This window comes from Colias eurytheme, chromosome 16 (assembly GCF_061535395.1).
Source record: "Colias eurytheme isolate Ceu_HAF_F1 chromosome 16, ilColEury1 Martin Lab GWU primary, whole genome shotgun sequence".
Taxonomy (NCBI): domain Eukaryota; kingdom Metazoa; phylum Arthropoda; class Insecta; order Lepidoptera; family Pieridae; genus Colias; species Colias eurytheme.
This window is the reverse complement of record NC_142995.1, coordinates 6,537,448-7,363,353: the sequence shown is the minus strand read 5'-3', so window position 1 is coordinate 7,363,353 and position 825,906 is coordinate 6,537,448. Positions and strand designations below refer to the sequence as shown.

The window sequence follows — 825,906 nt, the reverse complement described above, 5'->3', positions numbered from 1 at the left end:
AACAATACGCTCCGCTCGAATACCACCATTCATCATAACTGAGAGATTAGTTTTGTTTGTTCCATTTATCTATCGCCCGTGTTAGCTTTTCGTCAATGAACTTCTAACAATTCAGTGTTTGTTCAGCGAGGACATGAGCAATCAATTTTTTTTTTGTTTTCGATTAACGATTTCGTGGCGCTGTGAGGTTTTTGAAACGCTCCGGTTGTTTAGAGAATGAAAACACGTGTATTATTGTGCAAATAATGTATAGGCTTTGTGGGGACTGGGGACGGAGGACGTAAAGTAAATACCTTTTTATTTAAATACTAGAGAACTTTTTTGAATTATTATGCATATTTTCATACATATTATTCATATTTATGTAGAAAAAATCTACCAACGAGAGTTAATAAAGTTTTTTTTTAGAAATGAAGGAATTATTCGATGTTTTGCACTCATTGAAATAACTTCAAAATCAGATGGGTATATGGGAATAATGCTCTAGGATATAATATTACACCGTTTAATTGTAAGTAAATCGTAAATTATTCGTCCATTTAAATTCAAAAACCTTGTTATTTTTTATTCCAATTCCATTAAAAGAATATTTTGTCCTAGTCTACATGATTAAATAATATCGACCGTTAACAACAGCACGGTGTACGCAGCTCCTCGCTTTTGATAATCCTATAAAAGTATTCATGGTTAGGGACCAGGCTTTTCCTGGTCCATCAATGAGCAAATCTTTCCGCTTTCCGGACCAGTGGTACGTAAACTGTTTTATGCTACGGCGGTTCAGATATTTGGAAATCCAGTTGATTAAAGAAACACTATAAGTTAATACGATAAGCTTTAATCAAACGGAATGTTTACGTCACCTTATGTTTCCGTCCGAAAATTCTGATCTGTAAAATTTCACGCAGCAGTTGTAGCAATAATCAATTTCACGTATTATTTTTCGTTACTTTTTGAAGTGAAACTGTTTTAGGCGCAAAATTGCAAGGTCACGTCATGGATTAAGGCGACGATTTTTCACTTCTGACAAGTGCTCGACACACACGCTTTTCTTTATAACAATATTGCAACAATATAAATGCAGTTACACAATACCGTCCAACGATTAAATAAGAACTTTCTAGAAGCGTTAGCTTTAAATTATTCATTCAGACCATATGAACAGCTCTGACACTGCGGTATATGTCCATTGAAACTGAGATAAATGGCGGGAACACCTCCAAAAATTACACGAGCTCGTATTTTTTTACTCTGCAAAAATTGTCGCTGCGTTTTGGTTTCTTTTCAGCCATTGTTTTCTATTTCTGTGAATGGTGAGGTGCAAATTGAATGTATTTTTAGTCTGTAGTTGTTGAATGTTGATTTAGCTGCGAGACGCTGAACATGCACTGAACACTTCTTTCATCGAATTAAATTATTTGTTACGTAGGTATGCATAAATATAGGTATATAACTAATAATAAAACATGCTTCAAGTTACTTATTCCGACTATAGTTGTAGAAAAAACATTTAAAAATCGCAGAAGGTTTAAAAATTTGGTTATCCTAAATATAAAACATACACCGTATAATATGATGAAGATGTTACTTATATATTTAAGAAGAATGAACATTTTAAGCTTTTCAGAAACACGTACACCCAAGCCATGCATCAGTTAAGATTATTACAATTTAATTCCTGGCTTAAACTTTAACGCTGCACATTTTTGCGGTGTGAAATTTCGCAACCTGAACTGAGAATAATATTTCAATAAATTTTCATGTAACGTATAGAATGCCTTTTATTTTGTACTCTTTTAGCAAGCATCTGTAGGTTCTCGGTATTGAGGAAATCTCAAATTATATTTTTAATAGGACTTCTGTAATTGAACCCAGGGACGAATTCTCAGAATGAATTAAATTATTATGGTGCTTCTTTAAAGTAATAACTTGAAATTTACTTGTTTTCTTGTTACATTATATTAAGGGAAAATATTAGAAAAAGGTAAAACCACATCAATGAATCAACATTTTCTTGGTAAGGTATATTTTCTTTTACTGGGTTCTTCTGATATAATAATTTAATATGCAAGACAAAATTATCGCTTCTTCTATTCATGCTCATGATATCGCATTTTGCTCTCTCAATTACCAAAATTATAGGTACTATTACAACAATCATGTATAGAACTGTCGCGTGCATCATCACATTACCACAGCCTAACAAATTCTTCCAAATCCAACCTCAAAGAGATGTTAGTGTTTAGTTCTGGGGAGTGTAAACTCTTCACCAGAGGGCCCTAGAGGGGCGCGCCGTGTCAAGTGCTAAGCTCGTAACATGGATACCTTTGACCTCCATAGAAGTGGAACCGTGTTGTACGCAGTGGCGTGGTCTAAAGAATTTCGGCAGCAGGGGAATTACATGTTTGTGGATCAGTGGAACGTGAAATGTTTGCGAAGAAATATTATAAACTAGCTGTGCTCCGCGGTTTTACCCGTAGTGTGCTACGCTCTTGTTGGTCTTAGCGAGATGATATATATAGCCTTCCTCGGTAATAGGGCTATCTAACACCGAAATAATTTTTCAAATCGGACCAGTAGTTCCCTAGATTAGCGCGTTCAAACAAACAATCAATCAAACAAACTGTTCAGCTTTATAATATTAGTACAGATAAGTGTATCCATTTCTTTTCATCTATAACTTTCAACCACAGTATACAAACTATCAATAAACTCTCGTCCTATGTTTCTTTTGCTACAAGTTGCATCCGAGCTATGTAGTAATAATTTTATTTAATTGTTGAAAATGCGTATTTATAAGAAAAGCTACTAAAATGCATCTTTAAACCATCTTCAAGCCATTTCCATTACAAATAAATTATTAAAAAAAAACAATTGCAAACATTCTCTCATTCCACACGGAAGCCGAAAACAAAAGGCTCGCACCTCTGCTTCTGTTTATTGGCAATTCGCCGTATTGCCTCGCGCCGCAGACGGCACGTATCGTAATTCGTAAGTATTGTGTGGCGCTAGTTATTGCGCTGGGAGACGGATAAATTCCAACAATAAGTTACCCATCTCTATAAAGGATATTAAGTGTGGTGGCTAATCAAATGTATTGATTTAATAGCCATTTAAGCAGACTTGATGCAATATCGCCATGGAACGCAAGTAATGCATGAGATAGAGTTATATTTCAACAACAATATTGTTTTGTGTCATATTATTTACAGTGTATATGTATTAAAATCTCTATATGTATAAAAATATCTATCTATTCAATAAATAACTTAATATCAACATCATTGCATGCTCGCATTTTGAAAGAACACACAACTTCAAAAGAATAGGTTTTATAATCAATGCTCAGACGTGTTTACTGTATTCATGTAGGAACAATATACTTTTTTGCAATCGAGAAAACAATAAAGTGCTTATCTAACGCTTGATTACCGTACACAAAACAAATTGCCCGTAGATGCACACTTAAATATTTATTCTCGTAATCCCGCCTCAGGTCAGCACAAATGCGCCGCGCAGCTACTACTAATCTCTGTTTGACATGCACTCACAAGATCGTCGGATTACTTGCAAAGACTAGCAAATCGTTTTCCGATAGACTTACAAAAAGTTCATCCATTTAATGGTCCGATTTAAGCGACTGTCTAGGCATTTAATCATGGACTTTAAATCATCTGTGGTGAGGATTTTGAATTTCGAAGCTTTCGGTTTTTAAATTTCACGGCCGCTGAACACAATTAGGAAAAGGAGCTTAAGGGAATTATTAAAATGTTACGCCAAGGATGACATGAAAAAATATAACGGTTGTGCGACATTTTGTCAAATGTAAATTTTATTTCTTAGAAATAATTGTTTTGATTGATATTATTCTGCAGTCAATTTTTGAAATCCGTGTTATAATTATTTATTTATTTATTTATTTATTTAGAAATCAAGCTTTCACATTTATAATAAATAATAATACTATCTAGTAATATCGTTTTTCTGCTCCGCAAGATGAAATCTAGAATAAATTTAACCATTTCAATTTAAAGCCACCCAGTTATACAAAACCAAATAAATATCATTTCGACAGAAAGTTATACATTATTTCTAAAGATTTATGAAGATATTCTTCCAGTCAAAAACACACTACAAATTCTGATCACGTCCTCCCTTATCCACGGAATAAACATCCTAATCGATTTCATCTAAAATATGAAGCCAGTAGTATCAGTGACCGAAACAGGAACAGCTTAATAATGTAGGGTGAATAAGATATTCTAGGGCAAGGGATATAATATAGAGATTACATACTGAAAGTGGGTGAAGGTGCAGTAATTTTCCATGGGCCATGTAACATCGGGCCGACCTATTGCTCTAGATACCTATTTGTTATTGAATTTTGTAGAACATCTAGGTACTAGGTACTATTAAAAAAGGAAAAAATAGGAATAGAAAAACTAAAGATAATGAAGTTAGGTTAAATTAAATCAATAATACAAGTTATTAAAAATTTAAGTTCATTCTTTGATTATTTGAGTAGGTACTATGAAACCTAAACAACACATTCTTCTATCTACATTATACAAACCAATACAATTTTAACATTTAATATTTTGTCCTTTTCATTGCCATAAGCCATTTAATTGCTTCGAAAAAAAGGTGACCTTAAGACCCAGGTACTTTAATTTAATATTTAAACTGCTAAATGCTCGTATAACCGCGTTAGTACGGAGCAACCACGAACGACGCCTAAATAAACAAGATAAGTATAATGACAAGAGCCACATAACTACATTTATTTTAATTCGAGCCTCGGAAAACGCGTGAAGCTTTCCTCCTGCCCAGACAGCTATCCGCATTGGAACTACCGGAAAAAGGACGAGTTATCAATTTTAAACTTACCTACAACACAATTAATGTCTTTATCGTACTTTTTTAAGCCCTCCTCATCAATGTATGAGTAATCGAATAGGCGGGTCTACACAGAGCGAGCTTTACGAAGCGTTATCCGAGCGAATCAGCCTGATCAATGCTAACGCCTAATAATGTCCTTGAAAACTATGAATTTAAAACAATATAGTACACGCTGGTGTACGATAAAATCTCCTTTGCTTGAATTATTCAATACCTACCAGTTATGAAGAACAACCATTACACACAAAGTCGATATTTTACTTGATAATTTTAATGATAATATATTTTACAGAACGGAAAGGAAGTTTTCTTAAAAATAATCCTTGATAGTCTGCGAAATATATTCTCGGTGAGATGAGAAACAAAAAGCGAAACAAAATGCACTATTACAAATCCTCCATATGAATTTATAAATCTGCAAACATCGTTGCATCGCAGCAATTAAATTTAGTCTTCATAACCTTTTAACCACCCCTTAACATATCCAAAAGCTTTGCCGCCAAAATCTCATATACAAAGACTAATGAGATACCCAAGTACCACACCCACTCCGACATTTTACACGTTAAAATTTGCAAAACATATCTCAAAAATTTCTCAATGACGTCTTAAAACGTTCCTGAATAAATAGCAAACACGAGTGCCCGCATTCTGCTATTTTGCATTCAAAATTAACGTCAAATTGAATTTTAAAGCGGATTTAACTAATTTACTCGAACCGAGCATTCTAAAGAGGAAAAACAACATTGCGTTTTGCTTTTGGCTTTAAACCCCGTGTAAATTAGGTTATTATTCTTACAAAGCTCACGATAACTCAAAGACTGACCGCCCATTGCTAGAGACGTATATATCTAGACTAGCTACAATATATTTTCTTTATTACTTTACGAGCATCGCACCCTTTGTTTTTTAGGGTTCCGTAGCCAAAATGGCAAAAACGGAACCCTTATAGTTTCGTCATGTCCGTCTGTCCGTCTGTCCGTCTGTCCGTCTGTCACAGCCGATTTACTCGGAAACTATAAGTACTACAGTGATGAAATTTGATGGGAATATGTGTTGTATGAACCGCTACAAAAATATGACACTAAATAGTAAAAAAAAGAATTGGGGGTGGGGCCCCCCATACATGTAACTGAGGGATGAAATTTTTTTTTTCGATGTACATACCCGTGTGGGGTATCAATGGAAAGGTCTTTTAAAATGATATAAAGTTTTCTAAAAAACATTTTTCTTAAAGTGAACGGTTTTTGAGATATCAGCTCTCAAAGTCGTAAAAAGTATGTCCCCCCCCCTCTATTTTTATAACTACGGGGTATAAAATTCTAAAAAAAATAGAGGTGATGCATGCTAATTAACTCTTTCAACGATTTTTGGTTTGATCAAAGTATCTCTTATAGTTTTTGAGATAGGTTGATTTAACTGTAATTTATTATATTTGCTGCTACGGAACCCTTTGTGCGCGAGCCCGACTCGCACTTGGCCGGTTTTTATATACCAATTTAGTTGGCGTTTATGCGACCTCAACAATCTTATGACTGCGAAAATATTCATCTTTTTGCTCATAAGCAGCGAAGAATATTTCACTCAATTTCGTTATGAATACAAAACGGTTTTAGCATACATTATGAACGCATTTTAAAATACATATTTTATGTTTTAAAATGTTTTTTTTTGCTATAATATTGCATATAAAAATTGTTAGAAATTTTGAAAAATATATGAAGTAACTAAAACTGTAGAGCTGTTTAAAACTACACCAAATTAGACGATTAACTTCTAGGACATTGATACCGGAAAAATTATAGAAGTCGGACACTGCCTCGCAAATATGACAATATGTAGTTGTTAAAATAATAGAACCTTTTTATTGATTTGAACTATCTCATATCTTAATAATAAGTTCTTATATCGCCTGTCTCTATAAACAAGTTTATAACATTAAATTAATAAATATTTCAGGACACTTTTCACACACGGCACGATCTGATCCCATACTAAGCTTTCGCTTGTGTTATTGAGACCAAATGGCTGATAAACATACATATTGATATGTATAGTTATAATATTAAATAAATACTTATATAGATAATTAACACCCAGACACAGAGCAATCATCTATGTCCATCACACAAATATTTGCCCTGGGTGGGAATCGAACCCACGACCTCTGGCTTGAAAGGCAGGGTCACTACCAACTAAGCCAACCGGTCAGTCAAACAACAATCATTCCAAAGTCACATTATTTACGTAAAGAATGTCCATTATACCACAATACATTAATTAACCCTTCTTCATTAAAACCGCTAATAACTCGCACAAATAAATATTAAATATCTGACCCCGATTACAGAATAACCATAAATATCCTCTAAATGATTAAACGGGCTTCGAAAGGTCGAATGTCTTTTTGTGTCGTTTACGACTTGTCCTAAAAAATAATTCCTCGATCCTCATCTAACATTTTGGCTAAAGAGTACTGTCGTTTTGAATAAATTACAAAGTTAAACAGCAAACAATGGAGGGTAAAATTAAAATGTAATCACCCAGGTGGGCTCGGCATGCATTTATAAAGAGGACCGAGCTAATTTGGCAAACCACGCTCGGTGTAATTGTATAAGACGCTGTAAAACTTCGCTTTAAATAAATCTATCTTGACAAAGCTCTAACGTTTTGGAGTTTTGAGAATAAAATTTGTTTTTTTGTAATTAGTAGATTTCCCGGAGATTCGGGAAATGATACAATGTAATTTGATTTGAAATAAAAGCATCTTATTAATTAATAATATCAATAATACTTCAGAAAGAAGCTTAGTTTTATATGGAACAATGTTTTTAACAGGAATCAAATCAAAATGAATAAAGGGGCTGATCGTAGATCTCTATAGAGATCAATATTATTTATGCAAATATTCAACAAATTTTTCGAATTTATGTTTTAAATACGAAGGAAATGTAAGATATATTTGACTGGACTCGATGAAACATGTAAGTACCTAATACAAGGACGAATAAAATTTAGCAAATACACTATACTTGAATTTATTATTTAATTCGGATATTCAACCTTATGATACAAAAACTTATGATACAAAATTTTAGAAATTTCAATTTAAAATTATGAATGAAATTAAAAGTATGAGTGAAATTTGGTCAAAAGAAACTATAAATAAACCCATTCACTTTTACATTTATTTGAATGAATGAATGCGCTGGGAAACATTTAAAAACTTAATTAACTACCTTAAACTTATAAATTGTACCTCGTCCGTCATATATTTTAGTTTAAATTTCTTCTTTATTTTCAAAAGAGTTGAATATAATAATGTTCATATGTTTGAGCCAAACCATTCGTGTTCTGGACGTTTCTTTTAAAGTTTAACCCTAACGTAAGTCTTGCTTTGTGCTCAGTTCAGTGCTTATAAGAATAGAAGAGGTCAACTTGCAGCTTTCTACCTGCTTACGTGATTCTAAGAATTCTTATATATTGCATATTTTAAATTTCCGTTCCGAATAAGTATTGAGTTAACTTTGTAACAGCATATATAGACCTAAATGTATACAGTACTAATTTTTTATCTCCATAATACATGGGTATCACCAGAAGGAAGATACCCGGTCCTTTGGGAGGCTTACGTGGGGACACAGGTCCAACACACAGAGGCCCTTTAGAGAATTTTGATGTTTTGTGGGACAGCAGCCGCAGCCTGCCCATGGCTGCACTATAGATACAGCCCTGGGCAGTCCGTGGCCCATGTAGGACTATGTCAAAATATGGGATTTAAAAATCTGGGCTATGGAAAATATTATCATAATTCCCTTTTTCATAAAGCTCCTGAATAGGTTGACTGTATCAAATATTGTGGCAATTCATTGAACAAAAGGTGTAGTATTAATAAATAAAAACGTTTTATTATAGCTGTTTCAAAAGAACACGTAGCGGGTAATTCGTAACAAATTGCTGAGTACAAATAATGTGCTTTCAAAATGGCTGGTTGTGTAATTGTGGAGTCGATTGCGTTGTTGTCGGTTGGAGTTGCTACATAAAGCTTTATAGCTGAGTGTTTAGCAAATCGCGAAGCCGAATGCCCTCTCAATTGACTTTAATTATCTAAATTGTTTTGAAACCTGTTGTTTTATGTTTACAGCGCTTGTTAACTTCGGTGAGCGTTGTATCCGCGCGGCCCCAACCCGCAGTGGTTACGCTGAAAAATTCTAATTGTTTAAAAAGTTGTGTTCATTTGGATTTTTTTTTTGTTTCTAAAGAGTATTAAAAGTGAATAGAAAAATTGGATTGCGCTTTCCTTTAATGTTCTACTTTTATATCGACCACCGCTTCGCTTAAGCAAGTTTTGAGTTCGTTTGAGTTTAACAAATTATTGTCTTATTAACGGTTGGAAAAAAAGTATAAATTACTAAAATTCGGCACACATTATGCTGCAAAGTACATAACGTAACAGTAGGTATATACCTAAAAGCTATCGAAAACTTCGAGTTGAAATAAGTTTAGACAGCACATAGGAACTGAAAGTTTGAACGCGAATCTCTTTTACTTTTCAACATTGCGTCACATAATGAAAGCTTATGGAGTTATAGACGAAGACGAAGTATATAAACATTTTTTATTAAAAAAAAAACAGTAGATAAGGCACTTTATGCAATACTGAATGACAATACATATAAACAGTACATTTACATCAAACGAGCGAATGCTCATCCTAACCTAACACAGTAACCTAACTATCTATGTCAAATTATTTTAGTGTAAACAGGCGTAGAGCATTCATTCGTTGTTCTTAGTGCGTTCGAAAAGATTCTATGCAATTTTCTTATACTGAACAACACTGAATACGAGTTTTCGTTTACACTAAAAGATCACGAAAGAATGCTCTTGCACTAGTTCTAGCTCTATATTCGTTTGATGTAAATGAACCATAATTTTAACATTATGAAAACAAAAAAAGACGGGTAGCACTCCGGGAGTGCCGGCAGAAGTGAAAACTTGATTATTAATCCATCAGTCCTCGGAATCACAGACACAATAGAAAATCTATTGTGTCGCGCCCCGATCGGGCCTTACGGTGGTCAATGGGTTAACGTTCAGCATGTTTGATATTTTGGAATGGTATCCGTCTTACGCATGGAATATGAGGGCTAAAAAAAAACAAAAAATCCGTCTTACGCTTTTTCGATCAGGTCACGTGTCCTGACGCGAGTTTAAGATTTTATACCCAACGCCGCTAAAGAAATTTCACTTCAAAAAAAATACATATAATATCATAATAATACCAAACTTAGTACACAAATAAATAGTTTCTACGCCTTATATATTATACATTTTTAATAAGAAATTTGGTACAAACGTAAAATGTTATACATAATTGCTTTAAAAAAAAAGTTAAAATCTGAGAACTTTTGATCATTATTACAACTATTGACAGCCCTTTTTTGTTAAAATGGCTCTACAATCTACTTCGTATTTAAATGAAATAACATAAGTATTATATAAAACACTATAGAGCTCAACGTGAAGAACGTAATTATCATTATATTACACCACAATTACACCGCATATTAACTTCCCGGTGATTCTTTACCATCCATTTATAACGTATAATTATATCATTAAAGCTAATTTAAATCTATTTGCCTCACTTCGGCCTCCCGTTTCAGCAATTATCATTACTCATCTCGCTATAATCACTTACAAAAGAGATTCAGGAATTTTATGGTAGTCGGATTAATAGAAATTTATTTAAGCTGTAATTAAAGGAAAGGAAATAATGAAATCCGTTATAACCAGGTTTTATTTCATATTCATGATTTTTCGGTATGAAGTTATTTATTAATTCATATTTAGTTTTCTAAAAACTAGATACTACGGGACTATTTGTTTGAATTTTTATGTAAATAAAAGTATTCAATATTTATTAATATTTCAGTTACTATTTCTTGTAATCGTTGTAATGGGGATTTCATCTTCAACAAAGTCTTAGTCTAAAAACAAAGCAATATTATTCATATTTCTACTACAAAACTGATTTCCAGAATAACCATGTTATGTCAGTATATAAATAACTTAAAAAATATCGTAAAACAATAACCTAAAATCCAACAATGAATCTCTAAAAACGAGCTTAAGAACAATTGACCTTATGAACTTTGAAAAGATTAACTCGCTTACAAACAGGCTCTGAAACCTTCGGTTCCAAAACAGTTCCAGTGAACAATTATGATGCTGAATCACGCTCTATTTGAGAGTTCCGTTGATCCTAACACTGCGTTATCTTGCTTTGTTTGGCCCAAATAGACACTGGCATTGTGTAAGTTTCTAATGATCACGTAAACCGATATTTTGCACCGACAAAGAGGAAATTTGCTAAAGGGATGTCACGGTGCTGATATTGATTTTGCGGAAGAAAAAAAAGGTTTTTGTGGCAAAGTAATAAACTGGTCAAACTCAAACTCTAACATTCATTTATTCAATTAGACTTCTTCTAGACGCACTTTTGAATGGTCATAATATTTTTAACATTAAACACCGTATATTAGCTACTTGCCTTTTTACTTTTATAAATAAGAAGAAAATCAGCTAGATATAAAGAAAAAACATTGAATATGTTGCTTTATATTCAACAACCTTAATTTATATTCAAAAACCTTAAAGCTGACAGATATTTTAAATAAGAAAAACATTACAAAATTATTTTGATAAAGCACGTAGATCGGATGAAAATTTAATTACCAGACTAACGTTGTTTATTTTCAATTCGATCTACGAAATAAGTCTCTAACGTTCAGAAATAAGGGCATTACCCACGATATTAATAAAAGCGATGCAACATTTAACTCTACGGCATTGCAGACTGCAGTAGTGTAAAAAATTAAACGTGAAATCTAACATTTAATTTCAAGATGTTGACTGAGTCTGACGCAGCTCTGTCTATGAATGCACGTCCATAATTACGGCGGTACATTTAGTTTCAACGTTTTCTCTCTACTTAGGCTTTAGCTTTTTACTCCAACTATATAAGGGTCCTTAGTTACACGACAAAAAGATACAAAAGGGCTTGACTGAATGACCTATTTCTTTGGATAGTTTAATCGCCACAAAGCATTAACTTGAACGTTAAACGGGATATTATTATCACTTTATCGTGAGAAAGGTGCTTATTTCGTTTTACGAAAGTTTAAACTAATAAACATTTTTTTTATACGTAATTATTTTTTACATTACATTATACTATGGTGAATTTTCCCAGTAGGTATATGTCAAACTGAATAATACCGTATTATTATTTTCGTTTACATTACATAATTGGAAATTGTTCAAATTGATAAACCTCCAAAATATTATGAGTAAATAGCAATTAAATATTATGAATTGTCAATTTAAATATGAATCTGTCTCTTGTATCAATAACTTTACAATTCACTGTTTAGAATGTATCCAAATATTAAAGCTAAAACAATAAATAAACACTGGCTATGCGCGTTGTTTATACATTTTCCGGCATTCCGGCATAAAACATGTAATTTCATTCCATACAATTTCTGATATAATATAAACTACAATTGAATCGCAATTATTACCATTGTGGATGGATAAGATTATATTCGACAAGGCTTGTAACTACGATTGTTATTTAAAGTTTCTATGTTGGACATTACTTTACCTACACACACTTTACAGGACTTTGTCCTTCGCTGTATTATTTTACAATTATTGTACAGACCATATTACTCATTTGATTATAATTATTGGCCTTTCTAGGTCGACAATCAACCTTCCTATTATAACTGTCATTTGCGATCCACTCCACGTTTAACTAATAAATGCATTTTCAAGAATTCTACAATTTTAAAAATAAATATCACACAAATAAGTAATACGATACGATCAAAACACTATCGAGAAAAAACATGAGAAAATAACATTGCGAATTCTATTTAGATATCTATATGTAAACATAATACGGATAGCATATTGTTTAGATGTTGTTGATGTTAATCCACACAATTGTACTTAATAATATTGTAGTTACAGTCTCTATGGACTCATACAATCAACTCTACATCATAGACGCCAATATATCATTCGTCCTATAATAACTAAATAATGTATTATTTGTGGTATAAATACTGTTTTATATCACCTTCTTATGAATTTATTTTGTTCCTGCGATCAATATTACGCGAATTTGTTTATGAATTAAAATAGTTTACGACTTCCAACTCCTATAATGTGCGTAATGAGTTGTTAGATAATTATTTTCCTTGTGGACTCTGGTTTTTTGTTAAATACGCCAATTGCTATAAATTAAGTTTCAGGAGATATTTAATATTGATGCTCATTAGTCATTATTAAATTATATTAACTTCTTGATACAGCATATTATGAATATTAAAAAATATACCATCACTCATTTGCGCATTTTGAAAGTCGAAAACAATTTCCAATCTCTGCATTTAGGGCGCAATCATAATGAACGTAACCTTTTTAAATAACCGTTTATTTTATTACATTCACAATCTTTTTATATTAACTTGAAAACAAGCAGAATGGGCCAGCGTGGTAAACAACATTAAGGAAGGCCACGGATCGATGGAAAGGTACGAGGGTGAATATACTTTAGTATGGTTTACGCGATATGTTTTCTTTATTAAGTCTGCCCTGTTTTTGGGCTAACAGTTTAGTCGGTTGAGTAAATTGGGTTCATAGTTTATACAATAAATGTTTCATGTCAATTTATTCCAATGTATGTTATGGTGTATGCTTAATAGAGTTCCTTAAACGAAAACAAGAATAAAAGGAGATTAGATGGAAACAAAATGTTCTAGAATAATTCTTAATTGATTTTTGATTACATATGGTAAAATCTGTTCTGATTTGGGATAACCCTACCTACTCACTAAGTCTTTATAAAACAATGATTTTAACATAAACAAACATTTTCTTGTAGATATTATTTAAAACAATCTTTTCAAAATCTCTTTTTTTTTGTAAAAGTAATATTTTTTACCACAAAATTATATCTTTACTGAATTCAATTGGAAAAACATTGCGGCTACAGCCAAGTTTAAAATGAAATCATACGAATACATTTTACCTACAACACGCGGTTTTCATAAACGATACGTGAAATTTAAAAGAACCATTCTTCTGTAAAATCTTTTGTACAAAATTTAATAATTATTTCAATATTTGATGATAGTAAATATATTTTACTTTACAACTGTAAGTGACCTACTAACCTCTAGGCACGCTAATTTTCAGGTCAAGTATTATAAAAAGGTGGTTGTGAAAAGTTCATTAATATTTTAGTCATTTTGTACCGAGATATTAAACACGTGTATCCAAATGTTAAGCTTAATTTTGTGAAGACGAAATCTTTTGACTTGAAACAATTTGTACTATTCTTATTTAGTATTTGGGTAGATACGATAATGCTTACATTTAAAATTAAAAAGAGATATTTTATTATTTAAATGTTTAATTTGAAGATAATCTCTTTCGATTTTAATTCCGATAAAATAGTTATGGTTAGTGGTTAACTTACACACAATTTATTTTAAAACTCTTATAGATATTAACATAGAAGCATTACTTCTTTATTCCTGTATTCTATCTTTTATTACCCTTTTATTAAAAGCCTTGCTTCTGAAATATTGAAATTTGCTTAAAGTGATTGGTTGTTTGTACAATAAAATTAAGTAATTGGTGGCCTATGACGTACAATTATACAAATAAATATTAATAAAATCTGAAAATATGTGTCGGCTTAGATAATGTAATTTAACGTAAGTATCTTTTGTTCTAATATTGTGTATGTCTTCTCAAACAATATCAGATAGTTTGAATAAATTGCCAAAATAAAGACTGGAATAAGAGCGCTTGCACAATTTTCGTTAAAAATGCTTCAAAAAAATTTTCTCCGTATTAACAGCCTTTAAAATATTTTGTGTAGAAAACAGCATCGTCACTAATTTCGTTTCAGAGTGATTTGGTAATTTTTCAAACAAGACTCATTTCCTGACAGCACCAACAACGTTTCATCTTCCCTTTAACGTAATTAAGTTACTGCAATACTAATTCATTTCACATTATTTGTAAATGTGATGTTTATATATCAAACAACAATCATATTTTTAGATTACCTAGTAAAGTTTCCGCGATAGAGCTTGCCATTTATCTGAAATTGAATAGCGTTGGAGTTATTTTCCAAATAGCTTTATTTGTCACTAATACAAACCTTTCACGTGACATCTAAATAAACAACATTATCCAATTCAAATACAAAAAACAGTATATAATCCAACACAGTATTTACTATTAACAATCTCACAACATCCAATCAGCTAAACCAACACAAAATTATGCGCGAATATGACTGATTATTCCTCTGTTTTCGTACTGAAAAAACAAATGTACTGTACTGAAAAAAGTTCGGGGAGTATATTATGAATGTACTTCTATTGTAGACTGTCACCTTTATTACTTGGATACTGTTTTCTTTTCTCTTGGACAACCTAATTGGGATATTTGTGGCTGCTGTAACATATTGTCCTTCTTCTTTGCAATGAATTAATGTTTTGTTTGGTAGGTACTTTTAGTTCAATATTCAACCAAATTTTTTCTGTAGTTAGGTTTTGTTATTTTTCTTCTAATTAAATGTAACCATAAATTAAATATTCTTTAAATAAATGTATATAGAGATTTGACTCTACATTTTCTGAAGCTGCCATCGGCATGTTCTCGTGTTAGTTTTAGAGGTAGGCTGTTTTTAGAGGTAGTCTTGATATTTTACCAATGTCATTTCATTTTAATGATCAATTTACACAGTCCTTGAAGTCTTGAATTAGGTGCTGATCCAGAATAAAATCTCTCCATATTGCCGAAGTTGTCATATTAAACTGAATAAAAATATATACCGGACGTAACCGTTCAATAAATATCGCTTTAAAGTAAAGAGTTCATAATTTTGGTGACCTCCTGCATGATTCATACTTAACCATTTTAGCCAACGTAAATATTCTTTTAGAAACCAAATATTCTCCTAAAAGTCATAAATATATGGATGTACACGACCCTATCATTAATCTTAAACTTTTATATTGTTCTTTGAAACTTGCAGACTTTTACATAAAAGCGTGGACTTCTTTAATTTTTTATGAAATATAAAACATTTTAGACGAGGTTTAAAAGGGAATATAAATCTAAAAGTGCTCATTAAAGCCATTGTTCATTAAAACAATGTAAACTTTGGTTGATCTGGTTAGTTTGAAGGTGATCATAAAACACGCAGTTTTGTATAATGTAACATAACATTAAGATATTTTCACGCGAATAAACTTTTTACGCCATTCCAAAATAGGTACGTAGTAATCGTAAAACATTTTATATGCATACCATAGACGCGTCTGTGGCAATATTACCTACAAAAAATAATCTATAAACGTTTGTAGACGACATTTCTTAATATATTAAACACATTCTAAAATAATAGTATGATTTAACAACGTTCTAACAAACACGTTCTGATAGTATAATTGATTAAATTTAAACAAAATTACTAACTAGACGAATAGGAGCTTTCATTTAAAATTTGAATTGAAAAGAGCTCTGAATTTTGGTTAAAATGGGAATAAATCACATATGCTATATTGGCAAATGACTGTCGTTATATCTGCATACGAATTACACAGATGGGGACCGATCCAAATGACGCTTTTAGAAACAACCGTTTAATAAATTTAGAAAACGAAACATTATTGAATGATAAACTGCGCTGAATACGTTTGTCTCTATACCATATATGTCATGTCATGCTTATATTTGATTAGAATTCGCAATTAGTTGAAACGGACGGTCAACTACAACTTTCTGATTTGATAAGTCTTCTAATCTTCTAATTACCAGTTCCACTGATTTGACTGCTAAACGTTTAAATTTCTACGAACTAACTAATTTGTACTAGATTTCCACGGGTGAATTCAATCGTATAAGGTTGTAGCAGCTATTTGCTACTCTATCAGTTTAATTGAAGCTACAAAAATAGCCCATTCAAGGTTCTGTGTATACGCAATAGTCAGAGTTTTCAAATCAACTAAAATTCGTTTAATTAATCGAATGTTTATCCTAATCTTAGAATTACGCTTATTTAGGTTACAGTATATTAGTAGCTATATAATTTGTAGCAATTATTATGAAAAGTTGTTTCGTATTTAACATAATAGTAAAGTTATATCTAACGTTAGAAGTAAACAACGTTAAACTTTGGATATATAAAGCACTAAACAGAGTGACAATTACCGTAGAACATTGTTTAGAATGAAGCGCCGCTTTTCCCTAACAAACCTCAATGCGAATTGCGAACCGACAAAATTAGTGAGAGATATAATACAATATATTTTAACTGAAATCTATCCTGAGCTGCATGTTTAAATCTGTATTTAAGGAAACTACGTTTTTAATATGACAGCTTTACAAAACACAATAATTTCACAACGTTATATTCATATTAAACCGATTGTTTCAGTTTAGCAGTTTTAACTCTGTGGATTTTCCTTTTATACAGCGAAATAATAAATTCTGATACATTTACCGAACGATACAAAGTTTAATTATTCACTATACTAATAAAATGTTAAATCCATTTTCTTTATATGTAGCACGAATTATAATATCGAAGTGGCAATACATAAAGTTTTGATGTTTTATGTTAACATTCAGTGGACAAGTTGCCAGCCCTGTAGCTATTTTAAAATATTCTGCTGTCAATTTAGGTAATATAGAGTTAGAAAATTACAGAGTGGACAGAGTAAAGTTAACAGTTCGAACTATAAGGTTCTATGTCACTTGATGGCTTTAATTACATCAGATAAATAAACACAAAATATCTATTAGTAGCTTATGAAAATTCATGTAAAAGATATGTTTGCATTTGCTCTAGCTTGTTTATTATAATAGCATCCTACGAAAACTATTTATAGTTTAAATATTCCATTGATCCACTAACTCTTTATGCATAATTAATTAATCGTTTTGGAAAATTGTACGTTCGCAATATTTGTGTAACATTTATCTACTTATTAAGGCTACAAATTGTATAAGATAGATAATTAATTGCAATATAAACATTTAAAACACGTCAAGATTTTCATTCCTACCAGTCTTGTTCACAAACCAAAAGCTTAATTCGAAGCAAGATCCAAAGCCTGCGTAGCAATGACGTCACAGACCATAGGCCAGCATGACGGTTATCGACCGCATGCAGCAAGCAGTACCCAACGGTTTGCCCTCACGCGAATAACTGATTATGGAAACCTCACCCTAGTTACCTATTTTACTTACATATCGACACGTACAGGGATTGTAATTTGTTACAATACATGAGGGATTGTTAACTCGCTAAGTAGATATTGTTGAGTGATTTACAGTGATTTGATGGGTATTTGAAATAGCTAGAGGATAAAAGCGCCTTTGTACTGTCTTAAATGTTTGACAATTAAAGCATGTTTTATTGAATATAATCGTAATGATTTATTTGTTAGGATGTATTTGTTTGTTTTTATAAATTTTCGGCGATAAACTAAAATGTATAATAATTAATAATTATTATAGGTATGTGAAAAAAAAGATAGAGTTAACGTGCTTTAATACATTTTTCGAATTCTTAAAAAAAAAAACTATTTGACATATTAAAAAATAAAGTTTTTTTAGGTTTGTTAAAGCGTATCTCGATGATAAAACTTGAAAATATATGTAGTAAGTAGTACATTTAACTTAACCCTTTTAGTGATTGCTTATCAGTTAAGAGCATTATCACAAATTCGGTTACACGGGCACAAAAGTTGGCATGTATTTACGTCAATATATGAAAAAGTCATCTTTTGCTTTTGAAACTTAAAACAAAAACGAAAATATGATTTACTGATCTCACTAAAACCAATGGAGGTTCATAATTTTAAAACACAATTATATAATAAGCCCCATATCGTTAAACATTATTAGAAATAACAGAAATGACGTAACCTGAGTAAAAACTAAAAAGTTGATTAAAGCTCAGAACTACATACTTGAAAGAATTCGAAATAAACTTTACTAAATTCTACGGCTCGTCGTTTGTTGTACAAACAGTTTTCCTACCCATCGGCATTCGACAAGTGGGCCTTTTATTTTACGCGGCTTGTGTCTTATTTTATTAAATTAACAAAGAAACAAAATTTCAATACTTTTCTTCATTTATCAAAGTACCTTGTTATTTTTTTTTTATTTTTTTTATAATATCACATATATTCATATAAACTTAAACCTGTTTAACTGCAAACTGTAAAGCAAAAAACCAGCCAAGTGCGAGTCGGACTCGCGCTCCGAGGGCTCCGAACAAACCTATTTTTTATAATGTTGTAACTTTAAAATTTATGTTTCTAACAATTTTTCCTTTATCTGTGTTATAAGACGTTACTGTTACCAAATTTAAAGGCTCTGTGTTCCTGTAGGTTTTGAGTCCCATGCGAATGTCGAAATTTGCGAAAATTTTCAGCATTTACGGCTGTATCTTTTGAAACGTTGGCTTGTGAGTTTGACTTTTTCACAGCATCAAGGGACCGAAGACTTGAGTATTCGATATAAATTTCAGCTTGATACCAAAAACAAAAACATGACTGGATCATTATATGAAACAGTAAAATCAACAGCTTTTCAAATTCACGACAAATCTAATAAAAATAATTCAGTAGCCTAATTTTTGTCATTTTCGAAGCCTAATTATTTTTTTTTGGTAATATGTACAACCGTAGGAAACTTATAGCATCAAAGGTTAGACAACCAATCAGAGCCACGCTTGAGGCATGGCACGAAAATTCGCGATGCACGTGAGTCTGACGTTGCCAGATAGAATAAATTTGTTAAAATAATGCAGCAAAATATAAATAAAACTTTATATTTTAATATTTTGGTCGGAACCGGGAGAACCGGGTTTCATACTTTTCAGACCCGGTTCTCCCTTTAAACCCGGGTGCATGCCCTACTAATATACTAATCCTATCCTACTAATATTATAAATGCGAGTTTGTGAGAATGTGTGTGTGTGTTTGTTATTCTTTCACGCAAATACTACTGAACCGATTACAATGAAATAATTATTACAATAAAAATTTAAATTAGGTCGAAACACATAATTCCATGAATTTTGCATAATAAGAATATAAAAATCTAAATTCTTCATCGCAAATTCACTGAAGCATCGGTTTTTTATTAAAACCTTATTAAACACACACTCGATACTCGACTCAAAAAATAAAACGTTGTATTGAAAACAGATAAAATGAAACCGTAGTCTATTCAGCTTCTACGTCGAAATTTTCAGTGAATAGAAAGCAGAATTAATCCGAAAAAATACTGTTTCATCCCACCCATATAACGCAAGTCAAGTAAATATTATAAAAGAAAATCCAACACAGGAGACTTTTAAATATGTCAGGGTTGCAATTGCTGCCTTTCAGATGTATGAAATTTTCAGCATATTTGCGACATAAAGTCAGCGTTGGATTGAGAATACGTATACATTGCAAACATTCCTTGAAAATTTTTTTGGGTTTTATTCTACATCTATTATATTACTAATATTGTGTTGGCCTTTATGTCCTTGAAAACAATTGAAACTTTTTAAAGGCAATCTGTTTATTAAGTGATCTCGATTCCAAATGAAATAAATGTAAAGCAGTTTACAATTATGTTAAGATTTCAATTTAAATCTTTGTCAATACGACGATTACTTCAACATAGATAAAAGATAAAAGATCGCATAGCGGTTATAAAATTAAAATTATCCAACATATTTATAAGCATCGATTAAATCTGAACAAGCTATTAAAAACAGTTTCTGTTTTTACAACCCAGTACAAATCCCTTCGCCATAACTTTACATAAAGCTTAAACAAATATTAATTTACTAAAGCCTTGCATTTAAATTTTTGAAGCGCTTAATCCCTAAACTTTTGTTTACTGCGTAAAACCAACAAGACCTTTATAACAGTTAGGAGTTTTTCACTTTTTAAACTAAAGGGAAACCCGGCTATTCATACTTAAACTCGCACTTTCATCAAGGAAATGGAGTTGGCAACTCGGTCTGTTTAATAGTTTGCTAACCTCATTGAGTAAATACGATAAAATGATTACAACTTGACCAAGGATTCATTAAACAACCCTGTTTGTAAACTGAATGTGCGGTTGACTAATGACCACAGCTATGAATTATGATATCTGATATTCAGAACGATTACACGAAGTTATCTCCAGATATTTAATGTACTTTAATTTTAACTAGCTTTCCGCCCAGGGATTAGCCCGCGTTTTCAAAGAAAAACCTGCGTATATCCCGTTCACGTGGCGATTTCCGGGATAAAACCTAGCCTATGTGTTAATCCAAGTTACCCTCTATATATGTGTTAAATTTCATTGAAATCGGTCCAGTAGTTTACCTATGCGTGAAAACCATACATAATTACAAACCTTTCCTCTTTATAATATTAGAATCGATTAAGAGTTTTGAATTTACCACAACACGGATGGTAAATTAATTAGAAAACTCTACCATTAGAATTAAATTATTAAAGTAAGTTTAGAAAATTACATAAGTAACCACTATGATCTACGCATTAGAAAAAAAAAGTTTTTATAATTGTATCTAGAATTGAATGTTTGTTTGAACAAGCTAACTTTATTAACCGAACGAATACGTTTAAATTGTTGATTTTGGGGTGAATATTCCATTAGTCAAGAAAGCATAAAAGGGTAATGTTGTAGACATAGGAAAAATCCTTTTAAGCAGACAAAGTTGTGTGGGTCTGCTAGTATTTCACAAAAACATTAGCTTCACATAATTCGCCGACATATTGCAAGAACAAAACTTTTTGTTATTGTTCTTTTTTGAGGGAAAATAATATGAAACTTATTGAACGCAAGTAAAATCTATTATTTTCGATAATGCAGAATACTAGTACACGATAAATAACTTTAGTGCCTCAATTCAGTCATTTCCTTAGGTTTCAACTATTTACAATCAGACCTATTTCTAAACTAAAGACTAAACAAGGTTATAAAGAGCCTTTTTGTATTACAAAGTTTCCAGATTTTTATGAATGAATGATGTAAATGAACAACAAACCGACAAAGATTATTCTTCTGTAACTATATGTTATATATAACTATATAAGCAGTTATTTTTAGCACTTAGGAATACCGTAACAATAGAAATAGAATATTATAATGTGTTATTTTTATTAAAAACCAACGAGAGGTCCAGCGTGAATGGATCATCTCTACATTCATTTATTTGAATTTTGAATCAGCATACAAATTGTGATAAGAAACATTTTTTTTTACATTTTTGGCATTAAGCTGCACAATGATACCTAATTGTTTTTTTTAACTTATAAAATTCTAAATCATATAAGTTCTTATTTGAAAACTCTGTAAAAAGAACCATTTTCATATCCTGTTGCATAATTTGGGTGAAATGGAAAATGACTACAGCTATTTCTCACGACCGTTACAAATTCTTTCTACGTGACCTCTTTTTATTATTATAGAGAAAATTATGCAATAAATTTCAGGTTCATTTTTTTTAACTCATACCATGTCTTTGAAATTACATTTTAAAATATGAAGAATTCCTGTTAAAACCTTGTTTCTCGATTAATTAGCTGTAATAAAGATCCTTTCTGCATTAAGCTTGGACTATATTAATACGAAAAGCATGAAAATAATGCCTTGATACAAAATTTGACCTGCATTTTGTCATAATCCAACAATAATCATTTAAAACGGAAGCAGCAAAATTACTGCATCGATTGATAATTTCCTAGAAACAAATTCATGTTATACAAAGATTTATTGATAGTTGAAACAGAACGAAAATGCCGTTTCAACTAATTTTAAAACATGATTTAAAACTGATGATCATACAAAACTACATTTAGTAATTAAGCTAGTCTTTTAATTAAACAGCTAATAAACACGACGTATGTTTATTCTGGATCTTTAATTTCTACATCCTGTATCTAGATGAACTCCAAAACAATAAATTCCGAATGATTAATTCATTGTTCTCGAAATAATAAACTGACACAAGCTGTCAGTATGTTCTTCTGGAACACCCGCTACTTACATTTTGCACTTTGCATTATTCAACTCCACTGCATTGCGAAACTGCATTTCAATCCTGCTTCAAATATTTTTTATTTCGCAAACGTGACTGTAATTCAGCCGTTCAATGTACGAATTTGTACGTACAGCGATTTCAGTGGAGAACCTATAATTTTTATTTTTTATGTTGATTTCATGCAGTTTTATTTATCAAACATTAATTTGAACGAAATATACGGGAAAAATATTGATTGTTAATACTGGAACACTGGATTGCTAACACTATTTATTATTCGACACATACGATGTTAAAAGCCTGGCATAATTTTTCTTATTCAGCGTGCTTCTTATTCGTGTATGTGTGTATGAAGAGATTATTATCCGTTACATACGTTAAGTGAAGAAAATAATTAACATGCACCAAGCAAGGTCGTAACATCACGGGTGTTTATGCTTCAAGGGAAATAATAATATGCTCACAATGCCTAGGAAATTCATATTAAATAAACATGAAAATTCAATATCAATATACATTCAATGTTCGCTTTTAAAGCTTTATAAACGACAAACGACAATTTCATAAAAACACGCGCTGCAATCAATAAATATTTTCTATACGTAATATGTTATGCTTTGCTATTTAATCATAATAATCTATAGCAATTCCATGACTCATTGGGTCCTTCAGTTATCGAACGACCTCTTGAATAAATCCCAGATACTAATTACATAGTGTTAATTAGACAAATATATTCCTTCACTCGCTGTCATTAAGGCCGAAAACATCGCTAATGTAATCAACTTCTCCCGACCAAATAGCCCGTTTATTAAAAACGAACCAATAAACCATCAATACACTCATCTTGTTTGTTTTTCATATTCGATTACACGAAGCTTATCGAGAATTGTGAAATATTACCTACCCCAGCCATGAAAATGAATTTATTGTACTACTATTTCACATGTGTGTTTGTTTTTAAACGAGCGGTATGCGTTTATTTGTTTTATTTAATGCTTGTTAACTAATATTTTTATAGGTTTTTGGTGATACAAATTTCCTCGAAGTCGATAATATCTACTAGAACATGAACTTGATTATGTGATCAAGTTCGTGGTATCGTCAATTTATTTTCCTTTAAAATAAATATTATATTCTTATTCTCTCTTTTAGAATTGTCCGCCTAGCGAAAATTTGGTTTGGAAATGAGGCTTGTAAACACTAACAGGAAACTAACCAGCCTCCATTATCCCAAATTCCTTGCAATTATTATAGATTTATGAAGACATTACCAGACGTCAGGGCCGAAGCCATTAGTTCATAGACAATAGCTATCGTTAGAGTGAAGGCAACAAATGGACTATCATTATCCTCTTGGGTAGCATCAGCATAGAATGTAAGGGGTGAGACTCCGCTTTGATGTCATTTTATGTATGTCGCGTTTGAAATCACAGGCTTCATTAAAAGGTACGGCGACATACTTTCAGATTGCGAGTGATTTTTAATCTGAGTCGGAACATCGCGTTCGATAAATTAATGAAATGTTCGTGTGCTGACATAAAAGTCGTTAGCGGGAAAGGATTTGCAAACAAATAGTACTCGATTCTAGGAGCAAAACTCCCCGATTTATTGTGACTTACACATGCGTTCCCAGCTCCCATTTCAAAGCAGCACGCTTTTATTTTCACGATATGGGATGGGAATGTGGCATTTTTGGTTGTCTGTTACAATTGTAACATTCATCCTAACTGCAAGCTATTGTTTTACTTTTTGTGGTTGTCTATGAAAAACCATGATGTAGAATGATGCGGAATAATGACTCGTTGTAATCCTCTATGTGAGACTTCCTGTGTTTTAATAGAAACAGATGCTTTATAAAAAGCTTTAATATTTCCGTTTGCGAAAAAAAAATATTTTATGCAGATACAAATTTATTTAAATAAAAAAAATCTTGAAACAATTTGGGTCTACAAGAAATGAAGATCATAACAGTGGGATAACTATTAGCCCTGAGTTGGAACGGGGCCATTGATATAAATTTTGCTTATAACCATAAAAAATGTACACAAATTATTTCAATGTAGGTAAAATCAATAATTGGAACGACGACATAATGCGGCAAAAACATGTAATAAAAACTAGCTATGATAATACTGCGTGTAGCTTACGCCTTTGTATTACATAGATTCAAATTGATATAGTAACTTACGTAAAGTATCTATTAATTCATAAATTCGCAAAGATAGGAATAAGAAATAGCATAGAGGACAGTTTTTAAATTATTAAAAAATGTTGCAAACAACTGCCAAACCAAATCATAGACAAAGATATTCACTAAAGTTCCATGACGAAGTTCCAAGTTTTTTAAAAGCGATAAATTATTTCATAGAGCTCTTCCACTCCGACCTTCAAAGCAAAACTTACACCATAGTTGTTGATATCTTCGCTCCTTCGTATCCCAGAACTTTCCAATGCATTCACTTGAGCTTAATTAAGTAGCTCCTTAACCCTCTATAACTCAATAACATGTTTTTTATTTTTTTAGTTGTTATTGGGTAATTAAACCAAAATAAAAATACACGTGTTTCATAGTTTTTATTTATTGTAATTATTTTCCGAAAAAAATTGAAAAATAGGGAGCGTTGCCTAGGGGCAACACTGAGTTGTAATCTTAAAAACTATACATATAAAAGGAAGTTATGAGAGATGGAAGTTCCTGAAGCAGTTCTTGGTTTTGGTATAGCATAGAGCAACCCCGCATTTTTCGCATGTATTGTGAGTAAATCCAGTACACTTTGGAAACTTGCACCTAATTTTTCAGACCATTGGGGCCTGCAGTGCCCAATCTGGTCTTGCCGTACTGCCATAGGAGGTGCATGCTGTGCAGGTCCTTTATGTTTTTTGGCTTGTATCTCGTTTTCCAGCGAACGGCGTCTAGCTGCCTAATATCCATTTCTGTCACACGAAAAGTGCTATTAGGATCATTCTGAACTTGGTAAAGATTGGTCTCTTCTGATATCATCTTGATAAGCTCTTGTGGAAAGAGGTAAAAGAAAAACTGGATAGGGGTTTCTAGTTCTAAAAGTTCAGTGCCTAAGTTCATGTTACCCTTGAATCTAAGCTGCTCAGAATTTACCTGTAGGCTCTTCTTCTTCCAGCGTAAATTCAATTTAGTAGGTTTCGTTGCAGTTTTATTTGATTGATTGCTTTGAGCTGATGAAGGAAGAGGACCGTGTGATGCAGTTTCAGCGCTTGGAGGTGATGGAACTGAGCTTTCGTGGTTACTTTCTAAGGTTTCTATTATAGAATCCACGTCGATATCTAAGGTGGAAGTGTCTTCAAAAGTTTCTAATTCGGGGGAAAATCTGGGTCGGCGAGGCTGTCATCGTCGAAATCCAAACCGTCCTCACTGTCATCATCATCCTGCAGCATCGAGGTAATATCCTCTTCTAAAAGGACTCGATGAGGACGCTTACGAGCTGCCCTGAAACATGATATCGAGTGATCATGATATAATCTATATACACACAAAATAATACCCCTATCCGTCAATGTAGCTTACGGGCAACAAACACAAATTCAAAAAAAAGATCAATATAATGAAAATAAATGTTATTGATAACGTCAAATATTAAATATTCAAACACTTACCTGTTCATGTTATTGAAAATAAAGCCTTAAAACTCGAAATAACTATATTTAAATAATTTTCAATTCGGAGCACGCGCGCACTTGTTCAAACCACTAACGACTTTGTAAAAAAACTTCAATTGGTGACAAGTAACGCCATCTAGTGATTAGTTTTTAAACTTGTTCGTTACTTCTGTTAGTAGACTACAGTATATAATACATTGCGATGTATTGTCAGAAAACGAATTGTATGGATGTAGTGATAGATCGGACGGTATGTTGCTTACAGTCTACATCATGATATAGAGGGTTTAAGTTTCCAGATACATGCATAAAGTTAGCTAAATTATGAGTTTTAGAACTGTGACTGCCATTTAACAATTACCATACATTAAGCGTTAAGACATTAATAACAAATCTATTCGATTTCTGAAGAATATTCACGTTGGAAACGATTCTGCGTACTTATGGTATTATTTAGTTTTTACTAAGTTTACATAAGCAAGCCTTCAAAATACCGAACTGAGACCAATCCCGTGGCGCGTGTATTATAACCAATTTATATTCATACATGTTTTATAGGGAAAGCTTAGAATTAAAGACTAAATTTTAATAAAGTCCCTAGAGAATATGCTCGTGTTGGTTACATTAATTTAGATTTTTTATTACCTTTTCCTCCGTAAAACAACAAACATTTCATATGGTTTAATTGTTTGTTTTGGAAAAGTTGGAGCGCTTAATTCGTTTAATCATTAAAAAAACAAGAATTTATATGAAGCAGTTACTATATTTTGGAATCATTTTGTTGTATTTTTATGACTACATAAATTAGTGTGTAGCTTTCCAGTAGCAAAATGAAATTAGCAATCACTTCATCATTTCCGACATTATCTTTTAAATTAGCGTAGCATACTAAAACAACACAAAAAAATAATAAAGTAACTGATTTTATCAATTTACCTTCAATTGACCTTTTACAACATACAAATGATTATAAAGTCGATGTATAATAATAATTAGCTGCTGAAAATACGAAATCTCACTACTTTAATTAATTGTTGCACTTGATATGTTAAATTGTATTTTCCTTGTATGTCTATGATTAGTGTTAACAATTGTTGGCTATCCTTTGTAAAATAAATAAATAAATATCAACAAAGCTAAGTCGTGAAATATCATTCAAATATCTAAATAGATAGTAACTTAGAGGTGTAATTCTCATTTGCATAATTTACGAAAAAATTTAAATCCTACATATGTACTACTGAAGCACTGTGAAGAGTAAGTTTTGGAAATAAAATAGAACAATTTGTAAAATGAGTCAATTTATTCGGTTCTATAAAGGTGTAAAACATTCATTATCCTAATCATGTTGATATAACAATCCAAGTAATGACAACTCCTAATGATTGAAATATTTTTTATATACATAATTGAAATTGTACGTGATGTTCTCCTGGTCAAGTGTTGATCTCAAGAAGTTTTTACTAGTCGAGTTAGACTCTTGGATAACATTGTATGCCGCGAAAGTTAATGCTGTTGGATAATTTCCATTTTTCAGGTTTCCTCTCACTACGACGTTTTTCTGCTTAACTTCCGATTCCAAATGAATTTTGATTGTGTTGCTTCCTTGAATGACATTCTGGTATAAATAAGTTTGGGAACCATCAGGGTTTTCTTTTGATCGATTGAAAAAGTATTCAAAGAGTCTAAGATTAGTACCATCATCTAACGATTTTGTTATTGACAATTCGTCCGGTCGAGGTTGAGCACTTGCTGACCTAATAGAGTTTTCACTCAGTAACCCTGAAACAAAACATAACAGGAAGAATTTTATTATGAACCTCATAGCCAAGATAAGTGATCTGTTATAAATTCTGAAATTTAATTCAATATATTGAAAAGTAATGGATATTTAGGTAATTCAGTTGTAACGATTATAAATAGCACTTCTAAAACGCACATTTTCTAAATTACACTACATAATAGTTTTAAAGTTAGTCATCAATATTAAAAAAATAAACTATCCACATTTAATATTTAAAAACTAACCTACTATAAAGCTACTCTATTAAATATTTTTCAAATTTTCAAGAAAAATGTAAATATTATCATTTTGAATTTGTATACTTACAATATGATGAGCCAACGGCCAGAACTAACATACATAAAAAAATAAAAATAAAAATATACCAGCCGAATTGATAACCTCCTCCTTTTGTTTGAAGTCGGTTAAAAGGGATTGTGGATTTAGCGAACATCTTGCTGTACGTGCTACTGCGGTAACGCGGAAGACCAAACTATGAGGCAAAATAATAAAGTCTCGCTGAACAGGAAAGTCAACTTATTTTTCGGGATTTCTCGGTACCTACCGAAATTGTTTACTGCCACGCCATTTTCGAAGGTCAATAGGAGGTATGACCGTCATTAAGATTGTGTTTTCTGGAACATTGGCATCAAATGATTGGTTTCTGTAGGTATTTTACATTCACGTGTACATAACACATGATAAGAGTTCATGTAACCCAATTAGAATTATCATTTTCTGGGAATTTACGAATGTGTTTGTATTATTAAACTAGCATTACGTGGGATATGACGTAGCTACATTCTGGCGGAGACAGGGCTGTTACTATGTATCGATCTAAATCCTACTATTTTTAAGGTAATCGGGGGATGTTTCTAACTAGAAAAATTGTTATATTTATCGCATTATTTCTAATTTGTTGCAAATTTTTAAAATTTAAAACGGAAGCAGCAAAATGAATACATTGATTGGTAATTTCCTAGAAACCAATTCATGTTATACGTGATTTATTGATAGTAGAAACAGAAAGAAAATGCAGTTTCAAATACTATTATTAAAGTAATGATTTAAAACTGATGATCATAAAAAACTACATTACTTTATTATGTCGTTTTGTAAAGAAGCTAGCTTTTCCTCCGTAAAACAACAAACATTTCATTTGGTTTAATTGTTTGTTTTGGAAAAGTTGGAGCGCTTAATTCGTTTAATCATTAAAAAAACAAGAATTTATTTGAAGCAGTTACTATATTTTGGAATCATTTTGTTGTATTTTTAACATGACTACATAAATTATTAGAGTGTAGCTTTCCTGTAGCAAAATGAAATTAGCAATCACTTCATCATTTCCGACATTATCTTAGCATACTAAAACAACACAAAAAAATAATAAAGTAACTGATTTTATCAATTTACCTTCAATTGACCTTTTACAATATACAAATGATTATAAAGTCGATGTATAATAATTAGCTGCTGACAATACGAAATCTCACTACTTTCTAACGTTCATTAAACATACAAGTACTAAACTTCTCTGCATACCTTTGAGAGATTTTACATGAGAACAACAAGCGACTGTAACATTAACAGCATTGCACAGAACGCTCCAGGGTAGGCCTAATTGTATAAAGTGGCTTATAGCCTAGTGTTGAGTGATGTAATTTAATAGCTTTCACATTTCATTTTGAGTGTTCGTACGCCGCTCGTTTAACTCATTTTGTAATGCTTTATATTTCAGCCAAATATAGCTATGGTTTGCGTATTATGCTCGGAATGGAAAATGGAAATAAACCTGCTGTAACGGCTGGTATCCCTTTATGAATATGATCCTATAATATTTTTAATACTTACTTGATCCATTACAAATATCTAGTAGCCACTTCGTTGGAAATTAATGAAGACTAAATATAGGTATTTCCCTTCTTTTTTATATTTCTATTAGCGGTCCGCCCCAGCTTCGCTCGTAGTTCAAGGAATATAATAAAAAATAACTATCAAAATCGGTCAAGTCATTCACGCCTAATGCCGTGACCAAGGGAAATAGGGATTCATTTTTATATATAGAGAGATATAGTTGTGTAGGTATTGAACTAGCCTATGTGCATTTTACTCCACTTCCTATTATAATTTTGTGTATGTAATGAATAAAATGCTGTATGTTTTCCTATGGAAAGCAGACGTCGTACGCTTTTCCCTTAAAAGTACTCCCGAATTATAATCCATTTTTTATCATATTTAGACAGGCCAAGGATCTGAGGGCATTAATTTTCATAATTTTGATTTACGCATAACCCAATTACATTGTAATCCGTGAAGGGTGCGAATTTTAAAAATGCCATACAAAAAATATGTTACATTAATACAAAAAAAATACAACGACGATAATTCTATACATCATATATGCAACCAACTTTTTTAAAAAATCTTTTAATTCACGTGCGTTTTTTTTTTTGTTTCTTTCTAGAACAATATTATTATGCTCTGCAGTTTTTAAAAGCTAGGTCTAAGAAATCTTTAATTAGTAATACATGTTTAACTTCAGAAAAGCTTTACTAATAGTTTTCACTATAATTAGAAGAGAAAATCTGTTGCCACCTCGATTTTTATATTATGTAGGCTGACATACAGACAAAAATTCTAAAAACAATATTCTTGACTTCGAATATTTTTGGTATCGATTGTAGATCACGCCCCAATTATTATTTTTTTTAAATAATACTTGGGGCGTGACCTACAATAAAAATATTCAATGTACAGTTTTGACTTTCATACGATTTCATTATAATATGTAGATATAGACTATTATTATATATTTTCATGCAAAATATTAAACACATTTAACTTTAGTAGTTAAATCTAAATTAGTATAATTTTGTTTCTCATTTCTATCACGCCAAAATTTCGCTCATATAATTCAAAACTCTCCAAACTGAAATCACAATCTATCTCATTAGTGAAATTCAATTCATTTCGTAACCGAAATTTGGCAAAAACTTAATTACAAATGAAAACGACCCTTTATTCCAAACTCGGTGTTGTTGCTTGTCATTGTCCTTGAAGTTATATATTTTTTTAATCACCTAAAATTGTTTTACGTAAATATTTGTAATAATGTTTTGTTACCAATATGGGTATTTCGTTTGATTCAATTTACTACCTAGGTATAACTGAATGTTTCTTTTTAACCAGCAGACATTCTATCTAACTGCGAGGATTAAATAACCGTTAAGTTTTCTCATGTTTTTATTTTTTTTATCTTTGGCGCAAATTTTTACCTTTTTCGTTTGTAAATTCTTTCTCCTGAGAATACCTAACGAACGCAATAAAAAAAATTACTGTCGAATCCGTTCCAATTCCAGTTCACGCGTGTCTCGGGTCATGATCAAGGTAATTATCGATTCATTTTATATAATAATATACAGAGTCCTCAATAACATAATTATGTTAGGCTGCGTTACCACCAGAGATGAACGCGGATAGGACCAATAGTATCGCTCCATTTACCTCGCCTCGATCAGCACAGCTCTGGTGGAAACAGCTCAGTGGTGATAGGTTTTTCCGCATACATACAAACGAGAGATGTGTGCGAGTTATGTTTATTAGTTCTAAATTTTTGAGCAATAAAAGATATTTCACAGCTTCGCAACGCATCCTCGCACCGCATATTTTCACAGCACAGCTAGACATCCTCGCACGACACGTTTCACTCGCACATCTCTGATGGAAACGCTTCCTTCAGATTTTTTAATTAAATCGCCTATATATTGGAACTTTTTACTGCCACAAAATTTATAAATACATGAATGCGATTGTTTACTTTGTCCAACATAAACTTGGAAGAAAAAAGTTTGACCTATTTAATTGCCTCTGGAGGATGATTGCAAAGAAAAGAATTTGCAAACATCTCGACTTACTAACTTTTTATTGTTCTTAAACTAAACTAATTTTTAAGGTATTAACTATTGAAAATAGTTTTTTGTGTATACCTAAAGATTTACAATGTCAGCATATATCTATATTTTTAAATGACTAGGCACTTGTATCGTCTTTTCATTCAAAAAAAAAATAAGCCCATGCTATGCGCTCATTATACAGATACCTATTGGTGAAAGTGAAAGAGTTTTTAAAATTTATTTAGTGTTCTAGTAAGTGTTTACAAACACAGACATAATAGAATTAAATTATAACATACTAGCTGTCCGCCCTCGGCTTCTCCCGATTTTTCAAAGAAAAACCCGCATAGTTCCCGTTCCCGTGAGATTTCCGGGATAAAACCTATCCTATGTGTTAATCCAAGTTTCCCTCTATATTAATGCTAAATTTCATTGTAATCGGTTCAGTAGTATTTGCGTGAAAGAATAACAAACATACACACACCTACAAATATATCCATCCTCCTATAGACTTTCGCATCTTTAATATTAGTAGGATAGGATTTATAAAATTAATGTATTTAACACTGTATTTTAACTCTTACTTAAAATAATGTACGTATAGCTGAATACTTTCCTGTATAATCTTGAAACATAGGGAATTAATGGTTTACAAAAGTACCAAATTTAGGATATCCTAAAGGTACTGAATAAAATACTCAAGTATCAATAAAATTATATGACTCGATATTTTTGTTGAACATTTATTGCCCAATAAAACGTGTTTATATGTAGGTAACTTTAATATAAATCTCTTTTTATTAGTATTTAAGAATACACGGTTCAGTACGAAAGAGTTAACGGGACTCCACGCAATACAATCATTAAACACGATTATTGTAAAACAACACAGTTTAAACAACGACAGGTAACATGAGCTTGTGTATATAATATTATCACTGATAATATCCTACTTATAATATTATAAATGGGAAAGTTTGTGAGGATGTGAGTGTGGGTGTGTTTGTTACTCTTTAACGCAAATACTACTGAACCGATTACAATTAAATTTAGCACACATAGAAGGTAACTTGGATGAACACATAGGATAGTTTTTATCCCAGAAATCCCACGGGAACGGGAACTATTTTTTTGAAATTAGGATTTTTTGAAATTAGCGGGTTTTTCTTAGAAAATGCGGGCGAAATCGCGGGCGGAAAGCTAGTAAAAATATAAATATTATCAATTTCGTTTAGTTTGTATGGTTATGTGATAGACTGATCTATCGCAGACAAAACGTAAAAAATATTTTTATCAATAAAAATCGTTAAATTTTTCGGTGATACATTCAAACCAATATTAATTAAATTTGGCCGTGAACCTAATGTTCTTAAAAATAATTCATTTTGATAACCTCATAGACATTGTAATTGAACTGGATGAAAAGGAAGAAAACCATCAATTGATAAGATGTAGTTTATTTCTGTAATTGACTAATAACACATTGGAACTGAAATACTGAAATATCAACATTTGAACATACATTTTAAGAATCACAACTAATACAATTTTAAGACGATCTTTTAATTTTAGATTCCAGCAGAACTTTCATAAAATTACCAGAGCCAACTCAATTTTGAGCTTATACCTCAAATCCCAAAGCTCAAAATTCAATGACGATACAACGTACATTTAGTAAGGCTGCGTTTCTAAGTTATCTGATATCGGCTGTCGGTAACTGTAAAAGCGTTTTAACGATACGTCATTGCTGACCTTTGGCCTTTAGCCGTTTAGAACACATGAAAAATAACTGAATAACGAAGTACTGCTTATTACGTTTTTCAAGCAATTATCATAAAAGTATCGAGCCATGAAAAGAAGGGAAAAGTAATTTATTTAATAAAGTTTTATTAATTGCATATTAACACAAAAATAATTCATTTTGTTCTCATTAATAAAATACTGCCTTTTTAATTATGTACTTAATATAAATATAAAATATTAATTTTCATTAATTAATATTTTATATTTATTTTAAGAACAGCCTCGTACACACCTTTGGTTAAACTATAGTTGAATAAATATTTGAGTTTAAGTTTCGGTCTCTATCTTTACGCAGTGATATTCCTTAAAGCCACCTGAGCTTACAGCTACACAGAATCAATACGACCCCTAAACTCAACCTAACAATATACTAGGACAGTTTGTGCATATTTAACACACCTTACCTGACCCTCTGTCAAATGTATTAAAAATCAGGATATAGGTACACAAGAGGGTTGTTTTTATGCCAATTTTATTTCTATATCAACTGGTAATTCGATTTACGCAAAGTATGACGCAATGGCTTTGTATTTTACATAAAAGATCCTAAAATAATTTCTATTCTAGTGAATTTTCTACCTCAGGGATTAAGCTGACACCTGCTGAGAGCCCTTCATTCCCTGTCATATCGTAAGAGGACTCCTGTTGACTTATGATCTTGAAATTTGTCAGGAAGTAGGCCTTGTTAAAGTATGATTTAGTGATGATGAAGCCTAATTATTTGCTTTTACTTTGTAATAATTTTAACAAAATTGTTAGAAGAATGTTTTATAAAGATTATTCAGTATCTTATCTTTATCTTTTTGCAAATATGTTTTATTCGTATATCAAACAAAGACTTTATTATATTAAAAAAAAATAAAAAAAGCTCTTTAAAACTTTCTGAAGTATTGTAACACTAAAAATTGTCCTCGATTACTTTTCTTCCGCCTTTTTTACACCCACATTAAATATTTATTTAGTTATAAACTACTTGTTATATTCACGTCCTAATATTACCTATTTGAGTAATAACCAAAAAAAATACTCTCTCTTGCTTATACAAGATTCTTGTCAATCTCCAATAGTTCAAAACTTTGGTACAAAGTTCGTCAGTAATTTTCCTAATGTTCTCATTTCATCAGTAAATTTTGTTAAACTTACCTTTCAAACAATAATGAAAATTAATCGCTAAGATCGTTTATCAACTTAATTTCCAAACATTTGAGTTACGAAGATAAACCCTTTGTTGAAAGAATAAACTGTTGTGGTTAATATTTTATTCGGTTTGATCTTCCGTCTATACATTGAAAAGGAAAGTTAAGCGGAATATATTAAGACATGAAAAATTCAGGCTCTTTACATAAATATGTCAATTCCATCGCCAACTTTCAATGAAATATAATATTGTTGAATACAATATTTTCCGGAGATTTCCTTTTGCGTATAGAAATATAGGGAAATGAAGAAACAAGGAAAACATTTTCATACTAGTTTAATGCAGTAGTCAAGACATTGGATGGTGAGGAAATAAAACGAAGGTTAGAAAATGAGTTGACGCGACGAAGCAATCGTTTTTACTGCATTGACCATTATTTCAATTGAAAGTTCGATCAATAATCATTACTATGTATTAGCACACTATTAGGTACTTTAAACAACAAATTGCGCTTTATAATATGTCAGACTTATTATTTACTTTCATATTGGAATGCCGTATCACATATATAAGCTAAACAAACATGCTATAAGATTTATCTAGATATATTTGCAAACATATCATTCTGCTTCTGCATGCTATTCGCAATGGATCCAAAACAAATAAAGACCGATTTATCAAAGACAACATATAATTTCTACGTCATATATTCTTCTGCGCGACTGCTCTAAATTAAACGAAAACTGGCGTCTGACGAAAACTTTAATAGTGTAAGATTTAATCTAAAATTCAGTTTTAAACTAAAAACAATATCTATTTCACGATACTTTATTACTGTTTATTCGAGAAAATATATTTTTCGTACATTATGACGTGTACAGAGCAATATTAGACGTTGTATAAAGTATAGATTTTTTAGCAGTTTACTGACTTGTAAAAAACTTATTGATTAAACTTATCGACTTATAATTGCCAGTCTCAATCAATCTTAACAATTATCTATGTAAAACTCAGTTCTTATGGCGATACTTAACCATTCACGGCAAAAATTTACCATCGTGTAAATAAAAATAAAAAAATACTCAAATTCTCCCCTCCCAAAACGTCATTTCGAAATACGAATGAACGGCAAGATAAATGTAAATAACACGTCCATTTTATACTACTATTTTTTACACCTTAGATTATAGTAAATCTTTCAAATAGTTTCTCGTCGTTTACTCTACCAATGCCGTAGAAACTATAAAGTTCAAAGGAACACGGAACTGTCTTTTTTTTAAAGTAAATTTTTTAAATAGTAGATTAATTGTTCAAGACATATTTAATTTCATAAAGAAATATAGTTAAAAATATATATAATAACACGTAGTATAAAAGTCCTCAAGTTCGTACTATTAATAGAAATTTAAATAAAAATAAGGACTTATTAAGCTCATAACTTAGTTTATATGTCATGTTTCACAATCGATGCTGGATACAAATTTAAGTAATGGAAACTCAAAATATAATTTATCTAACGATTACACAAATAACAACGCAGAACTAAAGACAAAAAACTTGTTTGTTACTTTTAATTTCACATTATCTTCTTTACCTTGAACTCTGTGCTATATAAGTAGACTTGACAGTGGCATGAATTATTAAATATAGAAAAATAAATAGAATAAAATTAGGTCCCGCTAACATGTGATCTAAAAATACATTTCTATAAATACTTAAATAAGAAGTGACATACCTATTAGTCCTTACGTGAAAAGCTTTATCACTTAACCGGGCCTACATCGTAGGTCAGGATTCCATTTCCATCACTATCACTGCACCATAAAGTTAACATAAGTCATGAGTGTCCGTGAATCGATGTTCGCCGCGCAACAGTACGTTCGCTTGAACGGTGGGTGGTGTGGAGACGGTCCAGCTCGGCGCGCGCAGAGGACGCGAGCGGATGGCGCGGGGCGCGAGGCGGACTGCCCGGGTTCCCGCCTCAACCCTGGGTTGCCAGCTGCGGGGCGGAAATGTCCCGGCCGCGAAAAGCTTTGATGGTGTCTGCGCGGTAAGCGGGACGCTTCAATCACGCTTATTTAACTAAAAAGCGCCTATAGCACCACACAAGAGATAGAAAGAAGTAAAACTAGGTAATACGAAGAAGAGATAGAAGTTAAACTGGGCAAAACGAAGAAAAGGCACAAGTAAAAATATAGAGCAGTTTTTCTCTTTCTCTTGCTACAAAATCTGGCAATACGTAGTAGTTGCTTATACGATTCGATTCGATCGAAAAGAGTCTACATAATTTATAGATATGTGTTATTTTATACTTTTATAAGAAAAATAAGGATACCACGGATAAACTAATACCCTAATAATTACGACCGGATATTTCAAAACCAACTGTTCCTATAACATTTCAGATAACATCACTTCACTCATCTAGACTTCGATTCATCCCAGCTTCCTATTACGTCATTCAGACAGTGGGAGTTCCAGAGTCCTGGCAACCCCACGTAGGCCGCCGCCGCCTCTCATTGCCCTAAATTCGCTCCAGAGCCGGCACAATAATTGTAGCTGCAGCCACGGCGGCCGTTCTCTATCGACCCGCATACCTTTCGTGAAAGTAAAAACTTATTCGATCGAGTACAATGCGGTACGCCACTAACGCGATCCCAATCCTCTAGGTCACAAAATAGCTTAAAGTTATCGATTATTTTTAAGTTATTTTATAAATAACCGCCGCTCAATGGATTCGTGGTTATATTTGTTGCACCATACTTTGATAATGATTTTAATTTGGAAAAATGTATTTTGAGTGAGTCAACTTAAAAAATATTTATTTATTTTAAATTAATAAGGATACTAAATCTATATCACAAATTCTACAAATCTTTCGTCTTTAGCTGAAAATAATGTTGTTTTTCTTAAACCAAGGAACAAGTATCGATAATAAATAAAGGTCCCTTTTTTGCTAATTTATCCATCAACGTAGAACATCCAATATATTATAATTGTTAAGGTTGACAAGTTAATTCTACGTAATGCTACGTGACTACGCCGACTGTCTACGGCGTGCTACGCATATACGATTTGTCTATGTTTGCTATTTACGAAATATTTACCGGAATTATCACGTTTGTTTTGAATTTTTGTTTGTTTTATCAATGTAAATTTATAAGTATTTTAATTTTTAATAGTAACTGCCTCCTTAAATTAAGCATAAATTATTAATAATGTTGTTTCGAATATCCTGAACGGTTGTCCCATACAAAAATTTTTTTTTTCAAGACAATATTAAATGTTTAATAGTTTTATACAGTGTGCATATGCACACCTTCCATTCTTATTACTTTTTTTTTCAAATAAATATAGCACAAAGTCTATTATAAATGCCATATTTTTATTTACTTTTGGTCTCCTGTACACTCAAACGTATGTACATTCAAATAACATATATCTAACCAGTTCCTCCGAAGTATTACAATGGATTTACGAAGGATACCGTTCAAATCATTTGAACGTGCTTTGTCGTCAATAAAGCTTGGCTATGACGCGACCCTTCTACCCACTGCGGTCCAATCGGTATGACGTGTTATGATCGCGTGTCAGGCCTCTGCGTGTCGCCATGTTTGTGATTCCGAAAAAACTTATTAAAAACCCCACAAGTAATATTCGTTGCTCGGACATTCAATATTGGTGAACTTAGCTTTTTGTTTTATACACGACGATTTATATTAGGTTACTGTGTGATCTTTGTATATTAATGCTATTGGGGAGTTAGTGAATAAAGAAAACAGAAATCATTCAATTGCAAATCTAATTACATCATTATATTTATCACGTACTTATAGAGTGAACTATTACTTTAATAGAGTTACTTGTTAAGCAAATAACACCATAGAAATTTACATCTTTTTAACGGATTTTAACACGAACTATACATACATAATTATACTTTTGATGTTGCGAACAATTTACAGTAAACATGGTAAAAGATAAACTGGACACAGTAATGAATTCACCCGCATACAATTAAGAACACAAAATAATGTTGCTCGTCCAAACAGAAATAATTCATCTGCTTACTTTTACATTATTCTTTTTTTTATATAATATAACAGTTCCTAAAAGTACAAGCGCCCGGCACCGCGCGACTGAAATTTTGAGTTCAATTGGTTTTGATTTGATAAAACAACCACCACAAAAATAGTTATCCAATTCGTTTTAAAAAAAAGTTAGGCGAGGACGTTCTATGATTATTTTTTTATTTAAATAAGGAAAAATATGTTTTATGTACTTTATTTACTATTATCGGGAGATGTGTGCGTACATAAATATTCTAATGTTATCTTATATTCGAAATTTGTTTCTAAAATAGACGAGCTGTTAACATATTAGTGCCGCTTGGGTCTTTGTAATATATTCATGAATCGTTCATGATATATGAGTGAACTTAATACAATTTCCGCGCTACTGCCACTTCGTTAACGATAATTGTGAAAAATGTAGTTGCATTGTCCAACATGTAAATTAATCTCTGTTTACTTTTGTCTCTATATTGTATTATTTTATTTATTGATCAAGTCTTGGAATGGATATTTATAAAAAAAATTAATTCGTAACATACACGGTGTGGGAACTTAGACTTTCCAAGTAGGAGGATTTCAATTTTGGTTAGTATGTTTATTGTTATTTGTAAAAGGACATTGGATTTATGCTTTTTATTTAAATTGTTTTAAAGAGCAAAAGTTTCTTAGAGCTGTACAGTGTACACTAAAAGTGAATACTGTCAAGTGCAATACCGATAATTTTATAAGTCTGTTTTAAACTAAGAAAAAATGTCGAGTATAATGCATCAAAGAAGCTTTTCTTAGTTTCAATAAAAAGCATTTCCTTGTCTTTCTTCGATTTATAAAATTTATAAAAGCAAAGTAAACAGCACTCTAATTGCGCTGATTTTTTCTACGGCGAAAAACGTTTGTGAAGCTTTGAATAATGTGCTCTACGTGAGAACCCATTTTTCCATTGGAATATAAATAAATTTTCGATAAAATCATTTCAAGTTAATAATTTATGCAGTTTTACATTAACTGATCATTTTACATACTATGAATGAATGAATGAACGAGAACTTTATTGTACGCACCAAATTACAGACATTACATAAAATGAAATACACATAAATTGCACAATGGGCGACCTTATGGCTACAGAGCCATCTCTTCCAGGTAACCCAAACAAGTACAAGTACTATCATAACAAGATTTATATTATAATCTTTTAACCCACCTAATTAAATCAAAAACTCTTTCGCTTTCATTTGACTACATTACATTATTTTAGTCAATGTTGTAAGTATATAAATAATACGTTTTATTATTACGTCCACTTATGTCATATACTACTTAAAAACAGTATATAATAATAATCATACGTTACGTCAAAGTTTCACCATCCTTTTAACCCATTAAAAAAACCCCCTAACGACTCTGCGTCTACAACGTACAGATTTTAAAATTGCCATACCCATTACAAAAACGATCAACATTGCAAAAATTCTGCATAAAATTGGTATATGGCATAACAGTGTACTCGACTTCTAAACAAGCTTTGTTTTGTATTGTTGTGATCGGAAACTGCTTGAATATGAAGTGCTCTTTCCATCTCGAGCCTATCGCACTATTGTATTTTAAAGTTTTATTTGTTAAAGAAGAAAAAAGAAAGCCTTCATGTTTTTTTCTTGGTGCGAGCAATTACGTGGGTACCAATTTAACAATACATTTTTATTTTTTAAAGCATTATTTCGATTTTTGAGAGAAAATTTTCAAAATATAAAAATATTGTAGTCTGTGTTTAAAAAAAACTGGTAATTGAATCAACTATTAACACCACACAAAAACAGTACTTGTAAAATGTGTCAATTTTTACGATATCTTTAAATCTTTGCCAAATTTATTAAAAATATCCATTGGATAAGTAATGGAAGCCCTATTGGCATTTGACTTCAAATAATTTTCTACCTGTGGTCGATCAACGTTCAAACTCTGGAAAGTCCAGTAACACGATTTCGCCTACAAAGCAATCGGTAGAAAGTTAGGGATCTATGATAATGAGCTAACCGTCTGAAGTCGAGCCAACTTGTTTGTGGATCTGCCAAACTCTGACTCTGGCGTAAAATAGTTTATTGGATTATATCAGAGTGTAGAGACAGCTCAGTATCAGCGTATTTTATTTGAGAATAATTTAACCTTATTTATCCTCCTGTCATGGTTTGAATAAGAGAGTATAAATGTCTATTGATAATATATTATTATGATACGATATTAATAATATATTATTATGATGACATGCATCTTTCCTTTACAGTTTTAAGTAACACGAGTACCTAAACTAACCTAACCTAACATGCACTCAGAATACTAATAATTGTATAAATTGCAAGCTTGCAGACCGTAATAATTATTATGTAAACCTTAAGTCCTTATATTCATTATTGTTGGTTATATAATCCCTTTTCAAGAACCGTACTTTTAACAACATTAAAAATATTTCATAAATTCGAATTGGTTCTCTCAATACATAAGCACAGATTTATGAAAAGAAACAAATAAATTTAAATTAGTTATGCTTTATTTGCGATTAAATTAAGGTTACTATAATATAAATAACATAATAAATAAAAACTAAGATATTATTATCTAAGGATTGGGAGTGACAAACACGAACACGGGCGTGAATTTCGGGTCCCAAGATCCATCATTCACGGATTTTGGGGAGAAGTCGCCGCTCTTGTGCGTTTCTGAGATCTTTGCGAAAATATCTTTGAATTTCTTCTCAGTATCGCTAGCAAGCCCAGCATCCACATCTTCTATCGAAGACCCGCTGGGGACCACTTGCTTGCCAGTTGTGTATGGAGTAGATTTTCCATACTGAAGATCCATGTAATCATTAAGGATACCTTCCAGAACTTTCTTCACGCTTGACACGTTACAGTTATCTTCGATACCCTTCGACAGCTCATTGATGGTCACAGTTGGGACGGACATGATTAGTAATCTGAAACAATAAAATAATTCGTTTATAAAAACAATTACATGTTATAAAGATGTAGGTATGTCGTATATGGAGTACGTCGTATTTGATTCTTAATAAAAAAACAAAAATGGAAATCATGAATATTGAAAGACTCGTTTATCTAAACAATGTAATGTTAACAACTTCTACACATCGAGTTCATTTAGTCGATATATTCTATTTTCAACTTCCAACAGATTATGCTCATGCTAGAAACTATTAATCGACTATTAATTAATTGAATGCATAATTTAATCAACATTTTACACTATTAGATAAGTAAGAGCCGATGAAACAAATTTAGCTGCCTATCAGATAAACTAATGCAAATAGGTTCCGGAAAAATAGATTTTACTCTGTGTCAAAATATACATACCTAAATGAAAAAAATGTTTTAGAAACATCTATTACAGAAACCGATTATTTCCTTCATATTGAAATTCTAACGGAACAATTCAGCTTGATGCAACTGAAATTTCAATTAATTTTTTCTTAGATATTTAATTTTTCTTATCTACCTATGACACTACGCCACTAATGTAAAAAATTTGCACTAGAATATTTATAGATACATCTAAGATAATGCAGTCAATTCTACAAAATGCGATAAGTTATCTATTATGAGAAATTTGTAATGCTTAATCATAAACATAATCCTTAAGTAATGGTGTATATTTTCCTATAGAGCAACTTTTACGTAGAGTTTTGAATGCATCAAAATAAAAAGGAAAATGCAATGAAAACAACGCATAGGTATATAGAAATCATGTAGCTATACCTATAACATGAATACAGACTAGTGGATAGGTTTTAGGCAGGTACTATTATTTTTTCCCATGAGGGTAGAGCTCGCAGGCTCTTAGCTTGTTTGGGCCTGGCGACGGGCTTCTACCATACCCGTGGCCCTGTCGTTGATGCGGCTTGACGGAACACAGTGGGGTTTTGGCCGGTAGGAATCCGACATAACCCACGGCCCCTTCCCCGGAGGCCATGGGTATCTATACAAGATTTCCCCACTTAAAAAAAAGGTACTATTATTTTAATCGAATATGGATTATTGTACGACAGTGGTATGACTACTCAGTTACAGTTTAATTCTATGTTTTAGCTGTGTGTCTAAGACGTTTCTAATTAAACTTTGTAGAGTCCAAAGTTATATTAAACTAGCTGATTCTTGCGTCTTCGTACGCGTTGATTATGTTTCCTAGCTATTACCTAGAACTTAATTTAGTTCGATTACATAAACTTATATATTGTAGTAAAGAAGAATTATCTAACAAAAATTTAATAAAAATAATGGGAAAAAGTAACGTTATATTAATTTGTAATAATATACAAAATTTATAAAATAGAATTGAAAAACCTACGCGTACGCTTTAAATAAATTATTTTGGTACGAACCCCAGGTAGGATAAATATTTAATATACTGGCTGATAAACAAAAAATATTAAAATACCTATGGAAAATAGCCAAAAATACATCCGTATAAAAATGACCGATAAGAGATAACAAACATGTTTAATCACTGAAAGTCAAACATTCTCCGCCGTATGAAATTGATATCAGTATTAATCGACTCATCAATATAAAATTTATCGAAGTATTTTAAATTAATATTATGTATTCATGAATATTCGTACAAATGGATAGCTTATATTTTATTGCATTGGCAATAAAATTGTTTTCCGTACAGATAAACAAAGTACAATTTCAATATTACAATATTACATATACATATTATACATTATACAATATTATATACACACGGAACGTATTAATAACCATTTATGATTTTCGTTACCTTCAGGCTAAAAGTAAAGTCAACGTGTTTTTTTTAAAGGAAGGCAAACGAGCAGACGCAATCTTAATGGCAAAGTGCGTCATGTCTATAGACGTACATAACGTAAGTTATGGGTGTAACCTACCATGAAAGCTAACTGTATATTATAATATATAAAAATACTTACGTTTATTGCGGTAATGCTTCTCTACAACAGTTCAAAGTGTACTGAAATAACGTCACATCGAATCGTTCTTATAAATCACGGCCAATCTGAACCCTCGAGATATCGAAGGGTGTGACACGTCCGTCAATCTGATAACGGTCAATTATCAACCGGTATCGAATTTTGCGGTTTTTCGCGTATTTTATTTCGTAATATTTGCCCTAAAAAGTTTATTTTACTGTTTACTTTGTGATAATGAACGATAAAAACCAATTTTCACGTGAACGTGGGTGACACACGGTTTTTGGTGCAAATATTTTAACTGTGAATTCAATATCGCTAAGATAAATTATCCAGATATATAGGTAACTAAAAGTCCAACTCAAACTTCAGACCATAGTTTATCAGCACACAAAATTTCAGCGCAATCGATTAAGTACCTACATAAGTAGTTTTTGCTTCATAAACTTTATTTAGAGATCATTCCTTATTATATATCATTTATTTTTAATTTGCATTAATAAAGCCAGGTTGGGCATGAGAAGAAATAAAGTAAAACAAATAAAAATATTAGGTCTAGGCCATCCATTATAAGGTACAACTACTATTTTATGTATACTAAGTCGAAAAATTCCTTATATTTCCAACGAGAATAACTGATTTGTATAGCATCATAGCCATAGTCAGTTTTATTTATCAAACATCCTCAATGCTAAATTCTGTAGAAATCAATTTCGGGTCAACAGTAAGTAGGTCTAGCCCCTACCTACTGCAAGGCCTAAAATTGATTAGAAATTTCATTGAAAATTACGCATTCTTCGAAATGAAGTAATATAATCGGAAATCAGAATCAATAGTCACTGTTTGTATCTATACCTCAATCTATAGTATCCATACTTTTCTTAGAATATAATTCCTTATCTAGTATGTTTGAAACATATTTTTGATACCTACGAAAAAATTATCTAAATCCTATCCTATCCTACTAATATTATAAACGCGAAAGTTTGTGACGATGTATGTTTTTGTATGTGTATGTATGTTTGTTCCTCTTTCACGCAAATACTACTGACACGATTACAATTAAATTTAGCACAAATATAGAGGGTAACTAGAATTAACACATAGAATAAGTTTTTTTCCCAGAAATCTCAAGGGAACGGGAACTATGAGGATTTTTTTTAAACGCGGGCGACACTGCGCGCCTAAAGCTATAGTTACTTATAATGTTTTTTATGAATCTTGTTTTCTATAGAAGCACAAAATTCGATGAATAATATTCCATAATATTTTCCTGTTACATGTCCTTATCTATAAACTTTTGACAATTTATTGCACTGATCCTAAGTTGATACTTCAATATTATTATTACCTACTCCATTGATATGATTATCTTGAGAATGTCCAGTCATGCACCATCTCATAGATAGTGATTTATCTCTGGAAAATTTTGTTTCTAATTTTAGTCGTAAAATAAAGGTAGTCGCTCACTCATCTTATCTTTCTTAACATGACTCATGACAGCTTTTATCCTAAGTCACATTGTGGCAGGTCATATGCACTAGGTACATTCGTTTCAAAATGCTTCTGATTATTTTTTTGGTATCAGCAATGACCAATCTTTGCATCATACAAATTACAAATCATACGAATTCTCTAAAAAATCATTACACATTTGAAGATACGAATAGTGACAAACGTCAAACATATAAAGTTATTTATTTTATTCATTGTAAAAATGTCTTTTTTTAATTTAATGTTTAAAAAATGTAATAAATGATGTCTCTTATAAAGTATCCAAAATCTCCGTCTGTGCTGTCGAAGATAGTATTTTATTTCGATGAAATTTTTTTTTCAATGAGAGATCTCAGATTTCTCCGGTGAAGCCTAATTAAAAATAATCAAATAATTTTGATTTGGCGGGAATCGAATATCAAATCGACCCCAGACGAACATGAGACTTCACCTACAAATATATTATACCTTACAAATAGATTCGACCGATTCTACGAATTTCTTCATTCAATTTCAATGTATGCTCTGATTATTTATTGTTGTTTATTATTCTATGAATGTTTTTGTGTCACCGCAGGTTAATTTTCTATACATATCTAATTATTAATTAGTGTTTGAATTTTGGTATATCTATTAATTATCTAGGACTATTACAACCAAATTATAATACCTCTTTCAATACGATATAATAAAGTGTTAGGTACCATCGAATAGATTACTACGTAGAAGGATGCATAATGCATACAACTGCTGAATTTGGGTTTAACGTAGTGCGGAACCACAAATCGCGTCTTAATGTCCGAATTGTCTATGCCCGTTCCCAATTCCAAATTCAAAATTCAAATTCGAAACCAATTCGATTGAATTAGCTCTCGTTAGCTCTATTTGAAGTGTAGGAATTTCTTTTATTACTTATCAATTATTATGTTGCCTTTCCATAGATACCTACTTTATAAATGCGATAGTAGGTATTTGTTATTTTGTTGACTTTTTTTTTAGATATGTTTTTTGTGAATAGAGAGAAAAAAAATCGCGGTAAAGCATCAAATTCCAATTGGAATTTCCTTTGAACGCGGACATAGCCGCGTCTAATAAAAAGTCCTAATATTAACATATATATTTTCATGGACGTATAAAAAAAGACGGACGGTATATCGCCTAAACATTGAGTGAAGCCTAGTAATGGCGGCGAAACATCCATGTGTGTGTGCCATGTTGCCATGGCAACAGCTGTCCTGTTGACAATGGCGGCTGTATTTTTTTCTATAAATTTTGCCGTGATAATTTTGTCATTAAAACATAAAAGAAATAACTTGCTTCCCTGTGGAATGTAATCCCTTGTGTTTTGTTATTTAAAATTGTACTGTTGCGACACCATTTAACCACGCAAGACGGCATTTTAAATATTTTTTGTGAAACAGTGACGCAGTTAATCAGTCGGTAGTTCACGACGTAATGGCGGCCGACTAGCTTACTATGGTGAGAGTGTGTGCGTGTTTATTGTCTTTACACGATCGCTAGCTTACTATGGTGGCTTCACGTTGTTTGTTCGTAATACGGCGTCCGTCTTTTTTTATACGTCCATGTATATTTTATCCACGAATAGATCCAAGCATTCTAAGCTTACGTTTTATCTAGCATATAAATGTAATCAAAAGGAAAAAAATAATATTTACAAAAATAAAAGCATTTTAAATTAAATCAATTTATTGCAGTAAGTAATTCATAATAATATTCATTTAGGCAATGGGGTTGACGGCAATCACGTTAACTGGGTTTCCACCAGGGACAAAGGCGGGAATTTCGTGGATCTGAAAGACAATTAAAACATTAATGGGTGTTTTTTGCTGCTTTTAAATTTTAATATGTTGTTGAAATGCTCTTCTAGATGTATTTTTATTTATTAAATAGTAAATACAATATATTGTAATAATTATTGGTAAGTATGATACACAAGATAATACACTAGAATATAAAAAATGTGAACAAATTAACATAAATAATTTATATATAATTTGTACTAATAAACTAATAATAAAAAAATAATAATAGACCGGAGTTTCCAACTCAGAGTAAAGACTAAAAGCTAATAAATTAAAGTATTATTATATTTTACTAGCGGTCCGCCCCGGCTTCGCCCGTGGTACATGTTTACGTTTTCTCTACATAAGAACCATCCTCGTACTTCAAGGAATATAATAAAAAAAGAATTATCGAAATCGGTTCAGCCGTTCTCGAGTTATGCGCTTACCAACACATTTTGCGATTCATTTTTATATATAAAGATTAGGCATGCCAATTGCATCTACGCGGTAGGCAATTTGCAGCCAATGGCGGCAACTTACTACAAAATTGCATTCTATAAATTATTTTTCCTGAACACTAGATGGCGCTGTACTAAAATAATCACAAATTTATAATCATCGATTTACCTGTTGTGTCTGTTTGTTTACGTTAACGACGACTTGCACGAGGGGGCTGCTGGACGCGGGGGAGGGTGCGGGAGACGGGGAGGGAACGGGGGCGGGGGCGGGGTTCACGATACCGGGAACTGCTTCTAGAGGCAGGTCAACGGTGACGGTTTCCTGAAAATAAAGACATTATTTAAGAACGTTTATTAGTAATAATATGATATAATTATAGGCAAAGGAAACAAAAAAATATGACATACCATTTAAAAGTATTTTTATGGCAGGACTGTAAAGGTTGAGCAAGATATGAAATGTTATCAAATATTTCTTTAGATATGCAGTTTTAAATTAAAACTTTTGTTTTCCTCTGACTAATAAATTCTATGTTTTCATCAGAAACATATTTAGAAGTAAAAATAACCCTAATTAATTGCGTGCCTATTTTAGAACATCGAAGGCATAAAATATTGCCACTTAATTTATTAAAAGTACTTACAACTTGGTGTCCAGCGAAGAGGGCCTCCATGATTTCGTTCAAAGCGGCCTCCAGAACGGGGATCAAAGCTGGGTCGGTGTGGGGGTTTGACAGAGCACTGTCAATTTGCTGCAGAGTAAGCTCTACAGGGGCGGCTGTCGACAAAGCGACGAGGGCAGAGAGTACGATGAAGTATTTCATTTTGAATTATTTACCTGGAAGAATAAACGGAATTAGTTAATAATAAAAAGAGCGTGTGTGCCGAACACACGTGTCAGAAGTGAAACTTCTTTGTCACGATTCAAAGATACCAAAATCGTCGCCTTACTCCAAGACGTGACGGTATTGCCATGACGCGACTTTGAGATTTTACTCTTAACGCGCTTAGAGACGTTTCACTTCAAAAATGATATCAAATAGTACCTATTTATTATGGACCGTAATTTGAATAAAAAACTTTGCTAACATATTACTGGGCAACTAATTTAACAACGTACCTATTGCAGAAGATGATAAGATATGTATGAGATAAAACTAAAATGATGAATTCGATCCGCAAAAATGGCTGACTTACTTAAAACTCGTTTTAGATGTACCGTTTTACTCATGAGAAGTCGGATTTCTCGATTTTAAATATTTGATCGAACTCAAGTCAACAAACATAACGGTTAACGGTTTCGAATGTGTTTTACACAATTTCGGCTAAGCAATTTAAATTGTATGTAAACAATCACACACCGGATCACAAATCGATCAGAAAATAGTTTTTTATTGAGTTAAACCATTTAAAAATCAATTGGTCGTTCGACCTATGCCAGTTAAATCTATTTATTCTTTAATTTACTTAAAAATTACTAAATACCTAATTTCAATAATATATTTGTAAAGCTAGTGTTTATTGTTCACTTACCAAGTTGTCACAACAAAGTGACTTTTCCAAAACAGAGGCGGCTACTTATACAATTCTGCATTAATGATATTATGAATATCAAACTAATAACCGAGATTAAATATAATCCAATAAAATATCATAAAAATTTATAATATGTGATCGATAAACAGGTCATAACCATATACCTAATATCAAATTACTACCAAGCTATTGTTTTAGTAGATTAAAACTTCATAGAAATAAAAACTGAATTTCTAAAATCAACTCATAACTGTAACAGAGTCTCCTCCTTGATATTGAATCTCAAAAGTGCTAAAAGTAGAAACCTACCTCCCTATAGTAGAAATTATCATAGCGAATGTGCTATTTTGCAATAAATAGCTTATAATTCCAAATATCAATGTTCAGCTCCCAGTAAGACTTCATCAGGCACCAAACAAAAATTTAAAAGAATACTATAGTGATACGAATTTCCAGTGTATGACAGCGATGCGATGGCGAGAGACGATCTATAAAGCTGTCATTCTTCCACACTGGAATAAATTTTAATAGACTACAGGCCCATGTTGAAAAAATTATGGGTCATTTGACCCACCACCTGACCTATCTAGAATGATATAAGAGCATAAAATAATAAGATTCAGCACTATGACGTCACTCGTAAGCTGTCCACCTGAGTGCAGATGAGAATTCGAAAGTTCAGGTAGAGATTTTCTCCCCTTGTCTCCATGATTTTTGTACGGTGTTGCGGAATAATGGCTTAAAAGCAGTATAGAAATAGTATGACACAGATGCCGTACAAAAATGGTGGTCCACAAAGTCGGAATTTATTTTTATTTTTCGACAGTTGCCGGGGTAAATTTGGTCATTTGATTTTGTACGGCATCTGTGTCATACTATTTCTATACTACTTTTAATCAATTATTCCGCAACGCCGTACAAAAATCATGGAGACAAGGGGAGAAAATCTCTACCTGAACCTTCGAATTCTCATCTGCACTCAGGTGGACAGCTTACAAGTGACGTCATAGTGCTAAATCTTATTATTTTATGCTCTTATATCGTTCTAGATAGGTCACCTGGTGGGTCAAATGACCCATAATTTTTTCAACACGGGCCTGTAGTCTATAACTTACTGGGTTGCATTACTGCATTAACTAGTGCATTGCCATTTTTGAAGTTGGCTTGATCATCAATACTTATATTTTAAAGAAAAGTTGGTTCTTGTTTGAGAGTGCTTATTTCCAGAACTTCTGATTTGAATTGCAAAATAAATTCTATTGGATAGTCCATTTATCGAGTGAGACTGTATGCTATATTAAATTACGCTACGCCTAATAGATTAATAGATTATAGAAGCGGAGCAGCAATTAAAATTTTGTGAAAACATTTCTTTTGAAAGCAAGCAGAGAAACAGTTTTGTGATACAAGGTTTTATTATCTAATGAAACACAAGATATAAGTCTTTGAGCGCCAATAATATTTATTTAACATAATATTATATACTATATTACAATAATCTAAGATATCATAGATTCGTCTTAATAATATATATTTTGTGCGGAACCTGCAACAAACAAAAATACGTTAAAATTTAATATTTTTTTATTCAAGCCGGATTTTACATGAAAATAAGTATTAAAGCGTAAATTTGCGTAATCCCCGTGAGTGTGATCAGTTCAATTCCAAACAAAATGCTTTTGTTTGTAAAAAGTAAGCTTCAAACCATTCATTCTTATTTCGAACGACATAAAGCTCAGATTTCCATGAACACATTTAATTTATCTGAACTTATCGTCCTATCATTTATAAATTATTGAATAATAAATTAACAACGGACAGGCTGTATAATAATAAATCTTCTTCAATGTCAAACGGAATTACCGAAGTAGAATTCATTCAATAAAAATATAATTGCAGTAAAGATAAAGCAAATTATCCACATGTTGTTGAAATCGCATTGTAAAAACGTCACTGATTAGTTTATTCTTTATCGTGAGAGAGTTTCTATTTATTACTCAATGCGGATGTTAATGCTGTGCATTACACATTTACATTAATATATATGCCCTATTTTTCTCTGTATTAATATCTAGAACCAATAGTTCATCCTTCATATTCCAATGTAAAAAAAACAGGAATATATCTTTATATATATTATTATCTTTATATATATATATATATATATATATATATTTACCACAATATACCTTTTTATAAGAAAAGTTATTTCGCACATGTTATTTATCAGCGATATTTTTATAAATTTCTTATATTTTTTATTAAAAAATATATAAATTATTCATTTCGAAGGGCATATTTTCCAAACACAAACTTAAACAAAAAATCTACAACCTCACATATCAAATCTATCAGGTTCCAGCAACAGAAACAATAAATAAAATTTCCCTATAATAAAATAACCCTACACATAAATAAAATAACCCTACACATAAAATCTATCAGGTCTCAGCGGCAGAAACAGCCAACATTCTCTGATACGAGCCGGCGAGAGAACGAGACGCCAATAGCAACAACTCTCGTCGGGACACGCTTGTTGACACTTCTTGCCATTGCGTGTGTGGTACCTGGAATAAGGAATTATTTATTTATTTATCTATACTACTATCCATACTAATATTATAAATGCGAAAGTAACTCTGTCTGTTACTCAATCACGCCTAAACTACTGAACCAATTTGCATGAAATTTGGTATGGAGATATTTTGATACCCGAGGAAGGACATAGGCTACCTTTTATTACGAAATATGTACCACGGGCGAAGCCGGGGCGGACTACCTAGTTATTATATTATAAAGTTTGTTTGTTTGTTTGAACGCGCTAATCTCAGGAACTTCTGGTCCGATTTGATTCTTTCGGCGTTAGATAGCCCATTTATCGAGGAAGGTTATAGGCTATATATCATCACACTAAGACCAACAGGACAGCAGTGGGGGTGAAACCGCGGGGTAAAGCTAGTAATGTTAGAAAAATTAGGGACCAGTGAATAAATTTAAATGGGATTTGGTTATTGCTGAAACCTAATCAGACAACATTGTGTATTAATCCTACATTGTTAATTAGTCTTAGATTTGATTGTAATTGTACTATTTTTATAAACAATAAAAAATAGTTAAGTTAATTAATCAATTTTTTAATTTTCATTGAATAAGCTTCTCAATAGTCATTTAAAACAATTTTAAAAACAAAATATCAATAACAAAATTTAATCAATCATTTCTCACCTGCAAATTAGCCGACATAATCGAACCTATAGTAGTGTTGTACCCAGTCTGCGCGTGCGCATAGTCGGTAGGCGTGGCCTCTCTCGCTGCAAGTACCGCGGCACTAGGGATGGGCGTGCCTTGTGATTGCACTTGCAACTCGATACCGAGGGAGGGCTGGGACAACACTAGTAGCGCTATGTCGTACCACCTGTGTGCGAGTGGCTTGTTATGACATATGTTTTGCTTCAGAACATTAACGTACAATAAACAATTAAATTCACTATCATGCTCAAAAATTGTCCGATGTATAACTCTGCCAAGAAGTCTATGAAGCAGAGTTTCTAATATTTTATTCAACACCACTTGGACATTTTAAACCTTTTAATAGGCAACTGTGAGTCGATCAACGTCAGTATTTTTTTATAAAAATAAACATTTTAGTAGAATTCTATAAATTATGGCGACCTATCGACTAAACCGTTATATATCAGATCTAGCAATAACGTGACAAGAAAAAAGTATTTTAAAGACGAAATTGAAACAAATACAAATAAAAAAAAGACGGGTTGCACTCCGGGAGTGCCGGCAGAAGTGAAAACTTGATTATTAACGTTCAGCATGTTTGGTATCCGTCTTACGCCTGGAATATAAGGGCTAAAAAAAATCCGTCTTACGTTTTTTCGATCAGGCCACGTGTCCTGACGCGAGTTTAAGATTTTATACCCAACGCCGCTAAAGAAGTTTTCACTTCAAAAACATATCCTCACCTATCAGGCATAGCCTCATACACAAAGCTCTCAATAGCCACTATAGGCACGTTATTATGCAGTTGCGAGTTGACAGATCTCAAGTGTGCGATGCGTTGTTTAGCCGCTGCGTACGCGGCCGCGTAGCCTACTGGTTGTGCGGCTGTGACGTCACTTTGTGCGGGTTCCCCACTGAAAAGAACGCTTTATTCGTTACATAAAAATGACCCTTACTGCACAATATTTAAAGAAGATTTATTTAATTTTCTGAAAAAAATATTTATTTTGGATTTTTGGACTATTGGACTACTGTTATTTAAATAGGTTTTTTAATATGTAATGTATGTAAGTATTATTATAAATATAGAAACAAACATGCCTTCTATTCAGCAGTTTTTTTTCAGTTATCATTTTATTAAACTTCACCTTTAGTAAATATTTGTAGGAAACTCACACAATAGTCGCTTTTCCAAACACAGTTTGAAAAGCTTCTCGAACAGGCGATACTTTCACCTCCTTATCAGAAGCAACAACTATGTATAAATCACCACCACTCCCTAAAAAAAGTAAAAACATACTCATACTGTTAGACCTAAACCATTAACAATATAATATTTGCCCTTGGTAATTAAAGCACAAAATATTTGCATTCAACATCACCATTAACCTATATATCCTGTAAGTTTTATTTGATTTGAGATCATTTGTTTATTGTCTATGCATTTATTATAAAAAACCAAACGTCAACCCCATTCCTGCATTATAAAAAATGATTTCTCAATATCATACAATCAATACAATGTAATCCATTTGAGTTACTATAGCATATTAATTATTATAGCATTACATAATATTTATAATTTTATCGTTATACACAATAGCTATAGCATTGAACACATTACATAATCAAAACTAGCTTTAAACAAATAGCGAAACGAGAACTTTGACCCAAATCATTGACTACCCAGGCTCATAACTCACCATCAGAAGATGTGCTGCTTTGATTACCTTCATTATCTGTTATAAAAGATCAATTTAACTCTATACATATTTTGTTATAATAAAGATATTTGTGTGCTTAAATAGTTATTTGCAAAAAATATCACAACATAGTATAAAACAAAGTCGCTTTTTCTGTCCCTATGTCCCTATGTATGCCTAAAAAAGCGGGCGAAGCCGCGGGCGGAAAGCTAGTTTAAGATAAAAAAAAATATTATATAATTATTGGCACACCACCCTACATCGGGCAGCATAGATCGGGAAGGGGTGATAGTTTTGAATAAAAAAAAATTGAAAAGCAAGTAGAAAGAAAAACATAGTATGACAGAAAATCAGAATAAGAATAAGAATAGAATAAAATACATTTATTAGGATCTCCAAAGTACCACCACCACATAAAAAAACAATAACAAGAGCACTCTTAAAGACTATAGAAAATAAACAGGGATAAAAAAAAAAAAAAGAAAAAATTAAGAGCTAAAAAGCTATTATAAATATTTGTGTGGCGACTGGTGACCTAATAAGGCCACTCAGCATATGCTACGCCGCACCACGGTCGGCATAGCGCTGGTTTTCAGGGCCCAACCAGACAACAGACGCGTAAGTCTAAAGTGTCCCGAATAATAAAATATAGTTAAATAACATAAAATACAATAAAACAAACTAGAAAAATTTAAATTAATAAGTAAGTGTTTTTACTATTTATATAATATTAAAATCTACAAATTAATGAAATAAACATCAATACCTATATTACATAAATAAATAATGATAAATTATATTACATATATATATTGAATGAAATCAGAATTGCAAGTTTAATTTAAGAACTTTTAGAGAAAGTAATGACGAATAACATGCTTCTAGAAGAAGTCTAATTCAATAAATAACTGTTTGAGTTTGAGTTAAGAATAAGTAAAAATAAGTTTCCAATGAAAATCAAAATAGTTTCCTAACAAATAAATTTTCATATTATTGAACCATACTTACTCAAATATTCCTTCATCTGAGGATCAAGTGTTGTTATCATGGAATCAACTGAGTTTTTAGCTTTCTCGGCTACTTTCTGGAGAATCCCTCCACTTGACATGGCACCTTTCATCCAAGTTATGAGACCACTACCTGGCATAATATCACCTTCAAGAGAAAATTAATTGCATTCAATTTATATTTCATAATAATTCTCTTAAAAAAAAAATGTTGTGTGGTTTTATGAAACCACGGTAAAAGTGAAACTGTTCGAACGGTTCCGAACACTGCTTTGTGTAGCGCATGTCGCGTGACGGCCGAGTAGGTATACCTACTCGGCAGCCGCGATACACGCGACATGCGCTACACAGACCAAAAAGTTTGAGACGATGTAATAAAAGTTTCACTTTAATAATAAATTCAACTTTTTGTAGAAATGGGTAAGTTTTTGAACATGGATGACCTGATGTGTCGTTCTCGCACACAAAAAGTATATCACAGAAGCCTCTAGTAGAAACTAGAATGAATATAATATTTATGGGCTGCAATCTTCAAGGATATGTGTGTTAAGCATGATCAAGTGGACATACATGATCTTAAGGATTAGTAACATTATTCTTTATAATCATTACATAGTATAAAACAAAGTCGCTTTTTCTGTCCTATGTCCCTTTTTATGCTTATTTCTTTAAAACTACGCAACGGATTTTGATGCGGTTTTTTTTAATAGATAGAGTGATTCAAGAGGAAGGTTTTAGTATATAATTTATTATGTTTTAGACAAAGCGGGCGAAGCCGCGGTCTTTAAACTAGTATCTATGATAAAATTACCAATTCTATCAGTACCAACTCCACTTTCTGGCAATGAGCCTGGCGACAATGTGCTATCAGACTCTACTGGTGACCGTATTGACACAGTTGGCTCTCCTTTTGATGGTGGTATGGCAGGGCTGGAAGTAATTAAAAGATTTTATCAGTTCAGACATGTTGATAAATAATTTTATTAGTTTCTACTACATGTTCAGTAGAATAATAGATTTCAGCATTCAAATGGTGAGGTATTATTTAATAATTATCCAATAACTATCTGTTGGATATATAATAAAATAGTCCCTTCTCCCTAAAAGTCATTTAACATTTGTTAAAAATTCAAATATAAGGACTATAATACATGTTCATAAGAATTAAGAAACATAAATGTTTCTATTTTGACTGAATTTCATTTAATCAGTATTATTGAAAATCACATACCTAAATTTTTCTGGAGTTTGTGGTGACATATCCATTGGCACAGGTTGTGCATTTGGATTCTCTGCTGGCTTTGTATTGGTCTGTGATACAGGAGCCTGTATAAAATATCTCAATAAATGGGGAGTATGCTACTATAAAGAGAATTTTATGAGAATTGTGCAATTGTTATAATACAAGTTATGTAAAGTCATGTGACTTAACTAAATTAGTCAATATGATTATGATATTCATAGTCTTTTTTTAACATCCAAAATTTTTCTCTATAACAGAGAAAGAAGTAATGAAATATGTATCTAAACATAATGAGAATCATGAGCATACACTACATGCTCATGATTCTCATTATGTTGTGTAAAAAGTACGCTTCATACTTCATTTTGTACTACGGGTGCTACAGGAGCTACGGGGTTGACGCTCGTTGTAATAAAATTTGGTAATTCTGATGGGGGAGCAACACTTGATAACAGATTGCCCGTAGCCGCAAGAGTCGGAGCAGCTGGTATTTTGTTTCTCTTCTCGGCATGGTTCATATTCTTGCACTAAAAACCATAAATTTTATTCATATTTACAAGCTTTAGGTGAATTAAATCAAATTAAAGAGACAAGTATGTTTTTTTCACCTTTTTATTATAATAACAACAATCAACACCGTGAGGATTTGTTGTGGTTTTGCGAATTTGTCAAAATTTGACTTATTTGAGCTTATTTGACACTTGTTGACGTGTTCATAGTTCAACTGTACAAATTCCACACACCGCTTTTGTGAAATTATTAATAAGAGCATATACATAACAAACTTTATATTTTTATTATATTCCAATCCTTAATGCGTAATCAGATCAATTATTATTCCTAATATCGTATGTCTTGTAATATTTTATATCTTATGACTATTCCATATTTTTTTTATCTGGTACCACCGTATAAATGTCAACGCGTCCATTTGATTCGTAAATCGGAACGTCATTTTTAATACAATTTGTAGTTTTCGTTTGTGCAGTTATCTCTGTAATTTCAGAATTGTAGTCGCATTAAGTGTCACCGATTTAAGTATTGTGATTATTTAAAACCATTAATCATGTCGGACGGATCGGAGACACCGTTTAGCAACGTCGATATCAACAACGAGAACAGAGATGACGAAGACCTTTTTGCTTCAGCGGTCCAGGTATCTTATAGGAATCTGTTTTGAACCATTTCTTGCGTCCGCCCGGCGTTCATCAGGGGACGTTGACGCCCCTTTATTCAACATTTCTATCCTATTATCTATTGACGCCCTGAGTAACGTGTTTTAAAATCGTTTATCACACTAATGAACTTGTATGATAATTAAATTAATGTTCGATGCGCACTTTGTATTTATAGAAAAATACTTTACGTGGCTGTATGATGATTATTGCTAATTGATAATGATCACTAATTTTTCTTCTTTAACATAGGCTTACTATTGTTCTATTTACAGTACTTACCTCATGTTTTATTCATTTTTTTTATTTAAATGATACTATGAATAAATTATCTTTATTATCATAATATTTATGACAATAAAAACAGTTTGTATTAGACTATCTTTGATTGTGAATATTCAATAGAATCTATACATACACTTTTAATGGATTAGATAAAAATTATTTACTATTAATCAAATTGCAGGAAGTTAGTTTAGATCCAGAGGTAAATGGAGTAAGGGAAAGCTTAGAAAAAGCTTCCATTGGAGATGTATCAAGTATTGGGAGTCCTATAATGGAAGAGGTAATATAGTATGAATTAAAATTGAATTCATCAATAATTATAACACTAACAGAAACACACATTGCTTAGCCTATTGCATATGTAATCATATGTACAGTAAAAATAGAAAACACCTACTAAATAAAAATCTTTTGGAAGTTTTTTTCATTAGACCATTTTATGCCACATACAAAATAATTAAGTGTGAAGTTCCTTTTATATTTAAAAGTGAACTTTCTTTGTTCTAGATAGTCACAGAGCGTGCAAACAACATAATAGTAACGGTAACGGAGCCTCAAAAAATTGGTGAAGGCATGAGCTCATATGTTGCATACAGGGTCCTCACAAAAACTAACATGCCAATATTTAGCAAGCACGAATTTGCCGTTCTCCGCCGTTTCAGCGACTTCCTTGGCTTACACGAGAAACTAACAGAAAAATATCTACGGTCAGGTAGAATCATACCTCCTGCACCAGAAAAAAGTATTGTAGGTAAGTTAAAAAAATAGTTTTTTGTAAAATTACCATTTATTTCTGCCAATTCCTTCTTAAAACAGGAAAAAAGATTGAAACTTTATCTGCAGAGTGGTATTTTCCTCTAATTCAATGCTCCATTGAGCAGCTAATGGTTGATTTAAATTCAATTAAGGAAGTATATATTTAAATGCAATTGATACTTAGTGGATAAAATCCTGTATAATAGTATTAATTTATGACATAACAGTTAGGCAAGAGTTGAATCCAATGTACATAGTTAATATAAAGAACTGTTAAAAAATTGACAATAACATGATTCATATATTATGTATATGAAATATTACACCTTACATTGCCAGTTAGTTTATACTAACAATTATTTGAAAAACCATTAAGATAATGAAGGTAGATTGTCCATTTATTTAAATAAAAAACATCTCTTTATAATAATTTCCACAATAACTTTAGCTTATTTTGAGAAAGGTGTAGAGTTGTTGCAATTTCTTGCAAACTAGTTATGTACTACTTAATGATTCAAGTTGGAATCAGAGATAATATCCTCAAATTACAATTTTATAACACCTTTCTTTAATTTTATGTTGTAAAGATAAGATTAAAGTGGTGATTCGAAACAAGAATTACAACTTTACTTTTTACTGTAGAATATTTTTTCATTATACAAAATTAACATGTCAGTTTTCCATAATTATTATATTTTAATTTGTTTCATTTATATATGTCGCCGTCATCTGGTTGAATGACTAGCGCATCACTCAACATTCAACTAGCTAGCGGGTTGTAATATATGCCTTTTGAATAGAGCGAATATAACACTCAGCATATTGTTGAATGACTAAGCTCGTTCATGTAATGTCGACAGAATTTACGCCAAATTTTCGTTTTCCAATCGTCCACAAAACTCGATTGCGAGCCAACGGAGTTTCCTGTTTAATAGTGAAAAAAAATTCTTAACTCTAGAAATTTTTGAGCATTAACCTCCAGTCATTGTATTTGTTATACATTAACTTAAACATTGCTCTAAACTCCATCAAAATAACCTAATAGGCTTACCTTTTAACAAGCTTAAAGCCAAGGTGAATGATTAATGCCTGCTAAAAATGTGATTATGAGGTAATCTTTAAGGATTATAGCAATGAGCTTCTATTTTTGTGATACAACAAATTAGAAACATTAATCACTAATGACAAAAAAATTCAGCTTTAATTATATCTAAGCAGAAAATAAGAAAATAATCTGGGAAAAAATCCAGTTCAATGTGTAAAGAATAGGAAAAATTCGATCGCCGCGGGTTCGAATCGAATTTTTCTATTCTTTAAAAATTTTAAAATAAAAAATTATAAATATTACATTTGTTAGGATATGTTACAAAATTATAACACAATGTCCCCTATTATTTATAAATTAAATTCTCTTAACCGGCTAGTATACACTATTACTTCTATTCTAACACAGGCACAACAAAGCTAAAAATGACGTCGACACCATCGACGGAAAGTGCAAATGGAACAACTGGGTCCAACTCGCTACAGTCACAGTTCGTAGAGCGGCGGCGAGCGGCCCTCGAGAGGTTCCTAAATAGGGTTGCCCAACACCCCGTGCTGTGTATAGATCCCGATTTTAGGGAGTTCTTGGAGTCTGGTAAGTTCTTTTTTTCTACGAATTATGTGTTCTTTTTAATAATTAATTTATATGAAAAAAATTATAAATTTTTTAAAGACCTGTCAATTTGTATTACAATGTAGAGGAATTGATTAAAATAAATTCAGGAGGACTCTGTCAATATTTGTCCCTGAGTCTTCAATTATTATTTTTGTGCTGTAGTTTAGTTAGGAAAGAGTAACAAACAGACAGAGATTTGCTATAATATTTTTCGTGTGGATGTTATATGTTCATAACGATATATTCTAACTAAATTATCAGGGCAATGTTGAATGTTTTTAATCACTTTTAGTTATCAAGGGCATTGGCCATACATCAACATCATGCAGTGTCCATATTGCATGATATATTAACGGTAATAAAAACTGTAATGAAAAACATTCTTATTGACCTTGACTTTCACAGCTCATAATGCAATTTACTAGATTCGCTGATAGAGCTGTTTTACAGTTTGTAAATCAATGACAATTTTTTATTTTTTGTCTTATATTATTATTATTTAATTGTACATCAATAACAATCTCATATCGTAATAGAAAAAACATTAATTTCTATAATATCCTGATTAACTATAATAATTTTTTTTTTCCTAGAATCTGACTTACCCAAAGCAACAAGCACATCGGCACTCAGTGGAGCTGGTATGTTGCGACTGTTCAACAAAGTAGGCGAAACTGTTAATAAAATTACATACAGAATGGATGAATCCGACCCTGTAAGTACTTTTCCAGCTATTGTAAATAGTAATATTGCTAGGAATATTGAAAATACGCAAAAAAATGTTTTTGTGTAAAACAAACTTCCGATCAATTTGTTGTGCGGAATTTAATCTTAAATCGTTATGCCCAATCCATTAAACTATTAGTAACGTAAATTTTATATGACTTGTGCAGGTCTTGACTGACAATACATGATTCGAAAATATAGTTACACCATAATACCTTTTAGACCTCGAACTTCGAATCGATAAGTCCGGGGTTCGAGACCAGGTGAGCGCGTAGGAAATAAATTGATTTTTCAATTTATCTGCGCATTTTGTAACATCACCACTGCTCGAACGATGAAGGAAAACATCGTGAGGAAACCGACATGTCGAAGAATTAAAAAAAGTTCGACGACATGTGTCATCCGCCAACACGCACTTGGCCAGCGTGGTGGATTATGGCCTGTACCCTCATAGGAGACCCGTGTCCCAGCAGTGGGAACGTATATGGGCTGATGATGATGAAGATGAATACCTTTTAGTAAATCTATATACATATATAAAACTCAAAGGTGACTGATATAGTGATCTATCAACGCACAGCCCAAACCACTGGACGGATCGGGCTGAAATTTGGCATGCAGTTTTTGCATCCAGTGTTGGCAGACATCCAGTTGGCATCCAGTGTTAGGACGGAGGCGTCCCCTAAGAAAGGATTTTGACCAATTCTACCCCCAAGAGGATAAAATAGGGGATGAAAATTTGTATCATGTTTACTTATCTTTTCCACGCAGGCGAAGCTGCGGGCAACAGCTAGTTATGTATAAACTGTTTCCAGTGGTTCGAGGAGCGCGTGGCCCGCGTGGAATCCCTCGAGAGCGGGTTGCGGCGGCTGTGCGGCGCGTGCGAGGCGCTGGCCACGGAGCGGCGCGAGCTGGCGGCGCGCTCGCACGAGGGCGCGCGCTGCATCGCCGCCGCCGCCGCCGCCGACCCGCACGCGCCGCTCTCGCGCGCGCTCTCGCACCTGTCCGACCTGCACGAGAAGGTGACAAACAAAAAAAAATGTGTGCGTGTACTAGTGTACACACGTAAGAAGTGAAACTTCTTTATGACCTTATTTTTCAAAAAATAATTTACTATATGCAACTTTACAGAAATACGTCGAATCACGCGTGTTAGGGATAAGAAAAAGATGGCGCGTAACGAAAAAATGTTACACTAAATTTTTTTCCAACCCCGATAAAGAAGTTTTCACTTCAAAAAACACTGTACGTGAGTGTGGTTACTGCGTGTGTGTGCGGGTACTGCGTGAGCGCGGGTACTGCGTGAGTGTGAGTACAGCGTGAGCGCGGGTACTGCGTGTGAGTGTGTGTACTGCGTGTGAGTGCGGGTACTGCACGTGAGTGTGGTTACTGTGTGTGTATGCGGGCACTGCGTGTGATTGTGGTTACTGTGTGTGTGTGCGGGTACTGCGTGAGCGCGGGTACTGCGTGAGCGCGGGTACTGCGTGAGTGTGGGTACTGTGCGTGAGCGAGTGTATTGTAGAAAGGAAGAAAGAAACATTTATTTGACTCCACCAGACACAATAAACACAATACAATTAAAATCAATGATATAAACAAAAAAAAACAAAGAAAACAAATAAACAATTAAAATCATGATAGGTACAAAATGTACGATTTAAACTTATTGGCCGCTCGGAACATCGTACGATCCGATACGCAATTTTAGATATGAGAGATACGTAAAGGGCACTATGCGCACCCACACTCGCACATGCACTTAACTTCCGAACCGCTATTAAGTTAAGTTTGAAATTAACTGTACTGCGGATACTGCGCGTGAGCGCGGGTACTGCACTATAAACGGTGCACTGCATTTACACACCTTGCACAGTACCACGCCCCGGACACTCCATACAAAATTATCGTTTTGACAGTCACACTGTAGAGAATGCAAATGTGTGTGTTAACGCATATTAATTGTGACTAGTGTAAAGAAATTCGCGTTTTTCTGATGAAATACATCCGTAAACAGCACAATATCTAACCATTTTCTACGAAAAACGATATTCACAAATCCAAAATAATAAAATTACTTTAAGTGAATTTGATTAATGTTGTCAATCTTCGTTGTGTATCATCCTTACGAAAAAATGCGGGCCATCTAATAGACTGATCGTGCGGGGTGAGGTAAGTTTAATTTTGGCGGGAGGCGGAGAGTGTCCGTTCTGTAGCGTTTAGCTACTACATATTATGTATTCTGTGACAGTACACTGGTCTCCCTCGTAAGTGCTGCACGGTTGCCGACTCACAGTAAATATTTGTATAAAAAATATGTGGCCGTCAATTAAGTATGTTTGTTTATTTTTGAAAAATTTGTAATTTGTATTCATGCTCGATATGTATGAATATAAATTACAAAGTATTATAAATTAGAAAATAAAATATGTAAAATAACTTATTATTTCCTCCACAGATAGAACATCTAAGGATCGAACAGTCAAACACGGACTTCTACGTGCTAACAGAACACATCAAGGACTACCTCGGTCTCATTGGTGCTATCAAAGATGTTTTCCATGAACGAGTTAAGGTAAATACAGTTTTTGAATTAATTTTCATAATAGTTTTGTTTACTGCTTATATTTTTGTTAAAATTTTAAGTCACAGATTTATTTCAATTCAAAACTTTATTTTTGAAGTGAAACTTCTTTTGGCTCGTTGAGAGTGAAATTTCAAGGTTGCGACACGACAATACCGTCACGTCATGTAGTAAGGCGACGAGTAGTTTAGTATCTTTGAATCTTGCCAAATAAGTTTCACTTCTGATACGTGTGCTCGGCAAACGCTTTTTTTATCACAGACATTAAAATATAGCTATTTTGAATATATCTTATTAAGTACTTGTTAAGAAGTTTATTTCTTCATAATTTTAATATTAAACATTTATTTTATAGGTGTTCCAAAACTGGCAACACGCACAGATGCAGCTCACGAAGCGGAGAGAGAACAAGGCTAAGGCTGAAATCGCCAATCGGCCGGAAAAAATAGAACAAGCTGCTAACGAAATTATTGAGGTATTACTTTTTTAACGTGATAACGTTTTTAAAATCGTTTTAGTCAGGTGACATGTTCAGAAACTTGTGTCACACCAAAACCTCACGAGCGCGATCGCAGGTATAACGAGAGAGAGACGGACCGATCTCCCGTCTCATCTCGAGCGCTGCCACCAATAAGACGTTATCACGTAAACATCTCGATCGTAAACCTACTTTACAAACAACCAATTTTTTTCTTTCTAATTTCTAAGCATATATTTCCGAACGTAAATAGAATATAAGTAGTTATTACACAATACTTTCCCTTACTTTTTTTATCGGTCAGGCTGCTAATAATTATATAAAAGATTGTTTAGACTATTGTCGAGCCAATTTAATAGGCAACATTTGACGTCTATCAATTTTATCTTCGAAGAGAGGTAACCTGCTTAAAAATATCGATGAAAAATCGAAAAAATTCTTTCTCCCGCTCGCTTAAATGGCTATAATTTTAACATCCCTTTAGTCAGAAATAAATAAAATATGAACTCTATTTCAGTGGGAATCGAAAGTAGAGCGTGGGCAACAAGAGTTCGATCAAATTTCGCGCGTTATCAAGAAGGAATTGGAAAGATGGGAGGAAATCAGGATTTCCGAGCTCAGAGCCACGATACTTCGCTATCTTGAAGAACACATGAAGCATCAGGCTCAGGTATTAAATTGTGGAACTTTAATATAGATTATTTATTTATTTATTTGATTTATTTCAGATAATTGCAATCCATACTAATATTATAAATGCGAAAGTAACTCTGTCTGTTTGTCTGTTACTCAATCACGCCTTAACTACTGAACCAATTTGCATGAAATTTGGTATACTTAGAGATATTTTGATACCCGAGAAAGGACATAGGATAGGTTTTATCCCGGAAATCCTACGGGAACAGGTTTTTCTTTGAAAACGCGGGCGAAGCCGCGGGCGGAAAGCTAGTATCCATATAATTGTCAGTATCTTGTTACCTTAAAAACTTGTTAGTATTAAAATTACACAATTAATTATCAACAATACTATTTTAAATCATAATCAATATAGATTATGTTTAGATTGACTTACAAACATGCTTTAAATTGTAGTGAAAAAAAATTAAAAGTATAAAATGTTGTTGGTAAAATATTGGGTACTTTAATTGAGGTTCAAATAAATATTTGTTATTGTGTTATTTTAACAGTTGCACATAATAAAACCTTATTACAATCACAAATACAATGTTTCCAATCTTTCTCAAGCCGTAAATATAATATCGTAATCATTGAGATAATATTACTACATATGGAGGAGACACCACGAACAAAATCTGTGCGCCATTTTTTTGCTCTAACTAAGTTTTAAAAATTATTATCTAGTTAGGTGCTTACCGATAAAAGTTATTCCTTTGCACTTTTCCGTATTATTTGTGCAATATACACAAACGAAGGCATATTTGATGCGTTTCACTTTAAAACAATTAAAAATTGAGCGTGCAGTTACGCCATATGGCGTATGTTGAGCGGAACATAAGTGATGTAGGCGGTGTCGTCTCCATATGTATATCTCAATGATCGTAATATATTTTTTATTACAATTGCAGTCGATCCGCTACTGGGACGCGTTCCTGCCAGAGGCTCGCGCCATCAAATGAGTGCGGTGCGGCGCTCACTGCGCTCACATGTCTTAACATTTGCACTTTTTATTTATTTATTTTTTTTATGTGACGAATTCTCTCCTAGGGCCATGTGTTGGCTTAATAAGAACTATGTCTTTGTAGAAACTGTCAAAAAATTGGATTTCGTTTTGTTTATTTGGAATTATTTCTTTGAAAATAGAAATAGAAAAGATTTATATCTAAGTGTTATTGTAAATAATAGGATGTATCATATAAATACATCCGTAACAAAACACATGTATTTTTCAAAATTTAAAACATACTTAAACAAAATAGTCATATCATGTCGTCATATGGCCCCTGCGTCTCTATCTATATTTTATTATTTTTCAAGTCTTTATCTAGAATATGATTCACCATCAAGATAATAGTTTGTATTTATTTTTCAAAGAAAAAGATAATTACATTTTTAAACAAAACATTGTTATTTGTTACGTCACGAGAGATTCGCCCAACATACAACGACAGACTGTATTTAAATAAATCATTAGAATTTTAATTGTACAGAATATTTGTTCGAAATAACTTGATTTTCAAATATGTTTGTGTCCTTTTTAAAAGATTTTTCTTAAGGTCATGAAGTCATTGTGGATCACCAATTAAAAGTCTGCTAAAATAATATAGTTGATTAAATCGTGTAGGCTAAAAACTCATTGATTGTACATTCATATTTAAAATTACAAAAAAAAACATTCCAATACGGTTCTGTCGTTGTATTTTTTAGATATCAGGAATTGTATAAAGAATAAATCTTCGCTCATAACTTTAAATGTAAAGTTAAAACTATATTTGTATAAATGTTAAATTAGTTTTCATTATACATAAGTCAGCTATGTCCTCTAATGTTAATAAATAAGAGTAAGTTGATCTCTATTCATGTTGTATGTATGTAATGTGAGGTCTATTTGAAATTATTAGGGTGATGTAAAAATAAAACTGATGGTATGAAATTCATTTCTTTGGTAAGTGTTTGAAACCAAATTTTCATAGATAGTATTATTTAAAGGGCTATATAATTATGTTTTTTTTAAGAACATTGCTGGCAAGTAATTTTAAAACACATACGTCATTTATAAAAAAAAGAAATGCAAAAAAGTTTTTATGTATTAGGCTGTGTCGGTAACGGATTTATTTATTCCTTATAACGAGTCTGAATTTAGTATTATTTTTTAAATTTTGTTTTGATTTCATTATTTTACGCAATTGCAATACTATATTTTTGTGCTTGGCCAAATTAGGAAAAGACAAAACGAGGTTATCTATAATAAATTAATGTTTGTCTATAATATTTTATCTATGTATTGATTCTAAATCGAGATTAAGACGTTCTTTAGATAGTCTGTGGAGTTCCAATTTTGATTTATTAAAAAAACTGTTATTTTTTTAGTAATTAAAGTAATTTGTAAAAAAAAAACAAAATAAGTAGTTCAAGATTCAAATGTCACAGACATTATGCATTTAGAATTTCGTTTGAATCTATGTTGTGTATAAAAGTTTTTGTATTTTTTAAAGCTGGTAATGTATAAGCGATCAAAGAATTGCGAGAAGAAAGTCTTAAATATTCATCTTCATATTATAGGCTCTTTGTTATGATGATTATATGAATTCTTGCATAATATTGTTTTGCTTTTATATCATAAGAGTAAACTTGATCAGAAATTAGGTATTGAATAATCTTCCAAAGTAAATTCATTATAAAAATTTAGACAGTAAAGTCGTAAACCTTATTTCTGGTCAATGTCACATTTGTCTATATTTTTATATTTGTTATTTTAAATGCATATTTTACTAGAAATCGTATTCCAATATAGTTAAGGTTATTTGTGTCGATAGAGAATGGAACTGCTTGTTCATGTCTACCCAATTTTATGTCCGGTTAAACGTTTAATACTAAGTGCTTAGTGCTTGTCACACCACTATGCCCCAATATTCACAAGTGAGAAGTAACCGTTTACACGTAAGAAAAAGTGGAAGCTACAAGTGACCAGCCATTTGATTTTTACTTGCCAGTACAACTTGTCAACTTAAATTGTTAAACTGTTTACACCAATACAATAAGCAACAACTTCGCAATCAGGTTCGACTCGCTTAGTAAATTTCGCTTTCTATTCAATTGCACTACTCACTAATACTAAGCACTTATCACTCACATTAGGGACGTAGTATTAGTGATAAGCACTAAACACTTTATTACTAAATCTGTCTAAACCGGGCAAATAATGGTCGAGTGACCATTTGACAAGAAATTAGTTAGTCTCATTAAATGTCGAGTCTTATATGTATAATTATTTTTATATTGCCAAATATATTTAGCGGTAATTTGGTGTATGGAGAAGAGTTATAAAGAAAAGTATAAATATTGTTTGTTTCGAATTATAAATATTGTACTTTATTCCAATTATATTATTTACTTAAACATTATTATGCGTTTTATTTCATACTGCCTCTTATCTTTTTTAAATATTTAAGTACTACCCACTACAACGTTACGTACTGTGACCGTAATAGGAACGTGTCAAGATCGGAAAACAACAGTATATGCTCTACAATGCCTTTAGAAGCGTATCAAGGACGTATCGAAGCCATGTGTGTCGGCTTATTTTACAATTGTTGACACTGACTGTGCTGATCGGTGGCGGAACGAATTAGTGGGCATAGGCCCATACTTTCAATATAAATAATTTATCTTGCCTGACACCTTCCTGTTACGGTCGTAATATAATACGTTGTGTAGAGTTTTTTTAAGAAATATTTGCAACGATTACAATGAGTAACTAGTATAATAAAATGGTATGAATATGAATAATGAAACGAACCAGAATAAGAAAATGATAATTGCTTAATATGATTCATAGTTAAAAAAGTTGTTTGTATGTACATCTTTATTGGTCGAATTTCGATTAAATCTTACGTGGACTCATCTAGATAAGATTAACCTACTATCTGCCATGATTTCGAAATCAGTACACTGAAAAGACAACTGCAATGTATTAGATAAATACTAATACATGTAATTAAATTGATAGAGATAGCGGTTCGTAGTATTATAAGATTCCTTTCCAATAAGTTGAATGAAAACAAAAAAGGATTATTAAATTTTGATCATTATGGAATAAGCAATTTTATGACTAATTAATTATTAATCAGGGCATACGTGGACAAATCACACATATCTGATAAAAGGTACTTATCAAGCCCTTGCTATCGATAACTTTGTCTCTTTGATTGCCTATATATTGAACGCCAACGTTATCACATTTAGTGAACAATATCATAACTATCAGGTAAGGCCCAGTTATTTATTTATAGATAATATTTTATCGTTTTTGTTATTGCAATATTTATAACGCAGTTTGTGAGTAAACAATTTTTACATTATTTTTTAGCTAGTTAAAAAGTTAATGATTTTTTTTTTCGTTGCAGATAATATGATGAAAGTCTTCCTTAGCCTTGCTTGTATTTTCGCCGCCGTCTCGGCAATCCCGAGGCCAGCGGTCGATGAAGTGCAAGTGGCATCAAATTACGTGCCCCAAAAATTTAGAAGAGATTCAATCCCACTAGAAATTTTCAGAGATGTGGCTGTAGCTGAAAACCCAGATGACTCTTATGTTCCTGAAGCTATCCTTGTTAAATTTATAGATATCAAACCTCTACAGCCAGGTTTGGACGATTTAAAAGAATTAATCGAAGATGCTTCCCGTGTTCTCCATATCAACCCAGAAATAGTCCAGGTTGCTGATATTCCTCGTAATGAAGATGATTTTCATTATGAGCCCATTCAAGTTGCTAATTTAGCAATTGATTCGAATGATGCGGAAAAAGTGATGGTGGTGGAAAGCCCTTCAGAGATCAAGAGTGATGGTGAAATTCCTCAAGTAGACTCTGTGCAAGTGGTGGACAATCTTCCTAATAGTGACGCATTTGCAGAAAGCAATGCTGATGGAGAAGTGGTCAAACACCCAGTAAACGAAGAGCAGAATGAAGCTATTCAAGTGGCATCTATTCCCATTTTGGACGTTAACGTAAATTCGCCTTCAGATGATGAATTTCGTGCTGTGAAATTTGTCGACAATTCGGAAATGGATGGAAGCGACAACTTTGTTGCTGCACCATTAGCACCTTCTGAATTGGATTCTCTTCGCGTAAATTTCGGTGATGTTCATGAAGAAGGGCCTGTGAATGAAGATAACGACAAATTTTCTTATTATCCACTAAGATTGTATCCTGACCCACTTTTACGTTAACTTACCTATGCAGTAAATTTTCATACTTTTGAATCATTATAAATTATATACGTATACATACATAAAAATGTAAATATCAAATTCCTTTTGTCTTTTATTGTCGATTAGTCTACTAATCTCATGTGTTAAACTCTATAAACCTTAATAACTACGAATCACATTCTGACTTATCATTATCATATACCTACCTAATATAATGGATTTAGATAACGTTTTAAAACCCTGTAAACTTATCTTATAGATTTTGTTTCAAGGGGTCTGCGTCTGATCTAGCGTCTGACAGTACTAACCCCACAATCTGCAACCGGATATCGGCTACCTACCTAAATAAAAATATGTCCTGCATAAACAATAATACATAGTGTGTCTTTTTAATTATAGCGGATCTAGCACGCTACTACCAAAATTATTTATAATTTCTGTATACGATTATTTGACGGATTTTGATATTAAAATATCAATTACTCAGTGTCCAGTGATAGGTAAAAAATAAGATCTAAGTAGAATATTATACGATAAACCTTCAATTAGTTAGTAAACAACAGTATCATTGTTGAGGATTATTTATTTCCCTACTTTTTAATACTTCATTATGAAAAAAAGCTTAAAAAAAAGTCTAGTGCGATGCCTTTTATCTCGTTAGGCGAACGTCGAGGCGAGGGTTCTCACAAATCGTCGTAATTATCTAAAATAGTCAATAGTAATTTATTTAATTAAGCTAGATCAATATTTCTATCAACTTTTTACATTTTAGTGATTATTGTTCATTTAATATTCTCATGGCATATGTACATGAAAGTCACCACCCAATTCAATTTAAGTGTTATAGCAAAATCAATATAGAAATAAAATACGAACATTATATTTCAATACAATTTATTTACTACAATAACATCTATCTGACCTAAAAATAACTGATATAAACAAAAACTTATTTAAGCACATAATCGCTAGGATATTCCATGACTTTGGGGAATTTCTGAACATCTTCCTCAGGTATATGATCTAGTCTTGTGGGAACTAAACGTAGTTGTCTTATTTGATTGGTTACATTTTGCATCACATCATCAGGAACCTCTTCACCTGGATATATGAACAATCTCTGCATTGTGTGTCGCCTCTGTAGATTACCTTTCATTGATCTGTATACTGCTTTCTTTATAATCTGTAAAAATACAATTATTTATACATATTAGTATTTTAAGGAAGTAATTTTTTTTTTAGGTAAAAAACAGTATTTTTTTCTGAACACACAATAATTAATTATGTTTTATTTACTTTTTAATACCTACTATTCTAAATAAACTCAGTGAATAAATTATTCTGTCTTTCATAACCACATACATAGGTCTGTATTTGGGTAAATACTGACCTGTCTTTTGTCTAGATTGGGTAGTATAAAAATTGTTCACCTTATAATTGCAATACATCATACCAGTTTAATCACTAACCATGGTAGGATCCTTGTTGTGAACTTCCCAGGCTAAAGTCCAAGAAGCTCCTCCAGGATATCCTGTGTGGTGGAAATACGCGCGCTTTCGCCATTCATCACCTCGTAAAGCTATTTCTCTGCTGTTTATGCAAACGACGACATCTCCACAGTCATTCATTGGATGATAAATTGGTTTATGCAAACCCATTAAATACTTTTTGATAACGTTTGCTGACTGGTATGGGTCTTGCCATTTGCAGTCAAAAATATGCCAGGTTCGCGCAAAGGTAGCCCATTGCTAAAATAACAAATATAGAGGTTAAAAAAACTTCAATAATATTAAGAGGTTTTAATCAAACGATATTATATTTTAAGTGATACCTGCACACGCTTCGCCGCTGACATGATGTTAGCTTTGTATTTGTTTAATTTGTAATTCAATTGAGAAAATAATAAATAAGTTTCTATTATGTTTTAGATGTTGTACCTCAGTGTTGTACTTTTAGGTTATTTTGACAGTCGGTGTTATCAATCAGTCAATATGTCAATGTCGTTTTGACTTATGACAGGAAATAAATGCAAAATTTAATTCTTCAGATTCCGGGCGATTGGTATATTTTTTTATGTATCAATAATTTATCATCACCACACACGATAGACCGGGAGATACTGACACAAAATTTCGAGTCATTTGTAACAGGATGGCGGTTCTACAGGGGTCTTAGTACGCAATGACAAAAAGAAAAATGATGGTGTGAACGCTGGTACCGGTGGGTTAGTCGCGTGGGCGTTAGTCGAACTCGTCGGAAAAATAGCGAAAGTCAAACGATTTGTAACACAAAAATTTTAGAATTTACCGATAGCCCATAAAAAAGAAGTAGGCGGTAGTGTCATGCCATACTTTTCCGGTATGACTTACAGCCCGCCATACCGATGCGAATGTGTTGATTTAAAAAAAACAATTATTCAACCATTTGTACCAAGCTAACTTTTGCACAGGTAACCATCGTCGTGCAGCCATTTACGAAAATCGCCATGCCATACTTTTCGGACGATTCCAAATGGTCGCCATACCGCCGAAAATCTGCAAATTTTTTTTATTTCGCCTATCTTTTTGTACCAGTATTGCATTTGGCTTTTTGGAGAGTATTTGATAAAATGTGACCATTATTATATTTGCCATACTTCTAGTAGGGGGAAAAAGTGCTGTCATACTTGAAAAATAAATTTATTATTAATTTATATAAGTGAAGATTTCCAACACCTAGATCTTTGAAATTTTGTATTTATATTCGTTGATCCTCAAACTTACAGGAAAAATAAGTGCCATACTGTTACAAATCGTTTGACTTTCGCTATTTTCCGACGAGTTCGACTAACGCCCACGCGACTAAGCCGCCAGTACTAGCGTTCACACCATCATTTTTCTTTTTCACATTGCGTACTAAGAACCCTGTAGAACCGCCATCCTGTTACAAATGACTCGAAATTTTGTGTCAGTATCTCCCGGTCTACGACGGACGACTGAATTGATTTTAATAAATTTTGGTTTATTAGATAATAATTTTAATCAAAGCTTACAATAATATCTACCCCACCTACCCGTATTGGGGCAAAACGAATAGACTCAGCAGCTAGTAAATTCGAAGAGTAAATTATATAAAATTAATAACTTTTTCTTATTCATTAACTTTTGGATCGTATTCAACGAGATTAGGCAATAAGAATTTCGAATAAACTCTGATTTCTTTGATAGTTTGCTTGAGCAGTAACTTCACATTTATTTCTCAGATCTCCAGAAAAGTTGTAGTTATTATTAGTTATTATATCACTACATAGTATAAAACAAAGTCGCTTTCCCTGTCCCTACTTTGTACGCTTAAATCTTTGAAACTACGCAACGGATTTTGATGCGGTTTTTTTTAATAGATAGAGTGATTCAAAAGGAAGGTTTATTCTGTGGTTTATATGTATAAAAACATCCATAAAATAGTGGAGAAGTACTGATATTTTTGAGGTTTCTAATGTGATGTCGTAAAAAATTACATTTTTTCCGCTTACATTGCAAACGCAGGCTGAACCCTACGAGTTTTATCAAAATAATGTACTAAGTATTATACACATTGAAAAGGTCTACAGAAAAGTCCGCGATGGTATATGTCTATCTCTTATGGATAACCCACAATAACTTTTTTTTGTCATTTACTTTTTACGACAAATAATGGCTAATTTTCGATGCGATTTTAACCAATACAGCATTAATCCCTAACCAATTAAATACCTTGAATACATTGTGCATTTAATATAGATCTATGTGGCCCTTTACACCGTATGATTTAAATGAATATTTTCAAAGATATTACAGATTTAAAAATTGCGGGACGTAGCGTTTGCGGCGGTACCGGCCGGCCGCCCGGCTATCTATTTTATACCCGTGCGAAGCCGGAGCGGGCCGCTATGTTTTTGTATACAACGTTCACAGTTTTTCTGTAGTGTATTCAGTATCAGCATTGCACCCGTGCGAAGCCGGGGCGGGTCGCTAGTCTAAAATAAAGGAAAAAATAAAATACATACACAGTATAATAATTATAAATCATTTATTATGTAAATAAAGACATTTCCAATATAATCAAATGAATTTTTAAAAATCGCAATTATTTACAATAAATAAAATAAACTGAAATGCAAAAAAAAAATCTCTTATTCATTGAGATGCAAGTCTTTTCTTAGAGTATATGCTGATACATGCATCATATACTGTTCATTCTCTAGGAAATTATCAATAGCCCTTTGTCTCATGGATTCCCAGGCATAGAGATCTCTGTATATCGGCCTCACATACTTCATACGACCTTGGCTATTCACAAATTGTAATATTTCATTTATTTTGGATTCATCACGGCTCTTGATACATAATCTTAGCCAACGATATGTGATTTCTGTGTTCTTGCTTGATGCTATTTTATATGTATCTCCCATTTTTTGTAGTCTGTCAACTGGTAGAGCATCTCCATCAATGAGATCTTGAAGGAAGTTGATAATTTGTTGCGGTGTAAATGTCATGATGTCATTGTAGTCGAAAGTGGTTTTAGCGTTGCTTATTTTCGCCCGCAGGTCCGTCACCGCTTTAGTCATAGATGTGTCGTACCTAAGAGAAATAAAATGTTGTATGTGAAAAAAGGGAAATGTTGATAGAAAGACGAACACTACCATTTTAAAGTAAAACACATAGAAGTGGCATAGGCTTAGAAATTTAAGTGATTTAAAACACAGAATATTATATTTGAAAGAAAAAAAAGAGAAAATAATTTGGAAAATCCAAAAGCGCACGCCTCATAATTTTTTTTTAATAAATATTTATTAATTATTATTTTTTGTTTATTTAATAACAATTAAACCACATCGAATCAGACCCTGAAAAATGAAAGGGTTCTATTCCTGAGCATACTCAAGCGTAAGAGAAAAAAAAAGACTCGACTAGTAAAGTATTTCGGTCGCTATCGTGTTAACAAGAAAAAGGATCCGCACATACAGACACACGGACGTCCAAGACAGAACTTTTTTAAACTGTTTTTTAACTAGTTTAAATAACAAAAATGACATCAAAAATATCATAAACGTTAAAAATAGTGTTTTTTCTTAATATGTGTGTGTATGTATTATCTTACAAGTGCAATGTATGATACATAAAGACATTTTAAGTTTGAAAAATCAGATGTTTTGCGCGAAGTGACAGTAGTACCCACCTCAACGCTTCGCTTATGAGGCGTGCAATAAATATCTTACAATAAACATTAAATTTACATAAACAATAAAATTAAAACCAAGACAATACGATTTGAAATAATAATAAACAATACAGAAAATGAACAAAATTGATACAATTAATCATCTATATGGTGATAAACTTTTTTTAATCACATATTTACTTACGCCGGTATAACAGGCGGCATTCCGGACTTATGAAGCCAAGTCTCCCAGTCCACTTTCTTCAAAGCTTCATTGTCTTTGAAATATTCAAATAGATGCGCCTTGAATTGCTCAGTGTCTATGGACTGCCGTTGGAATTTGTTCAAGTATGACCTCAGGAAATCATCGAATACTTCTGAAAAGTAAAGAACATGATTTTAGCAAGCATTATCATAGTTTAATGGTTTAATCTTCTAATTTATATATGTATTACTAGTGGTCCACCCCGGCTTTGCCCGTGGTACATATTTGGTATCCTATGTCCTTCTCCTGGCTCTAAACTACCTCCCTGCCAATTTTCAGCTAAATCGGTTCACCCGTTCTTGAGTTATAAGTGGAGTAACTAACACGACTTTCTTTTATATATATAGATATTATAATAGTTTAATTTTCTAATTAATATTAGAAGAATAAATTAACCAACTCTTTTTAAATAGCACAGGAATTTACTAAATATAACTTGGACATGTTATTTTATAATTCTGATAGTTCTAAACTTCTGAAAAAAAAAGAGATACGAAAGAATAAGAAACATCTGTCTGTGTGAATGAGCCACACCTCTGAATCTTACCAGGTCCACCAAAGAGATCTTCCAAATATCGCAAAAATAACGACCCCTTTTCGTATGGAACAGTCGAGAACGCATCATCCGGGTGTACATTCGTCAAATTGATGACCAAACGCGTCAACGCATTATCTACACCCAATTGGTGAACCTACAAACAAAAATATATAATGTAAACTCCCCCTTACCTGGACCTCCAACTAAATCTTCGAGATAGCGAAGGAATAGAGACCCTTTCTCGTAGGGCACTCTTGAGAACGCGTCATCTGGGTGCGTTTGGTTTAAATCGGGAACTAATTGCGTGAGGGGATTGCTCGCACCGAGATTTTTGTTTATCTGCAAACGCAGATTTTTAAGTCAATTTTATGTGAGTTAAAAAAGATATCCCTATATTTAGGAATGAACAGGGGGCTAGGTTGAATATTAGTTTGAATTTAAAAAGAATGTACATACTGTGATTCTACACAACTGCCTAATTGATGTAGTCAGTTGATAACAGATCACAGCAAGTCACGGACTGTTTACAAAGTGAGTTGGATCAAACATCATATAAACAGCGTCTGAGCCACTAGGCACGATTCGTAGGAATTCGCCATGAATCAAATGAAGGTATTTTATACTATTCGACATCTAAACATGTTCTAATAGGAAATAGTGACATCTATTCATCCACAAAAATATTTAATCAAAAGTTATCTCTAACACTATGTAAAAACACAGTGGAACATCTACCAATATTTGATCATGCTACATATATTATTTATATTATATACTAATATTATAAAGCTAAAGAGTTTGTTTGTTTGTTTGAACGCGCTAATCTCGGGAACTCCGGGTCCCCGGGGTCCGATTTGAAAAATTATTTCAGTGTTAGATAGCCCATTCATCGAGGAAGGCTTATAAGCCTATAGATGATAATATATAGCCATATATCATCTCGCTAAGACCAACAGAAGCGAACACTGCTAGCGTGTAATAAGATAAATGAAGTATACTTAGATAATATCGACTTAAATTTCAAATATACTCACAGTTTCATCAAGTTCCTGCAAGCCAAGTAAACTACTGAAGTCCCTACTACGTTTCGCTTCCTCCTTATCATCTATCAAAGACGCTCCGACTTTCCTCTCTAAAAACACTGTGAATCCTTCATTGAGCCAGAAATGCTCAAAGTTCCTGTTTGTTACGAGGTTGCCCGTCCAACTGTGCATTATTTCGTGCACTATTACGTCCGCTTGGCTTCTGTCTCCAGCCTGAATAAACATATATCAATTATTGAAGTAAAACTTCTTTAGGCGCGTTGAAAGTAAAATTTCATGGTCGCGGCATGGCAAAACCGTAACGATAGTAAGGCGACGATTTATATATTTGACGTATCTTTGAATCTTGCCAGTTTCAATTTTGACATATGTGCTCGGCACACATGCTCTTATAATTTATGTAGTTATGTATTTGTAAATTGTAATATATGTGACTAGAAACTGGCAAGTTATTTATTTATCAGTTTTTGCATATAATCAATTACTTATGAGATAAGCTCATGGACATAATAAACAACACACAACAAGTGTCTTATAAACATTTATGTATCCTCAATCTCGCTTCTAGGTTTTCATAATTACAATAAAATAATATTTCAATGTGAAATCAGTAATGTTCACAGAGACATAAGTAGCTTAACATGCTCATAATTATTATTGAAAATGTTAAACAATATTTAGAGGTTTTTATGAATAATAAAGAAAAATTTAATCTTGTTTCGAGCCATATCCAATACAGATTTATAACTGTGAATAATTCGAAATACGATTTTAATGGCTTTTCAGATATAGCATGATTTGCAACAACAAATGTATACCTGTGCAATTATTAATTAATATATAGAGTGGATTTTTTTAAATAAAATATGCATAACGAAATTCCTCCTTGTATATTACTAAAACTGGTTCATAAAAATTTTCTGCGTTTTATCCATTAACCCATTGACCACCGAGCGGCCCGATCGGGCCGAGACACAATAGATTTTCTATTGTGTCTGTGATCCGAGGACTGACGGATTAAGAAGTATTATTCATTGGCAATTTGTTCATATTAGGGTAAGGGATGATAAAAGATATAATTACCAATAACGTAGGCGTAACAAACGTTAGACAAGGGTTCTCCATACCCCCATAGGGGAAGGAGGGGGGTAACACAAGCAAATCATACTGCGACCATTGATAAGGCCCACAGAGCTTTTCAGCCGCTTGCAAATACTTTTCAGTGTTTGCAAACTCCCATGCACTCCTATCGATCTCCTCTTTTTCAGACCAGACGTGCGACCTGAAATCATAAGGGTATATAAACTATACTTGCTTTAATTAACTATAGTAGAGCCATTTTAATAGGCAACTTTTGACAGTTCAACAAAATTCAACAACGTAACCTAGTAACGACGACATAGAATAATATGTTATTTCGTTTTGTTAGAACTGCACATTTGCTTAACTTTTTTCAATTACGATTACGATATAGACGTCAAAGGTTGCCTATTAAATTGACTCGACTATAGAATCTTATTTATGTATATAAAGTTTACGTGCTTCGTATTTTAATCACTTTAAATGAGCGATTTTTCCAGATATGAATTTTAAAGATTAACATCTTTAAATTCGATTATTTTAAAGATTAACATCTTTAAAATAATCGAACTTCTTACATTCCTATTTTAATTTTTACATCTAAAACTTAAACAAGTACTTGATGGAAAGCAAAAGTAAAAGTAAATTTCTATATTACTTATAACATTTATAACAATATTTTTCGCAATTCTTTATTTTTTTTAGACACATCCTATTATTTACCTATAAAATTGGTTGTCTGTATAGACGGTTTACTTACGATAGTTGAACGTGACAACGTCTGTTTGTGTTTCTATGTCACTCGTTCCGCGCTCTCGCTTGCACTTCAAGCCTATGGAACGCCTCAGAGCGAGGTAACGCCGCATGAGACATGTTTTTTCGTGCGTGCAGCCGGCTTTATCGAATTATAAGACGTTGTCACGTCAAAAAATATCAACTCTTCTACAAACATATAGAATTAAACAAGAACTCACCTCGGTCCAAGCTTCCTCGACTCCAAAACACCAACAGCAATGGCCAACAAATACGAAGGTATAGGCACAGGCTGTCTAAACTTAAATGTAGTACTGTTACTATCTCCCCTGATAGCGCTCATGAGAACTGTGAACGGTTCTGGGGCTGTTACTTCTGCGTTATATGTGAATTTAACTGCTGGTGAATCTTGACAGGGTAGGATTGAGCGGGCGTGGATTGGCTGAAAAACAATTATTTCTATATATAAAAAAACTAGCGGTCCGCCCCTGCTTCGCCCGTGGTACCTACATGTTTAAACTATCCTATCTCTCAAGTTGGATCGAACTGCACATGGTGTGCGAATTTTATTATAATCGGTTAAGTGGTTTAGGAGTCCATTGTGGACAAACATTGTGACACAAGATTTATATATATTAAGATAAATTCTCAATAGGAATAAATATAGTGGAGTAGGGATACTGGACACCCAAAATAGGTGCATGTCGTCGAATTGCGAAAATATGCCCGTAATTTTATTATTAAGGATACCGAAAAAGTTATTAAAAACTATGTAATTAAGTTCACCTTTAACCCATTGAGCCCCGAACGGCCCGATCGGTCCACGACACAATAGATTTTCTATTGTGTCTGTGGTTCCGGGGCCGGAGTTATTACGAGAACATAAATAAATCAATGATTTATTAAAATAAATAAGTCATTAACCATGTAGTAAACCTTTACATGTACACAAATAAGTCAATAATTTATTAAAACAAATAAGCTATCAACTAAAAATTTGTCTTTAGCGTACGTAAATAAGTCAATGAGTTATTAAAAAAAAAAAAAAACATAAATAATTTCGTAATAACTTTAAACATTATTTTCAAAGATATTTAATACATACCTGACATTGACTGAACATATATGGATATTTTTTGCCTGACGTCTGCTTCGCGTCCAACCATTGTAAAGCAGTTGCTGTCGGTGATGTTTTATACTTGATCCTTATCTTTATTCTGCGAATATACCCTCATATTTAAAAAAAATGTTTCTTTATTAACTAGGTAGTTCTCAAACAGTTACATACATTGTATGCTCAACTCACAAAGAAAACTTTCCTAAGTCGTTTGAACTACATCCAATTATAAACTACACAACATCCTGTAATTACACTAAACGTTAACTATTTTCAATCTAACTGTAATCAAACTATAAAGGAAGGTATTTTTAACTGCGTCTTACACACGACCGTCCACATTCATGCTATTAAGACTTGTTTGCATGACCTTAAGAAACATAGTTGAGTCGGCACTTATATGATTATCACTTTGAGATCCCATGATTGGTTTATAAATATAACCATTGTAGGACATAGCCATTGTTGTTGCAGATGGTATTTGTTTTATTTCATGTGTTTTTTGTTCTTGTTTTGTTTTGTTTAACTCTGTACAGAACTGCCTTCAAGAAGACGCAATTTAAGTTGTTAATAATTTGAATATGAAATTCACCATTAAGGGTTGACAATTCGTCTCAATTTGCCTGTTATAAAATTTAATGTAGTTTTATCTGAGTTGTTGTTCTTAATATTTTTATAAATTGTTACTTCATACATAAGAATAATATTTGGACAACCCTATTTCTTAATCAACAATTTTTTTTATTATTTTGTAAAGATACAAATGAGCATTAAATAATGCTTTCAGAACCACAAAATAAAACCTACTTCTGATCAACTGTAGCTGGTTCTGCAAGTGGTATAGTAAGCTTTGATCCATAATTGGGAACAGGGTCATCTAGTCTATATTCCAATGACTTTCCGTCCTCCGTTTCAATTGATTCAATAGTTATATTACTTGAATCTAATATCTGAAATAAACAGTTTTTATCATGTGACAAATGACAAGATCAAGATGGTTGTTAGATAAAAATCTTATGATTAGAGATCCCACTTGTTTAAGTAAATTGATAAAAATATGCCGAAGCAATTTGAAAAAATAAATTCCAATAAATTACTTTACGAACATATTTATGTATGCATATTCATCCATATTTGGTGGGTATCGTGATAATTAAATGCTTATCGCAAACATGTACATCTGGAAAAAAATGAGATTCTTATAATGAACATACTCACCAATTCATTTATATTTTCTAAAGCATTAATAGTCAAATCTGCTATCCCACTCAATTGTTTATTTTCAAAATCCACATTCAATTTTAAATCCACATGCTTTATTATGGCCAATTCTGGAAAAAAATAGATAAGATTTATAAGAAAATCTTTTTAAGCTCATAATTTTTTTTGAGACTCTTATTCTGCTTATTGATATAAATCTGATACAGTATAAATTTATACATGAAACAATTTAATACAGAAAACATTGATATAATATAGTTCTACATAAAATTGATTATTAAAATCAATTCAGTACTTAATATTTTAGTTTATTGCTAGGTAACACAAAAATATAAAATCAAAGTTTTTCTCTGTAATATTTGTGGATGAAATAGAAAATTATCTAATCATTTCTTTCATAAATTATTGAAAAGTTTAGTATTTATTTTTATTATTTAGTTATATGAGAATGGTAAGAAAATTTTTCAAGGGAATATTAAATTACTAGGATTTAGGTAAAAAAAATAATTTCTAAAACATACCAGGCCTTGAATATGATGAAGGATCAAGTGGACTCAAAGCCATAACTTCTATTTCCCTAAAAATGAAAACATTTATGAAGAAAACTGTACACAACAACTTATAACCATTCCCTAACATTGTGCCCGTGCAATCTGTACCAAGGCTATGATTCAAAGGAATCGGTATATATAGTCACAGCAAGATCTAACTCAGAAGGTAATAAGTACACTACAAACAAATACAATTCTTAAACTCGTAATAATAAAGACTATAACTTTTTAACTTTACTAGAACTGTAAAGAGAAAACTGCATCTAGCTTTCGTTTCTATAATGATATTCATTAATCAAACATTTGATAGCAATGTTAAATATAGAAATTTTGTATCTATAGAGAATCAATCATTGAAAATATTTTTTTTTTTTTTTTAATTTATATTAATGGTTCATCTTTAATACATTGTCACTTCTCAATGAAGAATCACACTTCAAAGATGCATATTTTTTGAGTCCTAAAAAGAGATAATTAAAGAAGTTACAACTAATATAAATGTATTTGAAATCTAAATTAAAGATAAAAGTTATGTAAAATGTTACACATTACAAGTGATTCTTGTTGGTATAAATTATAAGTTTCAGGTGAAATCATTAATTTTCTAGAGGAAGTCCCCTGACATTAAGCTTCATCTTATCCATTGAACAATGAGCAGATCAGTCCTAAGTACCAGTATAACATGGATAAAGTAATAATAGGAGGCGTACAACATACACCTATTTCGGTTTCGAAACTTATATGAAAAAGGTTTTCTTTTTTATAAAGGGTTACCGCTCTACGGTCAGCGGTTTAGGTATATATTGTGTAAAAATATTCCATTTATTGCTATGTTAAAATAACCGATAAATAATTTTCGAGAACAAATTATACGGCTAACATAGGTAAATAATATTAAAAATTGACACCTGCTAGTGGTACACAATTGTTGTGTTTTTATCAGTGCAAATGGAATTCTGTAATGTTGTTGACAATATCGTATGTTCTTCAATCTCGAACTAATTGAATAATTTAATCTGCTATTTTTTGTTAAGACTTGATATCGAACAGGCCAACGAAAGTGCCTCGTGATCACTTTGCCGATGACAGACATTTTTTTTAAGCTCCGCTGACCGCTCCGCTAGTTGACACTTGACAGTCGCAATGACATTTTGATTTTTTTTCTAATTTATTGCTCTGAGAAAACAATAGACATGCACAGAGTAATTGCCAGTTTCATGAACTAGGTTCTGACACGTTCTGACTTGTGTTCTGACTTCTCACATCACAGCAAAATTTTTCTTCAATAAATTTTCACAAAATCTTGAAATACTAAAACAAATAATGATTATGAATTAAGTATCATAGGGCGTATTCAGAAAGAAAGCTTGAAACTTATAAGCGCTTATAAGCGCTTATCGGCGCTTATAAGCGCTGGTAACCCGCGCAGGAAAATATATGAACATGCGCTTATAAGCGCTGATCGGCGCCGACAAGTTTGTTGAAACTTGTTGGAACTTGTCGGCGCCGATCAGCGCTTATAAGCGCATGTTCATATATTTTCCTGCGCGGGTTACCAGCGCTTATAAGCGCCGATAAGCGCTTATAAGCGCTTATAAGTTTCAAGCTTTTTTTTCTGAATACGCCCATACACATGGAACCACAGAGTAAGTGATAAGGAGCGCTTCCTACATTATACATGGAAAGGATAGCATAAAAAAATCGTTTTAAATCATACATGTTTAAGCGGCAACATTGTTGAAGTATGTCAAGTGTTATTGACATATCGCATATTTGTTGACCAATTGTCATATCAATCGTCTTGTCAGTTGTCGTTGTTTTATTTTTTCATAGCGAACTTCGAAGTGTGAATCGTAACAATAATAAAAATAACAATACTTTATCCACCAATAACTTAAATATATTAGTGCTTAAAAGTGGTCACTATATCGTAATACCCGCGATTGTAAATTTAATTATCATAAATAGAGTGTTTCTCGCCCTGGAGGCGAGAAGGTTTCACCGAGCGCAAACAACCGATGAACTTATGATATCTATAATGCTGTCGCGGTTTCACCACTACCATGGCTCGAATATTATTTTATTTGAAGATAATACAGTTGCTTATCGAAAAGCAAGTTTCGCGCATGGTTTAACTTTTAGTGAGAAACCGTTACTGCCAGGTGAAATATTTTTAGTGGAAATCGAAAAAACAGAACGCGGATGGAGTGGTCATATGCGTTTAGGTTTGACGTTACTCGACCCCCAGAGTACTGCATTAGGAGAGAAAGGTTTGCCGCAATACGCTCTTCCTGACCTCGCTAACACGGGTATGTCGTGGATATTCCCTATATCAAAATCACAAAATAATGTACTTATAGAACTTATTAATCAAGGTACTAGTGGGCGACGAGATAACGAGCCCAGAGTATCTGTATTAGGGGATGCGCACAATGTACACACTCCTCGTGGTTATGTATCTAAGACCACTTTAAGACCACAGACTGTATCAAAAAATGGTACTCCACAAGGCATCTTACCTATGGATGCTGGAAGTCGTATAGGTGTTATGTTTGTTCCATGCCCTAAAAAGAGTAAAGACGAGCCTGATTTAGCGGAAATGCATTTCATTATAAATGGAGAAGAGCAAGGTCCATGCACAAAAGCAATACCTTATACTAGAGGTCCCTTACATGCTGTTGTCGATGTTTATGGAACAACAAAACAAGTACGAATTATACAACTCTATGGAGGTAATAAAAAAATCTTTGAACATTATGTACCTAGTTACAATTTATTTTTTTTATTTTTAAGTATGAAGGGGTTTAGATCAGGGATAGTTATGGAGTGTTCTATTGTTTCTTCTTTTATTTATATATTCTTTTATATTTCAGTGAAAACATTACAAAATGTTTGCCGAGATGCTATCCTACAATTTGTGAAGGATGGTTCAGTGAAGTCATTGCCCCTTCCCCAGTGTTTAAAGGATTTTTTACTCTCATAGAAGTGGCCATTCTCATTGGTAGTGACAATACAGCTCTTGGGGTATATATTATTTGCTTTGCAAGTTGTGGGTAGAACATTCCTGGCTTTGATATGTAAAGCCTATATTAATTTAATGTTTCTTTTTGTAAAATATGAAATAGGAAGTGGTTTAGAAGTTCAAATAATAGAAGAATTATAATAAAATTATTGTTTCTATACTATTTTCGAGAAGAATTAGAGCTTGTTCATAGTTCTGTAAAAATGCATCAGTTTCTCTCATAATAACCCATATCAAACAATAATGTTAGTTTGCACTTTTAATTAAGTTATAATGATCAGTTTCCTTTTACCACAAAACCCTAATGTGTTTCAATAAAGTCATAGAATAGTAATGTGCCTGTAGATTGCCTAAGCATACCTTATATTTTTTAAAAGTATTTTACACATGTTAAAGATTACTATTAAATATATTATACACAAAAATATCTATAAACTGTTGTTTTTAAGATACTACAAGCAAACACCAAAAAATAGTTCTAATTCTTCTCAATGACAAAATTAGAATGATTCCTGGGTAAGTCATTTTAATAAAATCTATTTGAACTTTCATAATAAATCTTAGTTCTATGTGCTTATCTTTATATTTTATTTTTAATACTTTTTAATACAGTGGATCTGAACAATTTTCTAAAATATTAATAAATTAAGAATTGTGTATCATAATAGTGCCTACAAATTTTGCATCTATAGCAGCTCATGAAATTTTGTTTTTGTAAAATAAAAGTTACAAGTTTTTATTGAGTTTTTTTATTACCTACACTGTAAAAACATCTCAAATTAATTCTTATCCAATCCTTAAAATAACGAAATAAAACTAAAATATTTTTGGCAATGGCAATGTATATGGAATAATTTTTCTGCCCATTTCTGTATCAAAAGATTTGTAGTTCAAGATAGTATCAGACTCAACATGTTCCGCCCAATAATTTTCAAGTCTCGGATTTAACGAACGCTTCCAATACTGAAATAATAAAAAGAAAGTCAATTTACAGTTGTTGAATCAATGAACTCGTATCAAGCATAATGTAAAGCTAAAGGAAATTTGATAGGACGTAGGTATATTATTTTACATATCAATTAATTTGAACTCATTGTATCTCTCTCACGCATTTGCGCAGGCCTTTGAACCAATTAAAATAAACTTTCAAATGAATCATACATTCGCGCTTCGTGGGTCGAGCATAAAAGCAACGTAGATGTACAATTGTTCGCAAAAATTAGGAGGTCAATTTATTCAGTTTCGTTGACCCGAGACCGTATCAAATAATGAATGACTCAGTTGACTGAACTTACGTTTATAAGATCATGGATTTTAGAAAATAAATATTCGTAAGATGTTCGTAAGTATGTATATGAATTATGCTTTGCCATCAAACATTACAAAGCATTTCTAATCTAAAATAAGCTACTCATAGAAATAAATCGGCACTTTTAGACAAAAATCGGTTAACGAGAAAGTGCCGGTTTACCGCGTAGGTGTGTACAAATCAAAAATGCCAATGAACACAATAATATAATGTGCGTAAATATTTTTAATTTAGCACACAGCAGAAGTACATAACTGTCACAAGATTACATTTTGTATATTTTTGACTGTGTATTTTGATGTTTAATATCTACCGAAGTAATTGTCCGCACCTTGGTCCGCACAATTATCCGTTATGAGGTTTAAATTTTGATTTAAATTAGGGAATTCACAAAAAAGAACATTTGTTTTTTGTTGCCAGCTATTAAAACAATTAAAATGAGATGTAGATTTTTATGCATTTTTTTTGCATTAACTTCATGAAATAAATCGTCCTAACCTAAGCATGAATGTACAATGTACATACATAATATCGCATTTTAAACTTACAAGCCTATTATGTTCGATCCATATAATCATTAATTGATCTGAATATTTCTTTGCGCATTGCGTCGCTTTGTTTAAAATACCAAATGCGCGTTGTTTATTTCGCTTTATGTAGTGATAGTAGGCACTGAATAAGTAATACCTGAAATAAGTAAAACACCTATGAAATTACTATATAATGTATGAACGCTCTTAAATAGGTACCTACGTGATATTAGCTACAAATATTTACGAGGAGAAAGCTACACTAGAAGTAACGAAGTAATTATATATACATACTTATATAAGTATTATACATTTTGGGAAAGTGTTTTAGACCAATACACATTTTTATCAAAGTCCATAAAATTATTTAAGTTATCAGAGTATTTTCTGGTGATCATAATATTTATTCCCGTATTATATATCGCAGTAAAATAAATATACTCGATAACCATGACTGAAGAACCAATTGCCTACTTAATTATTTTGTTTTGTAATCACCTACCTTGAACGAAAAATAGGAATATGTTTACTGGCCACATCCAACTCGGCGAACAAAGTTCTCAATGTCTTTACTATGTTTATTATATTTTTTATATTCCTGTTATTTAACTGAAAGAAAGTTTCGTTTATGAGTAAATTAAATTAGAGCTAACTATAACTTAACGAAAAGATATTCTTTGATTGGTATTATTATTGATTGGTATTATTACACCAAACTTAATTTAATTCGAACAAAGGAATACATAATTATATAGGTATGTACCTCTCTTACTAAATCGATTAAATAACCTTCTACAAGTCTTAACATAAGTGAGGTATAATATTCGTGATTAACGTTTTCAAGGTGTTGGATTTGTTCAATTTTCTCGTTCCACATAATGCTTTTTTCCCACAATCCGACTCTGATTGTACTGTAAAATGAAAATAACTGCATAAGAAAAAATATATTCTCCAAACACAAAACTGAAACTGAAATAGACTTGTTTATCTTAGATACTTGAGATGGATTAAGGTCAAGATATCTGGTCACACACAAGGTCAATCAAAATGTGTTCTGCTTGCAGAATTTTATTTGCAGCAGTCCCAGCTTTTAAGCTTGGTTTTATTTTCGTTTTTTAATGTATTTTCTGATTGTGCCTGAGAGTTGAGACCCTTTCTTATCCAAAATGTGATCAATACCAATAATATAAAAATTCAACTGCATTGTTATTATGAAAAACTAATGAGTTTTGGCACTAGAATAGTAAAATAAACACAGCAAAGAAAATTCTGTGATCACACGCCTATTAGAATAATTAAGAGGTAAAATTCTTATAAGAATTATTGCTTGATATGAAATGTTTAATATTTATGAAGAAAGAATCCTCACAAAAGCCACATGCAAGCAAAGAAGTTCCATGCAGCCTCCGGAGTCTTGGATCGGAGGAACATCTCGCCTTTCTCCATAAAGAATGTTTCACAGGCACTGTATGATTCTACACAATACCCGGTATCCAGGTATATGGCCATCGCGTGGTAGTAGTACCAAGCTTCCGCTTAAAATATGTAAGTAATTTTATATTTATATTTATATTTGGTTTAAAAAATAATAAAAAAAAAATTATACGGCAGAATCCAACTTCTATGAGGCAAGATTATCTTTTTAGAAGTGGTCAATAAACTAGAAGATAGTCTTGCTTTTCTCGGAAACGATTGAAATTGTGCAGTAGGTAAGTTCAACATAATATATAGTTACAAAAAAATGTTGTGTGGTTTTATGAAACCACGGTAAAAGTGAAACTGTTCGAACGGTTCCGAACACTGCTTTGTGTAGCGCATGTCGCGTGACGGTCGGCTGCCGAGTAGGTATACCTACTCAGTACTCGGCAGCCGCGATACACGCGACATGCGCTACACAGACCAAAAAGTTTGAGACGATGTAATAAAAGTTTCACTTTAATAATATATTTATTCATCTATTGATCTAAGCATCTATATAACTAAAAAATACAAGTAAGTATTTTAAATTTTCAGCACTGGCAACAACTATCTACCAAACTACCTAACTACTTTTTTCCTATTTTTATAAACTCACAGCTCACATCATAGTGCTCGTTTAAATAAATGTACTCCTTCATTATCGAGACCATTTGTTGTATGCGCAGTTCAGTGAGCAAAAGCTCAAGGAGCCAGAAAATGAGTGACTCCCGAGTGCGCACGTCGGATAAACTTGTCATAATCCGCATTACGGAGAGACCGAATTCAAGACTGACTAGCTTATTTCCACGTTGTACACTAGAAGTAACGAAGTAATTATATACATACTTAAGTAATATTTGAACAATAATAATAAGTGGTACCCGTCTAGACTCTTTTATATTTATGGCACATATCTACATTAATAAAACTCAAAATAAAATTGAACTACCGTCAACTCAATAGCATAGAAAACAAAAAATTGAAAAAATACGTTTTCCTATAGTTTTCCTAAGATTTTCGGGTTATATTCATCATAAGTATTTTAAAGCACGTTTAACTAAATAGTAATAAATATCATACTTGTACAAAAATATATTTGTGTAAAGATGTCCAACTGCATATACTTCCATGATGTCCACGCGGCCACGTTTCCGTTGGCACAACTCCCGCGCTTTTGTTTCTAACCTCCGACATAATCGAAACTGTTTAAATAGCATAAAATAATAAATTCCATATAGACAATTAATTAAGGACGGAAAAGTTTTGCCATGAAAACAAAATACGTTTTTGAAGCAAAACTCAAAATATAGTTTTCTAGCCGTTATATCAGGTAACTAAAAATATATAATTTGAATATATCTCATATTATATCGCAACGATTTTGATATAAATGTATTATCTAGGTGCCTACCTACTTCGTAGTTTGAGTCTCCGTATGAAATATTTGAAAACGTATAAATTTTTCAAAGGGTCTATTTTACCATATTTTTTAAATGAAGAAATAGGTGCGTTCCGAGTTATATACCTTTTTCATTTGTCGATATACACTGATCATGTTTCCATAGCTCATGCACATAAGTCGAAAATTGGAGTCAGTTTTCAGTGCATAGTTTAACGACCATTTAGCTGATAAAGCTCCGTTTGACATTTCTTTACACATCTGTCCATATATAAAGAAACAAGTATATTTTTATCTATCTATATATGCTGGAAAAATATCTAATTCTATCAAAATGGTTGCTTACCAAACTACCTAGAAAAAGCTAATACGAAAGTAAGAAAGACACATTTATAGAGCCTCAGATAAAACAAACAAGACGTAGCTGAATAATGTAGGTACTAGGTAGTTAAAAAAATATATATCTAAAAATATCAAAATAAGGGAAAAATATTTCGAAAAAAGAATGGGAGCACGGGATTAGATAATCGTTTATGCTTTTTAAGCTAGTCAAAAGCTATTAAGTATGTATAATAAAAACATGTTAAATAGCAATATATCCCTTTTAAATGGCATATTTCATATGGTATAAAAACCTACCGTAAAAAGCTTAAAAAGCCTATTCAGAGTGAGAGCAATCTTGTCATAAAAGTCTCCCACAAGCCCGCTCTCAGTAGCAATGCACATTCGTGGTGCAAAATACAACGCCATTAATTGACTAAATGACTTCTTACAGTTTTGCAATTTGATAGAATTTCTGAAAGAAATATAGGAAATATAAATTTTGCAAGTGGTAATCTATTTATTTACTTATTAAGTTATTAGGTACCTACAATACGAGATTTAATAGAGATATATATTTAACAATGCTGCGAAAATAACGCGTGGTAACTTAACAGCAGTCGGGTAATACCTATTATGATCAAAGAACTTTTGTCAAATGTAGGTAAGTCATAATAAACATTACTTATCTGATTCAATCTAAATCTACTCAATCTTTCGTAATTGCAAAACTACACATTACATAATATAATATGAATTATATTCATAAATAATTTTGAAATAAGTAAACTGTTAAAGCATTACTGTGATTCAGGAAAAGGGTCGCTGAACAGTTTCATAGCGTCAAACAAATTCTCTCTGGCTTGCTTCACATCGCCGCACTCTAGTAGGCAAGCGCCTCGAAGCGAGTAAATCCTGGCTAACTTCGAGTCGTATATCCATTTAGCGCAAGTTGCTTTTAAATTACGATCTTTCTGAAGGAAACATTGTTTTTGCTATATGTTGTTAGAGCCACAAAGTTTGTTTTATTGGTTGATTTATATATTCACGAAGTAGTTGTACCTCGTTTCACTAATTACAAATCCGTGATCCACATGTAAGTATAGTAGCATAGATCATTGGTCAAGAGTCAAGACGCAAGCTTTGAGGTAGAGCGAGTTGAATAATCACTCTAGGCGCGGCGCTCACTCTCTCTCTCATGCATCTTGAAAGAATATATTTCAAGATGCATGAGACAGAGAGAGAGTTCGTTCCAAGGAAAATGAAAATGAAAAATGAAAGGACTAACTATAAGCATTGTTTCCACTTCTGCGAGATGGTGAATGGCTCGTGGCGTGTTATTGTTCAAAATACTTAAATCCGCATACTCCAAAAACGTGTCGAATAGTTTCTCATGGTCGCCTTGGAAAATATAAAAAAAAGCTTCAGCAAAAGATTTCTTATGAAATAATCGTACATTTTCAAATAAGGAAGTACTCTATCATAACATTCGGAACACAGAATCCGAACATGGATTTGGGTCACTAATTATGGGTGATAATTTCAAAAAAATAATCATTGATGTAATCTAATTTGGAAAATATTACGTAACTAAGTACAAATACTTAATGAATGTAATTAGATTTTTACCTGCCCAGTGGCAATGGCCAATCGCTTGAGAATACGCTTCCAATAATATAGGCATACATTCACAAGAATTCAAATCGACCGATGAGAATGATGGGATTTTTTTATCTTTCTTGTGTTGCATCGATCGACTGACTCGCCTTAAATCAGCTGCAAGATAATATGATAGCAATATAAATCAGCTGCAAGATAATATGATAGCAATATAAATCAGCTGAAATATAATATGATAACAATATAAATCAGCCGCAATATACCTAATATGATAGCAATATAAATCAGCTGCAAGATAATATGATAGCAAAATGTTATATTTATTGATTCAGACAGATTTTTCTAAACTATAGGAAGAAAAGTTTTTGAGACAACGGTTGCAACGTAGCAACGGCTAAAAATTTTAACAAAAAAATTGTTTTAATTTGTATCATATTATAATAATATTATTTATTACTAGCGGTCCGCCCCGGCTTCGCCCGTGGTACATATTTACGTTTTCTCTACATAAAAACTATCCTCGTACTTCAAGGAATATAATAAAAAAAGAATTATCGAAATCGGTTCAGCCGTTCTCGAGTTATGCGCTTACCAACACATTTTGCGATTCATTTTTATATATAAGAAGAAAATAAATCACTTACCTTCAGAATCTGTAAGCTTGTCTGAATTCCGACGACTACATGACTGAAAATAGCATTTAATGGTGTAGTTAGGTAAATGGTAGTATTAAGTACCTATTGTTGAATATTTTATAAGAGGAGAGTTGGTAAAAAAATTTAATCTCTCTCTCTCTCTCTCCCTTATTAGAAAAATACAACTCTAACACTATAATATCACTACCACGACTACTATTTATTTATGTTTATTAAGTAAGTGCAAATCTTACACCAATATCTGTAATATTTTCAAGAGCGGCATAAATATTCCCTTCTGATATTTTTGTTTCAGCATTCATCGTACGTATTTGTTCATGGGTAAGTTTCAGTTCATCGGTCTCTTTCCTTAATCCCTAATAATTTAAATCAATAAAAAGATGAATCAAAGTCACCGAAAACAAAAATAAACACTTTAATTACCTATTCTTTATTACATGGGACATGGGTTTTTAAATTTACGATGGTTTGAATAATATTTTTCATAAAACGTTTTAGTTATATGGGCCATTGAATTTTTTTTTAGTTTAGTCTCTAATTATACTTAGGGGAAAATATACAAAAAAGTAGATACATTATTGTCAGAAGTGGGATTCGAACCCACGCCCACAGAGTTGACTGCGACCTGAACGCAGCGCCTTAGACCGCTCGGCCATCCTGACTACATCCCTTATGTATGAAACTAGGACTCTCTGACATTCAGGACACTTTTATAACATAACTTTTAACTTTAAATATAAAATAAAGTTTTGTAAGTAAAGCTTTACAAGTATAACTTTTAAAGATAACAAGGAAAACCGATAACGAAAAAAAAAATTAGCAAGCATAACGATCTCTACACATCTATTTGTCCGTAGAACGTTAATTAACGACACAATAACCTTATCTACCTAGAAACTAGTAAGTTAGTACTTACGTCATCACACCTCAGACCAAAGAGCTGAGAAAAACAACCAGCACCACACGAGACACATTTCCTTGTGTACCTTTCTAGATATAAGAGCGCCCGTGTATGCATTTCGCCCTAAAATATTATTTTAAGCAAGCAATAATTTTAATTAACTAAGTACTTACATATAACATGAATTAATGGAATAAGTGGAATGTCGGAGGAAGGATTTATGTCAAGCTGTTGAAGCTTCATAATATTAGTATCGATTTGGTCAAAATAACGGCACAAACCTTTTGACTCTCTGTAAGCAAGTCGTACGTGGTAGTTCGGAAGAGTGTATGCCTGAATTTCATATAGCCACAGAATGCGAACTTAGGCAAGTCCCCACAATTTGCTGGAATCATACATTATCACAACAAATCGGCAAACCTTCATCTACAGGTGGGTCAAAGAGGATAAACACAAAAAAAAATGCATGAACGAATAATATTTTTTGGCCTTCAAAAAGAAAAAAGGTTTGACATGATTGATTGATGATGATTTCAATTAATTAATGCTTGAATTGTGCAATACATACCAGTAAAAATGACACAGTAATAATTTTAATATCTATATAATATATTGTTTAAAAATAATAAAAAATAAACATACGCAGCTGTTTAATCCCCATACAGAAGCAGAAAGGCAACGAAGCATCTTTCCGTACCGGCGCGGGGTGCACCAACACTCTAGAGTAGTCACGTGTAAAGTCACCCCCTTCACATTCTAACACCCTTATCGAAAATAACTTTGCAACAGCTAGAAATATGAATTATCTATTATTTTGACTAAAATAACATAAAGCTTTGAATAAATCATTATTTTTTACAAAATACTAAATCGCCTGCAAATGGCCAGAACTGGACAAAGTTTAAATGGGATCAATTCCACCTTCAGGTTAGCTAATAACTGCTAATGTACTTTTTGAAGTCGGTTGAAAATATGTTATTACAGCAATATTTGTTTTAAATGAATTTTGTTTCAATTGCATACTTGTTCGAATAATTATGAATGTTCGTAAGTTTCCTATTTGAAGTTTATTGACTGCATACAGTAGATACTTTTATAAAAACCTAAAAACTACACAGTCTACACTACAGCGTGACATTTCAAAAATACCTTGAGCGATTTTTCTCTGAGAATCGCACTGCATGAGATGGTTTAGCATTCTCCTGGAAAATACATCGCCGAGAACGGAACCACATTTCAGGAGCATTTTCTCAAAGGGTGTCAATGAATCGTATGTTTTCAATATTAACACTAAAAATAAATATAAAATGTATAATATAGTTAGTTAAGCAAGTAGTTATTTGTTTTATTTACTCACATGTTTTTATATCTCCTTTTTTAAAAGATACATAAGTAAATCTTTACACAGTATATCGAACACTGTGTAAAGATTTTTAGAAAAATACGCGTTGCGTGGTTACTATTTACTAATTAGTAGGTAATCTGTGCTATTGAATACAATTTTGACAAATTATTCATAGGGCGTATTCAGAAAGAAAGCTTGAAACTTGCGCTTATAAGCGCTTATCGGCGCTTGTCAGCGCTGGTAATTAGAAGATACAATAATAAATATAATTAATTATTATTCTCAAAATTAAACCGTAAAAAGTTTAGATATAATACCATCCATCTTCATGTCAACCTTTACATCTTCGAAGTTGTAATATTTTGACAAAACTGCCATTTGGATTATATCGTTCTGATGTTCATCTGCTATGCTGACATCGCTCTTTTTATAAAATTTACCCTATTATAGAGACAAACAAATTATACACAAACAAGTAAAGGTACCTATGCGAATAATAATTATAGTGATATAGAATGGATTGGCTATAGCAAAGGCTTAAATTTATCTAAGTCCTTCACATGAAAATTCTTATTAAAAATATTCAAGAAGCTATGCTTCGTTGTTAAAAAGAAGAGAGATAGAAAATATATAAGTACCTCAAGACTCAATTAAGGCAAGATGGGTAAAGTGATAGAGATATCATTTATTTTATAGTCAATTCGGTCTAGGAGAAAAAATAACTATAAACAGGTTGTCACAGATAAAGCAATGTTTTTATTCGAACTTTCTAGCTGCGCGTTTCCTATAAAAAGTTCACCGCCATTCATGTTCTCAAAACCCCGTCCGATTAGGGCCCTTCTGGCCTCCTCCACTCAAGCGACAGCTCAAGCCGAGGTTCGTGGTCCCCGTCAAGGGGGGACGCCCTTGTGCATGTCGCTACCAGGGTGAACCTTCAGTTCACCCCCGCGTCCGCGTTAAAATGTAGAAGCCCTTCTGGCTAACATTGAGAGACACCACACAAAAAAAAAAAAAAAACATGTTCTTAATTCAAATCAGAGTTCCATTGTGAGAACATTTTTTGAAGTGAAAACTTCTTTAGCGGCGTTGAGCACTTTTTCTGTAATGGGTATAAAATCTTAAACTCGCGTCAGGACACGTGACCTGATCGAAAAAGCGTAAGACGGATACCATTTCAAAATATCAAACATATCAAGTTTTCACTTCTGCCGGCACTCCCGGAGTGCAACCCGTCTTTTTTTTCGTATTGTCTATTAAAGAGTTAATGAACCATAGACATTAGACATTATACAACAGATTAGTAAATAGTTAGGTACCTACTATATTATATGTACTAACAAAGCTTTCCGAAGTGATACTCTGTGTATTTTCAGACTTTTTTAAAAGAGTAGAGGGTGGTATAAGTGCTCCAATATCCAAAGCCTGTGACCTAGGTACAGTCACCATTGTTAATTGTTCCCTCTGCACTAGGCATATTAGGAAGTTTTGAATCCATCCCGGTAAACCGTCACTCGCGCTCTCGATTACCCTAGAATTATATAATTAATTGATTAAGGGCCGGTTATACAGCTTTCTGAAATGTTCTGTTTTGCATAATATCTATCATTTTAAAATAGTTACAATAATGTACCTATGTTAATGGATGTTAAAAAGTGTCAAATAAGATATCAGGGACCAACGTCAGGGACTAAGAGGTGAACCGTGAAATCGACGCTTAATAGCTTTTAGATGCAAGATGGCAGTAATTTATAGTGGAAGAATGTATTTTTATATGGATAGATGGCTATCATTAATTCGTAACTGTCAATTTATTTCCACAATCCGCGACCGCACGTACCGCTAAGGACCGCAAAACATCGTTGATCGCGATGAAAGCGGCATGTCGCCAAAACAAAAAGTTTGACAAAACAAATCGATCAACACGACCTATGCGAATTTGGTGGATTAAGCTAAATTCTGTATTTTGCCTGGGTCTTTGTGTGCCTGCAGGTGATGGAGTTGAGTAAAGCCATATGCAGAAAAAAATACGACTTCAAATACCTTCCCCCAAGTGAAAACACGAAGAGTTTTAGGTAATTGGTAAAATAACATAGGTAATATTATGTAGACCTCATATTACATGAGGACCTTTTTTTTTCATTTTTCTAAACATTCATATCAATCCAACTTACTTATCCAATTCTGAAGGTACAGCCTGAACATCCAACAATTGACAAGCGAGTGCAGACAGATAACGTCGGTCAATGCCCGCTATATGCACTTTCACAATCATATGATTAGATAGGGAATCACTGCTAAACGCTAAAAAAATAAGTAAGTAACTACTTATTTCATTTGTTCAATTAAAAAATTAAGAAAAAATCTAAAATAATTAATTTTAAAAACCGGATAAAATGTTCGTAACTTACGTGAAAGGCTGTCTCCGTCAGTTAAAGTTAAGAGAAGGAAAATAATTTTATTTTGCAGCATTAAAATAATCAACTTCCAAGAATCCTCATCAATGCGTTGAGCCTCTCCGATAGCAATCACTCGAAACTCTTTAAAACTCTTCAATATAACACAAAAAAATTATCATTGTAACAAAAGATCTAAAGGTAGTTATCTAATAATAGAATACTCCGCTTGAAGATAAACCTATAAAATTACGTACCTACGTACCTACCTATACGTATACCTCTTTAAAACTTTAGCGTAAACGATTTTTAACCCAATAATTTAAAACGAATGCAAAAATTCTACAAATATTTTATTACCTGCTAACTAGTTACAAACTTATAAATCGATGATCAAACAATATACTCACAGATTCAAAAATATTCTGCATAAGAACTTTCACTTGATATTCCTGTAGGATGTCGCCATGATACTCAAAATGCTCCGGAAGAGGAAAGCGGCAGTCAAAAACGGTATTTACTGCATATATTTCCAACGGTGTGAGTGAAGTCATATCGACTCTAATAATAAAATAAGAATTGATAACCTTTATAGTTTTTGAGACAGTCAATTAAAAATATTAGTACGCAATTTATTTAGGTATGAGAATCAGCAAAAGCTTTTCGTTCATCAGAACGAAGATATTAAGCTGTAACTTAAATAGTACAGAAAATTGATGATTGTACAGTACCAATAAAAAATGTAACTAACTGAAAAGAAGATTAAAATGCTATTCTAAAACGATCCTTACGTGTATCGAATTCTGCTTTCGCGATTTTCGCGGGAAGAATGTCCTATGCCTTTGAACACCCTGCCCATGATTAATCTGATGACTTTAAATGGTTCCTTAAAAATAAAACATTTATTGAACAATTTTTTTAATCATTGAAAAAACGCGCTTATGCAAAAATAGACGATATTTACCCTACTATCCTTCTCTGTTAATATAATATGATCCACTTCAATAAATTTTGGTGTGATGTTAATACATTCGACCATTAAACGGGTTTTGCCGGATAATCTCGATCCCTGAATACACAATGGTATCAGTGAAACAAAAATTTTAGAAAGGTAAAATATATACAGTGTGTTAGGGATCGGACTTCCGATACTTTACCTACGTATTTTTCATTATATTTTATCGACAAAATACCATATATTGGGGGGTCGCACCCCTCACCCCTCTGAATGGCAGCAATTTTTAGTTTTAGTGTCTCTTATTCTATGGAGTTAATTGAAAACCATTTATTAATTTTATTATGTCCACACACATAAATGTGACCTTATTTTTAAGGTAATGAAATTCACTAGTATCTGAAACCAAATTTGTTAAGAAAGCAACAATAATTTTTAACAAAAACCTTTGACTTAGACATAAAACTTAGCAAAATTTTAAGTTATTTTTTAGTTTTTGTGCTGTACCTTGAAAACTAGGTCCTCAACATATCGTTTTTTTTCTTTTAATTTGTTAACAATTAGTTATGCTAACAAACCCATTTCAAATTTATGCCAAAAGTTAACTTAATAATTAAAAACCAGGGTCTACCCAACACTACTAAAAACTATCAAAAACATCCTTATCGAAAATAGGTATCTAACATTCCATTACTGTGGGAACGAGAGGTATTTTTTACGATGAATAAGTGCGAGAATGTATGTCTGCTAATTCACGAGCTGAATAAACCATAGCACGGGATACTCCGTTAAAACGTACGAGCGGTAAAACGATGAGGTAGTTGTTGTCACAACGCGAAGCGATGGATAACTGAAAAAATGGAGTCATTGAAAAACAAAATAGCAACGCAGATGTTTTTTTGTTTTCCGTCTCACTCGCACCTTTTTATCGTAAGAATACCTCTCTCGCTCACACGGTAATGGAATGTTACCTATTTTTGATAAGGATGTTTTTGATGGTTTTCAGTAGTGTTGGGTAGACCCTGGTTTTTAATTATTAAGTTAACTTTTGGCATAAATTTGAAATGGGTTTGTTAGCATAACTAATTGTTAACAAATTAAAAGAAAAAAAACGATATGTTGAGGACCTAGTTTTCAAGGTACAGCACAAAAACTAAAAAATAACTTAAAATTTTGCTAAGTTTTATGTCTAAGTCAAAGGTTTTTGTTAAAAATTATTGTTGCTTTCTTAACAAAATTGGTTTCAGATACTAGTGAATTTCATTACCTTAAAAATAAGGTCACATTTATGTGTGTGGACATAATAAAATTAATAAATGAAACGGTTTTCAATTAACTCCATAGAATAAGAGACACTAAAACTAAAAATTGCTGCCATTCAGAGGGGTGAGGGGTGCGACCCCCCAATATATGGTATTTTGTCGATAAAATATAATGAAAAATACGTAGGTAAAGTATCGGAAGTCCGATCCCTAACACACTGTATACTTAAAGCTTATCTTATAAATATTAACGAATAAATTTATATTCATAAAGCATTTGAATACCATAAAACAAAAATATCAAATTCAATATAAAGCTTTGCAACATTTATCTAAAAGGGCCATCTCTACCTTTTGAAGCTTTTTATATAAGCCAAACAAAAATTACTGAACATTTTTCTACGAATTGAAATAGTTGCCGTGATAAATCGTTAATTATTATTGTTATTGAAGAAAAATAGTAAGACATAGTATATTATACAACTGAATACCGTAAAATTAAAGATTACTCACAATAATAGCTACTCCAAACTTATGATCCCTGTATCTAGTAAATTTCCTCGAATATTGCTCGATAGCCGACATAAGGGTTGTTTGATATACTTGAAGTTCTTCTTCGCGCCCCAGAATCGGATGGGAATAACTTATCCTTTTAGCACTATGTAAGTAGAACTTAGAAGTGTTAAAATACAATTGGAACGAAGTTCCATATCGCGTGTTGCGAAGGGGGTAGACAATATTCTATGGCCAGACGGAATTCAGACCAAAAGTTGTTAAATGTTGTAAGTAGGTAAAAGGAACGTCATAAGAAGGAAGATCTTTTTCTGCGTCTTACTTTTGATTGACTTCTGGTCTCTAACTTTTGATTAATTAATTAATAGATGATTTCTTTATATTGTATGCTATGCTATAATTGATTGGTAAGATTTAACCTTAAAATAAGGACTTTATGGCAATGCACACTAAAATTAAATTTACACTTGCATACCTAGTTCGATTAAATTCATAAATTGGCCCAGGGTTGGAAAATCCCTTTAAAATTTTCGCCTCCATCAATTTAAAGAAGTTTTGATCGAGTTTACTCCGCAGAAAAGTTTCTTTATCGCATGTCACTTTATTGGGATATGCCATCATCAATCTTGCTGCCTGTATGAACATATTTTTAAGAAGTAAAAAATTTATAATTGAAAAATTAGAGGGTATTTTATTCGATCTTTTTTTAAACATTTGATAATACGATTAAGGTCGTCATACAAACACAGGCTTTCATCATAATAAACTGGCCATTCTATGAACAAATTATCTTATTTATCGTAGGTCTGTTCCATTAGTTTTAAAGAAAAGAAGGGGGTACTAATTATATTTTACTGTTGCAATAAATTTTGCTTTACCTTATTGACTGCGGAACCAATAACTGTATATTCTCGACGTAACACGTGCCCCACAACACCACAATACGTGGAACCTTAAATAACGTTAATTAAATATAGCTTTTGCACTGCAGTGTACTACTACATAATTTTTTTTGTCACGTTTTTATCACATAGGAGAAAAGCAAATAATAGGGTAGGTAAGTTGGTAAAACGTAAATGTACCTATTGAACTATTGCTCACTCCTGAAGAAATTACCTACTGTAAAATATCTACCAATTTATTTAAAACTAAACAGCTTTAAAACACAAATTTATAACTACAGATAAGTAATTCTCGTTTTTTTGTATTTTGTTGTAGTTATTATTTTAAGGCACCCACCCGAGGTAACTCCAATGCTGACAGTAGTAATATTGACATCATTAAGATGTTCCTTCAGTTTGTTGGCGCAAAGCAGCGCGTTTTGTGCTTCGTCCTCGTGCTTTAGACCTCTTAACCCGAACACCATTAAAAACATCATGTCCTTATCAAACATCGACACTTTGTTTACTAGACCACCGGTTTTGGCTGTAACGCTGTTTAAATTTTATGTATTTTTAATCCAGTTAGTGCAAGTTCTAAGCTACCTTTTATTCTGTCTTATTACTTGTATACTACGGTTCTAAATTACATCACGAGATGGTAAATCACCATCAAAATTTTAAAGGCAATGATATCAGAGTATATATAGAATAGAGAATATAACCTCACCAGCAGACAATTTTGTAAGCATTATCAACGACTTCAATAAGCATGTCCTCAGTGACAGTTCTCGTGATGATATTCAAGAAGACTACGACCACGTGTCGTATCTCTGTGAGGAAATCCATGGGCTCGTCGTTGTCTACAGCCCTTATTATTGGTGGGACCATGTAGCGACGTAGCGCTGACCACCAATCACTTCGCATTGCTGTTATTAGAGCTGGTCTCACTGCGATTATTTGAACCCAGTTAGATATGTGGTATATGATTTATTTTATATAATGTTATCGACAGGATGATAGAACTATTATGATTGATTAAATTTAATAAGATACGATATGGTCATAGGTCATCACGCGTACCCAACATACGAGTTACATTTTAACAATTATTTAATAACTAATAATGAATAACGTAGTTGCTATTTATGAGTTAGTACTTAAAGGCTTTGAAAAGTAGTCCAGACTTCTTACGTGAGAACTCTCTGTAGTTAATTCCGGTTAAAGAATTTCCCTCCATTTGGGAACAGTCCAAATATGGTGGCATGAGTAACTCGGGATCTAAAGAAATATTATTAGTTAAACAACTCCAAGATTGATTTACATAGGTATAAAACGCCCACGTAAATTAATTGTACCCACCGGGATGCACACTAACAGATGAATGCAACTTTTGTACTCGTTTCCACGTGGCACCAACACCCAAAACCTAAAAAAACTCAACCTTATTTCAACAACGCTAAGACAGAAAATGCTTCAACATTACTCCTGCACTTTCTTGCCTTAGTGTGTCTCCCATCACCACAAGGTTGGGTGCAATATTCCGATTCGTTCACATACATCCAAGCACTAGCGGAGGTGAGGACATCTCCCGCGGTACTCATGTACTCCGCCATCTTAACATCCCAGACCGGTGGTCCCACGATCACATAGTGGGACTGACACTGCTCATGCCCACCAATGATTGAAAAATGGGATAGACCAGCGGAGATCGCAATTTTAACTAAAATTATGGAGAAGTGTTATGTACTATACGAACCATATAAGAATTGAATCAACTTAGCGCCATATTGTGACGTCATTAGCATTGTTAAGTAATTTAACGTTTGTTTAAAAAAAAAAGATGTAAAAGTCAGGCGAAATAGAATAAACCGTTATTGACATGCATACAGGATATTTAAGTAAGTAAAATCTTATTTTTCAAATGATGTGATGTTATGTGTGAATGTGAACAATGATAGGTTTAATTTGAAAATATTCATATAAGTATATATTCGCAAAGAAGTAGTTTAAATAATAATTATAATTAAAATTTTGTTCAAACCTTTTAGAACCACGCCAACATCAGTTATATACCGTCCGTAATTTTTTTGAATCAATAATCCACAATCAATCGCTGTATGGACGACATCTTGCATATTCAGCTTGGGGGACTTCTTCCACATACATAGAAATGCATCTCCAGAGAATTTAAGAACGTCTCCTTTATGTGTGAGTATTTCTTGGACCATAGCCCCGATATATAAGTTTAGAACTTGCGTAAGACGTGAAGGACCACCCTGACCAGCTTTTGTGTAAGTCTCGCAAAGATCAGTAAAACCTATATACATAGATTTATTAATTTTAACGAAATAAACGGCTATTCATTTTATGCAAGCCTATATGATACATGAGCACAACATTTCAAATTCGTTAGTCTTTAATTTATAAATGGACTAGCGGTCCGCCCCAGCATCGCCCGTGGTACATATTTACGTTTTCTATCCATAAGAACCATCCTCGTACTTCAAGGAATATAATAAAAAAAGAATTATCGAAATCAGTTCAGCCGTTCTCGAGTTATGCGCTTACCAACACATTTTGCGATTCATTTTTCTATACTAATATTATAAAGAGGAAAGGTTTGTATGTATGTATGTATGTATGTATGGTTTTCACGCATAAACTACTGGACCGATTTTGATGAAATTTGGCACAGATAATCTTTAGACCCTGAGAAAGAACATAGGCTAACTTTTATTGCGAAATATGTACCACGGGCGAAGCCGGGGCGGACCGCTAGTTATATATAAGAGAAGATGTTCTATTGAATACTGCCCCAAACAATAGATGGTGGGTAGTCTCGAAAGTAACCGTATTTGGTAGGGGAGATAAAAGAAAGAAACGAAGTCATTATTACCAGAAACATCTATAAACATAAGGGCTGTTTCGTAACATCGGACTGAATAGTCCGAATGCTTATAAATTATTTCATCCGGCACTAGTGACGCCATCACAGCTACACGCTTGGCTTCGTGTACATCGCTCCAACTTCCAGTCACATTTTTCAAACTATTTGTAATTATAGGAATCGATTATTGTCACTCAGAAGTATGAAAATCTAGTGGACACGTCGCATAGAGGAATATACTCCTTGCATACAATTAATATTCGTACAATACCTGCTTACAAATAATCGTGCGATGTACACAATACACATGTAGGTATGTTTGCGCTCATCTACCGAAAACATTTTGTTTCCGTTTTCGTCAAATGTGAATGGCCACTTATCTTAGTAATTTTAGTATACCGTAATTTAGAAATACCTGTCATAAGTGGGTATATGAAAATAGCTGCTCCACTCAATACCTATTTATTTATCCACGTAAGCCGATCTTACGGTTATGTGACATTGAGTTACATAAATTCAAATTCAAATTATAATAGTCAATGAATAACTTATTATATATCCCTGAGAGTTTGTATGTACTATCGATAAAATATGTTATAATCTTGTTATAATAAAACCTTTGCGTTAATATGAGGTAGGTACGTGAACTGAATTATTACCGGTACTGAATTATTATTGATATTTACTACCAAAATTTACAAACTTACAGTTACATATTGTAAGTATGTATTTTAAAAAATCTGTGCAGTCTGTGTGTTTTAGTGAAAAACGATTGCCAAACCTTTTGTTATCAAACATTTCAAAAAGAAAAACTAACACAAATGGTTGCTCCTTCTGCTCTTTGTTGCGGTGTCTTTCTCTCGGCGGCAGCATTTCTGCAGGAATAACGCTCTTACTGATGGACTCACGATGGATTCTCTTCAACGCTGTTAAATAGGCTTTGTTTCGACTATCAATTTCACTGTCTTTTCCATCTATAATAATTAATAAATAATCTAAACTTTTCATTTTATAGTGTTGTCTGTAAGCTAATATTACATGGTAAGTATATGGAATTATAGTAACGAATCTAGAAAATAATGTAATAAATTATACCTTCAGACTTCATTTCGAAAATATTTATATTATTATCTTGAACATGTGCGATAAATGAAGGTAGTTTTCATAAAAATTGACATTCAATAGCAACAGCCGTTTAACAGCGGTTTGACAAAAATCTTGTCTATCGGTGCTTAAAATAATGTTGCCAGTATTATGCCGCCACGCGGCCCCGCCAGTGGCCGCTAATTTTAGGTAATTTGAATAAGTATATAAAAAGTATATATTCCAGTTTTAGTTGCCGGCACGTAACTTGATAATATCTAAGTGTAGTAGGGGCAGCTGTGCATTTAAAAATTTACCCCACTATGCCAGAAACATATTGTCCACCACAATGTGTGAATTTCCTATTCCATTTGTTTTAAATGTAATACTTCGTTTCATCATAAGGTTCACAGTGCAGTGGTACTTAGAAAGGCAACTCGTAATCTTTTTCTACAAAATGTCCATGGTCATCTCAATGGTAATGAAATAAAAAAATCTACATACTAAGACCGATCTCTCACACCCGCAGAACAGTAAAAACAAATGTTGTTTCTGTTCTGTGCTCACACATCTCGCCATGACGAGAAAAAAAAAACGATCTGCCAAATTTAGTTCCTACCTTCGCCGTGGGACTTCTTTCATGGCACAGGCTACCTAGGAAAAATTGTCAACATAATATTGCCAAGTCAGCTATAACAAAATTTAAATAAAATCCGACTCACTAGGCCATCATTTTCAGAAACTAATTAATAGGTTTTATAATTTGAATAATAATTTAAACATAAAACCGATTTAACTACAAGATAACCGAAAAACATTTTTTTAACAACACAGTATTTATTCAACTGCCTAACAAGTAGTACATATAAATATTCTAAATATTTTACATTTAATTAAAAATAAATTGATAAAATTCTGAATTCATATGTAAGATTGAAAGGTGTGGAAAGGAATGATGAATACTTATTTAGCAGTTTGTCTGTGTCGGATACCTACATACTAATCTGACCCTAGTGTTCCCAAAATTGCAAATAAAAAAAAAGCAAACAAAGTTGTTCCTATGAAATATAATTTAAAACTAAATGATCTTATGATATTAGGTGCCTGGTTATGTGTAGGTATTCATAATGAAATTAAAATACAAAATGTACCTATTGTTTTTTTTTTAATATAGGTAGTATGCTATAGCTTAAATTAATAACCTACACCGGTTCAGATTCTCTACATTAGAAATGTATAATTTGCAAAATTTCCCTATTAAGTAGGTAGGTACTAATAAACATTATGCCTTTAAGTTTTTTTTTTATTTCTACTAAGAATAAGAACAACTGTTGTAACGGTTGGCTGAGTTAAGTGAAGAGAGATATTAAGTAAAGACCAAGATATTACTTTAACTCATTTATTTTTCACATAATTATGAATTATTGAACACTTATCTAAAAACATATCACCAGCACTTTCCTGCGACGACTTCACTGAAAATACAAATAAATATTATTTGTGTAAAATTAACCCTAAGTACTACTACAAAAAAAGTACATAATATATAGTATATACATAGTTTAGTTCATACATAGTTTATAACTTTTTTTTAATGTAGGTACGTAGGTAGGTATCTAGCACAAATAACTCCATAATTATTGGAAATAGGAAAACTTAGTTTTTATAATAATATATAGACCGGACTCTCAGTGGAGTTTCGTTTGCAAAAATCGCGGACCTAAATCTGACTTCTGATATATATTGTATAGATCCCAGACATCCTATAGACAGATGTTGCCAACCAGTTTTGTGGTCCCCCTGCCCGCACCCCGGTAATTAAATATGGCATACAAAGAAAAAAATAAAAATTTCCAAAACATTCCGTGTGGGGTATCAAATGAAAGAGCTTATTGAGTAGATCACGAATATATAGCATACTATATACATTTCTTACACTTTCTCTAAGATTTTTTAGAAAATTTACGAAAATGGTCCATTTTTGAGTTAACTTTAAACCACTATAGATTGAAAACTCATGAATATATTTTTTAAATTATTATTTTAAATAATTAACAATAGTCCATTGTTTACGATTCAATATTTCGTACAGTGAAATAGTTGCATGGGGGAGTGGGGGGAGCATTCAAAGATGGCGAGTATATTTTCAAGTGCATATAGTATATAGTTATTTTCATCAAATCCACCACATAGCTCACTTATATTATATTACGAACTATTGAATCATAAACAATGGACTATTGTTAATTATTTAAAATAATAATTTAAAAAATATATTCATGAGTTTTCAATCTATAGTGGTTTAAAGTTAACTCAAAAATGGACCATTTTCGTAAATTTTCTAAAAAATCTTAGAGAAAGTGTAAGAAATGTATATAGTATGCTATATATTCGTGATCTACTCAATAAGCTCTTTCATTTGATACCCCACACGGCATGTTTTGGAAATTTTTAATTTTTTCTTTGTATGCCATATTTAATTACCGGGGTGCGGGCAGGGGGACCACAAAACTGGTTGGCAACATCTGTCTATAGGATGTCTGGGATCTATACAATATATATCAGAAGTCAGATTTAGGTCCGCGATTTTTGCAAACGAACATCTCCTTGGAGCCTGCTCTAATATGACTTTTATAATAAAGACTTTAAGCCTGAATTAAATGTGACTACAATGCAATGCCATTTGATTATTTTCTGCTATTGAAATTTTGCCAGGAGCAAAGGTGTACAGTTGGAAACACTGCATTTTAATGTTGTGTGCAACCTGTTTGTTATTTTTTTTGTATTCAAATAGGTACTAAATCTACTATCACTAGGTATTAAATCTTGCTTATATGATAAAGGTACTTATATGACTTATGAGATCACAATAGGTATCATAACCTTTAAGGCTATGAAGCCATACTAATTTTAGTTTCATTAACTTGTTTAAATTTGGATTTAATAAATCAAGTTTATGGACAAAGTCCAATATGAATTTTATATAATTATTAATCTGCTCTACTACTGTAAAAATCATCAGTCATTTTGTAATATACTTACCAAAATACTTACATAATTAGTTGAATGGAACGGAACTGGAACGGATTGTAGGTTAAAATATAGTATTTTTGTTAATTAAAAATATTTCAATTTTTAAGGTATTTCTAACTATGCAATAAATATAATTGTGTTTGTTTAAAATCAATGATAGTCAAATTATTAAATTATAAAAGAACTTCAGTTACTTTAAATTACAGAACAAACAAAAACAGTTTCGTAAAATCACTATTCATTTTAACTTTCAGTTTTATAGAAAAAGCTGAAAAAATGTTCTATTTCGTGATTCCAAACCCTATATCACATATAATTACTTACTCAGCAATACTTCACCCACTATAACCACTGTTTAATTAATTTATCTCCCATTGGGCTGCACTAAACACAAACTAAAGCACTATGCACTTTATATATAAATTTCTTCCAAATCAATATCAAGCCCAATGTCAATTCTGTAATAATTGAACAACACCTGCTCACTTAAGGCACTTAACTAAACTGCACTTAGTATCACATCTCACAAGGTACAAAAAAACAACAACTTTGTTTAATATTATCTATTTGTGTTCACACACACTACACATCACCTGACATACACTGATTATTACACTATAACTCAAGTTTGTTCCTTAAATACACAAGTATGTTTCAAAAATACTCTAGCAAAACTAAATTATAAATATATTATATCTTGCGATAATTATTGCTTACACATTAAACTGTGACAATCACAGCACTTTCACAATCAAAAAATATTTAACCTTCACAATTTCTTTTACAAACACATCACAATAAAGCAGCACTACACGTCACAAGTTATATAATAAAAACGATTTGTTTACTATTTCATTAAAACTTTAGAAAGAAACTTAAACTAATGCATAAATGTCTAAGTTAATAAATCATGACGTAAATTTATGCAGACCCTCCCCTCACCACCACAATAACCAAATGGTCCTCTTTAAGGCTTTCCTCTGTCAAGTTATGGCAAGTCCTCTTTAATAATTCTGTAGAAAATTCACATGGTGGGAACGAGTACAACACTCCTGTTGCCTCTGTTTCTTTATTCAAAAGAGATATTACTCCTGCAGCTTCTTTTTGTTTCAAGTATGAGACCAAATTGCGCATAGGCCTGGTTTGTATACTGGCATCATCGTTTGATATGGATGCCGTTGAACCTGCCACACCCAGGAAAATTGCATGGGAACTGGATGTAGCAATTCTCTTCTGTACATCATCCAACTTTGGTTGATCCAATCTTAGCCTCTGTGTAATTCTTAGTTGATTCTTGCCATCTTCATCCTTCATGAGGCTGTCAATTATTTCAGAATCACCATCAGTGAGATGAAATTTAGTAGGGAATAAAGAATTTTTCAGAATTAATGCCCCATTCCAAATAGTGGTTGCTTTGCGCACAACTTCAGGGAGTGTTCGTGCTGAGGATAGCATTCCACCGCTTCTTCGAGGTGAACCATCTGAATCACTGTCTGGGGATCGGCGACGTAGTGATCTGGAACGTGAACGGTCTACTCCCGGCTCTCGCGAACCAGAGCGACGAATGCGACCTTCATATTCACCTTCTGGCGCTCTTCGCCATTCCTCATCGCGATAATCACCTGTTCCGTGATATACACCGCGATACATTCCTCGACCACGCCCACGATGGCCTCCTCTACCTCTATAAGAACCACCATAACCATAGCTGTCATCCCATGTTCCCTCATAACCCTCATATCCCTCAACAGGGCGACCGTCTTCACCAACTGGTGGTACATATGGTTTTGGTCTGTAAGGCCCTCCGGTGCCAACATCTGCAAAATCAATTCTTAGCCGCCTGTCTGGTCCTCCTAATGGAAAACCTCTCATTTCTTTTACAGCAGCTTGTGCTGCGTCAATTGAATCATACAATATGTAAGCATGGGGTTCACCTTTAGCATATTCAATTTTCTTGATTGCGCCAAATCTATCAAATTCTCTTTCTAGTTGGGCAACTGAAGTCCATGGGCCAAGACCTCCTACCCAAACTCGAGTCGTAGGAGTAGCTTTACCATATCCAATCTTACACTGAAATTTACCAATATACTGCCCTGACAGCTCTACCTTTGCCCTATGTGCCATGTCCAATGTTTGATAACGAACAAATGCAAATGCATTTCCTGTTCCTGGTGGTGGCCTCTTAATATCGATGTCTTCGACAATTCCATAACGACCAAAAATACGACGTAATTCTTCATCTGATATGTTGATTTCTAAATTACCTGCAAATAAGGTTCTAGTGGCCAAGGGATCATCTTCAGGTTGGACGTGATGTAAATAGTTGGGAAATTTATCTTTTTTGTTCTCTACTTTCTCAAATGGTGGGTGATGAGGTCTGGGCATATATGGCCTTGGCATGTAATGTGGGTGTGGAGGATGGTGCATGGGTGGACGGTGGTGCATTGGGGGACCGTGAGGACCTGCCATTGGATATTCATGCATTGGGGGTCTGAAGTCCCTATGGTGCGGAGGAACTGCTGGAGGAATACCATATGCTCTATCTTCAGGTGGTGGTCTGCGTCTCTCAGGTACAGGCGACCACGCATAAGAGTAAGGACGATCATAGTCAGGTGGAGTTATACTTCGTGGTCTACTTCTATACTCTGATCGGACAGGTTCGTACACAGGGTCAACAATAGCAACCTTATCATATAAAATGATTCTGGGTTTAGCATGCTTAGCATCCCTAGCATCTTCTGCACTTCGGAAGCAAACATAAGCAACCCTTTCATCTAATTCATGGGAAATTTTAATACTAAAGTCACCAAATTTCTTATACTCTCTATAAAGAGTATCTTTTACAATTTCGTCAGAAGCTTTCGGATGTAGAGCACTGACGCAAAGAACCTTATAATACGGTCGCACAGATTCCTCTCTGACTTCGCGAGACCTAACGTAATCATCTCGATGAGGAGACATGTACCGACCGCGGGGACTCGGCGAACGAACTCGCCTTCTCACTCTTTCTGGTGTAGCACGCTCATCTGAACTATCGTCATACCTCCCTATGCTACTACGCGTCCTTTTCGATCGCGGCATACTGTCCCTAGACGAACTCCTCTTCATATTGCGAATTTTCACCGTTATACGATCTCTATCTCTATCGCTACGCGGTAAGCCGATCATGAAAGCTCAGTACGATGAACCACTATCTGAAATTCACAACATTACACGTCACTTCAAAATGTCGTCTTGTTCCAGAAAAATTTAACGCCTCACTTTATCAAGTCAGTATAGTCTAAAGTCTTACCACAAAACAAATAAAGGACCGATATCACTTTCAAAGGTCACAAAACTCCACCGCCACACTAAATAGTCGCTAAACTAAGAAAACAAAAAAATTAAACGAACTCGCACAAATACCACGATCAACAGAGCATTGAATTCCTGTTTCACATCGAAAGTTTGATTTCAAAATGGCTGCTTGATGCATCACCTCTTCAAAGATCGCCACTTCGATCGAGGTCAAGTGCCGGTGCCATAGAGTAAGTAACTGGGCTACCAGTATAAATATTTTATTAAAACTTTAAAACTTTTTAAGAAAATATTACGATTTTCATTCATTTGTAGTGATTTAAATAAGAATTTAAAAGATATATAATATAATATATATATGAATTATGAGACTTCTTAAATAAGATGTCTATAATTTTATTATAGTCTGGGATTGACAGCAGACTAAGTCAGCTGTCAAGTGTCAGTGTCAGAGATCTATCATCCATGATCTAGTATGTTTACTGTCTAAAATTAATAATTATTAAATTATAATATTTCCATCGATTTAATAGTCTTCTTGTCTTATTATATGAGTTCACCAATCATATATAGATCTCAGTCAAGTTTATTTGAAACTTAACATTAATAAATACAACGTGTAAGTACATTGCTACCTTTTAAAGTAGAACACAAAATTTTATGCTTTCATCTTCCTGTTTAAATGTTTCATTCCAAAAGCAATTAAACGAATTGATACTTATTCAAAAATCGATGGTTTAATTAGTTTGAATTATCCTATTATTCAAGTAATCGTAGTACTTTAATCAGTTGTTTTTGAAGGTGATTTTCCTTATGTATTATTCTGGATTTAAATGTATGCGTTTTGTATTGTTATTTGTATTAATCTGTTCCAGATCATGTTGTAAATCTATTTATGATATTTTCATAATGGACATTGTCATAAAAATAAATAATCAGTCCAATGGGAGAGATAAACTTGCCAGGTCAGTGATAAATTGTGTATTTTTATAAATAAGCCATAAAATCGCCTTTTTATCAATCTCTATGCATTCTAGAATTTAGCTGTGTTTTTTTTATATTCAAGGTTAATTCAATATGCAAGTCGACTGGTCTGGCATCAATTAGAAAGGAGAAATGCAAATAAATACTCCATTGACAGAATAAAGAGCTTGGAAAGTAATTTAAGCTCATTTAGGAAAGGTTTGTATATTTTTTTTATTTTATACAATTTCATTAACCACATTATCTGATATCATTTTATTTGTTTTTTTTTTTTTCAGTTTTAAGACTTGGAAGATGTGTTGACATATGCTATACAGCATTGAACTCGCTCAACATAGAAGATCCATTTTTAAGAATATCATTAACTATAAGTAAAATTGCTCATGCATTATTTCTCTATGCAGATCATGTTGTGTGGTTGACAAAAAGTGGTTTTCTTAAAACAGATTCTGACAACTGGAATCGCACTGCAAACAAATTTTGGTTGATATCAATTATTGCCAATTTAGCTCGTGATTTCTATGAAATCTTACATGTTCTAGAATTGAATAGAACAACATTCCTTAGGCCCACAAACCTCATTGCAGGTTCAGTAAAGAATTTTGATTTACACGTCAGTATGAAACATTTGTCTGCTGTTCTTTGCTGTCATAAAGATATTTTCATAGACACATTAAAGAATTCTTGTGATATTTTTATACCGTTAACTGCATTAGGGTTTACAAAGTTAAGCCCTAGTGCTATTGGTACACTGGGAACTTTATCGTCACTTGCTGCATTAATAACTTTAGTAAAACCTATAACAAAATTAGTGCCTGCGTGAAGTGCTTGTTATAGCATTATATTATGCTGTTCTATGTAACCTTATGTATGGTGGTATATTATATGGGAATTAGTGGTGTATGATAATCATCAAAATAAATTATAATGTTTATTGTTATGTGATAACAAGGAGAAGTTAATAAAGGTGCATTAAATGGGGATTTGTACATGAAATGTGTTTTATTTAAAACTTAGATTTGAACTTACCTACATTTTCAAGCTAGGATGGTAATATAGTTGATAGATTAAATACAAGCCAGTAAAAAAATAATTATTAGATAAACTTTTGAGATTATACAATTTTTATACCATTATTACATACCTAGAGTAGTCTAATCTCTATCCAAGTTTATACCAGAACAATGGATAAACGATTTAAGAAAAAATAATTATGAACAATGAATCAAGTTGAGCTATTAAAGCTTGAAAAATTCAAAAGATGCATGCAGTAAAATCATCAATAATCGCTTACATATTTTTATTCAAATATCAACATATGAATAGACCACGAATAGGATTATATTCGACGGAATTGAAAAGTTTTTGAATTTTGAGTTTAAATTCGGGGAAAAACAACACATTTCTTTTAATTCTGTGGCGTTGGTTATGGCAATCATTGTCTGTATTGTCAAAAAAAGTTGTCAAATTTTAAATCTGTCAAGTGTCAAAGGACGGGCCCAATTCCCAAAATTATTGTATTTCAATTTGCAATTGCAAATAATAAAAATAAATAATAACTATAGCAAAAAGGAATAATTAAAAATTCGGTACAATGGCGCATAAAATTAAAGACGCTGCGAAAAAGTTTCTTTTGCTTGGCCAATGTGTACCTACGGTGAAACAAAATGCAACAAAAATTCGTGTGAAGAGGTTAGAATTGGACGAAAATTTATTAATGGTATGTATACAAACTGGGTATTTTTACATTGCTTGCAATTTATATAGATTCTCTAACTATTACTACTTTTAGTATTTCAGGAAAGATGAATTCTACTATTGCCATGATCCAAATAAAATGTGCAAGACTGGGGACATAGTTTTGATCCAAGCATTACCACAAAAAATGACTAAATTAATAACACATGAAGTAAAAGAAGTAGTGCATCCGTTTGGAGATGTTACAGATCCCATAAGTGGAAAGAAAGTTGCAAAAGCATATTATCGTGAAGATATTGATAGGCAAGCAGAGCTGTATGGTAAACTCGATTCTGCGTTTGATTACGATAAAGCACCTCCCAGAGGTTGGCAAGATGGAAAGAAAGATTTTACATCAAAACCCACATATACAAAGTTCCATGTTTTTGATGAGAATGATCCTTATGCAGTTTAGATCTAAGATTTTAATATTATGTAATTTATAGGTAGTGTAAATATATGCTTAGAATATAAATTATGTTTTCATTTAAACTTTCCCATTTATGTAAAATAATTTTTGTTGTCAACATGCAGTAATGTGAATTCATTCCTCTCACTCTGAAATACCTTTTGTGTAGGAAATATTTTAAATTGAAACAAAACTAGCCAAGTATTATATTGAATTGAAATCCATTCCATACCAATTTCTCTTAACAAAATTTATCAATTAAGACAACTATTTACCAGATACAGGGTAAAAGAAAACAACACATTTAAAAAAACAAATTTAATAAACAAAATTTCTATATCATAATGCTGGTATCAGTCCTGCGCTAAAAATTCTCTTTCTAAAGCAGCTCCCATGAGGTTCCATGAACTATCATCATCATCGGGAGGTATGTCATCGTCAGATGGAGGTGTTGATGGTCTTGGTCGTTTTCGTGGCGCAGCATCTGGATTAAAAAATTAAGTTTAATGAAAATTTTATGTAATTGTGACATAAGACAAAATATAATTTATATTTCTGCAGAGGCTTTATACAATAGGTTAAATAAAAATTCTATAGGACCATGATATATGATATAAAAAAAAAGAAAACAGTTTCTACAGAGGCTAAGTAAAAAAATGTATTTTTTGTGTTTACAACTTATGTCTTAAAGAATTGTTGTAAAGTAGAAAAAATATTTTTGCTATGATTCATAATATATGTTAGCAGTGCATACCTGTATCTGAATCACTAGAGTTATCTTCGTCTTTCTCTTGCAACCTACAAACGAATGAAAACAATATAAAAAATATGAAACAATCTAAACGTAAAGTGCGAAAAATAGCTGATCAGCTTTTATAATTAATTTTGTTTTCATATTTTAGAAATAATTTAAAACAACACAGAAATATGAGTGTATATTATTATACCTTTCTTGAGAGTTATTAGCAGTTTCAAGTGCTAGTAATCTATCCTCTGAAAGATTTTCTTCATCATCATCTTCATCCTGCGGCTTTTTCTCATCATCCGATGAACTTTCGTCTGATTCATTAAAGATATCCTCCACCTAAAAGTAAACAGTTGGATAGATTTATGTATAAAAATACAAATTAAGAAGGCTAATTAAATATAATTTATTAATTTGTAAATTTACGATCTTGGCATGGATTTGGACTCAAAAATTTTGAGACATAAAATTTTAAGTGAAAGCAGTGAAAAACGAATGAATCTGATCTAGCTGTTCTGCAGAATAAAAAATGTTCATGAATAAAAAATGTTCATGTCAAGACGTAGTAGCTTTCTAATAAAGAAACAATATTTTTTAAATTGCATGTATCTAATAGCATGTTATGATGTTAATATTTTAATTTACCTACCAAAATAAAGATCTTTCCTCATCATCCTAATATGAGAATCTATACTATAATATTATAAAGCTGAAGAGTTTGTTTGAACGCGCTAATCTCAGGAACTACTGGTCCGATTAGAAAAATTATTTCGGTGTTAGATAGCCCATTTACCGAGGAAGGCTATATGCTATATAGGAAGGCTATAGGCTATATAGGAGGACTATAGGCTACAGGAGTAGATCCACGCGAGTGAAACTCCGAGGCGCAGGTAGTTATGTACAAAATCATGAATACCTCCCGGTCCATATCTGCGATGTCGTCGCTGGAGAAGGACAGCAGCGGGTTGAGCGTGTCCATGAAGCGGCCGGAGGGTGTGCGCTTGCGCAGCGCGGGTACGGGCGGGGCGGGCGGCGGGCTGCTGCAGTGCGCGGGCGGCCGCCGCGCGCTGCTCTGTATGGAGGGGGTTGTTATTTATACAAGCTTTGAAAATATATTAAACATGGTGTACACTGCTCTGTTAGAGGGCTTTGTTATTTATACAAGCTTCGAGATTATATTAAACACGGTGTGCACTGCTCTGTTGGAGAGCTTTTGTTATTTATACAAGCTTCGAGATTATATTAAACACGGTGTGCACTGCTCTGTTGGAGAGCTTTTGTTATTTATACAAGCTTCGAGATTATATTAAACACAGTGTGCACTGCTCTGTTGGAGAGCTTTTGTTATTTATACAAGCTACGAAAATATATTAAACACGGTGTGCACTGCTCTGTTGGAAGGCTTTGTTATTTATACAAGCTTTGAAAATATATTAAACACAGTGTGCACTGCTCTGTTGGAGAGCTTTTGTTATTTATACAAGATTTGAAATTATATTAAACACGGTGTGCGCTACTCTGTTGGAGGGCTTTGTTATTTATACAAGCTTTGAAAATATATTAAACACTGTGCATTGCTCTGTTGGAGAGCTTTTGTTATTTATACAAGCTTCGAGATAAACATATATCACACCTGTCCTCCTCTTTGCAGTGGGTATAGTCTCTCTTCAACCCTTTCCCACCTTTCAGCACAGGTCCAAAGCCACTCTGGTGTTACAACATGCACTTTTGTTTTTCCTTCCCCCATTCTACGACTGGCATTCACTTTGGCTGTACCTGATTTTCATATAAAATGATATTATAAGATCTACATTATTACGATTCAAAAGTGCTTTTATTAGAAGTTTAATTGAATAAATAAATGTTTGAGTTTGAGTTATGTTGGTTTGTTTAACATTATTAAATAGATATTTCATTTTATTATATAACAGAAATAAGAAAAACAAATGAAATAAAAGGTATAGGTAAAGTAACATTTTTAAAAGATATTTAAATTAAAGGTTAAAAAAATGTTATTTACCTGATCTAACCGCAACCAAATGAGTGGTTTTCTCAGTAAAATCCTGTGTTATTTCAGCTCCTAAACTTCTTGCGACCAAGTAAGCCCTAGATGTCTCTAGCCTCTGATGTGTGGGCACTAAACCGCTAAACACTAAACTCGTACCAGCTAACACTTTACTTTTAACTTCAGGAATGATAAATTTCAAATCAGGTATTTGATGATCCATTTTCTCGTACATATCGTAGAAATGTCTGAAAATTAAAATTTATATATTATATTTATTATATAGGGTCAACCGGGGCAAATGCAACTATGGGGCTATGGCAACTAGTTATCATAACTAATTTATTAGAGTTGTTGTAATAAATCGCCACCTATGATTCAATCACTCAACAACTAATAAATCTTACAAGTAATAGATGGTGCCCCTACGATGAAAACTATTTGATTGATAGGCCATTGTGTCAAACCGCTATTTTGAAGTTGGTGTGCGTAAAAACAGGTGTCGAGTTTTGCAGACAAAAAAATTGTTTAGGAGTGATTTTTTGCAGGTGTTTTTGATTGGACACGATTATCACAAGCCATTAAGCATATTTCATTTATATTTTTAGTGCGTTAGTTGACTCTATTTTGTGTTATTGATGCAGTTACAATTGCCTCATGAAAATTTCACTGTGGGGTTATTGCAACTGTGAGGTTAGTTACAATAGCCCCTTATATTTTTGTATGAAACTAAAAACACTAGTGATGTGACAGTGTCGATATTTTTTTTATGTATCCTTCTTGGTAGTCAAAATATACTTTCTTTATGATTAATTAAAGAAGAACCATCGATTATTTCTTCGATATTATACCCAGAGACGGGTTCATAAGTAAAATTCAAATTAGATAAAGCGTGGTTAAAGAATATAAGTAACTAAAAACGATAGGTAGGATAGTTCTGTGATTGTTCAAGTAATTTTTAGTAAACGGTTGATTAACTAATAAACGTATTTTGTTTGGTTTACGTTTTTAACAATATTTAACACAAAGAATATTATTTGTTCTGACCAAAAACTAAAATTGACTTAGTAGGTAGTATACTGTTATTTTTTTTGTTGCGATTTAAAGTGGTAAATCAAAGTAGGTACATGAGTTTTTCCTCTAAATAATGCGGCGCCATCTACGATCGCAACGTTATTGTATAGATAACGTTATTGTATATATATATATATATATAGAATAATAAAAATATATCGATGAATAAGTTTTTTGCATTCCCCACACTTATTCTCTAACAAATAGTTGCATTTGCCCCACAATCAGAAAAATAAGATTTTTCCTGAAAACTCGTCCTTGCTACACGGTAATCCAGTTCAAAATCCTATGAATAACATGAAATCTCATAAATATATTCTATATTCGTTGTTTTATATGAAATAGAAGAAGAGCTATGGCAGTTAGTTGCATTTACCCCCGACTAGGGGTTAATGTAACTTTTTCTACCAATTTTAGGAAATATTCTCACTACCAGTTATTTATAAGACTACTGTATTGCTTGATTGGTTGAAAATAATCTTGAATAAATACAAAAATCACTAAATGGGTCAAATAAATGACCAAATATAAAAGGAGATAACTGCAACCGATCAAACTTGAAACTTGTTATTTTTTAGTTGCATTTGCCCCGGTTGACCCTATATTATAAAGGCGAAAGTTTGTAAGTATGGATGTATGGATGTTACTCTTTCACGTAAAAACTACTGAATGGATTTGAATGAAACTTTACCACAATATAGCTTATACATCAGAATAACACATAGGATAGGTTTTATCCCGGAAATCCCACGGGAACGGGAACTATGCGGGTTTTTCTTTGAAAACGCGGGCGAAGCCGCAGGTGGAAAGCTAGTAATACATATATTTAAGGAAATGGATGTTTTTAAAATTGATTTGTAGAGGTGTTGTTCTTGTATCTGTCTTTCTTAAAAAACTTGAATAAAGGAAGTCTTCAGCAGAACATATGTTTTATGGATTTGTAAGTGAAGTTACATAAATACATTTTTATGTAACTTGTATCTGAATCCATTATGAACTAATAATTGTACATTTTTACAAGGTTATGAATTTATATAGCTATAAAGTATAACACTGATTAAATAATTAAATAATTTTTATAAATTTATACTGATTAAATATTTTATTGAAATAAATAAAAAGGACCTTGATAAGTGGAGATAGCAAAAAATTTGTTGAAGATGATCTTTGATAACAGTATAGAGCTATATAAAATTACTTACTTATGTATCCTCTTTAATATATCCTCTAAATATATTAAGTAATCATCGGCATCTTCTATTTCTATCTGCCCATCTAAAGTTTCAATCCATTGAGGCACCGCCTCTGTTACTGGTGCATTTTCATTATTTTCTGCTTTATCATTAACTTCCTTTTTTTCATCTTTTACCTCTTTATCAGCAATCTTGGAATTTGTGTCATTATTCTCAGAATTTTCTTTGACATTATTCTGTGTGGCTTCTTGCTTTTCAGGTTCTGCTTCCAATGTCGGCAATTGAGGTATTAGAGAGCCATTCTTAACATTATTGGGCTTTGCTTTTTCTTCAACTGAAAAAATGAACAAAATATTACTATGTATTTATGACTACTTTGACCAAACAAAATATTAATTTAAAAGATTTTATTCACCAAATCTATTTCTAACTAGCTTTCCACCCGCGGTATCGCCCGCGCAGTCAAAGAAAACCCGCATAGTTCCCGTTCCCGTGGGATTTCCGGGATAAAACCTATCCTATGTCCTTTCTCGGGTATCAAAATATTTCTATAGGTACCAAATTTCATGCAAATTGGTTCAGTAGTTAAGGCATGATTGAGTAACAGACAGACAGACAGTTACTTTCGCATTTATAATATTAGTATGGATAATTCCAAAAAATACATACTTAAAGGTGGAGGAGCATTTATATCACCAGTGGACTGAAAGAATGAGTATGGTCTCACATGAATTAAATTTGCAGCGTGTTTCCATACATCCTCTCTGTCGTCAATTATGCACACCATGTTATCACCACATGGAAAGAGCGCCCTGAAATATATATAATATTAAAAAATTTGTAATTATTTGGCAACAAGTAAATGATTACTTCTATTATGTTTCAAAAATAGGATTTTTAAAAAAAATTATTTTTTTTCATTTTATTGATAATGAATTATAATAAAAACATGTAACTGCAGGATAAAGTATTTTGTTTGGATTATTTTTATAACAGATGCATCAAACTTACTTTAAATTAGCAGATTTTGTTCTTGCATCAAAACACTCATCTCTAGATAATATTCTATGAGAGAAATATTTCTTTTCAGGATCCAACAATTCAGTGACAGCATGTGCATATTGCCTCGCGCCAAATGTACAAACATGCAATTCATAGTTCTTTGAAGCAGATTCCAAAAATTCTTGTGTTCTTGGCCTGAGTCTTGTGTGACACCATCTTCCTGGACTACCAGGGCCTCTTAAGAAAAAGTGCAGCACACCCTGAAAATTAAAGACGAACAAGTAGTAAATATACATATAAATCTGATAACAATGACCATTATTAGAGAATATTATATAATAAAAGGGAGTAGATAAGTAATAACAGGAGATTATTTATTAAGTTGAGGTTCTTTGAGGATGGAAAAACATACAGGAGTTAAATGTCACATTTCTTTATTTTTTAATATTAAAAATTAAATAAAAAGCTACCTTAACATTGGGTGGAATATCATCATTTGTTGTATGTACAAGGGTCTGATCTAGATCTACAAGTAGCACCAACTTCTTATCTTTTAGTAAGCGATCAGCATCTTCCCTGCCTAATTTCTGAGCCAGTTCTTCTGACACCTGAAATTATTTAAAAAATCCACATTATACATACATAATTACTATCTGTTAAAAAGCAACTGAAATGAAATGTTTCACAACTAAACAAAACTTATATGTTTAGGTATGTATTTGAAAAAATTTACTAAGTCCTCATTTATTCAACAACAATTTCAGTACTATTTCAATATTTACCTTTAATTCAGGTACAGAATGAACCATAGGGACAACAGCGACGTCCTGTTTTTGCCGTTCTTCGGCGCGTAAATCCGCACCGCACTCTGCACACATATCTTTCATAACAGTAGGATGACGGCATTCTTCCAGATCGGCTAGGCATCCTCTGTAAATACAGTTTTAATTTATAAACAGTGTTAAATATAAATACTGACTGAAAATCGGCACTTTGTTCAAAGTTAGATTTGGCGCCAAGGTATAAGACAAAAACACAAACAAAGTTAGTAGAGTTTTACATTTAGTTTCGGTAAAAATAGTTTAGATTTAGTACTTAATAATTCGTACATCTTATTTGTCCTTTAATCGTAGAAATAATAATTGTTTATCTTCAAATAACCTAGAAACAACAACTATTAATTAACTCTGACGTCACTTACCCAGGCTCTGCAATGTCTCCTTCTTTCACCTTGATGGATACGATAGTACCAGCGCGTAAGGCTTTGAACTTCTTAAATCCAGTATTATTGCCCGACGAATCACTGTATAAAAATAATATCTGTCCTTGGGATACAAAAGCGCCTTGTTTAACTTTCCATTTTTCTACTTTTATAGGCTTTTCACATGGAACAGAAATAGACATAGTTTTATCCGCCATTTTGAACGGAAATTACGCACATGCAGCAATTCTAGGTCTACTATTGGTCGATTTATTATCTTTTTGGCGGTTATTTGATAGTAACCAATTAAAACTAAGATTTTACATATCGTTCATTTATCAACCAATGAAATGTCTATAAAATGCGTTGATATTGCCAGTATTAACTATATAAATTCCTTGCCAGTCTCAAAAATGAAATAAATCATAAACTTCAGTGTACTTTTTATTTTTGTTATTTTCGGAACACATATTTACAAGCGTTGCCTAAATCTCTATCAGATTACAGTAAACATACATGATTTAAGTTTAAATTTTTTCATGCTTCTATAAATTATTGAAAGTAAGAGATTTCAAATTATAATTTTGGGACTTGGGTATAATCAATATAAAACTTTTGTGAAATATGGTAAATGGAGAAGTAATATTTCAATTTTGACGTTGCCTTATCAATTTACAGACTACAATCCTTATCATTTATTTAATTTTCATTTCCTAAATCATGATTTTTACTGCTGACAACAGCACCTGTGTCCTGTCCATGTCCTGTCGTTAATGGTCATCGTTGTCGTTTCTCGGTTAGAAACTCAATGTCGTCTATGATCTGTCACCAAACGAAAACAGTTTTGTTGGAATAACGAAAACATAAATAATATAAGTAATTTACTTTTATTTTGTTTTGTTTAAATAATTTACAAATCCTTTAAAATTTAAACATGACTGATGAAAATATAACAGTGAGTGACAATTCAGATTTGGAGGACATTAGCCCACCCGAGCTTCGTGGTTATTTGAGTAAATGGACGAATTATATACATGGTTGGCAAGATAGATTTATCGTGTTAAAAGATTCAACATTGTCGTATTATAAAAGCGAATTAGAGAGTAATTTGGGATGCCGCGGTGCACTTTGTTTGAAAAAAGCTAAAGTCAAGGTGAGTTACTTACTTGTTTACAATGTCGATCAAATTCCACAATAGGACATTACAAAAAATTAATTTGTCCTTGTAGACAACTTTAATAAATATTTTTTATATTAATTGAAATGGACGAATGACCGTAACGATGATTGCTAGACCAACCATAAAATGAATTGTTGATTTTATAATGACTCTTATTTTACAAAGATGCTGTATCACATTTACATTTTACATTGATGATAATTTTACTTTTAAATATAAAATATTATGGACTTAAACAAACACCATTTAAAAATTTAATGCTAACTACATAATTCTAAATATGAGCATTTTTTAAACATGCTTATTATTACATTATTTTGAGGCAATATAAAAAATGTTTATACAATGTAGTGTGGTTTTCCCCTAATGTAATTTTCTCTGTTTTTATAATGATTTTGATTACAAGACCTTGTGTGTAGAATGACTGATTTTTTTTTGTACTTTATTACAGCCACATGAATTTGATGACTGCAGATTTGATGTATCAGTCAATGACTGTGTTTGGTACTTAAGGGCTTCTAATCCTGAGGAAAAACAGCAATGGATTGATGTTTTGGAGTCTTTTAAAGTAAGTATTTAAAAAATACAGTGGAAATCACTAAATAAAACATTGTAAGAATCAATGTTGCAAAAGGTGATTCATAATCTGTTTTCCTTATTGATAAAGATCTAGTGTATTTCAAAGAGATATACTTATTTGTAAAGATAATTATTTAGCTATTATAATTTCTTATGTATTTGTCATAATTATTATTATGTTCACCATACAGGTACAAAATAAATATAATACAATAAAAGTTTATTACTAAAGATATCACTCATAAAATTCCAATAACTGTAACAAGATATGCATACAGTTTTATGATTATGTTTCAATATTATCAGATTACAAGTTTATAGCTGATAAGGCCAACAGCATTCCTAATAAATAACTCAATATGCTTCTCATATTACTAGATTAGGAAATATATTATATTTGTAATTTAATCCATTATCATAACACATATGTTTAATACAAACATAAGAACATTTGTCATGACACAATCTACATGTAATAAAACAAGTGGTCCGCCCCGGCTTCACCCGTGGTACCTACATGTTTAAACTATCCTATCTCTCAAGTTGGATCGAACTGCACATGGTGTGCGAATTTTATTATAATCGGTTAAGTGGTTTAGGAGTCCATTGAGGACAAACATTGTGACACAAGATTTATATATATTAGAGATAACCATTCTGTTGTATTAATTGATTCTTTGAATAATATGTTGTAACTCAAACTGTACTCAAATTGGTACAAGTATGCAAAGTAAGATAAGTAGGAAAATGTGAATTGATATTTTGATATTTTTTACGATCTTGTTCTATGTATATGACTTCTTATATCTTTAATTATGATCAAGATATTGTGTGTATTTTACATTTTTAGTAAGTATCTTATAAGTAACAAGAATTTATGCATTTGAGGAAAGAGATTAGAAGAGATAAATTAATTACACAATAACGGTTATTCTATTCAAATAAAAGATAGATAAGAAATTGTGTTAAATTGAATTTTAATATGTTCACCAATTTCTTTTATGAGGTTTTTGGTTTGTTAAAATATATGTTTTATGTAGTACAGTAGAACCTCTGTAAGTCGAACATCAAGGATGACGTCTAAAATTAGATTTATAGAGTATGAAATGGAGGAATTTCCTGGGGGCCTAGACAAAAACCATTTTCTGTAAGCGTTAACGCCTACGGAAAAATCTAATTGTATGGAGTTGACATTTGACAATCACGTGACTTCTGGTTAGCAAATGTCAACTCCATACAATTAGATTTTTCCGTAGGCGTTAACGCTTACAGAAAATGGTTTTTGTCTAGGGGGGCTGGATGGATTATAGTTTCACATAAACAGGTAATTCTTTTTTTTTAAATTGGAAAGGTGAAATAAATAAGAAAGAAAGACACAGACACTCGATTTTTCGAGTTTAAAATAATTGTACTAAAATGGTTGGCGGGTTGCATTGACTAACTGTTTAACACTGAAATTATTATTGCTGTTATTTTTTGTTTGAGTGTAATTAATTTAATATAGGAAATCTGTAATATATAATGATTCGAGTTATGATGTACTTTTCGAGTATTGGAAGTTTTCAACTCATTGAGGTTTGGCTTATAGAGGTTCTACTGTACTTTTTATGAAACATTCATTTTCTTTGAATCCAGACATATTCCAACCCAACAATATGTTATAATTTATAATAATGAGTGAATTTTTATTTATAGGTGGAGTCCGGGTATGGTACTAGCTCAGACAGCAGTTCCAATGGAGGTGGTCTCCGAAGACATGGATCTATCACATCTCTTCAGTCAACTGGATCACATGGTAATTATGTTTTAAAAATTAATGTTTCATAATTCAAAATATGTATTGCCTGTATTTTTGGATAGATTTCTGAATTTATAGAAAAATTTAAAATTACATTTTAAGCTTAGGATATTCAATTATAGAAAGAAAAAATGATACTCTAATCTGAGTATATTTCAGTGATTTGACTGTTAGTCTCAAGATCTCAACTTGTCAATCTTGTCTCGAGATTGCCTTCCCCTTACTGTCATATTTCAGACACGCTTTAACTAATTCATTAGAATTATACATTTTTAAAGTTTTTAACAAAATAGTTATCAGGTTTATCTTTACAGTATTCGTCACAAATGGCACATCTTATCAAAAAAAATTTTAAATGTGAAGGCTTATTTATAAACATTTATAATATTTGTATAAAATTATTTCATTATTTATGTTTTTATCAAACAGGGCGCACATCCCGTCGCTTGGCCGAAAAGATTGCTGAGTTGGAGACTTTCAATGATTTGCTATCAAAGCAGGCGATACAACTGCAGCAATACTTTGACATGTGCGTCAATACTTACCCGCATATAAATGATGAATCTGACGCTATTGATGCTGTGAAATTGGCTGACAGTAAGTATGTTTGTAAAGTATATTTAAATACCAGATTTTGCCCGCGGATTTTTGCTTGCGTTCGAATTGTAAATGTATACCGTTTTAAAACTCACATGTTATATTATGATTTATTTGTTTTTTTTTTATACCTATATATTTTTCCCTTTAAAAATGCTGTAAAAATTGCTCTCTAATCATCTTTAATGTTTTTTTCTATAAAAAAGGCGCGGACCACAAGAAGCGTCTTAGTGACGTGCGTGCAACGAGCGCGTCTTTCCGCGCCACGTGCGGCGCGACCGTAGCGACCGTGCAGCACTGCGTCGAGCTGCTGCGGCGCCGCGACCGGCAGGCGCGCAAGGCGGAGGAGCTGTACATGTGAGTGTGCGTGTGTGTGCGTGTGCGTGTGTGTGTGCGTGTGCGTGTGTGTGTGTGTGTGTGCGTGTGTGTGTGTGTGGTGATGTGAGAGACGTGTGATGATCGTGTGTTAGGTGCGCTAGGTGGAGGAAATTTACATTCGCGATATGACCCTTCTAATTGTTGTTTGTTTGAATTGTATGAATATGAACATTTGTGTGTTTTTTACGTTGGGTGACTTAATACATATTATGTGTTTCGCTTTTTTTGCTTATTAATATGCACAAGCAATTAATTCTCGGTGGTAATATTGTTACCAATCCTGTGACCTATTTTTGCTCATTGCATGTATTTGGAAGGACAAATCAGTTGCGTCGCTTAACGTAAAGTAAAGGAATGCACGTTGCTAAAAAGGTTTATGTAATCAAACTAACCTAGATTTTAATCACCAGCTGCTTGTACCTGTTCCGACCGGGATATTTAAGGATAAAAAGTGGACCAGTCCAGAAAGAACTGTTAAAGAATACATCGTAATGACTCATAATAATTTTCATGAAAAATCTAACGTACATTGCGTTTGAGTTTTATAATTGCTTAGATAACTTATATTGCCGCAATTTCAGGACGGAATTGAGAATTTTGATTATGATTTGACGATTTATTCATTAATAAAATTTCATCTAAGTATACAAAATTAACGCTTTAAACAACGGGATTAATTAAAATGGGTCTTATTATCTGGCATTAATAAAAATTATTATTTACAAATACTTTTCAAGTCAAAGCACCACTTTTGAAACAATTATATTTATTGCATTTTTTTCACCAGGGCATTGAAGAATCAGTTGACAGAAGTTCGATTGGCTTCGAAACCGGGTCCGGATCACGAGGTATGTACAATAGATATTTTTTAAACCCTTTTTTGAAGTGAAACTTCTTTAGGTGTGTTGAGAGTAAAATTTCAAGGTCGCGTCATGGCAATACCGTCACGTCATGACGTAACTCCATGGAGTTAGACGACGATTTTGGTATCTTTGAATCTTGCCTTCACAAAAAGTTTCACTTCAGACACGTGTGCTCAGTACACACTACACACGCTCTTTTTTAAATATTTTATATTCTTAAAATTATGCGGTTTTTATTTATAAATTAAGAAAGTTAATGCTATTGTAGGAAAGTGAAATGATTTGTTTCTTTATCTATATGAAAAATGGAAGATCAGTATTAAGGATTCGAGAAGCAAATGAATGATTAGAGTATAACTTGGTGTCCATACAATCTGAATATATTTCCCGTTATAATGTAGATGGTAGGTAGATAACTTAGTACTTGGCAGGATATGCGAGTCTAAGGGTACTTTCGGTGTAAATACATTTTGAAATTTGAAGTGATACTATTAGTTATTTACCAACACATTCCTCGCAACACATCCTCGCACATTATTAGTGGAAAAGTACCTTAATGCTATCTCTGTTAACCTAGTGAGGAGAGTACTAAGAATTTCATATGTTCTAGAAAGTTAACATAGTTAATATTACTTCAACTGTTCCCATTATGGAAAAGTTTCGTTGCTAAATTATTCAGTACTGAGTCTGAGAAAATGTAGTCGCGTGGCGCAGATGTTCAGAAATATACATATTAGTGTAAAAGCATTTTACATGTTTTAATTTTTTTTATTCAATTTTACTTTTCATAGTAGGGTAAGATACTTTGGTAAATATAGGTCATACAATCAGACAGAAATAATGTTACATGATTTTTCTAGTTAAATAGTGTCCTTATCTTATATGCTTGGCATATGGTATACATATATCTATACATATAATAAAATCGTAGGAAAGTCAAAACTGTACATTGAATATTTTTTTAAAAGAATACATAATCCATGATCTATAATCGATATAGAAGCCAAAAACATAGTTTTTAGAATTTTTGTCTGTTTGTCTGTTTGTCGGTTTGTCTGTTTGTCTGTTTGTCTGTATGTTTGTCCAGGCTAATCTCAGAAAGTACTGCACGGATTTACTTCAAATTTTGCATGAATATTACTAACAGGTCGGGTCAGGCTGTTATATACATATTATCATGCTATCACCTTCGGGGGAGGAGCTGTGAACCTTTATTTTTCTTACGTATTCCGTGTACTACGACAGCGTACAATATAAAGACTCATGTTTAAATGTTGTTTTTGAGTAAGCCATGCTATTGTCTACCTTTACACTATAAAAACTACATCATTTAAGTAATTTTGGCAGAGAAACAGTATAATGAATCTTAGTAGTATAAAGACAAATTTAAAACAGCGCCATCTATGAGATTTCATTAAAATTAAATCAATTTACATAATATTAACGCTCCTTGGAAATTCATAATTTAAATATTATGATGTTGGTGAGTTTGTTTTTTTTTAAAGTTAAATAAATAATTCATATCTTCCCAGAGTAAATTTCAGGTGCGCTTATATTTCATGTGAATATACTAAATTTTTATAAGTGAGGGTAGATGTTTATAATTTGATGTTAGTTACAGTTATATAGGTAATAGACGTAGTATTTGTATTCTCTTTGGGTAATAGTAGATAACAGTGATTGTGTTCATTGGTTACATTTTTAAAAATCTTCGGCTTTTTTTTAATTTTCGCCTTCTTGCGTTCCCACAAAAGGTAAGTTGTAGCTTTTATATTTATTGTTTATTATAATTATATAGTTAGACTCATGTTTTTAATTAGTTAAAGTTATGACAAAATAAGAAAATGATGAAATTTTATTTTTATCATGTATATAACTTTTACAAGACTATATTATACGCCCAAAGAAGGTCACTTTAGTTCTTGATAAAACTTTATTTGTTAGTAGCTTTTTATTAAAATTAGGTACACTTATCTTTTGATTTTTTTTTATTTACAGATTCAATGTTCATAAAAATTGACGATTTGCGTGAGGATGTAGTGGAAATTAGTAACCTTGCGCGTGGTCAATCAATATTCAATACATATTATAATAAAATTCTAGAAAAGTGATGTCTGTACAATGAAAATATGTAAAAAAAATAGCAGGGGTTATTATTAAATCGATCTCAAACCCAAAACTGTAGTTATAATTTTTTTTGTCTGTTTGTCTGTATGTTTGTGCACGCTAATCTCAGAAACGGCTTATCCGATTTAGATGCGGTTTTCACTAATATATTGTGGTAATCTTCATTTAACATTAAGTGTTTATTTCATGTTAATCGGTTTGTAAATAAAAAAGTTATGACCATTTAAGTATTCACGGCGAACATTTGCAAAGGCATTCTATTGTACACTATACAGTGTACGATAAAACGTAAGTTATCTGTTATACGCTACAGTTATTATTCCTTATAAATGTCCAGGTGATCATATCGAAAGTCCCCAAGGGTGGGGGGGTAAGCTGAGGTAGTAGGAGGGGAAGGGGTCAAATTAGAATTATGCTTACTTCTAGGTAAATTTGATACATAAAATGTCCTTTAAATTATGTCGTATTATATTTTTAACCCCTTTTAACCATTTTTAACCATCAAAAAGATGGGTGATAAGTGTTTGACCGCTATGTTTGTCTGTTTGTGCCACCGTAGCTCGCTAACAGGTAATACGAATTAGATGCGTGTTAGGCAGCATATTTTCCGACGCTGGTTCTTAGATAAAGTGTATCAAAATCGGTTCATCCATTTATTATACCTAGGTATACCGGGTGTAATCGTTAAGTGTGCACAGGCGATTTTTCCGTAAGTATTACAGATAACAAAAAACTTTAAACTGATATCGAAAGTACTTAACCTAATGTGTAAAATGGCCGTAATAAATTTTTTAAAATAAATCGAGAAATATCAAAAAAATTATCTTTAAACCCTCCCATACATTAAGTATGAAATATGAATATCCCATATACATTTAATATGAAAGATTTTAGCTTTCTTTTTCTTTTTTTGGTTTTCTGCTTTAATTACTTCGCAAATTTGAAGTGACATTTTCCACGTTTTTCCGGACATTTTCACGAATTTTCCGGATATTTTCCGGGAATTTTCCGGACATTTTCCGGACATTTCCCAGGCATTTTCCACGCATTTTCCGGACATTTTCACGCATTTTCCGGGTATTTTCCAGATATTTTCCAGGCATTTTCCGAACATTTCCCTGACATAGCCTGTAAATGTCTGGAAAATGTCCGGAAAATCCCCGGGAAATGCTAGGAAAATCCCCGGAAAATGCCTGGTAAATTCCCGGAAAATGCCTGGGAAATGTCTGGAAAATGTCTGGAAAACATCCGGAAAATGCGTGGAAATTTCCGGAAAGAGCGTGGAAAATGCCAGTTCAAATTTGCGAAGTAATTAAAGCAGAAAACCAAAAAAGAAAAAGAAAGCTAAAATCTTTCATATTAAATGTATATGGGATATTCATATTTCATACTTAATGTGTGGGAGGGTTTAAAGATAATTTTTTTGATATTTCTCGATTTATTTTAAAAAATTTATTACGGTCATTTTACTCATTAGGTTAAGTACTTTCGATATCAGTTTAAAGTTTTTTGTTATCTGTAATACTTACGGAAAAATCGACTGTGCACACTTAACGATTACACCCTGTATAGAGGTAAAAGTGGGAATGTGGGAAAAAATATAAATTATATTTTTATCCAATTCGGTTTATCCATTTATTAGATTACAGCGGTGAAAGTGGGAATGAACAATAATCGAATGTGGTCAAATAATATACTCAAGCGGCATATCAAAATATAAAAGAGCAACGTGTTTTATCGAAATCGGTTCATCCGTTTATTACATTTAGGGGTGACAGTGGTTAGATAAATAAACCAAATGGAGCATCAAACGACAGGATATGACGTGTACATATAGGTATAATTAGATAATATGGTTTACATCAAAATCGGTTCTGCCATTTACTAGGTGTGGAAAGAGAAGGGTTGAAAGTCTGTGAAAGAAGGGGGGGATATGGGAGCGAGAGGATAGCCACACCCTGGAAATTTTGAACTCTACTCAAAGCCACATAGGCCTGGCTCTTGGCAATTTTTTTTCCTAAAGATACCACTTCTTTTGCCACTGTGATCCATTACAATTTGTGCACGGTTACGGCCCAACTTAAAAGATGTCAAGGAGCAACAAACTTATAGATATCAATATGATGTAGGAATGTAATATGGAGGTAGAGGTAGGTCTCGCTCACTTGAAAATATCACATGAAAATAAGAAACCGAAGTTAAAAATTTAAAAATTAAAAAGAAAAACCCAACGCAACGAAGGAAAAGGAATAAATAATAATTTTACAAACTTCCCGACGCGGACGATCTTTAAAATTAAGTACCATTATAAAAAAAATATAATTGTATATGATATGATAATGATGGTATGGCAGCCCCGGTGACTTTGTTTTTTTAATTTTATAAATATTTAAAATGGTATTTATTTTTAAAGATCTTCGGGAAGTTTGTAAAATTAGTGAAACTTTTATTACATCGTCTCAAACTTTTTGGTCTGTGTAGCGCATGTCGCGTGACGGTCGGCTGCCGAGTAGGTATAAAGCAGTGTTCGGAGTCATTATCGTACAAATACGATAATTTTGTGCCTAAGTTTCACTTTTACCGTGGTTTCATAAAACCACACAACATTTTTTCCTTTTTCTATGCACTTTTCTTCGTTGCGTTGAGTTTTTTTTTTATTTAATTTTTATTGCACGGTCTAAACGGTTTAGTTACTACGGCGTGAGACAGGAAAGATCTGAGCGCTGAGACAAACGTCAAAACGCAATTTTCATCCAGTCGTAATTTAACAAAATTGTGCAAAACACAATCAAAAATAAATTATTAAAATTTCCGGTCGTTCTGGTGATTGGAATTTTTATTTTTGAGATCAACGAATGAAAAAATAGATTTTTCGTAGAAACGGTTATATATATTGTCAAGAACATCCATACAAGGAAGGAATTTATTTTTATTTTTTAGCTCAGTTTAGTAATAAATTTTACTAACAGTTCGTTTAATTATTTATGGTAGTACGTGTTTATTCAATAAAAGTTAAGTAGTAACTACCTACTATGCAGTCACTATTCCACGCGGACGAAGTCGCGGGCACAGCTAGTATAACTTAAAACAGTATTTAAACAACAGCAGTGTACAAATATGCATATTTACATTTGCATATTCTAATTGGTTATAACTTATAAATAAATCTTTTTGAATTTGATAAATTTTAAATGATTTTAATTACGTAGGTATACGTTGTTTTCGACATACCAAGGCACTTCGAAGTGGGTATTTCTCTTACATACTCCAAACTATTATGTTTTTTCTTTTGTCTAATGGAGGCGTCGACAACTCTTTGTTACTCTTGAAGGCAGTAGGCCACTGTAAGGCTATTGTGCTGTAGAGAGATTTAAGTTTTTGTCTGTTGTTGTTTTGTAACCCTTCGGCTAAAGTAATAAGGTTCAATTTTGGTTAATAGTTTGAGTCAAGTCTGTATTGACAAAAAATAATTATTGAAAGTTTATGGAATTTCTGAACGCACCGCGCAATTATTGACAGAAATTGTTTATAATTATTGCATTCCTTATTTTAAATGTTTGAGTTATTGAGACATTCCATTATCAATTTTATATTTTTACTAGCGATCTGCCCCGGCTTCGCCCGTGGTACATGTTTACATTTTCTCTCCATAAGAAAGATACTTGTACTTCAAGGAATATTATTAAAAATAATTAACGAAAGTCGATTTAGCCGTTCTCGAGTTTTTCGCTTAGATACAATATATTTGGCGATTCATTTTTATTATATATGATAGGTATTCTAACTATATTTTGAAACTAAAAATATTTAGTGTACCCTACCGGGGGTGACCATGGGGTCTGCGCTATACGTAAAATCGGTTATGTAACAATCGATACACAATAATGCAACTATTCACCATTTCGCGCAAACCTGTAAAGAATGCCAATGAAAACTTACCGCACGGTTAACATACGCCCGCTACGTAATAATAATACGTGAAGAAATTTCAGAGTTTACGAACCGCCCGCGCTAGGCGGTCGCTTGCGTTCATTCCACGTGTTGTTTTATAATTTTAGTTTTGTTTACGTTACATTCGTTTATCTTGTGTGCTCGTATACGGTGCTTTCTGTGTCCTTGTGGAAATTATATGGTGATGATAGTACTTACTATAAGGTGTATATAGGTTCAACATGAAATTCAAACTTTTCAAGAAAAACACACGTCAGGTGCGTTGACACTTTTTTTTTCAGTGCATTGCACTGCGCTTATGTGGTGGTTGTTTTGAAAATGAATTTGAAAATTGAAATTGAGATAAAGATAAGTATGTAGGTAGTTCAAATTTATGAAATATTTGCGCAAATTATGCACTATATTTCTATTTCAAATATTTTTCCTATTAGTATAGTTTCATCTCATCTAGCCTTTAAGTTGTGAAGACGGAAAAAATATCATTTTATTTAAGTAAAAAAATATTTAAGTGACACTTTTATTTAACTACGTTTCTATCGATGTTTTTTCTAATTTAAACAGTGTACGGACACTCTAATGCGAATTTAATTGTTAATTAATTCGTTACATTTATTCATTAATTGTGAGCTCCACGAATTCGAATAATTTAGGTTGATTTGTGAAATTACAAAAACATATGAGAAATGTAATAATAACTAACGAAATGTCGAAAATTTAACGCGATTATATATTATCGTATTAAATCTTAGATGCAGCGAACATGTTAATATTCCAACTGCAGTGGAGATCGAAAAGGAAATAGCTTTCATATGCACATCGCTACAAGTTTGACCTGATTTCAGATTAATGCATTCGCGTTACATTATGCAGTTTCGTGGAAACGATTCTCCCTAATCTATGATAATCAGGGCCGAGCCGCCCCTGTGTGCGAAGTGTGCGGCGCACACAGGCGCCAAGACAATAGGGGCGCCGCGCCGCCACTGCCACCAAAATTATTTTTGTTACCTATATGATTGTTTTTTGTAGTGGAGTATCGACAAGGTAGGTAGGTACAATAGGCGCAACATAGGCCTTGTAAACAACAAAACATCTATAACGCTTATTGAACAAGTCTCTCAATATTTAATGTTTATTATTATTCACGTTTATGGTTTCATTTTACGTTTAGGGTTTTAGTTTACATTCCTTACGAGCTCAACGTTAAAACGGCGGCAGTTCTTTGAACAAGAGAAAAAGTACTAGTTATTTTAAATCGTAGAGGCGCCGAGTTTGTATGAGTATGAAATTAGTCCACTCATTTCGTCCGAAAAAAAAGGCAAATAAAAGAAAGTGAATTTGCGCATCTATTTTTTTGATATGTTGTAGGGGATACAGTGCGACACAAAAGAGATGAAAATAAATGAGGGCGCCACCGTCGCTCATATAGCAACACTGATACTGCGACGCAAGCGATCTTGATACTATAGAATAAAAATCCAAAAATCTATATAATATAATCTAAAATAAATACCGCGATTTAAACCGTTATAATTGTTTCATTGTAGCAATAGTGTAAATTTAAGACAAAAATACATTAGTATTTTAATTGACCTACCTAGGTCAAATTTTACTTATTAATGTATTTGGAATTAGTTATTTTATAAAAATCGGTCAAGTGTTTAGACTGCAGAGGCGCACATAGAATCAAACATACAAACAAACAAGCATACATGCAGCTCAAACACATTACCCTCTTTCTGGGTCCGTCGGGTAGAAAAAAACAAGGCGATTTGAAAACCACATATTTTTATTTTTTTTGTAGATAAATTTTGTACATTAATATAATTCATCAAAATCTAAATATTCTACTCCTTCAAAGGACTGATCATCACTCTGTTTCGAAGTACTGGCAAGAGGGTACTGGGCATCTTCAGTATCTGTAAATATGATACAGTAAATATGATTTTTTTCTTATGTTTTGATTGATTAATAGATAGATAGCTGTATGAAAACAGTTATCACTATACTTTGTAGTAAAATCTAAACTAGGTACTTTATTTGAGGCTGGTTGGATTGGATATAACTTCTTGACTCAAATTGTGCTGGTCGCACTATAAAAACTAGTTTTTGTTTACATACAAATAACCTCAAATTAAATTGCGAAAACGTAATAATCGCCATACATACATACATTAAACACTCGTCACTAATGGAATATTCTATTTTACGTAGTACTGAGCAAAAATAAATGGAATCTCACCGGTATATTCTGCTGTACGTTTGTAAACGTTTTCCAAATCAGTCAATAAATTTCCAGCTTGAAATTCGGACAAACACCGAATAAAAACTTTATACACCACATCACGGACACCGCTACGTTTAACCTTTTTCATGATGTCTCCTTTTTTATTTAAATTTCTTGTTCTAAATAACAATTTTATCTCAATAATTCTCCACTTCACGAAAAAAACAACAAATTTTTATTCAACTTGACAGCTACATTGCCAATTCAGGGTTGCCAGGTAATGAATAACGAATTAGTTCCAAAATAATTAATTTCATCTCTTTTATGTCGTACTATACCTAGAAAAGCTTAACTTGAGTTTTTCGACCAAGATTTCCTATGAGCTTTCGTCGCCATCTTGAAAAAAGGGGTAAAATTGGTTTTTCGGCAATAACACGGCTATCCGATGAAATTCGGAAATCACTTATAAGACACTTTTTGTTCCTTTTTTAATGCTCTACAATTAAGTCCTGACCATGTTTACTGTATCGTGCATAGTTATCGAGATTATAAAACCTGGCATCCGTTTTGACGAGTGTGTTTGCATTTTTTCAATTACAAAATTTTCTTGAAACCATTTTCATTCATTTTACCGTGTGTTGTACTTTTTTTCGCTTAATTGTACAGTTCAACTTTTTTTTTACTGCACAAACAAATTATTTGTTTAAAAAATATACTTTAGTGTGATCTTTAATTTGTTCTAAAGTCTGGTCTATGTACTTATTTTTTATCCCATCAATTTCCTAAACAATTTCCCATTCGATTCGCCATGCGAACACAACCGAGCGAGCAGCTCACTCGACGGTGAGCGTGAATAGGCATGACGACAGTATCCATAAATGATCGTATTAGTGTTTTTAAGGGAAAATGTATAATAAATAAATTAAATATAGCGACTTAGAAATCTTAAAAACATTAAGATTAATGAGATTATCAATAAAATAAAACATTGAAATTCTGAAGTTCGCCATTTTGACTAAAACACGCGTGACGTCACGCATAAGTAAACAACTCACGTCAGATGTATTTTGTTGTTATGAATATGTTGAGAATACGCATTTTTATTTATTTTCTATTGTTTCACGTATGCTTTATCGACTCAGAACAGAAATATAATTGCGAATTCACGAATACATGGTTCGGGATTCTCCGCGCCAACTTTATACAATAATTTCTTATTATTTTTTCGCTTGAAATAATTACTAACACATTTTTGAGCATTATTTTTATGTGGATTCACACTGCAATACTGCACACCACTTATAAACTTTGTAATTCGTTTCTATAACACATATTAAATAAATACTTTTTTAATTTTCTTCGCAATGCGTACAAATAACTACGTATTTACCAAAGTTTGACGTCAAGCCTACGCCATGACACCTGCGAGCTGTTTTGGCACAGATATTAAATATTTTTTGAAAAATGGCTTTAATCTTCGTTAAATTTAAGTATATTACCGAAATATAGGGTTTTTCTTGTATAGTAAACGTATACACACATTATGGAAGAGAATTTCAAAATCTTTCGTCATGCCTATTCACCGACTCTGCGGCGCGCTGGAGATCGTAATTTTTGTCCAACTAAAACACTCCAGAAAGAAAATTGTAGGTCTGCATATTCTCTACAAGTTCGAATTCTACGATTTTTTAAATACATGTATATGTATTAGATACATATTATACATAATGTAGGTATATGTATTATGTCCTAAACAAAAAAAAGCAAAAAACTAAAAATGTGTCCTGAATTTTTGAAGTGAAACTTCTTTATCGGGGTTGGAAAAAAATTGAGTGTAACATTTTTCCGTTACGCGTGACTTTTTCCGTTACGCACCATCTTTTTCTTATCCCTACCACGCGTGATTCGACGTATTTCTGTAAAGTTGCATATAGTAAATTATTTTTTGAAAAATAAGGTCATAAAGAAGTTTCACTTCGTACGTGTGTACACTAGTACATGCACACATTTTTTTTACTTTATCGATCAATATCTCGATAACGATGCATGATACGGAAAAAATGGTCTAGACTTAATTGTAGAGCATAATAAAAGGAACAAAAAGTGTCTTATAAGTGATTTCCGAATTTCATCGGATAGCCGAGTTATTGCCGAAAAACAAATTTTACACCTTTTTTTTAAGATGGCGGCGAAAGCTCATAGGAAATCTTGGTCGAAAAACTCAAGTTAAGCTTTTCTGGGTATCCCTACAATATATCAAAAAATTAGATGCGCAAATTCACCTTTTTTTTTAATGTATATAATGAGTGGACTAAATATGAATGAGTGAGTTTCTGAACGCAACCCGATGCGATGCGTGCGACGCAAGCGGGGCCCGGGGGTGGGGTCATGGGTATTCCCCGATTTTAACGAACGAGATAGCTAAGGCAAAACAAAACAAATGAACAATCATTTGATTGTAAGTGTGTGTGTGTAAGGTGCGCATTGAATTTTTATAAAAAAAGAGGCGCTTCATAGGTTTCGCACACAGGCGCTGCCGGGGGTCGGCGCGGCCCTGATGGTATAGTAATGTATGTCGTTTTATCTAACATCAAGCGCTATTTTCGACTTATATCGAATGTACATAATAATATGTGTAACCCCAATTGCTATATAAGAATGTATTCTTAAATACAGATAAAGTAAAATACAAGAAAGTGATAATGTACGTCATTGTAATTATCAGTTATTTGAAAGCCTTATTCGTAATTGTTTCACAGCTGTTAAAATATTTGAGGTAATAATTTCAAATATGACTAAGAGCACATTTCAATGTTCTTTGGTAAGGATTCTTTAGTATAGTGGGATAATCCCAATTCCCATTTAAACGGGAAGCATAGTCATTTATTTATGAATCGGTAACTATTCCCGCTCTGGATGTGTAACGGGTTTGAACACGGCCGGTTACGTGAATCTGGTTTGTAAACTGTTACAGGAATGTCGTGGGACTCGTGGGGTCTTGTTTTGATATGGGAGATGCATTTATTGGCATTGAAGGGATTGTAAATATTACTTATATGTATTTATATAAGAAATCTATATAGTTAATGGGTGACAGCTATTTATCATAATAAATGATGCGTTTTTAATTTTCCTTTAATTGTTCTTGTTTTAGCCAGTATTTCAAGGATATACCTATGGATATAAATTATTTATTAGTATATCTGTCCTTTCATTTAGTTTCAGACCTAGGGATAATATTATTCTGATTTTAAAACTTAAGAAGGTATCTCAACTTCGATGTAAAAACTAAAAAAGTACACCTATTTTTGATTGTGGTAGTGTTTATTGTCTCAAATAATTGCTATTTAGCAGGTAGACCCGAAAAATGTAATTTTGTTGCCACCTTAGTTAATGATATTCATACCTATTATAATTATGGAACTTTTTCAAAGTGACATTTTGTTTCCGATGATCTTTTGATCTTCAAAACAGACTGGTCTGGTTGTTTATATATCGGGCTATAAATCTAATACCGACCTTGACTCGAACGGAAGTTCATTCGTAAATATAGAACTGATCAGAAACCATTGTGTTTTATCGCACTGATTCATTTACCGATAAGCCAAGAAAACGTAGCCGAAATTATAGGAATTTTATGAGCACTTCGTAAACAAGTGTGACTGATCACTGAATGGATTACGTCACATTATCAATTGCTGATAACGGTAGTGCAGTTATCGCTAATCTAATGGATTTAGAAGAGATCTCGTAAGCAGTCGATATCTTTCCTAGAACATGGTAAATTTGGGGCGCGAAGGTCGTTTACCTTGCACGTCGTTAAATGCATTTTAGTGCATGTATCACGCAATACATGTTTGTTAGTGTCAACGTATGATTCACATGAATATATTACTCAGCATAGAAATGATTTTATATCCAATTGAAGTTTAATCCTTATTATTCATAAGTTATAATAAGATTGACACATTTTATTGGAATTCTCACCAGCTGTTGCTGCGATGTTATCTTTGGAGGCATCATATAAATTCGGCAGACTTCCGTGATATTTTTACTATCATTGGCACACATAAAAAAGTTATTTCAAGACTTGCAAAATATGAGAATATATAAAAAATACTTTGCCGTAGTTTGCAAAGTAATGTTGCTTACTTTCGTGTTGTGTACTGTTCGTGAATAAAATTTATTTAATCCTCAGACTGTCATAAACCTCTAGACAAGACTGATCGCTATGCAAATATGCATTATGCAAGTTCACTGAACCCAGTAGAACATTATCTATTTTGTTCGTACTGAAGTACATTTCAACAGGGGAGTTAATTCGCATTCGAGCTCGACTCACAACTCGAGACATCCGACTAGCTGGTTTCTCGTGACCTACATACTGGCACACCTGTGTCCCGGTCGCACATGACTGGATATCTATAGTTTTATAACTTTACTACCTGTGCATCGCGGTTTTGCCCGCATTCCTATTGGTCTTTGCGTGATCATATATAGCCTATAGCCTTCCTCGATAAATGGGCTATCCGACTATCTAACACTGTAATAATTTTTCAAATCGGACTCGTAGTTCCTGACATTAGCGCGTTCAACCAAGCATCCAAACAAACAAACAAAAAGCTTTATAATAGTAACTTTATGTGCACTCATTGTGAGTGATTGCGCTTTTCATAGCGTATTGAAAATTATATGTATGATGTAAAGTAGTAGACCGGGAGATACTGACACAAAATTTCGAGTCATTTGTAACAGGATGGCGGTTCTACAGGGGTCTTAGTACGCAATGACAAAAAGAAAAATGATGGTGTGAACGCTGGTACCGGTGGGTTAGTCGCGTGGGCGTTAGTCGAACTCGTCGGAAAAATAGCGAAAGTCAAACGATTTGTAACACAAAAATTTTAGAATTTACCGATAGCCCATAAAAAAGAAGTAGGCGGTAGTGTCATGCCATACTTTTCCGGTATGACTTACAGCCCGCCATACCGACGCGAATGTGTTGATTTAAAAAAAACAATTATTCAACCATTTGTACCAAGCTAACTTTTGCACAGGTAACCATCGTCGTGCAGCCATTTACGAAAATCGCCATGCCATACTTTTCGGACGATTCCAAATGGTCGCCATACCGCCGAAAATCTGCAAATTTTTTTTATTTCGCCTATCTTTTTGTACCAGTATTGCATTTGGCTTTTTGGAGAGTATTTGATAAAATGTGACCATTATTATATTTGCCATACTTCTAGTAGGGGGAAAAAGTGCTGTCATACTTGAAAAATAAAGTTATTATTAATTTATATAAGTGAAGATTTCCGACACCTAGATCTTTGAAATTTTGTATTTATATTCGTTGATCCTCAAACTTACAGGAAAAATAAGTGCCATACTGTTACAAATCGTTTGACTTTCGCTATTTTCCGATGAGTTCGACTAACGCCCACGCGACTAAGCCGCCGGTACCAGCGTTCACACCATCATTTTTCTTTTTGTCATTGCGTACTAAGAACCCTGTAGAACCGCCATCCTGTTACAAATGACTCGAAATTTTGTGTCAGTATCTCCCGGTCTATAGGGCAATCGCTATAATCGAGGCAATATTATTTGATACTGCAGCTTCGTTGATCCTTTATTTGTGTTGAAGCTGCGTTAGTTGCACGTTTATCCTGGTAATTAATATCACATTTTATGCCAATTGATACAGTTTTGGTGTTATTGGAACGTATTTATTGTAACTATACAGGGTATAGTTTCAGCATTAGTTTTAATTTGAGTGGTTTTTGGATACTAAGACCTTTATGTGTGTGTTGTAGGTAGGTAATAGTAGTAATTATAGGTACCTAGTAGTGATAGGAAGATATATATCAAATAACGTATAAATTACTATATTATTCTCCTTATCTATGTTTTGTGATAGGTGATGATGCATAATGCTAGGTTTTCAATGTAATTTTTATTGCTGTAGTCCTAATTGAAGGGTTTTTTTTGTAAATTTATTGATTCCATCGCGCAACCGGTAATGCGTTTCAAAATAATTATAGTACAGACATTTGACCTACTTTCAATTTACTATTTTAAAAGAAAAATTAGGTGCTAGTAATAATGTATTTTCAATGTTTCACATGACTTGATACCTAAAAATAGATTGCATATCAAGATTTTATTCCAAAACTCCATTAGCAACCAGCTTTGGCGTTTCTGTTAAAGATATAATAAACAGATATACATCTGTCTGTAAAGTAAGAAGAAAAATTAAATGACGTCATATATAATTTTAAATCAAAAGAGAGAGTGGTAAATCTTTCAAGTCTTTACACAACCACAAAAAAGGCTACTATAAAACAGTAGGTACACAAAAGGCCCGCAGCTAAAAACGTATCACTAGGTACCTACTTATATGACTTGCGAAAAGCCAAACCTTAAAGAGAAAGCGTTACATTTTTTGTAGTAATAATAATTATGAAGCGTATTTTTTGCGTATTATACAATCTGTCGTTACGTTACGTTGTGAACGTGTTGGACTCTACCTAGGTCAACTGGTCGATGGTGAAGTTCGTTGCACTGATGTTCTGAATACAATAATTTCATAATGTTTGCTTATTTTATTGTTTTGTATTTTACTTTTAAATTATATATGCTAGCTGTCTCGCTAGACGTTTTACTGCCATATTGCCTCTTTTACACTTTATTTCTAAAATATGTTGAGTACTAGCTGCCCCGGAAGACGTTGTTCTGCTCTATGGCCCCTTTTACACTTTTTCTATCCATAAGAACCTTCCTTGTTGATTAACCGAAACGTTAAAGCTTCTGCTGAATTTATCGAGTCGTTGTCGAGTTTTAATCTTGTGATTGAAAAATTGAAACACATACGGAGATTCATTTTTCTTTATATAGATATGAAAGATATATTGTCGTGGCTTTGGTAATGAACGGCGGGGTTTCAGATCTCTTGAATTGATTTAAATTACATAAATACAATACAAGGATAATAAATCTCATTAAGTGTAGTTAGAAACCTTGTCTTGTGGCAAATAAATAATGCCAGGGAGATTAATCTTATAATGGCAATAAATATATTGCAGTCTTTATTTAGTTTAGAAAATATTTCAGTTAATGTTAGTACTTGTACATTGTACATATCAATAGTTTGGTTTCCATGAACATTTTAATTAAGCTGTATTCTGCTAACGAGTACAATAAGTTGTTATTAATACGAATTAAATCGATTTTATATAGCGTGTTACCTAATTATCACCTCAATTAGTAGTTGGCCACAAAAATTCGACCAAATTACGTATTCAGCCTATTCGTTATTCGTCTATCATTAAATATGTAATTCATAGTTGCGTTTAATATAATTTTCATGTCAGCATTGACCTGGAATTTATTAATTTATTTACTTACGTATTGGTTTGCGATTTACATACATTGATATTTTATATGAGAACTAGCTTTCCACCCGCAGCTTCACCCGCGCAGTCAAAGAATAACCAGCATAGTTCCCGTTCCCGTGGGATTTCCGGGATAAAACCTATCCAATTTCCCGGGATAAAAAGTAGCCTATGTCCTTTATCAGATATCAAAATATCTCTATACCAAATTTCATGCAAATTGGTTCAGTAGTTAAGGCGTGATTGAGTAACAGACAGACAGACAGAGTTACTTTCGCATTTATAATATTAGTATGGATTAGACAAAATATAAGTTAACACAATTATAACAAAGCAACATAATATCAGTGTTACCTACGACAAAAATTTATACGAATAGGTCTCATTACGTAGGTTTTGAAATTCAATATAATGGAATTAATAAATTATCATTTTTATACGAGTGAAAAATACTACCACTTTATTAATTTTTCCTGGTTCAACCGATGTTTATGGAGTAACACTGACGCATTCGCGTTCAATTAATTTGAATTTGAATTAAAACTGTTATGAGTGGTCTTCCCTATAACAATAATATAACAATAGAACCATCAGTTGGTATCCGTTATGATTACTAAGCATTTTTTAATTTTTTGTCATATACCGTAAACGGCGATGATATTAATAAAAATGATGTAGGTACCTATAGAAATACAGAAACGGACCAAACGTCTTATCCTGTTAATTTATAAACGATAAATTACGAGTTTGATAAGAACATAAATTAGAACTGTGTATCAATTTGCTCATTATAAATGAGCTAAGAATAAAGGCATACAACATTCACCAGGCTTCAAACATACCAAGATGTTTCGTTTGCTCATATTATTTTCAATTTTGCACATAGCATATTGTGAATTTTGTATCGGCCAATTGTGTGCCTACGCATCGGAATCTGCCCCTACAATATGTGAGAATAAAAAAGAGGTATTAATGAAGGAAATTGATCTATACGAGCGTATTATTAAGGAACTAAAAGAGCAGATTATAAGTCAGGACGCTTTAATTCAGCAGCAACAGAAAGATTGCCAGCTACGAGGGGAACGACAAGGTGAACTGTGCTTGGCTCTGCATAAGCAGCAACAACAACTAATTCAAGAACAACAACGACAGTTACAACAGAAAGTTGTTAAAACGTAAAATGAGTAACTTCAATTCAAAATTGTTGCTAGATTCTGGATTTAAATTATGAGAGCGATTCTCGATAATAACTTACTCAAAGAGATTGTTCTTAAGTTGCATATTTATAAGGCAGTGTTTAAAAGTTATTGTGTGTTAGAGTAATTTAATATTTTATTTGTGTTTTTGTATCTATCATGAAAGGAAAATAATTTGGAAAATCCAAAAGTGCACGCCTCATAATTTTTTTTAATAAATATTTATTAATTATTATTTTTGTTTATTTAATAACAATTAAACCACATCGAATCAGACCCTGAAAAATGAAAGGGTTCTATTCCTGAGCATACTCAAGCGTAAGAGAAAAAAAAAGACTCGATTAGTAAAGTATTTCGGTCGCTATCGTGTTAACAAGAAAAAGGATCCGCACATACAGACACACGGACGTCCAAGGACCAAGACAGAACTTTTTTAAACTGTTTTTTAACTAGTTTAAATAACAAAAATGACATCAAAAATATCATGAACGTTAAAAATAGTGTTTTTTCTTAATATGTGTGTGTATGTATTATCTTACAAGTGCAATGTATGATACATAAAGACATTTTAAGTTTGAAAAATCAGATGTTATGCGCGAAGTGACAGTAGTACCCACCTCAACGCTTCGCTTATGAGGCGTGCAATAAAGACTTACGAAAATATCATCATTTTGAAATAATCAAATATGGTTATAAGAGCGATGATTTAATATAATATGGCGATTTATGATCAAGACTGCAAAACTCCAAGTCGCGTGTCTGACAAGATTATGATTTGACATTTCCTATAATTATTCGATGTTTCTCTTTTGCTTTACAAGCTGGCATGAGGATGTAGCAAAAAGAGCAGTTAGTAATGAAATTATTAATGATTATATCGCGAAAACCAGGAAGTGGTAGATAGAGTGGTAGGTAGTGATTAGCTACAAACTATTTTAGTTCAAAGTATTTTGTTTCCGAAGTTCACAAACTAATTATCTTCATAGTAACTTTCTGGGTAGTTAAAATAGTCAGCGATTAATGAAATGAGATTTATGATATCTTCTGTGTTTAAATCAATAATCAAGGTAGTGTATTAACTGATGAGTGCTCTATACCAAGAAATAGTGCTATTTGCCAATATTTCACTCAAAATTGATTCGTTTACACGCCCTTTTTCTACGTAATGTAATTGCTTTTTCTCTATGTGGTCTACATCTACAGTTACATGTCTTAGAACATCCCTTATAGCTCGTGCATAGTAACTAGGGATGGGCCATTGCGTCATTCGCCATTAGGGTGGGCTATCGACATTCGACGGCACCCCTCGTCACGGCAGACGAGTTAATGTAGCTAGCTGGTCATCTTTATTGTACGTCGTTTGTTGTTTATAGCTTTCACTCTTTTACTCTTTCGTGATTGGAGGCGTATCTACATGGTATAACTTATTGATTTAAAGTAAGAGTATGAAACTTTTTTATGTTTTAGGAGGATCTTTTTATCGATAAATTATAAATTAGGTAATGTCAATATGTAGTTATTGATTTAAAGCACCACAAGTTCTTTTGATTATGAGATATTATTTTTGTGAAGATCTTTTTATTGAATTTGTATCAATGTAATTATTAGTTTTTGTAAATATGTTGATATTAGTCAGGGCTTTTATCCAACATGAATTATAAAGAGAGAATCCAATAGAACGAGCATAATATGAATTTATTCATGAATGAATATGATCACTGAATAAATCTGCTGTTAATTTTTCTATGTAAATATTTTTTGTAATGTCCTTTCTTTGTTTTGCTAATGGAATAAAGTGTTATATGTAATTTATATCCAATCTTTAAGTTGTTGATAATAAATATGTTATAGATTCATGTCATAAATAGCGTTGTTATCAACGATATTGCAATAGGTGCAAGCTGCAGCCCGCATCATGATATAAGTACAGCAAAAGACTCGGGTTCATAGCATGTACTGAATATTTTTCACATAGAAATCGACCTTTGAATACATCTTTAGATTCTGGTTATCTTTCTGGTATCGATTCATAGTTCCACTTTCCATTCGATATTGAAATGAGGCTGTTAACCGAGGTTATAGCCCTCATAGCAATTATCACTCATTATTGTATCGAAGTTACAAATCAGAAGTCCCTTTTGGTATTTATAAACAAGAAATTATGAATTTGATAAGGAACATAAATTAGTTACATTAAATGTGTATCAATTTGCTTATAAATAAGATAAGAAGAAGCGCATGCCACATTCGCTGTGCCTTGACCATACTAATATGTTGCGTTTTCTAATTTTATTTTGCATTATTCACATTGGGAATTGTGAATTTTGTTTGGGCCCATTGTGTCTATACAATTCGAACACTCTATCAACACTATGTGCACATAAATATGAACAACTGTTTAACGAAACTAAACAGTACGAAGAAATGTTCAAAAAATTACAACAGCAGCTAATGTACAAAGGCTTACAATATCAGCAACAACAGAAAGAGTGTAAGCAACAAGAGCACCAACAACGGGAACTGTGTTTGGCCCTGCATATGCAACAACAAAAGCTAATTGAGGAACAACAGCAACAGTTGTGGCAGTTAAAACCAATGTAGTTGAAGCAGTGAATTTAATAAAAGATTCTGCACTGTTTTCGAAGAGATGACCGAAATTGCTTGCTTCTTTGGATAATTTGTCGATACATTCTGCGAGGATGTTCTGCTTAAACAGCACTGGATCGGGGAAAACTATGAAAATATTGGAACAACAGATTTTTTAATTTAATTTGAATTTTATTGTTTTATGGCAATAGTGTAAAAAATTATAACGATAAAACTACTCACAATAAGTTTTATAGTACCTAAGAAAATAAATTTTATATTTTTTTACTCTACTCACATTTATTGGTATTTAGTGGTGGTAATTTGGTTGTGTTCTGTATCCTTTTTACAGAATAAAATTCAATCTTAATAAAAATTTACACCATCAAACTATTATGACATAATGCTATTAGCTGTAGCAACAATCAAGATGGAAATTACCTTGTAAAATTTACAAGTCTATGGTTTAATAGACGTTGATTTATAACCCAGACTTTATAATCGACGTTGCGTGCCTGACGAGGTTATGATTGGACCCGCTTCCTGTAATTAGTCGCTCTTTCTCTTTTATTTTCTATCTCGCATAGGGGCTGTGGAAAAAACGCTTCCAGTCCATATTAATAAAATGCGAAAGTTATTGTACATAGTTTGCGTAATGTGTTCTATTCGTAATGTGTAGTTTTAGAAATCTAAACAATTACTTGTTTTCGTCCTCATTTCGTCAATATTCGAATTGTGACGAAATGATGATTACAATGTTATGTCTTCTGTAATCCGAGTGTAAAAAGATGCTAATTCAGTAATCCACTTTGCTGCAAGGCTTTATAGTTTTTGTCCATTATTTTACTAATCTCTTTTAAGACAGTGTCAAGACTCGCGTTTAGTAAGCTTTGTGATAATTATTAGGATCTTCTATGTGATTCAGACTAAATAAGGATCGTTTGAATCCATTACTTCTACTTATATTACACAAATGTTTCTTTATACTCCTAGGTAAACTGATATTGACACCCTTTTGTAGCCGAGTTAATGTAGCTTGAAGCTTCAGAGCTGGGGTGTCTTTATTACATGTCCTTAGATGTTTATTGCGTTAGCCTTTTGCTCGATGTGATTGATCCAATCTTGTTCAAACCTTTTATTTGATGAAGAACAGTGTTTGGAAGATTATATATTCTTATTGATTTCGCAATATTTAAGTTTACATGAATATATTGCTTTAACTTGCTTCTCATTAAAAGGCTTTCTAAAAATTTTTACCCCTTTTTTATAGGTTTTTATTGGTTAGGTGAGCATTCATCTTGTCAACACATTTGACTATTAGAATTTCTATTTCTCCTACGAGGCTATAAATAACATTCAGGTGATTTATATAAATCCCGTCTAATGGAATGAATATTTTATTACTAGGGAAACAATAAAGTGATTATAACCGTGCCTAAAAGGAAAATGTAATATGAAGTCCGCTATATCGAAAAACAACTTTACTAAAAAAGCGACATACTTCTTCGTTGTGACGTGTGATTTATATTCTTTGCTCCTCAATATATTCCGTCAGCTAGGAAGTTGTTATTTGAGGGTTCATTTGGTAACTATGACGTCACGGCCGTCATTTGTTTACCCATCCCTTCGCCGGCGGGTTCAGGGCAATACGCGTGTATTCAGTTTTTGTAGTCGCCGATTTGTGCACCATGTAGACGGTACGTTGGCACTTTTATTGCTTTTGTTTTATTATATTCTCTGTATTTGTACAGATGTTTATATGATGTCTTGTGTGCTGATAGATTGCATGGAATTGTACTATTCAATATAGAATTATTTTGATAATATTGAATCCTTGGTAATATTGAATATTCTTCAATGTGTACAGAAATTTATTGCTAGTCATAAAATGTGTATGTATGTATATTTATGAGGGAACGGTTGCATCTGGATTTGTAGAAATTGCAAAATTGAATGTTTAGACTAAGTTTTCTTCGATTTGAAAAAACAACAACAAACACTCTTGAGCAAATTTTACAACTACCCTCATCTAATGAAAAAAATATTACCCGTAAAACGTATACACGTACACACACAACGTAAGGCTTAGTTCGAATTACGTGATGAAATCGTAATTAGTAATTACTATTGGCTAAATAAATTACAAGTCCCAGATCAGTTCATCAAAAATGTTATTGTGAGGAATTATAAAATGTTAAAGCACAGCAATTAGCGAGGATTAGTAAATCCGTTTCGAAAGGTTATGTTCGATAGAAAGTTAATGGCCGCTAATGAAACTGCTTAGTGCGGTTAACAGAGCGAAATTAGTCCATTTCCGATAAGTGATACAATGGTCGGAGGCGTTTTGTTGGTGTGACGTCAGCGGCTTTGATGTGCTAATTCGCAATACTTGCTGGAACAAAGCGCTCTGTGCAGTTGTGTTGGTTAACTGATACCGTAACCTTGACTCCAGTTTCATGGTTAGAGTTGAAGCATAATCCGTTTACAGTCTTGTAAATATAAATGGACACAGATTAAAAATAGATTATTATATGACTGTCTTTAAGATGGTATAAGCCGATTAGTGTTGTATATTCGATATTTATGACTTCTGTGACGCACAGTTTTAATGGAAAAGGTTGAGGGTGTCTCCTGATATTAAGTAGAGTCGAATGGATGTTATAATGAATTATTTTATTTTTTTAGTACACACACGCATATTATATTTGGTAAGTACTTCGATAAACCTATGCTGTGTATATTAACGTTCACTTTCGCTCTTCTTTTATTCTATTGTCAGGCCAAATTAGTTTCCGCTACCAATTAAGTGCTGACTGTTTTGAATTGTTCCGTTGATAGGGTGCCTATAAGCTCTATAGATCGTAATGCATATTCCATATCGAAGCATAAATCAACGTCTTTCATTCATATTTGTATAGCCAGGTACATCCACAAAAAACGTCTCCTTAATGGAAATGTTTATTGACTAAATTGTCGGAAGTCCTTTTAATAGAATGTTCAAATAAATGTAAAATAAATAAAAGAGGATGAATTTTATTTGTGTTTCGTAAATGGTACGTAAATTAATAATTTAATTGGTTACTATACTTCAAATAATGATAGTAAAATGTCGAATGTCTGATTCAAGCTAAAAATAGCTTCGTTATCAAGGGTTATGGATAATGGTGCTCGTCGCGTCGGCTTTTACTTTGAAGGGTGTGGTTGTGACGTCATCGGGTAATGATGAACACGCCATAGTGGGAGTGACTACCCTTCGTTTGGATGTCGTATGGGATTTGTATCATGTTATGTGAGTTGTGACGTCAGTTGTCACGTGATCAAGGGTTGTGGTTCTTGGTTGCTATGCCATGAAAATTATATTTTTTGGATATGGGAATTTGTATAAAGAGCAGAGAATGTGACCAGATAAAATATCTAAATTTTTCTTGAATTTAGATATTTATCATGATAAGATTTTTATTTATCAATATTTCACGAACAAAGTTCATTCGATGTAGACATGGGGGTGTGTCTACATCAAATTCCATAATCCATACTTACTATCCGACTTATACATATTCTGTAACTGGGATCGATGTCTAATTCATAACTTAAGAGCACCATGCATGGTACAAACTCGTGAAACGCTAAATTGAAAACGTGCGAGAGAAATGCACAAAAAATAATTAAGAGTAAAATTAGTTTGCATATTTTTTTTAATTTTGTAACATTTTCATTTACGGTATTATCATGGTTAGGTAGTTTCATAGTTATAGCCTATGTTTACTTTCGGTTTCATACTTACACGCTGACAGAGTTTTAGATAATTAATTTAAAAATAATCAAAGGTTTTCAACTATTTCCAACTAAGTACGTCTGACGTGGAATATGTTTCATTGAAGTTTATTAACTTCCATGTTCATAATTACATTTTGTATAACACATTTTACAGCGCACAAATATTTGCTTCACGTTGGCAAACGTATTTATCATTCAGTATTTGTAAAGGAAATGAGATGATAACACAGAACACTAAGCAATAACAAATTGGGTTGCAGTCATAAAAATAGATTATAAATTACGAACACTCATGTTGTTACCACTTTCTTCTAACAATACGAATAAAAAATGATATAAAGGTCCTTTCTCTTTCGATACGGTGCACCAACGACGTCGTAAAATATTGTAACTGGATGACTTTGACCTTGTGTATAATCCAGAAACTGTCAAATTATCTAAATCCCACTTAAGTATAGCGAAAATATAAACGCAATTATATACGTAGGTATATTTAGTTTACTATATATAAATGAGGAATGTTATGAGAGGTGGATTATTTTTTATTATTCGTTGCTTGTAAAATTTCGAATCTAAAGTAAAAGATTTAAGTGAGGCCTGCACTCTGCAAAGGTGTGTCTTATTTTAAGTAATAGAGATAAATAAATGATGGATGGATAAATGACGGTATTATTAGCTATGATGTATTATGTATACTGGTTCCTGGGAATTCCTGGGTCCCGAAATAGTGGTCGTATTTTATTAACGGGTCTATTAGCCACGCTTAAATTCGGTGGCCAGTAGGTTTTAGTCTCTGATTGCAGGAACCAGTTATAGTAATCAGCGAAATTTTTAGGCGAGTCTTGATTAATACGACCTTTATTGAGGTGGTTCGTTTAACGAGATAACATGTTTTATATTGTTTCCGTTATACAGGTTAATTAATTACGATTGTGTTTTTAATTTAAACTTATGCGACTTGGTATTAGAGAAGAAATCGTTACTTCCATTACCATTACATGTTGGACATAATTTTGTACGTTCTTCGGATATATTTCCACAAACAATTTAGGATTATATGCTATTGCGTTATAGCAAATTAGTTTCAATTTTAATAACTGTTCAATAATAAATACTGGTTCCGTTGCATTGTTATGTTCAGTTTATTAATTACCTATAAATATGTCGGTATGCTCTGATTATAGGATATTTATTAACTAATCGCTTGTATTAATTATGATAGATCTTTGTTTTAATATTCAATCTTTCAGGCAGATACAACACTGATGTGAAGGAAGTGATTTCGATGTGTAACTAAAACATGTATGACAAGGTACTATAAGGTTGTTACGCTTGCATACCCGTAAAGAGAAATCAAGAGAAACAGATGTGAAATGCATCTGTCAAGTGCCAGGCTTTCTTTACTACTGAACTTAATATATTGTTTTGAAATTGTGCTTTTGTTGATATTATAATAATCAAAAATTGTGATAATGTTGAAGCAGTCCCTTAATCAAATGTAAAAAAGTAATTGAAAATCAATAAAACATCCTTATATTAATAAGATTACGACAAACTACATGCGGCTTATGAATCACGTCGAAATATATTTTTTTAATCTATACGCGTCTAGACGACATCACTAGCGCAATCAGTGAAAATTGTTTCTACACCACTTGTCCTTAATCGAATGTAGGTTGGCGGCGCCCCGCATACAATTAATTATTTTCCATGCTGCATTGATAAAATCAAGTTCATAGCTTTGGTAGGCAAGAATTTGTTTGGCTTTTCGTATATGTCTTATACAGATGTTATGTATATTGGATATTCAGTTAATTATAGATAAAGAGTATACCATGTTCTGTATGGTTATGATCGTATGTAACTTTATATACAATTTACTTTAAACTATAATACGAAGGTTGGTCTCAAACAAGGTTGGTCTCCCCTTTGCCGAGTTTTAAAGAAGAGTTGGTTGCTTCAAACAGTTAACTTAATTAAAATGAAACTAGATACTAATACATTTTAAGAAGGCCACTTAACCACAAGAGCACGTTCAAGGGAATGCGAGAAACGATTGAAACAATTGCTTCTTTCATGATGTAACGTAACATCATCTTTATTTATAAACGTGATGTTCTGAACAAAACTTGTCTAGCGTAAGTGGGCTTAAATAATTTGGATTTCGGCTGCAGTGTCTGCTTCTACTTCTTTTCCACGGAATTGGTGCCCTGCTTGACTGAATCAACTTATATTAAAATACGTGACCTCAGCTTCTTCTACATATGGCAAATTTAAAGTTAAATACATATTTCAATTAGATATATAATAGAATTAAATTTAAAATTCACAGCTCAACAGCTGTTGTTCCGAACAGTCAACACAACCCAGTATTTAATAAATCGGCCTGTTTGTTGATTTTACGCGATGATTAATTGTTTCATTGGCCTATTAATCCAACAAATAATTTTAATATTAAAGTATTTTATTTCTTAAATGATTATAAATAAAAGTGCGTGTCATGTAATCCGACAAGTAACATGAGAATAAAATTGCATGTACAGTTGTTATGTAATATGAAATGATACGGTTGTGATGAGGTGGTGCGATCTGACGTTTTCTCTAAGTTATTTATTTGTAACTAGCGGTCCGCCCCGGCTTCGCCCGTGGTACATATTTACGTTTTCTCTACATAAAAACCATCCTCGTACTTCAAGGAATATAATAAAAAAAGAATTATCTAAATCGGTTCAGCCGTTCTCGAGTTATGCGCTTACCGACACATTTTGCGATTCATTTTTATATATAAGAAGATGTGTTGCCGTGCGTGATGCTCTTGTTTTGTTCTAGATCTAGACAATTAACAAATTAGGCAAAAGCATATTGAATATTAAACATTCAAGGAAATGGAACGTTGTATTCATTGTAGTTTGTTTTATTGAAACATGTTTTCCCTTTATTATAGGTTATATTATTATCGTTAACAATATTCAAGCGTTGCTTTGCTAATAGGTTTAGAGGAGATAAATCTCGGTTATCGATTATGTAGATGGAATAACTAATAAACATATAATTAATTTAATACGGTTACTAGGGTTTCTTAAGTAGTAATCTATATAAAGCTAACGCAACCAGTCATAGGCAAGACGTAGACAGACTACAAAAAGCATTAAATACCTCGTCAATCCCGCCTCGTCATCTATTTATGCTCTATTCTTGAAAAAAACCATGTCCTATTTATTAAACATGATGAATTTGATTGCTATAAAATTAAATGTTAAACACCATTGTCTACAGGAGGGCCCGCACTCCACCCTCCCGGACGACGAGTTCTACGATGCGGTGGAGACCGGCTTCGACAAAATGGAGGAGGAGCGGTGCGCGCGCGTGTCCTCGCCGGCCGAGCTCACGCGCGACGAGGTGGAGCTGCCCCCGCCGGCCATCGACAACCGGCTCACCGTGCACCCGCTGTGGTCCGAGGTATGTGGAGTGTTTCAGATTTGGAGTAACATTATGGTCGCGTCATGGCAATACCGTCACGTCATGGAGTAAGGCGACGATTTTGGTCTTCATGCCAAAGATGTTTCAGTTCTGACACGTGTGGTCGGCACACACGCTCTTTTTTGTATTATCGAATCATCTCAAAATAAACTATGTATTCAAAATGTGAAGATAAACGTAAACTTCAATTCATTAATCGACATGCGAACTGCGAAGTTGTTATTGTTTACAAATTGAATACATACACACAAGAACAAAAAACAGCATTGTACATGATATTCCAGTAAAGTGTATGCATGCGCATGCATAGATCGATAAATTATTCAAATAGTGTCCGAGGCAATGAACAGGATGTAAGTGATATAGGGTAGGATATAGATAATATCATAGAATTGTTGGTCGATAGTTTTGCCGTAATTTCTTTCACTAATCGACAACATTGTATGCGCTATGAAACAATGTTTCCCCCTTACTATTTACTACATAACATGTTCAAGGTAATGGAACGTTGTATTCATTGTAGTTTGTTTTATTGAAACATGTTTTCCCTTTATTAGGTTATATTATCGTTAACAATAATCAAGTGTTGCTTTTATTTTAACAGGTTCAGAGGAGATGAATCTCGGTTATCGATTATGTAGATGGAATAACTAATAAACATATAATTAATTTAATTCGGTTACTAGGGTTTCTTAACTTAACTTTAATGCTTCTAACAGATGACATTGGTTATTGATTTTTTGTTTGTTTGGTTGAAATAAATAGTTCTGTAAATTAAGATTAAGATATTTTTACGAAGTACTCCGTCTCTAAACCGTCTCAAATTGTCAGAACTGGACAAAGTTAAAATTTATACATGAGTGAGTAAGAAACGTCCAATTCGACGGCTGCGTGTAAAACCATTTTCCTATTAAGTGCCGTATAATCAATTTTAATGGATCGATTAGATTTCTTTACCGACAGAACTGACAGTGACATAACTTTCATGTAAAATGATTGGATTCGTCATAAAATTTGTTCAACACGCACAGAACACATTTACTGAATGAATGATGCATGTTTGAAAAACTTTTAGTCATAAGTAATCATTTTGTAGAAATAAAATGAAATTATTGATCACATGAATCTACTTAGTTATAGAAGTGTGAAACATCGATGTAAAAATATAAATCTGGAAATGAATACGGACACAACGATATATCTCTATAAAAAAATATTTTACCATAACAAATCTACATTTTTACTGAGTAGGATGGACGTTTTTTGGATGTAGTATCATGGATTTTTTATTCCCTCTCAACCGGATTAACAACGGCTTATGTTATTTATGTTCCATACGTAAATGGAGCGAACACTAAAATTCATTGGTTGTGGCTTACCCACGCTTATTTTTAATCCCTACTAATATTATTGTATCCTATAATAAAATTAAAAAGCTAAGGGGTTTGTTTGTTTGATTGAACGCGTTAATTTCAAGAACTACGGGTCGATTTGAAAAATTATTTTAGATAGACCATTAATTATCGATGAATGCTTAGGCTATCATCACGTTAAAACCAATAGGAGTAAAATCGCGGAGCACAGCTAGTTTATAAAATGAGTATATTTTTCACAGATCGACAGGATATCAACTGAACAGATCCAGGCCGCGTTTGAAGGTGTCGGTGGTGAGATCGGTTGGCAGTTGTTCGCTGAAGAAGGCGATATGAGGATGTACCGTCGGTATGTACTATGTATAACAACTACCAATATTTAAAAAGATTTTCAGAGAAATATCTCTTTATTCGTCAATGTATGAAGTTTCACATGTGGCTTATCGCATGTAGTTAACATTATTTTCATAAACAAAAATGAATAGTATCGGATTAATAAATGGAGAGAGAGAGGAGAGAGAGAGAGGAGGGGGAGACAGGGAGAGCGGTAGACAGGCGGGGCGGGAGACAGGCTGGGTGGGAGACAGACGGGGCGGGAGACAGGCGGGGCGGGAGACAGGCGGGATGGGAGACAGGCGGGGCGGGAGACAGGCGGGGCGGGAGACAGGCGGGGCGGGAGACAGGCGGGGCGGGAGACAGGCTGGGCGGGAGACAGACGGGGCGGGAGACAGGCGGGGCGGGAGACACGCGGGGCGGGAGACAGGTGGGGCAGGAGACAGGCGGGGAGGTAGACAGGCGGGGCGGGAGACAGGCGGGGCGGGAGACAGGCGGGGCGGGAGACAGGCGGGGCGGGAGACACGCGGGGCGGGAGACAGGCGAGGCGGGAGACAGGTGGGGCGGGAGACAGGTGGGGCGGGAGACAGGCGGGGCGGGAGACAGGCGGGGCGGGAGACAGGCGGAGCGGGAGACAGACAGAGAAGGAGACAGGCAGAGGGAGACAGGCAGAGAGAGAGGGCGGGAGAGAGAGGGCGGGAGAGAGGGCGGGAGGGAGAGAGGGCGGGAGAGAGAGGGTGGGAGAGAGAAAGCGGGAGAGAGAGGGCGGAAGTGAGAGGGCGGGAGAGAGGGCGGGAGGGAGAGAGGGCGGGAGGGAGAGAGGGCGGGAGTGAGAGGGCGGGAGGGAGAGGGCGGGAGGGAGAGATGGCGGGAGAGAGAGGGCGGGAGGGAGAGAGGGCGGGAGAGAGAGAGGGCGGGAGACAGAGAGGGTGGGAGAGACAGAGGGCGGGAGGGAGAGGGAATCGGAGACGGACAGGATAGAGTGGGAGATTGATATGATGAGAATATATAAAAAAAAATTCATTCATTTTTCTACAGTGAAATGGAGGTAGACGGCATGGTGATGGACCCGCTGAAGGCGATGCACAAGGTGCGGGGCGTGTCCGCGCGTGAAATGTGCCACTATTTCTTCAATCCGAGATACCGATATGAGTGGGAGAGTGAGTTCATTTTTATGTTATTTCCTTTTTGAAAAAATTTTTTTCTGTTTTAAACATCTTGCTTGTTGAGATATTTTGAGGTTGTTGAAGTGCGTCTTTAGGTGCAAATTAGTTTTTTTTTTTATTAAAATTAACTACCTGCTTAAAAATATCTTTATTTCAATGTTTTATGTCGTCCAACATTTTGTCAAATTTCAATTTAATTTTAAAAAAGCACTTCGCTAATTACGAACTATTCTGTTGGCTGCTGTATTTCTAATTCAAATTTATTTCCAAGAAGCACTCAGAACTGATTTTAATCAGCATATAACAAACTCCTTTGTCAATTCGCAGCGACGCTCGAAACGATGAACATAGTGGAGGCGGTGTCGTCGGACACGCTGGTGTTCCACCAGACGTTCAAGCGCATCTGGCCGGCGTCGCAGCGGGACGCGCTGTTCTGGTCGCACGTGCGCGCCGAGCCGCGCAACACGTACGCGGTCACCAACCACTCCACCGCGCACCGCGACTATCCGGTGCGACCAGCTCTACACGCTACACTCTACACTCTACACACGACGCTGTACACGTCGCAGCGGGACGCGCTGTTCTGGTCGCACGTGCGCGCCGCGCCGCGCAACACGTACGCGGTCACCAACCACTCCACCGCGCACCGCGACTATCCGGTGCGACCAGCTCTACACGCTACACTCTACACTCTACACACGACGCTGTACACGTCGCAGCGGGACGCGCTGTTCTGGTCGCACGTGCGCGCCGCGCCGCGCAACACGTACGCGGTCACCAACCACTCCACCGCGCACCGCGACTATCCGGTGCGACCAGCTCTACACGCTACACTCTACACGCTACACTCTACACGCTACACTCTACACTCTACACTCTACACTCTACACGCTACACTCTACACGCTACATTCTACACGCTACACTCTATACGCTACACTCTACACGCTTCATTCTACACTCTACACGCTACACTACACGCTACACTCTACACTCTACACGCTACACTCTACACTCTACACGCTACACTCTACACTCTACACGCTACACTCTACACTCTACACGCTACACTCTACACGCTACATTCTACACGCTACACTCTACACGCTACACTCTACACGCTTCATTCTACACTCTACACGCTACACTACACGCTACACTCTACACTCTACACTCTACACGCTACACTCTACACTCTACACGCTACATTCTACACTCTACACGCTACACTCTACACGCTACATTCTACACGCTACACTCTACACGCTACACTCTACACGCTTCATTCTACACTCTACACGCTACACTACACGCTACACTCTACACTCTACACGCTACACTCTACACTCTACACGCTACACTCTACACTCTACACTCTACACTCTACACTCTACACGCTACGCTGTACACGTCGCAGCGGGACGCGCTGTTCTGGTCGCACGTTGGCTCTACACTCTATATTCTACACTGTGCTCGGTGCTCTACAATCAAAGCTGTACATTATTCGCTACGCTACGCGCTGTAGACTATGCTCTACAGTCTACGCTCGATACTCTACGCTGTACACTATACATTCTACGCTGCATCCTCTTGCCTTTATATTATACGATCTACCCTTTAAGAGAGACGCTCTACATTCATAACATTCGGTCTACAATCACAACATTATAATTAGTACACAACGGAAGCACTAGTCCATGAATGACGTTCAATCATCGCGCTGCTGAGTGTTATCTTCAACTGTAAAATGGAACTTAGTTCAATGCAAGAACTTAGTTCGGGTATATATTTTTTGCAAATAAAAACCAGCCAATTTCTAGCCCAAAACAAAAATAAACTACAAACTTATCAATAACAATAATTAAATTCTCCTTATCCTTCCAAATTGTGAGGCGATTCTAAAACCTGTAACACAGTTTCGAACACAGGCTTTAGTTTCCCTAAATATTGTGTATTCTTTTAAAACTTTTTTCAATAAAGATTTTTTCATTTTTAACGTGATAACGTTTTTAAAATCGTTTTAGTCGGGTGACATGTTCAGAAACTTGTGTCATACCAAAACCTCACGAGCGCGATGCAGGTATAACGAGAGAGAGACGGACCGATCTCCCGTCTCATCTCGAGCGCTGCCACTGCATTATGTTATCACGTTAACATCTCTACTTTACAAACAACCAATTTTTTCCTAATAATAACAATGAAATTCTCTTACAGGCTAACACAGGCGCGTGTATCCGTCTGTTTGTAACGGTGTGTCTCGCGTGCCGCTCCACGTTCCCGGAGAACGAGGCGCCCACCCGGGACAATATCACCACGAGCATCGCTTATTGTAGTACAGGTGAATTTTATTTTATAACTAGATTGCCACCCGCGGCTTTGCCCGCGCAGTCAAAGAAAAACCCGCATAGTTCCCGTTCCCGTGGGATTTCCGGGATTGCGTCATTTTCCCGGGAAGTAGCCTATGTCCTTTCTCGGGTATCAAAATATCTCCATACCAAATTTCATGAAAATTGGTTCAGTAGTTTAAGCGTGATTAAGTAACAGACAGACAGACAGAGTTACTTTCGCATTTATAATATGAAGTATGGATTCTAAAAAGAAGAGATAATTTTTTTTTTTGTTAAGCTTGAGCTTGACCCTATTACTGAGACTTTGTTATCTGTCTTTCCCCAGGCTGTATCTCATAAACCGTGCTAGTTAGAAAGCTGAAATTTTCACAAATGATGTGTTTACAAATACTAAAAACAAAAAATTAATAAAATATTAAGAGGGGTCCCCATAGTACGGAACTTTCGCGCGCGACTCAAGTGCGAGTCGGACTCGCGCGCTAATAGTTTTTTTTTAAACCTGAATTCTGAACAGTGTGTCATTGTAGTATCATACTGAATTTACAAAGCCAGAATTTTTTTTGCAATATATTGTTTGATTTATTAAAATATCCGCTGAAGGATCATTCTCATTCTTTAATAATTTAAAAACAATTTTTTTAATAAAAAATAGTCATATGCCGGCGTATTTTTGTTTGAAAGTTATTAAGCCAGAGATAAGCCTGACACGGATTTCGATAATAAACATTAAACATTCTATCGCTGTCAAAAATGCATATCAATATTATTATTCCAAACAGCAATTATTAAACATCGCATCAAAGTCACTGACCGAAGTAACAGAGATTGCGTGATTCATTAAAATTCTGCTATAAATCCAACCATTTGCTAATAGGTTTCTACTTATTTGACCTTATAATAATTATTTGTATTTCGCTTATCGTATTAACTTCGAAAATAGCTCATTAGTCATTTAAATCTAGTACTAAGTAGGTATGTAATAATAATAATAAATATTATGTATGTGTAGTGTGTTTACTCTATTGTGTTTATAGTAATTATATGTAAATAAAATACAATTTTAAATGCATAGGGAAAAAGAGACTTCACGAACACTTTGTTTGTTACTTAAATTATAATGTATTTGAAGTTGTCGAAAACATTAGTCTCACGGTCATTCAGTAGTGTTGCAAAAATCCAGTCTATGGTTTTTGCATAAATATCTGAATAGACTACTCTAGACAGCCGGAAATAATCATACCTTTCTAAATATTCTAAATGCACTATTTTAGAAAACTGATTATCAATTGATTATTATTTATAATATTTTGTTAATTGTTAGGCGACATAATCGCATCACAATTTATCAATTTTATCTCAAATTAACCTGCTAACATCCAATAAATAGTTTTATTTACGAATGAACGTTCTCTTTCGCTTTACCACAGCAATGTCTTAGAAATTTAAAAGTTCTGAGCACGTGTTATATTTAAGTTCTTAGCACGTACATTATTTTATTTCTCCAAAAGTAACTGTTACTTTTTTCGTTAATTATGTACTATGCACTTATTTATATATTTCCCAATTAGTTATTTGAATTATATTAATGTTATACTTAATAATTTATGTATTTCTAGTGAACCCCGGTGGCTGGGCGCCAGCCGGAGTACTGAGAGCGGTGTACAAACGTGAATATCCCAAATTCCTAAAACGTTTCACCAACTACGTAGTCGAGCAGTGCCGGGACAAACCGCTAGCTATCTAGCCTACTAAATAATACCTAGATTTGGTGGAAACCGAAGGAAATATTCGTGTGCAAGGAAATCATCTATTTTGAAGTTATTTGAGATAATTTTTTCAAAATAATTCAAGATTTTTGATTTTCCAAGTTATAGGTCACAAACATACGAATATAATATGGCTAAAACATCAATGCCGTTTGAAAATTGTAATCGTAATGATAACTTCCAGTGTGTATTCTTTGTGAGCGAGATACGATAGGTACAAATACATATTATATAACTGTTATATGCATTGTTTTTAATATTCCATCAAATATATAGATAAATAAAATTAAATTAAAAATGTTATTTGACACAAATTGTTGTAATTTTTGGTTTCCAATTTAATTTGTTTGATGGAATATTAAACGCAATTTATTCCTGTATATTTTCAAAATACATATTACAAACTTAGTAAATCTGTATATAATATAAAAATGTTCTTATAGATCTGTAAAATTGTCTTGTAAAGTAAATAAATAGAACTGCGACTGTAAGTATATAATATATGATATACATAGGGTCTAGTTATGTATATGAACAGATTTCTCTATATCCATAACATATACATTGTATAAACCAATTGTATGTAGTTAACAAATTATATTGTAGTTTGTTGTCATATAGATAGATATACTTATAAAAAGTGGCACGAGGTTGGGGAAATAATTATCTTTACCGATACTTTCTTTAGTATAAATAATACAATCTAAAGCAAATAAACTCGTTTTTCTAGACACTTATCTTAGAGTTTGTTTTTATAATACATTCAATAAACAACTAAAATATAGTTTTTATGTCAGAATCATGCTGTCCTTGTCTAAATACAAACAAGACAGAGAGCAAAATGATTAAAAAAAAAGTGTGTGCACACGTGTCAGAAGTGAAACTTATTTGCCAAGATTCAAAGATACCACAATCGTCGCCTTACTCCACGACGTGACGGTATTGCCATGACTCGACCTTGAAATTTTACTCTCAACGCGCCTAAAGAAGTTTCACTTCAAAAACAAAATTTTGTAAGACGGCTGTCATTTCTCTACAATCTTATGTTTTTTAAGAACATTTATGGGAAAAAAATATATAAACTTGTTTCTAAAAAATATTTACTAAGGCTAAGATATTATACACACGTAGGAAGTTTTTGTTTTTGTATCTTTCGTTCGTGTTAATGTTTATGGTATATTAGGATAAACTGTAATATTATATTTATTGTCTTTTTGACTTCTTTAGTCTTTGCCTGATGAAAGGCCACAATAAAAATTTAAAAATGTTACCAATGAAAAAAAATCTAACAGAAAATTTTCGAAACATTTGAAATTAAAAAGTTATTTTTTTCCGAATTATCTTAGCAGGATGTTAAAGATGCCTTTTACGTTTATTTGATGATAAAATATATGCTCAATATATTTTACATGATATCGTTTGAATTTACATGAAGTCGAATTAAAAGTACTTACGTAGGGCCGTCATATCAGCACTCGATAGAGAATAATTATATACAAGTTAAGCACCTATCTTCATTCCATTTGTACAGGTGAAATATAATATTAATTACATTAGTACGCGTATATGTAACGAATATAACATGTGTATTGTGAAAAATAGTAACATATAAATAAACAGTTTTCTTCTGTTCACTGACTTGCTTGCCAAGTGAGTCGGGTGAAATGCGAAGTTTTTATAATAGCAACCCTATTTATATGTGTTTAAAAACACATTCATTTGATAAATAATATAATTTTCATCTGGTAAAGATGTTAATGAATTCCAACCCGGGATCTTGAGCAATTACAAATAGAAGAAGAATCAAATCCTATAAATAATATTTCTTGCCATATAATGCAATTGCCATTTTATTTCTCTTCCAGATTTACTATTTAATGAAATATGTTAACTTTTTCACAATACACAATATCCGCGTATAAAAATAACATATATTGAAAAAAGTCGATGTATTGATGCCATATTGAAGAAAATGTAGTCAGTACAAAATGATTAAAACGGTTAAATCTTGTTTAACCAATACTCTCGGTTATTCTGTCACCTTATAGTTTATACAGATATATTATTTAATTTTATTTTAGTGTTTTATGGGATTATTGAGTTTGAAGTAATGTTTTGTTGATCAAAGTTTCATATGAGCAGCTATGTAAAAAGTTATTTTTTTTAAATTAGGTATTGTATCGACTTTATGTTTTAAATGATTAGTTTTATATAAACATTAAAAATCAAACTTAAATACTTGTATAAAGTATGCAAAACCAGTTTAGGTGTATTTTTTATTATTATTTCAACATTCCTTAGTGTTGCCTCAAATTGATACATCTTTAAATTTACACAATAATTTGTATATTTTACGTAGCTGCTTGTATGATATTTACTCAAATTCATTCTGTTTATAAAATAATTGGTACTATTTGATTCTATATCACATTATGGGCAAGAGAGGTATTGCATTTAATCTTAATGTTGCAATTGTCTGTTTTAACCTATCTTGAAATTTCGCTTATGGACATTTTTAAATGTAAAAAAGGTTGTGTGTTACAAATTATGTTAAGAAAACCGACAATACTGTGAAATAAAACACTTTCAATATTTTTTTTGTTTCGTTGTAGAATCTTTTTCATGCCATTCAAAGTTAAATTTGTAAACTATAATTTATAAATTTACATTAAAAATGTCCAAAAGTAATGTGAGAATTAAAATATATTTTCCTTGAATGAATATGGTCTCATGCAAGATTTCTGTTTTGTGATAGGTTAATCAATATGTTTTTTAAAAATTGTTTATAATAAAATGTTATATAATTTATATTTTGTTTTATTTTATCAATATTATCCCACAAATATATTCAGTAGAGCAATCTACAATTTTACACAACTAAGGCCATGCGCAGACGACAGACTATCCGTGACGCACTTTTTAGTCTGTGAAAATAGAACCTATGAAATTATATGCAGTAACGCACACGACGCGCAAAAAGTCCGGCGCACAAAAAATCCGTGTAATTCGGGCAGACCGCACCGCGCCGCTCCGCACAAAAGTGTGTGAAAAGAATTGAACGTTTGCTTCAACACGCGCTAACGCAGACGGCGCACACTTTACACGATTTCCATAGCGTCTACGTCCCTACAGCTCTGCCGACAAAATGATCGAAGATGTGCGTCGTGTGCGTTGAGTCTGTGAAAAATCCGCGACCGACTTTTTGCGCGCCATGCAGACTTTTTGTGCGCCGCAGACTCGATCGCACAAAAAGTGTGCCGTCTGCGCAAAGCCTAACTGTTACAATAATAATAAAGTGTGATGTAGTAGTGAAAGTTATTTTACTGTGCATTTAGATCAAACGAGCGAATGCTCATTCTAACCAATGTCAAATTCTTTTATTGTTAAAAAGCGTAGAGCATTCTTTCGTTGTTCTTAGTACGTTCGAAAAGATCCTGAACAATGTTCTTATACTGAACAACACTGAATACTAGTTTTCGTTTACACTAAAAGATCACGAAATAATGCTCTTGCTCTAGCTCTGTTCGTGTGATCTAATTGCACCGTTACATGTCGTCTTTCAATAAATAGAGATTCTTTCGGGCTAAGCTAAGAGTTTCATTGGGAATAGAATCCCGAACCAATCGGCAATCATAAACCCCGGTTACCTACGCTCATGCATAAACCACCTTATCAATAATACCAGAAACGATGGAAGGTAATGAATGTAATGAAATGAAACACATTTTATTAGATTTTGATTTATTTACAACACTTAACAATGTCATTCATATTGGAAAATGAAACGCATACAATCAGTACATAAATATAGCCGTAAGCGGCTGCTTAAGTTTTAATACTTTAGCACGTAATATAATAAGACATCATCAGATCACTATTTAAAATACATATTAGGGCGCTTGTGCACTACAAGGAATTTTACTGTCCGGCATTCCGATTTTTTACGGTCCGGTGTGGCATGAAAAAACCGATGAATTGCTTGTGCACCTGTCCGTCTTTACTCGGATCAGTGCGGTACAGTTCAAGGAAGTATGGCGGTATAATGCTATTATAAATGATTGTTTTCGCATTTTACAAGAAACGAGTAAAAATATAGAAGGTGAAATATTATATTACTTCGTTATAATAAAAAGTAAAGTTCCGTAAGAGATTTAAAATGCGTGTTTCACTTATTTATTTTAATCGGTGACGAGGAGCTAAATCTATTCCCACTTGAACTTTAACTTACCAACACTTACTTAGATAATAATTATAGGTCAATGCTTGGTCAATGTATATAAAACTAGCGACCCGCCCCGGCTTCGCACGGGTGCAATGCTGATACTAAATACACTACAGAAAAACTGTGAACGTTGTATATAAAAACATAGCGGCCCGCTCCAGCTTCGCACGGGTATAAAATAGATAGCCGGGCGGCCGGCCGGTACCGCCGCAAACGCTACGTCCCGCAATTTTTAAATCTGTAATATCTTCGAAAATATTCACTTAAATCATACGGTGTAAAGGGCCATATAGATCTATATTAAATGAACAATGTATTCAAGGTATTTAATTGGTTAAGGATTAATGCTGTATTGGTTAAAATCGCATCGAAAATTAGCCATTATTTGTCGTAAAAAGTAAATGACAAAAAAAAGGTAATGTGGGTTATCCATAAGAGATAGACATATACCATCGCGGACTTTTCTGTAGACCTTTTCAATGTGTATAATACTTAGTACATTATTTTGATAAAACTCGTAGGGTTCAGCCTGAGTTTGCAATGTAAGCGGAAAAAATGTAATTTTTTACGACATCACATTAGAAACCTCAAAAATAACAGTACTTCTCCACTATTTACTGGATGTTATTATACATATAAACCACTCCACTTCCTCTTGAATCACTCTATCTATTAAAAAAAACCGCATCAAAATCCGTTGCGTAGTTTCAAAGATTTAAGCGTACAAAGGGACATAGGGACAGGGAAAGCGACTTTGTTTTATACTATGTAGTGATAACAATACCGACTTCTCAAATCTCATTGCCAGCTAAAAGAAAGTAAAACAAGAGCTTGCTTTCAATTGGCATATGCAATAAAAAGAGTAAAATCCAAGCAAGTGGGCACTCGAAAACAATTATACCTACAGCGACTCGTAAACTCAAAAAACCATCCGGAATAGGGAAAAGTAAAATGTCGGACAGTAAAATTACGTATAGTGCACAAGCTAGTATTTAGATTAATTGCGTGCCATACCGGACCGTAAAAAATCGGAATGCCGGACCGTAAAATTCCTTGTAGTGGACAAACGCCCTTACATGTCTTGTCCGTAAACTTAACGTTAATTTACGTTTAAAAATCACGCGTAAAAGAACGAATCCCGAAAAAGACGATCAACGCCATCTCATAAGTGCGAGCAAGATAGCAATAAAGCTATCGCACATGTGCATGTGAGACAGCAAGCAAGTTGATCGTCTCTTTTTTTATTGGCGCGGTTTATACGTATACAATTATTAAAAAAAGAACTACACTTGACAAAAAATTAAATATATTTTTGTGCAATAAAATTATATAAACGGGAAACATTTTTATACAGACTGTACTGTTGTCTTTTTATATAGATATATACTAAATATTATGTTTATTGTTTACTATAAAATTTAATAACATTGTATCTTATTACACAAATATTGGGGACCAGCCCCTCTATATTATACAGATGTACAATTCAACACCAATTTGACATTAAGATAATTCAATCCAATATTAACTTTAGAACAATGCAACACATCACGAATATAGGAATATATTACTTAGTTTTTTTTTATTATTCCATACATCCAAAAATATTATTTCTACATTGTTAACTTAAACTGTAGTCTTGTGTGAGTGTACTTGTGTTTCTTAATGAATCATTTGTTCTAAAATTAACATCATTTTATGGTTAGTCATAATTTGAGCTACTTAGCAAAAATAGTGTGCTTTGACAGTAGACAAAAACTATATTTATTTAGTTACAGGATGGTTACAGGTATAACACACAATACATATTTTATTTGAGATTGAACACTGTATTCTACGTTAAATAAGTTTTTTTTTTTTTATAATTATCGAAAAGGCAAAAAATTTAATTAGTACAACATCTATCAATTAACATTAGACCGTTAAATATTGACATTGAGCACAAGGAAGCGTCATCATATTATATAATTAATAATAATTATTTAAAATACACAATTTCATATATTAATTTATTTAATTTACCAGCGTCATATAGACGAATACACTCTACTTCATAATTAGTATAAACATTTATCCTACTCAAATACAATAATTAATTATAAGGAAATGAAATGTTGAAGCGAAATTTATCAACATTAGTTATAAAGTTCATAGTTATATTAATGTTAATATTTAATATACGTTATGTAGGTATAAAAGATTTGTATATATTAATTCCAAGGAATGAAAGAAAGGATTCATAATAAATCGTCTATTATTTAAAGTTTAGAAAAAATCTACTTAAAAAGATTCAAAAATTTTGAATTTTGATATGACGTGGCCGAGAGATTTGGTAAATGGATAGTATAAAAGGTATATTATATAAAAATAGGAATTTTTCAAAGCTCAAGTATATATTATGTAGATGTATCACGTTGGTAAAATATCTAAGAATGTTCCGACGTGATTATATTATATGTACTTATAAATGTACAGCTGCGATTATTTTATGGTGTCATGGCGTGCAGTAAGAAAAAAATGAATGATTTAGTTTTACGAGTCAAACGAACGATATTCAATTTAATATACTAAATAAGGGTGAAAATAAAATCTCATTGACATCGCCACTCTATGGCACTCCAATCACGGATTAATTACCTACCTACACAAATTATACCCGTCTAAATGGCAACTGTATGCACATCAAATACAATGGATTAATTATTATACACTGACCTACCAAAACTAGTACACTCATAGGTACCATTTGCATCATGTTTGCAAGTCAAATATGAAAGTGTATTGACAATTTTAAAACAATTAAGGTCATTTTAACACACATCGAACCATCTGAATGGCTTGGCTAGCATGATTCATATGGTGTAGGTACTAGTTTATAGAGGTAAGTATTACCTAACATTATGACAACATTGACAATAAAATTATTAAAACCGATTCGATAATGGATACAACAAACATCAAATACAATACCTATTCTATGTAGATGTAACATTTGACTTCTACTCTAACACGGATATAAGTATATAAAATAAGCGTATTATCGGACACCGTCGGATCAACAGCGGTGCTCCGTTCAGACTTATAACGTAAACGGCAAATTCCAAATGCACATTGTAGACAATTTATTCGTCTTTAAACGTCTTTTATTTCAACCGTAACGCTTTCCTATCAATTTCCAACATTTGGCCCCGATATCGACAACACTTCTGGTTCATTTTGACGAATTCATTATTTTTTTAGGCCCTAATCAAGTCTATAGGACTCATTAAAAATCTCGCAAGATCTAGAGGTTTAATAATATTCTTCATATTTATTTCATTTCATTTTTTGTTCCTCCTATTAGAAGATTCATTCCCCTATATCAGGATTCCATCAAAATCTATTTGCATGAGGATACAAATCCGTTTACAAGACCTATATCCAAAGGGGCTCCATATGCCATGACACAGGGCCACCAAACGCTCAACACCGAAATATGAGGCTTATTCCACTCGAGAACACCTCATCTCTACATGATGCTATATTAATAGAGCTCACTCCTTAGCGGTGACAGCGGTGAGCAGTAGCGAGTCACAATGCATAATAATCCACTTTCCTAGCCCGTCTTTCGAAGCTCTATACACTACACTATGCTTTTCTGCAGAGCTGATTCATTTCTCACAGCAGTCATTGCGGCAGGCAACAGTGAACTTCACAGACATTCAGCTAACACGTGCGTCACAAGTATGTCCAGTGTATAATCAACTTCATATTCCACACAGGCTATATCCACGTTCAAAGAACTGCCTCATAATTTCCCCGACTCATCTCCAATACATTACACTACAGAACTGATCCACAGTGGCCCCAGGAGGCAGTATTAAGTGTCACAGCGCGCGACGCACATCAGCCGCTGATAACACTCTGGTGTTAAAAATTCAGGATCAGGGAGCTGATTATTCTATCAACACATCCAACTAGATATATCCACGTTCCAAGATCTTCCTCCTAATCTTCCCATCTCTCCAACACACTATACTATACTACAAAATTGGAACGTACAATATTCTCGCCAATCTCACTCCTCAGCAGTAGCCCCAGCGGGTAACACCGAGTGTCTGAGCGCCCGCCGTACATCGGCCGCGCTGGTGACGCCGGCCTCGTCGAGTTCGCGCCAACGTTGGTGGTTGGAGCGCGCGTGGTTCACCAGTTCCGGCATGTCGATGAATGCTGTGAATAGATATGTAAATACATATATGAATAAAAAAAATTATTTCGAAATTGATTAACGGATGGATAGCAAAGCATAGCCCGCACTACTTGGCTAGGACTTACAATATTACTGGTGAAAAAGAGTGTTATAGAGTTGGTAAGCTCTAAGGAAAGAGTTTTAGAAATTCAAATGCTATAAATCGGTGGATAAGTTCGTATGAATTAGGACAGTTTTAAACCTTCATGGATAAGAATTTTTGATAAAAAGAATATTGTTCGACGCATAACGAAATAAGCACGAGTCAATTAGTTAAAAAAGTTTTCAATTCGAACATTCTTTAAATAGCAAATTTATTCATTAATTTTTTAAGCTATTGCATAGCTTCTATCGCGGGCCCTGAGCGCGGGGACTGAATCCAGAAATTCCGTAACGAAAATACCTCACGCTCCCCACTCCGACGGGCGCGGAGGTATGGCTTGAAGGCATAGCATGCAATAGCTTTACCGCGGCAGTCCCCGAGTGACACACGTCTTTTTTTATTAGTTTTAATATCTACACATAAATTTAAAAACTTTGCATGCATGTTCCCATTTTTTTTTTCAAAATATAATACTTTATTCTCTGTGTAATAAGATCTAATATTGTAATAAAAACTTACCCGCCCAAGCCTCCATCATATCAATAATGATATAATCAATGAAGCCGATCTGCGAGCGCGGCACGGAGCAGGTCGCGCGGTCGAACATCGGCATCACAACCGGCAGGTCCTTGGCCTTCTCCTCATCTGTCTGTAGGAAGTATTCTTCGGCAATCCTATAATTTAAATAATAGCAATATTATTTAAATTATATACTAAAACCTTCCTCTTGAATCACTCTATCTATTACAAAAAACCGCATCAAAATCCGTTGCGTAGTCTTAAAGATTTAAGCATACATAGGGACAGAGGGAAATAGGGACAGAAAAAGCGACTTTGTTTTATTCTATGTAGTGATGATAGTGAAGTGAAATTTCTTTAGGCGCGTTAAGAGTAAAATTTCAAGGTCGCGTCATAGCAATATCGTCACATCATGGAGTAAGGCGACGATTTTGGTATCTTTGAATCTTTTCAAAGAAGTTTCACTTCTGACACGTGTGTTCGACATGCACGCTCTTTTTTATTTATTTATTTCCATATTGTATGATTATAGTAGAAGCTTAAGTTAAAGATACAAAAGGTTGAAGAGAGATAGATATCTATGCCGTTTACAATCTAAACTTTCAATTTTTATTCTAATTTGATTTATGGAATAACTTAATGTAAAACATGAGTAGTTTATTTCGTAGAAAGAATTTATAAGATACTAGCTTACCGCCCGCGGCTTCGCCCGCTTTGTCTAAAACCTTATAAATTATATACTAATAAAAATTATATACTACCTTCCTCTTGAATCACTCTATCTATTAAAAAAAACCGCATCAAAATCCATTGCGTAGTTTTAAAGATACAAAGGGACATAGGGACAGAGAAAGCGACTTTGTTTTTATACTATGTAGTGATAGTGATATCGTTACTGCCAACTGTGTTAAGAAATATGACTGTAACTATACCTTCTAGCCCATTCAAAAGCGAACTTCTGTGGCCGTGAAGCATTCGAGACGTCTGCGCATTTGATCATCATCCTTTTCACGAGCACTACATTCTCCTGTGACGTCAGCGCTGTCGTGTCTAAAGATAGTGGTTCCTGAAAATTTGTATGCAATTTTTATAAGATTTTCTACAGAATCTAATGTATTTTAATGTACGACGGATATTAAAAATGTTTATATAATGGGATATTAAAAATGGTCAAGGAAATAATTGATGATCAAACTAGTCATCATTTTTGTAAATTTTTAAGAAAATCGATCATCATGCGGGAATCACACCCGTGCAGTGTTCTTCGTAGCGTAGCTTCACTTGATTAGTCTATGAACCTATGATATTCTAAAGAGTAAAGAACACAGCTTTAAGAATACAGCTGTAGATTCTCCTAAAATATAAATAAATAAATTATCAAGAAACTCACATCAGTATGCATATTATCCTCCTTGCTACCGGTTGACTTTGCGTAGAACACGTTCACAAACTTGGCCAAATGCTCGAAGTGTTTCGTCATCTCAGTCGCTAGGATCATGTCGATGACGTTGTGTCGGACCGACTTGTAAGTGTCGCGGTCGAGATTCTTGAATATGTTCACGCGGTCGTCGTCTGGAGATATATATTATTTTGTAAATTATTGACGTGACAACGTCTTATAATTCGATAGAGCCGGCTGCACGCACGAAAAACCATGACTCATGCGGCGTTACCTCGCTCTGAGGCGTTCCATGTAAGGCTTCAAGTGCAAGCGAGAGCGCGGAACGAGCGACAAAGAAGCACAATCGGCCTTAAGACGTTGTCACGTTCAACTATCGTCAGTAAACCGACTTTACAGACAACCAAATTTTTTTTAAAAAAGATTAATCGATAGTTGGAATTTATCTTAGATTACAATTATTTACATTTTTAAAAAACTTTAATGATAATTTGTGAAAGTAGTGATTCGTTGTTTTTTTATTAAAATATGTCGTGGAAGTTGGTTAAAAGGAGCTAAACTATATAGCCAAGCATTAAGCCTATTGGTTATTTATCCTATTACCTATTAATTATATCGTAGAAGATAGGCACTATTTTAGGAAATACGTCCCATTAATCTACACAATATTTCTTTTCAAGTTTTTTTTTTTTATAATTGGTAATAGGGAAGCGCTTGACCACAATCTCGCCTGATGTTAAGCTGAGATGTGGTCTAAGATGGAACGTGCTTCCCTAGAAGGTACCTGTTCACTCTACGCTTGAAGAAATAATACAACAAAAATAGAAAAATAGAATAGTAAACAAATCGCCCATATAAACAATCCAGAACATTCCCACTCACTAAGCGTCAGTTTGAACGTCAACGCGGCGTGGTGCGACTCGAGCACGCTGACGTCATTGTACAGGATCGCGAGCGAGTGGCGCGAGTTGCACAGGAACGCGGACGAGGTGCCCGGGTGGTCGATGTCGTGCGCCGCGGCAGAGATCAGGGCGGCTGCGGCTTCCAGCGGCTCTAGAAGGTTCTTGAGACGGTCCTTTTCTAGGAAGAACGCTACTGCCTGGAATTATGTTGATGGAAATTTTAGGTTCAAATTCAAATTCAAATATTTTTATTCATGAATATGGGTACAATTCAGATCTTATACAAACATAAGTCCCGCCATATCCTGCCTGTTAGGCATATGAAATTACAAATACATATTACAGCTAAACAAATAATAATTTTAAGGAAATTTTAGGTTGATAGAGGATAGAGTTTAATGTTGTGTACTGTGTATGAGTGTGCTACACCACCCTAATCACAGGGTGGTGTGTGTTTCATCGCTACACCACCCTATGATTAGGGTGGTGTAGCGTTGAAAACACAGTTATAAATTTGTGAATTGGATTGAATTGTTATTATTAGTAATTGTAACAGTTTCAGTTTATAATTTTAAATGATGTAACAGGAAATACAAAAAAATGTTACTGAAAAAAAATTATTTATGTATATGTTATAAATATCATAAGAATAAATTTACTAATATCTTATATGAACATTTAATACAGCTTAAATACAATGCCTATATGTATAAGATTTCCCACTCTAACTATGAAAATTAATTACCTGTAGCACATCGGCAGCGTGCGTCGAATTGTGGTACGTATTCACAGCATGATAATTAGTTTCTATGATCGTCAGCCAATGCAGTAATGTCCGTTCATCACACTCGAGTGTGGAGCACACATCGAAGCGGCCACCCATGAGTGTGAGTCCCAAGTGAGTGAGCGGGCGCCCGCGAGTGAGGTCCTCGAGGCGGAATATCTCGAAGTCCCAACTGAGTGCTGTGTCTAGGACTTCGCGCAGTTGGCCAGACGTCTGTAACGATTGCTTGGAAATTGATTAGATAGGTTGGTTTTTGTACGAATTAATTTGTTTCTTAAATAATACATTGTTACTTTATACATAGGATGGAATTAGAAAAATGAAGGAGGAAAGGAGAAATGTTTGGACAATAAAATGTGAGAAAAAAGATAGAGTTAAAATAGTAATTTTCTAATGATCGATGATTTTTTATATACTTTTTCCTATTAAAGCGCGGTTATTTTAAGTTTGTTGTATGATTTTAATTGAGTTGATTTAATTTCGTATCTATGTTATAGTCAAAGTCCGATACACAGTCTCTTCGCGGAAGGACTGGTTTATCCTAGGTTTGGCCATAGCCATTAGGCAATCCCCGAAATACATTTCAATTTCGCCCTTTGCCTGAAGTATTTTTAGTCAAACCCAGGAGCTCCTAACTTTTCAGTCAAACGTCGAAAGTAAATTATTCTGTTTCGGTTTTGGCCTAGTCAATCCTAGAAGCGACTGCAATTCTCGGTCAAACGTTGATCTGAACATGTTTAAACAGGTTCATAATGTCTCTCGCGGACCGCGGTGTTCCGACTAGGAATGGGTCGTCGACGCATTTTTCATCAACGAGACTATGCCTCACCATGCCAGAATAAAGATTAATTTTTCATTTTAATTACCTAAGAAATTATTAAAACAATTAACATTAATGCCTCACCATGTCAGAAAAATGATTAATTTGTCACTTTAATTACCTAAGAAATTATTAAAACAATTAACATTAAAGTTAATGCCTCACCATGTCAGAAAAATGATTAATTTTTCATTTTAATTACTTAAGAAATTATTAAAACAACAAACATCAAAATTTTAAAAATGTTATTTTTTTATACTTAATCTTATACAAACTAACCTCCGTATATTCCAAAGCATTTATTTATTTATTTTATACTTTATTGCACATCGTACAAAAGGCGGGCCTAATGCCACACGGCATTCTCTCAAAGCATCTCAAATATAAAAGTGAAAATCACGTAAGCTGACCAATCAGGTGTTAGAACTGGCAGAGTTAAGCGGTTCTTAAGACTTGAAAGCTGCTTAAATGATAAAATGCTTCCAAATATACGAAGATAAGACACTTCATACCTATATCGGAGTTTGACTCGTCAAACCCTGATTTAATAAAATTGTGTTTTGACGTTTGCCTGACCAAATTAGTCTCTCCCAGGTTTGACGAAAATTGTTTAGTCAAAGGCCGAAAATTTACATTTGTTTGGGCTTTGACTAAGTCATTCAGTCTGACCTGAGGATTGACCAGTCCAACCTAGGAGCGCCGGAGCTTCGGAGTTTGCCTATAACATCTATAGATATTATGGTATAGGTATGCAAGGTAGGTATATGGTAATTAGAATAATCGAATTGGACATTTTATTTATTTTTTTAAATAATTTTGTACTTTAATACTGTATAATATAAGTATATTGACTGACATATTATAATTACCTTATGTTTGATATTAGTCCTGTTGGTTTGCGATCGCACGACTGTTGAATCGTTGCTGCTCCTTCGAGATGACAAGACATTCGAGGTTCCCTGTGGATAGAGAAATTATTTGTTAATATATTTCATTTCGTTAATATAAAAATAAATTAATTATTTTAATATTATAACAATCTAAGCAAAAGTTTGTACAGTGTTAAGTTAATTTCTAAAAATTCATAATGTGAAATACAATAGATTGAAAGAATAATAATCTTAATACGTGTATGGTAATCAATTATGTACTTGTTAATATACGACAATGCTGTTTTCTTGCATTGTTGTTAACTACTCATGAATAGTTTCTATAGATGAATGGGTTATATATATGATAATTAAATGTATACAGATAATTAATTGTAAATATTAGTTAAACATACATAATACATAGTTTTGGCGGAATGCTACTAAGTGTAAAGATTTTCAGCTTGAGAATGGAGATCGTTTTGATTTAAGTAAAAATAAAAATTAGGATTAAAATTTGTCAATACTCAATACACATGCCTTATAGGTTAATAAGTTTTATAAATTATAATATAAATGTATTTAATACTGTAATAAAAATATATGTACATATTAATAAGTTAGATATTTATTTGGAAACAAAGCTAGATTTTTAGATTAGGCAATTTTTATTATTTTTATATTAGGAAAACATATTGGTTCATCTTTATGTAAGTATCCAATCAAAACGATCCCCATAACAAAGAGTGCAAGCGAAGTATCGGCGACAATCAAACGAATCATCTATGCTGAAAAAATCTAAGGACAGTCACAGAAGATGCTGTGATAATCTGAATCCTCCTACCATATACATAAGGTTTGCGTTCACTTGCTCCCGCTATCCAGGCCCAACAGGATCGTGAACAAATAAATATCATGTTAGTACACATTGCTGTGTCACTTATTGCCAATAAACTGCGTAAATAAAAATATATATAAGCCTTTTGATAATGCTTTTGAATATGCTCTTATGCAGTTGCTTTTTATAGTTCGTTTACATAACTCATCATAGTTTGGTCTGTTAATAAGTGCGTATACAAAAACATTACCATTTACAGGATTTATAATATAAAATGGTAATACATAAAAGTTACACACTAACAATATTCACAAATTACAATATCAAGTACAATTGAAAATATTTAATTAACTTACCGATAGTAGAGCGCCAATAAGGTCAGTAGCGATGGGGTCTTCCGCGCGCATTTTGGGGTCCTCTCTCATCTGAGGGGAGTACAGTTCGGAAGTCCGCAGCATGTCGACCGCGCGCTCGATGCACGCGACTGTGGATGGTGGAGCGCCCTCTGTTGCCGTGGAGAGGAGGGATATCACCTATGGAATAGCATTTTATGTGAAAAACCCTTTTTAGGGTTCCGTAGCCAAAATGGCAAAAACGGAACCCTTATAGTTTCGTCATGTCCGTCTGTCCGTCTGTCCGTCTGTCCGTCTGTCACAGCCGATTTACTCGGAAACTATAAGTACTACAGTGATGAAATTTGATGGGAATATGTGTTGTATGAACCGCTACAAAAATATGACACTAAATAGTAAAAAAAAGAATTGGGGGTGGGGCCCCCCATACATGTAACTGAGGGATGAAATTTTTTTTTTCGATGTACATACCCGTGTGGGGTATCAATGGAAAGGTCTTTTAAAATGATATAAAGTTTTCTAAAAAACATTTTTCTTAAAGTGAACGGTTTTTGAGATATCAGCTCTCAAAGTCGTAAAAAGTATGTCCCCCCCCCTCTATTTTTATAACTACGGGGTATAAAATTCTAAAAAAAATAGAGGTGATGCATGCTAATTAACTCTTTCAACGATTTTTGGTTTGATCAAAGTATCTCTTATAGTTTTTGAGATAGGTTGATTTAACTGTAATTTATTATATTTGCTGCTACGGAACCCTTTGTGCGCGAGCCCGACTCGCACTTGGCCGGTTTTATTTCAATTGAATTGGCTTGCCTGGTAGGATATTATATCAAAGAAGAACTTTGTATGGATTAGAATTGGATACGATGGTTTTATTTTACCAACTATTTATGATAAATAAAAAGTAATAATGTTGTCAGTACAGCTGTAACACTGTAGAAACATTTTTTGATTTACATTTTAATGTTTTTACTGTAATATTTTATGTGTCCAAAATTTCTTATTCTCTTAGTCAAGTCGAGCAAAAAACCGCCACGGCCGTACCTTCCTTTTCTTGAAGCAATTCAGGCCAATTTCGACCGTTCGTTCTTCTAATACAATCAGCACCAAGTTTAAAAAACCTTTTACCTTAGTGATAGGCGCTTCCAAGGGCAGTCCCTGCAGCTTGGCGAGCGAGGTGCGGCGCAGCCCGTCGGACGCGACGGAGCGCACGTCGAGCGAGCCGCGCCGGATCGAGTGCAGCGAGCCGCGCGCGCGCTCGCCCTCCGCGCCGCTCGCCTCGCACACCACCACTATGTGAGATGTGCTCCTGGGGTTATACAACATATTAAAGCTTGATTTACAGTTGTTTTACCTTTTATGAATAAAATAAAAAGTTAGGGCGAATCTTTCTAAGTTTTTAACAAAAATAGTATCTAGTAAATAGTTATTACAGATTCTGGTATACGATGAAAATTGGAATCCAAGTTTTCATTAAATACAATTATTAGATGTATCCGAATAAATAAAATAAAATAAATAAATATTTCGGGACAATTTTCACACACGTCACGATCTGATCCCATACTAAGCTTTCGCTTGTGTTATGGAAACCAGATGGCTGATAAACATACATATATAATTTTAAATAAATACTTATATAGATAATTAACACCCAGACACAGAGCAAACAAATATGTTCATCACACAAAATATTTGCCCCGGGTGGGCCCACGACCTCTAGCTTGGAACCAGGCCAACCGGCCAGTCGAAATCACACCATTAATTACTGTAGAAGTAAATGTTAATAACCGTGGATTTTATCCAGGGGAACATATTTATAATGAACCTACCTAGTCACTAACTGAAGTTATGGTAAGTCCCGAAATCATTATCATTGCTTCCCAGTTGCACGCGCATTATAGCATGTGTCAAAGACAGATATAATAATGTTGATGTCAACTAATGATTTTGGTAAGCGAACGCGGCCCTCCTTTGCATGCTACTGCACTATGCAGCATCACGAGTCCTTTGTGAGCTGCAGCATGGAGTACTAACGACACGAGTACCTGGTAAGTGCACGCGGGCCCTCCTTTGCATGCTAAAGAGAGATAATATCAACTCATGGTTTTGGTAAGTGCACGCGGGCCCTCTGCGCGCTACTACACTATGCAGCATCACGACTCATTTGTGAGCTGCATGGGATCTAGAACATACGTACCTAGTGAGCGACACGGCGGCCCCCTTGCACGACAGCAGCACGGGGTCGGGCGAGGCGCGGCGCCGCAGCATGACGGGCGCGTCCCAGTCGCGCGCGCCGCTGGTGGCCAGCCGCAGCCCCTCGCCGCTCACGGTGTCGGTGAGCGAGCGAGGGCCCTCCTCCGCCCGCCAGCCAACCACGCGGCACCATGACTTGTTGGTGAGCTGAGGAATGGAAGTTTAGTTAAATGGCAGTTTTGGTGATTGACCCTTGCCTTCTATGTGAAGGTCTTTCTTAAATGTTCGATTAAAGAAAAAAATATTTGGAGAGAACGAAAGAGACATGTAAACTGTATTATGATGTATATTTCAAATTATCAGCTACAATTCTGCAATATAGGTATATAAAGATGATTTGTGTTTATTTATTCATCGCTAAACAACATCTATTACACTTTGCTATTCTGACACTTTGAGTACGTATTCAAACACTACTGTGTCACAGTTCATACAAATAAAAGTCCATCCCACTCACCAGGACCCTCTGCTGGTCATCAGTAATAGCCACGAGGTCCCTGCAGCGGTCAGCAGCCGCGGCAAGCGCGGTGACGGCGGCTACTTGCGCGCGAGCTGTGGCTGCGGCCGACCGCGCCTGAAGGACCTCGGCGCACCATGCTGTGGAGCCTAGCGTTTCTACCATTATCTGGTAGAGAAACATGAGATAAATTAAATTACATTTATGGGAAAGGTTGGATTTATTTGTTTATGGTTAAAAACCTTCAAAAGATTGACTTGTTAATATAACAAGTTCTGTATGTACCATGTTTCGCTTTCTGTTTTCTTTAATAAGCTATAATAAAATTTAATATTTAAAAATATTAATTATTACACCTAATAAAGAAATAAATAATTTATTCCAACACACACAAACACACAACAATAGCATTATCCATACTAATATTATAAATGCGAAAGTAACTCTGTCTGTCTTTCTGTTACGCATTAACTACTGAACCAATTTGCATGAAATTTGGTATAGAGACATTTTGATACCCGAGAAAGGACATAGGCTACTTTTTACCCCTGGAAATAGGATAGGTTTTATCCCGGAAATCCCACGGAAAAGTAATCAATATGTGGTTAATAATAGCATCCGTATACATATAAACAAATTAAGATATTGAAAATTTGTGATAAGTGACGTATGAGATTTTACGATAGCATAACTGATTTATCGCGTCACCAACGGAAGTGACATAATAATTTAAGTATTTCCATCACGTGGTCTCATCGAAAGAAAGATAGAATTAATTATTTTAATTATTTTGATACACGCTGTAATCAGATTGGTCATTTTTACGTATATTATTAGAGGCTTATTAATTATTATCGACCGATCATCCTATATTTTCTTTCAAAATACAGCCACGAAAAAAAAGCTTTATCAATCCATAAACTAAATTTATAACCTAGACATCGCTAACACCTATCGGCACTAACTTAAATGACAATAAACAAGTTCTTAAAATATTCTGATTTTTTTTTTATATTTTATGGACTCTCTATATTTTATACGATCTGGCCAAATGTGGATGACCAAATCGTGAAACGTTGACGATTTAACTATCTGATCAAACTATGTTGGCCATTTCATGAAATGCGACCATTTCGTGAAATGATCAATCATTTCATGAAATGAGCAAATCTACGATATGGCCACGACATAGATACTTATACACTAGTCTACGTCATATTATGAAGAGCGAACAAACATTAAAAAAGGATAGACGCCCACATAATCTTCTTATATATAAAAATGAATCGCAAAATGTGTTGGTAAGCGCATAACTCTGAAGAACGGCTGAACCGATATCGATAATTCTTTTTTTATTATATTCCTTGAAGTACGAGGATGGTTCTTATGTAGAGAAAACGTAAATATTATCTATTTGTGATAATATTTCTTTCTTGAACCTGTCTAGAACCTTTCAAGAGATTCCTAGATACATTTTGATATAGAAAGAAAATAATGACGTGCCTGCACTTACAACCTTCGCTATGATTCGATAACAAAAGCTAATCATATAACAAGAAACATTATATATTTCTCGATAACAATAAAGAGTCGCCTTGTCATTCCATTCTTGCTCAATGCCGTTTTGATTTTTCCCATCTTTTGTGTTCGAGAAAAGCTTATTAGTCTCGTATTTTATTACATATTATTCTTACGATGTTTGTATCGTCTTGAAAGGAAAGAAAACTGGGATATAACCTTCGCATCTAGTAAATAGGTATTTGTATCTGGTAATTCTGGTATGGTTTCATATAATAAGTAATACAATATTTTTTGAATACAAATTGTATGATGTATGATTTACCAAATGGCAAATATTGAGGTTTTTTTTACAGTACAATAGGGGAGCGCTTGGCCACAATCTCGCCTGATGGTAAGCTGAGATGTGACCTCATGTTCATGTTCACTCTCCTCTTGAAGACCTCCAAAATGTAATCATCGGGGATCACAGATTTAGGAAGCATATTATATAAAGGCTATATTTTTACACAACAACTGATCGTAAAAGCTTTTGGTTGCTAAATTGTAGGTATACTATAATTACGAGTTAAATATGTATCAATAAATAGTTATGATAAAGATACTTTCCAGAGTGACAAAAAGTTATCATTTTAAATTGTGTATAAATGATTCAGAATATTATTATTTCTTTTTAAAAATATCTTAAGTGTAACCCACTTACCCTGTTGAAGCCTGCTTCTAGATACGGTAGAACTGCAAAGTCATCTTTCAAGTAAGCACTGGAACAAAAACGAAGAATATAAAATACAATTTACATAAATAAAATTCATTTCATAATCATATTGAAATACATTTATATTATTTATGCTATATAAAAATCATTTATAAACAAGAAATGTAGAAATTACAAGTTATAAATGTTACACTGTTTAATTATATCCGTGTTAAAGTTAAACGATCAAGATTGTAATCAATCTGATAATTGATGTTTATCTTTACCTCACATGTAATACAATTTTCGCAATTTAATTATTTTCCGACACGTTATCTAAACAATACCTTGGCTGTTGGCATTAATTGGATATAACCATAGTATAAAGATAAAACGAAACGCATAAATAACTTATTTAATGTTCACAATTCTAAGTATACTGCCTAATTTTAATACGTTTTAACTGTGTCACTCTTAATAACGCTTTTGATGTAAATGAAACTTATCGCTCGAAATACCGCAAAAGTTTATGAAATTCCTGCCTCGAAATATCATGTAAATTCCGAATTGGGTTACGTAATTAACTTAAGTTTGAATTTGTGAAACATTTATAAATTAAAAAATTTTGAACGCGATTTATTTATTATATCATCAACATGTACCTATTCTAATTTATAATCCTTATGAAGTAATTATTAGTATTGAAGTATTCATATAATAAGGTCTGTTATAATTGCTTTTTCATTTATTTTCAAAGGTTTATTCCCGCATCCAATTTCTAGTTAATTAGTGCAGTAACTCGATTCGTAACCATAAAGGATGCTAACATAGCTCAAGCATATGGCTTCAACTGCCATTAAGGCTCCAATTTAATCACCGTAGTTAGGCAGTAATTTAATTGAATACTAATATCCGACGGCGACTCCGTCTAGGTTAGATACAGCAAAGATAATTTATTAGTTCAATTATTGATAATGTAGCAAAATGTGCTATTATCATATCATAATTTTCATTCTCTAGACGGATAAATTATGTTTCAAATTAATATTTTTCACCTTTATTGATGGGAGTACATACTTAATAAACTCAATGAATGTTTATTTTTGTACAGCCCCGATTCGTATCCAAAAATATTAATACATTCATCAATTCATTATGGAAATTTTACGATCTCATTTCAACACTCCATCAAAGGTCCTTTTTTATCTATAGGAACTGAAAAAGGGACCCAATGAATGGGAATAATCTTTGCTTTGGCGAGATCGGAGTACCTTTTGTAACCTTATTGTATGGCGCCAAAAAGTCTATTCTAAATGTCATGTTTAACCTGTTTTGGGAAAGGGTAAGCCACTTTTTTTTTCTATTGAAATAATGGAAGCATTTATAGCTCAATTTGGTTATGTAATTGAGGGATTAACGTTTGAATAAAATTATTGTATGCTGATGTTGTACGTACTTGACAACATCAGTCGTTTTCCTTTAAATTATTTTATCTTTCTTTATATATAAAAATGAATCGCAAAATGTGTTGGTATGCGCATAACTCGAGAACGGCTGAACCGATTTCGATAATTCTTTTTTTATTATATTCCTTGAAGTACGAGGATGGTTCTTATGTAGAGAAAACGTAAACATGTACCACGGGCGAAGCCGGGGCGGACCGCTAGTTTATTAAATAAATTAAATAAAGAAGCGAGTCCGGAACAAAAGGTGAAATAGCTGTGAAATATTGAGTCCCTGCAATCTGGAAAGGTATGTAAATTGCAATTGCAGCTGTTATCCAGGTAAATTCAAATAAAGATTTAACTGAACCGCTTTTCACCTAAGAAATTTTATAAAGTAACGGGTCCTTTCTATTGTTAAATGTCACGAAAATAATAAGGGGGCGACACTAAACGGAAAATGACTGGGATTGTAAGAGGTTTCCGGTTCAACGGAGCGAGCGAGGTGTTCAGTCAGAATACATCTTGGAAAATGCGCAACGATGATTTCCTTACTGATGCGTCTTTAATTGGTATGAAGTTGATGCCGATCGATTTTGTATATCTATATCTGGATTATGCAAATACATTTTACGAAGCTTGTGCTGAACCATAACGTTGTTAGTAGCTTTGTAAATTATGCTCGGAAAATTGGGAGAATCAATACAGCATTAGCGGAAAGCAAAACTTACATTTTCAATTTCCTTTAGCTTTTACTGTAGTTACTGAACGTTTTCATCTGCTGCAGCTGTATTTCTGTTTCTGTTGTGTGCTTAGTTATCTTTGTTTCTTTTTCGCCAAGAACGACGATGATATGAAGGCAGGATAAGGGAAACTCAAAGGTTAGACACTTTCCAGGATGACACTCAATAGTAATTAATCAAAGGTTAATCGTTATATCATAAGGTTCTAACCAACTTAAGCGAAACTTTTCATAACGATGTTATGGTGACTAGACAAAACTAAGAGAACGTTAATTAACCATTTATTTTCTACATCTATTTATACATACATACCTAAATGTATATGTATGAGTAAAGAAAACTGTTTTCGGGCATAGTTATTTCATGCTACATTTCACCCACTTAAGTTACATGACTTGGCAAAAATGATATAATCGTGCTTATTCTTCTGGATTGTGGTCAGTTTTTCTTTAAAAAAAAGAGAAGTAGAAACATTATTATTTATTACCATCTGCTAGGGATAGATTGTTAGTCAGTTTCACAATTGCAGTACATATTCTGCTGGATTATTCGCAATCGTAAAACTGCATCACTTTATTTATGTTCCTATACCTAATTGTAAAAATATACAAAAAATGATAATCGCATAATATTCAAGGCCCTAACTAAGTACTTAAAACAATTGTGAAACTTGCATTTTCATAACGACGTTATAGTTTAGTTTGCACGACCGGTTTTAATTATGTCGTGACGGAGGGCTGTTGGAACTTAGCATTTAGGGACTTTAAAGTTGTCGTGTCGTGTCAACAAACTGTTTGCTATTATGGGGGTTGTCGACTTTAAACGAGTCGGAGTTTATTGTTAATGTGCTGGTTTATACTACAGTAAACTAATAAAACATATAACAAGTATATTTTTTATTGTAAACCAATAATAAGTCCCGTGGTTATATCGTTGGCATAGGTTTGCGATTTTTAACAGTTATATTTTGGAAGACCACGTATCTAGTAATATAAATAATATTGCTACATGGTTATACTTATTTATTATGTGTATTAAGTATGAAAAAATATAGGTGTCGACTTTATCATATTTGCCGCGTCATCTCTACAAAAATATATAGACCGGGAGATACTGACACAAAATTTCGAGTCATTTGTAACAGGATGGCGGTTCTACAGGGGTCTTAGTACGCAATGACAAAAAGAAAAATGATGGTATGAACGCTGGTACCGGTGGGTTAGTCGTGTGGGCGTTAGGCGAACTCGTCGGAAAAATAGCGAAAGTCAAACGATTTGTAACACAAAAATTTTAGAATTTACCGATAGCCCATAAAAAAGAAGTAGGCGGTAGTGTCATGCCATACTTTTCCGGTATGACTTACAGCCCGCCATACCGACGCGAATGTGTTGATTTAAAAAAAACAATTATTCAACCATTTGTACCAAGCTAACTTTTGCACAGGTAACCATCGTCGTGCAGCCATTTACGAAAATCGCCATGCCATACTTTTCGGACGATTCCAAATGGTCGCCATACCGCCGAAAATCTGCAAAATTTTTTTATTTCGCCTATCTTTTTGTACCAGTATTGCATTTGGCTTTTTGGAGAGTATTTGATAAAATGTGACCATTATTATATTTGCCATACTTCTAGTAGGGGGAAAAAGTGCTGTCATACTTGAAAAATAAATTTATTATTAATTTATATAAGTGAAGATTTCCAACACCTAGATCTTTGAAATTTTGTATTTATATTCGTTGATCCTCAAACTTACAGGAAAAATAAGTGCCATACTGTTACAAATCGTTTGACTTTCGCTATTTTCCGACGAGTTCGACTAACGCCCACGCGACTAAGCCGCCGGTACCAGCGTTCACACCATCATTTTTCTTTTTGTCATTGCGTACTAAGAACCCTGTAGAACCGCCATCCTGTTACAAATGACTCGAAATTTTGTGTCAGTATCTCCCGGTCTAATAAGGATCGAAGAATAGAATGTCAGGAATTTTGATCGCTTACATCATTTATCACGTATAAATTTTTCTGACATCATTTTAATCGTATCGTATTGTAAAATAACTCTTTTATATGATATATAAATTGAAACGAAAAGACAAGAAACATATTCACATCGTGTTATAATCTTATAAAGCGTTTAGTATTACCCTAATTCCTTTTCGCTTACTCAATTTGCATTCCTAAGTAGTTAAAACTTTTAAAGAATTAAGGTATCTGCTAGAGTAAATATACTAACACCGCTCATCTGACTTTAAGAAATTGTTTGGCTATCCAACGGCGCTTAAAATTTATACCACAGTATTAAAATAATGTAGTAAATAGAAATTTTTTTAGCTTACATTTATTTAAGCTAATGTTTTTATAATGTTGTTAATTATATTTTTGTTTATAAACAACTCATTATTAAAACTGTCAAAGAAGAACATCGTAACACAATGCAGTTTATCCTAGAAACTATGTACCTAGGTACAGTAGTACAATATAGATATTATACATTCCGTGTATAATATATTTGTCATGGAGGACTGAAATTTTTTCTCAATCGAGTATAAGAATAAGAAACAGTAACAAAATACACTCAATCAATTTTACACAAAGAATAAAAATGTTTTATTTGTATCACAATTGAGTTTAGCTTTTAATTAAGTTCCAGATGATATTCCCGCCTACACTCTCGTACAAAATCAAGAAGATAATTCGATTTTTGTTTACGTATTTTTGCCAAAATAACGAGGCGCCTAAAAGTATTTTTTGAAACAATATTGCTTATTCTTTGTTGTGCTTTATTTCAATTCCTTAACTGAATTTGCGAAAGTTTTTTCGTTTTTTTTTAACAGTTGTAAGTACAGGAGAGATACAGCTGGGTGGTTTTGGTATTTGGGTTCAATCTATTATGAAGGCTGATAAAAAAATATTCGTAAGGCATAAAACTCAAAGGTTTTTCACCTACTTGTCCGTAAATAATCTTTTCCGTAAAGCCTATGTTAAATGCATGTCGTATATGCTAAAAAGGGGATATTTATTGCTGATCGAAGCTAAAATATATAACAAAGGGGAAATATTTTTTGATTATATACTTAATAAAATTCGACCAGAAAACTGATTATAAAAATACTTACTTTCATCACCAGAAGAGCTTTTTTGTGACATAAGGTAGAATTTTTTGATTCTTTCCAGGATTAACCGGGGCAGAACCAAGAGGATTAGCAAGTGTTAAAGTATAGACGATGGTGACATCGTCTATTATGATTTATGATTAATAATTAGCTTGTGAGCGCTACTAATAAAATAATTTAGTTTGCAAGTTTTAAATGCATGGATCACATGTTCAGCCGCAAGCGACCATAAGCATCTACAGCATTTATAACTTTTTAATGAGGCGGCCATCTTTAGAGTAATTGGGAAACATGGTTTGGAAGATATGGTGTATATATATTATAATAGCTGTTTGTGTAATAGTTTTAAAGATACAGAAGAGATTTAACTTATTACTCTAAAACAATACAAGATCATAATTATATGAATAAAGAGTCGTGCTAAAGAACCATTTCCCAAAACTTTCATAAATACTTACTTATACGGTATACCTACAATAAATAATGGTAATTTATTTAATATCTTCTAATTGTTTAATTTTAAACATTTTATTAAGTTGGGATATTTCAAATGTTCAAAACTCAAAAACAACTACAAAATAGTGTTTAAAATCAATGTTCGCCTAACCTTTTGTTCAACCTCTAGACGAGTTGATTGCGAAACCTTTACGGGCACTAAAATGGCTTATTTCATTAAAGAGATTTAGATGTTACGGATATTGCATCTACTTTACACTGCTTTTGTTATGTATTGCGTGATAGAGCATAATTGTAGAGCTTTATTACGTTGTTTCAAAAACTTCCCTTTAGGAGTTCACTTAAATATATTATTCTATCTTGTATCCTTTTACAAGGGTGTATATATCTTACCTAATCTGTTGAAATAAAAGCCCCAAATCGTGTTGCTCTAAGCATAAAATTCAAGGACAGCGCGACGAATTCGGGTATTTTTGTCCTTCCACTTATCTTTTAAAAGAGATAACAAGTCAACAACTCCGTTAAAAACAACCGACTTCAAACTTGCACTTGCAACATTTACAAATACAGACAAAAATGCTCATAAAATAAAAACTAATAAGCCTATCCGAATAAAATTTTTATGGGACCAATTCGACACCATCCCGCATCGAACAAAAAAAGAATCACGTAAATCGGTCCAGAAACCACGGAGTAATCGGTGTACATACATAAAAAAAAACATACCGGCCGAATTGATAACCTCCTCCTTTTTTTTGAAGTCGGTTAAAAATGGGCAAAATTGCTTGAAAAAACGAAAATATCTATTAAAAGTTTGTAGTTACATTTTCTATGGAACTTACAGATTTTCCATCGTTGTCTTAAAATTAAATTTTATAACACCAAATAATAAAATAGAATATATAAAAATCCAAATGTAATAACGTTGAGATAATTAATGAAGATATAATCGAAACCGAAATCTAGTTTATGTGTTTGAATAACATACGACTGTCTATCCCAGTTTATCCCTATAATAATTTACATAGTGCATATATTATGATAATGACAGTAAAATAGTTACTTTTCATTTACAAAAAACAACAAATAACGACTTCATAGTAAGTTTTTATCAGCCCATGTTAGATCTAACTGTAAGAACAGGCTTCTTTCAGGCGGGTTTATAGCTGATAATAAAAATGCGGGTTGGCAGACGTGAAATGTCGTCCATTTTTTCTTTTTTTTGGACATGTTAGTTTCTTTACTATGTTTACTTCACGGTCTGAATCATTTAATTCGGTGAACATTATAATGTGCAGAAAAATTTAAAATGTTTACATTTTATCTAACGTTTAGAGCCTCTGCTCTATAGTTGCAACGCTTAAATTATTCTGCATGCAGCTTTTTATTACTTAGCCTTATTTTTTAATAAAAAAATACACCCTGTTTCAAGCATTTCAAATGTCAAAGTTTATTGAAAAAAGACTAGGATTATTCAGCGTTTAGTTATTATACTCTTATATGTACAAGAAACCACTCTAAATAATTGTTTTTCATAAAATATGATTATTTCACCGCAACGTGAACATTTCAATGACAGACTATTTTGTATTGGGTATTGTTGGTAACATTAACTTTGTGCTTTGTGACAGTTTAATTATTTTGAAATGTATTTGTAAATTACTATTATCAATTTGAATAATTTCATTTATAAGTTACTAGCTCTCCCCGCCCGCGGCTTCGCCTGCGTTTTCAAAGAAATACCCGCGTAGTTCCCGTTCCCGTGGGAATACCTATCCTATGTGTTAATCCAAGTTACCCTCATGTGTGCTAAATTTCATTGTAATCGGTTCAGTAGTATTTGCGTGAAAGAGTAACAAACACACACACATCCTCACAAACTTTCGCATTTATAATATTAGTAGGATAGGATAGTTTAACTTTAGGATGTTGTATAGGTTACTAATTTTCTTCTTACTAAACAGCTTTGCGGCACTGTGACTTCGTATTCTATTAAAAGTACCTACAAACTGTAAAATTTTTATTTTTTGACAAAAAGTATATTCTATATTTTTATTCTATTTATTAGACCGGACTCTCAGTGGAGTTTCGTTTGCAAAAATCGCGGACCTAAATCTGACTTCTGATATATATTGTATAGATCCCAGACATCCTATAGACAGATGTTGCCAACCAGTTTTGTGGTCCCCCTGCCCGCACCCCGGTAATTAAATATGGCATACAAAGAAAAAAATAAAAATTTCCAAAACATGCCGTGTGGGGTATCAAATGAAAGAACTTATTGAGTAGATCACGAATATATAGCATACTATATACATTTCTTACACTTTCTCTAAGATTTTTTAGAAAATTTATGAAAATGGTCCATTTTTGAGTTAACTTTAAACCACTATAGATTGAAAACTCATGAATATATTTTTTAAATTATTATTTTAAATAATTAACAATAGTCCATTGTTTACGATTCAATATTTCGTACAGTGAAATAGTTGCATGGGGGAGTGGGGGGAGCATTGAAAGATGGCGAGTATATTTTCAAGTTCATATAGTATATAGTTATTTTCATCAAATCCACCACATAGCTCACTTATATTATATTACGAACTATTGAATCATAAACAATGGACTATTGTTAATTATTTAAAATAATAATTTAAAAAATATATTCATGAGTTTTCAATCTATAGTGGTTTAAAGTTAACTCAAAAATGGACCATTTTCGTAAATTTTCTAAAAAATCTTAGAGAAAGTGTAAGAAATGTATATAGTATGCTATATATTCGTGATCTACTCAATAAGCTCTTTCATTTGATACCCCACACGGCATGTTTTGGAAATTTTTATTTTTTTCTTTGTATGCCATATTTAATTACCGGGGTGCGGGCAGGGGGACCACAAAACTGGTTGGCAACATCTGTCTATAGGATGTCTGGGATCTATACAATATATATCAGAAGTCAGATTTAGGTCCGCGATTTTTGCAAACGAACATCTCCTTGGAGCCTGCTCTATATATCAAATTATTTCCAATAATTATGTACCAATTTAGCGTATCATTTTGATTGATTGAATACCCAATCTATTTTCAGAAAGCGTTATTATCATAAAATATTCAAAAGCAATTTTCATTAATTACATACCAAATTAGTCCGTGTTACCTACAGAAGTCCATTTATTGTTAAAAGTAAATTTACAAATATTCCCCACTTTCCAGAACTATTTTTATTTTTATCAAATAAGTAGGAATACTTATTAATAAAATCCTGCGGTTTTACGTGCTAAATAGTTCGTACCATTGATGAACAAAATACAACAAAGGCTAACTCCAGTGTATTCACATAACAGGGTTTTAACCCGAAACAAAATTCTGTGAAAAACAAAGCTTGAGGCTTTCACGGGACTTGCCACGTGTCAATATCACGTTTGGTTCTCTCTGACACAGTTGATGGAATAACAGGATTGATGCTCTTTGATGTTAAGCTTCAACGTGTAGCCTAGACTGTTTTTTTGGTTCTAGACAAAGTTGCGAAAAGAACTATGTTTTCCATGTTATGAAATTAATGAGCCTGAAAAACATTTCTAAGACATTTCTATAAAATAATTGTATACCTAATAATTTGTATTTTTTAGAATAATTATTTATTGCGTATTTTAATTTTAATTTTAATTTTTTGTTTAATTTTTCTGTGATTTTATGTATGTTTCATTGATTATTATTATATTTTTGTGACATGTCAATTTTATAATTTGTATTTTTAGATTAATTATTTGTTGCGTAATTTAATTTTAATTTTTATTTTTATTTAATTTTTCTGTGATTTTATGTATTGATTATTATTATTTGTGACATGTTAATTTTATATTTTATGATTGTGAGCTTAATTTTATATGTGTATTAGTGATTTTTGTGTATTTTTGTGTATGTAAAATGAGTCTCTGTTACTCTTAAATAAAGAATTTATTATTATTATTATGTTTCTCGGTTCCATAATACTCGGGTACCACCAGAAGGACGGTACCCGGACTTTTGGAAGGCTTACGTGGGGACACGGATCCAACACGCAGAGGCCCTTTCGAGAATTTTACTGTGTTGTGGGACACCAGCCGCAGTCTGCCCATGACTGCACTATAGAGATACAGTCCTGGGCAGTCCGCGGCCGATGTAGGACTATTGTGAGAAATGGAAGCAAAATAAACCGGGCTATGGAATGGGATGCTACATGGACTGGAATTGGGGACTATGGAAACTATGGCACCTGCCTTTCTACCTTTAAGGGAAGTAAAAATTTGTTGGCAGGTGGTGACTCGCCCTCTCACTGTATGGGCCCCCGAAATAAGTCGCTGCAATAGTGCGACAAGGGGGCAACATATTGTGAGCAGCTAAGGGTGGAGAGGCGTCCCTGGACTTTAAACTACGATCACGCGCTCCCTGAGGGTCCAGCATCACGTGCCCACTCGCCACTTACGATTCGCATCCACCCTTCGAGCTAAAAGCTCTCGCGACTCCACTCTGGCCGGCCGCTTAAGGCAAGCCAGAGGTGGGGGTCCTGTCCTCGTCAGGCTTCACTCCGACCGGCCGGTGAAGGCAAGCCGGAGATGAAGACAGGGGCCTCCCCCGGGAGCACTCGGTTCCCGCGGGGTCGCTACTCCCCGACACCACGCCACAAGGTGTCCTGCGGGTTGACTGACTGCACGGGTGGAATATCTATTGTCACGTAAACAATAGATATTCCAACCGTGGGCGATGGGGTCGTCACATCCCTACGCCCTTATTATTATTATTATTATAAGTTTTTATATGTGAAATGAGTTTAGTATAGAAACCTTTTAAAATAACATTATCTGTATAAATTCGATTCAACCAGGTCTTATAAATTTATAGCAAATTGCAAAACAATATTTAACATCACAACGGAATAATTAAATTAAAACATTTGTTCCCAACGAGTAACACCCTCAAATGTCACACTGTTACTCGATGGGAATGTTTTTAAGAAATAATTCCCAACCAGTCACACTGTTACTCGATGGGAACTTTTTATTACTAATTTCCCAACCAGTCACACTGTTACTCGATGGGAACTTCTTATTAGTAATTTCCCAACCAGTCACAATATTACAGTAGTTAATGAAAAGAAGAATTAAATCGGTTTTTACTTTAAAAACATTTATTCGTCATATTGCTGGTGATTCTCCTTTGAACGTTTTATCTATACATCTATACATCTATACAAATATTATAAAGAGGAAAGGTTTGATTTTTTGTTTGTTTGTTTGTTTGTATGAATTGAATAGGCTCCGAAACTACTTGGCAGATTTGAAAAATTCTTTCACTGTTGGAAAGCTACATCATTTCTGAGTGACATAGGCTAGGTTTTATCCCGGAAATCCCACGGGAACGGGAACTATGCGGGTTTTTTTTTGAAAACGCGGGCGAAGCCGCAGGCGGAAAGCTAGTTCTTAAATAATTAAATAAAATTACAATACCTAAATACATACATACATACATAGACTCACGCCTGTATCCCCGAAGGGGTAGGCAGAGGTGTAATATTACACCCACATCTCGCCATCTATATTTAAATCCCACGTAATAAGGGGGGGGAGGTACCTAAATAGGTACAATCAGCTTTATATAATATATCAGAGTAAATCATCACATTTTACAACAATTATCAGTTCTAATTTCTAATGTTAATTTGAACTTTAAACAATTTTCCAAATACATATAATTAGCCATAAGTATGTTGTGACAATTAAAATTATGTATAGCAAAATAAAGTTATGATAAGCCGGCAACATTTAAAGGTTCAAATTAATATTAGAAATAAGGACTGTTAATTATTGTAAAATGTGATGATTTACTGTGATACATGCATATAGGTACAAACATAAGGCTGATTATATTTAGAAAATTCTTCTTTAAAGGTTCAAATTAATATTAGAAATAAGGACTGTTAATTATTGTAAAATGTGATGATTTACTCTGTTATATTATATGAGGCCGATTGTGTTTAGATATTGTTACTATGACTAAAACATTAAAATGAGAATTACTAGCAATATGACGAATGTTAACGTGTAACGTCCGTAATTAAGTAACTGTATTTACCAATGTTGTTATTTTGTTGATTTTAATAAAAATTTAAAAAACCGATTTAATTCTTATTTTCATTAAGTTCAACAGTGTGTTCCCATCGAGTAACAGTGTGACTGGTTGGGATTTTTTTCTGAAGAAATTCCCATCGAGTAACAGTGTGACTGGTAGTGTGACCGGTTGGGAATTTTTTCAGAAAAAAATCCCATCGAGTAACAGTGTGACATTTGAGGGTGTTACTCGTTGGGCACAAATGAATTAAAAACGTATAAACTCTCCAATGCGCGTCAAATGAAATTCATTACGTTTCAAAATTAATTATCCTTCCATCAGAGTACGGTTACAACTTATTTTACCCTTTATTCATCGAGTCGCTAGGGACTGGTTCTTCGAAGATGATACAGCATCGCAAGTAAGGCCACAGCCTTATAACAATAAATAAGTTTATGTAGGATGTGCGTGGTAGTGGCTCTAATAAGAGGCGCTTGAAATAGAAAATCATTACAGTATTTCCAAGTTATTTTAGACGTTAATGTTTTCTGAAACGTGAATTAATAAGGACTTATTATGGAATATTTTAACATCTACCATATTCTACTAAAATTCGTAATTTTCCCACCTTAAAAGTAACTTTTTACTCATTTAGGTATTGTGCAAACAAAAGTATGAATTTTTATTTCAAATATATGTTTGGCCAAGTATTCAAAATATTAATAAAGACAATATGTTTGATTTTATAATAACGTGAAAGCTTCCTGTTTTATAATGCAGTTATGTAAAGCTTTGAGGGATTGCCTTAATACTAAAATCGAAATCCGCTTGTCCGTTTATAACGAATAAATCGTTTTTATGGATCGTTCAAAAGCCGAAACGTGTTGCTTGTTTTGCGTCAGACGTTTTATGGGATAAACAATAACGTTTTTTTTGTGTTGGGGAAGTTCCTTTTTGATATAAACTGATTGCTAGTAAATTACAATTAGTTTTGAGTCATTTATGAAGAGCGACAGAATGAAAGAAAACCGATTTTTTTTGAGAAAACATTTGTCTATTAATTATTTTACTTTTTATTATATAATTACAATTTATCCTATCCTATCCTACTAATATAATAAATGCGGGAGTTTGTGAGGATGTATGTTTGTTACTCTTTCACGCAAATACTACAGAACCGATTACAATGAAATTTAGCACACATATAGAGGGTAACTTGGATTAACACATAGGATAGGTTTTATCCCGGAAATCCTCTGGGAACTATGCGTGTTTTTCTTTGAAAACGCGGGCGAAGTCGCGTAAAGGCGTAAATCTAGTTATTAATAAATATGAAATAATACACAAAAATATTATATTAAAAACAAATAAGTACTTACGCAAATAAGATTGAACATAAAAGAACCTGATTTGATATAGAAAAATTGATGGTTAATTTATTTAAACATTTTACAGGAATTAAATTATACAAGTAACATAAAATAATAACAAACACTGAAGTTTCGTTAGTCTTAAATCACTAACTCATAATTGGTACAAAACTCAACAAACTTGAAATATTAAAAAATTAAGGACACAGTTAAAACGCTGAGGCTCTAGCAAAAATAAGAAGAGTACTTACTCAGTCGTTTAATCGAAGTTTAATCGTCTTTACTAATTTATGGCGGATATTTGGTGAAGGAGTAATCTTAAATTGTTCTTAAAATATTCTGACCTTTGTTTATGATGTAAATTACACACGCGGGCCTCTTAATTGAAAATATTACCTTTAAAATTATTATCAATTATTTTTTTCTTTCGATAATAAAATAACCATTAGCCGGATTGTAAATATTGTGTGATGTTGTTGGATTCTTTTATTTGGGTCATGAGATATTCGCAATGTAAATGCAAACATACATAACTTTAATTGTAACATCAAAGCATACTACTTTCATGTCCGTGGCCTTCTTCCTTAGGTATATCAACACTTACCAGCTGTCTTCTTTTAATGTTTCTGTTATGCTGAATATGAGTGTTGGATATAGTTTATAGGTATATTTGTGAATGTTTAGAAATCATTCACAGATTTAGTAATACTTAATTGAAGTGAAACTTCTTTTGGCTCGTTGAGAGTTAAATTTCAAGATTCGCGTCATGGTAATACCACGTCATGGAGAAAGGCGATGGTTTTGGTTTCTTTGAATTTTGCCTAGGGAGTTTCACTTCTGTCACGTGTGCTTGGCACACACGCTCTTTTGTATATTGTTCAACGTCTTTAAAATACATAGGTTTATACATTGTATTACATAGTATTGAGGAACTAAGGAATATAGAGCTTTTATTAAATAGATATATTTTTCTGTTTGCCGCTAAATCTAAAAACCGAAATATGATTTTATCTGGACAGTATGATATATGCCTGTATTCACTTTCTACTCAAACTTTAGTGAAACACAAATTACTTAAATTTATCAATTTGTGTTCAAACCCAAACAAACTTTATTTGCTAAAGTCAGAGCTCTGTCGGTATAATTCAGTTATTTTATGATGAATTGTTTTCATCGCTACAAATCTTTTATTCATAAAAAAGTTTGTAAAATCTTTTATTTATTTAAAGCTTTGTTTTGACTACAATTTATTGTGTTCAATGTTAAATTTCTTTGATATACTAATAGTTATTCATAGAACTACTTCTATTTTAAATAATATTTAAAACATTAAAAATATTTGTGATTGAATCATTTACGACGTTACTTATTAACGTTGAAAGAACACATTAGTTCATTAATTTTATTTTCGTAATAGCATTTAATTGTATTGGTTATTATGTATTACCAATTTGATAAAAAATGCTTACTAATTAGTGTGGTACTATGTGGTAATTTTTAAAAATCTCACAAACTTTACAATTGTCAAAACAACTGTAAAAATATACTCCGCTATAATCGCGATGCACATAACAGTTAATTTTTCTTTTATTTTCATTCCAAACAAAACTATTCTCATAAACAAGCCCGGAAAATAATATCAGTTCTGTAAATTGTAGCTGTCACGCGATATAACTTGCATTCTATTTTAAAAATGCCAACAAAGGCAAAACAAAATATCACAAAGTAAAGATTCCACCGTTTTACCTTTCGTGCCTTTGTCTCGTGATAAAATTAAATACAATCGTTGCTTTGAACTTGGCTTCACTGTTTACTATTTTAATATGAAAATGCCGCTGTACATTTGCGGAGTACCTATATAATCTGTGTAATTTAATACCGATAAAAAATAAAAGACAATATTTAATAGCTTACAGAAAGAAGCAAACTTTTAAGAAGCAACGTTTTTTTCTGGACTATATAATGATAAATGATATTGTCTATATGGACATCTTTTTTTATGAACTACTGATAATAATATGTTTTATGGTAAGGAACTCATTTAGTTGTTCCGAGAAATTGGGTGTTCTTTGAGCAAAGGACGAATTGCCGCGAGGCAAATGGATTACTTTTAAGAAAATGCTGGACATGGCCAATGCCGTTAAAAATGCTTTGGGGCATTGTCTGTGTGATGTCTGTGTGTTGAATAATAGAAATAGCATAATTTCGTTTGAAGTTGCATATAATGAAATTTGCAAGCAAAGATATGATCAATGAATGAAATACAATTCTGTATTCTGTTACATTTTTGTACAAATCCTACGGAAGGCGATCAAGCGTGTAAACATCACAGATTAAGATACAATTTTAGATCATTACTCACTTTCTGAAACATTTCCACTTATTTCACAAAGTATAATGGATGATTTGTTTAAATGATGGTTAACTACTTCGTCGTTTTTATAATGCTTAATACTGCATTTGAACAGCGTTACAGGTTTTCAGTTTATGATTTAAACTGTTATAGAACAATTCTATACTTGTGTGGGTTAAGGTGCAAATGCATTGCATATATTTTGTAAACTGCTCGAGGTTGTTACGTTCAAATCGGTGACCAGTCTTCTAAAACTACAAGATTTTATTCTTCATCTGCTCCTTATTACAACGCTCTAATGTAATTGCATATTGTACCAAATTATGTATCAAAGAGAAGGCTAATATTCTGGTCTAGAATCTCTATAATATAATATTATAGGTTCTAATATAGAACGTGGTAAGGAACTGCTTTATTAATGCTCTTCGCTTAATAACGTAAACCTTAAAACGTGTAGGTGTTTGATGTTCCCATTACCATTTATTGATCTCTTACAATATAATATGGGAAGTGCTGCTAGTGAAACCTCCGCACTATTTAATGGGCTATCCAGTTTATATTTTTAAAAAGTTTGTAAATTATATGTTACTAGCTTTCCGCCCGCGGCTTCGCCCGCGTTTTCAGAGAAAAACCCGTTCCCGTAGGATTTCCGGGATAAAACCTGTCCTATGTCCTTTCTCGGGTATCAAAAATATATCTTTACCAAATTTCATGAAAATTGGTTCAGTAGTTCAGGCGTGATTGAGTAACAGACAGACAGACAGAGTAACTTTCGCATTTATAATATTAGTATGGATGTGAAAAGGTTTTATTTAGACAGATTAAGCGAAAAACCACGTATGGAATTTTATAATGCATATTAATAAATTAATAGAAGTAAATGTGAACATTCTATAAAATAAATTAGGTAACAACAAATGTTATCATATTAGTAAGCCATTTTGATTTCAGATTGATCCTCAATATGTAGCTTCTAAATTTTAGAACGTAAAACGGAACTAACGGATTTGTCAAATTCGGATGTATAAGTATTATTAAAATACAGTAAAATGAAGAAACCCTTATAAGTCGTAGGTAATATTTTCTCCTATACAAGTTCTGCTTGGAAACTATCAGTTTATATACGCAGGTCTAAGACGCAGGTATAACCCTGACCCAATTCCTAGCTATGGCTCCGGCACAAAATGTCACACATGTCTTGTGTCACCCATGGAACCCTTGTTGGGAAATTTCCCTGGTTTTGTTTGTGAAATAGTTAATGTTCAGCCTGTCATATTATTCTGTCTGCTATTTATGAAGCGTAAAATACTTATTTAAAAAATAACTAAATACAAATTTTACAAGTGCAGATACCAAAAGAAAATAGCATACATATTTTCACCTTCAGATATAGTTCTCATTCCATCGACTCATACATCCTTCAATATGCATTCCTGTTTCGACTTCTGTGCTTCTCCTGTTCATCGTTCAAATTTTCAGAATTAAGAGTATTTTTGGCAACAATTTTTTTTTATGTTACGTCGACTAACGTTCGGAAGTATTTTTCTATTATATCAATATTTCAATCAACCATTGGCGGACCCAAAGGCCGGCTAACAAAGTTGAAGGGAATTTCGTAGCACTGAATTATTACCCTTTCTCCATAAATGTGAAACCTCTACACTATCTTACATTATTTAGAATTATGTATAACCACTCACCTCTTTTTGACGACTGCTATAAGAACGGTGTGTTGTGTGTTTTTCAAGCCTCGTATTGCTCTGAAACAATATACAGCGAATATTAATAAAGTGACGTCATGGATCCTTTAAGAGCTTCTTTGAATATTATGTTAATGTGGCGTAACTACGTAAGATGACAAATTGCGTTATTTCGTTGTAAAATATTAATGTTTTTGTTTTATGGTGTTATAATTTAGGTTTTCTAATTTACTAATGGATCTGTTTCAGTAAGTAATAAGAAAATACAGTATCTATTTGCGTTGGTGTACACTATAGGTATATGTCAACATTTATTTCAAAACTACATTGCTATTACAATTCAATAAAATAATTCTGTGACAGAATTTTAAATTATAATCTCTTTCCTCTCCATTAACCATAATAAAATACGACAAAATATAATCGAATATTTCTAAGAACTATCTCTATGTTCATTTTAATTAAAAGTAAGCTTTAAAGCTTCACTCAAGCAAAGCTCATTTACACATTTCACATTGCACTTCCACGTAGTCTTTGAAAACATGCCAATTGATGAACAGTATTATAATTAGTTACATTTGCGAAAGCGTATTCATTTACTTTATTCATACATTCAATTGAAAACTATATTAGAGCGACGCAATAATATTCATGATAATATTGTAAAGTAGGATTCAATAAACCATATGCATGCATGAATATAAGTTTGAGTGATTGAACGAATACACTTTAGTGTACATTACATACGAAATACAAAGAAACACCGTTTGACTGACATAAAATGATACAAACATGGTTGACTAAAAACTGTTTTCTATAAGTCTAAGTACATCATATTGTTCTTAAAATAATTGGTATGTCTTACCGCAATATCAAAATATCCAATAGGAGAATAGATTTAGGTAACACAAGATTTCGCATCCTTTGAATTTGGTTAAATTGATGTCTTTGAGAGCGGCTTAGAAACAAAGGGTGCCGTTAAGGGTTCCAGAGTGATGTGCTGAATGCGGTGGGAATTTGCATGATAATCAGTTTTCAGTTCGCCTCTGCTTAATTTTGTATCTGCGGTGATACTTTATAACAAAACCGTAAAATTTTCCAACCTTTTACTTGTATAATTTTCTGGGCATTTGGTTTTTGATTGTGTTGTTAGGAGTGTAGAATGGACCTTAAAGTTATTTGCTGTTTATTTATAAATATTATAATGTATGTCTCATTTGAATACATACTTGTGTATAGATTAATATAAAAGATTTTAATAGTTTCCATACCTATGGATTCTAAAATACGTAGAACGGAACACACAAAAGAATAATGGAGAACACTATATATTTGGAGAGACGTGTAACCAAATAACCAAAATAATGATATTATTAAGAAGATACAGTATTAAGGATACGCAAATCGTGACAGTTAAATTCTAAATCGAAATATCTGTATCTCAATCGAGATAATTTTTAAGGCCAGGATTCTTCTTATTGTCTCTTATCTATATAAAATTTCACACGTAATCCATTTCGCAACAAAACAAAAAAAAATCACACAGAAAGTTTTACACAGTAAAAAGTCTGCATAAATTGCGCCAACAGTCATTTTCGAAAACTCGGAAAAATTGTCAAAGTGAATGAAGAGCTTTGTGGCGTGGACATGGCGGGTTTTATGCTCTCTTTAACCAATATCAATTATCATTGGGACTTTGTAGTACTATTATATATTCTGTGCTTTTGTATCAAAGTAAACTGTAATATGGAAAGTCAATAATATCGTTGCTTTTGTTCTTGCGGTTCGTACGTCAAATGCACTAACGTTGAGTAATTTTCTTGCACATGCTTTTGTGCTTTTCCGATGTAAATTGATAATGAAATTATTTCGTATAACTTGAAAATTATAATAATAAATTGTCTCTTAGGCGAGCAAGGATAAATAATTAAAGTTTAAAGATCATGAAGTTGTATGTTTACTTTTTACTTACATATAATTATATTCGATTGAATATCTTCTTTTCTCATTAACATTGATTCATTAAAACTGTTTTCTAATATAATGCTATTTTGCAATTTTGTGTACGTAAACGGATTATAATAAAACTGTTTTATATAAAAAGATGCAACTTTTAAAAACTCAAACACAATCTTAGCGCGAAGAAAAACTTCAAGGGAGTGAAATAAGGAGATCGATATCTGATATGAACCAAGTCGCGTCATGTCTAAAGACTTGATACTTTTAAGAAATCTAATACGAAAAGTTATGTAATAAAATACTGTTAAATATTAAGTATGTCCGGAGGATTATATTCCTTTTAGGAAACTCGATGAGCCTTTTTTGATTGCTTACCTTCGTGGAGTTTTAGCATGGGGCTTTATTATTATGCTGTTAAAATTAAAATAATGCAGAGACAATGATCATCAACGAAAGATGTTTTCTTCTCATTTAAAAATATTAACCCTTTTTTATTGACAAATGTAGAAACGTTTGAATGAGATTAATAATTAATTTGTAATCTGAGTTTTTAAATATTACTCATCAAACCATTCTGATTTCAGTATGGGTATAAATTCGCATCTATCTGTTTTTTTGAATGAGTAATACATAAGATATACAGAACAGATATACACACACAGCAAGACGAAACTAGAAGATCTTATATATAAAATTCTCGTGTCACAATGTTAGTCTGCATACTCCTCCGAAACGGGTGGACCGATTCTCATGAAATTTTCTGTGCATATCGGGTAAGTCTGAGAATCGGCCAACATCTATTTTTCATATGTACCACGGGCGAAGCCGGGGCGGACCGCTAGTATTATATAAAAATATGTATAGTCTAGCCGCTAGCGCAATTAGTTTTAACCACGTTTTAACGCATTACCCACAAATGTCTAAAGATAATCCTTTAGTCATTAGTCACTAAGGACCTTCTAAGGACACAAACATGTCAGAAGCGTTGACGAGCACGAGCATATGAAGTGTGTTTAGGCTTCTTCCAATATCCAGACTAAGTTTAGGTGGCATGTTTTATCCATATTGATACGAGTCTGAGTGCTTTTAATTGATTACGTAAATCGATTAAGTTTAAGATGTGTAAATTATATGTTACTAGCAATGCCCTGCGGTTTCACCCGCATAGATAGCGATATCGTTACAGTAAAAAGTCTACTATAGGTCGGACTATAGGTTTAATTTTTAATCACATGAAAATCACCTTTACCCCGTCCCGCACTACGGCCTTTTTTTTTTTGTTTTAGTGGGGAAATCTTTCATAGATACCCACGGCCTCCGGGGGAGGGGCCGTTGGTTATGTCGGATTCCTACCGACCAAAACCCCACTGTGTTCCGTCAAGACGCATATTGGTAGAATTCCTCTGTGACCCCCGCACTACGGCCTGCTCGAACAGTATACCTACTATTTTCTGTAGATTGACACTTTTAAAAATTCGTTATATCTTTTGAATGGAATATCCAATTCTTTTAATTTAAAAAGTATTTTGCTGGTATTGAAACAGTCTATAATAAAACATCATTTAATGGGATAAGGATTAATATATGTGTATGGATAACATGGTTTAATTACTGTCGGCACTTCTATTTTACTTTGAAAACGTAAAAAAGTTGTTGTAGTAACATAACTACTGAAGATGGACATATGGTATCGCGGACTTTCTTGTAGATATTGATCCATTCTATAATACCGTAGAACATTTTTTTGTTCTATCTTCAATAGATTCCGCAGCGCACGCGATGACAGAAGTTTTATTGAGGATTTTTTTACACCTTGGGTTACATTATTGCATTTTTGGTAAGGATCTCTAATTTTTTTGAAAATGCAATATAGCCTATGTTGCTCAGTAAAGATGCAGCTTTCTAATGGTGAAAGAATTTTTGAAATCGGTCCAGTAGTTTTTGCGTGAAAACCATACATACATACATACATACATACTTACAAACTTTTCCTCTTTATAATATTAGTATAGATTAATGTGTAAGAAGTTATAAGATTTAAAAAATAAAGTATGATTACTTAGCATACAGACAACTAAAAATTACTAATGACTAAATAATGACTATGGTCAAAATAATAGCCCAAAAGTTTGTTATTATAGGAAAAATTTGTAAAATCTTTTTTATTTGGACCTCAAAATCAAATATTGTGGATGTTTGATTTTGAGGTACGTAAACAAAACGTACTAAAATTGTGAGGTACCTGGAAAAAGCTTTTTTGTTAAATTTTATGTGTTTATTTTTGTAAATAAGATCGCGTGATTAAAAGCGTACACGTTCATATGTAAATTTCAGAAACTCATGATATTGATCGTTAGAGCTATAAATGTAAATTTATATTACCTCTAAACCAGCGTTTCTCAAAGTAAGAAGACCGCTTACCGCTTGTATCGTACTTTTTATTCTTTTTGCTAAGCTTAACAATTTAACAAAGCATCCATTTTCAATTTTTTCAGGTAAAGTACAATACCGTTTTTTATATATACAATTTTATTACGAACTACAATTTGTAACTACATATTTTTTAGTATGTAGTAAAACTAAAGGTACTTATGTAAGGTTCTTATATGCATGTTACGGGGAATTTGATAACTCCGGGCACTATTAATAATGACCGGTCCTTATGAATAATGCCCAGTTAATCACGTTGCCCGTAACGTGTAAACAAATTTGGTCCTAAATCAATTCCCACAATGTTTGAAGAAAACACCCTCGTCCCTTATAAATGTCCTTTAAATATCGATATTGCTTTCAACTCAATATTAAAATCATGCATTGATTTGCTCCAGTTTCAATTAAAGCCGACTGCCTACTAAACTCAGTTATTTGTTTTGTTCACAATAATAATTATACAATTAGTAGACAAATAGAGAATAGTATGAAAAGACTAGTACACAAATAGAGATTTTTTTGCTTAGGTATGCTTAACTTTGGGTTTTTAATGTAATGCTTTTTCATGCTTGTGCAGGTTTTAACTATAAATTCGGGATTTAAACACTCTATAAATGACGTTCAATTGTAATCAAATCTAATTAGATTTGTAATGAAAATAATAATGTACCAAAACAGAACAATATATTTTAGAACAATATATCTTAGGATCCAGAAATAAGGCAGTACGTCCTCATCTCCATTCATGTAGAAATCCTGATTAATATCAAGGTTAGAGCGATTTCATATCAAGTTATCCTTGTAATATGAGATGTAATAACATCCTGACTAATATTATAAAGAATTAAAGTTGTAAGTTGTAAGTTTACCTATAAAGTATTTTTCTTTTGATATATTGATCCGATCATGAAAATTCTTTAACAGAAAGCTATAGGTACAATTTATTAGTGAAATAGGCAATTTCAACCCACAGTCAATCTGCGCAAAGCAGGGGCAAGCGGCTAGTAACTTAAAAGTAACCAGCTGAAAGCTCCTAATAGGAAAACTAGACACCTACACGGGTTTGAAATAAAACGCTATCCAGATGTTAAGTGTTTAACAGGTAAATATTCATTCAAATATTTTTTGTTGGTAAATTAATAGCAAAGCATTTTTTGTACGTCAAAACTACCTAACTTGACAAAGTAAATTGATCCTGGTAAAAGGGTTTGACAGAAGTTAATGAAAAGCGTAGGAGTCAAGAAATGGCGAAAACGGGCGTGTATCTTCTAGTTTCTATTTCATAAATATCGTATAACAGAATAAACTTCAGTTAGTTTCGTCTAAATGGACAAGTCAATAACCGCACGGTTGGGAAGTTGCCGGCAATTAATAAAGTTGCAAACTTGATTTACGTCGGCATATTGCGCTCAAAGTTTATTATTACTTTAAAGGATACAACAATCAAATAAGAAAAACAATGGCTTTATAGACAATACAAGCTTGAGATAGCGTCTTTGCCTGTGTGTATTGGAATAAAAGTAAGGTTTTTAATTAATTCAGTACATAAGTTATCTTTAAATCAAGTTCAATCCAGCGTAACGTCTAAGCAAACGTAAAGTATTTGATAATATATGTACAATACTAGCTATGCCGCGCGGTTTCACCCGCATTGCTCCGCTCCTGTAGGTCTTAGCGTTATGATATAATATCGCCTGTAACCTTCCTCGATAAATGAGCTACATAACTCCAAAAGAATTTTTCGAATCGGACCAATAGTTGCTGAGATTAGCGCGTTCAAACAAACAAACAAACTCTTCAGCTTTATAATATTAGTATAGATTTGTAAGAATGTTTTTGAGACATTAATATGAATTTCCATAAAGAAATGTAAACACATTCCATCAAGTCTATTATTTATTATTAAAGTTATCTTCAAATCAAGTTCAATCATAACGCTTAAGCAAACGTACAGTATTTGATAGCATACAATATTTATAAGAATGTTTTTGATGAAATTCCATAAAGAAATGCAAACACATTCCATCAAGTCTATATTATTTGTTCAACAAAATGCTAAAGGTGAAGGGTAAAGGTAGATTAATTGACAAACATAATAAAAGTCTCATAAGAGTCACATAAAATCACGTGGGGTAGGTAAATAATATATGAGAGTGCTTCAACACAAGGTGACAAAGGCTCTGGTTAAACCTTTATAAGAGTACTTTGCAAATATTAACTTTTTTTCTGCTCGGCAAAGCAACTTGCAAATAAATCCCGACTTATTTGCTGTTTTCAAATTGTTTTCATATGGTCGAGTTTAATTAATTTTTAAATGATATGATGCGAACATATTTTTTCGTTTCCATAAAACATAATATTATTTAATTAACTGGTCGGATTCAGTCAATTTGTTTAATCACGGAATAATATAAATATTAATATCTAAATCATTCATTAATCTTTTCAAAATTTTGTTTGGTATTACTTTAAATAATACCATATTAATTTTATTGCCGCTTATAAATATACCTTTATTTTTTATATATTTGCTTTAATTAACTAGATATATAGGTACTTTTAGATATTTCGTTGATATGTTTTTATTCCAACTTATTGGAACTATAATGATTACTTCGATGAAGGAAGGTCCCCTGAGGAAACCGCCATCTTAGAGCCAAGTGTAATAAAACGTGACATATAGAATGCTTTGATGGTGACAGAGGGTCCAATGTAGGATAGAATAATATAAATTAATGAGATTTCAACTGTAAAACAAATTTATTGCAGTATTGGATTAATACTCAATTGTAAGATGTACATTACTCTGCGTTTAACAAATAATATTAAAGATTATGATATAAAATAGAAGATGGAGTATCAAGAAATGTTGAACGATCAGTCAATATAGTAAGAGGTACGTTGAAACTCAGCTTGAGCTTTTTAGAAGATTGAGGTTGGATTATACGAGGAATACGCTGCATTAAGCGCAAATAACGGGAAATAATACTCTAATAATATAAATTAATTTCTCGCTACAAAATTTGTAATACTAGAATGTAATAATACATAAGGATAAAGTTATTTGTTGTTATTTAGAGGAATTATGTCTTTATTTTTGACATCATCAATTTGATTTTCCCTCAGAAAAGCTTCAGTCGTAGCCATCAAAAATTCTGGAAATTTTTAATAAAGATCTTGTTTTGGTGGTTGTCAAAAATGTTGCCCAATATAATTAGATTTATCAATAAAAGGGACGCAAATTCGCAGCACGTGACTGTAATCATAGTCACGGCGATCTCAACTCGGGACAAACATGACGGAAGTGACGCTAATTGGTCAGCCATTTTGGGATGAACCGGAAACTGGTTTAAGAATTAAGGTTTTTAATCCTCAACGCGACGAGGGTGCTATAATTTTGACGTTACACGTGTGGTGGGTTGAAGCTTGCAAATGGATAACTAGTCTGTTTTAGTTGATGTTTAGTTTTAATCGAAAGTGTTATTTGACGAAAAATTCTTAGTTAGCGTAGTGGCAATAGAAACCGTCTCCAGCTGTATCCGCTCTTTGGCTCTAGTAGAAAGAATTTCAATAATCTATGCTTCAATTATTTTATGCGTAAATCGATTCACTACAAGGTTTACTATCTAAAACTTATTTAAACTATGATAATGGATAGCCTACTATGATACGATATGAACTGCTAGATTTCTATCTAATTTTATCAAGTTAGTGCCGAAAACATGAAAAAACAACAGTATAAAACTGTGATTATTTTTGTGATAATATAACAATCACAATTTTATAGTAGTCATTTTATAGGTATCTATAAAACGACTACTAAAATACAATTTCGTACGTTTCACTATCTCAATATTAGTAAAATTAAGTGTAGGTACATGAATATAATATTCTATATAGTAATAAATATAATATTATATATTATAGTATGACGTAAATGTGATAGTACTACAGATACGTAGTACGTAGAGCTATATCAAAACTGAATTAATTAAAAAATAATTTACCTGACATACCTCACACACCAAAAATGGACGTTAAAAGCTTTTAATTTAATTTTTGTGCCTTATGAATAACGGAAGTATATCACAGCCGTAAAAAATAGCCAGAGAATATTCAATTACGCCCAAAAGAGCGGAAAATGTCCAGCGGGAGATGAGCGGGAGGTATAAAAATATTACGTCAAAATTGAATATCTCGTTTCCTTATTAATGTCAATGCTACAGGAAATTTGTTCGGACGCTCCAAGTGTATGTAGAAACGTAATGGAAGGGATAAATCATATTTCCTCTGACAAACTATCTCGAAAAGATTCTGCGTAAAAAATTCTATTGCAACTATACTCAAGTATATTTGTCTCTTGACAATGCTTCGAATCATTTCCAGTTACTGAAATTTGTTTATCTTATCACAAGGTATAAACAAATAATCATACCAAATAATTACTCAATTGCTACGTCGGACTCCTGGGTAAAATCCCTCTATTATCATTGTTTATGGTTTCTCCTTAATATCTGTTGCACATTTTTTCACGTGTTTGTACAATGAAAATAAAAGCATTACAATCATATGCCATGCCTCATAAAATACTAAAAGCGTTAGCTCGTAGCTTTCATATAATACTGAAGGAAAACACATTAGTAAAGACACATTTTGGATAGAAGATCGAGCATGCAGAATATCGTTTCAATATCTAATGCACCTTGACCGTCTAGTGTCAATAAAGATAGATGTAGAGAAATCCATACTAATATTATAAATGCGAAAGTAACTCTGTCTGTCTGTCTGTTACTCAATCACGACTAAACTACTGAACCAATTTTCATGAAATTCGGTATGGAGATATTTTGATACCCGAGAAAGGACATAGGCTACTTTTATCCCGGGAAAATGACGCAATCCCAGAAATCCCACGGGAACGGGAACTATGCGGGTTTTTCTTTGACTGCGCGGGCGAAGCCGCGGGCGGAAACCTAGTATAATATAAGTGAAGCCAGTTTTAAGATACAAGACATATTAATTTTGTTTTTATCCTTTAATACTTTTATTTTACTCAATAATATAATATAATCTATGTATACTTCGCGAAATTAAGTGACTAAAACGTCTACCTATGAAAATTTAGTATGAATTTCTTACACTATTAAGATTTGGCTAAATAAACGCAAATAACGTTAGGCCGATACAAAATAAACACTATATATGTGACTAATATTGTTCTAAATTTATTTTGATAAACTATTTAATGAAGACGTAGTACACAAGTTATCAAATTGTTAAACCGCTACTTTCCTACTATCTAGCTTATCAGTACAAATACTTGCTATTAAAAGATACGTGCAATCTTTTCCGATGTTTTTATCAAACAATAGGAGCAAAGTGACTCCATGAACGTACGGGATCTATGCATACAAATGGGTACTTGTAGATTCATAGGCTATCCACGCAGAGTACCTACAAGCGCTATTTTAATTTTCTAAATGGAATATTTTTAATCTATTCCAAACCCATGGGGCTTATTAATATGTGTAATGTAATTAGTTAAAGGTGTGGTGTATTCAGTTGGGAGGGATAATGCATTGTCATAAACGAAATCATTATAATTTTTGTTATTATATCCCTATTTACAAATGGAAATTATATTTTCCTGCGTGCTTTACTATAATAAACTTAATATTTTAAGGATATGAATTCTTTATTTCTATTTACACAAGAACGGAGAATTGCTGTAATAGAGACGAGCTTAATAATCTATATAATTCTAAACTAATGGAATGCGTAAAATAATATATTTTTTATGAAAACTGATTGCATGAAAAATGTAAAAAGTTGAATGCTTTTATTTTCTAGAAAATATTTAAGAATAAGTCGTTCTTATAAAGATGCATTCATTGGAGATAATACTAAGTCCTTGTAGAATATTTAAAATATCTCTTCGACAATCTAATTTCAAGAATTGTACGATTCAAAGAGCAGTCGTATCCTTTAATTTGAATTCATAGCTGAATACCGAATTGATTTCCTTTTGCTCGAATCCACAAACTCAATTTATTTAAAGAATATCTTATAATTCACTTTACATATCAATTGTAACTTTTAAAATATTTTCTTAGTAATATTTAAACGAAAACACGAAAACTTAAACATTTTTATATTCAACTAGCTAGCTATGTTTTCTTTCCATAAGAACAATCCTCGTACTCCAAGGAATATAATAAAAAAAGAATTATCGAAATCGGTTCAGCCGTTCACACGTGATGCCGTGACAACGCGAAACGGGTTTCATTTTTATATGTATATATAGATTAGACTCCTTCTAGAAGCATTTTTGAATCGTCCTAACATACCAGTATTATATGATCTGTGGTAATGTTTCCCATATCTAATTTCTTTCTGCATCTATAAATAGAGATCGAGTTCAAGAGTATTCGAAACGATATGTGGAGCGCATGCACTCAATTTAATCTTAAACGTCCAACAAAAGGCTCGTTGTAATATCGGTCAATAGATGTCATTGATAAACGAGGTCCCGTCAAAGAAAGGCCATTAATCTATCTGTACAATGGATGCAAATTAAACTGCAGCCACCAGACGTTCAATAAGACATTAATAGACTGCGATTTGTTTTTTTACAACGACGTGGGAACAATGTGATAAATGTGTGGTCAGCGAGAATAGTTGCTGTATTGTCCGTTTAAATTGTTACGTAGAACACAAAGGTGTTGTTAGTACAGTGAATTTAGTAAAACTTTTTTAAATACCTACACTGCGATTGATAATCATTATGTTTTTAACAAATGAATTATATTTGCGTTGTCTCATATAGGCTGTGACGTGGCTGTGACTATAGAATGCAGAATATGCCCAAAAATAAACATAGAGTATAGATATCTTTTCATTTACAAAGTGCATAAGTGCAAAGTTTTTTTGTAGATTATTAAAACGTTAGAAGTATTTAGTACTCTTGATAATTAGTCGTAATCAACTGCTCACTAGTTTGATTGAATTCATACATCAAAACAGCAAACAAAGACAAAGTGAAAAATATGAGGTCGCAAGACTGCGTTGATCGTAAATTGAATACCAGTAATCGCCTTATTTCCGTTGTATTTTATTGCGCGGTTTTATAAATCGGCCAACGGATGTACAACGGATGTGTTCTATAAGTCGCTGATATTAAATTCTTGCCTTCATAAATTACGCGATAATTCAATAGGAAAAGCGGCGTCAGTGATTTCATTTCGTCGAAATTAGACGTGAGCAACCTTCTTTGTAATGTCTCTATTTAAACACAGCGAAACGGAGAACAACGGAAAATTTGAGCTATTGTAGTCGTAATTGTTTTCGTTCCTTCCAGCTGGTGCCATATCACTATACATTGAAAACGAAGAAAAATACCTATATATAGAGTAATTGAGTCATGTTGTATTGATTCGTTTACGATTTCTGATTTGTGTACCGATAGTCAAATGTATCATATAAATATTTTGATATTTATTTTGTCGCTACATTGAAAATAAATTTATTCGCTTCTAAATATTGAATAGAAGTTGATTCGTTTTCCTGCTTTTTGATAGAGCTATTGTATTTTTAAAGGACGTTCTGCAGGTGTTAAAATAAGTGAATATAGATACCCAATAAATTAATATCTACTTGAGTCGAAATAATATAGTTAAAATAATTATGTACCTAGGTAAGGTAAGGTGTTACCACCTTGCTTTTACGAATACACCACCTCCAACAACTTTATAGTGCGATAAAATCCACATAGTTTCACAAACTTGCGACTGCGACTTGCGACTCACCTAGCCAATAGCGCAGCGTCCATGAGATGCGGCTGTCGCGCGTCTACCACGACCACGTGGGGGATACGCGCGTCCGAGTCGCGGCGAAACGCGTCGAGCGCCTCGCGCGCGCTTCGCACGGACTTCGCTTCGCCGCCCGCGCGTGCGACCGCGTTGCAGGCGGCTGCGCAGACGCGCGACGCACGCTCCGGGAATACGCATAGTAACTATGGGAAAAAATATTACACTAAAAAATTCTTATTGAAATTGAATATAAGTAGGTGGCATTTTATAAAATACTTTCGCAATTATTTAAGGAAAGGTTTTTTTTTTAATCTTTTTTATAAGGAAAGGTTATTTCCTAATTGTGACTACAATGTAAGGAAATTCACTATAATAATTAATATTTTTAATTTTATAGTAAATTTCCTATATAAATTTGCACATTATCTGTAAACGCTTATTCCAATGGGATAGGTTGAAATCACTTATACACGAAACTTTAAAATTAACACAGGATAACATTTTTCAAAGCAATCAACCATGAAACCTTAATTCTAATTAGGTGTAAGTAATAAGTATCAATAAACACGGAAATTATGAAATGGTTCAGTATATCAAATCTTTACATATATTAACTTAAACAAATTTGTTAAGCACAAAATTAATATGACAAAATAAGCAGTTACCTCTAATGGTTCCGGTGGTGCGTAGAACAATGCATTTGGGATTTGTGCGGGCGGCGGGGACCTGTTCTGCAAAGAGAAGTATTCTTGTAATTATACATTAACACGATACCAAATAAATATTAAACGATTATGGGAATCAATCACATTTTAAAAATATTGTTATATGAGGCAAAGTTCCGGTTCAAATGCGCACGATGTAGGATTTTTATAACTTTGGGTTCTCATCGCAGTTTTTTAATAAAATTTTAAACTTATTAAAAAAAACTAATAGCTAACACGTTTTATATGAATATTCGAAATAACTTATTAATTGAATTTCTTCATACTTGTATGTTCTAATAACCGGCCAGTTATTTTACTTGGGGCTTAACGTAAGCATAATAAATCCTTTCACCGCTATTAAGATTATCGCTCTTCAGTCTAAATTTATGCAAAATGGGTGTTGTTTTAATGATCAATCGACTAGAAACGTAATTAGAAAGCAAAGTCGAAACAGTTTCGTAATAAAACCGATTTATGGTGATTATTGATCGCGTTTTAAATATAAGTTGGATTAATTATTTCGAAGAGATTTAATATTAATTGTATTTAATATGTATTAGTTGTGTCTTTTATGTGTCGTATTATGAGACAATTTCCCGACAGTATATTTAACAAACGACCTCATTGTATTTAATAATAGGTTTAAGGCATAAACTCGCAGAGTTGGGCTCTCTTAAGAAGAAAAATACTTTAAATGGCAAACACATAGATAACTTTTAGAGCTTAATAATCACGAATAGCGAAAAATATCCTCTGAAAGTAACAACCCGCTGAAAAGCGATACATAATTCTTATGTGGGTATCTTAACAGTAAATTACATTTCACAGATGCGTAGTAAATAAAAGAGAATAATATGGTCCTTGCAAATTTTGGCAACATGTTTTATTTTTTGGCTAGCCGCTAGATGTATGCTATAGTTTTTTCATACGAGTGTGTCCAAATATTCATTCTCCTAATATATTCAAATATCTTTCAAGATAGAAGCACTAATATGAATTTAAATATTGAGATATTTACAAGTACTCATCGCTAGAGTTCTATCTATTGTTTGTCCCATCTCAACCCACTTCACTGGACATAAGAAAGGACGGACAGCACTTATGGGAATATTGTTTAGTTAGAAACCGCCTATTTATCACCTATTTATACATGTATAGAATTTATGTTCAAATATGTTGTTATTTAATGTATTCCACAAATACTGCCTACGTTTCTAACGAAAATATTTATTTAAAATGAATGGTACATTTAAATTATAAAATTTCTAGTGGAATGTTCAACTCCGTGTCAAATATAAGAGTTGTAAACAGTATTTATTCATTGTACATATATAAAACTTAATTTGTCACAATCGTCTTGTAACCTTTTTGATTACGTTTCATACGGTATTCCTTTTTATAAACCGACTTCAAGGAATAACAAATCGCATTAATGCTGCTATTATATAAATTAATGTTCTAAAACTAAGCAAAATTTACAGTACGTAAAATCTAGTCTGAAGACAGTTGATAAGCGCAAAGCTCTCAAAACTCTCGAGAAACCTCCTCCTGCAGCTTCTGTATTTCTATAAAAAGAGAACAAGAAAATCTCGAAAGCGTGGATTAGAAACCGACGATTAAAGTATCAGTTACGTGATACCGTAGTATTGGAAATCCCGGTTTGATCCCTGGCTATCCCGCGGGACGTCTGAGATAGAAACCATTTGCGATTTACAAGAGCTTAGCATCCTCGACTATTTTTCCGTTTTAACCAGCTTAGTTAGTGCTTTGTAAATACTGGAGATAGAATTAATTATTCAATTAGTCTTTATGAACAAGTACCTATACTTTTATGATAATTGCACTACATATCATGTAATATTTTAAATTTCAATGCACGCATTGCAATAATAAATTCGACAAATTGCGGTGAAAAATATCTTAAACACAAGCTTTTTAAGCTACATTTTTAACTAAAGTAAAACATTATTATAAGATTTCTTAACAACTTTGTCATCTTGAATAAACCTCTCAAAATACTAAAGTTATTCTTTTAGAAATTCTGCCCAAAACATTATTATTCCGACTGGAAATTATGGTACCTATACTACCTGCGATTAACAATTTCCATTATGTTAGATTACTCGTATCAGATAAATTTATTTTCAAACAAAGAAACGAGCTTTACAATCTTATATATAGCCTTGAATAAAATGATGCAGCTCAAATAAGATTTATCAGACAAAGCGAAGCTGGAAATAAAAGAAACAATAAATATTGTGTTGATGTTTGAAGTTCCGATGAAGCAGGAATACCATTCGTTCCAAGGAAAGCGCATCAATATAATAGGTTGAACTTTGACTGTTAATATTTTTGTTTGCAGTTTTTAAATTTAAGCAGACTGGGGATTCAACCGCGAGTATCTAAACAATTTAGGCCAAACAAAATTTACAGGATTTGAAATTGCATATACACATCCTCTGGTCCGCTGTTTTTGCCTGAAAGTGTATTCATCCATTTCAATAATTTTTCATTTGACTATTAGAAGAGTTTACTGTTGATAAAATCAAAATAATGTTCAAACTTAAATGCAGCGCATTGTTACATTATTATGAGACATAATTTCTAGATAAAAATAAAGCTGAACAGTTTGTTTGTTTAGTTTAATCTCAGGAACTACTGGTCCGATTTGAAAAATTCTTTCGGTGTTAGATAGCGATATATTTATCGAGGAAGGCTATAGGCTATATTATATAATTTCGTTAAGACCAATAATTTCGTTAAAACCGCGGGCATAGCTAGTTTTTGGATAAATGATGTAAACTTATTACGAGTACTCGTATAATTTTTAATATTTTCAAATTTCCTCTGTACCTTTACATTATTATTACCTACACTTATTTCTAACAAGATTCACGTACATAAAAAACTAAGAGGGTCTTATAATTCTCGTTGGACATTGAAAAAGGGTTATTCGTCTAACAGGTCATGGATGGCTTATTACCATTTCAACGTAAAGAATATTGATTTGATCGAATTGAGGTGATGTCCCTTATGGCATAAAGACAAATCGATTTTAGTTTGTACTTGCAATTTTATTTATAATCTAATTAATAGTTAATAATTAAGTTTCTGGTAAACTTTATGGAAGATATTATATCTTCCAACATTTGGAATAAATTGGACAATAAAGAATTCCGATACAATTAAAAGCTTATTTATTCATTATATTAAGCTTGTGATATCAGATATTCCTTATGTGTATCAAATAATAACATCCGGCACAATAAGAGAGACAAATAACGATACTATGAAGTAAACATAATATCTTAATATTGGACATATTCCAATACATTTTATGTAAACATTTCTTCCTATCAAAATGATTTATGTTACTCTCTGTTTGTCCCTTTAGAAACAACGAAATTAAAGAGATAACTCGTATGTAAAGATGAAAGAGGATCTAAATTTGCAAGACAATTTTAAATTACACGCTTCTACAGCCACTTACATTCGAACTAACTTCTCAGTGTCTAACTCTTCTAATAAATAGACCCTACATAGCGAGAATGTTCATTCGCATGCAATTATACGCGTTATAGTTGCTGTGGAACCTTTAATCGTCGGCTCGTGGGTGAACTTTACCTTTCCTGGATAATTACAGTACCTTTGACTTCGGTTACGCAATGTTCCAGCAATCAAATAACTTTTATAGGGCCGTTTCACGACACTAACTGGAGCGAGGTGGTTGTGACACAAGGCCGAGATTCCGGTTCTATTGATCAAGTATATATTGGTGAATTTTGAATTGCCACATGCATATGATCCACATGATGATGTGTAACAGTACGCTGTTATCACCGGCAGAGAAAGTTGGGAGCTGCATCTTATATTTTAGGAGAAAATATGTGAGGTGAAATCGATAAAATAACGTTTGTTATGGTATTAGTTTAATTTATTCATATTGAATAAAAAATACGATTTAATGTTGAGCTGGAGAGACATACAGATAAAATAACACCGGCGAAACTACCATTTACAACACGCATGATAATACTGTAACAAAAAAGGTTGAACCACGGCTCAAAACACTGCTAACCTTACAAATTACAATAATCAAAGCAATAAGTGGAAAATATTCAGGTTCAACGAGACTTCGATAAAATATAGAATATAAAGTATCAAAATATGTTCGTTTTCAATAGAATTTCTCCAACAATTCCTAAGAAGGTCGGGTTGAAACCTTGACACCTATACGTTGCCTATATGACAAAGCCGGGATGTTTGGTATTCTGTCTGTAACACCGCTTCACATAACGTGATATCGGTGTGTATTGTTGCATTACAATACGGCTAGTTGCAGTGCGAATAATAATACAAATTTACAGTTAGCCTGGAAAATTTTCCCTGGTTAATATTAGTTGGTATTTATTTTATATGTGACAACTATGGACTCTATAGTGCTTAGATAACGAGTCGACTAATTTTTAGTACCTACCTATTTAGCAACCCTTTCTCTATAAAATATTATAACTGAATACATTATGAAGCAGTAGGTATTAGCTGATTTTATGAGACAATTAATTTAGTTTCATAACCACCTTTTTTCGATTATTTAGCCAATAATCTTTCCTAAGTACATAACTATACTTTTAAAGTTGGTAAGGGTTTTATTTTTCGCGCTGATAAGTTGGAAAATATAAATTTTAGCAAGCGAAATCACAATAATTTTATATTTTATGTTTGTGTTCAGTTTTGCAAAGTAGTTGATAAGATTTCGCCCAATTTATGGTTTTTAAGTGCCTAAAAATTTACGTTTATTGTTTCTTTTTTACCGATTAACAATAAAATTATTAGTATATGTTGACACAAAGTTAAATGAAGAATGTTGTACTAATACATACTAGCTTTAACTTGTGTTTTTGTTCCTGTAAGAAAATTTAAAACGTTTCAAGTAATAGCCATTGCTAGATCTTCACGTAATTAAATCAATAAACAAGCTAATAATAAATGAACGTAAATACTTGCTTGAAATCATTTTATAATAGCACAGATTAAATATAGGACAGGTAAGAGACGAATAAGGCTTTATTACGAAATATCCTACTCTGTATGCATTGCTAGAGATGGTACGTGAGATGTGTGTAGGTCATGAGGGCATCGTTTAATGCACATAAGCACTTCGTACTTGTATGATAGATATTTGGATATTAAATCGTCTGTTTCCATTCAAATACGTAAAGTTTTGCATTGCTATGTTGTAAATATATAGTTTTTTACTAATATTCAAAGCTAAAGAATTTTTTTGTTCGAACGCGCTAATCGTAGAAAGTACTGGACCGATTAAAATATTGTTTGTAGTGTTAGATAGCCTATTTATTCAGGAAGGCTATATAATCACGATATGACCAATAGCAGCGGATCGATATTCTGCAGCTGGTATTGTCCCGAACAGATCTTCAGATAAGTTTGTTAGGAAAAAAAGGAAATAATTATGATAGAAAAGTCTCATAATAAAGATTGATATAGAGAGAATAACGTGATATTTTACTTATACATAAATATATATTTAATAAGGTGTAATTGGTATGAATTTATATTTCTTATATTAGAAGGGTCCAAAACACGTGTATAAAATAATCTCACGGAACACGAAAACAGGACAAAGTAAAATAATAAAATCCTATTCTATTCAAGCTTGATTCAGTTTTAGTTCAGCTAGCTTGTTAGTGGTTTACGTTATATTTTATACAAAATGGAATAATTTACACGATTCGTTGAGTCGAATTATATTGCATATCTACGAGTTAGGTATATACGATTATTATGTAAAATGTAAATTATGACTCCAATTGAAATCAAACATTCACATACATGACAATAAAACATTTCTATATATTGCGTAGGTATATGTATATAAGTAAGAGTATGTATACAGGGTGTCCCACTGTTGGTATACTAAGCCCAAAGGAGGTTATAGATTTGCATACGCTAAGTACGTGAAAAATACTTAAAAAAATTCCAGACGCATTTTTTTTTCAAGTAGATGAATTCTTAAAACTCTATGTGTACACCCATAACAAGCAACCCGCCCAACTTTGTCACCAGCACATGAGCTATCGTTTAATATTATGTTTTCATAGACAAAATGCTCACATTAGAGAAGCGGTATATGCCGGCTGCGCGAAGCTAGAGAAGAAAACATGGATTTTCAGGAAAAATTTAGCAAAAAATTTTTGACGTAATTTTGTTGTTTAAGTATTTTTTACGTGATCAGTGTATGCAAAACTACAAGTCTTTTCGCGCTTAGTATACCAATAGTGGGACACCCTGTATATGCAAAAAATATTTTTTAAATGATTTTTTTCTGTTGTATAAAAATAATTCAATTCAATCAAAAAATTATTGGCTATGGATAAATGATTCTTGTAAACAATTACCCAGAGATGTTAAACACCGATATATTCATAGAGCAGAGAGGGTTGCCATAAACCATATTATCCTCCTAGTGTACCTTCATAAAACCAGGATTAAATTACACTCGAGGCCAATCTAAGACATGTCCAGACTCCAGAGTACAATGTACATGCGAATATTATATCTAAAAGCTTTGCTTTTACGATCTTTTTAAATTAAGTATTTTTCCGCATTTTCAAGATAATCTGTGTAAATTTACCTAATATAAAAGTTAAATGTATGTCCGTTATGCCTAAATATTTCCTTCTATTCAACGTCTTAAAAACATGTTATAAATATACATTTAAATGCAAATACCATTATTTTAGTATAATACAATTAATATTTCACAAATAATTTGGAATTTCCATTTATTATTATATTATAAGCCGTATTCGGTTTATTATATTATAAGCTCCCACAACTCTGGCCATTCGTTCCAATTACTGTAATGAATGGTTTCAATATGGCGATACGATGCCGCAGAGATTTATTATTTATTGGTCAAATTATTGTAATAAAACTCTGTTGTATAATGTAAAGATTAATTAGTTCAACTTGTATGTTTTCAAGAGATTATTTGGTAACTATATCGTGCACGTGATTCTGTCTGCTTGGACTATAGGCTGGACCTGTTGCCCGATCGAAACTTCTTTAGGCGCGTTGAGAGTAAAATTTCAAGGTCGCGTCATGGCAATACCGTCACGTCATGGAGCAATGCGACGATTTTGGTATAGTGTATCTTGCCAAAGAAGTTTCACTTGTGTCACGTGTGCTCGGCACAAACGGTCTTGTTTTAAATTATGAGAAAAAGGCAACTCTATCAATGAACTCTATTTTTGTCTCTCTGGCATATGAATCAAGGAATTTTAATAAATTGTGCTGCCTTTTCATTTAGCATAAGTATACGTTTAGCATAATTTAATATAGATGGCTAATATCAATAATAATTAATAATATGTCAATGTGCAGTGTGCATAAATGTAGTCACGACAGGTAGAGGACGTCTATAGTAATATCATTTGTCACTGTTTGATTTTACTGAACACATGTTGTATTTAGTAATATTAAATCAATTATATTGCGTAATCAATTAAACTATTTGATGTAGTGTCATTATAGGAATTCACTATGAATATGATGTATGGACATTGTAGGAACTGTATCATGAGATTTGCGATTTATTTAATTATCGAAATGGCATTCTTGCAAGTAATAGGTTAAAACCAACACGATTATTTAACCATAAAGATGTTTTATTTTTATCCACCTTTAATGAGTACTTGTGAGTTTAAACAATCACAACCACGCACGAATGCTTGAAAAGCGACCAAAATAACTGTACGAACAAATTGTTAGCCGTACTTAAGCCACTACCTTTGGGTAATCTCAGTGAAGGGTTAGGCGTCTTTATTTGCGTTGTACATAAATCACAGGAATTTACTGTGCAAATTTAGTCTACGAATTTTAAATGTTACGTTTTAATGCAAAGGCAGGAATACTTCTTTCTTATAAATACCTTCATAACCAAGCATAACACTAACTTCGCAATTATTTTATCTCAATTAATCATTAATATTATAAACAATGATTTTGTAATTCAAAGATATAACGAATTAATAAATATGTTATAGGTACTATAAATTAATAAGAAAGTAAAACGTGGTATATATTTTCATCTGTAAACACGCTAAAGTTCGAATAATAAATTGATATATGATTAAATTTCAAAAGCTGTTCACGTAATATTACCATCATGTAGAGACATTTCTGAGGGATAATAATCAAGGCATATATAAGTAGAAAATAAATTTTTATTCTATTCTTTCATCAAAGTGCACGGCTAAATACATATTTTAATATTATGTACGCGAATCCCTACGTAGCCTAAAATAATTTTCCGTCATGTAATTTTCGTTGACATTAACCTGAAGCTAGATGAACATAATTTTCAAACAAATTGGCAAACAGTTTGGATATGTTATACTAAATAAGTTAAATATAACATTACAATGGTTTAATAATAAAGTTTGAGTACCTTTCATAAGCAGGTTTGTATATTACGAAAGTTTGTACGCTTTTTGAGTGAATTTGTTCGCAAATAGCTGAAAGATAAAGTTTGTTGTTATGTTAGCAGTTAGTTCATAGTTTAATGTTCGTTTTTACACTCATTACTCTTTAGTACATAAACTTTTGTGTCACGATCTTTTGTGAGAAATAGTCCAGCTTGTAAAAATAGAATCAACATAATATATAAGGCCATGAGTACAATTTAATTAAATAAATGGGATACCATCAAATTTGGCGTAGACACTGAATCTAGAACATTCTTATCACGTACGTATGCGCCCGTTGCGATTAATAAATAATACTTAAGAAATATAGCTATGTATAGTGTTTTATTCAAATCGTAAAACATATGATATGTAATATACAGGGTGTAATCGTTAAGTGTGCACAGGCGATTATTCCGTAACTATTGCAGATATCAAAAAACTTTATACTGACATCGAAAGCCCTTTACCTAATGAGAAAAATGACAACAATAACTTTTTAAAAATAAAACGGGAAATATCCAAAAATTTTACACCAAACACTCCCATATATTTAGTATGAGATATGACTACTATATCCTAAACATGTAATATGAAAAATTTTGGTTCTTTTTTTGAATTTGTGCTTAAATTACTTCGCAAATTTTAATAAAAATTCATTTAGAAACTGTAAACCGAGCTCGATGTTAAATACAATGGTATTCCAAAACGAGGACGTCACTTCGAACATTTGCTTTGAGCACAAAATGTATGGAAAATTATAAATAAATAAATAAATATTGTATAAATATTGTATAAATATTGTATAAATATTGTATAAATATTGTAAATATTGTATTGTAATAAATAAATATGTCCTTTATTTTTATGGTTGCCTGGAAGAGATTGCTTTTAAGCAATAAGGCCGCCTATTGTACACTTTCCACTTTTATGTATTCTCTTATTTCAAATTCCTGTTATATGTACAATAAAGTGTCATAAATAAATAAATAAATAAATATTATAGGACATTATCAATGTATGGGAGTGTTTAATGTAACTTTTTTGGATATTTCCCGTTTTATTTTTTAAAAGTTATTATAGTCATTTTACTCATTAGGTAAAGGGCTTTCGATATCAGTAGGTATAAAGTTTATTGATATCTGCAATAGTTACGGAATAATCGCCTGTGCACACTTAACGATTACACCCTGTATAGTCATATTTAAAACGTCTTATTTCATAATTATTTCTTTCGATTCAGAGATGACCTAATTAACGTATTGGGTCAATAGGGATCAAATTGGTAGTCGTCCAATGTGAGCCATAATAATGCTCGTTCATAATAAATAATTAATTCAATTATTATTGTCTGAAGCGACTAGTTTGATATATTAATATTGAATAGGTACATTTAATCATACTGTATTTTATTTAAAACAATCTTACTTGAAAAGATAAAACCATAAATTCGTCATTTTCGACTACATACACGATATTTCTTATGACTTATAGCTTATTTTTTCTACATTCTCATGAAATATCGGGTTTGATTCGTGGAAAATTCTTTTCAATACATGATAAATTAATCTTATTATAGTTATGGGAATTTAATAACGAATGTATGAGAATCCTCTGCGTAGGTGGCTCTCCGGAGACTACGCCTACTCACTGGTGATATATCGTAGTATATTATACGATTTATTTTGTATAATCATAATTAAAATATATTTACTTAATATAAGGACAATCGACCCACATGTTTTAGATATTGTGAGTGCAAACAGAACAACACTATACCTACAAATACAAATAAAAAATTCAGAAAATGAGCCCAGCTTTAAGCGGAGCCTTGTCGTCAGATAATTAATTCTTTACGGTCTTAATTACTATTAATGTTCTAATATTATGGATTATGGCCACTGAATATTAATCTCAAAAAATGTACGATTTAATTGAAATAAGTACCTAAAGGATCTCACTTAATTTAGGAGAAATTTCGATATTTTGTTAATTAAAACTGTAAATAGTATATTATTTGTACGCATCGTGTAGGTTTAAAAAATCGTAAGAATGTTGTTTTATTTAATAACCTATTGCTTGAGTGGATAAAGTGAATCACTATTGAAATAATAATCGAACTACTTTCTACTCTACATAATCAAGTCCAATTTTGTAACTGAAAGGCTAAATTCTTCCACGTTGACCATTCAGCATGTATTGAAAATTACACATTCGGTTCGTGAGGCTTTGTTCACTTCAATGGACATCCGAGAACGGTTTGAATTTCTGAATAACCTAGGCGTTGTGACTGGGATTTTAGTATAGCTATGTGGATACACGATTCAATAGAGATTTAACTTGGTAAGGTAAAATACACCTAAATAAAAGAAACACGACTATTGGTTAATTTGTAAAGTCAGTTTTGTCTTCACAAATGGGACTATGGGTTACTCCCGCATAATCTATACTATTCATATTATAAATCTGAAAAGTTTGTTTGTTTGAACGCGTTAATCTCGGGAACTACTGGTCCGATTTGAAAAATTCTTTCGGTATAGGTATATCATCTCGCTAAAACCAACAACAGGAGTGGGGCACTGCGGGTAAAACCGCGGAGAACAGCTAGTAGGTATGTAATATTCAAAATAATATTTTAAGGATTAATATAGTGAGTGTCAATTGGAACTGAACTATTTTATAAATAACTACCTGACTCGATAAACTTTGTTAAGATTTCATAAGATCACTAAGAGATAAAAATAAATCATTTTGTTTCAGACCAGTTTGACCAGTCAGATCAACCAACTTTATATTCAAAATTTCATAAAAATCGGAAAATTATAGCAACTAAGACTGTGACACGAGAATTTTATATACAAGTTTAAATAGTTATAATTGTTAAAACTATTCTCATTAGCACCGCTTATTCCATTAGTTAGAAGTGAAAAACAATTTCCCTAATTGACAGGACGTCAGCCATTTACGTTAGATTAATTAAAATTTATTTACATTAAAACTTTAAGGCGTAATGGAAAGTTTTGGGTAATATTTTACGGCGTTTATGTTTTACGTCACTCAATGTCACTGTTTTTTTTTATAATTATTTAGTTTTATAGAAGTTGATGAACTTAATTGTGTTCTATGTAAGGGATATTAAGTGTTATATTGTAGTAAAAATTCCGATAAAAAATAATTAATATATTTATTTACATACATATTTATATTACAAGACAATTGAATTACATTTGCTTGTAGTATAGATAATAATTACCATTATGAAAGTTTAACAAATAAATTAAGCTACGAACTATCATAAATTACTTTGAAACATGTAAAGTATTTATAATAAAAAATAGAGCTCTCCACAGATAAGTTTAAATGTACGCAATTTTTCCCCGTTAGTGTCATGGCGGGGAACGAGATCAATGTCAATTTCAGTATTCGCGAATCACACTTTATATCAATTTGTAGTTAATGTCCCATGACGCAGCTTAGTGTTTACAGAGATCTCAAAATGAACATGAATTTGTAAAAGAAATCTATTTATTTAGTTTGTACTTTCTAAAGTATATTAACGGGTAATATAATAATTATAGGCATCATATAGGTACATATAGAATATAAATTATTCTAATAACGTAATTGCCTTTTATTTTCAGGATTTAAATTCTTCGCTATTTACAAAAATATTGAACTTAAGGATGAGACGATAAATTCTTTAAAATAAATGAAAAGTTAAACGTCGCGTCGTAGTAATTACGACGTTCCATAAATGCGTAAATTGATTTTATCGCAGGTACAATACAAAACAAAAGAGTTAATAATTGTTATTCTTAACTTACCACCAACTTTTTATTTAACACTCAAAATTATTACTTATTAAGCAATTGGTGAAATAGTTACTTTCTATTAGTGAAGTTATAGAACCAGATTAATAAAAATTTGCTAGTACATATGTGATTGATATTCTTCACTATTGGCCATTTTAGATTAAGCTTCAATGAGATTAATTTGAAGACATGATGACAAGATGAGTTATAGAGATAAAAGGGATTCCATTGATGATAATGAAACTACATATACAGGGATATATTAATTCCTTATACTTGCAATGTGGCCCTTTGTGAAATAATACAGTTCCCGTTTGATTCATATCGGTAATGAAATGGAATTTTCTTTGGCTTCAAAGTGAGAGTAGATGAAGTAGTTTGGATAATGTAATGCGAATAATGTAGCGGTAGTACTTATGTATTAAATTACCAAATTCCCAACTTCAAACAACACGAATACCGTTGAAATAAATTCGGTATAAATATTTAGCGGTGAAAGCTTCACGTTAAAATTGATAATATAATTTATGAGAGACTTTAATTTATTACGTGCGTGATTAAAATTTACTCTATTTATGTGTTGGTTTAAGGTTTATAATATTTATTCAATATTGTAAAGGTACTATCGTAAAAGTAAATTGTTGTAAGAAAAATTAACCATTTTTGAATGTTTAAAATGTAATGTAGAGAAAACTAGCATATCACTCGTATGAACCTCACTTATTGTGTGATAGCCGTTCCCCATATAGATTGATAATATTATTTTCATTATTTATTTTATTTATTTATTTACTTTACAATGCATTGATAGTAATGATTTATAGTAACATATCACAATAAATATTATTATAGAAATAATTGATTCGTGATCTTACACTCGTAAGAGCCATGATATTCATATTTTTCTAAGTATCTGTTAAAATGTGCTTGTCTAACATTCAAAGTCAAAGATTTCCATAAATCAAAAGAGGTGACAGCGAAGGCATTACCATAACATTACATTTGTTCACCGTGAAGAGACACGTATTATGTCAGTACAGTGTCGATAGCATCTAAGCAACGTCTTATATAAGCGCAGTTGCATAAATACATGATGAAACCCTTACCACTACTTCTACAGAATCACCGTCGCCGTCAGCGCTCTCTTCGAGGATGTTTGTCAATAGCAAACTCGGTCGCATAGACACCCTCTTCCTCACAGTGGACCTCAGCCACAAGCCCGCACTTTCCTCCTTCACTTCGTCACTTATCGTCGCGAATTGCTCGTAAAAATTAATAACGCCACTCAATTCCCCGTCTACATCGACGATCTCTGGCGGCGCTTTATTAACAGAATTCCTATCCAACCGCCTGTACCCTTCACTTTCTGTATTATCTCTTGAAATATTCGCAGAATGCCCATTATTGTATTCGTACTCCAAATCGAACCCTCGGTCGTCGAAGAGGCTTTTGAATTTCGCCCAACAACCCGTTTTTTTCACTTCGTTATCCTCAATTACTCCATTTTGATTATTTGAATCGTTCTCCATTTTAAACAGCCTGTATTTGTTAGCAGTACATATTTTGAAAGCAAATATTCTAATCTCTGTTACAATATTGTTTCAAGGTTTAGTACGTCATATATTTAGATCGTTAATTAATTATTGTAATATCAAAGGAATCGTATTTTCACTGATTTATAGAGCGTGATAACGATGTCATTGCTAAGGAGTTGTTATTAAAATATGAGATATTTCAATAACTCAAATGAATCGATTATTTGAACCATAAAACCATTGTCACGTTTCCAAGTATAACATGTTCACAGCACTTTAATCTAAACCATTTAAATCACTATCACATTCACACCTGATTACTTGGGAAGTTTCTATTCCACTAAGACAATACAATAAGTAAATTTACGCATAGCTATTAAAGATAAGCGATGATAAGAAGCTGTTAATTTCAATTTATCGATTATTACGGCACTGATTACTGATAAATATTAAATTCAAGCTAATTTAATCGTGAAGTGTAAAGGACATTCAGTTGCGTTTTCCCTTGGTTAATTACTTATTTCCTAATCTATATTGTGATGTTATTTTATTTCATTCAAAATTTGATTTTTTTTTTCAAACTATGAGTCTTCAAGTAGATCTTGTTATTTCTACATATCTACAATTATACTATCTGAGACTTGCTTGTAGATTTTAAAGAGATTTTATCGTTATAAAATAATGTATTCGTTTTGATAATTAATAATTAAACGTCATCTACAAAAAAAACAATTATAATCTAATCATAATAACTCTGACGTATTCCTGTCATATGATAATATGATGACACACTACAATATATAGCAACTGCTACTTTACCTTTCATTATATTAAATTAAATATTGAAAGAGTTTACTGATAAACAAAACTGATTTTTTTATTATTATTTGCCGTAATTAAGATGGATACTGTAAGATATGTTAGAATGTGTTATTTGTTATTTTATAATTGTTATTTCTATTTGAACTTATAGTAATGGTCAAGATCTTAAAGGGCTTCTTCTTTTTACATTTCAGTTCATCATGGAGCCCAATTAAAGATTGATAATTTTAATGAACATACAAGAGTTAATTTCATTAAAAACAAAGTTTTGAAATCATTACCTAGGTACTACATAGGTACGATAATGAGTCATGGAAGATAATTCATTAGTTGTTGTACGTTGTTTGAATGCCAACATCGTGACACTTTCTAAATTATAATTGACTAGCTTTCCGCCCGCGGCTTCGCACGCTTCGTCTAAAACCTAATAAATTATGTATATGCAAAAACCTTCCTCTTGAACCACTCTGTCTATTCAAAAAAACGCATCGAAATCCGTTGAGATTTAAGCATACATAGGGACAGAGAAAGCGACTTTGTTTTATACTATGTAGTGACTAACGTCTAGATTCTGAGCTTTCAGATATGACTAGTCTTAAACCTATTACGCCTGTCTGTTCATACTGGACCCAGCAATTCTAATATTCATGTAACAATATAACTAGGTTTAAACGGACAGATAAGGTAATTATTTCGTTTGTATTATGTCGTTTGTTTTGTATTTATTTAAAATTGTATTTATATGAAACGATTGGAGAACAATTTACCACTACCTATAGAAGAGCGACGTCAATGTACTACTTGGCCACTCTGGCAGTACTTACTTCTTTCTATGTTGCTTGGAAGCAATCGTTTATTTTTAGCATTTTATTTTATTTCATTTTGGGTAGGTATAAGAGGTAGGACACGACCAACATTAAGGCCTGGCTGGGTAGCTTAAATCTCTTATGTACCTAGAATAATATATCTATACTATAATCGCGTACTGATACCCAGGCCACGGCGCTAGCGGATACCGCTGTTTGAATAGGCCTTTAATCTGATATACTATAATATAACGATCAATAAGTAATTAATCTCAGATCCAAAGTGAAATCAAAAGGCATGCACTTACGGCGACGTCCACTAGCGGCTCGTCCTCTGGCGTGAGGGCGAGGGAGGAGCGGCGGCCAGCGCGGGCTCCTGGGGACCCACTTGAACTACCTGCAAGTGAATATAGCTCTTATTACAATGGTATAAAGGGTATATTAGCAAACGAAGTTTCGAAATATGAGAATATTAGGATGAGATAAGTATATAAAATTGGAGATTGATTATTAACATATTGCACGCCTCATAAGCGAAGCGTTGAGGTGGGTACTACTGTCACTTCGCGCAAAACATCTGATTTTTCAAACTTAAAATGTCTTTATGTATCATACATTGCACTTGTAAGATAATACATACACACACATATTAAGAAAAAACACTATTTTTAACATTCATGATATTTTTGATGTCATTTTTGTTATTTAAACTAGTTAAAAAACAGTTTAAAAAAGTTCTGTCTTGGACGTCCGTGTGTCTGTATGTGCGGAGGATTTTCTTGTTAACACGATAGCGACCGAAATACTTTACTAATCGAGTCTTTTTTTTTCTCTTACGCTTGAGTATGCTCAGGAATAGAACCCTTTTATTTTTCAGGGTCTGATTCGATGTGGTTTAATTGTTATTAAATAAACAAAAATAATCTATACATATAATAAAATCGTAGGAAAGTCAAAACTGTACATTGAATATTTTTTTAAAAGAATACATAATCCATGATCTATAATCGATATAGAAGCCAAAAATATAGTTTTTAGAATTTTTGTCTGTTTGTCTGTTTGTCTGTTTGTCTGTATGTTTGACCGGGCTAATCTCGAAAAGTACTGCATAGATTTACTTCAAATTTTGCATGAATATTCCTAAGAGGTCGGGTGAGGATAGTTTAAACATATTATCATGATATCACCTTCGGGGGAGGAGCTGTGAGCCTTTATTTTTCTTACATATTCCGTGTACTACGACAGCGTACAATCTAAAGACTCATGATTAAATGTTGGTTTCGAGTAAGCCATGCTATTATCTAGATTTACAAAATAAAAACTATGTCATTTACGTAATTTGGGCAGAGAAACAGTTAAATGAATCTTAGCAGTATAAAGACAAATTTGAAACAGCGCCATCTATGAAGTGTTAGAAAAATCAAACACACGTTAACTATTGGAAATTAATAATCAAATGACGCATATATAAATGTTGTTTGACAATATCTAGATTGACACTATAAAAATTATGCCATTTAAGTAACTTGGGAAGAGAAACATAGTTTAAAGAATGTAAGTTGTATAATGTTAATTTTGTAACAGCGCCATCTATGAGATTTCGTAAAAATCAAATCAATTTAGATGTTAACACTACTAAGAGAATACACAGTTGGAAATTAATTTAAATATAATTATGTTATTTATTTAACTCTTTAGCCCATATCTTCCCTTCCCTATAAGGTATATTTCGTGTAAATAATAAATATACTACATTTTTTTAAAGTGAGGGTAGATGTTTATTATTTTAAGTAAAACTAGACACCATTATCTACAGTTAATCTAATATTGATTGCGTTCATTAGTTATGAAATAATAAAATGATGAATTCTTTTATTATTTTGAGGTGCATTGGGAACAGTAGTTTTTGATAAAATTTTATTTGTAAGTAGCTTTTTTTATAGATTTACAGTTAACTTTTGATTTTGTTATTTACGAAGACGATTTCTGCTGATATTTTTACAACACCACTTGAAAATTGATGATTTGATGGTAAAGATCAATCGCTTCGTCAATTTTTGACTGAAGTTAATGTCCAACGTCCAATGGTTCAATCATTGGAAGTATCTCGGGAAATTTTGGAGGATATTTTTCAGGAAGGAGAGGAGGGGCAGCCAACCACATATCAAACGACTACGTTTTAGTACCGAAAAAAATGTTATTCCAAATGAAACGTAAATTTTGCACTCACAACTGTACAAGTAATGTTTTTATTTTGACTTTGCGGTTATCTGATTATAATATTTATCGTTATGGCTATCGAGGTACCGACCGTACTGGGATCAGAGTACATGATACAGTTCATCATCCAGGATTGCTAAGAGCATTTTAACACTGAAAAAGATGTTTTCTTTGAATCGTAGTTGCTTCATTTATTTATTTTTAATCATTTTACATAATATGTTTTATATTTTATAAATATAATATCATTTTCATTATTTAAGTAGATAAAATAAATTATGTAACGGTTTTATAAGAAAACACAGTATATTTATTAGGCGACGGTGATTTCTTCCAGGCAAAAGATATTCATCAGCTCAATAAAATTGAATAGTATGTTGTTAGTTATTCTTTAGATTCACAATTGTAATAAGCATTTCCGCAAGCAAGCTGTATCGTAGTTTAGATATATATCATAGTTTTGACATATTAAAGTTCCAACAAAACCCTCAAATTTTTGAGCAGGGTTGAGCAAGATAATTTGAAAAATGGGCCGTGTTAAGTATTATAGAAAAGGTTAGTTTAAATTGAAAAATCAATTTATTTCCTGCGCGCTCGCCTGGTCTCGAACCCCGGACTTATCGATTCGAAGTCCGAGGTCTCACCACTGAGCCACCACTGCTTATCTGTATTATTATTGCTTGGTAATTAATATATTTTCATGTCGTATACCTAATTATAAACATAAGTTTGATGTGTAATTAGCTGGATTTATTTTTACACACTCACAGACTTATATTTTACTAGCTGTTGCCCGCGACTTCGTCCGCGATTAGGTCGTTTTTCGTCATTCGTCGTTTAAAAAAAAATGGTTGCCTGTAAAGTCGGTTTTACGGGCGAAGATTTTACGTGACAACGTCTTTTTCTCGATCATAGTTGAGTGGGAGAGAGACGCAAGGCATTCGGCGGGCCTCTCTCTCGTTCGGTGACTCATCGTAACGTTACCGAGCGTTACACTTTTTCATAAGTGACTCCCAGTCGCAACCTAATTTAAGACGTTGTCACGTCAAAATACGTGACACTTTATTTTTGAATGTTCTTAATTATTGTCTCTTATAAAATTTAACTACTTACATTAAAATTGAACACTCTGATAAGAAAATCTTAAAATCTGAAGAAAACATGAATGAATGTGATTTAAATTCTACATTACTTAGTATCAAAATATAATAATCTAAATTAAATGTACATTAACAGTTTGAGCACACCATTATAGAATATGTACTTAAGTATTAAATTACGTTAGTTAACATAGTAACTTTACTAAAAACACGATGACTTTCTTTCGAGCTCGGTACCACAAACTAAGCATGTTTGTGGTAAGTGGCCCGCGTGACGCGTCACTTGACCCCCCGCGAGTTCCCCTCCGTTGCTATGCGAAAATACATTCGTTGCTCTATTTTAGGAAAAATTTGTAATACTGTGGCCTGGGCGTTATAACACGTCCAGGGAGTTCCTGAGTGCCGATATCACCATCTTGAGGAAAAGCTTCTAATGTCGATTTAAAACTGCATACATACGAATTAACCTGTTCTAAAATTGTGAAATGAGTTCAGTTTTAAATTTGAGAAATATTGATTTCTTGTATTCCACTATTCGTTGTAGTCGAATACAAAATATAGGGTAAAAGTGGGATAGATGCCGCACCGGGATAGATGCCTCATTTTCAAAAAACCTCACTTCCCAGAGTCGTGACTACGAATTAATGATTTAAATAGGAGCTCCTATCACCCCGCACCTCGGGTACGCATGAGCTGTTGTTTGGTGAAGACGTGTTTCGCTAGTGCGTGTTGTAATATCCGCGGCGAACTTCACGAACACGTTAAAATTTAAAAAGGTTGATATTTGCCTTTGCATAAATTTATAAGCATTAATAAATTTCACTATATTTCTTATTATGTCTATACACTGGTTCATTAATTACAAATCTAAGTGAAAATAGTGGCTCTTTTGTTTTTATTTAATAAAAAAAATACTGGGGCAGCTATCCTTATCAAAAAGTATAGTTGCCCCTTTTTTTTCGAGGGATAGATGCCCTTAGGGGCTCTAAGGGCATCTATCCCTCAATACATATTATGTATATGTTATTATCGATAATCACAGGTACCGTTTATATTTTTACCTGATTGCGCCAGAGGTTTTCTCTATGTTAACCGATTTTACTCGTTTAATTTGCTTTTTTTAGGGTTCCGTAGCCAAAATGGCAAAAACGGAACCCTTATAGTTTCGTCATGTCCGTCTGTCCGTCTGTCCGTCTGTCCGTCTGTCACAGCCGATTTACTCGGAAACTATAAGTACTACAGTGATGAAATTTGATGGGAATATGTGTTGTATGAACCGCTACAAAAATATGACACTAAATAGTAAAAAAAAGAATTGGGGGTGGGGCCCCCCATACATGTAACTGAGGGATGAAATTTTTTTTTTCGATGTACATACCCGTGTGGGGTATCAATGGAAAGGTCTTTTAAAATGATATAAAGTTTTCTAAAAAACATTTTTCTTAAAGTGAACGGTTTTTGAGATATCAGCTCTCAAAGTCGTAAAAAGTATGTCCCCCCCCCTCTATTTTTATAACTACGGGGTATAAAATTCTAAAAAAAATAGAGGTGATGCATGCTAATTAACTCTTTCAACGATTTTTGGTTTGATCAAAGTATCTCTTATAGTTTTTGAGATAGGTTGATTTAACTGTAATTTATTATATTTGCTGCTACGGAACCCTTTGTGCGCGAGCCCGACTCGCACTTGGCCGGTTTTTTGTTATGTATACTTACTTATTAATGATCTGCCCTTATACTGATTGTAGGAGAACCACACCACGAAAATACAAAAGAAAAGAAGGAGTGCGAGCGCAAGTATATTCTTGGACAACAGAACAACTATGTTAACATGACATTTGCTGGTTTATCATATAAATTTTATTAGATTTCGCGTTTATAGAGTATGTAAGGCATCTATCCCACTCTGCAGGCATCTATCCTCAAAAAAGGTGTTTTTACAAAAATGTTTATTACACATTATCTATAAATGATAGGATAAAAAATATATATAGTAATTCAAAACAGATAATTAACCTAGCTATATTCATACAAAGTGTTCGTATAAGATTCATGTTTTTAAAATTATGAGGCTATTTCAAAAAGTGGGGCATCTATCCCACTTTTTCCCTATTTAAACAAACTTAGGTTGGCCTACAGGCAAAAGGGATCCTATCAAATGGTAAACTTGACCTTGTATCTTAAAAGTAAGCATGAACGGACCTTCTGATAATTATTGAGCACCAAAGGATCATTTGAAACGCGCTACTATAAGAGCGAATATTGTCTAATAAGTAATAACAGTTTACATTGCACAGTATGTTCCTCTAAAAGTAGTGATTTCAAAGGTTCCGGTGTATCTTCAAATGAAAGCCGACTCCTTACTACACTTTAAAGCATTACAAAAAGAACATACTACGTTAATATCGCCTTTACAGAAGATGATCTGTAATCAATTGTGAGGTTATAAGCAAACCCACTTTTATATATTTTGTCAGACCACACCACCGAATTCGTAGATTGTTTACCTCAAGTCATTAAGACTATGACGAAATCTGTCTGCAGTAAGACGGGCCTCTCGCTATCGCTCGTCCGTTTCCAGAGACCGAATAGTTTCAATTCTTAATCTTTCATTAAACAAACTTATTAATCGTTCTTGTCTCATATAATTGTAATATTCGCGTCCCTACTCTAGTCATTGCTTATACTCATGTTCATCTTCAAGAGATCGAATAATATTATGATGCACCCTATCATTTGTCAAACGGTCTTCATATTTTGTAAAGTTTCAGATTCTCGAGATAAAATATGACTGTCGTGATCAGTAGTGAGACGTAATTCCCTCTCAGTGAGGGTTTCGGTCTCACGGGATAGTACAATATGCCGTTTGCGATCAGCTGTGAGACGTCATACCCTCTCAGTGAAGGTTTCGGTCTCACGGGATAGTAGGGGAGACCGAGTTTGGTTGTCTCACGGGTTGGTTGTCACAGCGGTCTTAACACAAAACTGAACTATCGAATAAGTCTGTTGAACAGCGTGGCAAGAGCGATACAGTGACAACGCTGTCCCCACTTCGCGTCAGACCGCCCCGATCTGCCGTGAGGGCCTCACACGTGTTTATTGTTTTCGCACAGATTTTTTATGATATGAGGACCGAATATGCTCCTCATAACATCACTTTTTGTGAACGAAACGACAGCGCGGTTTAATTTAATGCCAACACCATTAGAAAAAAGGATTATTATTAATTGTGAAAAAATATCATGATTTACACTATTAACACTCTTTTAACATAAAATATAAGTCTGTGAGTGTGTAAAAATAAATCCAGCTAATTACACATCAAACTTATGTTTATAATTAGGTATACGACATGAAAATATATTAATTACCAAGCAATAATAATACAGATAAGCAGTGGTGGCTCAGTGGTGAGACCTCGGACTTCGAATCGATAAGTCCGGGGTTCGAGACCAGGCGAGCGCGCAGGAAATAAATTGATTTTTCAATTTAAACTAACCTTTTCTATAATACTTAACACGGCCCATTTTTCAAATTATCTTGCTCAACCCTGCTCAAAAATTTGAGGGTTTTGTTGGAACTTTAATATGTCAAAACTATGATATATATCTAAACTACGATACAGCTTGCTTGCGGAAATGCTTATTACAATTGTGAATCTAAAGAATAACTAACAACATACTATTCAATTTTATTGAGCTGATGAATATCTTTTGCCTGGAAGAAATCACCGTCGCCTAATAAATATACTGTGTTTTCTTATAAAACCGTTACATAATTTATTTTATCTACTTAAATAATGAAAATGATATTATATTTATAAAATATAAAACATATTATGTAAAATGATTAAAAATAAATAAATGAAGCAACTACGATTCAAAGAAAACATCTTTTTCAGTGTTAAAATGCTCTTAGCAATCCTGGATGATGAACTGTATCATGTACTCTGATCCCAGTACGGTCGGTACCTCGATAGCCATAACGATAAATATTATAATCAGATAACCGCAAAGTCAAAATAAAAACATTACTTGTACAGTTGTGAGTGCAAAATTTACGTTTCATTTGGAATAACATTTTTTTCGGTACTAAAACGTAGTCGTTTGATATGTGGTTGGCTGCCCCTCCTCTCCTTCCTGAAAAATATCCTCCAAAATTTCCCGAGATACTTCCAATGATTGAACCATTGGACGTTGGACATTAACTTCAGTCAAAAATTGACGAAGCGATTGATCTTTACCATCAAATCATCAATTTTCAAGTGGTGTTGTAAAAATATCAGCAGAAATCGTCTTCGTAAATAACAAAATCAAAAGTTAACTGTAAATCTATAAAAAAAGCTACTTACAAATAAAATTTTATCAAAAACTACTGTTCCCAATGCACCTCAAAATAATAAAAGAATTCATCATTTTATTATTTCATAACTAATGAACGCAATCAATATTAGATTAACTGTAGATAATGGTGTCTAGTTTTACTTAAAATAATAAACATCTACCCTCACTTTAAAAAAATGTAGTATATTTATTATTTACACGAAATATACCTTATAGGGAAGGGAAGATATGGGCTAAAGAGTTAAATAAATAACATAATTATATTTAAATTAATTTCCAACTGTGTATTCTCTTAGTAGTGTTAACATCTAAATTGATTTGATTTTTACGAAATCTCATAGATGGCGCTGTTACAAAATTAACATTATACAACTTACATTCTTTAAACTATGTTTCTCTTCCCAAGTTACTTAAATGGCATAATTTTTATAGTGTCAATCTAGATATTGTCAAACAACATTTATATATGCGTCATTTGATTATTAATTTCCAATAGTTAACGTGTGTTTGATTTTTCTAACACTTCATAGATGGCGCTGTTTCAAATTTGTCTTTATACTGCTAAGATTCATTTAACTGTTTCTCTGCCCAAATTACGTAAATGACATAGTTTTTATTTTGTAAATCTAGATAATAGCATGGCTTACTCGAAACCAACATTTAATCATGAGTCTTTAGATTGTACGCTGTCGTAGTACACGGAATATGTAAGAAAAATAAAGGCTCACAGCTCCTCCCCCGAAGGTGATATCATGATAATATGTTTAAACTATCCTCACCCGACCTCTTAGGAATATTCATGCAAAATTTGAAGTAAATCTATGCAGTACTTTTCGAGATTAGCCCGGTCAAACATACAGACAAACAGACAAACAGACAAAAATTCTAAAAACTATATTTTTGGCTTCTATATCGATTATAGATCATGGATTATGTATTCTTTTAAAAAAATATTCAATGTACAGTTTTGACTTTCCTACGATTTTATTATATGTATAGATGTTAAAAGAGTGTTAATAGTGTAAATCATGATATTTTTTCACAATTAATAATAATCCTTTTTTCTAATGGTGTTGGCATTAAATTAAACCGCGCTGTCGTTTCGTTCACAAAAAGTGATGTTATGAGGAGCATATTCGGTCCTCATATCATAAAAAATCTGTGCGAAAACAATAAACACGTGTGAGGCCCTCACGGCAGATCGGGGCGGTCTGACGCGAAGTGGGGACAGCGTTGTCACTGTATCGCTCTTGCCACGCTGTTCAACAGACTTATTCGATAGTTCAGTTTTGTGTTAAGACCGCTGTGACAACCAACCCGTGAGACAACCAAACCCGGTCTCCCCTACTATCCCGTGAGACCGAAACCTTCACTGAGAGGGTATGACGTCTCACAGCTGATCGCAAACGGCATATTGTACTATCCCGTGAGACCGAAACCCTCACTGAGAGGGAATTACGTCTCACTACTGATCACGACAGTCATATTTTATCTCGAGAATCTGAAACTTTACAAAATATGAAGACCGTTTGACAAATGATAGGGTGCATCATAATATTATTCGATCTCTTGAAGATGAACATGAGTATAAGCAATGACTAGAGTAGGGACGCGAATATTACAATTATATGAGACAAGAACGATTAATAAGTTTGTTTAATGAAAGATTAAGAATTGAAACTATTCGGTCTCTGGAAACGGACGAGCGATAGCGAGAGGCCCGTCTTACTGCAGACAGATTTCGTCATAGTCTTAATGACTTGAGGTAAACAATCTACGAATTCGGTGGTGTGGTCTGACAAAATATATAAAAGTGGGTTTGCTTATAACCTCACAATTGATTACAGATCATCTTCTGTAAAGGCGATATTAACGTAGTATGTTCTTTTTGTAATGCTTTAAAGTGTAGTAAGGAGTCGGCTTTCATTTGAAGATACACCGGAACCTTTGAAATCACTACTTTTAGAGGAACATACTGTGCAATGTAAACTGTTATTACTTATTAGACAATATTCGCTCTTATAGTAGCGCGTTTCAAATGATCCTTTGGTGCTCAATAATTATCAGAAGGTCCGTTCATGCTTACTTTTAAGATACAAGGTCAAGTTTACCATTTGATAGGATCCCTTTTGCCTGTAGGCCAACCTAAGTTTGTTTAAATAGGGAAAAAGTGGGATAGATGCCCCACTTTTTGAAATAGCCTCATAATTTTAAAAACATGAATCTTATACGAACACTTTGTATGAATATAGCTAGGTTAATTATCTGTTTTGAATTACTATATATATTTTTTATCCTATCATTTATAGATAATGTGTAATAAACATTTTTGTAAAAACACCTTTTTTGAGGATAGATGCCTGCAGAGTGGGATAGATGCCTTACATACTCTATAAACGCGAAATCTAATAAAATTTATATGATAAACCAGCAAATGTCATGTTAACATAGTTGTTCTGTTGTCCAAGAATATACTTGCGCTCGCACTCCTTCTTTTCTTTTGTATTTTCGTGGTGTGGTTCTCCTACAATCAGTATAAGGGCAGATCATTAATAAGTAAGTATACATAACAAAAAAAAGCAAATTAAACGAGTAAAATCGGTTAACATAGAGAAAACCTCTGGCGCAATCAGGTAAAAATATAAACGGTACCTGTGATTATCGATAATAACATATACATAATATGTATTGAGGGATAGATGCCCTTAGAGCCCCTAAGGGCATCTATCCCTCGAAAAAAAAGGGGCAACTATACTTTTTGATAAGGATAGCTGCCCCAGTATTTTTTTTATTAAATAAAAACAAAAGAGCCACTATTTTCACTTAGATTTGTAATTAATGAACCAGTGTATAGACATAATAAGAAATATAGTGAAATTTATTAATGCTTATAAATTTATGCAAAGGCAAATATCAACCTTTTTAAATTTTAACGTGTTCGTGAAGTTCGCCGCGGATATTACAACACGCACTAGCGAAACACGTCTTCACCAAACAACAGCTCATGCGTACCCGAGGTGCGGGGTGATAGGAGCTCCTATTTAAATCATTAATTCGTAGTCACGACTCTGGGAAGTGAGGTTTTTTGAAAATGAGGCATCTATCCCGGTGCGGCATCTATCCCACTTTTACCCTATATTTTGTATTCGACTACAACGAATAGTGGAATACAAGAAATCAATATTTCTCAAATTTAAAACTGAACTCATTTCACAATTTTAGAACAGGTTAATTCGTATGTATGCAGTTTTAAATCGACATTAGAAGCTTTTCCTCAAGATGGTGATATCGGCACTCAGGAACTCCCTGGACGTGTTATAACGCCCAGGCCACAGTATTACAAATTTTTCCTAAAATAGAGCAACGAATGTATTTTCGCATAGCAACGGAGGGGAACTCGCGGGGGGTCAAGTGACGCGTCACGCGGGCCACTTACCACAAACATGCTTAGTTTGTGGTACCGAGCTCGAAAGAAAGTCATCGTGTTTTTAGTAAAGTTACTATGTTAACTAACGTAATTTAATACTTAAGTACATATTCTATAATGGTGTGCTCAAACTGTTAATGTACATTTAATTTAGATTATTATATTTTGATACTAAGTAATGTAGAATTTAAATCACATTCATTCATGTTTTCTTCAGATTTTAAGATTTTCTTATCAGAGTGTTCAATTTTAATGTAAGTAGTTAAATTTTATAAGAGACAATAATTAAGAACATTCAAAAATAAAGTGTCACGTATTTTGACGTGACAACGTCTTAAATTAGGTTGCGACTGGGAGTCACTTATGAAAAAGTGTAACGCTCGGTAACGTTACGATGAGTCACCGAACGAGAGAGAGGCCCGCCGAATGCCTTGCGTCTCTCTCCCACTCAACTATGATCGAGAAAAAGACGTTGTCACGTAAAATCTTCGCCCGTAAAACCGACTTTACAGGCAACCATTTTTTTTTAAACGACGAATGACGAAAAACGACCTAATCGCGGACGAAGTCGCGGGCAACAGCTAGTAATTAATAAATAATTATTAAAAAAAATTATGAGGCGTGCACTTTTGGATTTTCCAAATTATTTTGTTCTAGTATCATTATGATTCTAGAGACATTATTGAAACTAAAAGAATTAAGACTTAAATGTGTTTAATGAATTAGTTTAAAAAATATTAGCACAGCTTAGATACAAACAGACCGAAATGTCCTGTGATTGATGATGATTTGATATTAATTTATAACTTTAATACCGGTTTAGTGTAATCTGATAAAAATATCTACGAGTAGAATCTGGTTAAAAATCTCGTCTCATAAATTTCTTCACTCATTTAAATTAGTTTAGATTGAAAGTATTTTCATTACAGATACTTGGAACTTTTTCAATTTGCATAAAATTCATTAGACGTAATTGTAGGGTAGTTAAATAGTTATGACATACTTTCGTCCAATCGTAAATAATCTTGACAACGATATCGATTCTATAAAAACCTGCAGTAGTGTAGCCTCATTCATTAAATGTTCTTTTTTTTTGATTGGGTAACGTTTAAAATATATATTTTCTACGAGTGTAGCCACTTTATAATGTCGAATGCTTTTTGTGTTCCTGATAAGTAATTTTGTTTTGCTTATACCTTATTTGTCTTATTACTCCAGAGTCCAGCTACTTCTGTGTTCACGGACTCCTCCACTGAGAATTGAAATACGGACAGACAAACAAACAGATATTAATTTGGTTTGTTGGCATAGGATATTTGTATAATGGATAGGCAGATGATTTATTAAAGGGAAAATTAATGTTAGATAGGTGCCCATACTATAATCACGAGACAAACAACGGACAAAATCTATAGTAAGAACAAATATTTGCCGACATCAAATTTGCACTGCACTGCATAAATTGTTTCACTTCAAAATACTCTTACCAAGTTTGATAATAATGTTATAAATTTTCAACACGTTCAGAGCAATATAAAGACGATATAAAATGTTATTCAGGTATTCGTCCAATTAAGGGCAAAAGTTGATCAAACTATCACCTACATTAGCGGTAAAAAAGTGCAATTACATCGAGTTTTAAGGTACCTACGGGTGCTAGTAAGTCTATATTAGATTTGCGAGGTCATCCAGACAAGTTCCAAGCATTTTGCCCCTCAATGGTTAACACATAACTATTACAAAACACACTTTTGCAATTCGAGCTCATAAAAATCGCTGCGAATGTAATAAACGTATCGCTGTATTAAATATAATTTTATTCATGCATTTCGCAACACCTTTATTCATAATTCTTTTCCCGCCAAAATATATGACTGTGTTATAATTTTAATGAATAATTAGTGCTTATTGTTATGAGACTTATTAAATCTAATTATGAGTGGGGCAAAGACAATAAAAATTGGGATTCATGCACAAGCTTAAAAGTTTAGGCACTTTTATATGACACTTTGATTATCAATCGTAAATAAATAAACAAAGGAATCAGCTAGGTATTCATAAGCAAATAGCGATATAGTTTTTTTTAAAAAACGATTGTTTCATTTTTAATTTAATATAGTTAATTATAATTGGATAAACACGTGTGCTAGCACACATCAGACGAATTTAATTTTAAATTGAAATCTTGAAGTTTTTCAATTTAAAAATAAATTCTTCTGATGTCAAAAAGTATGACATACAGCAAAACAGTGGAATACATATAAATAATAATTCGGAACTCAATTAAATTCCGGGCAGTGGTACACGTGTTAAAATAAAATATAAATGCGGGCTTGGTAATTAAAATTGCGACATAATCATATTTTCTTTTATTGATTTAACACGTTTAGTAACTTTATAAAAAGTAATTTATCTGCTAATGCAGACTGTTAGTAGTATTTAATTAACTCTTAATTAAATTTAATTAACTCTATTCCTATCAGTAGGTAATTATTACGGAAAAAAATAACAAGCTCCATCCTCACAAACCTATTTCTTCTAGCATAGAATAGGATGCTATTTTATGCAGCAAATAAGCGTAACTACAGAGGTATTGCACACTAATATTCTCGAATATTCCCTAAACCTCTTACCTAATTAGTCGATGCCGGTATTGGCTCTAATCTAACATAACCAGTGTTCGGCTTTACAATTCACTCAATGTACACTTGGCATTAATTAATAAGTTGCTGCGAATGAGATTAGCGGATGCGATAACGATTCATATAAATTACTCGTTTGTTTTCTTAGAAAGTGTGGGAAATGTTATTCGTCATTTGATTTTTTCTATTGCGTAAAATAATTAGTTCTTGCATGAAATTATATTAAAATAAGCTTAATTATTCAAGCATTAATTAATTTAAAACAAACAAACAACCGACAAACTAAGAAGAATCAGTGCCATTGTCTACATTGTAGAGTTTTGAGAACTATTTAATATTTATCAGGAAAAAATGGACACATGCTTGTAAGTTGTAACATCGTTAATTCTATAAATCTGTCTAAGCTTTATCTATTTATTCACGTCAATTATCGTGTGCTAGATAAGATTATCTTTAAGTAGTCCTCAATTCAATCAACTAATCGTGTCAAGTGGATAGGAGTCTTTATTAAAAAACCGAATGTATTCTGAATCTAATCTATGCTTAGCCATATTCGGAATCAGATTCTAAATTCAAAAGTCGTATTTTACCTGTCTCAAAGTCATCGCTCCCGCGTCGTTGTAGCCATCTTTGCACTATTTCTATACTGGTTTCCTCACCAGCCAACATTTTTCATACACATTATTATATCACATAGAACTAATCATAACCACACCACAAAAAACACTATCAAAGTGCATTAAACTCTAGCAGCACAAGAGTTTGTTTTGCGCGCGAAATTATTCACACAGATAACGCAATGCATTTTCACATCAGCATCAATTCTGGCTGTTTAGAAATCCAAATTTAAAAAGTTAACACAAATATTCGGCGCGTAAATATTAACATGATAACAACGTTCTCGCGTTCAAATATCTTATTAATTGAATGATGATCGGCGATGTGCTAGTGTAAACAGTGAGACGAGCGTACGATATATTTTTACAACTCAGCGATATATATTTCGCGGAACTTTGGACTTTATTATTACGTGATAAAATAGCATTTGGCTATTATGTGTTATAAGATGTACGAGGAGTATGTAAGACAGTCGGTTAGGTAATGGCTATCGAGGCAGTTGATCGAAGAAGGGGGGTGAATGTAGGACAACTGTATTGCCTCGTAAGCTTACATAGGAGATCTTTATAGATATTTGATGATACATTGGGCCAAATTGTAGACTTATTATATCATGCATGCAATGCTTTTTAATAACGGGTTGTGTTATCTCTCATTTAATATTAAAATTAAATTTCTGGTAGTAAAAACACCTGTTTCATTTCTCGTAAGTTAAAAAATCAATTAGTGACAAGTGACGGCTTTTTGATAAAGAAACTGGCTGGCTTTTAGGTTAATGCTTTTAATAATAACTCCACTACTGTGTCCTGTGACTGTGTCTATACTTAATGTTTGAATGTAACGCATTTACAAATACGTATAAAAAATTTTAACCACATAGAGCGGATGAAAATCAATATGCATAAAATGTGATAAAATATGATGAAATTCATGAATACATTAAAATGTATTAACGGAAACATTTTATGCAAATGAATATTATATAAAAATTATTGTAATTTAATATCTATAGTTTCAAATATAAATTGATACCAAATCTTAGAACAATCTTGTGTCAAAATTTTTCAACTCAAAACTTATTATCCCAACCATTGAATGTGTGTATAATAATTTGTTTTCTCATACATTAACCTTGAATGCAATTTATATCGATGTACTGATATAACTCATTCTAATTACTTACTCGTCCCATCAATCAGCTGCCTCATTTAATGTTATTTATTGCATAATAAGCGTGTCCTACCTGACCTACGAGTGTTTTACTAGTTAATAGTAAATTAATATGTTATATAGTAATATATGGTATTGGTCTATTAGTTATTTTATGTGATAGAACTATCAAAAGCTCTTGCGTATTTTCTTAACTTCACCTGTATACTGATTTGTATGTAACCGACTCCTTTATATTCGAACATTTAATCAATTGTCGGTGACAATACAATAATTTCATGAGTTTATTTTATAAAAAGGTATTATTTTATAAAAAATCGCCTAAATGAGCTAGCTGTTTAGCCTTTTTGGGACCCATATACCATTACAATTTTAAAAATTAACTTATATTTTAAAAATAAAAGAAAAAGGGACAAATAACAAGTTTGACAAAGTATATAAAATAAGGGTGATACTTGGATAGATACGGGATAACAGATGATCGAAGCCCACACTCGTATGAATTACGGGATGACTCCCGTGATTACCCGTATCTTTTATGGGGGTGTGGAAATTGCGTACAGAGCCAGTGCCATACAGAGTTTGGCCTAATTCGCTGAAGCCTGTTCGATCCTTTTCATAGTAAATACTTAATATAATTACGTATTGGATAGCTTTCTAATTGATATAGAAAGGAAGAATACCAATAAATAAATAATACATATTATAATAGAGCAAGCGGTTATCGCCTTTATGGCATTAGTATTAAAAGTCAAATCTATCGTATTACATAGTGTATGTCGATCAATACGCTAGTTAAGAGAGGATTGTAGTCACAGCCAGATGTTGCCTCACAAAAACCAGTTTCTATTCAATGCTCCACATTGTGTGAACTGTGAATATAATAATTACGCGAGATCATTAGAATATAAAGCTAAAAAGCTGGATTAGCAAATGTGAGATATTGAAAATGTTTTTTTTTTAGATTTTCTTTATTCTCCTTACCTTATACCATATATTATTTTGGCTTTAATTTGTAAAAACTATGAAGCACAAAAATATAGAATTACTTATAATAAATTAAATGACATCGAAAGCTCTATGCGGACAAAATTAAGTGCGCGTACAGTAGTATAAGATCATATTTTAAGTTTTATCTTATATGTATAAAAAATAACCTAAGTAAAGTATTAATAATACTACATATATCATTACAAAAGAGGATTAAATAATATGTGATTCTTCGATAATTTAAGACGTCAACATATTTCCATATAAATACCAAATCAAACCTCGATCTTAGCTCTTAATTACAACAGCAATACCAAAACACAAGGATAAGCATAATAACAGTTTATATAACAAATTACATCGCAATGTTGGGGTAATTGAGTTGATTGGTTCAACTCAAGTTCAATATAACTTCGAGCTACGTTACCCGATACCCGACTGCAAGATATCTAAGTCAATAATATTAGTTCAACTTATTTGATTGCTCTGCAAGTCCATACCTCAGTTGGGAACACTCGTAGTAACGAGAAGATAATTATTCAGTACGAGAAAATGTATATATATAATACTAGCTGTACCCTGCGGTTTCACCCGCATTGTTCCACTCCTGTTGCAGTTGGTCTTAGCGTGATGATATATAGCCTATAAGCCTTCCTCGATAAATGGGCTATCTAACAATGAAATAATTTTTCAAATCGGACCAGTAGTTCCTGAGATTAGCGCTTTCAAACAAACACAAACAAACTTTTCAGCCTTTTAATATTAGTATAGATGAAAAAAGTAGTCAATAGCTAAGCTATCTAAATGTATAGGTATAGAAGTGAATATAGAAGTACATTTACCTTTAGAGTGTTTTATGAATGTGAACGACCGTTTTATGTTTTTGACGTTTACTTGCCATATAAAATATACGAGATATGATATGTGTAAATGGTATCATTATCTTTTTATTGAAATATTTTTTCCTGAAAAGCGCCTTACTACAATGAAATGTAATTGATAGCTATTTGTTCCAGATATGTAGCAATTCATGTTGTTAATAGAATGTTAACAAATAAAAAAACAACAATAAAAAGATCATATTTAAACGTTTTCCGAATGCAAAATTAATTTTACAAAAATAAAAATTCATCAAAGAAAAACAATTCAAAGAATAGATATTGAAACTCTTTTACATAACGTATAGTGAAAAAGCCACTGTAAAATCAACAGAGCTCATGTCGTAAAAAGTGAACAGAAAATAGAGAAAATTTTTGATTTCACGGATTTATAACTTTTGCTAAGACTCAAATTAAAGTTCATCCAAGCTGGTGCAAGAAGTCACTTCAGGATTGTTAATTAAGGCCAATTTCAGCTCGGCTCTTAATTAAAGATGCCATGGAGATGGCAATTAGGGCGACATACTGTGGACGCGCTAATTTTTAACAACTTCTTACCTTTATTATTTGTAATTTTAAATTAATTTGCATACCAGAAAACGGTGATTTGTCTAAAATTATATACATAATTCCTTGTAAAAATATATGGAAACTGTTTGAAATTGTTACGCGGTAGTTATTTTTTAAATTTAAGAACATCTAGTAAATGAAATTTCTCTTTGTTAATATATTTTGCAAGCCACATTTTTTAATTAAATCAACGATACAATAGAAGATTTTTCAGTATCATCTTATTACAAATTTAAATTATAAAACATTAATATTATGTACAAAATGAGATTTATGTATTAATATTAAAAAACGATCCATATTTCGTAAGTTATGCTGCGTACCAAGTTAAATACTAGTTTAATCGGCTAGGCCTCTCACAGTTTCTTGTGTCGTTATTTTCACAAATTTAACACCAGATTTCATGAATAGTTCCGGAGTTATAACTTGCTCTCTGTTTTGTAAGCGGCTCTATACAATTGAGAGATCTACGTATACTGGTTTCTACTTACAACATAGTTCATTTCTGCGAAGTAATTGGTGAGTCTCAAAGGAGCACAGAATAACAAATACATAATATATACGCGTGTATATTGATAAGAGTACTTCACCAGTTTAGATTGTGATTAATTCAAGAGATTTGATGTAAATTAAAATTTCGGAACAATTTATGTTCAACAGTTCCAAATTCTGTTTTTAATTTTTATTTATTTATTTTATTTAAATCGGTAATTGTACACAATTAAGTAATTAATTAAAAAATTTTAATTAATTACTTAATCTTATCTTATATATATATAAAAATGAATCGCAAAATGTGTTGGTAAGCGCATAACTCGAGAACGGCTGAACCGATTTCGATTATTCTTTTTTTATTATATTCCTTGAAGTACGAGGATGGTTTTTATGTAGAGAAAACGTAAATATTATGTACCACGGGCGAAGCCGGGGCGGACCGCTAGTCTTATATATAAAAATGAATCGCAAAATGTGTTGGTAAGCGCATAACTCGAGAACGGCTGAACCGATTTCGATAATTCTTTTTTTATTATATTCCTTGAAGTACGAGGATGGTTCTTATGTAGAGAAAACGTAAACATGTACCACGGGCGAAGCCGGGGCGGACCGCTAGTATATATATAAAAATGAATCGCAAAATGTGTTGGTAAGCGCATAACTCGCGAACGGCTGAACCGATTTCGATAATTCTTTTTTTATTATAATCCTTGAAGTACGAGGATGGTTCTTATGTAGAGAAAACGTAAACATGTACCACGGGCGAAGCCGGGGCGGACCGCTAGTTGCTAATAAACGCATGTTGATTTTTAAAATAACAGATAATTGGATTTGTAACTTTCACTAGGTACTTATTTACAATTTAGTTGGATAGTTTACAACCCAGATGAAAGCTTAGTCATAAATGTCACTTGTCATCTCACTTGGCCAATTTAATTTCTAGTCATCATCATGCTGCTCCAAAGCTAATTAACTAAACGTCACACATGAAATCTAGCGTGCCAAATGATTAATTAAAAACGGTTTCATGAACGGCTACATAGAAAGCTCCGATTTAATCCAACGACCAACTTAATGCTCCATACAGCATCTCTTGATCTGCGTCGTGAGTGATATATCTCCACAGACGTGACTTGGCTGTACTTACGACACTGCCAGTTGACATTATAGAGATTTATTTTGACATTTTATCTTGACAGTTATAAATATTGTAGCGTAATGATTGCTTATTAAAATAGATGTGCGATCGATCTGGCGACCTTCGAACGTTTGTCTTTGTTAAGATGTTAGTCTTTCTATCTTAAAGGTTCTTTTAAGTCTAAAGTATTTTCTTTAATACGTAGCTGAAATTGTGGGACTTTTGTTTTTTCTCAAAGTCAAACAAGCTATATTTTATTGAGCATTATTGTCACACCGTCACCTATTATACTATTCCACAAAAAAAGAAAAATTGAAAAAGATGGGACATAACATATAACATCAATCTAAATGTTTTTCAGATGTATGAAGATTTGTTATTCAGAAATATATTACATACAATATATGGGAAATTAAATTTGTTATTGAACAAATTGATAAGGAAATTACAGACAATATAAATTTATAAAGAATAGAAAAAATTCGATCACGAGGCGGGACTCGAACCCGCATCTTTTCGCGCCATTCCGGGGCGGATGCCTGACCAACTCAGCCACTCGTGAAAATATTTCATAAAAATTTCCCATTTTCATTTAGATCAAACACCACAATGCAGATTTTACACAATAATGAAAAAGCTAATAACGTTCCAATTTACGTAAAAACCCACGCGTCTACATGCAACAATCATTTTCATGAATGTTTCATATTCTAATAATGAACGATAACGACGTATGACATGTTTATAATATTGACGTCATTATAAATGATTTCCCATGAAAATAATCTCACAACACATCACTGGAATATCCATTTTCCTCATCAAAAAGATTTTTAGCAAAAATATTTTTCGTTATCAATTTTATTCTGTTTCGATGCAAAATTGAAAACCATTTGTAACATATTGTGTTGTGAAAATCAAATATGTTGTGAATAATAAACGAGTCCCGGGGTTATTTATTCAATAATGTAACAATATTAAAAATATACGAATGACTGAATGGACAAAAGAGGTGGGTTAAATTGTATGTTAAATGCAACAGTGTTTTGATATTATACTTCTTTCTTGGAGGTTTTATTGTTAGGCTGGCAGTTAACCTTTGTTTTATAGGGTGTTTTAAATCTTATAATTTGGTTTTTAAATATAAATCAAGGTGTCAAGTATTAAAGGAAAACAAGCTGTATTTAAAAATGACGTTTAGAGAATTGGAATGCAGAGCAATTATAGACCTCCCGAACGTCTTAATATTTTTTGGTTTAAATATTGTAAAGGAATTTAGGTACTTTGCAATGAAGCGAAATTTCATAAATAATTTACGTTAATTAAGAATGAATAACTCAAGGAAAATTATTCCCTTAATTTTTACATTGTTAAGAAAAACTCAACAAAGAATTAATTAATTGTTTAACGATATTAATTAGGAAAGAGGAATACAAAAGCGTAGTTATAATTTTAATTTTTAAGTTAATATTAATCTTTATCTTGTATAAGTATTCTTATAATTAGGGATGTAACGATACATGATTTTGCCGATACGATACCGATACCGATATTTGTAGTAATGTATCGGCGATACCGATACCGATACCGATATCGATGGCTTGGTAGAAAAATAAATAGTGAATTATGCATAAAAAGTAACCAACATTTAACAGAGACAACTGTTAATCGTATTCTTTTAAATAAAAATGCCAAATCAAAAAACAACAAAACCATTTATTTTAGTATTATTATTTTACGAAGTCAGTTAAACTTTAAGTAATACACATACAATCAGTACCTAATAAAAGTTTACTATTGGTAGAGTTTTTTCAGAAAACAAAGTGCGCACGCGCGGGCGGCCTCCCGCATCGTTCATTGGGCGCGGGTTTTTGAATTATTTGATATCAAAAAAATTGGTTGTTTGTAAAGTAGGTTTACGATCGAGATGTTTACGTGATAACATTATGCTGAGTCAGTAATCCCTTTCCCTGAGGTGATACAGATATAATATAATATTATTACGTCTACATGTAATGTTATAATTTTTTTTTAGTTATATAAGTGTTGTCTGTAATTTAATGTACTGTATCATTTTTGGGAATAAATGTTTTTCTATTCTATTCTAACATAATGCAGTGGCAGCGCTCGAGATGAAACGGGAGATCGGTCCGTCTCTCTCTCGTTATACCTGCGATCGCGCTCGTGAGGTTTTGGTGTGACACAAGTTTATGAACATGTCACCCGACTAAAACGATTTTAAAAACGTTATCATGTTAAAAATTAAAAAAATTCAAAATTATGTATTTCTTTCCTTTACATAAACAAATTTGTGATTGGAACACTCCTAGTAAGCAAATAAAATGCTTGTGTCAGGACTCAGGAGGTTCCGCTCTTCCTTAACACTATTACAGAAACAGAAATAAAACAATATGAATGAATACAATGCAAAAACATAAAAGAAAAGAAAGAATTTAATAAAAAAATATCGGTATCGGTTGATTTATTATCGGCGATACCGATATATCGGCTTGCCGATATATCGGCCGATATATCGGTATCTGTATCGGTATCGTTACATCCCTACTTATAATCATTCTTTAGCCTAACACCCTTTGAGACAAAAGTGTCCAAACATTAAATTTTCATATTATTTTGATCAATTCATACTACGAATTACGATACATAAAATTTTAAGGCGATTCGCTAATAACGCATCAAAATAAATTTAAATAAAACGCTGCGTGCAAATGAAAGTTTATTACGAACGTTGCTAGAACTAAATGCGTGAATAATAACCATGGATTACTGCTGGCAAGCATAAACTGTCATGCTAATGCTGCTATATGCTAAACGTAGTACATTGCCACCTACATAAGTCAGCTTTAATCTTCTTTCCCAACGAAAGCGGCAATGAAAACTCTCAAATCTCTGTTATCATCGCTTAGCACAGCCATGGAAGCGAACTCTTTTTCAAGTCGACGTTTTTTACAATTTACTCTGGATTAATAGATGGGAAAACGCTTACAGGCTACATAACTGTTTTTATTTTAAACGGCTGAAATGAAAATATATTAGCTTCATTTAATACTCGTTATTTTTTATCTTAAAAAATAACAGAATACAAATACTTCGTGGAAGTTCCTGAAGGCAGCGTTAACTGGTTTATGAAAATATTGTTACGCTAAAATGTTTCTCCTTGAAATACGATAAAGGGAAATTTGACTTCACAAAACAGAGTAGGTATTTTAAAGAGTGGCAATGAGAATAAAAAATTGTGCGTGTAGCTACTAGTGTACCTACACTCGTAAGAAGTGAAACTTCTTTATGACCTTATTTTTCAAAAAAATAATTTACTATATGCAACTCTACAGAAATACGTCGAATCCCGCGTGGTAGGGTCTAGGGATAAGAAAAAGATGGCGCGTAACGGAAAAATGTCACGAGTAACGAAAAAATGTTACACTAATTTTTTTTCCAACCCCGATATAGAAGTTTCACTTCAAAAAGCTCATATAAAATGAACAACTTCTAATCGATGAGAACATAATTTTACTGTTGTTAGGTATATTATGTTTTTTTACATATTTTGGTATTGATTTATTACAATTAAGGACCTACTAAATTTGTACGAGTAGTAAAGAATAGATTTTTCGATAATATAAAATTTTACTAAATATATATAACATCATATATTTCTTCTAAAAACATTGAAATATGCAAAGCTCCTCTCTATTTTGATTAACGAACTGAAAATGTTTGGGAAAATGATTCACCTGACTTCATTTGAAATTCAACCCAAAATCTATAGGAAAAAAACTGAAAATCGCATGAACCATTTCCGTAATCCATACATCACAGCTTACCATTGCATCGTGCTCTGAATAAAGGGGATGTAAAATGGTTGAATCAATTGTGAAAACATTTTGGGATTTACAAGAGCTCGTCTGTGCTTTGAATTCGAATACAGAGCTTTGTTTACAGTTGTAAGTGAAATGAGCGTAATTATACTTGCAATGACGCTTGGTTTAGTTTCACGTTCATAGTCGTGTTTAAATGTCTAAATATTTTATTTAAAAAGTGGAAACATTGACTGTACACAATGTGAATAGTGTGAAAAAGTGCTTAAAATATAGTTGTAATTAATACATTTAACGTTGTTAATATAATAATAATTAGTGTGGAATGAACACGATACTTAGTTAACTTTTTGGTAAGTTGTTTAAAAGGCCTTTGATAATCCTTTAAAACCTGGTGTCACGTTTTGAAGCCCTGTTAAACTCAAACATTTCAAGAACAAGGGTATAAGTGTATGTGTAGAGGTCGATACGTTTTACAGCCTCTTGAGAACTACACTTTCAGGTCGATATTGGTCACTTCGTTATAATACCGAGCAGTAAGTTTTAAGCCTTAATATATTTTGGTGAACACAGCTGGGTTACACACTTTGGAGAACATTGGTAATTTTTTGTAGCATCTTTATGGGAGTATAAAAATATTTCAGGACAATTTTCACACACGGCACGATCTGATTATACCTTTAATATTTACTTTTTGTAAGTAGCTGAATAAAAATTAATAACCTAATGAGTAACAGGTTAATAAGGCTCAGTTTAAACTAAACAAACTTAAAGTATATTATATTATGATATTACCTATTTTTCAATTAAACTATTGCTAACACTAAAGGAATAATACAGCGTGTTACCTATAAACGTAACAAGTCAGTCACGATAAAGTGATATTAATGAATATCTGGGCCTCAATGAAGATGTCTCATATACGATTTACGGCAGGATATGAATGGTAATTGCAAGGAATTTATCAGTTCATGACCCTTGTTAAGTAGAGAAAAAATATTAATAAATATAGAGTCGGTCAAACAATATATATTTTTTTCAGTATCCTTAATGCAACTAATCAAAGCCTGGGTAGAATGATAAATTATTAATCTATTATTAAATAAATAAAATGTAATACTACTTTTACTTTATACCTACCTACAATTACCTACCTATATAAATTTATATGAACGGTTATTTTTAATAAATTAAATGTTTCTATTTGACTATATGTAGAGTCTGATGACATATCAGTCTTTTAATTACCTATTATTATACGAATCTAATCAAAGTCAATTCTGGTTTAGTAGCACAAAACAATATAAGCTTAATGAAACAATTTCGTATGCTACCTCCAATGTATGCAAACGATTTAATTAACTCCAATTAGGTACTGTTATTTCGTAATCCCGCTTGTAATACGACGTAAATTCAAATGCACGAGTGACTATAACTCACGTAGCGACCCTAGTTATGTAAATGTGAATGAACGAATGACATTTCTTGATATTTATGCTAGTTGCCGTTAAAAATTCAGCAGCTAATTATTTAAAAAGGAATTATATAGCAGATTTCTTTTAGAATTATGAAGTATTCCATAAAAATTCATAATAATAGATTTGGTCAATTTTTGAAATGAAACTTTTGAGAGTAAAATTTCAAGGTTGCGTCATGGCAATACCGTCACTTCATGGAGTAAGGCGACGATTTTGGTATCTTTGAATCTTGCCAAAGAAGTTTCACTTCTGACACGTGTGTTCGGCTCACACGCTCTTTTTAGGGTTCCGTAGCCAAAATGGCAAAAACGGAACCCTTATAGTTTCGTCATGTCCGTCTGTCCGTCTGTCCGTCTGTCCGTCTGTCACAGCCGATTTACTCGGAAACTATAAGTACTACAGTGATGAAATTTGATGGGAATATGTGTTGTATGAACCGCTACAAAAATATGACACTAAATAGTAAAAAAAAGAATTGGGGGTGGGGCCCCCCATACATGTAACTGAGGGATGAAATTTTTTTTTTCGATGTACATACCCGTGTGGGGTATCAATGGAAAGGTCTTTTAAAATGATATAAAGTTTTCTAAAAAACATTTTTCTTAAAGTGAACGGTTTTTGAGATATCAGCTCTCAAAGTCGTAAAAAGTATGTCCCCCCCCCTCTATTTTTATAACTACGGGGTATAAAATTCTAAAAAAAATAGAGGTGATGCATGCTAATTAACTCTTTCAACGATTTTTGGTTTGATCAAAGTATCTCTTATAGTTTTTGAGATAGGTTGATTTAACTGTAATTTATTATATTTGCTGCTACGGAACCCTTTGTGCGCGAGCCCGACTCGCACTTGGCCGGTTTTTATTTATCTACATTGCGAATATATAAGACCAAATTTCCGCACCATCCGTTTTGAGAAGCGTTTTCAGCGCTTTTTTTTAAGAAACTTTAAAATCAATTTCTTAAATGTTAGAAAAATATTGAAATTCACAGTCTTTTAAATAGATATTCGTTTCGGTGTACGTGCAAAATTCATTTGCAAAATGTGCCAAAACGAGCTGTCACTTCCATTAGACTCGCTAGGCTACGCTTGATTAATTTTTATTACATTTTAACTTATGACACAACTACATTAATAATAATCCGGATTAGCAAACCGAACGTATTAATTATCTGTTGCAAATTTTATACAAATCTATAATGTTATACAATTCGTAAATCAACCGTGTCTGTGTCAGTGAGATTAAAAAAAATAAGTTCTATTGCACGCCTCATATTTTCAAATATTATGAATTTTTAAAAGTAACGTAAGTAAAACATTCTAGTACTTTTCTGTACACGCAATATCTATTGAACAGATTTTCATATAGCTTCAGCTTTAGCAGTAGAGTGAGTTTGAAAATTGTTCATTTGATATCCGAATTGCGCTAAAATACATTTAAAATTTTTATGCTTTTTATATTCAATTATTTTTATTCCCGACAATTAACATTAATAACCAAATTATGTATAGTTAAGTATTAGTTATCTATTTTTTTCTGAGTGTTTATGATTTTTCACAAAAAATACGATCTTGGTGACATTTGTCATATTGAATTCGTGATAAACCTAAACAAGTGAAGCCACACGCTATTAAAACTAGTGTGATTATAAATCAATGTCGTCTTTCAACAAGTCTTACTGTTACGAGAACAGATTTAGGCCGAGTCGTGTATGAATAAAATGAACTTGTCATACCCATAACGAGATATATCTCACACTTGTGTTACCAAGATATCGACTGAACTTAAAATAGAATATCTATTTGTGTAAATTATTATAGCTGGTTCGTTAATTAGTATGTTTTACTTATGTGTGCGATTTATAATAATACTAGAGTTGGATAACTTTTCCCTAAGATGATATGGACATTGGACACATTAAAATTTTACTTACATACCTACCTACGAGGTTGAATACAAGCTTGTATTCAACCTCATATAAATACCTTATAAAAATAGCATATTTGTGTATTACATGGATATTGCACGACTAATGCGAAGCATTAAAGAGTGCTCTATGATCAAAAATTTTGTTTTGCCTTGTCTGTTCTTGTCTGTTCTTGTTTGCCTCTACTTAAATATGGAAGTCACTGCTCGTGTGTGTTTTTATTTAGGAATGGAACTGCCTTGCCAATGAAACCCTTAAATAAATCATGTACTACGTACTAAACAATCGTTCAACTAATAAACATAGGTACTATCTCATTTTCTAGTTAAGCCATAAGTCACTTGTCACTAGCTACATTAGGTGCCAACGAGTGACAAGGACATTCACCTAAGATCAGACCAGATACAAAACCGACCTCATTACTTACTAACTACTGGTCCGATTTGAAAAATTATTTCGGTGTTAGATAGCCCATTTATCGAGGAAGGCTATAGGCTATATATCATCACGCTAAGACCAACAGGAGTGGATCAATGCGGGTTAAACCGCGGGGCACATCTAGTTAAAGATATATGAATTGGTTTAATGACCGAGGTATGGATTGCTGTGGAAACTCAAACGTGTGCGATTGATCGATGGATGAAGACGGTTTCATTGTCAATGAGGCTAGGTATTATTTATAAGTCGATTAAAGTCATGATTTCGCGTGCATTTTTTTAAATGTCAAGGAATTTTAATTTTTTTGATAGACGGATAAAAAATGAATCTTTGACTATGTACCTATAGATACCGTGACTTAGCATAAATTTATTATTTTTTCGTTTGGGGGAAAGTCACATCAATGTTTGATTTAATAATTATTTAAAAGTTTTTTATTATCAATATTTTTCTTGCTAGGGAACACTATAATCACTATGATGTGTTTTTACCAATAATTATTACAATACAAAACCGTTTTGCTTGTATAAAATGTGACTTGCTAATTAATTCACTTCCCCTAACTAGAGTTTAGATTGAGTTTGTTTTGACATTTCACTGTATTTCGCTTTTCATGACAACAACGGATAATTAAATTACCTACTTGAACCAAATTGTAATTAATTGTAATTGTAAATGATTGGTATAGTAAGCCTTTGATCTATACGCTCGTATGGAGTCGATCTGTTATCTCCTATCTTTTGAAAGCTCAATTAATTTTGCAAGAATTTAAATGAAAGAAAATCCATTGAAATGTCAATTATATGCCGTCAGTCAATATACGTTAGCTTCGGTTGTCGGAAAAACTGCAAAATTGACCTTACATCTTATTTTAATTTTTATGCTATTGAAAAATACAGTTTATTTTTTCTATGTCAAAATGTCGACTAAATGTTTTTGAAAACGAATTAAGTATGTATACCGTATAACGAATTAATATGTATATTGTATACGGTATTCAAAAACGTATATTTTGATATAACTTCATTATTTGAGGGCTGACTAATTTGCACAAATTTGCAATGTTCATTAGGAGAATCTAATATCACCACCAAACATCTACATCTTATATGTCCCTTTTTACAATAATTTTCCATTAAATTTTCCAATAATAAACATTTCAGATAAATTAACTATTCAAATCAGGGAGCATTGCATTCGTACTATTACTAAAATCAATTCCAAAGTCTCTCAATTACTAGATTTGTTGGAAATGACGCGAAATGAACTGAAAGTGGAAAATTTCAGCGTAATCAAGTACATTTGCTACGTGAGCGGCGTACTTATGTGTTTTACGTCCTTAGGGTGCAATCACACGATAAAAAGTGTTTTTGAGATAAGGCAATGCTCTCGGAGTTTGTTGTGTATGTTTCTTAATATATAATAACAGTTGAAAGAAGTGTCGCTTTCTAATTTGTTAAAAGGTTAAAGGTATGAATATTCATCAGTATCAAGTAGAAAATATTGGAAATTTTTACGGTTTTATGGTCATCGGTACATCTATAGGTAATATTTCTTTAGATCATAATTAACCTTTTATACACCTTTTTGTAAAGAAAAGTAGTAAGTATATAGATCGCAACTTTTTAGGTATCAAAATTATTGAATAGTAGAACTGTCCTGAACTACTGTAAAACATTGGTAAACAAATAAATAAAAGTTCAGTTCAGTACCAGATACGGCAAATAAACATTATATATACGTGTTAAACATTACTTTTATGTAAACGTACCTTAGTATCCATAATCACTCTCATTTTATGATCTGAAGTAGTTATTGTAATTTTATTGGTCGCAAATTATAGCTGAAGAGTCGTTTATTGCATAAAAATAAACGATGTGTTTGAACATTAAAAAGAAATAACAAAATAACACCATTGAATAACAGAATGGTAGAGAGAAAATTAAAACTTCGCTTGGGTTTAGAAAAATGCACGCCATAAAGGACATCGGCCACTGCCCATACATACCAAGACCTGACTATGAAATGTCGCGACCATGATTAATATAGGGCTTAAATGGTTCGCCTAACCACCCTTAGCAATCCCACATTGCAAATATATTATTTGAAGGTGGTGGAGCTTAGAATTTTTACATAGTTTGCTATTTTTGAGGTTATGGCTACGTATATAATGAATATGGTTTAGAGTTACACCTACAGCCATAACTAAATTCTAAGGGTGGACGACGTAGCCTATGTTATTTATTTGATTGTTATATAAGCCAATACAACACTGTAGTGACAAATAATAAACAAAATCATGTTTTTCAGCTACGCGTCAGTCATGTCATGTGTCATCTATTTGTGTCTAATGTCTATTATGCCGGTAAAAAAATACGTTCCGTTTTACATATTTTAGGTATATTATTAAATGTATTTATGGCAAAAAATATTTTTTAAATCTATAAATTATATCTTTCTTACTGTTTTTGCTATTAAATATGATAGGTGAAATAAAACAAAGAAATATATATTATTATTCTAGCATTTTTTTAAACGTAATCGCTAATTAACTCCCGCTGCGCTGTGAAAACGAAACGCATGACACAGGTACAAGATAAAAAGTAAAACAACTAAAACCCAACTACGACAAAAAACGACGCTGAAAAAGTATAAAACAAAAGTTAAATTGATGAACTAATAAAGAAGCTATGAACGAAAAGATGTGAATTATATGCAATCAGCCCATGAATACAGGTAAAGTCACAAGCAAATGCTAGTAATATATATATATTCAAAATGTGCAAGTAAAAAGCTTTCAAATGATACCAAACACGGCATATTTATCTTAACTTTATTTTTTTACTCTGTATGTTTTGTCCGCTAGAGGGCGCCACATTAGATTTTGTGAAACCCCATATAGCCTATAACCAGCGGACAATTAAGACGCTTCTAATGATATGTCATTTGTCGAATTCTGATAAGTAGTTTAGAAGTTACGAGGGAACAGATGAACATACATACATACATACATACATACATACATACATACATACATACATACATACATACATACATACATAGCCTGTCAAAATCATAACCCTCCTTTTGCTTTGCCGTAGTCGGGTAAAAAATGAAAGACGTTTGGATGCGTTCAAACAATGTTATGAATTTGAGTTTATTTATTAATAATACATAACATTTTCCCGGAAAAAAATAAGTTAGACCCCGTTAGTAAAAGCACGCATAAATTACTATTTTTTGATACACCGATGGTTAATGTTCGCATTCAGGTCATATGTGGCCATCCTCCTTTGTCAACGGTGACAAGGAAATATCGCGCATTTTGGGCTTTTCCGTTAATTTTTTTTTGTGGTAGCAATAACTGGGTCTAACTTTTTAATTTTGAAAAAGTGAAGTCTTTTTTTATTTTGAATGCATAAATCATTATGTAAGCGTCATATTAAAATTAAGCATATTACCTATGTACCATTGGCTAATTCTATATGATAAAGATACAATTTTCTGAAGCCTTTTTATATCTAATATTTTGTACTAATATTAATCAATAAGAAATTAGGTTAACGTTTTGTTGATCTCTGTTAAATTTCATAAAAGCAATGAACTATTTTGCATGACTTTTATTACAGGATTACGGAGAGCTGATGGAAAACTGAAGGAAAAAATGGAAAATGGAAATATAAACACCAAACTTAAAATACGGGAATTGTTTCGCCTGAATTTTTTAAATAGCAAAGTTGCTGTTCGTGGCTTTTCTATTATTAACTAGGCTCTTGTAATATTTATTTTCTGGTCTAGTGAGAATTAAGTATTCATTTTCAAATTAATATTCATAGTTTAAATGTGCCTATGCTACATTTTTAGTTAATATTTTATCTACATTGTCTAGTCAATATTTAATGATCTTTAAAAATTATGAAAATGTCAGTTTGCATTGAGAAAAAACAAAATAAGTCACTCGTAAAGAAGAGTTTTAAAACTTTTGATCCACAGCAGCTATTGGTAGAAAAATATCTAATATATCTTTGTTATTGATAAAACGTATTTATAATTTACATGACCTACACGTCACATAACAGATTCCGCAAGTCTTGTATCAACATCTCAGACATATTTACGACATTTCCACATTCGGGAAGATAAATCAAAGATACAGTAAAATATTATGATTAAGTAGCCATAAAACAATGTCTAGGCGGAACGGAAATGCCTAGGCTGAAACTGAAACACATTAATTATGTGAAAAGTCGAGGAAATGCTACAAAAATGCTAAAAAAATAATACTTGTTTTATGCTTTGAGTCTAGCTTTTTTAGGTTTAGAATATACCTAATGTGTTTTCAGAGATTGAAGTGGAGTACATAGTATTATGTACTAGCTGTGCTCCGCGGTTTCACCCGCGTGGCTCAGCTACTATTGGTCTTAGCGTAATGATATAAAGCCTATAGCCATCCTCGATAAATGGGCTATCTAGCACCGAAAGAATTTTTCAAATCGGACCAGTAGTTTCTGAGATTAGCGCGTTCAAACAAACAAACAAACAAACTCTTCAGCTTTATATTATAGTAGGGGAGCCCAGGATGCTAAATGTGGATTTACTCGAGCGTCACGGGAACCTATTAGAATTGGTAGATTAGACCATAGCGAGAAAAAAAGGTCCTATAATGTTTTCACTTTTAGCGGTGGGGAAGGGTTTTTTGATTTTTTTTAATTTAAAAAAGAAAAAACTTGGCTTGGAAATACTCAAGCGCGTTAGATATTGATATTTTGCATGCTCCAGGACGTCACTGAAAAAAAGTATACGTTAATCTGACGATTTAAGTGGCGATTTAATCGCTATGAAGAAAGGGTAAAAAATTTAAGTAATATTATTCGAGCGCGTCAGATTAATATATGTGGGGGTTAATTACAATATAAGAAGTCCCCATTTCGCTAATCTGACGATTCGAGCTCAACCTTAGGGAATTATGGATTATTCAAATTTTCCAGCGGGGCCCCTGAGCGCACCCACCAACCATAACGGCTCATATTGACTAGAGGTACTAATGAATAGCTAAGGTACCGTCCCTTATAGTAATCTGACGCGCTCGAGTAAATCCCAAAATCCCCTCTTGGGCTCCCCTACTATTAGTATCCTACTTATATTATACCGATTATATATAAACTAAATACTACCTATAGGTACATATATTTGTGCCTGTACTCGTTTCATTTTGCAGTGTATTAATTGCAGTCTGTATCGAAATATGGCTTTTAATTCAACCCAATTTATCTTCATAAAAAATTCAGTCGAATCGGATAATTATTTTTTCCGTGAATGAATCAAATCGTTAAATTGCAGAGTTTGCGTATTGTTAATGTGATTGGATGAAAATATTATAAATAGTAAATACAGCCAACTTTTACAATCATTATTCTTATACAAGGTCACTGGGTAATAGTAAAACGCAATTTCTCAAACAATCGATAAGATTATAAGTATGAATTTACAATCAACACATATCAATTTTATTTCATACAGTACAATACTACTGTCTATATAAAACATTATTTGTTTAATTAAGTTTACCCGTACCTACCTCTAAAGTCAAAACAAACCGCGCATTGATTGACGTTAGTAGTTGAGTTTCAGTTTTATGGAAATAGATTTATAAAGAAATTTATCGTTTTTCTTCGGCATTTAAAACATAAAAACATACAAATTTGGAACATGTAGAATGTAGATGGTTAACATTGTCAAGAAATTCCGGATTCATTATATTCCGTAAAAATTCAGTTCTCATAGAAAAACGAACGAAAAACAAAGCAGACGTAGACGTAACACCGCTCATATTTTACGTTTTCACTTTCGCGTATAACTTCTAACTATCCAGACTTCCAGCATCCTAAGACACATATACGCTCTTTTGAACTAATAAGTGTCCTATTAAATATTCACAGTTCACTCACCTCTCCATTCGCAAGGCCGGTACATATTTACTTCATAGCACATGAACTGTTTCGCAGCATTGGCTGTACTAAGACTACACTGTTCTTAACATTATCAGCACGCTATCTGACGTAATGGAGATAGCTTGATATAGGGATTTACATACAGCGCCAGTTTCATTGACGGCCTTGTCGCCGACTATAAAAAGTTAACACAAATAGTATTATTAGTTCTGTGAAAATACCTTTTTGCGACGAATATAACTGAACGATTTGGGATTTTTAGACTTGTACAATAACGTAATTGTTATATTTTGATCTAAATACAATTAATTCTGAAAATAATATATGATAGGTATTTGGTTTATTTTTAATATCATGAGAAAACGATTTAAACTGATAATGTATAGCTGAAAATAGTTTTGCTTTCATTGTTATTTAGAGATCATATCGTAAACCAACCTTCATGAAAATAAACATCGTGTTTGTTCGTTGTTCTTTCAAGAATGAAGCTAAAACAGCTAGATGGCGTTCGATGAATTTTGTTACACGAACAGCGAAAAGGTAATTTACACACTTGCCATGTAATATTTACTTTTTCCATAAACAAAATATAAACACGTGACGCAAATGTATTAAAACCGCGTGCCATTACTCAAACTCAGGTGCGAGAGTCAACGCATCTTCCTGAACAAAAATTCGATCAGTAAAACCAACAAAGAAATATACGTCTTACATCAAAGTCGTGTTAGAATAAATAAAAACAAGCGAAAAGTATAAACATGCGTTCGGTTCCACGTTCTTATTCTTTGCTGTTTACATACCTAATATTAACAACGATCGTGCAGCGAGATATTACTGTTTGTATATCCAATATATGTGAATTGTTGAAGCGGAATAATCAATTTTCAATACGCGATACATTTTGATTGACAAGTTTAAGAGCTTTATTCATTGAAAGAAGAGTATTGATTTGCGAGGTTCAAGGAGGCAATTGGATCATTTACCGGGAAAATTACTATACCCGCATAAAATACGGTTTGATATGTAGATACGTAACACAATACATACCTCGTTTCTATTGTGACAGGGAAAGAGACAAAGTTTACTACTATTACAAAGTTCCACGTGGTTCCACTCCGTCCTAGGTAACTTTAAAGAACTTTTACTTTTGAAACTACGTGCCTAATTATTATTGTATTAAGTAATTAACACAATTATTTATATGATGTAAATGAGGTAGTTTTACTCCTCACCATATTTTGATAAAGTATACAAAGAGATTATAGGAAATAAAAACCTACATAAAAAAGTATTTTTTCTAAAATATTCCACTTATACATAGTTAATTTGACCTTATACAAATTTTAATCCATAAATAAGTACAGCATATGCAATATGCATTGTTCCTCTAATAAATTCCACCGCGATCGAATATAGCGATCTCAGCTTTTCATTAATACGAATTAATGCAGGCAAATGAATTCCGAGAACACATTATAGCCCTTCAACCAACAAGCAATCATGAAACCTATTGTATTGGAGGTGCTAGTTTTAATTGCATTCCTGTCTTATCACATTTCATATTGAATTTCATTATTCATATTTTCCCTACGCTCATGTGCAGGAAACGTAGTCAGCGATTCATTGTTCTAGAGCTGTACAATGAATATCATTTTATGATACTTTTGCGTTTATATTATAGAAAGAATACGATGTTATTGGAACTGTGGATTCTTTTTATTCGCGATAACGAACTATGCTTTCACTAAAATAACTTTTTGTTTGCATCTAAATAATTTATATAATACCGTATGACTTCAATTAGGTCTTAATTTTTACGAAAAGGATGAATTAAATTTTTAAATATGACTAAAATTATTGAGCTACTGATCTTTCAGTCCTCCTCCAGTCCTCCTGCCGTCTTCGGCAGGATGTTCTATAAAATGGAGAATTCATTCCAATAATAAGATTTCCTCTGACTTATTTCCTATCAAAATTCACTCAATTTCGTTCAAAAAGAACGTTCATTTCTTACGTAGGTCCTATACTTACATTTCTGTTGCTACCGTGTACATTGTGTTGAACTTACCTGAAACACGTAAAATTTTATAACGTAAACATCATAAATAATGGCTGGTGTACGCTTTCAAAATAAAATGGTTTTAGATCATGGCCACACAGATATGCTTTGGTTTACGGTGGCTGATAATCGCGCCTACCTGACGTCAATAAATCTTTTTTATATTGCAAAATTTGTTTTAATGCGCTGGTTAATTTATTAACTTGTTTTTGTATTGGGTTTACGTCAATTGATGGGAAGCAATGGCTATTAAACGACCAAATTATCCACATAATTAGTAGATGTATGGCAACTATTTTATGAGATCTACCTACTTAAAGAAAGGGGGAGGGTACTTAGGGATTTACTTAAGTTTTTAGATGATGTGGTCTCCATAATTTTCATGAATTTCCATTCCAGGTGCTCGCTCACTTTTTTATACTTAGGTTCATTACAGCAAGTTTATGTAGTGTGATCGAAATCAACGTGAAAGTATGAAACTCTATCTACTTTAATGTATTGTTATTATTATTTAATGAAATAGACACTATTGAAAATAAGACGCAAGCTGAGCCAGTCGAACACATGCTGAGTTAACTGAGTAAGAGTTATATAGAAGCTTAATTAAATAAATACTACATTTGTTTTCGTAGTGGCTCACAATTTCAATAAACAATTGTTTACTTTGTTACAGTCATTGATTTAAAAGATGGTTAGAGACAAGCTGCTTTTTTTAATTGTATACTTTCTGATAGCCAGAGGGGTACTTTTAATAGGATTTTTGTGGCAGGTACGATGATAAATACATAAATAGGCCGTTTGAGTCGGATCTACCTGCAAACATATTTTTCTTTTAAGAACAAGAACACATATCTTCTCATTCATACAAACTTAAAATATTAGAGTGGTAGATATTCTATTATGTTATAATATGTACATATGTAAACATTTCTCAATAGATAGCCATATGAATATGTACCCCTTCTGTAGAAGCGTGCTTCTATTAAAATAATAAAACAGTATAATGTACTTTTATCAAAACGTAATCAATTCACAATTGAACGTATGTAGATAAATCTTATATATATAAAAATGAATAGCAAAATGTGTTGGTAAGCGCATAACTCGAGAACGGCTGAACCGATTTTGATAATTCTTTTTTTATTATATTCCTTGTAGTACGAGGATGGTTCTTATGTAGAGAAAACATAAACATGTACCACGGGCGAAGCCGGGGCGGACCGCTAGTTGGCAATATAAATCGATAGTCTGTGCTTTTGTTTTTATAAAATATATTATTGGCTAATAAATAAACACGTTTATAACCTCATATTATAAACAAAAATATATCAAACAGATGTTTCCTATCTCCATAATATCCTGTAAATTTTATATCATCGATTTAAAAACATAAACCATCAGGGTGTATTACAAGTTAATGTGTGAAGACATGAGTCATACATATGTTGATAAAATTATCCAATGTGTGTATTATTTTAAGCAATGAGATATTATTTTAAGCCGTGTGAGGATGGAGCTGTGCCAAAACGCGGGCGCCATACATTAATTTGTTTGTCAACAATTTGTTTCTGGTAGCAAACTATTAATAACAGAGAATGAATATTAATAGACCTGATTGAATGCATTACGACAAAACGAGTGAGAATAGCAGTAGCAGAGGAGATGATACGGCTAAAATTGTACACAGTCAGAGATGGTTATTATTAATCCGCCTCTGATGTTTGTTTGTCTGTTTTTCATTTTTACGATTTTAACACCGAACTTTTATATTGATCCAATTTGTAATGGACGATAGGTACGTGGTATTTGTCTTTTTATTAACTTAATTCTAAAATCAACCTCCTGTGAAGGTATAACCAGAGGTATAACCAGAGGAATAACCAGAGATATTTAAGTTTGTATAAGGTTAAATAAAATAGCCTATTCACCTGTTAAAAATAATTATTCCGAGCTGTATAATTTATCTGTCCAAAACTTCTAATAGTAAGTGAAACTAATTTAAAACTACATGAACATTCGAAATTAAATAGAATCAAACTGTTAAATAAAATTATCGAGAAGTTTATTTAAATATAAGATAAGAAAAATTTGAAATACAATTCAGTCAAGTATTCAAAGCATAGGTAATCGAACTTTTAAACATACCTGAGAAATTTCTATATAAATTATTTTATTCCTTCTTACTTGAATGTTGAGTTTATTCACAAGTTGCCAATTTTTCATGATTTATCTATTCATCTGTCAATAATTTAAGTATATCAAAAACTATAAGTTTATAATACGTTATTTATGAGGGAAAATTTTCACAAAAACATTGCCCTCCAGTTTTACTGGCTGTAATAAATATTTGCATATTATTTGCTTCGTATGAATCATCAATCGACAATCATAAAAACATAATACCATATAATAGTACACAATGCGTATAAATGCTCATACTGGATTTTAAATAAAGAACTTTAGCAGTTCCAATTTTAAAATAATAAAAAGAAAATATAATATCATGAGCCAGTGCTTTGAAAATTATGTTGCCAGTTAAAATAAACAAACTGATGTTAAATTATATTTCTTTGTTTAAATTTATTAATATTTTTACATCAATGCGCTTAGAGCTAGTTATTATTGCTCAAAGTATAAAATACTTTTAAGTTCAAACGTAATCAGCAGTCTTTCTGAAAGCAAACTTTGCACAATTTCAAAGTTGAAAGACGTGAGCATTTACATTTGAAATCAGTAACCGTGAACGCTACGATAAAATGATGATACATACGACTTTGTAACTAATTCGTATAGAGATAAAGGTAATTTTGCAACTTTGTAACAGCGCTTTTAATATGTTCAACGGTTTTAATTCATAAAAAAGTAAGAAAGGAGTTTTTAATTTGATAGATACATATTAAATTTTAATTACAAAGTGGTAGTTGATAAGGATTTTAATGTATAATATTAATAAGAAGTTAGTAGCAAAACAAACGTTATTCCTACTAACTAACTCATTAATCATATATTGTGACCTTCCCAAAAAGGTACTTTTTAATACCTCATTTAGTACGTTAAATAAATATTCATTGATCCTTTTAGGTGGTGTTCAAATGTGTGACATGTACCTACGTGTAAAAAAAATTCACATGACAGAAAAACGTGACAGCATCCAGAAAAAAAAACAAAACAAAAGACAATCTACGAATTCAGTACCTTCCATCACTTTTGGGAATGTCATTTCAAAACAAGGATAAAGGAGACGAAATCCTTCTCTGTGATATTTACGCAATTCAAATCCTTAAAGACTTCAAGATCCTCGAAGTTTTTCTTAATAGCTTGACATAAAACTTAGTAAACTTTTACAAGACTAAACCAAACAAGGAAGGCAACTTCACGAATAGATTTGGATTCTAAATTTAAATATTTTTTGTAGCAATGTGAGTGAACGATAGTGAAAAATATATGGAAATTAACAAAATTTTGGGAAGGAGAATGTAAGTAAGAAATTTAACATACATATTTATTTCAGAACGTTTTAATTTATAATCAATGAAAACCTATCATACATATGTTTATCTGTATATTTGTATTCGCATCCACGATTTTCAGTATAAATTAGCCAGCGAATCCCTACTTCATAGCCGGATATGAACAATATATGAACAAATATTGCTACATGTCATCACATTTGCAATTTCATAGGAACTTGGAAACTTCTAGATGCAAGCTGAGTGGATTTCCAACAACATTATCCAGCTAAATTCAATTTGGTTACGGAATTTTCCTTGTGGATTTATATAATAATTTTTCCACATTTTCTTAACATTTCTACGATGTTATCCGTTGCTAGTATTTTCAGACTTAAGTAAGTTTTATGTGGGCTGAAACTTAGCTTTCTAAGTAATCCTTTTCCTAAGGTGCGTAAAAATAAATTGAAGAGGATCATTGAATTTGTTCGTCACAGATTTTATTCGTGGTGTCCTCTCTATACGTAGTATTTAGTAATAATACCTCTATGATGAGGATACAGATAAATAAATAACTTCTCGTTATTTAATTGGTTATATTTATCAGAGGTTAAAGCCCGCGACTTTGTAGAATCTAGCTTCATAACAATTAATGTCAACAACTCATACCCATCCATAACAATGTGATTTATTTTAAGCGCATAATTTTAAATATAAAACAATTTAAAAAGGAATGATATATTCAACCATAACCAAAGAAAGCCTCAAAATTTCAGCATCGTATTCTTATCCCAAAATTCGTAATGTGCAGAAAATTTGGTGTGAACTGCCGAGAAGTCAGCCGTGACAGTTGGCGCTTATCCCAAGAATATCTATTTACGTTCATTTCCCGAAGGAATTCTTTTATTGTCGCGTTCATTGAAGACAAGTTATGATAAACTTTGGTAAGAAATATACTTATTACGTGATCTTTTTCCCAAGTAGTTGAAGTTACTAGTTCTATTAAACTGCGTTATGCTTTGCAAAAGTAACCTATTAATATACCTATACAAAAGCTTTATTTATGAACTATCTGATAAATAGATTAAAAATAGCGAATGTTTATCTTGATCTTAATAGTAGCGATTTATTTAATGTTTTCTGTTCTCACATTAGCCGATGAACTATTTCTTATCAACTTCAATTTATCTTCCATGTTCTTATAATGAATGATTTACTTTTTGTAAATGTTGTGAAAATATGAACTTTGTGTTTATAAACACAAATCTGTCATCCGTTTATCATTAAAATATTATATTTTACTACCAACATTGCGAAACTTTGAAACCTAAGCTCTAATAATTGAGAAAGTAATCTGAGAAAACTTCAGAGTCAGAAAGGACAAGTTTTAAAGACTAAACATTAGCTCATTAATACTCCGGATAAACTTTTGCAGTCGTGGTCTCAAAGAGTTAAGTTTCCATATAAATTCCGACGACAGGTAAGCTATAAAATTTATTACTAACTGACTTGACGTGAAATACGAGCGGTCGTTCCATGTCCTACGTTTTACATTTTAAAGCTAATGTAATGTCGTTGTACACCGCTAACTAGAATCTTCTTGGTGAACTCATTTACAAATGGAATAGATTGATGTATTGTAATTATGTCTCTTTTCGTAATAATCCATCAAAGTACCTCCCGTCTTTTCATATCTATATTCTATACCCTCAATTTTGTTTTACTTTTTCATGCGGCCTGGCATTCAGTAGTCAAAACTTTCCAATCCATAAAAAACATACTAATTATATCTTGTTTTTTCAGAACCAAAATAATAATAAAGAAATATTCAAAAGTCGCGAAAAGCTGCAACCATTTTAAGAATTTTAACGTGTTGTCATATTGAGGATTTTTAAAGCCTTACCAGAAAAAGACATTCAACGTAGACTATGAGAGCATTTAGATGCAACAACAATAAAGGTAAGCATTAATTATATCATATCATAAAGAAAATCGAATAAGTTTTCTTTGATATTTATGAATATATGAAACATTGTGACTTTACATAATTTGGGACAATGGGGACAATGTTGGCACTTGCACCATATTTTTTTCCTTGTATATCGCATAATTTTTTTATCTAAGTATAGCCTAATATACTACTCACAATTTTGTAAGAATGTATACATGTAGGTATGCTTATTACATCGGATCGTATAAAATTTGGTACAGAGATAGATTTTAGTCTAGATTAGCACATAGGATACTTTTTTCTCGGATACCACGCTAGCTAGCTAGTTAGCTGCTAGCTTATATCAAATAAATGAATTCATTTGATCATTGAAACTGAGAAATACGGCACAGTAGCATGAAGTTTATATTTAAGTTTTCTTCCTACTGAATATTAAAAGGAATAAATAAAAGTCGATATTAATTCAATTTCTTCAGAAATCTGAGACCTTTGCTACGGAAATTTTCATTATTAGAACAGTATTTATAATTTTTCTTCGTATGTATATTTTAGTACATTTTATAACGTACATTTTAGTAATTAGCAATATAAATTTTGATTAATCAATGTTGAATAGCCATTATTATTATATACAGCCGGTATTTTGGTTACAATTAATTACGTCAGTTATGCTTTTGCAGATTCAATTTATACCTAATTGAATTGTTTGTCACTACATGCACATTTTGAAATGCTAATAGCAGCATAATCAATATAATTTGTATCACATAAAGCGGGCTACTCACACACATGCAGTTGGAGCAATTCCAAAGAGGCCAATTTAAAAATTGCCCTTGCGGCAGGTATGTGAGTAGCCGGCTTAAGACTATAGTTATAAAGCACACATTACAATGTCTATTCTAAAAAGTTAGTTAATTAACACGGAACAATGTTAAATATAAACGTACCTATATTTTACGATCTTTAGGACTTCTGGAGTGATTTTAATTTGCAAGTGAACTCAGATTGCTTTTTGATCAGAATAATGTACCACAATCAGACTGTATAGAAACCCGTTGGGCCATTTCACTAATAAACACATTCACATTCATGAATTAAATTAGTTCGGTCGTTTGGCAAACTGTTGCGGTCGATCATTCGTAGTTAATTTAGGACCTTGTGTGGAATTGAAGGGACTTTTGATTGGGCCAATTTATAATTACTTTCTGATATTATGTCTATTACCTGTTCAATATTTATTTTAATCCGTAGTATTGAAAGTAAAGATTTTTATTTTTATTTTAGAACTTATTTGTTTACAATTAAACTTAAAGCAATGACGATAACATATGCGAACTGGGGACTAGAATAAAATTGGATTGTCGTGAAATGATTTATCCATTTAACTAGTTATATAGATAGAATTTATCTTGTTATCGGTTACTGTTTTTTTTCAATTTATTCGTTCAGATTATTTTTTGTGTCTGTATTCGTGGTCATTACCTATCATACAAGAATAACAATAATTTGTAAATTACTTTTTTACAATTAAATATGGAAGTAAGTAACGTTTTACATTCGATTTTTCACTACATAGAACTACAACCTACAAGCACGAAAGCACGTAGTTTGTTTTAAGACTATATTCATTTGTTTTCGTAAAATCAATACAACCCAATCCTTTTATAAATAACAATCAGTAAATTTCTAACACAAAATAACATCACTAACCACACCTAACAACACAGCATTAATTATCATTCATAGTACTAATGCGTGGTGGGTTAGTAATTTATTCACATACAACATATAGATGAGTATATTGCAAGAGGCTTATGTTGCATTAGTTATAGCATTAAATTAAATCAATACGTACTTAATTATATACGAAAGTCTATCTATCTCCGTCTGTATCTAACGCTTTCGCGGCTAAACTATGGCACAGAATAATAATCAAACATTTATTTATTCAATTAGACTTCTTCGAGAAGCACTTTTGAAACGTCATATTTTAAATTTTTACATATTTTTAACATTTACCACCGATTCGGAAAGCAGTATCTATGGAGAAGAACCGGCAAGAAACTCCATAGTTGCTCTTCTCTAATGGCTAAACTATACTGTCGATTTGGATGAAATTTGGAATTCAATTACAAGAAGATCCTACGCCAATCATAGGCTATTATTTAAAAAAAATCCACCTTCAAAAGTTTTATATCTAATGGTGAATGAACTTTTGAAATGGTACATAAGCTTTTTAGTATAGATACGTTATTCGGAAAGATAAAAAGCATGTAAAATTTTTCGTGCAATAGAAAGTTTATAAATAAAAATGATTTATCAGCTATCTATATGCAAAATCATTTAGCCACAACAAAACAGCTAATGTAAATGAAACAAAAGCGTATTTTAGAAGCCGCACACCATAATGCTGGTTGGATACGTGACCGCTAATCATAATATTTGGAGATTTTACATTCCAGAAGCTAAATCAACATATAATTCTTTAAACACATTTGTTAGAATAATATTTTCAATTTGTGGAAAGCTGGATTTGTATTCAGACCAATTTTATCCTAATTATTGTTTCAATGACCTACCCTATACTAAGATCAATTTAGGAATAGACATAAATGATACTAGACTGTATCATATAAAACAGACGAAGCAAACAGCTATAATAAAAATATTGAATTCATTTATCTGATTAGAAAAAGACGGATGGAGTTATAAATAATGAACGAAGAATTGAAGTTGCTAGGTTCTAAAACGCTATAAAATCTAGTACTCAGATACAATAACGCAATTTGCAAATATTGTTTCAAATATTCTGAAGCGTTCTGAAACAAGATTATCTTCCCACAAGTATTTTCAATGCAAGCAATGTAAGTGCACCGCCTGCACGGCAGAATATAGAACCAATTTTACAATAAATAAATGTTATAGAGTAAAAAAGGAGATAACGTAATCTAGAATAATGTATTTAAATAAATATTTTATAAAAATCAACAACTTATTAAACAAAAAATGTTGTGTGGTTTTATGAAACCACGGTAAAAGTGAAACTGTTCGAACGGTTCCGAACACTGCTTTGTGTAGCGCATGTCGCGTGTCGGTCGGCTGCCGAGTAGGTATACCTACTCGGCAGCCGCGATACACGCGACATGCGCTAAACAGACCAAAAAGTTTGAGACGATGTAATAAAAGTTTCACTTTAATTATTAAATAAAGAAAACACACTTAGTACAAATAGGAAAGCTTAGAAAGATAATACGACAACACAAACCAATAACATTTATAGACGTAGATAAATATGATAAATCACTAACACGATGATGTTATGATTCTTTATGGTAACAATAGAATTGATAGCTATAAAGGTATAAAACAAATTCTTAGTACACAATAAAGCTGCGCAAGCACTCGAGCTTTAAATGAGGTTTAAACACCAAGTGTATTCCCGGCCTTATAGCTTTAAATCCCGTATTGCAGTACTCTAGACTCTAGAGAACCGCAATCCTCAACGATATCCTTTTGTTTAGAAATGAAAGTGCTATACAGTTCAATTCCATTAAAATATCACATTGTGTGTACTTGGAATATTATGGCTTACTGCTTTTATTTTTTTATACGGCTTTTGATCAAAGTTTTGGAGAAATGATTGCTTTTCAAAGATTCGTAAATAAGTTAGTTTGTTACCTAGTTTTGATATTGGAAATTTCATATCTATTAACTTGTAATAAGTTTTAAATCTGTAGTTATAAAAACATCTTAAATTAAGGACTTGATCAAAAAATGTTGTTTCGCTTATTTTATTGCATTTAAAATCTAACACCAGTGAATATGTAAAGAGAGTAAAGTATGTTTAAACATCATCCTTCAATTCATTAAATTTTCATAAGACGATCAAATAAATAACATACCTACAACATAAGTCAATTATATAAATATTTAGTATTTCTTTTCCTGAAAAGAAAAACTGAAGCCCTACAAGTGTAAAGTAAAGTTTCAGTAAACTCATTCCCAAAGAGTAAAGACCCGAAAACTTTCATTGTGTAAGTTGTAACCTTTGCGAAATTTCTTTCAAAGTTTATGTTCTGTACTGAAGATAAATAAATGGAGTTATTTCTTGATAACAATTGTTTTTTTTATTATGATAATTTTATATTTATTAATTACTAGTGGTGCGCCCCGGCTTCGCCCGTGGTACATATTTCGCAATAAAAGGTAGCCTATGTCCATTCTCGGGTATCAAAATATCTCCATACCAAATTTCATGCAAATTGGTTCAGTAGTTTAGGCGTGATTGAGTAACAGACAGACAGACAGAGTTACTTTCGCATTTATAATATTATTAGTATATTAGTATATTAGTATATTAGTATGGATTATATAGATTTAAGATATAGGTAGGTACTAGATATAGGTATTAAGAGTCTTATTTTCAAGGTGGACGGTTAGATATTGTAATTAACTACACCTTCATTCGAAGCTTACTTTCATATAGTCTGAATCAGAAAAAGATTTTATGAAAATCAATAGCTATATGTATCTGCAAGTACAGCAAACTAAGACTTATTTTATCAGGTACCTACCTACCGCGGACCGTGGGACTGAAGGTAGTTTAGGTATAGTAGGTACCTATACCTTGGTACTATTGAAAACAACAATGTTTATGACAAAGCGTGTGACTATCACCTTCGAAGGACATTGTAACTTGCAGTTTGCTTATCAGCACATGAGTTATGAGTAAAAAATCAATAAAACCGTGTTTGCCTAGATAACGGGCTATCGAAGTTCCAGTCCGACCCATGTGCTACCCACAGATATCATAATACTATACGTGCTACCGAACCTTATCTATATTGTTTATATCGATTTATTTCCATCCCATATTCATTTTTAGACGATTAAAGGTTATAAAATGGTGATTCCTTAAACCGGCTATTCACGTACCTGCAGTAGGGGCAATATTGCCCTCAATTGCCTTCTTAATTGTGATAGGCTTGCAGGGGCAATTTAGAGAACAACTGAAATTGCTCCGACCGCCGTGCAACCGAAATTGTTCAAATATTGCCCCTGCGGCAGGTACGCGTCTTTCCAAACTATACAAGGCCAGTACGCAACGGTGTGAAACTAATCACGTATAGTTTGGAAATAACTTTTTTACAAAGTTCTTCCAATCTATACAACAGCAGTACGCAAATACTTGCAAATACTCGCGTATACTTTGTAGTGAATCTGGTGATCTTGACGCACAACGCTGAGGTATGCGGTTTGCGATGCCCGACACTCAATCATATGAAAAACGTCGACAATGTTCTCTTGTTCCGTCGCAGTACGCGTCAGCGGCGAAGGGCAAGCGCGGTGAGTGGGGAGGTGTACTCCCGCACAGCGCGGCGTCATTCTCGATTGAACACTGCGGTGTGCGGGTATGCGTCACGGCATATATGAATGCGACAATATGAATCTATTCGAAGACAATTTAATAGAATTAGTTCGCAGCTATCCTTCTTTATATAAAAATAAAGACAAAAAACATAAAAGTTTGATAATTACAGCAAAATTGTTCATGTTCACGTCTACCTTGGTAGCTGCGGCAAAATCAACTGACCACCTCTCCGCAGGGACGGTAAATGCTGCGTCGTGACGCTGCGTTGGGGCGCATACCTCAGCGTTGTGCGTCATGATCACCAGACCAAAGCTGTAAGAATAGCGCTCCAAAACATACAGCGCCAGTACGCATGCGGACTAATCGTGTATGTTTCGGAGTAAGCGCGGCGTCTCTCCATTGCTCGCGTTTATATTATTGTATTGCTGTTTTGAAATCTATTATTTAAATGCATGTGTATTGTGTATATAATGTTGCGTACTGATCGTATATTTTTTGTATCGAGGATGCTTGTGTCTTCGTTCCCGACTATACTGCACGACTTACAAATGACAATAGTGCTAAAATGTAAGAATCTAATAAGTCCAGAAGAAGACGGTTGCGAGGCGACGGAGTCCCGCTTCACGGGGCTCCTATTTTTGTGTAGTTAAAAAAAACACGAACCTAACCTAACCCATAGGTAACCCTTATATCTGTTACCTATTTATTTTTCTAAGCTTACCTAATAATATTTTTATTCCATATTTTACTGAATCAATCAAGAAGAATAAATTTTTTAAAAATTTTAAATTAAATTTTATTATTTCGCTCAAGCGTAAGTGGTGTAGTAGCTATATTTAGTTATACATATTTTGCGTACTGATCGTGTATAGTTTGGAAAGAAGAAGCAAGCATCCGCTTTACAAAGTATACACGATCAGTACGCAAAATTCGTGTATATATTGTAATAACAAACTTAAAAACAGCATTACAAAGTATACACGAGCAATTTCCTATGGTTGCGTTCTGGCTATGTATAGTTTGGAAATACGCGGCAGGTACGTGAGTAGCCGGCTTTACATGTATTATCTACTTCTACTTTTTGCCAAAATATTATCAAAATAATCTATTGTTACAATGTATAATTAGCTTTAATGGCGTAATAAAGAACAGAGTTTACGATTACTATAAATGATATAAGGTATATCTACGTCAAACGAAAAAATAGTTATGTAGGAATCTTTTTGTAGTATGCTTACCTATAATAAACAGTGAACCAATTAAAAGAACGATAGAGTTAATGTATACTTATTATGTTTTTGAGATCATTTTGAATTATGATGATATACCTACAGAGGAGATAAATAATTTTAGTGTAAAATAATGTTAGGTTTTTTAAAGATACATATAATCGAGTATTGAAAACACAATAGGATCGCGCATAAAATGCTTTGCGAGACTACTCGCTCTGTGTGCACACGCCTAAGGTATTTTTTAATACGGATGTATGGGAAATAAAGGACTAAAATGTCACGAACATCAGTATTTATATTTATATTTATACTATATGTACTTTAAAAGATAACAGCGAGTAGTTCTAAAAGGCTCGTAAATTCACACATTCGTTATACAGATGCCGTAAACAACATTGAATATAAGAGAGTAGTTAGACCCTACCATTGCCTAGAGCATTTTTTTATTATATATATACACCACTAGTTTTTAATCAGTACAAAAACTTTAAGGACATATTAGCGAATACATTATTATCATATGTATGATGTAAGAATTACATAATATCGATAAATAGCAAAGATATAACCATTTGTTTATTTAAGAAAGTCTCACTAAAATCATAGACACATTGCAGAGTTCATTGACTTATTCGTTGATAGTATTACCTAACCTTGGACAATAAAATGAAACAAGACATGTAGGTAGTTACTAACTTTATTTAGTTTAATTCCTAAATTCAAATCTCCCCTTCATAGGTACTTCATCCAGGCTTAGGACCGGCATAATTACTTTTTACAATAAATTAAATAGGTACGTAGGTAGGTATGTAATTACAAAACAAACAATATCAAAATAAAATAAGCTATTCTGTATTGAAAGAAAAAACGATTTTGGCGTATTTAAGAAGTTAGAATCAGCTCTATTTACGATACCTAATCTGTATTGAAAGAAAAAACGATTTTGGCGTATTTAAGAAGTTAGAATCAGCTGTTTTTACAATACCTAATTTGTAATGAAAGAAAAAACGATTTTGGCGTATTTAAGAAGTTAGAATCAGCTGGTATTTACAATAATCTTAACTAACCTTACAAGTATTTCAATTGTCCTTCAAAATGTCCACCACCATTGTCAATACACAGACGTGAACGTTTTATTAAATTGTTTTTTAACGAGAGAAGTACGTTTTTTTGTCTTTTCACTTCATCCAATATGCGCTGTTTTAATTGTTCGACACTAACCGGCTCACTTTTGTTCACTTAATTTCACTCCACAAAAAGAGGTCCAAGGGTGTGAGATCAGGTGAGCGAGGAGCCCAAGCTGCAGGCCCGCCTCGACCGATCCACTGACTTCCAAACTCCGCTGTGAGAAATTCATGAACCGCAGCGTTATTCGACATTCGTACTACGTTGAGGATCCTCTTCAAAATACGCTAGTACATTACACGAACATTTTGTGACAACGCCTGCTGGTAAGCATTTACCACAATTCGTACATTTGGCGATCGAGCGTTCGGGACTCGGGTACTTCTTATCCGTACATACGTACTGCTGCACTCGCATTTTCTCCACTCAAAAAGAACGCACGAAGCATAAGTACATAATCCCGTGATGTGAATTGATAAATTGATATGACATCGTACCGGGAAGAACGTAAACAAACGCGACGAAAAAAAGCAAGTTTTCACTTCCGCTAACAATTTGGCACTGTTTGTCGCGTTGGAGCGAGGGGCCGTTGGGGTGCGACGCGGGCGCAGGCCGCAGAGGGAAAGGGGGTGGCGGGGTGAGGAATGGCGAGCGACGCCAGTTTGCCGGAATTTATCAATGGATCTGTGCGGCGGACCTACTCGAAATCGTACGCTAGAAAATTACAACACAATACCTAGTGTGGGTCATTGATTCAATTATAGGTTTAACAATTTTTACATATTTATGTGGACAATTTTGGGACATTTCTGTTTGTTAGTGTTTTTAATTATTTCTTACACAAGTATGATTGGTTAAAGATACTTAACACCCTGTAAAATTTTTTGTACTGATTAAAAACTAGTGGTGTATATTATAAATAAAATTAATGAAACCAAGTATTTTTATAAACGGGTCCTACACTATTACTTTATAAGAGGCTTGCCTGCAGAAAAAATATTTAATAAAGTTGGTCTGATGTCAAATAAAATAAAGGTGTATTATTATATTATACAGATAAAAACAATGTACATAATACAATCCGACGTGTTAAGAATATAAGGAACAAATTGATCTAATAATAAATTGTTTAATTATTATGTAACACACTTTATATAACTTTGATAACATATAAAGTTCACCACGTGTTGTCTACAAGTTAAAAATTCCAATAGTATCTTATAAATATATTATGTTAATATATATTTATGTATGTCACTTTTTCACATCATAAAAAAAAATATTTTCACGTTTTTCATCTTCTATATACGAAACAAGTAAAATTGCCATGACTGTAATTCACTTTTTTTACACAAAAGTTTTTGAAATATAACACAATATCATGTGGACTATCCATTTATAATAACATCATTTAAATACAAAAATATAAAGTTAGGTCAAAATAAGTTTGAATATTTACCTTCACATTCACTATCCACCTCCATCACACTAATTGTAATTTCATTTTAATTACAACATTTAATCACACAACTACACCTCGTAATTATCCACTTAAAACATAGTTTCTTCAGCGATATGATTATTTCGTCGTGTTTATTTGATAGCGGCGACTTAAAAAAACTAGTGAAAAGTTTCAAAACGATAAGGATGCGACCGTGCGAATAATTGTATCGATGAATTTTATTTATAATTGGAATGTTTCCCAGACGCCCGCTGTCAGCTAATGCTGAACTTATCGCCTGTCATATGATTCGCCGGCATACAGTTGCGGTTTCATAAAATGCATGCGCACGATCTCGTCTTTCGCTTTTGTAAGCCATCAATATTGTTTGAAGCCGATGAAATATCAGCATACATCCGTCTACGACCTACGTAAGGCGATTATTGTCCTTTTATCAATTTAATACGTAGCCGATTGATTGCTTTCGGATTAGATACGTATTTAATCCGCATTTGATTATACCATATTATTACTTTCTGAATTGCCATGGGTAATAATTATCAGTTAAATGAAGCAACTGGTTTTTCATGTGAGTCAATGTCAAGCAGCACAAAACACGAACACAATTTTACTGTAGGATATTTCACGATGTGATTGTTTATGCTTTATATTATCGATAATTCGATACATCGAGTTAGCGGCGGTACGGTGCACGAATGGAGGTCGACTGATAAGCGCCGGCGCATGCCGCGGCCACGCGCACTATTTGAAATGTAAACGTAATATTATCGTATGCCTACGTCAGTCACATCCCTACTTGAATTGACGGAATAACATTGATAATTACTGACATAGGTAGCTAATGGCACAACGCTTTTGAGGCGATCTCAACAAGGAGATTATCTTCGCTGATTACGAATTCTTATGGATAAACGAGTTTTATGTACGTGGTATCTACTTTATAAAGTGTATCGAAACTGATGCAGTATTTTTTTAAAGAATCCTGAACATAGATCATTTTTACTTACTTTCTGGTGAAAACTTTTCTCCAGCTTTTTATGCGCTGAATTCGTTTCAAGCGTTTCCTTTTTTTTTCTTAATAACAACAAAATAACTTAGTACCTTTGAGAAATTTTGTATGTAACTACAATGTCCATATTTAAACGACGAATATATATCAGCTGTTGAAAACAATATAATTTTATAGTATTCAATTTCATAGAAGCAGAATAACGTCAGAGGACAGATGTGAGGGCATTTAAAATAAAACTAATCACGTACAGTCTTCACTACTAACATATAAAACTAAAATTAAAGTGCTACGTATTACTACGCCAACTCAAACTTCAAAGTATTCATAAAATAAATTTAATTAGCACAAGAAGAAAATGAAACACGTTTATTACATCAAAGCAACATCTGTCAAACCACACAAATGTAAGGGAAAATTAATTTCGTGATAACATTAAAATACCTTACGAAATTAGGTAACACCTTTCCTTTATAATTACGGGAGGTTATTGTGACGTCAATATTTTATGGCAATAAAAGTGAATTTATGTAAGTATGAGCTATATCATGTTTTTCATTTCTTCTTTACGATGGAAGAAGTATAACTTTATTACTATGTATTTATTTACAACTTTAACGGTATCATAATCTTATGTATAAAATTCTCGTGTCACAATGTTAGTCTGCATACTCCTCCGAAACGGGTGGACCGATTCTCATGAAATTTTCTGTGCATATCGGGTAAGTCTGAGAATCGGCCAACATCTATTTTTCATATGTACCACGGGCGAAGCCGGGGCGGACCGCTAGTTAAACTATATTATGATGACTTTATCTCGTATTTTTGTGGAAATCTAGAAACGTATTTATTGTTATAGGTATTAACTATTATATCAGTAATAAATTGAGTTCAGTGGCTTCCCTATATTATATTATGGTACTAGCGACCCGCCCCGGCTTCGCACGGGTGCAATGCTGATACTAAATACACTACAGAAAAATTGTGAACGTTGTATAGGTATAAAAATATAGCGGCCCGCTCCGGCCTCCGGCATCGCACGGGTATAAAATACATAGCCGGGCGGCCGCAAACGGCTACGTCCTGCAATTTTTAAATCTGTAATATCTTCGAAAATATTCACTTAAATCATACGGTGTAAAGGGCCATATACATCTATATTAAATGAACAATGTATCCATGGTATTTAATTGGTTAAGGATTAATGCTGTATTGGTTAAAATCGCTTCGAAAATTAGCCATTATTTGTCGTAAAAAGTAAATGACAAAAAAAAGTTATTGTGGGTTATCCATAAGAGATAGACATATACCATCGCGGACTTTTCTGTAGACCTTTTCAATGTGTATAATACTTAGTACATTATTTTGATAAAACTCGTAGGGTTCAGCCTGCGTTTGCAATGTAAGCGGAATAAATGTAATTTTTTACGACATCACATTAGAAACCTCAAAAATAACAGTACTTCTCCACTACTTAATGGATCTTATTATACATATAAACCTTCCTCTTGAATCACTCTATCTATTAAAAAAAACCGCATCAAAATCCGTTGCGTAGTTTCAAAGATTTAAGCGTACAAAGGGACATAGGGACATAGGGACAGGGAAAGCGACTTTGTTTTATACTATGTAGTGATATTGACATAAAATCGTCGAACGATAAGCATGACAATAAAGAAATATAATCATTAATATAAATAACTTTATACATGTAATTAAGTTATATTAACCTGTATAAAACGAATTTTTATAAATTAAACTCGTAAAAAGCCCAGAGAAATGTGCCTTATTAAAAATGCCACTGAACATAATGTGACAAGAATTAAAAATTCTTATAAACACACTTTTATGAAATTCTGACAGTATTTTTATTAAAGTTTAGACGATGTAATGAGAAACAGATATAATAAGATATACGTTATAAATACTGCAATGTAATTCATTCGTTTCGGAGGTATGAGACACAGAGATTCAAAATTTTAACATAACATAGCACGAGCACCCATTTGGTTTCGGGGACTGGGGTTTTCTGTTAATAGGAAGATTTTTTATCTCTATTTTTTTCTGGCTTTACCCAAGAAAATACTCGGTAAAGATTTCCTGTACAGCTCTTATTGTCTGTCTTTATTGGTAAAATAAAATCCAATATCCGTAGGATATCGAATCAAGCAAGCAAGCAAACAACAATTATACAAGAAATCAAATTTTTCCTATTTAAATAATGTAGACATTATAATAATATAATTTTATTCATCATAATGAAAGTTTGTCTAAACCGCTTGCTCATAAATATCAAAATGATATAACAGAGATGAATTTGAATATAAATAAACGTGAATCATAGTCATTAATAATTTATTGTCTGTGTTGTAAATTACGGTTTATAAAATAAATACTATCGTTTACGTAATGAAAAGTTATTTTACATTCTTGTTTAATACCTAAAGATTTAATTAATATAACTTGTTTACAGAAAGTAAACGTTTATACTTTCACGTGCTATGGTTGATTTCTGAAAAGTTGCCTATGTTTTACGCTGCATCTTCAACTATTTTCATTATAAATTTCATCGAAACCGGTGCAGTGGTTTAGCCATGAAAAAATAACAGATAGAAAGACAGACCAAAAGAGAGTCGCTTTATAAAAAATACATATTAAAACATGAACCATAAAAATTAAACACACACAATAAAGTGATCCTATTTAGAACCCTAGTCATACGAGATGTAAAGATGTAATACAAAAATATGGTCCAATGATGTTTTTATCCGTTAAAGACTGACAATCAAGTAAAGATTATAAACAGTACAGTCTTAATAAAATGTTCTTATACCACTGTATATTTTATTCTAAAGAAAGTGTCACAAGCTAGTTGAAAATGAACTGACGCATCCCACGGGATAGTGCTGGTTTTCATTTATCCCTGAACCAATTATATTCATTGTAATCTCCTAAGGATACTGTGTAACAAATTGTTCATCAAGTTTCATGTTAAACTTACAATGTAACCTACTAAGATTAATGACTAATTAATATATTTAATAGCACGTTAATTTATAAAATTTGCGTCATTTTGAATAACATAGCAGATAATATAGTTATAATCAATATTTGTGATTTAGATTGATAATCACAACGAAATTTTCGAGCAATTAAAACATATAAGGAAAGCAGTAAAATAGTTTACAGTCACATAGTACTATTATCGAAGCAGTATAATATCGGATAATTTATTTTACATGGTCAGCAAAGTAAAATGTGAATTTAATTTTCACTCATATTGCACCCTTGTCTCAGGGGAATAGCATAATTAATTGCAATTCTGGGATTAATAACCTCACGCTTACGATATTTGCACGATAAAATTAAATAGTTTGGAAAATCCAAAAGTGCACGCCTCATAATTTTTTTTAATAATTATTTATTAATTATTATTTTTGTTTATTTAATAACAATTAAACCACATCGAATCAGACCCTGAAAAATGAAAGGGTTCTATTCCTGAGCATACTCAAGCGTAAGAGAAAAAAACAGACTCGATTAGTAAAGTATTTCGGTCGCTATCGTGTTAACAAGAAAAAGGATTCGCACATACACACGGACGTCCAAGACAGAACTTTTTTAAACTGTTTTTTAACTAGTTTAAATAACAAAAATGACATCAAAAATATCATGAACGTTAAAAATAGTGTTTTTTCTTAATATGTGTGTGTATGTATTATCTTACAAGTGCAATGTATGATACATAAAGACATTTTAAGTTTGAAAAATCGGATGTTTTGCGCGAAGTGACAGTAGTACCCACCTCAACGCTTCGCTTATGAGGCGTGCAATATGAAACTTGTGGTTGTTAAAATGTGTTATTACTTATTACTTAGTCTAAAGCAAAGGGGGGATTATGGACCAATTTAAACGTACATTGGTCAGTTTTAGGTCCCAATGGCCGTTTTGAAGTTTGAGTTATAACTGCAGATGATCATGATGGATTGGCATTGCTATAGAGTAACAAACAGAATTTCTAGTAATAAGATAAATCAATTAATACAGTTGAAGTAGAACTAATTACATATTATTGATTTGTTGTTAACAAAATAGATGATAACGGACTAACGGTATTTATATACCTACATGCTTTATAAATATAATTAATGTTAATACATTTCTCAGTTATATTTTGTACATGTAAACATACTTTACACTTTATGCATAAAAGTGTAAGTATATAGAGAAGCAGACTAAAATGAGACAAATATAATTCGAATAATATAATTAATTAAGTTTAGCTTTTGTTTATTTTTACACACTTCTGGAGTAAAATATAAAATGTTCTGAAATTTCGCCATTCAACAAAAACTAATTCAAGCGCTATAATATCAACTATAGCAACATTATCAGTTATTCGTTCTTTGACGTTCTTGAACTACGTGTAAATTGCTTGTATTTATCTATAAGTGTTTACGATCGATTACGCTTGTCTACGTAGTACCTACCTACCGCTTAAGTGCAATTTGCTTGATAACAACCGCGACATGATGTTGGTATAGGAATGTAAGAATTATCTAATACTAATTTGTATGGTAAACAATTTCAAATTAACTAGTAATATAGAATTTAAATATCTTAGTCAGAATATGAAAGAACCAAAATATCGATTAGGTACACAAAAAGATGTCTTTTCCTATTTTATAATTTATTCTCAAGCTTTCTACGGTATTTAAGATGCAATGTTATGAATTTTAAGATATAAGTTTCAAGCTAAAATATAGGTCCTATATTTTAAAAATAACGTAACGTAACTATCTAAAACTTATTTGTTTTAAACAAGCTTTGTTTGTGTGTTCAATTCAACGCATATGACTGAATTCTACTCTCACCCCACACCAAAAGAAATCACAATTCAACCCACAACCAACCAGGAAAACACCGCGACAAACCGCGCCGCCAATTCAATTTTGCGCAAACATAATTTCGCGTACCCAATTCCGCGATGCACATAATTTTCCTAGTTAATATTAAATTACAGACGAAGGTACAATAATTATCCGGTGAGCTATGCGTCATTACCGTGATAATGATAATGTAACATGATAATCGTATGACGTGTCGTTATGCCGGCTCGCTATTTTTGGCGCTCGGTTAACCTAAATATGGTAACGATACTTAATTGAAAGGATCTGTGAACCTAGCCTTCATTAAACACTTTTAAATCGTATTATACATACTTTGGAGTCAAAATTGTGCAATTTGTTTCTTAGATGTCTTTTTCTATCTTATACTGTTATAGGTTTTGGTTATACAAGAAGGAAATGTGAATTTAGGTTTAAGTTATCATTAACTTTATTCTAAAATTCAACATTGTGTTATTTACTTTATATGAATAATATATACGAGGGCGATTCAATAAATACTTAGCCTACAAAAAGTATACGAAAATTTTGGAAAAGTGGCAATTTATTTTTCAACACAGTCTCCTTTTAGTTCGATACACTTAGCCTAGCGATGCTCCAACTTTTTTAACCCGTCCGTAAAATAGGTTTTCTCAAACTCTGCAAAATAGGCCTCCGTGGCAGGGATAACCTCCTCATTTGATCCATATCTATTCCCGGCGAGGGATTTTTTCAGATTAGGAAACAGAAAGAAGTCACCAGGGGCCAAATCTGGAGAATACGTGGATGAGGCAGCAATTCGTAGCGTAATTCGACCAATTTGGCCATGGCAACGGCAGACGTGTAGACCGGTGCGTTGTCGTGGTGAAACAGCACCTTTTTCTTAGCCAGATGGGGTTGTTTTTTCTTTAATTCGGCGTCGAAACGGCCCAATAAATCGGCATAGTAAAGCCCTGTAATTGGTTTACCCTTCTCGAGGTAATCGATGTAGACAACTCCTTGTGAATCCCAGAAAACGGTGGCCATAACTTTCCCGGCCGATTTTACAGTTTTCGCCTTTTTTGGAGCACGTTCCCCGGTCTGGATCCATTGTTTTGATTTCTCCTTGGTCTCTGGTGTGTACCAGTGAATCCAGGTTTCATTGACGGTCACAAAACGACTAAAAACTCTCCTGGATTCCGCTTAAACAGCGCCAAACCCGTCTCCGATGTGGACTCACGGTTGCGCTTGTTTTCCGGTGTGAGTAAATGCGGCACACATCGCGCCGACAGCTTTCTCATGCCAAGTTCCTCGTGAAGAATATGATGCACTATTCCTTATGAAATGCCTACAGTCTCAGCTAGCTCCCGAACCTTCAATCGGCGAGCTGTCAATACGAGATCATGGATTTTTTTAATGTTTTCCTCCGTAGCAGCTGTTTTTGGTGCACCTGGACGTGGTTCATCAAAAACCGACGTACGGCCACGTGCAAACTCGTTGAACCAATTCTTGACGGTGGCTATCGATGGAGAAGAGTCACCGTACACAGCATCCAAGCGGTCTTTGATTTCGATGCGCTCTTTCCCGTCCAAAAATAGGAATCAAATCACCGAACGATATTGCTTTTTTTCCATTTTTGTAAAACCGATCGACACGTTCGCTTCCATAGGTTGTCAAATTAAAACAAATGAAGGGATTGGAATAAAAATTAAAAATAATAATTAAAAAAGAATGAGATACACTGTGGTAAACCTATTTTGAAACAATAGCGCCCTCTGGCGATGAGGCTAGGTGCTTATTGAATGCACCAGGTACATGTAAAGTAACTTCTGACTTGGCGTTTTGCCAACATTTTAGTAAGTAGATACCTATCAGAAATCTCGAGGTTCAGCTTAAATCTTGAGTTTAGTACTCATTATTATACTATGTCTTGATTTTGAATAAAAATGTAGTGTTTTCAGTTATAAGTAAATAAGTTTTTGCTCTTAAAGTTAAATAGATCTGTTAAACAGAAGAGAAATGTGGCCATGCAGTCCATCATTGAAATTCTATAATTTATTATAGGTTCTATAACCACATTTAAATGTGTGGCATATGAATTAAATTGAAGTTTAAACTTGGATATCTACCAAACTTAAACCTACGTGAATAATTACAGCATAGGTTCTTGTATTATAAATACAGATATTATGATTGTATGAAAATAAGTTGTGGCTCAATTTCGCCATTACTACAAAACGGATTTCGATATAACCATACGGGGGAAAGATTAAAGTCTGGTTTACCACATTTACTAGTTTTTACATTCCATGCGAGTAAAGCCAAGGACTCTAATTAGTTGTACATAAGACACGCAACTCTTCACCTGTTTATCTAGCTTATGAAATACTTGTAAATCCTTCATCTTTATCTAAAACGGCATTTATCTCGAGTAAGTATGACGTAAAGAGCGTCATTACTTCATCGCAACGAAAAATTGGTAGCAAGGTCATCTTATTGATAAATTCTGGAATTTAAAGATATGAGCGATGGGTGGTCAAAGGAAATGCTATATTAAACTTAGTGTCTTTATTAAGTAGTTTGAAGGTAGTTTACGACAATTGGCTTATGTATTTCTTTATCAATATTTTTTAATTTAATTTACACATTAACATTATAGTTAAGTACTTGTACTTAACTACAATGTCTATTTTACGAGTACTTTAAAATATCAAAGTTTTAGTGGTTTTAGTTTCTGCATAACGCGTAGTTTTGTAATCAAATTCTACATTCATAAATTGAAATTGTTTTTCAATATTTTGTTTGACAAGCATTTTTTAGTCCATTGATAACACATTCGATATATTCAGACCAAATCCTGTCAATCATGTCAGCCTTTTTGTTGAAATTGCAATCGGATAATTTCCACGTAATGAAAAAGTATAGCTTTTTCATTACAAATCAAATCAAAAGTATTCCAAAAGCAAAAATATTTCACGGAATCTCAATAAACGAAGCTAATACCACCGGAAAGTCGAAGCTGTAACAATTTCTCGTAACGAGTTTCCGGAAAATTCTGGTTTATCTTCGTTTATTACATTAAACAAATATAAAAATTTGCTTACAATACGGAATATCGCCTTGATCAAGGTTGAAACTTGAAATGTTCTTAAAAATTTTGGTAATTAGGTTCATTCAACATTTATTTTTACTTCCCGATATTTCGAGAATCAATAATTTTCATTATTTCTTTTCGTATCTCAGGCAATCTTACAAGACAAAAGAAAATAATATCCAGATTTTCAAATGTGGCCAAGAGTTTCATTCAGTTAGATCGTTCCGATCCGATCGTTAGATTTATGACGATAGACTTGATATATGACTAATACGAGCCTTAAACATAGTTATGTTTAAACTGAAAAGTACAATCCTGGTGCTATTTTATCCCCCCACACACAAACAAGGTTCCACACATTTCTTAAATTTCATTGTAATGTAAAAAGTGTGTAAATACGGAACACCTAATTGAACACGATCTATCATTCACATCTCAAAAGCAATAAGAACACCTCTCATCACTCAACCTACGTGAAATATAAATCCATTTAAAGCTGAAATAAAACTCATTTCAAACAGAATGATCCCGAAATCTGATATTTACGTAATTTTATCGTGATGTGAAGTTATTTCATGTTTATTAAATACGGTATTGTATTCGCAATTTGATTCTATCTTATTAAAGTAAGTTTGGTGGAGGTTTCCGAGCATCTTAAATAATATTATAATACTTTACAATAATTGTTAAATAATAAAGAAGTGCACATAATATTATAAAGATCTAAGATGAATTAGATACAATTTATTATTTAAGAGATAGGTTACTCTAAAGAACAATAACCAAAAGAAAATTAGTGCATTATGAGTTTGAATAATAAACCACAACCGGCGATTGTTTCCAATTATAAAAAAAGATATCTTTTTTGATTTTACCGAGCTTGAGTTTTAAATGTAAAGGAAATAAATTATGCATTCATTATTCTTTTCATTCGTAGGTAATTTATACATTAACGAGTTTCGTGGAAGGATACTATTTACTCAATATTTAACAAAATGTCGTTCTTAATTAAACGTTCATATAATCGCTTGTATACTTGTATATTTTGTACGAGTTTTCTTCATGAAACGTTTTATATTAAAGTTGAGTGAATACTGAATCCGATACGTACCTACTGTATATATTTGTGTGTATTTAAAAATTGTATGTTAGTTTAATAATTTCATAATAAAATATATAATATTTGTGGCGAATGGCCATTGTTGTCAACATAGTCAATATCCACTGAGACTATGACTATTTTCCTAGTGGAACGATTTTAATAACATTTTTATGTGTTTTCAGGAGTATTCGAGAATTGTTAAGATTTACAATTCAAACGAGAGCATAGCCGCGGGCAAAAACTGAGCATACCCACTAACATTCGAGAGAAATCTTTTCCCGTACATATTATATATTCGCTTTACTTGTTCCAGAATGTCATCGAATCATACGGCCGCTTTCCGCTGGCGGGGATCGGAAATCACGGTCGTGCTCGTTAAATTGACGTTAAAAGGCGCCTTCACCGCATTGGTGGAGCTTGAAAACGTTTTAGAAAAGTTTATTGATAAAAGCATTCATATTTATTCTACCACAGATAACTAAATGGTTTTTATTTCGAAGTGTTTTATTTTAGGAACTTGGAGATGGCTTCATATGATGAAAATTTTTAAGCAATATTATTATGAATGCTTGGATAATTATATGAACTGGATGTGGAAAAAGTATCTACATGATGGTAACTATATCTACATCTAGTTATATCTAAGTGCCATATAGTTAGCTACCTACCTTACCTATTTTCTCAGTTGTAAAAACGCCCAGAAACACTGAAACATACACCCCAAAACTTCCAAAAAAAACACAACACTACAATCTACACGACAATAAATCTCATCTACGTATAACTTTAACTATTAGAAGTATAAATTCACGTATTTTACCGCTAACATAAAAGCTAGCTATTTTATTATCTGCGATATACCTAACTAATAAACAAAAAAAGTGGTGTAAAACAAAGCTTCCTACAGATAAGCCGGTAGGGCCCGGCTTATCTCGATGTATCCTATCTGTCCCTACAGCCTGTTGACACGAAAACTTACTCTAGTCATAGAATAAATTGCTCTAGTTTTAACGAACCGTGTTTTAGTTGGGCTAGTTTATTGGGAAGGGGATATCGTGATTTCACAACATATAGGAAAGTATTGAATATACTTTCGAATTTGGACTGTATAAAAATGTAACTTTAGGATATAAATTCATGCCACATTTCATTGTAAATTGATGTCTAATTTAGCTTTGACTAAATTGACTATTCAATAATTAGGTACATTTCCCTGTAATATAACTTTTATAAAAGGTAATTATTTTTTTTAGTAAATGCACAATTTATTTTGACAAAGCTTTAAATTGCAACTCTATCACATATTTTTCAACTACCTACGTATGTAGAAAAATATTGAAAAAATCTAGTAAACATATAGAAATGTCTTATATCCATCGTCTGAATCGAGTGTGAAATTAACTGACCACAGTGAATTAGATCCTAATTGATTAAACAGCGTTTGATCAATTTACATTGCAATCGGTCTCCGTTCTCAGGTGTGCGTGATGAATGTCCCTCTGGTATGTGACATTGTTTCTACAATTTTTAAGTTTTGTTGTTATTAAAAAACATCTGAAAAATTATGGTACATAGCTTTTATTTATTGTTGACAATATTTAAGTTATTGTTTAAATTATAACACTTGATGTTCAATTTGAATAGGTAATAATTTCAATCGTTCATCATTTGAAGAGTTCAATAGAACTATTTTTTCTATTATTAATTTTATAATAATTCATACAGAAGAATATCCTTTTAATATCATAACCGTATTGTAGGTATATAACTAATTCGCTGTGATTTATTATATTACATGCGCTGAGTCTAATTAAAATTACTAATTAATGTTTCATAATTTATTGGTTAACGTACGTTCTTTTGCTCTAATCTTTAAGGCTTCTATAATATATTTTAAGTAATATTAAAATGAGAGGAAAAATGAGCTTGTAGCAACCCATACAAAAACGAATAATACGGTAATCATAAAATGTTTGTTTATTTTTACATTAATTAATGTTATTTTTCTTTCAGTTACACCGAATTATTTTCGTCGTATGTTTGTCATCTATCATATCCTGCTCCACAATACGAGATTTCAACATGCCAAAAGAAGTTTATATTACGAACTGGGGAGATTACCACTTACCCAAACCGGTCCCTACCGAAAAAATGAAACAAATCTTAAAAATTATTTCACAATTCAAAACTCTACAATATTGCCCATTTCCAAATAAACTAAAGTGTCAGACTGAACCCGTAAAAAGTACAATAGCAAAAATAATTGATGACGTCTTAAATAAAAAAGAATTTAAAAGTAGAACCAAGACTGAAACAAATATTAGAAATAAAGTGCTCAAAAATAATGACTATAATGATGAAGAACTTCATGTAGAAATTTTGGATCCTTAAAGAAGTACCAAATTCTACCCTAGTACATATAAATAAGTAGGTACCCAGAATATCTTATATAATCTTTTGCATTAGTCATATAGTTCTAGTTTAAGTTCATCCAATAAACTTTGGTGAATTTATAAAAACCAGCTCAACATCTCTTTGAAGAATATCCCTATTCCTATTATTATAGAATACATTATCTGTTTACATCAACATATAATGCCCAATACTCTTCTAAAAGTTATATATGGTAATACAGCACAGGTAATAGTGAATATTAAATGCTAACCGTGATTTTCATATACATTTTATAGAATCTTCTTCAACACATTCCACTTTCCAGGTATTCCGATTTTATACCATTTGTTCGAGGGCCGACGACTTTATTAAATTCTATCGCTATCACCCAGCATTTAGCGTATAAGAAGGGTCCAAGGCTACGACAAAAATGTTCACGTAAGAATAGGCCTTTAGTTCAATCAGTTCAATCATCGATTCTACTGGTAATACTTATTGATCAAATTGCGATAAGATCCAGTTGCTACGAATTATGACAATTTTATTTTTATTTTATATAATTGATAAAATATACCTATTTAAGCAATATCATTAAAATTAATGTCTATTTAAATAAAAAATGAAAAATAAAACTTAGTGAGAGATTAATAATCTCTCACGTTGTGCTTAATTTATATAAGCTTCTTGCTATTAATCTTAACCAGATAATATTTTCCGTCAAAGACTCTTTGATGTAGTAATATAGTGAACATTGCTTTAATCTCTAATCCGACAAAACAGTAATATGAAGCTACTACGTTATTCCATTACTTACCAGAAATTCGTTTAATGTGCAACTGTGTGGCGAAGTTATTGCCCATTTGGGACACATAGCTGTCTTTCTTGCTGGAGAGTTGAATGCTGAACCCGTCAGATTCCAAAGACGCTCTGGGTGCTCTAGCGGCCTGAACAGCTTTGTTCTGGCAGACTGGTGTAGGAGCGACCTTGGCTAGCGCGGCTTCTTGAGAGCCTGTGCTGTCGCGGCGACGGCTTTTATGGTCCAAAAGCATGCTTGGTGTACATCCCATTTTGTTACATTGGCACTACACTTTGGCACTAGCACTTTCACACTTTGATCGCATTGTTCTTGCCTGTAACAAAGAGAAATACGCTTAATACATTTTTGTCTTTAAATTGTTTGCATTATACATTTATTGATTGTGTTCATGACATTGATAGGAACTTTAGATTATTTTCTCCAAAGTATTTTAAGTAACCATAGTGTGTTTTGATGCTGCTTATTTGGGTTAAGTGAGTACAGTATTATTTTTTATACCTAACACCAAACAAACATTAAAAACTTACTAAATAGAAGTAAGTAGTAGTAAGGATAACCGAGGATATCGTTTATAAAAAAATAGCGATCTAATATCATTATAGAGTCAATTTCCCTTTGTGTTTGATAACTAAATAAATAACAATTAATTTGGAAACCACATTAGAAATTAACTACTTTAAAACGGATGTTTATCTAAAATCCAGTTAACCGATCCAAATCAATCAGGTCTAATAATTGAAAGTTTCACAATGTCGGAAACTAATAATGAAACAGTAATTTGGGCTCTTTCAAATAATAATTAATTATGTTTGTAAAGGTATAGACAAAACTGAAACAAATGTATTCATTTTGGTATTGAAAGGAGGTATAATACTATGTATTGGTATTATTCGGTACGGTATTCAGCACGGTAATGCCACTATGTTTATATGTATTTAATATTTTCTCTTATTATGACAACGTGGCAATTTTCAAGAATAGAAATTTAAAAAGTAAACTTGATTGAACAATAGTTATGCATCAATATACATATAAAACGTGTATATAATTTATTATGAAAATACCAGGAAAAATATTCAACATTGCATTCCGGTAAAAGGTCTGTCAATCTTTTCCACACATCTTCAAAATAAAAATAAATTCTAATGATATCGAATAAGAAAATATTAATAATGCGTCATTGTTTTAAATATAATAAAATACCATTATTGAAACCTCAAATGAAAATAAGTACCTACACAATATGACAACATTACTTTAAAAGTTCCATTTTTTTAAATATATTAATGTCCCTATATTAGTAATTTACCGTACTTCATACTTAATTCAGAAATTTCATCAACCGCCGCGTTGTTAAATCGAAAAGTTACATAAAAGTTTTGAAATTATTAGTTTCCTTATATTCTGCAAGCTTTGTTCAATTCTTTTGTCCGACTTATAGTTAAATTAGTTTGTGAATAATACGTATTACCTATATGAAGCTTTCTATCTGACTGCTATATATTTGTGATAACATCTATACAAATATTATAAAGCTGAAGAGTTTGTTTGTTTGAACGCACTAATCTCGGGAACTACTGGTTCGATTTGAAAAATTATTTCGGTGTTAGATAGCCCATTTATCGGGGAAGGTTATAATATCATCACGCTAAGACCACCAGGAGTAGAGCCACGGGGGTGAAACCGCGCGGAGCAGCTAGTATTTTATAAAGTTAAATGAGCGTTAACAAAACATTCTGATATTTCGACACACAAATGTGTCTGTATTATTAGTACAAATTGACTGGAACTACTAAAAATACACCTACACTGCACTAAAATATCATTGTTCATTCGCTTATTAGTAATGCTATAAATTTGTCCATAAATGTAGGCTTTGAAATTCATAAGTTTATAAAAACAATTTGCCCATGCCCCATAGAGCATACCCGATTCAGAAGTTTTGATAAATTACCGATTATTGGTAAAAGGAGTGCTATTTTAGTTATTCTTCTTAGACTTGGATCACTCGATCCGAAGGGTTCAAAAACTGTTCGACATTTTTACTGGAGACATTGTACTTTTACCGAGATTTTTACTGGAAATTTCCATAGATGAGAGCGAATATATTTCCAATTATTCTCCAGAATTTACTAAAAAAGTCACTCTACGAAAAGGTCACTCTAATTTCACAAAGCATATTGCCTGGCGATCCTTTGCTTTATTGAAAAATTCGGATAAAAATCGAACGTGAGAACAATTGAAAGCATTTGAATTAAAAACACGTCTAAAAACCAATTCACTCAGACTGGAAAACGTTGATATAGATCAAGTATTACCTGAATAATGTGTGATGGACTTGTCAAGTCAAATGAAATTGACTTTGAGTAGGGACAGCGTGGAATATTTGAGACTTTTGGTATCACGTTGCCCCTAGCAACGGTAATGGTGGTACCTAGCAACAGGAGTACTTTTCCTAACGTATTCTACACACACATATAGACGTTTTATTATATTTGTTACAGGGATTTAGGGAAATAACATTGACAATGTTTATTTTGCAAAATGTCTTACGGATTGAGAGCGTCGGTCGCTTTTTGGTGGAAATTTTCCTCGTACAATTTCAAGCTAAAAATATAATTTCAATTTGTTTTTGTGAATAATATTTTTTTTGTCAATTCTGGCAAAATTTATTTTCAGTTACTTATATTATAATTTTTAATGAAAATTCTTAAAGTAATCCTTACCTAATTCATATTAAGTCAATAATAACCATTATTTGATATTATTTCTCAATGTTATTGCTCTACGTAAATAAAACTAAGTCTAATTTAAAATTGCATTTAGCTGGGTTCAGCAGTTCAACTTTAATACACTTGGCTAACTCTTTAATAACTTGAAGATTCCAAACTCTGCATATTTATATTGAAGTTATAAAATAAAATCCTCACAGTAATAGCGGACGTCTAGACGTACTTCTAAATTGGTGTAATTTTGAATAGATATTATCAAATTGAGTATGAATTTGATGCATATAAAATTTTGAAGAAGAATTTTCTTTATTTCTTAAAAATTTAAAAAGAACTTCGCTCGGGTGGGTTTCAGTTAATTGAGCAAGATGATACTTTTATCCCCATAATACTTTCCTCTTTCCTAATGTATTTTCTAGTTTGACAAAAATTCTAACAAACTTCCTCGGGAATCTTTTTTCTTATAAGGAGTAACGAATACAAAAAAAAATGTTGTGTGGTTTTATGAAACCACGGTAAAAGTGAAACTGTTCGAACGGTTCCGAACACTGTGACACTGACGGTCGGCTGCCGAGTAGGTATACCTACTCGGCAGCCGCGATACACGCGACATGCGCTACACAGACCAAAAAGTTTGAGACGATGTAATAAAAGTTTCACTTTAAAAATAAAAGTAAATCAACAGTGAACAGTGTAATTCAACTGAACCATAGGCCAATATTAAGTGCTTTGCTCCTAATTGCACACACGTTCCAGTACTAACGCTGATCTATAGGTGTCTATAGCATACAGTTACCTAGCAGTACAGGAGTGGCGTGACATGTTTTCCGTCTCGATTGATACGCAATATTCCCCATTGCTTTTGATTTACTGCTCCACATCAAACAGCGTTCTTAAGTGACCTAATGTAAGAGCCGTTACTTCGAGCATATAAAGGAAATTAATGGCTCGGTTTATGTCTTAGAATCTGCTTTCTGTTATAACCACGATTATTATTATATTATATTATGGCACAAGTGCCTGATAAAATACTTTGTATCACCTCGTAATATCGTGGAGAATATGAGAGAGAAATGTGGAAGGAATATTCCTACGATAATACGACTTGTTTTTATGTTTTGTAAATATTATTATATTGTAATATACGAAATGATCACAACTAGATGGCATACAGTTTCAGATAGGTAGTTTAGGAAACGTACAAAAAAGTCCGTGATATTCATAATAATATATTGCTTTATACACCAAAATATAATTTCAAACATATGTAATTGTAGAAATTCGCTTTTAAAACTGCACCCACTCGGCAAACTCTAATGGGTTTCAATCATTTTATAAAGTTCCAAGCGCAGAGCAGCTGTGGCTTACAGCATGCATATACCCTTTATAATTGAGCTTTTTGATCGAGAACTATTCTATATTGTTGCTTTGAAAATCTTTTCCATATAAAACGTTGAAGCTTAGAGTATTATATTTATCGAGGTAATTTTCTCTTTAAGTTAGGCTTTATTGCTCTTACTACGTACTTTATGTAGCCGTTGAACCTTGTGTTCCGGTAAGAAATCCGTAATCCATACACTAAAATGTAAGATTTATATAAAATCTTCTTGATCAAAGTAATTGTATTTATTGATATTTAATACTTTCTTGTGTAGTTGTGTGACTCTATCTATATATAAATGTATTTATAGTGTCGATAAAAAATAATTAAGATGACTCCATCGCTGAAATTTTAATACGTACATCGAAGCTGATTTATATTATACATGTAACAAGGAAAATCAGAGGAAGGCTTAATAACTTTTCTTCGAAGAAAACATTTCACGATTAACATTGCTACACAATTTGTTGGCAAACAACATCATTTATCCACGTGTAATTAATTATTAAATGTCGATCTTGTTTCTATGGCATCTATGTGTGAAAAGGTTGATATAGATCAAGTATTACCCGAATAATGTGTGTAATAAATAAGCTTTTATAATATTTGCTGTAGGTCCCTATCCTTTCCAAACCAGTTCATTTGCCGATGATGTCTTTAAAAAAATCATATTTCTTCAGCATTTGTCTTATCAATTTCTAACTAATTTATGGTATGTGACCTCGTAGTTCATCATGCAATGCTTTGACAGATAGAAATCAACACTTCTAAATTCTCTATCTATACTGAGACTGAGCCAAGAAAGTCTTTATTTTAAACATTATAATGAAATGATAAATTTTAGCACACAGTACATATCTCTACAATCATGAAGCAACAGCTTCTGAAAAGAAGTTGATGAATGAAGTTGATTTTAACCAAACTTCTTCCCAAAAATTTAGTTTAGTTACTTTTAAACTGTCGTAATAGACGAAAATTTAATTAGTTTAATATCGTTTTAAAATCAAATAAGTTTTGATAACACGTAATGTACCTAATCCAAATTCTTACAAAGCTTGAAAGCAATCTTCAATGGGCATTGAACCTTGATTTTCAATTGTAAAAAAGAATAGACAAATGGCCCTAATACAGATCAGTCGCTTAAATAAACTTTGTACATTTGCTCACATTGTGGCACCTTAAGAATTCAATCAAGTGGTCGGCGTCGAGTGGTTTTCAAACGTGCTGCGAAAGCAATTAGATGTCTATAAAAATAGTTTTAAACCGCTCTCGAGAGCTTACGTTTCCTTTGGTATATATTGAATTGTAAATAATTATGTGGTGTTATTTAATATTATTTAATAGAATTCGAGATTGGAATTGAAAATTAATATTTTTCATAATTGATAGAAATTACTTTGCGTGAGAGGAATTAATTTGGAGCTTTGTTAAATAAAACCTATTTAATAAAACTTAAAGCTTACCAAATGATATATTGACACACTAGCTTTCCGCCCGCGGTTTCGCCCGCATTTTCTAAGAATAACCCGCATAATTCCCGTTCCCTTGGGATTTCCGGGATAAAACCTATCCCATGTGTTAATCCAAGTTACCTTCTATGTGCGTACTAAATTTCATTGTAATCGGTTCAGTAGTTTTTACGTGAAAGAGTAACAAACATCCATACATCCATACTTACAAACTTTCGCCTTTATAATAGTAGTAGGATGATAGCGGAGGCTGTTGAACTAATAATTAATAATAATTTTAGAACATAAAACGAAACAATTTATTTTTGAATGTTCAAAACTGACTAGGTACTATGTTTGGTGTATGATGTGTATTGGAAGATATAATACGTGTCATAACAAACAGATTGAATCACAAGAATTTCTGAACGGTATGATCAAATTACCTACTGACGTCACTAGTTCTACAGGTAATACTACCTACAGGTAAGACAGGTACTTGAATAATTGACAGATTTATAACAGTATCTAACAAGGTAACAGAATGAAGAGTCGATGTAAATGAGTTACAATAGACGCATTGTTTGGAGCTAGTCAACGAAGCTGGCAGCTAATTCACTTAGTTGAAATAATAGTTGGACTACCTGGTAATAGATTTTCCTAGTACTCCCTTTTATAACTGGTTTATTTTAAATTTCAAGGTAATATGGGAAATGAAGAAGCGATGAATTTTCTGGTAATAATATTTTTAAAGATTAAGTAATATTTCTTGCTAACTAAATAAATTAGGTTTTGACATTGCATTCATAGCGGACATACAAGAGTCAAGAAGCTTCTTTCCTACATTTATTTGAGTAAAATAACGGTATTTTAGAAGTCATGCTTGAAAATGAATAAACATTCCCAAATACATTTCAAAGTAAAATTCGTTCTAATTGTGTAAAGCAGTGTAAAGCCTTCTCTTCTTCTTTTTCAAATCCTTATTAATTGCATGAATAATATTTTAGATAAATTTTTAAAGTATTGTGTTAATTACCAACTCTTCTGATAAAACATCTAAACATAACCCCATCACAATGACTTGCACCATTTTTCTTACATAAATGAGGGTTTATTTGTCTAACAAACTTCCATGGCCTGAAGCCCTTAGGGATAACATAGCCACAAAATTGATATTTCGAGTTTCTCTTACCGTCCGTTTTATTATTTCCCTTTGAGACATTTACCGGGCATCTTAATACATTTTTAATTAGCTTAATTAATGAAATCTTAACGTTTATCTAAGGCTTTTTGGTATAGATGTTGATATATACTATGGCTGAGTGATTAATATTTCTTGATATTTTTACAGTTAGATATTCTAAATTATTACTACGCAGGAATAATATCTACCCAGAATATATTTTTTGTAAAAGAAACGGATAAATCAAATTCATATTCAAGCCTATCGTGAAAAAAGAAAACACTTCAATAAAAATAAATGAAATAATATTTTATGTATTTTCAATTCAGAGAAGGATTTGTTACGTTTTCCATACGTTCAATGTCTGGATGAAAATTGTCTGATTATAAATTACGAAGTGTCTAGTCGTCCGCTAAACGGATGAATAAAATAAATTAGTCGTCCGATTACCGGATGAATAAAATAATTTAATCGTCCGATTACCGGATGAATAAAATAATTTAATCGTCCGATTATTCGGATTAATAGATAACCTTTTAACACTAAAGCTAGTTGGGTTGGACTAAAGCAAAGGGGGCGCAGGACTTAGAAAATTTTTGATGGAGTTGGTGTCATTATAACACCTATTTATTATTATTTTATCGTAAAGATTACGCTAATATAAGCATGTTTTATAGGAACAACTTTTCTCTAAAATCAAAAATGGCCAAGATATTCGCCCTTAATTCGTTAGGTTAGGTTTAGGTTAGGTTAGCCTTTAGGTTAGGTTAGGTTAGGTTTCTTAAAAAAAACTACACAGAAATAGGAGCCCCGCGAAGCGGGGCTCCGTCGACGCGCAAAAAAAAATCAAGTTTAGGTTAGGTTAGCCGTTAGGTTAGGTTAGGTTAGGTTTCTTAAAAAAAAACTACACAGAAATAGGAGACCCGCGAAGCGGGGCTCCGTCGACGCGCAAAAAAATAATCAAGTTTAGGTTAGGTTAGCCGTTAGGTTAGGTTAGGTTAGGTTTCTTAAAAAAAAAACTAAACAGAAATAGGAGCCCCGCGAAGCGGGGCTCCGTCGACGCGCAAAAAAAAATCAAGTTTAGGTTAGGTTAGGTTAGGTTAGGTTTCTTAAAAAAAAAACTACACAGAAATAGGAGCCCCGCGAAGCGAGGCTCCGTCGACGCGCAAACAAAATCAAGTTTAGGTTAGGTAAGGTTAGGTTAGGTTTCTTAAAAAAAAAACTACACAGAAATAGGAGCCCCGCGAAGCGGGGCTCCGTCGACGCGCAAAAAAAATCAAGTTTAGGTTAGGTAAGGTTAGGTTAGGTTTCTTAAAAAAAAAACTACACAGAAATAGGAGCCCCGCGAAGCGGGGCTCCGTCGACGCGCAAAAAAAAATCAAGTTTAGGTTAGGTTAGGTTTCTTAAAAAAAAAACTACACAGAAATAGGAGCCCCGCGAAGCGGGGCTCCGTCGACGCGCAAAAAAAAAATCAAGTTTAGGTTAGGTTAGGTTAGGTTAGGTTTCTTAAAAAAAAACTACACAGAAATAGGAGCCCCGCGAAGCGGGGCTCCGTCGACGCGCAAAAAAAAAATCAAATACCAACGTAAGCCCTCCTCCCCCCACAAAAAACCTATAATACGTACGGCAGTTCTCTCTAGATAAATAGATGTTATCGGACGATTAAATTATTTTATTCATCCGGTAATCGGACGACTAATTTATTTTATTCATCCGTTTAGCGGACGACTAGCTTTGTCCTATAAATTAATACACTATTAATAGTATATCTAGTATTATAATAAATTATCACTTATAATACCACAAGAGCTTCAAAATTATCGGGTATTTTCCGATAGGTTCGTTGCAAACAAATGAAGGAGTCAAGTTTTTCAGGTTAAAAAATCACGAGCGCGAAGCGCGAGTGATTTTTCCTGGAAAACTGGTGGTATTCGGGGGATTATTTTTCCGTCCCAAATGTCGGCCAATAATTTCACAATTGAATTCAACCTGTCAGTTGGACGTGTGGCAACTACCAGAGAAAATTTTCAAAAAATTATCAGTATAATACCATGTAGGTTGTACCACGTGACGTCGAATGGTGCAATTCTATTGGTCGATATTTGGGTCGGAAAAATAATCTGTGATATTAATTAATTTTACCATGGATTATAAATATTATTCAGCTCGTTAAAATGAACCATTATTCAAATATTTAATGATGCTAAAGCATGAATTTAAGACATTAAAATTGGCTTCATTAAATTTTACAAGCCTGTAATACAACGGGATAAGGTTTATAATTGTTTAAAAATGCAAATTTACTCGAAGAAACAGTGGAATATCCTGTAAAATACGACCAAAGATCTACAATTTATAAGTAAAGGTATTTTGCGCTTCTGTGAATGTGGGGAGGATAAAGCTTTAATTGGAAGGCGGTGACTAAACAGTTTTGATATTTGTAATCTTTAGTTGGGGTGATATCAAGTGATATCGAACTTGGACTTTCTGACATATGGTCACATGTCAAATCCACAGAAACATTTATTTGGCAAAAGTTTTCTTATTTTTAATAACGTAACTACTAACTAAATATCCAAGTACAAGATAAATTGTCCATAAAATATAATTGACAAGTTAGGATTAAATGATAGACGATATATCTCATGTAATCTTAATTGTTTAATTTTTAAACAGACTCTTACTTAAATATGTATAAATTACTCGATATACACTACTCATACACTTTTTGAAGTAAAACTTCTTTAGGCGCGACTAGGGAGTAACTCAGATTTTTTTTCTGACGGAAGTAACGCTGTGTAGTTTCCGCCATTTAAAAATAATAATTCTGATTGGTTGTAAGTATATGTCATATACTACACGCTTCTTGACTTATACGCCAGCTAGTGGCAAATATCATAATCAATTAGGATTATTTATTTTCAAATTTTCAAACGGATCAATTGTGAATAGCAAAGTGAATGAAAAATTCAACAGTTTTAAAAACATTATTTTAAATTGCAAAATTTTTTGAAAATCTCTAAATATACTTGTTTATTTATTACTTTTAAAATAAGTAAATTAAAAATAAATTTTCTGACAATTGCGACATTTTATAATATTCAATAACAAGGTTATATTGACATGTGCGTTTTACTTCAATCGCGCGTAAAGGTTACACGCACACACTTTTTTATTTATTTCATTTACCTAACTATTAACCAAAAACAACCATCACAATACAGATAAAGCTTATTTTCGAATAAACATGTATACAATTGAGACAGTGATATGGAACATATACTTTCATTGAAGGAACATTAACCTTTCATGAAGACATACGCAATACGCGAGACGGGCTAGGCTGAGAGCTTACAGAAAATTATATCCTTTGATCTTAAATTGATATTTAAAAGTATGTAATTTTAATATTTTTATTTTCCTTTCAATTTAACTAATCGGTTCGTTTACCTTATTTTCTTTGAGATACGATGAGATGTATGTAACCCTTGTAAGTAAATATGTTTTTAGAAACACAACGTGGGCATATCGTGAATATGATATTAGTGTTGGAGTTGAGTCAATAAGATTTTAGGTGTGTACATAAATTAATCCAGTGTATAATGTGAAATAAAAAAAAAATTAAATATTCTACGCAGGAAATGTACAACATAATATAATAAATCTTTTAAAAGGCTGACTTGTATAAATCAAAATTATTAAATGAAAAAAGCAACGTTGCGTTGTTTGAGGGAAATAAAAAGCATCAGTTCAAAATATCATGTTGCGTATTTTTGTGTAAAAATTTTCCGTTAAAATGAATGTTGTTGATGAAAAATATAAATAACGCACGTTATACAAATTTATGAATTGAAATATGATATTATATTATAGAATAATCTCTCTATAGGTATAATCTCTCTAATAAATAACAAACATCTAAAAGGAGAAATACAAAATGAAAAGTTATTGAATGCGGCTTTTCTCTTAATATTTGCATTCAGCTCTTTATTGTTCTTTGATATTTATTAAGGTCTGTAATATGAGACGCTTTGTTATTAATATCAAGCACAAATTCAATATTGAAACTCAAGTTATATTTTGATATAGATTAAGTTTCACGAAACTTCTCTATTTTAAACAAAATTGTGTACCAATATTTAACAAAAAGGTACTTGAAGATTATATAGTAAATTTTATGCTTCGATAAATATTTTGGTAGTCAATATAATATAAAGCCGTTTACATTTCAGACAGTAACAACAATCTAATTAAAATTTTAATGGCCACATAATTAAATCTAAACAAGCTTAAGCGTGTACTTCTACAAAAATAAGGTAACAATTTATTCATTAGCTCTTATACAAACCGAGTTAACCTGTTGCTAGCTGGCGCTTGGCCAAAAACGTTCCGAACAACGAACGAATATTTTGTTCGAAACGCGTATATATGTCGAGTCTTACGAATTTATTTGACAGCCAACAATAGACGGGGTTGGGCAGGTGTGTTCCATTGTCCATAACATTGAATCCAATTGGTAGAATGTTTTCCCTTTCAAGTACAAAAGCTGAAAGCGTATGTTGACTTTGTAAATACGAAAGATATGTAAACAGAGTAGCCGTATGAATGAATGGATTAATAATTTATACTTTTTGGATACGGTAAGTGGAGTCCTGTGGAGTGCAGAGTTGTGCTATAGAGTGCTGCCCCATGAATTTGATGTCTGTTTCACTTATCAATTTTCATCACAAACGACGGTCATAACTAGCGCTACTCATACTCATTATTAAAATAGGCATGTATTAAAAATCTTGTATGTGAACGATAATAATTGCCATAAAATTTTAAAGCTTTCATTGTAAGTAATGGAATCCCTTTTATTTAAATATCCCTTAGTATGGAAAAATAAATTGATCTTTTTTGTAATAAGATAGAGCCAATACAAACATTTCAATTAAGAAGTCAGATAGATATTTGAAAAAACGTTATCTTGGATAATTGATTTGTAAGAAAGTTTTCATTGTGAATTGTCTGCTTTTACTTTTTTCGTTTAAAGCAATTCCATTATAAATGGATTCTATATTGGAATGATGGTCTGACTATTCTAATCCTATCTTACTTACATTATAACTTTAAAAGTTTGTGAAAATAGCATTGGATGTTTTTAAATCTTTCTCACCAGGAAGTTGAATGTAACTGGATTAAAATTGATGAGAGAATTTATCATCGTATTAACACTAAACAACTGCTTATACATATAAATATATGTAGAGTTCAGATTATGAAGAAGTTATATCAAATCATCAAATTTTAAACTTTATATAGATACCTATTTGTGTATCGATTTTAATTGAAGTTGTTATCATTCATCTATATTATATTACATTTTATTAATAAAGCTAAAAAATTGTTTCTCAAGAGGTCTAAATATGCTTTTTTATGCAATTATTAAAGGCATGGGTTGTTTTCTTATAAATGAGATCAATATTATTCACTAGCTTTCCGCCCGCGTCTTCGCCCGCGTTTTCAAAGAAAATCCCGCTGAGTTCCCTTTTCTGTGGGATATCCAGGATATAACATATCCTATATGTCAATCCAAGCTACCCTCTATGTGCGTGCCAAATTTCATTGTAATCGGTTCAGTAGTATTTGCGTGAAAGAGTAATCCATAACTTTCGTATTTAAAATATGTATTAGTAGGTAATGTTTTTGCAGTAATTGGTAAACCACAGAAAGCTACATTATTTTAGACATAGGATACATTATTAGATTTTATCCTTATCGGACTTAATACAAATGCAGATATACCAAATACCTGACAATTATTGATTGTTTAAAAATTCACTAACGAAAATGCCTCTATAATTAAGTTCTGCTACGTGAGAGTTTTAAGTAGGTTTTAATTACATTTATTTCCTTTTAGGCTTTAAATGGTGATGTTGTCAGTTCTCTCCATACAAATGTCAAGTTAATTTGTGCACTGTGCAGTCTTGTATTACAATTACATGCTATAAAATGATTATTTTATTGGCTGTAATTTGCCGTTATTTCAAATTTAAAGTACTTACTACTACTTTTATAGAATTTCAATTTTCACATAAGTAGTACATATAATGCTGTCGTTGTCAGTTCGTCCATTTTAAACCAAGCCACGGACTTTGATCCGGTTTTTTTAAAGATTGTGGATTAGTAGTTAAAGCAGAATTAATACCTTAATAAGAGGGCTCAAGAGTGATATCTTGTCAGTGGTCATGTGAACGTTTTTTATTGATTGAACTTTTTAATTAAAACATTTATTCACTTCTAAATTGATGTATTTTCTCGATGATAGTAGATATCCGAATAAAGTATAAACGTATATTAAAACGCCATAATTATTTCACCTACTAAAACAAAACATGACAATACTAAAAAAGTTCGTGTTACCCAACACCCTAAAACTAGATACACTACATAGCGCGTTACCTAAAACAATTCTTTACTACAAAATAGAACATCGAAATTATCGAATGAACGTATTTCAGAATTAAAATGAACGTCTCGTAAACAATGAGAAGGTACACAAAGCGAGTGCATTTCGGCGAAGTTGTGCCTGGCCCGGATTATAATTTCATTTCACGGAACTGTGAGCTCTTGTGAACCAATTTCAGGATTTGGGGCTGCGTTTTTGGAACGTCTCAATCTCAATAAAAAAAATAAGAGTGCTATGTAGAAAGAGGACAGTGTAACAAAAGCATTAGAGAGGAAATACTAGAGTAGGTTATTAGTAGATTAAAATATAAGCACTTAGGTATACTTAATAAAAGTGTTCTACTCTTCTACTTAACTAAATACCCAAGTACAAAATAAATTGTTCTTAAAATATAATTAACTAGTTGTGCTTAAATGATAGACGATATATTTCATGTAATAAAAATTGTTTAATTTTTAAACAGACTCTTACTTAAATATAAATTACTCAATATACCGTACTCATACTCTTTTTTATTTCATTTACCTATAAGTAAACAAAAACAACCATCACAATACAGATAAAGCTTATTTTCGAATAAACATGTATACAATTGAGACAGTGATATGGAACATATACTTTCATTGAAGGAACATTAACCTTTCATGAAGACATACGCAATACGCGAGACGGGCTAGGCTGAGAGCTTAACAGAAAATAATATCCTTTGCGATCTTAAATTGATATTTAAAAGTATGTAATTTTAATATTTTTATTTTCCTTTCAATTTAACTAATCGGTTCGTTTACCTTATTTTCTTTGAGATACGATGAGATGTATGTAACCCTTGTAAGTAAATATTAAGAAAAACAACGTAAGTATATCGTGAACTTATCGTGAATATGATTTTAGTGTTGGATTTGAGTGAATAAGATTTAAGGTGTGTAAACCAATTGATCCAGTGTAGAATTTGAAACTTAAAACTAAAAAATAAAAAATGATTTTAAAATGGAATTTCAACTGATTAAAAGAATCCATAAACAAATAATAAATTTTTTAAAAGGCTTCGGGCTGACTTGAATAAATCAAAATTATTAAATAAAAAAGCAGCGTTGCTTTGTTTGAGGGAAATAAAAAGCATCAGTTCAAAATATGTATCATGTTGCGAATTTTTGTGTAAAAAATTTCCGTTAACGTTGTTGATGAAAAAAATAAATAACGCACGTTATACAAATTTATGAATTGAAATATGATATTATTTTATTGAATAATCTCTCTATAGGTTTCAATTAAATATGAAACATCTAAAAGGTATATATACAAAATTAAAAGTTATTGAATGCGGCTTTCCTCTTAATATTTGCATTCAGCTCTTTATTGTTCTTTGATATTTATTAAGGTCTGTAATATGAAACGCTTTGTTATTAATATCAAGCACAAATTCAATATTGAAACTCCAGTTATATTTTGATATAGATTAAGTTTCACGAAACTTCTCTATTTTAAACAAAATTGTGTACCAATATTTAACAAAAAGGTACTTGAAGATTATACAGTAAATTTTATGCTTCGATAAATATTTTGGTAGTCAATATAATCTAAAGCCGTTTACATTTCAGACAGTAACAACAATCTAATTAAAATTTTAATGGCCACATAATTAAATCTAAACAAGCTTAAGCGTGTACTTCTACAAAAATAAGGTAACAATTTATTCATTAGCTCTTATACAAACCGAGTTAACCTGTTGCTAGCTGGCGCTTGGCCAAAAACGTTGCGAACAACGAACGAATATTTTGTTCGAAACGCGTATATATGTCGAGTCTTACGAATTTATTTGACAGCCAACAATAGACGGAGTTGGGCAGGTGTGTTCCATTGTCCATAACATTGAATCCAATTGGTAGAATGTTTTCCCTTTCAAGTACAAAAGCTGAAAGCGTATATGTTGACTTTGTAAATTAGAAAGATATGTAGACAGAGTAGCTGTATGAATGAATGGATTAATAATTTATACTTTTTGGATACGGTAAGTGGAGTCCTGTGGAGTGCAGAGTTGTGCTATAGAGTGCTGCCCCATGAATTTGATGTCTGTTTCACTTATCAATTTTCATCACAAACGACGGTCATAACTAGCGCTACTCATACTCATTATTAAAATAGGCATGTATTAAAAATCTTGTATGTGAACGATAATAATTGCCATAAAATTTTAAAGCTTTCATTGTAAGTAATGGAAGTTATCCTTTTTATTAAAATATCCCTTAGTTAGGAAAAATAAATTGATCTTTTTTATAATAAGATAGAGCCAATACAAACATTTCAATTAAGAAGTCAGATAGATATTTGAAAAAACGTTATCTTGGATAATTGATTTGTAAGAAAGTTTTCATTGTGAATTATCTGCTTTTACTTTTTCTTTTAAAGCAATTCGATTATAAATGGATTCTATATTGGAATGATGGTCTGACTATTCTAATCCTATCTTACTAACATTATAAGTTTAAAAGTTTGTGAAAATAGCATTGGATGTTTTTAAATCTTTCTCACCAGGAAAGTTGAATGTAACTGGATTAAAATTGACAAAGAGGTTGAGAGAATTTATCATCGTATTAACACTAAAAAGCTGCTTATATAAAGATAGAGTTCAGATAATGAAGAAGTTATCAAATCATCAAATTTTAAACTTGTTTGTAAATATGTGTATTGGTACCGGCATATTGTGTTGTGTAGGCAGTGCTCGATGAAAGTAGAACCTTATTTTTTATAGATATGTACCAATTTGTGTATCGATTTTAATTGCAGTTGCTATCATTCATCTATATGTTATTACATTTTATTAATAAAGTTAAAATATTGTTTCTCAAGAGGTCTAACGATGCTTTTTTATGCAATTATTAAAGGCTTGGGTTGTTTTCTTATAAATGAGATCAATATTATTCACTAGCTTTCCGCCCGCGTCTTCGCCCGCGTTTTCAAAGAAAATCCCGCTGAGTTCCCTTTTCTGTGGGATATCCAGGACATATCCTATATGTCAATCCAAGCTACCCTCTATGTGCGTGCCAAATTTCATTGTAATCTGTTCAGTAGTAGGTATTTGCGTGAAAGAGTAATCCATAACTTTCGCATTTAAAATAATATGTATTAGTAGGTAATGTTTTTGCAGTAATTGGTAAACCACAGAAAGCTACATTATTTTAGACATAGGATACATTAATAGACTTTATCCTTATCGGACTTAATACAATTAATGCAGATATACCAAATACCTGACAATTGATTGTTTAAAAATTCACTAACGAAAATGCCTCTTAATTAAGTTCTGCTACGTGAGAGTTTTAAGTAGGTTTTAATTACATTTATTTCCTTTTAGGCTTTAAATGGTGATGTTGTCAGTTCTCTCCATACAAATGTCAAGTTAATTTGTGCAGTCTTGTATTACAAATACAATTACATATGCTTTAAAATGATTATTTTATAGGCTGTAATTTGTCGTTATTTCAAATTTAAACTACTACTTTTATAGAATTTCACATAGTATAAAGTCGCTGTCGCTGTCTGTCCGTCCATATTATATTTTTAACTGCTTATGCGACGGATTTCGATGCGATTATTTTATTGTTGATTTGTAGTTTAAAAAGCAGAATTAAAACCTTAATAAAAAGGATGAACTGTGAAATCTTATCTTCTTTTGGCAGGGGTCGCTTTCTAATTAATCGAACCTTGTGAAACGTTTAAAGCTTTTAAATTGATTTAAAAACATCAAGCAGAGATATTTCACGGGAGCTGTTAGCTAATAATAAAACAAAACATGACAGTACTAAAAGAGTTCGTGTCACTCAACACCCTAAAACTAGATACACTACATAGCACGTTACCTAAAACAATTCTTTACTACAAAACAGAACATCGAAATTAACGAATGAACGTATTTCAGAATTAAAATGACCGTCTCGTAAACAATGAGAAGGTAAACAAAGCGAGTGCATTTCGGCGAAGCTGCGCCTGGCCCGGATTGTAATTTCATTTCACGGAACTGTGAGCTCTTGTGTACCAATTTCAGGATTTGGGGCTGCGTTTTTGGAACGTCTCAATCTCAATAAAAAAAAATAAGAGTGCTATGTAGAAAGAGGACAGTGTTTCAAAAGCATTAGAGAGGAAATACTCTAGAGTAGGTAAATATTAGTAGATTAAAATATAAGCACTTAGGTATAATAAAAGTGTTCTACTCCGGAAAAATCGTGCTGAAAAGTCATGATCTATTCGATGACTCGATGAGGCTGTTCACAGATAACATAATATTATGTTTTCTTTTTCGGGGTTTCTGTTAGCATGTATCCATTTATATTGATGTTTTGTGTTCGATTCGTAAAATAATTGGTGTTTATTCAGAGCAACCTTTCCTTCTGACATTTCATATGACAAACATAACACAATCATTAGATAATATTTCAGACAACGGTAATTTTGTTGCTCCAATTACAGCTACGACGTTCACTGAGGTTATTATTATAGAGACTAATGTCAACGTTATGTTTGTTTTGTTTTCGAGTTAACGACTTTCCTTTGTTATAACATATACTTACTAGCCACAGATAATAAAATAGCTAACCAAATGTGTTACTACACCCCTCTTAATAAATCGACTGTTTTGTCTTCTGTAATATTTTTTTTTCTATGATAAGAAAAGTTAGGCACATACTTTTAGATATTATAATAAATCTAGGTTATTTAGCTATTTGCATTATCATTCAAAATTTCAAATACGTCTTTGTTGAGTGACATCAACAGTCTTTTATTTAAATTTATGATCGCACTCAGAGAAATCGAGATAAGGCTAGATTTACACGTTCTTAAGGGTGCTATAACAGTTTTTTAACAAAAACCGCTATTTTACGGTACAATTTTAACTCAAAGCACTTACACGTGAGAACAAAGTAATATCTTAATTTAAAGATAATATATTCAGTTCTACGATCATCTTATAAAAATTGTACGACGTCATACAAAATTGTCACTGAAATACGATTTTCCCAGCACAATGATCGCATAAAATGCAAAAAAATGGGGTCTAAACCGGTACACTTTTAAGAAAATTAAAAGCCTAATCTATCTTCTTACCTATAAATTATTGAGGGATATATAGTCCTTTATAGATTGTGATAATTTTTTTGTATCTAAATCAAAATTTTATTTCAATTATAAGCTAAATTAAAAATACTTGTCGATTTCTTCATACATTTTGCTCTCGCGGGTCGTCAGACCGCGCTCAGAAGCGCTCTTGGAAGGACGGGTGTATCGCTCCTCGTCCCAAAAATAAAAACGAATTAGAAAAAGATTATTGTGCGTATACTGTCGTTTTCGTGATTTGAAATATTTGATACTTTATAAGAGTAAACTGTATAAGTTTCATATTCCAGTTATTTGTAATTTAAAATTATTTTTTAAAAATTATGTTGACTCAGATCCTCTTTTTTTATGGGTTGTTGAACGGATTGGTGGGGTAAAGCAATTTGACAAAACTTAAATCCAAAATGGCGCCGACGAAAATTTGCCATCTTTTCGTCATGGGTGTCATTTTCATGGTTTTTGGGGTAGCTATTAACCAATATGAGGTCAAAAATAAAATCCAAGATGGCGCCGACGAAAATTTGCCATCTTTTCGTCATGGGTGCCATTTTCATGGTTTTTGGGGTAGCTATTAACCAATATGAGGTCAAAAATAAAATCCAAGATGGCGCCGACGAAAATTTTACATCTTTTCATCATGGGTGTCATTTTCATGGTTTTTGGGGTAGCTATTAACTAATATGAGGTCAAAACTAAAATCCAAGATGGCGCCGACGAAAATTTTACATCTTTTCGTCATGGGTGTCATTTTCATGGTTTTTGGGGTAGCTATTAACCAATATGAGGTCAAAAATAAAATCCAAGATGGCGCCGACGAAAATTTTACATCTTTCCGTGATGGGTGTCATTTTCATGGTTTTTGGGGTGGATATTACGCAATATGAGGTCAGAACTAAAATCCAAGATGGCGCCGGTGAAAATTTGACATCTTTTCGTCATGGGTGTCATTTTCATGGTTTTTGGGGTAGCTATTAACTAATATGAGGTCAAAACTAAAATCCAAGATGGCGCCGACGAAAATTTTACATCTTTTCGTCATGGGTGTCATTTTCATGGTTTTTGGGGTAGCTATTAACCAATATGAGGTCAAAAATAAAATCCAAGATGGCGCCGACGAAAATTTTACATCTTTCCGTGATGGGTGTCATTTTCATGGTTTTTGGGGTGGATATTACGCAATATGAGGTCAGAACTAAAATCCAAGATGGCGCTGGTGAAAATTTGACATCTTTTCGTCATGGGTGTCATTTTCATGGTTTTTGGGGTAGCTATTAACCAATATGAGGTCAAAAATAAAATCCAAGATGGCGCCGACGAAAATTTTACATCTTTTCGTCATGGGTGTCATTTTCATGGTTTTTGGGGTAGCTATTAACTAATAAGAGGTCAAAAATAAAATCCAAGATGGCGCCGACGAAAATCTGTTATTTTATTTTAGTTTACTTCTTTATTATTAAGAAAATTACACCTATGACGAAAAGATGTCAAATTTTCGTCGGCGCCATCTTGGATTTTAGTTTTGACCTCATATTGGTTAATAGCTACCCCAAAAACTACCCACACTTGCAAATGTGTTTGCTACGTAGGAAAAGTTCAGATTTAAGAGTATCCTAGTTGTGACGAATACCTATAATTTATTTCATTCCGACTATTTTTCGGAATAACATACATTTACTAAGAATTGTATACAATGCCGGATTTAATACAGTGCCGGTAACATCATATGTATGATAATAATTCTACATTTCTTAAAAAGCTTTGATATTGTATACAATTCATAGATTATTATTCAATGAAATAATGATGTAAAATAGTCACACTTTTTTAAGTTGTTTGAATATACATACTAACATACTTATTAGGAGCGTACCTACTAATAAAAGTAACAAAATGAATTTTTAAAGTTCCTAGTAATCTTCTGGAATCAATTTCAATAAAAATACATAATATCAAAAATTAAAAATAATATCAAGTATGAAGATGGTCTATAAAATGGAATGCGCTATGTTTACGTGAGCGTGATATTGCCGCGACCAAAGTTACGTCGTTAGATACCTAAATTTGAGTAACGCAGATTTGTGACAGCGTCCTTAAATGCAACATGTTTCACGAGGGTAGATACGAATGTAAGCGACATTCTATATTTGTCACGAGGGTTGCCAAATTCTGGATAAATAAAATAAATTAAAAATTTCACTAAAATAAATTATTTATGTGTAGTAACAATTAAATTTGTGTCTTATCTATACTAATATTATGAAGATGAAGAGTTTGTTTGTTTGTATGTTTGTTTGAACGTGCTAATCTCGGGAACATTAACTTAAATGGACCCATTTGATAAATTATTTCGGTGTTAGATAGATATTTATCGAGGAAGGCTATAGGCTATATATTATCTCGCTAAGACCAACAGGAGCGGAGCACTGCGGGTAAAACCGCGGAGCACAGCTGGTATTATATACTTTTGTTGTTACTAACAGCCAGATCCGATCCGATCATCAGATTGAATTAAATACAAATAGATATAAAATATAAATAACATACTGAAAACTTTATAAAGAATCTTGTGAAAACCAGCGCGACTAGAAACTATAGATATAGTTCCTAAAAGGACTTTGAAAAATGAGCTAGTATTTATATTACATTTTTTTATCTCTTTAATCAATACATACACTCCGTTCGATACGTACCTATTTATTGCTAGATTAATAATAATACTTGTGAATTGCGAATGAAATAAATAATCTTATTGTATCCAATATAATATGAAATGTCCGCATAAAGAAACCAATATATTGATTCAGTCCGTTGTTGCCGCGAGCTTATCCCACCCACCTTTATTAAGTTAATCTAAATAATTGTTTGTAAACGATCCAACAATTTTATTATTACTAATTGATATCTTCTATCAATATTTTTTTTAACATCATTGTATCTACATTAGTATAATGAAGAGAAAACTCTACATTTTCTTTTTCAATGGAATAAACTAGAACAGTATTTATAGGATTAATCTTTTCGATATTTTACTGGATAAAAAAGCTAGGAGCAGCAGGCTATAAGTAATAAACAAATTAAAATTATTAAGTTTTTATTGAGAGCGTAGGTTTTTGCAAATTGTGTAGGGTAGAAATGGCTATTTTCATGAGGCATTTTACGAATTTATAATGTCTTTATTATAGATTTTCTATCTTATATAAAAGAAAGTGCCATATTATATTGAAAAGTTTTAGATATCTACATATTTTCATATCTAGATATTCGTATACCGCTGTGCCGTGACACACAAAAAAAAACAACAATGACATTGACGTTGACAGCATAAAGGCTTTGTCAGATAGGACGCGTATTTTAGCGCTGCGTAGTAGCGCTACAGCGTCCTGTTTTAACGTCGCGCGAGGCTTCGTCAAACAGAACGCTTTAGCGCGCGTTAGGACACAGCAATTGATATTATTAAAGCTGCATGTTGTTTACATAATTATTACTTACGAACAAAACAAGGTACAGCGATATTAACTCCGGAGTCGGAAGAATTTTTTACTTACCAGTTTCATTAATTTCTTCTCCGATTTGTGCCCACAATTTTGCCTTCATTGATATATCTTTATAGTTTATATGAACTATCCTTCGTATTATATAAGCATGGATATTTTCTAACCAATTCTATCAAATTTTCGGTCATTATGCAGTATTTTATTATTATTTTACGCCTATTAACTCCGACGCTAAAATAAAATCTGTAAAAAAATACAACACCCGACGTTAAAGCGTCCTAACGCCGCGACAGAGCGTTGCGTACTGCTAGCGCCGGCGCTCTGTTTGACGGTATTCTACGATGGTAGTAGAACACATCTTAGCGTCATATCGCGGCGTCAACTTAACGCTCTGACGCGCGCTAAGTACGCGTCCTGTCTGACAAAGCCTTAAGAGCGGGAATGTTTGGCATGCGTTCCGCTTTGATTTTAAATGTTATTTTTTTATTTTTCATACTTTTCATAGAACAGAATGAAAAAAAGAAATGTAGGTTTGCTATATATCTAGCTGTGAAGATAATTTTACTACAGAATCGTGTTTACCTATTCCTTACAGATGAGAGAAAAGAAAATAACATAATAGATATATTTAATAAATTTATTAATTAAAAATAATAATAAAATCTTTTTGTAACATACATGTGTATGAAATTATTTATTGTACGTACACTTAAAGATTTTTATTTTAGTAATACTTAAAAGACCTAAAACTATGTGCTAAAACTAGCGTCTACGTCCTATGACATGTCGATTTCACCAAGTTTTCTTTCTACGATTGAATCCGTAGCGATGTTGATATTGTCCAGATAAACTATGAATTTACTTGTAATATCTTAAAACTGATAAATAATAAGACAGGTAATTGCAAGCAGCCCTGCGTACAGTGATTGTAGATATGGTTGTATCTGTGAATAGTAATTAAGATACCGTCGCATTTCTGTGGACTGTGCGAGACAACAGGATTGTACGTGCACATGTTGAGTTATTTAAATTATTTCAATTTAGAACTTACTAGCTAGTGACGTCATACATAAGAATGAGCCTTACATTGTTCATAGATACATAATAGGTTTTAATCTATTGGATGTACTAGCAATCCGCCCCGGCTTCGCCCGTGGTACATATTTACGTTTTCTCTACGTAAGAACCATCCTCGTACTTCAAGGAATATAATAAAAAAAGAATTAACGAAATCGGTTCAGCCGTTCTCGAGTTATGCGCTTACCAACACATTTTGCGATTCATTTTTATATATAACTAGCTGGCCCGGCGAACTTTGTACCGCCCAGTCAATGAATGTCGTGTTAGGGCTTGGAACTAATTTAGGCTATGATGAACGGAATACAATGATACAAAATAAATATAGGTATAATGGCTTTTTATTTCGATGAATAACACATATAGAAATAGAAAAAAAAAATTTCGCACTTGCGCATATTCATGACCTGTGTATGTCGCCGGTAAAATAGTAAACAGACCAACATTTTCTACATCTTCTTCTCTGTGCTAATTGCATCGCGTAAATGGATGTAATAGGATGTAATCTTCAAAACGCAATTTAGCTTGGTTCGAACCAATGAATCAGGGGCTTCGTTTCAATTTTAACGTTATATACAAAATAATATTATGTCAATTGTCAACGCAATATTGTTGAAGCAGTCGACGAAATTGCAACAAATTATAATTGTCAGAATTTTTACATTTTTATAGAATTTCTTTTTAATAATTAAGCGAACTAACCTTCTTGGTTAGTTTCCTCACCAAAAATACCTGAGAAAAATACCTTATTAATTTCTGAAAATACGCGTAAACACAATAATTTGAGGAATTTTTATGAATCTGCTTTTATTGCACTTTTTGATAATTGATTTTAAAAAAATACAAACAATATTTATTCACCTTTTTTACTTTTTAATTATTTTACACATAATATAATATTTTTGAACGCATGAATGTCAAACAATATTTTCCGTATTTGACAGGATTGACAACTAATGATTGACATGTACGAAAATCAAAATTTTGGGAAAATATTTATTCGTCTAGTTTTTGTTGTTTTTATGATTTATTCTTCTATTCTGGGCGGTGACAAATCCAACAAATCCAAAACCATGAAAATTGGTTCAGCAGATCTCGAGTTATAAGTGTTGGAACATACAGACTTTCTTTTATATATATAGATATTTAAAAATGTAGAGCACATACGGTATGTATTTCAATACAAGCAACTGAAAATTTAGAAAATTTTTGGATTGCGTGCATTGCACTAAAATAAAATTTTTCAATATAGCTCTGTAGCGATTGGAATGAAAAACCTTTAAACATGTTATAATGTCTGTTTATCTCTCTTTTTAATTTTTAGTTAAAAGTTTTTCTCTATGTAGTTCTTCCTTCTCATAATTTTAGCCACTCCTTCCATTTCTTCTCATAATTTTAGCCACTAAATAAATCAAATCAAAATCGATCAACGCCTCATTCAAATATAACTTTTCTTTCTTATTTCACATTAACCTATGTATTGAAAGACGTAGATCGTAGGAATCCCCAAGAAAGCTGCAAGTTGCACGTGCCTTAAGTGATGAGATGGCGTCGACTTGTTTACGTCTCACTGTGGACCTTACACGAGTCGACTGTTATTGGACGCTAGAAAATATTATTTTTTATCTGTGGAAATGAAAAGAAAATAAAATTAAAAATGTGGTTTTAATTTTGAATTATGCATAGCAGAAGTTGGTTAGACTTTTCTATCTGTGGAAAAAAATGATGTTAATGTTGAAATATGTGTTGATAAAAGACAGTTAAAAATAAAAATTATTAAGCGAATATTAAATAAACATGGCATCTATACCAATTCAACAATCTTATTTCTGTAAGTTCGTTTCACCGAGGAGAAAAAAGTCAAATCTATATCTCCTGAAATCAAAATAATCTAACTCGCATTCATCAACTCTTTGTAAGCAAATTTGAGGCATATCGAAATAAACACTAAATATGCGGTGACACTAAATCCATTGTAATGTGATTGCAATCTATCACTAAACACTTGCCGTGACAAAACTCGACAGCTGACAAGTGACAAGCGGTAAGTCAGTCAATCAGTCTACATTTGACTGCATTGGCGGTTACGCTTAATTCAGTGCTTTTAAAATTCCTTTATGTTTACTCACATGCTATTATTAATCTTAGTGAAGAGTAAATCCTAAGTTCAGCGAATATACGATTTCTTTGCAAATTTTTACATCAATAAACACAATAAATTTAACTACATAAAATATTATAATATGATTAAATTAAAATTCAATAATGATTATCTTAATATCTCTATTAATCTGTATAGTCCGTTTTCTTATGGGCATGCTTGTATGGAAAGGTATACATTTTTGAGTAAAGCAATGAAATTTGGTTCGAATGTTGTACTCGTCCACCTAAGCCCAAATCGCCTGGTAGCCAGTGTCTACTCCCCGGCAGAAGGGAGGGAGGGGGGGTTGTAGAACAGAGCGCCCGGCGCTCGGAAAAAAAATTCTGGCGGATTCATTTGGCCCTTTGAGTCGAGTTTGGTGTCGTTATCAGGTAACTAGATGATGCCCGATTCATTCCCCATACCAGTTTTTTAGGGTTCCCTAGCAAAATATGTCACAATCTTTAAAATAATAAACTTTTGGCAGTGGCAAAATCCAAACAAACCAGTATATTTTTATATTTTTGTATCAAACTTGGTTTATAAAAAAATACTGTCTGAAAGGCCATTTCATGCAGATTATAAAAACATTAAAATGTAACATATATCTTACCATTTTCAATGTGAAATAAATTATAGAAAGTACAGGAACGTTCGTCAGCGCAGCGTAGGGGACGGCTAATAGACCCGAAAAATAAGCAATAACATAAAACAAAAACCAGCCAAGTGCGAGTCTGACTCGCCCATCGAGTGTTTCGTACTTATTTGTCCTATACCATGTTATCTTGTCTGGTAGGACCTGGTTAACTGATACACACACACTTTCGTCTTTATAATATTAGTGTGATTTTTAATCATCTTTAAATTATAAATGAAGTCAGGTAACATTGTTAAAAATAAAGATATATAATAATAGAACGTTTTTGTATCAATAATAATGACAACCACCTCCACAATTTCATAATTCGGAACATTTGAGCTGGCGTATAAAACACTTCAATCTGGAATTGCAAGATTTCACGCACCGACATCTTATCAATTCAAAGCTTCTCTTTTCTTTTTATTTCAGATGGGCAAGGAATATTTTGATTTTTTTAGGTCCCTAAATATATACAGCCTGTAAAACTGCCCTTAAGGTGTGTTGTTTAAGGGCAGCTTCTGTGGGAGGCAAATTTTCGATTTGCCTGTCCGTTTTTGTTAAAAATTTGTTTGCGACCCTCATTTACTGTCACAGCGGGGTTTAATGTGAAAAACAAACATGTACTTATAATCATTATAAAAAAATATAAGTTCTGGATAAGAGTATCCTTAAAATATCGTGACCGTCCTTAACTATCATGCATTGTAATCACAAACTTTTCAATTTCACTGTCTGCATATTTGCCACTGTAAAGTGCTTCAAATCCTCGTGTGACATTCGGATATGCCTTCCATACCTCAAATGCATGTGTACCTATAGTTCTTTTAGACCTTCTAGCTTGGAATACGGGTCGGTCGGTTTAAGGACGGTCACGATATTTTAAGGATACTCTTATCCAGAACTTATATTTTTTTATAATTATTATAAGTACATGTTTGTTTTTCACATTAAACCCCGCTGTGACAGTAAATGAGGGTCGCAAACAAATTTTTAACAAAAACGGACAGGCAAATCGAAAATTTGCCTCCCACAGAAGCTGCCCTTAAACAACACACCTTAAGGGCAGTTTTACAGGCTGTATATATTTAGGGACCTAAAAAAATCAAAATATTCCTTGCCCATCTGAAATAAAAAGAAAAGAGAAGCTTTGAATTGATAAGATGTCGGTGCGTGAAATCTTGCAATTCCAGATTGAAGTGTTTTATACGCCAGCTCAAATGTACCGAATTATGTAATTGTGGAAGTGGTTGTCATTATTATTAATACAAAAACGTTCTATTATTATATATCTTTATTTTTAACAATGTTACCTGACTTCATTTATAATTTAAAGATGATTAAAAATCACACTAATATTATAAAGACGAAAGTGTGTGTGTATCAGTTAACCAGGTCCTACCAGACAAGATAACATGGTATAGGACAAATAAGTACGAAACACTCGATGGGCGAGTCAGACTCGCACTTGGCTGGTTTTTGTTTTATGTTATTGCTTATTTTTCGGGTCTATTAGCCGTCCCCTACGCTGCGCTGACGAACGTTCCTGTACTTTCTATAATTTATTTCACATTGAAAATGGTAAGATATATGTTACATTTTAATGTTTTTATAATCTGCATGAAATGGCCTTTCAGACAGTATTTTTTTATAAACCAAGTTTGATACAAAAATATAAAAATATACTGGTTTGTTTGGATTTTGCCACTGCCAAAAGTTTATTATTTTAAAGATTGTGACATATTTTGCTAGGGAACCCTAAAAAACTGATATGGGGAATGAATCGGACATCATCTAGTTACCTGATAACGACACCAAACTCGACTCAAAGGGCCAAATGAATCCGCCAGAATTTTTTTTCCGAGCGCCGGGCGCTCTGTTCTACAACCCCCCCTCCCTCCCTTCTACCGGGGAGTAGACACTGGCTACCAGGCGATTTGGGCTTAGGTGGACGAGTACAACATTCGCACCAAATGGCATTGCTTTACTCAAAAATGTATACCTTTTCCCATAAGAAAACGGACTAGTATATAAATCTCGTGTCACAATGTTTGCCCTCAATGGACTCCTAAACTACTTAACCGATTATAATAAGGTTCGCACACCATGTGCAGTTCGATCCAACCTGAGAGAGTAAGGATAGTTTAAACTTGTAGGTACCACGGGCGAAGCCGGGGCGGACCGCTAGTTGTATTATACACTTTTCCCCAGAATTATATATAATAAATATTTTCCTATATATTTAGAAAAAATATACCTAAATCACTTCATTCACTTAATAATAACTATAGACTATTATAGTGCACAAAAAGTTAAAGTTTGTTTCAATATTAAAAAGTACTGAATAGTGACTACAGTATAAATAGCTATTTGCGTAGTACTATCATAATATTATGTTCTCTGTATTCTGATATATTGTGTATAGTTTTGACTATTTATTTTCCAAGAACATCGTCACATTCAACACCAAAGAAACAATTAATTCTCTTAACTTGTTTATTTAGAATGGTTTTACCAATTGTCAGCCACTCCTTACCGTGCAAATTAAAACGTTTAAGAAAGGTGATTTTATCTCTCTAACGGTGTGTTGTTCTTTTATGTACACACTTTTAACAATTCTTATTTGGATTAGATGTGCTTGTGGAAAACTTTACTAGTTTTAAGGTGCTTTTAAACTGCTATTAAACGTTATACGCAATTTATAAAGTACTGAGATAGCTTTTACAACTGTATTTGTTTTCCATTGGGTTGTAGTAAAATAAATAAAATTAAGATGTGTTGAGCGATATAGGATTTGTGTTTGCGTAGTTTTATACATACTACGTATCTATCGGAAATAATATAAGAATATTCTATACTGGATAAGTTATATTCTACTAGCTCCGCCCGCGGCTTCGCCCGCGTTTTCAAAGAAAAACCCGTTCCCGTAGGATTTCCGGGATAAAACCTATCCTATGTCCTTTCTCGGGTATAAAAATATCTCTATACCGAATTTCATGCAAATTGGTTCAGTAGTTAAGGCATGATTGAGTAACAGACAGACAGACAGAGTTACTTTCGCATTTATAATATTAGTATGGATAGTATATTCTATAGAGTATATTCTATAGTGGATAAATATTTTTACATAGAATATTAATGAAGATATCATAGTATTTTCTTTTTTTTTTTTCTTTTTTTTTATTCATACAATTACAATTACAATTTATTACAATATAAAATTTTTACGACTTTATTTTCATTCAACGCTGAAAAATACAAAACAAATATGTTTCCAATAAATGAAGGCTCAAATGTTCTAGGGCTCAATCAAAATCTATACCTACTTAAAGTAAATTACCGCTGATAGAATAAATAATACCTGATGTAGTTCGGCTTTGATTATTTTAACGAGTTCGCACCGCGACGGTAACAATAAATAATTGTATTTACAAGCCAATGATTCATTTAGTTAACAAGTATATTATATAAAGAAAATGATGATGATGACTGATGTTTCACAGTATAATTATAACGTGAAAATGTTGTTTTTGAGCGTTAAAATCCAACTCCACACTTTTGTCAGCGAGTATGACAAATTATCTGGGATCTCGTGTTTTGCGTTAAAATGACAAGAATTGATAAATAGCTTTTCAGTCGGATGCGAGAATGTCTACGCTAGAATACGTGTTAGTAATGTGCTGAAATAAATTTAAACGTTCTCACTAGAAATGTTACAATTGCAGTTCATAAATTTCCGTCTGGTAAAAAGTAACCCTCGGAATGTCTTTGTATATATGAGGTCGTAGGCCGTAGCACAGTATTACCAAATTTCCTAATATTGTAATACTGTGGTCGTAGTTTGTATGTCAAGTTTTAAACAAAGTTCTTCAAATTATTTCATAAATATGAAGTGTTAAAGACACATTGTTGTTCTTATTGAAGGATCAGATGGTGCTATTCTGAATGTTGTTTAAGCCTAAGTAGGATAATCCTGTGGTTTACGTAATGGTCAGTTCAGATTTCTTCATAAAAGCTTTGCTTAATAAATAAAAAATAAATAAATAAAATAAATAAAGCTTTATTTGATCCATAAGATACAGTTATAGTTTCAATTACAATTTAAGTACAATATTAGAACAGTTTAGATACTATTCAATTTAAAATAATTTAATAAAGTTAAATTAAGTACTAGGTAGGTTTCTATATGGACCCCGTACGGGTAAAAGCCTCCCCAAAGAATGCCACTTGTCCCTGTCTTGGGCTAAGTTCAGCCAAATCAATTGGCTGAAAAGCTTTGCTTAATACACTCACCGGCACGGAATCTTGGCCACTGCTAATTTTTGCGTAAAATAGCACTATTACTTTTCTACTACAAAATTCAATTAAAATTTAATCAAAACTAGTTACTTTAATGTTTTTACTAACTTTTAGTAATAATTGGAAGTTTATAAGAAGTACTACCGCGTAGATATGAATTAAACAAGAATTTACGCTTTTCCTGTGAAATTTAAATGATTTCTTAAAAAATGCACAAAAATTAGAAAGAACATTTCCATAAAAAAAATTGAACCTTTTAATATAGGGTGTTTCCTTCTCTTGCCTTAAACACTGCATCCAGTCTGGCATACTCTAGAAGACATTTTTGATGTCCACTTGAGCTATAGTGTACCAAACGGCCCCAGCTGTATTTATAAGCTCATCTAACATTGGTGGTGGGTTGGAATCGAACTTTATGTTTCTTTTAAGCATGTCCCAGATGTGTTCTATTGGATTAAGATCCGGGCTACGAGCTGGCCACTCCAATTTTTCAATAATAACCTCTTGAAGGTACTCTTATACGCATCGTACGACACGCGGACATGCGTTATAGTGTATTAGTAGCAAATTTTCTTCACTGATAAACGTGTAATAGGGCTGAACATGTTCCTGGAGAATTTCCTCGATATACCTGATCAAATTTAAGCCATTATCTACGATAACTAACTCCGTGTGAGCATCGGAACTTATACCTCCCCATACCATTATTGACCCTCCATGAAAAATCGCAGTTTGAGCGTGGTGATGGGTGAAAACCTCTCTTCTCGTCTCCTTTATACTGACTCTTGGCTATCAGAAGCTCGTAAAGTGCCTTAGCAGTCATCTGTGAACACCTCACGAGCGCACTGGCTGTGGGTCCAGTTTTCATGTTCTCGTGCAAAACGAAGACGTGCTTCTCTGTGATATCTGAAGAGTTCTGAACGGCGTGCTAGTCTGCAAACCTTCAAATTAACTTCCTTCATTAGACGATTGCTTCACCGATTGCTCACTCACATTTATTATCCTGGTGTTTTAGAGCCGGTGGCGTATCTCAAAAACTGTCAGAAAGCCATTTCTGAGTATCTCTTGAACAATAAACGGGTCTTATAGAGCTGATGAGCACCTCACGCCTTCATTTCCTGGTCTGCACGTGTAGCTGCCAGTCTCCTGGTATCTTCTCTATGCATAGTGCATCGCTGAACGTGGTACGTACTGTACATTAGGTACTTTATGTTGCGGCAGTCATTGGTCTAACATTGTGATGGCCTGAGCAGGTTGTTCAGATGTGAACGGCATTTTTTATTGTTTGTTATGATCATTGATTACAGTACAACAATAACAATATCTTAAAACGGCATAAACGATATCGAAAAAAATTTAAATCGAACAATTCGTAACTTCGGCTTAACCGCACAAATCACAAATTTCGAGTAACTCTTAAAAAGTGGTAAAAGATTATTCTCAAACTTAATGATTTCTTACCATAAAATTAAACAAATAATATGTTAACATATCTGCATACAAAAAAATCGTGAAAAACACTTCAAACTTTTTTTATCGGCAAATTTGTAAGTGGCCAAGATTCCGTGCCGGTGAGTGTAGTTTAACCATATTAAATGGTGTTTTATCAAGTCCAACTTTATTATCACACATATACTTGTAGTACATAAAGTGAAATTAGATAGTACATCTTCAAGTAGAGACATTTAAAACGGTATTTAAATTATTACAGAAGTGTTTAGAACTTTAGACTCAATGGCTGTTTTATTTAGGTCGATAGTTGTAAAGATATGCTCTTCAAACTTGTGAGATGTGTGTGTCATCTGAAACTTTTCAAGTATAGGGTTGGAATATCAAGGGGTGAAATAGTTGGAACAACTTCGTAGATATTGTGAATATTTTCGCAATATTGAGAGTATTATAGTATTATAGTGTTTACTCTAGTGTGTCTACAGGTGTTTAAACTGGGAAATCCATTATGATTTTTTCAGAACTTGTTTGGGAAATTGCCAACTGGAAAGTAACATTGCAGTTGCATTAAAAATTCACTAAAATATACATGATACTCTAAATTTCATTCTTACGTAATTGATAATGATACTGTAGTATAAATACTTTAGCCATGAGACGTCCATTACTAGACAAAGGCCTTACCATAGATTTACTTCGTCCGATCACCTTCGGACACACTTCGGATATTTGCCCACCTAATTTTCTTCGCTGCAAATATATATTTTTTAATTTACATATTTTAAATCTTCGTAAACAATTTTGCATCAGACATGTGGAAATTGATTTTCATTTTTTTCTATATTTTAGCTCTAGATAACCTTAGATTTATTCAAGAGTAGATTTAAGAGACAATCTTTCCATATCAATTAAAAAGTTAATTTATTAAAACAAAAGTAAAATCGGCATTCCATTACCTATAGGAATTCTTGGTACACGTATATAATTCGTGGAAATTAGTTAAGTAAATATTAGGCTTTGCTCTTGTATGAAATAATAGATAAATAAATAACGTATAATGGGTCAAGGAGAAAGCTACAAGATTGTTTTCCCGAAAATTCCTCGTTTCCAAGAAAGATAATGGAGATTGTATTTACTGAATCGTAAATGATATGAGTATGTTTCATTTATAATCTTTAATTAGATGGTATTATGAAATCATAGAACAAATTATGTTTCTGGAATCGAGACATCATCTCTTACATAGGTACTTTTTATTATTTATTATTTTATTATAATGCCAACAGTCTTATTCAGTTACTGGCATTTTAATTACATTAATAAAAATAAAAAATTAATTTTTTGCTCCAAAGATTTTCCATTGATCAATTTTTTTCATAGTACCTAGTAGGTACCTATTAGTCCGGGATACATCGCCCATTTTTGCAAGTGCAATACTATCAAGCTAATTTTTCGTGAGTAGCTTTATTTTGATGAGATGCCCAATAATTTCATGTACGAAACTCTCGATTGTGGTAGCTTACAGAGGTTACAAGGATAAAAATTTTTGATTTGACGGTTCTCAAATATTTATTACGCAATTTGTAGGATAATATGTCTGTTGAATTATATAAGTATTAAATAAGTGAAAATAAAAAAATCAGCTGGTTAGTAATCATTTATGATGACTTCGTTATCGATACACATTGGAAAGGGGGACTCTTTGATCAAACCATAGATTTTGTAGGACAAATATTTTTTCGAATAATTTAGATAATAATCTTGAGATTGAACAAAAAAAACATTCAGTTAGTAATTAATATTTGAGAACCATCAAATCAAAATATTTTATCCTTGTTTCCTCTGGTAGCTACCACAATCGAGAGTTTCGTACATGAAATTATTGGGCATCTCATCAAAATAAAGCTACTCACGAAAAATTAGCTTGATAGTAATCACTTGCAAAAATGGGCGATGTATCCCGGACTATATATTCTGTTTAAGGTTTAACCGCTAACAACTTCCTCTATTAATTATGGATATTTGTGTTCCATATCAGTGAGCTGTGCGTGAATATGTGAGCTACCCGTCGCAAAGATTATCTTAGATTATATGACACTGTTTGCCTATCAGTAGTCGCTAACAGGCGTAACATGAACGTCATACATAACATATCTACAATCGATTTTCAACCTTCCTGTCACGGGTTTGGATATAAAATCAATCAAGAGGAATATCTTCCGTAGCTGTGAACGCTTCATAAACAAGGTCTTTCCTGAAATTCGTCGAATGTACAACATTAATTTATGGAACAGATTTGTGTGAAATGATTGATTTGTTGCAGACGATGTTTATAAATGTATCCACACGGTTGTTTACTGAACACAGCTATAAGAAATTAACGAGAATTGTTAGTTATACTTTCGTTGTGAATTTAGCATAGAATACGAACTACACACGATGTGACACACACTACACGGAAAGAATACGATGATTAGGTACACGGATATAAATTATAATATCGATGAGGTGCTTATAATTGTAGAAATGAAAACCTCAATCAGGTGCTATGGTACAATGTTTAATAATAATTAATAAAGAGAATTAACTAAAGTTAAATAAAATATTGAAAATAGTTTTTAAGTAAAACAATATACATATACTTTATAATAAAAGTGCAGTTAAAAAGTGACAAACTTCTGTAGACCTATTGATAACTAAAAAGTACTCATATACATGAAAAGTCGTATCTTCTCAAAAGAATCAACGTTCAAAACACTACAACCAGGTCAGTAGTATCAATAGTTCGCTGCCCAAACAAACCATAAGCCAGAAATACGACAAATAATACTACAAACACACTACAAACGCGTTTTCGTCTAGAACGAGAAACACTGGCGTTGTATTGACGTCACTGTCAGCTGACGAACCGTTGTGTGTCTATTCTATTTGCTGTGTTGACTCAGATTCGGTGATACGAGGGTGTAACTATTATAGAAAAATACAATGGAAATATTACGGTTTATGGCTGAGGAACTGAGTTTCCCGTCAAATAACTGTCTGAGGACGAAGTGACGACTGACAAGGGTTCTTATTAAATTTTGTAAATTCTATTTTAAACAAAATACCTAGAAAAGATTTGGCTTTTGCTAAAAATACTGGTACTTTTACTGCGTAAGTACTAATTAAGTAGGTACTATGTATAAACACACAAAAATGCAAAATTAGTATCAAAATCTTATTCAAAATTAGCATCAGCTTTTAGCACCAAAAATACCGAACCAAAAATAAGACAAGATTTTAGAAGATTTTAATCTTTATGTTTCAAGGAACCGCTATCATAATCTTGCAACATTTTTTGTTAATTTCAGTTTTATACAACATTTGGGGGACAAAGTTACTCGCGTCCGTGGGACTTACCACCTATTCCTAGGCTCACCCCACACGTGTCCCCTGGGTGGTGCAAAATGAGTAACTACGCCGAATGTCGGGCGGCAGAAAATAACCTGACCAACAAGGCCTAAAAAGCCCTGTCAGTGTGGATAGGAAATGACCCGCACTACCCGCTACCTCGTGGTCATGTTTCGCGAGATCGGAGGTCTTGGCTTTACCGCCTGGATCGAGAGGAAGAAAACCTCATTAAAAATTCCCCAAATCCTAAGGTGGGTTACGTGCTGATAGGATGCATGGCTGATGGGTAGATCAGTCTCTAGCGCCAACTTCAATGGATCTGGCTCACTTTGAAGTATTGTGCCTTCATATGGGAATAGGCGTTACCCCATATGTGACCTGTATTATCGACCTCACTCGTGGGACTCAAAATGAACCAATCACCCCCAGAAAAACAAATAAAGATAACCCAACAAATTCTCCAAACTGGTATTTTCAATAGACCAAGATCACATTCTCTCTCAGAAGTAAACCGTGCTAATATTACAGCAACTTGCGACCATCAGAATCAAATGCGTCAAAACAAAGAACACACTACTTGGACCAGTGTCCAAAGTAAGAAACGGCAACGCGATAGCCCTATAAATGATAGAGCCCTAAAGCAGACTAAACTAAATACGTACTGGCTAAGTGAACCTGTGCCTACATCAAACTCTTTTGCTGAACTTGATAGTTTACCATCTGATTTATCCCAAGAAAAACAACCAGAGAAACAACCGCGACCGCCACCGCTCTTCGTGGATAAAGTGAACAATATACGACCGTTAACAAAGTTACTTAATGAAAAAGTTCCAGGATTATTTGAATTGAAAGTCATCCGAAATAACGTTGTAAAAATTCAACCTCACTCCAGCGAAGCATTTAAAATAGTAACAAAAGAATTGGACACTAAAAATACTGAATATTATACTTACAAGCCGAAACAAGAACGAAATTTTAAGGTAATATTGAAACATATGCACCCATCAACTGACACTGAAGATATTAGAGAAGCGCTTGCTGCATTAGATCACACAGCTACTAACATATGGAACATAAAACAAATGGGGACTAAAAAGGCCTTAGATATGTTTGTTATTGAACTACAACCAAAGACAAATAATAAGGAAATATACAATATAAAAGGACTTCTAAACTGTCGCATCAAATTTGAACCTTCTAGGCCAAAGCGAAGTATACCCCAATGCTCAAACTGTCAGGACTATGGGCATACTAAAAAGTACTGTCGCAGAAAACCTAGATGCATCAAATGCGCTGGATACCACACTTCCGCTGAGTGTTCGCGCAAGGAAAGGTCCGATGAAGTTAAATGTGTTTTATGTAATGGTAACCATCCAGCTAATTATAAAGGTTGTTCAATTTATAAAGAACTCCAAAAGCAAAAATATCCACCACTTAGAAATAAAACTTATGTCACTAATAGTATTACCAACTTAAAACGAGATCATCATAAATTACCGGAAACAGAATCTACCAACCGAACCAAAACTTACGCTGAAGTAACTAATAATAACCGAACATCAAAACCAACAAACCATAATAAAGAAAACGACAAAGACCCAACTAATTCAGAACACATATATGAATCAACTGTCAACTCAGGTGACTTTAAGCAAATTATGAACATGTTCAGAGAAATGATGCAGCAAATGACCACCATGACGACTCTGCTCATGAACCTCATGTCCAAACTGCATTTACATTCAGACCATTAAAAATTGCCTTGTGGAACGCCAATGGGCTATCAAACCATGCTCTCGAAGTAAAAATGTTTATGAACACTCATAATATAGATATTATGCTGATATCTGAGACGCACTTTACCGCTAAGAGCTTTTTTACAGTGCCAAAATACAAATTATATAATACAAACCATCCTGATGGTTCAGCTCATGCAGGTTCAGCTATATTAATCAAAGAAAATATTAAACACCATACTACAAATTTCTTCTCTAGCAACGAAATCCAAGCTACAAATATTATAATACAGTCCTCAAATGGTCCGCTATTGATATCAGCCCTCTACATGCCCCCGCGGCACAACCTCAAAAGCGAAAATTACACCTCGTTTTTCAACTCCCTGGGCCAGAAATTTGTAGCGGGAGGTGATTACAATGCGAAGCATACCGACTGGGGATCAAGACTTATAACTCCTAAGGGCCGCGAACTTGCAAAGACAATCCATCGTCTTAACCTAAAAGTCTCGTCTACCGGAGAACCGACCTACTGGCCGAGTGACGTTAAAAAGAAGCCTGATCTAGTAGATTTCTTTGTCACCAAAGGCCTAACGATGTCATCACTACGCTGTATGTCTAGTTTTGACTTATCTTCTGACCACACTGCAATTTTAGCTGAACTATATAACGAGCCCTTACAAGTTGACACGCCCTGCAAACTTCATAGTAGAAAAACTAATTGGAATGAATTTGCACAACAAATAAAGGAAACAATGACCACTAATATCCCACTTAAATCCGATGATGACATAACTAATGCTGTGGAAATATTTAATAAGTGTGTTCAATTAGCAGCCTGGAAATCTTCTCCCGATACATCAAAACAATCAGATTATGTACCTACCTATCCACTAATAATTACAGATCTCGTACAAAAAAAGAGACAAGCTAGGAAAAAATGGCAAGAATCTAAATATCCTGAACACAAAAGGTTGTACAACAAGCTGGTTAAAAAATTAAAACATACACTTGAGAAAATAAGAAATGAACATCTGGAAAATTTTATGCGTGACCTGGACGCTACTCCTGCAACGGATTATTCGCTTTGGAAAGTCACGAAAAATATTAAAAGACCGATTACTTTTCAACCACCCCTACGCAAACAAGATGGAAATTGGGCGAGAAGTAACTCTGACAAGGCAAAATTATTCGCAGAACACCTATCCGTAACATTTACTCCAAACACAGACTTAGGTTCAACAAAAATAGACGAAGTTAGGGATACTCTGTCTCTTATACATCAGCTTTCCCCACCCATCAAATGCTTTACAAAAAGAGAAGTGCAACAGGTCGTACATAAACTAGATTTAAACAAAGCTCCAGGCTATGATCTCATAACGGCAAAAACGCTCAGAGAATTACCAGATGTCGGTATTTCATTCCTAACTCAAATATTCAATGCTATACTGCGTCGTGAGTTCATTCCTGAACAATGGAAAACAGCCGAAATAATACTTGTTCTCAAACCTGGAAAGGACCCGGATAAAGTAACATCGTATCGCCCCATTAGCCTGCTGCCCATACCATCTAAAGTTTTTGAAACTCTTCTTATGAAAAGACTCCTACCTGAAATAAATAAATTACAAGTAATACCCTCACATCAGTTCGGATTTCGTGTGGCGCACGGAACAATTGAACAAGTTCACCGGCTCGTTGAAAAGATTAATACCGCATTTGAGAAGAAATTATACTGCTCGGCAGCCTTCCTCGACATCTCACAAGCATTCGACCGAGTATGGCATGAAGGTCTGATGTATAAAATACTTAAAATACTTCCATCCAGATTTTATCTATTGTTAAAATCATACCTAACTCAACGTCACTTCTACGTAAAGGTGGGAGATGAAAGATCTGATATACACGACATCAAAGCGGGTGTTCCACAGGGAAGCGTAATGGGTCCCATGTTATACCTTATATACACATATGACCTACCCGTAACTACAAATGTACTTGTGGGAACTTTCGCAGACGATACTGCACTGTTGGCTACTCACGAAAACCCTGTAATTGCGTCCAATATTCTGCAACGGAATCTAAATGAGATGTCACAGTGGCTACGAGATTGGCGCATCAAGGCTAACGAGGTCAAATCGGCTCATATGACCTTTACTCTCAGACACAACTCTTGCCCTCCTGTTAAATTAAACAATATACAAATACCCCAATGCGAAGTAGTGCGATACTTGGGTGTACACATGGATAGAAAACTTACTTGGAAAACACACATTTTTAATAAAAGGAAATCTCTTGGGCTACAACTTAGGAAGATGTACTGGCTACTGTCGCGCAAGTCCGGTCTGTCGCTGGATAACAAGATACTCCTTTACAAATGCATACTGAAGCCTATGTGGACGTATGGAATTGAGCTATGGGGCACGGCATCAAACTCCAATCTGGAAATCCTGCAACGGTTCCAATCAAAAATGCTGCGGATGATAACAGATGCCCCGTGGTATGTCACAAATAACCAACTACATCGTGACCTGAATATACCCCTAGTGAAACAGGAGATCTCCACAAGGCTGAAAAGCTACGCAAAACGTTTAAAAAACCATCCAAACGCACTTGCCTGTAATCTGATGGATACGGAAATCCGACACTTTAAAAGAATTAAAAGAAAGGCTCCACAGGACCTCATAATATGAGGTCTTAGCATAATATAATGGATTGGTCATTGGACTAATACCATTCAAGTCATTTAACTTACCTTCATAACCTCTAGCTAAATGCCTAATTTTCAGGCAGATTGCAAGAAAAATCAGATATTAAAAAAAAAAAAAAAAAAAAAAATACAACATTTACTAAATAAGATTAATGGGTAGAGATTCCTTTTCTATTTATATGTATTTAGGTCAATCTAAGAGCAAATCAAAGGAAATAAAATACAGATGTTGTCTGAAGATATCTTTAGTTTTGATTCGTCATATTGAACGTAATACACGTTTACTTGACACTAAGAAAGTGTAGTTGAATTAGATATTGGTGAACGACGAGTTTATCTTTAAAGAAATTTACAACCTATAGTATATATATTTTAGCGCGAATTTTCTCTCAGTTTTCTTTTTGAGCGATGTTTTTTCAATAAGTCATAAATTTTGTATCGAACTCAATGGCAACATTTATTTCCATAGGCCTATACCTTGTAATAGTTGTAATATATTATTTGACTTAGTTTCCAGTGAAAGTATTGCCTAATCCTATTACCTACATCGTTAGAGTTTCACAATATTACGGACTATTAAGTCAGACATAGTTATTTTTAATATTATGCGATATAAACATGTCGTGGGAAGAAACAATGATCACGCTTGACTAGATATCGCAGTAAAAGTTAATTAGATTAATCGCTGACCTGATAGTCATAAAATTATGAAGTAACATTTCTAGTATATTGTTTAACTAGCGTGATTTGTTGTTATGTTTACTTTAGCAAATTTAATTTAAATTTTAATATCAAAGGATGCACATTAATTACAGTACAGACTAAATTCGGTAAACTGAAAGGGTACTTCAAATTAAATTTGTAAATTAAATTCAACGATTTTACCATGGACTGCAAATAACACTTACCTTAATTTCCAATTTAATTAAAATAAATATTAATTACCTATGATGATATAATAATATAATACATATTCTTTGATGATCAAAGTTATTCCTAGTCTTCTTTTTTAAACGTTCCAAATAATATCCAAAAAAGAAATACTAAATCAACTCCAATTACACTAGATTCTAAGGGTGTTCATTATCACATTAAAATATCATGTTATAAAGAATTCAGTCAACTTATAACCAACCAATCCTTCCGATATAAACATAAATTATTCTTTAATATATTATTCTTCAAAACATTCATTACAACAAATGACTTGAGCGCATGAATTTGGCTGATTGTAATTAATCACAATATGTCAACGGTAGTCGGTACCAAAGCGATAACAAAATAATTAATTACGTGTCAAATGTTTCCAATCAACAAAATTGATTGCAGATGTATTAAGATATTAACTTTTCATATTAAGCTTTGAAAAACTTCAGGAGGTGTAAAATACTAGTGTTTATTTTTGTATAGCTATTAGTTTTTATGTCAGCATTAAAATGTATGATAGGATGTAACACGACAGATATTATTGAATAATTTTAATAATGTCTAAATTCGATTGGTTGGTAAATAAATTGTATATTCATAACTATTCAATTAGGGCTGTCAAAGCGTCGTCGACGAAATGTCGAATCGACTGAATTGTTAATTTGCTAATGGATTTTGTCCAAAACCTTGTCACTTCGGCAACTGTCAACGGCGCTTAGCTTAATATTTGTAAATTTGAGATAATGTCCAGCCCTTTTTGCTTAATTAAAAAGTAATTTGCGTCAGCAAAATGTACATATTATTTATGCTAAAATATGTATTTATCTTGACACTTCAAATGTGTTTTGGTGATAATTAAATAACATTAATTACTTGTCTTTCAGGACATTGCTATTTTTTTAAAAGGTCGACGCATATCGCATAGGGAAACAATCCCTTTTCAACTTTTTACAAGTTATTTGTCTTTCCGATACTATCTTTACGATATAATAAGGTATATATATATACATAGGTACCTTATTTATTTTTCACATATTAAGATACCTCATAGGACTTTTTCCTTATCCTGAAAATATCATCAAAATTAACATCCCACGCCAAGTGCTGTTTGCATATTATATTTGTTAATTGTTTCATCATACACATTTCTTAAATTATTTTGATTTAGAACAAGTCGAATTCATCGCGATGTTTTCTTCATCCATACGAAAAAGTGGTAATCTAAACAATGTACGGATATCTCAATCAAAAATTTCAATTCACTTTGCACATAAATAGTAGACATAATCCGCTTAGCTCTATACATTTTACATAGTAATTACGAACTATTCTTTAAGCAGTTAGAATAAAATGTGACAATAACGATTCAATCCATATAAAATCACTTTAAAACTGTTCAATATAACGCATATAAATGATAATGAACATCACGCTTCATTTCAGTACAAAGTGTTACATTAAAAATACTTTTACGATTATCGTCTCTACAAGGCCGTATCGAGGCCTCGAACTGAGCTTTCGAGTACTTTTTGATACCCTTTTAACCTTTTTTGTTATCAAGAAATACTATTATCGACTTTTGAGTCTAATGGTTAACGTTTCAAATGCTCCTAGGTCAGCGTAATGGAAAAGTGTAGACTTATGGAAATTAGGTCATACCACGTGATACAGAAATTTAAAAACGTAGCTGCTACTTATTCAATTTTTCATCCTTAATCCTCTCTTTCGTATTCAAAACTAGCTGTGACCCGCGGTTTTACCCGCCTTGCTCTGCTAATGTTAGTCTTATCGTGATGATATAATATAGCATATAGCCATCCTCGATAAATGGGCTATCTAACACCAAAATATTTTTTAAATCGGACCAGTAGTTAGCAATTATCGCTAATGTCAAAGAGAACATACCATATACCATATTAGGGCAGGGCTCAACTTTAGTGACATAAAACAAATAACTAGTTTTCACAGACAACTGTTAATTTTGTGATAACTTCGACTACACGAAATATATTGAAGTTATTAATAACCACCTAGATATGAAAATACTACATCTATCTTGTTCAGAAATAAACTTCAATTATTTACAGATATTATTAAGGGATTTTTTTTTTTAATTAGAGTGTTGTTTGACCCTGGTTTCTCAACTAATTTCTTTCCAAAATGTATCGAAATCGATGCAGTGGTCTAGCCGTAATAGCTCGTAAGTCGTAACAAAGAGACGTAATTTAATTACCTAGTAGCAGGGAGTCACGAATGTGATGTGTATTAGCATAGGAACTTAATGTTTATCAGATTCTGATTACATAAAAACAACGATGCCGACTTATTGATAACCTCCTTTTTTTAAAGTCGGTTAAAAATACTTACTAGAACCTTATAGACAACCTGCGGGTAGGCGGGTCCACACAAAGCAAGCAGCCCCGCGAGGCATTTTCAGTGAATTTTCGCGCGCCTTATGACGTATATTATGTGACAATGTGATATAAACATAGTGCCAATATACTATGCTGATGCTAATTATTGTATCATGTTTCGCGAATAAACGAAAAAATACTTTGTATTTAAAAATGTGTAATAGTATTTTTTTGAAATAGTACACTCAGTTTTAAGCTAGCTAGCTTTATAACATTTATTTTTTGTGGTTATTTATGTAAAAAAAATTATGTTTTTAAATGAAAAAAAACTATTGCTTCACTAAGTAAATAATGAACACAGGCCTATAAAATGATTGCTTCCTAAGTAATCTTTGAAATTTTGTTTAACAAATACAAAACCGTAAATAATGCTCTATGTTTATACCTAACATCAAATAGCGCTGAACAGTTAAAATAACACCTAACCGTATTTTTTAAATAATAAACACGATGGTTTTGATTATGTATTTGATGGAAAATAATTTATAAACAAAAGGACATACCTACTTGGGTATTGCTAACCCTTACAATAATTAAATATTGGTTGATTGAACTTTAACAAACCCAACTATAAAATATTAAAATTGCTACAGTATTAAAATTTCAATATTTATATTTACAATTCACGATGAAATCTAAAAACTCTATTTGATAAAGTTATAACATTTCAATGGATATCACAAAAAGCTAATTTAATAATATTGGAAATATTTAATTATGTGTGTGCCTTGCTTTACATGTATTGTACTAATAATTAATATAGATACATTTTGAAATGAAATACCTCTTTATATTCATTATTATTTGACCTCACGCTGAACTCTCTCTTCGATGCAAACTTCAGAGCCCTTTGTATTTTCAGTGACTAATTTTGCACGCCTCATAAGCGAAGCGTTGAGGTGGGTACTACTGTCGCTTCGCGCAAAACATCTGATTTTTCAAACTTAAAATGTCTTTATGTATCATACATTGCACTTGTAAGATAATACATACACACACATATTAAGAAAAAACACTATTTTTAACATTCATGATATTTTTGATGTCATTTTTGTTATTTAAACTAGTTAAAAAACAGTTTAAAAAAGTTCAGTCTTGGACGTCCGTGTGTCTGTATGTGCGGATCCTTTTTCTTGTTAACACGATAGCGACCGAAATACTTTACTAATCGAGTCTTTTTTTTTCTCTTACGCTTGAGTATGCTCAGGAATAGAACCCTTTAATTTTTCAGGGTCTGATTCGATGTGGTTTAATTGTTATTAAATAAACAAAAATAATAATTAATAAATAATTATTAAAAAAAATTATGAGGCGTGCACTTTTGGATTTTCCAAATTATTTAAGTTTCATTTTGTATATTTTTGCTCGAAGTTCTAGTATCTTATAATGAAATAAAAGAATCATGAAAATGTCGTTGTTTAATAAAAATAAATGTACTTTGTATCAATTAATAATAAACTTTATAAATTTCAATATAAAGCTCTACTTTTTCGTATTTCAAACATTTGTTTACTTTCTACAGAACGTTAACTTTGACAGATCACACATCCCTGCTCCTTATACTCGAAAAGAAACTTTTCAATCCCTGTATCAAATAAATCTAGGTGTATCTAAAATATCTTTACAAGAAAACTGACCAAACCAACTGCGGAATCTACATAAATTATAGACCACATTAAAAATAAACTAACCATTACAAAATAAATGAACAACATTAGCCTTCATAATTAGTCTATTTATACAATAACATTCTGGCAACGAGGTAATTCTGACGTCACGATACGTCACTTCACTATTTTAAGTGTGACCTGCGAGATAACTCCTGAGTGCGCGTTATCATGCCAACGATACTGATAATAGAGAGAACTATTATCTAGTAACAGACTAGCAGCGAATGTTAAAAATGTTGTAATATTATAAGTAAAAAGGTGTAGATTATTAGAGCTCTAGCAGTGGCAAGAATGTGGCTAATTGGCCACATTTTCCATTAGTTGTCTTTTACAGTGACGATGGTTGAATGATGCCTTACTTTGATGTCTAGACGTGTTTGCATTAGTGCTTTTGAAGATCCAATGTTGTGTTGGTAACCTATCTACACTTTTTCAAGTGAAACTTCTTTAGGCGCGTTGAGAGTAAAATTTCAAGTTCGTGTCATGGCAATACCGCCACGTCATGGAGTAAGGCGACGATTTTGGTATCTTTGAATCTCGCTAATGAAGTTTCACTTCTGACACGTGTGCTCGGCACGCACGCTCTTTTTTATATGTATAAAATATTGACAATAAAAATGGAACATCTAATGCGTTGTGCGCACGAATCAAGATTTGTGTCAAGATGCAGTATGGGAATATTATGAGTTAATATACATAAAAATGTACGATAAATATATTCAAATGTTAAACGGGTGTTGCTCAAAATGTCGTATGGAAAGTGAAAATTTAGAAATTCTCTACGACCTTGTCTCAGGTGTTGATAAACATGTTATTTAATTGTTGAATTATTAATATTAAGTTAGTTTTGAACTTTGGTTACGCTTCAATATAGTAGAACCATGAACATCCATACCATATTTTAAAAGAAAATACATACCTATATACATACAAGAGAAAAATATTATCTACTAGCGGTCCGCCCCGGCTTCGCCCGTGGTACATAATATTTACGTTTTCTCTACATAAGAACCATCCTCGTACTTCAAGGAATATAATAAAAAAAGAATTATCGAAATCAGTTCAGCCGTTCTCGAGTTATGCGCTTACCAACACATTTTGCGATTCATTTTTATATATTATCTATTATGAACACGAACATTAAAATAGGTCTTTTCACTATAAATGTTATTTCAATTTTTCGCCAACATGTCAGTCATGTTTTATGAAAATTGTGCCAATGAAAACTTACAATAGTAAAATAACTATGATATAACTATTATTTTCAAGACGTTAAAACTTAAATAACAAAACAAATAATTCATTTACGTGCCAAAATCTTGTTTTCAACAAAAACAAGCAAAAAAATCTTGGGTCTTCTTGTTGTGTGATAAAAACTATTATAGTTATAAAAATAATTCGTGCTCATTTATTTTTGTAGAGCCTTTTAAATTTCCTATTCCGTTGCTTATAAAATCCTATAATTATATGCTGATACATATTATAAAGAATAAAGATTTGATTGTTTTATTATGGGGGGCAAATATATTAGTAGCTGAAATACGGGGAAAATATGGTAATAGAGAAACACAGAAATAATATATGTACTGTAGTGAATTTTTTGATGAAACTTAACGGTGTTGTAGTTGATGTACCAGAATAAAAAATAAGTTTTAAATAAGGTTTCGTCGGTGGGGCGCATAATTATCGTTAGTAGACTCTACATATAGAGTCCTCTATAAAAATGAATTTAATAATTATTATTGATATATAATTTTCTAGTATTGGTTAAAACTATAGAATATAAACCTATTTAGAATAAAGAATTCTAACGTACTTATAGGCTACGAGGTTTATAGGTACTCATAGGCTTAGCTACTGAGTATTTAATTTGGCATCGAAATGCACTTAGACAAGAAACACTACATTTATTTAAAAAGAACGCTTTATCTTTTGTTTATCACAAAGCAAATGTTAGAGCAAATACTTGTAATTTAGATTCCATTTGGTTATAATTTGTTTTTGCAGGTTACATTTTCTTAACATATTTTTCATTGTTGTCCTTCGTTTGGTTCGTGATTAAATTGTACAAAATATAGATATCGGTCCTGTTATTCTCTTTGTATAATGTATATATTTTACAATATCTTTAACTACTGAAGAAGTAAGAAACATATAAATGTAAATAGTAAATACTGAACATTTTCCTAAAGTCAAATTTAGCAAAACTGAGACCTTTTCATTGACAGTAAAACATTTATGAAACCAAATATTTCATACGATATAGAAAAATTCTCGATTTATTTTTCTAAGAAATTCATATTGTAATACATACTAAAAGAAAACTATTTTAGCGTGTATTTATGTCAATGACATTGTAAATACTTTACTTGTGTGTACAAGTTAAAATTAAATTTATTAATTGATCATATGATCTCTACTATCTTTAGTAAAATAATATAATGATTTGTATAACTTATTTAAGTAAAACATTTCGTATTGAAATTAAAGAAACACTTAATTTTTGACATCGACATCTGCACATACGACATTAACACGTTCACTGCGGCACCTAAAATGCCAATCTTACCGTTGTTGCGGCATGTCTTCCATACTTCACATCGGCAAGTTCACCACTGTGCGTCATGAGCCATTTTTATCACATCGGACCTTCTGACTTTGAAGGTTAATAATTTCATGAAATTTCAAGATATTTCAAATTTTTTTTTTCAGATAATAGTATATATAGTCTAGTATATACCGCATAAATAGCTTTTAGTTTGACCCAATAGTTTAAAAGATATAAGGGAAAATGTAAACCCCTGATTTTGTGAAAAATTATTTGCCATCCCGCACTGCGTTGATACGGCATGCTTACAGTAATAGCGATGGGAAACACTGTAAAATAAAACATCGATATCGATATAAATCAATTGTGTATATTTCAGTCTGTTTGTTACAGATAACGAGATCGTCGATACAAAAAAAAACACATATAAAACAAGGTACTTGATAGAGTACTATCAGGAAATTGTTCAGTAACTTTTGTTTTAATTTGTTCAGTAACTTTTGTTTTAATGTTTCATATTATTTTCACAACTGTCATCACATTTTTGCATTAATGCTACGAAATAAAAGAAAGTAAAAAAACTAAAGCCTCTAAGGTATCATTGTCATTTAAAAAAACTCAAAAGAAAAGTGCTTCGGTCCTGGTGCATCACTATGCGAGACTGACACGCGGCGCGCTCGCAGTACAGTGCGGCATGAGGTGCTTGTCCATGGCAAAATATTTGACATGCCGCACACAAAAGAAACGGTTTCTTTTCTATGCGTTGTGTCCAATATTTTGCCATACGATTTTTAAACGAAATTGAGTCCTACTTCAAACTGTGATTACAAAAATATATTTGTCTCTTTTCTAGTCATTGATTAACATATAAAAAACCTCGCCGCACCACGGTGAAAACTGCGATTTTGGGCGCCGCACTGTGGTGTAGTCGCTGATGGCCCGATACTGGACATGCCGCAGTGAACGTGTTAATTACAATATTTGTTTATTAGGTACACATAACACAAACAAATGTTTGAACTCTTTTCTGATTTATTCATGTATGTTCGTGTGCCCCATAACCCCATATTTATTCATTTGCTATAGGTATCCAACATTTTCTAAATCCAGTTTGAATTCAATCACATATATGTTCGTGTGCTCCATAACCCAGGAAGCGTGTCACCAAGCGTCAACACGTCACCGTCACGACAAAATAATTAGCAAACGGCCTCGATACCTGTTTACTTGCAACACCTTACATGTGCACTCGAAATGGTACGTAATTAGGATGCCTAAGTTGTACCGAAACATTTCATACCATGAATAATGTATAACAGTATACTATCGTAACTTCTCTCTGCATGTTTGAACCGTTGTGAAGAAAGGGTTACTGGTAAATACTAAATAGTAATTTATATTGTAGTGATAAGATAAGAAAATAAATAAATAATACGTATATGAAAGTGACAACTGATTGAAATCGTATAGTTTGTAAAATGATTGAAACATTTTCTTATGTAGAGTTTGGTAAACTTATTTATGTGTTTGCAATTGTGTTCATAAATTGTTGTCATTGTGTTTTTTGCGTATATTGCTATTCTTCGGATTTATGTGTGTGCAAGTTCATCAAACTTTCGTAACGATAAGTGAAATATGAGCATGTTTATTGTATTGAATTATACGAGTAACGTCATAACTCAAGAAATTTTATTGCTTCATAAAAATAACTATACCTAAAATGTACAATATTTTGCACACTTGCAATACTGAAATAAAAATGCGGTTTGCGTACACACATCGGAAAATGTTTTTCTACGTAGAGTCGATATTTTAAATAACTTACAACAATGAAAGTACAATACGAGAAATAATATATTACATTAGTAAACAAATGTTCGTGACGCTTACCTTACTCGAAAACTAAACACGGTCACAGTAAAAATATACGGTTCGGGGAACAAACAGAAAACTTTTCACATGTTGCTTTAGCTATCGTTTTGTGGGGAATAAATTTCGTTAGATAGCGCAGCGGACGCGGCGTGCGCCCCCATCCACGGTCGCATGGTGACTGACAGAAGCCTGAAGGCCCGCTCCCCGTCTCCCGCCCTAGCCCACACGCCGCCCAAGCGTAGCAACACAACCAAAACGCCTAACCGTTTAGTTTTTTATTGGGCCTAGCAATCAGTCCACCTTTCGCTCGAAAATGTCGAAAAAAAATACACTTTTTTCAGTACTCTACATTTGCGTATTGCCTTTTTGTAGCGTCATTTGATTTTGATGTTGAAATGGTTTGGTATAACCCGGAAACAGAGGGGTGCATAATTCGTGTATATGTGTAAATGTATGTATGTTTTAGTATCGTAGCCCCCTAACGAAGAGAGCGCCTTTTTATTTTTGTGTGTAGACTTTACTAATTGAGTTGTTTCGGCATCTGCCCCAAATGCCGAAGCAACTCAACGTGATTAATTTATTTTTATATTCTATATTCTCTTTGGTTAAAGCAAAATAAAAACTGATATAATTGAGCCTTAATATGTAATGTAATTGCCTAAAAAGATTGGAAAAATTACCACGACCTGTTAGTGCTACAGTCTAGTAGTACCTAAACTGTTACGAAATTGTCGTCGAAATAGAAAAAAATGGCTCTACATTTCTATAATATCATAATGTGATACCTCTACATTAAGTAAAGTCTCACAGTGCATTTACATCAAACGAGCGAATGCTCATTCTAACCCCACTATGACAAATTATTTTAGTGTAAACAGGCGTAGAGCATTCAAATGCTGAACTGAATACGAGTTTTCGTTTACACTAGAAGAACACGAAAGAATGCTCTTGCTCTTGCTCTAGCTCTATGTTCGTTTGATTTAAATGCACCGTGAGATATAGTGGCTGATGTCTTTACTGTTTTATTTTCTATATAGTAATTGTTCTGTGTTTTAATAGACTGAGATGTTTTAATCAATTTTCGAGTTTAACAAACGTAGCGTAGCGTAGAGTTTGAGTGGGTAGATGATAAAGCTAAATCGAAAATGTTTTCCTTAAACTTCTTAACTAAAACTATTATAACACGTTTTTAATATCGGGTCTATTTTATATTATTAAAAATATGTCTATTAAAAATATGTATGTGGTTTTTCATTTGGTACCTAGATATTAATATAAACAAATTCAAACTCTACTTTTATAACGTATGATAACTGAAAGAATAGATAAGCTTATGCTATTTATAAGGTATTGGTATAGTTATAAAAAAATATAAAAAACATATTTTGAAACAAAAATTAGATTTACTTAATTAATCCTTATTATGCTAGTGGCTTTCCTTTGTAGACACGGACGAAGCCGCGGGCGGAAAGCTAAGTATCTTATTCTTAAAGACATTAAAAAAATGTAGTTAGATATACAGGTTTAAAAACTAAAGTTTTCATTTATTTGACTCCACAATATTGTAAGTAACTGTAGACTAAATTCTGAACACAAAATAAAATATGGGAAACGCAACCTAGGTACATTTTTTTATATTTCCCCGGAATGTACATTCATGAAAATGAAACTTGAAATTTACGTAGTTCTATTGAAATCAAAATAAGTAAAGTGTTATTAATTAATCCTTTATCCTGTCTATTTGTAATAAGTATTTGTGAATTCTCTCAGAAACTACGATGCAAATGGAAACTACAATTCATTGTATCGTGGAAAATGTTTGATTATTTTTTGCAATTAATAAGTTATAAGACAATTTCAATATCTTTATGTTACTCCAATTCACTTTCACTTACAAAAACGTACCTACTAATCTCAAGCCTTCTAATAACCGAAATACCTACACTAATATTATGTTTTGTAACAGGTACCTTTAACGTGTTTATTATAATTCAACGTAGTTATACGTTCTCTATGGTTAAACTCAGTCACTCCAGTGACATTTAGGTTTATATTTACTTCACTCGAATTAAAAACACCGTTATTGTGCGCAAAATAATAGCCAAATAAATAAAACTTTTTGCCTTGACTGTACAAGAACCCGGTTGATTTATTTTTTTATTTTATTTTATTCGTTAGGTATGTGTATCACAAAAACAATATTTCGTGTGTATTGGTCTTAACCCAAGTTACAGGCCCATTTTGACGCGTCCTCCTTTATGATCAAACCACTAAGAAAGGGGTGATCTCGAATTCAACGTGCACCATATTAAATTGCATTTAATTTTTCACGATTTCTCTAGTTCAGTGAAACAGACAGAGTAACTTTCGCATTTATAATCTATAGTCTATAATCACAGACATGTATCAAGACTATAATCTATACTATACTAATATTATGAAGCTGAAGAGTTTGTTTGTTTGTTTGAACGCGCTAATCTCAAAAACTACTGGTCCGATTTGAAAAATTATTTCGGTGTTAGATAGCCCATTTATCGAGGAAGGCTATATAATATCATTACGCTAAGTCCGACAGGAGCGGAGCCACGCAGGTGAAACCGCGAAGCACAGCTAGTATTTAATAAAAGGGATAAAGGTTCTGCGATGGTCCATTTGAATTTTGTATTACTGACATCTATTGACGATTTGCCGTACTACGAAGGGTCTGTAAGACGTACAAATTGTAGTGTTATGTATTGCTGCACATAGATGTCACTATAATTAACATTTTATTTTATAATAGTAGCAATAGATGGCGCAAGTAATCATACTAGTAACAAATAATAATAATTCTTAGGCCATTCTCCCATTGCGATACGCACAGGCGATTCAAGTCTCGGAGACTAGTCGCCCCGGAATATCTCACATGCATTGTACCGGTACCGTAGTGTGCGAGCCTACATACAAATGTATGTGAGATACTCCGCGGCAACTAGTCTCCGAGACTTGCAGGATACTTGAATCGCCTGTGCGTAATGGGAGAATAAGACGTTTTTTAGCTTGTATTGCAAAAAACGTTACTAATATATGAAACTGAAACATAAAGTCATCCTGCTTTTTGAAATTGAATTTGAATTGAAAAATCTTTTTTTTTACCTCCGTTATTATTGCATCCGAACTAACTAATTCAAAGGCCCAATAAGCTTCTAGATCGTTTTTTATGTTTTTTTTTTGTATATTCGGACAGTATAAAATAAGGGTGTCCTGCAGAAATGTTAGCGCTATATAAAGCTATAACTATGTATAAGATGTTAAGGCTACGCGCAGACATACAGCGTTCTGCGTTCCGCGTTCTGCGTTCTGCGTTCGTCAGTTCTGCGTTCTGCGTTCTAGCGCACACAGGAGCCGTTAAAGACATTTGCGTTCTATTTCGTGACTCTCCGCACGTGAAACATGTCTCTCGAAAGTTCATCTTCCGAAGATGAAGCCTTGCTTTTGTGGAGTCTAGAGGAGTCAAAAAAAAGTAGAAAATGTTGGGTACACCCTATCAACACGAAACGAGATGATATGGGAGAATTTAGTATTCTTATCCCTGAGCTGCTTCAAGATGAAGAGAGATTTTATATTTATTTTCGAATGTCAATAAATAGCTTCAATGAGTTACATGACTATGTAAAATCTGAAATAGAAAAAGGAGATACCAATTGGAGAAGACGGACCAGCCATAGCGAGAACGCGAGTTCTTTGTAATTCTGTACAGAGAACGCGAGAACGCAAGCGTTCCGAATGACCGCCGCGGTCTAACTGCGTTCTGTGTGCGCCGGCGCTATAGATCCTTCACATTACAAAGAACGCGGAACGCAGAACGCAGAACGCGGAACGCAGAACGCTCTCTGTCTGCGCGTACCCTAAACCCCCAGGCCTGGTAGAACAATGTTTACCGGATCAGCTTATTTATACTTGACCAATTTGATGGTTCTTGGTTGCAGTGGTCTAGATTGACCTCTTACAAAAATTGGTACAATATTCGTGTAAGGAATAACAGGATTCGGTAGGAAGGGTGAAACACTGAAGAAAATAAAAATCATATTTGTCATAATAATTATTTATTCATGTATATTATTTGAATACATCAAATTTTTTTGGTGTAACACGAAAATCGTAAATATTAGCTGAATACCTGCGTCCGTAGGCCAGCGTTTCAATTATTTATGCACTTAAAATTATTGTACATCAGGAATGTACTACACTACGCCTATTTAGCTTGATTATTCAATTCTAAAAACATTTATCGAATATAACAATTAAAAATTAAATTACTATTTGTAAATTATTAAATCAGTCATTTACAAGCATCTCATATTTTACAGTATTACTACTAAATTTCCTACTCCTACGCTACATGCCTACAATTTTATATAATTCATGTTTTATTATTTTTGATATCGCTTATTGCACACGATGAATAATTTAAACATGCGAGGTTTTAGAAAAAATCTGCACAAAATTCGAATTAATTGAAAATTTGTAATAAACCTTTTTGCTCCGTTATCATTCCGTAATATTCTAGTTTATTAAACGTCTAGTCTAAACTATAGAATGGCATATAATTACTAACAGGCGAATCCCGTTAAAACTAATTTAAGTAGTGCTAAGAGACATTTAAAAGTTATTATATTATGCCATTATTATTAAAAATCTTAAAAATTATTATATTACTTTTAATTTATCTTGTGCCTTTCACTTGAAATATTTCAAATTTAATGTTCCAATTCCAATTTCAAATAATTTCATTATTTCACTAAAATTGAGTTTCATAATGTCATTAAAATAATATATTCGAGATGCGCACAGATCATTAAAATAAAACTTTTTTATAGATTTTCTTTATTTTCATTATCATAATGATACAAACTTTTTCTGTTACTATTACTCATACTGTTATAAATCCAAATAACAAATCCCCAAAAGCAATTGCTATATCTGAATAAATATAAAAATTGTTTTAAGGAATTTGATAGTTCCACAGCGAACAGAAAAATTCAATCATAATTTATAAATAATTATAAACTAACACAATACTGATATCAATAATATTCGAAATGTACACCTATCATACCTAACAATCACAAACATACAATGCGGTGTAGAAAATCTGACTACTCAACTTTACACGACAATATTTACAAAAATTTACATAAAAACATATAAAAACCGAGCACATCGTATCACTCATCGGACATAACATAAACAACACAACTGGCTATTTACAATTGTCATTTTCAACCGCGAAAAGTTACAAAACAAACACAATGAATCAAATGATTTTCTACAGGTGACATGTGGGCAGTGACAACTATAAGCAAACTATAAATATTCAAACAAATCCTTGTTTTGTAAAATATAATTCTACTCAAACTATTGAGTTTCACTGACGCTTTTAGTCCCAAACACAAACCTAGTAATGCTAACACTATATAAGTATTTAAAGTCCTAAATAGGTTAGGTTATGTTACCGTAGACAACCTAACCTTAACTAATACTATTTCAATGCATATTACAGATAATATAAGACTGAATATCTATCTATGTGAAACCGTGCACGGAGATCGTAAGTGCAATTTGTAGTAACTATGTAATCTGCAAACGAATTATCTCAAATTTTACCGTCTTTCTCCCTCTACTCAGTTATTTTTCGGGATTCTTCTAGAACGTGTGAGATAGCAGTCGCCTGCGGGATTACACGGGGGTGATTCCCTAACAATTCAAAGATCTTACTGGGATTATCCTAAATAGTGGATGTAAAGAGGTATGGTTATGCCACAGCGATATCGTATCTAGTGCTATGGGACGTAAAGCGTAAAATAGCGTGTCCTATTTCGTAAAACTTTGTCTGGTATGTTTAAGAGACCATTTGCCGATGGTTGCTCTGGCCGTTTCCATTTTGTGATGGGAATAGTACTCCTTCGTATGTTACACCATTGAGCTCGATGGATACCACCAGTTTCTGATCGCCTGTGCTTGCGTCACCTGTGAACAAGAATTGTCATGTTTAAGAATAGGTAGGTATACCTAAATAAGATGCTTTAAAAATGATTCAGAGATGGAAAATTGGTGACCGTGTCCAAAAAGATAGAAAGAAAGAATGCTTCTAGTGAATAAGTTGATATTATCTTATACAAATTTTGAATGGTTTTTGGCTTATTTATTCAAAATCTATCACAATTCACAAATATGAAGTAGGTATAAAACTAATTTTTTACACGCTTTTTATTAGCTTCACCTGTATCACGGCCAGATTTCGTTCAAACTTTGTAGTTTTATTGAGGACCGATGATAATACACTAATTTGATAAAGCGTGTTTTTTAGTTTTTTTTAACTATTATTTATTTTACTCAATGTTCGAAGACTTGTATCTTACCTCTCGTAGAGATCTTAAAAGCAGCGCCGCTCACACCATTCGCAGCCCCATTTAGATGCGCGTGCTTGTCTTCGCGCGCGGGCGAGCGCGGGGAGCGCGGCGAGCGGGGGGAGCGGGGGGAGGGCGAGTGCGGGGCGCGGGGGGAGTGGCCGTGGGGCGAGCGCGGGGAGGGGGGGCGCGGGGTGCGGCGCTTGGCCGGCGGGGGGGGAGAGCGGCACGCCTCGCGCTTCACGCCGTTAGTCGAGTTCGGGCTCTCGCTCAGGTTCAGCGCCTCTCTGTAATGTGTATTGCTGCGTGAAGTGCTGGGTTTAGTATGGGGATATGTACATTGTGTAATTTGTATTTACTTATATTAAAGTGTTTATGAATACAATGTATATAATTGTATTATTTCAATATTTCCCAGAAATAGCACTATTGAATATTGGAGATGTAGTAAAGAATTAAATTGTTTACAAGAATTGTGATCTTTGTAAAGAAGGTAGATAATAAAGCAGCTATTATAATGTAATGTACTTAATTGTATTTTTTATGCCTTTCGATTACTTTTTCTCCTATCCTTTGGTTATCAGAAAACTTCGCCTACGACCTACTACTTACTAGATATAAATTCATACTGAAAACGAAACAATCTTGATACATACCGTTGAGGTTCAAGGTCTGGTTGCGGGCTATTGTTGTTATTATTGTAGAGAGACCAAAGTGTCAGACGCGACACGTCGATGGCGGACAGCGCCGCGTCGCGGGGAGACACCATCGGGGCGCCGGGAGGAGACTCTGAACCTGGGAATAAAATGTATGATTAGTAAATATATTTATTTACGCAAAATAAATGAAAGATCACGTTATCAACCAGTACAAAACCGGAATGAAATGCTTATTTATAAAAGTTAAAATCAGTGTAAAACAACATGATTAGTCAGAAAATACTAAATAAGCAGGGGTTCCCGCGGAAGAATTCTAACAAATACCCGCGGCCCCATCACTAAAGCGGCTCGACGGAACACAGTGGGGTTTTAGTCGGTAAGAATCCGACATAACCCACGGCTCCTTCCCCGGGGGCCGTGGGTATCTTTGGAAGATTTCCCCACTATAAAAAAAGGGGTTCCTATAGATTCCTTATGTTTAAAAGTTGCAATGTATGAAGACACAGGCTCCTGAAAAACAGTTCTTACTATCTTAGGAGCCTGGGTCGCTCTAATTTGTAAAATGTTTTAAGTGGAATTAATGATTTATTTATTTATTTATTCTACAGCACATATCTAGTGGAAAAGCACCTCACGTCGGCTACACTAGACTCACCGTTGCGTATAAGCTCCCGCTGTTGCTGTATCATCTTCATGTACTCGCGCACGCGGTACTCGATGTCGTGCTGCACGTGCGGCGCGTGCGGCAGCGGCGGCAGGCGCGGCACGCCGCCCAGCGACAGCGACAGCGGCTGCATGTGGGACAGCTGCGCGAGGGACGCCGGTACCCCGCGGTTTAGTGACGGCTGGAATGGACATCATGGTTATTGACGTGATAACGTTTTTAAAATCGTTTTAGTCGGGTGACATGTTCAGAAACTTGTGACACACGAAAACCTCACGAGCGCGATCGCAGGTATAACGAGAGAGTCTCATCTCGAGTGCTGCCACCAATACACCAATAAGACGTTATCACGTAAACATCTCGATCGTAAACCTACTTTACAAACAACCAATTTTTATTTTTATGGTTAAGATTTAATTATGGTAGAGAGTAGAGACGCAGGTATTTTTATAATGTTTCAGATGATAAGTGATCACCACCGCCCATTTAACATTTGCAAATGCGTTTACGTTTAAAGTATTCCGGATAAAGAACGGATTGAAGACAGGTTATGTATGGAAAATTTGTAAAATTTGGAGAAGCAATCATAAGTTGATAATTAAACTAATATAAAATATTTGTATAAATATTAAATTATACAAATAAATTATTACATAAATTATTTATGATAAATATTTTATTTATACTATAAAATTTTAAAACATACCTAGTTACCTATTTTATTATTTAATAAGAAATAACAAATAACCAACAATATAAAAAAAATCCAAAGATGTAAGAAAACGGCAAGTCGTTGTTTTAAATAAATGTGGAGATCTTACCATAGACAATGCCGCCTGGGCGTCATATTGCCCGGAGGCGCGGCGGCCCTCCCGCTTGTTGCCCTCTATGGCCGCGTCCAACTCGCTCCTGGTTGACAGGTTCTTCTTCTCGCATTCGTAGTCATATAGGTACTTCATGTATCTGGAAGGAAGACGTTTAGTTTATTTGCAAAAAGAGGACTTGATAAGATCAGAGACCAATAAGATTGGAAAAGCATTATTCGATAATTAATAACACCTTGAAAATACAAGGTTAAGCGATGTTATAAAAAAGTGTCAGTAGGAAGAAAGACTGCTAGTATGTAAAGATGTAGGTATGGTATCGTACAACTACGCATAAATCGACTTAAAATACGCCTCGAATACCATTCTTAAAAACCCTATTAATCGTGTCAACCGTGTCATCCGTCAAGACACGCCTATAAATCATATTTCCCCTTTATCAAGCGCCTATCATTCACAAGCAGAACATAGCACTACATCGTAATCCTATTCAACCACAAGTCAATTTTATTCGAGCATATTGTCAACTATAGTACGTCATAAGTCATATTAAGTGATCGCATATTTAAAACGACAATAAAGCCACTTTGAGCGGGCCGACGTTCGTTATGTCGGCTACCTTTTCATAAGCTATCAAATAGAAAATTTAAATACGACATTTGTAAGTGGTTGTCTAGTTTTATGTGCCGCGGTGACAACGGCGTTCACAATTGATTTGTACCGAAATAGATCGTTCTCGACTATTTCGTTTTAAATTAAATTTCTTTGTGTAACATCATTAATTGAATTGATTTTAAATGCTATTCGTTGTTCCGTCACGTCAACATCAGCCCTATATATTGGAACATCTATATTTATCTACTGATCGCTAAAGATCCTACACAAGTGGCCTAATGACTATCTAATTGAAATGTATAACAGCACTGAGATCCACAACAATAATGTACAAAGCACCAAATCTAGCACAGCGAAACACTAATGAATTCACAAACCCCAATTTTACCATACAATTACACATAGTAATAATTAGTAATCATGATGCACGCGGCGTCGTGCGTAACGGCACAGTTTGAATTGGAACAGCTTTATAGTACCGACAATAGCCGAGGTGAAGGAACCCGCGAGATAAATGAGAAAATTATATCTGCTGAGATGAGTTAGAGGTTATTAATTATGTAGTTGTCATATTGTCGCCGGCTCACGTAGGCTATTGTGTCGCTTTGTCTCGCCTCGTGAGAACTTGAATGGCGGTCGGATATGGAACGAGCTCCTGAAGTCCTGGACCACACTGCGTTTGGGGTCAATGCTTTGTTCGTACTGTTTACTTTAAATGGAAGTACTTTTATTTTGGACAACTTAACCCTATATTTAATGTAACCTTTAACATCTCTATGGAAGACTATTTCAAATTAATGTTCTCCTGTTCAAGGTTTTGTAAGATTTGAAATGACCAGTCTAGAGTAAACTATCTAACGCGTTGGTGATTGGATACGAGACACATTCTCTCCATAATCATTAACTTTAATGAGCAGTTAATCTGTTACCCAATAATAGGTTTAGAGCCTGATGAGCGATGACATAACACCGTTTTACCTATGTACTTTTACTGTCTCCACTGCCACCGTGACTATTTAATATTTATAATACACCATAATACATACCTACTTTCTTCTGCCTATTTCATACTTCTTAAAGAGATAAAGAAATTTATTTTTAAACAAATAATAACCGCCATCATCTTTGAATAAGACACGTATTGTTTTACCTCTAGATACTTTTGCCCTCTCCACTACTACTATTACTATACCTATACAATACATCTCATATAATACACTTCTTCTATATGTTTAGAAACTTCTAAAACAAAGGAAATAGGATAGAGCTGCAGGATACTTCGACATAACGCCTACCCCGGAGGCCGTATGTACCTATTTATGCAAGATGTCCCGTAATAAAACTGAAAATACATACTGTGTCCGTAAAGTGAACGCCGCGGAGGTGATGGACGATGGCAGCCGCAGCCCCTTGATGATCTCCTGCCAGAGCTTCTTGTTGATCACCTCCACCAGGCCGCCGCGCGCTATCACCAGGTTGTACAGCTCGTACAGGTCCAGCACTGACTTGGCCATTATAGGCAGTCGGTTTATTGGGGTTCCTGGAACAATGGTTATGAATATTACTTATTTTGTTGACAAGCTATCACAAAAAGCATCATCTTAGATACCACTCTAAATTTTTTTATGCCTAATTTCACTTCTAGAGATTGTGATGGATGCTTCCTAATCTATTGAACTCAATCAGAAGTCTTCCTTCGATGAATTAAGATACTTATGCATCAATTATAACGAACTCATCACCGTATCTTACCACGCATCAATCACCAAATAAATAAAATAATAATTTGGTAATACATCGAAACTGCAGAAAAAATAGTCGTTTAGGTATTCGCTAATCCAAATATAAATCAATAAAAAGTCAAATCAAATAAGCTTTACGCGGAGAGCGATAAACCTTTTACGCGTCATAAAGGCGAGGGCACATCGGGATACGTGATTTACGTGTGACGGTGTGTCCGATCATAACTTTATGGTTCGTTGGCAAGCTAGAATTAGACTAAACCTGTGTTTCTGGATATAAAAATCACTTGCTTTCTCTATAAAATGATGTGCAAAATACAGGATAACGATGTGATGTACCTAATACTTCTTAATTAGTGTTTGAAAGGACAGTTGACAATGCTGAAATAATGTTCATATTTTGTTTATGGTTATAAAATATAAATATCACGTGATATCACCATCATATTGTAAGTGGTAAGAACCCTCGCGATATTGTGTTTGTCAAAAATTTTGATCCGAAAACTGCTTATTTAGAATTTAATTCAATATTTTTCATACCAAGAATTTAATCAGATGAGTACCTAGGTATTCATTATGACTATTTTACGAAATATATTTTATCTTTATTAAATCCAATTACAATAAAACATCCACATAAACCTAGCACTAAAGTAAAGTCCACACAACAATTCGCAAAGCTGGCAACACGTCGTCTAGTGCGCTGCGCTGTGTGGCACGGAAGCGGAACATTACGGCGGATTGTTTGCAAGTGATTTATTGTAATTCGTAAACGTAATGACGTGACGAAGAATGGCCCACATATCTCCGTGTTTCTTTATTACATGTTTACGCGTTACACGTTACAACACTGTATTGGATGCGGTTAAATATAACTCTTCCGCGTGTTAATTGTTTTATCTAATAAAGTACTGTACAGAGAGGAGTCATTTATATACACTGAACCTTTCTTATGATTTCGATGATCCATTTGTATAATCAAAACTCAATTTTTTTAATTAAAATTTTATCTTCATTAGGTATACTACATTGACTAGTTCTTTTTTTGCTTTTTTTTAAATACTTATTTACGATAAAAATATCACGTACCTAACGTTAGGTATATATTGGGTATATACCAACACAGTATATATACCTACTTAATGTACATTGACAGGTAGGTGGTAGGTAAGTGCACACATTAGATATTTAATGGTACCTACCATTAAATATCTAATGTGTGTAACATAGAAAATAATACATTAACTAATCGAAAATACTAATAAAATTCGATTCCCAAGGACCGATAAAAAATTGTTAGGTGAAAACTGAGAATAGCACATTTATGTCGAATATTATTACTCTATGAACAAACCAATGAAACCCAGCGATCCATATCACCTTAACACATCAAAAGATATGAGTTTAAAACCAGTTTAACTAGAACCTTCCGCCTATATTGTCTTTGAGTACATCTTTCGCTCTGAAAATATCATTTTACGCTTGCTGATATAAAATGCTATGTCTTTTATGCAACAATGTTGAATGGTAAAAACGTGTGAAGAGCTATTATAAAACATATTATTGTGTGTTCTTTTAGTTTTTCAGATAATTAAGATTTATTACGAGCATTCAAAAGAAGATTTTGAATTATTTTTTATTTATGTAGGTACATATTGAAAGAGATATGAGTTTAGTAGCTATGTAAATAAAAAAATGGACATAAATACTTTCTACAAACGTAGGTGATTACTAATTATCTAAATTTTCATGAGATGTAGGTACCTAAGTATCGAAAATCAGACATAAAATAACAGAAACATTAACAACAAGGAGTTCCATTCATCAGCACTTCCCACATCGATACCAAAATAGTTGACATCTCAAATTGATGAGCAGAATTTCAATAAACCCAATTCCACGGCATTCCCAGTACATGAGCTGTGTAATTAATCTCCAGGGTGACGGATACCACCCCGGATAACCGGGAGTTAACTGGGAGTTAACCGGGGTTATCCGGGGGATGATTAAGTGTAAGCGGGAAGACTGATTGACGAATAGTCGTTTAGGTATTCGCTAATGTTTCGCTCATCAATATAACAGTGCTGTTTTTGCTGCTGGCACATCTGTGTACAATTAAGTGTTGTTACCTATATTGGGTTTGTTATGTAGGTTTGTCATTAATATTAGAACACATTATTACATGCGTAGGTACCTATTAGATACCTATAGGTAGATAGAGTTCTTATTTTAGACTCCGCTCCGCGCTATCTAACACAGAAACATTTTTTCAAATCGGTCCAGTAGTTCCCGAGATTAGCGCGTTCAAACAAACAAACAAACTCTTCAGCTTTATAATATTAGTATAGATTTAATTTTCCATTGTATCATCGATTTTTTTAATTGCGTGAATGTTATTTACGTTTTAACGTTTTTTAGAGGATAATCATGTCTTATAGCAGTTGTACCCAACATTATAATTACGAAAATTGCAATACTTTCCTCCAACTCTCATTCACAGAATCGTTCAACATTCGATCACGAATATCTCAATATATTCCGTGTATCCCATTTCAATTTTCAACATCAACACTGTGTAATGATCGGTTACAATCTAACGTTGCAAATAATACACACGACCATCCATTCGCCAATAGTCTAACATCCAAGACAATTACATAAATGCAGCTAGTTATCACACGCCGCCGAGAGCACCGTTATCCGAATAAATAACAAGCCAAGTTACAGGAATTGTGGACAAAAGCTATTGTTTATGAAAGCAATCACCCCAATAACTATTTCCACAAAACGCCTTCCCCGCGCTGGCGGAAAACGCGCGATTCGATGCGCGTGCGCCGCGCTACGTGCACTCGCCATTTGCATTAACCGGCCAAATACAGAACGCATCGATAAAGCTGCGCGGACACAGCGCTCGCCGCTTCGCGAAACGGCCGGTTACACCGTAATTTACGATGTATGTCAAATCGCCGACAGAGCCGATCTAATCGTACCCAATTGTGACAAATTATTGCTTTTCCTACGAAACCTTACGCTAAATTTGTATTATGAATTTCACTTTATGAACACGTTTTATGGTATGCGCATACGGAATGTATAATTCAAGCAGGTCCCGCAATAGTAACAGTGTTGCATTTTAGTCGATCATTCGCACCTCACTCGATATTTATTGGCACTCGATGTCGCTTAGAATCGCTAACTCTTTTGTATTCGAAACGGTCTCTCGTAAATCGTCAGCTCGAACGCCCCCGAGTGTTGATAAAGGACTGTAAATAACAGCCGATTAGCCGGCTAATCTCTTAAATGCATTAGTTATTTTATGGTGGGATTAGGTCTTAAGGTGTTCATGTCTCAATGTTGCGAGGTCTTGCGATGCGTCGTGTTTGTTTAGATGGAGAGTGCGAGCCTATCAGATCGTGGCCGGTGCCGACACGGGCGATAATCGATCGAATCGAATCGACGCACTTATCAAGAGCCCTTTACGCCGTACCCCGGCGGCGGCCAATCGGCTGGCGCGGCGAGGCGAGGCCCGGCTCCCATTGGCTTGATACGCGTTTGATTGCGCCGCCCCACTCGATCCGAGCCGCTATCAATCAATTACTCGACTATGTTTATATTGCAACGAACCACCTGCTTTCGATATGCATTTAAATGGCTGGTTAAACAAAGGAACGTCTATAGGTGTTAAATAATCCCATAAAATTGGAGTACCTAATTCATGTTTTGGTATTCATAACACGTTTGATGTAAAATTATACCATATTATGTTCAATTGCAAGATGCTTAACAGTTTCGAACAGTGCAAGTAACTTTGAATGTGGATAATAAATATGTCCTGATGTTTATGTTGTTAATTTAACACCTCAGTACAAAAGACAAGATAAATTCAAAATGAACCTTTAAATGAAGATGTACTTCTAGATTGTTTTATTTGTATCGGAAGTTATTACATTCTCCCCGTAAAAACAGAATGATAACCAAATTACCTACACACACTATTGGTAGGTAACTGATAATTTATCCCAGATTGCATCAGCAATATACCTAAGAATATTATCAAGCGAATTTCCAATGTAAATTCCGAATCATACACATGTTGGTAGTAAAAGACACCTAACCCCTGTTTAGGGAGTCGTTAAGTGTTTATGGACGGAAGAATTTATTGAGACGAAGCGCTTTTAATTTAGAAATATACGATCGGGATAGTGTTAATTTCACACCAAGCTATACTATTTAATGAAATAACCGACAAAAATATGGTAGTGTGTGTAGTTATGACAATCTTATCCATGAATAATCTATAGAGCTGGATTTTATAGAAAAAGTACGTGAAGCAATTAACAAGTTATGTCTCTATGTTATTTTATTATAATTTTGTTATAAACTGAGGATCATGGCAGACAATTATTTATAGGCACTTAACCTCTATTAGCTTCCAAAATAGGATCTGTATCCTGAGTGATTTACGCTCTCACAATAAATTTAAGCTTATTAACGTTTGATGGATCTGATTCATACGCGAGCAGCAGTGAGCAGTAATCTCGCCAAGTTACCATAACTCAATATGTATTTATTGCTTAGTACAAATTCCGAGAGATACGGCGCGAGAATGACATAAGGCCGAGGATACAACGATCAATCATGAGGGGCAGTAAAGTTGAGAACAATCCAGCGTAATTCCGTCTGAGAGACATTAAAATGGCGGCCGCCCTATCCGGTGCAACATTGTGGGGAACTGCGCGGACGCACAATAACACTTTCTTATTAGACTCACTCTCCAAACTGACAGTTTTATCGCGACCAGTAATTTAAGACGCGTGATTAAACGAACGATTTAAGCCAAATCTGAATATGACCTGCCACGAAATTTTTCGCGCCACAAATTGAATAACGCATAAATCAATACGGAGGCAAATCAAACCGCAGAATATATTTAAGCGTTGTATCGCTCGGAATTCAGGAGGCCATTCGATGTAATTGGCAATCATTCAGAGAAGAATATTCTCTCGCTCCGTCGATCGAGACAAAGGCGGCACAGTAGGTACCTACGGGCGAGCCATTACAGGTCAATACCCATTATTATGCGATATTTTCGCGAGCGCGGCCCTCCGATATCGGCCCTTCGCATGAGACGGCAAATATCTGTAATTAAAGGTTGTAAAGTTGATTTACAGCTGGGGCCCGAGTGCGGAACCGTCGGCCAATCGCGAGGCTCGCGAGGAGTTCCACCGCCTCGTATCAATTTATTAGAAACGAATGAAACTCGTCTCTGCGGTGGCTCCGGTGCGTGATGAGGCGCGTTCTGCGGTCGCGGGTCTCATCGCGCGGATCCCGGCCGGTATCAGCGCGCCGCGTTGTTTACGAGCACCGCGGGGACGGTAACACCGGCAATAAAATCGCAACAATGGAAATGTCGGATGCGGCTGAAAGACGACGCAACTATGCCAGATCATTGCGATGAATGCAACAATGGAATCCTCCAAACGATGGTGGCAACTATCGAAGGCAATAAACGTATACAAAGTTCTAGCAATACCTATTCGACGCTATATGTTACTGTACGTATAAGACTCGAAGAAAACTTTAATCTCGATGATTGTACACATGTAATAGTGATCGTATTCATTAACGTCCTCTAGTGTAAAAGCAATATGATACAGACGAAACACAATACACGGACGTCAGATGCAAATGAAGCGTCAGATTTATTTAGCAATAATTCTCGGCAATGTTAAACCATAATAAGTATTGTTTCATTCCGCACACCGCCTGAAGAATTCGTCCCTTTCTCACATTTAATATCTGGAAAGTAATTATTAGCATTTGTTTCCAAATGGTTGTATCGTATCGGTTGAGATGTATGTAATTTATTATTAACGTAGTCATGTTTACGCTTTTTATGGTTGTGGAGAAAATTGACCGTCAAAACGAGTCTGTGGCTTACAATGTTTCTCGGTCTGTAATTACGTATTGCTTCTACTAAGAATCAAATTGTCTACTGGTTTTAATTAAATTTTACCGCGCAATCACCATTCATTATATTTCTAATATGTATTAGTCTAAATACGTTATGATCGGACATAACGTATCAACCGTATGTCTTAAGCGGTTATAAGTAAAACCCATTTCCACTGCCTATATTTATTTTTACGGCCATCGTTTTGTCGCTCACAACACTCGTAAAATATTATCGGAAACCTTTAATTTTCTTTATCATTTCTTTTGTTGTGCGCACAATGTTGCTAATCGTAGGTTTACAATGTTGATGCGAATGGGGGTATCCGTAAAACTATAGATAATAAAACCGGCCAAGTGCGAGTCGGGCTCGCGCACAAAGGGTTCCGTAGCAGCAAATATAATAAATTACAGTTAAATCAACCTATCTCAAAAACTATAAGAGATACTTTGATCAAACCAAAAATCGTTGAAAGAGTTAATTAGCATGCATCACCTCTATTTTTTTTAGAATTTTATACCCCGTAGTTATAAAAATAGAGGGGGGGGGACATACTTTTTACGACTTTGAGAGCTGATATCTCAAAAACCGTTCACTTTAAGAAAAATGTTTTTTAGAAAACTTTATATCATTTTAAAAGACCTTTCCATTGATACCCCACACGGGTATGTACATCGAAAAAAAAAATTTCATCCCTCAGTTACATGTATGGGGGGCCCCACCCCCAATTCTTTTTTTTACTATTTAGTGTCATATTTTTGTAGCGGTTCATACAACACATATTCCCATCAAATTTCATCACTGTAGTACTTATAGTTTCCGAGTAAATCGGCTGTGACAGACGGACAGACGGACAGACGGACAGACGGACATGACGAAACTATAAGGGTTCCGTTTTTGCCATTTTGGCTACGGAACCCTAAAAAGGAAATAATATGCATTTAGAATAAGTATGTCGTAAAATTGTTGCTCAAAGGATGTTTCTAGATTACACCGATTCACTTAACCATCCTCACACAGTGCACATTTTGTATAAAGGCACATCCCTTTCAGACGATAAAAATTACACAGAGGCTGTAAATATAAACGCCTAGTTTAGTACCGATGCCCCCCGTACGCAGCAGTGTACAGTCAGGGGAAATGCTACCATTTATGTGTGCGTTAAAGTTTAAAATAGCATGAACTGTGTTGTAAGTAGCTAGATTGTAGTAGACGAAGGTGTCGAGACAGCGAGTGCCACTGTGTAAGGTCTCGCGTCAAGAGGCATTTGAATGACAATCTAAATTACAATACGGAATGGCGTCCCGGTCGTGACGAGGCAGAATTCGAAGAGGAATTATATTAGGAAATTGTTTCTGATAGTTGTTGTAGTGACAACGTGGTGTATTGGGAAGGCAATAAAGATGCTTTGTTTATTTTTAGAATACCTATATACCTTCTATTATTGCAACGATATGCAGATTATATTTCATTTTATTTTATTAAAATATCTAGTTGATATCTAGGTAGGTACTCATCTGTGAGACGATAATACTTGTAACTTTTTTAACGATGTTTCAAATAAGAAAAGTCTCTGGTGCTAACAAGATAAAAATATATATATCAGAAATTGAGGATGAAAGACAATATTTATGAAAGAAACATAAAAAATGGATCTCTATTTGACATAATCAATGTAAATATAAGCATAACCATATTCATAAACATTTAAATGAATTACAATACACTGTCATTTGATGATGATCAAAAATCAAAATTGACAAAACAAAAAACGGATTCAATTAAATAAAACATGGTACAACAAAGCCTTATAGCATAACGGAAATAAAATAATCCGGCATGGTAGTGACAAAAAACACACAATAGAAGTCAAAGGGCAGGATGACAATAGCTTGCTTTTAGATGAACAAATGAAGAGTCGGCCACAATGCAACATTAGCATAAATGGGCTGAAGACAGTGTCACATGACGCTTTGGAAACTAAAGGGTCAATAAAGACAGTTTACTTTCTACTGTGTGTAGCGTCTATGTGCGTGAATAGTACCTACGAAGTAATTTAGTTTGAAAATAACGAAGGTTTTGTTCAATAGTTTTAATATTATCATGTAGATCAATTGACCCAACAAACGTTGTCCTGTCTTCGCGCAAATTGTCCTTCCCCATGGCAATAGCGAACACATCAAAATAAGAGGGCTTCATTTTTATAGATTAAGTGCATATTAGCAGTGCCTTAACTTTCTGTCAACATATCAGTTAATGATTACTACTGCATAAAGATTATCAAGATATAAACTTATGCTAAGTAAGTCATTACAACCCACTATATTCGAGATTTATCCAAACACCTACAGTGACATTATAGATAATCGACTTAGTACAAACTGGTTTGGAAATTAATCTAAAGCTCTGTCGATGTCTGATAGCCGTAATGTGGTTATCAATGCATTAATATCAGGCGCTTCCCGCCACCCGCCGCGCCCACTACCTTTGAAATCTTAAACAGTAACAATTGAATTATTTACATGAATTTATCCTTCTTTTTCTTTAATAAATCCGCTTTGTGAGTCATTATATTTTTGGTTTTTGACACTTATATTTCTCTTTTTGTGTTTTCGTGATTTTAATGATAAAATTAAAACAAAGATAATTTAAAATCCCTTACTGTTTTTATTACGATTTGTAAACGCGGTGAATGTCTTTTTTTTTTTCAATATTTAGTATTGACGTGAGAGTAGATAATATAGCATAGCATAATAGGTATTGTATTGAATAGTCCTAAATATATTATTTTCATATAACTGATAGAACATTTATATGGATCGGTCCACCCTCACAGTAGGGCGTATTGGATCAAGCGCCGCCCACCTTCATTTTAATTCTATATTACACGTATTCATACGTAAAATACATAATATCCTAACAGATAACCTTAATAACATTGACTCCATAACTATAAAAGCACTATAATATATCTATTACTAGCTGTGCCCCGCGGTTTTACCCGCATTGCTCCGCTCCTGTTGGTCTTAGCGTGATGATATACCTATAGCTTTTAGCATTCCTCGATAAATGGGCTATCTATCACCGAAATAATTTTTTAAATCGGACCAGTAGTTCCTGAGATTAGCGCCTTCAAACAAACCCTTCTGTATAATATTAGTATAGATAATAAATACCTATGTATTGAGAGTTGAGACTAGTTCCTTACAATTTTCCAGTTATTCTCGAAATTTCCATGACATTAAACAGGTGACATCCGTGGGAAAGGCACATAATTGCACGGTGCGGATATGACGATATATACGATAACGTACTTCCGTCGCCCACTTAGATATCTCTATAAATGGCCGAAGTGTATTGACAATATTAAGTACGGCTTGGGTCTTCATTTATGGTCCTTATAAAGTGCCTTATATAGAGTTATTTCCGTATGGAGTTATAAGTACTAATTTAGATTTAATTCGTTTAGAGAGGGAGAGAATAAGTCAAAATAATCTGTAAAGCAACTGCTTGTTCAATGGAGTGAAGGTTAGACTTAGATCTAGACAAACGTAATTTCAATGGTACACCGGTCACCGACATAAAACTCATAGACATAGATTAATTGAAGCAATTAATGTGAAATAGAAACTGTATATTGAAATGAAATTTCTAATCTTAATGGCTGTGATTTCACATGCAAAACATCGACTGCAAAAATACCAACATAATGTAAAAATACCTCGTCCTAAAATCAAGAAATATGAGTCAAGATTGAAAAATTACAGTCGGTATCAAAAATAAAATAGGAAGTACTGTCATCAACATTATAAATAATCGCGTTTGGCCAGTGGCTCGTTAGCGGGGGGAGCTAGGGACGTGGGGAAGGGGGAGAGGGGGAAGGGGAGATAATTTAGCTGCTCATCCATCACCTTGTAACCTGGATACCGCTTTCAATCAAGCTAAGCGTTCGAATTTAATACTATTGTGTGACTTTAGACAAAGTGATATTAATTACGTTATTTTTGTCACTGTGGATGTGGCAATAATTTGATGTACCTACATAATTATTTATTTTCCACTACAACGTATCGCATTTATAATAATCTGCGGTTTACAAATCGGGGATCATAATATTATAACATCTCAATTTCTAAAACATATACCTAACGCAATCAAATATTTTACATTAAAGATCCCCATATAGTTTGTATAAAACTTTGCGAACTGTAATGAAAAATCTCGTCCACCTGAATCGATCGCGAATAGCCCACACATGTACCTACGTCCGATACGAATTATTTTTCGCTCCGTCCAAATAGATAGCGATGACTGATCCCTGAGCTAATTACCGCCTAACGAGCAATCCGTGACATCTCAACGTATCTTGATGTCCGACAGTCGAGTGATGGCTTTTATTTCATAATCTATTCCGGTCGTAGGAAATGGATACACGTCAATCGGCTGAAAATGAAAAACAATTGGCTTCCGTGGCCGCGCTAATTTTGGAACTATTGTGTTCGGGCGTTAGAGATTGTCACCTCATATTTCTTAAAACAACAGACTGAATTAATAAATTATATAGAATTGTTTCAAATTCAATTAATATTTAGGCAACTATCATTAATATAATATGAAATAATATGTACAAACTACAAACCTTCAATTAGAAAAATTTACCTAATTCGTAAATTCGTAGCGTTCTTCAGTTTTCAACTCAAATGGTTTTAACTTTTACACAAAATCCTAAAGCTATTATGTGATAAACAAAACCGCTAACCGTATTATTCTATGAAGTCATAATTGAATTGAATCGATTACATCAACCCGGTAGCGTCCAAACCTTACAAGTATCGATAAGAGGATCTGGCATCTTGTTAGCACCTCCGATTCGAATACGTTCGATTAAGCCCGCGGCTCGCATTCAATTATTTATTTATTCGTAATTAAGCCGCGCGAGTTATGGTCCGACTCGATTTATGAGCGAATGAGATGAATTATCTGCGATCGAATACCATTTGCTTTATGGAATAGGGACGTCGGACTTAATGCGTCTTTGTTTGACGGGGATCGTGTTTTCTTTGCATTCTCTCGAGACTCGATACGAAGTCAGTTTTATTGAACGCTGTTTCGAATTTAAATACGTCGTTTAAATTTTTATTTATATGTGTGATTTTAATAATAAGCAAGTGTTAAACAAATCGTAGGAATGTTTAAAAAATAAATTGTAGGTATTGCATATTAAAATTATATAAGAATCGTTATAAAATATCTTATTCACAACACATCATATGTATCACTAGGGATGTAACGATACCGATACCGATACCGATATATCGGCCGATATAATCGGCAAGCCGATATATCGGTATCGCCGATAGTAAAACAACCGATACCGATATAAACAATTCAAAAAACCGCGCCCAATGAACGATGCGGGAGGCCGCCCGCGCGTGCGCACTTTGTTTTCTGAAAAAACTCTACCAATAGTAAACTTTTATTAGGAACTGATTGTATGTGTATTACTTTAAGTTTAACTGACTTTGTAAAATAATAATACTAAAATAAATGGTTTTGTTGTTTTTTGATTTGGCATTTTTATTTAAAAGAATACGATTAACAGTTGAGTCTCTGTTAAATGTTGGTAACTTTTTATGCATAATTCACTATTTATTTTTCTACCAAGCCATCGATATCGGTATCGGTATCGGTATCGCCGATACATTACTATAAATATCGGTATCTGTATCGTATCGGCAAAATCATGTATCGTTACATCCCTATGTATCACACACACATCTATAGAATCTGTATTCAACAAAGCATTATAAACCAGAACATTATAAATCTAACCAGTATCGATAACCGATAATTCAATTGTATACCGATGTATCGACACCGCGTTTATCGATACCTCACTCGATAAGCCCGTCACGAGTCCAATTTGTAACTCCATAAATTATTTTATTGGAATAAATCAACCGGTTTATTGTTCTCTTCTCACTTCGTTTGTTGTTTTGGCAGATGGGGAATATCAAAATGTTATTTAATTAATGTTCAAGAGTTTGACGTGTACTTAAGATTAATGGTGAATGATCTACATGATTTTGGCGGTTTATCAACAATAAACGAGCTGTAATAAAACTTCTAACTCCCTAATGTTGTTCTGATAATCAAGTGTTTTCTTTAACATTATAGCTCGTCATATTAGAGACAACATGGAGCTTAGGTATGTTCTACATTTTACTCAATATAAAAATAAATAAATATTTCAGGACAATTTTCACACACGGCACAATCTGATCCCATACTAAGCTTTCGCTTGTGTTATGGAAACCAGATGGCTGATAAACATACATACCTATATATAATTTTTAAATAAATACTTAGGTAATTAACACCCACACACATACTGTTAGTATTATCATAATCATTGAGTGTTAAATCGTAAAAAAGCTTTTGTTATCTGTATTCAAAGCATTAGATTTACGCAGGGATTTCAAATAAAGCGAAGTTATCGGTCGTAAGTCGTAACGATTGGTTCATCTCATAAAATATAACGAATGCTGATTGTTGGCCCTTTAATAGAGATATGATTAATGTCCCGATTCACCGCGTTACGGTGAAATTTATTGCAAAATAGAATCGTACAAAATAGCCCTTTAGGCGGTGTTAGTTTCCTATCGTAAAGAATCTACTATCGTCGTTTAGAGGATGGGATATAGGAAATAATAAACTATAAGTTATTGTGCATTGCTTTTGTCCTACTAAATATTGTTTGTAATTTTCTTTTAAAACATGTAAAAAACTTAATTATTTCAACAGAGACACCATATTTTAAACGTTAGATATTAGTATAGATTATTCCGTAGATATAACAGAAACGTCAATTATATCCGCCAACTTGCGCAAAATCCCAATAAAATCGAATCCAATTAATAAATGAATTACAAGCGAAATCATAAATCTGTAATAGTTTGGTATTTAGCGTCTCCCATTAAATCGGCCGCTGTCACCGGCCGAGCACCGAGGCGCGAAACTCGACAACCTTTAAACAGTTATTAATAAGTTATGTTTTTAATTATGACCCGATCTCTCGCTTATTTATTCGTATAATTTTATAGGGCCCCGCGGCGAGGCAGCCACAACAATAAAATATATGTCAGGTGGATAAATCCGATTCTTAACGAGAGTTATTACACGCGGCATTCCAATCGATATTCAAGTAATAAGCCATTATAGATGTGTGATCTGAACACGTTTTATACTCAAGATTGTTGAGGTTTTATGTATTAGATAAAGCTTGATAATTCATTATAATTTAAGAGACTAGTCAAGATGTCTTTTAATAATATTTATATAAAAAGTGACTAAGGATATTAGAATACTCAACAATGAACATACATCATATTATATTTTATGGAGAGCATAATTGATTCAATTACATTTAGAACATAACGAATAATTACACCCACGCCAACAAGCTCTAACATACAAATGACATCATAAACCATAAAGACCTCGATTCGCATCAATACACGAACCGTAATCAATCTAATGTACCTACACTTGTTAATAATTATTTTTCCATCAAATGCGAACAAGACTCGATTGTTCGTCACACGTCACAGCCGATAGTTGTAAATCAACCGAGCTCAAATTGGAAACAACGGATGGCTTTAAAAAATGTTCAAATAACAACGGATCTAAAGGTAATAAAAATATGATTTGGAGTGGTTTTTAATCCCGCCCAGGTTTACGACGTTATAAAATTTGATTAATACCAGCGGTGCATTTGAGATGGATAGAGGTCGGACAAAGTTGCATTGACCCATTTACGGGGCGAGTTAGCGCGATATTTTAGCGGGTGCAGACAAAACAACACCTTTATTATACGTGGAATTGGCATTTTAGTACTTTTCTCATATGTTCAGAACATTCATAGCACTTTAATCCCGAGATCTTTGATAGATGTGCATTATTTAGTACGAAAAGAACTCAAGACGGTAATAAATAAACTTGTGAAGCTATTGATGTGTCAAGTGTATCAATTGCGAAAGGTTTCTCGATAATCCCTGATGCAAACCGTCATATAAAATTAAAACAAACGGGTCAACAAATATCTTCATAAACAATAATAGCCTCACTTCTTATATTAGGTAGTCTTACCACACAGGCCGTCAATCAAACGCGTCACATTCAACACACGAAAATTCCGTATTTCTAAATTTCAAGCCAGACGCTGTCGCATCAAAATCAACCACTACATGGCCATGTCTTTATCTGTCACTTCGTCCGAATCGTATCAAATTCTACTCGTGACAGACAAATTTTACATGCATCCAGACGTAAGCGTGGATAATCACGAGATCCGACATTTGCCAAAGTGTATTTCGAGGACTTTCATAATATTAACTATTCGGTTGTTAAATACGGTTCATAATTTCATTAAACTTCTATTAAATTTATAGTTGAATAGAAATGAGACCTATAATATACACTATACAGGAAGAAGTTCAAGCTTGTCCTTTTATGAGTCAGGAATTATAATCAAATAATAAATGGTATAACAAAACGAAAAGATTAAACGGTAGGCAGACTCAAATATCTCAAACCGCATCAAAGATAGTTGTCACATCCCGATCTAGGTAATAGATTGCTAAATGCTCGTGTTACAGAAGCAACTCAATCAGTCGAAACACTGCGGGATCCAACGGGACAGCTGATTTCCGTTCGGGCGAAATCGCAATTTGATACAAGCTTTATTTTTAATTTTATTAGCACACGTTCCTAGAAATGAGACAGGAACTGTGGAAATTAAATATTGTTTGGCATCGGGACTGTTTTCATAATGGAAAACAATGCGTAATATAATTAATTTGGAAGAAACATGATGTTCCACTATTATTAACGGTAACTAAAGTATTTGAGTTCTCTTTTATAACTGTTCTTAAGGCGATTAATTTGTACCTATGTTTAGTATTACAGCGTTTCAAATATATCATTAACTGCATATAATATGCCTTTATCTTCTAATGCATATTATATGCCTTTATATTCTAATGCAAATCACTACTCTCTATTTACCGACACTTTCCAGAAGCAATAAATACATGGTGTAACGTTTAAAAGTGTTTATATCGACTTTGCACAAGCATCCGTAATTGGCGAGATATATTACGTTGCGCATGATTTAAATGATATTCTTAAAGAAACTTGAATAATATTCAATAAACAATCACGTAACACTTCACAAGACGTTATTATTTATATTGGTTTGAATGTAACCAAAGATCAAATAATTGCTTTATTGCTCAGTATAACTGAAGGTACTGTGTGATGTAATCGCTTTGCTATCTTGATACTAATTTACTTATGATTTGTTTAATATGTAAAGTCGATTACGAGCACTGATTCTGTACGAGAGATAGTTTTAAGCGTGAGATGATAGTTCCGCGGCAGTACGCTCCGCCTGCTACCGAACAACTTTGATACGCAGCACCGATGGAATCGAAATCCGATATTCGTTATATATCGCGAAATACGACGATATTTTAGTCCGTCCGTCATTCGGACAGTTCACAGAACCGGCAAGATTAATTGTATTTCGCTTGAGTCATCAAAATAATTAGAATGACGCTATTTTCGTTTGTGATGCTAATTTGACAGACGTCGCGGGAGATTTCGTGTTTTCTTGTTTGCCGGCTGGATACTTTGATTGTCTCTTTGTTTTTTGTTCCGATCTGTAATAAGCACGCGACAGACGGACAGATGTGGGCCACGTGCAGATAGATTATTGACGACTTTGTCACGTCTTGCCTAATTCTAGTTTCGTTTTGCTGGTTAAGGAAGGACGATTCAGAATTCAATGTCAGTTTATAGCATATACAATTAGGTAAAAACTCAAAAATTATTTGCATCGTTTGAAGGAAAGGTTTGTTTTAAATTATTAATTTGATATCCTGTTATCAATATCTAATGTAAAAGACTAACTTTTGAAATATAACTTAATTTGGATGTAAGGTCGTTGCGTATCGAGCAGTTGAGATCTTAAACAAATAATAATTAACCGCTGAAGAAGATACACGCAATAAATATAAGCTTTTATAAGCTTCCAAATCTGCGTACGTATCGACTGCGGAAACGAACCGCAAAAAAAATCGCTTATATTATCCCATAAAATAATCGAGCTTATCAATTTCCGATCACGAAACAATGACCAAAAAGTTGATCCCGAATAAAACGACATTTATAACAACAAACATCCATCCAGCGTCTGGCAAACATCCAATGATATGACATAACAGTTATTGCGGTGATGTAGATGATTTAGGGAATCATAATAACTGGTTTATTGGAGGAAATATTTGATAGCCGTTTCTCAGAACTAGCACTTAATTTACGGCTGTTAATCCTATGTCCTATAAATGATTTTGATTAATAACGTTCCCGCGAAACAAATGTAATGGTTTTCGCGGTGATCAAAGAGATGTGTAAATCAGACTGGAACAATACTTAGAACAAAGAGACGCGAATCGACATTAAGTAACAATATCTGCTGCTAATTTCGTCTGAGGTAGTTATCGTAAATCTACTTCTCGCTCTGATATCTGAATGGGTGCTTCAGTGACTATCATGTGCGGACAATATCATGTACCTGACAAGCCTATAAATCAAACTAATCTTGTTAGTTCATTGTACTTTAGGTTTAATAACAGTATATGGTAACGGTATAAAATTTAAATTAAAAGAAACTAGTATGTAGTAATTATACCGAAACAAAAACCATTCCTGTGTTGAGATTAAGCAAACTGAATGCATGCATAGTTAATAAATTCTTATATGTATAAATAAAAGTCAAATTCCACTTAACATTTCTGTAAAGAAGCGATTAAATAAATGTTTTATTTTTACAGCAATCATCTAAATAAAATTCAGAGGTGATTTGAAGAAAGTTTTTCAAATCATTACAATGATAAATTAGCTGGCAATACATCAAATAATTCGTGTTCACATTTTCTTCCCTGAAACCGAACGTCTGAATACATTAGTCGAAATCGTGGATTGTTTTAGATGTTAAAAATAAATATTGATTTATATAATCACGAAATATGTTGTGATGATCTTAACAATGACCACGTTCTGGAACAATGCCAAATACATTTGGTATCCAATAATAAATAGCCTTCGTACACGATTATTTAAATAAATTTAAATTAATTACAAATTTTACTGATGAAATATTTCCGCGAAATATAACATGTGGGAGCATTCTGAACAATAATTGAAATGGAATTTAACATTTTTATTATTATTTTTTTAAATAATGATGATGATTCTATTGATCTGTGAAGGATTTGAAGTAACACAAATGTAAATCACGTGAACAACCTACGCAATAGAAAATATGATGTATACAATAAGACTCATCTAAATTCGCCAAGAATAACTATTTTGAGGCATCGAGGCTTTGATGCTGGTCTTACAGTACATTTAAATTGTATAATGTACGATAATTATGAAAATTAAAATTCAAAAAGAACAATTTAGAAGCAATTACGCCGCATACTATGCGACAAAGATTTGGAAAGTGTATGAATGGTAAAGATCAGAGAATGCGTGGATGTGTTTTGACACTATACAGTGGATGATTAATGAGGAACGCTAATCGCGACCATTTTTATTTATAGCGGGCCCAGGAGACGTTTGTCGACTTTTAAATAGGCCACTGGGTTTATTGTTGGCTTAACTAACCGCTTAATTATTTGGAAAATTTCTGAGCACCTGACTGACTAATTGGCTTCCAGATCGTTTAAGATATCTCTTCTGAATGCTCAGATTTCTTATCATCTTCCTTCATTTTTAATTCTATCCTCGAATCGACAATTTCGTTTAAAACATTATTTTTAGGGATGTAACGATACCGATACAGATACCGATATATCGGCCGATATATCGGCAAGCCGATATATCGGTATCGCCGATAATAAATCAACCGATACCGATATTTTTTTAATAAATTATTTCTTTTCTTTTATGTTTTTGCATTGTATTTATTCATATTGTTTTATTTCTGTTTCTGTAATAGTGTTAAGGAAGAGCGGAACCTCCTGACACAAGCATTTTATTTGCTTACTAGGAGTGTTCCAATCACAAATTTGTTTATGTAAAGGAAAGAAATAAATAATTTTGAATTTTTTTAATTTTTAACGTGATAACGTTTTTAAAATCGTTTTAGTCGGGTGACATGTTCATAAACTTGTGTCACACCAAAACCTCACGAGCGCGATCGCAGGTATAACGAGAGAGAGACGGACCGATCTCCCGTTTCATCTCGAGCGCTGCCACTGCATTATGTTATCACGTAAACATCTCGATCGTAAACCTACTTTACAAACATCCAATTTTTTTGATATCAAATAATTCAAAAATCCGCGCCCAATGAACGATGCGGGAGGCCGCCCGCGCGTGCGCACTTTGTTTTCTGAAAAAACTCTACCAATACTGCCGTCCTTTAACTAAAAGCCATTAACCCTCAAATGGTCAATTTTCAGTTTTAAATGTAGGGTGATAGAGTTCAGAATTCTCTATCTTTCTGTCTAAGAATCATTTCTCTAGCATTAATAGTTATAAATATATGAAAATATTGTAAGCCGTTAAGTAACACAATTTTCAGCGATTCCATAACTTGAAAGCGTCTAACCAACACTACTTCGCTAAATTTCCTTAAAAGTACCTTAACCGCCAGATTTAATAATTATTTTTTAGCTTTTTACTTGACTAAAAGTACGTTATCAGATTATACTTGACTATAGGGACGCAAAAGGACTATAACTGCTTTATGATATGCTTTCATATAACGATTCCAATGGAAATCCTTACCTTATTTGCAGTTACTCGCCCTTAACGCTTTTTTAGTTAAGTAATTTTATTTAGGAAAAATTCTAATAACACTTTTTTGCTTAGCTACAAAGTAGCTAACCCTCATTTTTAAGCTAAAAGGCAGTTATCCGATTCTGGTGATGCATCAGTTTTGGGGATGAGAGTGATGATGAAATAATGTCGCTCCCAAGCAGAGTACCCATTGTTTTTGATTTTCTTTTACAAGATGTATTGTTTCTGATCAGGTTTACTAAGTTTTAAACAATCTAGCAGCTAAATTACGGAAAATATAACAAGTCAAAGTTACGAAAATTTGGTAGGTAATGGTTACGACAGTGCGAACTTTCAATCGTACTTCTCTGTTTAGACTCTGATTTGTCTCTGTAACCGAGAAAGAGAAGAAAGACAGTCTGTACTATTTAATTTTTAAAACTATTTATTAATTATGTAATTTACCCCTTGGGTGGAATTAGTAATCGACTGTCAAGTAATGTACTAGAGATGGTGATACAAAAATTGTTAGGAGTACACTACCTTTGACCCGCTGACGGGGAGTCCATTTTGCAACTATTGCTATTTTTTCTTATCTTTATATGTATTAGATTATTAAGATTTGTATTTTTTACATAGTAGCAAATAAAAAGTTTTCTACCTCCTGCTATTTTCCACATATTCTGGTATATTATATTTTCTGAATGTGGATGAAAGAGTCTTCTAATCATTTGATAAGCGGTTCTACATTATTTATTAAGAGCATCCCACATGTAAGAGCTTGAAGCCCTATTGAAACTAGGGTTGTAACGGAGGCCTACTTAGCGGAGGCGGAGGCGGATGCGGAGGTGAAGAGGTTCGCCTCCGCGGATGCGGAGGTTAACGGAGGCGGAGGCGGAGGTGAAATTTGTTGGGAAAATATAAATAAATTTATGATTAATAGAGTCAGCAACATTTATATAAAGTATATGTATATAATGTGTACAATTATACATACATGTTCATGATTCATCTTAGTAATCAAAATTGACAAGAGGCAAATTATATTTTATGAACAAAAGCTTTGCGGCTTTTTCGCCTTCTAAACGGTTTCTCAAGGGTTCGTAAATTAAACCAGCAGCACTAAATAACTGTTCGCTTGGCACTGAGCTTGGTGGCGCCGATAAGTAAATGCGAACTAAACATTCAGAGCAAAAACTTTACCTTTAATGTTATATGATTCACACTCCCACCACCCGCTTGGCCGTGTTCCCGCGGCTTAAGGGGGCGCATAAAGCAAAATAACCAATCTTCTATTAGATGATACGTGTAATATGCAAGACCAAATCTAAAAAATAATATATATATCAAACTAGATGATATGTTCAACGATTCTGTTTAATCAAAAACATAAAATATTAAAATTTACTCGATAAAAAAAAATCACCAAGTTAGCTCTTTTTTTCTCGAGATAAACGTTTGATTTTGTCACGATAAAAGTGGTTTATCGCAGATAAAACCAAAACTAAAAGTAATTACACAAAATGCTCTGACAAATATCTTGCAAATGTTTTAATATAATTGTTTATGAAAAAAAAATCATAATAAGTATTACCATGTCAAGTAGAAAACGTAAAAGTGTGAAAATTAGAGCTAACTTGGTGATTTTTTTTTATCGAGTAAATTTTAATATTTTATGTTTTTGATTAAACAGAATCGTTGAACATATCATCTAGTTTGATATATATTTTATTTTTTAGATTTGGTCTTGCATATTACACGTATCATCTAATAGAAGATTGGTTATTTTGCTTTATGCGCCCCCTTAAGCAAACTCTCGACCATTTCACTTGAAAATACGCAACCGAGCGGCCGCGTCGCTCCTTGCGCGTTGTTTTTGATCGTAAATGAACTTCCGATATGACTTCGCATAAATTTTGCGGAGGCGGATGCGGAGGCGGAGGCTAAATTCTTTGCGGAAGTTCCGCAGTAACGGAGGCGGAGGCGGAGTTCCGTTACAACCCTAATTGAAACCAGGGTTTTATTTTTTCAAAAACCTTGTGCACAAGTCTTAATTTTTTTTCAGGAAACGATTTATGTTTATATGTTTGTGGTTCTATATGTACTCACATATCCGTGACTCGCAGAAGAATATTTATAAAATAACGTTAAAATTGCAATTCTAAATGAATATACGGTTCCAAAAAAGAAAAGCGAGAAGATTTATCTCAATCTTAACCCCTTAATGAGCCACTGTAATGAAATAAACGTGAACATGACGAGAAATAAAGGTTAATTTTATCGAAAACTTAAAAGAGTCATTTAGTAAAAGAGTTTAAAATACTTGTTACTCACAATAAGACGCTAAAACCATTAATTTAGATAGTGTTTAAATCCTTAATACTTAAACCTAAAAGCTTTTGATCCTTTTCCTTTCCATTGGTTGATGGTTGACCTAGAGGATGTAATTCCCGAGAGCAAAGCCTCAGACAGCAGCAAATTTTTAACATTAGTAAGATTAAAATTTAGTACAACTATATAGAATCATAGTACAAAAGCATCCAAAAACCCTTAAACGCTGATTATAAAGTTTTTGAAATTTAAATTAAAACGAAAGTCATAGCTTAAAAGTAGTTATAGTAGCTTAACGACGTTTTAGGTAAGCATTTTATTACTAAATAAAAAAAAATCACAAAATGAAAATAAAAATACTAAATTACTTAGCTAAAAAGTCGCTATGGTATGTAAACGGCCGTCTTGTCCAGTAAATAGTTAAAATTTTCAGATTATTATGCTGAACTAAACGAGAAAAAGTGAATTTAAAAATAAATTATAACAGTTTCTGGGTAAAAACTAATATTTATATATAATTAAATGTCGATCGATGTATCTCACAATAATTATTGTAAGTGTCATAATTTTTAAGAAATAACGATTTCCGTGTTTTTTGCCATTTACTCGAAACTCACTTCGTGGGCTTAACGGCTTTCTAGTTAAAGGACGGCAGAATAGTAAACTTTTATTAGGTACTGATTGTATGTGTATTACTTAAAGTTTAACTGACTTCGTAAAATAATAATACTAAAATAAATGGTTTTGTTGTTTTTTGATTTGGCATTTTTATTTAAAAGAATACGATTAACAGTTGTCTCTGTTAAATGTTGGTAACTTTTTATGCATAATTCACTATTTATTTTTCTACCAAGCCATCGATATCGGTATCGGTATCGGTATCGCCGATACATTACTACAAATATCGGTATCGGTATCGTATCGGCAAAATCATGTATCGTTACATCCCTAATTATTTTCTTGTGGCCACGTTCTTGTTAGAGCTCTTCCATATCATCTTCTTACATTTTTAATTCTATTCTCAAATCAACTATTTCGTTTAGATTATTTCTTGTAGCAATGATTATTGTTGGAAGTCCTAAAGTTTTCTCTTGTTTAAGACCAACAATCGTGCTTCACACTTATTCTTCTTCATGTCTAAAATCCATAACATCGTGGTTCATAATATTTTCTGTATGTACCGGCACGTTTCATAATCAAACAAATATTGTTTAACATAAACGTGGATTCATTTAAATTCGGTCGAAATAGGAATGTGGTAATCGTCTAATTCGAGAGACAAAACAAATATGTACTGTATCAATACTTTTAAGGATAGGAATAATTCTTATTAATGTTTCTTTTGAATGTGTAAGTCCTTATTTTTTATTTAAATTATTAATTTCGAGAACGAAATAAAATTTACAATATTCGGATAATCATATTTCATAAATGAAGGATATTGGAATAAAAATATCAAGTTTCAATAATTTTATAGGTATAAGTTCGCACTTATACCTAGTTCACACTAGGGCCAAAATTTCACAGATCTTCTGAGGGTAACAGATGTGCTGTGCATTCTTATAAACATGTAAAATCTTCCAAATCCCGAACATATTCTACGACACAAAATCTCATATTATGAGTCAAAAATGCTTCTATGATCGAGCAATCCTATCCATTACTCACACATCTACAATTATCTAGACTAGACTTGGCAACTTGGCATGCACTCCTTAATGTAATAATTAATGCGTGATTTATATTTTATTACCAATGCACTTGCCACATCTTCATACATAAATAATAGGTTTTGTTTTCTGTTTAAATTTGCTATTAAATTTTATTACAAAACGCAGTATAATTTAAGGTACCTACCTACATATATTCAGAACAAGATATTGACAACTTTTCATTAAAAGATACAGCTTAAAATAAAAAAAAATACAATTAATTAGATAACAATAGTTTTAATTTGAGAAAAAGAAGTGTGTAATGGATAATCTCGTAAAGGAAAATCGTGTGAAATTGTATGACATTCAACATTGGTTATCATTGTGTCGTCGCGGAAGTCGTATGGCCTCTATATTGCCCTTAGTGTTATTTAATTATTATTAACAAAACAAGGAAGTATTTTATTATCTTTCCATTTGTATGTTGTTCTTTCTCGTGCACTATTTCATAAAATTGCATATTTTTAATTAGCTTATGATATTTTTACGTCGCCTGAAATTCATAAATATTTTACTTATTGGTGTGTGTTTTACCATAGGTGCCGTTTCGAAACAGATTCTTCAAACATCATGAGAAATTGAAAAACTAGGCATTTATAATCCGAATAGGTAGGTAATCGAAAGCAACCAAACTAGAAAAAAATCAAGATTAAGTTTTAACTATTTATATCGATTGTAGCGAATTAAGTTACTATTTATCATAACATAACAAAAACAGCAAGCCGCGTATTAATCCGCTCCAATTAACTGAATGCTGGATAGTTCCATAGTAACACGTACCGATAGCAATCGTGATCACGGCGCAATTTGCCCGCCGCGGTTCGGGGAAGCCACTCTGGGCGTCACGCGGCGCCCGCGCACATAATATTATACTAGTTAAAAGTTCTACACATGTGTAAGTGGGAGCGATAGCGTATTTAAATATTTTCGGAGATAGGAGTATTCAAATTTCGATGATCATATTCAATATTGAAGGATACCCGGCGATTATCAACGTCAGTCGGTTTAGAAGACTCCTTGGGCGTCACGCGGCGCCTTAAGATTTGTGACCCTTGCATAGAAATGGGAGCCTTCGCGATTTACATAAATTTATAAAACTTCCCGTTAGTAATGCGACATACCGTATTTTTAGTTCATACGTAATGTACCTTTCAGCATCTCAGACAATTAAGACGAAGATTTTAACCTTCTTTGCTAAGAATTATTGCTTGTTACAGAATTATAGTTTTGTGTGATTCTTCTGCTTATCGCTGCATACGTGAACGCAACCTTACCTTCTATCGAATAACTTTGCGTGTTAGCTTGATGAACTAGCTTTTACCTGCGACATCGTTTGCATACACATTTGATTTACTTGCATAAAACCTTCAGAACACAACTAGCAAATAACCAACGAAACCCATAACAAACACAACAAAACATTCTTTAGTACGTCATCTTACCTACATATTAAAAGCAAATTTCAAACGATCGAATTAACATTTCAAAACGATTTCCTTTCAGCATTTAAAGGAATTCTCAAGCCTTCGAGCTGTTTCCATTTCTTGACCACTCCGTATTAATTCCCAGAGCTATATTAGGTACTTATTCCACAGTAATTGTACCCTAGTGTAATATGTACTAGTGTAATAGTAACTTCCAATACTTTAACTTGCCGTGATCGCGTGTTCCTACGTCTACTTATCCTATATTGATCTGAGATTGTCGCAATGCATTTCTAATAATTTTGCTGTGCGAAAGCGTAATACGCTGTGATCTTGTGAAACTCGGATGATAATTATTATAAATGTTATTATAGCGATATTATTAAATAGGATATAAACTTGGCTTGATTTTTTAGTAAAGTTTTAATTTCAGATCGATCTAAACTTTGGTTGATTTGTAATCGGCATGTCTTATGCCTAAAGAATAACGTGAAATTATCCCACAAAATAACTGATGCTGAGTTGTTTACACAATATTTCTCAATTGTTCCTTGGTTCATTGGACTATTAGAAAAAATAAGGTGAAGAGAATTTAACGTTAAAACCATAGATATAAAAGGGATGTGTTTACCTTGTAATTGAATGGAGTTACGCTACTTAACCATAGTTTATCTTCACCAATAAGCATGGCGAAGCCGGTTCCAATCGTAATTTGGGCTTTCTAAAATGTCCTCACTATTGCGATCAAATTTTTCCATTCAGCACTTATATCACATTTCACGCTAATGGTATAAATGTTTTCATAAGTAAATAGCTAATTATATAGTTTTCTTGGCAAGCAGGTTGAAGGTTGATGGTTTATGATTTGATGTGTGTAAATTATTGTTGGGTGTACATCAAATAAACATTTCAATAAAAATCATTCAATTTTAAAACACTTCGCAGCATTTACCTATGAGTCTATGACAATCAATTTTGTCTTTCAAGATTCAGAGATGAGCCCTTCAAAGCCTCTTAGAAACATACCGTTATAATAATATTAAAATTTTAATATTAGGTCAATAATTTCCAAGTCTTAAAGACCCTAGCAACCACAAGCCTAATCTTGAACATTATAATTAACAAATCTTAGAAATCTTTATATAACAATGTTGCGTGTAACTTCATCCAAGTCCGTTGGCGGCATGTTGACATTACTGGAATGGCCCTTTGTTGGACGTGGTCGTGGTCTTAATAACTGGACTATTTTAACAGCTATTTAGGGTTAACAAGGCAACTGCGTAAGGGTTGTAGTTTAAACTTTATTTAAAATTAAAAATTATAGGTATAACTACGACTTTTCATAGGTATAATGGGTACGTTAAAATGACACATGACTGTACATTTAGTTTACGTTGCGTTACGGAAAAACAGGTGAATTAATGTGGATAAAGTCTGGCATAATGATAAACCTAACCTGACATAAAATCTTGGAATACTTTTACTAGGGTATTATTACATTTTTAAACACTACATGTACAGCAAAAATGTGGTGGCTAACATAAAGCTAACACATTCATCAAGCATGTCATAACAATCTTATATCTAAGGAATTTTATCTTTACTTATGAATTGTTTGTTATATAATTTATTGACACACCCGTTTGTATCGATAAGATAGCCTAGCAATCACAACACCACCTTCCTATAAAAGTATCAAAACTTCTCAAAGATAAAAACAAAATAGTCATACTTTCGTTAATAGAGGCACATTATCCTTACATTTCTAAATCAGGTATAAATCTAAAACATTTAAATGTCGCAAAAAACATCTCTAAACAATTAAGCTAAGCCGGCTGGCGTCAGCGCTATTACAAAGGACTTATCACTTATTTTGTCAGGCGTTTTATGGGATTTTAACCCGCATTCCGACGGGATACGGTGTATTTTATTGTGTCTTAATTATTATTTGTGACGGTGGTCACGTATTTGTTTCCAGATAACAAATTGGTCATATAACAGACCTCCGATGAAGCTGTCGATACATTTCACGCTACCCTTTTAAGTTTTTTCTATAATTATGCGTGTTTGGACTTATAAAGCTTTATAGTTATTAGTTAGAAAGGAATCTTAGTAATAATTCTTGTTTCGTTCGTGCATGTTATAAATATTGATTAGCCAATGTTTGATAATAATTTATTATGACACATTCCAGAAAATATCCAAATTAGTTAGGAATTTGTGGAACCTATTGAAAGTTGTTTACACAAATCGAAACAATAAATCTTTTAATACAAAATAGACAACCTTCTATTGAAAATACCTACACACTTTTTTAACCTGCAACAATACTACAAAATCGCAAATACAATCCGGATTAAGCCTGTTCAAAAATTAACACCACTCAAATATAGTTTATTTAGAGCAATAAATTCCAATGTGTGCAACAACATAATAGGCGTCTTGAACCTTGACAATGTAAACTCTCAATAAAGATCGAATAAAGCTTTCACACGTTGAAATGTAAATTTAGCCGCGTCTGTGGAGCCGCTTTGCTCTATGATTTCGCTGTAGTCTATGGTCCGTACCGCGTTGTGTTAAGGGCGGTTCACACTGGCAGCGAACGATTAGCAGATGTCGCGCGACAAAGTAAACCGTACGTGCCCGTCGCGTAAACAATCCGTGACGCGTGGGGCCGACGCAACAATGCCTAGTGCAATTTGTGATCCGACTATAATACATGCCAACAATAAAATATTTAGAACAAATATTAAGTGTTTGTTAAGTACGCGAAGTTAGTTCAGACGGGAAAACTTAGGTAGAATGTTCAAATGAATTACAAGCTGCTTTTAAAATATAGAAATAATAAATTAGGTACCTATCTGGGCTCTGCGGTTACTAAATGTTGTAATTGAGTTGAAATTATTTTAAAGATTTCTATAATTTACAAAAAGAGAAACCGAAACCTTCTGTCGCTTAAAATCTTGACAGTAAAGAATAAAAGGACATTTTCATACATGTAGCAGTAATGATGTATAAACACTGCATAAGAAATTTTAACATTTCGTCTTCAGAAATCCAATGTATGTATTAAAACTCTTCCGTTTTGTCTCCATATGAATGGTACCAACATCATGTAATATCCCCAAATTGCTCTCTCAATAGCTTTCGAAATAATTTATTCTGTGACAAAAAAGAAATGTCACAGTTAAAAATTCAAATAAGAACAGATATTTCATTGTAACTCGTATCGAATTTACGACGAATATGATTTATGGGAGTATTTGATGCGGATGGACAGACGGACAACAATAGCGTCATACAAATTGGTAAAGAAAGAATCGTTGGCCCAAGTTTTAGTATTATAATGCGGTCACACTCCCGCTCCTTATAAACAACTTTTTATTGCTTATCCTTCTTAGAAATAAGGCACAGATTCGTTATGAAATATTAAAACAAATTACATTGAACAGTTGTACATTTTAAGCCTAAGTACAAGATTGTTTCAATAGACTGGCTTAAATTGAAAAGAAAATAAAAGAGCTTATATTGAACTAGCTTTCCGCCCGCGGCTTCGCCCGCGTTTTCAAAGAAAAACCCGTTCCAGTAGGATTTCCGGGATAAAACCTATCCTATGTCCTTTCTCGGGTATCAAAATATCTCTATACCAAATTTCATACAAATTGGTTCAAAAGTTAAGGCGTGATTGAGTAACAGACAGACAGACAGAGTTACTTTCGCATTTATAATATTAGTATGGATTAATCTCAGTAAAAACTGTAGGTTTTGCAATCTGCCTAGAGTTTGAACCTTAGCGGATTCTATTCCATTTCAGCGGTACAATTTAATACTACTCAAAGAACGTGTAAAGCAGGAACAGTTTTGTATAAAATATTTCATTATTGCAACAATCTTTCACACGACCACTTTTTATAAACATCGAACCATGTGTCGCATTTCGCCATTGCCAAAAAATCGTGTCGATTTTCAAACATCAATTAAGTCGCGAAGCCGGGCTCGAATTCGATGCCTAAGTATAATCGATTAAACACGCACACAATCTGAACAATACGTTTGGATCGAGAATATATTTCATTTCAGTATAAAGAGTCAATCGAAAATGGGAACGATTAAAGCAGTTTGTACTTATGCCTAAGTAGGTATAAGCCAGAAGACACCATGTGGTATCTCTAATAAAAACGAATAATTAATTAATTGATATTAAGCTGCTTCATTAAGCTTTTGCCATGCGACATTATGTATTTGCAGTTCCGAATCTAATACAAAGTTGCTTTAAACAAGGTATTCTTTAATGATGATAAACACATCAACAATCTTATCCATTTCATTAAATGCCAGCTAAATGCTAACACTAAACAACGCAAAATTATACTCAACATTCTTTGCATTTACAATCGCGAAATTTCACACCACTCTGTTACTTCCTGATCAAAAGAAGAATGTATCAAACACATTTTCTTTAGAATTCGCGGAATTAATTCGCCAAGATGATGAATGAGTAACCACCCACCGACCGACACACTTTTGAGAAATTGTTTAATAGCTGTGAAAATAGTTTATTAAAAACCACAATCCACTTTATTTTCAAAATATAAGAAAGCGTACACTAACTATCGTTTAAAATCTTGATATAAAAACAGGATTTAAAATTAAATCGCTTTATGCAAATAAAAATAAGTTGGCCGATATGAAAGTCGGTATTTGTGTAGCTATATTATTACTTTACAAAAGTTAAAAGTATAATCAAACGCTCCCATTAATATTGAAGCAATTAATCACAATTTAAACATCATGTTCAAACCCATATTGACTTTTATTAATGAACATTAAAATATGCAAAACGCTCCTTCGAGTGTAAAACACGAATAAATCGTGTAGGCCCGCCTCGACTTTTATGGATGCCGAATTAGTGAAACAATAAACATTAGCATTATAATACTTTAATAAGCGAAACCAGTTCATTAAGACGAAATGAACGTTAAGACTAAAATGATGTTTTTAAATTATACAGCGATTCAATAGAGGTGGTCTTATTCGTTTTCCGAAATGACGTACATTGTGACGTTAATTATAATATTTTTGTATACAATTTCATGCATTTCAAACACTATATAACCGGACTAGTCTGTCTTAGCTAGAATTTCAACTTAGGTATGTACTTATGAAACGTTAGCGGCTACAGTTTTAGAATCCGATTTAGTACGTATTAAGAAACGGGAAGAAAACTCAAAAAGTTTCCCTTAAAACACTTATCAAAGATTATTGAAAGGTTATGAATAAATGATATTACAAGATGTAAAGAACCGCGGCAACGAACTGCAAAATAAGTATCCAATTAACGAATGTGACTATTTCAAGCTTAACTGACACGCAGTAAACACCATGAAAAGATGACTAACTATCAAAGCAAACAAAAGTATAACAATTAAACCGTGAAAACAAAGCAATTGTAAACAGTAGCGTATAATATTACTCGGGGATCAAAGAGCGTCTAGTACTAAAATGATTTTATTGAGTGCAGAAACAAAAGAAACATTTAAGTCGTGATAAAAATTATTAATAGAGCCGTGAACGTAAGCGAGACATTCGGAATCGTTGGACTACATATTTATAATTCTTACCTGTCGTTAGGCAGTTTGTTTAATTGCTACAAGAAATATAAGAGAGGAATAATCGGGTTCCTTTTAGCATGAGCATTATTTTTGACATATAAAGGAACAAATGAGACGTGAATAGTCATAATATTATAACGTTATATTAAGCAGGAAACAGTTGGATGCAATACTTAAAGATATAAATCAATCTAACAGGCTGATTTTAAAATATTTAATATCCCAAATCTTCTGGACTTCGCATTCTAGGATCATCCAATTCTATTTAAGATAGGTGAAACATATACACATGTACTCTATACACGTATACACACTATCTTCCATCAAAAATTCAAAGAAAAGTTCCTTTAATTTAATATTTCCACAAATAAAATGTCACACGCGATTTCTCCTTTCAACACCCGCCATACATCACATTCTGGCTAAAACTGAGAAGTGAAAACTAAGCGACATCTAAAACCGTCCAATCTGATGTAAGCTTATCAGTAGATTTAATTTGATTAATACGAGTTTTATTTATTTAAGAATTAGACAGCTGCGTGGTTCTCGTTTGATCGCGCTACGGTGCGACCGCGGTTTTATAATGTTGAAAACATTTTTGTTGACTAATTCGAAATGATTGATATTAATCATAGTGTTGTTGGACGGCTTTTAAGTTATCATTAATGTCTTATTTTTGTACAACAACTGTTTTAAATATCTATTCTTTTATTATAAAAAATTAAATACCTCTGGATTATTGGTAATGTAGGAAAATAATAACATGTTCAAATTCGCTCTAATCGGGTTGAAATGTTCTACTAAAGTCTACTCATACGAGAGGGTAAATTTCGAAGTGGACGTACAAATTATTGGCGGAAGCGAATGACTCACTTTTTGAAAAAGTTTTTAGTGGAAGTCATGAATATGTATAATTTAGCACGATGTGAGCATAATACAAAATTAATATTTTTTAGTTCTACTATAAGCGAACGAATTACCAAAATTAGTTTGAGCATATTTACTGCACAGTTATGAAAAAAAGAAGCGTGTGAGCAGAGCGCACGTGTCAGAAGTGAAACTTTTCCGGCAAGATAAGAGTCGCCTTATGACGACGTCATGTCATGACGCGACCTTGAAATTGAATTGAATGTTACTCTCAACGCGCCTAAAGAAGTTTCACTTTTCACTCCAACAATTTAAACTTCTTCAATAAAACCGTAATATCCTATAACTTGCGACACACAAAATGGTTTTCCTGAATGACTCGACACACCGTTATTGCTAGATGACCGTCAACCTTTCAACCTCCGACGATTCATCAATTCCATCGGCTTCGTATTTATACAGTTTAACTTTGTTCACGACCCTTATAATTTGTGCAAATTGTTTTTTATTAATTGTTACGTACCCATGTATTTTAGACATTTCCTTTAGTAAACGGTTTCGATGCGCTTATAACATTACGATACGCGTATAATATAATACTTATCTTAAATATTATAAATAAATGTTTGAAATTGCAATAAATATTGGTATTTGCCAACTTGCGTTCATAATTCTAATTTTTCTTTTGAGTTATCTTCGTAATTCCTTCTACCGATTTCGTCTAATTTTTCATTAACAACATTTAAAAAGATAATGAACAACACACGTTCTTCAAACCCCATACGAATATAATGGATGTTATGTGACAATCATTTCCATCCATCAATCTTCCCCCTACAATCGTCATCATTTATTTGGAGCGACTCGTTTTCAATAAGCCACGTGGAATGCTGAACAAATTAAAAATTTCACTAAACTTGCACCTTGTGAACTAACGATGCGTCAACGTTGGATAAATTAAATTGTTTGCTTATTAATGAAGTTGACTTCTGTATCTTCTTATTCTACTGTCTTCAAGGTTCCTTCAAAGACCTCAGTAGAAAATATTGGTCACAAATCTTCTTGAATCATAGGATGAATACTTTGATTCAAATAACTGATGTTACACATAAAAATGGATTCTTTGCTATCGTAAAATGACACATCTAATAAATTTTACCTCTTCTGCCAAACCTTCAACATAAAATGTGTTTTAGAAAAATATTAATGTAACGGATCCAACGTACATACTATGATCAACTAATAAATTTAAACTAATTAAGCCCAAAATGTAATTAGAACAAAAAACTAATTATACTTGACGAGAAAATTGCTTATTCCAAATCAATTCTTACATCGAAGATTTAGTTGAAACTCCCAATCAATCAAATTTAGATTATAAGACTAAGCAGACATGAACAAATGGGCAATGCTCGACCCAAAAATCGAATTAACTACAAGCTAGTTAAAGACACCAATTAAAACTCTAACAAAAGCTATCTTCAATGAGACGAAAAAAATTTGATAGATCCACACTATAATCTAATCTATGACCTTGTGTTGTTGAACAAATTTGAAACTTAACTCATTGAAATAGAGGTTACAATCGAGGGTGGGTAGTGAAGGATATTTGAGAAGGCTGTTGGCACAACATCTTATATCGATTAAACAGATAATTAATCACGGGAAATGAATCCGAATGAGATGTTATTAGTTACACTATACCCGCTATTAACAAGTGAAACAATGGATGTTATACACAGAGTGTGCATTTCCTATAATTCAACATTTACATCAGTAAACATTATTTCTAATAAATCATTATTTATTTATTTTATCAATAAGAAGAGTAAGTACTATTTTAGTACCTACAATGCTTAACTTTCTCATCGAATAATTGTCAACATTTTTGTAAAATTATAATTGATTCCAAATTTAAATTGTCTTTAAGAGCATTCAAACAGAAATGGAACTTGTTTTTTATTTGATTTTTTTATAATAGTTCCAAGTTTAGAAGCACCCTGTATAAGGACAGGAGCATGTTGATGGGCGATCAATCAGCTCTAACGAGTTAGTCAACATATAACCGCCTATGAAATGGTTATCACTAGGATATTATGATCCTTGATCATTATCTCCATAGATATGGTCTTTGAACATGATTTTATGATAGAAATAATGAAAATACATCAACATTTTTTACCAAGGATATTAAAATTAATTATTTAATTTACCCGGCATTTATAATAGAAGTTACTTAGATACTTTATTTTAAATAATTTGCTGTTTATTAAAAATACTACATTTTGATTTTAGAAAAAACTTTTCTATTTCCGATTTTAGGACTGCCTATCTGTATCCCGTACAAACGATCTTTCAACAAAATAGAATGAAGATATTTAACAATAAATAATATGAAGTTTCATTGCAAAAATTGAAAAAGAAACATCTCGGACATTCGATATCACATCTCTAAATGGTAAGGATTGATAAAAATTACGGTTACATTTTTTACAGCCGAGACGAAGACAGAGTGCGCGGCGTCGCGGGGCGTGGCGGGTTAACTTTCATTACTCATAAGAAATAATAAATGATAAAACATTATTAATACGAGATCAGACGAACGGCTGGCATATGCGGACGAGAAATATTAATTCTAATAATTAAACTTTGATGCGCTCGGTAATGCGTGGTGTGACCACACCGCGTGTCGTTAGCATTTTTGATTTTAACTAGATGTCCACTTGATTTATAAAATGAGGTTTTAGCCAAGTCAAGAACGACTTAATAATTACTAGCTGTGCCCCGAGGTTTAATCCGCATTGCTCTACTCGTATTGGTTTTAATGTGATGACATGTCTTCCTAAATAAATGGACTATCTAACAGTGAAATAATTTTTCAAATCAGACCCGTGCAGCCGTGTACCCGTGTATAAACAAAGACATTGCTCTTCAGCTAATAAAGCTGTAATATTATAATATAAGATACCTAGTATAAATAGATATATAAAATAATAAATATTTTTGAATAACTTTCAATACGATGCTTAAATTATTTCCACCCCCATTTAAAATACAAATCAATAATAATCATTTGATATTTCTGGAAAGTTCGAGAAGCGAATCTACGTTAACCGATCCGATATCGGCATTGCAATTGAAATACAATTAGTTTTGTTATCGCAATCCGCGTAATAACAACCAGAAGTTTATTGGCCAGGGTATGATAAATTGAATAATAATTTATTCCTTACAAGATAAGGACAGCTCGTTTTGATCGGCGAGAGAGATAGACTCAACGTGTGGACCTATTACGGTGCGGTGTAAATGTAACTTCAACATTCTGTTGTATGTGAAAAAAAGCATGTGTATATGTCTATGTATTAAATTATGTATGTGGATAAAATTATTAATTGGTACCGATTAATGAAGAAATTGCAAGCTCTTCTAATCATGGCATGATTATGCGCTTACTGCGCAGGATTCAAAAGTTTGGCTGAATTTTTTTTAATTATGAACATTTATATACCATCTTAGTTGTGACAAGTGACAACAATACATTAAAAATGAAAATAAAAAATCTGAAGATGTAAGATTTTCCTTAATATTATTGGAAATAATGAATACAATTATAAAACAAGATTATTTATACCAAATTCCAATTACTTCGGTGTAATAGACGGTCTCTTGATTAAACGAGTATCTACCTATCGCAAATTAATTTTCTAACCATACTTTATTTATTATAAATATAGGTACTACCTACGCGATTTGATATAAACTTATAAGTAATTTGTAACATACAATAAAATCGCAAGATATTTTAGGGTTAAAAGAACAATCGATTCTTAACAAGTCTAATATCAACATGATATATCTCTCATTGATGGCGCTACGGGGATCAATTAAAGTCAGAAAGAGACAGACGATACATTTATCAATGCGTCGGAACGAGACGTCGATAGTTATCAATCACGCGCCCGCGCACCATCAACGCCTGAAGATATCTTTCGCTTAATTATTTCTATTATGATATCTAAAGAAATATTAACGTTATAATGCGATTTCCCACACTCATATGTAACCAGAATTGCAAGGTTAAAATAAATTGTAATTTATTAGATCGATTTATATGCGTCATGTTTTAGCAATTTATTTATTTTTATTTAAAATATGATATCGCCTATGAGTAATCTGCTTAACTAAGGAAAATTTTTGATAAGTATATAATATTTATGATTTTGATTAAAAGACAGCTATAAAAAAGCTTCAACCATTAATAATTTCGACATTTTCTTTGAAAATTATATACCTACTATTATTATTTGTGTATTAGCTAAATTTTAATCATATTATGTTTGTTCAGTACCTTAAATTTTTTTGTATCACACCTACCTTACCATATCAGACTAAAATACGTATAAATTACAATACATTTCAGCACCTGCATTATTTCCCCATACAGCATTGATACTAGATTTCTCTACAGCTAATTACCAGCACAGACAGACAGACAGTCAATCACTCACGATCTTATCACTTCCACGCCGATCTTTACAATATAAAATCGTTTATACGGCCAGATAAACCGTATCTGATCCGTATCAAAACACCACTATAGCTTGACCCCTATGATTTATTACAATATATGATACAATAGTTCAACTTACACTGGCCACGTCTAACACCCGATGAGCTTCAATAGAGTACTTAGAGAATGATGAATTATGAGAAATATCAATCGTTGAAATTAATCAAGTACGAGTTAAACGACATCTTACATCGTGATATGGTGATTTTAATTCTGGCTATACAATAAAAACTTTAACAAGTAGATACATATAGAAAAAGATTTCAATCAGGCAAAATTAATGAACGGATCTATTAAATAATTACGGTAAAATATGAAACCAAAATATTTTGTGCAATATTTAAAGTTCAAGCAGTTTCCTTAGTCATTATTAATGCTCCGCATCCATCAACAATCTCTAATAGAATGAATAAAAGATTTCCAGTACAATTTTGGTAAATAGATTATAATTAAACCACTTACCTCTCTTCTGCATGAACGAAAACAAATCGTCGAGAAACTCCTTCCTCTGGGGGTCGTCGCTGATTTCATACAACTGAAACAATATTAAAACATTAATTAACAATATAATTTACATAAAATTTACACGCATTGATTCTAATTTATTGACTAAACATTTATCGGATGAGTTGTAAAGTCCTAATACATATTACGAAACGCAAAATTTATCACGATAGGTGTCCAAAAATTTGTTACACGTCTACACCAAAACAGAAATGGATAACTAACATTTCCACGATTAGATTAAATCATAGTATTACTCAAATACTGTAACGTTCAAAATTAAAACTTCAGACGGTAAAATTCAGCTATATTCCTTCACACACCACTAAGCTTCCTTATCTTTCCCATGACGTCACACGTGTGTATAAAAAAGGTATGCAAATGATGACAAGGTTAGCAGTTAGCAGTAAACAGTAACATGAATAATGAAATTCATATTCGTCGGAAGCACGTGCACCCGCATGTCCGGGAACATAGCTAGTGCATTAGGTGCATAACATTGACAGTGTGAACTTTAATTGGCATTTAATTGGAGGTGAAAATGTATTAAATGGAGAAGAATGTTCTGGATGTATTATTATAGAACCCTAGTTTCAAAGATGAAAATGTAGTAACGTTGACATCGCATGGCATGATTAATGTTATAGATAACCAAAACAAAACCAGCCACTGTAGTTGCAGAGCTTTCAGTAGTTTCTGAAGAATCTTCTTAATAGAAATTGACTTTATAAGACTTATCTTGAATGATATAAAGCTTTAAAATGACAAACGAATAAATTATAAGAGGTTTGGCGACAATCCAAGTACTTGGAACCAAATCTTCCACTAATTTTCATTATGATACAGTTATAAACAGCGGAAAAAGCGTTATAAAATAATGACATATACACGAGAAAATTCATACATTAGAAATAATTAAAGTGGGACAATTAGACCCGCAGATGTAGTAAGCAAATGACACAGCACAGCGGGAGTGTATCGTCCGTAATTACTCCGATATCCGCCATTTAAATTGCCAAGTGCAATTTAAAATGGAGTACGCTTGTATCACTTTAGATAAACTTTACGCATGATCGCTGAAGCACGTTGGTAATGGTAAATTTGAGGTGGTGTCAAGAAACGTATAAAATAACCATTGAATTTAAATCATGTGATGACATCATTAGAATACAAATATTTTAATAAGGTATATAACTATTACTGAAAGAGAACTATAAAGATGAAAATGATAAAGAAAGAATTGTATAGAACCCGTCGGATATAATTGTTGAAGGTGTTGTTGGAATTGTTGATATAGAGCCTACAACTACTAAACTATGTATATGTGTTTCGCGATCAAACCTCTATCCAAACCGTAGGTACAGTTATCACTCATTAATGAAGCCGATTCCAATAAACATTATTGACTCAACGTTAAGCACGTGTCATATAAAAAATCTGTTAAACAAACGGTCTCATCCGGTTAAGTACCTTAATATCCACACGGCGCCGTGCGATCAAACACCAAGTATTTGCATTGAACAATAACATATAGGCACTTAACGAACTGTGCCGTGGAACGGACAGAGAAACTCCATTTGACACTTCCTGTTTCCGACTAATATATTTGTACACTCTCATTAAAGGCTAGGTAATGGACGCATTTGGGTCACGCCGTGCGAAATCGCAATCAATGATTCTGAAATGATGGATGATGCAAGGATAGGTGTAAGAACAGCTTAGGTTCAAATAAGTAAACCTAGTAGATTTGGATAAAAGTACTGATTTCATAAGCCTAGGTGCAGAATGCCTGAACGACGATAACTCGATCCCCAAAATAAACACTATAAAACCCTTTGACGCGGACGTTGATTCGAAAACAAATTAAGCCCGTTGATATTTCTTAATTGGACCGTTTCTTTTTGCTGCTATGCGCTAATCGAAAACGTTCGAGTTGTGATTAATCGCGAGGGGCGAGTCGGAGTCGACAGTGATCCCAAGATTGATGCGCATGCGCAGGTGGATCGTGATCGCTACACTTTATTGACACCACCGCTTTTTGCGCCCATTTGAATATAAAAATTAGTATACTATTCATGAGGGTTAAAAATTAAAATAAGATTGGTAAGGATCGCTAAGTATGTAAGACCATCTAATAAATTGTACTGTTTCTTTTTTCAAAACAGAAGTAAAGCTTTCTTCTATGTAAACAGTTTCATTATTATATATATAACTAAGTTGAGGTGAGGAAACGTTTTATTGCGCTTCTATGGTTCCTCATAGCAGTTCCGATGCGAGTTTAATAACATAACAACACCATAATCAAAATAACAGTTAATAGACATCAGGACAGATAATCGAGTGTTAAATTAACTTCTATTTCAGTCCCAGATAGGGCAATAAATATAAATTAGTAATCTATTAATAACATAAGCAAATGTGAGCACATCGCTAGATTCATTTCAAAATAGATAAGCCGAAGTTCCCAACACGGAACGTGTTACATTATGCAGGCCAATTATAACAAAACACTCAACGGCTATAAAGAATCCAACGGACACTCGATGTGAGAAGTTTGCAGACAAATTATTGTATGAAATGTCATGAATATTATCATAACAGGCTCGTATTGTCGCCCACCGAGCCGTCGATATTTGAATCACAAAACTCGCCGGTAAGCCGGGTAATCTCTATTGTGATGTGCCAATTACTGACTCTCCCCTTCCGCCTGAATAAATAAATAAATATTGTGAGCGTTTAGGCAGATTAATAACAATACGTGACGCATCGCTGAATATTTTAACGCGGTTGCGTATTTTTATTCGTGTTTTCTAAATTCAATGGCTTTGGGGATAACTTGTTTTGTGTTAACTTTACTGTCAGCGTTAAATATGATTTAGATTAATTTTGTTTTAAACGATTTAAAATGATTTGTCTATACTTAATGATCCTTATAAAGCGACACCACAGCACACTGCAAATTCGACTTTTTCGAATCGAAACTTGCATAATTCATTTACGCACACATTTTTTAATAGATAAATACAAAACATTTTCTTGTTTAAAATCGTAAATCATCGACAGGCCACTTTGCTCATCTCAAGTGATGTACTCAATCTAAGATAGCTTGATTACGAACAATGTAACTTCAAGTTTATATCCAACTTTACGACTTCGATGTTTATTTTATGGCGGGTACAAACCAATCAGTTGTGTTTCCATGTCATCAGACATATTGCGTACATAACCTATTCGTAATTATTGTGATAAAACCTTAAGCAATCAACAATCAAGTAGAGGCCAATTGATTGTAAAAAAATGTATAGCATCTGGGCTTGCATTTCAATGCAAAGATAAACGATGTAAAATAGAATGTACCTTTAAATCGAGGGAAATTCTGAATTTTTTGGACAAATACATTGTACATAGTATTTTTAAATTTCCGTGCTAACTGAAGCGTAGAATAACCCATTAACAATTAATAGCTAAATTCTAATGACATCATCAAGCGCTTCATACAATTGCTCACTCCTTCTGTCACATTGCCGTAACAATTTTTGATTTAAACGTCAACCGTTGAAAATTCTGAATGGACAAACCGAAGCAGGCAACACAAGGTTAACGTTCCCACAATGAAGTCTATGGTTATAAATATTTGTATAATACAAATCGTAAGTCAACATTGAATCATAGACAAATAGGACAAGGTGCACGAGATATTATTGAAAACGTTTAAATCTGCGAAGCAAACTTTGATAGACTATTGTATTCGGAAGATCGATTTACGTTGATCATTTTATTAGACGTACAGCCTTCATTACACAAGCAATAAAAGTACTGAAAACTGATGGCCTATTACGTGATTTAAATCTAAATAACAACTTTATATGCTAAGGATATATGTATTACGAAAAGATTAAATACAGCCTGAACAATAAGAACAAAATATATAGACGAATAAATAAGAACCTTATAAGGAAGCGCTATATTTTTAGCCTTAATATAAATAACTTGCATACAGATTTATCGCGAATGTGGTCATGACAATGCTGGCATCGAATAACCATACAATATAAGACAAACGTACTCAAGCCGATAGAACTGAACGGCCGCACGCCGCAAGACATTTTCAAATAGCTGGCAATAATTCAAAATTGTAATATAAGAGGGATGGATTTATAAATAAACGAGGACTCACTAGGTGTAAGTAAGACAGCGTTTATGGAAATGCCGGGGATTTACACTTATTGGGTTTGGATGTTGAAGAGATACATTAGGAATACATAAGCATTATCAATATAAGGACGCGTAGAAACTCATTATTTTGACAATCTCACATAAACATACCGTAAGTGATTTACGACGGGCCTATGAAGCAATGTGTAATTAAGAAACAAAATATGATGTGTTTAGATAAACATGTAGCTTTTAATAATCACAAAACACTAAAAACTAAAGAATTAAACGATACATATACCGATGCGAGAGACATTATACCTTACATCCTGTCATCAAAGAATTACAATGTATATTTCATAATTCAACAGTAAAATTTCAGTAAGTTGAAGTCGTGTGTGCGATAAGTTGGCCTATTTTCAATCGACGCGAAGTAATTATAATGACAAACAGTAGCCATGTAGACTGACTATTAATTTTTCAATTGCCCTGATAAGATACCGTTTATATATGATGGTGACAATTATATTTGCGAGCGATAAACGCAGGAAAAGTTACGTCTTAACCTAGAAAAGTGTTAGAAATTATTATTTTAACTTGCAAAGAAAGTGCATAATGCATATATTGTTACTACGCCTATAAACAATAGTTTGAACGTTAAATATATCGTAAGAAGAAGTTCTAAGAAAATTTGCTACAACTGTAATCATTTTCGGAAAAACACAATTTTCCAAGTTGTGTTGTTAAGCAAATTCTAATATTTGAACTGCTCAATGGGAAAACCCTTTAACAATTTATACCTTCGTCCTACATACGTAAAACGGTTTATTATTAAAATTGGTAAACACACATAGATTCATTGATAAGTTTCTAGTACTACAGCTTTACTACCAAGTCACTGAAACCACAAAACGCAGTCACGATTGCGATAACTGCGCAGTTTACAAAATTACGCATCGCAATTTGTTAAAATTGTACATTTTATAGTTAATAAAAATATTATAGTTAACAAAAAACACGAAATTATTGTATTGTCACCGATTCTTAAGTGTTCAAAGTATGAATTAAATCTGTTCGTCTAAAGTGGATCAAAATCGAGTCTAAAGAACAGGTCAATCTAATAAAAGCGTGTAAAAAGGAAAACTATATCGGTGAGGATCCGAGAAATAATTTGGTGCTGGGAAAAGGTTTCGTAGAAGGAGTATTTAGTGTGATAGGCAGGTGCCGGTCTTCTAGTCCAGTTGTAACTAGCGTTGTAATGAAGTAAACAAATAGTTCGCGGTAAAAGACAAAGGAGCGAGCGTTTTATGGGAATAAGGAAAATAGTGATCACTTGGAACTATTTATATAGTGGCTAATTGAGGTTAGTTAGTCTGGTGTAAATTGCATTCTTTATTAGCTGTTCTTCATGTAATTGAGCCGTAAAAGTGATTAAGTTTGAACTGTATATTATAGCTATGAGTTTATGCGTCGTTGTTTTAAGAATAGGTACCTACATGTAGATCCCTGAATGAAATATTTTTCAATATTCTCATGAATAATTTAAAGAAGATTAATTTTAATATATCTACCTACTTCATTTTGACTCTATTGCAGATAAAACTAACCAAACTCGTAGAAACTACGCACATGAAAGTACGCTACAAATTGAGAACCTTGTTTTTGGGACGTCAGTTAATAATCGTCAATGTATATCGTATTAAGCTCATACCTTGTAGCACATGTAAGTTAATTGTAAAATACGGCGAGGGCGATGGCCGGAGAAACAAAGCCTCAATTGATAGCAGTGTCGAAATTTAAGTGAACTCCGCCTAAGGAGCGCCATTACATACATAAATTAACAATCCATACATTACCGATTTTCTTTTACTTAACTCTTCCATTATTGTTGCTGACATTGTTCTCTAGAAAGTTACTTGGCCTAGAACTTTTTACAGTTTCAACATTACAATTACATATTTGTCAATTTTGTTATTTTGAAACGTTTTTAGGTTTTGATAAAATTTGCCAATTGGATTAATTGATGGTAATCTTTTTGTTTTAAACACCACATAATCACATATTATAATTTTTGCAACTTTATTTGACATTACTATTATTAATTTTCGTGTAGACATTATATAACTGAAAATATATCTACAAAATATACCACATATTACCTAGCTAGAAATGAATTGTAAAAATCTCTCAAAATCGATACAAAATCTTAAATCTTAAGTATTATACTATTAGATAGGCAATTAACATGTATAATAAACAAAACACGTCTATATACCCTATTTGATAAGATTCTAGGTGCTAAGTGCGGTCCGTTCTGTATGTTTGAACACAAATTACTTCTCATTTACTGAACAGTGAACACAGCTTTCTCCGATTGATAGATTGTTCTCATGGGTTCGTTTTAATGAATTAATTTATGGATGTTTGTTAATGTAATTATCGGAAATAATGAGAATTGGCTTATTATATTTTATAATTAGTAATATTTATTTAAATTTAAAGCTCCGAGTGTATTCAAGTAAAAATATATTGACAAAACTTTTCCTGCGTCACTCACGAATTCCATAGGTATTTTATCTATTGCGTATATGGTTGCTTAATTTTAATTACAAAAGATTTCTAAATATTAAACCTACTAACTATTTTAAAAGCGGTAGGAACCTCATTATTAAAAACTATAAGCCTTCTAGAACTTTATAATCATTAAGGACCCCAGATAGTCCAACCAAATAACGAGTGGTCAGTGGCCAATGGTTTTATTCCGCACAAGTAGTCGTCTAATCGACAAAAACAATCTGCCACTGGTCACGCGTGTCCATCACAGTATTACAATATTATTTCCTACAGTAAGGAATCGCCTTTGATGTCGCGCGATGCCGCCGCCAGCGTAGGTACTTACGCTGCCACACGAAAATACGCTAGGGTTGCAACAAATGGGAAATAAAACAATTTTGATTATTAATATTATGATGAAATCATTTATTCATATGTACATTCAAAATAATTGCGATTATTAAATCTGATGTAATTATTTGTTCATAAATATATAATTACAGATATTGCACTGCTAAATATTATTTACGTGGACACTTTATTTTTGGATGTTCTTAATTGTATATTATACCATTTAACTAAGTAATGCATTCGCATTGGGATGTACAATCTGATTAGAAAATAATGAGGACAACATATACATAGCTTTGATTTTAATTCAACAGATACAATTAATACAATCTTTCTGAAATATTGTTTCCTTCTGGGATTTCAATGTAGATTTACATCCGTAAACGGAACAGTTTTTGCGCGTCATAATAGAATATGTAAGTACCTATGTATAATAAAATTATTACACAAAAAATACGACTGCGTCATCCTTTCGCGATAGTTAATGCAAACTCAGCGTGATTGCATTAAGCGGCCCGCGTCGCCCGACCCCCCGCCAGTTCCCCTCCGTTTCTCTGCACAAGTACATTCGTCGCCATACTGTAGGATGGTAATACTGTGGTGTCCATACTAGAACACGGATCTATGTTACTGGAAGAGGTAAATGAATATATTTTTATTGAATGTTTATACCTATACATATTTAAAAAATGAGAGTTTAGATGAATAGTTTAAGAAGATGTGTCAAGTTTTAGTTATTTATTTGCTCATGCGAGTTATATATATAACTCGCTTGAGAAAATAAATAAAAAATTTTTGGACCACTATAAACGGGCCACCCTGTATATGGAATATCTATGACTATGATCTAAATGTAAATTATGGTGTAAGCTCACAACAAAATTGTTACTTTTAAATGACGACGTAAACGGAAAATTTTGTGTCGTATATTTTGTTGTTTTTTAAGAATTAGAATATACCTGCCGTTCTCCAGTTTTAGTTCCAAAACAGGCTTTTTATTTGTTTTTTTTTTAACTTTATCAAAATATGTACACACTGTAAAAACTAAAAATAATTCCATCTAGTTCTATATATCAACAAAGTATTGAGTCGAGTAGACAAAGTTACGCGATTACACGCCCTCCTTTGATCTCCAATTAGATGAACATTTCGGCGTGATCAACCCTGGGGGAGATTGCTTACATATGTGTTGTGCCAGCCCTGATTGTGCGCCTCTAATTATGTATGTACGCACTACGCAGCTTCATTTGTATGTACCTATCTGCTTGTATATAGAAAATATTATATTTTGAAATCTTATGTGAACGATGGTTTGCTTTTTACACGTTTTATTAGTTTCACTTGTATGTTTGTATGTAACTGCCTTCTTCAGACTCGAATGTAAACAGTAGGGACAGATTTATTTCAAACTTTCTAGTTTCTACACTTATCAAGGATCGGTGGCAATACAATAATTGCATGGGTTTAAAGCGTGTTTTTTAGATTAGACTTACTAATAAACAAACAAAATTTCAAAAATAAAAATCCTTCTTCTTAAAATAGTTACTTTCTTTAAGTGTGACAAAAAATCCAAAGAAATCCAAAGCTTTAACAAACTTTTCTCGTTAATAGCAATATAATATTAAAATCTCAACTCAAGGAAAATACCCGGTATAATGTGTTTTTCTCTAAAAGCGGATATCTTAAGCCGTGTCAATGAAGAGGAGCGACTAAAGCCGACTATCGTAATAAGACTAGACTCATTCGGATCACTTTGACCGATAAATTGCGTCCCACGATAACGTAATGGATTATTTCGTATATGAAAACCTTTAATTTCACACACTTTCTGTTGAAATTGGGATAAAGAACATAGTAAAAAGAACTTCAGATACATAACTAATTAAACTTAATGCTTCTATGACAACAAATTATCAATAAAAGAATAAATTCGATGACATAATAATATCAATATCACACTCAAAGAAAAACTATAAAAAAATACGTGTGGCAATCGAGGACTGCCGCGGTAAAGCTATTGCATCGCTGTGCCGGTTGGAGTGGGGGGTGGTTAGGTTTTTTCGTTACGGAATTTTTACATTCGGTCGCCGCGCTCAAAGTCTGAGATAAAAGCTATGCAATAGCTTAAAAACTAATTATAAATTATACATTCACCACCTACTAGAGAATCAATATACTCTTCTAATATTTCTCATGCCACTATTAAAAAGTAAAAAAAAAACATAAACAGACTAAAAACCCTTTCATCCATACTCTATAGTCTATGCTTGACTCTTTACTCTATACTCTATAGATCAATACTGTCAATCGTGTAAACATGAACCGGTCACAGCATGCCATAGACATTAGCACGGCCATGCGACTCGCTCATTCATACAGAGGGAACAAACATTGCGCTTTCTCGTTCTCTGGAGTTTGAAATATCCTTAGATTAAATATATTGGTTTATTAAAAGTGATTTAACTACAACTGTAATTAATATAGCTGATAATCTTTTTCATTAATAACAAGCCGACGCGGCAAATATCACTTGCCTGATGTGTTAATTAAATCGATAATAGTTTTATGCAATTGTTTACATAACTAGAGTTATAAAAGTACATTTGAATCTAAAAAACGAATGTATGTATGTGATTTTTATAAAACGAAATAGATTACATTACTTGTTCAAATCTAATTTAATTATGGTACTAAAAAGCGTACATATTTTTGTACATTCATACATAATATGCCAATACGAATATCTTTGAATAAGGTGGCATCGTTTTAAGTTGTAATAATTAATATTATATTTTATCGTAAAGTCTCTACATATTCAAAACAAGAGAGCGGCATTATTTCGCGGAAATAATAGAAAGTACATTATTTTTTTTTTTATCTTTCATACGTTCTTATCCACAGTCAACACTTACAGATACGATATAAATTTTACAAAAATACATCATAAATAACAAAAAAACCCCATCGAATATGTATTACCCACATTATATACACAAATTAACACTTAAAGGCGTTATTAACACATAGCGCAAGATATTCGCAAGGGATTTTCACCGCATAAGGCTCTTAATGAATACGCACACATGCGCACGAATGCATTTATTTGCAGGTGTACGCGCGGTCATTGCACTCGATGTGTATGTGTGCATGTGACACAGAAGAGGCGTGACAGTGGCTAAGTTTTCATATTTTGTATAGATTATACAGTAACTGGTTTAAAAAAATTTTGCAAATTATGAAAAATAATATAAATAAACTGGCAAATGCTTGTACTTAAGTAAACATCCCTATCAATTATTTCAAAAAAAATTAATTGACTTCGCTTTCAATGCAATACATAAAATACAACTTTGGATGAAAACTAAGAACTAAAAAATTATAGGAAGATGCCAAACTAAGAAAAGTTTGGCAACAATAATAGCTCGATATTATTGTACTATGTATTTATATGGTAGTATGTAACATGCCTACTATTAAACATTATTCCTATAAATCTTAAAAAAAATTAAAATAATATTAAAAACAATTATAAAATTGACTATAGTTACTGTTTATTTTGCTCTATGGTGTCACTCACACCGCAACGGCCACACAAGCTACATGCTAATTTCTTAGAGAACCCAACAATTGCTTAACGTTGTGAATGAGGATCTATACATTTGCAAAATTTCCTTCACAATATAATATGAAATAACATAGAAAATAAATAAAATTCAATAACTTGTAAGGAAAAAAATTAAACCTAAGTTTTATGAAATATAAGATGCTCTATAACATTTCGATTTGAATAATCTCGGATAAATAACACATTATTTTGATGTCGTATTTTATTATATTCGTCGTAAATTTACGTTCGCAGTAAACTTGGATGTGAGACAGATAAATCAACACGGATAAAAAAGATGTTTAATCCGATCATAACTGAATGATATAAAATTATCCGTCTCTCGCATTATCCCGTAATAAAATGTAAGGTCATAAAATCTCTGACCAGTGACCACCCCTGTCATTTCGAAGTGTCATTTTCATAGCAAGAACATAGATTAATTATTGTTAACATTTATTTTCGTTAATAAACTTTGCGTCCCTTTTAAATTTAGATTTATTCTAATGATAGAATACTAGTAAAACGAAAAAAAAGAAACTATTCTGTAATACTTATATTAATTAAGAACATGCAAATGTTTCTTAATAAGTAGATATATTGCAAGATGACCTCCGTAGCTAAAGCTTTTTAGATATACCTATTTTGTTTTACCCAAAAACGAATTAATATTAAAGTATGACAACATTTATCAAAATAACTTTACGCTCAACGATAATCAAGGGAGATTAAACACCTATTAAAACGGTCCATAAATTATCAAAATTTATATCGTTACCATTTTTTTAATCTGTCCGCCTCATTATTAATTCGAATCGTTTTATATTAAAACTATAATTAACTTCCACATAAAAGGTCCCTTAAGCAGATCGCCAAAGATTTTATTGTAAGATTTAATATTCATATATCATTTGCAGTCTCCTATTTTATTAGTAATATAATGTTATTGTTCTGTTAACTCATTTCTTGGTTCGAAGGACGTCTGCAGTTAATCTTTTATTTCTTACTTATCGACTGCATATACATTTTATTGATTTGTATAGGATATAGGAATATAAACTTCGAAAAAACCTAAAGCTTTATACTAAGCTGTATTTGGTTATATTATCCACTAGCTTTCCGCCCGCGGCTTCGCCCGCGTTTTCAAAAAAAACCCGCATAGTTCCCGTTCCCGTAGGATTTCCGGGATAAAACCTATCCTATGTGTTAATCCAAGTTACCCTCTATATGTGTGCTAAATTTCATTGTAATCGGTTCAGTAGTATTTGCGTGAAAGAGTAACAAACACACACACACATCCTCACAAACTTTCGCATTTATAATATTAGTAGGATTAATGTTTGGTAAATAAAGCAGTGCCTTTTACAATTAATTGTATTCTTAATTATTATGTAACGTAATTAATAGATACTTATATTGATAAAGGTATGATATAAATAAATTAATTTGTTTAATTAAGTATCAATTAAGATAATCGATATCAAAGTAAACAAAAAATCTATTGTATCAATTTAGCGATTTAAGTAATAAGTAAATAATAAATAAATATTTATGAACATTAATACTTAAGTAAAAATTCCAAGTAGTAATTAAATTAGGTACTTGTCGTCAAAATAATTAAAATAATAAGAAACGTTTTATAAAATTATTGACTGTTATCAACAATTATTTATTGCATGAGAAATTATAATAAATTTACAATTAAATTTAAAATATTACCTTTTTTTTATCAACTTCAAAAAAGTTTGGCATTTTCGGCGGATCATTGTGGATGGAACTCTGAAGCTGCTCCTCCATGATAGAATTGAAGAAATCCATGAATTCCATGTAATTATTCCGATTAAAACCAAAAACACTGATTCAAAGCGTATAATTAAATTAATAACTTCGAAATTTAAATTAAAAACAAAAAAAAATTGTTCGCGAAAAAACACGTGGGGAAAGGAAGATGGCGCGACGCCTAACGTCCTGCCCGTGCCAACATCCGATATAAACTAAATTGAAAATTGGAAACAAAATACAATGTTCGAATCTTGATATGACAATAATAGGTGAGACGGAGATAAGGAAAATCCACAAGATAGAGCGAGATAGCACGAGCCACTAGACGGCTCCGCTCCACCCCAATCGACACCGGCGGCACAGGGGTTGTCGCCAGACGAAATCGCTTCAAAATTTAATATTCCTACCTGCTCTACAGATGGTTTTATAACATAATATTATCGCAAATGATTTTCGACTTTATTACTGAGTCAAAAAATATATTTTTGTAGCAGTAATTAGAGGAGATAAGATGTATCTACAGAACATGTTTTAAGTAGTAATTATAAATAGCAATCGTGTGGATACAATGCGCAAGGTTATTCCAAGAATTCGGCTCATTTTATGTCTCATCTTGTGTTTCGATGATAGATATAAGCATTGTTTTTAAATTTACTCTATACATTATTTATTATTTTGCGAACATAAATTATGAAGCAAATCATATTTGTGAGTAGGTATCCGAATTTTAGCTGTATAAAAAGTGATACAAACATCAACATTTTAGGTATCAACATACCAAATATGTACAAACAATTTTGATTGACAAGATTCCAACGCGATTATTATCCTAAAATATGTTTATTATCAACACAAACCTTGAGAACCTTTTAATAAGCGAATTGTTAGCAAATTCTAATCCAAAACATTCCGAGGGTGCAGTTAATACGAATTTGACAGAAAATTATTACGAATTTTACAAATGATCAATTAAAATCTGCCCATTGAATAGCTACCGATTGCATAGGGCATGTTTATCTCTATTGATATCTTTATAAATGGGGTAAAGTGGCCGAATCTGGCCATACGGGTGTTAGAATTGATACGGGTGGATTTGTGACTGTTTTGACAGGTCTATAAGATTTTGAAAGGGTTTCGCATTCACACAGAATTAGCAGAAATTTTGCGACGGGGCGCGGATTACAATTTTATAAGAAACAAAAAAGTATACAGTCATAGGCCTATTAAACTTTTTACTTGGAATTTTAGTAATAAACATTGCATTTCAGTACATTAGCATTTCAATGCACACACAAAATTATATGAGCTTTTCTCCTCTATAGAAGTTTACACTTCAAAAAGCAACGCAATATAGAATTCCGAATTACATTCAGCATAATATTTGGTTCCATTTATAGTTTAACATAATCAATGAATATGAAATAGTCGATACAATAGTATCAATGTATTCATCGACTTTTTATAAACAATTTGATCGCTCTCGGGGAATGCCCTGAGCCCAGTTTCACGCCACACATATTGTTAACATTTTGACCACCATTGATGACGTCATTCATCCCTTGTGGCGCCAATAACTTTTTTCTTAACACAAAAACTGTGAAGATATTTGCATACATACTAGCTTTATATTTAAAGGCGATTTTGGAAAAAGTAGAACACGTTTAGGATAAATTTAATAACATTTATGGAGAAATAAATTTCAATAGTTATCACAGATAAAAAATTTCATTTCATAGGTATGCACATTTTGAATTTCGGTAGGTCCATTTTTTACCGACACAATAAAAATATAATTTTAAATAGCACTATCACCGACAAACGATTACAGGCAATAATAATATCTGTCTGCAATAAAATGTACAATGGAACAAGTCGAAACAGTAATTGTGGTAAAAAAAAGGATCGCTCGAATAACGATTAAATAATATTTTCGAAATATACAAACAATAGAAAGTCGAAAGAATCTTTATTTTATTATCAGAAAGGAAGTGAATAGATACTGTACATTATTGGATACAGTTCTGGGAATTGGCTGTGAAACTATGAAACAATAGGCGGGACGGACAGACCTACAGACTTATTCACCATGTGTATAAATAAAGGCAAATTAAATAAAAGAGATTCTAAACAAATGAATGGCGATTGTAATTTCTGGAACGATCGCTGCATCGGGGTATTTACGGTGATTTCTTTAAAAAAGTTATGCTAATTTTTATCTATTCAGATAGTTGAGCTTTTGGATAGAGTGTATGTACGGAATGTTCTAGAATCTAGATTACCAAGCTGCTGAATTTGTATGTTTTTCTTTTTATATTAAGTAGGTAACTATATTAATCTTAATTATTTTAACTCCATAGGTATAGTTCCTAATTAAAGTGCAGAAAATTAATCTTGAACAAAATTTTTTTTGCTAACAGTTACTTATGCGAAATTATGGTCCTCTTTCTAGATATATTGAGTGTTAAATATCTTTACATACGGACGGAAAATATGAAGAACATACAGCAACTTAATTAGATCAACATTATGGAAAATTTACCAAGCCACATCATAATTATAAAGCAGAGCTTATCACAATACCGCCCTCATTATCTCAAACGTATTAAAACAAAGGTAAAGACTTTGGTAAATAACATTCTTATACATTACCTTTTTATTATGTACGCCTGGTATCTATTACTCATCTTTTGTATTTAACATTATCTTCCAGGTGGTTTGGATTATAGTTCTGAGAAATATAAGATTTAATTTTTATCATAAGTCGAACAGTGTGATAGTTCATTCTATTCATTATGCCTTGACCACATGGCTTGATCCCTGTTTAAATGTGTACATATTACATATATTCTTCATTATAAGGTTTTGCTTTAGTTCTCCCACGTAGGTACCTATAGGTATTTTGATTATTATTTTCGGTTTGGTTTCTATGGAAAGTTTTCGAAAAGCTCGTATATACCTCTATACTAATATTATAAACCTGAAGAGTTTGTTTGTTTGTTTGAACGCCCTAATCTCAGGAACTACTGGTCCGATTTGAAAAATTCTTTCGGTTTTAGATAGCCAATTTATTGAGGTAGGCTATAGGCTATATCATGACGCTAAGACCAACAGGAGCGGAGCAACGCGGGTAAAACCGCGGGGCATAGCTGGTTAATATACCACATAAATCTTAAAACGCCATATTATTAACCACAACTTTAAATAAATATGTGATTGATATTAAATTATTGATTATTAATTTGATTAGTAGGCATGTAATGTTTTAAATATTGTGTGTAGGATACACACAATATATTTTAACGGTAATTCCAAACAAACATGAGATAAAGACATCCAATTCGGACATTAAATGATTACAAGCATCATTATAGGGTCCATTCTGTGGGGTGTTAGCAATTGGGTGATAATTAAAATTGAACATCGATAAATCTTCGCCCCGTGCGAAACCACGAGTGTTACAACTATATTGTCCAAACTTAATTACAGATGAGTTTTCAATTATCTATCAATGGTTATGCAGGGGAGGATGTTTCCAAAATACACGGCAAAATAACATGAAATTGGAGATTTCTTATTATGGTTATGGAAACACTATAAAGTACATATCAGATTTTTAATTATGTTCTTAAAATCCCCTTGTACAGAACCTATTTATTTCTCATAATAAGTTTCCATTAAACACAAAGATATACACAAAATGAAGACTCGCATTATTGATTTCTGCTAAGAATTCTTCATAATCAATTACGACCCCATAGCAATTTCAGAATAAAAGCACGATGGCCGTAGGCGCTCGCACGATCTACCATCAGTCATTCAAGTACATTTTACAATAATTAAAGCACTCTGTAAAACACCTATAAACTGCTAGTAAAGAGTTAATGGACTGGCTTCATTACCACACCACGCCTCCCCGCTAGGTGGCGCGCCTTGCGTTTTATTACTGCATTTCATTCGAATCTTTGATTGATTGCATGCGATATTCGACTAATGCTAATTTTCAACACGCCACTCCAACTCGAAATTAAACTAATAAGACGAATTATACAACAAATCATATAACACTGGCGCCATGGCTAAAACGTAAAACGATGTAACGTAAACGTAACGTCAATAATATTTTAAATTTGCGTAGGTCATAAATATTACCCACCGTAGATTATATAACGTAACCCAAACCGTGTTTAAACAAGGAATTCCCAAAAAATAATTGGGAAAACATTACAAAATGTTTGTGCATAACAAAACACAATAATGAATATGACGAATGACGATGTAATCAACGTCAAAATTAAAGAGGAATGTATTTAAAATAGAGAGCCTCGGATGGCGCGATGTTTACGTCGGAAAATCAAGAATCACAGATTTTATGTGTGGATAGACGCGTTCCGTTCACGGTTAGGGATATAAATTATTGAAATTGATAAAACAATGGATAACGATACAAAGTATTACACAGTTGGGAAGGTCGTAAAGAGGAAATGTTCCAGGTTGAGCTTTGTGATCACCGCTGTCTAAACAAATCAAGCGCACGCGCGGTGACGTATGCGTGAACGGAACGGTGCTTCAAGCGATGAAGCGCCATAAAGTAATAAAGCTGTCATGTTACAACAGACTACGACAAACATGGCGGGGAATATATTAGCTTATAGAAACGAAATTAAATCATTACATCGATGACGATGGACATACGAAATCTATCATGTAGGTAATTAAATAATAAATAATAAAAAAAATTAATACCTTTATTAATTATAGATACCATAATGTTTTTAATTATTTTGATGTTAACGAATGTAACAAAAGATTAACGGCCCTATAATAAAAATCGAGCATCTAATCGAATATTGGTGGAGATAGCAGTTTATTTGCGTTAAGCTCATTAAGTGATTTCTTAGAACACTCGTTATTAAACCGTGATCAAAGGGAGTGTGATTGTTTTGACAAAAGTTAGGGTTCCGTGTATTAAGACTTAAGCGGGCGCGCTATGGGAACCATATTGTGACTTTCTTTGTAAATGGATTATTTGACATAGTCAGGCGAGGTGGAATTGTATCCAATCACTTCTTAAAGCTTCATTGAAGTTACAGATTACAGCATGGTGTGTCAGACTGTTGTTTCTATTGCTGTTGTTGTTTGTATTGCAGTTGGACCAAGGAATATGTAGTTAAATTGGAATAAGTACTTGCACATCTTTCTAAAAAAATAATAAAGAAAAATAATTTGGAAAATCCAAAAGTGCACGCCTCATAATTTTTTTTAAATAAATATTTATTAATTATTATTTTTGTTTATTTAATAACAATTAAACCACATCGAATCAGACCCTGAAAAATGAAAGGGTTCTATTCCTGAGCATACTCAAGCGTAAGAGAAAAAAAAAGACTCGATTAGTAAAGTATTTCGGTCGCTATCGTGTTAACAAGAAAAAGGATCCGCACATACGGACGTCCAAGACAGAACTTTTTTAAACTGTTTTTTAACTAGTTTAAATAACAAAAATGACATCAAAAATATCATGAACGTTAAAAATAGTGTTTTTTCTTAATATGTGTGTGTATGTATTATCTTACAAGTGCAATGTATGATACATAAAGACATTTTAAGTTTGAAAAATCAGATGTTTTGCGCGAAGTGACAGTAGTAGGTACCCACCTCAACGCTTCGCTTATGAGGCGTGCAAAAGAAAATGTGAATAATTTTTGCATAACAAAATATAATGTGGTGCAAGTATCTTTAAACAAATCGATAAGGCGCCGATTTTTTGTACCATTCATATTATCTTTGCTGGGAATATCAAAAATCACATAAATTTTGCCGTTTTAAGTGTGTGACCGACTCAAAATCGGTTAGCTATTGAAATTCGAATTTAACTAGCGACCGCCCCCGGCTTTTTCCATTTGGAAATAAATTAAGCTTAAGAGGAGACTATTTCAGACACATTTTTTCGTATGTATGTATTTTTTTAATAATTTACCTTTTTTACTAGCAGGAATATGAATTATGAAAAGAATAAGTTACTGAAACAAAACTGTACATTAAAAACATAATAATTCATTTATTTAACGACAGATTAGGTATATTATTATAAACCTGTATTAAACCCAGTGTTGCCCGCTAAACCAACATAGGCGACTGGATCGAATCGTCGTGTCGGCAATAAATGATTGTTTTCGCCGACACTGGCCGACAAAGAGCACCGCGACAACCGACCTAATAAACAATTACGCATATAAACAGTAAAATTGTTGTTTCGCATTTTATCGACCGAACCGTTCTGCCCTGCTTGTATGCGCTTACAACAAAATCACTTTTGTGAATTTTATGTTACATTTCGACCAGTTTTTATAGTTCACATTATTGATTATTGTGTTTATTAAACCGGAGTATTTGTTACGGTTCAGTTTGGCTTCACAGTGAACATTTAAATAATAAACAACTTTGCATCAAATTAATTTTCAAAAAGCTATATGAATTTTTCAGAAGGCCATGTAATTTTCAAAAAGCTCTATGAATTTTTCAAAAGGCCATGTAGAAACAAAATAGGTTTGACTTCTTAGTTTCAATTCATAATGAAACAAAGCTTAACTATCATTAAAATAATAAGTTTTAACAAGCATCCCAATATTAAAACAACTAAGATAAAATACAAAGTCAAACGCACGCCGCACATGAAACGTTCAGATAGTGTAATAATAAAACTCCAGCCTCCCCGCGTTAGCAAAAAATATTATGTTGTAAATATAAAATGAGAACAGGAAATGATAACCCGCGGGTCGCACCACCCCCGCCTTGCACACATGCATAACTTTATATCCACAGATAATTAATGGAATCGAAGAATGTTGCCACTTAATAAAACATTTAGTATTTTTAATGCTTATCTACAATCAAACTTTAACATGAAGCTTTTCTTTTTTACATGAATTAGCAAGAAATTAACAAGAAGTCGTAATTGGTAGTTCTCAGAACTCATTAAAGGATGTACCTACTTAAAATTAATAATTCTTAAAAGAACTTATGACGTCAACTTATTCCGCATATAAAATAATCTGTATAATCAGAATTAACTATTCCAAAGTTGAAACAGGCGTTAGCTATCATCTGAATAACTGTAAAACTTCAGGGTTGGTAATCTAAACGGGGATTGGGTCATTTTTTGTGAGATTTATTTATTTTTTGCCCGGGGTGGCAATCTGGATTTTAAAATTATCTACTCAAGAGCCACATGTGCGTACACCGGGCGTCTCGGTGATAAACATTTTATTGAAATGCAAGCAAAAACTGTTAACCAAATGTTTGGTACCAATTTGGGGGTTTCATTCGGAGGAAGTTGTTTTTCAAATCAATATTATAACTTCCCTGAATTGCGGGCGATATTAAATGTTGCGTTCGGTTTGAGATATCCGTTTTCTTACAAAAATAACAATAATTGAACAAAACTTCATACCTAGTTATAAAGATAAGTGTGAATAATACGTTACTTTCAGGAGGCAAGCTTTATTGATAATCTTGTTTCGGAATAAATATTTACTTATACTAACCAAGTATTCTAATTTAAAGCAGCTCTATCTCCGTCTAGACAAAATGGCAAACTTTTCGCAAATACCAATTCAAACAGCGCAAAACTTGACCCAAAGACAGCAGTATAAACTAACAACGCATGTATAGAACAATGCATGACATAAACAGCCGCGTCCTTGATACTACTGAGGGTACTATTTTTACCCCACAGATGCTCCCCGTGTCCCGTGCTGGTCTATTTCAAGATCACTCCTCCCTTGATCCACCCTTACTCTCGTAATGTGAGACTAAGAGGGCTTGCCACGCGTCGTTTGTGCAAACATTATCTAACAATAAGGTAAATGTAAATTATCCACTAGAGAACATCGCATCGTGGAAAGTCGTATTGGCTGATACTGGAATGCGAACTTACGAAAGAACACGGACTTTCTTCTTTACTTCTTTACGTTGAGAATTTTACGGGAAAAGTGGTGAAGGAACCTGATAACCTGAACCTTAAAAAAGATGGTATAAAAGGAACAGTTCATAAGACATACACCATTTAGCAATGATAAGATGTGATTGAAGACTTCAAGAAACATTGCTAACCTTACTTCTCAGATAGAAGTTAACGATCAGCTTCTTCCATTCAAAAGCGCATAGCAAATCGTGCAAATGTAGCCATTGCATAATTCGATATTAAAGACTAAATGCGTTATATAAATAGAGTTGCATATTGTGCATGACGCAGGTCACCCGACACGGTAATGTGCGTTGAGGCGATACATCTGGCGAGATCGTGGCCAGTGAATTTGAGGTTGCTGTGGGACACTTAGAGGACGACCTATTTTATCGATTTAATAGGGACACTAGACTGACTTATATCTATGTATTAACATAATCTGTGGAATAGTGACAGTTGGATTATTGCTGGAGACCTAAGATTGGTAGTAGGTTTTTTCTAGAAAGGTAAAGTTATGGTCATGATGGATTGCGACTTGCGAGAGAAGGCGTTTATAAAATTATATCATCCGTTTGGTAAAATTTAATTTTGAGATCCTGAAATTTATAAATCCTTTAGATTTAGATCCTTTGGATTTATAATATCAATTGCTTTCTATAAACAGTAATTCTGTACCTACCTAGATCATATCTACAAATCGCAATTATAAAATTACCACACGTATAATAGATACATTGTAAAACTGATTCACAATATCTAAAAGTAATAACCGATAGTTGAACATTATCTTTGTATTCTAAAGGAAACTACATTGTTTGCGGATATGTGGGTGCCTGTACAATAATTATTAACGAGCGGGTAATAAAATTATTGGTGACGACGTATGTATGAGATATTTATACTGACGCCATTTTTCTAGAAACTTAAAGATTAAATAATGTTTTATTGATGTTACATAGTTGGGTGGGTATCTTTTAATGGAATCATTTATAGTTATTTTTAAAGATCTGACAACATTGATCAATTCTTATAATATTTATTCTGTACGAAAACAGTTGAATTGAGTATTTGAATAAAAAAAAATTATTGATTTTTTTTATGTATTTTGAAACTTTATTATTAATAATATTGATATTTAATGCAAATAACTTACAAAAAAACAATTTTTCCGTTAATTATAAGCAATTAAAAATTGATGAAATTTAAGTTAGAATCACGTGACTAAAAACGCGCCATGACTGGTCACCACAGTTGTGACGTCATAATGTTATAGCTATTATTAACTGCAGTACATAGCGTTTACATACGATTTGTTAGTTGGTTCCGAATTAGTTAGTTAGTTACGAATAATATTCTTGATGTTGATATATTTATGATCACCGATTTTTGTCAGGAGTTGCCTTTGTAGTATTCGTACATAATGGTACAAAACGATAACTTTTGAGGTTCGCCATTTTTAATATAAATTTAAATAATAATTTGGAAAATCCAAAAATGCACGCCTCATAATTTTTTTTTAATAAATATTTATTAATTATTATTTTTGTTTATTTAATAACAATTAAACCACATCGAATCAGACCCTGAAAAATGAAAGGGTTCTATTCCTGAGCATACTCAAGCGTAAGAGAAAAAAAAAGACTCGATTAGTAAAGTATTTCGGTCGCTATCGTGTTAACAAGAAAAAGGATCCGCACATACAGACACACGGACGTCCAAGACAGAACTTTTTTAAACTGTTTTTTAACTAGTTTAAATAACAAAAATGACATCAAAAATATCATGAACGTTAAAAATAGTGTTTTTTCTTAATATGTGTGTGTATGAATTATCTTACAAGTGCAATGTATGATACATAAAGACATTTTAAGTTTGAAAAATCAGATGTTTTGCGCGAAGTGACAGTAGTACCCACCTCAACGCTTCGCTTATGAGGCGTGCAATATAATTAACAATTAATATAATTAATATGTAATTTAATAATGACAAAAAAATTAAATAGATCAAAACACTGTATTTATTATTAACACGCTTTTATTAGCTTCACCTGTATGTTTGTATGTAACCGACTCCTTTCGAAGTTTCGACTCGATTTTGACCCACTTAAAACCGACGGATTTTGTTCAAATTTTGAACACTTATCAAGGTCCGATGACAATACAATAATATCATAAATTTATCCTGATTAGGATCGCCAGGATCAGCTTAAAACATATGTTTGTATGTAACCAATTCTCCTTTCGATTCTATTTAGACCCACTATAAACAGACGGATTAAAATTTAAATTTTGTATACTTATAAAAACCCGGTAACAATACAATAATTTCATGAATTTATCTCATTATCCTGTTTAGTTTTTCAAACTGTATTTATTTTTCTATCAACTGCAATGAGTGAAAAGTGAAAACTAACATTATGACGTCACACGCGGTCAGGTGACGCTTCGGGAGTTGTAGGCGTGTCTTCGGTACTGGATTCAAAGACTAATTTTTATTTTGAAATAACTTTTGAATTATTGCAAAAAAATAAAAATAAAAACAGTTTTGTTATAAAACTAATATATAATCTTTCCATTTATCACAAAAAAAAATTTAATTCAAATACTCAATTAAAAAAAGAAGTAAGCCTTCAATGTGTCACTATAAAAAAATGAAATAAGCGTAAAATTGTAAATTGTTCATGTGTTGTGTCCTATTTTATGGAAACAATAATTACAATAGAAAGTATAATTGAGCCCGTTAAAAACTTTAAGTTACAAACCAACACATCCGTTATGAATTTATACGTTAATACAACAAAAAATTATAAAACATGCGGGTTAAGATTGTTCCTAGGCATATTAACAGGTTCACATACTTACCATAAATGTCGATTTCAAATGCTATAAAAATATAAATATTGAAATAAAAATGTGTCTTCTACGCTTAAACTAAACGGACGTTCGTTAGTTTGTCACGAAAAATCTCGAAAACTATACCGATGTTGTCACTTGAATATTGTGTAGGTCGCCTTTTACTCGCAGATAAATGGTTAGTAAATCTTTTTGCTATTCTGCCCTTAGGGATTTACTTAAAAAAGTGTTCATAACGTTTTTGATGATTTGTTACCCGGGTTTTCAACGAATTCTATTAAAAACATTAAAAATAAATGATGAGGCTAACTTATAATTATAGTAACCTAGTTTTTTTTTGTTTAGGTTAGATAATCTATCTGCATTATTATTATTAAATCAAAAAAACCGCCATTTAACACAACGATATAATTTTGCGTATGTATGTACACGTGAACCGACGCACCCCAGCTGTCAAGCTATTTCGGTCTGATAGTGCACGGGGGACTGCGCATGCGCATGACATATTGCATAAGTATTCATATCTCCATTTTATTTTAAATGATTTTTAGGTTTTAATTATGGAGTGAGAACTAAATACATTATTAACATTTTTGTATCGATTACTTATCTGATTTTGTTGAAAAAAAAAACTTTATTTTTTTATACTGTTTCAGTTTTTTTTTTTTGCTTTGATCCTGAATATTCTTTCTGTATACTTACCTACTTATTACTATATCAAACATTAACTTTCATATTAAAAGAAATACCGATATTATGTCCTCAAATGTTTCAATTTGTATGTTTGAACTTGATAATAATATTGTGATCGAGCCTTCGAATTTATTAACTGATCCAGCTATAAAACAGTTTTATTGTTGACACAAGTACTTAATTAAACGAAAAGACACATAATAACAAATTACTTAAACATTAAAAACTTTCGAGACTTCCGAACCTAATTAAGGTGTGTTTCGAGTCATTATATATTTTTTAGAATTTAAATGGTTATTATCGTTAAATAGACTATTTGTCGCAATTAACCTTAAATAGGTACTCGGCTTTACATAAATCACGATTACGTTTATCAGTTTGTTTGTGTTGGTCAGAAGTAAAGGTGAGTGCACAAGAAAATATGGTAGGTAAGTATTTGTCTATTGCGTTATTTTAATTTTATGAATCTTACTTTATTGATTATTGTGCTAAAAATAGTTATTGAAAACAGTACAAACATCGTTTATTGACTTCGTAATCGTATATATGTTTTAAGTATAATTTTCTTTGGTCTATCGTATAAGTAATCAAATAATTGAAAAATAAAATACTTAATAGATTAGGCTTTTTCATCACCGTACATAACATAGATAAAATACAATAGATTATCAAATTAACTGAAAAGATAAATTAATTCCAACAGAAACATCGGTATCGTTTTTTAAACGTCAACAAAAGCATTACTTTATTTAGATAAACCTGTACTTATTGTAAATGGAGGCAGTTCTGAGCTGTGATTGGTCACTTGACTCATTTAATGTCATTTGTTTTGAATAATAATGACGTTTGGACGAGAACTTAACTAATTGCAGTCGAGATAAGCGTTCTTTGTATTATTATATTATTTTTTATATTTATTTAATGACATACGAGGCTTTTGCTTTGATTTTAATCTATTTATTCTTGTATGGATAGAAAATTATATAGTCTATGCTTCATAATAGGTATAGATAGTATTTGAATATCGTTCGTACTAAATATAAAGTTAAATTAGTTTTTATTCATTGCCGCAGATACCAAAAATTATTTTGATGTACCTATATGCGAACATTAAAGTTTTATTAAAATTTAATACATAGGCAACGCTAGTTACTAATTATTGTTCTGTGACATAGTAATAATATTTTTAAAATCTTTTATCTACAAACGATTCCGATTTGATTAAGCAATTCAATTTGCAAAAAAATGAAACAGAAATTTTAACGTATATCTGTATTAGGTACCATCCTGCAAATATTGGCATTTCAATGCATGTGCTTTAGTTTGGACTAAAGCACATGCATTGTTATTTAAGTATTTCAAGTGTATAAAACATTCCTCCGATATATAGAAAGCATCCAAAAGATAAACCGTCTAGACGAAATAAACCACTCGAATACCAGTTCGATTGCTCACTAGGCTAATCGTTTGGGTTGCTAGTTAAAAAATAAAAACATTTTGTTTTTAAAGTGGCATCTTTAAAAGGTTGGAGGCGAATCAAGGCACGGGACATTGAAATGTGATAAGGATTAGTTTGTGTTGCGGAATTTTATCTAAGCTATTTGAAGTAATTGAAGTGTCATTACGTATAAGTAATGTTGAGCTGATTTTTTTCGATTAAAATTCAATTGTTATTCATAATTTCTGTAGTTTGAAAGTTTTGTTTTGTTATTATCAAATGTGTTTAAGGTAAAGTAAAGATCTTTATTTCAATAACTAAGCTTTTATTATATTGGTAACTAGGTAGAGGAAGATTTCAATAAAAATCTGCTCATTCATACTTTCACCTGCTTTCAAATGTAAAAGTTGGTATAAATCAAAAATTAGCATAAGACAATATAAAATAAATTGATTGTAAAATGTACGGGATAAATTATATAAATCAAACGTGTAGCCCATAAAGTGCTGAACCCCCTAGGGAGTGGTTCGCGAATGAAGAATGCTCGTTCGCCGTGTACTGAGCAAAATATGTCAATTTCTACGTGATTGCATTAAATTCAATTATTTGATAAATATGTTTGTGATCGCGCTGTTTTTAGATTTATTGCATCGATACCTTATTACATTTGTAAAGGGATAAATAGTTAATACTTTTATCGTAATATAAACACTGTTGTAGCCTGCAGGAATGTACAAGAAATAAATACAGTTATTATGCTCTATTATTATTTCGCAAATTAATGGCTTATTGTAAGAGATTAATTTGCCTCGAGTCTCGACTCTCTATAAAATTAACCATTTTACTTGTGCCTCAAAGAAAGAGCTTATTTACGTTATCATTTTAATTAGGTATAGGTAGGTAGTGGATCCCCCAAAGTACGAATTGACACAAAGACTAAAACAATTCAACATAAAGAAAGCCATTCACGCGCCAATTAAATTACCTTGAAGCGGATTATTAACTTTTGTCGGAATTTGCGCATTGTATAATGCACTGCGGTATATAGTAGTCGCTAATAGTCAATGCAATATGAATAAAAGCACTCGTGACCAACGCCTTATGTTACAGACAATTGTGAAAGGATCTTATAATGCGTGCTAAATACACAAGACCTTTCAGGCGTCAATTAGACATGTGAATGATCCTTGTCACATTTGATTAAAATGTTCAAGCTTAGCTTAGGTATAAGTCTTTATCTAACTTCTAGCTAGATTCTATTATGATAAAAGTAGCATTAACTTGAACTGAAGGGCTTTAATCTATTACTATATTATAACCTTTTTGTAATTTAATTAATATTTAATATTTTATTTATTGAAGTCAGGATTTACGTGGACACAGCTAGTCTAAATTTAAATCTTCAATTACTTAATTTTAATTACTTTTTGAGTGACAACTACTCAACATTAATATTAAATACTCCAGGACGGAAAAGTCAATGGAATATCCTTTGAAGATGAGCATACCGTATTTACTTTTGAAGATAAAAGCGATCATTAATTTGGTTCAAAATGGTGACGTTCCTACATTGCTAAATTTATAAATTATCTTACTTCGTTCTTGCATTACAGCTGGTGAATATTGCCCAAAATATAATTTTATATTTAACCCATTTAAAGGAAATAAAGAGTTTTATTATTTATCCGCGTGTTCATTCTTTGCAATTGGCTGTTAATTGCTGTTAAAGCAACAGTTACATTATCACAATTCGGACACCATCTGCGCCATTTCATTGAAAACAGACAAGAAGAATACGAGTTTTGCGTTACCTACCAATAGTCGATGAAAGGTTGTATTGTGAATGGGCGGCTTTATAATATAACAAGTTTGAAACTCGTATTACATTTTTCGTTTAAATAATTAACGAGATGACGTAATTCTTTTCGGGAATAAATTTGGATGCGGCCAGAAGAAAGGTAATTGCGCCTTCAAGATACCTAAACCAAAAAATAATTATCCCAAAAAACGAACCATAGACAATAAATAATGAGACTTTTTTGCAACAAACAAAGCAGTGTTTATACATTTCACCAATACGCTAACACACGTCGGTTCAACAGATTATTACCAGTCGTCGAGGCCGGAATGACCCCTCGCTTATTTCAAATCCCTCTAACCAATGAAATATGTAACAAAGGGAAAACGGGTTATGTCACCCCGATGTGGCGAATAAAGGAACCGTTTGTGAATGCCACACGATTATGAATAACTTAGTCAATGGTTACGAAGGGTTAAGCCCGATATACCGTGATTATGTTGTTACGGGATAAATATTTACTATGTACGAGGCTTGTAATAAAGAAATTCTATCGGTTGTCACAATATTTGAATCGATTATGCAAAGGGGACAGGTAGGATAAGCGGTAGTTATCGCATTATTTTGTTCCTGCCATGTTGTTAAATACATTTTCGACGACGCGGTTGGCGCAGTGGTAAAATAACTGCCTACTGAGCCGACGGTCCCGGGTTCGATCCCCGGTCAGGGCAAATATTTGTGTGTTGAACTCAATTATTTGTTCTTGGGTCTGGGTGTTATTATCTATATATGTATTTATTAAATATTATATTTATCGTCGCCTAGTACCCACAACACAAGCCTTAATTGAGCTTACTGTGGGACTAGGTTGATTTGTGTAATAATGTCCTATAATATTTATTTATTTTATTTATTATTTATTTATTTAATTATTTTCAGTATTTTAATACCTAAATATAAAATTAATAAAATCGATCATCCATCCGCGTAAACTGTTAACTACTATTGTCTTATTTATTTTCGCATTTCTATTCTCCTATTTTAATCACTATAAACATTCAAAAGGTCACAAAATTCCTGCCATAAGTCACGACTTACCTGACGGACCTGCTTGTACTGTTCCTCAAAGCTCCATCCAGCGGCACTTCCTTCAGAGGAAGACGACGACGCAGAGCCCGCCGGCTGTGCGGGGGGCGGAGGCGCCGGCGCGAGGAACGCTGGCGGCGCGTACGGGAAGCCCGGGCTTCCGCCCGCCAGCGCGAACACGCTGTTCGGGGTGGACAGTGGAGCACCCTGGGCCAGGGAAGCCAGCGAGGAGAGATGCGGGTGGAGAGACGTCTTCAGTGATTCGAAATCGTCGCGGACCTAAATAAAGAGCTTGGTTAACGAGAGTGTGGTAGGAAAAATACGGTAAAAGTTACTCAGAATTTTTTTTTTTCTCTCCCAAAGTTTTTGGGTTGCATGGTAGAGATCGCTGCCAGCTATAAGGCCGCCTACTGTACATTGATTAATTTATTGTTGAGTTTATAAAATGTATCATATCTGGTGTACAATAAAGTATTTTTCATTCATTTCATTCATTCATTTATTCAGAATCTTCTATATTTGTTAAGAGTTGGAATTAGTGCTACTACACTACCTGTGGCAAATCTGTGAAGACTTCGAAGTACCTTTGTCAAGAAACAGAGTTAGAAGTGAAAATCGTACATTAACGCTTTATAGAATTAATCATTCGTTAAAAGAATGACTTTACATATAAAACCATACATAAGAAAACAGCCAATTCACACTGTTAAATACCCTATCATTCCATATTTCTTTTCCACTACATCTTTTATCTTGTAAATTCTTTGAAATAAATGTCTCTCTAAACCTGCATCTTATATCATTTCCATTACCTTAATCTCCCTCTCCAGAGGTCTCGGTGAGTTCCTCTGGTGGGGGTGGTTGAGCTGGTTCATCTGTTGGTGGTTCATGGCGGCGTGGTGGGTCAGGTTGTGGTGCGGCATCGGCTGGTGCTGTATGCTGACGTCACGGCCTACGCCCTCGTCGGAGCTCTCGCAGGACTGCTCTCCGGATGACTCGCCTTCGGATCTGGCTGACTAAAAAGAAGAAATGATTAGAGAAATACGTAGTAAAACGTAGTGGTATACTAAAAATGGTAAAATGAATTTCAGCAAAGATAGATAGATTATTACAAATAGGTACAGATGAATAGTAGTAAGATGGTAAGGGTGATAGAAAGAATAAAAGATTTGTATAAGGAAATTGAATAAGGATTTCTCAATAAAGCAGTTTATGAAATTTAAACATTTCCTATATGTAAATCCAATTTGTGCAGCAGAAAAAAGTAACAATACAATTCCTAATATTCCTAAAATACAACAGCTATATCTGTTCGATAAATAGTTACAAATCATAGACGAGGGCACTAAGAGGGCATTATCACAGCGAATAATTGTAGATCTCGGATAACCTGTATTATTCAATGTAAAAACACGAGACTGGCTTAAATGCCCCTACATAATCTTGTACATAATGAGAATGTTAAGTTTATAAGTGTCGCATTTTAAATTATTTCCAAGTGGCAGGTGACTAGCTTCTGGAACGGCAATTACTCATAAATGTCGCGAGGCGTCAGGCAATGTTTTAAAAAGAAAAAATACGGTGGCATCATTAAATTATGTCGTTTTATCTGTTTGCGTGTTCCTGCCAATCTGCGTTTTACATATCTACATCGGTTTGTCGATGTCTTGTTTCTCGATTGCATTTCGGCCGCTGTAGTTTCAAAGAGCTCTGTGGCAATAGCAAACAAATAGAGAACTACATAAAAATAACAAATTGGTAAGTCGATTAACATCCTTTACCAGCTCCGATATAATGATTTCTTAAAGCAGTATTAATTCCAGTGTGGAAGGTCGTCTAGCGCCATCATTTTTCCACGCTGGATTCACATAACATTACGGCAACCCCCCAGTATACTTAGAATCCAAAAATTTATAAGTAATAGAAACGCGAAGTGTGGTAGGTATCTAATAATTTGCATCAAAATCAATATGAAACAAATGAACTCTACACATAACTAAATTACTTCTAAATTACAACGCAAATCCTTACAATGAATAACATCGAACACCGGCAATCATTCCTTGTTTACAAATAATTACCGGTCAGCAATCGTGAACTGAACGCCGAATCTATTTTAATTAATAGAAATATTATACATTGTTTCCACACGTCATTATTTCGTGGAATTTGTTATAAATCAATCGAACTGCAATCAAAACAAATGCTTTTTTGAAATGATTAACCGTTTTAAGTTCTGCATAAATGAATATCGACACTATTTACTTTATTAGCCATCATTATCTTTAATACTTGGTGCTGCAGACTGCAGTAAACGATGAAAATCTTCCGTATTCAAAGCTGTATTCAGAAGAAATTATTTATCATATAAATAACAGCTAGTAACATCTTAAGAAATTCGTGTATCCTAAAGTAATACCTCAAAGTAAATTAGGAAATTTCTCATACATTTGGTCAATTTATACGACAATTGTAAAAACAGCATATGGCGGACCACGGAATCACCTGAAGGCTCTTATTACGCAATAATTTTATTTCTGCGGTAGCTTTTCGCCGCACTGATATAATTTGTATTTAAATATACTTGTATCATTAAAGTTATTGTTTTTATTTATGTATTTTTAGTATCTCATAACTTGTAGTAAATGTCAAACGTCATTTATGTTTTCGGAAAAATATTGTAATTTTAATTAAACGTTAAGTTTTAATGAATGGCAACATGCCTGATCATTCTGAAATAAATTTAATATGTATCTCACATCTTCATCTCTTGATCTTTTATCTTTTACGATTGACCTTTATGTGCTTTCTCAATAAATATTGTATCGCAATTGCCTTTGTATTCACTAATTAAAAGAATACAATGATAGCAAGCCAAAATCGTAAACCGAATTTGGAATCAATAACAAAACTCCAAAGGTAAAAGCATCGAAACGAGCGCAGCCCGCGGCCCTCAATTACGACATTAAAATTATTATTTTATTTCCATTTTTATTTATTATTCGCATTATTATATTGTGTGGAGTTATTATCGGTGAAATGTTTCGTTCGGATAAACGTTCGAGTCGAAACGACACGCAATCGCTGCTGTGCCGTTTTGGGGTTCAGTCTCTGATTGTAAGTGCACTGAAAAATTAAAAAAAAAATAGGTTCATATGTGTCAATAATATTAGCCCCCCTTTGTTCCCTTAATAATGGTATTAATATTTTAAACAATTTCGTGCATTTATAGTTAATGAAGACATTAACATTAAAATCCTTTAGTGAAGAAGACGAACCATTTTTGTGCATAGACTGAGACGAACATGAATATATAAACTCTATAAATTTGGTTCATCATCCGAATTATTTGAATGTAGTTGCGATTATATTGTGTCAATAAAATTTGTTAATAACGTGCGAATTGGCAGTCTGGATCTTACTCGTTTATCAACAAAAAAAATTAAAAATCAATCTACCTACAGAACCCTCCATCGCCTAACTAATTTAAAAACACGACTTTCTCATGGTTTTGACTGCTACTGAATTCCGTCTGACTTTTTGTTTCTTTCGTGTGACCGCAATTTAATATAAACGCTCTATCAATAAATTCCTATAATATACAGGTATAGTATTAGCGGAAATTTGTTCGAGCAGTGTAAACACGGTGATATATTATTATTTTATTATCGAGTGATGAACTGTAAAAATGACATGTCGGGGATAACGTTAGCACAACATATGCTAACGCGAAGGCAAACAGAATCGGTAACTCGCGCCTTTGTCGAAATCCAGCTCGTGATTTTATAATATAATTTTAACTGTAAGATGTTTAGTTAGCTGATGAAAAGCGCGGCGAGTGCGTGTCAATATAGCTGACCGGAATTTCTCTAGCACAGAATTACTATGAAGATTATTATGGGGTTACGATTACCTAAATCATTACCGGAGCCTTTAGCTAATCCGATTTTATCATACATATTTAAATTTATAAAAAGTACCTTGCTTGTAAATAACGAAACAATATCACAACAAAACAGACACACAAAATAACACAAGTGCGTATACTCGAAAACCAAAACACTGAAAGTAAAAGTAAGGGTACATCAATTCGGGGCCATTAAAGGAAAAGAGCTTATATTTTAGATAAACAAGAAATGAGTTCGGCTCTATTCTCAGAAGATTTCCGAACCCATATTAACTCCAATATAAACGGGTGAACCAATGCTGATTAACACTTTCGTCAATTATATGACCGAACGCGACAAGAGACTTAAACCGTACGCAGTTAAGACGCATTTTACTGCGTGAACTATTAAGGAGCTTAAAAATCAATGAAGGCATAAATGGAGGTTACACTTATGGAGGTTACTAAGCTGTATACGAGATTACCAGTACGCACCTCATGAAAAAAATTACGCACCGAATATTGAATCTTAATCCACCGCAATATTGTTGACAGTTGACAAGATGACTCGATAGGAGAAACGCCGACTTTATACAATGTAATATTTGTGATAGAAATCATAATCGTGTCTATGCGAGCGGCTTTTATGAGGCGTAATCAAATAGAAACTTGTAATGAAAGATGTCATGTACATTTAACAAGTTTGGTATGCAAAACAAATATAGGCGGTAATAAAATATTGAACATTTAGATGTTAACGCCGATAGATGTGATGTAAAGGCGTGATTTTCGAAATACATTAACAAACCGGCGAGTATTGATTTAGACCTTATAAATACTCAGCTAGGCCGACATGACCTACGCAAATAGAGACTTATAGAAACAAAGGGTTTATACATTGGCAAGATGATGTAAATGTTCGCATTCACGATCCCTGGAACTTTTATTAGCAGGATCGGTCACGACGAGCTTTGTCCACACATTAAGAGAATTAGCACCCGGGACCCTTGCTACCTTCTATTTACATAGACGGGACTGTGTTTGCCTAGATACGAGCCCAACAGTTCGCAAGCCGTTGCGTCACACATTTGTGCAACGCATCGGAGATAAAGAAAATTCTAAGGATTACGTAAGTTTCGAGGAATTTCCGATTATATTTCATTATTAGCATCTCTTAGTCGATCGTAGTGTAATTTTACCACATTATAAACCATCAAGTATCCGTTTTTATTGCCACAATGAAATTTTATATAACGCAACATAAAAGCACTCATCAAAAGCACTGAATGAAATCGAACAAAGCGATGTGGCTCGGCCGCGGATCGCGACACAATGTTGCAGTAACGTTAACTGCCGCTCTAACATTAACATTAGCGCACGTAAAATAACCGCCAATAAGTCGAAGCACGCATCAAAAGTCGACAAAGCAACAGGTTCTTGTCTCGACAAACAAACCGTGTTTGCATTACGATCCTGGCTTCATTTAATAATTCTCGGGAACTAAAAGCCTTTGAACATTTCATCAGATGACCCTCGCTGTTTGCACACACTCCTGCCTCGAGATGCTAATGTGGACACAAGGACCTGTATCACCGATCGGCCATCGATGCTTTTATTGTTGCCCATCCCTTTCAATAAGCTTCTATTTTACTTTGTCGTCAACCTTCGATAGGCTGGACAAACATACAATGGATAGCTTTTTAGTTTTCAATTTGAGATTCATACGAAATTCTATACGCGGTCGCGTCTGCGAGTCTTGAAGTTACAGAAACGCAGCGAGTTGCAGGCGTTTGGAATGAGCCAAGTATTTGAGCAAAACAAAAGGTGATAAGGAGAGGTAAATAACCTGACCCATTGACGGCATGACGCGACCGCGCACACATGACAGCACACTGGACGTAGCGCGCGCTAACTCACATTCAACAGCTGTTTAACGCGTCAAATGTTTTGCTAAAATATTTTTAGCGCCATTCGTTTACGGTCAATTACATGACTCGATACATAGAACATAGACTTGTATTTTATCGTGAATATTTTCGAAACGTACATTATAACTGTCCAATTTCCAACACCTCAACCTACGACGAATTGGTGTAATTTTATTCAAAACACCGCAACATATCGGTAAATAGAAAGAGATCGTGTTCGTTATTGTAATGATAATTATTTTGTGAGACAAAAACTAGAAAGCGGTCGCTCGAAGATGTACCTACCTATCTGTTAATTATTGTCACCAAAATGGCGTCAGGTATTGTAAATGAGTCAAAATGGCGGAGTGACAAATCTGTGGGTTTCTTGTACTTTTCGTTTGATTGACGCGTGCCAGATTCCGCGGCGTAATATCTTTATACATATTTATTTACGTATAGAAAGTGCAAATATAAACGAGTTCTTTCGGTAATACGATTTAGATAACGTTGTTGACGTTCTTTTACGTGATGCGCGACACCGTCGATGAGCAATTAATACAGCGTCTTCGAGTCTATTGGCCCAATATTTGACATTGGGAAATATCAAAATCGTTGAGACAATTTCGAAGCGTAGCAACGCTCGGCGGTCAATATTGACATTTCTCACGAGTCGCGGGCGGACGCAGCTCGTGCCATCGCCAACACACCTCAGCGCTTTCCTTCCCTTCCGCTTTTCACACAAATAGGTAATAATCGATCAGTTTTATTGCGCGGCGAGTGTAGGCGCGGCCGCACCGCCTCGAGGGTGATAGTTCGGGGAATCTTAAAATGTAACATGTCGTTTACCCGCGACGTGTTCGATCCCAAACCAAACAGACGTTTCATATTTATTTGGAATCCATAAATCGATGACCGTTTACCTGACGCATTGCATAAAAATTGTGTGAAACGTAATTTGTCCTGTACACTGCGCTGTTTACATTTTGTTCCGTAAACGGCAAACATCCATCGCAGTATTCATTCTTTGTGCTTATGTTTGTCTTGAGTCACATATAAAGGGAAATCGCAATCCGCGATTGTCATTTCTTGGTAACTTAATTCTATATACACATATCTATAGATTTGTAGTGCATTAATTATATTTGCTTGTTGTATAAGCATAAGACATGTCATCTTGGTATATCAATAAATTTTTGCGTTCTTGTTTTAAACAAAGTTTAATTTTAAATATGTATATTCAAGCTGTGTGTAGCATTGATTTCTTATTTTATTAATTATTTTATTAATATCCCCATATTAAATAATCATTTCATTAATTGTTGGTTAGAATAATTAAGATTATATTTTTGAGGCATCCTTGATAATTATTGGTGCCAATGTCTAAAACATTTGTCAGGGAATTATTTGTTTTACATAAAATATTATTCGATATTATTTTTCTATCGGTCATTAGAAGAATAGAAGAGCCGAACGGATGTGGTTTTCTAAGTATGTATTTGAATAAAAGATGGCCGACTTATGTCATTTCCTTTGAGAACCATGTAATGACATGCATAGATAAGCTGATGTCACGGATATTTGGCAAGATCTCACATTGTTGTTCCATCGACCTAGTCATTGAAGTACCTATTTAATATTTATCTTATCCTTATAGTGAAAATAGGTACAAAAATAAAATCGTTGGCAATTTGAGAGATGGATTTTAATTCAGAAATCGTTGAAATTTGCCTATAAGAAAAATTTTCTTACTTACCAAAGAATTGAACCGTAGGTACCTCTTCAAAGGAAAACTTCTTATAGGTACCTAATGATAGATATATCTAGAAAGAAAACTTCTAAAGATTACAGCGTTTTGCAATCACATTATTATAGAGTAAATTACATTTACCAGTTATTGCTTGTAAACACATACGTCGATATTTACATAGTTATTTCGTAATATATAAACAATAGACATTGCCGTTAAAGGTCCGACCACTGTTTAATTACTTGAGTTTGTGGTGATCGTAAAGTTACAAGGAACTAATGCGAAAACCGCAGATAGGTCACAATAATGAAACGGATACCAACTTTGTAACTGTACTTCAAAACATTAATGGGTTGAGAAACCTTTGAGGCAATCCCGCGTTTCTACTGAAGTGAAAACGCGCGAAACGTTGGGTTACACCGGAACTTACCACATTAGGTCGAAGACAGACAAAATTTTTAGGTTATCTTTGATTAACTGTAACTTCATAATCCTTCAATTTAAATTCATAGATACGCTCTGCTTGTTCTCCTTTATGCTCTGTAATTGCTTGTTCCCAGATTTTTCAATTTCGAATTCAAATTTAATTTTAAAATATACCTACTCGTTCGCAGAACGCTACAAGCTTCCTGTCTTAGTCAAAAAAAATATAAAGTAAGTTAGTACACAACCAACCAAATATATCAAAACGTTCCATTTACAATCGAATACTCGAATAACAGAAAATCGATTTACGAATGATTAATCTACAGTTATTAATCAAGGACCCACATCTTGAATTGAGCCCAATGTCACATATCACGAATCGTACATCATTAATTTAATACGAATATTTATTTCGATGATGGATATCGATTTATAAATGACGAATATGAATACATCACTCTTGTAACGTATTTTTAGTTGGTACATGACAAAATGATTTAAAATATCGTCTGATGCTTATGTCAATGTACAAAATGTTATACATATATCTATTTATTTCTTCTAAAGATAGAGAGAGATTAAGAAGATTCGTTTTCTACTAAGATACGTTCTCTTATAAAATCTTCTTTTATCACAGTCGCATTATATACATATAGCATTATATAATACATATAGCATTATTTCTTAATTGTCCTGTAAAACAAATCGATATTCGAAGAAATTCGATTCAATAGGTCAAAGTTTGTTTATGACATCCTGGTACATAGTTAAACAAAAAAGGGTCTCTTATTTTTCCATCAAATTTCGAAAAAGTCGGTCATCAGAGTAAACAGCACAAAAATCAATAAACCCTTCTCGATATCGTTCAAATAAGTCGTGTCGATTTAAATAAAACAAATCAACAAAAACCTGTTTAAAATAGTCGAGAATCCTTCCTAATCGATCGACTACGATCTGTCAACTGGCATTGTATTTTAATAATATATAGGTTTATTCACCACAAGGCATGTTTTGAATAAATCAAATTAATTCGATCGTCAATCTGAATAATCTTGAATTCGTTATTAAGATTTATGATTTGATAACAATGTTGACTTTTGACATCGCTATGTACAAGAATTTCCAATGAGCTAATAATATATATACAAGAACGTAGACATTGTTAAATGTTTACATGTATAAAATAATATTATTGATTCAGTAAGTGACAAAAATAATACCAAAATTATTAACTCTCACACCTCTAGCTCTGATAAAAAATCAGAACCCCGCGGTGCAGATCCTTCCTATTTACAAACAATAACAATATGACTGTAAACACTTCATTTATTCTTTTTAATTTTTTACTTGTTCCCAGGATTATTAACCTATTCATAAATTTTTCTTCCGCACGTACGCATACGCCTTTAATTATGAAACAAAACCTTATTATGTATATGTCTCAATACCGTCAGATATTTTTAATTAATTATTATTGACATTGGTAAGTTTTTACGTTATCGAAGTATGAAACTAAATGCCAAGTATGATATTAAAGAATTACTCATCCAAATCAGATAATACGAACATACATTGAGACATTCGTAATTAATGATTAATTTCAAATGTTATGACATGAAAGTAAGATCGTGGCTTAAAAATACCATACTCGGATGCCAGGAATAATTGATAAATCAATGCAGTGCTCCACAACAGAGACACTAAATCAAAAAACGGCGGCCATCACAACATTTGACGTATAGACTACGCTCGATTACACTCTTTTCGTTAGATGGCGCGATAGTCACCTGTCAAACAGCTGTCATTAGCTTACAAATGGCGCCCAGTTTTATTAATTATTTCAACGGAGTCGAATCGTGATACTATTCATAGAAATGAAGGCAATACTGTGAACGTCCTAAGCTATGTAATGGTTAAATACTGATGCAAATAAGGTTATTGAAACTTTCCAATTGTCGTAGGTCAGTTTCCAGTCGATTCACAGATGAGTTACCGTTACATATAAATCCTTAGAAACTTAACAGATGATAAAATACAGACATTACAGCCTAAAATGTTAATTGCATAACCAGTTTTATTATTATTATCGTTTCATGGAACAATTGTTCACCCACGCATCGTCTGGCACGGTTTCGGTCGCAATTTCATCTTATTTACATACGCATAAACATACCGCTTCTACCCTTAATTGAAATCAAATTACTTGTGTTTATACAACAACCAGACTTAACACTTTCGTTACCCCTCAAAGTGTCTGTTATGTTAAAATACAACCCTTTTTGTGTTCACGTGAATGTCAATCTTATTTTCTGACAGCTAAAGTTTAGATTGGAGGGGGTTATTTTGAAGGAATAAGCTGTTCTATCTATGGGAAGGCTTTGAATAGACCACACACGGTCGTCCGTCAACATGGACTCGTAAAACAACACAATAACACTTAGTATACTTTACAGGTAAACTGGTAGCTTTTGATGACCTTCCGTAATTTGATAAGGTGTAATCTATTTTTACTATAGCACCTCGATGGTTCCGAATAATTTGATCACTGTGCATGGGCAAATTTCAATAAAAATAAAAAGGTGAGCTTGTATATAGGAAATAATACAACTGAACAAAATTAAAATCTAAAGTGAAAACAGAGAATTAATCAAAGAAAAAAACAAAGGAATGTCAAAAACCTGATTCGTTAACATTTGTCAAGAAATGCTAATCACGGAGTACTTACATGCGGAATGAGTAAAATGTTTATTTTATTATCAATAATTAATGATTTAAATCAGGTAGCCGCTGAGATGATGTAGAGATCTGTGTCAACAGCATCAGCAAACACACTTGTGGAAATATTACCTTACCGTAATTAAGGTCGATTCTAAATGACTTGATTGATCACTGGAATCTATTATTGAATGTATTTATGGTCGAGAATATTAAATTCTGGCGCTTAAATGATTATTAAAAAAGCAAAATTCGATACTTAAATATATTCTCAAAATATGAATAAACAAGATTATTAATCCACCAAGAAAATTAATCGCAAATCTTACTACATAAAACATGATATAGCTTTCAGGAAATATGCTTTAAACAATAACACGTACCCAAATTGTGTGGTAATTTGGACAAAAGAAAATAAGAGCAACACATAGGTATTATGTATTTTTTAGTTAAAATTTAAGTCTGATAAAAATGAAAACCTATTCGTTCGCTATACCAACATAATATTTAATATATTACATCTAAATTTAGAGAAATAACAAATCCAATATTAATAATTCCAACTCCACTCCGATCTTGACCCAATATGCGCAAGTTTTCCAACATATTTGTATAAACCGAACCTTCAGCAGTCTCGCTAATAGCTAGTCCACACTGTTATATTTATTTTTATTCCCCAAATACTATAATTGTGTAAAAAATCCATCGGAATCCACTGCAGCGTTACTAAACAAACTTCTTTGTGGTTTAGGCCAGTTCAACAAAAAATATTTACATTTTAAATCAACTAAAATCTGGTACGCAGCGAATGGTTCTGATGTTTTTGTACATATTTCATTTTATTAAATTTGTTCATTCAACACTTTCAGACGCTTACGTAATTACTATTTATATGACTGAAGTCAAATTTTAGTAAAAACCAGCTACGAGGAGCGTTAAGGGGGAGGAAACTATTAGGTATTGTGCTATATTATCCATACTAATATTATAAATGCGAAAGTAACTTTGTCTGTCTGTCTGTTACTCAATCACGCCTAAACTACTGAACCAATTTGCATGAAATTTGGTATGGAGATATTTTGATACCCGAGAAAGGACATAGGATAGGTTTTATCCCGGAAATCCTACGGGAACGGGTTTTTCTCTGAAAACGCGGGCGAAGCCGCGGGCGGAAAGCTAGTATGGAATAAAACGTCTTTGTCGTAGTTAATTAATTATCAATATCTGATCAATGTCAGGAAATTTACAGATTTTCCTCAACATTAATAACCCATTTTTCTATTGTTTTTAAAACTGGTACGCGATTGATTCTTTCAAAATATCTTATAGAAATAGTTGCAGTTATTGAGAAAAGGTGTTAAACATAAAATGTATTGCAACTGCAGCACAATATATGAATATTAATAAAATATAAAATGTATGAAGTTAGCGACAGCAGTTCTGCGGACAGGAAGGGGCGTGGTGCATACACATTAACGCTTCGAGGAAACTTTTCTGTAGCTGTAAATGTGTTTTAAATCATGCTTGATTTCTTTCTGCATTATCAAATTATTATAAGAAATTATATGAGTTAAAGTACCTATTGTTCAATTCCAAGTAGTTGGGCAGCGCTGAAGTACCAACGTAATTTTAAGTTTAAACTTGTAAGAAATGTAATTCATAATTGTATAATATGGTGTAGTGATCAGAAATACGTACCTACATGAAATGTATTAGCATTATATAAACAATCATTTTATGTTTAAATGTATTGTTTACCAACAGAAGAATAGCCAGAAAATCAAACAGCATTTGTTTTAATTTCTTGATTTAATACTGCTCAGTTAACCATGTTGTCCAATGTCTAGTCGATTCAAGGACAATCAGTGTGGTCCAGACCACACATAGTTGGGCCAATTAAGTGGGCACAGACAACACAGCATCCGAGTGGTGTGAAGTGAGCAAACAGCGTAACGCGGGAGCCACCGTGACACTGTATCATAAGTATCTAGTATATTGTGGGCTATGAGGATGTTAGGCTATGTTCACAATAAGCGTATTAAAAGGTATATATTCATACGGAATCAGCGTAGAACCTGCAAAGGTACGTACATAAAATTATCGTATCAATGTCCTCTTGTTTGTATACATATTATACATAATATCATTGATCAATGTATGTAAATTTTGAAACGACTATTTGTAGATGAATAGACCGCATTGAGAGATCTCTCTAGAGAACAAAATAGTGTAACTGCAAGTTTTTTTATGGGAAACACTTTTGTCTTTTAATATGATCTCTGCTACAAAAAACATTCAGAAGCAAAATATATTCTGACACTAAATTATATTCCAAAGTAACAAGATCATTTACCTAATTACCTATTACTAACGCAAATTTTTGAAAACTATTGGACATGAAAAAAAAATAACGCTCCGCTTTCGCGTCGCTATTGACCGTACGTTGTTCTCATCAAATCACGTGATTCTAATACAATATTTAGAGAGGATTGTTTTGATTATTATTCATGTTAGTCATAATTATTTTATTTTTAATAAAAACGTCTATACACTTATTATAGGTTAATAACTAATAAGTATCTGATGGAATTCTAAGCATGACTCGGAGTTTACTTTATTTCATTATCGACATGTTAATAGACAAGTAAAAAATCCATGTATTTATTTATACTCATAAAATCGTTTATATGTTATGACAATAATTAACTAGGTAGTTAGATATTTTCCACATTTGATGTCAATCAAAATTGCATACCTACTTATGTATAATTAAAACAATATTCACATTAAATTTATAATATGTAAAATACTTCTCTTTATTCGAGTTTTGCAGTCTTCAGTGCTTCAGAAACTTTACAATTAAATCTATAAAACATAAGGTGTATTGGGGTAATTCCGGGGTAATTCCGGCCACGGGGTAAATACGTATAAGTTCAATTAATAAGTATCTAGTGATAGATATGTATGCTAATAATATCAAACCTATATATCTTCATGCCCTTACTTCACGATACTTACGATAAAGCGATGCTCTGAAGTGGTATTCACAATCTTCCGAAATTACCCCTCATTCGAAATTCCCCCAATGCACTATACCTATATTTGGCATTTACTTGCCATATTAAAAAAAAAAACTAAAGTTATGTAAATATAACTAAAATGAATATTTCGTCATAAATTTCGTCGGTACCATAGAGTTATTAACAAACAGAGGAGGTCGGGATCCCGAGGGTTCGGGACCACCGATGTCACATTGACGCGTACTGAAACTGACAGTCATTCTTGTTGTTTTCCACTGACATAGCTTTGCTATACGAAAATATCGTCCTTTTTATAAGGATTATACCTATTGGTCATAAATAAAGTATGAAATCTTTTTTTCAAAATATTTTGTATAACATTACCTACATAACATTTCGGTTTTACATGCTTACTTAAAAAATGTGGTGCAAAACAAAGATAAGCCTTAGGGTAATTTACCAACTACTGATAACTGAAACTAAAAAATGAACTGAAGACAAAAAACCGTAACGTATACTTTATGATTGTTCAATCAAACTGAAATATATTTCACAAACAAACATATTATAAGTACATACTGATGTGAGTACCGTTAGATACTATTTAGATAAAAGACGCTAAACTATATTATATGTATTCATTTACTTAGTTTTCATTATTGGGTTTCCAAATATAGGAATGTTCAATGACTAGGTAGTCGTAAAAACAGTTTTTTATAGTTTTCCTTCACTTTTGTTATACAAAAATAGTAAAACTATAAAAAATGTTAAACGCAACATCGCTGACTGTGAACAACAAGCCTAAAAATTTGAATAATATAGCTTCTGACTTAATCAATGTGTATGAACTTGGTATGAACACAATGGGATATGAAAAAATGTACAGATTGATACTTTTTCTTTTTTTTTTTCATGGCGATAACCTCTCATTAATAAATATGAGCCTCAAAAATAAAACCCCGAGAATGAACTTTCTAACATCATACATCAAAAAATCTGTCCAATATTGTGCCAATACCTAATTAACAACAATGCAATACAGTTTCAGTCTAATTAAGTTTTCAAGAGTTGAAGTTCAACAACAATAAACAGCTACACAAACAGACAAAACCAGCATTTACACTTTCCGATCACGTAAAGACTCATGGCGGCAATTAGCATCGCCGATAAAGGCCCCCACTCAACATGCATGATATATTAAAATCACGTCTTCAGAACAATTAACCGAGGCATCAAATAAAAACTCTTTTGTCACATATAACCTACCTATTAGTCACATGATTAAGCGTATTTGTGTGCGTTCTAAGAAATCTCCGCGTTGAATAATAAAACGGATCGGTTTTCAGCGGACCAATCGCAACGCCCCGCGCAAACCAACAAAATGGCGGTTATTATAATTACGACAACAATTTACGATTCAAAACATTGTTAACGTGTCACCTTCAAGTATCATTTATATAACTTCATATTTTAATAGCAAAACATAATTATGGAGCTAATTTAACTTGAGTTATAAAAGTTACAAACAAATAACGTTTTTCTGTTTACAAAGAGATTTAGAATGACTATTCAAATCAGACTTAATTATCATCTTTGAACGACAATTTAACTAACTACATTTAGTTTTAATATATTATCGTAAACTGATAATGATCATACATATTATAAAATCAATCAAAATAAAGATTTTTGTAATACTTACACTATTTAGGTATGTATTAAGGATACGTTATACTAACATTAGCCAACAAAAAGTCGGACGAACCACATCTAACAAGCGGCGATTGAGAAACCGAATTTGAATAACAATCAATAAATTAATGTACAGCCATAATTTATTCACGAGCAGAAGCCTGTGACACCGCGTCGCTACGAGCGCGGAATCTAAATTAAATTTTATAAGAGACCTTTTCAACGCTCCATTATGTACAGAAATGTAAGTTTTCTTAACGTATCATCATTATCGGTCACCACAATGCGGGTTTGAATAGTCGTTAAGTCGACTAATCTCTGTACACGTAAAAACTAACGTCGCCGAATGAGTTTCTCGTGTTGGAATAATTAGTGTGCAATTGAAAGCGTGCTTTATTTCTCGAGGCTGGACAAAACGGACACGGTTGGGCAACGGTACGACACTTTCACGAGTACAATTGATAATTACAAAGGATCGCCGATCCCGAAACGTCTCGTTTGCATATGAAATGGCGATTATTGACGTATCTTTGAGTATTGAACTGTATGGTTTCATGTTTAATCTGTGTTTGTAGATATTCTGTTCTTTTGAATTTGAATTTCGAATTCGTACGCGATATCGTAGAACAAATTAGAATAATTGTTTGAAAGCATTACAATGACATTGCAGGTTTAGTTTAGTTGACTTTAGTTTTAATACTGCAATGCAGAGTAAACATACACTTTCGAATTATTTCTTGGGGCCATAGATATTAAATTGAGAGGGCATTAGTCATAATTTGTTCTTACACGCCTGTAGCGTTAAGTTCCTGTCAGTAGTTTGCAGAATATTTTGTACTTAGCTACCAGAAATCGCCTCTCAGTTTGTGTTTTAAATTACGTTTTGTACAGTTTGGAACTACATACTTGTAAATACGATTTAAAAGCCATACAATGAATAGAATTTGTTTAATATCTAAAAAAAGTAAGATAATTATAAAAACGGCTCGTTAATGCCCGTAATCACATTTCGCCAAACGCGTTACGACACATATGTCGCATCCCTTCGCTGTTCTAAATTTAAATATTTAGGCGGGAGCTTGCCACGCTCCCTGTCGCGATAGAATCGAAAATAATTTATGGATCTTTGTTACTGTCCCCAAAGAAATGGAATCGACGAATATAGCACTTTTAGTGACTTTTATCTGCGTCATGATTTGACACGACTATGGTGGGTTCGAAATTTGAATTGGTTGTTGATTTTAAATTTCGAACGTTTTGAATTTTACCACAAGAAATAAATTGGCGTTAATAAATATAAATTTAAAATTATAATTAAAGAACTAAAATAACAAAGGTATCTTTAACAATTTTACCAATTTAACTTTTACTTTTATGTGATAATTTTTTTAACGATAAAATATAAATGATATGTATGTACAACTGTATAGTACAACAATGGTAGGTACAACTTATTTTAATCTAATCAAAAAACTATGCTCCACAATTGATTAATGAAATGTAAACATTTTGAAAGAAGTGACAAAGTACTTGTAAGACTCAAAGCTTTTTAATCATATTAATAAGAGCTTTAATAATAATAAAATAAATGTATTACCTGTTTTTACAATAGGTACTTCAAACAATCTGCTTATTACATGCACAAAAAGAAAACATCGGTTAGCATCACATACAGGGGTGCACAAAATTAAATATAGATACCTACACTATATATATTTTCGTCAGATTAAAATTAGAAACTGCTAAAATTAATACACCATTCATTAAAATATCGCATTTCGTCATGTAAATCACTATACTAACGACAGCTGCTGTATGAAATAAATAATTGCTTTGAAGTTTAAACGTTATGCTTTAAATTAAATAAAAATAAAATTAAAACCTACTACTGCTAAAACTTGCATTAAAATGTCGTTAAATCTTTATACGTATTTATCAATTAAACAATCATACATACAAGTTGATATTAATACAAAAATATTTGGAAGAAGATTAAATTATTGGCTAACTTATTTTTGAAATACCTAGCAGACAAAAAAACAACTAGTTCTAAGTATCAATCAATAATGTGGGTAAGCCAAATTCTACTATTATTTACACCATAACTTCAACGAATGGAATTTATTTCCACAAAACTAGTTATAGAGTAAACGATTTCCTTTAAAAAGCTAATGATAAATGCACTCGTACAAAATCAAGCATCAGTCAATTTGCATGTTCTCACGAACGCCTACGGCTAATTCCTTGCAAATTAATATTTTTATCGTCCAACTTCAATTCTCATTAATTTGAGTAACTAACCTTTATTTTAATATTTTAAGATTAATTTTATATAATAAAAAGAGAGAGGTCTTTTAATTTTGTTTCGTTTCTTGTAAAAGGTTTCAGCCTGTAGCTTCAACAGCGGATTTGTAAAAGACTACTACTACTCCACCAATTTTCGGACTCAATACTAATTTTAGTAAAATAAAATCAACCTTTTTCTACATGTTTCGTCTCTTTACCTTCTATATAATAATAGCATCACATTCCAAACATCGTAACAAGAATAATTGATAAGTACAATCCACCATTACAGTCTGATTGCGGCAATCACTTCAATGGCGAAAAGCATCCAGCGTCAATCACGCCAGCGTGCGATATAATACGATTTCTCACGCTGATCGAGATGCTAACACGCTATCTGCGAGCGGAACAGTGGAGCTCTTTATGTTATTTATTTACATGTTTTTTTTTAAATAAATGTTTATTTCTTCCCTGATAACATATCAATATTTTATTATGTAGAGGGAACTTTATGATTCAGTTAATCCGTAACGCTGTATATTGTTCAATGTTCATATTGTGATACTGTGAGCGATACAAATTAATCTGCAATGAAAGTAAACATGTAAAAGACCAATCTATAATCAAATCATAATAATAATTATGTTGAATTAAATACTGACTAAGTATAGATAAAATGTAATAAATTAATTATAGAAGCAGCTCCATGCCATTCTTTGTTCCTATGGAATCGCTACTGTTTAATTTAGGATGATTTGATCGAATTACGATAATTATTAATATTTCTGAACTGACAACGGTAGAACAGGTAACAAGCGGTCCTAATAAAAAGTTAATGCCGTTTAGTAACACCAATATTATAATAATAGAGTTTATAAATTATGAGAAAACTTCGAATGGTTCGAGGTTTTTTATCATTGATGAAGATTTTCATAGGTATTATGTAAATGTTTAGGCTTATTTAGGTAAATTATCCGAAAAGAGTAAAATTATTATACAAAATTTAAGATCTAGTAATGACCAAGAACGACATCAAGACTTGTACGCTGTTGAAAAACTTACTTCATACTATTAATTATTAATTAATTAAACTGTCTTGGTATCAAGACTATCAAGATTCATACCTCACACTATACTCTATAAAATTTCATAAGAATCGTTTACTCATTTCGTTCACGGATCGTATCATACGAATTAACGGTTGATAAATGCATATATTTTCTGGGACCTGCGGCTGCATAATTAGAGGATAGGCAGGTCGCACGATAACTAGTCTTAATACTAATAATAACAAGTATCACCATCTTAGCCGGTGACGGGAAAGTAGGCAATTAGAATCCGCTTATTCTGATCACGATATGCAGAACTCAGGAAATTGATATGTTATTTTTTGCGTACACTTCCATGAAACAATCAGCGGCAATTATTGAGTATATAGGCTCCTTTAAACATTATGTAGCTTTCCTTGTGTGTAATGAAAAGTAATTCCAAGTTAATAATGACAGATGATTCAAAAATACTACCTATACTAATCCACAACGCGCTGGTAACAAGATTAAAAAAAAATCAAAAGTCGTGAGTAGTCAAGAATCTTGATCGTTGATCTACAGGTATACCTACTCAACCCTAAATATACAATTAAATTTCCATTCTACAAATAGTTTTAACAAAGACATCAAAGGAATGATTTCATTAATCATTCGTTCTTTTTAACAAACATGGCGCCACATCACTAACGCCGCTCAACACTATTCAAACCAGTGAATATCTTTTATAATGCTTTTAATTTATAATTGTGATTCATGCTTCGGTGACTATCTGCTCTGTTGTGACATTATTAATAATAATGAAAGACTACAATTAATCTTCTTCACAATAAATTAATTAATGAATACGATACATACAAATATATTTAAAAAAACATCAATCATAATGTACCATTGAATTATACACCTACTATGAAAATTGTATTTTATTATTTATTTTAAATATAAAAAATACAAATTTAAATACCACATTGTTAATAACAATAAAAGACTAAAATTAATCTTCTTCACAATAAATTAATTAATGAATACGATACATACAAATATATTTAAAAAAACATCAATCATAATGTACCATTGAATTATACACCTACTACGAAAATTGTATTTTATTATTTATTTTAAATATAAAAAATACAAATTTAAATACCTATTTATGTGCAAGTAATAAAAACTATCTGTTACAAATTAAACAATTATTGAAAATTAACTTTCTTGAACACGTGACTATTAAAATATCATTTATGATTGAGTTTTTGGAAGGAAGTAACGGTAAACAAGCAATAAGCGTTGTCAAACAAAGGATCCGCTACCTACCACTAACTGTAGTGTAAATGAACCTTCAAGATACTTAGTACCTTTATTTATAAAAACAATATGATTTCTCAATACTCACAAATAAAATTTTGTATATGAAAATTCAAGTTACTTGATACCTACCAATTACGAATCATAAAGTTCACATTTATTAGTTTCAAACAATATATTGATTTTCTTAACCAATGTTTAAATAAGCAAACATCCGTTGACATTAACGTCAATAAGAATTTACCTGCTAACACGACGAAGTACACAATATTATTACAAAGATCAAGACGTTTTATTTATCCTACATCCTACGGTTTAACCGATTTCCGAGAAATAAGGAACGTCACTCGTATTTGTTGTAGATATTCCATCAAAAATTAAATTGGGTAATACCTCTTACAAATTACACAAAAACCTTAAAGTAATTTGTACAATATTTGAACAAAAATATATCTTATTTATTTATGATATGTAGCTAAAAATTGGTGAATTTGTTTATATATGAAACAAACCAACGACTGAATGATTGAACGATTGAACGAATGGCAATCATCCTTTTGTACGACATGAAACATCGCAATACCCAGAAAATAGCGCTAAGTCTCATCAAGAACACAGTACATCTTTAATTCAGCTGCCTTGGAAAAATACACCTGTCCTGACAGACAGTTCCATTTTTATTTCCTCAAGCGTTTTACTGCTCCCCAAACGACCACCCTTGCTTGAACCCTGAGAGCTCTCCATTCTTCCCTAATCTACCTTATTTTATTACATACATGAGGGGTAGGGTAGGTCGAGCTAAACTGGACGTGCGTTTTACTGGTAGTAAATAATTAAGAGGTTAATTTGATGTGTTGTCTGTTTATGTGGTAGCTAGATTAAAGTACGGTATGTAATCTTTGGTTGAGCCGTTTTGGTAAACATACAGATGGAATTAAGCAAATAATACTTACTTGAATGTGTCTAAGCGACGCAACGAAGTCGAATAAATAGATTTATACGAAAATTAAAAAAATATTTATTAAAGCATAGATATATAACATCTATATATATCACGTCCAATAATAGGTAATCACTATCACTACATAGTATAAAACAAAGTCGCTTTCCCTGTCCCTATGTCCCTATATCCCTATGTCCCTAGTTAAGCAAGAAATAATAACGATAAAAAATAAGCCCTATAATAAATCGATGGAGCTATCAGATATCAATACTAGTGCTTTGGATTGAGTTACCGACGTCTCAAGGCGGGAAACCTTACAAGTGCAATAATTGCCATATCAAAAATTAAAAAAGAAACAGATTTATTAATATATTTATAAATAATGATACAGTTTATTATAAAACTGGGGTAAATCGAGGTAGTTATGTATATTATTATAGATCGATTTAATTGAGATAATTGAATAAATGAAGAAAAAAATTGAAAATAATTCAAATCAAATGAAAAATACACTTGGACATGTCTTACATTTCGAAAATATCTTTTAGTTTATTTATAGTAGTGCAATTAGCTTTTAAATACTAACACAGATAAAATAAAATGTGTCAAAATATTTAATATTTTGTACCTACCTCGATCCGATTTGTAATCAAAGCTCGCATAGAAGCCAAGTCTTACCAAGTGCAGTGTATTGGGTATCAAATTGCTTTAAATCAATAACTTATCGTGTCACGTCTACTTAATATTCCTAGGCGTTTACTTGAACAATCGATAAATTCGAAATGTTTGCTTCACTGATTCCAATTACTTACTTTTTTTATGAAACAAGTTGATAGGCAAAGACAAATAAATAGAAATGAAACTAGTAAAGAGCTTTGATTTAATATTTTGATAAGCATTTGCAAACTTTTTGTTCTATACTTTTCATTTTATGGTGAACAAAAGATCTCTTCCTCCATGTTTTGTTTAAATCATCATCTAATTATAATTTACCTACATAATTCTTCATTCTTTCATTCGTATTTGTATTTCTTAAAACCAATTTGGTTCAAATTTGCGTCACAGATAAGTAACAACATCTAGTATCACATTATACACCGATCAAACGTGAGGCACCAAATGTCAAATTCCAAATATTCCTTGCCAAATTCCACATAAAACCAAAAACACAGACGTTAGTACCACAAAGAGAGCATTAAGCGCTTAGTGCGATGGGCGTGGTCGGATGATTGATACACTTGAGCTTAGTCACGATGTGCATAATTATAAATTGCACTCGCTTTCCATCATTCAAAAATATGTCAGTAAAAGCTAGGTGAGGGTAACCTATAATGTTAATATGATTAAACTGTGAAAATAATAATATAAAATAATAAAATGGTCTTTATTTGTTTCTCACAACATTAGAAAGGTTACAAAAACTTATTAATACTACACAATGTACAGTAGAAGATAACGTTGTGAGAAACTGGTGCCTGAAATAGACTACATAGAAGTCTGAGGTACAGGTCACCAGCCCCTCTCGCGGATATCATACGAGAATACACAAGTTTACGTACCTACAAAATGCATAAAGTTTTACAAATTTTATAAGAAGACAACTTTACCTTAAAAACACTAATACAAAAAAAGTAAAGAGAAAATATATATATATATATATATATATATATATATATATATGTATATATATATTTAATTTTAATCCTACCAAATCTAAAAGGTATGAATGTGAGTGTGTTAGTGCTAGTATGCTAGTGTGTGTGAGCGCATGTGTGTGTGTGTGTGTAAGTAAGTGTGTGCGCAAGTGTATGTGTTTGTGTGATTAATCGAATGTGTAGGTGTGATTATATGTTTATATCAGTTTACATAAAGCGTTATTAATTTGCAGTAGAAAGATAAGCCCACAGCAATTTTAAATGAGTTGTTTAAGAAGGTCTTCGGTTTGTTGGTAATCCAGTGATTTTAAAAAAGTAGAAACTGTCTTTTTGCAGTTGTAATTGTTCAAGGGATAAATGTTTAATTTCTTATTTATTTTATTATAAAGAAAGGGTCCCAAAAAGCAAAAGAAATGATGTGAATGAGTTGATGAATAGGTGGCAGATGAACAAATTGTGTTATTACGGCGCTTATTTTTGAGTAAAGTGGGGTCAAATACCAGCTTTGAATGTTGCTTCATAATGGTGTGAAGTATGAATGTTTGTCTGACCGAAAGCACACCCCACATTCTATAGAGCTCTAACGTGGGGTAACGATATGGAAGTCCAGCACTCACTTTAAGGATAGCACGTTGAGCTCTTTCAACTTCAATAAGGTGTGACTTTGCACAACCGCCCCAAGATGTAACACAATAATCTATCAGTGAATTACAAAGTGCAAAATATACTATTTTTATCACCTCTCTGTCAGCAACATGTGTAAGACTTTTGAAAACATAAATCAATTTTCGCAGTCTGGAGACTAGAGTGTCTACATGGGGTTTAAAAGATAAAAGTTGGTCGATAGTGGTACCGAGGTATTTTATAGTTTCAGTCCTCTCTAGTACAGGACAGTTACAGTTCACGTGATTTGGGGGACAAGTATGAGCTGAGATGACGAGTGTAGGAGGTGGTAGTAGATTGACCTTATGAGCGAAGACCATATATTTAGTTTTGGAAATGTTTAGCGTTAGGATATTTTGGCGTAGCCAATGCCCGACCTTATTAAATCCATCCTGAGCATATTTAAACACATTGTCCCAAGTGTCACCAACAAAAAATAGCGCGGTATCGTCGGCAAATGATACGATCTTCCCATTAAAAAGAGGTAGGTTACACAAATCATTTATGTACGCCAAGAAAAGGGTGGGGCCGATGACACTGCCCTGAGGAACGCCATAATTTACAGACAATTCCCCACTAACCACGTCATGATTGAGCTTCACGCGTTGTCGTCTATCAGATAGGTAGTCAGTCAATAGTTTTAGGGAGTTATCTCTTATACCCAATCGTTCCAATTTATACAACAAGTGAGAGATAGAGACCGTGTCAAATGCTTTAGCTAGATCTAGGAATACTGTTAAACATTTCTTTTTAGAGTCTAAATTTGTGATAATTGAGTCAACTAATTCATGCACAGCATCGCCAGTAGCTTTGCAGCGCCTGAAACCGAACTGGTTGGATGATAGTAGGTGGTTTACTTCTAGAAAATTAATTAGTCTTTTATTGATTAGTCGCTCTAAAATTTTGGAAAGAGTTGGCAAAATGGATATAGGTCGGTAGTTGCTGACACAGTCTCTATCGCCTCCTTTGTGAATGGGAGTAATAAGGGCTGATTTAAATGCTCTCGGAAATGTGCCCGAATCCATGGCAAGATTACAGATATGTAGGATAGGTTGTGTCAAAAGTTTACTGTACTTCTTTAAAATTCTTCCTGAAATTAGGTCACTACCAGCTACAGAGTCGCTCTTTAAACCATTTATAACATGAGAGATTTCGTCATTGTCTGTAGGAAGTAAAACGAAGGAATTTACAGGTGGGGACAAAACAGGAAGGTGGTTAGGTGGCTGCTGTGGAAACGCATTATGATTTAAGTCGATAATTTGTTTTGCTAAGTTTTCGCCTACGCGAGAAAAGTATTGGTTAACGTCGTTGGCGCTTTTTTGGGGATCACATGAATTTAAAAGAGCAGAATTATGATTACCAGATTTATCACAGTTACTTATTTCCTTGATAGTTGTCCATAATTTTTTAGTATTACCCTTAGTTTTTTGTATAGCTTGCTTATCATAGTTGCGCTTTGCTTTTTTTAATGAAGAGTTACAGAAATTCCTGTAACGTTTGTAAATGAGTTTTAAAGTTTCATTAGTCGGATGTTTTTTTGATTTAATGTATAGATTGTCCCGATTTCTCATAATACGCAAAAGCCCTTTTGTGATCCATGGCTTAAAGATCCGTTGCCTTGATGGGATTTTGACTATACGCGTGTTATTTTTTATATGTTGGTATAAAAGCGATACAAATTTATCTGTAGCTAGATTAACGTCGGAGAAGGTAGAAATTTGTTGAAAATTAGTAGTTAATAAGTCATTTTCAAGCCCATCAAAATCAATTGAATGACATACATGAGTAGATTTATAGTTAGATATGTTGAAATTTAGACTTATAACAACGCATTCGTGGTCTGTAATAGATGACTCAATTATTAGGCATGTTACATTTAAGCTAGAGCGTATCATGGCATGGTCTAGGCATGTTCGTCCGTGAGTGGGAACACTATGGCCTGGCAGAATTCGATGGCTAGCTAGGATGTTAAGATATTCAAATGAACGTTTATCGCTTGTGTTCGGTGTGATATCAATGTTGATATCACCGCATATGATTATATTTTTGAAAGAGTTAAGTCTGGTTAGAAGTGATTCTAGTGAATTGACAAAGTTTGAAGTATTGGTTTGGCCTGGAGGGCGGTAAATAGCAATTATACAAGTTTCAGAGTTGACAGATAACATTAAACAATTAGCATCGCATATATAAGGTTCTTCGTGAGTTATGGGAAGGTTTTTATTAAAGTATATAACGACTCCTTCATTTTGAGTTTTATGAGAAGTAGATGATGCATGGCTGTAGTTGTTAAGGTTTGGAATGTGTCGCGCAGAAGGGAGCCAACATTCAGTTAGTACTATAACGTCCCAGGTTATTTCGGTTCTATGTATAAGCGTCAGTAGATTAGAAAAATTACAATTAATACTGCGGATATTTTGTGATAGTATATTAAGGTTAAATTTATTTGTGCCAATATGATTTTTAATATTCTCAACATTGCAGGTAATAACATTAGCCACTCGGATGCTGTCTAGATCGGAATTAAGTTTCTCAATAGCGGTCATTATAATTTAAATGAACATTAGGTGTCAGCGGCATAGGCCGCTACACATATATAGAAAAAATAAAATAAAATAATCCGATCAGACATACTAGCAGCGGCTATTACAATAGTGTTAGTAATAATTATTATATGGCAATGTTTGAGTTTTATTAACTGAGATTGTAATGATGTAAATGTAAACGTTGTATATAGGATAGTATGAGTGTTGTGTGTATAATATTGTGTATGTGTAAGGAGTGGTGTAATTGATTTTAAGTGATTTGGTAGGTAAAAATTGTATAATATAAAAACTAAAACAGTACAATATTCCAAGTAGATAATATATCCTTGAATAGATATTTTAAGAATCTTATACAGATGAAATAAAACTAAAAGAAAATATTTATAACTAATGTGTAAGAAGACTAGTCATGCAAGTATTGACAATAAATCCGCCTCTTCGTTTATACGGACTGGGGTCGAATTCTGATTCTTCTTGATGTAAATCTTTCCGTGCGCTGTCCAAGTGCTAAAAATCTTATTGTTTTTAACATTTTGCCGAGCCATGTAAAAAACCTTTCGTGATTTAGAGGATAGATATTCCGTGATAAATATATTACGAGGCGCGCCCGATAGGTTAATATGTTCTGTATTTAACTGTTTATCTTTAGTAAGGCGTTTCGATTTATTGAATTTAGAATAACTAGATAAAAGTTTCTCCTTATGATGCGTTGTTGTAAAGTCCACTATTACGGCGTTAGACTTTGTGCGGAATATCTCCCGAATGTCCGTTGGTTTAATAGTTGAATCAGTACATAATATTGAACTCAAACCGGTCACAATATTGAAGAGAGATTCTTTGTTTTCATTTGTTTGTATAGGCAAATTCCTTATTTCAATTGTGCTGGAATGGGCTGATTTTTCGAGTTGATCTAATTTAAATTCCAAGTAGGCTATTTTCTTTTTGTGTTCCCTATTTTCATTCTCTAATTCATATACTCTTGATAACAATTCTTCATGTTGGCTTGTAATGCATTCAACCGATTTTTGTATGTCTTGGTTTTGGGTGATAATCGTAGTGAGAGCTTTAGTTAAAGATTCGAACTTGCGATCCTGTTGTTCTTTTAAATCAGTAAACATATTTTTTATGTCCAAAATCGACGAAGGGGACGGCATAGGACATTCAGCAAGACTTCGTTTTTGGCGTTTGGTGATATTGAAGTAATTGTCATCTGCATCCCGACTGCATGGACGGTTTAGGGCCGAATCTGAATTATATTGCGTTATGACGTTCGGTGTATTAAGTTGAGTACAAGAAACTGGCGGAGAACGCTGGATAGACATCGTAAACAATAATAGAATACGGTTAAGTAAGTGGACTGTGGAACGTATGAGCTATGTCTCCCGCGTAAGGTAGTAATTAGCGTAGCTACTGAAAGCAGCGATAGCTGTGTAGATTACTCACGCGAGTTTTTGTCTTCGTCGCACAGATGAATATCCTGCTCATTAATGCAGATCACTTTTGTCCATATAATTCACGTGGTACTCGAACGATGTAATATTGTGATTGTGTCGAGCGTAATTTGTAGTTATCGCAGTCTTTCACAGTGGTTGATGATTGTGTTACGATGGGCGTTCTTATAACTCTTCAAAACTGTGCGATCCTCAAGGTTATGAGCGCCTAATATTGTAAGTATAAATAATTCACTTTATAAGAATAAGCTACACACGTCTGTACCGCACGGAGACCGCGAGGGAAGGGGAATGTTTGATGGTTCTGCGCAAAAACTCTTTGACGGTTTAATTTGCCTTTGCAATTAAGCAGATCGCAAAAAGACTGAAAATGTTCTGTATAGAATACCATAGAGGCATAGAGTTTAGACATTTAAACTGGACATTGGCAAATTCTCACTGCTGATCGGCTATTAACAAAGAGAAGGAGAATACCTACCATAAACATTTTATACCATAGATATTTCTTTCTCTGTCACCTTGCTTAACCTTGCTTAACAATTGCATCTCATCAATCAGTCGTATACACACATAATACTGGTAAGTTAGTAGTGTCTTTGGTAGAAGGTATATTGCAATTAGTAAAAACGCAATTTAACTAAGTAGGTAAATACCCACTGCCTATAACACTGGGTTAAAAGCTTTAACCTTGACCCGTAGAACAATCACAACAATCTTAAGATATGTCTTTCTTAAATTTTCCTGTTCGATGATCTCTAAAATAAACATCTCAGTTTCAATATTGACTCAAGGACAATTTGCTTAATTGGCGCCTCGATTACATTTCTATATTCCGAAGCACATAGTTCAATAATGGAATTAATATTGATTTAAGTTATATCTTGTTCGATTGGCGCCAATAAATTGGATTGAGCTTGGTTTGATGACTAAGAAAGGATTGACATGACAATTGCTGCATCTGTATGAAAGATTTTCAAGTAATCAGTTCGTTTTTCCAACAAAACGAGCAATGTACACTTAAAACAAGGAACATTTCCATGAGTGTATCTACTTAAATGACAATTCCTAATGAATATATAGCAATAGCAAGTTTAAAAAACATTTAATTGAAATGTATCGAACGAATGAACACAGTATAAACATAGTTATGTTTATGTATGAAGATTAAATTCCTTAAATGTGCGGGCGGAAGGCGATAACATTAGAAATAATGATAAAACATTAACGACTTCAATCATTGAAATCTAATGTATAAAATATTCCAACGTTTCTTTTTTGTTATTTTCCTAATGAATATTTTTGCACTAAACGGATAATAATATTTAAAAACAAATTAAAACATTTATAATAATCATATCATTGTAATAACATTAATTTACGCTTTTATAGATTGTATGTACTTACAGGTTAAAAGTTTTAAGACTTTTAAACATATTATCGTCTGAATAATTTAGAAAAAATAATTATACGAATTTATTATTCCAAATGATTAATAGGCAGAAATAAATTCTAAACGTTTTAATAAGAAAAAATATAATAATGTTGAAGGAAAACCGACACTGTAAGTCGATCTGTCTGCGTCACACAAATCAGTGTAAGGAAGGGCTGCTTAACCTTATCATGAGTTATTTTTAAATTATTATATTTTTAACTTATAATTAATATTCTGATGTTGAAAGGTACCAAATTGCTTGAGATTTCAATTTGATAAATAACTGCAAGTCATTATTATTGAGGAGAGGTGGGTAATTTAGTGATGTTTTGACAAAGCGACTGAATATAAAAATAAATGATTGTTACTTATTTTAAATATCGAAATTAGAATCCTATTTAATTTCTAACTATTTTCCCCCCTCTTTATACATTTTATACCTGACAATACATCTTTGACACCTTTCATTTGACAAAATCAAATATTATAGAAAATCCTTACCAATACAACGTGATCCGGACCTTCATATATGTTTACACTTGTGCACAAACTCTGCACCACACTGAACAAAACGAACACCAGACATAATCAAAATTTCCTTAAAATAAATACGCAGATTCCTTACCAATCTATTATAACTTCAAATTTCAGATACGATTCACACTATAAATATCACACTACATAACACTCAAGTATTACCATAGTACAAGCCAACAGTTGACCACCCCTGATCCAAGACAGTCGCAGTGAGCCTTTTAATTAAGGTAAGACGTGCAACGATTCCAATATCGGAACGCGATTATAATGTTCATATGTCTTCGCGAAGTCCCACATATGCTGCCTGATACTGCTATTGGTTTACATAACTGTTGTGTATGCTTATTGATATTATATACATTTATAATCAATGACACAGATACTAATATTATAAATACTAATATTATAAAGCTGAAGAATTTGTTTGTTTGAACGCGCTAATCTCAGCAACTACGGGTCCGATTTAAAAAATTATTTCGGTGTTAGATAGCCCATTTATCGAGGAAGGCTATAGGTATATCATCACGCTAAGACCAACAGGAGCAGAGCCACGCGGGTGAAACTGCGAAGCGCAGCTGTTTATTTAATAAAATGAACTTTGAATTAAATCCTATCATGCACTAAATATTATTCCAATGCTAAATGTATTGTATTTTGTCGATGGTTTAACGCAATACTTTTAAAAAGAAAACTTTTAATTCTAGTTTTGCACATATTCAGAACAATCTGAAGTCATGGTATTTAGTTCTTATATGAATATGTTTCTTAAGCTGTTGCGATTGACGTTTTGTATAGGTATGTATGGTAATAAGATTATAGAAATCCAAAACAATAATTTATCATAAGCTAGCTTAACAAAAATATCCACTTGTTGTGTGGATGATCCTAATTAAATATTCCTAAAGTTATGATATTAGTCACCTATAGGTATTAAATATTAATACAGAAAAATTTATAGGAACTTATTAATGGTGTTGAACAGAGATGTTCCTTATTTCAGTTAATAATATTAGCATTGATCGTAACCAACAATGAATAATACTTTTTCCTTTTTATTCGAAGGTTTCAGTCCCAAATCCCAATGCAATAAATGTAGGTAGGTACATATTGTAAGGTATTATTAGATGTCTAGTTTGTAGATATTCTGCCTCTTATTACTTATAAATTAAAAGTTAAAACCAATCAATGTAACAAATAAATATTGTTTATCTTATTATAAAATATGAATAAACTTATCAATTAAAACCAATCAATGTACCAAAAAAAAATGAGTTTGAGACGATTAGGTAATCAATTTTTTTTACAAATAGGTAGTGTTGTAGCGATGTCCTCTCTAGTACGTAGTATACCTATCTCAATGATATTGTGTTGATATTTTATTCAAACCTTTTGTTCGCGTTAATTTCCTTGAGAATATGAAATTATGAATCATCTTTGTCTATTACAGTTTTCATATGTAGTCATCGATTATCGGAATCAAGATATAAAATGTTTTATTAATTAACACCTGTGTAATGAAATGACGAATATTTAGATTTATCATAAGTACAACATTATTATTTATTGCAAACTATAACTGTACTCTGTAGGTAGTAGGTACCTACCTATTAGGGCCGATTTTTCAATGCTTGGATAAAACTTATCTGTCCAATAAAGTATTACACGATAATATTAAAAAATACGGGCAATTAGAATACGTTTTTAAAATGGTAGTTTTATACATTACTAGCGGTCCGCCCCGGCTTCGCCCGTGGTACATGTTTACGTTTTCTCTACATAAGAACCATCCTCGTACTTCAAGGAATATAATAAAAAAAGAATTATCGAAATCGGTTCAGCCGTTCTCGAGTTATGCGCTTACCAACACATTTTGCGATTCATTTTTATATATAAGACTAGCGGTCCGCCCCGGCTTCGCCCGTGGTACATATTTACGTTTTCTCTACATAAGAACCATCCTCGTATTTCAAGGAATATAATAAAAAAAGAATTATCGAAATCGGTTCAGCCGTTATCGAATTATGCGCTTACCAACACATTTTGCAATTCATTTTTATATATAAGATAAGATTCGACGAATAAGTTTTATCCAAGCATTGAAAAATCGGCCCTTAGTGTATTGATGATCTTCATTGCACAATGATTTATTTTATTTCAATTATTCCATTTCATTTTATTTTGAAAACATTTATAGTTTTTAAGTTATACCTGGATGATTATTTTCAGTAGGTATTAAAAATATTTGATATAACCAAATTACAACAAGCTATGCAATAAAGAGTAAGTAGAATATTTCAACGTCTATTTTTTACACAACGTTTATCATATTATAAGGTAGCGGGTAGCATTTAGTAGTAGAAGTTGGCAACCCTGTCATTAAACTACACAGAGAAAAAAAGTTACGTTCGATGACGTCATACCACCCAAGAACCACCAATACACTTTTGCACCGACTAACACTGAAACTATGACACAATAATAACCGATACGAATACCGCCCTATCATTTATACAAATGCGATTATAAACATGCAGATTGACTGTTGCCGGTGAGGTAATGACAAGAGGGATGCGAGATACCATAGACTACAGAGTGCAATAGTTTGATGCCTAGGCATAAGCACAACATACCAACATTAGGTTGTTTTTAATAAATCTGGTCTAAATTCTTTTATTTTCAATTCGCAATAGTAATACGATATGACGCAATTCCACAATTTCTTAAAAACCTAAACTGAAACCCGTAGCAATTATTTCCAAGCAAAAATAACGTTCGATTAACAATATTTTTATATCAGCAATTAAATACGTTGATTGTTTAAAACGAACTCTAACTGTAATGTATTTAGATCGATTTTTCATTGGAAATTTAATTGAAATAGATGTTTTTATATTAATACGTAGTTTTGCGAGCGGGTACCCGCATGACGTAGGTAATTTATTCTGTACCTTCCCTATTGGCTAATATAACATTCCTATTAATAATGTTGATTAAAATTGCTACTTATGTCGGTTAACGGTTTTATTGTTAACGTATAAATTCATTACGAAATGTTGTATTAATTTAATAGCAATATTGTGTAGTAACTTAGCTAAATCAATAAAATTTTACATTTCAATGTGGGTATCAAATTATTGCGTTTCATTATTGTTAAGTCACAGTTACCTACTGTTATCGTTAATTAGATTAGGACTTAGATTAGTTTTTAGTTTATTACTACAAAATTTAACTTGATTAATACTCTAAATCATAATTCATTATCTAATATCTTTAAAATCTTACATTTTAGTCCTCCATCAAAGATCAAATACTAACATATCCTCAACTAGATAATAAGATAGAAATATCAGCAATCTCTTCTTTATAATGATTAATGAACTTAAACAACTACGAATCCAATGTTTATAAGCAATAGATATAAATAATAAATAATAAAGACTTCACATAAGCTTCACATACAGCGACTTATTTCTTACAACTTATGATACAACCTATAATTTCCTGCTTGAAATTGACCCAATGTGAAACAATTACTATCAAAACCTCTAATTCCTTAGTCTAATTCGTTAGTAAATTACCGAATTACGCAGCAAAAAACATAAAAAATATCATACAATAACCTCCTTTTGCAAAGTCGGTTTAAAATACTTTTATAAATATTGTGTGAAATAACAAACGTACATTATTACAAATCGGAGCAATGAAACCTTATCGTTAGAATCCAATAAATAATAATCTACTGCAGAAGACGGAAATTATTGGATTAAAACGTATGGTTATGATGTAATTTAATATTATAATGTTTTTATATGAAAACGTTAGGTTATTACTTATATTTCTTTTTATATTTTAAGTCAGAGAAAATTGTTAATACATACTTATTTTTTATAGAATAAAAATATGTTCTAGTAATTGTAACTTATTGGAAAATATATAGGGATTTATAAAATGGTTTAGAAGAATTCTTTATACTTAATGTTAAATAATATCTACACAAAAAACTTAAAAGTTATAAACACAGAAGTATTTATTTCAAACATCAGATAAATTCCTGGTAGATTCTCGCAAAAATTGATAAATAGTAAATATTAAATTACTTTTAATTAAATGCAATCAAAACAAAACCTTCGTTGCTTTAAAAAAACTGACTGAGGATAATCATTAAAACAATCTTGTCATTATTGACAAACAATAAGTTCTTAAAGGTCGTCAGCCTATCACACCGCATCATTATTTCATTAAATAATTTGAATAAATGATATCAACACTATTCCTTCAAACATAAAACGTTATTTAGGTACGTTATTCTGTGATATATTAACACCGGTGTTAATTGGTAACACTAACGCCTTTTGTAAATGGTGAGAAAACAAATTTAATTACATTTTGTTTCACGCTCTGAAGTATTGAAGTATTTACGTTACGGTGTGATATACGTCCAAGTCGAACCCACACCTTCCTTTATAAATATAGGATTATTTACGACAGAAATATTGAATATAAATGAGAGATAAAGGATCGTATTCCGATTCCTGTGTAAAGGTGAAGGAGGTTATATCTGACGAGTCAGCCGTTTTATTTGTATGCAAATACATACAAAATGACAAAGGCAATCTTGAATGAGGAACACTTTCAATAGATATCAAATTGTAGATGGCATATGGCCGTATTACCTTTTTTTAGCTCAGTACAATTTTATTGTGTAATGATGTATTAAAGATTTGTAAGTATGTACTTAGGTACTTAAGTAGTAAGTAAATATCAAAATAATTGTAACAATGAACGCAGTCTTATTTACACCTTTATCTAAATTGGAGAAATCAATGAATTTCCAATAAAAATCATTAAAACATGATGTTTTTAAGTTAACCTAATATGTATTGTATAACATCATAATCGTTAACATATTTACAACAAATATACATAAATAATTCACCAAAAAAAACCTTCATGAATCATCCAATAAACCCATGTCTTTGTATATTGCATGTCTATGGTTTTTTAGTTTTTAGTTTTTACCCATACTTCACAGATAATAATAATAAAAAGGTATCACTATCAAGTTTTTGTAATGGTTTGTCACGGGGCACGCGCCCAGGTAGCGAGATTAGAATTACCCACCTGCCGAATTCTTTGACACCCATACACATTACCCCTTTTTAACGTTACGCGTTAACGTGTGTGGCTCTTTTTTATATGTGCGTCATTTAAGTGATTCGTTCTTTATTTAAATTAAACTTTTTTTTTATTTCTCTGAGGTCCTTTTATTACTTTTTCAATGTAGGCCATTTAAGTGGTTCGTTCTTTTTTCACAATTTTTGTGTTCTATTAACTGTTTTATGTGTTCATGCTTTTAAATCAGGTTGTAACATATTTACGTGAAAAAACTGACCAGATATTCAGCGATTCAAGGAAAATCTAAATTAATTCATATCACACGTCGTCTAGTGTTGTCAGCACGAAAAAATAAATCCACCGAGATCGCCAATTATTTCAATTAATGAAACGTCGCGGTGTCGACAGGAAAAGGAAACGAGATTTCAAATCGGGGCTAAGTTTAGTCGATTGTGTACTGAGTGACAGCTAGGTTTGATTAATTAATTTGTGGCTCTATCCGTTGAGTGGGGATAATAAATTGTGCGTGAGCTTTGGCCTCCCGGGAGATGTCGCCAGCGTTAGACACATCGCTGAATAAATGATTAACTCAAACGCAAACATTATACGTCTAGACCAAAATAGACGGCTAACGATCTCTTATACCTACAGGTAGGTTATAATGAAGCCGTCAGATTCAGTTCCGTTAGATCATTAAAATCCAAAGTTATTCTAAGAATACATCATTTTATGCATCTCTTTGTACAATGTACCGGCTAGCTGCACGTGGTTCCTATAGATTGGCAAACGGCAAACATATTTTTAAGATGTCAATTTCATTTTCATATGCCCGTCTTACATAGATACCATAAATTGAATGTGGTGTGGTGAAGTGGAACACTTATACAAGTAGGTAGCTTATGTTCAACATATTTCAAAAAATGCTGTAAATGTACTTACAATAAGTTAAAAAAATCTTAAAACAAACTGTCTATTAAAGCGTAGAAATCGAAAATGTCGCCGTTAAATAAACAATAAGCAAATTCTAAGCCGTCACAGATGTTGGAAGGGTCGTCCTTTCATCCCGTATTATAAAATCCGGGACAAAATTTGTTATTAATAATCATATCGGCGCCATTTCCTAAAAGCCGCCGCCAAAGCTGGCAACATCGCACATGTGCAGACTGCAAACCACCCGACGCCATTTTACTTTTAAGACAAATGCAGTAATTTTTTACCTTTCTTAGATTTAAATATAATATTTAATCAATAGATATTTACAAAGTAATTAATAAGTGACATAAAATAATTACATTTTAACGTTTTCCTTGAAAAAACTATGCAACTTTAAATATTTGTGTAAGTACTGAATTTTATGTGTTTTTTACTTTTGTGCATAATTCTCGCTGAAGTTATTCCTTCCATTCCAAAACTTGTAACTTGTAAGTATTCAAAAATATTTTATTCACATTTTGCAAAAGCTCAAACGATTATGTTTACTTTAATAATAAGCTTTTTATAACGGTTAATACGTACCCAGGTAGCTGAACATGGCTGAACATTTGTTAAACAGGGATCTTATAAAACAAAGCAATTGATTTTTTGCAATGAAAAACACCACGAGATAGAACATGAAGTAAAAATAATGTTAAATTGTGGAGTCTAGAGATTTCTATAGGCAAAAAAGTACAATCTTCAGGTAGTGATTATTTGGGTATTACCTTTTGTTTAATATTGAAATAGGTACAATGATAGAAGTTCTTTGCATTTATTACAAAGAGAGAATTAATTTGTTGAAGTAATGATTTAATATTCTTAGAAATTCGGTTTGAGATAGGTAATTAATAAGGGAAGGTCCCTTATTAATTACAAAAGGACATAAGGACCAAGCAATAGATAGGTAAGTGCCCTGTTAATTTATTTTATGTACCTAGATACCTACCTACTACCTAATGTATGTAAGTTAAATGTATCGATGAATTAGGTATAGGTAATATAGGTAAGTTGATTATAAAAAAATATCCTTTATTAAAAATTATTAAATCTCAAGTTTTGAAATCACCTCGTAAAACGTAAACTGTGTGTTTATTTAGTGACTAGGTAGGAAATAGGAATGTTCAATTTCTTATATGAATCTGAATAGAAATTGTGACTCTGCATATAATTTATCAAAAGAAAATTAAAATGAAACTAAAAGCCACAGATTTAATGATTACTTTATCTTGACTAATGACTGTAGAACATCTATCTATTATTATTACTTGAATACAAACTACCTACCTTCCTAATTTATGAATCATGTTTAGAACACATGCCAAAGAAACGCAATAACTGATAAGCCGCTTATTTATCAACAATTGTAATTACAACTTATCTACCTACAATTCTTAACAAAAATGCTCAACTATGGTAAGAAACAATCATTTCTAAGTAACAAACAATTTTGCAAATAACCAATGCATGCACACATTAGACAAAAAATGACTTAATAAAAATTGTAGCTTCTCAATTAAACAGGTTTCGAACAATAGTTTCTAAGTACAAATAATATGCAAAACCAATGCATGTACAACTGGAGCTACCTTCAGCTACAGTACCTACAATTAACATGTAAACTGCAAGTGAATCGAAACTTACCACGGGGCTGTCGTCACCAAGATCTGAATCGCGGTCGGCGTCGGCCATGGCATACGCCGGCACCGGTTCACGGTTCTTCACCCGAATTTTGGCGGTTTAAGGGGCACGGATTGACAACACGCCACAACGGCACGTGGATGCACTCACGGGCGGCACATGCACGCAGTACGGAACGGCACGGGCACACGAGCGGCTCGGGCGCTAACACAAGCTGGTGTGATGCGAGCTGCTACAAAGCCCCCTCTCGCTCGAAGCCCCGCCCCAAGGCGTTACGTCACGGCGAATCGGCCCGCGTTCTATCAAATTGATATTTCTGCTATACGCTCCGCCTCTGACGATTATATTGTTTTTATTCGAACTATAAAATAATCGAGCTTCGATCTGCGTTTAGATTCCTGTTTGATGTGGAGTTCGAGTGGTATAGTTTAATTGATGTAATTATTGTGTTGGGTTGTAATTATGGGTAAAATTACAATATTAATAAATTCAAAATGCATGTTAAGGTGAGTAGGTAGTAGGGAATGCAATCCCGATCCCGCGGGATCCCGATCTCGCGAGATCTCGTGTAATTTTTCGGGATCAATCCCGACGCATTATATGACGAGATCCCGTTCGAGATTGACGGGATTGGGCGGCAGTGGTCAGCGACGCAACACACAACCACTCGGGGCTCGCTTTTCAATTTTTCCTATTTTTTCCTAATTCCCTTGAAATAAGCTTATTGTTTCGATTACTTACCTAATTTATAATACATTAATTTCCTTCCTTACAACCTGATTATTATTTAGTTGGAAAGATTTAAGTATAAAGGTTTTTATTTTCTTTCGAGTAATGTTATTTCCATAAATTATATCCATAAATTACGTCACACGTTAATAGGGGGGGAGGGTATCAACTTTATGTGACATAATGTGACAAGGGGCAGGGGGGGATCAAAAGCTTTGTGACGTGACATAATAAAACGAAACGAAATTTGTACGTGAGCAAAAAACTTTGAACAGAAAATTTTTAATCTACCTACCTATATGTATTTATTAATAATTTCGCACTCTCGCTATAAGATTATCTCTTACGCAACAACATTTAATTCCTAGAGTCATGTTGTAATGCAAGTGGGACACTAAAATTTACGATTTTTAAAATTTTCGATATTTAAGATTATTTAATAAGTAAAAATAAGTAAAAAAATGAAAATAACTGTTTTCTTTTGATTATTTTTAGATACATGCATAAGTTTGAAAAATGTGTGACGTCACATTAGGGGGGACGGGGTACTAAAAATGTGACAACGTGTGACAAGGAGTGGGGGAGGGGTTGAAAAGTTCTAAAATCCGCTTGACGTAATTTATGGATGGCCCCACTATCACAAACAAGCAGTTATTAGCTTTTTCAGTCATCTGAATTCAACATTTTTTTTTAATTAGACGGGATCCCGAAAATTCCGGGATCCCGCGGGATTGATATTTCTAATCCCGCGGGATCCCGAATTTGCAATCTCGAGTCGGGATTGCATTCCCTAGTAGGTAGGTTACCTAGTTAGGTATAAGATATTCGCGTTTGTATTATTAAATATTTTATTAAAATCTAGTTACCTAGTTAGTTTATAAAAATAATATATTTATACATTTCTGAATTAAGTATAACTTCAATATAGTCTAAGATCCCACCGCAGGATCAGTGCGTTCATCGGTTTTTTGCTGAAAACCGAATTTTTATGTATATTTATAATTAGGAGAATATATATCGACTAGGTTGCCAGTCAAAATTTGGCCGCAAGCATGTTTAATTGAAATTTTTCTAATCGATTTATGGGAAAAAAATTCGTTCACTTGTTTTTTGAATAAAATGTAGTTTACATCACGTCAAATGATATTTAAAAATTCTAAAAAATCACGGTTGCCGCTTTTCGCCTGGCCGCAACATCTTGGCAGCCTGGTGCAAACTGCAAACAGTATGATTTCGATTCATTTTTACTTTCATAACGCACATTTATGAATCATATATCAAATTAAAGCTAATTTTTTTCTATTTATTATCATATATGGTTGCCTAATTAAATCCCGCCGCAAATAAGGGTTGTATAGGTAAGTAGCTATTAGTGATTCGTAAAATAGGTAGTAGGTTCAGTTCAAGTTAGTAGGTACCTAGTGGCTAGTGCATGTATTGTGTAGCGAGTGTCTCGAGATTTTTTATAATCCAAGATACCTACCTAGGTACCTATAGGTATCTAGGTATGGGCATAACTACGTGCATTTCTCTTAGGAAGAATGAAGATTCACCTCAACGAATTATGTACCTATAAGTAGGTATAAGGTAAATTAAAAACTGAACGATGTACATATAGGTATGTATCTACTCATGTAGGTATAATACCTAGGTACTTAATGAAAATAGAGGTAGGTAGATAGATATATTATATTATGAAGTTGTTTATGTAGGTACCAAGTACCAACTTGACTTTTGATAACACCTTTTCTATTAAATCTTAAAAACATACAAAAATAATTTGGTCTTTCCTGGTCCTATTTAGGTATCTACCTACCTACTTCTTACTATTGAATTTTTTTTAATTCTTTTTAATAAGTAGGTAGGTAGATATACCTACAGTAAAAATGTCAAAAAAATTAATACTGATAATCATACCGATTACCGATGAAAGTGATATGAAAGAGAATTCATTCATTCATTCATACCTAAAGAACTAATTTAATAAAAATAAATTAATTTTATTGTAATACAAATATAAATATATATAGCCTCTAAACAACCTCTATAAAAAATAGTCGAACCAGTTTGTAGACCAATCACTCACTTAAAAAAAAAAATTGATAACAAGAAAAAGATTATTTGTTTAAACAAAACAAAAATATGATCAAAATACGTAGAATCGTATTAAGTTGGTATAGCTAGGTAGGTAGATAGGCTCAGACAGCAGAAATTAATACAACAGGCAGATCAATCGCTTGTCGAACTGCACTGTGAACCAGTTTGCTTTGTGGTCCAAGTTATAAGATGATGGAGTTTTAAGAAATAAATATGTTTCCTTTCGTAAATTTTTAATTTTTAATATAATGGTAATGGAATAAGATAAGGAATTTATATTTTTCAAAACAAAAGCAAAATGATATTTCAGTTATAAACAATATGCTAGTTGCCATCTCATCTCTTTTGTCGAGGGCGGTCTGTTAATTTACCTATAACGTATCTACGTACGCGTTTTTTATAACTTTTATTATGTGGTAGGTCCTTAAGTTTTGACCTATTGTATCGATAAATTTGTTATTTTCTGAATAAAATAATTTTACAAATCTACTATAGATAGTAGATACCCACTCCATTTCCAAAATAAAGAAACCTACTAATTTCTAAGCTACGAATATTTTTTATTCGTACTTTCTTGAGAAATGGTATGTTACACCACGTTACAAAAGTTCATTTTATTAAATAATTTTTACTTGAACGACAAATAACTGATATACAATGAAATGATTGTTGTGACGTATGAAAATGTACCTAAATAAAGTAAAAAATATTTTCCGCTTATAATTTAACCATCCTTTATTTATACAATTGACTAAAATTAAGCCCTTTAACCTACAAGACAAGATTTTAAAGTATTGAAGCAATAGGTACACTGCTGATCACCCTATCGGCCAATAAATGAAGCTACCTTCACAGAATCTTAGCACAAAATACAATCATTCCAGCACAATCAACTTTAACGTAGTACTATTATATGTATATTCTGTGCTTTAACGCACAAAAAATTCCAACACTATAAAACTCAACCAAATATCTATTTTCCCTCACTTGGGCCACACGGGCGTTAATCGCTCGGGGCTGATTGATGAACCCCCCTCCCCCCGCCGACCACCGTTTAGAGCTGAGTGATCCATGGCCGCGAGATCTATTACCGGTTCAAACTTGCGATACTTTTATTTCACACATTTACTAATGCAAATGCTTTCTATTAATTGTTGTGATCGTTAATGTTTGCAATAATTATAATATGTAACTAGGTAGGTATAAAGTTTTCAAAATCTCATTTAAATTGTGGTACCTACCTTAGTGTATCATGCTCTTCCAATTTATTAGAGTACCTACAGATAGAACGCCCTTTTTTGTTAGTAGGTATTTAAATAATTTGTAGATAATTCATTTTATTGTTTGTTTTATTTATTTGTAATTACAACCAAAAAACTTGTTATTTATCTTTAAAATAAGTTTACAGCCTCCTTGGTGCATGAATTTTTAATTTCGTTGGTCGATAAACTAAATATGTAATACAAATTGAATAATTTATTTTAGTCTGATAATTTATAAAATATTATTGTAAAAGAATTTTCCACATAAATTAGCAATAATATAGAGATAAGAACAATTAACGCCTTTTATCCTTGTAACAATAAGGTTACCTTATTTTTCTTATCAGCTATAAATATTAATACAGCAGGTACCTAGGTACCTACACTTTATAATTTCAAATAAATTGTAGGGAACTCTGGTGCCTGAAGTTTTTCAAAACATGGCTGAGGTGCTTAATTTTTAGGTAGGTAGGTATATGTTGTCCGTTTTCGACTTTCGAGAGGTAGGTATACCGTTTACATATCGCAGGTAGGTACCTGCATAATATATGAAGTAGGTACCTAGTTAATAATGAAGATCTATTTGACATCTATTTTACGTTTGGATCATTATTTTTGACAACTATAACTCGTGTCTGTCGTGACAAATCTAAAATAGATCAGTATGTTTTCATGCTTTTCCGGGAGATGGCACTAGTAGCAGTTGAAATACAAATTTATCAAAAGAGCACTGAACTAAATCGAAGAAATATTAGTAAGTAACCAATGCAGCTTTTGCCATTAGGTACGATAATAATGAAAGCTCTTTTAAAATTATTGTTAGCTAAGTATTTGTCTACTTTTTGTCTAAAAACCGTTTATAAATTTCAAAATCTACAAATCAACGTGTGTACCTAGTACTACTGACTGTACTGTACTGTGACTGTACTTGAATGGGAAAACAATCAACAAACAGCAAAGGGCATCGGCATTCTGAATTCCACCCCTACCCTCGAGGACGTTGATAAATTAACAATATTATTGAACTGCAAGACTCAGCGAGAAAATTAAATTAGTCGGACACTTCTTTATTGCGCTGGGCCCGGTACAGACTAGCTTAAATTACGGAAAGCCTGACATTTTTACATTAACACATGTTTCTAGAACCGCAGTGTCCTCCGACGCATTAACTAGTCAAGGAATTATTATTCATTATTTGTTGTTCGCTCGTGTGGGACGCGTCCCCTTATTGCTTTTTGCGGCATTTTGCATTTGCTAAACATTAATGTACGGTCGCGGTTTACTCAGGGCATGCAAGTGTGCTTAAGTATTTCTTGGTAATGTGGACGGTTCCTTATATAAGGCGCGAATGAATGGACCCAGCGAATTTACGAGATTCTCTGGTAACAGGCGGTGGTGAGTGGTGCATGCGTGAAGCATTATAATTAAGAACCTTGCAAATCTTATCCAAACCATGAATTTGTCGCTAATATATTTGTTTTTTTTTTAATTTAGGATAAAAACACATATTAACAATATTAATTATTGGTCCCAAATGAAATTGTAAACGGTAAGGCACTAAGGCACGAGATAATATTTTTTTGTGCATTAACTATCCGAGGAAATTATGTTTCGAATAGATAACATAATCATTCGTATTTCGTAGCAATGTTTACTAGCACACTGTTAATTTACTGTGTCTATTAAATAAAAAGAATAAAATATTAAATTATCGTTTAATGTACATTTTTTTAAAAATTACAGTGATGTTTTGCATTCCTTTTACATTTCTAATTCGTAAATTTCGAATCGTCCGTTGTTGGCCAACAGCGGATAAAAAATAAATGCTATTCACGTTTCGGTCGTTTGCTTGTAAGCGGTTATCTATCGAGCGTCTTAGCACGTTAAGGAGATGTGATGATGGGTACATTTTGTTCCCGAGATTCGGTCTTGGGGGCTTCTGGCTGCTTGGCAGGGCCTGTCTTCATGATGGGAATGACCCTCTCTCCTGCGTTGGGTGGGGGGCGTTTGGGAGCTGTGATTGTGAGTACTCCGTCAGATGACAGGGAACTGATGACGTCAGCAACATCGTAGCCAGAGGGAAGGACGTAGCGACGAGTGAATTGGCGGGAAATGAAGCCGTGCTCGTCTTGTTTCTCTTCGTGTTTGCCTTCTACTAAAATGCAGTTGTTGGACGCTTTCACTGTGATCTCTTCGGGGGTGAACTGTTGCACGTCAAGGATAACCTGGAATTGAGAATTTCACATTTTAAATTTTAATGTACCAATTACACTTGGATATTCTTGTTACTTGATTATGAACGACGAAGATCCGAATTCTATTGGACTACGGAATAGAAGAGCTAAGATCTCGTATTTAAACAAGTTTTGCGTGTGAAATGTGAATGCTGAAAATACTTTATGATATTATTTTGCCGATTTATTATTAATTATTATCATTAAACTATTCGCATGACTTCATTTAATTAATTAGATATCATATTTATTATGTATTTTTTGTTTAAATATGAAATCCAAATATGTATTTTATATTCTTTGAAAATCGTTACAAAAAGAATTACCTCAAATTTTTCCTTGGTCAGGTTGATAGTACTAGACGACTCCTGCCTAGCCAAGTTGGTTCTCCACGGCCTAAAGTAGGAGTTTCTGAAGAGGGAGCTAGAGGGGAGTGTGGTCAGGGAGGAGAGGAGGTCGTCCTTCCTCAGGCCCATGCCGAAGTGCTGGTCGAGCAGCCGGGAGGGGCGCTCCCAGTCATCCCACCAGTCGCGGAAGAGCATTGGAACTATGGACATCTGGAAACATTTGTATGGTATATAATTATTATAATGTCTATGATGTCTATGATGAAGTAAGAAGAAAAAGAACTTCGTATATTATCTACTTTCAGCATGATTTTTGTTATCATGCAAATCTGTGCCTATAGTTTAGTTCTATCCACAAATAAAATTAACTCTCAACATTCGGTACGGATTAGGTATATTAATTTATAAGATATAAAGCGTAATTTTATGTAAGAAGAGATTAGAGAATATTGTTTGCTTTTAATATATAAATTTACGACCGCACATTATTTCACATCTTCGTGTAAAATAATAAATCTATGTGTAGGTATGTAGTTACGCTATATTTTATTGCATTGTTTATATTTAAAGTCTCTTCAAGAATACTGATGGCAGAAAAATTATTTTTGGACATTACGACTGAATTGTAAGGTGTGGTGTCCCGCGTTGTATAGTTTGGTATCTATAGGGCAGCCGGCAGATACATTTCACATCAATTTGACTGATCGATTTTCTTTAGGGGCAGGGAGCCATTTAATTTTCAGGCTGAAACCTTTATTTTACAGTCTGTATTAAATCACTTCAAAGAAATAAAGTTATATACCAACCTATGTATTATAGACTACAAGCCCGCATAGGACAAAAATATGGGTCAAATGAACCACCAGGGGACATATCTAGAACGATAGCAGAGCAAAAAATAATAAGATTCATCACTATGCCGTCACTTGTAAGCTGTCCAACTGAGTGCAGATGAGAATTGAAAAGTACAGGTAGACTCGGTAAATTTTGGTCATATATTTTTGTACGGCATTCTTAACCATCGATAGATCTATTAAAAATAATAAGAAACCGCTCAGTGCCGTACAAAAATGGTGGTCCACCAAGTCGGAATTTTTATTTAATTTCCGAGAGTTACCGGGGGTAAATTTGGTCATTTGACCATGTACGGCATCTGTGTCATACTATTGCTATACTGCTTTTAATCCATTATTCCGCAACGCCGTACAAAAATCATGGGGACAAGGGGAAAAAATCGAGAGTTGTAATCCCCTCTCTTTCCCCACTCCAGGGGGTCATTTGACACAACACGAAATAAATTTATTTTTAAAGTATTTTATGCATAGATAATATTTTTTCATGTGCCGTACATTTTCGTTGGTTCAAAGGGGTAAATCTGAAAAAGAAAAAAATCCATATAACGAAATGTTTGCTTTATATTTTGATAATAAAATATAAATATACATTAATATTAAGAAGCTCGAGGTGGTTAATTATCACCTTGGAAAGTCGGAGTCAGGTGGAATGGACTCCATTAAATTGATGAACTAATAAAAAAAGCTATGAACGAAAAGATGTGAATTATATGCAATCAGCCCATGAATACAGGTAAAGTCACAAGCAAATGCTAGTAATATATATCTACATATTCAAAATGTACAAGTAAAGCGCTTTCAAATGATACCAAACACTGCATATTTATCTTAACTTTATTTTTTTACTCTGTATGTTTTGTCCGCTAGAGGGCGCCACATTAGATTTTGTGAAACCCCATATAGCCTTTAGCTAGCTGGTCGCTGGTTATCCAGTGAACAATTCAGACGCTTCTAATGATAATATGTCATTTGTTGAATTCTGATAAGTAGTTTAGAAGTTACGAGGGAATAGATGAACATACATGCATGACCTGTAAACAACCATAACCCTCCTTTTGCTTTGCCGTAGTTAGGTAAAAATATGTTAATGCCGTACTGTATCAAACGGCCATAAAGCACCCTTAAAATTGTAACTTTCGTCGCTTTCATCAGCCTAAAAGATGTGGTCTGCACAAAAATGTACGGCATCGTTTTTTCCTAATTTATCTATGTTAATACTATTTAAAACAACGAATAAAGTGTAGAAAACTATTATATTTCATTAATCTACGATGTTTAAACTTTAACAAAATTTCTGGTTTTGCATTTCTCTATAACTTTTTTTAGAACGGTTTCTTTTGAACGGCAATACTATACAACAATTGAATTTTACAATATCATGTTAAAAAAAAGTTCCCGTACAGGGTCAAATGACCTTACAGCTCTTTATATCAAGAATTCGATGAAATTAAGATGATTATTGGTATACATTTAAAAGAACAATTATTTTTTGACGGCATTGCTTTTAATAGTACTTTTGAGTGCTAGATAATGTTTTGGAACCGAAGCCGTACTTAGTCAAATGACCCCCTGGAGTGGGGAAAGAGAGGGGATTGCAACTCTCGATTTTTTCCCCTTGTCCCCATGATTTTTGTACGGCGTTGCGGAATAATGGATTAAAAGCAGTATAGCAATAGTATGACACAGATGCCGTACATGGTCAAATGACCAAATTTACCCCCGGTAACTCTCGGAAATTAAATAAAAATTCCGACTTGGTGGACCACCATTTTTGTACGGCACTGAGCGGTTTCTTATTATTTTTAATGGATCTATCGATGGTTAAGAATGCCGTACAAAAATATATGACCGAAATTTACCGAGTCTACCTGTACTTTTCAATTCTCATCTGCACTCAGTTGGACAGCTTACAAGTGACGGCATAGTGATGAATCTTATTATTTTTTGCTCTGCTATCGTTCTAGATATGTCCCCTGGTGGTTCATTTGACCCATATTTTTGTCCTATGCGGGCTTGTAGTCTATTATACCTATAGCCACACTGCAGATCTCGATTCGATGTAATAGGTACCTAGGTACTGAAAAGTTCTGAAATCTCTAAATTCTAATGATATGAAAAGTCAAATATACCTAAGTAATAAGTATGTGTTTAAAATTTTAACTCTTATAAAATAATCTTAAATATAGGTAATATAATGATTGCTCAAAGGTGGAAAACAAAGCAATGAAATCCCCCTATAAATCAGCCACTACGCCTCATTTAAAACGTAGTAGTTCTAATAGGTAACTATTGAAAACTGGAACATTTCCATTGGTGATTCACCTGAAAACGCTTTTAGATCTGATGCAAGAGAAATCTCACGCTATGGGAGGTATGCGATGATTATTATCTTAGTTTTGTGAATATATTTAGTGCGTCTATTTGAGGACATTGTATCATGACGCTATTTTCGTTGCAATAAAACGTGGCATTGCATGCATCTTATAGAATTAGGTACTTGTTATGCAACAAATTTCAATTTCATTAAACTTGTGAAAAATCTATCTACTTATATTTCATTCTGATAGAGATAAAAAATTCTTGTAATAACTGCACTTTTTACGATTTTTCGCGCATTTGTTTTATACCTACAGTTAAATAATTATTACATTGCCATAGTCTTTTATTTTAACACCTTATTAGAGACAAAAATTTTACAAACGAAGAAAATGCTACGTCAAAAACACCATGTACAAATTTTCTCTTTCTAATGAAAAACGCTTTTCGTATTTTCTTTCAGTGAAAGCTCCAAACACCAATCTATCAACTAATATTGCATAAAAGCATGCAGTCTTTTTTTCAAAGCTAACGTAAAAAAATCTAATCATTCTAGTCTTAAAACAAATTAGTTCTAGTACGTAAAAATAAATAAACAAAAAGTTATTTACCTTTAAAAGTTTTGTTTCGTTGCAGGCGCGCGCTGCGTCGTGCTCGTTAAGACTAATGCTACCGCGTTTCAGTACAGATTTAAATAGATATTTTCAGCTGCCCACACTGAGTGATTCAGTGGGAAAGCACCTTGAACTTGGCGGTAGGTAGGTGTCCACACGTTTGGGTTTTAACGGACAATACTATTGCAGTATTAAAGAATATATGGAAGATGAAAACCCATGGATGGTTGTCGCGTAAAAACCACAGGACAGTTCTTTGGCAAATTATGGTAAAATATATGCTGTTACATATTTTGTAGAATTAAATTGTACTTAATATATGTTAATACTGACATGATTTAAAAGATCAACCATGAAGTTTCTTGCCGGTTCTTCTCCATAGATAGGTCCTACTGCTTTCCGAATCGGAGGTAAATTGTAAAAATATGTAATGACGATTCAAAAGTGCTTCTAGCAGAAGTCTAATTGAATAAATAAATGTTTGAGTTTGAGTTCAATCCATTATTGTACGATCTGATGATCAGGGTCTTAAATTTTAATTTTCTTGCTAGAAACAGAAAGTTAAAATCTAGATATTTAGATTTAACTGCGCTGTTTGCAGTTCTTTTGAATAAAAAGTCTATAGGTATTTTTACCCAAAACAAATTAAATTACGAGTTTCCGCGCCACTTTATTTACGTGAGTGATTTGAAGTTTATAGACCCAAGGCCCCTTGTCGGACTACGGGTAACGGGACCCTAAAAATGTAATGTTATCTAATAGTATTCTCTGAATTGTAACAGACCGTAAAACGATGCAATTTATATAGAGATATATAGAATATAGAGCTTTGAAAATTAGGTAATAACTAATAATCATGTGTGAATTTGAAATATCTACGATTGTCACTAAATAGATTTAAATGGAACTTAATGTCCGGGGGTGATTCGGATAGCCCTCTAGGTCCTCTACCTCCCAGCTTCCGTTTATCACTACTTTTTGGGACACCCTGTATTGTACGTACTTCAAGAAATCAAATTGAAATTTGGACTGCATGTCCATAATCTATAGGTATGTAGCTTCTTCGTAAAAAAAAGTAAGTAGGTAGTTTAAGATCAAACATTATTTTAAATTTAATAAAAAAATAACACTTACTAGTTTACTACGTATAAAAGTTTTGTTTTTTTTTTTAAGTATTGCATTAAATGTATGCATTAAACCAAAATAAATCTTCACATAACGCTTTTTGCTCCTACACATCCACCGTTTGCCACTTACAATTCTCAGATATTCGAAAAGTGTGGTCACCATGTACAGTAAAGAGTTTGTATTAAATAAAGAAATTGAATCAAAAAAGTGGGCGATTTGCAAGAATAAATATGTACCTACTTCAATTTGCGTGGGCGTCGTGATATAAACAGCTAAATTTAAAACTATTGTCAAACGGCATACCATCTAGAAACACCGTCATAACTACGTAGATGATGAATGATGATCGTGTAAAGTGAATCGTCATATTGTTATTAATAATTGTCATATTACTTTTTAAGAACTAAATAGCCACTTTGGTGTATTCTTGGTGTAGGTATCTTAATCATAGTTAAAAGTGAATTTTCCTAGATTTTCTAGCACCTTTACCTTCCTACGCTGGAAATAAAACACCTATCAGACATCATGGTTATATTTCTGTTTTGTGCAAAGAAAATTCTATACCTAACAATTCAACAGAAATTAAGTACCTACCTATGTTTTCAGATGGATTATATTCCATTGCCTCCGAATGGAGTTGAGGATGAAGGTAAAACTTGGGTAGAGGTTGTGAGGAGGTAGAAGTTAGGCAATGTCGTCGTCCGTCGTCCATTTTAGCGGAGTCCCTGCTTATTGGGTGGAGCCATTAATTAAGAGAAGAAGAAGAAGTCAAATAGTTTGAGCACCAAAATAGCAACCCAAATTTTAAGAAATTTCATGTATTACCACCAAATGTAATCGAGATGCTTTTTTAAAGCAAATAAAAAAACAGCTAAATTAGCTTCAGGGCTCTCATCAAAAAAATATTTTTTTTCCTCTTGGTAGGTATAATTACTATTGTTTACTTTTCTTCCTAATTATTTTTTAACCCTTATTAATTAATGAACTATTTTGAAGCCCTGTATTCGTGGTAAACATTTGTTTAGCGTAAAAGTTTATCTTGCAGACTTGATAACCAGATTGATAACGCATAATATTTAAAAGTTCGCGCCCGAGGAACGTCATACTCCAAAGAGATTTCAGTAACATTGTTGATCAAAAAATAATGAGCAATAACGTAGTTATGGTACTATTGCTCAATTTCAAAAGTAAGCAAGTTTTTTAATAATTCTATAAATTATTAATCACATAATTTATTATTATACATAAGTTATACATAGAATGGTATATTTTAATCAGTCTGTAATATTGTCACATGTGAATTCTTTGTGAATCTGTAACCAATAAATTTTGACATTGACAGTTTGAACTTGGATTGTGATTTGTGACTGATTGTGACTTGTGCGGAGTTGTTTGAGTATAAAAATTAAAATATGTAAACAATCCTTAAACATAAAATATTACTATTAACGATTCCAGAATTGCATTAATTTTATTCTATATTAAATAAAACACTTTCTATCGCTATCCTAATTATAGTAAATAAACCTAAAATTCCAAAATAAGTACCCTAAATCAATTCTTTATCACTTGTCGAAAGATAATCTCTATTACATATATCATACAGTTTCCCGGCATGTAATCTAACCATACCGCAACTGTTCCTAATTTCTCAATACTGCAATTAAATTGCTTAATTAACACAAGTGGGGAAAAGTAACATCGAAAGGAAATGATGCAGTAAGGTACTACATGTATTTGTTTACTCATACCGGTTGAGTACGTGATATTCGATAGGCATCATGTTGACGTGGTTGCTACACAAATGGATTGGTTTATGGCTACTTCTGATAGCCCTAGGAGGTATTTCTCTATTCCTTTATGGATTCTTCCCTTTAAAATATCATTCCGGAAAGCTGGCGCATAGGGACGACTTGCCAAACTTCATTGAGGGAGTCAGGTAAGGATAATAATTTTATGTTTATATTTTGTAAATAAATAAATAAAACTACTCTTTTAGTTTTATGAAACATAAATTATTGTGATCAAAATTGTATTCAATTTAATTATGTAGGGACTAGGGACATAAGTTTATAGTCAGGTTATTAATTTATAATCACAATATGAATCGCTGGAAGTTACACAAAAAAAACATCTGTTACATTTTAAAACTACACTTTTCTTACTTTTCTATTTCACACCAATATCATACAATATTGATATTACTAAGTGGCCACGACAGTGACAACAACAACCTATAGTCACTTTAATGAGCACATACTAGGAATGATAAGTATTTGATTTAGCCTATATTTACCTAGAAATACATATTTTCAGCATTGACGGTCATGAAGTATATAACTCAGGAGAAAACAGTGTAGTTTTAATGGTGATAGATGGTCTCCGATATGACTTCGCAACAGAAGAATACATGCCCTACACTGGGCAGCTGCTTAAAAATAAATCGGCTTGCATTTATGTATCTGTAGCTGAACCTCCAACTGTTACTATGCCTAGGATAAAGGTAAACTTAATATTAAGAAAAAATAATGAATATTATACTTTAAAATGTTTAGTGTTCATTTTTGTGACTTTTTTTTTATTACCAACAAAATTCAGAATGAATTTCAATATTGTGACAAAATGTACAAAGATTATGTTGATACTTCAAGTCATAAATTGTGAATCAATATCCGTTTAACTTTTTAAATTTGGTATTTGAATAATAACGTGATTTACAATTTCCTTTCTGTTGTAATGAATGTACCATAACTATTAAAAAATAATAGATTGCCAAAGAAAAAATTTTATACAAAATTTATGAGCTACAAAAACAAATAATTTATTTGTACATTATGATTATACAGTCACCGGAACGTAAGAAGGAAAAGGCACAGTGGAGGCGCACAATAAACTTCTGGCGGGATATATTCGCAAGTGTCACTTTATGTAACTTACACTTTGCTTTATTGGTGCTGACACCAAAGAAAAAACATTTTTTTTTTCAAATATATAAACTGTAAGAAAATCATTAAAAATAAAAACTCATGTTGGAGTCATTATTGTTGATAAGTACTTTTATTTCTAGTGAACTACACAATAAAGTTTTTTCTTTGGTGATTTGTGTATAATGGCTTGCAAAATTACTTGAGTTTTGTTTTAATCCTGCCTTGCTCTTGTCTTGGGGTCTAATGGAATAGTATATTAATATCAATAATGTAATAATTGCTAGGGATTGCTGTAACCAAATATCCAATTGCAATCCTATTGTAATACAAAATTGTAGTATGCTTTGAAACTTTTTCACTTAGCCTACATTCACTTTACTACATAAAATCTTAATCAACATTAAAGTGTATAGAACAAATAACAAACAAGTTAAAAAGTTGAAATAAAAGTAATATGAGGGAATACCTCATTACATTTGTATCATCTAACACTGCATCTTATTTGAAATCAATACCTAAATATCCATTTTACATAACACCATGTATTCTATGCTAAATTGCTTCTTAATTACAAGGAATAGAGTTTAAAATTAAATACACTTCTCACATATGCATGTTCAAATGATATTAACCTGACCTGTCTTACAAAATGTGCATATGTATGGTTGTGTATGTTTTTGCTGTTATTAGTATAAAGTAGTATCATATTGTAAATAGAGCAGAAATTCAGTACAAAATTGTTTTATCATAGAAATTCTCTTCCATTACTTTAAATAGATCATAATGTCTCATCATGTCATGGTACATTAGAAGTTTTTTCTATGTCTCAGCAACCAGCAAGTGTGCATGCATGTTAAACTGAAAAATATTTGTCATATACATATTGTCTTTTAAGTTTTTTTATAAAAATTATAAAAAAGTCAATTCTAATCTTATATTATCTGTGTCATCTATAATTTTTTTTTAATGCACAGGCCATGATGACAGGCAGCGTGTCAACATTCGCGGACGTTGCTTTGAATTTTGGCGCGCCAGCCGTGCGCGGTGACAGCGTGTTACGTGTTGCCAACGCTAAGGGATGCCACTCTGTGCTCTATGGTGACGACACGTGGTTGCGACTGTTCCCTGGTCTATGGTCGGAGCACGACGGCACTACGTCGTTCTTTGTAACGGATTATACAGAGGTGTGATAATTCTGTGTATGTTATGATAATTACTAATGTTTAAAAAAAATCTTATCATTTTACTATATATTTCAATATTATTGAAAATAACTTTGAAATGGGCAGCCACCATCATTTTATGATATAGAAGAAGATTAAATGATTCTTGAAATTTTAAGAAAAAACTAAATTTACTGACAGAGAGTAAAGATAATATTCAAATATTATATTTTCCAGGTAGACAACAATGTCACTCGACATTTGGATACTATCCTCACACCAAATGAGAATAAAAAATCAACATTTGATTTCTTAGTGCTTCACTATCTAGGTTTAGATCATATTGGTCACCTAGAGGGCGCTAAGAGTCCAAAAATTAAACCAAAACTGATAGAAATGGATGATGTTGTGAAGAAAATACACATGGCTATGCAGAAATGGGTACAGTATTTTCATATTCTATTATATTACCTATAAATAATAAATAAAGGGAGCATTTAAAGAAAAAAAAAATGCTTATTTGTACGGAACCTTAGTGTCACCCAAGACAAGTCTGACTCGCACTTAACCAATGTTTTTTAAACATCGCTTTTTATACAGACTGTGGCCCTCTACATTTTTATTATACCTGTGTTCTGCAGTTTAAGTGTAAAATGTAGCCTATTTTTGATCGAATTTATTTTTTAGCTGAGTAGTCAGACAAACAAAAACCATCTCTCACATTTATAATATTGTATAAATAATAGTCATAAAATTCATTTTGAACGCCTTAAAATATTATTAACTAATTACTGATCAAATATATGTGTGTTTCAGGATAATACAGGTATCCTTATAATATGTGGTGATCACGGCATGCGAGATGCCGGCGGGCATGGAGGCTCTTCTGCCGCAGAGGTGTTGGTTCCTCTTGTTGTTATTAAAAGTGGGGGCTTCGAGTGTCCTCATGCGTGAGTAGTAAAACGAAGAAATATTGTCGAATACATTAAGAACTTAAGAGTTAATAAGTTTGTTCGCTTACAAATGTAGATCTGAATCGATATGCATACTTATGTTGTTATAAATTAGTAACTTTCTGCAAATTTAAGTTCAAATTTAAAGGTGGTCTGTGCTCATGAATAATAATATTTAAATTTTCGTCTATATCTATTTACCACGATTATTGTGATAGATCTCCTAATGTTCCGTATTAGTGTTGAAATTTTTATTTTTGTGTCTTCAGCACAGGCCCAGGCCCAACAGTGGCCCAAGTGGACTTAGCGCCAACAATATCGTGGCTATTAAACGCGCCCATACCGGGAGACAGCACGGGCAACATTCTGCCCGCGCTCATGCCGGCGGACATCAGGCAACACTTGTACTTGTTGCATGTGATCGCCGCGCACAACGCGAAGCAGGGCCTGCCCACTGATACTGGTGAGACTTTATCTTACATTATATACTATCTGTGCTAATATTAAACGCGCCCATACCGGGAGATAGCACGGGCAACATTCTGCCCGCGCTAATGAACTTTAACCCACTATAATATTCACTCTATTGACATACCCACTAGATAGGATCACGCTCAAAAATTGTCCGAATCAAAACTCTGCCTACGCACGTATTAGGCAGTGTTTTCTTAATAGTGACACAATTTACTTTGAACACTTAAATTGTAGGAAAACAAGCAACAACCAATCGAACATTTTAAGTATACATATATTGTTAGAACTGTCTCTTATGTGTAAACGATAAATCAAATTGTATTACAATACATTTTTTTTTCGTCAAAAAACTCATGTAGACTAAGAATTAAATTTTAACTAAATTTAATATTTTACTAATACTTGTTTTAGAATTTTTCAAGCAATTCAAACGCGCGGAGAGTCAATTCGCTCGCTATCTGTCCACGGGACAGGAGAGTGCGGCCAAAATAGCTAAGGAGTTCTATCAGGAGTCCCTGCAAGAAATGACTAAATATTTGGCAGCTACTACCACTGATTTTGACATTTTTTCTTTGGGATTGGCCACTGTTTTACTGTATTTGGTAAGATTTTTTTTAATTCAGAAATATTGGAAGAGTAGGAGTATTGATTTGTTTATTTAAAATCAATAGATATAACAAAAATAAAATTATACCAAAGGATTGAAAACAGATTCCTAAAGAATAGGTAACATATAAACTTAATAAAATAGTTTTAAATATTTTTTCTAACATCTCTTATTAATATCGTATTTCAGATTATGATAGCCCTCGTATGCGTGACTCTATACTCCCTACAACCAGATAACCAAAGAAAAATAAGCGTCACGGACCAGCATAAAACGAACATGGGCTCAGTCGTAGCATTCGCTATAATATTCGCTGTAATCGGCATTATTCTCACAATCAGCTGCTTTATAACGGAAACTAAGAGCCAATTCTGCTCTTTTAACCCCTTGTGGTCTATAGCGTTCACAATAACAGCATTCGTTCTGACCGTTGTCTACTTTATTATCAAAAATAGTATGGAGAAAATTCGGGATTTATCCCCTTTAAGGGAACTAAACGCTATAGATTATTTACTAGTAATTGGCACGCTTTTCCACTCTTGGTCGTTTTTTGGGACGAGTTTTATAGAAGAGGAACATATGACGTGGTATTTCTTCTGGAATACTCTAATGTTCTTCGTATTAGTGAGGACAATAGTGGTGGTTGTGATGTACTTTAGTAAGAGGTATAGTGGAGCTACGGAAGTGCAGGATAAACCGGAGTTGGAGAGTCGAATGAGCGCTGTTGGTATTGGGATTGTACCGAAATGGGTGCTACTTATTGCTCTGCATAGGTGAGTGATATTATTTATTAATGTGTTACGGATTAGTCGATAGTTCCGCTCGAAATAGTATAAGAGATATTGCTATGGCGCTCAGGAATAATATAGTTTTCTTCCTGTGAAGTAATTTGCCCAGAAATTGTAGTATTTTTTTCTGTATATTTATTAGTTTATTCCTACACATCTCTTAATAGAATCCTTTGTTTCGAATCGTTTTTACGTGACTTATTTTCTGTGTCATATACTATTCAATTCATCAACAAGACTGCTTATTTCAAACATGATTATTTTACAGATATCTTCGTACAATGAATCAGACGGGAGACAGATGGCTATTTCTTCCTGATACCGCAGATTGGTTGAATGCCCCTGAGAATTCGTTTTATTTGCAAGCACACCTCGTTATCGGTATGTTATTATTATATTAAATTATAATGTATTGAAATTGATATTTTTGGTTTTATGGCATTCAAATGCTATATGAGATAATGTTATATTGAGATGATTAACAACCATCTCAACCAATATGAAGCACTTTTCAGTGAATACAATATTGTAACGATGGAACACGACCTTTTTTGTTGAAATATGATTGTAAAGGATATGATTGTATTCTTAAGATCATTAAAATCTCTCCATTTCTTTTTCTTATTTCAGGAACGTTACTAACGCTCGCCATATGCCTCTGGAATGTTCGATACATGAACAACTACTTGAAAATACACTCTATATTGACAATACTCGCAAGTCTATGCATACTTTGCTACCGCATAGCCACCAATACCTTAAACACTCCCTTCGACGACATAAAAACATGGGATAATATACTAATAGTTGACGTTTTCTGGTGGATCCTAAACGCACAAACGATATTCGAAATAATCACATACATCGGAGCTTTTAGAGGCTGTGGTAACCAATTGCCCAAAACGAATAAATTCGTCTATAGCAAGCCAAAAGAAAAATCGGAAGATTACTTCTACGATGATATGGAAGAACCCTGGAATGTGGACGAAGTTAAACTGAACCTTATTAGATCTTTGTCTCACATAATGTATAACCAAATGATGTTGATTATAATACTATTAATGCGGCCACATAATGTGATAATGGTGCCGAGTATTTATATAACATGTAAAATAACTTCTAAGTGCTTGGACCATAAGTTGTTAGATGCAAGACTGGGGAGGAATACGGAAGTAGCAGATAGTATAGGGCTGGCGCTCGTTCATATATGGATTGGTGCTGTGTTTTACTTCTATCAGGTAAGTGTGTATTGATATTTTTTTTTAATCAACTTTTTAGTTGAATGTTTTTTTGCCTTTATGCTTGTATGTTTGTGTCTAACCGCTTTATACTTGACTTTGGCCCACTTTAAACGGACAGATTTAATTCAAACTTTGTACACTTACCAAGGATCGGTGACAATACAATAATTTTTTGAGTTTAAGAGTGTTTTTTTTTGTTTGGCGTTAGTTTAGGCGCGTTGAGAGTAAAATTTTAAGGTTGCGTCATGGTAATACGGTCATGTCATGGAGTAAAGCGACGATTTTGGTATTCAAAGATACCAAAATCGTCAAAGTCAATCTTGTCAAAGGAGTTTCACTTCTGACACGTGTGCGACACACACGCTCTTTTTTAACTATATATTTATACATTACTAGCTGCTCCGCGCGGTTTCACCCCCGTGGCTCCACCTCTGTTGGTCGTACCGTGATGTTATATAGCCTATAACCTTCCTCGATAAATGGGCTATCTAACACCGAAATAATTTTTCAAATCGGACCATTAGTTCCCGAGATTAGCGCGTTCTAACAAACAAACAAACTCTTCAGCTTTATAATCCATACTATCCATACTAATATTATAAATGCGAAAGTAACTCTGTCTGTCTGTCTGTTACTCAATCACGCCTTAACTACTGAACCAATTTGTATGAAATTTGGTATAGAGATATTTTGATACCCGAGAAAGGACATAGGATAGGTTTTATCCCGGAAATCCTACGGGAACATGTTTTTCTTGGAAAACGCGGGCGAAGCCGCGGGCGGAAAGCTAGTATTATATACATTATGAATGCTTATACAGGGTGTAATCGTTAAGTGTGCACAGGCGATTTTTCCGTAAGTATTACAGATAACAAAAAACTGATATCGAAAGTACTTAACCTAATGATTAAAATGGCCGTAATAAATTTTTAAAAATAAATCGAGAAATATCGAAAAAAATTATCTTTAATCCCTCCCATACATTAAGTATGAAATATGATCCCATATACATTTAATATGAAAGATTTTAGCTTTCTTTTTCTTTTTGGTTTTCTGCTTTAATTACTTCGCAAATTTGAAGTGGCATTTTCCACGCTTTTTCCGGACATTTTCACGCATTTTCCGGAGATTTTCCGGGCATTTTCCACGCCTTTTCCGGACATTTCCACGTATTTTCCGGATATTTGCCAGACATTTCCCTGACATTTTCCGGGATTTTCCCAGGCATTTTCCGGGAATTTCCCAGGCATTTTCCGGAGATTTTCCGAGTATTTCCCGGGGATTTTCCGGATGTTTCCCAGACATTTTCCGGACATTTCACTGGCATTTTCCGGGGATTTTCCACGCATTTACCGGATATTTTCCGGACATTTTCACGCATTTTCCGGATATTTTCCAGGGATTTTCCACGGTTCTTCCGGAAATTACCACGCATTTTCCGAGCATTTCCCAGGCATTTTCCGGGAATTCCCAGGGATTTTCCGAGCATTTCCCGGGGATTTCCCGGGTATTTTCCGGACATTTCCCTGGCATTTTCCGGGATTTTCCGGATGTTTCCCAGACATTTTCCGGACATTACCCTGGCATTTTCCGGGGATTTTCCACGCATTTCCCGGACATTTCTCAGGCATTGTCCGGGGACATTCCAGGCATTTTCCGGACATTTTCACGCATGTTCCGGACATTTTCACGCATTTGCCGGATATTTTCCGGACATTTTCACGCATTTTCCGGATATTTTCCAGGCATTTGCCAGGGATTTTCCACGGTTTTTGATATTTCTCGATTTATTTTATAAATTTATTACCGCCATTTTACTCATTAGGTTAAGTACTTTCGATATCAGTTTAAAGTTTTTTGTTATCTGTAATACTTACGGAAAAATCGCCTGAGCACACTTAACGATTACACCCTGTATACAATAACCGTTTCCAGGGCAACTCGAACAGCCTCGCGTCGGTGGACCTGGGCTCGGGCTACGTGGGGCTGGGCGCGTACAGCCCGCTGCGGGTGGCGGCCCGCATGGGGCTGCACGCGTACGCCGGGCCCGCGCTCAGTGGTGCCGCGCTGTTCTGCAAGCTGGCCCACGTGCCCGAACTGTCGAGGTGAGTGTTCACACTGCTTTATGGGATATCGTGTCGCGTACAGTGTGCCCACGTCGCACAGTGCCGAGTGCACTGTGCGACGTGCGAGTGCTTGTAGCGTACAGCCCGCATAGGGTTCCAGGTACCATACATCAACAGGCTAGCAGCGGATTACTTGCTGCGGGTAGTGTAACCACAACAAAAACGTCATCTTCTCCTTTAGGGGTTGAAAAAATAATCCATCTTCACTTATTTTCTTGCTGCGTGGTGTGGTTTACTCGTTAAAGCGTAACAGGCAGACAGATAAGCAGATTTTCACAACATACCTTAGAGCCACGGATACAAAACTTATCATTTATTCAACATTTTTTTTTTTCAGGTACCTAAAATCAGTCTGGCGTGTGATCAACATAATGGCGCTGCAGCGAGTCTACCAGCTAGCTATCTATTGCGTCATAGCCATCATATTCCGACACCACTTGTTCGTATGGTCGGTGTTTTCTCCTAAACTGCTATACGACTTCGTCGCTACAGTCTTTGCAGTGCAAGCTCTAACGACTATCGCCGAAATCAATATTCTAACCCATATTGTTAGCTGGATTTCGAAATCACTCACATACAAGAGATTATCATAGGGAAGGCCTTTACAGCGTCCGACGCTGAGAAACCTCGCGAAAAGTAAAAATAGACTTAAACGCAAGTGCACAAGGTATAAAATACACGAGTGGAGAGAGAGGCAGAGACAACTAAATAAGTTTTTAAAATCCGATAATTTCGACATTATCACGACGGACAAGGTGCAACTGAAAGTGTTCTTACGGTGACTTTGTGTGACAAATTGTGAAAATAAATATTATAAGGCTTAAAGTGTATTTTACTTATTGTAAATGATATAAGTGAGGTTATTTTTAAAATAAACGAGCCCTATAAGACGCTTCATATAATTATGTATGTTTAAAAATTAATAATTATTGTTAACAATGTAATAAGGATATGCTTTCAAAAGGCATTGCCATATTGATTTGAGAAACTAATATTTCTATCAGAAACATTCTTACATTCCTATAGAAAGTTAAAACTTACTACCTATATTATACCATCAATTTACTGACACTATTGTGATAGCTATTATTAGAAAACTAAAATAAACTGTTATTGTGAATAAAAGTTAAGATATCAATTAATTGCCTATTCATTATAAATAAAACTGATACCTATTATTTTTCTAAATTATGATGACAGTAATATGTGGTACATATGTATTTTGTTTCAAACAGCTGTATAAGAATTTATTAACCTATTATATTTTTAATTTATAATTCTTATTTGCTAGTTTTTATAACTTTTTGTTACATCATAAAAATCTATGTGTGGAACTCCACGATGACAAATGCGAATTACCATTGCATAATTTATGAAAAAAAGATTGTGATTTTTCTTATTTTCAATTGCACGGGTACCTGTATCTACCTCTTGTAGAAATTATTGTGTTTATTATTGATAATAATTATAGATTTATTAATAATATAAAATAATGTAATGTAATGGCTAAAAAATTTTTGAAATTTGTATCAAGAAGTGCCATACATAAAAGAATTTTTAAACTAGATAATTGTGAAACAATGTATCCTAGTTTATAGCACGGATATAACCTAATATCTACCAAATTGAATTAAAATCCGTCCAACAGGTTTTCCAAATACACAGACACAACATCATAGGTGAATTTTACACTTTAGTTTACTTATGGTTACGTATGGTTTATTATTATTTGTTAGATCAAATGAAATATTAATTACTATACTGTGTACAACTATATATTCTCTACTTATGATAGAGCGTTATTTAATTCACACATGCTTTGGTCTGTATATGTTAAACTTAAATATTTGTATTAAGTATTTCATTATGTATAGGCACCTATTTTTACTGAATATTTTTGAGTGTATTCAAACTGAACTATTGTTTGTATAATTTTATGTGCTGTCGATTTGTGTGCGTTGTTAGAACAGAAATGTAATAAATAAAGATTACCTACTTAAACTACACTGTGTATTATTTAGAACCAGTTTCATTAACATTATGATCATAAAAATAACGTTAACCAATTTCAAAATACATCAGAGATGTTTTCTTGGTATGTTAATTTAAATCAAAATAACTAGAATGACTTTATCAAAGTACCTAAATACTGCCCGTAATCTTCTATATTATAAAGGAATTAAATGATAAATGAAATATTAAATAAGCGAAGGAATTCTAATATACTTGCTATAATATGGCAAAAGTGTTCTTGCCGATTCTTTTAGGTAAAAGCGACATCCGTATCGATGGTAGTTTTAATAATGACTGTTCATAACCACTTGTAAATATTGAGGAATAAAGCGCCAAAATTTCGGGTCATTTGTAACAGGATGGCGGTTCTACAGGGGTCTTAGTCTCAGTAGTTAGTACGCAATGACAAAAAGAAAAATGATGGTTAGAACGCTGATACCGGATACCTTAAGATACTATAACGTTTTATATTAGAGAATCTTAACATAAAATATTATATATCTTCACCGTGTGTGACGCGCATTAAGCGCGTACTTACTAAGATACTGTAATATAAAATATTACAGTATCTTAAGATAAAATATTATAATATCTTCACCGTGTGTGAAGCGCTTTACGCATTATGCACCACACTGTTGCTCTTGAAACTCAAACATTTATTCGTTTAACTACACAGTACACTTCCTTTCGAAACATAATATTTAGGTACCACTGTTTCGTAAGGCAGAGAAGAGCCGGCAGGAAACTGTAGATATGCTCAAATAATTTAGTTAGAGCCTCTAATCGATTGCTTTTTGAAAAATATTTTGTCATAAACAATGAGAGTTTAGATCCTGTTTGTTGTTTGCTGGCATATTTAACGTTACCTAGCAATTAGTGAAAATTTAGGAATGAAAGGTAATAAGGATATGAGGGGTTGATTAAAACAAAACATAATTTTCAACAATTATATTATTCAGTACCACCGGTCTATTTTACCACTATTTAATATTATAACTACACCAAACCAATATCCAAATAATAATTCGTCGAGTGACCTAATTATAAAGAATCCAACACAGATTAAGTAATTTGTTCGTACATTCGTACTATAAAATATACCACTATATTTATCTGGAAATGCTAATACAAGTGCCTGATGCGGTTAAAAATAAAGCACCATAAAAAAATACATTCAAGTATGAAATCGTAAATTTATTTTGGAATGCGTTCAAAGTTTAAGCCTTAAACTATAAAGTTTCAAAAAATATTTTTACTGTGTATTACGTATCCAACATGATATTTATTATTAATATGTACCAGAAGTGACTTTACATAGGTCGTCTTAAGCGATGTGAAATGTGAAATAATTTTACTTACATTTAATAAATACATATTATTTTACGATATAATGATTTTGGCACTAGCTAACAACTAAAACTTTGAATATCATACATTCATACAATATGTAAACTTTGATATATTTTGTGGATTAAAATGTATAAAGTAAACTAAAAATCGTTACAAAGCCCGTTGTAACGATTCGATTTGCTAAATCAGAGAGGAATGAATAGAAAAAATAATCAGCTTATATACTATTATTTTCCTACAAAATAATTAAACTGATATTTTGTCAATCTTCAACGCCTCCAGCTTCTTTAATGCTGATATCTCTTGTTTTGATTTTTCTATGTCAAAGCTTAGCTTTATGAAAATGTGGAAGTTAGAATTTTAATCAGCTACATGCCACCCCCATCCATTAAGTTACGCCTCAGTCGCCTGGAAGAGAGAAAAATATAATTAGAACAATAAGAATAAATTTACAAATTATGAAGCTTATCCTATAATTACTGTTGAACTAATGACTGAAATCGTCCTATCCAGCAACACTAAGATTCCAGCGTTTTTTTATCGTCTCTGGCTTAATCGTCTAAACTTATTGCTTTAAAAGAGCTCCTATCCTACGGTTTACAGTCAACAGCATTCGTTATATATCTTATGTTAACTTTGTGAAATACCAATAGAAAATACTATTTTTTATTTTTTTATACAAACTTAAAAAAACTACCCTTTTTATCATATGAATTTAACAAATTAGTTAGGTACGTGACAAAATACATGTTTTTTATTGTTTTTTATCCAACAGAATCTACATTAAAGACACGACAGAGTACTCAAAGTATATTTTTTTATTGTATTTATTCGAATGGAATATAAAATGCACAGAGTACTCACAGGGCAGAGGAGTCACTGCGCCTGGTACTTGTAGCGGTACACGAGCACGCTGGCCACGCCCATCAGTATGCTGAGCAGCAGCGAGCTCCATACTAGCATCTGTTATTTATTGTATTGTTTATTGAAGTAATACTATTCAATGTTTTTTACGTAAATTTTAACAAACTTTTTTGATAGAACATGTATTAAAGTTTGCTAGTCACATAAATAAAAAATTGAAAACTGTAACACAAAGAATTAGGTTCAAACAAAACTTCTAAATATCATTTTTTAAATGAAACTAAGGTAAGAAGAGGAAGAGCTTTAAATTTTTAAATCTTCCTCCAAAACAAATCCACTAAATAACATCTTTATGCCAAGATCTGATAAAATCTTGAATCTAATACCTATCCCAAGTTCAACTAAAATCTTCAATCTAACAGTTAACACCTATGACTATATGTCTTTTACACTTACACTATCGAACTGTCACTCTTTCACACCAGTAAACTCACCCGTGCCCTCGACGGCCGCTTATCCGGCGACGGCTTATCGCCCGTAGCGAGCATGCGTTTAGCGAGGCTACGCTCCACCGAGCGGTCCCGCTGCGCCTGCCCCTCGCGCGCCGCCAGCTCGCGCCGCACGGCTGCGTCGCGCGGCGCCGCGGCCGCTGCGGCGCGCGCTGCGGTGAGCGCCTCGCTGTTGCGGCCCATTGCGGTGAGGATGCGCGATTTGCGGTACAGTGCCTTTGCGTTGTTCGGCTGGCAGGTGAGTACGCGAGTGACCGCCTGTAGTGCGTTATGAGTGTGTATTAATAACTAGGTAGCTGGAATTTGATGCAAAATGTCTGTATATGTAGGTAAGTATGTGTCGCGAGGTGCGGCTGCAGCCGCAGCGGCAGCCACAACCTTGCGCCTCACTGTTCCGACGCATTGCGGTGAGGATACACGACTTTGGAATATATATGTAGTGCCTTAGCTTTGTTTAAGTTATGTAATATAGCACGGTATACATTTTAATGTTGTCTTTTAGATTTAGTGTTTTAGTGAAGTGTAAAATCGCTACTTCATAATAATCTTATATATAAAAATGAATCGCAAAATGTGTTGGTAAGCGCATAACTCGAGAACGGCTGAACCGATTTCGATAATTCTTTTTTTATTATATTCCTTGAAGTACGAGGATGGTTTTTATGTAGAGAAAACGTAAATATGTACCACGGGCGAAGCCGGGGCGGACCGCTAGTTAAATATAAAATATTATTATAATGCACGCTGTACTTATAAGATGACATGCATGATGCAGGTATGGTATTTTTGTCCCCCTACATTTTTTTAAATAAAATGAATATTAACAAGTGGAACTGTCATATATGCCTTTGCGCACAAATTAAAAAAAAATATTACTTATCCAACTACGTGTTACATTAAACACTACAATTAAACAAGTTCTATGAAAAAATAATTGTACCCAAAGTCCCACGTACCTGCAAAGCGGCCTCATACGCGCCGGCCTTCAACTGCGCGGCTGCCATGTTATTATGGACCCGAAGCCGTTCCTCCAGCAATGCCATCAAGTCATCTGGAGTCGGTGTCAGTTCCCCACTAGCCGTGGGATCGGTGATACCGCCCTCACTTTCATCTAACACGTCCAACGCACGCCGGTACAGTTGTACCGCTAGTTGGGCTTCCCCGCGCGTGTACCACCAGTTGCCACGGCAACGCCGCCGGATTCTGGCGAGATTCGAACAAGCCAATAAGACAAAATGTTTTTTCGGTACTGTTAAAAGGCGGCAGCGCATACCAGTATAGAAAAAATAGTGCCAAGCACGTGTCAGAAGTGAAACTTCTTTGACAAGATTCAAAGATACCAAAATCTTCGCCTTACTCCATGGAGTCACGTCATGACGTGACAGTATTGTCATGACGCGACCTTGAAATTTAAAATCAACGCGCCTAAAGAAGTTTCACTTCAAAAAAATGAAACATTTTGTAGAACCAAGTATTTGAATAGCACAACAGTTCTTAACTGTGCATATCGGGTAGGTCTGAGAATCGATCAAAATCTATTTTTCATACCCATAAATTATAAGAGAAGGAAAAACAACGTTTGCCAGGACAGCTAGTAAGAATATAACAATCCAGTAAATCAGATTTGACTAGATAGTTAACTGATTTGTGTGTATCTTATATTTTATAAGACTCATGTGGACAGAAAGCCAAAATATATAATCCTTATGTCGGCAATTTCTAATTTCGTGTATGTACATATTTTGAAACTGAAGTATGAAACAACGATAAACAGAAAATGGATCTATCTATTTTATGCAGACCTTAACACAATTAGGCAAAATGCATCAACAAAAAGTTATTATTGGTATAGATCTATATTTAAATTTACATCATGTAAGGCTAAGTATTAATTGCTCTTTTACATGCAAAGTGATTAGGAGCTTGAATTAAACTGTGTTTACACCATTACGTATTATTATTATGAAACAAAGAGAGCACATAATAAATAGATATTGATTTTTTAATTTAATAATACATAATCAGGGTCATTGTTCTGAGTTTATCAACATTTCTCATTATCTTCATAGATTAATAACACCCAGATAAGGAGTATTATATTGAATGCTATGAACATAGATTCGAAGTATCACATATTAGAAAGCAAAGTCTTCCATCGCGTCTTTCTATTGATTTGCAATAAACTCAAAAACTAAACAAAGAACAGTGCACTATTTTCAATCTCTTTTCACCAATATATAGCGTAGTTTTCGACGCATTGTTTAGTTTATAATTTGATAAGTTTTAGACAAATCGCGGGTGGAAAGCTAATTTATGTTAAAATTATCATTACCTATATGTATAATCATACCGCTAAAAATCTAATCTAAATGTGTACATTTGATAACTTATGTTGTGTACACATTAAAGTAAACATGGCAAATTATTTATTTCTTCTTAGGGCTGATTTTTCAATGCTTGGTTAAAACTTATCCGTCCAATAAAGTATTACACGATAAAATTAAAATGTCACGTAAACTGTCAAATACGGGCAATTGGAATACGTTTTTAAAATGGTAGTTTTATACATTATTCGACGAATAAGTTTTAACCAAGGATTGAAAAATCAGCCCTTAGGATATTAAAAAATAGTTAAGAACAGTAATCATTACATAATAAGACATTAACCTAATTGATGGAAATAATACACAAACACAAAAAAGTCCATAATCTCAAATAAATGACTTGCATAATTAGTAGCGAATTTTTACTGATGATATATTATGATTGAATAATTTTTTTGATACAACATATTATAGTGGCCCCAATTGACATAATAAAACTATCAAGCCCACATGTTTTGTACAAAATAGATAAAACTTTAACCTTGACATAATTTTTGTGTATACAAATAAGTTCATAATTTCAAGTAATAAAATTAGTTTAACTTATTTCTGTACGCAATTTTTTTGATAAAAATTGCAAATTGCACATTTAAACTAAAATTCATAAGGATTGACTGCAGAAATTATTTCCTCTCAGTATTACAAGGCTCATAACATAAATTTTCTTATAATAACTAATGCAAGATATAAAAAATACCAGCCTAAACAGAATCAAATTTATTTAAAAATACTCTTTTATCACAAGTTTGTAAAATTTACTTAAAATATAAGTTCAGAAGTACTATACTCACCCAATTTGCATTCTCTCAGCGATCGGTAGCATATCATGATCAGGCTCCTCCGTCCAATCATGCAGCTCGAGTTTAACTTCTAACCAAGTATCCGACACAATGGGGGGTCCCTCATATTTAGGGCTATCTAGTTCTCCGACCATTCCCAAACTGTCTCCAGGATTTAATCCTGTCTCCCCATATGCAAACCTTGGTGCAATTTGTAGGAGGCATACTTCACCTTTATACATCAAGGTTAAAGCCAAGTCTAACCCTTGAAGTACCTGAAATTGTATGAATAAACATACAATTAATAGAAAGAATAATAAATTGTATATGCATATTATATAGATAAGCGTCTGGAGATGTTATGATAAGATAATGCTTTGCATTTGCATTGTAATGACTTTGTTTTCTATACTATTTATAGTTTTGACATTAGTATAGAGAAGGTTTTCCTATTTTCAAACATATTATTATGTTTGGTAAAGCAGTCTTTACAGAAGCATTATTTAGTATTTATAGATTTGACGTAAGACAGTGTTCTTATTATTGAAAATATGTTTGGTAAAGAGAGAATTCCTCTGTACTGAATGTAATTAGAAGTAATTTTTTTACTATCTAAAAAAATTTGATTACAAATTCATCATTTTGAAGGTTTACAGCATAATTTCAAGAACAAATCAAACAATACATCTAGGAACTGTCAAACTCGCATTTGCTGATAATAATTTGAATATTTTATAATCAAAAAATTTTACACAAAAGCAATAAAGAAATTATATATTTAGTATGAATCTAGTTACATAATATATAGATTAAAATGTCATCATTACACATCCAATCCTCTAAGATTAAAGCCAATTACTGTAACTATAGCAATTCTCGACACAAACATGAAACATTTTCAACAGGTTAAAATCAATAAACACACACATAGACATTGCCCATAAATAATTTTATGTGTACACATCATGGACACCCACAAAATTTGTGATGCAATTGTATTAACCTTGAGGAAAGGCCAGCTATGATGTTCATAGAGAAATAACATATTTGTAGCTAAAAAATTATGTAAACAAGTATTAAATATATTAAAAATAGCATACCTCATTATCACCCAAATATATTTTAACTTGGTCCCTTTTTTCTACTGTTTCTTTGTTACCATCTCGTAATTTGACTTCATAACTAATTGTACATATATCATTCCTTTGAGGCCTTAAGTCTTCTGATTCATCTCCTTGTTTTATAATCTAAAAATAATGTTATTTTCTATAGTAAAAAGTATCAAAGCTTTATTACGACATTTCATTGTTCAATCCTAAGGAATTATTGATAGTAATATTAATTTAAAAATGTAGACTTGTACCTTTTTAAGGATGGCTCCAGAACCCAAAAGATCCTGCCATTCATCACTCTTTTCAACAGGTCCCTTTTGTTTTTCTCTTTCAGCCGCTTCTGCTAATTTAGCTTCTTCGATTTCCTGAGCTGCCGCCGAAGCTAAATCTTCAAAGGAACTACTCTCCGACTTGTCAACTAAAGTGGGCTCTGCTTCACTCATCTATGAATATCAATTATTTTAATTTACGCAAAACTTAACTACGCAACAGAAAATTAATCGTAACTTGAGTTACGCACAAAACAAACACAATTTTCATACGAAAGCAATCACATACCTTGTGTTTATATATCACAGAATAAAATTAATTAAATACCACGTTGCACTACAAACAATGCTCTTAATACATTTCATATACCTTAGAACAGTTTATTATAAAGTCCTCCCAATTCCATCGATATTAGATACTGGGTTTTTTATATTTCTTTATTTTACGTATACAGATGACAATTCAACTTTCTGACAATGTATATGTATATGAATTATGATTGCACTGACATTGACAGTTAACAGATGATTGTCTTGTTTTTGTGTTTTTTTATGGATATCAAGTAAAGGAAAATAAAATTAGTCCAGCCTTAACTACATATGATTTTTAAAGATATGGTTGAAACATGATTTTATCGATCATAATAATAAAATTCTTCATTAAAAATAAAAAAAATGCTTGTTTATGAATGTTATGCGACGTATAGTACGACATAAAAGAGATGAAATTAATTATTTTGGAACTAATTCGTTTTTCATTACCTGGCAACCCTGAATTGGCAATGTAGCTGTCAAGTTGAATAAAAATTTGTTGTTTTTTTCGTGAAGTGGAGAATTATTGAGATAAAATTGTTATTTAGAACAAGAAATTTAAATGAAAAAGGAGACATCATGAAAAAGGTTAAACGTAGCGGTGTCCGTGATGTGGTGTATAAAGTTTTTGTTCGGTGTTTGTCCGAATTTCAAGCTGGAAATTTATTGACTGATTTGGAAAACGTTTACAAACGTACAGCAGAATATACCGGTGAGATTCCATTTATTTTTGCTCAGTACTACGTAAAATAGAATATTCCATTAGTAACGAGTGTTTAATGTATGTATGTATGGCGATTATTACGTTTTCGCAAATTAATTTGAGGTTATTTGTATATGTAAACAAAAACTAGTTTTTATAGTGCGACCAGCACAATTTGAGTCAAGAAGTTATATCTAGGGCATGCAGAACCGGATCCGGTTCCAAGTTTCTGAAACCCGGTTCCAAATCGAGCTCAGAACCGGGTAGAACCGGGTTACCCGGTTCTTTTATAATACTTCCGAAAAAATACTAAATTAAACAAAAGTAACTGTAAAAGTACCTGATAGGCCTTTTATTTTACGCGGCTTGTGTCTTATTTTATTTAATTAATAAAGAAATAAAATTTCAATACTTCTCTTTATTTATCAGTCTTTTATAAGTACCTTGGCCCTTAGTCAAACGTCAGTATCGCCAAGGAATAGAAATTGCTAACGCTAATTATTGACATAAGCTCATGATATTTTGGTAATGGTTCGGTCAAACTACCAACGACGATGACGACCACGACCAAAATTCAAATCTTGCCAAAATTTATTCAAAATAAAATATTTAAATCTCCCGTCATTACGGTACTCGGAAAAAAATTAATTCGAGGTCAATTAAAAAAAGAATAGTTTTTTTTGCGATTTTCGCCGAGACGGTAAGTTTATCATACAATCACCTGGAACCAAAATTGTACATCATAAAATTATCTATAAAAAAGGTTAAATACATTTTTTCCTAGGAGCTACCGTTTCTACGAAAAATCTATTTTTTTTATCCATTGATCTCGAAAAAATTTTTTTAATTGTGTTTTGCACAATTTATTTAATTTCGACTGGATGAAAATTTTGTTCGTGGTCGTCGTCGTCGTTGGTAGTGTGACCGAATCCTTAGGCAAAACATCATACCCTTATGTCAATTTGTATCGATAGCGTATTCTATTCCTTAGCGTTTTGACGGTTGTCTCGGCGCTCTTGTTATCATAATCTTCTTCTTCTTATATATAAAAATGAATCGCAAAATGTGTTGGTAAGCGCATAACTCGAGAACGGCTGAACCGATTTCGATAATTTTTTTTTATTATATTCCTTGAAGTACGAGGATGGTTTTTATGTAGAGAAAACGTAAATATGTACCACGGGCGAAGCCGGGGCGGACCGCTAGTATCACATAAAAACATGAAAAGTACACAGCTGTAGGTTTTGAGTCCCATGCGAATGTCGAAATTTGCGAAAATTTTCAGCATTTACGGCTGTATCTTTTGATGCGTTGGCTTGTGAGTTCGACTTTTTCACATAAAAGGGACCGAAGACTTGAGTATTCGATATAAATTTCAGCTTGATACCAAAAACAAAAACATGACTGGATCATTATATGAATCAGTAAAATTAACAGCTTTTCAAATTCACGAGAAATCTAATAAAAATATTTCTGTAGCCTAATTTTTGTCATTTTCGAAGCCTAATTTTTTTTGGTAATACAACCGTAGGAAACTTATAGCATCTAAGGTTAGACAACCAATCGGAGCCACGCTTGAGGCGTGGCACGAAAATTCGCGATGCACGTGAGTCTGACGTTGCCAGATACAATAAATTTGTTAAAATAATGCAGCAAAATATAAATAATACTTTATATTTTAATATTTTGGTCGGAACCGGGAGAACCGGGTTTCATACTATTCAGACCCGGTTCTCAAGATCATCAAAAAACCCGGGTTTACCCGGGTTTTTCGGAACCGGGTAAACCCGGGTGCATGCCCTAGTTATATCCAATCCAACCAGCCTCAAATAAAGTACCTAGTTTAGATTTTACTACATAGTATAGTGATAACTGTTTTCATACAGCTATCTATCTATTAATCAATCAAACCATAAGAAAAAAAATCATATTTACTGTATCATATTTACAGATACTGAAGATGCCCCGTACCCTCTTGCCAGTACTTCGAAACAGAGTGATGATCAGTCCTTTGAAGGAGTAGAATATTTAGATTTTGATGAATTATATTAATGTACAAAATTTATCTACAAAAAAAATAAAAATATGTGGTTTTCAAATCGCCTTGTTTTTTTCTACCCGACGGACCCAGAAAGAGGGTAATGTGTTTGAGCTGCATGTATGCTTGTTTGTTTGTATGTTTGATTCTATGTGCGCCTCTGCAGTCTAAACACTTGACCGATTTTTATAAAATAACTTATTCCAAATACATTTAAGTAAAATTTGACCTAGGTAGGTCAATTCTCTTAAATTACACTATTGCTACACTGAAACAATTATAACGGTTTAAATCGCGGTATTTATTTTAGATTATATTATATACATTTTTGGATTTTTATTCTATAGTATCAAGATCGCTTGCGTCGCAGTATCAGTGTTGCTATATGAGCGACGGTGGCGCCCTCATTTATTTTCATCTCTTTTGTGTCGCACTGTAACAAAACGTTTTCTTTTTTCATTGCAAAAAATTGGTGTTTTTGACAAGCGACTAACATTGACATGCGTTTGAGTTTGACTTTGACAAGTGTGTATTTCTATATTACCTACTTGCTCTGTGGTGTGAACTGGCAAGTGCCGACTGCTCTCATTTTAATTATTCGCAAATTTCTAAATTTTTGCCATTTGTTAATCGTTTGCCAATTACATCTGTTTTTAAACAGTATTATATTTTGCTTTTTATCAAAACATAAACATGCAGAAATATGAAAAGCTGGAAAAAATTGGTGAAGGTACCTATGGGACTGTATTTAAGGCCAAAAATAAAGAAACTCACGAAATAGTGGCATTGAAAAGAGTCAGACTAGATGACGACGACGAAGGAGTTCCATCGTCAGCGTTGCGGGAAATATGCCTCCTAAAAGAACTAAAACACAAAAACATCGTCCGATTGTATGATGTGCTACATAGTGAGAAGAAGTTGACCTTAGTTTTTGAGCATTGTGATCAAGACTTAAAGAAGTATTTTGATAGTCTGAATGGCGAAATAGATTTAGATGTAGTGAAATCATTCATGTATCAGTTGTTAAGAGGGCTAGCATTTTGCCACAGCCATAATGTTTTGCACAGGGACCTTAAACCACAAAATTTACTTATCAACAAAAATGGCGAACTTAAATTAGCTGATTTTGGATTGGCTAGAGCTTTCGGTATACCAGTCAAGTGTTACTCGGCCGAGGTTGTAACTCTTTGGTATCGTCCTCCTGATGTATTATTTGGGGCCAAATTGTATACTACAAGTATAGATATGTGGTCTGCTGGTTGCATATTTGCAGAGCTAGCTAACTCTGGTAGACCATTGTTCCCAGGTTCAGATGTGGATGATCAGTTAAAAAGAATTTTTAAACTGCTTGGTAAGTGTCCTAATTAATATTATAAATACAAAAGCTTGTGAGGATGTGAGCTTGTATGTATAACCACTCTGTAGAGATTTTAATGAGACTTGAAGTTATATAGCCATGTCAAGAATAACATGTTCATATGCAGGTGATACCGTGTGGCACTGCTAGTTAATTATAATTTACTTATATTGTTTTTAATGTTAAGTGTCATGTCCTATGATGTCTTATATCATTCTATATTAAATTAGTGCAAATATCATTAAAAATGTGTAGATTGAGACATGAAATAATTTATATTCATTGTAAATTAAGAGTTTTAACCTGAACCATATTTTTATATAATAACTAGCTTCCCACCCGCAGCTTTGCCCGCGCAGTCTAAGAAAAACCCGCATAGTTCCCGTTCCCGTGGGATTTCCGGGATAAAACCTATCCTATTTCTCAGGGTAAAAAGTAGCCTATGTCCTTTCTCGGGTATCAAAATATCTCTATACCAAATTTCATGCAAATTGGTTCAGTAGTTAAGGCGTGATTGAGTAACAGACAGACAGACAGAGTTACTTTCGCATTTATAATATTAGTATGGATTAATAATTATTTGAATAATAATAAAAATGCAATTCACAGGTACACCAAATGAAGAAACATGGCCTGGAGTGACCCAACTCCCAGACTACAAGCCACTGCCAGTGTATCAACCAAGCTTGGGGCTAGCCCAAGTGGTGCCAAGACTGTCTGCAAGGGGCAGAGACCTACTCGCTCGTCTTTTGACTTGCAACCCAGCTTTAAGAATGCCTGCTGACGATGCGATGGCACATGCATACTTCCACGACCTCAATCCGTCTGTCAAGAATGACAGATGTTAACAATCAATACACCCTTACAGGTGTACATCAGAACTGTTGTTTAGTGTTAAAAATACTAATGTTAATGATGACAATGAAGTCCAGGAGTGCAGTGATGATCAGGCATGAACTGCTTTTTATAAATTAAGTTTTATAGTATAGCAATGTGAAGTTTTATAATAATTTTTAATTCGTCTATTTAAGTGTTAATTGCGGTATGATAGTAATATAATTAATGTAGCTATTGAATTGTGACATAAAATAATAATTGATTGATATTTATGCTTGTAAGAAATTAAGTTGCTCTTTATTGATCTCATAGGAATAAGTTAATTATAAGGAATGAAAAACAGGAATGTATTTTCAACATGGTATACATAAATTGTAAAAATATTAAGTGTAATAAAATAGTTTGACTTTTTTCGCTGGTTTTCATTTCACTCTATACCAACAAATGTTTGATGTGTAACAACAATTTGACTGCCTTTATTAATGTTTCTAAAAGCTGTCCTTTATGGATAAGTCAAACAAGTAATATGTATGTTTTTTTGGGCCTCTAAATCCTAGTTAACACTTTTATTACAGACCATATTTTTAAAAACACACTAACACAGTACCTACATATTAACTATGTAAAGGCAAATACACAAGAAATTAATAGATAGGCTATACAGCAAAAAAATACATACTTGCCAAAACTAAGAATAAATTATACTTTATTGCAGAGGCGGCTCGCCCTAAGGAGCGCTGGTGCAGTGAACTCCCATAAATAATTATAATAAAATCATAGTCCTTAATTTAATTATTAACATTAATTATTACTATTTAAAATCAATCGTAATCTTTAAAACTACTGTTAATACCAATGAATATATCCATCATTCCATCATCCCATACACCTGTTACCTGTTTAATACCTACTGTATTATGTAACGCGCGAAGCGGAGCGCTCACGATTGCGCTCCAATGAAAAAAGATTTAGTACATTTCCTAATACGAAATCCAATAGGAGTGAAAGAGAGGGTTTTGCCAGAGCCCTGCGCGTGAAACAAAAGATTTTCTATGGAAATGTAGCAAAATTCGGAGCGCCGCACCGCAAACGTTGCCGGTTCGTTTTTACCGCCAGGCAGGACAGCGATAGCGCGCGACGTTGCCAGTTACCACTTCTATAATATAAACAAACACTCGAGTCAATTTCAATGCACGCGCGCGATTCATGCAATTTTCTAATTAAAATTATAAAATACGTGTTGAAATAGCCTGTAGTTATCAGTATTACTTGTGAGTGTTAAAATGAACAATAATTATAATGTGGCGTTCATTAAAAAGTGTGATAAAACGTTACAAATTCGGCTTGAATGTAAAGCTAAGGGACCGCCAGGCGCCACGGCCTGAACTTGATCTTACGCAAAAATGTACGACAAAAACGAAAACATATACGCGTGTGTTTAAATCTGAACAATATGTGAAAACACCGTGGTTGTGTGGTTGTGATGAAAGCAACAAACTATTTTGTTTTCCGTGTCTTTTATTTAAAGCGGGCGCGGCCGGCGGAGGTGAGAGTGCTTGGACTGAAACGGGCGTTGACGACTTGGCTCATCTTTCAATCAAGGTGAAAAAACATTCACAATCTCGGTACCATTTGTTGAATGAACTGCAATTGGCGTCTATCGGTCTTGTCGCTTTAAGTTATAGATATTTATTTTTGCACACCAAAAAGAAAGACGTATCACGTATGCATTTTCTTTATAAGTAATTTTTTTGATAAATTGTACTGCTTTACACCATGTATTTTCAGTGTTTTATTTCAAGTGAACACCCATAAAATTTTGTCACGAGCCGCCTCTGCTTTATTGATATACTTAATACTTAGAAATCTTGTTTATAGCATTTCCATTTCTGCTCGTTTTCGTTTCCTATGATTAGCAACCATATTTGCAGTAGTAAGAGGACAGTCACCTCTTTTCAACCAAGCGGAGAGAGCTTTTTCAGTAGTCATAACTGCAGCGGTACGAACTCTTTCACTTGCAGATAAAGGTTGAACAGCATTAACAGAATCCGTTGATACACTAGCAGAGAGAATCATTCGGAAACGCTGTCGAAATGTCTGCAAAAGTAATTTTAAATTTAATAATATAAATTTTTACATGAGGAGAAATTATAAAATACTAGCTGTGCTTTGTGGTTTCACTGCTCCTGTTGGTCTTAGTGTGATGATATATAGCCTTCCTCGATAAATGGGCTATCTAACACCGAAAGAATTTTTCAAATCAGACCAGTAGTTCCTAAGATTAGCGCATTCAAACAAACAAACAAACTCTTCAGCTTTATGATATTAGTATAGTGACAAATCAACATATTAGATGGTGGAATAAATATGCTTACATTTACAAGTGTAGATGCAACTTCACCCTTGATATCATGTTTAGCTATGTAACAGCCAAGCTCATAGAAATATTGAGCAAGCTTATGAAGGTCTACAGTACAAGCATCTGCATTAAAAATTTCTCTATATGTTTCTTTATAAACTTTGGGTAGATCTACATTGCAAAGTGGTGGTCTTCTGGAAGATAGTGATTCGGCTAACCATAATGGTATTTCTAAATTTGTTCCAGCTTTCAAGTCCTCGTCAGTACAAGATGGGTCCAAAAATCCTGAAACAAACGAAAAGTTAAATAAAATATTAACTCTTACCTCAATTCATAATTTCTCAGATTTAATTCAATTGCCTTACCCATTTTCGGTAGATCGTGTAAAAACTTACAAGGAACTTTTTCATTACTTACTAAAATATCAGTAATGGATATGTAATTGGACATGATAAAAACTGTTACAATAATTTATCCCTAAAGTATTTTTGCCATAACGTCTATTTTAAACATTAGAGTGTTTACGTGTTCACAAATTCTTACACCTTGAATAATTTTAATTTTTATAAGTTCGAATTCGATTTCCAAGTTCAAATTCGAATTCCAAGTTCAAACTTGAAGACTGTCAGAATGTGACATATCAAATTATCAAATGGCAACTCCTAAAAAAGATAAGCAGCCTATTCACAGCCCGATTACATTAGAGATAAACCGTTTCTTGAGAATCAAAGGAAGAAAAAAGACGTGTGGCACTCGGGGACGGCCGCGGTAAAGCTATTGCATGCTATGCCTTCAAGCTACACCTCCGCGCCCGTCGGAGTGAGGAGCGTGAGGTTTTTCATTACGCAATTTCTGGATTCGGTCCCCGCGCTCAAGGCCCGCGATAGAAGCTATGCAATAGCTTAAAAGCATTTTAATAATTCAAGTATATGAAAGCGGCGCAGTTTAAACTGAAGTTTAATAAACTCATCGAAGAAACGTAGAGGAAACCATTCGTCAGTCAACATTTTCTCATTTCATTCTATTTAATCTGTGACTTTATGTTATCTATGTGTTTGTCAATTTTGATTTTTGAACTACCAAGTTGTCAAAGTCAAAATTAAAATAATTGCAGAAGAGCGAAAGTGCAGAACAAGTAGTGCAGAAACAAAAAGTGGATAAAGTAATTTGTTGTTGAAATAGATAAATAACAACTAAATTTACTATACTAAAAATAAAACCACTGTCTTTATTTTCAATATGTAGAAATCTTGTCACTTAAAATGCCTCGGTGCCTACCTTTACGAATTTCAATTAGAGACAGTTTAGTTTTAATCCTTTTAGTTATTTTCAACACAATACACGTAACGGATATGGGTAAATTCCGTATAATAATATAATTCAAAGACTATTATAGTTAACAATCAACACGTTTACTTAATTTTATTATGATTACTTTTAGCAAACAATGAAATGGATATTCAAAGCAAACAAGGCAAGTCGAAGGAAGACACCAATAGTAAATTAGTGAATTTTAGTGGAAACGATGAATACCTGAAAAGCTGCCCCACTTCAGAAGAAGGCAATACATTAAATTGTTCAGATCTCAATTACCCTTGTTTGTCATGTGACCGAAATATTGATTGTGTTTATGGAGGAATGTACAACTACACATGTTTTGTGAAACCCAAAGTTATATGCAATGTGAGTAAAGCTATTTTATCAAATATTTTAAATTGGGTTCTTTAGCTTTTGTTATCATAATCTCAATTATCAATAGAGCACTTTTTAAACATTACACCACAGTGTGAGTCTTCACCAATATGTTTCCTTTTCTATTCACTATCATATTAATTTATATTTGTTATTATAAAAAAAAAGTAAGATTATTAAAAAAAATTGCAACACAGTAATTAAGACATTTATTGTGTATTGGTTTCCAGGGACCTAAATCCTTAAACAAAACTGCAATGTGTCGGTTCTGCTACCAAACTGATAAATGGGAACATAGATGTGATCAGAAAGCTAATTGCAATTCCTTAGCTTCACCTATGAAGTATTATTTGTAAGTTAAACTTCAGTATTACATCTCTTACATCATAATGGTATAAAAATATAAACTTTTAAAGCTATATTTTTTTTTTTTTTAATTTATAAGCAAATGAAGCATTGCTTATAAATTTAAAAGCATTGAAATGCTATTAAATTAAATATGAAATTCAACTTTTAAACTTAACAATTTATGATTTTATCTGTAACTTATTATAATCAGGGTATCCATAAACACCAGTGTTTTTGTTTACAGGACAAACTGCACAGTTTCTGATGATGTAATTTGCTTAGGAAAGAGAAAATTCTTAAAGAAAATCAGATGCTCTTGGACAGCTGGCACCAGATGGGGTACTGCTCTAGTGCTTGCTCTCACACTTGGAGGCTTTGGAGCTGATCGATTTTATTTAGGGCACTGGCAAGAGGGTATCGGGAAGCTGTTTAGTTTTGGTGGCCTTGGTGTTTGGACCCTAGTTGATGCTCTGCTAATCGGCATCCATCACCTCGGTCCAGCTGATGGATCTCTTTATATTTAGAGTTAATAAATGTTGAATGTAGATTCTGCGTTTTTTTTAACAAAACTCATAAACTAGCTCAATTAAATCAGCTTTTTTCAAACCAGTCAATGCAGGTAAATTGTAAATGTCTTTATATTGTAAGACCTGTTTCAACTGAGGTACTGTGTACTGGTGAACAGTCTTACTTGACAATCTGTGCTGGAGTAAGTCCTCATCTATGTCAGCAACTTTAGTCTTCTTACTGTTAGCGCCTGAACTTGTTGGAGCAGTTCTCTTAATGGTTAGAGCACCAAATGGTCCTAGCATTTCTTCAAATAAATCCTCCTTCAAGTTCTGGAACTTTGCTGAATTAGGTTTAGTGGTATCAAGAAATGGTTCCACATCCTCCTCTTCAAGAGCTATTGCTTCAATTGCTCTGTACTCTGATTGAAGCTTAGGATTCAAAAACATGTCTGGTTTGTAATCAAATTGAATAGCAGTCAATATGTCTTTCATCACAACTTTGTGAGCCTGTTCAACAGGCTCTTCGTCACCATCTTGTAAGTTTAAATCTCGCACATGCTCCACAAAAGGAATATGAATAACATCAAAACCAACTTCCACATCCAGGTCTAGTGGGTTCCTACATGGGTTTAAAGCTACAACAGTATGTCTTGCATTTACTCTAGTACATAAAATACAAATTGCAATCATATTCATATCAGAGCAAGCTTTATGCATTGCTTTAAAAGCTACTGTTGATCCTTCTATAATTTTTTCATTTGGATACAAGAAGTAACCCATTTTTAAAAACCATTTTTCCTTACAAATCATTTTTGCTGGTTTGAAACCCAGAAGTTTCATCATTGGTGGGCCAAATGGATTTTTAATAGTGTTCATTTCACTGCTTGTAAACTCAATTCTCTCACCACCATATTCTTGGTAGAATAAAACTTCAGATTTAAGTAGTGGTAATTCTTTAGGTGTTTCTGTATCTTCAGAATCAACACAGACTTTTGTTGTTTTAGTTAAACTTGATACAATAGCATTACTTTCTCTATCCAAATCAGCTTTTTTATGATAACTGTAACCAGCTTTTCTTATTAGAGAATAAATTCCTAAGCTAATAGAAAATCCATCTCCAATTTCAAAGGTAAGATTTGCTACAGCTAATCGCCTATGTGATTCTCTATACATAAGTTTCTCTATCTCCAAGGGATCAATTATAGGTGGTGGAAGAATAGGATCCTGTCCTTTATTTGCTTCCTTCATGAAATTAATATAAAATATATCTATATTGTATGTGTTCTCAGATATATTAAGTATCCTTATTTCTATATTAGAATCCACTAAATCTTTAACCCTCTTTAAAGTTGGAGTTTGATCAGTGTGCACAGGCGTTTTTATAAGCTGAGTAAGCATGATTATTTTGTGAGATGATATTTGCTTCTTACAGTTTGAAAATGATTTACTACAATGCCAGAGAACATCAGATAATTTTAAATCATTACACCTTTGCAATGAATCGAAATCAATGTCTCTTAACTTTTTGAAATCTGGCAAAGAAGGTAATGAAAGTGGTACAATTTCTTTCACATTTTGCGAATCTGTCAAACTATTAGTAGGATTATTTTCCTCGACTCCATAAAAGTAAACACCGATAAGTTGTGAACTTCCACTTCGCAGGTACTGTCTCAGAAGGCGGCAAGTTGCAACATGTGCAATCTCTACTATTTTCGCATCTTCTAATAAATTAATTAAAATGATTGTAGCTGGTACTCCACGCCACGTAGGCACTTCATATATTTCATCTGTATCCATAATTTCACATAAACTTTATTCCGGGTTTAAAAAGCGACTTTAATAAATATTTGAAATTTGTTTGTATTTGAAATTTGACATAACGAATCATGATTCATGACTGACTTTGACAAGAATTACTAGGAATCACATTTTTTTAATTTTTTACAATTACATGCCAAGAATACGAAGCAATCAGATTATTATGTTGCCAACATAATATAATGAACCTAGTTTATAAAATTAACGTAGGCTCTCTGTCTAGATATATTCAATAAATTAATATTTTGTTTATAATATTTAAATGTGTTTCCTTCATCTCGAATGTCCCATCGTATTTTAAATTTTGTACCTATTTACGCTACATTGTTCCCAATCAATCTATAAAAAAAAACAAAAACACCAGCGACGTTGCGACGCATTTTTCAGAAGAATGCAATAATTATTATAACGATTGAAATTTTATGTATTAATAATATTATGTGCATAAAGATGCTTTTTTTTATGAATTGAGTCTTAGTGCGCTAACTTGATTTCCACAGATAGAAAAAGTAGATAGAGAAAAGCCCACCAGCTCAATCACAACTTGTGTATCTTATTCATGTACCTGTTACTAAAAAGTTTTTGATGAATCATGTTATGCACACATTTCCATTAGCAATAATTACCATCCACTTAATATAATGTAATTTACTTTAAGTTAAATGAGACCCAGTACAACATATTTTTTTTTTTTTTACAGAATAGTACATAATATATTGATTTCAGAGGTAGGAAGTTAGTCTAGCGAAGTTATAACACTGTGTTAAAACATACTTTTGAAATATAGTATACATAGTCTTAATTACTATACATATAATTTTGTTAACAGAGCCTTCGCTGTGTTCGGGCGTGCGCAGTACGCTCGGTACAGGGAGCGTGCGTGAGTTGTCATTCGTTCGCGGATTCACGCCGCGTTGGCACCTCGATAAGTGCTAGCTAACGTCTTGGCATTGTCGTGTATCTGCCGGCAGGCAGCATTATTTAGGGCGCTAAACTTGGCGCCGATTCCCTAATAACTGATAGTGCACGCGTGCGCGACCGAGCGCGTGCGCGGCGCTACCGGCGCGCAACCACGAGCCGTGAGCATGCAAAGAGCACGGTGCTGCCGCGCGTAGCGAGCCAGGCCGTGCGCGCCATAGCCATGGGCTGCGCTTCTTCCGCCGAGGAGCGCGCTGCCCTTGCGCGAAGCAAGCAGATCGAGAAGAATCTAAAAGAAGATGGCATCCAAGCCGCCAAGGACATTAAGCTGTTACTTCTTGGTATGCAGCTTTGTCTTTCAATGTTTCAGGTGGTGCGCGCGCATCTCCCGCGCCCGCGTATGCTATATCGACTCTGGGAGAAGGCTACTGATGACGCACTTAAAACTGCTTGTTGCTTTGTTTAAATAAACGCACAACTTGTTACATACTTGTAAAAATAAAATAGGTTTACTCACACTAAATGAACACTTGGTTCTAATATTTTTTATTTTACTGCGTTGATAAGCTTTTCTTTTAGCCAAAAGGTATTTTAATAGAAAACATGACATGAAAATTCGTCTTTAAAAAAAAAAAAAAACTGTTACAGCTACAGGTTCTTTTTTTAACAAGAGTAACTACTTACTAATTTTCGATCTTCGGCTAGCATTGATATTTATTTGTTTGACACTATGCTTATTACAGCTCTACGATTATTTATTTGAAAACATATGATATCGTATGCATCACATGCATTATAATTCACGTATATACTTATACCAACTCATTGCCAAATAAAATTAAAAGCATTGTAATATAATTTATTATTTTCTTCACTACTACAAACTTTCTTTTGGTTTTAGTACTAACATAATATTTCACCAATCCTTAAATTGTAAATAAATCATAAGATATAAAAACCAAAATGATTTTTTTTACGTATCATCTATATAAACATTTTTTACGCTATCTTGGGACGTTAAATTAATAGAAAAGATATAATTATATTTCAATAAGTATTTTTCCAACATTTTCACGAATCTTAATTATCAATATTCTACAAATGAAAGATTTTTTTAACGAATCATGAACGAATCATTATAATTTTGGATTTGTTATTTATACAGGGTGTCCCAAAAAGTAGTGATGAACGGAAGCTGGGGGTAGAGTAGTAAATTTCTGGTAATTAAACACCTATTTATTGGTTTTAATTTGGTTTTAATGATCATCATGATAATAAAGTTTTTGCACTTACCACATTTAGATTTCAATTTTTCGATTGAAGCCTTGATTAAAATGAAATTTTAAGGGTAGCTACCTGATAGATAGAGCAAGTTTTTAAAAGCCAAATGGAAAACTTTTTTATGTGATTTTATTTTTTTATGGGCCCTTGAAGTTGTGAACATACTGGATAACTTTATCTTTCTTGGCATTTAATTCTTTTTTTTATTCCATTCAAAGATCTAACGATAGTAAATGTTACCATAATGAATTGGCCTATCTTTCAGCATAGCACACAAAAAAATCAAGCATCTAGCGCAATAATTGACGTCACCATGAGTGAAAATCTCATCGTACTCAGCGATAGATGAAAAATTGAAAAGAATGTCATAACTCCGAAGATACGAAAAATCGCATAACATACATGGGGGTGATTCGGATAGCCCTATAGGTCCTCTACCTCCCAGCTTCCGTTCTACTTTTTGGGACACCCTGTAATCTGTATACTGATATAATACTGAGATAACAGTTTCAACAATTTCATTGACCGTTCATATTTAAAAATCATTAAAGTTATGTTTATAAAATGTTTATAGCAATTATTAATTTCTGCAATCAATGAATCGGTTAAAAATTTGAATTTTATTAATTGAATTTTATTTTTGGTCCTTTTTGCATACACATCCGCTTTGACGCATGTGTGAGCGAGGTGGAGCGAAGTTATCCGAACGCAGCCGAATGTCAGTCGAGCGGGGCGCGGTCGCCGTCAGTCGTCACGGAGTGTAGCTGGTGCTTGTCATCTGGCCGCCATTATCTCATACGGATTCATAAAATCAATTAAAGTTTACGCTGTCGTTACGCGTTTCAGTGTCGTGTGGATTAAATAATTGTGAAAATCACGGGGCTGTGATTATTTCCATTGTGCAGTTACGTTTCGCTGAAGTATTGCTTAGTGGTACAGTTAGGTTACTGTGTTGAGTGTTAATACTGTGTAGGGTGGCTCCGGTTAGGCCGGGGCGGCAGGACGCGTGTAGAGCGTATGCAGAGGGAGCGGTGAGAGCGCGCCCGGCTCGGGAGTCGGGGCGGAAGGTGGTCTGGGCTAAGAAACAGCTGCCGACATGGGTTGCACTCAGTCGGCCGAAGAGCGAGCGGCGGCTGCCCGGAGTCGACAGATCGAAAGAAACTTGAAGGAAGATGGAATTCAGGCGTCCAAAGATATTAAGCTTTTGCTGCTAGGTATAGTTAATCGTTTCCAACCAAATCGACGCTGACCGCACCCATGCATTGAATTCACAATAGCGTTAAAAAGAACGTCAATAACCGTTGAGAAATAAGCTAGTATTCAATACGACTTCACGGTTCGTTTGCGTAAATATTGGCGATAGACGATTTATTGGCAACAAATAATAATATTTTGAATTGAGCATACATTAATTGTTAAAGAATATCACGGCTTTCTCCTACCTAATCAGTATGCCGGCGTGAGTCTATTCCGCGTTAAAATGAAAGTGTATTGGCATAATAATTAGGAAATTACAGACATGTAATTGTTTTATTATTTCTGTGTTCGATATAGATTGTACTTGTTTAGGTAGATGTTTTTCAAAAATACTTACCCTTATTTCATGAAATCAGTTTTTAGGTTGAATATTGATAAAATTACAAATTTCAATCTCTAAGTAAACATAATATCCAAACATGGATGCAATTTTGTCAACTATCAAGTTTTTTAAAATTAGCACCAAATTAAACTGATATAAAGTGACAAATATAAGGTAATAACAAATTCTATATAAAATTAAGCTCTATAAAATAATTATATACCTACACACCATTTATTGGTGTGCATATTGAGATATAGATCTACCTTAAAAAACATAGCAATGCACAAAAGAACATACATAAGTACATAAACAATACAACAAAAAATAACATCAAACAGTTTATCAATATTTGTGTTTAATTAAAATCAGTCAATACATTAGCAATCAATTAATGTTAATTAAAACAATCTCTAATCAAAACATGTATAATAATATATTTGATAGATAAAAGTAATCAATCATAAATCATAATCTATTGAGTTGTGTGAATTTATGATTATTGTTGCAGTTAACAATGTGTTCTAAATACTTCTAATTAATACCTTTAAAAAAAACCATTTTCCTTTTGTCAATATAAAAGAAAATGTTTCAAAAACGAAACAATGCGACATGAAATATTACAATACAACATACTTTGATCGGAGCAATAATGTTCAAAATCTTATGATAATACTGTAGTATCTTTGCAGATAAAGTACAAGCAAAATTTTTATCTACTACTTCTTCTTTAAAATTCTAATAATTCATTTTTCAATATTGCATTATGATTCAAATAACTATGTTAATATTTATTACATATATGAATGAGGAAACTTACCACAAAGAAACTAGAAGTTTGTTAGGTGTTTTGAAATATTAGTTAGTTTTCTTAACCTTTCTGTGTAAAGATTACGATGAAATAATGAACTAAACATTCTTAAAGTAATTTAATAATAATTCTTGTTTTCCTTAATAAGTAAATTGGGACTTGTTTAAATCGCTATATTGTGGCATATTTCTCATACTAGCTTTCCGCCTGCGGCTTCGCTCGCGTTTTCAAATTAAAACCCCTTCCCGTAGGATTTCCGTTATGAAACCTATCCTATGTCCTTTCTAGGGTATCAAAATATCTCTATACCAAATTTCATGCAAATTGGTTCAGTAGTTAAGGCGTGAGTGAGTAACAGACAGACAGACAGAGTTACTTTCGCATTTATAATATTAGTATGGATTTTCTTAATAACTTGATATTAACTTGATGAAATTAATTTGAGTATAGACATATAACTTGATACTGGTTTTTAATTAGTTAAGTGGACTATTTGTAACAGGAAAATAGAAATAGGGGCAGTAAAATCCACCCTTTTCATAATAAGCACATAATGCATTAAGCTCATTCAACATTAGTCATTAAAATGCATTTAATTATGATATTCATATGTAATTTTAAGTATGTTATTACATATTTATTTGCTTTGTTTATATTTTTTATTCTTTCCAATAAGATGAAATATGTAATACCTCACTGGTTTACAACTACAATTTATGAAGAAAAATTTGTAAAAGTAATAAAGTAGAGAGAAATGCAAATTTGCATCTAATTCTAATTCCAGAGATTGCCACCATCATAATTTTACTCAAATTATTTTTAAAAATCTTTACTGATTCATGTAAGAACAGAAACTTATATAATTAAATCTTCATTACAAAACTGAAATTCGCAACTTATTCAGTCTAAAAAGTATGCCAAGGTTTTAATTAAATGATAAAATGTATGTTGTTATTAACTCTAAAAACTTATAAAGCTTAATCCCCTGGTAAACTTTTGTAAATCAATATTTATTATCTGTGCACTTTAAGCTCATAAAAGTATTCTTTAATATATAAACTTATTGGTTGTGGTTTTAGTTTTGTCATGACCAATGAAATGAGAAATTTCTCCAAACATAAGTTCAATAATATTATTGAACAACTGTTTGTGAATGGTTAGTCATTATATCCTTTTGAAATATGACTCAAACTTTGGTTTTTATATTAATACATTGACCTATAGTCCTCATATTTTTATTGATATCTTACATTTATCTGTTTATCTTAACTTGCCTTTTCAAAGAATGTTGCAGTCTGATAAAGAAGAAACTAAAATATTTATGAATAAAAATATCTTGACACAGGTTAGCAAGAAGAAGAAGATTCAAAATTAATCAAAAGTGTTAAAAAATAATAACCTTTGACACAGTTAAACCAATTGTGTCCATTATAGATAGAGACGAACACTTTAATTCACAATATCTTAATTCTTTGAATCTTTATGCTATTTCTTTTGATAGAAGTATGGAAATCATAAATATTTTTCTCTGTATTAACTGTTTGTTATTTAATATCACATTGTCCTGGATGCTGAACAATACTATAACATGTTTCTAGGGAATTCTTGGAACATTGTTGATAAAATTGATTGATGTGTGCAATAAATGGGAAACTGTATTTGATTCACTTATGCTAATATGTATGTAATCTATTTTTGTTTGATGATGGTTACAATTTATGAGAAATTGGTATATCTATGAATTAAAATGCTACACAAGAAGATATTTTTTTTGATACATAGGCTTTTTAAATTTAAAATTTATAATACTTGTGTAAATCAAAAATAAATACATAGGCTTTATTCAATGGATTCATTCACATTAATTTAATTGAATGCAAGGAAACTGTTTTCTGTAAAAATAATGCATTGCCAGTTTTTCTTAAACACGTGATCTTTACTCTTCGCAAAGATAACTGTGCTCCTGTAAAACTAAACGGTACTCAACTTCCCCACTGTGATACTGTCAAGTACTTGGGCATGCATCTAGATCGTCGACTTACCTGGAAAGAAGACATTAAAAAAAAAAGGGACGAAATAAATTTAAAATACAGAGGACTCCACTGGCTTCTAGGTCGAAACTCAAAACTGTCCATGAACAACAAACTCCTCATTTATAAAACAGTCCTTAAACCAATATGGACATACGGACTGCAACTTTGGGGTGCAAGCTGTAACTCTAATATAATGATAATGCAACGAGTTCAAAACTATATTCTCAAGCAATTATCAGGTGCTCCCTGGTTCATCAGAACAGAAGAGGTCCACACTTTCTTGAACATACCAACCATCAAAGAGGAAATATGTACGCAACATTTTTCATACAAAGTGCGATTGGGAAAACATCCAAACCCTCTTGCTACAAAACTGCTTGAACCTGAAAACGTGCGTCGTCTCAAAAAGCGACGAGACATTTTTGACTAGTCAACACTGCCGGCTACCAAGCCCGATAAAATAAAGGGTGGACTCCGATGGGAGCAGCATCCTTCCTGCCATACGCGCCTTCAACATATCCGCTTATAGTCTAGCGACTGATCGCAGATATAATAATAATAATAAAAAAAAAAAGTTTTTCTTAAAATCCGACCAAATTTTTTATGCAATGTTCAAAGATCAACAAAGGCTCCTTAAATAGCTTGTGACAATATGTATCAACATAACTGAATAATTTTTGTTATCTAAGTGATCAGGCAAAAATGTTCTGTTAACAATAAGTCTGAACTTTTCTAATGTCAGTTCTATAGCTGGTTACATGTCTTGTGATTTTAAATATTGCTATACATACTGATAACATTATGTAGCTATTCAAGCGCCATTCAGATGTACAGTTCATTGTTACAATTGCAATATTAAATCAGACTGGTTGTCTCAATGTAGGTGATACGTGGTGCGAGAGGTCAGAGATCGGACGTTTGCGCCGAGTCAATTAGATACAGCCCAGGGTCACTGTGACCAGATCTATATTGGAGAGATATCAGTACAAAATGTTTGATAGCAAAAAAGATGCCCGAAAAATACGTGTCACAGATGTGCAATTTTAATTGATTGATTAATTTATATACATATCACAAAATTTTTGTTTGGCGATCCAACTCGGAATATTGTAAATTCGTATGCGAGATAAACGATTATTTCAAAATCCTACTCCACGATTTTGGTACCACTTTCGTGCTGAAGTCGATTATTATGAATTGAAATGAACAACGTAACTGATGATGTATATTAAAATGTGCAGTAATTGAAATCTTGTAAAATAATACTCGGAAAACGTATAAATTAACAAATTACGTAAATACTTACCCGTCGTCTAAGCTTAGATTTTAGAAGATGCATTTGGTGTGAAATGTTTCGTTTACATTTATTTGGCAATTAACTGTTTTTATATCATTGGCCGTTTTAACAGCGGCTGCGTAAACATTTTAGCCTAAACTCTGTATGATTTACAGGATTTCAGGTTTTTGCATTGCTTTTCTTTATTTCTGGGATGCTAAAAGAAATTTCTTGTTACAGGTGCCGGTGAATCCGGGAAGAGTACGATAGTTAAACAGATGAAGTAAGTGCCCATTTATGTAATTCTTTATACGATTAACGATATGGATTTCATAGTCGTCAGCATGAACATACGCTATGCAGGCAAAATATAAATACAGCCCTATTATAGAAAACTAGGGCATTAATTTACTTGGCAGATTCAATGCGGTCTTGTGAATAGGATTAAATAGATGTTAAGTTGTTCTTTTGCACCGCCATTTCATATTTATGAATAATTATTAAAGTCGTATTGAATTTATTGTTTATGTATTTACGGCTTTGATAATACCGTGCGTTGCGATAAATATGATAATACATTCGATAGATTCACTATTCATATTATTAAAGATTAATTGATAACTTATCAACCGATCGATCTGTTATTATAAAAAAAACGTTAATTGACTTTTTATTATTTCATCAATTCATAAAAAATGAAACAAAATTATTCAATACGGTATTTTAAAGCCTCTAACTGCAAATTAGTCAATGTACCTATTAGTATATTATCGGAAGAAATGATTATTTTGTTTTGTAAAGGTTCGTTTGGTTGAATGCGCTAATCTCGGGTAAAGTATTGGATATTTTTGTGATGGATAGCTGCTGTATCGATAAAGGCTAAATAACATCACGCTATGACACATTATAGAGGAGCAGCAATAAAAAATTTGCAATATTTTTATTGCTGCCTTTTGCGAACAGACGAAGTCGCGTAGGTGAAAAACAATTAACAATGATAATAAGTCTTTTAACAATCTTAAGTCAGATAAATCATCATTGATTGAGTAATTCATTACAACTACAGTAAAATTATGGTATAAATATTCATTATGTACTGAGGCTATGGAAATTAACGACATTAAATATTCATCATATTATTCATACCCGTTGATTATGGAAGCGGTGTATGGTGCTTTATTTTTATAACAGCGATATAAAATGAAAAGTAGAATTATTAAGTGACTTAGGAAAATACAGTGCATGTGAGGAATGTTTATAAAGCAAAGAAGGAATGACCCGTCAGAAACCAACTTGTGCTGCATACGAAATGACATCAAGTTACCTACCTACTATTACTTATTCTTAGCTATGTGCGTTTCATTATCATACAATCATAAAACAATCACATATTTTCGTTAATGCATATTAAACAACTTTTATCGATGTTCAATTTATATGTCATTCTTTTAAACTGTAATTATTTAACGGCCCATAAACATCACATTGTATATTTCGCGATTATCGGGGCATCTTAAAAAGACAGAAATTATAAATTAATTTCTATTTTAATATGCATATACATACCTATAATCAAATTCATATTTGAAAATAACTTACTTTCTATAAAATTAATCAACTTTCTATATATTCGAAACACTCTTTGATAAACATGATATGTAATACGTCATACTAAATGTATTTCAATTAAAGCCTGCTCAAAACTTGTAAATAGACTGAGAAATATAATTGTTTAATCCTACTTCCGCGACACAAAATCAACACATTTACAATCCACTTGATCATAGTGATCATGATTGATTAAATTAGTCTATATATAGGTAATTAATTGAAATACAAAAATTTTCAAAACTCTTTTAGTCCTATGTAAAAGTGAGTTCATTATATATAAAAAAGAATCATTTCCGTAGCTTCGATTTAATATTGAAGATCATGGAATTAAGTGTTTATAAATTCAGTTATTAGTGTTTATAATTCATTTATTAAAACAGGTCCAGATACGAGACGCTATTATTTAGGCATTGGTAGGTACTTTTTAATAGAGTTACGTTCGATGACGTCAAGGACCCGGATGCTAGCCCGATAACCATGTAACAGAAGTGTGACGTCAAGTATCATACGCATGCTCAGTAGATGTCTGAAACGGAATGTAAAGGGAATTTTGTTAGTAATTGCCCCCGATGGAAAGGGTCTTATGCTTTTGTTAAAGGGGTAAGGTGGTAAGATCCATCTTATAACGTGTTATATGTACCTATTGTCAATTTCAATCCGTGAATTCTTTTTTATCCGTTGCGTAGGATGATGTGATTCTCTAGTGTAGGTACTTGACATTATATCACCTGGATATTTTCGTCTGGCTATAAATTGTAATCTTTGCTTGTATAAGAGATCATGTGGTATATAAATATTTTTATATGAGTTCTTTATTTTTACGATAGCACTGGATAGTTGGGATAGGAGCAAAATCATTTCACATCTGTTTCATTGATGGATTTTTTTCTGGCATGTAAATGATGATACGAATTACCGCTGAACTCTTGATCCTTCTTGGTTATAAATTTCTTTGGTTAGGCAATCTACCAAGAAGGCGGTCAACCTGTACTGTTTGTCACTGTTATCCTTGCAAAATAGATTGTGACCAGTAAAATTAATTTCTAACGTGCGATAAGTACATTTATTATGAAATCTTTGTGCATTATCTATCGGAAGTGGGGTGACGTCACGTGGTAAACTTGACTCAGAGGTATTTCCCAAGCTATGAAGTTCTTGTTAGTAATAGACTGCTTTTTATGTAAATTACCGTACGCAAGTGAAAGTAAGTTGTAATAAAGGAAGTCATTCGTTTTTTCATGACTAAGTTTCTTTTACTAACTATGTCATTAATTAATTTATCGTTATAATAATAATTAGAAAGTACGTAGGTAATATTAGCAAGGTTAAGGTTAGGACATATACGGTATCCACGACCTTTAGGGTTGAAATTCTTAAATTATTACTGTTGTTGGACTATTCATAGTTCCACTTCAATAACTCAACCCACATAGGTTTTACTGGTAATTAAATGTCACTAGGTTGTCGGTTGTAAGTGTATTGGTTACCTATTGTACGTTATGTGTTATTGATAATGTCTATCACTTCAGCACTATTCCAAAATTTATATTCTGGCTCGACTTCAAATCGAGCAGCCATCCCATTGCTCTGATACTCATAATAAACCAATTCTTAAAAATTAAACATATAAAATATATAATGGGCTTCCCTGGTCTTGCGTCATTCTGCTACTGGTTATTCACACGAATGGAATTTCGATCGATCGTTTAAAACTCGAATCATTTCGAGATCCGTTTATCACTCAAAATATCCTTCTCATTTAACTGCAAAATAGCTTTTGCGATTACGCAACCCTGACGAGAATGCCATTATTGCTGGTGTTTTGGAAGCGAGTATCTACGAAGCGATTTTTAAGTAAGCTCGCCCATTGTTCATATTTCTCGAGGGTGCTTCACGGAATGGGTTGATGATACTAACGACGCACAGACCGCAGCCGCTTGAGTGACGTAGCCTATTGTCGACTTCTCATAACATTTTGTGTAGGTTTCTTGGCGTATGCAAACTGTCTACCGCATTTGTATGCAATATATGTAAAGTATCCAACCGTAAATACGATTGCGTGGCCAATTAAATACTTGATATGGCTGTCGTCTGCTAGGGTACTAATTTACCTTTCTAAATTATTACCATTTTCTTTGCTGAGTAAAAACAGATTGTGCTAATGTCTTGTGTACTCGTATACTATTTTAATGCGTTATGTTTTTTCTGTCATAATACAAAATTCCAGTATGTTATTTGAATCTTAGCGAAAACAGAATAATTTCAGAATAGGCATTCTGCAAACGAAACAGCTGAAGACTAATTATCATTATGTTAATCGTCTTTCGCTGTTCTTTGAATTCATGGTATGGCTATACGAACAGATTACAAGGAAAATTGCATTTAATGATAGCTACATTTCCTTTGTTCTTTGTTTGTATTTATTTATTTAAATTTATTTAATTTAAAAAAAATTATATTAATTTGTATCTTTGTCAACAGAATTATTCACGAGAGTGGCTTCACAAATGAAGACTTCAAACAGTATCGGCCTGTCGTGTACAGCAACACGATCCAATCGCTAGTTGCCATATTGCGTGCTATGCCAAACTTGGGCATCACCTATGGAAATAAGGACCGCGAGGTAAGACCTTATTTATTTCTAGGTCAGATTTATTGATTTCTAATTCGTTATTCAGCCTGAGTCAGCCCTATTCACCATGTTCCACTGTTTTCTACCATGATTACCTTGAAATGTGGTTTGATGCCATTAGGTATGAAATAATAATGGTGTAATTTTTCTGTCAGTAGAAAGAAATCAATGTTATTTTGTCTTGTCAATAAATAAAGAAGTTTTACAAAGAAATAATAAAGATAATGCTTATGCATAACTTATTCTACGTTATTGTGTATGAAAACTCATTCCATCGTGTTAAAATTTTAACGATCTCTATTGTCTGCGCATACCCAATGGCTGACACGACTAGAAACTAAAACAAGCACTGTATTAAGTAACCAAAACACTTCAAAGATGATATAAAAAGGTCTGACACATTTAATAATGTTGTAACGTAATGGGTACCATTAACGGCTTCATTAAGAGCTTACAATTTTATTATCGGCTAAGCAAATGTTTAAAAATACCCGACATACATGAGTGAGTAGTTTAAAGACGCATCATTAGTGATTCGAGGATCAAACCGAACGGAACCCGTTATGCAAACTATTATGGGCTGCCAATATATCACGCGTTCGTTTACAAATTTGGATAAATTTTGGCATTGCTAAATGCAGCTACTGATTGAAATCGCTGTTTATGACCTGCGGGCTGAGCTCTGCGCGAAATTTATGAAGTGTTTTTTCTGTATTTAATATAATGGTTTTATTCTAAAAGATAATAATTTATAACATAAATTTTCTCATGTGTCGTTAAAGTTTATGATCTAGTAATTGCCAGCTCGAATAAAATATTTTTGAATGAAACTTTTATTAGTAGATCTGCTATAAACTGCAGATGTATTTTTCGACACGGTTTTGCGGTTTAATGTTTGATGGTAAACAAGAACGGCTATATTTTTATCTAACAGTTTTGTGGGAACTTTAAAATGTAACAGCGAAAGAAGATGCTAATATTTAGCCGGCATTTACATGAATGTTGCCTGCCCACGAATCGATCGATATTGGCTTATGGCTATTTGTTATTCATGAAAGCGCCTCCCTGTACTGCAGTGAGTTGCAATATCTATGCACGCTTATTACACGTTTATCATACATTTGGAAACAATGGCCCGACCAGAATCTAATTTCACTTGTTTGAAGCGTGTCATTGTTTAAATCGAAGGTCATTGCAATATGTATGGGCGACTATTTAATCTGATGTCCTTAGATATGGGATGGCATCCATTTTAACGTGGAATAAAACTTGCTTTGATGCAATTTATTTATTTTATCTATTTATCGATTTGATTATGATAGGCTTTTGGAACAATTAAATTATTCTTATAATTTGAGAGAGTCAAATACTCATATTAGTCATTCATATTGTTTGTTCTTGGTTTTAGATTTTAATAAAATTTACAATAGTACCTTCGTCCTCTGCAGCTAGTGTGGTATCTTGTGAGAATGTCAAACACTAGAGTCGGTAAACGATAAGTTATCTTTAAAACCGAACATCACCAGATGAATTTTACACAACACAAGTGATACGTACATGTAATCTCCATATCAGCTAAATGTTATCTATGCTTTAGTGTGAGCTATTTGTCGGTGAAATTATGTAAGACCTATTGTAATACTGGCCTTAGCCCGCGGCTGCGATGTACTAGGAGAAACTGTCTATTTGATGTTCGAGGATATGATCTATCTCAAATTGCACTAAGTTCCCTAAGCCCTTAACGCTTGATTGAGTGCTAAATGTTAATCCATTTATCGAATTTTTAATGTTTTATGGTAACCAAAATTATGATCAATTATGAATTCGTGATTATTCACAGCATATTTCTATCAGTTTGAGTAGAAACGATTTTAAATAACTATTTTATGGATTTAATATTGGACATAAAATATATTTTTCTGTACACAATAGTAGGTAGCAAGTGTCGTTCCATTTATTACACATTGTTATACACTTATCAAGTTACGCACAATACAGTAAATATTGTGTTCGTGGTATTACAAGGTACTTACATGATTTACCACGTATTTAACTACTTCAATGTGGCCAATGATTTACTTAATATCATGTTCTGATAGACAATGTTATAACGATTCGTCACGATATGTGACGTGATCGGTGACACCTAGTCATCCGTACATCGAAACTGTTAAATAAACGGCCTTCGACAGAATTATTGACTCCAGCATTTCGTATTTGCGAATACGTAACGTCAATCTAGTTTGACGAGCGGTTTATGTACTTATCTACGTGTAGGTAGTTGTATCGATGCATAGGATAGCAGCTATTGATTTGTTACGGTATCTGTGCCATAATATTATGTTGTGGGCGATATAACAAAAAACCCATTGATTATCGTATATGTGAAATGCGGTAAATAGATTTGATCATATAGAGGTTCTGTAGTTTATTAGTGTCGCTGTAATAATTAAGTATATACCTACCTAATTACGGACAGGTGTTAAAATAATCAACGATTAACATTTAGTTAGCAAACCACCGCAGCTGTTGTAATTATAAATGTTATGTTTTTATTATTTACACCTATAAGATTCCATAATAGAACTAGTGTTACAGATAGTTCTTCACACAATTCTTCAGTATCACAGGATATTTCAAATTCATATTGTTTTTTGTTACGGATCACCAATTCAACACGGTTGGAGCCGGGAAGGGCGCCCTGAATAATATTATGATACTGACGCCTTAGCTAAGTTTAGCATATGCAAACGCAATTAATTATGCCAGTATGTAGGTTGGATAATATAAACACACCCCTTGGTTGTTGACGCTATCACTATTCGTGCTATCTGGCTGTGAGGCAGTAAACGACACGAGCGAACCAGCTACTATCCCCACATAATATATTGTCATTTGTGTTGGACTTATCTTTATATGACAGGCTGGGGCGAAGGAGAGGTTTCTAGAAATTATTGAAATAAAGTTATTCTAGACAACCTATAATGTCTAGAAAATATTATAGTGGTATGTAGGTACATTGTAGAATTCGCATAATTCATGATCGAACTTAAATTTTAACTATCGATGAGAATAATATGTTTTGAACACATTAAAGACGACTTTTGCTTATTTAATAATAAAAAAATCCCGAAAAGATTAATGTGTTATATTGAGATTTTTATTAAAGTTTTCAATGTAATTTACATGTTAAAATAAATGAGTTTCGGTAATAATACCAAAGTACTTCCATCATTATGAAGTCATAATGCTATGATTTTTTTAAGAAGGTATTTGACAATGAACTTATTTGAATTATAGGCATAACTTCAATAAGTATGATATACAGCAACAATATTATGCGGATTTTTCCTTCTGTAGGTACTGTATATATCTGTTATCGCAAATATTTATTGCGAATTTGCCTTATTTTTAACATTGCGCAATAGTAAAGTAGTTTAGTTTCAAGCATAAATTAATTTTTCTGTTGTTGTTAAAATTCCCGATCATAATTTATAGCTAAATAACGTATGAACATTTATTAATGCCATTTAAAACCTATATCATTATATACCCTATCTCATTATATATTATATATTTACCTATATCAAGAGTGCTAGTAATCATGAAACTCACGAGGTCTATTTACTTGTAATGATTTAATTTATCTTTGATTGTTTAATAGGTAACTGTAACAAAGTACATACTTTATTATAGACTAGAATCAACGATGACAATGAGAATCATCAATGTCTATTTAATTTATGTTCCAAAATATTTTTTTTGTTATTAAATATTATACTCTATACATAGCTTATCCTTCAGACGAGTTATTTGTTGCTCTTAACATCGGTTCTTTTAAAATGATAAATGGAATTACTCCTGTTTTCAAACGTCTTGCTAGGCGACCAGTCCATATAAACCATGTCTAAAGAAACATATCAATCGAGTTGAATACTAAGCTTTACATAACGTTTCACAGAGCGACGGCAAGATGGTGTTCGACGTGATCCAACGGATGGAGGACACGGAGCCGTTCAGCGAGGAGCTGCTGGCTGCCATGAAGAGGCTCTGGTCGGACGCCGGCGTGCAGGAATGCTTTGGACGCTCCAATGAGTACCAGCTCAACGATTCCGCCAAATAGTAAGTGTCGTAGAGATTAGCTTTGGTTATAGAACATTTGGATGGGTCGAAACTAGATGATAACTTACGAGGATGAACTCAAAACTTTGATATACAGACTGCGCTGAAATATGATTTTTTTTTTAAGTTTTCTTCTTTTTTTTGGAGCGCTTTTGAATCGTCAAAATGCAAAAAGATTATTTAGCACTGGTTCGGAAAACTACTATGTTTCGATTATGATTTTAATTTTCAATACCAAAGTATGTTTGTTTAGTGTCGCACTGTATGACAGGTAGTGATAAAAAAGATTAATTAAATGCAAAATGTCTGTAATAATTAATAGTTACCTTTTTATATGTGAAAGCGGTTATAGAGAACTAACAGCGGTGCTGATGTTGGAAATGGAAAGAATGAATGTCATATCTTTAAAATTTTATTGATAATATGTAATAGCCTCTTAATTGCCTACACTAAGATTTTTGGTTTTGAAATGTTAATTAAACATAATTGACGTTTTAAATTCAAAAACAACAACAGTTCTGTCAAGTATTCAGTCTTCAATTAACCTAGAATAAAGCTCAAACTAGATAACAGCAACGATAAAAATCAGTCGAACGGTTGAATTAATTGAAGCCTCCGGTATAGTTATTGGCGTCTCTCTTGTCTGCGATCGAGTGTGAACTGCAGGGGTTCGTTAGGCACGTAAGTGGGGGTTACGCTGTACGTCAGCTCCCCGTAGCCCCATGACACGTGGTATTTGTGAAACACCTGGAAATTATTATATGTATAACTTCATTGTGTGAAGTCTAAAATCAAGATATTAAGAGAACAAGACTTCAAAGTGAATGCGAATAGACGATCATAGGAAATAAGGTTTATTAAGTATTGAAGATCAAAACCAAGATAGCTTTTAATAGCTTATAAGCATGACCTTTGAACTTCTTCTAATACAGTTAAGAGTGACCTTTAAAAGTGAACTTTCATATAGAAGCACACGACTGAAGTATATCATGAGTGTTAAATCAAACCAATACGTGCCACATCTTGTAAATAACGTACCTTTGCAAGCAATAACAGTAGTTCGACCTCTGCAAATCTTTTGCCAATACACATTCGTCGTCCAAATCCAAACGGCAAGGAAGCGAATGGATGTATACCTATTTCTCTCTGTTTCTTCCATATGTTCATTGCTTTGGCATGTTCAGAGTCTGTTGTATTTGTGCTCTCCATTTCAAGTTTATTTGTATCTCTTAACCACCTCTCCGGTACGTATTCTTCTGGCGATGGGAAGTATCTCTCTTCGTTTGACATAATATAATGCGGGAACACAACGTGCGACTAGAAAATTTTAAATAACCAATTAGATTTCTTTTACACAAAGAAAACATGAAGGCATCGTGAGAAATTTAATTGTGAGGTCACTATCAAAGTATTCAGCATGCACCTGTGTGCTATGACTGTATCGAGTGTTGTATTTCTTCTAACATTCAAATATCATGTTCAAGCTATTATTGATTGAATAGTCTTTTATGTTATTCGATCGTGTTATTGCATATGGCTTAAATCTATTCGTTGATTTAGACGACAACACAATTAACCATTACATATTTATAAAGTTGCTTAAATACGATATTATCATCACACATAAAGGATATATAATAAAGGTTAAATAAAATATAAATATGTATATATTTAATCAGTGCAAGTGTAGACTGAATTCGAAAACATGTATTGATTCAAAATACGGGCGTTATCGGTTCATTGGAAACTGTTTTAATCTGACTAAAAGCATGAGCATAACGTGCTGTGGACTTTCGCTATTGAATAGTTTATACCTATAGCTTGAAAAGTCACAGTAGAATATATATTTTTATACTATACAATACTCACTCCTTTAGGAACCTCATATCCCGATATGACAACGTCAGATTGTATACACCTTCCATTGCCCAATATCACCGGTTTTATTCTGAAAGTACAGGTTCGTTAATAAAACATTTCAAGTTTCATAACCTGTAATAAATATTAATATGTAGAAGAACTGACTTCAATACATAATGTTTTGTTTCTACATAAACTTGTTTTTCATTGATTGTTAACCAGTTATCTATTGTCCTTAATATCTCGAGTTCAATGTGTTATTTAATAATAATTATATAATATTGAAACAATGTAGCTTGACGACTGAAACACAGGTTAGTAATTAAATGATTCTACTATCCACGCTTGAGTTATTTTAAAACATGTCAAAGGAAATGCCTTGTTGAATGTTATATAATTTTTGTTCCGTCCCATTTGCCTCGTGATTTCAATTTTGGCTAGTTCCTCTGCTAATCTTTTTGTATGTATACAAAGTTTGCATGGATACAATACCATGTTTGTCATAGATTAGTAATTGTGACGTCGGATGAATCATTCTGTTTAGTTGTAATATATTATGTATAACTAATAAACGTTTTACTGTCTTAGTTGCATCACACAAAGATTAAATATTCTTGGATCTACTATAAATTGCAAAACATCTTAGCCCTGTGGCTGCAATGCGATACTACCTTGGTCACTGAATAAAACATAAGATGAGGTTGATTCTTCTCCATATACGTGCTTTTTGCTTTTGCGCAGTGGTGCAACGTGGTTATATTACACTCATACAAAACCGCTCTGACCGCAAAACGGCGGAAAACATAAGTACTACTGCACACAAAGTAACAAAACCCACGAGAAAATAAAGGAACTGGAACATTATCTAACAGTAGGCTGGTGACATTGGACCTTTGTGGAACATTCTGTTTAAATTATGTAGGTTTTGTTAAATATTTAACGTTACATTGTTTTTTTTTCTCGTTGTACTTATTTCATAAATCGATATGTAATGTAAGTGAATCATAAATTGTTTGAAATACTCACCGCAATGCTTCTTTTAGACACGCTCGTAGGTATTGAAGCTGATCTAGATCCTTGCAAGTAAGGGGTCGCCCTTTAGGCAGATTATTATCCAATTCGTCTTGTAATCGTTTCTGGACTCTGTCATTGTTCGCTAATAAGTATATTGTACTCGCTGCGGCCGCTGCAGTTGTATCTACACCGACTAAGAGTAAATCTAATGCTAAAATAGTAGCAACCTTTTCTCCCGATATTTTAGCAATGTGAGCACATATTCCTTTATCAGTTAGTCTTTCTAAGCAGAGGGATCTGAAGGAATCTAATGCTTTGACGTATGTTTTATACGCAGGAGTTGAATATAATCTCCACAGAGGCGCAGAGAGTTCTAGTTCGGGTACACTGTGGAAAAACCCATGTATACTTTTGATAATTTCTTTGGCAGCAGCATCGTCATTACTTAGACATCCTAGTCTTGTTCCTAAGGCCCAAGCTCCTACAGCTAAAATAAAGAAATATATAAAGCTTTTATGCTTATGACATTTTACAAATATAAATATAGAAAAACCAATATAAAATATTTTACATTCAAGCGCCCATTTATACAGTTCTGTGAGGAAACTTTCTGGAAGCTCGCTCTTTTCATCCAGCATGTTGTCCATTCTGTGAAAATACAACAGATAAGAAAATGCGTCATTTCATGGTACTTTACATAAATTATATTTTATTACATTTAAGAGTAAAGCAAACATGCTACGCGTTTCGTTTCGAGATAGATGTGCACTTGACGTGTTTTCCTCTAATCTAATCAGTAAAAAAATTGCGTAGGGACACTCGATCGAAACGCCACTCTTTAATTGAATGAGATTGTTGTTTTCCGCAATGAGTCAGAAGAGAACGGAGTGCACAAAACAAACGCGCAGACGCCGTCGTTGTTAAAAACGGATGTGGTCATTAAACCGAGATTCTGCACTGCATGCTCTGCTATGGACTTAGGCCTAAGTGTCCGTATTAATAGTAGTGACCACTTGAGCATTACACTAACTGAAAAGCTACCTAAAATACGGTAGTCTTTACTGATATATGTGCTTTCACTGCACAGAAATTGTATATTTTAGTATGATATGAATATTATTACTATACTATAAACTTTGCTACGTGGGCTATGGTATACGTTGTTGATTTCAATCATTATCACTGCTTTTGTAAATGGATACCATTTGGGTATTATGCACATTACACATTATATATTACTTTCATTATATAAAAAAATGTTTAACTTTTTTAATTTGCACTTTAGATTGCAATAAATACTCACTGTTTGACGAAGTCATCAGCTACATGGTCTAAGCATGGTACTGCGGATCTAGCGGCTTCTGGTGCTACTAGTGCCTTTGATACTTTGGACCTGAATTTCGACCATGGTTTTCCATGCCTGGTAAAATAAAACTGAATCACAATATATGTTTTCAAAATTTCGTAATAAAAACACGGAATAACACTATTCAACTTACACTCCAATTAAACCCGGTTCATTTCCGAAGAAATCTTTTCTTAACTCTTGTTTATAATGCTTCAAACACGGAGCGACCGCTCGATGTGGTAAGGTATCTTCACGTCTGTATATTTTCGCGGTTTCTTCGGCACAGAACGGAAAAACCAAATCAGGGTGCCCAAATAGTTTTGCGACTTTCGCAGCACCACCTGTTCCAGCCAATTCACGTAACTTCCACAATGTGACGTCCAGTGATTGAGTGCGCCAAGGCTTTTTGCCGATGGCAAAGCGCCAAGAGTTGCCTATTAGTGGTAAGGGCTTGGGCCCGGGTATCATCGCGAAACGGCGCGCGGTGCCCATTGCGTGAACAATACTAATGGTGCTTCAGCCCCTAGAGATGTCTGCTGCCAGTGGAGGCAGTGGGGCGTCATGTTACGTTTTCAGCGATGTCGTAACAACGAGTCGCGGTGACGCTATTTGTACACGCTTGACAAGTAGACCATACCAGTTTTGTGTTTACAATTAAAAATACATATTTACCCAAAGATTATGATATTTTCTATTTAAAAGAGACCTAATTGACCATTGTAAACAGTTTGTTGTAATTGTTACGGGGTACTTGCTTATACAATTACTGTTTTTCTTATTTGTTACTTACATAAGATCTGTTGTATTTGCAGAATCCCAATACTGTATTAGTAGGTAATGATTTTCATAAAAATTCTGAAAAACAGTTAAGACTTCACAGTGGTACAAGTGAAAAGTAATAGAAGCTTCTGAAATATTTTCTATGCGTAGGCCGTCGCGTTATGATAACAGATAGGTATTTAGCGTCTTTGTGATAATTGTGAAAAGAAAGTCCCAAGGCACCATGACTTGCAATTGCATCAAACCGAGAGAAAATTGGGTTGTGTAATTCATCATTTTGCATAGATTACGAAACGAATCGAAGGCAATTGATCTAGGTGATGTCACAGATGTGTTCAATTAACGGGTCCCTCAATAAGTGGGTGCGGTACACCGCGCCGATTGGCTCGTCCGGTCGCTGGGAACTAAGTACATTAGTGCATCTTCCGCAATCACTACGTGTATAGTGTTAATGCTATGTGTAATATACCTAATGTATAAAACAATCTTTTGGTAGTAACACTTTTTGACAAATGCTTTTTGTACTCATCTTGCAAAACATATTGTTTTACAAACGTATAAACACTTTCCAATAGTTTGTTGTTTTAATAACGCAATTCAGTACTTCAGTAGATATAATATGTAAAATGTTAAGCATTGAAAGAAACTCGATAGGGATAGCCTTGTCTGTGTGTTTGATTTGTATTTAAATGCGGTCGACGGATGCTACTGCAATTGCCACAAGGAACTCTTTGTGATAGTATCGTTGCCCGACTCTGCTTTAATACTAATTACTAATGATTGCGCAAAGAATTCGCTTTCAACACTAGTAGGCCAGTGGAAATTAACATTAAATTCGCAAAGCACGATGTAGATTTGAATTTTTGGTATGTTGTTTGGATCAGTTAGGGTGATGTAAATCCCAATTTGCAACTTCGAAAAAGTTGTGCTCGCTGCGCACCACGTGATAAACTGCGAAAATTTTGGACTTTTTTCACTTTTTGCTCTAAAAGTCATAAACTATGCGTTTCCGACAAGTATGATTCAGTACATAATTAAGGTTATTAAATTTGCAACAATTTAAGCCTAACCGCAGCTCTCTAAACCTTATAACGACTAAACTGTGGCCATTCGAAGATGGTTCATTTTTCCGGAAATATTGAAATTTTTAGTTTTGCTCCCGTTTGAAGCAAAATATTGGCAAAAACCGCTCGTTCTATGAGAAAGTCGTATAATAAAGTTGTAGTGCATTTAATTTTCTTTCATTAGAGCATAGAACAAAGTCTGTGAGACAAATAGTTCACTCACAATATCTGAAAAACAAAAAGAAGGTAGAAATAGATTTTTAAAGAATTGAAACTGAGGGCATATAAAATCATAAAAAGGATAATACTTTTTCATTTGCAGGATAGGTAATTAACAAAATTAAATTTTCTACAACTTTATTTTATGACCTTCTCATAGAACGAGCGGTTTTGCCAATATTTTGGTTCAAACGGGAGCAAAACTAAAAATTTGAAAATTTCGGGAAAAACTGACTATCTTTGAAAGGCCACAGCTTAGTTGTTATAAGGTTTAGAGAGCTGCGGTTAGGCTTAAATTGTTGCAAATTTAATTATCTTTGTAATTTTGTTAATTACCTATCCTGCAAATGAAAAAGTATTATCCTTTTTATGATTTTATATGCCCTCAGTTTCAATTCTTTAAAAATCTATTTCTACCTTCTTTTTGTTTTTCAGATATTGTGAGTGAACTATTTGTCTCACAGACTTTGTTCTATGCTCTAATGAAAGAAAATTAAATGCACTACAACTTTATTATACGACTTTCTCATAGAACGAGCGGTTTTTGCCAATATTTTGGTTCAAACGGGAGCAAAACTAAAAATTTCAATATTTCCGGAAAAATGAACCATCTTCGAATGGCCACAGTTTAGTCGTTATAAGGTTTAGAGAGCTGCGGTTAGGCTTAAATTGTTGCAAATTTAATAACCTTAATTTATGTACTGAATCATACTTGTCGGAAACGCATAGTTTATGACTTTTAGAGCAAAAAGTGAAAAAAGTCCAAAATTTTCGCAGTTTATCACGTGGTGCGCAGCGAGCACAACTCTTTCGAAGTTGCAAATTGGGATTTACATCACCCTAACTGATCCAAACAACATACCAAAAATTCAAATCTACATCGTGCTTTGCGAATTTAGGGTTTTTTAGTGTCGATTTCTACTGGCCTATAGGTGGATAAGATCGATTTAAATATAAAATTTCGAGCTGTAAATGGAATTTTTCTTGTATTTCGTCGGATACAATGGGGCTTTAAATATGTACAATATGGCGGTCTTCTGATCATACATATAATTGGGGTTCCGACCCGGCTATCTTCCTAGCTTACAAATCCCTTTATCCTATGATAAGAGGAAATTGTCTGTGTTTTGTTTTGTAATAAACGTATGTATCCACATCTTATGCATATAAAAACTATTCCTATAGTGTTACCCAAGTTGTATTTTGAAATTATCGAGCACAGTCGTATTTAATGACATGTATTATGCAGCATTGCAGTTTTACATTATTATTATTTCCCAACCATCGATTGTGTTCAAACTGTTGGAAAATAGCTACTCATTGTAGTTTTCATGCGTAATACGCATGAGATTATGAAATATGTCTTATGAAAACACGCGATAACTTTCGTCCTCTGTTTTCATTATTTGTTTAAGATTACAGTCGACGTGTACATATACAATGGTTTAGAATTTTTTTTATTTAACTATGGAAATTGAAAGAGCTTTAATGGAATACGAGAGCTTGAAGAGGTATTATTCAGGACAGACACGTGTAGTGTGTGTGTGTGTGCGTATAGGGACATGGGGCTTGCATCCTCAATGGGGTGGCGACAGATTTACGCGCTGATCGCATGACGGTCGCGTTAATTTTCAACACTTGAGAGCGTTTACTTCTCGTACTACGCTATTGCGGCTAAAAACGTTTCTGAAGGGATAAACTGCGGTATTTTTGTATGAATTATGATATGGGCGGGTCTAATGTGGTATTATAGGTGTAACGTGTTATTTTCAGGAAGCGAACATGTAATTCATAAATTGGTTGCGTGTTGGCCAATAATGCTGAATTGGAGTATCCTTTAGTTTGATTGAGATTGCAAAACGTCGGTTGTGTATAATATGGATTGTGTCAAATCGGTTATGCGTAGAACAGAGTGGGTAAAGCAAATCGGGCTGGTCGGGGCGTAGCAGCGGAATCAAAGGCGAGGGATCGGCGTGCGGCGGCGCGGCGGGAGTATTGATCGGGCGTCACACGCGCGACCTGTTGCCGGGCTGCGACGCTCCAACGGCGCTCGGCTCGCATCTGCCGGCGCACGCCGCGCCGTTATTTGAATTTCCTATAGAAGCATTGTAATATCACGTTGGACGTTCATTGAAATTGAAGTAGGATGCAAAATTAAATTCTTGGAAGTTTGATAGAAAATTAAAAAAAAAAAAACGCTAGTTAATGCAGAAGAAGAACATTAATTATTAGCAATATTCCGTTTTAGTTAAGTTGCATTGTTGCGAAATTTATTATAATATGTACAAGCTAGAAAATCGTAATTATTGCATTGCGTTTTATAAATTGTCTTGAAAATGATGACTGCAGTCATGTGAAGAAATCAATGCCAAATAATCTATCTATAAAAATGTCTCAAGCTCATTTCAGAAACTAGATTTAACAAATTTTAATGCAATACTAAATTTTATTGAAGTTTTAATAAAATCGTACGTAGGTAGGTAAACACGAGAGTGCATATGTGAGGTACGAGTAGCTGAACGGTAAAACTGAAGTGCTATTTAAACTCGTTTCGGGGCGATGCGATGAAACCTGCAATTAAAACTTTGTATGCGCTCACTCAAAGGCTTTGCCCATGTATTATTAGATGCCATTAGTTGTACAGAACCTATGTATATAGGCAATAAATGAAGATAGAATAAGAACAAAAAATGCATGAATACTTTGTGAGCAAAATGGTTTCTGTTCTCTAAAAATTTAATAAGTAAAAGAACCGAGAAAGTCTGATAGCTCTGAAAGTTTAGGAATTTTTTATTTAAACTCGGGCTTGAAATGCATTCAACTATTCCTTTTATTTATTAGGTACTGCTGGGTATACCAGTAGCAGGTAGGTTGTACTTCTTTCAAGGGGGTAAGAAATGTCGACTCATGTTAAATTGTAGGTCAGTATTGATCAATCCTAATGCGTCTGCCTTTGAAGACTTCATTATTGAAAAAGTTTTAAGATTTAATGTTAAATTTAATAATGACGAAGCTTGTGTGGAAATAAAATATGCGAATGAGGAAACATTTCTTGCTGCAATTGTAAAGATTTCGTTACAAAAGCTTATGAGTTAAACATTCATTGCCTTCCCTCTTAACTCGGCAGATTCGGGAGAGTTATTTAATATTACGAGAAGAAGAGTTTGATATCAAATATTGGGGAAAACTCGCATATGTTTGCAGCGTGATCATTTTGACTGATCCGAATGTAATTCATCCTTGCCCACTGACCCATTTAATGTTGACAGTGTCTTGACGTCAGCGGCGGACTTGAGCGAAAAATTTCGTGCGTTGTGTACTCGTTAAGAAAATTTACGTCTACGTTTCTAACATTGATTTTATAGAGTTCCAATTATTTTCACTATTTTGGTAGTTAGATTCATACAATTCAAACAATGCAATGTTTTTGTAATTTGACACATTTTGGACGAAAACTCCATAATATCGTACAATTCTCTCGTCTCTAAAACAGCAGCAACTCCCCCAGATCTTTAACCAAAACAACAAACACAAGGCCAGAACGGTTACAATACTTAAGTAACGCGTTTAAACACATTTCCAACTTCACAGCACTACAGTGGAGGCTTAATAAGAAAGCGTCCCCGGCCTGGCACCGGGCCAAACGTTCTCCTGACATTGAACCCCCGACGCCACTCGAGCCTCGCCACGTTTCTCTTATTGTACTGTTTAAGATATAGCTCCCCTGTTATATAACACTGGGAGTGAAGATACGATACAAATAGGCACATAGCATGTTGATCATCACTACATAGTATAAAACAAAGTCGCATTCTCTGTCCCTATTTCCCTATGTCCCTATGTCCCTTTGTACGCTTAGATCTTTGAAACTACGCAACGGATTTTGATGCGGTTTTTTTTAATAGATAGAGTGATTCAAGAGGAAGGTTTATATGTATAATAACATCCATTAAATAGTGGAGAAGTACTGTTATTTTTGAGGTTTCTAATGTGATGTCGTAAATAATTACATTTCTTCCGCTTACATTGCAAACGCAGGCTGAACCCTACGAGTTTTATCAAAATAATGTACTAAGTATTGTACACATTGAAAAGGTCTACAGAAAAGTCCGCGATGGCATATGTCTATCTCTTATGGATAACCCACAATAACTTTTTTTTGTCATTTACTTTTTACGACAAATAATGGCTAATTTTCGATGCGATTTTAACCAATACAGCATTAATCCTTAACCAATTAAATACCTTGAATACATTGTTCATTTAATATAGATCTATATGGCCCTTTACACCGTATGATTTAAGTGAATATTTTCGAAGATATTACAGATTTAAAAATTGCGGGACGTACCGTTTGCGGCGGTACCGGCCGGCCGGGCCGCTATGTTACATATTATACAACGTTAAAAGTTTTTCTGTAGTGTATTTAGTATCAGCATTGCACCCGTGCGAAGCCGGGGCGGGTCGCTAGTAATATATATGCTGCTGTGTCATATGTGGCTAAAACTAATTTTGACCAACATTAATGAATGTTGCTTTGGATATGGATAGCATAAAGCAGGATTAGGATTTGGCCCCTTTTTAAGGCTTAAAGCCGTCCATTTGTAAGGTGTTAGGTGATTAAATTATTTCGTGTTTGACTCAAATTTTGACGTAATGATAACAATATTTATGAGGCATTTAATTTTTATTTAGGTGTAGTAATTAAGTAATTAAAATATTTCGGTATATTTTGTATTATAATCCTATTTACATATACCTAAATATGTAAAGGTTATAGAGATAATTTTACTTCTACAATAATAAGCAAGCAAGGTCTGAAATTTTAACAAGGTGGAAGAGTCACATAATTATCTTGCTCTGGATATAATGTGAAAACACCCAATTATTCTACGTTTTTGAAGCAACAAGCCCTGTTGCGCTTCCTGAACAAGTTGGCGTGATATCAATGTAGGTTTCATTATGAAGGTACCCACAGCAGATTTCATGGCAAACTGCCAACCTATCGATATCTTTAGTGGCCTATGGTACCGATATTTGATAGAGAACTTGGTGCAATATTCGGCTGATTAATTGCATGCCGCTTATGGGTTCTACCAAGCAGTAAATGCTAGGTAAAGGAATATAGTGGGACGTTTATACGTTCTTTTCATTTATTTTTATGAGATATAGTTTTTGCATCGTAGTTATTTTCATTTTTCAGTATGAATTCAGAAAGTTTTAATCAAAGTGCCTTTCAATGCAGCGAAATGTGCAGTGTGTATTTTCCATATTCTTAAAAGAATGTCTAATATAAAAATCATACGATTGAATAGTTGCGTTTAAATGGGCATTCATATTAATAAAAAGCTCGCGTGCCGAGGCGGCGTGGTTTTTCATTCGGGTCGCCGTTAGCCGTGCCGTGTCTACAGTCTGGCCTTACACGATTTAATATTCAAATATGAACTAGGCTGAGGAAAGTAAACCGCCGACTATCTGCAGTGTAATCTAAAACCTTTGCATTCACAATTTTGTGGAGATCTTTATTGTAGATTGCGGTTGTGTTTAAGTAAAGTCAAGGTGCGATATTATCAAGTTCGCAAAGTAAATAGGAAACGTGTTCCTTTTATTATGCATGATATTTAAATACAGTTTTCCTCATTAATGGGTTTACAGTAAATGTAAACTACGTCAAACTTATTCGTGGGTGCTTGTTAGATTATATTTACTGGAACATAGGAACATAAATATGTTCATACGAAACATTATCAAACAAACGTTCATTTTCCTTTTTTAGTATATTATGATTTGCTTTCTCAAACGGTGTTTAACAAGTCTATAATAAAAATTAAAAACCATTTGAGAAAGCGAAACCGTACATCCATCCATGCGCCGTGTTCTATAAAATTATGATGTTTCATCGCGAGTTTTTCCTTGAAACGAATTAAATGACTTTAAGCGAGATGATGCCATTGTGAGTCATTAATTCAGTTCCGTGACCCGGTGATATTGGGATAGTGCGATTCGCAGTGACGAATTGACCAATGGGAGACGGTGATCATGGAGTGAGTATTCACGTCTACATAACTCACCAATATGTACATATTGTATAATGTGAACTAAATAAGAATAGGAATGACCTTTGTGTGACAAGAGTCATCTGAAAAAATACGATTTGCCTAAAAATCCTTTTTGTATTTCATTAATAGTCCATTGAATAAAAAGTTCTAGAGTGCGTGAGTTAGTAACGTAAGATGTTTCTACGGAAACATGTCAAGAGTCCCTAGGTAATAAACATACTAAAACCCCGGGACACTAGGAGGAGCCCCGGAGTGGGGGGAGGGGGGGAATGGGTCCCTTTTTTTCATTTTTCGCTTAAATCTCAAAAACGGTACATGTTAGAGAAAAACTTTCAAGGAAAAGTTGAAAAGCCATAAAATTATCTACAAGTTGTACCTGAATCATTTTTTCCTATATCCTACCGTTTCTGAGTTATACGGCTGCGAATAGAAAAAAATGATTTAGGTACAACTTGTAGATAATTTTATGGCCTTTCAACTTTTCCTTGAAAGTTTTTCTCTAACATGTACCGTTTTTGAGATTTAAGCGAAAAATGAAAAAAAGGGACCCATTCCCCCCCTCCCCCCACTCCGGGGCTCCTCCTAGTGTCCCGGGGTTTTAGTATGTTTATTACCTAGGGACTCTTGACATGTTTTCGAAGAAACATCTTACGTTACTAACTCACGCACTCTAGACCCCCCTTGGAGGGACTCATTCAATGGACTATAATAGCTTATTTTATTTTGATTATTTTTACATCAAATTTAAATACAAACGTTTTAGCTGAACTCGATTCAAAAATTCGTGAATATCACATCTATGACGTCAAAATATGACGCTGAATCGATCCTAATCTTAGTTTGATTGCATAGTATGCAGTGCCAACACCAGTCTCTGTAGGTACTGACCAATGGGTGCTATTGATCGAGTTGTACACTCGTAATTATTTGATTTACACTGTGTATAGGATTGTGGTTAAATTGTCTACGTCAACGTGAAACGGTGAATCACCACTTGCAATTAGCTTTTTATTTGTGCGTTCAAAACATACTGTAAACACGGTTTTTATGTTGTTTGTAGCCTATTACCTACTCTTGCGTCTTGATTGAAGGAAAATTGCAATTGAATACAAAACTTTCTTTAATAAGAAGCAAATGAAGGTTAAGTCTAAAGATTTATCACCACATACATATATACAGGTTGACTCATTTAATTTTCAAACTAAGATAAATAGTCGCACGTTTTGCAGACGGCAAAAAACCGAGAACACGGGCATAAATCACCAGCTAGCTAAGATTAAGAATGTCAATGAAAGAAGCATCAAGCCTTGAATGAGCAAGCTGATTAAATATGTCTATGAATCGTTTGTGTCCAATTAAGGGTGGAACTAAAACGAGAAACCCGACCGAGGAATGTGACACGAGCCACGTACAATGTACATGCACTCGGTTATTATATATCGTGACTAAAGCAATCGACTTGATTATGCTAAATGCTAATAGCGGCCGATGCTTTGATGCTTTCGAGGGTCTGATATTGATTGTACTGCGAATGTATCTAACTATGTATCTGTATAACGGATAAGTTTGTAGATATTAGTAACGGAATTTCATATAGAAGTTAGATTCTTGGGCATGGTTTTATATGGTGATCTGACCGATGGGTGTTTCGGTAGAAGGTATTAAGGCATATATGAAAGCAAATTTTGATTTTTAATTTGAACAGTAGTCGCGTTATATTTGATTCTCGATCATTTGCAATTATTTCGGACAAAGGAATCGAACGATGACTTCGCATATAAATTGTCGCATAGGCAATTTTGTCTTCATATTTGGCCACAAGAGCCGATTCAAATTCTTATTTGTTCACGGCGTCGCACCGTTTCCGCTGTGCACAATATACGAATGATGCAAAACACAGTAAATGGGACACTGGTAATGTTGTAAATTCGATAGTTTGTATCCTTTATAGTTTACATTGTCATGTATGATGTATCCTTTTTTCAAACTGCTATAGATGTTGATCTTAATTTTCTTGAAGATGATAATAGTAAGGTCAATAATTATTTTGATCTATAAGAGATTTCAACTTAGAATTAAACGTTCAAAGATTCAAAATATAGGTGATATTTTAAGCAATCTATTCTCTATAATAGTAACCAAGCAGACGGACTACAAGTATCAGTTAGTATTCTATAAACAGGGGCAAATTGGATGTATGCAGAATATTGATTGACATCTCTACTGCGGCGCTATCTACACTCCAGTACTTGATTGAATGCGAGTGTAGGTTGAGACTTGAGAGCGATTCCGAGAAATAATTCCTTATCAATGTATCGTGTTTGCTATGCTAGTCTTGCGCATTCTTGAGCAAAATTTTAACTAGTCTTCTCACATAAATAAAGGAGAAGCTTGTCTATTATGTAATTTGAATATATGTTACAAGGTGATGTTGATTGTGTACTTTTACTGATTCGCACAATTTAACGTTTGTATTGGTGCCATGTATCGAAAGTGACAATTGACTATATGGACCTCTAATGAAATAGAACAAATTACACAGCAATACTTTCGGATAATGCATTTTAAGTGTTTTAATAATGACCGTTTCCTCCAATTTTACCCATCTGTGAGTTTTTGTATAGACATTTAAGGCTTTTTATTTATTTCATTATTTCATGAAATAGCTATAATATTGTTTTTCGTTGTCCACAGTTTCTTGGACGATCTGGACCGGTTAGGCGCCAGAGACTACCAACCCACCGAGCAAGACATCCTTAGGACCAGAGTCAAAACCACCGGTATCGTCGAAGTGCATTTCTCCTTCAAAAACCTCAATTTCAAGTAAGTTTCTTTAACATCAGAATAAGTAGAAGAAACAAAATTAATGCGCCAATTTTGCTATGCAACAAAAATAATATTATTTTACTATTCAAATATTCATACTTTTTTATACTGTATTGTATATATTATGTTAAATGATTAATATACAAAAACAAATGTGATTAATTATATGATGGTGCTACAGATTGTGCATAACTTAATAGCACGAGACTACAATTAATAATTACAAAATTGAATATTTATGAAAACAATTCCTAGGGACTCATTTATTAACCAATTAAACTGTAAAGTTGATCACTTAATGGTCCCTGTTCAAGTAGACCTTAATAATAGCCAAGTGTGGCATATTTTACCATGGTTTATGGTATAACCCAAAACAAATATGTAGCAGGAACAAAATTATGGCAATTATGATGATGGATACATGAATTAATGAAATGATCGAATGAAAAAAATCATAAACTCAACACAAACAGCGAAAGGCGATCTTATCGTTAGGCTGCGATCTACCAGGCAATCCTCATAATGAAAGGAAAACAAAAACCAACTGGCGGGTGAGCAAAAGTAAGTTGATGATGTTATTTATATTGATGATTATAATAATTTCTAGATTGTTCGACGTCGGCGGCCAACGGTCGGAGCGGAAGAAGTGGATCCACTGCTTCGAAGATGTGACCGCGATCATATTCTGCGTCGCCATGTCTGAATACGACCAGGTGTTGCACGAGGATGAGACAACGGTGATTATTTCCTTGGTTTTAACTTACTATTTGATTTGGTCAGTTTATACTTTAATATTTTATAGTATACAGTCAACTATAACTAATATGTACTTGAAAGATGTGACTAGTACAATAATGTGTTGAGTAATTTTTTAGACATGTTTAACCCTTACAGAAGATGGACAAATTGATAGTTGATCAAGAAAAAATGGACAGAAAAATAAAAAATATTGGATTGTAAAAGTAGTCACAAAGTTTAAAAGTATACTAATCTCAATGAATTTCGTTTTACAAGGTTCAGTCAGCAACATCACCTGTGTAATACCCGCATTAAATGCTATCTAATTTTATCCAAATTCGATCAATTAAGAGTAGCACAATTTTTGAGTGAAAGTGAAGAGTTATAGTATTAGTAGCATAGGATATCGTAATTTTGATTATAAAATTTCCGCAAAATTCTAAAACACATCCTCGTTAATGATAGCACAATATATCAATAACCATTTTGCCTGAAATAAATGTAATAAAATTAAAAATAAGACCTAAAATTAATCGCATTCGCTCCTCAAAATTCCAGAACCGCATGCAGGAGAGCTTGAAGCTGTTCGACTCGATCTGCAACAATAAGTGGTTCACGGACACCAGCATCATCCTGTTCCTGAACAAGAAGGATCTGTTCGAAGAGAAGATTCGCCGGTCACCACTCACCATCTGCTTCCCGGAGTACACCGGTACATGCTTTTGTTATTTTTACTTACTAATATTATTAATGTGAAATATTGTTTGTTACTCCTTCACACAACTGCAAAACCGATTTTCATTAATTTTGGCAACGTTTTTATCTCGTAAATCCCACGGGAACGGGAACTGTGCGAGTTTTTTCTATGACTAAACGGGCGAAGCTGCGGGTGAAAAGCTAGTATTTTATATGACAAATTTTGAATAATAAGCAATGTTTTTAAAACTAAGTTGGTTCTGAAGCTGATGATTAATATTTTATTTATTTCTGTATTATGATTTAAAAGTGCATCTAAAAGTACTTATCTCTGTGTGTGGTGTTATATGGTTATTGTTATCACTTTATTATGAGATAAAGGTAAAGATAACTTAGAATAATCAAATCAAGTAGAACTTGTATGAACGTCGAAAGTAGAATTTGTATTATCACACGGACAATAAACTGACGGACTGATAAAATTATTGTTTCATCAAATTAACTCTAATTAGAAAGTAGCATCACTACATAGTATGAGACAAAGTTGCTTCTTGCTGTCTATCTTTGTTATTTGTTTTTGCGTTTGCATTGCGTGCGTTTGAGTTTTTGACGTGACAACGTTTTATAATTCGATATAGCCGGCTGCACAAAAAACATGACTCATGCGGCGTTACCTCGCTCTGAGGCGTTCCATGTAAAACTTGAAGTGTAAGCGAGAGCGCGGAAAGAGCGACAAAGAAGCACAATCGAACGTTGTCACGTTCAACTATCGTCAGTAAACTGACTTTACAGACAACGAATTTTTTTTATTAAGATAGTGTTCTCGAGACAGGTTGAAGCGTATAATTTTGTAAGTTTTAAGCAATGCCGGCCTTCTATATAATGTGTATGTGTCCCCAGGTGCACAAGAGTACGGCGAGGCGGCTGCGTACATCCAGGCGCAGTTCGAGGCGAAGAACAAGTCCACCACGAAGGAGATCTACTGCCACATGACGTGCGCCACCGACACCAACAACATCCAGTTCGTGTTCGACGCCGTCACTGACGTCATCATCGCCAACAACCTGCGCGGCTGCGGCCTCTACTAGACACCACAGACTACACTAGTGGGAATCGACCATAGACAAGAACGACTTTTTTCCCGCCTGGATACCAGCAATTTTCACATTTATTTTTCCGCCCGGATACAAGCCCTTTTGATTTTATGGTCTTTTCAAAACCCGTTCGACGGCTATGTAAATTCTCACTAGGCCCAGTCCACTTGTACGATGATAGTGTCCGATGTTAATCATTTGTGCGACGATGTGACGTTTCGTTCGATTCAGTTGCAGTTTGGACACGATTCAGAGTACGTAGTGTCGCTCCGATGTAAGACGGAAGCATTTATTTGTATCGCCGTTAGTGTGCGGCGTGTATCTATACAAGGCCGCAGACGTATGTGTAAGCTTGAAGCCGACGCACGTCGCTTGGGCACGTGGCCCCCGCTACAGTGTGCGACTCACAGAACATATAAAAGAGGTTAGAATGGCAATAATTCGCCGTTCCTATAAGAACCGATGTCGCCTGTGGGTGTGGCCAAGTCCGCGCAAGTCCGCTTACGCACATATTTGCAATTTCAAATCTAGCCAATCATAGCGCCGCCCGATCACGCGATTTAAAATGGAACGAATCATACGCATGATGATGATGTGAGCAGTGCTCATATCCTTGGCGCGTCTGCCCCGCCTACAAGGCCTTTCTAACCTCTTTTATATGTTCTGTGGTGCGACTAGATCCGAATCGGTCCCCACTCTTTGTAATATATACCGTTTAGTTGGTTTCGCCCCCGGTTCGTTAGACATCTAGTGTTCGTAAAGTTTGGTGCTTATACCGTTCGCGGTCTAGTGGGCGCGGGGCCGTTATATACTCACTCTCTTACGGACCAATGCCAGATGGAACCAATGCTTAGCGCCGAGTGGAGTGCGCGACAGGCCTACTTACTGTTACGAATATCATTCCATTTAGAGTTGACTCGGTCACGATGAGATGATTTATTTTTTATAAACTTTTCGATGCACAACTGTAGCCGAGGTCGTCGTGAGATCGTTTCGTTTTTGCATTTTGTAGCGTTGTCGCGACGCCTATCTTAGTGTTTATTTAAGTTAAGTCACGTTAGCACAAAATGTTTATTCCTACGAGAGCATTAATCGTATATTCAATATACAATGTTTTAATAATTATTTTTTTGTGTTCATATTTTTTCTATATCACTTTACAATAACCATAAGGTGTAGCCGTTTAAGATCTACTCTTTGTAATCAATTATAAAATCGTTTTAGGTATTTATTTCGTGTAGCGTATTTATAAAGTTTCGGACGTGTATGATGTAACAGACGTATTTAATTTTATGGATAAGCGTAATCAACATTCACGGTCTCGTTAGTCGGAGATTATCATATGAACGTGTCGAACGGCAGTTGTACTGCGACACCGATCGGTTCTGTTCGCGCGATGTAAGATATGTGAGTATATAAACTTGTATACACTCGCGAATTGGCGTTAGCTCCATTATACATATATATACTATATAACATAATTTATTATTAATAATAAAATAAAAAAAATCTTACTTTTAAGCATTAGGACAGTAACTGTATCGATAAACGTTAATTAATAATGCGATTAGAAGGTAACCTTTACTATCGTCATAGTTAGGTCATTTTCATTTTATGTTTATTGAGTATGTAAAAAGTGATTACTTAAATGAAAATGTAACGCCTACGTGTGACCGCGCGGCCACTCCGAGCCGAGACCTCGGAACCAAAGATTTAATCGTTAAATACTTTAAGAACCTATCGATGTATCTTATAATTACTATCACTCGAGATCGATGTAACTACTATTTTTCGTAGATTCCACTTACTGATAATTAATTTGTTAATGAAAATTCGGGAGTGGCCCGCGACCCGAGCGTTCGTCGCTCGCTTGTTGCTAGGTAGGTTTTTTACTGTTATGTAACAATATGTGTATGTAAAACAAAACTAATAATTATAATTAGCGCAGTTATACATTTGATCCGAGATGTACGTTTAAGCTTCATTACATTTTAGACGGTCGGCCCGTCTGAATATCTTCATGTCTTTTAATGTGTTCCTCCGCTTATCATGTATGCTTTAAATTTCGAGTGAATGTGATGTAAATTTTGTACACTGCCGCCGATGTCGGTTCGCTCGGACAGTTTTTAGTTCGTAAGAGTTTGTCGGACACGCACACCGCTTTCGGTATCCCCACTGTACCTTAGCGGGTCAAACGCAACAACACCTCACTCCCATATCAATGTCCACTAAGCTCAAATTTACCAGATACGTGCTAAATCTTCTTATTCGAAGACTGAAATGTTGCCGCTCAAGAGTTCTAACGCTTTACTTAGGTTCGACGTACGGACGGACGGACGGGTGTGTGCATAGGTTTGATCGGTGTAGATGTTTTTAATATTACAGCATCTAAACCATGAACTCGCGACATTCAGTAAATTAAGTCTCGACGATCATCACATTGCTTGTTCATATTTGCCAAAGTTTAAGCTCACGTCATTACCTGTAATTCCTTAATGTTTTAATTACGTGTGACAATCGACGAGGCGGAGGCGTGGCGCTCGATGTCGAATATTATAATCTTATTATCGGTACTGATCAGAGTACAATGTGAAATCTTTAGAATTGATGAACATTTACTTCTAGCGCATATGAGAGCCGCTAGGTGTTCCACTACTCGAGTGCGGTGCGTTAGCGCATTGGCTACTGACTAAATCTCTGTACGAGCACTACGCGTGTTCGTACTCGAGAAACATTCAACCAGCTAAAATTAAATAAAACGCCTGGCGGTTCAGTAAATTGAACAAATGTTTAAGGAAATAAAGTTTTTAGTCACTAGTGGGTAATTTTTGAATGTGATTCAATCTTATCTTTATTTTTCTATATGGAGTGACTTTGTTAATTTCTTTATGTTTCAAATTATTTTTTGTAATGCATTTAATGAAAGCGATGTATTTAACCAACGATGTAATTAAACAATATTTTCTCTTTTGTATCTCATCTGCACTGGTATTTTTTATTGAATTTACTATAAATGTACTTTTAAGTGTATAATTTTAAATAATTACTGAAAATGATTATATTCTAATTTTTATGTTCAAATAATTTTGTTTGTTTTATTTAAACAACCTAGACCCTGTCCTTACTTTAATAAGATATTTTATTTATTATGTTATACACAATACAGAGAAATAGGCTAAAGATGGAAATGAGCCCTTATGATAAAGAAAGGTGAATATTAATTATACAAATAAATTCAGGACACAACCATAAAAATTTTCTTTAATCTGTAGCTGTATTCGCAAAATCCCAAAACATCTACTGTTGGACCGATTACAAAGACCATCAGGAATCATGAAATTATCATTCTTTGTTTTGCAAAAATGTTCTTATGGATGGAATTATATAAATTAAAGTTTTCGTCTAGACTATCGTTCGCTAGGCACCGCTAGTATTAACGGCTAGATTAATCATTTTATAAACAAAAATTGGGATCGTTAAAAGACCTTTGTAGTCAGAGAGGTAGTACAATGTAAAACGGTCTTTTTCACTATTAAAAAAATATGTAATAAATGTAATTACAATTTTATTTATAAATTACAATTCGTCTTTATAACACAGGAATGAGGAAACAGATAATGGGGATAAAAAATGCAAGTAGAACATTTTTAAGAATAGTGAAAAATTACGAGGCAGAATTCGAAAAAAAATCAATAAAAGTAAAAGTGGTACCCAAGAAGCTTATATCTAATACACTGGAGATTGCACTATGACCATTAAATTGTAACAAGAAAATATGACGTTGAATGACGTCTGTATGTTTTTTTATCCCTTTCACACCAACTTGGCATAGGTTTATTGCTCTGAGGGCAAGTATGTTTTTTTATCCCTTTCACACCAACTTGGCAAGTTGGTGTGAAAGGGATAAAAAAACATACAGGCGTCATTCAACGTCATATTTTCTTGTTACAATTTAATGGTCATAGTGCAATCTCCAGTGTATTACATATAAGCTTCTTGGTGGTACCATAAGGAATATTTTTTTATAGTAGCATTGACGATAAGTCAACATGATAGCAACACTTGATAAAATTTATTTGTAGCCTTTTTATAGCTGAATTTTTAATTTTAAATAGTATAACACAACAAAATTTATTGCGGGCTAAGCTGTGGGGCTAAGATACCAGTCATATATTTTACTTTGAAATCGTTGTTCTAGACTTAGGGAAACTTATATAAAAAATAAAAATATGCACATATACACACTAACAATAATAAAATATACAATGAACTTAATACTCTGGTTTGATAAGATTATTTAAATCTGATTTAAATTGTATAAATTTGTCATGCCGCTTGATCGTCTATGCGATCCATTATATTTGTAACAATCCATTAACCATAATCCAATAGCAAACATACTCTGTGTTGTTTATTATTTGTTGACTGTTGTCACTTGTCTATGAATAACCTGTAAAGTGCAAGAATCAATAATCGTAAACAAATTTAAATAATTCATATCATAGTTTAAAGACGATTTCCATAATGAAAGACGTAATCGATGTGATGGCCCTACAAAATAACAGGCGTGAAAAACGCCTACCTGATTATCGTAGTGCTCCAAGTCATAGTTTAGCAACAAACTTCATATTTGAATGCGGCATCAAGCTTGGTTTACAGCCGGCAACAATTGCTACAGCAGCGATATTTTACCACAAATTCTTTAAAGAGGCTGATAAAAATGATTACGATTGTTACGTTGTTTGCACAGCATGTCTTTGTGTCGCCGGAAAGTCGCGCGATGAGCCGGTGAGGCCCAGAGATGCAGTGAATGTAGCACACAATTCAATCAATCGCGGAGCTGGTCCCTTGGAATTAGGAGATGAATACTGGTCGTGGAGAGGAGCTGTAGCGCAAGCAGAATTATTGGTGTTGCGTTTGCTCGGTTTTAATTTAGAAACTCCATCCCCACACAAGTATCTGTTACATTATTTGCGATCTCTACAAGAATGGTTCCCGTCGTCCCAGTGGCGCGGGGCTCCGATTGCCCGCACAGCAATGGCATTCCTTCAAGACTTCCATCATTCCCCTCACGTATTAGATTACAGAGCTCCACATACAGCAGTGGCATGTCTGACTCTAGCTCTTCATGCTTTGGGTGTCTCTGTGCCGTTAGCAGCGACATTGGATGATGATTCAGCATGGTATTCTGTAAGTAGTGCACTGAACAATAAGGAATTGAAATGTATGAATTTGTTGTTTGGCAAGTTTGTTTATGCCGAATTTTGAAGTAGCTTTTTGTGAGATCTTTCATACCTAATTGAAGTTAATTCAATGTGAGTGTAATTTAGTTATAGTGTGGGCTGATGTTCTATTTGATTACATTAACATGTACTAATAATTTTCTAGGTTTTTACTAAGGATTTGCCGAAGGAGAAGAATTGGGAGATAATGGAGAAAATTATGCAAGTGTATAGCAGGGAACCTGAACCAATATGATTTATTTAGTATAATAATTTTAGAATAAATGACTTATTTTATGATTTTTGTCTTTTATTTAACCACTCATAAAAATCAGGATTTATGTTTTGTGAACAGTAAAAGCCTTCTATTTCCTAAACATTTGATGATATTAGATAATGCAAATTTGAACTGAATTTAACTTAAGTACTCAATCAAGATTAAGATTTCATTTCTTTTCATTATTTATTTATTCAAAGGAATAAAAAGTGCCTTGGGCACTTCTTCATATTAATTTATGTATTTGCCTTATGTACTTAGATATGATTTGAATTATCGCCTAAATATGAATATTTATTCATATACTTAATGAATTGAGTATCTTTATGAAAATATTCCTATGTTGTCTTTAACCTTTGATCATTAAAAGCAATAAATACACAATCCTTTACAAAATGAACTTTTTCAAATGATTTTTTTTAATTGTTTATGTACCTAGTTAGTATAATAGTTGTTTCCAGTTACATATTACTCTACAAGATTCCTTAATTTTTTAGTTAGCATTGCAGTACATCTAAGGATACATTTTTATAACTACAGTTACAAAAATTTGCACACTGAAGAATATTGATATCATTTTATGTACCTACTTTTAAATTCTATTCGAAGATTGCCTAATTTTATAGGGTCCTTACTTGTTGTGGCCATATTATTATTTATTGCCTCACAAAATATAAAATGATATTAGTTAATTTTTCTCCAATTTTTTTGAGATACAACTGAACAAATTGATGTAAGGCCAACGCTTTATTAAGCGTTCATTGATTTTCCTTAAATATAAATAAGAGGGCCGATGGGGGATCAGAAATAAAAAACAAATTAGATCTACAAACAAATATAATTCAGTTTCTAACATTTTACGATACATAATTTATAAATGTACAGGGTAAGCTCATGACGTGGTAAAGCGGAACTAGTTCACAACTTGCTACCAGATGTAGGTGTGCATTAGATTTAGGAAACGGCGTCACCGCGCTGATATGCTTCGTATGGGACAGGTATGGCGTCTTACAGCTAACGTGAATATGAAATGTTTCATTGAAATGTGCTCTTCGGTTATAATCTACAGTAGACACCGATGACTAGTAATTTATAAAAAATTACGCTACATATAAGCGTATCGATTAATTTACATTATAATGCCAAAAATTCTGCTCCGAAGGAATATACCGGGAGCGAATCGTAAAGTAAATTCTGTGCGTCCCGATGGAAGACAACAGAAATCCTTGACAAAGCTTACAATACGTTTGTGCTTCCACGCTTGACACACTGCTATGGATCAAACACATTTGCACATACTATAACTTGGAACGCGATAGGGTTTAACATCTGTATATAAAGAGAAGTATTATTAGGTCTTATGCTATTTTAATCTATAAATAAGTCCACAATGACAAAGTATTAATATGTTATACGACATAAATGATTAATTTATTGCATGATACTTTAACTACGGCTTTAAAATACATCAGGGACAAAGATATAATATAGGTTCGACGCATTCGGCTCACCTGTACAACAATAGTAAATAATATACACAGAAATATCAAGTAATGCATAAAAGGGAACATCTCACGTAAATCACACACCAAAAACAGTTTCAACGGACGAATGACAGTAATATAGTATGCAGTTAAATATTCACTATATATTTGAATATATAAATAAATCTGATATAGTATGTAAATCAGTCGTGCTGATTACTCCAGTCGAGTGTCCACCATGCTTGACGTTGCTTACATTATCATATAACCATTTTATCTAAGCTACAGTATGTAGGAATCATGGTTACGTCTAATTATGTAAAGTATCAATGTAAATTTATAATCTATGGATTTTTATATGCTATCATACTTTAAGTGTCAGATCAAGCATGGCGACCATAAATATAATTCCGTTTACAATTTAAATGAAAACATTGCAGAATACACACTCCTCACAACACACATAGAAGGCAGTTAAATAGTAAAAACATTGACATCGAGACAGATAGTGAAGTATCAAGATTTACTCAAACAGGCACTTTAAGCAGCTCTACCGCAAATAATTGTAACAAATAGATATATTATTAAGCAACTAGGGAATGTAAGCAAACGAAACATGATTCAATAATTTCAAAACAAATCTATTTAAGGTTAACTTGAAAAAATTAAAACTGAATAACAATAAACATAAAGGTAAAACAACATTATAATTTGTATATAATTGAAATAAAACATTACAACTTCTATGGCAACTCAAAACGTCCGTACACACGCATGTACACGGCACAAACAGTGACACACACCCTCAGGATAATCACTCCATTCAATTTACTAATCTAATAATATTTAAATTACAATAAGAAGTGATAAAAACTAACTACTACATAGTACATAGACTTATATATTTAAACACATGATCTTGATGCGTTCACCTACTTTGGCTGGTTTCACAAGGTTTTGTCGATCGATTAATACTGGGTTATACCTGAGGGTAATCCGCGAATAGTCGGTGGTAAAGCGAACCTATCGCTACGGAACGAGCCCCGTACTGGGGTTTGGAGAATCGCAGTTCAAACGTACCTAAGAGAAAACCTCTCAACTGGTGATATTTGCCTACTAAAGTACTCACAATAATTTAAGTAAATTCAATAAAAACATTTATTCAATATTTATCTAGATGGTTTTCACAATAATTTACCATTATTGTTACTCTTAGGTACATAATATTATACCAAGTATTAAAAGTGTCTGTGATTGGCTTCCGTTCAATATTAGTACACTCAGATCTATAAATTGTTAAGAGCAAAACTATACGATTTAGGAACTCTCTACAACAGACAAAAGCGGTCAACATAAATATTTCAAATACAACATAAAACAAACTCTTGCCTAACAAATAAAATAAAACTTCCGAATAAAAAATATTCAGCAAAATATAAATACATTTAGAAGCGACAACACACAAACGTGTTCCAAAACACTTTTGATTTTGTAAATAAAGATGTAATTTTTACAAAATGTAATTTTTTCGCTTTCATCTCAACTACTCAAAATGGGAGATAAAAAAACTCCATCTTTATTTACGAGTTCAAAACACCGCAACAACATAAATTCGCAAATCGCAATAAATTACAACACTGTATAGCACATGTTTAAAACTAAAGTATTAAATAAAACCAAAAATCATACCATTGCACTCTAACATTGTGCTGATATTATTATCAATATATGAAAGAGATGGTATGATTTTTAATTTAAACAGCGATTACTATTTAATTTGGCATTTATCTGATTGCAATAATTCTCAATATACATAAAATTTTCATAGAATCATTTAATTAAAATTGGTTACAATAAATAAATAAAATTAGTTTAGGTGAAAAGATTAAATCTGATCACGCATTAAATCTACTTCATATTTTTACCTCCGTTAGGTAATTTTGTATCATTACGAAAAGCCCGTGTCAGTAAAACGTCTTAAAGTAGAAATGGCGATAGCATTAACGGTTACCTAAGAAGATTTGACCGTCAAATAGTATTGCGCAGACATCTACTAAAACAATTTTTTTTATATATTTAGAGGATTTAATGCCTTTGAATATTAAATTGTAAATAGAATGCTGAAATTCATTGTTTTGGCAAGTATAAAAGTGCAATACGAGGTACATAATAAGGAAATTCAATACGGTTTCTTTCAAAATAAGCGATCAAACAACACTTTGTACTTTCAGTAAATATTAAATCATTTGTAAGTTATGGCACACAATTAAAATGTTATTTAAACACACTTTTATAGTTGCCAAAACGGTAATTTTACGTGAATGTATATTTACATCTACTAAGGCATTATCTATCTAAAATAAGCGTATTTTCATTCCAACACAGTACTATTTGACGTGATTTGAATTTTCATCTCCCCTCCCATACGTAATCTAAAAAAAACCGTTCGATAACATGATAACATGGCACTGTCTGATTTAATAACGAAATGTAATAATTAGTCAAGCGGAAATGAAAAAATTAACAACGCAAACGTTTATTTCGTTAAAAACAAAAATAATTTAAATTTGCATAAAATACAATCAATTTTCAGTAATGATACAACAAGAGAAACAATACTGTACCCGGAAAAATACAAATTCACGGAACACAATAAACAAAACGAGATCTAAAAAAAATTCGGGGACAAAAAATTCCCTCCGTTTAAAAATAAAATCGTTGACAATGACAATCATGACACAAGTGACATTTGACGTGAGCACAGATAACGAACGCGCGGCGTCCGGCCGCAGACTATTTAAAATTTCGAACGTTTGAAAGCACAGACTAATGAGAACACAGAGTAATTAGCGGCAGAGAAGTACAACAGGGGGGGATGTGGAGCCGCGGGTGAGGGGACGCGTTCATCGCACGTCGGTGAGGTTGCTCTTGTCGCCGAACAGCTTCACGAGCTGCTCCTCGTAGTCGTCGATGTTGCGCTTCATTATCTCCATGCACGGGCCCAGCAGCCGCTCGAACGTCTCCACGTCGAGGACTGCAAGCGATACACATATTTAGCAATGATTTAGAACTGCAAGCGATACACATATTTAACGGGGTATATGAGTAAAAATAAATATATTATAAATCTATACTAATATTATAAAGCTGAAGAGTTTGTTTGTTTGAACGCGCTAATCTCGAGAACAACTGGTCCGATTTGAAAAATTCTTTCGGTGTTAGATAGCTTATTTATCGAGGAAGGTTATAGGCTATATATCATCACGCTACGACCAACAGGAGTGGAGCCACGGGGGTGAAACCGCGCGGAGCAGCTAGTATAAAATATCATGGATAAAGTTTATCCTAGTACATTTAAAATTAAAAAAAAGACGAATTTATGAATGATTATTAAAACATAAAAGACAACACATATTTTGACAATTAGAATTTACAACCTAATGCCTGACTACTACTAGTGTGATAATTGATATTAATATATTGGAAGCTATTTTTCTCGAATTACTAGCAAAACTTAAAGCAGTTGTTCATGAAATAGTGTTCGTATACTTTACGAAGATATAATATGAAGTTTTGCCAACAATTTAAAGTTTAACGTAACAAGCTTTACAACCTTGTCAAAAGCAGCGAAATATTCGTAACAACTTAACAAACATAATACATGTTAAACTATTACAATACAACAAGTAAATAATATTTTATATTGCTACAGCACTTAGAAGATAAGTTCTCTTTTGTATAGTTCGTTTCTGTTTATTTATTGAAGGACATTAATGCTCTGGATGGTTGAGGAAAAATATTTAGGGAAAAAAAAAGATATCTTTCATCGTAACTTTGGGTGTTTCGTGTGATTGACCACCACACTGGCTTAATGCCAGCTCCATGGATTAGGGAATGACATAGTTCATGTTATTCTCAGTTCAGAAATAAATTGGACTCAAGCAAATTAGTCGTTACGCGAAACGATTATTGTTAATTAATCGTGGTTGTTTACTGTTAAATTTCAGTATTATACAACTCCCAAAATTCTCTGACTGTTCTGTTAAGGGCCGTATTACACGATAAATAAAGTATTACACGATAATATTAAAATGTCACCCGTAAACTGTCAAAGACGGGCAAAGAATAAATTTTTGTAATGGTAGTAGAAGGATTGAAAAATCAGCCCTAAAAGAAGATAAAATTGACGTATAGATTATTATATGCCAGTCTAAAAATAAAATAAATGTGCTACCATTTTATGTGATTTCATAATATGTATATTTGCAATAAAATCGACTTCCTACTAAAAACAACTTCTGATATTTTTATGTCATTCCATTTCCTGCGCCTTGTGTCACGTGAATTTAAAAATATATGTGACAATAGTGAAAAATATTCCTTGAGACGTAAAGATAAGCAAGCACTACACTTTTTTCGTATGCTGTTTTTGTTTAAAAACAGAACTTTTTCTTCATTATTTTGAATGATACTTTAAATCTGAAAATGAAATACATAGGTACTGTTTTCGCGACTTTTGTTGACTCAATTCTAGAAATAATGATTCTTTTTTTCATAATAATATTAATACTCTTATGAACCAGACAACAACAAAGAAGGTAAATCACGGTTTATAATAATTACTAGTCTTCTATACTCACATGCGACTTTAGTAGCGCCGATAGCGTACACGGAGGCAGCACGCGGCTTGTGGGTGACCAGGGCCAGCTCGCCGAAGTAGTCTCCCTTGCCTGGAAAAACATTCCAATTATTAAAACATTAATAGGTTATATTATAATTCCTCAAATGGTCTAGTATTCTGAAAATCTTTCCATTTCTATACTTTGATGTTTCTCATATCAGTTACGACACGATACCTAGAGCCCGAATTATAAATAAATAAAATAAATATTATAGGACATTATTACACAAATCGACCTAGTCCCACAGTAAGCTCAATTAAGGCTTGTGTTGTGGGTACTAGGCGACGATAAATATAATATTTAATAAATACATATATAGATAATAACACCCAGACCCAAGAACAAATAATTGAGTTCATCACACAAATATTTGCCCTGACCGGGGATCGAACCCGGGACCGTCGGCTCAGTAGGCAGTTGCTTTACCACTGCGCCAACCGCGTCCTCAAATTCTGGGTAAAATCAGAAGTTTACGAACGTTGCGTCTTCCTTTCAGCTTTACAGGGAGCAATGTGAACGTAGATAGACATTTTTTTAGTAGTTTTATTGCTTTTTATTCCGTTATTTATCATTATATTCCAAACACCTTGATACCAACACAATATTAATACAAAAATCTGACACAAAACAGCGAGGTTTTAAAGTAAGGGCACTTCTCTGTATCTTTGGAGAGGTCTGAAGATCGTTGAGTGGCTTTCAGACGTTGGAATGTAAAGGTGAAATTGAATTAGATCGAGTCAAGTTAGTTTGATATTTAGTCTAATAAGATGAGCTGAATCCTTGGTGTAAAGATTATCGTGTCAAGGTTTTTTTATTATCAAGTATTCCGTCATTTGATCCGGGTAAAGATAAATAAAAATAAATCTCACATTAGCATGACAAGAAGGTATGGAATCTTTTTTGCTATTTATAACGTAATGATATGGTATTAAACGTCATTTTCATACTCAATTACCATAATTTAACGATGTTATTTATTTATAGTTTTTGCCATTCTGTACAATTTTAATTTTAGAGCTACACAATGGATTTATGGTCGGTCCGTGACTGAGCTCGTTCACACTAATGAATAATTTGCTTTCACACGCGATATTAAAATCCTTAATTTCAAATTTGAGCAATGTTTTTTAGGCATCACATTCGAAATAGTTTGGCAAATGGCTGCATGCCCAACGTTACGACCTGAGAGTTGGAATGCATGAACATTTTTGTACTTATTCATAGCGGTTAAAATTCATTTCATCATTTTTACATAATATAAGCTAATGTCTCATTTCATTATGTAATACTGTGAGCAAATGAGCTTTTTGTTTTTAAAAGTGATCAGAGTGATTTTTTTATGGCACGTAATGCTAGCAAAACCGATGGCTGAAGGTTTTTTCCATATCTACTCAACATTGTTACATTGTAAAATTGTTCGTTAAGTCTGAAGTGGATAGCTACTTAACCGATTTTCAAATTATTATACCATAAGAAGGCTTTATTATTCCTGAGCGCCACAAGGCATAGTTTTTATGTAGAGCATCTACTGTTATGAAATCTTTGAAAAAAAGCGAAAGAAACGATAACCGTAAGAAGATGTCTCCTTTTCCTTGAACTGTCCATAAGACACTCACCAAGACGCTTGATCTCCCCAGGTATGTGAAGTCCACTTTTCCCTATACTGCAAAACAAAACCACGTACACACTGAAACTAAATTAGTTCCACAATACACTCACCAAGACGCTTGATCTCGTGCTCGTTGCCGTCGTCGCGCGCGATGCGGATGCTGACGGAGCCGTCCTCGACGAAGTACATGCCGTCCGCCGAGTCGCCCTGCCGGATGATCAGCTCGCCGTCGATCAGCGTGCGCGGCAATAGCGCATCAGCGAGGTTCGCGCGCTCGTACGGCTGCATAATATTAATCATAATCAGTGCCGGTGTAATTGTGGCGCCCACTTGAGGTGTTCTGAAGGTTTGCACCAGGAGAGGCAAGAGACTCCAACTTCAGACCTTGGCGCCCTCCAGAATTTGTCGTCCTGGGCCATCGCCCTCTCTCGCCCCCCCCTAACGCCGGCACTGATCATAATATGTATATTAAACGTACTCAATAAATCCTACTCCTTACTAGTCTTACTAGGGAGTAAATGTAAGAGTATACCACGATTGGGTAGATTTTGGCAAGAAAATTAGGAGCTTAATCGAACCTAATCATTATTACGAACATAAAGCTTTGTTGATTAAACTAATCAGTCATTACGTATGCAAATTTATTTTTGAAAATCAAATTGAAATTTCAAGTTCGAAGTAAAAGTTATAAATAACCATAGTTTCAGTTTATACGAAATATGTACATTTTTATTTAATTAATATTTAGGTATATAATATTTTAATCATACTTTATCGTATCTAGTATCTTAATATCTTTATTGTGACTTGTAATAAAATATATTTAATAGTTAAATTCATTGGCACGACCAGTTTATTATTCTAGGTCAATGATATTTAACACTGAAGAAAATGAATATATTTTCTGTAAAGGACTTCAAAGGTCGAAAACATAGCAAATTACATCAGCAATAAAACTAATCACTTCAATAAAAACTATCGACTTACTTTCGCCTTTGAGATATGAAAATTGTAATGGTAGTAATATTCATAACGTACATATAAAACAATGAACCAAATTATTTATTGGAATAACTTTGTAGATGCTGACAGGATCTTGGCATAGCTATATCGTTTGTCGCTGATAAGTTCGGTAAATCATTGCTGTGCATTGAGTAATACCGATAACGACTTCATTTGCGTAATTTGGCATACGATCCGGGGAAATTGCGGTTATAACCGTCCATTTTTGATACGCATATTTTACATGATGAACACTTCTACGTAGTATGCAATTTATTTGTGTGGACGTTAATGTGTTGGGTTGAAGGTGATTAATTTGAATTGTTACCACATGATAAAGGGATAATAATTTATTTTTAATAATATTTGATTGGTATACCTTGAAAATAAGATTAATACTATCTTTTATCTATAGGTAATAAATGTTTACAATCAAATAATGTCATTATAAGATGATAAATGCAAAAATTTAGAAAAATAATAAAATTATTCGGACAAAAAATAACACATCATTCATGTATGAATGAAAAGAGAATATGAAAATTTCCGAATATACTCAAGGTTTCGCTTAAATATTTGCCGATATATTTGCTACAATATATCTAATCTGTGATGAAATCTGCATAAAAATATTGCACACAATAAATTCCGGAGGCATTTGAGTACCTACGCTATCAGTACGTCACAGAGTATAAGTATACCGAGTCTATATCACTGATAACTGTTACGTCATCCAATTGGATTTCTTTATCAAGATTTATAACTTGTATCTGATATACTGTCGAAAAAGGAATTCAGATAATGATAATAACTGCTGTTGTCATAGTCTGTGCGTGTTTATGTATTACTTAATAACATTTTACGAGTTTGCTGTAGGTACTTTTGTTTTCTGATGATCAGATTTATTTCTATAGTTGTCGATTTATGAGTAAATATTGTCTATAATTAATTAATCGTCTTAAGACGATTAATAATTAATATAGACGATTAAAATTTAAATGTTGCGAGCATCTAAAATATAATTTGGAAATTAGCTAGAATTACAGTCTAGGAAAATCTGTAAAATCAATAAACACGATAAATCAAAATCTATAATCGAATGTGTAACACTTTCACATAAGTATGTACTTTTTATGCAGATACCCACCAAAAGCCAGCGGATTATCATTTGACAAATGTCTGTCGGGAAAATACTAGGCAGCTTTAGTTCCCCGAGTCACTTATTCCCTATAAATTTGCGTACACGACACATCGAATGATACGGATGTAAGCGGACAAGCGCACTTAATTACCACCCGGTGACCTGGTTGCTCATTTGACCTCATTTCCAATAAAAAATAATTTTCCATCTTATATTATTAGTAACTAGCGGTCCGCCCCGGCTTCGCCCGTGGTACATAATATTTACGTTTTCTCTACATAAGAACCATCCTCGTACTTCAAGGAATATAATAAAAAAAGAATTATCGAAATCGGTTCAGCCGTTCTCGAGTTATGCGCTTACCAACACATTTTGCGATTCATTTTTATATATAAGATTACATTCAAGGGAAATTAAAACTAACATAGATTGATTATGGGTTATTAGAAATATATGAATTTCTATATATAGAAAACGTCAATTAAACTTCTGGGATACTTAAATTCGCGTGACGATCAACGGTAATTGGTAACCTTATAGAGTGAAGACCTATTACCCTATTAGTGCACAGGGCAGATGGATTTCACTGTTAGACTGATCGATTACTATTACGGGGCAGGATGATCAATCTTCTGAACAACCAGGTCGAGGTATTTTATCCATCTAAATTGGGAATCGGCGCTTGTATTGTAACGTTAGACTTTAATCAGTAGATCACAGCTATCGCGGTTACCATGTAATTATATGACATTTTCTATTATCTATTATTAAGTTCGAACATGGCACTGGTTGCTCTGGCTGGATATTTTGTTTTTTGTATGGTCAATGAAAGTACGATAATTCTGTTGGTGGTGTTAGAAGTTTTATAGATTTCAATCTTAATCAACTGAACAGGAAACAATCAATTGTCAAACATTTGCAGATCAAGATAAGATGTATCTGTGACATCACCTCCATTGTTACTAATATACTTTTTTCTGTATACCTTTAGGAATTCTTGCTACTTTATTGATTACTAGCGGTCCGCCGCGGCTTCGCCCGTGGTACATATTTCGCAATAAAAAGTGGCCTATGTCCTTTCTCGGGTATCAAAATATCTCTATACCAAATTTCATGCAAATTGGTTCAGTAGTTAAGGCGTGATTGAGTAACAGACAGACAGACAGACAGAGTTACTTTCGCATTTATAATATTAGTATGGATAATTTAATGCGACATAAAATGCATTACTTTTCTATGTGACTATGCCTTCATACATGCTTGCCGTCACGCACAAGTCGCATGCGTCATTAGTTGGAAAAGACACTAAAAATAATTGAAGTGTAAAACAAAAGGACAGCAAATAGAAATCACAGTGTTTCGTAAGAGAGGCCTTGCGAAGTGATTGATGATGTTTGTCGTTCACATTTGTACCACTGACCATCGCCTTGTTAGTGGTAACAGCTGCTCACATCATTTTACGTAACTGACTCTATGTATAATAGAATAAGTTTCAGTTGGCAAAACATTCTTATTAATAAATATTCATAGGAGGGAAATACATCCTTAAAATTAAGCAATAACATTGGCTATATGCAAAATATGGTAAAACATCTACATATCTTCAATGTACCTATGTTCAAAAAACAAATAAGCGTGATTTCTAGAATCATACCTACTACATATAAGATTTCTGTACTTTGAAGGCTATGTTATAACAACCTAATTGTATTTGCTAGCTAATTCAAGATTTCAACAATTTTCATTTCAACCATTTTAGAACTAGTCTTGTATAAATTTAGTTTTTAGTTTGTACTTACTAACCTATGTAATTTCTATTTAGACACATACCTATGTATGTATTTCCTTCGTTTTTCTCGACGAATAGATTTCATATGATAAATTATACATAATTTCCAAATTAAATAATATATTAAATTACTATTCTATAACAACTATACACTGTACAGTGTACGGTCTACTCAACTATACACTGTCTCTCTATAACAACTATACACTGTACAGTGTACGGTCTACTCAAAATCGTAAGGACCATTTACTACCATATCACCCTAGCCATTACTTCCAACAATGTATAGCAATTAATAATTCATTTAAGGTTATTCTGTCTAAATATTGATGTTAACATTTAGCACGACTGAAACTTTACCGCCTGCGTCATGACACGATTCGTGACTCATGAATTTGAACGCACGCATAATTTTTTGATATATTATTGTGTGCCGCATATATTCAACTATGCTCTAAATTTACTATCGGATATGTGTACATTAGAAATGCGATTAACTCCAATGACTTGTTCTTGATATTTCGAATTTTTCAAAAACTAGATCTAAGCTGTAGAAATAGCTGGAAATTCCTAAACTGTTCTTATTTGCTTTATAAATATGAAGAGATCAAAAAATATACGCCAAAAATTTATCGTAACATTCTTCCAAGAAAATTCGGGCCATTTCAAACCCTCATAGATTTGTCCATTGTCGAGTTCATTTATTACCTGTGAATTATTAAACTGTTTGTTATACAAATAGGGGTTGACGCAATGGAATCGAGAACTGTAACAAAGTCGTCAAGAGCGCAGTATACATACACATAAAGTGCATTGAACCGAGATAATTTTCGGAAGCTTTGCGCCCGCTCATGCGTGCCAACTGGTGCCGTACAACTTCAGTCGTGCTCAACGAGACATCAGAAAACTACCCCTTTATATAATATATTTATTAGAAGCGGTTTGCTATAGAAAATAGGTCAGTAGACGGCTATGTTTTAATTGTAGGGTGTGTTAATTGTGTGTGATAATCCATAACGTGTTACGTTTTCAGTTCTTCGTGTTTAAGCTTAATAAATGTTTAATATAATTATTATTGTAATTTGAAAAAAAAAAAGTCTTTTTGAATTCGTGAAGAAAGACTTTTTTATCATTTATGAAGACAAAAGATATTAAATGTCTTCATACTGATATAGCTAAGAATATCATAGCTGTGTAAAATGTTCCTGAAATAATTTTCTCGACTTACAAAAGAAGATTTTTACCTAAATGAACCAAACTCCGTTGGGTTGGGAGACTAGTGCAATATAAACGTACACGCTCAAGATGCGATTGGCGGAAGGAACTGAAAAAAATTATGCAGGTCAAAGAATTAATTAGGTCCGGAATATCGCAAACCTTAACCTTTAAAGTGTCTGTCATTTAAATGTTACCAGGTTTCTTTTTCTTTTAAACGTGATAATCCAAATAAATAATTTTTATGTGAACATCTACGATTACGACTTCCTTCCTGTTCCTACATATAAAAATTGGCATACAATTCTGTATAACAATGTACCTATATGAAGACAAGAAGTAAATATTTAAGTGTCGCCACATCTGCTGGTATCGTTTTGGGTTTCACCTCGAAACCGCGAGCTGAGTACATAAATAATAAGTTGTCTCACGTATAAACACATGCGGTCGGAATTTTAACTTCGCTACCAAACTTCGAGGCGCTACTGTCTACTGTGAATAGTTCGAATGTGTTGCACGATTCAGTAACTTGCACTTTGGAGTTGTGTGGATGTATGTAAAACTTGGTTGACGATAGGCGTCTATCGAGATACGTATACAACATTACAAAGTTCGGATATGATTTCACAAGTTTCCTTTGTGATATACGAGACTGTCTATTGATTAAGAAACATTTGAAATCATTAAATGAAGAAACATCAAAGTTTAGGTATTGATAGATAAGGAGCAAAGTCTAATAACTAAAAATGATTAGGTAGTGATTAAAAAAAAGAAAAGAGCAGAAAATATGTTAACACAATTCCTTTAATTAAGGCTTGTCAATACATTCAACGAAACGAGATCCTTTTTGTTCGTTTATTCATTACTGGTTTGAAAAGCCGCCGATTGTTTTCGGGCTGTGGTATTAATTTGGAAAACGCATTCAATACATTTTGCTGTAAGCGGAATTTCAGTTATTTCATAACGCTGTATTGAATTGTGGTGGGTTCACGGCCTTGACATATTAATATGTACCGCGTACACAGATTGATCGTTCTAATGCTCAATTTTGTGTAGGAAAATCATACTTGGAAAAGGTTCAAGAGTATTAAAAAGGCTTTGTAGCTGTGTGTTTATTGCTTTATACTAAGTCGGGACAAGAATGCTAAGGAAAAACATCATAAGTAATATGAACAATGATATAGCTGTTCCTTAGAAAATATATTTTTATTTCTGGGACAAAAGATCAGATGAATATTATACACATATATAATTGAAATCGAAATTAGGTACAGACGAAATGTTTCTTTTAGTCAAGTAAGTTTTGTAGTAAGAAAGATAGATATATCTGATCGCCAAAGTATCTAAACAATACCGGTACATTCACGTTTACCATATCGCATAGTTAGAACACACGGTCAACCAGTATGCGATGCAGATGTTGACAAGATATTGATTAGTTGGCGTATCTAGCGAGCCTCGTAGATGGAACGTTTAAAAATACTCATGTTTATCCCGATGTTACGGCGGGGGCACACGATGCGTTGCGGCGCCGCACCGCAAAGATTTCACCGTGTCAGTGGGCACACGAGCGGTGCGGCGCCGTAACGTTGTTTTGTCGCAGCGGCGCCGTAGCAGCGTTGGATAGTCAGTCCTTCCTTGTGACGCAAAACAACTGAGCGGTGCCGCTCCGGCGTCGCACCGCATTCACCCCTCCCCGCCTCGTCTCGGTGGTTGCAAGTCCGGTGCGGCGCCGGAGCGCATCGTGTGACATGCCACAGATATTTCTATGTAAGACGACGCAGCGACACCGCTCCGGCGCCGGACCGCCGCCGCAACGCATCGTGTGCCCCCGCCGTTAGTGTTGCGAGCGCTTGTAAATTATACTTTTAAATAGGGATGTAACGATACATGATTTTGCCGATACGATACCGATACCGATATTTGTAGTAATGTATCGGCGATACCGATATCGATGGCTTGGTAGAAAAATAAATAGTGAATTATGCATAAAAAGTTACCAGCATTTAACAGAGACTCAACTGTTAATCGTATTCTTTTAAATAAAAATGCCAAATCAAAAAACAACAAAACCATTTATTTTAGTATTATTATTTTACAAAGTCAGTTAAACTTTAAGTAATACACATACAATCAGTACCTAATAAAAGTTTACTATTGGTAGAGTTTTTTCAGAAAACAAAGTGCGCACGCGTGGGCGGCCTCCCGCATCGTTCATTGGGCGCGGTTTTTTGAATTGTTTGATATCGGTATCGGTTGTTTTATTATCGGCGATACCGATATATCGGTATCGGTATCGGTATCGTTACATCCCTACTTTTAAATTTGTATGCAAAATACTTCAAACGGTTAAAAACAATGTGTTTTTATGGGGAAGGGATTTTAGAACAAGCGTTTTTTGTTTTTGTGTTAGGTTTTATAGATATTTTGAAACTATGAATGTTAATGTAGGTAATTACTAAATCAATGGCATGTTATGGCAAGGTTCAAAATTCTTCGAAAGAGTATTAAAACATAAAGCCACAACAAAATATGTAGGTAGGTATATTAGAAACTTATGAAAACTATACTATAGAAATAATGAATAATACATATCTTTGTATAAATCAATCAATTTAAAATCGCGTCACATAGTTGAACGTAGGTAGTAGGTACTTATATTTTTTGCGTTACTAAAAATTTCTAATCCGCTATTGGGCTACTTAGCAATATAATACTTCAAGATAATCAAGTATTATGTATATCAAAGGTATTAAAAATTAAAACTCTTACACAATAACGTCATAGGCGTTGGTTACGTCAATCGGCCAGACGTGCCGTGCTTCGAAGCAGTGACGTAAAACCAATGAAAAAGTTTCAGAATCGTGTTAACGACGCCATGTTTATCCAATTTTTAGGAAGATGTTAACTGAAATACCCGCGCAAATTGATTTTTATAGCTCGTTCGGGTGATTATCTTTAGTGTCTTGATTTATGAAATGGCCTGTTAATGCGGGTAATTTAGTAGTTTTTAGTGTAACTTCTTTGAAAATAAGGCATATTACTCGACAATAACAGGAAAACAATCAAATGATTCTTGACATAATAGTCGTAGGCATAATAATATAACGAACTATATTTTATTGTTTAAGATTTTCAAGTCAGTTTATAACTTCACGCACTTTGTTGCGTTTTCTATTGTTTTCAGTTGAGCTCGTATTCAGTATATTATGAGCCATATAATTATTATATTATTTGTTAAAAACTTTGAAGTTAATCAAAAGATATACAGACATATTTTAATATCACACATAATTATTCTGCACGCAATACAAAGGATGCATTACGTAATGAAAGGGACCACATCCCCTGCGGCTAATAATATTTTTACAACTTTTTGTATCTAGTTCGTTTTATGATTATCCTTATTAAATACTGATCTGAAGTATTATTTCGTCGTAAATTATATCCTATAATTTAGCGCTTTAAATGTATGCCTAAAGTTTGATTACAGCCATGAAAGTAGTACACATGTGGTGGAAAATTCTCTAGGGGAAAAGGAAACCGTATGTATGTTATAGGGTCAGATATTAAAAAAATGCAATGAGTTCCGAAGCTTTGTTTTTCGAAAAGATGGTTAAAAATTGGAAATCTTTTTTTGAGGCAATCTTATTAACACACCATCAGTTTCATGAATAGATTTTTAACATCCTTTACTACGTTTTACTATTTACTACATACTACCAATTTATCGACGTAACATTGTGGATAAAGTTCAAAGTTGAAACGTATCTGCCGAGATTTAAATGCCGTAAATAACAGGAGTAAAATGAACTTTTACTGGCATTTGGGTGAAATTACAAGGAAATATTATATAGGTATAAAACGCTTCCCTCATTTCGCCTCAATTTGCGCATCCAATTATAAATATTTTTAATTCGTTCAAACGTTACGGGAAGCGGGCGATTACAAATTTTTTGTAATTAAGGGGCCATACTCCAAAATGTATGTTTCTAAATCATGGTTTTTAGATAGAAATCATCATATTTAAAATCCTAAAAAAATATATAGCACAGATAAACGTTTGATCTAGTGACTTTTTTGGATAAAAACACAATATTAAACATTTGACTCGATCAAAAAAAAATCAGAAGTAACATCGATTTTAAAAGCATAATCAGTTTTATGAGAATTAGGGGAACGCTATGTTTATGAAAATTTTACATTTCATTTACTAATCAGGTTTTACAGGGAAATTTTTGGATAGATTTATAATTTAGCCCTTATTTTTTTCTATATAAAATATAATACGTAAAATGCGACTCGCGCGCACCACGTCAGTGCAGCCAGAGTCCAGCCGGACGTTATCGAGGGAGGACCTGTGCTAGTTTTGCTCCCGACCACGTTGCAGTCGCCGCTCGCGTATTAGAACCGAGCGGCGAGTAAAACGGCGAGCATGTCACGGTATAAATAAATCAGTAGTTTGATTTTGTTAGTTATCCTAGGATTATTGTTGTAAATATAAATTAACTTCTTATTCTATACTATTAAACGAACAATATTTGCATATTAATATATTTGTTTGTAAATACAGTGTGGAAATTTTCGATGGGCCCTGGGTGAAAGTACTAGAAATACTGGAGATAGCAAATTTCCTTCATTTTTAAAAAGAAATAGAACTGCATTCAAAGATTTTCAAAAATTCATTTTCTTCGACCGGGAATCGAAAGAACTATTAAAACCGCATCAAAATCCGTTGCGTAGTTTCAATGATTTAAGCGTACAAAGGGACATAGGGACAGTGAAAGCGACTTTGTTTTATACTATGTAGTGATTTAAAATTATGTTTTAAAAATTACCTTGCCTGAGATCCTCTTTTTTATGGGTTGTTGAATAGGAATAGCGGCAAAGTTTTGAAGTACTAGTAGAAAGACTATTATGATGTTGGTTGATCTGTATTCAATGAGTATGACAAAATATATTATTTTTATGAAACAACAATCCAAGATGGCGCCGACGAAAATTTGACTTTTTTCGTGATGGGTGTCATTTTCGTGGTTTTTGGGGTAGCAATTAACGAATATGAGGTCAAAACTATAATCCAAGATGGCGCCGACGAAAATTTTACATCTTTTCGTCATGGGTGTCATTTTCATGGTTATTGGGGTAGCTATTAACCAATATGAGGTCAAAACTAAAATCCAAGATGGCGCCGACGAAAATTTTACATCTTTTCGTCATGGGTGTCATTTTCATGGTTCTTGGGGTAGCAATTAACGAATATGAGGTCAAAACTATAATCCAAGATGGCGCCGACGAAAATTTTACATCTTTTCGTCATGGGTGTCATTTTCATGGTTTTTGGGGTAGCTATTAACCAATATGAGGTCAAAACTAAAATCCAAGATGGCGCCGACGAAAATTTTACATCTTTTCGTCATGGGTGTCATTTTCATGGTTTTTGGGGTAGCTATTAACGAATATGAGGTCAAAACTATAATCCAAGATGGCGCCGACGAAAATTTTACATCTTTTCGTCATGGGTGTCATTTTCATGGGTTTTGGGGTAGCTATTAACCAATATGAGGTCAAGACTAAAATCCAAGATGGCGCCGACGAAAATTTTACATCTTTTCGTCATGGGTGTCATTTTCATGGTTATTGGGGTAGCTATTAACCAATATGAGGTCAAAACTAAAATTTTAGATGGCGCGGACGAAAACTTTACATCTTTTCGTCACGGGTGTCATTTTCAAGGTTTCTGAATTCTGCTCGAAAAATATGTAAACGGTTGTAAGAAAAATATACCAAATTATCGACGGTAACATTGGGGATTTGTAAATAGCTGTCTCAAAAACCTTGAAAATGAAACTCATGCCGTAAAGATGTAAAATTTTCGTCGACACCATCTTGGATTTTAGTTTTGACCTCATATTGGTTAATAGCTACCCCAAAAACCATGAAAATGACACCCGTGACGAAATTTTGTCAAATTTTCGTCGGCGCCATTTTGGATTTTAGATTTGACCTCATATTGATTAATAGCTACTCCAACTCTTTGAAAATGACACCCATGACGAAAACATTTCAAATTTTCGTCGGCGCCATCTTGGATTTTAGTTTTGACCTCATATTGGTTAATCGCTACCCCAAAAACCACCCACATTTGCTACTTAGGAAAAGTTCAGATTTAAAGATATCATAGGTAATGTGACGAATATAATTTATTTCATTCCGACCGTTTCTCGGAATAACATACATTTACTAAGAAGGGTTTAATATATTGCCGGTAACATAATATTATGATGTATGATAATAATTAATAATTCATAAAAAATTATTTTATACATTTTTTAAAAAGCTTCGATATTGTATACAATAATACAAATCATTAATTGATTATTATTCAAATTGTTGTAAAATAGTCACACTTTTTTAAGTTGGTTGAATACACTAACTTACTTCTTACATACTTATATTCAATTATTATTTTGCCTTTTTTATTTGTTTTACTTTTAATTATTATTACCAATATTTTCAGAAGAAAATAAATTAATCCATCAGTCCTCGGAATCACAGACACAATAGAAAATCTATTGTGTCGCGCCCCGATCGGGCCTTACGGTGGTCAATGGGTTAATGTATCCAGAACGAGAGTTTCATTTTAAACTTTAAATGTATGTATAAAATAGACCAATAAACCAGAAGCGTTCTTTATGTTTAGATGATGTTGATTCTACAATAAAAATGTTCGATTCCATGATATTTTTATTTCTAAGAGCAAATATTTTTACGAGAAATTAACAATAAATTATCTTTTATATTGTTTCTATCGATTTGAATAATAAAATAAAATTTGAAAAAGGAATGTTTCCTTTCTGAAAAATTTGCTATCCCTAGTATTTCAAGTACTTTCCATTCAGGGCACATCGAAAATTTCCACACTGTATATATACAAACAAATATATAAATATGCAAATATTGCTCGTTTAATGGTATAGGATAAGTAGTAAATTTATTTATCAACAACATTCCTACGATAGCAAATAAAATCGAACTACTTATTTATTTATACTGTGTCGTAATCGCCCGCCTTCTTAGGTCACCGGAGTTCATGTCGCGCCGGCTCCTGCGCAACGCGGGCGCGAGCCGTCTCAGTGCCTAAAATGCCTAAACTTTCAGTATAAGGGGCTCTTAACAAAGTGTAAGGTTTAAAAAGTAAAAGAAATAAAGAACTCTCCTATTTATCTTAATATATCTTTAGGGCTTTAGAGTTTAGACCGATCTCTAAGCAAGAAACTTAATATTTTATTCATCTATACGATCCGAGTATATATCTTGAAGGATTACGAATGCACACGTTTAAAACGTGTAGGTACCGACTAGACAGTTTTGCATTGACCCAGAATACATAATACACTATGTTACAATAACAGCTGTTAGTATTCTTATTGTGCCTTAACAATAGTCTCGATTTGGAATATCGCCACAAGGACTAGATTATCTTTATCAATAACTTGGAAAAAATTTCCTTAACGTTATTTTGCGTCGTTATAAATAACTTTTAAAGAATATTCTGGGCTGTCTGAATTGATAATAGTACAAAAGGTTAATTAAAGAACTATGAAACGATTCGAATTGAATTTCATGTGCTAAGAAAATGCAAATGAAAACTCAAATTCAAATAAAGTAAAAAGCTGCAGCAGTAAAAAAACTACGCAGCCATAAATTTCAGTAAAGCCTCCGGTATTTTAAAAAACACGTATAACAAAATTCAGCAGAGCAAAGTAATGAATTACGCACTTTACACGTCAACACACGCACTCGCGCGTTCAATTTACAAAATCCGCCCAACCCATATTTTATATTCCATACTAGCCTTCCAATATAACCCAACCAGCTGAAAGAGTAACACCGATCCATATTATTTGTTCTCACCTGCAGCGCCTTCAACATCGGCACCTTGTCCAGCAGCTCCTCGTACAGCTTGCGCTTCTTGAAGGCGCTCTTGAGCAGGATCCTGCGGAACGTGTGGCGGTCCATGGCCCATAGGGCTCCGGGGCTCTGGGCCCGAACTGAGGCCGCGCGGGGCATGTTGTACATGAGCGCCAGTTCGCCGAACGACCCGGAGCCTTCGTATGTGTGCACCACCTTTACAAGAGTAGGTGTTTAAATAGCTATAATATATGCCATATAGATGAAATATAATCTCTAAGATATGCCATATGGATGCCTCCACAGACTGATCCCTTAAGAAGAGGTTCAAGAAAAGGTAAAGGTCTCAAAATAACTTAGCTTGGAGAATAAGCACTGTTATAAGTAACTTTTTTAGACGTCTGATTAAAGGTGGAGCATAGCAATTCCATCGTTGTTATCATCTGTTCAGTTTGAGATTAATTTTGGTTTATTTGCACATAAGTGCACAAAAAAAAATATTTAAAAAAATTAAAAGTGTAGCGGGCATTAAGTTCTATGCAATATTCCACGCACATAGAGATATGAAAACACAACCAGAAAATAGGAACATTCTCCTTGAAATGGGGTAACTTTAGAAAAGTTCTTAGAAATTTTCGAATAAGCTAGAATAACTGGGCCATGGTTTGCGCCTGGCCTTGTACATGTGCACCGATCACAGTCGAGTGCGGATGGGAATAATGCAGACGCTAATTGAACTCCTCTATTTTTACATTGATTTGAATTAGACCGATGCAAAGATGACATTGAAAGAGGTTTGAAATTGAAAAATGCTGCAAATGTATTACTATAGCACGTTTATTGTATCAAATGCTTCAGATGATCGCAAATTAATTAAAGTGTTTGTTCGTTGCATTACAGAAATTGAACATCAATATTGTTCCTTTGCTCCCAGCACTTAATTGAGGTTAGGAGCTTGGCGTGACGTGTTAATACCTTTGCGTGAAGTCTGTACAAAGACCGTTTAGCTTTTGAACTTGCGTCGGTAAGGGCATAGTTCATTTAAGATGCTTTGTTTAAGCTTACTAGCTTTATTACAACACTTAAATTATTAAAGTACATGTGGTACATATTTGGTATATCCGATGGTACACTACAATGTGATTTTTTGGAATCAAGGAAAAAATCTCCAAGACCTAGGTTTTTCTGTTATCTAAACTTTAGCATGTTTTATATAATCGAAGTTTCAGTTATAGTACCTATATCAAGTATTTTCGTTTGAGTATATCAAGTATTTTCGTTTGAGTATATCAAGTTAATTTTAATTTAAGGAATATCACAAGTGTTCCCCTTAAAAATATATATCTTCTAAAAGAAACGGTAAAAAAATACCATTAAAATCTAGTCTAAATTACCTTCTCAACCCCATCATCGCCGGTGACTAGCACGTCGAAAACTCCATTCTCGATCACATAGAAGTTATCGCCGTCGTCGCCCTGGCGGATGACGTACTCGCCCGGCTCCGAGCGCTTTTCGAACATGGCGTCCAACACCTATAGAGCCCACATATTAATAGCTGGATTGATCGTAAAATTATATACGATGTAGTAAGAGCGATTTTAATTAGGTAGGGTCTGTATGTTCCATTTAGTGATCTTTTCTGCAGGATTAACAACAGAGCAAAGCTCTATGTAAATAATTCTGACTTCGTGATATCTATTATCTGTTTCATCAAAATTCTCTCAAGTCTTGAGTGAAATTTGTGCAATAGTCCGAAGTGCTAAATTTATTTAATTACTAATTGCAATCTCGGAAAGCGGTAATCTACATGCATTCATGTTACATAGTCGGAATTCCGCAAAAATCAAGTATTTTATAAATAAACTTATTACTGGACAAAAAAAAAATACATGTTTAGTCGGTCTGGTCTACTCCCTTCCAAATATAGTAATTTCTAGAATCTAGTGATCACTTAGTTAACATTACGTTTAGAAGATTATTTATCGTTTAAAGTTTAAACTGTATACATTTAATTAAAATGATGAACATTAAAAACTCAAGTGTCCAGGTAAGTATAGTTTAGAGAACTCAGTAGCTCTCCGATATAATGTCTCGGTGCTAATCACTAAACCAAGTTTGAGTAGCGGTGTACCAAGATCAATACTGCGAGTAACATAAGAACGAATGGTTGATAATAATTAATTATTTATCTTATCGAAGTATACATGAAGTTCATTTTCGCTTGCCATATCCATATCCGTTTTACGTCTACTAGAGAGTAACTAGGACGCTCGAGCAGATATGATAAGCTTATTTCCTTTATATTCGCTTTCATAATTTCCGGTGCTTTTTAATATTAAAATACTACTAAGTAATATAATGCGATTTATAGTGGTTAATGCGGAATGAGATGATTTATAGACGTAATAACGTCTTACGTTATTTATTATGTAAGTACCTATTTATCAATTTGTTAATGTAATACAGGTAAAAGGTTCAAGTATCTGTCAATCCTAAAAGCAGACTTCCTTATTATTGTTTTTCTTATCACATACACGCGCTGTTGAAGTGTCATTTTTCTGTGAATCCTCTATTAGTTATAACCGTTGGTACTTTTAAGTTTTAGGAAAAAATTAAAACACATGCAAGTGAGTGATTCCTAGAAAAATAATATTGTTTACGCGTGCATGAATTTTGATTTATATCGATTCATAGAATGTCTCAACTCTCAAGTGTCAACATAAGATCGTACTCGTCCTTTTGTGTAGGGAAAAATGTGTGTATTGTTGCATTATTAAGTCTGTAATCAATACAATATTTACCTGCTGCATCTGCTGAGCGTCAAGAGAGCGGAACAGCAATATGCCTCGCACCGCTTCAGCGAGACGCGCCCTCTGAGCGTCCGACTTGGGGAAGACCGCCGGAGCGCCCTCGTCGGAGTCATCCTCTTCGGGATCATAGGTCTCCGCGAACACGGACTTGCGGCGGTTGTTGAAGCGCGCCACCGGCGGCTCTACAACACGCACGACACATTATAAACCACGTCAATAATAATCGAAGCAATGGAAACTCTCAACACATCAATTAGAAGCGAGACCGTTTTAAATCGTAATTTAAAATCCACCTTTATTGACGCAGCTTATACAAACAAATCCAAAATAACTCGCACAAATGTGAAGTAATTATTTTTAGAAATGGCAATAAACTCGCACAATTTTTCTAGCCGATGAACTTTGCTGACAAATTTAGAGCAGGCTCCAAGGAGATGTTCGTTTGCAAAAATCGCGGACCTAAATCTGACTTCTGATATATATTGTATAGATCCCAGACATCCTATAGACAGATGTTGCCAACCAGTTTTGTGGTCCCCCTGCCCGCACCCCGGTAATTAAATATGGCATACAAAGAAAAAAATTAAAATTTCCAAAACATGCCGTGTGGGGTATCAAATGAAAGAGCTTATTGAGTAGATCACGAATATATAGCACACTATATACATTTCTTACACTTTCTCTAAGATTTTTCAGAAAATTTACGAAAATGGTCCATTTTTGAGTTAACTTTAAACCACTATAGATTGAAAACTCATGAATATATTTTTTAAATTATTATTCTAAATATTTAACAATAGTCCATTGTTTATGATTCAATAGTTCGTAATATAATATAAGTGAGCTATGTGGTGGATTTGATGAAAATAACTATATACTAGGTATATGAACTTGAAAATATACTCGCCATCTTTGAATGCTCCCCCCACTCCCCCATGCAACTATTTCACTGTACGAAATATTGAATCGTAAACAATGGACTATTGTTAATTATTTAAAATAATAATTTAAAAAATATATTCATGAGTTTTCAATCTATAGTGGTTTAAAGTTAACTCAAAAATGGATCATTTTCGTAAATTTTCTAAAAAATCTTAGAGAAAGTGTAAGAAATGTAAATAGTATGCTATATATTCGTGATCTACTCAATAAGTTCTTTCATTTGATACCCCACACGGCATGTTTTGGAAATTTTGATTTTTTTCTTTGTATGCCATATTTAATTACCGGGGTGCGGGCAGGGGGACCACAAAACTGGTTGGCAACATCTGTCTATAGGATGTCTGGGATCTATACAATATATATCAGAAGTCAGATTTAGGTTTTCGGAGTGGGAGTCGAGCATGCTTCGGCACGAACTGGGCCACGCTCGCACCGGGGAAGGTACCACACCCTCACAGAATATCGGCGCCATAGTGACAGTTTACTGTCGCGTTCCGTACGGTGAGTGAGGGGTCCGGAGACCCACATCCCTTCCTATCCCCTACCCATCCTCTCCTCCCCTATCCTTAATCCCTCCCATCCTCGCCCCTTTCTCCATAATTCCTTCCAAATCCCTTAATCCTGGTAGACAACAACCATAACCCCTGTTATGGTTTATGGGCGACGCAACCTGCTTACCACCAGGCAGTGCGTCCGCTCGTTTGCCTTCCCATAACATAAAAAAAAAAAAAAAAAAAAGGTCCGCGATTTTTGCAAACGAAACTCCACTGAGAGTCCGGTCTAATTGGAATGAATTAAGAAACAAATTATTCCAAATACGAAAAGGTCTACAGCATTACGATTGATGACTGAAATTAGTTAGGAATATTAAAATGGCAAAACTAGAAAACCTTGGCCTTGAGACGTGTGCAGGTAAATAACACAGATGGTGATTAAGAGATAGCGTAGCATGATGTAATGATGTAGTGACCAGTTGAGCCTTCCCTTATCACTGTACTACACTTTCTTATAACCTAAGCTTACTCTTGAGTGACAAAAAGCCGTTAAAGGCGTTATCTACTTTAATGGCCAGTATTGCATAAAGACTGGTTCAAGTCAATAAATCTAAGCCGAGATTAAATTCAATCATGTAACTAGAATGTAGCAACAATTTCTAATACTATGTTTGATATGTGTGCACACGCAGACCACTTTTTCTTAATGCGTATGTGTTCTAGATAAAAATGTTTTAATCAAGTTTCACTCACAGAATTAAATAAAAAAATCCAAATAAAAGTAATACTAATACAATACTACTAATAAAAGTAAAATGGAACCCTTGCAGATAGAAAAGTTAATTGAATATAATTTCTTACTAGGATTGTATTTTAGGGAACTTCTTTTTGTGAAGCAGTCAATTTAATCATACAAATCCAAAACAGATTATCACAATAGAAAAAAAACTCATTCATATGCAAAATATACCATGAAACAAGCCAGGCCTTCGAGCTCACAAAACTTCAAAGGGTTAAAAACAAACACACAAATTAGATCAGTGTACTGTAAACATTAAAATTTTTGCTCTAAATATCTGTTTAACTTGGCAACACCTAAGATTTATGGATATGATGAATTTTACTATAAGATATTTTTAGATGCTTGAAAGAGATCTATGTGAGAGTTGAAAGCTATGATGAAATACATTGTTATTGTTTTATTTACCTTTAACGAAAGAATGGCAAATTTAAATTTTTCATTACATTAAAACAAGGAACCCCTATTTCCTTTTTTTTAACATAATATACCTGCTTCATAAAAATGGGTCAGATTTGTCTCTAAAACACTTGAGTTTAGTTTCTTAAGTTAAAGAGCCATAGATTTTAGATTACATATAAAAACAATGTATAAAAAAAGCGATTTTCAAAATGGATTTGAATTTTTTCTAAAAGGACTGGTAATATTTGTATTCAACTTGAATAAAAAAGAAATAGCCTGTAAATTACTAGAATGATTGAGATATTTTCTCAGATGGTTCTGTATCTTCAAATACAAAATGAAATTAACTAAAAGTAAAGAAATAACATTAGTTTTACAATTTCAATAATAAAATATTGTAAAAAGTAATTTATTTAGGGAATATTATAGTCACAAATTATATTTATCTAAGTATATTTATAATTTACCAACATAAATCTCATGAAAATTATATAATTACGGTAGCAACTAGAGAATGTGAAACTAAAATAATTATAAATCATAACATATTGTTGAATGAAATGGCTATGGCACATCGCCAGGTATCTAAACAGTTTATGAGTTGCTTGTAATGCATAAGAGGCTAATTTTCTCAATTACATTTAATGGTTGTTCTCGCAGAATACTCATTTTATTAATTTATATGTTGTAATCTTTAAGAACTATTAAACATAGAATTACAGTGATATTTCATTGAGTTTTATCACAGAGAGCATGAATACAAGTGGCAGAATGCCTAACTGTTGTTTTTCATTGATTTTAATGTCAAGTTCTTCAACACTTCTAGTTGCTGACAGACACACTTTACTAAGGTGCTGAAATATTGAATGACTTAAATACTAATTGCTCTTGATACAGTTTTCCAATTTGAAGTGGTAAAGGGAAGAGTTAAAGAATGATCAAGCTAAAACTGTGACATACTCAAAAAATTTACTCTCTTGACAAAATTTGATCAGTATATTAGTTTACTATTCAGTGTATTCAGCACAAGATACAAAATTAATATTTGTTGATATAACATACCATTTTACAAAACACAATATTTTTCTATGGGTAAGCCATATTGGCAGGGTTTGCTCTAAATTACCTATACAAAATTTTTTGGTTATTTACATGGATTTAAAAAATATGGAACTAATTTGAGATCATTTGTAAAAAATCGCCCGCCTTTATCTAGAACTTAAAATCATCCATTCACATCGACTTTTTTTTAAATATGATAATAATATAAGTGTAGGTTTATAATATAATGCGATACCTTCTTCGTCTGAAATAATGGACTCATCGGGTGTGCCCGCCGACGGGCCACGAACTATGGTTGTGGTCCGGTTGTTTTGTAACCTAGTGAAGAATTCGACCGCATAGTTGATAACATCTCCTGGCTGCTCCAACAGGTAACTTATAGTAAATTCCAATAGGATTTCTCTAAGGTCATCAGGGACTTGGATGCGTCCGCCTTGAGGCCTGCTCATCTCTACCGCGTCCTCCTTTTCTTCTTTTTATTTTTCACGGAGCACGTAAAGTGACCCGACAGATTAAAATTTCAATATCATAGCCATTGAATTAGCTTAGCGACACACCAATGAGCAGTCGTACGAAAGGGAAGTAGCACTACATACAAACGTTAGTAATAAACAAAACCACACTATTATACTGAGATGTTTCTCAAAAATCGTTCTCACTACAAAAAAGGAAATATAATGACACACTTTTCACAAAATATTCTTCGTCCTCCAGCCTGACAAAATATATAAATCTCCTTTCACTGTACGATAAAAATGGCGAAATCCGGTGGATGATGGAATATGGATCAGTGTTGCCAGTATTATTCTTGTAATTTTAAAAGCAATTTTTTGCCTTGTATACAGTTAATGTTTGATAATTATTTAATTAAAACCAAATAATAACGTTTACTCTATTAAACGTCTTATTAAGATAATCTTAAAGGTAATCAGTGCAAATAAATTTATATAATAAGTTTTTCTACTAGAAGTCCAACACACGTCCAACACGATCATGCGGCTTGAGCATAGATTATACACTAATACCACAAGTAATACGGTACTAGATCTTAGATCAAGAGCCCACGACGGCCAGACTTTCCTTTCTTTCGGAAAGTTGAAAGTTTCTCTGTATATGTCTCCTATACCTAAAATAAAAGTATAATATATAAGTAATAAAGTTATTACTTATCTTTTACTTAGACTTATGTTGATGGAATTTCACGTATCCCGATGACTTTTTTATTGTGTCATCGAGATACGTGAAATTTCATCAACATAAACCCCCGTAAAAGATAAGTAATAACTTTATTACTTATATATTATACTTTTATTTTTTAATAATTATAGTTAACTAATGTTTTAGTGGGTTATTTCATATTTGTTACGCTTTTAGGTAGTTATGTGAATTTGATGATATGTTAGTTATTTTTTAAATGTGTCTGGCTAGATGTAAGAACCATGAAAACTGTCTGGCTCTTAAGGTAATGTCTTTTTATAGGTCCCCAAGTAACATATATAAAATTTAGCTTTTAAACTATAATGAAAGTTAGGTACTATTTTATACACCTTCACTACCTGTTTCCTGCCAAAGTAACCACAACCCAAACTTGATAGTCGCTGGTCGTTCTTATCTGTATAGGAGACATATACAGAGAAACTTTCAACTTTCCGAAAGAAAGGAAAGTCTGGCCGTCGTGGGCTCTTATATTATCTGTGCTAATACGGACTTGAGTCAAGCTAAACATTAAAGTTTAAACCACAGGTTTAAACCTCTGTGGTTTAAACTTTAAACACAACCTACATCGACCTGCCACTGCGCGCCGCGCCGGGTCAGTGTCCACTGTCCAGTGGTCACTGTAGCAGTAGCACTGACTTGCGTGCAAACATTCGCACAATATATAGAAATGCTTGCGCTCGGTAATTGCTCCGAGTGCTTGCGGCTCATGAAGCTATAAGCACTTGAGAATGTGCGTTTGTAAAGTACATAATATGCATATGGATTTATTTTTTACTAATGGGACAAGTTAAATAAGTATAAAAAGAGAAATATATTATCAGGATCAAACAACGCAATCCAAATTCTGTCATCATAATTAACACAGAGCATATTATACATATACTGGGGCAGAATTCTTATTCTTAGTTGATTTCGGGAACTATATTTTCTATCACCAAAATTTATATTTGTCATCAAGTTGTATCACCTAATAAATAGATCTATCACCACGAAATATTTTCGTTCTCAGATAAACAAAAATTGTTCCCAGGTATGAATTATCAAATTAATGTTAATATATGTGTAAAATAAGAGATCGATAACCAATAAATATCTTGTAAATATCTTGTAATATAGGTCTACCAGAATCTGATGGCATATTTATATTTACGAAATAAAAGATTTTCATATGGCAATTTTATTTGACAACTATCAAATTGGTTGTCAAATTATTTGTCTTCTTTGCAATTGATGAATAATTTTTAGGATTTTGTCTAAAAAATCTTCGAAAATGTCGAAAAAGCCGCTGCGATCACAAGCAAGAGGTGTTGTTTATAATGTGTATAGAAAAACATTCGATGAAGAAGGGTCAAACACATCACAAATTTCAATTTTGAATATTTTATTGGTAAATTGGACTTACCCGTTTTGATACTTAAAATAAAAAATATTATAAGTAGGTACCTAACTATAATATTGTTTGTTGATTACAATATAATTTTATGAAAACTTATTACAGGAGTTTCCAATACGGCTATTCGTCAATTCCAAGCTATCCAAGTCAATTTTATAATGTGTGTATCTTTAATATGTACTTACGAAAATAAACATAGTTTTATTTTATTTTTATTTTATTTTATAAAAAGTTATTAGCAATCTAGTTTTGATCTGCATTATCATTACATCCATATTTTTACATGGCATAATGATAATGAATATACAAATATAGGTATGTGTAAATAATAATATGTATTACATAGATAAAAGTAATATGTATATTATACATATATAAGTATGTGCCTACATAATATTAAGTGGCTATCTCATTATTAAGTACAGTATTGTTCACTTATGTAATGTGACTAATGATGTTGAGGACAAAATAAAAAATAAGCAGTATCAAGATCGTTCAGTCCATTTTCCCTAGGGTTGCACACTCAAAATTTTGATTTCCCAATTTGCCATCAGATTCTGGTTTACCTATAACAGTTTTGTTACTTAAATAATAGCTCTGTGCTCAGAATGGTAGATCTGTCACCAAATACCAGGCCATTAAATATTAATAAAAAAAAAAAAAAAATCTGTCACCAAATAAATCGATTATCGATCCCTGACTGCGACTCCTTTTTATTTGATATTTTGTCACCAATACAGTAGTAACATTTTATTTCGTTCAGATATTAAATTAATAGTATTCGTTACCAATTTAATACATCAATTTATAATTTTAATGAAAAAATGATCAAAGGGGCGGAGACAAATTGGCGCGCTTTAAAAATTGACCAATGATGACCAAATGATTATTCAGTGGTTATTATTTTTAAGAATAAATATTGATTATTTTAACTTTAATTAAGTGTTTTATCTACTATTCTGCTAGCCATAAGCCAGCTATTTTAAACCAGCGCTGATTGTTCAGTGGTAATTATTTTAAACAATAAATATTGATTATTTTGACTTTAATTGTTTTATTTACTACTCTGCTAAAAAATTTATTTAAATATAATATATACTACCAGTGGAAATTTAGAACCTTGGGAGTCTAGTTACCTAAGTAGCAGAATCTTTTGGTTGAAACGATGATTGACGACAACCCTAATTTTTTATTTGAATTTCTAGTAACATAATATGATTTATTGGTGATCTCTTTAAATTAAGTAGTTAGCTTAAATACTTATTAGGACACACCGATTATAATACATACAAAAACATTTATTTGGTACTAGACCTTATATCTCAGGATTTTAGGTGATTTATTGTGGAACTGATTTTGCATTGTTTGGTGACTACATTTTGGTGACAGATCTACTATTTTATAAACCCTATTATTTAAGAAACACAAAACTAATTAAATTGGTGATAGCTTAAATGATACCCGTTGATTTCCTTATCGACACGTGAATACACCAGGAATACACACTTGATTTAGACGTGAAAGTGAGATGGTATGATAGGTACAACTGGGTACAACTATCGTGAATGAAAAAGAGATAAGTGAACCTGAACCTTATTCTCTTAGCTTAAATGGCACGTCAAAGTGTGGCTAATTAGCCATTAATGTGGCCATTAATTTTGACGAAACATTTGTATTAAGAGGAGAGGTTTTAATAAAACAATTTTTGAGACATTGTGATTTTATTTTTTGATAAAACGTGATGATAATAATATAAATCACATCATATAGGTACCTCGGTCAAATTAAGCCAACAAAGAAGAGTGAACTTCAAATGTCTATATTGACCGCACTAATACTTAGAAACGAGTTTTCCTCATTTAACATATTATATACTTACCTACTATCATACAAATATATTAACTCTTATTATTAAAACATTAAACATTCTGTAAATTTAAAGTTGTTTTAAAAATTTTATGTTTAATATATGAAAATGTAGTTAACGAATTTTTAAGAGGAAATGCTAATATAGTCTGAGGAGGATCATATGGATTAAAATCTAATATTTCTGGTGCAACATCATCATCTGAGAAAAGATCGACAGAAGCGTTTGAGAGACATTTCAATGTGAGACATTCACATTTTTCCAAGAACATACACACATCTTGTACAGCTCTAGTAGATATGAATTCAAAAAGGTTCGATAAAAATTCCAAAGAGGAGCCGGGGCATTCAAATATTTTGTTCATGATTACGCTGCACCACTTCATGAAAATGTTTCGACGGAGTTTACCCTCAAGATCTAACCAAGGTGTAGGTAAAATGTAAATATTTTCATTTATCTCAAGGAGCCACGGTTTCGCGAACTCTTTCAACACAACTTTATTTTCGTAAAATCCGACGCGTTTGATGACTCCTTTTTCTTCCAAATGTTGTAGTTTGACATATAGCCATTTCCTGTCCGAATTTGTGATATTCTGAAATTGGGTATTTAGATTCTTAATAATATGTTATATGTTGATGAATAAATTGAAGACATTTTTGAGTTACTTGATTATTTTTACCTGAAGTTCTGAAAAAGCGCAGCCATATTCCCTTTTTTCTTGTAAGTAGTCAATTATTTGGTCTTGTGGTTGATTTTCTGAGTCTTCAATGTTATAATTTACTTGATTATATCTAAAAATGAATTTTAAATAATAAAACATAAATTTTCCTCTGAATAAATATGCGTAAGCAAAGCAATAAGGCATGTATGTATGTTACATTATAGTTATCATATAAAATTATTTAAATTTATTTAGATTGAGGAGTTAGCTGCAATGATATACCTTAGTATTATTGACTGCTGATTACAAGAAATAGACAGAAGACAATTCGAGAAAGTTAACAACAAAGGTAAAACAATAAAATAACACATACCTTTCAAGATTGGCGCATTGTTCTTCGAATTTACAGGTTTGGTACAATTCTGAAAATGTTTTCAGTTTTGAAAGATTTTTGCAGCCAACTAGACCTGATTTCAGCTTATATTTAGATTCCAGGTCAATTATATTTAATTTTTCTTCTTGAATCAGCGAACCTGTAGATCCGATGATTACTGGCACATTTACTGTTATGATATCTAAGATGCCAGTAGTGTGCATTTCAAAAAATATACAATTGACAGTGGGCGAGCCTTTTAATCCATTTTGAGGAATTTCATCATTAATAATTGCATATAATTTTTCGTCAAATTGTGAACAGAGACGATTTATCCATCTTCGTTTGTATGAGAATGAAATTTTGTAACACGATTGAACAATATCATTTATATGTACTTTATTCAAGTAACTGTTAAATATTTTTTCTCTAGCAGCGATTGCTCCACACTTACGAAGCTCTTCAATGGTAGCACGCAAGTGCGTCTCTGGATAGTTTTTAAAAATTGAATAAATCTTATTTGCAGTTTCTTTTGTATTTTCTTCATCTATTGAGGTCATGATAGTTAGGACAATACCCTCTTTTAGTGACGCTAAAGTTGGATCAGTGCCTATCGATGATTTATACATGCTATTAATTTTTTGAGTGGCAGTTGCCGTGATTGTGAAACTTTTGTTAAACTCCTCTAAATTCGAAGCTACGCACGGAATCCGATGAAGGTATGGTTTGTTTTTGGCAATTTGGTATACTATCCAGAGTAACTCCATAATTGGTATTTTTGATTCTCTGACGAATTTAAGCAAATTTGCATGATGTCTCAACCTCAGAACTTTTAAAAGACCTTCATATTTTTGGGTCAAATGTGGTCGACGTCGAAGCTCATTTATTATGCACATTTTTTCATGCATTAGTTCGGGATTGCTTTCGAGGTGAGCTGATCGTCGATGGCACAGTGAAGCTGCTTTTGTCGGACCGATCGAAGAAAGAAGAGTTTTAGCAACTAAATTTCTGACTTTTATACATCCTGGTACTGGGCTCATTATAATAATAACTATTTTTAACATAGTTAAAATTTGATCATCCAGTTTTGTCCATTTGACCGAAGCGTCATTTCTAGGTCTCTTCACCGGTTGTATGACGACTGGCTTCGGTTTCGGAGGTGGTTTATTGAGTTTCCTTTTCCTTCTGATAACTTTTTTTCCCTCTTCTTTCGGTCCTGACTTGCAACCTTTTCTATATTTAATGTGAGGTTTCAAAAGAGTTGGGACGTTTGTGTTGTAGTTTCGACTGCAGTATGTACGCCATAATCTAGGTATGTCCATAAATATAGATGAGTCGAATCCACAAGGACCTAAACCATCGCCGTATCGGCTACCATTATCATGTTGTACGACTTCAGCTTCGTCACGTAATGGGTACACGCCTTTATATTTTTCACGTTTAATTCCTGTTATCGATGTATTCAAACTGATTACCTGAACATCATTCCAATAATTAATTACGTCGTCAAATGTTTTAAAAAAGAATGATTTTTCCAAAGTTGCAGCGTTTTCATTAGTTCTTGGCCATACGCCAGATGTATCTAATATTTTGGCGTGACGATTAACATAGAATACAAAATTCACGTACACACCATCATCAGTGACGCATGATGATGGTTCATTAATTAATTGAACTAGTCCAAGTACAGCAAGCATTTTCAAACTGTTTCTTATAGAATTATGTAAATTTTTTGAATACAGTATATTATTCTTGAGGCTATCTGGAGCATCACGTATTTTTTGTTCTAATGCTTGTAATTTTAGTTGCCCAATATTGTTTGTTTCGCCTGCGAAAGTCATATTGCCTAAAGCTAACTCGACGGTCATTTCCGGTATAATATAATGCAAAGAAGTAAACCCTGGTGCGAAATTATATTTCATATCACTAAAGTGTACAACTGATATAATGTGTTCATGTAACTTTTGAATTTTCAAGTATCGCGGGTAAGTGAAATTAGCAAGAGGTCGAGTTATAATTTGACAGGATTTTCTTATCGGATTTTTGTAATTCAGCTTTGCTTTGTGACAAATATCATTATAGTGTGATTTTACAAGGGGATCTGTCTTTTTAATATTTGGTGAACAAATGAACAAGGAATATCTTTCTTTATCTTGGCACGAAAACTTTAATTTGTACACTTTCAAGTGTCCATCTGTCATAAGCTTTTGAATGACTAGTTTTAACGATTTCGTATCCATTGGCGGTTCTCCTGTTTCCTTATTAACAAACGTGGATAGCGTTTGATATCCAGTTACGAAACGGCGATCTTTTATTACTTTTAAAATTCCAGTAGCAAATTTTAGTTGTCGTAGTGTTGGTTTCTTTTTAGCGTTTTGTAATGATTTATTACAATGCTCCTCTAGGCCATCAAGGACTTTCAATTCAATTATTTTTTTATCGATGCTGTCATTATCAACATCATGCTTTACCCGTTTTTCGGGAACGCTTTTGTCTTCTTCGGAAATACAGCGTTTCCTATTTTTGTTTAAATATTCCATAAGTTGTTTTTTCTCTTCTGCATATTTGAAGTTAATTTCGTTTGTTGCTGCTACAGCTATGTATCTATGAACATAAAGAAAATTATTATTTTTATATTTCATTTTATACTACCGAATGATACCTTTTAGCCTTCTTAATTATACATACCTAGCAGTTCTCTGACGACCTTTATCTTCGAGAAACTCCTGTACAATATTCTTGAGTTTAAAAATCCGACAAATTGTTCTAGAAGTGTAGAACTCAACACCAAGTAACTGGGCTATTTCTATCTGCGTGAGACCTTTTAACCCAGCATCCAGAAACCTTTCATACGCCTGTCTCAATAGACCGACACCAACTTTATACTGGCATTGTAATGTCGGCTCAGGACTTTCATCTTCAGATTGAGAGGACTCATCACTTTGGGATATGAGCGTTATGTACTTTTTCTTCAAACCTTCTCTATCATCCTGAAACACAAGATTGCGCATCAATTTGAGGTAGATTATACTTATTTCCTTATGATATTTAGTTTAAAATTCTAAATATGGAAATTCTGATAGTAATTAATATCTTATAATTTGAAGCAAATTTTTCATAAACTAAGGAAATTAATTTCGTAACTTAGTAGGTGAAATAAAATGTTGAAAAAAAACACTTACGAAATCGAAAATATTGACCGTTTTTTGTAGTCGTTTACTTTGGTGCGGAGTCAAAAATCCTTTTCGTATGATTACTTCATTTCGTTCAGTGAATTTAGGCTGATTCATGAGGTATTGAGTTAAATCAAAGATTTTGCCTAGTCTTGGTTGAGACAGAATATCGGGTTGGTGAAATCGTGTCAGGCGTAATATTAAGCTCTTCGTGCCTTTCTCTGCTATTACTTGGGTAAGACATCGCACTCTAACCAAATCTAAGTCTTGTAAGTGTTTTCTGTTATAGAAAAGGAATTTCGGCTCTTTAACTATCTTACCTACGTTAGTGTTTCCAACTGTCATTTGTCCCTGCAAAATATTTATAAAAATTTAATTCTCTTACTAAATAGCATTATTAAATTATTGTGAGCATATTGTTAATAAAAAAAATATATGATTAGGTGAACAAGTATACATTTCAAAACAAGTTTTACACAAATACCCTCATTATAAAAAATATGTTCACTTTAGAACATGTGTTGTTCATTATGTTTGATATCATACAATTGAGTTGCATAAGTAGTAACAAATTGATAATTAAGTGCGAAAGTGAAGTACTTTACTGGCTTTTTCAGCTCAGAAGTGGGAATCAGTGCAGGGATTAAAGATTAAACCTACTAAGGTTTTAATGTAAGTATAGACAAATGAGTTGAAGTCTATAAAGCTATAGACAGACAAACAAATATAAAATGATAACCAGGAGCAGTCTAAGCTCTGTACTGTTTCATAAGATACGCATTATACAATACTAGCAGCGCTCCACGGTTTCACCCGCGTGGCTCGCTTCTGTTGGTCTTAGCTTGATTATATATAGCCTATAGCCTTCCTCGATAAATGGGCTATCCAACACCGAAAGAATTTTTCAAATCGTACCAGTAGTTCTTGAGATTAGCGCGTTCAAACAAACAAACTCTTCAGCTTTATTATATTAGTATATAGATTGTGGTAATAGTTTTAATCATTCTTAGGAATTTAATTATTTATAGTTTCGAAACGCTAAAAGTAATTCAGGTTGTTTATTTGATGGCGCCATATTGAGGCTATGTTCTTAAGCCAGTTGTCTGGTATATTTATACTGTGTAGATTTTATATTTAAATTAAATATTTTCAATACGCTAAAAGTAATTCAGGCCGTTAATTAAGCCAGTTGTCTCATATAATTATACTGTATAAATTTTATACATATATCAATTAAATTTTAACACTTACATTTTCCCTGCCTTTACCGACTAGTTCCAATAAGCAATAATGAAGAGCAGTTAAATACAGTAATATAGACATTGGCATGTGTGGAGCTAAAGCATGCATCCGTTCCTCCAATGATGCGACCATAACCAGTCTATGGCCGTATAGTTCAAATACTTCTTCATAGGATTTTGATTGCAATTTCTCTTGGGGTATAATCTTTCTAGTTTTATAATTAGGACATGATCCATATTCATATTCTATAGGACAATATTCATACGGGCCGTCAAGGTACTCTGGCTGGAAATAAAAAGAAAAATAATGTACAAGTATCAAAAAATGTATTTGAGGGAATTTTTGTGAGAATACAGTAACTAAATATTGTAAGTACATACTTAGTACATTCATTTAAATAAATATTGTTTGAATCTGGTGTTTAATTTGATTGAATTGGGCATGTACCTATAGTTAATAAAGCATGCTGGTTATATTTTATCACATCAGAATGATGAATAAAAAATGTCATCTAAATAGTAAATCAAGGTTATTATTAGACATTGGATTATATGCATTTGCATATTTGCATATGCAAATGCATAAAACTCTCCAATTACGGCGTTAGTGCATATTTTAGCCTTTTTCCCCAATCGTGCATATTTCGTTAAGTAGCGGGAGTTTTGATTGGTCGACTAACCTTTATTAGCCAATAAGAACGCTCAGCGAGTAAAAAAACCCTATTTTGGCATGGTAAAATGGCAAAAAATTACAAAATGGGGCTAGATTACCCTTTTGGGGCTAAAAACTTAAAACACGGGTTGAATTCCAAAAAAGGGCTAGATTTAGCCCGGAAAAGTCTAAAGTGGCAACACTGGGCTCGCGGGTGATAATTTGCGATCGAAAATTTGGTAAAAATGCTTAATTGTATATTGGCACAAAAACTATACTTAATTTCAAGAAAATTTCACAGTTTTTGTACAATCTTTGATTTAAATATATAAAAATAATAAAGGTTTTTTGATTTTGTATTGTGCATATTTTAGGCATATCAGTCGTTTTTAGTGCATATTTCGGCCTTTTTTAGTGGATATTTGCATGCATATTTTGGCATTTTGTTAGTGCATATAATCCGATGTCTAGTTATTATATTAGAGCTAGCGCGCACAAGCAACTTTGTCTCCGCAACTATTTTGTCTCTCCCATCAATTTGTATGGGGAGTTGCGTCGCTACGTGCGCGCACTTTCATACTAGCCCATAGGTGGGAGAGACAAAATAGTTGCGGAGACAAAAAAGTTGCGGAGACAAAGTTGCTCGTGCGCGCTAGCTCTTAAACATCTCATAATCTCAAGTTAACTCGCTAATGAAAATACCTATTTAAAGTTTAAGTATAAATAAAAACGCTATTTCATTTATACTTTTAAATATACATTGAGCATAGAGAGGATAGTTAATTATAATTATTATCTTACAATAATGTTATTCTTATAAAAAAAAAATATATTACCGGGTCTAAAAGCTGTCCACTGTTTTCATCAACGATTGAAAATCTGTCCAATATTTCAATCAGAGGTACTGGGGAATCCAACTTGTAAAATTTAATACATTTTGTAGATATTATAAATTTCCAAAATTTACACTTAATTTTAGGTGTTAAAGAACAATTTAAACGTTTTTCTGTGCGTTTCCATAGGTAATCAAATCCGATACCTTCCAAACCATTCAAAGCAATTTCATCAATGAGCACACTCTTGTAATTAAAGCAAAAACTATTTCCTCCAATATTTTCGGCCATTATATAAAATTAGAATTGACTATACATTAAATTACTTTTTCAATAAAAAAGTACGCATTGTTTTTTGGAAATATTACTTTGTGTATTTTTGTTTTTATTAAAAACATGTGTTTCTGACATTCGAAATTTCAGATTTGACACATCATTGATCATGCAGTGACATCGACTTTGTCATTTTTTTTATACAATTTGTAAGGCCAGAGGTTTAGCCTATTTGACAATGTCATGTTTTAAAGGTGAGAGAGAACTTTACGTAGAACAAGACTAGTCCATTTTGTAATCGAAGCGTTTTACGGAAAAAGGGAATTGAATTACCAAAACAGTCCGACTGCTGCTTTATGTTTTTATTAATTGTATTTTTGTTTCATTTTAAAAATGATGAAGAAATAAAATGTAGATATAGACGTAGATTTAGTTGAGTTGACGACGTTGAGTGACGCTTGTTAAATCACCGTTCGGCCTCATAGAGTAAAGTAATACATAGTTATTCAATTAAAAGTTCGGCCTAGTCATTCAATTAAAAGTTGTCATGCAATCAATGAACGTGCTGATCATTCAATCAAATAGCAGATTCAAATTGACGGCGACATACAATACGTAATCTATCCAAGGTGTGGCGTAATGAATGGATATAATAATTAAAAAAAAATGTATGCGTGTCCTAGAGTACACACGTAAGTAGTGGAACTTCTTTATGACCTTAAAAATGTCACGAGTATGGCGTAACGCAAAAATGTCACGCGTACGGCGTAACGCAAAAATGTCACGCGTACGGCGTAACACAGAAATGTTACACTAAATTTTTGTCCAACCCCGATAAAGAAGTTTCACTTCAATAAATCTGTGTAAATGCATATTAAAAATGTGTAACTGTGGGGGAAAGCGAAAGACGTTGTGACTTAGAGCGTTTTCACATTATCCGATCCGATATCGGATATCGGAAGCCGATAGCCGATATCCGATATCGGAGGGAAGTAAAATGTATGAAATATGTACCTGTCTTTCACATTGTCCGGTCCGATATCGGATATCGGAGCCGACACCGATATTCCCAGTGGCTATCGGACGATAATGTTCAGTGTTGCCAACTCAATTTTCGAAAAGGCAGTATACCAACAGCAAAAATGCACTAGTTTGTGTATTTTCAGTCTTATAGGGCGCTCAATCTTTAAAAAAATTCTTTGCTTTTAACCTAAAACCCTTTCTATTAAAAGAAACCTTTTTTTATTAAGAAAACACACATTTAAGTATTTATAGGCATTTAAAATACGATTTATACGGCAGGTATTTTTATTTGCCGTATTAAAATATACGGCAATTGGCTGAACTGAAGTAAACAAAAATATATTGCGTTCTTAAATTCAAATATCTATCTTCGAAAACATTAGTGTCTATCATCTTTATTTTATCTCATTCTGCCTCGCTCCTCCTCCTACTCGGATGTTGGTTGTGCTGTTTATTGTATTGTTGTCATTGAGTACTTTGTTTTTAACTGACTTCAAAATAAGGAGGAGATTTCACACCGATTTTATTTTTAAATTTGAATTTACAACAAAGAATACAAAGTTTGAAAACTCTTAATTCTAAAATAATTGCTTATGACAATAAAATAATTATGTATCTTTACTTACAGGAAATTACAACAATCATATTACAAATATATTTCAACGAGTGACAATATTAGGTATTTTAGGATATTACAGAATACAGTGTAATAAGAAAAAGAAAAGAAAATGTGAACAAAGATTGTATCACTTAATAAATTTATCATAGGTACTAGGTACTTACATGAACTTTTATAAATGTATGTAGTGAAAAAATGGTAATATATATAGGTTGTAGTAGGTATTGATATAAATTTATTTAATTTATAATGTGTTAACATAAGTATATTATGATATACAAATGACCGATATCAAAACTATTTAGCAAATAGCACATCTAAATAATATGCAGTATAATTTATAATTTGTGATATCAAATCTTTTTTTACATTTTACTTTTCTTTTTTGAAGTTGTTTTTCTTTATCGTAGTTATTTTTAATGTACGTGTACAACTATGATATAAAATTTGATTTTTTTTTTTAATTATACCTTTTTTTTATCAACTGGCAATTTAGTTTAGTTTTCTCTAAAAATTTCTGGCAACACTCATGATGATATCGGAACGATTTTATCGGACAATGTGAAAGGGAAAATTGTATCCGATATCGGATATCGGCTATCGGCGTCCGATATCCGATATCGGATCGGATAATGTGAAAACGCTCTTATGTTTGCTTATTTTATTCCTAAATGTAGTGTCACAAAAGTCCAAAATAAAATAAAAAAAACGTTTTCCAATCGCGCCTCGGAAGTCGAAAACTATTTTTTTCTATTCCTTAAAAAATGTTCATCAATTAACTACAAAGCGTTTCAATGCTATTAAACTAAATATTAAATTGTCTGTTTCATTTAGATTCTGAATTGGTATACATAACTGTATTTCCAGCATTTAAAACAAAATAATTTCCCAATAAATCGACTCGAGATTTTGTTCTTATTTACAAAAATATACCTACTTAAGTAATTACTTACTCAAAATTATTAATTTCATAATACTGTTTTTTACACCCGTGGGTTATATTTAAGGTATATAGGTCCTTCTCCTGACAATAACGAATACATCACAATAAGCATTATCGAAATTGGTCAAGCTGTCCGCGTGTGAAGCCGTGACCAAGGAAAATAGGGATTCATTTTTAATTTTTCTATATGTATAGTATAGAACAATTTGTTTGTTATTGTAATTATTGAAATAATGGATATTGATAATGTATTTAATATTATGTATCTAGGTATATGTTACCAAAATCCTTAGTAGTGTAGTGCTTGTTTCATAATTTTCCTGAAGGTATATTAAAAAGGCGTACAAAGGAAGTCAAATAAAATTACCATGCAAGTTTCAATATTTTATTTACTAAAGAAAAGGAATACATTTTATCCTTTGCTAAAATATTTAGCATATATTAATAATATTTAATGAGAAAATGATCATAACATTTGAAACAGTGAGGAGAAAAATACAAACTTGATATTCTTTGGTTATCAAAATCATTTTGTATTTCACAAGTCAGTGTTCGTTTCTATTTTTTTCTATTTATAAAAATTGCACTCTATAAATAATTAATATGAGCAGCGAATACGGTGTAACAGTTCTATCCACTGCGTTTGCTTCTGCATTTTAAACTCCTACTTAACCTATGGAGTATCTAAAGCTCTGGCTACACGATAATTCTTGCACCCACATAAAAACAACAAATCAACATTATTTATATTTAAATCTTACTTCTTTTTTCAGAGAAATAGCATTCTCTGCATCGACTATTTGTCGACTATTTGTCGTTCTTACATGAATGTAAGAAGTATCGTGTAGCTGGGCCATAAAAAGCAAACCAAAGTGGTATTAACAGAGTACCTACATTTAAGAAATTAGCACTGATTTTAAGGTATGGTAAATCAATACAAATTACTTGTTATTAGATTTTCTTCACTCTATTTGAAATAACGATTGGATATAGATTCTTTAACAAGTTTAAACATGGTCGTATTCAATAATCCATATCTAATCGTCATTAAAAAAAATCGGCAACTAGTTGGCTAAAGGCACGCTAAAAAAACCGACTAAGGCCATTTGATTTAAAAGGTTAATGGAGAGGGTATTCTACTGTCGCAATGAAAATTATTTAGGCACTTTTATAGTACTGATTTCCCAAAGTTTTATTCACAATAATTGTTATGACTGATAGCTATAAGAGACTAAAGTAGAAAAATATTGCACACGACGATTACAAAACATTTCTCCATGTCAGCGTTGCGATAGTTATTTTTTTATAGAATATGGCACATTCAAAACGAAACAACGTAAGATAATAATTAAAGCAGGAAGTTAATACATACTGTTTAATTAAATATTATTATCAAGAGCTACCTTTTTTTTTTTTTAAGTGGGGAAATCTTGCATAGATACCCACGGCCTCCGGGGAAGGGGCCGTGGATCAAGAGCTACCTGCATAATAATTATCTTTTTAAGGAAATAATGCGTACTGAGAGCTGTCATGTTACTATTAACAGAATTAAATACATTATCGTGAAATTTTCACCGTTATTAGTTTGATTAAAAATAACTATCGATCCACCGTGCGATTTCCGATTATTCCATTCCTGAAATTAATATAACAAATATATAATATACAAGAACCTATGTGATGGTTAGATTGATATAATGTGATGTAAACGCGCTATACCTTATTAATACGTTAATAAAAGTTTCGGATTTTTATTATGTTGAATCCTCTGTAATTACAATTTATTTTATTTAGGTATAATAAAAGTCTTCAATTTCTAACACTAAGGCTTCGAGTTTCAAAATAAAATTAAGCGGTCTATCATAATATAAACTACAATACGTATCATACTTCTAATATAATTTTCAATAATTAATAAATAATTTACGCTTATATAAGACTTCTAGGCATGTTCATGTTTTACGAGTATAAAAAGATGGTTCAGTTTTGAACGTAGAAATGGTTATTGTACATTTTATCATTTTATTATTACAAAACAACTCTTAACAATCCATTCTTCAAAATTTTGCGCTTATGTCTAACGCTTATCCCTAGGTAGTTACTCGACAAAATTACATTACAGATCTTGCTATATACATTTAAATATTAGCCTTTCTTACGTATGTATAAAATTTAAATTTCTTAGAATTTTAAAACAGAACAGTTGAATTGATAACAGTAGATTACCATCAGTCAAAGGACTCTGAATATTTAAATCTTTCGACATTTATATGGACACTATTTTAAAATTCACAGAAATTTACTCTCGTATAACGCCGATATTAAAGCAACTATTGAAATATTATAACTAAAAAACAAAAAAAAGTACTGTGCGTTAATTTATATCAAATACGAAAATTGGCAGTTACATTGATCATAATTAAAGTAACAACTACAATTACCAATATAATTAATTACTACTAGAAATAAATAATTATATCTTAAAAATGGCGTCTTTGGTATGTAAACGTAATGTTACAAACTTGAGTATTGTATTATTAGATTATTAAGGTTTTAGAATGCCATCTCACTTTTATATCAGGAGTATAAAATGTATACTTTATATTAAACAAGCATGTCCTATATTTAATACAAGAGCTAGCGCAAATTTCTGGAGCCATTTACTTATAGTTGCAGTAGCTAAACTTTTAATTATATAATAATATGAGGCATTATGAGTATGAAATGGTACAGAAGTGTGCGCGAGCCTCGCATTAGGACATTATAACTATTGTAACTCTTTACTCTACTCTATGATCGCAACAATCAGTCCCAAAGAACATCTGCACATTTTATTTAGTGATACGTACAAGTACTCATTTAGTCGGAAACAATAAATACCCTCAAATTAAAGTAACACAAGGATTTTCGTTTTCCATTGTTTTGATGATAGATAGATAGTCGGCAGTTGCAGTAAATTTATTAGCATGACTCTGCTGTTTGATGTGCCACATAGATCAGACCTAACACAAATTTTATTTCGTATTTAACGTTTACTACTAAACGTCTGATTATAACTTTCCTTGAATAAGTTGAAGTACCTATTCGTCAAGAGTGTTGGTTAAAATAATCTTCAATTATCAGGAGTACTCGCTCGTTTCACTAAAGTCCGAATTCTCAAACGAAACTCAACATAAATTCGCCATTTTGTCTTTCTATTAATGTCTTTCTCATCCTAAATTTTGGAGTTATATTTGAGAATTCGACAATAAATCGTTTTATCACCGCATACAGAACTATCCTGCCACACACACTTAGGCACTAGGTCATTACAAATACAATTGACATTTTTTACATACATTCAATTGTCAACAATCAGACAAGATCGAACACTATGGAAACTACCTAGTGTCGAGAAGCTAAGTTCTTTTAACTATAAAACAGCAACAGGAACATCTTGAAACTGAAATTTATTAAACGTTTGGCCCACAATTATGGTTAACATTTAGAATCGTATAAGTTATTTTATAGGTTAGGTTATGCGTCGACATTTCGTGTCAATTTGTAACAAAATGGCGGCGTGTCTTAACCTGCACAGAATGTATGTACAAGGATCGTTTGATCACAGTGTTGTTTTTTTACAAAATGTCGTACCAACAATCTAAGGTGGCGTCCGCGTAATGCTCGCGCTCTAATAGCTATTTATTAGATAATGGCTAAATCTATAACATTACTGAATAGTCAAAACGATTTCTATTCTATATCTAGATACATCCATAAGAAGCACTTTAATTACGAATGAATATCAGAACTTTACATTATTTTTACAAGGTATATATTCTGTGTTTGTAACTTGGCAACACTGTAAATATTTCAAAACAGTAGTTATAAAATCACTATAACTTCGTTGCTATCTTGGCAGTCGCTTCATGAAATAATATGATATAGTGTTGCCAAATTAAATAACTTTATTTAAGTAAAAACCTTGCTTATACCTATAAAGATGTGGTAGATTTGTGAATTCATTGCACCTTTCTTGAGACAGAAGTTAATGATAGATATTATATCAAAATATATTAGTTAAATGAAAACTTGCAATGATTCTCACTTATTCATACTAACTACTTATCAACATGATACCAACAAAACTTATAATTTACCTAAAATATAAGTAAACTATGTATATTCTAAACAATCTACAAATTTGTTACAGTTGTTATCGTACAGCGATCGATAATATTCTGTCTTAAAAAAAATACACTTTTTGATTTCACATACAGTCATTTTCACGAGATATCCATAGATTTATTTTGTAAATGTGAACTTTTATTTATTATAATTACGAACAGGCAACATTCTGTTTTGATTTTACAATATTTTATCTAAACGGAAACTGACATACAAACCAACTGATACAACACATGTGTGCGTTCATTTTGGACTTCATGTAGTAATTAAGATTAGTAAATGACGTGGAGATCAAAATTGTAACTGTATAACAATATGTCGTTATCGAGTATAAACTTCGAGACGTTCTCGCTACAACAGTCCATATCTGATACAACAACAACTTATCCGTTATCGAATAACAATCACGCACCTTCGTGGAATGTCTTTTGAACTGGAACGTTCGATACGTCACTGGCGAGTTGCCATGCACAAAAAAGATTGTCTTTGAATTTGGAACACGCGTGGGGCTCTCTGAGGAGCTCGGGGAGCGGGGCGAGTGTATCGCGCGGGGGGGCGGGGCGGGCGCGCTAGTTGCGGTAGATGTAGGCGCAGGCCTGCGGCGCGGGGGGCGGCGGGGTGGGGGGCCGCTCGCCCGACGGCGAGGGGGAGGAGGAGGGCGGCGAGGGCGACGACGACGACCCACTCGCGGTCCCTGATCCCGAACCGCTGCTGCGCTGCGACACTGGAATAGTGGTGATGTATGTTTTATTACTTGTTTTAGTGTTTGATAGACAGCTTTTATTTTACTTTTACTCGTAAAAAACAGCTCGTAAAATGGTATGCATGTAAATTGGTACAGAGATTATTATCTGGTTTAGCAAAATCTACACTAAGATATTAATTTCCAACCAGTCCATATCATATCATGAGAGTATTCTTGAGTGTTGTGCACTTGCCTACCCGCATCAATTTCAATAATCAATATACCAATAATTCATAAAACATCCGAATACTAACCCAAAGTATGGTGGTGGTGCGTATTATGTTTATGATGATGAGGCATTTGGTCGCGCGAATCCGCCCCGCTTGTTTCTCAGAGATACACCTTTTTCACTGAACGCGTGGTCGAGAAGCCGTTGTCGTTGCCGCGCCGGTAGCCATCGCCCTGCGGTCCGAATATTCCTGCGTTAACTGACATGCCGCAGAGAAAATGAAATTAATGAGGCGTTAGTGATGATATGCAACCATACTGAACTTTATATACCAAGTATTTTGTATCCCAAACGTGTACAATGGTATACGTTCCATTTATTATGGATTTTTTTTCATAATAAATAGGTAAAGAATGTGATCTTGTAAGTCTTTTGAATCAGGTTTACTTGGTTATAAAACTCAGAATAATTCCAATTGAAAGCAATGGTTACAAGACAATGATTAAATTGTTAGTTGCAGGGTTAAAATGGAAAGCTTGATGAGTGATGAGGTATGAATGATTAGGTAGTATAAATTAGGTGGTATTAGTAAAGAAATATTAAAATACTATGAACATCAAACCAGCATTCAGTTACGTTTGCACATGCGTGATTAAAGATAATGTAAATTAGGTTTTCCAAGTACTTAAATTTGCAGATTTGATGTTTTAGTAATGTGATAGAATAAAAGACAACATTGATCAGGTGCCATTAAGTAAAAAAAAAATGTGAATAGCCAATAGTATTCTGTTAATACCTAGCTTAATGAAGAATTGTATTGGCTGATCACATTATAATTAAAAAGATTAATAAATGTTAGTTTACTTCCGTGTTGACGGGGCTGGGTTTGAAACTGTGTTCAACAATGTGCTAAATAGCGATTTACTACTACAATAAATGTAGCGTGAAATGCATAATGATGCATCAGAATAGATTCCGTAGATTGGTTCTTTAAAAAGATATCTAGAGCTTTATGCGCTTATTCTTATTCGCGTTAAATCAAATAAATAATGACTGAATCAACAATTAATCATTACATTATTTATCTCAATGCAGCGAGCATTGCACACGCAACTTGAGCAGCGAGCATACAACACGTTTTAAAAACGTAAAAAAAAGTCGTGTAACTTTTTCTTTTATGGCAATGTTCATATGCCAGTATCAAGTTTTAATTTTTCACCCGTCAACACGAGTCGAAGCGAATTTAAAAAAGGAACACAACTGACATTGACCTGGTGCGAGCGCAGCGTGCCGAAGTTGTCGCGCCGGTACGAGTCCGGCTGGAACTGGAAGAGCGTCTCGTGGTGCGGGTGGTACGGCGGGTGCTTGCGGAGCGTGGCGCGGGGGGACGCGGGCTTCGGTTGCGGCGCGAGGACGGGCTCTGCGTACGTCACTTCTTCCACTTGTTGCAGGAGCTTGGGCTCCGCTTGGATCCTGTGGGTTTGTTGATGTTGGGTTAGTGGTAATTGACAAGACATTATTTAAAATGTGTGTGTTTGTGCTTTGTTTTTTAATTGCTAGCTTATAGACAATAGACATGATTGTTTTTTTAACTTGTTTTGCATAGGTATGTGCTTTAAATATAATATAATTGATTGCTTAATCCATAAGAAAACCGAATTTTATAAATTAGATTTCGTTTTCATTATTTGGTTATCATATGCATCTTGTAACAATATTGTATCTTGAGAAGTAATGCTTATATTATACTCTATAAATATTTATTTTTATGTCGAACGATTTAACCACACTACTTCTATAGTAAGTAATTACTGACGAAATGTTGCTGAACTATCAAATAGCTTTACCAATTACCATGTTCTTTTTCTTCTATTCTATACTAACCTATTAATATTCTGCCGCTGTTCGAAGTACTCATACTCCGTGTCCGGATAGGGCATGTTATCGTCGTCATCCTTCTTACACCGGCGCCCACAGATGTATCCCGCCGCGAAGCCCGCGCCGAGCGCCGCAAGCGCACCCGCGGCAACCGCTAGTGCTAACGTTTCTACTGAATACGCGGCGGGTGGAGGATCTGCTTGTAATACTTCGGGACCTGGGTAATGGGAAGATATATATTTTATATTATAAAGATTTTTATTTTGGATTTTTTGTAATGTATTAATTGAAAAGCTGCAAGTTAAAAAAAAATCTTCATCACTAAATGTTAGATTTCTGAGTGATGTCACTGGCCGGACTCAAAAATGTTTTTATCACCAGAAAATTGTATTATTTTTGTGTGTAATTGTTTATTGCTGTTACGGCTATTGTGTGGAAATGTAGAGCAAACTTATGGAATATATTTTGACTCTGTTTGTCTTCTTATTGTGTCTTCGCTTACCTTCATTATTATTATTGTTGCCTTTGCCTTCCTTATCTTGTACTATGTTAATGACCTCTCCCTTATTTTCTCTAGCATCATCATATAAACCAGAGCTAAGACCACCAACTGCTCCTGCATCTTTACCTTTAAAAACAATAACATCTAATTTAAAAAGTCGAGTCGCTAAATATTGATTTCTATTTTGAATTATAGCTTTGAACAATATTTATTTGAAATTTTTTGAAAATGTTCACCAAATTGAGACTGTAAAATGATTTAAAAAACGTGTCATTGCTTTCCTATGTACCTTCAAATAAAATTTATAATACAATGCTAAAACTTACTTTAAAATTATTGGTGATCGTAAAAAATGAAATAGTATGAAGATACTCACTATGAGGACAAGCCGCATGGCTGCCAGTGCTCACACTCTGGTAGAAGGAGTTCTCATCGAGCCAGCGACTCACGCCGTGCGAGTACGCGCGGCACCGGCCGGCTTGCTTGTCCCACGCGCAGTATGGGTCTTGGAGCGCTACACACTCTCTGCAAATAGTTGATTAGAGTTTTTTGAGTGTTAGAAAACGACCAAAATATGGTGATAAAAAGTGTCCTTGTCATTTTGATTTCTATGGTGAAAAAACGTTTGAATATTCGTTTTAACGATAAAGATATTGCTAAGATGCCACCTATCTAGTAGGTACACATCTTATTATCAGACCATTATTATTCTATGAGCTTGAATTGATACTGTATTGATTTTTATGTATACTGTGCCTACGAATAATTTTCATCATCGTTTCGAACATAAGTGGCACAACAGCTACCGACAGGAAGAAGTGGCTGGTATTCTGGCGTTTCTAAATACGAAAATATTATATATTCATTGACAATACTCACGAGCAAGAGCTGATCTTGTCACTGGAGCATCTATGAAGCCGCAGACTGAGCACCTCCTTATCCGACACTGCTATAAGCCTGGCCGCATCTCTTCCCGCTCTCGCGACGCGTAACGCACGGACAGGCGAACCCGCACCAAACGCTTGTAATTCTTCTATCACTACGGGAGCTGCGCGCTTGTTCGTGTCGTATGATACTGCGTTTATCGCTTTTATTATTTTGCCGTTGTCTGGAATGTGAAGATTATTATATAATTAAGAATATTGTATCTTAATAGAGAGTAATCTGATCTGTAAACACCGATTATTTTTAAAGGAGTTGAAAATTTTTAAACAAATGAGGGACAAATAAAAAACAAAGTCAAATGATGTTTTCCAGGTCTAATATTATTTTATTTTTGTCATCATTTGATAAGGCATGTACTAGAACAACTGTTTATTATTTACCTGTGCCAATGAAAAGGACGTCATATGCCTTTCCACCTGGTGTTTTCACTTGAGGATCCACTGCTATCTGTGTAAATCGATAGCTGAAAAAAGATAAGACATCATTAATTATTTTCACATATTATGTTGTTAATGTTTTTAGCAGTAGTTGAAATATTAACAACGTAGATAGATGTGACTAGGTTATAAATTCGAAATATTATATTTTTGGTAAGGAAGAAATAACGTTAATATTAGGAAATATCATTTAAATAGAAATATTAGATATTGATATCAATTTATTAGAAGGTTAAATTGGAATTCTACGAAATTGTAATATGGAATATTGGAAATTATTTGATACAAAATCATAGAAATCTAAATAACAAGACACATAGAAGTGCTTTATTGTCATAATTCGTATGAAAACCGCTGTCGCCAAAATCAACACATTAAAACCGAAAGCTAAACAGTACACACAAGTAAACTATGCCTTTTATTGGACAGCTTGATTTTAGTGAAAACTAACTTAACTATTAAATTAAGCTTTTGAATATGTATCCTAACGCACGAATTTACGGTTTATTTTAGAATAACATCCCTAAGTATATGAGACTTTTTGCTCCAATACGAACAAACGTGATAATAAGAATGGTCGACTGTGACATTCATTGTTATTTCGATTACTATGGTGACACTCGTAATACTTGTAAATATTCTATAATTTTAAGGAAAAACGGCATTATTTCTAAAAAAAAATATTTTCCGATGAAATATTATTCCTTTATAAGTATAATTACAACTTGTGGAAGAATTTCCGCAATGGGAATTGCTGAAACACACCATGTATACACTCATACGTCTCCAGAGCAACTGAACAGTGACGAATGCACTGGTGATGTGAAAATCACCTGAGTGGCGACAAGGTCACGCACGCTTACGACTTCTAGTGTCTTGTTATTTAGATTTCTATGTACAAAATATAATTATGTTCACTTACTGGAAACTAGTACGAATAACGATGGGTTCACCGAAGAAAGCCGGCACCGATTCGTCCATGAGGGCGTGTGTTTTGATAAAGTTCAGTGTTTGGTCGGGAAGTTGCTTCGAGTCGTTGTGACATGTGCCAGGCCTTGGTTCTGGAACCTATAATATGTAGGTATTATAGAAATGCTGTTTTAAGGGGAGAGCGTAAGCTGGTTTAATGATACCTATGAACTTTTATTTATTGCTTAAAAAATAAATAAATACAAATACAAAAGCACACAACACATATAAAACAAGCAAAAGGCGGCCTTATCGCTAGGTAGCAATCTCTACCAGGCAACCCTTAAAGTATAGGAAATAAACAAATTATATTGTAGTGAAGATTGAAATCGAAGAGATTTTTGCTATTTCTTTACTTGGCTTGATGTTAAACAGTTATATTAAATCGCTGCATAATTGATACAGATTATAGAACCGTATTATTAAAGAATGTTTTTATAACGTTATGTTGATACACAATTTTAAAATTGCTATCATAAAAGGGTTAATGCTGACTTTCATGTTGGTGGAAGCAATATTCCGAAATGGTGTTATAGTCGTAAAAATTGACGATTCATAACGAGATACAGAAATAAAAACCGAAAATGTGATGTGATACCTAAAATAGAATTTGTTTTTGTGCGTTGCTTTAGAATAACTACGATTTATTTTATAGATAATTGACTGGTTAATAATTAAGAACGGATAGTTCGTGTTACTGTCTAAATACTTCGTATTACAATCTATTTATATTCTTTAAGTAATTACTATTACTAAGTACGTAAATAAAATGATCCATAAGTTTTTAAAGGCTTAACCACAAATTTTTGATGTCAAAATATCAATTTATCATATAGAATCTGTTTACGGTATACCGTGTTAAAGGTAGCCAAGCTACATAAGTATCGATACATTCCGCTTACCTTAGCGCTATTTACAGGCAGCCAATTAGAATTAATCGCGCTCTGCTCCTTGAAAGTGCCCTCAAAGGTGTCTGCGATGTCTTGCATACTGAACGCGCAGACGGCACTCCCGGATATACTGTTGGGAGGGGTCGTGAAGGTGCCGTATATCAGCTGGGCGTTCAGACCCCCGTAGACCCCCTCGATTAGCTCTGTGGTTGATTCTGAAAAACATTTTACGTTCGAGGTGGTTTAAGGGAAGTGCCAAGAGATGTGTCTTGATTTTTGTCGATAGTTTAAAATACTTTTTTCAATACAATAAGTATTTACTAAGTAAAGTAGGTCCAAATTATATATGAAATCTTTTAATGTGACACTATTCCGTATTTTAATTAAATTTGCACTGTACTGTACCTATAAGTATTAGTGAACAATTCACATCGTTTTAGTGGATGGTTACTTTACTGTTATACTTCACATCAGTTACTTTCCTTCGAAAATAACCTATACATTTAATACTTACGAATCTCATTAAAATAGAAGGGGAAGTCTCCAGCGACGGAGCAATTGAGGCGCGACTTCAGGAAGGAGGTCCACCGCTGTTTCAAACGATGCGGGCCTCCGCTGTCGTCTCTACATACTCGCGCTACTCGTGAAAATACGGCCTGAAATGGTATTTAAGTACATATTATTTAGTTTTTAATTTTCTTCATATACTTATTTCTATATATTTCTGCTTGCTTTTAGTTAAATATTACTTCTGATATATTACATTTTGGATCTGTAGCTGCCACGCTTGTTCAATAATTGAAATGCTAAGTTTAATATTACGGTTTAATAAATCATCTTATTTACGTCATAATATCAACACATAGTTTCGATATAAAAGTTTTGCTTTATAGTATTGCGGCTTACGACTTACTTTTCCACAATTAATGTACTCGACCGCTGTTTCCCGGAAGAAAAAGTACACGAAGTTGCCATGTACTAACGAATTGACGAAATCGGGAGCTGGAATAAAAGTAAATAATGCAATTAGCCTAAGGACGCCATACTAATGTACTAATGCCATGGGTAAACATAAGTGATTAGGCTTGTAACCCTATCGCTTCGGTGTCGATAATTTAAATGCGAGACTAATCCTGTTTATCGATTTATCGCATCAAATGTCAATGTGACAGGTTCCAAATTTAATTACAGGCTTGATGGCGGTATTTCGCGGCATTTGAAGCAATAATCAACAGACAATAATTGTTTAAGCTTACACGAGATGTTGCAATTTACCGACATTATTACAATAATGAGTTTAAACGGTAAAATAGAGGTGATTGTAAACTATTTCGGTGGAATAGTGTGGTATAGTTTCAACGAAATGTTTAAATTGATTTCTGATTGAGGTGATTTAAGTCTACAATTATTAACACAATGCTTTATACAATATCTCATTAAAATTGATAGATAAGTAATATTATTTTACTATTTCATGTTGTATTGCATGCATGTGAAGAGTTGTCAATGTTAATTTAGAATTTTACATTGTAGTTTATTGAGTAATAATAATTTTATTTCTTACCATTTAACGTCATAGAGTCGTAAGGCTCCGTTTGTAGTGGCTCTCGATATATGAGAGGTTCCATACCACTGAAGTCTGCTACCGTGCCCGAATATAATTCTCCATCTGTTAAAAATAATATTATGTTAATACCAACTTATTAAAATATATTTTACAGCATTTCACATTCGCCAATAAGGATATAAGTTGCTGTAGAAATTAAGTACCAAAAGTTAGGAATATCAAAAAAGTTTAAATTCATCTGAAAAAGATCAAATCAAAGATTTGTATACACTACAGGCCAAAACCTTTAGAAAGACATGAGAACAAGAGAAAGCTTCATTAATTCCTTTAGCAGCGGGAATTATTTATTTATATTGAAAAGCCTTTTCCATTTAAACCGTTGAAATCCAATAATTAAAAAGGCGGATTCGGTAATACGTGGTAATGCAGTGAAACACGCCAGCACGCTTACGTGACCGGCGTAGAGCCAGGCCTTAATTAGCTGTATTCACTACGTCTATACCTTTTTGAACTTACTGAACTATTATTATTTATAAATAACTTCGCGTTTTGTCTGAAAATAGAACTCGATGAAGTTTGTTTGTACATAATATATTAGCTCCAATTTAATTTCGGTTGTTTAATTTCAATTATGATGTTAATTGTGTACTACTTAAAGCTCATGAATTTGAATATACATAATAATGGAATATGAATATTATTTTTTGTGACAATAGTGAAAAGAGAATGTCTGGAAGCGACACTGATAGCAAGCGTTTCGTCCAAATAATATTCATATTTTCATTTCCCCAATTGGGTACTTCATTAAATTACAGGAATCGTAGAAAAATTTCGTTCCGTCAATATTCCGCGCTCTCCTGTATTACAGCCTACGGCAGATGGTGCTGCAATGTATTCATACGGTACATTCAATTGTAAGCCGTATTGTGTTGTCGTAAATATCAAAATAGTGTGCTTGGGTTTGATTCATTGCTAGCCATATTGAAGCGCGTACTCTGCAATGTACCGCATTGCAGTGCCTGAGTTCAGCAAAGCTTTGCAGTAATCGCTACCCAATATTTCGGAATTAGAGGTGTAATCTTAATAAATGGTCGTTCTTGCGTAACACTTGAACGCTCTTAAGAGAAAGTATAGCGTTTATTTTATATTTTAAATTTTATCTTCTCTCATTTCAGAGTTGTTGATTTACAATAATTACTTTTAGGTTGAAATATTTATTTTGTTCTAGGTCGTGTATTATTTAAAAAATTCAACATTCATAGCTTGGGAACAAATTTCTTGTTTGAATACGTACGCTACGAACACAGGCTACGAACGTAGTGGACTGTGATGAAATTGAGACACATATACAATAATATTATGTATTGCCTAAGTTTATAAAGTCGTAGAATCAATCTAAAACTTTTATCCTAACAACCTTTATGCTATTGAAATGCATAAATAGAAGAGACTGTTTATAACCAATTTGTTTTAAGCTTTGCGTAGAGATTGGAATTTGGAACTAAAAAGCTTAAAGCTCAATTCAAGGCGTTAAAATTTAAGTATATTTTTTATATTATCAGCAAATCCAGAATTCATGCAAACGACTATAAATTAAACACTAAAGAAAACTGTTCCACTCTGTTTTTAGGTGCAAAATTCACGTTAGCAAATGACTGCGACGCAGTATGTATCGTGTTACATATTGAGGCAAGACCGGCCGGTTCCCATGGGGCCCTCTCCGCTTAATTGGACCGATCAATAGTGGATAACTAACCGTAGCTGTCCTAATGGATGTCTGCTATCTGCACCGTATTAATGTTTTAATAATACATTCGATTTGTGTGAGCGTGATTTGATTATCGCACTTTTGAATTCATTGAAAGCTTAGTAACATTCTAATTAAGCATCGATTTATAGTCGTTCTTAACGAGTATATTGTGTGACTATTGTTCAAAATATCGCATTTTTGTATTCTCGATTAAGAAAGATCATGACATTGTTTGTATATTTATGTTATACTCATTGAAAATGTATTCAAAATTAGATTATAGCTGAAAATTATACATAATCGAATCATTTTTATTTATGAAAAAGGCTAAAATTTCTTTATACTTGAACAGTAAGGTCCCTAATTGTAGCACAATTTAACGTTTTAAATGCGGCTCAAAATAACGTCTACGAATGAATAAATGCGTACGAGTTGGAGTTATAAATTGTTATCAATGTCATTTTATATTAAACGTAAATAGCAATATTTATGGATCTTCTTGTCACATCAAGAATATATTTACGCGGCGCCTTTTGTTGATTTCCATGTGATAAATCGTTTTGGAATTTGCAAGGGGATGAGTTAACGTTAAGAAAATTGGACTAAGGGACAAAAGCATAATTGATGATGTTAAGATTCGCTGCACAAATGTATCTATGGGGTGAGAGTTTCAACACTCGAGCATTTGTTTATCATCCCAGTTATATTACTTATGCAAGCTTTTATAACGACTTGAAACTCAGTCATTCAGTTTTCCCATTGGTTTGGCATTTATTGGGAAGGCTATACAAAGAACTAGCTAATAAAATTAAACACTGCTTATGTAGGTATTTAGTTGAATGTTAGGTAAATAAAATAACAATATGTATAACTTTTTAAAAATCGTACAGATAGTAAATTAATTTAAAAAAAAACGGTGAGCTTTTAAAGCAATAAATTAAACAGCCATTGTAACAAGCAGGCAAATTCACGGTCACAGTCTAGCCCCTGTTCAAACATCTCAAAGGGAACTAACATCTTGAAATCATTACAAGTTCAACAATGGCATCTTGTAAAATTACTATTAATAAGGCCCCGACCCGGGCCAATGCAAATACTCCATTGTCTGACCCTTACATCCATTAACATTGATCATTCCATCAGTCAACGCAAATAATAAGCTAACGTGTGTTACGTCCATACAATACGTGTTACTAAGGTAAGGGAAGAAAATTATGTTTGTTTGTTTGGGATAATCTCTACTTACTTTTATACTTGTGTGCACTCAACACAATAGATGTACACATACAGCTAACTAAATACAGCGGGATTCGTTGGAGATTTTCCGAGTATATTTACGAGTGTAGGCAGACAGGCCAATTCACGTGTCTTGGTAACATAATGTGGATTTAAATTACGCTTATATTCTGTTTGTATATTTGTTTTTCTTACATAAATGCAGGTTTGCGTAGACATGAGTAGGTAATGTATATTTGTATTGATATACATTCATATTTGTATACGAAATAACTTATCCATATTTCGTTTCATGTTTTATTATGATGAGTTAAAATATTTTACATAGTTCTTTAAAATATACAACCTCAAAATTTAATAAACATAATTAGATAAAATACATGAACATGTTTAATATTGCATATAAATCCATCGGTTTAACTTATAAAGATTAAAAAGAAGAAGGAAGTACGATATTTCAACGAGGCATTGTCTTTACACTTTGAAACATATGCGACCACATTTCTATAGCTATATACATATTTCTCCCGGGATTTCTATCTTCGTAACAAAGACTGCCCATTGTATGTCGGCAGACTGTGAAAGCATGTTCAATAGCTGAAAAAGATTTCCGCTATTTGTACACTTTTATAATTTGCTCGAATAAAAATCGTTAGACGTATAAAAATATTAAACAAGACAGCGCGAAAGGACTAACTCAAAAAATACTTTTTAGAAATAATAAAGATTGAATACAGATTTTTATTTTTTGTAACTTATTGCGGCTAAAAAGCCGTAAAGTATTTCTTGATATAATATAAAACAACTGCATTTCCGCGATTAAATGCAATGTAAAAAAGCTTTATTCATTTCTAAACAAAGAATACCCATGAAACGTACAGTCAGTGCACTTAAACGGTGAAGCATGAAAGGTAAATGTGCATAAGATTGAATAGTGACCGAATCGCCTTACGTCAGCGTTAATCATGCTGACCTGTTTGTTTTTGCCCATTCATTCCAGGCTTATTCGGCCGGAATGGGCCTGAATGGACGCTACGTATGTTGCAGAATGAGACAAATTGTAAGAGGAATTGCTAGAGATAAGTTTTGACACGGCTTTTTCTACCGTTTAATTATTGCCGTTCTGACTTTTGGATAATAAAGCTTAATGGCAAATTGGTAGTGATTTTAGACGAAAAGTTTTTCGTGAAAAGTAGAGTTTTCATGGATTTAAACGAGATTTAATAATATTGTCTTAGATTTGTTTCACAAAGTAATTACACCGGCCAAATTCATTATTAATGTTCAGTAAATTCGAAGAGAATTACAAGTAAAGTAGTTCCAGAAATAACAAGAAAATTTACCCAGACTGGGTTGAATAAATAATCTTCAAATTACCCTATCCGCAATTAGTTACCGTATCTTTTGAAAGTTTTTCTACTACGTTCGTGTAAGTAGTTATCGCTAATACGTTTAAATAAGGCTCTTATTAGACGCCTAGCTTATTTCTACGTGGAATTTTTCCATTCCTTTTATCGTTGGAAGTATCATAGTACCGATTTCAGTACAATAGACTTATTTATCGGAGCGCAAACATTCGTAGAATATTATCAGTACCATTAGCAACTGGTAATCGACGGTGTATATTTAAGCGACTGGCGTAGGTTGTTTCTCTCTTTGTCATGTTTCTATTATTAGGGAACATTGTTGCTTTGCTTTTTTGAACTTGAAGAGAAATAACGAGATTTAAGGGTAATAACGAACTTTAAGTAAATGTCACTTTTAAATTTAAAACCGTATTTAAGGTTTCTCTAATAAAGATTTGAATAATCACAATTAATAAATATCGTTCCCAGTCTTATGCGATCGACGAACGACGGGCCGTATCATGTGAGTTGGTAATCAGTTACCTTAAGTTAAATAAAGAGGCAATAAACATAAAGACAATACAAAACCAACCTGCATAAACAGCGGTAGAATTATGTTCAGGGTCGTAAGGACAGACAGCCTGGCCGGATTTTTCTTTCTCCATGTGATAAGAGTCCCTTTGCACTCCATATTCCCGGCATACCGGCTTAAAGCTGTTTGTGCCACAGATAAGCAATCTGCCGGGACCCAACGAGACTAACAGGCGAATGTAGTTTTGACAGCTCTCCTGTAAAAATATTTTTCGGTTAAAAAGTTGGTACGCTAAATGCAACACTATGAACGTAGACCATGAATAATTTTGCAGTTAGCGTATCTTTTATTGCAGTTTTTTCAGTGCTATATTATTCTTTTTGTACCTATTAGTATTGTTCTGTTATTTCTTGAATATTCACTTAATTAATAAATAAGTAGGTAGTGAAAATTCAAGTGATAGGTATATAGTAACATTTGCGTTTTATTAACAAAACATTTTAATTAATAATCAATGATCCATTTTTTCCTAGTCACGTATACTCCTAGTCAAGTATAATTTTTTTTCATTCCATTCAATAGTTCAATGCGGATTGTATAGTTTTATAAATTACCTTGTTAATGTATAAATAAACATCTCTCATACTAAGTAATTAGTTAAAGATAAACAAGTATATATTTGTTAAACAAAGAGGAAAATGGAAGCACAGATTGCATAGAGGAGGAAAGGAAACGTTATGTTTTTCCTTTAACTCGTGTCACAAACAATTTGGCTTGTTTTTGCCAAAAGTCACAAGTGTTGCTAAGTTGTTCTACGCCTCGTCAGTTTCACGAACTGTTGTAATTATATCTGATAAATGAAAATAATATATTTCGTATCTTAATAATATTCTTGTTTGTTGCTGCTAAGCGGGATTTAATTAATAACGCTTTTTATAATTTCACCTGGTAACAGGGGTATTATGAATTTCATCGTTATGAAAAGGATTATAATTTAATTGTTAGGAATAAGTTTGTCGTGGTTATTCAATTTAGTCTTATTACTTCGACTTTCACATAAATCAACTTATTTACTGCTTCTATCTCAGAGTATAGTACCTAAGCCTGCAAAATCGTATTTTAGCATCTAAAATGTAAATCCATACGTCTTATATTGCACATGGAGTATTCTATCAATGCTATATCGAGTTACAAGACGGGCTATACAATGGCAGATTACATTAGCATGCGCAGAGTCCGTCACGCGTTTCATCCGGATTTACTCAGAGTCCACTTGATTGGATATTCGTCTGTTGATTCGATCCGATTGACTTAAAATTTAACGCACTGCGATTGCAAGCGTAGTTTTCTATACATTTTGATGCAGTAGAGCAGTTCTTTTCAGATTACCGATCAGCTATTTACTATTATACCTATAGTCCTTAAAGCAATTTAAAGAATGTAATATTTCCATGGAAAGTTTTCCGACGAGTGTTGTAAGTTGTTATGAACACATACAGAGTGTAGGCGAAAGTCAAATCAAATAACGTCAATATTGTCCTTGATAAAAAAGTATAAGAGCTGATATTGTTTTTATTGGTTCCATACTGTAGTGGATTAGTAATGATATCATTGATCGTCAAAACAAAGCTTGGCCTTGATTTAGATAGATTAACAAGTTATTGTTAGTCCCAGATTATCACATCAACGGTGACACCTTTCATACTAATCCGTAACAATGAAGACGACGGTATATTAAATTGAGATAATGGAGATTTTGACGGCTTGCGGCTGGCTCAGGCGTTCGCTCATCAACAATGGGATTGTCTGATACAATACATACGTATATTGACTTAGGTCTTACACGATATTATTATATGGAACATATTCAAGTGTAATAATTCAACGTTTGAATATCAGTTCGGATGTGAACGTTATTCACAATGACCGGTGGACATTTGACGGCTGTGCTGCCTGTTGGAATTTGGTTACATATCTCGTGATATATCTAAAATACATATTTTATTATTATGTAGATAATTTTGGATTTGTTGAGGTAAACATTACTAATATGAACTTTTGAACATAATAATATCAATATTACTAGCGGTCCGCCCCGGCTTCGCCCGTGGTACATATTTACGTTTTCTCTACATAAAAACCATCCTCGTACTTCAAGGAATATAATTAAAAAAGAATTATCGAAATCGGTTCAGCCGTTCTCGAGTTATGCGCTTACCAACACATTTTGCGATTCATTTTTATATATAAGATTTGATAAACTCAACGGCTATAAGGAACTATGATTTTTCTGTAGAAGTGTGATATGAAATCAATAGTCTGAGAAATATCGGGCTTCGAGCTAAATCGTATATTTGATGGTACGCTACTGTTATGATACCAATTCTTACGGTTATTCTGAGAAAGATATAGAAATTGTCCAGATTTGAATCCACCTTTCATCTGCAACTATTAAGTCTGCAACTAAACAAACAATCTATACAAAACGGAAACTCTACATGCATGGAGGAGATTTAGATGCTGATAAAGGCCTTCACCAAGGACCATAAACTAGGTCGTAGTAATAAAATTATTATATTGCCTTCAGATAGTAAACGACATTAAGAGCCAATATTGATCGTATATAACTATTATGATGCTTTGCTTTTGTCCAAGAGGCATCAAATAACCTATAAAGTGAGGTCTGAACGATCCCAGTCTACGTTGTAAATCACTTACAAATATTTATTAAAGGCTTGTGTTCGATAAGTATTCATATATAATAGCATCTATAAAGTGAAAGTGTTTGAACAATATGCTTCGTTTTGCATGGATTATGTATTAAGCTTTTTCAATTGCATTTGAACTGGGGATATATGGAAACAAACAGATTAAATACAAAAATGCTCAATAACCTAGCATTTATAAAAGTAAATATGCTGCAAAATTAAAAAAAGATTTATATTCAAATAAGGGGGACATCTATATTTGACCCTATTTCAATACATCACTTCGATATTCAACTGAATTCAACGTAGCTTTTAACTACATGACGTCCAAGTGGAGTCTAAATGAAGATTTACATTTGAGCGTTTAGGTATTCACTAGAGAAGTTGAACTGGAATCGAACAAATCAGCCGAAGCCAGAGGACAGTCACGTCTGACGGCCGTAAGACGAGCGATGCCATTGAAGCCTGAATTTCCAAATGCAAGCCCAATCAATGGCGGACTAAACTCAAACCTTTTAGTTTAAACAAGCGTGTCCATTGTAACATTCGCCTAATAGATTTGCCAATTACCAATTTTAAACGATCCATTATTTCAATGCTAAAGATGGAAAGTTTATACACAAAATTAATAACCATAAATATAACGGAAAATTAATTTTCACGTTCTATTCTCTGAAATTTATAATTGTGTGAGTAATGAAACCATTTTAATCCTATCATCGTTGAATATTATTAAGTACTTTTGTTGTTAATTTGTTTTAATACTATAATTTTTCAAAACATTAGCGTATTATGAAAAGTGCTTCACTCGTAAATTTTACTTGTATTCATATCTGCATATCGGTGTTTAATTTAATGAGTCTTGTCATAACTTTACACTTTATTCAGTAAACTAGCTTACTGCATGCGGCTTCGCCTGCTTTGTCTAAAACCTAATAAATTATATACTCAAACCTTCCTCTTGAATCACTCTAACTATTAATAAAAACCGTATCAAAATCCGTTACGTAGTTTTAAAGATTTAAGCATACAAAGGGACATAGGGACAGAGAAAGCGACTTTGTTTTATTCTATGTACCTATACGAATACCCCTACAGTGTCTAGCTACGAACGTGAAATAATAAAAGAATTTCCATTTTCACGTATCACAATCGTAGTGTAATTACTAGAGCAAGACTGCTCATTAACTCGAACTAAAATAATTTTATGGTTCTTACGATGTCTCGGAGAAGACAATTTCTTTGAGAATTGTGTTTTATTATTGTATGGAGAGACGTATAAGCGATTTGATGCTCTTTTACTTGGAACTATTTTATAATAAAGCAATTTTATGTTGGGAATTCCAGAAAATATCTGCTTCAAAAGTTTATTTTGTTCGTTATAACATATTTTTTTAAACTCTTGGATTGATGAGTTTATTATTAGGAAAGGATGTAACTAATCACTTGAACTGCTGATAGCAATTTAGTTTTCAACTTATAAAACATGTTTTAAACACTTATATACATCTATCGAAAGTAAATGTTTAGAAGTTAGTTTGAAACTCATTTTTACACAATACTTTCTTTCACGAATGGATCTGATTATATGATCCTATATTCTTTAATAGAACAATAAAAACAAACAGCCTTACCTTGTTATTATTATTATTAAAGCACGTACTAATTAACGATAATTAGATAAAACATAATATTTACCTCGTCTTTTCCTTTTACGACGCACATTTGCACGTCACTCTCTGCTGAATACCACACGAGGCGTCGTTGCTCCGTGAGGTCTGTTAAGCTGAGGTTGTACACGACATTTCTGGAACAAACGGTTAATATATAATTACTGAAATTCTGGGTCTCAATTATTTGCTATTTTCTTGGAAATTAATAGATATAGCTATAGATAGAGCTGATATTAGTGACTAAGATTGAATAATAAGCTTTTATATTGCTTTACTTTCAGTTTACCTAATCGTGGATGATTGAGATATTGTAGCACAGTTTTTGCAAAATCCTTGTATTACGACTACAACGTTGCAGCGATTTAAATAAAAATGCAAAATCGTAAACTATAATCTGAATTTTAAATGTGAAACAAGAAAAATATATTTATCTTTGTTCCACACTTCTGGTTACGGAAATAGGGGTACAATTCAGAATAAAGAGGTCATAGTTGCCAAGGGACCGTTTGTCGTGGTTTTAAACGTCCAACTTCAGAGATTTCGATGCAAGTTGAACATTCTAGAAACTTGTCATGTAATCAACGTGTCCAGAGGCAACGTGACATAATTAGAAGCTAATTAGTAAATAAGTCCTCAATAACATTTGCCGGTTTATTTTCCGTATTATTGCTAAGTAACAAATGTTGTTTCAGATAAGGAAAATGTTCGCTAATAATTTGTTATAAGAAGAGCTTTTTAATTAACCTTATATTATCTCGTATAAATCCTGTTTTATTTGTATCTTCCGTTAAGAGAGAAATAATTAAGTATTAATGATATACGACTTCTAGATTTCATTTATTTATCGTTAACCTTTTTTAAATCGTTTTTTTGCACTAAGGTTTAATTTAAGTAAAAGTTTCGTTATTTATGTAGTTCTGTAGCATGTTTTGCAGATGCCAATATTGAAACAATATAATAATTATTCGATATATTGTTTCTGCAATGTTCTTTAACTTTCCTTATACAATCTCTTACCATTCTCATAGCTAAAAGACAGAATGGTCCTTTTGTTTAAATATTACAAACTCTATAAATCATTAGACCAAGACCACAGCGTAAAATATACACCGTAGAAAGATATTAATATACGTGATAATCCTAAAGCTATTAAATGACGCCGCAAGTCTATAATTTATTAAAACAGAGCATGTCTGCGTCATGACATAATTGCCAAAGGACTCTCGCCCCTTAATTAAGATATTTGGGACGAAATTTCATAAAGAAATTATGGCGTAAACTTTGCCAATTACAACAATTCCGATGGCCGGTGACTACATAATGTATTTGAGGTTTAACAGACACACTCACACCCGTCTCGAATGTAAATTGATAACGCAATTGAACTTCTCTTCTTAACTTTAATCGGAGTTTCATGTTTTTATTGCGCAGTTTCTTTCGAGAAATTAATTTTACGATTCATCTTTTCAGATTCAATGGTGAGACGTTAAAGCTGTCTGGTTACTTCGTAAATACTTTTGGATGCTTGAATACTTTATTGTTATTAGTTCATTGTATGAATGGAGGTGTTTATCTTAATATTCTAGAAATTCTTTCGATTTTTCTTTGAGAAAAACAAACGATTGCCGAACTTTGCTCCAAACTCTTTTTCGGATTATTCTAATTGATGAATTTTTGTTTATACCTATTCATAGAAATCTATCAAGTTTTCCATATATTCGAGGCTGTTTTGCAAATCCAAATTTCATAGACTACATTGAATACCTACACAAGATTTAATTACATTAAAACACCCAAACGTAAGGCGTTAAAACTAAAATTCAAGACATTAGTTCTAGTGCACGTTAATTATTCGATACGGTCGTGGTTTTAATCAGAAAAGTTTTGAGAAAGTTTGCAACAGTCGTAGCCAAAAGTGGCCCTGAGTGGCCTGCGGTCCCCATCGTGAGGTATAAGCTGCATTTCTGCATGCAGTTTGTAATATGCTGGTGTAATTACTTATGCATGCGATGAAGATACGTTTTGGTATGACGCTGCATGATTATGTAATGCCAGGAAGTGTTTCCAAAGAACTGTACGGCAGCTACTTATGGATTACTTCTTGTATTTTGCATGACGCTAGACATTTAGAACTTCTGTGAAATTAAAAGTCGGTGTTATTTAAAGAAGTGCAAATTTAAGACCGAATCTTGTGTGAAATGTCTACTTTGTTTTGGTAATAACATGTCTTATATAATACCTACTATATTAAACGATGCACGAATATTGTAGATTAGACAATAAATTTTCTTTGTGCATTACAGTAGTCCATAAAAAGTGAGGACCTTATACATGAGTTATATGTATGTAGGTATACAGTAATCTATTTCCTTCCTATTCCAAGGGGCTCATACAAAAGAAGCATATCCTGTAATTTGGTGAGTATAGGGGAGCCAATTTGCGGATTTCGGACCCTATCTATATTTTATACGATAACTGTTTTTTGTTAGCTAACGAAGTGGGATGAGCCAATCAATTCACTAATGCCACAACTGACAGTAAATAATAATCTTGTTATTGCATTCTTTGGTAACCTTTGATCGTTATTTGCGGAACAGTGTAGGTATGAATGTAGGCGTGAGGTGATTGGCAGAAAAATTGCAATGGAATTAATTGCGCCCTTAGCCTCGAATATTTATAAGAAAGCATATCCTCTTTTTTCAAGTTAAATTTTATGTTGTATTTAGCATTAGTATTTTGTTTTACAATCGCTTTTATCAGTGGTTGTAATACGTTGTGTAAATGAAATTTAAATAAACATGAATTAAACGAAGAGAGAAGCAAATGAGACACATTTAAAAACATCAAAACGGCACCACGGTTACATCATAGCTCGGAGCCAATTATAAAACAAAGGAACTTAAAAAAATATAACCTTGTTTACGGATCTTTTATTGTGTAAGCTATCAAGCCGGAGAGCACAGGACGGGCACAAATACCTTGGGATTAGCCGGCTCCTATAAACTGTAGGCAGTGCAGTAAAACAAGCAGAACAGTGGGGGAGACAACAATGTCGAAAGAATAAATTATTACAGTTAGAGAGCTAAACAATGTGACTTTATCTCCGCTATGGGGATCCCCCTTCGATCTGATGTTTTCATTTGTAATCAGCGCGGAACTACCGAACGCTGGGGGTGTGGTAAACGTATCTCTAATTTGATACAATTCATTGCTATAATTTGTTGAATGTAGTTTTATAAAAGCGTTGCTTTGAGTGTGCGTCTTTTCAGGGTAGATTTTGCACCTGATATCTTTCGTGATTTGTTATTCTTAGCGGTAAATTTGAAGATGTAATGTTTAACTCGACTTAATTTTATGAAATAATTAAACAATATTACATTACGTAATAAGATAGTCACACTAAATTATTCTTTTAATAATAATAATAAAAAAACAAATCTGTCGTTTATTCTACAAAATAAACCAAATTAAATTCAACATTTTATTCCCTACTACAGAACAAGGGTAGAGCAATATAGCATACAATACATTTTCAGGTCAACGACACTTAAAACATATTTTATTTAACCGCATCTGCATTTTAGCCAGCGCAGTCGAAGAATATGAATTTCAGCAGTAACCGACAAAAACCGGCACTGCAATTTATTTGCATGCACTCGACACTGTTTCGATATTGGAAAACTTTACGAGCTCCGTTTAGAACAATATCAATAGAACATTGGAGTGAAAGGGTTGCTAGCTGCGAAAAATACGGATATCCGTCCCTTTGTGAATGCCCTTACAGTTTAATTAATGATGACGTTTCAGAAATGTATAGAATTAATATTAATAGCGGTCTGTGAAATTTTATATACAACTTTATCTCGAAATTATTTGGCAGTTTGTACTAAATTAATTTGAGTTAATTGTTTCTTAAAAGTTATTAAAGTTATGAAGGAAATTAGAAATAAGTAACTATTATTTATCTAACATAGTTTTAGCTATATTACAAATATTGTAAAGCACATTGATACTGATAGACCGGGAGATACTGACACAAAATTTCGAGTCATTTGTAACAAGGATGGCGGTTCTACAGGGGTCTTAGTACGCAATGACAAAAAGAAAAATGATGGTGTGAACGCTGGTACCGGTGGCTTAGTCGCGTGGGCGTTTGTCGAACTCGTCGGAAAAATAGCGAAAGTCAAACGATTTGTAACACAAAAATTTTAGAATTTACCGATAGCCCATAAAAAAGTAGTAGGCGGTAGTGTCATGCCATACTTTTCCGGTGTGACTTACAGCCCGCCATACCGACGCGAATGTGTTGATCTAAATAAAACAATCATTCAACCATTTGTACCAGGCTAACTTTTGCACAGATAACTATCGTCGTGCAGCCATTTACGAAAATCGCCATGCCATACTTTTCGGACGATTCTAAATGGTCACCATACCGCCGAAAATCTGCAAAAAATTTTTATTTCGCCAAACTTTTTGTACCAGTATTGCATTTGGATTTTTGGAGAGTATTTGATAAAATGTGACCATTATTATATTTGCCATACTTCTAGTAGGGGGAAAAAGTGCTGTTATACTTGAAAACTTAATTTATTATTAATTTATATAAGTGAAGATTTCCAACACTTAGATCTTTGAAATTTTGTATTTATATTTGTTGATCCTCAAACTTACAGGAAAAATAAGTGCCATACTGTTACAAATCGTTTGACTTTCGCTATTTTCCGACGAGTTCGACTAACGCCCACGCGACTAAGCCGCCGGTACCAGCGTTCACGCCATCGTTTTTCTTTTTGTCATTGCGTACTAAGACCCCTGTAGAACCGCCATCCTGTTACAAATGACTCGAAATTTTGTGTCAGTATCTCCCGGTCTATGACGATAGTATCCATTTCCAAACAATATCGTCGTCTGACTGGAAATTTAACGGTTTGTAATTTAACTTTTTGGCAACCCTAGCACGTATGCACGGCATGCACCAGGTTCAGATGCAGCCAGATACAAATATATTTGAATCGTGACTTCATTTATATTGAATATTTATATCTAGACGATACACGGAGAATTTAGTTGCATTAGATGTAACTTTATATTTTTCCGTGTTTTTATTGACCTAGAAGAACAGCATAGCTTTAAAGAAATGAATAAATAAATATAATTTCTGTGGAAAATAAAAAAAAAAAATAATAAATCACATTATTTTTTCATGTTCCAACGTATCCGAATCCATCAAACAAAAGAAAAAAATATCGCATGACAATCGTCCGCCATCTTGCGTGTTTTTCGCGGGTAATATTGGTAAAGTTCACAACGGCCGAAGGAAATGCGCTTTCGAGATTTATTGCAATTGTTACAAACAACATTCGTCTGTTATTTCATTCGATTTATCATGTTCGATTATATTGTACGTTATAATATAGACTATTGTTGTTTACGAAATATCGTGTTTAAGTACATGTTTCAGGAATTTTGGAAATAATGTAATTTATATCAATAGGCTGTATCATGATAATATCAAGCTAATAATTATTAAACTATACAATGATAGTAAATATTAAAATCTCTTAAATTCCTACGTCCTATCTTAAAAATACGATCTCCCTCGCTGTACAATTAAAATTCATGACCGTCCTATTGAAACCCTTACAAAAACCAATTTACTTTTATTGTATCGTCAAACGTTACTTTGATTTATGAGTCTTTGGTATGATTTAAGAGAAATTAATTATTTTTTTCATAAGACGGCCTTCGTTTTTGTCACATCATTTATTTATGAACAATATGTTTATTTTTAACAGCCTTTTAGTTTCGATAAGTCCATACTATATAATATTATAAATGCGAAAGTAACTCTGTCTGTCTGTCTGTCACTCAATCACGCCTTAACTACTAAACCGATTGGCATGAAATTTGGTATAGAGATATTTTGATACCCGAGAAAGGACATAGGATAGGTTTTATCCCGGAAATCCTACGGGAACGGGTTTTTCTTTGAAGCCGCGGGCGGAAAGCTAGTTATTAATATCATAGAGCAAGGCTTAAAAGTTAATTACTTAATTAAAATAAAGATTTTAATTAAGAGTGATGAAGATTGAGTAATTCGCTACGATACTTTATAATATGCTATTGATTGATTATTATTCAGATATTGTTTTTTAATAAATTTCAAAATAAAATCAACAATGTAAATAAACTCTCCACGCGTAAATAATTCCACATGTATTACCATTAACCACATAATCAAAGGTTAATTCATACTGCAAATAAACGCGCCACCTTACTTCCGAGAATAGTAATTGTATTATTACTACGTACCTATATTGGTATTATTTTATTTAATTAATAAACACACGTGTATCGACAGCCTTTGGCGGTAAAAGCCGTAATAAACTACCTACGTATAGATTATTTAATTAAAGTAATTACTCTGATGTAATAATACATTGAATAAGTATGGTGGAAACAAAATGTTGCGTGATAGCTATTTCGAAATTAACATAATGACAAAACTATTCCCAGTACTACACGTGAATGCTGAAACAAAGAAAATCGTTCATAATCGGTGTAAGTAAAACACGTAAAATATGGAAAAGATATCTATTTTTGTTGTAAAAGTTACCTCAATTAATAAATGATAAAAAATATACTGATGACAGTTCTTTGAAAAGTTATAGAAAAGCTTCAGTAAACACTTATAAAAACAGATAAATATAGTTTAATAACAGTTAAAAAAGTAAATGATTTCAAAAGACTCAAAGCTCGGGAAACAAGCGTATAAATTAGAAAATAAGCGTTGCGAGGATTCCAGTTTGTAAGAGAGCGAGGCACTAGGTGGCCTTATACACTTAGCGAGTTAACTGATCTGTTTTCCCCAAACTACTTTATTTGTTTAGGCCACAACAAATAAGCACTTCGAATAAAGTTCCACAGACTCGGATTGCGTCTACAACTCTTGTATTGTTTAATCAAAAGAGCGGTTTAGGGAAGGTAGGCTGTTTGTTCTGGCATAAACCTGGTCTTTTCATCTCTCTCCGTTGAAAATGATTCTTTATTGCGCTGTATGAGATTTATTGTTATATTTTACTTGTAGTCCGTTGGTTTTTGGTTTATTCTTGTTTGTTGAAATGGTTTTTTGTTTGGTCGTGGTTGATATTGACGTGGCGTGTTTTTATATTGGTCAGTTTCTCTACTGCCTTTATTTCTGTTTCCTATATTCCAAAATATGAACCAAAGTTGTCAAAACAAAATCTCGTTTTGGTTCCGTGCCGTTATTTAGAAGCAAAAGTTATCGACTTTATACTCTCGCAAGCGGAAATATTTTTATTTAGACTTCCATCAACACTATTCATTCACTTTGTGTAGAAAGATATTCAAAACATAAATTGCTATTGACGTGATATCAAATTAATTAAATTCATATTTCTACTGAGACCACTCAAGGAATGAAATAAAAAGCGTGAAAATAAGAACGTCGATGATAAATTGCGGTCGTTAATTCAATTTTGTTTCAGTTTTTACAATTAGGGAATAAAATACAGTAAAAATTTATCTTTTATAAAACAAAGAAATAAATCTACAGCAGAAAATTTTATTTATTTTAATTTATATATATATTAGAATGCGTTGGTTCTGTTGCATATCAATCAGCTTTCCCAAATGTAGTTAACATCTAACATTTTAAGATTAATAGTACTTACTTAGTAATTTGAATACACATAGTATTCTAAGCATAAGTAAAGTACCTACTATAAAGGCAGATTTAACGTTCACAGTTAAAGTTGCAGTATTAAAGCATAATGCTTATGCAAAATCCTTTAACAAAATTATCACGAAATTCCTTAGCTTATTAATAAAGGTAATTCAGACAATTTACAAGGACAAATCCCCACAAATCAGATAGGAAGAAATCTAGCAAGCGATCGCACCAGAACACGATAACACGGGAAGAAGGAAGGAAGGAATAATTTAAGCAGGCCAAGAGTGATGGTCGGGCAAATGAGCAGAAATCAGAACAAACATCGGAGGTCTCGGGAGAGCTTCCGTGATTGATGCGATGATTACCTTAATTTCTTTTTTACCACGAACAACATTAAGAATTCAGGCGTACATGCTAAATAAGTACTGGTTTATTGCGTGTTTGCAAGTTAATGTGGGCTTTCTTTTTTTAGGTATCGATTTAGTATACGAGTTGAGGTGTGGGTTTTTTTAGAAATGTATGTTAAGGATGTGTTTATTTTCGTGATAAGGTTCATATTTGGCTAAAAATGAACTCTGAGTATGATAACGTAAGTAAATGTAGTTGTTCTAGATACTGGAAAACCATAAGTTTGAAAATCACTTTCAAAATTTACTCGTACATCTTTTTATCTTGATATATTATTATGCAGTTGCAGCGGCCCTAATCATTGATTGACTTTAAAAAAGTACTCAAAAATAAATTCTCGATAACAACCAATGCGGATAAAGGCCAGCCAATGTTAAGTCTAGCTCAGAGGAACAAAAGATCTCACTCAACCTCACTCAACACTCACCTCAACCACTTGAGACTGGTCGAGGATCCATCCCTTGCTCTTTCTAATTTCTATACTGTTTCTATATGCAGGAATTTGCCTAAGACACATTTTAAACTGGCCAGTATTAAAATTTAGTCTAGACATAAAAACCACGATCAAATCTTAAGCTTAATAATTTCGTGGATAAAATTAGTACGTAAAATTAATTAATAAAAGTTTGCGAAGTTCACAGCGTTATGAAAGGGTACGTTTTATGCGAAGTTATGTGCTAACATGATAAGCAGTTTTGTTAATCTAAATTCTTCATAGCAATTTTAATACGGTTTATGTGTTGGCTACGAACGTGACTTGTTGCTGTTTAAGTATTATACACAATTTAAAATTTTCATATAAATACAACTTCTATTTTTAAATTCACAGAATTAATATGCTGTGATAATATTATGCTTTTGAACTTTTCTGTTGTAAAAATAAAACACAGGGAGCATTAATACATAATTGTTTATGAAATTTAATACACATTAAGTACATTTTTGATTGAATACAACTTAAAGCTTAAATAAATTTATTTACTAAACACGCTGCTTTCCTATCCTTTAATATAAAACGAAGTTATCTGAGAATCCAATCGGTTTTATTAGAAACAGCGCTTGTTGATTCAGGTTTCGTAGGCGATGTGACATAAAATGGAACAAGAATCGTAGAATGAACGAAATTAAGCCAAGCCGTACATACGTTTTGTAATTTTCAATTACCGGACAGAAACTCCGTTGTCTGCTAGTTTTGTACATTTTATACTGCTAAATTTAATTTAAGCTGGCCATCGTATTCATTTTTACATTTGTCTGTTACGGCGCGTTATTTTATGCTTTATTGTGTGGTGCAGTCATAAATTTGGAGAGGACAAAATAAAAAGAATAGCAGGGTTAAATTGTGGGCTATTTTTTCATAGAGTAATGCATTTTTCTTTAAGTTATAGGAGCTGCGTGACATGATAGCAAGTAATACTTTGCATTTAAACATAGATGGATAGATAACAATAATACAGACACTAATACCATATTTTTCCTAAACTACAATAATTTTATTGAGAATTTGAGTAGAGGATGGAGTTCTAGAAACAACTTTCCGATCCTTACATTAAATTTGTGAGCCGACGAAATGAGAATATCGAACATTCCAAAGGGCTAAGTACCAACACTAGCTGAGGTCAAACAAAGCTTGTATACGACACATTTGTTATCATCCGCGCATACTGCGTTAATTTAGTTAAAAGGGCACAAAAGGCTCGCACCCTACAGAATAACATTACGTGGGAGGCACGACACGAATAACATTTTGGAGAAACTGGCGACTCTCGAAATTACTTGGATGTGTTGAGGTTTAGGTATCCGTTTGAGTGGGTTTTGCTTAATTGAATTGTGGAAAAATATACCTTGTACGCTTGCGCGTTGTATGCAAATTTAAAGGGATGACCCACAGTGTGAAAGTGAGTTTAAGTTAGTTCGTCATCACTTCGCAAATGATAAATATTGATTGATTTTAAAAATATACATTAAACTTATTTGCTCTGTATTTTGTTTAATCAACTGCAATCAACCTATGATAAATCTCAGATATTGTAAGAATATAATCGTAATTATAATTTTTGACTAACTGTATAATCTACTTATTTTATAATTCCTATTAAAATTGTATCTAACATTATAAATCAAAATTCAATCAAAAACTGCTGACGCGTAGGTACCTATTCAAGTTCAAACACGTGTAATAAAAATATTCCACTAGATTATTACTATAATAGGTTATATTTTCTACGAAGGATCTCATCACATTTTATATCCCTGGAGATCTAGGATTTTAATCTATCTCTAGCTTGGTAATAATAAGATGAAATAAGTTTCAAGTGATCAAAGAGCGCTCAAAGTTATTAGCGAAGCCATACGTTGATGAGGGCTTATACGTTTTCTTTATTTGAATTTGATCACCCTAATTTACTTCACAACCCTCTTAAAATGATAAATAGGTATAATTGAAGTGCAGATAAAGCAATAATTAAAGATAATAATTTTCTTTACATTTCTTAAGCTCAATAAATCAAATACGAAGGCATATTCACTAGGTTGATGTTTTTGTAAATTGTTTTTATATTTTCATAGAAAGGTTTCATGTAAAAACTGGCTAGTTATTAATTTCATAAAATATAAACCTAGCGTACTTAATGCATACGTGCATATTTTTTTATTATTAATGTAGTAAATACGTTTCCAAGTGCATTTATTTCATCGTTTATATTTCCATAGATACACATATGATATTAAAGTTTTCGTTAAAGAAGCTTCTATAAAATCAGATTTCAAGGAAAAATAAACGCAGGTAACATTATAAACAACACAACAAAACAAAGAAAACATTTCAAAAGGTGAACAGGATTTTTTAAATTTAAACGTTAAAGTTGAAAGCGTATTTGTATTGCAACAAGTCCTTCAGTTTAGTACTTTAGTAGATAAAAAGTTAGAAAAAAAAAACAACAATTCCGCATAAGTTTTGACCTACATTCCGGCTTTTACAAGCATGCCACGCTTTCTTGATAGTTTGCTGTTGTGTGATGTGAGTTCTATTTTAAACTAATTAAACTCGACGTAGTCTGCTTTTATTGCATTTTATTTGAGAATAATGGGCTCTGTTGCTTTATGAACTGTACAATTGTAAAGTTTGTAAATAAAATATGGTATTTTCTGTTTTAATTGAAGTTTCTTTCATGCTTTCATTTAAAAACTCCATATGCATTTTGAATTTGTTGAATTTTATACCTTTTTAAAGTTATTGTATGTGAGCTAATAGATTCGCGTTACATATTTTTGTTTTCTCAAATAAGAAATGTAAATTGGATTGAATGGAGTTTAAGCTTGCTTTATAAATGGGATAATAATCAAGACAAAACGACGCCACCAGAAAATGTTTTTTTTTCTCTGATATCAAACAGACAAAAATAAAATTTTTGTAGAAATCTTTGATTGTATTTTGTAAATACATTTTTTTGCTTGTAAAACTATTCGGTTGTTACTGCATTAATATAATGTAAATATTTATAAGTAAAGAAAACATAGACGTTAAGATAAAATAAAGAACGTAGCAGCGTAGCATATTTCGTAGAACTACTACAAGTTAAATAAAGTATCGCTTGCTTTTAAATAATATTTATGTTTCATATATTTTTAAGGTACTTTCTTTGAGACGTACAAATTTCTTATTCAAGGGATAGACAGATAAAGAAGAATAAAACTATAAAAACCCGTCTGTATAATGGGGAGTGCTCTGAGGAGTTGTTTGAGCTGATACCTGCCGCGGAATTCCACAACCGTACCGCACGGCATAAGACCAAGTTTCACGCTCACCATTTGGACCTCTGGCGCTCTAGTACGGTGCGATTTACCCGCCACTTCATTCCGCGCACAACCAAATTGTGGAACAGCCTGCCTTCGGCGATATTCCCGAACGCCTATGACATCGAGGCATTTAAAAAGAGAATATACCTCCACCTTAAAAAGTCGGCAACACATCCTCGGACACGTCTGTAGATGCCTATGGGCTGTGGAATTGCTTACCATCAGGCGATCCACATGCTCGTTTGCCTTCTTTCATATAAAAAAAAAAAAAAAAAAAAAAAAATTTCTTATATTGTGTTCGTAAACTTATATTCAATATGTTTTACGACAGGATTAACAAAATTATAAAATGTGTACCAATAAAAAATGATTTATAAAATAAATATTTTTATAAAAAATATATCTCTGTCTCAGCTAACTTTATTTAGTTAGGAGAATAAACATACTTTCACCAAATAAACAGCGTAACAAGTTGTTGGTCAATAAATAGAATTGACCTTGCTCCTTTGCGAGGCGACACCTTCTGTACGACTTTTTGGATCTTATTATTCTTTTAAAGGATAATATTATAAGCTTTTTATTATATCACGATGACTTTGGATTGAACAATGAATTCTGTATTTAGTTCTTGACTGAATGAGTTGTGGGGAACGGGTATTTTTGTAACTAATTTACAATATTATGGAGAAGTAGAGTTACCTATCTAGTTTATATTAAAGGAACAAATAATAATAATATATACCTAGAGTTTCTAGAGATCTATTCATAAAAACTTGTAAAACACATACACTGTATTTATATGTTAACGGTACAGACAATTTTCTTTCGTTCTTTTTAAAATTTTACACGAATAAAGCACTTGTTTCAGCTTCAGTTTGTAACACCAAGCCGATGTTTTTATTTTAAGATTTTTTTAATTCATTTAATTAGTATATCAAATATAAATATCGAAAGTCAGGATGATGATTGTTCAATCACAATAGAATAGTGTATTGGTCATAGGTCAAGTAAATCCATGTGTTGAAGCTTGCAATCATGTTCATGAATCATCATCAACAATTATTATTATAAAGAAATTAACCTAAATCTATTTTTTATAATTTTCGCTAAATAATAGTTATAAAACATAATTGCTGCTTCAAAACCATTTTTTGTCTTGAAATATTCAGACCGAAAACGTATTTCAAAGTAATTCGACATGCAAAAAATACGCATAAAGTATTTTGCAACAAAACAAAAAAATAGTATTGTTTTAATAAATTACGTAGCGTAAGTACTCGTAATGTTACAATGAGAAAATACCAGTCTGCCACTGCTTTGTTACGAGGCATATTTCAATATTTAAGTTTATGGAGTCATTATTTACAGTACCGTAGTAGGCTGCAATTAGCAAGACTTTAAGCTGTAAACAAACAAAATAAACAGCGTTGTTTGAATTTGGAATGCATTTTGAGCATCATTTATGAACAAAGAAATATATTTGTAACGTTACAAACAAAACAGGACGGCCGTAGCGCGGGCTGAGCAGATGTGTCGTGTTTTGTGCTCTAGTGATGGCCCGGATTATGTCGATGATGTAAGCGTGTAAAAATTCAGAGCAGTAGGCAGGGTATTTATAAAGACAGTCATTTGAAATAAAATAAACCAAAGATATACATATGCATACAAACGAAAGTTGGATTGTAACATAAAAAGTGTGAACTTTTTAGCTGTAATAATTGCCTTTGTAAAATTTATATAACTCGTCATTTGCAAAAACATATAAAAGATTAAAGTAGTGATCTTAATCCTATGTATGTTTATCCCCTTAGCCAACAAAATAAAAAGTCGCATATAAAATCAAATAAACTTTATTTGTGTTTAACTTCAGTTCCATATTAGGGTGCTCAAGCATCGTCAATGTAGTTTATTTTGTCATTAAAAGTATCGATAAAAACCGCCCCAACACGTTATAAAGTGTAGGCCGGGTGAGGGGTGCTTTTAAGTCTCGCCTCCATCCGAACACGAACCAAAAATCTTTATAAATGCAAAAGAGAGAGCCATATTTGTTAGTCCGAGTGTCGGAGCGGGATGGAGTGGGTGCATTGGTTTAGCTCTAGATACAGCACGTTCTTACTTCAGACTGCGGTTAAGGGTACCCTAACTTTACGAATTCAAGTGGAGTTGGAAAAACAAATAGCTAAGTATTTCATTTGAATGTATAACTTGGCATCTTTGAGCAAAGGTGTCTACGAAACTTCGATTTAAATCCAAATAAACTACGTTAAACATTGCGGTTAACAGTTCGGTTTTGAATGTCTTTGAACAATTTTTTAAATGAAATATTGATTTGCAACTTATTAACTTAAGGATTTATAGAAAAAGATATATATAATATATATCTCTCAATAAATAAAAACAGCCATATTTACACTCCATAACATATTAAAAGAACCTAAAAGATACATTTTAGAATATAGAAGGAATTGCTAAGGAAGTTGGGCGCTAAGTTTACGGATTGGAAGTCTTGAATTCTTGAAGTGATCGCATCTCAACTAGAAAGGTAGAGTGAAGTCCAGTTTTGGCTTAGCACTCGACGGACTCTGTAGTTTACACATATTCCAAATAGTATCTAACTAGGAAGGAAGTGTATTCTGATCGTATAAAATCTCTTATACTATTTATTTATTTAACAATTTTATGTACCATTACAAATTTTACAATCATATAATATTAACAGAAAAGGAAACATTCACAGCACATAAGGCAACCTTATCGCTTATCAGCGATCTCTTCCAGGCTATCTATTTAAGGAGTAGTTCTAAGATATGTTAATAAAACTTAAAGCTCATCTATGTACCTCATTAAGTTTATATTTATTAAAAATTTACTGTTAATAAAACGTTAAGACTACTGTTTCAGGAATATGATAATAATTTCTCTTACGTCATTCTAAATGTCGAGAAAGGATTTTCCTGATTACACCAAGTTCTGAGTAGATTGTAAGACAGTCCTACTATTAAATATTCATTATTTATTTTGAGCCATTTAAATCACGAAACTCATTTTATTATCTCTTTGTTACAGAATATACTTACATAAACATTCCCGAAATGAAGAAACAAAGGAGGAATCGAATGAGATTTATTTTTTTCAACATCAAAATAAAGTGTACAAAGTAGATTGTTTCAGACACTTATAAATATTTTCCCTTTTTATTGTTCATTCTCGAAATGAAATTATTCCATCGTATCTTTTCGTAATCGAGAGTGTTTTAATTTGTTGCTCATTTTTGGAGACTCCGCTATTTTCCGTGAGGAAAATCGAAAATTGAAACCTTTAATTATGGGTTCATGAATAAAGACGATAACATACGTCAATTTATTGACACATTGGTGCGTGTTAATTGAATTCATTATAATTTACTCACTGTACCTAGATGTTATTATAAACGTAAACGAAGTATCACTTTGTTTCCAAGATAGTGAACATAATAAATCCTTAAATTTATTACAAGTTTCTTAACTTCTACGTTTTCTTGTGAAAGTGTAATTACTTAAGACCTATTTGTTGTAACGATTACTTGTTCTAATGTAAGTTTAGTTTTAATTAGCGTTCAACAAACCGTAATATTCTGTAAGGGAATATTTAGCTACAGTTAAGCGTAGAATTAGCAAAATCGTAGTAATTACGTTCATACTCAATGACTATGAAGACGGAGGTCTTACATTATTAATAAATAATTAGATCTTTTAGTAGCGAGTTAGCGACTAGACCGACTTCGATTAGGTAGAATCATAAAGGCGTAATACAAGGCTTTTGTGGAATGGAAATTGGACTTTAAATATATGTAATTTAGACATAATTTGCCATACATTAACAGGTTGGTAAAATTTCTACTTTGTACTTATTGTTAACTTACCTCCCACCAACCAGAAGATAATTTCCGTCCCGTAGTAACAGTCTGAAGTAATCTGTGTGTGTTTCATTGCCGAGGAATTTGTGCGTGTCGTCGATCCCTGTAACAAAAGCGGCAATGTATTACAAACTAAAATAAGTTATTACAAAACACAAGTCAATTTTTTGTTGATATTGATTTGGTAAATATTTTTAATAAATATATTATACAAAGATATTATCATGAAATAAATAATAAAAATAAGATATCAGATATATTTCTAAATGAAAACAGTAATCTACATTATATAATTACGTAATATACATAATAAAGGGATAATTATTATTTATATTAAACTAAAAGAGATACAAGTCTAGGTTTAATTTATCAAAGATTCGTGGGCTATATTTTTTGATATAGGTTTAACCGTGAAAAGAGTCGAAATTCACACAATCCTTAGACCTTAACCGCACCAATCGTTTTTTTACTAATCATTTTCTTAGCGTTCGTTTACACGTAAAATTACAGTATTCATTTTATATCTTCTGAACTTAACATTTTTATCTCCACACCTACACAAAGCTGTATAATTGCGTGGATCAATTATAAAGTTTTAATTGTAAAACTACTTCTACTAGTTGCGGTTTAACTCAGGTATATGATACCAATTATGTTAAAAGCCACGTAAAAGTTTTCGATTTTATCTCATTATTATACTGTTACGTTATTCTAGAGGCGAGGAAAAATTTACATTTCCATTATGGAGTCAGTAGCAATTTGTATCTTAACTACTTTTGAGCGTTATGTAAACGCTTACTTTTATGACTATATCTAGGATCTATTGCTTTATAGGTACACTGAAGTACTTCCTTTAACATGACGTGTTTTGTTTTCACTGAAAAGTTGTTTGCAATATGGTGCCTCCATAGGCAACTCCATAGTTTTGAATGTGAGGTGCCTTGTTAAAATTGTGACTGTTGTAGAATATGTCTAAACGTATTTTTTTGTAACGATAAAATAATACATATTATAGTTTTGAAATGAGTAAAAAATCGAGAGAGATAGAGCAGAAAATATATTTAACCTTTTTAAAAAAAATATACTCGAATCTTGAATAAGTATAAAAAATACACTTAATCCTTTAATTTAATTTTGAAATAAGCCAAAGCATATTATACAAACGGTATATTACCTATTTATTACGTTGGTTATAGTAGTGTGCTAGATTTGAACATCGTGAAAATGTACATGGCCAAAATGTAATAATTATGACAGTGCCAATTATCATAATAAGCGAACATTACCTATCATTCAGCATTATGTAATTAGCTACATGATCGTGTAACCTCGTTGGTGACCGAATTTCCGAATTAAATCTACTTATAAATGATAATTTTGTATTAGTGTTCGTATGTGATTAATTATAATTGTTGTATAGGTTTAGATTGTATGAATTTATGGAGTGAAATAGACCGTACAATATCTGGTAATAAAATTACTATTAAATTTATTAGATTACTAACATGCTCTTTTTTATTGTTCATGAGGCCAATACCTACTAGTGAAATATTTTGTAATGAATGATGATGTTTAAAATTTTTAATCATTCAATTTTTAATCTGCCTGTGTACAAAAATTTCAATGCCTATTAGAATAACTTAGTATTATTTACTCTATAACTGTTATTTCGGTCACTCAAAAAATAATCATATAATATTGTCGTAAAATAAAAAAGAAGATCAAAAAACAATTACGATAATATCTTTTCAGACGGATTTTACAGTCAATTCAGCAAGTTTAATATCTCGTACTTTAAAAGAGAACCAATAGTGCGTGTAAAAGTATTCATAAAACTCAATATCGAAGTATGAAATGAACTTGAGACGTCAAAGTGTTCTCCGTAGATAGTAGACATTTACGTGATGTAAATAGATATTTGCTATCATTGATTCAGAATTTTAGAATCGCGATTCTTATTTAGGGTGTTTTATGTCTGTGGTATATCTGGAGATATTCAACCCGGGAATCCCTTTTCATTTTCATATAAGTTTGATTACATTACGTTTTCAATTATTATTGTTAATTATTGTTATTATGTGTGATAAATAAAAACATTTGGTTTATTGTATTAAGTCTTATCTACATAATTTTAAATTGAACGAATCGTTTTGAGCCGCGGCGCGGCGTTTGTAAAATTTATTTTGTTACAGTTTTTGTTTCTTTTTATGGTATGATCCGATCAATAGCACAAAAAGTTCAAGACAAATAAATATATTTTGAATTATTAAAATAATTAAGAAAATGAGTATTAACAAATATCGATATGAAACTTCTAATCTCTCTATTAACTTCCAGGAACTGATAATTGCGTTCAACATTCAATAGATTTGCTATAACAAAGGTTGTAATGTCTTCTAACATTCCGTTGGGTCAGCTATAAGACTTCTAGGAAGTGGGTCAAGGCGTCTATCGGATAGTTCTGCGGCTTCCAGCGATATCAGTAAACTATCTAACACCCTAACTTACTATGGCATCGCAGATTATATCGGAGGATTCCTTTGCGATAATATTTCGACGGTGTCATGCGAATATATCTTATATAATCTATTCTAATAAGGGCCGATTTTTCAATGCTTGGATAAAACTTATCCTTAAAATAAAGTATTACACGATAATATTAAAATGTCACGTAAACTGTCAAATATGGGCAATAGAATACGTTTTTAAAATCGTAGTTTTATACATTATTCGACGAATAAGTTTTATCCAAGCATTGAAAAATCAGCCCTAAGTTGAAGAGTTTGTTTGGTTGGGAGCGCTACGTCATTAACTTCGAGACCGATTTGAAATATTATTTCAGTGCTAAATATAGCCCACTTATTGAGGAATGCCATAGGCTATATTATAATATTAGTATCTTCATGCTAAGACCAATAGGAGCGGAGTAATGCGGGTAAAACCGCGGGGCACATCTGCTGGAACAATATAAAAGTCTCGAAAACGGTTAGACCGATTTTTTTTGGTAGGGCTGAGAATGGGTCCTATTATTTTTATACCCCTATAAAGTCCTAAGGATGACCTGGCAAAACGTCAGCATGTATTTTATATTATTTTGCAATTACGATTTTTCATGTATAAAGGCAGAATATAAACAGAATTTAGAGTTATTGCTTTTTCCTGTTTTTAATTTGCATCCCCAAGTTGCGGGAGACCAAGTTATGATTTTAATTGCCAATGGCGTAAAATATAACTCGTATAATTATGATTATAAGCAATTAAAAATACGCTTTAATTTATGTAGGTCATAATTTTTCAATTTTCAACGTTTTATAAGCTCTTTATATTTCCGTGTACCGTCCATCCAAATAGACGTACTTATAGAGCAAAATTTTGTGTCATTTTTAATTTGATCGAATTAATGGCATACTGCGTTTCAGAGTATTTAGATTAAAATTTCACCGTCAGCCGTTTCGTTCATTTTATTCTCCAAAAATTACATAATGAATAAATACTTGTTATATTAAAGGTACAATAATTATAAATTGCTCTAGTTAGCCCAAATTTTCAATTTAGTTTTTCATTAAATTCACCTAATTTATCCGCTGTTAGATTTGTTTATTTCTAAGAAACTGAAATTAAATGTTTCGTTTACTGCCGCAATCTTTTGATTGTTACACCTGGGTGGACAAAATAAATAGCAATGAATTAATGAATACTGGAATTACATTATTATATAAACATTGATATCTCTTTATTTCCTTTTTGAGCATATCCTATTAATATTATAAATGTGAAAGTTTGTATGGATGTATGGATGTATGGATGTTTGTTACTCTTTCACGTAAAAACTACTGAACCGATTACAATGAAATTTAGCACACATATAGAGGGTAACTTGGATTAACACATAGGATAGGTTTTATCCCGGAAATCCCACGGGAACGGGAACTATGCGGGTTTATCTTTCAAAATGCGGGCGAAGCCGCGGGCGTAAAGCTAGTTCGTTCATATAAATTAGTTTTATGTACGATTATTATTAACATATGGATCAATCATTGTAAATTATACTTCAAACGTATAAAAAAAACATCTTTATAATCAAACAATTTAATATATTTATAGATCAAACGTCAATACCCAAATGAGCCAATTAAAGCTTTGCCTTTACCATGTACATACATATAATTCCACATAAACCAATATGTATGTTTGCAAATGAGGGTCTGTACAAAAAACCCAATTGTTATAAAGGGCGTAGGAGTGATAAAAGGCAATAAATAATATAATACGATGCGTCATAATAAAGTGAAGCGACACAGAATCGACCTCAGAGGGGACATTAAAAAATCTAATTAGAGTGAATTCATTAGTGGAGCATGGCACAGCTGGCGGTGAGAGGCTGTGGCTTTCTTATTTTTATACCTACGATATTAAATTTACTGTTATTTTTCAAAGGAGTGAATTAGGATTTAGGTGGTTGTCTTTTTGAATGCACGTGAGATTTTGCTTTTAACAAAATATATTATTATGATTATATTTAAAGAAGTAGTTTAATAGAGATATAATACTTGAAATTGTTTTTAATTAATACTAGCGGTCCGCCCCGGCTTCGCCCGTGGTACATGTTTACGTTTTCTCTACATGAGAACCATCCTCGTACTTCCAGGAATATAATAAAAAAAGAATTATCGAAATCGGTTCAGCCGTTCTCGAGTTATGCGCTTACCAACACATTTTGCGATTCATTTTTATATATAAGATTACATAAGTGAATGTAGAATTTGTATTATATAAGTCGAAATGTTCATAGTGCGGTATAATCTGTCAGCAAACGAAGTTAAAAACTCCAAGTCGGTCCGCGGCTTACAACTTCCAATCCAGTCCAGATTGATAAGATGGCCGGTTGTTAAGCTTTTTATCTCTGTAGTTATTTGAAATTGTTTGCTCTCTACGTTACATTGTTTATTAGGAACGTATACAATAGATTTATATGTGTGTTTTTATGTAGAGGTATTGAGTAAATTTGAACCAAATTATGCCCATTTAATTACCGATCGATGCATCGATTCATTTTCGCTACAGTAATCCGATTATATTTTTAGGCAATACATATTATATCATATTTCATGCACGTATATGTAGTTTCCGTGTTGGATTGTGGTTAAGAGTTATTGTAATCGGTATTGTAATTGTTTGGTTATATTTTAATAACCAACATTAAATTTGTCGAAATTCATATTAAATTATATATCGAAATAGTTGGAGTGAATCACGCTTTAAATATGTATTCAGTTATTTCAAAACAAAGCCTTATTCCACTAACAAGAACGCCAATCTAATACTGGGTAGAATACTAAACGTAATATCATAAAGTAACTCTTAAATAATTCACGAGAATGAATGTGCACTGAATTTAATATAAGAGTGTGAAACAAGCTCTTTCCTTTGGGAGTTCTAAGTTACTAGGTGACCTACAAAGGCTAAGTTGATTTGCGTTATAGCATGCATCAGTCTAGACTTCCCTGCAGCTGCTACGACAGGTTAATTCCACAAGACTTAACTTGAAAAATTACCTCCTTCTTGGTGTGATGCATATCGTAGTTTATACTTTAGAGTATCACCTGTTGGTAAAGTTTTAAGAAGTTGCACCTGAATATAAATTATAGAAGAGTACTTGGGAGTTTGAGTATGAAGTATATTCTGGTCTTGGGAGAGCTTTTTCGTTTTGGGACCAATTGTTTCATATTAAGTGATTGTTTTGCCTTTGCTTTTTAACCAGTGTGTGTGTCTGTCACGTTCGTATATTAGATTTTGTAAGCTCTACTTTACTTGCATACCAATAATCAGATATAAAGAATGCAAAATTATTTGATGTGTGCTTAATTCATACGTCTTATGCGTTTACTGTTCATGCAAATATCAACAAAAGAAGTAGCAGAGAGCATTGTGCCTTTGCAAATGTACCTTTATTAAAAAATGATTGTTGATAAAAACGATCTTAATATTTTTTTATTTCTCCAGTAAAATCGACCGAAGGTGCCTACCGCAGAACCTATTTACGTCACATAAAGTCACATAATGATCCAGCTATTCGCTCTAAAATAAAGTATATAAGTACCCCATTACAAAGCGAATTATCGTCAAAACAAACGACGGGCACGAACAACGCGTTGTATTCAAAAGTACCAGATTCCAAACCACAATAACTATTACTGAACAAGTATAACTTCCTTTTTTATCGTCACGGCTGGAAAAAACAGGCTTTCATAGAAGAAAATGGTCGAACTTGGATCTTATCCATACTTTTATGCGATTCAAGTTTCATGATAGAGTTTTTAAAGATTTGTAATATAGATGAAATGCATTCCGAGAGTTAGATCAATGATTTATATTTGCTTCAGTTTGGTTAGTTTTTTATGCTTTGTGAGAACACTCAAATCTTTTATGAATTTATATTGTTTCTTTCTTTTTAATGCGGTCTAATACACATTTTTAAACGAATTATCTAGTAATATTAATAACAAATGTATGAAATACATACTAATAGGTAAATAGACGCACATTGGCAATCGTGAAAACAATAAAAAAGTTTCGTGTACTCTTGTAGAATTGAAAATCAATTTGTCTCACAACAAAGCAATGAGTTAAAAGTTCTAAAATCTTGTTAGTAGCAAAACAAAAAGCAGGGTAAGAAGTCATCTATCTTCATTACAAGAACTGCAGTCGTGGGCTTGCTTAAACAAATAGTTCCTTCTAATTGTGCAAGGCGTTTGTGATTTTAGTACTTTGTGATGTGTAATTTTAAGAAATGTTATTCTATTAAATTCGGGTGTGAATGGAATGGTTAAGTAAAATAGAAGGTTCGGGATATAATTTTTTTTACCTAGAAATATAAATAAATATATTAGCGCGAAGGCACAGGTTTTCTTTAATCTACAAAACATAGTATTTAATAATTTCTACTGAAACGTAAATATGTTATGAAACTTTATATACACAAAATAAAAATACATTAAAATCTATAATACCGAGTGAGTAATTCAGATGCAGCATTGATCGGTTTCGATCCATCGAAAAGTTGCGTTTTGATTGATCCGAAACGCGCCGGTCGACATTTAAAGCCATGAGAGTTTTCCAAAACCCCAGCCTCGAAATGTTTTAATTCATAGTTTTATTTATTCTCTTTCGTGATGTTCCGATTGGAAAATACGCGTGTCATTCAAACAAACACCACCATGATATCTTTGTTTATTCAGCAACTGTTAAAATTTATGAAACATTTTCCCTGGTACATTTTTAGGTGTACTTTTATAAAATAAACAGTTTTGCGCTGAAATGTAATTAGGATTTGCTCAGTTTAAATTGCTTGTTGTTTTTAAATTCATTCGTGTTATTAGTGTATTTTGTGATAATATTTTTAGTAAACTTGTAATAGTCAACTAGTAATTCATAGTAAATATTATTCAAAAGTTGTCTGCGCTCACAATTGTAGATAACTTTAAACTCGATTTATTACTATTTTATATCAAACAGTGTTTATTGTTACAACATTTATTATGATTAGCACCACAAAAGCAGTTGAATTCACTCCATTATAATTTCCACGTGTCACCATGAGGCGTCACATACGCCATGTAAGATCGCATGGGCATTGTCATGAGATTTTGTCCCCGTTACCTTAGCTCGTTAACTCTAATGGTCACACCCATTCACAGTTCAACGACTCTCGTATCTTATCACCCTACACAATACAAGGAAAAATTTGCTGCGTCCCCGAAATTTTACTATTGTTATGCTCTTTACAGATTCTGAACGTGACTGGGCCAATTTTCTACTTTCAATGAGGCACGTCTTTGTGTGACATATGGGTAACGATCATTTTGAAAAAAAAAAAAACGTATATGATACATCATACGTTATTTGTATTCAAGCTTAAGCTAACGTTCTGCATCACTTTTACAAGTTTATTGGGGCGGTCGAAATTTGTTTTGCTTTTCAATTCGGATTAGTTCGTGAATGGTATGGTGCCACAGAATATACAAACGGCATATTTTACTCATATTTATACGCTTGGGAAACGTAATAGCAGAAATTGATTTCATCAAAATAATTAGCATCTAAATATTAATTTCAAATAATTATAAAGTCTCTATAATGTCATTAACAACGCTATACTGATTCATACATAGTTGTACATAAAAAAAACGATTATTGAAAAAAAAAACGTACGTCTAAGCTTTTCTAACTCATAGATAGGTCGGGAGAAAGTAGGCTATGTCGATAAACGGGGCCCTTTCAACATAAATTAATCCTTAAATATATTGAAAGCAGCGCACAAAAGGAGCATCGACTAAGGAATTCTGATAGAATTATGAAAACAGATCACTTGAATATAAATAGCTTGTATTTTACAAGGTCTAACGAGTTGATACTCTCCACGTGATACGATGTCAAGTGATCTTTTGTGATGCTCTATTGTTGTGTGCTGCCGAGTTTTTACCAATCATCGATAGAACGGTACTTCTGCTATGAAATGAACATCTTTTTCATTTATTTTTATGTAATATTTTATTTCTTGATAAAAAATGAATTTATTACAGCATTAATTATGAGGTGAAGTAAGTTGTTGTTATGGGTCTATTTTTCTTTCAAAATGCCCTCAAGTAATTGCGAATACGGTATATTATAACTATATCTTACAGAAAGCTTTTTCATATTTAATAGTTTAAAAAAGAATTGTTTCCATGACATAATCCTAAGAGTATCAATTCAATTCTCTGCAGATTTACAATTAATTTTGGCAACAGCAACGTATATGCAATGGAAACCTAAAAGCTTTGACAGGCACTTAAAGAAGAGCTTCTTAAACCGTAAAATGCGAATGTAGCCGGATTATGCAAGTAAGTAAGGTGGCACTGATTTAATTTCCCGTGCACCACTGCACCGCCTCAACCCTAAGTGGTTATATTGTTGAAAATCTTATTTAGTTGCATTTTTGCGTTTTAGAATAGGACTTTATATCTTGTCTCACCAATTTAATCGCATTCATGGTATATCATATGAAATTACTGTGTGTATTCTACTCAGTGCACATATCGGCATTACTTTAAGAGAAATAATTCTATAATAGCCAACAATTGCGTATCAAATTTTCCAAAGTAAGGCAAATGGTTCCAAAAAGCGAGCTGGGCTACCGCCATAAAAATGCTGAGTTTTGTCATTGCGTTTTCTAGAGCAAATACATATTTACTGTTGAACGGAAGCGCAAAATGGTTGCTATTGGACAGATATGGATGCTTTTCCGGCGCAGGCCGCCGAGTACCGTCGATTAATCTTACCTACACACTACAAAACCTTTGTTCGAGCTCTCCAATGCTATTATAGATTCTGCTAAATGGCTTGACGTACATTTGATACCATTAGAGTGAAATCTTGTGTGTAAACTGCGGTTTCTTTTTATTAGCGGTTATTTATGGATCTTGTGTTGACAATTGAATGCTGTTTTCAGAGATACAAGGAAAATGTGATGATAAGATTCAAATTGAGAATCAATATTTGATATTGGTGATTTAGATATCGGGGTAAACGTATTTCTGATGTATATTATTTGCTTGTTATTTACAATATTGATTGTATGTGATGTTAGAGTTAAGATATTTCAGCTTACTGGTGTAGTTTCAAAAGTAAAACGAAGATATACATAAAAACTTAGCTTATATAAATTATTTCATGTATAAAGTTCTAGAAAAGGTAAACACAATTTTATATTTAGCTACTAAAAGGTAAAGCCTAATTAGGTCACACACTGTGCCCAATAATGACACCTTTTATATTAAATATCATCTTTAACAAAATTTTACTACTTTACAAAGTCCCTACTAAAACCAGGAGCTCGTATGACCTTATTAATCTCAACAGCTGCTAATAATTAAGATTTTAATGTAATACCAGCCTTGACATTGATCTACGTTCTAACATATTAAGCGTAAGTTATATATTCTTTGTTAGACTTTACATCCATGTAGTTCGTAACTGATCTGGTATCAGACTTTTCAAGCTGGTTATAATCTGTGAGCTGTTAAGCCTAGCGTACTAACTGCAGAAGGCGGTGTACAAAGCAATGCTAAACGTTGATTTCACTTCTAATGATGTCTATTCAGGGACCAGATTTGTTGCCTGTACTAAGTTACAGACATTATAAATACGAAATTGTGTTGGTCCTTGCCTGAAGTTAGTTAAGGTTTCATAATATGATGTTACGGATTATGTCTTGCAATAAGTACTTTGGAATTTTTATTTAGTGTGGCTTTTTTCAGGTGTGTTTTTCTTCGTTGATATGAATATCTTTAGTATGTTACTAATAAAAAAAATCAAAAACAAGACATTTGTAGATAGTGAATTACTATGTATTATTGAAAATGCGCAAGCATGTGTGTAAAATTACGTCATTCATAATTCCTCCATAGTCATAAATGATAGAGTATCATGTTCTATTGAATAAAATATAACACAAAGAAACAGATCGAATAGGTACGGTATACAGGATCGAATTACTAGTAAAAGTAACTTTAACTGTGAATTAAATGGATCGATTTTATATCTAGAGCAAACTATTAAAAAAGCTAAAACGAGATAAAGCTTGGTGACAAGTTGTGTAACTCCAGTCTGCGCCTGAAGTCTCTGCGAATGACAACTCTCTTGTACCCCCCGCCCGCCCCTCGACACCATTCACCAAGCCACTTTGCACTATGCGATACAGCATTATAGAACACATTTTCCTTTAAACAGTTTTTCACTTCAATAGATTGAGTCTTGCAAGTTTAAATCTGCCGATTCAAGTTTGTCTTTTGTACTTATTGAGATTTCATAAAAACGTACAAATGTGCAGTCACCTACAGGCAAAGATTTAAGCCTACTTTTAATGTTCTTCGAGTTCTTTCTGATCTCTTCTTTAGAAGCAAATATAGGTCAGTCTTTGTCCATGACTAAGATAAGATATATAGCGTTTTGTTCGTAGTATTTTTTAATTTGATTCAAAGTTATAGGTCACTCGCTTATTATACTCTCATTCACTTTTGTCGATTTTATGTGTGACTTTGAATGATATTATAAGCTACCTACTCAAGGAAATATAAGGAAAGGCCACAATTCTATAAAATGAATAAATATTGTGAATTCAACGTATTTTCTTTCCTTGTAAGAATGGTAAAAGAGAATAGTGGGCCTAGTGCAGTCAAAAATAGGCCATTTTCTTTAGCATAGCACAAACTAGGTCAAATGAAGGTGTTATCACCAAAATGAAATGACACTGTGAAGACATGGATTGATCATTGTGTAGATGCTTCAGAAATATAATATATAATATACAGTATGTACTTTCTTCTATTCATTATATTATTCTTCAATAAGATGTGGCAGTTTATATGCCATATATAATATGATGATTGTTATGGCAATTTTATTTCAATTGCTTGCTAAAAGACAGTAGGTAATATGAATTTTCATTCACTCGTGTTTATTAAATATCACAATATAACATTGAAACATGAAAACTGATTGTGTTTCACTGTTGATTTAAAGCGAATTGCAAATATCATTTCGCTATGTAATATCGCAAATGAAATTTTGTATTTAGATATGTATGAACATGTAATATTTTATAACGAATGGTGGGCACATAATATGTGCCGTGGGACCATAACATTATGTTAGGGCTATAAAATTAATGTTACGTTATATAATCTTCTTTATGTCGGCTATATATTTCTGTGACGCCGTTTACCGAGGTTTTGGTGTTGCGCCTATATTTATCGTGGAATGTTCTAGAAAAATATTAAACTTGTGTTTTATCAGTAACATAAAGCTAGGTATAGACCTAAAGCATAGGCTTTGGCTTTACACTTGATTCAGTTTAATCCACGTACGATTTAAAAATGTGCTAATATATTATATCTACATCAAAAGTGAAATTGAATTACAGTAAAAAAATATATCGATTAATCGAACGTATCCTTTTTAAAAGCTTCTTGGAAATTATGAATTTCACAATGTTATGTTGCTTTTATCCTCAACCAAAGTGTGTCACACGTAAAAATATTCAATAAATGGATTTTACTTAAGTTTTCTGATCAATTCCGCGCGGCTGAAATAAAATTCTCACGCGTACGTAGAAACATGAAAAATTCATTCCCATTTCTAAATCGTTGTTAATTTAGCAAGAAATCTCGCAGGTAAGTAATGTCGGTCTCATTATTCGCAGCTGACGCGGATTTTAATTTCCTGCATACGAACAGCTTCGCGCTTGACGCGATTTATTTGCCTAAATAAATATTGCTGAATATAGGTAGACTTAGAACGTGTTAATGCTATGTGATATATGTATAAAGCTGTGGTTGTTTGGTTGTGATCGGTTAACGCATTTTAAGGTAAGTCATTGTTTTGAGGTTAATCTGCATATTGCCAAAAGTAGGCGCAATGATATTATATTGTACCAAGTTATGTATGAAAGCTTTGCTCTACTATTAGTAGAGAAACCCAGAAACGACAAATGAAACTAGAAAAGGTCTAATGTCAAACTATCGGGGATTTAATAAAATAAAAAAATAGCTATTAAAAATAAAAAAGTAAAACCTGATTGCATTTAGCAGACGTAAATTCAAAAACGAGCTTACTATGCCTTCGGCTTGTGTTTATATTGAATAATGGTAACTAAAAACATCGAACTATCGATACAAACCAATATTTATATTAAAACTAGCGGTCCGCCCCGGCTTCACCCGTGGTACATATGAAAAATAGATGTTGGCCGATTCTCAGACTTACCCGATATGCACAGAAAATTTCATGAGAATCGGTCCACCCGTTTCGGAGGAGTAGGTATGCAGACTAACATTGTGACACGAGAATTTTATATATATAAGATGTTTAAGTTGTAATATTACAGATGTTTATTAATGGTAACCAATTACATTGAAATCTGTCGATACAACCAATTTAAAAGCAAACACCAATGGGTTTTAGCTAGCATGCGCTAGGTAATGATAATAAATAGCCCGTTTTTATCACCATTCCCGACTTACGGGAAAGGCGCTTAATAAGCGTTTGTAATGAGACCTGCAGTCGAAAGTTTACTCTGCTGGGATTTCGTGAAAGAGACAAACATTGCAAATCGCTGCACGGCAGTGTTTATAGTATAAGCATAATAGCATCCCGACTGCTTTGTTGCGATTTATAATCGAAATATCCTTAACCCTTTAAGTATTGTAATTAACAACGGGTTTTATAAAATGTAGGTACCATTTTTTTACATTTTGAATACTATATGTCCTATTCTATATGTCCTATGACATTAATTATAGAACTCCATGAAAACAAAAGCTGTGTACTTATCCATTTATCATTTACTATGGCTACAGTATAATTTACTGAAGAATCGATAAAGGTAAATTTATTAAATGTAAAAAATGACCACACTTTATATTGATTTATTTCGCATCAAAGACTTCGCATAATAAAGATTCTATACATGGTAGTTCTTCAACTAAAATGTAATCCATTAAAGCCAAGAAGCTAGCCGTCATTAAGTATACCAATAGAAAGTTCAAATAAGAAGTTATATGTTATGTTACTTAATAAATAGCGTATTGGCAAATGTCCAAAGGCCAGTAATTTATCAAAGCTCGTATCGATCTGATATACTTGGAAACATTGAATGTTTTAGTGGTCTAGACGAAGGAAGTGGGTTTGTATCAACGTTAGAGTTAAGATAAGTTTAATCGTCTTTTAAGGTTAAAATTAGTTCGCCATAATCATTTCGATTAGAGATATTTAAAAAAATAACAAGATTTTTTATTTGATTGCGTCAATTCAGAATCAGAATATTCTAATTAATGTGTGTTTTAAATGAATAATATTTATATTTATTCTCGTTTCTCATTATGAAGTAGTCATACTTTTGAAAATTATTTTATTCTTCGTAACTTCGTGTTTTAAGAATAAGAAGTATTACCTATAACAAAGACAATATTCATTATAACAAAATTATGAAGACAGATGTTTTAACTATTCATTCGGAAAATTGAGATTTCTCCAAATTAACTGTGATTTCGGCTAGAAGCTCAAGGGATACCAATATTAACAATAACTTCCTTACTTCTGTTTATATTAAATAAGTTTTCGTTGAATAAATGTCTGTGATATTTAAACACTTTCGTTCCCAGTGTTTATATTTAAAGATAATTAATGGATTACATTTTATGTTTAGGTACTAGAAAAGTCATACGAATTTTTTTATTGTTATTAATTATATTAGAATTTTCATTAAAGTTTTATTAATTCTCTGTTCGTATCTCACTAAATATACGTAACATTTTTCAGTTAAAACTAAAGTATTACGAAGATAAAATATACAAACTAGTTAAAGCCGAGCTAGAAAATGTGTTTTAAAAAATATTTGTCTTCATTTGCCGCATCCCAGTTTGATTTAATGATTAGAAGCAGGAATTTAAAACATTTATAATGAACTGTTAAAATAAGCAAATCAATTAACCTGACGCTGATTTTAAAGGTAAGCCCGGAGTGAAATCTAATCCGCAGCAAGTTGAGAGAGTATAATGAGTTCTACCCGCATTTAGGATCTTTTGTTAAATTTACTTTCATAAGCGGGGAAATATGTAATGATACTTGGGAGTTTTAATTTCACGTAATTTGTTGTGTAAAATAATCACGTTTAACGTCGTTTTTGTAACAACAGCATATCCTATTAATATTATAAATGTGAAAGTTTGTAAGTATGGATGTATGGATGTTTGTTACTCTTTCACGTAAAAACTACTGAACCGATTACAATGAATTTTAGCACACATATAGAGGGTAACTTGGATTAACACATAGGATAGGTTTTATCCCGGAAATCCCACGGGAACGGGAACTATGCGGGTTTATCTTTGAAAATGCGGGCGAAGCCGCGGGCGGAAAGCTAGTTAATAATATGTAACTTAGTCTATTTTAAGAAATTATCGCGTCGTATGAAGTATTAAATGAATACTTATTCATTTAACTATTTACTCAAAGTGTTGATAGAAATTATTATAGGATTACTTCCCATATTGTGGCTAAAAACCTATTATATCTGTTAGAATATAAAATAAATGAGCGCGTTTGGCAACGCCTAAACTGCGCTAAATACGACATTCGCTAGATTCCAAGGAGTTGGCTTTTATTATGATAGGAAATCATTTTAACAGCAACTCGGGGGCTGATATGCAGCGATGGGAGATATGACGGGCGGTGCGCCAAATGGCAGCTCATTTGGGTCAGAGTGTCGACAGAATCGCTACGCCTATGATGTATGAAGTATGCTGTGCTTTGGGAAAATCAATACTGTTTCAGGTATATAAGGAAGAGAAGAAGTATAAGAGATTCGGCTAGTGTATAGGAACAAGCTTCGAGAACTAGTTGGTCATTAACTGGCGTCTTAATCTATTATTATTTAATGCCCATGTAAGGTACATGAATGATTTCTTCTAAGGTAAAAAGGTGAGCCTGAATGCTTTGACGCAAAATTAACCAATGTTCAAAAGAGAATTAAACAGTTTTCACAAAAGTTATTTATGGAATATGTTTAAAGCAAGATATCAAATATGAATCCACAATCCTTTGATATTGTTCCAACATTTATTAAAACATTTTCAATCAAAGTATTAGACAAAGAGAAATCAAACAATAGTTATCTATCGAGTCATCGACTTTGCACATTGTAAGTTATATATTATAGAAAATGTTTCAGTTCAGCAGACCGTGTAAAGTGAACTTATTTCATTTGTAACTTTGTTGATGTTTGAATAAACTCTTTATAAAATTGCTTTTAAAATATTGATATAAAGTAATATAACTCTACTATTTAAAAGCTGTCTGCTTTGAGTATGTGAAAACAGTTGAAATGGGTACAAGTCGTTCTGAAAAATATAGACTTGGAGACTTTCTTTGTTTATGTTTATGTTAAAACAATTTATACACTGTTTGATGTTTTTGTCATTTTACATCATGTCTCTAGTAAATAGACGTATGATTCGTTATCCAGTCTCGTTGTCCTGTCTTTATATTGAGTATTTCTACAGGTAATTAAAAGGTGATCTCTGATAAAAGGGAATTTCAAAACTATATTACCATCGGATCAAGACCGATCGACTCTATGTTGACATCTGGATACGTTTCAACGCTCCAACACTTTATTTCAGACCTCTTGAATTTTCTATTACTGCCTTTTCACTTGAAAATGCGTTTAAAGGGAATTTTAAAGAGCAATTTTATTGCAAAGCGTAGACAAAGTTTACTGAAGATCTCACAGAAATGTAGCAATGTTTCATGCCTTGTTTGAACGTTATCAACGCTAAGTAGAGTAGAAATATTGTTTAGATGCAAATTTTATTACAATATTGATTTTGAATAAGAATTGGCTGCATTAATTACTACATATGCCTTCTATCTTTTTTATTCCTCTTCGACTTCGTGGATAATAATTAAAATCAATCTGTTGACATAGTCATGCATTGGAATTTAAATTAATTTTCAAAAAAATACCTTACGCAAAAAATTAAAGGCTGGCATTTTGTTTCAATAAATTTCACATACCTACTTAATTATTTTAACTGAAACAAGTCCTAATTTTCAGAATTATCACAAGGATTATTCTGTTCAATCATAAATTACTTATTAACATTGGCATAATGTTCGTAATATTGACTTGCAAGCATATATGATCAATCAACCAATCAGGGACAACTACAGGGCTCATTTGCACATACATGGTCTGCTCGTATTTGCCAAGAGACTGTTTACAACTGCATAGACAAAAGGCTAGTGTATATGTTAATAAATCTTGCTTTGTTTATTTTACTTGTAATTTTGGATTGAAAACAATTATAATGTATACTATAAAAAATAAAAATGAATCGCAAAATGTTTTGCTAAGCGCATAAGTCAAGAACGGCTGAACCGATTTCGTTAATTCTTTTTTTATTAAGATGGTTCTTATGATATGCGATAAAGGTAAACATGTACCACGGGCAAACCGCTAGTATCAAAATAAAAATAGCATTGTGACATTCTATTCATTCATTGATATTAAAAGATAAAAATACAATCACGTTACGTTTGAAAACATACGTATCAAACGAATGCGTTGGCAGCACCCATTTTGTTATCTTCAAATACTTGCAACGCTTATGTATGTGATATTTCATTTTTAGTAATACTAAAGAGCGATTAAATGGCAACATTTTCACCTAAAAAACCATCCATGATATGTGAGGGGTTAGCGGGGGGGGGGCGGAAGGGGAAGTGGCGCCATAAATCCGCTGTTCGAGACCGCCCAACATACTTCCTGTGTGGAAAATGCTACGTTGACTTTTTTTTATATCTCATATCAATAATGTATTAAATCAGCCAGTTCGATTTTATGAAATTTTGCTAGGCGAAGTACGAATGCAATGTAGTATTTGGTAATGTTCGATACAAATACTTAACTGAGTTTAGGCAATTTTTCCCAAAATATAGTCAATACACTTTTATATCTTTATGTATACGGGTTCAATCACATAAATATATATTATATAATTGGCATCCACATTTATGAGACTCTATTGTGTTCTATATTCATGTATAAATATAGCCATTAAGCTTCATAAAGGTATAATGTAAAAACCAAATCTAAAAGCTTATAAATAGCGGCAATTTTCATGTAAAAATAACATGATACTGTCCTGTTCAAATATTTTGTGATAATACATTAACCTTTATAATACGCCGAAAAGTCTCCACTATAAAATCAGTTGATAATGAAGTAGTCAACATTGTTTCAAATTAACTTGGACTATTTTGCCGCACTTCGTGCCGATAATGAAATAAGTTTTGAAATATTTAACTTTATCGATAGCTCACAATATCACCACTAACTTGTAAGGAATAACTTAATTTCGGTTCCCGTGAAACCGCTATGAACACTTTATTATATTACTGTAAGAAGAAAAATTAATTTCAGCTACTACGAAAAAGTTCTGAAGTCGAGTTATTCATTTTAAAGATAAAAATATCGGGTTTTCACTAGGAGTGGGGTGAGTAAGATCTTTTAAGCGCTCTTATAATGTTGTTTTCTATCCTAGTACGAGTTAACGTTGGACTTAAAGACACGAAAAGTCTTGTTAAAACTTATTTTTGTGAAGGTTAAATTTAATTAAATTCGCATCTACGACATCAGTGATTATTTGGAAGGTTTTTATTAGATAATATTCAGATTATTATATCTATGCATTCTTTCTTTATTAATATTCAAATGTTAATTTAATCAACTGTAAAAATATACTTTCATCCAACTTTATAGGGCATAAATGATACGTCTAAGCCCTCTGCATTAGTTTCAATATAATCGTAAATATCAAGCAATGGTTCTCAGTGTTTTCTTCGAGTTGACGTTTGGTGTCATTCCAACAACGAAGATGGATTGTCTTTAATGCGGTTCCATCTATCACCCGTTGGTAAACACGCCTCACTATCGATACCAGTAGTGTCAATGTACAGTATCATGGGATTCTGAACTACTTAACTGTGATATTGTATTGATTGTGCTTGTTGTTGCTAATCTTTTAAGGAAGAACGAGGTAGAGTGTGATTTGTACTGATTTATACAAGGATAATAATAAGGATGAAGCTTTATTGTAGATTTTTTAAGATTTTGAATACATACTCTACGCGTCAACATAAACGTCGTTAATTTTTTTTCATGTGCTCCAGTAGATTTGTTTCACTGTAGGTGCGTTTTTTTAGTATGAGTGCGTTTGCTTAGTTTTTTTACTGACTTAAAAACTTAATTATACTTTTAGAATACGTTAAAAAAATATACCGCCATCAGTTATAACAATTACTTACAAAATCGAAATGATGTTGATAAAAAGTTTTTGCGCAATTTCCTTCACACCAAGCATACTCTCAGCATTAAAGCTCACCGAATTGTCATTTTCGATTGAAATTTGTTCAATAAAGGTTTGTGATTTACGCAGACAAAGGTTTACTCGGCTTTTTCTAATTACAGGGATAGTTCAAAAAGTTTTCCATTCGTTAAGTTTGAATGGAGATAATAGGTGGTAAGTCGAACGATTTAGTTTTCTATGTCGTCCAACATTCTGAATAAGAAAATTTTGCGAATCATCTTTCCTTCTCAATAATTTTACGTTGGAGACTATAGGAAAATTAAAAGGTTCTTTATTATAAAATATAATCTATATTTAGTGTGTTTCTGAGGATATGTACAATATATTTAATTTGCTTTTGAGATAAAGTACCAAATATCAGTTTATTTTTATTTTATGGTGCATTTACACCCTCGACGGTAATTTAATTTGAGGAAACCTCGTAAATATTCTCCTTCCCATACTACATGTATAATTAAATTCCAAATACTCGTACCTACATATTTAATATCTATTTGTTCTGTATGTAAAACAGAAAGAACAAAAGCAGTGGCATTGCCTCCTATGACGTCAAAGGCGTGTGAATGAACCGCATTCAAGCATCTGAAAGCTTGTGCCCCGTTTACATTTTACATATTATTCTATTTTATTTTTCAACTAAACCCGCTTTAACATGTGCTGGTGGATCGTAATACCGTATTATGTGCAAATGTAAAGGATTTTACAAGCACAAATGAACGAATTTAGTTCGACTTATAGGATAATAAAAATATTTTAAATATAAACTTTTGTTATTCTTTATTTAGTTAAGTACAAGATAATAGAAATTTTAATAAAGATTTATTAAGTCTTGGTATGAGATCTGTTTAAATAGTGCGTTCAGAGCGGGCGATAGCTTATTGTATGACCTCTAGTTTAAATATAACATATTTTATTACATAAGTCTGATATTAAAAAATGTCCTTCTATATTTTTATTCGATATAGTAAATAGTTAATCATGCGATATTATCGTATTGTAATCTCGTTTCCAGGATCGTTCCCGAAATTTATATTATTATTATAATATTACTTTATGGTTACTTAGTATTCACATGTCGTAGGTTCGAGGTTTGTAGATATCATAGATAATAATGGTTATATGAATAACTGTTTCCTTTATATAATATGGCATTAAATTAAATAATTAATAGCGTTAACATAATTAAACTGTGTGTGACTTTATTTTCTTACAAGTTATCCTAGTAATATCGCTTCATCTTAGTAACACGCGCTATTGGCTAGCGCTAGCAATATGAATATATGGAACGCATACTAACACCCTTGAGCAGTACTTGCTGCGTATCTGTAATTCCCATCTCGTGGTACAAAGCTCGTTGATTACGCCGGTTGCCATCGGCGACGTAGGCCGTCTAGCCTTCGTTGTCTACCTTTTTATATAGAATCGATATACCTCAGGAAGACGGAGCAAAGAATCATAGAGTATCGAAGAAATGGGGCGGCGTTTTTAATTAAAGCTGAGCACGTGTAAGAATGAGTGGGTGTGCTCTGATGTTTCATTTGTAACGTAAAGGGTTTATTTTTTTGATCAAAAACATGTGATTTCTATTTAATGGGGTTTCCTTTATATTTATTTTGCTGAGCTACTTTAATAAGAAATCGTATGTTAAGATTGTAATGGTTTTATTTATTGTTCTCAAAGTATATGAATAACAGTGAGGTTTTTGTTCCAGGTTTTGTTGAATATTAATGAATGAACACAATGTGATAACTAGTGGATGGTTTGTGACAGAACGTCGGCGATATCAATCTTCCCCGCTCAATGTTAACGTTTCCGTCTCCAAATATTTGTGTATTGTGTTACGGTGTTTTGATATTGTTTTTATGCTTAATCATAATAAAAAAAACTTTTTCACAATTCGTATATAGCCTATGTTACTTTGTGTAATATAATTTATCCACATGGTCCAAATCTATCAAGATATCTTTATGCCTCAACATTGGTTGAGCAATCATCGAGTGAAAAATTAGCAAAGATTAATTATCCCATCCACGTAATCAAGTTTCACAAGAAATTCATCTTCACTATAAGTCAAAAATCACCACCTTTGAACATAACATTACAATTTTAATACACATTTCCGTTCAAATTAACAATATTAATTAGGTGTATTATTGAGTTAAGCCAACACAAGTGTTACCAGAGCAAGTAATAGGATATTGTGTAAATTGACTTGCACGGTTAATTAAGACACTGCATTGCGTTGCTATTGATCACTCATATAAGCGTAAGTATATGGACTTAGTATGGGAAAATATTAATATAGGATTTATTAAGTGGTTTGTGGAATCGTCTGATTATAAACATGATTGTCTATTTTTTGTATTTTGAATGTCTTAAGGGTATTATATTGATCTATTACATTTTTTTGTTTGTGCGATCATAATTTGGTTGTTTGTTTGAACGCGCTAATCTCAGGAACAGCTGGTCTGATTCGAAAATGTATTTCCGTGTCAGATACTCATGAAGATGGTTTTAGGTTATACAATATACTCTGTGTTGTACAAAATTATGTACGGCGTGTTTTAATATCTACTAATAGGACTGTTCATTCTTGTAAAATTTGTTAAATATAGTTGTATCGAGCTTTTACTAACAAAATTTTAATTCAAGCCACTATTGAAAGTACTGGATAAAAATACATAGTGGAATTTTCTGTTACGAGCTCAACGAGGTATATTCACGTCACCTGTCCATATCGATTTGTGCGAATCCTTAAATCCGCCATATTCATGGAAGCAAAACAAAAATATCTCAATAGTATTAACGTTTCTCTCAAATGTAATATTCTTAAATTAACGTGATTTTAGTTTTCAGGAAATTACGTTAACGTGTCCATTTTATAATGAACGTGTTACCTAATAATTTCTATTTTTTTTCTTATACCAATGTAGGTTGTAATACTCCTGAAATCTAATATTAGGAATGTGTATTTTCTTTTAAACCCTAATTGAACGAATTATGTGGTGAAATATGACATGAGACTTTAAAGTTTATATATGAATATTGTATGAAATTATTTAACGAGGCATTGTGTCGCAGTCACGGTTCAAAAAAACTCCTAATTTCAATTAGTAGCTACTTAAAATAAACCATATAAATACGTGTAAAAGTTTACAATTTTGCCGCTCCACAGACGCATTAGCAGGGAGAAATATATACCGAATACCTTTGAATATCCGAGCTTTTAAATTTATTTCTGAGTAGTGAATTCACATGCTTGCACTTTGCAGGGTTGTAGGGAGGGTTGTTACTCATAGTGGCGAAGTGCCTGGGGCACGGACAGAGTACAATATTTGCTAACGGCGTTTTATAAAAGCTGGATTAATCGATTGCATTACCGTTCAATCTGTAATTTAAACAAAAAAAGACTCAAACTTACAACGAAAATTGAATAAATAAAAAAGTAAACAATTTCGTATTTGTAGTACAAAATTGACACGAAAAAGATTTTCAAAAAGCCGGAATACTCTAACACTGTAGCGCTCCGTTAAAATTTCCCCTATAAAATTTCAAAGTGTGTAATATTTTTTCAACCGGCATGAACTCTTTCAGTGCCTCGGTAAAACGCTTGAAAAACAAGTTCAATGCACCCACTATTATCCTGTAGTGTGTCCAGACAGGAATCACCTCAGGGTCCTAGTTTCTAACTACGGCGCCGCACGCGTGTTGGAAATAAAAGCTATAGCGCCAACCTGTGTACTTAACGTTGACACTTTTTGTGATATATATTGTGATTCATATTTGTTTTATAAGGAATGACCTACTTTTAAATGAGAACTATATATGTGATACAATCGAACGTATTATTATAGGTTTGTTTACTTTAAAAGTAAAGCCTTATTTAATTAAGCGCTCACGCAATTTTGTATTTTACTCAGCTTTATTCTTTTGTTTATACCTTGTTGCATTCGAATGCTTTTACGAACATAAACATTATCTACATTACGCAATAACATCATTGAAGTGTTCAAATACACGCTGAATTTTAGATTGTTTACTATGTTCATAGTATTGTCGTCGTGTTTAATCTAAAAGCCAGTTTGCTTAGATTATCCAGCCGGCGATAATGTGATGCGTCCGCGACGAGTTCGGTTGCATTTGTTATGCATGACTTCTTATCCGATGCAACTTTCGCCATTAGACTTGCAGATATTTTGTCGCCGACGGAACTAACTTCAGAAATATGGCAGCCGCTGCGGTCGTATTTATCGCAGCGGCGCTGATCGGTTCACAATGGTATTAAATGTTGTGTGTGATGTCAATCTACAGGAGAAATAGTCCTGGAAAGCTATCGTTTTTGTTATTCCTAATTGTGAAATCTCATATTTATCTTTATTTCAAATTCTATAAGTTTGCAACCTTTTCACTTTGGAGTTGTAAGAGTTCATGCGATAGAATTAGTTATCAAGAAATCTTCAAGCAGCCTTTTAGTGTTTACAAGAACTATTAAAAGAATATCGTTAATTGTATTGTATTTTACATAAAGAAAATTATTACATTTCCTTGGTTTATTTTTAGTGTAGTGTAATAAAACAATATTATTAAAACTTGATAAAATTCATACAATCCTTATATTTTGTTCACATTTTTACCGAGAGTTAAAATGAATTGATATTACGGTAATTTGTAGAAAATACTAAAATACTCATTGTTGGACCTTTTATTACGATGTTCCCAGATCCCAAATCTATGTTATAATTCTTGTAAGTTCTTATGTGCCGGTAAATTAACCTCCATTAGCCTAGATACAATTCGTTGCCAAAAAGTCTGGCTCGGTTTTAGTAATTTTTATAAAAAAATAGAGATATAAGTATATTTCACAGTTTATATTCCTAGTCATTTACATATTACGATTTATAGCATTAACAAATGAAATACATTTTTCATTATGTTAATTATATTATTATCTGAGTTTATAACATGTTTATAAATAGAATTTAAGTCTCTCTGTTCCGACTAACGAACACAAATAAGTATATACGTTTTGATAAAATGAAATTATTTACTAGGCAGAAAACAATTTTAGGTAAAGCTTAAATTAAAATAAATCATGTTACGAAAATATTTACATTATCTAAATATTATATTATAAATAAATATACCTCGTAGGTGTTCCTTTACACTGATTACAATTTAGCACAATTCGATGTTTGTGCGCGTAAACACAATTAGCATTATTTAAAAGGTCCTAAAAAAGCAGTATTATTCACAGATCGACCTCATCGCCACAAAAATATAAATCACGACTGGTCTGAACAAAAGAGTCCGTAAATGAATACTTTTCCAATTAAATCGTGGGCTTTTTAATTAAACGAATGCTTAAAGCTCACTGGGTATAGGACACTGCTTTCCCTAATACCAATTGACATTTTTACAGCGGTGTGAACGGTAAAAATATTTTATTAACCAATTTAAGCTTTAAGTATCGATTGGCCCTTACAGGTGATTCGGTGGACAGCTTTATGGCAGTTTTAGCGCCAATCATTTAACAGTGTTGGATGGTTATGGTGCGTTGACATTTTGATTTTTTTTCGCGCGGCCTCGGAAGCGGAAGTTTAGAACATTATTTATTTCGGTTGTATTTTTACGAATGTTTACGTTTAGTGTGTCATCTGAATTTTATCGTCTTTTTTTAAGTGTGAAGTTTATAGATATTTTGATATTTGGCAGCAGATTTTTTTTGATATCATATAGGTTTTGTTCAATTTTTTAATTTAACAATTCATTCACAAAGAACTCTCATTTAAAATATATCTCGAATTTCCACACAAAGGAAAATATCATCAATTTAAAATTACTGTTTATACCTACGTAACAACTTTTTGGATCACATTTCAGTAACCAATAAAGTTAATTGCAGAAAGGCATGCGAAGAAATATTTTAACGAATTCGTCTGACATTGTAGGCTTTACAGCGTCTACCAGATACGGTTTCATTAGTAATTGAGGCCCCATTAGAGGCTCCGTCTTCGATAATATTTAAATTTTCTAATAAAGTTCTATAGGGCGGCGCAGCAAACTGTTAATTTGTACAAGAAATATGTAGTTATTGTGAAAGAAATAAGCTATTTAAAGGTATGAGCAAAATTTTACAAAGTATTACTTATAGCTACCATGAGAGCTTGTCTCTAGCCTTTTACTTTTATAAAGCATATTCAATAATTTACAACTAAATTAAACGTGTCATATATTCTAGTGCTATGGATTCGTTAGACGTAGCGCTTACGTAAGTTTATACGTAGAGTTACATAGGGCCCCATCCTTTTTGTTGCCCCCGTTGCGCATTTCGCATCTGACCCCACTTGAAATTAACGAACTCTTTAAAACTCGAACAGTTCGTATGCGCGCACAGCAACGCATTAATAATTGTTTATTGCGGCGGGGCCGTGACGTGAATATCTCAAACGAATTAACAATCAACGGATTGTGGAGATATTTTGTTAAAACTCCTTGTTTGGTGTAACTGTTTATTTATATTGTAAAATGCATATGTATGAACCTGAGTGAGTGTAGGTACATAGTTTTTAACCGACTTCAAAAAAAAGGAGGAGGTTATCAATTCGGCCGGTATGTTTTTTTTTTTTTTTATGTATGTACACCGATTACTCCTTGGTTTCTGAACCGATTTACGTGATTCTTTTTTTGTTCGATGCGGGATGGTGTCGAATTGGTCCCATAAAAATTTTATTCGGATAGGCCCAGTAGTTTTTATTTTATGAGCATTTTTGTCTGTATTGGTAAATGTTGCAAGTGCAAGTTTGAAGTCGGTTGTTTTTAACGCAGTTATTGACTTGTGTTATACCATACATTCATAAGAAATTGGTGCGAAACTAATTCTAGTATTAATAAATAAAAAATAAATAATAGATGATAAACTCTGATTACCTACTCTATATTCACCTTACAAGAATATTATTGAATTCCATATATTTCATGTAACTAATATGTTTTCTACCTACCACTAAGTTTAATTCAAGCAATTCTATCAATCAGGCTCATTTAGGCGTCTAATTACACGTAAATTAACAAAACACCCCAGTCGATAACAGAATTAATAAACATTTGAATTACTACCAAAATTACTTGCCAATTATGGGCTACTTCTCATTTATAAAGTTCAGGTTTTGAATGGAACTCAACTTGTTTCATTTTAGCATTGGGAGCGCTTGCCCTATTGTGCATGTCTAATGGTTCGTGGGGTATAAAGCGCTTTACGCGCTTTCAAAGTCATCGCGCATGCGTATTGTTTAATGTCCTCTCTCGATGACGCCCACGAAACGATTTTTAATAGTAAGTTTGCATGTGTGCGGTGTGTGGAAGTGTGCCGAAATGGGCTTCGTCACATTGGCATGAATGAGAGAGAGGTACGATCAATATTTTGAGGTTCGCGAGCAGAGGGTCTTATGAAATTTTTAGTAGTTCCATAATGCGCCTGTGTCGTGTAATTAAATCTGCGTTCGCGCCATGCCCGTCAAAAGATTATATGGATACAGATTATGTAAAAAGTTACAGAGTAAAAATGAAAGCTTTGTAAAATAATTATCAGATATACAATTTTTTAAATTTTGTGAGTATATTCGTTTTCCTTTTTCGTTATAAATATTATATAAATACATATATGTATTTATACAAAGTTACAAATATATTATAGACCTGTAATAATTAAATTATTGTACTTACTGTTGCACAAAATCCAAGGTAATATCTATTAAATTATTTGTAAAAAAAACTAACACATATTTTACCAACTATTTCTCTTTACACATCGATCTAATTCTATGCTACATGGACATTGAGTACAATGCGTTTGTAAAAGAAAAACAAGAAATAGGCCAAATAATGAGGACAGTGCAAGCAATGACTGGGCTTACGACACAACGAACAAAGCATTCGGGCCACCACCACACGAAACTACGAAATTGCTCCGTATTTCAAAAATACAACGCTTTTGTTATTGTTTTTTTTTTAATTTAGGTAATAATACTCAACCGATGATAATAGAAGTTTTCCTTGTTACAGAAAATTTCATAACAGTATACACATTCTAAAATGTATTCTGAAACTAAAACGTGAAAATATTTCAAAATAATTTAATTTGTAATTTTTCAACGTAAATTTTCGTGTGGTAGCGGACAATAAGAATAAGAAGATTATAGATAACATGTAAGTATATGAAACGTTTAAGGCGATAAACAAAAATTTAACAAATAACAACAAGAGATAGTGCGACGTGACCTTTGAAAATGTTTAAATCATAAATCATAATAAAACAGAGCAAATTAACGGACGGAATAAACGAAACGAAACGTGAATTTAATTCCAATGAATCATTTTGTTTTGGGAGAATTGAGCTAAGCTCGAGATTAATTAAAATCTGTAATTTAGGCTTCGAATGAGTGGATTTCATTCATCAACATCTCCCTTGAGATGTCTTTATTGTTATAATAACTTTTGATTCGACAAGTGACTTCAAACACAAGTCTACGTCACGGCTTTGGAATTGATAAACTCAAATGAAATCCAATCTTATTACTTACACTCAATGATTAATTTTTCAGCCAATTTGATAACTGAAAATAACTTCATAAATTAATTAATACAACAACCATTCCTATAGTTTTATACTGGAGTACCTTAGAGTCCCTCGCCTAGAGGTTAGACTCACCTGAAACTGAAGAATGTCATTTTTATTCATTTATTAATAACATGAGAAGTGAAAAATACCTACAACAAAAAGTGAAAACAAATTAAAATTCTGTATTTGGTATGTGTATTTTTTTAATCTTCGTCTTAATTGAAAATACTTCAATCTTGAAAGATGATGTAATTAGACTATAGAACCTTTTTAATGTGTTGTCATTCGTTGAAAAAATTCGTAATACGAGGAAACTTTGCAAAATGTGCTTTATCATTGACAGATAGCTAAGTAGCACAATATAAACCAGCTCTTTTTCATACTTTCATAATATCAACTCACAAACAAAACAACGTAAAAATGATGACATAATATAAAAAAAAAACAATATTGAAGCTGAGTTGTGATAATATTACTTCAATAAAAATGGCACCGAAATTATGATAATGCTTAACCAAATAATATCTGCCTCCCGAAAAATAGGCCAATAAGTCAGCCAATGAATCGACGTTTATATTCGCTGTACGGTTTGATATAAGAATTCATCCCAGATTGATCACCCTCTATGCAAATACACGGTGATAGATATTGCCAGGGGTTCCGTTTGGCGATGTGTCGAAATTAATGTTTTTCCACGTTGCCTTCACGGAAATCTAGTCATTTTTCATGTTAATATGGTGCAAGTGCTTTTTTATGACATCAAATTTCATACCAAAACATTCAATTACAACGTTAACTGGCGTGCATCTGTTATATTAGAAGTGACAGTGAAGCATCGTTGGCCCGGTAATCTAATTGATAAAACCGAAAAGGACAACATATTAAAATAACTATAACATTAAATAGAAGAGGCTTTAGGAAAATCTCTTTGAACGGGTTTGTGCTGTTTTTACAGTGCAAGTGTTTGAATATGTAGCTGAAAGGAATTTGATAAGCGTTGAAAATTAAAAAAAAAATAAACCAATTTGTATGCTCCCTGTTCACGGCATAGAATTTTGGATCATTACTTTGATGTGGCTTTAAAAAGAAATAGATATTTTTTGTTAAAAAGTTCGGCGAAAACTGATAAGATTCTCTTTTGACCCGAAGATTTTAAATGCTTTTTTATGAATGAGGTTGAATGCAAAGATTTACTTCAAACGTATCACATAATATCATCGTATTATAAAGAAGAAATTGCTAGAGCTTTGTCGCAATTTCTTCATCGTACATTAGAGTTTAGATATGTACATAATTGTTTTAATGAACATTGAATTTTGGCAAGTCTTAAAATGTAGTAACATTTTATATTCGAACGATAAACTTATACAAAATACTAAAAATGAGTTATATTAGCCACGTATACGATTACCGTGACCAAAGTAAAGAGAGGGTATGATTAGATCCAATCGTATTACGGTTTCGCTGACCAAGCGGTGGTGGTAATCAACCCACTCTGGAATTAATCGATGTTATTGACTTTGGATTAATTAAAGGTTAGCAATCGATGAGCCAATCATATGGGATAGCGTTTTAATTCGAGTTATGGTCTATGACTTTTATTGCTCGCGATTAGTAGTTTGTTTTGTGAATTTTGTTGATATCTGATAATTATAATAATTATGATATTTGTAGGGTAACGGCACCAGTGGTCAGCCAGGCACCAGTGATCAGCCTATTGCGTTGTTTATTGGCCATAAATATCGCTGTAATCAAAATAACCAAATCTCGCGCACTTAAATAGAAGCTCTGTTTCGTTATTGGTTCAAGCATCACGCGATAGGAGCAGCAGGGGGTCAGGGGAGAGAAGTAAACACGTTCTTACAGGTGCTGTCCGCCGACAAGAGCAGAAGTGTCATGTCTGCAATATTTTTTGTTTCACGTGGTGCTCTTTTGAAAGGTGAGAAATAACATATTTTAGTATGAAATGTGATTGTGTTTTATAGATAATAACTTTATAGATTACTTAGAGCATTTAATTTTATGAAATTTGATAAAAAATATTGTTTTTTTACTTAAAAATTTGAGGGGCTGACCATTGGATACTGATTTTTTATGAAAGATCCAATGGACAGCCCCTGGGGCTGATTACTGGGATTATTCCTAATTGTTAGAAAACCCAGTGGTCAGCCGCATTTCAAAATATTTTTTTCAAGCGGCTGACCACTGGGTCTCAATCTGTGGTCTCAATGATCCAGTATTCAGCCACGATGTTATTGAAATAATATTTTAAGTATAAATGCGAATGTTTGTGTTTAAATCTATAAGTTCTTCATGTTAGTTAAGTTTTACCTGAAATAATGGTATTCTGTGTATTCATATCCAAAAGTTATTATTGTTCCCTTTTTTTCTAGCTAAAAATGCCGCCAAGACAACAGTATCCTCCAGAGAAATCCTCCGAAAGAGATCCTCCTGTGGTTGATTATAATTATATATATTGTGGATTATAGATGCATCAATAATATTATAAACTAATAGCGCTGATTTCTTTAAAAAGAATTATTGCTGTTTTTATGATAAATAATAAGAAGTTCCTAGAAAATAAGAAGACACAAAGAGATTGTAATAGTATGTTTAAAATAATATATTATGTATTATGTGCGATATACATTTTTTTGTGCTAAGTGAATCGTTGCTATAAAAATGTGAATAATATAGTTGATTTTGATATAACATTGTTTATTTTGATCTCATAATTAGTTATACTTACTAAAGGCTGAACACTGGGTTCAACAAGGCTGTTTATTGGTTTTTAGAGGCTGTTCACTGGGACACTGGGCCATTTTTTGTTTAAAATTAATTATATATTAAACTAAGAGAATTATTGTTTTTGATAAACGCTGATTCGAAACTACAATAAACAATAAATCCATACGTGTTGTACGTTTTTTTATTCGACGATTGTTGTAGAAATGGCAATCGTCAAAACTTCAAAAAGCTGTTATGAGGCTGACCACTGGTGCCGTTACCCTAGTTGTTGTTGAAGTGAATTGGAATGTGTTGTTATTTATTAAATAATTCAGTAAAAAGTAGTTTTTATTTAATTATTGTTAAATCGCCAAATAAACTACTTAGTAGAGTTAACCGTGTGTTGATGCTATAAAAAAGTTTTATTTTATTAATAAACAATATTTTAACTCCTTTAATTACGGCAGTTACGAGCTGAAATGAAATAAAGTACAACTGAATTTCTAACAATCGCAAAAAACTTTTGCTAGTTACAAATTCATTAAAACTTTTAAAAAGACTCGCAGTGGACCTTGTGCTAAGACATTTTTTTTTATTTGTTGTACGCGGATGTCTTATATACCTAATATTCTCTTTATATTTCGTTATTTTTCAATAGACAAAAAATCTTTTTTAACATCGAAAATGTACATATTTTAATATGCTATGGTACCTTACTTACCTAAATTTATTTTACAACTAATTTTCTTATTACTTTAAAAATCTTACCTAAATTCATTTAACAACTAACTATGAAACGTTACGAGCTTTATTTAGTGTAGGTACTAAACTTCAAACAACTAACCATTTAAAATAATACTGACAAAAGTTTAAAACGTTAATTCAAATATGGAATTCTAAATCTCATTATCTTTGGAGTGCTCTATCTAATTTTAACACACATAGAGAAAAAAAGCTAATAGAACAAAGATGTGAAATAATCAGCTCACGCTACAAAAAGTGAAGCGATTCGTTATCTCCAATTGAATTTTTTCATTAATTATGCGACTCTTGATGGTTCAGTTTTCCTTTTATTTCCAACCCTGTTTTTACAAGCAGCTCATTTCGCTCTACTATTTTAATATATTAAACATTGAACAAAGAGAACGTTACAATAGCTGTTCAGTGTTCACTAACTACAGTTCAGTGCTAATATTCTTCTAAGTTGCCAGAACGACACTACAATAATAAACATCTAAATGCAGAAAAATCTTTTAGAAATTGTACTTTGAAAAAAAAAAATGTTTTAATTTATTGGCAATAGATAATATCTAGAATGAATATTTATGATTTATTCTAGTTGAAATGGAGGTCAACACCAGCGGTCCCATTGATTGGTTATGTGCCAAGGGTCAACAGTAATTGATTAAGTTGGCAACACTATGGCGCGCCATCTGTCGGATATTGTTGCATGACTCGTGCCATAGTGCGGTCACAAAGTTTTGGGCCACAGACTATAACATAAAAACTAAATTAATTAATTCATCAATGACATTTAGGAAATGTTGCAGTCGAATTGTGATTATTATTTCAGCGAAATGTTGTATAATCGTTTCAACAAAATCCCTTTTCATTTATTTCATCAATTAAAATTAGTAGTGCAGATTCTCCCTAGCTTTATCGCAGTAGTATTTCCGGAACATTTTAGTGATAGGTTGTAAATCCGGGATATCTAATGCAAATAAGTCCATCAGTTTAATGCATATAAAGCAATCAGACCGATATAAATCAGGGAGGATTACCGGCTACAGTTGTAAGAAAGCTGATAAACTAAGGGTTTCGTGATAAATGATTTTATGATGCTGATTGGTTTAACTGATTGCAAAGTACGGTATTACAAACGTGACGTACTTTGTTACTTATATTTTAGAATAAATTTTACTCTCTCACCAATACAATATACTTTTTAAATGATATTTTTGAAATATCAAAGAAAAATTTAACGATCAAATTCAAACTGTCTTTTGTCATTGCTGAAAGTTTGTATTATAGCTCATTTACATTTCAATCCCTTCATTGTGAGAAAAGGTTCTCTTGAAATAAGAGGATACCAATTTAGTTGAATTTTAGAAATAATACCGACGGATTCCACTTCAAATTCAAGTGATGTTAAGAATATTTGAGTCGTATTATAATTCTCAAGTTATTGATATTCGTTTTTATTTATAAGATAATACTTCTTAAGGTAATACTTATTTAAAGGACGATTAACTAAAATGTTACGACTTTATTACGATCTGGCAACGTTATCGTCGTCCTGCTAATTTTGTACGACTTCGTAATGAATAAATTATGCCATTATTAAGCCTAAAAGTAGCTAGCTTAAATCAATAAAGTAATCAAGTAGCATCAAAGGAGCTACGTTAAATTATTCCGCTGTTAGAATCGTTAAATATTTCAACAATCAGTCTCAAGTGCGAATGCAAACTTCTATCGGGCAATTAGCGCCATTTGCAATTCCAAATTCACCGTCGTTAACGATAGAAAAACTGGCCGACGAAAAATTAAGAAGTACCTATCTAAAGAGTAAATATAAACGATCTGGCAACTCGAAAAGAGTAAAGAAAAAAATGCTTAAATTGTGATTTGAAGATGGGATATTCTATGGTTCTACGTTTAAATTTTAAATGCTACGTCTAATTACGTTTATTTTCAGCGAAGAAGTCTTTATTCCGGTTTTGTGGAAAAGTTGAGTGTTGTTTTATTCTTTCTGCGAGCTTTTATTAATGTTTTATAACTTTAAAATTCGTTTCAATCCTTTGCAAACAATTGGAGAGCTGCCCGCCAGACGTACCTGTAACAAACAAAATTAAATATGCTTAATGCGTTTTATGAATTGTTAAGGTTTAACGATGGCATTAATTATAATCTTTGAATTTTTAATTTTTACGATAAAATAAGAAGTTCATTAACACTGTGCAATGCAAGTGATTTTAACATTACAAAAATAGAAAGAAAAATTTGAAAGTTATTCAAAGTATATATTCAATTTTGGAATATAATAAAGCTGAATGAGTTCACTGAGATAATTCAAGAGAAGATGACAACTTCCACAACATTGCCATTAAATTGTTAGTACAATAAAATATTTTAAAATAAAGTTTTCGGTACGTAGAGCTAACGACTGCAGTGACCGCAGAGGCTACGCAGGACAAATTTAGCTGCAAACAACGGACATGAATAAATGCTTGCAATTAGCCAAGGTTCGTACTATCTGCAGCTTTTCGCTAACCATTAATAAACGGTAAACCTAAATGTTTATTTCTCTATTTTACAGATGCATCTAAGTTAATAACTCTTATAGGTTCTATCTAATGGGACAGAAACATACGTAAATAAAACTTACTTAAATTATATAATTTTATTAAAAACGTTACATTATTTATACAATTCAGTAATTAACACATCCATTAAACGCACATAATACGCATTATTCACGAAGACAAATAAATTCACAAAGTAATAATTTTTAAATATGGCCGTAACGCCTTAACTGCTGTTATTGCCTTCGCTTCGTAATTAGTTAAACGTTGGAAAATTCGTACATTCAATATAAGCTTAAGTACACCGTGATAAGGGTTATGAAAACAACGCCTTTACAATATAACAATGGAAAAGTTACCTAACTGCTCAGTAATTGGGTGCATTATTGCTTGAATGTAATGAATAGTGACGTATTCAAAATGTATATTAGCGGATTAAAGTCCAGTATTAATAGTCAAATGTCGTGATGTAAATAAATGACTAGGGGTGTGTTTTTAATTCTCACATCTGTCGCACTTGCGGGTTCAAATAGCGGGGTTATAAGGTCACTGGGATGCTTTTGAATCGCGATTATCGTAATACGCATTGTATAAGTTCATTCAAAACGAATTTAGTTTAATACGAAGCACTTATATTGATTGATTTGCTTATTTCATTAGGCGTTTTAAGGGCGAATTTTGGACGTGATCAGCTTAATAAAAGGCTTTAGAAAAATTTCGTTTATTTTTTATGTCTATGGACCTAATGAATGCAATAAACTAATTTAATTCAATTGTATTCATATTATGCAATATCTATGCAAGGTGCGTAGAAAAATAGGTCAGAAGCAAGCTTTGGCAAAATAAAGCAACGATAAGAATAGATTTAGAATAAACTTTGATTATTATTTTTAAAAACATATTATATCTTCACAAAATGCAAGAAACGATACATGTAGGTTGTACTATCTTTTAAAATCATACATAGAGTTAAACATAGAGTTTAAAAACGTTTACAATTTATCATTCCTAAAAGATTATACAAAGTTTTGTTAGCTTCGCCATTCTTGATTAAATAATACAGCAATATACAATTTGTTCAAAACCTGCCAAGCTCTGTCCGAGAAAGACTGCAATGCGCTAGCTAATTCAATAACCCGACCGCGGCTGACTAAAAATACCTTGGTTACCTATCTTAATCTCGAATTTTAATATTCCGAATATCATAATCCAGAAAACGTTTGGACATTTTTTCATAACCCCGAATTTTAAAATTTCGAAGTTTTGTTTGCCATATAATCGCAACTCCGAATTTCATTTGCCCATTTCTTCATTTGTACGACGTTTTACAATCCAGACGAATGAGTTCCAGACATACGAAATCTAAATGCACAAAATCCAGATGACCGTAATCCATATGCACGAAAGCCAGATTTTTAAAACACAAATTTTTGAAATACAGTTGATTGATATCCAGACAAACAATGTCCAGATTTTTGAAATTCAAATAAACGATATCCAGAAAAACGAAATCCTTCCAGGGGGTCGCAGCACGAACCTAACCTAACCTTCTGAATAGATTTTAACACTTTAACCTTTCTGTAATGGGCAAGTGAAACAATAGCGAGTCGGTTCTGGCACTCGCCGGCCGCTGCCGCGGCACGCTCGCTTCGCTCGCTCGGCTCGTGCATGGGAGGTCACAGTTCAAACCTAACCTAACCTACTGAGTCGAATTTGACACTTAAACCTTTCTGTAATGGGCAAGTGAAACAATAGCGAGTCGGTTCTGGCACTCGCCGGCCGCTGCCGCGGCACGCTCGCTTCGCTCGCTCGGCTCGTGCATGGGAGGTCACAGTTCAAACCTAACCTAACCTACTGAGTCGAATTTGACACTTAAACCTTTCTGTAATGGGCAAGTGAAACAATAGCGAGTTGGTTCTGGCACTCGCCGGCCGCTGCCGCGGCACGTTCGCTTCGCTCGCTCGGCTCGTGCATGGGAGGTCACAGTTCAAACCTAACCTAACCTACTGAGTCGAATTTGACACTTAAACCTTTCTATAATGGGCAAGTAAAACAATTTACTTACTGGTAATGTTTATTTTCAGGCAATAGTAAAAGGTATAATCACGATTGTATGGGAACCAAATAAAGAGATTATGAAAATCTGGCAATAGTTTATCTGCTATACGATTATATGGGAACCAAATAAAAAGATTATGAAAAGTTGGCAATAGTTTATTTGGAAAATGGTACGATGGGAAACAAAAAAAAGTATTCTGAGAATCTGGTATAACTATATCTGGATTATGAGAATATGGGAAACAAAAAAATACTTTTTAAAAATCTGGTTTTGGTGCATCTGGAAATTGATTCATCTGGGAAATTAAAAAAGGATTTTTAAAAAGTTGTCATTCATAACATCTGTCTTTTAAAAGTTCTAACAACCGTTTTCGGGATTTTAAGATTCGGGTAATAGAAATTCGAGTTTTTAATAGGTTACCAAATACCTTACATTTCCTTGATTTTTAGATCGTTTCATATCAGTATGATGCAATTAAACCGAGACGAGTGAAAATTGATATAATTTCAACTGTTTGTCTATCTAATTAACAGCTCTAACGACGATTTTACGCCATGGAAATTTTAAACGTAGACAAAATTAATTTATTGTTGGAAATTAATTGATGGAATAATTTAAGACGATAAATATTTAATCGGATTAGAACGGATTGTATCTTTTTATACTATTAATTCTGTTTTTATTAAGTTCGACAAATGATTAGCTTGGCTATAAATTATAATAAAAATTAGAAGACAAAATAAATACAATTAATTCATCTTTTCGTGAATAACTGGTATTACAATAAAATCATTTTCAAAGTAAATTTTTTTTTTAAGACAGCCTCAGCAAAATGCTGCACAAAAGCAGCGCTGATTTTCAGGCTGTAAATGTTAAGTACTGAACGAACTTCAAAGAAATACACAAGACAATATAATAAAATAAGTTCGTAGACATATTTGAAACTTACAAGTAACCTTCAATATTCATATAAAAGGAAATTGTGTTCTTGTAAAAATGACTATTTAAAATCGTTCACAAAGCGAACAATGGTTTTGCTATTCCAATAAAATTCACTTACGAAATGGAAAAACACTTCGGTAAAGTTTTTGATTTGAAAACTTTTATCGAATACTTCTGAGCGTAAACAGACAATGCTATTCAATCTATTGCCTGTATTGTTTCGTTGATTCTAACATCGGCTGTTACAATCAAATATACAAATAGGTATATTATAGGCTGGTTCCTAAAATAATTATTTTTTGTCTTTACTTAAGTTTTGCATAAACCCGTCAACATTCCTGACTCTGAATCGCCTATATATACTAATATTATAAAGCTGAAGAGTTTGTTTGTTTGAACGTGTTAACCTCAGGAACTACTAGTCCGATTTGAAAAATTCTTTCGGTGTTAGATAGCCCATTAAGACCAACAGGAGCGGAGCCACTCGGGTGAAACCGCGAAACGCAGCTAGTATATTCATATGAGTTATGAATGAATTGATTTTGATATAACATGAACATAACAAAACGTGGAGAACGTTATTGCGTTATATAACCACGGTATCTCTGTAATCGTATCAATCTAAACTATAAACGAATAGTAAACTATAAACTAGATCAATCCATTTTTACGCAAAAAACGAGTGCATTTTTCGATATTGTAAATATTTTTTATCATACATTTTGTAATTAAAGTTACAAAATTTATCTACTAAACAAAAAACTTAAGCTTAAGTTATTAGATAAGACATATTTGGAATGCCTTTTGGAATCCTCATAGTTCACGGCAATTTGTGTTTCAATTTTGTATCACTGGTCAAAATTAGTTTCTACATGGTTTCTACACAGAAGAATTAATGCATTCTATTATTATGTCTAATTGCTTACTACCTTTGAGTTTAATTTACAGGGTATATAGGTACACAAATTACAGCGACGTTGAAAAAAAACATCATATTTGTACGATAAAAAAACCAGCTTCAAATTCGGCATTTATTGAGACGATGACAGAATACATTTAAGCATTACCCAAACGATAAATATTTATCCCTGTTAAAATGCCATTCTTATAAATTTATAAAGATAAAATTTCGCGGGGAAGTTGGGAAAATTCCATAATTTCCTCTCACGGGAATCACGCATTGTGTGCCCCGGGGTAATGAAGCGAAAACGTCGAACATGACAGAAGGAGACTGTTGCTGAGTAACGCAGAAATTGTTAAAAAATTCACATTATCCCTGCCGTACCATGATGTCTTAAAAAAAGAGCGTGTTCGAGCACACGTGTCAAAAGTGAAACTTCTTTGGCAAGATTCAAAGATACCAAAATCGTCGCCTTACTCCTTGACGTGACGGTATTGCCATGACGCAACTTTGAAATTTTACTCTCAACGCGCCTAAAGAACTTTCACTTCAACAGTATTTTTTCGAGTTTGGAAAAACGACAGCGCTATAAGTCTTCTAGCGCCATCACTTTCCCACACTGGAAGTATTACTGCTATTAGACATCATGGTAATCACCTCACACTTGGAATGTTTTCGTAAACTCCCGATAGGTACTCTTGGAATATTAGCTGCATATTGGGAGAGGTATGCAATGCTTTGCGCATAAACGATCGTCACACATTAATTGAGTAAGTAAATGTTTGTATGAGATGATTCACATTCTCATTCCGTAAAAGAGTTGAGAGTAATTATACCATATTAAACAAATTGCATATTGAACGTCTTTATAATAAAAATATATACGTAAATATGAGTGTAAGTTTTATAAGAATAATTAATACGCCTTAACAACATTAATTAATTCATCCCAATTCACAATAAGCAGAAAACCAAAAATAAATAACTCTAATTTCACATAGAGTATAATCTTAAGCCGAGGTAACGATCTCATAAGTACATTTATATTCTTAGCAAATCCCTAGATAAGTATTCAAATGATTAGCAGTGAAATAAGACATGTAAACAGTAAATACGGGCGCCATTAGAGACGGTTGGCACAAATTTGCATTAAGATTAACGTTCGCCCAACCCGCACCTATATACTGCAGCGTACTCGTTGGATTTTGTGCTTAATTAATTTGGGGTTATTACCTCTATTTCACGATAAATAGTAGGATCATTTGAACACGTCTGTAAAAGCTTACGGTTATCTCTCACACGATATTCTAGGTAATGCGTATATTCATTTATGAAAGGAGTAAGTGTACCTATAGAATCGAAATAGAAATTTCGAATCGAATATTATAAAAATTCTTAGTGTTCAGTGGTAAATAATGGAATGTAGATATTACCACTTGCTTGTATTTCCAGAAAACTAGTTATATTTATTTAATAGCAATACAAACTGGAGCTGATTTTGCAAAGCCTCAGTAATTTTATAAAGGCTATATTATACACAGGCAAACCGAAGGTCCATTATACCAAAGATTAGAACCGCGCCCTATGACGATGTGGTTGAGTCTATGGCTGGCCTATGGTCAAGCTATGTACCCAGAAATCATTATAATATAATAATAACAGTCCTTAAGGACCACATACCGCAGCGGCTGGCAGGCAGCCAATCTGTCCTAGCCATTTAGCCTTAAACCTAACGTATATAATATAATATGTAATAGACCAGGCCTGCGGTATATCGAAGGTATTGGACCGTAAAATCATTGTCCCATTTTGTTTCAATGGCTCCTACGAACTTTCGTGGTGGAAATTATTCGGGAACTTCATGAACTTTAGATGAGCAATATTTGGGATTTAGGTGTATGTATGTCCTACTAGATTCTGATATCATCGATACGATAAATAATTTGTTTAAAAAAATAGGTAGCTTCTAAATTAAATCACTCCTTTGTAATTGTAACAATACTTAGTATTCATTCATTCATTCATATTAAATGAAGAAATACTCGTGTACTTTTCATTATAAAATCTCAATATAATATATCTTTACTGTTTTATCAAACTCTGTTAAAATTAAATATTAAGTAAATTAATTTTTCTTAGAAAGAAATAATATTTAAAAGAGATGAAGGGAAGGATGAAACGCGTTGTGCATTTTTATTAGCATATTTTTCAGACTTGCCATTCATTAACGTTATCAATATATTAATAAGTCTATATTAGAACTTCTTATTCAGTTTATTATGTTCGTTTGTCGACATACCCTACATAGCTGAGCCAATTTCGTTAATGCGTAATCCTAATACAATAATATTATCTCATTATTTGAGCAGAGTATTACGTGCCAAATATTGTCGCATAATAATTGTAGTTATAGGCTTTTGGATATATAAACTTATTGGTTACTTACTTAGTTATCATGTGGTTATCATTAGGCTTTACTAAAGCTTAATAATACCTAATAATGTTTAGGTTATAAAACCTATTTAATTTGTACTCTACTTTCGTTTTTCAGATTGAATATTGAGAATTTGCTTTTAATAAAAGGTTTAGCCAAGAAGGGTTTAACCTTAAAATGAAGTAGGCGATGAATATAGAGCTACTCATTTAGTAATGTCATAAATAATAAGAGAAATTAACATTTAGCCTCTACAAATTTCGTCTCTATAATTGCTATGTTTCCACTTACTCTTTCTTAACCACGTAGGATGTTGTATAAATTTTTTATGAGCATGTAGATGTTTCCATCTTGAAGAATTATATGTTAATAATATAGCATTACATAATAAATCGTCGGTGAACATTTGTACGAAGAAAACCTTAAAAATTATTTCGATAAGGAGCAAAGGCTCATTCACTTGTAATGCATGTAAAAGCTGTAAGTATATAAGATACAATTTCTTTTCGCTGAAAGGCTAATGCTTGCGGTTGTGTACAATTTCCAGTCATATAATACTAAATGGTATAACACAAATAAAAACTTAACGCACTCCGCGGCGTTTATGAAGTATTATAACAATTCTCGATTACGGTTAGTGGTTATCGTTAATTTACTGAATGCTTCACAGTGTGGTAATAAAACATTTAGTGTGCAATATAAACTTTGAGAGAACACTTTTAATAGTTTTCATTGATCGCTAGAGACCGCCCGCAGCTCTGTCTGAAACCGCACCTTTATGTCAGGAGTATAACGGATGGTTAAAGTTTGTTTTGCGATTTGAAAGTATTTTATAATGAATTAGTTAGCAGATATCAGTTGAATGTATGGTAGAAATTAAAAAGGAGCAATTTAAAGGAGAAATTAATTTAATTAAATATATCATTTATGATTGTAATAAATTTTGAAACGCGCTGCTAAACGAAGTGATTAGTTTAAAATGATCCGGATGCGAACATCAGAAATTATATAATAAAGATATAAAATTATATAGCTTTATTAATTACTGTCTTATCCTGTATTATTAAAATCCTTAATTATTATTTTATAACAATCAATACCCATTACAAAGATTGCATTCTAAAACGTCTTTAAAAGAAAAACTGAGGTAAAAGAACTTCTGTTTACATTTAACAAACCTACAGCGTAATAAAATGACTAAATAGATTTCTCCAGTTATTAAAAACATGCCGATCAGATAGCAAGTTTAATCGAGTTGCGGTGTTAGCGAGCCGCGCGACTCTGTCCGCTTTTTGACGTGCTATCGTTAAGGGAATCTGTCGAATTATTCTCATGAATATTTATCCGTTCGTCTGTCGCCTGGGGGCTCCGTAATGGAAGCACAATGGCTCCTGCATTTGCTATAGTCGACTGGAGTGGATCGATATTCTTACAGCATTTTTGAAAGCCATTATTCATAGTTCGAATATGACGCAAATTGCAAATCTTGCTGAGAATACCTGATTTAAGGCTGCCTTGAAATATGTTGTTGTAGGAAAAGGGTGTATGATTAAAGGTAGCTGATATAAAGGACGTTGATAATGGCATGATGACTTGACATGACGTGATTTTGTATACTTACGTAAAATATTTGCTAGTGTTTTTACTTTTTACAATCTTACCATCTTCTATAATAGAAGTTTCAATATTGGGTTGGATGGTATATAATAGAAGTTCTATTGAACTACTTTCTACGTGGCCGATACCGCTTGGCTTTTGAAACTGTCATTCGTGGTACTATACAGTTTTACACTTTATGTTAGCACACCACCGAATCTTGTATATTTCTTCTTGTATATGTTAGTGTTTCATAGATAAGTTAGTTAACACTTAGTTGCGGTGAATGGTGCGTCAATCGCAATCGGGATTGGAAATCACAGTAAGCGCATCAGCTTAGCACTCCAATACCTTGATGTATTCAATGCTGCCTCGAATCAACTGTGTGTAACGATTGCTGGAGGTACATATGACTATATTTTCGACCCGTTGATGTGCACGAATTTGGCATCTATGTTTATAGTAATAGGGTTGAATTTATGTGAACGTGGCGTTTATAACAGTTACTTTTACTTTGGAAAAAAAAATATGCAAAACAAACAAATATTTGTTGTAATGCAACTTGAAAGAGCTTTTGGTTGAAGCGTTTATGTGTTATTCACTGAAATGTAGATGATGTAGAAATTAAGTGTAATTATGTGTATACTTGTGTAATAATGCTTTATTATCTATGAGTAAGTTAATTATTATATCCATTATTCAAAAAAATTGTATAAATTAATTTCGAACATAATTTATAGTAAAAATTAAAATAATCACACGCACTATCATATACTTAAACAACAAATTATTGATGCAGCTTTTATGCATAATAATCAAATATAATTAGTCATGTCCATATTATCATTCGTTATTACATCTAATTTATATTTACTCAATGCAATTTGATATTGTATTAGTTGTTACCTATTCAGTATAAATAGAATATAAGTGAACCAATTTGTATTCCAAAATGTGTTTCGCCTAATTATCACGAAGAAATAATAATTTATATGGCTCTTAACGTGGGTGCGGCCACGCGGCGCAGTTAGTCGCAAACAATCGTTTAAAATGATATTCCGCGTGCACGGAACAATTTATCACATTATCTCCATTACATACCGACCATACAAAACGCCGTTCAATATAAATTATTAATCCCTAAGCCGTGATAATTCAGAACACCTCGCATCTAACTCCTGATAAGAGCATATCGATTTCCAGCAGCTCAATGGAATCCTCTATCGGGGCTCAACTACGTCGTTTGAGATAACCCAACAATGCAGTACTCTTGAACCATTTATTCGATAGTGTTACCGGTTATACAAAGGTTCTAGGGTTCGCACACTTCGGATGTCTTGAGAAAAATACGCTCTCATGCGCTTATCAGCTAGTTCGTTCGTAGTTTCGTTTTACGGGTTAAGTAAAATTGCGGGGATTACTTGCGATTTGTAGTGGGTATAAATATAAAATCTGCTTTTTGTTAGTAAGCATTTTTTTATTAGGTACTAGTGAAGTGAAGCTACCTGCGGGGCGGGTAAGGCTAAGAAATAATATTATGTTACTTTACATAATAAGAAATGGAAAAGTTACTTTAACTGTTGGGCATCTCATTATATTTCGACTTAACTTAGCTGAGAGTTAGAATAAAGATCTGAATGATATGAATTTTAATTCGGAAAAAATAAATGTTCAGGCAAGCAAATTCGTAGTGTTGTCGTAGTATTTAATCTAGAGTGGAAATTTTATCTCAGTAAAAATCTGAAGAAGTTTTGTAGGTATATAGCAAATGAAACTTACTTTAGTAGGGAGTTAAGTTAATTCACAAAATGCTCACGCGTATTTATTAGTAGTGAAGACGAGCGTAACGTAATGGTAAAGAATAGAAGTTATTAATTAGTCAGTTATTTGGTCGTTAGAGACGTTCCCACCTTCTGGACAAGGGGCATAAATCTCAATCATAATTTGTAAACGTCGGGGCACGGGCCAGTCGTCCCATGATTGATGGGCCCCAAGCCTGTGCGTTCATTCTAAATTCAAACCAGCCAACCGGAGGCGGTCGCCTTTCAAAATGGCCGACGCGGTGAGAGTAAATTGATTAAAAATCTATTTACATCCGAATCTTAACGTCTTATAGAATTTGCTGTTGACATACTGATGAATTTTTGTGATAGGGGATACTTCGAAGGAGGAAAGAGATTACGCAATTTAGACAAGTTAAGGCTTTGCTATTGATTTTATCGGGTACCACGTAGTAATGCGACATTGGGAGTCGTCAACTAGTAGTAGTTTTACCTATCAGTCTTTCCACTCTACCGCATCTTTACATTGGTGAAAATCAGTTTCATATACGTTGGCCAATTGATCAGTGCTTTGCCAGTAGATTAACATCAGTTCGTCTCACGTATTCAAAGGGTTAAGCGGTATATAAACACCCGGACTCTAGAATAGGGAATTTTATCTAAAAGAGGCTATCCTAAACTAATATAACGAATTGTTGGACGGTCGCGTGCAGTCCGCGTATCGCCTCAAGTGCTAAACTTCGTCCAATGTATTACTTTGTGACGCTTACAGTTTCCTAGTTTCTGTTCCCAACAAATGTTGCTTACGTTGTGAGAATTGGATATTGCACGGAATATTTAATCAAAGTTCACTATGAAACTGTATATTAATAGCTTTCTCGCCGCTTCGACACCTCTCAAGAAGTAACCACTGACATTTTGAGTACATTTTAAATAGATGGAGTATTTCAAATTTCAAGAATAGAGCGTTATTATTGTTTAATGTGCTTTTGATTCAATGAAAGTAATTTATGTATTTCGCCTAGATTTTGTTTTAATATTAAAGAGAAAGAAGTAATTTTCCATGTAATTCACACAAATACGATTGAGTATGAAAAACAAATCTGATATTTTAAGGGTAACTTCGTTAAACCAGCAATCCGTATCTAAAAATAAATGCGCATCGAAACCTGGACTCAGCAAGAAAAAAAGTTCGTCCAAATAAACATATTTCAGTCATAAAGCGATGGAACATAAAAATAACTACCAAAATTTTCATCGACGATAAACCGACGACATTACGTCACCCCTTTAATCCTATAAAATTTATGTTCCAGGGTGTACGCGAAACGTATTATTATTTTAGGGGTGATCTATTTATTAGGACGTGGCGGCCTCTAGCGGAGTTATAAACAATCTATTAATAAATTAAAACCCCTCCTTGGGGATGGTCTACGCTTGACGCTGAACAAAACTATAGATAGAGATTAATGTTAAGTAATGGACATTTCTTAATTACCAGGGAATTTAACAGTGGTTAAAGGCAAGGGTAAATTTTTAATATCGATAATAGGGTTTACAATCTTCAGTTATCTACAATTGAAAAAAACTTTTCTTGGAATAGTAAATCTGTATTCATCTTAATTTTCTTTCTTTTTACTATCATCACAGAATACTTCTAACGTATCATTCAAAGCTGTTTACAGAAAGGTTAGGTAAATAATAATAGGTTACACTAATATTCATCGTATGTTCATAAAATTAAAATGTTTATAGAACTTACACACATTTAAACCGACAATAACAATGCTATTTAATGAACATAACCATTTAATTAAAAAAAGAATCATACGACTGAAATAATATAAGAAAATATGAAAACCGTACCGTACTACGTAACCTTTCTAATTAAGCGCAGGATTATTCCTTGTCATATCTGCCCGGCTGAACTTAATGTGGATTAGAATATCTCATATCGAGACAGTCCTATTTCAATGGGATTAACTCACAATTCTTTTTTATGGATCGCTGTTTTTTCTACAAGTTTAATTATATACGGTTTACTTTAGATGTGTTTAAACGATAGAATGTAATGAACATTGTGGTGAATAGAAAGATTTTGTGTCAACGTGTTGTTTCTATTGCTTTTGTTTAATTATAAGGAGCGTTAAAGGAGCTTTTATAATTTTTATAAAAATTACGTCATAAACTACGATCTGTTTGTGATATTTCAATTAATAGTGTCTGTTTTTATGTCTGACGTGAAAAGAGTAAAGGATTAATATAAAAAAATACACCGAAATATATTTTTAAAGCGCGGGATATTTTAATAAAATCGGGTTCTTCATTATTTTCATCCAAACACAAAAGTATCGGGCTATTTATTAAAGATTTCTGTTGAAAAAATTGACGTCGGATATAAATCCGTCCACTTTATGACAGCGTAAACGATAAATGGCTTTAATTGCCCCCTTTTATGTATATTACGCCTTTTGGATTTTGGATGTGCGTTGGCGATAAAAGATGGCCGGTGGATAATGTATGTCATAAGCTATAAGCGGTAGAGTTATTAGATAAATGTTATGTAAAAACGTGTTGAGAAAACACACTTCTAGTGAGTGAAACTAAAATTATTGTGGGATATTTATACAATAAACGATTGATTTTTTGTAAATAGACGATAATTTTATCAACATAAACCAATAAAACATTGCTTTTATGTATAGAATTCATTTCTACGGGAGTTAATTAAGGAGTATTATTTTAACATTATACTGATAGTATTGTAAGCTTGGCTTGTTCTACAAAATTGACAGATACAAGCGAGTTTACGATCGCTTATCGCTCATAACTTGAATAGAGTTATAATTCGGGAGGTTAACGAGATGGTAAATTATGAAAAACAAGCGACCTCGGTGAGGGTCAGGCGGGCGGGGTACAATTAAAAAGCTGAACGTAAGCTTAACTGACCTAGAAGTAATGAGGCGATTCCGTGAATAATGAGATTATATTGTACATTTTTTTGCTAGGCTATGTTAAATATTTTTTTTATAATGCAAATAAAAATAAGTAGCAAAAAATAGACAGAAAAAAGAAGTGGCACGAAAAATAATAAATAAAAATTAGGCACATAATACTAATACATATGAGAACTCACCCACCGAACTAAAAGACAATAATACAAGCAATAATAGTATAATTACAAAATGTCATAAGATAGTTTAAATTCTTTGCTCATATTATTACTTTGGAAAAAATTCAATGTAAAAAAGTTGATGTAAAAAAGGTAGTACAACTGCAATACTTTTACAGTTTCAAAAGCTCGTGTCACAAATTAAACATTATTGGTATGCAAACAAGATTTTATTTCTAAAATAACGTTCAAATAGAATTTTCCTCTCACTTACCGACAAAATAGTACAAGTCTCAAAATAAAGTGAAAGCGATCGCCAATATATCGAGCAGATATTTACAAAACGCAAGAACTCTCGAGTCCGTTCTTGGGTACCGAATAAAAGAAAATAAATAAGAATCCCAAGTACTTTGGCGGACTTTGTTAAGTTTACAGTTAGCGCTCACCACTGCTACTAGCTTCTTAGAGTTACTAGGACGTGATAAGTATTATTAGTGTTCTTTACTTTTCGCTTTTGTCAAAGTGTCGCATGACATAGTATGTCTGGGGAATCATTTGCTTTCTACGACGATGTTTGTGTCTTATTCCATGTTTTATTATCTAATGTAGAGATATCGTTATGTGGACCAAAATCCTATATTTTATCGTTACCTGAGCATCTCTATCCTATAAATTGATTAGGTTTGGGAAATAATTTATTAAAGAGGTATCCTCTTTCGTTGAAAATCATAGTGATAATTTTCTTTAAAGGAACATGCCTTTAAATGTAGAAAAACTTTGTTCTACAGCTTTCGTAACTGTTATAACGTAAAATAACATGTCCTACAACGTACTTTTACAAACCAATCTAGTATGTTTCTGTAAAATTAAATTTAGTTTGCAAGATCCGATATTAAGAAATTCTGTTTCCCAATCCAGGATCGAGTTGTGCCTTAAAATCCAGCTTTAAGTGTCACTCTACTACCAGAGTAAGTTTGTAGAAGAACCGATAGAGTAACAAGTCGAGGAATTTCCGCAGCTCGTTTTACCCACCGCCGCGAAACGGTTCGGAAATATCGACTTGAAGATTTCTAGTTTCTTACTTCGAATGACACCGCAGATTGGATTGTTTTAAAAGCTTCATAACTAGTGTAATACTGTAGCGACTGAAAGTTTTTAAATGTTGAACTTTTGTAAGAGGTGTATTATTGTGTTTTTGTTAATTTCTTTAATCGAATATTATCTGTGACAGGACACACAACATAATATTAGGTATACAAATTTGACAGTATCTATATTATAAATTTTTTGCTTGATAATTAATTTTGTTCAATTTTTTCAAAGATTTTTCATTTAAAATTTTGTCAATTTTCTTCCAATTCAGCTTTATCTTTACCATGCATACAGACAATAATTTCAAATTAACGTTAACCCAAGGGAGAAGATGTTTAAAAAGTATTACGTATAATGCATAAAACGTACATAAATAGCGATAAAAGGCAAATCCACGCATTCTTTTACGTAAAGCGGTGCAATAACGTTAAAGTTAACAGCTACAAATAACAGTGAAAAATGGTTGTTTATTTTGTTAAAGTAGAGTATCTTTGCGTGTTATAGTTAAGCTACAAATTAACTAAGGTATAATTAAATTAACTGTACGAAATATTACGTATAATTCGTTATATTTTTATCTAATAACATTGTCTACTTGCATTATGCTGAAAATAATTGATATCTATTTTTAAATATCTGACTCTGGTAAAGGTCAACAGATAATAAATATTTATTTCTGGCATGAAAGGAGCCTACGTACAAGCGTTTTATTATACATCTACATAAATATAATAATTTCAGTAGGACTCAACGTTGCTGATATTATATTGTGTTAGTTCTCTGGTAGAGCAAGAGAGCTGATTATATATTTTAACATAGAAAGGTCAGAAAACAATTGTGAAAGAGCGTATTCCGTGTAAGTGAAAGTCATCGTTGTATTCTTTCAAAAGTCCTAATCCTGCTACATATCATCACGTTAATCACAGCCACAAAAAGTAACAGTGAAAGAACAGTGACGTGAATCACTGTCCAGAACAACACTCCGTGTGTCGGTCACAGGTGCGCCAATATTGAGTTTGCTGTATTAGTGTCAGACACGATATTATGCAAATCTGTGTGCGAGCTGGCAAGTTTTGGAAATTCAGTTTCGCGTCATCCCCGTTTATTAATATTAGATTTAGCCCGCAACGACTATGCGATGAACTTTCATTGAAATTCAGATTGCTTTGTTTGTGCGTTTCCAGCTATTTGAAAGTATGCTAAAAATTATTTTATACTGTCCGTGGTTTTGTCCATTTATAAATATTAAACAAATGTTAAATATATTTTTGTATTTCCATGAAATTCACGTTGAAGCCTACAGAAATAAATTTTTTCGATGAAAAGTTTATTCATTTGTTTTGCAAAAATTTACAAAGAACCTAACCGTTTTCGGTGTGGTAAGCTACAATGGGTAAGTATGGGATAGTTCTCTCTTTTTTCTTTGCGTTACTTTTCATAAAATCTTTGCTAACAAAGATAGGTATTAACTTTAAAGTTTACAACCAATTAAATGTTCTAACTTTATGGCAGCACTAAGGGGGCGATGTAATCGCACAAAACAAAGACCATTGCGCCCTTTCATCAGGGATAACATCACGCAACACCGCAATTACCTCACTAATCCGTCAATCGAGTGCAACCATACATCTGAACCCTAATGAAATACAAGGGAGTGATTGATACCATTCATAACGAGCATCTGGTGTTTGTTGACAACCACGGGAACAAGCTGTGCACGGCAATTATTTATAATATTTTGAATTCATGTATTGATTAAATTACATAGACGAAGGAATTGGGCTCTCACAGAATATACATAATTCAAAAATCTGAGGGCTTACCAACTTCTTAAATGTACAAGAGCAACGAGAGACTACCAGTCAAAATGATTATTGGAAAAACAAATAGGGATGATAGCAAGTTAGTATGATAGATGCAGACGACTGCATCTTGATAATGATCTAATGGTAATCTGAGTTGGTTACAATAAAATATAAACTTATTCCCATCGTTATGTTAGAAAAGAAAGGAATAGAAAATTTTTGAAAATGAATATTATCTCTAGATATACCTATATTACACTCGCAAATCATCAAAAAGTTGTTATAAAACTCAAAACACCTTTTGGTGCTTATTCAATTACGACAAATGATATAACATTATAAAAGCTATTTACTCGTAAATGTTATTAAATAATCGTTTCAATTTCATTGCCAATTACAAAGTTTGATACGAGTTATAAACAAAAACAATAAAATGTTTATAAGAACAAACGGCAACACATATTAAATAACTTAAGAACCTCCACGACATTATATTAAGAAGCTTATCAGAATTCATTATTCATAATGGATTAATACAGTCAAGTAACACATGTCATGTAACGCCATTTCACATTCAATTATATCAACTTCGTAAGTGCTTCGGATATTGATATTTGACAAATAAAGCAATATATCACACTATATTACGGGGGTCGCCTAATCTTGACCGATAAGAAACCACCATTAGGTTTATTGCACCCCAGAACATTATCCGAATTCTACGACTTATACATAATGCATGTGGTTTTAACAAGGCGAATTGCTGACGAGTGGTATAATAAAAAAGATTTTCGCAGTGCAACGTCGATAAAAATTTCATTGCAATGGAGATGCGCGAAATGCATGTGTTAATATAAGGTTTTTTTGTTTATTGACCAGATATCGCAATACAGATAGCTGGCGGCTATTCGAGCGAATTGTTGAATTTTTCGCTCGCCGTTACTCAGCACCAAGATATTTCATATTTACAGAATGATCAACTGGAATGATGTTTTATTAAAATGTAAAGTGTTGCGTGTTTAAATGGTATTTTATTTGCTTTAAAGCCGAGGTTAATTATGTGGAAAAATATATTTTCTTATAATTTTTAATAATATAAACACGTTTGTGTAAAATTTAAGGTTTTAAATTCAATAAAATTCAGTTAGGTATATGTATGAAATCAGTTGAGTAAGTCATATACTTAATATTCGAAAAGGTCATGAAATTATGATATTAATTAGGGAATGGAAATGTGTATTATCGGCCTAATTATCATTAATATCTCTTATCTTCATTTCACCTCGATTTAAATATTACATCTCCAATTAAAACACCTATTGGCATATGCCCAGTATAACGTATGCCCACGTATAACAATAAGTTCTATTACTCACGAATAGAATGAATTCATTTGAAATAAGTATGACCGAGATATGCTCCTAAAATATTATAACGATCATTAAAAACTTCCCACTTTGCAATGTTAATAGGTTCACATTTTTTACTTCTGATTCCAATGCTTTTGTAACATAACGACGGTGCCGAAAAGCAGATTCATTATTCTGAACTTATACTGTTGAATAATATAGATTATAGAGGACAAAAGTATGTCACAAAAACTGTTAAAAGATGCAGTTTTAATAAGATTTTTATTTAAATACACAAAGATACGTAAAGGGTAGGTGAGAACGGGTCAAACTTCGCGTAGAACTTTCTATCTCCTTAATAGTTATTTTAACAAAATACAGTGTTACTTAATATTCTGCATGTAATGTACATAGCAACGATTCTATTCATATTTAAAATACTGCAAAGCACATGTATCATCTTTTAAATAACTGATGCGGATGGCCGATACCAAACCAGATTGCGTAAGTACTTGCTGTGCCATAAACGAAACTATAATACAATGATAAAGTTTTGAACTACTAATATTTTGTTTTATTTAATAAGAATATATACATTATTACACAATAGAGAGCTTCTGTCTTATCCTCGGATGATGATTATTACCTGAAACAAAAACACAACATTTTAATGGAAAATTTAATTAAATCTAGAACAAATTCTTATCACATCACGATTCCTTCGGCTAAGCTTAAGGATAAATATAATATAACATAAATATAAATTTGTTTGTATAAAAATTGGAGCAAAGAAAATTACGTTACAGGTTTTCATAAAGGTCACGTTTTAAAAATAATTTGTATGTACAGATCTAAAGAAATGTGCCTTTAATGTACGTTAAGTGTGTACCATACAATATGAATTATGTATTTTTATATTTTCTTTATGAAATCGAGGCAAATTCAAAGAACATTTTAGGGAAACAATGTTCCTGAAACGATTAATTTGTTATTTGGTTCTTATATTACATTGAATTTATTTAGGGTATGTTATAGCTTATACAAATTCTATGAACTCTTTGGTCGACTTGGCTTCCAAATAAAGCTTAGATTAAGGGTCAAAGTAAACAGAAAATGTAGGTACCTAATATGAGGAGTAGGTAGTAGTTATAGCATATCTATTTAAAAATGTAAAAGCTACTGACAAAAAGAGTTCCATTTGTTATGAAGGAACTATTTTTAGGTTTTTTTTTTAAAAACACGATGTCAATTTCTTTATACCACAGAAATTATATTATCACAATTCTATGTTTTAACCTTAGGTTTTAACTTCAATGAATATGAAATTAGAGTTAAGTTTGCTTACAAATTTAATTTTATACCCTACAAGGAACATTTATTTCTTAGATATAATAACAAAAACAGTTACAGTATCTTAGGTATCCCTCTCACTGTATATCTCGCTGAGCGTATATAAATCTTTTTCAATTATTCAATAGAGTTCTCATTGTTTATTCAGTTAAATGTCCTTTGGCTCGGGTAGTGAAGTGATCCAGGATTTTTGTACCCTTTTAATATTTTGTAGCTGTTTTTCTCAAATTTCTTTGAAGGTAATTTAATCATGTTAATAAATAAATTTCACTGTCTGTCCGTCCCTATGTATGCTTAAACCTTAAAAACGTACGTAACGGATTTTGATAGTTTTTTTTTAATAGATAGAGGAAGGTTTAAGTATATAATCCATACTAATACAAGTAACTCTGTCTGTCTGTCTGTTACTCAATCACACCTTAACTACTGAACCAATTTACATGAAATTTGGTATAGAGATATTTTGATACCCGAGAAGGACATAGGATAAGTTTTATCCCAGATATCCTACGGGAACAGGTTTTTCTTTGAAAACGCGGGCGAAGCCGCGGGCGGAAAGATAGTTTTTTATATTTTGGAGAACGCAGGCTAAGGCGCAGCTTGCAAGCTTTAGCAAGTTATATAAAAATATAAAATTGTTCAATATGGGTTCAAAAATATCACCGTACTGAATGAAAAAATATAGAATAAAAATAACACATCATTAAAAATTGAACGACATCAAGACGAAGTACCAAGGTTACTGCATAATAGTGAAATTATTTTAGTTCGAAGAAAAGTAAACAATATGAAGATTTTCTTAATCAAAATGAGTTAAATGAAATATTATAGAAAGAGCCTTTGAAGTATTAATAGTGACGCTTAAAAGAAATTGTACTACTTACAAACGTTTTTATGAATGGATGTTTGTTTCTAAAATGGATTCTGATAATACGTTCTGAGGCAGAAAAAAACCGGGATAATTAGACAACTTTTCGTCGCGTAAACTAGGTCATGTTTAAGTAATTAATTTTCACTATTACAGTTGTATTAATATCATTAAACACGCGAATATACAAGAGTAATACTTATTCACACCATTCGAAATACATTTATTGGCAGAAAATTTCCGGGATATTTAGACAACCTTTCGGCGCGTTAACTGCTTCCGCTTAGCTATATTTTAAAGCCATTAGTTTACACCATTACTCTCATATGACTATCATTAAGACCATATACGGATAGTCAGAGTAATACTTATCCACACCATTCGTTACAAATTTGTTCCACTCGTAAGATTTCACAAGTAGTGAGAATAAGTCTGGCGTAAAACTTCATCTCTAATGTAGAAGTTGGGTGAAGTTGTCCCGAGGACATGTCACAAGTTTTTGACTCTTGATGTGGGCGCGGATATCCAACTAGCGGAGATTTTAGTGGTAAGTTGCTGTCATTAGCTGGGGATAGAAAAATATAATTGACTAGCTGTGCCCCTCGGTTTTATTCGCATTGCTCTGCGGTCTTGCGTGATGATATAGCCTATAATATGTCGACCCGAATTTTATTGTAAGCATATTGCTCTACATTTTCTAATATATCTGTATATCCACGACAGACAGATGTATTTACGTGGTTTTTTATCGGTTCGTTTTCATATAAAATTTCTTATCAATACAATTAATTAATTGGTACCCAGGGCCGCGCCGACCCCCGGCAGCGCCTGTGTGCGAAACCTATGAAGCGCCTCTTTTTTTATAAAAATTCAATGCGCACCTTACACACACACACTTACAATCAAATGATTGTTCATTTGTTTTGTTTTGCCTTAGCTATCTCGTTCGTTAAAATCGGGGAATACCCATGACCCCACCCCCGGGCCCCGCTTGCGTCGCACGCATCGCATCGGGTTGCGTTCAGAAACTCACTCATTCATATTTAGTCCACTCATTATATACATTTAAAAAAAAAGTGAATTTGCGCATCTAATTTTTTGATATATTCTAGGGATACCCAGAAAAGCTTAACTTGAGTTTTTCGACCAAGATTTCCTATGAGCTTTCGCCGCCATCTTAAAAAAACGGTGTAAAATTTGTTTTTCGGCAATAACCATGCACTATACAGTAAAAATGGTCAGGACTTAATTGTAGAGCATTAAAAAAGGAACAAAAAGTGTCTTATAAGTGATTTCCGAATTTCATCGGATAGCCGAGTTATTGCCGAAAAACCATTTTTACCCCTTTTTTCAAGATGGCGACGAAAGCTCATAGGAAATCTTGGTCGAAAAACTCAAGTTAAGCTTTTCTAGGTATCCCCTACAGCATATCAAAAAAATAGATGCGCAAATTCACTTTCTTTTATTTGCCTTTTTTTTCGGACGAAATGAGTGGACTAATTTCATACTCATACAAACTCGGCGCCTCTACGGTTTAAAATAACTAGTACTTTATCTCTTGTTCAAAGAACTGCCGCCGTTTTAACGTTGAGCTCGTAAGGAATGTAAACTAAAACCCTAAACGTAAAATGAAACCATAAACGTGTATAATAATAAACATTAAATATTGAGAGTTTTGTTCAATAAGCGTTATAGATGTTTTGTTGTTTACAAGGCCTATGTTGCGCCTATTGTACCTACTTACTTGTCGATACTCCACTACAAAAAACAATCATATAGGTAACAAAAATAATTTTGGTGGCAGTGGCGGCGCGGCGCCCCTATTGTCTTGGCGCCTGTGTGCGCCGCACACTTCGCACACAGGGGCGGCTCGGCCCTGTTGGTACCCAGAATTGCTAGTTTATCAAATATTTGTATATCAGGGAATATTCTTTTAATCCGTGTCATGATAAATATTCCACCCATCAAAAACAATCCAATTTATTGTCAGAAATCAAGATATCCAATAAAACATAACTTCTGCAAACAAACTATAATATCCTTTCGTGTTAATAGAAATGAAATGTAAGGGACGATCCGGTGTCCTTCAGACCCTACATCGGCACATTTCACGTAGCACAATCGATACAATACATTGCTCGAACAAAAAGAGCGAGTTGGTACGCAACGTAATTTCCGTCGGCAATGGACCGTGAACACTGCCAAAATTCCACTGGAATTCGCCCGATCGCTATTAAGCGGACCGCGAAAGGCGAACGTTATGTATTATGACGTATTGTACGGGTCAAACTATTGTCATCGTACTTATAATTAAAATAATATATTAGATATATATCAGACACATATTTAACTATTCAATTTCAATTCTATATTCATCAATTGGATGGGGGTGAAGTATTCAAAACGAGTTCAAAGCGTTTTTAAAACTTTCATAATGATTTGTACAATTTATATATTTTGAGCTGTATGAAAAATACGCATTAATGGACACTTTAAACTCCTTATTTATATCATTTATAACCGCAAGGACTCAAACGATCTTGGCGAAGCGAAATGTATATTTTTAACACCCAAAATGGTGAATATGCACCATAGGCTGAAGATAATGTGAGCATTTAAAATTCAGAACATGCGAACAAAGCTAAAATTTAGCATCGTTGAAATCAGAGCTTGGTCGCTGTTTAAAAATGTAAAGCCGGGCTACACGTCACTGCGATCTGAAAGGCAGGGAATGCATTTGCAAATTAGATTTCGTACCCTCTAGCGTTATCTTCGACCTTACCTTGGCGCCTTAACCCTCGGTCACACGAGACGGTCCCCTTTGTCTAGGCTGTTTGCTTTTCTATTTGCGAAACGTTTTCGTTCTAGTCATTGATTGCGTTAACTTTTTTTTAGCTTTGATTAAAGGAAACGCTGGAGGGTTGAAGCGACGTTCAATGCACCATACGAACGAGAGTTGATTTTTAAGACGGAGAAAAGATAGGAAGAAATTGAACAAGCGGGGGTTGTTTTCATGCATCAGTGCTTGTAAAGGATAGTAAGTATCCCTTAAGTATTCAGTTAATATAAAAAGAAAAAAAAATGGTGTAGGCTATAATATATTTAATTAAGTACTCGAGTCTAGCAAATAAAAGTACAATATACTTTGTAATACATACATGAATAAATCTCTGTAGTATACAGCGTTGAACAACGAAAATAATGTTTTCATAATATTAAGTTATTATGCAACATATAAATGCATGAGTTAGAAGATGACTTACTAAGAAACTACTTATATTTTCGGCCAACCAAAATGCGCAAAGAATATCTGACCATAAACAAGAGCAGTTTAAGAGTATCTCGTGATTTTCAATTCCATTTCTGTCTCCCTCTTACCATAAAGTACTCCTCCGTATTGAACTCAGAATTGGCGCCAACATTTGTATTAATTCTGTCTCTTACAGATGCAGTGTTCAAGAGAGGGAAGAAAAATGTTGGCTGTATTGTCAGTAAGAAAAACAGCGGGAAAATCGCACGATTACAAAACAGTGATTTCGTTCACACTCGATTTGATACGTAAATTGCCGTTAACCGCGCTCTGTGAGAGTCAGCTACAGATTTGGCAAATAACTTGGCAAAAATTAAACTGAACAGCATTTTAAAATGGATAAAGAATATTTTTAATTTTTGTTGCTACAAATAACTTCGAGCGCGCACAATTCTCCACAAATGTGTTATTATTTCAATTATTTGATACTTGATCAAATATTATAATATTATAATTGATTCATTGATGACATTATGTTAGAGTTGAGATCTTCCATTATCATAGCTTGGTATGCAACATGCTATCAACATAAAATTTAGAGCGACAACCGCCAAAGCGGCACACAACACATTTAAAAATAACAGCAACATCCGGCGCAAATAACCGAACGGCCTTTTGAACATTCGCATTCACTTTAATATAAAAATAATTATTTTCATACGCGTTCATGATGTGAATCCATCAAAATGAAAGGCTCTCGCGAATACAGAATTTGTTTGGCAGAAAGCTTTGTGAGCCGGCGGGCCATGACGCTTAAATATTCCATATAGCATGGCATAACGAAGCTTGTTTGTTACACTAAAACGGTTCGCTGTGCCGAAAGTAATGATAATGTAATTAGCTCCGTCTAATCCTGATGGGATTAAAATTCGTCCAGAAATGAGAATAAAAACCCCGTCTGTATTACTTCCGTAGTTGTTTATTGAAAGCCCGCTCTTTCGTAGATGGAAGATGATAATGTCTGATTAAAAATTCCAAAAATATCATTTTCTCTTAGGTATCTACTGCTTAGTGATAGGATATAAAAAATATTTAACCAATAGGTATATTTGTATAATACTGTAAGTAAGGTTAAAAAAAATACTTTGTATTGTTTTTTAAAAATAGACTATGTTTATCGAACAGAAACCTCACTTATTTATAGCAACCCGTCTTCTGTTTCTTGCATCAAAACACATCTTGTTGCTATCAGGTTTCCATAAATCTAGGGATAAATTCTCTAAAATCTAAAGTCTCATCACGTAAGTGTAAGTGGCGTGAAATGGCTGCTATAATTGGCTCATATTTACGCGATCCAAGCACCACCGACGTGGAAAAATTGTCAGTTACTTTATATGAAACTGATTTAGGTCACGGCTTAATTGAAATACGAAATAGCAACCTTTATCGCACAGAAATCGAGGATTGAAAAGAACTTTCTTAGAATGAAACTGATTAGACTTGTGCACTGTTCAGCTTTGATAAATCGAAAAGTGGTTCATTTGATACATTCCTTGATAGAAAATAAACATGAATCAAATGTGTTTTTAGAAATATCTTTGAAAAGTACCTACGGTTGTAATACTAGTGACAATTTTAGTATTTTTATTGTTTAATGTCCGACATTCGGGGTTTAATTGAAACTTCAAAAAAAAATTATCGCTACCATAAATTTAACTAAAAATTAATATCAGCTTGGCTCTACAAAACAATGAATCTTCCAGTCACTGAAGTATACGTAAATCTATAAAAATGAAGTAGAGTCTAACAAGGGTTGTCCATGGGGCCAAGATGGTCCGGAATCAGCAATAAATGCAAGCATGCACACTATCTGTCGGGCCCTGATTTATAGATGCAAATAAATGGTAGGACCTTTTTATGTCACATCTCGGTTCAGGGATTTTTCTTAATTCCCACCATGACATGCATTTTTCGGACCTAATACTTTTAAGGATAGTAGGACGTGAAAAAATTTGTTGGGTAGAATCCTATAAAAGGAAGGCAATTTTTAATCCGCTTTTCAATATAAGTTTATTTAAAAACACAGAAATAGACTATGTATAGGTACGTAATAACTTTCATATGTTGATCAAGCCTAAAAAGTATGCTTTATCCAACAAACAAACGCCCAAATAATTTGAATAGAAGTTAAACATCGCAATTTAGGTCAATTCCTGTCTGTAGTCTCTGTATTCCTCAAGTAAATAGTTCATTAGCAATTCTGTTCTCAGATTCAACAGACGTAAAAATAGTAAAAAAATAACTAGAGAAGTCTTGACCCGCCTCGCGAAACTGTGTCATAGAAAATTGTAAGAGGGTAGACTAATAATTCTATGAATACACAAGTGCTGACATTGCCGATCGTAAAGTAAACAAGGCCATTGAATATCAGAATGTTTTCTGATTGTTTTATTTAAAACGAGATATGAAAACGTCAGGGAATGTTTTGCTTCGATGCTAGTCGTATTTGTTTTTATTCCTTCAAGCCACAGATAATATAATACTATACCTACTACTTCAAGCCAGCTATGAAGCATAAGCTAGAGTCTTACAAAATTAATAACATTGAAATATATTATTAAACTTTATGATTTGTTCTTTGTATCCAAAATATTATAAATTTACTAGATGGTTTAAAATTAAAATAACAATGCCAAAGATTTCTGTAACGTATTCAAAACTCAAAAGTTCGCATAACTAGTACTAATTATGTCTTTATAAATCGCTGAAACATTGAAAACTTCAGTACTTTTGTTGCAAAGAAAACGTTCATTATTTATTACATCATTAACTTTCCTCTGTCCTTGTGGATTCGTGACTGAATGGGATATAATTTCGAAGTTTTGTAAAATATTCGGAAGTAATTATTGTTCAAAAAAACGTAAATTGCTCGCGGTCATTATGAATAGCCATCATGACTTTTATAATTACCGTAGTGGAATTTATTAAGCCATAAATACTTCGAAAATAAGTACTATGGGCTTCAATATTGTGGCCGTAATGAAATATTGTTGGCGACAAAAAACAATTTGCTCCTGGTGTAGAAGGCTGTAATGAATCGAGATTGTATGAGACATCATTGATGCTTTTTTATTGTTCAAACTAGTTGATTGCATAATAACGGTACATAATTATGCTTTTAATATTGCGTTTTAATTATACTTTGTTATATAAAATACTCATATTTATGGTTTATGAAACTTTGAAGTATAAAAAGTATCGAAAAAAAATTTGAATAATTAGTAGTACATACTGTTAAATTAATTTATTTAACAGTATTTACTACTCTATATCTAATTAGATGTCATAATTTTCTGTGTATAAATATTTTCTTTCTATTGGAATCATAGCAGCGGTCATTTATTTCATTGAGTTTGAAGTTTTTGTATTTTTTGTATAAAACAGTGCAATTTAGTAAAGTTTCACCGATTTAGTTTCCTCAGTGGTGGATATCAAAAGCAATAAATTGGTCGAAAGGAGAACAAGGAAAGGGGCGCTACCGATAAAATATAAATGGAACACCCTACAAAGGACGTGATATGTTAGGATTAAGAGTCGAACATCAATAAGTAGCGTTCAAAATTCCGTTCACAGCGGTACGAAAGGCGCGGGAAAAAATTGAAAGGAGACTCAAATATGTCACCTGAATATTAAAATGTGAAATGCTGAATAATGTAACTGGCAACGTGCAAATGATATAAGGGTGTAGGACGATTGGCGGAGCTATTTGCGAACCATTAGTGTTGATAAAGTATAACACAATTTTGTTAAACAAATTTTGTGCCAGACATCGCGACCGTCCGTTCCACCGTATCTTATCGAGCCTCATTTTTCGAGAATCATTTATGTTTAAGGAAAATTATTTTTATTTCAGAAACGGAATTCTGCTACGTTTCTTTCGCTTCCCGATTTGTGTTTTTTCCTGTATTCTTTGTGAGTCATTTGGATTTGCAATACTTCTTATGATCTGTCGCACGTGGCTTAATAATTTTGGATAATATAAAATATCTGGGAGTTTGTCAAGCTCTGTCTTTTATTTCATCTTGTCAATTGAAATATAATAAAATATATTTACATTTATTATATTATAGATACATATCTTTACTCGTTACTCTTATGTACCTCATTATATTTGAAGTCAGCGTTTATTACATTTGTTTTAATAAACCTTTTTTAGTGTTTGATAACGTGAGACTCTATTAAAGAATATGACATGGTTCATTTATTACTCAATTTAGTTAATACTCATAGTTCATGTTTTAATTACCTTATTGGTTAAATTCGTTTAATTACCTAATGTGGTAGTAAAAAGTGACGTGTGTCACTCAAAAAATAAATTAATTAGGTATAAGTAATTTACATAATTGTCTGTTTTAAGACAATCTATTTGAATGTAATAATTTACGTGTAAATTGAATAAAGTCAATATAATAATTACAATGATATCAAGACACCAAAAAATTGCCATTGATAAAACTGAAATCATTTTCAATAGAAAAAAATACGTTCACTATTCTTCCCTATTCTTAATAATCTCAAAAAATAGCGTCTGTTATACATTTAATGGAAAATAAAGAAAGCGGTCAATACTAGGGATTATCCCGGATAAACGTGTCGAAAATCGAAGGGAACCTTGAAGCAATTTAATACCTTTAAGTTCAGACTTGAAAAGCCTCTAATATTTATAAAATGTTTTTCTTTCGGCTCCTAATGGCGGAACGGATTTCCTTTGAAACGATGGCGAGCTACCTTGTATACATATTGTATAAGGAATCTTGATAGCACTACGGGGAAGGTATGGTTTACAGAAGCTATGTATATTTGAATTAGTATAATCCTACCAATATTATATGGATGAATGTCTGTGTGATTAGTTATTTGGATCTTGGTTATTCTATTTCGCTATAATAAAACTGTAACATTAGAACTGTATTAAAAATTGATACACAAACAAATTATAGTATGTTATTTAAGAAGTACCAAACAATACACATACGAGCTGAAAATGTCACAACTATGGGTTCGATACACTGAAAATAGGCCCTTCTGTGGCTACTTGCTATAGAAAATCGATCAGTGAAAAATACATGAGCGCATCTGCCCCATACGTACATGGCGAACATAATCCCTGTGATAAGAAGTTACAGAAGATAGATAGATACAGAATATCTTTCGATTTACCATCTGTAAGACAATAATGTTACTGATAAACAGCATAATTTTGATTGAAATATGTAAAATAAATTAAATGGTATTTACGTATTAAACTGCAGTTCACGATAAAATTGTTTTCCAACTGCAAAAACAATGTTTGAAGCGGGAAGATTTTCAATAAAGCTAAGTGTGAATGTAAAGCTGTAATAGCCCTTTCATGGCTGTTTACTGCCTCCACTTACTATCTCTAATGGACCATATGCACTTTATTGTCGAAAATTGCATTTGCCGGATGAAAATTCCGGGGCCTTTTTGTGTTTACGACGTTTTGCGGATTGCGAGTGCCTTCTTAGGACGCAATTACGTTTTTATTTGATTACGTTTTGAATGTCGTGTGCAATAGAATGTTATACCTCGTTTTGATGATAAAATTTTAGAATGTTGGTATGCTGCTGTAGGTACAGCATGATATTGGAACTAAAGGTTAATTATACATATAAGGGTTATTGTAATATACGTTTTTTAAGTTTTGATTAAATCAAAACTAAAAGAGTTTACCTATTTTTGTTACATTTTTCCCATTATATAAAAAAAGTAAATAAATAATACGAAAGCATAAAACATTTCTTATAATATGAATTCTCATTCTGTAGTAAGGGAGATCGCATTATAAATTGATAGAATTAAGTCGTATCCTGACCCTTCTTGATAAAGCTCAGCCTTACACGAGTCATTAAATTTTCTACTAATTACAAGAGGATTTCCTACGGTTATTCACATATCATTAACTTTTTACAGCGATACGGTTCTAACAAATAACTTTTAAATGCAAAGCCCATAGGCGGATAAAAATAATTGAGGGTTAGAAGAAGGGTTTCAATTTTAAATGGAACTTTTTAGTACTCGTTCATTGTGAAACGGAACAGTAGGTATTACATAATATGTATGTTCTTATATATTATTTAGTACATAATATGTAACAAAAAAAAACTATAATAAACTCACTTTGATTTAATTTGAAGAACTACAAGTGTACATAAACACTACAAGTGTTCATAAAGTTTAATTCATACTAAAAAGGTAGTGTGGGAATTAAAATTATAAATTTCCTAAACACACCATAATATATTTGTAAATCAGCTGTATATTAATACAAATAGACACTAAGTTATTTGGAAAAACAACAGGGCGTAATACAGATAGAACTCGAATGTTATTTTAAATAGAATAAAAACAAAACAACACTTAACGCTTTATTCCGTTCAACATCATATTCTAGTATCAAGAAGCGACTGCGCCAGTCACAAGGCACTTATAAAACAAAACAAAGCCGGTAAACTTGTATTTATTATATTTGTATCTTTGCAAATCTTGCAACTGCGCTGAAATATTGTTCCAGTGTGCGGCAGAATGAGTTTTAAGCCTTTGTGTTCGTTCCAACGACTGATATTTACGGCTGTAGCTGGCTCGTAACCAAACTAACCTACGAAATACTTAATATATCCTTATGCATGCGAATTTCAAAGAGTTCCATAGAATACAATAAACAAACGTCATGCGATGCGGATTTGGAACACAAAATGTATTTGGAAAAATTGTTTTGAAATAGTGGAAATACAGAGCATTTGTGGTGCGAATCATTTGTATGCTGCTCGTGGCTTTTCGTTACATGAAATATTTGAAAAACATCTAACGACGATTACAAGCCAAATAATGAATACTATTAAAATGCTTCCCTTCCTAAGCATGATTTCACACGAAAGAAACAAACAACATATTTAGCTAAGTCCACTTTAAAATATACAAAGCGGTATTAAACACAAGTGAGTTATAGTTTCGTTCTCCATTTTGAATTTTCAAGCGCTGGCCAGCTAAACGGAATATTAGAGCTCATAAATTATTTTATCAAGCTGATGGTGCTGTAAGCTGTATCGATCCCGGAGCAAATTGGCCGACTTATTTCGCATTTTCCATCATAATACCCTAACATAGATTCAGCAGGGACACGACGTTATAGCAATTTATTCGCCGTCGACAAACACTGTCCGTCTAATCGATGCTTAGATTTATGGAAGTAGCAACGAAGCGTCGGATTAAAAGGGAACAAGAGATAAATGTCTCTATTTCTGTGTTATGCGAATTGAGTGCGGAAATCTTTGAACATGTTATAAGGGCTGTGGTGGAGCTCTGTTGAAAGGCGATACGTTTGATTGCAATTGATAACGCGTATTCTGTTCATAGAACCGCTGTATCGTTGTTTAATGCTGAGAACATAAGACGATCGTGTTAGAAAAGCTCTGTTTTGATCAATAGTTTTACAATATTATATTGGTGGAAATGTTATAATGTTTTTAGATTTGATCACGGCATGAGTGTATGATATGTTATGAGTCGCATGCCCTTGTCATTGCTATTAATTTTTAACAAGTCTTTAACTTAAAATATTAACTGCGTAATATTGTTTTTATATCATTCTTTCTATGAATTTCGAGTCAAAAATTTGACCGTAGTTTTCGTAATTGCACTGTTACGTAGTTGGCATGTGAGGAGATTCTTTCGACAAATATTTTTAGTTCAGTATGAGGCACGGGCCGTTTAATTATCCACATTCCGGGAGCAAGCTGGACAAATTGTCCGCTGGCCGGGATATTAATTTCGATACAATGTCCTCGGTTCGTTTGTTGCTCATTCGTTACTCCTAAATGATGAAAACTTTGAGATTTTAATATGTCGCCTACATGAAACTTCTGTGAGAGATAAAATTGAAGTCTTTGTTTTTTATCTTTAGTTAAATTTCTATTATATATCGATTGGTATAGAAAATGTTACACAGAAAATTCGGGATATCTTCGAAACAGCAAGAGCTAAGTCTATTCATGTATTGAAAGCGCATCGCCATCCATCGCGACCCGCTGAGACGTATTAAGATATGGATTATTTATACAGTGTCTTTTGCGAATCCAATTTCCGGATGAATACACAGTCTGGTTGTAAATAACGCACACAAAGCCGAATCGATACATTATGCAGACCACGCTCCGTTGGGCGCAGCAATGAGCTTTGTAAATACGAGCCGCTGAAACGATTTTCCTCTTTCTAATTTTTCTCATCAAATGAACGCACTTTGTTGGGTAATTCTCTAGCTTTAACGATTGGGATGAACAATAGTTTACTTATTGGTAGTCTTTTGCATATTTTCAGTGACCTCATAGTAGTTTTAATATTAATTAGTATATTTAAACGTACAATGTACTTTTGTGTAATTAATTGTTATTTTGTAATTACATTGTTTCTTGTTTGTAATATCAACAGAATAATATTATTTTTCGAAAAGTTAAAGTTTAATAATGAAAGTAGCTGGCTAAAAATATACATATTCGTATTGGCGCTTTTTGCACTATATCTGTCAACTGTGTTTTTTGTTTCGAATATTAAAATAAAAAAGCTTTCACAATTTCTGACCGAACTATCAAAACTCGCAATAAATTTTTATGTTGCTAACTTTTTTTGTTATCGTGCACATGTTTCTATGACATTAGTTTTGAAGAATGGCCTTGATATCTTAACTGTAAGTACCATAACAGAGGGAATCTCCCCCAAACAAAACAAAGCACAAATGGGCTTTTTTGCGCGGCAAAAAAGTATATCCACAGACTGTAACGCATCACGTTATTAGCTGAGGACGCGTCAAACAAGCAGAGTGCCCTATCATTTCAGTCAAAAGGCGCTATTCCATTTCTTTCTTTGCCCGCCATAGTTTTTTGGCGCGCTCGTCTCTGGGGCGCGACAGAGGAAAGTCGTGATTTAGAAACGACAAAAATGCTATTTTCGTAACAGGCTGTGTGTGAACGTTGGTTGTGGCCTTGCGTGACATATTTTTCTAGTGTCGAGGATGACAAATGGCAAGATAAATCACAGCGAAAGCCAGCTTTTCTTTTAAAAGTTTTATTTCTACATTATTCAGTGGGAGTTTTTCTGTTACTTCTGACATTCTCATTTATTTTTGGCGTTCATTGTGTAACATAGGATTTGCAGAGCGTGACGTAAATATAGAAAGAGCCTTAGGCACAGTAACTTCATTAATTATTATGAGCAATCAAATTGAACTATATACTTATCGTATTTTTCACATTATAAAAGCACGTATCGACTTAAGAAATTTATTGATCGCAATTGAGAAAATGATAAAAGATAGGTATGGTGAAGGTAGCATCTAAGCAGTAATTTCCGCCGGCGTCGCTTTCAAGAGCGTTCGGCCATAAACTCTGACTTTAGAAATGAAGATAATATTTCATAAACTAGGTATTCAATTCATAATGTTTCAACAGAAAATATTTTTTGAGAATGGTTTATTATCACATTTATAACCTTTTTTGACTGATTAAGCTATTATTTAATGTCATATAAATAAACTATATTCGCGCGTTTGTCAGAGAAGTGTCAAATATTAAAGAAAAGTTAAAATACGATTTTAATTAACTATTGAAGCTTAAATATAAATATAACTTAAAATGTATAGAAACGCATATCAGCGCGGTATGTTGACTGTGTTTTTTAGCGTAGGATCAAAACCATTAGCAATATGGGACACCTTCACGCAGGATGGCTATATCTCAAGGTTTTTGGACCAAGACATTAAGTCCATGGTTTTAGAAATAGGTGGAAGTAATGTTAGTACAACATACATCACTTGTCCAAAAGGCAATATGGTTTTAGGTATAACAATGCCGTTTTTGGTGATGATAGTGAAGAATTTGAAAAAATATTTTTCGTTTGAAGTAACGATCCTCGATGAAACGGGCACTAGGCGGCGATTTCGCGTATCGAATTTTCAAAGCAGCACCCAAATATTGCCTTTGTGCACCGTAATGCCAATCGGTCTTTCTGATGGATGGAATCAAATACAATTCAATCTGGCGGAATTCACTCGGCGCGCGTACAAAAAGCAGTACGTTGAAGTGCAGAGATTAAAGATTAACGCAAATATACGTTTAAGACGGATATATTTTGCTGAAAGATTGATTCCTGAAGATGAATTACCAGCCGAATATAAACTATTTTTTCCCCTAGTTTCAAAAGGGGCAAAGGGTAAACAACCTCAAACACAAGCAGATACTAAAAAATCTACGTCAGAACAGGCAATTAAATCTGCAGCATCTTCAACTAAGCTAGAAACTAGAACTGAAGATATAAGGGGCTCTAAAACGTCCGTTCGATCGATTAAAAAAGTACCGTCGCAGCAGTCTCGAAGGGGATCTAAAACTATAGAGGTGATCAAAGGACCTGAAGGTACAGAAGAAAAGGATGATGTTGGTTCAGATAAAGCGGTAGAAAATATAACAGAACCAATAGAAGCTGCAGAGCCAATCCCACAAAAAGACACAGAACCTGCAGTTACACCGGAGGCGATTGAAGAGCAGGAACCAGCAGAAACTCCTATACCAGAACAAGAGCATAAAGAAAATAACACGGTTCAACCAGAAGCAGAACCACCAGTTACTGAAAATGCTCCAGAATAATAAATTAAACAACAAACAAACTTTAGTTTATGAACAATGTACGTCCGTAACCAACGAGATATACAACATAATTATTTTTGTATAGACTAGAACTCAATATGTTGTAATAAGATTCTACTCTTTGAATTAATTACTTATCTCGTAGTTATAAAGTGTGATATGTTAATTGTAATTGATCCTGTTAACTTAATTTAATTATAGCCTGACTTTGATTAAAATTTAAATGAAATTTCTCTTTTTTTGTTTACCTACTTTATTTGAATATAGTTATATTCAATTAAACTGATTTTTGTTAAAAATTTAAATGGGTCATATTTTAAAGGAGATATTATATTTAAACATATAAAAATCTCATAGAAAAATATTCAAGCAGTGGAGATCAGGCGAGTATAATAAATATTGGGATATTTGTTTCCAAACTTTCACTAGGTTTTCCTATAACAACTTTAGAACAATGGCTATTCACGTATAGCTTCGCCCGCGTATATACACGACACGATATTGCCTATTTGCATTATAGCAATTTGGCTGAATAAATATCAAATTTTATAAAACGGAACTTTTTGACTCATATAAATATAGGAATAAATCGTTATTCCCTCGCAAAAAAATATTGTACATAAATATTATGTACATATTCTCAAATAATAATTATATGGTCGATGCTACCTACTTAAAAACTACGTAACGCAGGTATATAATATACACCTGCATCAAAAAACTACATTATATTATATAAATCCTCCATGCATAGTAAGCATAGTGTCAACCAATATTTCGTGTCGTAAAAGTGTCAACCACTACACGATTGTCAAAATAAATGTTGCACAATGTTTAAAAATACATATCAAAGTGGCTTACTATCAATATTTTACAGTTGCGGTTCAAACCCGTTAGCAATATGGGATATGGAAGTTCAAAATGGCCACATAAAGCGATTAACCGACGCGGAAGTTAACTCCATAGTTCTAGAAATTGTGAGTACAAATGTTGCAACCACATTCATTACCTGTCCGAAGCGAAATCAAGTGTTGGGTATTAAATTACCCTTTCTCGTCATGATCGTGAAAAATTTGAAGCGATACTTTTCATTCGAAATCACCATTCTCGATGACAAGAATTTGAGGAGACGCTTTAGAATTTCAAACTTTCAATCAACGACGAAAATCAAACCTTTCTGTACGAGCATGCCGATCGGTTTGTCGGGAGGATGGAATCAGATTCAGTTCAATTTGGCTGATTTCACAAGGCGCGCATATGGGACACAGTTTATTGAAACCCTACGCGTGCAAATTCATGCAAACGCTCGTTTGAGGAGGATTTATTTTAGCGAGAGATTGTTCTCGGAGGAAGAATTGCCACAGGATTATAAATTATATCTGCCTTTGGAGCGTAAGCAAAAGAAGGGGAAGGTTGAGAAGAAGGAGGAGGCGCCTCACGTGAAAGCTGCGCCTATCCCACCACCACCACCACCGGTGGAAGAAATACAGCCGCCGGTATCTGTGGCTGAGACTCCGAAAGAAGAACCTCCTAGCCCCACGCCAATGACACCTGTATCTGAACCGGAGGAAATGGGAAAAGAACAGCCGACTGAGACTCCTCCTCCACCTGAAACACCAACGGAGGCAGCAAGTGAGGGAGCTCCCACGGAGGGTGATATAGAAGCAATTAAGGAAGAGCCTGAGGAAGCCCCAGCAGAGCCTCCGGCCGAAGAAGCCCCGGCCGAACCGCCTGCAGATCAATAAAGTAGTTTTATATTGTATGTTTACTTTCTTACTCCATTTGTTTGTTAACGAGTTTGTATCGATAGTTAAATATATTTACCTTTCCCTTATACCGATTTTATTTCATTTCCCACACAAAATATGATCACAGTGTTAGTTCAATAACATAAATAACGCTAATAAGCACATTGAGTGATTCTAAAAGACCATTGCAATAATTGAATAGAGTTCTCAGTTATTCACTCATGGCGCGTGATATAACAGTCTTAGTAATAAAATTACTACGCCGTCGGTTATTGCTGTTCCTATAATAGTTTACGCTTTAGTCCACGACGCGAAATTCCGCCCATTATTCACGAATTCTGCCTTTCAAACGAACGGTTCGTATGAATACAAAGATTTATTGCCGAGGACTTATAGTTTATTTCCGCTGACAGTATTGCGGAAATCAAGGGGAGTGATCAGTTATTTAGGAATTGGAGAACATAAGCAATAACAATTAATTGGCTGTAAGTTCACCATTAATTTATTTATTTATTGTTTTATAATGCCTTATTCACGGGCACTTGTAAACCTGAGAGTAGTAATAAGCTAATTTTCATTCAATTTATTTTAATACTAATATTTAGTTTCATGAATAATTTGATTTATTAGGTCTTTCTTATGATACTTATTCATACCAGGCCCTCCAATCGTTTTCTGGAAATCTTACCTGAAACGAAATAAAAAGTTAACAACCCACTCATAAATTTATAAACAATTGTTTATCAGATACGATAATAAAAACCTCACTAATATTATAGCGTAATAAAAACACCATTTTGCATTGAATTCGGGAATATTGCTCTCCGAATTGAATAAAAATATTGATGCCAAGAGAATTGGTACCGAAAATCTCGACCCCAGAATCCTCTTTTATTACGCTGAATAAGTAAGGGATTTCTTTAAATATGTAAACAAATATCTAAAACTCAATGCCTTTTACCTTCGTAGCATTTACTTATAATGAATGTTTTAAGAAACCACACAACTATGATGAAAGGCAGGGGGTAAAGCTACCTTTAATATCATAAATTGGGTTCTGTTTGTTCAAAGGAATTCTGTATGAAGTTTTTTTCAAAGAATAGCGTAATCTTATAGTCATATTATCTGAAAGTCTCAAAGTAAACACATGATATTTACCCACTGGTAGTAGCACTATATATAATGATAATTTGCTATAAGATATACAACACTAATATTATTTGCAATCGCAATGTATTCTAGATACTATGCTATATATGCACTTTGCTAAAACATCTAGCCACACAAATTTAATTAATAATAATATCATGTTTTGCAATATTGTTAATGTACACAGAACAATGTACCTATATCACAAAATTTGTTGGTAATTTCACCCTGCATGGACTCACATGATAAACTTTATGATATCTAAACCATTTAAACCCAAATTAGGTCAGAGAATTTTGCATAAAAGCCTATTCAAATATTACATACATTCGCTTCACAGTAGTAGGAATCATAACTTCCAAATGTTCCTTCTGTCCGTTGCCTTGGTTCGGCAAAAAGACGCGGGTTCGAATCCCGTCTAGTGATAAAAATTTTCTCTAAAAAAAAAACGTTTATAAAGCATTTGAATGCTATAAAATTAAACATTAAATTCACTTTCAGTCTCTTATGATCGGTCTTATCCTTTTCATAAAGAAAGCCAGACAAAATATTAGTAATGGTTATTATCCAAACCGCATATAGCATATTCCCTCAGCATTGCCAGTAATAAGTTAGTGCAGTGTTCTATAAATAAGCAGCTATGTATTTCAGAGCGGGGATTAAGTAACAAGCGGTTAGAAGACGATTTATGTATTGGAAACGTTATCCAATTCGTTAAAGACTATAATAGTTTATAGTGAATGAGATAGATGCTGTGAACATCTTTGTTAGATGGAATATGTTGAATGAATATACAGATGTTGTAGACCAGTGATTCCGTCCTATATGTATATATTATATGGTTACAAAACTATAGCGTATATGAAGTTCTATTCAAGTACACTAATGCAGTACAGAATAGAAGAAGTACTTATACTATTTTGGTATTTTTTGTGTTTGCTTGATATTGATAATTTTACAGATAAAATATCTTCAATTGAATTAGGTATAATTTTTTAAGTAAGTTCGAAACATAATAGAAATCATTCTCTATATTAATGATGGTAAAAAAGCAAGTAATATTCAAAAGATTCAGTTTAAACTTAAACCACTACAGAGATGTACCGCGTTTCTCGGTGTTGCCTTCCTGTAATATTAAATCTTTAATTTACAGCTCCTTTGATATTAAACTTCAAAATTGACCTCATTCAACCGAAAGAGTAACCAAGACTATGCTATGAAAAGCTCATTGTTTTGTAAAAAATACATTTGATATTATTATAGAACCTTTTAAGTTATGACTAAAGTTTAAATTAGTTTGTGATGTCCTTTTATTAAATATTTATGATAAGGGCGGTAATATATTATTATCAATGATCATTGAGATTCTTCAGTGAAACTTTAATGGACGATAGTCGAAGTATAAGAGAAATGGTGAATACCGAAAATTAAGAACATATTACACAACATATAACAATTGGAATATATCAACAAATAGTATAAATATTAGATATTCAGTAGTAAAAGATTGATGCGATATTGAACATTATTTAAATTCAATATGATTACAAAAAGAAAGGAGTTTTTTGCAGGTAATATTATAGTGAAAAACGACTCTTACTTCTTCAAAAGTTCCATTACACGTTATATAATATTGTACTTCTTTAGAATCTCAAAAACACATGACTTTAAAGTTATTAACACAAACATTACGATGTTAATTTATTTATACACTACGCTAGAACGTATCCTGCTCTACACTCGTAAATCGAAGTCTATGGAAGCGAAGGAAGCCATTTTAAGTACATATTCATAAATGAAATAACACGAATAATATCACATGCAACCAAAATGTGCAATTACGCAATTGCTAATTTCAAATTAATCGTTATATGTCACTGCTCTGGAAATCAAATTTGTGTGATTAATTATCGCAATATTATAGCAGAAGCTATTTCTAATTTATCACAACAGAAAAGCGAATTCAGGCCCATATCGGGTTTTGCACGGCTAATTTTTAAAGTTGTAAAATTTACGACAAAGGCAGTATAATCTATCTGAAGCAGGTCCACGCTGGACGTGCCTCGCGTCCGAAATATTGTACGGATAACAAAAACAATTTTGTTTAATATTATTTATTATATTGATTATAAAATGCCGCCAAGAGACTTTAGTAATGTAGCACTATATGTAGCTGATAAAGTACGTATCCATATGATTTGAGTTTATACTCGATTCATAAATCATTGATGATGAATTTTAAATAAATTGACTGTTTGTCTCTACATTTTTTGAGTACGTATTTACTTACTAGTTTTAAAATTAGTCAATATGGATAAAATAACATTATACATATATTTAAAAGTCAATATCTTTAATTGTACAAATTAAAGTTATATTAAACTCCATCTCTATATTACAATTTGTATTAACATAATGAAATACGAGCGGATAATAAAGCTCTTTAGTTTGCAGTAGTTTAGAGCACTAAATTGAAACTGCAGACCACACAAAATATTCCCAAGTTTAAAGAGATTTATAAGATTTATATGCTGACTGTACCGCAACACTTACCCAAATTAAAGGAGCCGTGGCGTGCTTGTGGATGCAGATTCAATTACGAAGCTCCAACTGTATAGTTTCTTAAAGGATGAGGAAAACTGTTTAAACAAAAGTGGGCAATGACTTTTTACGTATAGAATTAATTATTACTATCGAATCATTTATTGGGGAAAACTGATTTTCATTGATTGATTGAATCTAGATTTGAGACTTTTGTATTTAGCTCTATATTTATTGGTGTGTAAACAATGAAAGCTTTATAAGCTACGCTTATGAATATACGTAACTGTGTTTTTATACATTATTTTAATAAGATGTAGAAATGTGGTGTATTCTTAGTAGATTTATGTAAAAAAAGTCTGCTCTCGTTTTTTGTATTATCGACCACTCCGATCGTATATATAATTTTGTAATGAACATCAATCCTAAAGTTCCAGTTGTTTGGTTGGCGATTTATAAATGATGAAATACAACGTAAATTCTCATCCAAGAGGATATAAACAACACACTATCTTCACGGTACATAAAACGGGTCATTTTTACGCGCCCAGAGCTGCCGTATTTTAAGCGTTCCCAGCGACGCTGGCGTACAATGATAACCTATCGGTTATTTACTGACCACAGACAAACCTTCTATAACGCTACCTATGATTAAACTGCACAGAGTATGAACAAGCCATAGACATTGCAAAGATTTTTTTAATTGTCTCTGATGCTAGTTTTATGTTGCGTATTCTTGCCAATCTAATAAGGGTGGCAGTAAAGGATGGGTAGTAATATTCGATATTTGATGATACTCGCTGGCTTAGGCTAAAGGAGAATCGGCAATCGAAATGTAATTGATTTATAGGATTCGAGCTTTGCACTTATTTTGCGAAGTGCACTAACGCCCATATAATATGTTGTAACTATCCAAATAGAGATGTGAACCAATTCGTACCAAACTATTCCCGAATATAACGAAAAATATAATAAAATGGAAAGATGTTTTGGTGTTAAAACTAGCTATAGCCCACGGTACTAAAAGTGTGCCCTTTATTTTTCACTTGGCCTGCCTGAAGTTTTAAATGTGTTGTTCTTCATTGCTAATTACTAAATTTCAGGGAGGTTTTTAATGTCATATCTTCCTCATAATATTATGTCACTACTTGTATGAAAAAGTATTATACTGCACAACTGGATAATATCCTGCCAACAAAAAAAATGTCTTTCTTTTAACCACTAACGTAGATATGTCCGGAAAATTTAATTACGAAACAACTTACACGTCAAATTAACAACAACAAGAGCACAATTTACTAAATGGGAGTATGAGTAATAAGAAACTGCATAGTTCTGTTTTGTGTCCGCCATGACGACGCCATTTTTATATTGCAGACACGTGGGAAGAATGCCTTTCATTTGAAACTGGGCTAAGGCGTAATTTCATCTTGCTAAACTGCTAAGATTAAGTGATATTTTTTAGTGCAGCCTAATTTACTATTATTTATGTATATTTCGTAGATACTTTAAATTTAGTAGTACATATTGTAATAATATAATGTAGCGTATTATAGCATCCATACTTACCTTTCACAAATACCTTATTATGTGTAATAGTAAACTTATTTACTGTTATTTAATTTAAAACATTTTTTTTTGTTTGTAACCAACAGTTCCTAAGTCGAACATTTCAAAGTAAAATAACAGTTAATGGACGCGAGTAATGTTTCCGAATTCTATGAAAGATCCCTCATTATTCAACTGTTTTGATGTTTGATTTATGTAACTCGAGCTTAGTAACTTGAGACCTTTGAAATAGAAAACGAAAACCATAATAAACTTAAATTACATTTAAAATTGTAGTTATATTTACAAAGATAGGAACTACGTGCTACAGAAAATAGAACAAGAATGAGGGAAAATATATCGCAATCCTGTTAATTATGCCCTGCAAAAAATTACAGCGACATTTTCTTTGACAGAACATGTCACCTTAAAAATACAAGAGCGAGGCGCACGGATGAATATTCATGGACACCCCGAGATGGTATCGTTTTAAACCCCTGTTCTCATATTATACTTGTCCACTTGCCCCAAATATGGGTTAACAAACAATAAAACACACTAAAATTTGCAATTCATTTGTTTGGTCCTCTTTTCTATTAAGCTTCTCTCGGTTGGACCAGTTATTTAAAAGTTATGTGTGCTTCTGTTATAAATAAATAATTAGATTCAATTTCCTAGTATGTAATTATCGTATTAGTTAATTAGGAATATTAAGATCTATGAGAATAGTATGCATATAAAACGTGTGTTTTTTTTTTAATTTTACAAGAAGGTAACTTAATTATCTTAATACACATAACAATTTAACCACCAGTAATTAATAAAAAATCAATAAATAAAAAAATCGCGTATTGTCATATTCAAAACAAGACAGCAAATCAGGCAAGTTAATAATATTAAACAAGTGAGCAAACAACAGGCGTCTGACAGTTTAATTTCGCGACTGAATCGCTCTGTTTGAGCCACGTCGGCTCCGATCGCTCATTCGCAAGCGGGGTTAATGGCCCGTTGACGTTTCACTAAATTGCAATCATTTTTTATACAAATAGAAAAATGCACAAACGTTTATCGGTCAATTAAGGAAAGCTGGCATGTTCACAGTACTCACACTTATGCAATTTCACTTACAGTATGTTCAAAAATAAATGCGACTCTAGTTTCATTTTAGACTTGAATTGTAAAATGGTGCGTTGTAGATAAATATATGCAAATATAATTATGAAAGCTCTCATAATTTACCTGTAAAATTATAATTTAAAAGTAAATCAATTGATGAAGTTAATTATTTATTCTAATAATAATCAATTGGATAAAAGTATTAGTAATCATTCAATTATCAAATAATAATTAAATTTCAGGTCATAAAAACAATACAAATAACACGTGCGCTTACTCCCAACACACGGATGGTTGTTTTGATAATGATTTAAATAACGGGCGTTTTTTTAATAATGTGATAACTCTGATTATTAATTAGTAATTTGATTTTTGAAAAAAAAAATGCCGATTTTAGTCAAATTTATATTTTTCTAACAAGATCCTTATCATCCAAATTTCCACCTTAGTGAGAAAAATTGACATTTCTAATGAAAATGAACAAAAAATTAAATGATTTTATTAAATACTGTAAAATAGTCTATAATTCTTCCATTTACTGTATCACAAAATTCTTCATAGATTTTTAGATATTCGTACTACACCAATTACATCACCCTGTATTTATAAACAATTGCAAAATATGACACATACATAGGCCGGGAGATACTGACACAAAATTTCGGGTCATTTGTAACAGAATGGCGGTTCTACAGAGGTCTTTACGCAATGACTAAAAGAAAAATGATGGTCAGAACTCAGAACGCTGGTACCGGTGGACTAGTCGCGTGGGCGTTAGTCGAACTCGTCGGATAAATAGCGAAAGTCAAACGATTTGTAACACAAAAATTTTAGAATTCACCGATAGCCCATAAAAAAGATGTAGGCGGTAGTGTCATGCCATACTTTTCCGGTGTAACTTACAGCCCCCCATACCGACGCGATGCGTTGATTAAAAAAAAAAACAATTCAAACATTTGTACCAGGCTAACTTTTGCACAGGTAATCATCATCGTGCAGACATTTACGAAAATCGCCATGCCATACTTTTCGGACGATTCCAAATGGCCACCATACCGCCGAAAATCTGCAAAAAAAAATTTTTTTTCGCCAAACAATTTGTACCAGTATTGCATTTGGATTTTTGGAGAGTATTTGATAAAATGTGACCATTATTATATTTGCCATACTTCTAGTAGGGGGAAAAAGTGCTGCCATACTTGAAAATTAATTTATTCGTCACGTTTCAAAAATACGACTGTACAATACGTAAAATAATTTTTTACAGTATGGGATCATTATATTCTGTTTGTTTGTATACAATTCTACCTAGAAAAAAATATCGCAGATTGCAAACATGGGGTGGATGATTGTAAGACTTAAGCCAAAACGTAAAAAAAAATGAAAAGAATTGGCGATTTGTACCAGTACGGCATTTTTGGAAAGTATGAGGATGATGCAACGTGACCATTATTATATTTGCCATACTTTTAATAGAGGGAAAAATTAGTGCCATACTGCTACAAATCGTTCAAACTACGAATAAAATCTTACAATAAGAAAAAAATCTTATACACATTTGCCACCTCCCACAGGTATGGCATTATCACACTTCTATTTATAATCATTCAGGAGTTGTTGAAAAAAAAATGTAGGGTGGTACAAATCGTTTGGCGAGAAAAAAAAAATCAAAAATTTGCAGATTTTCCGCGGTATGGCGACCATTTGGAATCGTCCGAAAAGTATGGCATGGCGATTTTCGTAAATGTCTGCACGATGATGATTACCTGTGCAAAAGTTAGCCTGGTACAAATGTTTGAATTGTTTTTTTTTTAATCAACCCATCGCGTCGGTATGGGGGGCTGTAAGTCACATCGTAACTGTATGGCATGACACTACCGCCTACATCTTTTTTAAGGGCTATCGGTAAATTCTAAAATTTTTGTGTTACAAATCGTTGGACTTTCGCTATTTATCCGACGAGTGTGACTAACGCCCACGCGACTAGTCCGTCGGTACCAGCGTTCTGACCATCATTTTTCTTTTTGTCATTGCGTACTAAGACCCCTCTAGACCGCCATCCTGTTACAAATGACCCGAAATTTTGTGTCAGTATCTCCCGGCCTAACATGTGCAATGTGTAAATGTGTTGACGTGCCAGCTCTTCTTAATATACCTTTACAGATTTGGCAATGTTAATTGGTCTATATTTATTTTAATTGGTCTATGTATCAAAAATAAAAATAGGCAAAAAAATAAAATAAAAAGGAAACGATAATGACCGAAAATCTAAAACTTTATACAGTATGTCATACTTTATTAATTATACCAATAATGTGTTTTTAAAATTCAAAATATTTAATATGATTTCTGCGCTGTCAATTATTATTTCATGCAACAGCACCTGAACAAACAACTAAAATGCTATAATTTCAGCAAATCCATCGCATATTCTGGTGAGCGTAGAAAAATAACTTGGCTTTCCACCAAGCACGTTCGCTACATTCACACTAATTATTTAGTCTGTGGCTGGAATAATTGAGACAAATAATGCTTTAATGAACGATCTTTGAATTACTATTTATTTTGTGTTAGAGAGGATTTATATATTAAAGAGAATTTTTTACTTCAATACCTCGCCTGATGGACAAAATGTAAATCAAATATAACTTTATGAGAAAGATATAAATATTAATAGACAAAATAATAGACATAATGTTCAGTAAATTGTACAATTTCAGGATCTAGTTTCAATTTGAATAATTCTTTATATATTATCTTCCAGCAAAAGTGTAAACTTCTTTCGACAGTAATATGTACTCTTCCTCATAAAACTAGTATTATAAAAGACTTCTCTTCTCTTTATAATAAAGTTAGCCATAGTACGTTATGCTTTTATGCTATTATCTATAATCTCAATGACTAGATATCTTAATACTAATAAATTATAGAGTCATCGAGAATAGCACATTCAACAAATCGTGAAAGAGATTTATAAATAGATAGGTATTGATATTTATTTATAAACCATTCCATAAATAAAGGTTCGTGTAAATAATGATACTTTATAATTACATTAAAAACTTTTTGTTATGTACCTATTATGAAAAAATCCACAGAAAAAATCATACTGATTTTTATGACTTAGATTTTTAAATGATAACTACGTAATTAGTAAAAAAAATCACCCACAAACATTCCTATACCATTGCAATTGCTTAATTTTTTTACACCATCATGCTACAACATAGTAAAGCTTATAAGTTTGTTTTATTTAGCTTTTAACCACCATTTAGTTATTATTTAGCTTTTAACAACTATTTCGTGTTAATTACAATGTTTACCTTTCAAAGCTACGTTATGCGTATCCCAAATGAAATTGCGGCAACTATTGCAATTAAAGTTATTATAAGGGTCACTGCGTTAACATTAGTGCAGAGTATTTACCGTAAAAACACGTATAAATCACTTGGTCACGGACCCTGACTAATTACGGTTTAATTTACAAGAGGGCGCCACTAGATCTCCACTCCTTTAATCAGTACGTGAGTTAAGCGTGACTGAAAATAGTGCATTTGGTTAACACAAAACATGCCCCTTTTTAACTACTATTTAAAAAAAATAACAGACTTTTTAATATTGTATTTTTTTGAAATAATTATCTTTTTAAATATTAATACTGGTCACAATGAAATCTAATTAACACCTTGTATTTTTATTGGACTAAATAAACAGCCAGAATTTCTTTGAAAAAATATCAGATATCAGGAGCTTTCAAAGAATACGAATCATCTGTTACTGTGAACATTGAATATTAATTAAAAGATCAAAAATAAAGACGAGCCGTTAATCTCGGTAAATCAAGTTCACTTGACGATAATTGAAAAAGTTAACTCTTTATACCTACATCGCGATTAGAAAGGGCAAAATATTAAACCAATTAAAAGTTAGCAACATTAACTGAATCAACGCACAACAAATTTCCTCAGAACTTTCTCCCTTACTCGAATTTCACTTCATACTAACGTTTTTGTATTAAACTGCGATTTATTAATTATATTAATGTCTTAAAGTAAATGTTTAAAGCTGAAACTATACTTGTTTGACTCACCGAATTATTCAAAGGGAGAGATTATTCGCGTTTGATATTATTTGATTAATTAGTTTCTTTAGTTTCTTTAGTTACACTATACAAGTATCTAAAATATTTCCAAGACATTTCATGACCAATAACTGAAATCTAATATTTATTTTTAACTAGCGGTCCGCCCCGGCTTCGCCCGTGGTACATATTTACGTTTTCTCTACATAAGAACCATCCTTGTACTTCAAGGAATATAATAAAAAAAGAATTATCGAAATCGGTTCAGCCGTTCTCAAGTTATGCGCTTACCAACACATTTTGCGATTCATTTTTATATATAAGAAGAAGAAGATTACATAATAAACATATTGCATCATGAATTTAAAGAAAAATAACATAAAGTAGTAGGGTATGATATTTAGTTTTTATTCCAATTCTTTAAAAAAATTCTCATGAAATAGTAGAGCCTATTTGAGCATCGTTAATTATTATGATTTAATTTTTGCATCATTCATCATTCATAAATATAAAAAAAAGCCGATTGTATAAATTATTCAAAAAGCTCAAAAAGTTCATCATTATATAATTTGCTCCATTGCCCTCCATAAACGTAAAAACACAATCTATTTTTAGACAATTTAACACAGAAGTAATGTGGGTGTAATCCGATTTAAAACGCCATAACCCTTTTATAAATTTTTAAAATTTTCTGTTCGTAAACAGATCGGAGGCAAGTATAGCTTAGATTACACGTATTATTGTTGCTAGTGTAGGCCGAAACAGGATAAAAAATTCATATCAGTCCTGATCGTTCCTCTTTAAATTTGAATCTTATTACGTAGGAGAGTAAGTTGCGAGTCGCTCAGTAGTTGCATCCGACTCATTTCCCGTCGACATTGAATATTCTACCGTGTTTGAAGGAAAAACAAAGTGTTAAATTGCGTGGGGAGTTGCCTTTGAGCTGGAAGCTATGTTGAGGAACTTTCAACCTTGGTGGTCTAGGTTTATGATTGTTTTTGGCTTGATATTTGTCATTGAGTAGGAAAATTCTACTATGGAAGACATGGATAGAATGTAGGTCAAGTGACAGGCTAGGAACTGTTTCCATACCACGTTCCAGATGTTGGGCATTCGAAACAAACATTATTACACTAGCTGTATAAGTGCTTGGCCTTTATGCACAAACATTTTGTAAAGTGCATTGCAACTTGCATCATAACATTATGTAAAGTACTTTTCGAATAACTCAATTACAAGTAAAGTCTATTGTATTGTTATTTTGGAAAAAGTTAAAACTACGTTTGCGCATTTGTAAGATATATCAATTTATTATCTATATATATTATCTAAATAATTACTTCCTCTTATTTTTTTAAATATTTTGTTTTCATTTATTGTGTAGATTATCATTAAAAAAAACCGTCCGACCATTCAGACAAGATTAATGACTTTTCTTCCCAGTCCTTTTGTTTTCAGGCGCTGGCTTATGAAATTATACATCACTAGAACAGTATATAACTATATATTCATTTATAATATTTGAAGTACGTAAATACTAGATATACAATATACATACATCTTCATACGTGTGTCGCGATATGAAAGCCTCCGAGTACTTAATGCTTGAGTCCTCTGGATTGAAAGAGGGATTACCGTGCGAGAGAGGAATGATAATTCTATATTATTTAGAAATTCACGCAAAGGCACACGAGCGACTTATACGAGCTTATTTATGATTCGTTAAATATGTTTCAAGTACTTAACAATGTACGTCTAACGAGATAATACTATAATTTTATTTAGCTATTCTACTATGTTTGCTTTGCCATTTACTTACTTTCTAGTTTATATGTACTTAATGGAAGCCTATAAATAAACAAATGCATAAAAGAAGCAAATAATCATTTCGGGGTAAAAATTAAATTGGTTTATATGAGTAGACTTGTAAATAACCATCAATCATCTCGTATCGCCAAATTGTTCGATATTCTTCAAAGTGCATAAGATTCATAACTCACGATTTATGACATTCGCAAGTAAATATTAATTTATCACTGCCCAATGTCTGAATTATAGGCTCGCTGTCAAAAGAATGAAATTGTATTTAAATTCGAGAAAATTAATTAATAAATTATGCATGCGTATTCATACGGTAGCGGCGTAGCGCAAACGTAGAACGCTACGGATTGCCTTTTTCCCGCGTAGCAGTCTACGGGAGATTTTTTATGTAGCCATAAAAAATTTATGGCGGTCCCCGTAAGCGGCAAATTGAATATAAAATCAACGCGATGAACTTTTAGGCTATATTTAATGAAGTGAACGGAAAACGTGTCTGAACGCCGATCGGATTCTATAGGGGTCTTAAGTGTGTTATATTTTTAAAGTGTCCACCGATTTGGTGCGTTTTATTGCGATGTCATTTCATTAATTTCGAATATTAAAATGTTCGCTTAAGTTAAGTGGAAGGGGAAATGCAAGATCTTCAAGGGGGATAAAGGATCTTTCTTTGGAAAAAAGGCTATAAAAATAATTAATGTTATGATTTATGTTCCTTACTAATTTTCGGGAAGCCGTGCAATACAATGACGAAATACTTGTAGTATTTACTTTTAACCAAATAATTTAATAGTTACATGCAGAAGTTAATTAAGAATACAATTCCCAAATATTTAACTTCCTGAATGCTGCACAAACCAGACTCGAAAAACAAAACCCTCCCCTTTCTGTTAAGGAAAGATGAGCAAGAACTAAAAGTTAAATGAATCTTAATATCAGTGAAAGGAATATTTCAAGATGTTAGAGTTTTCGTAGTTAATGTAGCGGTGTGAGATAAACGGTCTGATTATAGCGGTGAGATTGGGAGATACAGGGTAATTTATGGCATTTTAACCATCTACCAAAACTTTCTTTGCCATAAATAAGTATTGCCAGTGATCATAGCGAGAAAAGACGAGGATATTTGATATTTATGGTTGTTTTATTCTTTCATATTTTGGTATTAACTGTTAAAATTTATAATTTTACACTGGGTTGAAGTACAATTTATTATTTATATTATTTCGCTCAATTCGTATTTACGCCTGTGAACTTTAAGCTTTCATAAAAATATATGTTCGTTAAAAGATCCCTTTTATTCGTATCTTGAATATTATTTCATTCATTTATAATTTCTCTTTAGCGAATTCGTAGTAAATACGACATTTGAGAGCGTGCATATTATAATTAAATTTAGTGTTCAGTATTATTCTGTGCATTCTATTAGAAGCGATGGGATTGAGTTCATTTCATAGAACTTAACAGTGATTTTGCTAAAATAAAGGTACCTACCGTTAGAAATTAGAGCGACATTTAATCAAAAAAGATAATTTTAAGGGAAAATAATAAATAAAATAAACCTTTCTGAACATTTTTTACTTGCATTTTTGAATAAAATAAAATATATTATTTAAAAAAAGAAATGATATACCAGTGTTTTCGTGATGTTAATTAAATAGAAAAGTCATTGCAGCGTCCGTCTGTCTAATTATATTTAAATTGGAGATGAGAACACGTGAAATGTAGCCTGTGTTATTTTAATTACGGATTGAGGCCAAGGGTGGGTCCAAATATAAACTCACTGATTTGGGTGTAAATGACGTCATATAATCGAGTGATTGTTTTATTTTTGTATTTTTATATTATTGATTAATTTTAACAATAACCTTATATTTTAAAAGTAGTTTCAATGTGTATCTTATAATAATATAAATTGATGTACAAACACAAAATAATGCAATTGCGATATTTATATTTCTTCGCCAAGAAATAACTAGATCGCTTAATTCATTGATAATTACAGATATTTTTTGACTATTTTTAATTCCGTTATCTTCTTTATTTTTCTTTCCTTCTGTGTTAAGTATGCTAAGAGGGTTAAAATACTCAATAAACATTACTCAATTTTAATTACATAAGAAAATATACAAAAAAAATATTCTAAGCACAGTCAGACGATCCCAACGTCTATCTATATCTGTAAAACTTCATCCACATTCCACATAGAACATAGATGGTAAAATCAATACATGTACACATAAGCTGCATCACAGCTGTACGCTATAAAAAGAGCCGCCAAATTGCCTCTGAATATAAATCACCCTTCGACACTCCGATTGAGGAATGATGTATACTGAAAATGTATGCGCAAATTTTCAATGTCCGCGGTTTCGAGCCAAATTTTTGCGGCCATATTGTACAATAGCAGCAATATTTTGTACATATTAAATGTTTAATTAACAAATTTTTGCGGCTTTATCATTTGGACCTGTATTTTGCGGCGGGTTTTAATGTTGTTTTATCGATTTTTGTTCCTGTTTGTGTAATATTTTCGTTATTACAAAATATTGTGATTATTGAGTAAAGTAACGATACTCAATGATTCAATCTATAATAAGATGTTTTAAATATATAGCAAATAAGTTGAACAATTCAAAAGGCTTTTCTTAAACAACGTTTATTTATTTACCTATATCGCTTGGATTTGTCAGGTTCACTGTAATGCGATCTATGATCGAGATTGCGGAAATTGTAAAACGAAAAAAAATTGTAATACAAAAATTGGAGTTTTAATAGACGGCCCCGAACTTAGTTTTATCTTTGTAATCCGACCACAAGGCAAGTTTCACAGGCAAACGAGTTAACTTAAACGATTTCCTTGCGCTGCCTTCGAGGAAAAAAGTCGCAAGTAATAGCATTTGTGAGAGAACTTCCTGGCAATACTTTATACAGATCACAGTTAACGTTATTTCGCAAATAATTGTGTTTTCAGTCTGCCATCGGAGATTGTGCGGTTTATAACGCGCATTATGTTTAACGAGTCCCTAACAATTTTATTGCTTTATGATATTAATGTGAATGTTTATGATGTTTATTTTGCAATTTGCGATTCGAGTAATTGATAGCATTGATGAATTGACGCGTATATTTAGAAGTTGTTTACGCGCTTCGGGGACGTCTCATAAGAGACACATCATTTCTATACAATCATTTCTCATTATAAAATGAAATGATTGTATTTGGAAATTAAAATAGTTACATTTGAGAACAAATGTAAATAATAAACTATATTCAAGATGTGAATTCTAGCTCTAGGACTAGGTATATGTAAATACTAAATATTAACACTACTCATTATAATAATTATTAGCGAGATATAAAAGCTGGAAAATACAAACAACCGTAAAAATATTATTTAAATTAATTATGAAAATAGTACTGGAACTAACAATTCGTTCAAAATCTGAACAAAGGCTTTTGTACTGAAAAACAAAGGCTGCAATGTGTACTGTAAATACAGTATGTGAATGTAATGGACATATAATTACTTCAAAAATAATTCCCTCTTAAAAGAAATAATTGTAACACGAAATTGTCTTGTTATTTGAAGAGTATTATTAAACGCCACTCAAATATTAGAGATTTGAAACAGTCAAGTGTCTGCTCTAATTGCTTGCTTTTGTTAATAAGTGTCTGAGACGAAATGTGAGTGATTTTGCTATCCCTGCTAGCCTCTGTGTTAGGGTTGTATCTTCGAAGATTTTATACTTAAATATTGATTATTTTTACGTAGTTATTAGTTTTATTAAATGTGCTACGTATATATTACATGTGCATTATAACAAATATAATTAAATTGTCTTCATTTTACCAATGTTCAAACATTGGTTTTTGGTTCAACCAATATTGATTATAAACCTATAATTATTACGGAAAGAAAATTTATTATTTAATGCCTCATAAAAAACTTTTCACACCTATTTTTGTACTTCAATAAAAAAAAAATTTCCACAAAATGGTAGGGAATCCTAGAAAACAATGCCATTATATTTGAAATTGAATTCAGTAGGTATTCACATTACACAATTTCAGCTTGTTATCATACTAAATACAAACACAAATACAATATTCCTGGAATCCAAATATATGACACGTTGCAACCCTATACCAGTGTCAGCGTGTTTGTCTTTATGTCGAGAGCTTCGCAAATTGTTTAAGTAGTCGTTATGCAGATCTATTATGCAGGTTTATAACACGTACGCTAAGTATCAAATAGCTTATACTTCAACTATCGTTATTTGAACTAATGGCCGAGGTAGTTGAATAATGGGTTTTCGAAATGACGGTCATTGCAATGTATTTGTTTTGTTTCTAAATTTCGTACATCACATAATTAATGTGAATGGTGCGGTATACATCAAGAATAAAAAGAGTAGGTAGTTAAGAAGTAAAACAGAGAGCAGCATTCGACTATAATAATGTAAGTTAAAGGATCAAAATTATTTCGTCCCGTTACTCCAATACGTATCATAAATCTTCGCTCTTTTCTCTTCTAACTTCTGTCGTCATCTTCGTCGTCGTCTCAAAATGTCGACTGACTCATTACAATAGCTTTTATTCGCAGCATTGCATACCTGAAACAAATAAAAATATATTGTTAAAATAGATTTGCAACGATTTATAACTCTATCCCTATCTTTCAATTAATTCACTTCAAATAAATCAAGATTTACATTCTGTCAACGATACAAACATGATAAATAAACAATAAGTCCAAACAAAGCTCGTATGAGATTAGATATATAATATCTGTATTTACATTTGAAGTTTAAAATGGAAGTTGCTAAAAGCATCTTGAAGGGCTCACAAGATACTCTTGGAAGCCTGTCAAATGTGGGAGTTATTAATAGGTTGTATGTTACTTGCTATAAATTATGAAAGTACACTTGCAGTTTTTGATAAAGCATATATTATGTACTTTATATAACATTCATGGAAATTCAAAAGCAAGCTTATAATTTCAAACACATTTTATATCATTTTGTAAATGAGATACGAGATACAAGCGAATGGTCGTTTAGATGTTTTGAATGTACATAAATAAAAGCACTTACATACCTATTATGCAATATGTACACGTGTAATATATTATGTAAGGAAGATTAAAACCTACACAGTCGTTTTTAGTTCAAATCGTCATATCGTTATTCGCAAGGGTCGCAAGGAATCAAAACCTACCGGGTACTTTCCGTGAACACAGAATTTTTGAATTTTGTACGTAGTAAAGACTTATAGCACAGATGAAGGAAAATTGTAAAAAAAGATAACATAATATTTTTGGTTTGGTCGTTGGATTGTCTCATATCATTTACTTTTCGCTGACCACATTGTAATTGCTTGTTCACTATATAAAAGTTGTCATTACTTTGTATTTCATCAATTTTAGCTAACAATAGGATACCTTATATTACGTACAACAAACTCTGTAACAACATGATAACAGGGTCAGACTACGTTTAAATTAGCGTCCCAACACCATTGTTCCCATTATCGCCCCTTATCTTCTTTATACGGCTCGTGCCTCGTCCAAACATGTTTGTTTCAAATACTCCTTTGATATAATCTTAATGGTTACCTGTCCTGTCAGCAAATAAACTTAGCAGACAGTTTATGGAAGTTTCATACAAGTTTGGCGGAACTTTAATTCTGTGTTGGATCATTGCGCGTCGGATATAATAGTTTTAATTATACTGGGTTTATGTCAGCAATGTATTACGTGCATTTGCATAGTGTTAAGGTTTTAGAGTATGAAAGTTCTTTTGGTATAGTTCTTGATTATTATCTCAGGTATTTTAATGAGAAGATAATTTATGTTAATACGCTTATTTGGGGAGAATACATTTATTTAGACGAGGTACCTAATTACATTTCTTAGAACTTGTATTAAGCAGAAAGACCAAACTCTACATTCTTACCATTCCCTTTTTTCGTTATTATAAAGTTCTATTAACATTTTTATTTTAAATTTAGGATACTTGACAATGAAGAGGGAACAAAAATACACTGATAACAATGATTTCCATCAACACAAACATACTCATATTACGTAATTATTTTAAAACATCCAAACAAAACAACAACAAGCTGCATTTATTTTTCCAAAGTTATCTCTCAACTGTAACGCATCTCAAATCCAATTAGGGTCACAGTAGACAATACGTTTTCAATTACCTCCAAACCGAGCTAGAGGCGTCGCTGACAAATGGTCTTTGAGCTTTGAATTACAAACAATAAATCCTCGCCAACGCTTATTTAGTTTCACAGCTATGCTCGCTATTTAACTGACCCCCGGTTACGTCTTGGACCCTTGCACTCGGATAGACGATATTGATGGCAGTGTCTTGTATAACGCCGTAATTACTGTACATAGCGGAGTGAGTTTGATCGCATAGACCGTGAATATCACGGAATTAGGTGTAATTCTGGTGAATAAATGATCGTTATTTATCTACCAACGGCTATTCAATAAATGTTTAATATCATAATGTTTGTTAGAGAATTTTAATAATAATAACATAATGAAAGAATTTAAAGCATATTTGTGTCAAATAACTGCATTATCGTCTATTTTATTATGTTCTCATATAAATGCAGTATGTATTTATTTATTATATTTTATAAAATAATATGCTCTATTATAAGCATATTCTCAAAATTTAATAACAAGTAAAGACAAAGTTCTGTCACGTTACTTCTTTCTTACGTTCGATCCATAATCATTTATGTATAGATATAATAGAAAATTCAATTTAATTTCATATATCAACATCAAGCTAAGCAAATCTAATGGAGTTTGTGTACCCTATTCATTATAATACAATGAGTTGAAATATATCTTTACCTTTGCATGAAATTAGTAGTAACATTATCACAACCACCCGAGGGAAGAAACTAATTTCTAAATATGAGATTTTAAACCGACCTCATACTAATAAGTAATAATGTAAGAGGAACGAATGCGATTATCTGTCTTAAGACTAGAGCAGTACAGTGGTTATTAGTTTACCATTAATTTAAGCTGAGGTGAGACGCATTTCGCCGGACCCCTCCTAACTAAACAATAATAATTACTCCATATATACATGGAATGGGCTTGTATTGTATGAAAATGGTTAAAATGGTCTCCAATAACTCGCTCCATAATTGGATTATAGTGGGTCGACGTTGGGACGCAGTAAATTTCGTATGTTATGTCAGATCGCTGCGTGATATAAACTATTCCATTTTAGAAACAAAGCTTTGTGTCAATATTTTAAAACGTGTTGCAATTTTGAGGGTAGTATTGTATCGGAATGTATTGGGATGGAATCCAATCCCGTTGTTTGGAAGATCACGTTATAGAATTATGGGAGGCGTATTTGATGGTGACAATGTTTTAGTGCATACATCTAGTTTTTTCTACTCGTTTGCTTTTATATCAGAAAAAAATAATTTAAAGTACGCGTATCACACGTATATGTGCTAATAGAGATGTATCATGATGATATTCTTCAAGATACTATGATGCTACATTATATTATCATGGAAAATATTCTACCAGGAAACATATTATATAATAAAACGATCGGTTTCGCGTAATATTTCTTAAATACAAACAAAAACATATATTATTTATTTATAACCCCCGTATTATAAACACCTGTAATACCCTCCATAATTGATAAACGCGTAAATAATTCGACATCACAACAGAACATTTATTACATTGTAACAAGATTCTCACAATAACATTGTCCATCTTATTCGAACCGGGTTGTCCCGGACAAATACCGAATTCAACGAATGTACGAATTTGTTTCCGAATCACGTCCAACGGGTGGGGGTAAACAGAAAGGGGGATAACGGGCGAAAAATTGCGTATCCATTGAGACTGAATTAGTAAAAGTAATAAATTAGAATTTGGAAACACATACATTGAGTTGTTTATTGCTGTTTATTTTATGTAAACCAACAAAATACGTAATGTACCTAGAAATTATATATTAGAAATCACCTAAAGGAATAAATATTCGTCGTAGGCCTAAATATTCGTAGATATTTAACCTACAAATTTGTCAACTAGTACATATTACGAGAGGTATTGGAAGTTCTAATACCTAAGTAATCACCTATGTGCAAATACTCATAGATGCTTAGAGCATAGATGGATACTAAAAAAATTGGGCGAAGTTAAATGCCATGATTGGATACCTAAGGTTTTTGCTTTATAAGAAATTACCTAATGGAAACAAAATATTCTTAGTGGAGTTTTCAGTAGGTACGTACATTAAGCAAGCCTGTGTATTTTTCACTGCAATGCATTTCTAATTAAGCTAATGAGTACACCATAAATGTTTCAATGCTCATATTCAAATTGCGTTTCCACACTAAAAATTCGTTTTATATCAAAGAATTATTTAAAATTTTCGTGTAGCAACAAGCTCAAAAGAGCAACGAGGTATAGACGCGAAAATAACACTTCCATATAATTTTCACGAGTAATTTCACGACCTATTCGTTAATTACTCAGTAATTATACGTAGCAAAGTAAACGGAAAAACAAAGACGTGTATAGCCGAAATACTGGAGTTTCCCTTAAGAACCGCTAGGGGACGCTAACAATGCGCCGCCATCTTTGATTTGGGCAGAACAAAAGGGCCGGCACAATGAGCGACGAGTAACAAGTGCTGAAGTAACATACGATGCTATAACTGCTATAGTAAACCGTAACTGTAGTTATGCATTTTGAATATTGAAAAAGTATTGTGTCAATATTCGAATGTGATTTTTTCACGCCAACACATTTTTGTTCCAATTTTTCTGGTGTCAAATTTTACGAATAGAGTTAAAATAAATGCCTTTTGTATAATACGTTACTCCTTTGTGCGGCGTAGATTCTGCTTTTGACATACGGAGGTCGGGAATTCGATATAGTTTGAGATGAAAGTTTAAAGCTCAGAAAGCTTGCACTCAATTTAATAGTAGCTAATTTTAAGATTTTGTTGCTAGTCGCCAATTATTTTAAAAACATAGACTATCCTTGATCATCAAAATTCGGGTTCAAACTTATAAAAAACTGTTTTACATTTTATTTTGCCTTTAAATATTATCTCAGACAGCTTTAAAAATTAACTTGAAAGTTGTTAAGAGATAAACCTTCAATCATACACTACTAAATATTACCCTAATATATGTGGTATATTTGATATATGGTTTGAAATAGATATGTCGGCATCTAGGGATCGAATTTAATAGCATGCTTAATTGAACAGTACCCCTCATATTCGAATATATTACTTAATGGGATTAACTGCACATCGTCCCAATGGATTGCATTATGTTATAAATTGTTTTACAAAAATCTATTTTTTCTATTTGCGGTAAAATGTAGTTCTAATTCTTGATTATATTTTTTAACATTATTAGAATGTTGTTGGAAGAAAGATCAGTAGATTGGAGATTTCTTAAAATGCTTCTATTGAAAAAGTACTAAAATAATATTGCTTTTGTTGGAATAATGTAGCATTATTTGAATATGTTACTAAAAATACGGGCAGATATCATCTTTATATTACATAATTATATGTCAACAATTTGTTTACAAATATAACTCGCATTACATTACAATTTAAATCGACGTCGTTTGAGACGAATTCTTCTATTCCTTTGTTTTATTCATGCCACTTTATACAATTGCCCTTCCAACATGTAAAATATCATCATTAAAATATCGTCATTATTTTTAATTGTCCATTAACGTCGTGGAATTCCGGAATACGAGATTCATTGGAGCTGAAAATTTAATCCTAACTGTTTCGAAGCGGATAATTGTATTCAGGCTGAGTAGACCCTTAGTGCATAGGACTCAATGGTTAATGAACACCCTAAGACCAACACACTGGAAATGCTGCAGTGGGTATCGTTACAGAATGTATTATTGCTTTATTGTTTAAGCCTTTATATTGTAACCATTCATTTGTGTCACTGTTTACCTTAAAACCTTCCGTGTTTAACCACCTCATAGTGTTAAATCACACGATCTATCTCTATATTTTCCATTGAAATTATCATTTGACAAATGTAAAGTTGTTAAGGATTTATTTATACTAATTTACATTTCAAGGGATGAATTTTAAAGGCTTTTATAGTGGTTCGTTTATTCAGCTCCTCGCCGTGCTTTAATTTTCCCATGGCATTACTAAAAGCAAATATACTTCCGAGGTTTTTGCTACCTCATAACGTGAATTCATCAAATATTTAATTTTTTCTTTTGCTTCACTTTTAGTATCTCTGGAAAAGTGCGTTAAGTTTAACTAATACTATGCATTTGAAATTTGAGTGTAGAGTAAACTGGATAAACAGAGAAAATCTTTATTTTAAAAATATAATTATGTATACTGAATGTCTAAAATTCCAAAAAGATTAATACAACATTTTCTTTGTGACATAATCATACAACATACAATAAACACATAAATACAATCCACCTATATGCCCTTTTGAATTTCATGCCAAGTCTCATAAAAAGCATAGCAAATTCCGCATATATCATACAACTAACAGAAAGCTCAAACGTTATATCTTATCTAAGTAATCTGTTAGTTCAACATGCATGTGTGCATAGTGACGTAACTTCAAGACAACATATGCGTAGAATTAATTGCATCTTACGTTAGCGTGCTAGCCGGTAATCTCGTAGGAATCCTAGGACATTGAGATTTATTATCAGCCCATTTAGTGCTGTGGATGTTCGTCGCAGACTGGTACCACTATGTTGCCAAAATTATTCATGGCACAACGGTATAGAATTGGTTCGTTTTGAACACGACAATGTTCGAAGTATAGATAGGATTTTATAGTCCTTAATTTTGGCAGTAACCAAACTTATGGTGGTGTGTACCTCAAATAACTCCAACTTTTGTTTTGCCAAAATTTGTACGCATAGCCGCATAAAGAATGAATAGAATGCGAAAAGTTTTCGTTATTATTTAAGATGCCAAAGGATTCATAATGTTAGGACTCGGATGCTTATTTTTATGTACTAGTTAATGTATTGTGAGAAACATTGAATTTAACTCATCGTGTTCATTCAAGAGATTAGATATCTACTTCGGTAATTTATTTTATAATTTATTCAAGTGTGACCTTAAATTTATGTTATAGTTATTTTTAAAAAGTAGCAAATAATCTGCAAACGTAACAAAATTCGACAAAAAGAGCATACACATAGGTTACAAGGTACCTTATCGCGTAAAGGTAAGCCGAGGTAGGCAATACCGACGCCATTCGTCAAGATAACAAGGCTCAAGGTACAGAATGTGAGATAAAGAATTACGGTGGAACTTTTGTCCTCTGGATTACGTAAACAATTTCTTCGCGGCATGTTTTTAGACATTCTAGAAATTTCTATGCGTTTTTAAAGAAAAGTTATGTTTTTAACGTCTACCTTATTCATTTATGATTTTTCCAATTAACAACTGCCTTTTAATTTTAATGACTTTATAAATATTTATCTAATTTTTGAAAGACGTACCAAAATGTCAATGCCTATAAAGAATATCACAAGGAAACTTTAAAAAAGATAATATTTTTTTTATTTTCAATACCCAACGGAAGCCATTTTGATCATTAAAGGCTTTTAATTATCGATACCCAATACCGACGTTGTCAGGTTCCAACGTTCAGGTCAGTTATAATTAAAGAAAAATAACTTAACAATTTTCGAAGCTAAGGGTCAGGGCTTTGTACCCTTTTTACTTTTATTCAATTTTCCGTTACATTTAGTTCGACTCGTCTCGCCGTCAATTCTTGGTTGAACGTGTTATCCGAGTGACCGGCCGGACACCTCGCTAATTCATTGGTCCAAACGTCTGATGTGATGTGAGAAGTATAAATTAGTATATCTTTGATGAATAGGTATTAATTAAAATGGTAATTAGACTGAGTAGAAACGAATACTTTACGTAGTAAAAGCATTAAAAGTGAAGTACAATCATGCGAGGCGAGCTTTTTGGTTGATTTCTCATAAACTAGGTAATACTTGCAATTGTCAAAGGCGATTTATAATAACATATTAGACATAAAATAAATAATGTTTAAATTTCTAAAGATCCCTTAATATTGTAATAATAAAATGAAGCTGACCCAGTTTTTCAGGTTCGTTTCTAATAAAGTCGCCGTAAGTTATTTTTTTATTGTGATATATTTGGGCACTATAATAGTAATTGAATGCCAAAGTGCCACAAGACATATCATTAACGAACACAAAGCTAACATACCTGTACAAAACGAATTAATCGCATTTTCCCTTTTGTAGCACAGATAAGGAAAAATACAATCGTACAACAAAACAAATCATAGCCAGAAATGCGGTGAGGTCTCCAAATATTTCGCGGACAAAAGCAAATAAAACCTAAATAAATTACCCACCAAATATATTACAACACTGGCAATAACTTGGTTCATACGCTGCCTTTTTCAGACACGCCTGATGATATATTGCTACACCAAATCGACTCAAATGTTTTGCGACTATTCTTAGTAATATTCGTCTCGTTTAAACGCTATGAATAGACATAATGTATATTTTATTAAATGTATCTATACTAATATTATAAAGCTAAAGAGTTTGTTTGTTTGTTTGAACGCACTAATCTCGGGAACTACTGGTCCAATTTGAAAATTCTTTCAGTGTTAGATAGCTCATTTATCGACAAAGGCATAGATCATCACGCTACGACCAATAGGAGTGGAGCCACGGGGGTGAAACCGCGCGGAGCAGCTAGTATAGCATAAATAGTTCACTTTATGCGGAACATTTATTGATTTCGTTTCAGTATAAAAGATAAGGTTAATATTAATTAAGAGGAATAACGTCTCAGGATCTAATCGCCTTTTAACAAGAGCTTTTTCCCTTTAAATGAAATTATTTTTAGATGGATCATTCTGTAAGCTGAGTTTATTTCACTAATTATTTTCTGGATCGTTTGAGAGAGGTGTTTAAATCAAAACTCTTAGAACCTTTTAATAGAAAACAACAACATGTTATATGCCTAATTTTATACATATTGACCCTTCTTTAAAGGATATTCAGAGCTTTTTAATTTGTTCTTATGAGCCATTCATGATTCAAGTATTAGCTTAGGTCACATTAATTTAGTAAAAGGGTATCGGAGTTCATGAACTGAGTTTGTGAAAAGGTCGTTGAATAACATTTCTTAATAAATTTTATGAAGATGTCCAAAAAAATTCGGAATTTTAATTTTAAAGATTTTTTTTACTGTTAGTAAAAGGTGCTACTACTTTTTAATTTAATCCTGTCTGTTCAATATATATTAACGTATAAGGTTAGATAAATCATTTTTCTTAGGTATTAGTATTCTCTGCCTCCCTGGTTCGCTTCGATGAAGAAAATAAAAAAGTCTTGTAAGACACAGACGGCTGATCGCCTACTTGCCCGTAAATAATTCTATCATTGTAAAGGATGTGATGTGCATTTTGCCCCATTCCCCACAAGGTGACACAAAATTTCTTTTATTTTGAGAGGTAATTGACTGATAAATAGTGTTTTTTTAACAAGAATTCGATGTGTAATTATGTATTAGGTACCCTAAATATGTGTTGTAATATGCGTAACCTTTAAAATAAAATAATTTTATAATGATTTGGTATTGTAAAGTGCAAATAAGTACGTCTACTAACAATCTATTAGGCATACAATTTCATTCAATATTTTAGTTTTATTATGGAGGTAGAGCAAATCAACTAGGCGAAAAAAATATCTTACTATTTATTGAATGAATTATGTATCTCTTACAAAAATTTGATATTTATTTTCAATTTTCACACACAGTAACATGGGTATTTGGTATGAATGAATAATGCTTATAAATATTATGTAAACTAGTTGAAATTATATTCACGTCACGTAAATTTGTTGATTTCGAATTTTTATGGATCGTGCTATTCGTGCATCATCAGAACACGCGTGAATCCGAATAAATACATCAGCGTTCGAAAAGGATGGAATCTGTGGTTATTTTAATTGGTAATATAATATTATAATATTTTATTTATTTCATTGATTTCTTTTTTTAATCAAGAATTTAAAAACGATTTAGGTATTGAATAAGTAACTGAATAATTAATAAATTTATAACAAGGTAACGTTTTTTTCGAAAAGATTCCAACGAATAGATAAAATATTGGTTTCCTAAAATGCAATAAAAATTATATTCTGTTAGATAGAAAGAAATACCAATAAAAGATAAATAATGGATAAATAGAACTTAACTTATAAACGGTGCAATAACAAACTAATCGTTCTTAAACATTAATTAAATACATGTCCCACATAATTGCAATCCGTATGCAGATCCTTTGAAAGTATCTCTTTAATCTTATCTACTTCGATACGAGAAATTCTTTTAATCCAACGGAAGTGCATACGAAGGAAACAATCAATTGCTATTGATTCAATTTGTCTGAGACGCATTGAACTAGACGGTGGGAAAAGGGATTATGTCATGTTGACAGTTCAACAGCTTGACAGCTACGAAAAATGCACAGATTATCAAGAATAAATTGATACGCTAAGTCGACAGATGCAACGTTAATTTGTAATGGATCCCGGCATGAGTTTGAGGGGGTGGTAACATGGTGGTAATGAAATTTGGTAGACAAATACACTTGTGCGATATTTAATTATAATTCATAATATGATAGTAGATTGGAATAATAAATAAAAGTATAACTGACACGAGGGAAAATAGCAATAGAGTTAAACATAAACACTATTTACTATCCAAACGAAGCATTGTTATTTTATCAGAGAATTCTAAAGGAAATGTAAAGTTGTTTATAAGCGTAAACATGATCACTTTGAAGAGATATTCAGGTGTATTATGCTAAGTTCTATTATCTAGCAAAATGTGTTGTACGGATAAAATTTGGTTCCGTACACTGAAGAGAAAATAGTACGTAACAAGATTAGGTTCGCGTAAGAAGTAGTGTTTTCGTTAGTAATTGCATTTGCCAAGGAATTGGATTTGCATGTAAATACTCTTAGATCGTGGGATTGTATAAGTGACAAATATGATAGGATTGGATTTTCAGAAACCCTTTGAGTTATCTTTTAGCTATTCGAAAACATGTCGTAAGTTTTTTTTATAACAGTTACACTTTTATCAATGTCAGAAGAGCAATATAAAATTATAGCATTACGTAACCAATTTTAATCATTACGGGTGAATGAATGAATGAATGAATGAATGAATGAATGAATGAATGAATGAATGAATGAATGAATGAAAATACTTTATTTGCACCAAGGACAAGGAAACAACACAAAAAAACACATACAAACAAACACTTACAAAAAGGCGGCCTTATCGCTAAAGCAGCGATCTCTTCCAGGCAACCTTTAGTCGAGGATTATGAGAATTACGTTTTATGATGAGGTTGATGGTGCAGAACACAAAAATCATTAAATAAATAAGTATAAGACTACATATAGTATACATATACATACATACGGATAGATATTATAAAGATAAAAAGTAAATATGGGTAAATACGGGTGCAAATATTACTTAACAATTTCCTTCAATATAATAAAAATATCTCTTATTAATACTACGTAGATAAGTAATTTGAACTGGCAAAACCAAATATCACAAAATGTTATCTCAAGGCACCAACAATTAAATTCCTAACAATTAATAGTCCGTTCTCTACCAAGAAATACATCACAAGAAAGTGACCAAACATTCCGACAAAGCCTACAAACGACTGACATTAGTGTAAGTGTCCCGAGAATTCTGACCGCAAGGCATTCGCCAGAAAAATAGATACGTAATCACCTAATTAAACATATAGTGAATGTAGCGTGAAATAAAACAAAATCTCGAACAATACATTGCCACGTCAAGGTCTCTCAGGTCTGTAGGCCGCAATAACGCAGCCACCATTTGTCAGGATAAAGTGGCTACAGAAAGAAAAACTGGGCTTTCCTCGCAAATATTTTACCGAAACTTGTTTGTTTCACTTGTGTTTCCTTGTAACTGAAATGAATTATAGTTTGAATATGTTGCTCGCAAGGTTAACCTGGAAGATTCCTGCTTTTAACATTATTAATAGTATTCACAACACGTTAGTAGTATTTTTCGGATAAACAGGATGAATCTTTATACTCATGTCCTATTAATAAGGTTATATTTTTGTAACTACACGATTATTATTAAATACATTGTATAAATACTAAAGGTTATCATTTATAAAAATATAAAGATAGATAAGAGCTCTTTATATGCAATGTTTCATATTTATGCATTTGTATATTTATTTGAAGTAGTATAATGCAATCAAGAATTAATTTTTAAAAACTCATTAAAACGTATATTCGATTCAAAAAGCAATTGAACAAAATATACAAACATGAAATCCGACAAAGAATTGATGAAAAGCATAAGTCTCAAAGAATCACCCAATTAAAAATAATATCTATACTGTATATCGGCATAAGCCGGTCGGATAAAGTTATGAAGCCACCGATTTATTGGTGCAAAAGGCAAACTACGACAGCTCCGGTATTTTTTGGTAAAAAAACGTTTGTGCCATTTGGTAAATTTATGCCTAGCTTTGTTCAAAGTTTGTTCTCAACCGTGACGCGTACAAATTCGGGGAATGTTTAAAACTATTATTTAATGGATGGAGCAGCTTATTTGAGAGCGTTCATAAATATTTATGAATTGCATCACGTTATGCGAAATGCGCGGGATCGAATTAATTAATGTTTTTATATTTTATTTTTTGCTCGCTTTTAAAAATAAATATTTTCGGTTAAATATTGTTTAAAAAATTGTACCTACTCTCCATATTATAAGTATTTAGTTACTGCGGGAAATAAAACAACATTACAGACGTTATTTTATAATTGTAATTACGCTAATAGTACTTTTCGTTTTGAACAATTAACCCATTAACCACCGAGCGGCCCGATCGGGCCACGACACAATAGATTTTCTATTGTGTCTGTGATTCCGGGGCCTGATGGATAAGAATTTATTCAAAGAAAAATAAAGAAGTCATATTTGCATTATGTACGTCTTCATTAGTATGTAGAAAGTAGAGACAGTATTTCACAATTCTACATAATTATTAATTAGTGGATATTTTATATGTTATAGATAGCTCACACAACAATACATTTCCACGCACGCCTCATAAGCTTTACCAAATTTTCAGTAACTACCTCAATATCCGGGGATGATGTAACATGCTGTTTTAATATAACAGCCAGACAAAATTTAATTTCCGCGTACATAATTTGTGGTCACTCTCATTGACACGTCGTGTCCAATGATTAATTGTTGACCACGTTGATTCTGGAAAATAGTCTCCCATTGTTCAGCGTGTTTAGATTAATTAAATATCGACATTGACGTTTGACGTTTTAATAACGCACACTGTTACTGTGAGAGTAACGTAAATTTAATTTGAGTTTTTATTATCTGAAACGACTCTGTACAATAATAGTCCATTATTATTTCCCAGAATGAGCACCCTCCACGATTGTCTTTTAACTATATTACACAAAATATTTGCATTCGGCTACATTATTACAATCATACATTTCATCACAATTACGCTAAGAGCATTCAATAGAAATTTTCAATTTAGTTACGAGGTGGCGGCCGACATTCTGAAAAGCGTCCAGACAATTTTATTATTACTGCTCTCAATTTTGAATAGATAAAGCGTTGTGGCTGAAGGCTGCTGGCGGAGCGGGAATACCACCCGGCTGCTGGCAACCTGCCAACTACCTACCTCGAGTTAGAGCGGGCACAAATCGACGTCAACCTAACCAAACTCAAGCAATACAAATTACACCTTAAAACAATACAACAAGAAACAATCTTTAAAATACCGTTCACGTGCGAAGTATTCCAAATACAAACACTTCGATAGCGGCGTTGTATTTCCAGAATTTCCAGCATTCCATGCCAATAATGTCGAATGCCTAACAGAGAAATAATACCGCAAATATCATGCCGAATACGTACAGGTGTTTTAAATAGAACGGAATAATAAAATTTCATTTCCTTTCAACTATTTACCACTTGTAAGGATTTTCTACTTAGAGTAATCCTTCGTTTTATTCTGATTAAATTCCGCTAGGGAGCTCTCGCGAACTGTAGTAATAACACTTATAGTGAAGTGGGGAGAGTACGGACTCTTCACAAATTCCTAATTAGTTTAATTAGAGTATTCAGTGGGACTGCTTGGATATTTCGGATTTCAAAATGGATATTTAATCACATTATCTGCAAAGTAGTGGGATAACAGTGTTTTGTTTGTGTGTAAGAACTCGGTATTTTATGATTTCTAGTTTATACTTTTCAAGAGAATAGTCTATACGTCGTATCTTCATGCTTTGCAGGAACATAATGTGTTGATTTATTGTAAATTTACATGTGTACAATGTACATGTAAAAGCCATTATCTACACCTAGAGACACTACAATAACCTTTACTCAATTGAGTTCGCAAATAATTCCGCAACCTTTAAAATCACTCGTGTTTGTTAAGCGTGTCCCGTCGGGCGTACAAAAGGAAAATGATGGTGTACGTCATGTACACTGGTACCTGCATTGCAGTGCTGTGCCAAGCTTCACACCATATGCCTGTATGTATTGCTGTGGGGTTGGCAGACAAAATGTTTGCAAAAATATGAACACTGTGTATTATAGTATGGAAGAAAGACAGCGTCAAGCGTGCTGACTAAAGGTTATTTGAATGGTAGATTGGCAAGAAGTAAGAAACTGGTTAGATAATATTAAGGCTGCAGTCTAGCAAAATTGCGTTTTCAACAAGTTATTTGACAATTTTTTCCCGGCTAATGAAATGATAAACTGAATGTTTTTTTCTTGTTTATCAATTAGTGTTATATACGCAATGCGCGTGAATTTTTTCACATTTATAAAGTTACTTGATGTTACCTTAATCAGGCCTTCAAGATAAGTCTCTTTCTCCCAAAGACATTTCGAGCTAAGTTTGTGCACTCACTACGTTGCAACCGATTACAATTTACACAATCTGATCAGCACATTATTATCCTTATATAGTCGTTATTAAAAACTGCTGAATACAATTGCCGAAAAACTTATGATTTTCTTAATTAGAACGTTATAAATTCATTAAATTTCCCATTTTTTGCCTTACAAAATCTATTGATAAATACTGCTAAAAGTTATTTTTTCCATTAATTTATTCGAGTTGGTTGAAGACCAATGAGTATTAATCCTTTAAAAAAATTGTTTTTTGAATTTTGATAATTCTTTAAATATTAAAATATATTTAAAATAATTAGGAAAAATCCTAGCGAATTTCTTTAGTCGCGCTCCTTGGGCCGGAGCGTTCTGACGTGTGCTCTACGCTCGATTTTCCTTCATACCGAAGTGAAAGTTGCTCTACTTCATTAAATTTAATATTTTTGTTAATTGATTATTTTTATCTTAGTTTTGTGCAAATATTCGTATTTTTAAACATTTGATTTCGATATGGAAAATAAACGGAAAAAATACGCGTGTAACTACAAGAAAAAAAATTCTCTTCGAACATAAAGTTAATGAAACCAAATAGATTGCAAAGGTGATTGGCAACAATTTCTTTATTTTACGGGGTGTCAGTAAAGGGATGTATATTTCTTTAAAACTAAAATAAGCTCATAAATTTTCTTATAATATAATTTTTTTGAAGTTCCAAAAATGTTTATTTTTCGTTTGAGAAATACGAAATATAATATAAACTTGTATTGAGAACTTGAACTTCCCAAGTTCATCCGGGGAAATCCCCATACGGGGAAAATGATTTGTTTACTCCAAAATTGATCCGAGGTGTTTTAATTTTTTCTTCTAGTCATTTTCAACGTAGCGGCATGTTGTTTGATTATTAATTTTGTAACTTAAATACAGGATGTTGGTATTATATTCTGATCTTACAGACGCGCTGACAAATTTAGTCCGCCATTTCTAGTTTAGTCTACCAACTCTAAGTGCCATATCACACTAGCGGATTGCGAGCGGTTTCAAAGCGGAGCGGGTGCGCAACGAATACGTTGCGGGCGCGCAACGAACACGCCGCGGTTGCGCAGCGAATTCGTTGCGGACGCGTCATTTTGTATACTCTCGCACAAAAGCCAGCCCTTCCGCCTTGCCTAACTTCCATTCAATATTTCCATCGTTTCTGTAGCACTCAATTTTTTAACCGTACTGTGGAAATGCACTTACTTAACAGTTAACTAAAGATGTAATAACAACTGGAGTTGTTAAAAAAAGGTGCTATAAAATTGAATTACTAGGACTTTTAGAATGTACCATACATTCCAAAAGTATGTAACGACTGACCAGTATAATCTCTCCCATAGCAACGTATGTTATAAAGAGATTTTGTGAACCTAATTATGAGCAAAGTGATAGTGAGTTGCTGGTTGCTTGATAAAATTTTCTATTCACTGCTATTTATCTAATAATAAGATAGCCCTGTTTTAGTTAAGGAGCTTTAACATTTATTTCACTAATGAACTTTCTTAATGAGCAATTAAGTTATCTGATTGCATTTCGACCAAGATTTAATAGATAAAACAATACCCTAAACATTAACATGTTATGAAACTCGTAAAAAATAATGATCTCATAATTATTATACTATCACAAGTTATAAGTAACAACCAGCACGGATTCCATTTTGTTAATGAGTGTACATGACTGCGACGTAAACGTTGCGCATCTGCCACGCGTCCGCAACGAATTCGCTGCGCAACCGCAACGTATTCGTTGCGCACCCGCTCCGCTTTGAAACCGCTCGCAATCCGCTAGTGTGATATGTCACTAAGTACCAATATTAAAACGAATGGATTATCATCACATCATCAAAACTCAGATGTAATGGAAGATCACAATAACATAGAAAATTCAGTGGGTGTTGAGAACTAAACAAACAGAAGTAACAGAGACGCGAAGAATAAAAAAAGAGGACGAAAACGATAATTCGTTGATGCTTTCTCTTTTCGACGTATTGTTAGGGTACATCACCAATCTGCAAAAAACAAAACTGATGATTCCCAATTGCTGATTAAAAATGAAAAACAAATAATCGACAACAGTGGTGAAAATTTGCTGATCACAATGAAACATCCTTCAGTGGTAGCAGATTTACTCATTCAAAATGTATCGGTGAACAGCGTAAAGGAGAGGAGGACAGGAAAACATTATGAATGTGGATGGTGGATTGTATACAGGGTGTAATCGATAAGTATGTGCAGGCGATTATGACGTTATTATTGCAGGTATCAAAAAACTTAAAACTGATATCGAAATTACTTTACCTAATGAGCAAAATGACAATAATAACTTTTTTAAAGTATAACGAGGAATATCTAAAAAAATTACTTTATACACTCCCATATCAAAAAGGGAAAATGGGACTAGTAGAAGTTAAATGTCTAATTCCGGCAAAAGAGATGAATGCGGAAGATGCGGTTAAAAATAAAAAATTTAATATTTGAAATACAATGCAAAAAAATAACACTTTTGTCATAGATAAGAATCATGACTATTTTTTCCAAATTCAGGGACAACTAAACGTTGCAGAAGCAGAAGTCTGCTTATTTGCTGTTTGGACTGGAGTGAATCATTCGTTAAAAATAGAATATATAAGTTTAGGCAAAAAAAAATAAAATGATGGACCATTATCAAGATTTTACATAAATTGCCTACTGTCAGAATTGATTGATTCGAGACTTCAGCATTCGATGCCATCAAGGACCCATCCTATATCATTCAAGCGATTGAAAAAAAAGAGATAAATCCAGTGCAACCGATAAAGCATCAGAATGCTAGCAAAAGATTTATTAGGTTTATAAATATAAATCTATATATTATACATAATATAATAAATCTGTAGAAGACGTGAAGACTGACATCCGCGCGGACGGAGTCGCGGGCGGAAGCTAGTCAGAAATAAATATCTTTTGTTTTCATTTGCGTATTTTTCTATTTTATAATTTTTTAACACAAACATTACATTTTTTTCATTATATACAAAATTTGTTTATCCGTTTTATTAGTTAAACTGAACAACTTTCACTAAGAAACTTAGGTCGAAAAAAATGTATAGAGTTATGCATTTTGTATGGAAAGCTTATTTTTTTTTTATATTTCGTCCAAATTTCTTTGTAAAAGTTGATCAGTTATATAAACATGAAGTTGAAGATATCAATAGAAAGTATTCGCAAATCTTGTGTACTGATAAAAAAAATCACCCGGTGTAATTTTCACGAAAATTGTTTCAAATTGTCATTTTTGGTACTTATTACGAATATTAAATTATACGAATGATTTAATTTTTAAAAATTAAGTGGAGCAACTTTCCCTTAGTACATTTGTATTATTTACATATAGGATGACAGGATGCATTTGTTTGCACTACTAGACCAAGCCCTTAAGAGAAGCACAAGCTTAGACGAACAGATCAAAATAGTGAAGCGCAATTTTAGCTGAATTTATAGTTTAGGTAGTGTCATTTTTGTCAAATTCTTTTTAGTTTGGAAAATTAGTAGAAGTGCTTTATAACCGGATAACCTATGATGTTCAAAATTTTACAGTTTCAAGTAACGCACGTAAATCTGATTAAATTAATAATCAGATTTACATTCGTTACATACTTCTGTTTACTTTTTATATTAGGATGATAGTGGATTTATGTTAAATGTAGTGCATAGTATGTAATTGTATTGTAACTATTGTATATGTAAAGAACACATAAAGGAAAATAAACCAATAACCGTAATTCTTCAAAAACAAGAGGTACATATTTTGAGCAATAACAAAATATATTTCTACATTTGCCCTCCACAACTCACATATCGACTTGCATTATAAGCGGAATGAACACTGAAGACAGAAATCAGAAAGAAGATTGGCGTATTTGAATAATATCGATACAATTCTGAACTCTATTGCATTTTCAATAGAGCCTTGGTATAAAAAGGTAATTTCAAGTGATACTGAAAAAAGCAATAAATGGAAATTGGACGTTGATTATATGTACTAAAGTTGATTTTGTATTGGCAGGTGTGCATGGATGACCCTGCTTCACCCTCGCCCTTGGCATTACGCCAGAATGCTGTTCAAAGACGGACGTGTCTGTTGCCATCGAGTGTTACGGCTTTTAGATAAATTGTTGCAGAAAAATCTATGCATATCGTACAAATTATACAAATTCAACCTTTGATAAAGTTTTTTGGCATTTCTCGTTACTTTTATTTTGTCTGTTATCACTAATTGAAAGCACTATGTCAAGAAATATTTTTTTATTAATCAAGTTTGAATAAGCCGATATGAAAGCATTGTCAAATTCTTCACTGTGTGCTATAATTTCATATATTTAATGGATGAAGAATTGCAATTAAAAACCTTCCACACTACTACGTGTTCATGTATTTACTCTATTACAGGAAAATGTCTACCTAAGTAATTTGTCAATTCATAGTTTTCATATGACGAAGTTTCTAGGTACGTTTTATATTCGCCGACCGTGTTATTTGAGCAAACACAGCGTTTCTACGTTTGCACCTGTTCAAAAGATGGTTCTGACGAAAAATAACATGGCTTCCAGTCTTTTCGCCAATTTATTTCTAGAATTTACAATACCTGAAGGAACTTGCTTTACATAATATCTTATATAAACATTTATAATTTATACATACATACCTTAAATCGAATTGACATTATTAGGTATTTAATTACAATGATTAAGTATAAATTATTTTTTTATAAGCTTGATTGTAGAGGTTGTTTGTTCAAAAGTCCGAACATTAATTAATGTTTTCTAATTATGTTCATATATTTAGAGACAATTCTTATAAATGAATACCATCACCATGAATAATGATAACTAAAATAATGGCGATTATTCATAACATTTCAAACCTGGGCACTTAATATTTCCGTATTCCAATTATTAAAAGAAAAACTGTGACACGGCCGTCTACAATGGCCGAATGGTGAAATACGCTTTTTATTGTTCAAAGACACAATGGGCCTGACTTGCCAGAGAACAATATGGCTGCCCCATTTTCGAACGAAAGAAAATAAGGTATTTTTAGTAATGAAGTTAAAGTTTAATTGCGTTTTGCAAAATGATCCTTCGAGTCCAATGTTCGCACCAACCAACGTCCTATATATTTGTGTAGCGTCTACAAAAACATTTACGTTATATGAAGGTTGATTTTATCTACCGTTATTAAATTTAGTGCTTTACATGATGACGAATTCGTTTGGAAACGACTAGAGAACATTGAGTTCATATAATTTAAATTAAACATTTCATACTAAATAGAAATGATTCAGAAAGTTTCAATGCGTTCGTACTTTAATTATTACGTTGCGTTACGAAAAACTTTTCTACAAAACAGGCATTTTAAATTAAAATTTAATGTTCGATACATTTTTTTGCATTCGGTACACAATCTGAATCTCTTATCAAGGTACGGCGCTTAATTACGTCGGGTGGAAGTTAATTGTGGCATCTGGCCCGCTGTGTACATTGTCTTTTTAATAGTCAATAGAGTTAATCTATATTTATTCAGCGAAGTTCAGTTTGCAAAATAAAAGGAAATGTTTCAGAACTGCATACTATTTTGGTTTGTGTTCTGTGTAATTCTTGTTGTTGTTCGTTGTTCACATTTTCATTTCACTGCGGCGTTATGATGAATTCTCCGTTTCAGACCATAATAACCATTGGAAAAAGTCAAATTTCATCTGAATTATCTTTAATATTACCGTAAATTTATATAATATAGATTCTAGAAATATGTTTTAAAGTACTTATTTTAAATTATTTCAGGAAAAGGAGCTTTAAATAATTTTAAATTATTTAAAGCTCCTTTAAATGAATAGTCTTCATATTTACATTCCTCTTTATTCTATAACATAAAAGCATTTCACATTATGAAAACAATATAAGTGCATCTGATTGATGTATTTCAAGTATTTTTAATAATTGATGATATCGGACAGTTTTAATGAGATCGAAATTCATAACAGTGCTCATCAATAATATTTCGTACTAAATTATTTCACACGTGATTTTATTTATAAAATACTTTTAAAGCTATTTACAAACAATGTTACAATATAACTTGATACTGATTCTGTAATGGATGTCAATTTATTACAAGAGGGATTAGGGCTTGATAAATTCAATAAATGATAATAATATACGAGACGAGACGCTATTACTTACAGATGATGCCAATACGAATTAATGCAAACGAACAAAAAATAGGCTTTAGTATATATCGTTATAATAAAGGAGTGGTAATTAAATTAAACTTATTAAGCCTAGATCACATATCTTCGGTTTCTTCGTGTGTTTATATATATATCTTAATAATTTCCCTAAGCTTACACTGAAAAAGGATATTATGATTTATGTATTGTTTCTAAATAAACGATTTTCATTTTTTTTTATTTGAAAAATAATTTGCTTTCTTATAGCGGTAATACGCAATGTTTAAGTTCCGGTTTATGTTCAAACTCAGATAAATTAATCAGAGAACCTTTATAAAACGCATTTCATTAACAAAATACATACCACAAAATCCATAAAAATAAATATCGCATTGCAAACATGTAACCCTTAAACAAATTGAAAAACAAAGAGTATTATCAAATCTTCTAAAACTGATAAAAACTTAACATTCAAGCTACATACAAGTCGTATTTGCAAGTTGTGAACACACAGTCACTTGAAACCGAATGAACTGAAACGAATTTGTATTCAGAAGCAGAGCCGCTGACAAAGCAATTGTACCCTCGGATCTAAAGTGGTCAATAAGTACCGCAGTTACAAGTATGTAACTTAACCCTCCCCTGCACAATGCGAATGACTCTATTTATAAGAGAATCGACTCCCTCAAAACGCACCAATATTTACAAATTCAACACTCCAACACCATTCAAACAATTCAACTATGACGTCAGCGTTGCAGCGACTATTTGCGGACTATTTGCTACCCTTCTTGGATTCGAGACGATAATAGAGTGTCCTTCGCGAGGAATCTTAAAACAGGCATCTGTATTCTAGTCAGAGGCTGCGGGTTGGCTTTTTGATTTCCAATCGTTGAGATCGGCGTTGGTTACAACTTACATTTAGAGTTGAGGATATAGAATCCCCGCATATCATGATTTATCTGCATTTTTTGTTCTACTATGTTAAACAATAGGAAAATTTGTGGAATATAAATTATTTTTTTCGTAGACACTATCAGACAATCAAAACAGAATAAATTTTGATAAATAATAAAAAGCTCAAAGCAAAACCATTTATAATGTAAAATATAATATTTTATGTAGAGCCGCGCTAAAAACCACTATTAAATAAACATAGTAGGCTTTTAAAAATAACATGCTAGTTTTATCGACCAAGATTAATAGCTCCACCGTTAAATATAAATAACTTTAGAACCTGTAACCAAGTTAGGGTTTGGAATTTGCAAAAACACTAATTACGTAACGCTGGCAAAGTTTTTATCGACAGCTTGTTAAGCGAAATAGGTGCACAAAGAATCTAGAGCAGCCGAAAAACTTTGGCTGGGAACTTTTCGGAGCAAAAAATTGCATTGGCTGCCGTTCAGCGCTTATAGAGAACACTTAGGAGGGAATTGCAGATGCTTAGATTCCTACGTTGTATTGGACTTCGATACATTTTTTTCTCGTTGAAAGCATTAAATTTGCATTTTAAATTATGTCCTATAATATTTATTATTTTATTTATTTATTTATACATTGTGTGTTAATAAAGTTTAATTACAAGTGTAAAATACTATCTACTAGTACTAAAGTACTATATCTAAGTACTAATAATCTTGTTCAATCAGCAAAGAAGTAATTTATAACATTCCTTTCCTTTTGTATTAATAAAGCCTTTTACAAAGCATTCCAATTTATCGAATACAATTTATAAATTAACTCGATTCCCTTTATTCTTTCTTTCACTCAGTTCCTAACTACAAAGGTGTTCATTTTTAGGGTTCAGCAGGTATTCAGAACTAAACTTATTACGATTTAAGAATTCTACGTCAACTTTAATGGTTATTACAATTGAAAACCTATAAAATAGAGGAATCACTTATCACGCATTTAAATTCACTTTTTGTAAATTGCAGGGAACTATACTATACTCTTAATTATATCAGTAGACCTATAATATTTGATAAAATATATTAATATATTGTACTCTTAATTAAATCAGTATAATATTATATACTTGCTATCGGAACCTTTGGTGTGGAGGACACGCGCTTGCACTTGGCCGAATTTCCTTCTTTTCAGGCGGGAAAATAGTTTGAAACTTAAAACAAAAGAATCGAATCTAGGCTTTAGTACTTTGATAATAATAGTTACCCATGCCCTCTTTAAAACGTAGGAATGTTGCAAGAGCGGTTTTTGATAAAGAAGAATTCTAAAGATATAAATATTCTAATTTAAAACAAACTTATCACTGTCGCTCTTGTATTTTATGAAATAACGGTAAACAATATATTTGTTAAATGTAACATATTGACTTTTTCTGTATCTTGCTTGCGACAAAAAAATGTATAAAAGTGACCATTTAAATTCTCCCAACAAATCAAAACAGAAATGAAACGTCCATAACAATAACATGACAAAACCAATATCTCACGGTATAAAATCCAATTTAAAACAAAGCAAACATGATGAATCTTGCTTCTAAGCCAACCGCAAAGCGGTAACCCCGCGATTAAAACGGGAAAGAGCATCGTCCCTCGAAATCAGTGGAAATCAATAGCGTGGTCACAGTTGCGGAAAATCAAAGCGACACTGTTGCGCGTACCCGCCATAAGGCACAGATTAAAAATATACGTTTGTTTTTTTTTTTTTTGCTTGTCTATGGAATTTTCGCGGGTGCGCTAGTCTGTTGGTGATGGCGTACGGATTTGACAGTCAATCGAACGTTTTTTTCGGTTTTTAGAAGTTTATTGACGATAGCGTAATTTTCACAGTGCGTTTTTTTATAACAAAATGCAAGGCTACGATTTGCAAATACTTGGACAATTTGTCTTTTACCGCTTTCTATGACTTACAATTATTAATCAAATTTATTTTAAAATATTTATCTCATGTATAAAAATACTCTGTAGTGTTAAACAAAATCATAGCGTTTGCATTTATTTTATTTCAACCAGCAGCACTCGTGAAAATAAATAAAAGATAACAAGGGCACTAGTTGCCCCTTTAAACGAATCGGAAAACCTTCATATTTCGTGCACATTAAGAGATAAGCGCTAGAAAACTTGCAAAATATTCTATTTACATGGAGGTTACCTTAAACAACTGCCACTTTAAGATAACCTCATTGTTAGTGCCGGCTTCCTTCATGTATATCGTTTGCACGATGCGGTTATGAGTGCTTTTATTTAATGTTAATTTATCTAGGGTTAGGGACGTCCCCTTTTGGAAATATCGATCGATGGGAACTTGAATAGAATTTGATCCTCTTCTTATTCTTTGATCTTTTCCGGTTAAATTGTCGGGAACAGTAGTGCGGCTTTTTGTCCTGTATTTTACGTTATTTTGAAATATTAAAATTCTATATATATAATAGTTTCAATATTATAGGTATACTTGGTAGATATAGAAAACATTAAAATTGTTCAAAACGATTATTGGACGAAAAATTAATTCTTAAAACAAACATGAAATTAACTCGCTTAGCAACATATTCCGTAAAAGTATTTATTTTTAACACACACACTCAGGATATTTCAGTACAGCAACTTACATTAAGTATTCATTAACATTAATGAAACATAACCGTACCACATCCACGCACCTCTCACCAGAAAGGTGTGTTAAAAAGCCTTTTTTGATATCGCAAACATTTTAGACATTTATACGGGTGTCCATTATTTGCGGACGCGTCACCCGTATTCGGAGCGGATGTTGTTAATGGTGGAAAATGCGGAAAATTGGACTATTCATTTCGGGGAGCTAGACCGCACTGTATTCGTGCAAATACGCGCTTCGCTGCCGTGTGCGGATTGCGGTGCGAGCGATTTGCCTGCCCAATCGGGTTTTGGACACTGTTTAGCGGGCAATGGTCTATTAGGTGCAATGTTATGTCACTTTAGTTAAAGCAAAAAGACAGTAAAGAGCAAATGCAGATAGCAAACATAACTTCAATACTTTTTTGAGTGAAAGTATTTGTATTTTCCACTTGGTATCATAGTCGATATAAATAAAGAAGAAAAGAATCACTGCGAGCAAATTTTAAATTAAAACCTCTATTATTCGGATCACGAAATCAAAATATATTCAGTATCCGCCGATCGCTGTCATTACACGGACAAATTTTCTACAAAATTTGCTCTCCGTTGGGAGTGCTTGGTTTTACAGCACACCTCATTTTCGCATTTATGGTGCCCGATTTGATTCCCAACGCTTTACGAGAAACGTAAATTTATATTTTCGAACTGTTTTAAAGATGAATAAGTACTTTATGGTTATCTTCTTTACGTATTAAAGTTATTGTTGGTGATTGTAATATTGAACAATATTGTGCATATTGGAAGTTAATTCTTATGAGTTATTCATGAAGGCTTAACGTAGGTAATTGTAAACTGCATAACGACGTAAGCTTAATGAGAGAGGCTTATCGAATCGTTAATAATGATTAATGGTCATTACTCATTATGTACATAAGATCATTAACGAGAGATTTTTTTATAGTAGAGAAAGTTTTACATTTTATATTACACTGCTATTTTTGTATAAAAAACTGCTTAGCTTATATGAATATAATATCGAATGATGCTATTTTTACTATGAATTGATAGATAAAAAAACTCGTTTTTCCTTATTTGCAAAGAAAGACTAACGTCACAAAGGAAGTTGACGTGAATCAATCATCAAAACAATTTCTATGCGCGAATCCGTAGACACGACTTGTATATATTATGTTTATACGTCTAGATGTGTATCATTAATCTTGGTAATAAACATCAGAGCTCCCCCATTCTCACTCTAGGCTTCTGTTATGATCCCCTTTGATAGCCGTCATGTAGAGAGCACTTAATAAAATGTGTTTTTTCAATAATGTTAATATTCGAACAACTATAAGTGAGCTAAATATGTATTAGTCGAATATCGGTGAAATATTACATAGCCTAAGAAGCCTGTAACCTCAATATATGATTTATTAAGCGGTTCGTAAATCAACCTAGAAAAGATGAGAAATTTTTACGAAATTGTACGTCTCGGCTAATGGAATAAACCTTACATGGAATTGTTCCTTGCAGCAAGGGGTAAACAAAGCAAATTAAAGTCCTTTTAAGATTTTACAAAATGGATCATATTAAAATAAATTTCTGTGTTATATTTCCAAGTTTACGTCTCTAAGATAGTGTTTTATTCGCTTTATTTCAAGACGTTGCCGACAGCTTTGCAATATCCCAAAGGAAATACTGCTGTAGAATTTCACAAGTCTTATTTTAAAGCTGAATTAGATTTTGTTTAAAGGATAATGGTCTCTCTATGTGTTTGTTATGAAATTTTAAACAGTATTGTATACAGAGAAATCATTTATAAACGTTAAATTTGAAACTGGAGACTACAACCCATATTTCCTACAAGATAGTTCTTATCAGGATCGCCAAAACCGTTATAAAAGTTAGAAACAACAACACATATTTGAGTTTTCTATATAGATATCTTAGATTAATAGCACTATGTGATAATTTTTTAAAGTTATTTCTGAAATAATGGGTTGGCTCTCCATATAACGAAGAATGCAGAAGCATTCTTTTGTTCTCTGTTACAAAACAAATAATAATTTGTGACTTGTAACGACGTTACATGTGGCATTTTTATAGTTAGTGGCATATTTACCCTAAATGATTAATGTTTATATTGAGTACTTTATTTTTCACACAGCTACTGGATACGCACAAGTACTGGTCGTCCTAAGCTTAATATTGGCATAACGAAAAACTATATAAAAACGTATACGTACTATTTATTAATTATAAACTATTGTTTAGTGCCTTGCCCTGTTTGGCCTTGATCTATTGGACCAAGAGAGACAGGACAGTTCTTTGGCATATTATGATAATATATAGTTACTTACATATTTTGTAAAATTAAATTGTAATACTGAAATTATTTAAAAGAGCAACTATGGAGTTTCTTGCCGATTCTTCTCCAAAGATACTGCTTTCCGAATCGGTGGTAAATGTTAAAAGTATGTATTGACGTTTCAAAAGTGCTTCTCGAAGAAATCTAATTGAATAAATAAATGTTTGAGTTTGAGTTTGAAGAAAGAACGAAATAAATGACTTGACCCAGAATTTCAAAATTCACATGTCACAAGTATGGCTAAACGCACATGCCAGCATCTGGGTACCATCGACGAATGACGTCAAAAGAATATATAATACTTGCGTCTTGCTCAGTATAAAGAACAAAGAGAATAAACAACATTTTGTACGTGTAATAAATAAGAAAAGTGTATCAAGGTTATTTTATCTAAGTTAGCTGAAGATTAGGTGGCAGAATTTTAATTACGAATTGTGTGATGGCTGACATGGCAATGTTTCCTTTGACTTGTTAAACGTGCATCACTTTTTGACAATATCCGAGCGTCCTAAATAACGCAGACGTTGTTTTATTTAGAAACGCTAAAAGCTTAGCGGTTTTCAACGAGTTTCAACCGCGATTGAAATTTTGATGGAGTGCTCTTTGGGTAAAAAGTTTGACGTTTGAATTTTTGAAAGTAGTTGATGATTCGTAGCTGAATACGTAGCTTTTTGTGTTTCTAATAGTTTTATTTAACAGGTGCTTATTAATATTTATACTGAATTATTTCAATCATAATAAATTTATCACGGTGGGTATAGACTCAAATACATATCTAAGCATAGTAAGTACCATTATAACGGGTCTAGAATAGTCCAGCAGTTATACAAATAGACGATACAATTTTTGAATATTTTTATTTTTAAGTCCTTATTCATAGTCTCACAAGTACACCGGTTAAATAGTGTTAGAAAAAATGTTTATACCTTCATAATCATATTTTAGATTTATTCAAACACTTTCAGACGGGTGTGTCCAACCACAAAAATTGCCGGCACCCTCGCGGCTGGATATAGTACATAAATTGGAAGCACTTTTGACAGGCGATCCGATAAAACCGGACCAAGGAAGGGGGGTGTCCTGGTGTTTTATCGTGATAATAATCGGCTTACGATCCGCATTGGAAATTGTTCAAACCGCGCCAATGATATCGTGTCGCACCATGATTGATGCCGAGATAGGCGTAATTATTTTTTCATTGTGGCCTAATTAAAAAGCGTTTTGTATTTTCGTCGTCGTTTATAGCTTTCTAAAATTAATACGTACTAAAAGACCCATGTCATAATATGTCCTTTATGTTGTAAAGTGAAAGTACCTAAATTATAATACATGAAGTTAATTTAAAATGTATATTGATGAAGACGAAGGTAGTAAGGCATAATAGGTGTGCGCTAAAATTGTGGAAATGAGTCTTCTGTACAACGTCCTATCACAATTCTATGCAATATTCCATTGAAACAACATAAAATCTGCTTTAGCAAACAGGGTAGTAGATACGAGTAAACGCTTTTTTTTAAACTCGATAAAAATTTCAGCCACAGCGTTGTTTACGTCTGCTATTTTATCGTCTTCCAGTCAACATTCAAGTACCACAGTACTATGAAAGGGTCCTTAACTGCTCCATTTAAACGTCTGCTATGACCCAGCAATGTATTCAGTAAGATCAAGCCGACAGCAAGGGAGAGGAACAATGGTCGACAAAAATTGTCCAAAATAAATGAGAAACAGGTCCTTTGTCATGCGAAATCCGCCATCGTCTGAGGGAAATTATTATTATTAATTTCATGGGGGAACTTTCTCGTTCGGGTGGTCAATTTTTAATAGCAGGGTTAACGTTTTGTTGTAAGCGATGTTGTTTACTTTATGAAAGTCGGTACAAAATTAATTGAACCTAATTTTTTAATCAACAGAAAATACTCTACTTTTTACTTGATCTCATATATATCTCACATAATAAGTTACGTATTGCAATGCAAAAGTGCTTCATTTATCGATATATGTGTTGAATAGAGGTTGCAATTACATGTTACTTGATGTATAGGTATGATAAATACTTAACAGTGGATATTGACCCTATCTATTGTGCTTAATCACAACTAATAGAAAAATGTTGAGAGAAATTAATTCCTAGTATATGGGTTAATAATGAGTAGGTATAGCGTGTATCGAACCCTGGGGTCGGCCTTACAAGAGGGTGAGGCAAAAGCTTCGCCCTTGGGCCCCGCCCCTATCTCAAACTCTGGAGCCTCGATTTCTGGAGCAGGTGGTGACGTCCCTGTTTCCGAATCGGGGAAGACATTCTCCCCCGCCGATGGCATCCACAATGACTGTGCAGGAGGAGTATGCTGATGAAAATGTCCCTGTGGTCACGCGTGACGAGCTCGCAGTGGCGGTGGAGCGGCTCAAAGCAAAAAAGACCGCTCCCGGCCCTGATGGTATCCCAGGGCGGGCTTGGGTACTGGCGCTAGAGTCACTTGGACCCAGGGTGGAACAGCTCTTCACAGAATGCCTCCAACAGGGCCAATTTCCCCGGAGGTGGAAGACCGGGAATTTGGTCCTGTTGCAGAAGGACGGACGCCCGCGCGATTCGCCCTCGGCTTACAGGCCGATCGTGCTGCTCGATGAGGTGAGCAAGCTCTTTGAGCGCGTTTTCGCAGCTCGCCTCATCGACCACCTGGAGGGAGTGGGGCCGGACCTGAGCGAAAACCAGTTTGGATTTCGCCGGGGACGGTCCACCATCGATGCGATCGCTGCGCTGCGTGACCTCGCAGACAATGTGGCTGATGAAGGTGGAGTGCTTTTGGCGGTGTCTCTTGACATCGCCAACGCTTTTAACTCGCTACCATGGAGTTGCGTAATTGAGGCGCTCCGCTATCATAACGTGCCCGAGTACATGGTGCGATTGCTGCAGTCCTACCTATCAGAGAGGGCTGTGGCGTACCCCACACGCCGTGGATGGATGGAAAAGGAAATGTCGTGCGGTGTTCCACAGGGCTCGGTTCTTGGGCCTCTCCTGTGGAACATCGGTTACGACTGGGTCCTGCGCGCCACTTATCTCCCGGGTGTAAGCGTGCTTTGCTATGCGGATGACACCCTGGTGACTGCGCGTGGGGCCTCGTATAGGGACGCGGCCCTCCTTGCGACCGCTGGTGTTGCAGAAGTTGTGCGCCGGATTAGAAGACTTGGTCTAGAGGTGGCCCTGGACAAGTCAGAGGCGATTTTGTTTCGTGGCCGTCGAAGGGCGCAGGCTGCCGGATCAGCCATTCAGGTGGGCGGTGCGTCCATCAGCGTTGGTTCCACGCTGCGCTATCTGGGCATCGTGTTGGACAGCAGCTGGACATTCGTGGAACACTTCCGTCGCCTCGCCCCCCGGCTTGTTGGGGTGGCCGGGGCACTTGGAAGTCTGCTCCCGAATCTTAGGGGGGCTGGGGGCGCGTGCCGTCGTCTTTACACCGGCGTCATTCGCTCCATGGCCCTCTATGGTGCGCCCATTTGGGCTGACTCTTTGAGTGTCCGTACCAGACCCCTATTGCGTAGACCGCAGCGGGTCATGGCGCTCAGAATCGTGAGGGCATATCGCACGGTATCCTTCGAGGCCGCGTGCGCAATGGCGGGGACGCCTCCGTGGGACCTGGACGCCGAAATGCTGGCGGACGTCTATCGCCGCGTCGCCGCGTCCAGATCGCACGGGATCAACCCATATCTGGAGCAGGTCCAGCAATGGAGGGCTGATGCTCTCGAGCGGCGATTCAGTGAGTGGAAACGACGGCTCGAAGAGCCCAGCGCAGGAGTAAGGACGGTCGAAGCAATCCGACCGGTCCTACGTGAGTGGTGCGACAGGCGGCATGGGGCCATCACCTTCCGCCTGACACAGGTACTGTCCGGACACGGCTGTTTCGGGCGGTACTTGTGCAAAGTCGCCAGACGGGAGCCGCAAATGGCTTGTCATTGGTGCGACTGTCCGGAGGACACGGCAGACCATACTCTCGCCGTGTGCCCCGCGTGGTCAGAGCCCCGTGCTCGCCTGGTCGCAGTCGTCGGCCCTGATCTCTCCCTGCCTTCCATAGTTCGCGAAATGGTTGGCGGCGACAGATCGTGGTCCGCGGCTATCACATTCTGCGAGTATGTGATGTCGCAGAAGGAGGAGGCAGAGCGGGTCCGCGAGAGAAACCCTTCCGCGGATCCGATTCGGCGTCGTCGTCCTATTGGGCGTCGTCGCCGTGTCGCGGCCGCTTTACACGGTCGCGACCTGCCTCCCTGATGATGGGCACCGGATGATGGAACGGGGATATAATCCATCATCCGGTGCGGAGAGGCGGCGTGAGAAGTGTTCCACTCACGCCGCCCCCCCAGGAAGGTAGATCTGGCGGCCTCCCGCCACATTCGCGTTGGGCCTGGAGACAGGCTGCCGCTGACGGGTCTGCGGACGCGGTTCTACCGAATACCCGCGGCCCCGTCAATAAAGCGGCACGGCGGAACACAGTGGAGTTTAGTCGGTAGGACCCTGCACTCAGCAGGGTGAGTCCGACATAACCCAGGGCTCTTCCCCCGAGTGCCCTGGGTATGCCTAAATGCATTCTCCACTATAAAAAAAAAAAAAAAAAAGGTATAGCGTGTATTAAAAAAATCTGCAAACGTTGGTATGTTATGTAGCTTACAAGTACAATCTCTCCTTACCTACTTACTTTAAATACAAGGCCTGAATGGCTTTGTATGAAAAGTCCAAGATTATTTTATGAAATTAAACAGTTAGATTCATAAAAACCGTCAAGAGTATAAATGTAAAATCTCATTGTTACTCCTTATACTGAAAAAAAAAGCAGTTTGGGCCGTGATTTTTCAATATTCTGTTATTGGATGTCCTAATTATTAGCAACTAACATAATTTACCAATATTTATTTATATTTTCTACATGGTTGTCCACAGACAATATAATACATGTCGTAGTGTGTGTATAAAGCTGGAAGCTACTGAAGTTGACACATAGAACAAAAAGCCTTGCAGCGAAAGCACACAATATCCTTAAAGCAAAGTTTTTTTTATTTATCTACTCTATACATGGAAATTAACTTAGTTATTTTAGAAAATACTTATCAGAGGTTAGCTTTATAAACTAGTTAAATATATAAATTGCATTATCACTATTTAAATAACGCACAATAAAACTAAGTATACCCAAATAACAACGTCAACATTCAACTTCCAATTTACTTCTAACAACAATTGATTGCTACACCTCGACGAGTCCGCTTAACATTATCAATTGTAACTATTTATTAGGCTAAGAAAGCTCTTCAAATAACAAAGCAATAAGTAAGGAATCGCTTAGTAACGATTCACGCATCAATTACCAAACGAGTATCCATCGTCAGCACACTCCGCAGACGCCTATTGGCGTCTACAATATCGTCAGATTATTTTGCAAATTGATTCAATTTGCCGAACACGGCTACGCTTTTAGTGTGAGCCGTTTAATGTGTAGGCTCTTTCAACTTTGTTTACAAAACACGATCAAAGATGTTACAATATTTATGTCAGGAGACTGTGGAATCAGAGCTGCATAATGTATCTCTTTGCCTACTCTTTTAGCAAAACAGTGACAATGCGGGAGACGGCATGTTTTTGCTGGAATTGGGTCACCCTGGCTGAGGATTCCAGTAAAAACTGTAGCAGTGTTTTATCAAGGCTCGTATTACGGGAATTAGGGATCCGTATTCTAGAACTCACTATCATACCCAAATCCCTGCATTTCTTTTTGGTAACGCATACATTGGTTTGCTTTTATCATTATATATGACATAACTAAGTAAGGTAACAAAAATATATCAAATTAATTAATACAAAAAACAATTTTACATATTAACGTATCTTAATATGACTGAAATGCACTAATCTTTATTTTACGATTGTGAAAGTAAAGTATACCTATAAAAAAATACAAAACACTGAGCCTGTTAAAAATGTTGTTTAAAAACACAAACAGCGTTCCTGGAATCCTTTACAAGTATAATCAGTAGCAATTACAGCGTGTCGTGCGATATGAAAAATGATTTGTCAGTATTATTTATTTATCACAGAGATCGCAGCACATGAATAAAAAGGACAGATATAGGAATTTCTAATGAAAGTAACATGAGAGCCGGATCAGGGTCAACGACCGCTACTTTAGGGTGGAACCCTATTCGCCGGCTTCGGAAAACGGTAGGCGGTTTATTTTGATGCATTTTCTAATTGAATTGTTCATTTTGCTGTAATCAAACTTCATATTAACTTAATTATATGCCTTGTTCGCATTATGAACTGGTTTTGTTTCAACCACATTTATTTTCTTCTTTAAATAAGCTACGATAGGTTTTAAGCAAATATCAATAGTAAAAGTGTGAGCTCTATGCATAGCGATGTTATAATAAACACGAATTAATTAGCTTTTATGTATTTAACATGTAAATCTAGTTACTTTGTTTTAGTAACATTAGAATTTCTAATCCTTTTAATCTTTCATGTTGGATGCTTCAAAGAAATCTTAAATGTATTATATTAACAACATCCTAACATATAATTAACTTATTCATATACTCAAAAAGAATCTCGAAACGCCAATGTTTTCCCTTTACGTCCAATAAAAATAAAGTGACATAATAAAAAACATTTTAGCCCAAATTGACAATTATAAAGTTAGCTCAACTCGAACACGTATTTCTTCTCGCATTTTCCACAAACATATACATTTTCCCACGTTCCCGGAATAGGCATATCAATGATACGGAAATTGCGTTTACAAAACTTTGCTATATTTTATTGTTTCGCCCGTTTCAAACTCGAGCGAATGATTGCGACAAACATTGCTTGTTTATCCAATCGTAACGTCCCTTTGCGTTGAAAGCGGTTGTAACTGGTTTGAAAACCTAGTGCTATTGGTGCAGAAAAAAGGAGTGCCTACGTAGTGCCGACACGTCGCACAAAAAGACGCAATATTTGCGTTGTGGCGGAGGCCCACAGAATGGCTCGAGTTAATAGACTTTTAGTGAAGATCATTGAATTGAACAGGTACTCCACTGTTCATCTCGTTAAAATTCGTTTGGGCGAAGAACACTCAATTCAGAATTCTATTTAGTACCTATCTAGATCGGAGGTGCTAAGTTACAATTTAGAGCTGGTATTAGTCAAATTTGTACCACGCAGATCCTATATTTACTGTATTTATGTGAACAAAAGAAAATCTTCTTAAATGATAGTTTCTCCAAGAATTGGTGAGGTAGGTAAGTTATCTATTTTTATGTAACTACAACTGAACCTTAAATTTGTAATAATTTCTAATCAGGTCCTATAATTCCTAATAATCGTGCATTAATTAGTTAGATACATAAATAATGGCTAGTTTGTACTCCTTTGTCGAGAACATAAAAACTGGAGGTAATTAACAGTTTTAAACGCTCAAACAAGATGGAAGTTTCGTCCAAAATCTCATAACTCTTTACAACGCACGCGCCGTGATTCATTTACATCTTCGATAACTGTCTTCAACTTCCCGTAGTACTAATTTACATTATTCAATTTAAAGCTACGAGGGCAATCTGCATACATTATTGTTTCGAACAAGTTTTACTTTGTGAATTAAAAAGAGCCGTTCGAAATTAAAAGTGAAGTGTACATTTTTTAGTATCTTAACGAGCTTTTAGCAAAATTGAAATTTCACAATTTTTTGCACTACGTAATTAGCAAATACGACGATCAGATTTCAAAAAATACTACAGTTTAATAAGTCGGCACGTAATGACATTGAGTAAACAATAAATGCGTTTAGGTATGTGAAATTGGAGTTTACAAAATGTGAAGAAAAAAGCTCAGAATTAATATTTTTCAATACGCACTTACTTGAGACCATACATTCTTTAGTGGTAAGTTTAAGCAGCTATTAGAATTCCAATAACATCAAATTATATGACACAAAAGGCAAAAGCACCTTATCATAATCTGAGCTTTCGGTTATCACTACACATAAGTAACTATTTTTACAAAGAAGATAATCGTCCTAATAAAAAAACCAAAAACCTAGTCGCACTCTTAATAAATGAATGTTTATATAAAATAACGGAAACTAAAATGGCACGTAACTAAAACCGTAGGTTCGACGCCTTTACAATAATTAATTACTTCCAAGCAAGATCATGCGATCTAAGCATTAACGTCAAGTTTGTCAAAAAGCCACGACTGTGTAACAAAATGATGTCAACGCAAAATATTTTTGACATTCGTAAAATATTTCGATACCGTTTTCTTAATAATGGGTCTACTCTACTATAAAAGTAAAGTATACGGCTAATTAGCTTTAAGGGCTTGGTCTAGTAGTGCAAACAAATGCATCCTGTCATCCTATATGTAAATAATACAAATGTACTAAGGGAAAGTTGCTCCACTTAATTTTTAAAAATTAAATCATTCGTATGCATAATTTAATATTCGTAATAAGTACCAAAAATGACAATTTGAAACAATTTTGGTGAAAATTACACCGGGTGTTTTTTTTTTTATCAGTACACAAAATTTGCGAATACTTTCTATTAATATCTTCAACTTCATGTTTATATAACTGATCAACTTTTACAAAGAAATTTGGACGAAATATAAAAAAAATAAGCTTTCCATACAAAATGCATAACTATACATTTTTTTCGACCTAAGTTTCTTAGTGAAAGTTGTTCAGTTTAACTAATAGCGGATAAACAAATTTTGTAAGTATATAATAAAAAAAATGTAATGTGTTGTGTTAAAAAATTATAAAATAGAAAAATACGCAAATGAAAACAAAAGATAATTATTTCTGACTAGCTTCCGCCCGCGACTCCGTCCGCGCGGATGTCAGTCTTCGCGTCTTCTATAGATTTATTATATTATGTTTAATATATAGATTTATATTGATAAACCTAATAAATCTTTTGCTAGCATTCTGATGCTTTATCGGTTGCACTGGATTTATCTCTTTTTTTTCAATCGCTTGAATGATATAGGATGGGTCCTTGATGGGCATCGAATGCTGAAGTCTCGAATCAATCAATTCTGACAGTAGGCAATTTATGTAAAATCTTGATAATGGTCCATCATTTTATTTTGCCTAAACGTTACATACTTTTTTATATATTCTATTTTTAACGAATTATTCACTCCAGTCCAAACAGCAAATAAGCAGACTTCTGCTTCTGCAACGTTTAGTTGTCCCTGAATTTAGAAAAAATAGTCATGATTCTTATCTATGACAAAAGTATTATTTTTTGCATTGTATTTCAAACAATGATATTTTATGTATAGATACGTTATATACTCACAATATATCCAAAAAAAATGCTTCATATGCAGTGTCAGGCACACACAAATACAAGTATCATTTTACTTAATTTATTACATTCACAGACTGTATAAGAGAGATGGCTCTAATAAAATGATATAAACAAAAAAGACAAAGATAGTTTGTCACTTCCGCGCAGGTGTAAGCAAAAGTCATAAGAATTCACCAATTAAATATAAATAAACAAATAGTTGCCATGGTAATTGGCATAGACTAAGGACACAGAAGGTTCAATGTTATAGATGTTACGTTTCCTGCACAAGTAAACAAATGTGACAATTTCATTTACTATTTAATTATTATTATGATGTTGTATTAAAATGAAAAAACTTTTTTGGAGATATAACTGTATTAAGTATTTATTACTAGCTGTGGTGTTCGTTTTCGGTCATCATCATTTTGCCCGATAAACACCCACTGCTGAGCATAGTCCTCCTTATAGAATTCCATAAGGACCGATCTTACGCTATTCGTTTCAAGGCAGTTCCCGAAATCCGTACAAGGTCATCACTCCAACTTGTAGGATATGTAAGTAGTAGGATAATAATAGTGGCGCCTAGATGAAAAAAAAGGATGAAATAAAAGAAAGGATGAAGTATAAGCCTTTTTTGTCTAAAACACAAATAAAATTTATGTTCAATAGCTATTTACAGAAAAGCAAATAGCATTTTTCGTCAGTAGCGATAATCTTTTCTTTAATGTATACGTATATTCAACATCATTTTTGCCATCACGATTTCATTGTATTTAATAAATGGATACATTTGTCAATTACATGCACTGTGTGGATTTAAATATAAAAATAATCAAGTATTTACCCAAATCGAAATTAATAAAATACCCTTTCTATTTTCAATAATCGTATCTACATGATAATCTTTGAACACAGTGTACGCTAGCTTTGTCACACTAGTGATTGAAGCAATGTTTTATCCCTTTCATTATTTCAATACAAGTGTCAAGCAAGTGTCATTAATAAAGAATTGTAAATTGTTATTTTTACTCGTAAACTGTAATAATTTAATATATTTTCCTGTGATATGATATTCCTTTATATTTCTTTATTTTTTTGCACGAATACGTGCACTTTCTGAACACACAGGAAGGCATTTTCGACAACTTTAATGTACCTATCGGCACATGCGCTCACTGGGACCGGTGACAATTTGACTGATTGCATTGGTCCCAAATAGGACCAATTCACGGAAGCAATTTTGGTGCGTTGATGACGTATCTACCTCTTGTTTCTATATATAATATCATTGATTTCAAATACATTTTTTAACCGCATCTTCCGCATTCATGTCTTTTGCCGGAATTAGACATTTAACTTCTACTAGTCCCATTTTCCCTTTTTGATATGGGAGTGTATAAAGTAAATTTTTTAGATATTTCTCGTTATACTTTTAAAAAGTTATTATTGTCATTTTGCTCATTAGGTAAAGTAATTTCGATATCAGTTTTAAGTTTTTTGATACCTGTAATAATAACGTCATAATTGCCTGCAGGCTGCACATACTTATCGATTACACCCTGTATACAATCCACCATCCACATTCATAATGTTTTCCTGTCCTCCTCTCCTTTACGCTGTTCACCGATACATTTGAAATGAGTAAATCTGCTACCACTGAAGGATGTTTCATTGTGATCAGCAAATTTTCACCACTGTTGTCGATTATTTGTTTTTCATTTTTAATCAGCAATTGGGAATCATCAGTTTTGTTTTTTGCAGATTGGTGATGTACCCTAACAATACGTCGAAAAGGGAAAGCATCAACGAATTATCGTTTTCGTCCTCTTTTATTATTCTTCGCGTCTCTGTTACTTCTGTTTGTTTAGTTCTCAACACCCACTGAGTTTTCTATGTTATTGTGATCTTCCATTACATCTGAGTTTTGATGATGTGATGATAATCCATTCGTTTTAATATTGGTACTTAGAGTTGGTAGAACTAGAAATGGCGGACTAAATTTGTCAGTGCGTCTGTAAGATCAGAATATAAAACCAACATCCTGTATTTAAGTTACAAAATTAATAATCAAACAACATGCCGCTACGTTGAAAATGACTAGAAGAAAAAATTAAAACACCTCGGATCAATTTTGGAGTAAACAAATCATTTTCCCCGTATGGGGATTTCCCCGGATGAACTTGGGAAGTTCAAGTTCTCAATACAAGTTTATATTATATTTCGTATTTCTCAAACGAAAAATAAACATTTTTGGAACTTCAAAAAAATTATATTATAAGAAAATTTATGAGCTTACTTTAGTTTTAAAGAAATATACATCCCCTTTACCACCCCGTAAAATAAAGAAATTGTTGCCAATCACCTTTGCAATCTATTTGGTTTCATTAACTTTATGTTCGAAGATAATTTTTATTCTAGTAGTTACACGCGTATTTTTTTCGTTTATTTTCCATATCGAAATAAAATGTTTAAAAATACGAATATTTGCACAAAACTAAGATAAAAATAATCAATTAACAAAAATATTAAATTTAATGAAGTAGAGCAACTTTCACTTCGGTATGAAGGAAAATCGAGCGTAGAGCACACGTCAGAACGCTCCGGCCCAAGGAGCGCGACTAAAGAAATTCGCTAGGATTTTTCCTAATTATTTTAAATATTTTTTTAATATTTAAAGAATTATCAAAATTCAAAAAAAAAAATTTTTAAAGGATTAATACTCATTGGTCTTCAACCAACTCGAATAAATTAATGGAAAAAATAACTTTTAGCAGTATTTATCAATAGATTTTGTAAGGCAAAAAATGGGAAATTTAATGAATTTATAACGCTCTAATTAAGAAAATCATAAGTTTTTCGGCAATTGTATTCAGCAGTTTTTAATAACGACTATATAAGGATAATAATGCGCTGATCAGATTGTGTAAATTGTAATCGGTTGCAACGTAGTGAGTGCACAAACTTAGCTCGAAATGTCTTTGGGGGAAAGAGACTTATCTTGAAGGCCTGATTAAGGTAACATAGAGTAACTTTATAAATGTGAAAAAATTCACGCGCATTGCGTATATAACACTAATTGATAAACAAGAAAAAAAAATTCAGTTTATCATTTCATTAGCCGGGAAAAAATTGTCAAATAACTTGTTGAAAACGCAATTTTGCTAGACTGCAGCCTTAACGTGGAGAAAAGTTTATATAATAATGAAATTATTTGTCTACGTTAATTTTTAAATCGCGAGTGAAAATGTGCCAAAGATGTTAAAAATTTAATATATTGCTCATGCGCCAAAAATAACGATAAATATTCCAAGTAATGAAATTATACAGGTAGATATTTCACGCTTAATTTGACAAATTTTAATACACTTTATTCTATGGACTCTGTATGTGAATAAGAAAAACAAAACCCACACATTTTCATGCTATAAATCATAAATATCTTTGTTATTAATTATCAAAGTACAATATTATAGAATAAAGAATATACTAGACAGACTTTTGCCACATTTACTCCTGCTTCCATGAATTGCTACTATTGAAGGAGCTTAAACAGTCCTAGCCAAAAAGCTGAATTATACCAACCTGCGTAACATCTTAAGTACTAATTTACATGTCCAGACGAAATATGATATATATAGTAAAGTATAGACCACACTTAAGCTTGACACTTGGCAGACGTCAATGCTCTTAAGTCAAGCCTCCAGCTGCGCCGCGTCGATGATCAAACACTTTTCCTATATACACCTCTTATATAACTAGAGCCTTAGACATAGGTATTTAAGAGGTATGGAATCTTGTTATTTATGTTAAATAGCTGTTATGCATTTTATTGGTCCTTATAGATAAGTAAACAAGAAAGTGAACTATTTTTTTGTTCTATACAAATACTTGCACTATACAGTGAAAGATATCTACTTGAACTTTGAACAAGCCTCTTATGGTATATCCGTTGTCTTTCATTTGCATTTAAAATAAGTTTTGTGGTATAAAATATGCGTACCTATTACAGTTATTCAATATAGTAATATTATGATGATGATTAATGAAGCTGGTATCCATAGTTATCAATAATTACATTTTATTAAATTGTTAGCGATGTATTTCTAAAATACAATAGTTAATCGTGAACAATTCACGTTATTTAGAATGATATTTCTGCTTCTAAATGCTTAGTTAAAATTCAAAAGCAATTAAATTTATTTTATATCCATTCCATTATGAACTGAAACAATGTGTTTAATTAAAACGAACGTTTACTATAAACTTTATCCAAAATCAGATATCATAAAGTATAATAAGTATTTATAAGACTATTCAATTTATTAAGGTTCGAAAATCTTGATATACGGCATGTCTAACATTATTGCTCGGTTTCTAAGTCATAAAGCGTAAAATTAAAGCCAGCCAGGCTGTCAGTGACCGGACTGGGGTCTTACGAGCAAATTGTCACCGAGACGCAAATAATAGCACATGTTCTTGACAATAGTTTGCGTAGTAAGTCAGGGTCTTCAACCGTACTTATAAAGAGAGAAGTTTGCGACGCTGTTCGTTTGTTACAAAGCCTACTGGGCTGATATTTTGAAATTAGGGAGGCAGCTTACAGTGTGGTATTATATAGATTTCTTTTTCATTAAAAGTGCTCAAAATTATAGGATATTAATGAAGTAGAATTCCTTAGCAACAGATCTTTTTCTCAAGCATACCTGAAACAATGAAAAACCCATTGTTAGATTTACAATAGAAAACAATAACATTCAAAATTTCATGAAATCTCTATTTTTTTAAATATCTATAAACATTCACCTCATAGTTTTATAGCATTTATAATAAAATACCATTTACTCAGATTCTAAATGTAGCTGTAATAGAATTAGAGTATTGAACTGTAATAGAAACAAAGACTAATAAATTCGAGAGCCGTTCTTCCAACGCTAGCCCTAAGGTTATTTTAAATGCACGGGATTCCAACAAGAGCCGAAACTATTTTTCTAGATCAACCGTAAGGGAAAAGAAACATCCAAAACTCCACAGCCATATGAATCCGTAGGAATGAATAAAAAATGCCACCCTCAAAGGCCGTGCGGGTCAAAATCGTACCGCCGGGTAATAAAGTCTCTTTTGCAATGAATCCTGCCGTTTTAAATTAAAAAGTAATGTGGTTTTCATCAATTGTAAAGGAGACGGATTATACGCCATTCTTATTAACGAAGTAGGTGTCGCCCGCGGCTTGGCCTGCTTTTGATGTGGTGGTGGTACAAATGAATTGAACTTTAGACCAATGCAGGTGTGGAGATGATATATTAAATTGGTTGTTTTATTTTGTGGGGTAGGCGTGGACAATGGACATATTATTACAGATTAAAATGCAAACAGCAACATCGATGACATAGTATGCAAACAATCTATTTTTTTCTTTTGTTTATCGTTGTTTCGTTTGCATACAGCTACATAAAGTTTAATAAAAATCTTATAATTATTGTAATTGTGCCTTAAATTTTCATGTATTTTTCTTAACATGCCTTTCTAATGATCGGAATGGTCTTTCATGATTGACTTGTATATAAGTGTGTGGTGAAACTTATCCAACAAATAGATCGAAAAGGAAAAGGACTACTATCTTATAGTAAATAATTAAATAAACCTTCTTGAAATGGTCTCTCTTTTTGCAATAAATTAATGTAAATACAACATAATTTAAAATTGAATAATTTTGTGCGAGCAACAGATTGAAGGTTTGACAACGGCTGTAACCACGAGCGCTTTTAATATAAGAGCCCACGACGGCCAGACTTTCCTTTCTTTCGGAAAATTGAAAGTTTCTCTGTATATGTCTCCTATACAGATAAGAACGACTAGCGATTATCAAGTCTGGGTTGTGGTTACTTTGGCAGGAAACAGGTAGTAAGGGTGTATAAAATTGTACCTAACTTTCATTATAGTTTAAAAGCTAAAGGAGATGTCCAAAAAATGACCCAGAATCGACAGGAATGAAATGTGTACCAATGGATTGGTAATTAAATATAATATAATGTAGCAAAAGCAGTAATCCTGAAATCGTTATAGTATAGGAGCTAGGAGCAAAATAAAATAAGTAAGAAATTCGTTTAAAAAATCAAAAAATAAGTTTACGTCATGTTGTAGCTTAATATGACGTTATAATAATGTTGTATCACTTCTTTTATACATGATAATTATCATCAACACATTTTAAAAGCAACAGCAACATAATAACATCATGTTCAATCACAACATAACTGACTAAAGATTCCGTTATTAGTAGTTTTTATTTTGGTTCAAGATACTACAATTGCTATAGTACTGTGTGTATTATTGGTGCCTAATTCTGTGGCTAAGGATTGGAAATAAAAAAAAATAATAGGTATAGTATAGCAGTTAAAAGACAATAGAACTGAATAAAAAATCATTTGAAAATTATTATGATGTGGATGAGATTATCGTTGTTATTATAATTTTAATTTTTAATTGATTAATTGCTTTTGTTGGTATATTCATGTGTAACACAATTTGTTGTAGATTCGAATGTAGTTGTTATTATAGATAGGTAGATTATAATATCATTAAAACTTAATAAAATTAATTAAAAGACCTAATTATAAAAATAAATGAATAACAACGATATTCTAATACACAACATAACGAGTTTTTATTATTTTCAAACGATTTTTCACTTTGTTTTTTGGCTCTTAGCTCCTATACTATACAGATTTTTTTTCAATCTTTAGCCATAGAATTACCAATAATACATAATATAGTACTATAACAATCGTAGTATCTATAAAATAAAAGAACAAAACTACAAAATCGAGTTTTTGTTATGTTGTGCTTTAACGTTTTTGTTTCGTTTCTTGTAAAATATGATATTTATTAAGAGTAACACAAGTGACAAAACATTATAACATCGTCATATTAAGCCACAACATAACGGAAACTTATGTATATTATGTTTTTTAAGGAATTTCTTAGTTATTTTATTTTGCTCCTAGCTCCTATACTATAACGATTTCGGAGTTGCCCCCTTGGTAATATTATATTATACTTCAATGCGAATCCATTGGTACACGTTTCATTCCTGTCGATTCTGGGTTTTTGGTTCATACATTTTTGGACATGTCCTTTTATATATGTTACTTGGGGACCTATAAAAAGACATTACCTTAAGAGCCAGACAGTTTTCATGGTTCTTACATCTAGCCAGACACATTTAAAAAATAACTAACATATCATCAAATTCACATAACTACCTAAAAGCGTAACAAATATGAAATAACCCACTAAAAACATTAGTTAACTATAATTATTAAAAAATAAAAGTATAATATATAAGTAATAAAGTTATTACTTATCTTTTACTTAGACTTATGTTGATGAAATTTCACGTATCCCGATGACTTTTTTATTGTGTCATCGAGATACGTGAAATTTCATCAACATAAACTCCCGTAAAAGATAAGTAATAACTTTATTACTTATATATTATACTTTTATTTTTTTAATAATTATAGTTTACTAATGTTTTAGTGGGTTATTTCATATTTGTTACGCTTTTAGGTAGTTATGTGAATTTGATGATATGTTAGTTATTTTTTAAATGTGTCTGGCTAGATGTAAGAACCATGAAAACTGTCTGGCTCTTAAGGTAATGTCTTTTTATAGGTCCCCAAGTAACATATATAAAATTTAGCTTTTAAACTATAATGAAAGTTAGGTACTATTTTATACACCTTCACTACCTGTTTCCTGCCAAAGTAACCACAACCCAAACTTGATAGTCGCTGGTCGTTCTTATCTGTATAGGAGACATATACAGAGAAACTTTCAACTTTCCGAAAGAAAGGAAAGTCTGGCCGTCGTGGGCTCTTGATCTATTTGGCTTAATAAAGAACGGAATTATTGTAAAGTGCATCACAAAAACAAATAGGGACAAAGTTTCAAACTGCTGGTTTTACAACGAGAGTCGTCGGAAAATACGATGCTTTTGAAAGAAACTCGAGCGTATTTTTCTTTAATGTTCTAAAACTAACAAACCGTTTTATTTCTTGAAATAGCGAAGAACTTAAACTATTAAATAGTTCTTAAGTTAGATATTACTTTCATAATTTTTAATTATTATGAACTCGAGTGAGACTGGAGAGTGGTTAAGGAATAGTATAATGTCATATAACGCTGGAAGCACTGAAATTGTGATATTTTTATCGCAAGTGCTGACTCGATTAAGATTCTATTTTTTTGCAGACTGAGTAAGATAGCTAGAGTATATTTTAAGCTCAATTTCATTTAAATTATGAAAGCTAATAGATACTGTAATATATAATATCCGTTATTTATATTAGCAAATTTGTAAAACGGATTGTTGTCTATTTTTTTCCGGGAAATGGCGTACAACAAAGGCAGCAGTTTTTGGTAATTAAATATTTGCATAAATATAATATAGAGCACTTATGTGAATATTATTTAACTTGTTTAAAGGTTCCATTATTGCTAGGATATTTGAAAAACATATATTTAAAAGCTTTTATCCCTCCAAATCTTCCACCCCCGCAATTCTTTTAAAGTAATCCAAGCCGTATCGGCAATCTTTTAAAGATTTCAATGTTTGTAATAAATAGAACACCACAACTTCCTTCAAACAGAAATAATGGGTGGAGATAACGATGGAGCTGGCCCATTACCCAATTGGGTAAGAGAGAATTCCTTTCTTTTGTCCGAGTTTATCTTGCGAGCTGAAATATGATCTGCGGACGGTTCTGATTGTCGCGGGCCATTCAATTTGGAAAAACTCCGACCTTTATTAAGTAAAGGATGTCGATATAACTGCTCCTATCGAATGCTTTGCTGGACAATGTGTTACATTGGTTTGGATTATATTATCGTTTTACTAGCGACCTATTCGCGTGGTTGCAATTATACACGTTTTGTACATTAAAACTTTTCTCTTGTTTTTAAGATAAGCAGACATACAAGCAGCCAGCGGGAAGCGACTTTATTTTATAGGTACCTACTAGGTATAATTGGCATAAGACCGTCATAAATTGAAGTTGCTCATGAGTTAAAATGCATATGCATTGATGAATAATCAATCTTACTTATGATTTACTATATTGTTTGTACTAGTTTAAGTTTTATTGTACCTACTCTTTTTATAGCACACACAGCAGCACAATAAAGTGTTTAAAATAAAATAAATTTATAGTGGCAAACAAAAAACACTTTTTAGTCATGATAAAAAAAAATACTTAACATTACACAAGCAAATTACTAACAGGGTGAATAGGGGGTTTGTAAATGATGTCATATTGGAGATGGCATTTGATTATAGGGGTCCTTGTAAGCCCCCTCTTTCCCTGTCTTTTTATTACGTTGCTGATACTGCATTTAAAACCCAAATAATATTATGGGAGCAATTATGTTGCTCATAACAATAACGAAATACGTATATAATTAATATAATCCGCATTTATATTATTGTGAAGTGTCTTCAATCCTTTATTAAAAGAGGGTCGGTCATAACGTCGCGGTCAGCAGAAAAACATCACTGTCCACGTTGAATTTTATTATTCCGCCTCGCAATTAGTAACTTCGGGAAAGTGCAGGAATGTTCAATAGAGCTGAGACCGAGGTGGGTTATAAATGAAATTCCTGCAAAACTATGCGTAGATTGAGGCCTAATTGCAATCCTTGTGCATGGGATTATTGCATACACGGCTATTGCTCCACGCTTTTATTTATATTCAATGACAAATTAAAGTTAATAACTCTTTGAGTTACACGACGGAAAATTCCTTCTATGGACCAATCAACATTGTTGACATACTTTGTTCTAGGCTTCTATATGATCCTAAAATTTATTGCGGAAAATAACATATTATAATATTATATCGTATAACGACTAAGTAATTTTAAAATGCACTATCTAAGTTCTGTATACATGTATAGCCGATATTTATATCGTGGGAATAGGCTTTATAACGTCCCTCTACAACCAATAGCGGACTCAATGAAAAATGATGCAAATTATGGAGGCGTTTTATAGGACCCACGCGGTCAAGCATAAATAGTATAATATAATATTTTTAAATTATGACATATTCTAAAATGTTCATTAATATAGATGCCTTCTTTATTTTCAACACATACCGATATAGAAAAATCTCAGAGATCTTTGAAATTGTAAATATTTTATTTGATTATCAAATGATGAAAACTCTCAATAAACTTAGTTTTCTACCACCTAAATTTTTAAGATACTAACATGATTCTAATTGATAAATTAGGTCCCTTATATTAATGACTTTTGTACTTGAATGATGAATACCAAGAACCTAACCTTTGAAACAGAGCTATTAATATACCTTAGTTTAATGGCAAGTGATGCCGGATACCATGAAATTTACAACGCCTACTTCCGAATGAGAAATGAACGCATTAAATTATGAGAATTAATTATATAATTCTTGGTGTTAAATTTTAACTAGTTTCCAAGTGACGGGGCTTTCCTTTCGTGAGTTATGTTATACAGATATTGTCTTAATAAGACATTTTTTAGCAATAAGTACGAATGTTATATTTTATTTAGATTGTTTTTATATCGTAGAGATTGATACTGAAACTAATTTATTTGTTTTACTTTTTAGTCAGCACGCTAGTTTGTACAAAAATTACTCAGATGAATATAGTCTGACAGTCAGTACCTTCTTTAAATACACTTTTATTTTTACCCTAGAATTAATGTCTGAAAATATAATGTACATTTAACGCGGGCAATTTACATATTCCGTAGGTAATTTGATTGTGTCCTACATATTTGAAGATCAATGCGATAGCTTATTACAAATACATGAAGGCAAAGAATTAAATAGGCCAAATTGTAATTCAATTTAAATAGCCAAGAGACATCGCGTGTACGAATAACTAAAGCGAAGCCCTTCGTGTGTATTCCCATTTAATGAAACATTGTTAAATACTTGATCAAAGACTGAAAGAATGGGTTGCGTAATCGTTCAGCTATTGGAATGATCGGCATGGTTACAACAATATCGTATTGGAAATTCTCTTTATTAATTAATTCAAATTTAAAAAGGCTATTTGCTATAAATTTTATAAGAAATCAAAATGCGTAAGGCGTATTAAACGCCTGTTGCTACGAACTTCTAGTTTAATAAAGAACAATGATTTTAGAAATCAAACCAAATTATCTGACTTTAAATTTTCAATGATTAAAAAAAAAATATCAACGTTTGTTTTCGGAGTTAAAATGGTAACGGTATTATGAGAAAAACACGTAAATCTAGTAAAACGCGTTTGAGAAGTTACAATATTTTTATCCATACAACATTCTGTAAACAAAGAATGTTTTTGATTGAAATTTTGAATAGAGAATAAACAAGGCCAGCGTAGTATATTTGAATCCGTGTTAGTAACGGTTTTGTATTTCGCGAAATATAAAAATGGCCGGCCGTTTTTCTATTCATGCGTATACCACGTTTCAATTTTGAGTGTTGTGATTTCTTGCAATATAAAATATAAAAGGCTAAGCAATTTCAACAGTTGTTTTTGTTGACTCTGACATCGATATAAAAAATCCCCAGTCATATTTTTATGATGAATTATTTATTCTGATAAAAATATTGCATCTTTAATGCATAAGCTTTGTTTTTTGCTACCTCTGGATAAAATTGTTTTAAGCGTGGCAAAGGAAATTTTCCGTAGAGCCAAAACAAAAAATAGATGTAATTTGATAGTTCTTTCTAATTAATTCTATTTCTTTAATTATTCTGTATTAATTTGTAAGTTATATGATAGGTAGTCATTTCTAATAGTACCTACTATTTTTACGTTTATTTTTTTATTCCTACGTGTTAATATTTTTATCTTTATACATTCTGATCCAAGGAGCGTTTGTATTGTGATTCAATATGAGCGGTTACGCAATAAGGCGGCAATTGAGTTCAATAAACCCTGTGATCAATAAAATGAAGTGTCTGGACGTATGTTGAGAAGCTATTGTTTTGTAATTGAGATAAAAAGAGATTGTTATTGAAGAGAAATTATGGGATATTTTGTTTCGTATAATGTTGGACATTTCTTTTTGTTCAGTTATTTAATCGACATGAAACTTAATCAATGTTATGTATGCTCATATCTAGTATTTCATTAGGAGATATCAAAGGCCTTTGGCCTTACTTACGTGAATTAATATTAAAAAGTATGAGTATTTTTTTAAATATAATATTATGCATTGATTATTTAAATTCAATGCTCGCCCATTCCATACTAAAACAAAACAAACATAAAATACTAAAACTCAATTTAATCAAAAAATATACTTACATGAAATTCATAGTTATTTTTCTTGATACAAAGATCAAGTATGAATCCTAAGTTCATTTATGATTTATATTTTTTTGTATATTTAGACGTAAATAGAAGACGTTATGCATATAATCGTGTAAGTAAAACTCAATCACCCAAACAAAATTGGAGCTGAAGAAAAAGCTCTATATTCACATTATATCATAAGCATTGAATATTAATGTGTTAAGTACAATATTGTGTTATGAATATAACTCATTCATCCAATATTCCGGCCGCACGTTGCAATGCGCCGTCTGAACCATTGAATAATTAAGATTTAACAGTCGTGAACAAGCAAACAGAATCAAAAATTAAATTCAATTCTCCCTCCTGGGCTAGCTCGTTAGCTATTCAGCCCTTTACAGCTGCAGACGGATCAACTAGTCACACGATGAAAATATTTTTTTCGATTTTGTGATTGTTTCGTGCCGAAAATTGTAAAATAGTATTTGTAAATTTTACAGCTAACAACTTTGAATGATGGTTGTTTAAAAGGTTATATGTTGTTGTTAAATGAATAAATAATTAAGTAAGTAATTTTTTAACAAATTAATACTTATAAATTTTGCAACAGACATTTTAATTATCTACCTGTTGATAATATTATAAGAGAGAGAGAGAGAGAATACAGAAAGAATTAAATAGATAATATAAAATACGGGATTAAAATTTATGAAAATCATAATGAAAGGTAGCTGAAAATTTTGATTTGGCCTTATTAACATTGTACAGGAGGAAATGGATGAAAGACGTGAATATTCGTCAAAATTTTATTAATTAAACATTCGACGACATCTCGCAATTAATCGTATCATACACATCGCAAGGTTGTTTCAAGGTGCTCGGTAAACATAGAACGTTAATTTGGGGTGAAAAACACTGTTTACACGTACTTACACGCCTTGGTGAACACTTAAAGGACGAAATATACTCAAAGGAGTGGAAAATAAACGAAGACAACTGACTCTCGTGTTACGTGAATATTTTACAAAGTGATAATTAGCTGTTTGATATTCAAGTAAAAAGTTCGGGAATTTAATGGGCGAACCTTTTAATAGCGATTCTTGGTTTACTTTGACACACTTAATCTGTGTCTGTGTGGTGACCGAGCAAGATCAGAGAGAATATATGAAACGATTCCTTTACTCTATTGTTATAGCTTGTTTTATATGTATGTACCTGTATTATAATGGATTCTTACTCTTTTTTTGTAGATACCATAAAAATGAATAATTAGAGACTTATTAGACTTAGATCTTTGACCTGACCTGGAACTTTGAGCTGATTTTATTACTTCGTTTCATTATTGAAATCATTTTTAGTTTTATTTTTTATATTTATGTATGTAATATAATCAACGCCTTCTAGAGACTAGATTTATCCAGCCTCACGAAGGACATATAAAATTTGCCGCTAAACCCCAATAAGCAGTACGTTAATTTAATAATCACGTAATCCACTATCTTAAAGTCCTGTATCCTGTAATCACAGTGTAACCCTCGCACTAATGTCACAACTTCATGATATATTGGTGGCCGCGGCATAGTTCGAGATTGCCTTGTATAAATTCGTGTGCGTGTGCTGTTACATAACTTTTATCCGTTGGTTGTTTGGGTACGACCCTTGATTTATTGGTCTTCATAAACAAAGCATAGCTAACTATTGTGAATGCAATTTGGAATGTTGGAGATGTTGTTGTCAGTGTAAGTTGTGTTAAAGAGAGTCGATTTTAATAATCGATTAATCTCATTATCATTTACGAATATGTTGCGGGACAAACTGGAAACAGCATACAGCCCCCAATTTTTAGGTGTTTTTGAATCAAATTACATTGAAGAATGTCTTGAAACTTATGATTTTAGATAAAAATAAGCATGAAAGGGTTCATATTTATATGTATGTGTGTGAACGAATATGTATGCATAATCATTTTACTGTTTAAGTTAACGTAGGTATGTGATATTAGATAGAGTATATGTTTAATGATATATAGGCATCATACTTGTCGTATAAAATTACACGAACCACTCTTACAACATTTTCTTACCCCGAGCCCCTTTAATTTCAAAATGCACTTGATAAATATAAAGCACCACGTTCATAATACTCGAAGCCAACAAAGGAGACATTACACTATACGAGTATGTACATTGTACATGTGGAGGTTCACTTTACCTTTCACTTACCGCACGTTTTTCATAAATCGTTCCTCCCCAGCATTCCGCATTCTTAGAGATCCAAAGAGGGACTCGGATTTCTGGATTAAACACATCGAGTGCATTTCCAGTATGCATTCCTTGAAGATAAAGCTTTACAGGTCAATTTACATTTATTTTCTATTTTCTGACGACGTTTTTTAGATTGATTTTTTGATGCATTGTTGAGCTTTCTTTGTCATTGAATATTCAAATTTTATAGATTAATTGTTATTGGTTTATATTTAGTATTGTGTTATTATAGTTCTATATAAATGAAAGATATAATGTGATATCAATTTTATTGCTCGCCTACCTATGTACCTATTATAATATGGATCTCATTATTTTGAAGCACGCATTTGCGTAGATATAAAGATGACGGATTACTTATAGACCCCACTTATCCCCAGCCGTAGTGTATAATTTATGAGCTTCAAAAAATACGAATATATTATCTAGAAGCCTTATTGAAATCTAAGTATTCATTAACAATATAAGCTCTACAAAGGTTCAACTTCATATAAAGGAAAAGTCTAGACGTATTTCTAAGCTATTTTCTACCATATTCTTAAATATTACCCTCTTAATGCTTTTAATACGATCATAAAATTTTAAGAACAAATAACAATGTTCGTGATGTAAACAAAGTCGTAATTTTGAAGTTAATAAAAGGAATTGTTTTATTACCTGATTCAACGTTTCAAATGGTAACTCATCCTATGTTTTACAAAAGTTTTATTTTAATTTTGTCTACAATTACGCGATTAATAACACTTATCGAATAAAGCTTTAAATTATAGTCACTATATATAATTATGATTTTAAAATAGAAGCAAACTTGAACATTTTGAAGCAAAATGAATTTTAAAAGTCATATGAACGTTTATAATGAACATGAAATGAAATCAACATTCTATCCGTCATCAACGTGGCGCATTTGCTCAAAATTAAGGCAAACTCAAATGCTAGAGCTATTACTATCCTATCTTTCATTTGTTACAGTCAGAAATTCAAAGCCAGCGACCTATTTAAGCAAAGTTTATCCGAGTAAATAGCTGTTGATAAGCGACGCTCACATCTGAATAGCATCTATTTAAGAACTCCGTACAGACTCACTGGCAGTGAAAGATACAATGACGGGAAAGCGAAAGTCATAGCGAAATGCACAATAATTAACGTAATGCAAATTGCAAGGCAAAATATTATTCATAACTCCAGCGAACAGTTTGAAGCTAAAGCGTAAACCAACCGCGTATTATGAAAGAATTCAGCAAAGCGTATGAATCTACTGGAAACTCTGGGACAAAACCAGCCATGTCCCGAAGAGACAAATTCCCGCTTACACGCCGAATAATAACTGCCGACGACAATTCATGAAATTGCAGCGAATATTTATTCCCATTGTTAGGCTAAAGAATTTTGACGACTATTATGGGACGGCCAATTTAAAAACGCCATCAAATTTTACATGAAAGTTCTTGTTGGACTTGGGAACAAGTCAGAAAAATTTCGGTTAATATGAAAAAATAAGAGCGATTGTAAGTTTTAATTAAATATCCTTCGTTTGTAGATTTTCTTTACTTTTTTCAGAGAGTTTCTTTTTGAACAACACTTTTTAAGATTTAATTAAATGTTTCTGTTGCAAATCTCAGAATTTAACAGTTCAGTTTAAATACCAGAGACAAAACTCTCTAAATACTAGGAAAAGGAATAATTTATTATATTTATAGACAAATGTTTACTTAAACATTACTAAGCTTATCCCCTCAAAACATACCCTTCACAAAACACTAATTAAAACAATGAAGCAACCCATAATATCTTAAAAACAACACCAAAGTTTCCGCTTAGTATTTAACATTCGACACACAACATCCACAAAGGTAAATAAACAAGTTAATCGCAAGAAACCAAACAAAAAGCTACACAATATTGTAATCCACACTACAGGTAACATCGTTGGTACCCGTATTAAAATTAAATTTGTGCATCATACAGTCGGGTCAGCACACCTCCCTTATTGCAGGAATATGAAAGCTGGCATTTTGTAAGTGGACACATACTTTGAAATTCGTTGAACCTTCGTTATTTTTGTAAATTGTGTTTTTCATAATGAGATCGTGACTCCGTTTATGATAATATCGGTTTGGGTATTAATATTGGGTTTCGATAACGTATGAAATAATATATTGGCGTCGTTTGTACTGTGCATGCTTTAATAATGTTTTTTGTTGAAAAAGAATATATATACCAGTTTATTTCTGCATGTGGATAAATACAATTTCCCTGCAACAATGATTCGCCAACAGAAACAACCTTCCTTTGAAACAGAACAATATCCACACCTTTTTAAAATTCCGTACCAATTCTCGAAACTTTAAAACAACGATCGTTTCCTATATTCCTTTTAAAACACCATGTTACGTATAATTTAGCAAAAAGCGTGGCATTATGCCGTATGGAGCCTTTGTCTCGGTAGAAAGAGTCCATAAGTGTGGCTCACTCTTATCGCTTTTAATTTGAAACCATGCCAAAAAATAAGAAGCCAGCGGGAAGGAATGTTGGCGGCGCTGCTACGATTACTTAACTTTACTGTGGCTACGACATTATACGAAATAGCCGACCTGGCTCGGTAAGTAAGCAAATTGCGCCTAGCAACTGTGAATGCTCAGTTTCAGGACATTTATTCCGCATTTTGCACCTGCTTATTACAGTTGATATTATTTTAAGTACCTATACATTTTGTAATTTAACATAATTCGTGGTTTCTCGATGGAGTTAATATAAATAATATCAATGAAATGCTTCTATTCTACATTATTGCTTCATAAACTACGTACAGGATAGGTTTGTTGAACACTAAATACCTCTCACCGCTAAACAATTGCACACCTATACATTCGCAGCACAAGCACACAGCACAACACAAATTGTACACGTAGTATCGTAAAGCGCTAACCAACTCCCCATCTAATGCGACACTGGGTACTTTTGTGACAGAGCAATCTGGTTCGTGATTACCGACCGAAAAAACGGTAAGAGCTTCCCTTCTGCGACGTTACATCTTAATGTAGCCACAATATACATAATGGTAAGATATTTAGACCACGAGTGCTCTTGACTGCTATACATCAAACGAAAACATTAGCACAAAACGCCTGTTAGATACCGACAGCATAAAATATTCGGAACATTTTGATATATTTGAAGGATATGGAAATCGCTCCTCTCGGGGAGGGAATATGTATGCTGTGTGCGTCGCGTAAAAAAATATTGAGATAACAATCCAGGGTCGTGATCAAAAAATGTCAAAGGCTTACGTTACATCGATATGAAGATGTAAGAGATGAGGAAACTATGTGAAATGAGAAAAATATAGCCAGCTCGGATAATGTGAATTACGGCTACGGCGGAATAGTTTAGCATTATTTTATGCGCTATATTTGATTTTGCAGACGTTACTCCGTGGTGTGGAATCATGTTATTAATGCTCGCTCTTTTATTTAGTACCGCAAAAGTTATTGTCGATATTTTTCTATTCACGGCGTAATAAATGTGTATTATTACATACATAAACATTATTAAGTATGTACACTTAATACATTACACGTTCATAAATGTTGAGAAATCGTTAACAAAACTCAAAGGACATGAAAGATATTGCCACGTGTAACATTTATATAAATCTTTGATGTGCTTAACTTTTGTACCTACGCCTAGGTGATATTTAATTAGCGGTAAAACCCAGTAAAATGCCTGTACACGATACAACGATCTGCGTTTAATAGCCAGTTGTGAACAAGGAAAAATTTCGTTGCAGCAAAATGTAAGTCCTTTGCCATAAAGAGACAAGGGTGTGTCAGAGGCACTACACGAGTTACACCCTCCAAGGCCCTCCTAATGAAGGGCTGGAGCATCGGGAAGACACTTTGTCTCCGAGTTTTTGCTATATGTATGCAGTGAATAATTTAGATCTCTGTAAGTTTGCCTTTGTACCAGACATCAGCTGTTACCGAAAAGAATAGAGCGGTCTTGTGTTCGAAGTTTGCCAATTTTTTTTATTTGTCTGCGCTTTGTGACGTTCGAAGTACCTATTCGTTCTTTGATATCAGAATTAGAATAAGAGTTCTATCAAAAGCTACACAAAAGTGAAAACAGTGTATACAGTAAACATGATATTATATAAGTAACAATGATATCAACATATTAATAATAATTTGCCCATTCTATGGATTTTATATTAATCTCTATGGTAAAAAATAAGGAAAGAAGGAATTTTTTTCATGATGATACGAACCCAAATTGACAGGTGATTGACACAAGATGTAAGATAACTTCTCTCTTGGTATCAATAAATTATTTTGTTACGGGATGTTTATGTAACAAAATAAATTATTTCACCGAGGTATTTAGAAAAAAATAACAGACTTTAATGTAGATGTTTTTAATTTGTATAGTTAATAAATAAGTACCTAAAACGGTGCACACATTAATAAAACTGTTATATTAAAGTGAATTAGTAAGTCACACTTTTGGAAGTTTTATTAAAAAATGTATCAAGTAAATTTACCATTAAAATTCAATAAAAGCACTAAAACTATGAAATACATATCCACAAGTACATCTAAAACCAATAAAGTTAAATCTTCAATAAAAACAAAATTATGCATACAGATAAATTAAATTGGATTAAGTAGTTGATAACTTATCAGTACACCTTTGTCTTAGTACCTGAAGTTTTCATGTTAAAGTAGTAAGTACAGGTATGTTAAATTGCTCGCTTAATATAATTCAAGTAACTACCAACTGCAATTACTCCACAACTAGAAGTTAGATAAGCTCAGTGCAATTTCCTCACGTTAACGATTATAGATTAAACATATCCGAGCCTAATATTTGTAGAAAACGGAAGATCATCTTAGTACTGCTCGTAGATTTGGTATTTATAATGATATAACATCGTATTATGATAACTTTAAATATATATATAAACCATTATGCTACTACGTTGTTAGTGTGGGACATTAAAGCAAAAATAAACATATAATGTGTATGAGAGAAAGAAAATGCCTTTTTTAAAAAAATTGGTTGTCTGTAAAGTCGGTTTACTGACGATAGTTGAACGTGACAACGTCCGATTGTGCTTCTTTGTCGCTCTTTCCACGCTCTCGCTTGCACTTCAAGTCTTACATGGAACGCCTCAGAGCGAGGTAACGCCGCATGAGTCATGTTTTTTCGTGCGTGCAGCCGGCTATATCGAATTATAAGACGTTGTCACGTCAAAAGTTACTCATTAATATTCGCAACAAATTGTTGTATTCTTCCTATTTGTACGATGCAAATGTAATAACGAAAAAGTGGTTCATTAATTTTAATTCCCATTTTTGTTCTCATCACATTCTCAACACATTAGTAGCGAAATATCATCAACACAACATGCACAAGGAACATTAACATCGAAGCAAACGAAATTGACCTCACTGATTAATAAAGAACGATCGATCCAAAATGGCTCGAAGTCGGCTAAAAACTTGTTAGCGGCTGACCGTTTCGTGGTATTGGGAATGTTATGAAAATTAATGGCGGTGTTTCTGCTCAATACTTAGCAAGTTTGGGAAGAACAGAAATAACAATTATACTTCAGGGCTGAAAGTATAATTCCACTGTATACTGTGTACTGTATGTAGATAAATAATTGGATCCTTTTTTCTATTTTCAAATATATCGAAAATAAGTTTCAATGACACTCCGATAGTTAACAAGGTCACAGTCAAAATTATAGCCTGAAAATTGCGGACTACGAATAAATCGTTGAACGTCTGCGATAAGTCATATGAAATTTACATTTGTCTATTAAATACCTAAAATAATAAACGAAATAGGTATTGGTTTTATGTAGTCATTTTCGTAAGGTTTTATTCTCTGTCCACATCCATACTAATATTATAAATGCGAAAGTAACTCTGTCTGTCTGTCTGTTAACGCCTTAACTACTGAACCAATTTGCATGAAATTTGGTATAGAGATATTTTGATACCCGAGAAAGGACATAGGATAGGTTTTATCCCGGAAATCCTACGGGAACAGGTTTTTCTTTGAAAACGCGGGCGAAGCCGCGGGCGGAAAGCTAGTTAGCCATAAAACTGCTAGGGTTAAATGAAAACTTGAAATTCAACGCAAAAATAAAGAATCGAGTTTCTATAAAAATGAGTCTTCATATTATAACATCGCTTTCTGAGAGAAAAAAATGATATATCTAACATTATATCTTGCTTAAATAACAACAACTACTTTTTTCTTCTACTTATAAAATTAAGTTAACAGTGGGATAGAAGAAAATTAATTTAAAAAAATCCTCACTAACGCAAGCGTTATTGCCAGCAGTAAAAGCTTATTACAACCTACCTTTTAAAACTCATTCACAAGTAAATGATCCTCTATCAAACAATACCCTTGAATAAACCCTACACACTACACAGCCAGGACGCATCGGAGTCAATCTTTTCAGCTGTCGATGCACCACAATACGGATTTATCCAATACCAGATAAGCTTCGACGAGATTGGATTTAATCTCGTGGAGGAATACCGACTGATTTGAGAGGAAGGGCAACAGATTGTAACGAAATGTATTGGACAGAGTGTAAAGAAATCTGTGTAACACCTTGAGCTATTTTAAATAATGGTCATCATTCTACGATGGATCTATTAGCAATCCATATAGCAAATATCTTGAATGTTTACCTTAGTAAGGTATGTTGGACGTAAGTAATTAACAGCTAATTGGATATTTGTTTACTTTAACCACTTATATCCATTTGTCCATTTTCCTGTATCTTTTGTTTTTGTAAGCTAAAAATAAACAGCCTTGTTCAGACGATTCAATTTTCATGCAACACAATATTATAGAACTACTATATACCAGCCATACCATTCAAATTTAAAAAATGCACAAACACAAAAATAAAAAAGCCGTGAATAACAAACCAAATATTAATAAAACTTTAACACACGCATACAATTCGGATTCATTCCGACTATTTCGATTGTACAAAAATCTCAATAAAATGATTGCTCTATTGCTAAATATAAAAGTGAAAAAGCAAATACTTTTCAGAGGTAGGATTCGCGTAATAAATTCATTTAGCCGCACGCCCAGCGCATAGTTGAGCGAAATTAAGCGGGCGCAATAAAGATTTGCTCGTAAAACTATTCGGGCGTAGCCAACAATTCAGATTAAGCCTGCCTAGAAACGGGGCTTGAATGCCCAGACTCGATAGATACCTAGTCTATAGGCGGACGTAGTTTTATCCAGACTGAGAGTGGGCACGTGACGGAATTTCTGAGGCATATTTACCTGTAAATTCAATATGAGAACAATAAAGCATTCTTAAGAATGTAACTATTTACAAAAAAAGTTGATACATAATTTATATCATAATAAATAATATGTATACCTTCTATATTAAAACGAACAATGGAACATAATTGAAATTCACATAATCTCCAATACGTCGATACGAACAATTCTTGAAGCAATAGTTTCTACAAGTCGAATAAAGATTGCTAACACCAAGCGCTTTCAACTTTATCCTTCCTTGTAAGCGTATGCTCATATATTCCTCTTAGTACCTCTCAGAGAGGTTTCGAGAGACACCGAATTGAACTTTTTGTTTAACAAGCATTTTTCAGCGAAGCTACAGTCCTTCAACTGCTCTTGAACGAGCCAGCAAAACGGATATAGAACACGGTTCTGGGAATTAAGAATACATTTTGTAACTACGTGATATATTCAGAATAATGATATACGAAAGATTCGTTTTATTCTCTTACTAGCGGTCCGCCCCGGCTTCGCCCGTGGTACATATTTACGTTTTCTCTACATAAGAACCATCCTCGTACTTCAATGAATATAATAGAAAAGAATTATCGAAATCGGTTCAGCCGTTCACACGTGATGACAACGCGAAACGGGTGCAGACCCGCCGCCTTTTTAATTTTTATAGCTCCCGCCGCGCAGCGCGTCGAACGCGGCAACTGATACACAAAAATAATCCTTATGGCAAGATTCTGTATTCACGCGCGATGACGTTTTCATGTATAACTTTGGTGTTTCTACACCGATTTACATGATTCTTTTACTATAACCTGCCCAGGAGTATGAAGAATAATTGTGCCAAATTTAGTTAAAATCCGTCGGGTAGTTTTTGTTTCTATAACGAATATACAGACAGACAGACAGATAGACAGACAGACAGACAAAAATTTTACTGATTGCATTTTTGGCATCAGTAGCGATCCCTTATCACCCCTTCATAGTTTTTTTTTAAATATATTCCATGTACAGAATTGGCCTCTCTACAGATTTATTATAAGTATAGATTATACAGGAAAATATCTTCATCAATTAATTATGTAGGTACTTCAATACTACACTCGGAGTCATGATTTTTTCCTCAATAATTTTCTACAAAAATGACGATTCGATTAAAAAAAATTACTAGAAACTATTTATTTTTATTTACAGAGTTTCAACGGTCCCCCAATACATCAAGATCCACTCCATTTTAAAATAAGCATAATTGAATATTCTCAATACGAAATCGGCAGGATATCGACGCTTTTGCTACGCCTAATGGAGCGGAATTATTCTAAAATAGCTTTTAGGATGAAAATCGCTCGCACCAGACTCTATAATATAAAACACAAAACATAAATAACAATGGTTTATATGCCTTAAATTGCGGGCACATTTTGAATTCAAAATCAATGCTTTTACTATTAGCGTTAAATTAAGTTAAATTATAACTAGGTATTCAATTATTTATATTAAGCTACAGTGCGACATAAAATACTACAAATGATGACCAATATGCCTTCATGCTTGCACCTATTAGCTTCCGCTGATATCCGGATGACCGCTGACCATACCGCTGACTATGGCCGAATTTGATTGATCTATATTAAAAATAACATGATTGAATCCAGACGTATTTCCACATTAAAAATGCCTTCACTAATCTTCTTATATATAAAAATGAATCGCAAAATGTGTTGGTAAGCGCATAACTCGAGAACGGCTGAACCGATTTCGATAATTATTTTTTAATTATATTCCTTGAAGTACGAGGATGGTTTTTATGTAGAGAAAACGAAAATATGTACCACGGGCGAAGCCGGGGCGGACCGCTAGTATGTAATAAAAACAATGATCCAATAACTCAGTTTCATAACAATTTCGTTCGCTCCGGGGAGGCAAGAAACGAATATTTAATTTGCAAACGGAAGATTTCCCACTTATCGGAGGGAAATGAGTAATCCCAGCGCGTACCGATGAGTCACACTCCTCTACTCTTTACAAGTGTATTGGAAATCTTATATTGGATCGAGATTCGTGGAAATTTATAGCATATCTATGCATTCTATTATGATTACGGTTCTTCGGTGTACTTTATTTTGTATATGTATTTGATGGGTGTGAAGATTATGGATGTATCATAGTAATAACAAATCATCAATTGCTTTTCGAAGAAGTAGTCTATGTATCTTCTTAGTTCTTATAGGCGATATTCAAGATTTCTCTGAAATGACAAAGTACACTTTGCCATTGCCAATATCAAATTGTATGTTTACTTATCAACCTTTCTGTTATAATACATTAGCTGAGTTTCAACTCAATAATATTTCCATAGGTTTAGATACCACTGATTGCCCTAAAGACATAACCCATGAAGTTTGATATGCGTTCTGATAATAATAATAATACCACTTAATCAAAATCACGGCATGATACAAATGCAAATGTTCGATTTCAACCTATTAATTCGCAAGATTCTCGGTATAAGCTGCAATACAAATAATTTGATAAAGAAAATCCACCGTAATGGGCTCTTGAGGAAATTATCAGAGGTTTAAATGGCATTTCCGATACGTAGAATAAACTCGGAATTATTTTTGTCTTAAGGTAAATTTTCTAAATTAAAATTGGCTGCTATTGTTTTAAATACAAAAGATGGATCGGCAGGCTAATTGGAGTTCATTGTCTTTAATGTCAATATTATGCCATGAGCCATTCGCTTTGGCTTTGTGAATAGGTGGAACGATAGTTTAATTATTCTTTTATGCCTTCAAATATACGATTATTTATTTAACGTTGATATTACATTTTGGTTTCCTTTCAAATCAAATTTGTCCATTTTAATGATAATATCCCTGTGAAAAGTTTGACTTAGAATGTTGTCCGAAGTTTAATCTGCAACTAGTCCATCTTCAAAAGCAGTTTTGAATCAAATAGTTAGTTCGAAAGGGGGTTTCTCAGGAACCGAAACAGCAAGTAGCTAATTCTAGCAATTACTCTTTGAATACGGCTAGTCATGCATTTATTAGAATATGCCATAAGCCAGAACTTTACCAGTTTCATGTATAATAATCCACTGATAATGAGAATTATAACATTCACTAATTCATCTTATTTTATAAGTTTCCTTGGCTTAGTTATAATTTTGTACCTGAAGTTGTAACCTAAATAGAGCTTGAATAAATAAACCATTCCTAATGGAAATGTCAATACACAAGTTAATTAATAGTCAGATACGTCCGATCACCTCTAAAAGTTCCATTTAACGAACTGTAATTTCATATTCTTATATAAAACTTTTTAGTTCGACCCGAGTGAAACTTTAACGCCCTGTCTCTAGAGGCGAACTCTAAATAATTCACACGGGCCGACGTCTTCGAAATGACTTTCATAGTGAGATGTTAAGTGAAATCGTGAAGCTGGCTTATATTGCTGCCCATTGGAATACGCGTTTGTGCTTCCATTTTGTATTTATGAATGTAGATGTGGTGTTGCAGTGGACGTGTTGTAGCGAAATGTTTATGTAAGAGGCAAATGAAGAAGCTCGTCTTCTGATCGTTAACGATGATGCAAAACGATTAGAATGTACATAGCACATCAAATAGCCGAATGTATGACGTCTCACAGGGCATTTTTGGGAGTTATCCTCGAAGCTTGCAGTTTTAAACGACTTTTATTTTATTTTAATGAATCTGTGCTCTATTTTAAATCATAATACGATGATTCATAAATTTCAAACGAAAGATGTAATGAAGAATGAATACTTTATTCACCTAAACTACATTTTCACAGAAGTAAAGGAAACGAATGTAGAACGTGCAATAAATCTAACAAATTCCACTTGTACTTGACCGTCTCAACTGCCAACTGAAACTTTAACAGGCCGCTATCATTTACATAAATAAACCATAAACAGAGCACTAGATTAGAACTTAATATGCACAGGCCGAGTGATTTCCATACCATTGGCTGAAGCAGTGGACCGTGAGTACACAAAGTGGCCAAGATCGTGCGTGTGACAACTAGCAATACAAATAGACGAGGTACAATTGGCTTTGAATGTTAAAGAGAATCTGTATATAGAATTTTTTAATGTTTAAACTGTTTTTGGATGCTGGTGAATTTTTTTTCCGCATGGAGCGGCCTTTGATATAATAAGAGCAGGAAGTACCTATATCTTGTTCAAAAATAGAACAGATAAGATAAAGGCTCAATCCATAAAACTTATTTATCGTTGACTGTTCAAATAAATTGACTGATTTTGGATCCCATTAAACTTAATTTATCAGTCCATCAAATTATTCTAAACGGAAGCGCAATATCGGTACATTACACCCTTTAATTTTTGTCATACAACCAAATTTGCATTATATGTAAATGTAAGTGTTATCAAATTTTATGACTTCGGGAGGAGGTCGTAAACACGGGCCTATTCCACTTCAGCAAATCCGCGCTAATCATATTATGCAAAGCCAAAACATCATCCCTCGGTCATTAAACTCCCAACGATCATACCCAGAGGTTTATGTAACCCTAGTACCTTAGCTTCTGAGAACATCCATATAGCGTGTATTTCGTAATACGAGTACTGAGGCCAAAGGCAGCCATCGCGGTTTTCGTATGCAACGGAATATTTCGTTTCCTAATGCAAACATGTTTCAAAAATTGTATCCGTTTTCAGAGATGCTTTTACATTCGAATTTAGCAAAATTTGCTACCGTTTTATCTTAATTTAAAATGTTTGCTTTTTTCTTTTATTCTGATAGTGTTAGAGGTACTTTATATCTAACATTTAGAGCAAAGTTCTATTTATTTAATAGCATTTTTTGTATAATTTGTAATAAGCTGAAACATTTTAAACACTGTGTTATTTTGTAGCTCAACAACTTGTAACGTTATAAGCTAGAATTAAATATTCAAAACAAATACGATAGAGCAACTTGAATATACTAAATTTATTGAACTATTGATTGGACCGTATCTTGTGCTTATTTGCTGACCAGAGCATCGTCCAGATTCCCGGAACTCGGTAAATACTACAATTTGTACGAGGTATCTTATGTTTAAACTTAGATATTATATATAGAGAATACTTGCATCCTTTTTACATAACCTTTAACTGATATCAAATATTGCCTTGCAAATCTATATAATCATAAAGTATCATAATTAAAGTATTCTGTGTTGACGTTTTTTTTAATCTAAATCCACCGTCCACAAGACCCGCTAAATGCGAGGCATTTCTTTACTTTGACTAATAAAGGACGAATACAAGTAATGCTTTCCCAGGCGTCTGTATATGTCTCGCGGACAAAAAAGACTGTAAATGAAGCAGACATCATAGCGCATATTCAAGATATGGGTGAGGAGTTCATATCCGTGGAACTTCTGCAACAGAATGTTGAGACGACATTTAATTCATTTAAAGTGGTAGTTTCAGCGGACCGTTTGAATAGATTTTTGGACCCTAATTTCTGGCCCACAGGATTAGTGTTTCGTCGATTTCGTGAACGTTTCGCAAAGACGCACTCCGAACGTAGTAACAACAATTAAAATATGGGTAAAAAGTTAACAATGGCATCATTTAATTGTAGATCATTAAAACGATCTCTTGATCAAGTACGGTCGTTATGTAAAACAAATGACATTATTGCATTGCAGGAGACCTGGCTTCTTCCACATGACTTAAACTTAGTAAATGAAATTGACTCTAAATTTAGTGCCTTTGCTAAATCATCGGTGGATACATCGGTGGGCGTCCTACGCGGGCGTCCTTATGGAGGAATAGCTATCCTGTGGAGGCAGACATTATTTTCTAGCGTTGTCTCAGTAGAATGTACAAGTGATAGGCTAGCTGCGGTCCGTATCTCTATGGATGACCGCCACTTTTTGGTGATGAGCGTATATTTACCGACAGACAAGGAAGAGAATCTTATAGATTTTACGTCAACGTTGGCACAAATGTCTGCAATAATAGAGGATAGCGACGTTGAGGCGGCCTATTGTCTTGGCGATTTTAATGCTGATCCGAATGGGAGATTTGGACGCCAATTAATGAACTTTTGTAACGAACACGATCTTTTATGTGCCGACCTAGAAATTTTAGGTAAAGACTCCAATGAATACACGTACGTAAGTGATGTCTATTATACGAGATCTTGGCTGGATCATTGTGTTGTGACCAAAGCGGCTTTTCCTAGTATCACTTCGATAAATGTATTACACGATGTGTATTGGTCAGATCACCTACCGCTTATAGTACAGTGTGACATTGAAGTTGTTCAGTGTAAGGTACATTGCAGTAGCAAGGGATTAAATAGTGGTGTTATTTGGGGTAATAGAGACCTAAATCAAATTAATGTTTATAGTAAGCAATGCTGTGATAACTTAATTAAATTAAAATATTCTAGTCAATGTAAGATCTGTGATACGGTTAATTGTACAAACCATTTATTTTTAATTAATGAATACTATGACAAAATTGTTCAAACACTACAGAATGCAGCAATTGTAAGTTCTGGGTGTCATCGTAAGGTTAGGAGGATGAATATAACTGGTTGGAATTATCATGTTCGGGAATTGCACCAGAGAGCGAGATTTAATTTTAAAAATTGGGTAGCTGCAGGTAAGCCAATGACTGGGGACTTATTTATTAATATGGTTAACAGTAAAAAGACTTTTAAAAACAAACTAAAATGGTGTCAAAACAACCAAGAGAAGATAAGAATGGACATCTTAGCAATGCATAAACAGAATAAAAATTTCATAAAATTCTGGGAGTCGACAAAAAATTTACAGGGCAAAATATCTGCACCCGCTTGTATAAATAATGTTCAGAAACCAAAAGAAATTGCTGATTTATTTGCTAAGCATTTTCAAATAGAACCAATAATAAACTCAAGCTCGGTTACTAATGCCAGTGATAAAGTTATAAATAATAGTAAAAACCCGTGTAAATATACGGCTAAGGATATCGCTAAGACGGTAAAGGGCATGTCACGTGGTAAGTCCCCAGGCATTGACGGACTTAGTTTAGAGCATATAATACACGCAGGGCCGGAAATTTTTCGCGTTTTGGCAGACTTGTATAATTTATGTCTAAACTTTTCTTATCTTCCTCCTTATCTTATGAAAACTGTTGTGGTGCCAGTTCCTAAAAATAAAACGGGTGAACTTTCGAATTTAAACAATTACAGACCTATATCACTGGGCACAATTCTGGGAAAAATTCTTGAAAGACTTATTTACCCAGAATTGTCGAAGAATGTTGTAATACACGACGCTCAGTTTGGTTTTCGTCCCGGGCTCTCAACAGATTCTGCAATTTTTAGCGTAAAAAGTGTCATAAATTATTATAAAACTCGAGATACGTCCGTGTACGCATGTTTTTTGGACCTCAGCCGCGCTTTTGATCTTGTAAATTATAAAATACTTTGGAATAAACTGTCTAATAGTTCTGTTCCATCAAATGTTGTTGATTTGTTGAGATACTGGTACGAGAACCAAACCAATTGTGTGCGATGGGGCGACTCGCTGTCTAACGAATATAGGTTAAACTGCGGAGTGCGTCAAGGTGGGCTTACCTCACCAGATTTGTTCAACTTGTATATAAATGATCTGATTGAGGAACTGAGTAGAACGAAGGTGGGTTGTCATATTGGCAGTACTTGTGTTAACAACTTGAGCTACGCCGACGACATGGTTCTTCTCAGTCCCTCAATCAATGGTCTCAGGCGCATGCTCTCAATCTGTGAGCGTTATGCGCTTGAGCATGGTCTGAAGTATAATGTTGGGAAATCACAGGTGATGGTGTTTAAGGCAGGTCGAGGGCCGGATATGGTTCCTAACGTTTACTTGAATTGTACACCCGTTGAACGTGTGGGGCGGTTTAAGTACTTGGGACACTTTCTCACAGAAAACCTAAATGATGATGAGGATATTGAACGTGAGCGACGAGCGCTTGCCGTCAGATGCAACATGCTAGCACGCAGATTTTCTAAATGTAATAAAGAGGTAAAATCGATTCTATTTAAAACATATTGTCAAAATTTGTATACTTGTCAATTATGGTCAAATTTCACTAGAAAAGCTTTTGGCACCATTAGGGTGCAGTATAATGATGCATACCGCATCCTAATGAAATTGCCTAGGTACTGCAGTGCGTCTAGCATGTTCGCAGATGGCGGCATCAATGACTTCTTCGCAATTATTAGATTGCGAATAGCATCTTTTTGGTCACGTATACGCTCCTCTAATAACAAAATCATAAATACGCTCTCCGAGTGCTTGAACAGTCCCATTTTTAGGTATTGGTTGTGTGTTCATTTAGGTAGGAACCGTAAATAGTTCAATTGTTTTTTTTTTATACTGATAAATAAGTTAAAGTTAAATGTCCCAAATATATGCCAAATTGTAAATGTATGTGTAATTATATTATGTATGGATATTGATGTCTGAAATAAAGATTTATTTATATTATTTATTATTTACTCCACATACTTACCACTTCATTTACAAGACCAAACTTCCAAAATATATCTCAATAAGCTTTAATGAACACACGCAATGTGTCGCTACTAACCCAAAACACTTGTACACTGAATAAACATTAACAAAGAACGCTCTTACGTACTTAGAGTTAGGTGGAAGCAAGTTTAATGAGTTTGTCCTGTCTTGGACGTGCCATGCCTATATTATACTGCAATTTGGCCCATTGACGTGTTCCAACTTGCACGACTTGGCAACCCCTTTGAGAATACCTGCATCCTAACGTCTCCGTGCGCCATATCGGACGCATTCGTAATATTTAATAGTAGCTATATATGCACGCTTATGAGTTATTAATTAGCACGGCATTAGGAATTAACGTAGGTACTACGTATTACATTAATTTTGAACGGTATGCCTCAAGCTTGTAAAGTAGCCATGATGCTTAGGTACCGTTTGCTTTTTGAATTAGAGTATCAAATGCAAGTACATTATAAAAATGAGCATATTATCATGATTCTACATATGTATAATTAATATTAGTACTATATTAAGCTTAATTTTTTCCTTTTTAACAAAATAAAAACGCGCAACTATAATTAATTAACATAATTCCTTAACGAGCGGAAGATAGTATAACAGCGCTGTATATAAAAGACAAACCCCACAATATATTGGCCAATTAGAAGCACACACAACCCATTAGCTTTTACATGCTAATGTGTTATTGATAGAGGGCAGCTTGTGTTAATTACGACCCTTAGATATGCCCTGTTTGTCTGAATTATTGTGCTCATTCCACAAGCCTGCTACAATTTCACACGTGCTATTCGCGAATTAAAGTGTATCTCTCTTGCTAGACTAATAATTTTATTATTCTAGGTATGGTAAAGGTAAGTGAATCTTGCTGAGTAATACGAGTACCATTATCAAGAAATAGTAATGTTTAGCTTAATTACGTTTATTTAAACTTTTGATAAAAAAAACTTAGCAAAAATGATTGGTCACTGATAAATCTAATAAGAATAAAATCTTCGATAAATTGTTTTATCTGTGTAAATTAAATAGGCATTCTATTTGGAACATAATATATTAGAGAGCGCATAGGTAATTTTATATCACGAATCTCTAATGTCTATCTTGTAATAAGGTCTTGTATGTATTATTTCTATCATGTTTTATGCAAATCAGCCAATATTTAAGATTGTGTTTTAGTATAAATAAAATGGTGCTGTAAAATGTTGACTCTCATTTCTCACTCTCAAAAATAATTATAATATGTTCTATTCATTAAAAAAGGAATCGACAGAGTTAATATACCTATATATTTTTGTATTCAGTCCATCAGTAATTTCATTATTACCGTATTATGGAAATCAAGCCAATGATTGCAGAAAATTAATTTAAACTTTATAAATCGTCACATTCAATACCATATAACACTATTTTTCAGATTATAGTTTCAGATTATAGATCAGATTATAGTTCACACACAAAATATTAACGGAGTATATTCCGCGACTGCTAAAATTAATCCTCCTCAATTTTGTAACGGATCAGAACATCTCAATTCTGATCATGAAGCCTTTAAGAATTCACAATCAACAACTTTTAATCTTTGACATTATGCAGTCAAGATTCATCTAACTTCGTACTTTAAAAACTTATCTAGTTTGCTAGTTTCCGCCACTTTCAAGCCGTGGTGAATAATAGAGGAAATAGATTGAGTGACATCATGTTGGTGAGGTCTTCTCCTCACCGTGGTGTTAAACTGACTCAATTACTTTGCCTTTGAATCTTAAGTTTGGACTCGATATAATCGTGACTCGTAAAATGCTCTGTTGAGACGCTGGTTGTATTTAGCGTGATCTGTGGATTTTGTTTGATGTTGCCCATTCTGATGATATCAGCTTTTGTTATTTGTACTATATCCAAGGAGTAACAAAATCAATCAACGGTGTGTATAGCTTTGTGGTAACAAGTGGAGTATCATTCAAGTTTTAAATTCAAATTTTAAAAAGTGTCCAGTAAATTAAGACGAGTTAAATTAGATACCTAATAAGTAATAACGTTTTAATAATATATATTCGCTCTACAATACACAATGTTTCTTATCAAGGATCTACAAACCAATTCTGCGGTTTTCAAAGATAAACATCTAATTCGTGTAATATATTTGCTCAGTCTTCTGTAAAATTATTTCTTTGTTCCATTTAAAAGTAATTCTAGAAAAGAATATTCAATTTAATGTTATTGCAGGGAGATATTCCGCGCCAAATAACTGTTTATTAATGTACATAGTAAATTTGTGGAGCGACCCTAAATCGCATTTAGTACAAATATATCACCAACGGTAAATCCTTTTTATTATCTTCACGCAACGGTTAAATTATTTAAACAGCCTTAGACGGTATTTAGATAAAATGTTGCAGTATTAATTCAGTCGGTGCTATCATTGTATTGGTCACGTAAATATTATTTTAAGCTGCAGTAGTAGAGTCACAAGCATCATTAAAAGAGTCATGAACGTAAAGCTTTATAAAAAAATCCTTTTAGTTATTTGAATTAAAATAAATTTCACGAAGAAACCAACTGTTTGATGAACCAATTTGATTAGATCATATATCACATTATAATGAAATTCTGTACTAATTAATTAATAATCATCTATGATATTATGTGCATTATTATGATTACGCAGTATACATTACGCTCATACTTAAGTTCACATAGCTCATTTAAATCAACACAAATAACATAAAGAGGACATAATAGGTTCTATATTCTGAATTCTTATGCCAGTCATAAGTTACATTAGTACGAAAAACAAATGTATATTTCTTTGTAGAAGTCGGGACGAGCAGCTAGTACACAAACAAACTGTCAAAACGCTCTACAATAATGGTTACCGTTAAATATTAAATTAGTTATTGTTATATTTGCGTTACAAATAACAGTTGCTTAGAGATTTATAAGTCGGTCGTCTCGGGCTAAGCAAAGGGCTGACCACAGCACTTAGCGAATTAAGCATGTCACAAGTTAATGGTTAATGCAGACAAGGGTAGGCATTACAGTAAATTAGCCGTCCTGACCAAGACAGAGTCAATGAGTATACAAAATTATTGTTGGATTATATCGGACGGCGCGAGATTACAGTTTATGTGAATCGGAAATATATTACCTAATCTATATATATAAAACTCAAAGGTGACTGATATAGTGATCTATCAACGCACAGCCCAAACCACTGGACGTATCGGGCTGAAATTTGGCATGCAGGTAGATGTTAGGACGTAGGCATCCGCTAAGAAAGGATTTCCCGAAATTCTTGCGGGAACGGGGAAAAACGGGGATGCACGTACAAAGTCGTGGGCGGAAGCTAGTAAACAATAAAATTCATAGGAATATCCTTTATGTATAGCTACGATAATTTTATGGTTAAGCCGAACGAAATTAGCTTTATTATACATCTTAATAAGGCAGGAAGTGTTAGTAAGTTTAGGTTATAGTCTACTACGCATGTGCGGATGTGACATAAAATTTTGTTATTGGAACATTGGTTTATTTACAATATTTTTCAAAAAGTATGTTAATATGTAGAGAATTATAAAAATTACTGTATTTATTACTATATTTTTCAATAAAAGATGAATAAATAAACTGTAAAAATATACGTTACTATTAACGGAATTCAGTTTTAGAGATTACAAGTCTTAACGACAGCAGTTATGAAAATTTAAATACAAAAAATAATATCGCCACTAACTTTAAATTTATCCAAATTACCTTTAAGCTAAAAATTCGGTACAATAATCTTAATACCAGGTTTAAACAATAACCGAGCCGGGTCTTACGACGTCTAGGACATAGAAGGGTTAAATTAAGCCCTATTAGTTCCGCAGACACGACACTCGCATTAGACTTAGTCCTAACCGGACAGACGCGACATCTACTCTGTGGGGATTTACGTATCCGAACTAAACCTACAACATTTGCAAAATTGCTTACGAATATATTGAGATGGAATTGTTTCTTTGAATTCAATTGTGGTAGTGGTTCCTAACATTTACAGGTGCAAAATTGAAACTATGATGTAAAACAACAGAATTTTGTATCCACGTATTTCACATGAATATGTTTATAACTACAATTTGTTACTAAAATAACAATTGTATTATAACAAAAGCATGAAATAACAATCTGAAGATACAACATCCAGAAAAAAACAAACTCCTAAAATGTTAATGGTGGTTATTATCTATACCAAAGCTACTTAATGACTCATAAACATAAAATCTCCAACATCTAGATTAAAAAGGCTCTAATGTAGATTAAAATAATTTCTATAGTCTAGTCAGGGCGGCGTCGTACGTTCATAAATCACATAAAAATATATCTCACTGGAAGATTAAGTGATCATAAGAAAGTTTGCGAACAGGGAAATCCATTAAAATAAGTCCATCAAAGGAAACTCCGCGTCTAATCTGTTTTCATATAGCTCTATACGTCTTGTTAATAGTAATGTAAAGGGATAAGATGTTATAATAAGTCCAAGTTGGATATAAAAGAAAGAGCATGTGTATTAGAAAATCGTGAAGCGGTAAATTCTGTACAATGCACATTGCTGTTCATTTTTATAACCGATTATTAAATAAATAAAATAAAAAGCCCATTTATTTTCTACAAACAAGTTACAATCATTTAAGACTATTTTTATATCTACGTTATAGTTACACTTAGTTGATCATTTTACATTAAAAGTAAGTTGGTTGTAGTACATATTTGTTTGTTAATTAACAGTATTTTTAGCTTTATTAAATTTTCACTTTATTTTAAGTTTATGAATTATCATTTATTTTCTTATTTCTTTAAATGTTTTTTTTTAAGGATTGTCTGTAGAAATATATAATGTGTATGTATATGTATAACCGATTATTATCGTAAAGTAATTAAATAGATAATAAAATCATCAAACCTGATTGTTACGTGATATGTATAAGCGTTATATAAATGTTGGATAATAAATTACTCAAATAATAACTGATCTACTTATTAATATTAGTTAATATTTGATTATGTGATTGTTACAGATTACAATGTTGTTGTTATAGTGTTGTAAAGAATTTATAATAAATTAACAAGTTCTTAAAAACGTTATTTATATTTATTACAATATAATAGTAATTAATTAGTTATACCACAGACTAATAATAATATACTACGTATACAAAATAGGTATCTGACAAATAATACACAAACAACAAAACGAACTAAACAATAACAATTCATAGAAATAACCAGATATGGCACGTTATTATTAAACCACCTAAAATTCAGCTATAAATTTCACAACGCACATTAAAATCAAATTGAAATTTACATACGTGTAATCAGCAAACAAACATCAAACATTTACTAACGACATAAAATCAATATCAGTGTATTATTACACAGAGAAATCAATTCTAACATGTATAAACAAAGTTAAGTCCTGAGGGTAATCACAGTATGGCAACTAGCTCGACTTTGTAAGATCTTCAGAGAAACCTTTCATACAGTTACAGGTCAATTTTCTCGTTAAACATTAGAACTAACGTCTTATTATACAGCTGCTTCAAGCGTGATTTCATAGGGACAATTCAATACCTAAGAGGGAATTTGTTTTCTATACAAATATTATAAAGAGGAAAGGTTTGATTTTTTGTTTGTTTGTTTGTATGAATTGAATAGGCTCCGAAACTACTTGGCAGATTTGAAAAATTCTTTCACTGTTGGAAAGCTACATCATTTCTGAGTGACATAGGCTAGGTTTTATCCCGGAAATCCCACGGGAACGGGAACTATGCGGGTTTTTTTTGAAAACGCGGGCGAAGCCGCAGGCGGAAAGCTAGTTATAGAATAAACATAGAGCATATTTTAATAGAACTAACAACATAATATTAGATATGTATATCTTCTAGACTAATATATATTTGACTATACAAAGCGATGCAAGAAATTCATAAGAATAGTATATTATTGTTAACATCTAAAGGCGGCAAAAATAGTTAATTCTAATAAGGTTTTCCCAGACTCACCTTAACTTTTTATTATCATAAGAAATCTACTACGAGACCTGGGAAACTTATTCGTTTTTTCATTCTATATTTATCATTTTATCAATAAATAATATTATGATCTAATTTTAGGCAGCCCTTTATAACCCACTGTAAGTCTAAAAGCAATAGAAGTTTTCTTTACTTCTAATAATAATCGTATAAATGTATGTTCATATCGAATATTGGGTGTATCCTAGAAGTTAAACTATATCATATTGGTCAAAAAGCCACCATTACGCACATCTAAACATTCCAAACTTCGTGTTTTCGCACCACAACTTTCAACAGTTTCAAAGTTTTAATATCGAAATGCACTTTATCCACATCGCCATCACGCTTTAAAAGGGAGCACATGAAAGATGTCTACACGTACAAGGAAATTCTATCAAGTTTCACCCGAGCGTGTTAAACAAAATTAAACCCTGTTGAGCACAGAATATGATACATAAACGGTTGATTCGCATTTTGTCTTGTTTTCAAATATGCTTCAGAAGGGAGGTTTTTGAAGCGTCGTGTCAGCGTAATAAAGCCAATAACTTGTAGACTACAAGCCCGCATAGGACAAAAATATGGGTCAAATGAACCACCAGGGGACATATCTAGAACGATAGCAGAGCAAAAAATAATAAGATTCATCACTATGCCGTCACTTGTAAGCTGTCCAACTGAGTGCAGATGAGAATTGAAAAGTACAGGTAGACTCGGTAAATTTTGGTCATATATTTTTGTACGGCATTCTTAACCATCGATAGATCCATTAAAAATAATAAGAAACCGCTCAGTGCCGTACAAAAATGGTGGTCCACCAAGTCGGAATTTTTATTTAATTTCCGAGAGTTACCGGGGGTAAATTTGGTCATTTGACCATGTACGGCATCTGTGTCATACTATTGCTATACTGCTTTTAATCCATTATTCCGCAACGCCGTACAAAAATCATGGGGACAAGGGGTAAAAATCGAGAGTTGCAATCCCCTCTCTTTCCCCACTCCAGGGGGTCATTTGACTAAGTACGGCTTCGGTTCCAAAACATTATCTAGCACTCAAAAGTACTATTAAAAGCAATGCCGTCAAAAAATAATTGTTCTTTTAAATGTATACCAATAATCATCTTAATTTCATCGAATTCTTGATATAAAGAGCTGTAAGGTCATTTGACCCTGTACGGGAACTTTTTTTTTAACATGATATTGTAAAATTCAATTGTTGTATAGTATTGCCGTTCAAAAGAAACCGTTCTAAAAAAAGTTATAGAGAAATGCAAAACCAGAAATTTTGTTAAAGTTTAAACATCGTAGATTAATGAAATATAATAGTTTTCTACACTTTATCCGTTGTTTTAAATAGTATTAACATAGATAAATTAGGAAAAAACGATGCCGTACATTTTTGTGCAGACCACATCTTTTAGGCTGATGAAAGCGACGAAAGCTACAATTTTAAGGGTGCTTTATGGCCATTTGATACAGTACGGCATTAACATATTTTTACCCAACTACGGCAAAGCAAAAGGAGGGTTATGGTTGTTTACAGGTCATGTATGTATGTTCATCTATTCCCTCGTAACTTCTAAACTACTTATCAGAATTCGACAAATGACATATCATTAGAAGCGTCTGAATTGTTCACTGGATAACCAGCGACCAGCTAGCTAAAGGCTATATGGGGTTTCACAAAATCTAATGTGGCGCCCTCTAGCGGACAAAACATACAGTGTAAAAAAATAAAGTTAAGATAAATATGCAGTGTTTGGTATCATTTGAAAGCGCTTTACTTGTACATTTTGAATATGTATATATTACTAGCATTTGCTTGTGACTTTACCTGTATTCATGGACTGATTGCATATAATTCACATCTTTTCGTTCATAGCTTTTTTATTAGTTCATCAATTTAACGGAGTCCATTCCACCTGACTCCGACTTTCCAAGGTGATAATTAACCACCTCGAGCTTCTTAATATTAATGTATATTTATATTTTATTATAAAAATATAAAGCAAACATTTCGTTATATGGATGTTTTTCTTTTTCATATTTTTCCCCTTTGAACCAACGAAAATGTACGGCACATGAAAAAATATTATCTATGCATAAAATACTTTAAAAATAAATTTATTTCGTGTTGTGTCAAATGACCCCCTGGAGTGGGGAAAGAGAGGGGATTGCAACTCTCGATTTTTACCCCTTGTCCCCATGATTTTTGTACGGCGTTGCGGAATAATGGATTAAAAGCAGTATAGCAATAGTATGACACAGATGCCGTACATGGTCAAATGACCAAATTTACCCCCGGTAACTCTCGGAAATTAAATAAAAATTCCGACTTGGTGGACCACCATTTTTGTACGGCACTGAGCGGTTTCTTATTATTTTTAATGGATCTATCGATGGTTAAGAATGCCGTACAAAAATATATGACCAAAATTTACCGAGTCTACCTGTACTTTTCAATTCTCATCTGCACTCAGTTGGACAGCTTACAAGTGACGGCATAGTGATGAATCTTATTATTTTTTGCTCTGCTATCGTTCTAGATATGTCCCCTGGTGGTTCATTTGACCCATATTTTTGTCCTATGCGGGCTTGTAGTCTATTGAGCTAGTCTTGAGATGTCTCATTTGTAAAATCAAGTATAAGTGATACACTTAGCGGCAAACACGTTTCTGTTAATTACGCCTCCTTTATGTTAATTACGCATTCATCAGCGTTATTATTATTGATATTTTGTATTTGTTGTATGAGAGGTACGGTGTTTTGTACTCTATAATCTACTTATATGGCACATTTCTTAATTTAAAATGTTTTTTTATTTTTATTTTACAGCTAAATTGATTGTTTGGTTATTTTTATCAGCATCATTATAAGGTTTATCAGCATTATTATAGGCATAATTGATCCAACCAGATTTTATTAAATGTTTTAACCCATTGAGCCCCGAACGGCCAGATCCGGCCGCGACACAATAGATTTTCTATTGTGGCTGCGATTCCGGGGCCTGATGTATTAATTTAATTAAACCAAACTTAATTATTGGTCTTGTAAGAATAATAATCCATATTTAAATAATTAATTAGGTACTTCATAATATTAATAATAAAGGCCCCAAACTTTCAGCAATATTTGTGAAATTACAAAGGGAATAAATAACTCCATTGTCCTGCCAACCATTTCTTGGCATATAAATCTTTTGAACTAAGCTCATACATTTTAAATTTGTTATCAGTTATGAAGGCAACACAGCAAAATGAAAATGTCAGAACTTTTATCCGGGATGAATATTAATAAATACAATTTGAATATTTTTTTTATAAAAGACCACAGATTTTTTTTTGTTTTGAAGACAACCACTTAGAATACAAAAATGCATCACAATAATATAATTATAAACAAACATGCAATCAGCAGCAATCAGAAGCACTACTTTTACAATTAAAATATATAAAAAAGACCTATCATAAAAACAAAACATTTTTCTCTGCCATTGCTAATGTTCAGTCAAACTAATCTGAAATTGCTATCGTTATACTGTCACACCCTCATATCATCAACAAACACAATTGAAAGACAATCGAACCGCGTAAAGTGACCACAGGCCACATAAATCAGAATCACACTTACCCAGAATAAAATCCTCACTGCGTAAAGCCCGGAGCAGTAATTTAGGCACCATTTGCTTTATTTGGGCTCGGATAAACGTGATAAGGGTACTAACGGGCTATTCCTATGTGTAATTAGCTAACTGCCCCAGATAGTAATTTGACTTCAAGGAGGTTTATTATTACTTAACTACCGCTTACGGACCCAGAGGAGTTGTGGCTCAAAGAACTGAACAAACCTAATTTACTCTTTTTTGCAAAAACAACGCTGCGCGTGTACTATGACATGGTATTACAATTCAATTACCGTTATTTAAACAGATAACTGCCTGTCTCTTTTAATTTGTTTATTTTTTTTTATAAAGTGAACAAATTAGGTTGTAAACTTTATTTAAATAATAACTATGCTTTGAAAGTTTTGTTTCTTTAATATCTCAAAGGTCGTCAATTTTAAATTAATCTATTTTCTGGTCAATGAATCAACAAAAGATTTAATTGTCTGTAAATCTAAATAAAGACGAAATATTGAAAGTACCAAATGGAAATCATAGAATTTAGTTTGTATTTCTGTGTGATTGGTGTAGCTCCTGAATGTTCAATGTTCATATTACCCGGCTGATCATACCAAGTAATGATGATGATTGATAGTCGCGATTCCATACCTGAAACAAATAATTAACTTATGAAAAAAGAGAATATCGTAGATAACGATGTGTTTGATGATTTAATAACTGTAACTTAAAATTTTAGTAAAATCGAAATGATTTACACTCCAAATATTTTGGCGCTACTAAAAAAGAGTTTGTTCAATGTTTTTTAATTTAGCTGTTATAAGAATGTAATATATGAATGTTGTTTTACATAAACACAGATAAGCCCTCCTGGTGACCAGACACGTTTTTCTTTTGGCTCTCGGTGGCATATTAAAATTTTACGTCAACCTTCATCCAACGGTGACAGCGATGCCCAGAATGATCGAGTATAAAGTAGAATAAAATCCCTGTGTCATATAATTCTTTACCCTTGAGAGACCTCAGACAATACCCCTAATTAGTGCCATATGAACGTTTGATATTGTCTCAGCTCTTTCATTTGACATACGTTTAATAGCGCGATTTAATTATGCTTTCTTTTGAACAGAAAATTAGCGTTTTAATGAACGTTCTAATGTAACAAAGCTTGTGATTAATTTTGGCACGTAAAGTATAAAGCATAAAAGAGTATTGTTATAGGATTTTCGTAATAATTACTATAGTGTAAACTTTAAATTATTAATTATCTATTATATGTAACGTTTTCACTTGCAATTAAATTGATTGAACATGATCAAATCTCCAATTTTATACTCAATATGTATACCTATATAAAGTATGGCACAAATATTGTCATATAGAGAATATGTCGCATACGTATACTATGAAATAAATCAAGGAAATTTTACATTTTCCTAACCTACTAGCGGTTTCCTAATTACTCCTCCATTAATGAACACAAAACACTCTCGTCGAGACGATTAATTGAACCGAATTTCATATCCGCATCAAGTATGACGTCAACAAAGATAATAAAAACATCATCACGTCCTTATTCAAATGAGCGTTTAGGGCGTTAGTCCTTCATTTGCTAAAAACGTTCTTCTTGAATATTTCTTCGCCATCTTAGTTTGTACGTGACTCAGAAAGTTAATTAGCGAAATTACGAGATCCACTCGAGTGGATTTTTTGTTCTAGACTTGTCCTTTGCTATTCAGACACGACCATTGTGGAAAATTAAATTAACATTTGAAATAGTGAGCCTAGATAGCGCGTGGTTAGTTTTGCATTTCATATTTCATGCCGGTTTTCTTTTAATTATGAATAATAATTGGCTATACAATTATGAATTATAATAAAAGTAATGTGATTAATTATTTTTGTATTTCCATATCATTCCTTTTTGGATAATTTTTTAACTAACTCTCTCTGAACAATTTCCACTGCTTTGTTTGAAAGATTTTGAGTATAATAATAAAGCTCTTTCTGTATATAAACATCGCTTTGACGTTTTTTCAATTATTACCACAAGCAACAAAATATAAGGTCACTACTTTACAATAACTATGTTTATGTACGATTCGACCTGTCAAAACATACTATGACTATGCTAGAAACATAATATGCATTCCACCTCCTCATACATAGCGTGAGCATGCAATGCACGTCACTTGTCAGGCTCATGTTAAATATCAAATTACGAGTTCACGTTCCTACTGAATTATAATATGATAATGACGTACATTCCCGGCAGAGGAGCTAAGAACTTCGGATAATTAAGCTGTGCTTTACATATACGATTATATCGCGCGAAAAATAAGACGTGGCACTAACACGGTCTAAGAGAAGAGGCTTTTTAATATGACATTCTATGTTACATAGTTTATTATCAGGACAAAAGCAATGAAATGTTTTGTAGACCGTACCCCTCTCAATTCTAAATTGAACTGTAGAGTAAAGAATCGACTCTACATAAGGGTACAGAAAGTATAATAGTAATAAAATTGCGTCAACTACATTTGTATCTCTAACATTTTCCTGTAAGTTAAATACTCCTCCGTTCCTTCATAATCTAACGTCATTAGTATAAGAGTCCTCGTTGATAGCAATGAGATATTTGCAATTCCAACTCAATGCTTTATGAGTTTTATGTGCCATCCAATCTTTACGATATCCTTGCAAGTTGACTCTGCACGAATAATGCCTCTCGTGTTATGTAACTGCGATACTCGGATGTCTGAAGGCCTTTTTATATGCCTCTGAAATAGACATTTTATTATACACTACTCGACCACGGCTATGTCGTTTTTACGCCTCGGAGCGGCTCTCTCCAAATAAAACAAGGGAGAAAGTGCCTCTAGCGAACACGCATTAAATTTCGGATTGTAACTTTTTTCTTACTGCCGAAGTATTTATGTACTTTTATATTTCGTAAGAACAATCCATTTCAAACGTTACATTAGTTACTTGCTAAATTATACAGAATTATGTGTTACTTTGAGATTTTTGATGCCGTACCTGAATTAATTATTTTCTTATTTTAATATTTTAGCCTATTTGCATAATTATACAACGATAAGAAATATTAAAGTAAAATTGACTTATTTTCATTTCAAAAGCTTAGAATATAAATAGCAAAATATAAGTCGTCTCAACACAACAAACGTCAGAGTTTTCGTCGAAGAAACTTATCAGAAAAACTCGTATATGTTATCCCTCGAGGATTGAAAAGCGAAACATTATCAATTAAAGGTTATTGCGGTGGCCGGAGTCAGTCCAAAACTGCCTCAGCCATACGAAGTTTCGTCTTCAGATGCCAATAGTTGGCAAGACCATTACTGAGCTTATTGGCTCGAGACACGGGACCCGTCACGATCGGCAATAACTCGGATTTAACGACTAACTCCAAGTATTCCGATATCTGGAATTAATGTCGGGTGACATTGAACTGACGAGGAACTTAACTCATATGTAATGGCCGGAGAAATCATATTCTGGTAGTAAAATCTGCATATGAAAACTCTACGCCGTTTCGTATTCAAATAGCTAATTACTAAGGCATAAATCTCACTGCCTTAACTACTGGGTTACGTCTTGATGTTAAAGTATTATAGAGATATACTATCTAAGTTAAGTTTTAGAAATCTACTTCAAGGTACCTATTTTAAATTGTAAAAATACTAATAAGTAGATAAGAATATTATTTTCAAGACGTGCTGTTGCAAAAAAAAAATATGTACGAGCAAAAGGTTTGATCGCTCCTTTACAATTTTAAAAGAAATTATCTAAAATCTTTCATAATACAATTCGTAATGAAGGTAAGTGTGTCTGGTATAATTTCAAGTAACATTTTTAATACGAGCAAAAATAAAACCAAGAAAAATACGTACATATACAATGTACAATACACAGATGTGCACCGAAAAATCCAGAAACATAGTGTAATAAAAACAGAGGCTTTGCCACGTGACGTTAGTCGAGTGACCTGCGAGGGATTAAAAGTGTAATCCTCTCAGGACATCGTCTCAAAGTGAACTTACGGAAAGACAGGGTTTTATAAGCATGGTACGGAATACTGTCATAATATGAATATATTAATGTCTTGCGGTGGCGTGAATAAAAGATGCGTTCTAAACCTTACTGGGGAAATTAAATAACGTTACCTTTGGTTAATTTGGCTTATATTTAATGTATCGTGTTTATCATGGATTATGTTCATTAAATATGTGACATTTAGAAAGCACAATGGTGGTTTAATCCATATACATTAGACATAATAAATGCAGAAGTATGGAAGTGCATACGTTTCTTGCTTTTTCGCGCATAGAAAACTGATGAACTGTTTTTTTAAGCTATTCGATATGAAATACCTAAGATTATTGACTGACTTGAATATAAAACTGTATATAATTTGAAGAACGTCGAAGTAAAATAAGATTAATTTGAAACTCTATAATAGGTTTGTTTAAGTTTTGCTAAGCTTAGAACTAGATGGCGCTGTATCAAAGGAAATATGCTGAAGAAGTACAGAGTAACAGACATAATCAAATTAACATTATATCTCGTAATATCTTGTTAAATCTAGATCTATTTATTTAAACATGAAATTTGAAGTAATCTGCGAATTAAATTGACCTTAATTGTATCGTTATAAAGCGGGTAACGTATTCTAAGCCCATTTCAACAATTTATCATTGTTAGTCTCAAACTAATGAACATTATTTCACCTAATATTTATATACGTTACACATAATTTATTACATAGGTTTAATTAAGCAAATATCAAGTGTTCTACGTAATGTGATTATAGTGGGTGGAATCTAGGGACAACCTTTATACGACCTTACCAACATCTAAACAGAGAATATCGTATGAAATTGTGAAACTGTAGGGACACTTTTAAACAAAATACTTGTACGTGATGGAAATTCTCCATTTGAAATACTGGAACGTAAATTTCAGTTTGGTATGCATGAATTTAATTATTTTTTGACAATATTGTGAATTTAATTATCGTGTTTTTCAACTGGTTTCACGTATTGTGGCGATGTAATTTACGTTAACTTTAAATATAAAAATTTTGAACATAAACATAAATTTCGCAACGCAGTATTTGAGTTATATTTTTGAGACCATGCTAGTAAATATATAAATCTTCCGTTTAAAAATGATCTTGTTATCTAACCAATAACAAACCATAAACAGCAATAAATAAAACAAACAATACAATTTTTGACAAATACGACCTTTTATTAATAACTTTTATGTTTAAGGGTGCTATAACAGATTTTTAACAAAAACCGCTATTTTACGGTACAATTTTAACTCAAAGCACTTACACGTGAGAACAAAGTAATATCTTAATTTAAAGATAATATATTCAGTTCTACGATCATCTTATAAAAATTGTACGACGTCATACAAAATTGTCACTGAAATACGATTTTCCCAGCACAATGATGGCATAAAATGCAAAAAAATGGGGTCTAAACCGGTACACTTTTAAGAAAATTAAAAGCCTAATCTATCTTCTTACCTACAAATTATTGAGGGATATATAGTCCTTTATAGATTGTGATAATTTTTTTGTATCTAAATCAAAATTTTATTTCAATTATAAGCTAAATTAAAAATACTTGTCGATTTCTTCATACATTTTGCTCTCGCGGGTCGTCAGACCGCGCTCAGAAGCGCTCTTGGAAGGACGGGTGTATCGCTCCTCGTCCCAAAAATAAAAACGAATTAGAAAAAGATTATTGTGCGTATACTGTCGTTTTCGTGATTTGAAATATTTGATACTTTATAAGAGTAAACTGTATAAGTTTCATATTCCAGTTATTTGTAATTTAAAATTATGTTTTAAAAATTATGTTGACTGAGATCCTCTTTTTTTATGGGTTGTTGAACGGATTGGTGGGGTAAAGCAATTTGACAAAACTTAAATCCAAAATGGCGCCGACGAAAATTTGCCATCTTTTCGTCATGGGTGTCATTTTCATGGTTTTTGGGGTAGCTATTAACTAATATGAGGTCAAAACTAAAATCCAAGATGGCGCCGACGAAAATTTTACATCTTTTCGTCATGGGTGTCATTTTCATGGTTTCTGGGGTAGCTATTAACCAATATGAGGTCAAAAATAAAATCCAAGATGGCGCCGACGAAAATTTTACATCTTTCCGTGATGGGTGTCATTTTCATGGTTTTTGGGGAAGCTATTAACCAATATGAGGTCAAAAATAAAATCCAAGATGGCGCCGACGAAAATTTTACATCTTTTCGTCATGGGTGTCATTTTCATGGTTTTTGGGGTAGCTATTAACCAATATGAGGTCAAAAATAAAATCCAAGATGGCGCCGACGAAAATTTTACATCTTTTCATCATGGGTGTCATTTTCATGGTTTTTGGGGTGGATATTACGCAATATGAGGTCAGAACTAAAATCCAAGATGGCGCCGGTGAAAATTTGACATCTTTTCGTCATGGGTGTCATTTTCATGGTTTTTGGGGTAGCTATTAACTAATATGAGGTCAGAACTAAAATCCAAGATGGCGCCGGTGAAAATTTGACATCTTTTCGTCATGGGTGTCATTTTCATGGTTTTTGGGGAAGCTATTAACCAATATGAGGTCAAAAATAAAATCCAAGATGGCGCCGACGAAAATTTTACATTTTTTCGTCATGGGTGTCATTTTCATGGTTTTTGGGGTAGCTATTAACCAATATGAGGTCAAAAATAAAATCCAAGATGGCGCCGACGAAAATCTTTGTTATTTTATTTTAGTTTACTTCTTTATTATTAAGAAAATTACACCTATGACGAAAAGATGTCAAATTTTCGTCGGCGCCATCTTGGATTTTGGTTTTAACCTCATATTCGTTAATAGCTACCCCAAAAACCATGAAAATGACACCCATCACGAAAAAAGTCAAATTTTCGTCGGCTCTATCTTGGATTTTGGTTTTAACCTCATATTCGTTAATAGCTATCCCAAAAACCATGAAAATGACACCCATCACGAAAAAAGTCAAATTTTCGTCGGCGCCATCTTGGATTTTAGTTTTGACCTCATATTTGTTAAGAGCTACTCCAAAACCTTGAAAATGACACCCATGACGAAAAGATGTAAAATTTTCGTCGGCGCCATCTTGGATTTTAGTTTTGACCTCATATTGGTTAATAGCTACCCCAAAAACTACCCACACTTGCAAATGTGTTTGCTTAGGAAAAGTTCAGATTTAAGAGTATCCTAGGTAATGTGTTATGTGACGAATACCTATAATTTATTTCATTCCGACTATTTTTCGGAATAACATACATTTACTAAGAATTGTATACAATGCCGGATTTAATACAGTGCCGGTAACATCATATGTATGATAATAATTCTACATTTCTTAAAAAGCTTTGATATTGTATACAATTCAAAGATTTTTATTCAATGAAATGTCCGTATTTAAGCAAAAAGGAACCACCCAGCAAAAACGCACTTCTGAGATATCAAAGGATTTACAAAAACATTTGCAGCTCTGTTAGATGAAGTAAAATTAAAATTTATTTTATTTAAATTCATTGATAAATTACTTATTTAAGTATGTGTATATAAATTTTCTCTGAATATTCATAAACTTTCTAGATAATTAAGAAAATGTGCATGTGGTTCCTTTTAACATTTATCAATTGATAGGTTTTCTCTTATACAAAAAGGAACCACATCCCAGGGATTTCATGATATAAATGAAACTATGTATTTATAATATCGTAATTAAAGCTTTAATTAATAAAATACATAAAATAATACTTATATAGGACGTTTATTCGACGTTATCATCAAATTGGATTTCGAAATCCACCGTGTCTAGTCCATCTATGTGGTCTTCTTTTGCATCATCACTAATGAGACCGTTATAAAAACTGTGCATCTTGTGGAATGAGATGTAATATGGACTGAATATCGCTAGAAGGTGAAGAAAGCTTCTCCAGAGGCAGCGACGTATAAGGTTCTTCGTTATCTTCTGTAATAAAAAGAAAAAAGCTTTAAATCAAAATAATAAAGCCGCGTGGCTTTTATACGTAGGTAGGTATATGGCGACAGCAAAATATTATTAGTTCTTATAAAGCCGTGTCCCTACTAGACGACTAAGTATGTTGTATGTACATGCGCCATGTACAAAAAACTGGCTAAGTGCGAGTCGGACTCGCGCAACGAAGAGGTCCGTACCATTATCTATAAAAACGCCAAAAAAATCACGGCTTATTGTATGGGAGCTTCTTAAATATTTATTAAGCTATTGCATAGCTTCTATCGCGGGCCTTGAGCGCGGGGACCGAATCGAGAAATTCCGTTACGAAAAAACCTCACTCCGACGGGCTCGGAGGTGTGGCTTGAAGGCATGCTATGCAATAGCTTTACCGCGGCAGTCCCCGAGTGCCACACGTCTTTTTTATTCTGTTTTTTAGTATTTGTTGTTACAGCGGCATCAGAAATACATCTAAACATATTTTACCAAAATAGTAGGTAGGTACCTAGATCATCGACAGTTATTTTTAAAACGGGGTTTAGACTTTAGTAGTTTCATCTCACAATGACAGATGAATCGTAACAAAATGACTCTTAATTCGACTTGCCTTCGTGAACAACGACATTGTCGTTAAAATACGTAAATCCACAGAGGATTCCTCTTGTACTTACTTAATGAACTATCTTCTTAAAATCACACCACAATCGGGAATGAATCAAAAGTGGATAAAGCGTACCTGCATCTCAGATTCAATAAGTACTTATATGCATTAAATAAAACTACTTACCCGTTGTATCTTCATTATTATCTTCGGTGTTCGTCTCCAATGCTTTTCTTACCCATTGCTTGCTTATTTATTTATTACTAAACATTTTCACATTTAATTTTAAAGGTAATAATTAACAAAAACAATAGAACTTACTTCGCGGAGGAAAAAAACACCGTCGCGTATTCGAACTACTTCGCTGAATGTCACCTATATTGACAGATGTTCGACGTTTTACTTAAAAAATCGGAGTTTTGCACTTAAGTAATTAAATACGTTGTTTAAAGATGAGAAGCATTGTAACAAGTCAAGGCATTTGGTTCCATATAGCGATGATGGTTTTCAGAATGTTTTACAATATTTATTTATGCATAATAGAACCGAATGCTTGTGGTTTTATTTTGCAATAAAAAATTACAATTAAATTATGTATTTATTTTACGCATAACCATACCACAGAAACCTGGTTCCATTTTGTGTATTAAAAATAATTGTTATTAATAGAAATATGTGTAATGTATAATGGTACCAAGTAGGTGTGGATCTGTTTTGTATAAAATGACATGATAGTAATATCGTTTATTTGTTTGAACAAAGCAGTCCCGTGGTGCTGTGGTTCGGTTTTGCTTAATATGGTATTATTCGTTGTTGCTGGTGGTTCCTTTCTGCTTTTAGTATACCTTGTTTCCAACGTAAAAATCATGTGGTTCTTGTTTGTATAAGAATTTAGACCACTTTTGGATGAGTATTCTTCAATAAAAGCAAAAAACGAAATTTGTCGAGTGGTTCCATTTTGCATAAATACGGACAAATAATGATGTAAAATAGTCACACTTTTTTAAGTTGTTTGAATATACTAACATACTTATTAGGATCGTACCTACTAATAAAAGTAACAAAATGAATTTTTAAAGTTCCTAGTAATCTTCTGGAATCAATTTCAATAAAAATACATAATATCAAAAATTAAAAATAATATCAAGTATGAAGATGGTCTATAAAATGGAATGCGCTCTGTTTACGTGAGCGTGATATTGCCGCGAACAAAGTTACGTCGTTAGATACCTAAATTTGAGTAACGCAGATTTGTGACAGCGTCCTTAATGTGTCAAGTAAACTTTGATATTTACGTCTTTTGGCTAAGTTTGTATGATGTTTATAAAGATACGAAAAGGACTTCTCGGTAAGCATATAAAACTTTGTGATGGTGTTTACTACGAGCTTCGAAAGGTTTATATGTTAGCCGTTTACAACTTCATAAAAAACACAATACATATAAACTACATAACTTTTGTGAGATTAACAAGCTGACATAAGCAAACAGTAACTAACATTAACTATAAGAAATCAGAATTATAAAATTATGTATCCAGTTACATAAATCAATATTAATTTCGTCCAAACATTGGCCAGACATGTTATGAATACCTCCTTATTTTCGGATGCATCTATCTATTGCCTATCTTGAAGAACATAATTTATTTTTAATCATTTACAGAGTCGTTTTTTGAACTTTTATTCCGTAAACATTTTCATTGGGATAAAATACAGGTTAGTCTAATCCATACTTAATATTATAAATGCGAAAGTAACTCTGTCTGTCTGTCTGTTACTCAATCACGCCTTATCTACTGAACCAATTTGCATGAAATTTGGTAGAGATATTTTGATACCCGAGAAAGGACATAGGCTACTTTTTACCCAATGACATAGGATAGGTTTTATCCCGGAAGTCCCACGGGAACGGGAACTATGCGGGTTTTTTTTTTTGACTGTGCGGGCGAAGCTACGGGTGGAAAGCTAGTATAATATAAAGGCTGATCTGACGTTTCATGAAAAAGTGAAAAATGTTTGAAATAAAAGGGTCTATTTATAACCTACTCTTGAAACACCCTTGACCTAAATTTGGCGACAATAAAAACTACTAAGAAATCTGTCTCCAATTTACTTAACAAGTTCTTCGAAAATAGAACCTACACCACGTTGCGTGTAGAGCAGAAAAACAGGAATTTACATAAAAACCCATCGTATAAACGTCATTATGGATATATTACATGACATTATACGTCAAATTTTGCCAAAATGGAGAGCGATCGGGCATCACAACATAACTTCCCGTTATACTGATGTTATAATAGTTCTAATATAAGACCCTCTGGGGAAATTTGTTTGATCGGTCTGATATTATGTATTAAGTGTTCTAGTCGAAATGTGTTACCGTAATTTAATAAAATATAGCTATACAAAGCTTTTTGCATGAGTAACCTGTATAATATAATGTTTATAAATATTTTGAATATAATATGTGTTATGTGAGTTTTCTCCCTGTACCATACAACTAAGACTCTACTAAATGCAAAGGCGACTGCAAGAAGTTTCCGTAGTATTCTATCAGTTTTATAATTGAAAAACATTAAATATATTGCCTCACTAAAACATGTTCTACAAGTATTTATTAACGTTTATTAAATAAATCAACTCAATGAAGTCCTAAATCGCCAAGTCGCTTGTGCAATACCAGACGTTTCTCGACATACATATAATATTCATATAAATAATATAGCAACCACTACATTCAACTGTTCAAACATACCAAATATAATGAAACGCTGTGATACACACACGGATAATTAAACAACTAGCTAATCGATTGTAATGAAATATTAACTCGTGGACTAATTTACTAAATGCAGTGCTACTGATAAATATTATTAGCTATGAAACTGCCGCTCTTTCCTACTGTTCCGTAAATTATAATGAAGTTAGGGAAAATTATGTAATCATGCTTTGAACTAAGTAAATTGATTAGTGCTAAACTATACAGAGTGGACACATACGATTGACAGAATCGGGAGTTTGTTTATAAACACAATAATTATTATTGTAGAAGATAGAGTTTCTAAACGTACCAAAGATAATTTCAAATTTCAATTAAAGTATAAGTAAAAGTAGACCAGAAAACAAACCATGTGATTCTTATTCTTAACGATATAAGATTGTACAGGAAAAAGTTAGATATTTATAAAATTCGTTTTCCCAACATCAGTTTTATTAGAACCTATTACTTCACTCTTAATGTAAGCACTTTTTTAGATGTAAGTACTTAAAAATGAATTAAAGATATCAGTAACAGTATAAATTATTGTAATTACATAGTATCAATTAAGTAATTAAATCGCAATTCTGATACTTATGTAATTTTAATGCTCTCACCTAATGCATACATGAATCCAATATTGGTATCTAATACCTAACAATGGCCTAGACCGATACACTTTTATCATTTTACCAATTTGTAGCTTATGAAAATCCACCATAAATGTTTAATTGCAGCCATATTAAATAGATTTTAATCACGATACTAGAATGGAAATGTGTTCTTAATAAATACAGAATCATTATTCATTCATAATATCCATAATGATGATAGATGTTTATTAAAAAAAAGTTATTGTAGTAAACTCGATACACTGGTTTATTATGAATACAGAAAAGCGGGTCGGAATAATCTCGAGCGTTTTACATAGAAATGTGATGTTATAAAGTGATAACAGTTTTTACAAGAAAATACATGGAATAAAATTGTTATGACTTTGTGCCGAGAAAACTTTTCTTTTGCATAGAAGTTAGTATTGTATCGTAGGTAACGGCAAAGCGATGTGTTTAATTGGAAATCTATACTTGTTTGACTATTAAATTAATGCATTTGGGACCGATAATAAGGTAATAAAGGATGTTTAATTAATTTAGTTCTATACCTAATTTCTTGATAAAAAAAGTAATAGTTTTTATTAATGACACTCAATTTCCACGCATTATAAAATCAAACACTGTGAAACAAAACAACAAATAAAATATTATTTAAAATGGGTCTCTCAATCAATGTCATACGCACTCAAATTTTGATGCGCTCTTAATTTGAATTGATGCACTGGCCATACCTATAACTATTCAACAATTAAGTCAATCGACCATAAAATATACAAATGAGCATTTCACAATATTCGTGTCCTTATATATCCCGCGTGAATGAACAACTGAGACTTAACCCAAATTGCAACGGCCTTTCTAGATCATTGAATTTATGGATTAACCCTTGCTTCTGGAGTGTTCACAAAACCCCAATAGTATTGCAAGGAGCAGGCAGCGTGACGAAGGTCTTGCACAACCGTAGTAGATATTAACCGATGCGCATACGCATCGTCACACACGCAATCAAGCAACCGCCGAAATGTACCGCAACATCGCTGTGAGTACTCGCTATTGTATAATACGTGATTGATATAAGATTGAATATAATTGTTATGTTTTGATTAGTGGTTTAGTGAAAAGATAAGACTACAGTAGAGTTATCAAGTAATATAGAGTTTAATCCTACCCGATATAAGATTTAAAAGAAGAAAGAAGACAGTTGATAAATTAATTGTCTATAATTTCAGATTTAAGACACATAGGTATCCAAACCTGTGCTCCTGATTAACTTCTCGAACATCATAGTATTGGGAGCAAAATTTAACATTCCTTATTTAAGCTCTCAAAGACGTAATATTCATAAATAGGCAAATAACATGACGTTATAAATATTGATTGTATTTTTTGTTACAGTTAGTTTTGGCCGCCATAGTCACCAGCCATCTGTGCCTTGCTAACCCTGTGCCAGATCCCACATTTGGAACTCACAGAACACAGTAAGTTTTATATAAATTAGTGTATATTAATAGAAAACATGTGGAGACACTAGGAAGTACAGTGGATTTCATTAATAACGACCTCGGTTGTAACGACCTTTCGGTTATAGCGACGTCGAACTTACGTCCCTAGAATTTGAAGCATACTTTCGTATAAATCCATTCGGCAATAGCGACTCCGGATATAACGCCTAATTCGGGTATAACGACTTGTTTTTATGAACTATTTGGGACAGATTCCTAGAAATTCATTGCGGATATTGAGACGGAGTCGGCAAAGGCGCAAAGACTCATTCATCAACTTTAACTATTAAGCTTGTATTATGTAGGAATGTAAACAAAGGATAAGAATCTTTTGTTTACATTCGCAGATGGTCAAGTGATTTGTTTCTGTGTAGGATTACTTAGCACGTGCATGAAGTTAAAATTATGAATCAGTTACGTATCAATTTCCAGTGAGTAAACATCGTTTCTTAAACTTGTGAACATGGCTCCTAGACGTACATTTACTGTTAAAGAAAAAGTGGATATCATTTCGAGACTGGAAAATGGTGAAAACAATGTTGATCTGTGTAAACAATTTGGGGTTTCTCATTCTACAATATCAACGATGTGGATATAGCGACCTCCGGATATAGCGACAACATTAAAGTGGTCCCTCCGCCGTCGCTATAACCGAAATCCACTGTAATTAGATGTGAAGTACTCGCTCTATATGTGTTGTTATTATCTCGATGTTTCATTGATTTTGTACAAATTATGAATTTTATTGTTTCAAGAAAAATGGTACCTGGTTTCACACTTATTCTTAGTGTTTAGAACCGACAAACTTTCCGGTTTATGCTCATATCATGAATTTAAAGTTTATGTAGAGTTAATAAAGTAAAGAAATAATTCCTACATAAAATATAAAACTGAAAAGTCACGTGAATTTTTGGATGAAAATTTTGAACAAATAAAACGTTATCAATGTGTTGTAGTCAGTCGGCTAAAATAAACGAATGCAAACAATTCGATTAAACACAAAAAGGGATTTGGAGGTTTATTAAGCTCTCCATCGCAATATTGTTGGCAAAACGTATAATTTACCAACAAATAATGAATTCTAAATGGAACAAATAATAAATATTCGGATTGATAGATCGGATTTCTTTTGCAAAACGGCTTTTCGCAAGTTTCTATGCGACAATGTATTTGTGTCGTATAAATTTGCTTTATATTTTTATTCATTGAGTTTTATCTTACCGCATGAGTTGATAAATATATTATATTCGTCTTATCCATTCGGATGCGTTCAATACAATACAATATTTATAATACAACGGAGAAAAATAAATTAAGGAAACAAATGTTTGTTACTTGAATTAGTTAATCGCTTGCTCATAAATTAAATTTTACCATTCAGTTCTCCTTCTCCATATTTTCAATTGTGACGTCATAATCATCAACATATTAGCTATATCTTATTCACTTATTCCTTCCAGCATCAGGATTCACGTCCCATCCGAAGTGCATACAGTCCACCACCACCATGTGGAAACCGTGCCCGTGGTGAGAGAAGTGCCCGTGGTACACACCGTCCCTGTCATCAAGCCTGTACCTGTGTACAACACTGTACATGTCCCCGTTGTGAAGACAGTGGCCATCGAAAAACCCGTCTTTGTTCCCGTCAGAGAGCACTACAGCAGCTACTTACATTGATCTACATACTTAGGGCCTTAGTAATAAACGTTTTTAATCCAATGTTTTATCCCTTTCACTCCCGTGCTGGGGACAAAACAATGTCTTCTTACCAATGGTAATAAAGTTTATTATTAAGGAAGTTAGTACTCGTCAAAGCTTTAATAGATAGTTAATGGTGACTGATGATGATGAAGCGGAAAAGATTACAGTAATTAGAAATAATTATTGTGATCTCACGACGATCTCAGTGAATAGTCACACTCTTGGTAGATTAAAAATAAAACATTAAAGTTTGGATTTTTTGTTTTTTGTTTCATTGCTCTAACCTTAATTATTAAGACCACAGATACAAGTTCATATTATATATTGTCCATTGTAACTGCCTTACATATATTACGTGCCATCTATAGATACGTAATACAATTGCACACTAACCAGTCTGAAACTCTTTTTTAGTAATCCACGCATGAATGATAATAAAATCAGATCACTAAGTAATTTTTGCATACTCAAACAAAAGAGGCAACGATAATTCATATTTTATTGCATTATTACATCTGTAATAATGGATATAAATATTTCATGTTTTAAAAAAAATAGTTAAACCAGAATTTTAATGTTTTAAATTGTTTTATTTGAATTATGTTTAAAACAAAAAGGTCATGTAAGTAAAAAAAATCGTATCAGCTCTTCATAAAAATGGACACGATTCACAAATTTCTATCATAATGAAAAATATCGACCCTCAATTTGATAAAATATTCTGTGTGTTTAAGGACTTTTTACTAACAAACAAATATTACCGTAATCAAAATAACACTTACACCTATTATTTAAAAGGTACTAATAATATAGCAATTACATCCACACTGCAAAGAGTTAAATTATCAAACATATCATTAGGGAAATGGACTTAGGTCAATAAAAGTACACCTGTTGGTCATTAGCTGGTTAACAAAACTATAACCGTGGTATAAACTCGCTCTAGCACGTAATTAAGCTAATGCGTTTATTACTATTTTATTTATCATTAGACCTTTTCAATCTCATTAATTTGATATGCAAAAGCGATATGGTATAATTATTTTAAAGTTCTAATTTGTACCTTTATGATAATTACTTACGTACAGAATTTAACATAATTGATATTATTCGCAGAACTATTCACGGCCTTAATTGTACAAACTGTAAACCTAACTATAACTAGGACCTACAAGAAAATTCAAAATAATACTTTTTATTGAAATTATCATTCCAAAAGAAAAAGATGCACAGGAAATTATCAGAAAATGTTTACGAAAACATAGCTATTTTACTGAAATTAAAAATTATGTTATTTTGTATAATATGGCCAAAAGTAAATACGTCGTCAGTATCACATACGCAATAAGATATAATATGGTGAAAAAACATCAATTAGGTACATAATGTAACTTGGATATATGTTAGGCACGTTATACGAGAGAAACAACAAACATCATCGACTGTTACAACCCACTCGTAGCAACAACAATACAATAAATACGTAAACTTGTCTCGTTCAAAGTATTGGTTTCCACAAAGGCAGCAAACATCAATTTTCAAAAGAATCAATAATGTAAGTCAACATCGCTACAGCTCAAACAATTCGTACTGCGGATAGTCAAGTTTCGGAAGGCCAAGCCTCGAGGGAAGCAATCGTCACGCGTCTGCCAACCACGCGATTATTTATTCAGTAACTAATACTACACTTGACACACATCACGTTTCCTATATCGTAGCTTGCACGTGACGTCGGCGTATAAAATGGAGGTACGGGACGGCCAAAACAAAGGACGCCTTGTAAGTGAAGTACAATATGAGACACGTAGTAGTAGCGGCGAATGGGTTTTATTCTGTCACTAGTTATAAAGAATCGTGTACGGAACCATGAGTCCTATAATATGGCGTTTACACGTGCGCTTATTTCTATACGCTCTTTAAAACTAAATAGGTCGTCATTTTTCAGACTTGTTTTATCTGACTTCTTTTGAACCGTCCTGATCACGATCGTATCGCACACGTTTCTCAATCAGCTGCTTTTTGTTCTTAGTTTCCTCAATTTATGCACACATGCTAGAATTACGAAGCTTTTTGTCGTTACCTGTAACAAAGAGATCCTTCGTTAAACATAACTTCATCGTTAAAAACTAAATTTATATATGACCAAAAAATTTAATCCTTTTTTTAAATACACACATAGACATGTTATCCAAAATGAATGTCATCTATGCATGGCTCTAGGCCCCGTACAGCTGGCACAACGAAAGCATATCCATTAGCATCGTACAGCGCTCACAGTTGGCCATTTCGCTATAATTACTTCAGTCTTGTACTGAATATCAGTGTGAAAATGGTCGATACAGCGAGCCTCATTGTTTATACGCGTTATCGCAATTTGCAACGGGCGGCTATCGGCATGTCGGCTATTGTGCTTTTGTCAAAGTGGACAGCCATTTTGTTTGCACGCATCCCGTTACACAAAGTAATGGACTAAGGCTATAGGCATCACATTTCGAAATATGATTCTGTGTGAGTGCACATAGGCCTGGATATATAGTTGGTACTTTGAAATTTGAATAGGAATTAGCTCTAATCTATTGTTTTCTTTTATTTATAACTTTGTCTCAAAAGTAAAGTTAGATATAACTAAGAGAATAGAGTAAGTACCTATGAGAGTCTTGTTCTCTTACTTCATATCAATATCTAGTATAATTTATAGAATATGTAGAGCCTAGCATAGAACTTTAAATGAACATGCCTTACCATAAGATTAATAATTAGGTCACTGTAGATTCATAGTTAAATAAAATAAATTTCCAAATAAAGAAATAATGAAGTGCACAATATAATTAAGGTGAATTTAAACACGTCAAGCTGCGATTGATTTACGAACAGTTGAATTTCAAGTAATTAACTCTTTTGGCAATTCATTACTTGCGATTATGTTGTTCATTTAAATAAATGGTTAACGATTTTGTAATGCAATTAAAAAGCAGTAGGAAAATAGTTTATTTATTACATCGCTGTTTATATGACGAAAAATAATAAATAAATTTATTTGGATTCATAACTAAATTTATCGGTAACTATTTCATAAATGTTTATATAGGTAAATATAATGTTTATATAGGTAATTTTAAAGAAAAAGCCAATGAACCATCGAAAATAACCTAACAAAAATCTCGATATTGGTTGTATAACGGCTTATAATGGTAACAAATGAAGCTTTTAATGAACACTGACAGGAGTAATCCTGCCATTTTTTAAATATAGTATAAAATGAGGATCCATTTTTATCCCTCACGACCGGACAGCGTCGGACTAAAAGCAAAAACTTTCATAATTAATGAAGTGAAATCATGCGATACGATGTGGAACACCACATGATTTTCGGAAATTATTGCCTGAATAAAGTTTTTAAATTATTCAGCGCTATCCCAATTAATAATTATACATTCCGACGGCCTTTTCGTTTCCTGCGTACTGCAGCTTCGGACTGCTTATTTGTGTTCACGTAATAAGGTGGTGAATTGATTTAAATATAGGAGAAAATCAGAAATCAGAACCATTTTAAACAATATTTTCGCTTACAGATAGTTAATATAGTAGGTATACTAAATAATAACATAAGTTTAACTTTTATTATAAAAAAAAAATAATTAGTGTTCCACTCGACCGATTTTTGTTGTTGCTGCCCGCCTGAAATTCTCATTTTATGCGAATGGCGTCGCAGTAGTGACCTAGCAAATTAATAATCAAGTTCTATAATTACTGCTTTTAGATATTTTTTAATTTATTGAAAAATAAAATATTTCACAATATCAAATAAATATACGTATCTATAACATCAAAGTATACGAAAAATCCATTCCCAAAAGAAGCTGTTTTATATCAGTAAAATATCAACATGTATATTCCAACTCATTGAAACTTAGTTAACGAAATAATTGGCGATAGAGAATCAGTTTGTTCCCAGTTACGTCAGTTTCTTGTATCGGACGTCTTACCGATAATCCAATACTAGTTGTGCACTTGCGCCTGCTAAACAATAATCAGAAATCCTAACCAAGATTGCGGTCGAAAGTTAGCCATAAGTTAACTAACTCTGAGAACATCTCAAAGCCGCAAATTATTCGCCAAACTCGCCCACTTGCATTTATAAGTATACCGATACGACCGAGATCGTTGTTTTGGAATATTATTTTCATTCAAGAAATAACATGAAATAAAACATAACCAGTTTATTTTTAAACTATAACGCAATGAGTCGATGTATACTTTAAATATTTTTCCTATTATTTGAACATATTCAATTTAATAAGAAAGGGAACGGTCATATTATAGTATTTTATGGGTTCAAAAATATTTTTGTCTAGACAGTATTCAAATGACAACCTTAAGAAATTTGCTATCCACAAAAAGCGTTATAAATCAAGCTTATTTTAACATAATTATGAAACTTATAAAGAAAAGATCAATTAGGAAGATTAGTTGGTCTCCGATGTGACGTCATAGCAAGCAAGGGGGAAGGGTGGTCGTGGGGTGACGTGTCGAAAACGCACAATATCTCTTTCATTCTTGGTTTACGCCTGCGGGTATAGGGGGACCTCCCAGAAATTAAAACCCTGCCATACGGATGAAACAAAATTCAAGGATAGAGAACACATTTAGCGTTTTAGTGCGGCTTTTAGTGCGATTCGAAGTGTCTCGATATGTGCAGTGTTTAGAGAACATTGTGAAGGGTATTTGCAGTTAAATGACGCTGTTCTTGCAAAGTCTGCATTTATATTAAAGGGATGAATGTCTTCTACTATGCATACTAAATAAAAGTATTATTATTTTCTCCTAATAAGTTAAAATTTCTAAATACGCAAACATAACATATAAATACAATCCATATTGCATAAAAAACATTCAGGCGACCATATTTCCGCCGAATTTCATTTTCTTTCGTTCATATTTCAAAAACGATAAAAATGTCATTAATGAATTTCAATAAAGATCCTCCTCAAGATAAGTGGAAACTTTTTGTGGCTGGCTTACTTGATTAATTACTTCAATTCTTTCTAATCTTATCCACAAACTCAAACAAAATCGCAGATTCACGAAAATTAAGTCAATTATTATTAAACAAACAGAAAGAGCCTACCATCTACCTATTTAATACACGACTCAAGATTTATCCGGACAGAATCTATACATTAACTTCAAAATAGCCTCATAATATTATCAGGACTTTTATCCATGCGGACATAAGAGTTAAAGTCTTCGCCAAGAACACGCTCAGGACAAATTGCTTAACGTTTATGAATAGGATAAAACTTTTATTAGCCCATACAAAACAATGATAACAAATCGATGTTATCAGCGCAGGAAGTACGAAGCTTAGAAGATATAAGCTGCCATAAAACTGGGCTCAGGAACGAGATGGACCAATTTAGCGTATTTAACTGCTATCTTCGTTGAGATAGCGCACTGGGAATTATTAGTCTAACAAAATTGCGGGTGATTTTTCTCGTCTAAAGTTATTTACGCGATTGTATCTTTACAAAAACGTCTCAATTCAACTAACGAACGCTAAATCACCCTGGATTCAGCGAGATTTGTTTTAGACCCTTATTTGTTTGTGATTCAAAGTTATGTAACCGAGCTCGGATGAAAGATGCTTGATAAATATTCTTCATTTAAATAGAACCAATTAAAATATAGCTTCCTATGTACATTATTGAACTTTAATAATTATAATCTTTAATAGAATTTTATTCCTAATAGAATGTGCTTAAAAATAAACAGATAGCGTGAAGAAAAACACTAACATTATTACAAAGAAACAAGTGAAATCGGAGCTCAAGAGTCGCTTTGAAATTCTTTGTAAAATAATACCATTAAAATGTCGTAGAAAAGGACTGAGTAAACGTTGAAAACAAACAAATATTGTACGACGTGGGTGTGGCGAAATACGGGGTGTGGGCCAGTCAATGACCTCCACGTAATGAGTATGGTTTAAGTTCTAATTAAAAATTACGTGCGATTTAAAATACGCGAGCATGCGGGTTTGTGAAACATTTGTTAAATAAATTGTCCTTTGAATTTATTCCGCATGAAATATGTTAAGACTTGGGGTTGAGTCGAAAAAAGTATAAGTTCATGTCATGTTTTTTCGTTTGTCACAATCCGGTCGTGCTACGTGCTACGCTGTTTTCGTAAATTTTTAGTATGAAATATTTGTTTATTGTTTGACGCTTAAACAATTATTTATAGCACGCCACCGATTTAAGTAGTACATAGATGTAAATTAACATAATCTATATACATAAAACTCAAAGGTGACTGATATAGTGATCTATCAACGCACAGCCCAAACCACTGGACGTATCGGGCTGAAATTTGGCATGCAGGTAGATGTTAGGACTTAGGACGTAGGCATCCGCTAAGAAAGGATTTCCCGAAATTCTTGCGGGAACGGGGAAAAACGGGGATGCACGTACAAAGTCGTGGGCGGAAGCTAGTATGACATAATATTTGAATGATAATTTCAACAAAAACTCTCACTAATTTATTGCCTATTACAGTTTATATTCGATTCATCTCTAATTCTAAACCTATTTCACTTCGTATTAATTTAACGTTAATCATCTCTCGTATTGCTAACGATTTGAAATAAATCGTAACATAAATATAGAATGGTTCTTCATTGTGGTGTAAGGCTGCAACTGACTCACGGTTCCGCCGCCTAATGAAGCGCTTCCGTCACCATGCCCGGGACGTTCTGCATTCAATTTTAATTGTTCTTATATCGCACTTCGGAATAAACTGCGTACTGCATTTATTATATAATTATCTTTTAGAAATACGAGTCGTTGAAAACTTTTAAGGATTAATTATTAAGTCAGCCCACATTGACTGCGCATGGACGCAAAATAATAATGAGAACATGATGAAGAATAATGAAACAAAGTTAATATTGTAATTTTTACCCTAAATATAAATTTGACATTCTTGTTATTAGATTATGAAAAAGAGATACTTTTGGCTGAAAAATAAGTAGATGTTCTTACATTGTTTTAAGAAAAATCTATCGCACGTATAATATATTTTCTGCTTGGCACACAGACAGTCTGACAGTTGCTTTCTCATATTTTATATTATGATAAATGTACAAACGCTTCATAAACAAAGAAATAGGCTTTTAAATGCTAACCATACTAAGTATTTTATCCGGTACTACAGAATTTAATTTAAGTATATAAGAATTAACCACTTGGCTACGTTCCACAAGATGCACATATGTAAAGACAAATTAATTTTCATCCAACACTAGCTAGCATCTGTGACTTTATCTTTGCTTTATTAAAATTATCATTTACAAGAGCATACATATAGGTATCACAGCACTTCCAAAATCATCGAACTTTTTGCATTTAAACTTCGTAAGCTTTATACATTTCTGTAATGAGGCTTTCGTTATTTCTCTACATCTTAACTACAAGGACATTAACCAAATATGCTAATGCCCAAAAGTTTGGTCGGTGTTGACATTGCGTGACAAACAAGCAATAAAGTTAAAATGTCGCGGTAATAATATTAATTAGGAGTGTATTGTTCTACAAGATTTTCAGTAATAACTTAGTAATTAACTGCGAACGGATTAGAGTTGTAATCTGGCTTGACACCGTATCACACTTAGCCGCCTTGGCGGTATGGTAATTGGTTGAAGTTGTTGATGATTTACAACTAATATTATCGCCAAGTTTCGAGGAGTTTGATTAACATCATAGCACCTATTAGACCGGGAGATACTGACACAAAATTTCGAGTCATTTGTAACAAGGATGGCGGTTCTACAGGGGTTTTAGTACGCAATGACAAAAAGAAAAATGATGGTGTGAACGCTGGTACCGGTGGCTTAGTCGCGTGGGCGTTTGTCGAACTCGTCGGAAAAATAGCGAAAGTCAAACGATTTGTAACACAAAAATTTTAGAATTTACCGATAGCCCATAAAAAAGTAGTAGGCGGTAGTGTCATGCCATACTTTTCCGGTGTGACTTACAGCCCGCCATACCGATGCGAATGTGTTGATTTAAATAAAACAATCATTCAACCATTTGTACCAGGCTAACTTTTGCACAGGTAACTATCGTCGTGCAGCCATTCACGAAAATCGCCATGCCATACTTTTCGGACGATTCCAAATGGTCGCCATACCGCCGAAAATCTGCAAAAAATTTTTATTTCGCCAAACTTTTTGTAACAGTATTGCATTTGGATTTTTGGAGAGTATTTGATAAAATGTGACCATTATTATATTTGCCATACTTCTAGTAGGGGGAAAAAGTGCTGTCATACTTGAAAACTTAATTTATTATTAATTTATATAAGTGAAGATTTCCAACACATAGATCTTTGAAATTTTGTATTTATATTTGTTGATCCTCAAACTTACAGGAAAAATAAGTGCCATACTGTTACAAATCGTTTGACTTTCGCTATTTTCCGACGAGTTCGACTAACGCCCACGCGACTAAGCCGCCGGTACCAGCGTTCACGCCATCGTTTTTCTTTTTTTCATTGCGTACTAAGACCCCTGTAGAACCGCCATCCTGTTACAAATGACTCGAAATTTTGTGTCAGTATCTCCCGGTCTATATTTATCAAAATCTTGTCTGTCATTTGATTTAAACTTTTAATATTATTAGCTATTAATAAAGGAACTTTTAACTTAATCATGGACGCATTTATTGATTTACAATAAAATGTTAATTTGAAGGGATGTAACTACATTCAGCTTTAAATTCCACTACGTTTACGTGCAGATAGTAGTGTGATCGGTAAAGTTTATATCGATGCCATAAACAATCGAGTGAACTGGGGTGAAGTGGAATATTTAGTATTTCATGTCAAATTACGTCAGTCAAGAGATTGACAGTGAGCTGACTCCCGGACGGAGGAAAATCTCGTGAGGACGCAAACTATCGACTTTATTCGTCCAAACCGATATGTGTATAACATTATTTAAATGTCTGCGTTTGAACTGCTATGGAACCTAGATTTTTATGTCCTTGTTGAGTCAAGTTTTGTCAAATGTTATCTACTCTTTGCCGTTGCTTTTTATTTAAAAGCAAAAAAAACATTACAAAGGATAAGATCAAAGGTAAAGTGTGTATCTTACAAGAATGATAAAAGAATTCCACGAGAATCTTAACCTTTAGTCATTTGGGTACATGTCTGTCTTTCAAAGTTTGAAAAAGGCCTAGAAATTGAAAGTACAGCAACGTAGGTAGGTATGTCGAATAAGTCTGTAGAAGTAAAAAATTATGAGCCCTTTGTGTTTAGTTTTCTACGTTATACTATTAAACTATTAAACTAATTTCTTTCGCAAACTGCACTTTATTTTTATTATTCTTATTACGTGCTTGACGTAATAAGAAACAGTTGCACACCATTCGAAGCCATGACGTAGTATGGCGTTTCCTCTTACGAGTGACTCATTCATTACCGTTTCTAGGTTCACATCCAGAAAATAATATCATTTCGTGCCTCTTAAATAGATTATCCATGATTCATCAGCAAAATATTTACTGTAATCATCACATATTTATCAATCATCTATGTCTCTTGTAGAGCAAAAGGTTTAAATTGGTTTCCTTATCCACTTTCTTTGACGAAATAGTAGCAACTTCCTGACTTTAGAACATCGGTTATTCTTAGCAAAAAAATCAGGCAAAAGACAAATATTTTTCTTCACCGCAATTATAATCAAGAAGAGGTTCTTTTATTAAACTTTAGGAGCCCGTTACACTGAACTATGCAAGTTTAAACAACGTAGGCGAGGAGCTAACGCGGTTATATCGTAAATAGACTAGAACTTACACTCACCGACAATTAAGTTAAACTCGCTTAACTAACAAACGAGCCCGCTAAGTGCTAACTCGGTATCAATAAATCACTTTGTATTAAACATGCTGGGAATCGTAACTGCTCTGTAATTTTATGACGTCTTATGACATTCATAAGGCTGCTTGTGGCAGGTAAATGTATAATTTAGAATTATATTTACAGAATTTTTCTGCTCACATTCCTTATATAGGTACCTATGCTATTATATTCCATGACAGATAAGGCATATAATTCGTTCCTGTCAAAAACTTAATTAAGCAATTTGAATACAAAGCACGAATTAAAAAAACATAGAATGAATATTCAAGCATGGAGTGAAGGAGCAATGTACATGCGGGTCACCATAGTATTGTGTTTCAAGAATAATTATGTTTATTTACATTCCGTTTCGTTTTATTATAATTTATTAAAATTCAGGGACGATACTAATATTCCAGCTTTATAATTCACATAAAACAATGTTTATACGAAAAAGTTCAGACAAAGAAACTCATAAATTATGGATAAATTTAACAGTACATTTACGTATATTTACATTTGGCAATTTAAGTACTTTCTAGCTAGTTACTTTATAATATGTATTTAATGAGCTCCTTGTCATGGTTCGTATATCATTTGCATATTTTTATTCAGCCAGCTCTTATACTGCGCCTTTCTTTGTAGTGGTTTCGGGTTTCGTACTTAATATTCAAATTAAGGATCTAATATATTATTACGTACAATATAAGCTGGTGAAGCACATTTTATTTCAATTATTGCTTTTGTTGGCAAAAAGTTGACTTGAAATTCACCAACACAAGGCCTTCTGAATAGTATCTCATGTTTTGTTTTTAGTAACGAATCTAATACTTAAATGTTATCAAAGTCAAACCCATATATATCATGACATAATTGATAATTCGCACACTACCATTCAAATATCCGAGCATTCTTACAAGCTGTCACATAAATGGTATACCTTGGATAGCAAACTCTACAGAATTCATTTTTCCGATACGTTCAGCGAAATAGATTACTAGATTTACTGCATCTAAGAATGACGACAATATCTAAAGTGACTTTTCCCTATAAGACGAAGAAAATATAAGATGGGTAGAGGCCGAGGGCTGTGTTTGAACTGGCCAGTGATCAGTCACTGTCAGCGATAGTGAAAATACAACTCGGTATTGCGAGAGATCGTATCTTTAATCGAGTTCAGCTTGAATCGATATGCTCTTAATTTTTTTTTTCTTTCCCCACCAATGGCCAGTGATTTTTCTTACGCAAATAAAATGTTTCATTTATTTTTTCACTATTTTAAAAAGATATAACATACAAAAGTATTTTTTATAAATTTATGCGGTAGACTGAGGTCAGTGGTGGTAGATATGACTTATCCTTTTCAGCTTCAAAATTCGTTATTTATGAAATAGAGCACATATAAAATTCTATTATAAAAAAAATTATGTGCAGGTACAAATTGGAACAAAATTTATTACACACCCATTTTTAGAAAGATTGAACCTGAACCGTGCTAGGCTCTATATCACGTCTTAACTGCCATTTCACTCTTACCTTATTCAAATTTATCAATGAGCCTTACATTTTGTCCGATCAAAACGGCCCAGATCGAAGAGCGGAATTTATTACTTGAGTGAATTCAATTGCATTAAATACGAGATTTATAAGATTCTCTCAGCGTTCTTTCAGTCATTGCTGGTGACCCGTATTATGAGTGAGCTACAATGAATCAGATGATATCTTTGGTGCATTAAAGTATTCTCTGCAATTGAACGTTATTTTATATTATGGTTTTCAGTTAGAATAGTCAGTGGTATTACTGTTGTATTATTATCTTTTAGTCAAGAGCCATCATAGAGTAAAATATACTTGAATTTTAGTAACCAAAACAAAGCTGAAAACTAATATGGTGAAACATTAAATTCAATAATCACAAACTGTCTTTGTGTTTTAATATTTTTAACAGAGAGCATTTAAGCGGTCTAAAACATTTGTGAAAGTTAACAAAAGCAAATGGAGGACAAATGACAAGTGCAGTGAGATAGCAAGCCACAAAGTGCTACGGAGACGATGCGGGCGCCCTTAGTTTTTGCTGCGTGACTTTTTCCTTAGTTCAGTCGCATTTGCATCTTTATACAACGTCGTGAATAAAGATGTTTCCGTTTAGAAGATTTATGCTACTGCAACTGCACACTCTCGCCGATAGCTTCATCTAGATAGCTATTGTGTCATGTGTGCTGTGAAGTTTCTTGGTTTTTATTTTATATGAAACTAGAGGTCCGCCCCGGCTTCGCCCGTGGTACATACTTTGCAATAAAAGGTAGCCTATGTCCTTTCTCGGGTATCAAAATATCTCCATACCAAATTTCATGCAAATTGGTTCAGTAGTTTTAAGGCGTGATTGAGTAACAGACAGACAGACAGAGTTACTTTCGCATTTATAATATTAGTATGGATTAGATAATAATATCAGTTTGTGATTAAATGAAGGTATTATAAATCTATGAAACCTATTGTATGATACTAATTATGTTTTATTGTTACAGTACCAGTGTCGATTGGCGACGATATTTTTAAGGCAAGAAAATAATCGTATAAAATTATATTTTCTTTTAACATGTAATGGCATTGCATGGCAATTGGCATCAATGAATCGGTGCGTAGGCACCCAGAGGTCATAAGTGTGTTTTTTTTCTCAAACAACAATGTGCACTTTATGCTCTACGTCAGCTGAATCATCCATTTATCTAGACATCACAGCGTCGCAATCGTAAAACAATTGTCGTATAATTTATAATCTCATAACCATATATCAAAAAGAACAATGCTATCGCAACCCGGCGTATTCAAACAATACCCCGGTTGAACGGATTATCGGAAATGACTTATCTTTCCTTTCCTCTTTACTATCCACGTAAAACCGATAAAAGCAGATGTTGCAACCATAATCTACGAACTTTGGAAACTATTCTCGAAGTGTTATAATTTCTTTTCCCATTTTGTTTGTGTACTTTGCTGGTCTGATTTAACCTGACTTTCAATTCGGAGTTTCTTCTTGCTCTATGTTACAATCATTCATCAGTTCAATTATCCGATTCAATCTAATTTAATCTTTATTTACATCAATCATGAAGCTATCGTTTTTGGGCTGCCTTTATTCGAATTGTGATTCCGAAAGGCGTTAACACGAACAATAGTATCGACTTCGATCAAGTCGAACCTGGATCAATCTTCTGTACAACATTAATTGAAGTTTTATTGTATTATACAATATCTGCTTATTGTATCTACGCTAACCGAGGTCAGTTTTGAATGATATTCAAAATAGTTAAAACAGGTTGGCTCGAATATTATTATTATGAAACTGGCAAAAGGTGTGCTTTCCTGAACGCAATTTTATGAAAAATGTCTCAGACAAGCGCTACACGAGCGCCAACCCTCTGTTATAGCATTTGTTTCAAGGAATTCTTTACACGATTCAAACGACATGAACGAGATACCACAAAAGTGTTTACAATGCGATTTACAAGGCTTCATCACGCAATTCAATTAAAAACTTCGCTTAAATGATGTATTGATATAGCGTCGGGTAAACTCTTTCTTTGATGTCTGCGGTCGCCATTTGTAACTGGACTCCAAATACATCAACAGATATACAATTGAATGAGACTTGTAGGCATTTGGTCGGTCATTGTAAGCCACGCCTTGACGGAAAAGGTTTCTCGAAGGAACTCTTTTGTATCTGCGATCAATTTGCCGAATGATATCACTCGTTCAAAACTGTGAAAGTTGTATTGTGTATGTATTTTGGGTTTTATTTTGACACATTTTGTGGACAATTGTTGGCGCTATTTTTAGAAAGAAGGGATACAAATATATTGATTCGGGATTGCTAAAACTTCTCTATAAATAATAGTCCATAATATAAATTTTCATCATTTTGTTTAATGTTCATGATATAATGTTGTAATTCTAATAAACTTGCCTTAATACCTTTAACAACTTTAAATTTTCTTGAAAAGTTAAATCAAACTCAAAATTATTTCGAATGTAAAATATCTTCAATAATAAGAATAAAAAATGCGATGCGAAAAAACGCATTCTTATCATAATTCTATCATTAAATAATAATCAAAGTTGATCATATGCTAGGAAGTGGGAATACATCCGCGGTTTTAATCCGAATGTTTTTTAAACGCTCAAGACAAGTACTTAGAAACGCTACAGAGAATCTCTTAACGACATAAGACGATAAATCGTTCATTTCCTACGCCGAATCCCATAATCCGATTATGTTATGTATTTTGCAAGATTCCAGAAAAAATTTATAAAGCAAAACCGTCAGACTATGGCGGATATTTGCAAAAGCGGCGGTTACTCTCAACACAGGCTGTAAACATACGGTAACTAGTTTGTTTACCTTACGTACAGGGCAACCAAATCGGAATTTTGATAGATTTCATAAAGCCGATACCAAGCTTGTTAGAGCCGTACTGAGTGGCTCTTACTTATTTGAAGAAATTTGAACAATGTTTTATGAAAGGAGGTTTAACGGATAATCCGTTAAATTTCCGTAATTTGTAAATGTACATTTTTCTCACTTGACAGACATGTTCCGTACAAGAAGTGATAATAATGATGATGTCAATTACCTATTTTTGATTATTTATATAACTTGAGTACATAGTCAAATACTCTGAAAAGCGAATACCAATTAGCATATTCTTTAATTGCTTATTTTCACGTTTTGTCCGCCTGAATTGAGTAGATTTTGAGTTTTATGAGACTCGCGCTCTAACTATTGCACCGCCGCGGCCGAGCCGATATGAATTTTAATGGTACCAATTTTTTCAAAAACATAAACAAATTCTTCTTAGGGCCGATTTTTCAATCCTTGGTTAAAATTTATCCGTCCAATAAAGTATTACACGAACATTTTAAAATGTCACCTGTAAACTGTCAAATACGGATAATTAGAATACATTTTTGAAATGGTAGTTTAATACGTTATTCGATGAATAAGTTTTAACGAAGGATTGAAAAATCAGCCCTTAATTAAATATTCCAGTGAATTCCGCTTAGACTTTTGTTTATTTTGAGTTTAAAATCTCTTTTCACAAAAAAACGAACGCTGTAGAATCAATTGTTATTAAATTAAGCTTTTCACACAAAAAGCCTGCGCTGAGGCCCAGACTTACACTGTTGGATTAAAAATAAAAAAGCGTCGTGGCCGTTCGTATTCCCCACCAGTATGTCCCGGCGAGGGGGTAATCATCGGAGCGTGCACAGCACCCGTCTGCCATCCCTCTGTTTACCCGATCCACAATAACTCCATTGTATGACTAACTTTTCACATTGTAAGGGTTGCTAAGAAGCTACGAAACGCTCCAACCCACTATTTACTATCTAGACCGATCACGTATCTAACCTGAATACTTTCAAAGTGCACGGTAGAAAGCGCAACGCCTAACCCTATTAGGCTCAATGCTGAACAATCAAAGCTATCAACGCGATCCATTAGATATTTCAAATAAGGCTAACTGAGCGAAATTATAACTGTATGCACGGATCAGACAACCACGCCCCGTTGGCAACAATACGAAAAACCACACAGGGTATTTAGATGTTTAGCGCAACGGAATACGGGCTACTTTAGCGTAATCCAATGGGTTTACATTTAGTTCTGTATTGTGTGTAAAGTTTGCCTCGCGTAGAAATACTTGATAGGGATCAAGCACATCGATGAGATATTTAACTGATATAAATATTAAGGTGGAGTAGAGACTGTCCGATTCTCGATGCGTTGAAAGTTAGTTTAACCACAAACAGCTCTCTGTCAGTTCCTCGAAGTCAGGAAACACTGTGTGATAGCCCTGTGTCAGTCTTTATATTAGCAAAGCTATAGAGATAAGCTAAATGTACGATATCTCATCAGTACTTTCAATGATTTGCATTCATTAGCATTGATTGGATATTATCAATGCAGTAGTGACTTCGTATACTATTTTGTATTATTTTTGGCAATATTTTTATTAATATATGACCTAGTTTCAAATTATATTAATAACAATTAAGTTAAAAATTATTATCTCATTCCCAAAATTACATATTACAATAGGCCAAATTTTATTCTAGCTAAAAGTGTAAACTTTAGCATTCAATCCACACAAGCAACTACTTCAGTCTGAAAGAATCACACACACGTACGAACTTTGTATTTGTAATAGCAGTGCGATAATAAGCAGACGGTCACAAAAAGTACATAAAGCGTTTGACTCAATAGCAATTTACTCGCAGTTTTTTATTACTTTTCAATTACAGAAAGTACAGAATGGAACTGTTATTGGAAATTCAACTCGCAATCGAAAAGGGACTTCTTAAACAATGTTCTCATCTCTTAACTCTTTGATCGAAACTTTCATGAAAGGGAATGATTGATAAGTTCATCGAGCGATCGAATGAATAAGAGATCTACTAATAATAACATTGTCAAAGTCCATTGTCCGCCAGGTTGACCCAATTACGGTCTGCGAACACCACATTGGAGCGAAATTGTTCGATCTATCTACGGAAATTAAATTTTCTGAATACCCGTTCGTTCGATTCTATAGAAAGCAAAAGTGTACCACGACCATTTAAATTAGATCCCTTACATTATTCAGTGTCATCACTCTGTAAGGATTAGGGTTCTTTATGTAACGCGAGCGGAGTATTATTTACGGATTCGTTTAAATTTTCTTCGCGAAGACAGTCTTAGCGTGACAGAAGAAATTGATACAACCATGTGAACGGTGGACATTTTATTAATAGACTACAGGCCCATGTTGAAAAAATTATGGGTCATTTGACCCACCACCTGACCTATCTAGAATGATATAAGAGCATAAAATAATAAGATTCAGCACTATGACGTCACTTGTAAGCTGTCCACCTCAGTGCAGATGAGAATTCGAAGGTTCAGGTAGAGATTTTCTCCCCTTGTCTCCATGATTTTTGTACGGCGTTGCGGAATAATGGCTTAAAAGCAGTATAGAAATAGTATGACACAGATGCCGTACAAAAATGGTGGTCCACAAAGTCGGAATTTATTTTTATTTTTCGACAGTTGCCGGGGTAAATTTGGTCATTTGATTTTGTACGGCATCTGTGTCATACTACATATTTCTATACTACTTTTAATCAATTATTCCGCAACGCCGTACAAAAATCATGGAGACAAGGGGAGAAAATCGCTACCTGAACCTTCGAATTCTCATCTGCACTCAGGTGGACAGCTTACAAGTGACGTCATAGTGCTGAATCTTATTATTTTATGCTCTTATATCATTCTAGATAGGTCAGGTGGTGGGTCAAATGACCCATAATTTTTTCAACACGGGCCTGTAGTCTATAAGTGTTATGGTTCACCGCATGTTTGTTTCACAGTGGTTGACGGCGTGAGCGTAGAGCCTGTATTCCTGGGTTCGATGTCCGATGGAAAATAACAAATAATAACTACTTGACCTTATCTTAAAAAGAGAGTTTAGTTTACATTTTATATGCTTATGTTACGTTTATGTCGATTGTATGTAGGTTTTTACTCGTTTATGTAAGGCATTGAACATAATATAACCATCGTTCTATTATCGGCGGAAAATCTTCAAATTCATGTAAACCCACAAGACATTGTGTATTTGACGTTTAAGCTGGTATCATTTGTTATTCGCAGACCAAAGAATGATCAGCCCACAATCGCTTGAGGTACGATATCGATCCCACCGTTGTGATATTTTTAACCCTGACGAAGCATTTCTTTCGGAAAACGTTTCAAGTCTTTGTGATCCTGATATCCAAAGTGATAGGGAGTAAATCTCGAGAAATTAATATATCTACGGGCTATTATTGAATTTGGAATTTCCTTTCATCACTTTTTCCTTGATACGTCTTGTCTGAAAAATGATACCCTACTACACAGTTTAGTTATTATTTATACACAATAGGTACATGTTCTATGATATACTGATGATGATAAAAAAAACGTAGACGCATTACAATATACAAAAAAAACTGTATGAAATAAATCAAAGAAAAACGCATGCTATTTTCTAAGTCAAAGACCCCTCGGGTCGCAATAGGTATGATTAGTGGAGCTAAGTGCAAGTGCAATTGTCCTGTTGCTGTACAAACAATGCGGGAGCCAATCAAACGGCCGGATGGCAGTAATTAAGATCTTCACAAGTCATTTGTGGCCTGCAAATATACTCACACGCTTGGGGTTATAATTAAAACAATAAAGTTTATGCTTGCGTATATTTCAGTTGAAATAAACGTTGTCTGTTTAACACGATTGTATCCAGTAGATGATATGGCGCTTTTTCTACGAACAAAAAGAAACAAAAGAATTATTTACACTTAATATTCAATGAATCGGTACGGAAATTAAAAATAACTTATCTCCGTATATTGATAAAATAGTCAAATAAAATCCAACGCTTTTAAATCACTCGGCATAACCTACATTATTAAACTACATATAACTAAACCTTTGATTTAAAATCATAAATAAAAACGAACCAGTAAACAATGCAGGTCTGCAAAAGAATAAACGCAAAGCAGAAGGGAGTTAATTAATAAATTCTTGTAACAAAGATAAAAAATATCCAATATCAAGTAAGTATAGATAACATACAAACATTCTTATTAAACCTTATTAGCTTCTTTGATATTGGAAAAGATACTCGATATCATTTAATTATGAACTCGGTCTTAAGTACACTTTTTTATATAATTCATACTCGCCCACGTACAATATGTATTGATATACTAGCTGTGCTCCGCGGTTTCACCCGCATTGCTCCGCTCCTGTTGGTCATAGCGTGATGATATATAGCCTATAGCCTTCCTCGATAAATGGGCTATCTAACACCGAAATAATTTTTCAAATCGGACTAGTAGTTCCTGAGATTAGCGCGTTCAAACAAACAAACAAACTCTTCAGCTTCATATTGTTAGTATAGATTTAGAAACCAAACTGAAATTTCCATTCGTAGAGGTTTCGCAAATAAATTGAACAGAATAGCTACGTAATTATCGATTCCGAAAACCTTCAGAGGTTTGAAACTTGTTTGAAAGTTTTTGGCAAACTTTGAAATTTATCTAGCCTGTATATTTGGTTCAACTTTGTAACCGCCAGCACGATACGCTGCCTACACGAAACCAAATAAAACCGCTTGGGGCTTTGCATTGATCCGCTGAATATGAACATTTTTTACATTACACAAGAATATCTCGTTATCTTGCAGCTTTAGTATTGTTTACACATTCCACGTAGTTTTAAAGAACACTACGACATTATTTCCAAAAATTTTGACACAAGCAAAATCCAAACCAATTTTTGAAACGAAGGCTCCTTAAAAAATTAAATTGAAAGTGACATAAGCAAAATTGTAAAAATATTAGCAAAATTGATAGTTGCAAAATAAAATAAAAATTCATAAATACCTCTACTTAAAAACTCTATTTGACTTTAGTTCCCGTCATGCCATTTTAATATCTTAGCAAGTTTATAAAATGCTTTTAATAGCCCGATAGACATAAAACTCCCGTCAAGACACATTAAAATATGTCGCAGTGCGCTGCAAAAAAATTAATCCCGCTCGAAATGACGTACTCTTATAGCAACACCACGTCCCGACGAAAAAATATGAAAGAAATGAGCGAGCGAGCTCCTAGTTTTATTAAACGTTTTTCCATCGCCAACCATCATGTGCCAAACAGCTGCTGCATACGGTTTTTTACCAACTTGAACTTTTGACCTCGCTCCGCGATCATTCATGTGGGAATCACTTTTTATACGGAACCCATAGAGCAATTTTAAAACTTAATGACTAGAGCAAACGACCCAGATTCGCTCGCACGGCTGTTAAGTTATTTCAAGTGGGTGCTGCGCTTGTAGTTATAAATTAATTGGTTGGAGTTTTTTGGGAATTAAACTATATTGGTGTGCAACGGAAATAACAGTTTTGACACGCTGCCAAAATAATAAAATGCAAAAAATTTCCTCTTCAATTTCATTGTATGTAAGCCCTATTGAACATTTTCATATGCATGCTTTTCGCAAAAAAAGCCAGTCAAGTGTGAGTTCCACTTGCTCATCGAGGGTTCCGTCCATCTGAAGCTCTCTGAGGTTAGGATATTCACTTGTTTTCGAGAAAATTATGGACGAGCCTAAGTAAAGAGAATAAATTCATAATAGAGAGTTTCGCAAAAGTTGCTTCCACTTATCCCAAAACAAGCGAATATCTTATGTACCTACTATAACAGTAAAAACTTCTGATTTAAATATTTACTAACGTTTAAGCTTTGAACATTATTGTGCACAAATGGCTTGACTAAGTTAAAGCTTCATGAAGTCTAAGTAAGCTACAGTGTTGAAATTTTTATTTCCAAGAAAGTTTGGCTATATCACATAAACGTAATACCAGTTTTTAGCTGCCTTTACGAATGACATTCACATAAATAAATCATTCGATGAGAAAAATTTCAGACAACTCCATGCCCCAACGTAGTTAATTCAGACGTAAACAATAAAACAGTATGATATTATTACGGGAATTCATAATAAAGGCTATTATCGCGCAACCGTACTATAGTAAGACCCCATGGGGCCGAAACCGTTCCTAAGCAATTACGTATGACATATCGTAAAAAGTAATATATTTTTCTATAAGATACATAAACATTAATAAAAATATTTTCTTGTTTAGCTCTGATTTATAACTTATTTGTCGTTAACTAAATGAAATGCTCCATTGAATTAAATAATAGTTCATTTTAACGATTTCTTTAGGCTTTTATATTTCAAGTTAATACATTTAGATAATCATAAATTTGTTTCATTTACTTTAAAGTTATGACACTATATTTCTCTTTCAGTATCGTGAATATAAAATGTTATCTATACTTATAATAAATCTGTAGAGAGGCCAATTCTGTACATGAAATATATTTAAAAATAAACTATGAAGGGGTGATAAGGGATCGCTACTGATGCCAAAAATGCAATCAGTAAAATTTTTGTCTGTCTGTCTGTCTGTCTGTCTGTCTGTATATTCGTTATAGAAACAAAAACTACACGACGGATTTTAACCAAATTTGGCACAATTATTCTTCATACTCCTGGGCAGGTTATAGTAAAAGAATCATGTAAATCGGTGTAGAAACACCAAAGTTATACATGAAATACGCTATAAGTCATCGCGCGAGAATACAGAATCATGCCATAAGGATTATTTTTGTGTATCAGTTGCCGCGTTCGACGCGCTTCGCGGCGGGAGCTATAAAAAGGCGGCGGGTCTGCAGTCTGCACCCGTTTCGCGTTGTCACGGCATCACGTGTGAACGGCTGAACCGATTTCGAGAATTCTTTTCTATTATATTCATTGAAGTACGAGGATGGTTCTTATGTAGAGAAAACGTAAATATGTACCACGGGCGAAGCCGGGGCGGACCGCTAGTAGGAAATAAATATAAAACTATCACTACCAAACCACTACATAAACCCTTAACGCCGTTCGAATTAATCCAATTTTACATTTTGCCCGTATAATAATTATGTAGTCATAAATAGTATAGACAAACGTCAAAGTTTTCATAATACGGATGCCATTAACCTATCGTTATCTTAGACACGCTGTAACATCGGCAACTTGCGAACTCCGAACTAATCCAATGTCACCGAAGTAAGTAAGCGTAAGTCGAGTTTGCAGCGGAAACTTTGCTAAACCAATGAACTCTTAAGGGCTCATTAATTATTGCAGGAAATTATATTTATAAATTACTTTAGGAAATGTGAATATGTTTTGCTGTTGAATTGATATTGGAAATAAGGTGTTGTTGTTTATTTGTTTCGTTCAATATTTAAAAAGCGTTAAAAGAAGTATTGTATGGTTAGATCATCCTATGATGACCGAATGATGATGATAAAGGTGTCCTAATATTTTTTGGATTAATAAATTTACATATTTAGATTTATAGTAGAAAAATACTATGCAAACAAAAATACAATAAAATCCAAAATTCACAGACTATAGCGCCAATACAAGTAATCTAGTATGCTAAAAAAATAGAGCCGCTTAAACGACTACAGTTTATAAAAATAGATGCAAATAAAACAGCTCTAACCTAAACAAAGGCAAACAAAAACAATTCATATTATTCCAACCCTTAGTCCATAATGTAATTTGTGGGCTCAGCAAATGGAATTCAGGACAGTTTTTTTCAGAGAAGCGTTTTAAATGAAAGATGCATTTAGCGCCGTCTTTTTCTTTGAACTGATTTCTATTTCTGAAAGGGATACGGTTGCTTCAATTATTCCTGTCTAAGCTATCGATCGGTGCACTGCTAAACATCTGCATTGAATGTTTTAGTAGCGACTATCGCATTCCTTGTGGATTTTTTTTCTTAATCCATTTATTCGTCTATCCATGATGACGAGTACTGAATGCATTGGTCGCTGTTATCAATTAGTTTGGAATAAATATCGTTAGGTTCCTAAGTTCTAAAATTTAATTAGGTCTAGCAACTTTCCCATGGGTTTTAAAACGTAGATTAATATAAAAATAAATAACGATGTTATGCCTGCATCTTGGATTGTGTGATGATTTATTCTATAACCCTCAAGGGACGTATGTGTGCTTGTAATAGGAAAATGAACTAAAAACGATGATCATCATAACAATCACGAGTATAGTACATATTTATATTGTGTAGATATTTGCCAACGGCAAATGATCAATCACAATTTATACTCCCTATATTTTGCGACAAAAACAGTTCAATAAATAAAACGTAACTATTTAATCACAGTCACGACTGTCAGTTCGAGAATTGAGAAACCCTATTTCAAAAGCGATATTTCATTAAAGATGTGCCGAAAATCAAGTATAAGAGAAAAATCTAAATTATATTTTGATGGAATGTAAATCCTGACGAGTGAGAACGCGCTGATGTGATTTTCCGTGACTGATAATTTTACGGTTCGAATCCTCATTATTTTCTCACAAACGATACCTCCCTTTATCAGCTCAATTATTTGTAAATTATTTGGGGAGAATTTTGTTATTACGTCTGTCGTCTAGAGAGCTTCATTTTGTATTTACGAATTGATAGCAATTGAAGAAATTCTTTAATCCTTTAAACTTATTCTTAAAATTAGTAGGCATAAAAAGCCGCATTTGCAAGAAATTTTCAAATTAAATTAATAGTGAAAAGGAACTTTTTTGTTTTTACACTGTATTCTTACTGTATTTATTACATTCATAATTGAACATGACCATTAAAAGACATAAAATTAAATTCCAAGCTATTCTTAGTTCCTTAACGCTCACCAACTTGCGCTGCAAAACCAACAGGAATTCACATTGAATCAGACGTATTACGTCATGTGTTTAAACTATATGGTATAATTGAAATTTACAATTAAATAATTTAAAACTCATAAAAATTAATCAACACGCCAGCGGTTATTGATCTCGACGTCAAGTTCAAGTGTAGACTGTGAGCGGCCGCACGGCTTGTTTATTTTTAAATCACTAAATATACATCTCTCCTCGACTAATAAACTTCACTGGTATTTACATTCTTTATAATACAATTACAAGAACACTAATTTTATTGTATCATAAACAACAACAAAAAAATTTATACATGATTTTGAGGTACCTAATAACGGAGTTAAATATTGTAGAGACTTTGTTTAAATTGTACAATTTAATAACATAATATATCGAAAAAATAATACAACATACACAAAAGCTTAATTTTAAATATTAATTTCTTAGCTACAATTAGGTACATTGTTTCTAAATTAATAATAAAGTTCCAAATAATAACAATAACGTAATCCAGGACACCCACAATGGTAACACATCAACCATATGACGGCTTAGCAATTAAATCGAATAGAAAAATCCATTGAGAATATGTAGAAAGCACGCGATAGAACGTAAGCTACCCTCGCCAACGGGTATTGTTAACTTTCACATTGTACAAACCACCTGGCTCATTAATGGAACGACGGCTACCAGGTTAAAACGACCTCCCCTACACTTGATGCAAATTTACTTTATAAATACTGTATAAAACACATCAGTGATTTCGTTTCCGTGGTCATAAGAACAGCTGTACTATCAACGTGTCAACAAAAAGTGTGATAAGAAATTTTGTAGAGACTTTATTTTTTCTATTTACCAAGACTAAACCAATATTCGTTTTAGCCTATCCAATTGATATTTTAAAGCGATATCGAGTACCAAATTTGATTTTAAAAATAGACCGAGACAGAAAGACTGCGGTATGTAACCTATAAATCGCTGCGCTGCCTTTGATGCCAACAACATTAGCTAATATTTAAAGATCTCAATAAACTGGTCTAGAAGTGCGTTTCACTTGACTACAAGCCTGCGTCACTGACTGGCCCATTTCTTACGACCCATTGACTCCTACCTATTCATCGGAGTCTTTTCAAATGCAAAGGGTTTTAATGCGACTCGCTGCAAATGGGGGCGTTTGCATATTCCAATACCTTTTTGTCGCAAACTATGCAAGTGAAATAATAATGAAGGTAAAAAGATACGCCTTTGAGAGTCGACCGACAAATTCATATGGAAAAATAATGAATTAGACGTAGGTATAAGTACGCTTTGATTGTAGAAACAATTTTTTACTGCTTATTTGCACAGAGCAATTGGATAATTCTAACGTACACCGGCAATTGATTCGGACAATGAAAACAAAAGATGAGCTTAATGCTTAGTTGGCGAATGTAAACTATTTTGCATTGCACAATAGCAAAGCGTTACAACGAAGTTGCAACACAACGAGAAGTGAATGTAGCTTCCCCTCATAGGACTTATTATGAGCTTCCTTTTTAATCCGGATTTAAAACTGCATAACAATGGACTAGGCACACTTGCCCAGCCATTTTGAAAATGCCTTTCCTCTGTATTATGCGTGGAGGATTCGGCAAATATTTTCGTTTCTAAACCAATGTTTGCCCTGTACTCATATGGAAAGGTTGAATAAAAACACCATTCCCAACTGCTTTTATTTCATCTCCATTCTTCCGCATTTCAGATCTGAATGGAACAGCCGATACCATATTCCATTATATTCGTGTTTGGTTCGAAAAGCAATATCGCCAAAAAATGTAATAGCACGTTCAAGTTATGGCCAATCTTCATAACATATTCGGGAAAGTTATGAGACCTGCCGCGAACTCTCGCAGAGGAAATGCATCGTGGAACAAATGTCATGCACATGCGGTTAACGGTTATTTATGAAATGCAATATCTATTTTGCAGGCGTATTCCCAACTTATCCGATATCTCACAGGCTTGTAATTAACTGTGTTACAGGCAAGCCCATCGTTCTTATTAGTGCAAAAATAACCGACAGGACTGAATATAAGAAAGTTTGGGCGAAGACAGTAACGTTAGGCGTCATACATCCGTCCCTGTCCAACCAAGTGGCGCCTACAATATGTACGTCTCCCTTACTCCTATACCGTACCAGCGCGCTTGCAACGCCGCACGCACGTGCGTAGCCCGCGACGCAAGTCATTCATAACAATCGTTGTCACTCTACAAAAAAAGCTTTATTGCTTTAAATTAAGGTTGATATTCAACGTGCTGATCTTTGTATACAAAACACAAACCATTTTCCACCATATTACGTTACCACTAAGCACGTTTTGTTTTGCCCTATTATCGCATTCCTGTCTTCTAATAGCGATCGCATTGTCGATGAACGCTTGAACTTTTGTCCTTTTTTGATTAGCGGTTATCGTTGCCGGTACGATTTTTATTAATCACAATTGCGACCCACTTTCACAAACATAACGGACTTCCCTCAAAGGTCACATTGCTTGCCCTATCGTTTTGAAGGAATATTAGTACATATTGTAGTCGGCGACGATTTTCATAATTCCTTTCTTTTATACTGTTCTTTTGAGTATAACATCATAAACATAATATTCGTGAGGCAAATGAGTTTATTCCCCCTATCGAGCCATTCCCAAATGTTAATAAATTGTAGTAGAATGTCCAATCATAAACAACATCGCGTCACAGTATTATGCACCCCAACCACATAACAGTTCCCCTGAGTATTGGTTCTGACGAATGACCCAATAAATACGTATAAGCCAAAACGCGACACGTTTTAAACATTCCACAATATAAAAGCATTATCCTGTAAGTAATTTATTTCTTCTTCAGGTAGTAAGTGAACAGTTATTTTATGGGCACACTCAAACGTTCTTATAATCTGAGCAGTTAAATCATAAAGGGGCGTTTGAAACCATAATGCCCCCGTATAAAATATCAAATTGAAGTTTAGATACAGAAAACCCATTACGAGGAGTCCATAAATCTCCTTGTTCTTTTTAAAACACGTGAAGCTACAAAATGATAATATGGTTTACAATAGATTACAGCAGACTTAATTTACAAGAACTTCACTAGTTAACATACTTATATAAATTACTAATTTCGTCTGTCTAGTGTAACCTAGGCTATTTGCAACAGAGAGATACCCAGGTAAATATTGTCCATTTACTAATGAAGACACACAAATTCGTTCAATCGTAAATACAACAAGTTCGTTTGCATTTACTAATTTCTGTACAAAGTTATTTTATATCTGTAGTGTTTTTTTTTTACTAAAAGATTTCATACAGATTCTCTGAATATTTATTTGAACAAGAAAATGAGCAAAATGCGGCACGAAGAAAAATCTATCACTGACCTGACTCAATACTGGTTAATGAGTCATTGACAGGAGAAACTCCCTTTTACCGGTTTGTAGCACACCTACACCAAACCAGTCTAGATAGATGATAGCTCAGCTCAGTTTCTACAGTATCTATGTACTAGCTCTTTCAAGTTTTTATCTTCATACCACTTACATAGACAACTATGACACTTTCTTTTGATAAAACATTTTATAGAGGTACTATGGAAGTTCAGTTGAACTAATTTAAATTGGTGGTTCAAATATACATACAATCTAAGCCGAAAACATATTTCATGAATATTTGATAAGCCGTAGATATTTAATTAAATGAACACGTGGATGGAAAATTGTTTTGTTTCTTATTATTATTTTTTGCAAATAAATTGCAAAGTATTGAAACATTCAGTCAGTTGGAGTGTCCTATAATTTTACATGTTACATTATTACGCAAAAATACTCACTTAAACAATATGCAACGTATAACGAAACGAGCTTTATTTAATATTTATATTGAATCCTGTATCTCCAATTTCCACAGAGGCCTTTGATCGTGTATAAAACCACATCATGTGGGCAGAACCCTCTAGTTTATATTGAGTGATCAAATTGCTGAAGATCATTCGACACTTCACACTTAACATACTTACAACTATAAATAAAACAACAATAAAATATGCTAATGGATTTGATTCATACTTGGGGTATTTTATGGCAATTATTAGAATTGGGTTATTAATATTTATAAATAACGAAGAATACAATCGACGGATATGCGATGGAACTATAGTCTACACGTCTAGACTTATACGTTTTAATTCATATTGTTCCTAATTGGACCTATTAAAGTACCGTACCTACGACATACATTCTTATATAACCGTTCATTCATATTGCTTAAATTTAACGATCCTCCTTTTTTTAAACGACCTCAAATCAAGAGATTCTCAATTCGAGTCATATATTTTATATAAGGGGAGCGAGAGGCACCGAGTGCACTTGACTAAAAGTGTATTTTTTTGATGAAATCTGTTCGTTTAAGTATAATTTTTTAGTACAAACAAAATTTTAAGTTGCTGTATTTTTGTTAGTGCTATACATAAACAGACATGTCGATTAAGTTTATTTCAATATACTTCAATATCCATCTTTGTATTATTATCCCAGTGGGTGGTCTTATTTATCATATTTACGATGCACGAGCTTCCGTGACCGCAATTCAAATACACCATGAATACAAGTACCAAGTCCATTCGAAACTAGAAACCACAAAACGAGCTTACGCTGTTTAAATCGAGCGAGCCATGCTAAAGTTATCACATTGTACAATACACTGTAAAAACATTAAATGCATTCGGTGGAGTTAGCCAAAGTTTAGTTCGGTACGTTAAACCTCGCATGGTCGCCAATCTAAGCGTAACATTGCAAAACGCAGAACAAACTGCTTCGCTTTGTGATCCACTAATGAGAGCCACGTGGCTGTCCCCTGCAATGCAGGCTGCACAATAAAACAATAGAGGCACAGTCCTCCGGCTTTATCATAGGATGAATCGCGTGCCTCTACCGCCGGACTGTGCGAGCTCTATGTCAAGAAATCGCGGAGCTTTTTGATTTATATGAAACAATGCCTTTGCTGGAATGTATCCCGTATTTCTATATATATCTTCTTTATTATTTTTTACAAATTATTATGATTGTGTATACAACAGATTTCAATAAACTTTAACAGATTTATCTAATTTAATACAGAAAGATAATGGTACTTTTCAATGTCAATTAAGTAATTCTTAAAACATTCATTTTACACACCACAACCAAACACATATTCATTTTATAATATGTTTTTAATACTTATGAGATAATTACTCAAAAAACATGACTCTGCTGAGTTTTGTATCTCAAAATAAAGTACTGTGTCGAAAGCTCACGACGCCGACGCTCCAATAAGAACGCGAGTCTATAACCTCTCGCCTCCCAAGATAACCTATAATCTGACGTATCAAACGATCTCTCTTACGAGTAAGCTATAGAGTTTCTTAATTCAATGAATAGATGCACTTAAATAACACTAACAAACTCGAGTGTTTTGATTACATCGACCTAAATAATATAAACAAGAGCTTCGAACGGCGTGTTTGGATGCGCGCTGCGATTGTCGTCAAACAAAACGACGTAAACATCGAACGTTCACTACAACAACTCGATAGTGAGCCCTAAGCTGTCAAAAGCTGTCCGTGTAACATCTGACAACGTGACGGCAGCTTTCGTACTAACCTAGTTGTGCGAAGACCTTAGGGCGGACGTTTTCCTGCCAAGCTGCTGCGGCGGAGGCGAGCAGAGCCGCCAGGAGGGCACAGTGCACGAGCATGGCACTAGTCACAAGCCGACATCACTTGAAAAGCACTCGCGGCACGTTTGGGCGCTGTGAAAGCGGACGGGGCGCGCGATGGCCGGCGGCTGACTGACGGCCGAGGCAGGGTATGAGGGGGCGCATGCGCTCCCGGCGCCCCGCGGTCTCGCATGCGTCGTGGCGGAGTGCGGACCTCGCACGTGACGCAGCCCCTCACCCCAACGCACCCTCGACCCTGCGACGTCATAATCGCGTTAAAAAATTGCATATCCTAATGAACGCTAAACCTGCAATTAAACTCGAATGCCCCCCGCCGAGCCTTTGTTTATACTTTTCGGTATTTAAAAATTCGTTAGCGCAGAGGGCGCCACGAGATCGCAATTACATTGACTAACAACGGGATGTAGAGTTCGATGCGTTAAGAAAGCTTTTAATTCCCCCTTCCGGAAAAAATCTGAACCAGAGCTTTTGTCGCTAATTGACGTTCATCACGACGCGACGTAATGATAGAGTCGAATTGCTCGTCCATTTGTTTGTGCTCTATATTTTTGTGACTTAGCGAAATAACAAAAACATTTTGTTCTCAAAATGTTAACTTAGCTTCTTTACTGTATATTTATGTGCTTATCAATATCAACACGTGTCATTAAAAAACGAAATGTAAACTCGCACACTTTTTAATTATACACCCGATAAAATTAATCATCCATTACTAAAGTAAACTAAATCAATGTGCGGCGAAACGGATAGGAGGATAAAACAATAATTTACTAACACAAAGTTCTAACTCCCGGAGCACAGTAAGGAGAATGTAACTTTACCGAAATAAAATCTTTTTTGTTCAACACCGGGGGGTTCTTGGCGTATTCATTATTATTAATACGACGAAGTTGTTCACTGGTAATTTTATACGAAGAATTTGGAACTGTGTCGAAGTAGGTAATTGTTAATGTTAGTGCACCAGTGGGATGCGTTGTGCGGAGCCGTGTGAAAATCAATAAAATAAACATTTATAGCATGACTCCCTTAAGCATGTGTAGTTGGAAAGTAACTTTTATTAGCGATGCATCAAGTAGGGCAAACATTTGCTGCAAGTTGTCTACTCGAATATGAAGGAACGATTTCGCGGTCACAGCACGTGTATCCGTAAATGTGTATACTTACTCAAGTTATTTTTCAACTTTATTTTTTGTTACATGACACTTTATTTTATATCCTACAATTAAAACAAAAAATACATACAGAAAGTACAGTTTTATTCCTTCTTGTCTTATCGTAATTATTGATTAATTACAATAAGACAAGAATTGATTATTGGTCATTATTGCAATAATTAATTAATTACCTACCATTTAAAATAAGTAACTACATAATAATTATCTCGCAAGATACAATTTAAAATCGCTTCAACATTATGCCTACTAACACAGTAACCGTATCAAACTTTTTAACCAACTTTACCTGACCTATCGCGGCAAATGTAAAAAAAACTCGCAATGAACGATGTAATGTAGTACAGAACCGCCTTTAATAGAGTTATTTATATTCTTAACATGCTTTTGTCAGTAGGTAAGTGAATACTTCCGGCGAAGCCGAGCACAGAAAAATTATAAACCATCGCATACTTGGGACATGCTAAAATGTTAACGGCTAGCATCATTTTATGTACCCGTAGGGTGTAGGTACTCAAAAATATGTGGAATTGCGCAATTTTTGGGTGTAATGCTTGAAGAAGTTTGAGTTATAAATAGATTACAACAATGTAGAGTTCCTATAGAATGTATGAAATATGTAAATCACTACATAGTATAAAACAAAGTCGCTTTTTCTGTCCATATATCCCTATGTTGTTATTTATGCTTAAAATAGAATATTAATGAAGTTTTTTTAATAGATTGAGTGATTCTCGAGGAAGGTTGTAGTATATAATTCATTAGGTTATAGACGAAGCGGACGAAGCCAAAGCAGAAAGCTAGTATTAAATCAAGTATAAAATAGTCTTGATTTATCCGCTCTACCTTTGCGTCCCATTTCATGCGTTCTGTTGTGTGTGTGTTGTTGGTAAGTAGAGCTGTATAGAATTATCTTCGATGTACGACAAGTCCTTTGTCCAAATATATTTTCGTTATTATCGTGCTATGTTGATACAATCTAATAAGTAATCTTCTTAGTTAGTAACATTAGGTAATGAATATAGAGATACATTAAAGCCACTCTACATATTTAATATTCGTACAGATTATATAATGTAGAAATCATAAAAGCTTTAAATTGAATAAGATTACGCTAAGCCGATTTTAAACAAAAATCTTCCTCAACCACTCTTTAAAAGTATAACAATTTATAATTTCAAACAAAAATCGTCTCAACCCAATTAGATATCTTCAACCACGATCTTGAGTCTTCTTTTAACAAATAGATTGAATTAAGTAAAAGTTAAGACGCGAGAATCGGCACTCCTTCGCCTCCCACTGTATTAATACAGCAGTAAAAACTTATAAGAATTACTCTTTAAGAGAAATTTAATGAAACATTTAATTGACCACATTTTCAATTCGCGAGGTAAAGCGTGTTATTAAAGTTCCGATAAAGGAACTATATATTAAAGATGTATGTAATTAAACCAATTACTGTTGCAGTTATGGAATAAAATGAAACTTGTAAAAGTAGATTTTATTATTGAATTGAAATTGTTTGAGAGTTTTAGTACGTTATTGAGTACGTTACGTTAGTACGTTATTGAATTTTATATCAAATTTTACGATTTCTTACTACATATTTTATGTTTGAATACTTATTATTTTAACTCTACTATAAAAGTATAATATGAGGCAGAGATCGAAGTAGTACATATTTTGTTTTTACCAGAAAAGATGTTTCTCAATATCAAACTTTGAACAGATTGTCTCAATTACCTCGTATATAATAGAAAAATCACATTTATACCGTAATAAAAAAGCTGTAATATTTTTAAAACACATTAATTTCATATATTTGTATAAATAATATACATATAAAATAGGTATAAGAAGAGACAGGAAAAGTTTCAATCAGAATTTGGGTTCTTGGCAAACCGCTCCAGAAAACATTGAATGCTTTACGTTAATCTCCTGCACTGGGATAATATTACTTCCTTAATACTTAACCATATTTATGTTACAGCATTGCCTGAATATTACTTATAAAATTTTCGCTTGCGCAATTCTAACCGACTTTCAATAATAGTGATTCAATGTCAATATCCTTTTGAATAAAAAAGGACTTTAAATCTAATTCTATCTTGTTTAAAGTAAATTTATCCCAAAATGATTATGTCTGAATAACAACACCAAAATAATAATATAATTTATAACACTTAAAATTCAGTTAATATTCAAGTTTCTTATATACTGCGTTGAAGGAACATGTGTCTTGTTATTTAGATTTCTATGGAAGGAACCCTTAGATTAAAAGTGTACTATTACGAAATAGCAAGACGTCAAGACTCAAGGCAAATGCCAGTATAAATTATAAATATACTCCTAAATTACAAGGGAAAATAGCGCGAACATTACAGTTATGGAATTACTGAGCTCGCCCATTAATTTTTACTTAGTACTTGTGCGTGATACAATTTGTATAAATCTAAAATAAGAAAAACGTCTTTCGTTCTTGAATTTTTCAGTTTTATATTGACCCATAAACTACTCGGGTTAGTGTTTATAGGTTGGCATGCATAATGTAATAGGTATGCTAGTGAGAAATTGTTTTACCTAGTTTGATTATGGGTATGTAAATATTATATGAATAAATTAAACATTTATTTACTGCTTTTTATGTTCAAACCCAGGCTTCATATGAATACTTGGCTAAGTTAAAATCAAACCACGTTTTCAAGAATATTTATAGCAGAGACAATAGTAACTATTATTAATTACTTATAAATATACTAATACTTACTGATTATTTTAGTAAGAATGATATTTTTTTTATTTATTTTGAGTAACTTTTGACTAGCCGCATAACGGGCTGGCTATCACCAATAATATATTTTGTAATCAGATTGATTAAAAGATTATTTTTTTTACTAGCTGTTTAACATTATTAATCACGTTTGATAATAATGTATTACTACATTAATAATTTATATGTAAATCACGAGACATTGTTTCATGAGTAATAAGATATAGGCACTAGAATGAGCCTGTGATATTTGAAGAGCGATATTTACATTGTCTGGGAGTTGACCTCAGCCCAGCGATTAAATATGCTTGGCCACTTTTTATTTACTATCTCTGCGAATTTTGTGCCTTTATTTGTGTAGAATTTAAGAGATTATTTTATTATTACAATAGAATTTAAATTGAATTTCAATAAATCCCGCTCGGTGGTCATAGATATTCTTTGAACTTTACACAAAATAAAAGAAAGAGATAAAACAATAGAAAATAATAGAATCGCATATATTTCTACCAAATCGTAGATGTTTTATCTTCATTAAAGTGTATAGATCTAGTGCATTACTATTTACTATTGATATAACAACAGTATTACATAATTGCAAAATTAGTATATCTACAAGAACTTGGTTGTTCAGTTTGTTATAAAAATCAAAATAATCGGCATTCTGTCTACGTCTATAAACTAAAGCCGATCAATTGTGCACCTTTTCAAAAAGCTTTCAAAAAGCTTTTCAATAAGCAAAAATTTCATAAAAAAAACAGCAATAAATCTCTTCAATTTTATTGAAACATCAGTAAAATTTAGTCGCGCAATCTCAACCGTTTACTGGGCACATGTCCACATATTTAAGCGTTAAATTTTATTTCAAAGGCAGACGCTTCGCATTACTTTTCCTTCGCAAAACGCAATCTAAATTAGTACGTGGTGAGTACAAAAAGACGCACTTTTATGAGGGTGCAGACCAAATGTAAATAGTGGCTGGCCGCTCAGACCGGACACCAGCAACTTTTGATCTAGGATTAATTTCAACACGTTCAGACGCTTGCTTATTGCGTCCACTTTTTTATATTTTATGTTGCTGCGTTAGTTACTTTTTATTTAAGTAATTTATTTTGTAAAGCATTGGTGGATGAATAATTTGTTTTAGTTTATATTTCAATTCTAACTGCATTTTATTTTTTAGTATTAGTTAGGAGTCTATCCCGTGTTCATAGTTTAAATGTTTAAAACTTTTTGTTATAAAATGTGATCTAAGTATAAATTATCCTACAAAATATATATAAATGAAAAGTTTCATTATGTTTCAGCATGAGGATTAACTTTTTATCGCGTAGCAAATATACAATATTCCTTAAGATATACTATATACAAAACGTGTATACATTATTTTGATAGTTTTTAACAGACAGAAGATATAAAGACAAGACGTGGAATCTGCAAAACTTTGCTTTTTTACTCTTAACTTACATAAAACGTTCATGACCTCGCAGCGCAGTGATAGCTTAAATTTTAAACGAAACTTTTAACTGTTGTAAAACTTTACTTAATATATTTCATGTTTTCCATTTTTTTACTAATGCTAAATATGTATAGCATTATACTATATTAATTAATTATTTTATATGATATAAAAATAAATTACATAAACTAATTAATTGTGTTTTATTTATCTGTTATAAAATGATATGTAGGCACGCAGTGTTCGTAACACTTTAAAACCTAATTACAAATGCGTTAGAACATCGAGAGTACTATAAATGAGCTTTACATTTGTAAAACTTGAAATAAAACGCTACAACATTTTTAAACTATAACCACAAACACTATACAATAACAAAAAATAAGTTAAATATTTCACAAAAAGATTTGATTTTACAAAGAATTATTTCAGTTGCACGAATTCCGGGGCTTCGCAAAAATTGTTTTTGACCAGCCTCAGGGCGCGTAAATTTATTTTTCCCTATGAGAAGATTGTAAAGATTATGCTTTTCGTGTATTTTTCCTTGCGTCATTTCCCAAAAAATCTACGAACTGTTATGGTAATAAACAATGCATGTTTAGAAAGAAAAAAAAAGCATTTTTGACTGAATATCATTATATAGGTACGTTATAATATAATAACAATTCTATATTTTAACATTCTTCCGGAATAATGTTTCTTTCAAATGGAAAAGTATTTTTCGAAAAGTTCTGTGATTCCGGATATTACTTGTCTGAGAGATATAAACTCACAATATTATATATATTTAGAATAGTTGGATCATTTTTACATAAATGTATTATATTTTACCTTCAAGTGTGAATACATTGCATAATATGGTGTATATAATATTATAGGTATCATTATTCATTGCAAAGATATCTGTAATAATAAAAGTATAGAGATATAATTACATCAATATCATGCACTTAAATCCAAAACATTAATACCCAATATTACATCCGTTAAAACTTATTGAGCAAAACCCATTGCAATATGTAATTTGGCAGAGATAGGTAAGCGTAACATCATCGTCGTAATCAGTACCATTATACAAATATAATATTCAAAGGGCTGCATACGGAGCCAATTTCGTTCATTTCAAATAGTAAAATTGCAAACTTTTGATATATTCAAATGTTATACGCTTGCCATACTGTAATTTAAATATGTATTGCAATGTTTTTATTACGGAGCGTGAATATAACTTCGATTTGTGTTTCATATATTTCATATGGGAATGGGAGTAGTGACTTGATAACAAGCTCCTTGTAGACTTCCTAAATTTAAAGAATTTTGGAAGCTTTTAAGAGAACAGGGGACACTTTTTAGGGGTGAAATTACTCATTGTTTTTGAAGCTACTTAATACGGAGAATTTGTAGGCATTCAGAAATTATGCTGAAATTTTTTTCAGCATTGTAAAAGTTTTGATACTATAGCTTCAACCAAATATGTTTCATGTCGCAAAAATGAGTAATACACGTTTTCGATAGAGTGAAATATAATTTTTTTAAAGCAAAATATGTGTTTATTTGAGGCCACAATCAGGTACCAACTTAGCATAATACGCAGACAGGCAGATTTCAAGTGACCCCATTTTTTATCCTAGCAATATTTAAAGTACCCACTTAGAATTATGTATAGTAGATAAACGTACCTGGCGTAAAAATCGAGTTAAAGGACAAACTACAAAATGTTTTTGTTAAAAGTGTAAATCTTAGTGTATACTTTTGTTCAAACGATTATTTCCAAACGGAATTTTTACTATTTTTTTATAATCTTTAACAATAAATATACATTTTTTTTAAATGCTCAAGACTTAGATACCTACTTATTCTTATTGCAATAAGCCACAAATCCATAGCACGTAAGTACCTACTATACACACATATTAAGTACACAGTATGACAAATAAATTTTAATAGCTTCATTTTCCGACCTTACATTGAACTAGTACTACTTAAAACATATAAATAATTAATTACCAAAAAGCGAATTAACAAAATACCAAACAAACATTCGTACACGCTACAGCTAATGAAAGTCAATCTTTATACATCTCTATTCAGCTTTAAATACAATTCAGAGGCAATGAGTGGAGTGTGCATCGTCAGAATAGCGGCATAATAGAGAGTGCAGCTCGACTTGTGAAAAAGACGCGAGCCAATCAATCTACATTTACAATCATGTGTATCGATCCTCATGGATACGCGGATTGAATGAGCTTGATACTTTTATTTAATATACATAACATCAAGAATAATATCATTCATAAACTACTCTGCTCTACAACTCTACACAGGTTTAATAAATTATATAAGTAATGGATAAATCGTCTATACTTCAGATAGACCTGCAGAATTTTCCTTAAAAAAGGCTTTAAAATAAGTCTACAAATCTAATAATAGCAATAAACTGTATTAACTCTAAAAATCAAAATGTATAATGAACACGTTTTAAGCGTTAAGGTTAATATAAAAGTTTATTGTTTAAACATCGTTATTACATCTCCAAACACTTCGTCATTTTATTTCAAAACCTAAACAAATAAAAAAGCAATCAGCGCCAATAAAAAACAACAGCGCGAACTCTTAAAATAAGTTTGGCATTACGCCACGAGTGTTGCCAGCCGAAACAATCCATTAACATCAGATATACGTAATATCAAGATTCTTTCATCGCAGTGCAGAGATCGTCAATCGAATCGTTGCTCCGAATAGTTTAGAAGTCTTCATTTGATATACGCGGAGGGTAACTTCAATATCCGATAGTACGATTTTCTTCAACTCCCTTCATATAAATAAATTTTAACGCAACCTATTCTATTTCTGATTCAATTATATTGATTGTTTAGGGACAAACACTACTTAGCAATAAGTGCTTATGATTTGTTTATTTATTGGATATAATGTAAGCAAGCTTTTCATCAGAATAACGATATTAACTTTACTTCTTTCATTACTTAGATCTCTATAAACAAAAATAGCAATTAATAAATAAAAATAAATATTGAAACTTGGTTATTTTGTTAATGTTTTTTTGCTCTTTTTACCAATGTACTTACTCTATAAGGGACAGAATTTTTAGTAGTATTCAAATAAACTAAAGGAACAATAAAATAATATCGTAGTAGGTAACTAGTAATATAGTCGTAGCAACCTAAGCTTAAATAATACATACATTTTCTTGCAAATATCTTTAACCTACTTGCATAAATTGAAGTAGAAATTATACTGATTTGGATGCACGCGAAGTTAATATCACGGGTGTGAAATTATCCCAGTAAGCGCTACATCACAGATTAAATGCTACATAACCTGAATAACTTAATCGAAATCGATGCTTAGCGTGTGTAGCGATGAAGTGACTTTGGTTATGATCGACTAGTCTTGCAGTTGTAA

At 33.0% G+C, this 825,906-nt stretch overlaps 30 protein-coding genes, 4 long non-coding RNA genes, 1 other non-coding gene and 2 pseudogenes across 44 annotated transcripts; 14 read left to right on the top strand and 23 right to left on the bottom strand.

Moving 5' to 3' along the window:
* Positions 1–27,979: 27,979 nt before the first annotated feature.
* LOC149901905 (uncharacterized) lies at positions 27,980–28,972 on the bottom strand. The gene is made up of 2 exons (XR_016457587.1): positions 28,806–28,972; positions 27,980–28,477 (listed from the first exon to the last, which is right to left on the bottom strand). It is a non-coding gene; the product is annotated as an uncharacterized LOC149901905 (long non-coding RNA).
* A 12,937-nt stretch (positions 28,973–41,909) lies between these two features.
* On the bottom strand, positions 41,910–42,816 carry LOC149901904 (uncharacterized). The gene is made up of 2 exons (XM_090111277.1): positions 42,748–42,816; positions 41,910–42,353 (listed from the first exon to the last, which is right to left on the bottom strand). The coding sequence occupies exon 2, from the start codon at positions 42,341–42,343 to the stop codon at positions 41,996–41,998; it is 348 nt and encodes a 115-aa protein (XP_089967403.1). The 5' UTR covers positions 42,344–42,353; positions 42,748–42,816; the 3' UTR covers positions 41,910–41,995.
* Positions 42,817–47,522: 4,706 nt separating this feature from the next.
* LOC149901903 (uncharacterized) lies at positions 47,523–49,441 on the bottom strand. Of its 2 annotated transcripts, none has more exons than XM_090110571.1 (4): positions 49,217–49,441; positions 48,741–48,934; positions 48,266–48,418; positions 47,523–47,644 (listed from the first exon to the last, which is right to left on the bottom strand). In XM_090110571.1, exons 2-4 carry the CDS (start codon positions 48,918–48,920, stop codon positions 47,573–47,575), a joined length of 405 nt encoding a protein of 134 aa, XP_089966697.1. In that variant the 5' UTR covers positions 48,921–48,934; positions 49,217–49,441; the 3' UTR covers positions 47,523–47,572. The 2 variants fall into 2 exon arrangements, with proteins under 2 accessions (XP_089966697.1, XP_089966698.1); XM_090110572.1 differs by lacking the exon at positions 49,217–49,441 and adding an exon at positions 49,048–49,068.
* A 1,618-nt stretch (positions 49,442–51,059) lies between these two features.
* Positions 51,060–57,538, bottom strand: LOC149901902 (protein PRRC1-like). Of its 3 annotated transcripts, XM_090111098.1 has the most exons (11): positions 57,425–57,538; positions 57,176–57,343; positions 56,805–56,899; positions 56,385–56,503; positions 55,575–55,721; positions 54,567–54,602; positions 54,040–54,142; positions 53,607–53,777; positions 52,858–53,047; positions 52,062–52,199; positions 51,060–51,178 (listed from the first exon to the last, which is right to left on the bottom strand). In XM_090111098.1, exons 2-10 carry the CDS (start codon positions 57,332–57,334, stop codon positions 52,074–52,076), a joined length of 1,146 nt encoding a protein of 381 aa, XP_089967224.1. In that variant the 5' UTR covers positions 57,335–57,343; positions 57,425–57,538; the 3' UTR covers positions 51,060–51,178; positions 52,062–52,073. The 3 variants fall into 3 exon arrangements, with proteins under 3 accessions (XP_089967224.1, XP_089967223.1, XP_089967222.1); XM_090111097.1 differs by lacking the exon at positions 54,567–54,602 and having other exon boundaries at positions 56,805–56,884; XM_090111096.1 differs by lacking the exon at positions 54,567–54,602 and having other exon boundaries at positions 51,062–51,178.
* Positions 57,539–57,752: 214 nt separating this feature from the next.
* Snx1 (sorting nexin 1) lies at positions 57,753–68,559 on the top strand. Its single transcript, XM_090110820.1, has 10 exons — positions 57,753–57,972; positions 58,458–58,556; positions 58,784–59,027; positions 60,486–60,671; positions 61,286–61,407; positions 62,234–62,440; positions 63,874–63,990; positions 64,355–64,474; positions 64,995–65,147; positions 66,064–68,559. Exons 1-10 carry the CDS (start codon positions 57,883–57,885, stop codon positions 66,112–66,114), a joined length of 1,389 nt encoding a protein of 462 aa, XP_089966946.1. The 5' UTR covers positions 57,753–57,882; the 3' UTR covers positions 66,115–68,559.
* Positions 68,560–69,328: 769 nt separating this feature from the next.
* On the top strand, positions 69,329–70,446 carry LOC149901900 (uncharacterized). Its single transcript, XM_090111005.1, has 2 exons — positions 69,329–69,422; positions 69,562–70,446. Exon 2 carries the CDS (start codon positions 69,567–69,569, stop codon positions 70,380–70,382), a length of 816 nt encoding a protein of 271 aa, XP_089967131.1. The 5' UTR covers positions 69,329–69,422; positions 69,562–69,566; the 3' UTR covers positions 70,383–70,446.
* Positions 70,447–71,222: 776 nt separating this feature from the next.
* mRpL13 (mitochondrial ribosomal protein L13) lies at positions 71,223–72,326 on the bottom strand. Its single transcript, XM_090111077.1, has 3 exons — positions 72,196–72,326; positions 71,834–72,112; positions 71,223–71,547 (listed from the first exon to the last, which is right to left on the bottom strand). The coding sequence occupies exons 1-3, from the start codon at positions 72,217–72,219 to the stop codon at positions 71,314–71,316; spliced, it is 537 nt and encodes a 178-aa protein (XP_089967203.1). The 5' UTR covers positions 72,220–72,326; the 3' UTR covers positions 71,223–71,313.
* Positions 72,327–74,394: 2,068 nt separating this feature from the next.
* Positions 74,395–83,214, bottom strand: LOC149901898 (leukotriene A-4 hydrolase). Of its 2 annotated transcripts, none has more exons than XM_090110788.1 (11): positions 83,019–83,214; positions 82,081–82,136; positions 81,557–81,669; positions 81,146–81,288; positions 80,327–80,438; positions 79,443–79,663; positions 78,472–78,670; positions 77,380–77,601; positions 76,537–76,684; positions 75,748–75,919; positions 74,395–74,962 (listed from the first exon to the last, which is right to left on the bottom strand). In XM_090110788.1, exons 1-11 carry the CDS (start codon positions 83,201–83,203, stop codon positions 74,515–74,517), a joined length of 2,019 nt encoding a protein of 672 aa, XP_089966914.1. In that variant the 5' UTR covers positions 83,204–83,214; the 3' UTR covers positions 74,395–74,514. The 2 variants fall into 2 exon arrangements, with proteins under 2 accessions (XP_089966914.1, XP_089966915.1); XM_090110789.1 differs by lacking the exon at positions 76,537–76,684 and adding an exon at positions 76,355–76,499.
* Positions 83,215–83,882: 668 nt separating this feature from the next.
* Positions 83,883–85,458, top strand: LOC149901897 (neuralized-like protein 2). Its single transcript, XM_090111118.1, has 2 exons — positions 83,883–84,842; positions 84,984–85,458. Exons 1-2 carry the CDS (start codon positions 84,137–84,139, stop codon positions 85,091–85,093), a joined length of 816 nt encoding a protein of 271 aa, XP_089967244.1. The 5' UTR covers positions 83,883–84,136; the 3' UTR covers positions 85,094–85,458.
* Positions 85,459–85,948: 490 nt separating this feature from the next.
* Positions 85,949–102,412, bottom strand: LOC149901895 (adenylate cyclase type 10-like). Its single transcript, XM_090111127.1, has 31 exons — positions 101,867–102,412; positions 101,403–101,622; positions 101,034–101,227; positions 100,673–100,746; positions 100,270–100,427; positions 99,795–99,939; positions 98,029–98,133; positions 97,856–97,950; positions 97,475–97,625; positions 97,080–97,218; positions 96,843–96,972; positions 96,010–96,199; positions 94,989–95,112; positions 94,476–94,616; positions 93,969–94,115; positions 93,608–93,711; positions 93,342–93,449; positions 92,659–92,781; positions 92,414–92,456; positions 91,779–91,925; positions 91,438–91,550; positions 90,954–91,123; positions 90,468–90,624; positions 89,955–90,089; positions 89,510–89,631; positions 89,046–89,245; positions 88,341–88,506; positions 87,735–87,882; positions 87,474–87,580; positions 86,990–87,128; positions 85,949–86,095 (listed from the first exon to the last, which is right to left on the bottom strand). The coding sequence occupies exons 1-31, from the start codon at positions 101,937–101,939 to the stop codon at positions 85,949–85,951; spliced, it is 4,215 nt and encodes a 1,404-aa protein (XP_089967253.1). The 5' UTR covers positions 101,940–102,412.
* TRNAL-CAG (transfer RNA leucine (anticodon CAG)) lies at positions 93,005–93,087 on the bottom strand. The gene has a single exon. It is a non-coding gene; the product is annotated as a tRNA-Leu (tRNA).
* A 5,814-nt stretch (positions 102,413–108,226) lies between the features above and the next one.
* nito (RNA-binding protein spenito) lies at positions 108,227–111,130 on the bottom strand. Its single transcript, XM_090111299.1, has 2 exons — positions 110,971–111,130; positions 108,227–110,872 (listed from the first exon to the last, which is right to left on the bottom strand). The coding sequence occupies exon 2, from the start codon at positions 110,844–110,846 to the stop codon at positions 108,600–108,602; it is 2,247 nt and encodes a 748-aa protein (XP_089967425.1). The 5' UTR covers positions 110,847–110,872; positions 110,971–111,130; the 3' UTR covers positions 108,227–108,599.
* Positions 111,130–112,955, top strand: Pex11ab (peroxisomal biogenesis factor 11ab). 2 transcript variants are annotated; one of them, XM_090111301.1, is made up of 4 exons: positions 111,130–111,205; positions 111,851–111,940; positions 112,042–112,157; positions 112,238–112,955. In XM_090111301.1, exons 2-4 carry the CDS (start codon positions 111,885–111,887, stop codon positions 112,780–112,782), a joined length of 717 nt encoding a protein of 238 aa, XP_089967427.1. In that variant the 5' UTR covers positions 111,130–111,205; positions 111,851–111,884; the 3' UTR covers positions 112,783–112,955. The 2 variants fall into 2 exon arrangements, with proteins under 2 accessions (XP_089967427.1, XP_089967426.1); XM_090111300.1 differs by lacking the exon at positions 111,130–111,205 and adding an exon at positions 111,431–111,594.
* A 508-nt stretch (positions 112,956–113,463) lies between these two features.
* Positions 113,464–114,171, top strand: mRpS17 (mitochondrial ribosomal protein S17). The gene is made up of 2 exons (XM_090111078.1): positions 113,464–113,679; positions 113,752–114,171. The coding sequence occupies exons 1-2, from the start codon at positions 113,554–113,556 to the stop codon at positions 114,109–114,111; spliced, it is 486 nt and encodes a 161-aa protein (XP_089967204.1). The 5' UTR covers positions 113,464–113,553; the 3' UTR covers positions 114,112–114,171.
* A 237-nt stretch (positions 114,172–114,408) lies between these two features.
* Positions 114,409–121,551, bottom strand: Fcp1 (RNA polymerase II subunit A C-terminal domain phosphatase Fcp1). Its single transcript, XM_090111091.1, has 12 exons — positions 121,326–121,551; positions 120,907–121,054; positions 120,595–120,732; positions 120,134–120,384; positions 119,792–119,934; positions 119,132–119,456; positions 116,871–117,103; positions 116,484–116,626; positions 115,767–115,922; positions 115,053–115,189; positions 114,860–114,903; positions 114,409–114,589 (listed from the first exon to the last, which is right to left on the bottom strand). The coding sequence occupies exons 1-12, from the start codon at positions 121,541–121,543 to the stop codon at positions 114,459–114,461; spliced, it is 2,067 nt and encodes a 688-aa protein (XP_089967217.1). The 5' UTR covers positions 121,544–121,551; the 3' UTR covers positions 114,409–114,458.
* A 578-nt stretch (positions 121,552–122,129) lies between these two features.
* Positions 122,130–163,242, top strand: LOC149901890 (ceramide transfer protein-like). Its single transcript, XM_090110726.1, has 12 exons — positions 122,130–122,478; positions 122,957–123,073; positions 124,780–124,879; positions 125,312–125,479; positions 125,686–125,836; positions 126,645–126,705; positions 153,246–153,428; positions 155,065–155,171; positions 156,194–156,315; positions 156,649–157,130; positions 158,535–158,658; positions 160,285–163,242. Exons 1-12 carry the CDS (start codon positions 122,260–122,262, stop codon positions 160,410–160,412), a joined length of 1,962 nt encoding a protein of 653 aa, XP_089966852.1. The 5' UTR covers positions 122,130–122,259; the 3' UTR covers positions 160,413–163,242.
* A 5,469-nt stretch (positions 163,243–168,711) lies between these two features.
* Pde8 (phosphodiesterase 8) lies at positions 168,712–338,035 on the bottom strand. The gene is made up of 18 exons (XM_090110727.1): positions 337,862–338,035; positions 289,183–289,498; positions 226,341–226,429; positions 210,527–210,592; positions 209,859–210,064; positions 197,665–197,724; positions 180,406–180,463; positions 178,185–178,352; positions 177,672–177,874; positions 176,600–176,780; positions 175,475–175,651; positions 174,281–174,370; positions 172,553–172,804; positions 171,788–172,004; positions 170,897–171,078; positions 170,439–170,572; positions 169,507–169,661; positions 168,712–168,865 (listed from the first exon to the last, which is right to left on the bottom strand). Exons 2-18 carry the CDS (start codon positions 289,433–289,435, stop codon positions 168,714–168,716), a joined length of 2,643 nt encoding a protein of 880 aa, XP_089966853.1. The 5' UTR covers positions 289,436–289,498; positions 337,862–338,035; the 3' UTR covers positions 168,712–168,713.
* Positions 338,036–341,911: 3,876 nt separating this feature from the next.
* retn (retained) lies at positions 341,912–450,028 on the bottom strand. Of its 4 annotated transcripts, XM_090111065.1 has the most exons (11): positions 449,831–450,028; positions 429,833–429,861; positions 413,652–413,855; positions 412,852–413,118; positions 384,520–384,592; positions 348,351–348,534; positions 346,377–346,518; positions 345,547–345,736; positions 344,889–345,027; positions 344,245–344,534; positions 341,912–343,852 (listed from the first exon to the last, which is right to left on the bottom strand). In XM_090111065.1, the coding sequence occupies exons 3-11, from the start codon at positions 413,760–413,762 to the stop codon at positions 343,725–343,727; spliced, it is 1,524 nt and encodes a 507-aa protein (XP_089967191.1). In that variant the 5' UTR covers positions 413,763–413,855; positions 429,833–429,861; positions 449,831–450,028; the 3' UTR covers positions 341,912–343,724. The 4 variants fall into 4 exon arrangements, with proteins under 4 accessions (XP_089967191.1, XP_089967189.1, XP_089967190.1 ...); XM_090111063.1 differs by lacking the exon at positions 429,833–429,861; XM_090111064.1 differs by lacking the exon at positions 429,833–429,861 and having other exon boundaries at positions 344,245–344,519.
* Positions 450,029–455,616: 5,588 nt separating this feature from the next.
* On the bottom strand, positions 455,617–460,343 carry l(2)efl (lethal (2) essential for life). The gene is made up of 3 exons (XM_090110748.1): positions 460,278–460,343; positions 456,476–456,706; positions 455,617–456,140 (listed from the first exon to the last, which is right to left on the bottom strand). Exons 2-3 carry the CDS (start codon positions 456,704–456,706, stop codon positions 455,799–455,801), a joined length of 573 nt encoding a protein of 190 aa, XP_089966874.1. The 5' UTR covers positions 460,278–460,343; the 3' UTR covers positions 455,617–455,798.
* A 2,427-nt stretch (positions 460,344–462,770) lies between these two features.
* On the top strand, positions 462,771–472,553 carry PIG-G (phosphatidylinositol glycan anchor biosynthesis class G). The gene is made up of 13 exons (XM_090110728.1): positions 462,771–463,347; positions 463,725–463,911; positions 464,255–464,320; positions 465,310–465,519; positions 465,736–465,939; positions 466,315–466,448; positions 466,721–466,914; positions 467,337–467,527; positions 467,722–468,305; positions 468,589–468,701; positions 468,951–469,558; positions 471,497–471,666; positions 472,025–472,553. The coding sequence occupies exons 1-13, from the start codon at positions 463,190–463,192 to the stop codon at positions 472,278–472,280; spliced, it is 3,075 nt and encodes a 1,024-aa protein (XP_089966854.1). The 5' UTR covers positions 462,771–463,189; the 3' UTR covers positions 472,281–472,553.
* Positions 472,554–474,633: 2,080 nt separating this feature from the next.
* zda (peptidyl-prolyl cis-trans isomerase zonda) lies at positions 474,634–481,450 on the bottom strand. Its single transcript, XM_090110963.1, has 8 exons — positions 481,257–481,450; positions 480,950–481,141; positions 480,687–480,833; positions 479,599–479,861; positions 477,380–477,626; positions 476,409–476,681; positions 475,915–476,013; positions 474,634–475,458 (listed from the first exon to the last, which is right to left on the bottom strand). The coding sequence occupies exons 2-7, from the start codon at positions 481,139–481,141 to the stop codon at positions 475,927–475,929; spliced, it is 1,209 nt and encodes a 402-aa protein (XP_089967089.1). The 5' UTR covers positions 481,257–481,450; the 3' UTR covers positions 474,634–475,458; positions 475,915–475,926.
* A 3,110-nt stretch (positions 481,451–484,560) lies between these two features.
* Positions 484,561–486,625, top strand: Cdk5 (Cyclin-dependent kinase 5). Its single transcript, XM_090110897.1, has 2 exons — positions 484,561–485,371; positions 485,987–486,625. Exons 1-2 carry the CDS (start codon positions 484,714–484,716, stop codon positions 486,223–486,225), a joined length of 897 nt encoding a protein of 298 aa, XP_089967023.1. The 5' UTR covers positions 484,561–484,713; the 3' UTR covers positions 486,226–486,625.
* Positions 486,626–488,058: 1,433 nt separating this feature from the next.
* Psf3 (DNA replication complex GINS protein Psf3) lies at positions 488,059–489,112 on the bottom strand. Its single transcript, XM_090110896.1, has 3 exons — positions 488,939–489,112; positions 488,590–488,858; positions 488,059–488,311 (listed from the first exon to the last, which is right to left on the bottom strand). The coding sequence occupies exons 1-3, from the start codon at positions 489,021–489,023 to the stop codon at positions 488,087–488,089; spliced, it is 579 nt and encodes a 192-aa protein (XP_089967022.1). The 5' UTR covers positions 489,024–489,112; the 3' UTR covers positions 488,059–488,086.
* A 604-nt stretch (positions 489,113–489,716) lies between these two features.
* Positions 489,717–491,160, top strand: amx (TM2 domain-containing protein 3 almondex). The gene is made up of 4 exons (XM_090110951.1): positions 489,717–489,929; positions 490,015–490,256; positions 490,496–490,617; positions 490,858–491,160. Exons 1-4 carry the CDS (start codon positions 489,836–489,838, stop codon positions 491,135–491,137), a joined length of 738 nt encoding a protein of 245 aa, XP_089967077.1. The 5' UTR covers positions 489,717–489,835; the 3' UTR covers positions 491,138–491,160.
* Positions 490,858–493,010, bottom strand: Irbp (Inverted repeat-binding protein). The gene has a single exon (XM_090110950.1). The coding sequence runs from the start codon at positions 492,917–492,919 to the stop codon at positions 491,174–491,176; it is 1,746 nt and encodes a 581-aa protein (XP_089967076.1). The 5' UTR covers positions 492,920–493,010; the 3' UTR covers positions 490,858–491,173.
* Positions 493,011–495,865: 2,855 nt separating this feature from the next.
* On the top strand, positions 495,866–529,985 carry Galphao (G protein alpha o subunit). Its single transcript, XM_090110805.1, has 8 exons — positions 495,866–496,353; positions 501,079–501,121; positions 504,931–505,072; positions 509,043–509,203; positions 524,242–524,370; positions 524,981–525,110; positions 525,670–525,823; positions 526,708–529,985. The coding sequence occupies exons 1-8, from the start codon at positions 496,236–496,238 to the stop codon at positions 526,893–526,895; spliced, it is 1,065 nt and encodes a 354-aa protein (XP_089966931.1). The 5' UTR covers positions 495,866–496,235; the 3' UTR covers positions 526,896–529,985.
* Cyp49a1 (Cytochrome P450 49a1) lies at positions 509,600–513,948 on the bottom strand. Its single transcript, XM_090110804.1, has 7 exons — positions 513,577–513,948; positions 513,381–513,497; positions 512,649–512,725; positions 512,090–512,564; positions 511,073–511,151; positions 510,242–510,520; positions 509,600–509,950 (listed from the first exon to the last, which is right to left on the bottom strand). The coding sequence occupies exons 1-7, from the start codon at positions 513,915–513,917 to the stop codon at positions 509,828–509,830; spliced, it is 1,491 nt and encodes a 496-aa protein (XP_089966930.1). The 5' UTR covers positions 513,918–513,948; the 3' UTR covers positions 509,600–509,827.
* Positions 529,986–531,333: 1,348 nt separating the features above from the next.
* On the top strand, positions 531,334–532,423 carry koko (cyclin Q). The gene is made up of 2 exons (XM_090110955.1): positions 531,334–532,091; positions 532,290–532,423. Exons 1-2 carry the CDS (start codon positions 531,426–531,428, stop codon positions 532,377–532,379), a joined length of 756 nt encoding a protein of 251 aa, XP_089967081.1. The 5' UTR covers positions 531,334–531,425; the 3' UTR covers positions 532,380–532,423.
* Positions 532,424–533,219: 796 nt separating this feature from the next.
* Positions 533,220–560,532, bottom strand: Pka-R2 (cAMP-dependent protein kinase type II regulatory subunit). Of its 2 annotated transcripts, none has more exons than XM_090110613.1 (7): positions 559,981–560,532; positions 556,038–556,228; positions 554,631–554,768; positions 553,240–553,452; positions 540,286–540,457; positions 538,525–538,614; positions 533,220–536,918 (listed from the first exon to the last, which is right to left on the bottom strand). In XM_090110613.1, exons 1-7 carry the CDS (start codon positions 560,192–560,194, stop codon positions 536,788–536,790), a joined length of 1,149 nt encoding a protein of 382 aa, XP_089966739.1. In that variant the 5' UTR covers positions 560,195–560,532; the 3' UTR covers positions 533,220–536,787. The 2 variants fall into 2 exon arrangements, with proteins under 2 accessions (XP_089966739.1, XP_089966740.1); XM_090110614.1 differs by lacking the exon at positions 559,981–560,532 and adding an exon at positions 557,879–558,021.
* A 3,537-nt stretch (positions 560,533–564,069) lies between these two features.
* Positions 564,070–571,577, bottom strand: LOC149901876 (uncharacterized). Its single transcript, XM_090110803.1, has 7 exons — positions 571,160–571,577; positions 569,682–569,957; positions 568,440–568,781; positions 567,946–568,247; positions 565,258–567,861; positions 564,903–565,014; positions 564,070–564,815 (listed from the first exon to the last, which is right to left on the bottom strand). The coding sequence occupies exons 1-7, from the start codon at positions 571,445–571,447 to the stop codon at positions 564,276–564,278; spliced, it is 4,464 nt and encodes a 1,487-aa protein (XP_089966929.1). The 5' UTR covers positions 571,448–571,577; the 3' UTR covers positions 564,070–564,275.
* A 2,808-nt stretch (positions 571,578–574,385) lies between these two features.
* Positions 574,386–577,827, bottom strand: LOC149901875 (uncharacterized). The gene is made up of 2 exons (XR_016457637.1): positions 575,496–577,827; positions 574,386–575,417 (listed from the first exon to the last, which is right to left on the bottom strand). It is a non-coding gene; the product is annotated as an uncharacterized LOC149901875 (long non-coding RNA).
* An 11-nt stretch (positions 577,828–577,838) lies between these two features.
* Sema1a (semaphorin 1a) lies at positions 577,839–817,180 on the bottom strand. Its single transcript, XM_090111255.1, has 17 exons — positions 817,007–817,180; positions 611,332–611,428; positions 595,554–595,662; positions 591,208–591,403; positions 586,281–586,385; positions 585,630–585,718; positions 585,231–585,372; positions 584,729–584,931; positions 583,780–583,925; positions 582,801–582,883; positions 582,355–582,583; positions 581,852–582,000; positions 581,476–581,601; positions 580,980–581,190; positions 580,361–580,568; positions 579,181–579,328; positions 577,839–578,905 (listed from the first exon to the last, which is right to left on the bottom strand). Exons 1-16 carry the CDS (start codon positions 817,098–817,100, stop codon positions 579,257–579,259), a joined length of 2,259 nt encoding a protein of 752 aa, XP_089967381.1. The 5' UTR covers positions 817,101–817,180; the 3' UTR covers positions 577,839–578,905; positions 579,181–579,256.
* LOC149901874 (uncharacterized) lies at positions 677,183–678,190 on the top strand (annotated as a pseudogene).
* On the top strand, positions 679,021–679,935 carry LOC149901873 (uncharacterized; annotated as a pseudogene).
* On the bottom strand, positions 780,638–781,829 carry LOC149901872 (uncharacterized). The gene is made up of 2 exons (XR_016457622.1): positions 781,696–781,829; positions 780,638–780,902 (listed from the first exon to the last, which is right to left on the bottom strand). It is a non-coding gene; the product is annotated as an uncharacterized LOC149901872 (long non-coding RNA).
* LOC149901871 (uncharacterized) lies at positions 785,774–788,347 on the top strand. Its single transcript, XM_090111253.1, has 3 exons — positions 785,774–785,923; positions 786,280–786,362; positions 787,847–788,347. Exons 1-3 carry the CDS (start codon positions 785,906–785,908, stop codon positions 788,061–788,063), a joined length of 318 nt encoding a protein of 105 aa, XP_089967379.1. The 5' UTR covers positions 785,774–785,905; the 3' UTR covers positions 788,064–788,347.
* On the bottom strand, positions 788,196–790,497 carry LOC149901870 (uncharacterized). The gene is made up of 2 exons (XR_016457638.1): positions 790,263–790,497; positions 788,196–790,167 (listed from the first exon to the last, which is right to left on the bottom strand). It is a non-coding gene; the product is annotated as an uncharacterized LOC149901870 (long non-coding RNA).
* Positions 817,181–825,906: the final 8,726 nt, after the last annotated feature.

Coding starts and splice junctions, on each gene's coding strand:
- LOC149901904 (XM_090111277.1), bottom strand. CDS start 42,343: ATGTCCGTCCCAACTGTGACCATCAATGAGCTGTCGAAGGGTATCGAA.
- LOC149901903 (XM_090110571.1), bottom strand. CDS start 48,920: ATGAAATACTTCATCGTACTCTCTGCCCTCGTCGCTTTGTCGACAGCC. Junction 48,419..48,740: donor TCTTCGCTGGACACCAAGTT/GTAAGTACTTTT, acceptor CTTTATTTTCAG/GAAACCGTCACCGTTGACCT. Junction 47,645..48,265: donor TAAACAAACAGACACAACAG/GTAAATCGATGA, acceptor ATTGTCTTTCAG/ATCCACGAAATTCCCGCCTT.
- LOC149901902 (XM_090111098.1), bottom strand. CDS start 57,334: ATGAACCATGCCGAGAAGAGAAACAAAATACCAGCTGCTCCGACTCTT. Junction 56,504..56,804: donor CAAACTCCAGAAAAATTTAG/GTATGTGATTTT, acceptor AATTACTTCCAG/CCCTGCCATACCACCATCAA. Junction 55,722..56,384: donor AGTTGGTACTGATAGAATTG/GTAATTTTATCA, acceptor TTTCTCTTGAAG/GTGATATTATGCCAGGTAGT.
- Snx1 (XM_090110820.1), top strand. CDS start 57,883: ATGTCGGACGGATCGGAGACACCGTTTAGCAACGTCGATATCAACAAC. Junction 57,973..58,457: donor TTTTTGCTTCAGCGGTCCAG/GTATCTTATAGG, acceptor ATCAAATTGCAG/GAAGTTAGTTTAGATCCAGA. Junction 63,991..64,354: donor TTTTCCATGAACGAGTTAAG/GTAAATACAGTT, acceptor TTTATTTTATAG/GTGTTCCAAAACTGGCAACA.
- LOC149901900 (XM_090111005.1), top strand. CDS start 69,567: ATGATGAAAGTCTTCCTTAGCCTTGCTTGTATTTTCGCCGCCGTCTCG.
- mRpL13 (XM_090111077.1), bottom strand. CDS start 72,219: ATGTCAGCGGCGAAGCGTGTGCAG. Junction 72,113..72,195: donor CAGCGGCGAAGCGTGTGCAG/GTATCACTTAAA, acceptor TTGTTATTTTAG/CAATGGGCTACCTTTGCGCG. Junction 71,548..71,833: donor ACAACAAGGATCCTACCATG/GTTAGTGATTAA, acceptor GTATTTTTACAG/ATTATAAAGAAAGCAGTATA.
- LOC149901898 (XM_090110788.1), bottom strand. CDS start 83,203: ATGTCTGTCATCGGCAAAGTGATCACGAGGCACTTTCGTTGGCCTGTT. Junction 82,137..83,018: donor CAATTGTGTACCACTAGCAG/GTGTCAATTTTT, acceptor TTTCATTTTTAG/GGAAATAGAAGTTATGGCTT. Junction 79,664..80,326: donor ATATGTTCAGTCAATGTCAG/GTATGTATTAAA, acceptor ATTGTTTTTCAG/CCAATCCACGCCCGCTCAAT.
- LOC149901897 (XM_090111118.1), top strand. CDS start 84,137: ATGATATCTATAATGCTGTCGCGGTTTCACCACTACCATGGCTCGAAT. Junction 84,843..84,983: donor AATTATACAACTCTATGGAG/GTAATAAAAAAA, acceptor TTTATATTTCAG/TGAAAACATTACAAAATGTT.
- LOC149901895 (XM_090111127.1), bottom strand. CDS start 101,939: ATGCCACCATATTTGGACTGTTCCCAAATGGAGGGAAATTCTTTAACC. Junction 100,428..100,672: donor TTGGTTCCGCAGTCAATAAG/GTAAAGCAAAAT, acceptor ATGTTCATACAG/GCAGCAAGATTGATGATGGC. Junction 98,134..99,794: donor AGTTTGGAGTAGCTATTATT/GTGAGTAATCTT, acceptor TTGTGTATTCAG/GGATCGAGATTATCCGGCAA.
- nito (XM_090111299.1), bottom strand. CDS start 110,846: ATGATCGGCTTACCGCGTAGCGATAGAGATAGAGATCGTATAACGGTG.
- Pex11ab (XM_090111301.1), top strand. CDS start 111,885: ATGGACATTGTCATAAAAATAAATAATCAGTCCAATGGGAGAGATAAA. Junction 111,941..112,041: donor GGGAGAGATAAACTTGCCAG/GTCAGTGATAAA, acceptor TTTATATTCAAG/GTTAATTCAATATGCAAGTC. Junction 112,158..112,237: donor TTTAAGCTCATTTAGGAAAG/GTTTGTATATTT, acceptor TTTTTTTTTCAG/TTTTAAGACTTGGAAGATGT.
- mRpS17 (XM_090111078.1), top strand. CDS start 113,554: ATGGCGCATAAAATTAAAGACGCTGCGAAAAAGTTTCTTTTGCTTGGC. Junction 113,680..113,751: donor TGGACGAAAATTTATTAATG/GTATGTATACAA, acceptor TACTACTTTTAG/TATTTCAGGAAAGATGAATT.
- Fcp1 (XM_090111091.1), bottom strand. CDS start 121,543: ATGGCGGATAAAACTATGTCTATTTCTGTTCCATGTGAAAAGCCTATA. Junction 119,935..120,133: donor ACAAAATCTGCTAATTTAAA/GTAAGTTTGATG, acceptor TATATATTTCAG/GGCGCTCTTTCCATGTGGTG. Junction 114,904..115,052: donor GCTAATAACTCTCAAGAAAG/GTATAATAATAT, acceptor ATTCGTTTGTAG/GTTGCAAGAGAAAGACGAAG.
- LOC149901890 (XM_090110726.1), top strand. CDS start 122,260: ATGACTGATGAAAATATAACAGTGAGTGACAATTCAGATTTGGAGGAC. Junction 156,316..156,648: donor ATACCGATATGAGTGGGAGA/GTGAGTTCATTT, acceptor GTCAATTCGCAG/CGACGCTCGAAACGATGAAC. Junction 158,659..160,284: donor CATCGCTTATTGTAGTACAG/GTGAATTTTATT, acceptor ATGTATTTCTAG/TGAACCCCGGTGGCTGGGCG.
- Pde8 (XM_090110727.1), bottom strand. CDS start 289,435: ATGGGATGTACACCAAGCATGCTTTTGGACCATAAAAGCCGTCGCCGC. Junction 210,065..210,526: donor CACCACCGGAACCATTAGAG/GTAACTGCTTAT, acceptor TTTTTCCCATAG/TTACTATGCGTATTCCCGGA. Junction 178,353..180,405: donor TAGAAGCAGGCTTCAACAGG/GTAAGTGGGTTA, acceptor TTTCTCTACCAG/ATAATGGTAGAAACGCTAGG.
- retn (XM_090111063.1), bottom strand. CDS start 449,878: ATGGCCGACGCCGACCGCGATTCAGATCTTGGTGACGACAGCCCCGTG. Junction 384,593..412,851: donor AGTACAAGCAGGTCCGTCAG/GTAAGTCGTGAC, acceptor ATATTGTTTCAG/TTGTATGAAATCAGCGACGA. Junction 343,853..344,244: donor TTTTAAGATCTCTACGAGAG/GTAAGATACAAG, acceptor TCTTGTTCACAG/GTGACGCAAGCACAGGCGAT.
- PIG-G (XM_090110728.1), top strand. CDS start 463,190: ATGTTGACGTGGTTGCTACACAAATGGATTGGTTTATGGCTACTTCTG. Junction 466,449..466,720: donor GGCTTCGAGTGTCCTCATGC/GTGAGTAGTAAA, acceptor TTGTGTCTTCAG/CACAGGCCCAGGCCCAACAG. Junction 467,528..467,721: donor CCACTGTTTTACTGTATTTG/GTAAGATTTTTT, acceptor ATCGTATTTCAG/ATTATGATAGCCCTCGTATG.
- zda (XM_090110963.1), bottom strand. CDS start 481,141: ATGAGTGAAGCAGAGCCCACTTTAGTTGACAAGTCGGAGAGTAGTTCC. Junction 480,834..480,949: donor CTGGAGCCATCCTTAAAAAG/GTACAAGTCTAC, acceptor CATTATTTTTAG/ATTATAAAACAAGGAGATGA. Junction 477,627..479,598: donor GCTGAGAGAATGCAAATTGG/GTGAGTATAGTA, acceptor GAATCTCGCCAG/AATCCGGCGGCGTTGCCGTG.
- Cdk5 (XM_090110897.1), top strand. CDS start 484,714: ATGCAGAAATATGAAAAGCTGGAAAAAATTGGTGAAGGTACCTATGGG. Junction 485,372..485,986: donor AAGAATTTTTAAACTGCTTG/GTAAGTGTCCTA, acceptor TGCAATTCACAG/GTACACCAAATGAAGAAACA.
- Psf3 (XM_090110896.1), bottom strand. CDS start 489,023: ATGTCCAATTACATATCCATTACTGATATTTTAGTAAGTAATGAAAAA. Junction 488,859..488,938: donor ACACGATCTACCGAAAATGG/GTAAGGCAATTG, acceptor CGTTTGTTTCAG/GATTTTTGGACCCATCTTGT. Junction 488,312..488,589: donor TTGCATCTACACTTGTAAAT/GTAAGCATATTT, acceptor TTACTTTTGCAG/ACATTTCGACAGCGTTTCCG.
- amx (XM_090110951.1), top strand. CDS start 489,836: ATGCCTCGGTGCCTACCTTTACGAATTTCAATTAGAGACAGTTTAGTT. Junction 489,930..490,014: donor AATACACGTAACGGATATGG/GTAAATTCCGTA, acceptor GATTACTTTTAG/CAAACAATGAAATGGATATT. Junction 490,618..490,857: donor TCACCTATGAAGTATTATTT/GTAAGTTAAACT, acceptor TTTTGTTTACAG/GACAAACTGCACAGTTTCTG.
- Irbp (XM_090110950.1), bottom strand. CDS start 492,919: ATGGATACAGATGAAATATATGAAGTGCCTACGTGGCGTGGAGTACCA.
- Galphao (XM_090110805.1), top strand. CDS start 496,236: ATGGGTTGCACTCAGTCGGCCGAAGAGCGAGCGGCGGCTGCCCGGAGT. Junction 501,122..504,930: donor ACGATAGTTAAACAGATGAA/GTAAGTGCCCAT, acceptor CTTTGTCAACAG/AATTATTCACGAGAGTGGCT. Junction 525,824..526,707: donor CTGCTTCCCGGAGTACACCG/GTACATGCTTTT, acceptor ATGTGTCCCCAG/GTGCACAAGAGTACGGCGAG.
- Cyp49a1 (XM_090110804.1), bottom strand. CDS start 513,917: ATGGGCACCGCGCGCCGTTTCGCGATGATACCCGGGCCCAAGCCCTTA. Junction 513,498..513,576: donor GAACCGGGTTTAATTGGAGT/GTAAGTTGAATA, acceptor TTATTTTACCAG/GCATGGAAAACCATGGTCGA. Junction 509,951..510,241: donor TACTGTTATTGCTTGCAAAG/GTACGTTATTTA, acceptor AATAATTTCCAG/GTGTTTCACAAATACCACGT.
- koko (XM_090110955.1), top strand. CDS start 531,426: ATGAAAGACGTAATCGATGTGATGGCCCTACAAAATAACAGGCGTGAA. Junction 532,092..532,289: donor ATGATTCAGCATGGTATTCT/GTAAGTAGTGCA, acceptor ATAATTTTCTAG/GTTTTTACTAAGGATTTGCC.
- Pka-R2 (XM_090110613.1), bottom strand. CDS start 560,194: ATGAGCAGGCCTCAAGGCGGACGCATCCAAGTCCCTGATGACCTTAGA. Junction 553,453..554,630: donor GCGATGATGGGGTTGAGAAG/GTAATTTAGACT, acceptor ACTCTTGTAAAG/GTGGTGCACACATACGAAGG. Junction 538,615..540,285: donor GCACGAGATCAAGCGTCTTG/GTGAGTGTATTG, acceptor ATGTTTTTCCAG/GCAAGGGAGACTACTTCGGC.
- LOC149901876 (XM_090110803.1), bottom strand. CDS start 571,447: ATGGCCGAAAATATTGGAGGAAATAGTTTTTGCTTTAATTACAAGAGT. Junction 567,862..567,945: donor GGTCGTCAGAGAACTGCTAG/GTATGTATAATT, acceptor TTATGTTCATAG/ATACATAGCTGTAGCAGCAA. Junction 565,015..565,257: donor CAATGCGCCAATCTTGAAAG/GTATGTGTTATT, acceptor ATTCATTTTTAG/ATATAATCAAGTAAATTATA.
- LOC149901871 (XM_090111253.1), top strand. Junction 786,363..787,846: donor TTTGGAACTCACAGAACACA/GTAAGTTTTATA, acceptor TATTCCTTCCAG/CATCAGGATTCACGTCCCAT.
- Sema1a (XM_090111255.1), bottom strand. CDS start 817,100: ATGCTCGTGCACTGTGCCCTCCTGGCGGCTCTGCTCGCCTCCGCCGCA. Junction 582,884..583,779: donor GTTATTCGTACTAGTTTCCA/GTAAGTGAACAT, acceptor ATCTTTTTTCAG/CTATCGATTTACACAGATAG. Junction 581,602..581,851: donor CCATGCGGCTTGTCCTCATA/GTGAGTATCTTC, acceptor TTGTTTTTAAAG/GTAAAGATGCAGGAGCAGTT.